Source organism: Antechinus flavipes, chromosome 1, assembly GCF_016432865.1.
Source record: "Antechinus flavipes isolate AdamAnt ecotype Samford, QLD, Australia chromosome 1, AdamAnt_v2, whole genome shotgun sequence".
Lineage (NCBI taxonomy): Eukaryota > Metazoa > Chordata > Mammalia > Dasyuromorphia > Dasyuridae > Antechinus > Antechinus flavipes.
Window position 1 is genome coordinate 592,978,436 of NC_067398.1, and position 1,153,433 is coordinate 594,131,868.

A 1,153,433-nucleotide genomic window follows, 5' to 3' on the forward strand; every position below is an offset into this window, starting at 1 on the left:
ATTATCACTTGTGAGGGCTTATGGGAAATTATTTTAAAATGTGATTGCCCAAAGAAGTTTATTATTTGTATGTCACTTTCATGACAGCATGCATATATGAGTTCTAGCTAATAAGCAATACTTTTGTGTTTTCGCTGTCACAAATAGAATGAAGCAAGGACTTATTTGTGCTCCCAGGATTTTTAGCATAGTATTTTCAGCAAATTTTCAAACACATTCAAGGAAAATGGCATCAAGGCTAGCTATTACACTAACAGTAAATTTTTTTTTTTGCTTGATTTTTTGTTTGCAGATGATTGTGCACTCAATGCAGTTGCTGAGGTTGAAATGCAATGAAGTATATAGCTCAATTCTCCACTGCTTGTGCTAATTTTGATCTAGCAACACTAAGAAAATGGGTTCTCCATCATCTAGCATTGCACTATCCACATGAAGAATCACTGGTTATAGCAAATAGAGAAAGTCTGAATACTGCTGATAATTTCATTTGCCTTGCAGTGTACTTTCCAAGGATGTACACATAGATGATGAGGTTGATGGACACAATTCCAAAACTAGCTCAGTGTTTGGGAGATTCTGAAGTAAAATGTGAGAGAGAATCATTATTTGTCTTCCTATCAAACTGAAGATCTATAGAGCCATTGTGCTGAGTTCAATGTTGTACCACTGTGAAACTTGGATAGTATTACTAACGCCATTCCAGGAAACTAAATTACTTCCATTTAAAGTGTCTTAGGAAAATTCTGAAGATTACCTAGCAAAATGAGGTCCTATCTTGAACTAAACTGTCAAGCACTCAAACCCTATTGCAGAGTGCAATTCCAATAAACTGATCATGATTTTTTTTTGAATGCTGAACACATTGGCCTAAAAAGACTATTTTTATGGGGAACTTAAACAAGAGAAGTGCTCACATGGAGGTCAAAAGAAACAATAAAACACTACTATCAAAGTCTCTCTGAAGGACTTTGAAATCAATGGTATGATATGGGAGGCCCTGGCAAAGGACTGGTATGCTCATATCAAGAATGTACTGTACTCTGTGAACAAAGTTTGATTGCAATAGCTCAAAAGAAACTTGAGATAGGCAAATTTAGAAACAATTCCCCTCCAAATGGAATGAATTATTTGTGCTTGACTTATGATAGAGCCTTGTATTTATCTGATTAGTCACAGTCAGACACATCTTGCCTTAATTCCAACATAAAAATGCTATTTTGATCCTCTTCAAGAACAAAGGACAACAACAACCAATCAATAGAAAGAATATGATTTACATAATTTTATGTAGCATTTTATTATTTAGTCTATTTGCATTTCATATGAAGATTACCACAAATGTTAAAATTAAAATTTATCCTGTAGCCTTATTGAGATTTTTAATCTAGAATCATATAGATGTACAATATATAATCACAATATTTTCTTATGAAAATATGAATGGTTTCTTATGAATGGTTTCCTTTGTAATCCTCTGTATTATATCTTACACATTCAAAAGCATTATTCTAAGAAGAGTCCATGATACACACAAAAAACTTAAAAACCCCTAATCTAGTACAACTCCCTCATTTTACCAGTGAGAAAATGGCAACCCAAAGATATGAAGTAACTTGTCCATGGCTATAGTTAACTGTTGAAATTATCAAATTCAAATGCAAGAAATTGAGTTCTCCAGACATGGCTGATGGATTGCTTGCACCTGGGAGTCCTGAGCTATAGTAGGTTAATCTGATCTTGTATCTAACACCAAAATAGTGAGCCCTTATTAAAGGAAGGGGGCAGCAGACTGCATAAGAAAGGGCAAACTAAGTTAGGTTAGAAAAGGAGCAGGTCAAAGTCCCCATGTTGACCAGATATGGAATTATGGAAATCTAGGCAAAATAGCGAAACTCAGTCTAAAAGAAAAATATATACATATATATGTATGTATATATGCATATATACGTATATACATGCATATATATGCATATATATACTTATATATATATATTCACATTAAATTATTCTCATTGCTTTAAAGTAGTATCATATTTATATTATGGCATGCTTCTATCTTCAAAAGTCTACTAATGCAGAGGTTGGTCTCAGGGATTGTCAAGCACTGGACTTAGTCTCAGAAGACTGGCATTCAAAGTCTAGAGTCTGCCACCTACTATAAAAATTCTAGGCAAATCACTTAACCATGAAGATTCAGAACATGTTAGGTGATGATAATAATAATTGTTCCATCTTTTTCATCAGCACTGCAAGAAGCAAAGCCCTTGTAAAATGTAAATGACTGTCCAAAGATGTACTATTTCCAAAATTTTGTTATGATGTGATTCACCTTAACTTAAAGGTCTAGACAACCTTTAAGCTACTGATCTGTTTTACCCTTGAACATCTACAATTCATGCAAGTGGCTTAGGTGTGAGCATCCCTTTTATTAACTATTCTACAGCTGACTAACTATCCCTTAATACTTCTCATAGCCTCCCAGAAGATCACTCAGGAAACTCAATTTAAATCAATTCAATTCAATTCGAAAAACATTTATTAAATATCTGTCTATTATGAACAAAGCCATCAATGGTCCTCTGCAAAGGACTTTAAGCTCCCTATGGAAGCAATGAATGACCTAACATACCATCTGCCAGGCCATCTGTACCTTATTGAGGAACCTGAATGACAAAAATATTTCCTGCTAGCTTACCTGGCATATCTACACTGGGGCCTATGAAGCATAAGAAATTATATATATTTTTTACCCTCAAACCTCACCCCTTAGTTTAACTCTATCTCTAAATATTCCTTTAACACTAAGATACCATAAATATCTGTGTCATATATTTGCTATCATTAACCTCCAAAGTAGCATTATCATGTGATCTCCCAACTTCTATGTTATGGTGAATTTCATATTATAGACACTGATATTTAAAAGCTTAAATTGTGATTGTAATGTACTTGGAATATTTGTTGCTCAGGCTGATTTTTCATACTTTACAACTCGTTTTACCTTATGGCACTTTTTCCAGTGACAAATTTAATGTGAAGGTCACATTACAGAATTAGTTGTCCTTTCTAAAATATGCTTAATATGATTAATAGTGTGACTGGAGATGTTAAACCCTTAAGAGAACTTTTATGTAAACCAGCCCAATTTCTTCAGTCTAGTTCATTATAATTTTTTTAATTTAAAAATATGTTATTTGGACTTAAAAATAATAAAAATGTCAAAAGTCATCAGGTTGGAATAAGAAAATTCAGAAGATAAACATTCTGAAAGTGACCTAATTAGGAGAACACTGAGGGATTGATTCACAAAATATTTAAAGAAGAAGAAGATACCAATGGCATGGGGAAATAATGGACCTTATTGATATTGGTAGAAAGGAAGTAACCAAAAACACCACCAGCTACTAATCTGTAGAAAATGCTTATTTTCCTATTTGACAAAAGACAAAAGTCTTAGAATAGTGTTATACTATTAAGTTTAAAACTATATTTAGGAGAGTCATATCTATATGAATTAAGAACAATGTCAACGAGCATATTACTGGAGAAAAACAATCTTTTGCAAGTAGTATTCAACAATAGACCATACCTTTATGATTTCACAGTTAACTGGAATATAAAATGAATAAATGATCCTACTTTTTTATTATTTGTTTATTATTAAAAGCATCTGATTTCATAGAACAAAAGGCCTTTTTTGGAAATATCTCTTAATAGTAAGAACTCTAGACCTAGAGTCAGAAAAGCTTGAGTTCAAATTCTGCCTCGGACTTACTAGCTATTAAGCTGAGCAAATCAATCAACATCCTTCAGTTTCAGTTTCTTCATGTGTAAAATGGAAATAATAATAATACATACCTCCTAGAAATATTGTGAGGATCAAATGATACAGTATTTGTAAATCTTTTTTTTTGCAAACCTTAAAACTTATATAAAGCTTTATATAAATGCTATTAAATATAATATATATTTAAATAGCATTTATATATTTATAGATTATAGTTATTTATTAGCTATTTAAATATTTATATATTTAATGCTAGCTACATATATGCTATATACAAATGGTAGCTTTTATTAATCATTCATGAAATGAAAAAAATTTTGAGAAATATAATAGTATTCATATTCAATAACTTTCTGATCATAAATACTGGGTGAACTAAAAAAAAAAAAAGAACTACATATTAGCAAAAGTATTCACTTTCTGATAGAGGAGATACAGTGCAGAATTCAAATTGGAAAGAAATCCTCTATATGTGATGAGATAGATCAGATATTCCTATTCGCAAGTAACATGCTGGTTGTCTCTAAGTACAGAACACAGCAGAAACTCCTGGAAGAAATATATAAGCACTCAAAAGAGTATGACCTGATCATATAAACATTTATATTATAAATATGTAATTGTGTGTATGCATATATATTTGTATGTATACACCAATGTTATTAAATGTATATTATAGGTCCATATAATTTATTGTATACACATATGCATATATATTGTATACATGTGTGTAAGTATATACACCCATGCCTGGACTATTTCAGTAGCTTAATTCGTATTCTCTTTCACTCAGGTCTCTCCTAAATCTAGTTTGCTTTCCAATCAGATTTCACATTGATTTCCCTAAATCATAGGGCTGACAATATCACCTTCTATTAAATAAACTCCAGTGGCTCCCTGTAACCTCCATGATTAAAGTCCTCTGTTTGAATTTTAGAGCCCTTCACAAATTGGCCATTCCTATCTCTCCAGTATTGTTATGCTTTATTACCCAGTGCATTTATTATTTTACTATTCCTTGACAAAATATTTCTCACTTAGTTCCCTGTCTTCTTTTCACTATCTTCCAAAAGGTTCTTCCTCCTCATTTCTGCTTCCAGCCTTCTCTGAATTCCTTCAATTTTGAATTGAAATATTACTTTATATAAGAAGCCTTTCCATATCCCACTTAATACTAATGCCTTCTTTTCCCATTATCTACAATTTTTATATATGTATATATACATATATAAAAACACACACATATATATACAATATGATATGATATATGTCTATATCTCTGTCTTTATCTATCTGTCTATATCTTGTTTATCCACAGTTGCTTACAGATGTTTCCCCCCTCCCATGTTAGCTCCTTAGAAGCAGAGACTGTCCTTGGCACACAGTAGGAGCTTACTGACTGACTAACTGACTTCCACACTTGTCCAAGATGCAAAATTTCAATGAATGGAATACACTTCCAGTTTTGTATCATGATATGGTAAGATCAATTTTTCACTGGCTTTCTTTTAGCATACACTAAAATTTCCACATTACTATTTAATGCACTAAGGAAGTTCTTTGGCAATCAGAGGTTCACTGCAATTAGTACGAGGTCATCTGCAAAGAAAGGTGACTGGAGAAATTGATCACCAAAAAAAAAGAAGAAGAAGAAAAAAAAAAGCTTCCTTCAAGTCAGTTCAAATGTCATCACTTGTAGTCAGTCTTTCCCTGTCCCTCCCAGCTGTTAGTACCTTTCTCTTGGAGATTATATTTCATCTATTTTCAGTATATTTTGTATTAAGCTACAAGACAGAACTTACCATTTTAACTTTTCTTTGTGTCCTCTAGTATAGTATCTGATACATTTGTTGTTGTTCAGTCATTTAACTTGTATCTTACTCTTCCATGGGATTTTCTTGTCAAAGATACTGGAGCGGTATGATTTCTTTTTCAAGTGGCAAACTGAAGTTAAGTGACTTGCAAGGTCACATATCTAGGAAGTTCCTGAGGCTAGATTTTTACCCAGGTTTTTCTAACTCTAAGCCAAGCACTTTGTCCATTGCACCACCTTGTTGCTTTGTTATAATATATGGAGTATACATAATAAATGCTTTTTGCTTAATTACTTTTATCTGGATATTTAGCAGGATACTTTCTATGATACTGGCAAAAGCTTATTAAACACACTGCTTGTTGTCTATATTTAATAGGAATTTGAATAAAATAATGTCTTTACTTTCTTTGTGAAGTCATATAATATATGATATAGGTATGATATTATATATATGCTATAGATAAATAAAGAGATCAAAAAATAAATAATGTCTCTGTCTTAGAAAAACTTCTGAAGTATATTTTTTTACTCTCCTGGATTGAATCTTTTTAAAATCAATAAATAACAATCACACTAGGAACTTTGTCTTTACTTCTCCATTAGCTGTGTGTGATCTAAAGTCATAGACAAGATGGCACAATTGAGGCAATAATCTAACCCAACTCTCCAAACATTCCCAAACAGAAAACTTTAAAATTACTGTCAAATTGAATTCTAGAGTGACAGAACCAATAAAAGATCAGGTTGAACCATTTTTTCTAACTTGAGACAACTTAGGAAATAAGATAGATAGACACTAAAGTGGAGGCCAGCTTGGAGCATACAGGCTATAGAACCAGAAGCAGACATTTGAAGCAGCTTAGACATTGATTCAAACTTCAGGAGTTTTCAGATCAAAGATGGTCAGACAAATGGTCAGAAAGAGATTATAGGGAACTTTTTGTTCCACTCAGAACCTTATGTTCATCTCTGGTTCTGTTACAATTCCAGGGCCAAAAAGAGCAATAGTGCTTGGAGTCACAGGAAAGCCGGATTCAGAGAGATAGTCACAGTTCCAGGGTCAATAGGAGAATTACTATTTGCATTTACAGTCGAACAGAGGTCTTTCCTGGATAAACACCAGAGTACAAACCAAGAGAACAGTAACAAAACTGTCCCTGAATCACACTACCTTGGAAGTACCAAAATTTACAGAACTAGCTCTAAAAAGAGTCCCATAAAAAAGTCTGAAGCTTAGGACAATGCTCTCATCCCCCACAATGGGAAGAAAACTCAAATTTAACATAAATTAAAGGTAAAAAATTGGCCTGGAAAAATTAACAAACAACAAAAAAAGAACCTGACTTTTAAAAAGCTACTATGGTGACAGGGATTTCTCTAGACTATAACTTATTGGTCCTAGAAGAGCCTTAACCAGACTTCATTTCACATGCCATTCATCCATCTCTCCAGATTGTCTTGTCATCTTCTCTGCTAACACTGCCTCTACTTCTCTTCACCTGGACCATAACCCTGAGCTCTGATTGTCCAGGATCCATATCCTCAGTCTTTGTGGAAGTTTATCTGCTCAGTTTTGGTTTATCTCCCACCATAAGGTTGAGTTTTCCTAACCAAGGATTGATTGCAAATGCCTAAATGCTTAATACACCCCCATACATACATACATACATACATACATACATACATACATATAGCTGGCCTCAAACCAGACTGTAAAATACCTTGCTAAAATCTATATAAATTTTGGGTTTAGAATTTTCCTGACCTGATGTCTGTCAATTTAACTGTCTGTCTAATAATTATCAGAAAAGAATACAATTAAGAATGGTTTGACAAAATAGGGGTTAATTATTAGTTAGCAGAAAATGTAAGGAATGGAGTTTAATTTTTGTGTTTTTTAAAGCAAAACCACACAGTAAGCTTGGAGGCTATTTAAAAATATTCCACCAAAAGCCAGGATAAATGTGTGCTGAGGATTAAAATGACCAGATGCTCTGAAAAAGACAGGCACACAAAGCTGGCAAAGAGCTATCAAAGGGAAAAGACAATTTTCCAAAAATAGAAAGATAATGCACATCAGAATAATAATAGAGCCCCTCAGAAGTGGGCAAGCTAGAAAATAAGTGGACCCAATGAAATCAGAGTAAAAATTGCAAGGATCTCCAAAGCTAACAATATAATTAAATAAAGGAGAAAGGAAATTAGAGAATTAGCAATAACACTTTAAGACTACAATGCAAAAGGCAGAGTCAGGAATAATTTTTTTAAAAGGTAGCATACAGCATATAGCCCTGTTCTTTATTGAAGATATGAGGGATATTCCTGTTTTTAAATTGTCTCCTTAAATTGACAGGCACCAGATTAAATTACAGTAAATAAATAAGCTATGCTTATTCTAACCAAGATTTCCTGTTGTGGTAGGTAAGAAAATGTGAATGGCTGGATCCTAGAGGGTTGCATTAGATAATAGTTCCTAGCAAAATATGGCACTGGAGACAAATCATGATCTTAATAAGGTTTGGCATCAGTCATTAGGCAGAAAGCTTGACAGAAAGACTAGCAACTCTTATAGTAGTTACCATTGTATTAACAGCTTACAACTCTGTCATTAAGTATTTATTAAGCATTTACTATGTGCCAGGTACCACGCTAAGCAATGGAGACCCAAAGTACAAAGACTGAAATGATTCTCACTGACAAGAAGCTGAAGGTCTAAGATGGATAAATATTACCCATCCTGGAGTCATATGACTTGAATTGTAACCCTATTTTCATTGTTTACCTGTATAGCTTTCACCAAGTCTATCTTCTTAGGCCTCTGTTTCTTCATCCATAAAGGGGAATGACTGGATTCCACTCTTTCTGAAATTTCTTCCAGTTTTAGATCCAGGATATATAAAGGATGTTATGATCCTTAAAATAACTTTGTGTAGTAGATAATTTAATTTCTCTAGAGCAAAGGACATTTAACTAAAGAGCATGACAAGGAACTCCTTCCTCATCTCCCTGCTAATAAACATTCTAGGCTACATTCACCCACAGATTTCCATATAACCAATTATAGAGAACAAATGTGAGCAGATAATCATTAGTGGTAGAGAGCCAACTCAGCAGCCAATTCATTTTAATGATAATTTATTTTTATAAAAGTAAGTTTATTTATTTTTAATATTGCTTTATGAATCATGTTGGAAGAAAAAAAGAGCAAAAGGGAAAAAGATGGGAGAGGAAAAAAACAGAAAAAAAGAAGTGAACATAGCATGTGTTGCTTTACATTCAATCTCAGTTCTTTTTCTAGAGGAAGTTGGCACTTTTTGTCCAAAGCCTATTGGGATTGCTTTGGATCACTGAACCACTGAGAAAAACCAAGCCTTTCATAGTTGATCATCACAGATTCTTGTTGTTATTTGTGGTGTTCTCTTTTAAAAAATATAATGGTTCTCTGGGAGCAGGTTTCTCAGGGGAGGCTTTCTGGAGGCAGCCTTAGTTTCAGCTAAAAGTACTAATCACCTCAAATACAGCCAGGTGTTAAAAGTTCGGAACTTTTATTGCTTCCTCCAAAATAGCCCAGTTAGTTTTCTTGGTGGCCTATCTCTCAGCTTGGTTCTAAGAGCTCGTTTGTCCTTCAGCCTCCAGCCAGCACAAAGGTGGAAAATGGAATGAATCTGACTTTGCCTCCGAGAGTGGACTTCTTCTGAACTGACTTGACTGGCTCACTGAAGCTCTATTTATGCGGGGTGTAAAAGACTGACTCCTCCTCCGAGGGAAAGATTAAGGGAGGTGTGAATTCACAAAGTTACAAAGTTAACTTTGTGAACTCCAATGAGTACTTAAATACATTAGTGAGTTAGGGAATTTGCTAAGTACCATGCTAAATTAGATAATTATTGTCTCTATCAACTCTAATGAGTTAACACTTTGTAAGGATTCCAACAGTTATTGCGTATAATGTATTCCTGGTTCTGCTTATTTCACTCAGCATCAGTTCATATAAATTTTTCCAGGCCTTTCTACAATCAGCTTATTCATCATTTTTATAGAACAATAATATTCCATTACCTTCATGTGCCACAATTTATTCAGCAATTCCCTGATTGATGGGCATCTATTCTAATTCTTTGCTACCACAAAAAGAGTTGCTACAAGCATTTTTTGCACATGTGGGTGCTTTTCCCTCCTTTATGATTTCCTTGGGATAAAGACCCAGTAAAAACATTGTGGGGTCAAAGGGTATGCACAGTTTTATAGTCATTTGAGATGGTTCCAGATAGCTTTCCAGAATGGTTGGATCATTTCACAAGTCCACCAACATTAGTATCCCAATTTTCCCACATCCCCTCCAACATTTATTTGTATCTTTTCCCATCATCTTAGCCAATCTCAGAGGTATGAGTTGGTACCTCAGCATTATTTTAATTTACATTTTTCTAATCAATAATGATTTAGAGCATTTTTCTATATAACTATAGATGTCTTTAATTTTATCATCTGAAAACTGTTCATATCCTTTCACTGTTTATCAATTGGGGAATAACTTATATTCTTATGAATTTGACATTGTTTTTTCTATATTTTAGAAATGAGACTTTTATCAGAAATACTGGTTGTACAACAATATTATATGATGATCAATTCTGATGGACTTGACCATCTTTAGCAATAAGATGAACCATATAAGTTCTAATGGAGCAGTAATGAACTTAACCAGCTATACCCAGCAAAAGAACTCTAGAAGATGACTAAGAACCATTATGTCAAATTCCCAATCCCTATATTTTTGCCCACCTGCATTTTTGATTTCCTTCACAAGCTAATTGTACAATATTTCGGAGTCCAATTCTTTTTGTACAGCAAAATAATGGTTTGGACATGTATACTTATTTTGTATTTAATTTATACTTCCTACTTCCTAATCTAATAAATGAAGACAACACTGCCACTTCCTATTTAACATGTATTGGTCATCCTGTCATCTGGGGGGGGGGGGGGGAGAGGAGGGGAAAAATTGGAACAAAAGGTTTGGCAATTGTCAATGCTGTAAAATTACTTATGTATATAACTTATAAATAAAACGCTATTAAATATATATATATATATATATATATATGTATACATATATATATGTATACATATATATATATATATATATATATATATATATATATATTAAAAGAAATATTGGTTGTAAAGATTTTTTCCCAGCTTTGTGCTTCCCTTTTAATTTTGTTTCTGTTGGTTTTGTTTGTGCAAAACCTTTTTAATTTAATGTAATCAAAGTTTTCCATTTTGCCTTTCATAATGTTCGGTGAATACCCATGAAGCATTCACTACTTTTGTGAATACTCTTGTTAATGCCCACTCAGCATTCACTATTGCCAGCCTCTCCTAATTTCCAGGCCCTCTCCAAAGATCTAATAAGTATCTATATTGGTATTCTCCTAATTTGTATCACCATTTATGCCCAAATTATGTATCCATTTTGACCTTATTTTGGTATGGGGTGTGGGATGTAGGTCTCTGCTGAGTTTCTGACATTATTTTTCATTTTTCCAGTAATTTTTGTCAAATAGTGAGTTATTACTCCAGAATAAACTTATAAGAATAAGTTTAGCAGTTTATCAAATACTAGATTGCTATAGGCCTTGATTATTGTGCTTGTGTATCTAATCTATTCCACTGATGATTCACTCTATTTCTTAGCCACTACCAAATGATGGCTTATCATTATATAATATAGTTTTAGGTTTGGTACTGCTAAACCACCATCCTTTGAATTTTTCCCCATTAATCCCCTTGATATTCTTGACCTTATGTTTTTCCAGGTGAATTTTGGTCTTACTTTTTGTAGTTGTATAAAATTATGTTTCACAGTTTGATTAGTATGGCAATAAATAAGTACATCAATTTAGACCGAATTGTTATTTTTATTATATTAGCTCAACTTAGACATGAAGAGTTGATATTATCCCAATTGTTTAGATCAGATTTTATTTGTGTGAAAAGGGTTTTGTGATTGTGTTCATATAGTCCTTGGGTTTGTCTTGTCAGGTAAACTCCCAAGTATTTTATTTTGTCTACTGTCATTTTAAATGAAATTTCTCTTTGCTGATGATCTTTCTCAGTAATATTTAGAAATCATGATGCTTTATAGGGGTTTATTTTATATCCTGCAAATTTGCTAAGCTGTGAATTGTTTTCGGTAGTTTTTTGGATAATTTTCTAGGATGCTCTAAGTGTATCATCATATAATCTGCAAAGAGTGATAGTTTTGTTTCCTCATTGCCTATTCAAATTCCTTTAATTTCTTTTTTTTTTCTTATTGCTAAAACCAACATTTTTCTCACAACCTTGAATAATAGTGGTGATAATTGGCATCCTTGTTTCACCCCTGATCTTATTGGGAATGTGTCCAGCTTCTTTTCATTACATATAATGCATGCTGCAGGATTTAGATAGATACTGCTTATTATATTAAAGAAAGTTTCCTTTATCCTTATGCTCTTTAGTGTTTTTAATAGGAATGGGTACTATATTATGTCAAAAGTTTTTTGTGCATATATTGAGATTATCATATGATTTCTGGTGGTTTTGTTATTGATATGGTTAATCATGGTAATAATTTCCTGATATTGAACCAGCCCTGCATTCCTCCATAAATACCACTTGGTCATAGTATATCATTCCACTGATAAATTGCTATAATCTCTTTGCTAACATTTTATTTAGAATTTTTGCATCAATATTCATTAGGGATTTTCTTTTTCTGTTTTGGTTCTTTCTGGTTTAGGTATCAGTGCCATGTTTATGTCATAGAAGGAACATAGCAGTACTCCTTCTTTACTTATTTTTCCAAATAGTTTATATATTAATTGTTTTTTAAATGTTTTGTAGAATTCATCTGTGAATCCATCTGGCCCTAGAGATATTTTCTTAGGGAGTTCATTAATAAGTTGTTCATTTTCTTTTTCTAAAATGAGAATATTTAATTATTTTATCTTCTCTTCTGTTAACCTGGGCAATTTATATTATTGTTAATTTTCTTTCATTTCAGTTAGATTATCAGACCTGCTGCTATATAGTTGGGCAAAATAAAGTTAGGCTTTAATTTTTTTTCTTTTGTAGTAAGTTCACCCCTTTCATTTTTGATCTGGTGATTCTTTTTCTTTTCTTTCCTTTTTCTGATCAAATTAACCCAAGTTTGATCTATTTCATTTTACTTATTAGTTCAATAGTTTTTTTTTTTTAGTTTTTATTTTATTACTTTCTCCTTTGAGTTTCACAATTATTTGGTATTTAATTACAAGGGAATTAATTTGTTCTTTTTCTACCTTTTTTTCAGTTTCATGCCTAATTCATTGAACTCCTATTTTTCTTATTTATGTAGATATTTAGAGATATAAAATTTCTCCTAAGAACTGCTTTGTCTGCATCCCATAGGTTTTGATATGTTGTCTCATTTTCTTGGGTGAAATTATGGACTGTTTCTATGATTTGTTGTATGACCCATTCATTCTTTAGAATTAGATTATTTAATTTCCAATTGGTTTTTAATCGATCTTTCTTGTCCCTGTATTGAATATAATTTTTATTGCATTGTGGTCTGAAAAGGTAGCATTTACTTGCATTTGATTGTGATCAATTTTTGTGTAGGTAGCATGTATTGCTGAAAAAAAAAAGGTGTATTACTTTCTATCCTTATTCAATTTACTCTAGAGCTCTATTATATCTAGGATTTCTGGGATCCTAATAACCTCCCTAGTTTCAATCTTGTTTATTTTGTGGTTAGATTTGTCTGATTCTGAAAGGTGAAGGTGGCATCCTCACCAGTATAGTTTTGCTATCTATTTCTTCCTATAACTAGCTTAAAATATTCTCTTGGAATTTGCCTGCTCTATTACTTGGCGCATACACATTTAATATGATTAGTACTTTGTTATTTATGGTACACTTTATCAATATGTACTTTCCCTTCTTACCTCTTTTAATAATATCTACTTTTACTTTTGCTTTCTCTGAGACCAAAATTGCTATCCCTATTTTTTTTTCACTTCAGCTGAAACATAATAAATTCAGTTACAGCTTTTTACCTTTACTCTATATGTGTCTTTCTGTGTTAAATGTGTTTCTTGTAAATAGCATATTGTAGGATTCTGTTTTTTAATCCACTTTGCTATTCCCTTCCATTTTATGGAAGAGTTCATCCTATTCACATTCTCAATTATGATTACCAGCTCCATATTTCCCTCCTTCCTATTTTCTCCCCTGTATATACTTTGATTCTCTCTTTCCACCCTGTCCTCAGTCCTGTAGTGTTTGTTTGTTTTTTTTTTTTTTTACCTACTTCACCCACTACCTTATCTTCAATCACCCCTCCTACATTCTCTTAGTAGTGTTTTTCTTAACCACCTCCCATCCACTACTTTATCTTCTATCCCTAGTGTTTCTCCCCTCCCTTCTATGCAGTCCCTCCCTTTTCTTTTCCTCTTTTTCATCCTACTTCTTTATAGGGTTCCATAAATTTCTATATCCAACTGAATGATTAAGTTATTTCCTTTTAGACCCAAAACTGATGAGATCAAGCTTCAGAAAATGCTCATCATTCTCCTTTCTTTCTCTCCATTGTAAAAGATCTTTTGCATCTGTTCTTTTCAGAAAACATCCTGTTTTCCCTTATGAGCTGGGACTGGAAGCTCCACTACTAAAGCAGGACTGAGGGTTTTAGTTGCTGCTTTGCTGTGATTAAGAACCTCTCACTGGCTTTTCCAGAGTCAATCTGATCTGGGCTGAAAACTCTTTTCACCCCAGTGATATTGACCTTTCTTGAGTTTTTTTTTTTCAGTCTATCTTGAGCTGGAGGCTGGTTTCATTCCATCAGACTCTGATCAGAGGCTTGGTTTCATGTAGGTTTTGAGGGAAACTCAATGATAATTTATTAAACACCTACTATCTTTAAGGCAATGAACTAGGCAGATCCAAAAACAAAAGTGAAAATAGTTCCTGCCTTGAAGAGCTTACATTCTATTGAAGTAAAATAACATGTATGAAGATAATTAAATGAAGCATATTTTAGATATTTTTCAATTTGAAATGCCTATGTAGAACAGGAGAGATATATAGAGACCTAAAGTTCAGGAGAGAAATATGGAGATCTAAAGAAAAAGTAATGGTACTTCTTCATCTTAAAATGAGTGATTCTATATTCAATTCTAACACTCCTCAAACTCTCTTCAGCACTTTTGAGGCCAATTAGAGATAAGGAACTCATTCCTGTTCTGGATCAGCCTCAAATCCTACAAAAGATTAAAAAATCTCTCTTCTCTCCTTGACAAAAATATGCTTTCCTGTACGACTTTCAAGGGTGGCTGCAAATCACTTATGATCCAGATTAATGTTATATATTCCTGAGGATTCTGTCAGAGGGAACTCGTCTACCATGACATATAGTCAGAATAAAATTTCTTTATCTAACTCATACTCTAAACTTAGTGAACTATAGAAATTTTATCTTTAACAGAGATGAAGCATAGACAAAATGGAGTCACCAACACAGAGATAATATTGAAAATGCTGGGAGCTAGTGAGATTATCCTAAGAGAGAAAAGAGGAGACTTAATGAAAGTATTTTTATCTAAATTTTACATATGAGCATATCAAAGTTCAGGGAATTTGTCATATAACTAATAAGTATAAAGCTGAGAATTGAACTTAGGTGAATTCCAATTTTTTATTCCAATTACAATCCTGTTTCTTCTATATCATATTTTGCCTCCAGGCTAATAAAGGGATAATAATAGGCAAAGGATTTCAGGGACAGAACTAAAGTATTAGTGGGAATAAAGCAGGAATTCAGGAAGTTAGAATTGGGAGTGAGATAAGGCCAAGAATTACTCATAGGAAGGAGAGTTCCAGGTCAGTACCAAATCACTAGGAAGTCAGAACCTATGTCAAGCCAACAATATAATCTTGTGCTCAGTTTTGTGTCTCTCTGTGTAGATAGAAGGAAGGAAGGAAGGAAGGAAAAAGGGAAGGAGGGAGCAGCGAAGGAGGGAGGGAAGGAGGGAGAAAGGAAAGTAAAGAAAGGAAAAGAAATGGAAAGGAAGGGTAGGGGAAGAAAAAGGAAGGGAATGGAAGGGAAAGAAAGAGAAGGCAAGGCAAAAGAAAGGAGGAATAGGAGAGTGGAGGGGATGGAAGGGAATAGAAGGGAAAGGGGAAAAGAGGGGAGAACATGGAAGAGGACATGAGGGAAAGGAAAGGAGAGGGAAGGGAATAAGTAATGAAAGGAAAGAGGGGAAAATAGAGGGAGGGAGAAAGAAAGGGAAAGAAAAAGAGAGGAAGAGTCAGTCAGCAAGTTAGAGGAAGCCAGAGACAATGAAGAATTTTTCATTGCAGTCTGATCCACTGTGCTATAAACTGCTTCTTAAGAATGACGGTGAGCATAGGCAACATAGTTAAAAAAGAAGGATATTGTAGGTTCTGAGGTCCATTTCTGTCCTCCTTTCAGTTGTTTCTTCCTTCTCTCACCCCACCCAAGCCTTGAATTTCTCAATATTTTTAAGTTTTTTTCTTTTGTTAAAGTTAAATTTGCCATCACATTTTTTTTAATTGATTTATTTGTGTACACACATTTTCTTTTTAGTGGAATGTAAAGTCCCTAAAGGTAGGAAATATTTTCTATTTTTGTCTTTATAGTGTATTCTCTGAGCTGCACCTTCCTTCCCTCCTTCCCAAGAAGTGAAGAGCCATTCTCTCAACTATTTTTCCCTCAATTGCTAGCTCCTTTCTGAACATAACAGAAAACTGGTAAATGGAACTTCTTTTTTAATTAAAACTTTTTATTTTTCAAAACATATGCATGAATAATTTTTCAACATTAACCCTTGCAAAACCTCGTGTTGCAATTTCCCCCCCTTCACCCACTCCAGCCTCTAGATGGCAAGTAGTCCAATATATGTTAAACATGGTAGAAATATATGTTAATATGCATTCATTTTATACATTTATTTTACTACACAAGAAAATCAAATTAGACTGGAAAAATGAGAAAAAATAAAATGTGAGCAAACAAAACAAAAAGGGTGAAAATGCTATGTTGCTAATCACACTCAGTTCCCACAGTTCACTCTCTGGGTGCAAATGGCTCTCTTCATCACAAGACTGACCATTGAGACTGGTCTGAATCACTTCATTGTTGATGAAAGCCATGTCCATCAGAATTAATCATTGTACAATCTTGCTGTTGCTGTGTACAATGATCTGCTGGTTCTGCTCATTTCACTTAGCATAAGTTCAGACCTCTCTGAAATCCTCCTGCTGATAAAATAATATCCCATAACATTCATATATCATAACTTATTCAGTCATTCGCCAACTGATGGTCATCCAGTCAGTTTCCAGTTTCTTGCCACTACAAAAAAGGGCTGCCACAAATATTTTTGCACACATGGGTTCTTTTCCCTCCTCTGTGATCTCTTTAGTATGTAAGCATAGTAAAAACATTGCTGGATAAAAGGTTATGCACAGTGTGATATCCCTTTGGCCATAGTTCCAAATTGCTCTCCAGAATGTTTGGATCCGTTAACAATTCCACTAACAATGTATTAGCGTCCTAGTTTTCCCACATCTCCTCAAACATTCATCATTATTTTTTGTGTCATCTTAGCCAATCTGAAAGATGTAGTGGTATCTCAGAACTGTCTTAATTTGCATTTCTCTGATCAATAAGGATTTAGAACACTTTTTTTATATGACTAGAAATGGTTTTAATTTCTTCATGTGAAAATTGTTCATATTCTTTGACCATTTATCAACTGGAAAATGGCTTGAATTCTTATAAATTTGAGTCAATTCTCTATGTATTTTAGAAATGAGGCCTTTATCAGAACCCTGGAAGGTAAAAATATTTTCCCAGTTTATTGTTTCTCTTCTAATCTTGTCTGCATTAATTTTGTTTGTACTAAAATTTTTTAACTTAATATAATCAAACATCTATTTTGTGATCAATAAGATCTCCAGTTCTTCTTTGGTCACAGATTCTTTCCTCCTCCACATATCTAAGAGGATCCTATTTTTTAAAAATTTGTTTAAAATATCATTCTAGAGAAATGAACCATTTCAACCTTATCTTGGTATATGATATTAGGTATGGGTCAATGGCTAGTTTCTGTGATATTAGTTTCCAATTTTCCCAGCAGTTTTTGTCAATAGTGAGTTTTTATCCCAAAACTTGGGATCTTTGTGTTTGTCAAACTCTAGATTACTATAGTCATTGACTATTTTGTCCTATGAAGCTAAACTATTTCACTGATCATCTACTCTATTTTTTAGCTAGTCCCAAATGGCTTTGATTATTGCTGCTTTATAATATAGTTTTATATCTGGCACAGTTAGGTCACCTTCATTTGCATTTTTCATAAATACTCTTTAAATTACTGACCTTTTATTCTTCCAAATGAACTGTGTTATTATTTTTTCTAGATGTGTAAAATAATTTCTTGGAAGTTTGAATGGTGTATCACTAAATAAATAGATTAATTTAGGTAGTATTGTCATTTTTATTATATTCGTGAGCCTATCCAAGAGCATATCATATTTCCCCAATTGCTTAGAGCTGACTTTATTGTGTAGAAAGTGTTGTGTAGGGGCAGTTAAGAGATGCAGTGGATAGAGCACCAGCCCTGAAATCAAGAGAACCTGAGTTCAAATTTGGCCTCAAACACTTAATACTTCCTAGTTGTGTGACCCAGGGCAAGTCACTTAAACTCAATTGCCTTAGCAAAATAAATAAATAAAAAACAAAATAAAATAATAAAGTTTTGTAATTGTGTTCATAAAGGTCTTCACTTTGCCTTAGCAGGTAGACTCCCAAATATTTTATATTATCTACAATTATTTCAAATGGGATTTCTCTTTGTATCTCTTGCTGCTGGACTTTGTTAATAATATATAAAAATGCTGATGATTTATGTGGATTTATTTTGTATCCTGCAACTTTGCCAAAGCTGTGGATTGTTTCTAGTAGTGTTTTAGTTGATTCTCTAAGGTTCTTTAGGTATACCATTATATCATTTGCAAAGAGTGATAATTTGTTTTCCTCATTACCTACTCTAATTCCTTTAATCTCTTTTTCTTCTCTTATTGTCAAAGATAACATTTTAAATACAATATTGAATAATAATGGTGATAGTGGGCAACCCTGTTTCATTCCTGATCTTATTGGGAATGGTTCTAATTTATCCCCAATACACATGATGCTTGCTGATGGTTTTAAATAGATGGTTCTAATCATTTTAAGGACAAGTCCATTTATTCCTGTACTCTCTGGTGTTTTTAATAGGAATAGGTGTTGGATTTTTTCAAATGCTTTTTCTGCATCTATTGAGATAATCATATGCTTTTTGTTAGTTTGGTCATTGATATAGTCAATTATGCTATTAGTTTTCCTTATATTGAACCAGCCCTGAATTCCTGGTATAAATCCTACTTGGTCATGGTGTGTTATCCTGGGAATGACTTTCAGTAATCCCTTTGCTAGTATTTTATTTAAGATTTATATTCATTAGGGAAAATAGTTTATAATTTTCATTCCCTGTTCTCATCCTACCTGGTTTAGGTATCAGTACAATGTCTGTGTCATAAAAGGCATTTGGTAGCAATCCTTCTTTCTCTATTTTTTTCAAATAGTTTGTATTGTTTGGAGTTAATTATTCTTTAAATGTTTGGTAAAATTCACATGTACATCCATGTGGCCCTGGAAATTTTTTCTTAGGGAGTTCATGAATAGCTTGTTCTATTTCTTTTTTCTAAAATGGGACTATTTAAATAATTTATTTCCTCAAGTTATTGTGGGAAATCTATTTTTGTAGGTATTCTCCCATTTCACTTAGGTTACCAAATTTATTGACAAAAAGTTGGACAAAATAACTCCTAATTATTGCTCTAATTTTGTTTTCATTAGTGGAAAGTTTTCCTTTTCATTTTTGAAACTAATAATTTGATTTTCCTCTTTCCTTTTTCTAATCAATTTAACTAAAGGTTTATCTATTTTGTTGTTTTTTCATAAAACCAACTTTTAGTTTTATTTATTAATTCTATAAGTTTTTTTTTACTTTCAATTTTATTAATCTCCCCTTTTATTTTTAGAATTTCAAGTTTGTAATTTAATTGGGGTGGGGTTAATTTGGTCTTTTTCTAGCTTTTTTAGTTGCAAGCCCAATTCATTGATCTTTTCTTTCTCTATATTTTATGCAAGTAAACATCTAAAGATATAAAACTTCTCCTTATTGCATTTTGGTATGTCTTCTCATTATTGTAATTCTCTTGGATGGAATTATTGATATGTCTATGATTTGCTGTTTCACCCATTCATTCTTTAGGATTAGATTATTTACTTTTCAATTATTTTTTGGTCTATTTTCCCTGGCCTTTTATTGAATGCAATTTTTATTGCATCATGATCTGAAAAATGCATTTACTCTTTCTGCCTTTATGCATTTGATTTTGAGGTCTTTATACCCTAATATATGGTCAGTTTTTATATATGTTCCAAGAACCCCCGAGAAAAAAAGTATAATCCTTTTTGTCTCCATTTAATTTTCTCTAAAGATCTATCATACCCAACTTTTCTAAAATTCTATTTACCTCCTTAACTTCTTTCTTATGGTTCATTTTATCTAGTTTTGAGAAGGCAAGGTTGAGATCTCCCACTTTTATAGTTTTGCTGTTTGCTTCTTCTTGCAGCTCTCTTAACTTCTCCTTTAGGGATTTAGATGCTATATCACTTGGTACATATATGTTTAGTATTGATAATGCTTCATTATCTATGGTACCTTTTATCAAGATATAGTTTCATTCTTTATCTCTTTTAATTAGATCTATTTTTGCTTTTGCTTGATCTGAGATCAGTATTGCTATCCCTACTTTTTTTACTTCACCTGAAGCATAATAGACTCTGTGCCAGCCTTTTACCTTTACTCTGTGTGTCATTCTACTTTAAAATGAGTTTCTTGTAAACAACATATTGATGGATTCCGCTTTCCACTTCTGTTTTATGGGAGAATTCATCCCATTCACATTCACAGTTAAAATGACTAATTCTACATTTCCTGACCTCTTATTTACCCCAAATTATAGTTTTCTCTTTCCTTTCCCCCTTTCCATCATCCTCAATACTGTGCTTCTGATCACCTCTTCCCTCAAGCATCCCTGTTTTTGTTTTCCCTTCTATTAGCCTCCCTCTTTTCTTTTCCCTTTCCCTCCCACTTCTCTATAAGATGAGACAAATTTCCCTGTGAAACCAAATATATTTAATATTGTCTCTTTGAGACAAATCTGATGAGAGTAAGATTCACACAATATCCATCCCTCTCCTTTCTTTCCCTCAATTATTATAGGTCTTCTTTTCCTCTTCTGGAGATTCCCTCATTTTACCTCCATTTTCCTTTCTCTAGTTCAATCTCCTTTCTACCTCTAATTTCATTTTTATATTATGACAATAAAATAAATTTATACCTACACTCTCCATGTACACCCATAGCAGATATAGTTCTCAAGAGTTTTTTTTTTTCCTTTTTACCTTTTTATACTTCTCTTGGGGTCTATATTTGGAATTCAAATTTTTTTGTTCATCTCTGGTCTTTTCATCAGAAATAAATCAATTTCATCTGTTTCATTTTATGTCCATCTTCTTTCCTGAAACAAAATGCTCAATTTAGCTGGGTAGTTTGTTCTTGGATGTAATACAAGTTCCTCTGCCTTTTGGAATATCAGATTTCATGCCCTTCAATCCTGCAACGTGGAAGCTATTAGGTCGTGGGTAATTCTGAGTGTTGCTCCTCTGTATTTGAATTGTTTCTTTCTGACTGCTTGCAATATTCTTTCTTGGTCTGATAGTTCTGAAATTTAGCCACAATATTTAGCCACTTTTCATTTTGGGGTCTCTTTCAGGAGATTATTCTTTCAATGGCTATTTTACTTTCTGATTCAAGGACATCAGGGCAGTTTTCTTTTAAGATTTCCTGAAAGATAATGTCTATGCCCTTTTTCATCTTGCTTTTTAGGAAGTCCAAAAATCCTTAAATTGTCTCTCCTAAATCTATTTTCCAAGTCAGTTGTTTTTCCAAGTATGCATTTTATATTTTTTTCTATATATATATATTTTGTTTGTTTGTTTTCCTTCACTGATTCTTGATGTCTCATTGAGTCATTCATTTCCATTTATTCAGTTCTGGTTTTTAGTGAATTATTTTCTTCAGTTACCTTTTTTAGTCCTTTTTCTATTTGGCCAATTAAACTTTTAAATGAGTTGTTTTGTTCTATGGATTTTTTTTTTCCATTTCACAAATTCTGTTTTTTAATGAGTTGGGTTTTTTTTTTTCCATTTTATCAAATCTATTTTGTAAGGAGTTATATGCTTTTTCCATTTCACTGTTTTGTACAGTTTTCTTTAGATAATTTCTGTGTTCCTTTTCCAAACCCTCTAGCAAAGTTCTCATTTCTTTTCCCCATATTTTTCTATCTCTCCTTTAATATTCTTTTAAATTTCTTCTGAAAGCTTTGTGAGATGGGGACCAATTTATATCACCCTTTGGGGCTTCATCTGGAGACGATCTGCTTTTAGTGATCCAGAGTTTGAAATCTGTTTTTCTATTTCACCATAAAAATATTTATGGTCAGTGTTCTTTTTGATTTTTTGCTCATTATTTTTAAGTTGAGCTCTGCTTTTAGGGCAAGGTTCCTCTAAAAATTGTTCAAGCTTTCTCTAAAAATTGCAGTAGCTGAATTGGATCAGTGCTGATTGACTTCTGGTTCTGGTTGGGTGTGGCCAGGTCTTGCAAAATTCTGGCATTTTGGGATTCACTATTTGCCTTTTATGTTTGTGTTGGATTTCTTATAATTAGACTGCTGATCTACTGGCTTGCAACCAGGGCAGAGTATCCAACCCTTCTATGGATTCCTCCCCATAGATTCTTTGGTGCATGGAGTTCATACTCCCTCAGGATGGTATACTGCCTACACAGGACATTTGTGGTCAGCCTACTTGCTCTTGGCCTGCATCCCTCCATACCCAATTGAAACAGACCTTTTTTGGATGATCTTTGAAATTATATTCTTCTGGCAATTTGTTAAATTGCCTCAATATTTGTGTGTTCTGTTACTCCTAATTTAGTTCAGAGGCTGAATTTGCTGTCAGTGTGAGGGTTGAGAGGAGAGGTCAGAAAAAGATGTCTCCTCTCCTCCATTTTGATTCTGTCCCCAAGTTTTTTTTTAAACTTATGCTTTTATTTTTCAATATTTACCATACAAATTCCATTGCTCAGTTCTATGTCACTATTTTCTCCTCTTTGATCTTTTCTCTTCCAGCTTAGTCTGACCAGGATTGTTTCAAAACTCAGTTTTACTTCAGCATGACTCCTGGCTTCTAAATGTATCCCAGGATTCATTCTGGGGATTTTTCCAGCAAGCTTCTGGAACCAGAAGCAATGGTATATACCTGAGCCTGGAGTCAAGACTTCTAAGGACAAATAATAGGAAACTTTTCAAATTTGTGAGAATGGGCAGAAAAATGATATTATATTCAATGTCATTAAACACAACATACTGGGCATGTTTTGTTTATATAACAATAGGCTGCCAAGTTATTAATAACAGTCTCTCAAGACCCTGATTCTAGTGTGCTTCTGTGCCCTCCCAAAAATGAAGATATAGATATATATTATCTTGAAATGTACTAGAAAGAAAATGAAAAACCTACCTCATCATTGCAAAAATAATGGGACACCTGCTCTACTTGGAAGTCATATGCAACTCTGGTTTTCATTGATTGAAAAATGAAAGAGGACAAGATGTGACCTATAATAACTAACAACAACAACAACAATAATAGCTAATACTTATCTATCTCTATGTGCTGGATACTGTAAAACACTTTCTAATTATTATATCATTTAATCCTTATAGCAATCCTGGGAAGTAGGTGTTATTGTTATTCCCCCTTTTAAAGATGATGAAGTTTAAAGGAAACTGAGGCAAATAGAAATGAAGTGAGTTACTCAGTGTCACATAGCTAGTAAATGAGATTAAATTTGAATTCAGGTCTTCTTGACTCTAGCTAGGAGGTAGAGTTGTACAGAGTAAAGAACATTGTGTTTGAAGTTATAGAACCTGAGTTCTGATCCTGACTCTTTTACTTTACTAGCTATGTGACCTTAGGCAAATTACTTTATCTGAGACTGTTCCCTCCTTTGCAAAGTGAGGAATTTGAGGTATATAACTTTTAAGATCCCTTCCAGTTCTTAAATCATGGTGATAAAATAAACTAGAGCCTGGGGCAAGGCAACAAAATAGGCTTTCAGATGAGATCAGACTCAAAAGTCTGTGACTTCAGTCTGCAAACACAAGGCTGAGGGGAGATATATCTGTACATTCCATTAAGATGTGAAATGTTTGCATAGTTCAAAAACAGATGCTTTCACAAATCTTGGTGTATCAGAAGCAAATAACATTCAATGTATCTTTTTAAAGCCTATTTTGGATAAAATAGAAGGAAGTATTACTTCATACAGCAGATTCTAAACTTAGAGAAAGGAGACTCTCAGACTCTCAAAATATAGTATGAAAATATGAAGTACTTTAGAAAAGGATTAAAAAATTAATAGACAACAAATTCATACTGGGAAATTGGTGTGTACCTGGGAATGGCCCTAATTTTGATCAAAAATTAAATCCTTCCCTAATATTTACCTGGACATCCTTGGTCAGACATGAGTTTCATCATTTCTGAAGCCAGAATTCAGATTTTGAAGACTTTTAATGGTAACTTATCTATTTTGTTTTGCTTTTCCCTATCCAGGTTGAAATTGGAATTTCTAATTTCATATGATGATAGATCTAAATCTAAAACAAGAGTGCTTAACTTATTTCTCATAATCATTTTTCAATAGGCAAACAAACACATATAGGATAAAGTGGAAATAATCTCAGAGAGAAGGTACTAAGTTTAAGAAAGTCTAGGAAATATTTCTTGTAAAAGGTCTGGCTTTTAATGAGACTTGAAGGAAACCAGTGAAGCTAAGAAGTAGAGATGAGGAAGGAAAGTTCTAGGAATAGAGATCAATTAGTAAAAATTCTTGGAATCAGAAGAAGTGATATTATTTTTCTTTATTCATTAATTCATAAATTCATTAATTTTCTTGATAACTTCAGCCTTTCAGAGTTCCTTCCATCATCTTGACACTAAGCTATTCATTTATTATAGTAGTAGTAGGAGAAGGAAGAGGAGAAAGAGGAAGAGGAGGAGGAGGAACAGCAGAAGCAATAGCAGCAGTAATTATTAATTATAGTAGTAGCAATAGTACTAATAAGCACTAGTAGCAAGTCAAAACAAATATAGCAGAAACAGTAGTAGCAAGTAATTAGTAGTAGTAATAGCAATAGTTCTAATATGTAGTAGCAATAGTAGCTGCAGCAACAGTAATTAGTAGTGATAGTAGTAGTAACCATAGTAGCAGCAGCAGCAATAGTAATAAGTAGTAACAATAATACTAAGTAGCAGTCATAGTAAGTAGTAGCAATAGTAGTAGCAACAGTAGCACTAGAAGTAGTAAGTAATAGTTGTTAGCTATTAGTTATTAGTAATAATAAGCAGTAATAGTATCTCTGATGCTCCCTAATGGTGTTGGCCTTAGGGAGATTAAAGTCTCAGCAGAGATCACACTGTACTTCTTTCTTCACCACACCCCTCTTCTCACAGGACCCCTCCCTCCCATCCCTTGTTTTTAAACAAATGATATCTATTGTCATAGATTGTTTTAGATTGTTAGAATTAGAAGAGGGCTTAAAGAATAGCTGGTCTAGCTGTCTCATTTTACAGATAAGGAAACTGAGGCCCCAAATGGTTTTTTAAAAATAACTTGGCCAAGATCAAAACAAGAGCTAAGATTTGCATGTAACTATAATTCTTAAGTATGGGACTTGTTTGCTATACAACAATTCTACCCAATTGATATTAAACATCAAGCTCTCCCTTATGTAGTATATTCCAATTAGGAACTATAGAAGGTAAAAAAAAAAAAAAAATGTGATGCAAGGGAAAAGAGGCAACCAAAGAGGAAGAGATAACAATAACACATTTTGAAGCCTGAAACAGGTGTGTGGAAACGGGAAATAAGTCTTTATTGCCAGGTACCTAGTCCTAGTCCTATCCAAGTTGCCTTGGTGACAGTTGCAGGTGTATAGTGATTAGATTTTTGTTTGTTTAAGGTTTTTATGTAGTCAAATCTGTGATTTCACTGATGTAAAGAACTACAGCAGATGGAAATTTCTTGGCACTTTCTGCAATTTATAGCCTTACAGAGAAACCAGAGTTGCTGAGAGGTAAATTGAGTTGCCAGAATCACAAAGACAGTGGGTGTCAGTGAGCACTTTGTGAACAGGACTTTAACATGAGTATTCCTGATTTTGAAGCCTACTCACTATCTATTATACCAGGCTTCATGCTGGTAGTTCCACCTTCTTTTCCTTATATAACATTTTATTCCCTGCATTTTTTCCCATTGATTATAAACTAAAGACTGATTCTACTTTCTTGTCTATGTACATTGTTAGAAATGGTACAGTCAGTAGGACTTATATTCATAAAATAACACAAAAGCATAAGGAACGTACTCAAAATGTTAGCTTACAAATTTCTTTCAAAACTATCACAGGCACACTACTGGTCAAAATCTATTTGCTAAAAAGAAGATGAGAAACAAAGGGGAAAACTGGAAATGCTCTTGATGCTACCCCAGGATACCCACAGCTATGAGTTCAAATAAATTATGTTTATGTAAACAAAATAATTTATCACAATAAATAAAATTCTAACCACTATGAAAATAAATGCCTCCATGTTGAAAAGGGCTCCAAAAAAAAAAAAAAAAAAACTATATCTACAGCATCAGGCGTAGTTCCATAGCTCCAAATGATACAAGACATTTGTGAAATGTTATTAGACAATTCTACAAATCTATAAAATTTAAGAATAGAATAATTGTGTCTTCTCTGTGGAATTATAAATATATAGAAGTATGGTGCTTAGCACCTCATTAGTGAACAGTTACACCTATCTCATAAACTTAAGCTGGGCCACTTAATGCAGCAATTGGAAAGAGCTTTCTCTATGATTTTGAAAATTTTAAATGAGGGAAAGAAAGTTTTCCTAATTTTGGCATTTGGAGGAATATGCCTTTTCAAATGGGAATATCTCAGCATCTGTACTAATGGAGGTAGAGGCAGAAGAAGCCAAGAAACTGAATATACAAGACTTAGATATTCCAAAGGGACCAACACCCAGTTTGGGATAATAATGTGATGGCTCAGTCTCAAATGTGTGCAAGATATGCTTCCTCCTTTTTAGGGTTTCAGGATAGCAATTATCTACTATATTTTACTCCATATCATTATTTTGGGATCTCTATTAACAGTAAGACTATGGGATTGAAATGTTCCTCATCAAGTTTGCTAAGAAAGAGATATGGAAAAGTCTTATCTATGATCCTACATGTTATAGGGCTTTTTGAGGGGACATTTAACTAAGAAGCTGTAATTAAGGAAATAGGGATAGATTTTTTGACTGCTTTCAAGGGTGGAAGCAAAAAAGACAAGGAGCAATTAGAAGCACATAAGTACATAGGACAGTAACTGATTCAAAATTGTATGGCCAATGCCAGAAAGAAGGCCTCCAGTTGTCTTCCCAGAGTGAGGTCAAAGGTTCTATGGAGATGCTTCTAACTTCACACCCCCCCCTTAAAATTCTACATATAAATGTAACTCAAATTCCATTGGAGAGCAGAAATCAGCTTATATTACACAAGAATCCAAACAGGGGAGAAATGCCTTAATTAACATAGCTTTGTCTAAATGAGTGTGTCTACACACTTGTGTGACTCTGTGTGTGTGTATGGTGTGTGTATATTCTATAGCAAATTATATTAATTCATTCACATTCCTACAAGAAATATGGCTCTCACAGTTACAAAATTCTAAGAAGCAATCATAATCCTTGTACATTTAATTAGTTAAGAAACTGAAATTCAGAGAAGTTAAGTAATTAGTACAAGATTACACAGTGTAAAGGCAGTATTCACACACAAATTTCTTCTGCTCCAATTCCAACATCTCTATAAGATCACTTATGTGCTTATTCTTTAGTCATGAAATATATAACTGGCTATTTTTGTTACTTTTTTTGTATAAAAAAGACTAGCTTTGAGATACTTTTTTTTTTCATGTGCAGCATAATTTTTAAAGGACCTAATTATTTTTATGGTAATAAAAAGTATGGTTTACCTATTGCCAATATTTGGCTCAATTTCTTTTCCTAATGTCTGCCAAAAACAAACAAACCAAAAAGGACTTAATCTAAAATCCTAAGAGACTTTATCCAATTTAAGCTGTTTTGAGAAATGTAGATATCCATATGGATAGAAACTGACAGGTTATACCACAGTCCAGAAATATTCACTCAGTAGGGACAATCAATTTATGGATATTCTAAAGCAATCTGAAAATGCTTTAGGCTCATAGACAGTGACAGAGAGCATTAGGGATTTGAATGTCTGATTGCCTACTGTTGCCATAAGGATTTAGGATGAAATAGATTGAAAAATTAGGACATGATATTCTACTGGGCTCCTATAACTATAACCATGATCACTATTAGGATCTAATTACTATAGTTATTCTGATTTTCAAAAGGAATAGTTAAACTAGATGATCAGATTTTTTTTTTTTTTACTACATTGTATTGGCTTTTGAACCTCACCTGAGAATTGGGCCACTACATCATTGCTTTCATCTGATGAATCTATGTTATCCTGGACAAATTACTTAGGTTCTCTTAAACTCATTCTTCTCATCTGTAAAACGAATCTCTACAATCTTTTTTTAGTTCTAAATCTATGAACCTATTACAATAAAAACTTACAGTACTATACATGTATGCATGTACATTATTTACAGATGATTTTCCCTAGCTAATATGTACCCTCTCATTTATCAGTATACAGAAAATTGCTGTTATCCCCCTAGGCTAGAGAAATAAAAGTAAATAAATCTAATATTTTTTCATTGGGTATATATATGTGTGTGTGTGTATGTGTGTGTGTGTGTGTGTGTGTGTGTGTATTTCTTATGATGATGTCAGACCATATTTGAGATTCTTTAAGCAGAGATTTGATGTGCACTTGACTAATATTTTATAGTGGAGATTCTTTTTCAGATTTGAGTTGAACTAAAGGCTGTTAGGGTGATTCCATGATTCTGTGAAGTTACACCAGGCTGCACTACTTTCTGGATAGGTAGATCAGAGGAATACTATAAATATAGTTTACCCAGCTTTTTAACAATACATTTGACAAAAAAATCCTCAATCATTTCTTATCAATACAATGAAAAATTATAGAGTTCATAATAGTATAGTTAGGTGGATTATGAATTGGTGATAGAACCTCAAAATAGTTATTAATGTTTCACTGTCAACTGGGAAGAAGAAATCTGGCAGAGTATCTCAACAATTTGTCCTTGGACCTGTGAGGCCTTTACTTTATTGTCAGTGTATTGAATAAAGACATAAGTATAAATATGTTATTTAATTTTTAGATGATACAAAATGAGAAAGGATAGTTTTTTTTTTTAATCAGGTGACAGAGTAAAGGTCAAAAACTTTCAAAGAATTTTAAGACAGGAAACAAGCATTTATCAGAGGTCCTCAAACTACAGCTGGCGTGCCAGATGCAGCAGCTGAGAACAATTATCCCCCTCACCCAGGGCTATGAAGTTTCTTTATTTAAAGACCCACAAAAGAAAGGTTTTGTTTTTACTATAGTTCAGCCCTCCAACAGTCTGAGGGACAGTGAACTGGACCCCTATTTAAAAAGTTTGAGGACCCCTGCTAGGCACTGTGTTAACCACTATTCAAATATTATCTCATTTGATCCTCACAAACCTTTGAGTAGATGCTGTTATTATTTCCATTTCATAGTTGAGATAACTGACTCAAGAAAGAGTTAAGTGACTTGCCAGAGTCTCATAGCTAGTGATAGAGGCTGTATGTAAACTCAGATGTTTCTGGTTCCAGGATTTGAACTGCCTAAATGCTGGGGTGAGTATGATAAGATATAAAGATTTGTACTTAGATTAAAATCAGCTCCACAAGTATCAGATGGAGATGACAGAGATAACACTATAGTTTGCATGAAAAAGAGTGTTTGTGGAATCTAAGCTAAAGCTAAATCAAAAGACTGATGTGATAGCAAAAACAAAACAAAATAAACCCTAATCCTATCCCAGGATGCATTAAGAGAGGTATAGCATCTAAGCCTAGGGAAGTGATGCTATCAAAAAACTCTACTATAGTTAGAGAGGAAAGTCTATCCAAGCATGTGAAGACGTCCCCCAGCAAAATGGGCCCATGAGAACAATTTGTTACAGTGGCAATGAAGGTGGCTGAAACAGATGCTATAAATGCTTAAAGCCTGATGAGACATAGAAAATGCCAAAGTCATCCACTATATTCCAGGCTATCCTGACTTTTGTTTTGCCACTGGATTTTAAAGGCTCAGAGTAAGTCTGATAACTTTGTGCAACTCTGTTTTACTTAAATAAAATTCACATGCAAGTCAAGACATTACCCATAGTTGTCTTCAAAAATGAAAGAAGGACAACAACTATAGTTAGTTCACATCTGAAATGCTGAGTTCAGTTCTGAGCACCACATTATAGGTTGGTCATTACTAACCTGAAGAGAGTTCCAGGGAAGGCAACCAGGGTAATAAGTGAATAGTTTTAATAGAAAAACCCAAGAGAATCCATTGGAAGAAATAACCTAAAGATCTAAAAGAAAAAAAGATTTAAGAGAAAATTATAACTGTCTTTAAGTGCCTGAAGGACTATTATATATGTAATCTTTATAAACACTAGAAGTTCCTCTCAAAGTCCCAAGTCACTCTCTATGGCTATAAGTTACAGAAAGGGTATTAAAACTGATTTAATAAAGGAAATTTTCCACTGACAATTCCCTATATTGATGAAATCTCAGAGCCAACAGATATAGACATAGATATAAATATATCTATAATTATAGATATAAATATATATAGATATAGATATAAATATATCTATAGATTCAGAGAGATAATACAGATATAGATAGCTAGAAATGTGTAGGTTAAAAAGAGATGTCTGCATGTATAAATGCACATACATGCTATGCTTGGGACACTAAAATTGTTGCACTCTGTAGCGTCTTTAAGATCAGAATCTGTATTTTCAATTTCATAAGCAATTACAAACAGTTGAAGTTCTTTAGTAAAAAATTAAAAGATAATTATATTTGGAAGATTTGCAATGTAAATGATTGAGGAAGAAACAGTCAATGAAATAATAACCTAAGTGAGAATAGATAAGAATTTTAAGATCATTGTGATGATTGTTTAATTTTTTTGTGCCTATATCCACAGTGCCTAGCTCAGTACCTAGACCATAGTACATATTCAAGAAATGGCTGACAAGAGTAGAGGGCAATCTTTAAGAAATTTTACATAAAATAAACAGGAATTAGTAGATGTATTAAATGTGGGAAGAGGAAGAATAAAAGATGAACCAAACTTTGGGTGACTAAAGGGATGCTAATAATCATAAAAGAGAAATTTTGCTCTCATCTGGACTCTCTCCAGATTCCTTTTCTGCTCTTTACCAGCTACATTGTCATCCAAAGAAACCTTCATATTAGGTTCTTTTCTTCTCATTGGTGAAACTCTCCTCAAGACCTCCTTTTTGAGAAGGACCTCAGCCATACTTCTCCCCAGTTTCATATGTACTCTCTTAACTTTTCCTATTTGACTGATAGACTCTCCCACACATTGATCCATAAATTAGAATGTAAGCTTCTTGAGGGACTTTCTTCCCTGCTTACAATTGTCTCCCCACTGTTAAATATAGTACAGTACAGGCACACAAAAATTCCTAAGAAATTATTTTTCTAGCTATATAGGAAATTTAGAGGAAAGAGGAAAGCATAAATGGTGAGTCCAATTTTAGATATATTAAGTTTGAGGTGCCAACAGGGTATACTAGTATAGATATCCATCAGGTAATTAGAAATATGGAACTAGCAATGTAGGGAGATAGATTATGTTTTAACAAACAGAAATAGACTTGTTATTGATGTGGGAGTTAATACTGAATCAGCTGCCTGTGTACCATCACACCACTGTCTCTTCAGAGCTAAGATCAGAATAAAGTTTAGAGTTTTGTTTCTTTGTTTTTAGAGAGGGAAGAATAATATTAAGGAAAATATGTAGCATACAATTGAAACAGTCCTACATTTTTTTAAAAAAGTAATTAAAAGTTAAAATGAGAAATGGACAGCAGAAATTATATCATTACAATTCTATCTATTAGTTTAACCAAGTAAAATTGTCATAACAAGTAGACCAAAGGAGCTCAGAAAACACCTTAGCCTGCAAGTGTCTGCCTTACTTGACAACTGGAGGGGAAAAGCTGCCAAACGCAACAATGGGTTGGATTTTTTTGCAATTTTTTTGCAATTCATTTGCAAAATTTTAGAAAAAAATTGATGGATGATTATGAATAGTATTATCTTATAAAGCAGAAAAATAAAGGTGGCTAAAACTAATTTAGAGGAAGATTGGCAAGATTCACAACTAAGCAAAGTCATCCCAAAGGAATTCAAGGATGAAAACAGAAGGAAAATTACCAAAAGAAAAAGTGGAAAAGATTTGCAAATAAATTTAAACAAACTGTGCTCTTCATATAGTATAATGAAACCACCATACTTAGATTCTGGCATCATAGTACAATTTCTGCTTATAAAGGTGGTAGAAATGGTATTTTAAAAAAGAAGATAAGAAAAGCAGCTAGATTGAACCAGCTGTATTTTAAGAAGAATAATTCTGGACATAATTGTGATGGTTCTGGAGAGAAGATACTACAAATATGATGAAAAATCTCAGACCTTATTACTACAAAAAAGAAAAAAAATCATTGAAAGAACATAGCTACTGACTTATATGCTTATTGTACCATCCATACATCCTACATTTTGATACATCTTACCACAAGTGATCTGCAGTAGAAAGAAATGGAATGCAACTGTCTTTGAGGTATTACAAATGAGTATCTTATTACAAAGAAATAATTGTTGAGTTGTGTGGTAAATGTGAGCAATCAAAAAAAATCATAGATTGAGAGCTAATGAACATAAAAAAGGCTCAAGTTCTGGGGAAACAGTTTGGGTCAGTCTAATGTTCAGATCATTGGCATGCTCTGTATTGTGTCTCCTAGTCTTGTACTGATATCCTAACTTCAATCTTTGTTCCTGTGACTGGATTTTCACATTCATTTCAATACCTTGGATTTTGTTGAAATTCCAAGAAAACCCTACTGCAATCTTGTTTGACCTTTTACTTCAAGCTTCTATAGATTCAATTCAGACTCCATCTTTCCCCAGGATGGAGTTGATCTGTTTTAATGCCCATCTTAGGTCAGCAAAATACACTGATCATTTCCTAAGGTTCCATATAACAATTGATCGGAATTAGGACTGAAGTCTCTGGCAATGAAAAAGAAGCTAAGTACATTAAATGATGATTACAGCCAAGACATTGAATCATTAACATGCTCTTCAATCCACTTTTTCCCAACACCTGAGTCACAATATCTAGATGTCTTATGGAAGGACATTTGGTGTTTCTTTATTCAACTTTGACAACTCTTGATCGGGGGGTGGATAGACATAAGAGGGAAGATTGTTGGTTTGTATGAACATGTATGTGTGTGTGCATGTAAATGTGTGAAATACTTTTGGTGTGTGAGTATAAGTGGAGCAAAGAAAGAACACTTTTAAGTTGTGGTCCAGAATGTATTTGAATTACAGAAAGTGAGGTGCCACAATATAGGAGAAAGAGCAGTAGACTTAAAATCAAGATACATTTGGCTAGAATTCTACCTCTGATGTTTAATGGTTCCGTGACTCTACCTTGATCAGAACTTCAATGAGCTTCAATTTCCTCATCAATAACAGGATGATGGTATATGGTATATACCTTATAGGGCTATTTGAAAAAATCAAATGAGATTATATGTAGGGTACTGCAAAAGTCTTCATACAGTATTAGCTATTAAAGCTTAAAATTACACAAAGACTATTGGGACAGCATGTGTTTATAGGTATAATTAGGTATAAATATGTACATGTATATGTAAGTTTATATGTATATGTATAAACATTATGCATAAATATGTGTTGTACATAATTCTATTTGCATGTTCATATATGTGTCTCCCTATATATATGTATGTAACATTTATATATGAGACCATATGTTTATGTAAGTATAAAGAGCTTTGACAAACCCAAAGTATTGAATATAGTCTTAAAAAGGGATTGGAAAATACTTTCTTAATGAACTAAGTGCTAGCCACAGATCATCAGGATGTACTGTGTAAAAATGCTGTCTAGGCTTTTCTATTTAGTATATTTCTATGATGAGCCAAATCTAATAATATCAGTCAGGGCCAGCCCTAGGCAACTCTGAAGTAGACAGTGTTTTTGTGGCACTTTTCCCACCTCCTTCCTGAGGCCCTTCTATTTTCCACTTCTCCACTCCTCCTTCCCAGTCTCCAGTCATTTGTTCTGTGAAAAGGAGAATTTCAGCACTATAATAGATGATGAAAGATAATTTTGGTCAGGAAGTCTTGTCTAGCACCCCCTCAAATCACGCCATGCAGACAACTGCCTACTTATAAGGACAGCCCTGATGCCAGTGACCAAATTTATTCAAGTCAGCTGTATCCTCTGTCAGTACTAGAAAACTCCAGATAACCTTTGCTCTAGGATCCATTAACTTTCTCCTCCAATCTCCCAGCTGAATTCAAGAAGTAACAGATCATTCTGAGTCCCAATTTGGATTCTGTGCATCAAATTTTCATTAAAAGAAATTAGCTTAACTGTGAGTCCTCTAATGTTCTTGGTTGCATAGTTTTAATTATTCATATTAAATAAAGAGTTGAGTGGAGAAAATAGGGAATTCTCATGCTGGGTAAGAAGATATATGTTTTATTTTCGGATCTGGCTTGAACAACAAGAAGTAGACAGGAGATAATGTAAGACAGTAAAACAAATACAAAGCTATGGATTTAAAACACAAAACCTAATTTCAGCCAATACTTTTAGCCTTCTCCTTACCAAACATTTGGCACCTAGTAGACTGTATTGGGCAGAGTAGGAGACTATGGATCAGAGAATTTGAGTTCAAATCCAACCTCAGATTAAATGTGTGATGTTGGTCAAGCCACTTAAACTTTCTCAGTAATGCTTTTCTCCTTTGTAAAATAAGGATAATAATAGCACAGGATTGTTGTGAGGATTAGATGAGGAACATATGTAAAGTGCTATAAATGCTAGCTAGAATGATGATGTCAATGATGATAATGTGCTAACAGGAAGGAAACTTTATATGTTTTAGTTTCTTTTTTTTTTTTCATATTTCTATCTCATTTGGTGGAAAAAGAAACTAACCAACAGAGAATGGTCGAAAGCTGGAATACGTCAAGGCTCAAGCAAATAAAAATCAGTTTAGGCTCAGACAAATTCCCCATAACATTAATTTGAATTATGTATGCCCAGAAAAATACTCATAAAAACTTGGTTTTCTTTAACATCTCTAATTCTAGAGGGCTACTATAAAAAGTACTTTCTGAGCCACAACTTAACAATTCAAATGGAGTCATATTTCGGCGATACTGGTAGTCATTAAAAGCTGAAATTTTCAGGAATGAATATGATCAACTTGGAAATAGTAGTCTTTGGCAAAATTCTTAGTACTGGCTAAATATGAGTTCTTATATTGAAAAGACAGTTGATTACTGAGGATTTTTTTTAAGAACCTAGAGAAGATAGAGAAGACTGAGGGATATTTGTGACCTGAAATTCAAATTGAAAAAGGAAAAAAATGTAAACTCAAAACTTCTATTGAAAATAAGTAAATAATAAGAAAACAACTGTCTAGAAAGAAAACACCACTCCATGAAACACAGCAGATCAACAAAGAACATTGATGGATCATTCATGCCTCTCCAGGGCCATTAAGGATGATGAAATTAACCAGATGAAAGATAAGGTGAACTGCCTGAAGGGATTCAAGATGAGGTGGTGCTTTGAAAAGAAGTGTTTATTTCATTCACTAACTAAATTTGAATGGAATTACCATAAAAAAATAACCATTTCAAGGTATATTCTTACAACCCAGTTGGCGCCACTCTACCAGTCTGATACCTATTATAGGGTTCAGACCACATCAAAACTAGGAGACTTCAGAAAAAGAGAAGCCAAAGGAAATGGGACTAGCCTATGGCCAGCCACAGTGGGAAGTGATTTTTAAGAGAATGCAATGGCCTCTAGAGTTCTCCATTTAGAAAAGTTGGATGACCTTCTCATCTGAAATTGCTGGAAAATCAACAAGGTTTATTATAATCAGATACTCAAGAGTCCTACCTTAATCAAGACTGGAGGTAAATATAGTCCTTTTGTTCTTGGACTTAGTTGCCTTTTGGAAATAACAATCACAAGACATCCCTTCTGGATGATACTCATGAATTCACTATCTTTACCTTTTTACATTTTTTCTATAGGACTGATCAGTTGCAATCAGAAATTTGTTGCTTTCCCTAGTACCCTAGAGAGACACCTACCAAAGCTTATCTTAAAAGTATTCCTGTCTTGTAATGGGCTGAGGCTTGAGTTGATGCACTGAGGTTCCAAGCACATGAGGCTAAATAGTAATTGGACCATACTCTATTAATATATAAGTTGGAGAAAGAATGGCCCCCGCCCACTCTTTGTGCAAGCCCTGATGTGTTGTATAGGAAATGACGATTTTGGTGGGTGGAGGCAGGGGAGTGGAAAAGGAAGGGGAAGGAGAGACTTTTGGGATTGCTATTGCCACGGTTTGCTCAGTGCAGACTTCTCTCTCTCTGCTAGCATTTTTTTTTTTTTTTTTTTGCTTTTGCTATTGTGACGACCTTTCTGTTTGTTTCGGAGGAGATGGCTCAGTGGGTAGAGCACCAGCCCTGAAGTCAGGAGGACCTGAGTTCAAATCCATCCTCAGAGACTTAACAATTCCAGGTTGTGTGACCATGGGCAAGTCACTTAACCCCAACTGCCTCAGCAAAAAGAAGAAGAGAAAACAAACAGAAAGGTTGTGGCAATGGCAATGCAAGGAGGGGGAGGAGATGGCTCAGTGGGTAGAGCACCAGCCCTGAAGTCAGGAGGACCTGAGTTCAAATCCAGCCTCAGACACTTAACAATTCCTGGTTGTGTGACCATGGGCAAGTCACTTAACCCCAACTGCCTCAGCAAAAAAAGCAAAAAGAAGAAGAGAAACAAATTTTTTGTACTCTTACTCATATGTCAGATATTTATATGTCTGTCCTATGTGGATTTCATTCCACTTTGCATCACCTATAAAACCTGACACACACAGGGACTCATCTGTTAATGGGTTTCAATCTGGGAACCTATGGACTTTCTCCTTTGCTCCTACATCCCTCCTTCTTCCCCAGATATAAGCCTACTTACCATGTCAAACTTAATGAAATCTCTTTTCTGCCACTTATTGCTTAGGTAACACTGGATAAGCTGCTTTACCTCTGGATCCCAGTTTCTTCATTTGTAAAAATAAAGGAGTTGAACAAGATGATCTTTAGGTCACTGACAGCTCTAATTGCAATCATCTATAATATATGTAATATAGAATGATAAATGACTTTTGAATTAAATTATTACTACATGTAATCTGTAACTATATAATGTAATGAATCAATCAACATGCATTTATAATTGATATTAGGCACTAAGGATAGAGACACAAAAAAATGAAATACACAATCATGGTATTTACATTCTATTCAAATTCAAATTTTAGCAACAAGACATCTTTCCAAAACATAAATAAAGCTAATTATTTATACTTTGCAAAGGAATTTGGAATTTTAAAGATGTAAAAATGACTTGGACATTGGACATATGGAATAATCTTTTTAAAATGAAATAAATTTTCTTTTGTTTATTAGTTTAAAGAATAGGAATCACTATCCTTGGCAAAATCTGACTTCTATGAAATATATTATTTAATTGAGGACTAAATATTTAGAACATTAAATTCAGTCACTAATAAAAATACTGGATTTGACACCAGACTTGTACAATATTTCCCAAAAGTAGTCATTGTTCATCAGTATAGCAAAATTGAAATTCAAACCGAAAAGTCAGGTTGAAAAAGGTAATGTGCTTTGTATTCTCTACTAGAATATTTTTCTAAGTAGAGTTAGTTCCATAAAGCCTTCCCCACTGGTGATTCATGTAGGAACAAGTTATTCGAATAGGAAACTTTGCCACACATTATAAATTCCTGGGCAAAAAATAAAAACTCAAGGTCTAAGGGGTACAAATTGTTAGAATAAGGTGCTAAGTCAGTGGAATTGATAGAGACAATGGTTGTTTAGCAGGATGCTTAACAGTTCTCTAGATGTACTTAATACATTAGAGTTCCACAAGATTCACACCTTTAGGAGAACATATATAAGCAAGGAGCCTCAACCAGGATTCAGTCCAGAAGATTCACAAGACAGAAGCCACAAATCCACTCTCAGAGGCAGAGGCAGATTCATTCCAACTTCCCCCTTTGTGCTGGCTGGAGACATTCAGAGAAGGAGAGGCTGAAGCTGGCAGAGACAAAGGACTAGTGGTAAGAGCTCTGAGAACCAAAGAGAGAGATAAGTCTCTAAGAAAGCTAACTGAGCCCCAGGAAGGAGACAGTACTTGGAAAGAGAAAGTAAAGGATTTGAACCTTTAACTTTTGGCTGCATTTGGGGTAATTATTGAACTGAAATGAAGGACAGATAATATTTTTTAATAAATGCTGTCAATTAAAATTAAGAGCTTCAAATAGAAAGGCAGATTTGAAAACTTTACAAGTGGTTTAGAAAATGGTAGCAGAAAATTAGAATTAAATTACTGGATTAGGGTTTAATATATGAAAATGGTGGGAGCTTGAACAGGGATGGGATGCATTTTTTACCAAAGATGGGAAAAATATATATGTACAAATAAACAAATCTGACTATTTTAAACCAAAACTTGAGGTAAAGAAAGAAAAGTGCCCTGATATATATACCAAATCAGTTACCTCAGAAATGGCAAATGATATAAACATAACAGAATAACAGTAAATAATAATAATAATAATAATAAGAGCAGTAACAAAGCTAATGACCTCAAGTGTTTGTATGCAAATACCTAGAATAGTGTATAAATAACAAAGTCAACTGTAGATTTTGCACTAGAGATCTTAATATGAGTTCAATTCAGTCTCACAGATTTCAGTGGAGCTTGGTGGAATTAGTTGTTCCATTATTTTCGAGGTCCCCATATGTTCCTGCTTCCTCTTAGCTTGTATCAACATATCATGGTTACCATCAGAGAAGTATATCACCAGAAGAAGGGATGGGTCTTAGATATAAGAAGAGTAAAATATGACTATTGGATAGCCCAAGTACACAATATCAAGAGATTTAAAGGAAGACCCCTATCATGTCAAGTGGATCCCCAATAGAAAGAGGACATGGGCAAGGACTGTATTTGATGAAAATAATTCAATTGTTACTCACCTACAGATCCAGAGGAATTACTCATCAATGAAATTCCCAGATACATGAAATATTAAGTATAATACTACTCAAATGCATTTCCTCCATGCGACTATTTATGTTGGCACCATAGTTTATGGCTTTGTTGTCTTTTTAGTAAGGCATAGCTTTATGCTTTCACAGGTGAATAGAACATAAGGGTAAAGTAGAAACAGAAAAAAAAGTCCACCGATCATCATCTCAAAGAGACCTTTGTGGACAATACACAGGAATATTATTACCAAATTTTGAAACCCCCAGATGAAAGAGAAAATTTTGTAAGAAACAAGAAAAAATCAATTCAAATATACTGGAGCTACAATTAGAATTGTACAAGACATATCAACAGCTCCAATAATAGACTGCAGGTATTAGAATTGTATTTACCTACAATTGAAAGAACTAAGCCTGCAGACAAAATATTATGTTCAGCAAAATTATGCTTAATTTTGAGTGAGGAAAAAAATAGTCATTTAATGAACTTACACATTTTCAGGACTGTCTATGAACCAAACCCAAACTTAACAGAAAATTTAACATATAAGAATCAATATGAAAGATCAGTTTCAAGGAACCTAACATAGACAGATTATTTAAACATGGACAAATTGTTTATTGTTTTTACATGGGAAAATGTATACTATATGTTTAAGATTCACTTCAACAATAGGATAGTACAAAAGAAAGATTAACAGAGCTAAGGTAAAAATAGTAACAAGTTTATATATATGAAGTGCAGAGGAAAAATATACATGGAGGTATTAGAGGGGAAAGAAGGGCTCATAGTTCTAAAAATCTACTCACATCAGGAATGGGTTCAATAGGCAACACTACAGATATACCATGAAGAGTATAGCACCCTCCAAAATCTATAAAGAAATAAGGGATGGAGGGATGGGAGAATAGGGAAGTAAAGAGTGAGGGAAGAAAACAAGGGAGGGATTTTTGGGTGGGGGGGAGGTTAAGTAATAACAAGGCAAGTCATGGAGCAGAATTTAATTAAAAAAGCAGCAGAGATAGGAAAGAGATGTGTGTAAATTTAAGGTATGTGTGGGTATGAGTATGCTTATATATTTATATGTTTACCTATATGTAGACATAAATATATCTTTTCTTAACTGTAATTTGCTTGGGGGTAGTGGGGAGGATGAAAGGGGAAAAAAGACTATAATAAATAAGGTACACAGCAGAGAACCAAAGAACAATCTAAAAGGATGTAAAGAAAAAATGGACATTCATGAATATAATTTCTTCTACTAATATATGTATAATACTTTGCTGATCTGATAATTTGTTGTTATATTTTTTAATCCTCCCTGATGTTCTGCAGGACATATGACAATGTTCTCTTGTTTTGCTTCATTTTCTTTTGTATTTCTTTTCTGTTTTTCTTTTTTTCTTACTGTTTTTTTCAAATAAAATAAATTTTAAAAAAATTTAAATCACCAGACATACAGAGAGAGAGAGAGAGAGAGAGAGAGAGAGAGAGAGAGAGAGAGAGAGAGAGAAAGGGGGAGAGAGAGAGAGAGAGAGAGAGAGAGAGAGAGAGAGAGAGAGAGAGAGAAAGGGAGAGAGAGAGAGAAGAGAGAGAGAGAGAGAAAGGGAGAGAGAGAGAGAGAGAGAGAGAGAGAGAGAGAGAGAGAGAAAGGGAGGGAGAGAGAGAGAGAGAGAGAGAGAGAGAGAGAGAGAGAGAGAGAGAAAGGGAGGGAGAGAGAGAGAGAGAGAGAGAGAGAGAGAGAGAAGGGAGGGAGAGAGAGAGAGAGAGAGAGAGAGAGAGAGAGAGAGAGAGGAGAGAGAGAGAGAGAGAGAGAGAGAGAGAGAGAGAGAGAAGAGAGAGAGAGAGGAGAGAGAGAGAGAGAGAGAGAAGAGAGAAAGAGAGAGATTTTGAATTTTGGATAGATAGCAAAAGGAAGAAGAAATAAAAAATAAAGAAAAATAGGACTGCAATTTCATTTATTGTTTTAATGATCTAATCACCAAATGGCACAAAAAGTCACTGATCCAATACTGTTCAGCTAGATGTAATGTCCAGGCTAGCTCTCTGGAGGGTCTCAGAATGGGCCTTGGTCTTTAGGTGGAGAAATGATGAAGGCTGGAGGGTCACCATGGGGCTGGTCAAAGATGGAGTGCAGTATCTTCTCTGTGTCTGTATCTGGGACTCTGTGTCCATGGCTGAGAGACTCTTTTGTGTCTGTGGCTGAGAGGTTCCTTCCCAGTCCTTCTAGCCCTTAAATACTTCAGTATGATTACATCACTACAGTAACTGACATGTACAACCATTATATCACCATATCACATTAAGTATATGTTCAGAGAACCATTATCTCACACTGGGTAGGTGCTTAACTATAAGTACCCTGTTGTCCTTGATTCAAGTACACCTTTTCAGAGTTCATGCCCTCTATAGCTAGGGATCTGGATTCTGGAGAATACTAAGTAGTTTGGAGCCATATTTTAAAGAATTTCAATCCCAAAAAGAAGAGTTTGTATTTTATACTAAGGGTAATGGGAAAGCATTGACACTTCTTGAGCTGCAGTATGACAACCTTTAGGAACATCTATTTGTCAGCTATGTGAAAAATGACAGTGAGATGAGAAACTAGAAAGAGGGAAATCAATTAGAAAACTATTGTAGAATCTGAACTGGGTATGTAAGTAAAGAACTGGACAAGATGAAAGATGTAAAAGAGGCAGTACTGACAAGACTTGTCAATTTATTGGATATAAGAGATAAGAAAGAGACAAGTTTCTTCTATTCTATGAACTTGGTTAATTAGAAAAATTGTGGCATCTTCAGTGGAATTAGGGAAACTAAGGAGAAGCAAAGCCTGCAAAAGTTCTTTTCAATTAGTTTGCCCTATCTTCTATTCCCATACATGACATTGTACCTCCTGCTTCTCAGCTTTTGCATAGGCCCCATTCTAGATATGCCCCATATCTGGAATGTGCTCCTTCTCATCACCATCTCTTGAGATCCCTAGATCCCTTTAGGGCTCATTTCCCAAGTCTCCAATTACTGCTGGCTTCACTGCAGAAGTACTCTCTGCAGTTACAACAACACTTCTCAGAGGAGCAAATGACTCCCAACAGGAAGAAGAGTCCAAGTTCTGGACTGGCTTGCTAGAAGATATGGACCTCAAAGTAGCTCCCTCATCAGTGAAAGGTGAATTGAGAATGAAATATGTCTATCTAACAATATCTCTAGATGTTTTGTATTTTCATGCTGTAAGTATGCTAGGAAAGTACAAAATATAGGTTGCAATATTTTGTTTTAAATGTCTATTAAAGAGTGCTTATGAGTCTTGTTTTTTAAGCCTTTCTTCTCTATAGAGGCCATAAATCTCTGCCGAATGCATGATGTATATGTTACACTGAATATTTTTTCTACTGCCTTTTGCAGAGATCCCAAAGATAGGAAAAACCTAAACTTTAGAAATTTTCCCTGTAATTCTAGAGTGGGGATATGAAGAAACAGATTATGATAAAGAGTTTGATCCTTTCTTTAGAGGCCAAGCTCTCCCTCAGAACTGAACCAAGTATCCTCTTTATATATATTATTTATATTTACTTTATCTGTAAATTATTATATCTTCTAGTGGAACTCATTGAGAATATATATTTGTAGCCCCAATAAAGTACCTGTGCATAATTACATTTAATAAAATCAATCAATGGATTCTTCAAGTTTTAGGATGATGTATATATATTTAGCTCCTATCAAAGTTTTAAAATATATTATCAAAGGAATAGCTTCTGAGCATTTATTAAAAAAAAATAGGGGAGAATTCTGGGAAGACAGGAATAAGCCAGGAAACACTGAGCTTTCCAAAATTCTCCCACAAACAAGATAAAATAAATATCACCTCAACATGAATTTTGAGTAATATAATTAATTAAAAGTCAGGGTAAAGCAGTTTGTTATTCTAAGACAAATTGCAGGGAGCTCAGAAAGATTTGACCTCCAAGAGTAGAGATTTGCCTCCATTGAAGAACAAGCACCTCCAGGCAGTTCTTGCTGAATCAAAAAATTCTAGGGGCAACTGGGTGAGAGAGGTAGCCTCATCAGAGCTTAGTAGGAAATTGAGTGACTCTTTGCTGTTGCTAGATGCCAGGCCCAGTTGTAATGACTAGACTGTGGTTGTGGGTAAAGAGAAAAACAATAGAAAAGGAATGGGGTCCCTGCTGACTGCTCCCACAAGAACACTGGTTTCCAGGAACAGGAGTGAGCTAAAATATGCAGTTATGGGAAGGACTCCAAGGAACGGTAAGTGGTAACAGTATGACTGAGGACCCTAGCCATGGCTCAGAGTAGAAAGGAACACCTGAAGTTGAGACTCCAGACAAAGCTCAGAAAACAACAGGAAAAAAAAAACAAAAAACCAGAAGTCTGAAGCATCATCCTCCAGGACTGGGTCCTGATTACAATAATAAACTACTAAATAATAAATATAAAATATTTTTTATTTTAAATAATAAATAAAATAAATATATTTAAATATAAAATAAAATGAAAATAAAAGAATAAGCAAAGGAGAAAGAACCTGTTCATAGATACTTATATGGGGATAGTGAAGATCTGGGTTCATTCTCAGATAAAATTAGAGTTTAAAAAGTCACTCATTCTTCAAAGAAAAATGGTCACAAGATCAAAAAGAGTTCATACAAGAGCTTAAAAGGGACCTTAAAAACCAAATAAGAAAAGTTAGGAAAAATTAGGGAAAACAAAAGAATTATACAAGAAAATTATAAAAAGAAAGTCAGCCAACTGGAAAAAGAAATCCAAAAACTTAAGAAAATGACTCTTAAAAATTAATGTTAGGTAAGTGGAAGTTAATGGCATTATAAAATAGTGAGAAATTTAAAAAAAATCAAAAGAATAAAAAAATAGAGAATGGGAAAGATATCATTAGAAAAACAACTGATCTAGAAAATGGAGCAAGATAATATAAAAATTGTTAGACTATAATGTTATCATTACATGGATAGTTTGAATGGTTATGATAGATAGAAAGCCTGGCTTGGGCTTGCATTGAGTATGATGAGATGATTCTAAAAAGTAAAATTGGGTAAGGAGAGATGAAATGGAGCAATTATTTCATACAAATGATAATCAATAAATAATCATGAGAATCAACTTAGAAGGGTATAAAAGTCTTCTAAAAATCAGAAGTAGCAATCATGATCCCAGATAAAATTAAGGTGAAAATAAATTTAATTAAAAGAGATTGAGAAACTACATTATGGTAAAATGTACCATAAAAAAATGAAGCAATATCAATACAAAAGCTATATGCACCAAATGCTATAACAACTAAACTTTTAAAGGAAAAGTTAAATTAATTATAGAAAGAAAGAAATAGTAATCCTATAATAATGGGAATTTTTAACCTTTCCCTCTTAGAATTAAATAAATCTATCAGAGACAGGAGATTAAGGAGGTGAATAGAATCTTAGATAACGTAGATACTAGGAGAAAATTAAATGGGAATAGAAGAGAATATGCCTTTTTTTAACAGGGATTACATAATTCCTTTATAAAATTAATTATATAGTAGGGCATAAAAAACTATAGTTAAATGCAGAAATATTAAATCCATCTTTCTCAGATCACAAAGCAATAAAAATGATAATCAATTAAGGATTATGGAAACACAGACAAAGAATTAATGAGAATAAATAACCTAATATTAAATATTAATAAATTAATAACATTAATTATTAATAATTAATTAATAAATTAACCTAATATTAAAGAATTAGGTTGTTAAAGAACAAATCTTAGAAACAATCAATAATTTATTGAAAGAAAAAGACTATAATGAGACAACATATCAAGATCTATGAGATGCAGCAAAAGTAGTAATCAGAGGAAATATTATATTGCTAAATGCTTATATCAATAAATTGAAGCAAATCAATGAATTGAATGTATAATCAAAAAAACTAGAAAAATAGCAAATTTTAAATCCCCAATTAAACTTCAAATTGGAAATCTTAAAAATGAAAAGTGAGATTAATAAAAAATAAAATAAGAAAATCATTAATTAATAAGACTAGGAATTGCTTTTATTAAAAAAAAACACTGTTTAATGTGATTTTTTAAAAGAGAAGAAAACTATATCACCAGTATTAAAAAAGGAAAAGGTTGAATATACCACTAATGAAGATGAAATCAAAACATTTATAAGAAGTTATTTTGCCCAATTATGTGAATAATTTTAATAGTTTTAGTGAAATGGAAGAATATTTGCAAAAATATAAATTTCTTAGGTCAACAGAAGAGGAAATAAAATATCTAAACAAATCTATTTTAGAAAAAAAAAGTTGAATAGGTCATAAATGAGTTTCCTTGCAGGGGGGGGGAGGGGGACATCACAGTATATTTACACATAAATTCTATCAAATATTTGAGGATTAACTAATTCCAATGTTTTGTGATAATAGGAAAAGGAGTCCTACAAAACTCTTTTTATGAAATAAATATGTTACTGATGCCTAAACCAGAAAAAGCAAAAACAAAGAAAGAAAATTATAGAACAATATCATTGATGAATATGAATGCAAAAATCCTAAATAAAATACTAATTAGAATACTACAACAATATATCATAAAGATTTTACAATATGACCAAGGTAGATTTATACCAGGATTGCAGAGATAGTTTGATATAAAGAAAACTATTAACATATTTTATTGCATTAATAATAAAAGTAACAAAAATCATATGATTACATCAACAGATGCCCACAGAGTTTTTGATAAAATACAATAGTCATTCCTATTAAAAGCATTTGAAAACATAGGTATAAAAGAATTTTCTTTAAAATTATCAGAAACATCTATCTAAAACCATCATTAGGCATTTCTTGTAATAGGATAATCTAGAAGTTTTCCCAATAAGATCAGCAATGAAACAAGGATGCCAATTATTACCAATTATATTCAGTATTGTATTTAAAAAATGTTAGCCATAAGAAGAAGAGAAGCAAAAGAAATTGAAGGAATCAGGATGGGAAGTAAGATAATAAAATTATCCCTTTAGCAGATGATATGATGTACCTCAAAAATCCTTAAGATTCAACTAAAAAGTTGAGGGAAACAATAATTTTAGCAAAGTAACAGAATTTAAAATAAATCCACATAAATCATTAGCATTTTTAAATAGATAACCAACAAAACCCTGCAAGAAGAGATAATAAGAGCTACCCCCTTTTAAAATAACTATAGACTATAAGATACCTGGAAGTATACTTACCAAAACAAATGTAAGAATTATATGAACATTAATATAAAATACTTTTTATACAAAGAAAGTAAGATTTAAATAATTGGAGAAACAGTCATTGTTTATAGGTAGGCAGAGCTAGAATAATAAAATGACTATTTTATCTAAATTATTTGATACATTCAATGCCATCTCAATTAAATTACCAAAAGAAATATAATCTAGAAGAATAATACAAATACAGCACCCAGTAAAAAATAAGTGAAGACATATACTGTTGTTCCAGTTACTTTGTACTATGCAAATTTCTGGGTACCACATTTAGGAAAAGAGATTGATAAATTAGAGTGCATTTATAGAAGGATGATCTGAGTGGCAAGAAAAAGAAGGCCATATTATAAGAATTGGTTGAAGGAAATGAGGTGTTCAATCTGAGAAAGAGATGATTGGAGGTAGGGAAGGCAGAAAGGAGATTTGATAACTGAAAGGAGTATTGATTTGATTTGACTTGACCCATGAGTGAGAACTAAGGAAAATAGATAAAATTTTCAGAGGCAGGTTCAGCCTAATATAAGGAAAAAACTGCATAACAATCTAAAAGAAGAAAAAGATACATTTGGACACTGGGTTTTCTCTCATTAGGGGTCTTCAAGCAAAAGCTGATGACCACTTGTAAGGCACATTGTAGAGGCTATATATGTATTAGATTAGACAGGCTCTGTGGGAGTCTTACCAATTCTGAAATTCCATGATTCTATGATTTTGTTATTCCTGTTCTTTTTCACTGAATTTCTAAAAAAACTGCCTGTTGAGAAAAGGTGAATGAATTCCTCTTATCTCCTGTTCAGCAATTTTTGAAATAGGTCAAGTGAAAACCTGTACTTTCTCACTAAATCTCAGAAAACCAAATGTTACCAAAATAACTTTCAAAGTGATATTCATTATTTTATAGGCAATTTTTTTGCTGAAAGTTTAAATGAAAAGTTTTAGATGAAAGATGCCCACAGCATAACCCTAAAATCAATAACATCAATTAATGTCAGAAAAAAATGAAATAACAACAAAGCTATTTTTGTTACTTTATGTCTTCACTTAATGCTAATTTTAGAACTCATTCACTCATTAAAACAAGTATTATATGAACAATTTCTATATATAATACAGTGCTACTCAATCAATAAGTGCTACCTACACTTAGCCTCTATAATGTGCCTGATACTGTGCTAAATGTTGGGAATAAAGAAAAAAGGCAAAATGTATAGTCAAAGAGAAAGGTCAAAATATATGATCTTATCCGATTTTTCTTATACAGCAAGTTAACTGTATAAATATGTATACATATTTGGATTTAACATATATTTTAACATATTTACCATGTATTGGACTACCTGCCATCTAGGGAAGGGGGTGAGGGAAAAGAGGAGAAAATTTGGAACAGAAGGTTTTGCAAGGGTTGATGTTGAAAAATTACCCATGCATATGTTTTGTAAATAGAAAGTTATTAAAAAAAAACTCACAATATACAATCTTAGGAAGTTCACTTTATATTAGAGAGTAGACAATATGCCAACAACTATGTGCATACAAGATATATAAATAGGATTAATAAGAGGAAATCTCAGGAAAGTCTGTAGGAGTAAAAGATGGAAAGAAAGGTTTCTTGCCAAAGGATTCAATTTGAGTCTTGAGGGAAACAAGAGGTAAAAGTGATGAAGGAGGCACTAAGAGAATTATGAAGATATTGAAAAATGTATTCTTTTTACTCAATTACATATAAACACTTTGGAAAGAGAAGACATATATGAATGAAACTTAAGCACCAACTGTACAAAGCAGCAAATGGCACATGGCAAAATGAATGATACAAACAAAGATTTCTGAAGTTCATAGAAACATGGATTGAGAGTTAGGAAGACATCTAGCTAAACCTCCTCAATTTTTTCAGATGGTGAAATTGAGGCCTGCAGAGGTTGTAACTTGTCCAAAGTTATACAGGGAGTAAAGGACAGATCCAGAATGGAGAAATAAGTGAGAGATGAATTAATCAAATCAAATCACAATAGCTAAGAGTTAGAAGAGACCCCTATCCCATACCTGATGCCATTTACACAAGTGGTTATCTAGCATTTACTTGAAGACCTCCAAAAACTATTGTTAAAAGTTTTACTTCAAGCTGTCTTCCTTTTTTTTTTTGTTAAACTTTTCAGCTATTTTACATCTTTTAAAAATTCTCCCTAGTTTTAAGCACTTTGCTGAAATGGTCTGAATCAATTAATATGTGTCATTTACACAGATAATGGCACCTTTTTATATTGGACTTAATGACGACAGCAGTCAGGATATTCCGATCTATATTTGCAACAGACTATTCCAGGAGTTCAGGTTCAGTATTGGAGCAAAATGAGACTCTCATTGATCAACACTTACAAAGATATAATAATTGTATTTAACATTATAGTATAAAGTGTACTTAGCAAGAATACAGTATTAATTCAGATAAGTATATCCCTTCTTATTTTTATGCAAAAATGTGTTTAATCAAAAGAGAGTGCTGGTTTAGAAAGATTTGTTGATCCATAGGACAGTGTGACAACTATTGCAAGTCTGAGAGTACTGATTTCTTAAAGGCTGTCATTTTCATGTCCTGAGTGATCAGAAGTCCAATACCTGGAGTTCTGGTGTCATGAACTAGTCAAATATCAGACAAAGCTTCCTTGACTTTAGGAGGAAACTATTCCAGTCTATGTGGCCAGCATCCTAGTAGAAATTGCTTCTGCCAAAAAAGGAAATAGCTGAGCCCATTTGGATATCCTGGGGTTAATCTAGAGACAAAAATATCCTGGTTTTCTAAGGAAAGGAACTCAACTCTGCCATCATGTGATAGTTACTTCTTCATATACAGATGGCTCTGTTTCCTTTTGTAAAGTTTATGCAATGAACTATAGAACAAATTAAAAGAGTAAAAACCCAAAACAAAGGATTACAAAATTAGTATTTAAAAGTCTGTAATAGAAAACTATATCCTTTACAATTGTTTTGTTTTGCTTTTAAACCAGATAACATTTGACTATGATATCAGTCTTAAAGAGTTTCATGACAATTTGTGCAAATATATATATATATAGTCATTTGAGTGGAAACAATTAATAAGTTATGAAATGACATATCAAATAGTTGATATAACTAGACATGCCCTTAACACCGACTCTATTAAATCAATCACATACATCATAATATTAGGTCTATTGCATTACATACAACAGTATGCTATTGAAATAGAGATAACTAGCGGGGCGGAGCCAAGATGGCAGAGAAGGCACATGTGACTTTCTAAGTTCTCTCACCCTCACAACCAATTATTAAATTCAGCCTCAAAAATATCACCTGACTGGTAAAGCCCACAAAGACTAGAAATACAACAACTCACCAGGCAAAGATAATCTGGAATTTCGTCAGAAAAGGTTTGTCCTGAGGGGCCAAGGAGAAGATCAGCATAAGCAGGGAGAGAACTAGAGGCAAGCATATCGTGCAGACCGGGTGGGAGTGGTCTCTGTGGTTAGAAAAATTACAGAAACAACACTGACATAGACTGATTGCTCTTCAAAACAGTAGAACAGCAGAGAAATCAAAGCCACTCTAAAAAACGCCAGAACCTAACAGGATCTGGCTATACCCACTTAAAACCAGAAGTGACTCAGCACAGACTACAGCACAGCTGTGCAGCCCCAACCCCCAGTACAGGGCTTTTCAGTGGGGCAGTTACAAACCTGCACAGCAGCGCCCCGGGAAGCTTCTAATCTGCACAGTGGGGGGCTCGGCTTGGGGCAGTAGAACTGCCCAGCCAGACTTGCTTGGGGCAGAGACACTTCAGGTCTGAGTGGGGCCTTTGCTGGTCAGCCACTAATAGCTAATACCCACAGCCCCACTGGGGGCTTTGGCCTGGGGAAGTGACACTTTCACTGCTTAGTCTCTAGCCTTAGGGCAGTCGCTAAACCACACAGTGGGGTTCTCCACTGGGCACTCCCGTAGCTCAGCCATGCTGAATCACTTCTCCTTGGTGGGGGGGAAGGGGAGAACTTTATCCAAGAGCACTCCCATACCTCACTGCTTGCAGCCTCTTTATATCTTTTCCTGCTTTGCAGAGGAAGTTGGGAACCCTCTTACCCTGAAGGCAGACCCTAAAGGCTTTAAAAAATGAGTAATAAAAAAAAAATCAAAAGGAGAATTGCTAGCTTCTATAAAGAAAAAGAGCAGATTTGCAACCCCAAGGAGACTAATAGCAAACAATCTCCAGACAATACCCCAAAGGTGATTGTTACCTGGCCCCCTGTAACTACCATGCCAGCACCCAAAACTTTCCAAAATCAGCCTGAGTCAGGATAAGCAAAAATCCTTAATCTTTATTCTTGGTCCCCAGAGGCGGGATTGAACAGGATGGAAGCAGAATCAACCTGAGTGCCTTCTCCCTCATTGACAGCCTTCTCCCTCATCTACCACCAAAAGTGAGTCCCTGGCTAGCTTTACTCCACCCCCTAGTCTCTCCTACAATCCTCTATACACCAATCATTGAGCCAGCACAGGATAGTGGGAAGGGCTATTTTCCAAGCATATGACCATAGAGTATTGTCCAATCAGTAGTTAGCCTCAAGCACTCAGCAGTGCCAACCTCAATGCATCCCAATAGTTTCAGCCCTCTACATCTCCTGCTTTCTTTTGTTTTAGAACACAGGTGGTCACACCCTCCCTGACTTCTCAGGAAAAGAGATGAAAGCACCAAAAAGGAGGTGATCATGCCCTCCCTGACTTTTCAGGAAGGGAGATGAAAAGCACCAAAGGGTAATGGGGATTGCTAGCAGGTTTCTGGGCTGAAGGCTCTTATTAGAAACAGGTATGCACAAACCCATCAGCATGGATGAGCACATAGCAATAAAGCACAGACTATTAGTGAGGCTTCTCCCCACAACCAGTGCAGGCTCAATGTGGAGCAACAAACATGAATTGTATATACAAGTAGTGATATAACAAACAATATAAATCAATAGGGTATTATAAGAGATTTCTAGAAGTCCTAGAAGGAGGGTATGTAAACAACAGTCACACATATGCCTTCTTCAGCAGCCAAGAAATAGTCCAAAACCAATCTATTATCCATTGCTTCATGTGTCAGGGAATCCAATGATCCCCACAAGTTTTGAAGTCCTGCAACAGTCTTTTTATGTATTAGGGAATCCAATGATCCGTGCAAGTTTTTGAAGTCCTGCAACAGTCTTATCATTTCTTAGAAAATCCAATGATTCCTGAGAGTTTTTAAGTCCTACAACAGTCATATCATATCTCAGAGAATCCAATGATTCCTGAGGGTTTTGAAGTCCTACAACAATCTTATCATGTTTCAGAGAATCCAATGATTCCTGAAGGTTTTGAAGTCTAACAATTTTTGATGTCCATGAGTCAAACACCATAACTGCCATGCTCTTTCAGTGGTGGGCACAGTCAGCAATGGAACCATCTGATGTTTCTTGGGTCTTCTCCTTTATTTCAAGGGTTTGCTCCATCTCTCTCTAATGCACAAGGCAAATATGGCTCATTAGCACCCATCTGATTTGTTCTCCATCTGTGGAGATACAAGCAAACCTTCTCCCCCAAGCAGTTAACCTATCTTCCCTTCCATTTATCTCTTTCTGGGTCTCTCCACCTCACCTGATAATTATCTAAAGATAGTGGAATTGCTCACACTGGACACTGCCCACCTGATGGGTTATAAAATCTGTCTGCCGAAGCCAGTGCATCTTTGTCAAAAATCAAGAAATTAATAATATAAAGAGCTAGATTTAGAAGTTCTCTGGGGTAACATGTGGCTCTTCCTTTCTTTTGTTTTTGGAGGAGCGTCTTAATGTCTCTGTTTCTCCTCTCTACTATTGCCTGTCCTTGAGGATTAAAAGGTATGCCAATAGTGTGTAAAATCTTATACTGTGCACAAAAGTGTGCAAAATGTTTGGAAGTATATGCAGGTCCATTACCTGTTTTTATGGCTTGTGGCACACCAATAATTGCAAATGCTTGGATAAGGAATTCAGTGACCACTCAGGCTGTCTCTTTTGCTGCTGGTATTGCAAAAGTGAATCCTTGAAAAGTGTCTACCACAATGTGAATAAAAGACAGATGACCAAAAGATTTATAATGGATCACATCCATTTGCCAAATTTCATTGGATCTCAAACCACGAGGGTTTTTCCCTGGAGGCAGTGTAGGAACATGGAAAGAAAGGCGAGCTGTACAGGTTTTTACTATGCTCCTTGTTTCCTCTCTTGTTATTCCAAATTGTAAATGTAAAGCTCTAGCAGCCTGATGATATTTAGAATGAGATTCTGGCACTTCTTGAAATAAAGGAATATTGGCCAGCATAGTTAGAAGGCTATCTGCCTTTGAATTACCATCAAAAATTGGAACTGGAAATCCACTATGAGAGTGGACATGCAAAATATAAATCTTACCTGGATGCTTTATCACTTGCTCTTGAAGTTCCTTGAAGACCTGATATATATTAGAGGCTACAAATTTTAATTGGGCTGTGGCAATTCTTTGTATCACACCTACTGAATAGGCCAAATCAGATATTATATTTAAATCTCTTGGATAATAAGAGCTAGAATGATTGCATACAATTCATTCTGCTGAGTGGATTGAAAAGGAGTTTTGACTACTCTCTTTATAGTTAAGTCATGAGAGTATACAGCACAAATATTATGTTTGGAAGCATCTGTAAAGATAGTTGGTCCTTTAAACAAAACTTTAGAAACCTTTTCTTCAAGAATCCATCACCAATTATGTAATAGTCTGATTATCTTTAATGGAGACCCATGTGCAAAATTTGGAGCCATGGCCAATAAAATTTGAATTGGATGGTTTCACAGTGTACATTAATTTGTGCATTAGTGTAAAAGGTGTATATCTTGTCAGGTCTTATCCCAGATAATTGTACTTCTTGCTTAATGGCCTTTAATAAAATTCTAGCCACAAGCATTGGGTAAGGAGTAAGGCTTTGTTCTAGTTGTGCTGGGAGGTTCACCCACTCTATCACACTATCTCCTTGATGAAGGAATGCTGTGGGTGTCTCTTGTGTAGCAAACCTGATATTTCCGAGGGTTTTTGAGTGACCCTTTCAACCACATTGGATAAAGCCAGTTCAACTTCTCTCAAAACCTCTTGAGCTTCTTTTGCAAGCTGGCGTGGTGAGTTTAAAGCTACTGTCTCCCCTTAAAGTGTCATGTAATGGTTGCAATTGATAGGTAGTCAAGCCTAACCCTGGATGCATCCATTGGATATCTCCTTTCAATTTCTGAAAGTCATTTAAAGTGTTTAGCTTCTCTGTTCTTAAGGAAAGTTTTTGTATTGTGAACATCTTAGGATATATTTAATATCCTAAATATTGAAAAAGAGCATATCTTTGAATTTTTTCTGGAGCTATGTGCAATTTGTAGTATCTTAGTGTTTCTATGGTCTTTTGTAGACATCCTTCATTATATATTTCAACAACAATACTATATGATGATCAATTCTGATGGACCTGGCCATCTTCAGCAATGAGATGAACCAAATCAGTTCCAATGAAGCAGTAATGAACTGAACCAGCTATGCCCATCGAAAGAACTCTGAGAGACTAAGAACCATTACATAGAATTCCCAAATCCCTATATTTTTGTCCATCTGTATTTTTGATTTCCTTCACAGGCTAATTGTACACTATTTCAGAATCTGATTCTTTTTGTACAACAAAATAACGATTTGAACACGTAAACTTATTTTTTATTTAATTTATACTTTAACATATTTAGCATGTATTGGTCATCCTGACATCTAGGGGAGGGGGTGAGGGGAAAGAGGGAAAAAATTGGAACAAAAGGTTTGGCAATTGTCAATGCTATAAAATTACCCATGCATATAACTTATAAATAAAAAGCTATTTTTAAAAAAAGAAAGAGATAAATAAACATTTCTTTAATTATACCGTACAGTGGAAGACTTTTCAGAGATTCAAGCTCTATTTGACATTTCAATACTTATCTTCATCTGGCTTCTGATAAAATAAGTATAAAAACACATCCAGCTGTTAGAATTTACTAAGAGTAAAAGATGAACAAAGACCTAAAACTGTCTTCTTCTTCTTTGTCATCAATGAAGGTAGGTCTAGGAATTGAGGAAGTTCTAACCTAACTTGCTACGCGCTATAACTCTAGTTAAAGTATTATCAGTAAGATAGAAATACAAAAAGTCATGGTAGTAGAGAAAAAAAAATACCTAGTATCATTCTTATGACTTTGAGCAAGTAATTAAATTTAAATGAAATTATTTCTTCACCTGTAGGTGAATACAGTGAATATGAAGAGGTTATATTCACAAATCTCTGAAATCCCTTCAAACTTTATATCTACTATCCTAAAAATGCTTCTGTTTCTTTAAGGTTCTTTCTCCAGTATCCATGATAGTATTAATTTGCCATCAAATGTGAGTCAAATAGTAGAAAATTATGTGAGAAATGAGTGCCTGCCTTTAGACCTACAATTATTGAAGAGTATATGTCATGCAAATTAGCATGAGGCATCTAGACATATTCAATATGACTATATAGTCAAATAGGACATAACTCACTATTATTTAAAAAAGGTGTGATTTATTATTTTGCATGTCTCATATTTCTTAGTCTTTAGCCATTTTAAACATCAACTTTAAATACCGATGCCTAGTGCTAACTTGTTACAGAAATACTTGTATCATAGATACATATATGCACACATAGTATACATATACACATATATGTTTGTACTCACATTGAAAAATAATGCAAATGTGAACCTAACCACAGGCAATTTCTCTCATTCAATTTTACAGATTAAAGAAGTTCCTTTCAGTTTGTGTTTTTCCTCCACAAATTATGAGTGAGCTTATGAATAACCTATACAGAGAAAACCCTTGCCTTCATATAATTCCCCATAACAACTCCTGTAAGCCCAGAAGAATGAACCAGAATAATGAAAAGATTAAAAAGGGAGCATAAATTCCCCCAAATACTTGTTTGTATTAAATATTTTTACATAAAAGCCTGATTATTTTTAGCAATTTACAACTCTGGTGATATAATGGAAAGAAACAGACAAAAACAAGCAGATCAGTTCTTTGTTAAGAATCAAAAGGCAAGAAATACAATCAAATATTGTTTTCAAAGTTTTGGTTGATATTATTGCCTGTTCTGTACATGCTAAATGTAAAGTTCTTTGCAATTCTTAAAGAACTAAATAAATGCTTATTATTGTTGTTATTATTTTACAGCCTTTATTTTTACTTTCCTATGCAACCTGTCTCAGGAAGAAGAATTAATTTAAAATGTTTATGTCACTTCCCAGGTCACAGGAAAATATAAAACAGAAAACCCAAAATTTAAGAAAATAATCTTTCTCTTTGTAGACTTATTTTACAAAAGAATTTCTAGTACTAAGTAGAGATTAGGGAAATGTTCTTGAACCATGCATGATAGGGAGAATAGAGGAGTTTGCAGTATCTTCTAATTCACTTTTCATAGCATGATTCCACAGTTTGGCTTTATGCTAATTTTAATTCCCATAATATTCAATCAATTTATATTTAAGTAAATGAGTCAAATTTGCCTTAAAACACCCAAACAAAATATAAATAATTTTTGGAATTTCTACCATTTGGATTATCCTCATTATATGACAATACAGACAGGAAAAAAATGATAAGCAAAAACAAAATTTAAAAATTGTAGTTTATAAGAGTTTTTCAGTGACAAGACATGCCATATTATTCTGGTAGTAAATACATTATAAAACCAAGACATGTGTAGTTTATGGTACTGCTGAACAGACAGTCCAAGTCTCCTGCCAAGCCAGGGTTGAGCTTAAACTCATCTTCCTGTCAGTAATGATTTTATTCTTTTTAAAGGAGCACTGTAATGGATAAAGTGGACACCTTCTATAATATAATAAGGCATAAGTTCCAAAATTGTCTTCAAGGTTGCACATGTCTATCTACTGTTCAGTTGCTTGTATTTAAGAAAGGTAGCACAAAGGGGAAAAGGAACCTGTGACTCAAGGCCCAGAGTCAGTTTACACAGCTGAATTCTTACTCTGGCTGCCATTCGTGAATATTTATGCAGCCTGAAATATATAGGATCATTCCTTCTCAAACTTTATGAGAAATCAAACAGTTATATTATACCACCTAAACAGTTGAAGGGAGGGCAGAGCCAAGATGGCAGAGAGCAGACAGTACATTGCCTGATCTCTCCTCAGCTTCCCTCAAAATCTATGCTAGATCAAGAATCTGAACGAATTTTGGAGTTCCCACAAACATTGGGAGTATGATAATTTCCAAGCTTAAGATATCTTGGAAGGTCGTCAAGAAATGTCTGATTCAATTGGGCAGGGAGCACCAAGGTCCAGGGGAGGCATAGCACCAGGACTCTAGCATGGAAAGACCAAGCATGGGGAATCTAATGGGAGGCCCTTAGTCAAAATACAGCAGCATTGCTATTCTGTCCTAGTTCCAAGGACTAGTGAATCAGCAGGCAAGCTAAGACCTCAAACAAAAGCACGTAGAGCAAATTGTGAGCCCCAAATCCCTTAACAGGATTTGGCCAAGCCCAACCAGCTCATTGGGAAAGCCTGCATCAAAGCAGTCAGAGAAAAGTCCCATTGCAAAAGAAGCTTGGGACAATCTTCCCTATGTCCTAGGAGGAAAGCACAACTTTTTTAAGTGATCAAAAAAGCAAAAAGAGCTCCGACTATAGAAAGTTACTATGGAGACAGAGAAGGTGAGATCAGAAACCCAGAAGAGGACAGCCATGGTAAAATTTCTTCAAGTGAAGCTTCAAAGTGAGGTATAAACTGGTTTGCAGTTCAAAAGGCTCCCTTGGAAAAGTTCAAAAAGGACCTTAAAAGAGAGATAGAAGAAAATAAGGAAAAGAAATGAAAATATGCAGGAGAATTATCAAAGTTTGAGGGAGGGAAGTCAAGAGCTTGAAAAAGGAAGCACAGAAATTAACTGAAGAAAACAACTCCTTAAAATAAATTTGCCATAATGGAAAAATATAGTGAAGAAAACAACTTCTTAAAAAATAAAATTAACAAAATGGGAAAAAAACCACTAAACAAAACTACTCCTTTAACAATACAATTGGCCAAATGCAAAAGAAGGTAAAAAAAAAATTATGACCAAAGAAGAACTAGAGATTACTATTGACCACAAAATAGAAAATTTTGATTATATCAAACTGAAAAGTTTTTGTACAAACAAAACTAATGCAGACAAGATTAGAAGGGAAACAATAAACTGGGCAAACATTTTTACAGTCAAAGGTTCTGATAAAGGCCTCGTTTCCAAAATATATAGAGAATTGACTCTAATTTATAAGAAATCAAGCCATTCTCCAATTGATAAATGGTCAAAAGATATGAACAGACAATTCTCAGATGAAGAAATTAAAACTATTTATAGACATATGAAAATATGCTCCAAATCATTATTAATCAGAGAAATGCAAATTAAGACAACCCTGAGATATCACTACATACCTGTCAGATTGGCTAGAATGACAGGGAAAGATAATGCAGAATGTTGGAGGGGATATGGGAAAACAGGGACATTGATACATTGTTGGTGGAATTGTGAACACATCCAGCCATTCTGGAGAACAATTTGGAACTATGCTCAAAAAATTATCAAACTGTGCATACCCTTTGATCCAGCAGTGTTTCTACTGGGCTTATACCCCAACGGGATACTAAAGAAGAGAAAGGGACCTGTATGTGCCAAAATGTTTGTGGCAGTCCTGTTTGTAGTGGCTAGAAACTGGAAAATGAATGGATGCCCATCAATTGGAGAATGGTGGTATATGAATGTTATGGAATATTATTGTTCAGCAGGATGAATACAGAGAGGACTGATGAGACTTACATGAACTGATGCTAAGTGAAATGAGCAGAACCAGGAGATCATTATATACCTCAACAATGATACTGTTTGAGGATGTATTCTGATGGAAGTGGATCTCTTCAATAAAGAGTGCTAATTCAGTTTCAGTTGATCAAGGATGGACAAAAGCAGCTATACCCAAAGAAAGAACACTGGGAAATGAATATAAACTGTTTGCATTTTTGTTTTTCTTCCTGGGTTATTTATACCTTCTGAATCCAATTCTCCCTGTGCAACAAGAGAACTGTTCGGTTCTGCATACATATATTGTATCTAGGATATACTGTAACCTATTTAACATGTAAAGGACTGCTTGCCATCTGAGAGAGGGGGTGGAGGGAGGGAGGGGAAAAATTGGAACAGAAGTGAGTGCAAGGGATAATGCTGTAAAAAATTATCCTGGCATGGGTTCTGTCAATAAAAAGTTATTAAAAACAAAACAAAACAAAACAGTACAATTGGCCAAATGCAAAAGAAGATTAAAAAAAAAAAAAAACTAAGTGAAGAAAATAATTCACTAAAAATCAGAATTGGTAAAATGGAAGTGAGTGACTCAATTAGTTATCAAGAATCAGTCAAAGTATAACAAATATATATGACCTAGAAAATAAATACAGTAGAAATAAACTAAGAATTTTTTGATTACTTGAAAGCCATGATTTTTAAATATCTTTTAAGAAATCATCCAGGGGGTAGGGCCAAGATGGTGGAGAGGACATACATTTCTTTCTGACTTTCTCCTATGACCCTCAGACTAATTAGCAAATCCAGCCTCTGAATGAATTCTGGACTGGCAGAATCCACAAATATTGGGAGTGCAACAAATTCCCAGCAAAAAATAATTTGGAATCTCCCCAGAAAAGGTCTGTTTCAATCAGGCACAGAGGGAGGTGGGCCAAGTGCAAGCAGGCTGAGCAAGACACCAAGTTCAGGCATAGCAGACCTGAGGCAGTGGGAGCTCTGTGTGCTGGAGAATCTATGGGGAAGAATCTACAGTAGAGTTGGTTACTCTGCCCTGGATGCAATTCAGTAGATCAGCAGAGAAGTTATAAAACATCAAACACAAAAGGTTGAACACTGAACACTGAAATGCTAGAATTCCACAAGACCTGGCCATGTTCACCCAGAAATCGAAATCAGTCAGCACAGCCACTGTCACTTGTAGAGGAAGCTTGGACAAGCTCCCTTGCTCTAAAAGCAAATCTCAACTGCTTTAAAAAAATGAGTAATAAAAGCAAAAATATTTCTGACCATAGATAGTTTTTATGGGGAAAGAGAAAAACAGATTTCAAACCCTGAGGAGACTAAAAGTAGATTGTCTCCAGATGAATTCCTAAAGGGTGATATAAATCCATCCCCATCACACAAGGCTCTCCTAGAAGAAATTATAAAGGAAAGAGATCTGGAAGAAAAATGGGGAAAGGAAATGAGAACTTTATATGAGGGTTTGGAAAAAAACACAGAAAATAAGCTGAAGAAAATACATTTTAAAATAGACTTAGTGAAATGGAAGCATATAACTCCTTTAAAAATTGAGTTGACAAAATGAAAAAAGAAAAAACTCCCCCCAAAACAGAATTTGTGAAATGGAAAAAAAAATCCACAGAACAAAACAACTCATTTAAAAATTCAATTGGACAAATACAAAAAGAACTAAAAAAAAAAATGAAGAAAATAATTCACTAAAAACCAGAACTGAACAAATGGAAATGAATGACTCAATGAGACATCAAAAATCAGTCAAGGAAAACAAACAAACAAAAAAAAAGGAAATAAAATAGAAGAAAATGTAAAATACCTACTTAGGAAACCAACTGACCTGGAAAATAGATCTAGGGGAGATAATTTAAGGATTATTGGACTTGCTGAAAACCATGATGAAAAAAGAGCCTAGACATTATTTTTCAGTAAATCATCAAAGAGAACTGCCATACTCTCATAGAATTAGAAGGTTAAAAGCCATTGAAAGAATAAAGGATCAAAGGGCCTGGAATCAGATATTCAGAAAGGCAAAGGAACTTGGAATGTAGCCAAGAATAAATTACCCTGCTAAACTGAGCATTTTCTTTCAAAGAAGAAGATGGGCATTCAATGAAACAGGTGAATTTCATTTATTTCTGATGACAAGACCAGAGCTGAACAAAAAAAATTGACTTCTAAATATAGAACTCAAGAGAAGCATAAAAAAGAACTCTAGAGAACTGTATCTCTGTTATGGGTATACATAGATAGTTCATGTATAATTTGATTTTATTTTTATAATATATATATATATATATAAACTAAAGGTGAATAGGGGATTATACCAGAAAAAGGGGAAAATGGAGGTTAAAAGAGGGAAATTACATTTCATGAAGAAGCAAAGCAAACCTATTATAATTTAGGGAAAGAAAGGAGGGCAATGAACATTGTGTGACTCTTAATTTCTTCAGATTTGGCTCAAAGAGAGAATATTAGACATATTTGGTAACACAGAGAAACTTGTTTCACCTAATAGGAAAGTGGGAGGGAAAAGGGGAAAAGGGAAGAGGTAGGTCAATAAAAAGAAAAACAGAAATAGTATGTAAAAGGTATAAGAAAGGAGGAGGGGATCTAAAATTGGAGGGCTGCTTCAGGCAAGTGGTGCTCATAAGTAAAATAGTGGGGAGTAGGGAAAGGAGAAAAGGAAAGAGAAAAGTTTAATTTGGGGTAAATAAGTGCATAGGAAATGCAGAATTAGTAGTTTTAACCATAAATGTGAATTGGGTGAGCTCTCCCATAAAGTGGAAGTGGATAGCAGACTGAATTAAAAGCCAGAAATCTACAATATGTTGTTTACAAGCAATACTTTTAAAGCAGAGTGATACATATAGAAAAAAAGTAAGAGTAAAGAAAAAAAGAGAGAATCTATTATGCTTCAGGTAAAGTATAAAAAGCAGGAATACCCATCCTGATCTTAGATCAAGCAAAAGCAAAAATCGATCTAATTAAAAGAGACAAGGAAGAAAATTATATCTTGCTAAAAGATACCATAGATATCAGTATTAAACATATATGCACTAAGTGGTATAGCATCTAAATTACTAAAGGAGAAGTTGAGAGAGTTGCAACAAGAAATAGACAGCAAAACTATATTAATGGGAGATCTCAACCTTGTTCTCAGAACTAGATAAATTAAACCACAAAATAAATAAGAAAGGAGTTAAGGAGGTAAATAGAATACTAGAAAAGTTAGGTGTGATAGATCTTTGGAGAAAATTGAATAGAGGCAGAAAAGGAGTACATTTTCTTTTCTGGAGTTCATGGAATTTATACAAAAACTGACCATATAATAGGACATAAAGATCTCAAAATCAAATGCAGAAAGCAGATAAAGTAAGTGCATTTTATTTTGAAATCATGATGCAATAAAAATTACATTCAATAAAAGGCCAGGGGAAAATAAACCAAAAAGCAATTGGAAGCTAAATAATGTCATCCTAAAGAATGAATGGGTGAAACAGCAAATCATAGACACAACTAATAACTTCATCCAAGAGAATGACAATAATGAGACAACATACCAAAATTTGTGGGATGCAGCCAAAGCAGTCATAAGAGGAAATTTTATATCTCTAGATGCTAACTTGCATAAAATAGAGAAAGAGAAATGAATTGAGCTTGCAAGCAAAAAAGCTAGAAAAAGAATAAATTAAAAACCCCCAAATACCAAACTTGAAATTTTAAAAATAAAAGGTGAGATTAATAAAATTGAAAGTAAAAAAATATTGAATTAATAAAATGAAGAGTTGGTTTTATGAAAAAAAACAACAATAACAACAAAATAGATAAACCTTTAGTTAATTTGATTAGAAAAAGGAAACAGGAAAATCAAAATTTTAGTCTTAAAGATGAAAAGGAAGAACTTTCCACAAATGAAGAAGAAATTAGAGCAATAATTAGAAGTTATTTTGCCCACCTTTATAAATTTGATAACCTAAGTGAAGTGAAGGAATACCTACAAATATATAGATTGCCCAGATTAAAACATAAGAGGAAATAAATTACTTAAATAGTCCCATTTTAGAAAAAAATAAACAAGTTATTAATCAACTCCCTAAGAAAAAATCCCCAGGGCCAGATGGATTTATAGTGAATTGTACCAAATGTTTAAAGAACAATTAAGTCAAATACTACATAAACTATTTGAAAAATAGGGGAAGTAAGGCTCCTACTAAATTCCTTTTATTAGTACCACAGACATGGTACTAATACCTAAACCAGATAGGATGAAAACAGAGAAAGAAAATTATAGACCAATCTCCCTAATGAATGTTGATGCAAAAGTCTTAAACAAAAGATTTTTTTACAGAAGATTACAGAAAATCATTCCCAGGATAATACACCTTGAGCTAGGAGGATTTATACCAGGAATGCAGTGCTGGTTCAATATTAGGAAAATTATTAGCATGATTAATTATATCAATATACTAATTAACAAAAAATATGATTATCTCAATAAATGCAGAAAAAGCATTTGATAAAATCCAATATCCATTCCTATTAAGAACATTGGAAAGTACAGGAATAAATGGACTTTTCCATAAAATATTCAGTAGCATCTATGTTAAAACATCAGCAAGCATCATATACAATGGTGCTAAACTAGAACCATTCCCAGTAAGATCAGGGATGAAACAAGGCTCCCCATTATCACCATCACTATTCAGTATTGTATTAGAAATGCTAGCTTTGACAATAAAAGAAGAAAAAATGATTAAACGAATTAGAGTAGGTAACGAGGAAACCAAATTATCACTCTTTGCAGATGATATGATGGTATACTTAGAGAACCTAATAAAAGACTATTAGGAATAATCCCCAACTTTAGCAAAGTTGCAGAATACAAAATAAATCCACAAAAATCCTCAGCATTTTTATACATCACTAACAAAATCCAACAGCAAGAGATACAAAGAAAAATTCCATTTAAAATAACTATTGATAGTATAAAATAGTTGGGAATCTATCTGCCAAGGAAAGGTCAGGAACTAGATAAGCAAAAGTGCAAAACTCTTTGCACACAAATAAAGTCAGATCTAAACAATAGAAAAAAACATCAGGTGCTCTTGGATAGGTCCAGTGAATATAATAAAGATGACAATACTATGTAAAATAATCTATTTATTTAGTGCTATACCAATCAAACTCCCCAGAACCTATTTTACTAACTTAGAAAAAATAATAACAAAATTCATCTGGAAGAACAAAAGGTCAAAAATTTCAAGGAAATTAATGAAAAAAAAATAAACAAAAGTGGTCTAGCTGTACCAGATCTAAAATTATATTACAAAGCAGTGGTCATCAAAACCATTTGGTACTGGCTAAGAAACAGAGCAGTTAATCAGTGGAATAGGTTAGGTTCACAAGACAAAATAGTCAATGACTATAGTAATCTAGTGTTTGACAAACTCAAAGACCCCAGCTTTGGGGATAAGAACTCACTATTTGACAAAAACTGCTGGGAAAACTGGAAACTAGTATGGCAGAAACTAGGCATTGACCCACACCTAACACCATATACCAGGATAAGGTCAAAATGGTTTCATGATCTAGACATAAATAATAATATTATAAACAAATTAGAAGAACATATGATAGTTTTCCTCGCAGATCTATGATGGAGGAAAGAATTTGTGACCAAAGAAGAACTAGAGATCATTATTGGTCACAAAATAGATAATTTTGATTCTATTAAATTAAAAAGTATTGTACAAACAAAACTAATGCAGACAAGAAGGGAAGAAATAAATTGGGAAAACATTTTTTATATTCAAAATTTCTGATAAAAATCTCCTTTCTAAAATATACAGAAAAATCAAATTTATAAGAATTCCAGCCATTCTCCAATTCATAAATGGTCAAAGCATATAACAATTTTCACATAAAGAAATTGAAACTATTTCTAGTCAACTGAAAAGGTGCTCTAAATCAGTATTGATCAGAAAAAATTCAAATATCAAGGGGCCACAATCAGGATTACCCTCGATCTAGCAGTTTCTACATTAAAGTGCCTGGAGTACCTGGAGAATGGTATTCCAGAAGTCAAAGGAACTTGATCTACAACCAAGGATCAACTACTCAGTAAAATTAAGCATGATCTTTCAGAGAAAAAGATAGACATTCAATGTAATAGGGGATTTTCAATCATTTCTGATAAAAATACCAGAGCTAAATAGAAAATTTGATCTTCAAATACAGGACTCAAAAGAAGCATAAAAAACTGATCCAAAGGCTGATCCAAAGACCTCCAGAAAGCAAAACCAGAACATTACATTTTGGCACCCAAACAGGGATGCCTGAATGGTGCCTGAATGTGGGGAGAGACCTAAAAAAAGAACCAGAGCTGTTTGTGAGAAAAATCCTTCCAGAGTTAAGGAAGAAGAGCCCCAGTAAGACTTTTTTAGTTGGGGCAATTAAATGGGCCAACACATCAAAGGACCAAGCCAGGAGACTGATGAGAGACTTAAAGGTCTATTCAGACTATAATCCTCTTCTCCATTTGAAAATTTGTCTCAATCAACACCTGCTACAACCATCCAGAAGTGATAGTACTGCTTGCATTCCTCAGTGTGTGGACCATGTTGTGTGTGTATGGAGAGGGGAGGTAAGGGGAGGGGGGAGGGGAGGGGGGAATAACAGCAACAAACAAAAAATAAGAAATCGTTAAGGGACAGATCAATTCCCCAAGAGCCTCCATAGCTGAGGATCATAACATCTGAAGGTGTTACAAGGGCAGCCTTTGCTGGCACAGGTGTTGTGGACTGGGAATGAGATAAATTGGAGGCAGAGGGAAGAGGAGAGAGGTCAGACAATGCAATGGCCGCTCTGTCAGAGAGATCAGAGAACAGCAACTGCCTCTCAGTCTCCTGGTATCATCCTCTCACAAGAGAAGATTCGTTCTGAGTTGGATCTCTAGCAGCCACAGTCAGGTAGCTCCCATGTATTCCAATAATAATAGATTTTTATTTTCAAAATACATTCAAAGATCATTTCCAACATTCATCCTAGCAAAACCTTGTGTTTCAAAATTGTTCCCTTCTTTCCCCCATCCCCTTCTTCTTCACAACAAGTAATCCAATGTGTTAAACATGTGACATTCTTCTATGCATATTTCCACATTTATCAAAAAACAATATTTTAAAGGTAAAAATATTTACATTTCTATAGACAAAGATGATACATGTAACTCTTGATAACTATAACTTTGTCAGAACAATCAGAAGGAGTATTCTTAGAGGGCATAAGTATAAGTTGACTTTAATGTGATAATATAAAAAAGTAATTAGGGGTGGAAAAGAAAATGTACTAGGAGAAGAGAAAAGGAGAGGTAAAATGGTGTAAATTTCATCAAATGTAGAAACACAAAAGAACCATTACAGTTGAGGGAAATATGGGAGGGGAATGATACACACACACACACACACACACACACACACACACACACACTTTATTTGGTATAGAAATTTGTCTTATCCTATAAGAAAATAGGAGGGAAAGGGGGAAAGGAAAGGAGGAGGCTAATATAAGGGAGGGCAGAAGTTGAAGGGAAAGGGATAAAAAAAAGGTGGGTGAAAAAAGGGAGGGCAGATTGTGAGAGATGGTCATCAGAAGCAAAACACTGGTGAAAAGGAAAATGATGAAAGGAGAGAGAAAAGTATCATCTGGGAAAAATAAGATGGCAAGAAACACAGAGAGTAATTTTAACTGAATGTGAAAAAGGATGAATGCTCTCATAAAACAAGAATGAATAATAGCCAGAATCCTAAAATATGTTGTTTACAAGAAATAAATTTGAAACAGAGAAACACATATAAAATAAAAGTAGAAGACTATAGCAGAATACATTATGCTTCAGCTAAAATAAAAAAAAAAATGGGTGGTGATACTGATCTCAGATCAAGCAAAAGCAAAAATTGATCTAAGTAAAAGAGATAAGAAAACTACAACTTACTAAACAGTACCATAGGTAATAAACATTTATGTACCAAGTAGTACAGCATCCAAATTCTTAGAAGAGAAGTTAAGTGAATTGCAAGAAGAAATAGATAGCAAAACTATAATAGTAGAACATCTCAACTTCCCTCTATCAAAACTAGACAAATCTAACCACAAAAAAAGCAAGAGAAGGATAGTGAATAGAATTTTAGACAGTAGAAAACCAAATCATCAGTATCAAAAATAAAAAGGGTGAATTTACCACCAATGATAAGGAAATTAAAGCAATTATTAGGAGTTATTTTGCCCAATTGTATGACAATAAATCTGATAATCTAAGTTTTTGTATTAACTGTTTTTATTATACATTTCAGAAGTGGGAAACATCCTGTTTGGAGTTTAGGAATAATATTATGCATCTCTAGCCCCTCCAGGTTACAGCATGAACAAAGAAGGGGAAAGTAGTCAGCTACCTTCTAGGCACCCAACTTAGTTATTAACTAGAGACTGAGAAAGGAAGAATTCCTGTGGAAGTATTATAAGAATATAAAAGAAAATGCAAATTGTAATAGCAGGACATGACAATTAAAATCAGAGAGTTAATGGATTATCAAAAAAGTGGGGAAAGAGAAAAACCACAGAATTTTAGATATAATTCTAGCAATCACTCAGTCCAATTCTCATATTTTACAGATGAGGAAACTGAGACAAGAAAGCTGAAAATGACTTGTTCAAGATCATACAGCTAGAGTAGCCAGAATTTTGAATATAGGTCCTCAGACTGAAAATCTGAGCACAATAAAATCTTTATCTATCATCTCTCTCTCTTCTCTCCATAATATGGATGCAGGCACTAAATTGATTGGGAAGTGTAAATTTGGAAAATTGAAATAATCTATGAAAATCTGAAGTTTCATTTGGGATGACCCATTTTGGTGAGGAGTGCCTTTTAAAAAGTTTGAGATATTGAAAAATTAGTGAGGGGGAGAAGATTATAGAATCAGGTTTTTGGGAGTTATTATCACAATAAAGACTATTAGGGAAAAGAGAAAAGAATAAAACTATAAATCACTTCCCTGTCCTATTTTTGTGTTTTAATCAACCAATTGGGAACTCTTATTATATGTAATAATCTTTGCAACAATGGAAAATACAAGGAAGACCCTTTCTGCCATTAAGGAATTTAAAGTATGGCTGAATAGTTAAGAATTCACACACATACATAAAGTAGTTGTTGTGTGTTCTAAAAGAGGACCAATATGACATCACTATGATGGGGTCAAAATGCAATGAATCTGACTGTGGCTGATCAGACTATATGAGTACAGAAGGTTTTATCACAAGTCAAATGCCAAGTCAGGATCAATACCATGGTAAGAGCACAAAATTGGCAAGACTAAGAAAACCTGACTTCAAGTCAACATTTACCAGTTGTTCAGCTGAACAAGTCTTTCACCTCCTCAGTTTCTTTCTCTGTAAAACTGGAATACTAACACCTGCACTAGCTCTATCCCAGGGTTGCTTTGAGAGAAACTAGACAGATAGATAGATAGATAGAGAGAGAGAGAGAGATGTATATAGATACATACAGATATTATCAGTATTTTAGTGCTAAAGTATATTTCTTTAAACTCTTCTTCCTTATCTCATATTTTTTTCTCATTTTATTTTTTTCTGTCTTCTTCCCCTTCATCTTTCCTAAAGCAGCATTCAGTGTTTCCACTGTCCCTTAAACAAGAATACACATGTAAGATTTGTCTGTGTTTTTCTTACAAAGCAAATTTTAAATGTCAGGCAGGCATATTGATATATAAAAGAATCTCTCAGGTAATAAATGACAGAGAGATGACTCAACATTTATATAGGGTTGCCACATGATGGTATTTATTCATTTTTCTTATGCATTGCAAATTACAGATCTCCGGAAAAAAATTGCTAAGACGTTCCAGGGCATTCCTCACTTTTTTTCATAGTCCTCTCATCTCACATCATTGACAATTAAAATAATAATACCTCCCAACTGATTCTACAATCTTCATCCTCCCACTAATTTTTCAATATCTCAAACTTTAAAAGGCATCCCCCACCAAAATTTGTCATCCCGAATGAAAGAAACTTCAGTTTTTCCTAGATTGTTTCAGTTTTCCAAGTCCACACTTCCCAATCAAGTTAGTTCTTGCATCCACATTCTAGAGAGAAGAGAGCAGATGACAGGTAAAAAAGGAGGTAGATACTTCTCTCCCCGCCCCCTTCCCCCAGTATGGTACAGTATCATAGTTTTAGACTCTTACTTTGTCTGGATCCCTTAAATCTATCTTCCACAAGTGCTCTAGAATTCATTTAGTATAGAATTTGTGCTCAAATTGTAAACAGAGCAAATGGATTGTTTAGATAATTATGTAAAGCTAGCACTTTTTCGAATAGCATTAATGGTCTCTGTAGAAAATATAAAAGTTGCAAACATTTATATAGCCATCTCAAATTCTGTATGTAATATACATGTTATCATAGTTGATCCTTATAACAACTCTATAAGATCAGTTATTAACCTCATTAAAAGTTGAGGAAACTGAATCATAAAGCAACTAAATGACTTATCCAGGATGCTAATTAAGTATCTGAACTCAGATCTTCCTGATTCCCGTGGAGTTGGCACTGTAATCCTCAAAAATTTTCCCTTTGGTTTGTAAATCTATCTGCTGACCCCTGAGAACCTGCATTTGCAAGTCTTGACTCTGGTTTTCCTTCGTGCAAATAGATTGTCTTTGACTTCTCTAGCTTTATTTTCAGCTGAAATCCCACCTTCTGCAAAATATCTTTCTCAGATCTTCTCAGTGCTAGAGCCTTCCTTCTGGGATCACTTCCATCCAATACTTATCTTATTTGTCCATAATTGTTTGCATGTTTTTCCCACCTTCCCTACTCCTTCCCCCATTGATAGTAAGCCATTTGAGGGTAGGGGTTGTAGTTTGTGTTTCTTTGTATGGTTCAGAACAATGTCTGGCATATAGTAAGTGCTTAATAAATGCTTGTTAACTAATGAAAATGTTGCTATTATCCACTGTTTTTTTGGTGAGAATATTACTAGGGACCACATAGAAAGTCCAGATTTTATAACCTTTCAAAATTCAGAAGAGTCATCCTTTGGTCAAAAGCAGTGATGATTGGGGAAAAGGAGAACTCTTCCCCACCAAGTGATTATCTTTTAAGGACTCAACTGGAGTCCTTCCACTACTAGACTGGCCTACTATTGGAATGTCAGATTCCAAATCAACTTGCTATTTTATCCAAGCACTGCATGGCAAGACTGATTCTCTTTAACCAGCCACAAGGCATTTTTATGGTGTCATCTATTTTCATTCAATTTGTATCTAGTTTACACTTTAATTGATGGATTGATACAATAAAGATGTCAAGAAATTGTTTACACTTTTCTCACACCTTTGATGGATTGATTCTATAATATATTCAAAGAGGCATACTCACCTGATAAAGGTATATGGAAATAGAGTATCTTGTAAGTTTGAATGATTGGGATTCAGAGAAATAGGAAGCTCCTCTTACTCAGTTACAGTCTCTAATTCTGTTCCATTTTTTCACTTCTACATTTTTAATGTATTTTAAATTTGTCTTCCACTCCCTTTATTTTTGTTAGTTTGATTTTTTGTTTGTTTTGAGCAGAACTTCTCTATTACATCTTAGATATCTCCCTCTATGCTATATGCATTTTCCCTAGGAATGATTCACAGATTTGGACAGGGCATCAATAAGATGTAGCATTTGTAGCTAATAAAAAATAAAATTTCCATGTCTTACAAAAAACAAAAGGTTCAAGATTTAATAAAAGTTCATGAAAGACCACCACTATTAATTAGCTACTAACAATGGTTGATGGAATCATCCACATTGGGTTCATTCATTTAATAAAGAAGAATTTTAAGCCTTCTTTATGTGTAAAGTCTGAGTTGGGTGCTAATATAAAAAAAATAATTAACAACCAAAATACTGTGCATGTCCTCAAGATGTTCAATTATGTTTCAATAAATCAATGAGCATTAATTCAGAACTTACTATGGACCTCTATACTCTAGAGTAGCATAAAGTACTATTAATATTATGGAAAGTAATATATGCATATATGTGTAAGGAAGAAGAATTTTGTTCTGCCCCACTCCCATCCAAAGCTCAAAACATATAGTGACAAGATGTAAAACTGCTGGTGAGGTGTTAGTGTGTTAACAAGATGTTAACACAAGGTGTATTGCTTTTACAAAGTATGTATACCTCTCTGATTGGAAAAGGAGAAATATCAATGGGCAACATAATCTGGCTACTTTTATCCTTCTGACTCTTTTCTTTTTTTTTTTTAATTATTTTTATTTAATAATAACTTTGTATTGACAGAATCCATGCCAGGATAATTTTTACACATCATTATCCCTTGCAATCACTTATGTTTCGTTTTTTCCCCTCCCTCCCTCCTCCCCCCCCAAGATGGCAAGCAGTCCTATATATGTTAAATATGTTGCAGTATATCCTAGATACAATACATATTTGCAGAACCGAACAGTTCTCCCACTGCACAGGGAGAATTGGATTCAGAAGGTAAAAATAACTCGGCAAGAAAATCAAAAATCAAATAGTTCACATTCATTTCCCAGTATTCCTTCTTTGGGTGTAGCTGTTTCTGTCCATCATTTATCCAATGAAACTCAATTAAGTCTCTTTGTCAGAGAAATCCACTTCCATCAGAATACATCCTCATACAATATCATTGTCGAAGTGTATAATGATCTCCTGGTTCTGCTCATCTCACTTAGCATCAGTCCATGTAGGTCTCTCCAAGCCTCTCTGTATTCATCCTGCTGGTCATTCCTTACAGAGCAATAATATTCCATAACATTCATATACCACAATTTACCCAGCCATTCTCCAATTGATGGGCATCCATTCATTTTCCAGTTTCTAGCCACTACAAACAGGGCTGCTACTAACATTTTGACACATACAGGTCCCTTTCCCTTTTTTAGTATCTCTTTGGGGTATAAGCCCAATAGAAACACTGCTGGATCAAAGGGTATGCACAATTTGATAATTTTTTGGGCATAATTCCAGATTGCTCTCCAGAATGGCTGGATTCGTTCACAACTCTACCAACAATGCATCAGTGTCCCTGTTTTCCCGCATCCCCTCCAACATTCATCATTATTTTTTCCTGTCATCTTAGCCAATCTGACAGGTGTGTAGTGATATCTCAGAGTTGTCTTAATTTGCATTTCTCTGATCAATAGTGATTTGGAACACTCTTTCATGTGAGTGGTAATAGTTTCAATTTCTTCATCTGAAAATTGTTCATATCCTTTGACCATTTATCAATTGGAGAATCTGGCTCTTTTCTTAATCTCGTAAGCATCCATGAAATCATTCAGAGATTTAATAATAGATTTATTTTTAAATAGATTATTATTGATATTTTTGTTTTATATCATATAAATTTCCCCATTTAGCCAAATTCTTCTGCTTTTCAGGGAGCTCTCCCTTATAATAAAGATCAATGAATCCCTACCTCTACAAAGAAATGAGGGGAAATATCTTCTCATACATTGTCGTTGGAAACAAGTTTATGCTTCATAGTTACACGTTCAGTTTTTATTGTTTCCTGATTGCTGTTCTGTCCATCTACATTATTGTATTGGAAATTGTTGTAGTCAGAAAGATATGAATTCAAATTTGGTTTTAGACCCTTTCTAGTCTGGCAAATCAGTTAATCTCTGTTTCCTCAGCTAAAAAATGAAGATAACAAAAATACCATCTACCTTCCAGGATTGCAGGTAAGCTTAAATAAGATAATTACAATTAGTATAATTTATTAATACTTATTCATCACAAATATTAGTGAGTTATTCTTGTTTTATATTTGCTTAAAATGCGCTTTGAACAGGACCTGGCATATAAGTACTATATAAATATTTACAGTTATTCTGAGTCATTTTCTATATCATTTTCCTGGTCCTCCTCTTTTCACTTTCTTTCTCTGTTTCTTTGTATTCAACATATTCATCACTTCTTACAGTAAGGTAATATTGCATTACATTCATGTATCATAATTTGCCTAACTATTCCTCAATTGATGAGCATCTACTTTGTTTCCAGTTTTTTTGCTAGGTATTAAGAACTATAGTTCTTAAGAAACTTGTAATAGGGGCAGCTAGGTGTTGTAGTGGATAGAGCACTAGCCCTGAAGTCAGGAGGACCTGAGCTCAAATCTAGCCTCAGAAACTTAACCCTTCCTAGCTGTGTGACCCTGGGCAAGTCACTTAACTCCAATTGCCTCAGCAAAAAAAAAAAAAAAAGAAAGAAAGAAAGAAGAAAGTTGTGATAACATTCTCTAAAACCTTAAAATGTATTTAGGTCTCAAATGTTCTGAGAGATTCAATGGAAAGTTTCTGGCTTCCCTACATCAATGATCATATCTGACTTGAGATATTATATGAACCACATTTTGATAGAGATTTTTGAAAACTGACATCTATTCATTGAAAGCTTTAGATTATTTTCCTCTACCCAATCCAATTGTTTTTCTTCATGTTCTTCCCATTATTCTTCTTCCAAAAGATAGTGATGTCATCAAGCTATACCAATACTTTCAAGTACTTCATGTCTTGATCTGTTTTCCCAATAAATCAATGAAATATAGTAAGTACACCAAGATGCTTTCAAACATGTATGTCCAAACTGGGGAAGACCCAGATGGGCAGATAAAAGCATGAAAGCCATTCTTTCTTACCTTCTTCTGATAGTCCAGGGTATCAGGAACTATTAGCATGGTATACTAGTCTATTTCAGCTCCTTTATTCAAAGTTCAGTAATTTACAAACATCCATATCTTTCTATCCTTCTTAGGTACCAGTACAGTCAGTGATACATATGGATATCAATGATAGATACAATAATATCATTCACCAATAGGTCTTTGAGATGGTTGCTGGGGTCATCTATTTCAAATACAATAATATTCTTAGATAATTCAGCTGTTTGATGGAGCTAGAGGAAATCACAACTAGATTTATTATCATTTTATTATATAATCTCAACAGGACCCTCATTGTTGCACGACAATACTTTTATACTTTCTTCATTGATTTACTTACTACTCTACTCATCACATCAATTTTTCCAAATCTTTTAATTTTTTCTCATATTTCCCATGGTACCCTTTGTCTTTACTCTATGGGAACTTTGCCTCATAATTTCCCCCCAAAATGCATCCATTGGCAGAGAACTTCCTCTTCTACCCTCTCTCTCATACCATCATTTAAATGCTTTCTCCCCTTATGTCTTCCTTCACCTCTTGTCAAATGAAGAGGTAGCCTTTTTCCTTAATTAAGGAAAGTACTTTTCATATATCTTTGATCCCATTCTATTCCATCTTCTTCATTACATTGCCTTCTCTGTCACTCTTGCCAATGTTCAATCTTTCTTTGTCTATTGATTTCATCCCTAATGACGAAATACATGCTCATATCTTCACAATTCTTAAAAACTTATTTGATCTTTGCATGTTACCTATGTTATCATTTTATATTTCTCCTCCTTTTTATAGCTAAACTCATAGAGAAAGCTGCCTGCAATCATTGCTTCTTTCCTCCCACTCTACTCCAAATTCCTGAAATTGCTTTGTCCAAAACTATCAGTGAGACCTTTTATAATATATAAGCACTAACAAACAAAACATATTTCCATATTGATCATGTTCAGAAAGGATTTTCTTATTCTTATTATCAGTCCATTTTCTCTGTGGATAATGTTCTTTATAAATCCTCAAGAATCTTGTTTGATCATTTGGTTAACCAGAGTTATTAAGTCTTTCAAAAACGTTTGTTTTAGATTATTAGTTGTGAAATTTCATAGTCATCCTATTTATTCCTCTTTTAACATTGTTGACTATCATCTTATGAATTCTCTCTTTTCTTTGGATTTTCATGACACTAATCTTTCCTGCTTCTCCTTCTACCTGTCTGACCTCTCCTCTGTGTCATTTGATGACTGGACCTCCAGGTTATACTCAAAGTAGTTAGATTATGTGGAGTGTTTTCAGGTCCAAGCCAACTTCTTTCCCTGGCCAGGTCTTCTTTTCCCAATTCTGGCCCTACAGGTCTTAGCTTCTACAATATCACATCACACACACAAGCCCATCTGTCCTGTGACCCTTTCCAAAGTTGTAAAAGAGGGTATATCTTCCTTTCTAGATATCTCTTGGCAGAGTGGTTGCCTTGGTTGCTTATAATCTATAATAACATTACCTTTCCAAGAAACAAATTATGTTCATTGTTCCATCTCTTAGCAGATTTTCTACAATCTTTGGGTCTCTTCATTTGCAAGAGGCTTCCTTATCTTCCTTGTCCCATACATAAGAGTATTCTCTTGTTTGCTTTTTCCAGAGCTTTTTCCTTTAAACTGTATTCATCAACTTTTTGAAATTGGACGATAGAGTTCATTAGCAAGGAAGATAGTTTTGATGGATTGTATCATCATGCTAGGAAAGAAATAATACATTTTGGAAGATAGGAGCAGGTTGTTTAAAAGCTTTACAATACCAAATACCAAACACAGAAGTTTATATTCTAGAAGTGACAGGGAGACATTGGAATTTATTGAGTAGAGGAATGACATGGTTAGGCTTTAATTTAAAGAAAATATGGAAGATTGAGTGAAGTGGGGAAACACATTAGGCAAGGAGAGTGATTAGATTGTCATTGTAAAAGTTCAGACCTAACAAATTGGTATGTATGTAAATATTAAGAGAAATCTCTCTCTCTCTCTCTCTCTCTTTCTCTCTCTCTCTCTCTCTCTCTCTCTCTCTCTCTCCCCTTGTCTTTCTCTTCCTCTGTCTCTGTGTCTCTCTTTGTCTCTATCTCTGTCTGTCTGTCTTTTTACACACAAACACACACACACACACACACACACACACACACACACACGAATATAATAGTTACCACTTCAAGAATGTATGATTTCATAAATGGGCATTCACTCTACATCATAGTTGTTTATCTCTCTACAACTTGGTAGGTAATCTTTATTATTAGGGTCATAAATACATGCATACATACATACATACCTACACATACACACATAAATTATCCCAAAGAAGGTAACTTGATAGGTCAATTAGCTTCTTTCAACTTAACCGAACTGAATATCACATGATATATTACATATTATATGGATCAGTAACCATACACAAATAACTATTATAAAACACAGAGCACACTAAGTATATAAAAGAGGAACAAATTGTTATATAACAATATTGCATGGCCTTTCAGTTACACAGCAAAACAATGTGTGGTGTTCAAAAACAACAAAAGCTAGATATAGGATTTTAAGTTCATTTTCCTGTCCCTTGATCATCAGCCAACATGCCTTATTTGTTCTTATTATAAGATAGTTGTCCTACAATTTACAAATGAAAAAATCTGCTTTTAATCAACATCCTTCCTGGCTGAAATGTGACTTTTGTTGCCATTGTTACTTTTCAGGAGTGGGAGAAAAGAAGTATTATTATGACATATTTCAAGTAGTGCTGTTCCTGCCAAAGAATATAAGTGAAATGCATTTTTCCTTGGGCAAAAGTAGTCCATAGAATAACAAGAGCAATTGGTATTATAAGAGACCAAAAACATTTCAACTTTCCTCTTCAGTGATTTTTATAAAACTTTATCCATGGTTATGTGTCTAATATCATATCTTTATATTCTCTATTTCCTTACCAGTTTAACTTCTTGTTTAATTACCTGGTCACAAGGTAAGCACATTGTATGCTTTTTAAAAAAATTAAATAGCAAAATCAACTAGCCAATGCACAATAGTCATTTCCCTGTGGACTGCTAAAGTTCAGTAACACCTTTTTTATATATTCCCAAATGTTAGTAAATGTACTCTCACTTTTCATAAATAGGAGCTCTCTTTTGCACCATACTCCATTAAAAATGGTGAGAATTTGTGATTTTTCAGACTTGTCCCAGATCATTCTATTTCCCTAATGCCTCTGGGAAAAGAACTGGTTTTTAAGTTAAAGATCCTGCAACTTAGTAGTTATGTTCTTTGGGAGAGGTAACTGAATCCTTTTGAAACCCACTTTTCTCATAAATGAAATGAAGGGATTAAACTACATGAATTTTAAGAAGGACTGGATGAGTAACAATGAAAGAACGAATAGATGGAAGAAGGGAAAGAGAAAAGGAAGAAAGGGCAAATAAAAAAGTATTTATTAAGTGATTACTATGTCAAGTAGGCTCCAGTCAATCTTCATTTATTGAAAAGACCCACTATGTGCCAAGCACTATTTGTTAAGTATTGTGAATATGAAGAAAGGCAATTTTTTCTTTTTCAATCATAGAACTTACAGGTAAATGGGGAAGAAAACATGTAAACAATTATGCACAAATAAGATATTCAGAGAAAGATGTAGATAATTTCAAAGAGGAGTCAATAGGATCAAGGGGAACTCTTCAAGTCTTTTTGTAGAGAGTGTGATTCTCAGTGTGACTTAAGAAAAAACAGGAAGATTGGAAGGAAAGCTGAGGAGTAAGAGAAATCCAGGCATGAGCGAGAGCCAATTGCAATGCTTGGGAGTGAGGAGATGAAATATCATGTGCAAAGAACAGCAAGAAGCCTAGCATCCCTGAATCAAAAGTAGAAAGGGGTCAATTGTGAAAGGCTTTAAAAGCTAAACAGATGATTTTATATTTGATTTTGAGGCAACAGGAAGCCACTGGAGTTGGCTGAATGGGAGATGATAGCATAGTCAGACCCATACTTAAAGAAGATGAGTTTAATAGAAAATGGGCTAGAGTAGGGCTAGAATAGAATTGAGACAGGGAGACCAATCAGGAGACTACTGCAATAATACATATGTGAGATGACCAAGTACTAGCATTGTTGGGGAGATAGCAAATTGGAGAGATATAATAAAGATAGAAACAATAGGATTTGCCAACTGATTTGACATGAGGGTGAATGAGAATAGAGGATAACACCTAAATAGGAAGCCAAGGTGACTGAAATGATTGTGAAATCCTCAAAGGGGATTTAGGAAGAGGCCAGGTTTAGAGGAAACAATGGATTCCGTTTTTAATGCTGAGTTTAAGATGTCTAAGAAATATCCAATTTGAAACATTCAATAAACAGCAGGAAATATGAGACTGGATATCAGGAGAAGTCTGAGGAGTGGAGAAAGGGATAGATACAAGAACAATTCATAATGGAGATCATGATTCAATGAGTTTACCAAGTGATGGATAACATAGAGGAAGAGTGAAAGGGACTGAAACAGCAGGTACCCTAAGGGAGAAACATTTGCCAGGCAAATCAATTCACCACTTTGACCATCATCTTACCCCTGATAGACAGCTCAGGATCCTGACCTCAAGAGGCTTTGGGGTGCATCTAGGTAGCACAGTAGATAGAGCACCAGCCCTGAAGTCAGGGTCTCACACACTTAACACTTCCTGGCTGTGTGACCCTAGGCAAGTCACTTAATTCCAATTGCCTCAGGAAAAAAAAAAAGCCTTTGGAATATCCATGGCTTTCAAACAACCAGACCTGCTTTTATCCTCACCCTCAAAATTATCATCACTACTAGCAATAACTGGTGATGAACTATCACCAATAGGTAGATGAGTCACAGGAAACTTGGGAGGAGTAGCACCCCCTTAAGATCACTATTCTTGTTTCCAGCTTAGCACTCATAGCTATCATTTGGGAAAACAATTGCTCTTCAGAAGAAATCAGCCATCCTTATCAGCTGCAAACCAACTGCCACACACAGGGCAGCCAAATCTGGCTAGCTGACCTTGAGTCAGTATGTGTCAGCAAGTCAAACCACCTACCATGAGTGTAACCATCATCTCCCCACCAATCTTAATGAGGATTGCTCAGGCCTATAAATACAAAAATCTTGGGGAAAATAGCAATATTTACAGACTATGCCCTTAGCTATTTCTTGGAAAGGAATTCCTGTAAAGACATAGCCTGAAAACTCTTCCTGCAGATAGTGAAGATTCAGAAAGAAAATTCTTGGTATTAAAGCCCTTCTCATCATCAAATGGTTCAACATAAAAAATATCATTTTATCAGTAGAAATTGTATTAATATATTTTTGGTGGAATTGTGAAGGGATCCAATCATTCTGGAGAGCAGTTTGGAACTATGCTCAAAAAGTTATCAAACTGTGCATAATCTCTGATCCAACAAAGTTACTACTGGGCTTATCTTCCAAAAAGATATTAAAGAAGGGAAAGGGACCTGAATGTGCAAAAATGTTTGTAGCAGCCCTGTTTGTAGTGGTAAGAAACTGGAAAATGAGTGGATGCCCATCAATTGGAGAATGGCTGAATAAGTTATGTTATCGAATATTGTTGTTGTATAAGAAATGATCAGCAGATGATTTCACAGAGGCCTGGAGAACCTAACATAAACTGATGCTGAGTGAAATGAACAGAATCAAGAGATCATTATATACCTCAACAAGAAGATTATATGATGACCAACTCTGATGGACATGGCTCTCTTCAAAAATGAGATGATTCAAGCCAGTTCTAATCATTCAGTGATGAAGGGAGCCATCTCCACCCAGAGAGAGGACTGTGGGAACAGAGTGTGGTTCACAATATAGCATTTTCACTATTTTTCTTGTTGTTTGTTTGCATTTTATTTTTCTTCTCTTTTTTTTACTGGTTTGATATGATTTTTCTTGTGTGATATGAAAATTGAAAAAATGTGTATGCATATATTAGATTTAACATGTTTCTACCATGTTTAACATATATTGGATTACTTGCCATCTAGGGGAGGGTGTGGGGAAGGGGGAGAAAATTGGAACACAAAGTTTTACAAGGGCTAATGTTGAAGAATTATCCACGCATATGTTTTGAAAAATAAAAAGTTTTAATAAAGAAAAAAATAAAATAAATAATAAAGAAAAAAAAACAGGCTGATTTTAGGAAAGCCTGGAAAGATTTACATGAACTGATGCTGAGTGAAACAGCAGAATCAGGAAAGCACTGTGCATAGCAATAGCAAGATTATGTAATGATCAAATATGATATATTTGATATTTCTCAGCAGTTCAGTGATCCAAAACAATATCAATAAACTTTGAATGGAAAAATGCCATACACATCCAGAGAGAACTGTGGAAACTGAATGTTTAAATCAAAGCATGCAATTTTTACCTTTTTTCCTGTGTTTTTTTCTTGTGGTTTTTCTCTTTTGTTCTGATTTTTCTTTCCTAACACAACTCAAATAGAAATATGTAAAATAAGAATATGCATGTATTACCTAAAAAATAAAAATAAAAATACCACTAACACAATAAAATAAATAAAATTATAAAAAAACAAAAATGAATTTTGAGAATCATCTTTACATGTATTTTGAAAAAATAAAATTCTATTGAGAAAAAAATAAATTATATTAATAGCATTAAAGAAAACATATTAATATCTGCATTGCCAGATCTTATCAGAGGAACCTAGGTAGCATAATGGATAAAATGCTATGTCTGGAGTCAGGAAGAAATGGAAAGTCTTGTTATATTTCACAATTTAAAAATAAAAAAAAATTAAATTGATTTGATTTGATTTAAAGGCCATTTCCTGCTGTGTGATTGGGGTTATATTTGTTAATCTTTTACCTGGGTATCTGAATTGTCAATTATGGCTCTATTTAAATCAGATATCTGATCCAGTTAAGAATTTCTGCTTAAAACTAAATGCTAATTTTATTTGATAAAATTCCCACCTCTTTTTCCCCAATTGGTTTATGTCTAATATGGACTATGCCAGCACACTCACATCTGAGAAAACCCATTTGAGAATTTTATAATACTTGTCCTTTTTTGCTTATCAGTATAAAATGCTAATATGTTTGAGATTCATCTATAATACTGAGAATACTACACCTAGATCTATACCACTCTGAAAGCTGTAATATTAACAGACCCTATAAACATTACCCACCACATAACTGAGCAGTCTATTTGTGAAAGACCATGAATTCAGGTCTGAATCCAGTACTGTTCCATGACATATACCAATGTACTTTAGAATCTGGGATCAGAAATGGCTGCTATCAAAATAGATGGGTTCTTGTCAAATATCCTTGCCAAGGAACAATGTTGTTCAGTTTAGTCATGAGTGTACATGCCTTCATTGGCTCAGAACCCTCACTTTAAATAAAAGTCCTTTTGGAACAGTTTAATGACACCCTATCAGTATTAGCAGACAGGCATAATTATAATAATTATTATTATTGTTTTTGTTATCTGATATATTTCACCTCCAGTGAATTTAAGATCAGTCTGACTACTGTGTGAATTGACCCTGACTCATACTCCTTAAGAATTGTTTTCTTCATAGTGCTATAACATCTCCAGAAAAATTATTATTCATATAACCTTGTATTATAAACACTGCATAGCAGCACATTCATATCTGTGTGGGAAAAATTCTTCCATGAGTCTATGTGATATTATATTTTTTCCAATTAAAAATATTTAAAGTAACAAAGTGAGAACTCTAATTTGGAACTTTGACATGCTTGATGTTTAAGTATGGAGGCTCATTATTGTGTATACTCCTTGGAGCTGAGAAACATGAGTGAAAGATGGAAGAAAATAGATAGAGAAGATAAAGTCAAAGGGAAGAAAGGAGATGAAGTCAAAGAGTACTTGAGAATTAGAGGGAATGGAGGCAAGGAGAAAATAGAGATAATTTTAAATGAAAAATTTCTAATGAAAAGAACAAAGAATAGAGATATCAAAGTGAGATTAAGAAGATATGAGTTCTGATTATTTTTCATGACTCAATGAAATGTAGCTAGGAGCAAAATAAAGAATAAGATATCTAGCTGTTCTACTGTCATTTTCGTCATTTCAATTATTTCTAATACTTTAGTGATTTGTTGCTTCTTTAGAATACTTCAACTAATCTAATGGTATGTCTATCCAGATGGCAACCCATTAAACTTCTTTATTTTGTGTGATTCATATATATTCCTGTCTTCTGACTCATTTAATATTTTGTGAATATTATTGCTGTACTTGGATTATCCATGAATTATGTATGCTTTACTATCACTATTGATTCCACCTCTTTTCCAGTCATACATATTCTTAATGTATTTAATGACCCTTTTCATATTCAACTCACTGGTGATGCTATATGGTAAAGTGTCACAACAAAAACAACAAAGAATTTTAAGTTAATTCCTTATGACATTCCTGTGGTTACAGTGATGATATTATTCCCAATCTACAGATTTGAAGACACTGAAGAGGGTCAGAGAAGTTTGAGTGACATCCAAAGTTATGAGGCAATTTGGTGTCGTTCCATTGCTCCTTGGGTGATCTACAATTTTATTCTTCCAAATTCACAGTTGTTAATTGCAGACACCAAAAAACATTGTCATTAAAAAGATGGATTTTTGTGACAACAAGCAGTTTGAATGTATTGGACAGGTTTCTTGATTCACAAAATGCCATCCAACCTGATCCCTTCTTCCTATTCAGTTCCGAGGCCTGGCAAGTTCATCATTCTTCTGCAGGGGCCATCTAAGAGTTATGTGCTGATGGGCTGAATTATATAGAGAGCACTATCAGAATAACAATTAGACCTTTGGAGCATAAATCATAAGATTCTATATTTAGTTATGGTCTAGAGGTCAAGTCCAAACTCCTCTTTCCACAAATGAGGAAACAGGTGCATTTGGTTTAATAATGATGATGATGATGATGATGATGATGATGATAACTAATATTTATGTAGCGCGGCTATTGTACTAACTGCTTCATAATTATTATCTAATTTGATTCTGGCAACAACCCTGGGAGATAGGTGCTACTATAATCCCCAATTAAAACTTGTCTATTTATCAACTAAAATGTGTTTCTAACAACAAATAGGAAAAGGGTGCATTGATATTTTGCTTTTATTTTATTTTCACATTGACATTTTCATGTTACTATTTTTCCATATGTATCTTCCCTAAGAAAAGGTGCAGTCTAGCTCCTTCTTCCAATCAATCAATATCTTCTGCTCAAAAACATTACAGAAGCTCTTCATGTCTGTCCCATGACAATTATATGGAGAAGTTTCAATCTTAAAGTGCAAGGGCTAAGAAAGAAGTTAACACTTACATCTAAAACAAACAAACAAAAAAAAAAATTAACTGATATATTATGACATTTCTCTTCATTCAGAATATAAGAATAACAGTGGCATTAGTGACTTTGAATTATTTCCATTTCAATATCAATTTTTAAAATAGGAAAATATTAGATATTACAGAATTATTACAGACTTTAATTGCTTTTTTGTCATTTCATGACATTTTATTTTCTCTTAAAGAATTCAATTATGAGATTTTTCTTGATTTTCCTTTACTTCTCTAAAAGCAAAGTTGGAACATAAACAAATAGTGAAAATTAAAAATCTGTGATTGGTTTTATGTGAGTTAAGAGGACTTAATAGTATAATATGAATGGCAGATATAAATATTCATTAAGTTTTTTTTAATTAAGAGGAAAAATCATTAATCGATCAACAGCATTAATTAAGCACGAGGTACTGTCTTAGAAACAATGAAAAAAATCCCTTCCTTCAATGCCCTCATATTGTTATAATAGAAACAATACATATATAAATAAATATTTACAAAATGATATATACAAGATAATACATTGGCAACTTTGGGAGGGAGTGCACTGGGAGCTAGCAGGAATCAGACATACCTTCATGTAAAAGGTAGTTTTCAGCAGACTATTGAAGAAAACAAGGAATTACAAGAGGCAGAATATGATGAGGAGAGTGCATTCTAGTGACTGGAGGTAGTACAGAGGCCCAGAGAAAGAAGACTGAGATTGGTGGGTGACTAATAGCAAGGCCAGTTTGTTTGGGAGGTAGAAGCTGTATGATAAGCTGGGAAGGTAGCCTGGGGTTGAATTGTGAAACGCTTTAAATGCTAAACAAAAACATATATTTGATAATAATTCATTTAGTTTATTCACTTGAGTTCATTGAATAGGTAAGTGACATGCTCAGTTCTATATTTTAGAAAAAAAATTATTTGAGGAGTTATGTCCCTGTCATTCAGGCAATCAAAGAGCATTTGTAAAGAATGTGTTGGAGTGGAGGAAGAAGTAATGTGGGTAGACCAATGAAGAGGATATTACAATCCAGGAAAGAGGTGATGAAGTCTTAAACAAGAAAGCTGTGTGTAGCGAGCAGCGGAAGGATAATAGAGATGTTGTAGAGGAAAAAACTACAAAATTTGTTAACTGAATGATACATAAAGAAATAGTGAAGAGACAAGGATGAGTGAGATTGCAAACCTAGGAGACTGGAAAAATAGTTATGCTTTTGGAAGAAATAAGGAAGTCTGGAAATGGGATAGGTGAGGGAAGGAAAAATAATAAATTCTATTTTTGACAGTGAATTTGAGATGTCTATGGGACATATGATTTAAATGTCCAATCTTTGTTGTTATATAGTTTTTTTAAGTCATGTCTAAGTTTTTGTCATCCTATTTGATATTTTTTTGGCAAAGATACTAATTGTTTGCCATTTTATTCTTCAGTTCATTTTAAAAATGAGAAAACTGAGACAAAGTTGAGTGACATATTTAAGTCACACAGTTCATAAGAGTCTGTGGCCAGATTTGAACTCAGGAAAATGAGTCTTTCTGGCTGCAGGCCCAGGATTCTATCCACCATGTATCCTAACTGTTCCCAAAATGTTCAATTGGTAGATAGTAATACAAGTAGGTAACGTAAGTGGGTCAAAACCTGAAATTGGAATCAGGAAGACAAGTTCAAATCAAGTCTCAGATACTATTTTGGACAAGTCACTTAAACTCTCAGCCTCAGTTTCCCATCAATAAAGGATGATAGTTGTATCTACCTCACATGGTTCTATTAGCTAATAAATGTAAAGTACTTTGTACTTTAAGTTCTATATAAATACTGTTTACACATAAAGTTCTAAAATATTATTATTGCTATTGTCATTATTATTAAAGGAGAAAAATTTAGGACACTAAGAGAAAGACAACAGAGGAGATGAATCTTGAGCTAAAATTCATTAAAAGTCAGTATTTGGACTAGAACATTGATCAAGCTCTAGCTGCTTTGCTTGGGAAAGGTCAAGTTTTGCAAAGATGTTTTCATCCTAGCAAGAACATAAAGGAATTGCTTGGCTGTAGGGACTGGACATGAGAACTACTTGTTAATAAGACAATTCTTGTAGTCTTCACAATGTCTCACTGTCCTATTAGGCTTTTGTCCTAGTACGATTGTTCCTGTCTACAGGGGATCTGTAACTGATGTGAAGACACCTTGTTTAATTAGATGTTTGGGTTTCTTTTTCCCCCATGAGCCAAAAAGCACATATTTAGCTCTCCAATGAAATAATGCAATGGCTGAATCCAGATGAAGTAGTATTATGTGCTCTTAGTAAACTTCCATTTTGAAGACCATATGAAAATTCTGTTGATAATTTCCCATAATTTAATTGTTCTAATAGTAGGAGAATGTTAAATCCTAACCCCTTAGGTCATGAAGAAATGCACTCAGGAGATCATGAACTATATTCATTATTGTACCTAAAACTGCTATTCCTACAGCTTTTTTTTTTTCCTTTCTCACTGTCACAAATGAAATCTTAAACCCTCTACTTCAATTGCTTCTAGAAGCTTTCCTAATCTTGCATCTTAAATAATGAATCCTCTTTACAAAGAAATATTTTCTAGAGACTTCAACTAGAATGGTATGTTGGAAGACTTCCAGTGTGACACTTCAAAACAGGTTTGGTTTTAAAATAGCATATGAAAGATAAGACAAAATATGAAGTTGTTATATTTTCATCTCTACACAGAGAAAATGATCTTAAAAATACATTTCCTTTTGCTAATTTCAAGGGAACTCAAAGTACTATATAAAAGTTCATTCTCCTAGGAGAAGTGAAAGCATAGATTAGTCTCCTTATTTTATTCATAGAAAAACTGAGGCTTGATATTATAATCTCTGCCCAGTGTAATTTTCCAAACTCAATATTGAAGTAGAGAGCAGAAATATTTATCTTAAGGTGAAAACCTATTCTTGGTTCCTGGGCATGATCCAGTGTGGTTTAGCCACCAAGGAGGTAAGAAGGAAGTTCTCATTCTGACTTTTCCCTATGATTTTTGTTAAATCATGTAATTCTTTTGGTCCTCAGTATTCTCATCTTTAAAATGAGCCACCTAGCTCAATGTGAACCTAATTTTTTTCAATTTCATGAGGTTGATCCTTTAAATAACAAGGGAAAGGAAGCTGGAGAAAATAGGGATCATATCATTTAATCCAGAAGATAATTTAGAAAACATTTTATCCAATCCCCTCATTTTACAAATGGGAAAACTGAGAAAACTGAAATTACTTGCCCAATGACATACATCTAGTGTGATTTGATTTAAATCCAGTGTTTAGGCTTTTTTAATGTTCTCAATTTGTATGTTTATTTGTTTGTTTTGTTTTTTTGTTTCCATCACATCATGTTTTCTCTACAGTTCTTTTAATGATTCCCTTTGGGGGGGGGATGAGAAGGGGAAGAATGAAGAATGATTTTCTCGATCAATTTGAATAAATGAATAAGAAAAAAGACTTATTTGCTGCACATTGCCAGGCACTATGCTAAGTGTTAGGGATACAAACAGAAAATTTAAAACTGATCCTCCTCCTCAGGAGCTTACATTCTCATGAAGGAGATTCTTCATGCTATGTTTTAGTTGCAATTCCCAATATAAATGTCTGATGCCCTTAGGATACATCTTTAATGTCATTTCCATACAGAAACACATCATTTTCTGATGTTGAACCATTTAATAGTGCCAAGGACTTTGATGGCAAGAATTCTCTGAATCTTGTTCCTATTTCCACAGAAGCAGGGAGAATGATCATCTAATATAAGAATATCTACTATAATCAGCCTAAGTAGCCTTTCTAATTTTTCTCCCTATTGTCACCCAAGACAGTCCTGGCATCTCATCAAAGACTGTAATTCTCAGAGCCAGGTAGTCCTTGAAAAATTTGGAAGTTATTTGTCTGAGATATTTTGAAAAGAAAAAAAATCAAAATTTGGGAATTAAAAGAGATAAAATCAGAAGAAAATATAAATGATAGATTCTTTTAAAAGAGAAACCAACAGTAGCAATCTTGAAATCAAAATACTTAAGATCTAGTGCTCTTTTATGACTTCATGAAATATGGGTAAAGATTCAGAAAAATACAGTGCTAGGCTTTTATATTATCACTCCTTCAACCATTCTTTTCTTTGGATAAGAGGTTTCTTCAAATTCTTGTCTCAGTCTAGATGCACAAGTTAGAAGAGGTAACAGTTTTTAGCCATCCTTACATGGGGGCTCAGAGAAATATGAAGTGAGGATAAAAGAAGGAAGAAGAAAAACAATATGAAAGCTTTTGTAAGAGGTTGAAATCATTAAACCAGTATTATTTATTAAGCATCTACTATGTGCCAGGTCTTGTGCTAGGCAAAAGCAGTCCTGCCCTCAAGGATATTTAAACAAATATACACAAACACACTATAGACAGGATAAATGAGAGATAATAACAGAATGAATGCACTTCAATTGAGGGTTGCTTCTACATTCATTAAATTTAACTATCCCTGTCCTGTCATATAATGCAAACTAATTTCCTTATTTTTCCATTCATCCATCCATATTTCCATTCCTTTCAATTCCATCCATTCCATTAATCCATGATTAATCCAACTATCAGTTAGCTCTTATATCTAACAATATTATAAAATACAAAGTAATAGCAACTTCAATAGCCCCTCACACAAGATAATAGAGATAGTTACTGGATCTTTAAGAGGTTGTAGAATTTTGAGAAACTAGCTGTTTATCATTCAACAGATATTATTGTGACTTTCAAGTCATGGCTTGAAAAAAACTATGAAAAGAAAGAAAAAGGATGGGAAAAAATTGCTTTCTGAGATAACTTTAAAATCTCATCTTGTAACATAATGAAGAAAATTCCTTGAGGAGAATGTAGAGACTCAACTGTTGTTTTGCAGAATCATTTGTCACAGTTGAAGAGAGATTGTGAGAGGTAAAAGAGACTTATTCCCTGAAAGATCTATGTTTAAACTGTACTGTCAATAAATGAGAAAATTCCTGAAAGATTTTGGCTTCTATCCTTGTAGCTGAATGATGGGATTATGTTTCAAAAGTGAAGTTTCAAATGAGGTGATTTTTCTCATAGCGGATATGTTGTAATTTGTTCTATTGTTGCCTAAAATGGTTAACAGTTTGTATAGCTTATAACTTTTATATTTATTTATGCATAGGAGGTTAGAGGCAATATAAGTATATATGTATATGTACACAGACACATACAGAGAGAGACAGAAGAGAGAGACAGAGAGACAAAGATAGAGACAAAGACAAAGATGATTCATTGCTTTTGGGGGGAGAGAAAGATTTCTCCAATTTGTTAAATAGGCAATATTAAATTATCTTAAGAGGAAACCCAGAATTAATTATTTAATGAGGCAGATGTGATTTTTAGTTAATAATAGGGAAATATCCAAACTTATTCCTGTATTATTCTGGAACCTGGAAAAAGCTTCATTTTCAAAATAAATATAGTATTGAGTTGGGCAGCAGGCTGATGGGTACTCTTAGGAACTATGCTGCATACAATTGTAGTAGATGGCCTTCAAATACTACTACCAACTTTATAACATAGCTTAAAATAAGGGCCTGATTCATCTGTATGCATAATTACTGACATTCAGGTAATGTTTATTAAATTGTTGTTGGCCATGATACTGACCTGCTGATGGAATTTTGCTCAAATTTGGTTTGTATACACTATCTTTTATCATTTCTGTGTAATTGGCCTAAGGAAATTCTATCATATGCCAACAGAAAATCTTTATATAGGAAAAATATTACAAAAGTTTTTTTTTTTCAGTTGTTCAAGATTTGAAAAATATTCTTGGCTATTAGGCATTCCTGAGGAACATCGGTTACATTATCAAAAGTTCCAGTCCCAGCTGCCTCCAGTCATTGCTTAATCTTTTGGGGCCTCAGTTTCTTTATATGTCAAATGTGAATAACAAAACCTGCTTTTTCTATGCCACAGGGTATTATAAGAGTCAGATGATATGACAGTATTCTGTAAATTGTTAGTTTTCATTATATAACTTAAAAACAATATTAAGACTTTAGTCATCTTCATATTGATTCCATGCAAGAAAGTTTTTGTGTGAAAGGCATAAAAGGAAGCTTGAACTTATGAACAAGGTATAGGAAGGAAGTTATACATTACATGTATGCCAAAGAATTGTTTTAATTTTTTTCTTTATGATTTATTAGAAGTAAATATTTGATTTGTATACCTATACCTTCATACCTAGACTTGTGTGAAAATTGTGTGGAGGGAGGAGATGGGTTATAAGTGAAAAAAGTTTAAGAAGCCTGTTCTAGAAGAATTTCAAAGAAAAGTGAGTCAGATCACTTAGATACATTTACATTTCAGAATATTCATTCAGCTCAATAAAGAATAAATACAAAGAGTGAAAAGTCATCATGTTTTCACAGCCACCATAGCCAGCTAGAAGATAATTGTGATAGCATTCCCGTCTAGAATTCCAGGAAGGCAGCTCAAAATCATTCTGCCTCCCCACAGCTGCTAAAGGAAAGAGATTAAGAGACAGGCAAGTCACCCCCTTTCAACTTTCAAACTACTGAATCAATGTTTTTTTCAGTCTCTGCAGTCAACTAGAAAATGTTTCATCAGCACATAGTACCAATCTCTAAATCATCATAGCTAGAAATCAGCTTCTCCCAATTTCCACATAAGCCCTGATTGAAACAAGGCTAAGAATATCTGTGTATATTTGAAAGCCTTAAGCTATCAGGCAATATCTGCACATGTGTCCAGAACTGGCCAGTCCATCACTATACTATTATTAACCATTATATTAATACTTAAGAAAGAAAATGGGAAAAACTATAAAAATGCTTTTAACATATTGAAATTGCTTATTGTACTTTCAAATTAAAGGAATTCTAAATTTCTTGGGCTCTTTCTTTCGAAAAAGCTATTTATTTCAAATAATATTCACCTCACTTGTAAGACTGAAATTTTGCAATAACAATAAAAAACCCAACATTTGAATGCTTTATTCTAAAAAAAAAGCACATATATTATATATGAGTTGCCCAAATTACAATTATTAAAGTTCATAATAATTATCTTCATATATAGATGTAAAAACACCACATATATGTGTGTGTGTGTATTGACCTTTACAGCAAATTTATAAAGTAGGCAGAGGAGAAATTATGTTACACATGAGAAAATTAAGACCCAGAAATGTTGAATCACTAGCCCAAGTCCAAGGTCACACAGTCAAGGCTTTTACCCACATCTTCCACTTTGCATTTCATCAGCTATCTTTCTCAGGAAGGATGAAGATGTTTCTCCAAGTGGTTACTCCAAGATTTGTTTTGGTTTTTGTTTATTTGCTTTTTTTTTTTTAATTGCAGTAGTTGGAGTGACTAGACAAGTTCAGGAAACCACAATAGGTTTCAGTGATGGAATCAAACTTGACCATGCATTCATGATCTTCAGTAAGCCATGTTTCAATTTTTGAAACCTGATAAGGACCAGATAAGAGGAGATGGAAAATAAAAGGGAAAACTGATGGGAAGAATTGATATGAGTTAATTATCCAGAAGCATGAGAAACATTGTATATTCAGTTGTGAATGTGTTTTGTGTATGTATGTGTGGGGTGTTATGTGGCTATGTGCGCGCGTGTGAGTGAACAAGATGAAATCACGTGTGGACTTAAGACTCATGATCTGCAGACACGTCTAGCTTCTAGCTCCATTAAAGTCATAGTATTTCCTGTCATCCTCTCTCCCACAACCAACCACACACCTGCCCTGCTTCACCTCCTTTCAGGTTTCATATCTGGCTTGAACAAGATAGCTTTTCTTTCCCCTACCAGCCTCGGAAGAAGGGCAAGTTAGCACAGTTCCTATGTGCTGGTCTGCGCAGTTGTGAGGATGGGATTTAGCTGAGATTTTCGCAATGCATGCAGCCCATCCATGTTCCCTTTTTGACGTGGATGGGGGATTCCCGGGGATTGATATATGTCAGTGGCTAGGGACCCTGAATCGGGAGTGCGTGAACTCTGGGGCGGTAGGCAGGTGAGAACGCCGGCAACTAGAGCCTGGGTTGCATATAAATATCTACCCCTTTTCAGGAGGTTTTCAGGCTTTTCAGAAAGCAGTTTGGGGGAAGGGAATTTCATTGAGTTAATTTTCCATTGGGGAATGAAGGGACCTGAGTCCTAGGCACAAATGTCTTCCCGCGGCTGAGCAGCCCCAGCATTCCCGACTTCCTAGGTTAGCAAGGCTCAAGGAAGCCTAGAGCTCTGGGCTCCTCACAGCGTCAGAAGGAGGCGAGCGCTCTGCTGTGTCCTTTTAAGCTCCAGCTGTTCTTTCCGCAGGAACTATTTTTAGCTCGCTCATTCGCTCTCTCTCAGCTGTGGCAGCATCCGGATCGGTGTTTCCTCTCAGTAGCTCTTCACTTGCTTCCTCATCAGCTTTGCCAATCCTCCACCATCACCCCTACCTACACCCCCACCCCACCCCCTTCCTCGGCAGCTCTTGGTAGCTTCCACACGGAGAAGGTCAGAAAACTGAGCATGTCTGGATGTGCTCGGCAGCCACAGCGGCGGGGGCAGAGCGGGGATGCGTCAAGCTGATCCCATTCACTGGGAAGGGGCCTGAAGGAGCGCAGGGAGTGCGCCGCGCTCCGCCTCACCCAGCCAAGAGGGGCGCAATCGCCGCAGCCGCAGCTGTAGCCGCCTCCACCTCCACCTCCTGGAGACCAGCAAGTAAGTTTCTGAGGTTGCTGGGTGGTGGGGCAAGGGCTTGGCAGCCGGATGAGTCCCGTGCCCTAAAGCAGATGGATGCATGCCCGGGTTTGCGGCAGAGGAGGCGCGGCTGGCAGACTAGAGAGCTGGCATTACTGCTCCGCGCTCCCCCTTTCCACTTCCTCCCCGGTCCTTCTCCAAGCTCTGGGAGCAGTTTGGCCACTTTGGAGGGCTGATGGGCATTGGGAAAGATTGGTTGGGGTGAAAGAGGTTGGTGCTGTAGAAAGGAAGAACAGTTGGAAGGGGGAAGGGAACATGGGAACCGGGGAAAGATGCTAGAGAAGAAGGACATCTGGAAAGGGGGGCAGAACGGTACAGAGAAGGGGCAGGTAGGAGAGTGAATCTGTGCGGGGCAAAGGAACAAGGTCTTAGGTAGAAACGCCTAGGCAGTGGGAGAGACAGAGGGAAACCTTGGGGAAAGGTAAAGGACTAGAGAGATAAACGAACTCGACCAGGGAGAAGCCGGGGAAGCCGGATTTGAAGATCTATGAATGGACAGGTGTAGAGGCAAAGGAGTACTATGCTTGGAGGGGAGGTAGGGATTTTCCCCATGGATGAAGAACATACGTGTAGAAGGTGGACCCGAATTCTAGAAAAAGGAAGCTGGGAGAAGGGAATAAGTGCTAGGCAGTGATCATAGGGGACAGCTAGGATTTCAGACTAGTGACTGTCTTTCTGGGACTTAGTGATGAAGAGAGATTTGGGGGTATCGGGTTTGGCCGAATATAGGTGATAAAACTGGATGAAGTCGGGGGGCATTGGGTCAGGAATGTGAAAAGTAGAACAGAAAATATTGGCTCGGTGGGTGTGAGTCTGTAGAGGAGGGAGGTTGGGTGCTCGAAAAGGTAATGAAGTAGGCTGGAGGGGAGATATAGCCGGCTGAAGTCAAGAAGGAAGATCCCACCTCTCCTTAAATACTCACTTGCTATTTGTTCTGAGCACACAGCCTTTCTGCCTTGTTCTTCTCCATGTTTCCCAGACCCATCTTGGCCACAATCGGATTCCTATATGGGGTGTGTTGATGTTGTAAAGGGCCTCTTTAACTTACCTTTGAAAGTGATGTAAGGCTAGTCATTTGCAAAGATGATGACAGCTCCTTCTATAGAAGTGTGGTAGGTGTAGTATTTGGTTTTTATCTATGGGATCTCTCAGGCTGATATTCTAGATCTTTCATCCACTGAGTGGAGCTGAAAGAACTCTATGGCATATAACTCTCAAGTTGCATGTATATGTGTGTTGAGGACAGGAAGAGGCTGGCTGAGTCCATTTGCTGCACTCTCCATGTTAATGAGATGTTGGGATAGGACATCATAAACTGACTATATCTTTTTTGTATATTTCTTTTCCTCATCTCTTTTCTCAGCTCACACCCCTTATTTCTTTTCCATTTTATCTTCTTCTAAAACACAAACATGTGCACACATACACACATATACATACATGCATAGGCACATACCTGGAAACTGACCATTCATTTAACTTTAAAGTGGGAATAAGAAACAGCAGATCTCTCTCTTCCTCACCACAACCTTCTCTCCTCTCAAGAGCAAATTGGGTGCTGTGAAAGTGATTGTGGTTCAAAGACTAGGCTTCTAGGGTTTTCCCCTGAGATCTTCCAGGGGTGCCAATTCGGATTACCTATTGTTCTTTGACAAATGCTGGATATCTTAACGTAGATCTACACTAAAATTGCTATACTTGGCTCTGTTCTATCTGAACCTAGGTCTTCTGTTTCTTTTTTACTTGTCCTCTCCCCCCAAAATCCCCCAAACTTGGCAGTTATTTGCACCAGAAACTTTTATACAAAGGGGTTAGTGACCTTCTTCCAAAATTCAAGGAAGCAAACTATTAGAAAGTTCTTCATTGAAATGTGCCCAGACAAAGGTGAGATAATTTTTCTACTGTATGTTGTATCAGTCAGGTTCTAGATAGAATAATTCACTTCTGGATTATACCTTTTAAGAGGAGTGTTTACAAGCTAGTAAAGGACTTGAAAATCATGTGGTTGGAGGACTGGGTTAGTTTTATCAGAAAGAAGATTATATATAGGGTCAGCTTTAAAATATGAGTAAAATCAAAAAGCAGAGCAAAGTATTGTTTAAAGTTTCATGGGAGTACATGAGCACTTGGGGAAGAATATCAATCTTTAAAAACAGAATGGTTTACTCTGCAAGATTTCATGTTCTCATAGAAAGTACAAACACATTTTTAAAACCACTTGTGGAGGATGGTGTGGAGTATATTTCTACATTTGTTGGAAGATGAGGCTAGTTGGTACAATCATTCTGCTCTTTCGGAATCTGATTTGGTATCATTGAAGAAACTCAGACCATAGTTATTTAGGGCTGTTCTTACTCCCATTGTCCTCAATGGGGCATTACTACATTATCCCCAAGAGATATTATTACTTGAATAAAGAGTAATAGCAACAACCAAAACTATGTGTCTCCTTCTGTTTTTGGCTTTCAGGGTGAAGGAGCGAAATGAATATATGTGACACCCAAAAGGCATCTAATAAGAGGCACCTCAGCAAAACAGAAGATTTGTCATAGAAATAGGGAGATGGGTTCAAGTTCCAAATGTAATATATATGACTACATGAACTTGGGCAAGTCCTTTAACTTCTCAAAAATCTAGACAACTCTGTAAGATTGTAAGTAATAGAAGACTTTCATATTATTTGTAGCCATCAGTCAGATCTACCTTCCTCCCCACAGTTTAAAAAACAAAAACAACAAGTCAAATGGAACCAAATTTTAGGAACAGGAAGCTTTTTTTTTTTAACTTATGATTTGCTTAAATAAGAACACTGACCTGTTAAATGCAAAATAACAAATTCAATGTTTATTTTCTTTCTTGATATTAAAATAATAGTAGTTGGGTCTTTATTTCCCAGTTCACAAAATTTTTATCTGTTTCTAAGAGAAGGCCTGATATTGAAAAGATTTCACTTGGATGACTAGTTGTTGATTATCTTTCTGATTTTTCCCAAGGTCTTGAGGTTCCTGAAAAGTCCTTGGGACCTTTCATTTGTTGCTGGAGCAGTGGTAGGTAGCTCCTGTAACTTATTTTTCTATAGGTGTTCCTATATTTATTTGTTAAACTGTATTATATGTTTTGGTCTAGCTGTACTATTTGTTACAAATGAGTGATACTTTTTGTGTGATCCTAAGCAAATACCTCAACTTCTCTATGCCTTAGTTGATTCATCTATAAAATGAAGGGATTGAACCATTTGATTTCTGAATCTATGATCCATGAAGTTAATGTCGTGTTTACGTTCTAGCCAAAATCAATGATTTATTGTTACCCCATCTTATCTTAAGATTTCCTCTTTTTAGGCACATGATACATCCAGTCTAAACCCTGTAACACACCCCTGCCTCATACCCCAACTCCTTTTATGAACCTTTAAGATCCAACTCAGATGTTCTTTTGAAGCCTTCTTAGATCTCCTCGTATCCTAATTAAAATTATCCAGCCTCCATTGAACCTCTCATTTTCTTTTATTTAACTTTCTTATATTTTACATATATATGTATATATATACACATACATACACATATGTGTATATATATATGAACAAATATATTCCTATATTATATATATATACATATATTTCTATAATATAATCTCTATGATAGTTGTATTATTGTTATATGTACATGTCTCTTTCTACTACTAGACTGATTATAGTTAGGAAGTGTGCCATTTTTTTCATCTTTGCCTAGGATGGTACCTGACACCCAAAAGGCATCTAATAAATGTTTATAGAATTGATAGATAGCCAAAGAGATGTCACTTAACTTTTGAGAGAGAAGCAGGCCTGGTCAAGAAGTAAAAATGGCTAAAAGTTTCTGTGCATCTCTGAATACAGGGTGGTTTCAGTTGCATCCAGGCCTTTCATCCACACTAGGAAAGTATGTTCTCAAGTAATTTATTAATTATGTAATATTAATTGGAAAAGAATAACCAGCTGGGAGTCAGAAGAGCCCTGAATTCCAGTTCTGCTCTGATGCTTACCAATTATGTCACTCTTAGAAACTCATATCCTGTCTCTGGACTTGTTCCCTCATCTATAAAATGATTTTAATGGTGCTATTATTACTTCCCCCATAGTTGAGGGAGGTTCTTAAAAGCTATCAGAAATAATAATAACAACAATAATCATAGCACTTATATAGAGCTTCAAGTTTTGCAAAGTACTTTACAAATATCTCATTTATCCTCATAACAACCCTAGGAAGCAGGTACAACTATTATCTTCATTTTATAAATGAGAAAATAAAAAAGGTTATACAGCTAGTAAATGTCCAAAACTAGATTGGAACTTGGATCTTCTTGACTTTCAGTCAAGCACTATACTACTTCTCAATTACTTAACTAATTATTTCTACTATTTGCTGCTGGTGAACAGTGCTGTGCTAAACAGTGAAGGTTTCTTTGATGGGTATGGCAAAGGGGAAGGATATAGGACAAGCATTTATTATCATTATTAGCACTATGCTAAGTGCTTTACACATATCTCATTTGATCCTCACAACGGAATATGCAGGCATCTCATTTATAACTCAGAACGTGCTTAAAATGGCTGGCTCACCTCCTTTGCTTTATCTTTGGCACTGTGTTGGGGTTTATTTATCCTTATTATATATCTCTTTATTACCCCTTCATCTTATTTTAGTCCTCCAGAAACTTACAATCATTGGATAGTCCCAAGAGAATGTTGTTATTTTAAAAAGGGGGCCTTTTCTGTGAGAAGTAGGAGTCATTGAAAGCACTTATGCAATTCAGCTTTCTGTCCTCATCCCTCATTCAAGACTCAGTTTATTGTGCATTTGCAGTGTTTGTGCTGTGGGCTACTTATTTAAATGTATATGATGGATTAGAAAATAAGATATTCATCCACTCGAGTTTCCTTATGTGAATAATTCAAAAGTTTTTGAATAATCATGGATCTTATTTAGGAATCTCAGCAGAGTTTCAGGGCTTATCCACTCAATACAATATAACCTTCCAACAGGATGGGGAAACGTTTTCCATTTGTTGTCATAGCTGGATGCCCTCCACAGGAGTAGCAGATAATTTTGTTTAGCTTCTGCCTTCCTTTCTTATATCTTAACTTTATTTGATATTAATCATCAGATAATCACGGAACCAAGTTAACTCTTGTTATAACTTTTCGAAGAACCTTACACTATTTTAGCATATGAATGATAGATTCTTGGAAATAAGCTCTATCAAATCATATGCTCTTTTTTAGTCAACAAGAAATAAGCATTGTGGGATCATGTGTTCTCTATGCTTTTCAGCCAATTATGTTACTGTAGAGATATTGTCTTTTGTAGAATATCTGTGAACAACCTCCCCTTCCCTTTTTATTCCTGTATTAAGGATGTTGTCAATATGTATGTAATTATTCTCATAAAATCATTTTTAGAGTTGGGCAAATTGAGAGATTGTTGATATTTTTGACTCATATTTAATGGTAATTTCTTACCACTTTTTTTTTCTAAATTTTTGTTATTTTCTCAGATTTCACATGTGCCTTGAGAACTAATCCTTTTAATTCCTTGACATTTGCATGATGTTTAAGACAGAGCAAGTTTCTTTGTTCTGGTTCAGCTGATATTTCTATTTTCCTCACAATAGCATTTCTACTTTTATACAACACATCTGGGACCATGATGTTAGAATCTAAATATTTTACTCCTATTTATGAAGAAAAAAATTGTTGCAGAAATCTGGATGATTCTTTTTTATTTTTCAATTATATGTTAATTTCTGTCCAGTTTTATTTTTAACTGTTCTTAGAGTGATCTTCCTTAACTGAGTTTCTTTATAAATTTGTTTTTCCAGATATAGATTCTTACAGTTTGAGACTATGTTGCTCATTTTCTTCCCCCATCCTCCTCTGTGATATTTTCCCACATTAGTTATATTCTAAACTGCTGTTACCCGTAGCTGCTATCTTTTCTTTACTTGGCAAGGAGATTAAGTGTTTTCTTAGTGATTTCTAGGCAGGTTTAGTCTCTTTGTTGTGGTGATTGATTTCTACTAAGCTTCCTTAGGGAAAATTGGTAGTCTGTGCCAATTTCTGTTATTTAAGCATTAATATTAATTCCCCCTTTTAAGTATTACTACCTTATTTACAAATTGCTCATTTTTGGAGCTATCTAAATATCCTTAATAGCTTTTAATTTTCTAGTAGAAAAAAATTTTTTTTTTACCTTGCTTTAACAAATCAGTGGTTTGATGGTACACTGACGGCTGATTCAGGAATGACTCCCATTTCAGTAACCAGTCTTTCTTGTATTTAAAATTTTGTCTGTTTTCTTTTATGATGTTGCTTAGTGCTAACCATGTGCTAATACATGCTGACTCTATTATTGAAGAAAATGTTTATGGTAAATGGCTATGGGGCTTTTGTGAGACATATAAGACTTTGACTTCTTTTATTTTGTGAGCCATATTTTCCAATGTTTGCTTGTTTTTGTTCTCTCCTTTGCCCACCTTTTTTTATGCAGTGAATGTGTATTAAATTTAGGAATCTGGAGTCTTTTTTAAAATTGGATTTAATTTGAGAGTCTCATAAAGTACTCATCAAGTAAAATTTTATACTTCTTCAACCTCTGCAACTTATTTTGGCACTCAAGCTGCAATTATCATTTTGGTGATATTTTTTTAAAATAGTTAACTGGCATCACAATTTGGGAGGACCAAATGGACCTTGAAAAATGTTTCTTTTTGCCTTGCTATAGGCAATCAAAACAGCTCTTTATATGGCCTCCTTTAAGGTGACTTACAAATAATTCTTCCATTTAATTGTCTTGTAATTTCATTCATAGTAAGAATGTCAAGACTGATTTGACTCATTTCCTCTTGTATAACAACTTGTTGATCTTGGGACAAAGATCTTACATTTAGAGTAAGGTTTAATGTTATAGTGACCTAAAAATTTGATTTGTAGCGTCTTCATTGTCTTCTTCTACTATGTCACCCCTATCACTAAAGAAGCAGTTAGGGACCATGTAACACTATGGGCCCTTTTGTTTTTTTATTTTATTTTATAGATTGCTACAGTAAAGTAATTCATCACTATATAACCAGCTTACTAATGATGAGTCTTTATCTCCTTACTAGGCTGGTTCTGGGAAAGCAGCCTTCTTCATTGGCTGGTACTAAAAATATTTTAAATGCCCGGATGCATTTAATGGTACTTGGAAGCTTTTAACATGTCAAATACCTGCTAATGTTTCCTCTAATTTTGCAGAAGTTTTGGAGAGCCCAGGGACCCACTATATGACTGAAGCATTGAAATGGGACCTTTGTAGTAGAGAGACAACTTATATAGTATCCTTGTCCCTTGTTCCCTTGTTCCCACAGCGTTTATCACCAAAAAATTTTACATTTGGTAGCAGAGGGCAATGCCTCTACAATGTGTTAGTGGAAAGAAATAGTTTAAGAGTAAAGGTGTTCTTCCCAGTGTATAACCTGGCACACAGTAAGTACTTGATAAATGTATATTGCCTGATAAATGACAAGCTGTTGGAAATTTTTCATAGACACACCAGAGAAGTCTGATGTTTGAAATTTAGGGAAGGTCATAATTATTCTATTCTGATTGAATTCTTCTAGTACATTTAGAGAAAAGAAAAGGATGAACTAGAAGCTAGATTTTCTTATTCATACCTGACTCTTTTTCAGTCATTTTAGTTGTTTCTGACTTTCATATCCCTATTTAGGTTTTCTTGGCAAAGATTCTAGAGTGGTTTGCTCTATCCTTCTCCAGCTCATTTTACAGATGAGGAAACTGAGATAAATGAGGTTAAGTGGCTTGTCCAAGTTTACACCACTAGTGTTTGAAACTAGATTTGAACTCACAAAGATGAGTTTTCTTCATTCTAGACCTGTCACTCTATCTACTATACCACCTAGCTGCCTATAATCATACCCATTTAGATCATTATTATATAGTTCTCTCTAAACTAGGAAGAAATTAATTTTCAAGTTTGACAGATTTAGGAAACTGAGGTCCAGAGATATTGAAGTGAATTTGCTGATATTTCTACTTCTTCCTCTGTGAGTGTATGATTGACTATGTTCTCTTCTGAATCCTAATTGAAGGGATATCTTTATTGACACTCCTCTTAAAATTCACTAATCATATAAACCAGAGCGGGCCTCAGAGGTCACTTAAGCCAACCTATTCCTAGGAAAAAAATCCTTTCTATAAGATACTTGGCAAGTAATCATATGTTTTTCTTTTTAATAATCAAGCACTCTAATCCTGGTTATTTCTTTGCCTACAGAACAAGAATGCTAGTAAAAACTTGATACTTTATTGAACTCTTCCATCTTTCAACCCCTTTCTACTACTGAGAAGAGGCAAAATAGTCTTTAACAATGCATTAAAATTTAACATCTCTTCTAAACATTCTACTTACATTCTAAACATTCAACTTACATTTCAAATTACCTTCAAGGCCTGTCTATGTTACAGTCTGTTGGGACCTCCATTGTAAACTAAGCTCATACTTTTCCTAGTGTATGTTCTTCCTTTTTTGTTTATTTGTTTGTTGCTGCTGCTGCTGATATCACCATTTATTCAGACTCCTTTGTTCCAAATCTTTGGGTTATCTTTGATCCTTCCTTTCTTTTGACCTCCCCTATCAAATTATTTGCTAAGTCCTATTGATTTTAGAGGCCTCTCATATTAGTCTTTTCCTTGTTAATTCATTTATTCATGCTTTATGTAATATCCTAAGTGAGATCTTCCGACTTGCTTTTAACCCAAAATTATTGTTTTCATTTGCTTCTGTTTCTTGATTATTTTATTTGTCTCATTTATCTATTTGTAATGTTTGTTTTAATCAAAACCAAATAATTTTGAGGAATGTAGTTCTATAAGACAAAGTCTTGTGGTGTTATTTTCTTTATTATTTTAGTTGAGATTCTAGACCTCTTTTTCTTCCAAATAAATTTGATTTTTTTTATCTATTTCTAAAATATATCCATTCAGTAATCTAAATGTCATAACATTGAATCTGTAAATCAATTTATGCCATTTTTATTATATCAGCACAACCCAATCATGGGCAATAACTATCTTTTCAGTAATTTGACTCTTTTTTATTATTGATAAAGTGTTTTATAGTGGTGTTTGTATAAATTAGTAAATTCCCAGCTAGTTTGTGCAAGTTATAGCTATTTGAATTGAATTTATCTTATTTTTTTTCCTTCTTTGCTTTTCTTAGTACTTTTTAAATATGCTGATCACTTTTGTGGATTTACCTTATATCCTATAGATTTCTTTTTAATCATTTTAGGAATTTAAACTATAATGTAGCCTGCAAATAGGAATAGTCTTCTCTTCATTGATGTACTTAATATATATTCTTTTGTTTTTGTGTTTATGTGTGCACATGAGTATATATGTGTGTGTGTGCATATTTCTCCTTTCTAGTTTATGTTTCACGAGAGCAGAGACAGTGTTTTAGTTAAACTTTTTATCCATACTAACAGAGAGGACTTCTGATTAATAAATAGTTAATATTCACATTTCTCATGTCTTTCTGTACCACCCACCCCCCAAAATTAAATGATCTTACTGCAATGATATACTGGTTTATATAAGTAGAATAATGATTCCTTGGGTAATAAGAATGCTGTGTATAATGCTTTGTACTACATTGATGGAAAGGGAAGAACAATTTAATTGCTATTCAAAACAGTAGCTAATGATACAATATGTAATCTAAATATATACAGTGATGAACTATATAGTTATAATAATTTTGCAATTGTAAATTTTTTTGGTTACTTAGACTTTTAAAACTAAGCTAAAAATCTACTTAAACCAAAATATAGAAGACTCAAAAGCTGGGGCTCAAACTCTGGACTTAACACAAGTTGTTGAAAGAATACCAAAAGAAAGAGAAAAAAGAAAATAGGTGAAATTCATTTCTGTGGCTCTTACCAGGATGGAGCAAGAATTTCTTTAAATTTTTTAATAGAAGCTTTTTATTTTCAAAATATATACATGAATGATTTTTGACAAACCCTATGTTCCAGTTTTTCCCCTCGCTTTCTCCCATTTCCTCTCCCAGTTGGCTAGTGTGCCAATGGATGTTAGACATGAGCAATTCCTCTACACATATTTTCACAAATATCATGCTACACAGGAAAAATCAAATCAAAAAGGAAAAAAAAAAGAAAGAAGACAAAATGCAAGCAAACTACAAGTGAAAGTACTATGTTGTAGTCCACATCCAGTTCCCTTTATCCTGTCTCTGTGTGCAGATGGTTTTCTTCTTCACAAGACCACTAGAACTGGTCTGAATCACCTCATTGTTGATGAGAGCATGTCTATCAGAATTGATCATTGTATAATCTTGCTGTTGCTGTGTATAATGATCTCCTAATTCTGTTCATTTCACTTAGCATCAGTTTATGTAAGTCTCTCCAGGTGTCTCTGAAATCATCCTGCTGGTCATTTCTTATAGAACAATAATATTCCATAACATTCATATACCGTAACTTGTTCTCATTTTCCAACTGATTGCATCCACTCCATTTCCAGTTTTTTGCCACTACAGAAAGGGCTTCCACAAACAGTTTTGCACATATGGGACCCTTTTCCTCCTTTATGATTTCTTTAGGATACAATCCCAGTAGAAACACTGCTGGATCAAAGAGTATGCACAGTTTGATAGCCCTGTGGGCATAATTCCAAATCTGGTGCAAGAATTAAATGAGAATTCTACTTTAATTCCTTGTTTGGAGAGGTTTTGTTTATTTGATTCTGTGACTGGATCTCCCTGTGGTAGACCACACCACAAATCATCTGGGAAACTTTGATCCCTCTCTGTTCCCATCATGGACTTGCTCCAACTCCTTTACCCCCAATACGGAGCCAGGGAAAAGGAAGGTCTCTATACTGGTGTATGATAGTATGGATACTTGATTGATTGACCTTTGCTCTCAAATTGCTGCAGCTCAAAACTCTTAAACTCAAATGATCTACCAACTTCAACCTATCCTGATAGCTTGGAAGAGTTTTATTTTATTTCCTAGAAGAACAAACATAGCTCCATATAGCAATCCTTACCATGTTGCCTATTCTTTTTGCACCTTATGTAATTCAAGGAGTTAGAATTAGTTTGTGAGCTGTCAGGAATTTAAATAGAATTATTTCATCAGTGATCAAAGTTTTACAGTAAGCTATATCTTAATAAGACTACATAGAAAACACTGAACTTCAGACATATGTAATAAATAAAATTCTGATTTTCTTTGTGCTTTCAAATAATTTAATCAAATGAGTCACTTCAGGGGTCCAACTCATTACTCTTAAATGAAAGTACTTGATGACCAGTTATTCTCTATACCCGCTCCCATCTGAAATCCAGGCCTAACTCTCTATCCCCTGTGCCACCTACCTAGCTGCCTGAGTTCAAATGCAACTTTAGACATTTACTGCCTTTGTGTTCCTAATCAAGACATTTAATCTTTGTTTACCTAATTTTCCTTTACTTCAATGAGAATAACAGTATCTACCTTACAGTACCCTTTTATAAAAACCTTAGAATTCTTCAAAATGTGAATCATCATGTATAATTTCTATTAATAGCAAGAGTGAGCATGAAATAATGCTCACATATACATATCCATAGCATATAAAATTTTACAAAACTTTATCAAAAAGGAAGAATAACAGCCTTATGATATTTTTCCCTTGATCTAAGATAAAGCATGTATCACAGCAGAACTTTTTTTTTTAGTGACTGGTTTTCTGATATCCAAAAGTACATATATTTTTCTCTAGATTTTCTCAATCTGTTTGGCCAGTCATAGATAAATGTTGTTATATTTTTGATCAAATGCTATTGAATTATTCCTTGTTGTTAGTTATGGGATCTTTCCACTTTTACAGTGTCATTCACCTTATTATGATTTCTAATAGTACTGCTTATTGGGTTCTAATTATAATGCAAAATAGCTACTTCCTGATGATTTAGAGAAGAACTTTTGTCTTCTATTCACACATAGCTTTTTTATTATCAGTCAAAAGGATCATTTCCAGACTTGAGTGTCTTATTTTTTTCTAAGCCCTTTTCTCTATTTTGAAGTAGATACTATTTTCATCTGCTATATCCTGACTCCATTATACCTAATAATATATCTGCAATTCTCTAAATAAACATTCTAGTAAGTGACATAGTCATATGTGTGTGTGTGTCTGTATATGTATATATAGATATAGATATAGATTACTGGATTGCTTTTTGTGTGTTCTGGACCTCTTTGATAGTTTGAAACCTATGGATCTCTTCTCCAAATAATGTTTGTAGATTATTCTCCAAATAATAAAATGTATAAAATAAAATGGTTGAAAGTAGAAAGGAAAATGGATAATACTGAAATAAAGATTCATTTTTCCCATCTAAGTTAACAGATCCCAAAAAATTTATACAGAGATTACCTCCCTCCACCGTGCCATCCCCACTAGGAGCCACATTAAGATTTATTTTATTTTTTAGAATCTTAGCTTCTGTAGAATAGGAATAGTAATGGCTGTTCTGCCAACTTCACAGGGCTTCTTGAACAAAACACTTTGCCACTTGCAATTTATGAGTTGCTGTTATTAAAATGCTTGGAGAATAATTGGTGATGTAGTAAAAGGAATAGAATTTTATTTCAGTGAAACAGGGGTGTCAAGATGTCAACTGTTGAGCTAAAAATGAAAGGGAATTCTAAGAGTCTAATCAAGATTCTTTACCCTGGAATTGTTTTCAAATCTTTTAATAGATCATTGTGACAAAATGTCCCAAGTGAGTATCACACATTTAACAGAAGAATGTTAACTGCCATAATGTGCTCTTAGTAATCATCCATCTTAGTAGTTGAATGACTTCTTATATGGATTTTAATATTAGTTTAGAAAGTTCTTGTTTCAAAGAAGTAATTTTAAATTCAAGCATTTTTCCATTATAGCAACTTTCGTGGTAACAAGAGTCTGTAAGTAACTTACTGAAAAACTATAATGATTTCAATAAAATGATTGTGTCTTGGTACAGTGACTTTGCCCTTTTCTATAGTACCTATAGTTATTTTATCAAATTGGGTGGGGGAAATCAGACAAAAAAAAAAAAAAACAATGCTAAAAATCCAACCATGAAAGTGATCATTACTGACTGCCATGAAGGGATAGAAAATTGGAATTGGAACAAAGACGATTTGAAGGCAGAAGTCTTATCTTATAAGGCAGACTCAGAACAGCAGGAACAATGATGAATTGGGAGATGGTTGACCCAGACTCAGATGCCAACTCTGAAGTTTATGGCCAATGCAAACTTAGGAAAGTCTGTTAACTTCTCTGGTCCTCAGCTTCCTTACATAAAATGAAAGGATTGGACCACACAGTTTCTGAGATCTTTTCTAGCCCTAAATCCATGTCTCGAATAAATCAGATTATCTTTGTTTAAGGCTGCATGGGGAAGGTCAGGAAAAGCAGAATTCAAATGTACTTAGTAGCTATATGATCAAGGGCAAGACACTTAGCCTGGATGTGCCCAGGTTTCTTCAACTATAAAAAGGGAATAATCTTCCCAGGGTTGTTGTGAAGATAAAATGAGATAATATTTGTAAAACACTTAGCACAGTACCTGACACACAATATGTGCTTAATTAATGTTTATTTCCTTCCTTCTTCCTTAACAACTAAGTAGGAGCAAGGTATCTTTTCAAGTTGCAGAAATATATTTAAACAACTCTAGTACTATTCGCAAATATGGTGCATTGTGCATATGTGTGTGAGTGTGTGTATGAGTGATTTGTTTATGGATATATTGCTATGGAAAATCAGATTTTGAAAAAGCCCATTGGAATTCAAATGAATCTATTTGACCATTCCTTAACCCAAATCACTCTGGCTCTCACTAAAACCAATACTAGATCCCAATCCAAATCTTACTTGATTGTTATTTGTATTTTGATGACTCTGAATGAGTGTAAATAATAATTGTCTCTGTTCTAGCCACAAACACTGAGGGTCTTCCCTTCCAGTTTGATTTTTTTTTTGAATGGGCAAATTAGGTCATCAGGCCTTAAATCTTCAACTGTAAAAAGGGGATTATCCTCTCTGCATTGTTGTGAAGATCAAATGAGATAATATTTGTGATATGTGCCTGACACATAGTAGGTGCTTAATTATCTCAGACAGACTGAGACATGGGAAAGACTTTAGGTTAAAAAGGCCAAAGCCTCACACTACATCTGGTGAATTCTCCAGTCGTCCTCATCCCTATCATGTCACTGCACTCAGATGATCCTAGATAAGAGAGTGAGGCTGATGATTTTGCATAACCCTGCCTTGCTTAAATCCAATTCCCTTGCCAATCAAGACATTACTTCCCTGATGTCATTGGTTCTCTTCGAGAATGAAGGAGAAACAACACTCTTTATATAATATATACACGTGTTTATGTTTGTGTATATACATACACATATATTTGTATAGTGTGTGTCCGCGCCCGTGTGTGTGTACAGAAAACAGCATATAAAGTAGAATGGTAAAGAACGTAGGCTTTCCTAAATTCTAATCACATCTTTGGTGTTTTTTAGCTCTTTGTGATCTAGGTCAAAAAACTTAACCTCTTTGAGTTTGTTTACATATGACACACTGTTTGCATGGCACCTGGACTTTACTGTATTGGGTTCTATTGTCTAGGAAAGTAAGTAATAATGCACAAACTCATAATTACTCTGTCCATTAGAGATTGGCAAACAAAATTCTATACAAGATCCAGGGGAAAGGTTGTGAATTGGGACAATCAGGGAAAGTGTTATGGAAGAAGAGACTTCAAAAGATAATTAGGAATTCAAGAGTAACTCATTGAACTCACCACCCACCTGTGTGTCCTTCTAGAGCTGATAATATCTGTTCTCCATCCACATTCATTTTTCTCTATGGATTGTTGAGCTAACCATTTGGGTTGCTGTGGATGTCATTAAAAGAGTCTAAAATTTTAGGGCATTAAAAGTAAGCATAATATCATTCTTAAACACATCTATCTGGAGAAACATCCCATGTATTTGGAATCCCTCTTATATAGGGAATAAAAAATCAAAGGTTTTTTGAGTAAGGTTATCTCTGTGATTGCCTCAGTTGGAGATCTAGTGTAATATCATTTAATGTGTTCAAAAAGTCCCTTGTCAGAGAAACAACTTTAAAGTTGTATTTTAATTTATCAAGGGGCATTTTTTCCTAATTAACAAACCAGAAAACAATGGGCATGCTTATTCTGTATACATCTGTATATATTTACCCTTTACATTTTTAAAATTAGCTATCCCATTGACCTCTTTGAAACAATCTAATCATATGATTATTGATAGAAAGGACAAATCTCATCTCTTTTAGAATCCTGTATAAGAAATTGTCTGGAAAGGGGGTAAAAACTTGTCTTCCTTCTCTGTCCTGTACTACATGGCTCCCAGTTCCATGATCTGGAACTGAGGCTCATACTATATAGTTCAATTCTGTTATGAATTAAAAAGGCTTTGTAGCCTAACCTGAGAACTATCATTTATATAACACTGCTTTAATGGTGAGTTTACCCTTTCATTTGAGTGTCTTCTTGGAATACAATATAGCACTGTATTCCAAGTAGACACTCAAATGAATTTTCAGAATACAATCTTTTCATAAATTGGAAACAAACTCTAATTAACATAGTTAGTTTCAAGTAATCACTAGGGATCATTTATAACAAACTTCCCATTCTGGCTTTTCCCCTGTACCTTATATATTCCTAGCTTATCTGGCCTCTTAATCACTCTTAATGTGTACTCAGAAAATGCAAATTAATGTTAAATTTGTCTAGCTAAAAGATAAATTAAGTAAATCTACTAGAATAAAAATCATAACTAAAGCTGAATATAAAATTATTGTAATATCATGTGACTGCTATCCATTTTTAGTACCAAATGACTGTTTTTTACCCAAGCATAAGAATAAAATTAAAGAAACACATAAGGCCCTGAGAGCCAACAATAATTTCCTGTATTTTAGCTGTATAAATGTGACATATTATACCACAGTGCTTATATATTATCACCCATAGTCATTCATTCACCCTTGGGTAGCTAGCATCCAGTTTCGGTGCCAGGATTAAATGACTTGTTTCTATGAGATTTTGTGTGGAAGGAATTCTAAACCATTTGCTTTTGTCATCTGCCTCTTTAAGAAAAAGCGTATGGAGCTGGTCTTTAAAATGGGTAGTAAATTTGTAAAGAATGAATTTTTTTAGTTATGATGTCTTATGTATGTTATTACATGGTTTTTGTAAAAAAAAAAAAGTGAATGAATTTTATGACCTCATCATTTAAGATTCTTGATGGAGAGATCCCTGTTATCCTTGTACTTCTACAACTTATAATTCTAGCAAAATCTTGATATTTGATTATCAGAGATAAAGAATAGTAATTTTTAATGTTTTTAGGTATGTAGACATATCACAAATGTCTCCTATTTTCATTTATCCCCATGATGTTTGCACTTGGGTCTTGAAAAATCTAAAGTGCAGTTTGCATTTCCCATAAAAACATTTTATGGCAGCAAAATTATATCTGCAATGGAAGTATATCACTGAATAGTCTGTCTAGAGAGGAACAACTTACTACCAGTACTTTAAAAAGATAGATTTTACATAACCAGGGCCTTTTTTGAAAACTAAAAAGAAGAATATATGATATAAAGACACATTTTTACACTTTACATTTTCTTTTTTAATTAGCTATCCCATTGTCCTCTTTGAAAGAATTATTTTTTTTCTTTTATTGTGGAAGATATGAAAGCTTTGGACTCATAAGTCAAAGTATTAAGTGCTAATTCACATTTTTTCTTGGCATTCAAGGCTTGACAAAATGAATCCCAATGCCCCTCATATTTTTCAGCCTTTTAATATTACTCTTCATTGGCATATTCTGGCCAAACTAGATTACTCTTTGTCTTTTTGTTCATTCCGTGGACTTTCCTTAAAACTCTTGCTTGTGTCTTTTATGTCTAGAATATCTTTCTTCTCTTTCTTGAATTTTTACTCTTCCTTTAAAACCCACTTCTAATAGCAATTTTTCTTCCATGAAGCATCCTGTTAGACTGTCCCCTTAAGAGTAGGGACTATTTCATTTTTCATATCTGTGTTACCAATATCTAGTGCAGTCATTGACATATAATAGGTGCCCAATAATTTTTTGCTGGGAGGTGATTCAGACTAATTCCAATGGAGAGAATTATTTGCATCAGAAAGAGGACTGTGGGGACTGAGTGTGAATGACAATATAGTATTTTCATTTTTTTTTTGTTATTTGTTTGCATTTTGCTTTCTTTCCCTTTTTTGTCTTCTTTGATTTGATTTTTCTTGTGCAGGATAATTGTGGAAATATGTATAAAAAATTGCACATGTTTAACATTTTTGGATTATTTGCTCTCTAGAGGAGGGGAAGGAGAAAAAAAGGGAGAAAAAATTGGAAGACAAGGTTTTGCAAGGGTGAATGTTGAAAACTATGCATATGTTTTGAAAATTAAAAAAATTAATACTTTTTTTTTTCTGGATTGATTCCTCAGATTTATCTTGCTTGTTCATGCTACCCATAAGGAACTTTTCCTCCTCAGATCATTTTGCTTCATCATTTTCTCAGTTATATACCAAACATCATATGGTAATGTACTAAATAACCCTACTGGTTTGTAAACTCCATGAGTGAGGTGATTATAACCTATCCCTAATCTTTCATCTTTAGCATAACATCCTGCACACAGTTGGTATGTAACACATCTTTATTGAATTGCACTTGGCCTCAGGTACAAAGGTAGTTATTTTAGTATGGACCTTTCTCCCCCCTTTCCCTTTACTTTTTTTTGACAAGGTAGTTGAGGTTAAGTGACTTGCCCAGAATCACATGTTTATTTAAGTGTTAAGTGTCTGAAGGTGGATTTGAACTCTGTTCTTTCTGACTCCAAGATGGGTACTGTATTCACTGCACCACCTAGCTATCTAAGTGTGTACTCTTTCCTACTTTTTATAGGCATAGATTTTCAACAAGTTTCCTTGTTTCATACTTTATTAAGAAAATAGGGATTATTCTCAATGAGTACCCGATTATACTTATCTCCATCTTTTTATGACCTTTTTCATCATCTCCATCCCCTCCTCTTTTTATTTAGTCTCTCAAGAGGTATTCTTCTCCTTGACAAAGTCAGTCATTTGGTCTCAACTGATTGCCCTCTCAGTCATCCTCCACATGTGTGTGCACACATTCACCTGCACATAAGTGTGTGTGTTATTCTTTCTATGTCTCTTGCTTTAGTGGCCTCTTCAAACTACGTAGCCCATCCGTGGTGGTTATCTTCTCAGAAAATACCCTTAACATAATAAAACATGGCTATTTTAAAATTATATTTAAATGTAGAGTTTTACCTAATTGTTCAGTTAAAAGAACCATCCAACCACTTATTCTTTGTTTTAGAGTACGTTTAAAATAAACTCTCATTTCCTCACAACACCATTATTTCTCTTTCATACAAACAATTCCTGCTGACTTGAAAAAAAGGTTGCCTTAGGGAACAGGTACTTGGAGTGCAAAGGGGAAAGTCATCATGGCATAACTTCTAGATATTTAATGAGCCTAAATGAGCCTATGAATGACTTTTAGTCCTAAAGTGGTAAAACTGTCAGCATAGCTAAAATCATTTTTCTTTTTCTTTTTCTTTTTTTTAATTTTCACTCTTTGTCATTGTAAGGTAGTTATTCAGGGAGAGACTATTAGCATGGTTGAAGTGCCATATGTATGAATGCTAAAAAGTATAACTCAGGAGACCATCTATTTCAAATTGCAAAAGATAAAAACCAGAGATTTCCTATTAAGACACTAGTTAGATTAATGTGACATCTGTGTGAAAATGGTATTGTTGGCAGAGAGCTAAGAGATTTGTTGTTTTTTATCACTCCCTTTATCTTGTCTGGTGTGCCTCTCTACTCCATGGGCTGTAGTTAAAGCTAATAAGGTTAGAAGATAAGCTTCTCTGGCTAAAAAAAGCTGATCACTAAGGTGTCAGAGGACATATCTAACTTAACCATAGTAGTTTCCATTGGCAAGGAAAATCCATATTGGTAGGAGCTGAAAGATTTCAAGTAGGTTCCATAGCTTCTTAACTAACAATTTACCTTTGTACTTTCTGCAGGTTAGTGAGAAATAATATACAACTTTAATTTTCAGCAATGGCAGAAATAAAGTAGGGTGGTAGTGTTTGTTGTATGAATGAGAACTTTTTTTAAAAAATGTTTAAATATAGATCACATTCCATTCATCTAGGTTCCTGTGCAATTTTTGTCCATCTTCCCAAAAATTGTCTGTGAAAGGGCAACCCAATGTACTGGAGGTCCCCTCAACTGCTAACTGTGGAATCCTTGGAAAGTCACTTAGACACTGCCTGAATAAAACCAGAGAAGGAAATGACAAGGCACTCTAATATCTTTGCCAAGAAAACCTTACATGGGGTCACAAAGAGTTGGACCCAACTCGAATGAACGACCACTACAGTTTTATACTTTTGGGTATGTCAGAGTCACAATTCATCTCAACTTCCTTTCTCTCATATATAAAATAGAACTACTTGAACCTTTTATTGATGGTCTCACTGGCTTGTTTTGTGCCTTAATTGAGATTATGAATTTAAAAGAATTTTAGATCTTTACAATGCTATATTCATGTGATTCTTTTTATTATTGCTTTTAATTTAGTCTCTATCCTCAAATTCTGGAGGAGACACAACAAACCCCCATCCACCAAAAAAAAAAAATCTTAGGTACTTGGAGAATGCAGAACAGATGCTTAGAATGAAGAACAGATCTTTTGGCTTCATGCTGCAGCACTGGCAAATATATTAAATGTATCATTGTAGGAGGCAGCAATTAGGCATTGGACTAACATTCCAAATGTAAACCTTGCAGAAGAAGACTGAGATGAAATTTGGTGGGTGGCCAATAAAATCTGTTTGCAATAAGCATGATTTGCTGATCTGCCTCTGGTTTTGACATTCTGCTTCCTATTGAATTAAAGGACATTAATACCAGTGCATAAAGAGTGGGAAACAAAGTATCACTATGGGAAGCTCCAAGAGATTAGTGAATCAAAATTAATATAGCTTCTATTTCTAAAGATAATAAAGATGTTGTTAAGTAGGTATTGTAAATAATGTATTTATTATTTAAGTACATTATTTAATGATGTTTTATATATGTGAGGAAAAGAGGAACAAAAAGATAAGGTGTATCAAAAATATTGCACATAAGTATTTTCTATTTACATATTTCATATATTTTACCATTTTAGACTAAAAAATCACCAGTATTAAATTTGTTAGCTCATTCATATTGTGCGAACCACAATTCCCTGAAACATAGTCTTGATATGGAGCAGCGTAGAGATGGAATATCCAGATTTGATGGAACCATTGGTGATTGGATACCTCTAAATAAAGAAACGGAAAAAAAAAAGTTTTGTTGACTGGCACAAAAAGGAATGAGAGAATTTTTTTCTACCTACATATAGAGCATATTCAATGAACAGATAGATGAATGATGAGCTTTGTGTCATCTGCAGACTGAAGTCTATTCTCGATCCTAATTCCTGGAAGACTATGTTATTTTTATTTTTCCATAAATTGAATTATCCAACTTTTCTTCTCTTGTGTCTTTCTTTCCCCCCTTTGAATTGAGAACTGGTTTCAAGACAAAATGTTCCACATACCGCATATCACATATCACTGGGTGATGATTCTAATAAAATAATTTATTTATGTAGGATTTGTCAGCAAGGTTTTTTTTTAAGTTTAAAATAATTTCATTGGTTTCCCTTGTCATGTTTGTTTACATCTAGACATACATTTATGCCAAAATAACAGCTTAGACTTGGTCTCTGACTTATAAACATTTATAATCAGAGACAATACTAACATTCTGATTTCTACCAACTAAAATTTGATAGCAGACATCAGACAATAAGCTAAAGATGTTATAACAGATGAATTCAACATTCTTGGAGATTGAAGATATTTGCTTGGGGGAGGCTGTCTTCAGCTTGAGTGGAATTTGTGGAAAAGCAATCAACATGGGGTAGCTAGTTGACTCAGTGGATAGAGCATCAGTGCTGAAATCAGGAAGACCTGAGTTCAAATGTGGCCTCAGACACTGAACACTTCCTAACTATATGACCCTGGGCAAGTCACTTAACCCAATTGCCTCAGCAAAAATAAAAAAAATAAAAAATAAAATAAAATCAGCACTCTGATCAGTCTGGTGGAGTTTCTTGGAGATAGTGGCAATTCTTTAAAATGAATACCTTTTTTTAGACAAAATGAAAAGGAATTGAAAATTTTCCAGATTTGTGTTATAGAATTTTGCTTTGTTATGAAGTAATTTTCTTTGAAATAAATTTTCATGATAAAATATTTTCAGAAACCTGATGATGTAGGAAATATTGAATATCTTAGTCATTTTGTTGAGAAATATGAATGATTTTGAAAGCTTAAAGTGATGAAAAAACACTTGTCAACAAGAGTAGTATCATTGACATTACTTCTGAGGTTCTGGAAATAGAATTTCAGTGACTCATCTGCTACATAAAAAAAAAGCTAATGTCAAAGCATTCAGAGATGGAACAAAACAGGAACCAATGAGAAAACAGTCATCAATCCTAGTACTGATACCTTTTCCTAAAAATCAATGATGAGATACCATAAATTAATCTTTCTTTTTTGAGTATCTTTGGAAGAAATTAAAGTTAGGTTAGAAAGAGAATAACATACAGTATTTTAGGGGAAAATGGTAGTTTTATCAACTTGCCTTTATAAGGCTATAGAATTTCAGTGTTAGAGGAAGATTACAAGCTGCCTAGGCTAGCTTTTATCTGGTAAAGAATCCTCCCAACAAACATTCCTAACAAGTGATTATTTAAGTTTAGCTTTAAAACTTCTTCATTGAGTGGGAACTCTCTATCTCTCAATCATTTATTAAACATATACCAGACAGTGATTAGGAATACAAAGATAAAAGAAAGTCTTTATCCTCAAGGAACTTATATTATGTTGGGAGATATAGCATGTAGGTATATAAAAATACTTAAAGTGGGATAACTAGATGGCACAGTGGATAGAGCACTGGCCCTGAAGTCAGAAGATAAGGACCTGAGTTCAAAACTGGCCTCAGACATTTAACACTATCTAGCTGTGTGACCCTGGGCAAGTCACTAACCCCAATTGCCTCAGCAAAAAAAAAAAAATACTTAAAGCAAATACAAGGTAACCTTGGATTAGAAGGTATTAGCATCTAGGGGACTAGGGAAGTTTTCATTCATAAGGAAGCACTTAAACTGAGTCATGAAAGAAACTCATGCTTTCAAGATGCAGAGATGAGGAAGGGTAGCATTTCAGGGATGGGGGAATGATAATACAAAAAGAGAGAGATAATGATTAGAGTATCATAAAAGAATAACAGAGAAAATAGGCAAAATGGCTGCATCTTCAAGTATGTGTAGGGAAATTATATTTAAGAAAGTTAGAAAGGTAGGATTGTAGCCATGTAATCTGATTGATGTTTGCTGTAGTGGTTGTTTGGATTTTTTGTTTTGTTTCTAAACAAAAAAGATGTAAATTTCATAGACACTACCATGCCTGGGAATTAATTTGATCATCAGGGACTCTGAAAACAAAATATCTCTATTAAGAATATATCATTAGCAGGTAACCAATTGCCAATTTGTTATTCCTTCCATATAGTGCCATAATAACAAAATTCTATACTCCAAATGCAATGGATAGTTTCTAAAAGGATATGAAATTTATAGCCTTTTTCTAAAAACAAAACAAAACAAAAACAGCCAATAAAATGAAAAACCATTAGATTAGATAGATTCAACTATCATGGCCTTGATTCATCCAAACTAACTCCTGTTGTAGCTTTGTTTGTTTAACAGGTAAACTTTAAGAAGGTTGAATTGAAAGGAATTGAATTAATCCAAAGAATGATGAAAATTTAAACTGTCTTGCATTTTATTTGTAAAAATGCCTTTTTGTTAGTTTTTAGAAAAAGTTTTAAGATAATCTCATGAAACAATATGTTCAACTTCTTAATAAATAATTCTTTTAAGAAATCATTTAATGTTTTTATAAAATATTGATACATTTGTCAGAAGACCTTTACTTTCTCTAAGCCATTTTCCCAATATTGTTAATAGTTATCAGGGTCAACTATTCAGGTACAGAAAAGTTTGCATGGAAATAATTATGGTCATGTCATTGATAAATTTATCTGAAAAAAATCCACTGAAGTTTAGAAATCCCATATAACATGTAAACATGTGAGTCATTTATTTTTCTAGGTCTATCAAGTATAAAAACAATAGAATGATAAAATCTTAAAATTAGAATTTAAGCCACTATGTCATAGTATATGTGAAACTTCTCAGTAATATTTATAATAGTTATCCACCCTCTGCTTGAATGCTTCCATTGATAGATTTCTTACCACTTCACAAAACTCCACAGAAATGATGTTTTGAGGTTTAATTTGAGGAGAGAGTGAAGAGAGAAACAAAGATTATAAGCTCTGTTCGGCATAGTGCCTGGTATGTAGTATTTAATAAATGCTTACCACTTCACTATTTAGGACATATTGAGTTTGATAGAATTCAGTAGAACTAAAAGAACATCCTGGAGGAAATAGCATATACTTGATAATAGATGATCAAAATTCAGGAGAGAATTTAAGATGGGACTTACAGGAATGGGAGGTAGCTGTAGGAGAAGACACTTGGACATGGGAATGGATCAGGGATCTGAGGTTTGGATAAGACGAGGGTAGAGAAGAAGGTCTGGGGTAAAGCTTTGGAAAATATTCATACTTGAGGACTGAAAGATGGTTGTCAATCCAGCCCAGGACACTTCTTAGTCTAACTTAATGACTTTGGATAAATTATCTGGTGAGGAACAGAACCTTTAAGGTTCCTTCCAGTTCTAATATTCATTCAATTGTTCTAAATATAGAAATTGAAAATTAAACAGGTAGAAGGAAAACTAGGTAAGAGCAATGAAACAGTTGATAAAAGAAGGAAGAATATTCAAGAGGAAAAAGGTATCAACAGTATAATAAATTGTATAGAGGTAAGGAGCATAGAGACTGAGAAAATGCCAGTGGTATTTCACTCTGACATAAATACTTGCAGTGTCAAGTCACTTAACTTCTGTGTGTTCCTGGTTAACTACCTAAGACAGGGGTTACTAATCTGAGGGGTGTGAAATAAAAACAATTTTAAAATAAACTATTTTTTCATATGATTCATTTCCCTTTGTAATCTTTGTGTTTTATGAATTTATAAACAAAATTTTAAGAAAGGGATCTTAGGCTTTAACAGATACTCAGAGAGATACATGAAAAAACGGTTAAGAATGACTATAGAGACAACAGGGATAGGGAATCATTTCATCTAAAGTTCCCTATACTGATGAAATCTCCTATCCAGGCACAGGAAGATGAGGAAGAAGAGAAGGAAGAAAAAAAAATAATGATGATTGGTATAGTTTTAGTCATTCTTAGTGGACATACAGTAGGAGGACAGATGGTGAACTATATCTCCTTTACTATAAAGTTTGACATCACTGGGTATGGAATCTCAAACTAAAAAGAGATTTTGTAGGCCATCTAGCATAGCTCAACACACAGTAAGAATCCCTTTTTTCAGCATCCCCAACAGATGCTCATCCAGTCTCTACTCAGAAGTTTGCAAAGAGAACAAACTCATCAGTACTTTAGCTTATTATTTTTCTTACTAATTCCACTGATCAACAAAAATACTCCCTACAGTTTCCCCTTAGTACAACCCAAATGGAAATTCTAAATACAAATTAGGAAATTGGATATATCAACACAAACCTTTTTTATGTTTAGAATAATAGAAATGAATATAAGAACTGGAAGAAATCTTAAAGGCTCTTTTCCTAATCAGGTACTTTGTCCACAATTATACTACTTGTTAGTAATCAAATTAGGATTAAAATCCAAGTATGTCTGTTGCCCAGGATAATATGCTTTTTCATATTCCAATTGTAACCACATAGATTCATTAGAGCTTTAAAATTTATATAGATTATTTTAGTCCAACATTATTCTTTAAAGATAAAGAAACGATACTTTTCTTTTTGATATGATTTTCCTTGTGCAGCAAGAGAATTGTATAAATATGTTTACACATATTGGATTTAACATATATTTTTACATGTATAACATCTATTGGACTGCTTGCCATCTAGGGAAGGAGGTGGAGGAAAAGGGGGAAAATCTGAAGCACAAGGCTATGCAATGGTCAATGATGAAAAATTATCTGTGCATGTTTTAAAAATAAAAGGCTTTATAAATAAAAAATAAATAAAATAAAGATAAAGAATTGAGATAAAAAGAATTGATATGACTTCTCTTAGGTTTTACTACAATTGTGTAGAATTTGAAAAAACTTAAATAATTGGATTTCTCCAATTGCACTCTCTTGACCAATCATTACATTGCCTGTGGAATTCATCTGGCAAACTTTGGAATTCTTGCTGTGGGGGCTGAGCTATCTTTATTGATAAATGAGTAAGAATAATTTCACTTAGCTACTTACATGTCACCAACCCCAGATCAGATCATATTTCATATCATATCCAACCCAGTCATCTTACCATCTACCCTTTTTTACCTTTTGCTTTGGCCAGAATAATCAAATCAATACAATCATTGCTTCTGGAGGGTGTGTTAGTATTGTGGGCTACCTCTAAGTGACTTCATTCATCGTTCCTCTGACTCTAGGGGCAAAAATTCCTTTTCTTGGCCAAAAACCGGACCATTTATGTTATTCCTGCCTATTTGAAAGGAAACTCCTTGAGGGTAGTAACTGTCCTAATTTTGTATTTACCTCTCCAACACTCTGCATAGTATGTGTCACATACATATTCCTAAATACTTTTTCATTCATTTACTTATTGGAAACTCCTCATCAGCTCAAAATCTATAATCTTTTGTTGATTCATCTCTAAGAAATGAACTATATACCCTCTTTACACATATACACATACTTTAAACTTAAAATGGTTCATCTTTCCACCAGATTCATACTATGCTTCAGTGAACTTACTAATAAAGCATTCTTTTTCAGTGAGGCTATAAAATTCTTTAGTAATTAAAAAAATCATTTCTCTAATATGCAGAATATTCACTTTTGTTGGGTTTAAAAAAATTTTTTTTAGAAATTCACTTTTAAAGAAATAAAACCTACATGTGTCTAATACATCAAGTATGTAAGTTTTGTAGGAAGGGTTGATTAAATCCTGTCTTTCTGGCTAGTGATTGAAATCATGATTTGACTTTAATAGTTTTAAATCAAATCCTTTCCACTTCAAAGACTTGTTACTGTGCTACTATTCAATCATTCCATCTCTTTCTAATCTTTTAACTGGCTGCCAAGAAGGACTTAACATCTTTTCATTTCTCTGGGGAAAAGTAAACACTTCATAGTCCTTTCACTTGCCTTTTACAAATGTAGAAGAAAATGTCTCTAGGTTATATGTTAGAAAATTTATTCTGGATTAAATGGAATACTTTTGTGTTTTATTGGCACTTGGATATCTAAATTGAAAATTAGCAGCTTGTATGTGTGTGTGTGTGTATATATGTATACACACATATATAAAGATATATGTGTGTGTGTGTGTGTGTATGTGTATAGCATATACATAAAGAATATAAACTATATATAAATATATTATTATATTCAGGGCTCCTCAAACTATGGCCGCAGGCCAGATGCAGTAGCTGAGGCCAATTATCCCCCTCACCCAGGGCTATGATGTTTCTTTATTTAAAGGCCCACAAAACAAAGTTTTTGTTTTTACTATAGTCTGGCCCTCCAACAGTCAGAGGGACAGTGAATTGGCCCCCTTTTTAAAAAGTTTGAGGACTCCAGAACCATACATAAAAAAATAAAAGAGATGCAAAATATACACACGTAAGATATAATTTATACACATATATGTATTATATATGTAGTAATGTATATATATGTATATATACACACGTATATATTTTACACAAACAAATACATAATCTCAGAGCTAGAGAGTCATTTATAGAAAACAGCATGCTTCTTAACAACTCATTTAACAATGCTGTTTTTGTTGTGGCTTTGATATATTTAATAACCTCTACTAGTTGGCATGTATTACAGGGAAAATTCCATGGAAAATTGTATTCTGGAGCCAAGGGAATGATAGACCATAGATACTGAGAATTGAACAGTTTTTTAGTCATTTTATACCCTTAATCCCCTGCACATTTTGCAATGCAGTGACACTGGTCTTTTTGCACTCCCTCTCACAAATCACACTACCTCCTGACTGAATGTTTCTTATTTACTTTCCCTTATGTCTAGATTTGGATCTTTCTCCATCCCTGGTTCTTGGTTTCCCTAGCTTCTGTTCCTCCTGAAGTGGAGTATTGTCTTCTTCAAAAAGCTCCTTTTCAGCTTAATGTTTTCTTCTGAGGTTATTCCTAATTTATATTATTTGTACGTAGTTGTATGTTGTCTCCTCTATTCAATTGCATGCTCCTTGAGAGTGGGTTCTGCTTTTTGTTTTGCTTTTCCTCTGCTGATTTTTTTTTTATTCCCAGCGTTTAGTACAGTGCCTGGAACATGGTCTTAATACATTAACATAACTTCAGTAAATGCTTGTTGACTGACTGGTTTTTTAATTAGAATAGCTGAAGAGAGCAGTTTGATTGTGTCTGAAAATGCCAACGCCTAGAAATAGTCTCCTCCAGGTAGCCCAAATGCTTTGCAATTTGAAAACAATTTACAAAAGAATTCTACCACCATTGTACTTTGCCAATATCAAAAAACTGGCCCTTAGGGACTGTGTGGTATTAGAATTGGAGATGTGGGACTGGCTCCCATCAAAATGATAAAGTAGATGCTTAGTAATAAAGAGCTTGCTATTTATATTTTTTCTCCCTTTGTTATTTCCTTAGAATTTTCTCTTCTTTCCTCCTTCCATTATACTTCTTCTCTTGCACCTTATTGTTAAATGTTTAGGAAATTCTTGCTTTCTACCTTTTCTATTTATTATTTTTTTTATTCAAAGTTATTGCATCTGGTTACATTATAGGACATTAGATTTGGGATTATCCAATCTTCTCATCTTTCAGTGGAGGAAACCAAATGATTTGTCTGAAATCACAAAGCAAATTGTAGGACAGAATAGGATTTAGTATAGAGGTCTCCCTGATTTCTAGCCCAAGGTATTTCCTATTCTACCACAGTCTCAATATTTATATATCTCAAATTGTATTCTAATAATGTTGAAGCATTAGTTTGCACAGAGCCTAGCAAATCACAACTGCTTAATTAATGTTTATTGATTGATTGAAGCAGACATTTACTATGATCTTGACTATATGGAAACTATTGAAATATTTTAGAGCCAGAGGCTTCAAGGCCTTAAATTACTTTGCTGTGAACACTAGGGAGTTATATGGACAAAACCAAAAAGATACCAATCAAAAAGAACTCAGAAATGTTCTAGTCAGGGTATCACCCCTAGAAGCTAGTATTGATAATATTCTTTGCCTTATATAAACATAAAATTGAAACACACATTTTTGGATGCTTTTAGCAATAATTCTCTTGACTCTTAAGTATTGTAAGATGTTGCTTCTGAAGGCAAGCCTTTACAATAAATTCAAAATAAAATGCAGAATGTTACTGATTTTAAAATATGACTGTGTAAGGCAATTCCTTGATAGGAGGATATAGAGTCACTTTATGCCAATAAAATTTTGTATATCTGGTGAGTCTATTCAGTGTATTATTTCTCCTAGGGATATATGTTTTCAATACTTTATCTCTAACTATGACATTAAGAGCTGATTCCCCCTTATGGAAATTTTAATATCTACGCAGTTAATGAGGGGATGTTTATAGTTTTTTGTTTTGGTTTGGGATTTGGGTTGGTTTTTTTTTTTTTTGGCTTGTTGTTTTGGTGGGCAGAAGGGGCGAAAAAAATTTGTATTTCCTACATAAGCAATTGCTTAGGTGTAAAACTGGGAGCCTATTCACCCTTATGGAAATTTTAATATCTGTGCAGTTAATGAGGGGATGTTTATAGTTTTTTGTTTTGGTTTGGGATTTGGGTTTTTTTTTTTTTTTGGTTTGTTGTTTTGGTGGGCAGAAGGGGTGAAAAAAATTTGTATTTCCTACATAAGCAATTGCTTAGGTATAAAACTGGTCCTAAAGTATTTCAAGCATATTAGAAACGTAGAGAAACCCATAACTCTATGAGAACATAACAAAATATCCACTTTGTCAAAAGATTATAAAATTAGAGATGAAAGGGATCTTTAAGACCTACAGATTTTACAGATGTGATAACCGTACAAAGAGAACTTAAAAGATTTGCCTAGAGTCAGCTTGTAACTATCTGAAGCAGGATTTGAACCATTCCTGACACCAAGGTCAGAAACCTATTGTTGTGCGAAGGAATTGAGGAATATTAAGTTTTAATTGGAGAATTTATTAAAGTTCACTTTGGCCACAAGAGATTAATATCCAAATTACATGGCCTGACCAAAAGGACATAGGACTTTTTATAGGGTTGACGGAAATCAGCAAACAGGTTACCTTGCTTCCTTCTCTGAGGAATACATCAAAAACAGGGCAAGAAGACAGCACTCTTCAATGAGATTTCCACTGCAATTATTATATAGAAGATAAGGAGACCAAAGATCTTTGGGGTGTGCAAAAGCAATTTGGAATTGCTGGGTCATTTTAAGTTCTCAAATTTGGGGCTATAGTTCTAAGACTATTCTGCTGTATCTGATGTTCCTTAGTTTATTTTTTTCTTTTCCATCTCTATTATGTTCCAGTTTTGATTACCTGTCCTGTGAATTTTTGATTGCCTTTGATTTTCCCCATTTGTTAGCATATATATGTTTCTTATTAGAAGGGACTGCTTTCAGTATTTTTTTTAATATCCCGAAAGTCTAGAACTGATTGAATTGAATTTTCTATATTGTCAACCTCTTACTCCCTTTGATGTTAGGGGAAATTGAGTGAGCTTGAATTTTTATTGTTTACTTATTTCTCTTTTAAAGAAAAAAATTTGATAATACTTAAAGGTCATCAGGCAAGTTATGGCCTTGACTGAAATCTCTCTTTGCACATAGCTTTATAAATATATGTAGATAAATAGTTACAGCTTAAGATCAAACATTGGGTAATGTACACAGTGTGGAAAAACCATTTGCAGGAATGTGAGTGTGTACCAGTTTAGCTGCCTATTCCCAAGACTAATTAGCTTTAGTTAGTTCTTCTGCCTAGATTATTGCCTTAAGGGAATGAATAGCTTCCTGATGGAAAATGTAAGATTTGTGAAATACAAACAGGTACTTCAATTATACTTTCATGTGCTAAAAGCCCTGATCAAGGAAAATAAAACTAGCAAATCTATCAATCTTTAATTTAGAGAAAAGTGGGTTTTAGACAGAGTCACCATTATGACTGACTGGCATAATAAAAAGAACATGGTTTTATAGTATTTTAAATTTTCAGAGCTTTAGTCACCAAATATATTAAATGAAGCCTTTAAGTGAAGATCTAAGTTCCCTTCCAGGAATGACATTTTTGGAACTCATTGTTCTTCCCTTATTGCAAAAAATTTAAGAAAAAAATTCTCTTCAATTATGTTATCTACATATGTAAAATTTGGGGGTCCACCAGGATGGTGGGAATGAGGGAGAAGAGTGGAGATTCCTCTTCCAAGAAGTTCCAGTTCTGGGATTATACATAATAGATTCACATTCCCTTCTCTTTTGATGAAGACTGATGGGGTTCTAGTAGCAGTCAGAGAGTTGTGGAAATGCCCTTTTTGTCAGAGGTACAGGTTCTTTGTGAAAAAAATTCATGAACCCAGAGAGTTTTAGGTGGCAGAAATAGAAGTTTATTGTTGGATGAGAAGTCACCTTTGCTAAGAGACTGACTTCATAGTAGCAAAGGCCTATTAAGGAAATGAAGGCTGGCACTAAGAAGAGAATGTCTTCTCAGTAGGCAGGGTCCTTATAGGCAGCTATACCAAGGGACAAGGTATAGTCCCGCTTTGGACATTCTGCAAAGAAGTGTTTAAAATTGCCCTTTAATAGGGAAACTTGAGGCTCCGGTTTCAGGTTGAAAAGAAAGACAAAGTCTCCAGGCCTAGATCTCCAATTGAATGGGAAATCACTTTTGAAGGCTTATGGAATTTGGAATTTCCTGAAAAGGGTATCGATGCGGTGATTTGCCTTAGAGAAAGCCAGCCAGGAGGACATGCTCTCTCTCATAGACTCTCTGGAATCTGGGAAGATACACCTGAGGGCCTGAGACTCCAATGTCCCTTCTTTATAGATTAAAGGGTACACAATTTTAGAGTGTTAATTTTACAGATTAAAGGGAACACAATTTCACACCTCTGTCTAGACCAGGTCCATCTTAAATTCTCTAGTTTACAATATCACTATCCTAGCATATAATTTGGAGTGGGGGTAGGAAGGTTAAATGGGGGAGGGAATTCTTTCAAATTAATGGTGTATATCTGTGATCTTCCTCAGAAGGGAGTCAGAAGCACCTTTTTAAAAAGAAAGGTATTCAGTGTACAAAATATTACAGGTATAAGATGGCTTTTTATTTCAGATGAAGAAACTCTACTAATGCAGCCTGGCACCATCTCCACAAATTGTAGTCTTAGTTGCCCAAAGAATTGAGAGGTAACGGGTAGGGTAATATAGCCAGAATATATCTGAGGCAAGGCTTAAATCCAGAACTTTTTGGCTTTGACACCTGCTTTCTATTAACATCTAGATTCTGTCTTTATTATAAATTGCAATAATAATGTGATTTCTGGTTTTGTGTCTGATTCACCAAGAAGTTTTTAGGTTTCATCAGGGAAGGATTAATGTCATAACTAAACTCTGCATCTTCTCCAATACCAAATATATTATGAGCCTAAAAAAAGTACTTAATAAATGTTAGAATAAATGAATGACTCTCTAACCTAATGCTTTATTGATTGAAGCAGGAAAAGTATTTTTTTTCCTTATTAGCTTAACCATGAAGCTTCCTAGTATATGTGGCATTGTTCTAAAAGCTCCATAAAAAATACACTTGCTAGTTAACTGAACAATTGTATAAATATACCTTTTCTAAAAGCAGGTTTAATGTCTTCCTAGACTTTTTGTTTCTTTCTGTCAGCTCTTATAATTTTAAAAGAAAATGTTGGCAAAGCAGAATCTTGACTGTTACCTGAATTAGATTTTAATGGGCTTCCAGGAATCAACATGATGTTGGAATCAATGAAACAAAAATATTGGACTGCACTATGTGTGAAGCAGTGTACTAATGGCAATGGAAAGGCAAAATAAAATAGACATGAACCATTTCCTAGAAGAACTTCTGTTTTAATAGTAAACAGACCTAAATTAGGATCAGAAGATGTTGTCAGATTCTACCTATATTTCTATTTCATTTTCCACAAACCTCCCTCAGCCAGTTCTATTTATTTATTTGCTCTAGGTAGCTCTGGGCTCTTTTGTGACTAGACCTATATAAGATAGGAATTGGGTGAAACGGATTCTTGCTTCTAGGTAGGATACCTAGATAATCTCACTGATTTATTAATTGAACATAGATGTAGCCAACTTAATGTTTGAATTCAGTTTGTTTAGCTTCCAGACTAGGGCTCTATACAAGATATCCTTTGAATTATAGTTTTTAATTCCCTAGGCTACTGATCTCTTTTCTTTTCTTTTTTCTTTTTTAAATTTTTATTTAATTTTTTAATGATAGCATGATAGCTTTTTATTTTCAAAATATATACATGGATAATTTTTGACATTCACCCTTACAAAACTTTGTTCTAATTTTTTCTCTTCCTTCTCCTGACCCCCTCATCCAGTTGCCAAGTGGTCTAATATATGTTAAACATGTGCAATTCCTGTATACATATTTCTACAAATATCTTGATACACAAGAAAAATCAGATCAAAAAGAAAAAAAAAAGAAAAAGAAAACAATTGCAAGCAAACAATAATAAAAAGAGTGAAAACATTATGTTGTGGTGCACATTCAGTTCCCACTGTCTTCTCTCTGGGTACAGATGGCTTTCTTCATCACTAGACCCCTTGGAACTGGTCTGAATCACCTTATTGTCAATGAGAGCCATGTCCATCAGAACTGATCATTATATAATCTTGCTCTTGCTGTGTATAATAATCTGCTGGTTCTTCTCATTTCATTTAACATCAATTCATGTAAGTCTCTCCAGACCTCTCTGAAATCATCCTGTGATCATTTCTTATAAAACAATAATATTCTTTAACATTCATATACCACAATTTATTCAGCCATTCTCCAATTGATGGGCATCCACTCAATTTCCAGTTTCTAGCCACTACAAAGAGGGCTGCCACAAACATTTTTGCACATACAGGTGTCCTTTCCTTCTTTAAAATCACTTTGGGATTAAAGCCTAGTAGTAATACTGCTGGATCAAAGGTTTCATTTGATAGCCATTTGGCCATAGTTCCAAATTGCTTTCCAGAATGGTTGGATCAGTTCCTACAACTCCACCAACAATGCATTAGTGTCCCAGTTTTCCCATATCCTCTTCAACACTCATCATTATCTTTTCCTGTCATTTTAGCCAATCTGAGAGGTATGTAGTGATATCTCAGAGTTGTCTTAATTTTCATTTCTCTGATCAATAATGACAGAGCACCTTTTCATATGATTAGAAATGGTTTTAATTTCTTCATCTGAAAATTGCTTGTTCATATCCTTTGACCATTTATCAATTGGAGAATGGCTTGAATTCTTATAAATTTGAGTCAATTCTCTATATATTTTAGAAATGAGGCCTTGAAGAACCCTTGAATGTAAAAAAAAAATTTCCCTGTTTATTGCTTCCCTTCTAATTTTACCTGCATTAGTTTTGTTTGTACAATTACTTTTAACTTAAAAAAATCAGAATTATCCATTTTGCATTCAATAATGTAGTCAAATTCTTCTTTTGGCCACAAATTCCTTCCTTCTCCAAAGATCTGAGAGGTAAGCTATCCTTTGTTGTTCTAATTTGCTTATAATATCATTCTTTATGTCTAAATCATGAACCCATTTTAATCTTATCTTGGTATAGGGTGTTAGGTGTGGGTAGTTCCTAGTTTCTTTCATACTAATTTCCAATTTTCCCAGCAGTTTTTGTCAAGGATCCAAAAACATACATCTCACTAAACATAGTGGAAGCCAGTTTCAAAAAACTGGCATAGGAAAAACATTGTCTTATTAAAAATACTATTTTCCTACAGTCAGTTTCTGTTTTGCTGCACACCCGAGTCTTTTAACTCTGTCACAAAACTATTAAAATGCAGGGAATATACTGGCATAGCTCCATTGATTATACTCATTTCTTAATATAGTTTTGATTTTAGTTTCATTTGTTAATTATTTTGTGTTAGCAAAGGGACTATTTTAGGTATGAAATTCATGTCAAAAAGATTGTCTTCAGTTTTGAAGACTTGGATTCCAGTCTCATCTTAGAACCCTACTGGTAGTGCAACCCTCACAAGCCACTCTGCTAAGCTGTAAGTTGGAGAACAGTTGCTCTTCTGCATCTCATGAGATATTCTTTTTTCCTATAAAATCACATATTTAGACCATAACAAAAAAGAATTTTCTATCTAAAGATATGTGATCAAAATCTATTTATCAGGTATATGATTTTCCTCAGAAGAAGAGTTCTCATTGATTTTCTTCATTTTTATCCATATATAAACATACATATGTCTTTCTGTACCCAAAAAAAGCCAAAACATGGTAATAGTGTTTGATAATAGAAATGAGAATTAGTTCCAAAAATTCCCCAGCATTATTTTGAATCATTTAATATGTTAAAATAATCCTATGTGTTAAGCTTATAGTCTCATTCCTTTGCCTTTTGTTTTTACTTGCCTGCTTTTTTGTTGCTTTTTTTTTATAGCAAAGAATTGGAAACTAAAAGATTTGTACTTTGACAACTATTATTACTACAGTATATGTTCTAAAGGATGTTAAGGCCAGCTAGTCTAGCGACTCTTTTACTTGGAAATGAAGGACATTGAAATGTAGCATTGTAAAATGTTCTTGCAGCTACCCAGAGCAGAAATTTATCTTCCATGGTCCTTTTAGTTGTTGTTCATTAGTCTGTTATCCTCAACAGAGGACACTTTTGTTTTCTTGGGGGATTATCCTTAATAAATTGGGAAAAGGTCTTATCTTTTTTTTTCCATTGGAGATGGAGGGGAAGGAGCTTGATTTGAAATGTATGAACCAAGGTATTCTCAATACACAACATGGTGGATTTTATTCATAGGACAGCATGGGGCTAGAGGGAAGAGAATAAAGAGGATAGTACTGATTCTCATTTAGACAAGAATAAGCACAAACTTGCAAGACATCCTTAAAGATTTTTGAAGACTAAAGACTTCGGATTCTGTTTATCATACCGCAGACCTATTCTTATCCTGTTTTGAGGGAGTATTATTTTCAATTATCTTAAATCAACTGGAAATAAATTTAGCCAGGTTATAGTTGTAGTCACTTTTCCAGGGCATTTTAGAAGCAATTCAAATAAGGAAAATGATTTTACATGTTTTTAGTTTTCAGTGGAATGTTTTGATTTTAATGAGCTTCCCCTAAATGAATGGCCTGCACAGTCTGACATTGGATGTCTCATAAATGACAGAGATGGTTACTTTTTTTTAATGATCTTTTTAAGCTATTACAAGACACAATGCTATTTAAGTGATAGACTTTCCCAATATTAGTGAATTTGTTTTTTCTTGGGAATAGAATAAATTTCTCATTTCATATGCAAGGTCTCAGAGCATAAAGATGTAGTCCTGTGGCAAAAACAAAACAAAACAAAACAAACAAACAAACAAAAAACATTGCTGTAGAACTATAGTAAGTACTAAGTACATGTACTGAACTAGAGAACTGTTTGTCTCTATCAATTCCACTGATTTAGTACCTTGTAAGAATCCTTTATTTCAAAATCAGAGCTCTGGCCCATAATACATTGCCAAAAAAAATAAAATAAAACTAAAGCCTGCCTATGGAACTAAACACAGTTGACAAAGGTAGGAAGTGTAAGACTCATTCCCATATGTTGCATTAATCTTGTAGCCTACAACAGTGAATTAAGTGGAATTTTAAAGGCCCTATCCATGGAGCTGTAACAGAATCTTTCTGAAGACTGAAAGATGGATTTGGTAATATTTTTCAGATATTTTAAAAAGTATTAACTATAAGAATATTAAATTGACTTTAATTAGATGTTAAAGGGAGGTTGCTTATGTCTTCATATTCTCTATCCATTTTAGACCTCATTTCCTAGGTCAGTTTTCAGTCTTGATTTTTTAAAAGTTGAAGTGTCATAATTTTTAATTCTTAGAACATGGGAGATTTAGACCAACTATCACATGAACTTAACCTTACAAAGTCCATTACTAAATGGAGGAGGAATAGTATGAAGAGGTACTGTAACTAGAAAGACTATTTGATAATCATTCAAAACACCTATTGTCCTACTGTCCCTAGATATTCTAAATAAAAGTACTGAATGAATATTAACCACCATTTAAGCCAAAATTTAGTTGCTTTGGGAAAGTACATTTTTTCTTTCACACTATATACTACTGGTAAGATTGTTCTCTATAGTGGTCAGGTAATTACATCTTCTGGTTAATAGGAAATTATTATGAATATCAAATTTTGTAACCTTCTAGCATTCAAGTTGTGTCCCCAGTTTTTTCTGGTATCAGATATATAAGTTGGAGGTGGAGAAAGAAAAGAGGAAGCAAGGCAAGGAACACAGGGGCTCTCCCTGGTCAACAATTACCTTCTTAATAGTTTGGACTAACAAGTTAAGTAACAAAGTAAGTAACAAATTACTTTTTGAAGACAAGGATTTTTGAAAAGATTGCAAATCTTTTTTGCAAATGCAAATCCCCTAGAAATGCACTTGTTTTCTGATCATAAGGGCAAGAATTTCTTTGGCAAAGAAAGAAGAAAATGGTTTCTAGAATCATTTCCTGAAAGAAAGATAGGTGAAATGTCATCAAAGGAAAAACTCGTCCATTTTTGCTATTCACTTTAGGAGCTTGAAGATTTGCTACCATCTGTAGTGCCACAAAACAACAGCAACAACCATCATAAATACCTCAGAAACTCCAAATTAGAAAGACTAAATATAGAAATCATATAATTCAGATTATGCACTTAAGACAACCATGTTTGATCCCATAGCATGTAAACCAAATCAACATCTGAACATACATTGATTGCTGACTTTCCACACTAATTAGAAGAGAAAGAAATACATTTAGTATTCATGCTATACAGGGCATTATTTCACCTTTTAAAAAATTATTGTTGTTGTTATTTAGAAGGCACCTGAGGCTTTTGTAGAACCTTTAGGTTTTGTTATATCAATTAGTATAAAAATGTCAACGTATCATTGAATATTTTTTCATAAAGTGGCTCAGGAAGGGAAGAAATACTTAGACTTTCTGATAGATGAATAATAATATTGACTTGGCTTTTGACTATGTGACTCACTAAAAAAATTAATTATCAAGCAGTTTTCAGGCAAACTGCAAATATTATCCTGGTTTTCCATTCCCTCTCTTTGCTACTTGATTACTTAGTCTTTATATATTTATTGAGCACCTACTATGTGCTGAATATTGTGCTAAGAACTTCCAAAACAAAAAGAGAAAAAAGAAGTTACTACTCTCAAAGAGCTTACAATCTAATGGGGGGAGACAAACAAATAAATACAAACAAGCTATATACAGGATAAGTAGGAAATAATTTGCAGAGTGAAGGCACTAGAATTATGAAGAGTTGGCAAAGGCTTCCTTTAAAAGATAAGATTTTAGTTGGGACTTTAAAGGAAGCAAAGCCTTACTTCTAGAAACTATCTCCTTCCTCCTTTGCCACAGAAATTCTTGTCTTTAGAGATCACCATATAAAACAAGTGCAACAGCCAGATGGAGATGAGGAGAGGGAGCATAATAGACCTGAGGTCAACCAAAGAAAATGGTGATTTGATAACAAATCTGGCTACATATGTTGAAGACTGGGCTTGAACTTAGATTTTTCTAATTCTGAGGCTTTCTAGCTAGTGCAAAACTTAGCTTGTTTTAAGGATAAGCTTTCTTGGGATTCACAGGGACTTGACCAACTAGGTAAGATGGGATTTGCCAAGACTGCCTGATTTTTTTTTTTTTTTTGGACCACAACGCTATATATTTTTGGACATTTTCCCCCTAATGCAGGCAGTTCTTCTTAATAGAAGGTGGGAAAGAAAACATTTTGATTTGTTTATATAGCTCTATGAGGCAGCAAGAAAACTGTACCCACATCAAGATTTGTTTTCTATCATCTCTGTTTCTTAGTGATTATCAATGGGAACCTATTCAGCTGAACCTCTTTCATATCCTCTAATTTTAGCCCCTGGTGATAGTGACTATAATTTTTCCCTTCAAAACCTTGTCCCAGGGCACTTGTCCTGGTATCATGGCACCCATCATGCAAAATTTGCCTATTTAGTTTATAGTCTCTCATTACCTAAAGTTTGTTTTTTTACCTTTGTGCATTAAATCTCTTGGTCTTAATGGCCATATTGTGAAAATGTTAAGGAATTAAGCTAAATCTTGTCTTGCCAAAGAAGTAGGATAAATACCACATTTATATAAGTCATTGTAATATCTCACATATTTAATGATATTGTAATTGAGAAGTTACTAAGGGTTCATGGTAGTGCATTTCTACTTTCTAATGCTCATTTCTAATGCTACTGTATAGAACAGGGGTCCTCAAACTTTTTAAATAGGGGGCCAGTTCACTGTTCCTCAGACTGCTGGAGGGCTGGACTATAGTAAAAACAAAACCTTTGTTTTGTGGGCCTTTAAATTAAGGAAATTCATAACCCTGGGTGAGGGGGATAAACATTCTCAGCTGCTGCATCTAGCCCACGGGCCATAGTTTGAGGACCCCTGAAAGATGCATATATTTATTTTTATTGCTAAAAAGGACTTTCTGGATCACTACCATTTTAACATTATTAGTTGTTTATTTTATCTAAAGCGATTTTATCAAGTGATACCCAGTAAACTTCCATCTGTTTTGAATAGGAGGAGCAGTACAGATAGCTCTACCTTTCCTCATGTGGCTCCATCCAGAAGAGTAGATCTCAGGAAAGAAAACCCAATACCATTTCTGTGATTGGATTGAGGAGACATCATTCTGTTTGTTATAGGCCAAGACCCTTTTTGATTCAAAACTAACTAGTCCATGAAAAGGGTGATTTCTTGGCTGTTAGAATTGACCCTGAGAGTTTGGAATCAAACATTCATTAAGTGATTTAAGAGAGAAAGAATAGATAAAAAAGATGACAAGATTGTATTACACATTAAAAGAAAAAAAGAGACACCCAAATGAAGAAACCCATCAATGAAAAGAAGTAGGCATGATGGGGAATGTTTCAGTGAAGTTCAATAAGCAATAGTATTTTTGTAGATGTATCCTATAGACTACATGTAACTAATGAGAAAGTGTGGAGAATGGCATGATTTGGCCATGATATGGGACTTCAAACAACTGGACATCAGGGTACTCTTTCTTTCAGTCAGAAGCAGAACTGGTTAAATCCTTGCTTTGCCTTAATGTTGATTTCATTGTTTAAAAATGAGCTTCTAATATATCTGATGCTAATTAATAAAAAGTAACTAACTGTTATAGAGGAAATGATGGGGACCTTACACTACAATATAGCAAAGATTGATGTCATTACTGAGTGAAAAGCTCTGGGGGAAGATACTGTTCCATCTTGGAGCAGAAGAAAACTGTTTGTGTAGCCTGATGTGAGCTAAAGATTTGGGGACAGTAGATTTTACAACTTTAAAGAAAGGATGGGAAGGATCTAGGAGAATAAGCCTAAAAGGGGTCAGATGTTTTCCTATATATTATCACAATTTTACAAATAATCCTAAGGAGGACAAAAGAGACATGGTGGATACACAGGAACTTTGTCAACCAATGAGACTTTTAAAAAATAAATATAGAGAAAAATTGAATAATGGAAGATAGAAACCAGAGTGGTCTGATCCTATTTGAAAAAAATAATATCAGCTTTGATAATGTATGTTGACAATGGATGCTAAAGACAAAACAAAAACAAACAAAAAACCAGGAAAGCTTTTCTTTATTCCTATGCTAAAAGCTGGAGTAAGATCAAAGAAGACATTGGACTGCCATTTGGTAATAGATGTTACAGTAATAATCATGGAAAGATATCAGAACTATTTTCTGCCATTTCTGCCAAGGAAAATTAATGTAAAAACATTTATTAAGCATTTACTATGTTCAAAGCATTGTATTCAGCATGGAGGATTAAAGTAGAAATATAAGACAATCCTTGTTGTCAAGAAGATCACATTCTAATAAGAGGAAGCAACAAGATGATGCATAAAATAGTAATAATAGGGCAGAAATGACAATGTTTTGTATTTAAGTCAAATTGAAGAGCATTTAGATGGCCTTGATGGATTCAAGCCACTTTTTCTAGCGTAATAATATCCCATGTGAATGAAAAAAAACTTGTAAATGGGAGGAAAAACTTTATAACAAACTTGCCCCAAAGTGGAATAAGATGCATTAGGATGATAAGAGTTCTTCACTGGAAGTTTCTAAGCATGGGCTAAATGATCTTTGGCCAAGAATGATATAATGGAAATGTTCCTCTAATTAAAGAGCCTACAGATGACCTCTGAAGGCATTTTCAATTCTTGAGATTCTACCAAGAACTTGTAAAATACTCATTGTTTTAAAACTTATTTTAAAGGATTACATAAAATCTGAAGGTAGTATACTTTGAATTTATAATCTATTTACTATATTCAGAAAATGCTGAAAGATTATGAATTTATAATCTATTTACTATATTCAGAAAATGCTGAAAGATTAATGTCAAGTAATAAAATTGATTCATCTAAATAAAATTCAAAGAACAACCAAGAAAGCTACACAAAAAAAGAGTTTGTCAGAGGATAAAACAGACCTACAGGAAAAGATGAATGGAACTAAAATTATTTACACTAAATAAAAAGGATATTGCACTTAAAATATAGTAAGTGTGTGTATATAGAAATGCGTATATGTGTGAATATGTAATCTGTTTCTATCAAGTAAATATCTGTTTCTATCAAGTAAATATGCGTATATACTCATACCCACATATACATACCCCTATCTACCTTATCACATGAACAGGCATCTGCAAAACCAGACTTTAAGCCCTGCTTCTGATATGCACCAACAATTTGACCCTGATATCTTATACTTTGAGTGGATTTGATTCATTACACTGTTCTTTCCATTGAACTGTACTATCTCCTCATTGGACGAGTTTCCTAGATCACTGAAATCACAAGTGCAATCCATTTTTAGAAGTTTATTGGACTTGAGATGCAAAAGGCTATCTTCATCTAGAGAGACTGAATGGAGACTGAATGAGGATTGAAGTATTTTCACCTTCATTTGTTTGTTTGATTGCTTGCTTTTTCTTTCTTGTGATTTTTTTCTCCTTTTTTTCTAATTTTTCTTACACAAGATGACAAATATGGAAATATATTAAAAAGTATTATGTATATTTAACCTATATCACATTGCTTGCTGTCTTGGGGAGGAGAGAGATAAGGAGAAAAATTTGGAATACAGAGTCTTACAAATGTTGAAAACTATTTTACATGTTTTTGGAAAAATAAAATAATTACTATTAAAAATAATATATATTTTATATATGTGTGTGCATGTACACACATATATGGAGATAAAGAAATAGACCACCACAAAATTTTAAAAAAGAAAAAAATGTAGGTGAGAGAAAGGTTTTTGTCATTTAGTGTTGTTAAATATTAGAAAAACTATTAAGAGGAGTGTAGAATCAATTTTCTTGAAGTCCTTTAACATTCTGGATAATTGTTGACCAAAGAATCTGAATCTATTGTAATCTTAGGGTAGAGGAAAGTTTTAAAGGAATTGGATTCAAATCTCCCTATAATCTTATGCATGAAATACATATATTTAAATTAATTTCTAGAGTTAGCAAAATGCAATATTTCATAAAGATTTTTTAAACATGATGCATGTCACTTCTGTCATATAGGAAATTTCTTCAATTATGTAACTAACCTTAAAGAAGGAAATTATGGTTTGAAAATTGAATTATGACCTAAGCTTGGTAATCATCATGGTTACATAAGGTTATATTTATGAAACATATATTTCCAGCTTTTTCACTATGTCAAGTACAGACAAATATAGAATGGAAAAACAGTTGGAGAGAAGTGTAGTTTCACAGTTTGGAAAGTCTGGAAGAAGGATGGCCTATATAGCCTTAAAAAAATCTTTTATTTGTCTTCATTGAAAATAATCACCAATAAATTCTTCCAGGTTTACACTGGTAGCTTCTTCTTATTGTAGTCATTAGTGTTTTAGTGTGTATTTCTCACATCTTTTTACTGGGTCTCAGTTTTCTTTTTAAATCAAATATTAGGTGGGTTACATCAAAAGATGTATAGTGAATGACCTTCCAGTTCTGCATTTTCTGATTTTATGCATACTTTAGCAGGAAGAACAAGGTACATTAAGAAGATTTGGTTTTGAGCTCAAGTTCTATAGTATAATTTATTACCTGGGTCACCTTACATAAGTTACTTACTCTTAATCTCAGACTCCCCATTTGTAAATTCAGATAAGTTTTAAATTTCTTATGGGATTGTTGGGGGAATCAAAAAAGTAAAACTACTTTTTTTGCCTTAAAGTATTCTATAAATGTGATCTGTAGTCCTGCATATTTTTAAAAAAAGAATAGGCATAAAGGGAAAACTAAAAGATAACTAAAACTAGAATAGATGTTTATTTAGGTTTTTTCAAAGCAAAGAACTTTTTATGAGTTGCCATATTTTCCAGTAACATTGCATGTAGAAGATGCAGTAGGCCCTCAAAAGTATCAAGGATGACATAATTTGTCATTTGAACTGATATAATTTATTGTTTGTATCCCTAACCAAGGTTTCTTGTGTATCCTTGGGAGCTAAGACAGACACCAGTCAGTCTATATTAGATTGGGAAAATACTTGTGCTTCTGGCACCTTTTTTGATAAACAAACCATGTCCGTAACATAGAGGAGGGGAGAAAAAGATGATTCTACATGAAACTGCAAATCTATTATGCACAAGTTGCAATTACTTTTAAATATATAATAAAGTTATCTAGTAACTTTCTCCATGCCCTTTTTTTTCTTCCCTCCTTAGCTTATTTTGATGTTAAAATACAAAAAGATGAAGTGAATTTCCTCAAGTTATAAAGGAACAGAAAATTTTAATAAAAATCTAGTATTCATTTGACTATACTACTAGTGATCAATTTGATAATAGGTTATGGATGAGAAAAAAAGGGATTCTCTTAGTAAAGAGCTTTAGTATGTGGGTGATGGAAATATCTACTATAGAAGGGGCTTCCTGTTCTTAAAATCAGAGTTCTGAGAGCTCTTGGTTGTCATAGAAGCCAATATTTATTCAAAGCATGAATGTTATCTTTTAACATCCTAGACTAAGTACTCATTTTTTAAAATGTCATCTTATTTTATTTTTATAAGTAATTATTTAGCTTGTTCTTGTGCATAACCTGTATAAAGATATAACTACAAATTTTCAGATGATGTAAAAGTGTAGGTCAGATAGCTAACATATTAGATGACAGCATCAGACACTTAGATAAAGTAGATAAAGTGCAGGGCCTAGAGTCATGAAGACCTGAATTCAAATCCAGCTTCAAATACTTACTAGCTATGTGATTTTGGGCAATTGCCTCAGTTGCTTCATCTACAAAATGGAGATAATAATGCCATCTATCTCATGAGATTTGTTAAGGAAAGTTGAGATCCCCTGAATTTGTTTTTTTGACTTGCCATATTTTCCACTAACACTGCATTTAAAGGATACAGGAGGCCCTCAATGTATCAAGGATAACATAATTTGTTGTTTGAACTGATATAATTTGTTGTTTGTATCCCTAACCAAAGTTCCTTGTGTATCCTTGGGAGTCAAGACAGGCACCAGTCAGTCTATACTAGACTGGTAAAATACTTGTTCTTCTGGGACCCTTTTAGATAAGCAAACCATCTTATTTATCTTCATGGTCTAGCGTTCCTAAGGGAAAATAATGCTGCTTTTGTCATCATAATTATTCACGATTTCTCCTCCCAGTCAATCCTATTCAGAGGGAGATTTCTATTTCTCCCCTATTCTTTGTTGCAATTTAATAAATACACAAACTTCTGTTTGAATTGTGAACTCTTCCCTGACTTAGGGTTTCACATGTATGTTCATTTCTATTGTGATAAATCTAGTTGCAATGCAATCTCTCATAACTTGTGATATTATTTTTGGGTGACAATAAGTTGCAAAAATCAATTGAGATAATACTTATAAAATGCTGCAGCATAATGCCTGGCACACAGTAGGTATTTAATAACTGCTTGAACTAGCATTTTTCCTTGTTCTCCCTTCCTCATATCTAGGTAACAGAGCATTAAAACCAGTCCCAAAGAATAGCTTGTAAGACATCAGCAAAAGAGTTAACAACCATGAAAGCTATATTAACCCTTCCTCCCTACCTCATTTTTCTCATCTGGAAAATGGGGGAATGAATCGTACTTTGTAAAGATAAAATGATATGACATTTGTAAAGTGCTTCCTTGGCCTTAAAGCACTATATAAATGCTTGTTGTAATTCGATTGTTTTTGTCATATCCAATTCTTTATGATCTCATTTGGGGTTTTCTTGATAAATGTAGTGGAGTGATTTGCCTTTTCTTTCTTTAGCTCATTTTACAGATGAAATACTGAGGCAAACAGGGAAATGATTTACTCAGGATCATAAACTAGTAAGTGAAGTCAGATTTGAACTCAGGAAGATGAGTCTTCCTTCTCAACTTTAGACCTGGCATTCTATCTTAAGACCACATCCTAAGTACCACCCAATAATAATGACAGTTGTAGTTATCATTTAAATAGAGCTGACATTTTCCAGGAACTATGCTAAATACTAAAATTATTATCTCATTTGATCTTTGTGTGATATGGCAAGTATAGATTTAAAATATTCTGAGATATCTCAACATGAAGAACAGAAATTTGATTAGAATCTTGCAAGAAGTGGACAGTCTACTCAGAGGCGTTCTCCAGTGGGAAGAGGCTAATTTTCACAGAAGTTAAGGGTGATGATATAGTCATAAACCACAAGGATCCATAACCCTCCTCTCCTTATCTGGTTAATTTTCACTGCCTGCTTAGGTTTGTTAAATTCTAGCCAAGCAGATATAGTTGCCTTATTGCAGATGTTTACTTAAGTTTATGGTGATCAGTTTCACAAGGTTTACAAATGTTTGCAGGTGTGATTGCCTAAGTTTATGGGTTTTGGGTGGTCAGCCTTACAAGGTTTACAAATGCTTACTTGAGCTAGTATGAGCATTCTATTATAAGATTTGTACAAAAAATTTCATATTCCAAACCCACCAGAGCTTCATAAACTAAATTTAGGTTATAAGTTCAGTCTTCCTTAGTTAATAATTTTATGAGAAACCATATAATCTCTCACAATAAGGAGATTTATTTAGAGGTAAGTAATCCATTAAACTAGAATAACCTAGGAGACTTAGTGTAATGGATTACAATCAACAAATAGAGATAACTAGTTTGGAGACTTCTTTTGGGGGGGCTCATGGAACCTTCTTTTTTTATTAATATTTTATTTTATTTTATTTAATAATAAATTTATATTGACAGAATCCATGCCAGGATTAGGGTAATTTTTTTTTTGCAACATTATCCCTTGCACTCGTTTCTGTTCTGATTTTTCCCCTCCCTCTCTCCATCCCCTCCCCTAGATGGCAAGCAGTCCTATATATGTTAGATATGTTGCAGTATATCCTAGATACAATATATGTTTGCAGAACTGAACAGTTCTCTTGTTGCACAGGGAGAATTGGATTCAGAAGGTAAAAATAACCTGGGAAGAAAAACAAAAATGCAGATAGTTCGCATTCGTTTCCCAGTGTTCTTTCTTTGGGTGTAGCTGCTTCTGTCCATCATTTATCAATTGAAGTTCAGTTAGGTCTCTTTGTCAAAGAAATCCACTTCCATCAGAATACATCCTCATACAATATCGTTGTCAAAGTGTATAATGATCTCCTGGTTCTGCTCATTTCACTTAGCATCAGTTCATGTAAGTCTCTCCAAGACTCTCTGTATTCATCCTGCTGGTCATTTCATATAGAACAATAATATTCCATAACATTCATATACCACAATTTACCCAGCCATTCTTTAATTGATGGGCATCCATTCAATTTCCAGTTTCTAGCCACTACAAACAGAGCTGCCACAAACATTTTGGCACATACAAGTCCCTTTCCCTTCTTTAGTATCTCTTTGGGATATAAGCCCAATAGAAACACTGATGAATCAAAGGGTATGCACAATTTGATAACTTTTTGGGCATAATATTTGGAGACTTCTTGAATATCTCCAAGCTATTAAAAACATAGTCATGTTTTTCTCTAAGCAGTTAATCTCAGATATTTCTGCTAGAAGAGCAAGTCTTGTTCTTCTTCCCAGAGCCTTAACCAACCCTTGGTGTTGAATCTTGCATTTCCCAAAGTTATTATTCTGAGAAGTCCTCAGTTTCCCATTTCACTCAATTTTCATCAACAATCCTGAGAGATCGTGGCCATCTTCAACAATGAAATGAACCAAATCAGTTCCAATAGAGCAGTAATGAATTGAACCAGCTATACCCAGCGAAAGAACTCTGAGAGATGACTATGAACCACTACATAGAATTCCCAATCCCTCTATTTTTGTCCACCTGAATTTTTTATTTCCTTCACAGGCTAATTGTACAATATTTCAAAGTCTGATTCTTTTGGTACAGCAAAATAATTGTTTGGACATGTATACATATATTGTATTTAATTTATACTTTAACATATTTAACATGTATTGGTCAACCTGCCATCTGGGGGAAGAGGTGGGGGGAAGGAGGGGAAAAGTTGGAACAAAAGGTTTAGCAATTGTCAAAGCTGAAAAATTACCCATGCATATATCTTGTAAGTAAAAAACTATAATAACAAAAAAAATCCTGAGAGATAAATATTATTATTATCAACCCCATTTTACAGATGGAGAAACTAAGTGAAACTGAGGTCCAGAGTAACCCATACAGTAAATGTCTGAGACTGCATTTGACCTCAGATCCTCCTTACTCTAAACCCTATGCTCTATCCACTGTACCACCTAATTGCCCAGACTGTACCACCCAGCTGCAGATTGTTAAGACAGAGTTGTTTTTCTGCTGGATAAGAATGATTAAAATATAATAATAAATAATGTAGTAATAATAATAATAATAATAATGCAATAAAGAAAAACATAAAATACCTACTCCCTCTTCTATATTTATGTCAATCATTTGTTTTTTTAGAATTCTTTGTCTGAAGCATATCCAGATTTATGTATTGGCATACTAATAGCCTTTCTGAGAGGAAAATAGAAACTTCTCCAATGATGTTTTTTGTTTTTGGTTTTGTTAAGATTCTTTCTCATCAAATTGATCAACATTTAGAGATCTTAACTTTTTCCATTACTCTTTCAAAGAGAAAACTTATCTTCCTGGTACAACTTGTCCCCCCAAAACCATCTGCAGTATTGTGCCCTTTGGCAGGATTCTGGGGAAAGTTTGTGAGAAGATAATGTCCTTGGAGATAAATGGGTTGTGCTGTAGCCTCTGGCTAAAAGAACAAAGCCAGCACTTTAGCTCTTTACCCTGGGGCTACTTAACGTTCCAGAATTTGTGTAGTGATTGAAAGCCCTGTTCAATGAGGAGGGGGAGGGAGGGAGGAGAGGTGTGAAGGAGGGTCCCAAAATCACTGGCCTTTAAGGTCTTTTGTGGGCCAAGACATACACTTATGAAATTCTGTGAAGGTCTCCTCCTAGATGATACTTAGGGTTGCTATTTAGTTGAAATGATGATTCCAGTACATCCTGTATCTCTAAATGCTATGTGAACATACCTGTGTAATGGACCAAGGAGCATCAAGATTGTAGAATGAGGGAAGATATTGTAGAATGAGGGAAGATATCTCTGTTGTTAGATATTCCAAGAGTTCTCTGTCCTGCCCCTTGAGAATTAGGGAATTATACAAGAGGAATAGTGGCAGTTTTCTTTTCTTTTTTAATAACTTTTTATTGACAGAACCCATTCCAGGGTAATTTTTTACAACATTATGCCTTGCACTCACTTCTGTTCCGATTTTTCCCCTCCCTCCCTCCACCCTCTCCCCCAGATGGCAAGCAGTTCTATACATGTTAAATAGGTTACAGTATATCCTGGATACAATATATGTGTGCAGAACCGAACAGTTCTCTTGTTGCACAGGGAGAATTGGATTCGGAAGGTATAAATAACTCGGGAAGAAAAACAAAAATGCAAACATTTACATTCATTTCCCAGTGTTCTTTCTTTGAGTGTAGCTGCTTCTGTCCATCATTGATCAATTGAAACTGAATTAGGTCTTCTCTTTGTCAAAGAAATCAACTTCCATCAGAATACATCCTCATACAGTATCGTTGTTGAGGTATATAATGCTCTCCTGGTTCTGCTCATTTCACTTAGCATCAGTTCATGTAAGTCTTGCCAGTCCTCTCTGTATCCATCCTGCTGATCATTTCATATAGAACAATAATATTCCATAACATTCATATACCACAATTTACTCAAACATTCTCTAATTGATGGGCATCCACTCAGTTTCCAGTTTCTGGCCACTACAAACAAGGCTGCCACAAACATTTTTGGCACATACAGGTCCCTTTCCCTTCTTTAGTATCTCTTTGGGGTATAAGCCCAGTAGAAACACTGCTGGATCAAAGGGTATGCACAGTTTGATAACTTTTTGAGCATAGTTCCAAATTGCTCTCCAGAATGGCTGGATGTGTTCACAATTCCACCAACAATGTACCAGTGTCCCTGTTTTCCCACATTCCCTCCAACATTCCGCATTATCTTTCCCTGTCATTCTACATTCAGGTGTGTAGTGGTATCTCAGAGTTATCTTAATTTGCATTTCTCTGATTAATAATGATTTGGAGGATATTTTCATATGGCTAAAAATAGTTTCAATTTCTTCAATTGAGAATTGTCTTTTCATATAATTTGACCATTTATCAATTGGAGAATGGCTTGGTTTCTTATAGAGTCAGTTCTGTATATATTTTGGAAATGAGGCCTTTATCAGAACCTTTGACTATAAAAATGTTTTCCCAGTTTATTGTTTCCCTTCTAATCTTGTCTGCATTAGTTTTGTTTGTACAAAAACTTTTCAATTTGATATAATCAAAATTTTCTATTTTGTAGTCAATAGTGATCTCTAGTTCTTCTTTGGTCATAAATTCCTTCCTCTTCCACAGGTCTGAGAGGTAAACTATCCTATGTTCCTCTAATTTATTTATGATCTCATTCTTTATGCCTAGGTCATGAACCCATTTTGACCTTATCTTAGTGTACAGTGTTAAGTGTGGGTCAATGCCTAGTTTCTGCCATACTAATTTCCAATGTTCCCAGCAATTTTTGTCAAATAATGCATTCTTATCCCAAAAACTGGGGTCTTTGGGTTTGTCAAACACTAGATTATTAAAGTTATTAGCTGTTTGTCCTTTGAACCTAATCTATTCCATTGATCAACTAGTCTATTTCTTAGCCAATACCAGATGGTTTTAATAACTGCTGCTTTATAATATAATTTTAGATCTGGTACATCTAGGTCACCTTCATTTGATTTTTTTTTTCATTAATTCCCTTGAAATTTTTGACTTTTGTTTTTCCACATGAACTTTGTTGTTATTTTTTCTAGGTCATCAAAGTAGTTTTTTGGAAGTCTGATTGGTATAGCACTAAATAAATAGATTAGTTTAGGTAGTATTGTCATCTTTATTATATTTGCTCACCCAATCCAAGAGCATTTAACATTTTTCCTGTTGGTTAGATCAGACTTAATTTGTGTGGAAAATGTTTTGTAGTTTTGCTCATAAAGTGTCTGATTTTCCCTTGGTAGCTAGATTCCTAAATATTTTATACAATCAGTAGTTACTTTAAATGGAATTTCTCTTTGTAACTCTAACTGTTGGATTTTGTTAGTGATATATAAGAATGCTGTTGACTTATGTGGGTTTATTTTGTATCCTGCAACTTTGCTAAAGGTGTGGATTGTTTCTATTAACTTTTTAGTAGAATCTCTGGGGTTCTCTAAGTATACCATCATATCATCAGAAAATAGAGATAATTTGGTTTCCTCATTGCCTATTCTTATTCTTTTAATCTCTTTCTCAAAACTCTTATTGCCAAAGCTAGCATTTCTAATACAATATTAAATAATAATGGTGATAGTGGGCAACCTTGTTTCACTCCTGAGCTTATTGGGAATGGTTGCAGTTTGTCCCCGTTACAGATGATGCTTACTGCTGGTTTTAAATAGATGCTACTGATTATTTTAAGGAAAAGTCCATTTATTCCTATACTCTCAGGTGTTTTTAATAGGAATAGAAGTTGGATTTTATCAAATGCTTTTTCTGCATCTATTGAGATGATCATATGGTTTTTTGTTAATTTGGTTATTAATATGGCCAATTATACTGATAGTTTTCCTAATATTGAACCAGCCCTGCATTCCTGGTATAAATCCTACTTGATCGTGGTGTATTATCCTGGGATGATTTTCTGTAGTCTTTTTGCTAATATCTTATTTAAGATTTTAGCATCAATCTCCATTAGGAAGATTGGTCTATAATTTTCTTTCTCTGTTTTCAACCTACCTGGTTTAGGTCTCAGTACCATGTTTGTGTCATAAAAGGAATTTGGTAGGACTCCTTCATTCCCTCTTTTTTCAAATAGTTTATAAAGCATTGGGGCTAATTGTTCTTTGAATGTTTGGTAGAATTCACATGTAAATCCATCTGGTCCTGGGGATTTTTTTTTAAGGAGTTGCTTAATAGCTTGTTCTATTTCTTTTTCTGAAATAGGACTATTTAAGCAATTTACTTCCTCCTCTGATAATCTAGAAAGCCTATATTTTTGGAGGTAGTCATCCATTTCGCTTAGGTTTTCAAATTTATTGGCATAAGGTTGGGCAATGTAACCCTTATTTTTCCTCTCTCCTTTTTCTAATCAGATTTACCAAAGGTTTATCAATTTTATTGGTTTTATCACAAAACCAACTCTTAATTTTATTTATTAGTTCAGCAGTTTTTGTTTTTTTTTTACTTTCTATATTATTAATTTCTCCTTTTAATTTTAGAATTTCAAGTTTAGTAGTTGATTGGGGGTTTTTAATTTGGTCTTTTTCTAGCTTATTAAGTTGCAAACCCAATTCATTGTTCTTTTCTTTCTCGATTTTATTCAAGTAAACCTCTAAAGACATAAAATTTTCCCTTATCACCACTGTGGCTGCATCCCACAAATTTTGGTATGATGTCTCACCATTGTCATTATTTTGAGTGAAGTTATTGTGTCTATAATTTGCTGTTTCACCCAATCATTCTTTAAGATGAGATTTTTAGTTTCCAATTATTTTTTGGTCTTTTTGCACCTAACTTTTTGTTGAACATAGTTTTTATTGCATTGTGATCTGAAAAGAAAGCATCTACTATTTCTGCCTTCCTGGATTTAATTTTGAGGTCTTTATGTCCTAATGTATGGTCAGTTTTTGTGTAGGTTCCATGTACTGCTGAGAGGAAAGGATACTCCTTTCTGTCGCCATTCAGTTTTCTTCAGAGATCTATCATAACTAATTTTTCTAATATTCTATTTACCTCTTTAATTTCTTTCTTATTTGTTTTGTGATTTGATTTATCTAAATCTGAGAGTGCAAGATTAAGATCTCCCACTTATTATAGTTTTACTATCTATTTCTTCTCACAACTCCCTTAACTTCTCCTTTAGGAAGTTAGATGCTATACCACTTGATGCATATATGTTTAATACTGATTTGCTTCATTGTCTATAGTACTCTTTAGCAAGATATAGTTTCCTTATCTCTTTTAATTAGATCAATTTTTGCTTTTGGTTGATCTGAGATAAGGATAGCTACCCCTGCTTTTTTTACTTCACCTGAAGCATAATAGATCTGCTCCGGCTTTTTACTCTGTATGTATCTCCCTGTTTTAAATGTGTTTCCTGTAAACAACATATTGTAGGGTTCTGACTTTTGATCTAGTCTGCTATCCGCCTCCTCTTTATGGGAGAGTTCATCCTATTCACATTTACAGTTAAAATTACTAAATCTGTATTTCCTGCCATCACAATATCCCAAGATTATGCTTTTTTCTTTCTTGCCCTCCTTCCCCCCTTCTCTAGTATTACACTTATTGATCCCACTTGCATCATGCAGTTCTCCCTCTTTAGTATCCCTCTCTCCTCCCTTTGAATCCCTTTCCCTTTCTTGTACCTTTCCCTTATTACTTTTTTTCCTTTTCCCTTTTCCTCTCCCACTTTTTAATGAGGTGAGAGAAGATTCTCTGTAAAACAAATATGTCAATTATTTCCTCTTTGAGCCAACTCTGATGAGAGTAGGATTCACACAATGTTCCTCCCCCTCTCTAAGTTTCCTCAGATATGATAGGTTTCCTTAGCCTCATCATCACATGTAGTTTCCCTCTTTTTATCTCCCCTTTTCCCTTTTTCTGACACTATCCCCTTTCAATTTCTACTTCCCTTTTTTATGTTATATTGGTAAAATCAAATTATACATGTGGTTTTTATGTATATCCACAACAGAAATACATTTCTCAAGAGTTCCTTTTACCTTTTTCTACTTCTCTTGAGTCCTGTTGTTGGAGATTAAATTTTTTGTTTAAGTCTGGTTTTTTTCTTAGAAACAAATGGAATTCCTCTGTTTCATTAAATGTCCATCTTCTTCCATGGAAAAAAATGCTCAGCTTAGCTGGGTAGTTTATTCTTGGCTGCATTCCAAGTTCTTTTGCCTTTTGGAATATCAGATTCCAGGCCCTTTGATCCTTTAATGTTGAGGCAACCAAATCTTGTGTGACCCTTATTGTGGCACCTCGGTATTTGAACTGTTTTTTCCTGGCTGCTTGTAAAATTTTTTCTTTTGTCTGAAAATTCTGAAGTTTGGCCACAATATTCCTCAGAGTCTTTATTTTAGGGTCTTTTTCAGAAAGTGTTCGATGAATTCTTTCAATGCCTATTTTACCTTCCAGTTCTATTACTTCTAGGAAGCTCTCTTTGATGATTTCCTGTAAAATAGTATCTAGGCTCTTTTTTTCATCATAATTTTCAGGTAGTCCAGTGATCCTTAGATTCTCTCTCCTGGATCTCTTTTCCAGGTCTGTTGTTTTTCTAAGTAAATATTTGACATTTTTTCCAATCTTTCATTTTTTTGGTTTTGCTTGACTGATTCTTGATGTCTCAATGAATCAGTCATTTCAATTTGTTCAGTTCTGATTTTTAGTGAATTATTTTCTTCATTAGCTTTTTTTTTTTTTTTTTTTTTTTTTTTTTTACTTCTTTTTGTATATGTCCAATTGAGTTTTTAAATGAGTTGTTTTGCTCTATGGAATTTTTTTCCATTTCACTATTTTTTTTTTTTTTAGTGAATTATTTTCTTTTTCCAATTCACAAATTTTGTTTCCCTGCACTTCTTGGGAGATTTTTTACCTTTTCCAAGTCACATTTCAGGAAGTTGTTTTCTTTTTCCACTTTATCAAATTTTTCTTTTAGTGAGTTATATGCCTTTTCTGTACTCTCTTGCATAGCTTCTCTTTCCTTTTCCCATTTTTCTTCTAGTTCTCTTTTAAGATTTTTAATAGTCTCTTCTAGGAGAATCTTTTGTATTGGGGACCAACAATTGTCTGGAGACTGTCTGCTATTAGTCTCTTCAGGGTTGAAAAGCTGTTCTCTTTCTGTATAGAAACTACTAATCATCCTTTTGATTTTTTTTTACTCATTTTGTTAAAGCCTGTAGTGTCTGACTTCAGGGCCAGGAGGTTACCAGCTTCCTCTGCAGAGCAGTAAAGGTGTATGGACGGGTAGCTGTCTTGCTAGCGGCAAGGTACTGGAGTGCTCTGGAAAAGAGTTCCCCACCCAGAAGTAACTCAAGCTTGCAGGGTGGAGCTGGGAAAATGTCCTGCAAAGAACCCAGCTGTGTGGGTTAATGACTGCCCTGGGGCTAGATGTTGAGCAGTGGGGGTTTCACTACCCCAAGCCAAATCTCGCCCTGGGGCTGTGGGTATTAGCAGCTGAGCAGTGAATGGATTTGCAGGGACAGGAAGTATCTGCCCAGAAAGCACAGTCTGCTGGGGAAGTTCTATTGCCCCAGGCTGAGTCCTCCACTGTGCCAATTAGAAGCTGCCCAGGCTGTGCCCCCCTGCCTTGCAGATTTGTAACTGCCCCCGCAAAAGCCCCAAACTGAAGGATGTGGCTGCAGGGCTGTGCTGAGTCACTTCCGGGTTTGAGTGATTACAGCTAGATCTTGTTAGGTTCTGGCATTTTTTAAAGTACCCTTTGTTTTAGGCTTTAATTTCTCTGCCAGTTTACTGCTTTGTAATCAAGGCAGAGCAGTCAGCCTATAGCAGAATCGTCTCTATAACTTCTCTATGAGATCACCCCAGCCCCTGGTCTGCTCAGGACACTAAGTGCTGCCTGCACTAATCTGTTTCTGGCCCCTCAAGTCAAACCTTTCCTGGCTGATCTTCCAGATTATTTTCAGATGGTAAATTGTAGTGCTTCTAATCTTCATGAATTTAAGCAGTGAAGAGCTATTTTTGAGGCTGAATTAAATAGTTGGTTATGAGGGGCATGAGAGGAGCTTAGAAAGTCGGGTGTGCCTTCTCCACCATCTTGGACACTCAAAAAGTGGCAGTTTTCAACTTAAAAAAATAAAGCAAGAGAAGAGTAACTAGGTAGAGAGGTCAGAATTTCATTCTAGGTCACCAACATTTAGAGGGAAAACTTGTTTAAAAGAATGGTTTTAAAAAAAAAAAAAAACTTGTGTGAATTTAAAATGCGTTTTATTATATTTTGATAGAATTCTCACTAAGCAGCATAGGAAGTAATTAGAGAAGATTATTTAATTAGGAAATTACTTACTGCTTCCAGTCCTTAGGTAAGTTTCTCCCTAGGCAGATACTGACCTGCACCTCTGTAAGAGGCAGCCTCCCCAGAAGTAACATCATGATGTCCTTCTTTGATAAGGGTTACTATATTCAGGGTCTCTGTACATATGCTACTCCCCGTGGAGCTGAATACCAGAATATCACCTCTTACAAAATGGGTGTCCCAGCTCTGCTCTCATGGTTGATTTAAGGATTCATTTAAGTGTGTTCAATTTAGGCATTTTTTGTGCTATTTGGCCTAAGGGACATAGTTGCTAATTATAGCTGGCTGAGGGAATACAGGGGATGACCCAGCTACTTCTTATTAAATAAGTGATTGATTTAATTTTCAGACCATACTACACAACATGGTATACATTTGAGCAACAACTTTAGTGCAGTGAAATGAATGCAGGAGTCTGGAGTCAGGAGATTTGTGTTCAAATCCACCTATTGCCATTTACTAGCTATATTGCTTTTTTGGACCTCAGTTTACCCATCTTTGAAATGAGCAACTTCCCTATAGGTAGAAATTAAATGATCATTTTTAAGACATGTTCTAAAGCAAGACTTCTTAAACTTTTTTTTTTTTCCATTAGAGAAATTTTGCCTGAGAAATTTTTCTAGGACCTTGAATACATAGATATTTAAAATAGATATACACATCAAACACTTTTTTGATAAATCATAATTTCTTTACCTCCGTGGGTCATGACCCACAATTTAAGAAACTTTGTTAGATTGGGAATTCTGATCATACTAAATGACCTCTGAAGCCCTTTATAATTCTGTTTTTCTTGTTTGTGCTTATACCCAGGAGGGGGCCTTTTTAATGTCTTGCCTACGTTGACAGATAGAATGGACAGGAGGTGTGTTCTAGAATCTACAGTTTTAGCACCCATTGCAGTACCCTGCCTATAAATAATTGTGCTTATCTATAAAATTATAAAACTAATAGAATTTTGTGGTACTTTTGAGTGAGAATGGTAAGGGTAATGTACAGTTATTTCCATACAATGTTGAATATTAACTATATGTTGAAAAACCATATTCCTGAGAAGGCAAAAGAAAAAAAAATCATTCCAAGAGCTATCAAGTCACACAATTTCATGATTAGTAGAAGTTGTATGTGTAATAGTAATAGAAAAATGACAGCATATTCCTTATTATTCATACCTCATGATGCAAAAGTCAATGGAATAAAATACTTTCTTTCACATTTACCAAAATTTAGTTTTTAAAAATGGTAAAGAAGCAAACACAATTGAACTTTTTCCTTAATTTTCTTTTTGGGAACTGAGAACTTGATGTCTGTTTCCTGCAAAATTGTCTTCAGTTTCAATTGGTCTTCCAAAGGAGCGTCTGTCATCTGTGATCACAGGCATGCTTAATTTCAGTCATGTGTGAAAGTGGAGATTCACAACAGGGAGGGCACTGACATTTCATGGGACCTAGTTTAAACAGCAGAGCAGTTTTACAAAGTTATTTGTGACCACATTACTGCCAAGAAGGGAAAAAAAAAACAGTTGTTACATCAAACCATAGAAAAAATCAAAATCATTTGCTCAACTTAAGCCTTATTTCAGATTGTTCTCCTTCTAAGGAACGTTGTTTTCTGGCCAAACTGGATTACTCACTGCCTAGAATTCTCATTTCCCTCTCTTCCAGATCACCCTTTCCCCTGGCAAAGCCACCCCACCTTTCGAACTAACTGCCCTCTCTGGAACAAACATCAGTCCTAGCTCCATCTATGAGTTTAAACACAGCTTTGGGCAGTTAGTACAATGGTCATCCTGATCATGTCCCTTACCCTCACTAAGCCTGTTTTCTCATCTACAAAATTGAGAGTTAAAGTCTTTCAGCTTTAAATCCATGATATAGATTCTGGGTTCAAATACTATCTTTGTTACTGATTAGTCAGAGCTGAGGCTCTACTCGAAAATATATACCTAGCCAGGGAATGTGGAGCAATATCTGTTGCTCCTCTTCAAAAAACGCATCCTGTCTGATTGACAATACTTAGCTAAAAGATATCCTGTCTCCTTAACTGTATAAAGAAACATTTTGGCTCCTTCCTTATCGCTCTTTTATTCTCTTGTAGGCTGTTAGTTTGCTAGCTAAGCCTCAAATTTTCATTATATAAAACTCTCTTGAACTTTTTCTAAGTTGATAGATTCTGTTTAGAAATTAGCACATCAGCTATGGCACAAATAAACTCTTTTGTGCCTTTAAGAGAATCTCTTTGATTTCTTTCAAACTATGAATCACGATTCATTCCGTTATTATCACGTAACGTTGGACAAATTTCTTAATCTCCTTTAGACCTTAGTTTCTTTATCTATAAAAAGAGGAGCTTGGGCTACATTATTTTCTGTATTCTCCTATGATTCTTTGATCCCAACTTTCTTCTACACGAAGCCTTCCCTGATTCTCCTTCTAGTGAAACTTATCTCTCCCTCCTTATATTTCTCTTAGAATTTTAGTTCTAGAAATTGCCTAAATCTTGTCTTTGTATATTTTGGAGCCTCACTTTCTTCATCTATAAAGTGAGGAATTTAGACTAGTAGGTCCTTACTTCTAAGGTATCATTTTATCTGTGGAAGCTGGCTGAGGATATATGTGCATATTCAAGTTTCCACATATTCATCAGGGAGGGTGAAGTACTGGAGAGGAAAAGGAAATAAATCAGTTATATATGTTTCAGCAGCTCTATCATTTCCTATGTTTAAAATGATTGTACATGTATAATCTATAGCAGATTGCATGTTGTCTTGAGGAGGGAGAGATAAAAGAGAGAGAGAGAAAAGAAAATTGGAACTCAAAGTCTTACAAAAATGAATGCTATCATTACATGTAATTGGAAAAATACAAAACTATTTTTAAAAATCTATCATTTCCGTGGTATAAACATTTAATCAATTGGCAAGCATTTGTTAAACACCTTCAAAATGTCAGATATTGTGCTGAGTACTTTCTTTATCAATTCAATAAGCAGTGCTCCTATAATTTATAATTTTCAGACAACAAATGCTCTCTCCCTTCTTTCCTCCTTACTTCCTCCTCTATGTCTGTCTCTGTCTCTGTCTCATTCTTATTAAAAAAATTCATCATTTGTAAACCTATCTGGTACTGAGCCTCTTGTAACTTAGCCAAGGACCTTTGAGACAATAAGCATACCTTGCATTGAGCAATACTCTACCTTTTCAGCTTGATGGAATTATCAGAGCTGTGAATTTAATGATGCTATTATTCCCATTTTAGAAATAAGGAAATTGAGACAGGTTGTTCATGGCTTGCCTGTGATCAACAATTGAGGCAGGATTGGAACTCAGATTTTTCTAATTTCATATCTAGTAATCTTCATTAGCTGTCTTTGGGAGCCCAGTGTAAGAACCCGCATTTATCTTCAAGCTACAATGGAGTGTTAGATTTTGATTTTGTATCATATTATGATTTTGTACTTTTAAGGGCTTACTAATTGTTTTAATTCAACTGATTCACAAACCTATCATCTTGGAGTTATCAAATCCCAGTTTGTGTTTGTTTGGAAGAATACCTTCTCTGGTTTAGAAGATGAGTAATTGTAGAAAGATCTTAACACCCTTTTTCTTTCTTTGTCTCAAGAGTAAATTCTTTACAACTATTAATAGTTTCCTTCTGGCTTTATGACAGCTGAAGTGTTGATTAAACTTGGTGTTTGATTTAGGAAAGCAAATCTATAGAGCTTACAGTACAGAGAACAAAGTTTGTTGCTATTTGTTTTTTCAATATTTCTTGCCATTTATTAGCTACAAGACAGATACATTGTGGCATAATGGAAAGAATATTGGATTTGGGTGTCAAGGAGATCTGGATTTGAGTCCTCTCCTTACCATTGAATGTCTTTGTAACTTTGGGCAAATTACTCCAGTTTTTTTGGCCCCATTTCTCTTATGTGTCATATGAGAGTGATGGATTAAACAATCTCTAAACCTGTCTCATGCCCCCTTGGTTCCATAACCTGAGATTGAATACATACTAAAAATCAGGCAGTATTCAAGTAAAATGGCCTTTTAAAATATGACTAATAAAACAAGGAATATAAAAACTTGCTATTTGCATGATCAGACTGTCTTTGTCTGACATTTAAAACTCTATAACCTACAATCTTTTCTACTCTTTTTTTATACATTCTCATGTATCTCTAAATATTATGCATATTTACATCTTCCTCTCTTTTTTCATGCTTTTCTGTGGTCCGGTCAGGCTAGCTTTCATGCTTTTTCTCTCTGTCTTCATACTCTGCCTTTGGACTAGCTATCTTTCAAGCCTGGGATACCTTCCCTCTTCAATTTCATCTACTAGAATCCTTTATTTCCTTCAAGACTTAGAACAGTTGTTAATTCTCTTCCTCTCAAAATTGTTCTCTATGCACTTGGTGCCTAGTCTTTTCTATTCTATTCATACTTAGATATGAACTGGGGCCCCATGTTAAGTGCCTTAAGGAAAAAGACCCTATTGGCCTTTGTATTCCCAGTGCTTCTTTCTGGTATTGCCATAATTACAGAGCTTTAAAAAAATGCTGTTTTATTACGAAGGAGCTGTCATCTTCACAGTAATAAAAGTTTGTTATTTCTCCTTCATCCTCAGAGGACCAATGACACCAGAAGAGTGATGTCTTGACTTGAAAGTGCATTGCTTTCACAATGACAAAAGTGTCTGCTGGTCAAGATGGTTGGAATGTAAAGACTGAGAAGAATGGTAGCAACAAATTGATTTCAGTTTGTTGAATGGAGTGTTTATTATCTACTGTGAAGGTTTTTTGCTAATGGGTTTTTTAGTGTGTACTTTGGTGCTTTTAACTTAACAACTCTATGAAGTAGTTAAATATCATAATTCCCATTTTACATTGAGGAAACTGAAGTTTGACTTCTGCAGAGTCTTAGTTGTCTAAAGTAAGATTCAAACTTAGGCTGTCCTTATTAAAGCATACTACCAGAAGCATATTTTAAAAGCTAAATCAGCAGTTCTCCAGAGGGGAAATGTATGTAGGATAAACTTTTAAGTTTAATCTCATCACTAACATTTTCTCTACCATTTTCTTAAATCTAGACAATCATCAAAACAAATTCCAAGGCCATTTCTTATCCACTAGGGCACACTGTTCCTTGCCTTGTACATAGTAGCCTTTTAATAAGTGACTATTAAATTAACAATAATAAACATTTACATAGTGATCTCAGATTTATAAAAAACTTTACCTATATAATATCATTCAATCTTCACAAAAACCTTGTGAAATAGATGTTATTTCCATTTTACAGTTGAGGAAGCAGATTTAGAGAAAATAAATGATTTCCAGTTATCTTGAGGCAAGATTTAGATTCAGACTGTCCTGATTCAAAGTCCAGGATTCTATCTTCTGGGAACTGGTCATCCTGATTTTGTTCGAAGATCAGTAACTCCTCAAATAGATCTAATCAGGTAGGTCTAATTGCTGAATTTTTTAAACATCAACTGTCTTTGTATCTTCTACCCATTGCTTCCAATACTGCCCTGTAGTGCCAACAGAGCAAAATCAATGTTCTTCTAAGTATCTTCTTCAGACCAAACACCTCTGTTCCTTCAACCATTTCTCCTAGAACATGAACTGAACATCTATCATCAATGCAGATGCCCTCTCTGGACAATCTCCAAGAATATTTCATCCATAACAATGTTCTCCCTAAAATGAGGTATTCAGAACTGAATACAATACCCCAGCTATAATCTGCACAGAGCAGTGAACTCTAGAACTCTGATAGTAAAAATGTCACCTCCTTCTACCAATATCAGTTCCTGCCCTGAAACATACAGAGAATAGAACTTCTTTGTCATAGGACTGGAGATCTAGGACTGAAAAGGATGACAGAGGCCATCTAGTTCAAGGTCCTCATTTTACAATTAAGGAAACTGAGGCTCAGGGAGATTAAGCAGTTTGCCCAAGCTCCCATTAAGTTGTAAACATTAGAGGCATAATTTGCCAGCTTCTCTGATTCCAGTCACTTTCTACAATACTACTCTTTTTCATATATATATTTTGTAGTTTCTTATATGGAGAGAGAGAGATGGTATTTCTCTCAATAGAACTGAAGAGCTTTGAAATCAAGGACATTGAACTGATTTTTAAAAATGAAATGTAATGGAGATAATTTGAAGTTTTATATTGGGTTTTAAAATAATAAATTTTTGATGAATTACCCTTAAAAATCCTGTAAATTTCTATGGACTATAATCTTAATGTGAATCAAAAGCATGCCATGGAAAACAAATTATAAAAAAAGATTTGATATTAGGCACTATTGAGAAGCAAAACATTCCTGAGGAAGAAGGTGATATTTTTACTATCAGAGTTCTAGAGTCACTGTGGAATGGATCTCTTCATGTGAGAGGATGACGATGATGATTTCAAGAAGACTAAAATGCAGTTGTTTTCCAACCTCTCTCCTCTTCCCTCTTGCCTCCAATTTATTTCATTCCCAATCCACAAGGAACATCTGCGTAAGTAAAAGCTGCATTGCAACTCCTTCAAGTGTTATAATTCACAGCTGTGGAGGCTCTCAGAGAATTGACCTGCCCCTTTACCTAGGCATGGTTCTTAACAGTGAAATAAAAATCTAAATAATAGGGAAAAATCACAAGAAAGGTAAAAAACTGAAGATAGTATGCTTTGATCTACATTCAATCTCAATAGTATTTTCTCTGAATGTGGATGGCACTTTCCATCCCAAGTCTATTGGAATTGTCTTGGATCACTATATTGCTAAGATGAGCTTTCCATCTTCTTTCCCTTACCCCTACTGATTCCTTCTTGAGCTTTTTGAGTTGTTTCCACCACTAAGCTGCCAGATTCTCAAATGCATAGATTCTGTTTTGGTTTGCTATTTTAATCAAAACCCACAGAGGGTGACCTTATCTCCTAAACTATTCTGATTATAGAGCAATTTTGAGCAAGGTCATTCCATTTTATCCAATGCCTTTCAAAAATTTGTAAGTCACATTGAATTCATGCCTCTAATTGACTGTTCTCTTCTGAGGGAGATATCAGATTTTTGTTTATGGTTACTTAATGTTTGTGGTCTAAGATAAATGATTGATTTATTCACTCAGGCACCCTCAAACTTTTACTAGAATGGACTGTGTCCTGAAGTAACATGTTTTTGTTCTCTGAGAAGGACTTGGGTGGTGGTTAGATGACCACTTGTGCAGGATGTTGCAGTAATAAGGCAGTTACTGAACTGAGAGTTGCACCAGATGACTACTAATATTTCTTGAACTTTGGATCCTCTAAGTCTAAACTGTTCTATGAAATTAAATTACAAATTGGCTTAAAGATTTCCATCCTTTCTCCTTATAGATATTTAGTAAATTTTATCCCAGAAGGCAAGGATGAAATAATGCCATACTGAATTCTTAATAAAGCAGTAAAGTAAATTTCCCCATCATTGTAGACCTTGATGTGTGCTTTTAATAAAGTAAAGAACATTGCATTATGAATATCTCTTCTAACTTTTGCAGAGAACTGAAAGAACAGTGTTTGCTTCTTATGAGTAAAGATAAAGCTATACACTCAAACTGAGGATCAACAGTTTACTCCCTACCTGCTGTGAACTGACTAGCCTATGTCAGTTCAGATATTGTAAAATCTTAAGGGGAGGGAGAGAAAGTGGAAGTGGGGGAAGGGGGGGGTAAAGGACAGAGAAATATAGTTGTCAAGTATAGATTCCTGAGATAAACCACTACAGATTTCACTCAGAATCAAACTTTTTTTTCTAAAATTTAATTCCTAATTCATGGAATAAAACAAGCATTTCTATAACATCATGCAGAAAAAAAAAAGATCATGCAAATGAAACTGTAAAGGAATGTACAATTTGCCATTTCTTTTCAATATATAAAAGAATTATCATGTAAATTTTTTTCTTCTTTTTTCTTCTCTCCCCAAACCCTTCACTTCCCTAAAGATAGCTTCTATTAAACACAAAAATATGTGTGTGTGTATAAAATTCTTCTATACCTACTTCTATTCATTCATAAATTCTTGATTCAGATAGCGTCTTTCTTCATATATCCTTTAGTTGATTTGGATATTTGTAATAGTCAAAATAACTTATTCTCTCAAAGTTACTCTTTAAAAATTGCTGTTGCTGTATACAATATTCTGAATTCTGCTCATTTTACTTTTCATTATTTCATGCAAATTTTTCCATGTTTTTCTAAAGTCATCGAACTCATCATTTCTTATAGTGCAGTAGTAGTCCATTACAATCATACACCATAGCTTGTTCAGCTATTCCCCAGTTGATGAGCATCCCTGCAACTTCCACTTCTTTGCTATCATGAAGGGAGTTGCTATAAACATTTTAGGATATATAGGTTCTATTCCTTTTTCCCTGATTATTTTCAGAAACAGATCAAATGATAGTATTGTTAGGTCAAAGGGTATAGGTAACTCTTTGGGCATAATTCCATTTTGTTCTTCAAAATGGTTGCACCAGTTTATAATTCAACCAATAATGAATTAGTCTCCCAATTTTTTCATATTCCCTCCAAATATTCTCACTTTCCTCTTCTATCATTTTAGTAGGTATAAAATAATATCTCAAGTACTTTTGATTTGCATTTTTCTAATTAATAATGATCTAGAACATTTTTATCCAACTTTATATAACTATATGTTGTTTTGATTTCTTCATTGGAAAATTTATATGCTTTGATCATTTATCAATTTGAGAATGACACATTCATAGATTTAACAAAGTTCTTTTTATATTTTAGATATGGAACCTTTATTTGATAAACTGTCTATAAAATTTTCTCCCAGTTGTCTGTATTTCTTCTGATCTTTGTTACATTTGTTTTATATATACAAAAACTTTTTAATTGAATATAATCAAAATTATTCCTTTTATATCTGTTTGCTCACTTTTTCTTATCTGTTCACAAATTGTCCAGCTATTCATAAGTCTGATAAGTAAGATGTTCTATGTTCTTCTAATTTTCTTGTAAAATTTCTTTTTTTTTTAAATCTAGGTCATGTTTCCGTTTGACCTTATCTTGACAAATGATATGAAATATTGGTCTGTGCCTAGTTTCTTCCATATTGATTTCCAGTATTCCCCCAATTTTTTTTTACCAAATAATTTTTACCAAATTTACCAAAATGTTACATTTTATACTTGTCAAATACAATATTGTGTTTATTTGCTACTGTAAATTGTATGTCTGCTCTGGTCCATTTATCTACCCTTCTATGACTTAACCATTACCAGATAGTTTTGATAATTACTGCCTTAGAATAAAGTTTATGATTTTGTCCTGCTAACGCTCCTTCCTTTATATTAATTTTTTTTCACTTTGATATTCTTCACTTTTTGTTTTTTCAAATGAATTTTGTTAATGTTTTTTTCTAATTCAATTTTTAAAATGTTAATTTAATTGGGATGGTGTTGAATATGTAAATTAGTTTTGGTTATATTGTATTTTTATTATATTGGCCCTGTCTATCCATGAACAATTCATATTTCTGTAATTATTCAACTCTGATTTTATTTACATAATTATTTTTATAAGTTTATTTACATAGTTCCTGGGTTTGTTTTAGCAAGTATACTCCCAGGTATTTTATACTGTCTAGACTATTTTAAATAATGTTGTTTTTATTTTTATTATCTCTCCTTGCAGAATTTTGCTTGTAACATATAGAAATGCTGATTATATATATATGTATATATACATATATACATATATATATATATATATATTTACTTTATATATGAAACTTTGCTAAAATTACTGATTATTTTAACTAACTTTGGGATGTTCCAAATATATCATCATATCATTGCTCAAAACAGATATTATTACCTTATTCCCTATTTTGATTCCTTCTATTTCTTTTTCTTTTCTTATTGCTATTTCTAGAATTTCCAGTGCAATATTGAATAATATTGGTGATAGTAGGCATAATTTTTTCAGTCCTGATCTTCCTGGGAAGGTTTTTCAAGGTTTTTTTTTTTTAATAAAAATGAGTGTTTTTATCAAAAAGCTTTTCTGCATCTATTAATTAAATCATGAATTTAAAATTTTTTATAATTTATATGTCAAATTATATTAATAGTTTTCCTTCTTTTAAACTATCCCTGCCTTCTTGGTATTACTTCTACTTGATCATAACATATGATATTTGTAATTTATTATTGTAATCTTTTAGCTAGTATTTTATTTAGAATTTCTGCATCCACATGCATTAAAATTCCTCTTTTTCTCTAATCACTCAGCCACTTCCAGAATCCACCTGCTAATATTATCAGTATACCCACATTTCTCTTGTCTTATCAATAAAGATAGTGTGAAATCCAAGCCTTTAGATAGAGATTGTATCCATACCATCTCCCAGTTCTGACAGCTTTCCCTGCCATCCTAGATGGAACCTTTGATTTCATTGGTAAAGTAATAAACCTGTCTCTTTAAATGCATATTCACTGTTGTTGTGGAACAGAAATATTTAAGAATATTATTGATATCTTTTATTTTAAATCACTTTCATTTTCACATAGACAAATATGTATTTATATCATACACATGTATATATGCACACATTTCTCCATACATATACATGTGTATGTACACATAGCTGTGTATACATAATGCATGTAGGTGATAGAAAATTATTAATGTAATTGTTAATATGATTATGAATTATGCATATGTATAAATTTTGTAACTGAATTATTATGAACAGTAACTCATTATATTGTGAATTATTAATTATGTATTTATCATTATGAATAATTGTGAATAGCAAATGTAATATGAACTGTCACTCCTTTAAATGGTCCTTCTAATATCAGAATTTCAGTAATGTCCTTATATTTATGTTTCAAAAATATTTACTCTTGATTAGGTTAATCTAAACCACTCTCTTGGTTCCTCCTCCCCAAACAGGGATGTTGCCTTGTGGGGATCCCAGCTAAAACTTAATCTCAATTTCTAGTGTTCTTGCCCCCTTCTATTGGGATTCATGGCATGAAAAGCAAAACAGCTAGAAGTGACTCTCTTGCTAGGATTGCTAAGAACCATTGAGGTTTCATGACTTCAGACTGTCTTCTCCCCTCTGCTCCTAAAGCTTTTACATGGGATTTGGAGTTGGGAAATCCACTGAACATCTCTAAGAGTAGCACATTTGCAATCTTATCTCATTAAAAGACATTTTGTTCTTTATGGCTTTGATTTATTTCAGAAGTTGGTATCTGTATATGTATATATGTGCATGTGTATATATGTGTGTGTGTGTGTGTGTGTATTTGTGCATAGAAAGACAATATCTATCTGTGTCTTCCCCTACCCAAAGAATCATCTTCTATTTAAAGAGAGAGAGAGAGAGAGAGAGAGAAGAGAGAGAGAGAGAGAGAGAGAAGAGAGAGAGAGAGAGAGAAAGAAAGAAAGAAAGAAAAGGGTCATTAAAAAACAACAACAACAACAACTTTGCAAACTTAGCCAACACATCATGTAATTCTGAAAGTATATGCAGTGTTTCTCACCCATAGGGGCCATAATGGCCTTTCTCCTACACCAAGGAAGGAAGGAAGGTACATTTCCTCATTTTTTTTTCCTCAGGACTAAATTTACTTGTGTTTTGCTACTTAACGGGCTCCCTAGGCCTCAGGCAACTCTCTAAGACTATTAAATTGCAGAAGAATTGACAAAAAGCACTGGTGAAGCAAATTTACTTATAGGAAAATTTCAGGTCCATTCACTTTTTTAAAGTTATGTAAGCAGGAGGAAAGTAGGATAAGGGAAAAAAAAGTTCATCTCTGCTAAACTAAATTGTACTTCTAACAATTTAAGTGGATTTTCATTTGTATTCAATGAAGGAAGAGAGTACCTTGGAATCACAAGTTTTTTCTGCATTTCTCTCACTTTTTTAGTTTATAACTAAGCTTTTGTACCATTTTTTCCCCTCATGTCCTGTTTAAGCAACTTAAGTTTATCTATACATTCTGTTCTCATGGAATAAAAGTTTTTCCTATTAGTTTTCCATATAAAACAATAAATTTTACTAGATTCATTCTCCAGAGAATAGCCATAGAACTCTTAAATTTAGTTTATAATATATTTAGAATGTAGCATTGAAGATATCTTAGAAATCTTCTAGTCCAGACACTTGTTTTATAAATGAGGAAACTAAGCTTGGCTGAAGTTACATTAACTATTAAATTTGGGCTATAACCAAATCCTATGACTTAAAAACCAGTCATTTTTCTTCCCTATTTCACAGTCACTTAAAAAAATATATTTGTTTTACTTCATTAAATATTTCCCAGTTATATGTTTTAAAATTAACATTCATTTAAAAAAATTAAGTTCCAAATTCTCTCCATCTATTCAGCCCTTCAAAATTATAAATCATACCCGAAAAGTCCTGCAAAATATTTCCATATTATCCATGTTGCAAAAGAACATGCATACTCTAAATCATTATTGATCAGAGAAATGCAAAGTAAGACTACTCTGAGATACCACTTCACACCTCTCAGATTGACTAAAATGACAGGAAAAGATAACAATGAATGTTGGAGGGGAAATGGGAAAACTGGGACACTAATACATTGTTGGTTGTAATTGTGAATGGATCCAACCATTCTGGATAGCAATTTGGAACTATGCCCAAAGGGTTATCAAACTGTACATAACTTTGATCCATCAATGTTTCTACTGGGCTTATATCCCAAAGAGATCTAAAAAAAGGGAAAGGGACCCACATGTGCAAAAATGTTTATAATAGCCCTTTTTGTAGTGGCAAGACACTGGAAACTGAGTGGATGCCCATCAATTAGAGAATAGCTGAATAATTTATGGTATGTGAATGTTATGGAATAGTATTGTTTTGTAAGAAATGAACAACAGGATGCTTTCACAAAGGTTGGAGAGACTTACAGGAACTGATGCTAAGTGAAATAAGCAGGACCAGGAGATCATTGTACACAGCAACAACAAAATTATATGATGATCAATTCTAATGGATGTGGCTCTTTCCAACAATGAGATGATTCAGGCCAGTTTCACTGGTCAATTAAAAAAAAAGTCAATATAAAAAAGAACATGCATACATAAATCCAAAAAAAATAATAAAGGTTTTAAAAAATGTATGTGTTTCAATCCAAACTCAGAGTTTATCATTTTTGTATTTGGAGGCAAAATTGTATTTTGTATCTTCCTAGTTTTTTTCTAAAATCATGCTGCTCATCATTTCTTATTGCACAGTCATATTATTTTGTAATCCTATAGCACAATTTGTTTAGCCATTCCCCCATTGATGACATCCACTAATTTCCAATTCTTTGCTACCACAAAAAGAGCTGCTATAAAAATTTTATACAAATAGGTCCCTTCACTGCCCCCTCTTCCCAACCTTTATAAAAAATTCATTTTAGAGATAAACTTAGTATTTGTATTATTAGATCAAAGTACAGGTTTACACCCTTTTGGGCCTATCTACAAATTATTCTCCAAAATGGTTGGGCTAGTTCATAATGCAATGCTGGAGAAACTGAGGCAATGTAGAGATTAGAGAGTTTTTCATATTTTATTTGAATTTGTGAGTGGGAGAGATTTTCTGGAGGCAGATCAGAATCCATTTGTCCCCCAGGACTGAATTGGATTTTTGTCTCAAAGAATTCAGCTTTGAATGTGAGATTCCAATGATTTTTTAATAGGGCTCTAAGTGATCAGAGGAGAGAAAGGCAAGAGGTGGAGTCCGAAATGGTCAGTGGGAATTTCCAGGAACAGACCATAAATCTGGTTTTGACAGGTTGAGGGCGGGGTGAGGACCATAATTTCTGATACATTGGGAGTGAAGGGGGTAGTCAAAGAGACAGAAAGTCTGGAACAAGAAATATGTTTACATATCTCTAAGTAACTTTTTTGCAATTTATGGCTCTATGGAATACTAATGGTCAGGGTTCCCAGCCTAATTATCTCAGTCCTAATGGTTAGGAAGGGGGGTTGCAACCAGGAGATTGAGGCAGAACAATTTAGGGAAGCTGAGGCAGGACAATTTAGGGAAACTGTGGCACAACATTAACTACACCAACAGTGCATTAGTATTCCACTTTTTCCATATCCCCTCCAACATTTGTCATTTTCCTTTTCTGCCATTTTGGCCAATATGATATGGGTGAGTTTTGTCACTTTGTAAAAATGATTTTTATTCTTAACTTCAACAGAAAGGGCCTTCCAATACACCTGGCTCAAAAAGATTTTGTGTGAAATAATCATTGTCCATTTCATATCTTTTTCTTTGTAAAAATATTACTTTCAGAACTGCCCTGCTTATCTGTGCTGTTTCCTTCTGAACTTTTGTTCTGTGTATTTTAAAAATTATTTCAATAGCCCTCTTTTTAAATTTATTTTAAAAATATTTTTGGCATATCTATTCCTACCAATTTCCCCCTACAATCCCCATCCCCCTTAAAAGCCTTGATAAAGAAAACAAAAGCTTCATGTAACACAATGAATCTAGATAGTGGCCATGTCCAAAAATGTATCTTTTCTATCCTTCAGTCAGGGCTGGGGTAACAGACTCCATCATAGGTATTCTGGACATATTAGTTGCACTGACATAAGTTTCTAAAGTCTTTCAAAGTTGTTTTTATTACATTGTTACTGTCCTTGTGTAAATCATTCTGATAGTTTAGGTACCTTTGGTCCACATTAATTTTTAGTAACCAAGATTCTCCAAAATCATCCCTTAGTATTCCTCAGGACCCAGTAGTATTCCAGTATATTTTTATATCATAGTTTGTTCAGCCATTCCTCATTTGTCAAACAAGCATTTCATGTTGCCTTCACCCTGATTCTAAATTTTTTTCCCATCCCCTTTTAATTCCTTCTTTAAGATTAATAAGTCTATTTTGTTTTGCTTATGACTTTTGTCTTCCCAGTATTATCTTCCCTTTATTAACTTGACCCTGTCCCCAAACTCTGCCTGTTTGTTGAATCCTTTGTATTTATTTCTATACCAATTTGTGTGCATGTGTGTGTGTGTGTGTGTTTAGTGCTCCTTTGTCTATTTTAGATAAGAGTGAGGATCTTCTGATGCCCACTCTTTCAACCTCTCCTGCATATTTACTTTTCTTCTCATGTACTCCAATTTTATAAGTTCTACCCCAGTACATCTCTCTCCTTTCTATATTAATGTATTCCTTTAACTCCTCTTTCCCTCTTTAAATCTTCAGAACTGAACCAATCTACCTATAGGATCCCTGTATTTTTTGCCTACTTAACTTTCTTAATATGTTTAATGCTAACTATTTCTCCAATTATTAGAATATTAGCACTCTGTCATCAAACAGCTCCTTCCAAATTGCTCAGATAAATTTGTCTTTCCAGATTTTTTTTAAAATATGCTTTAGACTTTATACTTCAGATTTTATACTCAGCTCTGGTCTTTTTCTTAGAAATGCTTGAGAATTCTCCATTACAATTAAAGGTCCATTTCCTACCTCTAACTCCTCATGATGACAGCTTTATAGGATACATTATTCTTGTTCATGAGCCCATATCTTTTGTTTTTTCGAATTGCTATATTACAATATTTCCTTTTGTTTATAGAAGAAGCTTATGTGATGCTGATTATAATTTTTTGGTACTTGAACTGTTTCCTGGATTCTTTATTTATTTGATGACAAAACTCTAAATTTTTATTATGAGATTTTTCTTTTGAGGAGAAAATCACTGGGTCCTTTCTTAGCTTTGCCTTATTTCAGGTCTAAGGCTACTTGCACTGCTCCATATAGTTGCCTTATAAGAAGTCTCCAACAATTTATAAATTGAGCTTTGGCCTCAGACATTAAAAATAAAAGGAATTACATACAAAATCACTAGTGTTAAGGGTGGTCCATAAAGGCTATTTGTACAAAGAAAATACACTAGAATCACAGAATGCTATGAGCAATGAAGAATTAAAGTTTTAGGTATCCCAAAAGCAATAGAAAGTTAGTGTGTGTGCGTGTGTGTGTGTATGTGTGTGTGTGTTTCTATAGCAAATAACTGAAGATTTGCATTATAAATGACATAGAAACAAGGGTGAACACGTCATTGCAAAAATGAAATGGGCTGTCATTGAAGTGGTAAGGGAAGAATAAATGGATAGCCCCAGTGCTTTATTGGGGGCAGCTAGATGGCAGAGTAAATAAAGTTCTGGGCTTAAAGTCAAGAAGACTCATTTTCCTGAGTTCAAATCTGGCCTCAGATACTCAGTCCTAAATGAGGTCACAAAGAATAAGACATGACTGAAATGACTGAACCACAATAAAAAAAAAAGTGCTACATTGGTGTCCAAAAAACATTGAGAGAACCAGAAGATCCACTTTAGCCCTCTGGGTAGAAAAATGTAGAAAATATGTATGATAAGATATATTCAAAAATTGCATAGGATAAAAAGGAAAGATTGTGTTATAACAAACTGGTGGACAGAGTACCTTTGTTGATGAGCTCACAGAACCATTTTAGTAAGAAAGAATTGATTGATGCTTTTAGCCTTCATGGGAAGGAACTTCTTTCTACTTTCCTGTTTTTAGTTGCTTTAAAAAAAACCAAAAAAACAAAAATAGAATCACACAGTATATATGGAAAACTACCAAAACAAATTGTTTTATTTATGAGAAGTTATTAAATGATTTTCTATAAAATACATAATAAATTCCAACAAAATGAGTGCACTATAGTGCATATGTTATTTTTCAACCATGCTGAATAAGACCCAGTTATCAATCTGAGATTAAGTTGCTTCTTGACATTATGTTGTCAGTATACTCTTCTCACTGGATTCTAGATTTGTTTATTTCTGAGGACTGCAATATTCAATTTATATGCATGGTTTGTGTTGATTGAATCATTTTTTATTTGAACCAGCTTTTTGAGTAGAATAAAAATTGAGGGAAAAAAATTGAGGAAAATTAATTCCCCTATTCCTATTATAGTTTGAACTAGAAAGAAAACCCTCTTTTCCTTTATAGAGAGTTTAATCTAAAATCTTTTAACCAATAAAAGGAAAGCCCCCCCCTCAGGTTCATTTTCATTTAAAATAGGATTCCATGCTTTTAGAAGTTAAAGCTGTTAAGTGTTTTCACCTTGTTGTCTCTCATTCTAATATCATCTGTTACCTACCATGCTAATTTCTCTTCTGATTAATTGAGTGTACAATGGATACCAGCCTGGAAATAGCAGAGGTCAGTGTGCTTACTAAATGAGATTCTGATGTGATGCATAATTCATGCCATAGGCTCATACAAGTTTTGCAAGAGTACTTTTCCAACCTCTCCAAATGAAAATATTTCCAGCTAAATGCCTCACTCTATACTTCATTTTGTATCTATTTAACTAGTGAACTTCATGGCAAGATTTTTACATTCCAATCAAATGGCTTTAGTATCTTCAGTTACTTTATTTGCCACTGTTTTTTTTTCTTATTTTTTTAAAAATAAAAACAACATTAATTTCAGAATACTGAAGAGAAAAAAAACCTTTGAAAGACTTCACAATTCTCTGGGATAATGTTACTAAGTATTACTTAAGAGCATTGATGGTAAAGGAAGCTACAAATGCAGAATTAAGCATATTTTTTATATGCAACTATTGTGTTTGATTATTTTGTTAGAGTGTGTGTATTTGTTTCAAAGGAGGGGTCAATATGTGTATGTATGTATGAAGGAGAGATCTTCAAGAATTGACCTGGATTTTTTTCAAAGTTTGAGTAAAATTACAATAAAAAAAAAAAACAAATACATTGGGATTCTCTGTCTCATCTTGTGGAATATTTGTTTTCTCCATAGATGTTCAAAAAACAAAGAGCCTGAGCATTAGAACAAACCCAAAATGCAAATAATGAATAATGAAAAAATATACATCAGCAAACTTCCTGGCATATGATGGGTGCTTACTAAAAAATTGAATGATTGATATTTTTGTTCAGTATTTATCTTTTAAAAGTATTCATACATATATGTGCATATATATTCACATATATGTGTGAATATATATGTGCATATATGTATATGAATATATGTGTACATATATATGAATAAGAAAAACAGAAATTTATTGAGTCAGTCATCCCATAGAGATTTTATCTTAAAGCTGAAAGTACAGGAACACAGTAATATTGAATTCAAAGAAATCATTTCATTGGATTTAGTAGGATATTCATGCAAAGATTTGTGTTTATGGATATATGAAGACACTAAATCCAATGAAGTGATTATACCATCATATTTTTTTCTCTACCATCTTTCCTCTCCTGACTCATACCACCACCAGTCTTCTCTCCATTTCTCTATTTCCTTTTTAATCAAGATTTTTCTTATTCTTCATTTTTGCATCCACAGTATCTCTCTTATGATCATGTAGTGCCTTATATATAGGAAAATACATTTGACAAATAATTATGAAATTGAATGTAGTGTGAAATCTTAAGGTTACAAAATAAAGAGAACTTAGGAGATATTGTCATTGTTGTTATCATTCTATCATCTCATCCTAATTTTAATTTACTTGATCTTCAGGATATAAAAAAGTAAATATGACCAGATAAAAAAATGGAGCATGATATGAAGGAAATTTTAAAAAGCTGAATATCCTTTAAAATAACATCTTTTCCAAGGATGAAATAAAATTATGATATATATTAGTTTTGCAATTTATGTTGTGCCTCAAGGATTTGTAATTTCATTGGTATGTACCAATATGAGATCACATTACCATTCTTTCTGACAATTGGAAATACTTCTCTCCACAAGAACAGATTGAAGCCCCTATAACATAGAAAGTTTTTGAGAGTTGTCATGGCACCAAAAAAAAAAAATCACCATCCTGCAAGTGTCCATTAGTTGTCAGAGCTTATCTTTTCAGTCTTATAGAACCTGTAAGAGTTCTAATGAAAAAGGCCTCAAAAACTCTAGATAACCTCCATAGCATAATGAAGCATCAAATTAGGATAACAGTGGAAGAATTTAATCAAAATATTTTAAATTAACTTACTTGATACAACTCAAATTGGATCCTTCCTTTTACTTTCTGTTTAAAATGAGACCTTTACAGTAATCTTTTAAATAAACTTCTAAGAAGTGATTATTTTTATTTTCCTATATCTGGGTAGCTTGATGTGGTAGATAAAGAATTGATGAAAAGCCAGGAAGTTCTGCATCTTCACATGTACTAACTGAGTGATGTTGGGCAAATCTCTTAATCTCAGTGCTCTGGGCAAATCTCTATGATTTTAAGTTGAAGAGAAAATGCAGACCTATATTAATAAAAGGAACTTCCTTCCTTGGCATTTCTCCACTTTGATGAAGTCACAGGTCCAGTCCATATCCCCAATTTTTTTTTGACTCTGAAGCACTTTACAGAATTAAATTTGGCATGTTTTTTGGCAAGTTCATTGGAATTATAATATCTTAAAGGTTTCCTAGAAATAACAAATTTATTTCCTACTTGATGTTGCTAGCATTAAATCAAACTATAAATATCAGTGTAATTGTGATTTTGAAAGTAGCTGAAATGATAAATTATACAGTGCAAATAACATCATAAATCATATTTTCACAAGCAGTCCATCCTTAAAACCTATTAAAATGGGTGATGTAACATGAGCTAACTTTGCAACCATAGGACAGAAATCATGAGTTTTTCTTTTATATACTGAATAAAGAATTTTAAAATAAGATATATGTCTGTTTCTTTGTGTATTTCCTTTTTAGAAAGACTAATATCTTTTCAGACGAGAGGAGCCAGAAAATTCTGGCATATTTTCCCCTATTCCCTTAGGAAAAATTCCATAGGTTAAAAATGAGTCAACATTTTGTGACTTTAAATTGTGAGTATACAGGCTCCAATACTTGATTTCAGTGTCTTGTAGGCTACTGTACTGTTCTTTTATAGCAGTTTGGAGAGGCCTTCCAGTTAAAGTTCTGTTTTCCAGAAACATTGTGATTGCAGTACTAGAGACTTGAGACAGGGAGAATAACTCAAAAGCTAATATAGTAATCCTCTGGTTGAATCCTATGAATGAAGGCCTGCACCAGGATTTCAAGTGTGTGAGGGAAGAGAAGGACATACACATGAGAGATGTTATGAAGGGAAAAACTACTGGACTGGCCACAGACTTGGATATATAGGATGTCTGGGAGGAAGGTGGCAAGTTTACTAGTAATTGTACAGAGGAGAGAACTTGAGGTTTAGAACTGAGTAAATAAAACTAGAACCAATTAATCATTTTAGTTAAAAAATTAAGAAAGACATTTTAAAAACATGTCACCATAAAAATTATCTTACTTTCCAAAATGAAATGAAAATATTTGAAATGTTCACACTTAGAGGAAAAAATTAAAGCCATGTAGAAAAAGGATGAGGTACCTGTCGTCTCTCATATACTGTGTGCTATTAGAGTTGCTTTAAAGGTGCTTTTGGCAACTCTGCAGAAAATGAGTTTCCATCTCAATACTCATTCAATTTTCAAAAGTAATTTAGTCCACCAGCACAATATTTAGCAGAATATTAAGCATAGAAATATAATAGCAGGATGGTGATCTGTTCTCAGAAAATTTCTATCTGAATTCCATCAAGAAAGATGAGATATATAAGATGAATATAGCTGTTGTACTGACACTGGAAAGGAGCCATAGAGAAGCAGTGAACAGGGCCCTAGATTTGTAGGAAGATATGATGATACTGTTTTGCGTTTGGGAAATAATGCTTCCTATGAAAGATATCTTTTTAAAACTAATATTTTCATGGTGCTTAAAAGTACAAATATTGGAAATATTTGCAACTGCAAGTTATTCAAAAAGGATAATGGAAAGGCAAAATTTGGTGTAGGCAAAAATTAGCTACCATCTATTACCAGTCTATAGTTTCATTCACAGCTTAACTCAAATGCCACTTACAAAATGAAACTTTTTGTGATAACTCTAAGCTACACTTATTTATTTTACATGTACTTATAAGTATTCATGTTTCCCTCAATAAAATGTGTGTTCCTTGAGGATATGGTGCACTCATTTTTGTCATCAGATCCAGCAGTTAGCAATAGAGTTTAGAACAAAGTAGGTATTTAATAAAATCTTATTGATTAATTAATTGATAGTAAGTGTTATAAAAGTACTTTTGAGGGCAAATATAACTGGAAAATGAAAGGAACTACACATGTATTGAACAACAAATTTTTGTTACCTGCTCAGCCTAGTTATAATGAGAGAATAGATATGGACAGCCAGTCACTACACTGCTATTCCCAAGATATTTAAAAGAATCAAAGAATGATTATTTGGCACATTGGAGTAGATGTTATATGGACAATTTCTGGAAAGCTATAGGCGGGCAATACACAGGATGCCAAATTATACAAAAATAGCATCATGTAACAGGGAAGGAAGTATACACAACATGAAAGAAAAAAGTCATTGGTGCTAGGGCTGGACCTAACAAATTGGAGAAGATATGTTATTTTTGAGGCCTCCCATTTCTCCTTTTATCACCTTTCCCCAAAATTCTGGTATCAAGAATGATCTTCCTAAACCTATTGTCCATAACCATGTCTGTACTCTCGCCTATTCTCTTTACTTGTTTTAGTCAAATGTATCTTCCATATATAGTTTTCCAAAGAGTCTCCTTTCCTTCCCAGCTATGAGGAAGCAATCATATAAGTTAATCATAATTTAATGTGTTTATTCTGTAAAGTTATTTAAATATAATACCTTAACATTTAACTATAACAAAATAACATTAAAGCATGAATCTTTAATGATAATGACGGGCCATTAGAAGATGTATGGACATCAAATATTTCTTTCCTCTCTACTCTTGTCACTTTAAATCACACCCCATAGTTGTCTAATTCTTAATGGCCTCCTAATGACCTGGCAAAGTTAACTAATCTCCCTTAGTAATGAATTTACCATGTAGGTGTTAATAATGCCTTCTATTTGCACAGTAGTCTACAGTTAGCAAAGGGCTAACTTTTCATTTGATTCTTAGCTAGAATACAAAGAGTAATTTGGAAGCCATGACTTAACCAATTTGTCTTTAGGCTAAAGTCCATTATATAATTAAAGGACATTAATGACTTTTCAGTGAAATTGTATTTTCATTTCATAAATGACTTTGGATTTCACACCAGAAAGACTAGCAGAGGTATTTCCAGTCTTCCTAATCTGTATCTTAACTACTGAACCCAAATGAAAAAAATAAGGCTGGTGTCTGCACAGCTTTCCTACATTTTAATACATTTAACTCACTCATCATGGTATCACCACCTTGAAGTTAAGGACAAATAACCTCTGTGAGTAGAAGTAGAAGCTGCCCTACTGGTGACCCAATTGGAAATGGCCAAGTGGATGGCACAGCTCTTTTCTATTTATTTGTTTGTTTATCTATCTATTTATCATCTATCTATCTATCGTTTCTTTTCTCTTTTTTCCCTTCTCACCCCTCTGTCCATATTGGGTGCTCTTCCCAAAGGAATGTCACTTTGGATCACTTAAACCTTCGAGGGTTTATGGGCTAGAATCCTGTTTTAAACCTAAATTACTATAGCTTTTATTGATTGACCAATAATTGGTCCCATGTCAAGCCCCACTTGGTCATTGTTTGGGCTCTGTTTGGTGTATAATGTAAAGAGCAATTGTTTTTGCTTTGATCAGAAACCCTGAGAGTCTTCCCTTCCTATACACACACACATACATATATGTATGTATTTTACATATACATTTTATATTAATATATAGACTAGATAAAATAGGTCAATCTATGTCTCATTTCTAATCCAACCTTAATCAGTAATTGGGCATTGTCTCAGTCATACGGAGACTTCTTAAAGACCTTTGGCCAGGTCTCCCTCTGCATCCAGAGACATCACCAGTCTCCTGATCTATCGCTTGCCATTAGACCCTCATGGCTCCTGAGGTGAAAACAAGACTGATGACTTTCTACAGCCCTCCCTTAAATCCAATTCACTTGGATATAATGACATCCCTAATGTCAGGGCCCTCTTTGAGAATGAAGGACAAATAACAACAAAGATAGACTAAGTGAGGCCACGTTTTTTGAGGACGTTGTTCCATAATTCAAGAAATTTCAGGTTCGTGCAGTTAAAATACAAGCATAAACACAGTGCACGAATTTGTGATTCTTTGTTCTTATTTAAAGGGTCACAGTCAGTGGGGAAACTCTGGGTGAGGTATAAGATGCTTCAGCCCAGAAGGAACCTGCTGACAATGTCTGGTTCAGCTCCCCATCTCCCCTAAGGGCTTTCAGCCTTCCTGAGAAGTCAGGGGGAGGTGACAACCTGTGTTGAGATTGAGGCAGAGTGATAACAGATGAATCTATATTGTCCATATGTGCAGTATGTAGATAGTGCATGCACAGTGTGCTATAGTTATGTAAGGGCATTAGGATATATAAGGCAGAGAGAATTTGGAATAAACAGACTCCATGTTGGACCATTCATGTGAGTCCCACCTCTTCACTTCTCTCCTAAAATCAAGGACTTGGGCAGTACCAAGATCCTCCAGAAAGCTAGTCCAGATATTCCATTTCCCTACTTTTATTTTAGGCTTCAACATATATAATGTGTCACATTATATGTATCTTGAAGGAGCTGAAAATTGTTATAGATTGAGTGCTTTTACAAATGTACATCCACATTGTGCATTTGTGGTAAGCTAGGGAATGAAGAAAAGGATGATCAGGGAGGTCTTTGTGGAGAAGGTAGTAATCTGAGTTCAATAAAATGTAGCACTTACTTAAGGCCTCATTATGGGTAGGGTGTCATCTCTACAATGGTCTGCAGCAATTTAAATTCCCTTTTGTTTTGCTAAATGGCAAAGACTAACTGTAACTTAGTATGCCTTCTGTGACTATTTGATGGTAATCTAATAAAAATCGATAATTAAGTTCATCTATGCATGCAAAATGAAAATAAAAGGCCCTCTTAGGGAAAGTTACTCTTCTCTTGATTCACTGAAGACATACTTTTAAAGGAGAAGAAAATTAATTTAAATTAATTCAACACTTCTAATATTACTTGAATAGAAAAAATAAGCAGTGGCCTATGGACATTTTATTCACATTTGTTTTGCAAATATTATTTCCTTAATCCATACCTGCTAAAAGTGCCTGAAATATTGAATTGCATTAAGAGAGGCCAAGTTTCTAGAAATATAAGAGTGATAGAACTTTTATATCCACATCAGATGGCTTCTGGAGAGATGCATTTAATTCTGGGTATCACTGTTTAAGAAAAGCTTTAAAAACATGGAGAGCATCCAAAAGATAGTAACTAAGATAATGAAGAACCTTGAGTCCATACATATGAAGAGAGATTCAAGATACTGGAGATGTTCAGCTCATATAATCCTTTTCAAATATTTAGGGGATGCCATAGAGAAAAAAGCTTAGATTTGTTCTATTGTTCCCTGATGGAAGAACCAGGAACAGTTCAAAGAAATAAATTTAGACATGATGTCAGAACAAACTTTCAAAAATTAGAAATGTATAACAAGAAAATAAGCTGCCTTGAATATGAGTTCTGCTTCACTTAACATCTCCACATGGAGGTTGTATCATATATAATGAGGATCATATTGCTTGCCTTCTCAGTGGAAAAGGAATGATTAAGGGGAGGAAAAGAATTTGGAACTCAGAATATAAAAATGAAGGTTAAATAACTAAACATAAAAAACACATAGAGGTTGCATGCTAACATGCAGTTATACATTATAGTGTGAATTTCTTTCAGATATGGATTATATGAGATGTCTATTGGAACAACTAGGTAATATAATGGATAGAGCATAAGACCTAGAGTCAAGGAAAACCTGAGTTCACATCTGGCCTCAGATATTTTTAACTGTGTGACCCTGAGTAAGTTATTTAACCTTATTTACCTCTGTTTCTTATTTGTAAAATGAGCTGGAGAAGGAAATGGCAAGCCACTCCAGCATTTTTGCCAGAGAACTCCTAAATAGGGTCTTAAAGAGTCAGACACAACTAAAAATCCCTGAACAACAACCAATACTGAGGTGCTTTGCAGTTATAAAAATTTTGTGATTCTGGGAAGATAGAATATAAAATAACTTGTGAGTTCTAATAATATACTACTTTAATATTATTATAATGATTTTTGAACTAATCTCATTTTTTAAAATCTGTGTTGTTTTTATTTTTTTTATTGAACTTTTGGATGAGATGAGAATTTTTATTTTGCTCATGAAACTTATATATCACTTTGTTTTGTAGAAAATTCAAGGAGTTGAAAAGGTTTATTTAAAAAAACAAACATGTTTTAAAATGTATATTTTTTTAAAAAAAGAAAGGACTGAACTATTTTATAGAGACAAATTTAAGAATAAATATAACTGTTGAAGGCTGTGTGAAAATCTATGGACCAGCAATTTCAGTATTGACTGTAAACTTATAAATTAAAATTAGAAGGGATTCCAGAGTCAATAGGTTGATCTTTCATTTGCAAATTAAACTGGATCCCCAAAAGTTAAAGTGACTTGCCTGAGAGTGAGCACCAGGATGGGATTTGAACTTATGTATGACTTCAAAGCCAGTCTTCTTTCTGCTGCAGTTCTTTCAGGCTTTCCCCTGCATAGAAAATTTTATTTACTTTCCTTTGAATAAAGTTTCTCAAGACATTGCTTAACAATTTCTGAGGAATTCTTAGATTGAGGAAAAAATAAGATGAAATCTAAAACACATATTTGGAAATTATTTTTATCAAGTGTTGAATGAATATGCAGAAATCCTTATAAGGTATAGTCCCCTATTTCTTTGGTTACTATAAAAGTGATTGTAGAAATTTGAATAGAGGGAGTATTTCTGAAGTAGGTGCTTTCAGTAATCAAAAAAGCAGTCAAGACACTGTTATAAATGCCTCTAGCAATTCCTGATGTGCTCAATAGAATACTAATAGCTCCCTTGGAAAGATTTTAATGCAAGTAAAATGACAGCTGTGTTGCAGAGAAAGAACACATCAAGCCTTGCTTTAGCTAGTATCCAAGGTGACACACAATGTCTGTTCATCTGAAGGCCAAATACATAGCAGTTCTTAAGCCAGTTCAAAGGCTCGTGTTTAGCCTGGCATGTCCAGGGTGCAATCACAGCACAGAGGAAAGATGTAGGCAGGACATTTGTCCTGCTCTCCTCATACACTCTCACTCCAGCTCATCTTTCATCTAAACCATTCTTGAAATATTATTATTTAACCTTTAAGGGACATTTTTAAGTTCAAGGTCAAAAGCTAGGATTGGAGACAGATTTAAACCAAAAAGTCTAAACCCAGAGTGATGGAAGTAGGTAGTCTACTATTATGAAAAGATAAGTCTAAAAAGCCATCAGTGACTGAATAAGAATGAGAAGAGCCATATATTTGGAAAAGAGGTTGGTACCTACTCCCCAGGTAACCCAATTAATCTCTTTGTAATGATTGGTTTAGATCTTTGCTACAAAGCACTGTCGCTCTCCACTAATAATCAGCTGAAGGCACATGATCTTCACTATACAAGAAATATTTCAGAGTTAAGAAGGCAAAGAGGTGAGCAAAAGAAGAGCAAAAAAGGGGGGTGAGGAAGAGGGGGGAAGGAAAAAATAGAGAAAAATGAATAGCATTTAATGAAATTTTAAATCCTTAATTAAATCCTACCCTCATCCATCTCTGTATACATATATTACTGAGGAAAAAATGGTTCCCTGAGTTGATCTTGCTAGGATTAGCAGTATTCCATAAAGGAAACATGCTCAAAAATCAAATAAAAGTTACACAGAAAGTTTTTTGAAAGGGATGGTAGGAAGAGGAAGGTAATACTGAAGGCCAGTATTTGTTTAAATTTTGTTTAAAGGAGCATAGATTCATAGCTGGCAGGACCTTAGAGCTCATCCGACAAAACCTCCTTGTTTGATAGATGAGCAAAGTGAGACCCAGAGAATTGATTTTCCCAAACTTGGATTAACTAGCCTAGAAACTTTGAAGAATGTGAATTGAAAGTAAAATCAACACTCTGCCTTATAGACAAGTTATGTTTATCTAGACTTATACACAAACAGAGCAGCAAGCTATCTATATTAATATCTTTATTGCTATCTATATTATATTATGCAGTTTTATAACATAGAGATAATATAAATATACACATATAAAGAGAGTCAGAACTTGAATCCAGATCTTTTGGGCTCAATATATGTATGTGTGTATGTATGCATGTGTTTCTATATGTACATATGATAGCACATGTGTCTTCTGGTTTTGATAGAGTTCCTAAAATTTTTACTTAAAATTTGTATATATTCTAGTCATTTTCAAAAACGATCAGTACTGCTGTACCATTGAAATTTTTCTTAGATGCTATATTTCTGTTGAAGGCACCACTATTCTCCCAACTTGGGCTTGAACTCATAACATTGTCTTGTCATTTTCAACTTCTTACCACCCCAGCCACTTCAAACCTATCATTAGCTCTGCTTTCTACTCTCAGTAAAATTTCTCTGATTCACGTTGTTGTTATTATTGTTCAATCAACCAATCCATAAGTCTTTATTAAGACCTTCCATGTGCTGGTCCTTTGACAAAAGTGAAAATTCTGTCTTCTCAAGTTTCTTATATCCAAATAGGGAGATAACAGATAAATTTGTAAACATATATAATATAAGCATAAAGGGAATAAACCCAAATTCATACAAGGTAGTTTAACATAAGGTAATTAGTACTTACACTTAAGGGATTAGGAAAGGCTTCATGTAGAAGGTGAGTTTGAGTTCATTTTGAAGGAACAAAGTGATTTTTATGATGCAGAGGAGGACAATTTTCTAGATAAAGACACAGAGATAAAAAACAAAGTGTCTTCTCATTGAGGATCAGAGAAAGCCAGCTGGGCTAGAATAAAGAATGTATTTATAGCAGTTTACACTAAGGCTGAAATCTTATTAGGTTGGAGGGGCAGCTAGGTGGTGCAATAGATAAAGCACCAGCCCTGGAGTAATCAGTACCAAGTTCAAATTTCAAATCCTAACAAGGACCCAACCTCAAATCCAACTTTTGTCAACTATGTGATTGGGAAGTTACTTAAGCCTGACTGCCTTCTCTCATACCCACCCAGACCCTCCCAAAAATAGTGTGTTGGAGCTAGTTTTTTAAAGTCTTTAAAAACTAAACATGGGGCAGCCAGGTGGCACAGTGGATAGAGAACCAGCCCTAAAGTCAGGAGGACCTAAGTTCAAATCTGGTCTCAGACATTTAACACTTCCTGGCTGTGTGACCCTGGGCAAGTCACTTAACCTCAATTACCTCAGCCAAAAAAAAAAAGTGTATGTCTATTTAAAAAACTAAACATATTAGCTTATATTTTACCTTTGAGATAATAGCGAACCACTAGAGTTAATTAAGAGTTAATTAAGCACTGGAAGATCATTATTTTGGCAGCTGTGTGGAAGATAGATGGAATGGGAAGATCAAGTAGGAAGCCATTCCAGTAATAATGTATGTAAAAGTTGATGAAAGTCTGTACTAAGTGGTTGCTATCTGAGTAGAGAGAAAGGCTCAGATATGAAAAATGTTGAGAAGGTAGAAATAGTAGGATTTGGCAACTACTTAAATATATGGAGTTAGAGAGTTCAGAATAATACTGAGAATATAAGCTGGGAGACTGGGAAGAACAGTGGTATTGTGGAATAAATGGAAAACTTTGGTAGAGTTAATGCTAATCTGGACTATTTTAATAAACTTCTACTTTTTTCCATTTTTTATTTTACTGAATTAGGATTCATGTATGGGCTCAGTCACATCCCTCTCATGGCTGAAAGCCTTCAGTGGCTTTCCATTCTCAAGCAATAAAATTCAAAGGTCTTCTGTTCCAATCTCTGTCTGCTAATCTTATTTTCTATCACTTCTACTTCTACTTAAATCATAACACTAGCTGTCCTATGTGATTGTGCTACTACTCTTTATGTCTGTAATGCATATTTTCCCAAGAAATTTTTCTCTTCCTTTAAATCTCAGCTAAAAAGCTTCCTTTAAAGCTTCTCTGATTTCACCAGTTAAGGGATTTAATTTCTTCCTCCTTAAATATTTCATATCATTCAGGACTTCTTCTGGGCACTTACATATTTTCATATCATAATAATAATCAGAGTTATCCTATCTTCCAAACTTGGATTTTAAGCTCTTTGATATTGAGGACTTTTTATTGGTTCATCTTTATTTCCAAAATACTATTATCATCCATTGTTTCTAATAGGTTGTTAATAAATATTGAGTTGAATTAATAAAATTGTTGTTTGGGATTGAAGCTATTAATCTATTCACAAATATGTACATTGGTTTCAGATTTGGATGTGAAAATTGAATTATCAAATTAAACCCCAAGATTCAACTTTGGCCAAGATTCCTGTATATAAACACACACACACACACACACACACACACACACACACACTAATTCACTCATACATAAATACATATGGCACAGGAGATAGGAGGTCTAGGAGTTAGAAAGATTTGGGTTCAAATCCTGTCTCTGACACAATCATGCATCATGTCTGACCATGAACAAGGCAATGAATTTCTCAATGCTCTAGACAACTCTCTAGGGTGACAAGTTACAGAGAAATGCTAACCTGTTTTAGTAGAGGGATTTTTCTAGTATATATCTAATTTGCAAGTCGTTCTTTATAAGTAATCTGGAAAGAAATTTATTTTTTAGCATTATGCCAGTTATCAATGAAATCACCCCCAAAGAATTATGGAGTATAAATGTGGCCAGTTATCAAGTGGTGCAGCCAAACTTCATTATTTGTATCACATTCTTCTGCAAAAGAACATATTAGTTAGATCCAAATTCTGTGAGATTAAATGTTAATTTGACACAGTCCCCAACAGTGAATGAAATATTTGTGTTTTAATTTTATAAATCTACTAAATGAACAAATTCAAAGGCTTAATAGGCACTACTTCCCACTTACTACTTATTGGTAACTCCTTAAGAGGCACTCAGCATCCTGAGTGAATAAATGTCCTTCCTAAATTGCTTAACATACAACAAATCCCTGGGGAGAATCTGACTCAATTTTGCCAATTGCAAATATATGCTTCCTGGGTAACTGGCACAATAGCATGGACTTAATAAGGTTATTGAGGATTTTATATAGAGAGATAGATATAGATGCATGTGTATATACATACATACATAATATATATGTTTATATATGCATATATACATATATACACACACACCTCACTCCTACATAGAATATATATACAATATATATATATATGTATGTATATGTATATGTATGTATTGGGGTGTTGGGGTGTATGTGAACCTAATTTCCTTCCCAAAGAGTTAAATTGGAAATATTGGTAATTTACTACTTCCTAGGGTAAATAGCTGTAATAATCAATTGACAGAAATGTCTTGAATGCTCCTTGATAGAAACCTTTTAAATAGTGAGAATGGGTACGTTTGTTCCCAGGGATTCATTCCATTCATTTGGCTCATTCATCATATATACTGCAAATGCCTCCTGTATGTATATAGGATAAGATCTCTGATTTAATTTCTTTTAGATTTGATATATAAAAATGGAATAAAAGGCTAAGCTAGGTTTTCCTCATGAAGAAGTTGTGCTGCTACTTAATTTTTTTTTTAGATCTAAGGTGTTAGTTTAAAAAAACACACACAAAAATAAGTTGTTCAGGGTGCTTTTTTTTTTCTTTATGCTAGCCAAACATTATGATATTTTGCCCTGTCTTGTGATATATACCTCAAAGTACTTATTAAGGTAAGTTTCAGAAAATCTCTGTGCACCAAGTAATTCAAACTTAATTATATCAATTTTCCATATAGGTCAACTGAAATATCCTGCATAGAGTGCCTGAGGCAAAACTGAGAGCAATACCCAGGAATCTTGACTTTTCATCACCTATTTTGGACACTGGAAAGGACCTGCTGACGTTACATAAGAATGTCTGCATCCAATCTATCATGGTAAATAGATTGCTTGTCAAATCTTAAATGTAACTACTGTATGATGCTAACGTTATGTGAGATTTTGGTTGATTGTGCTTAGAAATCAGAATACCTTCTCTTAGAATGTTGAGTGGTAACTTCTTGGACTAGTGTGAGAAGAAAGGATGCAAATGTTCCAGGTTGACAGTCAGGCAGAATCCAACCCCAGGAATATGCTGGTAGCTCCTGATATATACAAAGCTTCATTTGTACCTTGAAACTTCTTTGGAGGAGAGGGGTCTAGAAACAGTATAGGTGGTCCCCCATTTTTCCTTATCTTTTATTCTCATTTTATAACCCATTTTGGTATGAAACTGAAAGGTACAAATTAGAAGATATTTGGGTCCTCTTTTAATCTAGACCTTGTATTGCTATAAAAAAAATCTAAGGTGAAAATGATCAGAACTCAGACTTTGAGGGGAATATTCTTTTTAAAACCTTTGGATATCTGGATTTCTTTTCTCTGGCTTTCCATATTTTTTTCAAAGTCATTTGGTATTTGGAAACAAGTTACATATGCTAATATTGAGGATGAATGGCATGGAGAATTCTAAACCACAGACTATTTAGTAATAATTGATATTTGATTAGATAAAACTAATTATATTACATTTTTAGAGAAAGTTTGTGAGAACAATTTTAGGTATTCACAGTGTGTCAAGCAAAATTATGTAACTTGCTGAATGTGGAGAAAAAGCATCAAAGAAAACCTGGGAAGTTTTTCTATTTACTCACCTGAAGTTTCTGTTTAACTCTACGATCTTCTTACCTTTGTGTGCTGAGAATGAAAATCATGAATATTCAGACTAATATAAGACATTGGCCCAAACTCAGCTGTACTTTCTCAACAAAAATGTTTTTGGTTTAGTTTCCTTTAGAGACAAGTGACATAATTAAGCATTTGTTTTTTGTTTTTTGTTTTTATTTTTCTCTTGCCACCCACCTCCCAGTAACATAGGAAAAAAAAAAAAAAAAGGAAATAGTGTCCTTGTAATGAAATGCATAGTCAAGCAAAAAAATTCCACAATGGCCAAATATAGGTCTCATTCTGCATCTGGAGTCCATCACCTCCCTTAAAAAGTAGAGTAACATTCTTCATCATGAGTTCTCTGAGATCGTAACTAGTCATAGCATTGATCAATTCTAAAGTCTTTAGAATTTGTTATTGTATAAATGGTTCTCCTTGATCTGCTTACTTCACTCTACAAAAATTCATACAGGTCTTTCCAGGGTTCTTTGAAACCATCCCCTTCACTATTTCCTACCCCACAATAGTGTTCTATTATATTCATATACCATAATTTGTAAGCATTCTCCAATTGATAGCCATCCCTTTAGTTTCAGTTCTTTGCCATTACAAAAAGAACTACTACAGCTATTTTCTTCTTTCTTTAGTCTCTTTAATGTGTAGTACAGTGTCAATTAGGTTTAAGAGTTTTCTTTAATTGGTAGCTAAGCCTGAATGTAAAAAAAGAGAGCATCATTTTTCCATTATGGCTTCTCATGAACTTGAGGCTGGCTGTATGCCAAACAAGAATAGACAGAATAAGTGACAACATTAGCTAACAAATGTACCAGTCAGTGGTCCCTAAGGATATATTTGTCAAATGGAAACTCGCTCCAGTATATTATTGGTAATATCACATCTATCAGAGCAGTATCATCTCTCACAGTTATCCAGCTACTGCTAGATTGTTGTATATGCTTAGCAGAATACACAAGTGAAGGAACTGAAAGCTAACTTGCTAGTCTTCATCTCATCCTAATTATGGAATGTTAAAGATTTTCCCGTTGTAAATTGAAAACTTCTGGTAGGCATTGAGAATGGGCTGCATTTTAAAAACTAAGCTGCCTTTGAAATTATGAATATTTCATTTACTTTTTATGCTTTAATGTGATTTGAATCAATTTAATGACTAAGATAACATTTGAGTACAATAGACATGTTCATGCTACAATTTTCTTAATCAATTTCTGTTACCTGGATATCCTATGCCTGTTCATCCTAATGATGTCTTTAATTTGTTTTGAGGTTTGTTTGGTGTTCTGCAGCCCCAGTATTCCTCTGTGCATACTGATCTAAACAGGACAGGGACATATGAAATAAAGAACGTCTTAAATCCTTCTCCCCTAAAAAAAAAATCACACACATACACACACACACACACACACACACACACACACACACATACATATATATATATATGTATATGTATATGTGGGTGGTGTATATATATATATATATATATATACACATACATATATATATATTTAATATAAAATCAGCTCTCATTCAGCTTTTTGAATTGCTTTCTGCTCTCTTTCCTAGCCTACACCTATCATACACATACACATGCACATGCACACAGACACATATACATACTCTTTCCTTTTTTATTTGGTTCAGAGTGCCTTCTGGTCCACATTTTGGCAAAAACAACTCTAAAGCTCAGTGATTCACTTTAATTTGTTATATTTATTCAAACATGGAAAGAATTTCAGTCTCTTAATATCCCAGTATGAAAAAACTAAGATTTTGAATGTTCAGAAAATGCTTTCTTTATCTATTTTTTTTTTCTCCAAATAATGTGCTGAAAGGGGGTGGAATATATATGTATATCTGAACATGGTGTTAAGAGTGGGGTGGAGTTGGTCGCTCAAAGCAGAAACTATAAACTGAGAAATTTCTGAGCTGTTTATTGGGTTATAAAATGCTAAAGAAATATTCATATTAAACAAAACTTCTTAAACCATGGATTATGACCCCATATAGGATTGTATACCTGACTGTGGGGGTTGCAAATTGTGATTTATTATCAGTAAATGTTTGATTTGTAAACCCATTTTATATACCTATATACCTAGGGTCAAGTAAAAATTTCTTTGGTAAAAAAGAGTCTAGAGTGGAAAAGGTTTAGAGCCTTGATATAAAAGAAGAGGAATCTAAAGGCTAAGAGACATGGAGAAAGGCAGTGTGATACAATAGAAGCAGCTATGTATTTGGAAAAAGAGGGGCTGCATTTGAATACTGATTGAATACTACCCTGCAACATAATTGATCTACTCTTGGGCAAATCTCTATTGGACCCCAGTTATCATGTTGTTAAAATGGGGATGAGTAGACTACAGGACCTCTGGGGGTCTTTTTCATTTCTATGATCTTGTGACCCAAAAGAGAAAAATAGTCTTGTCATATAATGACATTTCTCTATATTCATACAAATCTCCAGAGTACCTGAGGAAGCCCTTCATAATGTTGGGCACAGTGTAATATGAAAAGTTTGTGAATGGCCTCATTGGAAAGAATGTCTATATGTATGACTTCACAGATCCATCAAGAACTGAGAGAATTGCCACAAAGGAAGACACTGACCACTTTGACTGAGAGAAGGAAAGAGGAAGAGATATTATGCTTTCATTAAAACCAGCTACAAGACAAAGTAAAAGAAGGATTAAAGGGAAAACTGCAATGAAAAACAGACTCCCCTTTCAGAAGGCAGATCTTTGGAATAAATGATATGCAAATAAATTATATCCCCAGTCAGATGTTAAGATAAACATTTAATTAAAGTCTTAACTGGTCTCATACTTCCTAAGTACCACAGACAAGACCTTAGGCAGGTTTTTTTTTTTTAATTCTCAGGAATAGATACAAAATTTAATAGAAAAAGGGGAAATGTGTCCCTTAAAATATAATTAAATGATAAAGTAAAGTAAGACAGTGGTCCCATGAATTAGCCAATGAACTGTTTTTTTTTATATTGTAAAATGAAAGGTTTTTATCTTGTTAATCTATTCTAAGATGCTAGTTATATTTTGTAATCAAAATTTAGTTGCTCTGCTTCTAACTTTATGACCTTGAAAAAGTCAGTTTAGCACAGATTTCCTTATCTTCAAAATGCAGGATCTGACTAGACTTCCAAGCTTCTAGTTCTTACAGGTTCTGATATGGTGGATTAGACATTGCCTCCTTTTCATGTAATTGTGGTCCTGGAGGTACCAAATGACTTCGGCATCTAAAGGAGAAAGCATTTGATACAATTTTATTTGCATCACCACAGGATTGACCCAAGGCTGTCTTTGAACCCAGTGCTTAGCTATCCTGGATATTGATGGGATCTATATAACATTAAACACCATTCCCCATTAACCACCAAAGTGCCAGAAGACTGTTTATATATTATTGTTTTTTCTTCTGTTATACACTCTTGTCCTCTACATAGTTGTAAATACTTATAAAATATGTATGTGCCTGCCTTTGAGCATGGAATTTTCTGGTGACAGGAGGCTCTTACCTAATACCTCAAGGTGATTATTGTATTCTTTGTTCTTAAACCTCCTTACTTTACAGCTCAGTATTTCTTCATCTCATCTCTTCATCAACAGCAGCTGTTCTGCCATTCCTTTTCCAAGACCTGTTTCTTTTCTTTTGAATAGCAATACACTTTTCAATGGACTAATTAGTCTTAATTCCAGAAAACCACTAGAAATCTGTTCCTTTGAATATTGTTATATTTGGACAGAGAATGGGAGATTCTTGCATTTTTCTTTATGCTACCAAGTATTTCATTGTACTTTATACCCTTGGAATTCGAATGGTGCATGTCCAAGCTTACCTAGCTCACAGTAATCCTCCAGCCAATTTATTGCTTTGGCTATCATAACAGTTTTGATGAATCTAAATCTTAGAAACTATTATCAATGTCTAGGGTTGAATTGCTGAACTATTAACCAAGGTATATCCACCACCTACTGGTTGCTATCCATTTTACAGTCATAAGATTATCAGAAAAATAAAATAAATGCTAACAAATGAACTTTGCCGAAATAATTCTAGTCTAAAAGGATTCAGCAAGGATAGTGACCATCCATCAAGAAATTAACAAACCTTCAAAATGAACCAAATATCTTATAATCTAGCAGTGACTTTAAAAACAAATTCTGTATTTATCACTAAACTCAAATAGTAGATTACATTTGATGTTTTTACAGAATCCTCTCTGGTCTGTATCCACAGATCGGAAGACACAATGAAGTTTAAAATGTGAAACTTCCTAATGAATTAGCCATGAAGGAAAGAAATTTTTTCTTTACTGACTATTATGAGATTGCTGCTTTTTGTTAAAAATTTGCTAATATTTTAAATACTGTTACTTGAGCATTCGGTAATCATGAATTTTTGATCCTAGAATCAGATTATTGGAACACACACTGATAATTTTGATTTCATCTTCCTTTCTTCCTCAATATGTTCATGTCTACACTATCCTTAAGTTAAAAAAAGAATAGTTCCTAGACTCTATCAGTGCTTAAACTATAATCCTGTGTCATTTTTTCCTCTCTTCAGTGGTATCATTTACCCAATCAATAAGTAGTTATCAAGTGCCTACTACTTGCTATGAATATAGAGACAAAAAAAAAGTCTAGCTCTGAAGAAATTTATATTCATTCTATCTGAGCATATACAAAAATAAGAATACACAAAATATATACAAAAATGAATGCATAAATTCAAGATTATTGAGGAAGTAGAATGGGAATAAATGGAAAGGGGACACCAAACACTAAAAGGAAAAAGTCTTTTGTAGAAGCTGAGGTCTTTGTTTTTAGTTTTTCTATTGTTTGGTTACCAATGGAAAACAAAGGTTTCCTAATGGTTTTCTATATTCTAATTACAGGAAGATTCCATTTTTAAATTTTCTGAAATCATCCTTTCACTACTGCTATATATTTTCTGTATTGTTAAAGTATTGCCTTCTGTTCACAGCTCCCTTGGACTTCTTCATTGCTCAGCAAGTAGAAATAGCACATATTCAGAAGTAATTATAATTTTTAATTGTTGTTCTTGTTCTTTTTGTTACAAAATTAAATGCAAAATATCAGATATTTTTCTCAATATATCTACTTCAAAATATCCAATGATAAAATTTTCCTGGAGTAACCAAATTATTAACAAAAAGAAAATCCATTTTCTATTTGTTCTTGAGAGCAAATTTCAATAAGGCAAAGACTGCTTTTTTTGAAAACTACTGTTCAATAAGTTGTGATGAGTTCCTACATTAGGTTTTCATGTGGTGCTAATGAGACTAGGGTTGCATGTTCAGTTCCCAAAGGGCCCAATTAACTTCACTATGTTTCCTGGCCAAAAGCTGTACCTCTAACCTTGGTTGGCTCATTTCCAAATATTCACCATTGGTTGCAGTGACAGAGGGCATTTATTGGTTCAGTAAGAATCCTTCATAAGTTCTGGGCAAACATATCTCAAAACATGCCCTTCTGATCTTGAGAGAAAGATACTAATGTCATGGTCTTTTCTGTTGTCATCTAGGACTCTGTACACTCTAGATTATGGCAAAGAATAAAAACCCATTCTTGTAAAACAATAACAATGAGTACTCATGCTACTATTTACTGAGAATATAAAATAAATAATTTTCTACAATTCAGGTCATGTTTTTAAGTCTTTAGATACTCCATAGAGTTAGATTAACTACAGCCCAATGTTTTGGAGGGGGGTGAATAAAACAACTAAATAAAAGCCAAATAAAGAACATATTAGCTTTTTTAGTTGTAAAAATTTTTGTGTACATCAAATGACTTTATTTCAAGGGTTCTTATAATTTTGGTTGGAATTGATTTTAAGATGTTACTGCTAATGTGTTAAAATTTGATACAATCAGAGTAAGTACAATATATTTCAAGATTCTATAATGAACCTGAATTCATGGGAAAGTGACTTAAATCACATTCATAAGTCTCAGCATTTCTATCTATAAAACTAAGATCATCATAAATAGCATCTACTTTTTTGAATTGTTGTGATTCCCAAATGAGATAATGTAAATAAAAATTTTACAGATTTTGAACTGGTAAATCTAAAAATCAGTTTCTTAATTCATCATTATTGCTGCTATTATTTCACACTGTAAAAATCCACTTAGTTATCAAAACTTTAATAAGAAAATACTTCCTAACTCAAATGGTTATTAATGGATCCTTAGGCCACTGAAGAGTTGTATGTTCTCAAATATTTTACTTTAATTTTCAATTGATTTTAGCTGGTGACTCTAGACTGTTGTCTAGAGACCAGCCTAGCTAAATTCAGAGAAGGATGATCAGAATATTGGCTTCCAGATGATGAGTATTTTGGGGGCACAGTAACATTTACCAAGCAGTAGAGAGACTTTTATCTGCTTTGATTAAAAGAGTGCTACTAATAAATAGCATTTCTTTATATGGCATTTTTTAAAAGTTTTGCAAAGCACTTTATCTGTTATGTCACCTGATCCAAATAATAACCCTGATATTATTATCTGCATTCTGCACATAAAGAAACTAAAGCTGAATGGTCGTGATTGCTCAGGATAACAAAGATAGTATTAGGTAAGATTCAAACTCAGATCATTCTGATGCCAACTCCAATATTTTATCCACTATGTCACCTAATTCCACAAATCTTCGGAAGTTTTGGACTATATACCAAATTAGTTTCATATGTTAGAGGAATATGAGACTTGATTTGTTTTATATATACATATATATATAATCAATTTAAATATAATTAGAAAAACAAATGTTATTGTTGAAGTAATGAGTCTAATAATCCATTATTATCTATGGAGTAAAACTATATAGAATCCAATATGCTGTTTTCTTTAAACTTGTTTTATGGCCTTCAAGTTTTAGATTTGAATAGTGTGAATTTGAAATGTGACTAATGAAATAAATGAAAAGAAAAATAAAACAAAATATTTTTTTCATTAAAAGAGACACATTTGAAAGATTGAAATTTGAAATTGAAAGAATTACTTAATATGCAAGAAGTTTTCTTTTCACATTCCAAGTTCTAAATACTTTATATACTTTCCTTCTAAGTTTCTAAAATTGTAACTAATTTTTCAACCCATATTTGATGTTTCTTCTTAAACTATTTCACACCTGAATTTGATTTTTACTGTCAAGGCCTTGAAAGGACAGGGGCTATGATTATTGATAAAATTATTGCCATGAGTTTTCCTATGTATTTCTAAAAGACCCAAGATGCCCTATATGGAGATGTCTAAGTTGAGTTAATCCAGAGGTTCCATTTTATGATATTCTAGAGTTGGTATGCTTCATTTTTCTTAACTGTTTCTCATTCAAGTGATTCAAGTTAACCTTGAATTCACCAACCAATGAACCACCTAAAAAGTAACACAAATTATCTGCTTTCTATGACCAATAGAAAGTTTTGATTCTTCTTCTTATGAAGTTAGTGCTCAAGAATTCATAAGATCACAGACTTAGAGCAGGAAGGGATGGTGGAAATCATTTTATCCAACCCCCTCATTTTAATGCTAAGGACATACAATCAGGCCCATGGAAGCTAAACTTAAGCCAAGGTCTTCTGACTGCAAATGCAGCATTCTTTCCTTTATCTGTAATTGCTTTGCATTAGATCAAATGCTGGCATTGCTCGTGTTGTACTTCTAACCCAATTTTTAATTCCATCCATCTAATTCTAATCTAATTACTGCAAAGTTCAACCTTTATTGAAGCTGTGTGAGGATCTTCCTACTTGTAAAGTAGGAAGCTAATTTATCTGACCAATGGCTTATTCAGGTACAAATGGATCATACTAAGAAATTGTGTAACTTAGAGCTTAAACTTTGTCTTCATAGGCCTATCAAAGATACATATGTTTATTTATGTAGCTATGCCTTATATGCATTTTAAAACATTGAATTTGTTAACTTTACTGGTATAGATAGGAGCTCCTGATGAGAAAATTCCCTCTCTCAATGGTTAACAGCAATTGCTCTGATTGTTAAAGTCTTACAGAGATGCCTGGAGTCTCATGAGGTTGATTTACCCAAGGTTACATACTCAATATGTGTTAGAGGCAGAACTTGAACTCAGAAACATTCTAGGCTAGCCCTTTATCCATCACACTATGCTGTTGCTTGATGTTTATTTTGAATTCTTTTTCACCTGATAAAGAAGATCAAACATGATTTCAGATGACATTTTAGACATGAAAAAGCCTAGGAGTATGATTATCATTATTTTTTGTTGTTTCTTGGTTTGTGGGAGAAGCAGTTGTGGTTAAGTGACTTGTCGAGGGTCACACACAGCTAATAGGCTGTCTTTGAACTCAGGTGTTCCTAATTCCAGAGCCAATGTTCTATCCACTGTATGACCTAGCTGTCCTCATTGAAATATTTTTAGAGATTACCCAACATATTTCTGATTTTCCCATGGTTTTCATACTTAAAACATTAAACTCAGGCATACAGTTCACCTAGTCTTCCAATAATCTGTCCTATTGTTATTTTACTTCTCTCTACCTAGACCAGCAACCTCCATGCTACACTTCTGGCATCTCTTTGCCAATGCCTGGGGAAAGTGATGCACTCAATTTAAGTTTTAAAATTTTTTTTATTAAAGCTTTTTATTTACAAAGCATAACATGGGTAATTTTTCCAACATTGTCCTTTGCATAATCTTTTGTTGCAAATTTTCCCCTTCTTCCCTCCACCTTCTCCCCTAGCTGGCAGGTAGTCTAATACATGTTGTATGTGTTGAAATACCTGTTAGATCCAATATATGTATACATCTTTATACAGTTATCTTATTGCATAAGAAAAATCAAATCAAGAAGGAAAAAAAGGAAAAACTGAGAAAGAAAACAAAATGTAATCAAATAACAACAGAGAGAGTGAGAATGCTATGTTGTGCACCACACTCAGTTCCCATGGTTCTTTCTCTGGGTGTAGATGGCTTTCTTCATCACTGCACAAGTGGAACTGGGTTTAATCATCTTAGTGTTGAAGAGAGCCACATCCATCACAATTGATCATCATATAGTCTTGTTGTTGTCATGATGCACTCAATTTAGAACACTCACCATGTAGCTGAGGTGTTCTGATGGAGGGCCAAGTGCAAACTTATTTAGTCCAATATTTCTAGCCTTCTCCAATCCAATGCTTTATATCTCATCTAGCCAACTAGTTATCTACTGTGGCCATTGTGCCGTCTTTCCTGTTCTTCCCTCTCCCCCACCCATACACTTTCCATGTTTTTTTCTGGGCATAGGAATCAGATCAATACCACTGTAAAAAGAAAATCTTGTTCAGACCTTCACCCTGATTAAAGAGGCAATACTCAGGTAGACAAAATTAAAAGGAATTAATTAAAAACACCAAAGCCGAAATGCATTGGTGTAAAGACCATGAGAGATCAACATGGGCCTTAAACCAGTTGCTTTTAAAGACAACTTTCTGTAATAAAAATAAACAATCCTAATAGATAAAATTTAAAAGAGAGGGAAGTGGTGTTACCCTCAGAGACAAGTTTACAATCCAGGTAGATATAAATTTCTAAAAGGGGACCATCTTGTATCAGTTCCTTCTTCATTGCCATAAGGAAATGAGTTTAGATATGAGGAGGAGCAATGGGTTGAAAGCCCCTGTCATTGTATACAGATTCTCAGGTAGGGGTAGGATCAAAGTTCATGGCTGCAGACTGGCTGACATCTCTTCTGAAGGACTGATTAATGCTACGTGCTGACTTGCAGATATGTCCTTGAAGACAAGCCAGACTGAAAACAATGGGGTCATTTAGGATACTAATTTCAACAATACCATTGCTTTTGGAAAGGGCATGTCAAATTACTTCCCTTTAGATCAATTCAGCACCCTTGTGATTCCCTAATCTAATCTTCCCTTGTCTAGCAGTCCCTAAAATATCTTGTCTCACCACTATCATAAGTTCTTGGAGAGTAGGGACTGTCACCCTTTTATAATTGGCTCTTTAGCACTTAGTATAATTCTTGGAACATGTTGTTCAGTCAGTTCCATCATGTCTGACTCTTTGTAACCTCATCTGTGATTTTCCTGGTAAAGATACTGGAATACATTGGAAAACTTAATAAGTTTTTTTCATTGTTTCAATCAATCATTTATTTTTTCAGTCAATTTTTTCTGCATTTGGTCAATTTTATTTTTTAAGGAATTGTCTTTCTTTTCCAAGTTGTTGACTTTCTTGCATTGCTCTTATTTTTTTTTATTTTTTCTTCTACCTCTCTTATTTGCCTTTTAAAATATATTATGAGAACTTTCAAGAACGCTGTCTGGGCTTTAGACTAATTCATATCACTCTTCTGTGGATATTTTGTCCTCGTCTGAGTTTATGTTTTGATCTTTCCCATCAACATAGTAGCTTTCTGTGGTCAAGGTTCTTTTCTGTTTCTTGCTCATTATCTTTTCTTTTTTTATTTCCTCTTTTTTTTTAATTTTTAAATTTTTTTTTTTAACTTTTATGATTGAGCTCTGCTCCTGGGGTAAAGGAGGCACTGTTCCCAGCTCTGAGACTTGGCTTTGAACACAAGGGACCCCCTGTGTTCACAGCAGGGGAATTTTGCCTATTCTTTTCAAGAAATAGTCGGGTTTCCCAAAGCTGGGACTGGAGGCTGCCCCACTGGTCTGCTCTTCTACTGAGCCAAGACCAAAAGTCTTAGTTTCTGATCTGCTGGTTCTCCCACTCTCTGGCTTTCCTGGACACCGTCTGAGCTGGGTCAAACACTCTTTTCACCCCAGTGAGACTGATACTCCTTGAAGTACTCCCAATGTATCTTGAGCTGGAGAGTGTCAGTTCAGAGACTTGGTTTCATGTGGTTTCAAGGGAAACTGAGAGAGCTTGAAAAACTTCCTGTCTTCACTCTGCCATCTTGGTTCCAGCCCCAGAAGTCTCAGTCATTATTTTTTCATAGAATGCATTTGCAAGCATATAAAATAAGCCAGTAGCATCCTCAATTTACCACAGACACTTACTTAAAAAGCACTACTTTGCAGTTAGTGTGTGAAGGTGTGTAAAACTCTAATTTTTCAGGCACTGTAATGAAAAGAGTACTGGACTGGGAGACAGGCTTGATTTCTAATCCTGTTTCTTCTACCAAATTCACTGAGAGGCTGAATTAAATATTGCCATAAGGTTATTTCAATGTCTAGAGTTATAGTATTCTACTAAATTTGTTTGGAATCTTCATAAGGAAATCTCTGTAAAGTCAAAGAGAGAGCTTGATTCTCTAACTATTCCTTCCCAATCAGCATATTCTAGGTTCTTTAAAGTATCGTCTCCAATAAAAAATAACTTTCCTCTATCATTTGTGTATGTGAAATAGGAATAATTATTTGTTTAGAAAAAAAAGAAGGGAAAGACAGAAAGGGGAAAGAGAGACAGAGACAGACAGAGAGAGAGAGAGAGAGAGAGAGAGAGAGAGAGAGAGAGAGAGAGAGGAGAAAAGGAGGGAGGAAAGGAGAGAGGGAGGGAAAAAGAAAAGGAGAAAGAGAGGGGGAGAGAGAGAGAAAAAGAGGGAGTGGGCAAGGGGAGGGAAGAAGGGAGTACAAGGGAAGGTAAGATAAGGCAAGAGAAAGTAAGGCTAGGGAAGGGAAGGCAAGGCAAGGCAAAGGTATGGTTGATTGACAGTGAAAAAACCTTCTTCCTTGGAAAGTGTCCTAAATAAATATCAAGATATTTTCTTAATTTAGCCAGTAGAGTCACTTATCAAGATAGTACCATCAGCACTTATAGAGAGATTTTTCCCTACTGGTGATTCTTTTAAACAAAACTAGCTTATTTAGTGCTTCCCTGCAGATCTAAAGGGGAGACTGAGATTAGGAAGTCTCCTGCCATTTTTCTAAACCCCAAATCTTCGATAGGAGGCAAATTATTATTTTAGAGCAGTGGTTCTCAAAGAGTGCTTCAGGGATGTGTAGGAACTTGAGATCTTTTCATGGGATCCTCAAGGTCAAATCTATTTTCATAATAATACTAAAATAGTTTAATAAACAGTAAATACCCATTGATATAAACCACATTATAAAAAGTTATTTGGGATTCTTAGTAATTTTTTAAGCATACAAAAGTATCCTGACCAAAAGTTTGAAAACCACTATTGTAGAAAGGTTACCACATTGTCTGCAAAGATAATCTAATTAATTTTCTTGATGTTTTTAATGATGTTAAAAGGTGAGGGAATGGAGCAAAAAGAGTTTAATTTCTGTGGGGTTCCAGATTATTAAGATTTTTCCCACTAACACAGCTTTGAAAAAAATCGAAATATAAAGTTAAATCATGTACTTCTACATAGCAATACTAGCATTTGCATTCAGAGATTTTGGCCAAAGTTTCTATAGTCAATCAGTAAAATTTTGTTAAGTGCTTGCTATGTGCCAAGCACTGTGCTAAGCATTGGACATGCAAAAAAAAAGTGGCAAAAGACAATCCTTGATCTGAAGAAGCTTAAGTCTGATAGGGGAGAAGATATACCAAAATATATATATATTCAAAGCAAGCTGTGTACAGAAGAAATTAGGAATAATTAACAAAGAGAAGGCACTAGAATTAATAGTTGAGAAAGGCTTCTTGTAAAAAATAAGATTTTAGTTAAGACTTAAAGGAAGCCAAGGAAATCAATAGGTGGAAATGAGAATGAAGAACATTCCAGATATGAGGAACAATCAGAAAAAGCCTGAGTCATAAAATTATTTCTAAAGAATCAAGTGTGGCATTTAATGAGAACCTAGGTAACATATATCTTGATTACCCTTTGTAGGTATCTTTAATAGAACGTTTAATATTTCATGTAAATGTGATGAGGAGTGGGAAGAGTATTGGGGAGGTGATAGGGAATGACATGTACAGCCTAATGAAACTAAAGAATGAATTCTTTCTAACTCAAATATGTACTGATAACTTGTTTAGTTCTTGGTGAGAATTTAAATGGAAAAGGATACACATCAATATGATTGCATTGTGAAAAGTTTCTCATGTGGCCATGCATTTACAACATGAAGGTATTTAATGAAAGACTTGCTTGTTATTTTTCTATATTTATACTTAGTATATAAATACTCTATAGATTATAGTTGTGATTACTTTATATTGTCTAGTTTCATATACTTTGACATCTAATTCAACAAACATTTATTATACTCCTCTAAGTGCTACAAAGATAAAAATGACAGTCTCTTAGTCAACAACAAGAAGCATTTATTAAGCTCCTACTGTATATCAGATACTACACTAAGCAGTGCAAATATAAGGAAAGTTTAAAAAAAAAAACAACCCATGATCTCACAAAACTCACAGTCAAGGGGGGGAGACAGTGTGCAAACATATATTTAAAAATAAGATACACACAAGGTAATTCAGAGATAATTAATAGAGGAATGGCACTAGCATAAAGGGCATTAGGAAAAGCTTCTCATAGGAAGTGTTTTTTATTTTTTAAGCTGGCACATGGGTGAATCCAAGAACACTAAGTTATAGAGTATTTTTGTGCTAGAAGTAGTGTTTTTTTCTCTCTCTTTTAAAATGTTTCCACCATATTTCCTTTTGCTGAGCTTTCCCATTATTCTGGGCTGTTTTGGTGATTTTCTCAGGCTCAATTGTGAATAAACCAAATGCATTTTCACATTCTATCTTTTTTTTCCTTAAATTTTTTTTCAGGGAACAAATATATAAAAGGTGGCATATATTTGGTGCAGCTTCTGATGTAATCTTATTAGCTTTTAAGTACTGTCTTTATTTGTTCCTCTGCCATATTTGTTGCCTACATCGTATGCTCCTCTACTAGTGTCTTTCTGCTAGTGCTAGAAAAAATGAGCTCCAGTTTTATGAGGAAAATAATTTGTTACTTCTTTTCTTACTATTTAATTTGAATAAATGTTTTTATTTTGAGTTATGGTATCCTGAATGACTATTAAGATTGAACATATCAATAGGGACTTATGAGCTATATTTTTTGGATTAGAGATTCTTAGGATATCTTGAATTTGGGTTAGGTATTCTCTGGAGGACTCATCTTATGAGAAGAGGAAGAGGTGCTCTTAGCCCAGGATAGTATATTATGTTTTAAATTTTCCATTAACTAAAAAAAAAGTGTATATAATGGGTTTATATCTTCTCACTGTCCAACCTGCTTCACATTGCAGATGCTATATGACCTTAAAAAAACAAAAACTTTTAGATGCTAAAGCAACTAAAGCCTTAAATGCTTAAGAAATACATGCATGTGTACCTATGTGTGTAACCTTTGACTCAAAGGGCCAATGGAATAAGAATCTCTCTTCACAGATGATATCAGTTATTCAGTGCTCTGCCCCTGTGTGAAGGGCAGGGTAGAATTGTTGAGAACTGAAGGGAAGAGATCTTTTTGCCCTTCCTGGGCTCCTTTGGTTCTAGTTCTAACAAAGAACATGTACTATTTCAATTTCTCATCAGGACACAGAAAGGAGAAAAAGAGTCAGAGAAGAAACTGAAAAGATTTGGCAATCTTTATCATATCCCTATCTCCAGTTTAATATAATAGAGATTTGGGGGAATTTCCCCTTTTGTGAGGTCTACAGTTTTATCTCTTGGTTGAGTCGAATGACTCACTCTCAAAAGGGGACTTACTCATTGTGGATTGTCTGATTATTATACACATACACACACACAACATATGTCTACATCCATATAATTCTTATATGTATGTTTTCTCATTTCTGCTTGGCTATTAACTTGGATAATTCTTTATATGTTAATTACAAATTGGCATCAGACAAGAAGGTGGTCAAGCCTTATATGTAAAACTTGTTAAGAAATAGAAAACAAGGATTTAATTCAATGACATGGTCACTGATTTAGAGTCAGATATCCTCAAGAATGAAGTCAAGTGGCCTTAGGAAGAATCATGAATATAAGGCTAGTGGGAGTGATTGAATTCCAGCTGAGCTATTTAAAATTCTAAAAGATGATGCTTTTGAAGTGCTGCACTTAATATGCCAGCAAATTTCAAAAACTTAACAGTGCCCATTGGACTGGAAAAGATCAGTTTACATCAAAATCCTAAAGAAGGGCAATGCTGAGAAACATTCATATTACATATAATTGCACTCATTTTACACACCAGCAAGTTATGGTTAAATTTCAACAAGCTGGGCTTCAGCAATATGTGAACCAAGAATTACCAGAACAGTACGCTGGTTTTCAAAGAGGCAGAAGAACCAGAGACCAAATTGCCAACATTTATTGGATTTTAGGGAAAGCAAAGGAGTTCCAGAAAAACATTTACTTTTGCTTCAATGATACCTTAAAACTTTTGACTGTGTGGATCACAACAAAGTGTGGCAAGTCCTCAAAGAGATGGCAGTACCTAATCATCGTACTTGTCTCTTGAGGAACCTGTTGTGTTTCAGGAAGCAACAGTGAGAACCAAACATGGAACAGCTAATCTATTTAAGATCGGAAAATGTGTATTACAATGTTGTACATTTTTTCCTTATTGATTTAACTTATATGCAGAGTACATCATGCTAAATGTCAGGCTAGAAGAATCAAAGATCAAAATTAAAATTACCAGGAGAAATGTAAACAATCTCACCTATGCAGATGATACCACACTGATAATACAAAGCAAAAAAGAATTGAGAATCCTTTTGCTGATAGTGAAAAAAAAGAATGTAAAAGCTAACTTGAAGTTTAAAGTCAAAAGAAACAAAGATCTTTGTAACTATGGTCCCATCACTTCCTCTCAAACAGAGGAAGAAGAAATGGAAGCAGTGTCAAATTTCGTATTCTTGGGCTCAAAGATCCCTGCAGTCATAATATTAAAAGACACTTTCTCCTTGGAAGGAAAGCTATGGAAAAACTGAATAGCACACTAAAAAGCAGAGACAGTCAAGCCAGCAATACAGCAAACTGTATGGTCAAAGCTACAGTTTTTTTTTTTTTTTCCAGTAGCATGATATGGCTCAGAGTGTTGCACTATAAGGAAATCTGAGAATCATAAAATCGATGCTTTCAAATTATAGTGCTGGAGAAGATTTTTGAGAGTCTCATGGGGAGCAAGGAGATCAATTAGTCAATGCCTAAAGAAATTAATTCAAATTATCCATTGAAAGGACAAATGCTGAAGCTGAAACTTAAGTACTTTGGCCACATAATGAGGAGATGGGACTCACTGGAAGTTCCTGATGTTGGGAAAGATTGAAAACAAAAGGAAAAGAGAATGGCAGAGGATAAAATGGATAGATGATATTATGGAAGCATTGAACATGAACTTGGATAAACTTTGAAAGATAGTGGAGAATAACAAGGCCTACCATACAATGGTCGATATTATGGTCCACAAAGAATTTGACATGAAAATAACTGAGCAACAACAACAATGCTTCCATTAGGCTAATAATATTTAAGAAAGCAGGTACATATATTCTCCCTCATTATCCCTCCTTCCTCTTTCTGAGGAAATCCAAGTAGCCTCTAACCCCAACCTCTTTCTTCTCTTCCTAGCAGGAAGCAAAATCTCCTTTGGAGAAGAGTGGAGGGAGTAAATGCTAGAGATGTATATTTTTATCTCCCTGTGAGCCACATCTAAAGAGACTTATATGAACACACAAAATCTAAATGAGCAAAAACCAGCAACATATTACATACATGTATACACACATGTAATATATGCACATGGATAGATACATATAAATATATATTCAGATATATAAATATATTTATATTTGTAAAGCAAGGTAGTCAATACTACCTGACATAAAATAAGTAGTTAATAAATCCTAGTTATTTGACTGGTTAATGACAAAGATTACTTATAGCACTGGTTATCAGGGTAGATTGATAAGATTCTGAAGGCAGGAAAAAACCTGAGTGTGAGAGCATGTGGTTCTGGACTGAAGTAATAGTAGTCAGAATAGATCAAAGGATCACAGAATTTTAAAGTTGAAAGTGACCTTAGAGAGCATCTAGTTCAATTTCAATCATCTGAAGCAACTGAGACTCAGAGAGATTAAAGGTATTTTCTGTGGTCCCACTAGTAGAATTGGCAGGCAAGTAGGAGAGATTGGATTTGAACCTATGTCTTTTGACTCCAACTCTAAGGCTCTTTTCTTAAACAATTATATGCTATATTAAGTTTCAGAGGGGCAGATATCTGTTAGATGTCAGGATAGTTATTAGCTTTTCAAAAGTAGAATGGACTGACTTGCTGAGAAAATAGTAGCTGTCCCCTTGCCAGAAATCTTTTTTTAATAATAGCTTTTTATTTTCAAAATATATACGAAGATAGTTTCTTCAACATTCACCGTTGCAAAACCTTGTGTTCCAAATTTTTCTCCTTCCCTCCCCCCCTACCCCTACTCTACACAGCAAGTAATCCAATATATATTAAATATGTACAGTTCTTCTATACACATGTTCACATTTATCATGCTGTATGAGAAAAATCAAATCAAAAAGGAAAAAAATGAGAAAGGAACAAAAGCAAGCAAACAGCAACAAAAATGGTGAAAATACTGTATTGTGATCCACAGTCAGTCCCACAGTCTTCTTTCTACCAGAAATCTTCAAATATATTCTGGAGTACCATTTGTCATATTCTGAAAGGAATTCATACACGAGTATGGAGTGGTCTAGATGGTCTTTGAAGTCTTTTCCAATTTCTAAGTTCTTTAATTCTTTGAATTATAGAGACATTTTAAAGAAAGAAAAGATAGAACTTACATGATATGGACATTTAAATTTTCTGATGTTTCCAGTTAATTCATTAGATTGTTGATTAGATATTATTTAATAGCATAGTAATACTTTTTATTACATTATTTTCATAAGTAGGATAGATGTAACATATCAAATGTTATTATAGGAATATTCTGAAGAGTTACGCTTATATTTAATTTTGAGCCTTAACTTTTATGCTTTTTACTTCAATGTATAGCTCCATATCCATCCTTAAAAAAAGTCAATTTACTTATGGATATCTACAGAAAACATTTGGATACATGAAATTCTTTTCTAATTAGAAGCAAAAATTATTCTCCCTTCTGAAATATAAACTAGTTGCTGATGATTTTGAGCCCTTTCTTATTATGTGAACTACCAACTTCAAATGATATGTGTTGACTATCAAGAGCAGTTTGTATATAAAATTACATCTTCCTGATGTGAAGTGGAGCTCTGGAGAATGCCAATTTGAAAATAGAGAAAGTACAACTTCTGTCTTTGATTATTAGACCAGAGACTAGTTTGTAAAAACACTGGCTTATACCTAAATAACTGAAGAACTATTGCATGGTCATGGCAAATCCACATCAGCATTGTACAATGACACTATTTGAATTCTTCTACATACTCATTGCTATGGCAATAAAACTGCTAAAGAAATTCTATAAGGAGTTGGTTTAAATGATAGCATAATTATTTTGAAGGAACAAGAAGTCAAGAATATCAAGGAATAGAAGGAATAAAAAAGTAGGAAGGAAAGAGGACTGGTGTGCTTAGATTAGATTAAAATAAGAGTCAAGATTAGGAAGAATTCATGACTAAATGAGTAATAGAAAATATCAGAAGATGAAGGGAATTTCAGTTATATACCATATAAAAGGTTTTTTTGTACAAACCAACCTAATGCAATGAAAATTGGGAAGGAAAACAAGTAACTTGGAAAAAGCTTTGAGATAATTTTTTTCTGAAGATCTTGTATCTGAGGAATATATATAAGGAATAGATTCAAATTTATGAAACAAAGAGCCATTCATTTTCAAAAGAATAAATGTACACTATCAACAACCATTGGGAAAAAAATTATCAAAATCACTAATCACAGAAATGAAACTCACAGGTTTCACTTTATACCCATCAGATTGGCAAAGATAACAAAAGAGAAAAAATGAGGAAAGTTGAAAGGACATTAGGGAAACAGGCAGACTATTGCACTGTTTGTTGGTGTAGTTGTGGATTTATACAAATAAGAATATGACTGTTGTAGGCATATATTGCATTAAAAAACTGATAAAAGCCTGACATCAAAATTTCTAAGAATTGATTTCATTCTCAATTAGGCAAATAGGAGAAGCACATGGATTTTTCAAAAGAAGAAATCCAAACTATCAGTAATCTTAAGAAAGTTAAAAATCACAAATAATTAGAGGAATGTACATTAAAAGAAGTCTTGGTAATCACCTCATTTTCACCTCACTACCAAAAATACTAAAAGATTGAGAAAACCAATTGTTAGAAGGACTGAAGAAAGACTGCTGGTGAATTGGTACAACTATTGTGGAAAACAATTTAGAATTATGCAAAAAAAGATTCCAAAGTTGTTCACATACTGTGATCCAGAGATTCCACTATAAGGAACATATTCCTAAGAGATTATTGACATCAAAAACAAACAAAAAACATATTAATGCAGATAGGTTAATGGCAGCAGCACTTATGGTAACGGAAAAGATAGAAAAAAATTGTATGCTCAACAATTGGGAAACAATTGAAAAAAATTTTGTCATAAAAATGTAATGGAATGTGATTGTACAACAAGGAATAATGATACAAATAATGATACAAAGGATTCAGAAAAACTTGAGAATATTAGTTTCAACTAAGATAGGATAAAGAAAGTCAAACCAAATGAACAAATATACACAGAAACAATAATAGTCTCAGAAAATTACCTTAGAGAGATCACAAGATTCATGTCACAACACTCAGTGCTAATGTTATATTACTCATATATAGCACTACATATATATATATATATATGTATGTATACATGCTAAATACATAATTAAAAGGACATTTTGTCTCATTTCTTTGTAATTTAGGCTTAAGCTTTGAATGGATGGCTGCTTCAATCAAACTGAAATATGTTAAATATTTTCACTTTAAAAGGTCAAGATGTATCCAGGACCATCTCCACTTTTCCTGCTCTGTTAGCTGGTTACTAAAGCCAGATAGTTTTAAAGGAAAAAGTGAGGCTAGTGACTTTGCATAGGAAAAACAACAACACATGTAAAAGTCAGCACTATAATTTGAAGATTGGATTGTATTGCTTTTCTTATTGTTTCAAATGTCTTTTCCACCCAAAAAATCCTAATAATCACTCTAAGACACAATTTTAAATCAAATTAGACTCAGGTATGCAAGAAACATCATTGGGATTTCTTCATGGACAAGAAAACTGCTACAGCAAAAAAAAAAAATACAATTTTTGTTTGATACAGTGCTCTACCTGCATCCCTTCCCATATATTGTTTTATAGACCATATTAAAGGCTCTGAGTCAGAAGAGATGAGTTTAAGTTCTGGCTTCTGCTACTATTTATATGACTGTGGGTAATTATTTGACTTTTTAGGGTGATAGTTTTTTCATCTATAAATTGAAAGAATTGGATTAGATAAGCTCTATAATCTTTTTTTGGCCCTGACATTCTATGACTGTGACTGTGTTGATGACTTTGACCTTCTTTTAGCCTACATGTGGTATGGTCCAAATCAACAGGTCTCTTTTTCTCTGCTTAAAGATTCCCCACTTAGTATTAGAAGAGTCTTCAGGATTAACTTAATCCATCCAGAATAGTACAGAAAATCCCATCCTTATCCTTTCTAGTTCCAACATTTCGCTCTCAGAGCAGTAGGCCAATTTTCCCCCATTTTGGTAAAGAGGATCACAGGAATTAAGGTAGTGAATAGCTAGAATATGTTGGTTAGCCCCTGAATGAGATAAACCCCTGGATGGTATAAAGGGAAAGATACCATAATACTAAAAAGGATTGACATCCACATCATGTTCCTGCATTTATAATTATTTTCTATTCCAAAATGTCTATTCTTATGAAAATTGCATTTCACTATTGTTCACAATAAGTGACTATAAAACAAGTAATCATCTGATGAGCTGATAGCATAATGAGGCAAAAACAACTTTGATCAGTGTTTTAATTAAGCCACATGATAAAGACTATATTAAATGCCTCTAATTAGAATTTTCCATGCATTTTACAGAATTAGGATCATTATTGAGTCCACACCTCAGTACATTTTCAGCAGGGCCTGTAATGGGTCATGTTAGATAGGGAATGCAATATCTCGCCAATAATGCAATGCTACTGATTCATTGATAAGAGAATGATAAGAGAAATGTGAGAATGAGGTAGAGATTGCAAACTGCAGAGAACTTCATCATGGCAACTAAAAGGAATTCTAGAAAACAATGGGATGTTTCCCATAAAGTTAATGAGGCTATTTTCCATCTTGTCGATTAAAATTGATGACAGGGAAACTGTATTGCTGAAATTCAGCCGTATGGAGGGTGGAGAGGATATTTGCTTGTTGATGGACTATTCTAGGTCCTTAAGCCAACATAACACTGCTCTTAAGCCTCATTTTCCTGAGTTGTGTACTTTTAGGTGAATAAAAACTTCAAAAGGGGTAATATATTTTCTCTTTCCTTTTCCTCATCTATGCAATGAAAATCACTCATTTAGGATACTCCTAGGATGGAATCTCCAGAATTAATTTATAAAATGAAAAATCTTGCACAAAGATTGGACTTTGGCATATAGCAGTAAGCTCTAGATCTTAGAGCTAAAAGGAACATAGCATTAGTTTATCCAAAGAAGATTTGAGAGTGTGGGAGAAAAACTATGAGCTTGATATATTTACAGTATGTGAATGTGAAGCTTACAGATTCAATCAATTGATAAATGAAGAAACCTTTATGAAGCACCAGGCTATACAAAGCCTGATGATAAAAAGAAAAGAATAGAATAATCCCTACTCAGCAAAAACTTAGAATTCAGGGGTCCTCAAACTAGGGCCGCGGGCCAGATGTGGCAGCTGAGGACGATTATCCCCCTCACCCAGGGCTATGACGTTCTTTATTTAAAAGCCCACAAAACAAAGTTTTTGTTTTTATTATAGTCCGGCCCTTCAACAGTCTGAGGGACAGTGAACTGGCCCCCTATTTAAAAAGTTTGAGGACCCCTGATACTTAGGAAAAATAATATATAGTAACAGATATGTAATTATAAGATATATACAAAATAAAGTAATGAAGAAGTAGTAAAAGTGGAAAGAGAACTGGCTCTGGAGAGAGAGAACCTGTGTACATCATTACTTCTGATTTTTATTACCCTGAGACTTTAGACAAGGCACTAATTTTTCTCATTTGTACAATGAAGAGGGTTGGACTAGATGGCTCTGAGACCCAGTCCAGTACTAGATCGTTGATTAGATGACCAGAAGAATTTATCCCTTGAATTGAATCTTGGCAGGAGATAGGAGTGTCAAGAAATGGAGATAATGAGCGAGAACATGCCAGTTTATGCAAAAATACAGAGAAGGATTGAAATGTCATGTATGGGGTTGGCATATTGTTCAGTGGGAGCATAGAGTAAAAGTATAATCAGCCTAGAAATATTCTCCCAATAGCTGCCAAATTGTTTTCCTAAAGTACATATTAAAGTTAAAGGCAAATCCCTTAAAGTTTGTTGAGGGTGATATGTACAGTCAGACCTGTACTTTAGGAAATCAATTTGGTAGCTATTGGTAGAATGGATCAGAGGTGAAAAAAGAAGGGATTTAGGAGTGTCAGTTAGGAAGCTATTGAAATATCTAAGTAAAAGATGATGAGGGCCTATGTTAGAGTATTTTTAGTGAAGTCGAGAGAAGGGAATGGAGGAATTTTAGAGATCAAATCAATAGGACATAAGTGATTGGATATTGGAATGGGGACATGAGTGGAAGTAAAGAGTGAAGCTAACTCCAAGACTGAATCTGGATGACTGGAATGGTTATAGTACCTTTGAGAAAAATGGGGAAGATATGACAGGAGTTGAGTTTAGGGAGAATTCTATTTTAGATATGCTGAGTTTGAAAAAAATAGATACTTTGAGTTTGAAGTGCTTAAAGAACAATACCAAACGAAGAGGTGAAGCAGACATTTGGAGATTTAAGACTAGAGCTCAGAAGTGATATTAATCCTGGATATGGAAATTTGGGAATGATTTGCATAAATGTGATATTGCATACAACAGTGTTGATGAGATGCCAAGAGAGAATATACAGAGAGAGAAGAGGGTAGGGTACTAGATATTGCATAGATAGCAGGGCATTGATGATCATCCTTTAAACAAATAATTAAAAATCCAAATAACATGAAAGATCTTATATCATAAATTAGGATAACAACATAAGAAAGTAGTATCATAAAGATTCAGAGGTGTATAATGTTTCCAGAAGGATCAACTAGTTAAGTGTTCAACACTAAAGAAACATAAAAAAGGATGAAAAGAAAGATGATTTTAAAGAGCTTCTGAAGAGTCGCTATGCTAGCAACTCCACAAAATTAAGGAGTGGAAAGAATGCCTGATCATTCACAAAAAAAGAACCCTTTAAATCCATTTGGATTGGAGTCTTTTCTACTGCACCTCATGTATACCTTGGTCAAACAGATGAGAGGGGGAGGAGGAGAGATAAAAAGGAGAAAGAGGGAGAGGAGGTAGAGAGAGGAAGTGAAGGGGAGGGAGAAGGAGGAGAGGGAAAGGGAGAGAAAAAGAGGAAGGAGGAAGGAAGGAGAGAGAAGGCAAGAAGGGGAAGGGAGAAAGAGAAAAGAGAAGAGAAGAAAGAGAAGGTAAGATAACATGAACCCAGGATTGTTGCAGTTATCTTTCCATTCCATTTCTACTGAGGATGGGTACTTCTTTGGGAGAATACAGTTCATCCCTTCCAAGTAATGCTCTTTTCTTACTATAGTAATTTTCATTGATATAACAAAGAGGATTGTGACTGGTATAACATTCCTCCTCCTTTCCTTTCCTCACCCAGGTATAATTTAAAAGAAAACTGAAGTGAGGAAATGATTGGTATTCTGCATTCTGCCTTGTAGAAGGTTATTTAGTATGTGTCTCAGCTCAAAATAGAGAACAGAGTGCCTTGATTTATTTTTGAGTATGTTTCTATTTTCTTTGAGGGGAAGCAAGTAATTTTCTCTCCAGTTTTTGTTTCTTTTTCAAATCTCTGTGTAACAACACTAAGATGGCTTTGGAATACCTTTGCAGATAATTGAAAATCCCAAGAGTCACAAATAGAACTCAAAATAACTTTTCCTCCTGCACTGAAAATTACGAATTAAAAAAAAATACAAAGCAACTCAAATCTAGTGTTGGAGCTTTTCTTGAAATTTAATTTCAGGAGGGTTATTGAAGGCCAAATGTTGCAAATTAAATAATTTTACAAAGTAACCTGAGTTTAAAGATACAGGTAACAGAAGAAATTAAGTTTCCCTTGGGCATTCATCATGATTCAATGTTTGATGATTTGAAGGATCACCGACAAAAGCTATACTAAAGCATTCATTTCTGGGACAATGGAATCACATATAGCAACCCCTCCTTTATCCAGTGATTATTTATTTTGTAAACTGTACTATCTAAGACGCAGTTGAAAACCAGAAGTAAACAAACAGAAAGACCTTAGTGGCTAATATATAGTTGATATTTACAAAGGATTTGAGGCAGAGCATCATATAGAGCCACAGGAAATCCTCACAACTCTATACAATATGGGCACCAAGTATTGTTACTGATCTCTTACCATTTGCAGATGAGAACACAGAGTTTTAGAGAAGCTGACCTGTCCATGGTCACACAACTATTAAGAGGGCAAGGGAGGATTCAATCTCAGTGTTACCAAGGTCAACATTTTTTCCACTACACTTTACTGCTAAAAGAAATGTCTGAGAGCCCCATGTGCCAGAGTTCTTAAATTTATAAGAAAATCCCCATGATTTTCATTTATAGTCTATTCTAATCTTAAACATTATTCAAATAACTTTCATATGTGGTTTCTTAGCCCACCATAGCTTGGAAGTCACAAACATAAAGGGGAGAAGATGCTGTGTATTGATCAAAGAAATGATAACCAACACGTGGGTTATTGGCCAAAAAAACCCAATGTTAAGCCAGTAACAATTTAATAAATAGAAGAAACAGTCCTATATAGCTCAAAAGCTCCTAGTGTATTTATGTAGCCTACAAAAGTAATTGTTGTTTATAATGACACAGAATTAATAAGAAAAGACAAAATTATGTTCATTAAACATTAATTGTCTACTGTGTGCCAGGGACTGTCCTAAATACTAAAGATAGAAGATGAAACTTAAATAACCTCTGCTCTCAAGGAACTATCCCACTGCATATTCCATATACTTCATTGAAGAAGACCAGGAAGCACAGAATTCAAAAAATTATATTTTAGAGGAGAAACCTGGCTACTAGAAAACTGGAGGAGCCAATTTTGAACCCTCATGTTTCTCCCACTCTGCTGTTACACAGCTGTGGCTCTTTTAACTAACTCACCTGAACTAAAACCTGAGACTCCCAGTTTTTTTCTTCTCCTCAGGGCAACTTCTGCCTCCTGAGAAAGACACTCAGAGCAGAGGTGCCTCTTTAATTCAAATCCCTCCCAAACTTAGGCTGTGAACCCCAGAGGTTCATGCGGCAGGTGTCATGGAAACTGTCTGAGGAGACTCCCCAGTCGCTGTCCTGAGTTCGAGCAGGAGGAGCACTGGAGAGACTGCCTTTCCAGGCCATTCAACACCTGGTGGCTGGTACAGGGGTCAAGCTGCCGTCCTCCCTAACATCCTGCCCTCTGGTAGGAATTTTGGGCTTGGTCAAGTTTCCCCTTGCTATACCACAACAGCCTGGACACCTGGTGGCTGGTAAGATGGATGGGGCTTCTCCTTCACTCTTTGTCTGGCCCTCTGGTCTCTGCACCTCTCCTCCCTAGAGTGGGGATAGCAGGAGGTGGGAAGGGCTCAGGACCTCTACTTAAGCCAGCTTGGTGATTTTATGTTGAGACCCAACTCTCTTTCTCAGACCTCCAAGAGGAATTTTTTTTAAGAATACAAACCCTTAGGCAGACAGTTAAGAAATTTGGAGAAGCTTAACTGCACTCTTATCTTGAAACCTAATAGATATCAAGGCCTCCTACCTGGCCTGATCTCTGGGTCCCTCACACCTCACACCCTTAATCCCCAATACTCTGACTCCACCTAAACAGAGAAATTAGCTTTCCTGGAAATCAGAGTGAAAGGATGGTTTATACCCTACCAGGGGTCTGCAAACTTTTAAAATAAGGGGCCAGTTCACTGTCCCTTAGACTGTTGGAAGGCCAGAATATAGTAAAAACAAAAACTTTGTTTTGTGGGCCTTTAAATAAAGAAACGTCATAGCCCTGGATGAGGGGGATAAACGTCCTTGGCTGCTGCATCTGGCCACTTAACGCTTTTACTATAGATGAGAACTTTTTGGTATTAGCATTTTCCCTCCTACTTTCTTGACTGGCATTCTATACCTCTGCCAGCAAGTAACGTCTTACCTACCTTCAGCTGGCGAGTTTTGAGGGCAGTGGGAGTATTCAGTATTGTTAGGTGGGCCATCAGCACTCTTAAAGGCAGCCCACAGACGGGACCTGATGCATTCCCTGAAAAAGGCCCCATTCCCAAATGTCACCATCTCAACCCTGGATGATACCCCATTTTTAATCTGCTCCTGAGATCTGGCTACAAGCTTTGGATTTTCAACTACCCTTCAGCCAGGAGAACATGGGATGACTGAGTGGGACAAACACCCTTTAGGTGCTCTGCTGCCGTTTCCCTATCTCGCACCTCACCTCCTGGTATGATCCCCAAAATCTTTACGACGAGCAAGTCTCCTTGAATCCTGCATCTGTGAGACCCACCCCAAGGAATCAAGATTAAGTGGTTTATCTTGGTGGGACTAGTTGAAGTATTCAATTCCAAGATTGAATTGTTGTTGGCTCAAAACCACTCCCAGTAAGTGCTCTCCTCTAGGCCTGGGGGCAGTAACAGCATTGGGGGAAACTTCTGTTTCAGATTTCCTTATAAAAATGGCGATTTTAAACTCACTCCTTGCAGAGGACCTAACATACCATGCCATGCCATGCTATGTCAAAGAAACCTCTGCCCACTGAAATAATATTCTCTTTCAGCATTACCCTCTCTTTATCTTCCTTACCTATTTCCCTAACAAGACTTTATATCTCTTTGTCGAGACCTTGCCACTAAGGAATTCAGCCTTTCTATTCATGCACAGCAAAGGCTGACTTTCCAATTCCTATAATAAACTTATTTTTATTAGTCTAAAAAAATAATATTTTATTTAACATTCATTTAAATTTTTTTGAGTTCTCAACCCATTGAGAAGGCAAGCACAATCTATTTCTATATTAGTCCATGATGAGGGGGAAAAGAAAAATGAAATTTAAGTAAGTGGGGAAAAAAAGTATTCTGTCTGTAGTCAGAGAGTCAATCATCTCTCTGGATATTGTCCTTTGTAATTGTCTTAGATCATTATACTTGCCATATGTTTTATAAAGATTTCCAACAAAAAGTTTGAGGCTAAAACAATTCAGTACTTCCTGAAATATGCTTTTATTATCTTGAAAATTCCTGGATGTGTGATGAAGGCTGGATCAAAATGGCATACTGTAGTTGACCTCATTGTCTCCATAGATAACTAACTGATTTATGCCATCACGAGTCTCTTTCTTGCATATTTGCTAGCCTGAACAGATTGTTCATTGGCATATCTTAATTATAACTGTACAATTCATTAAATTAAAGTTTTTTTGGAGAGGCTAGTCAGATAAAACCAACATTCTCTTCCTATTGTTAGTCTTGATATGTTCACCAATGACCCTACCAACTTGAGAACTTCTACTCTGAGACCCTACTGTTCTAATTGGTGATAGATAATCTGGACAGTATTTCAGGTAATGCTTTTCCTTGTTCTTTATTCAGTGACCATTTCCCTTGCCTAAATAAGTCAAATGGTTATGGAATCATAATTAAATCATTTTAGACATTGTACTTTGTAGAAGTATATCAGTCTACTCCCCTGTGGTCCCATTATCTATCACTGTGATTTTCATGATCAAAATATCTCATTTGGCTATCAATTCCCTTTTATTTGTTATCTTTCTCTTTGAGATTGTTTAGTTATTTCAGTCATGTTTGATTCTTTGTGACCCCATTTGGGATTTTCTTGGAAAAGATGTTGGAGTGGTTCGTCATTTTCTTCTCTAGTCCATTTTACAGATGAAATTTGAATAAAGAAGGTGAATTTTCTTGACTTCTGGCCCAGAATTATATCCATTGCTACATAGCTACTCCCACATTGAAATATAAGCTTCCTGAAAGCAGGGAGTTTCTTTGCTTTTGTATTTATATACCCAGCACTTAGCATAGTGCTTGACACATAGTAAGTATTTAATAAATGTTTTTTCATTCATATGTTTATTCATTTTTCTTATATTAGCTTGACTTAACAAAATCAAATTATAGCCTTGAAAGAATAACTTGTATATCCTGTGGAGGCTTAAATTATATTTTATGGAGTTACAATTAAATTAAGGCAATCAGATATTAACTGAAAATGATGGAAGAGGAAAAAACCCTGGAGGAATCACTATTTTTTAAAATATCTGTTAGTTATACTTCTGATTCTTGAACAATCCTTTAGAAATGAAGTAGCAATCAAACATCTCAGCATCCCTTGCTTTGTCCTTACTCCTGTAATCATGAGTATAGTTCTTAGTTTGAATTGATTGCATCTCTGTCATCATAAAATAAAAGAATGTGAAAAGTCAGTCATGTTGAAGATTTCTCAACAAGGGGAAGACTAGAAGAGCCTATCTATCAATGTTTTCATTCTCCAAAGTGCTTTATGATTATCACAGGAGCAAAAGTCAAGAAAAGTAAACTCAGTAGAAACATTCAGTTGAAAAAAAGCAAATATGTTATTTAGAATTTATTTCTCTATCAGTTATGTAAGTCAGCTCATCATAACTGTTCTGATTAAAAGAATGAAGGAGAGGCAACAGGAAGGAATTGATCATATATAAGTAAATATAGAATGATTCACAAATCATATAATCTTTTTTTTTAGAAAAATTCAATGAGATTATCTTTCTTTACTTGCTTAATGAACCAAGAGAGAAGGAAGGAAGGAAATAAACATTTAATCGCAACCTACTATGGACCACACATTGTGCTAATGGCTTTATGAATATCTCATTTGATTCTCCAAACAATATTGCAATGGCTCTTGGACTTGATGGCATCAAAGGTCCCTTTCATCCAGTTCAGCCACCTTATTTTAAGGTAAAAGAAGGTAAAGCCCAAAAAGGATAATGGCCTTGTTCAATTCCACTCAAATGCTAAGTGTCAGAGCTGGGATCCAAACCCATATCTGCCCACTTCAAAATAAGCGGACCTTCCACTTCCTCTAGAATTGAGAGACTTTAAATGGTTTTTGTATGTATGCCCATGCATGTATCCATAGTTCCATATCTAATATAGCACTGATTGGAGAGAGGATATGTTAGTATAAAGAACAGATGACATGAGAAGGGGTGAAACAAAGCATTAAAGATACTCTCCTAACATTTGAAGTTATGACAGTGTTGCTCTGAGAAAGGTTTTTTTAATGTCAAATTTTCCTTATTCTCATTAGATTTTCTTTTACTAATTTGTTATGCAACAGTTATTTTGTTATTTTGTAGTAATTTTTAAACTAGAAAAGTTATAAAATATTAGTTTATTAACATTTGCTTAAACTTTTGTTTTTTACAAAATTTACAAAATAGACAAATAGATAATAGAGGAAATGGGAAGAAAAGGAAAAAAGAAACAAATGACCAACTTGTATTAATTGCCTTTAATATGTTAATATTCTATATCATAGGTGCTAAAGCTGTAAGGAAAGGGAACTAGGTCCTGCCTTCATGGAACTTATATTCTACTGGGAGATATAAAAGGGATCATCATGCTTTTGCTGGAACAAACCTACCTGATTTTGACCACCATTTGCAGTAGTGTCCTATTATAGTTTAATGCAAGAGTTTTATATCATTCATTCCCTAAAAATGTTAGTAAACACCTATAAAAATATAAAGAGAGTAAAATCATATTCTTTGGCTGACTTGACATTTGTATATGGCCAACCAGAGGCTGTGGTATTTTAATTGGCTGTTATATAATTGCAGTTGGTTCAGATACTGATTGATTAGCAATCCAATTAGCCAATGGCAAGCCATCAGAAATACTAGGAAATATTATCCCTTTCTTCATCCCTTTCATTGATTAAATAAAGACAATAAAAATGTGGTCCAGGCAACAGTCTAAGATACAAAGTGTCTGGCATTGTTTTCAGTATGCTAGAGCAATAATCAACTTGACTGAATTCTCAAGTCTGTGACTTTGTTTCTTTGTAAACACTTTATATGTAAGTGGATAAGGACAGGTATAAAAGCAAGAACTTTCTATCTAGGGTTACACATTCCCAAATGACATGATGCCTTTCCAAAAACTGAAGTGCACTTATAACTGGTTAATGCTAAGGACTAGGGAAAAAATTATATGGACAATATGGATCAGATTGTGGATAGGGTCTTGAATGTCAGACTTGAGTTTATATTTGGTATGCAAAGTAATATAAAGCCACTGTATTCTTGAACATTCATTCAATAAAATGTAACTTACACCTTCTCAGTAATCAAAACATTGTGTTAAGTCCTTTGGGGGAATACAAAGAAGTATAAGACATGGTACCTCATTTCAAGAATTTTTTCAATTATCAGATAAGCTTTACAGACATAACTCTAATGCAAAATACAATACGAGTGATGAAGTGCTGTGAGAACTCATAGGAAAGAGGGATTATTTCTTAGTAAGGAATAAGAGAGTGATGGTTAAATTGGTAGAAAGATTAGTCTGATGAATTGAAGGCAAAGAGGACCTTTAGTTATAATAATGATCCAGATTTGAGTGATGAGGATTTCTACTAGGGTGATAGAAGTTCAATCAGAAAATAAAGAGATGTGTAAAAGTACATTTCAAAGGAAGAAATTATGGTGACTGACCATATAAAAAAATTAAGTGACAATTCAAAATGTTTCCAAAGAATCTAGGTATTGTTTTCAGAGACCATCATTCTCTGAAAAGTAATGCTGTTCACACATGCCTTTTAGACTTATTAAAGGAGAGCATTATAGTTTTTCTTCAACAGCATTTTAATTTCTCAAAAGAGTTTGGTTGACTGATTCTGCTTGTGAAACATCATAATTTAATGCTTATATTTTAATGTTTAATTGCTTGAACTCTGTATTTAGGCACCTTAAAGTCTACAATTAAGCACTTAACACTGTGCCTGGTATATAGTAGGTATTTAATGAATATTGATCATTTGACCTGGGGAACTAGTAGTCATCATTGACATAGCCACTTTCATATTATTTCAAAATATTCTCCATACTAAGAGAATGTTGCATTAACTCTTCCCAGAATTATATACTATTATATATATATATATATATATATATATTATATACTATTATATCCCACTATTACTACCACCATCAATATTACTACTGATAATAATAATAATAGCTAGTATTTGCATAATGCTTTAAAGTTGGCAAAATACTTGACAAGTATTACCTAATTTGAACTTCACAAGAACCATGGGAAGTAGGTGCTATTATCCCAAGGAAATAGTTGAGTAACTTGCCCAGCATCATCATAATTCACCAAAATTTGAACTAAAGAGAATTTGAACTAAAGTTTTCCTTCCTTGCAGGTCTAATGCTGTATTAAGTGTGCCATGTTAACAATTCTCCAATAGGTATCATGAGGAGGTTAGGACAATAGAATATTTGTGGATCAGCACAAATCTCATTGCTACTAAAATGAAATTATACTATATTTATTCCTTGGAAATGGTTTACCTTCTTTGGAGGTCTTTAGTGACCAGATAACCACTTTTTGGCATGATATAGTGGAAATTTTTTTCTATAAAAGAAAAGCTGCTAAAAACCTTTCCAATCATCAAATTTTGTGCTTCTGTGATTTCTAACAATGATAGGTCTGTAGAAGTATAATTTAAAAAATAGTGTCCTTGGACACAAAAAGATGTACATGCTCAAACAATAAGCAAGAATTTAGTAAGTACCAAGCATTGTGTTAAGTGCTTAAGAACAAAGGCAAAATTTATTATTTAAATTTTAAATTTAAATTATTGTAATTTATTATTATAAATTAGTAGCTCTAACCATCAAGGAGCTTATATTAGAGAAAATTATAACTATATTATATATATATATATATATATATATATATATATATATATATATACACACACACACATATATGAATATAAATAAAAAGCAATTTCAGAAGAAGAAACTACCACTGGAAGGATGAAGAAAAGCCCCATGTAGGAAGTAGCATATGAGCTGGATTTTTGAAGAAAGCTAGAAAATCACAAAACCTAAGAAATGGAATAATTTTAGAGGTCAATATAGTTAAGAATACATTGCAGACCATACCCAAAGACATTTAATTGGTTTGAGTATTCTTCCTAATACTTTTGCTCCTTCTATTCTATATAATTCAAATGTATTTGTATTAAGTCCATAGAGGTTCCACCCTACTAGTTGGAAGTATTCCTCTGGTTCTGTTGATAGTCAATTGTATCCTTCTAAGTTTGGCATTGTCCTGTTCATCATGTTGTCATGTTAATCCTCATTTTCTTTTTAAATTTTTATTTTACTTTTAATATATAAAATAAAATAAGTATTTCCATAACATAGTATAATTCACAAGCATGATTGCATATGAAACTGCAAATTTATTGTGTGGAACTTGCTGTTCCTTTTAAATATATAGTAAATTTATCATGTAAGTTTCTTTTTATACCTTTTTTTTTTTCCTTTCCCACCCCTCACCTTCTACACTACACATGACTACATTAGACATAAATATGTATAGATGCATAAACTTATTCTACAGATACGTTCAGTTCTTTCTCAGGATGCAGATAGTATCTTCCTTCATATGTCTTTTAATATTAATCTTGGTATTTTTAATAGTCAAAATGACTTATTTGCTTAAAGTTGTTCTTAAAATAATTTTGCTGATTTGGCTGAACTGATTGAAGAGGAAAGCAACAAATGTTGGAGGGAATATGGAAAAATTGGGACACCCATTCATTGTGAAAATTCAGTAGAATTGTCAATCAATCTAACCATTTTGGAGAGCAATATGAAAAGATAATCAAAGAATTATTAAACTGCCTTTGACCCAGCAATACCGTTACTTGGTCTATTCACAAAAAAAAAAAAAAAAAGACTGAGGAAAAGCAAAAGAACCTATAGATTCTAAAATATTTATATCAACTTTCTTTGTGGGGCCAAAGAACTAGAAATTGAAGAAATATCTGTCAGTTGGGGAAATGACCAAACAAATTATAATATGGTTCTGATGGAATACTATTGTACTATGAGAAATGATGAGTTCAATGAACTTAGAAAAACATTTGCATGAAATCATGAAAAACAAAATGAGCAGAACCAAGAGAACACTGTATACAGAAACATCCTTCATTTTCTACATGTCTAACCTATTTTCTGATTATTTACTGGTAGTATGGTAGATAAAGTACTGGACCTGAAGTCAGGAAAATCTGAGTTCAATTTTGTATTGAGATATACTTAATGACTCTGTGACCCTAGCTTTATTTAATCTCAGTTTCTTCAACTATAAAATGAAGATAATAATACCTCCCTTGCACAGTTGTTATAAGGATCAAATGAGATATTTGTTTTTTTTGTTGTTTATAAAAGCACTTAGCACAATGCCTGGCACACAGTAGGTGATACATGAATGTTTATTTCTTTCTCTTTTCTGTATAACTTTCATTCATAACAGGCTATAGTTTACTTGCTCTTTATTTCCCTTATTTTCTCTTTGGGTCAGCTGTATTTGAACTTTTCTGAGATCATTCTGTGACTTGATCACAAAGCATTCAGGCACTAGCTGAAGTGTGCAGGGCATTTGCTACTGTTTTCAAATTCTGGAAAATCTTCAGTCTGTATCTTGGAGAATTCTTCTCAAGTAACTGACTTGAAGAAAGAATGTGGGAAAGAAATTACCTGGACCAGGATAACAATAACATAAACCTAATTCACATGTAAGCAATAGAAAATACAAATTAGGTAATAATTCATATCATATTCTAAAAATCATATGAAATTATAATATGGAAATAGTTGTTTATTTAAACTTATCCCTAAAAAGACAAATTTCTAAGAAAGCTCTTATTACTTAGTGGAAAAAGAAACAATAACAATTAATCAAAGTGTATGAGAAATCTTTCTTCTTTATGACTCAGAATTTGGCCAAATAATTTAGTGCATCTGAAATTGAAAAAATAAATTTCTTCTCTTTTTCTGATTTTTGGAGGCACTGATGAGCTGTAAAAGGAATAAAAGACAGTCAATGATAACAGTTGCTTATTTATAAAATATTTAGTCTAAAAACTATTATTAATTTGAATTTGGGTTCCCAAAATGTAATTAGAAATGATCCAAAAAAAGTCTTCCATTTTTAAGGTACCAAACTCACTGAGAATTTCATAAACATATTTCAGAATGCTATCCTATTAATATCCCTGATTATTGACCAGTGTCATTCATTTTTGCATCCAAGATGCAGTAATTATTTTGGACATAATCATTCTATTCCACTCTTCAAAGAAAATCAAAGGGACATTATAAAAGAAGCATTTAGGCAGCATAGCTGATAACATCCCTGAACTTTGAATCAGGAAGACCTGACACTTCTTAGCTGCATGATTTTGGACAAGTCCCTTCATATCTCTCAGCTTCAGCTTCCTCATCTATAACAAAGATAACCTCAGGTTGTTGTAAGGATCAAATGAATATAATTTTTGTAAAGTACTTTGTGAACTTTACAGGACTATATGTTGTTTAGTCATTTCAATTTGAAATGACAGGAGTGTCTGACTCTTCATGACCCCATTTGGGGTTTTCTTGGTAAAGATACACTTGGCAACATGACATTTCCTTCTCCAGTTGCTTTTAAAAATAAAAAAACTTAGGCAAACAGGGTTAAGTGACTTGTCTAGATCACACAGCAAGGAAGTATATCTGAGGCCAGATTTGAACTCAGAAAGATGAATCTTCCTGATTCCAGACCTGGCACTCCATCCACTGTGCTACTTAGCTGCTCCAAAGTACTTTTATAAGGACCAGCTATTATTAATATTAATTATAATAAAACTAGCATTTTCTTTATAGTTTATAAACATTTACATTTATGATCTCTTTTCAATCCTGTGGAGTAAATACTACAGGTTTTATTTTTCAAATGAAAAAACAAGATGAGAAAGAGATTAAGAGATTTGCCTGCAAGCACAGAAATAGTATTTTTGTTTGTTTGTGGAGGTGGGAATAAGGGAAGGATTTAGACCTGTGATTTTATTTGTATTGGGAACTCCTGAGTTTTCTTACCAATGCAGTTAGGTTTTGCAATTTATAATCTTAGAATTGCCTGGAGTCTAAGATGATTAAATAATTGCCCAGAGACACAGAGCAGAAGTGGAATAAATTTTTCTTGGAAAAATTTCCATCAGAATTGGTTAAAAGAACACAAATGTTTCAAGTAGTACTACAGTGGAAAATGATAGTGCCAGGAGTTAAGAAATCAGTCCTATCTCTGCCAGGAAGAAAACTAAGCCATCTGACTGTGCAAATTACTTCATTTCTCTTTTCTTCATCAACCAAATAAGAGTTGGATTAAAAGACCTCTAAGGTCTCATTTTTAATATTAATCTATAAGAGGAAAATGTAATTATCTAGGCAAAATCCCAGATAGTTTTTTTACAGATAATATTAAGTGAGATGTTATTCTGTAAACAGGTTATCTCAAAAGTCTGAGTGCAGCTTCAAACTTCTTGAAGCAGGCATCACACTAAGACTTTGGGGACATGATGTATATTGCTAGAAGAGTCCAAAAATTATCTGATCCAGGAGTGTCAAATAGACTATGTGTTACAACATTCCCAAGTAATGCTTGAACTTGATTAAAATATAATTGGAAAATATTTAATAAAATAAATTTAAAAATCCATTAAAACATAGGTTACATTATGGAGTCATTTTTCAGTTGTGTCCATTGCTCAGCGACTCCATTTGGGGTTTTCTTGGCAAAGATACTTGACAAAGTTAGTTTGCCTTTTCTTATTTTACAAATGAGGAAACTAAGGCAAAATGTAAAATGACTTGCCCAGAGTCACACAATTTAAACTCGGAAAGATGAATCTTCCTGACTCTAGGCATGGAACTCTTGTCTACTGCACTACGTAGCTGCCCCAGGGATAACATTGCTTTTGAAAACTCAGTCAATACATGGCCTGAAATGATCCTTACATGCAGAGTAGTGGCCCCTATTCTATTTGAGTTTTACATTGCCAATCAATTCCAACATCTTTCTTTTATAAAGGAGTATATAGTGGCCAGTGCAAACATATATGGAGGGTCTCACACATGGTGAGGGATACAAAATTCAATTCCAAGTTCTCTGACCTCCCATGTCCTTTTCCTTGTAACAGGCTCTTAAGTTATCTTAATAGTTCTAATTTATTACATCAACACTAGCTCAGGCTTCTTTGGGGGATTGGTTATCACCTGGCTGACCATTTCCTGAGCTCAAACATAGTGACCCTTCTTTTATCATTTCTGTGTTTTCTGTTCAGTGGGATCTCCCATTCTTCCCTGGGTTTTTTTTTTCCTTAGTTCTCACTCTAGAGCAGTTCCATGCTGGGAGAAAGACCTCAGCCTTTACTTGTTTCCAAAATGGAACCAATCCTATTTCAGTTCTACTAAACCAGAGCTTCTTAAACTTTTTTTTCCCACTTGCAGCCCTTTTTCTCCTGAGAAATGTTTACAAGTCCCTGACTGGAATCTGAGTGTTTCTGGCAGTGTCTATATATGTGCAGTGCAAAGTATGTATGTTGTGTATTCACAACCAATACTGTAGTAAAGCTGCATAATTCATTGTGGGCAAGCATTACCAAAAACACCTCGGACTTATTATGCATTTGATTTTGAATTAGTTGTTGGTCATTGCATTCAGAAACCTATTGCAGTTGCCAAATTTTTCAGGACCCCCACATTCAGTTATCTAACTCACAGTTTAAGAAGCTTTGTCCCAGTTGTGATTCTGTGTATTTTTAACTTAGTACAGAATAGGCTTTCAGTTTTGATTTAAAAGCCCTTTCCTCCTCCCAGAAGAATTATTTAATTATTTTTAGCAAAAGCTTTCAATATAGAAAAACGGATTTTGAAAGCCTAAGTCCAACTGGCAAAGAAAATTGAATATTGCTTGAATTTTTCACCATAGCATTAGATGTCATTAATGGGCTATCTCTTTGACTAAGTTTCCTCATAACCACAATATTTCAAGTAGAATAGACCATAATAGCTATATAATTTGAGCTATCTTCTCATGAACTTGAGGCCCTTTTGCCATTCTGTCTACCTTTTCTATGGGTGCTTCATAGTGAACTAAACACAAAGCACAAATGTGTAATTGAAAAAATATAACAGTGCCAAAAGCTCTGACAAATAAATACATCCTGACTGGGGCTACCTAAAGCCTTACAGAATTAAGGTTCAGATGTGCCTAGAAGGGTTCTTTTGATTTCTTGCTTTAAATCACATCATTTTAGAGACTGCTACTTGAAAAAATGTATCATTTCTAAAACTTGTCACTATTCTCCTAGTGTAAAGTTTGGAAATTCAATATTTTGCTGTCATTTCTTAGGAACTTTCAGGGAGGCAGTAAATTTTGCAGATGAGGATACTAAAGTTGGCTTTTCTTTATTTTGTAGTAAAGCTTGCCAAATAAGGATTTAGTATAAAGCTTTCCAAGACAAAAAATGTAAAACAATCTTACTTTTTTTCAGTATTGAGAAATTTAAGGACTTAAGTATTTCTATAAAATTAATTTTCACTGCCTGTTGAATATGCTTTTTTAGGTAATGAAGAGATAAGGATTCTTTTCTATCCCACTTTTAACTTTTTTTAAAGAATTAGAAAGATGGCAATGTTAATAACTACAGTAAAATCTTGATTATCTGTGTCAGTAGGGGAAAAAGTGGAAATCCACCAATAATACAAAAATCCCCTTGGTTTGTTGTCAAGCCTTTTTCAGTTGTCAGTAAGGTTAATTGGTTTAGATGATATCTCCTTTCCTTTCTGCTACTTTCCTTCTCAGTAAGTGCTAATTGCAACTAAAATGGCCAAAATAGTTAACTATATGTGGTCCTAGAATCATACTTCAAAACTTCAGAGAATCCATGACTTCATTTATGGAAGTCATCTCTCCACTTGATAGAGATGCCTTGATAGATCAAAAGCAGCAGTATGTAAGGGAAAGAACAGTGATTTGGGAATGAGAGGAATTTAGCTTTCTGCTGCTTATTTGGAAAAATCATTTCATCCCTTTGGGCTTTAGTTGTTTCATCTATAAACTTGAAGTTGGATTAGATCAGGGGTTCTTAATCTTTTGGTGTATGTCATAGACCCTTTTGACATTCTAGGAAAACCTTTGTATCCCTTCACAGAATAGTGGGGTTGTTTTTATTAAATTAAAATCAAACATATAGGATTAAAAAGAAAACCAATTATATTAAAATATGATTATCAAAATTCTTTTTAAAAACACAAGTTCATAGACCCTAGAATAATATAATCCTTGGATTAGATATTTTTAAAGCCTCATACAGCTCTCAATCCTGTAATATTCATAATTTGCTGTGGTTTTAAAGTACATCAATAGTTATTGGAAATTTAGGAAAAAAGGACAGATTGAGTTGTTGTTTTGTTTTCTTTTGTTTTCTTGGGGGGGGGGGGAGTGAGAGGGAGGGTGGTAAATGAGTTTAATTTTAGACATATTGAGTTAATGATGGTTCAAGAAACAGGAATGGGATCTTATCTTATCAGCAAAAGGAACTTCCAAATGATAAAAGTCTCTATATGAATGCAAGTTGGAACCTTCCCTATACCTTTAATTTTAAAGTCTTAGAATTTACCATATGACTAAGAGGGCAAGTTCATGGTCTCATAGCTAGTGTATGTCAAAGGAAGGGTTTGATCCCAGTGTTAAAGTATATATAAATGCTAACTATTATTATTTTCTTTATTATATAGAACTTGGAGTCATATGGTAATTACAATCAAGGTAGTTTTTCAATAGCTAAAAAATGTGTTAAATATTCTCTTTCCTAACTGGTCAGACAATCTCTGAAGCTAACTCTCATCTCTTCTCTGCCATTTCTCAACTTTCTCTTCTCCCTTCAATCTGGTTGTAGAAATGATAATCCTAGTATTTATTGAGAGTAATTACTATCTGTGACATTACTTCTGTTTCCTGATGCCTTCTCCAAGTCTCTGATGGCATAGTTATCCTTTCTTTTATGCATCTTAAAGCACCAAAACTTTTTCTTCTTTTTCTCTTTTTCCCTTGATTCCTCATCTGCCTAGAAGCATGTGCAGTTGTTCATTTCCTTAAAGCTTTTTACTACACCTAGTTATCCTCTCACATCCTTCTCTTGGCCTTCATATCATATCCAGACACTATCTCATCTTTTTCTCTTCCAAAGGTAATTTTTAAAAAATCTACAATCAGTTCACTCCTAAACCCATCGGTATACTTAGAATACTCTATTATTGTCCAGTCATTTTAGATATATTTTACTTTTTATGACCCTATTTGGGGTTTTCTTGACATAGATATTGGAATAGTTCGCCATTCCCTTCTCCATTTTTACAGAGAATTCCATTCTCATTTTACAGAGGAGAAAACTGAGGCAAATAGGGACAAGTGACTTATCCTGTATCACACAGTTGTTATCTGAGGTCATATTTGAACTCAGATTTTCCTCACTCAAGATTCAGGTCTCTTACCACTTTAACACTTAATTGCCTTTTTACTTCTTTCTCAAAGGTTATCAATAAAGCTTTGCCAGTATTCACACTCTTTGATATCTTTGTAGCTTTTGACATGTATAATTATCTCATATTGTATACTGGCTTGGTTTTAGAGATACTGTAGTTCATAGATTGTCCTATTTCCTCAACTATACGTTCTCTGTCTCCTTGCCTATGTTCTCTTTTCTTGACTCCCAATGTAGCTGTTCCCCAAAGATACTTGATTCATTTCTTTTTTTCTTTTTTCTTTTTTTTTTACTTTATACCCATTTCTTTAGTGGGTATTCAATCTTATAAGTACAACCATGGTAGCTGTGCTGTGAATGACTACCAAATCAAAGTCCCTAGCTTTGACCTTGCTTCTACATTCTAGACCCATGTCTTCACATTTATCTAACTGATACTTCAGATTTAACATGTTCAAACCTAAGTTTCTGATTTCCCTCTTTCCCCTTCAACCCTGACAGTCCTTCTGACTTTATAATTTCTTTCCATATTACTAAGCCAACCACTCTCTCATGTTTAAAATTTGGGAACAAGAATATTTGATTCTTCCCTCTCCCTCACTTTTTTTTCTAATTAGTTACCAAGTACTGTTGATAACACCTCTGCAACATCTTTCCCATCTGTTCTTTTCTCTGTGTTCCCACCTGTCTAGATTTTTGCAATAGCCTTTTCACAATTCATCCTTAATATAGCTTCCAGAATAAACTATGTTATCTCTGCTTAGAAATCTTCACTACTGTCCTGTTACCTGTCATTTAAAGTTCAAATAGTTTTCCTGGCATTTCAGGGTTTCTGCATAGTCATACAACATGACTTTTCCCAAAAATTTGTGTTAATGCCCTTTAGAAATCCTGGGTTCTACCAAACTGGACTAATCTCAGGCTCTGATTCTGCTTCTACTTTGTCTGTGTGTACACTCTGTGCCAAGAATAGCCTGTATCCTCTTCTTTAATTTTTGAAATTTGAATCATCCTTTAATATTTAACTGAAATGTCACTTCTTCAAAAGAAGGTTTTCATGATTCCCAATTCATATCAAGAACCACATTCCCTGCTTGAGTTCACAAAATCCTTTTTTTCATAATACACCACTAAATATCAGAATTGCCCATGTTTATGTCATATCTTCCAACCAAGCTATGAGTTCCATGAGAGAAAGGGCTATATGTTACTAATTGCGGTGCCTTCCCCAATGCCATCAGTTATATCAGTCACAGTAAATGGAGAAATTTTGAATTCTATGAATGAGTTCATTTACTTTGGCCATATAGTTTCTGAGAATGTACATATAAATGAGGTTAATGCATGAATAACTAGAGATTGTGAAGAAAAGTATAGGAGAGAAGAGATATTCAATTGCCCATCAAACTGAAAGTTTAAGAAGCCATTGTGTTGACTTCATTGTTGTATGCCTATGAAGCCTGGACACAGTTCAGTGTGGGGCCTGGAAACAGAATCACTTCCATTAGAATTGTTTCAGGAAGATTCTGAAGATCTTCTGGCAAATTAAAATACAGAACTCAGAGGCCCTTTCTCAAGCTAAAATGCCAAACATTCAAACTCTGCTGTAGAGTGCCTCTCTAATGGGTTGGTCATGTTGTTTGAAGGCCAAATGTACATTACCTAAAATATTATTTTATAGAGAACTTACACAAACAGTCATTTATATGTGATCAAAAGAAGTGATATACGGGCACTCTCAAAGTGTCTTTGAAGAACTTTTGAATTGATTGTTTGACATGGGAACTACTAGCAAAGGACCAAGCAGCATGCTTTCCCCATTTCAAAAGAGACAACTGTGTTCTAGGGGAAAGCAGAATTACAATAGCTCAAAAGAAATGTGAGATATGCAAAGTTAGAGATATTTCCACTCCCAATGTTGATATGAACCAACTATACCTGACTTAAAGTAGAGCTTCTATTCGTCTGAACAGCTACAGTTGGACAAACTGTATTCTGACTCCAATATAGTGATGTCATTTTGTTGCTCTTCAAGAATGAAGAACAACCAACCAAACATCCCTGGTACCTAGCATAGAGTTCTGCCTATTGCCATTGCTTTAAAAATATTTGTTGATACGCTAAATTAACCATGGATAAAAATTCATTCTCTATTGAAATTTTTATCTTTAAAATAATATTTCCTTCCAAAGATCTATTTTAAAAAATTATTCCAAGAATTCATCCAAGATGTTTTAAAATATTTTATTTTGTATTAAAAATAAATTTGTATTTATATCTTTTGGTTTTCATCACCTACATTTTGCCATATGTCCCTCCCCTATGCTTGCTTCTAAAAAAGTCATTTCTTATGATTAAGAATTTTTTGAAAGGGAAGAAAAGCTAATCACCATATTGGAAAAATTCTGACAGTATATGCAGTGTTCCATATCCATATATTCCTAATTCTTCTAGATAGCTTTAGGCAATGACTTCTCCTATCTCTTCTTTAGGACTTTGCTTGGTTGTGATCATTTTTCAGCATTTGCTTTGATCGTTCTGTTCTTGTTCTTTCCATTTGTACTATTATAGTCAGTGAGTATATTTTACTCCTGATTCTGTACTTTATTTTTTGTTATCACTTCATATAAATTTTTCAATACTTCTGTTTATCTGTGTATTCATCATCTTCATTGGTTCTTTTAACACATTCATTTCCCACAGCTTTTTATCTATTCCCAATTGGTAAGCATTTGTTTTGTTTTTACATCTTTGCAGCTAAGGTATATAGGCTATCCTGGGAAGATTAGCAGGTACAATGGCCACACCCCATAAATCTAACTCAATAGTTGGACTAACCCAGGTTGAGGGTAAGGAGATATTAATTCTAAGCAGGTGAAAATTTTCCTTAGCAGAATAGATGGATGAAAACAATTTGTTCTAACAGTCATGAAGTTTCTATCTTGGTCAGATATTGATACCAACATCATCCACTGCATCTGTGGCCATCATCAGTAGTTCTGATTTTTGAATTACCATTGGATTTTGATGACAGTAGGAAGGAAAAGGAGGCTAATAACTTTATATATCTCTACTCACTTAAATTCAATTCATACACAAATCAAGACATCATTCCATGATGTCATTGGTCCTCTTTCAAATATGAAAGATGAGCAACATCTTTGCTATTACCCAAAGTGTTGCCATTAATGGAGCATATAGAACTTTTCTTTTAACCTCTTTGGAGTATGTGTCTAGGAATACAATCTAAGAGTTAAAGAACATGGATATTGTAATCACATTATTAGCATAATTCCAAAATGCTTTCCAAAATGATTGAATGAATTTACAGCTCTACCAACAGTACATTGGTGAACCCATCTTTTCATAATCTCTTCAACATTGACTATTTTGATAATCCCTCTCGCCAAATTGCTGTATATGAGGTAAAACTTAAAAAGTGTTTTGCTTTTCATTTCTCTTATGAATATATGATTTGGATGTATTCTTTCAGAGATAGTTTTTAAGAGTTTGTATTTTTTGAGAACTGTTTGTTAATATCTTGTAACTTTTGGGAAATTACATTTGCTTTTATAGATTTTTATTAATTATATAATTTAGATATCTCACTCATAAAAATGTTTAATACAAAATTTTTTCATAGCTGACTATCTTTATCTTTTCTAATCACTCTATCCCTTCTTTGATTAGCCACAGATCTGAAAGCTATCTAATCTGGTTCTCTTCCAATTTCTTTTATGGTATGATCCTTAATTCCCAAGTCTGAAATACAGTTAGACACATTCATGTGACTCAGTGGGTAAAGTGCTAGAACTGGATTCAAGAATAACTAAGTTCAAATGCAGTCTTAGATATTCACTAGCTGTATAACCCTGGGCAAGTAATTGAACCTCTCTCAACCTCAATTTCCTAATCTATAAAATTAGAATATTAGTAGTTCCTGCCTTAAAGAATTGTTTTGAAGCTCAAATGAGGTGATAATTGTAAAAATCAATAATTGTAAAATGAGGTAATAATTGTAATTGCCAGCACTATGCCTGACACTTAGTAAGTGCTATATAAATGTTAGCTAATGTTATCATTATTGTCAACATAAAAAGAGCATTGGTTTATCTAGGTAAAAAATTTCCATCTCTTAGTCAGCCAGATTGTCACCATATTTATAAATATCTTAGCATTCATGAATTTAACGACATTTACCTTGTAATAAAATCTGTGTGTTTTATTGAATCCCTAACAAGTGTTACTTTAAACCATATTCTAATTACCTTATGTCTAGATTTCTTCAGCCCCTGACTCTATTATCATATTCACAAACCTGCCGTGATCTTATTTTTATTAAGACATAAACAATAACATTTTGCTATGAAAATAAGGAACTAATGCATTAAGGACTTTTAAATGGGATAGTGTTGACTTAGAGAAGCTCTTGCAAAAATGAAAAGGGCTGTTTCAAAGGGCATTAGAGACTATTAAGCACCATATTGATGATCACTTGTTGGATATACTGCAAAATGGGTCTTGTTCACACATAAGTTAGAATAAATGGCCCCTGAAAACACCCACCAATTATGAGGCCTTAGATTTTCCTCAATATTAATTCTCAAAGAAGACAAAGTATATCAGAAAGATGGATGTCTCCACTTGCAAGTGTATTGGATTCAAGTGAAGTAGAATTGTGCAGTCATAAGCCCTGCTCTCTCCTCCAGAATCATAGAAGTTCAGTGCAAGACATAGGTCAGGAGGACAGGCAATGATCCAAGAGAAGTAAGAGATCTTAGCCTTTAAGCTTTTAAGAGTTAGAAGATAACTTCAGCAGGAGAGGAAATGTTGATATGATGGAAAACCATTGGTTTTGAAGTCAAAAGACCTGGTTTCAGATCATTCCTCTAAGTTGAAACAAGTCACTGCATTTAAGGCCTCAGCTTCATTGGCTATAAAATCAGATAGTTGATCTAGTTGCTTTTAAGGTCCCTTCCATCTTTAGATCTATGATTCTCTGGTATAAGCCAAATCCTCATTTATTAATAAATAAAATGTTATATGTGTGTATCTTCAATATTCTACTCTTGTCAGAAATATTTATTGAAAACTTTTCCTAGTTGACCTACTTTATATTTTTAAAATCCTGATTATACTAAATTGTCTATATTTGCTTCTTTGAATTTTTTTAAAATTTTATCTCCTCTTGATATCTCATCCAGAAGTATAGGAGTTACTCTTAGGTCTATTTCCACTATGGTTAAGCTTTTTGACCAGGACACCTTTTCCTTAGCTAATCTGATGACTATAAGTCATCAGGTTCACCATATTGACACCAAACTTAATACAGATATTCAAAAAACAATTAACCTCAGTCTTTTCTGGAACAGGAATTATAGACCTGTGCCATCACTATTAGTCTAACCCTGAAGGATGAAAAAGGGGAAACATAAGAGCCTTTGTTCAAAGTCACACTAGTATTAAATGGTTGATTTGATATTTGAATCCAAGACCTCTTGACTCAAAATCTATACCATTTTTACCCTGTGCTATGTTTCTACAATTCTATATTTGTCAGTCTGTCTGTCTCTCTCCAAGGCAAACGGGATTAAGTGAGTTGCCCAGGATCATACAGATAGCTAATAAGTGTCAAATATCTGAAGCTGAATTTGAACTCAGGTCCTTATGATTTCAGGACTGGTGCTCTATTCACTCCATTACCTAGCTGCCTCAGTTTCTATAATTCTTCACTATTTCATAGAAGATTGATAGTATGGCTTGACTTCCATGTAGAATGTATAAAATGGAATAATATTACTTAATTATAGAAATGTAGAATGTTAACAGGCTATTGAGGACAAGAGTTTAAAATTGAAGTGATAGGGAGATGCTGAAGACTTTTGAATAAAGGTTTACTTGTACCATGATCTGGAAAACACAGAACTAAGCTTCCAGCTCTTTATTTCCTCTTCCATAAAACTTCTTTGACAAAGAACTTTAGGAAGATAAAATTTAATAACAATGATTGTTAACATTTTTATAACACTTTAGGTTTGCAAAACCTTCCACATATATTAATTTCATTTGATCCTGAGAAGTAGACACTATTATTATTCCCATTTTCTGGATGGGGAAATTAAGATTGAAAATAATTGGCCAGAATTTAATAACTAGAAAACATCTGAGGCAGGATTCAGGCCTTTTGGATTCCATGTTCTGAACATAAGTAAAAGTATACCTCAGATAAAAGAAAAACCCATTGAAATATTAATCTTTTAAAAATGTATACAGTTAAATTGATCAACTCATTTTTATCTATAAATTCACCAGTACATTTTTCTCATATATATGTTTTTTGCTGATGTACGCATTTAAATATTATACCTGATAGTCAATTTAATTCACCTCAACAAACAATAAGAACCTATTGTCTGAAAAATGAAATAGTCCCACGCTTTATGTGCTTGCATCTGCCTGGGAAGAGATATGAATATACAAGTTAATTTGAAAAATGAGATTGTCACTCTGATCTATGTGTACCTGTCACTTTTGGAATTAACTCTATTTCCCTTGTCTCCTATATGCTTATATAATACTTATATAAAAAGGCTTACATATAGAACATATATATTAAGTAAATGCCTGATGATATTGAACTGTATTAAATGAATGCTATATGAGTGGCCACTCCGACCTGGCATAAGTTTTGTTTTACCTACCTAAGATTTGGGCACATTCCTTTTTTTAGCACCTTAGTGGACATGGATTTCTTGTTCTGTGCAAATTGTTTTTTCATATCTCCCTTTTTTTATGCACAGCTCATTATTGCTCTAAACTGCAGTTCATTCTGCACCTCTTAAATCTGCTACATTGATCAGAGTAAAGTTTCTATTTTTTTTATCTTTTCTAGTGAAGACTAATAATTGGTTACTTTCCTGACCAAAAATCTTCTTCCTGGGCAACAAGTGCCTTGCGTGTGATGTTTCCTCATATTGAAGTATAAACAGACTTTCTTGAGTGAAGAAACTGTCTTTGGATTTATATTTGTATCTCTAGGATTTAGCAGTGTTCATTACATAGTAAGCCCTTAAAAATGCTTTTTTACTCATTGATTCACACCATCTATTCATCATATTCACTCCTGTAAGCTATATATCTTTGCCAGATTCTAAAATATTTTAAAGAGATGTTTTAAAAGGAAGGAGGGAGGGAGGGAGGAAGGGAGGGAGGGAGGGAGGGAGAAAGGGAGGAAGGAAGAAAATTGCTACCCATAGAAATTTTTATTTCAATTTTAAAATACTTATGTTAATATTGCTGCAAGTTGGTTTTGATAAGATTTTGTCCCTTTTGGTTGAGTTTCAATACAGTTTAATTTGGGATTGTTGTGCTTGTTGTTTATTGATTTTTAGTATTTGCAAGATGTGTAAACAAGGTGTTTGAGAAATATTTTTCACAACCAACAAAATGCTATCACTTCTAGAAAAATGTCAATACCTGTTTGTAACTTTTTAGAATGAGTTCTATACAGTGATAAAAAGAATGTCCTGACCAATCCTTAACTTAGTTATAATTGCCTAATACTTTAATGGCAAATGGGATTTAATGAAGATAAAAATGTTTGAAATATCCCCTTTTGCTCTCTTTTACTATTTCTTCTTTTGCCTTTTTTTTTGAAAAGGAGTGGCACTTCTTTGTAATTCTGGTACTTACTACAGTTGCCTGGCACATAGTGAACACAAACAACATTTTTATTTGACCATTTGACAGGCGTACCTTAATCTCTGTGGTGAATCAGGGATTTCATGAATAACAGTGATATTAAGGTTTGGGAGATTTGCTTTCTGAGATTTTTACCTTTGTGATGATTTTGACAATGTGCAGTAATGTGGCCAATCACACAGTATATTTGATATGACAGGTGTGAGAATGCCATGAACTCTGTGTTTCAATTTTAAAGGGGAGATGGCTAAGTATAGCAATTCTGTGATGCATGGTTACACTTAAAATAGGCTGATTCCACATGACAGCAATCTCAATTGGACTTAATAAATAGTACAATATATTACCTTAGGCCAGCTCCTGAGCAGAAACCAAGGGCTGTGTTCCTGACTTAGTGAACCTGTGCCTGTGAGGGATGATGGCTCTGGGTGTGACCCAAGCTAGCCTCTCAGATGGAGATGAGACTTCGGAAAATGTAAACAGATATCTGAAGTGACAGGTGACAACTATGTGCCAAAAGGAACTTCCCTCTTCTTTCTGGGCTTTGGTGTGGTTTTAAGACATTCTGATTGCCAGCTAGACATGATTTACATTTTACCCTTGAAATCTTCCTTAATCCTTCATAAACATTCAGGGCATGCGTTTGGTTTTCAATAGGCATAAAAGCCAGTACCATCTGTTTTCCTGATCATTATGCTTTGGCCATCTTTTGGCATTAATGTATTTTCCCAGAAACGGGGGGAAAACAATTATATTCTCTATGGTTTTGTTTAGCAGCTGCTAGTGACTATAAGGAAACATGAAAATTTTAACTCCTGACTTTAGGATTTATGTGCTTTTTTATCTTTGGTAAGAAATGTTTATAAAAATTCCTGTTCACTTAATTTATTCTGCATATAGCAGCTTTTAGAGAAAAATATGTATATGTGTGTGTATGTGTATGGACTGATAGATAGAAAGATAGGTAGTATGAAAGGTACTACAACATAAAATATAAAAAGATGACCCTAGAATTGGAAAATCTGGTGCCTAGGAAAGTAACTTAATATCCTAGTGACCTTAGAGTTACAGAAGGCTTGCGGATCTAGAGTTGCCACATCAGTGTAGAAGTTCCTACCAATGAAATAAGATAAATATTTTGTTGTATGATCTAGTTTATATATCCATTTTTATGTACTTTTGACTTTATCCATGTAGGTACTTCTTTATGCAGATGATAATATTTTGTTATCCTTGTTAGAAGACTTCTTTAACTTCTGTGTATGTGTGTGTGTGGTGTGTGTGTGTGTGTGTGTGTGTGTGTGTGTGTGTGTGTGTAATGGTGACCATTTCTAGGGCTGGAGGGGAAGAGAGGGGAAAAAAGAAAACAAAATAAAAAGAAAGTTACATGATAATTTTATTATATATTTAAAAGGAATAGAAAGTTGTGTGTAATAGATTTGCAGCTTCTTGAGTGATCTCTTTTTTCTCCCCTATCCTATTATGTTATTGAAATGCTTGTCTTATTTCTTAAATTCAGAATAAAATAAATTAAGCAAAAAAAACCCATCATTACATGATGGTCAGAATTACAGGATTGAGCTTCACTTCTCTGAAGTTTATATTTATCTCTAAATGATTAATACACAGTGGCTAGGTGGCCCAGTGGATAGAGTACTCAAATAATTGGGATCAGGAATACCTCAGTTCAAATCCAGCTTTAGACATAAATCTGAATATATTCATCATAATTGGGAAGACATCATATATGATGGGAAAATATTAATAATGAGGATATTATGGAATATAAATCATATAGATCAGTAGTCATCTAAACTTCCTATGCTTGTTTCCAACTCTGCAATATGAAGATAATGTTAACACCACTCAGAATTGCTATAAGGATCAAACAAGATATTTATAAAATCCTTTGCAAATTTTAAAACACTATAAAAATGTTATTGTAACTATCATCATCATTATTATTTTAATCATGCATGAAGTTTTCCTAGCTTGGTTAATTTATCCAAACTTGCTTTCTGTTGTAATAATTTTATCTGAGAGCTCCATGCTGTAACAGGGTATTTTAGGAGGTCTCTAGTGTCCAGGGCTTTTTATTTTTTAATCTTTCCTTTTTACATGTTTTTGCTTTTTATTTTTAAAACACATGCAAAGTTTTAACATTCACCCTTGCAAAATCTTATGTTCCAATTTTTTTCTCCTCTAGATGGCAACTAGTTCAATCAATATATGTTAAGCATGCAAAATTCTTCTATGTGTCTTTCTACAATTATTATGCTGCACAAGAAAAATCAAATCAAAAAGGAAAAAAATGAGAAACAAAACAAAATGCAAACAAATAACAACCAAAAAAGTGGAAATACTTGTTTGTTCTATACTCAGCCCTCACAGTCCTCTCTCTGGCTCCAAATGGCTCTTTCCATCACAAGACTATTGGAACTGGCTTAAATCACCTCACTTTTGAAAAGAGCCACGTCCATCAGAATTGCTCATCGTATAATCCTGTTGTTGCTACATACAGTGTTGGTTCTACTTACTTCATTTAGCATCAGTTCATATAAAACCCTCCAGGCCTATCTGAAATCATCCTGCAGACAATTTTTTATACTTCAGTAATACTTTATAACATTCATATAACACATTCATATAACATAACTTATTCAGCCATCCTCCAACTGATGGGCATCCACTCAATTTCCAGTTTCTTGCCACGACAAAAAGGATTATTACAAATATTTTTGCACATGTGGGTCCTTTTCCCTTTTTTATGATCTCTTTGAGATATAGGCCCAGTAGAGACACTGCCGGCTTAAAGGGTATGCACAGTTTGATAGTCCTGTGGGCATGGTTCCTTATTGGTCTCCAGAATGGTTGGATCAATTCACATCACCACCAGCAATGTATTAGTGTCCTGGTTTTCCCAAATCCTCTCCAACATGTGTCATTATCTTTTCCTGTCATTTTTAGCCAATCTGAGAAGTGTGTACTGGTACCTAAGAGTTGTCTTGATTTTCATTTCTCAGATCAAAAATGATTTGGAGCATTTTTATATGACTAGAAATGGTTTTGTTTTCTTCACCTGAAAATTGCCTGTTCATATCCTTTGACCTATGCTTGTAAATTTGAGTTAATTTTCCATGTGTTTTAGAAATAAGGCATTTATCAGAACTCTTAGATGTAAAATAATTTCCCCAGTTTATTGCTTCCCTTCTAATCTTATTTGCACTGGTTTATTTGTACCAAAAAAATGTTTAACTTAATATAATCAAAATTATCCATTTTGTGTTCCAAAATTTACTCTAGTTCTTTGGCCACAAATTTCTTCCTTTTCCACAGATTTAAGTAGATTATCCTTTGTTCTTCTAATTTACTTATTGTATCACTCTGTGTATAATTCATGAACCCATTTCAACTTTATCTTGATATAGAGTGTTAGGTATGGGTCAGTGCCTAGTTTCTGCCATACTAATTTCCAATTTTCCCAGCAGTTTTTATTAAATAGTGAGTTCTTATCCCAGAAGCTGGGGTCTTTGGGTTTATTAAACTCTAGATTACTATAATCATTTACTATTGTTGTCTTGTGAATATAAACTATTACACTGATCGATTAGTCCATTTCTTAACCAGTACCAAATGGTTTTGATGATCCTTGCTTTGTAGTATAATTTTAGGTCTGATACAGGAAAGCCGCTTTCATTTGCATTTCTTTTCATTAACTCTCTTGAAATTTTTGATCTTTTGTTCTTCCAGATGAACTTTGTTGTTATTTTTTTCTAGCTCTGTGAAATAATTTTTTTGGGAGTTTGATTGGTATGGCGCTGATTAATTTAGGTAGAACTGTCATTTTTATTATATTACCTCAGGCTACCCATGAGCACTTTATATTCTTCCAGTTGTGGAAGAATTTATTCATGTGGAAAGTGCTTTGTAATTGTGTCCATATAGTTCCTGACTTTGTCGTGGCAAGTAGACTCCCAAATATTTTATATTATCTACAGTTATTTTTGTAGGGGGCTAGAACTCTGAAAAGGTGTACTTGAATCTAAAGACAGCAGAGTGCTTAAGGCTAAGTACCTATTCAATGTGAGATAGTGGTTCTATATACATATACTTCGATGATATGTTGATGTGATGGCTCTCCTCATGATTGGCACTTGCTGAATGTGTTGTGGTCAGGTACTAAGAAGCAAAGATTGGAGGAATAAGGGAGAGGGTCAGAGTCTCTCTGCTGCAATGTGCTCAGGATGGAAGACTTCAGGCTCCAGACTCCATAGCCCAGGATCCATTTTTGACAAGCCACATGACAGCTTGCCTGCCTCCTTCAAAACTTTTCCTCCTAAAGATCAAGAACTTTGATCCTGACTCTTACTGATCCTGAAACCCTCCAGAGAATTAGTCTGGACATTATAATTTTAAATGGAACTTCTCTTTGTGGCTCTTGCTATTGGACTTTATTGGTAACATATAGAAATGTTGATGATTTGTGTGTACTTATTTTTTATTCTGCAACTTTGCTAAAGTTGTGAATTGTTTCTAGTAGGTTTTAGTTGATTCTCTAGGATTCTTTAAATATAGCATCATATCATCTACAAAGAGTGATAATTTGGTTTCCTAATTACCTACTCTAATTCCTTCAATTTATTTTTTTTTCTTATTGCTAAAGCTAACATTTCTATTACAACATTGACTAGTAATGATGATGGGGGCAACCTTGTTTTACTCCTGATCTTATTGGGAATGGTTCTAGTTTATCTCCATTCCATACAAGACTTGCTGATAGTTTAAATAGATGCTATTGATCATTTTAAGGAAAATTTCATTAATCCCTTATACTTTCTAGTGTTTTTAATAGGAATGGGTGTTGGACTTTGTCAAATGTTTTTTCTAACTCTATTAAGATAATCATATGATTTCTGTTAGTTTGGTTATTGATATAGTCAATTATGCTAATAGTTTTCCTAATATTGAACCAGTTCTGCAGTCCTGATATAAAATCCTATTTAGTCATAGAGCTTATCCTGGTGCTGATTTGCTATATTCTTTTCCCTAATGTTTTATTTAAGATTTTTGCATCAAAATTCATTATGGAAATTGGTCTACAATATTCTTTCTCTGTTCAGGTGCCCAATTCACTGATCTTCTCTTTCTCTATTTTTATGCAAGTAAACATCTAAAGATATAAAACTTCCCCTAAGAACTGCTTTGGCTGTATCCCATAAATTTTGATATGTTGTCTCATTATTGTCATTTTCTTGGATTATTTGTTGTTTCTCCTACTCATTCTTATGAATTAAATTATTTAGTTTCCAGTTAATTTTTGTTATATTTTCCCTTGGCCCTTTATTACATGTGATTTTATTGCATCATGATCTGAAAAGGATACATTTACTATTTCTCCTTCCTATATTTGATTGTGAGGTTTTTATGCCCTAATACATGGTCAATTTTTGTGTAAATACCATGAACTGCTGAGAAAAAAGTAAACTACTTTCTGTCTCCATTCAGTTTTCTCCAAAGATGTATCAAAACTTTTCTAAGTTTTATAATATTTTATTTATCTCCTTAACTTTTCTTATTTATTTTGTGTTTCACTTTGTTTCTGAGAGAGCAAGGTTGAGATCCCCCTATAGTATAGTTTTGCTGTCTATTTCTTCTTGCATCTTTCTTAACTTCTCTAGGAATTTCCATTCTATACCACTTGGTGCATGTATGTTTAGTATTGATATTGTTTCATTTTCTATGATACCCTTTAGTTAGATATAGTTTCCTTCCTTATCTCTTTTAATTAGATCTATTTTTGCTTTTACTTGATTTAAGATCAGGATTGCTACCCCTGATTTTTTTTTCCTTCATCTGAAGCATAATATATTCTGCCCCAGCTCTTTACCTTCATTCTGTATGTATCACTATGCTTTAAATGTGTTTCTTGTAAACATATTGCAGGATTCTGACTTTTAATCCAGACTGCTATCTGCTTCCATTTTATGAGAGAGTTCCTGCCATTTACATTTATAGTTAAAATAACTAATTCTGTATTTCCTGCCATCTTATTTACCCTAAATTATGTTTTTCTCTTTCCTTTGTCCATTCTCTCCTCCCCAATATTTTGCTTTTGATGACTACCTCCCTCAAACAGTCCTCCCCCTTTAGAGCCTTCTTTCCCTCTTTTTTTACGCCTTTCTCCTAATTCTTCTGTTTTCCTTTCTATTACTCTTTCTCTTTCTTTTCCCCCTTTTCTTCCTACTTCCCTATAAGGTGAGACAAGTTTCTCTGTGAAATCAAATATGTCTGATATTCTCTCTTAGAGCCATATCTGATGAGAGTAAGATTTACACAATACTTATGTCCCTCCCTTCTTTCCCTTAATTATAATAGGTTTTCTTTACCTCTTTGTGAGATCTGATTTCCCTTATTTTACCTCCTTTTGTTTCTTTTTCCAGAGGTTTTTCTGGATTTCTTTTTCATAATATCATAATAAAATCAAGGAGACCCATAACATTCTCTAAGTATGCTCATAACAGAAATATACTTCTCAAGAGTTTTCCTTTTTACCTTTTATGTTTCTCTTGAGTTCTACATTTGGAAGTCAGTTGTTTTTTGTTCAGTTCTGTTCTTTTCATTAGAAATAAGTGAAATTTACCTATATCATTGAATCACTATCTTTCCCTGAAAGATAATGCTCATTTTAGCTGGATAGCTTATTCCTGGCTGTAATCCAAGTTCTTTGCCTTTCAGAATATCAGGTTCAAGGCTCTTCCATCCTTTAAGGTGGAAGCTGCTAGGTCCTGAGTAATCCTAATTGTGGCTCCTTGGTATTTAAATTGTTTCTTTCTGGCTGTTTGCAATATCTTTTCCTTGGTGCGGTGGTTCTGAAATTTAGCCATAATATTCCTTGGGGATTTAATTTTGGGGTCTCTTTTAAGAGGGATCAGTGGATTTTTTTCAATGACTCTTTTACTTTCTGATTCTAAAATATCAGGGCAGTTTTCTTTTATGATTTGCTGTACAATGTCTAGGGTTTTTTTTTTTTTTTTCATCATGACTTTCTGGAAGTTCAGTAATCTTTAGATTATTTCTCCTAGATCTATTTTCTAGGTCAATTGTTTTTCCTAGGAGATATTTCATATTTTCTTCTATTTTTTTTGTTTATGTTTGACTGATTCTTGAAGTCTTATTGAGTCATTCAGTTGTTTGTTCACTTCTAATTTTTAGTGTATTATTTTCTTCAATTACCTTTTTTTTAGCTCCTTTTGCAATTGGACCATTGGATATTTTTGTTCATGGCATTCTTTTTCCATTTCTTTTGTTTTTCAGTGAATTGGTGTCTTTTTCATATCTCTTTTGTAGAGCATTATATATTTTCCATTCCTTCTTTGCAATGATCTCATTTCATTTGCCCATTTTTCTTCTAACTCTCTTTTAATATCCTTTATGCAGTCTTTGAAAAAAGTCTTGTGAAATGGGGACCAGCTCACATCTCTCTTTGGGACTTCAACTGGAGTTGCTTTGCCTTTAGGAACCTCAGGATTTGAGGTCTGTTTTTCTCTGTTCCCCATAAAAGCTGTTTATGGAGAATTCTTTTTGTATTTTTTTTATTCATTTTTTAAGGCTTGAGGTCTGTTCAATGCAGAGGAGGCACAGCTGCTTTAATGTGCCCCAAGGCAATTATGCTGATTGATTTCCAGTGAGGGGTAATGGAGACTAGGTCCATTGTTCTTCTGGTGTTCAGTGTTTCACAGTTTGCCAAATTTGGCAAATCTACCAAACCACCTGCTTGTAACCAGGACAAAGTAGCCTAAGAGGCTCACAGAAGATTCCCAGATACATGGAAGCTTCAGTGCTCTGACTCCCTACTCCAGCTCCTTGCCCTTTCTCACTAAAGGGAGTTCTTGAGGAATAATTCTAGAAATTTAGCCCTTTCAAGGATGCCCATAGGATCCCAAGAGGACAAGTAGTCTCTCTTTAAAAATCCCAAACCACAAATGTGAGAGCAAATTGGAGGAAGTGGCCCAGAAGTGGATGCTATATTATCAACAGCCTTTAGCTTAATAAGATTAGTAACACATATGTAGCTATTCATTTGAAGAAAATATATTAAGCTTTCATATACAAGGTTCTGTACTAGGCACTGAGAATACCAAGATTAAAAAATCCTCATACTTAAGGGAATTGCATTATACCTAAAGAAGGAATGATGAGTGGGTGATAAGATAAATATAGATGAACATCCAATGTGTGATGAGCTTAGCATTAAAGGACTTATAGAAATAAAATGTTTATAAAAATTTGATAAGGAAAAGAACACTTTTTTTAGGAGGCAGGACTTGAGATCCTTAAAAGAAGAAAAAGAAAAGGCAGCAATGAAGAAAAATATCTGAGTCATAAAATATCTATTACAAGAGTTTCTAATTTCTTGAGCCAAAGGTTTTACTTAAGCTGATTGATGGGTTTTTTTTTTACATATATCAAGTTTTTTGAAAAAATATGTTATTCTGTCATCTTTATGTCCTGATAATTTCACCAAATACACAGTGGGAAGTCAAGCTAATTCTGATCAATGAGTGGATTTGTAGTGTGTAGGGGGCTTTGTAGCCTTTTGAAAAATCACTGATGTTAAGGAGCTAATTCTAGTAGAAATTACCTTCACACCCTTGAAATGAGATTTTTGTGGAAAGGGCAATAGCACTTTTGCTTGGGGAGAAATTATAGAAATTGGAATTATTTTGAATTTTTTTAAAAAACAAAACATTTTTGTCATATTTGTGAGCTAAAACTCCATTTAAATGCAGTACTTTTCTTGAAAAAGGTGTGAAGTTGATATTTCCTATATATATTTTCAGTAATGGTAATCCTCTAGTTCCTGTGATCTTCAGGACTGTGGTTTTACACCTCCAACCACAAATATATTTTAGAAAGATGTATGAAACAAATCATGTCATTTTTCCATTGCATATGAGAGAAAAGCATTTTCAGCTTACCATATTGAGAAATGGTAATAGAGAAATGTTTCCTACTGAAGGCAGTATGAGGAAAGGTAAGCTAATTAATATCTAGCACTTTTAGCATGCTATGGATGACAGTATATTGTTCATATGTACAAAGTGCCTTCTGTCCTTAGGAACTACAATGAACTTTAAGTATATGCTCATTAATCCTTACAGCAGTCCACTGAGTTAGGGGGTGGTAAATAGGATTTTTTTCCCCAGAAATCTTAGGCACAGAGATTAACAGACAGGTTCAAGGTCACATAGTGTGAGTCAGTCATAGCGATGTGAATAACATTCAAATCCCCTGAGTCTTGGATCAGTGAATACCATCCTACCTCCAAAGATAAATGGATGATAGATGAGATCATTACATGTCTAAGGCCATACAGTTGAGTGAAGAGCAGAAATGCAATAGAGCCCCAAGGGCCTTCATTCCTCTCCTGTGTCTCCTCTTAGCTCTCATAGTGCACTATGGTAAGGCTGGGAATTTTTCTTTCTGACAGGTAAGGCTAAACCTGTTCCAAACTCTGACTGGTTGCAATCTTTAGCCATTTCCCCCTCGAGATCTCTTATTTTTGTAGGTAGCTAATTCTTTAGTCTCTGTGGGTATCATTCTGTCTCAGGGCCTCTTTACATATGAAGTGATCAAATAAATAGGCTCTTTAATTTACTTTCTATTTATTTATTTACAGCTTTATTTAACTTTAAAGAGGTTTGGAATTGTTCATTTGATTTGAAACTACAAAGTGCTATGTAAAACACAATGTACATGAGTATGCCACTTTTTGAACTAAAAACATGACCTATTTGCTTTGTATAGGGTATAGGAATATATAGAATATAGGAAAAGTCAATAGTCCAAAATAGCTAATTCCTTGAGACATTTGTAAAGAAAACAAAGCCTTTTTTTCACTTTGGGAATATCTATTTTACTTTTTAAGCATCTTTTAAAAACTGAGTCTTTTTTGGATAAAGCATAATCAGCCAAAAGAAGGAGGAAGTGTGTATTATGTAGTAGAAGGGAAATTTGTTTTTTTCTTTACATATGCATAAAGAAATTCTGAAGCAAAGATGACACTTTTAAATGGCTTTCTTTTTTTTTTTTTTTTTTGAAATGCATCTTGCTGTCAGATTGGGAATGAATTGGATACCATAAACAGATATGTCTGCACTTGTCATTTAATTTGTATGATTTATTTCTTGACTTTTTTTTTACCTTTTTATAACTGTAAAAAATGTCTTGCCTATACATTATTTCATGACTATAATGTATATGTGTGTATGTGTGTGTGTGTGTTTGTGTGTATGTGCTTGTTCACATACATATACCTGTTAGAACCTTAGCAATATTTTGTTGAATCATTTTATGAAAGGAATCCTTATTAGTCAATCAGTTCCATTCCAAGTGTCTACTATGTGTCAAGCATTGTGCTAATACACTGAGGATACAAAGAAATGCAAAATATGGTTCCTTTTCTCAAAATTTAGTCTAATCCGGAGAAAACATGTTAAAAGTTGTGTAAAACAAGAGAGAGACAGGATAAGTTGGAGATACTCCATCTCCATTGTTCATCCAGTCTCTATCACATCCCAGCTAAGTTGTCTCATCTTCCAGCTATATGCCCAGGTCCATCAGCTGATCCTCATGTAACCATAGGGATCTCTATGTTTGGTTCCTGTTTTTAATGAGCCAAATTTAAAAGACCTCAAGTTTGTGGTAATTCTGCCCTTAGGAAAATAATTATGGAACATAAATTGCTTGTCATTATGCTTATAGTTAAAGAGTGAAAACTTTCAGAAAATGGGCTTTGAGGTTGGGATCCTTTCCAGCCCTGCCCTAGGAAAGAAAGGTCATTTTCTGGTTTAGCCTCCAAAGTTGTTCTGTGTCCTCATATTATTAAAATAAGGAAACATAAAGAACAGGGTTAAATCTTTGTATTTATTAGAAAAAAAATTAGAATAAAAGGATTTGATAAGAAATGAATACCAGTCACACTCACTTAAAATAAGAGCATGGACAGTGAATAGATACATAAGGACTACCATTTCTTGGATGTATTTTTTTATTGGTCCTGAATACCAAAATGGAAAAAAAGTGCTGTTATATGTCTTGCTACTTTGCCCTTTAGATTTACATCTCTCACTCTCTGCTTTGGAGGCATAATGTAGAAGTCAAATCTAGGTTTTTTGTTTTTGTTCAGTGATTCTTGGTTTTCTTGGCAGAGATACCAGGGTAATTTGCCATTTCCTTCTCTGGCTCATTTTGCAGATGAGGAAACTGAGGCAAACAGAGTTAAATGACTTGATCAGAGTCTCACATATATAATTGTCTGAGGCTAGATTTCAACTCAGATCTTTCTGATTGCAGTCCCAGTGCCCTATCCACTGAACCATCTAGGTACTCTCAATATCAGGGTATGGATTATTAAAATCTTTCTACCTCTCTTCTCTCATCTAACTCTGATAAAATCCTTAAAACTCTAGCTATTGAGGGGGAACCCTGCCTTCCACTTCTAATTCTTTAGCTTCCTCTCCTTGTGCACTGTTAAGAATTATAATTGACATGGTCTTTAGCAACTTAAGCCTCTTTAAAAAGCCAATACAGAGATTTCCAGAAGGGTTATTCTATTCCTATAACAAGAACTAAAGATGTTTTAGTATCCTCTCTACCTTTTCCTAAACACCCCATTTATCAGTGACCTCAAACTCTGGCACTCAGTACTAAAAACAATAGCCCAATTGAGATCTGATGAGGGCAGAATGTGGTGACACTTTCACCTCTATATTCCTGGAAAATATGCCTTCTTTAATAAGGCCCAAGATGTCCAAAGCTTTTCTGGATACCCTATCACTCTGCTGGCTAATTTTAAACTTGCAGTACCCTAAAGTCCCTAGATATTTTTCAGGATGATTACTTATCTAACCATTTCTTCTTTCAATTAGTCCTGATAAAATTGATTTTTTTGTGCCCACATAAGATTTTACATTTATCTCTATTGAAGTTCATCTTATTAGATTTAGCCCAATGTGCTATAAGACCTTTCTTGAAGTCTGAGTTTATTATCTAATGTGTTAGCTATTTCTCCTAGTTTTATGTCTTCTGCAGACTTCACTAGCATTTAGTCTTTGTCTTTATCCAATCATTGATAAAAATGTCAAAAAGAAGTGGGGCAAACTCAGATCTCTGGGGTTCTTCACTGAAGACTTCCATGCTAATATTAAATCTATTAACAACTACTCTGAGTCCAATCTTCCAAACAGTTAAGTATAACTAGAGGCAAAGAATTTTATTTCCCTGAGCCTGTTTTTTCAACTATAAAACTGGTATAGCAGCATATGCACCACATATTTTACTAGGTCATTGTGAATATCACAATGTAGGTAAATTGCTTTGAAACAATAAGTATTTATGATGTGCCTAGCACTTGTGCCAAAGGAAAAATTAAGCAGCCCTTCTCCTCTATAATAAGTGTTCTTAGCCTAGGGTGTATGAATATTTTTTTTGGTACCTTTAAAAAATATTGTTTTGAAGATGATCCATAGGTCTTTCACACTGACAGTGGTGTCCGTTGAAGAGAAAAGGCTAAGAAATCCTTCCTTTAGAACCTTATCTTCTATTAGAGGACATGACTTATGTAGGTATAAATATACAAATTATGCAAAATATATATAAAATAATTACAGGGAAATTTTGCATAGGAGGCACTGGTAGCTGGGAGTAGGGCTTAAAAAAATCCTTATGTAAATGGAAACTGACCTTAGTTCTAAAGCAAACTAGAAATTCTGAGTTTACGATGAGAAAGGAGACTACTCCAGACATGGACAACAACCTGTGCAACAACATAGAGGAGGGAAATCATGGAATCGTTGATCTAAACTTAGAAGAATCTCAGAAGTTATCTGGTTCAATTCCCTCATTTTAGGGATGAAGATATTAAAGAACAGGAAGGGAAGTGACATTCCCAAGGATACACAGCAAAGGAAAAAAAAAACATGAGAAGCTATACAAGGACACAGTAAAGCAGAGAGTCTCATTTACTATTTCATCTTATTTTTTAGATGAAAAGTAATTTTATTTTTAAATTGTATTTTAATAATATATTATTTTTACAGTTACATGTAAAGATGGTTTCTAACATTCATTTTTGTAAGATTTTGAGTTCAATTTTTTTTTCTTTCTTTCCCTTACCTCCCTGATCCCCATTCTAGCAAGCAGTATAATATAGCTTATATGTGTACATTCATTTTTAATATATTCCCATATGAGTCATGCTGGGAAAGAAAAAATCAGTATAAAGAGGGGAAAATCACGAGAAAGAGAAAAACCAAAGAAGAGTAAAGAAAGGTAAAAACAGCATGTTTTGATCTGCATTCAGTCTCCATAGTTCTTTCTCTGGAAGAGAATGTAATTTTCCATCCAAAGTTTATTGACATCCACTATTTTAAAAATTACTTTTTATCTTTGGATAGGAGAAGATTATAGCTGAGAGAAAAAGACCTCTGCCTCATTTAGATCCACTTCACATGCAAGTTAAGACATCACCCCGAGGTGTCATTAGTTTTCTCTGAAAACATAAGATGAACAGCAATATTTACTAAGGAGGCTAGACTTTGAGACACTATTCTTTATTTGCAAGTCACCTTCTAGAGTGTGATTCCCTAAACTAACTTAGAATAAACCTTCTATTTTCTTTTTAGTCAGTCTCTGAAGTATTAAACCAGATTTTGCAAAAATTGCTAGGTGAGGTTTTCCCTAGTCTTTCCAGTATTCTAGTGTAAGAAATTCCTCTAAAGACAAATGTTAGAGCAGAATTTGAAACCTGACTCTAAAGACATTGTTTTTCTCCCTGTAACACATTATGCAAGGAAAAGCAAAATGGCCAGTTTGACTAAACCAAATTGCACTGAAGGCTAGCAGTAAATAAGAAATCTTAAAGATAGTTGGAGCCAGTTGGGAAGGTTTTTAAATGCCAAAGTCGTTCATTCTAGAGGCAATATGGAGATGGTATAACAAGTATTCTTAACCTTTTTTTTTTTTGGTGGGGGAGGGAGATTAGTTTTTGGATCTCTTTAATAGTCTGATAAAGCCTATAAATCCTCTTCTCAGAATAATGCATATAATAAACATAATGAAAATAACAACAATAATGATAATTTATATCATTTAAGGTTTGCAAAGTACTTTACAAATAGTATTCTATTTGAAGCTTATTGAACAACTATAGGAGATAAATGCTATTACTACCCCCATTTATATAGATAAAGAATTTGAAACCAACAGGTTATATGACTTGTGTAGAGCCACATAGCTCTAGTAAGTATCTGAGGCTGGATTTGAATTCAGGTTTCTGGCTGCAGGTGAAAATAAAGGTATAATTTTCCCTGTTCAAATTCATGCATTCACTGGAATCTAAAGAGAGGAATCTTAGGCTAAAAACTTTACATCGTATTAAAGTATATTGAGCGAGAGTGACCTGATTAGAGCTGTGCTTTCGAAATATCACACTAGCAGCTAAGAAGAGAAAAAATGGGGGAAAAGAAGAGACTTGAGGAAAGGAGACCAATTAAAATATTCTAAATGCCAGCTAATAAGAGCCTGAACTCTGCTGACAGGCACTTGAATGAAACAGAGGGAATGTTTTGGATATGTTAGGTCTGAGAGGCCTACAGGATGTCTAATTCAAAGACATCCAAATGGCAGTTGTGAATGATACTGATTTTCCAAGGAGAAATCAGGGCTGGATATGATCATCTCTATAGTGATAATAGGTATATAGATGGCTCAGTAAGTAGAGCCCTGGGGCTGTAGGAAGATCAGAATTTAGCTCAAACCTCAGACTCTTACTAACTTTGTGATCTGGTGGGTCCCTTCACCTCTGCCTCTGGAGAAGAAAATGGGAAACCACTCAATTATCCTTGCCAAAAAACAAACAAACAAAAATCCTTATGAAGAATATTGGCATGACATGTCCACAAAGTCACAAAGAATCAGACATGACTGAACAACAACAACATTTTGTAATAAATGGAAACTATGGTTGCTGAAGTTTCTGAGAGTATAGATTATAGAAAGAGAAGAGAGAATTTCCAAGACCAAAATTTGAGTTATACTTATGAATAAAGTGTGGGTTATGGATACTCTGCCAGCAAAAACAAACCAAGCATGAGTCAGATAGGTAAAGCATGAAAATTCAAAGCATGGAGAGTATCCTGGAAGAAAGGGTGATCAATAGTTACAAAAGCTGCACAGAGATTTAGAAAAGATATTGGATTAACTATTAGGAAGTCATTGGTAACTTTGGAGAGAGCAAATTCAGTTAAGTGATGAAGTCAGAAGCCAGATTTTAAGGGGATAAGTGAATGAGAGAAAAGGAAGCAAGCATATACTATGTTTATACACTTTTTCTCAATGAAATGGAAAATAGCTAGAGAGAATGGTGGGGCCAGTTGAGTTTTGTTTGTTTTTATTGTTATTTTTTTATGATGAGGGAGACCTGGATCAATTTCTAGCCCACAGGAAAGGAAAGAATAAAAAGGGAGAACCTGAAGTAGAGAGAGTATATTCTGAATATTAACAAAGTATGAAATTGTTCTGGAGTTATTGTATAACAAGCAGCTTTACTTAACAATTGTTTCCCTAGAGGTGAAGTAATGTAGTAGAAAAATCATTGTTACTCGAAACCAAATTCATGGTTTAATATATATTAATATAATTATGTTATATTATAGCAATATAATTAGTTATATTGCTATAATAGCAAATTGTTAAGTCAACAAACATTTATTAAGAATGTACTGGGTGCCATGCACTATGCTAAATGCTAAGAATATGGAGAAAGGCAAAACAAAGCACTCAAGTCATAACCTTCTTTCAAGGAGTTCACAACCTAATGGAGGAGAATAAATTCAGGTTTCTGAGATAGAAAATGAAAATGCCCCAGATTGAGAAATGGATTCTCTTTTTTTAAGGATCAGCAATGAGGCCAGTGTCATTGGATCAGACAGTAGTGGAGGGGGTGTAAGGTAAGGAAAGGAATTATGATCTCCACTGGATCATATAACTGCCCTGAGTTTTAGTTATGTCATCTACAGAATGGGACTTCATAATAATTCATAACCAGGCTGAAGGTCTTCTATATTTGAAGGTGAAATAATCAGGATGATTTTCTGTTGGAATAGAAATTATTCTCTATCTGTCCCTTTCCCCCTCTATTTAAACAACTAATTTCTTTCATTACTTCTCTGAGTTTTTGTGTATGTGGGTAGTCTGCAAATATGTTTTGTGTTTACCAAGGCTTACTACATGACAGCATCACGGATTTTACTGATTTCTGAATTTGAATGAATAGCTGAATTATTAACTATTATTAAACCTTCACTTTGAAGGTTTCTGAAGCTATTCAGAAGCTTGACTTGATTAACCCTATTGATCATTATCCCCCTTTTAGTTCACATCCTACTGACTCACAAAGTCTACCTTGTCAACCTCTTTTGTTCTCAAAAGTGGATGGGGAAAACAATAGCTCTTTTGGGGAAGCTATTTAGTGGTAGTTACATTTGCCTGGTTAAACAGTTTCCTTTGTGGACATTAATCTCTAAAACAGGGCTGCTTGTTTTTCCTGCCACATTGGATTTCACTGGACAGTTTTTTGGATGCTTGTCACATATCTGTATGGGAAGAGAAGATACTTTAAAAGTGCATATCATGCCTATTCAGTTCTCCAACTGATATCTCAAAGTACAATAAAAAGTACCTATGGCTGGGCTTGTTTGGAGTTTTATTTTATTTCAGGTCTGTTTGGTTTTCTATTTGAAATGTTTCACCTACTCATTCTAACTCCTCCTTCTCTAAACTCTTGGCTACTAGTTGTAGCTGGGAGGTGGGGCTTATCAAGACATTGGGTACCAGGCTCTCCGGGAAGAAGTCTTCTGGGATCAGGGGATCAGGGGAACAGGGATCTCTTCAGACTTCACAACTGCAAAGTTACCTGTCTGTACAAATGACAAAGGGAAAAAACAGCTTCTCCTCTTCAGTGACCCTCTTCCCAGGGTAGGTGGGCTCAAGCATCCACTCTGTATTGCTTGTTTTATTCTTAGCACGTCAATGAAATTGACCTCTGATTTTTGTAGTGGGAGTTGCTGTCTTTTGTATGTATGGGGTCAAGGTGTAGATTTTGATAAACTTTTGATTCCTGATAAAATAGAACTGTGAACACTGCAGAGTGCCCCAGGTATTGAACGAAAGGCACTCCTATTTTGATAAGCTTTGCTTGCTGTTTCAATTACATAGATCTCTTTCAAAGCCACTACACTTAAGTTTTTAAAAGACATTTGCCCCCCTCATGGTACCTCCAGATTACTTACATTTTCCTACGGCCTCTAATTATGTTATTTAAATGGATTTTAAAAGGAACTAGGGGTGATTCTAATTTTTATTCCTGATTATATGTTCAATGCATCATTAGACAACCATTATATATTTGAGAATAGACATGAACATAATAGAAAATGGGTTGCATTTTATCTTTCAGCGTATCTTCTTACATTTAAATATCCCTTTTCCCCTCACCCCCTTAAAAAATGTAGTCTCTGGAAAATCATGCTATTGTATTACATAGAAGAGCAAAAATACTTATTTTTAAAGACATTCAAAAAGGCTGTGGTTTTTGTAATTGGAGAGTGGTGGAGATCTGGTTGATGGTAGTCTTGGTTTGCTGTCACCTAGGGCAACGGAGAAGGCTCAGGGGAATTTATGCAAAGGAGTATCTGATTGCATGTAAAGAGAAACCAGTGTTCTAGAGACCCTGACTGTCCTTTAGATAAGTAGGACAATTTGTGCTGTTTATCACTTAACTAGTTTTCTTTTTCCCACCTACAAGAGGGAGAGACTGCTATTCACTTAGCTTAGCTGAAATTTTCAAATTCATTAGTTTGACTTCATTAGAATAAATTATAAATTCATTTATATTATTACCTTTTCTGCTATGTATTTTATGTAGGACCCATAATTGAGTAACTTGAGGAAAATTATTCCTTTTTGAAACCTGACTATGAAATACTAAAGCCAGCGAAGATACCATTCACTTTTGCTGTAAATTCTGATCATTCTCTAAAGTAGTTTGAGCTGAATTTTACAAGAAAATGAGGATTTCCCCTATGGAAGTATAGCCATAACACAGAAAGGCCATTACTTTAAAAGCATTCTTAATTTGGAATTATCAAGGGGATTTAGAGTATTGAGCTTTTGACTAACCTGTTTTGTGTAAGTTATTAATAATACTGTTAATTCATTGGAAAACTGCCATTATCACTTTTCTTTGTGTCAGCTAGTTTAGACCAGATATTATAGATGAGATTATCTGCTTCACCTAGTTCAGTAGTAGCAAAAGATGAGTCACTTCAGTTCCTTACTGTCAACTAGAAAAAAATTACTTAAAATACGCTCTGCCAATTAATACATGTTATATGAGCAGTTAGGTGGGCAGAAATAAATAGAACAGTAGATAAATCAGGAAGCCTTGAGTTTGATTCCTGTTATAATCACTTGCTAGTGATGTAATCATGAGCTATCACTTAACTCCATTTTGGCCAGTTTTTGCATGTTTAATGGGGATGATCATAGCATTTACCCTCTCCCTCATCTTCTCTTTTCTCTGATATATCTAATGATGGTCTAGTTAGTAGGTAGATCACAACTGACTCAACTTTATGGGCCATGGTTTCAAATTGCTTTCCAGGATGGCTGGACCAACTCACAGTTTCCTCAGTAGTATTCTAGTGTGCCTGTTTTCCCCCAACCTCTTCAACATGCATCACTTTTCTCTTTCTTCTGCCTGCTGTCTCTCTACATCAATTCATCTAACATGCTGCTATTAAAATTATTTTCCTAGAGTACAGGTCTGACCAAGCTGCTCCCCAATTCAGTAAATTCCAATTGCTCTTTATCATCTATTCTATGTCTATTATATTCTATATTTGATTCTAGAATCCTCCCTTTCCTTTTTAAAACCTTTCATTATCTGTCCCCTATTACCTTTCCAATCTTCCAGTAACTATATTCAACCTATATTTTAATAAATATAATCAACCTATTTTGCCATTAGTGTCTCATTTCTGTTCCTTACACAAGATACTTTATCTTCTGACCCAATATATTTTCATTAACTCTCCCTCATGCCTAAAATGTTTTCCTTCCTCATCTTTAACTCCTGGCTTCCCTAATTTCCTACAAGTCTAAACTAAAATCCTACTTTCTTCAAGAAACCTTCTCAATGTTAGTGTCTTCCTCTGAGATCATCTCAAATTTATCTTGAATATAACTTGTCTAAGTTCATGATTTAGGCATGAAAAGTGATACTATAAGCAAATTAGAAGAATATAGGATAGTTTACCTCTCAGATTTGTGGAGAAAGAAGAAATGGAACTCATAATTGAACACTAGATAGATAATTTTGATCATATTGAGTTAAAGTTTTTGTTCAAACAAAATTAATGCAGACAAGATCAAAAGGGAAGCAATAAATTGGGAAATCATTTTTACATTTAAAGGTCTGATAAAGGCCTCTTTTCTAAAATATATAGAGAAGTGACTCAAATTTATAAGAATAAGTCATTCTCCAATTGATAAATGGTCAAAGGATATAAACAAAACAATTTTCAGATGAAGAAATTAAAACCATTTCTAATCATAAGAAAAGGTGTTCCAAATTGATCAGAGAAATGCAAATTAAGACAACTCTGAGATACCACTATACACCTCTCAAATTGGCTAAGATGACAGGGAAAGACAAGGACGGATGTTGGAGGGAATGTGGGGAAACTGGGACACTAATACATTGTTGGTGGAACTGTGAATGAATCCAGCCATTCTGGAGAACAATTTGAACTGTGTCAAAAAAAAATTATCAAACTGTGCATATCCTTTGATTCACCAATGTTTCTATTGGGCCTATATCCCAAAGAGATCTTAAAGGAAGGAAAGGGACCCACATGTGCAAAAATGTTTGTGGCAGCCCTTTTTGTAGTAGCAAGGAATTGGAAACTGAGTGGATGTCCATCAATTGGAGGATGGCTGAATAAGTTATGATATATGAATGTTATGGAATACTGTTATTCTATAAGAAATGATCAGGAAGGAAAAGGTAGGTAGAGCAGTGGCTAGAGCACCAGCCCTGAAGTCAGAAAGACCTGCATTCAAATTTGACCTCAGACACTTAAAACTCCTTAGCAATGTGACCCCTGGGTAAGTCACTTTACCCCAATTGCCTCAGCAAAGCAAACAAATAAGAAATGATCAGGAGGATGATTTTAGAGAGGTCTAGAGAGACTTACATGAACTGATACTAAGTGAAATGAGTAGAACCAGAAGATCATTGTGCACGGCAACAACAATATTACACGACAATCAATTCTGATGATTGTGACTCTTTCCAACAATGAGATGATTTATGCTAGTTCTAATGATCTTGTGATGAAGAGAGCTACCTACACCCAGAAAGGGGACTGTGGGAAATGAATGTGGATCACAACAAAACATTCTCACTCTTTTTGTTGCTGTTCACTTGCATTTTGTTTTCTTACTCTGTGTTTTTTATGATTTCTCTTGTGCAGCAAGAGAATTGTATAAATATGTTTATACATATTGAATTTAACATATATTTTAACATGTTTAACATTGGATTGCTTGCTATCTAGGGGAAAGGGTGGGGGGAAAAAGGAGAAAATTTGAAACAAAAGGCTTTCAAAGGGTTATTGTTGTCAAATTATCCATGCATATATTCTGAAAATAAAAAGCTTTAACTTTTTTTTAAATGATCAAAAAAAAATATAACTTGTCTATACAAAATCTTCCATTAGACTATGAGCTTCTTGGAAGCAAAGAGTCTTCTTTCCCTCCTTTCTCCTTCCTTCTTCCTTTTCTGCCTTCTTTCCTTCCTTTCTGACTTCTTTCCCCTCTCCCCCTCTTCTCTATCTCTCCTCATTTATTAAATGCATATTATGTCCCAGCCACTGCACTAAATTTGAGGGATACAACTGAAAAAATAATGCTCTCAAGTTACTTCACTCTAACAAGGAAAATAACCTGCAAACTACTGTGTACAAACAAGATATATAGGGGATAAACTGGAGATAATCATGCAATAGCATTAAGGAGGATTAGGAAACTCTTACTGCAGAAGATAGAATTTAGCTGAGACTTGAATATGTCCAGGGAATCCAAAAAATGAGGTTGACAGAGTTAGAGAATTCTGGGCATATTGACAAAAAATGGCACTTAATAGTACCAAATAAATGTTTATTGACTTGTCATCTTTGCCAGTCTTGATGGATGTAAAATAGAAAATCAAAGTTACTTTAATTTAAATTTTGCTCTGTCACTAATAATGACAGAGCATTTTTTCATATTGTTATTGATAACTTGGATCTCTTTCTTTGAAATCTAGCTGTTCATATCCTTTGACTATATCTATTCAGAAATATTTCTTAATCTTTCAAATTTGAATCAGTTCTTTATATAGCTAAGATATGGGACCTTATCAGAAAAACTTTTTGCAAAGATGCTTTTTCTCCATTTATCTGTTTCCTTTCTAGTTTTAATTACATTATTTTTATTTGTACAAAACCATATATATATATATATATATATATACATATATTAATCCAATTTGTTCATCTTCTATAAGCTTCTCCATCACTCCTTCAGTTCTGAACACTTCTCTTATCAATAGGTCTGAAAGTAAATTAGATAGATCCAAAAAGAAATTCTTCTTTGCTTCTCTAATTTATGTGATCTTTAATACCCCGGTTAGGGAATTGTTGTGAACATCAAATAAGATAAGATATATAAAGTGCTGCACATAACTTTACCACAAAAATGCTAGTTATATTAATTTCTCATTTCATTGTCATAAAATAATTTTAAGTAACTCAAAATATTTATCATAAGTTAATTGTTGTAAAAGCATTTATTAAATCCATTATTATGAGCCAAGACCTAGAGATATAAAGAAAGGCAAACACACAGTTCCATCCCTCAAGGAATTCACATTCCAATGAGGGAGACCCCATGACAACAACTATGTATTTACAGGATACATTATGGTGTAAATTGGGGGTCATCACAGTAGAAAGATATTAGTATTATATTTATGAAATATAATTCCTTTTAGTCAGTAACTATTATTGAAGTACAGGATGATGGTACTGGATCACCATTAGTGATTCCAAAGTATAAATCTTTCCTTGAGATCATATTATCAGAGATTTAGAATTGAAGGTTATAAAAGCCATCCAGTCTAACCCCCTAATTTTAGAGAGGAAGAAATTGAGGTCAAGAGGTTTGCCTTAAATCATCAAAATAGCTGAAAGGTGGAAATTGAACCAATATCTTCTGACTCCAAAGTTAGTGTATTTTCCATTGTGTTATGATGACTTTCCAGTGATTCATGATAGTGGATCTCTACTTGAGTCTCCCTATAGTAAGTTACAACACAGATATCCTGGTCTATTTAAAAATAAAAACAAAACATTGGATTTCAGAAAAATTTAAACAAACACAAAGTAGGAAATTCTTCAGTGACTCTTAAAAATAAATGAAGTAAATAAACTTGTTCCCATTTGTATAAAAATGTAAATTAGCTTTTGCCTTTTAGACTAGATAACGCTTACTTATGCTCTAGCAGGTCACTTGATAGATTGCAGGCTTGTTGCATTGTTCCCTTTGTTTTTCCTTGTGATTTGTTTAGAAACTTTAAACTTAAAATGTAGTTTTAAATAAAGTTTGGACTTATCTGTAATAAAAAAATCAACAAATGAACTAGTCATAAATAATAATATTCCCATACTACTTTAAGGTTTATAACTTTCTTCACAACAATCCCATGAAATAGCAAACATTAATATCCCTATTTTGTAGTTAAGGACACAGAAACACAGAAAGATAAAGGAAGCTGCCCAGGTAACACAGCTGGGATTCAAACTCAAGTCTCCTGAGTAAAAGAACAGTGTTAAGGATTTTTTTTTTTTCCATTGCATCACTATACTAAAGTACACAGGCACCAACAAGGAAAAAAATGGAGAACTGAAAAAGATTTTTTTTTTAGAAAGAAGTTTATTAAATCATCTGGAGAAGGGAGAGCTACAAACTCCCTCTGGGCCCCTAACCTGTACATTATATAGAGTTCAAACAAAGCCACAAGCAAACAAAAACTGATTTGTCAACATATGGACAATTTCCAGATAAGACACATAGATTGATGAAAATATATATTTCAAGAAATTGAAATTTTCTTGCATCAATCTTTGGCTCCCCTGGAAGATTTTTGAGGTCAGCACAACCTGGATGTCCTGAGTTAAACATTAAACAATTCTGGTTTCTAATCAACCAATTTATTCTCTGGGCCACACAAGGCTAAATTCAAACACTGCACTAAGGTTTTCCAGATGGATCCACCCTTTTGCAATAACTCTTAAGTATTACATATAACTGGTTATAGTAATCTTTTAAATTGATCCTGAATTATTAATATAGTTGCTAAAAATTTTACACAATTTATCTTCAAAACTTGACTTCTGGGATTTGGAGTATAACCTTTGGTTGGAATCCCCAATTTTTTAATAACTGTATTAATATAGGCAAGTGAGCTCACCTTTCTCTGCCTCAGTTTACTTAACTTGAAATGGAGATACCTATGTTTACACTACCTCACTGAGTTCCTATGAAGAAAATGTCTTGGAAACTCTTAAATACTATAGAAATATGATTTTTTTCTTGTATAGTGTGAAAAGGCATTTTGAGTATAATATTTTATGATAGTTATTTTTGCTATCTTATGATAAAAGTAACTTACATTTATGTCATTATGTAAGTTATCAGCAATACCCTCTATTCACTGAACTGCCAGAATTACTTTGTTCTCTGTCAGCCAGACCAGACCAGACTAAATGTTACAGATGAGATTATCTGGTTATTATTTCACCTGATGCAACAACAATGGATGAATTACTTCAGATTATGTATATCATCTCATTGTGTTCAAAAACAGTTCTGTATTATCAATAACAATAAATCCCATTTTGCAAATAAGGAAACAGGATTGGGAAGATTGTATCACCAGCACCTAAAATTGTATCCCAGCCCCAGCGCATGGAAGATACAAATACTTGCTGATCAATTATTTAAGTGTCTTACTAGTAGTTATACATTCGGTATCACAGACAGGACTGGAACTCAAGTCCTCCTATTTACAAGTTCAGGTCTCTGTACAGTCTTTTCATCCCCCAAGCCTGAGTTTCTTTGGGATAGATTATCTTTTTATTAAAATAGATTTCCCCCCAAAGCCTAGAACAGTCTTTTACATGTATTGGTCCTTAATAAATGTTTCTTGTATTAATCATTTCACCAGTCTTTAAGAGAATAAAACGGATCCTTTACTTTCTTTTTTAGTCAGAATTTAAACATAATTTTCATATATTATCTGCTTAATTGGTTACTTTCTTATTCAGCAAAAGGCCTTCTGTAGAAAGTTCCTAGGAGAGTAAGGTAGGGAGAGAGAATTGAAGTCACCATATCTCCTAAACAGTTTTTACTTCAGCAACAAAAACCAACTGGTTTTCTCAGATTAGATGAAATAAACACTCCCCAATACTCAAAGATCTATGATTTAGTCACTGTGGGTGTCCTTAGCACTTAGTAAATGATCTTCTATAATTGCTGTGACTTGAAAGGGAAACAAATCATCCAATTTAATAATGAGACTTTTTGAACATAGTGAGTCCTGGGCAACAAATTGATAATCACCAGTTTATATTCAACATATTTCCAACCTATTAAAGTTTTCCAGAGCTTGTATTCTATAAGTAAAGCTTTCAAAACTCAACAGTCACTCCTATACCTTATTGCAATAGAATGGACTTTAGTGGATGAAAGGCAAAATTTTAAAAATTATTTTAAAAAACCACAAATTATGCAATTTTCAGGTGTCCATAATTTACAAAAGCTAGTAAGAATACTAGATTGTCATAAAATAGACACTTAAAATGAAAATTGTATCTATGATGGTTTGTAACAATATTATGGATCATCTAGGTAGCACAGTGGTTAAAGTGTAGAACATAGAGTCAAAAAGACTTGTTTTCCCAATTTCAAATTTGACCTCAGACACATACTTGTTCTGTGACCCCCCGGGCAAGTCACTATCTGTTTGCCTCAGTTTCCTCATCTGTGAAATGACTTGGAGAAGGAAATGCCAAATCATTCCAGTAATCTTTGCCAAGAAAACCTCCAAATGGGGTCATAAAGAATTGGACACAACTGTACAACTACAACAATATTAAGGTAAATGAATAAAGCATATTATGTTCTAAGCATTATACTTTCATTTATATGCATGCTTTATTCCATCTAATCTTCAATACTTCTCTATGAGAAACATACTAAAAATATCCTTATCTTTTTTTCAGAGATGAGGAAGTTAAAATTTAGAGAGGCTAAATGACTTGCCCATGGTCCTTTAATTTAAAAGTGTTAGAGCAGGCAATGAACCCAGGTTTCTCTACTCTCTCTCTAAGCTCATTATACTATACTGCCTCAATGGTTTACATATTTAAATAACAAATTTTCCAACCTTCGATATTTGAAATACATGGAAGGTAGAATTATATCTTGGGAGTATGTGCTAGTTTATACAGAATTTAAGCCCTGAGTATAATGCAATTCTCTTTATAGTTATAATTTCACAGAGATTAAAAGATTAAAACTGTGCCTCTGGTATAGTTGAAGCTGTCTTGAATTGGGGCACAAATTGAAATTCCTTAACTGTATTTCTATGCTGTATAACAAAATCTCTCTGTTCTCTACATCTGTCTTCATTTTTTTAAAAGTTTCAGTTAGAAGTTCTAGTGAAGCACTCACATGAGACACAGGTACTTGGGAAATTTAATGGCTGTTTGGTATTCTGTTTCAATTGATATTTTAAAAACATTTTTAGGGAGACACTGAAATGTGCTATACACTGCCTAGACAGAAAGAAAAAAATAGGTGAGGAGTTTGGTATTTAAGCATAATATAACAATAATAATAGCATTTATAGTTATTTAAGTTTTGTAAAACAATTACATATATATGTATATTGAAACATTAGATTACTATTTGATAAAATAAATATGAATTAATATAAATTTAAATTATGAATAATATAAATAACAAAATTAGTGAAATATGCAATATAATAAAAATAATACAAATTAAGATAATAAAAACAACCCACATTAACATAGTTATAATATTGATGTCAAATTATTATTAATGTATGAAATAATAAGTATTATCTTATTTGATCCTCATAGCAACTCTTAGAGATAGGTAAGTGCTATTTTAATCCCCATTTTGTTTACTCATGTAAGATGAGTAAACAAAGCAGGCTAAATGACTTGTCCAGTAACTTTTTGCTAAACTTTCCCCCCCAGAACTGGAACAAATTTACCTAAATAATTGCAAAAACCTGATAGTGTCTGTGAAGCAATATATAAAAAATGGCATTTCCCATAGGGTAAGGGAAGGGGAGAAAATGAGAATGCACTGAAATGTTACTTTCAGTGGTTTTCCATAAAACTTGAAAGCCCAAGAGTTTCTTTTCTTATTTACTTTGAAACTAAATGATAGTTTTGCTTGTCTACATGTTTATGTTTTTCTGAAATTTTAGTTATTATTTATTTATTTCTCCAGGAATTACTGCAAAACAATCTAATCAAATAAGAGAGGGAGGGGTTAAAATCTAAACAAATCTGACAAAGAGAATTATCCTTTTGATATTCTGAACATGTGTCTGTGATCTTTCTATGTTTGAGGACCATATCCTAAGTACATGAAAATTGGAAACAGTTTAGCCTAATTGTTGAAATTGCAGGTCTTAGATAAATAAACACAGTGATGCTATGACTAATATGGAAAAGTCAAGATTGTGTTACAAAATCAGCTCTACCCATTTTATTCAATTGAATTTTATCTAATGGAATATATATATAAATTATAGACATCATTGCACATGCAGTCACTATGAAAATTAAACAATTAAAACAGACCCAAGGATTCATAATTATATTATTTGGGGTTTTTGAGAAAATTTCTGTACATAAAGTCACTTGCAAAAAAAATGCCAAATATGTTTGTAAATAATTCTTAAGAATTCACATTCATTATTAAAAACACTTTCACAGAATTTTCATAGATAAATATCTGAATTATTTTTATTGTAGTTAGGATGGCTATTAGAAAAGTTTTAGCTCAATTTGGACTGTATATGTTGTATAGTCTTCCAAAAAATAACAAAACCCAAGATTCACATTTTACATCCTGTTATTTACTATATGGTATTTAGCACTTACTTAAAGACATCGTCTCATATTTATTGAAAGTAAAAACAGAATCTAATCCATCAAGCATTTATTAAATGTTTTCTGTATGCAAAGCACAATGCTACACAATATATAAAAGTAAAACACATCTATCCTTGTCCTGAAGGTGGGTGGAAATACATATTAACATTTGTATGATTTATATAACCTATATCTGATTTTCCCACTATATCTAGGTCTATCTCCAGTAGTTCTGATCTATGTCTTGCTTCTCCTAGATCCAGAGGGTTGTGGAGGAGAGAATGAGACTGGTGACTTTACACAGCTCTGTCTCATTTAAATCCAATTCACTTGCAAATCAAGACATCATCTTTCTGACAGTCTGATTCTCATTGAGAATGAAGGACATACTACAATATCTGATTCCTTACTATCTTAAAGGAAGGGAGAAGGAAGAGGAAAGAGGGAGGATGGACAGATGGATAAAATTTGGAACTCAAAACTTAAAAAAAATATTAAAAAATTGTTTTAATATGTAATTGAGTGAGAGGGGAGACATAAAAAATGTAAAAAGAAATCCAACACCAAAACATATGTTTGATAAGTTGAAGAGAAAATACACAAGCATCTATGGAAGAAATGTAGTCTCATAGTAACTAGAGTTTCTAACAGGAAGAGGGAAGCAAGATAGTATTTTAAATATTCAAAAATATTGACAATAAACTCTTTTCTGTGTATGTAAAGAGCCACAGAGGGAGTCCCTGCAGACACATCATCAATACTTTAATGTTAAACTATTCTAATGAACTGTTATAATTGGATCTACAAAAGTGAAACATTCCGGCAATTATCTTGATTTAGCCAGAGGTTTGGGTTTTTTTTTAACCTGAATCAACCACATAATGAATACAAAAGCTTTGTTGCTTGCTTTATCTCGAATATAGACCTGAATTACCCAGTTATATGCTTTATTTCATTAGTGTTGACCTAGTCCTTTGATGTCTTTAACTGGGCTGACAATTAAGACTGTCACTAAGGTCACTGGTTCTTGCTGACTAGATAATAGGTATTGAGTAAGGGCCCTGTGAGGTTATTTAATAGGCAGCCTTCTGATCTGCAGCATTTATCCTTTCTAAAGTGAATTTCAGATCTCTAGTGCCTTAGTTGTATAATCTCTTTCATTCAAGTGCCTTGAACATGTGATTGACTGTAAGAACATGAGAAATTAAAAGAAGTACCAGAGACTTAGGTGAAATCTAAGTACCTCACACACAGGTCTAGCAGAAGTTAGACAGCAAGTGTCATGAAAAACTAGACAGTGCTCTTAATATGCTTCAAGAAACAAACCTATTGAGAAAGAACCAGCAAAGCTGGAAGTAATTTAATATAAGCAGTTGCACTCAGCTATTGTCTTTCCTATACCTTTTTCTAGAAACCTGCTATTTGAAGGAGCCCCAAAGGTCCTTCATTTAGGAGAATTTGGTCATATTTTCTTGGCCTGAAGATATGGAAGAAAGCGGGCATGGCATTTGTAAATATTATTAAGGCTATTCAAAATGTAGGTGAATGGTAATTTCTAAAAATAATCTGCTAGGCTATTCTAACATCTCAAGAAAAATAATATATTTTCTAATAAATGCTTGGAATGATGGATAGAAATAATGCAGACATTGGAAAAATGCCCAGAGAGTACCCAAGATACATTGGTCTGTCTTAAAATTATAACTTAACTGTATTTCAAATACATTTATAATAGTTCATGACTATGATGATGTTTCCATAAAATAATTTCCCATTGGATAGAGATAGATACCATGGCTGAAATTACCTCATATTTCATTTTATGTGTGCTTGTTTTGTCCCACTATGAAAGAATAAGCTCCTTAAGGTTAGGGACTGTTATAGTTTTATCTGTCTCTCCAACTGGCATAATAGATAGAGAGCTGGCCTCAGAGTCATGAAGACCGGTGTTCAAATCTAACTTCATATACATTTGAGCTGAGTTAATTCTTCTCATAGGGAAGCCATACTAGGAGAATAAGGTAGGGATTCCAGAGAGAATTGAAGTCACCATATCTCCTAAACAGTTTTTACTACTGTTAAAGAGTTATCCCTTGCACCTGACTTGTGACAAGTTCCTAATAAATGATGATTGAGTGATTTATTATTTTATTCCTCAGTGTACATGTTTTATCCCCCAGGAGAATTTTAGGTTTTTGGAAATGGATATTATTTCATTTTTTCTTTGTGTCCCCAGTACATGACATAATGTCTTATATAGTCTTTCTTAAAAGTTGTTTTGATTTTTTAACATTACAAACATTGCCAATTATTTTCATTCCATGAGGAATCTCTTGTAATAAATTAAACCAGTAAAATTAACAAAATATTGACCTCACATGCTATCTAGTTGATCTTGAGCAAGTTATATAATTGTTTGCCGCAGTTTCCTTATCTGTAAAACAAGCTGGAGAAGGAAATGGCAAACCCCTTCAGTGTCTTTGCCAAGAAAACCCCAAATGAGTTCATGAAAAGTGAAAAACAATTGAACAATGACAACACCCCCCAAAATAGTGACTTCATTGGAAAGTGCATGCTATCTTCCATGTCTGTTATAAATTCTATTTTATTAAGATAATCTATTTTCTCTCACTCCCATCTTCCAACTCCACTGAGAGAGACACAAAGGGTCCCTAGGATCAAATATAAAGTCTTCATGATTTAGAACTTTCACAATCTGGCTCCCTTCTCCCTGTCTTCTTGTATTTTATTTATCTCCTCATACTCTATAATAGAGCTATATTAGTTTCCTCTTTTCCTTTCTCCCTTTCTCTCTCTCCCTCTCACACAGAGCATTCTACTTTCTGAACTGATTGTAACCCATGCCTAGAATGCTCTTCATCTTCACTCCTGCTTTGTAGTATTCCTGATTTCCTTCAAGAATCAGAACTTTAATCAATACTTTAAGAGTATTCTCATTCCATTTCCCAACTATCAATGTCTTCTCTTCTAATCTGGGTATATATTATATATGCCTAGTTATTTACCTATCATCTCCTCCATTAAAATTTGATCCCCTTGAGAAAAAGAACTATTTTCACATTTCTTTGTATAATGAATGTATTGACTGACTAATGTATATTTTTGGGATACAATCTTGTTTGTAACATTAGGGGATTGGTCAAAATGTTCTCTAAGGTCACTTCCTACTTGAAAGTTATATTAAAAGTGCTGAAATTCTAGTCTGCCTACACTTAATTTCTGTTTCCCAGGAAGCAAAAGTAATGACCTAATAGGAGTTAGATTTGCAATTATACATTGAGGACAAGAAACTAATACTTTAGATGTAATTTATAAAAATGCAGCAAATATAGAAAAGCAAAAAGAACACCATAAATAACCAGAATAAAATTGAGAAACTCAACTATTAGCTTCAATCTTCTCTTTAATTTTTTTAGTCATTGACATTCATCATGGACAAGTATCAAAATTCTGCTTGGTTTCAACATCACAAACATCAAAGCTAGTACCAATCCTCTTTCTCCCGTCTTCCTCTTTTTAAAGTTAATTTTGCAGATTTTTTTCTATTAGATTGTAGGGGCAATTAGATGGTTCAATGGATAGAACTCTAAGCCTGAGTTCAAATCCTCTCTCAAAACATTTACTATGGCAAGTTACTTAACTTCCATTTGCCCTGATCCACTGGGCGGAAAAATGGCAAACCACTCAAGTGTTTTTGCCAAAAAAAAAAAAAAAATCTGAAAATACCACATGGGATCTTGAAGATTTGGACACACCCCAAATGACTTAACAATAACAATTAGATTATAGGCTTCTTAAGGGAAAGATTGTCTTTCTGTTTGTTTTGTTTTTTTTTCCTTACCAAAGAAGACTTTGCTATCTTTATGTTTCTTATTTGTATCCTCAATGCTTAGCATAATTCTTGGCACATAGTCATCACAGAAATGTTTCTCGACTATTGATTAGTATAATCATGGGTCCTCTGAACCTCAGCTCTTAAAAATAGTAATTTTTATGGTCCAATCTGTACATCAAGAACTGTTTAATTTTGGACTTGTTATTCCAAGATATTTCCAGTGACTTGTACAGAATAAGAATCTTAAAAAATCTTTGTTGTAAAAATCAATCAATATTTCAAGAAACATTTATTAAGTATCTACTATATAGTAGACACTCTGCTAAGCACCAGGGATATAAAAAGAAGCAAATAACAATCCTTGAGTTTACAATCTAATGGGAGAGACAATTTGCAAACAAATATATACAAAGCAAGCTATAAATAGAATAAAGGAAATAATGAACAGAGGGAAAGCACTGGAATAAAGAAGGATTGGGGAAGGTTTCCTACATAAAATGGGATTTTAGTAGAGACTTCAGGGAAGTCCTGAATTACTCTCTAGCTCTATTATTCCATGATGCTATTATAGCAAGAATTATGGTTTTTTTCATAATTAAATATTCCTAAGAGTATTTTTAAAAATCAACAAACTAAAACTGACAACTCTCTGCCATACAGGAAACAATAGCAAATAAGCCCTAAAGTTATAGGGATTTTTCCTCTAGTATTTTTGTGATTGATATGTTATCACAATATGTTATTACTTTAAGGTTTTCAAAGACTTTATCTCCTTTGAATTTCACCATAATCCAACTATGCTCAAAAAGTTATCAAACTGTGCATACCCTTTGATCCAGCAGTGTTTCTACTGGGCTTATACCCCAAAGAGATACTAAAGAAGGGAAAGGGACCTGTATGTGCCAAAATGTTTGTGGCAGCCCTGTTTGTAGTGGCTAGAAGCTGAAAATGAATGGATGTCCATCAATTGGAGAATGGTTGAATAAATTGTGGTATATGAACGTTATGGAATATTATTGTTCTGTAAGAAATGACCAGCAGGATGAATACAGAGAGGCTTGGAGAGACTTACATGAACTGATGCTAAGTGAAATGAGCAGAACCAGGAGATCATTATATACCTCAACAACGATACTGTTTGAGGATGTATTCTGATGGAAGTGGATCTCTTCGATAAAGAGAGCTAATTCAGTTTCAATTGATAAGTGATAGACAGAAGCAGCTACACCCAAAGAAAGAACACTGGGAAATGAATATAAACTGCTTGCATTTTTGTTTTTCTTCCTGCGTTATTTATTCCTTCTGAATCCAATTCTCCCTGTGCAACAAGAGAACTGTTTGGTTCTGCACACATATATTGTATCTAGGATATACTGTAACCTATTTAACATGTAAAGGACTGCTTGTCATCTGGGGGAGGGGGTGGAGGGAGGGGAAAAATCAGAACAGAAGTGAGTGCAAGGGAGAATGCTGTAAAAAAAAATTACCCTGTTTGGGGTTCTGTCAATAAAAAGTTATTAAAAAAAAGAATTTCGCCATAATTCAATGAGGTCCATATTTTGAGTATTATTATCTCCATTTTATTGATAGAAAAACCGAGGCTATGAAAGATTGAGTCATATGTCTAAGTGTCAGGAGTTGGATTTTAACCCAAGTCTCTCTTTCCTCCAAGTCTAGGCTCCATTTCTGTAATGCTATGTTGCCAGTTCTAGTCAAAAAATTATTATAGCCATTTCATGATTTTTTGAAAACACATGATACATTTTCATAAATATAAATGATACCTTCTTTCATTGGAATTCTAAAATTCACTTGTTTTTGTTTTAAGTTACAGTTGAATATAATGGAAGTGACCTCTCTTGATTAGGAAACAGACCTGTAATTCTTATGTTTTATGGACATTTTTTTTACAAGTCTTACATCAAAAGAAATGGTTTCAATTTTGAAATAATTTACTAATAATGGTCATTTTATAAATGCCATATTTCTTCCAGGTGGAGAAGTATTTAAAATTAAGTGTAGTAATGGCTCTGCAAGGAAGATAAAAATGATAGTCTAGAATATAAAATAGAAGCTTTGGCTTGTAGTAATAATGAAGATAATTAGACAAAAGTGATTTTTTTTTTGTTTTAATACTCCAAGTTGTGATGAAGATGCAGCTGGGCTTGTATTCAAATAGCAGAAGAGGCAAAGGTCTGGGGTCACTTTAAAATGGTAGTTAATTAACTTGTGTTTATTTTTTTAATCTGGTATAGTTAGTCAGCCACTTACTACAAAAGGAATTGTTTTTGTCTGTTTCATATGAGTTAGCCAATTCAGGGGGAAAAAAATCAAGGCAAAAAACTTCAACTGGTTAAAGTGTTTGAAAATATTTATACGCTAATGTTTGTATAGATTATTTTTGTTTCTAATGACCCCATTTGGGATTGTCTTGAGAGATACTGGATCTGCAATTTCCTTCTCTAGCTCATTTTACTGATGAAGAAACTGAAGCAAATGGTTAAGTGACTCACTCAGGTTCTGAAGTTTCTGAGGCTAGATTTAAACAGGTCTTCCCGACTCTGGGCCTGGTACCCTCTCCACTGTGCACTTGCTGACACTAGATCATTTTATTTGAACTAAATAAATGCATAGCATAGAGTAATGGTTGCAGAACTTACCATGAAATTCAAGAATACTCTAGTTTAAATCCTGACTCAAATTGTAGACTATGATTCTGGGCAAGTGACAACCTCTGAGTGTCTCAGGCAACTTTATATAGACTATAAATTGATGATCTGCTTTTACATTAGCAGATAGAATTTTCTTCTCAGGGGATGGATGCCCTTACCAAGGAAATCACTTCTTAATTCCCTCTTCCTCCCCCCCCCCCAAAGAGAGAGATCTGAAACTTATCAGTCAAAAATAACTTAGATCATTTGTGCAAATGTACCTCAAACATGGAGATAGATAAGAAACCAATACTGAAATTGTGCCTAATTCTCTCCAAGGGCTGTCAAGTTTTCAGGAGACAGACTATCCCAACACTACTTTTGAAGAAGTTATATCTCAATATCACTGGTTAATATACTATGGAAGGAGTCTTAAGCAGTGCCAAATGACCTCTTTAAATTGATTTTTGACTGCTCTGTGAAGAATCAGAGCCCAGAGTCCCTGATTCCTCATTCCTGAGGTCAGCAGAAAGTTATTCTGCTTTGCTTTTGATCTCCAATGATGTGCACCAACCCTATGGAATTCAGTATCGACAGAGTTGCTACTAAAGGGACAAGAAATGACCTGTCCTGGATTAATCCTTCAAAACAATATCTACCAGATACTGTTCCACTTAAAATAAGATGATCATGGAATATTTCCAACAATTCTGTAAAAACAAAACAAAACAAACAAACAAAAAAAAAAACCAATAATGGACTGCTATATTTTATTTTTTCACTTCTCAATTGTGGGCTCCTTAAGGACAGGGACTATTTTTGTTTTTCCTTGTGGCATCAGCACTTGCCATTGAACTCAGATGGCTCCAGAAGAGAGAATGAAGCTGATGAGTTTGTACAGTTTTGCCTCCTTTAAATCCAATTCACTTGCAAATCAAGATATTATCTTCTTGTCTTTGGCACTCTTCTAAAAGAAAAGGCAAACAATAACAGCACTTAGCACAGGTTCTTGCAAATATTAGGCTCTTAATAAGTATTGGTTGACTGACTGGGCCCTACTCAGATATTTCAACAGGGAAAACAAATCAGAAGTATGAAAATAAATGTAGCCAAATCCTGTTATACATTTTTTCAGCATTCAACAAATATTAACTATGGACCATATGCAAAACAGTGTAGGATAGATGAAAAGATAAATATGGTCCTTAACTTAAGGAATTTATAATTAAATAGGGGAAAGGAAGCATGGATACAGATATATAAAATATTTAATTGGAACATTTAAATTGTATTAAGGGCATTATGAAGTACTATGAAATAAGTTGAAAAAAATGCATATAAATTACTGTTTACTAATTTGAATGTGTACTTTTCACAGGTTTTTATTATTAATTTTATAGAATAAATGGAATAAAGCTAGTAAAATTAAAACTATCCCATTGAATTGTATGAGATAAAAAGATTTCTGTCAAAGAATTATAAAGAGACCACTTAAAAAATTCTGAGTCACTAGTGAACATTAAAAATGCAGAGAAAATGATATGAGTCACCAATATTTATAAGGAAGTTTAGTAGAGAATTGAACATAGAGCTTTTCCTTTAATACTTTGTTCACTAATCTGCTTCCTCTGACAATTACAAAATCCATTCAGTAAATCAGATGATCATTCTTCTTCATTTTTATTTCCTGATCATCTTTTCATTAGGGATTTTCTGGATTTATTCCATTGTCTTCAATGGAAGCAAAAACATTAATTACTTTATAAAGCATTAGATTATTTTAGCAATAAAAGAAAACTTCAAAAAAATGGAGGAAATAAATGAATTTTGATCTCCCTAATAACATTAGTCTGATTCATAGTCAAAATAATAGAAGTTGGACATTTTCAATAGCTTTACCCTTCTTAAAAAGGAAAGGGACAAATTGAATTTAGTTTGATATATTACTGCTTTTCTCCAGTGGATGATTTCCTCTGAATTGGAATTTGATTTTTTTTTTAAATGTAGATCACTATCATAAGGAACAGTTTTGCTGCACATTGATTCTCTACCACTAAGCCTGGCAGAATGACAGCCTCAAGCTATTTGGAACTCTTCTAAGAATACTACCTCATAGTGGGAGTAGACTTGTGAATGTGAAAAAGTCCCAGAAAAATCACTATCCCAAACATCTCAAGAAAAGACAACTTTTACCATTCTCAGAGGTTCAAGTTGTTGATAGGCCCATGAGTGAATACTTCCTTATTTCTTTCATTGAAAGGCACAAATAATTAATTTCCTTCAAATTTGTAAGAATTTCTCTGAAATTCTCTGTGTTTAGAGGACACTAATGTTGACATAAAAAGAGGACGTGTCCTAGGTTGAAAAAGTTGACAGGTATATATTTTGAATCCTCCCCAATGTTGTGTTGGACACATGACAATATTTTGTTTTGTTTTTTCTTTATTTTCCTTTTCTGTCTTTTTTCTATTTTTTCTTATTTTATATTTAGTGCAATAAGTAAATTTTTTAAAAAGCTAAAAAAAAAAATCTTGACAGGTATGACATCAACTGTAGACATCACCACTTTTTTGTATCAGTATGTAAAGCAATAATTTAGAATTTAGGCTAAATCTAAAATTCTTCTGGTGGGTTTGACTCTTGTCTCTCACATTTTCTCACTCCCTTTTATTTTTCCTTATTCTTTTCCCTCTTCATCATCGTTATTCTCTAGTCTTCTGATTTCTCTTTTTCCCTATAAAATTTTAGGATAAAAAGGCCTTTGGGGCCAAATCAGGCATCTGCTAGTCCTTTGGGGGTTGAAGAAGGGAACTAAGAAATTTCTTCCTCAAAGCAATCTTCCAACTTCCATTACATTCACAAGACCAACATCAAAATACACTATATACTACTTACCACAAATTTATTGTATATTTTGGATAAGGGCTATTACCAATCCCTCATTGTAGCTGACATATTTCTTTAACAATAGCAAGATGTTCCAGGATTCATCACTCTCTCATATTGCATGAATTCTTGGATGATTTAATTGGGGCATCCCAGAAAGGAATGAAGAAGTGAACATGGCTGGTCTGGATACTTCTCATAAAATGGAAGCTGTGGGGGAAACTACTAAGTTTTATGAAAGGACCTCAGGGGCAGAATGATCTTTCATAATGAGAAAGTCACTGAGTTGTAAAGTCCAGAGAGTCAGAATTGGAGCCCAGAAAAAAACTTAGAAGGATTGAAGACTAGATTGTGGTGATCTCATTCCTTGCCTTTCATTTTACAAGTAAAACAGCTAATGTCCAGAGAGGATCACTAGACAAGAACTGGGAAGGATCTCAGGGGCCATATGGTCTAACCTTCCCATTTAATAAGTAAACTGAGGATTAAGAGATTAACTACTTGATCAGGGTCATAGCTTTAGTAAGTATCAGAAGTAGAATTTTATACTAGGTCTTCTAGACTCTGAGTCCAATGAACTTAATTAAAGTTACACAAAAATAGCGAGTTGATAATCTAGTAGCTCAGATTCCAAATCCAATATGCTTTATCTTATATTTTGAAGTTTACCCTGAAAATGATGGAAATACTATGACAGTGCAAGGAGAAAGTACTAATTAGTCGCTTAATGCCTTTACATTTGAACTACTGAGAGTTATGATACATTGACTCAAATATATATATATCTTCATGGATTTCCTCAAATGACTTTGATGTATTTAATTCATCCAAAGCACCAGGTAGAATGTAGGTTTTGGTTAAATACAATCAGAAAAAAAAATCTATTGAAAATAACTTCAGTAAATTTAAGATAATTCTCAATATGAACCCTAAAAATTTAGAATTCTTATGTCCTTGCAAAGAGGATGAATGAAAATTGATTATAAACAAGATCTTCTTTAGGCTCTGTGCCATTGGAGGAAGATTCTGCTATGACATCTAGTTAAAATGATGGATATGATCATTCACTTCTGGCAGAAATATCCTCTGCTTAGGCTTCAGAAACAAATCACCAAGAAAGGCAAATACAATGAAACTCCAGAACCTTTTTCTAATCTTTTCCTGAATTATGAGGTAGACTAATATCTTCATAAATCAGGGAATTTGGGGGGTTAGGAATTAGTGAGAAAACACTCCTCACAGGGCAGAGCAAAAATTGTACCTTTCATACCTGGAGCTTCCATTTAAACATGAAATTCATTCCCAAACTTTTTTTTTTAAGTCAGTCAATAAATATTTTTAAGGGCTTGCCATTGGGTCAGACACTGTTAAGTCCTGGGAATACAAAGAAAAGTAATAAAGGTAGTTCTCAAGGAGCTCACAATCTAATGGGGAAGGTAACATATTAAAAAGGTAGGGTGGAAAGAGAGGGGAGGGTATCCAATAGGTCATAATGAAGCTGAATAGTAAATGAAGAGATGGAGAATCTGAGAGGAGCTTTTCAATGTCTATATAACACCATCCCCACTAAGAGGGAGGGAGGAAGGGAGGACCCTAGGAGTAGTGAGGAGGTTTGAGTTTCAGAGTTAATGTCATCTTACAGGATGAAAGGGTTCTGGAGAAAATGATATCTGGAAGAACAGCCTGGACTTTGTGATATTTTTTCCTACAAAAAATTAATTTCTTTAGTTTCTTCATCTATAAAACCAAGAGATTGTACTCAATGGCCTCTGAACATCCTTCTTTCTCTTTCTACCTTTTATACAAGGATAGACAGTCAGGTTGAACAAATAAATAGAGCCACCTGATGCAAATCTAGCCTCAGACACATACTAATTATATGATCCCAGGCAAATCATTTAATTTCTGTTTGCTTCAGTTTCCTCATCTGTAAATTGAGGTAATAATAGCACCTACTTCCCAGAATTGTTCTGAGAATCAAATAAGATGTTTTGTAAAACACTCAACACAGTATTTAATAAATATTTTTCCTTCTCCTTCTCTGTGATTTAATAAAAGAATAATAACATTCGCATAAAACTTTAAGGTTCACAAATGGCATATACTATTTCATTTGAGTCTTGCTACAACACACTGAAATAGGTATGCTTATTTGTTTTCATTTTCCAAAGGAGAAAACTAAGACTTATAAGTTTAGTGAAATGCTCAGAATCCTTTATTTATTAAATACCTAGGTACAAGACAGGATGCAAGATGCTAGTGATACAAAGGTAAAAAAAAAATTAAAACTAAAACAACTAAATTATAGTAGTATACCTCTCTTTTCTCAGCTCTGTTGTTCTGACTAGAGGCTGCCCTTTCCAGGAACTTTATTCATTGTGATCACAAAAGATATGAGATGCTGCCATATTGCTGCAGCCTGAAATAGATAGATATACATCAAACATGATAGCTAACTCACTTATTAATCACATAGATACAAATATGCAGGGTCAATTTATCTAATAAGTGTTTCCATGATAGAGTACAGTTCCTCAGAGGTACCAAATAACTAATTTGTCCTCTAGTTGGTCTTCCAATTTATTTGTGTTTCTGAACACAGAATTATAGAATATTAGAGAATTTTTAAAGGCTAAAATATTAGTCATATAAACAAAAAGAGAGAACAAAAGTCACCAAGATCACCATCTATTGTCCCTAGTATACCACTTTAATATTTTTTTCCTCATAAAACTGAGATTTTACAATCTAATTACTTCATCTTATGGATATAGAAATTGAGACCTGGCATTATTTGTTCAAGATCATACATTAACTATCATCATGAGGTATCGAAATCGGGTTTCAGATTTCTCTCATCTACTGCTTTTTCCTCCATTCTCCATGAGAATATTATCACCTTTATTATCAACCCAAGTAACTTGTAATGAATTGTCTGCCAAGGTTAGCTCTGTGAGTTTGTGAATCTTCCCAAAAGTAATGGCACAATAATGCCCTTTTTGACAATGTAAGCAGCAATGTCCTTACTCCTTGTGTCCAAATAAGGATGGTAATGTTTGTCCCTTTTCATTTTCACAAGGCTATTTTATGAATTTGAAAATAATTTTAAGTTTTCTGTTATCACCATCATGAGCAGTTTTATAAGATATAAAATAGACACTAGAGAGACCTAGAGTAGGCCAAACAATGGATTGGAATGTGGGAAACTTTTGTTCTCATTCCTTCTGTCTAAACAATTTATCTTTTTAGCCTTTTAAAAATTGTGTACAAAGATGGAAGAACAGAACCTAAGTCATTGTTGGGTCAGAAGCAGGGTTAAAATGAGAATCTTTAAAAAGCACTTTGCAAACTCTAAATCACTATAGAAATGGAACTATTATCATCATTATAATCATTATTCTCCAAGTGGTACCTGAGAGCAATTTTCTAAAGGCCCCAATCTTGCACAAAGACAGAATCAGTTCCCTTGTAAGGGAACTGCTTGAAGGGAAGGTTGTATGTGATCCTGAAAAAAAACTTTTATATAACATAAAAATGAGTTCCTAGACACTTATCTTTGACATTCAGGAGCCCATGCCATTTTCTTCTTGATCTTTTGGGGTAAAGAGTTTTAAGAAGAAGGAAAACATAATCCCCGCCTAGAAATGAAGTAGGCACACAAGTAATATATAAAAAAAATGCCCTAGGAATTTTTTTCAATCATGGACTTTGAGTACCCTGATAGGAAGGCTTGACTCATGACCACAGGGGTGGGTTTAGAATAAGTGTAGCCAAGCAACATCTATCAATTGTAAAATTGAAAAATTTATTCAAAATCAAACATATGAATACAAGATGTTTCTGGCAGCACTTGTCCATGTTGCAACTCATGACTTCACAGCAGCCTTGGTTCTGAATCCTTTGCACTATGCATGAAAAACATTGCCAGAAACACCTCAAATTCAGATTTGAGATGGGGTCATGTAAAAATTTCTCTGGAAAAAAAGGGTTGTAAATGGAAAAAGTTTAAGAAACTGTTCTAGAAGATTATATATCTGGGTAAAAAAATATAGACTAGCCCTACAAATGATAACTATAGGATGACTAGTACCATAGATTAAATCTGGACAGAGGATGTCAGGGATCATTTAGTAAGGTCTTGAGACTACAAATCCAGCACAATAACTTCAAGACAGGAGATACATTGGAAATATCAGTTTCAAGAAACAACTTCAATGTTTTATTTTGGACTCATATTTATTTATTATGGATGAAATGAGGTACTTTTTCCACTTAAGTTCCTATAAAAACCTCTGTAAGCTTTCCTCCTATTGTTGAGAAATAAACCATGATTGCTTTCCTCTAAATATATAGATTTAGAAGAAAAGGAAAATGAAAAAGATTTACTCTTAACTGCAATTTTAGCATTTTGTAGTTAAAGCATATTATTATGAATGCTGAACAGCTTTACAAAAGATTCTATTTATAATCTAGTTGTTTCTTTAAAAGCCAGTTATGGGGAAGGGGAGAAAAAAAGAAAATAAAACAAAGTCAGGAAAAACTGCCAGACCTTTTACAAAGATCTCAGTTATATATTATTTAAAAAGAAAGAGAGAGGAAAAAAAGAAAGTAAAAGAAAAGCATAACCTGAATACGTGATGTCCATGGTGATTAGTGACTAGTTCTCATTTTATCTTCTTAGATTTATACAAGCTATGCCCCATTGTATAATGTGGCCTACATGCATTGTTCCTATTTCTGACTCTTTTTGTACTTATAATTAATGACATTAAGATTTGATAAAATTTATTGGTCTCTAACAGTTTTGTGTCCATACTAGCTGCTAAACTTTTTTACCCACAAGCATCATTTCTATTGCCTTCAATCGTATTGTCCTCCAAAACTCCATACCAGTCCTTTAAAATGGCTGGCATTAAATGAAGATTTATTGAATGATTAAAGGAACAAAAATAGGACTTTTTTTTTGCTTTTATTTGCATTCTAGTGCTTAACAGTCACTGACACATTGAATCTGTTTAACAAATATTTAATCTAATCCAATCTAATGTAAACTAATATGAAAGAAAAGTTTCATAAAATGGTGTCAAATCACCCTCAAAGTAAATAACAACTTTGAATTGCATTAAATAGTTCATGCTATCTAAAAGAGGTGTCAGTATTTAAAATGTTCCTAATTTTGCTTAATATATTTTCAAAGTAAAACTAATCCTTATTAATATAAAATAGGATCTCAGATGATATCTAGCTCAATTTCCTTTTGACTGATTATTAAATAATGACTAGTTCTCTTTTTTAACCTTTTAACTTTTAATTTAACATTGTTTTCTTTTTAAATTGAGTTCTTAATTTTTTTGTAATAATAGTTTTTTACTTTTCAAAATACATGCAAAAATAATTTTCAACATTCATTCCTGCAAAACCTCGTATTCCCAATTTTTCTGTTGTTTCCTCCTCCCCCTTCCCTTGGACAGCATGTGCAATTCTTCTAAACATATCTCCACACAAAATAGACCTTTTTTAAACTTTACTTTCATCCCTTTGTTTCACTGCAAGTAAGCAAAAGAATGACATTCAGAAGAAACAAAAGGTCTAGATAATCAAACAACTCAGTCATCAGCCCCTTAATAATCAAAAGTTCATTCTACTCTTAAACATCAAAACTAATTAAGTTAAATGCTAATTGCTACTAATTTAATTTTGTTGGAATTCAAAATTAAGATTATAATGAATTTTTTTTTTAAATTTCACTGAAATAAACTCAGAGAAACTGAATCAAATAACTTACTGTATTTGACACTGGAGTTCTCATCTCTGCTTCTGTGCCCTAAATTTTATGTTCCTTGTGGCCTGAGAACTCTTGATTATCCCTAAATACCCAGGGTTGGAGATCTTGAAAGAATTTCAACAGAGCAATGAAATATTGTATTTCTGTTTACAAAGAAATTAATGCTTCACCAGCTAGAAATTTCCATATTTTTCTCTGGACAAGTTACATACATATTTGTAAGGTGTGAGTCATGATACAGAATCCCTTATATTTAGAGCAAATACATGTTCCATATGATCCAACCCATTCTTTGAACAAAAATCCTCCCTATAATATTCTTGACAAATTGTAAACCTGTTTTCCTTTGAAGATTTCTAATAAGTGGGGGATGTCCACTACTTCCTAACCAACCCATTTTCTTTTTGGGCAGCTATAATTGTTGCAATTTTCCCTCAAGCCTAAATTTATCTCTTTGAAGCTTTCTCCCATTATTCCTAAGGGATCTCCCCAGTGGGACCTAGTAAAACAAATCTAATCCCTTTTTCACTAGACAGTCCTTTCAAAAACTTGAAGTCAGCTATCCTGTCCCCTCCCCAAGTTTTCCCATCCAGTCTCTCATCTCTAGTTCTTTAAACAGATCCTCCCAGAGCATAGACCCTGGGCTCTTTAATATCCTGCTTGCTTTTCTCTGGAATTTCTCCAACTTTTCAATGTTCTTCCTAAAATGTAATGCCCAGAAATGAATTCAATAATATAGATAAATTATTCAGAAATCTACCAGTGTACATATATGCTTCTCTCAGACACATGCACAGACTTTGCAATCCCAAAACATGAAAGTTCCATATTTTGTGAACTCAATCAGGTTTAAAGAAGTGAAGGCAATAGGATCAAAACAGTACTTCTTTTCCATCTTCCTTACGAGTCTGATGGCAACTACTCCCTGGCCTTCTTCTGGCCTCCATTTGGAAAAGGAACTCTTACCTTAGGGCTTGCAGATTATCAAAGAGTCCAAGAATAGATTTCTGGAGGTCAATGAATTTGTAGTTTTGATATTTTGATGACTATTTCAAAATAATTAGCTTCCTTTTTAGTTCTGTATATCCCATTTCATTGTGTTTAAGAACATTATTCTAAGAAAGGGTCCATAGATTTCAATAGATTGCCAAGAAACAAAAAAATGATTAAAACCCTCTCTTATGAGGGTTGGAACTGAAGTCTGACTCCCACATTCACACTTCTTCTAAGGACGGAATGCAGATATCTATACACATGTATACACACATGCAAACACAGAGTCCCCTAGAGCTCCCCCTTCTAAGCGCTTCTTCTCCATGCCTCCCTTAGTCATGGTTCAGAGTATTCCCATAGTTCATCTGTCTCCTGAAACTGTCCTGCAGCTTCAATGACCAAAGTCATCACTCACTAACAGCAACCAGCCACTTGAGGAATGTTACCCTTCATTTATAGTCCATTTTAGAAAGAAAACCACTTAAGGTCATTTCCATCTCCCTAAGTGCTCTAAGATTGTGAAGTCAATACTCTGAAATTCTTGATGCAGGAGGATTTCCTTTTGCAAGGAGGGCCTTGGGTGTGAAAAGAAGTGGGAGGAAAAAGAAAAGAGTCAAGTGTTTATAAAAGCATAATAAATAATGGATGGTAAATAAACCTGTTTATTCTATTCCTTTAAGTCTTCCTAAGAGACTGGCACTTCTATGATAGCTATATTAGGCAGAAACTCTTAGGGGAGCTGGTAGCTTTTCTAAAATCATTTTAATGAAATGCAGTCACAACCACTTTACTTAGACAAGATTACTTTTAACTGATTAGTTCTCAAAGGGACAGAGAAGCCTCCATGAATGTTAGAACCCAGAGCGATTAAATTAGACTTACTAAAGAAACCAGACTGATTCTTGTAAGAGGCCTTAATGGATCAATTCCTTTTAATGGCATTTTTAACCTTGCCTGGGACAGTCTACAAACCAAAGATTGAACAGAAGAAAACATTTCTGTATGTTTCCTCTGAAGGGCTCAATTAGTAGAGTTGTGTGAGCATTTCTCTAGACACTCCATGATAATATCTAGCGTTTATATGGCACATTAGGGTTTGCAAAGTACTAGGTAAATAATACCACATTTTATCCTCACAACAACCCTGGGAAATAGGTACTATTATTATCCTTATTTTACAGATGAAGAAACTGAGGCAGACATAAGTGAATTGACTTGCCCAAGGTAGCACAGCTAGTACTAATTGTAGTTGTAGTAGTAGTAGTAGTAGTAGTAGGTGTAGGTGTAACAGTAATAATAACAATACCTATCATATATATAGCTCTATTTTCTTATCTCACTTGAGATAATGATTATCTCATTTGCCCTTTAGGACAACCCTGGGAGGCAAGTGCTTTTGTTATCACCATTTAACAGATGAGGAAACTAAAACAAATATAGATGAAATGATTTGTCCAAGATTACACTGCTAGAAATAAGAATAATAATAAATATTTATATAGTGCTTAACACTATGCCAAGCACTATGCTAAGAATTTTCCCTTTATAATTATCTCATATGATCCTCACAACCCACGAAGAAAGATGCTATTGTTTTCCCCATTTTACAGATGAGGAAACTGAGACAAGAGTTTAAGTATCTTGTTTAAGGTCCCACAGCTTCCAAGGCTTAGATTTGTCCTTGAATCCAACTCTATCCATTAAGCTCCTATTGTTCTATGTATTGTCCTTCATTTTTGAAAAGGACCAATGATAATACTGATGTCTTGACTTTTATATGAATTGTATTTAAGTAAGCAGAGTTGCAGAGTCATCTCTTTTTTCAGTCATCAAAGTCCAGTGGCAAGACAAAAGTTAAGAAGACTGACATTGGCCCAGGATAAAATGTATGACCTGACCAAGCTCTAAGCTCTCTATATATCCTGCTTCATCTACCTTCTTGGCCATTGAACAAATTGTTCTTATTTTCCCATCCTACCAGGAAAGTCTCCACATGCTTAGGGTAAACTTCCTCTTAACTTACCTATGGATTTGAGATCTGTTAGTTATCCTTACCTGGTGTATAGCTCTGCTGCAATACAGGAACTACTTGCCAGTGGCTGCTGGAGGTCTAACTCAGACCTGTAGAATGGATCCCTTCATGTGAGAGAATAATGATGATACAAGGAGACTGAGAAGCAGTTGCTGTTCTCAGATATTTCCACTGAGAGGCAGTTGTATTGTCTGACCTCTCTCCTCTTCCCTCTACCTCCAATTTATTTCATTACCAGTCCACAACAAACACCTGTGTCAGCAAAGCTGCTTTGCAACTCTTTCAGGTGTTATGATTCACAGCTGTGGAATTGGGGAATTGACCTGCTCCTTCACCTAGGCATGGTCTTTAACATAGCTCATCTGTTTAGATGGTCTGCTGGAGTGTGGCTGTACATGCTACAACTTCTTGGAGCCACAGGTGAGAGTTGGGTGAAGATGGATGAGGAGCTCTGAAAAGGGTTCAGCAAGCCCTTATAGCAGAGATGCTAGTTTTCCTGAACACTATTCTCTCTGTGTGTGAACAGATAGATATAGATAGATATGTCTGTCTTATATCCCCTGGCTTTTGTAAATTCCCTGAAGCAGGTAGGGCAGAGGGAGTCTGGGGCAGCTTTATGTCCTCATCAGGCAGCATACTAAGCCTTTATTAAAGTCTTATTTGGAAGAGTCTGTACAGGTTTTACTTTTGTGTTTATGTTCTATAATCCAAGGCTGAAGGTTAAACCAAAAGAACTCTCAAGAGATCTGTCATTTTTAAAACACTTTAATGTTTTCAAAATGTCTTAGATGCATGATTTCATTTAAGCCTTACAAAAAAATACATGGAAGGAACCTTAGGAAACATTGTCTGCCCTACCTCTCAATCCCCCATTTTACAAAGAAGTTGACTGAAGCCAAGGTATATTAGGGCAAATAGGTAGCACAGGGGAAAGAACAATGGACTTGGAATCAAGAAGACTCACATTCTTAAGTTCAAATCTGGCTCACACACGCACTGGCATTGTGACCCTGGGCAGATCACATAACTCTATTTACCTCAGTTTCCTCATCTATAAACTGAGCTGGAGAAGAAAATGGCAAACCACTCTAGTATCTATGGCAAGAAATTCCCCAAATGGGGTCATGTAGAATCAGACATGACTGAACAAGTACAAACGGGACCTTAAGTGAGGTGGCCAAGATCTTACAGGTGGTGACAGAAGCAGAATTCAGACTCTGTCCCCAGACTCTAAAGAAAGTGCTTTTCTCTCTGAACCCCAATTTTCACTACAGATATGATTCCAGGAAAGCAAGAAATTAAGTGACTAATGGGGGAGGGGTGGGAATGGAAGGAGGAGTGGAATGGGAAAGGATAGGAGTGAAGTGGAGAAAGAGAAAAGGAGGTGGCTAAATTGTAGCATCTAACCAGTTTAAAAGTATCAGAAAGAGGTTTCAAAGACAGGTCTCTCCTGTCTCTTCTAATCTTGTCTTGTATCCTTTCCATTACAACACATGCTCTCAAAGAACTTACAAGTATATATAGGGCTTAGGGCTGGAGGGTTGGGGGGGATAGAAATGTATATAGATATTTTTACTAGAAGACAAATTGTGATTAAAAATAAAGGAGAGATCTGTACAAGATGGATCTTGAGAAAACTTGAGAGAAACAGAAAAACAGAATACTTTTAACTGGACATCATCACATTCATTAGTACAAGGAGGCTATGGACAGGACAGATATAAAAATTCACATTTCTAAAATGGTGGCATAGACCTAGGGCACATAATCATTGAAGTCATAATTGTGGAGATGGAAGGTGACCTTCTCATCTTATTTTAAGGGAATAGGGCAAAAAACTAGACAGAAGCAATTAAAACTGCATAGGTCTACAGTTGCTATGTGCAAGAGTATTCCCAAGGAGATTGCTCAATCTCCAAATCAGCTTGGCAGTTACTGGAAGAATGGCTTTGGGCAGATTTTTTCAACTGAGAGGACAAAGGCCTTGATAGTTATTTAAAGCTTTCATTTGTATTCTGCATATGAATGCTAACTTAGAATTTGTAGGAACAAAATAAACTAATATAGAAGTATGCTAATATGAGGGGAAAGTGGCCTCAATTTTTAATGTGGCTATGTATAAATGTGTCTGTATTTATGTATTCTCTAGCAAGCAATATCATTTCATTTATATTCCCTGAAGAACAATTGCACTTGCAATTATAAAATCCTAAATAATCAATATGTACTTGTATATATATATACTTGTATTTTTTAATGAAAAAAACTATAGAAACCTAAAGAGTTTGAAATAAAGTTATTCAGCTATCATAAGGCAAAAATATTCTTATTCATAGATGAGTAGTACTAACTGAATAACAGAAGAAAATATTATCTGTAATGGAGATAAAATAGTGGCCTTACAATAAGATCAGGGGTAAAGTAAGAGTGCCCATCATTATCATTATCGTTCAATGTGTAATGGTTGATATCCCAGCTATAGGAATAAACAAGACAAAGAAATTAAGGAAATAGGTATAGAAAAAAGAAGAAGGAAATCATTTTAATAGATAATATAATGTGCTAGGTGATCCCTAAAGAGTCAACTGAAAAATTAATTGAAATAATAAATAACTTAATTATCAGCATTTCTCTCTGTATTATCAGCAAATCTCAGTGGGAAGAGATAAAGAAATTGCATGTAAAATAGCCATAGAAAGTATAAAATACTTAGAGATCTATCTGATAAATATTTTTTTTTTTTTACAGGAATGATGTGAACAACTACAAAATATAATTTACACAAAGATCTAAATATTAGAAGAAATATTAATTGCTCATATATAGGCTGAATCAATACAGTAAAAATGACAATATTGTGTATATTAATTTACTTATTGAGTAACTTAACAATCAAACTACCAAAGGATTCCTTTTTGTTTTGTTTTGTTTTTTGCTAAGGCAATTGAGATTAACTGACTTGCCCAGAGTCACACAGCTAGGAAGTGTTGCATCTGAGGCCAAATTTGAACTCAGGCTCTTGACTTGAAGACTGGTGCTCTATCCACTGTACTACCTAGCTGCCCAGGAGTCGTTTTAAAGTAAGAAAATTCATACTTTATAGAGCTAGAAAAATGATAAAATTCAAATAATAAGAAAATAGTAAGAATCCCAAAGTAATTCATACCAAAAAAAAAAAAAAAAAAAAAAAAAGGAAGAGAGCCTTAGCAATATGAGATCTTTATACCACAAAGTTCTGATCATCAATTTTTGGTACTAATCATCAGGTTTATCAGTGGAACAAATTAGGTACATAATAAGCAGATGCAAAGGAGCACAGTAGCCTAGTATTTGATAAACTGTTGAGGAGCTGGATGGCAGTCAGGTAGAAACAAGGTATAGATTTACTTCAGATTATACATACATACATACAGATAATACATGTCACTATGTGATTTGGACATAAAAGGTAGCATCATAAACCAATTAGAGGAACAAGGAGGAAATTACCTTTCGAATTTATTAATAGGGGAAGAGCTTATATCCAAAAAGAGATAGTATGAAAAGTAAAATGGACAATATTGATTACATAAAATTTACAAATATGTTGTACCTATAAAACCAATGTAGCTAAAATTAAATAAAAAGCAGAAAAATAAGGAAAAATATGTATAGCATGTTCATCTGAGGGGGTAACCATCAATTGGGAAATGATCAAAGAAGTTATACAAATGTGATAAAATACTGTTATACCATAAGAATTGATGAAGGGTATGGTAATAGGAACAATCTCATAAACATAATAATTTTGAAAGACTTAGAAACTCTGATCAACACAATGCCTAAATCACAATTCCAGAGAACTCATGAAATATAATACACACCTCTTGATAGAGATTTGGTGGTCTCAGAGTACAGATTCAAATATATTATATTTTGGACATGGGCAATGCAGGAATTATTTTGCTGTACATATTTGTAAATGATTTTTTCTTTTCTTTTCACAATGTGGAGAGATGGAGAAATGGGGAAGGAGAGAAGCTTTTGTTCGTATGATACAACTGATTACTGAAAAGGAAATGTAGGTCTCCATGATGCTTCTAAATTCTAGCTCAAACATGGTACGGTTCTTTGGTTATGTGCCAAACTCAGATTCTCTGGGATGACAGTTTGATACTAAAAGTTCTTTCTATTCAGCATCATACATAACTGAAGTCTTATATAAAGTTTTTGTTGTGTTTTGTTTTACTGTGCAACATAAATGTTAAAAATGGATAGGGATAAGGATAGGAACCATAATTTCACTTGAATCAGGAACTCTCTTTGTTTAGGAAATTCTATTTACTGATACGGGTTGGCACCTTTTGCAGTGATAGTTGTAAAGAATTGTCTAGAGCATTGAGGTTGACAGATGACTTGCCCAGAGTCTTAAAGCAAATATATATCAGTAGTGGGACCAGAATCCAGGTCTTTCTGACTCTGATCCTAGATTTTCATTTAGTATGTCATACCACCTCTGATAGTTGTTTGTTTTGCCTGATAATTTAATTTCTTCAAACCCATGTTATTTGTCAATGATTCATGACTAATTGCTGACATTTTAGGCCTTTCAACTTTTTTTTTTTATGAAGCAACTGAGGGACTTGTGCAGGGTCACACAGCTAGTAAATGTTGTGTCTAAAGCTGCACTTGAATTCAGATCTTCTATCCGCTGGGTCATCTAGCTGCCCCTAGATTCTTGATAGAAAATTATCCTATCTCCTTAAATTTCTAAGTTAGTTATGGGGGTAATTTGCATTCTTCTTTCTTTGAGGGCAATGAACAAAATAATAGAGAAAAATTTTGAAGCAGAATATTAGAAGGGATTAGTTTGAAGATTGGTTCCCAAGTTTATAGGGTTTATTGTTGATAGCTAGCAAAAATTAAAAACATACAGATATACAGAAGATTGTTCAACTAACTGGCTAACTCTGGAAATGGGGAAGTGTCAAAATATGGGCAACATAAATAAATAAATAGATAGATAGATAAATGGATAGAGAGATAAATAAATTCATAAATAAGTGAATCAATGAATGAATGAACAAATAAATAAATAAATGGATTGATGAATGAATGAATGAATGAATATATAAGAGAATAAGGGAAAAGAAGGAAGACCCAGAACAAAGAATGTCATTAAAGAAATGTACAAAAAAGCTATAATAAAAAAAAAAATAAGAAAGAAATGTGCAATGAAAAAAAGATTTGGTCTTGTATTGAAAGTGAAGGTATCCAAAGTGCTGCTGTACTGATATGTCCCAGATGACAAGAGAAGCTGAGAAAGATCTCACTATGTTGAATTGACATATTGCTTTTGATTTAGAATTTGGTCAGACATTGAAGGCACCAAGATCATCCAGTGTTTCTCAGACTATCATTTATCTTCCTTACTTCTATCCTACTACTGGATTTTGATGACTTTGAGAGAATGAAGCTGATGACTTTGACAAAAGGCCAAGTAATTCAGTTCTAATCGTCATCTTTTTGTTTTGTTTTCATAATAAAAACTATTAAAATAGTAAAGTTACAATATTTACCAATAAAGAAAAAGAAAATAGTAACAGATCATTTTGTTTAGTTAGGAACCTTATTAGTCTACTTTCTAGCTCTAACTATCCAGAATATGATATTGGCTTACTACATTTATGTCAACAAGTCAACTCTTCTGAGAGTCTTCTGCCTCATGGTTTGCCATAGATCTAAGTGGCACTAAGTAACACAGGATGTTTCAAAGCACAGTTTTGCAAAGGTCACTGCTGAAGGTTTTCCTCCAACTAAATTATATTAATTTTTCCTGCTTTAAGGCAGCTTTCAGTAAAGAATCGGAGCCTGTTCTCTCATTTTCTAAAAGTAAACAATGGAAAAACCTGTTAGTATGATAGGAAACCTTACCACTTGAAACCCAGATGTCTTTCTATCTTTGTTGCTTCAGAGAATTTAATTATGGTTTGTTCCAAAAAAGTTTGTCAGCTTTTAGTAGTTGCTAACTAGCTTCACTTTGAAAACAATGATGGATTACTCATTAACTCCAGCTATATGACTTCAGTTAGGAAAAGTAATAGACATTTATGATTTATTATCTCATTTGATACTCAGTAACCTTAAGAAGTTGCTATTATTATCCCAATTTTATATGTTAAGAAATTAAATATAAGAGAGATTTAATGATTTTTCCCATGGTCACATGCTAGGAGATCTCTGATTCAGGACCTACACTCAGGTATTGCTCACCCCAAGGATATCATTCTATCCACTGTGCCATCCAATTGAGTTATGAACTGTAGGATTTCTATTAGTACAATTACACAAGAAAATACAGAGAAAGCCTGAAATATTGGTAAGTTTATTCCTTCAGGCAAACAGGGAGGACACTAATGGGGATCAGTTCAACCTCACAGTTCCATCTCTGTTCAAGTCTTGCATAACCCCATTTTACTGTATTTAATCAGAAAGCCAAATTATTATGTCAAAACCCTGAGATTAAATTTCCCTGTAAACCTGTCCATGGCTTATGCCATTATTGCTGAATTCCCTTTTGGGTTAGCCTTCGAAGGCTTCCTTTCACCACCTCCCCCATGCTTCGTGGTCTCTTTTTCCTTCTTATAGCTAACTCTTTTAGGGTGCTAAATTTCTTTATGGATTTAGCCTGTCAGTCAATGGCATACTCATAATGTATTCCCTTTCTCCTGGTTAATTATGTTTTCCACTAGGGAACTTGTCTTTTCCATTATTAATTGTTAAAACTACTATATGCTCTCCCAAATCTATTTCAAATTTTCCACTACTGGTACCTATTTTCCTCTTCATTTTTGTCTGTAATCTCCTCATATATAAATGTACTTTTTGGCAAAGAGAATGCCATTGTGAGTTCTTCACATGTGAATTGCTACCCAATCCCATCATTTGGTGTACCTATACCAATCTCATTATTTGGCACATCAATCTCATCAAAGTGTTTTCTACCAGGATCAAATATTTTATAATCAATTGGTCCAGGTCTGAGTTAACCATTAAGGGGTGAGTTGTTGTTGTTTTCCCTTTATTCTTGTAGAAGACCACGACTCCGGGATTGTAATACCATGAAATGCATGTGAAATGGATTTATGGGAGAAAGGGCTGTGCAAGATCACGTGCCTCACTTTTTCCTCCAGAGCATTTGAGGTCCAGAGGCAAAATATAGATCAAGGTGTGTTGGCTATGACCCTGGGCTCAGGGAAAGACAGAGACCTTTTTTAAACTAAGTCAATGCTTGCCATCTGGGGGAGGGGAAAAATCGGAACAGAAGTGAGGGCAAGGGATAATGTTATAAAAAATTACCCTGGCATGGGTTCTGTCAATAAAAAGTTATTAATAAAAAAAAAACTAAGTCAAATCTTCTCACTTTGACTGAGGCAATGCCCTATTAGCAATTAGAGGCAAAAAAAAAATCCATTTGGGAGGGGAAGTTGGGGTTTCTGACCAAAAGAAAAACAATTACTATTTACAATCACTCTGAGCCAATCCGTTCACAAACAATGATCTAGTGGGACTTTTCCTAGCACCTATTATTGATTAATTAATTAGAACCAGGAAAATCTGGGTTTAAGGCATTATCTTAGCCCTAAACCCCAATATATTTGCCAAGTTTCAGCACCCAAAATTTAATTTCTTTGGGCATAGCACCTGCAGGTGAGGATATGATACTCTTGGTGGACAAAGAACCATGTCATTATCTTGAAGATCAAAGAAAGGGATGATTCCTAATTTATTCTAAGTATCAGCACTTTTATTCTGAAAGTTTAATTTATGCAGAGAAAAACATATATTCAGCTCACTTCCTATACATGTATAAGGATATATTTGTGTGTGTGTGTGTGTATGTTTTCATATTGTCTTTCTATTAGATTCTAAGATCTTTAATGACAGACACTGTCTTTTGCCTTTTTTTATATATATCCAGTGCTTAGCATAATGCCTGGCACAGTGTAAGCATTTAACAAATGTGTTTATTGACTGTTTTATTGTTTCTGTTTATAATCATCTAAACTCATTGTCTGTGTTTCCTCACTGCTTACCCATTCCTCTACACCTGATTTCTATCACTACCATTTTGTGAAATAGCTTTCTTCTAGATCACCAATGATCCTTAATCACCAAATCTAGTTTCTTCTTAATTCTTTTCCTCCATGACCTACAAGAGGTTTTTGTTTGTTTTATTAACACTGTTGTTATTCTTTTTTCTTTATTTTTCTTAGTCTTAGTCATAATATTCTGCTGTAGCATTCCTCTTGCTTCTTAGGTTGCTCCATCTCAGTCTCTTCATTCCTCTTCTTATTCCCCAAGTATGTGTAAGTTTTTCAAAGCCCTCTCCTTCATTCCCTTCTGTTTTGTTTCCTCCCTATAAACTTTGATGATCTCATTTTCTTTCATTGCTTGGAGTCTGAAAATCTAAGTTTAAATACAGTTATGAACACTTACTAGCTTTGCAATCAGGAACAAATCCACCAGCTTCACTATCCTCCTGTATAAAAGAGAATAGGACATTATCTACTTTAAAAAGCAGTGGGGAAGATTTTTGTAAATAGTTAAATGATATCTAAATATCTCTAAATGATATCTAAATATACCATCTTCATGTAATTGATACCCAAATCTTTATCTTTTTCCCCAGCTAATCATCATTCTCCAATTTCTAGTTGCTCTCTAGGCCTCTTGATCGAGATTTTCTGCTTTCATTTATAATTTTCAAAACTGTTCATTGTGACCCACTTCTTTACCACTCTCACACCCTCTAAAAATGCTTCTCTTCCTTAATTTATTTCTTGTTTATGATACCACAATTCTCCCAATGACCAAAGTTCAAAATCTGAGAGCCTCTTCCTTCTCCTACACAACCCATAGACCTTAAATTGACAAATCTAATTCAGCTTCCACAATAATTGCTGCTTCTGTATCTGCTTCTTGCTTTCCACTGCTTTTCCATATTTCAGACAGCATGGTGTACTGAAAGGAAGAAAAAATTGGAACACAAGGTTTTGCAAAGGTGAATTTGAAAAATGTTGAAAATGTTGAAATGTTGGAAAGATAAAATACTATTGAAAATATAAAAATAACTTTATAACTTGTATTAAAATCATTTGCATACAGAACATATACCCAACTAGATCTTTGCATTTCTGGAATATAGCAAATTATTTTGTTTTTTATAAATATCTGTTAAGTTGAGTTTACCCAGTGATTTACCCATTCCTTTGCTTTTATATAATGCTGTCGAGTGGCTCAGGAATAGAATATTGTAGTTAAGTTAAGAAATTGAAGTTAAGAAAATGTGATTTCAAATCCCAATTCGGAAACATATGGCAATATGACCATTGGCAATTGACTTGATTTCTCTACTTTAGTTTTCTCATCTATAAAATGGGGTTAATGATAGCATCTGCCTCACAGATCACATGAGATGACATGTAAAGTGCTTTGCAAATCTTAAAGCACTGTATACATGCTAGCTACAAGTAGTTAGGTGGTTTTGTGGATAGAGCACTTAGCCTGAAGTCAACAAGACCTTAGTTCTAATCTAGTCTTAAACATTTAATAGTTAGTTGTATGATCCTAGGCAAGTCACTTGACCTCTATTAACATAATTTCCTCAATTATAAAATGAGGATAATAATAGCACCTAGCTCACATTGTTGCCTTGAAAATAACATGAAAAAATTATCTCATTTGATTAAATAAGATATATTTGGAAAGCACTGAGCATTAGCACTTGACACAAAGTAGGTGCCTAATAAATTCTATTTCTTTCTCACTTGTTCTTTAATTTAATTAAATATTTTTTCCAAAACAATATGAGCACTTTGAGGGAAGGAACTATTATCTTTTTCATATTTGTATATGGCACATGGCAAAAGACTAAGCATTGAATTTAGTAGATGCTTCATGTATTTATTGAGTTTTTTATATAGTGTCAGTTTCTCCGTAACTGTTTCTGTCTAAATTGCATTGTGTAGACCTATGAAAAGATGGGCATTTATTTAGTGATCATTGTGTATACTCTAATGTTTCTTGCTCTAATGGAGTCATGAATCAAAATATTTCATGCTATTCATATTCTCTATGCAAAATTTCACTTGCTTAATGAGTCTATACTGAAATCAACATTCTTAATTACCATATTTCCTCAACTTCTACCAGAAAGGTTATTTTCACTGAATTGAAATATGGTTAAAACTTTCCATACAAATCAATTATAGCTCTGTTAAACATTTGGATGATTTGATTTTTTTCCTATTTATATATAGAATACCAAATGCTAATAAAACAAAAAAATAAACTTCTGACATTTTAGTATTGACAATGATCCTGTGAAGCATCTACTGTGTATCAGAGTGTAATTACAAGAAGAGAAACCAGTTTCTGAAAAATTATTGTCTACATTATCTATTGTCTACAATTATTGCCTACATAATCTATTGGCTGTAATTAACTCTTTGATATGGTCTGTTATCTTTAATCATTATGAAGCATTTATCACAGAACCTTAACTATTCAGGAAGCAAAAGTGATATATTAAAGTGCTATATAATGATTTAGCATTATAATAATAATCAACATAAAGACATGTTTATCTGTGTACATGCTAGATTCTCATAATCCATTACTATCAGACTGAACCTTCCTTGAGGTCAAGGATTACATAACTTTTGTCTTCCTATCCCTAGTATCTAGCACATGGTCCTGAATACACATTTAATAATTTTTTATTGAATCAAATTGCTAAATTTAGAATGGACACAAGGCCTAAAATTAAAAAGAAATCAACTCTCTAATTCAACTTAAAGAGAAACGTCAGATTTTACTGGAAATTATAAATAGTTTTATTATTTTCTTAGTGCAGTATTTTTATTATGGCATTGGCTAGCTTGGTTGGAAGATGCTATAGGAGTTGTTATTGTCTATATTTTGAGCACTGTCCCAGTCCTTGACTTTTCTACATTTTTAGTAACTATAGTAACAACAAATTGACATTGATATAATACCTTTCTGCCTTTGAAGTCCAAATTACTAAAGAAAAATTATTTGTTAATATTCAGTTGTTGGGAGAAATTGTGGAAAGAAATTACAGAGGGGGAAAACAACAAGAAGTATTATAATACTTAAAGATAGGAAAATTAAGGCCCAAAAATACTGGCTAATTTATTGGAGTCTGCCAATCAGCCAATAATTTAATTAACTAAATATTTATTAAATACATATACAAGATACTCTGTAGGATGATGGGCATATATAAAGTGAAAATCCTTTTCACAATGATCCTTGACATATATACAAGTATAAAAGTTTTCATACCAATAAAATGATATCTCTCATCCAACATTTTATTCTTTAGTTTCTCTTGCTACCAATGAATATAACCATGTTAGTTACATTAATTTCTAATTGAAATGCTAATTCATATAAATTTTATTATAATAAAATTTCAAGCATATACGTGTGTGTGTGTGTGTGTGTGTGTGTGTGTGTGTATATATATATATATGTAATGTATAGGGAGGGAAGGGCTGTACATTTCTTCCTCATTAGAGATATTCAAGCAAAGGAAATGATCATTTGTCAAAAGTGCTATAGGCAGAATTTCTTAAACTTTCTCAACTCATGATCCCTTTCCACCCAAGAAATTTTTATGTGATCCCGAGTACATGGGCATATAAAGTAGGTGTACAAATCAAACATTTACTGATAAATTATAATTTTGTGATCCCATATTCAGTTAAGAGAGCCCATATGGCATAACAAACCACAGTTTAAGAAGCTAGAGTTTTTTTATTCAGGTATAATTTGGACTAAACAGTGTCTGAGGTTCCCTCCTACTCTGAAATACAGGGATTTTGGTATTGGTGAAGAATATTTCTCTTGTTCCTGCTCCTGGACATCTGACATATCAAGAGATATTTTTAGTCTCTGTGTCTTATGTCTCCCAACTAGATTGTAAGCTTTGAGAAAATAAGATTATGTCTAGTGTGTGTGTGTGTGTGTGTGTGTGTGTGTGTGTGTGTGTGTATGCCTGTTTTAGGATCTTTAATGGTACTAGATCTATCGTATGAATATGTGGAAAGTCAATTTGAAAGCAAAATTAATGAAATTACCAACTAACAAAGTATCTAAACCTTTATGAAATGACTCTGATACAATGAATGCCTTCACAGTTAAGAAGATCTAACCAAATGAAAATTGAACAGAATATGATTGACAGTAGACTGCAACTGAGACATTCTTTGAGTATGAGTCATTGAATATTAAAGATGTCTTTAAGATAATTTAGTTCATTCTCTTTACCTCATAGATGAAGTAGTAGCTGAAATGAATTAACTGTTCAAGGCCACTCTACTTTTTTGTTACTCAGTTGAATCAAAAATTCAAGTCTTACAGAAATCTAGTGATTGATAAACTCAAAAAATCCAAGTCTGGGGAGGTAAAAATTCACCATTTGACAAAAATTGCTGAAAAAATTGAAAAAGATTTTGATGGAAACTAAACATAGATTAACATCTCACACTATATACCAAAATAAAATCAAAATGGGTAAGTGATTATGAAGTGGATTAGAGTCCTGTTTAGAAACTGTATTTCCTATTGATTCCTTTCAGATTCCCAGCCCCTTTTGACTGAGGCATATCCTCCCTAGACAAGTTGTCTTTCCAGGATGCCAGAGTCTTTGATTCAATTACAAATCCTGGTCAAAAAGCATTCCTTTGAATTCCAATAGGAGATTCGGGCTTGTCACAGCCCCCATGGGTTCTGATCTGCTCCAGTTGTCTCAGCCCCCATTCTGACTTGCTTGGGCTGCCCAGTCCCCACTGGTTCTGATCTGCTTGGGCTTTCCAACCCCCACCAAAATACCCAATATAATGAACTTCCATCAACTAAAGTCTTTGCATATGGACCTCGGTAGCTCACTCAGCTGCCAGGACTTTCTGTCCTCTGAGAACTGCATTCTTAGTGCAAAACTCCATTTTTCATAGATCTGTCACTATAGAAGTCAGTTTCTTGGTAAACTGATTTCTATCTAAAAATAAACTTTCATTTTGCAACTAATATTTGGGAATGAGTGGATTCTTTCACTCCTAAAACCTGCAGCTGATTTAATGGGGATTCTTAATAATTTTCTTATAGCCACTAACCTCTAGACCACCAGGAATCTAGACCACTCTAAACCTCATCAATTAGACATAAAAGGTGATATCTTAAGTAAATTGGTGGATTATGGGGAAAATATTAACTGTTAGATTTGTGGAGAAGAGAAAAATTTGTGAACAAATAAGAGAGTTAAAATGGGAATGGGATATTTTGAGTTTTTGCACTTAAATGCATAAAGGATTCTTTAATTTAAGAATGAACTCTAAAATGATATTTTGCATATGTGAATGTGTTTTAAATATATTTAAACCATAACTAAAAGTCTTAATTTTTTGATATTTGTGGAACTTAGTATTGAAGCATAAGGAACCTAAAATTGGAAAGTTTTTTGAGGAATCTTTTATGAACTTAAACTATTGCTGCTTAATCTTTCACAGTTGCCTCTTAAATGCAGAAACATCAAGGAAATACAATGAATAGAGGACTGGATGTAGAGTGTGGATTTGGATTCAAATCTGAACTCAGCCCAAAGCTGCAAGACTCTAATAAAGTCATTTAATCTCTGTCTTAGTTTTCCCTTTTGTAAAATGGGGATGATAACAGCACTTGCCTGCCTTTGTAAGGACTGAAAGAAATAACTTAAGAAAGAACTTTGCAAACCTCAAGTGCTAATTGTTGTTAAACCATAGAGTACTCTCCAAAGAGCTTCCTATTTTCCAAGGCAGTGAGTTCCTCATCTTTGGGGTTCTTTAATCAGGGGCTAGATAATTTTTTGTCAGGAATATTATAATATGTGTTCATATTTCAAGTAGAGGACATTCAGTTCCAAAACTTATGACGTCCTTTCACTTTCGAGACTAAGAGGAAAGCTAGAAAAGCCAGAGGGAAGGGAAAAATTATTAAAAATGAATTTGGAATTCAGCTAGGTGGTACCATTGATAAGAGTGCCAGGCCCAGAGACAGAAGGATTCATCTTCCTGAATTCGAATCTGTCCTTAGACACTTATTAGCTATGTGATCCTGGGCAAATCAGTTAGCACTATTTATCTGTTTCCTTGTCTGTAAAATGATGTGGAGAAGGAAATGGTAAATTACCCCATTATCTTTGCCAAGAAAACCCTAAATGGGATCACAAAGAGTCAGGCATGACTGAAAAGATTGAACAACAGTATATGTCAGGTGCTATATTAAATTGTAGAGATATAAAAACAAATTCATAGCAATTTCTGCCTTCAAGAAGTTTACATTCTTTGAGAGACAGAGGGAGAGGTGTGAAATATAGCACAGAGATGAATAATTTGAAGAGGGAGAGATCGTTTTTTAGGAACATTTGGAAAAGCTTTGCCTTGAAGGATAGCACTTGAGCTGAATTTTGAAGGGAGATAAAGACTCTGAAAAGAGAGATGAGGAGGAAGTATCTTCTAAGTATAAAGGACAGCTTTTGCAAATGCTTAGAGGTGGAAATAGAACAAATGACTAGTATTTAGACCTCAGAGGGAAAAAAAAAGAATTTAGAAAGATAAAATAGAACCAAGTGAGCTGTGGCAAAATTTAAAATGAACTTAGCTGCTTAGCAGAAAGGATGATGATTCTTTTATATTGACACAAATATGAATTTGTTTTCCTTCATTGACATTTCTAAGTAACATGGATCCCAAGTAGTTTTATGTGAATGAAAAAGTTCATTGCATCTTTTCCATTTAGTACCTTTATTGCCAATTCCCCAGATTAAATTGTTTTTACCAATTTAATATTGGGAATATGAGTACAATTTATGCATTCTAGGATTAAATAAACATCTATGTCTCAGAATCATAAATCAATTTGTGTCATTCATTTCAATATTATTATAAATACCTATGTTCCCCCCCCCATATCCTTCATGAAGGAGGGGAGGCAGCTCTAGATCTGTAATGTCATTAATAGAGACTTATCTGGGACTCAACTGAGGCAGAACAGGGATTCATTTTTATGCTCCTCTATTTGCAATCCAGATATTATTACAATTGAAATTCATATCAGGTTGTAAATCACAGACATAAATTTTAAAAAATTCGTTGTCTTAAACAATTTATCCTTGGTTGTTGCTGTTGGTTTGATGTTTTTCCCAGTTTATTAGATTATAACATTTTCTAGTTAAGTTTTAGTATTTTCTTTACAACAGTTATATAGAGATTAAAATATTAATTTAGTAATTAATGATACCCTTTATATGCAAGTGTATTGCTAACTCATTCAGTAGAATATATGCTTTAAGTTATTTTCTAATAATGGTAATAAATTTATACTCTTTTGTAGATTTCTACTCATATTCTCCTTATGATTAAGGATAATAGCTGATTATTTCCAGCTATCTATAGTCTTCTGACTATAAAATGATGCAAGGTATAACCAGCTGATATAAGCATTTAACTCATGACTTTGGTATGATGATGGCACTAAATTAAGTGATCTAGTCAGATGCAAAGAGATAAATTGAATTCATGATATATCTAAGAATTGTTGAAGTTTTCATTTGCAAAAGATCTTAGAGATCATAGACTTCTATTTATTTTACAGGTATGGAAACTAAACTTGAAGAAAATTGTTAAAAGAGACGTAGTTAGTGAAAAAGCCAGTAAAAAAAATCACCCAGTATGTTTAATTTTCAATTATTAAAAGCCATTTTTGAATTCATGACTGATACTTATTAAAATAATGATTTAGTGAAATCACAGGCTTAATCCTTATCCCTATCTAAGATGATACTTCTTTATGAATATTATTAACATCATGGAATCATTTTAATTTAAAAGCTACTTTCAAAAATTCAGGCTAGTAGCTAGCAGCTTGTAACACGTTATACTATATACAGTATTATATTATACTTTGAGAGATGTGTTTAGATAGATGAACTCAGATCATAGTCATAGATATGGAAAGAAACATATATTTTTAGTCAGTTAGTAGATAAAACAGAATGACCAAATGTCAACATTCAAACCATAGTCCTCCCACACAGTGTGAAAAGGGATTATTATGTCACACGAAGAATGTGGTCTCTCTCAGAAATTAAGGGAGAAGTATCTGGGAAGAAATTAAGTACTGGAAAAAAGTCATAAAAGATGAGAAAAACAAAAAAAGAAAATTTAATTTTTACAAAAGGAAGTAACTCATGACTTTTTTGAGAGAGCAATTTCATTAGAATGATTTAGAGGGAAACTAACTTACAAGGGATTATGGAGAGAGTGAATGGTGAGGCATAAAGATATTGGATGGAGGTATTAATATGGATCCTGGACACACCTGGTCATTAATATGTTTTAGGATTGAAGGTTGTTTATACCTATTTTGTTGATAGTGAAGGTGAAATCAAAGAAGTTAAATGACTTATTCATAGTCTTGTAGCTAAGAGTAGCTTTTCCAGAGTCCAGTAAAGGAACTTCAAAGAATAACTATTTCAATTCATACCCGAATAAGAAATCTCTCTACTATATACCTCAGAAGTAATCATCCAGCATTTTCTTGAAGATCTTCACTGAGAGGAAACCTATTATCTTCAAAGGCAGGTCATTTCATTTTGGGATGATTTCTAATTTCTAACATTGCTACTATTTCCCCTTTTAGAAAGCCTAAATTCTCCTCTCAACCATTTCTACCTGCTAGTCCTAATTGTTCCCATTTTCATATCATTTCTTCTTCTCCGGGTTGAATATCTTCAGATCCTTCAAATAATTTTCATATGATCTATTTTTCTTTTGCCATCCGAATTGACCTTTTTTTAAAATTCCATTTCATATCAATGTTCTTCCTAAAATATGGCACCCAGAATTGAACACAGTATTTCAGACCATGGACTGCAGAAAGCAACAAGAAGATTATTACTTCTACAATCCTGGACATTGAAAGGAGGTGATAGGAGGAGAAAGGAGGAAAAAAAAAACTTGAATTTTAATCATAATTTAACTCCTCCCTATCTCTGTAACATGAACAGTTAACCTCATTGGATATCAGTTTTTCTTGTATGTAAAATGAAAGGGTTACATGAGAAGTTCTTTCATCTATGATCTCACTATCTTTTTTAAAAGCATTAACATTAATTTAAAATAACTTTTAGTTCCAAATCTATCCCTCCACCAATCATTGAGAAAGCAAACAATATGCTATGCATTATTTCTATGAAATTATATAAAACCTATTTCCATATTAGCCATGTTGCCAGAAAAAAAGAAAGGAAGAAAAAGTGAAAGGAAAGAAGGGGGAGAAGAAAAAAAAAGAAAGTGAAAAAATATTCTTCAATTTATACTCAGAGTTCATCAGTTTTTTTCTGAAGATAGCTTTTTTTTTTTTTTATCATGGGTCCTTTGGAATTGTCATGGATCATTATATTTATCAAAGTAGCTAAGTCTTATATTTGATTAGTTGATTACTATTACAATATTGTTATTATTTTGTATAAAGTTCTTTAGTTCTGTTCACTTTGCTTTGCATGAGTTCATATAAGTCTTCCCATATTTTTGTGAAATCATGCCTTTCATATGATCCCATCATCATAATGTACCCTAAATATGGCATTGGCTTTTTAACTTCCATAATATATTGCTGACACATATTAATTTTGTGATTTAATAAACTTCCAGCTTTTATTGAAGCAAACTGCTGTATAATTGCATTTTTCTCACCCCGTATTTGCGAAGTTGATTTATTTTTTACCTAAATTGTAAGAATTTGAACTTATTTCTTGTAAATGTAATCTTATATTTGGCCCAGTGTCATAGCCTAAAATCTTTTTAGATCATGACTTTGTCAGTAAATATGTTAGCTTTTTCTCCCAGCTTTGAATCAGATGCATAAATGTTAAACAAGTCATTCTTTGGGCCTTCTGATAAGAACTCGTTGTTTTTCCACATCTCTTGAATGTCAACTCCATATTACCCACCTTTTTTCTGTCCTTCCCAATTCAAAGGTTAGTTTCTCTGGCAAGAGCACAAGGAAGAAAGTCAAAGTTGAACATCTTTCTTTTTTCTCTGGAGTTATCATATTATCCTCCCCAATAGCAGTTTTATATCTTTTTTTGATAATTCTCTTTTTCCTCAATAGAGTTTTAGAAAAACTAAATCAAGCCTACTTTGCTGCCTTTAGATTTGTAAGAATTTAAGTATTCTGACTCTTTCCATTAGATAAGTAAGAAAAAGCTTCCTTTCTGACCAGATAGGAGAAAATAGTAGAGATGATAATTCTCTCTATATATATGTGCTTTACCTTGGCAATTTCATTTACTCTCATGGCATCAAAGGTCAGCCATAGTTAAGTGACAGTGACCCCAAATCTAGACCTTCAGTCCTGGTCTCTCTTTTGAGCCACAAACTTCCTTCTTCAACTATCAATTATTCTGTCTTCCACATTCACAAAGTCTTCCCCATATAGTATGATTACCATACCATCTATGTGACTCAAATGATGTCTGAAATTATGAATTAGTGAGAATGAGTGATAATAAATGAATGGAAAAGAAAACATCAATTAAATTTTAACTGTGAAAATCATTGGGCTAAGCATTGGGATTCAAACAAAAAGCATTGAAGGAGCTTATGTTCTAATGAGAGAGACAATACAAAGTGGTGGGAAGTACAGGAGAGGCCTGTAGATCCAGAAAATTATGGGAATTCCTCAAGTACAGGAAGTGAAGTAAAACATGGCTGAGGTTGTCCTGAAATAGTAGCCCAGGAAATATATTCATCATCTGAATAGAAGAACACCAGAAAAACAGAAGTTTTAGAAGAAAAATGATTAGAACCTCAAAGGCATGGTCTATATACTCTGGGAGGCAAGACAACTGGTACAGCTAATGAGAAAACTGCACATGCAGTTCATTTGAATTCCATCTTGCTTTTTGCTTATTGAAAATTTCATAGTAATTTAAAAAACACAGTTGACTTTCCATTTCAAGAGTTTGAGAATGACTGTTAAAGAAGCTGTTAACATTACTTCTTGGATGTAGTGTTTCTTTAGCGACAACTGAGCAATCATGCTGATTAAAATGCCACATTGTTAATACAACTCTCTACCCAAAGTGTCAGATTAATTGCTGTGGTGGGAAAGGAGATCCGTATCACTTGTTTCAGGAAGAGACTTAGCCTTGCTAGGAGGCCACATAGCTCAACCTATCCTCATAAATCAGGTGTTTTGAGTCAAATATATTGCCCAAATCTTTTTAAACCAGGTATTTTCCAGTCAAATTAAACCTTAATCTTATCAATTGGCTTTCTAACTGAGCTAAAAGATCTTTTGCCTGAGAGATACAAACATATGAAAAGAGTCATTCCCATTTTGGCTGCCTTGTCTGTCAGACATTAGGATCCAACTATAGAATTTCTCATCTTTTAAAACTGGGAATCTGCTACATAGTACAAAAGAAAGGCACTGTATTTACTTCAGAATATTCTATGTCCCTCCCTTTTATGAACTGAGGGTCCTCACACTGGATTTTCTTTGGTAGATTTGTCAGAGGCAGCTACTGGCTATGATACAAAAATAAAATAAATACTTAATAATGTATGCTAGTCACACAACTAGCTCAAGCAAATGATTATATTCTGAGTTGAAATTAATGTGCATAATTTTTGCTTTTTGTATGTATGTGGTAGTGTTTCCCTTCTAGCTTCCATTAACACAGAAAACAAATGTTTTCTTAAAGCTTGTTTTCAACTGATGTACAAAGTATAAATCCAAACAGATGAAACATGGGTAATGTACTATTTTAAGGTGAAAGGATCATTTCAAATCATACAATATTTTTGTGCAATTTCATTATTTTACAATAAAAAATGAGGATGCGATAAGAAATATGTTGCCCAAGACTGATATACCACAAGTAATATAAATTTGAAAAGTATTATTATCACAGACGACAGCATGGTATTTTGGATGGAGAGTCAGTTTTCATTAGGAAAACCTGGGATTTTAAGTCCTGACTCCAAAACATACAGAATATTTGACCACAGGCAAATTCTATAACCCCTTAGTGCCCCAGATAACTCTTTGAGACTAAAAGTTATGAATATTTTTCTGATCTGCATTCATGGATGAGACTTTTCACAATAGGAGTTCTTCATTTTGATAATTCTTCCTTTTCACTACCTTAAACCTTAAGTTTAGATGTTCATGAATGAGAAAGATTTATCTGAAACATATTCACTCACTCTAGAATTATCCATACTTAGGTCTAGTTCTTTCGGGCAGGTGAGGGTTCACAATCTCTTTCTGCAGATCTTCATCTCCAGTTTGGTGTTTATCACATTGTCTTGGGTTATCAAGGTATGGTTATAATTGAATAAATCTACCTAAGCTAGACTATTGGGAGTACCAAAGCCTTATACCCACCTTTATAAACCAATAGAATATAGGTCCCTTGAATTTATGAAGTGGTTTCATTTTGTCTTAGGATTCCCATGCCTAGCATTGTCCCCAGCATAAAGTAAGTACTGTAATAAATTTCTGATTGAATTGAATTTGAGCACATTCTATAACAATGCCCTCTCCTCATCCTCTGCCATTAGAAAGTAAAGAAATTTTCATTCGGCTTTCCCTATCATAATGGATATAGTTGATTCAGAGGGCTCATGATGTTTGTATTGTAAATGCTATTAAGTGTTTTAGGGAATAATATTGAAAGTGTTGAGGTCTGGAAGATCTTGAAGAAGTAGTCAATAAATCATTATTAAGTATCTGCTATATGTAAGGGATTATAGGGAGAGGGAGAAGAGAGAGTTTTTTTTTTTTTTGGGGGGGGGGGTGTTGGAGGTAGATACAAAGAAATGTAAGAAAAGGTCTGATCTTTAATCTTGAAAACCTCACCAAATAGTCAGGGACATAAGACTAAGAGATACTACTATTAGCCCTCTTCTAGGGTCAGACTCCTTTGTTCTGCTCCTGCATTTCAATTTACTGTTTTGCGATTATTAACATGTGAGCTCCTAGAAGGCAGGAACCATCTTTTGCTACCTATAACATCTCTTATACATAGCACAGTTTCTAGCCTTAGTAGTCCCTTAATAAATGTTTATTACTGGATTGATTGACCTTGGATAAGTTACAGTCATCCTCATTAGCATAGACCCTCCAGGATTTTTTAAAGGATAAAATGAGATTGTGTATGTCAAATCCTTTGCACACCTTAATGCATTTTATAAGTACTAGATAACTATTATTATCTGTACTATGAAAGGAATCACTAAATAATCTCTAAGGAGGGCCCTTTCAGCTCCTAGGTAATCTGAACCAAATTAAATCTATCAGGAGAAAAATATACGAAACAGTAAATGGAAATAAACCCGACAGCTATTTGAGGCTACAAGATGGAGGCACCTGTTTTATAAAATCGAAGAGATATTCATTCCCTCACAAACCTCTAATTGCCTCTGCTTTCCTGTGCTATATTTAGTTAATGTTGATGGAAGTCGCTCCCCATGTTTCAGACTGGTTTTCTTCTGGGAAATTAAGCATATCTGTACCCTCTCAGCTTTAACCTTCAAGGTTTCTGAACCACCTATGGCAAAGAAGTAAAGCTTACTAATGTATTATTGGCTTTCTATAAAGATCCTCAAAAACATCCTTTCCTAAGTCTATTCAAGCCACAGGATCTACAAAATAAACATGGACCTCATTAGGTCTTAATTTTTCATGCTTCTCAATAAAGCTTGTAGGTTTAATTTGATTCACAGAATCTAGGAGCTTAAAGGGGCTTCCCTAGAGATTATTTAGTGGCTTTTTTCACTATGCAGATAATAATAATGTTAGCTAGCCTTTACAAAGCACTTTAAGGTTTGCAAAGGATTTTATGTCCATTATCTCATTTGATCTTTGGTTGTTATAGCCTTTTTTGGTTCTCCTTTACAACCTTTTGAGATAGCCTAATAAGATGAATGTTTATATCTTTAGGTGATTATATATACAAAAAAAGACATAATTTTTTCACTTATGAAAAAATTGTTATTTCTCTTCTCCATTTCTATTTAGCTTACATTTATATTCTGGAACTATTCTTATATATGTAAGAGGTTGCAGAAAAGTGAATGACTTAAATTTATGTCCATATAAACTAACACAGTGTAAATGTTGATAGACCTTCAAAGTATATTGCACAAGAAGGTTAATGTAGGCTTACTTGAATATCATTAAAATTTGAGGATCCTAAAATTATGAAGTTGAAATATACTTTCAAAGGTTTCTAAGAACAAAGATAACCGTTATTGTGAAGCCTCCTTGACTCTGTGATGACAGTCAACTAACTTTAATTAACATGGGCTTAGTACTTACCATGTCAAGCACTGGAGATACAAAGACATTGCTTTTAAGGTGCTTACATTCCAATAGAGTAAATAGTATGTACATAGATTATATATGAGATATTTTAATTTTTTTTATTTTTAGATAAATTTTATTTTTTCCCTACTTAATAGTATTTTATAGTTTTCAACATTGACTTTTATAAGATTTTGAGTTTCATTTTTTTCCTCCTTCTTCCTTTTCCTTTCCCTCCCCAAGATGGTAAGCAATCTAATATAGATTATATATGTATAATCATATTAAACATATTTCCACATTAGTCTCGTGAAAGAAGAATTGGAGTAAAAGGAAAAAAAGACAAGAAAGAAAAATGAAAATTGTATACTTTTATATGCATTCAGACTTCATAATTCTTCCTCTGGATAGTATTTTTTAACATGGATTTTTTGGGATTGTCTATATCATTGTATTGCTGTGGAGAGCTAAGTCTATCAAAGTTGATCATTGTACAAATGTTACTATAACTGTGTACAGTAGTCTGATTCTGCTCACATCACTCAGCATCAGTTCACATAAATCCAGGTTTTTCTGAAATCCCTGTTCATCATTTCTTATAATATAATAGTATTTCATTACATTGACATACCACAATTTGTTCAATCATTTTCCAATTAGTGGGGAATCCCTTCAGTTTCCAATTCTTTGCCACCACATAAAGGACCACTATAAATATTTTCACACATGAAAATCTTTTCCATTTTTAATGATCTGTGAGGTTTTTTTTTAAATTTAATACAATGGGGGCAGCTAGTTGGTGCAGTGGATAGAGCACCAGCCCTAAAGTCAGGACAACCTGAGTTCAAATCTGGTCTCAGACACTTAACATTTCCTTGCTGTGTGACCCTGGGCAATTCACTTAACCCCAATTGCCTCAGGGGAAAAAAAAATAATACAATGTAACAGGCATGGAAAGTCATTGGATGCACAGGGAAATATCCATATAAAGGTAGTGCTTGAGCTAAATTTTGAAAGGAACCAAGGATTCGAAGTGGTAAAAGAGAGGAATTTAAACATTCCTAAAATGAGAGGACAATCAGTTCAGAGGTGGGCAGATAAAGTGTCATGTGTGAGATTGTGCCTCAGAATTTTCCAAAATCATGTTAGTGACTTTAGCTCACATGGATTGTTTCTAGAACACTGACTATACTATTCATCATTTTATTAATACTGCCTTGTAATATCAATTGTCTTTACATGTCACTTATCTTTTCATATTTGAGGCTTTTATCCTCAGTAGATTTTCCTGAAAGATAAAGGACCAATCCTATGCTTTTTTTTTTTATTTCTCTCCTTGTCACAACATAGCACAGTACCTTGAATGTTACAATAGGTCCAATAAATTGGTAGCTAGTATTTCCTTGATCTCATCTTTTTCTCTCCCTCTTCTTAAAACAGCGTATTAATACTCCCTCTTCCCTTCTACCTGTTAAAATTCACTTCCTCCTTCAAGGTTCAACTAAAATATCACCTCTTTCATGAAACCTTTGTTTCTTTTTCAATACTCGCTCTAATCTTGCTCAAATTATTCCAGAACAGAAGGCCTAGATCCCATCTTTACTCTATAATTACCTATTATATTTCTTTGGGTACCTTTCCATCAGCTAGGTTAAAATACCGTGCTATTTTTCATTTTTATATCTCCTCTCAGTGGCTATTGTAATACCTAGTACCACTTAATAAAATGCTTGTTGAATTTGATTGACTGTAGTTTCATATTGTTATATATAAAATGTGATTAAAAATGTATAAAATACATTGCATATATAATATTAGGTAAAAAATTATCTAGTGAAATTGTTGTTGTGCAGTCTATTTTCTGTCATCTGACTCTATGACCCCATTTGGAGTATTCTTGGCAAAGATTCTGGAGCAGTTTGCCATTTCTTTCTCCATTCATTTTACAGATGAGGAAATGGAGGAAAACAAAGTTAAGTGACTTGATTAGGATCATACAGGTAATAAATATCTAAGGAAAGATTTGAACTCAGAAAGATAAATCTCCCTGACTCTGGGCCTGCCACTCTATGCACTATGGCACCACCTAGCTGCCCTAGTAAAATTGTAGACAACATTAAAAATTATCTCCAAATTTTCACATAATTATTTTCCAAGAACATTTTTTCTGAGCATGTCAAAAGGGAATGATAGTTTCAAAATGATTTGTAACTTTTGAGTAAAAATTTGATTCAGCAAAATTTCTTCAAGTGAATAATAGCCTCAGGTTCATAAGGAAAAAGCCAGCTGCCTTTCACAGATTTGAGAATTATCAGTTGTGTAGCCCAATTTTTCTCTGCTTCTTAGTGGAAGTTTAAGGAAGTTGTTTAACTTCTATACCACAGTTTTGTTTTGGTTTTTTGCTTGCACCACAACTCTCATGCCATTTCGTTACTTTATGAGTAGATTATATGGTGAATTGGAGCCAGTCTTTCTTCTTTGATTTACATATTTATATGTAATGGAGTTTATACACACATAATACATACATATATGCATTTGTATATATGTCCTGAGGGGAAAATACATTTGTCTTTCTATTTTATAAGCTATAAAATTCCAGATAACATATTCTATTCTTATATTGTATGGTTATATCTGAATGACACAAAAAAGTCTGATGATAGTTGCTGGCTAAATTTCTTTTTTCATAATGTTTCTCCTTTCTCATTTTCTGTGGCTAACATCCCACTATGAACCCATTAACCTAACCCAGATTCATAGATTAGAGTTCCTAGAGGGTATTTAACTATTGGAATTCTATCCAATATCTACTATTAGAGTTTTATCAAAAATCTGAAGGGCTGGGTTTCTGTCATTTACAAACTTCCCGAATTATGCTTCTCACTAGTAACAATCAACCAGGCTTCATTTATTTATTTATTTATTTATTTATTTATGTTTATTTATTTTTAATTTATAGAATAAAACAAGCATTTCCATAACATAGTATTTTTTTTAATATTGTACATGGAATGGTAAATGTATTATACCCATCTTAATATTCCTTTTAAATATATAATAAAGTTATCAAGTACATTTCTTTTTTCTTTTTGTTCTCTGTTTCCCTCCCTCCCCCTTTCCCTAGAGATAGCTACCATTAGACCATTATACACACACACACACACACAAACACACACACGTACACACATGTACACACATAATTATTCTACAAATACTTCTACTTACTAGTTCTTTCTCTGGATGCAGATAGTGTCTTTCCTCATGTTATTTATAGCTAATTTGGATTTCTATAATAGTCAAAATTTTTTATTCATTCAAAATCATTGTTAAAATAATGTTGTTGCTATACAATATTATCTTGGTTTTGCTCCATTTCATTTTTTTGTTTGTTTGTTTAGAAAAGAGAATTTACTAAGATTCTGTAGTAAGACAATTTAGTACAAAATTCTGGGAAAAGGGAGACATAATTTAGAATTTGATGGTGGTAAGACCAAGTGTAGAAAATGCTATGGCCAAAAAATAAACTCATAACTCCTAGTTACAATTCCTTTTTTGCATCCATACCCAGTATTTTCCTCTGGTATATTGCCCTTCTTAAAGTTTCTTCCTTCCTCAGAAGGAAATCTTTTTATTTTCTGTGATTATCTTTAATCTATTTTTTAGAGCATTGTCTGCTGTTGATCTTCTAGCTCTGAGAATATGGTCAGTGAGGGAAGACAGAAAAAGAAACCTTCTTCTTGAAGGAAGGAATATTGTGGCCAAAAAAGAACTGAAGTACATTACTGAATGCAAAATAGATAAATTTGATTATATTAAGTTAAAAAAATTGTGTACAAACAAAAGCAATGCAGACAAGATTAAAAGGGAATTAATAAACTGGGGGGAAAATTTTACATTCAAGGATTTTGATAAAAAGCTCATTTCTAAAATATATAGAGAATAGAGAATCAAATTTATAAGAACACAAGCCATTCTCCAATTAATAAATAGTCAAAGGTTATGAACAGACAATTTTCAGATGAAAAAGTTGAAACCATTTCTAATTATATGAAAAGGTGTTCTCAATTACTATTGACCAGAGAATAAGACAACTATGAGATATCACTACACACCTATCAGATTGGCTAAGATGACAGGAAAAGATAATGATGAATGTTGGAGGGGATGTGGGAAAACTGGGGCACTAGTACATTGTTTGTGGAGTTGTAAACTGGTTCAACCATTCTGGGGAGCAATTTGAAATATGCCCACAATGCTATCAAACTGTGAATACTCCCATCCAGCAGTGTCTCTATTGGGTTTGTATCCCAAAGAGATCATTGAGGAGGCAAAGAGACCCATATGTGCAAGAATGTTTGTGGCAGCCCTGTTTGTAGTAACAAGAAACTGGATACTGAGTGGATGCCCATCAGGTGGAGAATGACTGAATAAATTATGGTATATGAATGTTATGGAATATTATTGTTCTATAAGAAACAATCAGCAAGATGATTTCAAAGAGAGCTTGAGAGACTTACAGGAACTAATGCTGAGTGAAATAAGCAAAACCAGGAGATCATTGTGCATAACAACAAGATTATATGATAATAAATTCTGATGGACTCTTTTCAACAATGAGATGATTTAGGCCAGTTCCAATGATCTTGTGATGAAGAGAGCCATCTGTACCCAGAGAAAGGACTGTGGGTACTATGTGTAGATCACAACATAATATTTTCACTCTTCTTTTTGTTTGCTTGTATTTTATTTTCTTTCTGTTTTTTTTTTCCTTTTTGATCTGATTTTTCTTGTGCAGCATGATAATTGTGGAAATATGTTTAGAAGAATTGCACATGTTTAATATGTATTGGATTATTTGCCATCTAGAGAAGGGGAAGGAGGGAAAGGAGGGAAAGGAGGGAAAAAATTTGGAACACAAGGTTTTGCATGAGTGAATGTCAAAAATCATCCATGCATATGTTTTAAAAATAAAAAGCTTTAATAATCATCGTAATAAAGAAACCTTCTTCTTCCTTCTCTGAGGGCAGTTCCCTCTCAGAGGCAATAATTAGATTCCTCTGAATTGAAATTTTTCAGAACTGGATCACTCCATCATTTGACTGAACCACTATGGAACTTTCTTCCCTTATTTTCCCCCAGGGATATAGTTAGTTTATTTGGTTAGCCAGTTATACTGTTCCCTTTTTGATCCAATTTAAAAAGAGTCCATACCTTATAAGAAAAAAATCACAGGACTTTGAAAATCTTATTTACATATTTAAAAAAAAAAAACTAATCATATTGATGAGGTGTGAAAATTGAGGGTAAAAGATCCACCCACACCCCCATTATATAGAGCCAGTGTTGGCCTGGACCTGGGGAGCAGTTTGAGCCACTCAAGAGAGGAAGTTAGAGGACATAGTGCGTCAGGCCAAGATAAGATTTCCAATTGAATGAAATTATTTATCTTGGGAAGGGTGTTATCTGGAAAGGTGTGTCCCTTCCAGGATTTGAGACTCAGAAACACCTTTTCCTTAAAAAATTCTTTTTCAACTCTTCTTTCCCCAAAGATTAAAGGGGACACCATTTATATCAATATCTGTGATCTTGATTGATTGAAGGAGAAATGTTGAGTCTTCTCCTTTTCAGTACTAGGAGAATTGATTCACTCCACTGTTTCTATTTTTTTTTCTGCTCATTTTTTGACTTTGGGCTAGACACATTCTTTTCATCTATAAAATGAAGATGTTGGACTAGATCTCACTGGGTCTCTTGTCTCCTGTAATCTAGATCCTGAGATAAGCATTAAAGAAATCTGGTATCTAAGAAACTGAACTAGTTTCCCAACTAGTCAGGGCAAGGTTCACACAATGCAATGATGTTTTTTGGCAGAAATATTCAAAGGAACCCAAAATGTGTCTAGCCCAAAGTCAAAAAATGAGCAGAAAAAAAATAGAAACAGTGGGAATGGGACTATCAATCTGGTTCTGATTGGGTCGGGGGAGGCACCAGACATTCTGGTAAATTGGGATTACAGAATAGGGAGAGGCACCCAACATTCTGATGATGTCTAAGATAGAAGGTCTTTCTCTTTATTTGGATCATCATGATTAGGAGGGAGGGTTGATGTTGCAGGATTGAGTAGAACAATTAGGAACTGAGGCAGAACAATTTAGGGAAACTGAGTCAGGACAATTAGGGAAACTGAGTCAGGACAATAAAAGAAAATTGTGGCACAACAAATTTACTTAGGGGTGGGAGTGGAGGAATGTACAGTATGCTGTGCTAGAGATACACATATTTAAAACAAAATAATAAAACAGTTATAGCTTTAAAATTTCTAACAAACTTAGAGAAAAATTGTCATTACATTTTTTTGCTTTATAAATTAAGTTTAAAAAGCCCCACCCCCCCAAAAAAAAATGAAGCCTAAATCCTTTAGTGAATCTACAATGTCAATCACAATTAAAGATATTGTGTAATTATAACTTAATGGCCTAGGATCTCTTCTGTTCCCCTCAGATACTTTTTTTTTTTAAGTTACCTGAGGGTAGCATAAACAATGTTTGTATAAGAGGAATGAAACTATTATGCTAAGGTTCTTCCTTCAGGCCCAGGGAGTGGAAAAAAAAAGAATAATTCAGAGTTTTCCCTTATTATCTTTCAGATCTGGAATATAGGTTTAATTGCTACCTTTAGGGCATCTTTAGAAGTAAGAACCAACTTCCTCAGTTCAAACTGCTATCATTTCAGAGCAGGATTCTTGGCTTCCTGGAACTCTGGGTTCAATAATTTAATAGTAAAATCTTTTTATTTTTACAAGTTGGCAGAATGGTTAATAGTGTTCTGTTCCAACATTCTCCAATATGGGAATGCTTCTGATAGCTATATTTTTGATATAGTTGAGAGAAAAGTATAAAAATATTTAATGTTGTAGGAAAGGAAAACTTTGTAAAATACACTGTGCTTATGACAGAGGACTGATTGATTTATTTTACCACATCAAGCTCTCCCCTCCCAAACTTCTCTTCTTTCTGTAATGCCAGAGAAACTGAGGCAAGATAGAGTTTAGACGGTATTTAATAATTTATTTAAAGGGAGAGATTTACTGGGACCAAATGGATCCATGGTTTGGTCCCAGGAATGAATGAGACTACCGTCTCCAAGAATCTAGCAAACAATCAGAGTTCTCAATAACATATATACACATGGCTCAGACTCCGGGGGTTTATTGAGACAGGGGTGGGGTCAGGGTGCTGAGAGCAGGAATGGAGCTCTGACAGAATACAGTGAGCCTTGGAGAGAAATGACATAATAGGGGAAGATACCCCGGACATGGGGAGAAGCATCTTGATAAAAACAGTATCTGACATTCTGATAGCTTGGGATGGGGAGAGGCATTTTGATATTCTAAAATATAAGATCTTTTATCCTTATCAAATATTCTGATAAAGAGGAGGGGAGGTTTTGCAGAATTGAGCTTTGAGCTGATAATTATAAACTGAAACAGAGAAGCTGAGTCAGGACTGGGTCAGGATAATTAGGGAAACTGAGTCAGAACAATAAACGAGAACTGTGTCGTAATACTGCCCTCTCAATAAACACACACACACACACACACACACACACACACACACACACACACACGATGATAAGCTTTTAACAGCGATCCTTAGGGATTAATGTATTTGAAGAAATTAAGGATGTATATCCTCAAAAAAAAGATTTAGAAGGGACACATTTCATGTAGAAGAAAGATTAGATTTGATGTCTTTGGCCCTGGAATGGCCAAATGATTTCTGGAAATTACAAAATTTCAAATTTAGGCTTGATATAAAGAAAAAAATTTCCTAGTTAGAGCTGAGTTGAGAAGTAACACCCTAAAATCCCTCTTATTGGACATCTTCTAACAACATCTGAATAACTACTTATTGGTTGAATTTAAGAAGAGGTTCATTTGGATTGTCACTGAATTTCCTGCCAACTCTGAAATTCTGTGATTCGATACATATGATTACCACTCTTTCTTATACATCCTCCATGCTCTATGATTTTGTTGGGGGATAAGATACTCTAACAACATTTGGGGGTCCCTAGGTCGGTGCCTCAAATATGGCAAAAGAATTTGCAGACCCAGTTAAGTGGCAAAGAGTTTATTAATGCTGAAAACAGTGGGCTGGGTTCCAGAAGGGAAATAGCAGAGTGCTAAAGGGCAAATGACAACTTTATCAAGTCTATTATTGGCATGTTAATTCTCTGGCCCAAAGATAGGTCAGAGAAGTGGTCTCTGGAATTTGGTTCTCTCTGACCCGATTATTACTGATCATATTATCAATCAGCAATGAACTGAGAAGTAGTCTATTCAGAATCAGACAGATTGTTGTTCTTAGATTAGTAGTTATAGGAAGTCCCTGAGGCAGACTCAAAAAACCAGAAGATTTAGACTTTCCTGTCATTGTTAGAACAGAGGCTTCCCCTAAAATCAGGGGACCACAAAATCATATTACATAAACTTTATATACAATTTGACTCTTTGTAGAATTTAATTCTCAATGTAATGCTGGAGAAACTGAAGCAAGATAGAAATTAGAGAGTATTTAATAATTTATTTAAAAGGGAGAGATATACTGGGACCAAATGGATCCATGGATTGGTCCCAGGGCTGAATGAGACTATTATCTCCAAGAATCCAGCAAACAATGTGAGTTCTCAATGATATATATACATGTGTCTCAGACACAAGGGATAGATTAAGGAAGGGGAGGAGTCAGGATGCTGAGAGTGGGAATGGAGGTGGTGAGCCTCGAGAGAGAGGGATGACATAATAGGGTGAGGCATCCAGGAGATGGGGAGAGACATCTTGATAAGACAGTATCTGATATTCTGATAGCTTGGGATGGGGAGAAACATTCTGATATTCTAAAACATAATATCTTTTATCTTTATCAAATATTCTGATTAAGAGGAAGAGGCTGTTTTACAGGACAATTATAAACTGAGGCAGAACACTTAGGGAAACTGAGTCAGGACAATAAAAGAGAACTGTGGCATAACATCCACTATTTGTTGAATGTTCATTATATCCTAGGTATTGGTTTAGAGAACTCCCTTATAAGCTATAAGTTAAAGAACTTTGATTGCTTTTGTTTTGGGAGGTAGAAGGCAGACATACAGTTTGTGATAAAGGCTAAAGCCAGAGATTAAGTGACTGGTCCAGAACCATATGCCTAGGAAGTATCTGAGTATCAAATTCAGATGTCCCTAATTTCAAGTCCAATGCTCTATCCTTTACCTTGCAGGGGTCCTCAAACTGCGCCCGTGGGCCAGATGCAGCAGCTGAGGACATTTATCCCCCTCACCCAGGGCTATGAAGTTTCTTTACTTAAAGGCCCACAAAACAAAGTTTTTGTTTTTACTATAGTCTGGCTGTCCAGCAGTCTGAGGGATAGTGAATTGGCCCCTATTTTAAAAGTTTGAGGACCCCTGTGACAGCATAGGAATGTTATTTTGTTCCCTTTAAGAAAAAAAAAAAAAAAACCTAACACTGGAAATGGAAAATATATGTACCTTTTGATTACAGTGGAAGTATAAAAGATCCAAGGCCTCAAAACCAAGTTTGTGTTATTTAGTAGCTCTCTGCGTGACAACTAAAGCATGAGATTACGCAGAGAAGTAAAATGGCAGTAAGCTACATTCAGCTCAAAGAATCTATGTGTCTTCAATGAGATATGGGATGTGAAGATCTTTATATCACAAAGAGGGAAAAAGTGGAACAGGAATCAAAAGACTTGTGTTTGAGTCCAGGCTAATAGAAATTAGTTTTGTCATTTTGGGTGAGTCATTTGGCTGGTTACTAATTGAGAGCTTCATTCCTACAGAACTACCATCACTTTGCCTATTGATATGTGAACATCAGTTGGCGATATTTCTGTAACCATCTTCACTGATGACCAAAAAAAAAAAAAAAATCAGACATAAAACAGAGGAATAATGGGCCATATATTCATTATAAATCCATTATATATCCTCTTCTTTCTGCCAACTCATTTTGTCATCCCATTCCTACATTTTATATCTATTCCCCAAGATGACTTACTCATAAGTTTAGTCACCATCTATAATTAGAACTGAGTCCCAGTAGCATGTCCTTCACTGGTATGAATATACTAGCTTTCTGAATATGACATCCCTCTAAAACTGTCCAGATAACCATTCCCACACCCTCGTAATGAGGGCAGGAAACTCACATCAACCTTTACTTTGATTTTAAATTATTTGCTATTTTATATAGATTAGAGTAGAGAGAATCTACAGTCAAGAAAACCTGAATTCAAATTCAGCTTTAGTTATTTATTAGCTTTGTAATCTTTGTAATTAGCAAGTCACTTAACTTCAATCTGTCTCAGTTTTCTTATCTGAAAAATGATGATAATAGCATCTTCCTCTCAGAATTATGAGGAGCAAATGAAGTATTTGTCAACTTCTTTGCAAAACATAAAGTATTTTATGTTGTATAATCGTTTTTTAGTTGTGTCTAACTTTTCATGACCCTATTTGGGATTTTCCTGATAAAGAGACTAGTTTTCTACTTCCTTCTTCAGTTCATTTTACAGATGAAGAAACTGAGGTAAATAGGATTAAGTGGTTTGTCTAGAGCTACACAACTGATAAGTTTCAGAGACTAGATTTGAAATTACTAAGATAAATCTTCTTGTCTCCAGGCCTGCTATTCTATCCATCTAGCTGGGGAAACATTATGGGTTCTAACTTAGTTGCTCACTATGTGGATGAAATCTGGGTCTTGTTTTTCTATCTAAAAGAATCATGAATCTAGACAAAGAAGAGACTTCAGAAACTGTTTAGTCCAACTCTTTCATTTTACAAATCAGGAAACTGAGCTTCAAAAGAGTTGAGTCATTTGCCCAAGGCCACACAAATAAAAATTGGTTGGTTAGTGATTTATTGTCCTTCAATTTCATAGAAGTCCAAAATGACATTACTGTAAGTCAAATTATAGTGTATTCAATTGTGGCTGATCAGACCAATGAAATCTCTGAATGTCCTAACATAAGACAGACATTAATTAGAGTGGGTTCCATTTTTTTTGAATTATTTCAATTCTTCTTTGCTCAGAGAGCACAGTGAGTGGTTCGTCTCCATTTGTTGTACAATAAGTTCCAGAGTTCTTATGAGAGACTTGAGAATGCCCTTTTATTGCTTTTTCTGACTACCATGTGAACTTTTGCCCTATGTGAGTTCTCCATAAAATATTCTTTTTGGCAAGCGTATATTTTACATTCTAACAATATGACCAGCCCTTTGGAGTTGTGCTCTCTGCAACAGAGTTTGAATGCTTGGTAGTTTAGTTTGAGAAAGGACCTCAGTGTTTTTTGTTTTTTTTTTTTTTTAAATTTAATTTTTATTTAATAATTACTTTATATTGACACTCGTTTCTGTTCCGATTTTTTTTTCCCTCCCTCCTTCTACCCCCTCCCCTAGATGGCAAGCAGTCCTTTATATGTTGGATATGTTGTAGTATATCCTAGATACAATATATGTTTGCAGAACCGAACAGTTCTCTTGTTGCATAGGGAGAATTGGATTCAGAAGGTATAAATAATCCGGGAAGAAAAACAAAAATGCAGATAGTTCACATTCGTTTCCCAGTGTTCTTTCTTTGGGTGTAGCTGCTTTTGTCCGTCATTTATCAATTGAAACTCAGGTCTCTTTGTCAAAGAAATCCACTTCCATCAAAATATGAAGGACCTCAGTGTTATAGCTTATCCTGAAAGTTATTTTAAGAATTTTCCTGAGACAATTCAAATGGAAGTAATTCAGTTTCCTGACATGGCACTTATCCAGATTTCACAGGTATAGAACAATGAGGTTAGCGCAATGCTATGTAGACCTTCAATTTGGTCGTCAGTCACTTTCCTTGGGAGCCTCCCAAACACTGAAGCAGCACTGGCAATGCACATGTCAATCTCATTATAAATATATATATATATATCTCTAGAAAGTAAGTGAACTTACCCACAGCATTCAAAATTTCTCCATTTGCTGTAATTGATGGTTCTATGTATGGATGGAGTGATTCTGGCTGTTGGGGCACCTGTGTTTTCTTAGTATTCATTATTAGGGGAAAATTAGCACAAGCAGCATAGAATAAATCCATATTTTGTCGCACCTTAGTTTCAGAGATGCTTCAGAGACAGCATTGAATGCACAATTATCTGCAAAGAAAAAATCATGCACCAACACTCAATCCACTTTGATGTTGTCTTGTAGCTTTTCAAGTTATAGAAACCATTAAAGTGGTAGCTGGCTTTGATGGCTTTGTTTATCCTCATTGAAAGCATTTACATGACTGAAAATGTCATGCTAAAAAGCACAGGAGCAAGCACATCGCTAAGTTTTACTCCGTTGTTGACTGGGAAAGCACGAGAGCATCATCCAGGATCCATTCCTGGACAACAAGCCATCATGAAATTGACATACAGCACCGATGAACATCTCCAGGCAATGAAATTTTGACACAGTTTGCAACTGACATTCTCAAAGGTCTTGGTCAGATCTACAGACATTGTGTACAGACCTCTGTCTGCTCCTAGCATTTCTCCTGGAGGTGCAGGACAGCAAACACCACATTGACTTTTCTGAAACCACATTGGCTTTCAGAAAGATGACCATCTTCCAGGTGAAGGATCAGCCTATTAAGAAGGTCTCTGGAAAGAATATTGTCAACAATGATTAAGAAAGAGACATCCTCCTAGCTCCCACTCCTTTGATTATCACAAAACAATCTATTCCCTTTACTTTCATAGATAAGGACAATGAATGGAAACATCCTTGAACACTTGAAGAATAACTTCCTCTCGCCATATGAGCTGGAAAATATCAGTCAATTGTTGTATGATTAATGGACCCTTCCCCCCATTTTATAAATGTAGTTGGAATAAAATCAGCACCAGAGGCTTTGCCACATAAAAGGAACTTAATGGCATTCAAAACCTCCTCTTCATTTGGGTCTTCAGCTAAGGAAGAAAGGACTTCAACCTGAGTCATATAGTCAGTGGCTTCAGCATTGACTGATTATTGTAGTGTTCTGGTTAGTTTTCTGGAGATCTCTGGAGCAGTTTCAGTAGAGTAATCACTGGAGAATAGCCAGGTGTTAAAGCCGAATGCATTATTACCTCCTTCACAATCTAGTTTCCTTGCCTGGGGCCCAGACTAGCTTTCTTGAGGTTGTCTGGAATGTGTCTTGGTTTCTGGGGGGGAGGCAGGAGGACCATCACTACAGTGTCTGTCTCAGTCCGAGGGCTTGTGCTCCAACCTCCAGCCGCTGTCTTCCCCCAATCTGGTCCAGTCCCCTTCTGAGTCTGTCTGGTTCAGATGGACCTTGGTTTCAGTGGAGAAATGAAGGAGGAGAGGCCTGCCACCATGGTGGTGTGAAATGGAATGAATGAACCTAGCTAAGTTTGTCCCAGCTTATGTACTCTATTATAATTACATTATCACAGGTGTGAATCTTATAGAATAGGTGTCAATCCTGTAGAACTCCATTACATAATAAATACATGTACTGAACTAGAGAACTATTAATCACCATGCTAAACTAGATAACCATTGTATTATCAATTCCACTTACTTAACACCTTATAAGAATCCTTGTTTCAAGTACAGAGTTCTGGCCCATAACAGATTATGATCTGTTGAGAACTTCAGCCCATCTTTCAAGGATCATGTCCTTATCTCTAATTAATGTGGCTCCATCAGCAGTGAGAAATTGAAGTGCATGATATGTTTTTGGGTCATCAATAATGTTCAGGGCATCATAAAAGTGCTTTGGAATGTTACTATCAGCGTAAAACTGAATTTCATCTGATTTTTTTTACTGAGCCAAGAATCCTGCATTTCTCTAAACTTTACTTGTACTTTACTTACATCTTAAAGATGGATGAATTATCCTGCTAGAAAACCCTGGGGAGTTCTTGTTTTTCATTTAGCAGCTTCTGAATTTCCCTGTCATTTTTATCAAATCAGTCTTGGTGTTTGCAAGTGTTCTGACTCACATGAGTGAAATGCAATACTGTACAGAAAATCTTTTTTTCTGCTCCACTGTTGCCAATTGTATGTTGATTCAACTTTCTCCTCCAAGTTAGCAGCAAATGGTTTCATTTAAGAGAAGTGTTCTAATCTGTTGGCATTAATTTTTCTGGTATATATTTTATTTTGGGGTCTCTGCTTTGGTTGAATTTAGGTTGGAGAAGATGTCTGATTAGTCCAGCACTCTGCACTATATATTATTTTTGTCACTTTCACATCCTGTCCATCTATTCTCCTTACAATCACATAGCTATTAAATGCCAACGTTTGCTGTGAGGATGCATTCACAAAGTTTTATTGCGTTTGGGTAGATGGAAGACAGTATTGGTAATGAGAAAATAATGAGATGCACAAGCCTTTGGTAGTAAGTGAATATTCCTGTAGCTGTTTCTAAATCTATTCCTCCCAAGCATTCTTTGCCAAGTCTGGTCGTCTAAGTCTTCTCTAGCACTAAAGTCACCCAGAATTTTAGGCCTTTCCTCTTTTAGCACATTGATGATAAGGGACTCAAGGTTTTCATAAAATTTTTCTTTGTTCCCATCAGAGTTCGTGATGGTGGGAACATAGTTTTTAATGATGATGGCATGGCATTTTCCTGCAATTGGCAATCCACATTATTATGAGACTATCATTCATTCCTTTTGGTATGCATACAAGCCTGTTGACTAGATTAGTTTTGATTGCAAAATCTACACCAACTTCATGTCACTCCCCTTCACTATGACCATTCCAGAAAAATGTATATCTGACTCTGTCTTCAGTAAATTGAACCTTATTTACCAGCCTTTTTTCACTCAGGGCTATTATTTGGATGTGATTCCTGCTGAGTTCTCTCACAACAAAAGCTGTTTGTCTTTCAGGTCTACTTGAAATTGTGTTGTCTCTAAGTGTATGTACATTCCATGTACAGAAAGTAAAAGGGACCACTCACAAACAGAAGTTTTTGTACATTTTTTTTTCTGATTCAACAGCAGGATGGGATTCCCACCTGCCACAGAAATCAATCCAGAGTTGCTTAAGTGGACAATTTTTAAGGCCCTTTTCTAGATCCTTTCTCATAACAGGAGGTGAGCCATGCAGTCCTTAAAAGGCTCATGGGGGCTTCTGAATCCCATTGCTGTTTACAGTGAGAAGATGATCCTTGTGGTCTAGACTGCCTGTATGCTGGGTTGTAATTATAGCTACCACTGTATCTGTACCTGCTGCTTTGTCACTTGCCTGTTCCCACTGAACTTTGAGATAGGTAGAAATGCTAAAATGGTATGGGTGATGTCTTTAGATTCATGCATAAATTGTATTTAAGTAAGGCAAAGTTGCACAAAGTAATCAGTCTCGTATTCTTTTCTAGAGTTATCATAGTTTAGTGGCAGGATAGAGTAGAGACAATTGGTGATGGCTCTAGATGAAGTTGATAACCTTGGTGTCTTCAGTGTCTAACTGAACTCTGTGCTCCATAGTTGCTTCAGCTTCCTTCATGATCTTTGCAATGAATTGTCCTCATCTGCCCATTCTACCATGCTTAGGGTAGATACTTCACTAACTCACAAATAGGTTTGAGACCCCTTAATTACCCTCAACCTGTTTTACCCCATATGCTGAAACAGTTAATCCAAGATGAGGCTGCTGTGCATGCTACATCTTCTTAGAGCCACAGCTAAGTATTGGGTGCATGAGGTAGACACCCAAGATAGACAACCACCCTCACACCAATGTTCCCTTAATTAATGTTCCCTTAACACACTACACTTGCACACTTATGAAAATAAAAAAGACAAGATTTGAATCCTGGTCCTTTAACTCCAAAGCCAGTGTTCTTTCCACTTTATGTTACCTTTAAAGTTCCTTCAAGCTATAATATTGACTGCCCTGTGAATACAATCTTGCTAATAAGGGAATTTGCAAAGAGTGTGCTATTTCATAAACATTAGATTTTATAGTTCTGTAAGGACAAAAAGTTTTCACCAATGAGTTTCTGATTTCTAAGCACCAGATTTGAGAATTAAAGGATCAGAAACTCCAAGATAGGAGAGGCCTTGGAGGCCACTAGTCCATGTTTCTGAGCATTGTATTATCTTTAAACATAAATCCCAGTATACTACCTCTTCTAAATAAATCAACAGAATGAGCAATTCAAGTATGTTAAGAAAACATCCAGGAAAAAACAGTGTTAACAGAAATAATAAATACCTGTTTTGTTCTTGGTCACAATGGTCTTGAGAATGTCATTTTTTTAAACATTTGAAATTCCCAAAGCTTTTTATGTAACAATATAGATCTTTATATAATAGCAATGCAACATTTTTTTGATGGGTCCTTTATCCACTTGCAAAAATCCTGAAAGGAAAGGACCTCATTGGACCAGATGTTCTTTATCTGGCTTATCTTTTGTCCTCAGACAGAATTTGTTCTAGATAATGGTAATGGTTCCATTCTGCAAATCCAATTCAGTGTTTCACAAAAATGAACCAAAAAAAGAGGGAGCTACAAAAAGTTGAAGTGAATAATAATAATGACTTTTTCTAGTGATTCCTAAACTATTTAACTTATAGGGTTGCTAAGGATCAACTGAGATAATGTCTGTTAAGTGCTTTCTAAACATCACTGCATCATTTAAATGTCAGCTACTAACTAATCCTAATTGAAATAACCCTAGCACTTGGTATAGTTCTCTGTACACTATAGATGGTTAATAAATGTCAAATAGGAGGTCTGTGTTTAGAGTCATGAGTTAGATCTCTATCTCTGCCACTTACTATCTTTGTGACCTTGGGCAAACTACTCAGCTTCATTTATTCAGCCATCAAATGAAGGAATTAAATTAGATAATATTTAAGATTCCTTTTAGCTGTAAAATCTATGAAGCTTTGAATTAAGTCCCAATTTCAGTAATAACTTGAAAGAACATGGGTAAATATTTTCTGGGGAAAAATTAATCATTTATTGTTTGTTTGTGTTTTTTCCATCCAAACAGACCTTATTGGCTTCTATAACTGTGATTTTCTTCCTTAAATGAATGTATCTAAATAATAGAGAAGAATTATTATTGCCTAATGATCTCAGAAAACTAATGCTGAATATTTAACATTCATCCATTTTCTGTGAATAAAGAAAAGGTCCAGGAATTCTAATTACCTTCTAATTCCATGTGATAGCTGTATGCTGTTCACTAAGTGCAAATTGGTATCCTGACTAAATTATTTAAATGAACTAACATCCTAGAACTAAATCCTACCAACAAAAGGATTGAGGAGGGGGAAGAGGGGGAGGAAGGAGAGTAGGAAAAAGTAGGAAAGAGTTTATGAGAGATCTTAAGTATTTAATTTTAAAGTGTCATCTTTCTCTTATTTTGTTAATATTTTGATGCTTCCAGGATTGTAAAAGTCTATATGGGAGGCAATATTGTGCTGTGGAAAGAACACTGATTCAGGAGCCGTAGGACTGGCTGCAAATCCCATATTTGGGGCAGCTGCTTGGTGCAATGAACAGAACAACAGCCTGGATTCAGGAAGAATTTAATTCAAATCCGGTATGACTCTAGACAAGTCACTTAGCCCTGTTTGTCTCAGTTTCCTCACATATAAAAGAGCTGGAAAAGCAAATGGCTAACCATTCCAGTATCTTTGCCAAGAAAACCTCAAAGATGATCACAAAGAGTAAAATAAGACTGAACAACTAAACACCTGGCTCTGGTTCTGTGAAATGAAAGGGGTTGGATCAATTGATCCTTAAAATCCCTTTCATAAAATGACCTAGATTTAGGATTAGACAGAAACTTAAACCTTCAAAGGTGTAGTATGATTTCTAAATGATCAAAGTTATTTGATTTCCAGACATTGTGGGGCTAGTTAGCATAAAAGATATTTGGTCCTAATAAAGTTGCCATCTCAATTAACAAGTATTTATTAAGCACTTTTAGTGCAACGGATGCTGGGGATGTAAATCTAGAAGAAAGACAATCATCCTGCCAGCTTAGACCTTTCACTCTATTTGAAGAAGGAGGGAGGAGACATAACATCTATATAGATAAATAAATATAGGATCAAAAGAGCTAGAGCTGAAAAATACCTTAGAGGTACTAGTCCAGCCCCTTCATTTTACAAATCAGATTTTAGCCCAGACAAGTTAAAACATTTGCCTAAGGGACTAAGTGGCAGAGATAGAATTTGAAGATTCAGCTTTCTTTAATCTGTATCTCCCTGCTTTTTCTAAGACATATGCAACATAAATACATAGCTAATCCGGGGTCATTATCTGTGGGGCAACAAAGAAAGGTATTTTTAAGAAGGTTGATATGCACTGAACTTTTTTTTCTCTTAATCCTATTTTTTTTTCCAATTCCATGTAAAGGTAGTTTTCAACATTCATTTTTGTGAGATTTTTTTATTTCTAATCATTTTTCTCCTTTCCTTGTTTATCTTCTTCTTCTCCAAAACAACAAGCAATCTGATATAGATTATACCTGTACAATCATTTTAAACATATTTCTATATTTGTCATGTTGTGATAGGAAAAAAAAAAAAACAGAACATGAGAAAGAAAAAAAAAAAGAAACAAACAGAAAAAGTGAAAATAGTATGCTCTGATCCATATTCAGTCTCCATAGCGCTCTCTGTGGATGCAGGTGGCATTTTCGATCCCAAATCTATTGAAATTATCTTGAATCATTGATTACTAAGAATGAAGTCCATCACATAATGTTGTTGTTACTATGTGCAACATTCTCTTGGTTCTGCTCACTTCATTCAGCATCAGTTGATATTAGTCTTTCCAGACTTTTCTGACAGCCTATTCATCATTTCTTAAAGAACAATAATATCCCATTATATTCATATACCATAACTTACTCACCCATTCTCCAGTTGTTGAGTGTCACTCAATTTTCAGTTCCTTGCCACTATAAAAGGAGCTGCTATAAATATTTTTTGCACATGTTTTATATGTCCCTCTTTTATGATCTCTTTTGAGATACAGATCCAGTAGTGACACTGCTAGAACAAAGAGTATGCACAATTTTATAGCGCTTTGGTTATTGATGAACTGAACTTTAAAGGAAGGAAACAAGTTTTTATTGTTTGTGTGACAGATGCTGTGGCCAACATGTTATAAATATTAATCTTTTCATCCTCACAACTCTGAGAAGTAGGTGCTATTATGATCCCCATTTTACAGTTGAGGAAACTGAGCGGGGCTAAATGACTTGCCCAAGGTCACACAGCTAGTAAGTGTCCAAGACTGGATTTGAACTCTGATCTGCCTAACTCCAAACCCAGCACCACCCATTGCCTCAGAAGGAAGCTACTGGATGGAAAAGGGATAAGAAAGCAGGACTCAGTGAAAAGTATATGAAGAAGTCACAGAATAGTTGTTTTCTGCCTTTCGTAGAGACTCTTCCTACTTCTGCAGAAGGGATTCCATTCTTGCTCTCCCTTTATCAGGAGTCCCTGTATGCAATATTGTGATGGAAAGCTGGTGGGGCCAATGGGCAGGGGCCAGACTTGGCACCTTAACTCACTGCTGCCCTGGATTTTCAGTGGTTTTTGCCAGAATCCTCCCAGAATGCACAGATTTTTTTCCCTCCAGCAGAGCTTATTTTGAAACATCTGACTATGATGGAATTACACATTCATGGGACATTCTTCTTTCACTCTAAAGGCAACCACAGACACAAAGATTAACATGCTGAATATGGAAACTTGAACCGCCAGGAGTAGAAGAAATCATTTAAATTCATGGTCTGTGCTTACTCTGGGGCTAAGATAGGCCAAGTCCTATAGGGTTTACTCAGAGCTAACAAAGGAGGCTTCAACCCCGAATGTCAATCTTAGAAATTTAACTTCTTTGAGGTTTGTTGCTAGCTAATCAATATTTTCTGGGTGCTGAAACATCATTTTTTTAAAAAAGCAACCCTTGGAGAATTATTTTGGGGGATGGCAGCAAGGATCCAAGAGCTCAGGAAACAGTATAATAATGGAGCTGTTAGGTAAGACTTCTACCAGTGGTTTCTGCTACTAGAAACAGCAGTCAAAAGTAGATATTTTTAAAGAGTTGGGTTTGGGCTAGAGTGAACTGAAAAGAAAAGGGTAAAAGAACAATCTCTTGGGCTCCATACTAGAGACTTTTAAATTAATTTCAATCCCTTTTTATTTCTTTGGGTCAGGTAAATTCAATTAATTTTAAATTATTCTAAATGTTCTTCCATCACTTCCACAAGTTTAACATGAGACAGTGTCAAATATCACTAACTATGAAAATGAACAAGGGATATCCTTGACTGAGACTGTTTCATATATAAAATGAGGCAGTTAAATTAGCTAATTTCTAAGTCTCTTCCAACTCTGGTATTCTGTGATTTTGTGACAGGATGCACACTGCTTTGATAGATAAAGGGAATATTATATTCTTAGTATTATCAAAATTTCAGCTGACTAGTAAATCTTTTTGAAGGGGGAGGAGTGGAAATATGGTCAGTGTGGGATAATCTTTCTTAATTAAAAATACACTGTCTCTAAGAGCTAGAACAAGAGCAAAGCAATATGGCCTTCGACCCCCCCATAATGCTAAAATCTAGAGAGTGCTCAATTTCTCCACTTTCTAGAAGTATCTAGTTACTAATTAGACATTTACCACCTCAGTCAGCAAAAAATAATTTGCTAAAATAGAAAGGTACCAGGTTTAGAGCATTGTTAGTAGCTGCTAATTCATTTTAATTAATTGCTTTTCTCTATCATTGGAAATTATCTTAATTATTTCTTGCATTATTTTCATGTTATATATTTACAAGTTTATTTGAGGGGGAATTTGCACTCCTTGCTTGAGATACTAAAATTACTAGTTAAGGTTTTGCTGGATCTAAGTGATCACTACTTCCCTCTTTTTGCAAGTATTCAGCTGTTTTTTTAAAAAAATTCAACCTTATAAAAATAGACTCAAGATATGAAACTGGGTGTTCATTTCAAATTCATGAGCTTTTCCATTATGCCATGCTGCTTCGCCAAACCCCAGCTTAAAAATAAACAAAGATAATTAGATTATTGTCTTAGCTTCATAAACATATTGTTTTGCAGCAAAAGGAGGAAACTCCAAATATATTTATAAGCTTAATAAAAGTTTTAAATTTAATTTTCTCTAACCTAATTCGATTCTAAATTTTATCTTCTTGAGGGGCATTTCTAGGTTTTGTTTTTAGTGTTGTTTTTTGTTTTTAGTGTTGTTTTTTGTTTTTCAGGCAGAACACATTTTTAAAAATACTGTCAGTTCTTATTTCTTCCACTTTCAGGGCAAAAATATAGTGCCATGCAATAAAATAAAGTAAACAGACAACATATGTCAAATACTGACTGTAGGGATTGTATGATCATAGATTTAAAGGTAGAAGAAACCTCAGAGGCAATTTAATCCAACTTCCCCATTTTCAAAAGAAGGAAACTAAAGTGATTTGTCCAGTGTCATACAAATCTACACTTGAAGGAGAGTAGGAGTTGAATCCAGATCCTTTGAGTTCAAACTCAATAGTCATGCCACTTATATTTAATGTACTGTGCTCTTTCATAAAGTTAGTAAGCCAGTTGATCCCTCATAGCTTCTGCATACTGACCAGTCCCTTTGAAATCCACATATAAGAAAATAATAAACTGAGGGGAAAGTAGTCTTAGCATAACCTCCCTTAGCATAACCTCCCTATATGGACTGTGTATATAGGATCCTGTGCCCTATGGGCTACTAAATGGCACAGTGGGTAAAATGCCAGGTCTGGAGTCAGAAAGACTCATTTTCCTAAGTTCATATCTGTTCTCAGATATTTCATAGCCGTGTAACCCTGAACAAATTCCTTAACCTGTTTATTTCAGTTTCCTCATCTGTAAAATGAGTGGGAGAAGGAAATGCCATACCACCCCAGTATCTTTACCAAGAAAGCCCCAAATGGGGTTATGAAAAGTTGGATATGACTGAAAACTGAACAGCAATTTATGATTGACCTTACACAAAAGCAGAACAAGCAGCTATGAAGATGAGGGTGATGGGACTTTGGCATTATTAAAAGTCCTTCTGCCTGAAGAGAAGCAGCTTATGTGGTGCAGTGGATAGAGCACTGGAATTAGGAAGATTCATCTTCATGAGTTCAAATCCAGCTTTAGGCACTCAGTGGCTGTGTGACTCTAGGCAAGTCACATACCCTTCTTGCCCCAGCTCTTCATATGTAAAATGGACTAAAGAAGGAAATGTCAAGCCATTCCAATATCTTTGCCAAAAATAAAACAAAATGGGATTATGAAGAGTTGTACATGACTGAAATGACTCAACAACAGATTAAAAATATTTATTAGCATGACTTAATTGTGTGGACAGTGAAAGAGATAAATATCTCCAGAACATGTATATATTAAAATGGACATGTATTATCTATGAAGGGAAGGGGTATATTGTCTCTTTGACTTCCCTCATTAGCATATTAGGATTTATTTTTTAGATGAGTTAATTGATGCTGATTTTTCATTATTTTTTTTAAGTTGAGAGCCACCAATTGAAATAAAACATAAACTAAATAAATTAGCTATGCCTCTAAAACATTCTTGCTTTGATGTCTTTGGATAAGTCTCTGGGTTCTCAAAGGCTATGTTAGTGAAGCTCACTTGTTGACAGATTCCAGAAAGCCTTTGGAAATGGAGACACTCCATGTCTGTCATCTTCAGACCAATTGAAGTAAATTTAGAGACACTTATCCCTAAATTACCTATAGGAAAATGATTTTTTAAAAATCAAAGCTGCTTTGAGAGATTCACTAGTTTCTGTGATAAATATACATACGTATACACATATATTCATATGTATATATTATATACATGTATCTATACATCTTTAGACATATACATATATAGCAATATGTTTTATTTCCTTTACAACCATATGCATTTTATGTATTTAAAATACTAATTTGAAAAGGAGTCTATAAGTTTTTGCGGACTTCCCATAACACAAAAAAGGCTTAGAACCCTAAATCTAGTTATTTCCAGATTCTCCTTCTCCAAACTATTTTGCATTTGCTAAGTTTTATTCCTCTTATATCCTCCTAGTAGAGGCTAAGTTCCTTGAAAGAAAAGATTGTTTCATTTATGTCTTTATAGCCTTACATATAGCATAGTTCCTTATATTATATTCCTTATATTTCTTATATTAGGCATTTAACATGTACCTATGAAAGTGAATTAAATTGTAGGAATACTCATATCAATACAATCATAAGTCTTTTATGCATCAAAGTGTGTGTTTATGTGTGTGTGTATGTATATATGTTCATATGAAAAAAACTGTTGTACAGTTTTCCACAACAATTGACTAACCCAAGAAATCTATCCATCAATGGCCATCAACCAATCAATATTTTTGAGCATCTGGGAAATCCAAAAAAAAAGATCATGTTTAGTGGAAAGAGGCAGCACAGTATAGTGATAAGAATTCTCAATTTAAAATCAGGTAGCCTGAGTTCAAATACTATCTCTGTCATTTACTACATATGTGACTTTTGGAGGGGAAGAGAACATGCATTTATTGAGTGACAACTATGTGCCAGACACCATTAAATGCTTAATAAATACAGTGTCTCATTTAAGTAATATTTTTTACTGGATTTTAATGAGTTGATCTATAAAATGAGGAGATTATATCTCCTCCAAGTTTAAATTATTGTTCCTATAATGATTCAAAGATATGGTGTTGGTAGCATAATTCCTTCTTGCAAAACAACCAAATTCAAAAGGTCTGTTCATAGAGTGTCTTTTTGTTTTTCTCATCTCTGTCTCCTGGTTTCCCTGATTTTCCTTAAGTACCAATTAAAATCCCATCTTCTGTAAGAAACCTTTCCCAATCCAGCTTTATACTACGATTTTCTTTTTGTGATGATTTATAATTTATGTGTATGTATATATACAAATATATATACAAATATGTATGAATGTATATACATATGCAAATATAAGACTTCTATAGTGCATATGCATGCAGGGTGTGTATACATGTGTACATCTATATTCACACATGTCTCTGTGTTTATTTACACATATATATCCACATATATGTATTTGGGTGTATATGTATACTTTTTTCTATCATTTTCATTACAGGATTCTTTTTCTTTTCCTTACTATATCTTCTACTATGAAAAAATTACAGTGAAACACTAATGGGGAGTGAGAGAAAAAGAAAATCTAAAATATCAACTGAAGAAGATTAGGAATAAGGAGCAGGAAAGGAAAAAAAAATGTGTATCAATAACTCCAAAGAACATTACCATTTAGGAAATAAATATATAGGTGATTTCTGATTTATCTATTATTTTACACTAACCTTCCTCTATCAGAAATTATGTCACACATTCATCCTTCAGAAGCAAATGGCTTTCCAGCAGTTCAAAGAGGGATATAAAAATAACCCAGAGGCCTTGATTGATGACAAGAAGGTGCACCTCCACCGTTGTGGTACATTGCCTTTTTGTGTCCAATGCAGTGTTTTGTGTATGCTCACTGTTTTTTCATCCTTTAGGGGAAAGAATCACTCATAAGTCTTTGGCCAAAAGGTTCCTTACACTTGAGGCATAATGTCTTCTTGCATTTAAAGTAATTTTCATCTAAAGAACTGGAATTTAGCAGTATGATCTATGAGAGCATTTGTATTTCCTTTCTTTGCTGTCTCTCCTCAAGGCAGAGAATGTTCTGTAGAAGGCCTGCCTCTGTTAGTCAGTGTTACAAAGCCTCCCCAGGCCTAAATCTAAAGCTTCATAATTTAGTCTAGAATATTTTTTACTTTTTCCCTATCAGTCGTCACTAGGGGTGAAAAAAAATTCTGGTTTGTTGCCAATTTCTAGCATTAGTGTGTGTGTGTGTGTTTGTTTTAATTCATACATGCTAATGGGCAAGATACAGAATTTTAAATGTGTATCTGGATAAACTTCAGCTCAGCTCTTCATGGACTGAAAGCACAAATTGACTTAATGGATAAATATATTTCCACAGCTCTTATTTGTTTCTAATTTGCCTCATTAATGTGGAACACCTCCACCCAGTGTATTAAATCTCCATATGATTTTTCTCTTGATGTAATTTACCACCTGAGGAAACAGAAGAACTAGGAAATTCAGGACAGAGTTTCTTTAGGAAAAATAAAACAAAACAAAACAAGAAAAAAATAGCTTTGCTTGCTTTTAAAGGATTCTGTATACCAATTCTTGTCATCAATAAATGAGCATTTATTATACATTATATGACAGGCACTGTGCTAACTATTGGAAATATAAATGCAAAAGTAATAAAGTCTAACGCAAACATATTGATAGAAAGAAGAGGGGAGAAAGGCACTATCTTTTTCCAAAGTATGAGATACAAATGAAGATATTGAGGTTGAGGAATTTGAGGGGAGTACAAGTATAATGGTTTAAAAGAAATACTACAATTTTAAGGCACAGTTCGGATTTTAATAAACTCAGGTATAAGATAACACATATTGCGCTGCCATGTTCACTTCATTGGACAAATAAAAGATGTTGTTTGCTTATCTAGCCTTATGATTTTCCATGACTTTCTTAGAATCATGTAAACTTTCTTAGACTCTTTGAGGGAAGTTTTGTTGTTGTTGTTGTTGTTGTTTTAACTTCTTTTTGTATCTCTAGTACTTAGTACAGTGTCTGGCACATAGTAGGATTTTAATACATATTTATTGGCTTATTAATTGATTCAGGATCATAGAGCAGGACAACCAAGGCTTTGTACCAGAAAACAATTTAGAGGACATAAACAATCAAATTAGAGGGCACAAATAAACAAATCAAAATCACTAGGCAGCAAGAATAACTAAATAAAATAGGAAGCTAAAGCAAATGCACTCAGGGAAAACTCCCTCAATTTTTCCTTTTATGTCCTCAACAAGACCTCCATGGTTTTACTTCAGGGCATATTTCACAATTTGCCTCTGGAATGTTTTGTGTTACTTGAATCAGTTGTTTAAATTGTTAATGAAGACCCATAAGTTTGTTGTTTTCTCTTCAAAATATCCCTCTTTATTGAGTACAATAACCCCTCCCCTCTTAAAAGTGCTATTGATAGAAATTAATTGACTAAGAGAAAATCATGGGGAAAAAGTAACATTATTCAATGGATAATTTGGCCCAAACATTCTCCTTTCTGTTGTTAATGAAAGCAATTTAGGATTCATAATCACTGAAAGATGTATAAAATGTGCCAGGTTACATTTCATATGTTAGTCAAATATTTATTAAGTGCTTATTATGTGTTAAGACATTCTTCTAAGCTTAATACAAAAAAAAAAAAAAAAAAAGGAAGGAAAGAAAAAGAAACAAAGAAGGAAGGAAAAAAGAAAGAAGGAAGGAAAAAAAAGAAAGAAGGAAAGAAAAAGAAAGAAAAGAAAGAAAAGAAAGAAGAAAAGAAAAAGAAAGAAAAGAAAGATAGATAGAGTTGCCTTTGAGGAACTTAACAATGGAATGAGGGGAAAACCACATAAAAAGAACCTGGAAGAAGGCGGACAGAAAAGCACAAGGTATTTGGTGTGAAGGCACATCTGTGAAGGAAAGAGAGAGATGACTAGCTGAGGCCCTCCTTAAATAGAGGTTTTAGAAAGAGCAAACATGCTTGGATACTGACACTCTGGAACGCTAGAGGATTTAAATGTTCTTCATATTTCTTGTATTTCTTATTTTGAGTCAATATATTATGTAATTAAGATGGCTATTTCTTTGAGTATCAGTCAAAGAAAACAGGAAATTACATATGTTCTCTAGCTCCATCATTTCTATCTTGAATTATCAAAACTTTGTCACTGGATTTTCTAGCAATCACTACAGAAAATGGACTTTAACGTGCATTCTCTCAACTGATGAACATGACAACTCAAATATATCCACTTTACATTCATTTGATCATTTCTCTTTAATAAAACTAGTTCCCCTTGCTTCCACTCCCCCTATCCTACTCATTAGGACTTAAGCTTCCTTATCTCCCAAACACATGCCACTCTGGTTCAATTCACCAAATATCTCTAAAGTAGCTTCTATGTGCTGAGCACTGACCTAAACACTAGAAGAAATTTAGAGTTTAAATAAAGTAATTCCTACCTTCATGAAGCTTACCAGTGATATAATGATGCTTGCCAGTATCCCTTAATTGCAATTGAGAGTCTTTAGTCAGCATTTCTGTAGCAGTCAACTTAACGTGGGGTTTAAGATGATATAAGCCACAAGGAAGATTAACTTAGGCACAGCTTCATATTGTAACCTAAGCTATAGGTTTCTTTCTTTTTTTTTTTTTTTTTTTTTTGTTATTACAACTTCTTTAAAAATGTTAAGGTTTTTTAGCAGTACCTGCAGTACCTTCTTTAATTAGGTTTGAAGTTAGCTTATGCTCAGTGTAAGCAAAACTCTGTTTTAATTAGATAGTCCATATGCTTTAATCAGATAGTTCCTAATAGTGCCTGTCAAAAATAGACTTCTTTAATCAGCAATGTTGGAAAGATGCCTAGAGTCTTGCAATGTTCTGACTTATTCCTATGCCTCCTTCCTAAAAATGAATAAACACAGTACAGTAGACATGAAAATAGCAGATTGTGAATCATTTTATCAAAGGTAATGAAATTAAATTTTAGCTCTGAGTTATTTGCAGAATGCAGTTTAACATTTATGAGGATTTATCTTCCAAATCCTGATTACTGAATTTACTGAGTATTTTTCTCCCTTTAGGATTTTCAAGTTATATGATCTTACTTGAGGGTTTTTAAGGAATCAATAAGAAACAAACAGAAATTTTCCTTTTCCAGTGATAACTTTCACAGACCAGTGGCATTATATTTGCAATCTATAAGAATCATTTTTATTATTCTCCAGCTTAATATTTTGAACCTTCATAATAATGGAATGATAAAAAAAATCATTAAAGGCTTACTTAATAAAAGGTTGATATTTCATGTCATTAAAATTGATTTATTTATGCTGTACTACAAAAAGTTATGTCAATCATTGTCCACAATAACATTGATAATGCATTATAGGCAGGTGATACAATGGATAGAGTCCTGGATCTGGAATCATGAAAACCTTAATTCAAATCTGGCCTCAGATATTTACTGACATGTAACTTTGGGCAAATCACTTAACCTCTATTTGCCTGTTTCCTCAGTTGTAAAATGGGGATAATAATAGCACCTAACTTGCAGGGTTGTTGTGAGGAACAAATAAGATAATATTTGTAAAAAGTGTTTAGCCCAGTGACTGGCACATGGTAAGTGCTATATAAATATTTATTTCCTTCCTCATCATGATTAAACACCAATTTGATTAGTTCCCCACTATCAACTTCTGTCCAATTCTGTCTATTTACATAGAAGCTGGGGGTAGGATTCCATTAGTATAGAAATTTTCAGGAGAAAAAAATTTCCTCTACCAATGCAGGTTGGCATGTTTATTGTAAATAATAATAATAAATATAATAATAAAAACAGCAAATATACATGAATATATAAGGACATTAAATTTAGATTTTATTTTTGTTTTATAAAAAACCATTTGTTTATATACTCATAATATTTATATATTTATAATTTTAAAAAGTTTCCTAGAGCCTTGAGAGATTAAGTTTCTGTCTAAAATCACACAACCAGTGAATATCAGAGGGGAAACTTTTCTATTCACTAAATCATTTTTGTCACTTTATTAACTTAGTTGATTAGTTTCAAGATATAAAGCATTTTATACAATCTGGTCATGATACATAAACTTCATTGTAACATCTAACATCATAAAAAGAATGAGCCTTTTTGAGCTTTTGTTAAGTGCCAGGACCTGTGCTAAGCACTGGAAATACAAAGAAATTAGAAAATATCCTCTTACTTAATGAACTTACATTTTAGAATGCAAAGAAAGAGAAAATTGGAGGAAAAGATCTGTAACATTTTAAAAACTTTTAGCATAGATTCCACAAGTTCAAAGTCAGTGCCCTTTTGGTTCATGTACATTTTTAGGTTCTTGAAGAGAAAGAGGTAGGATTGTTTTTAGTTCCTAAATTCTTAGATCTTAACTATAATTGGATCCTACTGCTGTTGCCCTATACCATAATATTTTTACATTGTTCTGTTCATCTGAAGACACTGATTGTGCCTTCCCCAACTATGGACATTAGATTTTCATTTTCACTATAGAAATAATATCCAAGTTCATCAAGAATTTGTAAAAAAAAAAAATCACCATAACAATACCTATAGCTTATGCTCCAAAATCTGTTGTAAAAGATTAAAAAGTGGAAGTCTAATAAGTGATTAAAAACCTCTACATCAAATCAATATATGCTTTAGTACAATCAATGATTTTACTGAAAAATTGGACATAGAATAGAATGATGAAAAATATCTTGAAAAATGTGATTCCAGAAAATATATATGAGACAAAGGGTATATACAGATTATAATTATCAGCCCTCTGTATCATGAGTATTTTTTAAGAAAAAAGTTGAAAGAAACTTACTATAAGGAGTATCAGACAACTTAATAAAAAAGAAAATAGTTATATTCAATAACACACACAAAAAAAGATTAGTGATGTAGTTATTTCTGAATCAGCTATTTTGTAGTCAAATAATTGACATGTAAGATAAAAGATTAAAATTAATGCCAAATAGAATAAAAAGTAAAAATGAGAAGATATACATGGTGTATGATTGAGGAAATGCCAATCTGATAAGTGTAAACAACCAATTTATGCATATAGGAAATGAACAAAAAAACCTAATAATTTGATTGACATTTCCTATGAAATTTTAATCTATGAAAATCATCAGAAAAAGGAAACAAAAAAGGATAGAAATAATATTAATGAACAAACATTTTATCTATTTACTATGTGAAGAGAGAGGTGTAGTGTCAAAGGAAACACATTTCATTTGTAAAATCTTAAGAAGGAGAATATAAGTAATTGAGTGATCAAGTATAAGCAGTATTACATTTTAAAACAGGAAGAAACAAGCTTGCTTTATTGCACTTTGCTTTATTGTGCTAGTAGTGGGGTTGTTTGTTTCTAAATTAAAGATTTGTAGCAAGCCTGCATTGAGTAACTCTATTGGTGTCATTTTCTCAATATCACATGTTCATATCATATCAGTGTCACATTTTGGTAATGCTCACACTATTTCAAACTTTTTCATTATTATTAGATATATTATGGTGAACTCTGATCAGTTATCTTTAATGTTACTATTGTAATTGTTTTAGGATACCACGAACCACATCCATATAAGATGGTGAATTTCATCTATAAATGTTGTGTGTATTCTGAATGCCTCATAGACCAACCATTCCTGTTTCTCTCTGCCTCTCCTTGAGTGTCTATTCCCTCCCTAAGACACAATATTAAAATGAGGCCAGTTAGTAATCCTACAATGTTCTCTTAGTGTTCAAGTGAAAGGTAGAGTCAATCAGTGTGGCAAACTTGATCATATCTTATTTTAAGAAATTTCCACAGCCACCCAACCTTCAGCAACCACAACTCTGATTAGTCAGCTGCCATCAATATACAGGCATATAGTTGTAATCAAAAATATTACAACCAACTAAAAGCTCAGATGATAGTTAGCACTTTTAGCAACAAAATATTTTTAAAATAAGTTATTTTTTTAGATTTAATAATATTGTATACTTAATAAACTACAGTATAGTATAAACATACTTTTATATGTAGTGGGAAACCCAAGGCATTTACATGACCCACTTTGTTGGTATATTCGCCTTATTGCGGCAGTCTGGAACTGAACCTGTAATATTTCTCAGATATATATATATATATATACATATATATATATATTTTTTTTGACAAGAGATATAATTGAACAACATCATCCTTAGTGCATTCATAGATAAAATTGTAAGAAGGACCTTACACAAATAGAAGATGGAAATAAATATATGTTAGATTTCCTATAGCAAATTCTTTTCTCCATCAGTGACAATGAAGCTACCAGATTTGGAATCTAATATCATAATCCCAGTTATGTTGTATAAAGAAATAGAAAATGCACTGAAGAAAAGAGAAATGGGAAGACTAGCTGAGTTATCAAATCAAGTATATCCAGAGGAATTCCAGTAGAGCAATATAATTTTGAAAATAGTGAAGTCAAGATTGATTTGTAGGCTTCTCAACCCTCCACCTTCAAGGTTGGGGGAGTTAGAAAAGTAAACTCCTCCCAAAGTCTTTCTTTATAGAGGGTTCTGACCTTTCAGGACTTTCCAGATTAACTCTCTATTCCCCAAAAGCAGGTTTACTTAGTTTTGACTCCATGGATTATTATATGGGTATCTCCTTGTGGCCTCCTACCTTCCCCCTACTACTTTTCAGGTTCTTCCCCCCTCCTAATCCCCATTTGATTGTAAGCTTCATTTTTATTAGTATCCTCAATGCTTACTACTGTGCCTGGCACATGTCAGACACTTAATAAATGTTTATTGAATTGAATTGAAATGACATCAGAAAGAGACAGAGGACAACCAACTCTTGGGGAAACCATAGAATTTATTATCTGTAAAAAGTAATCATGAAAATATGGGTAACTACTGACTCATATTAGTACTTTAGGAATAGGAATTGGATCTGTGATTTCACTTAAAATGGGAATGCTCATCTATGAACTAGGTGGACAGGTTCTTTGTAACTTATAGACTTAAGGAATTACCTAGGGCAATGAGAAGTTAAATAATTTGCCTAGAATTATACTTCAGTATATATCAGAAGCAGGATTTGGACTTGGGCTGATCCCAAAGAGGGCGTTCTATCCATTAAAATATACTGCTTTTTTGGGCCCATTTTATCTTTTAAAAATTTATGAAAATAGTTTATACAAGTATGTATAGATAGAAATACATATAGGTATATGATCTATCTATCAAACTATAATCTAGCTAACTATCTGACATATTTAAAAGAGGCACAAGAAGGGAACAATCAAGCTTTCATATATGATGTTTTGGAACATACAATAACTTTTTACAATAATTCTTTACAATCATGACAAAGATAGAAAATACAAAATCTCAGCATTCTTGTTTCTTTTGATGACTACAAAAAGACAATCAATGTTTTAAAGCAAAGTATATCCTTAAACTATTCTCTAGTGAGGTATGCCCTGTGCATATGTTAAAATCATATAAGATTCCCTAAATATATATATACATACATGTGTGTATATATGTGTGAATAACAACAGGAATATGTTATTTTGGCTCTTTAATAATTAATGTCCAGTGAGGGATAAATGGAAAGAAATATTTATTATTATCATGGAAGATGTCTAAACATAGGGTCCCAATGGAAGAGAGATTTTCAATAGCTGCCAAGACCCTCCAGGTTCTCCCTGTTCCTGGATGGTGTTCTCATTGCATCAGGCTCCAAACCATTTCAGAGCCCACTAAGTGAAATCCCTAATAATTCAAAAGAATTAATCCTAATTAGTCAGAAAAAAAGTTAAGGTAGGTGAAGAATAATTTTTATTCAGACCATGCTATTCAATTTTACTGCCTATAGAGTTAATCAATAAATACATATATCTTGAATAAACCCTAAGAAGAAGGGGATAATATAAGATCCACATATCTTTATTTTTGTTGAATACAAAAACCACAATTGAAATCTAGTAGAGAAAACTACCGTCTTAATGAATGTTTTCCATTCATATTTTAATATATTATGTCAAGATCCCTAGGTCCTCAGTGTTTTCAATGGACTCCTGTGGAAGATTCAAAACATACAGTCACAGAATGAAATAATTTGAATTTTGCTGTTAGTTGCTCAAAACCATGAAATGCTGGGTCCATCACAATATTACTATGAAACTTTACTGTCTTCTAATAACCAAGAAGGTGATTGAAGCAGATGCTGTGGAGTGCTTAGAAATTGGTAAAACATTAAAAACTTCAAGGTCATCACTTTTTCTTCAACCATCACCAGTCCTGCCATCACGCTTGATAACTCAGGAAGTGAGAGTGAAGCTGCCAACTTTGTTCAGTTCTGCCTCACTTAAATCCAATTCATGCACAAGTCAACACATCACCTCTGTTGTCATTGGTCCTCTTCAAAAATGAAGGACAAACAACAACACTTCTACTGCAACAATTTTTCACCTAAAATTGTATTAAGGCTACTTAAATGCCACAGTGATGCTTCTCACAGAATATGGAGTCAAGAAGAAGTGAGTTCAAATCCTGCCTCAGATACTTAGCAAATGTGTGACCCTGGACAGGTCATTTAATCTCTGTCTGTCTTAGTTCCCTCATTTGTAAAATGGGGATAATCATAGTCCCTGTCTTTCAAAGTTGTTGTGAAATTCAAATGAAGTAACATTTGTAAAGCATTTTGTAAACCTTAAAAAGCTATCTAAATTCTGATTAGTATTATTTTCTCAGGACTTATCAATTATATTAAATAGTATATTTTTGTCTTTTTTTAATAAAATGCTTTAAGATTTTTAGTATAAATTCTACCACTTCTCTTTGATGTCTTTTTAGATAAAGAATGAGTTCATCACCCTGTAGTTATTAAATTTTTATAATCTTGCCATAAACTGAAAAAGGCTTCTCAATTGTTCAAAATAATGTTTTCCTATATTATTTGACAGAAGGGAAAGAAGAGAGAAAATATTCTTGAGTGTAGAAACACATTGATAGTCACATTTAAATCCTATTTTAGAGCTGGATGAAATGTAGCTCATAGTAATTGTGACTTATCCAGAATTACATAGCTCTTTAATGACAAAATAGAATCCAGTTCTCTGGAATTCCTGTTTAAATAAGCTTTGTTTGAATTTTCCCTGACATTTACATATCCAACATAAATGTTAAAACTGTAATGTAGTAAAAAAAAAAAAAGCAAATTGAAAACTTGTTTCTTCACATTTCCTACATGTAAAATAAAATAGCTGTAAACAAATGACAGAGGGAATATGTCACATAAAAACTGGAAAAGATTTTGATACAAGTACTATTATCAATAACAATTATTTATTTAGAACTCCCAAAGCACAAACTGCTTTTTTCAAACAAGAAAGTACAATTTTGGGCGACTAGGTGGTGCAGAGGATAGAGCACCAGCCCTGAAGTCAGGAGGACCTGAGTTCAAATCTGGCCTCAGACACTTAACACTTCCTAGCTTGTATGACCCTGGGCAAGTCACTTGACTCCAATTGCCTCAGGGGGGAAAAAAACTGAAGAAAGTACAATTGATCATGTTAAATTTCCTACCGTGTATTTGATACTTATAATTAATATATATTAAAAAAAAAAAAAAAAAAAAGCAGTGGGTCCAAATGAGTCTATTTCATCATGAAAATTTGACTTTGATTTCAGCTACCATTTGTCAGTGAACTTTCTGTCCATATTTCCCCTTTCTCATTTGTAATCACTAAGTAGGTGATTGAAAACTATTAGCTTCATTGTCTGAAGCTTGATCTCATTAGTTTTGGCTCAAAGAGGGAATAATTTAATTATTCAGTTGGGTGGAAATTTATTCAACCCTATGAAGAAGTAAAAGGAGAAAGAGGAAAGAAAAGGGAGGGGCTGGATAGAAGGGAAGGCAGAAACACTGGGAAAAAAAGGTAAGAGAGGGGGGTGGTGGAAGAAGATAAGGTAGTGGATGGGATGGGTTAAAAAAACAAAACACTACTAAATAAAAAGAAGAGAAGTGATAGAAGATAAAATAGTGGGTAGAATGAGTTAAAAAACAAAACATTACAAATCACAGAGTGGAAAGAGAGAACAAAAATACATACAAGGAAGAAAATAGAATGGAGGAAAATCCAGAATTGGTAATCATAACTGTGATTGAATGAAATGAATCTCCCATAAAATGGAAGCAAATAGCAGAGTGGATTAAAAAAAAACAAATCCTACAATATCTTCTTTATAAGAAACACATTTGATATAGAGAGACATATACAGAATAAAGCACTGGGGAAAGATAGACTAAAACCAATTGGAAATTAAATCATCTAATTCCAAAGAATGAGTGGGTCAAATAACAAATCACAGAAACAATCTATAATTTCATCCAAAAGAATGACAATAATGAGACACCATACCCAAGTCCATAGGACTTGGCAGTTTTTAGAGAAATTTTGTATTTCTGAATAGCTAATAGAAAAATAGAGAAAGAGGAAATCATTGAATTGGGCATGCATCTAAAAAAGCTAGAAAAATAACAAATTAAAAACCTCCAATTAAATATCAAATTAGAAATTATGAAATTCAAAGAAAAGATTAATAAAATTAAAACTAAGAAAACTATTGAACTAATTAATAAAACTAAGGGTTGGTTTTATGAAAAAAACCAACAAGTAGATAAACCTATCAGGGCCATATATTTGTGTCATAGAAGGAATTTGGCAAGATTTTTTCTTTTCCTATTTTTCCAAATAGTTTGCATAGTATTATAATTAATAGAATAGGCAAGTGAGTGTATTAAATTGTTCACTAAACTCCTCCCCTAACTGCTATGAGACCTGATTTGACTCCTTCAGGCCTGGAAATATAGACCAAGATTTCTTTTCCTGGAAGGACTGCGGCACAAGCTTCCTTTTGAATGGAACTGTGAGTAAATAGGAAGGGAATAGAGAGGATGGGAACAATAATAGCCAAAAAAAAAAAAAAAAAGTAAAGTTTTTCATGGGGATAGGATAGAGAAGAGGTGTTGGCCAAATATGGGGGGGGGGGGAAGGGAGACACAAGATACCATAACATTTTTAAAACATAGATTGCTTTGTAATCAAAGACAGGAATTTTAAAAAAATCTTATTGTAAGTCCTTTCATATAATAAAAACAGCTAAAATCCAGGAGAAAATATTACTCTTTTATGTTAGAAATGATTAAATACAAGATTTCAACCTTAGTTAGAAGTTACCTTTACTCAGATCCCAGGGGGTGTGTGTATATATATGTGTGTGTGTGTGTGTGTGTGTGTGTGTGTGTGTGTGTGTGCAAGTCACTTAAAATCTCTAATTTCCTAGATGAAGGATCCTAAACTTTTATCAGTTAATACAGTATTCCCTATCTCTTCATCTCATAAAAAAATTCTTCATAAAACAATTCTTTTAAAAACATTTTTGAATTGATAATCTCAAGATTCCTACCTGCACTAAGTCTGTCATCCTATGGTATCTCATGAATTGATGTTTGTTTTTGCCAGTCATTTTGTATCCTGTTGTTAGGAGAACCTTACATGGAAACAATTAGATTGAGTATAACAGAAAAACAAATATCCCTGGGTCCATTGCATAATGCTTTTTTGTTTGACAGAACACATATTCACTAGAAATGAAAAGCCTATCATTTCCAAAAGAGAAAATAAGCAGATCCTGTTTTTTTGTGGAGAGATGTGTCCTTCATAAGCGTTTTACAAAAGCAGTTTACAAAACTGCAATATTAACTTCTTTTTAAATGTTTTATTCGTGATTTTTGTCCTTTATCCCAGTTACTTTCCATTGTTTCCTCCTTAAGCCCCTTTCTTGAAATGTTAAAACAAAGTAAATAGACAGCATAATTCTATGTAGCAGCATATGTAGAAATCAGCACCTATAACCCATAACCTCCCTCTTAAAAGGAAGGAAGCCTGTTGCATTATCTATACTCTGAAACAAAGATTGAGCATTGCAATTTATGTGAATTGTGATACCATTTAGTGCTATTTTCATTTGTATTATTGTGTTCTCTATGCAAAGAGGACAAGGACAGCTAGTTGGCACAGTGGTTGGAGTGCTGATCCTGGAATCACAAAGATTTGAATCCAAATCCAGCTTCAGACATTAGCTATATTATCTTGGACAAGTCATTTACTCCTGTTTGCCTTAGTTTCCTCATCCATAAAATAAGCTGGAGAAGGAAATGGCAAACCATTCCAATATCTCTGGCAAGAAAACTCCAAATAGTCAGTAAGAGTCAGACACAACTGGAAAATGAACTGAAAGTAATATTTATTAAGCATTGTTTTTTACATACAAATAAATAAAACAGTCCCTGACCCAAAAAGCTTGACCAAAAAAAAAAAAAAAGAGGAACCAGAGGTTGAGTGAATAATAAGGGTAACTGTGTTGGCAAATTCTGTGCTTCCAGAAGTATAACTTTTAGGAGAGGAAGAATGTATATCTGACCCAAAATGAATACTCTTGAAAATACTTATCAATGGGAGACAGTAGTCTATAAATATTTATTAAGCACTTATTGTGTGGAAAACACTGTATTGAGTTCTGGAGGCAATAATAAGAAAAAGAAAGCCAGTCTCTGGCCTCTAGTTGCTTTTAATCTCATGGGAGATGACAATACACAAATGGAAGCTTAAAGGGAGAGGTCAGTTGCCAGAAAATACACTCTACAGTGCCAAGCGTTCTTGGAATCAAAACCAAATAGAAGAGCTGATACAAAATGAAGAGTTTGGGAGAGGAGACCAGGATAGTAAAGGGATATTACAGGTTTAAAAGAACTCAGCTGATGAAAGATATTCCAAGATGAGATAGGGATGACAAAGTCAATGACAAAGATATAGAAGCTAGTTGGGAAGGCTAAATTGAACACTGAAACAAGCCAGGAGATTCGGTCATTAAAAAATTTCTGAGTAACTTTGGAGAGAGCAGTTGCAGTTGAATGACAGTCAGTTCACTCTCTATCACTTACATGTCCAGCCAACTGCTAAGTCTAGTCAAATCTATTTCCACAATATCCCTTGTATTCATCCTCTTGATCATACCCTTAGTTCACACCCTCATCACATCTCACTTAGACTACTGCAATAGCCTCCTAATTAATCTATCATCCTCAAGTCTCTCCCCTTTCTAATATATCTCCCCTCCAAATACCAGAGATGTGCCTAAAGCTCAATTCTGGCAATGCTATTATTCCTGATCTGTAGAAACTTCAGTAGCTCCCTCCTCCTTTTAGTATTACTGTACAAACTCTTATTTTTTGCATTTTAAAGTCCTCCCTAAATTATCTTTTCAGCTTTTTTTATTCATTAGTCCCCTCTATGTCAGTCCAAACTAATGCTACATGTTACAATCCATCTGTTGTAAACTAGTCTGTACGCCGGCTGTCCTGCATGTCTTGAATACAGTCCTCCCTTCCTGGTGCTTCTTGTAATCCTGGGTTTCCTTCAAGACTCAGTTTAAGTACGACTTTCTATACAAGGCCTTTCCTGATAGCCTTCTTGCTATAACCTCCCCACCAATGACCTTGTATTTATTTTGTTCAAATTTTCTTTATTCTAATATATGTTTCTGAACAGAATGGCAGCTCCTTGAGGATAAGAACTAATTTTTTTTTAATTTTTGGATCTTCAGTCCCTAGCACAGTAGTGCTTACTGGCAAATTGATGACTGTCTATACTGATTTTTAAAACATAAATTGGCTTTTGCATAAAATCTTTTGCCTTTAAGTTAATCCTCAAGGGAAGTGTGTGTTTACCCCTAGTCGATTCCATGGTCTAGGAAAGTTTCACTTTGGAGGACAGCAATGATAGATTAGGGTATAATTTGGCACATTTTTCATGCAGAAGGATTTGTTGTCTTGTTTTAATGCATATGTTTTTAATCTGTTATTTCTTCTACTATTGAAATTCTTAAAATATTAGTTTTAGAAGATTTTGTATTTTGTGCATTTGGGTTTTTTTGTTTTGTTTTGTTTTAATCGGCTGACTTTATGTCAAGCAGCACAGGAGGGGGGACAAAAAGCCCTTCATTTTAAACATGAAAATTAGGAGGCTTTTGGTCTCAAAAGTCTTGTTTTTCTTGAGTAATGTGAAATTTTTGCAGCAGCCACTGTATCCAACTCTAAAAATCTTGCAGTCTCGGCATCTTTTCTACTTTTTAATAAGATCCTTGGCAAAGGCTATTTCTAAGCATAGGAATCACACAAACCCATAAGGGGAAGAGACAGAACCTCTGAGAATAGCAGTACTTTATACAAACTCAAGTTACAGCTGCAAACCAAACAATGGACTTTATGCCTGCCATATCCAGTGTGGGAAGAACTGAATGTCCTGGCTTTCTAAACCTGCTGATTCAAATGAGATGACAGCATCACCCACCAGTTTTGCAGATAACAAAAGATATCAGTGGTTTTGTATGACTGGCTATCCCTTTGTAATGCACATATCTGCTTTTAGAATGAATGAGGGAATTTTGCAAACATGTGTAGTGCCATGGTTTGCAACCAAAGAAAGGAACAAGTTTACGTGGATATAGTATGTATAGCTTTGAAATAGCAGAATTAATTTACTAGAGAACTAATTTGATATATATCAAATTAAATTTACATTTATGGAATATAGATGTCCAGCTACTCATACCTAATTATAGGTAACAGCAGAACTAATTATGATTTGTGGAATGTGAATGAAAAGGGGAAAATTTGTTTTTCTCTTGTCCCTGAGTGAATTATAGGCTGTCAGAGCTAAAAGTGATGTTAGAGCTCATTTGGTCTAAGCCCCTCATTTTATAAAAGACTAAGAACAAGAGAGATGAAGGCGAATGCCTAAAATTACACAATGAATGGAAGTATGACATCATAATCACCATAATCATTTTTTATCATCATTTTCTTCATCATATAACACTTTTTAAGTTTGCAAAATGTTTTATAAATATTTCCTCAGTTGATTTTTACAACAGTCATTGAAGCAGCTACAATTATTATCCCCATACAGGGCCACATAGATAGTATATATATCTGAGATTGAATTTAGATACATAAGTATGTTGGAAAAGGAGTCAAGAACATCTTTGAATTCTTTCTCACATATTAACTAGCTGTGTTGCCCTGAGGAAATCACTTAATTTCTCTAAGACTCCCTAAGACCCATTTATATAAAAAGTAATAATACACACCTTTGTCACAAGGATATTTTGAGAATGAAATGAAAATATAAGAGAAGATCTTCAATGCAACATATAAATATCAAATATTATGTCATCAAGTAGTATGGCAGGAATTGAACTAGGCTCTTACTGCTTCAACTTCAGTCAATCCACTGCAAAATGAAGTCACACCTCAGTTTAAGATTGAGTTCACAAGTCACTTTACCCCAATTTCTTCACAAAAAAAATTGAGTTCAGTGCTCATACAAAGTGTCTACTGAGTCTTTATTGCAGTTTTGATCTTTAATAGCTTAAAAGTTCAGTAAGATTTCAGGAATACCCTGTGTCTGTTATGAACTTTTGTAAGGGGGACACATTGGAAAGCATTTGAAAGAGAAGTTTAAACACTATTAGGAGATGGAACACTTGACAAGAGAAGATAAAAAAGGAAAATCTTTTGCTCAGAGATGATTGAAGAGATTTCAGCTGGATACAGAGATCTACAGAGTGAAAATTGTATAGAACAATAGATCAGGAGGCCACTTCCTTGCTCAGCTAAGTGGTGTAATAGATAGATAGAATAATAGATAGAATCAGGAAGATGAGTTTTCTTAAGTTCAAATCAAGCCTCAGACATTTACTAGCTTTGTGACCCCAGTTACTTAACCCTATTTGCTTCAGTTTCTTCATTTGTAAAATGAGCTGGAGAAAGAAATGGCAAAGCACTCTAATATCCTTGCCAACAAAATCCCAAAACGGATCATAGTCAGATATAACTGAAATAACAATATAACTAATTCCTTGAGCTTGTCACATACAAATACATATATACATAAGTGCATACACATACATGCATATACACACATAAATATCTATTTATATGTATGTGTGTGTATATGTATATATATGAAATACATCCTTTATAAATCCTCCTGCATGACAAGTGTTGAATAGAGGAAATAACAAGACAATGTACAGCATCTTCAGGAAGTTTCCCCAATGATGAGGACAACTTTCCAGGTTTGCTTAAGAGGAATTACTTGGGAATGTAAAAGTATTTTGCTCACTATGTCATGTTATCCAAGTCCATCCTGGTATGGCTGTGCTGAGTGCAAGGGATTATTCTTAATTACCTCCAACTTTGATATATTTGCTGGAATAGTGGCTTCAGGAGGGGACCTGTTCAAGGGCTTTGTATATGTTGAAAACTAGTTACTATATTTGTATATTGTAATTTGTATCTTAATTATTAAAGAATATGTTTACATGGATCTAATATGTACAACTTTAAACTAGCAGAATTATTTTTAGGGAACTAATTCAATATGTATCAAATTAAATTTGCACATCTGGGATTTTAGTTAGCTGCCAAGATACTCATACCCATGAGGGGATGACTCTAGGAATCAGCAAACTATAGTTTATAGGACAAATCTGCCTACTCTATTTTTGTATGTCCCACAAGCTAAAACTATGAGGAAAGAATACATTTTAAAATCACAGACTATATGAAAATAAATAGTAGGATGGGAACATCATTTGATAACTCCCCAAATTAAATAAAATGTAATAATAATAATAATAATAGTAATAGTAAAAATAATGATTAATAATAATATTTAGATTTATATATCATATTAAGATTAATGTTTGCTCCTCACAATGATCCTGGGAGATAGATACTATCATTATCAGTTTACAGATGTGGGAAGTGAGGCTGAGAAAGGTTAAATGCTTTCCCCAAAGGTTACAGAACAGACTATGAGGCTAGACTTAAGCTCAGTACTTCTTGAATCTAAGTCCAGCACTCTATTCTCTGTGCCACCAACTTGCTCTAGAATAACTTTGGACCTTAACCTTGACTGAGGTAATTGATAATGTTTCTATATGTCTTCCTTATCTTCTCTAATTTCTGTGTTTTCATATTCCAACTAAAGTAACCTTTTGAAACATGTCACATCAACTACCCTTACAAGAATAAAGGAGGGAAAAAAACAAACTTGTCAGGACCCAGTATCATAGCTCTTAATCAATAACTCATTATTTTCTAGCTAATTGGAATCAGGATGTGAGACACCCCTCACTTCTTCAATCAGAACATTAGATTTTGGAGACAAGGACATCCACATCTAGACTGAGATAGCAGACATGCTGCTAGCAAAGCAATACTTTCTTGATTCAAAATTAGATTTTCCATTAAAAAGGTGAGATATCGCTGAAAGACAAGTCTTGACCAGAAGACCTAGAATATGACCTGATTTTGCATCCAATTCTTTGGATAGGAAGAATTGACTATAGAAGTGTTAACAAAGAAGAAGGTATGAATTTTCACCTCCATTTCTTTGGATAAGAAGAACTGACTATAGAATTATTAACAAAGAAGAAAATATAGAATGCATGGGATGTTCAGGGTTGGTGCAAGGCTATTACAAGGGCTTACTGAACCTTTTTCAGGGCAACTTATTTACCTTTGGTGTCTACTTGTCATCCAGCTCTCACCTGTGGTTATAAGAAGCTGTAGCATGTACAGCCACCACACCCCAATAAACTATTAGGGCAGATGTGTCTACACCAGGTCAAGAGTAATATATAAGCCTCAGACCCATAAATGAGTTGGGGGATGTCTACCCCAAGCATATGGAGACTTCCCTCCATTGAATGGGCAGATCAGAACAATCCATTCCAATGACCATGAAGGCAGCTGAAACAGGTATTGTGGAGCACGTAGAGCTTAGTCAGGCATTGAAGATGCCAAGGTCTCCATTCCATCCTGGACCATCACTAATCATCTTGACTTTTGTCCTGCTACTGGACTCTGATGATTTAGGAAGAAAGTGAGAATGAGGACTTTGTGCAACTCTGCCTCAACTAAATCCATTTCACAAGTCAAGACATCACCTGTAATGTCATTAATCCTTTTCAGAGGATGAAGGACAAAATAACAACAAAGAATGAATGAATAGAAGTATTTGATTACTTAGATTGTTCCAAGCACTTGGGATTCAAATTCAAAAGCAAAAATAGTCCCTTACGCCAAGAAGCTTACTTTCTAAAGAAAACCACTTTGGAAAAGATAATCTGTAAAATGGTACTTTGATCCCAAATTCACTGAGATAAATAGTGAAAAGGATTTTAATAGGGTGGATTAACACATGCAGGAACAATGGAAATGGAATTGAGCATAGATTTTAGGATGGGAAGTAATGGTAAAAAGATACCTGCAAGTGGTCATGGTGGATAAGGTAGTGAAGCAGATTTCAGAGAATCAGGAGTGAAGCATGAAAGATATATTTGATTGGGTTTTCTTACACGTGACCACAAATAGTGAGAAAAACATAGAGAATATTCCTACAGATACTTTGTTTCTCTCTAGGCTATCAAGAGAGAGAGAAGTACCAATTTTTATTTCCTTTATTTAAACACAGATGAAGGAGGCAAGAATCTGCAGAATGTGGACCTAATAGAAAGAATGAGAAGCTTGCAGTCATTATTGAGACTCAAATTCCATACATCTCTTGCTTTCAGTGTGATACTGGGCCAAAAGACATATAAAGTTAACCTTTCACATAGCTTCTTTCTCAATTGTAGTTTCAATATATTGCAGGTCAGCATAAGAAATTAAATGGAAATTTGGGGAGAGTTTTTATGGAAGCTGCAGATGACATATGAAGGATAATAGATGTCACAGAAAAAAGTTTAGAAACTCAGAAATGCATAAACTATATGTTGGTACCATAAAAGAAAAAAAAAAGTTCAGGGGCAGTTATGCAGCACAGTGGATAGAGCATCAGTCCTGAAGTCAGGAGGGCCTGAGTTCAAATCTGACCTTAGACACCTAACACTTCCTAGCTGTGTGACCCTGGGCAAGTCACTTAACCCTAATTGCCTCAGGGGGGAAAAAAAAGAAAAAAATTCAGATTTCTTCTTTGGTACAGAGGAAGGGTCTTTTATATTTTTGTATCCCCTTTTTTTTTTTCATTTGGTTTATTCTACTGTTTAAGTAATTGTTTTCTTCAGATAATTTTTTTTTCCTTCCTTTTCCAAATTAATGATTCTCTCATGCATACCTCTCATTTCTTTTCTCATTTTTCTTCTGCCTCTCTTAGTTGCCCTTTGAAGTCATTTGTGAGCATTTCCAAGAAGCCTCTTTGGTCTTGAAACCAATTTATCTCACTCTTTGAGATTTCTTTTGTGGACATTCTGTCTTCATCTGGGTTTATGTTTTGGTCTGCCCTGGCACTGTGGTAGCTTTCTATGGTCAAGGTTCTTTTCCTGTTTCTTGCTGATTTTCTTTCCTTTTCTTTTGGTATTTCCTCTTTTTTTGCTTTTAATGTAGAGCTCTGTTCCTAAGGTAAAGGTGATGGTGTCCAAAATTTAATGTGAAGCTCTGAGCCTTGACTTTGAGCACATGAGTCCCTTGTAAACACAAGGGGTAGCTTTGCTTGCTCTGTTCAAAAAACAGCTTGGTTTCCAAGAGTTTGCTTTCTGAGCTGTGTCTTCTTTGACTGGAAGCTGCCCCATTGATTTGCTCCTCTACTGAGCCAGGACTGAGAGTCTTAGTTGTTAATTTGCTGTGATTAAGACCTTCTCTGTAGAGGACTGAAATTCTGAAAAGGTGTACTTGAATCTGAGTGTGCAGAGCACTTAAGGCTGATTATCTATTCAATATGAGATAATGATTCTATAAGCATATACTTATATGATATGATAATATGTTGGTTCTCTTCACCATTGGTACTTGCTAAATGTGTGGTGGTGAGGTAATCCTGGGTAAGGATTGGAGGGCTGAGGGAGAGAGGTCAGAGTCGCTGGGTTGTAGGATGAAGAGGAGAGAGGCTTGAGGCTCCGGACTCCAGAGTCCAGGATCTATCTTTGACAAGCCGTGTGGCAGTTTGCCTGCCTCCTTCATTTCTCCCCCTAAACACCAAGTACTTTGATTGACCTGAGGCTCTCCAGAGAGTTAGCCCAGACATTATATTCCTCAACAGCTTTCCCAGAGTCGATCTGACCTGGACTGAGCACCCTTTTCATCCCAGTGAAACTGATCTTTCTTGAAGTTTTTTCAGTCTATCTTGAGCTAGAGAGTGATTTCATTCCATCAGATTCTGTTCAGAGGCTTGGTTTTATGTGGTTTTCCAGGGAAACTGGGAGAGCTCAAGTAGCTTTCTGACTACTCTGTCATCTTAGCTCTACCCTCAGACCATTAGTTGGTACAGAGGGAGAGAAAGAATTATACTCATATTTTCCAGATCAGAGGGGAACTGTGCCCCTAACTCCAGCAATGGGGAAGGGATTAACTGTATATTCATAGGAATTCTAGACTGTAAGTCAAAAGACTTGAATAAAGGTCATGGGACTTCCTATATAACTGATTATGACTGATACTAGGTAAGTCATTTCACATTCTCTGAATGTCGTTTTCTATATCTATAAAATAAGAATACTGCAGTGCTTCATAGGAGTATTATGAAGCAATAATTAATGATGATGATGATTAAGTTTTGCAAAACACTTCACAAGTATTTCATCTCAAATATTTGAGGCAGTTACCTATTATTAATCCCATTTTACATATGAGGAAACTGAGACAAATTGAGGTTAAGGGACTTGCTTAGGGTCACATTGTTAATAAGTGTTTCAAGTGACTCTTGAAGTCAGGTATTCCTGATTACACATTCAACTCTCTACCCATTGCCTAGTTGCCAAAGGAGATCATGTCTAGAGAATGCTCATTTAAAAACATTATATCACTGTACACTACAACTTGTAATAAATCTTGTAAGGGATTCTCTGTTTTTCATTCATGACAACAGCTTCATTTTCGAGTGAAATATAAAATACCTTAAGCTAAAATTATTTTAACTTCAATTGAGGGATCGCACTTGCCTTTCTCTTCGTAATATTTTACATCTTATCAATGGGCATTTAATTTCACATACACCTACATACTTCATTATGCTATATTTACATGTACTTAACACATCTAATTAGGACTATTGTTGAAATTTAGAAAGATTTCCCCTTTCATGAAATTTGAAAACTGGAGGTAGTGTTTAGCAGGTTTCCTTGTCAACCAGAAAAGAATCATTTTTAGAATCTGAATGAAGTAATTTAATTTACCCACACAGTCTGCTTTCTAAGAACATACAAAAAGGAATTTACCCCCCTGCAAATCAAGAAACCTGGCTGAGGTGTTCTAACACTTCCATAGACAACTTTTCCTTCTTACTCAAAATCGCAGTGGATGCTTGAAAAGTTTGGGGGTAGAGAAGGAAATATCAAAGTTTGTCTCTGTTAGATAGGGACTTAAGCTATCCTGTTAATTTCAAAAGTGCCCCAGAGGATAAATGGATTTTAGGGACTTATAAGTACGTTAGAAATAACTGTAAAAATGCATTTTAGTCACTGGAAATTTCTGAAAGCTTTTGTGACTGATATTCCATTGTACAGCTGTAGTAATAGGAACCAATATCAATATGAAACAAAATCACGTGTGTGTGTGTGTGTGTGTGTGTGTGTACGTGTCTGTCTGTCTATCTCTCTCTTTTTGCCTCTCTCTCTGTCTCTCTGTCTGTCTCTCTGTGTCTCTTCTGTCTCTCTTCTCTCTGTCTCTTTTTGTCTCTCTATGTGTCTCTGTCTCTTTGCCTGTCTCTTTCTGTCTCTGTGTCTCTATCTCTCTGTAGGCACATCACCCAATCTCCTTTCTACATGGTATAATGAGAAGATTGCACCAGATGGCCTTTGAGTTCCCTTTTAGCACTAGAGCTGTGATCCTAAAGTGCTTTGATCCTACAGTCAGATTTTCTGAGTATCAGTTTTCTCATCTATAAAAAGGAGGAAATAATACTTACATCACCTGTTTCATAGAGTTGTGGAGAACAAAGTATTTTATAAGGTTCAACATGCTATATTTTTAAAATATGATTTTTTAATGGAACATTTTAATAGTAATCCTCATTCTACCAACAAACTTAATAAGTTTGTTTCCTTTTTTATGGTAATCTAAACAAAATGTAACTAATTTCTGTTCATCAAGATTAAGCACGTTTGGGAATGACTCTAAATTTAACATTGGTGAAAGTATAATGAATCACCCAAAAATTTTGTTCCATTAATTCTGGAGTTAAATATAAAGATTAAAGGTTTAATTCACAACTCTTATCGATATTCTATCTATAAATCTTTGATTTCCTGATTATAAATAGGAATAATAATAATAACTGACATTTACATAACTTTTACAAATATTTTCTCATTTGATCTTCATAAGAGCTCTGGGAGGTAGCTGTGATTGTTATCCCCATTTTACAAGTGAGTAGACTGAGAGAAATAGTATGTTGGCCAGGGTCAGACTTAGTGGCTGAGATCACAATTGAATTCACATGTCTTTTGATTCTAGGTCTACCCTACCTCCCTAATAAATACATCATTAAATTGATATACATCCAGAGAAAGAACTGATGGATCTGAATGACAACCAAAGCATACTATTTTTCCTTTCTTTGTTTTTTCCTAGGGATTTTTTTTAATTTTTAATTTTGTTTGTTCTTTCACAACATGAATAATATGTTTTATATAATTGCATATATGTAACATATCAAATTGCTTACTATATTAGGGAGGAGAAAAGGAAGAGAGGCAGAAAGTTTGAAAGCCAAATTTTTATTTTGAAAAATGAATGTTAAAAAATTGGAAAAAATAAAATACTATTCAAAGAAAAAATATGTTAAAATAAATTAATTATTAATTTTAACAAGTTGTTTATCGAATACCACATTATACCTGTTTCTAGGTTAGGCAATTAGAAACTTATGTCACTAGGAATAATAGAAACAACTTTTTGGTAGAATCAAGAACCCAAATTTTAACAAGTTTACCTATTCTTAACATGAACCAGAGATATAGCTCAAGATTTGAATTAGAAATCTTTGCATTTGAGGTAAATCCTCAAACCATTTGGAGGCTACTTGACTTTGTTCTGCCTCATCTGAGCCCTTACCACTCTTTATATAACTCTTTCAATCATCTCTTATTCAGCTGTTCTTCCAAATCTTCCCTTCTTTCAACTTCTCACTCTATCTCCACTCTGCTTAGTCTCAGTTGATAATCTCTGCTGAACTTTACTGAGAAGATTGATGCCATCTAATCTGAATTCTTTTAATTCTGCTCTTTCCTAAATCTTTCTTCATTCTTCCCTTTCCTCCTATCTCAGAAGTTGAGAGGGCTTCCTATCTTGTCAAGGCAAACCCCTCTATCTTTTAATTCCTGAATTTGTTCTATCAATCATTTCCTTTCTCATTAAACATTAATTTTTTCCCCTTCTCTATTGTTTCCTCTCTTAGTCTACAAAGATTCCTATGTATTTCCTTTCTTTAAGGCAAAGAAAAAAACTTTCCTTTACAGTAATGCCCCCAATACTATTTTTCTACCTCTTTCTACCTTTCATTACCAAATTAAAAAAAAAAAATTGGTCCATTCTCATTATTTCCACTTCTTATATTATAGTATACATTCAGTACTTTATACTCTATTATTTCTTCTACTCATCGACTAAAACTGTTCTCTTAAAAGATATGAATAACCTGCTTACCACTTTCATGTCCTCCCTCCCTCAGTTTTTACCCTCTATCAACTCTTCTACATTTCCTACTGTTAACCACAATCTAGTTGATGCTCTATTCTTCTATGGCTTCCATTATTCCACATCCTTTAACCTTCTGAGTGCTCTGTTTCCTTTACCAGCTTTTTTTCCTTCATCTCATAAATATGGATATCCACTAAGATTGTATAAAAAGACTTTCCTAACCACTTCCCTAAGCTCCAGTCTTATTTATACAACTAAAAGTGATAGCAATAGCTAACATTTATACAGCTTTTGAAGGCTTGCACAGTGCTTTACATATATTAGCTTACTTGATCTATTTGTTAGACATCTTCACTTGAATATTTCATCATTATCTTCAACTGAATACATTCCAAATGAATTTCCTTCTCTCCTATAAAACATGACTTTTCTTTTAAGTATTGTATTTCTCTTGATTTCTGATTATCAAATCTTTATCAATCTTTCCCAAAAAGTTTTCTTTGACATTTTTCTCCCCCTCGTCTTCCACCTAAATTAGTTGCCAACTCTTTATCTGATCTCTCATACATCTGTGTTTATCTTGTCTATATAACAAGTTATTAATAAAGATTAGTTAATTGGGCTGAATTCATAGACAGCATACTTGACCACTGACATCTTATAGATGCATATCACTAGTCATAAAATGACTAGGCTTGAATATGAAAGGAAATGGGCAAAATCCATCTTGTAATTTAAAGGACTATCTATGGATAGACATCAATACCACTTTCATTTTGAAAAGTAGAAGCATAAAGTTACCAGTGGTAAGAAGAAACATTAATAGACTTCTTAAGAATTTAGGAAAAATGAATTCACTTTTGCCTACAAAATGATTAGACCCCTATGCATGGTACTTAATATGGTGCTCCAGGTGAAACAGAGGGTTTTGGTCTGGTCCTCAACAAGTAGCAATAGATGTTTGGAGGAGAAGGGAATCCTAGAGGAAATTCAGAAACAAAATAAAAACCTGATAGATAGGTATGATGATGCACACCAGCTACTGAGGAGCTGAGGTTAGTGGACTTCTTTGACTAGAAGTTCTGGTTTACAGTGGGATATATCAATTTTAATCTATACTATCTTACATCATTATGGTGAGCCCCTATGAGTAGGATGCCACCAAGTCATATAGGAAGAGATAAGGCAGCTTGGAAATGGACCATGTCAAAGCTTCCATGCTAATCAGTGAGGGAAATCAAGCCTGTGACTGATTTTTGTGCTTCTAGACTGGATGAAATGAGAAGACTGAGTCTAAAAAAGGGCAAGCTAGGTGACATAACTGAATGTTGTACCAAGCCTGGGTCAGAATAAACTTATCTTCCCGAGTTCAAATCTGGCCTCAAACACTTACTAGCTGTGTGGCCTTGGGCAAGATCCTGTTTACCTCAGTTTCCTCATCTGTAAAATGAGTGGGAAAAGTCCAGTATCTTTGTCAAGAAAACCCTAAATGAGGTCATAAAGACACAACTGAAACATCTGAATAATGATAGTCAAAAAACAAAAAAGATCCTAAAGCTTAAAAAAAAAAAAAACTATCCTGTCCAAACATAAAGAAAAATACAATCTTCATATAGCAGTCTATAGCTGAAGCAATTACAGGTTGGACAAGATTTGTTACAGAATGATAATCTGTGTTCTCTGTAAAAATAAAATGGATCTTCTGCTGGTAGTGGACCTGTCATTACAAAATCACTACTGAGACCACAGTCAGTCATCAAACCACAGACAATTTTGGCCAAATCTATCAATGTCTCATTAGAATCAACAGTTAGGTTTTGTTTGCTGTACTCTCTCTCCTGAAAAAATGACACTTCATTAATCTCTGCCATCAAGGGCACTTTGCAAATCCTCTTTTATTACTTTGCATTTCTGTGTCAGCCACAGGGAATTTGGCTCAATCTGGCAAGAAGAAGCATAAACAGGCTCTTAAAAAAAAAAAAAAAGATAATGAAAGAAAGAAAAAGAAAAGGTAAGAATAAAAGAAAAAGAAGAAAGAAAGAAAGAACAGAAGATGAAGAAAAAAGAAAAAGAAGAAGAAAGAAGAAAAAGAAGAAGAAAAAAGTGTGTGTTGAGGCTTTCAGTTCAAATCTGAAAACTTAAAGCAGGACTTTTGTAAATAGAAAGTAATGTAAATTGCATTCCTCTTCAACAGAAGGCTTCATTGCTACAATGCTTCCTTTTTGTATATCTTATATTAAAGATATATTTCCCTTAATTTTCAGTTGAAGTGGAAAATAAAGAAGACCTAAGATAAAATGCCACTTTAGATATTTCCTAGATGTCTGACCCTCAGCGTGTCACTTTATATATGTTTCAGTTTCTTCAATAATAAAATGGGGATAATAATGTTACTAAAACTTGTGAAAATTAAATGAGATAATATTTGAAAGCACTTAGTACAAGTACATAACAAACAATACATGTTTAATAGATTTTTTCTTTCTTCTTTTTATTCCTAATCCATAATTCCTAATCTCCATGTCTCACAGTGAAGAACAATGAATCAGAATAATTTGGAGGAAATATTCACTGGAAGAGAGTGAAAATGTAGTTGATCCGTTTCTTTTTGCCCTTAGGACCAGCATTCTGCTTATTCTGGGGGAGGTTTGGGCTCAAACATCAAATAGTGATGGAATAATGTTATAATTATTATCTTTAGTACTTCTCCCTATTGATGAGTGAGTCTCCTGTGGAATAAACTTTAGCTATTTTTTTCATTACTTTGATTTATCTTAGCACTTATCTTTTCAAACATTTCAGAGGTAGTAGTTTCTTGAGCTATTTATTCTAAGTGGTCACATAGGTTGCTGTTTTTTTCACTACCAGATTAAGGAAGTTTGTATCTCAGGCTAAGAGGTTGGAATATTCAGTAATTCTCTGTGAAGAGTTTATTGGAACACTACGTGTCATACTGGAGAATGGGCCAGTCTTGACATCAGAAAGTCATAGGGTTATGGACCCAAACCTGTAAGAGTCTTCAGACCTCAGATTAGTTAGAGGCTAACTATCTCACCCTTCTTTATTTTACAATGAGACAATTTAGATCCAGGTAGGGTAAGTGTCAATTAGACTTAATTGGGAAGTGTTGTGGTATGATAGAGGCTTATCCTTGGATTCAGAATATATTCTTTAGTCCCTGTGCCCAAAATCACGTAGATAGTAACCTTCCAGAGATGGGAATTTAAACCCTGAGTTCTAGTCCCACCTCTAACCTATAGTAATTATGCAACCATTGGCTGGTAACTCACCACCTCAATGCTCCTAGACCACTTTCTAATATTTACTTGTGGCATGGGAATTGCTGATAAATATTAGTAGAAAAAAAGTTTCAGGGAATTCATAATCCCAATAAGTAATCCTTCCTTCCACCCCTCCCAACCCCTTAATGACTTAATTATTTACAGCCTTTATCTTTTTAAAATATGAGAAAAATGCAGCCAAGGTGACATAACTTACTTAGACAAGCAGTGACACTCTCCAGATATTAAATGTCTTATTTTATTTACTGACACCTGAGTTGAAGTTACCTTATTTTCAGAGAACGTATTAATGCTTCACTAAAAAGAACCTTTGTCATCAGAATAAAATGTAACAAAACAGGTCAGTGACTTTATCTAATATCACAACTTAAAATGCTTTGAGAAAAATACAAGATTTCCCTTCTAATATATTTTCTTTGTATTGTAAATTCATTCTTTTAACTATTTCCTCCTAAGAGTAGAAAGCTAAGTATTTTCTTAATATCTTTCTCTCTCTCTTTTAAAGTATTTAATGTGAGGGTATAAGGAAAAGAGTTCTTATTTCTGGAAAAATCCCATTAGGTTTACAAAACTGAAAAGATCTTTAAGTATAAGACAATGTATTATTTATTCCATTTTCTCCTTTCTTGAGAAATAGGTATATTTTTAAAATAAAAAATCATAGCATATTATATTCTTCACTTGTAGGTTGAAGAAAAAATCCCAATCTGTGGATATTACGGCACCAGGATTTAACCCTCTGGGAGGAGCAGCAAAACCAGCAGCACAGACCAGTAAGGTGCCATCTGTTGCCAAGACACCAACCATTGTGGAAGAGGAGAACAACACAGACAATGCCCAAAAGCGTAATCCACGGAGAAGTGAACTCAAGAGATTCTATACAATTGGTGAGCACAATACATTCTTCATGCAAAGAGCCTGTGTACAAATGGTATTCTTAATTTACTCTTGCCTCAGTTATAAAAAATATGGGTTTTTATATCTTCATGATGGTTCAGCTGGAAGAGTTCCTATATTTAAAGTTCATAGCTATGTGGGAGGAAAAAATACTGAGACACCTTTAGCTAAGTTTTCTAGCTTTTAAGCTTATTGATGCTATTTCCATTTCAGTCCTGCTTTGGTAGGTACTTTTTCTTTTTTTAAAATTTTGTCCTTTACATTTTCTCTCCAGTCTCACAGAACTCTGATTCTATTCTGTCTGTTTATTAAGTTAAATATTGCTGTCAGTCTATAACTAGAAAAAGTTACATGGAAACTACAAACTTATTGTGCTCTGAGGTGGAGTCCTTAAATTCTGGGTCTGTTTTCCTATAACTTCATTTCAGAAGACTGAATCATAAGATTGTAAGGGGGAAATCATACATTGTTTTGGGCAATGAAAACAATTGTCAAGCATTTTTTCTCCAAACGTATTAGATGTAGAATTTAAACACTGAGAAAATGGGACCGGTAAAGGAAAACATAATTAGGACTTTTCTTTCTACTGCAGAATTACCAGGAATTAATATAAATAAATTTCTGGGTCTATTTGAGGTACTTATATTAATTTAACCTTTGCATAAGAAGCCTTGGTCCTCTTCTATTTTTAAAGCTAGTCCTAGAATCAATTTCAGAAATAGTATTCATATTTCCACTTTAGTTAACCTCTGTTTTATATAACAAAGATGCAGAAAATTATGAAATCGATAACTGGATGCACACATTTATGTTGTATAATCTCAACTGGGCCTTTATTGTAATCCTTTTACACCTGCCTTGTTGATTTCTCTTCACTGAGATTTATTCCACCATTTTCTCCTCCTTCATTCCTGCCTCAGGAGAAGAGGTGACCTTTTTCCTTGACAAAGTAATTCTCTCTACATTTACAAGTGATCCCATTCCACTTCTTCTTCCTCAGCATATTGCTGGTTCAATTATACCCATTCTCTCCCTAATCTTCAATCTCTCTCTATCTACTGACTTCTTTCTTACTGTCTACAAACATGCCCATGTTTTCCCCAGTCATGAAAAACTTCATCCATCCCCACTATCTTCCTATATCTCTCCTCCCTTTTGTGGCTAGACTCCTTGGAACTGTTTTCTCCAGACTTGTAACCTCATCATCCAATAGAAATTTCTCTCTCCAAAGTTATCAGTGTTCTATTCATTATAAAATTTAATGGCCTTTTCCCAAATGTCATCTTTCTTTACCATTGTAGGCTTTGATATTGCTCTTCTCTTTGATACTCTCTGCTATCTACGATGTTGTTGTTTAACATCATCTCTCCTGGCTAATGATAGTGTCATCCCAGTCATACCCCACTAACTGTGGATATTTGGCAAGGTTCTATCCTGAACCCTCTTTCTTCCCTCTATATCATTTAATTTGGTGATCCTATCAGCCCCCAAGGATTCTACTATAATATCTTTGAGAATTTACATGTGTTTGTCCAATGCCAAACTCTCTCCTGAATTTGAATCTCTAATCTCCAACTACCTACTGGACATCTAGAACATAAGATGTTTTATAAATATCTTAACATCTTCAAAATTAAACTCATTATCTTCCACCCCAAACCTTCCCCCTTTTCTAATTTTTCTATTACTGTCCACTATACCACCATCTTTACAGTTACTCAGAATCACATCCTAGATATCATCTTCTACTCCCTATCTCTCATCCTACCATTTCCAAATAGTTGCTCAGTATTTTCATTTTCACTTTAGTAACCTCTCTCTCTTTTGAGTTTTCTCCCCTTATCTGACTCTGACACGATCACCTTGGTCTAAATTTTCATCTCTTCACACCTGGGCTTTTGTACTAGTTTGTGGTTGATTTCTTCTCCTCAAGTCTCACCTCATCCAATCCATCCTCCACTCAGCTATTAAACAGGTTTTCTTAAAGTACAAATCTGTCCATGTCACCTCCCTATTCAACCAATTCTAGTAGTTCCCTATTACCTCCAGAATCAAACATAAAATTCTCTGTTTAGGTTTTGAAATTCTTCATAACTTTGTCCTTAAGAAAGTTTCACTCTTTAAGCACTATTCCTCCTACTGTATTCTGCAATCCAGTGCCATTAAGCTCTTTTCTGCTTCTTGAAGACAACACTAGCTCCTGAATCCTGGCCTTTCCATTAGCTGTCTCTTATTCCTGAAATTCTTTCTTTCTTTTTCTTCCCTTTTTGGTTGCCTTAGGTTTCTTCAGATCTTAGCTAAAGTATTATCTTCTTTTTAGATGAAGCCTATTCAACTCGTTTCTCCAGTGCCTAGTCTCTGAAATATCTCTCACTCTGTACATATCCTATTTGCATAGAGTTCTTTGCATTCTGCTCCCTCTTCCCCTTTTAGACTGTGAGCTCCTTGAGATCAATGACTATTTTTTGCCTTTCATTGTATCTTTAGTACTTAGCATAATACCTGGTATATAGCAGGTAGTTAATAAATGCTAATTAACTGGGTGCAATCTTATCATACTTTAAATGTGATGGATCATGATATTTCTGAAGTGGTGCTTCCTCCATGGATTAAGGTCAAAACCCTTTTATGCTTTCTTACCCCAAGAAATCTCAGTAAAACACAGCAGAGCAGAGCACACCATAATATAACAACATAGCACTTTTATCCCTTCCTGTTCCAGTGATAACAGAATAGTTCAGGCCTTACCACCTTCCAAGAATAGCTCCTAAATACCTTTTCCATCTTGAGTTATCCTTCCTTGTGTTTAGCTTTTACTTTTTTTGCCTGGTAATCTAGTCTTCCTAGCATACTGTTATGATAAAAACTATTGCTGTGCTGTTTGTAAAGTTACATTAGGCTTCTTTATACTATACTATACTATGTTACTATATTACACTATATTAGATTTAATATATTGTTATTTTATATTATATTATGTTATATATGATATATACATATAGATAATATATAAATATATTTATTACTTAAAGAAAATAATTCAGACTACTCATTGGAAAGTCAAATACTGAAATTAAAGCTTAATGAAAATGGCCCCATAATGAAAAGACAAAACTCATTAGAAAAAACCTTGATGCTGGGAACGACTGAGGACAAAAGAAAAAGGGAAAAGCAGAGAATAAGATGGATGGATACTGTTATGAAAGGCCATGGACAAGAATTGCACAGGATAGGTAGGTGCAAGATACACTAATGAAATACCCATGAATCCATTAAAGAATTCAAATACAAGTTTGGGGAATTTCTGACATTTAGCATGTAATTTTTTTTAAAGAAAAAATGCTGCAGACAAATTCTGATCTGCTTTATAAAAAGAAATCTACCACTTCCTCTAAACTATAGATTAATTAATTTGCTAGACAGTCCCCTAAAAAACTATGACTTCTTTTCTTTTCAATATATTGCAAGACTATATCTCTCAATCTAATAGCTTTCAAAAGAAGCAAGCAGTTTTAGATATAACCACTCCATTATTGATCACTGTTATACTATTTTATCTCACTGAAAAAACTGTTAAGAACAATTTAAGACTTTTCACAGCCTTCATCAATCTCTGTTGAACCTTTGACTCTATAGACAGATGGCCTACAGATCAAACTGAATAATATCAATATAGATCTCAGCTTATTAATGTCTCTTTAAAGTCTTTGTCATAATACTGCTGCCAAAATCAAAATGGTCAGGAACCAGCTTTTGACAGATAAAATTCCAGTTCTAAATGGCATAAAATAAAGCTGTGTTTTAACTTTTCTATTTAACTTCTCTTCAAGTAACCTGGTACCACTACTAGATAGACTGAATCTAAGCTTCTCAGCTCTAGTTAAAAGAAAGATAAATATTCTTCTCTGTGTCAATAAAATGATTCTATAAGAATATCAGAAAAATTAGTACTCATGAACTGAAGCTAGGGAAAAATGCAAAGGATAATGAACAAAATAAAGAATTTTCCAACTTATATTGAAAGTGAAAGATGCTCAAAAAAGAGATTGGATTATTTCTTGGAATGGGTGAGAAAATGATGAAAGATGACAAAGAGAAAGGGCTGGTACTTAGCTCTTATTTCACTTTTTTTCAGCTTCTGAAACAGTCTTTAGACAGCACAGAACAGCAAAAATGACCAGTATCAACATTCAAGAGAAGGAAATAGTAAAACAGCTTCTAACTGACTGAAATGAGGTTATCTCCAAAGGTCCAAAGGAAACATATCCCTTTTTAAAAAGGATAGATATGTATATGAATGTTGAACCACTATTAGTAATCACTGAAAAATTTTGAAAAATAAGAGTATGCCATAAGATTGGATTCAGGGCAAATGCTATCCCACTTTTCATAAAGGGAAAGAAAGAATCTGAAAATTTAGGTAAGTGAACTTGATTTCAACTGCTGACAAAATTATAAAATGTGTAATTGAAGGAATCACTAATTTATATACCAAAAGAAATAGTGATCACAAGAGCCATCACCATTGCTTTATCAACAATATTTGCCAGACTCAGCTCCTTCCCTTCCCTTCCCTTTTTCTCCTCTCCTCTCCTTTTTGTTTGTTCCTTCCTTCCTTCCTTCTTTCTTTCTTTTTCTTTCTTTCTTTCTTTTTCTTTCTTTCTTTCTTTCTTTCTTTCTTTCTTTCCTTCTTTCTTCTTTCTTTCTTTCTTTCTTTCTTTCTTTCTTTCTTTCTTTCTTTCTTTCTTTCTTTCTTTCTTTCTTTCTTTCTTTCTTTCTTTCTTTCCTCAAAGAATCAACCCACTAGTGGATCATACTATTAATGTAGTTTACATAGATATTAACAAAGTAGCTGACAAAATAAATCATGTCATTCTTGGAGGAAACCTGGAGACATGTGGGCTAATAGTATTATTAGATAGATTCTAAAATAGCTGAAATGCAGGAGCCACTGCTCTTTTGTGGCAGAAGGTTTACATAACTCATTGAAACCATGAGCTTTAACATACTGGGTTACCCAAGATGGACCTACTATCTTTGTCAGGAAAACCTGATAGACTGTACTGAAATGACAAAAGATGTGATATTGAGAGATGTATCCCTCAAGTTGGAAGGTATCAAAAAACTTTACTGGATAAGAGTGGAGATCAACTACAAGTAGCTCCTGAAAGAAAAAATAAAGCAGCTGAACCAGAGCCTATAGTAAGGTCAGCTGCAGGTATCTGTGGTAACTAAAGGAAAGTTCAATGCTGTAAAAATAAATACTTCATAGCAATTTAAGATCTATGAAATCAAGGTATATTCAATTGTGATCAAAAAGGAAATGGAAAAATTAATCACAATATATTGGATATTAGTGAACTTAAATGGAGAGGAATGAATGAATTTAATTCAGGTGATCATTACTGTGATATGTACTACTGTGGGTAATCTCTTAGAAGAAATGGGGTAGCCATCATGGTCAATAAAATGATTACAAAATCAGTACTAGGATATAATTTCCAAAAATGACAGAAATATATCTGTTCAAATCCAAGGCAAACTGTTCAGCAATACAAGAATATAAGCCAAAGAGGCCAAAATTGATTAATTCTATGAAAATTTACAACATCCTCTAGAAATAACATCAAAAGAAGATATTAAATTCATCATTTGGCTAAATTTTGAAGAAACAAAGAAAGTAGAGACCAAAATGCCAATATTTGGTTGCTTGAAAGAAAGTAAGAGGGTTAAAAAAAATCTACTTCTGATTCATTGACCATATTAAACCCTTTGTGTGGATCACAACAAAATGTAGCAAGTACTCAAAAAGATGGAAGTCTTTGAAGTCTCTTGTCTTTGAGCAACCAATATACAGGTTAAGGAAGCAATTGTTAGGTCCAAATATGGAAACAATTGATTTAAGGTTGGGAAAAGAGTACAACAAAGCTGTATACAAAGGGTCAAGTATAGAGTATTGTAATGACCGCGTATTTAAAATCAGCCTGAGTCAGGAATTCAGGTTAAGGGGAAAATCTTCAATCTTTATTGAAGTGAAGAGGTGAAAAAAGATTGTGATAGCAATATGGGCAGCTGCGACAGAAAGCAAACTAGCAGAGAGAGACCTGAGCGGAAAAGCCTTAGCAATGGCAATGCGAGCAGTCTCTCCTTCCCCTTCCTTTTCCACTCCCCTGCCTCCACCCACCAAAATCGTCATTTCCTATACAACATATCAGGACTTGCACAAAGAGTGGGCGGGGGCCATTCTTTCTCCAAGCTTATATATTAATAGAGTATGGTCCAATTACTATTTAGCTTCATGTTCTTGGGATCTCAGCCCATCAACTTGAGCCTCAGCCCATTACATAGTATGGTGGATAGAGCACCAGCACTGAAATTAGGAAGACCTGTGTTCAAATCTGGCCTGAGACACTAACTCTTACTAGCCATGAGACCCTGGGCAGATCACTTAACCCTAATTGCCTCACACACAAAAAAAAGACAGAATAAGGCTGATAATCTCACTTTTTAATTTAATTTATATGCATGTTTATCATATGAAATACCTGGCTAAATGAATCAAAAGCCCAAATAAAGTTTGCTGGGAGAAATGTCAACACTCACAGATATATAGACTATACCATTCTGATGGCAGAAAGCAAAGAAGAATTAAGAAGTCTTTTGATGAGGATAAAAAGAGGAGAGTGTAAAAATTGTCTTGAATCTTAACATTAAAAAGAAGAAACTCTTAAGATTTTGACAACTAGATTCATTATTTCCTAGCAAACAGTGGGAGAAGAAATGGAAGCAGTGTGAGATGTTATATTCTTGGGCTCAAAGATCACTGCACATGGCAAGTGCAACCCTGAAATGAAAAGACATTTGTTACTTGGAAGAAAAGCTATGGCAAATCTGGACAGTACACTAAAAAGCAGACATCACTTTGCCAACACAGGTCAAAATTAAAGCTATGGTTTTTCCAGTAGTCATGTATGGCTGTGAGAGTGGGACTATAAAGAAAACTGAGCACCACAGAATCATTACTTTTAAATTGTGGTGCCAAAGAAGACTTGTGAGAGTCCCTTGGATAGAAAAAAATCAAATCAACCAATACTTAAAGGCAATCTATATGAAAGTCAGATACTGAAGATGAAGCTTAAATAATTTGGTCACATAATAATAAGACAGAACTTACTGGAAAAGACCTTAATTTGGGGAAGATTGAAGGCAAAAGCCAAGAAAGGTATGGCACAAGACGAGATGCATATTGTCATAGAAGCAAGGAATATGAACTTGGTCATATTTCAGGAGATAGTGAAGGATAAAAGAGCCTGTTATGCTATGGTCCACAAGGTCATGAAGAGTCTGAAGGGACTGAACAATTTAACAACAGCAGCAAAAGAATATCCCTTAATGATCTTAGGTCTAGCATCTAAAGCATGTGGACTCTTCTATAATTAAAAAAAATAACCACAGAATCTTGGCATTTCACACAATCAGAAATCTATATATTGACTTTGAGTACTTGAATACTAGCCTGAAACTTAAGGTTCAAGAGAGTTTGCTGAATGTTAGTTTTTTCTCTACTAGTGTCTCCAGGTTCTATCCTTCAGTTAAGTTAGATCATCAGAAAGTAAAGTGCTTAGACCAATATCATCTTTATTCTCTGGAGAAATGTCTTGGCTGAGTTAGGGTTTCAGTACTTTTTGGCAAAAACATTGCCCGTTTTGTTATCTATGATATAAGAACTCACATGATACATTTTTCCTAGACTTCTGTGTGAGAAAGAAAGGTTTTTCTTTCCGGATGAACTTGTAAGCTTCTTTTTTATCTCACAGTGGAAATTATGTAACTGAATGTGTTTTCCTTTTTGTCTTATCCTCCAAGAGACTCAGAGCTAAATTCAGTGTTCAGCCACAATAACTAACTCATCCCAATGTCTGTTAACATCTGTGTCGCTGCTGTTTTTAACTGGTCATTGTTTTTATTTTCAATTGTCTTGTTTTATTTGTGTTTACCTGTAAGCTACCTCAGATAATTTTTTTAAGTGGATGGATATACAATACTTTTTTCTTGAAATGTTAAAAAAATTAACATGTAAATAGGAGGAAAATAAAATATTTTACAAAAGGTAGATAGAATATAAATCCTAAATAGATAGTTATGCAAGTGCTTAAATTTTTTTGTTTTTGTTTTTTCACCTGGCTATAGTCCCTATGATATGATGTGATGAAATAAGATATTAAAGACATGTTACATATCTCTATAGATGCTGCCATGTTTTATGTCTCTATAGATGTTATAAAAATACTTATTTACAAACACAGGACACGTATATGGTGAAATGGATAGAGCATTGATCATGGAGCATTGAGCCTAAGTTCAAATCCAGCCTCAAATAGTTAACAAAAACTTAACTTAACAAATCCAGTTAGGAAGGTCACTTAACTTCTTTAGTATTCTTACCTGTAAAATAAGTATCAATAGCACCTACCTCTTAGAGTTGATATGAGGATCAAATGAGATACTAATGATAAAGCACTTAGCATAGTTCTTGATACATAGTAAGTAAAATATGTTTATTGTTATTATTATTATTATTATATCCCTCAGTTGTTTACAGATGTATCTACTAATCATTTTATAAGTCAAAATCTAGGTTCCTCTCTATCCAGTGTCTTCATTCACATGGTTCTGTGAACAAATTTTCTCTAGTTGTTAATTGCTGATTAGAAAGCTACAAATAAAAGGATTTATTTCATAGTCACCACTGGAAATTTATAATTCATTTAGGATAGAGTATTACAAATATCTATAGATGAAGTTGTTGCCATTCCACATTTCATAAGATTATATAATTTTATATTTGGAAAGGACATTAGAGGTTTTTTGTTTAAATCTTTCTGTTTTATATTTTAGAGAACCAGAGCCAAGAGATTTTGTGTTACATATATACATATATATATAATATAGATAGTATGTTGCAGTCTTTCAGAGATTAATAAAAATGTGTTGACAAAGTCATATGAATTCTATTATTTATAATTTCATAGGAAAAATTTAATCTGAATGCCATTTGAACATTTGAACTGGGTATCTGGGCATCCTTTCTATTTCTCAGTAAATTCCTCACTTGATAGCTAGGTGTTTCATTGAATAGCATATTGGACCTGCAGTTAGCATAGACCTGAGTTTAAACATAGCACTGGCTGTGGTATTTAATCCCACATATAAATCCCACAGATGTAAATCAATTAATCTGTGTTAGCCTCAGTCCCTTAAATGGGACTTATCCCTTAAATGCAACAAATAGTAGCTTCTATCACCCAGGATTGTTGTGAAGATTAAATGTGATATTTGTAAAGAACTTTGTATAACATTAAAGTGCTATATAAACCTTAGCTATTATTTTAATTGCTAATTTTATATTAAGCTAATTATAAATAAATACATTTGGCATTTTGTAAATTGTTGGCTTAATTTAGAACTGGGCTTAAAAATAATTTCATATTAATTGGGAAAATATCATGAGTCCTATCCTATTTATTGTCACCAAATCATTTCCTATAAATTCTATGGTTGTTGTTTTTTGGGTATCATATAAAATGAATTTCTATCATGGTGCTGACTCCATTCTTTATACTTATCTCCCCTCAACTCCATAGTTACCTCTGCCCTCTGATTTGAGTACTAAATTTCTTCCATAGCCTTTTTTTTATAGAGGGTCCCCTTCACTGTAAAAATTCTTCCTTTCATTCCTCTTTTATGTGAATTATCTCCATTTTTTCCTCTACCTTCCCCCCTGACTTAGTGAATTTCTTTATTTTCATTTTTTTAGATTATCTCAACATAAAGGACTTGTATCTCTGTACTCTGTCTACCTAGATTTCGTCTAACTGCCATAATAGTGATAAAGTTCTTATAAGCTACATATGTCATTATTTGCAAACAGGAATGCAAAAAGTTTATTTTTAAGTCTCTTATGGTTTATCTGTCATGTTTGCCTTTTTGTGTTTTTTTTCTTGAGTTTCATATTTGAATGTCAGATTTTCTATTCAGCTCTGGTCCTTTCATCAGGAATTCTTGAAAGTTTTCCATTTCATTAAACATCCATTTTTTTTTCCCTCAAAAGTTTATACTCAGTTTTCTTGAAAAGTTTATTCTTAGTTCTAATCCTAGTTCCATTGCCTTTCAGAATAATATGTTTTAAACTTTTTGCTTCTTTAATAAGGAAGCTGCTAAGTTATGTGTGATACTAATTAACTTTATGACTTTTGGATGTTTTCTTTTTGGCTTCTTTTAGAATTTTCTTTTTGATCTCGGAGTACTGGGATTTGGCTACAATATTCCTGCAAGTTTTTATTTTGTGTTCTCTTTCAGGTGGTTATCAATGAATTCTTTAAATTTATATTTTGCTCTCTGGTTTTCAAATATTGGGGCAGTTTTTCTTCGTAATTTATTGAAATATTATCTCTAAATATGATATCTTTCTCTGATCATAGATTTCAAGTAAATAAGTTGTTTTTCTGATGTGATTGTTCATGGGGTTTTTTTTCCACTCTTTTTTACTATTTTATGATTTCTTGATATCTCATCGAGCCACTATCTTCCCCTTGATAAATTGTAGTTTGTTTTTTTTTTAATTTCTTTTCTATTTGGCTAGTTTTGCTTTTTAAAGGGTTCTTTTCTTCAATGAGGTCTTGTACCTCTTTTACCATTTGATTAATTCTAGTTTTTAAGGTGTTATTTTCTTCAGTATTTTTTTGTATTTCTTTATGAAGTTATTAATACTATTTTCATAATTTTTTGCATTTTTCTCATTTCTTTTCCCAATTTTTCTTCTATCACTTTTATTTGATTTTTTAAATCATATTTTACTTTTTAAAAAGTTTTTCTAGGAATTGTTTTTTAACTTGTGTCCAATCTGCAATTTTCTTTGAAGCTTTCTTTGCTTGTAGATAGTTTTTGTTATCTTCTTCTGAGTTAGTGTCTTGAGCTTACCCCATACCATAATAGCTTTATACTTTAAGATTCTTTTCTTTCTTTCTTCTTTTGTTTTTTATCTTCTTTCTTTCTTTCATTCTTTCACTGTTTCTTCATTTTTTAGCCTATTTCTTGATTTCAACTTTATGTTAAAGTTGGGATTTTCTAACCTAAGGTAGGAAAGGGAATCACTGTCCCAATCTTCAAGTTTGTTTGTTTGTTTGTTTTTATCTGATATTTTCAAAACTAGTTCTGGGTTGTCTGTATGTGTTTCTAAGATGGCATGATCCTAGAAGTGATCATACTTCTCTGGTTTGCTCTCTGCTCCTTAATCAGATTGGGGCTTTCTTCCCTTGCAATCATGAGCATTCCTTTCTACCATGAAGCTAAAGACCTGGCATTGATTGTTGAGAAAGGAATTTGACAAACATCAGCTGGTCCTGCAACCAGTATCAGCACAGTAGTCCCTTGTAATTTTTTTCTGACTGTTTATTCAGTCCTCTTCCTATCACTGGATCTGAGAGCTCCCAAAATTGCTGCTGCTGTTGCTGCCATCTCTAAGGTCCATAACTGATGTTGCCATCATGCTTCTCTCCCAGTCAGCCACTATACCAGTGTCCTCCTTTTAACTTCCTAAGTTGTCTTTGACTGAAAAAAAAATGTTTCACTCCTACCTTTTGTTAGTTCTGCCAGTCCAGAATTCAACATGACATGCTATTTTAAGGTTATTTGAAATGGAATATTGGGAAAATTCAGCCTATGCTTCCTCTACTTCACCATCTTGTCTCTGGTTCTCTATTTAGTTTTTACTATGAGCCAGAATACCAATTTCTGAGCTTACATAGACTAGATTTAGTTTTTTTTAGGGTTGACCTCACAAAGTTGCTATTTCTTTTACTTCTTATGTCCCCATCCGGAATATGCTCTGGGAAAAAAAAAAATCTCTGAATAAAAGAGTCTCTCAAATCTCAAACAAACATTTAAAATAATAATACATATTTTATATGCAGAATAGCTTTTATTTTATCTCACAAAAAATGCAGAAACATTGAAGTACCTACAATAACTCATAAACAATGTAGTAAAACTCAAATCACTTACAGTAGTCCATAAGCAATCAATACAATTTTTTTTCTTTTCAGTGAGGCCTGTGTTTTGGATTTTTCTCAGAAAGAAAATTAATTTGGTGATGCTAATGAAGCAATGTTTCAACATTCTGATGAATTCGACTTTCTACAGGGATGCATGTAGTCACCTAGACTCATAAACACTATCAAATGATTTGGATTCCTTTTAGAAAAAAGCGCCCAACATTAGTGAATCCCATTTTTTACCAACCATCTAAGTATGGAGCCTTATTATACTTCCTTGAAACTTTGGACAGTTTCTGATAGAAAATGTGTGGGCCTGTAGGCAAGAAATCAAACTTTCCACTGGACTCATATTACCTAAATAAGTCATAGTAAGACTATAGTGCAAATGTACGGGTTCCTTTGTTTCTATATTGTGGCTTTCTTGCCATTTTTCCAAGTGTGATCCACCTGTGCAGCACATAACAGATAGAATACTGACCTTGGAGTCAGGGATGCTTGACTTTATATCCTTTCTCAGATACTCTAGGCAAATCACTTAACCCCTCTTAGTATCTTCATCTATAAAATGAGATGATAATAGCACTTTTGCCACAAAAGTGGTTCTGAAATCAAATGAGCTAATATATGTGAAATACTTTGACAATTTTAAACCACTAATTATTTGCTGTTGTTTTATTATATTTCTCCTCTTCTTTATTATTATTATTATTATTATCTTCATTCTTCTAGAAACTTATAGAAATTCTACCCTTGGTGTTCTTTTTCTCTCAACAGAAGGCTAAATTTAAAGAGTGTTAGACCTGGAATTGCTATAAAGATATCTTCTGAGACCTAATGATGATCAGTAAATTCCCCTTCTGTGATAGAAATTGGATTGTAGAATTTTCTAGAATTCTATTAGAAAAACATATTTGAATATTTTCCCAGAAGCTGAGCTTTAGATACTGTGCCTACTCAGAACATGAGGTTTCCTTCTTCATAGATATGAAAAGTCCTTTTGCCTTGCCATGTGCAATGATTGATACTCCACCAGTTGTCACTATACCTTCACTTTCATTGCTTCTGTTTCTTTGGCTCGAGACAACCGTATCAGGAGACAGATATTCATTCCATGGCTTCTACAAATTTGAGAATAGTGAATTAGGGTCCAAGAGCTCTCCTCTAAAATTACATGGATGTAACAGCAAATACAATTCCTGTATTTTTCTGCCCTAAGGAAGCCATCAACATCTTATTGATATATATATATATAGATATATAGATATAGATAGATAGATTATTGAAATAAGTGGCAGAAAGCCAGGAAGTCTTTTGACTTTAAATCCAACACTTTCAATTGGGCCACCCTGTCATAATACATTCCTTATTCATTTGTTCTCAGGGCCTACATTCACTGAGCCAGTCTGAATTTTTAGAATCTACTGAAAACCTAAAACATTCATCTGGGACCTATTTGTAGGGATTACTGTATATAGTTCATTTATTAAAAGTTTTTGTCTTTTTTTGTTGAATTGCTGGTTCACCATGTTGCTTGAAAGCATTAGTCTGGTCAGATATATGTAAAAACAATTTTTAACATTCATTTTTAAAACTTTAAGGTCCAGATTCTTTTTCATCCTCCTTCTCTGTTCCCCGCTCAGTGAGACTGCAAACAATTCAGTACAATTTATATATGTGAAGTCATGCAAAACATTTCCTTTATAGTCATGTGGGAAAAGAAACATATAGCAGAACTCTTTCCACTGACTGTATTAGTGCTTTGAACTAATCAATGTCTTTGGAACAATTCTAGCACTGTGGATGAAGAACAAAAATTTGTCCAACTTTCCTTTTCAGTTACTTGGAATTAGAATGGAATATCTTTAAATCCACCAACTGTTTGTTGTTATAATACCAGCTCCTACAGAAAGCCCCTAAAGGATTTTTCCAGAGGTTATATAATGACTCATTCTCAATCACCTTCCCCAAAATAAATGTACCTTTTGAGTACATTTCAGTTCCTGCAATTGATTTGAGCATTGTGGAAAAGCCCGGGAGCCCCCTTGTGGCTAAAATGAAGCATTGATATTCTGATTGCTTCTAACAAGGGCAGAGGTTGTCTCTTCCCCTTAACTTTCACTTCATAATCAAAGGACCAAAAAGGAATAAGAATGATCTAAATGTGAGGGTAATAGTAGAGAGAAGAAAGAGCACTAGAGAATGGAACTAGCCTCTCTGGAATTTCTCCATATAATTCTTTCCTCTAGATTACAAACTGCTATTCTTAGATTCAAATAGTCTTACCAAGTGACTTATTTTCTGATATGTGTGAAACCGAAGCCTGGGTTATTGATTTCTCCTCCTCTTTGTCCTCTCCTTACTCATTTCTCTTGGGTGAAGGGAATAATACATTTTTCCAACTTCTATCCTGTCTAGTTATTTTTTCAAAAAAAATTCAGTAAGTATATATCATTTCAAAGACATTTATGTTAAGATTTGGATATGCAAAGTTTAAAAACAAACAAAAAAAGGGGGGAGAAAGGAGAGGAAAGTCTTTGATCTTAACAGGAATCAGGGGGGGATCTCTCAAGTCAAGTCTAGTCAACAAGCATTTATTAAGTGCGTAGTAAATGCCAAACACTGTGTGAAGTATTGGGAATATCTCTTTATTTTTACTTGTAATCCCCATCTTCGAGGAGTTTATATTCTAAAGAGGGAAGATTATTTTTTAGAAGTAGAAAAAGGAGTTTGGAAATGAAGGGAATGAGATGAGGCTTTGGGAACAAAATTCAAATAGTCAAGAGTGTAGATTGATAAATGGTCAAAGGATATGAACAGACAATTTTCAGATGAAGAAATTGAAACAGCTTGTCTTGATTCTATGTCCAGTGCTCTATCTGCTGTGCCACCTAGTTGCTTTTTCTAGGTAGTCCTAGAGGAAGTGATGGAAAGAAGGGAAGGAAGGAAGGAAGGAAGGAAGAAAAGAAGGAAGGAAGGAAGGAAGGAAGGAAGGAAGGAAGGAAGGAAGGAAGGAAGGAAGGAAGGAAGGAAGGAAGGAAGGAAGGAAGGAAGGAAGGAAGGAAGGAAGGAAGGAAGAACTCTTTGTCCTGATGCTTTAACTAAAGCCAATGCATTTTTCCAACTGATGTGGCTAATTATGATCTATAGGTCTATCTCCATTTCTTTATCTATAAACCTAAATTTACAATCTATAATATTTTTTTATTAAAACCTCCCACTATTTGGCCAATGTCTATGAGGCTTGGTAATCTTTAATACTGTGAGCTTGTGTTCATTCTGCTTTAAGATATTTAAAAGACTGAATTTTTCTCTCTATCCAAATCTCATATCATCTTTTGAGATTCCCACAAATTTCTTTTTGCAGGGCACTATTCCCCTTTCATTTACTGTCAGAGATGAGTTGATGGACAGGTTCTGTACCCAATGCATCAGAATTTTTTAAGTTTCAGCAATCATCATAAATTGTCCAATCCACTACCCAAAAAAGAAACCTCATCTAATTTATCCAAGAATTAGAGGGTAAAACCACTACCTCCTGAGGCAACATATTCCATTCTGGAAAGATCTGATTATTAAGATGGAGTTTCATTCAATGTGGAACTTTGTAACTTCTACTCATCTTCTCCAGGTCTTGCCCCTGAGGCCAAAAAGAACAAAGCTAACTCTTCTTGTACATGAGAGACTTTGAGGTACTTGAACATGGCTACCTTTGAAATCTTTAAAATTAGATTGCATTCTACTTGAAATAATTATTTGGTATCCTCAATAGGAATGGGGAATTTAGATAATTAGTATCTATATTGATTTCATGAAAAGCTTGATTGCTCCTGTGGTTTTAGAATAAGTTTCACTTGAAAATACATTGTAGTGCCAAGAGTACTGAAATTGGGGCTTGTCTTTGGTCAGGCAACTTATTCTCAACTTCACTCTCTGTATCTATAAAATGGAAACAAGGAAACCCTTAATATGTATCTCATAGGGAAATTTTGAGGACCAAATTTATTCCTTTAGTAAATATTAATGAACTTCAACTAATTGCTTTGTGCCAAAATACTAAACATTTTCACATTCATGAATATATTTTAAAAATATGAAGGAACCAACAATTTTGAGAAGAGGAATTGCAAAATAATAATAAGCAGAACAAATAAAGAGAACCCCAAGAAAGATATGACTATAAGCATTGTAAATGAAAAAAAAATTTAAAAGATCTGGAATTTTGATTAATAGCAATAGGAGCAGTAGTTTTTTTTTTTTTAATGAAGTACTTTATATGTACTTCATAAAGTACTTTTATGAAGTATTTTATATGTATATCTCATTTGATACTGACAAGAATCCTAGAAAATGTCCATTATTATTCCCATTTTACAGATATATAAAACAAGACTTAAAGAAGCAAATCATCCTTAATTGAAATGTCCTAACTCAATATCAGAGAACTTTTGATGATATTCGGACAGGATGCCTATTTTTAGAGATATAGAAGACTACAGAAATGAACTTTCATATATATGCCAGTGAATGGAGGCACCATTTATGTTAGTTTTTCTTGTTTTTCTTTGTCACAGGGGAGGCTTTGATGTGGGGATGGGATTCAAGGGATAAAGACTGTAGTATAAAAAGCAAAATACCTAATAAAAGTTATTAAATATATGATTGAAAATACTTCTCAAGAGATAGTTGTGGAAACATTTTTTTCTGTTAAAAAGATAAATACTAGAAATATCATATATATATCCAAGTATTATCCTTTTCCTAGCTATGAAGTTTACATCTCCTTATTTAAACTATATCATGTTTAGTTATTTACAAATTTTTATTTTCCCCATATGAATCTTGGGCTCTATCATGGTGCAGCAGGTAGATTGTCAGGCATAGAATGTGGGAGACCTAAATTAAAATCGGACCTCAGCTGCTTACTAATTATGTGACCCTGGACAAGTCATTTAACTGTGTTTACTTCAATTTCCTCATCTGTAAAATGAGTTGGGGAGGAGGAAATGACAAATGACTCCAATATCTTTGCCAAGAAAACCCCTTATGGGGTCATGAAGAATCAACTATGATTGAACAAACAGTATCTTAATCTGCTTAACATTCAAGAACCTTATAGATTAGGATAAAGGTCAGGGAAATTCTCAATAGTTGGCAGAATTAAAAATGAAAAGAACTAACTTGGAAAATCTAAAAAAGAAGTAAGAAAAACTTCAAGTTAACTATTACAATGGACAATACACCTGACTCTTGAAGATGTCATCTTATAATTCATCTCCTCATTTTGAAGGATGACTTTTAAACTATAAAAATAGAAAAGAACAACTCTAAATGAAAATATTAAAGCAGTGGGTTGGGGTGAGGAGGGAGAGGAAAAAAACTAATCCTGCTCAAGGCAAGATGTTTTGTAGCATAAACTAGGTCACTGCTGAACCAGACCCTTCGTCCTCAGTTAGAAAACTCTTCATGTAAAAGCAATGAGACTAAGCAATTGAATCAACACAACTGCTTACTTATATAGGTTTTGTGTTTATAAGGATAGAAGCTAAAATAGAAAGCCACATTGCAGGCTTACATCAAATTACATTTTTGAAAAATATTACTCAGTTTAGAGATTAAATTAATTCTGATTGAGGCAGCCAAATTGATGACATTGTATTTCCTAGATCATAAGAATGGCCCTGAAGTTTAAGAAATTTCTCTAAGAAAAAAATCATTATATGTCCATCTCTAGGCCTTTTATGAAATCTGGAATACTCTAAGGGGAGTCAGGAATTTCTGAAAAGGCTATGTATGATTATGCAATGGAAAGAAGATATATTGAGTTGAGGATGTAAATTTCATATATACAAATGTAGAAGAAATATTTTTTAAAGAAGTAAGGGTTGATTTTATTGACTAATTTGTCCCATTTTCTTTCTGGTCTCTTTTTAGAATTTGAAGAATAAGAAGCTTTGGAGTTTCTCTTATTTTCATTTTTAGGGTGAGATATATAAATATATAGAGACATTGCCTGGTTTCCAAAGAGAATACTAGACTGAGATAAATTATATATATATATATGTGTGTGTGTGTGTGTGTGTGTGTGTGTGTGTATGTTATTAAATATACATATATGTATACATATGTTTTATTATATACATATGTATATATGTATATATACATATATTTATAAATTTATTTCAATTGAATATTTTCTTTGGAAACTAGACAATGGCAATTTAAGAAGGAAAAAGCATAGATTTAACCAATCAGGCTTGATATTAATAAAGACCTGATAAAATAAGATTTGCTTAGCAATGAGTGACAATCTTCAAAATATAGATTCAGAGAGGAAAATATGATTGTTTTTCTTTTCACTCCTTTTTAATAACATTTCCAAAGTAGGCAGGTTTGGCACAGTAATTTAATTGGGGCAGCACTATACTGGCTTAGAAGGTTGGCCTTGCCCTGATCTCATTTTTTGATTGTTCTCTGTCAGAAGTAATCAAGAAAGAATCAAGATGCATAGCTTAAGCCCAGCCATGATGAACAGATTATGAAATTACTATCGTGAAGAGATTTCACTGGCCATTTGTCTTAGTAGTACTGCATTTAGTTTGAGCTTTAAATTGAGTTTAAAATTACAAATTTTAAAATGCTATATAAATACAAATTATATTATTATCCCGTGAAATCTATGGATAACATATTTAAATGATTAAAATAAAACATAGAGGGGAAAAAAACTATACTGAAATAAGTTATACAGCTATATAACTGAACGTATGATTATAATAAATATAAAATATACATATATAATATTAAAAAGTAAGTACATGGCCCCAGGTTAAGAACACTTGATTTGGAAGAAAGCTAAAAACAAACAAAAAATAATTGAGGTACTTTTTAAAAAGTGAAATCTTTAAAAACTGCTGAATGGCCCATTCCAAGGCTATATTGATAACATCTTTTTAACTGAGATGCAAATATTCAAACTATGAGGCATCAGTCAGTTTGATGGAAACATCATTTGTGGAGGAAAATACCAGATTATTGAGGAAAACTACTGTTTTAAGCTTTTACCAGTAAGATTAGTGGCAAACCTGATAGTGCAAAAATGTTGGAGAATGCTTGAATTTCTTAAATACTTTTCATTTTTCAAGAAAATTGTGTTTCTATAGAGGTACTGACATTCTCTGTGCATTGGAATATACAGCTATTGCTGAGACTGTGTTTACTTCACTTCACTCTTCTTTCTTAGCTAATGAGCCATGTTTCTGGTCCAGTGGTTTATAATCTTCCATAAAATTATGATTGCTTCCACAGCATGTAGGGAAAGGATGTTATTTAGAGAATGGGTAAGCAGAGGGATCAGATGTAATTCTATCATAAAGTGGGAAGGGTAACAGTCTGTGTTCCCTCTGACATAGGTTATGATGCAATGCTTAATAATGTTGGAAAAAATAAAATTATAGAGGAAATGGGTTTCAATCATCATTTGGATAAAAGCTACTTTATAGTTTACAGATGCTATGTGTAGTTAAGCTTTATTAATTTGGTCCCCACTAAATCAGGATTGGTGATAATCTAGAAAATCTAGAAAAATAGCTGAGCAGAAGCTTCTCTATGTTTGCAAGATCCATGTATGAACAGATGATTAGTCAAATAAATTAGATGGTCAAACAAGGCTGCAAAAATAGAAAAGATTCAATCCACCTGAGAGAATAAACTTTTTGAACATCTAAAAAGATCTACCTTTATGTCAAATACCAGCTATAAATTAGTCTTTTCCAGTACACTAAAGAACTGTGCTTGAAATTATCTGCTTACAAGTCCTCAATATATTAAAAGTAACCAAAATGCAATTATTTTAAAAAGTTCTGTAATGTATAATTTTCAGTAATCTAGATTTAGTGCTTTCTGATATCTAGGTCATTTGTATTATTGAAGTTTAACATCAAATCAAAAAGTTTCACTAGCCATACCACCCCTACGTGTTGTTATTATAATTAGCCCTCATATATACTTTCCTTTGCTTCACTATTATGAGAAGAATACTGGATTTTGTGATAGAGAACTTGGATTTATCTCTTGGAAATGCCATATATTGTCTGTATTTCATTGGAAAAGTCATTTCGTTAGGTTGCATGACTTTTCTTGACCTGTTTCCACATCTTTAAAAGGAGCATGAGGGCCTAACAATCTTTTTTTATTTTTTATTTTTATTTTATGAAATTTCATAGGGTTATGACTTAGAGTTAGAAGGAATCTTGGAGGTCTTTTACAATCCTTTCGTTTTTGTATATTGGAAAAAGGAGATGACTAGCCAAAGGGCACAAAATAGTGAAGAACATATATAAGATTTGAACCTAGGATCACTAAATCCAAATCTTTCTACTATACTATATTAATACTGAGTGCAAAATAATAAGAATGTGGGAGAGGATTCTCTCATGGAAATAGCAAAGTAGATAAGGAAATTTTTGGCTCTCCAAATTTTTTCCACAGGAAAATACAGAACATAGTCTCAAAGAGAATATAGAGCTGCAGAAATAAACAAAAGTCAGGCTAAAAATCAGTTGTTCTCCTAAGACAACCTAAGAAGATCCCAGGAAACACTTTAAACTCTGGGGACAGAGGTTCAGCCTGGTGAAGTACAAATACCTCCAGGCCAACTTTGCAGAATCAACATACTACTATCCTTGGTGCTGGTGTTGGGAGACAGCCTCAGGCCTAGAAACTTTCATCTCTTAGAGAGCATAGAGATCTTACTGCAGAGTAGCAGATTAAGGAATGTTCCACTATTTAGAGACATCAAGCACAACTGTGCTGACTAGATGCTCCTGGGCTGGGGCTGCCATTGTTGGGGAGCGTATCCATATAGTTAGGGAGTGCAATAATAGAGGTATGGGGATCCTGCTATCTGTGGGCACTTACAGGAAAGCAAAGTCCCTGGTTTCAGTTCCAGGAAAAACAGGAGAGCTATAGTCTACAGCCATCAGAGGGACTACAGGAAGTAAGATCACAGTGTGACCCGGAGTTGTGGCCATGGTCTAAGAATGATAGTAAGAGCTCAAGGTTGATTCCCAACATCAGAAAATAACATTTAAAAGGATCTGAGGTTTGAGCCATATTCCCCATCTCTTAGGACTAGAACTTGTATACATTAATAGCTGCTAAAAATTTTAAATGAAGAGAACTATGGAGACTGAATGAAGTTTGAAGCGTACTATTTCCCCTTTTTTTTTTTTTTTTTTTTTGGTTTGCTTTAGCTTTCTCATGGCTTTTATTTTTTGTTCTGATGTTTCTTTCACAATATGACTAATATAGAAATATGTTTAAAATGATTACATGTGTATAACATATTAAAATTTCTTGTTTTGCAGAGGGGGGAGGTTACGAAAAGAAGGAGAAAAAGTTTGAAACTCAAAATCTTATGAAAATGAATGTTGAAAAATAAAATGCTATTTTAAAAAATAAATTAAATTTAAAAATGCAAATTATTTTTAGTATTTATTTGCGTTTTTTGCATTTAATTAATTTTTTTGAATAGACTTGAGATGAACTAAGTATGATGGGGTCATCCTAAAAAAGAATAAAACTGCATAGTGATTTTTAAAAAGGAACAACTCTCTCATATAAATGAAACAAAAAAGGAAAAATTGATATAGAAGTTAGTAAAGGGGAAAGAGTGAATGCTGAAATCTTACTCTCATCAGGAATGGGTTAAAAAGGGAACAACACAGAGAGGGGGAGGGGGGCTATAAACATTTTCCAAACTCAGAAAAAAATAAGAGCACAAAGGGATGGGTGGAGGGAGGGAATAAGAAAGGGATTCTTGCAGAGGTGAGTAGGTTAAGGACTCGGAAGATAAGAAAGAAGTATAAAAGTAAAATAGAGGAGGGAGATGGGATAGGGTGAGAAGGATAGTGAGGAAAATAGGAAGGAGGAAATAGACAACAAATTTTAACTTGGAATGTGAATTGGATGAATTCACCCATAAAATGGAAATGAATAGTAAATTAAATTTTTTGAATTCAACAATATGCTGCTTTCAGGAAATGTTATAAAAATGTGAGATACCCACAAACAAAATAAAGATCAGGAGTAGAATTTATTATGTAAAAAAAGCAGGAATAGTAATCATGATATCAGACAAAGTTAAAACTAAAATAGATGTAATCAAGAGAAAAATAAGGAAATTACATTATATGTCAGTCATATTAATCACTATTGTTTTAGACTTTAAATTAATTAGACATATTTTTGGAATATTGTATGGGGTAGAAAATGATAAACTAGTGGATTGAGAAAACTATGGAAAGACTTGGACTTATGAAGAAAGATGCTATCCATAGGTTCAAAAGACAACTGGAAATAAACATAGTACAATATTTCATATACCTACATGTAAGACTCTACGTGTGTGTGTGTGTGTGTATGTGTGTATGATTATGGTAGCAAAGTTGCATAAATAAAAATATATTTATTATAAAATAAATGTGTAGTATTTATTATGTCGACTTTCATGGAATGGAAATTTATTGTTTTATATTTTGAAACCTCTCATGTTCTTCTTGTGTACAAAACTTGTGAAACATTGCTGAGAGGTCAATAAATGAGTGTCCTTTTCTTTACCATCACCAAATTCTGTTAAACTCACTTTTTGATCATATAAATTATATAAATTCAATGAGAGCAATGATGGAGTCTTATCCAAAGTTTATATTTCTCCTAGCCTACTTTTGAATTCTGTCCATAGCAGTCACTTAATAAAGATTTAATGAATTCTTGTTGGTTTCACTGCAAACCATTAATGTGGAAACACTTCAATCCAAGTTTATAAATATTTATTGAATGCCTACTATGTGCTAGACATTGTGCTAAGCCTTCCCTGCTAAAAATCAGTAGCTCACCTGTAACTTGGAGTTTCAGAGGCCCTAAGTGATGCAGCCAAGAGTTATGGTGTTGTTAGAGAAAAGACAGGTCTTCCTGCCTGCAAGGCCTTTCCCACCTCTAAATGAATGAAAAGTTTACATGTAAACTTCCTAAGTGATAAAATTCAGTGTTACTCTTTTGCAATCTGAATGACAAGGAAAGAGTGTTCAGATGAGCTTTGAGTGATTAGGGTCACTGGATTTTATAGGTTTTCTAGACAACTTGCCAAAAAATCTCAAAGCCCATAATCTTGTCAAAATAAAAGAAAACAAAAATCCAACATTTCTTCTTTACAGAGGGATTTTTTCACATCAAGACTCTGCCAAGGTCTTCACCCACCATTTTAATTTTCCAAAGTAATAAAATCTGTCAAGGAAAAAAAATGTGAGAAACTGGGATGGATGCCAAAGTATACCATAGAAAATCTTTTGTTTTTAAAGCCAAATGGCTTTTTTATCTGATACAGGGAAAAATCAGTGTGTCTGAAAACTGAAAAATCCTTTTCAGTATTCACCAGGTCCATGTGCTTAGTGTAAATCACACTTGTGATTCATTCTACTTAAACACCCTATTTATTTCAGAGTCATATCACATCAGATGGTCCAGGAACTTTCTCTGAGGTTATTTTGGGAGTTGCTGAAAATTACAAGGGCGAGCATCATCAGTCAGGGTTGTAGTTCAGGGTCTAAAGATGGCTCCCTAAGTGAACACTTAAAACTTGCTAATGCTGAGAAAGAGGAGTTTTGGCTTTAATTTTCATGAGCAGCATCCAGAGGGAAACTTTATGTTCTTAAATATATTTTCAAGCACCGGAAGGCTTTCAGCACTTGGCAGAATTCTTCCATTAGTTTTGGCTAACATCCTAGACCCAAAAACTGACTGAGAAGTTTGTCCTGCTTTCTCTAAAACAGATCATCCAAAACTCCCTCTGCCTGTGATATTAGAAAGTCTTAAAGAAAGAGAGAGAATCTGAGATTCAATTAATTTCAATTTACTCAGCATTTTTAAAGGCTACCTATGTGCATTCAATGTCAGGGGTTAACTAAAAAAAAACAAAAAAAACAAATAGAAAAACAATCTCTGTCCTTAAGATTCCTTCAGCAGAAGATGTTCACTAGTTCTTACCACTGCTAATGCCTTCCTTTTTTAGATTACCTTCCCTTTATATTGTATATATTTTGTATATGCATAGTTCTTTTTTAAATTTTGATAATAGCTTTTTATTTTCAAAACATATGCAAAGATAGTTTTCAACATTCACCCCTGCAAAATCTTATGATCCAAATTTTCCCTCTCTCCTCCGCTTCACAACAAGTAATCCAACATAGGTTAAACATTTGATATTCTTCTAAAATATATTTTCATATTTATCATACTGCATAAAAAAATCAGATCCAAAAGGGAAAAATAAACCAAGCAAACAACAACAAAAAAGGGGGAAATGCTATGCTGTGATCCATATTCAATCCCCATAATCCTCTTTCTGAATGCAGATGATTCTCTCTATCATAACTCTATTGGAATTGGCCTGAATCACCTCATTATTAAACAGCCAAGTCCATCACAGTTGATCATCACATAATCTTATTGTTGATGTGTATAATGTTCTCTTGGTTCTTCTCATGTCATTTAGCATCAGTTCATGTAAGTCTCTCTAGGCCTTTCTGAAATTATTCTGCTTGTATTTCTTATAAATCAATAACATTCCATCAAATTCATATACCATAACTTACTCAGCTATTCCCCAACTGATAGGCTTTCACTCAGTTTCTAGTCCCTTGCCACTATAAAAAGGACTACTACAAACATTATTGCACATATGGGTCTTTTCCCCCTTTTTAATGATCTCTTTGGGATACAGACCCAATGGAGACACTATTGGATCAAAGGTGTGTGCACAGTTTCATAGCCCTTTAGGCTTAGTTCCAAATTGTTCTCCAGAATGGTTGAATCAGTTTACAACTCCACCAACAATGTATTACTGTTCCAGTTTTCCCATATTCCTTCCAACATTTGTCATTACCTTTTCCTGTTATCTTAGCCAATCTGAGAGATGTATAGTGTACCTAAGAGTTATCTTAATTTTCATTTCTCTAATCAATAGTGATTTAGATTATTTTTTCATATGACCATAAATGGCTTTGATTTCTTCATCTGAAAATTGTTTATATCCTTTGACCATTAATCAATTGAGAATAGATTGTATTTTTATAAATTTGAGTCAATTCCGTAAATATTTGAGAATGAGGTCTTTTTCAGAACCTTGGATGTAAACATTTTTTCCCCAGTTTTCTGCTTCCCTTCTAATCTTGGCTGCATTGATTTTTCTTGTATAAAACCTTTTAAATTTAATGTAATCATTTTACATTTCATAATGTTCTCCAGTTCTTTGGACACAATTCCCTTCCTTTTCTACAGATCTAAGAGTATATCCCTTGTTCTTCTAATTTGCTTATAGTATCACCTTTTATGTGTAAATCATGAATCCATTCTGACCTTTTCTTGATATAGGTTAAGTATTAGTCATGCATAGTTCTTTGCTTCTTGTTAGCACCCTTAGCTTTCTGAGAAAGAGATAAAGTTTTTGCCTTACTTTGTATCTCAAACTCTTATCATAGTTTGTGACCTGTATGTGCAACTAGGCAACAGAATAAATAGAGTGCTTCAGTCAAGGAGGCCTTTGTCAAAATCTAGCCTCAGATATTTAATAGGGTATGTGACTTGGGCAAATCAGTTAACTTGTTTGCCTCAGTCTCCTCATCAGTAAAGTTGGGGTAATAAAAGCAACAACACTATCTATAATCATAGAGTTGTAGAAAGTGAAATGAAAACAGCACAGTGTAGGTTCTATGTAAATGCTAGCAATAATAGTAATTGTAGGTAATTAATGAATGCTTTTTGTTAATTATAAGAAAATGTATTCCCTATGAGCAAATTCAAACAAATTAGCACACATAAAGAAATATAAAATATTTTGGGAAAGGACAAAGTACTGACCACCAAGAGAATTATAGAATATAGTTTTTTACAAGTAAATGGGAAAGGACAAAGTACTGACCACCAAGAGAATTATAGAATATAGTTTTTTACAAGTAAATGGGAAAGGACAAAGTACTGACCACCAAGAGAATTATAGAATATAGTTTTTTACAAGATAAATTACAATGCATTAATTTTTGTTCATTCATTTATTAAGAACATTTTTTCTTTTTGAATTTTTGAGTTCCATATTCTGCCTGCTGAGAATACAAACAATATGATGTCATTTACACATGGGAAATCATGCAAAATATATTTCATATTAACCATACCAAAAAAAAATAAAGTGAGAAAATTGTATTTTAATTTGCATTCAGAGTTTATTTCTACTATGAATCCTTTGTAATTTTCTTGGATCACTATATTGACCATAGTAGCAAAGTATTTCACAGTTGATATAATTATAATATTGTTATTCTTGTGAACAATGATATTCCTGTTCTTTTCACTTCACTTTGCATCAATTCATATCAATCTTGCTTTGTTTATTTTCTGAAACCACCTTCCTCATTCTTTCTTTCTTTTTTTCTACTTAAAAATTTTCAATAGTATTTTATTTTTCCAAATACATGTGAAGGAGGTTTTCAAAATTTATTTTTGTAAAACTTTGTGTTCTAAATTTTTCTAACTCCTTCCCTTACCTCCCCACTCTTCAAGACAGGAAGCAATCTGATATAGGTTAAATATGTGCAGTTCTTTTAAATATTTTCATATTTGTCATGTTGTACAAGAAAAATCAGACCAAAAGGGAAAAAAACACGAGAAAGAAAAAGCAAACACATAGGGAGGACAAAGATGAAAATACTATGCTTTGATGCACATTCAATTTCCATAGTTCTCTCTCCAGATGCAGATGGCTCATCACTTCCTTACTGCATCACAATCATAAGCCACAATTGCTCCAGCTATTTCTTATTTGATGAGCATGCCCTCAATTTCCAATACTTTGCTACCACAAAAGAGCTGTTATAAATCTTTGTGTACATATAGTCCTTTTCTTTTTCCTTTAATCATTTTAGGGTACAGATTTAGTGTGGTATTTCTGGGTCAAAGGATATGCATAATTTTATAATCCTTTGTGCATAGTTCCAAAATGTCCTTCAGAATGAAGTTCATTCCTTCAGTTCATTACTCTACCAATAGTTCATTAATTTACCTATTTTCCTTCATTTCCTCCAGCATTTGTCATTCCTGATAGTCATCAGTTAATACTTTAGAGTTCTTTAAATTTGTCTTTCTCTAATCAATAAAGATTTAGAGAATTTTTATATGACTACAAATTGCTTTGATTTTTTTTCTTCTGAAAATTGCCTGATCATAACTTTTGATCATTTATCAGTTGGGAAATGACTTTTATTTTTACAAATTTAGCTTAGTTCCCTATGTATTTGAGAAATGAGGCCTTTATTAGAAAAAGTTGCTGTAAAATAGTTTTGCTTTTATTTCATTGTCTAAGATACCTTTTAGAAAAATGTAGTTTCCCTAACTATCTCTTTTAATTAGATCTAATTTTACTTTTGCTTTGTCTAAAAAAAAAAAAAAATTCTCTTCACTTTGACTAAAGCATAATAGACTGTGCTCCAGACCTTTATTTCAAGTCGGTATGTCTTTTTGTCCCAAGGATGTCTCTTGTACACAATATATTGTTGGATTCTGGTTGACAATCCATTCTGCCATCCACTTCTGTCTATGGATTAGTTTATCTCATTCACATTCACAGTTATGATCACAAACTGAATTTCTCCCCATCTCATTTTCCTGTTTATCTCTCTCTCTTTTTATTCTGTTCCTCCTCAAAAGTATGTCTTGCTTCTGACCACTATCTCTCTCAGTCCATCCTTCCCCTTAACATCCCCATCCCTATAATTCTTATTCCCTTTCTCTCCTGTCACACTACTGGACAAGACAGATTTTTATATCTGAGTGTATATGTACATATTCTTCCCTCTTTGAACCAATTTCAATGAGTGTGAGGCTTAAGGATTGCCTACTCTCACTTCCCACATTTTTCTCTCCACCATAAAAGTTTTTCTTGTATACCTCATTTATGCAAGAAAATCTGATCTATTCTACCTCCCTTTCCCTGTCTTGCAGTACATTTTTCTCACCCTACATTCTTTTTTAAGAGATAGTCCCAATATCATTGACTCACATCCATGTCCTCTATCTATGCAGATTCCTAACTGTCCTAAAAATGATCAAGATTTTGGGAATTATATGTATACTCTTTTCATATAGGAATATAAATAGTTTAACTTTATTGAATCCCTTATGATTACTTTTTCATGTTTACTTTTTTTATCTTCATTTGAGTTTTCTTTTTGAATATCAGGTTTTCTATTTAGCTCTGGTCTTTTCATCAGGAATGCTTGAAATATTCTACTTCATTAATTTTTTTTTTCTTTTGAAGGATTATCCTCAGTTTTATTGGTGGGTTATTCTTGGTTGTAATCCTAGTTCCTTTGTCCTGTGGACTATTATATTTCAAATCCTCTGCTCCTTTAACTTAAAAGTTGTTAAATCATTTGTGATCCTGACTGTGGTTCCACAATATTTGAATTGTTGTTGTTGTTTGTTTTGTTTCATTTTATTTGTCTGCTTGCAATATTTTCTCCTTGATTCAGGAGTTCTGGGATATGGCTGTAATATTTCTTAGAGTTTTTTATTTTGGAGATGTTCATTAGATTTTTTTTTGGTTTCTATTTTACCCTCTACAGCTAAGATATTGGTGGAGTTTTCCTTTATAATTTCTTGAAATATGATGTCTGGCTTGTGATGGAAAGAACCATCCATATATAGAGAATTATGGAGGCTGAATGTGGATCAAAACATAGTATCTCCCCCATTTTTTGTTGTTGTTGTTTGCTTGCTTTTTTTATTTTTTGTGTTTTTTCCCTTTTAATTTGATTTTTCTAGGACAGCATGATGAATATGGAAAAATGTTTAGGAGAAATGCACATATTTAATTTATATCAGATTGCTGGCTATCTAGGGGAAAGAAGACGGGAAAAGGGAGGGAGAAAAATTTGTAACAGAAGGTTTTGCAAAGGTGAATGAATCTTTTGCATGTATTCGGAAAAATAAAAAGCTATTATTAAAAAATAAAGAATAAAAGATCATTGAATTCTGAAAAAAATAAAAGAGACAAATACCAAGTAAAAGTAATACTATTGGAAAGAATAAAATGATTTGAATATGAAAAAAAATTTAAAATACATTTTACTTCTGTCATATTTTGGACATAGCATTATTTGTCAAAAAATTCAATAGCAAGATTGAAATTAATATATGCTCAAGTTTAGCAGTAGAAGCAAGACCTAAATTCTTTAAAAAATGGCTCTACCAGCAAAGAACAGATTCAGGGTAGTTTATTTCAGTAACATAGATAGCTATAAATACTGGATCTATGATTTCCCTGGCATAAGGAAGTCCACTTAAGGAATCTGTCTCTATCAACATAGGTTAGCATCTTCTTTGCATTTTGTAATTGTAGAATGTTGCGAAGAACACTGAAAGGTTAAGAAATGAGATCAGTGTCATACAGCCAGGATATGTCAGAGAGACATCTTGAATTCTGATTCTCCTGACTTCAACATCAGTTCACTATCCACTAGGCCAAAGCTTCTTAAACTGTAGGTTGCAACTCCATATGGGATCACATAACTGAATGTGAGGATTGGGAAAAGATTTGGCAACTGTAAAAGGTATCAAATGTTCTTCCAAGATTTAATCATTTATGTGAAAATAAACAAACATCCATTTCATTAGTGTGCAATTTCTTTCATCTTTAATAAATGGTAAAATTATATATATAAAACAATTTTTGGTATATATATATATATATATATATATATATATATATATATATATATATACCAAAAATTGTTTTAAAATAAATTTCTTTATTTTTTATTATCAGTTAATTAATTTTTAGATTTTCTTTGCTAAATCAGGTGTTTTTCTAGTGAGATATATTACATTTTCTTCTTTTTTTCTTCTTTTGACTTTGTTTTATTGTTCTTTGAAGTCTCATGAAGTCATTAGCTTTTACTTGCTCAATTCTAATTTTTAAAACATTGTTTTCCTCATGAAGATTTTCTGTTTTTCTATTTAGTCAATTCTGCTTTTTAAGAAGTTCTTTTCTTCACTAAATGTTTGTTTCTTTTATCATTAGACCAGTTCTCTTTCTTAAAGTCATATTATCTTCAATAAATAGTTCTTTTACTAAACTGCTAATTCTCTTTTTATAATTTTCCTATATCATTCACATTTCTTATTCCCATTTTATCTCTACCACACTTATCTCTTTCTTTAACACTTTTAAGAATTCTTGATGACCTTTTTATTTGTTGCTTTGCTTAAAGCTAGTTTTACTTCTTTTTTCTTTTCTTTTACATTTCTATCTTAGTTTTCCCTATCAAATTTTTTATGGTCAAATTCTTTTTTGTTGTTTGCTCATTTTTCAAACTTATTTCTTGATTTTGAACTTTATATTAAAGTTGGGCTCTGCTTACTTAGGTACGGGGAGGCATTGTACTATACTTCAGCCTTTTTCATAATGCTGTTAGCAGAGCTAGTTGTGGGAATCTACAAGTTGTTGGTGCTTCCAAGGTAGTGTTGTCCTGGAAGAAGTATGATCATTGCTTTCCTAGTTTGTGCTCTGGTCTTTACTCAGGAAGAACTACTGCTCCCCTGCAGGTGCAAATAGTATTCTTCCTCCTAACTGTTAACTGTGACCAGGATCTATGCTCTCATGACTGACCATAAACACACTTCCTTGTCATGCAAGTGTGATTCAGAATTGCTTATAGTCAATAGAGTTGTCAGTCAGCACTAGCTGCACCCATGCAAGCCAAAGGTTTCCTTTTTCTGACAAGTTGTGTGACTCCATTACTATCTTGAGCTAAGCTTCTCCTGCTGCTACTATCTTGGTCACCTCCAAAGCCCACTGCTGATATACAGTAGCACTTTGAGCCTGTGCCCACCCTCATGTGCACTTCCTAAATTGTCTTAAGCTGGATAAAGTTTCCCCCTAACCTTCTGTTAGATCTACCACTCCGAAATTTGATTTGAGGTGTTTGTAGGGAAATGTCAGGAGAGTTCAGCCAAGTTTCATCTTGGCGCCACATCCACAACCTCCCTTTAATTCTTTATGGAAAGAACAATGTACTTGGAGCCAGGCCTGGACTCTTGAGTTCTGCCTTCACTATTTTTATTAAGTTTATAAATTTGAGGATGACAGTCTCTCTGAGCATGAGCTTCCTCACTGATAACATGATAATATCTACTCAGTCTAATTTACAATGGTCGTTTGAACATCAAATAATGAATATAAAAATGTTTTTGAAAGTTTTGTGAATAATATAAATGTGAAAGATTAAAGAATTATTACTAAGACTAAGAACTGAAGGAAATGTTCAGTGTTACTTGATTTGGTTGGTTACCAACCAAATTTTCTGGTTAAGAAAAGAAAATTAGGAGTAAGATAGAAGATTCTGAGAAAAGCAAAAGTAAATGAAGTTATCTTCAAAAAAGTATATTTACTTTATTGCCTTGTTAAATTGATATAGACAGCCAGAATAACTTTTTATAAATATCAGATCTACAGGATTAAAAAGTAGGAAAGATTCTGCTAAATTGTTCCTAGTAACTCAAAGTAATATTTTTCTTCACTTTTACATAAAGAAAATGAATGAAGTATAGTTTCCCTTTACAAAATTCCTATATTCATTAAGTTTTATTTTTCCTGGATTCATTTACTAATGCCCATATTTTTTGATTGTTTCATTCTAACATAAGCCCCCTTTGAATTGCAAAAATCCAGTCATTGTACTTGAAATTGTACTTGAGTTTGAAAAAAAACTTGAGTTTGAAAACTTGAGAAGATACAAAATAAGTATAGCAGATGGAAATATTCTTTGGGAGGTTGTTGATATAATAGATGATCATAATCCCTATCAAATTGTACATCACAAAAAAGAGCAAGACTTGGGGCTGTCACAGTTATTCATGCATTCCAAAGATGATAGATTGATTTAAATAGAGCTGGAAAATGCCTTAGAGGTCATCGAATATGATGCCTTCATTTTATGGATGAAGAAACTGAGCTATAGAAAGGATTTACTTGCTCTAGATCTCAGATCACAGATCATTTGATTCCAAATCCAGGATGTTTTCTAATATACCATATGCATATCTTTTAACATTAATTAGATGCAGACACTGTGATATGCATTCACAAAGAAAAATATTCAACAAGTATTGAACATTTATTGAGTAGATCTTTGAATGTAATGGCTTGGCACTGCATTTGAAATGATAAATAAATATCTGTGATCCCTGCCCTCAAGAAGATTACAAGCCAAGATGGCACACTGAAGCCTGGAAACTGCTTGAGCTGTCCCAGTTTCCCTCAAAAAACACATAAAACTGAGCCTTTAAACAGAGTCTGAGGAAATTAAATCACTCTCCAGCTCAAGATAAACTAGAAAAACTTCAAGAAATGTCAGTCTCATTGGGATGAAAGGGATGTTCAGCCCAGTCCAGACATGGAAAAACATGTGAGAGGGTCTTAATCACATTAGATCAGCAACTGAGACCTTCGGTCCTGGTTCAGTAGAGGAGCAAACCAGTAGGGCAGTCCACAGACCCAGTTTAGAAGGCAAATTCTGGTAAACCAGGATGTTTCCTGGAAAGAACAAATAAAGCTACTCCCTGCAAATACAAGGGGCACCTGTGCTCAAAGCCAAAGCTCATAGCTACAAAGGAATCTTCAGACATTGCTCTCTTTGCACCCAGAGCAGAGCTTGATTTTAAAAGTTAAAAAAAAAAAAAAGGAAACACCAAAAGAAAAGGAAAGAAAATGAGCAAAACCCAAAAAGAATCTTGACCATCAAAAGCTACTTTGATGACAGGAAAGATGCAAAAACCAACTCAGAGGACAAAATGTCCACAGAGAATATCTCAATGACAGATATGAATTGGTCTCCAGCCCAAAGAGGTTTCTTGGAAGTGCTGATAAAAGACTTTAAAAGGTAAATAACAGAGATAGGAGAAATGAGAAAAGAAATGAGAAGCATACAAGAGAGTCAATAGCTTGGAAAAGGAAGACAATTCTTTAAAAAAAAAAAATTGACCAAATGTAAAAAAAAAAAAAAAAAAAAAAAATCCACTGAAGAAAACAATACTTTCAAAAGTAGAAGTAAGCAAATGGAAAAGACATTCAAAAACTAACTGAAGAAAATCACACATTAAACACCAGAATAAGGCAAATGGAAGCTAATGACTCTATGAGACATCAAGAATCAGTCAAACTAAAAGGAATGAAAAAATGGAAGAAAATGTAAAATAGTTCATTGAAAACAAAAAGCTGACCTGGAAAATAGATCCAGAAAAGACAATTTAAAAATTATTGATCTATCTGAAGACCATGACCCAAAAATGGCCCTGGATAGCATTCTCCAAGAAATCATCATGGAAAACTGCCTTGATATTTTATAAACAGAGGGGGGGAATAGACATGGAAAAATCCTTGTGGAAGAGATAAAACTGAGCCTTTAAACAGGCACAAGGAAAACCCAGAGCAACATTGTTGTGAAACTCTAGAACTATAATCTCAAGGAAAAAATACTGCAGGCTGCCAGAAAAAAAACAACCCAAATATCAAGGAGGAACAGTCAGGATTACTCAGGATCTGGCAATTTCTACAATAAAGGATTGGAGGCCCAAAGTACCATATTCTGGAAGGTAAAGGATCTAGGGTTACAGCCTAGAATTAACTACCCAGCAAGACTGAGCAATGGATCTTGAATGAAGTAAGAGACTTTTAATCATTGCTATTGGAAAAAAAAAAAACAGAATTGAATAGAAAATTTAATCTTCAAACACAGGAATCAAAAGAAGCATAGAAAGGTAAACAGGAGGAAATTATATATTATTTAAAGGTTAAAAGGTTTATATCCCTAGATAGAAAAAGAATAAGTGTAACTGTTGAGAACTATTAACTTTTACTGGGGCAGAGAGAGTGGGGCATTACAGGAAGGGTATGGTTGTGAATGGACTCTGATGTAAGTGGTAGAAAAAAGGACTCCATTGGGAAAAAAAGAAAGAGGAGGTATAATGGGACAAATTAGATTCCATAAAGTGACATAAAAAAAAAAAAAACTTTTTACATTAAAGGTAAAAAAGGAATGAGGATAAGCATTATCTGAAGCTTGATCTCATCCATTTTGGCTCAAAGAGGGAATAACTTAATCATTCAGCTGAGTATAGAAATTTATCTAATCCTATAATTAAATAGTATGAGAAAAGAGGAAAATGGAGGGGCTAGATAAAAGGGAAGACAGAAACACCAAGAGAAAGGGGTAAAAGAAAGGAAGAATGATAGATGATAGGGCAGATAGTGGTGGGGTGGGCTAAAAACCAAACTCTACTAAGGAGGGATAGGGTAGAAAGAGAGAACAAAAGTATAAACAGGGGGAAAATAGGTCGAAGGAAATATATAAATGGCAGATGAACTTTCCCATAAAATGGAAGTGAATAGCAGATTGGATTAAAAAACAGAATCCTACATTATGCTGTTTACAAGGAACAAAAGAGACCCATACAGAATAAAAGTAAAAAGCTGAAACAGAATTTATTATGCTTCAGCTGAAATAAAAAAAGATCAAGAGTAGCAATTCTGATCTCAGAGAAAGCAAAAGTAAAAATAAATCTAATTTTAAAAGATAAGGAAGGAAAATATGTTTTGATAAAGGGTACCATAAATAATGAAGTAGTAAGGATATTAAATGTATATGTACCAACTGGTAGAGCATACAAATTCCTAGAGAATGTATTAAGGCAGTTACAGGAAGAAAAAGAAAAACTATATTAGTGGGGGACCTCAACCTTTCCCTCTCAGAATTAGAAAAATCTAACCATAAAATAAAGAAGAAAGAAACTAGAAGTATTATTAAGATCCTAAAAAATCTAGATGTGATAGATCTCTGGAAAAAATTGAATAGAGACAGAAAGTAATACATCTTTTTTTTTTTTAACAGTTCATGGCATCTACACAAAAATTGACCATGTATTAGGATACAAAAACTTCGCCATCAAATGCAGAAAGGCAGAAATAGTAAATGCTTCCATTTCAGAACACAATAAAATAAAATTATATTTAATAGAGGGCTAGGGAAAAATAGACTAAAAACCAAATGGAAATTAAATAATCTAATTCTAAAGAATAAGTGGGTCAAACAACAAATCACAGAATCAATCCATCATTTCCTCCAGGAGAATGACAGTAATGAGTCAACATATCAAAACCTATAGGACTCAGCCAAAGCAGTTCCTAAAGAAAGTTTTCTATCTCTACGTAGCTATATGAGGAAAATAGAGAATAAGGAGATTAATGAATTGGGTATACATCTAAGAAAACTAGAAAAAGAACAAATTAAACCCCCCAATTAAATACTAAATTAGAAATTCTGAGAAATAAAATTGAAAGTAAGAAAGCTTTTGAACTAATTAATAAAACTAAGAGTTGGTTTTATGGGAAAAAAACAATAAAATAGATAAATCTTTGGCTAATTTGATTAGAAAAAGGAAAAAAAGCAAGTCACCAGCATCAAAAATGAAAAGGGTGAATTTACCACCAAGGAAAAAGAAATTAAAGCAATAATTAGGATCTATTTTTCCCAGCTTTGTGACAGCAGATCTGATCATCTAATTGACATGGATGAATATTTACAAAAATATAAATTGGCCAAATTAATAGAAGAGAAAATAAATCACTTAAATAGTTCCATTTTAGAAAAAGAATTTGAATAAGCCATCAATGAACTCCTTAAGAAAAATTCCCAGGGTCAGATGGATTTACAAGTGAATTCTACCAAACATTTGAAAAATAATTAAACTGTTTGAAAAAATAAGTAAAGCAATCCTGCAGAATTTCTTCTATGACACAAATATAGTACTGATACCTAAACCAGGAAGAACCAAATCAGAGAAAAAAAAAATACAGAACAATCTCCTTGATGAATATTAATGCAAAAATTTTAAATAAAATATTAGCAAAGAGATTACAGCAACTTATCAGCAGGATAAAACACTATGAACAAGTAGGATTCATACCAGGAATGCAAAGCTGGTTCAATGCTAGGAAAATCATTATCATTATCAACCATATCAATAACAAAACTAACAGAAATCATATGACATTCTCAATAGAAACTGAAAAAGTTTTTGACAAAATATAGCTCCCATTCCTATTACAAACACTAGAGAACCTAGGGATAAAGGGAGTTTTCCTTAAAATAATAAGCATTATCTATCTAAAACATACAGCAAGCATTATTTGTAATGGAGAGAAGATGGACACATTCCCAATAAGATCAGAGGTGAAACAAGGATGCCCATTATCATTACTATTACTCAACATTGTACTAGCAATGTTGACTTCAACAATAAGAAAAGAGGAACTTAAAGGAATTAGAATAGGCAATGAGAAAATAAAACTATCACTCTTTGCAGATGATATGATGATATATTTAGAATCCTAGAAAATCATCCAAAAACCTACTGGAAACAACTCACAGCTTTAGCAGAGTTGCAGGACATCAAATAAACCCATGCAAATCATTAGCATTTCTATATATTATTGACAAATCCCATCAGGAATAAATAGAGAAATCCCAATTAAAATAATTATAGACAAAATAAAATACTTGGGGGTCTACCTATCAAGATAAACCCAAGAACTATATGTGTATATGAACACAATTACAAACACTTCTCACTTAAATATAGTCATATCTAAACAATTGGAAAAATATCAATTATTTATGCTGAGCCAAGCTAATATAATAAAAATATCAAGTCTGCCTAAATTGGTCTACTTATTCAGTGCCATACTAATCAAAATGCCAAAACATTATTTTATGGAATTAGAAAAAAATAATAAAATTCATCTGGAAGAACAAAAGATCAAGAATATCAAGGGAATTAATGAAAAAAATACAAAGGATAGTGGCTTAGCAGTACCAAATCTAAAACTATATTATAAAGCAGAGTCATCAAAACAATTTGGTAGTGATTAAAAAATACAGTGATGGATTAGTGGGAATAGATTAAATACACATAACACAATAATCAAGTCCTATATTTGATATATGATATCAAATCAAATATTTGATAAACCCCCAATCTTCAGCTTCTGTAATAAGAACTCAATATTTTACAAATATTGCAGAAGAAACTGGAAAATTACCTGTCAGAAACATGATATATACCTACATCTCATGCCCCCTACTAAAATTAGGTCAAAATGAATACATGATTTGTGCATAGAGGATGGTACTATAAACAAATTAGGAGAGCAAGGGACAATATACCTATCAGATTTTTGGAGAGGGAGTAATGTATGACCAAAGAATAGCTAGAGAACATTGTGAAAGGCAAAATGGATACCTCTGATTACATTTGATTACATTAAATTTAAAAGGTTTTGCACAAACAAAACCAGCATAATACAAGTCATTCCCCAATTGATAAATGGTCAAAGGATATGAACAGACAATTTTCAAGTGGAGAAATTAAAGCCATCTATAGTAATATGAAAAAATGCTCTAAATTACTATTGATTAGAGAAATGTAAATTAAATTAACTCTAAGGAACCACCTCACACCTCTCAGATTGACTAAGACAGGAAAAGATAATGATAAGTGTTGGAGGGAATGTGGGAAAACAAGGACACTAATGCATTGTTGATAGATGGATGAAATGATCCAGTCATTCTAGAGAACTATCTAGAACTATGCCCAAAGGACTATAAAACTGTGGATACTTTTTGGTCCAACAATGCCAATACTGGTCTATATCCCAAGGAAATCATAAAGGGGGGAAAAGGATCCTGATGTGCAAGAATATTTGTAGCAGCTCTTTTTGTGATAACAAAAAATTGGGAAATGGGTACATGCCCATCAATTGGAGAATGGCAGAATAAACTGTGCTATATGAAGGTAATGGAATATTATTGTTCTATGTAAATTATGAACAAGCTGATTTTAGAAAGGCCTGGAAAGATTTATAAAAACTGATGCTGAACAAAACAAGCAGAACCAGGAATACATTGTACACAATAACAGCAAGAATGTGCAATGATCAACTATGAAAGACTTTGTTCAATGAGCCAAAGTAGTCCCAATAGATTTTGGACAGAAAATGCTATCTGCATCCAAAAAAAAGAACTAAGGAAACTGAATGTAAATCAACACATGCTGTGTTCACTTCTCTTTGATTTTTTTTTCTCTCCCATGTTTTTTACTTTTTGTTCTGATTTTTCTCTCCCAATATGATTCATAAAACACTGTATGTTAAAATAAAGAATTTTTTATGTTTTAAATACTAAATAAATAAACAAAAACAAAAAAGATTACTTTAATACCTATGTATAGATTGGGAAAAAATAGTGAGATATCAGAAAAAGATTAAATAAATAAATTAATATTAAAGAAACAAATCTATTAATAAACAAATTTATTAGTAGTTTGTTAAACAATTTAAAATAAATAATAACTAATATTAAGTTTAATAAATACATTTTTAAATACATGTTTAAATTACATACATACTTTAGCAAAAGTTTCCTAGATTGAATCTAGGTCTAAATGGGCAATGAATAAGACAATGAATTTAGGTAGGGAGAAGCAATACTTTGCATACACTCTTAGGTATAGCATCAGAAGATGAAACACAGCCACGAACCTCTAGAAAACATCAACAAAAATGTAATTTGGCATGCTTCAGTAAAGAATGGATTGATTCATTTGGTGCTAAAAAAAGATTTTAAAGGGAAAAAGGGCACAGAAGAGTAGGAGAAGAGGCAGTCTTGCAAATGTCAAATGCCCTGTGAATAAATTGGCCACAGCTGCAGAAGCAAGGCTTTTCTTTGTGTGTGTTCATGCCAGGGGGTTACTGCTGACTGGCTTGGGAGCCATTCACACATGTCTTATCATCAGTTTTGTCATCTTCCAGCATTGACCAAAAGAATGTGGTAGATAGCCATGATCTCTGCTCTTTACCACTGCAGTATGTAAATGTTATGCCACAAACCTACTAATTAAATCTGGATTTTTTTCAGTTAGTGTTAGCAGGTTCCTAGATCCATAAGACATGCAGATGTAACAGATATAGGTTCTAGGGATGTTGTGCGTTGCTTAGTGACCTTGGGGTGCTGTCATGTAGCTTGCCTCTATCTCAATTCCTTCATTAGTTTAAAAAAAAAGAAAGAAAGAAAAAAGAATTGCAGGAGGGAGTAACTGTATGATCTCTAGGGTACCATCCAGCTGTAACATTGTGTGATTCTAATGTTTATAATCCAGGTGGATTTCATTAACCATTGTATGCAAGGGGATTAATTTAGGTCTTGATTTGGGAAAAGATACCTTTATAAATAAGGCTTAAAATAGCATTTGCCTTTTAGGCTGACATCACATTGCAAAAATATACCTAAATTACTGTCTGCTCTCTCTCCCATTTTGACACAGCTCCTTTTCAGTGCTTCCTTTCATTAAATGTTTTTGTTCCTAATCCTTCCTTTTGCCAAAATGTACCAGTTCCAAGTTGGACCTGCTCATTTCCTTTCCATAATTCTAACCCTTCTTGATCTTTCATCATTAGTTGTTCTGTTTCCTTGATGTTTCCTGAAGCTCCCAATTTAGTAGCCATTTAACTTTTAAGGAACTGATTTTGTAAGAAATAAATCTTAGTGGGGGAAAAATGTTCTAGTACCAAATGTAGTCTTTTATTTGCTTTGGTTACTCCAGACTAGCATTAATAAAGGCAGCAGAATGAGAACAAGTTAAAAATAGATACTTCTTGGAAGTAAATCGGAAGGAAAGAAGGAAAGGAGGGAGGAACAAAGGAAGGAAGGGAAGGAGGGAAGGAGGGAGGGAATGAGGGAGGAAGGAAAGAAGGAAGGGAAGGAGGGAAGGAAGGAGGAAGGAAGAAGGAAGGGAAGAAAGGGAAGGAAGGAAAGGAAGGAAGGAAGGAAGGAAGGAAGGAAGGAAGGAAGGAAGGAAGGAAGGAAGGAAGGAAGGAAGGAAGGAAGGAAGGAAGGGAAGAGAAGGGAAGGAAGGATCAGGAGTACTCATCTTCACAAGTTCAAATTAGGCTTCAGACTTTTACTAACTGTAGAACTCTGTAAATCTCTTAACCCTGTTTTGGTATGTTCCTCATTTATTTAAAAAAAAATGTCCTGGAGAAGGACATGAAAAACAAGTTCAATATCTTTGCCAAGAAAACCTAAAGATGGGATCATGAAGAGTCAGATATGACTGAAATGGCTAAATATAAACATAGTGGAGGAAACTGAGGCAGATAAAAGAAATTTGCTCAGGGTTACATAGTGTTTAAGGCTGTATTTGAACTCAGAACTTCTTGACTCCAGGTTCAGCATTCTGAAGACTGAGCATCCTAGTTGCTAACTAGCTACCATAGTAAAAGTTCAACATGATAAAAAAGAATTACATTTTCTATATTTAAGCTTCTCTAAGAGAACAAGTTATATTCTTTTGAAAGCTCTGTGATTATTCCTTAAGGATTATTTAATTGTTTACACACACACACACACACACACACACACACACACACACACGCAAGACTTTAAAGGGTCTGTATTTGGAAGGCAAATTTATTAGAACTATTCTTCTTGGCCTTTCTCACTCTCAGAGGGTAGAAGATAGAATAATAAGTACACATTGCAAAGAATCAAATAAAGGCCTAATGTAAGGAAATGGCATCCTAATAATGAACTATCCAAAAGAGGAATAGTGTTGGAGGGGGGAATGTTAGGACTCCCCCTCATTCAGGAATATTCAAGTAAAGACTAGATGAATACTTGTCAGAAATGGAGTTGAGAGAATTCTTATTAAGATAGAATTAGACTAGATTAGAGTCTAGATTGGAGACTAGAATTGGGAAATCCCTCAAAATTCTAAAATTCTAAAATACAGTGACTATAGAATGACTTGGAAGCATGTATATACTTAAATCTTTGCCAGTGAAATGTCACTTCTTATATTTGGTGTTTTAAAAAAATGATAAAAATTCTAATTTATGGCTAATTATTTTATGTATCTGTAGCATAAAGAGACCTGGGGAGAAAACTGACTGTTATGAGATGTTATGGACTAATTATGAAAACAAACTAGGAAATACTCTTTGAGTCATTAAATTCAATGAAAACATCAATAATAAAGCATGCTTTTCATGTTCTAGTCATTTGTTTTTAAAAAGGTAGTGAATGGTTTGCAAAATTGAGCTATAGGTGGTAACCTTAGAAAAGAATTTAGAGCATAATTAATATTAATCAAATTATTTGAAAGTAGTGATGACTTCATACCAGTATAGACTAATTAGGAACAGATCATATCAAACTAACCTAATCTCCTTTAAAAAAAAAAAAAAACCTTCAATCCATCCTCTATAACACCACTTTTAGCTATTCGCCTCAAAAACAACTTTAGGTTTTTCCTCTGTACAAAAAACTTCAATGGCTTTTTGCAACTTAAATACTAGTACACAAATTCTTTAGAGAGGTGTTATCAAACTTCTTTTTCAGCCTTATTTCCTATTACTCACATTCACCCATATGCTTTAGCCAAACTGGACCAAATCTCAACTCAAATGCTATACTTAATCCGGAATGCCATTCAGGAAGGCCTGAGTTCAAATCCCTCCTCAGATATTTGTGGCCTATGATCCTGACCAAATCACTTAATCCCTTTTAGTCTTAGTTTCCTTCTCTATAAAATCAGAAGGCTGGATTCCATGATCTCTAAAATCACTTCCAGGTCTAAATTTAGAATCCTCTGATCCCTCTTTGGCCCTCTGGCTAATAGCAATATATCACTCAAAATTTAGTTCTGTTCCATAATTCTTTGATGAACTTATCTTATGATATTATGCATTATAGCAATCTGTGTTGTTAATTTATTCTCCTATTTATTATATTCATTCAACTGTAACTTCCTGGAAAGCCAGGAATTATCTCAGGTTGATATTTTCCTCACAGGTATTTAACACTATCTGTATACACAGAAAATCTTTAATGGATGGATCTTTGTTTAATTTATTAGTTACTATATCCTGAACATTCCCTTGTGCTTTCCTTTGTTCACACTGCTGTCCTAATCACTGCTGTCCTGAATCTGTCTAAAATCTTACTTGTCTTTTAAGATTTTTCTCAGATAGTAAACCTTTCATAAAGCCATTTCTGGACTTGGGTAAGAGAACTTTTACCTTATTTTGCCTGAAACTAGGTCTCCATCTCACTTCTTAACATTTCCAAACTGCGTTGGTTATTTGTTCCTGCTCTCCTCTGTCACTTCTACCTCCCCTTCATATCTTGTTCACTCACATTAAAATGTAAGCTCCTTGAGGAAAGAGAATATCTTCTTTCAGCACAGTAGCTAGCAGATAGTAAGTGCTTAATAAATGCTTGTTAATTTATGAATTTTGAGCTTAAGATCAGAAGATGGCATTTTTTATCTAAAAGGATAATGAGATATCCAGGACAGCCATGGGGCTCTAAGTGGTAAAAGAAGATGTAAAAAAGAAAGTAGGAAGAAACTGTACATGTGAAATTTTCTCCTTTACTCTTCCTGGAATGAAATGATTCTTTCTTTTACCTGAAAGAAAAAAAATTTGGACTGCCTTATCCTGTAATGCTAAACATAGTAAAAGCAAATGGATAGTTCCAAGTTTTCTTCAAATAATATTTCAGATCGTGAAGAGATTTTTATAGGCTAAGGCTGTTTTTTTGGTTTTTTTTTTTTGTGTGTGTGTGTGTGTGTGATTTTACCTATATCGGAAGTCCAGACGAATTAGTTTGGGGACCCAGTGACTGATAAAGTAGAGTTTGTCAGGATCAACTAGCAAATGGAATAGTCTAAATACAAAAGTAATTTGGCAGCAGACACATTTGGAATGCCTGTATGTGTAGCAGAGTCTGGGTGGAAAAAGATTCTTGAGCATATTTATTTTTGTTGTTCACCTTCAAAAAGCAATTTCAAAAAATATAGCAGCCAAATCTTACATAAACATGAGACTCTGATATAACTAAAAATTCACATTATATAGCTTTTGAAGAGGAAAAAATAATTTTATAATCTATTTTTTCAAAATTTTTGTGAAAATCATTTTACATATACATAGAATTAAAATTATTATTTTATCTTAACCCCAATAAATTTGCAGAGTGAGTTAATATTCCTTTGTATGTTTTTTTTCCTCCTTCCCTTCCCATAAAATAAAATTATGGTGGCTTTACTGCATATAAATAGATTCAGATTAAATAAATTAGTTTTCAGATATATCATGCTGCTAGTAATAACCAGAAAACAATATTACTGCAATTTCTTATAGTTTGGCCTCAGGCCGAGGGTCATAGAGTATGCTATAAGGAATCCAATAGAACTTAGCCCTGTAAATCAGAAGAACTTGCCCTTTTAACTAATATGTACCAAAACCTGAGAAGTTTCATTATCATGGGACCCCTTTTTGTTCTTTTCTGTCAGTCAATCAATCTGCATTTCATAAGTGTTTGCTATGTGCCAGGCACTGTGTTAAGCCCTGGAGATACAAACAAAAGCAAAAATATGGTTCCTGAGTTCACATTCTAGTGAGAAACACAACATGCAAATGATTGAATGTATAAATTACATCTGTGTTAGACCAGGAAAAGCCTCCTATAAGAGTTAGGATTTGAGCTGACTCTGAAAGAAGCCTGGACTCTTTTTCTGTTGCAGCATATTTTCCCTAAGGGTAGAGTCCAGACAACTCCTTTCTCCTGATGTGGATAGCAGAAAGCATCCCTGCTTTCTTATTTGTGCCTCAGAAGTCAAAGATCCAATTTCCATCATAATTTTCCTTGGTTTCTTTACAGGAAGAGGTTACCGTAGAGAGATTTGCTAAATTACTGAACCAGTTAGAGAAATTCTCCAGTGTCCTTCTCCAAGGGCCAAAGCTTCATCTTAAAAGCTTTTTGTAGCTGACTCTGATTCTTCCCTGTTTCCAAGATGGCTCAGTAGATGGGCTGAAGGATTGTTGTAGCCACAAGCTTTATCCCTCTTTACCTTGCACAAACATTTTGAAGTCCATCAGGACTGGCCTTCAGAGAGCAGCCAAACAGGGCATCATCAGCCCCATACTTCAAGCCTTTATAGCTTGCTTTACACTTTGCTATACATTTTGCTACATCAGAATTTTTGCTGAACTAGCATAAAGATGAAGGACCCAGGATTATCATTTTACCCATAGTGAAGCCAAGGGTAGGATTTTAGTGAAGAACACATGAACTAGAAGAAAATAATACCTATTTCTTATTGTACAGTCACAAATTGGAAATGATTCAAAACATATCTAGTACAAAATAAGAAAGACTTTCTCTAATTTGCTATTGTTTTTGTGGTCTTAAGTTCTGAATTCAAATCCCATTCCTAGTACTTACTAACTACAGGACCTTGGGCAAATAAGTCACTCTTTGAACATGTTTCTTTACGTGTAAAATAGAAATAAGGATAACTTGGACAGCCTATCTCAGATCAGTAAGAGAATCAGCTTTGTCTCATCTGTAAATTTTATGAGGATCATCTAATATCCTTATTTAAGTCATTGATAAAAATGTTATTGGATCTACTCCTCTCAATCTTCTCTTCAGCATAATATTAAATGCTTATCAAAAACTTTACTAAAATATAGGTAAACTATACCAACAGTACTCTCCCATCTACTCCAGCTAAGTGGCAGATGATAGAGTTCTAGAAGAAGATCAAATCCAACCTCAAACATTTATGAGTTGTTTTGCCTGGAAAAAATCATTTAACCTTGTTGGTCTCAGTTTACTCATCTGTAGAATGGGAGTGATGATAATAGCACTTACCTCTAGACAATAGGTTGTTGTGAGGATCAAATGGGATAATAATTATAAAGCAATTTGCAGACTTTAAAGCACTACATGAATGCTTGCTATTACTATAATTACCATCATCATCATTAATTCTAGACTATAGTATTCTCTTTTTTGAGTGTCTGGACAACATCTGCCTTCCTCCAATCTATAACATGCATTCTTATTTAAGATTATTTAACATTATGCAAACATTAAACAAAAGAGAGAACTTTATAGCAAATGCTAGTCTGGTATAAATTTGTAATTGCATTAAGATTGAAAAGCTGTTATCTGTGATTCTAGTATATTTATTTCTGTAATCACAGGCTAATTTCCCCTGCTGGAACATTCATCAGTTGAGTAATAGTACAGAATAATAATAGTATAGAATATCCCACATGAGTCTTACATGGATTTGCAGATGTCCAGAAAAGCAGAATTGTGACCTTCGCCAAATCACATTCTTAAATGCACACATTGTTTTTGCCTCCATGGTTTAGAAGAGGGGAACAAAAGCTATTGCTTTTATCACTCAATTATTTGGCTTAATTTTTAATATGGTGTCCAAAGCAGGAAAAAGAAAGGGGCATTTCTGTGTTTTCCACTCTCATGATGGACAGCATCTCTGTTAAAGGCTGATAAGCAAAGTGAAACAGATCTGTGCAAGACATGGATAATGAGGAAGTGGTTCCTTAGCAACAGTCACTATGTGAAACTCAGTCTTTCTTTACCTTTTACATGACTATGCGTTAGAGATTCTGATCACACTGAAAGGTGAAACAAGCAAGAACAGATTTTAATATTTTTATTTTCCCTACTTTTAGAAGGTAAAGGTTAAAGCTATTAGCATAGTAATGCTTTCTTAAGGTATATTTGATTTGACTTCAATGAATGAGATCAATCAATGATAAAGTATATATACACATATCAAGAGAGAAGGTCCTAGGATGAGTCTAGGAAGAACTCAGCATTTTTCTTCTGTTCACTGTAAATCTTTCTTATTGTTTGAAAATTATATGCTCCTTTTTGAAGTTCCCAACTAATACTGATTTCTAACTTGCTGACCTCTTTTCCTGAGAATATTACTATTAAATTCATGTTGTTGAGATATAAACATACACTATTGAAAGGAGGTTGTAGAATATCTTTGTAGATTTTTCAGAAGTGGATCTAGAGTCATCTTGAGGTCATTTAAGATTACTTCTACTTAAGGACAATTGTCCTATTAGCTGACCTCTCAAAATCCTTCTGGTGTCAAAGGGTTAGAAGGATTTAGACATATAATTCTATGGTTATACCAGAAAACAGAATCATAAAATGGTGTGTTCTTACAGTCATATATATTAAGGCATTTCAAGATTCTTTTATTTCACTGTTAATATTTTGACTAAATGGTTAGAGTTTATAATATACACTAGCTAGCATTTATATAATGCTTTAAGGTTTCCAGAGAATTTTATAAAGATTATCTCATTTGATCCTTTTAACAACCCTGGGAAGTATTGTTATCCTCATTTTATAGATGAGGAAACTGAAGCATACTAATTAAGTGACTTTTTCAGGTATTGCTCTGCAAAAGAAAACATTCCCCCTTGGTATTTTAGTCTCTGAGGTAATATTATAGTCTTACTAACAGTACTGAAAATTCAAATCTAAGTAGGGATAATTTATACGCACAGTATCACACCATGTTAGGTCTTAAAAAACTGCAGACATCATTTTATCCATTTTCTATGTTTGTTGAGATAAAAAGCGGAACTGATTTCTTGGTGATAGGGAATCCCTGAGTTAGTAAAGTCTTTTTACTGATATAAGTTAACACTACTCCACTGGAACTCAGAGTCTTAAAGCTCTCCCAAATTTAGAGCAGAGAAGTTAAGTAATTGACCAATCTTATGTATCACTCTGGGATATTGGCAGAGATCCTCCTTGCTTCAAAACTAATTTTCCAAACACTGCTATAATACTTATGTTTATAGATGATAATCATGATGATTTTGATAACTATCACTTGTTATAATGCTTTGTCACTTTTAACAAACTGTTATTTAAATGATTTCATTTAGTTCTCCACAGTAGCCCATTGCCCTAATCACAAGCATTCCTATGATCATTATGCAGAAGAATAATCTAAGGTAACTAAATTTCAGTCAGAAAAGCTCATCTTATGATCCTGGACAAGTTATTTACCCTGATTGTTTCAATTTCCTTATTAGTAAAAGGAGCTGGAGAAGAAAACAAGGGGGAATGTTTTCTTTTGCAGAGCAATACCTGAAAAAGTCACTTAATTAGTATGCTTCAGTTTCCTCATCTATAAAATGAGGATAACAATCCTCAAACCATCCCAGTATCTTAAGTTACTCAGAGTTACAAAGTAAAAAAAAGCAACAGCAGTGTTCCCTTATTACTTGTGCATCTCATAATCTTCTCATCTCCAACACTGTCTTCCATTTACCTAAATTTAATAAAACTTTATGGATGGATCCTTGCAGCAAACATTGGCATTTAATAGACTTTGTAATTATGAGAATAGTTGGACAGGAAGTAAAAATGACAAAAGTAATGTATGGAGCAAAGTATTGGACTGATCACAGACTTATCCTCTCCAACCTAAATTCAACAGAAGTGGAGGGCCCAAGGCAAAATCACTATCAGAAGAATTAATGTCAATAGATTAGTATACTTCTCTGAGCAAGTATAATTTGTTCCTAACATGGAGGGAAAGTTGAGTCAGCACACAATTGGCAACAGTGGAATAGAAAAGGAATACAGCACTGCATTTGTTTATCTGGGTCAGAACAATCAAAAACATCAAGACTGGTTTGACAAAAACTATGAGGAAATTCAGAAGCTGCTAAATGAAAAACAAGAACTCTACAGGGTTTATCATTTGGATAATGCATCCATCTCTAAGAAGCCAGCATTTAATTCCATCAAAAGTAAAGTACAAATGAAGCTTAGATGTAGGATTCTTGGCTCTATATGAAGACAGATTAAATTCAATTTCATGTTGATAGTAATAATTCAAAACACTTTTATGATGTCCTGAAAGGCTATTTATGGCCCCAAAGACCCATGGTACATCTCAACTATTCAGTCCTGATAGAAACATATTGATAAGGACATGATCCTGTAGAGATGGGCTGAATACTTCCATGGTGTTTTCAACAGACCATTATCAATCAATGCTGAAACTGTTGACCATTTACCTCAGATTGAAATCAATCTCTCTTTAGACAAATTTCCAGTGAAGAAGTTTTGAATGCTATTAGGCTTCTCTTCTGTGGTAAAGCACCTGGTGCTGGGTTTTTTTTACAACTTAGCTTTGCAAGGTGGGGAGGAGGTCCATTGTTCACACAAAAAATGACTGAAATTTTCTAGGTTATTTGTCAAGAGGAGATTATATCCCAGGAATTCAAGGAGGCCTCCATTGTCCATCTTTATAAAGATAAAGGAAATAGATTGTCCTGTGACAATCACAAAGGAGGATCTCTTTTGATGGCAAGATCTTGCTAGAATCCTTATTTGTTGCCCAGAGAAGTTCATTAATGCTGTATGTTGATTTCAGGCTGACATTCTTGTCCAGATTCTGGATAATGAATGATGCTCTCATGCTTTTCCAGTCAATAATGGAGTGAAACGAGGCTGTGTGCTTGCTCCTTTGCTTTTTAGTATTTTTTTTTTTAGCCACGTTGTCAAGCACTTTCAATGAGAATGAACACAGCATCATGATCACCTACCTTCTGATGATAAATTCTTCAACTTAAAAAAGCTACAAGCCAAAACTAAAATGGAGGGAGTATAAGTGCATGATTTTTTGTTTGTGGATGATTGTGTACTCAGTGCTTCCTCTGAAGCTGAGATGCAGCAAAGTATGGATCAAAACTTGGATACTTATGCTAATTTTGGCCTAATAACACCAAAAGACATAGATTCTTCATCAACCACCACCCCACCACCCATATGTGGAACCATCAGTAACAGCAAATAGAACAGTTTTGAATACTATGGATAAGTTCACTAATCTTGGCAATATATTTTCCAGGAATGTACACATTGATAATGAGATTGACACATGCATTGCCAGAGCTAGCTCAGAATTTGGGAAGATCTCAAGGAAAATATGGGAGAGAAGAAATATTAGACTGATTACAAAACTGAAAGTCTTCAGAGCCAATGTGCTGATTCTGTGTATTCCTGTGAAATCTGGGATAGTTTATCAGCACCATGACTGGAAAATGAATTGCTTCCATTTGAATTGTCTTAGATTCTGAAGATCTCTTGGCAGTATAAGGTTCTAGACACTGAGGTCCTTTCTCAAATTAAACTGCCAAGCATTCAAACTCTACTTTAGAGCGTGCAACTCCAATGGGCTGGCCATGTTCTTTGAATGCCAGATGTACACTTGCCAAAGTGTACTCACTCACATAGGAAAAATGCTCACATAGGGAACAGGAAAAGCAATACAAGGACACTCTCAAGATCTCTCTTAAGAACTTTGGAATTCACTATGTGACGTGGGAGATAACCAGCTTTGGCCTGGCCTCAGAGAAGATATTGTACTCTATGAGCAAAGCAAATTGAAGTAGCTCAAAATAAACATGAGATGAATATATTTAAAGAATCCACCTCAAGTCTTCACATGGACTATTTATATCTGACCTGTGGTAAAGCATTCTGAGCTCATATTGTGGTTAATTAGCCACAGTCATATACAGTATAATTTGGCTTTAACATAGTGATGTCATTTTGATCCACTTTGATGCTGTTTCATCTGGGAATTCTAGGGTATCTTGGTCTCTCAAGCCTAAGCACTGCTTACAGGTATTAATTCTATTCTAGCCAAACCAAACCTTTAACTCTTCCTTAGATTTTGTTATATGTGCTTAGAGACTTCAACATCTTTATTTCATATGTTCATTTGATGAAATCTTTTTTTCTGAATCATTTACAGATTCTTCAATAAAGCCTTCCCTGAACCTCCTTTATTCCTTTCCAAGGCAGGAACTTTGTCTTGAAATCCTTTTTGCTCCACATATATTCTAAATTGTATTATGCTTATTTATATGAAAAGTTAGAGTGGCTATGGAGGCACTGAGTGGTTTAGTGGTCAGAGAGCTGGACTTACAATCAGGAAGACTTGAGTTCAAATTAGACCTGAAACACTTACAAGCTATGTGACATGGGGCAAATCATTTAACTTTGCATTAGTTTCTTCATCTCCAAAATGGGGATAATAATAACCTCTCTCTTCCAGGATTGTTGTGAGGATCAAATGAAACAATATTTGTAAAGCACTTAACACAGTTCTGCCACATAGAAGGCTTTTAAACATACTTTTTTCCTTCCTTCCCTGGTACTGACATCAGAATCAGAAAAACCTGGATTCAAGCCCTGCCTCTGATACATCCTGGCTTTGTGACCCTGACCAGCCTACTTAACTTCTCAGTGATCAAGGCCACTCAGTAAGAATGTCGTTCGTCTGTCTCATTGACAGAAAGAGTTCCTCACTAGCTGCTGTCTATAGCAAGGAAATCTCAGATTTGTTCTCCCCTAAATACATATATATGTATATGTACATGCATACACAACACACACACACACACACACACACACATACACATATCCATTTGCATAGTACATGCAAATATACATGTAAGTTTAGGGGACTTGTACCTACATCACACATGCATATTTTATTCTATATGCTATACCAATCTACATATATACACATACATTTGTTAGTTTCCTTCAGGTCTGGCTCCTTGTGACCCCATTTAGCATTTCTTGGCAGAGATTTTGGAGTGATTTGCCATTTCCTTCTCCAGTTCATTTTACAGATGAAGAAATTGAGCAAAGGCAGCTAGGTATCATAGTGGATAGAGCACAGGACTTGGAAGACTCATCTTCCTGAGTCCAAATCTAGCTACAAACTCTTACTAAATCACAGCCACTTGCTAAATATGTGATCCTAGGCAAGTCACTTACCTTTATTTGTCTGTTTTCTCATCTGTAAAATGAGCTGAAGAAGGAAAGGGCATTTCATTCAATATCTCTGTTAAGAAAACTCTAAGTGTTACCTAGTTGATATGTATGTGTGTGTATTTTTGCATGCACATACACAATATCATATGTACATATACACATATCTATACATATATAAATACATATATGTGCATATATACATATATGTATATATGTGCATACAAAATTAATTCCTCCTATTCTAGAATTAAGTCTTGAGAACAGAAACCATAAGTCTATCTTTGTATTTCTATTTAGCCAAGTCCCTTGTGCATACATATTATAGTAGATACTTAGTAAAATATTGATTTAACTTTTGATGAAAGATAATCTTACCTCCACTAAGGGATAGAAAATAGAATTCCATATCCTTCTCTTACAATGCTAAATTTGCTTTATTCTGCCTTAGATTATATAACTATATAATATATAGGTACCAACCAAATAGCTAATACTAGCCATACCCCCATCATGTTGCAGAACAGAAGGATAAAAAGATGGTACAGTCACAAGTCTCACAAACCTACTGGTTCTATGTCAAGAGAGTTAAGTAATAAGCTTCCTATATAGAGGAGTGCTTGATTTAATCCAATGGCAGGACTCCCACTTATCTCAACTATGTATTCACCTCATGCAATCCAGAACATTGGATAAGAACCCAGAAATAAGTGAAAAAAAAATCTCTAAGCAATATGGAAAACCACTTTTCCAAGGTCCATGTACTTTAACTCTACAGGAGGAAAGTTATCACCCTTAGCCCAAACATATTAATTTGTTATGTGTTTAAATTTAAAGTTAGTCAAAACTGAACACTGTACTTGTAATGGCTAAGTATGGGTCCAGTGAAGATATGAGAAAATATGCTTCCTTTCCTTCTTTGCAAAAGTGGGAGACTCAAGTAGGGAAGATTACATTTTCTGTCAGATTTGGTTGATATGTTGACTAGTTTTATTCAGCTATATTTGGAAACCAAGGTTATTTAAAATAAAACATGTTAAATATTTTAACTAAAAAAATAAAAATTAATTTACTAAAGTTACCAAATTCCCCTACCCCATTTCCCCCAGCAACCTTCAGTCCTGTTATCAGTGGCATATTGAAATCAGCATGTGGACTTCTGAGAAGACTCAGTACATCAGCGAGAAAGACATCTGAGCTGACAGTGAAAGAAGATACAAGGAATACTAATGAGAAAAACACAGCAGTCTAGGTCATTTAGTGTAGGGAGCAACCAAAGCGCATACCTCAGAAGTTCTGAGGGCAACAGTATATTCTAGTATAATCCCATAATATTATGATAAATAGCATTATCAAGAAAAATTCAAGATCAGTGTCATCTATTTACAAAGGCATTCATTCATTCTGGAAACAATTTTAAGTGTTGACTGTGTGCTAGACAACATATTAGGCACTAAGAATACCAAATATGGAGGGAGGGGCAGAATGAAAGCGCCTGTCCTCAGGGATCTTACATTCTATGAGGAGAAATAACTTTTATACTTATAAGTAAATGTAAAACTTGAAGCATATAAATACAGTATAATTGAGGGTGATTGGAGAAAATAGACTAGTGAAGTTCAAGAGGACTTATTCTACTATCATTTCAAAACTTTTTTGTTCAAAAGAGTTATAACATTCAAGATAATATTTAAAGGGATAAAATTGAGTTATATGGGGGGAAATAGTAGCAAATATAGATGAGCCTTGAATCTGGAATTTAAAAGATCTACATTCAAATATTACTTCTTGGAGCAGTCTATTAACTCTTCTGTACCTCATTTATTTCATCTGTAAAATGAGAAGATGGGAGTAAGTAGACTCAGAGGCCCCTTCCAACTACAAATTATAATCTTATGAAAACCTAATCCCCCAACTATCCCTAGTAAATAATGAATTAGTTAATGTAAGTTAATATTACTGATTACCTCTATTATATAAAGAGTATTTCTTGGATTTAGGCCTTAAAGTTAAAATATTTTTTCTTTATAATAGCTTTTCATTTTTCCAAATGCATGCAAAGATAATTTTCAACATTAACCTTTGTAAAAACCTTGTGTTCCTGATTTTTTTCTCCCTCTTTCCCCCAACAATCCAATATAGGTTAATATATGCAATTCTTATAAACATATTTCCATATTCACCATACTATATAAGAAAAATCAGATCAAAGAAAAAAAGGAAATAAAACAAGCAAACAGCAACAACAACAACAAAAAAAAGAAATGAAAATACCATACTTTGATCCACATTCACTCTTCATAGTTTTCTCTCTGGATGCTGTTGGCTCTTTCCATCACAAGTCTATTGGAATTGCCTTGAATCATGTCATTGTTGAAAAGAGTCAAGTCCATTACAGTTGATCATCACATAATCTTGTTACTGTCTACAGAGTTCTCTCTGTTCTGCTTACTTCACTTAGTATCATCAGTTCATGTAAGTCTTTCCAGGCTTTTTTTGAAATCAGTCTCATCATTTCTTATAGAATAATAATATTCCATAGTACTCATATACCATAACTTCTTGAGTCATTTCCCAACTGATGAACTTTCATTCTTCCATTTCCTTGCCTCTACAAAAAGAGCTGTTAGAAACATTTTTACACATGAGTCCTTTTCCCTTTTTTATGATCTCTTTGGGATAAAGTTAAAAATATTAAATGGAAAAGAAAGATATTTACTGTTTTTTTGAAGCTTGCTAATACTGCTGTGAGCTCAATCAATTTTGGTAGAAGTAATTATAAATTTATTTCATTCATTCCCTTCTACTCTTTTTAGCTTTTTGTAGGTGATTTTTTCCTTATTAGAAAGTTCCTTGAGGGCAGGATGTCTTTCTTTTTCTTTCTGTTTATATTTTCATCACTTAGTACAGTGCGTGGTACATAATAAGTGCTTCATAAATGCTTGTTGATTGACTGTTTCAATTATTCATTCAGATTAATACCTGGTTTACTCTTACAACTATGCAAACTAGCTATTTTAAAATAAAATGTTGCATGGCCTAATGGCCTGAAATTTATTTTCCTGAATGGTCAAAATGTGCTCTTATCCCTTCTAGTCTTACATCTATGAGCCTATAAAAATGCCTTTGTCATTCTGATCTTTTATTTTTGCCACATACCATAGAGAATTCTATTTTCCCGTTTCTTCCCCAACAACAACAATTTTCTGGAGAAAAAAAAGTGCCCCAAACAATAATTGCCCTAAACTGAAGGAAGATACTATAGACCTTCAAACATGTGGTCTCTGGGGGTCACCCTTTAGTATCTTTCAACATTGAAATCCATGAATGCAGGACTGAAATCAATAAAGAAAGAACTTGGTGAGTTTGAACAAGAGTTACAAAGCACCTTCCTTTTCTCTACATGCATTCAAATAGCTCCACTTCTGTATAAGAAGCAAATTAACTTTGCTAGCTCCCCACTTACTAAATATTCTATGCAAGTTTTTTCTATCCCAAGGTCCCCTGTATAGGTGAAGTTTACTCTAAGAAGGTTTGAAGTTATAAGATACCCAGTTAATTTTAGTGCCTCTCTGGCTTCTAAGAATCTGCAGGGCTTTACCAGCATAAAATATTCAGTACTCCCGAAAGATACCAGTTGGTAAATTTAGATGATAATTGGCCAGGTATGTTTCTGGGAAATTACAGGGAAGAAGTGTTTTCAGAGTCCAGTAAATCTAGTTAGTATGCCTTGCACATTGTTTCTTGCTCTTTTCAATTTGCATAAACTAGAGTTCATGGCCTTCCTCTGCCATTGGGATTATAGACAAAAGGGATCAGATTTTGGGGATGTGAATGGAATGTGTAAATATTAGGAGCTACTAATTTTCCCTTAGATTTTCAGAAATGAGATTTTTTTAAAGGGAATTATTACTCAAGGGAAGCATTATTCATTTTAAAATGTTTTTACACTTTTTTTATTGTTTTTATTATAGGTTTTTATTTACAAGACATATGCATGGGTAATTTTTCAGCATTGAACCTTGCAAAACCTTCTGTTCCAACTTTTCTCCTCTTTCTCCCCACCCCCTCCCCTAGAAGGCAGGTAGACCAATACATGTTAAATATGTTAAAGTATATGCTAAATACAGTATATGTATACATATTTATACAGTTATCTTGCTGCACAAGAAAGATCAGATTTAGAAATAAGGTAAAAATAACTTGAGAAGAAAAACAAAAATGCAAGTGGACAATAACAGAAGGTATGGAAATGCTATGTTGTGGTCCACACTCAATTCCCATAGTTATTTCACTGGGTGTAGCTGTTCTCTTCATTATTGAACAATTGGAACTGATTTGGTTCATCTCATTGCTAGAGATGGCCACTTCTATCAGAATTGATCCTCATATAGTTGAAGTATATAATGATCTCCTGGTCCTGCTCATTTCACTCAGTATCAGTTCATGTAAGTCTCTCCAAACCTCTGTATTCATCCTGTTGGTTATTTCTTACAGAAGAATAATATTCCATAACATTCATATAACACAATTAACCCAGCCATTCTCCAATTGATGGGCATCCATTCAATTTCTAGTTTCTAGCCACTACAAACAGAGCTGCCACAAACATTTTGGCACATACAGGTCCCTTTCCCTTCTTTAGTATCTCTTTGGGATATAAGCCCAGTAGTAACAATGCTGGGTCAAAGAGTATGCACAGTTTGAACTTTTTGAGCATAGTTCCAAATTGCTCTCCAGAATGGTTGGATACATTCACAATTCCACCAACAATGTATCAGTGTCCCAGTTTTCACACATCCCTTCTAACATTCATAATTATCTTTTCCTGTCATCCTAGCCAATCTAAGAGGTGTGTAGTGGTATCGCAGAGTTGTCTTAATTTGCAAGAAATGAGATTTCTTTAGAATTTCTTCAGATAATTGGAACAACTTAATTAGACAACAGGATTCATGAAAGCTAAAAGAAATATCAATGCAACAAAATTGGCATGAGTGTAGAATGATAATTTAGAGTGCCTCTTCTTTCATCCTTCTCAGGAAGACTAAGGTTGTTTGACACTTACTAAAATGATGTCCATGGAAAAGCCACTTAACTATCTTTGAACCTCAATTTCCTCATCTATATAATGGGGACAATAATAATTTTGTACTACCTGCCTGATAAAGTTGTGAGGAAAGTGCTTTGTAAATCTTACAATAATAATCCAGAAAGAACTTTAGGATCAGGGAATTAACCTAAACTTCTGTCTAGGGCTAATTCCCTGATCCCAAGATTCTTTCTGGATCCAAATCTCTGATTCTCTGATCCTAACCTGACAGAAATGAAAGTTTAGCATTTATATGGAATTATAATTATATGAATTTTTTGTCTTCCCTTTCTTTCTCTTTATATATTAATTTGAATGTTTTGAAAATGTTACTTGGAATTCAACTATTATTTAGGTTGCAATACCCAGGAATGATCTCTCCTCTGCTTTCACTTTATAAATTAGTGTGCAGTTGTCTTGCAGATTGTCATAACCACCTCTGCTTCCCCACTGTGGTACAGTAGAGAAGGATCAACAGATAGCAAAGAAACTCTAAAGCTAACTCAAGGTATAAAGCTATAGGTTGAAGTTCTAGAAAAGGGGTCTCATAGGTTGTATTTTTTCATCTGGGGGAGAACAGGAAGAGTAAAAGATGGTTAACACAATGGCATTGTGTTTACCAATTGTGTTCACCAATTGATGAATCCTTCGATTGCAACCAATAAGCTCTGAGATATCAGGAAACCAGAACTCAGAAAAATAGCTGAATGCATTTTTTAAAATTAGTTCAGTCAGGGCTGATAGTGCTAGAGGGATATTAAATCAGAGACAAGGTTTTAAAGATTTTAAAATACCTACTATAAGGGAGCAACTAGGGCAGTTACACAGTGAAGGAAATAGAGCACAGGTCCTACAGTGAGGAATATTCTTCTTCCTAAATTCAAATCTGGCCTCAGACACTTACTAGCCTAGGGGATAATGTTTATCCTAGAGACAAGCAGATTTTGGACTGCCTCTTAGAAGTCATCTAATCTAATTTCTACCTGAAATATTTCTCTCTTTATAATATTCACATTTCTTGGGCATCTTGGGTATCTAGCCTTTTCTTAAATCCTTTTAATAATATTGTATTGTAACAATACAATAAATCCCTCATTTCTGGAGGCAGTACATTTTACTTTTGAATGGGCTGTTTGGAAATTTTTTATCATGTTGAAAAAATTCAACATAATATTTCAAGGTATGGAATAGTTCTGCAGTTCCTAAAAATAAAAATGTATACTGATGGCTCTATTGATATTCATGGTGCTTTATGACAATTCCATTGTATGATGTATCCGAGCAGATGGGTATCGCATTAGACAATGTTGAACTTGGAAAGAATTAGAGGTAAAACCAAATTCTATCTGGTATACTTATTAGTTCTTTGATCAATTAACTTCTTTAAGACTCAGTTTTCTTATCTGTAAATGAAGATAAGAATAGCACCTGTTATGAGATAATACGTATAAAATATTTCACAAATCTAAAAGAACTATATAAATGCTACCTATTATGAATTTAGTTCTCCTCCCATTCCACTCCCACATGAATTTGCATAGAGAAGCAACTTTTGGTTGGACACAAAACAGTGAACAGAACTAGGGGTAAAAGAAGGAGCACCAGGAGAAGGAATGTCCTTTGTCTCTCCCCAGTTCAGTTCATAGAATCCACACTAAGTGAATTGGGATTTTTGTCTTCTACATGCAATAGTTAAGAGTAGCCCCAAAGATCACAATAGAAAAAAAAATGGAAGAGTGACTATCTCATTATTAACAGTATTGAAGACACAGACTGTCAATCAAAAGATATTACCATCACTTCTCAAGGGACCAGAAACCTTCATGTAGATAATTTGGACAATACCAATGGTCCTCCAAGTAAACCATGTGACCCAAACTGAGCATACCTAGACCAGAATAGTATGAACACACATATACATATACACAAATACTCAGGTTACTTGGTGTTTAAGTTCAGAATAAAAGGATTTAAAAACAAAATAGAGTAAGAATTTTCAGTCAGAGGTCATTTGTTTCCATAAGCATGAAGTAGTTTTCTCAATAAATTACCTCATGCTTTCTATTTGATGTACCTATCTCTCTAAAAAAACAGGGACATTAATTATTGACCTTAACAGTTAACATCAATATTTCTATAATTCTTTGAGCCCTTATGAATAAATACTTGAAGGCAAAATATAAATGAATAATTGAGGAAAGCATGAAGAGAATTTTATCCAACCCAGGTTTCCAAAGTGTTCTGTCTTTTGCCTTGAGCCCACCCTCAGAGCTTCCTGTTTCTGGGCACCTGCCTCTCCATTAACTACTCATTAAATCACACACCTGCAGAGGCTGAGCTCCCTCCTCCTGGAATGCAGCCATTCCAGCTCCCTCCCATCTGTGATAGCTAATGATAGACTGTCTGCAGTCCCTCTTCTAGACAGGGTCTGGCTACTCCCCAGGATGCTTCTATGGACATCTGCAGAGTTTTATTTATTCATCTTATTGGCTGCATTTTTACAGCAAGACCCTTCTTCCCCTTCTCCCCAGATGTAAATCACCAGAAGAGTAGGTAAATAAAGTGAGTCCATTAGTCTGAAGGTACATGCAGGGAAGTTGGCTTTTGTGGCAATCCAGCTGAATGAGCGATGAGGACATTGTCTGTGCCTTTTCTTTTGTACTTGTTCCTCTCATTCCTGTGCATAAACTTTGCTGAGTTGGGGAAGGGCAGGTGGGAATTGGTCTCTTCAAAAGCAAAGATCACAGAATGGCGATATTATTAGGAAGAAAGAAGGGCATTTTCAGAGGGAAGCCTTCTGAGAATCAACATTCTCAGCAGCATCACAGACATTTATTTCTTCATGATCACAGGACATATATGCATTTTTGTATTTAGTCATCAAGGTCTACTGCTGAATCATGGTGATATATTTATCAAAGAGTGAACATGATTCTTTTGAACATTTTAAAACATCTACAGCATTTAGACATAAAATGGAAAGCAAAAAGAAATAAAATTCACTTGTTGCAATGTATTTTGGATAAGGCTTTGATATGTAATAGTACAAAATCTTCCCATTATTTTCTGTGAATGAACATCAGAAAGCTGAGACACCTCTGTTTTCCCTTACCCATCCTGTTAAAAACTGATAAAATAATTATCCTCATCACAGAAAGAAATCTAAAGTCCACATCTGCTAGCCTCTGCCTTCCTTTGTAAAAGCACTGATTTTAGATTTACACTGGCTATAGTGTTGATGAGTCTCTTGGTTCTTTAGCATTTTCTATTTTTATGAAATAGATGCAGCACATTGCTTTGAATGTGAATTATGACCTGATTGGTTCATGAGTTCCTCCTAGTGATGCAAATCATAGTCTGTCTATGACTGTCTATTTAGTGCTATTCTAAACCATTTCTTCCCCAAGCTTCACTGCAGGGGATCCATTCAATGTGCTAGAGGCCTTCTTTGCTTTCTCTCCACTTTCTTAGGCTACATGGAAACACGCTAGATATTCACATATAAAGAAGGTGTTTAATAAGTGCTTGTTGAGTAAACATTTGTTGAGTTCATCTCTCCCCCTTAAATCCAATTGACTAATACAGATCTTAAATAGCCATACTTCAGAGACTCTAATTAATACTAATACAAATAGTCATTACCAGTATGGTCCTTTGAAACTCCATGGTGAGTAAAGTGTTTTCTGGGTAATCAAAATGCCAGGTAAATTCACTCTTTCAGGGCACTGCCATTATAAATTACAGATACCAAGGAAGTCATTTACCACATGGTGCCTCTTGCTCTGAAAAAGTTAATTAGCCTCACAGTAGTTGAGCATATTACTTTAATAGAGAATATTTATATACTCTGTCATTCTTTAGGCTCACAGTCAATGTGTTTGCATTAATTTAGCTTGCATATATTAATTTTATATTTGCATAGTCATTTAGAACTGATATTTTTTCAAATGATCACATTACCATTTTCTTTAAAAAATGCTAAAAAAAAAAAAAGCTATTTTCAAATGTTTCAGTTGAATTCAAGTTGAATTGTTTTTTAGCCATTGCTTATCAATAACTCAATGGCACATCTTTGGACTAAATATCAGTCAAATACATTGTCTCATGTTTTCAAAGGGAAGTTTCTCAAAATTAAATATTACCATAAATGCTGAAAATTGGAAGGGACTTTAAAGTTCATTTCATTAAAAATATACTTAAATAAGAGTGACATATATGACAGATTCATGGGATTAAAGTCTCAAAACTCAAACTAGAAGAGACTTTAAAAGGTATATTAGTCTTTTGATATGGTTGAGTCATTTTTCAATTGTGTTAGACTTTTCATGAACCATTTAGGGTTTTCTTGACAAAACTACTAGAGTACTTTGCCTTTCCTTCTCCAACTTATTTTACAGATGAGAAACTAAGACACACAGAGTTAAATGATTTGTCTGGGATGATATAGCTAGTAAATAGAGATTTGAATTCAGTAAGATTGAGCCTTTGAGAGTCCAGATTTCTTTGCCATGTAGCTGTCCCATGTTAGTATAACCCCCTCAATTTATAAGTGAGAAAGGTAAAATTCAGAGAAGTGAGATGTCATGCAGGTAATCAGCAAAACTGGGATTTGGGCCTAGGTCCTTTGATTCCAAATTAAATGAATGCTCTTTCAATTATAACTTTTTTGGCTTTGATATGTTATCATTTAGTTTACAGTTGAAGATTATAAATGATAGGAAACTCCTTATCAGTAGGGGATGTCTCTAGTTTGTTTTGTTTTGTTTTGTTTTGGAGTGGGAATTTTTCCTTATATCAAATTGAAATCTCTCTGTCTCTCCCTCTACCCAGTGCCCCTGTCTTACAACATTGCTAAAAAGCATCTATTTGGGTGTTTTCTTAGTACTGGTTACCACTCATGGTTTGTGCTAAGCTTTTATATATCCTTGTCTTTCCTCTTACTGAACTATGCCACTGTTTGGTATTCATCTCAAATTGTCTCCTCCTTGTTTTCTCTTCTCTGCCTCCTTGAAAAAAATTAAGTTGCTCCCTGAAGGACTGACATAGGTCAGTAACATACTATGAATCCATATATGTCTCTTCAGATAGCTACCTTTTTTCCTACTTCACTACAATTTTTTGCATTTATATTATCAAATTTTTCCACGTAAAACCATCTCATTATTTTGGGCCCATATTTTCCTATGTGGGACTATAACCTATTAATTTAGTCTCCTTTCTTTGAAATTTGGGTACATGTCTGACAATTTCCAAGAATTCTCACTTTATTGATAATAAATTTTAACATTGTACATTGCTAATTCCAATCTTTCCCAACTTTTCTAGTTTAACAACTAGCATTCCCTTCTTAGAAAAGCTAACAGAGTTAACAAATGCCCTGTTTTGCTCCTCCCATTCTTTCAAATTCAATAAAATTATCAGCAAGCCAAGTGAAGAATATTATCAGCTACTATTTTAGCAAACAACTCAAGTCTAGAGACTTGAAGTAAAAGTTCACTTACTAAAAAATTTATTTTTAAAGACTGTGACGATCATGTTTATGTCCTGATACAAACTGCAAACTTATTTAAATGAAGTTCTAAGATCACCAAGGAAAATTCAGATTTGTGACATTCTAATCACGGAGCCTAGATTGATCTAGAGTGTCAAATCATAATAAAATATAATTTAGAGACAGAATTGTCCTAGGATTTATGATCCTCACATCATGTTAGTCCTAATGTTTAAGACACCCCCAAAGGTAGAGTGAAAATGAAAATTCCCAAAGTATGTATTTTTTCGAATTTTTATGGGTCCTAGGCTAAGATGAAAGCTAATAAGGGTAGCCTTATAACTGGTGTCTACATTTGATCACTGATAAAATCTGATCCTGACTACTAACATGTGTGATAATAGATATGATGGGGTAATCTGATCTCTGCTTATGAATTGTTGAGCACTAGCTCAATTATACAAAATATCTTGCATATAGGCATAAAAAGCCTTTATACATACTAAAAAATATTTAGGAGCACTTCAAAACTTTTCATCAAATCTTTTGTTATTTGTCAACACCATACCAAAAATGTTTTAGTTTATAAACCTTTCTTGAGCCAGTTTTAGCTAACTCAATCTATAGAGTTTATAAAAAAGTATTTTTTGCAAATATATGTTTTAATATTTGTTTTTGATTCAGATTATGGTGATAATGATGATGATAAGTGAGAAAATACAGAACTATAGTACTAATGTTTTACATAATTTCTAAAATTATCATTAAAAGTCCTAGGATAACAATGGTCTCTTGAAACATTCCCTGTGAAAATTTATCAGTTATTTATTTCAACAAGTTTCAACTGGTGGCTTATGATTCTCATGAACTTTTACTTAACAGAGTGATTCATATGTAGCCCTTATAGACTCTAGGAGTTCTTATCTCAATTCCCACTCATACAGTGAGTCAGGTTTCCCCAGAAAAAGACTGGCTATATTTTCCATTCATGGGGACTTCTGAGAGGTTAGGTTATTTCTCTTATGCTGTTGGCTTAAGCCCCAGTATGTTTTCCGTAACATCAATAACCCAATGTTAGTTATTGTATCAGATATCATTGATTAATCCAGTGATTATCATCTCTGTATCATTTAAGCAAATAACAGAAATCAGCTTTTACAAGGGGATATTTATTGAGAATATATACCACAGAGTATAAATGTTTTCCCCAAAAGTACAAGGTAAATTCTCCCTTTTGAAAAAAGCTGAAAGCTTAGTCTTTGGGAAGAGTAATCTCAAATTTCAATACTTCAGAACTACTTCAAAACATTTGTCCCACAAAATTCTCTTTGAATAAAGTAAACCCCTACTTGTAGTAATCCATTGTCTTAAGGTTAATGTATTGCTAGTTGCTTCACTCAGACTCAGCTATGTGTGAATCCTGACATGAACTCTGCTTGCAATATTTCAAACTTCACAAGATCCCAGATTAATCTGTTCCTTCTCTAATACTCCTTTACCTCTGGTGGTAAAGAATAGCTATACCAGGAACAGAAGCAATGATAGAGCCATGTCTTCTTCTTGTCAAATCTATTTTCCCTACTAGATGTTTATAGCAGTTACCAGATCATCCTTATTTCAAGACAGCTGGGCAGGAAAGAAATTGTGTTGTCCCAGTGGAAGTCTTTTATATGCTTACTTGTTCTAACACAACAGCCAATCAAGAAAGCAATCAGCAAATTGATTGGAAAAAGTCAAAAATATCTACACAGGCTCCAAATTCCACATGGGCAATTTCATAAGGGTGAGCATACAGTGCATTCTCATGAGGTCTGGCTTCTCATTGATCACTTCCTAGTTACATATTTTATTAAATCCCTTCTTTTTGAAAGTGTATAAGTGAGATACAAGTGAATATTTCATTTTTAAGTGCAGATCAAAGAAAAAAATCATACCATCAAGTGGCTAATCTCACTTCTCTGAAACCTTGGAATTACCTCTGCTCAGGATACTGGGAGGCCCTGGTATTGTGAAGAGAAAAGATTTGTAAGTGATAGCTAGAAGAAAGAATGGAAGTTGTCATGTTTCTGATGCACTTTTATTGATATGTTACAAATCAATTCTATTTGCCTCAGAGGAAGATTTGCAGGGTATCTGTCTATTTATTGGGAATAAGCTGTAGTGTCAGCATGACAAAGTGTAGGAATAAAGCTAGAGAGCCAGTTGTCTTACTGCCAGTGGATTGATTTCAGGAGAGAAATTATTTCAGAAAGTGTTAAAGGTATAGCAAGTATAGTTGGGGAAATATCATGAAAAAGATGCAGTTGATAAGCTATATTGTTAAAAACATATTACAATTTTTTTTATGATTACTACAGGACAGAAGAAATGTACTTGGAATTTTCAAAATAAAATGTTAACATTTATCCTTGTCTAGGATACTTAATTTTTTTTTGTGGAAAATAATCATAAACGAGGGAAAAGCTAAGACTTTGTTTATTTGTTTATTTATTTAGATTTGTCAGGAAGATATTACTAGGAGTATTTCTGCCATTGGTGACTTCCTGTTGCATATATAATAGGAACTTGCCAATAATGTAAGGCTATTACAAGGATTCTAAGACACTTGTGTGAGGGTGAAATGAATCCCAAGTATAGGAGAGAGCCCATGCCCATGCTCTAAAAAATTTCTAATTATTAATTCTGGAATATCTTTACTCCATCACTCTTGGCATGTGTGTATTTTTGCTGAAGTTCTTTCTACTTTGCATTATTTTTAAAACCATTCTAATTTTTGTTTCCTTAGCTTCAGGCCATTGCTCTATGCTTCATCAACTGAAAACATGTCCTCCAATCCTTTCCTGAGTAACCTTGAAGGTATATAAATAAAATGAACTAAAACCTACCTATGTTGTCTTTTTTCTAAAAGACTATTCATATGTTTATGAATATTAGATATGTTATACATATATTCTCTCCATTGTTCCTCCTATCATCTAAAAGACTTCCTTTTATGTTTTACTATTGTTTGATTGTATAGAATCAGAAAAAGTCAGTATTAAATGACCCTTTGCCAACACCAAACTCTTTCAATCAATTAGTTTGATTATGGTTGCTTTGATCTTTAAGAAGAGTATTACTTCAGAAACTGATCATCAGGATTAAATAAAATATTTCCCCTTAACGATACTTGAAAACATTTCTATTTCTTGCCTTTATTAATAAGATTCCAAAACATGGGAAATAATTGCATCCAGTACACTATGTTAATAGACAGTTGAAAATTAAACATTAATTATATGAACCCTGTTCAGGGTAATGATTCCCCCAGTAACTTATTCTATACTTGGGTTTTTCCTAAAGGATAAGAGATTGAATTAAAGGACTGACTCTGCTCTAAAAGTGGCCTTCTGAACTCTCATATTCAATATCTGAGAATTACTAGGAAAGGGTTTTCTATAATAGTCTTTCTATAATAATACTGGTAGATATATTAATAGTAATTATTCTCTGTTTAAAACACTACCAATACAGTAATTTCCAGAGCAATTTATATCAAATGTTGCTTCCTCCCCTCCCCATCAGGGACATAGGTTAAACCTATTATGTTTTCATTTAGCCTTAAATCTATTGTCATCCTTTCTAAACAGAGTTAAGTATGGCTTCCAGATTAAGGGAGAAAGTGAATTAAAATATCTAATTAATCATATGATTTACATTAGTGACATCACACTTTATATTTCCCATTGAATAGCTCTCTGATCTTTTCCCAGTGATGGTAACAAAAGATGATAACAAACAACAAAATTCAGCCTCAATGAAGACACAATTATTAATTATACCAAATTCTCAAATATACCTGGGAATGACAGAACCTGAAGGCTTTGAGTTTGAATCTATATGTCATTTTCTAGGTTACCATTGCATGAAGACAATATATACAAATATCTTGGTCTTTCTAGACCAGACAAGAAATATCTAACATGAAGATATTAAAGAGAAGGCCATGGTTGAATCCTTTGAGAGACTTACAGTGTCTTGAAAAAGTGGAATGAGAAGAACACATTGAAAGCAATTAAGATGTCAAATTAATAGGTCAAAAACCTACAGAAATACTTTTGAAATAAGCAAACATCTATCTCTTCATTTATCAAGAATGGCAGATAGCAAATACATGCCATTGGATTTATTGAATATAATGGAAATGAATTTGCCTCTAAATAGAACTTATGAAACAACTAAGATTCAAGAGTAGAATAAAAAAGTCCTCCATAGATAAAATTTGCATGAAATTGTTCAACAATATATCAAAAAAGGATTGGATGAATAATTGAATCATATGATTTGTTTGTGCAAATGGATGTATTTATGATGATAATTCAGGACCATACCATTGCCACCAAAAATTACAGAAAGTTTATCCTTGAGGGACTTAGTGATTCAATTTATTCAAGGAAAAATTGTTGAGGACTGTGTAATATCATTTAAACTACAAAATTTAAGCACTTACTGAAAACCTAGTGTGAGATGAACTAGTGGCTAAAACATTATCTTTCATAGGTTGGCACATAGGAAATAAAACATATGAACAAAAATATCCCAAAGAACTTAACAAATAAACTCTGCTGGTACTAGACCATCAAACTGTTCCCCACCATGACCTGGACATAAAATTGATCCATAAAAAGTTAAGAATCGTATTTTAAGTAGGTGATAGTATACCAAAGATACATAGCCTTTAAGCTCCTTTGAGATGATTAATAAGGTTCAAGAGACATAATTTCTGAGTAATTTAATAATTTTATTAATAAGGTCAGCATGTTGTTAATAAAAGAATTGTCATTTGGCCATTTATCTTAAAGATAATCATGGCAGAGGACTCAGGGCTTATAAGTTCTTTTGGGAAAGGAGTGTCTATTATTTCTGTTTAATATCATGGGAGATGGGGCTATTGAATTATGTTATTAATGTTATCATGTTAAAATAAGGGATACAGAGTGACATTGTTTCCCCCTTGGACAATGAAACTATCTCTATGTTTAGACCATTCCCTCAGCATTGGGCCATCTGTTCAAATAATGTATGCCCTATTAAAACCAGAGTGAGTTCTTATATTTCATTACCTGCTATGTCCTTTAAGAAACTGAACGTCTAACTTTTTTTAATCAGGCCTTTAGAAGAAGGAAAAATGCATAGGTCTCTTCAAATTGTTGGTACCTAATAATTTTTCTTACCTTGGAACAACAGTCTTTCAAATTATAGAAAGCTATGAGAAGAGATCAATATCATGTGAGAATTTCATGGATTGCATTTCATTCTCGTTGTCCTTTCTGCTAATGATGCATACCAAGGATGTTTTCAGTGAGTACCTACAGAGAATGGACTTGCATCCAAATATCTTTATTGCACTATTATACAATAGTCCATGACTCTTTATCCATGCTCCTATGATTTCCAGGCATGATATATTAGGATGTAATTATACCAATTACATGGTATGTAAGATATGATCTCTACATATCACAGTATGAAAAAAACCTCTTGGTATCACATTGATTTTTTCAACTACACAGTGATTAAATCACTTTTATTAGTAAAAATAATGAAATCATAGATTTGTTGGAAATGCTGAGGTACAACTTAAGAATTTTTCCATCCTAAGGAATTTGTGACCAAAGAAGAACTAGACATCATTATTGATCACAAAATAGATAATTTTGATTATGTCAAATTAAAAAGCTTTTGTACAAACAAAACTAATGCAGATAAAATTAGAAGGGAAACAATAAACTAGGAAAACATTTTTATAGTCAAAGGTTCTGATAAAAGCCTCATTTCCAAAATATATAAAGAATTGACTCTAATTTATAAGAAATCAAGCCATTCTCCAATTGATAAATGGTCAAAGGATATGAACAGACAATTTTCAGATGAAGAAATTGAAACTATTTCTAGACATATGAAAAGATGCTCTAAGTCATTATTAATCAGAGAAATGCAAATTAAGACAACTCTGAGATACCACTACACACTTCTCAGATTGGCTAGGATGACAAGAAAAGATAATGTTGAATGTTGCAGGGGATGTGGGAAAACTGGGACACTGATACATTGTTGGTGGAATTGTGAATACATCCAGCCATTCTGGAGAACAATTTGGAACTATGCTCAAAAAGTTATCAAACTATGCATACCCTTTGATTTAGCAGTGTTTCTACTGGGCTTATACCCCAAAGAGATTTTCAAAAAGGGAAATGTGATGACCATGTAGTTAAAATCAGCCAGAGTCAGGAATTCAGGTTAAGGGAAAAATCTTCAATCTTTATTGAAGTGAAGAGGTGAATAAGGATTGCGATAGCAATATGGGCAAGAAGGATTGCAATAGCAAAATGGGCAGCTGTGACAGGAAGCCAGCTAACAGAGAGAGATCTGAGCTGAGAAAGCCATGGCAATGGCAAAAGCAAGCAGTCTCTCCTTCCCCTTCCTTTTCCACTCTCCTGCCTCCACCCACCAAAATCGTCATTTCCTATACAACACATCAGGACTTGCACAAAGAGTGGGCAGGGGCCATTCTTTCTCCAAGCTTATATATTAATAGAGTATGGTCCAATTACTATTTAGCCTCATATGCTTGGGACCTCAGTGCATCAACTTGAGCCTCAGTCCATTACAGGGAAAGGGACCTATATGTACAAAAATGTTTGTGGCAGCCCTGTTTGTAGTGGCTAGAAACTGGAAATTGAATGGATGCCCATCAATTGGAGAATGGCTGAATAAATTGTGGTATATGAATGTTATGAAATATTATTGTTCTGTAAAAAATGACCAGCAGGAAGATTTCAGAAAGGCCTGAAGAGACTTACATCAACTGATACTGAATGAAATAAGCGGGACCAGGAGATCATTATATACTTCAACAATATTATATGATGATCAATTCTTATGGAAGTGGCTCTCTTCAACAATGAGATGAACCAAATCAGTTCCATTTGTTCAATAATGAAAAGAACCAGCTACACCCAACAAAAGAATTCTGGGAAATGAGTGTGAACCACTGCACAGCATTTCCACTCCCTCTGTTTTTGTTCACTTGTATTTTTGATTTCCTTTTCAGCTTAATTTTACATTATTTCAAAGTCTGATTCTTCTTGTGCAGCAAAATAACTGTATGGATATGTATACATATATTGTATTTAACATATACTTTAACATATCTAGGGGGAGGTAGGGTGGAGGGAAGGAGAGGAAAAGTTGGAACAGAAGGTTTTGCAAGGGTCAATGCTGGAAAATTACCCTTGCATATATCTTGTAAATAAAAAGCTATAATAAAAAAATTCTTCCATCCTACTGATAGCAGTTTTCTATGCTTTGATCCTTCCCCAGACCCTTGAACTCTGCTCCTATATTTTTAACTTATTTCTAGATATCTTTTGGGTAATAGGATATCAGTTTTAGATTTAGGACATCTGTGTTCAAATAGTAAATAGCAGGATAATGACTTGTCTCAGGACCATTTTTTAACTGAGCCCATTAAAAGTTATAAGAACAAAATAACAATAACAATATATGTTCACTTTTCTATACATCTCATTTGAACTGCAAAACATATCTTCAAAGTAAATAGGATAATTAGGGGTGCAAAAAACCAACTCCTAAATGACAATTGTTAAATTTTCATCGTGAGCATTTACACATAGAAAATTGGCAGATGCTACAAATTAGGACTTGATTTAATGTTCTATTGAATGTCTTGCCTTAAAGTAATAGAGAAAATGTTATTAATGTAAATAAAAATTATTTGTACTGCTTATTTCCCCCCACAGTCATTTATTAACACACATCTACCAGTTAGGTATTATTATTCTCATCTTCAGATGAAGAAACTAATGTTCAGAAACATTAGATAATCATAATTGAGTCAAAAAATATTAAATTGGAGAGTTGCTGTTATTTAAAAAAAAAGTGTTAAATGCCAAACACAAGGACTTTATATTTGATGTTAGAAGTAACAGGAGATGACATGGTCAGACTACACTTTTGAAAAATCACCTGCCTTGGATTATAATTATTTCCTTTCATTTCCTATTAAGTTGCAAGTTCATTTATGGCAAGGACTATATTATTTTTCTATTTCTGCTCCCAGTACCCAGCACAGTACCTTTATACATCAGGTACTTAATAATAGTGATCAAAATAATAATAATAATAATAATAATATGATTTATATAGCTCTTTAAATGTTTTTGAAGGGAGAGAATTAAGTGACTTGCCCAGGTTTACAAAATTCTCAATTTTTTTTTTTATAATACACATGGTTTTATGAATTATGTTGGGAGAGGAAAATTGGAGCAAAAGGAAAAAAAAACCCATAGGAGAGATTAAAAAAAAAAAAAAAAACAGAAAAAAGAAGTGAACATAGCATGTGTTGATTTACATTCATTGTCCTTAATTCTTATTCTGGATGTAGATGGCATTTTCTGTTCAATGTCTATTGGGATTGCTTTGGATCACTGAACCATTGAGAAGAATCAAGTCTTTCATAGTTTATCATTGCACATTCTTGCTGTTATTTTGTACAATGAATTCCTGGTTCTGCTTGTTTCACTCAGTATCAGTTCATGTAAATCTTTCCAGGCCTTTCTAAAATTAACTTGTTCATCATTTTTAAAGAACAATAATATTCCATTACCACATACAACACATATACGACAACAACTTATTCAACTATTCCCCAATTGATGGGCATCTACTCATTTTCCAATTTTTTGTTCCAATTTTGTTACCAATTGCTGCTACAAACATTTTTTGCACATGTAGGTCCTTTCCCCTCCTTTATGATTCCCTTGGGACCCAATAAAGGCATTGCTGGGTCAAAGGATATGCACAGTTTTATAGCCATTTGGAATAGTTCCAGATTGCTCTCCAGAATGGTTGCATCATTTCACAACTCCCACATCCCCTCCAACATTTATCATTATCTTTTCTTATCATGTTAGACAATCTGATAGGTGTGAGGTGATATCTCAGAGTTGTTTTAATTTGTGTTTCTCTAATCAATAGTGATTTAGAGCACTTTTCCATACACTACAGATGGCTTTACTTTCTTCATCTAAAACTCCTTTGATCATTTATGAATAGTAGAATGACTTGTATTCTTATAAATTTGATAGTTATTTGTATATATATATGTATATGTATATATATATACATATATATATGCACACATATACATATTATATATATATATATATATATATATATATGAAATAAGCTTTATCAGAAATACTGGCTGTAAATATTTTCCCCAGCTTTGTACTTTCCTTTTAATTTTGTTTCTGTTGGTTTTGTTTGTGCAAAATCCTTTTCAATTTAATGTAATCAAAGTTGTCCATTTTGCCTTTCTTAATTTTCTCTACTTCTTCTTTGGTCATAAATTCCTTTCTCCAATGATCTGTTAGGTAAATTATCCCTTGCTCTCCTAATTTATTTATGGCATCCTCCTTTTTATATATCCATTTTGATCAGTTTTTGTATAGGTGCCATGCACTGCCAAGAAAAAAGTTTATTCCTTTTTGTCCCTATTCATTTTTCTCCAGAGGTCTATCATATCTAGGTTTTCTAGGATCCTATTAACCTTTGTTGGAATACACAGGAGCCATCTGACAGTGGCTACTGGAGATCCAACCCAGACCTGCAGAATGGATCTCTTGTGAGAGGATGATACAGGGAGACTGAGAGGCAATTGTTATTCTCTGACCTCTCTGACTGAGAGGCCATTGCATTGTCTGACCTCTGACCTCTCTCCTCTTCCCTTTGCCTTTAATTTATCTCATTTCCATTCTGTGACACCTGTGTCAGCAAAGGCTGCTCTGCAACTCCCTCAGATGCTGTGATCCACAGCTGTGGAGGCTCTCAGAGAATTGATCTGCCCCTTAACAAACCTTCCTAGTTTCCTTCTTGTTTATTTTGTGGTTAGCTTTGTCTGATTCTGAGAAGGGAAGGTTGGGGTTCCCCACTAGAATACTTTTGCTGTCCATTTCTTCCATAACTGGATTAAAATCTTCTCTAGGAATTTGCCTGCTTGGTGTATGCAAAGTATCATTAGTACTTCATTATTTACAGTATCCTTTATCAAGATATACTTTCCTTCCTTATTTTTTTTTAAATAAGATCTATATTTACTTTTTCTTTATCTTAGATCAGAATTGTTACTCCTGCTTTTTTTAATTCAGCTGAAATTTAATAAACTCTTCTCCAGCCTTTTACCTTTTCTCTATATGTGTCTCTCTGTGTCAAATGTGTTTCTTGTAAACAACGTATTGTAAGATTCTGTTTTTTAATCCACTCTGCTATTCCCTTAAGTTTTATGGAAAGAGTTCATTGCATTCACATTCACAGTTATGATTACCAGCTCTGCATTTCTCTCCATCCTATTTTCTCACCTCTGTATACTTTGTTCTCTCTTTCCACCCTGTCCTTAGTGGTGTGTAGTTTTTTTTTTTTTTTTTTTTTACCCACCCCATCTACAACCTTAATTCCTATCAACTCCTCTCCCTTCTCTTACTAGTGGTTTTTTTTTTTCCTATACTACCCACTACCTTATCTCCAATCATCCCTTCCCTCTTCTCTTAGTAGTGTTTTTTTAACCCAGTCACCTACCCACTACATTATCTTCTATCTCCCCTTCCCCCCTTATCTTACCTTTTTCCCTAGTGTTTCTGCCCTCCTTTCTAGCTAGTTCCTCCGTTTTCTTTTCCTTTCTTTACTTCTTTATAGGTTCCATAAATTTCTATACCTAACTAAATGATTAAGTTATTTCCTCTTAGAGCCAAAACTGATGAGATCAAGCTTCAGACAAAGCTCATCCCTCTTCCTTTTTTCCCCTCGATTATGAAAGATCTTTTGCACCTCTTCATGTGAACAAGTTGGCCCACTAGTTCCTCTTTTTCCAGTACAGACCTTTTTCTACTCTTTATTACCTTTTTCTTTAATGTTATCACATCATAGTCCATTCATAATCACACTCTCAGTACATGTGATGCCCGCCTCTGTCTGCCCCAGTGACAGAAATAGTTCTCAATAGTTATGGATATTATTTTCTCATCTAGGGATTTAAACAGTTTAACCTTTAAATAATATATTTTCCCCCTATTTACCTTTCTATAATTCTCTTGAGTCCTGTGTTTATAGGTTAATTTTTCTGTTTAGTTCTGATTTTTTAAAATAGAAATGGATTGAAGCTCCATCTTCTCACCTGAAAGATGATGCTGATTCTCACTGGGTAGTTAATTCTTGCTTGTAACCTCAGGTCCTTCACCTTCTGGAATATAGTATTCTAGGCCCTTTGATCCTTTATTATAGAAGCTGCCAGATCCTGAGTAATCCTGACTGTTGTTCCTTGATATTTGAATTGTTTTTGTCTAGCAGCTTGCAGTATTTTTTCCCTTGAGATTGTAGTTTTGAAGTTTTGCATCAATGTTCCTTGGGGTTTTCCTTGTGAGATCTCTTTCCAGAGGTGATTGATGAATTCTTTCAATGAGTATTTCCTCTTCTGTTTCTAGAATATCGGGTCAGTTTTCCTTAATGGTCTCTTATAGAATGCTCTCCATGTTCTTTTTTTTTGGTCATGGTCTTCAGGTAGGCAAATAATTTTTAAATTGTCTCTTCTGGATCTCTTTTCCAGGTCAGCTGGTTTTCCAATAAGGTATTTTACATTTTCTTCCATTTTTTCTTTCTTTTTAGTTTTTTTGACTGATTCTGGCATCTCACAAAGTCATTAGCTTCCATTTCTCCTATTCTCGTTTTTAATGTATGATTTTCTTCAGTTAGCTTTTGTATCTCTTTTTCCATTTGGTTCGTTAATGTTTGAGGAGTTCTTTTCTTCAGACTTTTTTTTCCTTCTTTTTCCAAGCTGTTGACTCTCTCATGCATATTTCTCATTTCTTTTCTCATTTTTACTTCTACCTCTCTTATTTGCCTTTTAAAGTCTTTTATGAGCATTTTCAAGAAGCCTCTTTGAAATTGAGACCAATTTATATCATTGTTTTATATTTCTTCTGTGGACATTCTGTCCTCCTCTGAACTTGTGTTTTGGTCTGTCCTGTTATCATAGTAGTTTTCTGTGGTCAAGATCCCTTTCTATTTCTTGTGCATTTTCTTTCCTTTTTTTTTTTTTTTTTTAAGGTGGAGATCTGCTCCTGGAGTAAAGGTAGCCCTGTTGCAAGCTTTCTGTGCTGCCCTGAGCCTTGCCTTTGAGCACAGGGGCTCCTTGTGTTTGCAGGGGGTAGCTTTAACTGCTCTGTTCAGGAAATAGCCTGGCTTCCCAGTTTGCTTTCTGAGCTGTGACTGGAAGCTGCCCCACTGATTTGCTCTTCTACTGAGCTAGGACTGAGGGTGTTAGTTTGCTGATTTGCTATGATGAAGATCCTCTCACTGTCTTTCCCAGAGCCTATGTGATTGACCTTTCTTGAAATTTTTTCAGTCTATCTTGAGCTGGAGAATGGTTTCATTTCATCAAACTCTTCAGAGGCTTGGTTTCATGTGGTTTTTCCACATCTTCCTGACTTTAATCCACCATCTTGACTCCAACCCTCACCCCTCCAAGTCCCAACTCTTAAATATTTGAGGTCAGATTCTTGGGATAGTGCTCTATCCACTGTGCTATACAGCTGTCCTTTTTTCATCTTATCTCATTTGGTCCTTACAACATTTACATGAAGTAGTAGCTCGTATTTCCATTTTACAAATGAGGAGACTGAAATAGGGTTTAGTGGTTTGCCGATGGTCGCACAGTTCAGTGTCTAATGAAGAATTCACATTAAAAATAAAAACCCTTCTTGGCTGCATGCACAGCACTCTATCCACTGTGGCACCTACCCTTTGCATTGTTCTATAGATTCAGAGAAGAAAGGTAAAAGGGAATCTTACTGCCTGCATCTATCTTACTTAACTTCTCTGGGAGAAAAAAAAAAGTGCATCTACTTCATAATTTTTCAAGTTCAAAACAGGTCACAAAAGGCTTGAGGTGTACACCTGAGGTTTTGAAAAGCATTACTCATCGAGTTAGCAGATGGTTTGTGATTTGATCATCACTAGTTGCTGGAGGAAATGCTGTTGAGAAGGGAGACTTGATTTGGTGCCATCAGTGACCCACTGTGCTTACTTGCTGAGAAACCTTCCAAATGCATCTTTTAGCTTAATCTGTTTACTCTGTTTTCTAGGGATTAAACTGGTCATTGTATTTGCTTAATAGAAGGATTAGCTGAATCTAGAATTATTTTTTTCCCATAGTTACAAAAAATAAGCATAAGGTCTTATGTAAAGGAGTCTTCAGAAGTATAGTCACATTGAGAAGTCATGTGATATAAGAATGGGGCCTGTTTGGAACTCCACCTTGGTCCTACAACCCAGGGAATACATTTGCATAATTAGAAAGCCCTGTTGTTATGCATCCTTTAGGCAGAGCAACAGACAATTAAATAAACAGAAACTCCTAACAGCAGTGTATTTAGGGAGTACTGATAAAAGTAATGCCAGCTGAATAAAGTTTTAAATAATTTCCTGTTTTATCCTATTTTTATTTGTTAATAAATACTGTATCTTCAATTAAAATGGAAATGGAATTCATTCCTTGAAGCAATCTATCTGAAAGACATGTCATACTTGAATAAACTGCTACCAGTCATTGAACAATAGCCCCAAAAGGAGAAATTATTGCTTCACAACTAATATTTTGATTATCATTTAAAAATAATTTTCCTCCAGGCCAAGAGAAAAGTTCACAGTGACCTTAAGAAATACACTTTACCTTTCTATGACTTGGTTTCTTCATCTATAAATTGGATGAAATAATCTCTAAGGTCTCTTCCAGGTCTAAGACTCTTAATACTTTATTATTGTGGTTTTTATTGTTATCCTTACTTTAGGAATATATACATCCTTATGAACAGAGTGTTCATTCTGAAGTCAGTATAACTTAAGTTCAAATCTAATTTCAGACACTTCCTAACTGTGTGATCTTGGACAAGTCACAATCTCTGTCTCAGTTTCTTCAACTGAAAAATGAGAATATTAATAATAACTACCTCTCAGTTATGAGGATCAAATGAGATCATATTTGAAATTCAAATAGCATTCTACTTGACACACTATATATATATATATGTATATATATATATATATACACATATAATATAAGCATTAGTTATTATTAGGCATTATTATTACATATAAATGCTTTGGTAAATAGAGCACTAGGATTGGAATCAGGAAAAGCTGTCTTCCTGAATTCAAATCTGGACTCAGACACTTACTAGTGGTTTGGCCTCTGGATAAGTCACTTAACCCTGTTTTTTTGGTTTCTCATCTGTAAAATGAACTGGAGAAGGAAATGGCAAACCACTTCAGTATCCTTGCCAAGAAAATCCCACATGTGGTCACAAAGAATCAGACACTACTAAAAAATGACTGAACAACAAAAATTACATATAACTTTTACTTACTTCCCTTTTTACAATAGTCTGTGATACTCTTTTGGGAACATTGCTAGAAATGTTTAATAACATGCTTTTTCAATAAAATTTGATTCTTGCAACTTGTCTCTAGATACCACAGCTGTAGTTTCTATGCTTAAATTTTATTCTGTACTTCTTTCTGCATATTATACATTCCACAAAAATAGTAGTTCTCTCTATAGAATTAATTATAGTGCAGCTATTTTACAGTGATCTATGGTACTAATAAAATTGAACTATTGGGCTTACAGTGCAAAGCCAAAGGAAGAAAAAACTCTTCCTTTATTCTTGACTTACCCTGGGAAAGAATGATGACTTTGAAAAGTCATCCTGCCTATCATTTTTTCTTCTTTCATTTTGAAATATATCACCTATATGATATCTGCCTATTTAAAAATCCTAGCCCCCTTTCTACATATTTCTCCTTTTTCTCATCACTTTTTGTAAAACAGGGCACATTATATCATGGAATCAATAGCAAAGGAATTATCAAGTTTGGGGTTTATTGCCAGTCAGCTTGGTTGACATGGGCAGTTTTATACACTCTTTCTCTTAGGCCCAATGAAGTCCTCTAACCAAATACACTTAAATCCCTGCCATTTGATGCCTCATTGTAGGTTGGAGTGATTCTGGGTTCTAAATAGCCATTCATCAGAACCCATGCTCTTGTAAATTCTATCAAGCTGAAAAGCCCAAATGCAGGTTTAATGGCAGATGAGGTGCTTGGACTAGTCTTGCTAACTTGAGCAAGTCTCATCTCCAGAGCCTTCTTCATCAGGTGATTAATTTATTTGGCTACAGCAACTGACAAAACCATGACCTAAGGAATGGAGAAGTTGTGATTAGCATTTGTGAGGACCAAGTCATAGAATCATGGAGGTTTTGATGAACTTGAGTTGAGATAGAATTGTGTCACAAGTTTCACTGGTTCAATTAATTCAGGAAACATTATGGAAAAGATTTGATAAATATACTTTTATATTCATAGCAATATCAGAATTCAGAAATAGGCTACCAAATTATATTTTAATAGTTTTCCAGTAATTAAATTTCACGTTTGGCTTGACTTGACAATATTCAATTAAATTTAATCCTAACTATGATAAAAAATGTGGAAAGTCTTGTGAATTATTTGTGGGCTATGTACTTTTTTTCTACTTTTACATTCAGTCTGATCCAAGGAATATGTATTCAGCACCTATTATATATAAAGCACTGGGCCAGATACTGAGGATACAAGGACATAGGAGAAAACAGGCCCTGTTCTTCGGGAGTCTGTATATTATTTGAATGATAAGTTATATGCATGATAATTGGAAGAGGGAGTGAATATTAGTAACCACTGGGATTAGGAAAGGTTTCTTGCAAGAAGTGCCACATGCGCTGGACCTTCAAGGTAGTCAGAGATTCTAAGAGTTATAGTGAGTAGAAAATGAATTCCAGTTCTTCTAAGCAAGGAACAATGTATGCAAAGGCAAAGGTGGGAAAGGAGGGGATGGAAAGCTTAGCTTAGGAAATAGCATGTAGTCCCATTTAGCAGAATCATAGAATGGGGAAAAGAAATGACATCAAATAAGTCTGAGAAAGTAAGATGGAGATATGTCAAGGCCTTTAAATGCCCAGCTGCAAAATTGTTGTAGTTTTTTATTTTTTGTTTTTCTGATTCTAGAAGCAACAGAAAGCCCCCTGAAGTTTTTTGAGCAAGAGAATGGTGTGGTCAGACTTGTGGAACGTCTCCATCGGATATTTTGTTTTCTAAAGTAATGAGGTTATTGTTTATTGCTCTGAGACTAGATGCTATAAAATCACCAATTATGCCAGTGTTCATGTTTTATAGGACACAGTGGTATATCTAAATTCAGCCTTACATAAACTTGACAGTTTCTGTTTTCTTAGCAAAGTGAAATCAGAGCATGTTTCTGGGGTCTGCTCTGCTTTGGACCCCAGTCAGCAAATGATTCCTGCTCACTTCATTCTCTCATGGATATGTATGAATTAATAACATAAATCTGGCCTTCAGATATTTTTGGTTCCCCAGCTTTGATGACTCACATTTTTAATGTTTTACTGTTACTGCCTCCTTGACTGGTGATTTTTTTTTTTTTTTTTTTTTGCTCCTTTGAACACTTCTAGAATAAACCTTTTTCTTCCTATAGCTCATAACTTGTTTTGCTACAATTTATTGATAAATCTCCAGGGTAAACCAGTGGTGTTAAAAAGACAGATCCATGGAATGGATGGAGATAAAGAGTGGAAATTACAGCATCAAGTTTTAGGAAAGACTGACACCATCATCTTTAAAAAAACAAACAAGCAAACAAAAAACAAAACCTTTTCATTGACCCTATAATCTTCTTAAACTTTCATTGTATATTTCTCTTTCATTGCCAAACCACCAAAAGAAACAAAACAAAACTTTTTTTACTCTTTGCCTCTACTTCTGTTTCTTTTACTTCTCAACCCCTAGCAATCTGGTTCCTAGTTTCATCACTTAATACCAATGGTCTTTCAGATTGTCAGTTACTCTGGTTCTTAAATGTTTCTTATGGGCTAGAATTCTAGCTCCCAGGAATTTTCCATTTGACAGTACTCCATTCCCTCCTTTCCATATTAGACTGCTAGCTATATAAATGGCACCATAGCTATGGAGTCTATAAAGCTATATAAAAGCAGCAATACATATTTATCTGACAAACTATGATTCTGAGGAAAGTATTCTGAATTTGGATTCCAAAGACTTGAATTCCAATCACATTTTGAGTTATATAAGTTTAGGCAAATTATTTAATGTTTTAGGATCTCAGGTTCTTCATCAATTAAATGTAGAAACTGAGTTAGACGATTGCTAATATTCCTTGTAAGTCTATATAATGTACTTAAGTATCCGGAATACCACTGATGTTGGTTTGTGTTTAATCTTTAACTGTGATAAGTCTATGATTGAGTTAACTATTTCTATCTCATTCAGCAAATGGGCCTACTATGCTACACTTTAATTAAAATATATAAAGATATATATTTTTATATATACCATATATAAAGATAAATAATAGCCCCTGTTCTCAAAGAGTTTAAATTTTGATAAGATGTAATAGATATAATAATAAGAAATAAGATATATACAAGGTATTTAAATATTAGACTATCAGATAGATATAGAGATAGATAGATGAATAGATAAGGTAGAGTTGAAACCATTCTACTTTAGCTGTGATTCCTTTGCTAGGTAAGAACATGTGTTAGTCAAATTAAATAATTAGAACAGCGTAGATGAAGAAGACCTATACTATTTTGAATCAATCAAAGGCATTGTTGTGAGAAACTAATTCAGCCTTAAGAAATTTGGTGCAGCATAACCAATAGATCAGTCCTCCCTTTGCTTACCATATACTGTTTTGATGACCTGATAAGTTTACTGTTGGTCTGGGTCCAGCAAATTTCTCTTCAAAGTCGTCTTCTCTATAGACTCAGCCACCAAGAAATTCCATCATGAACTCCAGTTCTTGAAAATTGGTGGTTCTTTGAAGGGTATTTTGTCTCTGGTACTAATTAACCAGGGATAAGAGAAGAATGAACAAAATAGAGACAGAAGAAACAGAAAGTCCATATGGCAGCTAGGTTAGAGAGGACAGAAGCTTACAACATTTTATTCTTCTCTTTCTAAAACCAACAAGGGGGGGGGGGAAGAAGGGAGGGAGGACTGGAACAGCACTTTCATTAATTTCAAGCCCCACCTTATTGCCAAGATCCATCTTTCTGGAAGTAGTATTCCAGAGATGTTATTTATCCAAATCAAAGACACCACAATTTCCAAAGAATAAAAAGTGTAAGTTAAGATATACTAGATATAATAATTTAATAGGAGATAAAGTGCATATAAAGTAAATGTATATATTAGACTATTAGAGAAAGACAGAGACAGAGACAGAGACAGAAACAGAGAGACAGAGAGAAAGGGAATTGAAACTACTTCATCTTATCTCTAATTCCTCTACCAGGTAAGAACATGTATTAATCAAATGAAACAATCAGAACAATGTATGTGAACAAGGCCTATATTGTCTTGAATCAGTCAAAGCCATATGAGAGATTGGCTCATCCTTAAAAAATTCATATAAAGGGAAGAAGCTATCTCAGAGCTACTGTATATTAAAAATAGTAACTTCCATAAAAGCAGTTTTTAAAATATAATCATTAATGTCCAAGGTGACCTTGGCTCTTTGCTGTATCAAATTCTTCATTTGTAGAGTGATGAGCTTGATCTGGATAATCTCTAAGTTTTCCTCTATTTCTAAATTTTATAAATGCTAGTAAAGGATTAAATGACTTTAAAAACAAGTTACCCTTAAACTGTCACCAGCATGACCACATAGAAAGGGAAGCTGTGTATATATGGAGTTGGGAAAGGAAGAAATATGGGGTTCATGGTCCTTAGTGACTTTCTTCTTCTCTAGTGACTAGTGAAAATGAAGAGAGTGAGAGGCTCAAACTATAAGCCAATAAGTTTGACCTCTATTAACAGTGTCATACAGTGGAAAAAAGTCTTGAATTTAAAGTCAGAGAACTTGGATTCAAACTTTCCCTCTGTTATTTATGATCTTGTTGGGTTTTTTTGTTTTGGGGTGTGTGTGTGTGTGTGTGTGTGTGTGTGTGTGTGTGTGTGTATGTGTAGTAATTGGGGTTAAGTGACTTGTCCAGGGTCACACAATTAGGAAGTATTAAGTATCTGAGGCTGGGTTTGAACTCAGACTTTCTCAACTCCAATGCCAGTGTATATCTGCTGTGCCATCTAGCTACCCCTATCTATATGATCTTGGGCAGGTCACACCTCTCTAGGCCTAGATTTCCTTATCCATATCTTATCCTTTCCTTATCCAAGTCTGTGCTCCCATGACTATAATAAAATGAATTTATCAAAATTATAGGACACAATACTAAAGTGATAGTTGGAGCAACTAATTGGCGAAGTGGATGAAGCCCTGGCCCTGAAGGGAAGAGGACCTGAGTTCAAATATTACCTCAGCCACTTAATATTTATTAGCTGTGTGATTCTGGGCAAGTCATTTGATCCCAATTATTTTACCCTAAAACACAAATAAATAAAAATAAAATGATAGTTTGTGAGCATTCAAGAACAGAAAGTGTTAATCCCTAAAAGGTAAAACAAATCAAGCCATAATCTTCTCATTTTCTTTAAAAAATAAACTGAAAGATTAGGAAATGTCATAAATATCCAGTAACTAGATTTCAACAAAATACTTGAGAAATTCCTATAACCTGATCTGATGGGAAAAAAAGGAATTATAAACTAGATAATGTAATTAGTTGGATTTGGATTTAAAATAGTCCACTAATAAGGAAGCTTCAAATGAAATATTCTAGGAATCTGTCCTTAACTCTGTGATAATTAGCATTCTGAGTAATTGCTTGGGAGGGAGGGGGGAGAGGAAAAAAAAAATGTTACAATAGAAAGAACATCCACTGAACTTAGTCATGAGACCCATGTACATATCTTGGCTCTGACACTCACTGGTGCATGTTTTTTTAAATACGCAGGTAACACAAAGCTACAAAGGAAAGTTAATATGTTGGACAACCAGGTCAAGATGCAAAAGATTTCACAGAAGACCAAATTTTAAAAGATTATATTTTATGGGAAGAAGGGATTTCATAGGAATTTATAGAGATAAGTCCACTTACTTTTTTAAAAAATCAATCTTACAAGCACAGAATACAGACAGTATGAGGAGACAATAGATCCTATGGAAGGAAAAAATAAGTTTTTTAGTGGACAACAAGCTGATATTGATCAATCAACATGGCAGACCCCAAAAGCTAATGTAATCTTGGGATATGTAAAAGGAATATAGTATCCAGAACAGTAGAAATAAGCATATCTTGCTCTACTTAGAACACATGAAAAGTAGTCTTAAGTTCAAGGTATGCCATCTTAAGAAAGGCATCAACAAACTTACATGATTAGGACTTATTCTACTTAACTTCATCTAGTAGGAAGTAAAACATTGAGTAGAAGTTGCAAAGAGGAATATTTTAGCTAAATGTAAAATATTTTTCAATCATTAGAAATTCCAAAAAGTAGCAAGGACTGCTTTGAAACATGCATTAACCTTGAGTAGATGCATAATTTGCTATAGACAGAGTTTTTGTTTAAGGATTTTCTCAGACCCCTTCAAATTCCAAGATGCTTTGAAAAGGAAATGAACCAAAAAACCCAAAACAAAACAACAATAACAACTGGAAACACCACCCCCCACACACACACCAGAACAGGAAATAGAAAAATAGCCCTACCAAATGTTACAGTTGTATTGAAAGAATAAAATATATAAAGAAGCTGCCAGTACATCGATTAGATCTTCTGTGGTTATGCCTCAGTTTCCCCAAATTGTTCTGCTTCATCTCTCCTTCACCCACCCCCCCTTCCTGGTCATTAGAACTGAGATAATCAGGGCTGCAGAGCTCTGGCCACTCTAGCATTCCAAAAAGTCATAAAACTCCAGATGGCTTATCTTAAACCCCTGCTTATCTTTCTGGCTCAGACTTCCTGTCTTTAAGAAAATCCTTAAGTCTCCCAACTTATCAGAATTTATGATCCTTCCTTCTTTACTCCCAACCTATCAGAATTAAAGAGTTATGATCCTTCCTGGAATTTCCACTCAACAGTGTTCTGTCACCCACCCCTTGCCTTTGTTTCCTTGATCACTGGAGCCTTATAAAAATCTCTGGAATTATTTGCTCATCACTGGATGCTTTGAGACAAGAGTCCCACTCAGCAGGCTAGGGGTCGGACATGGATCTTGTTTATCCACTAGTCCAACTCTCCACTATAAAAATATTACAAACTTCTAATCTCTGTCTTGCCTCAGTTTCTCCGGCATTACACTATAAAGAATCTATGGAAAATCAAGAATAACAATAATTATACTGGATGAGCAGGTATGGACAAGTTACTGTCTTTATTATTGAAGAATGTATCCATTGAAGAACCACCATCATAATTTCTAAATATTAAGGAAATTATTTGCATTATCAAATCAAAAACAAATTTCTGAGTCAGGGCTATTGAGCTTTTTATATATAAATATGATATTCAATTAAATTTCTATTCAAGACACATGATTTGAGCACCGACTGTGCAGTTGCTGAATGCTGGGGATACAGACAAGAAACAGATAGTTGCTGCCTTCAAGAAACATAGAAGCTAGTGGGGGAAGCAACATGAAAAAGGGAGCTGAAAAGTATTTGGGGAGATATGTGTGACATCATGATGTTCCATGGAGTAGAAACCAAGCAGAACTATTGATGGAAAATGCAGAGATATGCAATTATACAATATTTGGAAGGCTAAAACAGAATGTCTTATTACATCTACTCTAATAGGAATTAGATTTCCGTTAAGCCCATACATAAGCCATGGAGACAAGTGAATATACTTTGACTTAGTTTTTAAAAGATATTTTCTGGCAAAGCATTTGTTCCATGATGGCTATAATTTTATGATAAGTAATCTGAAGTCACATATTTCTTTATGATGCATCTTTTTTTTTTTTTTTGTAATTATATCAATGAGAAATATGTTTAATTTGCATGATGTCTAGTCTAATGAAAATTAGCACTGGGGTAAAAATTTCAAGATTCAAAAATTAATTTGTATAATGGCATCTTCAAATCAGGTATGAAGATAATGAAAATGTTAAATGTTTTATACATGCTTCCCTAGGAATTAAGGACATAAGCATAATACGCAGTCTTAGGAAGATGACATGTAAGTTTTTCATTGAAGTATTTGTGTACTATGTTTTATGTATTTCCTTATGGTCTTTCCCCACATTTATTTGTCAGTGTTTTATGCCATAGTCATAAGCTTTTATTGAGTATTAATTAGTCTGCAAGCATTTATTGAATATATCCATGTGCCAGATGTGCTTCTTGTTGTTTGTCCTTTGTTCTCAAAGAGAACCATGACTTGCTAGTGAACTGTATTTAAGTAAGGAAGGGCAGTGCAAAGCCATCAACCTCACTTTCTCTTCTAGAGCCATCTGGGTCCAATGGCAAGATATAGATTAGAAAAACTGAAGATGATTGTCAACAAAAATGCTTAGATTATAATGAGCCATATATTTCTTAGTTTTAAAATTATATCGGAGACCAAACATTCCATACAAGTTTTAATTTCATAATAAGATGTCATTTAAAGAAAACTCTATTCATAATGCAGCCTTTTACAATTAAATGAGAATATTTTCATGTAGTCAGATGAAAATTATCCCAATATTTCTTGGTTGGGGGTGGAGTTCATGATTAGGTTAGACATTATTAACCACTTAGTCTATTTAACGGAACTTTATTTCCATAGTTCTTCAGGTTGGAGGAGAGCAAAGAAATGAACTCAGAGTATAAAAATTATACCAGACTGCTTTCTGTTACTTATAAATTGATCTCATTTTATTCTGCATTTATATATACTAGGATTATCTGGGAATTTGACTCCTGGAGAAGATCTCTATACTTACTTCCAGATCAAAGTAATAGAAAAGAAATAGAACTATTGAGGGTGGATCTTTATTTTGTTTTTGTTTTTTTGTTTTAAGCTCTATTGGGAGGCCCTTGTTCAATTAGAAGAAACCCTTTGGATATGCAAAATATGTTTTTAAGTAACAAAAAAAAAAAAAATCCTCTATGAGATGCCACTGTCTATTTCAAGGTAGTATAGACCACTAGGTAAATCAGCTTAATTTAACAAGCATTAAGTGAACACCAGTGAAGTGCAGGGCACAGTATTAAGTTTCATCAAGTTAAATATCATCCCTTGTCCTCGAGTAGTTTATAATCCACTATAAACATTGTATTCAGAACAGTTGAGTTCCATGTCTGTTCACTGTTCTTTTTAATATATTTACCCAATAAATGACTTTGGGGAAAAAAAACAAACTGAAAATAAAGATGTAAAAAACTTTGCTCATGCTCACAGTAATTATATATTCTAATATGGATTAAGTTAAGAAAGAAATAAAAGTGAAGCCAGTTCCCTTTTTCCCATTCTGGAAAGTGGTAATATGATTAAGAACTTATCTGTTTCTGTTTTCTAATTGTAATACCCCTTACTTATGTTAATCAAATAACACTAATGAGTTTAATTTGAATATCAACAATAATAGGCAAGTCTTCATAGATCCAAGTCTGAAAACTTGTTAGGAAAGTTCTTTGTAGATTCTTGAAAGATTCTGTTTTTTCTTTCCTATAGTTAAAGGTGTGGTTCATCTTCATTTAAGAAGTTTTAAAAGAGTGATTAGAATGGAATAATTTCTTGAATATTTTAATTTCATTGTTACTACAGCCACAGAATACTATTTGTTTTACATCATATTCAGAAATCACAGCCTTCAACCTTATACATACATTTGCCTTTGAGGGATAGAGGTATATGTTTAGATCTCAAGAATGGGTGGAAGGAATTAGGAATACAGAATATAGGAAGAAGTAGCAAAAGGGATAGAGTAATAAGAATAATGAAGATGGTAATAACTTCCAATGTAATTCAAATTAACATTGTTGACCCCTTCACATCTCATTCTGGATGAATGATTGAGTCTCAGAGTTTAGGAATGACTTAATTAGTTTATTAGGTGGTAGCAAATTCAGCTCTTTCTGTCTAATATCTAGAATCAAAAATCAGTACCTCTATTGATTGCCATCTGGCATCTAAAATTCTTCACAGTTGACCCAATCCAACTTTTTCAAACTTCTTCAAACATTATTCTTTTTGCATTTTACAATCTTATCATACTGGTCTACTTACTGTTCTTTGAACATAACACTCCATTTCTCATCCCTGTAACTTTGAAAGTGTCTGTCCTGGAATGCTCCTTCTTCTTACCTTTGCCTCTTGTAATCCCTTCCTTCCTTCCTTCAAAACTCAACTCAAACTCAAACTCCTGCATGAGGTATTGCTTAATTTGCATAGCTGTTACTGTCTTCCCCTTCAAGGTTACCACCCTGCATGCGTCTTGTACATATCTATATATTGTACATGTATATTGTCTTCTCTATTCAAATGTAAGCTCTTTGAGGCAGGTACTATTTCACTTTTGTCTTGGTATTCCCTGGCATATCATAGGTACTTAATCAATTTTTGATTGATTGAAGAGGATAAAGTATATGTACCTGGAGGTAACAAAAACATGATCTTCCTAATATTGTGCTGGGGCCATTTATCTCTGGGATGCTGTTTTACTATACAAGACAAACTGTTCATGTAAAATTGGAGGAAAAGTAGGTGAATTTAGAATGTCTTATATGAAGAAAAGCAGGGATGGGATGGGGGAGGGACTCATGAAACAGCATTTTTTATTGCTATATTATTCCAAGTAGGTTTTACACATGAAAATTGCTCAGTTTTAGTGCAGTAGAATTTCTGGGTCTTACAGGGCTGTTAGGAGGAATGTACTCTGTAAACGTATGAAATAAATATGAGTTGTCATATTTGAAGTTTTTAAGAGTTGAGAGTGGTGTGAAAAAACATAGGATAAAGGGCCAGACCTGGAAACAGAAGGTTCTGGGTTCAAATTTCACTAGTACCAGTTTTATTACAATTAAAAAAGTCTACTAATCTCACTAAACCTCAATTTCTTCAGCTATAAAACAGAAATACTACCTGGAATAACTATCTCGTATACTTGTGAAGTTTTTATATATATTAGATATTTCAAAAGCTTTAAAGTGTCATATAAATGTCAATATATACACAACTATTTTTAAATCATTCCTTCCAGGCAAATTTTTAAGTACTATTTCTCTGGTTTCCTTTAGAAGTTTTTATAAGATTATATACCAAATTATATTAATTGTGAGAAATATATATACATATATCTTAAATGTTCATATGGACATTAACTTAGTTAAAGTGAGAACAGGTTAGCATTGTAAAAGTTAATAATCTACTTTTCTAGGGAAAAAAACTTGAAAAGTCAAATCAGTCAGAAAAATTGCTCTATGGGTCAATGTAAACGACGTTGAACAGGTTTTAAATGAAAGTAGTCTTTCACCTAACATTTGTAGGAATAGTTTTAATTCTGCCATTCTAATTAAATATTAGTAAGTCAATAAGCATTTATTAAATACTTATCACATTCTAAATGCTGTATTAAGTGGTAGAAATACAAAGAAAGACAAAAACAAGGTCTCTACCAATAAAGATTCAAAATGCAACTCACATGCAAAAAAAAAAAAAAAAAGTCTACATCTAAGTTATGTACAGTATAAAGGGAAGACAATCTTAGAAGAAAAACATGAATATTGGGGGGAGGTCCCCAGAATTGCTTCTTACAAGAAGTGGGATTTAAACTGAGTCTCCACAAAAGTCAAGGGATGCCAGGAGAAAAAGATGGGAAGGAAAGGCATTCTAGGCATAAGATAGTTAGCAAAAAATGCAGAAAATTAAAAGACAGGGTTTTGCATGTAGGAGAAATAACAAAAAGTCCATTGTCATTGGATCATAAAAGAAGATTTTAGGGGTGTAGAAAATTGTCAGAATGTGAATGTCTTTAAAGATCAGAGGTTTTTCTGATTCATCTTAAAGGTAACAGGAAGCCATTGAAATTATTGAGTTGTAGAGAGAGTGAAGGAAGGAAGGAAGGAAGGAAGGAAGGAAGGAAGGAAGGAAGGAAGGAAGGAAGGAAGGAGAAGGAAGGAAGGAGAAGGAAGGAAGGAAGGAAGGAAGGAAGGAAGGAAGGAAGGAAGAAAAGGGAAGGGAAGGGAAGGGAGGGAGGGAGGGAGGGAGGAAGAAAGGAAGGAAGGAGGAAAGGGAAGGGAGGGAGGAAGGGAGGGAGGAAGGAAGGAAAGGAAGAAAGGGAGAGAGGGAGGGAGGAAGGAAGGGAAGAAAGAAAGAGAGGGAGGGAGAGAGGGAGGGAGGGAGGGAAGAAGGAAGAAAGGAAGAAACTTCACTACCTAATTGAATTTGAAGTCAAAGGGCTTGGGTTACAATTTCAGGCCTCCCTTGATACCCAAGATAAAAAAAAAAAAATTAAAATTTCATTAAGGGTCAATGATTGTAGAAGCTACCATATCCCTAAGCATTCCTTAAGTGAATGAATAACTCATTTTTTGGAACTTGAGCTGTATTTCTGTTGATTTACTATATCAACTGACAGTATCTTACCCTAGTCAAAGGTTTGTTAAAATTTTCCAGAGAAAATGAGGTGTAGGCTCCTCATATCACTACCCTACTCAAGAAGGCAAAAATGCTGCTGTTCAAAAGTATTCCTTGTCTAGGAAATTTGAATTCAGGATGAAATGTCATTGAACAAAGTAACAAGAATATTTGAAAGAAAAACTAACAAGTCTGCTCCAGAAGGCTAGAGTCAAGAAAAAATGTCAAATGCTGGGAAATAAACTTCAGATCTTTCCAGAGTTGTACTTTATCTGTATATTGCTCCAAATGGCAATATATACTAGAGAAAGAAGAAGGGATTTTTGTTTTTGTTTGTCTTTTTTTTCTAATTGTGCCATGACTACTGAATGACCTAGAACAGAATGGGCCAATGTGGAATACTAACACACCTGAGTGTCTCTCTAGTGGCATTCCTGCTGAGTAAGTACCAGAAAATTCGATTAATTTCATTTTTTCCCCTGGGGAAAGATACACAGGTCATATGTCATATGTCCCCATAATATATTTGTCTCCTAGATGAACTACTTAGTGCAACTTGAAAAACTTAACATTTTTAGAAAACATTTTGCTTTGACCTACTGTAGGTATTTTCTACATTTCCCTTTAATGTTAGGTATTAGGAACAAATATATTGTGAGTACCTCCATCTGGGTTAGATGAGTAATAAACATAATGGGTACAATTAAATTATAATATCTCCCTTGTCACAGTTGTTTGATAGATTGTGAAATTCAGAAAACTGATGATGTGATAATGACTCTGAGAAGACTGTGAAAGGTTTATGGCCTTGTATTAAATTTTCCAGTGATATCAAGTTGATTAGAGTGTTAGCATTTTGAAATAAATTTCAAAGTAAGAATAATGCATCAGAAAAGAGGATATAAAAAGAAAAGAATTCTAAATTTGGGAATATAGGTTGATTTATTTGGGGGGAAGTCAGTTCTGTTGGGTAGATTCAGGAAAATGTTTATTTAAGCCTTTTCTATCTTTGTGGGAAAACGAACAATCAAAAGTCAAAAGTTTGTTTTGTTTTGTTTTTTGATTCAGTAGTTCAAAACTTAATTTTAAAAAAGAAAGCTATGTGTTTATAGTTTTTTGTTGTTGTTGAAAAGGTAACTCCATTTCAGAAGCAATGTAAAACTCTAGTTTTAACATTAAAAAAATAAATCAGAGGAAGACCTCCATTATTGGGGGGTGAGAGATCTGTTATGCAAAATATCCTGTAAGTTATGGATTAGAACCACATAAATTAAAATAAATCTCTCAACAAATATTAACTACCTATTATGGACCAGACACTATGGTAGGATGTAGAGTTAAAATGACAAAACTAAAAACAATCCCTGATCTTAAGGAAATTACAGTCTGTCAAAAGACAACTTGTCCCAAGTGTGTGATGAAGCCATCTGGAGCATGGCTCTTAACAATTGTTAAATTGTCATTATGATCTTTTATACCTCAGGCATGATTTCTTGTTTTGGTGATAGTCTAGACTTAAGAAGATGGAAAAAATGCTAATGATGCAGATCAAATATAAAAGTATGTTGTTTAAACATATGTGCATATGCACACTTGCCCATACATACACACACTCCAAGAACTGGTGGTTAAACATTTACCAGCATACCAGGAAAATATGCATATAAATATTTTCAAAATTCATACAAAAAATACAGATCATAGAGAGGCGTTATCTGGAAGTGTAGCTAGAGGGAATGGGGCTATGATATAGAAGTGAAGAAATGCCCATCCACAAATATAGTTTGTTACCTCAATAATCTCTATATTAGAGTTGCCTATAGCAACTGAAAGGTAAGAGACTTACTTGTATCACACGCTATTAATTGTCCAAGGTAGGATACAAACGCAGTTTTTCATGGTTCTATGCCCAGGGTTCTTTGCACTACATTTGGAACCACTTCTACATTTTGTCAGGAGAGGTTGCCGAATGTATGTCAAAGCAGAATATAAATGTAGGATGGTCATAGCTTCCAGATGTGAGTCCCTACTTCAAGGGCCAACCATTTGGTATTTTAACTAAAAACCAATTCTGTGATATGGGTTACTTTTTAATGAAGTTAATCTTTAATTAGGAGGTAAGGGTTTTTTTTTTTTTCTTTGCTTCTTCTAGATCAAGGCTTCAAACATTTAAATTGACTGGGACCTTAGTGATGATTAATTCCATCATCTTAATGATGACTAGAATGTCTAGAAAAACAAAGAAAAAAAGGAAGGAAAGAAGGAAGGAAGGGAGGGAGAGAAGAAGGAAGAAAGGAAGGGAGGAAGGAAGGAAGGAAAAAAGGAAAAAAAGGATGGAAAGAAGGAAAGAAGGAAGGAAGGAAGAAAAGAAAGAAGGAAGGAAGAAAAACAAAGAAAAAGAAAAACAAGAAAAGAAGGAAAAACTTGAGGAAGGAAAAAGAATTATGATTATTACTTTTCTTTGAAAATATAATTTAATTTCAGAGGAAATATATTGATCTGAGCAAATATGTTTGTGCTTGTTTTTCTTTGTTTGGTGAAGTGTAACAACCCAAAGTCAGAAGTTCCAAAGTACTATGGTTAGGTATACATTTTTGGCACACTGCTGCCCCCTGCCGCCTAATAAATTGAATAACTCCATTTTTAATTCTGATTATTTTTAGCACTTCTTTTCAGTGGCTTCTGATTCTTTCAATTTAAAGACATCCAGCCTACAAGGGCATAATTGATCCTTATTCCTATTAACCAAACTGATCACTGATGAATATTAGAGACATCTTTACATTTAACAAATAGAGAAATCTTTTTTTTTTTTTTTTTCATTGTGATACTGGAAACAACTATTTTCATCCTTATTCAAAATCATTAACTCCAGAGATTTGCTAAGGAAGAGGTACATGTAACAAAAATAATAAGTGAAAAGTCTCAAGTAGGATTCATAGTCTCCATTTCATTTTCATATTACAATGAGCATTTAAGTAAGTAGTATTGATAGAGCCATTTCTTGTCACTTGATAGATATGTAGGCCTAAGGAGCATAATAATGAAAGCATTTTTAAATGAGACTGTGAAAATGTAACCAGATATCATCTTCCTTACTCTAGAATCCCCCCTTTCATCTCCAATCATTTTCTAATCCTACTGTTTTAAAATCATCACCACTCTCTTTTCTTTCCTGATTTGTCTTGCTTTTTGAAAAGATTTATATCTGACTGTATGGTATCATGATATTATGGAAAGACCACTGAATTAGGAATTAGAAACTGTATATTTAAAGCATAAAACTGTATTATGCTAGGTCAATCAAGCTATCAATAAACATTAATTTGACAACTAATAGATTTGGTGAATAGAGTGATGGACCAGGAATCAGATAAGACCTGAGTTTAAATAGAGCTTCAGGTATTACTGGTTGTATGACCTTGGTCACGTAATCTCTTTCTGCCTCAGTTTCCTCATGGATAACAATAGCACATGTCTGGCAGAATCAAATGAGATAATATTTATAAAGAATTTACCACAGTGCCTGGCATATTTAAAAAATATTTGTTTCCTTCCTGTTTCCTTTCTATTTTGTGATAGGAAAATTCTAGGTGCTTCTGATATGAAGACAAATATGAAATGATCCCTGTCCTCAACAAGTGTACATCCTATTGAAGGAGACAATGTAAATGCATATAATAATTCTATGTAAAATACATTCTAAAAATACAAAATAATGGACAGAAGAGTGACATTTAGAGCTTAGAAAGAGATTCAGAAGAGGTCTGATGGAGAGCAACTTTTGAGTTGAGCTTTGAAAGAAACTAGGTATTCTAAGTAGAAGAGGTGAGAAAGAAGCTAATTCCAGGCATGGGGCTAGTTGGCCAAAAGCAATTATATTTTGTTTTATAATATTTTTTATTTTTCAAAATACATTTTCAATATTTAATTTTTGTGTTCCAAATTTTATCTCCTTCCTTTCCCTTCTCTTCCTCTCCTAGACAGCAAGTAATCCAATATCAGTTAAACAAGTGCAGTTCTAAATATATTTCCACATATATCATGCTGTGCAAGAAAAATCAGATCAAAAGGGGGAAACGAAAAAGAAAAAACAAACAACAAAAAACATGAAAAAACTATGCTGTGATATGCATTCAGTATTCATAATGTTCTCTCTGGCTGCAGATCTTTCCATCACACAGCTATTAGAATCGCCCTGAATTAACTATTTGTTGAAAAGAGGCAAGTCCATTACAGTTGATCATCACATAATTTTGTTGCTATGTATAACTTTCTTTTGATTCTAATCACCTCACTTATCATCAGTTCATGTAAGTCTTTCCAGGCTTTTCTGGAATCAGCCTGCTTATCATTTAGTATAGAACAATAATATTCTAGTCATTCCCCAGTTGATAGACACTCACTCAGCTTCCAGTTCCTTGTCACTACAAAAAGGGTTGCTACAAATATTTTTACACATGTGAGTCCTTTTCCCTTTTTTATGATCTCTTTGGGATACAGACCCAGCAGAGACACTGCTGAATCAAGGGGTGTGCACAATTTGATATCCCTTTGGATATAGTTCCAAATTATTCTCCAGAATGTTTGGATCAGTTCACAACTCCATCAACAATGTATTAGTGTCCCAGTTTTCCCTCCAAACATTTATCATTATCTTACCCTATCATAGATAATCTGAGAGGTGTATAGTGGTACCTTAGAGTTGTCTTAATGTGCATTTCTCAAATCAGTAGTGATTTAGAGTATTTTTTCATAGACTAGAAATAGCTTTAATTTCTTCATCTGAAAATTGTTTATATCCTTTGACCATTTATCAATTAGGGAATGGCTTCAATAAGCAATTATTAAGTGCTGACTATATATGCCAGACCCTGTACTAAATTGTGAGGATTCAAAGAAAGACAAAAAGCACTCTCTTTCCTCAAGAAACTCTAATTCCAAAGAGGACAAAAAAATGTAAATAAGCAGGTACATATGAGCATACAGAATAGTTGTAATAACTAATAACAAGCAGTGTTATTTCACAATTGGCAGGGAAATGTACACTTTTAAGTTTAAGCTGCATTAAACTTTTTTTCTATCACTTTCTTAAATCTAGATAATCAGCTAAACAATAAATTAAGCCCTGATTTATAATATTTGCAGAGTATACTGGAATAAGCCTGTTGTAGGAGAGTGGGATTTCACCTGAATCTTGAGAGAAGCCAGGAAAACTAAGGAGGGATGGGTAAGGAGAGAGTACATTCTAATTATGGGTAAAGATATGGAGATGGAAACCAGAGTGTCATATCTGAAGAATATAAGGAAACCAAAATGGCTGGACCATGGAGATCAGGAAGGAGAGGAATGTTTGATGTCTCAAATTTTGGACTGGAACCAGACTATGTAAAGCTTTACATGCTTAAACTCTTTGGACCTCAATTTCCACATGGATAACAGAGGGATAATAATGCCTGGCTTGCCTACCATACAGGACTGAATGGTAGGATAAAAATACAAGAAATTAAATTAAAAACTGTTTCAAAACTAAGCATCCCTGAAAAGTTTTCATCTTTGTCCTTTGAAGGAAGAAAAACTGAAAAATATCTTGGAATAGAGATAAGAGATTCCATCCTAGGGAAGTAAAATGATCTCCAGCTTGACTGCTCCTCAAAAATAACATAGAGGGTAGAAATATTCAAGATATGAGAATAAGAGTCATTGAAGAGTTGTTGAATAATGGTTAATCATATCACAGCATCGGTGTTACATCCCAGAACTGTAGAATATGAAGTGAGAGTAAAAAAGAATAAGGCGACTTTCCTCCTTGACAATATTTATTCCTCTCAGCATTGCAACTCATCCGAGGAATCAGAGGTCATTGATTCAAAGGCTGGTTCTTCTGTTTATTGCCTATGTGATCTAGAACAAGGGACTTTTTACCCATATGAGCTTCAGTTTCCTTAACTGTACAATAAAGGGGTTGAGGTACATGTTCTCCCAGCTATTATAATCCTGTCATCTACTCCCTGAACCTTGCTCCATCAGTCATGTCTTCTATCTTTCTCTCTCCCTCTCTCTGTCTCTATCTCTATCTCTGTCTCTTTTTCTGTTTCTCTCACTGTGCCTCTCTCTGTCTCCATCTTTCTTTTTCTGTCTTTGTCTCTGAATCTCTGTGTCTCTGTCTCTGTCTTTGTCTCTCTTTATCTGTCTCTCTGTCTCTTTATCTCCGTCTATCTCTCTATTTCTATCTTTGTCTCTGTTTCTATCTCTACATCTGTCTGTCTTTCTCTTTCTGTCTCTTTCTGTTTCTGTCTCTCTCTTTCTCTGTCTCTATCTCTCTCTGTCTTTATCTCTGTCTCCCTCTCTTTTATTCCTTCTCTGTCTCTCCTCTCTTTCTCTCTCTCTCTCTCTCTCTCTCTCTCTCTCTCTCTCTCTCTCTCTCTCTCTCTCTTTCTCATTGCATCTCTGTGTGTATCTCTCTCCCCTCCAACACCAAATGTCAAGATAAAGTTTACTTTCACAGCTTCTCAATTCTCCTCACAAACTCACTCCTAAGTCTCTTTCAATCTGGATACCATTTCTTCTAGTCATCCTGGTTTTCTTCATTTCTTCATCATTCTTTCCTTTGCTAGTTGTACAGTAACCAGCTCTCAAATAATATTTTCTAGAATTTTTTCCTAGGAATCTAAACCAAGTTCAATGATACTATTTCCATTGTTTTCCTAATTTTTGAAAACTAGAACCATATTTGTCCTTATTTTCTCCTGTGGCAATTTTCCCTTTCTGCTGCATCTTTCAGGATCTCTGACAGTGGCTTACCACTCAAATCTACCAGTTCTTTTAATACCTGGAATGTTCATCTGTTCTGTTTTTGTTTTTTTTTTCTCTGCCATATCTCTTGTATATCTTGAACTGTTCAACTCATTATTTTCATCTAGAATATTATAGTATCATCGTAACTAGTCTTTCTCATATTCTAATCCAGCCACTGATGACAAATCAAACCTCCTAATATACTGATCCTGATTTTCTCCTACTCACAAGCTTCACTGATTCTCTAAGAATACAGTCTTGTTTTCAAGGCCCTCTACAATTTAGTTCCAACTATATCATTATATATCACTTCTCTTCATATATGTTGCATTCCAACCAAATGATTCTTTTTTTTTTTCCAAATAGGATTCTTCACTTTTCCTCCTTCCTGCCTTGTCCTCTTCCATCTCTGTGCTTTGTACAGTTTGTTCCAGTAGTTGTCATCTATTTTTCCAACATTTTATTTTCTCCTTTAAAGCCCAACTTAGGAGGTGGTAAATATGAAAATTCTTGGAAAACTAAATAGAAAGACTAAATAATGGATCTCGGGTCTAAAAAGAGAAGGAAAGAAAAAAATATTAGATTACACTTTTTTATTAAAGTTTATTTTCAAAACATGCATAGATAATTTTCAACATTCATCTTTGCAAAACCTTCTATTCCAAATTTTTTTCCCTTCACCCCATCCTCTCTCCTAGAGAAGCCAAACAATTCTTTACTAAGAACTTTATGCCTGCCAATAATTATGCTAAATATTATGAAAAATACCAAAAATTATTAGATGGAATCCCTGACTTCATTGAGATTAGTCTACCAAGAGGTATGCAGAGAGAAATGGCTGGTTGTATTTGAAAATCTTCAAAATGCTGAATTGTGGCCATATTTTCCATCCTTCTATAGTTCCTCCCTGACCCAAGAACATATTGGAGCAGATAAATAAATATTCTCTATTCCTTGGGGAGCCATTATGTAAGAAAGTGGAAATAATCCTTCCCTATGGCTGATCTTAGGAATATACACCCAATCTACACTGTGAATGTAGTGCTATCCTGGATATTATATCTGTGCCAGTGCATGGCCAGGTCTAATGTAATTAGCAGTCTTTTCATAGCTATCCAGAACTGATATCTTGTTCTATTTTCAGAGATTTCAAACTCTTTTGCTCTAGTCTTTGATAAAGTGGGCCTTGCCCTTTGTGTTCTTGGTCTCATCCCCTCTAAATGGTTCCTCATTTCTTCCTTTATTCTTCCCAGATCCCTCCCGATTTATTGCTTGCTGCTAACTCCAGCTTTCCTTGGCCAGGTGGTTCCCATTCTGATGATAGATCCATCCTCACAGTTGGCACCCCCTCTCTCTATTTCTCTCAGTTCTCTGGGAGTTCCTGCTGTTTTGGTAATTACTTACCAGTCTTTGGCAATTCTCAGACCTGCTGTGAGCATCTTCAGCATCTCTCAGTGGGAACAGCCCTATTCCAGTTACTTACTAGGGGTTTGATTAGTGCCTTCAGACTAAAAATACTGCTTCCTCTCATTCTTTTTCAGTATATGGTCCAGTTTACATCTGTAATGTAACCACAGCTGACTTAATAATTTTGATCCTTTTAACCAATTGATAGGATTCACTTTACTACTACTACTACCTAGTATTTATATAATATCATACTGCAGGTATGGTACTTTACAAAGTTTATTTCATTTCATCCTCACAACTAACGCAGGAGGTAAATGTCATCGTTATCCTCATATTATAGCATAGGAAATTGAGGCAAACAGAAGTTATATGACTTGCCTAAGATCATACAGTTAGTAAATATCTGCATCTGGATTTGAGCTCAAGTCTACCTGATTTCGGGCTCAAAACTATACCATCAATTGCCTCTACCATATTAATTATTAATCAGTATAAAGCTCTGGATCTACTATGATCTAGCCTGTTAACTACAAATGTATATGACCCTAGTAGACTTAATAATTTTTCCAATTTACTATTTTTTTGCCTTTCAATCCCAATTGATATTTTAGATGTACATATCATTTAATCATAGCATTTAGAAGTATATATGACTTAACCAGTATCATAGTATTAGAAGGAATGAATAGGCACAGAGGAAATACGAGAAAGATCATAAAGATCATCCATAAGAACATAGATTTAGAGCTGAAAGAGAAACTCAGAGAATATAAGAGATCAACATCTTCAGCTCTTACAGTTTAGAAAATTGAGGCCTGAGCAAGTTGTGACTTGCCCAAAATTATCTAGGTAATAAATGACAGCTGGTACTTGAACTCAAGTCTCCCAGCTTCCTAATCCAGCACTCTATCAACTCTCCCACACTGTCTTCTACCCAAATTCTGGTACTTAGATATTTGAAGGCTTTAATCATTTCATGGATGAGAATGTTCCCTTCTATGATCTAATCCGCTAGGTGGTATTCTGGACAGAATACAGGAACTGGAGTCAAGAAGACTAAATTCAAATCCAAGTCTCAGATATTTACTAGCTATGAAACCCTGGGCTTGCTACTTAAAATATTATCCTCTTCTGTAAAATAAGGATCATAATAATATCTATCTCCCAGGATTGTAGGGGGTTCAAATGAGATAATACTTATAAAGTATTTTGCAAACCTTAAAGCACATATCAATGCAAGTGAGTGTCATTATTATTTTTTTTATCCTGAGATCATAATCCATCCACAGCTTTTTATCCTGTAGATCTTTTGCCTATCTCCTCCCTTATATCATCCACAGCAAGATCCATTGAATATGTAGAGGCTCTTTCTCTAGAACTCTTGATATTACATGGTGCTACCAATGGAATATGAAAACTATGTATCAATTATTGCTTGTTCATGTTACAAGATTAACTCACTAGCTTTTCTAACCAAATAATTTTCCAGATTATTTTGTATGTCCTGTCAGTAATTGGTTTGCATATCAACCTTTTGAGACAAAGCCTTATACATACTAGGTGTTAAATGTTTCTGAATGAAATTAATAAAAGTGTATTATTAAGTAATTAATGGAAACTTATTATGAAACAATTGTTAAGTAGTAAGTTGTGTGCCAAACACTAGGAATATAAATATAAAAGTGAATACTCTTCCTGTCCTCAAGAAGCTCACCTGTCAATAGGATCAGAAGTCCACAGAGGGCAGCGGTGGCCAGAAAGAGATCTTTTTGTTGGGAAAATTATAGCATTAATAAATGAAATCACAGGCGAATAAATTGACATCTTTTTTTCTAGGAATACTAATGATAAATTAGTTTATGAATTGATTTGAATATACTTTGGTTTTTGAAGCTCTTTATATTACAGGGAATAGAATTATTATCTCCGTCATACCCAGGATTGCCTCAAACATATTATTTCACAGTCACATCATTTACATATTCTGGCTAAACTGTCTTTTGAAATCCTGTCAAATGTAGTTCTATTCCCCAATTGTATGGCTCTATTTAAAGTCTCTGAATCTTATTTCATTGAAAGGCATGTGTTAAGGACCACATAAGGACATTTAATAAGATTTGTCTATATTCTGTTGCTAAATTTTAGGTTTTATACATTCCTACCAATTTAAATCCTATTTAATATTTATTTATGGACAAAAGTGATCTATGGCACAGAACTTTGTCAATGGGGAGACAAGAAGATGTAGTAGAAAAAGCAAGAGACTTTTAAATCAGGAGACTTGTGTTGGAATTCTAGCCCTCCTATGTACTATTTGTGTGCCACTGGACAACTGACCTAACCCTTCTGAATCTGTTTGCTCATCTGTAAAATGGAGATAATAAAACTTGCTTCACCTGTCTCCTAGAGTTGACTAAAAATGGCTAAATAATAGCTGTCACTGGCTGCTTGAGAGCAGGAGATTTTGTATTTTTGCCTTTCTTTATATTCCCAGTGCTTTGCATTGTGTGCCTGATACATAATGAGGTGCTTAAAAACACTTGATTGATTAATATTAGTGTTCATCCTTGTCATACCTCGATGTCAAATTTTTGTGATCTCCTGATATGAATCTTTGAATGTAATGTTGGGCTTACAAGCAAGAATCTGTGATTTCCTTGATATATATCCTCATCATTAATGCAGGTCTCCATCCTCTACAACTTGTTGTTTAGAGATTGCAGTGATCAAACAGATTTATGCCCCTGCAGCCAAACTGGTGAGTAAGTTCTCCACAATCCATTAGGCTGGTCTTTTAAGTCCAAACAATAGTGAGTCCATACTTGAACTCTCTCTAGATTAATTGCACCTGCCAGAGCAGAGTTATGTTAGTCTTCATTGATTCAGAATCACTTCCAATTTCATAATGAGAAATTGAGCAGGATCCATCCATCCAACCATCTATCTATCTATCATCTCTGTATCTAGCTACTTATCTATCTATCAATCTAATTGTGGACATATTCTACAATTAAGTAAGCAGAGTCAGCTTCCATTAGTTACTATTCATGTTTCTTTTCCCTCTTAATTATCAGGACTGCTTATGTTAATAAGTAAGTAGACAGCAAGCATTTAATAAGTGTCTCTATGTGGCAGGCACTGTGCTAAGCACTTATTATATATGTTTTCATTTCCAGAGACAAAAAATTTTTGTTTTATTTGGGTATACAGAAAGAGAACAGTTATAGAGTTTAGTGGTTTTCACAGGCTACTAAATTTTTGTACCTAAATCAAATTCAAATTAATTTTTGGACTCCATAAAATTTTGTAATTACTTCTTCCCTCTTTGTTCATTTTATGTCTAAAGTACTAAATCATTCAAATTAATCTCAGAATTAAATCAAGTTAAACTAATAACCAAGTAATATAAATAAAATTGTTCTCAGATTCAAGGCAGTAAAGAATGAGGAATTACAAGGACCTTTTTGTCCAAATGAATGATTTTTAGGGAATTAGCTCAAGGAATGATGACTAAACACTATTTGAAAAGTTTTTTTTTTTTTCAGTTGGAAGATTAGGATTGACCTAAAAATGTAATGAGACTTTATATATTTTATTATTTTTAAATTTTTTATTTTCCCCAGTTATATGTAAAGACAACTTTTTTATTATACATGTGCATTCTTTTTTTTTTTTTAACATATTTCCTTATGAATCATGTTGAGAGAGAAAAATCAAAACAAAAAGGAAAAACCAAGAGAGGTTAAAACAAAGAAGGAAAAAAAGTGGACATTGCATGTGTTGATTTATATTCAGTCTCCATAGTTCTGTCTTTGGAAGCAATGTTTATTGGGATTGCCTTGGAACACTGAACTGCTGAGAACCAACTTTTTCATAGTTGATCATTGTACAATCTTGCTATTGCTATGTACAATGTTTTCCTGGTTCTTTTTGTTTTGCTCAGCATCAGTTCATATATATATCTTTCCAGGCCTAAGATTTACATGAACTGATGCTGAGTAAAACAAACAGAACCAGGAATACATTGTACACAATAACAGCACTATGAAACTATGAAAGACTTGATTCTTCTCAGTGGTTCAGTGATCCAAAGCAACTCCAATAGATTGTGAACAGAAAATGCCATCTGCATTCAGAAAAAGAACTCAGGAGACTGAATGTAAATCAACACAAGCTATGTTCACTTCTTTTTTTCTGTTTTTTTTTTTCTGTCTCTCCCATGGATTTTCCCCTTTGCTCTGATTTTTCTCTCCCAACATGATTCATAAAGCAATGTGTGCTAAAAATAAGTTACTATAAAAAGAAGTAATCAAGGAATATTGCCCTGATATTCTAGAACCAAAGGGTAAAATAAAAATGCAAAGAATGTAAAAAATCTTTCCAGGCCTTTCTAAAATCATCCTGTTTATCATTTTTATAGAATAAATAATATTCCATTATTTTCATATACTATAACTTATTTAGCCATTTCCCAATTGATAGGCATCTACTCATTTTCCAATTCTTTGCCACCTCAAAAAGAGCTGCTACAAACATTTTTGCACATATGGGTCCTTTCCCCTTTTTTTAAATTATCTCTTTGGGATTAAGACCCAGTAGAGACACTGCTAGATGAAAGGGTATGTATAGTCGTATATCCTTTGGGCATACTTCCAAATTGCTCTTCAGAATGTTTGGATCATTTCACAGTTCCACCAACAATGCATTAGTGTCCCATTTTTCCACATTTCCTCCAACATTTATTATTATCCTTGCCTGTCATTTTGGCCAATCTGAGAGGTATGATGTCATGCCTCAGAGTTGTTTTAATATATTTTTCTCTAATCAATAGTGATTTAGAGTATTTTTTCATATGATTAATTTCTTCATCTCAAAATTGTCTGTTCATATCCTTTGACTTTGATTTTTTTGTTATATTTGTAAACAAATTCCATAATATACCTAAATAAGTGACATACTTCAAAATAGGCACTATAAGAGAATATGTGCTGACCAAGAAATCATGAGGAATTTTTGAAGAATACCTCTTTTGGACGTTATCTTCAGAGATAGTTATAAGGATTGTAATAGAGACTAGAGCCGTGCTTTCATTGGCATAGAAAATTCCCACATAAGGAATTCCCACAAACAACTCAGGTTTATCTCTTTTCCACAACCTGTAATCAAGAGAATTTCCTAGAGTACTAATTAGTTAAATTATTTTCTTATGGTCATATCATCAGCACAACTAAGTTCTGATTAGTGTGAATAATGAATTCCTTGAAGTGGTAACATACATTCAAATTCACACTATTCAAAGTTATGGTCATGTAAAATATGGTCATTGTTTCCAACTTGATGGAAATATGAATATTATTTTTAATATTCTATTTTAAGAGGTTATTCATACTAATAGGGACTCAGCTATATGCAGTAGAGATGGTATTTGTGGGACTATTCTCTTTTTACTATATCATACATTCAATATGAGGTTATAAACCACACAAGAAAAATTTATTATTATTTTATCTCTCCCTCAGTTCTCTGTGAAACATCCATTTGGATGGAAATTGTCCATTATGAGCTCCAAATGACTTTTGTTTTTTTCTGAAACATAACTATGCCCTCCAAAAGATGAAGTTTTATCTATCAGTAACGTAATTCAAAAGAATCAGTCAAAAGCTCTAAATAGGCAGTTTTTAAAATGTTATGAGAAACATCAATCATTTCACATCAATCAAAAAACATCATCATTCCTCCCAAAGGAAATCTGTATGTGAATTTATTAAGGGCCTAATATATGCCAGGCACTCTACCAACCATCAAAGATTCAGAGGCAAAAATCAAGCACTCTTATCCTCAAGAAGCTTCTAGTTCATTTGGAGAAATTAATAATAATGATGATAATGAGAATATTTATATAGTACTTTTCACATATATTCTCATTATATTCTCATAACTACCCAGAAGGACAGATCTATTATTTCCTCAGTTTTACAAATAAGAAAACTGAGGAAGGGCCAATTAGATGGTGCAGTGGATAGAATGCCAGCCCTAAAGTCAGGAGGGCCTGAGTTCAAATCCGGCCTCAGACATTTAATACTTCCTAGCTGTATGACCCTGGGCAAGGCATTCAAGCCCAGTTGCCTCAAGGAAAAAACAAAAAAAAAAAAAAAAAAAAACCAATAACTGAGGAAACACTAAGATAAGATATTAAATTACTTACTCAGGATCATACAGTAGAATTAAAACTCAGGCTCTATTTATCCACTATGCCATCTAGCTGCCCCAACAACACATACACATATAGGTAGATATAAAATAAACACAAAATACATACACAATAATTTCAATTAGAGAGAGTCAAACAGCTTAAGCAGTGGTTCTCAAAGTATGGTCTAGAGAATTCTGGGGATCTCTGAAACCCTTTTAGAGGGTCTACAAATTCAAAACTAGTTTTTATTTCCAATATGTAAATGTCTGTAAATATAATCCAGATAGACAAAACCGCTTTGGAGAGATCCTCAATAATTTTTAATAGGATAAAGATACTGAAAACAAAAGTTTGAGAACCACTGGCTTAGGGGATCAATTGAAAAAGTGGACTTGAGCTGAGTTTTTAAGGAAACTGGGGATTGCAAGAAAGCAAAGTGAGCAAGAAAGCTCATTCCAAGCATCAAAATGCAAACTCAGATATGAAGAAAGCACATAAAGGATAATAATATGGAATGATACTGAGAAGTAGTTTGGAAACAGATTATGGGGGAACTTTAGTATCATTCCAGTAAAGTGTCACCTTCTTGAGAATAGGGATTGAGGTGTCTTTGTCCTGATATGCTTAGCATCTAGCACAGTTCCTTGAAAATTTTGTTGTTCAGTTGTGTCCAACTTTTTGTGACTCTGTGGACTATACTGTCTGTGAGGTTTTCTTGACAAAGATACTAGAATGGTTTGCCCTTTTCTTTCTTCAGTGGATTAAGGCAAACAGAGATTAAATAACTTGCTCAGAGTCACACATATATTAAATATCTGAGGCAGGATTTAAATTCATGTCTTCCCTGACTCCAGACCCAGTATTCTATCCACTGAGCCAAATTCACTTCCCCTGCCTTAAAAATAGCAAGTACTTATTATTAAATCCTCTTTGAATTAAAAATTGACAAACTATTTGTTACCTGATGAAAAGTCCAATTTGTAACCAGCATTTCTTTCCACACTAAATAGAAAAAGAATATGTCTTTTCTTTTGCACTTATGGCAACCACTTGCAATGGCTGGTGTTAGATGGATTGAGTTTTTCCCTCTACTCCTTCCTCACAGCCATTTTATTCCAAACTACGCTATTGTACAACCTGTTCAATCTGATGCTGTGATTTTCTGGTTCCCCCATCTATATCTACCCTCTTTTGAAGCTATGCTTCAGTAAAGATTTGAAAATACCACGTTACCTGCATAGCCACATGAGACTCATTTTGTTCCTTTTTATCTTTTTTTAGTTTCTGCACAAGCAGTCCCTCCTGCTACTCTCTTGAGAACATAATGTTACTTAACATCCATGAACACAGGGTTTTCGGGGCTGTAAAGAATATGCAGTTCACCATGAGGCCTCTCAGTTAGAGGGATTTGGTAACATTTTGATGTAGAGAATCTAGTCCTTAGTCTCTAGATTATACAGCCCTCCTTCCTTCCTCTTCCTTAGAAGAAAGAAGTCATTCCAGGTGAATAGGACAAAGTGGCATAAAGATTAAGATTTAGGAAAACTAAAATGCAGGAGTATGAAGAATGGGGATAAGTTAAACCATTTGTGTCTTTGGTTAGATGAACAGACATCAGTTTATTGTCTTCAAATGTTCTTTGTTGATTTCATGCATATTTATGATACTTCTATAATTTTAAGCACAGAATTTTAATTAAAAAAAATGAAGCAGGCTATCACGCTGTCACCTTCTGGCTTCATGATGCATTGAATTTATATTCACAATCTAAAATCCGATTATGTTTTTCAGTTTGTTGTATATATGACTGTGGAGAGTCAGAGGCCATTGTTTTGGTCTTTATCACCTCCAGTTTTCCTTCATCATTCTTCTTTTTTGTTAGGAATTTTCATTATTGATTACTGTCTTATCCAAGGTGTTATTTTTAGACCTTTAATATCATTTCCTTAATTCTTTTATTTCTTGCCACACTGGAGTTTCATATAGCAACTGATTTATTTTCATTACAAAGTTATTTATGTCAGTGGTCAACACTCTTTGTGTCACACTTTGCAAAGAGACAGCTACTATGTGGTAGAAAGAAATCTGGAGGTCAAAAGACTTAGCCTTATGCTAAAAGTGTGACTTAATTTTAATAATTTTATTAATTTACTTACTTTTTCCTAGGAAAATGGATGGAACAGTACTTGGAATGACATAGAAGATAGAGGGCTAGCTTTGATATTAGGAAGGCCTGGATTCTAATGCTATCTCAAACACATGCTAGTTTTGTGATCATGAACTTTACCTTTCAATTCCCCAGGCAATTATTCCATACAGTAAATTATAGAAGAGTTGCTGGTACTTATTTCCACTCTGGGAGTTCTCTTCACTGACAAAACCAGAAACTCAAATTCCCTCTCCACTCCCAACCAAAGTATATTTGTGCCATCTACTACATTGGGTTTTTATTGGAAAATCTTTTCTAAATCTTAAAGTAGTATAAAAACATGAGCTGTTATCTCTAAGAAGTAGTCCAATATAGATTTCCCTCTCAATATTAATATCATAACATCTTTGGTTTTGATATATGAATTGTATTATAATTCATATTTTAATTTTTAATCCAAATGTTATATTATTCTGAAGTAGTCTTTGTCATATCATAAAGCTTAATTATTCTGAATGCTAGGAATGTTTTGAAATAATTGTTTAGACAGTGAGTGGAGCAGAAATGATTGCATTGATGTGGAGAATCATCGATGTGGAAATTTCCACCATCAATGGAGACCAACAACTTCTTTCCAAATTAGTCTTATAAACTTGCCCAAGCATACTGAGAAGTTAAGTAACTTGCTCCAACCAAAATATGTCATAAGTGAGACTTAAACCTCAGTCTTTCTGAGGTCTGTGGCCAGCTTTTTATCTACTAAATCATCCATCCTGCCTCTTTAAGGAGTGTTTTATTTCTGCAATTGAATTTTTGATCAATTGAGGGATAATCCCCTAAAAAAAAAAAGAATAGTCCCATTGAAAAATCTTTCTAAAAAATGCAATCTGCAGCCTTAAAAGTGAATCACTCCAGTATAACAAAAAACCTGGAGTACCTCAGGAGCCTCATTATAAAGAGAAGAACAATTTAGATCATTGGATGATGGATTTAAACTTGGAAGGGACTTTGGAGATCATTGAGTCCAACCCTCCCATTTAAGTGACTTTACCAGGGGCCACCTCCAAGCCCTGAGTTCTATCCAGGAAAAAGTCTCAGTTACACAACTAACTAGCTCTATGACTTGGGAAGGATGATCTACTGTGCTTCATTTTCCTATAATTCAAAGAAAAGAAAGACTTGTAGTAGATAACCTCCAAGTTCTTTTCATCCCTAAATCTGTGATCCTGTGGATGTCTTTAATGCTTATATAATATTCTAACTGGAATATAAAAGATACAGATCACTGTTTTCTTAATTTAAACCTTGTTTATTTTTCTTGTTTTCTTGTGATTCGCCTCTTTTTCCCAGAAGCAATACAAAGGGAAAAAGTAATAATCTGGTTCATTGAAATTTTGCTGAATCATTTAATAAGGAATAGTTCACTGGTTTATAAAGAGAATGGGCAGTGGGGCCTCATGCTGGGTACATAAAAGGTACTTATTAAATGTTTATGGAATTGAATGGAAATGATTTAAAGTCTGTTGTAAGCAGTTCTAATAATCATTTTGCCTTAGTTTCTTAATATGTAAAATGGAGATAATGTCAAACACATTCTGTGCCAGGCATTTATTAGGTCTGTGCTGATCACTGAGGTTATTAAAAAAAAATTAAATAGCTCCTGCTCTCAAGGATGTTATGGTTAATATTTTGGGATATTATAAGGGGAAATACTTAATACTAATAACCAAAAAATTACAAATATCAAATTTTATAACAAACAAATATTCAATTAAAGTCCTCCAAATAAATGGCCCAAATCTGAGTTCTTTGCTATGTTTCCTTTCTATTTCCTCATTAGGTAATTTTCTGAAAAATAATTAGGTTTTCTAGCAGATTGTCTTTGAGCCAATATTTAGGACTCAGAAAGTTATTGACATTGGTGAGTGAAATTGTAACCTAGACTGTTCAAATGTAACTCTGTAGACTCAAAAAATTTTTTTGTGTATTTGTGGTTAGAATTTGTCCTTAGAATTAGAGTTTTGAACCTTCTCTACTGCATCTATGAGACAAACAAAATTAATTGCTTGCATAAAAGTCAAAGAATAACTTTTATAATCTGAATTATATGGCTACTTAGTGACTTTAGCAGTTTGGAGTATTTTGGGGAAGCATAAGAAATTGTTTATAAAAACAAAATTTGTGAGCAAAACTGTTCCTAATTTTGAAATGCTTAATATTCATCCTTGCATATTCCAGATGGAATAAATTAAGAAAGAAGTCTGAGCAAAAATCACATGCATAATATCAAGCAGTTATACTAAGCCTTTGAATAGGTTACCCTCACTTCTGGGAACTGGAGAGAGCTCTCTATTTGTCCCTGAAAGAAGTCCCCTTCACTTAAATTTACAACATTCAAACAGAATGGGATCTGGCCAAACTATAGTTTGAGAGGGAGAGAAAAATCACATTAAGTATTTTACTGATATTTTATATATATATATATGGAAATATTATGGTACAGTACAAAGCATTCTGGATTTCAAGTCAAAGGACCTGGCTTCAGATCTCTGTTCTGACCTTTACTTGTAGAACGTTAGTCAAATTATTTAATTCTTTGGGACCTTAGTTTATTCATCTGTAAATTGTGATGATCAAACTAGATGATCTTTAAAGTTCTGAATTGATCAACTGCTGATAAACAATGAGTCAATATAGGACAGGAAAGAAAGATAATAGCTGCATATAATATTTATATTGAACTTTAATTTTTGCACCATAATTGTTGTTGTTTTTGAATTATTCAGTCCTGACTGACTTTCATGACTTAATGGACCATAGCATGCTAGGTACGTCTATCCTCCCTTCTCTCTCATTTTTATTAGTTCATTGTTTCCACAACACTATCTATCCATCTCATCCTCTGTTGTCCCCTTTTCCTTTTGCTTTTAATCTTTTTCCACATCCAGATCTTTTCCAATAAGTCCCATCTTCTATTGCCAAAGTATTTAAACTTCAGTTTTGGAATTTGACCTTCCAGTGAATTGCCTGAATTATTTTTTTTTAAATATTGACTGATTTGTTCTCCTTGCTGAGCAAGGAACTCTCTAAAGTCTTTTCCAGTACCATAGTTCCAAAGCATTGATTCTTCAGCACTCTTTGTTCTTTATAATCCAACTCCCTTAGCCATATATTGTTGCTAGAAAAAAAAACATAGCTTTGACTATACAGACCTTTGTTAGCAAAGTGATATTTTGATTTTTTAGGATGCTGTCCAGATTTGCCACAGCTTTTCTTCTAAGGAGTATAATATCTGGGCTAGCTCTCTGGAGGGCCTCAGGATCAGTCAGTCAAGATCAATCAAAGTCCTTGGTTTTTAGGAGGAAAAGTGAAGGAGGCAGACAAGCTGCCACGTGGCTTGCCAAAGATGAATCCTGGACTCTGGAGTCCGGAGCCTAAATTTTCTCTCCTCCTTGTCCTTCTGCAGAGCTACTCTGACCTCTCTCCCTCAGTCCTCTAATCCTTGCCTTCAATTACCTCACCACCACACATTCAGCAAACTGAATGAGGAGAGCCATCTCATCAACATCTCATTTAAATATATGTATATAGAACTATTATCTCATATCAAATAGGTAATTAGCCTTACATGCTTTGCTGTCTAATTCAAATACACCTTTTTCCGAGTAACCATCCTTTACTATCTCATTTAGTTCTCACAACCCCATGTGTATTTCTCTTGTTTTACAGTTGAAGAAAATTGGAAAAAATTTGTTATTTGACTAAGATCATACATCTTTTAAACATGTAACATAAGATTTTAACTAAGATCTTGACTCCAAGTTCCAGCACTCTATCCAACAAACCATTCAAGCTAAATTAAGAGTCCAAAGACTTTTTTTCAATTAGCTCTGATCGTTACTGCTTATATGAACTTAATAAGTCATTTAACTGTTCTAGATCACAGTTTCCTCATCTGTAAAAAGAGGATGTTGAACTTTAAGTGATCTCTAAGGTAGGTACCTTTTAGATCTAATTCTAAATGTGATCAATATGACTCCTAGGGACTGAATTACTGGAAATTTATTACATCATATTTTTAAAACTAATTTTTAAAATCCACTCATTCTCCAAAATGTCAGCTTGCCCAGTATTTTCAATTGTTCCCCTAACTAATTTTATAAATGCAGCCTTGCTTTTTATATGCTTACTACACCCACACTCTACACAGGTACACAGAACCTTCCCTTTCTCACTGGCAGCCTGGTGGTAACATATGACATAGTTGACTTGTTCTATTCTATTTTGGGTCATGGACAGTTAAAAGGTCATTATAAATGATGAGAATTCTACACAGTTCATTGTTTCCATTCCTCTTCCCCCACCCCATGCCTACACCCTTCTTATTACCCATAAGATTAAGTGAGGGAGATTAAATCAGCATGAAATGTAAGGTCTCCATTTTCTGTCCTCCCGACAGTGTAGGGAAAATGGCAACACTAATTTTGTTGCCTTTTTTTCTCCACTGTGTGGCCTCAACTGAATGGAATTAGGCAAGCTGAGTTTGAAGATTCTTAAAACATAAAGTCAATGAGAAAGCCCTTTCTCCTTCTTACCCCTTCCCAAACCATTTCCTTATTCTCATACAAGCCCTCTCCATATAAACCCAAGACCAAACAACTTTTTTCTCTGAAAATATTAGTCTTCAGAAAGATAAAAAAGTTCATTTGGTAGATTCCATTATTTTAAAATAAAAGTAAGTCCTGTTGTCAGATACTATTGAATGATGCAAGGTTTGGTGTCAGTGAGATCTGGGTTTAAATTCTAACTATGGCATAACTTTGGGCAAGCCGCAATTTCTTGGCCCAAAATTTGTCTATTCATTAAAATAAAACAAAAGAAACAAAAATGAAGGAGTTGAATTATATGAATTATATATGAAGCTCTTCTGCTCTTAAATTGGTGATAGTGTGATACCCCTGTGTGGTGAAAAAAAACACTAGATTGAGCATCAGGAGACTGACCTTCTAGTTTTTAACTTGTGGGATGATTTTTGATAAGACAACTGATCTAAGTTTCAGTTTCCTTATCTGCAAAGATTGAATTAAATGATCTCCAGATTCCCATATGGATATAAATGTCTATTAAAATATTTTATCTTTTCACCAAAATGAAAACTTTGGTTTCCTTAGTCAACCAAGCAAGACCATTTTCAAAAACCATTTCAATATACCTCCCATTATCATCCAGTAATTCTCACATTAAGAATCCTAAATACTTTTTTTCTCCTTTCTGTCATGAAATTTAGTGATCAAAGCTCAATTGGGCAGGGGAGGAAGGAAGAAATCAAGATGAGTTATTCAAATATGTTTTTTTTTTCTTTTACCAGATTTTACTTCTAATGATAATATCTTGAGGTCAGTCTATTTTAAAAAACACACACATGTGATCAATGACAAATATATACATACAACAAAATATTACATAGCATTTAGATTCCAATTAAGCTATCACAAGTAATTGAATCTTGCTATAGCAAACTTTTATATATATATAATTTTTTATTGGCAGAACCCATGCCAGGGTAATTTTTTTACAACATTATCCCTTGCACTTGCTTCTGTTCCGATTTTTCCCCTCCCTCCCTCCACCCCTCCCCTAGATGGCAAGCAGTCCTATATATGTTAAATATGTTGCAGTATATCCTAGATACAATATATGTTTGCAGAACCGAACAGTTCTCTTGTTGCACAGGGAAAATTGGATTCAGAAGGTAAAAATAACCCGGGAAGAAAAACAAAAATGCAAATAGTTTACATTCATTTCCCAGTGTTCTTTCTTTGGGTGTAGCTGCTTCTGTCTGTCATTTATCAATTGAAATGGAATTAGGTCTCTTTGTCAAAGAAATCACTTCCATCAGAATACATCCTCATACAATATCATTGTTGAAGTGTATAATGATCTCCTGGTTCTGCTCATTTCAGTTAGCATCAGTTCATGTAAGTCTCTCCAAGCCTCTCTGTATTCATCCTGTACAGCAAACTTTTAAAGGATAATGTAATATGAAATTTGGGCAAATTAGGTATAAACATTAAGTGCCTACTTTGGGCCTATGCTAAGTGCTTGGGATACAGAAAGAGGCAAAAGATAGTTCCTGACCTCAAGAAGTTTATAATCTAATAGGAAAGACAACACACAAACATACAAACACACACATACAAAGCAAGCATAGAGAAAGAGGATATACAGGAAATACATACACACACACACACACACACACAGACAGAGGGGGAGAGAGAGAGAGAGAGAGAGAGAGAGAGAGAGAGAGAGAGAGAGAGAGAGAGAGAGAGAGAGAGAGAGAAAGAGAGAGAGAGAGAAATAGAGACAGAGAGGGAGAGAGGGAGAGAGAGAGAGAGAGGAATAAAAAGAAATAATTACCAGATAAAAGGCACTAGAATTAAGAGGGGTTAGAGAAGGCTTTCTGTAGAAGGTGGAATTTTATTTGGGACTTTAAGAGGAGGGGGTGGATAAATAGTCGGAACAGAAGAGGAAAAGGGTTTCAGGCATGGAAAACATCCAGAGAAAATATCCAAAGCCAAATATCCAAAGCCAAGATAGAATTTTTTGTTCATCAAACATCCGGAGTCTAGTGCCATTAAATCAACAAGTATATTGCAGGAAGTAAGGTACAAGAAGAATAGAAAGGTAGAATGTTTTGTATTTGCTCTTGGAGGCAATAGGAAGCCAATGGACTTTATTGAATAGGGGTGGGGAGGCAGAGAGGGAGGGTAGTGATAGAACTGGACCTGGGCTTTAGGAAAGTCAAATGATTCAATGGAGAAAGGATTGGAATGGGGGGAGACTCCAGGCAAGCAGCCCCAGCAGCAGGATATTGTAACAATTCAGGGATGAAGTGTTGAATGCCCACACACAGGAGATGGCAGTAAAATGGGAAACAAGAGAGTATATTAGAGAAATATTGCAAAGGTGAAATTGTCAGGCTGTGGCAATAACTTGGATATGGGGGGAGGGATCAGTAGCAGGAAGCAGAGGACAGCAGTGAGGAATCCAAGATAGCTCCTAGATTTCCAGCCTGTGGGAATGGGAGGATGATATTGCCTGGGAAGAAGTTGCTGGGTAGAGGTAGCAGAAGGAGCGTCTGTGGGAAACATAATGAGTTCTTTTTTGGAGTTCCATATAGGTATACCAAGTTTTATTGTGCTTCACTTTATTGCACTTTGCAGTTAATGTGTTTTTGTAAATTGAATGTTTATGGCAATCCTGCATCAAACAAGGCTATCATTACTATTTTGCCAACAGCACATGCTCACATCTTGTCTCTGAATCACATTTTATTAATTTTCACAATATTTTAAAGTTTTTCATTATTATTTTATCTTTCATAGTGATCTGTGATCATTGATTTTTGATCCTACTATTGTAATTGCGGGCATCACAAATCCTTTCCATATAAAATAGCAAACAATCATAAAAATTGTGTTTATTCTAATATTTCACCTATTTAACTCTTCTGTCTCTGTTCCTCTCCTCTAGCTTCCCTATTCCCTGAGACATAACAATATTGAAATTGGGTCAATTAATAATCCTACAATGATCTTTAAAAGTCCAAATAAAAGAGAAAATTAATCAATATGACAAACTTCATCGTTGTCTTATTTTAAGAAATTGACCCAGCTACTTCAGCAACTACCACCCTGATAGTCAGCAACAGCTAACTAATTCTGGACACCACCTCAAGGCAGATAATTTGAATACTTATTCAAGAAAGGAAACATAAAGTGAAAAGATAACCAAGGGCCCAGACACCAATTCCTGTTTGAGTCCCCTTCTCTGCCTGATGAGTGAGAGCAATAGATTATAGGCTCAAAGGAAGAGACCAGACTGTTAGCTATTTCTCCTTTTAAGTGATCTAGCACCTTGGCCCTTGCTACTGTCATGGAGTACAGAAAGGACCATGGGACCACAAAGTCATACTAAAACACCAAGCCCTTTCAGCACTGGTTCATCTTGCTAGCCAGGAAGTTTTGTCATTTCAGGATCACCCAGATCCTGAGTTGTAGATATGATTAATCAGAAGCAGGCAGGAATATCTGCACATGCTTTTTAGAAGTCACATTTTACAGGACTAAAACTAGACATTACAAGAGTGAAAAAGGACAGTAATGTTCTTAAAAGGAACATGGCAGAGGCAATAGTTCTGGGAATATAATTACAACATCATGACAGTCATATACATATATGCAGTTTCTTATTTTTCCACATAAAAAAGAGTATTGATTAGTAGCAATATTATTATGAGAGTCTGGCTTTAGATTGAATCTGCCTTTCTTTCCTCCTATGAAGGGAGAATACCATTCTCTTTCTTCACAGTTATAATTTATTGCTGAAAGTGCTGCTTACTTTTTTCTTTTCTCATCAGACAAGAGAAATCAAATTCAGCATTTCCAACAGTGAAAACTGGTGATAGAATACAAAGTGAGTGAAAGTAACTTGATTTTAATAGAATATAATTGTAAATCAATGCCCCGATGCTGGAGGGAACATGAGGAGGAAGTCAGATTGACCCTGAAGACTTCAGAATTTGCTAAACAGACATCAGGATTAGAGAAAATTGTTGTTTTCTATAAATTATTCCGATTGCCATCAGAACTGTCATTTTAATTATTTAACTAGGAAAAAGGAGATAGTTTAAATATTTTAATTGTTTATGGATTGTTGTCAAGTTTCTTGCTGGAAAAGTCTTAAGTTTATATTTTGAAAGTAGAAAATCTTCTGAGAAAAGCAATGTATTTGGCAAACTGGAGAGTTGTAGTGGAAGACATCATATTAAAGAATAAGATGTCAAAGATGAAAAGAATTTGTAGTCTGTCAAAGGATGATTTCTGTTCTTGGCCAGAAACCCAAAGCATTCTCTCCATTCTCATTCTTAGAAGATGCTATCATGTTGTGCTACTCAAAGACAGTCAAAAATTAAAGAATCGTAGAATGTCAAAGTTGTCTGGGACTTCAGCTGTCATTTTAACCAACCCTTACCCAAAAAAATGATGCTTTGTACAACACACTCAACATGTGGTCATCCAATCTTTGTATAAAGACCTATAATAAGGGAAACCTGCTATCACCCAAAGCCCATTTCAACAATAGATATCTTTAACTATTAAGGCATTTTCCCCCTTTAATTAGTTTTAATGGATCTCTTTGCAACTTTCACTTGTTTCTTCTCTTCAAGTAGCCAAACAGAATTTACCTACTCCCTCTTCCATATAACTACTTTTTATATACTTAGTTTCCTTCTATGGCATGGATTCAAAATCCTTTACTATTTTAATTGCTTTACTCTGGATGTCATCATCCATCTAATAAATTTCTCCTTAAATGCAGGCCTTTAGAATTGGACATGATACTCTAGATTTGATCTGACTGGGACAGTGTAGAACAGGATCATAAGATATTTATTTATTCCTAGAAACTGTTCCTCTCAAGAGCCATTCTCCAATTGATAAATGATCAAAAGATGTGAAATATGCTCAAAGGATTATAATATTATGCATATCCTAACAATATCACTATTAAGTGGGAATCCCAAAAGAGGTCTTAAAAAAAGGAAAATATGTACAAAACTATTTATAGCAGCTCTCTTCTGAGGGCAAACAATTGGAATATGAAAGGATGCCCATCAATTGGGGAATAGCTGAATAAATTGTGGTATGTAATTATGGGGGAAATATTATTGTTCTATGACAAACAATGAGCAAGATACTCTCAGAAAAACTAGGAAAGTCCTCTGTGAACTCAAACAAAGGGAAATATAAAGTAATAACAATGTTGTGAGATGGTCAGCTGTGAATAACTGTTATTCTCAGTAATACAATGATTCATAACTACTCTGAAGGACTTATGCTGAAAAATGCTATCCATACCCAAAGAAAGAACTGATTGTATCTGATTACAGATTGAAGGATACTCTTTTTTTCCCCTTTATTCTTCTTGGGAGTTTTTTGGGCATAGGGAGATTTATTTTTTCTTTTACAACATGATTTTTATGGAAATGTGTTGCAAAGATTCACATGTACTTTCTTAAAAGAGGTTGGAGGTGCAGAGAAAAAGAGAAAATGTGGAACTCAAAGTTTTAAAAACAAATGTAAAAAAATCATTTTACCTATAACTGGGAAAAAAAAAATTAAAAGCAATCCAAACTATTCCTTTGTCAAAAGACAATGTGACACAGTGGCTAGAAGGAGCCAATCTCAGAGTCAGGAAAATGTTGGTTTATACTCTTACTCTCTTGTTTATTATTATTATTATTAAGCTATTTAAATTCTAAGTACCACAGGCAACTCCCTAAGACTTGAAATGGCAGAATGGTGTGTCAATTTGTAGTGGTAGATGGAGTTTATCCTTGGAAAAACTTATTTCATCAAATAATTCTCAACTCCAAATCCTCCCAAATGTTTGGTTAATATAACCTAAAATATAGTAAGAATGACCATTATTAGTCTTTCTATAGTGCAGAAATCTAATACATTGATTTGTTCCTACCACTTGAGAACTTGTCAGGATTTGAGGTCCTATTTTGGTGTCTTGTGGACTATACAATGCCTAATTCAGAAAATCTCTCTCCAGGTGACAACTATTCAATATTTGTACGCCAAATGTTTACAGAAAAATAACTCAAAAGAGTTAATTTGTTTATTAGTCCCCCCCACCCCAAACCTCTAAAAGACATTTCCCAAGATTCCAACCTTTGGATACTTTCTAAGGATCACTTTGAGAGAAAAAAGAAAAAAAAAGCCAAAGCTATATAGAAGAGACCCAAAATTGTGTTTGTTGGGTTTGGGGGTTTTATATGAAAAAACCATATTTCTTGAAGTTAAAGTTAAGTATGTCTTCTTGTTTTCACCTCAGCAGTTCTCCATCACTAGAAAGCTTACCACTTGTCAAAATTATTTATGATGAGATTCCTCTTTACATATGAATTGGATTTTATGCCATCTGAGGATCCTTCCAATACTGAGTTTTTAATATCTATAGCCTGGTGCTCCCACTAGTTGACCCTGAATGTCAGTGATTCAATCAGACAATATTACACAAAGTTCCTTTATAGACACAAGAACATTTCTAATACAATATTTTCAAAGCGTTTAACCTTGAAATAGAGTATATATCTGTGAAATTAATTCTCATCTAAAATATTTGCTTGCTGGAAAAAAATTAGCTGCCAGAAGAACAGAAATAAAAAAAAGGAGGTTTACTTTTGGGGGATCTTTTTAAACATTTTCCTTCTGTGTTTCTTTCTATTTTTAAGTAGTGTTTAACAGACAAATTATTCTCACAAAAACGTTGGTTTTAATGTGAAGTAAATTTTCTACTTTATGTCCTTCAAACAACCAGTAATTAAAATGTACTCGTAAAAAAAATTAAATATGTGAATATATTATATTCAAGAACTTAAAGAGTTGGGAAGAAAACATTCAGTTAATTTAGGATTACTGTTTTTCCAGGTATGACCTCAAGACATACTATGATGTCTTTTTAAAAATATATATTATTAAATATAGATGATTTGCCTTTTTTAAAAGAAGTATTTTTAAAAAGTATATAGTGATAATTGGATATGTGATAAAATTAAAAGGTGAGCCAGAATCCTATCAGTAAAGCATATATCTAGAAGCAAATAGTCCTAGGCAATATTATGCTATTCCATAATTATATACATATTTATTAACTGTAAATAGGTAACATTGATGCTACTCAACTTACTCTCTTCCTAAACATTTATTTCCTCCCTATTGATTTTTATTTACTTGTCCATGGTTAAGTATCTTCAGTTTCTTTAACAGGTCATTTCACTGAAATACTTCCCTTGAATTAGTACCACAAGATGTGTATAAATTACAAATATGAGAGACAAGGAGCTCTACACATTACTCTCACTGAGAGTCATTAATTTGGGAGAAGGAGGGTCACAAAGGCAACATACTGAGTGTTCATAGAGAAAACCTCATAAAGACAAAGAAAGCAAAAGTAAATTTAGGGGAAAGTATGCAGAACCTTCAACTACAAGTAACAAAGCACATGGTTGCTTGAGGATACAGTCACACCTCTTTCAATAGAAAGATATCCCTTCAATGGATAATTATTCTCTATCAATCATGTATATTAGTAGACATGAACTAATTATTTTTATCTGCTTAGCTCATTTAATTAGAATATAAACTATTAGAATATTAGTCTTCTAGAACTAAAAAAAGTAGCAGTGATTTAGAGGATCAGGTTGGAAGACCCAGATTATAATCCTGCATCAGCTAGTATATTGTCTGAACCAAATATGTGTCTTTGGGTGTTCTTTTCTATGAGCCTAGGTTTCCTCATCTATAAAATATATAGAGTCTATCATAGTTTGTCATCACACAATCTTTCTGTTATTGTGTATAATGTTCTCCTGTTTCTGCTCACTTCACTCAGTATCAGTTCATGTAAATCTTTACAGGCTTTTCTGAAACCAGTATCCTCATCATTTCTTATAGAATAATAATATTCCATTACCTTCATATACCATATTTTGTTTTGTTTTGTTTTATTATTATAAATAACCTTTAATTATCACTGTTCTGAAAATTCAACAGGAATTGAAATTGCTTCCTTCAGACATACCACTTGTCAGTACTTGAATAAAAATTATTTCAGCTATTGGTATAAATCACAAAGTGTCTTAGTTCACCTAGTTGGTTGTTGGATTAGATAGTTAAATAGAGACGGATAGATTAGGAAGCATGATGGAATCAAAAAAAAAAAAATATGTTACAGCATTTCAAGTGCACAGCTGTTCAGCAAATAGATAACAGCTGTTTCTGAGAGCATGAAATAACTATTAGGTAAGGTAGTTTTTTGTCCTGTAGTAGTTTGCAAAAGTTTATATAATAGGCCCAAGAGGCCTACATAAGAAAGTAGCTTTTCCTAAGTGATTTTAATCCAGTTGCCTAAATAAATGTATATTGAATCAGACAAGTGTCTTGCCACAGTAACTCATTTGCTCCCTTGGCTGAAACATAAAATACAATTATTGCCAACCATTAATAGATCAAAAATAATATTTGCTTTTTTCACTCTAGATTCCTTAAAATTATAATTGGAAGAGGGGAGAAAATGGAAAGCATTGTTCTTCATTTGGAGTAAGGAAACTATTGTTTTTTATTACTTTGGGTAAATTTTCCTGGACGTCAGTTTTGCTATTTGTAAAATGGGCATATTGAACTACATAGCCTCTGAGTTCTAGCTCAAGTTCTATGATCCTATTCTAATGGACAGCTAAGTGGTACAGTGTTTAGGATATTGAGTTTAAATCTGGCCTTAAATATTTACTAACTGTATATGCAAATCATCCAGTCTCTTTTGGAGTTAGTTTTCTCAACTGTAAAATAGGAATAATAATAGCACTTACCTTCCAGGGTTATTGTGATGATCAAATAACATAATAGATGTAAAGCACTTAGCACAGTGCCTGGCATGTAGTAAATATTATATCAATGTTAGCTGTTGTTGTTGATGTTGTTCTAAAAGCACTGAAATTGCTTCTTTTGGGGAGAAAGTACTATGAAACTGATGGTATGTGGAGGTGCAAATGTCTTTGACATTTGTGTACCTACATGTTTAAAAAGAGGAAAAATCGATTTATTTAACAGTCATTTGTTTATGTGCAATGCATCATACTGCATGTTTGGGGATACAAGGACAAAAAAAGTTCTCAAGGAACTTATATTTGAATACTTTAATATATATTTTCCTGCTTTAATATTGATACTTTTCTTATTTGTTAATTACTTTGGCTCTGCCTTTTTAAAGGCTTGAGTATTTATGTCTGATTTTGCCCCTTTTATATGTTTGTTTTTATTTATGGTTAATACATTTATACTAGAAGGTTTTCATTTCATCTCATATCAAGTATCAATAAATGAACAAAACAAGGTTGAGGAATTTCCTAAGAAAGAAAAAACAGTTGGTTCTCTATATACTCAGGGAAGACTAGAGGTATCATGGGAAAGAGATCTGTTAACTTTTTGGATCCAAATAAAAGAAACTCCTATTTTCATGGTATGTTGTTAGTAATGAAAGATAAGATGGCCATGTGCTATTAGCCAGAATTATGTTGTACATATATTTTAAGAATTTTAAGGAACTTATTTTTAAATGTTTTATTAATGCTTTTTTAAAAATAGATAGGGCTGTCACTTTGAAATGCCCCAACCCCCTCTCTTATAAAAAAGGAGTATGGAGAAGCAAAACACATTTGACAAGTATGATATTATATGCTTAATTCTGCACCAATAATAGCTTCTCTACCAAGAGAGGGAGGTGGTGTATTTCACACCCAGTTCTTTTAAACCAAGACAGATAAGTGGTGCCCTGGATAGAGCATTAGGTCTGTAGTCCAGAAATCCTAAAGTCAAATCCAACCTCAGAAATTTCCTAATTCTGTGATGCTGGAAAGTCACATAACTTTTGATTGCCTCAATTTCCTTAACTATGAAAAAGAGATAATAATAGCACTGACGTCCCAGAGTTGAACAACTAAGATCATATTTTTATATTTTACATTTTAGTATTTTTACTAATTTATATATTTAACATATTTTAGTAGTGCCTGGCACAGAGTGGGCATTTAATAAATGCTGATTCCTTTCTTTCCCCTCCCTGCCATTAAGATTGGTCATCATTCTTTACATTTTCTTTTACATTATTTTAGTGACAATGTGTATTTTACATTCAATTTCTGCACCATCCCAGTGATGTAGCTAAAGATCCAGGGGCTATTAATTGTTTTAAACATAAGTGCTACTCAGGATTCTGTCATTGGCCTTTTTTCCCTTGATCCTTGCCAACATCAAACATAACTAACCTCAATTCCCAGCTGCTTCGAGCTTCTCCACATGGATATCCTGCTAGTACATCAAATTCAACATAACCAAGACAAATTGAGCATCTTCCACATTAAATCAGTTCTTCCTTCTGAATTCCCTATTCTTTCTGTCATTTAGGTTCAAAAAGTTCATGAATTCTATATTAGTGCCTCTCCTACAACCAATCAGTTCTGCCAGTATGACTTCCATATTGTCAACTTGTATCCATATTTTCTTCTTTTAGTTTTCTTTTTTATTATTAAGTTAATAAACATCAATATTTCTTTGTCCAATAAGAGCAGAAAATTAGGATTATATATGACACCATGAATCTCTATTATAGGTAGCTTTTTTAAAAAATATATATTAAATTGAACTTGCTTTTGAGCCTTCTACTCTCTTCCAGGTATTATTTTAAATGGTTCATCAAAACTTTGTTCTTTCTTTTCTTTCTCTACCTCTTCTTTTTTTTTTTTTTTTTTTGGAGGGGGTGTGAAGGAACATCTATATCTTTTCTATTTCTCTGGTTAGGAGTTTATTACCTCTTTCCATATTATTGTAACCCCCTAATTAGTCTTACAACATGCATTTCCTGTCCAGTCATATACACCACTGCTAAATTAAGCTTCTTAAAGCAGTTTCAATCATGTCAATTCATTTTCAAACAACTCTTTGAATCCCTTTAGTTGTTGTTCCATTGATCAATAAAGAAAGCCTATTAGCCTAACAATCAATATGACTGATACTCATATACTATCTTAGCATTATCACTTACTGTTTCTCTGTATAGAAGGCATAATGAACTGGTCTCAGAGTCAGAAAAACTTGGATTTGACAAGAAGTCCTACCTCTCACACAAAATAGGGTACAAAGGGTAATATGAGTAGGAAAATAGCTAGCATTTACATAGCACCTACTATGTGCCAGGAACTGTGCTAAACATTTTACAACTATTATCTCATTTGATCCTTACAATAACTCGACAAAGTAGTGTGCTATTGCTATTTCTATTTTATAATCGAGGAAAATCAGGAAAACAGAGGTTAATTGATTTGTCTAGCTGCTCAGTGACTCAGGCCAAATTTGAATTTGGTTCTTCCTGACTCTAAATGCAGTTCTCTCTCCACTGCTACTAAACTGCCTAAAATGAAAGTTATAGTGTAGAGGGCAGAACTCTGGAGAAGTATACTTGAAACAAGGTGTTAACTCAGTGGAATTGATGAAATAATGGTTTTTTAGTTCACATATATAGTTAGTACTTAAAATGGTGATGTAATGGTTCTCTAAGTTCACACATAATCAGTGTGCTGTAATGATGTAATTACAATAAGGAGCTAAGAAGGACTGGAAGAGAGACATTCTATCTTTGACCAGCCTCTTGGTGGCTCTCCAGCCTCCTGCACTAAGATCAAGACTGGGCCAGAGAATCTAGACTCTATTCCTGACCATTCTCATGGTGTCTATCCTGCTGAGACCAAGGCCTGTCCGAAGGACCTCTAGAAAGCTAGCCCGAATATTACATTATAGGACCTAAATTAGTTGTTTAGCTTAAGGAAATAAAGTGGGGGAAGTAACTACATGATGGAAATTCTTGATGTCATGTATAATCCTTTTTCTGTTTTTCCTTGTATATGAAACGTTCATGTCTGCTGGTGTTTATCACGTTCAAAATATGTGGTTGTATATATATATATATATATATATATATACACACACACACACATACATTTACATATATATATAATTACAGATACACATATGTAAAATGATATATATGCATATACATATACTAACACACACAATGAATCAGTCAATCAATTAAATTCCTTCTGTAGAACTTCTTGAACTTTATTAGTATGATTTTGTTCTCTTGTGGGGATGTACATACTGTAAGTACATTCTGTACCTTGTTGAGTTAGGGCTGATACTAAGGAAGAATAAGTCTGATGAATCTATTCTCCATTATAGATCTAGTGCCCTCAGTACTCGGTGAACAGGCCAAAACAAGACCAGGTTGCTTTTGCCAAGATGTCCATAAAAGTCCTTAACATGAAACAGAAACTTGTTTGGCAGCTTTGTCAAGCAGGTGCAAAAGGCTTACTGTAAATAAAGTCTCCCATTGTATGACTCTGGTAAGAGAAGTGTTTCCAGGCTGGTGGTTTTATCTTGTTCTGCTCTCTTAAAGGCTCTGCTTTTATCTCCAATCCAGAAAAGTAACCTCTAGTAGTATTTTTCCAATATTTTTCAATTCTCCTAATGGTGATAATTCTTTATAGGCAACTTTAAGAGTATCAACATTATACCTCATGAAACAACTTTTGGCTTCCCTTCCTCCCTCCCCCAATTCTTTCCTGTTAAATTTGGACATCCTCTTTGCCAGCTTGGAAATAATATTGTCACAATAATGTAACTATTATAATAGTGTAATGTAGCTCACTAAAAGGAAGTTTAACTGTAATTGGAAAAATGAACAATGAAAAGAGAGTGAAATATATCTCACTCCTTTCAGGAGAGAAGTGAGGATTCACTAGGGGAAAATGTGGCATACATTGTTCAACATAGTCACTGTATTTAGGTACTGAGATGAGCTGATCCTGGCTCAGGATCAGGTCAGGATAGACCTCTGAGTTTGTTATTCAGTTGTGTCTGATTCTTTGTGACTCCATTTGGGATTTTTTGTTTGTTTTTGTTTTTTTTGTAAAGATACAATAGTTTTCCATTTCCTTCTCCAGATCTTTTTTACAGATGAGGAAACTAAGATAAACATACTAAAGTGATTTGTCAAAGGTAACATAGCTAATAATTGTCTGAGGCCAGATTTGAACTCAAGAAGATGTGTGTTCCTGAATTCAAGCCCAGCACTCTATCCATTATATCACTTAACTGTCCACTCTAATTAGTTTAGGTGTAATTTTGAAACCAAATACTTGTATGTCATTTAAAAGTCAATAAAAGGAGGTTTACTTAGAGTTAGATAATTATATTGGATAAATAAACTCCTCTACCAGTTCTATATGGAAATAGTATCCCTCAAGCATGAGTTTAGTTTTAAATTCTAAAATTTTAGTGTACTTTTAAGCTCTAAAGCTTAAAACTGAACTTGGATTTTTTGGGAAACTTTGTGCCTCAAATTCAATAGGGTATGGTTGGGACATGAGTTTTTGGGAAAATGATTCGCCTGACTTATCTAGAATGAATGTGTATGTGTATGAAGTAGGGGACAAGGGATGTTGGAAGGTAGGGAAGAGACTGATCTGTCAGTTTTTTTGTGCTTGTTCTAGAGGAAGTTAAATTTTGAAGGTATATTTCTGGAAATGATTGTGATATAAAAATAAAAGGTATTAATAATCCCTTTTTTAGCTCCCAAATTTTATCAATAAAGACCTGGAAGGCCACAGGGTTATAATGTTTGAGGTTATTTTGGGGCCCTCTAACCAATCCTAAAATATTTCATACATAAGGAGACTTTCTAAATATTCATTTTGAAAATAGAGATTCTATTAACTTTAGTACTTAGCCTGATAGAATTGTTTAAAGCTCTGTCAATCAGTCAATAAACATTTAGTAGGCACTTCTACTATGTGCCAGGCAAAGAAAAGCCAAACCACAGTCTCTGTTCTCAAGGAGTTCACAGTAGGGGAAACTTCTGATGAATAAGATATATATATAGGCAAAGTTAGCAATAATCAGATAATTAGTAGAAGGGCACCAGCATTGAGGAGATTAAGAAAGACTTCCTGTAGAATGCAGGTTTTAGCTGTGACTTGAAGAAAGCCAGGGAAAAAAAGAGGTGGAGATGAGGAAGGAAAGTGTTCCCAAACTTGAGGAACAGTCAAGGAAAACACTCGGATAGGAATTGGAGTGTCTTGTTTAAAGTTTAGCAAGGAAGCCAGTATCACTAGATTGCAGAGTACATGGCACCTTTGAGGTTTGGGATGGATAAGAAGACTGGAAAGGTAAGATGGGGCAAATTTATGAAGGACTTTCTGAGTGTAAAGTCCCCAGCAAAACATTGTGACATAAGCTATAATTACTACATTTAAAATTTTCCCACCCAGTGATAGAGGCACCAAATTTAAAATTTTGAGAAATCAAAGCTGATGATGGCGTTAGAAAAATCTAGTTTGGTTAAACTGGTCTCAAAGATTTAAATTTTGATATTGTATTTTATGCATTTAAAAACTATTCTGAAAGAGGTCCCTAGGCTTCACCAGGGACTATAATCCAAAAAAAAGATTAAGAACCTCTGATAAGGGCACAATATACTTGTGAACTCAGATTTCAAATGTTTCTTTTTATTTCTAAATTCTTCTTTAGATAGACTTGGTAGATGTGAAATTGAGAGTATGTAATGTCCGGACTAGCTTTCTGGAAGGCCTTGAGACCAGCCTTGGTCTCAGCAGAATAATCACCACGAGAATAAAGTCCAAAATCTTTATTGTCCCCTTCACAGTCTGTGTCTGTCATAGTCTGACCCAGCCTCTTCTGCCCGTCTGCCAGTCTGCCAGTCTGATCTTAGTGCAGGAGGCAGGAGAGCCACCAAGAGGAAGGTCAAAGATAGAATGTCTGTGGCTGACTTTGTCCTCAATTTAAATATCCGATTACAATTACATCAGTTGTAGAACTATTATATCACCATGCTAAGTACTAAGTATATGTAAACTAGATAACCATTCTCTCATCAACTCTACTGAGTTAACACCTTGTTTCAAGTATACTTCTTTCAAGTATACTTTTCCAGAGTTCCAGCCCTCTACAACAGTATCCTCATTGAACAATAACCGTTGGGAAAATAAAAAAGGAGAGGAGAGCAGAGAAGAGGAGAGGAGAGACAGAGAGACGAGGACAAACAGAGACTGACAGAGACAGACAGAAAGAGACAGAGAGAGTGCCTTTATATTTTGCCTTTAGAAAAGTGTGACATTGTGAAAAGATAAACTCAATGTAATAGAAAGAAATCCTACTGAAGTAAAAAATGATTTTTAAAGGAGAGAACTGTATCCTCTGCTTCTTGTTATTAAGGATGGACATGATAGTGCATTCTAATGTAGTCCAGAAATAAAAGAAAATGAGTAATTGAAGCATGAATCATGGAAATTCAAAGACTATGCTTAAAACCCATTTTAACCAATAGTTTCAGCTTCTTTTTTTTAAACTACTTTTTAAAAATTAGAGCATTAATAATCAAGTTGAAAATAAATTAGTTAATCAACAACTTTTATTGTCCCCTTCCCACAGAGTTGTGTTTATGTACAATGAGGTAATAAATAAGAAAGGAAGTTTGGAGAAGCAATGATCCTGGATAATTTATAACCTGTAGAATTGATCCCTGAATAACTATTGTCTTAAAGAGAATTATAGCTTATAATACTTAGCTTTAGATGTTTTTGGTTTTATATTTTTGGATTAAACCTAAGATTTCCACAGTTTAGGCTACTTTCGAAACACAAATGCCTTCTACCAATAGGGCAACTTATATGGATAAATTACAGATTTATAGTCTTGTGGAATTGCTTGGTGTAGTTGAAAATTAAGTGACAATACCATAATCACATAATTTATCTTAAGTTACACTTTGGTACAACTAAGTTAAAATCCAAGTTTTCTGATTCCACTAGAATGTATCAGAGACTGGACTTGAATCCAGGTAAGATTTTCTGACTTTAGCACTGATATCATTATCATTGCCAATATATGTTTGTGTATATGGGGGTGGGGGGAGAGAGAGAGAGAGAGAGAGAGAGAGAGAGAGAGAGAGAGAGAGATCCAAAATTTGCAAGATTTACAAATCTTATTTGAGCCTCACAAAATTCCTGGGAGGTGGGCATAATTATTCTCCCAATTTTACAGATGAGGAAACTGAGGCTGAAAGCACTTAAATGACTTAGCCCAAGGTCACACACATATGAAGTTGGAATTGAATTCTGGTTTTCCTGGCTCAAGGTCCAGTGCCCTATGCACTTCTCTACCGAAATGTTTCATAGCAAGCTGCTTCTTACTTATGGGAACACTATTTCAAATACTTTTATTTCAGACCTGTCTCAATGGCTATTTAGACAGGATCCTTTGATTTTGTTAACAGTACCTACCAACAAAGGGATGGAAGATAAGAGAAAGTAACCCAATCCAGAAGTACATAAGTAAAATGTCTTTTTTTTTTTTTTTTCAGATACCATGTCCTACTGGTATCTTACATATATCTCAATTTTCCAAAATCTGGTACTTTGTACAAATGTACATAGTTGTGCCAGTAGCTTTTGTTGTAGATGTGAAATTAAGGGTATCCTCATTCAACAGTGACCTTCAACAAAAATAAGAAAATTGGCTCAAGAATTTCTAATTGATTTGTTAGAAAGAAAAATCATGGAAGAAAAAAATTTAAAAGCCTTTATATTTAGCTTTATTTCTAGACAGTAGAGGGCAATAAAGAGTAAATGATTTACTAATCCCTCTGCATTACAATGGCAAGAGAGGAACAGTAAATTGTTTTCAGGAGCTAAAATATCTACTTTTCAGATTTGTGAGTTTCTCAATTAAGACAGCTAGTACTTACAATAGATAGAGTAATTGGAGTAAGGAAGGCTAATACTCAAATATAGTCTCATATATTTACATGTCAAGTCATTTGACTTCTGCCTCACTTTCTTTATCTACATGTCACAGTCCTCTTCATGAAGGACAAACAACAACTTGTGAGTAGTTGAACCAGATGCGCCATGGGGGACTCAACTGAAGTTGGACAACACTTCCTTCCTTTTTCCCTCTCTCCCTTCCTCCCTCATACTTTTTCCATACCTTCCCTCCTTTTTCTTCCTTTTCTCCCTCTCTCTCCTTTTCCTCCTCCCTCTCTCTCTCCTCCTTCTTCTCCCTCTCTCTCTTCTTCTTCCTCCTCCTCCTCCTTTTCCTCCTCCTTTTCTTCTTCTTCTTTCCTCTCTCTCCTTCCCTCTCCCCCCTCTCTTTCTCTCTTTCCTCTTCCCTCCTTTCCTCCTCTTTCTGCCTCTCATCCTCTCTCACTCTCTTTTTCTCTCCCCTTCTCTCTGTCTGTGTCTCTCTTCACTAAATGGGTGCAGCCTCAGTCAAGCTGAGACCTGGTAAAGACCTTAGTTTAAAAAGGCCAAGGTCTTTCATGGCATCCAACACCATTTCCAGTTGTCCTGATCTATATCTTGCCATTGCACCCAGATGACTCCAGAAGGGAAGCTAGTTTTGCACAGTCCTCCCTCATTTAAATTTGTTTCATTTGCAAGTCATGGCTTCACCTTCTGGAAGTCATGGTTCTCTCAGAGAGAGTGATAAACTCTCACTCCTGATTACATTTTCCTTTCCTTTTCACGTCTGAATCTCCCACTCTATTTCATTTTCCTTTTATTATTTTTTATTTCTTTGTTCTGCATCATCCTAGCATCTTAGCTTCCTATTCTTAGGTTTCAATTTTATTTTTCTAATTTATTTCATTTCTCTGTATTTCTCTAATTCAATTTTTATAATCCTGTGGAAACTAAACCCTCATCTAATTCTCACAATCATCATTATCAAGATGGTATTCACTCTCCCATTTGGTTTCACCTGCCACCTAGAAAATTAAACACAAAATAAGGTGCAATTATTCATTTATGTCTGCTAATATAACAGATCAAGAGTGAAGGATGCTAGTTTGTCCTTGTACAGTTAAGCCCTTCCACAGAATGTACTCTTTTCTTAGGGAGAACACTCAATTATAAGGAGATGGTTTTGCCAAGAGTAAAGCTCAAAACTAGAATATATTAATACGTTTAGTTTAACAATTGGTGGTTGCTGGAGGGATTAAAAACAAACATATATTGCATATCCATAGTTACATGTTGGCTCTCCCATTTGAATTTAAGCCCCACGAGTACATACATTTTGTTCTTGCTTTCCTATGTATCATGAATTCTTTTTTTTTTTTAACTTTTTTTTTATTATAGTTTTTCATTCACAAAACATATGCATGGCTAATTTTTCAACATTGACCCTTGCAAAAACTTCTGTTCCAATTTTTCCCCTCCTTCCCTCAACCCCCTCCCCTAGATGACAGGTAGCCCCATACATGTTAAATATGTTAAAATATATGTTGTATCATTAATCCTTAATGCAATGCCTGGTACAGTGCTTTGATTAGGGCTTGTTTACTGGCTGATAGACTTTCACAAAGATCATATTTCACCATTTCAGTTTGAGCAAAGCTTATCAAACAAGTTGGAGATCAGAAATTATATTGGATATATGCTTTTCCCAAAGCCCAACCCTTGGGACCAGTGCCAGAATACAAAGTGTCAATCACTTTCCTAAGTTGCCTCTCAAGAGCACCACTTAAACACTCCTCTAATATGGAAACATTTGTTTCATAAACCAGTTGGTCTCAAGGACAGCCTGGTACCAAATGACATTACCATCATTAATAGGAAATGCATCTGTGACATTATCATCATCAATAGGAAATACATTTGTTTTAGAGCTGGTCAATTTTGGCTCAGTGGACCCTCTGGTTATCTCATGCATTGCTTAAATAGACATTTAATCTAGGAAAAAAACTGCTTTTTTTTTTTTTTTTTGGCTTTTTTTGGCTGCACATCCTAACCATGAAATGCAGATCTCCAATTAAGACAATTTCCTTGGCAGTGTAATATGATACTAGCAAATGGGATTTTGTAATCATACCTGCCAACAATTAAAACCCTAAAAATAGGAAGACCACTTGCTTCCAAAAATACTGTGGAGTAGAACTTTTTAAAAGAAGGAAAAGAAAAAGTGGATAAAAGTTTGGGGTTTTTTGCAATAGGGTTTGTTCTCTGTACCAAAAAAAAGAATATTCTGATGTCAATAGATCTAACTTTCATAATCCCACTGGCTCCTTCACTTTTTTATTGTTTTAATGATTTTTTAGTCATGTCCAAATCTTTGTAATTCTACTTGGGGTATTCTTGGCAAAGATAAGGCAGTAGTTTCACATTTCCTTCTCAGCTAATTTTACAGATAGAGAAACTGAGGCAAACAGGGTTACATGACTTGCCTAGGGTCACTCAACTAGTATTTGAGGCCAGATTTCAACTCAGGAAAATGAATTTTCCTCACGCAGTCTTAGCACTCTACCCACTGTGCCACCTAGCTGTGTCCCTTCAGGTTTTTTTTTTTTAATAATTTCATTAAAAAACAGTATTTTAGAAATACATGTCATAAATTAGTCAGTCTAACATCTGTATTAACAGAGGGGATGAGAATCTAAACAAAGTAGAGCTCTATAGTGTATTAATTTTTTTAAAGAGCATTTAATAAAAATCAGAGGAAGTATCTCTGTCACTAAATGTCATTTTAAATTAAATTCAACAAATTTTTATTAGGTTTACTTTGCTGAATAAGGTACTATATACATACATACATACATACATATGTGTGTATATAAATATAAGAGAGGTTTGAAATTTAGATGATAGAATCGCCACCTTCATGAAACTTATAGTATGCTTGGGTATAAGCCACCAAGGGTATTATAATATCAAAAATGTCCTTTGCATAATACTAGTCAACCCATTCTGGGTTATAGACTATTATCTATACATTCATGGCCATAGAATTAAAAGTTTTATGACATGAGAAGGGTGTTTTAGGAATTCAAATGTTGATAAAGATCAATTGGATATTTTAAAAGTGGTCACAGAGAGGGATGGAGAACAGTAGATTTTGTTAGTAATCTTAATGATCAAACCAAACTTAAATTCAACCACTAGTAGTTGTCTTCCCTCCCCCTCCAATCTTCTCAAAGACTTAATTCTTTGGTTTCTTGAAAAATTTATCTTTTTTCAAACATCCCCAATTCTCACTACTCCATTCTTCCCACTCCCTATTCCTAAAGAGAATTTTACTATAAACCCTTTATTCAAGATTGATGCTTCAGGGCTCTACCTAGCTTTTTTTCCCCCCTCCTTCCCCCTCCCCCTTCCTCTAGATGTCAGGATGACCAATACATGTTAAATATATTAAAGTATAAATTAGATACACAATAAGTATACATGACCAAATCATTATTTTGCTGTACAAAAAGAATCGGACTCTGAAATATTGTACAATTAGCCTGTGAAGGAAATCAAAAATGCAGGCAGGCAAAAATACAGGGACTGGGAATTCAATGTAATGGTTCTTAGTCATCTCCCAGGGTTCTTTTGCTGGGTGTAGCTGGTTCAGTTCATTACTGCTCCATTGGAACTGATTTGGTTCATCTCATTACTGAAGATGGCCATGTCCATTAGAATTGATCATCATATAAGTAGTATTGTTTTTGAAGTATATAATGATCTCCTGGCCTTTCTGCCTATTTTTTGTAGACAGTAAATGATCAGAGAAGCAAAATGTTGTGTGTGTATCTGCCTATTTGTCTTTTGAAAGCATTGGATTTATTGTTAGGAGAGCTGACACTTGCTACCTGTGTGACCATAGGAAATTAACTTTTCTGCAGTCATTTGCAAAACAAAAAGGCCAGTCTAGATGAGTTCTAAAGCCCTCTCCATTTTTGAGTTCTAGAATTCTGTACCCAAACACTACTAAAGAAACTGTTACATGATAAGCACTTCATTTTTAGCTAAACCTTGTGAAGGCTCTTTGATTTGTGACCCCTGTTGTTGTTTGGGGTCACCTCTTTAAGCACCTGATTGGCCAGAGTCTTTACTTTTTTAAAAAGAATCAAACTATTCCTGATTCATGTCCATCAAAATGGTCTGATTCCTGTTGTTTCACTGAAGGCCGTAACTATGTCATATTATTTGAAATCAAGGAATCTTTAAAACCCTTTTCTGGTCCTATTCTCTTATTATACAAAATTTGAATGAGAATACTATTGAAAATTCCCTCCCTCTCCACTTATTCTTTTTTCCAGAACTGTTGGTTCTAGCATCATTTCAGTAGAGGTAGATTGAAATTTTTGCTTGCTGAATAAATGAATGAATGAATACAATTTAGTCAATGAGGGGTATGTAAAAGTTATGGAAATGTTCAAAAAGCTGCTAGATAGATAACTGTAGTTGATGAAGTAGACATGTAGTAGCAATACAACAGATTGTACTCTTCAATTTGATGTATATTTTGATGCCCAACTGATAATCCCAGCCAGGTATTTTGTTCTTCATCCCCCTCCCCCCCTTTTTTTCTATATGTTGTCTTCCTTCATTAGATTGTTAGTTCTTTGAGGACAAGGACTATTTTTTTTTTTTTTTTTGTCTTTGTACCCTCAGCATTTAGCATAGTGGTTAGTTCAGTTAATGGCTTAATTAACATTTATTGACCTAAAGAATTGATGACAATCCTTGGCTCTGTATTTTTCTTGTTCAGCTGTTTCAGTTGTGTCCTACCCTTTGTCACCCAATTTAGAGTTTTCTTGGCAAAGTTACTGAATTGATTTGCCATTTTCTTCTCCATCTTTTTACATATGAGGAAACTAAGGAAAACTGGATTAAGTGACTTGCCCCAGGTCACATAGCTAGATGAATCTTCCTGACTTCAGGCCTAGGACTCTATCCACTGCCTGCCCTTGGCTCTGCATAGTCAATTGAAATCATTTTCCTCCTTTTCTCTTTCTTTTCCCCCTTTTTCCTATTCCTTTTCCTACCTCTTTTCTTCTTGTTATTATTATATTGCCAATACTGTAAAACATTTGTGACTTCAAAAGTGTGTTATTCATTCTACCAATGTAGATCAATCTTCTCCAGTCCCTGAAATCTTAATAGATGGTTTCACAGTTGCCATGGCCAAAAAATTCATCACTCCAAACCCTGATAGACTGTAAGTTACATGAAAACAGAGGTTGTTTTATTTTTTCTTTACATACCCAGTGCCTAGGACAGTACCTGGAAAATAGTAGGTATTTAATGAATTCATATAAAATTTCATTCATTTGAATTGAACCACTTGGTGATTTCCTCTTCTGGGAAATGTGTCTCTCCAAACTTAGGCTGGTTCTTGTATAATAGTTCATAAGATGATGGGATCATTTATTTAGGATTCAGAAAGATGCTATTTGCCATCTAATCCAATTGCTTAATTTTGTAGATGAAAAAGCTTGAGGTCCAAAGAGAAAGGTCAGTTGCCTTTTGTCACAAAAGTAGTAAGTAGCAGAGCTGGGATTGAACCTAGTTCCTGTAACCCTAAATTCAGTGTTTTTCCCCTACACCAATCCTTTGTTCAATCTCTGTTCAATCCTCAAGCCTGAGCCTTTCTGCTACAGGATAATCTTTGCTTCTATGGTCATCTAGGTGCTAGGTTGTACAACATAGTAGACTTGGAGTAAAAAAGAACTGAGTTTAAATTCTACCTCTAATATTTACTAACTGTGTGATCCTCTTGGGCAAACTGCTTAACTTCTTAACTTCAGTTTCTTCATCTATAAGATGGGAATAAATACATTTACTTTATGGGGTAGTTGTAAGGAGGCTTAAAGGAGATTCTATATATAAAGTAACTTGAAATCCTTAAAGTGCTATATAAATACTAATTATTTATAATAGGCCACCTCCAGACTACAAAGAGTCATTTGGATTAAGACTAGAGCATTATTATTTATAGGACTGAACTCATAATGACTAGTGGTAAGTAACCTGAGTCTTCTTAATGTTATCAACAATTCATTACCCTGTAAGGCAAAGTCACCCATAATTATTTACATGCCTTCTTACCTATGATCTTTACCCATTCATTCATTAGCATACAGTTATTCTCAATTTTTGATTATCTTAATTCATTCTGTGGAAATTAAATGTAAGAGCATATGGTTAGGAAGAACTCAAGATTTCTCTGATATTGATCACTGATCCTTACCAAAAACAGTTTTGGGAGATTCCAGTAATATGAATTTATTAAATCCCATAGAAAATGTGATAAAATGACAGAATAATGAAGAAAATAGCCAGGGTTCTTAAGGATATTTTGAAGCAAAAATTTCATTAAGGCAAAGTTAGAACATAAATGTTGCTGCTACAACAAAGAATGAATGACCTATGATCCAGATAGAAGGAAAAAGATATCATTCATTAATTCAATAAGTATTTACTGAATACCTGCAAAGGCACTGTCCTGGACAATGCAATGAATACAAAGATAAATAGAGACAGTATGATATAATAAATTATGGTGATTGTAGTCAAGAGACCTGAATTTTCATGCCAGCTGACACTTGGCTCTCTTTGTGAATTGAGTAGGCCACTTAGTTTCCTCATCTGAATATTATAAATATATAAAACAGATACATATGTTTCATTTATGAGGCAAGAATTTTCTGAATTTTAAAATATTATATTTAGATAATAATAAATAATATGATTATTATGTAGTATAATTTTTTTAATAATAAAATTGTCCCTTATTTCAAGATGAAATATTAGGATCTATTAGGACAGGTAAGATACATAAACAGAAAAACATCCTGGAAAGCACTGTCTTCAAGTAGAGACCTAAAAATTAAAAAAAATTATTTGATAAAATTTGACCTGTAGTATGCTACTTCCTTGTATCTCTTATTTATTTAGTTAAAAAAAAAAAGTTTAATTTACCTATTAAGAGTTGAGGACTTGTTTCCATACTTTTAAGAACTGGTAGCATTTGCTTACTTGTAGAGACACACAACCCCAGTATACTTAACCCTCTAGCTATCAGATACCTTGGGGACCTGAGCTATTAGGACTCTTTGAAATTGAGCTTTTTTTTTTTTTTAAGGTAAAATGGTTGTTATAGTTTACTTAAGAGATTTTTTTTTTAATGAACCAAGTAAATAATCATATGAGAATCTTAGAATGTTGGAAGTACAGGTGGAAAAATGAAGGCCCAGGTCACAAAGCCCCAAATCAAGGTCACAAAAAGCAGGGTCAAAAGAAGCTGAACTTCTCTTGAGTTCCCTGTTTTGCCACTCTGTAGAACTTTTTTTCCAAAAGGTTCCACGTGCCAAGAGCAAGCACACAGACATACAGTAGGCTTCCTGCGAGCCAAACAGAAACCTCAGAATCTTGCACTCTGTCCTGGGTTTGGGGGCTGGGCCGGAGAAGGAGAAGGAAGTACAGTACTGTATTACCAGGGGAAAGCCACAAAGCTCTTGAAACCGGCTCCTCCTCGGAGGATCAGCATATGGCTTGCTGAGTCTGAGTTGAAAGGAGGACTTTAGAAATGTTCTGCACAAGGAAAGGTATGTATGAGTGTTCTTATCATTTCACCATGTGATTTTGGGAAGTCAGATGAGTCAGAGTGATTTCAGAAGTAGGACTTAATTCATGTTATGTGATCGAAGCCTAGCAAATAGATAAGCCTATTGTTTTCTGCCTCCAGTGAGAGAATACTGAGAAGTAAGTTAAATCTGTCAGGAGAGAAAATAGGCTTAAAATATACGTTTGTATTTATACAAATGATTTCTCTGGAGCAGGAGAAAAAAAAAAGTTTCCAAGCTGTTTCCTTAGTCCTACAGCACGATGCAGGTGCTACTAATGATTGCAATTCTATAAGGAGCTATTCCCAGAAATAGCCCGAGAAGGGCATTTTGAAGTCTGTATTGTTTTGTTAATAGCCCTTTCAGAGTATATCATTAGCAAGGAATGCTTTTCGTAGTTTCAAAGGAATTGATTTCTTAGCTAGATCAGAAATGGTAAAAATGAATTTAGTTTAATTGCCTTATCTTCAAATTTTGAGATGTAAATATGATCATAACAACGTTGACTACTGAGTATGCTTTTTAATTGGCTTGTACTAGGATCCCATATTACTAATATACTTCATTAAGGCCTTCTTTATTGCCAACCTTTTAAAGCTGTGTAATTTTCTTCCTTTTTCCTTTTGAAGTTATTACTTTAAGTTCTATGGATTCAGGAGAAATGTGGGGATAGGCAGACTTTTTTTTTTTTTTTAAGAGCTTTACTGGTCAAAAAAGCTGAAGCATCATTGTAATTGATGGATCGACTTGTTCTTTTAAATTGAAGAACTAAAGATATAAAAAGAACTGGGGCATGTAAGTAACCTCTTTGATTTTTAATGGCATGAAGCAGATGGAATTCATTATTGACTTTTAAAAATGAAAATGCACTGATTATTACTTATTTATAAAGTCTTGTCAGTCAAATGAAGTAATTACCATTACTAAGTTAGTTTTTCATAATTGCAGCTGTGTGAGGACAACACTAAAATATAGGATGCTATATATACTACCATAGTGATGAAAGCTTAATAATATTTACATGATTAATTTCAATTTAATAATAAAATAATGTAATTAATATCTAGAGTCTTGAACCTAAATACCTCTGCTTTTATTTTGCCCATTTCAGAAGCAATTATAACCCATTATAGGACAAAGTATTATAGAATTCTAAGTTCTTAAACAGAAATTTTTTAATTAGAAATAATTAGTCACATTTTATTCCTATAGCTTATTGTTTAAATGTGCTGATAAATGTCACGAATGTGAAAGATTCTGAGTTAACAATTAAGATAATTTGTTTTAGCTTAATTTTTTTTTATTTTAAGTTCAGATGTCTATAAAATTTTAACAGGTAAATATTGATAAAACAAAAGGTATTGTGCGGATATAACTTATTTAAAATTTTATAAGTTTTAAAAAATGAAACATGATTAAAATTTTATATTATTTAGATTGAATCAGAGTTTTGAGTTATTAAAATCTAAATCTTTTGATATTTTAATTTTAGTGTTTTAGAGAAATAGAGCAAAGTAATGAAATCCTTAGTATTAGATTTAAGACTATAGTCATTATATCTCTTATACTTTATATGTATTGCCCTCATTGAAATCAGATGCTTTAAAATGTTAAGAAAAAGAGACAATGAAAATTATATTTGGAAGTTTTTTTCCCCAGTTCTTCAGAATTCCTACTACTTTTGCATAAGGATAACATTAAACCCAGCTTAAAACTCACAAATACTCTTCCTACCTTGTTTTTTTTTTCTTTTTGTTCTGCCCTTAGAAAAATTTCTTGAATAAATGCATCTTAATTCCTCTTTACTCCATAATCCCTTAGATATTTCAACTTATTTTATGTCTCATTTATTCACTGTTCACTAGTTGGCACCTCTGTTTTTAGGAAAGCCATCAAAGAATATTTCAAAAATATTTTGCCTAACTAGATTATTATTTTTTTCTTAGCAATCTTCTTTTGTATTATAGGTACTGGAAGGCCTTTAATAAATGTTTGCTCACTGATCTCATGCCTAATTAACTCTTTAAAATGTCATATAATATGCAAACTTACAAAAGATGATAAATTGTAAATAATTGTAGTTACATAATGTTTATATGTTACATATAATGTTATATATGGTGTTTTATTTAGTAAAGGCTAAGTTTGGGGTATTTACGTTTTTATAAAGATGTACAGCTAGTAAATGCAGTGGATAGAGCATTAGACATGGATTTAGGAAGTCGTGAATTCAAATGTGGCTTCAGATACTTACTAGTTGTGTGACTCTAGGTAGATCACTTAATCTCTATTTGCTTTATTTTGCTTTAGTTGGGAATCATAACTGTACTTACCTTAAATAAGATAATAATTATAAAGCACTTGAAACAGTATCTGGCCTTTCTGTTAAGGACCATGCCTGGATAAAGGGACAGGTCAGTTCTCTGAGAGCCTCCACAGCTGTGAATTCATTAACTTGAAGGTATTGCAAAGTAACCTTTGCAGATGTTCCTTGTGGATTGGGAATTAAATGAATTTGAGGCAAGAGGGAAGAGGAGAGAAGTCAGACAATGTAACTGCCTTTCAGTCTCCTTGTATCGTTTTCATCTTTTCACATGAAGAGATCCATTCTACAGGTCTGAGTTAGACCTCCACTAGCCACTGGCATGTGGCTCTCATATCATAACACCTTTTTTTTTTCCTTTTAGAAAGACAGAACCACATTAGAAGAGTGGTACAGAAAATAAAATTGGAAAAATTTTCCCATAAGAGGAAGGTTTAATATTGTCAAATATTAAGAAGACTTTAGGTGGACAAATTGCAAAGGCCCCCAAATATTGCTTTTGACATTAATTATCACATTGTATAGCTATGAAATAATAATTTTAAGAGACCTCAGAAATTATTTAATAGAATCCTAATCTGCGGTATAAATCTATTCAAAAACATCCTCAGCAAAATTTTCTGTTCTGTGACTGGAGCTTCATTTGATGGTGTTGAATAAGATTTAGTTGATTTGATCTCTTTAAAAATTTTGTCTCTATACATCAGGTTGAAAAAAGTTATTTTAAACAATATTAATTGTTATAACAAACCAATTTGTGTAATTAGAAGTTACATTAATTGGTTTTTAATGAACAATTTAAAAGAAACTTTTCATAATCAATACACATACTCTGTAGTCACTTGAACTTACTAAAAATATAATCTAATAATGTTCCAATACAGTAGGAAATTTTCTTTCATACTAAAGTTATATTGAAAAGCAAAGGTATAACTAAAGATATTTAATACTTCATCATAAACTAAATTTATATGGAAATCTTTAATGAAGCTTCACAGAATTGCAAATTTATTTATTTATTTGCTTTATAGATTAGTTCTTAGTAAAGGAAAATTCCTGTTTTGAAAATAGAATTAATAAATAAATAATTCATTAATAATGTTACAAAAAAAAAAAAAAAGAAACAGTGTCTGGTACATGGTAAGCACTATGTAAATGTTAGCTGTTATTATTATTATGTTTCAATAATCCAGATTCCCGGAATAAGACATTTAATATATATCTAAATGTGATATTACATAATAACTAATAAGATCTGAGTTCAATTCTTGCCTCAGATACATATTAGCTATATTACTCTGGGCAAATTACTTAACCTCTCAGTTCTCCAGATAATTCTCTAAGATGAAATTGCTGAAAAGTGCTCTAGCCTTCATTAGCAGAACTCCTCACTCGAGATTTTCTACTACTAATGAAATAACAGATGTAGTTCCTCTCCCCAGCCTATCACAGTTATATTACAATTTCTGTGATCATATAATAGTTATAGACCTTTTTTTTCTTCATTCAAAACATCAGAACTGCTTAGTACATCTTCCTCTTGAGTCATCACTAACAGCCAAAACATACTTTAACAAGACAGTTTCTGGTAAATTAGGCTTCAACAAACAAATGACCTTTAAATTCCATTCAAATGGACTAAAGCCTTTAGTTTTATGGCAGTAATATATAATTATGCTGCTTCCTGAACTCTCTCTTGGAACCTTTTACTTCTAGGAGTAGTCTGATCTTCTCAATTCAAATCCCAACCAAAATGAGAACTGGATGTAAATAATATTCCACAAACATCCCAAAGGGGGACCCAGATGTAAGGCAAGTTACTTAAGAAATAGAATGAAAACTCAAAGTAGTCTCTGTGAAACTACTCCTTTTGTTAGGCCTGTTTATTTGGCAAGGGATGATTAGATGATTTTATAACTAAGATTTTCATAGCTAACTATGTATTTAGGACTGTCCCCATGCAGTGGACCATTTCACACTACATTGAATTTCCATATAATTCTCTCATATAAGGAGAGAGGTAACAGAGCAGTCTTCAGGATATAAGAATATTCATCAGTATTAGTCATGTCCAATATCTTTTCTGATTAAAACATTCATATTTTAATAGGCTCATTTTGACATCTACAGATATACTCTGCTTACATTAACTGGTTTGGTGAAAATGCTGTGTTAGACAAAAACATTATGAGGATAGAAGCAACATTTTGAAAACAGTTAATACCAATACCATAGAAAACAGCATGATATATCTATATTGATATATCAGGGCAGCTAGGTGGTGCTAGATAGCTAGAGAGTGCTTGGCTTGGCGTCAGGAAGACTCAACTTCTCTAGTTTAAATATGACTTCAGATACACTGGGCAAATTACTGAACCCTGTTTGCCTCAGTTTCCTAATATGTAAAATGAGCTGTAAAAGGAAATGCCAAACCACTCTTTCCCAAGAAATCCCTAAATATAGTCCCAAAGAATCAAAAAAAAACAAAAAAACAAAAAAACAAAAAAAAACAAACAAAAAAGTAAGACAGTGGAGATTCTCTGCTGCTTCACATTATAACTTTTCACTAGAATTTTGGTTAGGCTAATAGAACTGTATAGCACTTTAAAGATCACTTAGTTAAGCTCTTTAATTTACAGATGTGGAAAAAAATTAGGCCAAATATCTGTGTCATTATTACAGAATAATATCAGTTGGTTACTTGAGTAAGCAATTATGCAATACTGATTCAAATAAGTGAATGATTTTATTACCTAACTTTGCTATATAATAAAATCATTGTATAAATTTTTTATCTGCCCTTTGTAATTTGTTATAATCCTCTTCTCTACTCATACATAAGATCAAGAACTAACTGTATGAGGATATTGCAGTTAATAAGGCAGGAATGAGTTGTGAATAACTTGAAACAGTGGAATTTTATGTGATATAAATTGAGGGATCATATGCCTAGAAATATCTAAGTCACTACCTGGCATGGTGCCTGAAATACTCTCATTAGAGTTTCATTTCTTTGTATTCTGAAGATTTCTTTCCTAGTGCCCCATGATTTAATACATCTGAGAGGGTTAGTACCTTCAGCTAACACTTTTCTAGTGATTCAGTGAGTTGACATCAGGGTTCTGGAGGAAATGTGGCATGAGGTACATGGTGATTAAAAAGATACCAGAGAGGTTTAGAACAGGGCTAAGGGTGAGAGTAGGGGAGACACTAAAATAAAGAGAATAATGAAAAGGACTTTTCTATCTCCATTCAAGGTCACATATATATATTCTTTTCTAAAGAATTAGCAATTCTGTGTAGTTTAATTGTATTTATAGACTAATGGAGCAAATTTATTTTTCATTTCTAAATTGCCAAAGATATAGCATCTTGTCCTACACAGACTAAATATCTTTACCTGTTTCTTGATGAGAACAATGGACCTACCTAATCTGAAGATACAATTTGATCTATTTGACCAATGGGGTCGTTTGCTGTTCACTGCTTCATATCTGTGCACATCTAACATAATCTGGTTCATTTAAGCCAGAATTTGGAAATACAGCATTGCTCCTTAAGTGCTCTGTTTCCATCATCTGTCAAGATGTTGGGAGGGGAGGAGAGACACATATAGCTATATGTGCTATAGCTAGTGCCATAAAAGGTTTTCATCTTATTGGAGGCAATCACTTGTCAATCTCACTAAAATCTCTGATTCCAAGAATACATCAGGTTTTGGAATGATGTTCATCATTTGAGCTTTGCTCAATACTGACCCTGTTCCTTGATATCATTTGAATCTCTGATGGTTTCAAACCCTGGCCCATCTCATACACCAAAGTGCTAGTTATCTGGCTCTTAAAGTAACTGGCAGGGCTGAGTTTAAACATACCTTAAAGATCTGTAATTTTTGACTGTGTATGTATGTCTTCTACTGACATAGATTAAAGGCCTTGATAGACACCTTTTGTGAGCTAATGTAGTAAAATAAAAATAATTAAAATAAAATAAATTACTTAGCAGTCAATATGGTCATGTTATTCTGTGAATTTAAGTACAAGAACCCATGACAAAAAAGTCACAGTCCATTATGGGACATAGACTAAACGTTTTTCTAGCTTGGTAGGTAGGCTGGCAGAGTTTATTCCAGACTACTAGCAAAATCTTCAAGAACTCAGGCTTACTTCTACAACATGATAAAGGAATGGGGGGCAACTAGATGGTACAACGAATAGATTGCTAGACCTGAATTAGGAAGACCTGAATTCAAGTACAGAATCGTATATTTACTGTTTGCCTCAGTCTTCTGATCTGTAAATTGGAGGTAATAATAGCACTACCCTCTTGGGGTTATGGGAAAGGTAGATAGCTAGGAGCTCCAGGTCTCACAAAGACCTGAATTCAAATATGGACTCAGACACTTACTAACTAGATGACCCTGGAAAGTCACTTGACTGTTTTCCTCAGTTTCCTCATCTGTAAAATCAGCTGAAAAAGGAAATGGCAAACCATTCCAAGTACCTTTGCCAAGAAAACCCCAAATGGGGTCACAAAGTTATACATGACTAAACAACAACATAGAGTTATAGTATGGTTCAGATGAAATATTATTTGTAAAGTGTTTAGTACAATGCTGGCATATAATGCTATATCAGTGTTAGCTATTATTATATAAATATGCAATCTCTGTTAGACTCAGCTCAATTACTTCATCAGCTTTTTACTCTGTTACATTCCATTTTTTTTATGCTGATAATTATATATATATAAAAATAAAAAACTCACAGAATCTAAGATGTTTGCTTTCTCCTCTTATATATTTGCATGTAAGTACATGAATATATAAACATAATTTCAGTGCTTTGCAGGAATAAATTATGTTATTAGGACATTTTGCCTCTTGTGTGTATTTTTTTTCCAGAATCCTGTTGAATTGCTATCTAGTATAGTAGTATAAATGCTTTCAGATTTAATTTTTTTGTCTAATCTTTCCACACAACAATTATATCCAGAATTTTTAACCCTTTATTAATGAAAGGCGATATGTTTTCTGTCTCCTGGTTTTCCAAACTAGAATTCTTTAAAAAAATTCATGTTTTAATAAAAAGAAAAGACAAATTATATAAGGACTCTAGGATATGGACTATTTTTCCAACTTTTTGAAAATATTGCAATTTTCTAAGTTATTTAAAAAAAATTTTTTTTTTCTTATTCTAGTTTGATTCAACCTATTCATCACAGGGGAGCCTAAGTACCACAACTTAATCAATTACCTTGTTTTAAAAAATTAATAAAAAGTAATGTGTTATTAAGTGTTACTTCCAAATTTTTTCAATTGTCTTTTTGCTTGATATTTAATATTTTAAAAAATTATGTCTTGCAAATTGTTCAGGCTTTCTCAATTTTATCATTATCAATACGTATTATTTCATAAAATATTTATGTAAATTTGATCTTTCATTTGAATTGTAGAGTTGGTTTGGTGCTTGGCCTACTTAGTTTATGAAAGTCTCTTACAGCTTCCCAAGAATAATAATAATTACATAGCACCTACTATGACCAAGGAAGGCATTGTGCTAACTACTTTACAAATATTATCTGATTTGATCCTCGCAACAACCTTGCAAGATATTATTATCCCCATTTTACAGTTGAGAAAAATAAGCAAACAGAAGTTAAATGACATGCCCAGCTTCACAGAGCTAGTAAATGTCTGAGGCTGGATTTGAACTTCCTAACTCTAGCCTCAGCTCTCTAACCAACGTCCCAACGGGTCTTCCTCTAGCCCTATACAATTAACTTAATGCTCTTGACTGGTGCAAGAGACTTTCTTAGACTTAGATCTCTCTAAATTTGTTATTTAGATACTGTTTGAGTATTTCCAAGGAAATGTAGATTAGAAATTGATTATGACTTTTTTCTTCTTCCACCAAAGTTCAAAACTTTAACAATCAGATTTTGGTGATAGAAGAAGTCAGCTTATAAAGTTGAACAAAATATTGTGATTGCTATTCATTTAAATAATGATTATAAGGGTACAGATTTCTTGCTTTTTAAAAATTCCACATATTAAAAACTGATGGGACTATGCTACATAACTTAGAGATAAAATGTGACCTTTACAGATCATCTATTTCAATCTTTTAATTTTACATATAAGGAAACTGAGATACAAAGAGGTAAATGTTTAGCATATTTCATCTTCAACATGAGGAAATAGTTACACAGAAATTTCCAGTAAGTTAGTCCTCAGCATAAATATTACCTTTAATTTTGAAGCATTATGGTTTTCTGAATTATATCTAAACCTATATATTTTAATTTTAAATGTGCTTAGTATTATGTGATACTACTATATTTTGTGTTACTTTAAAATTATCTTAATTAGTAAACATGGAAAAAAATCCCGTTTTCATAATCCTTTCCCCCCCTCTTTCCATACATTTAATGCATTTTTTGTATAATCATGGAAACTCAGCAGACCTATGACATGCACACAGATTATGGAAGCAAATGGAAATCAGACAAATTGTGTGAGATAAAGCGTCTTTTGAAAAACACAATTGATTGAGAAGAATAAGCAGAGGGGGGTAGAGTAAAACAAATTGGAAAATAATCCATGATGGAAAAGGTGATATTTTAGAGGGAAAGAATTATTTTCATTTTACTCTTTTTTTTTTCCTAGAAGTGGTTTGTCAGGGATCAAATGATGTATTAATCATAGGAAGTAGAAATAAGTTTAGTTTCTGAATCTTCCAGTGTCTAATACTTTGGAAAAGGCCTTTAACATTGTCAACATAATTTAATTTAGTGAAAATGATTTTTCTGTCCCTAAACATGAAATTAGGAGAATTGAATTCGCATCCTGATGCTGATACTTTCTAGTTCTGTGATACTGGACTTCCTGGTAATCTTAGGAAAGTCAACTAACCTCTCTGTACCTGTTTCTTTATCTATAAAATGAGGACATTGAATCAGGTGGGCTCCGGATCCTTTGCAAGTTTATTTCTATGAAGCTTTGAACCTCCCTAAGCCTTTCCTCATCAGTAAAATATGGATAAGAATATTTTGCAGTATCTACTTCTCATGGTAATTGTAAGAGACTTAAAGCATTTTGTACACCTTAAAAAGGCTACATAAATGTGACTATAACTTAATAATCATATTATTAATAAGTCATATCTAAAAAGAGTAACATGTTTCCTGTTTATATTATGCAAAAGTATCATTTTTAAATTAGAACAAGTTTTAAAATTGCTACAAATTGAAATGATATCCCAAGATTTCAATAACTTGGTTAGTTTCTCTTATTCTGACATTTTCTCATGAATTAATCAATAAAAGAAGGTATATATACAGTACTATCTCTGTACTGCATGTGTGTGTGTGTGTGTGTGTGTGTGTGTGTGTGTGTGTAATTTATGGCATACATTGTATCATTTGATGCTATGAGGTAGACAAGGCAAGGCATTCTTATACCCATTTTAAAAATTAGGAAACTGAGGCTTGCAGTGCCTGCTCATGGTCAAGTAATTTAGTAATTGTGGTATATGGGATTTTAACCCATGGCTTTGTAGACTCCAAATGAAACATCCTTTTTACTATACAGTGCTGCTTCCTGCATACAGAGAAGTCACCTATTGCATTTTGGCAGACATTAGCATCATCTTTTTATTTCTTAATAAAGTTAAAAAAATAATCCCAGAGTGCCACCATCACTGGTGAGATATATCACTTTGAACATTATACAAAAGGCAATCTTCCATGCTGGCATACTGGACTAAAAAAGGAAGGAAGAAGGCACAGAAATTATTACTTCATCCTCTTGACAATGAATAACCATATGCTACAAGTGTTAGGAAAAGGAAAGGGGACTCCTTTCCCCAACCTCACTATCCCTATTTCAATAGCTAAAAGAAAAAAATGTGAATGAAACTTGGAACATGAATTGTAGGGATCACTCTTTCTGATCATCTACCTATATATTCGTATATATGTTTTCTTTTTCTGGACAATTTAGTCACTTCTGACATGTTAATGTATTTGTTACTATGAAATGCTTAGGAGGAAGTTCACCCCCAGAGGAAGTTCACCCTGACAGATGTCAGTAAACCCACATGCTTGGAGCAAAAGAGGGGGAAAGATACTTCTCTTTTTCCTTTTTTTTTTTTTTTTTTTTTTGTTTCATCTTTTCCCCCTGCCAGGATGGAATAGAAAAAGAAAATAGGAAGAAAAGTACCAACGTGGGGGAAGAGAACAGGAACTTTAATAAAGAGACTTCCAGAAAATTCTCCCACCTATATACCACATAGAAGTATATAGTAAAATTAGCTCCAGGAAGAAAAAAGGTAGAATGCCATCCTAACCTAATTCTACCACATTTTAACATCCAAGCATGATACCTTTTCTCCTGAAAACTTTTTAAAACAGTTTACAAACACAGTCACATTATTCAACCTCACAGCAAAAGTTTCTGTGAAGTTGTTGAATGAGCAACACTCCTAAATTCTAACATCTGAGAAGGGAAGGGAAATCAAGTGATAAGCACATGGATACATTAAGTTAGTGAAAAGCCTAAGAATAGATTTTTGGTTTTTTGACTACTAGTCCAATGTTCCAGTCACCAGACCATGCTGGTTTTTCATGAGTTTGGTATAAGTAAAAGATAAAATAGCTGTCAGAGTAGATTGTTTCCTTTATAAGCATTTTTTATTTCACACTAAATTTTTTTGCCATCCCAAATTGGCTAAGTACTATTGATTATTATTTAAAGAGGCTATAAATCTGAACTGACCTTCCTTTCTTCATAATAAGATCATATAGAAATGGAGCTGCAGGATTTATAGCCTAACCATAAATGCAAGAAACCCATTTGTGCATTGATCTGTTGTGCCAAAGCATTTCTTAGGAAGTTTAACCATCTAAATATTTGCTCAATCTTTCTGCAACCCTGATTAAAAGGCAGGGCAAAACTTATCATTCTTATTCAAGTTCTATAGCAATATTTTTTTTTGTTGTGTGAGATTACTGAGGTCTTTCTTAACTTTGGGGGAAAACTCTGAAGTGAAATTTTCTATCATTGCAATAGATTAAGCAAGGATTCAAGGTTCTTAAGAATTTGGAACTCTTGAATTTTATAGGCAGCAATTAACAATCCAAAATAAAGTATTAAATAGCCTCTTCTAAATTTTAATGTGTGTTTGTATATGCCAGGTGGAGTCAAGAGGTCTCCCTTCCTAGTCTCCCTCTGGTTTTGAACTCAAAGCATGGACCCTTCAGGTCAGATTAGTGCTGTTTCTTCCCAAATTGGTGATCTGATTTTCTCTGAAGAAATTAACCAGCAGGTGTTTTACATCAAAATATCATAGAAACACCATAATAAAACAGAAGGAGCCCTATATTTGGAGTTGGAGTACCTGGGTTTAACTCCCAGTTTTGCACTCTACTAGCTGTGTGACCTTGGACAAATTTCATGCTATTTTTGCATCCAAGTTTTCTCATCTGATATGATCAAAAGAGCTCTAAGGTCCTTTCTAGTTTTAAATCCTATAGTCATCTGTATTCTTATATTTAAAGTTTGGTCAAATGTATTTGCTGTTATGTCAACATGATAGTGAAAGTCCATATTTCTAAGTCTTCACTACCAAAAAAGTAGCCATTTATAGCAAAGTTGCCTATTCCCTCTTTTAATCAAAGTGTTAAATTATATATTAAGATGAGTCTTAGAGGATAATATTGTTTATCAGTTCCAGATGATATCTATTCCAGATGATAAAGGCAGATTTGGCTTTAAAGAAGCAAAGAAGAAAAAATCTCTTGGGACAGGTTAATGGTATTCGAGATAAAAATACTTAGTCCAATTTAGCTTCATGTTTAAATTCATAATTGCTTAAATAAAATTTGCCAGTGTTACCCAAGTTACTCTTACAGTTAATAAGTCAGGACTTAAATCCATCAATAACATATTCTTCCAGTCTCAGCTTGAGAGAACAAGAGGTATCCTCCTGTTGGCCTGCAGGCCAACTGAACTGTGTTAAGCCCCAAATAATAACTTTCTATGTAGCAAAAATCCCTTGCTTATCAGACAGAAATATTAGAAACAAGCAAACCAAATAGAATAATCCATAGGAAACTCTTTCTACCTGCTAAGCTATAATAGAAATGAGATTTGTAAAGATGATAAATGGTTAATTTTGCCTTTTAATAATTTCGGAATAGCTCTTCATAATTTGTAGAAACTAAAAGATTTATTTATTGTACTGTAACAGTTTCTTAAAGTGTACTGTATTAATTCGTTCAATTTGTGTATATTGTATATTCACAAAAGACAGGCTCAGTGAGTTAGGAGATATAGAATTCCAAGGAGACCTGATCCCTTTGCCTTTATACAGCTCATTCTTGTGCTATGTGAGATTAATGATAAATTTAGTTAAAATATATAGAAAGTTAAATACAAAATTAAATATATAACACTGTGGGGAATTTCAAGAACAAAAATTACTAACTCTCATTAAATAATTCCCATTTCTAATTAAGGGATATTCCTAGAGGAAGTAACATCTGAGATTTAAAGAGGAGGGAGATGTAGTTTGGTGCATTGAGAGGGAGGCTATTTGAAGAAAGGGGAACTAGATCATAAGGCATGAGGAGGGAATATGCCCGAATGAGAGTGCCAAAAAGTAGGAGGGAATGAATAAGTTGTAAGAGAATTAGAGTGGAGGATTCCCAAATAGGACTGGAGGTGAGGGGAAAAGCGAAAGAAGAACTTGGAGCAATAATTGAAACAATAATCAACAATGAGAAATCATGGCTATTGTTCTAATATAGTCTGCATCATCATCATCTGTAATGGGCTGAGGCTTGAGTTGATGCACTGAGGTCCCAAGCACATGAGGCTAAATAGTAATTGGACCATACTCTATTAATATGTAAGCTTGGAGAAAGAATGGCCCCCACCCACTCTTTGTGCAAGTCCTGATGTGTTGTATAGGAAATGACGATTTTGGTGGGTGGAGGCAGGGGAGTGGAAAAGGAAGGGGAAGGAGAGACTTTTGGGATTGCTATTGCCACGGCTTTTCTGTTTGTTTTCTCTTCTTTTTGCTGAGGCAGTTGGGGTTAAGTGACTTGCCCATGGTCACACAACCAGGAATTGTTAAGTGTCTGAGGCTGGATTTGAACTCAGGTCTATGCTCATGTGTTTTTTAGATTCCTCATGAGCTTGTAGGTTGTAAGTTTCATGAAGGCATTACCTATGTCTTAAATCAGATGTGCCAAACTCACCTATAGAAACCTCTTCCAGAAAGACTCCTGAACCAGATAATAATGTAATTTGGGAATACTTTACACAATAACTAAAAACATTGTGCAAAATAGATGTTAATTTTAATTTCCTGAATTGATGATATGCAGTCTGCAGGGATCCATTTTTCTTAATTTGATAATATTGTCTTTCACTCATTTCCTAGCAGAGTACCTTGTGCATACAATGTGCTTATTAAATATTTGTTAATCCTGACCTGGTCACTTAATTTCTGTTTATCTCATTTTCCTTGAAGTCAAATGGGGATAATAATAGCACCTTCCAGGGTTTTATTATGAGGATCAAATAAGATAATAATTGTAAAGTGCTTGCAGTGCCTGGCACAGAGTTAAGCCCTGTATAAATGTTAGCTATCAATAGTATTAGTGATCTCATTAATACGCAGCCCCACCTTAGACATGTATAAGAGTTCTGGTAATGAATGCATTAAAACTTCTAGGGCTTGGTTTCTGAATGAGTGACATAGCAGTTGATGTGAAGTTAGAAGCATAATATCTTGTTTACTCTATGCAAAGATATATGTCAATATAGTTAATTTGGATATTTTTCTTAGTCAAAAGACACAACCATCTCTAGGGCTGGGAGGGAGGAAGACAAGGGAAAAAAAAGAAAGAACTTTACATGTTAACTTTGTTTATGTATTTAAGAGGGAATAGCAAGTTGTACAAGGTAGATTTGTGGATTTTATAATACTATTCTGGAAATGTTTGTTTCGTTCTATAAATTAGAAAATAAATAAACAAATGTAAAAAATACTCCAAAGATGTGTCGTGAGGTCAGAATGAAAGTAACAAAAAGTTTTTATTTTTTTTTTTTAAACTGTATTTCTAAATTTCAAGCACCTTTATTTCAGAGGCATAGATACTCACTCCATCAAAATAGATTGTAACATTTCTGCTTTAACAGGAATTTTTCATGAATTTCTGTGCCCCTAAGAAGTTCACTTCCTGGTAGCCAACATTCTGACAATAAACAACTATGGAATAAACTAGGTTAATTCTCTGACAAGGGGTGAGGAAAAGGAAGAAGCTACTACTTGTTGACACTTGCTATGTGCCAGGTACTATACTCAGTGCTTTAAAACTATATCAGTGAATCCTCACAACATTCCTGAGAGGTAGGTATAAATATTACCTCCATTTTTACAGTTCAGAAAACTGAGGCAAAGAGTAAGTGATTTAAATGCCTAAAGTCATTCTGCTACTAAGTACTTGAAGCATATTTGAACTCAGGTCTTCCTAACTACAGACCTAGTTTTTTCTCCATTGTGCCCTCTAATATAAGACATAATCTGTAACCATGCTTATATACTCTAAGCCCTGTCTAGCTTCTTCAGCCCTGCCAGAGTTTTTTTAATAGCCATAGTTTTTAAAAATCTCTTCCATCACTATTTCTTTTATCAAAGAAATTAGTAGTTTTATTAACAATAAAAGCAAATCAAGAGGAATCATTGTGGAGAATCAGCCCAAGCCAGAAAGACTGGAATTGTGGGGCAGCTAGGTGGCTCAGTGGATAGAGCACCAGCCTTGAAGTCAGGAAAACCTGAGTTCAAATCTGGCCTCAGACACTTAACACTTCCTAGCTGTGTGACCCTAGACAAGTCATGTAACCCCAATTGCCTCAGAAAAAAACAAAAAAACAAAAGGACTGGAATTCAAATCCCACTCTGGACACTGCTGGCTGGGTAATCTGTGCATATCACTTAATGTGATTAGGTCGTGCTCAAAACCTAAAAGTTGGAGAGCAAATGCCAAACTACATTGGTAGTAGAAAGATCTCTATACTAATGAAATCATAGGTCTAGGTTCTATCCCAGCCTAAAAGCAAATGACTATTCAGATATTCAATTTCAATTAATGTGGATTTCCTTCACAAATTACAAAATTGAAGATAGTTTAGAAACACTGAATTGGAAATATACCGTAAAAAAGTATATCATTATAAGTAATAATGTATTCCTCCCCATACAGTTATCATATCCATTGTTTATCAGAAGAAGAAAATTCATTTAACCTAAGCATCATTTCCTCATTAATAAAATGAGGATTGCTGATACCTGTGGTACCTAACAATGTATTCTTATGTAAATTCATATGTGTAAAAATACTTATGATGTAATTAAAATGTTAGCTATTATAATATTGACATTGTCTCCAATTCTCTTCTCTTTCCCCTAGGCTCTCAAAAAGAAATAGTTCTTCTGTTTGCCAGGGCCAAACTCTCTATACCTGTGCCCTTGAGCCTACCCTCCTATTTTTTCTCCAGAAGATTGCATCCTTGATCATTTCTTTCACTGTGAAACTTTAGCCTCTATCTACTAGTTCTTTTTTTACTGCCTTCAAACACACGTGTCCCCCATTTTTAAAGAACCTTTACTATAGCACTCCATCCCCACAAACTTTCAAGCTACATCCTCTTCTCTTTCTCATTCATTCTTGAAAAAGCTGTCTATACTTGGATCCTCCAACTTTTCTTCTTTTGCTTTTTAGCATGTTGCATCACTTGACTAGAATATCTCTCTCCAATGTTACTATTTCTTAATTGCTAAATTTGATGTTCTTTCTTCAGTCTTTAATCTTTGTGTCCTATCTGCTGCATTTGACATCTCTGACCATTTCCTGATTATATTATCTTCTGGTTCTTTTTCTATCTTTCTGACTGCTCCTCAGCTTCTGTTACTAGCTTATTATGCCTTGAATACTTATGAACCAGGCAAATGGAGAGAGCACTGAGTCTAGAGTCAGGAAAGTTTAAATTTAAATCCAGCCTCAGACATTTAGTAGCTGTTGTCTAATCTGGGTCAATACAAATAAAAATTAAAACAGTCCTTGCATGCAAGGAGTTTACAATCTAATAGGAGGGAATAATGCACAAAAACAAGCTGAAAAGAGGATATGGCTGACAGAAGGTACAAGCAAGTGGTGGTAAATAAAGAGGTGGAAATTCTGAATCTTATATAAAGGAAGGCCAGGGAGGAGTGTTTTTTTGTTTTTTTTTACTTTAGTCTCCCTTTACTCCCTTTAATCAGAGGATTTTACTAGCTTCATAACTTCATCTCTGTTTCAGTTTCCTCAACTTTAAATGAGGATAATAATAGCACCTATATCCCAGGGTTGTTGTGAGAATCAAATGAGATATTTGTAAAGCACTTAGTACAATGACTGAATACAGTAGATATTTAATAATGCTTCCTTCATTAACTGTGGGTATTCTCCAAACTTCTCTCCTAAGTCTTTTTCTCTTTTACCTATCTCTCTTAGTAATGTCATAAAATCCATCTCTGTCTCTGTCTCTGCCTCTCTCTCTCTCTCTCTCTCTCTCTCTCTCTCTCTCTCACACACACACACACACACACACACACACACACATACACACACACACACACACACACACACACACACACACACATAGTCCCAGAGATTGAAAGCTAAACCCATGGAATTTAATCTGAATATGCATCTGATGAAAAGAGATGGATATGTCCAAATTAATCTTCCTAATCTTTCTCCTGAACTTCAGTTCCACATCATTAATTGCCTTATAGACATTTCAAACTGGCTGAGCCAGAGACAATATAAACTCAGTATGTTCAGAACCAAATTCCTTATGATCCCTTCAAACTGTCTATTCTTTTTTAAACTTTTCTATTTTTGTCAGACACTACTATCCCTCCAGTCTCTCTATATAACTTTTATATTATCATAGACTCTTCCGTCTTTTATCCCATAGATCAACTGATTTCTCCAATTCTGTCATTTCTACCTTTACCACATCTCTTATATATAGTAATACATTGTAACCAATTTTCCTTATGACAAATATGTCCATGTGACTCTTCGACTCAATCAACCTATTGGCTTTCTATTATTAAGATCAAGCTTCTTATTTTGCTTTTAAAGCTCTACACAATTTGATCCCAACCTATCTATCCAGACTCACTGAACATTATTGTTTTTGTCAATACTCTCTTACCAAGATTATTACCCTAAGACACCTGGGTATATTAGAAAGAAAACTGGAGGATTTGGATTCAGGTCCTAGCTTTGCCTCTTACCAGCTGCTTCTCTGAACCTCCATTTCATCATCTGTAAAAATGGGGTGAGTAATGAATACTTTCATAGGTAGAGATGTGTAACTAAGCAGGGGCCAATACTGACTTCAGAACACTGATGACAAATCATGCATCCTTACATGTTTACCAAGAGGTGACAAATTAGAGTTGTAATAATGAATGGTTTTTTCAAACATGGCCATGTGTTCAATGTTTTGTTGTACTTTATTTATTAAATGAGGGAGAAATGGGAGAAGGAAGTGAATTAGATTGAATTAGATGCATTTTAAAAGATGTTAAAAAAAAAAAAAAAACACACCAATAAAACCTATGCAGGTGGGTTTGGAGTTGAATATTTTCCATGGAGCTAAGTACGTCTAATTTATCTCCATGGGAAGCTCTCGCTGTTGTTAAAGGACATGTGTAATTAGGTTCCTTGTTGGTCCTATCACTGGGGACTTGAATTAGAAAATGCTGAACATTCTCTGGACCATAAGGAGCAAGTAGAGATAACTTTTAGTCACTTTTGAGGTGGCCTCTGAGACAGAGCCAAAGCTAGATCTCTCTTGGATTTCCAGCAGGGGGATGAGATTTCTTTTCCCTTCTCCAGAAACTACTGTGACTAAATGTGGATGGCAGCAGGAATGTAAGCTTTCTTAGAGAAGCCAGGACTTCAAGGTTCTGGTTGCTTCTTCTGCTTTGGATGGATGGTTCTGCATATAGGGCTTACCTCATGAATTTGGTAAGTTGGGATTTTGTAAGTTGGTGCTGATTGTTTAACAAGAGATTTTTCCTGTGACAAAATCAATTCTCAGTGAAGACACATTCCCCTCTTCCCCTCCCCCAGGAGGTTTGCATAATCAAAAGGTTGAAGTCTAAGCCATGCTCTCCTTAGCTAGGACATTTGAACTTGAGAGTTGCATCAACATTACAAGTCAGAAGTGAACTTGAAATACCTGTTCAGCAGTCCCATAAAATTTTTCATGTTTTATGAGCACGTAAGATTCTTTTGTATTTTAAGCATTTTCTTTGTGGTGGAGGAAATACATAGTTGTCTTATACTTGATATATTGAGTAACTTTCTAGAAGGGAGGGACTCAATTCCTTTTAGGGGAGGTCATAGAAATGAGCTATATTTCAATTTTTATGCAAGAGATTTTCCTAGTACAAATTGGGGAGAGAAGTGATAAGCTTTAGAATGTGAGATAAAAAATAAATTTGAATTCCTCCTCTTTTGGAGATAAACTCCCACAGAACTGAACCTTGTCTGCAGGAGTCCAGAGCTAGAGCCCTCTTGTGGGAAGGGACATGTATTACAAAGAACAAAATTACTCAAAACTGAAAGATATAAACAGGGTGATTTTGTTATTACTTTATTTGATTGAATTGAATCAATTAGTTAATTGAATTAAAATTGAATGTAATAGAAGTTTGTGCTTCATATGTAATCATCTTTTTTGTTCATTTCACAATGAAAAAGAACTTTTTATAAAAGAAAATTAAGTGTTTTTATTTTGTGATCTTAGAGTTCTATTTAAATGTTATTTTATTATTTTTTAGAAACAAATTTAACACCTTTGGGAATGAGGGGAGAAGAGAAAATAATGCTTTATGACCAATAAAAAATTCAACTCTGTCACAAAATTTAGACATTTTAGCAGCCTATCCTTGGATGTTCAAGAGGGTTGGAAGGTGCAGTACCTGAATGTACACAGCTACAAAATGGTGAAGGAAAACAGAGAGGGGTCACTCAACTCACCTTGGATTATGAAATAAAGACAAGATTTCTTTCTTCCTCATTCCACATAGAACACAATTATTCTATCATTTGCTTTCTATAACAACTTCATCTAAAGTAAAACAGATTCCCTCCAAAATTTTCACTAAAATAAATCAGGATACCAATACACAACATGGGATGGATGTATATGTACATGTACATATACACATACAAATATGTACTATATATATATAAGCATAAATACATATATCTATGTGAATACATCTATATATACATATATGCATTTCATTATTCATGTATGTATATAAATTCAAGAAGTTTTTGTTATCTAGAACTGTACCAGAATAGATTTTTGGCTTCAATTTCTTGTCCTCTCACTGATTTAATCTATAAATGTGAGGCTATTCCATCCATCTAAAAACATACTTCTTAAGCAGTTGGGAAACTTTAATCATTAGTTTTAGGAAAATAGATTGAAGTCATTATATGAAAAATCTAGCAAGTATAGAACATATTACCATAAGGTCTACAACTTAGTGCAGAAGTGGTTTCAGTAGCCTGTGAAAACATTGTTCCTCTATTGGAAACAAATGATGGTACAGTTTAATGTACGTAAAATGCATTACCAGTATTTATGTTCTGGAGGGAATGCTTTTCATATGATAAGCTTTTAAGTAGCTAAAAGGCTTTTCTATTGATTGTATAACAGCAAAAGGTCTCAGACTGCTGTCATAAACACAGGTTATAAGCAGAAGAAAGTTAATGGCTCTCTTTGAAAAGCTGTAATTTTGATGGGCTAGAGTCTGGAAACTTCAGCTAGCAACCACTTAACCAGATTTTTTTTCCTAATAAAAAGTCAGATGAGAAATAGAATCACAAGGGTAGGAAAAAATTTTTTCTTTAAAAACAAAACAAAACAAAAAACAAAAACAAAACTCAAACCTTTAAAATTTCTATTGACTTTAACACTTAAGTCTAACATAAATAATAGAAGACATGTATATTGAATCCTAAGTTTAAAAAAGATCCTTTCAAGTTCATTTTGTCTCTGCACTTACATTCATATGTGATCCTGAGTAAAATATTTCTATAGTTTTCTTTTCCTCATCTATATAATGAAAATGTTGTTCTAGATCAGTGGTATCTAAATCAAGTTGAAATGGAGGGAAGTTTACATTATGTACACTGAACTACATATAAAGATCCCTGCAGGCCATTTATAGACTTAGAAAATCACATTCACATTTTCTATGTTATATTATAAGAACAGTTAAGTGACACAGTGGATAGACTAGGCCTAGAGTATGGAAGATTTAGCTTTCTAAGTTTAAATCTACCTCAGACACTTATTAGCTATGTGATCCTGGACAAGTTACTTTATCATTATCAGTTTCCTCATCAATAATATGAGCTGGAGAAGGAAATGGTAAACTACAGCAGAATCCTTGCCAAGAAAACCTCAAATGGGATCACAAAGAGTTGGACATGACTGAAATGACTCAGATGTTATATGTTTATTTTGCTAAATATTTCTTGATTATATTTAGTCTCGTTCAGAGTGCACTTGTGAACCATGTTTGATACCTCTATTTTTGATGATGTCTAGAGGCTTTTCAACTCTAAATCAATCATCTTTTTAAAAAATTCATATTTCAAAAAATCCTATAGCCTTTCTTATACTGCTAACAAATCCAAGTTATAGCAGGTCCTTGTAATTAATTTGAATTGTATCAACTCATGACCCCTTTTTTTGAGGGACTATGCCAAAACACTGGAGTAGTTTACCATTTCCATCTCTAGATCGTTTCACAGATGAAGAAACTGAGTCCAGTAACGTAAAATGTTTTGCCCAGGGTCATACGGCTAGTGTCAGAGGCCAGATTTGAATTCGGGAAGGTGTGTCTTCCTTACTTACCTAGCTGCCATTATATAATATGGTACAGCATATACACATTTCTTTTTGGACTATCCTCATAGAAATGATGAGCTTATATTATCTTCTATAGAAATATATTATACTTTATAAGGAAGATTAAAATACTCAACTTTTTCCTTTGAGATAAATAAAGCACATGACTTGGAGATATTCTCCCAGGCCTTATCTTTTCAAATTTCTAGAGGTCAAATGCTACATCTTTCCTCAGACCCCAGTGGTAGCCCTGATAGGTTAGGGTGACATTTTCTGGTCTGTTTCTCCCTCCTCAATAATATCAACTGGTCCTCTAGTTGATATTTTAGGGAGAATTACTTACTAAGGTGGTTTAGTAAGAGTAGTTGGTATAACTACCTCCCCCTCCGCATATTTAAAGTCCCTTACTGTTTGATCCAGTAGATGTATTTAGGTCTTCTTAACACCTGTGATTGCTTGTTCTTATCTTATCTTATCAAGATGTAGCACCTTGTCATTTACTCTAACTGGAATGAGATAATGGTTTGAGTGACAAAATCCACCTTTAAACTTTCATAAATAGTCCTAGTTCATTTTAATTTACCCAGATGATTTTTGAACTCTTTTGACTATCTCACAGTTCTCTTAATTCTCTTCTCTAGTTTCCTAAAGATTAGTAGACTACTGAACTGGATTTAATACTCTAGAAATAGGGATTTTGATAAGCTCATGTAGCTTGCTCCCCTTCCCTCATTTTAGATGATGTTCTAACTTACGCATCATTCAACCAAAACTTAGAATAGAATTTCAAAGGCTAGATCTTAATTTTTCTTTTAAAATAATTTTCTAATGAAGCCAGAATAATGTAAGATGGCCAAACAAGTATTTGGAGGCCAAAAAATCAAGATTTCATATTAGTTAGTATTAAGAGACACATAACTTTCAGGAGAAAGAAAATAATAGTCCAGTTGTCCTCTGTTGCAATCAGGGTATTCATTTCTCTGCACTGCACTTTAGAAAGAGCATTAATAGCCTGGAGAATATTCAAAGGAATGCAACCAAGACAGGAACGGTCATGAGTTCATGACATAGAAGACTGAGTTGCAGTATATGGGTATGTTTAACTTGCAACAAAGAAGATTTAGGAAATATATAACTTTCTACACATATTTGAAGATCTCTTACCTGCAATACAGGTTAAACTATTATTTGCCTCCTGAGAGATGACTCATAGCAAATGGATAGAAGTTGCAAAGAAGCAAATTTACACTTAGTCAGGAAAAACTTTTATCCTCTAAGAGTGAAATAAGCTACATGAGAGAGTAATAGGTCTTTGAGTCTTTCCTCCTTTCCTACCTGTATTGGAGGTCTTCAGAAAAGGCTTTCTCTATCTCCGTCTCCATGTCTGTCTGTCTCTTTTACTCTCTACCTCTCTCTGTGTTTGTCTCTGTATCTGTTTTTGATTGTCTCTCTGTTTCTGTTGGTCTACACACACACACACACACACACACACACACACACACACACACACACACACAGAGTAGAAGCAACTAAATAACTTAGTGGATATAGTGCTGGGCCTGAAGTCAGAAAGACCTGAATTCAAATATGCTTATATGCTTACTAGCTATGTGATTCTGGGTAATTCACTTAATCTCTGTTTACTTCAATTGGAGAAGAAATTTGACAAACCACTCTAGTATCTCTGCCAAGAAAACCCCATGGATAATATGGTTCACAGGGTTACAAAGAGTCAGACATGACTGAACAACATTTATATGTGGATTATATGTATGTATTTTTATATAGAGTTGTTTTTTTTTTTAAACTTCAGGGGTTAATCAAAGTTTAGGATAAATCTATTGAGATGAAATTTTAAAAAGTTGAATTGATAGGATGGTTTAATATTCCCTATCATTTTTCTATGGGCCTTTATATTCTGACAAAAATAATACCAATATAATCCAAGTATTTTGTCATTTTAAAATGGCTGCTGTAACCCTATAACAATAATGGGAAATCAGGTAAACTGTTTAAAAGAATATGATTGTGTTCAAGGACAAATGGAGTTTATTTCAAATAGACTACTTTATGGGAAAAAAGATTATACACATGCATTCATATACATTCTTTATATATTAAGCTATTATTTAAAATTCTCCCTATTCAAATAAAGTCCAGAATAACCCATGATATTCTGGAGTAACAACCTTAAGTCCATGTGCTCAGATTTAAAATAAATCACATTGTCAAATTAAAAAGTTTCTTATACTTTTGCCCAATTTTTATGGATTTCTGTTTTTGAGGGAAATCTGAAGAGTATCAGCTTATTGTTTTCCCTCACCACAGTAGAAGTTAATAGAAAGCATCTTGAAGGCAAAAATAATTTTTCACTTTTGCATTCCTATATGAGTATCTACCACAGTGCTTGGTACATAAAAGGTACAAAATAAACACTCATTGATCTTTTGTTGACTAAAATAGAAATGGTAAGGAGATGAAATTAGCACATAGATCTCAGTCCAATTTAAGTTTTATGGGTTGAGTAGAATTTGTGTGAGTCAAAAACTTATTTAAAAATCTTTACATGATTATCTTTAATAACTTTATAATAACAATAATGTCACAATACAACAATAATGTTATTGTTTTCAGTAATGTTAGTTTTGACTGTACTATGTTATATCATAACATTTATGTCTTATACAAAACTATAAGAAATTGTGGGAGTAGACATTTAAATTCTTGGAGCAAACTTAACCAAGTGTATAGTATATTTACATGAGAGATTCCACTTTTGAATTTGATATATAAAAAGGGAATAATGTTATATTTAAAGACCATACCACTGGTAGAGTCAGGAAGGTCAATAGTTAAAATTAAGCATGAGCAGTTATGTGCCACCCATAATCATTTCATATATAATCTCTTTTGTCATTTTATTATGTTAGTATTAGAAGGTCATTTGAAAATTAACCAGTTATTTAAAAACTATTGACTAAAGGTCAGAAGCAACCTAATAGATTCACATATGTAATTAGGGCTGGAAGAGACCTTAGGGACCATTTAGTCCACTCCTTCATTTTGTGATAAAGAAATGGAATTTTTGGTGGGTTTTGCCCAATATGGTCACATAGAATAACATAGTATTAGAATAACTGGAAAAAATAAAAATAAACAGACACTTTGAAAAGATATCCTTAGCTTTTCAGATCTATGGTGATATTTATGGAATTCAGGTATATGCTGGTAAAGATGCTAAAGACATTGATTACTACACACACCCACACCATATTCCTTCTCCCAGAAACATTATGTTATGTTTGTTTGCCTACCTATGCTGTGTATCTAATCTTTTCCAATGATGGGCTTATTTTTTAAATCAGTACCAAATCATTCTGATGATGCTACTTTGTAGTATAATTTGAGAACTAAATAAAGCTAGACATCCTTCTCTCCCCTCACCTTTTTTTCCCATTATTTCTTTTGAGATTCTTAACCCTCTGGATGTTCATATTTCTACCAAATAATTTACTAGTAATTTATTGCATAGCCCTGATGATTGCTACTTTGTAGTATAATTTGAGAACTAAATAAAGCTAGACATCCTTCTCTCCCCTCACCTTTTTTTCCCATTATTTCTTTTGAGATTCTTAACCCTCTGGATGTTCATATTTTTACCAAATAATTTACTAGTAATTTATTGCATAGCCCTGGAAAAGTCAATTTAGGTAGTATTGGATTTTTTTTTTTAATATTGACTAGGCCTAACCATGATCAGTTAATATTTCTGTAAGAATTTAGTTTTATCATGATTTCTATAAGGTGCTGTGAAGCTGAATTAATACAGTTCCTGGGGGATAGTCTCCCAAATATGTTATACATTTTGAAGTAATTTTGAATGGAATTTCTCTTTTTATCTCTTCCTGCTGATTTTGGTCAGTAATATATATATAAGAATGCTAGTGATGTATATGGATTATTTTTAATGTCCTGAAACTTTGCTTAAGTTATTGTTTCAATTAATTTTAATTATTTAAAGTTCAATATAGAAATCATTATATCATCTGTAAAAAGTGATCATTTTTATTCTGTTTGCCTATACTTATTTTTGATTTTCCCTTTTTGTCTTATTGCAAAACAATGCAAGCATTTCTAATACCATGTTAAATGATAGTGGTGGCAATGAGCATCTTTTCTTCATCCCTGATCTTACTTGTTCTTGGTTTTAGATAGATATTGTCTGATTTAAGGAAGTGTTTTTTTTTTCCAGCAGAAATAATTATTTATCAGTATTTGATGAAATTTTGCCTTTTTTATTATTCATAGAGTTAAAATGTTAATAAATAATGTTAATAGAGTCTTTTCGGTATTTGACACATGGTTTTTATAATATAAAATGTTAACATGGTATATTATGTTTAGACATGTATTCACTTTTGGCTTTTGGGGTATTAGATATTTAGCTGGGTTCCATAATTTCTTTTCCAAAACTTGGAGCAGTTTTAGGACACAAGAAATCTGATACTCATATACAAAAGGAATATTGATAGATATGGACCAGTTGAGAGAGTGTTGGGGAGAAATGGCATTTGGTAGAGGGTAATTCATTTCAGTCTACTAAATGTTTTTATAGTATTTTTTCCAATTTCATGTAAAGACAATTTTAAAAATTCATTTAAAAAATTTGAGTTCCAAATTTTCTTCACCTCCTCTTTTTTCTCACCTTCCTCTCCCCCTCTCTTCCTTCCTTCCTCTGTCCCTAAAAAGGTAAAAATTTTAAATAGGTTACGTTTGGGCAATCTTATAAAACAGATTTCCGTATTAGTCATGTTGTGAAAGAAGAAACAGACCAAAAGGAAAAAAAAAAACCTGAAAAAGATAAAAATGAAAATATTATGCTTTGATCTGCATTCAAACTCCATTAGTTTTTTCTCTGGAAATGGATAGCATTTTTCATCATTAAGTCCTTTGGAATTGTTTTGGATCATTGCATTGCTAAGAAGAACTAAATTATTAAATAGTTGATCACCACACAACTTTGCTGTTCCAATTAACATTTTTTAAAGCACCTACTATGTACTACTTTTTTATTTTTTTAGTTCTGGGGATCCAAAGACCAGAAAAGAAATACTGCTATTAAAGAACTTACATATATGTGTACATGAACATATATATTTGTATATACACATATATTTATATCTATCTATATATGACATTTTTCTGAGGACATAGGGTAAAGGAATTAGGTTCTCCAATGATATGAGATTTAGAAACAGTGTTGCTGTGGATATAAAGGTTTAGACTTTGTCTCAAAGCTTTATAGTTATATAATTTTGAATTTGACAAAAAAGGTAAAATATTCAGAAGTGTACAATTGTCCATCAATATTGAGCATCTGTTTGGGTCAGTATTATTTGTCTTAGATCGTCAGGAAGAGAAAAGAAATGAACATACTTCCTGAAATGGAGTTTTGGGTAACAGGTTTGGAAACCTGTGTTCTAAATGTGCTGTCAGAATTTGAACAAGTCACTAATCTTTCTAGGCATCATTTTTCCTATTTGTAAAAACAAGGGAAGTTGGACTGTTTATCTCTAAGATTTTCAGTTTTTGGATTCTGCCATGATTTTTGTAAGTCTCATAGAGAACCACTTAATATTGTGGAAGGAACCTTGAGGGTTCCAGCCTGAACACTTACCAACTGCTTGATCTTAGACCTCTCTGACCTATACAGATCTCATTTGTAAAATAGAGAAAATATACCTGCATTGCGTTTTTAAAGTGATTGTTGTGAGAAAAGTGCTTTGTAAACTGTAAAGTATTATGTAAATGTGAGCAACTGTTTTAACAGAAGTTATCTGAGAGTTATTCTCATCTGTAAAATAGAGAAAATAATACCTCTCTCACAGAACTATTTTTAGGTTTGAATGAGTTTCAGTAAAGCTCTTTTCAAACCTTAAAACATTATACCAATGCTATCTGTTATTTATCTGGACCTTCAAGTTCCTTGGTAGGGCAAGGAGGAAAGGAAACTTTCCCAATGCAAACTGTTCTATAGATATGGTCATAGAGAATTGTCTAGAGTCACTTAGAAATAGGAAGGAAGGAAATAAAATGTATTGTACCAAATATGTGCCAAGCACTGTGCTAAGTGCTTTATAAATATTCTCATTTATCCTTACAAGAATTCTGGGAGCTAAGTACTATCCTCATTTTATAGTTAAGAACACTGAAATAGACAAGAGGTTAACTCACTTGCCCAGGCACAAAACCAGTAAATTTTTGATGCCAAATTTAAACTCAGATCCAGGCCCAGCACTCTATCTCCCATAGCATTCTAAAGTTTAAAATGTCTTGCTCGAGTTTTCCTGACTGCAAGACCAACTCCCTGTTCATTATTCCATTGTGTAGTGTTGTGATTAATACAAGGACATGTACATGAAGATCTAGTACAGCTTCAATGTCTAGTTTTTGTCTCTTCTTTAAAAAAAAAAGAAAAGACAGAAACCTTTTATATTTAATTTCCTCAACCCAAGCATAGTCAGTCTAGAAAGGTTGACAAGTTAATGTGTTTTAAAATGAAGAGGGCTGCTTTGAGGTTCACAAAATGCTTTTTGCACACATAATTTCATTTGCTTTTTTATCTCAACTCTGTGATGTAGGTAAATGCTATTTTATCTAACAGAGAAGGGTTTCCCATTAACAACAATGTAGAACATATGTTAGTAACCTTTCCCCCAAAAGTTAGATCTTCCTCTTGATAACAATACTTGTTTCAGGCTGGATTGTGCAATAAGTAGAGTCAATAAAATGTATTTCCCAAGTCTTCATGATTATGAAAAGCTTACCACACTTGTGTAGTTTTTCAAGCACAAGATAATAGTCTTCATAATTTAATTGTCCTTGGTTGTCTAAATGGAAGATCTTATTTCTTCTACATGATTCCTTTGAAACCTAAGAGATTTTAATTTTCTAATCTTCCTATCATTATCCTAACATACCTACTTATTTAGAATCAGGCCCCAAACATTGACTTCTAAATACTAAAATCATCAACATAAGTCAAGAAAAGTCATCCACTTATGTTCACTGAAATTCTCCATTACCCTCCTGTTGATTTAGTGATCTATGTTATCATCATGAGAATCATTTTAATCCAATGACTTAGGCAGCACCTATATTTTGGAAAAAAGATTTATTTAGAGCAGAATCTCTATTCTTTATTTTTTTTGTGACATTGTATAAATATCTACTTTCCTAAAAATAAATTTTTAATTAGTTAACATAAATTGTAATCATTATATATGAATAAATTTAACTCAGTCTAAAATCAAAATTCCAAATTTCATAGTTTCAATTAAGTTGTAAAATTGTCTGCATCTCTGAATGAAATTGGCTAATGGTTCATAGTTGTTTTTTCTCTTAGATTTTAGGCAACAAGAACACTAAGTCAGTTTGAAGTCACAGCCAACGTCAGTTAGTTTCTCTAGGTCCCAATTTCCTCTTCAGGATTAGAGGACCCTTGAGGTCCCTTCTGGTCTCTAAATTCATGGTAATATAAGCAGATCTTTCAAAGACATCAAATCAAACTAGGAAATAGTCAGCTGAGTGACATGTAAAATAGAAAAATCCAAATATATAAAGGAATACCAAGATAAAGATTTATTGATTTGAATGATAGATTTTTTTTTGGGGAAATAGCAGTCTAATAATTGTTATGGTCCAGAATTTGGACTTTAACACCTGTCTATTCTTGTGGTGATAATCTGCTGAAAGGAAGGCTGCTCCAATAACTCCAGAAAAACAAACAAGATCATTACAAATAACAATATCATCGCACATTTATATAATTCTTTTAGTGTTACAAAGAGCTTTCCCCAAAATAGTACTATGAAGTAGGAAGTACAAAGAATACCCCCTTTTTATTAAAGAAAAAAACTGGTATTCAGAATTGTGTTACCAATAATCACACAGCTAAATGAGAGACTTAGAACTTAAATTTAATTTTTCATATTTGCTAGGCCAATATTCTTTCCATAGAGACACCACTACTTCATACTTATTTCACAAATGTGTTTTTTGAAGTGGGATAAGTTTATTTCATCATTGAAGATCACAATCCCTTCCTTGTAGTTCTTCACCTGGAATCTGTGAACTTTTTAATAAATATAGATATTTAACTATCTTAACATTAGTTTCCTTTGTAATACTAAATATATTTTATTTTATACATTGTAAAATATAATTATGAAGAGTCCATAGTTTTACTATATGGCCAAAGGACTCCATAAAACACAAAAGAGAGATTAAGAATCTTTGCTCTATTTAACAGTAAGTATAAGGAGCATTTATTAAGCAATTTATTAAGCAATATGTTCCTGAAATATTCTCCCTGCTCCTCTCTGCCTCCTTATTTCCTTTGTCACACCTTCTATAAAAGTTTTTCCCAATCTCTTAATTTTAGTGCTTTCCTCTGTTGTTTATCTCCAATTTATCCTGTATGTAATTTGTTTATACTTGGATATTTTCAATCTCAGTCAGTTTTTTTTTAAATTTACTTTTTTTTGGTTACATTTTAAACTTCAAATTGTCTCTCTCCCTCTCATTCCCCTTTTCCTTCCTCCCCCTGCCCCTGTATACTAGAGAAAGCTACCATTTGATCCATATATATCCATGTAAAAATATAAATATATGGATATATATGACTTATGTAATTGGCACACAGAAACTCACTTGCATATACACACATATACATATATGTATCTCTATGTATGTTAAATCATACTATGCATACTTCTATTTAAATCATACTATGCATACTTCTATTTACAAGTTATTTCTCTGAAGGTAACATCTTAAGAGGTCCTATGTAATTTATTTGAATATTTATAATATTCAATATATATTTATAATACTCAGAATAGCTTAGTTCTTCAAACAATATTTTTATCACTGCATATAACATTCTTTTAGTTCTGTTCATTTTACTCTATGTTGTTTCATATAAATCTTTCCATGTTTTTCTAACCTACTCATTATTTTTTACAGCATAGTAATCCTATCACAATCACATACCACAACTTGTTTAGCCATTCCCAGTTATTGGGCATCCCTTCAATTTCCAGTTCTTTCCTACAGCAAAAAAGAGCCAGTATAAATATTTTTAGAACATATGGAATCTTTTCCCTTTTCCCTGATCAGTTTGGGAAACAGATATAATAGTGGTATTGCTGCATCAATGGGTATACACAGTTTTATACCTCTTTGGGCATAATTCCAGCTTGCTTTCCAAAATGATTAGTTCACAATTCCATCTACAATGTATTACATTAACTATTTTCCTTATGTTAAACCATTCCTGCATTCCTGGTAAAAATCCCACTTGGTCACAAGATATAAAATCTTTGTAATATATTGCTTTAGTTTTCTATCTAGAATTTTATTTTTAATTTTTGCATTCATATTCATTAGTTTCTTTCTCTGTTTTTAGTCTTCCTGATTTGGGTATCAGTACCATATTTATTTCATTAAAGCAAACAAACAAACAAAAAAACACACAAAAAAAAAACCTGGTAAGATTCTTTCATTACCTATTATTCCACACACAATTTGCTTAATATTGAAATTAATTTATCTTTAAATGTTTGATAGAATTCATTTATATATTGATAAATCTATCTGGTCTTAATACTTTTGTCTTATGAAATTTATAATCTGTTCAAATTTATTTTTTTCTAAAAAAAGTTTATTTAGATATTTTATTTTCTGTTCTGTTAATCTAGGTAATTTATATTTTTGTACTTGGTCAGTGTGTCTCCCCAATTAGATTGTGAGATCCTTGAGATCAGAGATTATATCTTTGCTTTTCTTCATAGCCCCAATGCTTAGCACAATGCCTAGCACATAGTAGCATCTTAAATCTTTACTAAGCACAACTTCATAAATTGTTATGGCTAATTTTTTTAAGCATTTGATGATAATTTTTCTAAATATGATCTTCTTTAATATTATCTAAGCTGGTCCTTACATCAAAAAATATGTGGTCTATTGTAGAACTCATTGCTAGAGCTTGAGGTATTTAAGAGGTTATTATGGAGAAGAGGGATTTATTCTGCTTAGGCCCCCAGGACAAAAGTAAAAACAATGAATGAAAGTTTAAAAAAAAAAAATTAGGCAATTTTAAGTTTAATAAAAACATTTTCTAAAAAATTTGATTTATCCAAAATTGAAAAGCATGACTCTAAAAGCACTGAGTTTCTTCTCCCTGAAGTCCTTCAAGAAAGAACTATGCATGTTTACTGAGGATATTATAAAAGAAAATTCTAGTTCAGTTACGAGTTGGGCTAACCTCAGAGATCCTTTTTAACTGAGATTTTATGATTTTCAGTTTACTTAGTAAAATCTGTCATACCCTGGACTCTACTGGCATGACTTTCAAGAACTCCAGGGTACCTCCATATCACAATGAAATATCTGAATAGGTGTTTAGTAGAGAATTGAAGCTTTAGCAGTCATCAAATTCATGCTGACTTGTTAATGGCATTCATAATGTAAAAATATACTAGTTAAGTAATAAGTACTATTCTTCTGGCAGGAAACCATTTTGTAGGCAAGGAAACTCTCCTTCTGCCATATGGATCCTTATCACACCTTTCATTACACCCTGATTTCTTTGTGTTAAATGTAGCACACTCTGGGGACTAAAGTGTCTTAATTGGGTCTATTTGTGCTTTACTAATGTAAGTGAAAATGCAGAACTGAAGACCAAAAATCATGTCAAGGAGTGGGCAGAATCTGTCCTAACTTATTTTCTGTTACCATTTCCCTTTAAAATAAAGATCAAGGAAAGAGTCAGATGAAGAATAGGAAGAAAAAAAAATACATAATTCTTGTTACACCCTTTTGAAAACAAATTAATTGATAAATATAAAGTAATAATCTGGTCTCAAAGCATCTAGATGGTGCAATAGATAAAGCTCTGAGATACTTATTAGTTTTGACCTTGGAAAAGTCACTTAGTCTGTTTGCTTCAGTTTCTCACCTGGAAAAATAGCCTGGAGAAGGACCTGGCAAAACCATTCCAGTTCTTTGCCAAGAAAATTCCAAATGGGATCATGAAGAGTCAGACTTCATTGAAAACAACTAAGCAATAAAGTACGTGGCCAGATATGATAACTACCTCTTAAATACTCATTATAAAACTACTAAAGAGATAAGATGTAGTTATGACTAAAGAATTCATTTATCTGGATTTCTAGTTGAAGCCGAATTCTTCTAATAAAATAGCATTTGTAAATTGCTGATTTCCTGTGCTGACAATTTCATTTTTAGAAGATAGAGGCAGCAATGAAGAAAGCCACTATTACAGTGGACTAAATTTTGACATAATATGAATAACCATACTTCTATTTTACATTCAATAGAGAAAAATTCACATTCAAACTCAAACATCCCTCTCCTCACTGAGCTTACATTCTCTAAGAAGATAGTATTGCTAGTGCTGGCTTAATACTTAAACACTTCACAGATCTGATATTTCTAATATTTAGTATATGTTAAATCTTTATTTGTTCAGAAAGCATAATGAGAGCCATGCTAAAAACACTGACAGGATATTCGTGCTAAACAAGACATGTTTGCATAGTATTTTGTTCATTTTTTGGTTAGTTACAAGGCAAGGATGGTAAACGGAATGGAAAGAGTGTTCATTTTTATCTTCCTTTCTGATGATTTTGTCTTTCCCATCTCTTTACAAGCCATCTGAATTACATTTTATTTTAAGAATACATTGTTCAAATAACTATACATAAGATCTATTCATATAACCTATAGGTCTTTTCAATTGTTTTATAGAAGCATTCCATGGAAAACTGGGCCTGTTCTGACTTGACTTTGAATCAAGTTTATGTATATTTAGGCCTGCCCCTCTTTCTCTATTTCTCTCTCCCTCCCTCCCCCTTTCTTTCTCCTCTTCCCTTTTTCTCTTATATAAAATATTTGTTTTACTATTAATGGAATGTTTGATTGAAGGCATGGCTATGGTATATGTCCCTCTTGCTTTTGGAAAAAAAATCTAAATGGAACCAGTTTCTCTTGACTGTACCTTATCTTGTTGAATCAGAAATAGTGTGTGTCATTTCTTTACAGGGGTCAAGAACTCTTTTTCCAAGTCTCCATCTCCTGCCATTAATCATGCTAGATAAAGATTTGGCTACTACATAATTTTTTTCTCATGTTTATTATTATGTAGAGCATATGCAAATAATGTGTATGAAGTAGGGAGAGAATAGAGCCAATTAAAAGGTAACTAGTATAAATAAGCACCTTTTGGGGGCTACACAGAACCTCATCTCTTCTTGAAACATGGCAGAAAACAGGACAGAATTAGCAGTGAGAGGTCCCTCAATTCCAATTGCTTTTTTTTTTTTTTTAAATAATAGTTGCCCAACTATTTTCAGAGGGATTGGGACAGGAGAGTAATGTCCAGAGGTGAATTGACCAGTCCAGCCCTGCCTACCACTTTTTCTTCTGTTTAGTGGATTATTCTATCCCAACATCTCCAAATTTAAGTTTAAAAAGATATCCCAGATTGATATACATTGGAACAAAATCTGTTCTCTAGTTCCAAAGTTTGACACCTTTATAGCAATACTCTGCAGGTGGGAGCCACAGGATTTTAGGCTTTATTCTTAATATATTCTAAGAATGCTATTCTAGAATATGGATAGTGAAAGGTAAGAAATTTATCAGCTGCTTTAGCTAAACTTATGTTTTTATTTATTTATATTAAAGACTCATTGTTCTTAATAACTTATAGCAGAGTTAGATTCCTTAAACTTATTTTCCTTGTAAACAGTTTAAATTAGTGTTCCTTATATTAAACATTGAAAATAATTGTGCAATCCTTTGCTATGTGAATATTTTCATTAAAATACCATGATATGGCTAATATTGAGGGTTCATTTTCACATTAAATTACTTGATTGCTTATTTGGTTTGTTCCTAGTCCTTGTAGAAGCCTAATGTGCTTATGTGATTTTTCCATATTTAGCATATTCTTATCTGTGTATCTGTACTGTGTTTTGCAAAGATTTGCAATGTACCAGATATTCCTTAAATGAATCAATGATATAATTTACTTAAAGGCAGCTAGCTATAAGTGCTATATCTAAGGCTAGCACTTGTAAAAGTAGTAATCACAAGTGATACTATAAAATTTTATCATTATAAAAAACCATTTAGAGTGGCTTTTAGAATCCTTACAATTTGTTCTTTCTTTGCCTTTATGATTATACATGTTTATTTGGAGCAAGAGTGGATATTTCTTTTGGAAGACATTTTTAGATTAATATAAAGATGAAGCTATATATGAAAGAAAGTCTTTTAAGGGAAGGAGTTATTCTTTACTTTCCTGGCAACCTAAAGGACTGGAAGGGGAGTCAGAGCAATTGACAAAGGGCCATGAGACAGGTAGAAATGCTGACAGTAAAACCCCTAATTGGAGTGGAGGACTAGACCCTGCTGTCAACTGTAAAATTCTCCTACATGGGAATCTAAGTAAACCAGTGCCACTAGTATTGGGGAGGAAGGAGACATGGAAAATTTGTAATTCTGTAATGCCCTTATCCTCATTTTACTTGATGAAAAAACTGAAGCAAATGAGAGATGTTCTTACTTGGTAAGGTCATATAGGCAGTAAATAAAGAAGGGTTGAGAGATGAGCTCATTAATGCTCCAAAGTTAGTGCTCTTTCTAATATCTTTCTAATATCCCTAGTGCCCTATCCTAATATCCCCAGAGAGTATCACAGTGACAGCTCATCTACAGATCTGGCAGATGTGGCAATGAAATCAAGCAGTTATATATATCCCAGATCTGTTGGATTCATTTGTTCAGTGTCTATGTACAAAAACAACGGGATTACCAACAAAATCAACAAATCTACTTCCCTAATTGTAACCATTAGAACAAATGCAAAGAGTTCAATAATTCAAGCTGTAGGATTTTTAAATAATGAAATACTTGCAGGTAACTAGTATAGTAATGCCTTCATTAACTTCTCTGAAATTCCTTTCCATTTGAATCAGTAAGAATAGCTAAGTAGAGTGGATAGAATGCTGGGCCTAGAATAAAAAAGACCTGAATTCAAATCCAATCTGACACTTACTAGTTATGTGATCTTGGATAAGTCACTTAACAGTGTCTCAGAGTCCTCATTTGTAAAATGAGCTGGAGAAGAACATGGTAAACCATTTCAGTATTTTAAATCAAGAAAGCCCCAAATAGAGTCATAAAGAGTCTGAGAAATGAATGAATATTAATCCTTTCATCACTGAGTCAATCATTCTTCTCTGAGTTTTGTCAGTGTAACAAGGTTTTAAAGTTCTAAATCAGAGTGTAAGTCATACTACTAATTAGTGCCCTTCTCACTCAAAGTTCACATTTTGTTGCAAAACTGAATTATATATGATTAATATTAGACATACTTATGTTGTCACTTTATGCACAGAGAACAGGTCTAACCCTTTCTCTTTCCTCCATACCACTTCCATGAAATCTTTTTCAAATTTCTCTCTAGTTAATGTTACTTTCATTCAACTTGTTGGGTTCTCTAATATGTGATATTTGTACTTAGAGTTTGAATCTCATTTTATTTTTAAAGATCCATTTATTTTATATTTAAAGGTCCTGTGAAAGGAATTTTCTGTAAGTAATAATGAATACAATGCGGTAGCTATTGTTGAAGGATTTGGTAACTAGGAAGAAAGCCAGGGAACAGTTATTAATAAGCAAACCACTTAAAAGACATCTTTTTAGAAAGATAAAAAAAAAAGCATGAATTTACTGATTGCTTAATACATATTGTGACAAATATATGTGTGTATGTGTATGTATTTTTTTAAAGTTAATTCTCAGTACTAATCTAGAGTTTTAGCTAATGTTCAATATAGAAGAGATAACTAAAAAAATCTTTAAGGTGTAAGATTTAGTTTATTACCAAGTTTCCAAGTTTTTTTGATTTGATCTTTACCAGATTTTCATGACTGGTTTCTTCAGATCCTTCCCACTACAACTATCTTAGTTCCTGGCTCTCATTTCTTCTTGCTTAGAGAATTTTAACAGTTTCTTAATTAGCCTCCTAACTCTAGCCTATATCCTCTTTAATCTTTCTTCCATATTCTATCCAATACTTTGTCTTAGTCTTTTCATTTTTCTATTCAAAAACATGGTAATGATTTCCATTTTATCAGACAAAACAGAAACTCCTAACCTTCCATTCAAGGCCTTGAAACTAGATTTAACTTGGACGTCCAACCTTATCTCATACAGTTCCCTTTGCTGTACTCAATGTTCTAGCCAAATAGGACTGCCATTTCCCCCCATTCTTGTCTTTTCCTTTCTAATCTCTCTGCCTAGAATGAACTCACTCCATCCCCTAATAAGACTTCAACTCCCTTAATTCCTTAATTCCCAATTAATTCAATTAATAAATGTTATTGTCAAAAATGGTACACTCTCCCTTAGGCCTTCCTTGAAAGTGACCTCCTCCATTAAATTTTCCCCCATGTCTACTCTCATCCATTCCCATGTCATAGTTATCTGTATCCACTCTCTTCTTGCCATTAAAATGTAATCTCCTTGAGAGCAAGTCCTAAATTAAATCTTTGTATCCTCATTATCTAGAATGTAGTGCTTTTGCATTGAGTAAACAAATGCTTGGGAATCAAGTTACTCAGAATTGGGAATTGAGGTTACTCAAAAACAACATCAAATATAACTCATATGCTCTGACATTACTTTAGATCAAGGCCATTCACATCTGTCTTTCAGGGCTTGAGGGATACCCCTGAGGGAGTTTGGGGGAAGGTATTTCTGCTTTACTGCTATTAGCTTGAGCTCCCCACCTGTTGTGTTCCCCACATTGTTACATGCCAGCCAGTAAGTAATTCAGTTTCATTTAGCAACTCAACATAAATTAGATTTTATAAAGTAATATTTATATGGCATAATAAAACTCTTGCTGGTGACTACTATAATAATGCCCTAATTTGACTTTTCTGAAATTCCCTTCCATTTGAGTTGTCATAAATTAATAAGGGCAATTAAATGGCATTAACAAATATTCAAAGATATGGCATTGATAAACTTATAAACATACTTTATTCTCTCCTCTCCTATTTTGATAGTACACTCTCTGCTATACTACCTCAGTATCAGGGGTAAGTGGGCTTATACTTGGTACAATTTCTACAAGGCATTGGTTCAGGTTCACATCCAAATGCAGCAATGATTTTGAATACGTCAAGGTTACTCCAAAGGGTCACTCTTTGCTCCTTAGGGAAATGCTGTTTGCAGAACTTTGGTACTAGGTCTCTGGGTTGCCTGGATCTTTGTTGGCTCCTTGAGGTGCTTTCTCTTGTCATTTTGAAACTTCCAAGATCATCATTGCCAATTTCGCCACTTAAACAGAAAAGAACAAAACCAGAAATCAAGGCCTGTTTCATAGGATCACAGAGTCAACCTCAGTGGGGAATCTCAAGGACACTCAGCATTATCTTGTATCTGACACCAACAACAGGGTCAAACAAACGACCAAATCATCAAAGGAAAATAACTGGAATTATGGTCAAGAAACCCTTCTCTGAACCACATTGTTAAGAGACCAGAACATTTTACTGATACCTATATGTTCTCCTGGGTCACTTCAAAGGACTTCCATTACATAACAATCATCACAACTCTTGGGAGCAGACTCTCTTGTCTCTCTCACATGGGGAATTTGCATTAGCTGAACTTGCTAATAGACTCTGCACATTCACCATCCTCTTGTTACACTAGCAAAATCAGTTTTTAGTAAGTACTTGATTATGTTACCCACTGTACTAAATACCAAAATGAAGAACAAAATAGGTCCTTCCCTCAAAGAGTTTACAATGTACTAGGAGAGATATGTCATTTATAATTCAGTACATATAGTTCTAAGTAGAATGTGGAAAAGAGTAAAATAAAGACCCAGACAAAGTGATTTGGGAAAATCTGAAAAGAAAGTATACTTGTATCAGAGAAAACTTCAAAGCCCTGAATTGGGATTTGAAGGAAGGATATATTTTATTAATCAGAGATAGCTGATTTCATTTGAGTCATTTCCTGTACAAATGCTTGGAGGAAATAGGGTACCATTAGATGTTTTTGAGCCAGGAGTACACATTCAAGACCCGTGTCTTTTGACAAATAATTTTGGCTACAGGTGAGGGAAGAAACTGGAACAGGGAGACTAACAGGTCATTAAAATCATGAAATCAAAAGCATTCCTATAGCTCAACTGAATGTATTTAGTTTTTCATCTGCTGTTGAAAAAGATCTTGATTTGTGTACAAGTTAAATATGTGAGTTGGAAAAGAAATTATTTGTATTTGTATTATCCTCTTTCTTGTAATGTTGTTCTGGATGTAGTATTTGTTATTGATATGTCCAAAAATTAACAGAATTGACTCTGTGAGCATCTGTAATAATAAGTGGAAAAGATTAGAGAAACTGGCCCCCAAACAATGCTCTGTCAGTAAAATCTGCACAAAAAGAAGTATACACACAAATATTAAAACTTGTAAGGGGGTGAAGTGGGAAAGGAGTGAAACAGAGGGGGAAGGATTAATACATTATGCATTTAAAAATATAGTTGCTTTATTAATTTTGTTATTGCCATTTAGCCTAACCTTTTATTTCAGTGATTTGTGGAAATTCACTCCTAATAAGCTCGTTATACAGAAGTGACTATTTAGGTAGATAATGGGTCCTACAGTAAAAACAGTTGATTAGTCATAATCCTATGGACTATGGGCTCTAACTTGTATTTTTTCCTTTTCTTATAAAAGATTGGGATAGTTATATATGTGTAACTTTAATCAAATGCAACAAGTTGAAAAGCAAATATGGGATTTTGAAATATACAGATAACCTACAAACATTTGACCTGGGGATACTTGGGAGGGGAGTAAGCATATTCCTTAGAAAATAAAAATAAGGGATAAATTTGGGAGCTAATTAAGTCTATTTCCATAGCTCCAAATGTAACATTTTTTAATTAAATGTTTTCTAAAAAATTTAAATATTGATCTTCACCTCAACCAACTTAGAAGGTTGTTTATTAACTATGTATTTACATTTGAAAACTGAATGAGAATATGCTTTACACATTCACCAGCCTCTTGTTATACAAAACAATTGTTTTACAATTTTTATCCTTGAGTCAAAGTCATTATGTTCCCTTTTATTTTAATTCTACCTCCCCCCCTTTCTATATTTAAAAAAATAAATAAGTGAAAAAGTATTCAGTGAGTACTGAGTCTATGCCTACTAATAATCGGGGGCACAAACAAATATAAACACTGTGGTCCTTGCCTTGGAACAAACTTACATTCCAATGGGAGTGACAAAGCACATAGGTATTTGATAGACTGGGACGCATATACTTGGTTTGGAAAGTTGTAAGGGTGCTAAGTAGTGCTATAGTGAAATGGGCTGATAAACCTTTCTTTGTAGTTATGACAGATAAGATTTGATTATGGTTGAAAAACAGGAAGGCGGGGATGGCATAGAGCACACAAGTACAGTGGCAAGGTAGTTGCTGAGAAAGAAGAAAGAAAGAAGAGAATTCCTGGAGCCAGATCTAGATGTCATAGGGTACTGAAGTAACTGACAATTGTGCGGGGAGTGGGAAAGCCATATGAGAAATATTGGAATCATCTAGGGCAATTTCTAGTCTGGTAAAAGAGGTTGTTAATGAGAATCCAGTGAGGAATTCATGATTTCTTTTTTATTCTTCATATTTGTTATCTTAATTGAATGATGGTTTTTCATTGATACACACACACCAGGACATTTTCAGTTTTCAGGGTGGGTACCTCAGATACAATTTACCAGAGTTTAAAGTAGCCTATAGGTCCAAATCCACTAAAACTGTAAGTCTAGAGCATTAGCAACACTGTTACTATTAATAATCCTGCAAATATTTTCGTGAATTCAACGCAAAAATAATTAATTAAAAGACACTGTAAGAGAAGTTGTAATAAAATATTTCCACACTGAACCTGGGGCACTGCAATTTCTTGTTTAGAGGTCTTGTGATCCATTTTGTGCCTCCTGCTTTTACTTTCTGAAATATGGGCTAAACCTGATGGTCATTATTTCAATATAATATTATTCTTCTAGTGATGATCAAGCAACTCAGTAGCAGGTGTTCCAACTCCAGACCCCACATTTCTCCCAAGTAAATATCTAATCTTGCTAGAAAGCAGAGACAGAGATTAAACCCAGGAGGGTAAAATCCATAATCTCTACCATCCCAGCCACATTCTTGGTCTTTCATATATCTAGATATACCCCTAAGCAAAGCCTGAAGAGGCTTTGAAGCACACCTGACTGAAAAAAATTTTTGACCACGTAGCTTTTTTGTTCGCTTGTTTTGTTAACTTTTTTTGAGGTCCATTTTACATATATATTTTTGATAAATGTATCCTTTAATATCTCACAGAGAATAGCATTGATTTTTTTTGTTATGGAATTCTGTTCCCATTGTACATAACATAAAAGTTTGAAAGATCTAACGATTGGAGAATATTATAAAGCCTTTTGCTAAGACAAAAACAAAACAAAACAAAAACTCCACACTAAACCAAAATAAGATAATTTTAGGGACAAGAATATCACCTCAGTTATTCAAAATTTCACTCTGGAAATTTAAGATCATTGCTTAAAGCTTATTAAGCCTATGAAAGAAGGATTTAGAAGTAGCTGTAGTTGCTATAAATCAAGAAAGTAACATTGCTATCTTTTACTTAGAAAGCAAAGGTTAAGGAAGCAACCAATCAACAATAACTGAAGATGAAAGTGATGGAAGGGAGTGACTGCAAAATGGAAGAAAAGAAAGATAAAATGTTAAGAGAAATGAAATGAAAATACTGCATTAAAAATTTGGGCTAGGAATGAAAAATTTTAAAAGGATTTTCTTGACTGGACTGCCTAGAATATTTATTCTTTTAGTTACCATAAGCAACCGAGTCACAGTCACACCATAAGCAAATGAGCCACCACAGCTCAGATGACTAAGGCCCTGGGCCTCGAATCTGGACCTGACTTCAAATCCAGCCTCAGTCTATCTCAGTCTATTTCAGTTTCTTAACCGATTAAATAGGGATAAATATAGTACCTACTTTCCAAGGTGGTTATGAGGATCAAATATTTGTAAATTGCTTAGCATAGTATCTTGTATATAGTAAGCACTTAATAAATACTCACCTCTTCCTTCTCCTTGGCTTCTGAGGTTCCTTGGAATTTCAGACCTAAGCTCCTATGTCCAAACAAGGCTCTTAGATTTCTGTGACTTCAACAACTTTAGAACTTCATAAAGTGATTCCTCATAACTTATATCTTAGTTCTAACACATCAAGGGTCTGTGAACTTTTATTTGTTATTAATATTTTGATAGCTATATTGAGCATTAATTGAACATAATTATTTTCAATTTATTTAATTAAATACAAATGATTGGTTTTCTAATAGTGTTTTATTTTATGTATTTGAAAATATTATTCCAAGATTACCTCCAATTTACCCTTATATTTATATATCTTTTTCTAAAATCTTTTATTTATGGTCTATTCCAGGAGATTGTAAGCTCCATGATGTGAGAGATCATTTTTGCCTTTCTTTGTATACAAAAGTGTCCAGGCAAAGAGTAGGTACTTAACAAAAGTTTGATTTTGACTTTCCTTGGAAGGAAGGTGTCATAGACTTGCCAAAGAGTGTGAAACAAAAGAACAAAAACGAAGATAACCATTCCTGCTTTACACTTCAGCAGTTGGGGGTGGAAAAATTCATCCTCCTGTGGTCAATTTGATGATGAGAATTTCTTTGAGTTTTCAGAGACTGATCTCAGATGGTTTTCACTGAATCATAATTCTTAGCTTTTCCAACTTGATAGGACTTGTCAGAATTTGCTTTTGACTGGCCTAGCCTTCAAGAGCTCACGATCACCTCAGGAGAGCTTTAACAACAATGTAATTTTAAAATCTCTGAAATTTAAACTTTTTTTTTTTCTTGAAATGTTTTGGGCCAGGGAAACTTTCCCTTTTAAAAACAAAGATTTCTGGTAATTCCCTTAAGCAAAAAGAAAAAATAAAAATAAAAATGCAAACAACCAGAGATGTGGTAAAATCCTTTAAGCAAAAAATTAAGTAAAAATTCAAATACTCACACAAGTGGCGAAGAAAGACCAGAAACCCCTAAAAAAGAAACTGTGGAGACAAATCTATTACATGTTTCTGACTGAAGGGGCTACTCTATTGCCCCTAATAGGCTGCTTAAAACCTTTAAATATTACAAAATTAGATTTTTCAGGATATTATTTAAGGAATTAAAAATAAACTCCATATTAATTCAAACACCCTGTTGCGAATTATAAAAATTATTGCTTTATTTTAAAAGGATTGACAAGTTTGGCTCATAGTAAGCGTTTAATATATGCTTGCTGACTTGAGAAAGACAGCTGATTTTATTAGTCTAGTTTTTAAAGCACGACTTTAACCGGGGCTGCTGTTGTTTTCTAAGGTTTATTTCATTTTGAAAAAATATTTCATGAGGATTGGCAGGCTGTGCGAAAATTAAGAAAGAAAAGCGTTGTTTAACCATGCCCTCACCGCCAATCCTTCCCAAAGACTCAACTCTAACTAGTGCCTCCTACCCCCAGCTAGGCCGGTGTCTTCAAGATAAGACATCGCCCCTATCCTCTCCAGTTCAGCCAGGGTCCTTAGCTTCCACTCAGGGGAGGGAGGGGCGAGCGCAGACCCGAGTAGTCCGGGAAGCTCCACTAGGATGGGAGGGGGGAGAGAGAAGCGGTATGTAAAGGAGCGGGGGATCGGATTGGCTCGCTGGAGTTTCTTCTCTGTTCCCACCACCGGAACTTTCGTTTGGGACGCGGGCCCTTTAAAAGAGAAGCCCAGGCCCCTCCGGCGCCTGGAACTGGGCGGGTAATAACAACAATTAAAAAACTTTTTCAACAACTTCTGCCGCTTCCGCCCCCTCCGCGGCCGAGTTTCCTGCGCCGCTGCCGCCGCCGCTCGGGACAGCAGTACCTCAAGCCCCTCTCTGAGGGGCGCGCGGCGCTTCCTGATCTGGTCTTCCTCCGACGTCTTTGGGCTCAGACCGTTGGTGGCCGGGCCGCCCCCGGCCCGGGCTTGCCCCGCGACGGCGGCGCCCCCCCAGCCGGGGCGCCACCATGGAGTACCTGAGCACATTCACAGGCAAAGGCGGGCGCCTGCTGCGGGGCACGGCCAACCGCCTGTGGGGACTTGGCAGTGGCGTTGCTGCTAGCAGCGGGAATCGGCAGGTGCGTTTCGAGGACTACCTGAGGGAAGAGACCGAGGAGCCGAGCGCCTCGGAGTTGGGGCCCTCGTCCGGTTCTGCGGGGACTTCACCTTTTCTCCCAGGATCCGGTGAGAGGCGAGATGGGCCGGAGGAAGGGGAGAAATGGGAATGGGGGAGGGGAGGTACCCTTACCCGGGTTGTGGTGTCAGGATATATTGCGATGCGCACCGGTTGTTGGTACAGGAATTGTGTATGTGTATGGAGGGTGGGGGTGGGGGGGAGGGGATATTTGTGCGGATGTAGAAATAGGAATCCTGGCCACCAGGTGGGTGTGTATGTGTATGGAGAAATACTGTCTGCTTCGTGTCTGTCCGTGTGTGTATCTGTGAAGGAATCCTAGCCACCAAATGTATGTCTTTCTGTGTTTCCGTGTGCAGGACTCCGTGTGTGCGCGCGCGCGCGCAAGATTCTTAGCCAGCAAGATCAGGGTTTGATATTCAGGAATAAAAGGAACCTGTGAAAGTACAGGTTTGAGGGGAGGGCATGCCCAAACGCTGTGTATGAAGATATTTAATAAGAGGGTTCTTGTTATACATACATACAATTGTCTATGTGTGTATGTGTAAAATGCCTGTATATTTGTATTCACTATGATTAGTGTTCTTTATAGTGCTTAAAATAGTATTCTGAAAAGTGATCTTTAGACTTAATCCGATTTTCAAAGCCATCATTGACACAAAAGTTTATTTAAAAAAAAAAAAAAACACTTCGCATCAAATATATTGCTTGCTATTTTTTTTTTTCTCCCCACAGTAGTCCTGCTTTTCCTACATTAAAAGCTTTATTTAGGAAGCTCAGTATAAGGATATTGGGAAAAGAAATTGTTAGGGCCTTTGAAATCAGTAAACAATTGTGCCTGTTAATTGTTTTATCTCTGATATTCTTTCTTCTCTCTCATCATTCATTGTGCAGTTTGTCCAGTCTTTTCAATGTGGTATTTTCCACTGGAGAAACTTATTCAACTTCAATCTTAAAATATTTAGTTATGATTAACTTTTTAAAAGTTCGAACATTATATAAGGGTCCTTGAACTTATATATACACATATGCATGCATACACAAACATATATGTGTACATGTAAATGCATATACTACATACATGTGTATATACAACTATGTGTTTATATTTTTTTATTTTGATAGTTGTGTTTTAATAAAAGTTAATTCGTTTGCAGTCCTGTGTATGTATTTTATAATTTAAATTCATTATTCTGAGGAAGGTCATATAAGTTTCACCAGGCTGTTAAATAGATCCATCACATAGTTTTGTACATACACCATGAGAAAGGTATAAATGAATCCTACTGTCTTGCAATGAGTACATTTTGAACACTTTTTGTCAGTTGTTAGTGACAACGATGGAGACTTTTATTGCCACAGTTCTCTCATCACAATGGCTCTGTTCCATTTCTTTATATTTTAGTATAACAGTATTTATGCTTTTGAGAAAATTGGAGAAAATCTCTACATAAAATAAATTTAAGTCTAGTATTTATCCTCTGTGGTCTAATAAGCAAAAAAAAATTCTTCTCTATTAATCTTTTACTGATGATTGGCTCAACTATTTCTTCCTTTAAATAAATTTCTTAAGTGTCAGTTATTAATAGTTTGAATTAATTCACAACCATTAGATGATGATATTGATACCTGCAGAATTTCTAATTATTTTAAAACTTGCTCTTGTACTTTAAACATAGTAGTCATTTAAAAGAAAATGGATTTTTAAAAGAAAATGGATTATTGGATGGAATGGAATTCTTGACTTTACTATGGCCACCAGTTTAAATTAATCTGCCTGCTAAATTCTGACATTTTAGTCCAAATGACCCAGAAATCTGGAGCCTACTTCTGTTCCATTCATTTGCCTCTTATATGCATATATAGATAAGTCAGATGTCAAAATAATGACATATTTACTTTGCAGTAGAACTGTAATATTTATATGGATACTCTCTACATGAATTCAGATTATGAACCATCCTGTATGACTGTTTTCCATATTCTCCAATAAATCTGCTATACTTGGTTTCTTTCTCACTCTCTTGATATAGCTTAGATAGTATAAAACCTTTAAATGATTCATGTAAAGTGTTGCATTATCAATGATATGCCTTTTTATCAACTTTTGAGCCATCCCTAATTTTAGTTCTTGGAACACTTGCTTGAAAGGATTTGATAAGCACTTAATTATACTGGGCCTTGTAGTTAAGTAAGCACTCCTTATAGTCACAGAAAAGAGGCAAAACCTAGTTATTGCTCTGAAGTAGCTTATGTTGTAATTGTTCATAAAAGATACACATACACATACACACACACACACACACACACACACACACACACACACACACATATATATAAAATAAATGGAAATCTCAGAAAGAAAGCACTAACTTTGAAGGAAGGAAAAAGAGGAGAAAAGAACTGGAGACCTGCCTTGTACATACAGATTGTGGGATTTAAGATTACTCTTGAAGTAAACTGGTGAAGACAGTAAGCAGAAAAAGAAAAATCACAGCTGTGGAGGACAGCTCTGTGCTTGCTGACTGTCTCACTGACCAAAACCTAATTAATGTTATAAGATAGGAATTAAAAAAAAAGTTTCAAGAAGATATATGGACTCATGAGAAGTACAGATGAATTTCCCAAGGGCAACTCAGTTTGTTTCTCTCCTATTCATTGATTATTTGCAGTGTCTGTCTGGTATAATCTGGACAAAAGACTTAATATTCCCTGTGGGAATTGTTTTCCTGAAATCTTTAAAGTACTTATGAGTTTCATTTAGAAGATTCTGTGATTTCCCATAGTTGAATGCAATTAGCAGTCATAGGAGAGTAGGAACACCTGGGGGATTTCAACTTCTTTATGAGGAATCCCCTTTTTTTAGACTCTGAATCCTTCATGATAGTTGTCACTTGGTGAGCATCCATATTTCTGTTTCCTGTGTCACTTGATGTTGACAATAATAAAGCTATGGAACAAAATAACATTTCTGATACAACTTCTCAAAGAAAGATAATTTTTGTCTTGTTGAAGGAAAATATTTAAGGCATTATTTATCTACTCATTCAGATACTTTTGTGGTTAGTAAACAATATGCATTTGTATTTTCATCACTTATGAAATCGTGTGAATAAAGATTTGGTATACTGTGGAATTTTGTTTGAAAAAACTTGCAGTTTCCTTTCTTATACTTTTAACAAGAGTGCCATCAAAGTGCATGAGTTAATTATCACAAGAAATTTATAGAGGAATAAAATAGATACCTAGTTTACTTGATCTCTCTTTTACTTGGTTAACAGATTTTGAGAGTTTTTCCAAGTCATTTAACGTTTTCCATTTTTTCAGATATTTTGAGAATCAGTCCTGTAGCACCTTCAAAATTTTATTGCCACCAGCACAGAACCTACCTGGTCAATAATTGGTCTAAGCTTACTGTTTTTCCTGTCTCGTTCAGAGCTATTTTTACTTTTTCATGCTACACACACACACACACACACACACACACACACACATTGCCCATATTTATATATGTGTGTGTGTATTTATACACACACATAGAGAGCATGTAAGTATTATATTGTGATGCTTTTAGATTTTTATCCTTGCTCATTAAAAATTTCTGTTATAAAAACTTTACAAATCTTTTCCATTTTTATTCTGATTGAACTAATGGTTTCAATTTTAAATGTATTTGGGATGGCTTTACTACTTGGATCTCTTGGCAAGTTTTCTGTAAACTTGTTCTTCTTGCAACTGCTTCTTATAATTTTATGAGGCAACAGTACCATAATCTTTCATTATCCTCTGTTAGATTTTATAAATAAGTTTGTATTCTTTGCCAGTGTTGCCTTTGGCTGCCATATCAATCTCCTTGGCAAGGAGATCAAGTATTAAGTGGCTGAAGTTAATTCTATGTTCTTTTGCTTTTGGTGCAGTAGAAAGAGCTTTAGAATTAAGAGTTGGGTGTTATTTAAATGCTAGTCCTGTTAATTGTAACCTGTATGACCTTAGGAATTAGCAGGATCTTTCGTTATCTCAAAAATGGGAAGGTTGGATTTGTATATTTTAGCTTTAAAAATATGAACCCTTTTATGCAGTTGATTTACATTGGTTAAACTTTCTTAGGAAATTATTATAATCTGTGTCAGTGTCCATGCCTTCATCCACTTCCCATTTCAGTTGCCGGTTCCTGTAATGGATATTTTTGTGTTCATAAAAATACAGTATTTCACCATAAGACACCCAACTTGGTTTGTTCTGTCCACTGAATGTGACTGGCATCTCACCTCTATAATTTTGTAGATGCTATCAACTATTCCTATGTCTGGAATAGTCTTCTTTAATATCTTTGCCTACTGAATTCTTATCCTGTTCAAATTCCCACTTCTTTCATGAATCTTAATTATGCTTGTTTTGTTTCATAGCATAATATCTATATCTTGCACAGATAATACAGGAGAGGATCCAAGAGGGCAAAATAACACAAGAATAAGAAAAAAATACTCCAAAAAGATTTGTTTGACATCAAAGTCCTTCATAATCTGACTCTCTCCTACCTTTCTAAATATTCTTATGTTCTGCTCCCCTCCGATATACACTCTGACTCAGTAACACTGATTTCATGACAGTTTTAGAAATCCCCATCTTTTAACTCTAGACATTTTTTCTGGCTATCCATTATGCCAAGAATGCTTTCCCTTCTGATCTTTGCTTACCAGTTTCCCTGACTTCAAGTCCTAGTAAAATTGTCTTCTACAGAAAGCCTTTTACAACCTCTTAATTCTAGTGCCTTGTCTTTCAAATTTTTTTTTCTATTTTTTTCTGTATATAATGTGTTTTCATGTTTTTATTTGCTTATTTCCCCATGAGGTTGTTAGTTCCTTAAGTGTAGTGAGGCTTGATTTCTTTTTTTTTTTTTAATCTCCAGTGTTTAATATAATGCCTGCCTCATAGTAAGTGGCTAATGAATTTTTATTGAATAATTTGAAAATGCTAGAAGGGAATAGTTAGGTTTTTTTCCAAATTTCTTTCTGTAACAATCATAACTTTAGTCACAAGGTTGATTGAAAGGAGAATATTCGATTTTGCTGTGTTTATTTCAAGAAAGGCTTTTGACTCTATTGAGCAAAATGCAACATTGATTAATACCTTTAGATTTATGTTCCCAAAGTCGTTTGCCATTATGGTTTGGAATATAGTTTTCTTTTCTTCTTAAAATTTCTTTTTGCTGAGGCAGTTGGGGTTAAGTGACTTGCACAAAGTCACACAGCTAAGAAGTATCTGAACTCGATTTGAACTCAGGTCCTCCTGATTTCAGGGCTGGTGCTCTATCCACTCCGCCACCTACCTGCCCCTGTAGTATATTTTTCAAATATATAACGGTGAATGAAATATTGAGGATTTGGGGGGTTTTTTGGTGGTAACATTTCAAACAAAATTGTGCAATAGCATAGTAAAATATCTTTTACTTCATATTTCTAATTTGCCAGTTATAAAAAGTCATTGTTGCAAAACTATGAGGGCTCCATGAGTTTTTTCTAAGACTTAATCCTTGAATAATCAAATAAAGTTCCCTTTCATATAATAATGGTCTGTATAATACTTTTAAAGTTTGTTTGCAAAGTGTTTTATATTTACTATCTTTTTTGCTATTCACAGCCACCCTGTGCAGTAAGTTTTATTGTTCTCATTTTATAGATTAAGTAGCTGAGCCTGGAAATGTTAAGTGATTGTCTAGGGTCACACAAATTGGCAATCATTTGAAGCAGGATTTGAACTCGGGTCTCTAAGTTCAAATCGGGTCCAACCATTGTACCTCTGCTATTATCATTGTTGATGATCTTGTCTTTTGTTGTTAGTAATTATAGCTACCATTTTATCATTTGGCAAAGTAATCATTGTTGAGGATAAGTACTATGGTATTATATAAAATCAAAAAGAATCTTGAATTAAAAATTTTCAGCCTCTCTGTATTTTTTAACTTTCAGTGCAAAAATCTTAATAAATCAGGGTCAAAAGTTTTTTTTTTTTGTTTTTTTTTTTTTTAATTATCCATGCTTTATGTTGTGTCTTCTGTTTTAGCAGCATCAAACCTTCAGTTTTGTTTTTTTGGAGTGTTCAGATTTTTATTCATAGGTAAGTAAAGACTTTAGTTTTTGGTTACCTTTTGCATTTCCCACCAGCAAACATTTTTCTATGAGTTCAATCCCAAATCTTTTCCCAATATCCTTATGTAATTTTAGCATTTTCTTAGATAAGGCCATACTTACAGGTTTCTGTGATTGATGTGGATCCCATTAATTTAAAGATATTACTCCGTCATGTTAATCTTTCCTCAAAATGGTTTAGCCTTGATTTAAATAATCTTTTTATTCTGAATACTATAAAGAGTTTTTTCCTATGGGAAGAGGACACAAAATGTTTATCTGCCATTTAAAAAATGATGAACTTCAGGTCAAGCAGTGTTTTCATTTGATACTATGAAAAACTGTATCAAAATTTTATTTTTTTAAAATTTATGGGTATTTTGAAAAAATCATAGAACTGTTGTTAAATGACAAAGTCTGAAAAGAGCAGTTTAATCAGAAAGACAGACAGACAGCAAGATGAGTTTAGCTAGACACTTTAATATTAAGCAGAGAGGTGTATAATTTGAGCAGGACCTAATTTTATAAAAAGTTGGTTATATATAAATATTTTCATGGTGTGGTAACTTTGGCAATGTGGTAGAGAGTTGGAAAACTTAATTCAAGTATAGGCTTTACTTAACTTGGCTTTTTGCCTCAGGGTAAGTCACTTAACTGCATAATAATAGTACCTTGAAGTTGGTAAGGCTGGAGTGCAGAAAAGTTTTTAAATTCTTTGATAGAATTTTGCAAAGTAGAAAACTTGTGTTCAGGGCAAAACAAAATGCAATCTTGTGACTGTGGGGACTTGGCTAGAAAGGTAATGAGGACCTTTTTTTATTGTGTTCTGTTCAAGGGAATATGTTTTTGGAAGGAAACTTACAAGTGTTTCCAATCTAAAATAAAGCCTTCCATTTGGGGAGCATTATTACTCAACCAGTAGGTCCATTTTCACTAGCAAAAACTTAAGTCTGGATGGTTCTGTACTTATGTGGAAGACCTTAAAAATGCTGGTTGATGATGAGGATTTTTCATCAATCCTAGAATTACTTATTAATTAAACAAATATATATTGGGCAGAAACAAGCAAATCATATAAAAGGTTTTCAGGGATAGTGAAAGAATTTGGAACAATGCCATTTGAGTATCAGTTGAAGGAACAGGAGATAGCTTATCTTAGAGAGGAGACTACCATTGGGGATGATTGGATAACTGTTAGGATTCTTAAAGGGCTGTCCTGTAGAAGAGAGAATGGCCTTGTTTTTTGTACACAGAAAGGAAAATAAGTTAACTAGAAGTGGAAAGTGCAGAAGGCAGGTTTTAAAAACTATTTTTGCATGAATTTCCTATCAGAACTGGTCAGCTTCAAGAAATAATCAGTTGACTTGAAGACTAGAGGATGCTCTAAGTTATATTATTGTTAATCTGTGTTTAGGATTAGATGGCCTCTGATGTCCCTTCTAATTTTGAGGTTGTGATTTTACTTCATGTTTGTAAATGGTATTTGAGGCATCTGGTACTGTTTGTGACATTGTCGCATGACATGATTAGTCATAATTTTCTGCTTAAAAAAAAAAAAAAAAAGCCTTTTGTGCCTAGTGGTTTGTCATTGGGCTGGTTTGATAACCTGTCCTTCAATTAAGTGTCTAGTTATATACCAAGTTCTCTAAGGGTGTGTTTGTTCTTTGTAACTTCTCCCCATTTTTTTTTTTTTTTTTTTTTGTGATTCATTGATTGTTGCCTGTCCTTCTTGAAGAAGACGAACATGTTATCACTGTGTTAGAGTCAAGTTAGTGTGTTTGACTGTGATTGATCAGAGCAGTTTGAGCTCCTAAAACTCTGCCACAGGTCGGACACAAATAGTCCCTGTGAACATTTGGTGTGGATTCTCTAGCTTTTCACAACTCCCATTTTTTTCTGAGCTAATTCAATTCTGCTTTGCTCAAATTGCACAGCACTTTCTCTGAGAAGGAAATGCATTGCTTGGATGATCCTGTGCCAGCGTTTCCCATGTTGTGCAATTCTAAAAGTCTTGAGATCTTGAGAGTGTCCTTGTATTGCTTTTTCTGACCATCTTGTAGCACTTGTTCTGTATGAGTTCTCCATAAAATAGTCTTTTTGGCAAGCATATATTTGGCGTTCAAACAATGTGGCCAGCTCTTTGGACTTGCATTCTCTACAGTAGCAGTTTCGTTTGAGAAAGGACCTCAGTATCTGGTATCTTATCCTGCTGGGTGATCTTCAGAATCTTCCTAAGATAATTCAAATGGAAGCGATTCCGTTACCTGGCACTGGTATGCTGTTTAGGTTTCACAGGCATACAACAATGAGGTCAGCAGAATGGCTCTGTATGCCTTCATTTTGGTAATCAATCTAATACCTCTCCTCTCCCAAGGAGAAGTATTTAAAGTTTGAAGTTTGCCAGACACTGAGTCAGCTTTGACAATGCATATGTTAACTTCATTGTCTTTGTGTATGTCCCTGGAAAGTATATTGCCAACGTAAATGAACTTATCCTCAGCATTCACAACTTCTCCATTTACTGTAACTGATGGTTCTACATAAGAACGGTGTAGTGCTGGCTAATGGAGTGCCTGTATTTTCTTGGTGTTAGAATTGATCCATACTTTGTTGCTTCTGAGCTTTGGAGGCAGCATTGAATACCCATTCCTTTGCAAACAAAAATATTATGCACCAACACTCCCTCCACTTTAGTTTTGACTTGTACTCTTTTCTAGTTGAAGAATTTATCATCACATCAATACAGTAGTTGATTTTGTTCTCATTGTGAAGACATTTGGCATCATGACTGAAAACATCATGCAAAAAAACATGGGAACAAGCACATAGCCTTATTTCACTCCATTCGTGACTGGGAAAGCTTGAGAGCATTGTCCATTGTCAAAAACCCAGCTACCATGCCATCATGAAATTGATGTTCTATATTGATGAACTTCTCTGGACAACCAAATTTTGACGTAATTTCCCATAGACTTTGCAAATGACATGCCTTGGTTAGATATACAAATGTTTTATACAGACCTTTGTTCTGCTCCTAGTATTTCTCATAGAATTATCAGACAGCAAATACAATTATCAATTATTTGTTGGCCTCTTCTGAAGCTACACTAGCTTTGAGGTAGATAGATGACTTTCTTCCATTTGTAGGATCAGCCTATCAAGGAAAAATCTGGCAAAAATTGCCAGCAGTGACTGAGAGACAGACACAATATGCTGTGGGTTGTCAATCTTTTTCATTTATAAAGAAGGACAATGGAGACCTCCTTGAATTCCTAGGGAATAGCCTCTTGCCATATGATCTGGAAAATTTCAGTCAATTCTTGTATGAGCAATGGATCCCCCAATTTTATAAATCCCAACTGGAATCGAATCACCACTAGGTATTTGCCACATGAAAGTAGCGTAGTGGCATTCAAAAGCTCTTCTTTAGTTGGAGCTTCAGCTAGAGAGTCATTGATTTCTACCTTAGGTAAATAGTCAATGGCTTCAGCATTGATTGATGCTTTGTTGAGAACACTATGGAAGTGTGCAGCCCATCTCTGTAGGATCATGTCCTAATCACTAATCAATGTGGTTTCATCAGTACTGAGTAGTTGAGATGTACCATATGTTTTGGGGCCATAAATAGCCTCCAATGAATCATAAAAGCACTTTGGCTTGTTATTATCAACATGAAACTGAATTTTATCTGCCGTCTTATTGAGCCAATCCTGCATTTCTATTAAGTTTCAGTTGCATTTTTCTCTTGATGGAATTGAATGCTACCTTTTTAGAGATGGATGAATTATACTGCTAGGTAAACCCTGAGGAGTTTTCATTTAGCAATTTCTGAATTTTCCCATCATTTTCATCAGGCCAGTTTTCATGTTTGTGAGTGTTCTGACCCATATGAGCCAATGTAGTGCTGTTCACCAAATCTCTGAAAGCTGCCCACCCCTTTTCTGCTTCACTCTTGCCAACTGTGTGTTGGCTCAAGTTTTCCTCTAAGAGAGGTGCTCTAATCTGTTGACTTAATTCTTCTGGTAGTTATTTTGCCTTGGAGCAGCTGCTTTTGTTGAATACCATTATTCAGCTTGGAGAGGATAGGTCTGATCAATCCAGCACTCTACTCTGTACCACACATTGCCTTGGTCAATCACATCCTGTCTGTCCCTTCTTATAATCGCATATTAAATGCCAATGTTTGCTGCAAGAATGCATCCATAATGTCTTATTGCATTTGAGATAAACAGAGAGTACAATGTTGATGATGAGGTCACGAGATGTACCAGCCTTCAGGAGTAATTACTCTTGCTGTTGCTGTTTCTAAGTCCATTCCTCCCTAGGGTGTAGGGTGTGCTCAGGGAAGACTGGTACCTCTGGGTGAGGGCTGCCAAGCTTCTTACAGGGCTGCTCCCTACCTTTGGGGTCCCACCTATTGCACCTCCCTCCCATCTGTGACTCCAAGAAGCTGCAGCTTGGGCAGCGGCATCCTGGTAAACCATTTTGGCAGGCAAGATAACCAGGAATCTCAAACCCTATGGTGACCTAAGAGGGTGTCTACCCTCAGGATGTGAAGACTTCCCTTAGGGAATGGGCAGATGAGAACAATCTGTTGTTCCAAAGGCCATAAAGGCAGATGAAGCTCCATGGGCTGTGGAGCGCTTAGAGCTTGATCAGACAGTGAAGACCCCAAAGTCATGCCCAGCAAGTCGACTTGTCACCTGTCCTCTTGTTTGGGACAGTCCTTCAGTTCTCCACTTGGCACATATTTTAGTATTTTGAAATCATACATTCTCCAGTTCTTTATAAAATATATGTAATTTGCAACATAATCCTATGAACATCATTGCCCTGCTAGCAGATTGGCTCCATTCTATGTTTTTTAATTTGTGGTGGTGATCTCTTTTAATCTTTTTATATTTATCTTGATTAATATGTGATAGGTCTTACCACTGAGATAATCACCAGGCACAACTATATTCAAACATTTCTGCCTTTTCTTTGTTTTTATGACAATAAAAAATAAAAAATAAAACAATTCAAGTAAGTTTGTGTTTTTTTAATAATCTAGTCTTCTGTAAATGCCAGTGAGATGAGATTATACCTGTAGAATGAAGTTCATTTTCCCTTCTACTGTCTGTTTCCCTGCTGCCTGTAAATATATCCATGTCTTCCCATAGTTTTGGTGCCTCTGTTTACACTATGTTTGACCCTTTGCAATTTGGTTTCTGACCTAATCATTCAAATGAAATTGCTTTCTTTAAAGTAATAATAATAGTATTTATACTGCATCTGAGTGCTTTATAAATATACCATTTGATCCTCTCAATGACCCTGTAAGATAGGTGCTATTGTTATTCTAATTTTACACATGAGGAAATTAAGGTTAAATGATTTGCCCAAGATCAAATAGCTACACATCATCTAGCTCTCTACTAAGTGATCTCTTAAATTGCCTGTTCTCAATCTTCATCCATCTTGACCTTTCTACAGTTTTTGATTCTGCTCATTACCCTCTTCTGGATACTTTTTCCTTGCTAAGTTTTCATGATGCCGTTTTCCTTGGGGTCTGAAGTTTGACTGTTCTTTCTTAAGTCTCTTTTGCTTGATATTCCTCCAGTTCACATGCCAAGACTTTGTCCTGAGCCTTTTTTCCTTCTCCCTCTGTATACTCATTTGGCCATCTCAACATTTCCCATAGGTTCAACTATCATTGACAGGCAAATGATTCTCAGGTCTACTTATAGGTGCCTCACCTCTTCTATTGTCTCATTGCCAACTGACTCTTGAACATCTTAAATTTTATGTCCCATTGACACCTCAAACTCAATATATCCAAAGGAGAGCTCATTACTTTTCCTTCCAGTTTCCCCCCTACTAATTATATTTACAAGAATAACTGCCTTCCTACTTACTCAGACTCACAATGTTAGTGTTTTCCACTTGTATATCCCCTTTTCTCTTATCAGACATAGCCATCACCCTTGTGCAGGTCCTCTTCTCACATGTCTATTCTGCAATAGCTTTCTGGTTGTCTTGCCTCAAATCTCTCCCCACTCTGGTCTGTTCTCCACTCAGCTACCTACTGTTGATAAAGTACAGGTCTGACTCTGTGTCTCATACACATATATGTTATGGGCCAGAACTCTCTACTAAAACAAGGATTCTTACAAGGTGCTAACTCAGTGGAATTGATAAATACAATGGTTATCTAGTTTAGCATGGTGATTAATAGTTCTCTAGTTCAGTACATGTACTCAGTACTTAATATAGTTCTACAAGATTCACACCTATGATAATGTAATTATAAGAGAGCATATCAGCTGGGACAAACTCAGCCAGTGTCAGAGCCAGAGAAGCCAAGCAAACTGGAGGTGGGAGGTCTAGCTTTTGGAGCCAAGGAAAGAGATTCATTCCATCATCCATTTTTGTGGTGGCTGAAGGCTGAAGCACAAGTCCTCGGACTTAGAGACAGATTCATTCACTCCATCTCATACCAACGTGGTGACAAGCCCTCCTTCTTTGCTTCTCCACTGAAACCAAGACTCTTGAATGTAGTGTCTCTTAACACTACTCTAACCTTGTAGTTCCCCTAGAATTATTCTTAATGCCCACATGGCACGGCTAGGTCACACTTAGCTGTCTTTGGGCACCAATGGGATAACGTAAAGACAGATCTCCAGGAGGTAGGGGTGAAGTGAAAGAGAACTTTATTCTTAGATAGCACATATTTATACCCCACTGACAGTCTGGGGGAAGGAGAGGTCCTCTAGCAACTGGCATGATGGGATTGGCCCAAGAAGAAGGAGGGAGACATGCTAGGCTTTGAGAGCTATAAGGAGGGAGATGTGATACCCTGGGTCAGACATCGCCTCTTGAGGCTATGCCCCATCTCCACATAGGACTCGCCTGCACTGATACCTCTCATCCCTCAGGTCTTCCCACATACCTTGAACTGCATTCCTTGCACCTAGAGACTTTTTAACCCTTACACTGGAAGGTTCTTCAAGAAACCTACCTGGGCCCCACGCAAGAAAACAAGATTTTGAAGGAGATAATAAAGGATTTGGACTTTAATACCTGGCTATTCTCCATTGATTAATTTGCTGAAAGGAAGGCTACTCCCAAGACTTCCAGAAAACCAAAAGAGAACATTGCACATACACACACACGCTCTCTCACTTGTTCGACTTCCCAGTTAATAAACCCTATTGTATCCAGGGTCAAATATAAAATCCATCTGTTGACTTTAAAGTCCTTTACAACCTTGCCTTTCCCTAAACCTTTCCAATCTTTTTGCTTCATTCTCACCTATTCTTATGATCTAGTGACATGGACCTACTTGATGTTCCTCCACATGTCCCTCATTCCTAGAATACACTTCTGCTTTTCCTGTTATTTTTGGACTGCTCTGTTTGCCTTTAACATACTCCTATAAACTCTGCACAACTCTTGTCAACAGGGTCCAAAGCATATTTTTATGTTATTTAATTTTAATTGGACTCTTACTCTTTCTGCATAGAAAGGAGTATTCATTTCTTTTTGATTTTCACCACAGTAATTATTCCACATGAATTCTTTTAAACCAGATGTACTTGTGATATTTTGATACTTGTATTTCACTATAATTGGCTTTCTTTCTAATCCCATATATCTTAAATTATATATTTAAAAACATTCTGAGAAGAGGTTGATAGGTTTCATCAGAGTGCCAAAGTAGACTGACAAAAAGCTTATGTTAATAGAGCAGTTCTTTTTTAATTATGTTTTGTTTTTATATTAAATTCATTTCTAAACATTTTTCTCTCCCTCTCAATTCACCTCTTACTTTCCTAAGAAAATGGAAGCATTATATCTCATTACTGTGATCGCCTTCATTCCAACTAGCTTTTCCATCTCTGATGTTTCTTCCTTAATACAAACCTACTTCTTCCTCACCTCAGATTTAGAGAACCCCTTTTTCTCATAGTACACTACTTATATCACTTTGGACAACTCAGTAATATTCCTTTCACCTCAGTTTCCTCATCTGAAAATTAAATTGGGAGTCCTATCCTTTCTTTTATACTCCTTTTCCCAGTATATATAAGTTAAACCAGGTTTTTGTTTTTTGTTTTTCTCTTTTCCTCAGAAGGACGATCTCCTTTTATGTTATTATGTTCATCCTCTCTTCCTTGTCCTTTTGTCTTCTCTTTAAAACTTAAAACCTTGTGTATCCATATTAATTTCTTCATACAACTCCCATTTTTCTTTATTGGAAGACTTTACATTTTTGCCTTCAGAATTTCATTTGTGAGTTACCTGTTCTTTCTGTACTGAATTTCCCTATAGTATTTTAGTAGGCTCCTACTTACTCTGCCTTTTAATTCCCCATACCTAAAAAAAGCATGAATGATAGGCTATGGTCACTTTACTCACTTGAAGGTTCCCATCATTTCTACTCCAGCAACTTGTTCCTTCTATTAGTAATAATCAGATCCAGAATAGAGTACCCTGTTTCTTGGTTTCTTAACCTTTAGAAGGAAGGAATTATTAAAGCTGTTCAAGAAGTCATTATCTACTTAGCTTTTGACTTACAGTTTCTCAGAGTGAAGGGAAGGAAATTAGCATTTATAGAGTGCCTACTATGTACCAGCCACTGGTAAGCCACAACCCACAGCAATCCTTGGAGGTAGGTTGTATTATTATTTCTATTTTATGGTTGAAAAAACTGAATCAAACAAGATAATTAGATATTTCATTACTACTAAATCATGTAAATCCTACATTCTACAGGAAGTCTTTCTCAACCCTTATTAATCCTAGTGCCTTCCCTTTGCTAGTTATTTCCTTTTGTCTTACACATGGCTTTTTTTGTCTATATTTATTTGCATGTTATTTCCCTCATTAGATTGTGAGCTTCTTGAGGGCAAGGAGTTGTCTTGCCTCTTTTGTGTATTCCCAGTGCTTAGCTCAGTATCTGGCACTTAGTAGGCACTTAATAAATATTTAGCAGTTGGTTCTGCTTCATTCTTTTTACTTTTTTGCTGTAGGTTCTTTAGTCAATCATCTATTTTCTCTTTTCTTATCTCCTGTGCTTTGTTTGATTAAGAATCATTTCACTAGATCCAGTTATGAAAAGGTATTGGATGAGGTTCTCAGGTCACATAATTTTTCAGTTTCCTTATCTGAAAGAGAAGGGATAATAGCTGTTAGGGTGAGGATTAAATGAAATAACATATGAAGTGCTTTGTAAATCTTAAAGCATGTGAATATTATTGTTATTACTTGTGACTATAAAATAGATTCTAGGAAAATGGGAGGAGAGGACAAATTTTGCTTATTACAAAGTTGTTACATTTTTGCTCTATTACACCATATACTTAGTCATCATTGCCTCTTGGATGCTGACAACTTTTTTCTAAATGAATATATATTAACGACTTTCAAGATAATTACATGCAAACATAAGAAAACTTGGCTTGAGTAGATTAGTAAGATTCCACCACTATTTCATAAAATTGTATTTGTTATGTAAATATGTTTAAAGCGATTGTTATTCAATTCATATGATAATATCAGGGGATACCAGGCTAGTGGTGTGGGGGAGGATAGTAAACAGGAGATGGGCATTGCCTCCACTTTTTGAAGAATCATCATAGGGAAAAAGGAGTATACTCATTTTTGTCAGATTCCCAAAAGGAGAACCTGGAGCAATTTTTGAGAGTTGCTGTCGGTCATTGCTTAAAGCTTTGTTAGAAATGGTGGTACACAGTCACTTTTAGGGGTTAGGTTGTACAAGCTGATCACAGATTGGTGTATTAAACAACTGTCATTCTTGCATGTAGCAATATTTTTTAATACTATGAAAAAATATGCTATTTTTATTAAGATGGAATGGTGACATTAGCACCAATCATGTTGTACCAAAGTTGTGATTATAATTATTTGAGCTATGATATCTTTTGATGGGACACATGGGTGCTTCAACGCATTCTATTTAATAGATTCTCACTGTCTGAAAACTGTTCATAGGAAGGAAGAAAGGCCTGGACGAATTTCTCAATGATAAATTTCATCTGTTAGTAATGCAGATTGGCATCTGCTACAATTTATGGTTTTGGAGAGTTTTCTAGAGTACCAAGAAGTTAAGTTTGCTCTCAGAGTTGTGTTGTGTTGTATTGTGTTGTGGTTTTGTGTGTATTTATCAGGACAATTTAGTTAGTATTTGTTAAATGACAACAATCTATTTTTTCTTGACTGAAGCTAGCTTTCTGTTTGTTGTAATCATGCTGTATTATAATGTATACTAATCATGCTGTATTATAATGTATACAAATAGGAAATAAAAAGGAATAATGATTAATATTTGTCTTTATTGGCAATTTTAGTTTCAGTTGCTTATTCTTCTTCTTCTTCTTTTTTTTTTTTTTTCCCCTTTATCCCCAGTGTTAATCTGATGGCTTCCCTTTAGGAAAAGAGAATGAGTATTTATTTCTTTTTCAGTTATTTGACCTTGTTTATTTATTCTTTAAAATTAGTAGGTTACTTTTAAACTTATTGAAAGCTCTTAAAAATGCAGAAGTCAAAGGCCTTGTACTTGCAGAAAAACAAGAGTTTCTTTTTTTTTTTTCAATAGATTAATTGAAAGGACTTAAGTAATTCAATTCAGTAAACATTATTTGTCTAATCAATAGTGATTTAGAGCATTTTTTTCATATGATTAGAAATGGCTTTAATTTCTTCATCTTAAAATTGTTCATATCTTTTGACCATTTATCAGTTGAAGAATGACTTCTAGTCTTATAAATTTGAGTCAGTTTTCTATATATTTTAGAAATGAAACCTTTATCAGAAATCTTGGATATAAAATTCTTTTCCCAGTTTTCTGCTTCCTTTCTAATGTTGGCTGCATTGGTTTTGTTTGTACAAAAATGTTTTAATTAAATATGATCCAAATTATCCATTTTGCATTTATAGTGTTTTTATTTCTTTTTTTGGCCACAAATTCCATTTTTCTCCACAGATCTGAGATTCTTGACATATTCTTAGGTAACATCATTCACATTTTTCTTTAATAAAACATGTATTTTATCTGATACTGTAGATATAATTTTATCTATTGGTGACATTAGGGTTCCTGGTGGTCAGGGAGTTAAATGATGAGGTTAATGGCAGAATCGGGGTTCAGGGAACCAAATGAAGAGGTTTGGCTCCCCTAATTCCCCTTGGGATTTGGAGCATGGGTAGAGAGTTTTGGGGAATCCCCTTCTGGCCGTTCAGAGGTCCTTCATAAAGGAATTTACAAACTTGAAAAGCTAGGCTGATAAAAAGAAGTTTATTATTGGCATTGGGAAGTTAGTCTTTGCTATGCATGAATAAAAAAGCTGAATTCCTTAGTGGCAAAGTCCCGACAGAGAGATATGAAGTAAGGTCTTGACAGAGAGATATAAAGTCTTGTTAGAGAAATAGGCAAGGATAAAGAAAGGGTAATGCTGAAAGAGAATATTTCAACAGGCAGAGTTTGCTATGCCAGGAAGAGAGAAAGTTTCCTTGGCATGGCATGTTAGCTCCTCTGTGGGGATTGGATTTAAAATTGCTGTTTTTATAATAGAAGCTTTTGGATACAAGCCTAGGCCTGCTCCCCCTGTCCATGAGGTGGAGTTTGATCTGGAATTGAATAGAAACTCTTCAATTAAATAGGGTTGGAATTCTCCAGTTTAGGACTCACTTAGATAACAAAATGTAGCTGTTTGCCCTGGGGGGAGGGGAGGTGTCTTTACAGTGGCAGGATTCAAGGAGAATCTGTCCTTCAAGGAGTTTTCAGAGAGTTTTGGGGCTCCCTTGTTATTTTGACCTGCATATATTTGAGATATCAGAAATTATGAAAATTGTTATTGTTAAATATATGTCCTTTAGATTGTGGTTAAATAAATATATTATCTTATAATTTTCTTAAGATTTTATGTGAAATTGCAGATTGCATTTATTTTTTAAATAGTTGAAGGTTTTTGGTAGACGAAAAGTAATAATTTGACTTGCCTATTTGAGTAAATGTCTTATGTCATTAATTAGTCCCAGTTTGCAAGAAAGAAAGGATATCTTTCATTCTCAAAAATATTTTCATAAGAGAATGTAGGGTTTTTTGGGGAGATCTATGTGTACACTTTTGAATGAGACCCATGTTATTTTATAAATCTTCTACTTAGTCATATCATGTGTGCTTGTACGTATCACCCAAAATAAAATGAACAATTTTGATTATAAAAATTGAACAATTTTGTATAAACAAGTCAAATGTAGAACAAATTAAGAGACAGGTAACTGTGGAGAAAATCTTTGCAGCAAGCTTTTCTTATAAAGATCTCATGTTGAAGATATTAAGGAACTGGTTCAAATTAAAAGACACAAAAAAAAATTCTCCAATAAATAAATGGTCATGATATGACTTTCAGATAGTTTTCAGAAGACGAGAAATATAGGCTCTAATCATGAAAAAATGTTTCAAATAATTAAGTAAATGGGAAGTAAAGCAGTTTTGAGGTTTTAACCTCATATCTATCAGACCAGGAAATTAGCGGATAAAAGGCGGAAGGAAAATGAGACTGCTGATCTAGTCATTCTGGTAGGCAATTTGAAATCTTGCTCTGAAAATTACTGTATGGAGTCTATCCCTTAACTCAGTTATATTACTTGTAAACCTATAGATCTCAAAGAAATGAAAAAAATCTTTGTTGGTAATATAACCTATATATGCCTAGTGTAACAATGTTTTTTAGGAAAATATGTTTCTTGATTCACTCATCCGAAGGTAATGAAAATAAGTTTTATGTTGAGTGTACCTATCAGAAATTATTTTTTCTCATTTCCATTTTAATATCATAATGTGACTATAAAGTAATGAGATTTTGTTTTGTTAGCTTTTGGAAATGTCATAGTGTTTTACAATTGAGAGTGGTCTATAGTAATTTGACTCTATAACAATTTGACTTTCCATGTGTTTTTATTCTATATAAACCTATGATTTCATCCATGAGGAACAGCCTTTCTGCGGATACTCTTATCTCTATGGATTGGTGGGCAACTTGCCTCTAATTTAACCTTAAGAAAGAGACCACGTGGGGCAGCGAGGTGACTCAGTGGTTAGAGCATCAGCTCTGAAATCAGGAGGGCCCAAGTTCAAATCTGGTCTCAGATACTTAACACTTCCTAGCTATGTGACCCTAGGCAAGTAACTTAACCCCAATTGCCTCAGGAAAAAAAAAAAAAAAAGAGACTACTTAAGAATTAAGAAATTTGTTTCTCTTAACTGTGTTAGCATATTTCAAAGGTAGTATTTGAATCCAAGTTTTGGGGATTCTAAGGAGAAAAGTAAAAGCATAAAAAAGCCAAACGAATTCATACAATTTCGTTTTGAGCACATTTATTTAAAATTTTAAGCATTAAAATCTATACATATAATACTCCCACTGTACCTTAAACTTAGTTGCATATGTATCTTTCTTAAGCTTCTTCCTTAGAATACCCATTTTGATCATAGAATAGAGATTCAATGTATATCCCTCAGGACAAACATATCATGTAACACTCTTAATTGGAATACTAATAAAAATGAACTAGATGAACTTATTAATTTATATTGATTTATATAGATATGAATGAGATCTCAGTAGTCTCAATTTTCTAAAAGAAATTATAGTGAACCATTGGAGATAAAAAGATTAAATCATATTCTGTTTTATTATAAAGTATTTATAAATGCTAAAATTTTAAATCATCTTTTTAAAGCATGTTTTTTGAAAGTTGGCAACAACAAAAGCAAAAAAAGTATAGTCTGTCAAGCAGTGACAATGTTCTAGAATCTTTATATTTTTTACTGACATTCCAAAGTGTGCAGATCTGTCACATCCAAATGTTCCCTCCTCCAAAATTACCTTTCCTTTCCTCCCAATAAAAATATCTTTGTGTAAATCAGAGATCATTTATGGGAGGTGGAACATTAATGAAGATGAGAGAGAGGAAAGGGGATGGAAGAAATAGTATCTGAGGTGAAACAGATTTCTTGTTGTTGAGTTTTATTTGTAAATTACTTCTTTTGGGCTTGGCAAAGATACTGCAGTGGTTTGCCTTTTCCTTCTCCAATTTATTTTACAAAAGAGGAAACTGAAGCAAACAGCATTCTGTGACTTGACTTTGGTCCCACAGCTAATGTATGTATGAGGCCATATTTGAACTTAGGAAGATGGGTCTCCTAGAATCTAGGCCTGGCACCCTATCCTAGCTGCCTCTGGAACAGATTAGGGATAGGGGAAATATTGTCAGCAACATTGTTTTTTCCAGTTTCTAATTCCACCAAATCAAAAGGAAGGAAGTTTGTTGTAATGGCAGAAACTTCTTTGGAAATTTAGAAAATTCTTAAAGATTTACTAGTCCCTGTTTTGGGACTCTTCCTTTCGTATTGCTAGATATTGTAAAGACAGTAAAGTAAAATAACGATAGAATATATAAAATATTCAAGATGATACCTATAAATATATATGTGTGTGTATGTATATGACCATGATATAAAAATTTGTAGAAAATTGCTTACAGAAATAGGCATTCATAAATAAATAAAAATTGCTTATAAGTAACATGAGTCAGCCCAATAAAAGACAATACTATATAAATTACTTATTCAGTGCCAAAGAATTACTTTATAGAAGTAGAAAAAAATTGTATGGAGGCACAAAAGTTCAGTCATATCAAGGGAAATCATGAGAGAAAAAGTGGGAATTAAGGAGGCCAATAGGACCCGATTTCAAACTATATTTACAAAGCAGTAATTCTCAAAACAATTTAGTTCTTAAAAAAAAAAATCAATGGACTTGAAAAATTATACAACAGAATGAAAGAAATCATGTTTAGAGTAATAACTCATGACTTATACATGGCAAGGCAAGCTATTATTAAGCACTTTTTGTATGTGTAAGGCACATACAAGATAAGCCCCAAATGGCAACGCAGCCTATATGTAAAAGGTCACATCACAAATAAATTAGAGAAGGAAAAAAAATACTTATCAGAACATGGATAGACAAAAAGTTTGTGATCAATTGAGGAATAAGATAGCTGATTAAAAAGGAAAAAAAAAACTAGCAAAATATTTTCAATAAAGGTTTATTAAATAACTTACGTTGGTATATGAGGAAATAAATTTTGTAAGTCATTCTTTAATTAATAAATAGGGACAGCATCTGAGGTCCTATACTGCTATCAGGTCTGGAATGATAGAAATGGGGCTGGGGTTTGTAATGGTAGTATGTGGCCTATCTCTTCTGTGTCCACAACTTATACTGTACCAAAAGTTGTATGATAAATGTGCCACTTAACCTTGAAAAAGATCTTTGCTTGTATAAGTAGGAGTCTGAAGTTCTTTCTGAATATGAAATGATGAAGTGATGCCGTATTTGCTTTGCAGAAAAAACAATCCCAAATTTCCTACTAGCAATGTAAAAGTAAAACCATTTCTCAACAGCTCTGCAGCTAAGTATTACAGTGGATTGAGCCCCAGGCCTGGAGGCAAGAAGACTTTATATAGGCTCACACAATTGTTAACTATATGACTGTTTGCCTCAGTTTCCTTATCTGAAAAGAGAGCTGAAGGAAATGACAGACTATTCTAGTTATCTGCCAAGAAAACTCCAAATAAGGTCATTAAGAGTTGGATGTGACTGAACCTGAACTGCCAACATTAATGCTTCTGTTTTTCTTTGTTATTGTAACAAATTCTGTTTTATAGGTCAGTTATTTTTATTGTCATTTCTTTGTCAGTTTCTTAATTTTTCTAGTAGTTTTAGATAATTTGTTCCTTTCAAGAACTAAAGTTGGTTGTAACTTTTTATATTACTTTTCACATTATGTTACTTCAAATCCTAGTAAGGCTTCAAAAATGATAAAAAAAAAAAATCAATCAACATCACATTCCCAAATTTTAGAAGCTCAAGAAAGTTGAGAATTGGGTGGAATGGTTTGCCTAAGCAAAACAAATATTTCAATTCTGGCAGAGGCTCATTATTAAAATAATTCTAGAAAAACATAAGTTCATCTGGAAATTTATCTTGTATTTTGCAATGCTGAAGAAATATTAATTCTAAAGTAATCTGGAAATTTATCTTGTATTTTGCAGTTTTGAAAAAAATATTGTCATATTGTCAGCTCCCTCTGCTGGCTATATAATGGTAATAGCCAATTGTATTTATATGTGCAGAGCAGAGCAACCAGAGCAAAGCATAGTTAAGATTATTTCTCTAGTAATAGTGACAGTTTACTGAGAGGGACCCAAGTTCCTTGCCTAATCTCTCCTTTATATCAAATCTCTAAGTGGAAATTATGATACTTATATGTTGTGACCATTGACATATATAGAATAATATAATTGTTAAATTCATGCAGAGTTTTATAACCTGGAATTCAAATCTACATTAACTTTAGTGCCACATTATGAATAGCTCAGCTAAGTAATCCATATATGCATTAAGTTTTGTAAGGTACTATATAAGCAAAAGCTATTGTTTAAATATTAATATTAGTTTAGTTCATAAGTATAATCTTACTTTTCCTTCAGAATTTAAGTAAAGATGTGCTAATTTTCTTTTCAGTAAGCATTTTTTTTTCAGAAGCATATTTTAATTACTATTTTTCAGAGTGGTCATTAGGATGAGAAGAGCAAGCCTTGTTAAGACAAGGTTTAATATGTTGCTAGTCATGAAATTGTCTATTCTTGAGAACTTACTAGTTGTTACTCATTAAATGAAGATACTGAAACACAAAATAAAATAACATAAACTATAGTAAAGTATTTCAGATATTTATACTGAGACAGTATATCCGTGGCTCTAAACTTACATTGGGATCTCAAACTTTAATTTCAACATAGTCATCAATTGCAAAATAATTTTAGCAAAATCAAAATGAAGATATGAGTATGTTTTCATGCTAAAGTTTGGACATAGTATTTTACCTTGTCACAGCCAGAGAATAATTTAGTTTAAAAAAAAAACCTATAATCGGAGTGATATCTTTAATTAAATCTTACCTGAAGAAATATAGAAATTGCCTACTGTTAAAAAGCACTGAAGCATATGCTACATGATACAGAAACAATTAGAAACATTGACTCTCTAAATAGACATTGAGGTAAAAATTGTTGAAAGAGAAAGTCAGTAATTTTAGATTTAATTTCTTTTCTGCTGGTAGCTATGTATGGTTAATTGATCTTAGCTTTCTCTGTGGTTCATACTGATCAAATCCTTAAGCAATAAGGGAACTGAATTTCTGATTTCCACAGATGGCTGTCTTTGAGAACTGAAGACTACAAGGAGAAAGCAAACCTGGTGAATTAGAGTCTGCCCACAGGATTATTTATTCAGCAGTCTTTGATAATATTCTGAGAGGAAAATGAATTTAACATATTCCTTACTTCAATTTTTTTTCAGACACTGGCCAAAAGAAAACCCTAGACAAGAAAGATGGAAGACGAATGTCATTTCAGAAGCCTAAAGGGACTATCGAATATACTGTGAGTTACCTACTTGTTTAAATGCTGATTTAGCTTTTTAATATATTGATTTAGGGGACTCTCTTTGTATAATACAAATATATCAAAGATGTTAATTATTTTGAATTCTTAAATCTGTAAACCACTTCTAAAAACTCAATAAGAATCAAATCCTTAGAAATTTTTTTTTTAATTATAGGATATTTTTGTCCCTGACACATTTTTTTATTAATAGAAAAATATATGTAACAGTTATCAGTGGATTTCAGATTTAGTAGTGGCAATAATCTTGGGGGTCTATACTACTTTTCATAAGCCAAATTGACTTCTTTTATTCTGAAATTTATAATAAATATCTATCCCTTCCCTGAATTTTTTAGCTTTGATATTGGTGAATTAGGTGAGAGGTCAATTAAAATAATGTTTTTAGTATACTAATCATAAATTAGCTTATGACATTCCTTTTTGCTATTTTTTTTTTTTTTAAGCTAAGGTAGTACAGCAGTATCCAAAAAAATGGAACTTTTTTTTTCTGACAGTTACATTCATGAAATGTCCCTCAAAAGTCTCCCTGTAATCAACTTTTTCCATTTCTGGTTACTATGGGATGCTGACATGAATCATTTCTTTCCTATCTTATGTATTGCTTTTATTTGATTGATTGTAACAAGTGCATATTTAGATTTCATAAATTTATTTCAAATCTGTCAGTATAACTCTCTGAAGCATGATACAACTGTGTTTAAGCCTTCTATTTCATTTAAATACAAGAGAATGCAAACATGTTTTGGGATTGTATTTAAAAGTCCTATATGAAGATATTTCTTCTAAAAAGACTACATCTCATGTATTAACATTTTAAGCAGCATAAATTAAAGTAGAAAAATTGTAAATGTATTTAGACCAGGATCATTCTTTTAAATCTATTACTATATATAGTCACTTAACTTCGAAATTCATCATTTTTGACCTCTCATTTTGAATATATTCCAAGATAATATATGGTTAAAAAAAAAATCCCACCCACATATTAAGACCAAGGGAAAGAAGAATGTCTACTGCCCAGATTTCAATATGCATTTACATGTTTACTCTATAGAGCTTCTTCATCAATGTGTATATATCTGGGCAAGTAAATTGAACAGTGAGTTGGGCCCAGAATTGAATGGGAGAACAGGCTGAATTGCTTTCAGAAACTTGCAAAGTTGTTTTACTAATCCAAGCTTCCCATGAAAACCAAAGCCCCTCATATTTATGCTAACATTCTGTTAGTATTGCTGCATGGCAGCAAAACATGGAACATAACTGTACAGAACTAAATTTCAGGATAATGAAAAGATTCATTACAAATAGAAACAAGTTTCAATATACAACCAAAGAAAAACTCAAAATAACAGGAGTAAAAGACATCATCATAGAATTGTCTGGTAGGAAATTTATTTAGCCTGAAAATTTTTAAGGGAGAATAGAGTGGTTAATGATAATATCAAAAAAAGAAGGAGAAAGAGGAAAGCAATTATATAGGATAAACTGGATACATGATAAGAATGAAATATGACATGTGGATGTCTAAAATGCTCCACTGATAGTCTTTCAGGATAAATTGAGGAAAACTTCCAGCATATTGAATTTTTCTTTTGTGTTGAATTTCTGGAAGAACATGAAAAAAAATTGCATAGGATGGAGATTTGCAGTATTGGAGTGAACCATTGAATGGTTGAAATCACAAATGTATTTGAGTAATTGTATGTCCTCAATGGAATATGAACTCCTTGAGGTCAGGGACTCATTTACTTTTTATAAATTTTCAACCTAATAATGATGCCTTACACATAGGAAGCTTTTAATATTTATTTGGTTGAAAAAAAAAAGCCTTGTTATTAAAAGAAAATGTTTTAACGTGTCTAAATGTTATGCTATCAAAATTTTTCTTAAGATATTTTATGAACACAATAATTTCTCCATGTTCTCTCTCCTTTCTGCACATCCTATGATAAATTGAAAGATCCAAATAAGTATAGCATAGTAGTTTGTGATGAATTAAAAAGTGGTATGTAATGTTAATTCATGTAAATATGCAGGTGTAGGAAAAATATGTAGCTGTTTTTTACTTTGTGTCATATTTACAAAGTAATAAATATATATATCATATCTGGTATTAAAGAAAAGTTTCTAGATTACTTAGGAAAGAATCACCTACTATGTGAGATGTTCAATTTATTTGTAAAAACCTTTTCCCTATGAACTCTGAGAAATTTATAAAATAGGTCTTAATAGCATTGATTTAATCAGAAATGAATTCCTTATATTAAATTTTAATTTCTTAAAAAAATCTTTTATTAATCTTATCTGAAAACTGGAAAGGATTTCATAGTTTTTTAAAATATAACCCCCCTAGAGAAAATAAAGGCAATATTTAGGCTACTAAAATACTATTTGCTTATTCACTGCAAATAAAAATAGGGATATGCATTCCTTGTATTTGTAAAACCATGTCTTTTTCAGCTTTGTGAGTAACATTTTAATTAGAACATCAGTATTTGATGTAGAAAGAATTGCATTTAAGCATGCTTTGGACATTTGTGTGTTCGTGGCAAGTTTTTAATCTTGCTGAGCCTCTATTGCTCACCTTTAAAATGAGAGTAGGCATGCCCATAGCTCATTTGTAGATAGCTATAAATATCTGTGAACAGGATTGAAATTAGCATGAATGAGAAAGTGTTCTGCCATGTATAAAACATTCTCTTTATCAGTTTTTTTAAAAATAATTATTATTATTACTCTCCAGCTCTGTATTCCTTTTTGAATTGCTTGTAGCTGATAGTTTGGTCCAACATATTGTCTCTCTAGATAAAACATAATCAAATGTGATATTTAAGTCACTAGATTTTCCAGACAATGAAGAATGTCAACTTTCCATTAAAATTATGAGCTGATTCATATTTTAAAAGCAAGATAATAAACCTTTTCAGTGAAAATGTTTTAATATTCTGTTTTCCATCTTAGCATATTGATTTAATGTAAAGATTCCTTTGTCCTGAAAACCATGTTTTCAGAGGTTATTAATGTATTCCGAATCACCAAACCAAAATGTCTTCTGTATCTTCATTCTTTTTGACACAGCCTTAGTATTTGAAACTTTGATTTCATTTTGTAATCCTCACCCTTAATCCTCTTTTTCAAGATTCTTCTTCAGTTGATTTGATGCTTAACTGTTCTGGAGCTTCTACTTATTTTCTCTTTTTTGTGATTCTTCTCAGTAAAAGTGAGCATTTTCCGAGGCTTGGTTTTTAGTTCTGCTTTTCACTCTATAATCACTCTGTAGCTTGAAACATCTGTGTGCATGAGACCCAAATATGCATCTTTAGTTCTGACTACCAATGCTGAATTTGCATGTGATTCCTAGAAATTTTCATTTATGTCCTGCCTTCTTGACAATTATTTAAAACTTAACATTTTGAAAACAAACTCTATCTTTTATCCTTGTCTCTTTCCTCCATTAGCATTTTTTTCTATCATTCTTTTATTTACCTATGCTACACATAATGGAATTAAATTCAGTTCTCCTCTCTCCTTCTCTTGAAATGTCTGTGTGTAGCCCTAGTTTCCGTTTCCCCTAAACTTTAGGGAATCCTGTTCTTAATGATTAAACATTTATTAAGTGCCTACTAGGTAGGTGCAAGGCATTGTGCAAAGTGATGGAAATATAAAAGGAATCAACAAAATTCCTTAGCCACAAAAAGGTTAGTTATATTTCCATTCTCTTGTAGTAATACTCGAATGTTTCCAATTGAGGAAACAGATAATTAAGTGACATGTGCAATCACAAAGCTATTAAGTGTTCTTGTGCACATTAACATAAATTTTAACTTTTCTGATCCATGTCATTTTTCATGTATTAATGTACATACATGGAACTGCTCTTGTAATGCCAGAGAAACTGAGGCAAGATAGAGATTAGAGGTTTTTTTTTAATTTCATAGCTTTTTAATTACAAGTTATATGTATGTGTAATTTTACAACATTGATAATGTTGTAACCTTTTTTTCCAATTTTTCCCCTCTTTCTCCCCACCCCCTCCTCTAGATGGCAGGATGACCAGTAGATGTTAACTATATTAGAGTATAAATTAGATACACAATAAGTATACATGACCAAACCGTTATTTTGCTGTACAAAAAGAATTAGACTCTAAAATATTGTACAATTAGCCTATGAAGAAAATCCAAAATGCAGGCAGGCAAAGATAGGGATTGGGAATTCAATATAATGGTTCTTAGTCATCTCCCAGATTTCTTTCGCTGGGCATAGCTGGTTCAGTTCATTACTGCTCCATTGGAACTGATTTGGTTCATCTCATTGCTGAAGATGGGCAGGTCCATCAGAATTGATCATAATATAGTATTGTTGTTGAAGTATATAATGATCTCCTGGCCCTGCTCGTTTCACTCAGCATCAGTTCCTATAAGTCTCTCCAAGTCTTTCTGAAATCATCCTGTTGATCATTTCTTACCGAACAATAATATTCCATAATATTCATATACCATAATTTATTCAGCCATTCTCCAATTGATGGGCATCTGCTCAGTTTCCATTTTCTGGCCACTACAAAGAGGGCTGCCACAAACATTCGTGCACAAACAGATCCCTTTCCCTGCTGGATGAAAGGGTATGCACAATTTGATAACTTTTTGAGCATAGTTCCAAATTGCTCTCCAGAATGGTTGGATGTGTTCACAATTCCACCAACAATGTATTAGTGTCCCTGTTTTCCCACATCCCCTCCAACATTCCCCATTATCTTTCCCTGTCATTCTAACCAATCTGACAGGTGTGTAATGGTATTTCAGAGTTGTCTTAATGTGCATTTCTCTGATTAATAATGACTTGGAGCATCTTTTCATTTGGCTAGAAATATTTTAAATTTCTTCATCTGAGAATTGTCTATTCATACCCTTTGACCATTTATCAATTGGAGAATGGCTTGATTTCTTATAAATTAGAGTCAATTCTCGAGATTAGAGAGTTTTTAATGTTTTATTTGAAAGAGAGAAATTGTGCTGGGGGCATGTTGCCCTCAGGACTGATGTCCAAAGCATCCAGTCACTAATGTGTGCTTCCCATGAAGTAAATATACACATGTGGCTCAGCTGCAGGAGTAGACTGAGACAGGGGCGGAGTCAGAGCACTGAGAGAAGAAACCAGACTATCAATCTGGTTCTGACAGGGTGGGGGCAGGCACCAGGCATTTTGATTAGTTAGGATAACAGAATGGAGAGAGGCACTGGACATTTTGATAAGTAGGGAGGGTCTGGGGTCATGATGCCTAAGATAAAAGATCTTTCTCCTTATCAAAAATCCTGATAATTAGGAGGGAATGATAGTGTTGCAGGATAGGAACTGAGGTAGAACAATTCAGGGAAACTGAGGCAGGACAATTTAGGGAAACCAAGGCAGGACAATTAGGGAAACTGAGGTAGGACAATTAGGGAAACTGAGGTAGGACAATGAAAGGGAACTGTGGCACAATACTCTTATTCATTTGAGATATCTTTTGCTTTATATAGTATTTGTGAATGCTGAAATGTGTACATAAGTAAGCCTTAATAGGGGATTGACTTTCACTTGGATTCCTTTAGAACTAGTAAACATATATATATACATATATATATGTATATATATAAAATTAAAGTTCCTTCACTTAAAAAAGGTTTCCTATTTCATCTTTGAGCTCTGTTTTTCCAGATTTTGTTTTTAATTAGATTCAGAGGACTTATTTCTGTTTGAAACAGGTTGAATCAAGGGATTCTTTGAATAGCATCGCCCTGAAATTTGATACCACACCTAATGAACTGGTTCAGTTAAATAAGCTGTTTTCCCGAGCAGTTGTCACTGGACAGGTAGTATTTATTTTTATGCCTTGGTATTTAGAAAAGGTAAAATATGAAGCAAGATTTAATGGTGTCATTAAGTTGATATTTCAGTTGTTAGAAATTTTTCATTTGCCCATAATAGCTACATACTAATTATGTAGTAACTACATAAATCATATAATACTTTTGTATGTATTTGTTAAAGTATTTGAAATTCATCTGCTTAAATTTAAGTTATTTGATTTGTATTTGTAGAGAAGATTCCATGAAAGACAATAAAATATAGGATAACTTGCAAATATTGTGTATAAACATATAATGGCTATTTTTTAAAAAAGTAGTCATACTTGATATTTTGTTTTATGCATTCACTAATATGCCAGATTATTTGTAAATTTTTTCAGTTTTCAGAAGAATTATAATTGGCCCCAGCTAATTTATAGATTGTTCTCCTTTTTTAGAATTTATTATAGTCATTCAGATTTACTTAATTTTGGTTTTGATTGCTATCAAATTAGATTTTGTTTAATCCTGAAAGTAAGAGGAAATGGCGAGTATTTTGAAAATATTTTTGAGAATGCAGAATGTTAGTATTCCTCTTTTATTAATATATTTTTATGAACTTTTTGTTGCAGGTTTTATATGTTCCTGATCCTGAATATGTTTCTAGTGTTGAGAGTTCCCCATCGCTTAGCCCCATAAGTCCCTTATCACCAACTTCATCAGAACCCGAATTTGATAAGCCAAGAGTAAGTGTGCCTCTCTTTAGAAAAAGTATAGTAAGGAGATCTCACATTTAAAAAAAAAAAAATTGTCCTCATACTGAAATTGCTCTTTCCAAAGTTAGGAATTATTTCCTGTTTGCTAGATCTAAACCTGATAGTCTTCTAAAAATCCCATCCTTTTTTTAAACAGTTTTAGTGCATTTTGAATATTTATTTTGTATATAGTCCATATTAAAATGTGTTGTCTTCCCTCTTAGAACATAAGATACCTGAACAAACAAACTTACATTTTTGTACTTGTATCCCCATTGCCTGGCGTTTTTAGTACACACTTAATAAATGCTTCTGATTGGAAAATTGATTTAACTTAGCATAATGCCTTATACATAGTTAAGTGCTAATAAGTAACTTTTCCCATAAACTCATCATCATATCATCTTATGAAGATTTTTTAAAAAATGCATTAAATTAATATTAAGCCTAAATTTGTAAGGGATCTTGGGAGCAAACTATTTATTGGTTAAAATTAAGGGTTCAACTCTATGTATATGGTGTGTATGTGTATATGGTAGTGGTGGGGTGTGTGTGTGTGTGTGTGTGTGTGTGTATATGTGTGTGTGTATGAGATACTTTTGACCTTTCACTTTTGTAGAAAAGTTTAAAATCAGTATAAATCAGTTATAACAAGTACAAGACCTAAGTCACCAAGTATTTGACTTGCCAAGCATATTGTTAAGTGATGAAGTGTTTAATTTTTTTGTAAAATCTTAAGGAAAAGGATGGTAGAAGATTGAGATTTTTTGCTTCATTGAGCAATGAGAAGCAATGAAAAGAAGAACAAGTAAAAAATAAAAGTCAAGAAAACCAGCTAAACAAGGTCATTCTCAGGGATAGGAACCATAAACATAAAAGTATGAACTAGAGAAAAGTGCAACAAAACAACCTAAAATGAAAAAAAAATCTAGATTTTTATTTTAAAAAAAAAATCTTAACTATCAAGGATAGATGATTGGTAACCTAGAGCAGCTTTAATTGAAAGGTGAGGTCAGCAATATTTTGAGGGGTTGAGAAGTGTGATGGAAGGGAAGAAATAAAGGCAGCTGTAGAGCACTTCTAATTTTCTGAAATGGTAGATTAGTAGCTTACTTATACTAACATTAGGATAAGGTAAAATTTTCTGAAGGATGGAAATGTGTGTTTGTAGATAGCTAGGAGGAGCCAGAGGAGGAAAGACTTAAAGACTTGTAAGGGGGTGAGGAGGATTATGGAGTGGAGAAGATAATTGAAAGAGTTAAAAAAGAAGAAAGGAAGGTATGAAAATATGAAAACAAGAAAACAAGAGTACACGTCTTGGGTTTGTCTGTGACAGGGAACAAAGCTATCAGTGCAAAGAGATGCTGCAATAGAATTTTCGAGGTATAGAATTGGTGAAGGAGGTACTGGTTAACCTCTTAGAGGTTTTTTCCCAGGGGACTATAAGACAGAGGGAGGAAAGGAGGGGGAGGAGTGGGAGCATTAAAGAGAGAAAGTTAGCAGCAACTGCTGTAGGGAGTGCTGTAAAGAATTAATCGATAAAGCATAAAATTACTGATTTGTGGCAATGAGGGCTCTCCCAAAATTGTATTACAAATTAGTGATGGATTCAGTGGGTACTGTCATTTGGATTGTTTCTGTGATGTGTATCTTGTTAATGTAAAAGAGAAGATGAATAATAGTGGTAACTCAGGATTGGAGTTTGACAAAACATGAGTGTTGATCAAATAGGAGACAAAGTACTGGTTTATAATTGGGCATATCGTTTCATTGTACTGGTTAACTATAGGGTCAATGTTGGAAATAAATGAAATTAGGACAAAAACAGGCATAATGATTTGGGAGAATAGGAAAGGATGTGGTTACTAGAAGCTGAAATGAAGTTAAAGAATAGGTTGAATGTAGCAAACCAAAAAACAGGAGGTTTATGATCTGAGGAATTTCAGAACAATGTGAAGAGTATGAAGGAGCAGGTGATGGACTTATGGTAGGACATAGAAAAAAGTAGCATAGAAAAGGTAGCTATAGATGGGTTATAACCTGTGTTGTTGGAGTGTCCATATCAATGAGCTCACTTCTCTTGAAGTATTAAAGAAATGATAACTCATGTTGTTCGTTATCTCATGAAGTTTTTACAGTCCCAGAATATAGTTTTAGACAGATAAGAAACTATTTTAACAGATGAGGAAAGAAATTCAGTGAGTTTTAAGATATAGAGTATTACTTTCAGTTTTGATTGACTGAATTACTTGTAAGACATTTTTCCCTCTTAAGTTTTGTTTTCAGAATTATTAACTTACAAGCTTCATAAGTTTCCATATCCAAAAAAAGAACAGGGAGAAGATTATATCTATGAAACCATAAATCTGTGATGTGTAATTTTTTAATTTTGTAAATTTGATTAAATTTTAATATTAAATTTAGCACAAGTTTTTGCCTATAACATTGCCCTATATTTCTGCATCTCCTTTTCAACTTTCTTCAACTTTTCTTCTTTTTATGTTTTATATATTTAATGTTATTTTTCAAGACCCTTTTTTAGCTCTTAGGATGTTTATTGATACCTCATAAGGACCTGTACCAAAGAGAAGACGACAGAAACATGAGATTATCCCATTCAAGACATATGTCTAAATTGTCATGAGCTTATGTTTGTGACCTGATGATGGGATATTTCTGCCTCAACACCCAAGTTTCAAGAGTTATCCTTGTATTTCAGTGGCAATAGGAAGAAGCTAAATGCTACTGTCAGATATTTATTTTTATTCACTCTTCTCCCATTTTGGCCAGTTGCTAAATCTTCATTACATCTCTCATATCTATTTCCTTTATACCCACATCACAACTACTCTGTTTCTGGCCCTCAAAACCTCTCATATGGACTACTGCAATAACTTGAAAATTTATATCCCTACTTCCATTCTCTAGCCTCTCTAATCTATCCTGCACACAGCTGCTAAATTGATATTCCTAAAGCATATATCTGACCATTTTTTCCTTTCCTTCTGATGAAGCTTCAGTCTTTCTCTATTGCCATGTAGGTTAAATAATAATTTCTTTATTGCCATTAAATTATTGACATTATTAAAGCCTATCATATTATGTTTCCATCTCTTTATTACACATTGTATTCTCATATTCTAACAAAGTTAATCTACTTGTCTTTCTTCATATATAATACCTCTGACAGAAGTCCTTCATTTATTCCTCCAGTTTGTTAGCCTTTCCCCTTGCCTCTTAAATACTTTGCATTTGCTCATCACTTTTCCTTGCATTTGAATATGAGCTATTTTTGCCACTGTAATTTTAGCACTAGTACAATGAGACTCATATTGGATACTTAAAAATACAGGTTGAATGGAAGATTTTGTAGAAATGAATATTTCTGGAATCTTGTAAACTTCATCACAATACCATAGATTTAGAGTTGGGAGAAGCTTAGAGGCCATCTAGCTCAAGTAATCCCAAATAGAAAGGCTACTTGGGTGGTAAGTGGCAGAACAATATTAGTATCTATATTCAGGCCTTCTTTTTCCAAAAGCAGCACACCTTCCACAGCACCATGCTATCTCCCCAAATGAAATAATCAAGAAAACTAATAGAGAGCAGATACAATGTAGAAATTAGAATAGCAGTAGATATACCCAGAAATTTACAGGAGATAAAAATTAATTAAAATAGTTAAAGTCAGTTACTATGTTTCCTCTTTACCTATACCTTGCTCTTTCCCCCACAAATTTATCCACGTTAAACACCTCTAATTCCTTGATCCAATTTGACTTTTGTTCTAATAGTAAATAATCTAAACTGGCAGCTAGATTCCAATGTGATTCTTATGTATCTGGTTATTTTCAATCTATTAATATATAGTCAGTTTTATTTTTTTGGTGATGTCTGGTACCCCTATACCTTGGTACCTATTTTATAAGAGAGTGACTAACTCTCTTATTGAAAAATGTATTTAAGATATACATAGGCATTAGATTTCTGTAAGTGGTTGTCTTTTTCCCATTTACTTTTTAGGATTATGCAGCGTTAGTGATGGAGGAGATTTTGGGGATCTTGACATCATGGCCCATATTTTATAGATAGGAAGTTGAAATCCACAGAAGTTAAATGACATATTCCAAGTCATACACGTATTAAAGTAAGAGTCAGAATTGAACTGATATCTGACTTCTACTTGAATGTTCTTTTCTATTATATCCTTTCCTTGAATTATCTTTCATAGCATGTTTTTCTCCTCCTTTTTCCGTATCTCCCAATTATTTTGAAGTTATTGAATGTCAAGATATATGTTGATTTAATTTGAAATTATGCATTTTAGCAACATATTAGCATTTATTATACATGTACTATATGTTAGATATTACTGGAGCCCAACATGGTGACATGACCAAGTAACCTCCGAATGTTTCTTGATACAATTAAATGATTCATGAAATCAGCCTCTCCAATTCCTTTGATCATCTTTTTGAGGAGAACCTTTGAATTGACCATGAATTTCACTGATTTCATTTATAGTAAGAATGTGTTTCTGTTCTTCTAGTATAATGGCTTTCATACTTTTCAGTGTCCTTTGTTGTCTTAAAAATTAGTGAGTACCCTCTCCAAAGAGTTTTTATATTTACCAAAATAGAATATCTTAGTAGAATTATGAAAATAGTTTTGGCCTAGGTTATTTCCTAGGATTCCCTGGACCATGCATTTAGAACCTTTCTAATAGTATGTCAGTATGTGAGTCTTTGGACAAAGAATTCATTTAGAGTTACAATTTTTGAATTAATTACTTGTGTCGTTTGAAGAATTATCTGAGATCATTAGTGCTATTTGTCACTCTATTACCATCACAGCAGAAGCAAGACAAGACTGTATAAAATGAAAGATCTCATTGTACACTTTTTGTTTTATGAAATGTATTAACCAGTCCAGCAGTTAGCAAGTATTTATTAAGCACTTACTTTATGCCAGACATTCTGCTGTGTACTGAAAATATATGTAGAAACAAAATTCCTACTCTCAAGAAACTTAAATTATAATGGGAGAAGACTACATATAAAAGGATTCTGAAAGGGATTAGGGAGTTAGGGGAAGGTAATTGGCTTGGACATATGATCAGTACATCACTAAACATCTATCAAGTGATTGCTTTGTGCTAGGCACTGTGTCAAGTTTTACCTGAGGATAAAGAAAGAAGGAAAAGGTAGTCTCTGCCCTCAAGGAGCTTACAGTCTAATGGGGAGACAGCATGCAAACAAATATATTCAAAACAAGTTATGTATAGGATAAGTAGGAAATTATTAAAAGAAGGAAAGTACTAGAATTAAGAGGAAGAAAAAATCTGGGGTATATTCAGGAGAAGAATGAGATGTGATTGACTTGGTGCTATCTTTAAATGGAGTTTTTAGGAGGAACCATTGATCAAAGATCAAAAGGCTGGTACTCTCAGTTTATAAATTCCAAGGCTTCATGATGGAGAACTGGGACATGGTAGAGGAAGTCCAGAGAAGAATGAGCAAAGAAGTCTTCAAGAAATGGCCAGTGTGCTTGCAGTAAAGCAACAGTGATTTGCTAGTTTCATACCTAGACTTTTTCTAGCTTGGTACAACCTGTCTTATCCTACTTTCAAAGATTTCAAGAATCCAGGATCACCTGCTTGCTGCCAATTTGGTACCAGATTGATACTCAATTATTAGTAAGAAAAACTTAAATGTAATTTTATGTTTCCTATATCTGTTTATTGCCGTGTGTCTTATCCTTCCTATAATGAATATATTTTAATTCTCTTTAATAAATTGAGTACAATTTCAAAACTAAATTTCAAATATAATTGTGTAAGTAAAATATGTTTGGAAATATATTCCAAGGAAATAGCAAAAATAAAAAAATTAATTTTAATAAAGGTATGTACAATTGAGCTAATATGTAATTGTGAAAAGTGTAATCAAACTAAATGCTCACTCCTTGGAGAATAAAAATTGAAGTATAATGTAAAAATGACAAATGAGAAAAATATATGTTACATGGAAAGAGGCATTAGAAATAATTCAAAGTAAAAAAGCAGAATTACTAATTTAGTAACATTGTATACAGCCTTGACCATAATTTTGTACAACTATAAAAGCTTAAATGAGAATTTATGTAGCTCATAAAGAGAATAAATGGTCAGTCACTTTTAATTTGCATTTTTAAGTGCTTAATTATAGAAACAGGTGGTGCAGTAGATAAGGATACCCAGGCCTGGAGTCAAAAAAATTCATTTTTCTGAGTTCAAATCTGGTCTCAGACATTTAGTAGCTGTGTGAGCCTAGATATGTCACTTAACCCTGTTTGCTTTGGTTCCACATGTATAAAATGAGCTGGAGAAGGAAATGGCAAGTCACTTCAGTGTCTTTGCTTCAAAACAAAAAAAGCAAAACAAAAAACAAAAAAAAAAAAAAAAACTCCAGTAGGCTCACAGGGTCAGACATAACTGAAACTACTGAACAGCAAATACATTTGTATGATGTGTGATGTTTAAGACTTAACACTTAGTGGAATAAGGAAGAATGGTACATATATTAGAAAGTTACTTGTTTATCATTAAATATAGTTAAAAGTTTTCATAGTTGGACAGAATTTCTTTCCATCTAGTGCAGGCCATAGTTGAAGCAGTATGTAAAAGATACTTGACAAATGGTTACTAGCTTTTCTTTCAAGATGCCTAGAAAAACAAAATCCGTTATCTCCCAAGGAAGCTCTTTTCAGTTTGGAGCCATTATGTATTTTTATTTTGAAGCAAGTTCTTAACTTGTATTTGTCACTTATTGCAACTTGTTGTGTCCTCTAGGGAGTAAATAGATTGAATTTTTATAACGTGTGAAATTCCTTCAAGTATGTGAAGAAGGCAGTTATCATAATGGCAATTATACATCTTATATTCTCTGGGCCAAATATTCCTAGTTAAACCATTTCTTACATGAAATGAGATCAGATCCCTTTACTAATTTGGACCCTCCTGTCCTACAATGTGATTATTTTAGATGTTTGACAGTTACATTCTGTCACATTTGCCTTGTCCTAAACATCATATCTCTTTCTCCACCTTTAAGCTTGAAAACTTTGGCTCATCATGAATTTATAAGAAAAACACATCTTAAGACCATGTTCTGAAAGACAAAATGGATGAGAGTGTATTTAATTGTCTACTGCCTTCTAAAGAATTTAGAAAAGAAGAAACAAAATAGTCAAATATTTTTAACATCACTGAACAGTGAAACAAATACAAGTTAAAATTTTTAAGGTTACCACATTAAATCAGCCTTTTTGAATGCAAATGCATAGGAAAAGTACTATGATGTAATGGGTAGAAAGCTGGCCTCAAAGTCAGGAAGACCTGAAAGTATGCTGGCCCTATTTCTTTGAGCAAGTATTATCTCTGGTGTATCCAGGCAACTCTTAATATTATAAATTGCAAAGGTGATGGCTGACTACATTGATAGAATGGGAATTTGCTCCTCAGAAGTTCTCTGTACCAATGAAATTGGAGGTTTGCACTCCCCTTATGTTTATTCATTGAAATTGAGAACCAACAAACTTTAGGTCATTATCAGCTGAACTGCTATATAGGGTTTTATTTCTACCTTGTACTTAAGAAATATATGTTTAGATTTATCCCGGTTAAGTATAGTCAGATAGTGGATAAGCCTGCTGAACTTGGAGTCAAAAAAGAGTTCAAAAGTCACTTGAGATCTAACACAGCTTTGTTCAGTTGTAAAATATGAATAATAGTAGTACCAATTTCCTAGAGTGATTAAGAGGATAAAATTATATAATATTTATAAAGCACTTTGCAGACCTTAAAAGATCCCTGTAAGTACCAGAGGTTATTACTAGATTTAATTTTTTTGATCATACTTTTACTTGATCACATCTTGTGCATATTTTTATTTTGTGGTCCAGCATTTTTTTCTCTTTTGTAGGATACAGATGGAGTCCACCAGAAAGAAACAACTCCCTCTTCTGCTTTTACTTGTGTTCGCTCAACAAGAGTAGTATCTTCTACTTCTGAGGAAGAAGAAGCATTTACTGAAAAATTTCTTAAAATTAATTGCAAATACATTACCAGTGGCAAGGTATTAAATGCTTTTTATTTAAATTCTGATAGGGAATATTATTGAATATTTCTGTTTTACTATAATATAACTCACTTATAAAGAACAATATATAGTCATTTAGTAGTAAGTAGCTTTTAGCTTTGGGTTATTTGTTGTCAATATTTCAGTGTTTGAAATCTCAGAAGACTAAGGTAAGTGTTACTGGGTTAATAGCATATATAAGTGATCCTTTTCTACTGTTTGCTTACATTTTGGTGGAGAGACAGTGTGGATATATACAACATGATTAACAAATATGAACTTCAAAACAGCAATGGCATGGAGTACATAGCAATCATTTGACAAAGAATTAAGTTGATACAAAATTATCCTAGAAACTACATAACATGAACACTACTAAGTGATTTCAGTATACTGAAAGAAGGTAATCTAGCACTAATAGGATCAGTTTTAAGTAACTCAAACTATAAAAATTATGTTTTGGGCCTATACAAGTTACCGAAAAGAAAACTTTAAATTTTTCTTTAGTATATTTAATTACATAGGAAATATCTATTTTATGAATTATCTTTGTAATCATTCTTTCACTAGCAACTTAACATGACTTCATTTGGTATGTGCTGTGAGAATTTAATCAAATTTTGGCATTAATAGTCTCAGGAAAATGGTATACAATTTGTATATTTGAATACTGTTAGCTGTTCAGAATATCTGCAATTTGAATTATAAGATATGTTTGGCTTAAAATTCAGAATTACATATTTGGGAGAATAAAGAAAAAAGAATTAACTAATATTCTTTAAGACCAAATATAAATGAGTTGCAATTCATCTTTTCTTTCATGCCTCCTCTTGGAAAATTTTTTATAAAAATTATTAATTTGGAAATGCAAATTTTCATTATTTTTCTTGAAATAAAAACCTTTTTCTAATTTTTTTCTTATACTATTTTAAAAGATATATCGTTTGTCTTAAATCTTATGTTAAAAATCTTAAACCAGAAGCAGTGGCTATATATATGTGTATCTCTGTGTGTGTATTTTGTCCTTCATATCATGAATCATGAGAGTGAGTACTCTTAGTTAACTGTTTACAAGAAAAAATTTTTGTTGATGAGGGGCCAGGACATTAACCGCTTAGATGCTGAATCTGGAATCGTACAATCTGTAATCTCTTTTAGGATATCAGGATATATCTGTACCAAAACCTGATAGCATGCCTACCTAGAAAATGTAGTTGCTTCATACAGAGGTAAATATACTTTATTGACATAAAGTGATTTACCTTACACTCAGCTGATTTGTAATGTAGCAATACTAAAATTAATGTCTCTTTAAGAGATTACCATAAAGTATTTTTGATCCACAACTCAACAAATACTTATATTTTACATTCCTTACATGCAAGCCATTGTGTTGGCACTGTTAGGGTTTCAAAAAAATAAGGTATCATTACTGACCTTAATTATATTAAATAAACTTCCTTATTTTATTCTCAAAATCATTATGCTTTTCAAAAATTAAGATATCACATGTTATCTCAAAATTCACATTTGATTCCCTGAGCTTATTTTTTAAGGTAAAGGATATAGTTATCATTTTTGCTTTCTTTTATTCTCAAAGAAAATATTTTTCAGGAAAAATTAACGGTGTCTATTTAACAATAATAAAGAGCACCTTATCTTTTTAAGAAACACATCTCTTATATTTTCTATAGTCATTTAAGATAAGGAGGCTATTAGTAAAAATTTCTAGAGTAATATTTGATAACTTGAATCTTTATTTTTTCCTCTTAGGGTACAGTCAGTGGTGTACTGCTAGTAACTCCAAATAATATAATGTTTGATCCACATAAAACTGACCCATTGGTTCAAGAGAATGGCTGTGAGGAGTATGGCATCATGTGTCCAATGGAAGAGGTGATGTCAGCTGCTATGTACAAAGAAATTTTGGATAGCAAAATAAAGGAATCTTTACCCATGTAAGATTAATATTTCTATATATTTGTACTTTTAATTCATCCTGAGAAATGACTCTATTCATTTATTTAAGTGCTTTTTGTTATTATTCTTTGCACTTTATTTTCATTTTAACTCAATTTTTTGTGCAATATTTATAAGAATATTCATAAAACACTTTAGAATATATAGGTTACTTTTACTATTTGCATATGTAATCATAAAAAAAAATGTTGAAAATTTCCTGTAGAAGACATTCAATTCAGTGTTTTCCTCAACCTTTTATTCTGTAACACATTACCAAATATTTTATAACTAAAATTTGTTAGAGCCAGGATAAGTATATGTTGTGTATAGTAGTAAAATATAATAATGAATATGAACTAAGGTAAGTTTATGAAAGTTTTATGTGTGACTAAGATAATGGAGAAATTGGGAGAATAGGGAAAGTTACAGTGTGTATAAAGAAAAAAGGAAAAGGGAGATTAGGGAGGAAATGAAAGATTAGAAGAATTAAAAAGGATTAATTCAAAATTAGGGAAAATGAAGAGGGAGAAAAACATGGTCACATCTGAATTCAGCATGGCTTTGTAGAAAGTTTAAGAAATTCTATTTTTTTTGGTAAATGAATACAATTCTTATGAGTTGAACTTATGCTTATGGAGCATGAGTAATTCATGTTCAAAGTGGTAATGATTTTTAAATAGACAGCCAAAATAAAACCTATTTTAAAATAGCCAAAACAAGCCAAAATAAAAATTCAAAATCCATGAATTTATAATCTCCTTTTGTGCTTAAGATTATTTATTATTTCCATACTCTCAGCAGTGCCTTTAAAAAAAAAAAGTCTTGAGGTTTGTGTGGTCATTTTAAAAGGTGACAAAGTAAATAGTCATCATTAGGATAAGTGTATATTCAAAAATTTCTTCTCTAAAAATTCTGCTTATTTTATTTTCTCTTTGATGGCATACTCTGAAGATAAACACCAAATTTTAAATTGCTTTCATTAAAATAATTATCTGAGATCCTGAATATTTTTCAATATTGATGAAGTTTACAAAAAGAATTGTAGCAAAATACCCACCCAGCCCCCCAAAAAAACAACAAAAAAAAACCCTTCCTAAAGCATTTACTCTGCCTTTGCCCCTATTTCCACTGAAGTATATACAGTTCTGAGTTTTACTTTTGAAGATAACGGGTGTTAACCTTTTCAGTTAATTATCTGAACTCTAACCATTTAGTTCTTCAGTCTACTCACCAACTATAAGCTGTTCTTTCACTCCATCTCTGTCATCCCCAAAGATGACAGATTTTTTTGTTACTTTGATTTTTTTTCTGTCACTAATGCACCACCTTCATGTTCAAGAATTCTGAAAGTTCCTTGTTAGAGTATAACCTGTTGACTTTTCATCTCTTCATATATATTCTATTATAAAACCCTACTTTTCATCTGCATTGTGACCACTAATCCTTGACTTTTCAATTCCAACGCCTTCTGTTTTGTACTACTAGATACTCTTTTCTTCTTCTTGACCCTTTGATGAACCGATTCAGTTCTACACCATCTTTCTTTTTTGAATCCCTCCCTACCTTATATCACTGAATATACTTTGCCAAACCTTAACTTTGAATCACTTCCACCATTTCCCACTTTTCCTTCTATACATGTACTAGTGAATAAAGTTGGAGAAAATAGGCAAATGTTCTCATTTGGTTCACTACAGAGTTGTGTTGTACAACACCAGTTAGGCCCTATTTGCTGCTATTCTCTCTCAGTACAATCCTACCTTACCTCCTTTATCAATTTACTGATATATAGTCTCCACAGTAACTTTTCCAAACCTTTTCATTCCTTTTTAATCCTCCTGTGGCTTCCACCCAATTTTCTCAAATGAAATTCTTGTCTCATATTTTACAGAAATTGTCATATCATTTTCATCAGTTATGAAACTGTGGGTCTTTTGCCCTTTGTAGCTAAACTCAAAAAACCTGTCAATAATAAGTTCCTCTATTGTGTCCTCTTTTATTAACCCTTTAACAATAGAACTTATGACATCAAGCCAATGAAACTGTTTTCTCCAAAGTTACCAGTGATCTTAATTGCCAAATCCATTGACCTTTTCTCAGTTCTCATTCTTTTTGATCTTTCTGCAACCTTTGATACTATTGATCATCCCCTCTTACTTGATATTCTTTTCTCTGTAGATTGTTAAGATAACCATTCTCTCCTTGTTCTCTTCCTACCAATCTCAACAGTCCTCAATTTCTTTTTTTGGATCCTCTTCCATATCATGCCATCTAAAACCCAGTGTCCTTCACAGTTCTATTCTGGATCTGTACTACTTCCTTGGTAATCTCATTGGCTCCTGTGGATTTAATTACTTTATCAGTGTTGATGATTCTCAGATGTATCTATCTTGCTTCAGTCTTTCTGCTGAATTCCAATTTCATATCTTTATTTGCCTTTCAGAAATCTTGAATTTTAAATCCACTAGCTATCTTACACCAGATATATCCAAAACAGAGTTCACTATCTCTCCTGCAAATTCTTTTCTTCTTCCCTTCTGTAATACTTTAGAGGGAGATGACATCTTCCCAGTCTTTCAGGGTTATCTCTAATCCTCACTGTCTCTCATCCCTCCACCTCCATCCTCACTTGTATCCCCATATCCCATCTGTTGTAACAGCTTATTGATCTCACTTCCTCAATATCTCTACTTCCTTCTTTGCTCTGATGCTGCCATTGCTATGGTGCAGGCTCTCTTTACTTCTTGCATGTATTATTACAATAGCCTGTTGGTTGCTCGCTAGTTTTGTCTCTACTCTCATTCATTTTTCTAAAATGCGAATTCACCATGTCATTCCCCCCCCCACTCAATAAACTTCAGTGGCATCATTTTGTCTCCAAGGTCAAACATCTTCTACTTTTCCAGTCTTTTTACATTTTACTCCCCGTCATGTACTATTTGATCTGGTAACATTGAATCCTGGCTGTATTTTTAGTTCTGAGCATTTTTTCTGGCTATCCCCCATCCCTTTAATACCCTTCCTCTTCAACTCTACCTTCTAGCTTCCTTTAAGGCTTTATAACTTATTTTTTCTAAATATATTAATTCTAGTATTTTCTTTCTAATAATTATTTCCTATTTATCCTGTGTGTAGCTTGTTTGTATAGATATGTCTGCATATTTTATCTCTCAGTAAGTTCTTCCAAGACAGGGTGCATCACTTTATATTTTTTTATCAAAAGACTGTGGAACTTAGCAGATTTAGGGAATAAGCTCAGGACAAGTGCCATTGCCTACTCCTTCCCCAGTTGCAACCAATGCCCTTGTAGAGTGAGAAGAATCCTTTATTCATCGATTCTCATGAAAGTGGGTATACTCATGAGGAGAGACACACTAAACATGAAGTAGGAACAAGTTTTATATTGTGAGTTTGGTTCTTTATCCATCCTTTGAGACTTCAAATTGGTTGGATTTTTAATCCAAATTAGTTACAATTGGTCACATTTTTAATCCAAGTTATAATTGGTTGGATTTAAAATCTGAGTTACAATATTCTTTAGTGACCTTTTATTATTAATATTAGCTGATTTGGGCCATTTTAGTTCTGGGCCCCTTTATCAGGAACTTTGTTGTTTGGCCAGTTTCTTGACTCACAAGGTGATTGTTTAGAAATATATTAAAAAGATATTTCACTCCTTCCTTCATCTTGTTTTGATGATATTGTGGAAACCTAACTTTTCATACTCCTTACATTTATCCCATTTCTCTTTTAATAAGGATTTAGTTTCCATATCTTTTCTGTTACCTCCCCTTCATATCTTTTTAGTATCAGTTCCCATTCCTCATTATTGGGAAATTGGTTCTGTATTCTTTCAACCATTAACCTTATATGACCTAATTCTATTATTTACACATTGGTGGATGGACCTACTGGTGTCACCTTCGTCAGGGAGCCCTCTATTAATCTTTGAACCAATCCTCTAATGCAAGGAACTATACAACATTCCACAACTAGGAGGATTCCCATAGCTATTATTAGGGAGGTGAAGATTGATACTGGGAGCAAACCAGGATTTTAACTAATCAGTGATAGGGTTAGAGTTGTCTCTTCCTGAATTCTAAACTAATTCCTCAGAGAGGAAGGTAAGTTCCTGCAAAGCTTTTGTAAAGGTACCATTGAAGGCAGTATTGTTTGGTTATGAAAGTATAGCAACTGTCTCTTATCATCTTACAAACTCCTCCCTTTTCTACCAACAGTATATCCAAAGCCATCCTATTTTCCTAGGCCATCCTACTTGTAGCATCCAGTTGGCTAACACAGCGTCCCTAGTGTAATTCACCACAATAGGAAAGACCTAGATCCAGAATAAATTTATTTCTATATTTGAATTCACCAGGTACTACCTTTGACTTAATTCTTCCTCATTTGTTCTTACTTTTTTCTTCAAATGCCAGGGTTAAAGGAATAGTCAAATTGGATCCGTGCACAAGTACTCAGTAAGTTCCCAGACAAAATAGGTTTGAAAGTGCCACCTCCACAATACCACCCAAGGTTTGCTTGAGATATGCTCATCCCTGAGAAATTGCCAGAGCTATCCTCAGTTACATTACAGACTCGGGCACATGCCACTATATTCCCTAGACCTTGGAATCTTTCCCTCTGCTATGAAAGGCAAGCTAAGTGATTTCTAGGACTGGAATAAGCGTGATTTATTCCCTCACAGAAAGGAAAGCACTGCAATTCTCCTCAGGAGAACTATGCACTTGAATTAACTTATGTTTTTCTATGCCTAAAGGGAATGGTACTATCTGGGCAATGAGGTAACTAGTAACACAGGTATAGAAATTGCTTTTATGTTCAGACTCTTTATAGAGTACTTTACCTATTCTATCCTCTGTATCTTGTTTATCTTTATTGTTTCCCTTGACTTTCATTTGTGGTTTAAGAACTATGATTCTAAATCTTCCTTGGAAATCTAAACTTATTACATTATTCCCAAACCATGTGTTCGCCATATTCTTTGATCAGCATTCTCTAAAAGTCCTGCCCTTGTAGCATAGCAAGTAGTGTTCCAAATTGGACAGGCAGTTCTATAAAATCCTCTTTCTCAGGGCACAAATATTTATTCTAACTATTTAATTTCTATTACTAGTCAAGCCTCTCCATTCTAGAATTTTGACAAGCATCAAACTAAATTATTTGTGGGTTATTTCAGTAATATTTACCATCCAAATCTTAATCTGTTGTCCCCCAATCTGTCTCAAATATTATTGTAGTAGGATAGGAGCATTAACTGTATGACACTCCCTCTTCTTGGGATCAATAAACTCCTTGCTTGGGGAGCCATTTAGACAATGGATAGTTTAGGATCCATTCACTAATCAGTTCCAGTTACCCCTAAACAAATGGGGCCCAAAATCCTTTGCATTATGAGGTGATAACCTTATTTTCTGAAACCACTTTCTGCTGAGAATGAGAGCTGAGTCATCATACATGATGCATTTAAATAAATAATTTGCTGAAGACAGAGATCATGGTAGAGATAATGGGTTTTGAAATAACTATTCTCAGAGAAGTTATAGTTAATCAGAAATTTTAACAAACTTCTCTTAGAAGTTCCTTGTATCTAAGCAGTAGAATTGTTGTTACTGCATCTTATCTAAGTTCTTATCTAAATCTATCTTCAGCATTAAAGAAATGATCTATCCTCTTAAATAATGGAAGCAATTTCAATTTACCAGCAGGGTGCATAGGATGGTCTGAGCAGAGTTAGTGGATTTGTTTTGCTATGTTTTTCATTCTTTCCCAGGAAAAAGGGCTCAAGCCAGGGCTAAGGAGCAGCCACACTTAGTGGGAAGGAAGGGTGGAACTAAGCCCTCACCTTCTAGGCCCAACTAATCTAAAATAAAACTATGAAATTATGCAATAACTAGTATACACTTTTCTTAATTATCTTTCCCAATTCACACAAAACTTTGCTTTCTTTTAAAAAAGTGATCCAGGAAAGGGTCAAGTGTGCATTATTACTTCATAAAGCAGGCCTTGCACAACCCTACAAACCTGACTCTGTTAATGTCATTACAAACTTATTACTGTCTTTTTAATCTAATCAATTGCTTTTAACCTTTCTTGCCCCTTGTTTTTAAGTTTTTATAAAATTTTACAAACTCTCTCCTTTAAGTATATTTCTTTGTTAGAAGAAGAAAGCAAGACAAACCTTAAGATTCTAAATATAGGTAATAATTGGATAATATTGCATGAGATTTCATAGAACTTCCTTATAGTACATGTTCATTCAGCAAGACTGACAATTTATATAGCTTTACAGAGGCAAAACATGTGATTACCCAACAACTTTGTTTTAATAACCATTTTAGGGAAACTTAAAATAAAATCAAAAACAGATTTAAATTTCTAATAGCAATGCACACATATTTCTAAAATCTTATTTTCAGATGCATCAATTGAAAGTAATTCTAATCATATGCAATTTAAATTTAAACATAAATTTAGGTTACAATTTTGGCAGAAAACTTATCTTCCCCTTCAGAAATTACACTCGGAAACTTCCCCCAAATCTTTGAAATGTCAGAAAACTATTTGAGATCTGAGATGAACCCAAAGGCCTTGGGGAACAAAATGGTAGTGGCTTCAATCTCCCCCAAAAACTTTCCCACAAATTCTTGTGAATGGTTTGTATTTTATTGCTTGTATAAAGAAGGAAGATTTTAAAATGGATTTCCCTAGATATACTAAAGATAGTCAGGAGACTATCTCTGTCCAGACAGAGGGTAGGGAATATCTCTTACCTTTAGGAGAACTGAAAAGAGAAACTGAGGCTGATTGCAGGGCATGGAATGGGGGTTTTGGGGAGCTTACTATTGTTCTTCGAAGAGGCTGGACTGGGCATACTATCTTTAAAAGGTTGGCCTTGACCACTTCCTAATCCCTTCAAGGGAGAGAAACTTAGAGAATGCTTTTATCTCTTGAAAGTTTATCTTTTAAGAAAAATTCTGGTTGGTTTGAATCAAGAGATCTGACAGACAGAGACACAAAACAAGCAAACCTAGAGTAGAAGACCACATACCTACACACACACACAACTGTTTTTAAGAGATTCTTTTGAATAACTTAGTTATTCTCTCCTAGAATTTCTTTTAAATATCTATGTAGAGTCTTCCTGCCTTCCTGCACTCCTGTGTGGAAATCTTCCACACTCCCATGATCCCAGGCCACCCTAATACTCGGCTCTATTTTATCCTTTCCTTGGGTAGCTCCACTACTCTAGATAACTAATATCCTCTGTAGTTTTCCCTTGATTTTTACATAATTGAGTTTTCTAGGTCTTTTCCAGATATTCTTCCTTACTATGTAAAGGGAATTAAAGGGATCTTTAATGACAACATATAATATTTGTGATTTACTGTTAAAATTCCAGAGTTAGGATTATTATAAATTTTAAGATTCTGTTCTGGCTGCATCCTATTGTATTGATTCTGTGGTCTTTGTACTTTTTTCATTACTTCTGGGTAGTTTTTATATATGATTTCTTTAAATAAGTCATTTAGGTTTTACATTTTATTTTGTTTTGGAAGACAGAAAGATATTGTAGATTATCTCTGCATATTATATCTTTAAGATCACTTTTTTGGCTTGTAGAACTTTCATGGGTTCTTCCAGTCTCTCATTTCTGGATTTTGTTCAGTCAGTTTTTGTTTTTCTTTTGAATTACAAATCTGCTTTTCAAAGAAATTTGTTTTAGAAAAAAAAATTAAGATCTTGTCTACATTTTTTTTTTTTTTTTTTGCGTTTTGATTTTCATCATCATATCTTTCAATTCCTTAATGGTTTTCTGGTCAGTTTTGGAGGTCCTTACAACTATTGTTATTTTTAAGATTCTTATGAGAGTATTGTATGGTATTATTTTGTAATTTTTGTAAACCTCTGCGCCTACAGTTTTATTTACAAAATCATTTTTGTGATTTATTCATTTCTAATCTATCTCTCATAAATCCTTATATAATCTATATAGTGCATGCCCTCCTTTTTGGAATACTCTTTCGAGAACTTATTCCAAATACAATGGTCTTTCCATTGGTCAGCAGTGAATAACCCTGTAATTTCAATTTGTTCCTATAATATCTGTGAAACATTTTTTTTTTCAGAAACAGAATTTTAAAAAACAAAACAACATCCAACACTAAGAAACTCAAATGGAATAAAGTGATGTATGACATACACTATTCCTTTCTGTGTGTGTGTGTGTGTGTGTGTGTGTGTGTGTGTGTGTGTATGCATTTATACATAGATACACATGTACTGCTTGCATATATAATATACTCACACATACCAAGTGTATGGCATATACAATATACTGACTGCAAATATCTTAATGATTTAAAGTTGCAATTTGAGTACAATCACACCCCTCCTTTCCTCCAACACAAAACAAATATAATTTAAATCCTGTCTTCTCTAATTAAAAAAAAAAATTCCATTTTTACCTGTATCCTTTTTCAAGATTAGAGCTTCTGAGTACTCTATGCAATTGTCTTGTTTTATGGAACTTCAAAGTTATATGGTAACTTTTTTTTGTTATAAAGTTCCTATTGCTATTGATTATTTAGGTAGGTATCCCATAGTCACTTATCAACTCTGCTTTGATTTTATTTTCTTGATAAAATATTTGTTGATGTCTTTATTTTGTTTTTTTACATCACCAGAATTTTTTTCCATTTTTTTTCACCAATTCCTTGCAGAAAGTTGGAACAGATAGCATATTTTTAATTAAAGAAAAAAGAGCAAAACAAATTAGAACATCAAAATAGTCTGAAATCATATTCAGTGTAACAAGTCTGTGTGCTTACGTGTATATGGGAAGGAATGGGGATTGGAGTTGGTCCTTCCTTCCTCCCTTCCTACCTTTTTTCTTCCCTCCCTTTCTTTTTTTCCTCTCTTCTTCCCTCCCTTTCTTCCCTCCATTCCTTTTTTTCTTCTCTCCCTTTCTTCCTTCATTCTTTCCTTCCCGCTCCTTAGCCATTCCATTTATCCTTAAATCTGCATCAAATCCTGTAAATCTTTGTTTCTTGTCAATAACAATTTTCATTACTTAAAGCAGCAGTCATAGTCTATTCCATTATATTTAGGTGACATAATTTGTTTACTCATTTCCTTATTTATGAGCATTTGCTTTCTTTCCCTCAGAATTTTGCTAACTTAAGAAATGTTACTATAAATAGTTTAGTCTAGTTTGGGTACTTTCTTGTTATCTGTGCCCTAAGGGGGGGAAGGGGAGGAGAGGTCTAGTGGTGTAATCTCTAGGTCAAAAGGTATGGATTTTTCAGTATCTTTATTTGCGTAATTCCAAGTTGCTTTTCAGAAGGGTGGTGCTGATTTCACATCTCCACCTAGTTATACACTAGTATATCTGCCTCTGATTATCTGGTAATGACTAGCCCTATCTTTATCATCTCTGCCAGTTGGCAAAGTTTGAGGTGAAACCTCAGATTTATTTTATTTTGCTTTTTATATCTCTTATTATTAGTGATTTCAGGCATTCTTTTATATGGTTGTGAATAGTTTGAAGTTTTTTTGAGAACTATTTGTTCACATCTTCTGACCATTTGGGTATTGAGGAGTAGCTTTTAATCTTATATATTTCTGTTAATTGCCTATATATGTTGAATATAAAGGCCTTATGTAGTATTTGATAGAATTTTTTTTTCCTATTTAACCACTATTCTTAAATCTTTATGCATTATTTTTGTGCAGTTTTTCAGTTTTGTATTATTAAAGTTTTCTAATTGCCTCAGAATACATTCTCTTCATATTATTGTGAAAAGTATATCATTATCATCTATTCATCTATTTCTCTCTAACTTGTTGGTAGTGTAATCTTTAATATTAAACCCATACATATATTTAGAATCTATTATGGAATTAAATCTTGGTCTAATCTTTTTGGTTTATTGAATTACATTTTAAATTGTCTAGTTTGCTTCATTGATCTGCTTATCCATTTTAAACCAATTGTTGCTTTGTAATAGTTTTTGATTTCTAAAAGTGATATTTCTCTTCCATTTCTGCCTTTAAAAATTATTTTCCTAGATATAGAAATTTTGATTTTTCAAATGGATTTTTGTTATTTTGTCAAGTTCTGTTAAAAAGTTCTTGTTACATTTGTGTAGCATTAAAATGAAATTAATTTGGGAGTATTGTCATTTTTATTATATTAGCATCATTGAATACTAGAGTTTCTTTCAACTATTTAAAAGTATCTAAGGATCGTGCTATACTTAGTTTATACACATATTTTGTATGGTTTTATAAATTGACTCCCAAATGTTTAGTGCACTTGCCTAGGTACTTTGAATGTGATTTCTCTTATTATTATTACCTGTTGGATTTTGTTATAGAAATGGTATTGATTTTTGTGAATTTATTCTGAGGTGTAGAATTTTGCTGAAGCTATTATTTATCAGTTGTCTTTGCTGATTCTCTAGGATTTTTAAAGTAAATCCTAATATCAGCAAACAAGTAAACTTTTATCTCCCCTATTCCTGTTGTTACACATTTTATTTCTTTTTTCTTGACTCGTTGCTATGGCTAGCATTGACAGAACTGTGTCAAATAATAGTGAGATGAAAGTGCATACTTGCCTTACTCCTATATTTGCTGGGGAAGTTTTTAGTGTATACCTATTACAAATGCCACTGCTTTTGGTTTTAGGTTGATAACTTTTAATGATATTTTGAAAAGGTCTCTTCATACTGTATTTTTTAGGAGTTTTAGTGTAAATGAGTATTGCTTTCTTTCAAAGACTTTTTCTTTATTTTATGAAGTAATATAGTTTGAGCTATTTGTTTTTGTATTTCATTAATTCTTTTGATTCTGTCATCTTTGTTTCACTAGCATGATTCCAATTTAGTCATGATGAATTATTTCTTGAACACATGATATAGTCTGACAGGATTTTATTTAAAATTTTTGAATTGATAAGTCATTAAAATACTGGTTTATATTTTTTTTACTTTTTCCTTTTCTGGTTTAGTATTAGGACTGTGTGTCATAAAAGGAGACTGGTAGAGTGGTTTTTTTTTTTTTTTCCTTTTCAGTTTTTGAGATTTTGTGTAATATTGGTACTAACTATTCTTTAAAGCTTTGATAAAATTCTTCTTTGAAGTCTTTCAGGAGCAGGACTTTTTGAGAGGATTCAGGAGAAGTTTGTGGGTCTTTCTTTCATAGTGAGTTCTTTTCTGAAACTGGATTATTTAAGTTCTGTATTTTGTTTTATGGTAGAGGGAATATTTTATATTTTGAAGGTATTATATTTCCTTTGTATTTTCACTTTTGTTATGTAATTGAATAGGAAATTCTTACAGTTCTTTTCATTTCTCTTGATTTTTGTTGTGATTTCACCTTGTTCATTTGAAGGTTTTTAAATTTGGTTTTCTTCTCTGTTTTTTTTTTTTTCAGATTTGCTAAAGGTTTATCAGTTTTGTTAGTTGTCTCAAAATTATCAGCTTTTAGTTTTGTAATTTCTATAGTCTTCGGTTTCCACTTTATTAAATTTTCTATGTCTCCTTTTGTGCTTGTTTTTGGTTTATTTGTTGGCTTTCTAATTTTAAAAAATGCTTATTCCATTCATTAATCTTCATTTTCTATTTTGTTAATGTATGTTTTTAGGGATATAATTTTTCCCCTGAGGACTACTTTAGCTGCATCCCAGAAATTTTGGTATGTTGTTTCATCATTATAATTTTTTTCACTTAATTATTAATTGTTTCTATGATTTATTCTTTGACCTGCACATAATTTAGGTTTCATTGTTGTGCCCAGTTAATTCTGTTTCTTTTTTGGTGATCCCTAAAGCTAAAAAAAATTTTTTTTTCCAATTATGGATTGTAAAGGATGTTCTTGCTGTTTCTCCTTTTTAATTTTTATTTCTAATATCTTTATGTCCTAAAACATGATCAATTTTTGTAAAAATACTATTTGAAGCTAAAACCCACATTTTCTTTTAATGGTCCCATTTAGAAGGTGCTATTGCTCTAATTCCTTGAGCAGTTAATTAAATTCTATATTTGTATTTATCTTTCTGTTAGATTTATTGAAAACTGAGAGGGACATTTAAAAATCTTATATCTTTATTTTATTACTGCATCTTGAAATTCAGCAAATTTTTCCTTTATAGACTTATGTACTTAAAGTATTTGTAACATGTTTAATATTAATATTGGCTTATTTTCCATAATTTCAGCATAATGTAGTTTCTTTATTTATCTTTGTGTTGCAAATGTTTGTTTTTCCATTATTTGATATCATGAGTGCAACATCTGATGCGCAGTCAGTTGTTTTTTCTAGCACCTTATTTTTATTGTTATGTGTTTGCTTTTTAGATGTTTCTTGAAAGTAACAATGAAGTTCTTTTTTTCCTGTCATTCATTTTCTTTTTATTAATTTATTTAATTCATTTACATTAAAGTTATGAAAGTTAGACATATTCCTTCTTTTGCTTCTAGTAATTTTCTGAAATTTTTTTTAGTTATTTTTCTTTTGTAAAAGTAGTAGGAGAGGGAGAGAATAAGGATCTCTATGCTAAATGCTATAAATTGTGCTAAGAGGTTTCTAAATATCTCATCTGATCCTCACAACAATCATGTGAGATAAGTGCTGTTATTCTTCTTTTACAAATGAAAAAAATGAGGCAAATAGGTTAAATTCTTCCTATTGCTCTCTCCTTTCTCTAGTTTTATAATTTAACATAATTTAATTTTTTTCTTCTATCTCTTATTTTAAAAAGTTAAATAGTCAAATAAGACACCCTATTCTTGACACTCCCCATTTGTCTAGTTGTTGCTTTTTTTTTTTTTCATTTTCTGCCTTCTCTTTTTGAAAAGTATTTCTTTCCCTTGTATTATTCTTCATTAATTTTCTTTTTCCCTTTCTTACCCATTCTAGCCACTTACTCTTTGTTTCATGGTCCTTATATTATTTATTTATTTTTTTGTTTATTTGTTTTCTTTTTTATTTCTCCTAGATTGAAAGTTTTAAAGTTATTTAATTTTTAGTTTTGTCATTTTAAGTAGTTTACTTGCTTTAAATTTTTGTTGTCTTCTTTTTTTCTGAGGAATAAGGCCTTTATCCCCTTTGCCCCTGCAACCATTCTCTTCTAGGCTTTCTTCCCGAGAGACTACAGGCATTATTTTACTTTTATTTTCTACCACTGTCTTGATGATGCAACATCATAAATTCCTCTGTATTCTTACTTATTCCCTTTTATGAGTCCTCCTCTTCTGAAATTTAGTCCTACATTTATGGCAAAGTTTTGTGACAGTTAACATAGTGTGGGCATATAAATGCTCAATACATGTTGTTGACTTGATTTTCCTTTTTTTTTGCCCCTCCTAAGGCAATTTTATTTCAATGCTTGTCCTTAACTTCCTTATGTTTCTGTTGTTTGAGGTTTTTGCAAGACAGATAATCTATTCACATTTGATTTTTTTTTCATTTGTAGAAATGCTTCACATATCTTTTAGTTGTCATTTTTTTCATTGATGATTAGGTTCACAGTTACAAAGTATGTCACCTTGGTGAACTCCTTTATTCTTTAGAATACATTATTTCATTCCTTACTGTGTTTTCTAGTGAATGTAAAATAATCTCGTGTTCAAGATTTCCTTTCCTTTATATTTGAAAGTTTTTGTCCATTTATAAAATTTATTATTTGTCTTTATTATTAACCTGGAAATTTCCCCCATAGATTTTTTCTTTATTTCCTTGAGGCAATAGGCATAATATTTTGATTGATACTTTTTTTTTCTGTATTCAGAAATTCTAAGCAATTTTGTTTTATTTCTTGCAGTATGTTCAGATCTTTTGACTTGTATTCTTCTAAATTTCTTAAATCTTTCTCTGCATTCTTTCTTTGAGTTAGATATATTTTGGTTGCATACAGTCTTCTGATTTGTTCTTTATCTCTATTTTATTTGCAAGTTTTTTTAAAAAGTAAGATTTACCACCATGGATTCCAGTTTTTCAGTTCTATCAATTAATGCTATTGTGGAAGCCTTAAATTCTGCTTTCACAATTTGTATTTCTCTTTTGTACAATTGGGAAACATCTTGGTATGTTGTAAAGCTCTCAGGAAGCTACAGGGACCTTTATCTAATAACATGTTGATTCATTTTTCTTCATGATCAATACTCATGTCAAATTCCTTGTTAATATCTTCCCAGTTGAGATATCTGCTTGTGTGTAAGGTTTTTAACTGAGTTTTCTTTCTCCTGAGAGCTTTGGCAATCTCAGTCTTTTTTTTTTTTTCCTGATTTCCCCATATTCTGAACATTCCTATTCATTTCCTTTTGATGCTGTGTTTCTCCCAAGTACTCAAATGGGTTTCAGTCTCCTCTGATACTTGGGTATTTCACTTTTTCCAGCCTTGATCTCACCTTCAGACAACTTTTTGAGGGCTAATATTCATTTCAGTTGGGGTTACCCATCTTCTTTATTTCAGGCCTCTTTCACATAATTGAAGATGGTATAGAGTTTTCTTCCCCTCTCCATTTTCTTCCTGCCACATAGTTGCAGGGTGAAGGCAGGGCAGGCAGAATGTTAGCAGAAACTGGCCAATAGCCCAGGATCCAGCTCAGTGGATTCCAGAGCAGTTAATCATCTTCTGGAGTCTCATCAGAACATGAGGAGTGGTAAGGTAGGGGTTTGCAGAGTGAACATGTTAGAAATTGGGAATCATCCTCAATTTTTCTTACTTTGTTTGCATTGTTGATGTCTGCCTGTGGAGTAGCTTCTATTAATGTCTCTTATACATAATTCTTGACTGAGAGGTCATCAAGATCATATATCTAGTACTCCATTATAGGTCATATAACTGATAAGTATCTTATTTTCTTAAGAATTCATGCACTTTTCCTTAAAAGGAAACTCTTTATATATGTGTCTGTATAAATACATAAGGTTTCTATACTCGTGGAACTTTCAATCTAATTGGAAAGGCAAAATCAACACACATGAACTTAGAACAACATATAATTAAGAACTAAATTATTTGGTAAGGGTGATAATTGTAGGAATTGAGAAAATATCCTTTGATAATGATAATTGGAATGGTAAAAATGAAAGTTCTTGAGATGGAACTACAAGACCTTCATGATGGAAATACAAGACCTATAAGCTCTTTGGTAGATTTAGAAAGTCCATCCAGGACCTTAGGAAAGAGAGAGGAGGAAGAAGTTTGACTATCAGAAGAAACAGTTATGTATAGAGAGATATTACAAGGGAGGATTTCATGCAGTATGTGAGGCCTATCAGTAGGCTCAGATGCTGCTGGTGACTTTCAATAGAACTATTTCAGAAAAACCATTTTTTCTCTACAATATAAATTGTAAAAGATAGTGTGAGTTTCTTGAGTAGAAATCCTCTTTGTTGTCTTTGTAGCACTACTTTCACGCAAAGGTACTAGCACATAGGTGGTGCTTTGTGCTTGTGTTCATTTGAGTGAGCCAGTGATGTCAACAACTTAAAGAAGAAATTTGGCAATGGAAAGAAGGCTAGAAATAATTGCCTAAAAGTTCCAAGTAGGGTTCATTAACCATTTAATCAAGGTCATAAAGGAGACTTGTGTATGTTACAAGGTTGAAAGTTACCCAGTTGGGTGAAAGACTGATTATTCTGGAAAAGGTGGTTAGAGACATTTTGGTATAGCAGAAAAAGATTCAGATCTGGTGTGAAAAGGCAGGGTATATTTGCATCCTGTCTCCATGTGGTTTTCTGTGTATCAATTCCTTTATCTATAAAATAAGAGGAACCACGTACTCTTTACAAATGAGTAAACGTGATTCTAAATGTAATAACAAGGCATTAAAAAGAACTGAAATTTAGAGCATAAGTAAAAGAGTTAGTTTTGGAGGAGCATAAGTACATATCCTATTTCCATGAGAAAAAATTGCTTTATTTGATACTATCCTTAGTTGGCCTAAAATTTTTCAGTGAAATACAAATCATGTATTGAAAGGATATATGGGATTGGGAGTTTTGAGGGGAGAATAGGAAAAAATCATGTAGCTTGAGGGATTGGAAAATATTTTCACATAATCATTTTGGTCTTTATAACAGATCTGTGAGATTGGTAGGACAAGCAGTTCCCTTATTTTGCAGAAGAATTAAGGCTATGAAATGCATTAAGTCAACAAAAGGTAAATAAAGAGAATGTTGAACAGTAGCATAGTTCTACTGAAGTTGGAAAAAGGAAAATTTTGGTAGGTCAAGTACATAATCCTTTCTCTTTCTTTAGCATTGATCTTCTACATTAGACTCCAAGGTCCTTGAAGGTAGGGAGTGTTCTTTTTCCTTTCTTTGTAGAAAACAAGTGTTTAGCATATAATAAATAGGGATTTCATAAATGCTTATTGACTTGATTTTGTTCTGTATTCCAAATCAGGATTAGAGAAATTAGTACAGTATGGGGTTTTATATTAGCAAGGCAGTTGTATGGAAGTCAACATTCTAGTTATTGATACTGGAGTTTAAACAAAATAGTATATGCAGGAACACATCAGTAGAGAAAATGAGTTTGGAAGTTCAGCTGTGTGTGAAGAGCAAATTTTAGTTTGGAAGTTATGGTTAGAGAGAGGAACGTACCAAAGTAAACAGTTCAGAAGTAGAAAAATGCTGTATAACTAGGTGGTTGATATGGTTCCTCTTGGCTTGTGGCTTAGTCAGTTTGTCAGATGGCACAAAACTGGGGATTGCTGAATGACAAAATTAAAATTTTAAAAGATGTGGACAGAGAACATTGAGTATGATGAATATGAAATTTAATATCAATGAATCAAATTTTGTACTTGTTAAAAAAAATCTTTAGAATATGAGAGACAGGAAAAGTATGGTTAAGTAGCATTGGAGATTGGAGAGTTATCATTAATGTGATAAGGGGGGCAAGAAAGGTAGTGGAATTTTTTGCTTCAGTGAATGGTCAAGAGTTCAAGAGCAATGGCACACACAGCAATAAATGTTGATTCTCTAATGCCATGCCCTGGAGAGACCACAGTCTAAAGTTTTATGTTTAGTTCTGGAACTTTGGTTCTCTTTAGGAAGAACATTGATAAGCTGAAGAATATCTTAAAAAAGGTTTCAGGAAAAGGGAAAAGTTTAGGAGATTAGGCCATATAAGATTAATTGAACAAACTGATGATGTTCAGGTTGTAGTAGAACAATCAGGATTGGTAGTCATTATAAAAATTTAAAGTATTATCTTGTGAAAGAGCATTTAGACTTGTTTTGCTTGGTCTTAGAGGGAGAATTAAAAGCAAAATGTAGAAGTTTCTAAAAGTGATATTTAGATTTAATGGAAATAAAACTTTCCAAGCCCTTAAAGTGACATAGACTACCTCATAGATAGTGGGTTCCTCCTCATTGGAGGTTTTCAAACAAAGTCTGAAAGACATGATTATCAGATAGATTATAATAAAGACTTCTTGATCATGTATGAAATCACCTGATCTCTGAGGTCTCCTCAAAATTGCATTTTTGTGACAAAATTGTGACGGTAGTTTGATTCTATCTTACTTTCTGTATATTGCAAATGAGTTCTAAATCCAGGAGGGATTTCTTCACATAGTTTTTAAAAGGTCTTTGTTTCAATAATGTTGTGTGCTACAGTGTTTAATTGTGTCTTGGAGGTAAGGGAAAGCATTTGCTTTATGTCAGCAGAGTACAGCCCTAGCAGGCTAATAAGCTAAAAGACTTTGTACGCAGTGATGGACTTTTGATTTTGGAGAGACTTCATTGCAAGTTTAGTCACAGGCTGACAATTTTTTTTCTGCCATGACATTTCTCAGAAATTATAAGGTAAATCAAAGGGATTGTGTGTGAGTAATTAGAGGCAAAACTTACTTTGATGAAATTACAGAATCATGAAATATTGAAGGCTTCGTATTATTCTATAATATTTTGGATATGCTCATTTAAGTTAATAGGTGATTTTCCTTTTCTCAAAAATGTCTAATTTAGGAAAACTGAAATTTTCTTTAATATAATCTATTTGATGTTGTTTTAATATTTATATTATAATCAAATCGTGCTTATAGATAAAAGGCTTTGGATTATAACAAGTACTACAGTTTTCCTAGTGACTTATATGTAATTCTACTTAAAACATGAAATAATGGAATGAGATATTTTAGAAGGCAATACATTCTCCTGAAATCAAATGAGCACTCATTTCAGTATATTGTAGAAGAGAATCTTGTCAGATGTGGTTGAACTAAATTATTTCTGACATCCCTTGCAACTGATATTCTAAGAATATATTTTTGAAATAGTTATACTTAAAATTTATAAACTTCCAGAAAAAAGAGAGATAGTAAAAACTTGTAATATTTTATTATATTTCTTCTAATCTAACTTAACACTAATGTTTTATGGTATTTGGCATGTTTTCCTATTTGTTTTCGATTTACTTCTAAATAATTTTCTCATGGGCTTAACTTAAAAAAATACCTGTTGCATCAAAATAGAGAATTCCATGGAGCTTTAAAAATTTGATTGTTGAATAGCAGAATTTTTACTAAAAGGTTATCCTAGATTCATTTTAGTTTTTCTTTTCCAGAGTTGTATCTTTTATCATATTAATAAAGTACTAAATTCACATTTGCAATTTGCAAATTGACCTCAGGATTACTTTGGGGTTAATGAACTACCATTGTACAAGCTAATTTCTGTGCTCTGCTAGATCAAGTTTTATATTACATCATTATTGATTGTTTAACTAGGTTTGATATGAGTAAAATTAATGTATGTGTTGGTGGTTGTGTTGTGTCATTCTCTGTGGTATCAATTTAGGCAAAATAGGATATGAAAATCTAAATAGAGAAAATGAAGGTTGTGATTATTCACTTTATAAATGCATCTGTTCATAGTTTTTCTTAAAAATTAAACTCTTAACTGATGATATTATTCAATTTATAATGAACTTAAGTAACATTTATACTTCATCTATCTAAAAGTAAAGCAGAAAAAAATGAGTTTCTAGGATATTTGAACCATTCCAGTAGATTCATATTATATTTAAATAAATTTCAATATCTCTTTAAGTTTTGAAGTATTACAATATTTGCAAGTCCAAATTTTATGCTATATTTAGTTTTCTAGTTGTAATTAAATGACAGATATCTGCCTGAGGTATTCAAAACTTGTATTATAGCTGTTATTTTGGAGATTCGCAGATGAATATAACTGCAGATAGCCTTCTAAAGTACACATGATTTCCTCTGGTCACATGGAGAAAAAGCTTTATTTCACAAATTTTGATACCCATGGCTTAGGTGGAAAAGAAAGTGATAAGTTTTGATACTTACAATTTGTTGACAACTTAAATTAGAACAAGATGTATGTTTATATAATCATAAAAGCTTTCATTGTTTTTGATTCATTGATTAGTTTGTCTAAGATAAAGAGAAAATATTTTTAAGTATAGTAACTTTTATTTTTGTCTGCTGACAGAGAGGTAGATCAATTGTCAGTAAGGGATCTCTGCTATTTTAAGAAAATGACAAGAAGTAATACTGATGACATAGACTCAAGAATTCGGGATACAGGGAATGACAGCGCCAGCACTGCACCTCGGAGCACTGAGGAATCTCTCTCTGAAGATGTGTTCACAGAATCAGAACTCTCTCCAATACGGGAAGAGCTCATTTCTTCAGATGAATTACGTCAAGATAAATCTTCTGGTGCATCATCAGAATCTGTCCAAACTGTGCAAGCTAGTGCAGCATGTTTAACAGTCATTCCAGATTCTACTGTTACTCCTGACAACTTAAAAGGTGGTATTGAACAACCCACTTATGGCGTGGGGTTACCGGGTCATGCAACAAATTTAGACAATCCTGAAGTACCCTTAAAAGAAGATCCAATTACAAACATCTCTCAGCAGTCTTTACAAGAAACAAAGTGCCACAAGGAAAATAATATGGGGGTCGAAATGAACACAAACAAGGATCTTAAACTTTCTCAGATTTCAGTACATGGATTCGAAGATGAGAAAGAAAACAGTCATTTTGGAGAACTCACAGAATCTCAGAAAAAGGAAACTATGAACAAAGGGAAACAAGGAAAGGAACAAATTCAAGACTCTGAGACAGAGGTGGAAGAGCTACGTAAACTCTGGAAAAGTCATACTATGCAACAAACTAAACAGCAAAGGGAGAACATTCAGCAGGTGTCACAAAAAGAAATTAAGCACAAAATAGCACCTGCAGATGGACATATAGAAGGTAAGTGTTATGGTCTACCCAAAACTAATTTAGCTTATGCCAGAGACATTAAAAAAATTCCAGACAGTCACCTTTTAATGACAAATGATATATTGCTTTTTTCCTCCTCAACTTCCCCATCCCAAGTGCACATTGTGCTCACACAGATAGAAAAAGGCACATAACAGCTATCTGTCCTAGGTACTAGACAAGCTTATGATGGCACCAACAGCATTGTATGGAGCATTGCTCAATTTTTTTTCTCCCTTAAGAAAATCCTTCATAGCTATGTTTTTTTTTTTTTTTTTTCAATTTCCCTCTGTTTCTCCACATTCATATCTTAATTTCATAGCTGATGATCCTTTTTTCACCTACACAGACACATGTAGTAATCTTTAACTTTTTTCAGTTTCTTACCTTATTATTTCAAGTATTGTTCACAAAGATCCTTTCTGATTGTGGCTTGTAACTTTTAGGATTGTGTGTGTGCGTGTGTGTGTGTGTGTGTACATATACATATGTATTTCAAAGGAAAAAATTAATTTTGAATAATATTAAAATACTAATAGTATTATAAAGATAAGTAATATAAATATAAGTAATGTAAGTAATATAAAAAAGTAGTAACATAAGTAATATAAAAAATTATCACTCTTTTGGATGCTCTTTAGAGTGACCCAAAATTTCCTTAGAATCTCAATGTTTCTATTTTTTTTTTTTTGTGTTCAATTAAATTTTCTTTCTTTTAACATCCAGAATCGAATAATGTATAATTGTTTTATTGTTTTTCTTTTTCATTTAATTAATAGAATTGCAAATGTTATATTTTTAAATGCAAACCTATAATATTTCAGCTACATGTTGACTTCATTAGGAGTTTATTTGACTAATGTGGAAACCGCTTTCCCATTTGTAATGTTTTTTTCATATTTCCTAAGTGCTGCAAATAGCTAACTTAAGAGTTAAGTTTTTTTCCTAATATATTATAATTAGGATTCCCTCCCTTTAGAGTTAGCATCTTCCTTACCTTTTTATTTATGTGAATGACTAATGAAAAAAATATCTATTAAGCACTTACTTTGTGTACTAATAATATATTATAGTAATACAAAGGTGACAGTTGCTCTTGTCCTCAAAGAGCTTGTTTTTGAATATAGGCTTACACTCTGATTTTGAAGAGTTGTTATCAGGAAGGTATATTTTGGCTTGTTAAGTATAAAGGAGAAGACTGATACTTTCTAACAGCAATAATAGTATTAATTTTGATTTCCAAACTGAAAAAGAGGTAAAGGACAAGGGAGTTATGGAGGAAAATAAATATTATATGAATAAAGGAAGGTACTAGACAAGTTAAGTGGTATAAAGTGGATAAAGTTTTGGACTTAGGATTTGGAAGATGTGAGTTCATATGCTCTTTCAAACACCACCTGTGTGGCCCTTGGTAAGTCACTTAGCCTCTAAGGGAGTATTTTGTTCTTTAAAATGAGGATGATAATAAGATCTACCTTACAGGATTATTGTGAGGATCAAATGACATATTTGTGGTACTTTATAAATGTTAAAAAGTGTTTTATAAATAAGAGCTATTGTTATCATCATCATTATTAATGATAGAAGTAAAACTTTAGTCTTAATGAGTTTTTTGTTTTTATATCAAAATTCTCATTCTTTCATGTTTAATAAGTGTTTCCTGAATTGAATTTTGCTGATTATTATTTCTTATAAGGTTTTATTTTTGCATTTGTATCATGGGTTTATATTTATTAATAAGAAATCATGGTAAAATGTGAGGTAGAATTGGGTAGATTTAAGTTCAAGAAATTTATTGTACCTGGATACTTCATCCTAAAGGTGAGTTTTAAGTTTTTCATTCTAGAACAATAAACAAAAAGTCTGAGGTAGTTACACTAGCCCTTTAGTCATCTAACAAAAATTTCTGTGATTTGAAAATAGTAGTAGTTATAGTAGAAACATATTGCTTATCTCCAGTATAAATGCTGTTTTCATCATAATATTTAGTGTTTACATAAATGATCCTGCCCATTTCTGGTAGAGATTCACTTTAGATCAGTCATCTATTGAATAAGCGTTAATTAAAGTTCCTGATATCTACATGCTGTGTTTAGCCTACCAAGGCACTTGTAAACTAAAATGTCAGAGACTTAGGACTTACAGAACTGTGTTGGCAGGTAGTAGAGAGATGGGGGCAAGACAGAATACAAAGAACAGTGGTCCCTAATAAACTCAATAACCTGAGGGGGGTTATTGAATTTATTAGGGACCACTATTCTCTTTCTCTCTCTCTTTCTGTGTGTATATATGTATGTGTATGTATACACACATAATGTTAGAAACAATAAACCAAAATAGGAGAACCAAAAGATTAAATGTTCTTAGGAGGTATTTTTGAAATTCAAATTGCCTAGAATGTCCCAAGACTCTTTGTACAGCTTTATGTTTTAATAGATTAAAACTGTTTTTAGACTCTTAGAAAACCCTATATGAAATACCAGAGCATGGGCAGAGTGATGAGAAGGGAGTCCATAAAGATCAAAATAAGGGATAAGGAACTAAAAAAAGTTTTAGGCAGACATGATTTAACAACCTTGGATAGAGCTTTTCTTTACTGCCTCAGTGGATGCAAGCCTTCTTTTCTCATTCGTCTGTCTTCTTATATACCATGCTTTAGGCATGAGATTGAAGGCTTAGTAGTAGTCTGTATTTTGTTACATCAATGAATTTATATCTTATGGTAATGTACATTGCTATCCATTCATACTCTGTCAGAGTAATCATGTCCATATTTTTTTCCCAAACTTGGTTTAAAGAATGAATCTCCACAAAATGCTGCTGCTGTCCTTCCTCAGATCCTCTCCTCCCCCTTTCCCCCCACCATATACACACATTTTGTGGATACAGTGAAGCACTCAAGCTGTTCATTATGTAATTCCTCTCACTGTGTGGCTAAACTTCTTCCATTCACATATAAAGATCAGCATTTGGAAAATGTACAACCTAAATGCTACTGTCCCTGTGCATCTCTTCTATTGTCTTTGCATACCTGCTACTTTGATTCTTTCAGAGTTGTGGTCTTTGACGATTCATGAAATATCATTACCAAAACTAGAGCTATGCTTTTAATTTATTTTGGCCAGAAAAACATTAAAATTATTGATTGCACAGTTTCCTTAAGATCATTAATAATATCATGTTTATATGTTGCTTTTTTTTTTCTTTTAAGATTTTCTAAGTAAAATTTGTATTAAAAAACCTATAAATTAGATCACTTAGAACTAGTGTGAAATATAAATTGCAGACTTCCATTAAAGTCTTTCTGTGATATGTCAATGTAGATATGTTATATAGTGTCAAAGAACATTCCAGAAGAGAGCACCTATTTTAATAGGTCAATTTATTTGTAGATCTAGTGACACCTCATATATTTATTATCTAAGAACCATGTGACTGTCTCAGATTACGTCTGTAATGTTAGAGGTTTTATATCATTTTCAAAGCATATATAGGTCAAAGAATTATTTAATAGGTAAAAATAAAGATGTTTTTGAGAAGCTATTAAAGGAACAATTCATGTTTTTGATGAAATGAATTTTGACAAATTATTAGAGAAAATGTCAATATTGGACTTTTATCCAAGTGTTTTGTGTGTAAAATCTCTTGATTCCGTAATAATAGTTTTAAGGTATAACATCCTTTATTTAAATTGTGACTCATTGCTTAATGGACTTCTTGTTACCCATCAGTGTGGGAAGGATTCTGTCTAGAGGCAGATGTGACTAAATGATTCTTAACTCTGAAGAGATTAATAATAGTGATGATAGCTAAAATTTGATATTGCTATAAAGTTTGTATGTTTTCTCATTTGATTTCCCCAACAACCATCTGAGGTTTATACTACAAACCACATAAGGTTTTATGTGGTCTAGTGACTTGCTCATGGTCATGGAGCTAATGGGTCTGAACCCTGTCTCCCTGGATTCCAAGTCAAATACTCTTTTCTCTATGTCCATTTTGCTTATTGAAGGCATACTATTCTAAAAACAACATACCAAGAAAAGAAAAGAAAAACCTGAATATAACATTCACAAAAGAAAAGATAAAATTATTCCTATTTGTAGATTATAGGATATTATCCTTAAAAATGGAAAGAATCAGAGAAATTTATTTGAATGATTCAGTTATTGCAAAATAGCAATATTCAAATTAAATCCACAAGTCATCAGCATTTTTGTTTATTACAGTCACTTCTGCTATAACACATTTTAAAAACACAAAGTTGTTCCACTATGATTGATATATTAGGGAATATTTTGAACATACGGTAAATTTCAAGTTTCCTTCTGCACAATTTCTTCTTTAAGAAACAGAATGCAGAAAACTGCACCACTCCAAATGACTCACAAGCTGCATCCCCTCCGATGCCTACTTCCACAAGCAAATTCAGGTCCTTGTCAAGGTGAAGTGACATATTTATTTTAAATTTTCTAGTTCAGTAGAAGCTGGGATTAGGGCTTAGTAGGGCTGTATTGCAACATCTCTACCTTGAAGCCTTTTCCCTTCCACTATGATCTCCAACCTGAGGCCCACAGTTCCCAAACCCACAAATATTGCCACTAATTGTACTATTTATGTATTTCTTTACCATTTAGCATATAATCATTTTGTTAGGTTCCTATCATTTTGTGTCTATGTCCCTGAAGAAGTTTTAAAATATTGTGCCCAAAACCATATTTTCAATAAACTCTGGTTTTTTTGTAGTTTGTATTACTTGAATTTTGGGTGGCTAGATAGCACAGTGAATAGAGTGTCAGACCGGTAATCAGAAAGGCCTAGATTCAAATTCAGGCCTCAGACACTTATTAGCATGTAGCATTGGGCTAGTCACTTCACCCTGTTTGCTTTTTTCCTCATTTTCAAAATGTGTTGGAGAAGAAAATGGCAAATCGCTCCAACACACAAGGGGTCATGAAGAGTCAGATATGACAGAAAAACTACTAGACAACAATTTGTGATCTTGCATGTATCAAGTTATAGCAGAATTAATTTTATTAATAACTCTTCATCCCCCCAGAAAGAAATTTCATTCAAAATAATTGTACAATGTAAAACTTGGGCATTAACCTGCTGATATGAAACAAATTCAACTAGACAATACTTAAGAAGGAAGGTCAGATTTAAATAATTGAGGAAATAGTCATTGGTCATGATGGGAGATTAAATTACTTTAATAAATTACTTCATAGAATTAAAATAACAATTTATATGAAAAAATGAAAAATCTAGAATTTTAGGGAAGTAATTGTAGGAAAGTACAAATCATGGGAAGAGTTGTTACGAGGCCTCAAATGATACTAGAAGTTAGTAGTCAACAAAAATAGAAAAGCAGGTAAATTGAACAGAATGAATAAGCAATAAATAGAATTAGAAGCAGATAAAAAACAGTACTATAAATTCAATAATATACATTATTGAGAGAAGCATTTTCTTTTTGACTTGGCTTCCTGGGAAAACTAGAAGGTACTTGGGCAGAAATTTGATTTTGATCAGTGTCTTGTACCTCACTTAAGCTGAAAATGAATATAAAAAGTCATTTCTTTTTTTTTAATTGGGAACTAACAAAACCAGGTACCTTTCACAACTGTGTCTAGGTGGGGAATTCTTAACTGAACAAAAAATGAGATGATCATAAATGAGAAGACAGATAATTTTATGAAGCTACTGACAAAAGTCTAAGCCCCTTTTAATAGATAAATGATTAGAGAATATGAACAGATTAAAAAGATTTGCAAAGCATAAATGACCACACGAAAATAGGGTCAAATAATAAGATATTGCAAATTTAAATCTTGTGTTTCGACACCTGTCGAAAGATAAAATATCGTAATAGTTATTGTTAAAAAGACTATGGGAAAAAAAGACACACTGAATTTCTGGTAATGGGACTATGAAATGTTCTGGTCGTTTGGCCTATCAATTTGGAATTAGGTAAGAGAAGATTATTACTTGGCCATACTCTTTTATTCAGCTAATAGGTATATATACCAAGGAAGTTGGACAGAAACAGATTCAATATATGCAAAAATATTCATAGACATTATCTCTGGGATAATAAATAAGTGTTAGGTGCCCATCTATTGGGAATTTGCTGAAAAACTTATAAATGTAGTAGAATATTCTAAATGTAATGTAAATGAAAAGATCTGTCAATAGAAGCTCAACTCTAAGTAGCTGGTCAACAAATAATGAACATGCTGCAACTCCAAAAGGCAAGGGAATGTATAATGTATTATCTTAATTCTAGTTCACTCTATTAGATGTCTTTCCTTAATTATTTTCCTTTGTCATAAAGGAAAGTTCAGTCTTCTAAAACTAGAAAAAAGTAATCTAGAGGAGGCAGGATTGTTTGTGTGTGTGTGAAATAGAATGTGTATACACAATACATATATATACAAGAGACATAAACACATATTACAAATGAGTAAGCTTGAGTCTCTAGGAAGCTAAATGATTGAAGATTTTATAACTTATCAATTGCTGGACTGGACTTGGGTCTTCTAATTTTGTATTCATCTATTTTTCTATCATTTATCACAAAAATCCTTGAATAAAATTAAAGGATTGGATTGGATTTCAACCTTGTTCCCAACCAGCAGTTTAGAATCTTTAGTTTTTCTAAGAATCTAATATTATTAATCCAGGAATTTGCTGCCACAGAGTTAATTTTTGGCAGATACATCCTTTCTCCTTGTATTCATGTAACTTAAGTATCAGCAAAAATTAACCCAACTTCCACCTCACCTTATGGTAGGATTCAAGACACCTTTAAATTTACAGAATGTAATATATTTGAAGCTCAGGCCTCTTAAACTCTACCAAAGATAATCTAACAAGCTGAGTCATTAGATTCAGGTCCCATTCATATAAATTTTTCTTAAGGGTTGATTGAGAATTATCATAATTTAGCATGACTAAGATTATTCTTAGCTTCATGAAATATTTCAGTATACATACTTTCCAAGGAGATAGTTTAATCTAAAAGTAGGATTGCACCCCACAAAAAGGTGTTTAGATAAAAATTTTTTATTTTATGTTAAAATAAAATTTGTTATAAAACTAAATCATTCCAATTTGTGTGAATAAATTCTGTTGACTTAATGTAAAACTATGGAAACAATGAAAACAAGCTACAAATTAATATATAATATATCTGTGAAACTGGATTTCATTTGGGAAATCTATATACTCTGCTTGGGTCAAACTACATCTGGAATTTTGTGTAAAGGAGTGATATTGACAAACTGGAGAGTAAACAAAAGGTCATCTTGATCAGTTGAAAGACTTGAAAATGGTTTGAAGAGATGACTTGGGAACATACTTGATATCTTCTAGGTATTAAAAATGTCTTACAGAAGTGATATTAGATTTATTTTGTTTGGATCAGTGTTTCCAAGAATCAAATCAAGACATGTCTAGAGAAATTTCCTAGCAATTTGTCTGTCACAAAGTAGGAAATAGTTAAGTTTTTCTCCATGGAAGTCTTGAGGTATAGCATAGATAACAATTTAGCAGGCATATTGTGGGAGGAAATATTCTGTTCAGATAGTTTGGATTATATGACTAATGTGACACCTTCCAATTCTGAAGTTAATTTGTTGTTGTTCATTTGTTCAAATATGTCTGAATTTTCATGACTCCATTTGAGGTTTTCCTGGCAACGAGAACTGGAATAGTTTGCCATTTGCTTCTTCTTCTTTAAAAAAAAAAAAATCTTTTTTTTTTTTTTTCAAAACCATATGCATGAATAATTTGACATTGATTCTTGCATAGCCTAGTGTTTCAGATTTTCTCCTTCTTCCCTCCACCCCCTCCTCTAGATTTGCCATTTGTTTCTTCAGCTCATTCAGAAACTGAAGCAAACAGGGAGTTACTTCTTCAGGGACTCTTGCTAGTAAATATCTAAGGCTGGATTTGAACTCAGGTTTTTTTGGCACTCCATTCACTGTGCCTATCCTAAAAAAAAGTAGCTGGCTTTTTCTCCATATAACCTCCTAAAATTAAAAGCATGATGAAAGATGTTAAAAAAATTCTGTTGTTGAAAGAAATCTCAGAAAGCTAAGGAAGTCTAATCCATGTAATTGTTTCTATTTAATATCTTTATTAAAATAAATGCAAGCATTTTGAAGATGAAGATTTAACTCTCCTTTGTGTTCATTAGCTAAATAATTTTGCAAATAACTAATCATTCCAGGCAAAATATTTATCTTATAGGACAAATAGCTTATTAAAAACTCAGAGCCTATGTATAGAAAGTTTTGATGTTTAATTTTAAGAAATTTTAAGAGATAATAAAAAATTCTGAAAATAATAATTCAGTCTATTTTAAAAAAGAATTAGGGAAGGGAAAAGTGTAGGGAGTTATTTTGAACTTTCTGACTTCAGATTGTGTCTGGTTCGTGTTAAGTTCTTCGTGTAGGGAATTATTTTGAACTTTCTGACTTCAGGTTGTGTCTGGTTCCTGTTAAATTTTTTGTGTCCATGCTTTTAGAATTTATTCGTCTACAAAATTCTCCCTATTTTTTAATGCATGCATTGAAAGGCATATTAGTTTAAATAATGAAATCAAGTGAATAATAACTAAGTTTTTATAACTAATAATTCTAAGCAGGGATCACCTACGTAATTTTGGCATCCGAAATCTCATTTTATTTAGTATTTTTATTTGCCTGTCAAACTAATTCCCTAACCAAAATTGACAACAAATGGAAAAGCCTTAATTTAGATTTCAGCTTTTAATGTTCTCTATCCATGCTCATCAATTGCTAATAAGTTAATCTCTTACCAAATTTTCTTATATAAAATACATTTCATTGAACTTGAAACTTATTCTACAATTTGTTGCATCCCTAAATAGTGAAATAAAAGGTAGATAAATACAAGAAGAGAAACCAAAAGTAGAATAATTGAATTGACTATATTGACATATTAACGTTGAAGATGATTGTTATTTAGATATATCAGAATACATGTTTTTTTGTTTAGTTGCCTCTCTATTAACCTTTTGTTTTTCAAAACTTCAAGAGAAGCAGTTGTGTCCATAAATTCATAAGTCCATGTGATAGAGTTCTAGTTTACCCAAGAGTTCCAGTTGACCCTGAAATACTAGTTTTAATCTGACATACCTGAGATCATTGTTAATCTTTCCTCTAAATACCTAGTTTTAGACCTAAACTAAAAATAAGCCAATTTGTTTTATATTTTTAGGAATTGGAATGACTTTGAACTGGATTTCCCAAGGAATTGGTATCCCTTACCAACTAGTATGCTCCTCAAGAGCATGGATTATTTTGTTTTTGTTTTTGTATCTTCAGTGCCATACACAGTTTTTGGCATATATTAGGTTTTTAATAAATCTTATCAGAACTAATCACGTTTGTGGATATAAGAGGTAAAATATGAAATTAATGGCCATTTTCTGTTATATTCACGTCATATCTTTGCTTTTGTTTTGCCATTAAGATGTAATTTTATTTTTACCAGTAAGATAAATTTGAACATCTAAGGTACCTTTAATTTTCCTACTTAATTTATTGAATCATAGAAGTTGTGCATACCTGGATATGGAGTGCATATGAACCTAAAGTTGGCTTCCAACATTTAATATTTTAATTCACTTAGAAGTTGAAAGGCAAAAACAGCCTGATCCCACTCTTGGTTTTCATCTCTTTCTTTGAGAATAGTAATCAGTGAAATGAATGGCAATAGTACTTCAAGAAAGGGAATGACAGTTGCCATTTATTCATTGTCCATATAATTCTATGGACCTAGACCCAAACTCTCTTCCCTAGCTACTAAACTTCCTTATATGTTTGTTTCCTTTTATTATAACATAAGTTTCTTGAAGCCAAAGAATGTTTAATTTTATATTTGTATCTCCTGTGCCTAGTTTAATGTCAAGTACATAGCAGGTACTTAATTGCTTTTTGATTTATTTGTTCATTGTCATATTGGGTTTCTTAAATTATGACTATAGCTAGAATCATTAACATTAGTTTTTAAATTGTCCTAAGAGATGGGATTCCTTGAGTTACTAAGTAAAAGAGATTCATTTTTGAAGTAACCAAGGATATAAAAACAACAGTTATCAAAACCATAGTCCTTCAAACAAATTTCTAACTTTCACTAAGTAATTTCTTTAAAAAATTTCATCGTATCTTAATAATTTAAACCACTGAATAGATTTTTTGGGTTTTTTCCTTAAAATTAAAATGAAATGTTAATGTACAGGAAATTACATAATACCTATAAATATCCTTGAAATTCTTATTTCTTGAGTTCAGTTAATATAAAGCTTTATAAAACCAGTTTTTAGGTCAAAAGTTATTTTTCAGGCCAAAAATTTTATTTTTTTACATTAATATTTTTGTTGTTTTATGCTATTTGGAGACTTTTCTAGAGATTTTTCTTTTTTAATGGAAAATCATTCAAAATTTGCTGTATTATTTTTTGCCTTGTTAAGAAAAAAATTACAGAACATAATATGTTTTGAATAGTTCGAGGTCATTGTTATTCTGTGCTTTAAATATTGATTATTGTCCCTTGAAACACATCATAGTAAAAAGTTCATATCATTTTCCTTTTGGTCATTTCCTTCTATGAAGGATTTCAATGAAGCTGTTTCAAAGTTCATAGCCTTTATGGAAGTTTCATTTTAGAATAATTTGTATATTTCCTTCCATTTCTCTCCAGTTTTGAGAAAAAAAAATTTACCCTATAGATTTTCTTCTTTGAAACATGACTCCTAGTAAAACTAGCTAGTATGTGTCATAGCTAGAAGTAAAATAATGACTTTTCTAAAAAATTTTTATTAATTTAAACAAAAATGCTGGTTTTCTAAGACTTAATAGGGTTTGTAAAGCACTCTAAACATCATTTTGCAGTTAACTTAATATATGCATTAGTGCCAGAACTAAGTAGCACATAGTCATCAGATGCTTGTCACTAACTGGGGAAGGAGAAAATTGTCTTCCACTACTCTATGCTGGCTAAGTACTTTCTCTCCTCTTTCTGACATTAACTTACATTTCCCTCCCACATGGCCATTTCTAGTATTTTTCCAACTACTCACAATGACATTGGAATGTCCTAACCAAATTGAAGTTTATCCAAACCAAAGATTTTGAAGTCTCAAGTCAAAAATTTCAAAAGAAGATAAAAATGTCACTGTTTACTGAATCTTGATTGACTGTGTAGTATAAATTCTATAAATTTTGTGTGTTTATCCACATCTGTGGAAGGGAGGGTAGTATTGAACTACCAGACTGAAATAGCTGTACCTTAAATCATATCTGTAATGGGAATATTAATAATTGTTATTTATTTGTTTAGTTGTTTTAGTTGTATCTAATTCTTCATGATCCTGTGGACTCTTGTCGTGGGATTTTCTTGGCAAACTGGAGTGATTTGCTATTTCCTTCTGAAGTGTTTTACCTTTTAGTCTTGCGTATTCTGCAGGCTCATAGTTTCATTGAACTCCTTCAATGACTAGCCATGACTAGGTAGTGATCTATAGGCCAACAGATGTTACGTGACCAAGATAAATTTTAGATAGGATGTTTCTAAGGCTGGCTGTGAAAGCCAACAGGTATTTTAAATATCAAATAAAGTTGTGTATGTAAAGTATTTGTATTTTACTTTTGCCATATCAATGGTAATATATAGGAAAAACAATATTGTTTTAAAATAATAATTAACTTTAACAGATAGCATTTTAAAGTGTACAGAGTGCCTTCTACATATACATAGGTACATATATACATACATACATATGTATGTGCAGATATACAGATGATGATGTTCGAGCCTTACCACAATCCTGTGGATTAAGTGCTGCTATTATCCCAATTTTACACATGAGAAAACTGAGCTTAGTGCTTAAGTCATTTGCTTAGTGTTGTGCTAAAACACACGAAACTCACTTCAGCATTTTATCCACTCTGCTATCTAAGTGCATATGGAAATAATGAGGGGAAAGAACAGAAGTTGTAATATGTATAAAAATGGTTAATATTGAATATGTAGTTCCTGTAATAAAACTTTGGCTAACAGAAATGTTAAGCAAATAGATTTAAATAAAATTTATATATTTGGTTGTGTTTTGAATTGTGGCATTCTAAAGCTGTGAAAATTGAGACTATTGTAAGCCTTTTAATCCATAAAATCAATACTTCAAATCTCTGGAGCAGGAAGTTGTTAGGGCAGTATTTTGTTTTCAGTGTTTTTTTTTTTTTAAGTTGATTAAAAAGTTATGTGCATTTGCATACATGTGCTCATCCACCCTTACGGAGCTTTTGCAGCATGCAAAGAATCCCTTTTCCCATTATGTGCTAGTTTGTGTTGATTATCCTTTTCTTGTAATTTTCTAAAGGGTTTTTTTTTTTTTTTTTTTCTGGTCTCGAAGATATGGAAGAGAATGTGGATACTTGTTTCTCGCACTTTGGTTGGAATGAAAATTTAATTAAGTATGCCTTACTTTTTTCATGTTTGAAAACTTAGATTTTGCTATTTGTGCAAACTTTTATGGCCCTTATTATTTGAAATATGCATCTGAAAAGTCTTTGAAAAAGCATCATGTGTGAACATTTTCTGTTTCGTCTGTTGGCGTCAGACCCTCTGAATACAAACATAGTTCTTTGAACATCTTGATGGTCTTGGGAACTTGTATCTGTAATTTTTCAAAATACTAGTTATGTGGGAATTCTGTTTACACAAATGCCTTTTAACAGATATTATTGGTGATGAAATACTACCATTTTGCTTCCCTTTCTCCAAATTTAATAAATTATGTGAGATGATTAGACTTAAGTTTATTTATTTATGAATTACAGGATCAGGTTTTTTAAAAGAAAAGAGAAGACACCGATTGCATAAATTCTTATGTCTTAGAGTTGGAAAACCAATGAGAAAAACATTTGTATCTCAAGCAAGTGCCACAATGCAACAATATGCACAAAGAGATAAAAAACATGAATACTGGTTTGCTGTGCCACAGGAAAGGTAAGGCAAGACTCACTAACAGACTCATATCATTCCTTCAATTAGTAAAACAATGACAAAGAATATCCATATATTTTTATAACCATATTGAATCTTTTTTTTTATTAAAGCTTTTTATTTTCAAAACATATGCATGGATAATTTTTCCAGATTGAATCTTTAGATTGTGTAAATCAAAGATCTGTGATTTTCTTAGTAGAGATGTTCATTCTCTTAAATAATATTGTCATCTCACTACAACTTAGTAGGCTATTTTTTTAGGTTTCTGAAAAAGGGCAGGGGGGTGGGAGAGGATATTGATCATGATCAGTTTGTATCAGAATAGTAGCTTAGCTTATTTTGAAAAAGCTTATATCTAGGTTAGCAATGTAGTGAAATTTTCAGGACAGTGTCTCAGAAGTCCATTGAATCTAGAAGACAATAATCTACATTAATGAACACTAAATCCTTGAAATATTTATAGGGAAGAGCTTAGTTAGACTAGATGTAGGGCAATCCTAGGCTGTCATTGGACTTGTTATAAAGTTGTTCATGTTTTTTAGGGCTTGCCAAGTCTGAGAATCTAGCATGATCTATATGCCATGGTCAATTAACAAGTATTTATTAAGAGCTTATAATGTGGCAAGCACTGTGCTAGGAAATAAGAGAGATAGAGCTATAGATAAAACAAACCCTGTTCTCAGTTTGTATTCTATAGTGGGATATAACATAAGCATCCAAAAGTAGATACAAAATAAACACATTATTTATTTGTTTTCAACTGAGTGAGGTGGAGAGAATGGTAAAGATGGAGATATAATCTACATTTTCTTAGTCCAGTGTGTCCATTTCTGATTTTATAATATTTAAAATTAAACAAATTGATTATTGGATGAAAAAGTTTCTTCGTTTTAAAATTCAACAAAGCAAAACAAAAAAATACATCCAAAATTTTTAGAGCAAGAAAGGTTGTAGGATATAATGCTAAAAGAGACTAGTTCATCTATTCTAATACTTTAAGTTTACATATGAGGAAACAAATTCAGATTTGTAAAAATATTAAGTTCTAGATTACATAGTAAATAGCAGATTGAGCTCTGTTCTTCCTGTTAAACAACACTACTCCTCCTTCGGGTCATCTGGCTTAGCATTCTTATTTTATTTATTTATTTGTTTGTTTATTTTCTCATAGCTTTTTATTGACAGAACATATGCATACGTAATTTTTCAACACTGTCCCTTGCACTCACTTCTGTTCCAACTTTTTCCTTTGCTCCCTCCACTTCCTCCCCTAGATGGCAGGCAGTCTCATACATGTTAAACATGTTAAAGTATATCTTAAATACAATATACGTGTGCAGATCTGCACAGTTCTCTTGTTGCACAAGAAAAATCTGATTCAGAAGATAAAAATAACCTGGGAGAAAAACAAAAATGCAAATAGTTCCCATTTCCCAGTGTTCTTTCTCTATGTGTAGCTGATTCTGTCCATCATTGATCAATTGGAACTGAATTGGATCTTCTCATTGTTGAAGATATCCACTTCCATCAGAATATATACTCATGATATTGTCGAAGTGTATAATGATCTCCTGGTTCTGCTCATTTCACTTAACATCAGTTCATGTAAAAGTCTTTCCAAGCCTCTCTGTATTCATCCTGCTGGTCATTCCTTACAGAACAGTAATATTCCATAACATTCATATACCACAATTTACCCAATCATTCTCCAATTGATGGGCATCCATTCAATTTCCAATCTCTAGCCACTACATAAAGAGCATTCTTATTTTAAAGATAAAGATGTCAAGTTCCAGAGGAGTCAAGTAGTTTTCCCAAAATAGTTTTCCACATGCTAGAACTTCATAACTTACGAGAAGATTAATGGAGGAGGATCTTGAGCTGAGGTGTGAAGGAATTTTTAGATATTCTAAGAATCAGATTTGAAGTAGAGTATATTCCAGGTATGGGAGATGACTAATACAAAGATACAGAAATCATATGTAGGAGCAGGAATAAGAAGGCCACATCAGCTAGACCCCATAAAGAGAATAAGGGCAGTAATGAATAGGAAAGCTAATGAGAAAGGTTCGGGTCAGGTTGTTAAAAGCTTTAATTGCCAAACAAAATTTTTGTTTTTCCCTAAAGGAAATAGGGATCTATTCAGCTTATTGAGGAGAGTGACAAGGTTACATTTGCACTTAAGGAAAATCACTTTACCTTCAATATGGAAAATGGGTTAGAATATGGGGCAAGATTTGAGGTTTAAATTAAAATCTATTACATTGTAAACTTTTGGAGGACAGAGACTGTCTTTTTGTATCTCCAGTGTTTAGCATGGTTACTGGCATGTGGTAGGTGTTTAATAAGTGTTTACTGAATTATTGAATTGAAGCAGAGAGAACAGTTAATTATAAAAAGCTATTGCTGTAGTCCAGGCAAGAAGTGATAGGGGGTTGCTGTGAATAGAAAAAAGATCTTTTTGAAATGTTTTTGATATATAAATGGCAAGGTGAGGCAATTGATTACATATATAAATAATAGAATGAGAAGAAAAAGCTGACAGGAGAGATTGTAAACGTAGATGAATAGAAGGATATTGGTGTCTTTATTGTTTGTAGGAAAGTAAGTTATTCCTACTATCTGTCTCTGCTCCTACTTACCTGCTGTTGAATGGAGTTGGAGGAAATCATAATAACTGAACTCTGGGTTCACTGTAAATTTAAATAAGGCAATCACATTGCTCTTTCCTAATTGTCTATTCTGTACCCCATAAAGCCTGTCCAAAACCTACTCATCTCTAAAAACCTCATGCTTTCCCACCTCCCAATCTTTTCAATTCAGGATGTTGCCTCTTTCTAAGAAGTTAAGGCCATTTGTCATTGTACTCTTCTCACTGTCACTTCATCTCCAAATCCCTTTTCATACCCTCTCACCTCCTTTTATCCGTTTTTGTTTTTTTCCCAAAGAAATGGTCTTTTTTGCTAATGCCACCTCTTCCAGATGTGCTCTTGCTCACCCCTTATCTAGCTGAAAGTATCATGAGACATCTCTTGTTCTGATTTCAACCTTTCCTTATCTCCTGGTTCTTTTTCTATCTCCAGATATGCCTAAATATCGCTGTATCAGAAAGCATTTACTTCATTCTTTTTGACTGGCTCTGCTCCATTTGACACTTTTGGTTGCTCTCTGCTCCTAAAAACCATTTCTTCTTCTGTGTATTTTTCACAGTGCTGTCTCTTGGTCTGATGGAGTCAGTCTTTCTCAGTCTCCTAGGCTGACTTATCAGGAATATGTCTGTCTCTTTGGCAGCAACAGTCTTGACTCCATAGGGATATCTTTTGCTCCCTCTTCTCCCTGCCTTATATATTATCCTTACCCCTAGTATCTTTTTGGATTTTCTTTATAGTTTGTTTTTCCCCATTAGAATGCAAGCTTATTAAAGATAGGATGTGCTTTTTTTTTTTTTTTTTTTTAACTTTCATCTATATCCCCAATGCTTAGAGCACATAATGCCTGACACATAATAAGTATTTAATAAATGGTTTACCTTGTGATTTTTCTCTATACTCATACCACCTTAGTCCAGAATTTTATTACCTCTTGTTTAGACTATTATAATAGCCAGCCTTTTGATTAATTTTTTGCCTCTAGTCTCTTTCACTCTAATCCAACTTTCACACAACTACTAGAGTGATTTTCCTTAAGTATACATGTAATAATTTCATTTTTCTTTTCAATAAATTTGAGTTACTTATGTTTACCTTTCAGCCAAAATACTCTTTTTGGTTTAAAAAACCTTTACAACTTAACCTTTCTTTCTACTCCATTATTAATAATTTTTTAAATTAAACAATATTTTATATTTCTTACAAGTATTGGTTTTGTTGTTTGCTTGTCATTTAAACTGTATACAGGACAAAATCTCACAAAATTTTCATTATACAAACAAAAAGGTTTCGATTTAATTCACTTAAGACACTTAAGTCTTAAGTGGATTTCCTTAATCCAGTCGTATTGGTCAACATTGAGCTTAAATAAGCATGATTTTCTCTGTAGTATCCCTGAATCTATTAAATGTTATTCTCTTTGGTGCCTTCCAAGAGCTTCATTATTACATTAAATTTCTTCCTATCTAATGTGGTGCTGCCATAATGGATTTCTCTCTATTCCTCACTCATGATGTTCCATTTCCCATCTATTGCCTTTGCACCCTCACATCCCCTTCTTTATTTTTATTCTATAGAATCTCTAACTTAAAGACCCAGCTAATGCAAAACTTTCTCCATGATACTTTTCATTGCTCTTTCCTTCCTAACTTCCTTGAATTTATTATATATATATATAAATATAAATAATGTTTCTACTTTTATTTTGACATATTGTCTCCCCTAATGCCACATAAGCTCATTGGGAGTAGGGATTGTTTCATTTTTTGTCTTTGTAATTCCAGTGCCTAATAAATGTTTGTTAATTGATTTTGATAAATGCTGTGTGTACATTTGCATACATTTATAATAATCAATCTAGAAGTAAAATGGACCATCAACTCTTTTAAACCTTGTTTTACAGTTGGGAAAACAGGATCACACATTTAAGGTAGTAGAGGGGCAGGTGTGGGATATGAACTAAAGCTTTCTGAGTCCAAATTCAGCAATGACAGTGACTTCAGATTAGTGGAGTTTTCAAACTCTGTTAGTGATTAAAGGACTGTATGATTATCTGATTTTTTTTAAGGCATTATTCTGGCTCTTCATCAAATTAAGTTGTATTAGTCATTATCCTCACCTCTAAGGCATGTCTGATTCTGTTAGGGAGATGATTTAAATATCTCCAAGGGAGATTATTGCAAATTGTATTTTATATAAATGCAAATAAGATTATTTGAACTTCCAGAGTAGTTTCTTAATTTCCCATTGTACTTTTCTTCATGCTTGGATTTATCAGCATTTTGGGCTTTTTTATTTCATTTTGCTTACTAATCCTTTTTGTTATCCAGGACAAAAAGGTTTTTATTGCCTTCTGTCTATTACTTATCAGATCGTAAGATTGAAACTGGAAATGGCCTTTTGGAGTTAGTTGGGGTTTTTTTTTAACTATGTTATAAGAAAAGACATTTCTAGAGGTGATTATTTGGAGATAATAGTGGAGATTAATGATAATGATTAAAAATACTAGAAAGAAAATTATATCAGCAAAACAGTTTAAAATAGATTAAAAGAGAGCAGAAGGAAATTCTGAAAAGAACAGAACAAGTAAAGGCATTGTGGAGTCTATCTTGTTAAATTTTATTTGAATACATACTTCTCTATAAATACAACTTGCTCTGACCAAGAAATACAAAGTTTCATATGCAGTCTTTTTTCTGGCTATTATTGTATATGGAATTATTCGTGCACATTGTTGATTTTTCTTTTTTTCTTTTTTTTTTTTTTTTTGTAAGGGAGAAAAAAATTACTTTAAAAATGGTTTAAAAGCCATTCATATTTTGCTTATTTTGAAATTCCCTTCTCTTTTCAGCCTAGAAATCTACATTTTAAATGTTTGGTCATGACTAATGATCTTCTAGATGGAATCCATTTAATAACTATTAATTGGAGCTCATTAGCATTACAGAAGTATTAATTGAATATGCTACTTATTTATTGGTATTTTTGAATGCCCTTTTGATAATATGAGAGAATTTAAATAGAAAATTAAGATAATTTAAATTATACAAAATAGAAAATTTAGAGAATTTAAATAGAAAACAAAGTTTTGGGTCCAGAACACCACCACTAATATCATACTGATTTGTTGACTATTATCAGATACTAGTCAGTAGATTGAATATTACCCAATATATTAAGTAATTATGACCAGTAATAACATGTATAATTAAACAATAGCTATCAAACTTCATTTTTATTAGTTTGCATCTTCTCAACCAGACTGTTTACCAGAATGAGTAACAAATCAGAAGTACAGATTTTGATAATAGATTAGATGATTATTTACTGAATTAAAGTGCACTGTTTATCTTTAGATTCATTGATTTGGCAGAGGTATGACTTGAACCTAAAATCTTGTGACATTATCTAGTACTCTTTCATAGTGCCTTTAATATGTAAAATTGTGTTTCAATTAATTTTGAACTCTATGGAGTAAGAGTGGAGTACACACACACATAAACACTCCATTTTTCTTTCTCTCTCTTTTTTTAAATCAGTTGGGGTTAAGTACTTGCTTCAGATTACACAGCTAGTAAGTATCTGAGGTCATAGTTGAACTCAGGTCCTTCTAACAATTCCAGAGCTACCAGGGCTACCAGGGCTACTTGCCTCTACAGATTATATTTAAATGTATATTATGCACTTAGATAATTTTCATATCTGTTTTTGTCCTGTGAGAGAATTTCATTTTAGAGATTAGTTGAGATTGATGTGAGAAATTGCTAATGACACCAGTGTCTGTTGTGTTTAACTTAATAGGACAGATCACTTATATGCATTCTTCATTCAGTGGAGTCCAGAAACATATGCAGAAGATACAGGTGAATTTACTAGAGAACCAGGATTTATAGTAGTAAAGAAAATTGAAGAGCCTGAAACTACTGATGATTCTGAAGCTGCAGCCAGAGAGTGGGAGGTAAGGGAAAATTTCAAAACACTGTCTTTATTTATTTTACTTTCCACAGTTGTAAAGCAGTGGAAGTTCAAATAAATTTATCAAATAATTTTAGCTTTTAAAAAAGTTATGTTTTTAGTGTTGTGTAGAAGTTTAGTGAGTGAATTAATTATTATACTCCATATTTTGGTTTTTTTTTTTCCTCCCCCTTTATTCTTTCTTTTCTATAATTATGATAGGACAACAGTGTAGTTCTTAAATTGCTTACTGAATTTGAGGATATATTTCAGGGAGAAAATGAGAATAATGTCAACTATTTTACTTTACCAGTTTTTATTTTATCTTTTCTAGTGAACTAGATTTCTCATAATGATGTATTCCAGTCCTTTATTCCATAAGCTCTTAATTAAGTAATTGTTGTAGCAATGTGCTAAGGATACAAAGATAATAATTAATATATAACATAGCTATTCAATTTATTATCCTTCCTTTTAAAAAGCTTTACCTAACATACTGATATGGAAGAGAAGAAAGGGTGAAATTTTTTGCCAAGTCATCAAAAAATTTGTTTACAAAGTAATTTCTTTAAATGGAGTAAGCATGTTAAAGTTTTTATTGATTATCTGTAAGCTAACTTATTAACTAACATCACATATCCTAAATATTTGACCCACCTATGGGAAATGAGAGTCCTATGTTCATAGTCTTTTAGAAAATTTATTATACAAAGTTAGTCTTAAGAATCAAGATTACCAATTTGAATATATTGGTCTAATAGAAACCTTTTTACTTTTATTGGATAACAGTTCTTTAATTGTTTTGTTATCTAACTAATCTCTCATTGTTTGCTGCATTAGAAAATATACAGCAGATACTAAAATGTGATAATAAATGTGTGGTCAAAAACCATTTATCTCTCATGCATGTTAGTGCCGGTATTTGTATTATGTGTTGACATTTATTTGTATTTTATTGTATATAGGCATATGTCTTTATGCTTGTTCCTTTTTTTATTTAAATCACTAATTTTGAGAATATTTAATTTCATTCTGTTTATCGTATGCATCATAAGTATCAATTAGGAGACTGCATCATTAAGTGTTGTGAATGTTCATTTTGTTTATAATTAGTTAAAATATTTTTAAAGATTCCTTCCCCCTCTTAAAAGGCACTGATTTCCCTTTGGTGTCATAGAATTTAATTATATTCATTTTGATGTTTTTTTTTTTTTTTTTTTTTTGTCTTCCCTCAGAGTAGCTCAGTAAGTTCATGCAAAAGATATGACTATATAAGGCATGACTGGAAAAGGGATAAACATGTTTTGGATGTAAATGTGGAGGACTCGAAGGAATTTAAAATGGTCTAGAATTGTTCTTCATTTTCAGTACATTTCTCAATAGTTAGGTCTCATAAGTGTTTAAGATCATTTCTTACTTTGTTTCACTTTCAGAACAGTTATTTAGCTGGAGGGGAGAGAAGTTGTGTATTATCTCCCAATTTTGTCTTCCTATATTGCTTGCTAATAGAAAGAGTAAACGAGTCAATTTAGTAAATATTTGTCAAATGCCTTTTTTTTGGTGGCAAGGCTACTATTTTGCCATACCAAAATAACAAGAAATCATAGCAACTCTGGTGAAATAAAATTATGAAAAATGACTTGTTTTTGTTAATTATTATGAACCATGTTTTTTTCACTACCTTTGTTTACATTGTCTGTTGGTTTCTTTTGGACTTTTCTTATTCTCTCCCCATATTTCTTATCTAGACTATTACCAAATTCTGTCTTCCTCTATCACAATAGCTTTTTTTAATCCCTAAATTCTTCCCTATTTCTACCTCTCTGGTACAGTTCTTTATCAATACTTGCCTGGACTTTTTTAAGAGCCTTACTCTTCAGCTTCATCCTACATATTGTTCATTTAACAATGTGATCCCTTGCTCAGAAATCTCCAGCAAATTCCCATTGTTTCCTGTGACTGGACTCCCAGACTTTCGCTACTCTCCACTTTTCAGCTTTCTATTGTTCCTATCTGCAAATGCAGCCTTCAGGTCACGGTGGACAACCTTTATCCAGAATACACTGTGCACTTTTCCTCTGTACCTGATGTGACTTCATTGTCTTCTTTAACTACTGACATCTTTTTTCCTCCTTTAGAGCCCAAATCATAAAGTACTTCCTTCACTAAATTTACCTTTTTCTGCTAGTCAATTTGGTGAGTCCCTTGGCTCTCACACAGTACATTTTGGTTTTAGCTTTATAATATATTGTATATTATGATTACTTTTGTGTAGCCTACCCCATACCCTACACCCCCAATAATTTGTTAAGTACTTTGAGAGAAAAGTGTACACAGTAGTTAATTAATAAATAAAATGAACATTATCATTTTATAAGGTGAATTGTTTTCTTCTAAGTTTTCCCTAGTACAAGGAATTCTTTTAAATGGGTGAGTTTCAAATCTTCTGATGAACTTATTAAAACTATGATAACACAAAATTCAGTATACTTATCTGGCCTCATTGGGGAATGAAATTATATTCCTGGAATGAATTTTTCAAATTATTCGAAGTTTACAATTCCTTCAAGTGATAAAATTGTCAAGATTTTTTTTAAAGCTTTTATGATAGAAATCAGACTGAAATGTAAATTTTCTTGCCCTTTAGACTTCTACTAGGTCTAAAGTTCTGGCTGCCACTTATTGTTATTGCTTATCCTTTATTTTTGAAGAAGATAAATGACATTATGGGGTGATGTCTTAACTTGCACATGATTGGATTTAAATGAGATTGAGTTGTGCAAAGTTATCAGCTTACCCTTTCTTCCTGAATCATTAAAATCCAGTGTCAAGACAAAAGTCAATACAACTAGCAATGACAGTGAATGACCTTGGTGTCTTCAATCTTTGACCAAGCGACAATACTTGTTTGAGCAGCCTTCATGCTATTGGAACAAATTGTTCTCATCCACTCTTTTTGCCGGGGAAAGTCTTGATGCTTAGATATCTGACTCATGTGTTGATGATTTTCAGGCCTGTTGCTTACCTTCAGCCAGGTTTAGCCTGTCGGTTGAAACAGTTTAACAGGCTGTGGCTGCTTTGCATACTAATTTCTCGGAGCCATACGTAAGAGTTGCATGAATCAGGTGGACACCCAAGATGAATGAGCAGTCCGGAAAAAGCCTCTGCATGCCCTCATACCAGAGGTGCTGGTCCTTATGAACACTCCTTTCATTGCCACTTTTTACCTGTATTATGTTAGACAAGTCAGTTAAACTTAACACGCTTCAGTTTTTTCATCTCCTTAGAATGGGGAAGATTGTAGGGTTTGGGGCAATGGACAGATTCAATAGGTGTATGCAAGTATCTGAAGTGTCTGTATGTGGAAGAAGGATTAGACTGGTTTTGCTTGGTCTAGAAGTAAATGGGTGAGAATAGAATTTGCAAGGGAATATATTTTGTCTTATTATGAGGGAAAAGTTCCTAATAATTAGAATTAGTCAGAAGTAAAATGGACTATCTCAGAAAGTGGTAGATTTATACATCCATGGAGAGCTTCACTTGGCATTCAGATGGCTACTTGTCTTAGGTGTTGTAGGTGGGATTCCTATTTAGAAGCAGGATGATTTTATTGACCTTTGATGTATCTTTTTTGATTTATGACCTTTTGCTGTCTCTGGAATCAGCCACAGTTGTATAGCCCATACATATTTTTGGGTTGCAGTGCAAAGGACATATGTAGGTGACGAGAAACAGGGATCCTAGTCACAATTCCAGGGTGGAGAAGAGAGTTTGCTCACAATGGGGTAGAGGTCCTGGTCTCAGTTCCAAGACAGAAAGGAGTACTGTTGCTTATGACTGCAGGAGAGTAGGGGAACTGGTTGCAAATCCAGAACTAAGAGGCTCTCAAATACTTGTGGTTATAGGAAGAACAAAATCCCTTCCTGGATAAAGATGAGAACTGAGGCTGGGAAAGCACTGAACACATTTCTCCTTAGATCATATGACCTTGGAAGTATCAGAAATATACTTAAAGACAACCCAGAACTAGCTCTGAAAATAGCAGAAAAATCCTTAGTGCCTCTCCTCAGGAACAGTGCCTTACTTTAATATAAAATTAAAAGTCAAAAAATGGGCTGGGTGAAATGAGCAAACAAATAACAACAGTAACAACAAAACATATAAAAAGTTACATCATCACAGGGAAGATCAAGACACAAACACAGAAGAAAACAATGTCAAAACAGTTAAAAGTATAGCTTCAAAGGGGGGAAAATGTAAATTAGATTAAGCCCAACAAGATTTCCTGGAAGAGCTCAAACAGGATTTTAAAAATCAAATAAGATATATGAAGTGAAAAGTGGGAATGGAAATAAGAGTAATACAGGAAAATTATGAAAAGAGAGTCAATAGCTTGGTAAAAGAGGCATGTACACACCACATACACACACTGGAGAAAATATATCTTAAAAAATTGGTCAAATGGGAAAAGAGGCGAATGTCCACTGAAGAAAAGAAATCTTTAAAAAGCATATAATTGGCCAAGTGGAAAAAAAACTTATAAAAATTCAAGAAAGTAAAGGACTTCTTAAAAAGTAGAATTAACCAGGTGGGAAAAGAGGTTGGAAAGTTCACTGAGGAAAATAATTCCTTAAAAATTAGAATTGGGGAAGTGGAGTCAGAGCAGGGGCTTTCTTGAGCTCTCTGCCAAATCCCATTACTAAAAAATGTTGTGGAGTGTCAAAACCCACAAAAAGATGAAGTGAAATGATTTTCTGGCCCAAGACAACAGGAAAGAACTATTAATACTTAGGTGACAGTAGAATGCAGTCCAGTGCAGGCTGTGCCAGCACAGAAAATCAGGAGCAAGCATTGGGAGCCACTGCAACAACAGCTCTCTCTGCTCACAGACAGTAAGGGGGCAGAACAACTGATTGCAAAAAATTTGCAGAACTAGTACTGTAATCTCTTTACCAGCACTTGAATCAGGATTCTTTTACTTTATCCATATTTGGATCCTGGTCACAGCCCTGGGGCAAGGAAGAACACTAACATATCAGAGTTTATAGTCACAGTGGATTGGGGACCCTCCTCACAATTTCAGGGTAGAAAAGAAGGGCATGAGGGTCACTCACAGACCAGAGCACAGGCCAGGAGAATAGTAAGCCCCTCTCCTTAGATCAGAAGTGGGGAGCCTTTTTTCTGCCAGGGACCATTTGGATATTTATAACATCATTCATGAGCCATACAGGATTATCAATTTATAAAGAATTTGAATAGTGAGAAGCTGTTGTCCTCTGCTGTTGCCTTGCCAGAGTCAGATCAAATGATTTATGGACCTAACATTCCCCACCTCTGCCTTGCATTATATCACTTTAAAAGAACTAAGAACTTAACAGGTCTTTAGAAGTATCTCTAAAAATAGCTGCACAAAACCAATGAAACTTGGGACAATGCATCCTCTAACCTGGAAATAGAAGCCTACTTTAACAAAGAGTGAAAGTTAGCAAATAACAGAAAAAAGATTCTGACTACAGAAAGTTACAATGGTTAGGAAAGAAGATCAAAACAATACACACTCAGAAGATAACAAAAAATATAAATTGGTCTCAGGCCATGCAAGAACTCAAAAATATTTTGGAAATCTGGTAAGAGAGGTAGAACAAAAATGAGGAAGAGAAATGACAGTGCTGCAAGGAAATCAAGAAAACTTATAATAATACAAGTCATTCACCCATTGATAAATGGTCAAAAGATATGAACAGTTTTCAGATGATGGAATTAAAGCCATCTAAAGTTATGTGAAGAAATGTTCTAAATCACTATTGATTAGAGAAATGCAAATTAAAACAACTCTGAGGTAACGCCTCATACCTCCCTGATCAGCTAAGATGACTGGAAAAGATAATGATAAATGTTGCAGGTTATGTCAGAACACCAGTGCATTTTTGGGGGAGTTGTGAAATGATCCACCCATTCTGGAGAGCAATTTAGAACTATTCCCAGAGGGTTATAAAACCTTTGACCCAGCAGTGCCATTACTGGGTCTTTATTCCAGTTTTCACATGCTAGGGAGTGCAAACAGCACCATGGCAGGTGTTGTGAAATGTCATGGAAGCAAACTTTCAAACAGAGAAGAGAACTATAATCAGAACAAGCATTTATGTTTCTCATCAGTTTCCTGGTTCGGCCCTTTGATGGGTTGGCCCATTTAAATACCCCAACCTTTACTGAGTCTCCTCTCCCTTTTCCTTCCTCACGGGTTACCAAAGGAGCTCTGAGAGGATCCTACTCATGAAATACTCTCAAACACTGCTGGTTCTTGTCCCTCTTCGGGCGCTATATGTTATCTGCTGCTCTTGTGGCTTCTAGAATCCAAATACTAGTATCTGGAATTGTTATCTCTTCTTCTGAAAGGATGGTGGTGATTCAAGGAGACAGACAGTTGCGTTATCTGACCTCTCTCTTCTTCACACTTGCCTCCAATTTATTTCCCAATCTAGAAGGAACACCTGCATCAGCAAAGGCTGCTTCACAACTCCCTCAAGTGTCATAATCCACAGTTGCAGAGGCTCTCAGAGAATTGACCTGCCCTTTGACCCAAGCCTGGTCCTTAACAATAACCAATTGAAAATTCCCAGCAATATTATAGTAAAATTCCAGTACTCCCAGGTTAAGGAAAAAATATTGCAGGCAGCCATAAAGAAACCATTTAAGTAGCTTGGATCCTCAGTCAGCATAATAAAAGATTTGGCAGTTTTCATAGTAAATGATCTGAGGGCTTGGAATAGAATTTTTTTGGAGGGAAAAGAGTTAGATTATAACCAAAAATCTTCTACACTGCAAAACTGAGTATTATGCTTCCGGGGAAAAAAAGGAACATTCAGTAAGATTTTTAAGCATTCTTGATGAAAGAAAAGACCAGAGCTGAAAAAAAAATTGACTTTCAAATACAAGACTCCAGAGAAGCATAAAAAGGTAAACAGGAAAGGGAAATCATAAGGAACTTAATGAGGTTGAACAGTGATGATGCTTGTGACTCATAAGAACTTTTTCATAATTAGGGCAGTTAGAAAGGATGTGCATAGTTAGAGATTATAAGTGTTGATTGAATGTGAAGGGATGATATCTAAAAAAAATAAGGGGTTAGAGAGGAATGTACTGGGAGAAAGGGAAAGATAGAGTGGAATAAATTATAAATTTTATAATGGAGAGGCAGAGAGAGGAAACAGAGGGAAATGAGTGAACCTTACTCTCATCAGAATTGACCCAAAAAGAGAGAAACATAACACATTCAAATGGACATAGAAATCTATGTTTCCCTACAGGATAGTACAAAGGGAAAGGGATAAGGTGAGGGAGGAAATAAAATGTAGGGCATATTGAGGGAGGAAGGAACCAGAAGCAAAATACTTTTGAGAAGGGTCAGAGAGAAAGGAGAAAGAATAGAATAAACGGGGGAAACAGTTAGCAAAAGTAATTGGGGGAGGGATTAAAGCAAATTTTTCTGATTAAGGCCTTATTTTATTTTTTTCATTAAAGCTTTTTATTTTTCAAGACATATACATGGACAATTTTTTAATATTAACCCTTGCAAATCCTTGTGTTCCAATTGTCCCTCCCTTCCCCCATGCTCTACCCTAGATGGCAAGTATTCTGATACATGTTAAATATGGTAGAAATGTATGTTAAATCCTACATATGCATGCATATTTATACAATTATTGTTCTGTATAAGAAAAATCAAATCAGTACAAAAAAAAATGATGAAGATGCAAGCAAGCAACAATGAAAAGAGTGAAAATGCCATGTTGTGAACCACATTCAATTCCCATGGTCCACTCTCTTGGTGTAGATGGCTCTCTTCATCACGTCATAATTGGAACTGGTTTGAATCATCTCATTGTTGAGGAGAGCCACGTCCATCAGAATTGATCATTGTATAATCTTTTTGCCATATATAATGATCTCCTGGTTCTGCTCATTTCATATAGCATCAGTTTCTGTAAGTCTCTTCAGGCCTCTCTGAAATCATCTGCTGGTCGTTTCTTACAGAACAATAATATTCCATAACATTCATATACCAAAGCATAGTTTGATTGGTATGGCACTAAAGAGATTAGTTTAGATAGTATTGTCATCTTTATTATATTCACTCGATCTCTCTAAGAGCACTTGATATTTTTCTAGTTGTTTAGGTCTGACTTTATTTATGTGGAAAGTGTTTTGTAGTTTTGCTCATATAATTCCTGACTTTCCCTTGGCAGTTAGATTCCCAAATATTTTATACTATCGACTTACTTTAAATGGAATTTCTCTTTGTATCTCTTGCTGTTGGATTTTGTTAGTGGTATATAAAAATGCTGATGATTTATGTAGAAGGCCTTATTTTTCAGACACTGAGAACAGAGTCAGATTTATAAAAAATAAGAGCCTTTACCCAATTGAGAAATAATCAAAAGATAAGTTTTAGATGAAATAATTATAACTATTTATAACCATATTTTAAAAGTGATCTCATTCATTATTGATTGAAGAAATACAAATTAAAACAATTCTGAATTACTACCATATACCTATTAAATTAGCTAATTAGGACAGAAAAGGGAAATGACAAGTGTTGGAAGGAATGTGCAGGGAAATGAGACAATGCATTATTGGTAGAGTTGTGAACTGATTCAACCATTTTGAAGAGCAATTTGAAACTATCCCATTGAATGAGAGGGTATGCATGGTTTTACAAAACTCCAAAGAGATTTAAAAAAAAAAAAAAAAAAGGAAAAAGACCTATATATACAAAAAATATTTATAGCAGTTTGTTTTTTTCCCCCTGGGGAAAAGAATAATAAGTTGAAGGAATGACCATCAATTTTTGTATTTAATTATGATGGAATACTATTGTGCTATAAAAAATGATGAGCAGACTACTCCAAGAAAAAACTGGAAATACTTCCATGAGGTGATATAAAGTGAAATGCATACTGTATCCAGAGTAACAGTAATATTGTTAGCTGTGAATGATCAGCTGTGAATGAAACAACTATTCTCGGTGATACAATAATTCAAGACTCTTAAGGTCTTAAGATGGAAAATGCTATCCATTTGAGAAAGAAATAACGGTATTTGGATGCAGATTGAACATATTGAAAATACTAGAAAAGCTAGCTATCGCAGTAAGAAGAAAAAGATATTGAAGAAATTATAACAAGTAATAAAACAAAACTTTCACTTTGTAGATGATATAATGGTATAATTAGATAATCCTAGGAATCAGCTAAAAAACTATTAGAAACCAACAACTTCAGCAGAGTTGCAGAATGTTAAATCAGCTAAACCTACAAAAATCTCAGCATTTCTATATATTACCAACAAAGTAGAATAGAAAGTTTTCATTTTAAAAACTTCAGACAATAGAAAATATCTGCCTAAACCAACCTTGAGAATATATGAACAACAATTAGAAAAGATTATTCACACAAATTAAGTCAAGTCTAAACATTTGGAGAAATACTAATTGGCCAAGCCACTATATTGAAGATGACAAACTCCGACCTAAATTAATTTACTTATTCACTGACAAACAAATCAAACTTCCAGAAAATTATTTATAGACCTAGAAAAGAAGAATAACAAATTTAACTCAATTAACAAAAGGCAAAGTATATCTAGGGAATTAGTGGGAAAAAATGTGGAGGAAGGTGGCCTAACAGTACCAGATCTCAAATTATTATTAATAATAAAGTTAAAATCCAAACAATCTGATACTGATTAAGAAACAGAATGGTAGATCGATGGAATAAATTCAGTACACAATATATAAAAAATAAAGGACTTCAGTTATCTAGTTTTTGGTTAACCCAAAGGTCCAAGTTTTCGGGACAAGAATTTAGTATTTGACAAAAATTGCTCAGAAAAATTGGAAAGAAGTTTGACAAAAACTAGATATAGATCTATACCTCACACTGTATAACAAATAAGGTCAAAATGGGTATGTGATTTAGACAAAAAAGATGATGTAAGCAAATTAGGAGAGCATGTAACATTTCATCTGGCATATGAATAATGGAAGAATTTATAACTAAGAGCTTTAAAAGATATAAAATCAATAAAATTTGATTGCATTGCTAAAAATTTTTGCAGAAATCAATAATACCAGTGTAGCCAAAATCAGAAGAAAAGCAGAAAATTGGAGGGAGGGCAGGAGGGAATGTTGAGCAAGAAAAAAATTTAGCTAGCTTCTCAGGTATTGACCTGTTCTCTCAAATATATAGACAGCAGAGTCTGATTTAAAAGCTTATTTCATTCTCCAATTAATAAATGGTCAAAGGACAAACAGGTAGTTTTCTGATAGAAAAAATGCTCTCAATCACTGTTGTTTAAAGAAGTAGAAATTAAAAGAACTGTGATGCTACTTCATATCTGTTAGATTGGCTAATATGACAGAAAAGGAAAATGACAACTTTTTGAGGAATGTGGAAAAATTGGAACACTATACTATTGGTGTTGTGAACTGATCCATTTGTTCTGAAGAGCATTTTGAAACAACTATGCACAAATAAAACTATATATGCCTTTTGACGCAGCAATTATACTACTAGTTCTGTATTTGAAAGAGATCAGTGAAAAAGGGAAAGAATGTGTATGTACAAGAATATTTATAGCAGCTTTTTCTTTTTTTATAGTGTCAAAACAGTTTGCTAGAAATGATAGGCACAATGCTTTCAGAAAAACTGGGAAGAGTTAGATGAACTAATCAGAATCAGGAGACTGTTATTCATAGCAATAGCAATGTTGTGTCATGATTAACTGTGAATGACATAGCTACTCTCAATACTACAGTGATCTCAAATATATCTAAAGGGATTATGATGAAAAATCCTTTCCACCTCCAGGGGAAAAATTTCAGTGAGTTTGAATGCAAATTGAAACATGGTTCGTTTTTTGTTTTTTGTTTTATTATTGATATTTGTGGGTTTCTTTTCTTTTCTTTTTTTTTTTTTTAATAACATGGCTAATATGAAATATTTAGCATGACAACTACAAGGAAGGTAAGGAGGAAAAGAAATTGTTTAAAGAATGTTTAAATGTTGAAAAATACTTGTGTGTAATTGATGGAAATAAAATTAAAAAGAAAACATTATTCCTTAAGCAGTTAGTTACTTATAAATAATGTTACCTTTGCAGGATTTTGTTACATATGAGATATTATTTATCACTCATTAAGCTAGTTTTAAAAATTGGTAGGAATTTTTGTTTGTTAGTACAAATATTTCTAAACTTGTCTTGGTTCTGATCCATGTAGTTAAAATTAATTGATCCTATTTAATCTTTAACAATGAAATTTTCTTTGGGCTGTCTCTTCCATATGTTCTTCCTCCCACTCTCACATACAAATATTTAACCCAGTACCACTAATTTACATCTTTAAAATAATGTAAATTAAATTTTTCTTGCTTTTTTAATCACTGCTCTGAGCATTGTTTTACCTTTGGATTGTGTTACTACAGATTGTCTAGCATTGGACTAGCATATCCAGTTAGAAACATAAAAAATTCTTATTGTTTCATCAATTTAAATAGTAAAAGTAATGCATAAAGATTTTTCTTTTGAAATTTTGCTGTTTCAGTCATGTCTGGCTCTTTGTGATTTCATTTGAAGTTTTCTTGGTAAAGATACTTTAGTGGTTTGCCATTTCTTTCTTCAGCTGATTTTACAGATGAGGAAACAAGTGAACAGGGTTAGGTAACTTGTCCTGTGCCTGCCCTTCCCCTCCTCCTTCCCCTCCAAACACTCAACAGCTACTAATAGGTGTCTGAGGCCAGCTCTAAATTCAGAAAGATGAGTCGTCTTGACTATTTCCCTTTGCTACTTATGCCAATTAAGCAGAAATAGAATTAAGCCAAATTATTTTAATCCTTTAAATCTTAAATAAAATTCCTTGGTTTCCTGGATTATAGATTAATTACATAATAATATAAATAAAAAAATCTATGATTGTGTGAGAAATGTTATTAGAAAATCCAATATTTAGTTAAAATCTTTTGAAATAATAATTGATCAAGTATTATAATCTTGAAAAAATAGTATAAAATTTTAAAATATATTTTAAATTAGACTACTTTTGAAATAATTTGTAAGTAAAAAATTGTATAATAAATTGAACTATTTCAAGTATAAATCAGAATTAAAGATCTCTGCAAAACAAAATCCTAATGGCTGCTAATAATACCTTCTGTGTCTTTTTTTTTCTTCAGTGTTTATTTTATTTTTGATTTATGGATTAAAACAACTTCCATAACATAGTATAATAGAGTATATGTCTTAAATTAGTGAAAAGGCATCTCTCCAAAAAATTTAAAATTTAGATATTTCATTCAGAATGGCTTCTCTATGTCTCTCCCCTCATACATGTAAATTCTTGATATTTTATTCTGTATTTGACAAACTAAAAAAATTACTCATTTAAAGTATAAACAATATTACATTATTTTTCTGATACTGATCTTACCCTAACTTAGAGGGTTTTGTACCAAACATTTAGCAGACACAATTATAGTCTGGGTATTTTAATTAACATGAAAAGATTACCTTTATTTAAAATTTGGTTTTGTTTGGTGGTGTGTCCGGGCTAATATATCCAAATATTTTTAATAAGAATTTAACATCAATTCTATCAACCCATATAATGTATTGATGCATATTGTTTATCTAATACTTTTTTTTTACTATTAAAAAGCTTTACTTAAGTCTTTAGTAGGCATGTTATTTTAATGTTATTTTTAAATTCAAAAATTTAGACAGCATAATTTTATAGTAGATAGACAACTTTGACTGGAGTGGGAAGACTGGGTTTACATCTATCCAGACTGGAGTGGGAAGACTGAGTTTACCTCTATCCTTCAATATTTATTAGGGCTGTAACTCTGGGCAAATCGCTTAATTTCTGCCATCAGTCTCTTTATGTATAAAATGGGAATAATAATAGTACTCAACTCCTAGGTTTGTGAATTTAAATGAGCTAATATTTCTAAAGCACTATGCACAGACTTATCTTAAGGGCCAACCTGCATGAAGCTACATATGTATATAGTGAGGGTAGATATGTTTGGCATATAATTATATAAATACATCAGAATGTAAGTTTTTCAAACAGAACCAGAAAAATGTTGTACACAGCAACAAGTATATTGTTTGAAGATCAACTATGATAGGCTTGATTCTTCTCAGCAATTCAGTGATCCAAGACAATCTCAATAAACTTTGGGTGGAAAATGCCATCCACATCCCGAAGAAGACCGATGGAGACTAAATATGGATCAATGCACATTATTTTCATCTTTTATCTTTCTTTTTTTTTCCTCATGGTTTTTCCCTTTTGTTATGATTTTTCTCTCCCAGTATGACTTACATGGAATTATTTAAAAAAAAAAAAAAAGAATATACATGTACAACCTAAAAAAATAAAAATATACAAAAACATTTTTAAAAGAAGAAGGAGGAGGAAGGCCTTTTAAGAGCAAGCTTTTTTCCTTTGTAATGAATTAAAATTAATTGATTTTTAAAATTTAAATTTATTTTGCTCCTTTTTCCTGTCTTTGTAGTATTATTATTGTGTGCCATTTAACCTTATTGTTACATTTTGTTACATTATTGTTACAATTATAAATTCTATATCAAAATAATCAGGAGGGGTGCTCTTAATTTTTTTTAATGCCTGACACCTAAAGATTTTTATAGGTCTATTTTATTTTGATCATTGTTAAGTTTTATTCACAGTGCCATGACAGTTCATGAATTGTTTATAGTAACCCTTAGGAAATTTAAAACAAATATTTTGCTTTTTCTGCTAGAAAATATTGATTCTAATGCTACTTGATTAGCCAAAAAATTCTCTTAAAGAGCTAATATTTTCTGTAGCTAGATTATGAGTAATTAGAATAGTGTCAGAGATTTCTCATTTCTGTGTGGAGTTTACACAGTTTCTAATCTCAACTGAGGTTAGAAAATATCTTCAAAAATGTTTTTGAGAACAAAGTTGAAAAAAAAAAAACACTTCACATTCTTAGGGATTATAAAATGTTGAATTTATATGTAAGTTGGTGATAGAGTAGCTTTTAAAAAAAAAACATTTTTTAAATTATAGCTTTTTATATACAAAACATATGCATGGGTAATTTTTCAAAATTGACCCTTATATAAAGTAGCTTTTTAAGGTAAGATCTTAATGAATTGAGAAACAACTTGGCCTAATGAATAGCGAGAACCATGTGAATCATTTTATGTTCTGTTTCTGACACATACTGTATGAAACAGGATAATTGCATGATCTACCAGCATTCCTGGCCATTATTTTAAGACTTAAAATTGCAGAGCAGGTATTGATTTGCATCAGTTAAGGGAGTTCTCATAGGGAGAAGGGACCTGTGTGTGGTCCAGTAAAACAAAAATGTATGTAGTTTCCTATTTCAGATGCAAATATAACAGTTTTACTGATGTGATTAACAATATAATTTCACACATAGAACATAATATTTCTATGTATGTACTTATGAAGTTTTTTTTTCCTTTTAGGAATGTTGAAAATTCTAAATGAATATCTTCAGAAAATTTGTCATGTCTTCTTATTTAGAAATAAATGTTCTGTCTCTTTAAACGTTTTAGCCCTTTCTTTGAACATATGGTACTGTGCAACCAAACTTAAGTATGGTCATTCCCTCCCTCCCCAGTTCTGCAATCACCACTCAGGACTAGCTTGGCTGGGATATGACTTACTGATTAGCTCTTTGTCTTGTCAGTCAAGCCTTTATGTGTAGCAGACTGTTTTGTCACTATAGTGGTATTCTTGTGTTAGGATTATTTCTTAGATAGAGAGTGCTTTTAAAAACAGCTGTCATGTAATTTAACTTTTGCCTTTAAAGGGAAATGTCTCGATTCTGGTATGGAAAGAAGGGAAGGAGACACCAATCAATTAATCATAAATACAGTCTGGTAAATTTCAGCCAAGAATTTTGATTTTTATATTAGCTTGTTTTCTTGTGATAATATGATACAAAATGAGACACATTTTCTGAAAGTTTGAGCATGGGTAATGTTTAGAAAATGTCATTTCTTAATAACTTAAAAATTTGCTGTTAAAAATGTTTTGCATTCTTGTATCTGCTAAAATGTAATGATATACAGCATATAATTAATTTTGCTAACATAATTGATCCATTCTACAAAGAGGAAAAAAAAAAACTAGACCTGAATTTGTTTTGATTTATTTTAGTGGTGCTTTTAAAATCTTTTTTAAAAAATGTATACTCTAAAATGTTAAGAATTTTATTTTTTAAAAAGAATTATAAATCTGTTTTCATATTTTAGAATCAAAGCACTTTTTAAGAATGACTACATGTCATCATAGGGCAGGATAGTCATTAGACTAATAGAATACAGTATAATTTGTGTATTTAAATGTTTGGAGAAATTATGAGTAGAAAATTTAAAGTTAGTTCTTCCAAAATTTTTTAATAATGAAATTTTTTGAAATCTTCTATAAATATTCAAACTAGAATAACACAGAATGCCTTCTTTTTTTCAAGATTCAAAAATCCATCATCTGAATTTATATGGTAATAGAGCTGAAATAAATACTTAAAATAGTCAAAATTAATAAGTCTGAATGGTTAGAAAAAGCTAGATTTATAAGTTTTAGCCTTTGTTGAAAACACTTACTTTATTGACATTGTTTTATATATATTTTAAGCAAATAGTTCAGCCTTGATTTGTTTCAGTATCTTCTGGTTCTTAAAAGCTTCTTGAAAATTAAAACATCATTTTCATCATACTTATTAACATAAAAGATATTTAAGATAACTGAATGAATTTTATAGAGGACTGACTCTAAACATAGGATTTTAAAAAATACTTTTTTGATATTGCTTTTTTATCTTAGTTATGGAACATGTCAATTTCCAAGTGAAGGCTTAATTGTCATTGAATTTAGCTTTTTATGGTGTGGGATTTGTTTTCTTCTATTTTTATTTATTCAGCAGTAACTTATTGAAGTAGTTCTTTTTCCTTGCAAAGCATTGTGCTTGTCTGTGTAGATTACACAAATAATACTAAAAATAACTCAAATTTCTATCATACTTTGAAGTTTACAAAACACATTCACAGGGTTGTTGTGAGGTGGGTAGTGTTATTGCTATTTTACAGGATCTAATTAATAAGAGCCATCAGGGTTTATACATTCAGTTGTACTGTTTATCGGAGGAGAAAGATTAGCTAGATTGATACACTGTAGTGTTTGTCTTCCTTCTTATCTGTCATTGTTTCTCAAAGACCCATTGCACAGACAACTGGGTGCTAGTTCTGCCCTTGATGGTTTCTACTGTTAGCTTTGTTCAGAATGGAATTGACAAATCTTTGCTCAAATAAAACCTTCAAGTTTTTACTTTTATTACATACATAGCAGTGTTAAAGCAAATTTAAAATGCTCTGATTTTTTACCTTACCCTGTCCTCAGGATGCTTGGTAGAGAAAATGTTATTCAAGTGTAGAATAACCGCTAGCATAGACTTTTATTTCTACTATCAAGGAAGCTGTCTGCTGGATCACCTGAGTTATAGTAGAACTAACATCACTATGATATCTACATTAAGTTCAGTCAGTATGGTATGCCCCCTCAAGAATGGAGGGCCACCATACTACCTAATATAAGGGTGGAGGTAGAGCAGACTGGCTTAGTTTGGAAATAGACCTAGTTAGCTGGTTGGGGATTAGGTCTCTGAGTAACCCCTGTTACTTTCAACCTGGACAAGTTAGGAAGACCTAGTCAGTTAGAATAAAATTCTTAATGAAATTTTATAAACCTTTGGCCTTTTCTGAAAATTTCTCTAAAAATCCCAAATTATCTGTAGCTTAAAGGCACTTTGGACTACCTTTTTCTTCTCTTTTTCTGGAATTTTGTTACACTCTCTTAGTTTCTCCTACCTATTGGATAGTTAATTTTCAATCTCTTGTATCCCTTTTCTCTACTCATTCACTTACATTAGTTGATGTTCTCATCACCTATTGCTTGAAATAATAGTTTCTAATTAGTCTCTTCTCTTCAAGTTTCTCATCTCTAAATTCAGTCCCTCACACTGCTGCCAATGTAATTTTCCTTAAGTACAGAACTAACCATATCACCACCCTTTTCCTTCAATTCCAGTGGGTACTTATTAACTAGAATAAACTATACATTCCTCTGTTTAGCTTTTAAATCCCTACGTAACTGGCTTCAGCTTTTTTTTCCAGCCACACCTTTCATTCTGTTTAATCCAGACAAATAAGCATTTTCTCTTTTCTTCACACACAAACTCCTTCTTCAATTAAATTAAGAAATAAGAAAAACATTAGCCCAAAAGTGTAACCCCAAATTTAAACCTTACTTCCCCCCCAAACAAACTCTCATGCCTTGATCATTGGTCTCCTTGCTGCTCTTCATACATGATACTCCCATCTTTTGACTTCACTGTTTTTACTGGTTGTCCTCCATTCCTGGAATGGTTTTCTGCCTCATCTCTATCTTCTATGACCTCTGGCCTCATTCAGATCTCAGTTTAAAAGTCCCACTTAATGCAAGAAGCCTTTTCCATTTCTCATGAGAATGTCCCCAGTTTATCCTAAATCTAACTTATTTGTAAATAATTTTTTCCCTTCCCCATTAAACTGTGAACTTTTTAAGAACAGGGACCAGTTTTTTGCCCTATTTTATATCCCCAGGCACTTAGTACAGTCCTTGGCATGTGCTTAGTGCTTAATAAATGGTAGTTGAAGGATGCTAGGATCACACATTAGAATTTATGGTACGATGAAAAGTGAAAAGGAAGAAAGACTGAATGCTTATTATGGCCATTTCTAGCATATTTCTTTCTGAAATCTATATGGGTTCTTTGTACTAACTTGAAGGAACTATTTTCATGTAACTTTTGTTTATTTTGGGTATTTGTTGGGAATATCAGTGCCTGTTATTATTCCAGTTTGACCTGAAGAAAAAGCCATTCCCCTCCTTAAGGAATACAACTGTTTACTAGATTATTGTTGAAAGATTTAGTTCTTCATTCTGGTACTTAATTTTTTTTTCTTTGTCTTCATTCTCAGTTTGGGCTTAAACTTAACTTTTCAAATAACTCTTCCTTTGCTACCTCTTTTTCCTCCCAGTATCTTTTGTATGATGGTGTGTATTTGGCATCTTGCTCTGAAAGTATTCATTTTACCAATTGTCATAATGAATGCATTATGTGAAAGTGCATTGGTTTCAAAGGAAGAAATTAAAATACCATTCTATTTGTACATTTGGTCTTAAAAAATTAATGTTGACATCAAAACTTGTGATGTTTTGTTTAATGCTTCCATTTTTAAAGTACTGAAATAATATTTATTAAATGCAGTCTGTGTATGAGATAGTCCATACAATAAATTCTCATTATAGTAATTTAGTATTAATTAGGTATGGTCCCTATACCTAATTATGTATAGTTTCATTCTATTTTGCTGTTGGTTTTAGGGGCTTTTAGTGTGTAGGTGGGGAAAATCTTGAATTTCACCATGAGTTTTAACTATTCTGTGTGCTCATGGAGCCCCAGTTTAGAAAATATATTAATAAATATTTCTGATACTACTAACTTTTTGTTTTTATTGCAAAGCTTTCTCTTTCTCCCTATTATGATTTCTCCATTTTTTTCTGGCACCTCTTTTCTTCAATTGTCAGTGGAATTATTGTCTTCCTGTCTCCATATTCAGGTAGTGTCAGTGGCTGAGTATCACCGCAGGATCGATGCTCTAAATACTGAAGAACTACGCACACTCTGCAGACGTCTCCAGGTGCCCCCTTCAGTAGTTTAAACCCATTTTTCAGAAACAGAAATATTCTCTGTTTTTAGTGTCCTCTCTCAGGACAAGTCCCGTATTTAGTAGATTTATTTTGACTTCAGCACTAAAAAAAAAAAAAAAAAAAAAAAAGGACAGAAAATTCCTCTTTTTGATGTTAAACAACACAATAGTATGTTGAAGAGATGCAGGACTAATTTTTCCATCATCTTACTCAAACACATTGTCAGAGGAACTTTCTGTCAATCAAGAGATGTTTTCATTACTCTTCAGAGTGATGAGGACTTGTTGATTTTTTTTTTTTTTTTTTTTTTTTTTTTTTTTAGTTTTAGTTTTAGTTTAATATTGGAATCGTACTTTTGGATTTTGGGGAATGAGTCTGCCAGGGAAAAACATCTAAAAGATATGGTCTTTTGCAAAACAGCAAAATTTATATGTAAGGCTTGTATGATATATCAGTCAAATTTAAATATTTGCATTTTAAAGTTTATTGCTTTTCAACTTAATAAAAAATATGATAAGATAGATATTGATATTGATATATCAATCTAATTCCCAGGAATCCAAAGGGGAAGATGTTAAGTGTTCCTGGACCCTTCTTCTCATTCTCTTTGGCAGATTTCTTGAGTATTCACCTGGTTGACAGTAGATACATTTTAGATGTAATATACCACAACCAGAAAAATGATTTGAAACTATATGAAATGATTCTTGTAATTGTAAGAACTAGGAAGTGATATGATGAAATTTCTAATTCACTTTTTTGTCTTAAAAGTAGTGTGTATTCCTTTTTATATAGAAGAATGTTTTCCTGGCTTTGCTACCTCTGCTTATTTTTTCCTTTTTTTCCTAATACTTCTAATGCTTGTTTGGGATTTTGGTTGTTTTGTTTTTGTTTTAAAAATCACATCATCAAAATTAGGGTGAAGTATTATGATGATGGTGTGAAAGGCATAATGTTATTGTTTCTCATTAAGGAAACAATATAGTATTAGAAAATTCATTGATGTTATTTTAACATATAAAATATCGGGTGTTTAATGAACAGCATTATTTAGCAACTTTAATCCCAATGTATTTTTGTCGCAAAACTTTTTTTTCACAATTACCTTCGCCGAGTATTGCTTCATTTTAGTCATCTGCATACATAGGATGCTGTATATTTCACAAATTATTGTCAACAAGACTATGCTCAAGCAGCTTTTTTCTAATGGTAGTACATTTTGACATTCTAAAGTAGCAATGTTTGGTTGGTAAGTCTTGGACTGTAAGAAAGGATTGAACTATATACATCATAGCTTTGTAAAGTATGTTTTTAAGGAATATATGTAAGATTTTTTAATAAGGAAAAATCCATTTATTGCCTTTTAAAAACTGGTTTAGTTTCTTATCAATTGGTTAATAAATAGTAAGTATACAATAGTTTTTAAAAAGTTATAGTTGTCAAATTCATATTTTAAAATTCTATTAAAACCAGGTGTTTTTTTTTTTTTTTGACATGTATCTTAACATGTTTTAGTTTTCAAAGGAAAGAGATTTATATACTTTGTAAACATTTATGCTGAAAATAAAGGTGAGGAAATAAAAATGAAAACTTATATACTTATATAGCATTGAATTGAAATATCCATATAGTTTAAGGTAAGGTTTTTCAAGAGTAAATATTTCTTTATTGTTTTTTTCCATTTAAAGTAAGTAAACTTTCTCCACTCTGCAGAAACACCAAAATATTAACTGTTGTTAAAATATAGCACTTTAAAAGAGTCTAGTCCACTTATATTTCTTGAAGGACTAAAGTATAAAAGATTGTCTAAATAATTTTTTTAAATTTCCTGTATTAAAGAATGACGTAAGTCATTTTGAAAATTCAGTTGTATAGTCCACTTTTATTAGCAGTGTGGCTGTTTAAATAATTTTGTCATGTAATATCTTAAAGCTTGAGTCAATATTCTTAAATACCAAAATTAAAGATTTTTTCCCAGAAGCCTGAAAAAACATTTTAAGAGCATGTTATTTTATGTTAATATGGTTTGTTATTTACTTTTTAGATTACCACAAGGGAAGATGTAAATTCAAAACAAGCTACTCCTGTAAAGGCAGAACTGGAGTCTGAAGCATTTCGGCCAAATCTCAGTGATCCAAGTGAATTGTTATTACCAGATCAAATTGAAAAGGTAAGAAATTGACCTAAAATGTTATTAGGTAAACTACAGATCATTGAACTTAATTTTTACATTCTTGAACTGAAAATCTATGCTCATGATAACTGATTTTGTTGTTGATGTTGTTGTTGTTGTTGTTGTTGTTGTTGACATTAAAGCAATTTTTCTTACTACCACATGTAATTCAGGAATTGGTGAACTGATTTATTTGTGTATTTGTGTCTATACATGTACCCACAGTGAGTGGTGGTCTTAATAATACCAAATAATCTTAAAGTTGGAAAGGTTTTCAAACATCATCTAAATCACTTAAGACATTGATCTCCTCTACAGTATTAATACAAATAATCTTCTGCTTGATTTTCGTTGATGGGAAACTCACTTAACCTCTTCCACTTTTGAGTAATTGTTGGGAAGTTTTTCTTCATTGAATTGAAATCAATCTTTCTGCAATTTCTACTCACTGTGTACACTCAGGGAGTCAAATAGAATAAGTCTTAATTCTTTACCATTACATACCATTCAGCTATTTCAAAGCAGTGTCTAATTGTTTCTAAATTAGACATTCTCTGGTCCTTTCAACACTTCTCTTATTCATTCCGTCTTTGAGTTTGTTGATGATTTTCCTTTATGTGCAAACATAAATACTGTATTGCAGTAAAATAATAAACTCACTTGTTCTGGTTGCTATTTCTCTTTTAATATTGAAATCATTTTAGTTTTTGTAAAACTTCTGGATCAATTTATTGACTCATTTTTAGTTTTCAATATACTCTAAAATCCCAGAAATTTTTTTCATGAATTATTTTTTGAGCCCATGTTTAGATAGAACAGTTTACAATTATATTTATTAAATTTCATTCTATTAGCTTTGGCCAACTATTCTTGGCAATACATAATTTTTTTGGAATCTGACTTTGTCATCTAACTTGTTAGTTAAACCTCTTTTGTTTCATCTTCAGAATTGATAAGCATGTCAAATATGTATTAATCATTCAGTTTTTTGTTCTTATTTTTGTTGTTGTTTTTTAGTTTTGTGGTTTTCTTTTTCTTTTGTAATTTTCAGCATTCACTTTCATAAAATTTTGAATTCCAAATTTTTCTCCCTTCTTCTCTCTTCTTCCTGTTCCCCAAGATAGCAAACAATCTGATATAGATTATACACATACAATCATATTAATCATATTTTCACATTAATTTTGTTGTGAAAGAAGCATTTGAACAAAAGGAAAAACCTCACCAAACAAAGTGAAAATATTATGCTTCAATGTGCATTCAGACTCCATAGAAAAAGAATCACATGTAAAGTATTTTCCATTATTTGTCTTTGGAATTATCTTGGATCACTGTGTGCTGAGAAGAGTTATGTCTATCATAGTTGATCATCATACACTGTTATTGTTACTGCATGCAGTATTCTCCTGGGTCTGTTCATGTCACACAAAAACAGTTCATGTAAGTCCAGAGATTCCTGAAATCATTGTTCTTGTCATTTCTAATAGAACCATTACATTCATATACCACAACTTGTTCAGCCATTTCCCCAGTTGATGGGCATCCCTTTGTTTTCCAGTTCTTTGCCATCATAAAAAGAGCCACCATAAATATTTTTAAACTTGTGACTCCTTTTCCCTTTTTTTATGTTCTCTTGGGATACAACCTAGTAATGGTATTTCTGGATCAAAGAATATACGGTTTTATAGCCTTTTGGGCATAGTTCCAAACTGCTCTCCAGAATGGATGAATCAATTCACATCATAACAACAATTATCTGTTTAGATATTTTACTATAGATTTTTTTCCAGATTGACAACAGTGTATTACTACTTCTAGATTCGGTTTCAAAACCACCTAACTACTGTGATTCAGCCCTTAGGGTAGCATGATAAGCTATCTAAAAATCTTTGCTGATTGATACCTGAGTAAAATGTGTCTACAGTGTTTCCTGTATTGACCAATCTGGTTATTGTGAGAAATAGAGAATTGTCTAATCTGATATTTTTGATAAAACATGCTGTTTCTTGGTCACTACCATTTTTTTTTTATTACAGCTTTTTATTTACAAGATATAGGTAATTTTTCAGCATTGACAATTAATTAACTTATGTCCTTTTGTTCCAACTTTTTTTCCTCCTTCCCCTCATCCCTTCCCCCAGATGGCAGGATGACTAATACATGTTAAATATGTTAAAGTATAAGTTAAATACAGTATATGTATACATGTCCAAACAGTTATTTTGCTGTACAAAAAGAGTTGGACTTTGAAATAGTGTATAATTAGCCTGTGAAGGAAATCAGAAATGCAGGCGGACAAGAATAGAGGGATTGGGAATTCTATGTAGTGGTTCATAGTCATCTCCCAGAGTTCTTTCCTTGGATGTAGCTGGTTCAGTTCATTACTGCTGTGTTGGAACTGATTTGGTTCATCTCATTGTTTTTTTAGTTATTTATTTATTTTCAGAATTATAACTTTTAATGACAGAACCCATGCCTGGGTAATTTTTTACAATATTATCCCTTGCACTCACTTCTGTTCTGACTTTTCCCCTCCCTCCACCCCCTCCACCAGATGGCAAGCAGTCCTATACATGTTAAATATGTCACAGTATATCCTAGATACAATATATGTGTGCAGAACTGAATAGTTCTCTTGTTGCACAGGAAGAATTGGATTCAGAAGGTAAAAATAACCCGGGAAGAAAAACAAAAATGCAAACAGTTTACATTCATTTCCCAGTGTTTTTTCTTTGGGTGTAGCTGCTTCTGTCCATCATTGATCAATTGAAACTGAGTTAGATCTTCTCTTTGTCGAAGAAGTCCACTTCCATCAGAATATGTCCTCATACAGTATCGTTGTTGAAGTATATAATGATCTTCTGGTTCTGCTCATTTCATTTAGCATCAGTTCGTGTAAGTTTCTCCAAGCCACTCTGTATTCATCCTGCTGGTCATTTCTTACAGAACAATAATATTCCATAACATTCATATACCACAATTTACCCAATCATTCTCCAATTAATTCCAAATGGAATTCTCCATTCATTCATTTTCCAGTTTCTAGCCATTACAAACAGGGCTGCCACAAACATTTTGGTACATAGAGGTCCCTTTCTCTTCTTTAAGATCTCTTTGGGATATAAGTCCAGTAGTAGCACTGCTGGAGCAAAGGGTAGGTTCATCTCATTATTGAAGAGGGCCACGACCATCAGAATTGGTCATCATAGAGTATTGTTGTTGGTGTTTATAATGATCTTCTGGTCCTGCTCATTTCACTCGGCATCAGTTCATGTAAATCTCTCCAGGCCTTTCTGAAATCATCCTGCTGGTCATTTCTTACAGAACAATAATATTCCATAATATTCATATACCACAATTTATTCAGCCATTCTCCAACTGATGGGCAAATAGTAACTCTGCTGGATCAAAGGGGTTATCAAACTGTGCATACCACATTGCTCTCCAGCATGGCTGGATGTATTCACAATTCCACCAACAATGTATCAGTGTCCCAGTTTTCCCACATCCCCTCCAACATTCTGCATTATCTTGCCCTGTCATTCTAGCCAATCTGAGAGGTGTGTAGTGGTAACTCAGAGTTGTCTTAATTTGCATTTCTCTGATTAATAATGACTTGGAGCATCTTTTCATGTGGCTAGAATTGTCTGTTCATATCCTTTGACCATTTATCAATTGGAGAATGGCTTGATTTCTTATAAATTAGAGTCGATTCTCTATTTTAGAAATGAGGCCTTTGACTGTAAAAATGGATATTCTTCCCTTCTAATCTTTGATACAATCTATTTTTTCTATTTTGTGATCAATAGTGATCTCTAGTTCTTCTTTGGTCATAAATTTCTTCCTCTTCCACAGGTCTGAGAGGTAAACTATCCTCTGTTCTTCCAATTTATTTATAATCTCATTCTTTATGCCTAGGTCATGAACCCATATTGACCTTATCTTGGTGTACGGTGTTAAGTATGGGTCAATGCTTAGTTTCCGCCATACTAATTTCCAATTTTCCCAGCAATTTTTGTCAAACAGTGAGTTCTTATCCCAAAAGCTAGATAGGGTCTTTGGGTTTGTCAAACACTAGATTATTAAAGTTATTGGCTGTTTTGTCCTTTGAACCTAACCTATTCCACTGATCACCTAATCTATTTCTTAGCCAATATCAAATGGTTTTGGTAACTGCTGCTTTATAATATAATTTTAGATCTGATACAAATAGGCCAGCTTCATTTGATTTTTTTTTTCATTAATTCCCTTGAGATTCTTGACCCTTTGTTTTTCCATATGAACTTTGTTGTTATTTTTTTCTAGGTCATTAAAATAATTTTTGAGGAGTCTTGATTGGTATAGCACTAAATAAATAGATTAGGTAGTATTGTCATCTTTATTATATTTGCTCGCCCAATCTAAGAGCATTTACTGTTTTTCCAATTGGTTAGATCAGACTTTATTTGTGTGGAAAGTGTTTTGTAGTTTTGCTCATAAAATTTCTGATTTTTCCCTTGGCAGATAGATTCCTGAATATTTTATACCATCAGTAGTTACTTTAAATTGGAATTTCTCTTTGTAACTCTAACTGTTGGATTTTGTTAGTGATATATAAGAATGCTGATGACTTTTGTGGGTTTATTTTGTATTCTGCAACTTTGCTGAAGATGTGGATTATTTCTAATAGCTTTTTAGTAAAATCTCTGGGGTTTCCAAGTATACCATCATATCATCAGCAGAGTGATAATTTGGTTTCCTCATTACATACTCTAATTCCTTTAATTTCTTTTTCAGCTCTTATTGTCAAAGCTAACATTTCTAATATGACATTGAATAGTAATGGTGATAGTGGGCAACCCTGTTTCACTCCTGATCTTATTGGCAATGGTTCCAGTTCATCCCCATTACATAGGATGCTTACTGATGGTTTTAGCAGTAATGCTACTGATTATTTTAAGGAAAAGACTATTTATTCCTATACTCTCACGTGTTTTTAATAGGAATGGATGTTGGATTTTATCAAATGCTTTTTCTGCATCTATTGAGATGATCATATGGTTTTTATTAATTTGATTATTAATATGGCAAATTATACTGATAGTTTTCCTAATATTGAACCAGCCCTGCATTCCTGGTATAAATCCTACTTGATCATGGTGTAATATCCAGGGGATGATTTTCTGTAGTCTTTTTGTTAATATCTTATTTAAGATTTTAGCATCAATATTCATTAGGGACATTGGTCTAAAATTTTCTTTCTGTTTTCACCCTACCCGGTTTAATTATCAGTACCATAGTTTATATAGCATTGGGGCTAATCATTTTTTAAGTGTTTCACTACCACTTTTTTAAATATAGATTATCCCTTAATCAGTATTCTATAGAATTTTGCCAACAACTAATAAAAAAGATCAAAATCAGGTACCCCATAGTATACTCTGTAGAGTTTTTTCAACTCCAGATATACCTATTTCCACTTTTTTTTTTTTTTTTTTTTGGTCATTCTTAAACTGTTTGGAGAAATTTATATAATTCAATTAGTGATGGAGAAGCTTTCAGAAAAGGATTGATATATTTCCTGAAGCAACATGGGAATTTAAGTTAATGATTAAGTCTTTAAAGGATTAAAATAATCCTAATAATTAAAAATAACAATCCTATGCCTGTGGCATTTATAGAGTTATCATATTGATAGTGAGAGACTGTATCTTTTAAAATATATATGATCTATACAAAACTATACCACTTAAGTGAAGGTGATAATGATTTAAATAATGTTAATGCTTTGTTTTCCATAGCTCACTAAGCATCTTCCACCACGAACCATTGGGTATCCTTGGACTCTTGTCTATGGTACTGGGAAACATGGAACAAGTTTGAAGACTCTATATCGAACAATGTTGGGTTTGGACACACCAGTGTTGATGGTGATTAAAGACAGTGATGGCCAGGTATGAAAGACATAGTGGATAAATCTTATCTGTAGCATGTATCTAATTAGCATCTATTTCCGAGAGTGGAAAAAGCATTTAGTACTTACACTGCCTTGTACGTAGATGTAGATGCTATATAAATCCTTTTCCTTCTAAAGTGATTTTTCTTAAAGCATAATTCTAAGCATGTAATGCACTATTCCTTCCCTCTTCCCTTAGCCCCCCAAATAATACAATTCCAGGTATTTCCCTCTCTCCTCTATGAGCAAACTTCTATTATCTACCGTTAATAAAATATAATAACAAATAACTCAATCAAATTATTTCAGCAGTCAGATTTAAATATCATATAAAGTATTCTTAAATCTCAAAATGGAGTCAGTTTGGTTCATACAATTTTCACAGTTTTCTGAGGTGTAAGGATAAGAAACCGCAGTAGGGTGCTGATCTCATCAAACAGGAAAACAGGGCTATTTGAAAGAAGTTGCAAATGTGAAATTAACATACTTTCACAACAGATTGGATACAGGCATGTGAGTGAGTGGTCAACAATGATATCTGTGAATATGATAAACTGGGAGGATGGTGATATCTCAGTACTGTTAGGGAAGTTTGGAAAAGGGTAGGCTTTGGAGGGATTCAGTTTTCAAAAATGTTGAGTTTAATTCTACAGGACAATCCAATTCAAGATGTTTGAAAAGCTTGAATTAAGGTGAACAAGTTAGTTTTATTACATAATGTAATGAAAGGAAAAGGGCAAAAATAGTCAAAATCATTTAATATATATATATATGTATATATATATATTTTTAAAAATCAAAATTATTACAATAGTCCTTTTAAAGAAATTGTGAGGGTAACTAAAGACATAGTGTTTTTATTTCCCCCAACAAAAGGAAAAAACCATAAACAGATGAATAATTTATCTGGTATTTAGTATCTTTATTGCTTAAGAGTTAGCTAGGAAAAAATGTAGGTAAAATTCTTGTTGGGGGAAGGACTACTTCACTCTGATGCAAATCCCTTTATCTGACTAGTTTTATTTTATTGTGATTTGCTTCATTTAAATAAACCTACTTGTTCTGATTTTACAGTTCTGTTTTACTTGCCCAGAATATGTAAAATCTTATAAAAAAATTTTTGTGCCTAAATATACGAATTGAGGTTTTGGGAATTAGAAATGAGTAGGAGGGTTTTTGTTTTTTTTTTTCTGATGCTCTTAGTATGCAGATTTAAGATTTAGTATGCAAATTATGGATACCAAAATATTCTTTACCATTCTATTTCCTGTCTTCAGTTAGTGTAAACTATTATAACAACTTATAATTCAATAACAGCGATTCTGTTTTCTATATCTAGTAATATAACTGCATTCTTTGATTCCTTTAAGTGTTTTTAGCCTCTGGATAGATTTATTGCATTAAAGTGGATTTTCTTTATTGAAGTGCTGGTGTTCCTTTTTGTTGTTGTTGTTGTAGTTTTGATGTTTGAATATCTATGGTATTAGGTCCCATAGAAAGAGTATACACAACACAACTTTTATCTTCTGGGTGATTAAATTTGAAGGCATTCCATATACATGTATTTTATTAGTATATATTGATTATGTATACTAATGTTACATATTAGTTAATAATTTTTATGTTTAAGTTTTGAATTTTAGAATCAGAATTAATTAGTTTTTATTCTTTATATTTTACTTTTTATTAATATGAGTCAAGTGGATAGAATGCCAAACTTAGAGTCAGGAATACTTGAGTTCAAATATAACCTTAGACAGTTTCTAACTATGTGACCTTGAGCAGGTCATTTAACCCCTGTTGGCCTCAGTTTCCTCATATGTAAAATGAGCATAATAATCATACCTGTCTCTCACAGTGATTGTGAAATTCAAATGATGTAATATTTGTAAAGTACTTTGCACAGTCCCTGCTGCATACTAGGCACTATATAAATGTTTATTGTTGTTATTATTATTAATGACATAATAATAATTGTTATTACTACTACAATTATTTTTATAACAGAATATTCTACCAACATTTTATTTTTTCTTCATTTACTAAAATATATGTAGTTTGTTATATTCTGACCATATTTGCCATGATATTCAGTATTATAAGTAAAATCAAGAAATATAAATTACTTTACAATTTATAAATGTACTTGACATGTGGATTGGCCTGTGGTAATTTAGCTTCTTTTTCCTTATAGGTTTTTGGTGCATTGGCATCAGAACCATTTAAAGTGAGTGATTGCTTTTATGGTACTGGAGAGACCTTTGTTTTTACATTTTCTCCAGAATTTGAGGTAAAAATATGTTAAATTTTTGTTTACTAAATACTGTCACAAACTTTATTTTATGGCAGAATGTTATCAATTAGTTTTCCAAAGTACTAAGGTTTTTTTTTTTTTAAATAGCTGTACAATAATAATTGCTACTTATTTAAAATGATCTTTCCGAATTCTAGGTTTTTTAAATTAACTGAAAATAAATAATTCAAACGCCTCAAATGAGCTTAATTAGTATTTTAATGATAATAATGATACTCTTAACTCTGAATTTATTTTTTCAGGTATGTTCTTTTGTCCAATGGGGTAAAGTTGAAATCTGAAGTGATTAGAAGAATAACGATGCCCTTAAAAATGAGAATAGATAATAAAGTTTTGTTTTGGAGATGTTGAGTTTTTTTAAGCAATTGATGATGTAGACCTAGAGATAAGATTTAACACTAGATATATAAAAATCTGAGATTCATCTTTTGGAAGATGTCAGTTGAATCTATGGAAGCAAATTAGATCACCTCATATTAATGAAATAACTTAAAGAGAAAATGGCCCAGGACAACTTGGGGGAATGACGATAGTCAAGAAGAGAGCAAAGTGGTAGTCAAATTGAGAGAGGTTCAACAGACAGAAAATGTTTGCTCCTTGAAGGCAAGGACTATCACAATTCTGTTTTTTGTATTTCCACTGCTTCACTTAGTATATAATTGTTCATTGATTTTATTGTTCCAACACCATAAACACAGTTATTGTTCAAACTATAAAAATGTACCTATTAATTGCTTATATATAAATTGTTCAATACCTATACTAAGTACTTTCCCAGTCAAAAAGATAATGAATGCTTCATGTCTTCTAAAGAGCCTACAGTGATTAAATTGTACTAAGCAACTAATACACATCAAAACATGAGAGGTACTGACATCTGGCTGTTCTCTGTCATAGTGCTTGGCAAATCATAATATATTTAATGAATAGTTTTTCAGTGAATGACTTCTTTCAAATGAAGGAGAGTTACTTTCTGAGAGATTCAGAAAGATAAAAAGGGCTTTTCCCTCCTCTATTTCCAATACTCAAATCTCTTCTTAATTAAGTTCAATACCTATAATTTATCTGATAATTGTTATCAGAGATTATTTTGAAAATTCTATATAACCACATAAATTTTCTGATTTTTTTAATCCATTCTGCCTATTTATACATTCTTAATTTAAAAAAAAAAAGCTTACTTAAAAGTCATTATTTTCTTTTTAATAGGTTTTTAAATGGACTGGAGATAATATGTTTTTTATCAAAGGAGATATGGATTCCCTAGCTTTTGGTGGAGGAGGGTAAGTCATGTAAAGTATTTATGGTAAGAATCATTTTTAAAAAATAACGGTCCTAGGGTACTAAATTGTTTTCACTTTAGGAATTTTTATAAAATATATAGATTTGTACTTTAGTTTTTTTAAAACTAAATTTAATTTTTTTTCAAATAGATTTGAACCTAAATAAATAAATTTCTTTAATATCCAATAGAAGTATTCTCATGGATGGGTTAATAAATTGACTTTTTAAATAAAACTGAACGTTGTGTTTAGGTAACTAGATACCTTGTTTGAATACGAATTTTATTGTTTTTGGCCAAAGACATTAAAGGGTAAAATAATTTGGTCTATTAAAATAAAAATGTGTACAAAATATAGGTGCTTCTCTGCTAGGTAATTTGTTTAAATCACTCTCTTTATGTATTTATACTATTATCTCTTACTGTAATTTCAAATCTCTATCATTAAGGTCAAAATTTATTTTGTAGTGACAGAATTGTTTTTATATTATTTCTAAAGGCTTGGTTGCTAATTGTAAGCACAGAAGCTTACTTTTCTTGAAATTTTGATTTTCTTCATAAATAAAGTGAACATTTAAGGGGCATTCAAGAGCCAACATTGTGAAATTAATTTTACTATTGTAGGAGCACTTTAATAACCTATGTACCAAGATTTCTGAGGCTTATTTTCATTTTTTCCCCTTTTTTCTGACATCTAATCAATTTTTCTGAGTTTAAATGCAGCTTTTTTTCCTGCTATCTTTTCCTTCCAGCTCTCTACTATAACCTGATTATCATCTTAGCGCTGTCTTCAGTTTTTCTTTTCTCAGGACAGTGCTTGAATATCCATCAGCTTAGTGTGTTCCTGATTTTTTCCCTCATTGTCCCTTTAGATGAAGGGAGTCTTACAGAGAGTGGTATTACAAGCAAATTAGAAGAACAAAGGATAGTTTGTATACTTCTCAGATCTGTGCATAAGGAAGAAGTTTGTGGCCAAAGAAGAACTGTGGAGTACATGATTGAATACAAAACAGATAATTTTGATTATATTAAGTAAAAGGGTTTTGTACAAGCAGAACTAGTGCAGACTAGATTAGAAGGGAAGCAATAAACTGGGGGAAAATTTTTACATTCAAAGGTTCTGATAAAGGCCTCATTTCTAAAATATATAGAGCATTGATTCAAAACAAGCCATTCTCCAGTTGATAAATGGTCAAAGGATATGAACAATTTTCAGATGAAGAAATTGAAATTATTTCCAGTCATATGAAAAGGTCCTCTAAATCATTATTGATTAGAGCAATGCAAATTAAAACAACTCTGAGATATACTACACACCTGTCAGATTGGCTAAGATGACAGGAAAAGATAATAACAAATGTTGGAGGGGATGTAAGAAAACTGGGACACTGGTACATTGTTGGTGGAGCTGTGAATTGATTCAGCTATTCTGGAGAGCAATTTGAAACTATGCTCAAAAAGTTATCAAATTGTGCAATACCCTTTGTTCCAGCAGTATCTCTATTGTGCCTATATCCCAAAGAGATCTTAAAGGAAGATAAAGGGACCTGTATGTGCCAAAATGTTTGTGGCAGCCCTTTTTGTAGTGGCAAGAAACTAGAAAATTGAGTGGATGCCCATCATTTGGAGACTGGCTGGCTAAGTTATGGTATATGGATGTTATTGTTCTGGAAGGAATGATCAGCAGGATGATTTCAGAGAGTAGACTTACGTGAACTTTAATGAGTAGAACCAGGAAATAATTGTACACAGCAATAGCAAGATTGTACCATGAAAATTTTGGTGAACATGGCTATTTTCAACAGTGAGACGATTCAGGCCAGTTTCAATGATGAAGAGAGCCATCCGCATCCAAAGAGAGGTCTGTGGGAACTGAATGTGGGCTACAACATTGTATTTTTACTTTTTTTGTTATTGTTGTGTTTTCTTTCTCATTTTTTTCCCTTTTTGATCTGATATTTCATGTGCATCACAATAATTATGGAAATATGTATAGAAAAATTGCACATGTTTAACATACATTGAATTACTTGCTGTGTAGGGAGCAGGAGTGGGGGAAAGGGAGGGAAAAAATTTGGAACACAAAGCTTTGCAAGGGTTAATCTTGAAAACTGTCCATGTATATGTTTTGAAAATAAAAAGCTTTAATAAAAAAAGGAAAAAAAAAAGGAAATCTTTTCTGTCTCCCAAGTTGTTGCTTATATGCAAATAACCTAGATAATTTATCTTTTACCCTCAATTTTTGAACATTATGGTATGAGTCTTTATTTTACTTTTAATTTACTTAAATTACTTTTTTAATTAAATTACTTTTAATTTACTTAATACTGATGTATTAAGAAAGACTGAAAAATGGATTTGATGCTATTCTGTTTCTCTTTCTTCTTTTTCCCCCCCCACTTTTACCCACTCCAAATTCACACATGTTATCAGCTTTCCTTAGAAAATATGAAGCAGCTCTTTTTTCCCCTTAGAAGAGAATTAGTGAAAGCAGTAAGTAGAAATTATGTAATGGTATTTTTAAGGAGTATACGTCAGAAAGGAAGAAGAGAAGATGATAGTATTTTTTTATATTTGAGATATTTGTATACTTCAGGGGAAAATCCAGTAGATAGAATGAAATATAGAAGACTTAGAAAGAGGTGGGAGAATTATAGTAGAATTCTTCTGGGGATGATGGGAAAATACATGTAGAGAAGTTGGCTTTGATTAGGTTGGATTTGATTTGAAAAAGCTACCACTTTTTCAAAGGCTAGATAAAGAAAGAAGTAGTATGACATGGAGGATGAAGGGAAGAAGAGCAAGTTTATAGTGAATAGCCTCAGTTTTCTTAGTAAAAAAAGAGAAAAGAAGTTTGGGAGAAGTGGTGCTTTTAGAGGTTTTAAATGAGAGAAAAGACAGTGTGGCTGGGTCACAACCCTATATGGGATCATAAAACTGAATATAGGGGTTGTGAAATGTTTGGCAATAATAAAAGCTACTAGATATTCCACAAGATTTAATTCATTATGTAAAAATAAATAAGTGTATCCATCTCATTAATATGCAAATTTTCTTTCATCTTTAATAAATGGTAAAATTGTATGTATACCAAAGAATTGTTCTAAAATCAATTTCTTCATGATTTATTACTAGTAAATGTTTGTATATATCTTGTATATATATAGATAGCTATCTACCTGAAGTCATGTAAAAATTTCTCAGGTGAAAAGAAGTTGCAAGTAGAAAAAGTTTTAAGAAGCACTAGCATAAAGGGAAAAGTTAAATGGACTGCCTAGCTTTAATGAAGGCCCAAGTAAGATTTAAGTGGCATGCATTTGCTATGGGAGCAGTTGCCATGTTATGACTTCTTACAACTCCATTCAGTAGCTCCATCTCCATCCATATAGATTATAATTTTGGGGGGCCCCAAAAATTATTCACTTACTCATTTACTTTAGATTAATTTAGATCAATCTTTTTTTTTTTTTTTTTTTTTAAGGGACATAAAATATCACATATCTATATGTGAAGCCTTTAATACATTGTAGGATTTGTTAGGGTCATTGCAGTATCATAAAGAGTATATTATGCTTAAATACATTTTTTGTAGACTGCTGTAAGTCCTGACTAATATATTTAACAAAACTGTTTTTAAACATGAAAAATAATTTTTGGAATAGATTCATAAATTTGGAGTTTTTCTGTACCATCAAATGAAAGAGATTAAGACTCTTTATGTCCTAGATTATTTCTAAGTCAGTCAGGCTTGAACATATATTGTTATTACATTCTACATACTTGGAAGATTTTTTTAACTTAGTTGACATCTTAGCATTCACTATTCAAAATAATAGCTATTTTTTACAGACTTCTTTTCATATTAGATCCATGCATGAAGAGCCTTCTCAAGCTACTCTCTGCTAAAGGAATTGAGATGATAATGCTATTTTCACAAAATTTTGAATATATTGGTAAAAGCAAACTCAAATTTCAAAGTAAAAGCAGTTGGCTTTTGCCAGATGTGTCAGAAAAAAACCTACATGCTCTTGAATCTGAATCTATATAAACCTTTTTGATCTAGCTTTTTTGAGATATACCCACATTTCCTTACCTTAAATGATTTGGGTCTTCCAAGTCTATAAATCAATTATATCTTTATTATTAAATGAATCTAGTTCATATTCTTTACTGCAGAAGAAGAGCTTAACATCAATATGAGATACAAGATATGATGATGATGATGATGATAAACATTTATATAGTGTTTTAAAAATAGCAAAGTGCTATACAAAAAATATTTCATTTGAACCTCACAACAATCCTGGGAGTTTATATCTCCATTTTACAGATGTTTAAACTGAGGCATACAAGTTAAGTAATTTGCCTATAGTTACACAGCTCATAAGTGACAAGGGCTAGATTTGAATTAAGTCTTACTGACTTCAGGTCTAACGGTGTACACAGTGCCATCTAGTTTCCTCTACCTCAGAGGCTAATGGAATTATATTTACAGATCATTTTTATATGTAGTTATGTATATTTGCTGTTCTGGCTGAAAGTTCAACAGTTTATTATGTAACATAACTGCTTTATCACATATATCACATATATATACTTAAGTTCATTGTTTCTGAATAAATTCGTCATTCTGATCAACACATTCAGTTCTTATATCCAGTTATCTTCCGCTTTCATATAATTAACTGTGTTGTGAGACTGAATTTACATGTTATATCTCTTATTAAAATGGGTGGTTTTTAAAGGCAGAGATTGGTTTTTAACCTTCTTTTATGTCTCATGTTTAGCTCAGTGTCTGGCACATAGTAAGTATTTAATGAATGGTTATTAACTGAATGTTGATTGACTTTATACTGACTAAATGAAACTAAATCAGACTAAAAGAAAGTCAGTGGATAAAAAAAATGAAATGTTAATGAAATGTTACAAAAATGCTCATGCTTTGTAACTGCTTATATTATTTATAAATATTCCCTGGCACAGCAACTCTGAAATAATATGGTGATGAATAATTTTTGTTTTTCATAATGATCCTATGCCAGATTGTTTATATTAGGTACCTAATTGATTTACTTTACTACTCTTTTTTTTACAGCAGTCTGTCCTTAATAATTCTTTCAAATCAATCTTCATTTATCATAGATATGATCATATCTTTGCTTAAAACCCTTTAGTAGGTTCCTTTTTCCTACCAAATAAAATACAATCTTTTTATTTTGGCATTTAAGACCTTTTACTATCTGATTCCTCCATACTATTATATCCTCATAGTACTTCCTGTGATTTGCCCCATCCAAACTTAACCCCACTCAGTCTTATACATGACCAGTGCTTCCAATCCTAGGCTTTTTTATTTTTAAGAGGTATTCCATATGCCTTATCTCCCATCACCCTCCCGTAAATCTACCTTTGGAAAGTCTTTCAGTGCTTACATCATATTTCACTAATACCTATATATTATGTTTGTCATGTAAATTAATGAGGGTAGGGATTCTATCCTTTTGTATATGTTTCCAGCATTATACACATAATAGACCCATAATCATTGGGAAATGCCTCATGACATGGAAACAGCAAGAAGATACAGAATAACAGATTAGGGATGACAGTAAACTGAAAATAGCCAATGAAGATTTTGGGAGTTGAGCCAGTTCAAGTATGTAACTTCACTTTTGTTAACTATTTTTAAAATTCTTCTAATACTTTTTTTTTTTTTCCCAATTGCAGGGGAGAATTTGCACTTTGGCTTGATGGGGATCTCTACCATGGTAGAAGTCATTCCTGTAAAACATTTGGGAACCATACACTTTCTAAAAAAGAAGATTTCTTTATTCAAGACATTGAAATATGGGCTTTTGAATAACTACTGTTCTTACCAAGATAATGCCCCAAACCTGACATGGACAAGCATAGTTTGGAAAGTTCATGAAGCAATATAATATAGCATGTCACTATTTTAGATGAGTCTGTGTCACCATTTATTAAGGTATAATTTTGGAGCGTTTTTTAAAATCATGTTCCTACCCCTTAAGTTCTTAAGGTGTAATACTTGCCTAGTGCCATGTACTTGCAGTTTTGACCGCAGTTTTAACAAATGAGTGGCCACTCCATTTAAAAATTGGTATCATCACAATCTCTCTGATGTTAGTGCTGCTATGTTGAACTTCCACTTAAGTAATTTTAAAAATTATGTTATTTTAAAGGAATAGCATATGGGGGGCATAGATTGGAGTTATAAATGATAGACTACAGTACTGCTGAGGTTGAAAGTGACCAACTTGCATTGTAGAACCAATACATAAAAAACTGTATGCCAAATTAAAGGATACTGTCTAGTTTTAATTCACCTGAGTATAACAGCACCATTATTTTTTTTTTTAGAAGGCATTCTCAATTCCATTTTAGAAAAAGTGAAATGAGGGGAAAATGCTGGTTGTATTAGATTATATTACACTTGCAGGTTTGGGGAAACAACACTAATGGAGTCTGTTAAAGATTTGTAAAACTGCAAGGGAGTATGAGAACTTAATGATTCTATTTGGTTTAATATATTAAGCAAGAAAATATAGTATTAACTTATTTGTAGTTTAGCAGGGCATTATCAGAAATACAAAGACTATGAAACACATGCATATTTCTTCAGCATAAAATATCAATATACTATTTTATGGTTTTGTTGTTTTAGCCTTGTTGCACTCCAAATCCAAAAGTATAGTTTATTCTTGTCCAAAAAAGAAAAAAAATGTGATTTTTAAAAATTGAGTGGATATATGTTGTAAATTACAGTTAGCACCAGCGCTAAAAAAAAAAAAAATAAATAAATAAAAGGGTCATGTACTGTAGTAGATAATATTGTAACTCAGTAGATTCGTGGAATATGCAAATTTACTGTCGTGACCTCAAGAAAAAAATGGCAGGCTAGAATATATCAGTAGTTCTTGTCCTCTTTTGTAGGAAAATCAGTAATAAACCATTGTGGCAATAACAACTCATTAAAACAGTTCATTTCAAAGCTTATATTCTATGTTATGCAAAAAACAAAAACTGCTGTTATACGTGTGACAGTGATTTTGTGCTGAAACTTCAGCTATTCCAGATGAACATTGTATATTATCTTGTAAATTAATGTTTAAAGGTAGTTTTGTTATTATAGAAAGTGTTGATTGACAGTTTGCTTATAGCACTTTAAATTATTCTAAAAATGGAATAAAAGCCAGCTGTGTGGGCTTAAGTAGATGTAGCAATATAGCACTTTAGTATATTTAGTTCTTTTGAAAGTTAAATACTTAGCTGAAGAAAATTTACTACTAGGGTAATTAATCGGAGCAGATGCTCTGTCATAATATGCTATTGCTGAGTATGAATGGAAATAAAGACATCATTTCCTTAATTATCTATGTAAATCTCTTAATATTTGTTAGAAGTTAGAAACAATATATAGATTAAATGTTTACAATATAAGGAATTGTAAATAAATATCACCTTTTTCTTCCTTGGTCTTCCACAGCAGTATTATTGTCTTTGTGGAGTTAAGACTAAATAATCCTGTAATGGATTTCAATAACAATAAGGTCATAGTGATGTATAGCAAATAAAACGAAAATACATGTGTAAAAATTTGAGTTGCAATTTATTGGAGTCAGTCAATAATCATTTGTATATTTAGAAGGGTTTGTCAATTAAAATATCTCATTTGTTATTTGATAAATGCCTCCTGTGTGTCAGGCACTGTATTAAGTACTTAGAATACTGAAAGAGGCAAAAGACACTCAATAATTTCACAGACCAAGTGGGAGACAATATCAGACAACTGTACGTACTATGTAGGATAAATGGTAAATCAGCAGAGGAATGGCACTAGACTTATAAAGTGTCTGGAAAGGCTTCTTGTAGAAGGTGGAATTTTATCTGGGGCTCGAGGGAAGCAAAGAGGCAGAGATTAGGAAGTAGAATATTTCATACTAAGAGGTTAGCCAGTGAACACGTCCATGGTCAGGATATGGTGTATCTAGAATTAGTGAGACATAAGAAATGCAAGTACTTATTGTAGGTGGCCTTCTCAAGGAATTTGACTACAAAAAGGAGAAAGAAATAGTGGATGATTGGAGCAGCTGGATGGCACAGTGGTTAGAGAACCAGACTTGAAGGTCAAGAGTTCAAAACTGGTATGGTCTCAGATACCTAACATTTCCTAGCTGTGTGACCCTAGGCAAGTCCAATTGCCTCAGCAAAAAAAAAAAAAAAAAAATAGGGGGTAATTGTGGGGATGTTTGAATCAAATGAAGGTTTTTTGTTTTTTAAAGATGAGAGAGACATGTCATTGGGGAAGCAGTCAGTAGAATGAGACTAAGGATAGTGAAATTGGGAATGACAAGAGGCAGTTTGCTGGTAGAGAAAAATGGGATAGAATCATTTGTATACATAGAGGGGTTTAGATTACCTCATTCATTATTTAAAAAGTGGAATTTGAAAGAGTGGCAGAAGTCCACAATTGGTATCAATTTTATTTAGTGAAATATGAGGTATAGTTTTCAGCTGAGATAGAGAGGGAAATAAAGGTTATATAAGGAAGAATGCAAAGGTTTGGAAAAGCCACTTTAATAGGTGAGATTGGCAATCTTTCACCATTCTCCTAATTTTACTTTCTGCATTGATGGTGCAATTGAGATTACCTAGGTCTTCATAAGGAGACCACATCTGGCCATGATTGTACATAGGAAAGTACACTGGTACTCAAAGAGAAGCACCAGGCAATCTTAAAACCCATACTCATGGGGAAGGGGTAGAACAGAATTGTAATAAAAATGGCTGCTACCTGGCAGCTTAGTGGGCCACTACCCAATTCTGGGTCACAGATTCAGGACAAACATACACTCAATGATTAGCATTCTGCAGTAATGAATGGCCATAGACCTAGGCAGTATACTAAGAAACATACAAGTTCTGAAAGATGGAAAGCTAGAACTAAGGCAGGAATACAGACCAAAGGAGAGTCTATAGTTCTGTTACTGAATGAGCAGTTTCTCATCTGGCTAATAGTGTGTGAATCTAGCAGCAATTTACTACTGTTCAGATCAAAACCTAGGTCAGGAACTTGCATAGTGCAGATTAACCGGCTAGTGATCAGATTTTGGAGTGGATAAGAATACTTTTAAATTGCTAAAAGCCTTTGTAGGTCCCCAGACTAAGCTGTTCCTGATGTCTTGGAATAGCAAAATTAGCACTCAAGAAAGCAACAAAACTTCCCTCCAGAAGTGCACAAAACTTATCCCCAAAATCAAGTCTGAAGTCAGGAGGCAGGCTGGGGGACTGAGCCAAAAAAAAAAAAAAAAAAAAAATCAGAAAACACTTAGGATGATAGAGAAGATGCTCAAGACAGAAAAAAATGACTTCAAAATATCAATATTTTTAAAAAAGAAAATACAGAGCTTAGGTATGGATTCAATGAATTCTTCAGAGATGAAGCAATATTTTATTAGTGAAATGAGTGAAAAAATTGAAAAGAAATTAGAACTTGAGAAGAAAAAAAGGGAATTAAAAGTTTATCAGAAGAAGCACAAAATCTGACTGAAGCAACAAAATGTACCACATAGAAGCTAATGGCTTCATGAGACAAGAAGAAATGTTCAAATTAAGAAGTCTAGGGGAAAAAAAGATTCAATAGCAGGGTCAGCTAGGTAGCACAGTGGATAAGAGCACAGCTCTGAAGTCAAGAGGACCTAGGTTCAAATCTGGCCTTGGCTACTTAACAATTCCTAGTTGTGTGACCCTAGGTAAGTCACTTAACTCCAATCGCCTCAGCAAAAAAAAAAAAGCAAAAACAACTGACCTGTAAAACAGATCGAGAGAAAAAAGTTATCATTGAACTACCCAAGCATCATGACCAAGAATCTCTGTATCTTAAAAGAAATCTTTTTTTTATGTCAAGATTTTTTAAAACCAGAGAGCAAAGTGCAAAGAGAGAGGATCCACTGGTCACCTTTTAAAAGAAAAACTCAAATAAAAACTCCTGTGAATATTATAGTAAAATCTAAAGCTTGAAGTCAAAGGTAAAATACTGCAAAAAGACAGAATATGGGTATTAAGTAGCCACAGTCTGGATCATGTGATTCAGCAGCCATATGAAGGAACATCTGGGAATATGTTCCAAAGGATGCAAGTTTACACTCAAGAAAGCTTAGGCAGTGAAACAATATTATTCTATAGGGGGGAATGGAACTTTTAATAGAGGACATTAAATAGCATTGATGAAAAGATCAGAGCTGAATAGAAACTTTAAAGCTTAAACACGTTAATAGAAAAATTTTAAAAAGCAAACAATTTTGAGAGTTAAGTATAAATTATATATCGTCCTCTGTGAACCCTTTCTTTAGCAGGGATCAAAGGAGGTCTCAGGATTTTTTTTTTTTTTAATGATAAGAATGGAAGAGGAATATAGTATAGGGAAGGGGAATGAAGGTTTGAGGAAATCCCATATCTGTATGCAAATCGTTAAATATATAAAGGAGTATAGGGGTGGGGAGAAAGCCACAATGACAAGTTTCATTTGATAGGGAAAGAGGAGAAGAGAGAATGGAGAAGGTGGAGTAAGGAAGAGATTTTTCTTAATAAAAAACCTCTAAAGGTTATATCAATAAATAACCAAAAAACTAAAACAAACCAAAAAAACCCTGAAGAAGTGCCCATCAATTGGAGAATGTCTGAAAGCATGATATATAAGTGATGTAATCCTATTCTAAAGAAATGATGAAGTTATAATTCCAAGAAATGACAAAAAAATTCAGAAAAACCTGTAAATACTTATATGAATTGATTGAGGATAAAGTGAATAAAATTAAACATTCAGTAATAGCATGAAAGAATTGGGAATTCTGATTAGCATAATGACCTAGCCAAGATTCCAGAGGACTGATAATGAAACATGTTTGTCTATCATTCTCAAAGAGCACCATGTCTTCAGGGAGGTGTAAATGATTAGAATTAAATGAGGGAGGGCTGTGCAAGGTAACCAGTTTAACTTTCCATCTGGGTGCAGTGGCAAGGTACAGATTAAGACAACTGGAGATGTCCCTGAATGCAGTGGGAGACCTTGGCCTTCTTAAGGAAAGATGTTTTAATAGGTCAGAGTTTTACTGAAGCAGCACCCAATCAGTGATTAATGGTAGGTAAGAAGTGGGCAAAAAATGACCTCTTTTACCTCATCTAAAAATATATAAATTTTATATACACACACATTCATCTGGGAGGGGAAAATTCAACCAAAAATGTTACCCCTTTCTGATTGGTGTTATACTCAGAATGAGAAATGGTGTGTGTGTGTGTGTGTGTGTGTGTGTGTGTGTGTGTGTGTGTGTGTGTGCCAATAAAAAAATTTGTTTTGCTTGATAACATGTTTGTAATGGGTTTTGTTTTCTTTCTCAGTGGGAGTGGTTAGAAAGGTGTTGAGGTAGGAAAATGAGAAGTAAGATTCTTGCTAGTTGGAAAGAATAAAAAATTAGGGAATGGGGTTGGCATAATGGGTTTCAGATTCACTGGAATGGGTTATGAGTTTGTTAAATCATTGCTGAATAAATTTAGGAAACTATCAGAAGTCAGTGTCAGAGTTATTTCCTCTTAGGGTGTTGGGCAGCTCAGAGAGGAGGACCAATAGAGGGAGCTGACAGAACAAAATTTCTGTCCTGTCCCTATAGTCAGGCTTGGTGAGATTACATGGAGGGAGCAAATTGAATAAGTTGTTATTATTGATTAATTAATCTTTCATTAAGCATAATGTTATCTTTGGCCTATAAGAATGCCACAAATAACTTATACTAGGGATGAGCAAACTATGGCCCATAGGCCAAATCTGGCCCTCTGCCTTTTTTGTTTCAGACCATGGGAATAATAATGGTTTTTACTTAAGTTATTGCAGAACATCAAAAGATGAGTAATATTTTGCTACTTTAATAGATGAAATTCAAATTTTGGTGTTCATAAAGTTTTATTGCAGCACAGTTGTGCTTGTTCATTTATGTATTGTCTGACAGCTTTTGCACTTACAATGGGAGTCAAGCAAAATAAAAGAAAAAAATTGAGCTAAGGGCTGAGATGGAATTTTTTTTCCTACATGAGAAGTGCTTTCAACTACTGTTACTACATGACTTTGGAAATTAGCTTTTGCTGCAAATTTGATAATGTTTTATTGTGAATTCAAATGAAAATTTCAAGACAAAACAGTATAAGCAAAATATGTTGTGATAAAGTCATTTCAATAACTAACATTTGAATCAGAAATATGTTAAATTGCTTTGTACATTTCCTTTGCAATATATTTGTTCCTATTTACAAAGCATATGTTTTCTGAGCTGAAACTAGTTCCAGCATTGTTTTTCAGGCTTCAATGTAAGTTTTTCCTTTTTCGAAATTTTTTTTACTCTGCTGCAATTGAGAAGCTTCCACCTAATTTTCAAATGCTTCCCAAGTGATGAACATACTCAACTAAAATCATAGATTGATATTAATATTTGGTAGTATCAATGAAAAGGCATTTTCAAAGATAAAATATATTAATCCCATTACGTGTCTGCATTAACATGAATATTTGCAATCAGTTTTGGTGATAGGAGACTCTTAACTTTGAACTGCCTAGAAACCAGAATTCTATTCTTAGTAGACCTGTATTACAGAAAAATTGTACTGTATTTTGTGTTGTATTTTGAATTTTGCCAATAAAAAACTTATGGAAATTTGCTTTTCCTCATGCTATATAACAAATTTGAAAGTTTGATAACGTTTCTTAACTTTTAACTACATTTTTGGAAGTCAAAAATTTAGTCTGGGAGTCGTAATTTTGGGAAAATGTAATTAACTTTACTTTAAGCTTACAACTACATATATATTCACAGAATTCAAATCTCAGGGATTGAACAAAGACAAAGTGAGGTCCCAGAGCTTTACTGGGGCACTGAGACCTTATAAAAGTTCTAAGGTAGAGAATAGATGCATTAGTCTGTTTCTCTCTAATTCTAAGATGGATGACTGAATGGGGAACCTCTGCCCAGGTTTGATGCTCCTGATCAAGAAACTGTAATAAGTTTGTTTTATATTGAGCAAGGAGCAAATTTGAATACAGGCAGCAGCTATGTAACTTATGATCCTAGTAGTAGCAGAGTGGTGTCTAAATTACAGTCTCCAATCAAGACTGAAGTCTGTAAAGGTTAAAAAAAACAAAAAAAACAGGACAGGCAGACCAATTGGGAGCCGTCAGTTTAATCTCTCTAAACTGGAGCTTTACCAGCTACGGGACCTAGTACTTGTCAATAATATGCAAAATTCAGACTAGGGGACCAATGATCATACTTTGCCCTAGATTAGTTCATTTTTAGAACCCTGCTATCATTCAGCTGCCTAGCTTCAACTGTTCCTGATATCCTTGAATAATATAAAAATATAGGACCCAAAAGGACAAAAATTTAGCCTAAACATTCCCTTCAGAAGCATGAAAAGCACAACCTCAAGATAAGTCATGTCAAGCAGTGGACTGGAATAATGAGTAGAACAAAAGAGTCCCACCATAAAAAGCTGTTAATTGTGGGCAGAAAGGTCTATAATATAAACCTAAAAGAAGATAATTCTAAATTATTTAAAGGTAAAGCCTCAAATCAAAATACTGCTTGGTCACAAGTCCAACTAAAATTACTAGAAGAAATGAAACAAGAGGTTGGGTTTTTCTTGTTTAAAAAAGAAAAATTATTTTTAAAACCAAGTGAGAACATTGGAGAAAAATAGGAAATTTTAGAAGGAAAATTGACGGTTTAGAAAATGTACAAAACCTGAATTAAGACAAATTTACTGAATATTATGATTGACCATATAGACGTTAATGACTTCATAAGACAAAAAGGAATAGCAAAATTATGTTAAAAGGCTGAAAAAAATAGAGGAAAATGTAAGATTTTATATTAAAAACTGACCTTGAAAACAGATCAAAGAAAGGTAATTTAAGAGCTTAAAAGACATGACAAAATGAATGAATGAAGGTCCTGGCCATCGTATTTCAAGAAATAAAAGGAAATTGCCCAGATCTCAAAGAATAAGAGCAAAATGGAAATAGAATTATCTTGGTTAAGGAAAAACTATTACAAGCAGTCAGAAAGAATTCAAGAGCTACAGTCAGGATCATAAATAATTTAACAGCCACTACTACAGAAGGAGCATGAATAGATAGTCTAGAATGAAAAAGATACAGGTTTACAATCAAGAAAATCTATCTAGGACAACTGAGCATAATCCTATAGGGGGAAAAAAATCATCAATGAAAAAGACTTCCAAAATTTTACAATGAAAAGACTAGAGCTGAGTAGAAAATTTGACATTCAAACCCAGACAACAAGAGAAGCACAAAAATGGTAAACACATGTGAGCAATCATATAAACAAGGAAAAACTTTTTATCCTAATAGGAGTGATGGGGGTAAATCCTGAAACTCCAAACTCTTCTCTGAAAGAGGCCCAAGGTGGGGATGACATAAACTGAGATCTTTTGGGGGCATTAGATGTGTATTCCCTTCAGGAAGTTCTCAGACCCTGGGAAAAACCTGCAAACTCCCAGTTAAGTGGTTTCATTTAATTGGAGATGTTGGTCACCCTCCATTGAATAGCCACAAACAGCTCTCAGTGGCTCAAATTCCCACTTGAGTAATCTCATTCAATTTTAAATTGCATTGAAAATCAGTCTCTCAGGAGTTGGCTTCTTTCTCTGGGCCAAAGATCAAAGCAAGCCCCAATATATCTAGAGCTACATGTCCCGATATCTTTGCAGAGTCCTAAAAGACTATGCCAGCTGGTGAAGATATTCTCTTCTCTATGTTAACCTTTGTTATCTTCCTAACAGGATCTTTTTAACCACTAAGAAGTCTGTCATCTAGCAGGCTGGCTTTTCAGTGCCAATAAATCCCTTTTTGCCACACAGGTTTCAGGTTTGTGAATTCTTTTCTCAGAGGACCTGTGCCTCCAAACGGGATTTCCTACCCCAATTCTCACATCTCTTCACTACCACTAACCTCATAATTTGCACTTCATCAGGAGGAAATGGAACAAATGCCCCTAAGAATTCTGTCATCAAAAGTCATAGAAGGAGTCAAATTAGGCAGAGATATAGGGAGTGATTTCATGTTAACAGGATTAAAAAAAAAAAATCTAGGGAATGAGAGGGGACTAAACACACTTGGGTAGGGAAAAGTAGAGGACAAATGGATAAAATGAATCTCATAAAATTGATATGCTCAAGAAGAATCTACACAAATATACAAACAAGATGGAAGAAATTAGTTGAGGGACAGGCAATACTTGAACCTTATTTTCATTTGAATTGATCAAAGGAAGGAAACGCTCACATATACAAAAAATTGGATTCAAAAAAAAAAATTCACTTAACAAGGAAATAGGAGAAAAAGAAGGAGGAAGGGAAAAAAGTAGGAGAATTGGTTGAGAGGGTTTAATTTTATGTAAAACAAACTTAAAGAGAAGGCAAGAAACAAAAGTATAAACGAATAGGATGAAAGGAAATGAACAATCAATAGTCAGAATTGTGAATGTGAATGAGATGAGCTCATTCAACTTAAGAAGATAGTAGTATGGATGTGAAAACATAATTCAATATATTGTTTACAAATAATGTACCTAAAACAAACAAACAAACAAAAATGCCTCCAGAGTTAAAATAAGAGGCTGTAGCAAAATCTATTATGCTTCAGCTGAATGAAAAAAAAAAAAAAAAAAAGCGGTCTCAATCAGACCAAAAAAAGAAAAAAATTAGAGATAGCAAAAATAGACCTAAGTAAAGATAAAAAGGGAAGGGAAGCTAAATTTTGCTATAAGTATAACAAAAAGTTAATGTAAATACTAAGCATATGTGCCAAATGGCATAGAAGTTATATTCTTAAAGTTACATGAGTTTGAGGAAGAAAATTAAGATCATAATAGTAGAAGACTTCAATTTAGCTTTATAGAATTTTAGAAAAGTTATATATGACAGACCTCTAAAAATAACTTATTGACTGGAAAAAGAAAAGAGTGGGGACTTCCGGCCAAGATGGCGGAGAGGAGGCACACAGCTGCGTAAGCTCCATGTTTTCTCTCAGAATTCATTTCATAACAAACCTCTAAATTAATGCTTGACTGAAAAAAAACCACAAATAGTTACCAAGAGAAGCCATCCTTGAAATTCTCCAGGAAAGGTCTGTTTTTGCGTGAGGGTGGGGAAGGTTTTAGATCAGGCTCAGGGTGAGGACAGGCAACGGCAGCGAGAGCCCAGCAGGCAACTCACAGACAAGCAGACCAGAGCAGGGGCGGGGTGTGATCTCAGCAGTCTCTGCGGGGAGAGCTTTGCTACAGGATTGGATACTTTGCTCTGGCAGCAAGCCAGCAGCCCAGCAGAGAAGCTAAAAACACTGGGGGTGAAGAATACAACCCCAAACAGCTGAAGTCTCTCGGGACTTGGCCACCCCTCCCACACAGTGTCTCAGCACATTCTCGGAGTCTCAGAGCGCAGGCGCAGCACAGTCCTGCTAGTGCCTCGCTGCTGTCCCCGCAGTCTGTAGAGGAAGCTCGGTAACACCACCCAGCCCCTCCCCAAAAAAAGCAGACTCCATTTGGTTTTTTTTTTTCTTTTTTTCTTTGCTAGTTTGTCTTTGATTCTTCTCTGACAAAATGAGCAAAAAATTGAAAAGGACTTTAACCCTTGACAGCTTCTATACAGATAGAGAGCAGACTCTAAACCCTGAGGAGACTAAAAACAGACAGTCTCCAGGTGAATCCCCAAAGGAGGAGATCATCTGTTCCTCAGCACAGATGAACCTCATAGAAGTAATTAAAAAGGCTCTCACAAGAGAGCTAGAAGAAAAATGGGAAAAGGAGAGGGAGGCTTGGCAAGAGAGTCTAGAGAAGTCATCCCACTCATTTAAAGACAGAGTGGATAAAAAAATCAAATCCTTGAAAAATAGGATTAGTGAACTGGAAACAGAAAATAGCTCTCTCAAAAACAAAATTGGCGAAATGGAAAAAAAATTCCATAGAACAAAAGAACTCAATTGGACAATTAGAAACAGATTTTTAAAAATTGAGTGAAGAAAATACTTCACTGAAAATCAGAATTGAACAATTGGAATTGAATGACTCGAGGAGACAAGAAGACTCAATCAAGCAAAACCAAAACAAATCAATCAATGGAAAAAAATGTGAAATACCTTCTTGGGAAAACAACAGACCTGGAAAACAGATCCAGGAGAGACAATCTGAGAATCATTAGACTCCCAGAAAAGTATGATGAAAAAAAGAGCCTGGACACTATTTTCCAGGAAATTATCAAAGAGAACTGCCCAGAAGTCATAGAAACAGAGGGCAAAATAGACATTGAAAGAATTCATCGATCACCCACTGAAAGGGATCCTAAAATCAAAACACCAAGAAATATAGTGGCCAAATGCCAGAACCCTCAGACAAAGGAAAAAATACTGCAAGCGGCTAGAAAAACCCAATTTAAGTATCGAGGAGCCACAATAAGGATCACCCAGGATCTAGCAGCATCCACATTAAAGGATCGAAGGGCCTGGAATATGATATTCCGAAAGGCTAAGGAACTTGGTATGCAACCAAAAATAACTTACCCAGCGAGAATGAGCATCTTTTTCCAGGGAAGAAGATGGACATTCAACGAAGTGAGCAAATTTCACCTATTTTTGATGAAAAAGCCAGAACTTAACAAAAAGTTTGATCTACAAATATAGAACTCAAGAGAAATCTAAAAAAGTAAAGATTAATCTTGGGAACTATATTTCGGCTATAAAATTGTATAAAGAATACATGTTTACCTTGTTCTAGAAACTAAATGTGGAAAGGACATTGTACCAGAAAAAGGGTAAAGTGGGGGTACTACATCTCATGAAGAGGCAAAGGAAACCTATTATATCTGAGAGAAAGAATGGAGGGGGATGAATATAGTGGGTATCTTACTGCCTTCAGAATTGGCTTTAAGAGAAAAATTTTAGACATATTCAATTTATGGTGATATGTTATGAGTTCAAATGTTGGAGTTCTTGTTCTTCTCAAAACACAGCCGGTTTAGCTTAGAGCCCTCCAAATATCTCCAAATCCAAAGGTTCTGTCCGTTAGCCTCTGCCTCTGCTTTCTTCAGCCTCCAACCAGCACAGAGATGGAATGAATCTCTTGTTTCCTTCTCTTGGAGCTCGGCTAGCTTTCTGGTGAGTCTTTCAGACCAGCTTGGTCTCAGTGAGGGGCGTGCAGGAGCCCAGCCACCTACCACAGTGTTTTGAGATGAAGATGAATCTGGTTGTCCACTGAACTCTCACTCGTAGCTTTATCCTCTGAAAACTCTTCATCTGCCACCAGAGTCGCTCCTCTCCAGTCCAGCTGAACTCTCCTATGCGACCAGCCAGCCAAGTGGAAAATGTATTCTGTCTTGCCTTGCCGCGGAGAGAGGGCTTCTGGCGTAACTCCACTGAAATCTGACCGAGAGCTTCTGTCTGTTTCTTTTATCCAAGAGGGAGGAATTGTGGGCTATGAGAGAGAGGGATTATGGGTTTTCTCCCATAGTGCTCTCTGGCCCAAAGAGCTTCAAGGGAGGTGTGAACTCATAAAGGTACAAAGTTTACTTTGTGAAGCTGGCATACTTGTGAACTCCAATGAGTAAAGGTGTAAACACAAACCTTGTATTAATTAGTCCTACTTAGTACCTTGTTTCAGGTTCTGCCCAAAACATCTTCTTGTAAGATTAGATAAACTCTAATTAGTTAGCAGTTTGTAAGGATTTCAACATCTCCCCCTTTCTTTTGTTAGATGAGTAAAGGTGTGAACACAAGCCTTGTATTAATTAGTTCTACTTAGTACCTTGTTTCAGGTTCTGGCCAAAATCTTCTTGTAAGATTAGATCAACTCTAATTAGTTAGCAGTTAGTAAGGATTCCAACAGTGATACTTCTCCTACCTCATTGAAAAGTGAAAAGGGAAAAGTGAAAAGGGAAGGAATAAGCTAAGCGGAAGAGAATACAGAAAATGTGAGGGAAAGGAGTAAAATAGGGGGAGGAATTCTAAGATGGGGGGAGGGATATTAAAAAGAGAGGGCTGTGAGAAGCAAGTGGTGCTCACAAACTTAATACTGGGAAGGGGGGTAAGAGGGAAAAAAGGGAGAAAAGCATAAACAGGGGTTAACAAGATGGCAAGTAATATAAAATTGGTAATTTTAACCATAAATGTGAACGGGGTAAACTCCCCCATAAAGAGGAAGTGGTTAACAGAATGGATTAAAAGCCAGAATCCTACAATATGTTGTTTACAGGAAACACACATGAAGCACGGAGATACATGCAGAGTAAAGGTAAAAGGTTGGAGCAAAATCTACTATGCTTCAAGTGAAGTCAAAAAAGCAGGGTAGCCATCCTGATCTCAGATCAAGCAAAAGCAAAAATTGATCTAATTAAAAGAGATAAGGAAGGACACTATATCTTGCTAAAAGGTAGCATGGATAATGAAGCAATATCAATATTAAACATATATGCACCAAGTGGTATAGCATCTAAATTCTTAAAAGAGAAATTAGCTGCAAGAAGAAATAGACAGCAAAACTATAATAGTGGGAGATCTCAACCTTGCACTCTCAGAATTAGATAAATCAAACCACAAAATAAATAAGAAAGAAGTCAGAGGTAAATAGAATACTAGAAAAGTTAGATATGATAGATCTCTGGAGAAAACGAAATGGAAACAGAAAGGAGTACACTTTTTTCTCAGCAGTTCATGGAACCTATACAAAAATTGACCATATATTAGGACATAAAAACCTCAAACTCAAATGCAGTAAGGCAGAAATAGTAAATGCATCCTTTTTAGACCATGATGCAATGAAAATTGCATTCAACAAAAAGCCAGGGGAAAGTATACCAAAAAATAATTGGAAACTAAATAATCTCATACTAAAGAATGATTGGGTGAAACAGCAAATCATAGACATAATTAATAACTTCACCCAAGAAAACGATAATAATAAGACATCATACCAAAATGTATGGGATGCAGCCAAAGAGGTAATAAGGGGGAATTTCATATCTCTAGAGGGCTACTTGCATAAAACAGAGAAAGAGAAGGTCAATGAATTGGGCTTGCAACTAAAAATGCTAGAAAAGGAACAAATTTAAAAAACCCAGTCAAACACTAAGCTTGAAATTCTAAAAATAAAAGGAGAGATCAATAAAATTGAAAGTAAAAAAAAAAATATTGAATTAATTAATAAAACTAAGAGTTGGTTCTATGAAAAAACCAACAAAATAGACAAACCCTTAGTAAATCTGATTAAAAAAAGGAAAGAGGAAAATCAAATTGTTAGTCTTAAAAATGAAAAGGGAGAACTCACCACTAACGAAGAGGAAATTAGAGCAATAATTAGGAGTTACTTTGCCCAACTTTATGCCAATAAATTCGACAACTTAAATGAAATAGAAAAATACCTCCAAAAATATAACTTGCCCAAACTAACAGAGGAAGAAATAAATATCCTAAACAGTCCCATCTCAGAAAAAGAAATAGAACAAACTATCAATCAACTCCCTAAGAAAAAAACCCCAGGACCAGATGGATTTACATCTGAATTCTACCAAACATTTAAAGATCAATTAACTCCAATGCTAAATAAACTATTTGAAAAAATAGGGATTGAAGATGACACAGACATGGTACTGATACCTAAACCAGGTAGGCTGAAAACAGAGAAAGAAAATTATAGACCAATCTCCCTAATGAATATTGATGCTAAAATCTTAAATAAAATATTAGCAAAAAGATTACAGAAAATCGTCACCAGGATAATACACTATGACCAAGTAGGATTTATACCAGGAATGCAGGGCTGGTTCAATATTAGGAAAACTATTAACATAATTGACTATATCAATAACCAAACAAACAAAAACCATATGATCATCTCAATAGATGCAGAAAAAGCATTTGATAAAATCCAACATCCATTCCTAATAAAAACACTTGAGAGCATAGGAATAAAAGGACTTTTCCTTAAAATAGTTAGGAGCATATATTTAAAACCTTCAGTAAGCATCATATGCAATGGGGAAAAACTGGAACCTTTCCCAGTAAGATCTGGAGTGAAGCAAGGTTGCCCACTATCACCATTATTATTCAATATTGTATTAGAAACACTAGCCTCTGCAATAAGAGTCGAGAAAGAGATTAAAGGAATTAGAGTAGGCAATGAGGAAACCAAACTATCACTCTTTGCAGATGATATGATGGTATACCTAGAAAACCCCAGAGATTCTACTAAAAAGCTATTAGAAATAATTCATAATTTTAGCAAAGTAGCAGGATACAAAATAAATTCCCATAAATCCTCAGCATTTTTATACATCACCAACAAAATCCAACAGCAAAAGATACAAAGAGAAATTCCATTCAAAATAACTGTTGATAGCATAAAATATTTGAGAATCTATCTACCAAAGGAAAGTCAGGAATTATATGAGCAAAATTACAAAAAAACTTTCCACACAAATAAAGTCAGACTTAAATAATTGGAAAAATATTAAGTGCTCTTGGATAGGCCGAGCGAATATAATAAAGATGACAATACTCCCTAAACTAATCTATTTATTTAGTGCTATACCAATCAGACTTCCAAGAAAATATTTTAATGATTTAGAAAAAATAACAAGAAAATTCATATGAACAATAAAAAGTCGAGAATCTCAAGGGAATTAATGAAAAAAAAATCAAATGAAGGTGGTCTAGCTGTACCTGATCTAAAATTATATTATAAAGCAGCAGTCACCAAAACCATTTGGTATTGGCTTAGAAATAGATTAGTTGAAGAGTGGAAAAGGTTAGGTTCACAAGACAGAATGGTCAACTATAGCAATCTAATGTTTGACAAACCCAAAGATTCTAAATTTTGGGATAACATTTCATTATTTGATAAAAACTGCTGGGATAACTGGAAATTAGTATGGCAGAAATTAGGCAAGGACCCACACTCAACACCACATACCAAGATAAGATCAAAATGGGTCCATGACCTAGGCATAAAGAACGAGATTATAAATAAATTAGAGGAACATAGGATAGTTTATCTCTCAGACTTGTGGAGGAGAAAGAAATTTGTGACCAAAGATGAACTAGAGACCATTACTGATCACAAAATAGAAAATTTTGATTATATCAAATTAAAAAGCCTTTGTACAAACAAAACTAATGCAAACAAGATTAGAAGGGAAGCAACAAACTGGGAAAACATCTTCACAGTTAAAGATTCTGATAAAGGCCTCATTTCCAAAATAATATAGAGAATTGACTCAAATTTATAAGAAATCAAGCCATTCTCCAATTGATAAATGGTCAAAGGATATGAACAGACAATTTTCAGATGATAAAATTGAAACTATTACCATTCATATGAAAGAGTGTTCCAAATCACTATTGATCAGAGAAATGCAAATTAAGACAACTCTGAGATACCACTACACACCTGTCAGATTGTCTAAGACGACAGGAAAAAATAATGATGAATGTTGGAGGGGATGTGGGAAAACTGGGACACTGTGAAGTTGTGAACAAATCCAACCATTCTGGAGAGCAATCTGGAATTATGCCCAAAAAGTTATCAAATTGTGCATACCCTTTGATCCATCAGTGTTACTCCTGGGCTTATCCCAAAGAAATACTAAAGAAGGGAAAGGGACCTGTATGTGCCAAAATGTTTGTAGCAGCCCTGTTTGTAATGGCTAGAAACTGGAAATTGAATGGATGCCCATCAATTGGAGAATGGTTGGGTAAATTGTGGTAATGTTATGCAATATTGTTGCTCTGTAAGAAATGACCAGCAGGATGAATACAGAGAGACTTGGAGAGACTTACATGAACTGATGCTTAGTGAAATGAGCAGAACCAGGAGATCATGATATACTTCAACAACGATACTGTATGAAGATGCATTCTGACGGAAGTTGATATCTTTGACAAAGAGACCTAACTCAGTTTCAATTGATTAATGATGGACAGAAGCAGCTACACCCAGAGAAAGAACACTGGGGAATGAATGTAAACTATTTGCATTTTTGTTTTTCTTCCCGGGTTATTTTTACCTTCTGAATCCAATTCTCCCTGTGCAACAAGAGAACTGTTCGGTTCTGCACACATATATTGTATCTAGGATATACTGTAATCTATTGAACATGTAAAGGACTGCTTGTCATCTGGGGGAGGGGGTGAAGGAAGGGAGGGGAAAAATCGGAACAGAAGTGAGTGCAAGGGATAATGTTGTAAAAAATTACTCTGGCATGGGTTCTGTCAATAAAAAGTTATAAAAAAAAAAGAAAAAGAAAAAGAAAAGAGTGTGTATGTGTCTGTGTGTATTAGCTATGCATGACACATTCACAAAAACTGATCATAAGATATAAAAACCTACATACAACTGCATAAAAATCAGAAATATTATACTCATATTTTAGAAACAATAAAGTATTAAAATTATATTCAATAAAGAACCTTTGAAATAAATGTTAAACTAATTGGAGACTCAATAAATTAATCCTAAAGGTCAAAGAACAAATCACAGAATTTTTATTAAAGATAATGACAACAATTAGGTCAAATGTAAAAATTTGGGGGATTTTGTCAAAGAAATCTCTGGGTTAAAATTTATATCTCTAAACAATTTGATTAATAAATCAAAAAGAACAGATCAATGGATTGATCATGCACCTAAAAAAAAGAAAGAAAACAAAGAAAGAAAAAGTAGAAACCGATAAATTAAAATTGTTTTGACATATAAAATTACGGAATTTTATATAGAGAAAAAAATATAAGGACAACCCCCCTCCCCATTAAACATACATACATTAAGCTGAAAAAATAAATTACTAAAACTGAAAGCAACAAAAAATGAATTGATAGATAAAACCAGAAGATAGAAGTTAAATTGCAAGTATCAAAAATTTAATAAGGTGAATTAAAAAACAAAGAGAAAATAAAGGAAATTATTAGGACCTATTTTGCCCAACTATTTGCTAATATAACTGGCCATCTAAATGAAGTGGACAAATATTTACATAAATATAAAATTCCCTGATTAACATAACTAGAAATAGAGGATTTAAAAAACTCAGTCTTAGAAAAAGAAATTGAATAAGCTATAAATGAACTCCTAAAGAATAAGAAAAACAGAAACTTGAAGCCAGATGACTTTAGAAATTATATTATTTATATTTAAAGAGTAATTACTTCTTTTTTATCTTTTTTATTATAACTTTTTATTAACAACATATACATGGGCAATTTTTTACAACAGTATCCCTTGCACTCACTTCTGTTCCCACTTTTTCTTCCCTCTCTCCACCCCATCCCCTAGATGGCAGGCAGTCTTATACATGTTAAATATGTTATAGTATATCCTAGATACAATATATGTGTGTAGAACCGTACAGTCTCTTGTTGCACAAGAAGAAATGGATTCAGAAGGTAAAAATAACCTGGGAAGAAAAACAAAAATGCAAGTAGTCCACATTCATTTCCCAGTGTTCCTTTCTGAGTGTATCTGATTCTCTGCATCATTGATCAATTGGAACTGAATTATTTCTTCTCTTTGTCGAGCTTATTCACTTCCATCAGAATTTATCCTCATCCAGTATTGTTGTTGAAGTGTATAATGATCTCCTGGTTCTGCTCATTTCACTCAGCATCAAGAACAATTATTTCTAATATTAAATAAACTATTATAAAACACGGAAAAATAAGGAAAATATAACACACTCTCTAATGACTTCCATAATATTTCCAAATGACTTCCATAATATTTCCAAATAATTGCCCTAGAAAAAACTAAAACAGAAAAAGAAGTCTATGTATCTATTATTTATTGAATATTGATGCAAAATTTTAAACAGAATATTAGCAAGGAGACTACAGAAATATGTCACAAAGATTATAAACTATTATCTGGCTGGATTTATACTATGAATGGAGGGCTGGTTCGAAATTGGAAAAACATAAATGTAGTTGACTACATTAATAGAACAATAAAAGTCATATAATTATATCAACAAATACAGAAAGCTTTTTGACAAAATAAAATACTAATTCTCTCTAATACACCAGAAACCAAAAGAATAAATGATGCTTTCTTGTCTGGTTTGTTTGTTTTGGTGGGGGAGACAATTGGGGTAAAATGATTTGCCCAGCTTTCTTTAACATGATAAATAGGATCTATGTAAGATAAAGAACTAGGATCTTCTATAAAGGAGATAACCTAGAGGTCTTTCCAATAAGATTAGGGATAAAGCAAGCATGTTCATTATGACCATAGTTATTCAGAATGATGCTAGAATTGATATGTATAGTAATAAGGCAAGGAAAAAAATTGAAGAAATATGCATAAGCAAAGAGGACTCAAAACTAGTTTAACTAGTTTTTGCAGTTAATATGATTGTTTAGAGAACCTTAGAGAGTCCACTAAAAACATATTAAAACAAGCAACATTCAATAACCATCTATTAAGTGTTTGCTATGTGCCATGCATGTTTTAAGAGCTTAGAATTAAAAAAAAAAAAAAAAAAGACAGTTCCTCCCTTCAAGAAGTTATAATCTAATGAGGGAAGACAACATGTAAAAGGATCTGAAAAGATGGAAAGGGGAAAGATACCCGGCACAGTAGGCTAATCACAAAGTTCATAGGAGTCAAGCCAGTTGGGAACTGAAGAGATGACTGGCCTAATTGACCTCCTAAGTGGAGATCTAGTTGAAATTCTCCATTCTCTATTTCTACCCTCTTAGAAGGATGGACCCCAGAAGTAGGGGTCTGCTAAGTTGTGAATTCTGGAGTTGAATTGGTCTTGCAGAATGATGAAGTTATTGGGATAAGATGGTAGAGTCTTGAGAAGTGCTGCTGGGTAGCACATTAGCAACTTCAAGAAAATTGCAGAATATAAAATTAGCCCACATAAATAATCAGTGCTTCTGTATATTACCAATAAAATCCAGCAGGAAGAGATAGAAAAAGAAATTTCATTTGGAATTGTTATAGGATGTAAAAAATATTTGAAATTTTACACACCAAAACACACATAAAAATTTTCTCTGTGCAACGAATTACTTTCTGTACTAATAAAGCCAGATTTAAATAATTGGTGAAATATTAATTGCTCATGCAGGAAGGCTGGATTAGTATGATAAAAATGATAATATTCTAAAATAACTTAGATACCATTCAAATTGCCAAAGGGTTACTTTCTGAAGTTTAAGGGAAAAATAACAAAATTCATTTGGAGAAACAAATGTAAGAATATCAAAGAAATTAACAAAACCAAGGGGAATGGAAAAAGGAAACTAGTAAAAGATTGCAAACCAAAACATAAAGCAATAATTGCCAAAAATAATTTGCTACTGATTAAGTAACATAATCTGAAGATTCTAGCTACTGACGCAAAAACTCACTATTCAACAAAAATTAATAGAAAATTTTTGGAGTGTAAACTGACAGAAATTAATTATAGACTAACATCTCACCAACTGTATACCAAGACAAGTTTCAAATGGATACATTATTTATGCATAAAGGATGACATTATAAATTAATTAATTAGAAAATGTTAGAAGTTTGGACCTTTCAGATCCTGAGAGAAGGGAAGAATTCTAGGCCAAACAAGATATAGAGAGGTTCATGGAAGGTAAAGTGAACAAATTTGAATAAATACAATTTTTTTAAAGTTTTGAACAAACAAAATCAATGAAACTCAGATTAGAAGGGAAGTAAGCAAATGGGAAATAACAAATTTCTTTTATGAAATCCTTATTTCTAAAATATATAGGAAATCTATTCAAATGTATATTTAAAAGACCTATTCTGCAAATGTTAGATTGTCAAAAATTTTGAATAGGTATTTTATGGAAGAAGAAATACAAATTATAAACAGTCATATTTTTAAATGCTGTGAATTGCAGAATAACTAGATAATTAATAATTCTCTAATAATTAGAGAAATGCAAATTAAAACAATTCTAAGGTACCATCTGATAGTGGTTATCTCCAGGATTAGAATATAAGCAGCTTGAAGGCAAGGATAGCTGCTGTCTTTCTTTGAATCTCCAGCACTTAGTACAGTACCTGTCACACAATGAGCAGTTAATAAATGCTTACTGTTTAATTGAGTAACTGATACCTTCAACGATAAAATCCATTCTTTTGGGCTACCAAATCCAACTAGAAATGTTCTGTTGCTAGCAACACAATGTTTCCAACATACATATTCTCTATAACTATAAAATAATGCAGAGGAGAAAGTTAAAGATAACTCTATAGTATAAAAGATGATGGGATAAATTTTATTGCTAAAGCACAAAACCACTAATCAGGAAATCTCATCTTCTTGGGTTTAAATTCAGACAATAGCTATGTGAACCTGGACAAGACACTTAATCTTGTTTCAGTTTCCTCATCTTTGAAATGGGATATAGAAGGAAATGGTAAACCACTCTATTATCTTTGTATCTTTGCTAAGAAAACCCCAAATAGAGTCATAAAGAGAAGGACACAACTGATATGACTGAACTACAACAAAGTTACAAAATAAGAGTTAAAAGATGAAACAGGTTTAGGGGAGAAAGAAAGTAAGGTAAGTTTTAGACATGCTGAGTTTGAAATTTGATACAAAGCAACATACATGTAAATCTCTTTTTCATATGATAACCATTCTTATAACTTGAACAGAGAAGATGTTTCCCAAGCTATGTTGCAGCCTCCAAGTCTTCTACAAACTAAGCATCTCTACTTTACTCAGGCAAATCCTAATTGTATGATTTTGAAAGACCTCCCCATCTTGATTATCCTTCTGGTTTATGCTTCTCTAAATGTGAAACCAATTGGGCTTCAGGACTGCAGTCTATCTGTGAATCATATATTCAACCCAAACTAGCTGTTTCCTATACAGAATTTGATCTCAATTACATGGTGTCATTAACAATTATATTTTAAACTGACCATATGTTACCAAGCTATATATTAAAAGACAGATATTATTAAACACAGTTATTAGAAACCTTCATCAAAGCTTGCTTACCTAAAGGGAATTACAAGAATCAAAAGAGTCAATATTTTCTGACTTGTAGCATATCTCATTCAAGAAGATGACTGTATAGAATTTTCTTTGTAGGTTTTATTTACAAATTGAAAGAGAGAAATACAAGAATGTGTTGAAAAATAGTTTTTATTCTTGAATATTTTGATGCTAAAGTTTGATAAAAGTTTTATTATTAGGGTAAAATGGAACATTCTGTTGATCTTATTAAACACACAGATTTAAAAATTATAGTTAATTTTTTCTTTGTTCAAACTCCATTGAAAGAAAATGTACACCTTCTCTTCATTAAGAAGACATTTGAACTTTCAGTTTGAAAGAGAACCTCCTTAACAGAAAAACCCGCAAATAATCCCCCAGAGATTCCTGACTCAGACTGGTATTTTCCCTTGTTACATTGTTGTGAATGAATGGTCATTGTTACAAAGGGACGTGTGTTGTGGTTACATAGCCTCATAATTAAGAAATACTTACATATTCTTTATTCATACTAGAAATTATACCATAAAGGTGGTCTTGGACACCTCCTTAGTAACTTGCTAAATCTTGTAGAATTATCTTAATCCTACATGCTATGTCATCAGTTCCACTCCTCATGTGGCAGATGTTTACCCTTGTCATCATTAATGCTCCATCTGTCAAGGAAAATGCAGTCTTTTCATTTTATTCTTGGAACTTGATATAATACATGAAATTATCTCTTTACATTAATAAGGAAATATCTACCATGAGTTAAACACTATTTAAAGTTGATTGTTTCCTATTGTTTTAAACAATTTGTCCTGTTTTTTAAGGTATATTTTTGGACATTAGTGTGGCAGGATCATTTTTTATTTATTCAAAATTTTTTGAGAATGTTTTATTGAAAAAGTAGAAATTTAAAAACTTTTTCATTAATTTTTGGTCAAATTTTCTGGAGACATCATAAGAAAAAAATTTCAGTCATTTCCAATAATATCATGGGCTATTACTTATGTTTCATGAATTTTTTATGTATATATTATAAAAGAATTCTTTCTCTCTCATGATCCATATATTTCTGTAACCATAAGATCTGGGAATTTATGAAACTTGAGGACAGAGGACAGAGACAGAATTTTGTATTTTTGTCTTATTCTTGAAAATAGCAGTCCTTTATTAAATATTTATTGAAGAATTATCCTCATTCTGTTGGGTGTTTGAACCCTGATGACTTAAATGTCAAATAGTGGAAAATGTCCAAGAGCTCCAGCTGTTTGTGTTTGAATGTATAGCTTACATGGCACCCAATGGGTAGACCACATGAAAGGAAGATAGCAAAATTTCTTGCAACTTGCTAAGTGGATTCCACTCATAATGGGAGTTTCAAAGATGTCAAAATCATATTTTAATGATTTTAGGGTCTGTGGGATGTTATATTTCCAAGAAAATGAATAATTTAGGTCATTTTTAGGTTTACTTTAGCTACTATAAGAGATGTTTCAATAGTAATACCCCCAAAAATGGACACATCTCAAAATCTATAATTCTAGAAATAGTGTTACACTGGGCATCAGAAAAATAGATTTGGGTCTCAGCTTATCATTAGTACTAGTTGTATGGCCTTGAATGAATCACAACCTCTTTCTACCTATATTATCTAACCTGGAATAGTTATTTTTATAATATTTGCTTAAAGGAGTAATCTTGAGGATCTAACTAGATGATGGCATGATTGGTAGAAATGTAAATTGTTCTTAATGGGATTTTTGATGTTGTTTGCTGTTATTGCTATTAGCATTCCTGGCTTTTTCTTATTGTTAAAACCTTCCTTATGATATCTACCTTTGTTTAAAACTCATTAATACTTCATTTTTTGCATTAAACAGCTGATAATTTTAGATCAGAAAATATTCTATGCTATTTGGATAAAGACAGCTTTTCAAATATAAGTGATATTATAAAACAATATTAATCATTTTTGTCTATTTTCACAAGTGTCCCAAGATTTCTCCTAGATGAAAAAGGATCCAAATTACTACAAACTTGTATAAATAATAATTTAATATTTGCAAGTCTGGTAGCTAGTAGTTTGCCTTTACATCTCTTCTTTATTTGTAGTTTATATCAAAATAAGATGGATCACCTGATCCATTCATATGGTTATAAGATCATTCCAAGAGGGTAATCACCACATGGTCATCTCTTCCTTGCCATAGCATTTCTCCTTCAAAGTGAACAAGTCCATGTTTCCTGGCTCTCATAAGGATGCCCACCACCTTGTCAGAAATCCGTACATATCTGTCAAAGAGTTCCCCAAAAGTGACTTGGATTTTGCCATCCCGTCTGTGGCGAGCCATTGTTCGGATGACAAAGCACAGATCCATGATTTCCCGATATATGTGTTCTTCTGCTCTCTTGGCCCGTTCAGCAGTTTTTGTTCCCTCTTTAGGGCGTCCATAGCCCTCGTCCCCTTTGTGCAGGCGGGTGGACATGGCCAGCTCATGATCAAACTCTTCACTAAAGGGATTCAGCTTTTGGGACTGCACATGCTCATCAGCCCATTTTTGCCATTTTCCCTTCATGCTGCTCACTTGGCTGTATTTCCTCTGGGCCTTGCTGCTGAGATTCTCTGCAAACCGACTTGCCCTAAAAGTAAGAAAGGAAATAGTTTTAACGCCGAGGGATATCAAAGTTATTGCTTTACTCTATAATACTGATTTCGAAATCACAAGATAAATGCATTTTTGAAAGTTACATGTAAATCTATTTTATAAATGAAATCAATCTTAAAGGTCTCTTAAAGAGACCTGCATAAGGCATTTGATCTCTCTGTGCCTCAATTTTCTCATGTATAACACAAGGGAGTTGGACTCAGTGACTCTAATGTCCTTTCTACTTCAAAATTCACGGTCCATGGGGCAGCTAAGTGGTGGAGTGGTTAGAGTACCAGTCCTGAAGTCAGGAGGACCTGAGTTCAAAGTTGGCCTCAGACACTTAACACTTCCTAGCTGTGTGACCCTGGGCAAGTCACTTAACCCCAATTGCCTCAGTAAAAAAAAAATCATGGTCCTGACCTTTGAGATGAGACCTTTTACAATTCTAAATGATTTTGTAACTTTCCTGTACTGTATGTCAAAAAAAAAATTTTTTTTTAATATTGGATTTTCCTAAATCCAGGGCACACACCTGTACAAATATCACTGGTTTGGAGTATTCATGATTATCAATCCTCTAAAGCTTAAACAAGCATGAGTGCTGCTCTGGAGGATATTAGAATGTTAACTATAAAACAAAATTATGATACTACCCAAAGCACTAAAAAATATTAGGCAATACAAAAACTGTGCCAGCAAACCTAGAAAAGATAGAAATAATTCTCTAAGTTGTGTTAAATTCTTATTTTCTAAATAAAAACAACATTAAATGCAGCTTTGGTATTTGTTTCATTTAATGGAATGGTTTGGGTTAATTTGAGTGCAGGTAGATGACACATGGGATAGAATTGTGAGCTGGTGCTAGGAATTCAAATCCGACCTTAGACATTTACTAACTGTGTGATGTTGAGTAAGTCACTTAGCCCTGTTTGCTTGCATTCTTCATTTATAAAGTGAGCTGGAGGAGAAAATGGCAAGCATTTCAGTATCTTTACCCAGAAAACTCCAAATGGGGTCGTAGAAAGTCAGATATGACCAAAAAAAAAAAAATGAACAGCAACTGAACTTGGGTCAATTTATTATTAGCTAACTTTCAATCGTATACAAATGTTAATAAATATTTATTAAAAAGAATGGACTGTGTTATTCCATTGATATTTTAATTTCATTTGACAATGCAGTGTCAGATATGAATACCCATATTTTTAATCTCTGTCCAAATGAGAATGATAACCACTAGATGGCAGATTTTCACTAAATCTAGAGTTGAGTTTTTCAAAACCTAAACTCCAGTACTCTCAATATTATACTTATTTTTCCTTTATTAAAATTACATTATAAAATTTGCCATATACTACATATTTTACAATATCACACTCATAATCTTTCAGGATCTGAGGGGAAAAAATAGCTTTTCTTCCACTCAACAATAAGAGATTTTTTTTGGATTTTTTCTTGGTCAGCTAATAGACTTAATTATTTCCCTTTTACAAATAACAGTGTGATTGAAATTGTGAATTTTGAGTCCAAATAAAATGGTAAAAAGAAACCAGAAAAACCATTAAGTATTGAGAATCAGGGAATTTCCTTATATATAGTTTGTGAAGACTTTTTGAATGTACATAAAAATTTATTTGTTCAGCCATCTAATATCACAAACTCTGATAACCAAAACATTTCTAAATTAATTGAAGATCATATATTTAAAGTTTGCTGTGTACAGAGTATTGTACAATGGAACTTCAAAAAAAATCTTGAAATTCTAATTTTATTCATTCAAGAAACTCCTTTCTGAAATTTCTTTCCTATTAATAATCTCAAAATAATTTAATGCTACTAGAGACAAATACATCTATTTTAGTTCAGAGTTTTTCATTTAATCTTATGGCTAGCTAAAATTTATATAGTGGTTTTAAGATTTTCAAAATATTTTATAAGTTTTATCTCATTTAATCTTCTTTACTACCCAGCGAAGTAAATACTATTATTATTCCCATTTTGTATATAGGAAAACTGGAGTTAAGAAAGGTTAAACAACTTCCTTAGAGGTACACAGCTAGTATGAAGAATTTGAATTTTTGACACTAAGTACTTGCATATTATCTAGAATGGCCTAGACATGATGGTCCAAGAAAATTTGAAAAGGATATCAGAGATAATGATTATGAAATTGGTTTGAAAGAACAGCACATGGGAAAAAAAAAACAGTTTTATACATTTATATACTAAGAGAAGACTGGTCTTGAAAAAAGGAGGCTGGGATTTATATCCAGATGCTTACTAGTTGTGTGATCCTAGTTAACTCATTTAATTTCTCCTTAAGCTTAATGTATTAATTTCTAAAGTGAATAACAAGGTCACAAACATGTTCCCAGTAACCCTCATCTTCACCCCACAACTCTTCAGTCAGACAAATAAAAATCAAAAGAAACTGTTTTAAAATTTTTTTTTTTTAAATAGAAAAACAGGTCAGTTCCTTTCCATCTGGATGGACTTCTTCTCATGTTCTCCCTTGATTTTTTCTAAGAAAAATTAAGTAGAAGGAGAAAAACAGCTCTGGTTAGTGGCAGAGACATTTAAAATTCCAGCAGGAAGGTCTCAAGAACAAGGCATTTATAAAAAGTTAGGGAGGCAAAAATACAAAAAACTTATGAGAGACAATGGAAAAGTTGAAGTGTGAAGAAAAAGTTAAGAACTTGGTAGGAGACAGAAGAGTGAAAATTAGATTATATATACATATATATATATACATATATACATACATATATATATGTATGTATATATGTGTATGTGTGTATATATATAGCCAGTAGGGAGATAGTTTAGCTGGAAAAGTGAGAATCACATTTGGTTAGAAAAGAAATAATGGAAATTTAAAGTGAACAGAATAATGCCAAAATATAATAATATAATAATGCCAAATACAAAAACTGAATTCTATCTATTCAAGTCTAAATTTTCACTTTTTGAATAGTGTTTCTTTTGGTCTCTACCTGTTTACTTTAAATTACAATGAACTTCATTTACTTGAGATAAATTTGTTTTTCTCTACAATTTGAGGAAAATCTCAGCCATCCCAAAGCCATTTTTCTCTTGGTTGGATATTTTTAATTTATGAAGTCCTTAAATAATCAATATTACTTAGATTTATTTCCACTTATTTGAGAAATGGAGGGGTGGGGCATGGAAGTGAAAGCCTTTTTCTAAGTGGATCTCTTAACATAGCTGGCTCCCTGCTACCAGCTGTAGGCACCAGTAATCTTGATTATAAGCACTATGTGAGAATTCCAACAGGCAATCTTGAAATTTAGATTTCTGAAGAAGCAAACTGGACTGGGCTAGAATTACCTCTGACATTCAGGAGGTGCTGATATAAACTGATTTCTAATACTACATGTTCTCATTAAGGATAGAGGTAAGTGCAGAAGATGGGGAATAGAGAGATAAGAAAAGAGATTTAAAGGTAATCCATGCTTTTGCATAAATTTCAACAACACAGGAAAAAAAAGAGATGGTAATTGGTTCATACTAGCTATAATCTTTAAATTATAGTAAACCTTGTATCAGGGCCAGCTTTATCTTTTCTCTGATTATGCTATATAAAATTAATATAAAGAATGGAGGCAAGTCCAGATTTTATACAACTTTTGAATATTAGATTTGGAAGGAACAGGAGTAGTCATCCCTTCTAGCTCACTCAGTTTACAGATAATGAAACCAAATCTCAGAGAAGTTAGAATTTATTAAGTTTATACTTTGAGCTAGTGGCAACATTAAGATTAGAATCTATGTCCCTAGACACTCAATCCAGTGATCTTTCCACCAAAGTATGGTGCCTCCTTATCATAACTATAGATCAAAAGCATCTGAGAATATTATTTGAGCTTAATTGTATTTAGGGATTTTTTTGGGGGGGGCCTCTTAACTTATGATTTCATTGGTAAAAGGAATTGTTATCTACCAAGGCAGGTTGGATTCCTGCTTTTTGTTTTGTCTTGGATAAGGAGTTCTTAGAGAGAGAGAGAGAGAAAGAGAAAGAGAGAGAGAGAGAGAGAGAGAGAGAGAGAGAGAGAGAGAGAGAGAGAGAGAGAGAGTGTGTGTGTATGTGTGTATCCATCTGGCAGCCTAGTAAAACCTATGGACTTTCTCATAATCATGCTTCAAAATATGAAAAATAAAATACATAATATTCCAAAGAAGATGTTAAAATATAGAAACTATATTAAATATATATACATTCATAAATGATCAAAAATGAATTTTTAAAGCATAAAGACTCCATGATAAGAATTTCTATTTTAGAGAATTGCTGAATATGTTGAAAGATGTCTTGTGCAAGTCATATAGCCAGTATATATTAGCTGCAATACTTGAACCCTGATATTCTTGTCTTGGGAGCAGTCCTTAGTCTTTCCACTGATAGAAATAGCCATCCTTATGAACAAAAAATGTTTGTAAGCAGTGCATTTTTTGTAGGGCAAGGAATTGGAAATTGAGGAGATGCCGATCAATTAGGGACTGGCTAAATACATTATGTTATATGAATGTAATGGAATATTATAGTCCTATAAGAAATCATAAGCAGACTATTTCAAAAAAAAGCTTGGAAAGACTTACATGAACTAATTCTGAGTGAAATGAGCAAAATCAAGAGAACATTATACACAGTAACAAGCTGTGATATAGAGAACTGCTGGTCAAGCTTCCACTGTCAATGCTGAATTATATATTCTCTGAAACTCAGCATCAGAGGCACTGAGAAGTTAAGTGACTTATTCAGGGTCACAAAACCATCACGTATCAGATCAAAGCAAACTCTCTAGCCATTAAACAACACTTTCTCTTATGGACTATTTGGGCTGGAAAAAAAAAAGTCATCACCTCACTAAAATAAATATTGCCCACCTTCCTGATGATGAGTAAATATCTCTAAGCTCAGCTAAGCTGGTCCTTAGTATGACAGGTAGAATTCTTTAATGTTTTCAATGCATTTTAAGCTAAAAGCCCAAATTTGTGGCCTTGCCTTTGACAGTCAGGGCTCATCTCTGTGCCAATGATGAGGAATCAAAGCATATCTTTGAGGGTACATAGAAATCAACATTTTTTTAAACTTTTAAAAATGTGAAACTTCAAGTATACACATTAAATAAGATGACATATTTTGTTTTTCATGTTTCTTCAGAGTATTAAAATTTTAGTAACATCATATACATGATAGTGTGTGTTTCCCACATTTTGAGCCACTATGAACCCAGAGCCGAAATGCAAAATGGAAGAATTGTATTAAAAAAAAAGATATGTTTTTATTATAAAACTGTTTTCATCTGATTCTCTTTTTTTGGTGGGGGGAGGGAGGGCAAATATCTAGTATATCCAGGATCTTGTTAAAATTGAGTCCTTTGATTTTGATTAACCAAATAACTTGGATCATAGTTTACTGTAAAGAATGCAAGACTGGGAATTAGAATTTGCCTGAGACACTAATCAATCAACTAATCAACCAATCATTTAATTTGCTAATTAAATTAAGACTCTTGCCATAAGTAAGTTCTTGAGCCTTGACCCCAATCTCAATTTCATCTACAAAATGGTAATGATAATATCTCCCTCATCTACCTCATAATGTTATGTGAAGAAAACATATAACTTTGACTCACTATGGAAACATGAGTCTTTTTTTTTTTTTTTTAATAAAAGTCCATGAACTTGATGTAGAGTACCAAAATTGGAATCAGGAAGTCTCCTCTTTGTGAGATCAAAGCTGGCTTTAGACTTTTGCTAGCTCTGTAACCCTGTACTTAACATGGTTTTCCTTAGTTTCATCATCTATAAAATAAGCTGAAGAAGAAAATGACAAACCACACCATTATCTTTGCCAGTAAAACCCCAAATGGGGAAGCAAAGAGTTGGACACAATTGAAATAAGTGAACAACAATAATTACTGCACTAAGTAATTTAACCTCTTTGTACTCCTGGAAACTTTCTAAGATCATAAAGGTACAGAAGAACTATGAATTGGTGATAAAGACAACTTTCTTAGGAATTCCTTGGAACAGTGAAATCACAGATCTATTCCTTCTCTTTACAAAGTGAGGAAAATATCTTATTCCCCTCAAGAAACATTACAAAAGGGTCCAATCTACATTTTTGTGATTATATTGAGAGAAAGATCCCTAACAGCAGTTAGCAAAAATGTACATTATTACCTTGGAAGAAAGTTCATTTTCATATAGATTCTGTGCCTCCTGGATCTTACTTGAGTAATTTTATAGACTAAATTAGAAATAGGCAGGTATTCCCCAGTTCATAGACAGTCCCTCTCCTCATTTACCATTCTCCAAAGGAATGAGGTATTCAGTAAGAAAATGCTGAGCTCAATCGTATACTTCATTAAAAATAAATACCATTCACAGGTGGCTTTAGCTTTGCTGAGAATGTGGATTAGAGGTTTGGCTCAAAATAGAAAGCAGTAACCCAATACTATGGGCCTTTCTTTACATGTATATGTCTTTAGCAGGCAGCTAGGTGGTACAGTGGATAGAATGCCAGATCTGGATACAGAAAGATTCATTTTCTTGAGTTCAAAAGTGAACTTCAACATTATTAGCTTTGTGACTCTGAGTAAGTCATTTAACTCTGCCTTAGTTTCCTCATCTATAAAATGAGCTGAAGAAGGAAATGATAAACCAGAAAATATTTTTGCCAAGAAAACCTCAAATAAGGTCATGAAGAGGAACATGACCAAAACAACTGAACAACCAATAAAATATCTGTCTTTAAGGGAACACAGACCAAAAACATCATGATGTTGAGGAAAGAGCAGTAAGTTTGGACTGAAGAGATCTAGCAATGCAATAGAATGAAAAGTACAATAGATTTGAAATTGAGTGAATATGGGTTTGAATTACAGGTCTAGAACTTAATAGTTGTATGACCTTGAGCAGAGCACTTACCACTTTGGACCTCATTATGAGAAAGTTGGATTAGGGGACTCTCCACCTTTAAATAGATGAGCCTAAGATACCACTTGTATAACATTGGATAATTTATAAACACTTAATGTCCTCAACTTTATAAGTAGGGGGGAAAAAAGCACTTAAGAGTATCTAACTCACAAAGTGCTTGTAAGAAAAAGTATTCTCAAAATTTTGGAGTTCTAAACAAATGTGAAATATAATATATGAACATGTAAATTATATATACACACATGTATATTATGTTATAAATGCATATATATATTTATGCATGTATTTATATTTCCTCTAAGCCTGTGTTTTATCAATGCAGGGAACTCTCAGCATGAAAATTCCCTGAACTCATAAAACTCAATTGGGCTGAAAAGTATAAGTAGAGAGATTTGATGAGTTGACCTGGATCACAGAACCTATATGTGTGAGAAAACTAGTGGTTTAGGAGACAAAATACTGGACCTGAAATCATGAAAGACCCAAGTTCAAGGCTTGTCCCAAGCACTTACTTAGCCGTGCAATTTTGAGCAAAGTCAGACAACCTTTCTCTAAGTGTTTCTCCAACTGTAAAATGGGATCATAATAGTGCCTGACTTGCAGAGTTGAGGACCAAATGACATAAAAAAACTTAAGCACTTTGCAAACCTTAAAGTTTTTCCTACATGATATTTATCAGTATTGATGTATCAGCAATAGGAGTCAAACCTTAAACTTTCTGCTTCCAAGGCAAAACTTTTATCCACTAGGCTATCTCAATTGCATAACAATACATGCATTTTTAATTCATGAGCCTATTCCAAGGCCATTGTCTCAGTGAGAAAGAGAGAAAGGAAGAAAGAGAAAAAAAAAAGAAAAACAAAGAAACAAAGCAAAGAAAGAGATGAGGGAGGGAGGGAGGAAGGAAGGAAAGAGAAAAGGAAGAAAGAAGAAGAAAAAAGAAAGAAAAAAGTAAGGAAAGGAAGGAATGAAGAAAGAAAGAAGGAAGTAAAGGAAAAAATAAAGGAAGAAAGGAAGGAGAGAAGAAAGAAAAAATTAAAAAGGAAGGGAGGAAGAAAGGAAAAAGAAAGGAAGAAAGAAAAGAAGGAAGAGAGAGAAAGAGACAAAGCAAGAGATAGAAAAAAGAAAGAAAGGTGAAGGAAGAAAAAGAAAAGAAAGAAGGAAGGAAGAAGGAAGGAAGGAAGGAAGGAGGGGGGAATGGAGAAAGGAATGGAGGACAGAAGAAAGAAAGGAAGGAGGGAAGGAAGGAAGGAAGAAAGAAAGAAGGAAGAGAGAGAAAGAGACAAAGCAAGAGATAGAAAAAAGAAAGAAAGGTGAAGGAAGAAAAAGAAAAGAAAGAAGGAAGGAAGGAAGGAAGAAAGAAAAGAAGGAAGGAGGGAGGGAGGAAGGAAGGAAGGAAGGAAGAAAGGAAGAAAGAAAAAAGTAAGGAAAGGAAGGAAGGAAGAAAGAAAGAAGGAAGGAGGGAAGGAAGAAAGGAAGAAAAGAAGGAAGGGAGGGAGGGAAGGAGAAAAGGAAGGAATATAGCATTCTTTAGTCTTTGCTGTGGACCCAAAAAGTCTCTTTCCAGGGAGAAAAATGGTCATGTTAGGATCGCAAGAGTTCACTTACTGGGAAGGTGTAGGTCTTTTAATCCTGGCTGCAGTCACATGGTCTCCTTCTTGCTTATTGCCTTCCTGCTCTATCCGTTCTTCAGAATCCCCTCCATAGCCGCTGTCCTCAGTGTCTATGCTATCACTGCGGCTAGTGGGTTCCTCTTGCTCTATTTCTTTCCAGCCTTTAGTTAGTTCTGACACCAGGTTCAAGCACTTCCTCCTCCTGGTTGGGGAAGTGTGGCTATTCAGGATCTTGTCAATGGGATCCAAGTCTTTCCCTTCCTGCCACGATTCAGAGTTGGTCCCGTCATTCTCATATCTGTTGCTGAGAAGGCTAATGTCCCGTCCTCGCTCATAGACTTTGTTGACCACTGTTTTGGTTACCTCCTTTCTTTTAATGTGGGTCTCCCCAGATTCATCATGAGCAAGATTGTTTAGACTCTCCCTGTCTCTATTTGAAAATGAGTTTGCCAATAGGCACCTCTGACTCCCCCCTAAGCCTTGTTCTTGGAGGGGCTCTAATGGTTTTATATTTTGGTTCTCTTTGGGTGACTCACTTGTCTCCTTAGCTCCACCAGGCAGCCACCCTGAAGGTTCTTGGGCTTGCTTCTCACTATTCTCATTGGCCCATTGCTGCCAGCCTCGAGCTAAGCTAATAACTAAAGAGGCTGTCCGGATCTTCTTTATTGCTCTTTGAACCGGCTTCTCCTTTGACTTTTCTTCAGGGGCCATGCTGCTCTCCTCTCCTATCTTAGTCCCGTCAATTGCCCTGAGTGAATGATATTGAGCACATCGTGTGGTTGGGATTTAAATAGAAGCAGGGTGTGTGGGATGGGAAGGAAGATCTGGTGACGATGGAAACTATGTCAAACATTTCTCTCCAAGTTACAGTGGTTAGCGGTGACAGGTTCTTTTTTTAAAACACCCTGACTTGCATTTCATCCTAGCAGGTGGATATTACAGATGGTGAATACTGGTGACATAGAAGCGCTAAGGGCCTTAGTGGAAATTATGAGATCTGATAATCTCCTCTGCATGTGCTCTTTGACCTTGCACTTACTCAGTAATAAATTATAATTTCTTTTCCCTTAGATCTTGCTATATTAGTATTAGAAGATTACCTTTTATTATAATTATAACATAAAATCTATTATTTTCTTTTGTTTTCAGACTTTTGAGAAGTGCTATAGAATTTATGAATCAGGATATTAAGGTAGGAATGAGCCTTAGAGATCATCCCATCTTATTCTTGAACTTAACATATGAGGAAACCAAGGGCCAGCAAGCTGATTTAATTATATTCATGGTCACACAGGTGATATGCATTAGAAGGAAGGGTTTTTTCCTTTGGTTCAAGTATCCTGTGTTAGAGGTAGAACTTAAGTCTCCTGTCATTTCTCCTTTTCCAAGTGTTTTCAGTTTAACTTAATAATGTTTCTAAATTATTTCAGTTACATAATAGAATGGTGAGAATGCTGGCTACATGTTTTAGCCTTCCTGAATTCCTGAATTACTAACATGAATCTTTTAAAAAGTCTTATGTAATAGTTCTTTGATTTAATCAAGGAACTACAGATAAGTTTACTCATGGAAGAGAACTGTTTACATCTGTATTTTATATTTTCAGTGTTATACCCTCTCTTCACCTAATTTTATGAGGGAGAAGCTGTCATTTCACTTCTTGAAGAGAATTATCTGGGAAAAAATGATGTTTCTGCTATCAAGAAATCATCAAGCATTAATTAAGTGCCTGGTATGTGCCAGGCAGTAAGCTGGTTCTTAGGACACAATAACAAAAATGAAAAACTCCTTGCTATTAAGGTTTTGAATTCTAATGAGAAAGATAATATAAACATATATAACAGGAGTGTTGGATGGCTATGAATTTTGTAACATCTCACATTTCTCACCTTGACTATGTAAATATCTACATGACTCTCTGTTTCACTCATTCTAGTTTGGTTTCACATCAGCAATATGGGTTCCTAAAGAAGGACAACCAAGAGGGGATTCAATAGGTTTCTCCCAGAGGGAACATATTTTTCCTAATCACTATGTTAGCTCTTGAACCCCCATCAGTATTTCTATTTACACATAGTAAGCAATTCACAATATTGACATTTCTAGATTTTAAACATTACTTAATAGTAAATGAAAGATATAACAATAATATCATAGGCACTCATATATTAAAACACATATATAAATAAATAACATGTATAAATAAATAATCACAATCTATACATAAACCTGGTTCACACTTCCACCAATGTACTCAGTTTCTGGGAGAAAAAGTGAAAATATACTTATAGAAACCCATCAGGGTAACACATGGAATGAGGAAAAATAATGTTCTTAGGGTTACTATGAATCTCAGTGTCCTCTTTCTGTCTCAGAAACTGTCTAGAAAAAACTTTTGAAGAATGGAGTTTATGTTCTGAATAGATGCTTTCACTACTAAATTGATGCCTTACTGGTCATAATATCTCAGCCAAATGAATTGATCTGAGAATGACCTCAATGATTCTCTATTCTCAATTTGCTCCTCTGCTTGTTTGGACATGCCCTCGATAAAGATTATAGTAGTTATCACTTCCCTTTCAGAGCTGATGCAACTCTGAAATCCATCCTTTTACCTCTTTCTCTCTTCTCTTTTCTAGCTTTAGACACTGGGTCTTCTCAACAAATGGTCTCAAATTATTTTATTATTAGTAACCAAATTCTTATCTTGCCTATACATAAATAAATTATATTTGTTCCCAAATCATAGAATAGTTTTGGACTTGTAATCTCTTCAATTTACTACATATAGCTTGTTACATTAAAAAATTGACAATTTGTCTTACAATTTTGGGTCAGATAACTACTTTAGTAATTCTCTTAGAACTTTGAGCAAACAACTCAGTTTCAAATGTTAAAGTGATAGTAAATTACACAAATGTTTACAAAATAAACCAAAAAAAAAGATTTTAAGGAAGGGAGAATACAAAAAGCTATGGGGATCAAGAAAGAATTTATTGAGAAAGCAGTACTTGAGGTGATTTTTAAGGAAAGTAAGGGATTTAAAGAGGTAGACATAAAAAGGGACTTCATTCTAGGCAAGAAGAGACACCAGTGACTAGAGACTGAAGATGAAGTGTGTGAAGACTAGCAAAAAGGAGAGAATTTGACTGAATTTTGAAGAAACTGATGATTGTGATGAAGATGAAATAAGAATCAAATTATTATGATAAAATTAACTAGAAAGATGAGGCATCGGGGCTTGATGCACAGGCAAGCTAGAAGGTTTAGCTTCTACCTTTGGTACTTATCAGATATACAATCTGGGCAAATCATCTAAACTCTCTAGACTTAGTTTTCTCATCTGTAGAAATGAAGGCATTGAATTATGTGGCCCCTGAGCTACCTTCCAGCTATAAATCTATGATCCTATGCTAAATGCTTTTTTACATGAAAAGCACTTCCAGTTTAGTTATTTGCAGCTGACAGAAAAATCTCTCAGGATATGAATGATTTGACAGCATAAACCAAATAAAATCAGTTTTTCCTTCTATTTCCTTCCTCATCTAATACTGCTGACAAACTATTGAGAGTACTGATTGAAAACCAGGCCAGACTGATTGGACTATAAAAGATAGCACGGTGGGTAATTACCTGTGACTGTGACATACAATTATTTTACAAAGATTAGCTGACATATTTCTAATCCTCATAATGACTTCAATTTACCCTCTCAGATTAAAATAATTGGAGGAAATTGTAGCTCTAGTACTTCCCTGTTTTCCTTTTCTGATAACCTTAAGTGAGTAGTACCAGTGCAAGTTTCTTTTGATTATCATGAGGAGATTCTATAGCAAGAAATTTTAAACATTGAAATACCGAGGGTCTTAATCCACGATATAAAATTTTTAGCATTCCTACATGGAATATAAATATATTTCAGAGTAGTCTGTATCTATTGTCTGTTCCCATCCTACTTGGCAGACCATGAAAATAAAGGCTAGCATTGGATAAGGTAAAGAGAAAAGGTGACGAATGGTGCCAATATAATCAGAGATGGCTCAAAAACTTAGTTCAGAACCAAATTAATTCTAACTTTATGTAACTACCTCCTACAATAATCATCTTATTTTAAGCATATGAGTAACATTTTACCAAAAGTTCACATGGATCTTTCTTTTATGTCTTTTGGAAATTAGATAAAAAGTTATGAGTTTAATTATTCCAAATAACCCAGTTAAGAAGATTCCTAATATTTAAACAGAAGTTGAGCTCTATGCCTAAATTTATATTTAAGTCCATCTCCAGTTTATCCCTGACCTCTTTCTAATTGAGGCAAAATTCAGGTTATCAAAAACGTTTGGATAATAAAACAGTAGATTACATTAGCATATTCATGGATAGATAGATGAGTTGTTAGTATAGTACTAGTACTATACTATACTATAGTAGATTATTAGATCTTTATCTAGTATATAGTATACAAATTTATTAGTGCAGAACCAAGTCTCTAAGACAGTAGTGTACATGTCTTGTTCATACTTAATTCTGATTGACCAGCAATCAAGATGTGTTGTTACCTAATAAAGGATATTACTTTTGAATGGATAGGGCTTCTTAAATTTTTGTCCACTCCCAGCTGCTCTTCTCCTGAGAGTTTTACTCAACCTTGGATATATAGATATATAAGATAAGTATACAAATAATCATAATTTTTTGATCCTTACAGACTCCATATGGGATTGCAATCCATAGTTTAAGAAGGAAATTTTTATTTTATATGTATCTATACATAGTAATTATATTTAATAATAATCAATGGAGCTCTACCCTTATGTTTAGAAGAATTTTTTGTTGAATTCTTTTTTTTTTGCTCTTTTTTTTTAACAGCTTTGAGTAGTTTCTTATATAATTCTCATATATATATATATATATATATATATATACACACATATACATACATCTAGGTCTAGTCTCTTTTGAACTCTAGTTTCATAGTGACAAAATCCTATTGTACATTTCAAATTGGATACACCATATCCAATTTTTAATCCAAAATTTTCATGGGCAAACTCCATCCTTCTTCCAAACTGTCTTGTTTCTGTTGAGAGCATAGTCATCTTCAAATTATCTAGGTGAATAATCTTAATGTCATCTGTACTCTTCATTTTCATCCTATATTTTACAGTAGCTAAATCTTCTAGATATCAGTTAGAACAGTAGAGAATGCATCAGAAAGAACTGAGTTCAAGTTCTGCCTCAGACTTTTACTTATGTGACTCTGGGCAAATTATAACTTCTCCCAGTCTCAAGTAAAATAGGATCATTAATAGTACCTATTTCACAGGGCTGTTGTGAGGATCAAATGCGATAATATAAACAAAGTGCCTAAAAGACTTAAAGGACTACAAATCCTAGTAATTATTATTGTTATTTCCCAACATTTTTCATATCCTTTTATTTTTCTCCCTTCACATAGCTACCATCAGGTACCCATCAGGCTACTAATTGATTTCCCTACTTCAGGTCTTTCCTGTTTCTATTTCATCCTCTACACAGATACCAAAATGATTTTCCTAAAATGTAAAACTGACCATATTGTTTTCTTCATTAGTAGAATCCAATGGCTTCTCCTTTCTTTGAGACTGAACAAAATTCTTCCATTGGGCATTTCTTTTATGTCTTGGCTCCAACATATTTTCTCAGTATTAGCATATATTCACAATTATTATAACTGATTATTACACTGTATGAAAATTATTATAGTATCACATGCCAATCATGTAATATACCTTTTATTATTAATAATAAAACAATTAGCATTAATTAATATATCATTATATTAAACATCATATTATATATATATATATATATATTACTGTATATATATATGTATATATATATATATATATATACAGATCCATGACTTTATTCACTGTATTTAATACAGTGAATAAAGTCATGGATCTGGAGTTAGGACGATCTGATTTAAAATTTGGTCTTAGACATTAGTTGTGTGACTAAACAAATCACCTAATCTTTGCTTTATTTTCCTGCTGCATCAAAGTGCCTTTTAATATTGAAGGGATGACATGAAATAGAGATTAGATTTCTTTTACTTGGTTGCAGAGATCAGTACCCAGAGTAATAAGTGGAAATCGCAAAGAGATAAATTTAGACTTTATGTCAGGAAAAATTCCCTAACAAATTAGAGTTATCCAAAAGTAGAATGGACTGCCTTAGAGATGGGGCTAGGGTTCCCCTTGTTGGAAGTCTTCAAATAGATGCTGAATGACTGTTAATCATAAAAGATATTCTTGCTCAGATAAAAGCTGGACTAGCTAGACAAGGAGTTCCCTTCTCAGTCTGATTTTGCCATTCTCTTATTTTTGCAACTTTTACTTTCTGCAGCTTTCTTTATGCTCCCATATCTACATATAAAATTATTTAGATGGGGACTGAGACCTACTTTCAAGTTGTATTAACCCAATTCTTCCTCTAGGATTTTTAATTGACCTTAGTTTCGGTATCATGTTACACTCCAACTTTGCCTTCATATTATTCTTTTTTAAATTTAAAACAATTTTGGATTTAAAAAATCTTCCCCTTTATATTCTCAAGATATGCCTGTAGATTTTCTGATAGATAGCTTTGTCCCAACTAGAAATGTTGAAGAAACGAGCTCATTGCGGTTACCACATGCAGCAATTTGGACCAGGAAGTTGTCAGCTTGTCACATTAATATTTCATTTTAAAGGGAATCATTTATCTTTCCCTTTATGCTTGAACTTCCTACATATAGCCAAAGGAAACTGCTCAAAGATTTCAGGGATTTTGAATCACTGGCTTTTCTTTCAAAAACTCTTGAAGGTAGTTGGTAGGCAACTGGAAATCCACTTTTAGGAAAACAAATAAGCTTAAGACACTAGCAGGGGGTCTGAGCTATGTTAATTTCAGGGAGCCCTGTCAGGTTTATCTTCAGATTTTTTCCCCTCTAAAGATTAGTGATTGCTCTAAGAGTCAGAGAGAGCCATGTGGCAAGGTATCTTCATTTAACATCTGTCAGTCATCTCAAATGACTTGTACCTCACAGGGAGAAGGGGAAGACTGTCATGGAGCTAAATTTAAATTGTGAGGTTCTGAGAAGCATTTTAAAAGAAGGCAGATAGCAGCATTCTGTCTTGGAGAGATTACTGCTGCAGAATTTTTTTTTCGACTTTTTGACTTTTTTGTGAATAACAAAAGGCCTAAAATAATGCTTTTTACTATAGATTTGAGGAAGAGACCCACATTGTTGGTGAAATATTTTATTGTGGATTTTAAAAGAAATTAATAATCTCTTCATTTAGTAGAAATATTTAATTCATCAAGTAAAAATGTTGTTATTTCTCAAAGCAAACTCATCACCATAGAGTAGCAGCATAGTATAGGGGAGAATAGTCAGAAAGATCTGGCTTGAATTTTATTTGATACATAATAGCTATAACGAACACAGAAAAGTCACTTAACATCTTAGTGTCCCCAGAAAGCTCTATAAGACTATATATTGCAGAACAGTTGTGACCAATACTGAGGCAATTTTGTATTCTGATAAAATAATGTTTGTACCCCCTCCTTACCTCTTTATGCCCCCCAAAATAATACACTGAGACTTTCATCATTTCATTAGTAGTGTGGAAATAAGATTTCTTCTGTGTTTCTTTCTTGATCCTTCATTACCTCCCATTGTGCACTTTGGATTCATATATTCTATTAACAAATGGAATAGCTCCCATCTTACCTTTTACATTATGTCTTATTACATCATGTTGTATTTTATATTCATAGAATTAAAGTTTTAAAACTGGAAAGAATCTAAGAAATCACTTAGTCTGATTCTCTGATTTTTGCTCTCCAGGAAGCATAACCCTAGTAGTGCTGTTATTTGATTCACATTGCATAAGTAGTCAATGGCTGAACTGGGAAATAAGTTGTTTCCCTGCAAGAAGAACAGGGGTAAACCGGTGAACTCCTAGCTTGGCCAGATTCTAGGTCACTTCTGGTAAATTACATTAATTTCACTTGGTGTTGAAAACCATGGTGCTTTGGGATAATGCGTAATTCCTTGGTCCCAATAACAGGGAAAGGGGATACCAAAGAACACCAGAGAAGATTGGCTACTGAGTCATTATTGTCCAGTCGTGGAATTGATCTTCCTGTTACCATTTGGGATTTTCTTGCCAAAGATAATGATTTGCCTTTTTTTTTTCCTCCAGCTCATTTTACAGATAAGGAAACGAGATTAAATAATTTGCCCAAGTAACATAGCTAGTAAGTGCCTGAGGTCAGATTTGAAATTAGGAAGATGAGTCTTCAACCTTAACACTATCTTCTGTGCCACCTAGTTGCCCTACAAGTAGAGCTGACCATCAGTAATAGTAATGATAATAGTTAGCATGTATATAATATTTTAAGGTTGTTAGAGCACTTTACAAATATAACATTTTATCAGCAATGGTGGGAGGTAGGTCCCATTATTCTCATTTTTCATAGGTGAGGGAGCTGAGGTAAATAAAGGTAATAGATAATATGTGTCTGAGGCAGGATTTGAACTCAGATTTTTTTGACTCTTCATCCAATATTCTAATTACTATGCCACTTCACTGCTTCAGTTAAGTTTAAGAGGAGAGACAATTTCTGTTCTTAATCTTTTCTTCTTCTCTCTAAAACATGTGACACATGTATAACCTCTATCTGATTGCTTATCATTTCAGGGAATGTAGAGGAGAAGGAAGCGATAAAATTTGGAACTCAAAACTTAAAACAAATTTGAGAATTATTTTAACATGTAATTAAGAAAAAATAAATATTATATATAAAATATAATAATATATAACGTAATTATATATATATATATATAAAATGTAATTGTCCTCTCAGAAATTTCCTCATTCTGGTAGCAAGGATAACTAACTGTACATAGCAGCAAGACTATATGCTTGTGCTTGATTAGATGAGTCCCAATCAAGATTTCCAGGACATGGTTTCTTTTACTTTTCCCTACATGTAGGTGACTAAGCAGTAATCCTGGAATAGATTTTTCCAGTGTGAAAAGTAAACTCATGAGCTGAAGAGTTTGAAAGCCTCTGTGTGAGTCCCCTAGTATGAGATAGCTACCCTGTGGGAGGTGATCCTTATAACTTCTATAGTAATTTTCAGAGAAGGAGTTGACCACAAGAGGATGAGAAGACCTAGCCTTGGCTGGAAAGAGTTGTTCACCCAGTTCAGAGCAGGTGAAGATATGATGCTTATTCAGCAGCACTATTAAGTGTTCCATGTTTTAATTGTTTTAAATGTCAGCTTTCTGGGGGAACATAATAGGAATTATAGGTTACTATATCTATTTAACATATGATCTTTTACATCTTAATCATTTCTGTTGTTTAGAGAAGTAAATGATTGTCTAATCTAATGTACCATGCTCATTGATTAACTTTCTGTTTCCTTTTGGAGATCCTGGACAGGAGCCAAACCTAAGCTTTAAGGGATTTTCCCTAGAGATAATGAGAAAAATAGCCTAACCCCCTCTCTTTAAAAGTCAGACTCCCCTAGAATTCAATTCAGATCCACAAATTATAGATTCAGAGATAGGAGCCTCTTTAGTGTGGAAGAATTAGTGTTCAATCCTATCCCACCTCCTAGGGACAGGAGGACCAATCTATTATTACAAATATGTATTACAAATATACAAATATATCTCAGCTGTGATCCTAAGAAGCTATAGCATCCCCGATGGTAAATTTACCCTGGTAAATTATCTCAGCAGATGAACTAAACCAGAATGAGAGTAGCTGACAGGTCTGCCTACCCCAAACATATGAAGACTTTTCCTGGTATATGGATGGAGAAGAACAATTTATTTTTTTATTTTTTATTATTTATTTATTTATTTATTTATTTTTATTTATTTTTTTAAATAACTTTTTATTGATAGAACTCATGCCAGGGTAATTTTTTACAACATTATCCCTTGCATTCACTTCTGTTCCGATTTTTCCCCTCCCTCCCTCCACCCCCTCCCCCAGATGGCAAGCAATCCTTTACATGTTAAATAGGTTACAGTATATCCTGGATACAATATACATGTGCAGAACCGAACAGTTTTCTTGTTGCACAGGGAGAATTGGATTCAGAAGGTATAAATAACCCGGGAAGAAAAACAAAAATGCAAGCAGTTTATATTCATTTCCCAGTGTTCTTTCTTTGGGTGTAGCTGCTTCTGCCCATCTTTGATCAATTGAAACTGAATTAGCTCTCTTTATCAAAGAGATCCACTTCCATCAGAATACATCCTCATACAGTATCGTTGTTGAGGTATATAATGATCTTCTGGTTCTGCTCATTTCACTTACCATCAGTTCATGTAAGTCTCCCCAGTCCTCTCTGTATTCATCCCGCTGGTCATTTCTTACAGAACAATAATATTCCATAATGTTCATATACCACAGTTTACCCAACTATTCTCCAATTGATGGGCATCCATTCATTTTCCAGCTTCTAGCCCCTACAAACAGGGCTGCCACAAACATTTTGGCACATACAGGTCCCTTTCCCTTCTTTAGTATCTCTTTGGGGTATAAGCCCAGTAGAAACACTGCTGGATCAAAGGATATGCACAGTTTGATAACTTTTTGAGCATAGTTCCAAATTGCTCTCCAGAATGGCTAGATGTAAGAACAATTTATTTTAAACAACTACGAAGGTGGGAGATGTAGGATCTGTGGAACACTTAGAGTTTGGTAAGACATCAAAGATGCCAAAGTCAACCACTGCCATTGCCAGTCACCCAGTCTTTGGTTTGTCTTACTGTTGTATTCTGATGACTGCAAGAGGGAAATGAGACTGAGAATTTGTAAAACTGCCTTACTAAATTTTACTATACTAAATTCGATAATGCTATGTAATATAATACTATGCTAAATTTTACTATACTGAATCCTATAATGCTATATAATATGATATTAAATTTTACTATTCTAAATTCTATACTAAATAGTATATTATACTAAATTTTACTATAATGAATTCTATAACACTACACTAAATTTTACCATGCTAAATTCCATAATACTATCTATCTAGCATAATAAATACTATACTAATTTTACTTTACTAAATTCAGTTTACTCACAAATGAAGACACCACTTATTCATAATGTCATTGGTCTTCTTTGAAAATGAAGGAGCACTACCACCATTACCATTATCACCACCAAACAACGACAACATCCATGTGGTCTTTGAAGGCAATGATTATTTTGTTTCAGTCTTTGGTTCCCAGTTCTCTAGCACAGTCCCTTGCACAAAACAGTTGCCTAACAGATGTTTAGTAATGCTAATATTATCCTCATTTTAGAGATAAAAAAACTAAGGCTGAGGGAGATTAAACAGTTTACCCAGGATTACCTCACTACTCATCATTTGAGATTAAATTTGAATTTGGGGCTTCTTGACTCCAAGGCCAGTGTTCTTTCTGTTGTGCCACTCAGCCTTGCTAGCTGCAGATAAATGGCTGATTTACAATAGTGGAAGGACTACTTATACATATGCTGATAAAAATCATAATTTGGACCCCTGAAAAATCATAAATGCAACTAAAATGCACATATGTTTACTCTGATATAGGTTTTACTCACTTTGCATGTTCCCTGATATAAAGCAAAAGTTCATTTAAAAGATTTACTCTGTTATGTAGACATTTCCCAAAGCATCCCTTCTCTGATTCTTTTTCTTATGTTCTACTTGAGAAGGGCTCTGTCCATCAAGAAACCATCATTTTTTTTTTTCCCTCAGTGGCTGAAACTATGTCCTGACTATAGACAAATATTACTCCTGATATAAGTAGAAATAATATGTAGACAATAGTCAGTCTCTAAGCATTTAAAAAGAGTCAAGAGGGCACTTGTAATGACAATAAAAATTAGGATGGGAAACTAATTCTAGCCTTTCTTTTGTCAGGTCTGAGTTTCTGCAAGACACTTCATATGCCTATGGCAGCCCACTGGCCACATCTTTCTGAATGTCCCTGTCCATCTTTGTCAATAACGTCCTCCATTAGTCTTTCTCTTGGGTTGACCTTGCATATTATATTTTAAAATGTGGTTCAGAAACATTTAATTAAATTGCCCTTTTGAAACACCTAGAGTTGGGGGCCAGAGTTGGTGTCGCTTTTTGTTTTCAAACTTGATGTGGATTCATGAGAGTTTTCTCCCATTATGCCAAAGGTATTCATATTTGGTGCTTTACAAATAGTTCACAAACATGGTCCCCTTACAATGGAACTATCATAAATCATCCTTGGTAAATGGAGCCAAATCCCCACAACCTTACCTTCCCCCCTCAGCAACCTTTTCTAAGCCATTAAATAGTGTGATAAAGAAGCAGTTTTATCTCCCATGGTCCATGCTTTAACTCCTCATTCCTTTATCAACTAAAATAGCTTAAGCTTTGTTGTCAATGCAAATGGGTTTATTCTCATCTCAGCCATGCTGAGGAAGCAAGTATCAGTATATTGAAAACTCTCTGTTCCTGTATTTGCATTTCAGGAAGGATGATCCGGCATATATTTTTCATCCATTCAAAAGTAACTGGCTTTGCTTTCAAAAAGAAAAAAATAAGTGGAAATATTGTTTTAGGAATTATTTCAGGGCCTGGGTCTTTGTGTGTACCATGCCAAAGGAACTAGTTGAAAAATGAGAAATACAACCACACCAGAAATTTGCTATCACAAAGAACAATAATGTTTCATGGCTGAATTTGACTGACCCTCCTTTACTTTTCCCAACCTAAATGTGGTCAACTTGACCTGTGTGTGTAATAGACACAACATGAGGTTTGGATGGAATATATTGGAAAAAATTGTATATGAGAAAATGATACTTTGAAAATCTTTAAGAAATCCTAGATGGTAAAGTCTGGGAGGTCAGGGATTTCCTTATCATGTGGAATATGTATGCATAAATATATTCATAATATTTACTATGTGTAATATATAACTATAATATCACAATAATATAAAATATAAGCATCTATACATATATGTCTGTATATAGTAAACCATCTTATATTAGATAATGTGGAGTCTTGATAGAGGACAATAACATTCTGTTTTTTCAGGAAGTTTTGATTAATGTTTTGTTGATTCTTTTTTGACATGATTGTCATATCTCAATAATTCTTCCTCCGATGAAACCTCTCCTGATATACTAAAAAACTGTTAAGTGTAACAAATGAACACAGTGACTGTGTCAGGCAATAGAAGCTTCATTCTATCCTACATATTCTGTTCTCTCTATCAAGAAGAGGATGTTTTGTTTTCAGTTTTCTAGAATAATATTAACCACTGCATTTAATTAGAATTCAAATGTAGTTGTATATTTTCTTTTATATTTTTGTGGCTATTTTGGCTATCATTCTCTTCATCAGTTCATACAAGTCTTCCCATATTTCTCTGGATTCTTCAAAATTATTGTTTCTTACAGCAAACACAATTTAGATTCATATCCTGAAATTTGTTTAGCCATTTCACATTTGATGTATATTTGCTGTTTCCAGTGTTTTGTTTTATTTTTTTTGCTACAATAAAATGTGACTATCCTTCAAGAAGTTTGTCCTATAGAATGAGATAAACCAAACCTCCATGGAATTTATATAATTAAATGCAGTCAAGACAATATCTGAATTAAAAACATGTGAGTGTAAGTTCATTAATTTGGACCTATATATGAAAACAAAACTTTCCATTGCTCCTAGTAATTGAAAGTATTTTTTTCTGACTAGGAGAGTGTATGTCAGTTTAAATATAATCAATTGATTGAAAAATAACAAAACTTTCCAACCTTGTTCAGTTAAAGTCTTTATCAAAAAATTTCCAAAATTCCATAAGTTTAATTATTCCATTTCTTGCTATTTATTGTTGTAAACCTTAATAATACTCAAAACAAATTAAAATTTCTAATTTCTTACTCTTAGACAAAAGAGTATTCTGAAGCTCAATTTTGTGATAGGTTCACAGCTAGGAAACCTTTTAATTTTCTGATCATCAATAAGGAGGAAGTCTGACATTTACTAACATGTATCCTAGATTTTAATAGAATGGATTTCAAAGCTTTAGAAACAAGATAGGTAGAATCTTATAGATTAATATTCTGCAAGGGGAGTCAGCCAAAAAGGGATGGGAAGGATGAAATTCTATAGAAACAAAAAGAAAAAATTCTCATGATGAGGAAACACACAATGACTCTCTTAGAACTTGATATGGACGCCCAAGAATAACACATTCATTTAATTAGAATTCTGATGCTATTTAACATTATTTTCTTTTAAAAAAGTGAAATTTTGATTACCTCAACTTTTTGCCAAATTTTTCGTAAAACTTTAGAATTTATTAATTAATTGAATTGTTAGTAAACATTTAGAAAGGAAAATAGTTGTTACAAAGAAACACATAGCTTCATTAAACAGGTGATTCCTTACCTGAACTAATATGGAGTATAAAAATCAGACCCAGAAAATTTATGTGCACAGAGACTACATTTTATTATAAGAGGCTGCTGAAGTCATTAAATTCATGATCCAAATTGGTCTAGATGAATAGGTGATGATCTTTGCATTGTTTCTCTTTGTAGAAGATGATACAGTAAAAATACAGTGGTATGTATCTTGTCAGAAACAGTTATGTCAGGCACTATTGGGTAATAGAAGGAGTGTTGGAGAGAGCATAGATCTGGAAATTATTATTGTATAAAAAAGAAAAAAGCATCAGTCAAATGAGAAAAATCAATTAAGTAAAACAGGTCATGCTAGAAAATACTTATCTCCTTTTGGTAATTAATAGGGCTATCATACTGGTAGACTAGGGAAAAATCTTAGATATAATTTGTCTGAAGTTCAGGAAATCAGTTGACCAATACCTTCATGTAATTCTTGTTTAAAATATGGAGAGGTGTGGACTGGATAACAGTATAATCAATTAGATTCAAAATTGGTCACATGGTTTGATGTCAACAGTGGAGTGCTTTGGGGTTTTTTGATGAACCTTGTCCTTATTGATTTAAAAAAGGTCTAAATGAATTTTTTCCAGAAAACACAAAATTGAGAGAGAGTGATAGAGATATATGTTGGATTAAAAAATTAAAAGATAAAAAAGATTTTGACAAGCAAAATTATTGGGCCAAATCTAAGGAGATGAAATTTAATAAGGACAAATTATATTTGGGTTAAAAAAATCAACTTTATTATTATATGATGTGAAAAATAGCAGTTAATGTGCAAAAAATAGGGATTTAATGAAATAATTGCAGTAAGCATTCATTTTGTGATTTTAAAGTTTGCAAAATGTGTTTTTATATATACATATATATGTACATATATGTATGCAAATATCATTTGACTTTCATTACTCCCCTTGTTTTACAAATAAGGAACTGAAGTTTAGGAAGATCAAATGATTTGCCTATTAAACTATTAAATATTGTATTAAATAAAGCTATTACATATTGTAAGCATGATTTGAATTCTGACTCCAGATTTAACATTTTAACCATTATACTATGTAGCTGCTATGACGTATTGAAAGCTGAATATAAATCAGCAGTGTGACATAGCAAATGATAAAATCTAATATAATCTTGAGCTACATTTGAGAGGTAGATTGAGAGTTCCATAAGTGTGGAAGTGATGATCCTATTGTACTTTGGCATGGAGAGAACTTATCAGGGGTATTGTGCTTAACTCTGGGTATTAATTTTAGTAAGATTAAGATGTAGAATATCCACTAAAGGATGACCAGAATTTTAAAAGACCTAGAGATGACATCATATGAGAGTTGATTGAAACAACTAGGAATGTTTCAACTGAAGATAAGAGGATTTGTTTGGGGATGGGGATTAGAAGGAAGAGCAATGTTAGCCTTTGATTGATTTTAAATAAAATATTGAATGAATACTTATAGGATAAGTTGTAGAGGGAGATTCTTTTTATAGGTACTGTGTATTTTAAAATAGTCTCTGAGATTTCAGTCTTGACATTTGAGAACTCTGTGATCCTTTCTAGTTTACATTTTCAAACTTATCAATGCTCAGTTTTTGCTGAGGTGATGTGTGTAAAAAGATTTGACAACTTAAAAGATTCTACTATGACAATGCTTCCTACAGACAAAATGGTCAAGGAATAATTGCAATGAATTTTTAAAATTAATTGCAAGTATTAAGATAGGATACAAAAATAATACATATTTTTGTTTTATGTGAAGGCTTCAGAGAACTAAGCATTATCATTTCCTTTTACATAAAACCATTGAAGTCAGCAAGTAGTGTGTAGAAGAAAAACTTAGAGGTATAAAGAATCGCCTCAGGAACAGTAAGTGTTTCATCTAAAATCATCCCCTTTGCTGACCAGGTTTATACTCTCTCATGCAGTATAATGAGACTACTTTTTTCTAAAAATATTTGTCAGTAACCTATTAAAAATAATAATAACCTGATAAGAGAAAAAAATCGGCAAGTTGATCTTAATATCTGCTGGTAAACCTTTTGCTGAAGAGAAAATAGATTGAAAAAAGAAGCCAAGATACCACAGATACTTTAAAATGCCCTTGGAGAAGGGCAGGAATATTTTCAGGATGACTTCTTAGAGGATGCCAGAGATAAGTGACATAGCTACAAGCTTTTTAGTCAGTGATGAAATTGGCCACAAACACACATGAATGACATCACCTATGGGTTCTTTGGAAAATAAACAAAGACAAGCAATGCTAAATAAATCCTATGACACATTGGAATAGGGAGTGGCCTGATAGAGAGTCAACTTGCCAATTCAACAGAATGGTTTGGATTTCACTGCTTCTGTACTAGTAAATCTCACACCATGATAAGCAACACTTCATATAGTAAAGTTAAGATCTACCTTAAATTTCTCATGTGATGGAATGGCTCTCATTTCAAAGCTGAAATTTCTCAGGAGAGGAAGCTGAATACAAGTGTTAAGTAATAGTCAATAAGTTCTTAAGGAGCTAGGAGGTTGGATTGCCTTAAGGAGATTGCAGTTTCTCTAATCATCCCAAACTTTTTTTGTGTGAAAAAAGGCACCCTATTTTAATACCAAAATTCTTCTAGTGTTATATAGCTGTAAACCATGGAACACCAAAGTTTCTGAAGAATTAAAAATATGGATCACATAAAGGTTGAAGGAAGGGGAAATGGAAGATCTAAGCCGGCTGCCACCAATCATAAGTAAGGAATTTGGAAGAAAAGTTGGAATTAAATGTCATTGGGAACTGTATGATTAAAAAAGGATGTAGGCATTTTACATAAGAGTAGGGCATAGCAATTGATAGACTGAGTGACTCCATTATTATTCTCATTATGTCAAGACAAAGTAGGGAAGACAGCCAATCAGTTTAGTGGACTCTATAGTGAATTTATGAGAGGACAAGATTGAGAGTGATTCAAGATGGACAAGAACAGTGCATTGTGATATGTATCATTGAAGAAGACAAACAGATTGGTGAGATCGTAGAATCACTGGCTATTTTAATATCCAGAATTCTAATAACTTATTCATGTAATGCTTTATGATTTACAAAGATCCCTTGATATCTTTCCACTTGTCTCTTTCCCTATCTGAGGCAATTAAATGGTGTAGTAGATAAAGAGCTGAACATGAAAGTCAAAGAGATCTAAGTTTAGATCTGGTTTGAGACATTTATTAGGTGTCAGCTTGTGCAAATCACTTAACTTCTGTCTTCCTCAGTTTCTTCAACCATAAAATGTGGATGATAATAGCATACACAGGAATTATTGTGAAGATCAAGTGAGATAATATAAGATAATGGGCTTAGCTCAGTGCCTGACACTGAATAGGCACCTAATAATATTTTTTTTCTTTCCATAGCTATCCCATAATTTTATTTAACTTTTTTCTTTTCTTTGTCTTTAGATTTTTAGTCATTAATTCTATATTTTGCACAACCTCTCATATTATTCTGATTTGGAGGCTGAATAATGCAGTGGCAAAAATATGGGATTTAAAATAAAATGATATAGATTTGAATCCCAACTTTACTTATCTGTGTGATCTTGGGTAAGATCTTAACCTACTTGGGTCCTTAGTTTCATCACAAAGAAAATGAAAGGGTTAGATTAGATGACCTTTAAGGCCTTGCTCAGCCCTGAGATTTCCACATATCCACATATTAGTGACCCATTTCTGTAAGTTTTTTGATCTATCATTTAACACACACACACACACACACACACACACACACACATACACACACACACACACTGGATATCTATCTACCCATCCATCCATCTCTCTATCTATCTATCTATAAAATACTGTGAACTTATGCCAAATCTAATTTTTATGTACATACATAAATAGCAAGGCGCAAGCTGTGCTGTTCAATAAAGCAAATGGTCATTGTTAGACAAGATGATTGGGTCATTTTACTATCTATCTCACATGGAAAGTCTTGGTAACACATGAATAGAGGAATACAGTTTCACTATGCTGAAGTTTAACTCCAAGAGAAGATAAAGAGAACTAACAGGTTGGCGGGTGTGATGAGTCACTATGTGAGCATGTGTAGATCCTGCCAACATGAGATAAAATAAGCCTTCAGAATGCTTTGAAATCATATTACCCACATGATCATGATGGAATTTTACTAGAAACAGAGCGGGTCATAGAATTTAGAACTTAGCTGGAAGAGATGTTAGAAATCATTTAATTGAACTTCCTTGTTTTAGAGTCGGGGAAACTAAGATCCATCCAGCAAAAGTGACTTGTCCAAAATTGAACAAGTACTATGTACGGTGAAGGAGCTGAGATCCGTACATAGGTCCTTCTTATTTGAAATTCTGTATTCTTTAAATAATGTCATACTGAACTCTCACTGCAACTCTTCATTATTCATGTTTAGCTGAGGTTTGTTTTTAGATCTGATCTAAAGAATGAGTGGAGGCTTCATGGGGGAACAAGTGCCTGAGGGAAGAAGGTAGAAATAAAAAAAAGAATCTGACTTGAAGGTACCCATGAAACAAGCTATATTGCTCCATGTTTTTTTTTGACTGGCATTGTGTAACATCATGGGGAAACTGACACAGAACTTGTTCAATCCATCATTACTAAGAACTCGGATCTTACACACATCTGAATTTTTTAAATCTAGAATATGATGACAGGTTTATGTGTTTTCTGCTCCCTACTAAAATCTTAGTAGCGGTGTGTCCCTGAGGGAAATTATTTAACCTCTCTGAGTAGAACCCCTAGGTTCTTTTGAGGCTTAGTGAAAATGCCAAAAAACCCAAATTGAGCCAAGTTCTTTGTGCCTTCATGATAAAAGACTGAATCTTAAGAGAAATGGATTGCATTCTAAAAGTCATTTCCTTGGTTCTCTTGGCCATCTGACCCATCATGTCTTCACTTCAGCTCTTGGCTTTCTCACGCCTCTCATAGTTCCTTGGATTTGGGGCTCTATGAGAAATTTTGGCTTCTGTTTCTAGGTTTTCCTGTTGCTTTTTTCACTTGCCTTAGGATCTGGATTCCTCAATTTTCTGCCCCTTCCCATTTCTCCTTGGACCCCCCAGCCCTATTGAAAAAGTAGGTTGGTGAGTTAATTTTTTTTTCACTTTGTGTAGTGAATTTTCAGAACTTAAGTTGTCTACATGTGAATTCATATGCTGACCTTTTAACAAGCTATAAACAACTTTACATAGTTGCTCTGTTTAGACATCGAAGTCACTTCCCTTAATATAGACTATTACTTTATTCGAAAAGAATAGACAACATTTTATCTCATGCATACAAAGTTCATTTCAATTCAATACAATAAATATTTATTAGGTGTTTACTGTGTGCCTGATACTGTGCTAAACTGAGGGACACAAAAATGATAAAAGCCAGGACCTGCTCTCAGGTCTTAGAGCCTTTTGTAACTCATATGAAACTAAAGAGAAGGATGACAGTTAATGGATTGTTTAGAGTGGTGTTCATGCCATAGCTGAACTTTGAAGGTGTCAGCTTGGTTTCCATGCCTGGATCCTCATCTTCGCAGGTTCAGAAAGTCAATTCTGTCACTCACTTGCCGCAGTTATATCTTAGAGGACCAATTAATGCTAACTAAAGGGATTAAGGTATGGAGCTAAGAGCACTGGGGGAGTTAGAGATGCCTGGTTTCCAATGCCTCCTTTGAGGCTTATCAGTGTAAAAATAGGCAAATCATTTAACTTTTATAACCCTTGGTGTTTCCTCATTTATAAAATGGGGCAATTATATACATATATATACACAAATAAAATTGTAATAAAAAAAATGATGAACCCAGAGTCAGGAAGATGAGTCATCCTGAGTTCAAAGCTGACTATGTGATCCTGAACAAGTCACTTAACCCTATTTACCTCAGTTTCCTTATCTGTAAAGTGAGTTGAAGAAGAAAATGGCAAACCACTCTAGTATCTTTGCCAAGAAAACCCCCAATGGAGTCATGAAGATCTGGGGTGACAGTAGAGACTGAGAAGACATGATAAAGGAAACAAACCCCCAGGAAACATTCTAAGACAAAGCCTTTTACATAAGTTGCCATTTTACATGGAAATAAATCATTTAGTTTCAATGTGATTTTCATTTTGGAAGTCCCTTATATTGTTGAAATCACCACTCTGGACAAAAATTCACACATACATCATACATATATACATTATTTATCTGTAATGTATGCCAAATATAAGGTTGGGAGAAAACATATATGGCATGTTTTTTAATCCTTAAAATTCCATATAAAATTCATATATTGTTGACATAGAAGACTAGAATCAACTACAATTGACATTTTATTACTTTGTTCTGAGAAAATGTGATATGGAGTTTGTTAGGTGACCAAAATAGAATCTGTTCCTCTTCTTAGTTGTCTTTGCCAGGCTCCATGCAGATCAGTATCTTTTTGTCCTAGACCATGATAGTGAAAAGAGAGCTTTCCTGATCACCTTGACTGTTGCAAATGAACTTGTACTTATTTTGTATTTACCATATTCTTATATGTGTACATGTTGCCTCCCTCAGTAGAATGAAAATTCTTTAAGGGCAGAGGCTATGTCATAGTTTTTCTTTGTTATCCTAACATAGAGCAGTATTTGGCTCATTCCAAGTACTTTATGAATACTTGTTAGAGTAATTAGTTGATGAGAACCTCAGAAATAATATAATTAGATAATTCATTTTAAACATAAGGATTATATTTCAGTTTCATAGAAGAATTTTCTTTCTTTTAACCTTTCTTTCAAATCAGCCACTGTAACTTCAGCTCATTGATTTTCATTCTGGCTTTCTAGGGCCAAATATAACATGTTTAATCCTTCTATGGAAGTCCCAAACTATTTGATGATATCTATCATATTTTCCTCAAAGTTTTCTCTTTAGCTTAAGCTAAATGTCCCTGGTTACTTTTCAAGTGAACTTTTTTCCCCCTTTAGAAAGTGAGGCTATTCCCAAATGCTTCCACCAAGTCTCAGTGATATCTTTGTGTTTAAATGTTTCTTTGTATTAGGATTGTTAATTCAATCTGTCTGTTAAATAGGCTTCTAAGACATCTCCAACACCTTCATTCTACAGAAGACTTAGAAAGACTGAGTGGCTGACTAAATGACTTATTAAAGATCACTCACATCATCAATCAGTCAAATAAGATTTATTCAGCAGCCACAGTATGACAGGCAAGGTGCTCAACATTGAGGATTTGAAGAAAAACAAAAAATAATACTTGATGTCAAGGAGCTCACAGTTACTCAAATAGAAGAGAAGACATGCTAACAAGATATATACTAGATAGTAAGATTCAAAAAGATTGGGAAAGACTTCTTGTAGAAAGTGAGACCATAGCTGGGACCTGAAGGAAGCTAGAAGGTGAAGATGAAAAAAGAATAGAATTCTAGGAATGGGAGACAGCCAGTGAAAATGTTTGGAGGTGGGAGTTTGAGAGATAGAGTGTCATGTGCAAGAATAGCAAGGAGGCCAATGTCACTAGATTACAAGGGATGTGGAGGGGAGTAAAGTGTAAGAAGACTAGAAAGTTAGGAAGGATCCTGCTTATAAAGGGCTTCAAAAACCAAAGAACTTTTAAAAAAAGCTTATTTTTATTTTAATTTATGAAATAAAACAAGCATCTTCACAACAGTGTAGAATAAGATTGCATACATAACTGCAAATCTATTATACACAACTTGCTATTCCTTTTAAATATATAATAAAGTTATCATGTAAATTTCTTTCCCCCCTTTTTTATTTTCTTCCTTTTCATTGAAGAGATGGCTACCTTAGACAAAAATATGTACATGTGTATGTATACATACATACATAAACAAATATGTATATCTACATCTTCATGTAATATCATTATTGATAAATGGTCAGATGATATAAAAAGGCAGTTTTCCACTGAAGAAATCAAAAATTTATTGTCAGTGTATTTTATATTTGATTCTGAAGGCAATAAAGAGGCCCTGGAGTTTATTGAACTGGGGTAGGATAGTCGTAGAAATTTATATTTGTGCTTTTTAAAAATATATATTTATTTAATATTTTCCTCAGTTACATTCAAAACAATTCTTTAACATTTGTTTTTAAGATTTCTGAGTTCTAAGTTCTCGCCTTTATCTACATCCACAAATAAGAAAGCACATGGGAAGTTATGCAAAACATTTCTATAAAAGTCAAGTTGTGGAAAAAAAAACATAGATCTTCCACCATAATGAAAATAAAAACTCTAAAGAAAACTTAAGTTGAAAATAAAAAGAGAGATAGAAAAGTAGAGAATGCTACAATCTGTATTCAGACACAATCAGTTTCTTCTCTGGGTATAGAGTTTTGATTTTTCATCAAAAGTCCTTTATAGTTGTCGTGGATGAATGTATTACTGAGAATAACAAAATCATTTACAGCTGGTTATCCCAGAACATTGTTATCACTTATATACAGTGTATTTTACTTTGTTTATGGAGAATATTCTAGGCTTTTTTTTTCCCTGACAGTACCCTATTTATAATTTCCCATAGGACAGTAATATTCCATCACAAACACATGCCACAGTTTATTGAGCCATTACCCAATTGATGGGCATCCTCTCGATCTTTCAATTTCTAATTTTTTTGTCCTGAGAAGAGAGCTGCTATGAAATTTTTTTTTTTTGTAATTATGGGTCATTTTATTTTTTTCTTTTTTTTTCTGAATTTCTTTTGGTATTCATGCCAATAGTGGTGTTGTTTAGTACTTGTGACATTTTATAGCTGTTGATGCTTGCTTTTATACTCTATTTAAATACCTTTTTCTCTTAATACTCTTTGTCATTTGACTTAGAAGCTGGAATTTGAGTACAATTAACCAGGCAAAATTCATCCCCTTCTCTCCCCAACAATTTTGATAGAGTTGTTATTCCAGCTGACCAAGCAAACCCTGGGATGAAAAGGTCATTCCAGATTCCTCTCCCTGACAGACTCAATGTTGAGTATCACAATCTAGCATTTTGTATCATAATGAAATATTCTAGAGTATTTTCCTTGTTGCACTAGGGAAAGAATACTATTTTGAAATCATAAGACCTCAGTATGCATATGTTTTTCCATTTAATTTCCATGTTACCTTGACCAATTTTGCTTCAGTTTCCTCTTCTGTAAAAAAAAAAAAAAAAAAAAAGAGGAGATTAGATGATATTCCCTCTAGGATTATTTCTAACTCTACATATATAATCTATAATTGTAAGAATAAATCTATAAAAGACAAAGAAATCTTATATTAAATCTCATTTCCAGAATTATCAGCATGAATAGGAATAATACCCACAATGGCAGAGGCATGTGAGTCTACTTTCCATAAGGCATAATCACAAATTAAGTAACTGGGACCCAGCATGTATTCAAAAGGCAGTAACCAGCCAGAATCTCTTAGCTGTCTATTTCTGTCCATGCTGGGGCTGGAGAAAGAAGACAAGCTATAGAGGACTTTTGGATAATAAATCTCAGGTCCTGCCATGTTCTGGCTACATTGGGAACATTATGTTCATTTCCAGATGCTAATGTTATGATATTGAAGTTTTTGAAAATTAGAGGGTTATATGAAACTCAGGATATTTCAGTCAATAAATCTATAAATACTTATGTGCCAGGCAGTGTGCTAGCTTTGTGAATACTAAAAAGAGACAAAAGATATTGCTTAACTTCAAGGAGCTTACAATCTAATGGAAGCTTCAGTAAAGGTCTTGCAAATAATACTATCCTATGCTAAATGAAAAATATTTCAAAGGGTATTATGTTCTTTTTTATTATACTTTTTTATTTACAAGTTATATGCATAGGTAATTACAGCATTGACAATTGCCAAACCTTTTGTTCCAATTTTTCCCCTCTTTCCCCTCATCCCCTCCCTCAGGGTGGCAGGTTGACCAATACATGTTAAATATGTTAAAGTATAAATTAAATACAATATATGTATACATGTCCAAACAGTTATTTTACTGTACAAAAAGAATCAGACTTTGAAATAGTGTACAATTAGCTTGTAAAGGAAATAAAAAATGCAGGTGGACAAAAGTAGAGGGATTGGGAATTCTATGCAATGGTTCATAGTCATCTCCCAGAGTTCTTTTGCTGGGTGTAGCTGGTTCAATTCATTACTGCTCTATTGGAACTGATTTGGTCCATCTCATTGCTGGAGATGAGTGCTATTATGTTCAAGAGGGACTAGATTTGTTTTCTGGGAGAATTAAGGAAAAAAGAGTGGAAATGAAGAAGAGATAGACTTAGGCTTAGTCTAAGGGAAAAAAACTTGCTATATTTTACATACCATTTAATGTTTGTAAAGTGATTATATTTTATCCTTACAACAACCCTTGGAAGTAGATGCTATTTTTTTCTCTGCTTTAAAGATGAGGAAACTGAGGAAGATGGGGGTTAAGTAACTTTCTTAGAATTATAGTTACCAAGTGTCCAAAGCTAGAATTGAATTCAAATTTTCCCAACTACAAGTCCAACACTATCAATTGTATGGCCTAACTGCTTTAATTTGTGCATTTCCAAAGAGAAATGGATAGTGGTAAGAAGCAGTGAGTTTGTCCTCATTAGAAGACTTCTCCAAAAGTTCACATGACTACTAGTTGAATAAGATAAAAAGGAGATTTCTATCATGGGCACAACTTATTAGGACCCTTCCAGGTTTGACATTAAATTATATAGGGATGTTGTACTCTCCTGTTTGGCTGCTAGTGCTTTTTTGTGCCCTCAAAAAGGAAAAGAAATGCAAAGAGTAGGGTCTAATATTAGCCAAAAGTCCTCTATAGCTTGTCTTCTTTCTCCAGCTGCCTGAAGAAAAAAAGGTTAGGTCAGTCAAGGATAGGTTTATTGGGGATTTTTTTTGGGGGGAGAGGAGTTTGTTTATTTTTTGGTGAGGCAATTAGGATTAAGTAATTTGCTCAGATTCACACAACTAGCACATGCCAAGTTTTTGAAGCTGAATTTGAACTCCTGTTTTCCTGGCTCCAAACTCAGTCCTCTAATAATTGCATCACCTAGCTTTCCCAGGTGTAGAATGAAAGAAATAGGTATTAGTCTCATCCAGCAAGGGAAGAGGATGAAGACTATCGTTTCCTGTGTATTGGTCTTTTTTCTCAATATTCCAGACACTTAAGTGAAAACTTGTGATAAAAACAGTCTTATACTTCACAACCCTGCCACTATTCCTTGGAATCAGAGGAAGCTCCCTCCTTTGTGCTTTTTATCTTTCCTTTTTCTCAAGTGATTAAAAATAAACAAATAAAAGACCCCATAACACTGCAGTGGAAAACACTGCTCTTTCATTCTGACCTTCCATTAGTTTCTCTTCCAAAATGGGAAGATATATAATTCTCAGGATCTTGAGCAACCAAGGTCACCTTGCAAGGCAGCTGGTGGAAGCTGTGCTAATACAGTATTACATATGAAAAAGGAGAGGAATGGATAAGGGGAAGGAGAATAACAGAAAGAAAGGGAAGAAGAGAGGGAATGGAAGAGAGATAAACTAAAGCCAATAAGGCAAAAGACTAAAAAAAGAGAATTACTAGTGTCAAAATGACCCAAGTATTGGTATACTTCATGCTCTCTTTTTGTCCTTATAAGGGATTATCTCAAGACTTTATAAATCTGTGATATCACTATTAGGGATGTTTATATCACCAGTGCAGAATACAACCTTACCATCATATTACTTTGGGGAATTTTTGTCCATGTATTTCTGTAAATCTTATTTCAAGCCTCCAACTAATTCACTAAGAGGCCTTCTTCAATTCAATTTAATAAACACTTAATTAGGCATCTACTAAACCATCTACTAAGAATATGAAGACAAAAAAGGAAACAATTCTTGCCCTCCAGGAATCTGTATTCTTCTAAAGTTGATAGTCTATCATATTAAAGACACCCTTGTGGATAGAGTGCTGGACTTGCAATTAGGAAGAAATGAGTTCCAATATATCTTTAAATACTCATTATTTACATTATTATTATTACATTATTACATTAGTACATGTATTATTATATACAAATAATATATGACTATGGGGAAGGCATTTGATCTGTGTATTAGTTTCCTCATTTAGAACAACAGAGAGAATAATAGCACTTTTGTTCTAAGGATTAGATGAGATAATATTTGTAAAGCACTTTACAAACCTTTAAACACATATAAATGCTATCTATGAATGCCATTATTGTTATGATGATGCTTCACTCTCAGTGAGTCCTGTCTATTCCAAGAGGTTGTTATTATTGTTTGTTTGAACTTTATTTTCAAAGATCATGACATCAAGAAGGTCTTGCCATGAAATGCAAGTGAATTGGATTTAAGTGAGGGAAGACTGTGCAAGTTCTCTGCCTCACTTCCCCCTCCAGAACTATCTGGGTCCAGTGGCCAGGTATGGATCAGAACCACTGGAGATAGCCCTGGATGCAATGGGGGATCTTGGCCTTTTTAAGCTAAGGAATTCAATATGTCTCAGTTTGACTGAGGCAAAGCCCACTCAGTGATTAAGGCTAGTACAATATATGACTGTTTCAGAAGGTGTGTTCTCTCTGCTCCCTAATAAAAACACCTATAAAAGAGAAAGTTTGGATACTTGGGTCTTCAGTTACCCTTTATCCAATCACATGCAGACTGCTCCTACACACTACCAAACTGACAGGTCGAAACATCCCTAGGAAACATCTTCCTGTCTCACAGACACTAAACAGGCTCAGTCGTCCTATAAGTAGTGCAATAGATAGAGCACTGATCTCGGTGTCAGAGAATTACATTTCCCCTGGTGTTAGAAATTCCAGAGTTCAGATTTGAATTCAGACATTTCCTAGCTGTGTGATTTTGGGAAAGTCACTTATACCCTGCCTAAAACTGGAGAAGGAAATGACAAACTATTCTAATATCTTTGCTAAGAAAACCCCATGGGCAGTTGGTGCACAAGTTCACAAAGAGTTAGACTTGACTAAACAACAATAATGTCTGAATAAAAATATTTCTTTAATTCCTGTTGATGAAGAAACATTCTAAAACTTCTTTTAATTATTGTTGTAGTGAGTTACAGAATTTTTGTTGAAAAAAAGAGAAAAGATAAAAGATAGTTATATAATTGAGCCCAAAATAATTTTTGAAAAGCTTCAAGAATAAATTATCAATTTATGTATACGATTGTTCTGCATTATATAGTTACAAACATTCCTACAATCCTCCTACCAATGGTACCCACCTCCTGCCCATTAAAACTATGACCTATTGAAAACTGGTAGTATTTTTTCATTTTCTATTATTTCCCTCTCTTCCTGTGAAGAATACTTAGTTAAGATACCTGTTGTTTTCTAAGTTGTTCAAAATCTCTATAAGTTGGTATGAATAAAGATGCAAACTTTCACCAATATTGACCACATTTACTAGGATCATATTCTAGTTCTATGTGGGTAGAATCTCAGATATTGAGGTCATTTTCTCTCTGTGTATATCAAAGTTTATCAAGTTTATCAAGTACTATTTCTAGGCATATGTATAAAGCCGCAAGGATAAACATGATTATCAAATGATGGACAAAAAGAGTGAAATTTTTTTTCTTTTTTAGCCAACTTGATGCCATCAAACCAAAACTTTGTATAAAAGCTGAGGTCCAAATGGCCAACTTTTGGGTCTGCCCTTCTCCACACCAACCAAACTTCAATGCCCAATTGCATAACAAAATTGACTTTTTTTTTTAAAGGAGTTGACCTGCTGGGAGTGAAAAGTTCTTGGTTTTCCTAAGTCTGTGTATAATTGGATTTTCATTTTCAACAGGCTGCTCAAACAGAGCAAAGCCCTATGCATAATCGAGGCCGATTACACATTCCCATCCAGATTTGTCACCACACAGGCAGCCAGTCCACAGGCCAGGGATTTTGATGAGATTCAAACATTTGCATTTGCAGAGTGTGAATAGTTTATAGAATGTTCTGCTTTATCTATAAGAACTTTGAGGGAGATGAGTGTTTTTTTTTAATTTCTTTTTGCCTCCTTAGTTATCCTGTCATATGCCCTTTTGGTATAATTTATTAGGTTCTGTGAGAATGTTCACTCCTCAATTCTATATGACTATTACGCCAAATTAAAAACTCACTTTATTTATTCTTCCACTAGGTTTTGCTTTGACACCTGTTGGGTAAAAGCCAAGAAATGTCAAAACTTTTCCCTAAGTGCTTTCCTTCCTTTTTTTTTTTTTCCCAGAGACATTAGATCTTTGTGCAGTAGCTGGCTTCTCCTTTCAGAATACATCTCAGGGAAGACAAGCAGCAGGGACTACCCCTCCCCAATCTCCCTCTTTCCTACTTGGGAGAGTTCTGCTGCCTAGCGTGATACAGTTCAGTGGCCCCTCAACAATTCATGGAAATGGACAGAAAAGCATTCCTGGAAAAGGTTATTATGAAAGGAGAGAAATGTGTTGTGGGTGAGATTAAAGAATACTTGGATTTCTTTCTGAAGAGTACCCTAGAGCTATACCTTCCCTGAAATTTTGCTATTTTTTTTTTCTTAGTGTGGAGATGGAAATGAGAATCCATCTCCATTTTCTTGTCTCATGCTTCACTACATTTCAGACAGGCTATTTGGATCTTCTGTTTTAACTTGCCTGGAGGCAGGCAGGATTTATCCAGCCAAATAAATGCTAAAATGTATCTATCCTTCTCACTAAGGGATCACCATGGCTAGAGACAAAATTTCAAGACCAGTTCAAATTTAGGAAGGTTGTGTGATCTATCTCCTATCAAGTTTTTCATCCAGTACATTAAATTCACTTAATCAATCATTAAGTATTTATAAAGGGTCAAAAAAATCACAAGAGTTTGAAAAATGTATCTTGCCTTAAATAACTAGTGTGCCTCTGAAAATGTTGTATATGAATTGAATTACTTCAAAACTATATTAAATGCTAAAGAAGGGGTTGGTATGTAGAGTAATTTTATATAGAATTTAAACAAAAACTAGCAAAAATCTCTCAATTGCCAAATCCAATGGTCTTTTTCCAGTGCTAATTCATTTTGACTTCTCATCAACATTTGACACCATGGATCATCCTGCTTTCTGAATTCTCCCTCTTCTCTTGATTTTTCACACTACTTTCATTCTCTTCCTCCATATCTAACAGCTCTTTCTTACATCATCGTGCTCTGTGTCCCATACCTACAGTGGTAACCCTGACTCTTCTACTCTTTTTTTCTCAGTGTGTGCTAAAACACACAATTAAAAATTATCTTGACCACCCCCCCCACTCCAAGAAAGACAAAACAAGATTTAATATCATTACTGATAACTACAAGAACACTGTCTTGGGAAAATTTAAATTAAAATCTTTCTAATATTAAATAAACCCTGTGTTCCTAATACAAACCCAACCTGATCATAATATATAATTGTTTTGACATGTTGTTTTAGGCTTTGCTAATATTTTATTTATATATATTTGAATCAGTGTTTATTAGGGATATTGATTTTTATTGGGTTGCAATCAGAAAGAGGTTGTGCATATTTTTGTTTTGTTAACTTATGTACATAAATATTTAATTTAGGTTGTCAGTTTTATTGGAACAAAATTAATTTTAAATAGCATCATTTATTCTTTATTTATTGTGAAGTCACCTTTTTTCTATTGATAGTAGTCATTTATTTTAAAAGTCCTAGTTTAATTTATTAATTTAATATTTATTTTTAAAAAAATTTTTTGTTAATCTCTTCTTTGATTTTTTAAATTTATATTGTTATGGTTATTTTTTTTTGATTTGTTGGTTTTGTACTTACTAGTTACATTCCTAATTCATTAATCCAATTTTTTCTATTTTGACATGAAAGTGTTTAGAGTTATAATTTCTCTCCTCTTAAGATCTGTTTGGCTACAAGTTAAAAATGATGCCATATTGCATCATTGTTGATCATCATTTTTAAGGAAATTATCATTTTTATGATTTATTCTTTGACCCTAAGAATTAGATTAATTTCCTATTGATTTTTAATGCTTTTTTTTTTTTGCAGCAGCACTTAATTTGCTATAATTTTTATTGCATTGTAACCAGAAAAGGATGTGTATAACATTTCTGCTTATCTGCCTTTGTGAGAATTTTTCTGCCCTTTAAAAAGCATTATTGATTCATCCAACTGCTTTGTCCAGCAGAATACGTAAACTCCACTTTATTTCTATTGAATAATTGCCACAGTTCTTTCATAACTATTTTTCTAAAATTCTCTTCAGGCCATTATAGTCTTTTTTGCTAAGTTTTTGGTTAGATTTATGGAGGGCTTATTGGGATAAATTGAGTTTCTTCACTATTATAGTTTAGTGATTTCTTTTGGAAATTCATTAATTTTTCCTTTAAGTATTTAGAATGTATGCTATTTGGGACATACATGTTAAATATTGAATACATTAATTTTCTATGTTACCTTTCAGCAGAATATAGTTTTCTCTTTATCTCTATTAAGCAAAACTTTTTCTATTACCTTGTCTGAATTAATATTTTGTGTTTGCTATTTTTGTGTTCATAAGACATGGGATTTTCTACATGCCTTTATTTTAATTCTGTGAGTCTTTGGTTTCAAGTGTGTAGACATCAATAGATGCGGAAAAAAAAAAAAAAACTTTTGACAAAATAAAATACCCATTTTTGTTTAAAAAACATACATTAGAAAATATAGGAATTAATGGACTTTTCTTAAAGTTTTAAATGATATTTATCTAAAATAAGAGTCCTGAAAGATAAGTGGTACAATGGGCAGAGTATGGATCTAGAATCAAGATGATGAGAGTTTAAATCTAGCTTCAGAAAATTATTAGCTGTGTGACCCTGGGCAAGTCATTTAGCCTGCTTGCTTTGGTTTCCTCATCTGTAAAATGAGCTGGAGAAGGAAATGGCAAACTATTCCAGTATCTTTGCCAGAAAACCCCAAAGGGAGTCATGAAGAGTTAAACATGATTAAAACAACTGAATAACAAAAAAGAAGAGCTATTATTATATGTTATAGATAAACTAGAATTTTTTTTCCAATAAATTGGGGTGAAGCACCATTTCTATTTGACATAGTGCTAGAAATATTGGCTATCACAATAAAATAAGAACAAAAAATTAAGGGAATATAGGTAAGCAAAGAAGAAATGAAATTATCTTCTTTTATAGATTATATGATGGTTTACTTAAAATAAATCTAAAAAATATAACACATCAATACATTCAACAAAATTGGCAGGTTATAAATAAATCCATGTAAATCATTAGTTTTCGTATATTCCAAGAAAACCTAGAAAAATGATATACAAAGAGAAATTCAATATAATTTGCTTTACAGAACTAGAAAAAAGTCAAAAAAATCATATAGATGCAAAAATAGTCAAGAATATCAATGGAAATAGTAGTAAGTCAGAATGAAAGAGGCATAGTAGTGACAGATAATATTATGCCTCAAAACAGCAATTTGAAACTAGTTAAAATTATATGGAGATTGATTAGTGGAGTAGATTATGTGACATTGAGAGTAAAACATATCTAGTACCCTTGTATTTGATAAACATAAAGATTAGAATTCTTATGATAAATACTTACCATGTGACAAAAAGCTATTAAGAAAGTTGTACAGAAGAATAGAACAAAGTAATTTTAATCCAACCCCACATATCTTATTTTGTGATAGGCTCCAAATGTGACCTAGATACAAAAAAAAAAAAAAGATTACATCATAAATAAATTAGAGAAAAATGGGAGGAACAACTGCCTATCAGGTTTATGGATATAAGAAAGTGTATGACAAAACAAAGGCTAGAGATGATCACAGAAGATGAAATGGCTAATTTTGATTGTATAAAATGTAACAGCTTTTGCACAAACAATTCCAATAAAGCTAAGATCAGAAGGAAACAAATAAGAAAAATGTACAACAAAATTCTCTGATAAAGGCTTTTTTATTTACTTGATCTGTGAAGAAGTAATTCAAATAAAAAAAAGCCATTTTCCAATTGATAAATAGTCTAAGGTTGTGAACAGGCAATTCTCAAGGGAAGAAAACAAAACTACCTGTAGTCTTATGAAAAATCTTTAAATCACTACTAGAGAAATTATTTATCTAGTTATTTTGCTGAGGATAGTAATTGTTTCAATTGTTTTAGTTGAATATCAATGGTTCACTAAGTAAATATGTATCATTCTAAACAGCAAAAAGCTACTTTCTCTTTTTTCTACATTCTTTCCACAATTGTAAACAAAAGTAAAACAAAACTTCTATTACAAGTGTGTATAACACAGCAAAACAAATTTTTATCTTGATGATGCCCCCAAAACATATGTCTTATTCTGAACTCTGAGTCTTTCACTTGCCTATTAGGATGTGTAGCAGTTTCCATTATTAATCTATTGGTCTTGTTGATTGTTCATTATATTGATCAGAGTTCTTAATTTCTTCAAAGTTCATCTTTACTGTATTGTTGTCATTGTAAAAATGATTCTCTTGGTTCTTTTCAATTTAATCTATATTGATTCATATAATTCTTACCAAATTGCTCTGAAAACATAGCTTTCACCATTTCTTATAGCCAATAGTATTCCATAACTTTTCTATATCATAACTTCATCATCTACTCCCACTTCCTATTCTTTTTTTCATGATTGTCTACTGTGATAATTTTCCTTAATCTTTCTTTGTCTTCCCTACTCATAGAGGGCTGAAACTCTTGAGTCGATGCACTGAGGTCAGGATAGCTGAGCACTTGAGGCTAACTACTGATTGGACAATACTCTATGGGCATTTGCTTGGAAAATGCCCCTTCCACCTGTATGTGCCAAAATGTTTGTAGCAGCCCTGTTTGTAGTGGCTAGAAACTGGAAAATGAATGGATGCCCATCAATTGGAGAATGGCTGGGTAAATTGTGGTATATGAATGTTATGGAATATTATTGCTCTGTAAGGAATGACCAGCAGGATGAATACAGAGAGGCTTGGAGAGACCTACATGAACTGATGCTAAGTGAGATGAGCAGAACCAGGAGATCATTATACACTTCAACAACGATATTGTATGAGGATGTATTCTGATGGAAGTGGATTTCTCTGACAAAGAGACTTAACTGAGTTTCATTGGATAAATGATGGACAGAAACAGCTACACCCAAAGAAGGAATACTGGGAAATGAATGTGAACTATTTGATTTTTGATTTTCTTCCCGAGTTATTTTTACCTTCTGAATTCAATTCTCCCTGTGCAGCGGGAGAACTGTTCGGTTCTGCAAATATGTATTGTATCTAGGATATACTGCAACATATTTAACATATATAGGACTGCTTGCCATCTTGGGGGGGGGGAGGAGGGAGGGAGGGGAAAAAACGAAACATAAGTGATTGCAAGGGATAATGCTGTGTAAAAATTATCCTGGCATGGATTCTGTCAATACAAAGTTATTATTAAATAAAATTAAATTAAAAAAAAAAAAAGGAAAATGCCCCTTCCTACTATTCTGTGCTGGCTCAATGATTTGTGTGTACAGAGGATTGTAGGAGGGACTAGGCGGTGGAGTAAGACTAGCTAGAGCCACTTTGATGGTAGACCAGGGAGAAGGAGGTCGTGGAGATTCTGCTTCCATCCAATTGAATCCTGCATCTAAAGATCAAGAATAAAGACTAAGGACTTTTGCTTATCCTGACTCTGGCTGATTCTAAGGTATCCTGGGTACTAGCATGGTCATCACACCTACCTAATATATTTTTCTTTTCCATCCTTTCTATTCTTCTCTTAAGAACATTCAGACATAACAATATCATTCCCAGATCTTATTAATTAGACTCCTCTTATGACCTCTGAGTATAATATAGTTCATAAAGAACACATGTATCATGTCTCTATATTTAAATATAATAGCTTTTTTTTTGTTTAGTGTCCCTTGAGTGTTCATTCATATTTACTTTTTTATGTTTCTCTTAACTCCTGTGTTGAAGCTTCAATTCAGTTTTGGCTTTTTCATCAAAAATGTTTGGAAGTTTTTATTTCAGTTATGTCAAACTCAATGAGAATCACAAATCTGTAGGCCATATGTTGACTGAGAAAATCACACATCAAAATTATCTTTGCAAAATTTAAAAACATTTTCCTATTACATGTTAATCTGGTTTAGGCATTATTTGCAGAGATCATATGGTCATTTCTGCTCTAATTCCTTAAAGGTCTATTTTTCCCCCTGCAGAAATGTACTTAGTTTTCTTAAGTAAGTTATTCAGTATTATTAAGTTTATGTCCTTTGCCTTTTGTAATATCATATTCCAAGCTCTTCCTTTCTTAATAGTATTGGCAGTCATATTCCTAGGAATTTTTATTTTGGGGTTTCTTTTTGGAAGGTGATAAGTTGATTCTTTTTATTTATACTTTGCCCTCTATTTTTAAGAGATCTGTTTTGTTTTTTTTTAAGATTTCTTTTCTTTTTGTTTTTGTTTACTTGTTTGTTTTTTTTTGGTGAGGCAATTGGGGGATTAAGTGACTTGCCCCAAGATCACATAGCTAGTAAGTGTCAGATATTTCAGGTCAAATTTAAACTCAGGTTCGCCTGATTCCAGGGCCAATGATCTACCCAGTGTACTTCCTAGCTCCCCCTTTTCAGATTTCTTTGAAACCCAAGGTCTGCAGCGTTTTTCTTTTTGGTCATGATATTAAAGTATTGCAATGATTCTTACATTTTTCCCTCAATTTGATTTTAGGTCAATTTTTTTTGTGCTATGAGGTAACTGTCATTTCCTTTTTTTAACTTTGTTTTATCATTTTTTGTTTCTTATGGAGTAATTAGCTTTTCTTTGGCCAATTTTAATTTTCAGAGATTTTATTGCTTGGACAAAGTTTTTTAATTTTTGTGTCAAGCTGTTAATTCCTTTTTACTTCTTGTTTATCTAGCTCTCAGTTGTTTTCCATTTTTCTCTAGTATTTTTATTTTTTAAAAATAATTTTTAAACTCTTTAAAAATAACCAGGACAGGAAATTTAAAAATAACAGGCCAATGAAGAGCTTGACATGCTTTCATTCTGAATCAACAATTTCTCAGCTATCTGATAGTGGCTGAGTCCAGCATCAATCTATTGTTGCTTAGTTGCAGAATCAGGTCAGGAATTTGCAGAGCTTAGACCAAGGTGAGGGGTGGGATAACAATCAGATCACTTTGGGATCACTAAAAGTTTGCAGGTCCCTTTCCCGAGCTACCTCTGCAATACTGGAATAACATAACATTCAGTACTCCAAAAAAGCAGCTACAAAATAAGCACAGGTCTTTCCACTAGAAGTACACAGAATCTGGCCCAAAACATTAAAGCTGAAGTAAGGAAATAGTCTGAAGGAATGAAAAAACAAAGAAATAATCCCACCATAAAAAGCTATTATGATGGTAGGGACATTCAAGACATAAATCCAGAAGAAAATGTCTCCAAAACATCTATGAGCAAAGCCTCAAAGAAAACATAGTTTGGGCACAAATTCAACTAGAATTCCTGGTGGATATTAGGCAAAGAAAGTAAAACAAACAAAAATATAGACTCTACTCTCAAAGACCTCATAGTCTAATGCGGAGATAAAATACAAACAACAATGAACAAACAAGATATATACAATATAAGTTGGAGATAATTTACAAGACAGAAATTACAAGCGTATGGAGAATTGGAAAAGACTTCTTGTGGGAAAGTAGGATTTTATCTGGATCTCAAAGGAAGTTAAGAAGTAGAGAAGAGGAGAAAGGGAATTCCAGGCATGGGAAACAGTCAGTGAAAATGCCCAGAGTTGGTAGATAGTGTATTTTGTGTGAGAAATAGTAAAGAGGTTGGTATCACTGTAGCTGGGCATGTGGAACTTAGGTATAGGAATAATATGAAAGGGCTAGGTTATGAACAGCTTTAAAAGCTAACTAGAGGATTTTATATTTGATCTTGGAAATAATGGTAAACATCTGGAATTTGTTAAATGGGGATCAGTGAAGGCATGGTCAGAGCTGTACTTTAGAAAGATTAATTTGACAGCTAAGTGACTGGAGTGGGGAGAGACTTGAGTAAGGGAGATCAATCAGAAGACTATTTCCAGGTAACTAAGGCCTGTGCCAGGGTGGTGGCAGTATCAATGGAAAGAAGGTTCTCTATATGAGGGATGTTATGCAAGAAGAAACAGCAAGACTTAGCAACAGATTGAAGATGGAGGTTGTAAGAATGAGTAGTCAAGCATGACACCTAAAATGTAAGCCTGGGTAACTGGAAGGATGATGATGCCCCAGGGTACTATTTTTTTTCTCTCTGAAACCAATGGATAAAAGAAAGAAAGCACTCCATGCATAATTTTTATCATAAACACTATCATATAAAATTATATTAATCCCAAACTGACATCCCCATATCAAATCTGACTTATGCCAGACACAGCATTTTCTAGTCAGATGGAGCTAATGAATGATCTTGCCTAACTACATTTAACTACAGAAAGGAGAATGGACCTGCATTTGGGAAATTGGCTTCACATCACACTTTAGACTCTTCTTAGCTGTGTAACTTGGAGAATATCTCTGTGTCTATGTTTCCTTATTTTAAAAATCAACAGTCATAGTAGATATAGAGCTGTGAGGTTCTTTCCATTTTTCTTTGAATTTTACATCATTGATACAAACTATTCTAGAGAGAGGAAACTGAAGCACAGAGAATCAAAGTGATCTGTCATATATCACACAGGTATGAGTGGCAAAGCTAGAATACGACAATGGCAAAGTGGATCATCTGTTTCCAAAGCCAGGACTGTACTCTCTCTAGACCTTTTTGGAACTAAATCTATCATTTGATGATCTTTTAGAAGGTTGTTTCATTTCTCACGGATGCAGAAGAAACTCATCTAATTCCTAAATAATACAATCTTTAAGTTGTAAAGCCCCATGCTGACCAGGTAGTTTATTGAAATTCCTTTATTTAACAAACTGAGAAGTAGTCAGACCAACTTTACTTGAAAACTTCCAATGAGGACAAATCTACTAATGCTAGATGTATGTCATTTCATTTTTGGAAGGTTTTCCTTTTTTTTTTTAAACATGCTTTTATATATCCTTTTGAAATGTTCATCTGTTGCTTCTATTGTAGCTCCCCCCGAGACAAGTATAACTCATCTTTAATATAAATGTCTTAAATTCTTAGTGATAGTGATCATATCTCTTCTTAGATCCCTTCTCCCAATCATGTCCCCCTCCACTCCACATTTAACAAAAGTCAGCTGTTCCTATCATCTCCAAAATTCTATACAATCTTCTATTTGACTTTTAAAGCCCCTCATGACCTGGAGCCTTCATACTATTTGTGTACCTTAGTTCCCTCTACATACTCATATCCTGTGATTGCTGGCATTCTTGATGTTCTTCACATAAAATATTTCATTATCCAACATCCTCAGTCCTTTCAATTGATGCTCATATGATGCTACAATGCATGCTGGTTGTCCTCATCTGAACACTTTTTAGTTTAACAATGTATTTTCTAAAATGTGGTAACACCAATGGAAAATAGTTCTTTAGATGTGTCCTTACCTGGTAAGAGTACAAAGCAACAATCACTTCTAGAATGTAACCAATAAGCATCTAATTTCAGCAGCGTACTGAGTTATCTTTCTTCACAATGTATCTTGAAGGTTGTTAGTACTGAAAAAAACAGAAGCTCATTTCTTTCTTCCAGAAGATTGATGGATAGTTAAAACAAGAGAATAAAGGAGATCACTCTGGTCAAAAAGATAGCAGTTTTGAAAATTGCAGTGTTGAGGGATGTGTATTGGTGCTGTTAGGTCAGTGAGCACATGTTTTAAATTAGTGGTTTCTCAACAAGGAAGTGGCAATTATTTGTTATGATTATTTGTCAAATAATCCTCCCATCTGTACCCAATTACCACTCATGCTGGTGCTTGGATGTACGTATCTCTCCTTGGAAAGCAGACAATGCCAATCATTGGATTTTGGTGGTAAATTTAAAAGATAATGTTGGAGCTTTTGATATAACATGGATTAGTTGTGTTTAAAGTTACAAATCAGATAGATGCCATATTGGCCGTACCATTTTCCTTGATTATTTCTGGAATTAGAACTAGAAATGAAATTTAGTGGTTTTGTGATGTCAACTCTTTCAGCTCCACAGATCCCATTTTCTTATCAGGTTTAATGTCATGTTCTACAAAATAATGCCAGTAATGATAATAAATTCCTTATCTATCATGTATGATTTGGCCAAAATGAGCTGTTACTAAAATTTATTGCTGTAACTTATCTAGGTTATTTATAGATTTTTGAAAAGAGCTCGACTTCTGTTTTCTCTTCCATAAAGTTATCTTCATATGAAAACCAGTATGTTAGAAATTGACTTGAATTGAGTTTGTGTAAGCACATCAAAATCTTGCTCATCTCTATGTCTTGGAATTTTTGATTTCCTTCAAAGCTTAGCATAAGGGTAACCTCTTTCCATGAATAATTTTTCAGTCTCTCTAATTGTTAGTGCCTTTCTTTCTAAATTCACACACACACACACACACACACACACCATGTAATTTATTTTTTGACATAATTTAATCTCCTTGAAGGCAAATAATGCTTCATTTTTGCTTTTGTATGTCTAGTTCTTACATATAGTATAGTTGCTTACTGTCAATTCTTAATAATTAATTGATTCAAGGTTATCTTGTGCTCCCAGAAATATTTCAAGTTATGGTTTTCATATGATTTTCTTTGCCACATAACATATGAAAAATTAAAAAAAAACTTATCAAAATACTGATGGTATCTCAGGAAATCATTTGCTTTGATTTATATCCTACAAAAATGGGGACTGATTTGCTTAACTAGTTCACTGATAATTCAATATTATTGCTTGACTCACTAGAGTTGATGCATTGATAAAAATATTTTGATAACTTAAGAAATACTCAAATGGAAGATGCTAGAGTATTTTGCTCTTTTTCTCTGAATCCCCAGGGTCTCCTATATTCCCTGGCATATAGTTGGCATTTAAATATTTGTAGAAGTGAATTAACCTTGATTAATCCTGATCTTAATTTTTAGCAGTTTAGGAATTTCCTATACAAAGGTAGATTCAAACACAGTCATAATTGTGTTTATATTAACATATATTAGCATGACCTGAGGCTCAGCAAGGTTAAGCAATTTGATTATCCATAATGATACAACTAGTAAATAAATATCAGAAGTCGAATTTGAGCCAGCTCTTTTTGACTCTAAGTACTGTATCCTCTATGCTATATTCTAACTACCTTCTGCTGATGAAAAGAATGACTTTGAATATATTATCTAATTTGCATCTTACAACTACAGATATTATTATCATTGTTTTGAAGATAAATCAATTGAGAGTTAGAAAAATTAACTTGCAACTTTTACTTTTATTTATTTATTTATTTTTTAAAAAAATTTAATTTTATTTAATAATAACTTTGTATTGACAGAATCCATGCCAACTTGCAACTTTTAGAGGTGATATCTGAATCTATGGGTCTTCCTGATTCCCAGGATTAATCTATTCACTGAGACACCATGTTGCTTCTTTGATAAGCAGGCAGCAAACAGCAATTTCCTCCTGAAAATTTACCCTAGCTTCTTCTTCTTTCAATTCACACTGTTGTTCCTTTACTACATTTTTTTGTTGGATAGGAAAAGTAGTATGGACTCTGGTAAATTATCTCCTGTGTAGATGTAATTCTCATGGGGAACTGCACCCTGGAGAGGCAGAAATTAAATTCAGACTATACAACAATGTCCCAAGGAGGATACTGGGGATTAGCTGTGACTGCATTATTAAATGGGGCCAGCCCTAAAATAGCTTCATTCTTTGATGGTTCTTTGACATGCATAGGGCAATAAGGATTTCCTCCAGGTGTTAGTCAACATTTCTTCCTTGTGAAGGTATAGTGTGTAGACCCATTGGAGTTTAAATTTTTCATGCTTGTTAGGGACTTTAAAATTCATATCTTTGGTTTTATATGATCCGCATTTCCAAATTTATCTCCTTTCCTTCCTCAGAAGGAAATTTCTTATAATAAAGAAAAATAAAGTTCAGCCAAGGTAACACAGTAGAATCAGTAAATGCAATTTTCTAAACCCTTGACAAGACTAAATATGGAAAATCCTTGGGTGCCATACGTGACCATGGGAAGTAGTTTCAGGCTTGACCTGCAGAGTGGTTTATAATGGTATCTGAGATTCCCAGGTCTTAGCTCTATTGTGTTTCTGCTTATATGGGCCTTTGATTGTCTTGTTTAGAAACCTAGGGGGTAGAATCTTGTGTTTATGTGACCTGAGAGAGTATACTTTCTTCTACTCTCAGAGTAGAGTCCTCTACTTGTCAGAGTGAGAGAGAGAATACTAGAGGCTGGGACAATATAATCAATGGGGAGAATGTCAGTGGTGATAAGACATTTACTCTCTAGACTTAGTTATTGGTTGCATATCTGAGGTAACCTTGCTGGGGCTTTTTTCTTATTCCTATGGTGGGAACTCCAGAAAAGATCAGGCCCTTGTCAATCTCTTTTCTTTGAAAAGGTGAACTTGTGTGGGCTTTCATGGAATTGGGCAGGCAGTGGGAAAAGGTAATGTTTCAAGTGATCTCTTTAAATGAAAGCACACCTTTCAGTGAACATTGTTTCAAGATCAATCAGTGGATACTGACAGATATTAAAGATGAAATGATGGATGCATCTGTGTACATGTATTGTACATCATATTGCTTGTAGAGAGAGAAAAATGAGATTCTATGGCAACTAAATGAATAATTCAGGTATTGCTTTTCTTGGAACTTTTTATAAAAGTCTTTACATGCCTTCAGTGGGCCCATGCTAAAGTACTTTTCTGCCATAGTGTCACCACAGTGGTGAACTATTTTACTATAGTCATGTAGTTATGAAACTTTAAATTCTGATGGGGAGGCACTTTGGTATAGAGGAAAGAACCCTGGATCTGAATCCAGATGCCAATTCTTTGATTGTTGGACAGGTCACAAAATCAGTCTGAGCCTCAGTTTTCTTATCTCTAAACTAGGGTTGCTGATCTACAAAATGGGTATGATAATACTGATGCTACTTGTCAAACAGAGTTATTAAAAGAACTAAATATTGTTTCCATAAACTATTCTAAAAATTATCCTTTTATGCTATTGCCCAGCAATTACTATGGGAAACAAGCACAAATAGCTTATTAATAACTTGTGTTTAGATTCCTCCAAATGTGCATTGTATTACTAGAACTTACAAAAATATTCAGGTTAGCAAGTATATATCAGGTACAGGATGACTTTCATTTTACCATCCAGAAAAATGCAGATGGATCCAATAAACAAATGCATAAAAACATGTAAAAGAACTGATGTTAAAATAAACAATACATATAATTCATCTTCCCTTTTTAGAAATACACTGAAAATCTTGTAATTTTGATCCTCTTTTCCCCAAGGGCATACATATATTAAAATACTAGATTGGCAGCCCTCCTTCTGGTTAAACATATACCAATTAAATAAATTATTTCAAGAGGGGAATGAAAAATTTAGATGCCTTTATCTAAAAGAACTACAGATAAGAGAATTTTCCTTCCCTTGATAGAATGCCAGATCTCCAAACTTTCAAACTTGGGTTACACACAAGGCAATTTTCAAGATTGGCAGTTCCCCCTAAAAATCTTCTTCCCATAGTTAAAAGGCTAGATTGTCAGATTATATTACCTAGAAAATCTCCTTTCTCTGAGTAAAGTATCTATGGATTCAATATTTCTTGAACTTGGGATCAATGGGAAAATGATCTTCAAGACTTCCCTCAAAGATCTCAGGTTGAGACATATATCTGATATATGTGCATGTATCTTCATTTTTTAGGTTTGTGAAGTGTTTTACATATCTTTTCTCATTTAATCTGTATTACAACATAGTGAAGTGGTGCTATTATCATCGTTTTACAAGTGAGAAAACAGATTGAGAGAGTTAAGTAATTTGCCTATGGTCATATAGGTTGGCATTTTCTAGGTAAAGTTATCAACACAAGATACTTTTTTTCTCTTAATCTAGAGGCTATCATCTTGTGGACTCATAAAATTTATTCTCATATCTCTGATCTCTGTGTTCAGAAAAGGAAAAAAAAGATACAAATGTGATTAGCTATTTTTCACTCAGACTATCTAGGTGAGCATAGTTTCTCGTGCATTACAGAAATTAATAACTTTTGGAGAGATAATCTCCTACCTTACAATCTCTTGCCTTTTAACTTTTTTTTTTCAGAAAAAAAGGTACAAAAAGGAAGTGAAAAGAACATCTAAGTCCTTGATGAAAAATGACTTTTGTAGGCCAGAAAGAGGACCCGTTACAACTTTGATAAAAAGGGTCCACCTTCATAAGAATTTGAGCCAACCTATTCATCTTTGAAACAAATCTCATCAATGAGTTTCCGTAGAGCACTTCCCTACTAAACAATTCAATTTGGGAGAAGCTCTATTTCACTGAGACTTAATAAGATGTCTTTTGTCCTCTCAGCAAAGTTTCAGTGAACATTCTCGCCCTGATTTTCCAGACATCTTTGACATTCCAGAACTGGCTTTGACCTAAAAGTAAGCTCAATCCTGACACCCTATGATTCTGATTGCTGAACATTCTCCATATAATTAGGATCCAGAACTACCATACCACTTCTCAGAAATGTTCATGTCATTCATTATATGTATACATTTATACATTATAAATCCTTTATCATCTTTCCAACTCTAGCTCTAAGACAAAATCTTAGATCAAAACTCTTGCACTAGAAAGAATGTCAGTCAATTGACCTATAATACAAACACTGTAGATATGAGTTCCCTGTCCAAAACATTTCTATCTGGACATCATTATTCCATATATGTTGTTTTCCCTTATAAAAATGTAAACTACTTAAAGGCAGAATCCTTTTTGCTTGAATTTGTATTCCTAGTCTCCCCAGCACTAAGCACAATGCCTGTCACATAATAAGCTCTTTAAAAAAGCATTTGTATTTATTCTATAAGGAGACGCAATAAAAAGCCTTCCATGAAAACTTATTCCTCACCTTTTCCATAAATTTATTATAAATCCCCTATATATGGAATTCTTTATGATGGTAAATAGAATTAAAAAGAGTTCTAGCAAAGTACTTTACAGATTCACTTGTATTGAATTCATTTCTAAAATTGGTGAATATAGCTTAGAAATCTTGATGTTATTCCCAAAGCCTCTCTTATATTTGCTAATATGCCAAGTTAACAAAGATTGAATCTGGTAAGGTCATGTAGCAATTCTGATACCAAGTTTGATAAGAATGCTGATCTAGGTCTTATTAGTAATAGAAAATAGTGTGGCACTGTGATAATCCCCCATACATTTTTTATTTTGAAGTTTATAAGTTTCACTGTTCCAATGAGCTACTTAGGGCATAACCTTTCATGACTGAAGATAGGTATAAATGATCTTTAAGCAATTTTCTATGATAAAAATCTTTTTTATGATATATAAGGAATTGAATCAAATTTATATAAAAATTATTAGTCTATGAGAGATAAATGATCAAAGAATAGCAACAGGCAATGTTCTTTCTTTCTTTCTTTCTTTTTTTCTTTCTTTGTGTCTGAGTCCATATTTGAACTCAGGTCCTCCTGACTTCAGAGCCAATACTCTATCCACTGTGCCATCTAACTGCTCCCTGAACAGGCAATTTTCAAAGAAAGAAATGTGATTCTCAACATACATATGAAAAAAATGCTTAAAATCATTTAATAGAGAAATGGAAATTAAAGCATTTCTAACCCATCAGATTGGAAAATATGACAAAGATAAAATATAATAAATGTTGGAGGGGCTTTGGATCTGTTAACTGGTTCAGTCAATCTGGGAAGGAATTTAGAACTATCTCTTTAAAAAGTCATTAAATTATGTATACTTTGCTATTATGGGCCTTCATCCAGAAGAGAGGAACAAAAAAGTAAAAGGATCCAGTTATACCTATATTTTTGTTATAGCAAAGAAACTAAAAGGATATACATTAATTGGGCAATGCCTGAACAAATTATGGTTGCAATGGATTAGTTTATTGTGCTATAAGATATTATGAAAGGAACAATTTCAGAAAAACCTGGGAAAAGTAATATGGACTGATGCAGATTGAAGTGAGAAAAACCAGGATATATAAGAGCAACAATGTAAAAAAAAACACAAAACTTCAAAAACTTTAGGTCTATGATCAACAAAATCACCATTGTACCAAGGATAAAGCATACTATTCACTTCCTGACAGAGAAGTGAGGTATTCAAGAGGCAAAATAAAATATACATTTTTAGACATAGATAATAAAGGAATTTATACTCTTTTCCTTTTGTTGCAAAAGCTGAAGGACTCTGAGAATGAAACATTGCACACACTGCCAAACATGGTCATTCTTATGGTTAGTTTTGCTGAATATTTTTTCTTTGTTACTAGATGAGACTTACTGAATGGTGGAGATTGAAGAAGGCATATAATTGGGAAAACTGAAAAAAAAAAAAGCAAAAGGCATCAATAACAATTTAAAATGAATACCTGGTTCTGAACATCTTTCCTTACTCCTAACCTGTCTTTGAAATTTCATGTTTCATATTTGCACAGCAGGGTCTTTAAATGGTCAGTTTCTATATCTTCTTTCCTATGATATCAGAAAAATAAACTTTTGACATACCTAAATGTGATCCTGTTTTCACCATAAAATCTATAGCCTGCAACTGCTTCATTCAGAGGACCTGAGGAAGAAGTAACAAAATACTTTGATTCATGAACAGGATTAATAGTAGGAACTTGGTTTAGTCATGGAATATTATTGTTTTATAAGAAATGATGAGCAGGCTGATTTCAGAAAAGCCTGCAAAGACTTATATGAGTTGATGTTGAGTGAAGTGAGAAAAAGCCGGAGAACATTGTACGTAATAATGGCAAAATTGTGTGATGATCAATTGTAGTGGACTTGGCTCTTCTCAATGTAATGATTCAAGGCAATTCCAGCAGACTTGGGACAGAAAATGCCAATCACATCCAGAAAGAGAATTATGGAATCTGAAGGTGGATTGAAGCATAGCATTTTCACTTTTTGTGATTTTTTTCTTTTTTGTGCTTTTTTCCCCTTTTGGTCTGATTTTCTTGTACAACATGACAAATATGGAAATATGTTTGAAAGGATTGTACATATTTACCTGATATTAGATTTCTTGCTGTCTTGGTAAGAAAGGAAGGGAAAAATTTAGAACACAATCTTATAAAATTAATGCTGAAAACTATCTTTATATATATATTTGGAAAAATGAAATACTATTGAAACATTGTAAATGTTACTACTTGCACTACTACTATAAAATTATTGTAGATAAATCACTTCACGAACTGAAAAGTATATTAGGAATATGAATTTGTGAAATTACTATGGAAGAGTAACAGTGAATAGAAATGCCAGTTGTAATGGCTAAAGAGCTACTTGAAGCCTTTCTTTCCCTATATCTTCACCTCTTTCCTGGCTGCTCAATTCCACAGATAAATATAGCTGTAGCTATGGTAATAGCATCTTTTTATTTTGGAATCCTATTATTGACATAACACAAAATTTTTCTCATCTTTAAAAAGGATCACAATAACTGGAAATATATATACTATATATATATAGTGTTATTAGTTCCATTTTGTACATGAAGAAACTGAATTACATAGAGGCAAATAATTTTCCTATCTTCCTTTTAGGCTTAGCTCAAATCCTACCTTTTGAAAGAGACTTTTTGTGATTTCCTTTGTCTTGCCCATGCAGTGCCTTTCCTTTCTATTCACACTGTATACCTTCTATTCACACTCTATGGATCTTGTGTTTTCAATATTTTTGACATAATATTTCTCTAGCTAGAATGTGAGTTCCTAAAAGGGTAGGGATTATAATATTTGCTATTTTTTGCTATTTTTACTCAACATGACTGCTATATAGTAAATACTAATAGATTCTTGTTGACTGATTGTCTTTAAACTGGTACTTATAATCTTTGCGACATTGGAAAAGTTAGTTGAATTTTAAGGAACTTTTTATCTTACCTGTAAAAAGGAGCAGAATATTATTTACATGATTTAGGGCAAATTATATAGCATGTGGCCAGAACATGTATTTGGAGTCAAGAAGAATTTGTAATCCTGTTTCAGACAGTTATCAGTTTGTAGTCCAGGGACAGTTCTCTTAAACTCTATATGCTTTCGTTTCTTCATCTGCAAAATGGGACTAATAATAGCACCTGTTTCCCAGGGTTATTATGAGAATGGAATGGATTCATATATGCAAACCACCTTTCAAACTTTTAACTGCTTCATAAATGTTTGTTATTATTGTCATTATTATTAATAGTAATTACTATCTAACACAGAGAGTTGTGAATAAAATGTGACGCAAAATCTGGCAATTAGACTTCATATTCTGCCTCTCATCACCCTTCTCAATGAGAAAAATTGGCATCCAATATCCAAGAGGATTAAAAAAGGGAAAAAATGTAAGAAAGGAGGTAGGGAAGTGGAAAGAATGGTTGCCAGGTGAAATGAAACAGATGGATTGTGAAAGAAAGAATGATTTTTCAGGAGGAATTGGAAACTGACAGTGGTCAGATTCCTGAGTGATATAATAGTGTGTCTTCTGAAAAGTTTCAGAACACAGAGGGATTATGGGAGCAGAGAAAGGGAGCATGACAGGAAAGTACTGGAGTGAACTAGAGTTATCCCAGTAGAATGCCAATATCTTGGCACTTTCATTCTTCCTTTGGGGGAGGATCCAGCTCAGACTCTCTCATGCCACAAGTTCCTTTTAATTTGACAGTTTCTCTCTTGTACCAGTCAGATAAAAACTTGGGAGGGATTCATTTGGATTAAAATTTTAGGGTGGGAACTGGGTTAAAATGCATTCCCAGCTTATGTTCTTTCTATCAGATTCCCAAGCCAAATGAAAAATGCCCATCTCTTCAAGGTTGACATATAAATGGATTTCACTTCATATAACACAGTTGGATTTTTTGAATGTGAAGTTGGTCCCAGGGGGCCAGTTAGAAACTGAACTTTCACCAGTTTCAAGTTATTGAAGAGCTCCCAGCAGTCCAAGTACTTTAAAAAAAGAGTGCTTTCAATGAGAATTTCAGCACTCTTAAGTGAAACACTTTTTTCCTATAATTTTTACAAGAAAATATCAACCCAATAATGTTTTTTTCTCAATGAAAATTACATGATAGAGTACATTTAGTGAAATACTTTCAAGAGGAGGATTTTTACAAAGATAAAGCCAAGTATATTCCAAAGATATTCACCTGATTCTTTATGGCAAATCAAACTCACAAATGGCTTCAGTTTTCTTTACCATAGAGAGATGTCAACATTTTCAAAAGACAGGGAATTAATTTTTTCAAGAATTTAATATCTTTGCAAATGATCAGGTTTCTTAAATTGAAATACTTAATTCCTAATTTTGTTCTCTAAGACCAGATTGGGAAAGAAATATATTGCTTTTAAAAAGGCATTCTTTAAAATAAGTGCTACTTTGTTTCATTTCAATAACTCCTCCAATTAAAAAAAAAACTGCATTTAAATCTATGTGGCCCCTACAGTGTCTCCCTCAAACTCTTATAAAGAACCTTGGTATAGGGTTATTACCAAAGCCTGGACATCATCAGAATGAGTTCCCACTCCCTCCCCCAACTCTTTTAAAAGAATGTCACTAAAATATACTACAGAAGAATAAACTATTTATTTTTAGTGTACATCTTGAATGAAACTTCTATACTGGTAGTTTTTTTCTTTTAAAACATCATTTTCAAATCCATCATTCTGTCATTTTATATTCATCCACTCTTGGGCTCAGCAAAATAGGCACTAAAAGACCATGTTGTATTATTTTGCTTAAAGAGTCCACCCAGGGTTGGAGAATGGTAAATGCACCAGGAATTCTTCAAGCATGTGCTTTTCATTCTGGGAATTATGAATTTGGTTCTTGGTATTTATTCCAGATACTGAGAATTCTAAAAATCCAGATTCTAAAAGTAGCCTTAACTATTCAAAGGTCATGCAGTTTAGTCAGTTAGAGGGTAACTAAGAACTATTCATCATAATGTCATCAGAGCTCTACTCATTCTCTTATCTGTGGCATAAAAAAGAGAAGGGCAATGAATTCCTTTCCCTTTTAGGTATCTCTTATTTCTGGGTGCAGTAGACTAACCTTCTATTTGAACCAAAAACTCAATAGAGATAGTACTATTGTACATCGGCATAAATGGATAGGAATTGGTTGTGTTTAGCCTCCAGCTTGTTTGGATCTTTAAACATTTCTCTCTAGTCTCCAATACTGACTTATTACTATTTCCCCAACCAGCCTTTTCATCCAGGAAGAACATTCTTTCCCAATAGCTCCTTTCTTTGATTGGTTGGTTTCTCTTAGAACTTCAGTCTTAAGTAAAGTTCTCATGCAAGCAATGTCCACTCTTCCATTCCTCTGTAGGTTCCATTTCTGATTTTGGATTTTGCTACCACCTTCCCCTTTCTTTTATACTTTTCAGCTTCCTTTTGTGTGTAAGCCTTTTAAATGTAAACTCCTTGAGGCAAGAGGCTATCTTTCTTTTTGCTTGTTTTTGTATTTCATACTTAGCACAGTGCCCAGCATGTAGTAAATGCTTGTTGATTTGACTTTCTTATTTGACATGTCAGACTTCGTATGATTGTGATTCCCTTTTCTTCCAAAGTGGTGCCATTGTTTTAGTCAAGCCTGAATCTTTGTGACCCCGTGTGAGATCTTCTTGGCAAAGCCACTGGAATAGTTTGCCATTTCCTTCTCCAACTCATTTCATAGATGAGGAAACTGAGACAAGGAGAGTTAAGTGACTTGTGCAGGATCACACAGCTAATAAGTATCTGATTTGAACTTATCAGGATGAATCTTCCTGGCTTCAGACACAGTACTCTATCCACTGTGTCATCTAACTTTCTTATTCAATGTCCTAAATTAATCCAAATTATTCTTCCAGTATCCAAAGTTAATCTAAATTATTTAGCAGCAAAAAGAACTGTGAATTCTCACATTTGTTAATACCTTACCTGCCAAAAAGTTTCTAGTATTTGTTTTTTTATGTATCTATTTGTAATGGGACTGCCAAATAAGTGCCTAGTCTCAGGAACATGCAAAATCTGCCTTGCCTAGTGTCAACACATATGAATGCTTGAGAAAACTGATCCTAACAAAAAAAGAAAAGAGTGGCCTGGATTTCACTTCTGTGAATATAGAAGTATTCTGTGACTCTTTTCTGTTGGTTTACTGTGGGATTATGACAAATCTTTTTATTCTCTACTAAGCTGTAACTGAGTGTGTATACTAAAGACATGAACTGATCAAATTGTTTTTCCTTTATTAACCACAACATGATGAGCCTCTGACTTTGAGGTGATCACTGAAGAGAGTACCCTTTCCCATCACTGATTTGATTAGTGAGTAATAAGGTCTCTAAGACCATTTGTTTCTGATGGGACTGAAATATGTGTTTTCTTTCATGATACATGGTTAGGAGTTCAGAAAACTAAAGTTCCAGTAGCTTAGCCTAAGAAAGAGACAACATAGCCTCAGCGAGTGATCTAATTGACCTTAGCATGAATCAACTTTACACTTGAAAGACCATGTCTTTAAATAAGTTACTCATCCATTGGCTATGCCATATATAGGAGTGAATGCAATTATGAAGATATTTGAAAGCAGCTAGGTGGCACTATTGATAAGGCGATGGGCTTGAAGCTAAGATGACTGAATTTAAATATGATCTCAGACTTCTACTAGCTGTGTGACCCTGAGCAAGTCATTTTTGTTTACCTCAGTTTCCTCATTTGTAAAATGGGGATACTAATGTCATCTATCTTCTATGGTTGTTGTGATAACAAAATGAAACAATTATAAAGCACAATGCCTGGCATATAGTAAACATTATATGAAGGTTAGCTCTTATTATTGGCAACTAATATAATTTTAAGCCCATTGTCCTCAGAGGTATATGTGATAAAGGGAAGATTGTAACTAGATTTTTTGAGAAATTTTAATCCTTCAGGTTTTACTTTAATTTCTCTGTAAATATTCCTTTGTAAAAACTAACTTTACTTCTCAATAATTTTGAGGGAACAGAGCCACTAATAACTGGTGATTGATATTGGGGTTCAAAGTTACAGCTTGGAAAGATGGAAGATAGGTTCTTCTATTAGTTCTTATTCTAGAAGAACCCTTCATACCCTCTAAGGTACCCCTAGAATAGTGATGAGAAATGTAACTAGTCACTCAGTGGGGACCTGTGCTGCTAATGAATGAGTGAGAGAGCAAGTTGCATGTTGATGCATATACAAATACTCAAGAAAGCACCATCATCACAATGTAGGCTTGTTGAAGGCAGGGACTTTTTCATATTTTTGTCTTTCTATTGGTGCTTAATACAGAACCTAGTTCACAGAAGCTGCTTAGTAGATATTTATTCATTCATTGATTCATCAGGTCTAAAATATCAAAGAATTAAAATGGACTTCAGAAGTAATGTAGTCAAATCTGTGTTTTCAAATTAAGGAGAACACCTATCTCTTGGTGAAACCCATTCTGCTTATGCACAACTCTAAAACTTAGGAGGTTTATCTTAATAAGGACCTGAGTTCTGACTACAAATTTTATGCACCCTTCTTTTCTTCTGCTTCAACAAAAAGAATCTAATTATTTTTCTACCTAATGACCTTTTGAAAGTTTCAATATAGCTATAATGTCCCTCCTAAGTTTTCTCTTCCTAGGGTTAAATGCCTCTAATTCAACTAATTATTCTATGTCCCTCATTCCTAGTCCTTTTTCAATTCTGATATTTTGTATAAGGTTGATCTCACATGGAGAGCAAAACAGACCCTATGGATCTGAGACAAATGAAATAAGTGTCTCCTGAGTCTCCATTCTGATTTCTTACAACTCTTGCCAATACAATTTGTCCGTTTTCTTCTTCCTTTGATCACTTTTTCTCTTACTACTGCAATTAAATTATATCTTTCCCTAGCTCCTTCACTTTTCCTACCACCATCTCCTATGAAGTTATTGGATTCCTGCTCTTTTATTGTTGTTGTTCAATACGTCAATCAATAAATTAGATAAATGAAAAATGGCAGGCTTATCATATTACATGTAACATGAAATTAGAAAGGGTTTCTAATCTGTCAGACAGAAAAATCAGTAATCAGAAAGAATGATCTCAATATGCTATAATGTTAGCTAAATCTTACAATATAAAATGTAATGAATATAAATGCCAATGTTAATATATAGGTTCAAAAAGTCAACTACATAAATGTTGTACATTTATATCCTTGGGTCATTCTCTAACGTTTTTTAAAAGATCTTACTAAAAGGCAGTACCTACAATGGAATATAATATTTAAGAAGTATTTTCACCATAGGGAAGAAAGGAATATAATTTATAGGATCAAGACACAGCCTTTTTATTAATACAGCTTTGGTTCTTGTCAGCTGCTATGGACACCATGTTGTCCATTCTGATTTCCTAGACAGTCATATTAGTTTAGATTTGGACACAGGAGGATTCGGGGCTTGAAATCTGACAGTATCTATGGGCACATTTTTTAACCTTTCTGAGCCTTTCCTCCATCATCTGTAAAATGGTAATCTACTTCATTGAGTCATTTTCAGGATCAGATGAAATAATGTGAATACAGAATTTTATATTCCTTCATGTGGATTTTACTTATCTGGAAGTCCACTAAACTCCTAGAGTCTTTTTTTCACAAGAAATATTATGCAGCCACAACTGAACTTATATAGTTGAGACTCCTCCTCTTCTCTTACCCATTTTGTCCTCTGTTCTTCCCTTCTTCCCTCTCTCTCTTTCTCCCTTTCTCTCTCTCATTCCTCCCCCTTTCTCTTTCTTTCTCTGTTTCAGGTTAAGTGACCTGACCAAAGATACACTGGTTCTCATTAAAGAAACTTCTTCTATCAGTACAGATTGTCCACCCATCTGCAGCTTCTATTATTGACTAGAGCTCTGAGAGGTCATTCACTTTTCATATAGTCAGTAAGCCTCAGAGGTGGGACTTAAATCTAGGACTTTCTGATTTCAAAGTTTTTTGACATGCATTATATTAAAGTATTATCCCATTATAGTGTGTGTTTGTGTGATACTTGGATTATACTAGTATCCTTCTAACAGTGAATTAAATGACAAACTTTGATTCAGGTGACAAGGAAGTATATTTGAACACAGAAGGACCTTCATGTCACACTTTGTACAAAATTGTTTCCTCTGTCTTTGAATAGAATCAGCTATGATGCTTTATAAAAATTGTTAATAATACTAAATTAGAAAAAGTAACAACAAATAAGCAATGATTAAATTTCCATTTGGAATAAGAATGCCTTAACATGTTTAGGAGAAAATATAAAGTTTGTATGAAGGAAGTAATCTGAGGTAGTAGAGTTTAGTCAAGTCTTTGCCATTTCTTAGAACTAGCAGGCTCAGTTCTCATGGTTCCATGCATCCTTAGTAAAACCAATGTAGCCTCCAAAAGGGGCCAAGCACAGTGCTTGAAAGGAGCTTAAACTAAGTGTTCTCTCTGACTACCATCTATCTAACTCCTTATGGCATAGGCATATTTGGGTACATTTCTAGCCTTCATCTATTGCTTATGTCAGGTTAGTACCACTCTGGAAGTTCTGGCTTTACTTCAGAGAACCTGAACCTCAGGGGGCAATCTGAGAAGAGTTAGTATGCCATTATTAGGGTTACTCTTTTATTTGGTCACTGTCACTTTTAATTTATTTTGAGTTAGATGTATTCTGGTAATCACTTATGTGAAAGACCAACTTTATTGGTCCATGGAAACCTTGCTGATTCTATTGATTTCTCAGTAACTTAAGACCTATTGACTATGAATTGAGAGACAGTATAAAATATAATCTATTGCAAATTACTGTCCCAATGGACAATTTTTGGCACTTTCATTGACATTCCTGTATTGAAGGTTAAAAAGTTACCTCTCAAATTCCATTAATAAAATACGGAGAAATGTTGCTTTGCTTTATTTTTAAACTTTATTGTTCATTTTAAATGACTATTTAAATTTACTTCTATATGTTCCCTCTTACCTTCTCTGACATAATTAACACCATGGTGCAGGCCTTCTTCACCTCATACCTGTACTCTTGTGTCCCTTACTCCAAGCAGCCAGGTACTACAATGGCTAGTGCTCTGGGCCTGGAGTCAGTAAGGAATGAGTTCAAATCCTGCTTCAGCTTCTTACTGATTGTGTGATCCCTGGCAAGTTATTTGATCTCTTTACCTCAGTAAATGCAGAAAAGGGATAATAACAACACATTCCTTGTAGGGTTGTTGTAAAGATCAAATGAAATCTTTTGTGAAGTGTAAAATGCTTAGCAAGGTGCCTGGCACTTTGTAGAAGCTATATAAATATTTATTTCCTTTCTAATCCATTTTATATCACACTTGGACTCTTGTTCCCCTTCTCTTTCCCCCAACTCCAGTCCATTTTGTATTTAATTTTCATCTTCCTAAAGGGCAGGTCTAAGTATAGCACCAGTTTATCCCCCAACCATTCCTAAATTCCAGTGACCCCCTATTACTTCAAGGATTAAATACAAAATCCTTTGCTTTGTTTTTAAACCCTTTATTTCCTGACCTATCTTCCAGTATTCTTTTATTTATTCTGCTCAGCAAAGACACTGGCCTCTGCTGCTTCTCAGATAAGATACTCCATTTCCTGACAATATTTCACTGGCTGTCCTCCATGGTTGGAATTCCCTTTTCTCACATTTTTATCTCCTACTTCCTTCAAATTCAGACTTTCTTCTACAAGAAACCTTTCCCAATCTCCCATAATGTTGATTGCCTCTAATTTGTCCTGTATAAAGAAATATATAGGCAAATGTTTAAATGATATCCCCCAAAAGTATATAATTTTAAGTCTACTTTGTATTATTAATATTTTTCCATCTGTTTCTTCAAGACAATGAACAAAATAATAAATTACACTCTCCCTGCCCCACTTTCCCTCCCCTCTTCTTTCTTTCTTTCCCTCTCTTCCCTATGACTACAGGGATCCTATCAGTACCCAGCTTGAATGAACATAATCAATCAGTAAATTAATCAATTATAACTTATTAAGACTGTACCATGCACTTTGCTAGATTCAAAGGATTCAAATACTCAAGAAACTTACATTCTCCTTACAAATAAGTCAATATTGGGTATATCTAAAATAGACATATGTTTAGTTTTGGAGAGAAACACCAAGTGTCTTGAAGAAAGTGGTATTTAAAAAAATAATAATAAAAAAAAAGAAAGAAGAAAGCAGCATTTGAGGTTAATCTTGAAATAAGTTAGGGATTCCAAGAGGCAGAAAAAATAGGAGATATTCCAGGTAAGGGAATTTTGCCTGAGCAAAGGTAAAGATTTTGGAGATGGAATGTTATGCGTGAGGAACAGCAAATGAGGAGATATAATATGTGATTAGCATAGAAAGATAGTTTGGAGTGAGATAGCACAAGGCTTTTCATGTTAAAGGAGATTTATATATTATTCTAAAGATAAAAGGTAATCAATCTCAGGCCAAGGCTGAACTTAGTGTGAGATTTTCCTCTGGCTGATGTCAGGGACAATGCATTCATATTTAGACATCTTCTATAGGAACTTCTGAGAAACAAAGAAGAAAAGAATTTAAATGATGCCAGAACACACACACACACACACACACACACACACACACACACACAATTTAGATTTGCAGTGGATTTTTTAACCAATTAGTCATCTTTCTACAAAATTTTCTAAATAAAAAAATTAGGAGAAGTTTCATTTGTCCCATGTTTCTTTGATTTTTCCTGTTTTTTTTCTTATTGTTGTTTATTTTTTTTCTGGACAGATACAATTATAATTGTTTATTTTTTAAAAGTAGATTTCTTTTTTGACATTCTGCCCCAGCATCTTCTCATCTGGTTCCTATGAGTTGATTTAGCTCTTTCTATATTCTAGACATTATTTATAGTATTATAAATTTAGAATTTGAAGAAACCTCAAGAATTTTATATAGTTCAATCCTCTCATTCTACAAATTAGGAAATGAAGGTCCAAATAATTTTGATGTCTTGCATAAGATTGCCTGTTTCCACTTTTTCACTTTTTCACTTGCCATATTGCTTCTCTTCCCACATTTATTATGAAAAATGAAATTAATCAGTCTTTCTAAGAGCTCTTTCTCCATATCTATGAAGAAATTCAAATTTTAAAATTAAATAGAAAGCATGGAATATCATAAACAATTGAGAAAAAAGAGAGTGAGAGAAATGATCACAATTTGTTCAGAATCATCATGCCAACCCCTAGGGTAGTTTTATTTTTTTTCTTTCTCATATTTTTCTGACAAATTCTGAACAGATGGTTGACATTTATGATCTCAGATGGTGAAAAGTACCATTACTGAGCAATTAGCTAGGTTTCTAATTCAGAATTGGATCAACAAAATAGCAACTTCTTTATAATTTGTTCTAACTCAGAGACACCTGGTCCAACAGAAGGTGCTGTGAATAGTTAGTGAAGATATATTCTAAAAATCACTCTTAAGCCTTGGTATACACTTTGGTGGGGAGGAAGAATCAAAGGTTCTCAACAAAATGAAGCAATTTTAGAAGAACCCGCTTTATATTTTAAATGTAATGAAGGATTGTCAACTTCAAAGCCAATTTTTTGGAAAGAGTAGAATGGCATTTTGTGGCATTTCCTTATTTCCAAAGCATTTTACCTGCCCTGTTGAGTGTTTTTGAAAATGTATTGCAGTCATACAAATTTGTCTCTGAAACAAAGAACTCACTCTTCATATGAGAATATTTCAGTAATATCCTTTAATCGCAATACTGTTTTTCTTTTCCATTTGTATCTTGATGATTTTTGCACAGTCACCCTTTCTTTGTATCTGTTTTTTATTCCATGTCACAACTGAACTCGATTTCTATATACATACTGAACATATATGATCAGAACCACCATACACAAATGGCAGAACTTTCAAATATGTGTTCCTTTCCAGGTTGAATTTTTCTTGGGTTCATGCTTCTTAGTGAGCTACAAGGTATTTCTGATTCAGAGTGACACCCAGGAAACATTTATTCCATGTATCTTAGAGACAAAACTCCATGTTTCAGAATAGGGGCTATAAATAACTACATTCACTCAAAAAATTTTGGATCATGTCAAAGTTCAACCATTTTGAGTGAACTTTTGGTCAGAGAACAAACATCTCAACTAGTCAAATTTCTGTCTGCCAAAAAGAAAAAAAAAAGGATGGTCAAAGCAAATGTACCATGTAAAAATATTCTATAAATGTCTGTAAACTGTGGGATTTTTAAAAGTCAGTCTTCATATTTTCTTGGGTCTTTATTTCTATAAACACAGAACATGTTAAAGATTTGAATAAATACATTTCAGGAATACTAACAGAATTTCAGCATGAGTTCTGTGAGAAATATAACACGCCAAACTGAAAATGGGAACATCAACAACTTTATTTTAAGAAATTGCTTCTTACTTGGAGAACTAATCTTAGTGAAAACAGAATTTGGAGATTTTGGTAGAATACAAATTCAGTATCTAAGAACTAGGCAGTTGGAAAACCTAAAAGATTCTTAGATGTATCGATAGCATCTTTAATGTACAAAATCTGATGGAATCACATCTAGTACATTGGATTTAGTTCTAAGTGCCAGATTGAGGATAAGGCATTGACAAGTTGGACAATGTCTAGAGAAGGGTGACCAGTATAATAATGGTTAAGTAAAAGTAAGTAACAAATAAAACTGTAAGAAACAGATAAAACTGTTACTTAGAAGGAGTAGTTGAAAGAATTGGAGATGCTTTGTCTGAAGAAGACAAGAATAGTATAACAGAGATTTTACAATGTTTGAAGGGTTTTCATGTGAAATGCAAGAGGCCTATTTTACTTGGCCTTAAATGTCAGGCTTAAGAGGAAAGGGTAGAATATACAGTGGCAAGTTTTAGTTTCATATAAGGAAACTTTCCAAAGAATTAGGAACTCCAGAATAAAATGAGCTGCTTAGTGAAGTGGTGAGTGTCTCATCGCTGTAGGTCTTCAAGGAAAGTTCCAGGGACCATTTGTTAACCATGAAATAGAGGTATTCTTGTTTTGGTAAGGAATTGGTTTTATGACTATCAAAGTTTTTTCCACCTCTGATGCTTTTTGATTAAAATTATATTCCATTTTAAATTAAATGATAATTTTATAGATATTTTGTGGCAAATTAAAAAAGTGACAAGTCTAAGTATTTCTTATAAAAGTTACAAAAGTAACAAGTATAAATATTTCTAAAATTTCTTTAAATTTAACTACTTGACATGAAAAGCATGGCACAATGGTGAAGAATGCTGAACTTGATGGCAGGAAAACCTCAGTTTGAACTCAGTCTTAGATACTAATTCTGTATAATTCTGGGAAAGTCATTTAATCCCTTTTGGCTTCAATTTCCTTGTATGTTAAAGAAAGAGGTTGGATACTATAATATTCTGTTACAATAACTAATTTACTTTAAACCTGGGAGGGGTTAAATATCACTTGGCATTTTCAGTTTTAGGGAGTTTATTTTAGATGATGAGCTATGAGTCTAATCAAAATTACTCAAGCCATTGGTTAGTAAAATTCCTAATATTTAGGCAAAGTTTGAACTCTCTGCTTAATTTTACATTTATGTCTATCCCTTATTAATCTATGGCCTCTGTCATTGAAGCAAAATTCAGTTTATTGGAAATGTTTCAGTAATGAAGCATTAGATAATAGTATAACATCTGTGAAGAAAAGAGTACCAGGAAAAAAAAATCAGATAAAGGACAGAGAGCTCCCAGATCTTCCCTTACTCCTAAGAAATCTATAGATATCTCCTTAATATCTCCTGTCTGTGCCATAATACAGTTCCTTCCTTTGTTCTGCAAAATTGTATTGGAGAGCCATGTTTGCTTAAAACAAACAAAAAATTCCAAAAAAAAAAAAAAACATTTGGAATGAATGACACTCTAGTTAGTGTGATAATTTATAGATAACCATAGAGGCATGGCTGAGTTTTTTTGACCACAAATCTATTTCTTGTGTAAAAATGGAAGAAGTCACTATAATTGAAGGACATTTATACATGTAGGCTAAAATCATGATATTGATTGATTTACTTTAAGAAGGATAGATTCAAGTAAGTCACTATCCCCATTCTTACAACTCGAAGACCTGTGATATTTTTTCTAACTTGAAATCTACTAGTCTATGAGTTAAAGACATTTCTCTCATTACCAGGCTCCATGACTCAAATCAGGTTTCACTGAGTCCTATAAAAATGAAGGGATTGAACTAGTTGATTACTAAGATCCCTCTATAAGACTGTGTGATTCTAATTTTTGTGTTCAGAAATCTACTTCTCTTTTAAATTCAGCTCATTGCATGTTAGAAACATTAGTTAATGGGGAATGTGAGTATATGACATTGATTTTTTGAGTCAATTGTTGCAACTCTGACTTATGAAATATTATTCAATTTCTCCTCTCCCTCTTCTAAAGTAAGGTTCTTATACTAAATCACATTTGAATTGGGACATGCTTATTGTGTGACAAAAGAGAATAAAATGAATTGTATGGGAGGTAGTATGGTGGTGATGGATAGAAGACTAGATATGGAGTCAGGAAGACCTAAGTTCAACTTCTGGCTTAAATATTTAGGGACTGCAACCCTTTGTAAGTCATATAATTTCTTTCAGCCTCAGTTTCCTTATTTTCAAATAGGAAACAACAACAAAATTTATATCTCAGGATTGTTGTAAAGATCAAATGAGATAACATGGAAAATGTTTTGCAAACTTTAAAGTATGATGTAATTGATAATTGTTACACTTATTATGAAGGCATTAAGTGCACTGAATGAATCTTCTATAGAGGGTTTACTAAAATAATTTAGATAAGGAGTATGATCTTCCCTGTCCAGGGGAAATATCTACATTGATGGGATCATCAATCCATTGAAGATATTTTAGTAATGAAATATATCCTGAAATATGATACACTTGGAGAGTTTGAGTATGCTCTCCAACTGTGAAGGTTGTAAAACATCTATACTTTCTTATTCAGCCAAGCTCTTGTCCATATCCTTCCATAACCTCACCATAGGAATATGTTCAGCCAAGGTATTTTGATTATAAATACTGAGAGTCTTTGAATACCTGTTACTGTCTAACCATTCTCTATTGTTCTCATTATATGTCTTATTTCCATAAGACATGTAACAATCCTTATTATAATCAATTTCCTACCCCTTTCTCATTGGACATTTTCCAGGTGTTTTTTTTTTTTTTTATCACCAATTGCATACAAGTCATTATTGGTAATGTGCACAGTCTTGATGGTCACCATCTTTCTCTCTGCTGCTCTTTGGGCCACTCTTGTAACTGATTTCTTTGGAGGTTGTGTTTTTCATTGACACCCCCACATAGCATCATTTGAAAACTATTCATACTCAAAAAAATACTTTTAAGAGAAAGTTTGGGATGACTGCAAATAAGCAGAGTAAGAAATTTTTCATAAATGTGTTCAGAACTCTAGATCTGCCTGTTTTCATAGAACTTTGTAACTCTCTTATGGTGTTTATTTCTTTCTACATTGTCTTATATTTGTTTCTATGCTTTATTTCTCTGAAATAGACAATAAACTTCTTGAGAGCTTTGGCCATGTGGTATTAATCTTTCTAAATCCCATAGTGCCTATTGACCTGACTTGCAAATAGTAGGTACTCAATAAAAGTTTATTGAATTGCAGTAAATTCATTGTGGCATTGGATAGCTGCTATACCAAGCCAGGACATGTACAATATTTCGAAGAGAATGTTACACATGTATTCATAGATTTGAGTGATATTCTAGTCTTCTTTTGCCTTTCTGGAGATTTTTGTTGACTGATGACACCACTGAGAATCAGGCTTATGACAGGACACACTGAAAATGCTAGAGGGAGCAAAGCTGACCAGGACAGCCAGAGGCAGTTGTGGCAATGAAACAACAGAGGGTAATATCATACCATGCTCACCAAATGAATGTAAATAGAGGGTATGGGTAAATGGATTGCACCACTAATTAAGAACAGAGTGTGCTGTGCCAAATGTTTTCCATATCAAATAAAGGGCACAACTACTCATTTATCAATTACAGAATGAAGAGAGGGATCCCAAGGAATTACTTCATAAAATCAAAACAAACAACCATGAAATTGGAGATGCCAATGAAAACAACTGACATCAGAAACCAGGAATAGGATGCTGAAAAGAAAGCATATAAAGCCACTGAAAAAACAACTATTCTTCGGAAGGAAGAGAATATTCTGCAAATGTTTGAATTTGTAGAATTTAAAAAAGACTCAAAATCCCTTCAACAATCCTTATCTCATCAACATAAGTCAACTGGAACTCAATTTTGAATTTTGTGTTTTGGTTAATAAATGGTATATACAATATATACAAAGATGGCAAAATCAAAGGTTTGGTGAACCATTCAGTCAATAAGCACTTACTAAGTGCTGCCTATACATTATTTCATTTGCCTCATAGTAATTCTGTGAAATTTGTTGTAATTATGGGAAGGCAATCAACAAAAATTTATTAAATAATAAGTATCTATCATTATTCTAAATACTAGAAATACAAAGAAAGACAAGAATATAGACCCTGCCCTAAAGGAACTTCCCCTCTAATTAGAGAAACAAAATGCAAATATATTTAATGCAAACGGAAGGAAAAGAACTAGCATCCCATTGAAGGAAATGCCAATAATAGCTAAAATCTATGTAATACTTACTATGTGCAGAAATGATGTTAAGCACCTAACAACTATTATCTTATTTGATTCTCACATCAACTCTGCTGTAATAACATTTATTCTTATAGATACTTTTATGATCACCATTTTACAGACGAGAAAAATTCATGGGGTTATATTGCCAGCAAGTGTCTAACGCCAGATAAGAACTCAAGTTTTCCACAGGTCTAATGCTCTATCCATTGTGCCATCTAGTTACTTACATTTGAACTGTCATTGAGATAAATAGAAAGTCCTAGCCCAGATGAACAGAACATCCAGGAATTAATGAACAAACTTCAAGAAAAAAAGGGACAAAATCTAGTTTTAAATGGAAATTTGGATTACCTTTGCCAAAGAATACATCAATAAGTGACTAGTCTATAAGAGATAAACTTTTTCTGAACTAATTATTGCCAGTTCCAGAAAATCAAACACAATTGCTGCTGGGATCATACTTTGAATTTATTCCAGTTTAGTAGAACTTATCTAAACTTGTAAATCTATAGGCATAACCTTTTGAAATTCACTGCCATTTCAACATAAAGATGAGACCTTAATGGGATAACATTGATGAGTTCCAATGGATGGAACTAAAACTGAATCACCAGAGGAAATACACACATTGATGAGATGACAGCTTGCTTGCATTATGGAAATAGCCTTTTTCATGACAATTCCATTGTGTGTACTTACTGTGGTTTGCTTATCAAGGATTATAAATAGAAACAAATGTATATTGCAGAACTGAGCAGTTACAAAACTATTTTCTAAAAATTTATAACTATTTTCTAGATATTAAACTCCAGGATAAACTTTGATTATTTATTTCTTGTATATTTTCATATACAATCATGTACCAGGTACTATCAATTATGTGCCTGCCCCATCTCTTTAATATATTTCTTCCTCTTTATTCATATTGCCACCACCCTAAAAGAGGGTCTAATTCCCTTTCACTTGGACTATTACAGAAAAATCACAGAATCTCATAAATGTAAGGGATTTCAATGATCATCTAGTCTAACACAGACTGATTAGAAATCTCAACAGTACTTTTTCCAAATTGGTAGGATACCCAATTGAGTGTATACTCAACATGAAGATGCCCTTAAATAGGATATATCATTATGTGACATTGTTAGTATTCAATACATGGGTTAAGGTTAGGAAATAAAACCATATATGCTAATAAATGTTGCTAAAAGAACTTAGTTAAGTTACCAGGTCCCGCCAAAGAACATGAAGTAAAATAAATTGATTTTAAACTATAACCACTTTTGCATTTATAAAATGGGTCAGGTCATATAAGAAAAGTCCAAAATCAGAGACCTTTGACTGACACCGCAAGCCCTACCCTTATACTAGGAAAATGGTTTTTTCCCCCATGTAAGGTAGTTCATTCATTGAAAAGTCATTTATTGAGCCCTGCTAAGAGATTAAGAGACATTAAAAGATAAACCCCAACTCTGCTCCTAAGTATATAGCTTAGTCATATAGCATGATTTTCTTTATTTCTTTTTCTTTATTTTATCCTTCCTGACCCAGTGTACAGTTTATAATGCTAACTATGTATTTTATGGAGACCTAATTTAAGCTATTAATGCAAAATGCATGATGAAGTGAATGTTGTCTACATTACAAGATGATTCACAAGATTCCAAATATTTAATGACATCTGCTGTTTTGAGATTATTAAATAACCACATTTTCTCTTATCATCTTAGTGAATGCAAAATTCTTGAGTATATGTACAAGTCATATATCAAAGTTAGTCTTTAGATAAGCTGTCTAGAATAGTGTGAAGCAGTTGCTGCTTGGGACTTACAGGGAGTTGAGTGCCTTTCTGTGTTTTGGTGTGCTGGGGTTCAATGGTAAAGAATCCTGACTTCTCTTCCAGTGATTGCACTCTCTATTCTCATATTCCTTGGCACATTAGCCCAACCTTGACTATGTTCAGGACTATTCTATTTGGAACTTCATTTTAGTGTTTCTCAAAGTGGGGAATCCATTTTAAAAACAACTAACCAATTTATATACATTAATCATATATAGAATAGTTATTGCTATTTGGTCATATCTAACTCTTTTTGACCGTATTTGTAATTTTCTTGGCAAAAAATACTGGAATAGTTTGCCATTTCCTTCTCCAGTCCTTTTTACAATGACAAAACCGAGGCAAATAGGATTGTGATTTGTCTAGCATCACAAAGCTAGTAAATATCTGCTGCCAGATTTGAACTCAGGAAAATGAATCTTCCTCACTGTACCACCAAGGTGCCCCTGGGACTGTTAGTTCATTACTATACTGAAAAAAAGTATGCTAAAAATAAAAGGAGTACAACATGCTTTAACAGAATAATTTATACAGCATTCAGAATTTAAGACCAGGTGACAGCATGCTATTTGAAAATTGGTTAGCACAATGTCTGTCACATGTTAGGTGTGAATATCTATAAATATTTGTTTCCTTCCTTGTTAATTCCCTTAATTAACAATTTCATATTTCATCTCTGCCCTGAACATGTTCAGTTAAACGGCTTCTATTTAATGCCCACTTTTCTCTTCAAAATATGCCTTGAATTCAACCTTTTCTCTCTACTCACACAACTACCACTTTAGTTCGAGCCTTTATAACCTCTCATCTAGATTATTGCACCAGTCAACTAATTAATTTGCTAGTCTCAATTCAATTCATTTCAAGTTTATGAAACACCACCTGGGCTAGAGGCCTGAAATATAAAAGCAGAAACAAAATAGTGCCTTATCCACAGGAAGTTTACATTCTATAGAATTAAAATTTCTTTCTATATAATCTTATCCAATACAATTTTGGGGGGACAAAATTCTAATTGGTTTCTAGAAACACTCATGCAAGTAACACAAATTGTATTTTGTTTTCTAGATAGATAGACAAAGAGGAATTGAGCCTCTCTTTGAAATACACATGGTTTCAAAAATGAAATGGAAAAAACATTTGACAAAAAATGTGTTTTGAATTTTAATGAACCTGAGAGTATCCAACATAATTAAAATCTAAATTCAATCAACATGTAGCTAAAGATTGTCTATTCTTCATAAACAGTAATGCATTTGTTGGAGATTTTGATTTTAGAGAATTATAATTCAAGACAACATTTTTATTTGCTTCAGCTTAATTTTTACAATAAATTTATAAGGATTATAATCTATGAGGCAGAGTGGCATAGTAGAAATAGGATTTGCTTTAAAGCCCATGTGTTTTATGTGGTTCTCTAGTTTTAAATAAATGATCTTTCTGTATCAAGAAGGTAATTTCCATACTAGGAATTTCCTCTACTAATGAAATCATAGTTTCAGATCAAAGTAAACCAAACTACTATATTTTTATCACTATTTATGATATGTGGATTTGCTTAATTTGTTTTATTTGATCCTCATCCTAACCCTAATATTTGGTGTGATGATTTCTGATCCCATTTTCCACATAAAGAAACTAAGGTTTAGTCAGATTATGGGCCTTAGCCCAAATCACACAAGGAATGGTGGAACCCATGTAATATTGATCTTCTGAAACTAAAGACTCTTTGGAGTCAATGTCATGTTGCTTTCAATATCAAATAAAATTACATTGTGCTTTATAATTATGTATTACCTTATTAAATCTTAAAAACAGCCACATGAAATATATAATTTATTGTTATCCCCATTTCATTCAGAAGAAGAAACTGAGTTTACATTTGAAAGGGGGAATACGTTAGAGAAAATAAATCAGTGATGCCCTACCAAGCCATATGTCTCAGGATGTCAATATGATCTAAATTAATTTTTTCTCCAAGTTATTAAGGATTATCATTCCAAAATCATCTTTTTCATCTTTCATGTCTTGTCAGTTAAGTCAGCACAATCTTAAAATAAGGTGTAATATTTTATTTCTTTCCCTACAGTGACATTTTCAGTATGTCTAAGGTTAAAACAGGGTCAATTAGAGTAGGAGAGGGAAAGAATAATTATTTATTGCCATTGAATTTCAATTTCAAGGAGTTATTTTTTCTTCATATTCTATATTTTCAATCACCAAGGACTCATAACACTTTAGATTTGAGAACTCCCATCCTCTTGCCCCAACACATATATAGTGTAAATGGTAAGTAGTTTATTTTCAATAAATAAGTACTTAAGAACAATACAGAGACCCGGAGACATTGACAATTGAAAATGACCTGCAAGGCCAGGATCTTCTTCTTTTCAATTTCCACAGTAATACCCCAAAGAGATACTAAAAAAGGGAAAGGGACCGGTATGTGCCAAAATGTTTGTAGCAGCCCTGTTTGTAGTGGCTAGAAACTGGAAAATGAATGGATGCCCATCAATTGGAGAATGGCTGGGTAAATTGTGGTATATGAATGCTATGGAATATTATTGCTCTGTAAGGAATGACAAGCAGGATGAATACAGAGAGGCTTGGAGAGACCTACATGGACTGATGCTAAGTGAGATGAGCAGAACCAGGAGATCATTATACACTTCGACAACGATATTGTATGAGGATGTATTCTGATGGAAGTGTATTTCTCTGACAAAGAGACTTAACTGAGTTTCATTGGAGAAATGATGGACAGAAACAGCTACACCCAAAGAAGGAATACTGGGAAATGAATGTGAACTATTTGCATTTTTGATTTTCTTCCCGAGTTATTTTTACCTTCTGAATCCAATTCTTCCTGTGCAACAAGAGAACTGTTCGGTTCTGCAAATATGTATTGTATCTAGGATATACTGCAACATATTTAACATATATAGGACTGCTTGCCATCCTGGGGGGGGGAGGAGGGAGGGAGGGGAAAAAACGAAACATAAGTGATTGCAAGGGATAATGCTGTGTAAAAATTATCCTGGCATGGATTCTGTCAATACAAAGTTATTATTAAATAAAATAAAATTAAAAAAAAAATTTCCACAGTAAATCACAATTCAGATTATGTTGGATGCTTTTGTAGTATTTTGGGAGCTTATTATTTCCTGAAGGAGAATATTCTAATTTTACATGAATCTAATTATTAAGAAAATTTCTCTGATATTAGACCATATTTTTCTTCTCTGCAATCTTTAACCATTGCTTTTAGTTTGTCCCTCTGGATTTGAGAAAACAGATTTAATCTCTTTTCTATATATCTGTGCCAGGGACAGATATGTAGAAAAGAGATTAAACTTGTTTATTGACATATTAAAGTCCTTGACACAGAGGGTACAAAGATAGTAGAATTATTCTTGAGACAATTCACACCAGGAGACATTAAAGTAGTTCCCTCTTGGCTTAAATGCAAAAACCATTGTAGAAGGAGTAATGACCTCTTCCTGCATTGCCAATTAGAAACTCTTCCTGAGTATCCTTTCCATACTATGGCTAAGAAAACTTTCACTAGTTAATTGTTATATGATCTATAAGTGAGTCTTTTTTTGTTCTAATCTCAATCCTGAATCACCTGACTGGCAGCGTGTCACACCGGACCTATAACATTTGGATAATAACCTTTAGATCTTACCTATGAAGACCATTCCTAGGCCACAATGCAAGGGAAAAATGCAGAACCTGGTATAGATGGACAATACTCAAGTCCTGGGCAAAGGGAGCAGTAGCAGCGCCCATCATGAGCTCTAACTGCAGGAAGCAGTGGGCCTCAGAGTCAGAAGAGTGGGCAATGGTACAGGTCCTAGTTAGAGGATGGGCCTTAAGAGAATGGGTCCTAGCATGGACATCAGTACAAGTAGTACCATTGTAGGTTTTCTATTATCTATACTCCTTGCTGCTAATGCACTGATCAACAGACACTTCCTTCTAGGGACGGTTTAGAGGACCAAAGTCAGAAATATTGGAAGGATTTTACTTTCTGGCAACCAAAGGGGAGAGTGGCAAAATTTCTACCCAAGCTCTGAGGGAAAAACAGAGTAGTCCTTGATTGGTATTTTCTGTGGGAGCCCCAATGAAGGGGAAGTCTTGATTGGTTGATTAGGAAACATTTAGTAGGAGTGATACAGGGAGACTTTCAGAATTGATAGGTTCACCAGGACAAACTGAATTTCAATACACTGATAACCCTTCACTTCTTTACTAGAGTTGATTCTGATCCATGTCAAAGGTACTACCATCTGCATTTTGGCCTTGGTATTCCTGGTGCTAAGCCTGTTCAGTGTTGTTGTTTTATATTAGAGCACTCATGTGAATTGTAACTATTAGGCATTATCCATCTGCTAAACACATGTACTATTAAAATTTAGAATTTGGATCTTCTGAAGCAGAGAGATGAAATCTAGGATATCTAGTTTTCGTTTCCTTCACATTTTGTCCATCACTGCTCCTTCAGGAAATCATTACATCATCTATTATTTTTGCTATCTTTATGTTTTTTTGTTTTCTTTTTCTTTTCCTCCTCTTGTGCTACTTATGCCTCAAGATCAGGATCATTAAGTAAAAACAATAAGATTATTTAATTGGTTAAAGGTCTTCTCAAAGAGTTTTAGGATCTTGACATGAAGAGGTGGGATATGATAGGAATGATATTCCAAAGCCTATGTCTTGGCCTAGACAAGTTGCTCCCTAAAAAGTCAATAATATTGTCCTCAAGACTAAATTGACTCAGGGGACTAACTTAAGCCATTGGTGTAACTTCCTTGTGACTTACGTACAGTGGTCATTAGGTCCTCCTATCTCAGACTTGACAAATACTTCTGACTACTCTAACAGCATGGCCAGTAAAAGAAATAGAAATCAAGCCCAATTAAAATAATGACTTATACTTAAAGCCTTTATATGTTATGATTAAGTAAACTTTCTTTGATTTTCTGATAGAAATATAACTATCTCTTTCTGCCCAAAAGTGAATCACTAGATTGGCCTGAGCCACAACAGATTTTCAATGGTAACTCAATTCTAAGTCCCGTATATGTCTCCTTAATAGAATATAAGCTACTTGAGAGCAAGTACTATATCATTTTTAATATGTATCTTTAGTACTTAGCACAGTGCCTGACACATAGCAATCATTAACAAATTCATTTTCACTCTCTCACACTCATATAAAACACACAGAGACACAGATATACACACACACACACACACATACACACACACACACAATTTCACAAGTAAAAGGTGTGGTAGGAATTATAAGATAACTACTTCAGAAAGCAACCTAGAGAATTTGGTAGGCTATAACCTCAATGTGACTTGGTAGTCAAACAAGCTTATAGGATCTTAGGCTATATTAAGAAAGAAAGGATTTGGAAAAGTGAAGTGATAGCTTCATTGTACTTTGTTTATGTCACACCTATTCTGGAGTATTTCATTCAATCTGTGTTTTTCACTTTAAAAAAACAAACCAAAAAAACCACTTAGAATCTGGAAAACAACTGGAGGAATGTAAGCAGGATGGGGAAGGAGGTTGAGTTCATATCTCATGAGATTTGGTTTAGCCTTGAGAAGAAAAGACACAATGAGACTGATAGTTATCTTCAAGTATTTGAAGGTATTCCTTAAGAAACTAAATTTGTGCTGTTTGGCCCCAGATGGCAGAATGCAGAACAATGAGAAGGACTTGCAAAAAGTCACATTTAGATTTGGTGTCAGAAAGAAAATCAACAGCAGCAACAATAACAAAATTTATTAATAATTAGAATTATCCAAAAGTAGAATGAGCTAATAGTTTCTGCTTCTGTGTATTATAATGGGGATTCTTTGGATTCTTTTAGACTAGATAATTATTGAGGTTCCTTTTAACTTCAAATTCTGTGATTCTGTGAAAAATGCGGTTGCCCCAAACTGAACATAATATGTTAGTCATGATCTGACCAGTGAAGAAAGTATGACTACTATAAAAGAGGTCTGTTAATGAGCCAAACGTGACATTAATTTTTTTGACTTCTTTACCACATTGTGGTACATGACCACAATGTAATTCTTTACCACAATTTAGAATTGATTTTGTTGATGATTAAACACCTAGATTATTTTTCATATGAATTGTTGTCTAATTTTGCTTCTTTTATCATCCTATAATTATAGCTGATATTTTGAATATTTTGAATAGGACTTTGTATTTCTTCTAATTAATTATTATCCATTATCCTAACATATCCATCCCAAGAATTCCTTTCCCTAATTAAATCTTCTAAAGCACAGCTAAAAAAGAACTATTTTATTGTGCCTGTTTTAATTTTCCTGATATATCATGCCTTTACATTCATCCTCAGTTATCTACCTTTTTTTCTGTTTTCTATGCATGACTTAAAAAAAAAAAAAGCTAAATTGGTCAATGAATTTCATGTGCAACTTATGTTGGCAATTTTAGGCAATCCTCTCTTTTTAGTTAATCACAATTTTTTGTTTTTAGTGTCATCAAATATAGATATAGGGATCACTTTCTCTCCCTTTAGCTACTGCCCCATATAGAATTTAGATCAAGGTAGCCTTTGAATATTGCCTCTAAACTCTTTAAACCTCCCACCTCACCCTATCCTCCACCAAAATCTGGGTCATGTATCACACTGTTCTTAACTTGCCCTTTTATATCAATCACAAATTCTAAAATGGGCTCTCACTTTCTTTGTTAGATTATATTTTTCCCCCTTCTTTGGTAATCATTTCTTTCCTATTGGAGGCAAAATAAATTGTAATCAGAAAAATTTAATTGGACTCTCTTCCCTGTTATTTAGTATGGAGAAATATTATACAAGTCTTCAAATCTCCTTGAGCTTTAGTTCTTCATCAGTAAAATTAAATTATTATTGAGGGCCCATGTAGCTCTACATTTGTGATCCTGTGGATCAATCTCATGATATAAGAACTTTCTGGTAAATGACTTACTTTCTTCTAGTGAAAATTCCTTTTGTGATATATGTGAATATGATTTGTAAATTTAGACTTCTGGTTTCATAGTGGCAAACAAATTGAACAAATGGTACTTTTTTTTCGGTAAAAATGAATATTGACAAATTAAGAACCACTGATCTCATAGATTGGGAGCACCCAAGAGTTATCTAAGGATAATAGAGGTTAAATGACTTCTTCTGGTCACACAGCTAAATATTAGTTGTAGAATTTGAACCCAAATTTCCCCTATCTCAGTTTTGACCACTATGCCATGCTCTTTTTATTTAATGTAATTAATTAATCCTCAATTTAATTCTTTATGGATTTAAACAAAACAAAACAAGTTAGGCTTTAGGGAAAGTATGAAATAAAAACAATTTTGTGTGGTTATATCGTGTTTAGAACTGAGGTATTGTGCCCCAATGGCTCTTATGTGGATTAAAACTTGAATTGCAAACTATCCTGGAGAAGACCACATGCAGTATAGTCCCTTCAATCTGTAGTCTGGCCTGGCCCTCAATGAAAAGTAGCTTCATTGTTGGGCTATGACATTGTAGCAACATGTCATGTTCTATAGTCAATCTAAGAGCTAATCATGAATGCTTCCCTTTCTTATCTGCAAGAGACATTATGAATGAAAGCAAAAAAAAAAATGAAGATAGCGATTAAGAGAGATGGCATCAAGAATTGAGTAGTGATTTATTTTTTGAGTAAAATGCAGCCAGTGAGGCATTTAAATGGACAAGATGTTCAGTCCTTTAACTTGCTGGAAAATCCCTTGCTTTAATTAAATGAGACTGGAGTGTGTTTTTTTCTCTATATCCAGTCTGACAGAGGCAATTTGGTCCAACACTTGAGATGAGTGTCAGGAAATGCTGACAAGATTTATGTCCTTATTAAGGCAATACAATTGCAGTTGTCTTGGAGAGCTGATTGATAGGCAGGGAGTAAATGAAACAAGTCCCAGTCATTCAGAAGATAGAAAAAGTTATGTTTGTTAAATGGAGCAGAGAGATGTACATGAGATTCTTGTGATTTTATGTGTCTAATTTAGAAACTATGTAGATTTGTGCTTTAGCACATGTCATTGGAGGCAGATTTGATATATAATACTTTCTCTGAATAGTGGTCATTATGGATGAATCAAATATCCCAGAATGCTCTAGGAGTGACATGAAAACTTACTGGTTAGAATTGTTCACACTTGTCCACGACAATGCTTCTTTTGTGCAAATGGAATGAAATGTGGGCAGATGGGGTCCAACTGTGGTATAGTGCACATCTTAAGCAACAATATATTGTGAAACAGATCTTTGCCTTCCTTCTCAAATTGTTCATTGTTTTTGTTTTTCTTTTTGGGTTATTTGTCCACGTTAAATTTGAATGCTCACAATAGAAGGGAAATATTATAAGGCCAGAAAATAGGTCACATTGTGCTTACACTGTGTAGCAACAGACTTCAAATTTGTTTCCATGAAATTAGCACTCAAAAGTATTGTTGCTTCTGAAAAAGAAGAAAGGAAACAATGGGAAGAAAAAAATACTGAGTTTAGAGTAACAGAACCTGAGTTCAAATTGTGTATTTGTCACTTATTACTTTTGTGATTTTAGCATTTTTTAACTTCTCTGTGCCTTAATATCTTTATTTGTAAAACAAAACCAAAATACATAATATAACTCCCCCAACAACAAAAAACCCTTCTAAAATCTCTTATAATTCTAAAACTATGAGACTATGAATAATAAAATATTACATATGAAATTTCTTAAGTAATAAATATTTGTTCTTATTACAAAAATTGGTTTAACTGTCTCTAGTTGTGTTGTTTCTTTCTTCTGATTCTTTTTTAATCCATACCTTCAAGAACTTTCCAAAAATCAAACATTTTCTACCTTTAGATACTCCCCACAGTTTAAAGGTATAATAGTTAATTTTGTGGGGACAACTTTGAATATTTGATAAGATTGCCACATACTTGGTATTCATCTGAATATTTTGGAAATGAAGGTCTGTGATGATCAAATGAGGAAATTTGAAAATTAATGGGCAAAACCACCATCTTAAACATACTCTCTTGTTATTGTATCTTTGTTTCTCTAGATCTATTCTCCTTAAATAATAGCACAGTCTTATCTTTTTAAAAATGTTTTATTTCTACATTTATATACTGAAAAAAGAATATTTCCATACACTTAGAAAACTATGAAATTGTAAAACTTCATTTTGTATCTCTCATTTTAGATTTATATTGATATATATATATATATGTCTATGTGTGTATATATATATACATACACATATATAAAATATACTTATATATGAAACATTCTACATATTATCTTCAGAACTTCTCTCTGTTCTTTTCTGTACATTAAAAAAAGTATCAATGATCTTTTTTCAACATAAGAAGTGTTAATATCTTGGCCTCTTTCCCCCATTAACTAAGAAAAAGAAAAAAAAATCTGATGAGAAATAATCATTCACAAGTAAAGCAAAATCACATATTGATCATGTCCAAAAATGTATGTTTCTGTACTTTGTGTGACCATTAACTCTCTGTCAGGACATAGATGATACACTTCATCATACATCCTCTAGAGATATAGTTGATCATTGCACTGATCAGAATTCTTAAGTTTTTCAAATTATTTTTTCTTTACAATGTTGGACTCCTTCTATTTATAATTCTCCTGATTCTAGTCTTTTCACTTTGTATCAATTCATATAGCTCAAGATTCTCTGAGATTTTAATTATTTCTTATGAGAAATTTATTCCTTATGGCATGATACTATTCTATTGTACTCAGATATCACGGTGGTTCACCATTCTCCAGTTATCTAAGAGGTAATCCGAGGCAACTCCCTCCTCTCTTTAAATTCTACTTGTTTTGATTTCCTATTTTCCCCTTTTTATAGTTATCTCAGGAAGTTTATGCATTTAGTTCATTTCTTATATTCTCTCCCTTTCAAGCCCCCTCTGATCCAAGTTTTTCTCCTAGTTTAATGGATTCTTCCATTAAGGAAATATTAAAGTTTTGAAGGGATATTATTTTGGTTCCACCATTAGAATGCTAGTATGATATCATCAAACAATTCTTATTTGTTCAAACAAATTAGCCTCTCTAGGTTCTTTGGACTCTATTTCAAAGTTCCTACTTAACTATGGTAATTTTATCAGAGATTACTTAACATCTGTTTCATTAAAGGTTCACCCTCTTGACTCCTATAGGATTATACTCAGCTTTGCACAGTAAGTTATTCTTGGTTGTATGCCTAAATCTTTTTCTTTTTTGGAATACTGTCTTCCAATATGTCCTCTCATTTGTATTTTGTAGTTGTTCAGTCATTTCAGTACTGTCCAGTGCTTCGTGACCTTTTTTAGAGTTTTCTTGACAAAACTGCTGGGGTAGTTTGCCTTTTCTTTTTCCAGCTCATTTTACAGATGAGGAACTGAGGGAACAGGGTTAAGTAACTTGCTCAGTCACACAGCTATTTAGTGTCTGAGATTGGATTTGAACTCAAGAAGATGAGTTTTCCTGACTCTGAGTCTGGTATTCTATCCAATTAATCACCTAGTTATCCTTATATTTATATTAAATGCTACCAAATTTATATTGATGACCAGTTGTTACTTGCTACCTGGAATTCTTTGAGATGCTTTTTTGCCTATAATGTTGCTATGCCTTTTCTTTTGGGGGTTTCTTTTAGGAAGTGATTGTTAGTTTCTTTCTTTAACATTCTCTTTGGTTTTTAATAGATACAAGAAGTTTTCATTTCGGATTATAAAATCATGGTTTACAACAAGTCCAATAATTCTTAAATTGTAATGTTCTCTGATTTGGTTTTCTTGGGGTCTCTGGGTGCAGCCTTTATTTCAGTTCAGTAATCACCACACGAGTAGCCAGGGGTTAAAGTCCAAATCCTTTATTATCTCTTACAAAGTCCTATCTCCTTCATTTGGGGCTCAGCTAGTTTTCTTAGAGGCCTACCTCTTTCCCTGGTTTCGAGAGCTTGAGCTCTCACCTGCCTTCTCTGCCCTTTGGAATCTCTCGAAATCCAAGGGCTTGTGCTTCAGCCTCCAGCCACCACAAAGGTGGACTATGGAATGAATCTGTCTCAGCCTTTGCTGGCTGTTATATACTCCACTATCATATAGGTGTGAATCTTATGGAATTATATTAAGTACTAAATACATGTACTGAACTAGAGAACTTATTAAGAACCATGCTAAACAACCATTGTCTTTATCAATTCCACTGATTTAACACCTTGTAAGAATCCTTGTTTCAGAGTTCTGGCCCATAACATTAAATAATCTTTTTCTTCCTTTACCTATTTTCCAGGTTAATATATCTTCCATTTTCTTCTATTTTTCAATCTTTTGTTTTTATTCCAATGCTTCCTTTTGTTTCATGGAAACATTGATTTCTATTGTAATTTTCAGGGTGTTGGCTACTTATGTAAGATCTACTACTTTCTCTTGGAAGCCATTTATTTTCCTTCAAATCCATGATTCAAAAGCTTATATTTCATTTTTCAGTCTTGCTTCATTTCTTTTAGGTATTCACAAATTCCTTGTGGAAAGTATACTTTCTCTCGTCCCTCCTACTAGGTTTGAGTTTTTAATTGTAGTTATTACAGATTCACTTTCTTTTTCAGAGTCATATCTAATACTGGATTTACAGTAATTTTTTTGATACTGTTTTCTTTAATTTACCTGTCTCTCTAGTTTTAGTTCCTGAAAAGGGGCTTTATGCTAGGGCCAGGTTCTATCTCCTGCAACACATTTGAGTTGGATGGTTGTCCATATATGGTCTCACCTTGGGTCCCTTGGGTTCTTTCTCTGATCTCTACCTTCTAATGTTAGTATCCCCTAGAACTTTGAGATTCATAAGACTGAATCTTTAGGATGCTCACTGGAGTCTCAAGACAGGATATAGAGCTCCTACTACAACCAGATACAGTTTCTTTCCAGAAATGTGTTCCTGGTCTGTCTCTGATTTTTGTTGACAGTTCTCTGACTTGATGCTGGATTTACTAGCAGTCTTTTTTTCTCCCTATTTTCTTTGGGTCTTTGGCTGACTTCTTATTCAGTTCTATGAAGACAGAATTCACTGTAAGTTTCTTATTGGATTCCTGCCCATTTTTTATTTTGGTGCAAATTTCAAGATATTTCTAGAGAAGGTTTATGGGAGCTGTGTGGTATGCTTCTTATGTTGTCAGTCATATTGGCCAGAAGTTAGAGTTTTATCTTTCCCCTCTATTTTTATACATATTTTTATTTAGCTTATTATGTTCCAAATGCATGTATAATTTCTTCAAACACTTAAATATTTGAATTCCAAATATTCTCCCTTCCTCCAAATCCTCTCATAACTATTGAGAAGGCAAACAATTATATCAATTATAAGCAAATTATCAATTATGAAGTCATGCAAAATATATTTCCATATTAGCTATGTTGGAAAAAAATGCAAAAAAAATGAGGAAAAGTATGGTTCAGTATCCACTGGTTCTTCAGTTCTCTCTTTGGACAGCATTTACTTCTATAGGAAAAGAGAAAAAGAGACATCTAGAAAATCCCTTACTTCAGCTTGCTGTCCATTGTTTTGTTTTGTTTTGTTTTGTTTTTTGTTTTTTTTTCCTCCCCCATTTTTTTCCTTGCAGATAAAAACAACATTAAGTTCAATTAATATTTCCTGAACGTCCTGGAGAGAAAGGAAAGTTGCCAAATTAAGTATTATCTATAAGGGTGCTTTTTGTCTTTCTTTCTCAAAGAAGACCAATGATAGTACTGGATGATGTCCTAACTTGTATATGAATTGGATTTAAGTGAGGCAGATTACACAAAGTTTTCTACTTTATTGTCTCTTCCTGAATCATAAAAATCCACTGGCAAGACAAAAGATTAGGTGATACTAATCATTTAGATTGCCCAAGATGCTGTGCAGACCTTGGTGTTCCAGCTCAAGGCACTCCAAAGAAGCTCCTTCAGTCAGTGGCCCTTAGGACAAAATGTTCTCATCCATGGAAGTCTTCTCTTGTTTGGGGTAGATATCACTTAATTTATTGATATTTGAGGCCTATTGTTTATCCTCAGCCTGGGTTAGCTCATCTGCTGAGAAATTTTACTGGATTTGCTATTGTGCATGCTACAGCTTCTTGTAGTCACAGATGAGAATTGTGTATCAGGTGGACACCAAAGGCAGATGAGCAGCCCTCTCAAAAGAATTATTAGTCCTCCTGACTATCCCATCTGTAAGGTTAATTTATGGAGTTTAGAAGTCACTGGAAAATTTTATCAGGATCCTTAGTATCCTTTTATCAGTATCAGAAGAACCTTAGAATCTTACAAATTTTATTATGATATATTACAATTGATGATGATAATAATAGCTAATATTTATAGAAAGTTTTAAGACTTGCAAAATGCTTTAATATAGATAACTTGGGAGAGCAGTAATTAGGATGGAGTACTAGACTTGGAATTAAGATCTGAGTTCTAATTCTACCTGCTCTTCCATTATACCTTAATGCCTCACCATTTCCCCTCTTGTTTTTAATGACAATGTGCCTAATTTTATGTTTTCTGTATTTCTTTTATTCTAATATAAGAAGTATCTAGATGAAAATAGAGCCCATTGAAAACATCTTCACAATTAAAGGTTCTGATAAAGGCTTCATTTTCAAAATATATAGAGAACTGACTCAAATTTATAAGAAATCAAGCCATTCTCCAATTGATAAATGGTCAAAGGATATGAACAGACAATTTTCAGAGGATGAAATTGAAACTATTACCACTCATATGAAAGTGTTCCAAATCACTATTGATCAGAGAAATGCAAATTAAGACAACTCTGAGATACCACTACACACCTGTCAGATTGGCTAAGATGACAGGAAAAAATAATGATGAATGTTGGAGGGGATGCGGAAAAACTGGGACACTAATGCATTGTTGGTGGAGTTGTGAACGAATCCAACCATTCTGGAGAGCAATCTGGAATTATGCCCAAAAAAATTATCAAATTGTGCATACCCTTTGATCCAGCAGTGTTTCTATTGGGCTTATATCCCAAAGAAATACTAAAGAAGGGAAAGGGACCTGTATGTGCCAAAATGTTTGTAGCAGCCCTATTTGTAGTGGCTAGAAACTGGAAAATGAATGGATGCCCATCAATTGGAGAATGGCTGGGTAAATTGTGGTATATGAATGTTATGGAATATTATTGTTCTGTAAGGAATGACCAGCAGGATGAATACAGAGAGGACTGGCGAGACTTTACATGAACTGATGCTAAGTGAAATGAGCAGAACCAGGAGATCATTATACACTTCGACAACGATATTGTATGAGGACATATTTTGATGGAAGTGGATTTCTTTGACAAAGAGACCTAACTGAGTTTCAATTGATAAATGACGGACAAAAGCAGCTACACCCAAAGAAAGAACACTGGGAAATGAATGTGAACTATCTGCATTTTTGTTTTTCTTCCCGGGTTATTTATACCTTCTGAATTCAATTCTCCCTATGCAACAAGAGAACTGTTCAGTTCTGCAAACATATATTGTATCTAGGATATACTGCAACATATCCAACATATAAAGGACTGCTTGCCATCTAGGGGAGGGGGTAGAGGGAGGGAGGGGAAAAATCGAAACTGAAGCAAGTGCAAAGGATAATGTAAAAAAAAATTACCCTGGCATGGGTTCTGTCAATAAAAAGTTATTAATAAAAACAACAACAAAAAAAACCAAAATGAAAATAGAGCCCATTAGTACCCCCCCCCAAGAGTTGGAAAATAATTTGCCAATTTTGCAATCAATGGATTTAGTTCACTTGATACATTTACACCCTTGAAGGTAAAATTGGTTGTACTTATAGAAGTGCCCTCTGAAAACACAATAACTACTAAACTAGCTCTTCATTTCTTCTTTCCAACCCCATATATTCGCCTAAGCATAGAATGACAGTTGTATTGTCAGTACTGACATACCATGTAACTACTCTGCTATTTACCATAGAGTGCTTTGTGGAACTCACTGATAAATTCAATGATCTATAATTACTGAAGATTTGATAATAGGATCCTTTAGATTGCAGTTTCTTTCCCATTCTCTATTTGCTGTTCATCAGGACCTTGATAATTGATGTAAGGTGATATTTTAAAACAACTTATGGCTTATTCTAAAGACATATGTCTTCATCTATCCTTATCTAATCTACCTTGAAGGATCATTACAAAGAGTGCTTTGAAAGCTTTAAAAACACTACATAAATGTGAATTGTTATTCTTAGCATTGCCAATGTTATTAAGAGTGAGCAGAACCAAGAGAGGTAATATAGGTGACCAACAGACAGAAACTCCATGAAGGTTATTGCAATGATATAATGCATTAATATTTTGATTTATAATTATGTCAGACTATCTTCATAGAATCATAACTCTACATATCTTGTCAGAGGAGTCTAAAATACAGAAGAACCTGAGAGGTAGTGGAAAAACTTAGTAAGGAGAATGATTATGAGATTTAATAAAACTAGTTGAAGGAAATATTATACAAGATTAAATTTCCCAGAATAACAATCAGAGCGTGTATGAATCAAATCAAGACCCCAAAATAGCTCCAAGATACTCTTTCACCACTATGGAGAGAGAGTCAATAAACTATGGGATGCTTGTGTGCTTCTATGGTTTACAAAGCTATTTGGCAATCATGGCAACATATTCAAGATATCCTGATGGTACATAATATGTACATAATGATTTGTAAACAATAAAGGGTTACATAAGTGTAATCTTTGTTATTTATTCCTCAGTTTCTTCAGCTACAAAATCAGGATAATAATAATAATAACCCCCATCTCATAGGGCTGTGGAAATGAAGTGAGATAATACATGCTTGGCATTGTACCAGGCACATAGTAGGTGCTTAATAAATAATTATTCTTTTTCCTTTCCTTCTCCCTACCAAGAGAGATCAACAACTAACCTGAGACTTATAGTCAGAGTTAGGCAGTATGACTTGCCTACAATCATAAATACAGATTTTACTCTATGATTTATTTTGCATGTGGAATTAATATTCTTAGATTATTTAGACAGTTACATTTAATAACTGTCTCCCTGAAAAATCTCACTGAAATGATGAATCCATCACTTAGTATTTGGTAGATGAAATTGTGTGGGTTTATCTATTTTTAATATGCATGAACCTCTCTGATAAACTTTTTCTGGTATGAGAGAGGTATTGCCAGAAAGGAAAGCGAACCAGTCAGGTAATGAGAATAAGGGATTACTAGTGGACTTTCATGGGATCCATTGATACCATATAACATCAAGAGAGGTAAGAAGGTGCTTAATATGCTAGACAGACCCCCTGGAGAGGGTTTTATTGGAGGGATCCTAAGTAAAATCTGCATATGAGAAACTATGGCTGAACTGGAAGGAATGAAAACATGGAAGAATATATTAACGATTTATGTCTAAATATAGGCTGCATGACATAGTAGATAAGGAATTAATCTTGGATTTAGGAAGGTCTGGGTTCACGTGTCACCTCTGACACATAACTGGCTATGTGAATCTATAGAAATCATTTGATATCTATGTGCCCAAGACTATAAATTATAAGAAGTCTGGATTAAGGTAATTAAGGTACTTTATCAGAAACTTCCTCTACTAATGAAATCATAGATCTAGTTTAAAAGTGTCTAAGCATATCAAATACATTTTTATAATGTGTTGATTATTATGAAAGAAAAAAAATTTATGGGTTTCTGAGTAAGGTGAATCTGTCTATGATGTATACATAAGGTATACACAGATGTACTTTCAGCAGAAAATATAAACCGTGGGATCCAGACAGAGTCTTATGACTTTTTTCCTGGCTCCCAGTCTCTTCCTTCTTCTCAACCCATTTGATGTTTAAGATGGTAACTTTTCAAACCAAGAAGACTGTGAAAAGATTTGCTGGAAGAAGATAGGGAACTAGCAGATATATTGAGCATCCCAGGACACCCACATAGGTCACAAGTCGATGGGAGGGTTGATGTGAATTTCTGTCCTCATACTTGGCTTATGTGCTGGAAAATTTGCTGTTAGAACAGTGAATGGACAGAGCTGTGATTGGGATTCAATGACTGTTTTCTCTTTCTGACATAAAACAGATGTCAGAAGGTTCTTGCCTATTATTTTTGACCACCTGATTTGTATTGTTCTGTTCTCGTGTTTTTTTCTTTTTTTCTCTAGAGGCTCCATCCAGTGATCACAGAGGTGAGCAGAGAAAGAAAACATACTAGGCCAAAGCTTGGCTCTAGTCTGCAGAGACTTTTGAGGATGTTGATGTAATCAGCAACAGAAATTTGGAGATACAAGACAGTTTCCTTTCAATAAAAAAAAGAAACAAGATCCAGACTTTGAAATTTAATTGCCTAAAGGAGGCGCCATGTCTCCTAGAAGCCCGGGCCTACTTGTTATGCCTAGGGGGTGATATAATAATAGATGCTTATTTCCAGTGCCCAAACTTTGTTTTACAACATGTTGATAGATCAGGGTGCTAGCATTGTAAATCTTGAAGGGATTTCCAGCAATCATAGGGAAGCAGAGTTGGGGAACTGTTTTTAAAACCAACCACTGCTATAAGGGCATTTGTGCACAGAGTTCTGGGCCTGAAATCAGGAGGATTCATCTTCCTGAGTTCAAATCTAGCCTCAGACACTAATTGTGTGACCCTGAGTAAGCTACTTAATCCTGTTTGCCCCAGTATTTGCATCTGTAAAATGAGATGGGGAAGGAAAGTGCAAAGCACTTTTTCAAGAACACAACAAATGGGGTCATGAAGAATCAAATATAATCAAAACATTGAAAAACAACAAAAATTACTATGTACTACCTGGGTGAATGTAGGGATGACTCTGGGCCTCAGTTTCCTCATTTGCAAAATAAGAAATTCAATGAGATGATCTCTAAAGTCTTTTTTAACTTTAAATCTACAATCCGATATAGCCAAAACTTTCTTTTTACAGAGATTTCATCTTAATATTTTCAAGTGAATAGTCTCAGTTCCAAACAGGAGAGATTCAGAAAATACTTCTTAATTGCAATGGCCTTGTTCCTGTTTTTTGCAATGCCTTTTGCCACGGCCACAAGTATAGCTATGTTGCTGCATTGGGCCTTATAGCAACTCAGAGCCTATCTGAAAAAAAAAATGTAGGACCAGAAATATTGATCTGGAACATACCTTAGGGGCCATATAATCCAAAACCTTAATTTTCAGTTGAAGAAAAATGAAGGCGACGAGTTAAATGACTTGCTCAAGTTCACCCAGATAGTAAATGGCAGAACTGGGAACTGAGAGCAGACCTTCTGGTTATGGGTCCAATGTATTTTATACTATACCATATTTTCTTCTCTATTTACTAAGTCCTCATTAGTGAAGGTCCTTGCCAATGCTTTACTTGGGAGGTCAGAATTTAACTTATTTTCAATAGTTAAAAGGAAGCATCTGGTGCTGAGGTTGCATGGCTTTGGACCCCTGCAGCTTTCTGACAAAATTTCCCCAATTCCAAGGCCTCCTGCGAGCTGCCAGTTGGCAAAAAAATTAAACAGCAGGTGGGCATATTTTTTTGTATATGACTTTGTAGAGTACTTTAGCATTTAAACATTCCCTCATCCCTGAAGCTGAAATTGAAGCTGTTTTGGCAGATAGAGCCTAATTAATCTTTATGGCATCACTGGGAAGGAAAAAATGGAAAAGTGCCATTCTTATTTAACAGATTGAATAAATGGCACTTTTGAAGGTTAAATTACTGTGCCAAGGTCATAGAGCTAGGCAAAGTTCCTTAGTCTCTTGATCCATGGAAAAATAGAAGAAATGTTTGAATTTCTTATATTTCCACAGTGCTTTTTAAATTTTCTTTAAAAATGTTTAATTTATTATCTTAAAAATACAAATTTGCTGTTACTTCCCAGTGACTTCTTCTTAAAGACCTGATTTCAGTAATTATTCTTTTCAGAAAGACCTGGGTTCAAATTAGCCTCAGAAACTACTTGGCTATGTGACTCAGGACAAGTTACTAAAATTTTTGTCTGCCTCAGTTGTCTGCCTCAATGATAATAATACTGACCTCCTAGGATTATTATGAGATTTAAATGAGATAATATTTGTAAAGTACTTAGTGCCTGGTCTATTTTAGGCATTTAACAGTTATTTGTTCCATCTCTACACACTTTCCCTTGAAACAAATAGACCAGCAAAACAAATAGATGAAGTGATCCTGTTTTATAAGGAATGCTCCTTTCTTCACCCATCTTTTAACTTCTCCCTAACAAGTGGTGAAAAGCAGGCTTCACCACTAGTCTACTGAAAAGTGAATCCTTTTTTTTTCTAGTCCCAATTTCCATTCCTAATTGATATCTTTGCCATCGTCCTTTCTGCCATGAATATATTAAGCAGTAGGGAGGTGAGACAGAGAGTTTTGACATATATCTTACACTTTATCTTAGCTAGTAACGTAACTCAGTATAGACAGTACGGACTTCATTAGTGGTTAGAGGAAAAGTCCAGTTAACCTCACATTCCACATGATGTATCCTGGTAATGTTGGTAGAGTGACGATGACATGTTCCTCTGTGCTTAGGGTGGGCTATGTTTCAGGGTCTTTGAAACCTGAGAATTCCCATCACTGCAAGTGGTCAGACCCTTCCTTTTGGCAAAATAGACTCTTGCTCAGATGTTTAGTCCAAGAACACTAATGTAAACTGCAGAAATCTTTAGAAAGAGTCTGCACAGATTTTATTCAATTTCAACTAGTCTATGTGTGGTATGACTGTCAAAGATTTATACTGGTCAGCTGAGGTTAAGGAAATTGGATCAATTTTCTTGTGATGGTACTTTTTGAAATTACTAATAGTCCTATCCTTACTCCCTTTCTTCCCATACCTCCAACCTAAAACTCTTTTGGGTGAACCATGGAACCTTATTTTTCCACGCCTCAAGAGTTATATGTGTATTGTAATTGTCAGTATTATAAATTCCATGAGAACTTATGATATGTGCCAAGAACATTTATGGGGTCTTGGGTACTATTTATGGATGCTATAGCTCCTCCATTGTGGTCTGACAGAAGAAAATTCAGGCACTTAATACAATATTGGTTTGGATCTTTTTCTTCTTGTTATCTCCATTTTGTATCGTCATTTGATTTCAGGATATTGAAGGGTATGAAAATCATGGTTCATAATTAGTTTTAAAGAATTTAGAGTCATTTTCCTTTGGTCAAAAGAATTTATTTATGCCATAGGTGATGGACTAGTCTCTTAAACTCTAGAGGATAGAGGAAGTTTGGAAGTTTGTAGAAATTCAGTGTACACTGAAAATTGAGACTTAGCTAGCGGTTTAACAGTCTTTTTGGGAAGACAAGGTTTAGATAAGGGAGAAACCAAGATATCTTTTCATCCAGGTAAGGGGCCAGGTTATCTTTTCAGCAAGGTATTGTGAATCAGATAGCATGGGATTTTTGCAAGATATAAATAAGGAGCAACTGATAAGAAGATTTTTTTAATTGCTCCACATTTCTTAGCTAGATAAGCAATTTTGAGTAGATCCTGAACTCTGATCTATCACCTCTCTCCTTTGTATTTTTAGGGGAAAGGAAATTCTGGGGACAAGGGCTGGAGACCCATCAATATCTGAGTGGGTGGATGAAGGAAGGAAGAGGAGAGAAAAAAGGGAAGGAGAGATTCACTACTATAATTGAATCAGATGTGAGTCTGATTTTTAAAGAATTTTAAAGAATAGTTTCATTATATAACTGGTAAAGGCCAGCAGAGGGAAAGCATCAGGGATTGTGAGTGATTCATTAATCTGTTCAATAAATATTTATTGAGCTCTCTTTAATTATGTATCACTTATTGAGCCAAGCAGTATGAAAGATTCAAAGAATCATATGACTTTATGACTGACCTCCAAAGTTTATAAATGCAGCATGTAGGACCAGAAAAACAGCTTCTGCCCCCACTCTCCATTAGTGCTCTCATTAATCTCCATCTGGTTCTTTGGCAAATCATTTTGTCCCATTTAATATATCCAAATTTCATGATAAGTTCAGATTTATGCTAACCTAACTTAAGTAGACAACTATGTGGTACAGTGAATAAAACCCTGTGCTTGGAATCAGGAGGACTTATCTTTCTGGTTTCAAATCATGCCTTCAACACTTACTAGCTGTATGACCCTGTAAGAGTCACTTAATCCCTATTTGTCTTACTTCTTCATCAGTGAAATGAACTGGATAAGGAAATGGCAAGTCACTCCAGTATCTTTGCCAAAAAAAAAAACCCAAATGGGGTTATAAAGAGTCAGACATTACTGAAATGATTCAACAACAATTACTCAAACAAATCATTCCAGAATTTTAAACTTCTAATCAATAATCTTAATGATCCCCTCCAATAGAAAGAAAGCATCTAAAAGCCAAGAATTTTTTAACTGTTTCTTTTGATCCCAGAACTAGCATAGCTAGAAGCTGCTTAGTAAAGGTGAATAGAATATAGAATTGGATAGAATCAAATTGAACTAGATGCAATCACGATTTATGTAGGCTAAGGCTATTTCCTACTTTTTTTTTTTTACCAAAGTCCTAAATGATATGTAATGGGAAATGTTTTCACCTCTCCAGTAAATTTAATGAAAATTCCTCTCTGAGATTTCATCCTTTAACCTCATCAAGTTGGCATGATCAAGCAAGTAAAGAGAAGACATATTTAAATGAACACCCTACACATACATTCATATATACATGCATTTTCACATACACACAGACAGAGACAGACAGAAAGACAGAATGTGTTAAATATATCATCACACTAGTGGGTCAGTCAAAGAGCTGTAGGGATTCAAAGACAAGAGAAGTCAATTTCACCTGGAGTGATCATGGAGGGCTTCAGAGAGGAAAACTCATTGAAATGCACATAGCTATAGTTTTCCACAAATTAAATCTTGAAAAATCTTGCAAAGCTCTCTCCTTCTTTTTCTGGTGAGAAACCCTATTTAACAATAAAAAAATGGATAAATTTTAGTATGTGATTCTCTAACAGAATTTCAGAGAGCAACTATTCTCTAATTTCCTTTTCATTCTCTTTTTAAGGCAGCATCTGAAAAAGGTAAATGAAATAAAAAAATGGTTATATGTGTGCATTTGGGATGCTTATTTTCCATAGAACATCAACAGAGACTGTGGTTTCTTAGTTGTTACCTTTCTTAGCTCTGTGCATGGAGACATGTCACTTTTTGTTGTTGATAATGTCTCTGAAATTACATCTCTGTTGTACTAGGTACTTTTACTGAAGTCTCCTTTTGTAATCTGAGGAATGTACCTTGTTTAGAGTTCAATTTGTCCCAGAGCATCCAAAATGATAGATGGCTACTAGATGAGGAAGCACAAATGCTTTTGGAAATGGGCAACCTCTCTGCTGGTTGAGGAGGGGGTGGGGAAGGGAGAAAGAAGTGATCTTCCAGACATTTTTCCCATCCACTTATGTGTAAAAGCTTTGGCATCAAGATCAACTCAGCATTTGGTATTCAAACAAGACTGCCAAACTGAAACCACAGCCTTCCTCCTCCTTTCAAGTCACGGTCATCCAGATTGCTGAGCTAAGCAGAATCTCTACCTGCATTAATGAATTGATGACTCCAAATCAGAGAGCAGGGAGGGACTGGTAAATTTGAGTTAAGCTCTTGGCAATTCAGGCTCAAATTAGGGTCTGTGATACATGAAACCATATACTTTCCTCCTTATCTAGTTTCATTTAAAAATCTCTCTAGCAATTTCTTCTTTTCTTCCAAGTTTTCCATTAGAAGATTTTGTGGTAAAGCGTGTTCAATCCATTGAGTGGATTGAATACCCTGTCAATTCAACCTTGGCAGTCAGACACTTCTGTGAGATGGATATTCCCTACTAGTTGTTATTGTATTAGCTTGATGTTGTAAGAAATCAATTTGTCCAGTATCCATACTCTGCCCTCACTGATTTTTCCTCTAGCTTAACTTGCCTTGTGTAGATGGTATTACACAATAGTAATACCATTGCATTCATTCCATCCTTTGTATAGGTGTCAAACTGTTATTCCTAAAATACACATTTGATTTTGTCATCTCTTTACCCCTTTTTAAAAATCATCAATGATTCCCCACATACAATTTAAAAAGATCCTTGACTGGTTATTTAAGGCTCTCTAAAATCTGGTTTCTATATATTTTTTCTGATTTTATTAGCTATTAGTCCACTTCACATACTTTCCATTCCATTTTAGACTGGCCAGCAAGTTGTTCCTCATGCCCTGAATTCCGTTTCATGGCTCTATCCATATCTTTGCACAGATAGTTCCCAAGTGTGGGATGCACTCTTTCTTTATCTCCACTTGTTGGAATTCCTAATAACTTCTGTATAAGCTTTTTACATATCTTCCCCTCTTCCCAATTAATGTTTTATTTTCCTTTACATTAATTGGTACTTTTTTGTATTTACTTTTCTGAATACATATTGTGTGCTTTTCTGAGACAGAAATCTGTATCCACAATGTCTGACATATCGCATATAATAAAGGAAAACCTTGATAATTTTTTAAGTAATAGCTTTTTATTTTCAAAATAGATGCAAAGATAGTTTCACCCTTGTAAAACCTTGTTTCAAATGTTTCTCCTTCCCACCCCCTACCTTCCTCCCCTAGACAGCAAGTAATCCAATGTATAGTAAGCATACACAATTCTTCTATATTTCTTCATTTATCATACTACATAAGAAAAATCAGATCAAAAAGGAAAAAAAGAAGAAAAAAAGAAAGAGAAAAAAACAAGCAAACAACAAAAAAGATGAAAATACTATGTTGTGATCCACATTCATACCAATAGTGCTCTCTCTGGATGCAGATGGTTCTTTCCATCACAAAGTCTATTAGAATTGGCTTGAATCATCTCATTGTTGAAAAGAGCGACATCCACTAGAATTAATTATCACATAGTCTTCTTGTTTCTATTATGTTTTTTTAATGTTCTCTTGGTTCCACTCACTTCATTTAGCATCAGTTCATGTAAGTTGCTCCAGGCTTTTCTGAAATCATCCTGCTGACAGTTTCTTATCCATAATATGTATGTTATTCTATAACATACATAGAGCATAACTTATTCATCCATTTCCCAACTGATGGCATCCACTCAGTTTCCAGTTCCTTGCCACTACAAAAAGAATTTCTACAAACATTTTTACATATGTGAGTTTTTTCCCCTTTTTATATGATCTCTTTGCAGCAGAAACATTGCTGAATCAAAGGATATGCACAGTTTGATATCCCTTTGGCCATTGTTCCAATTTGCTCTTCAGAATGGTTGGATCAGTTTGCAACTTCACCAACAAGATATTAGTGTTTCAGTTTTCCTACGTCTCTTCCAACATTTATCATTATCTTTTCTTGTCGTCTTAGGTAATCTGAGAGGTATGTAGTGGTATCCTGTGATAAATTTTTAAATAGAATTGAATTAACTACAAAGAATAAATACTAATCACCCCCACCTATCATCTATCTATCTATCTGTCTATCTATCTACCTACCTATTTACATACACATAAATGTGTGTATATTTGTGCGTGTGTCACAAATATTTGACACACAGATTTGAACTCAGGTATTCTTGACACTAGGGCTGGCACTCTATCTACTGCATGACCTAGCTGCCCCTGTAGACAAATATATTTTTATATTTTATCTGTGTATCTCAATGCTTTGTATGTATGTTCTCTGGGTAAAGCTGATCTAGCTGGGATAGTCAGAGAGTCAATTGTTAAATTCTCAGTATGAATATTTACACCTCAGACATTATAAACACTATAAATCAAGGCTTGATTTATTGTTTTGTTAATTTCTAGATTAAAAAAGTAATGGAGAAGCATTAAGATTAAACTTAAAAATCTATCCTATATAGTTTGTACTATTCTTTTCAGATATGGTAAAGCTGGTTGTTAAATGATTACCAGCCTATTCCTGCTTCTGGTGGTAAAGAGTAGAGATAATAAAGGGATGCAGAAAAAAAAATAAAGAGTACTATCATAGTGGGATAGAACAAAAGAAAAAAAATCTTGGAAAATATTCTGAAAGCTAAGATTTTTATAAATGAAGGAATCAGGAAAATTGCCTTCTTTGTAAAGGATAAGCACAGGGTTTAATAGATGGTACTGGTAATTAACTACGTGTAGGTATGACAGCAGATTTATTATTATCTCTTTAAATATTCTTTGGCTTGAAGATTTTTATAATGTAAGGTAGAATGTCAAAGCAAACTAATTATCTGAACTATCAAAGGTCAAAAGCAATTTCACCAGATAATATCTTCCGAATGGGCACAAAATTGACCTATCTTGAAAAAAAATGTATTCTTAATACTAATTTTTGTAGGATTCCAAAAAGAATGTTCAAATGTCCAAGGTATGGGAAGACACTTAATTCTTCCTGTCTCTATTTGTCTTCATCACCAGCTCTGCTTTAAGTTTTCTCATATTTCTTTCAATGTAAGGGTGCAAAATTCATGAAAAATAGAAATGCTGTTAATTAACATGATGACCACAAGATTTAAGTAATCACAACATTAAAAGTAGAAAAAAGTGGTTTCTAATTAACTATAAGGATCAATCTTGCTCCCAGTAAAGAGATGATGCAACTCTTCTCCGTTTTGGGTAGGGAAGTATTTTATATGTCTGTGTATAATGTTATATACATTGTCCAAATTAGTAACCTTGCTGGTTTTGTTTGCTTTACTGTTTTTCTTTGTGGTGGAAAAATTCAATTGAGAAGGAAATAGATATATTAGATAATGACTATAATATAAAAACAAAAGGCATTAATAAAACTTTCAAAATATAGATAACAAAAAGAATACATGATTATTCAATTCAATTAATTTTAAGAAATGTAGGGACCTAATAAACATGTAACTATTCTGATCCATAATGGACTGCTAAGGGGGCATTTTGGATCTGCTTTTAACATCATGTCTTTGATAAATCCTTAAAAAAAAGTAAATGTAAGGGAGAAATATTAGAAGTTTTTCTTCTCTAGGAAAGGTAGGAGCAAAGCAACATTGCCCATTCTCCCTATTAAGGGAATTATGGGAAGTAAGTGAACTACTCTCACTACTCTTGTGACTCAGTAGAGTTACATTCGTGTCAATTGGAGCTACCTCAGTTCCCTTTCCATTTAATTATTTACCATCTACTCAAATTTCTGTCTTGGGAAAAGTTGCATTCCATTATGGGAATTTTGAGAAAGCTTTATTACACTGTTTGAACATAACCCTGAATGGTTGGGAAGCTAATTTACTTCTACCTTAACTAAAGACCTTACTTACACTGAACAAAATCCAATCATATCTGAACATTGATGCCAGAAATTTTCTAATAATTATAAATCTTAAGGGATTTTCTCACAATTGTTTATCTCAAACAATCTTTATTACCCCACACTCTCACTTCCTTCTTCCTTTTCTCAAATACAGACACTTGGACAGGGGGAAAGGAAGTGAAACACCTCTTTTTCTGATTTTAGGGAATCACACCTCTTTCTCACTCTTTTATATATATGTATATATATAATAACAAAGTTATTAATCTTTTCTGAAATTTGAATGTTTTGAAATGTTGATGTATTATAAAAAATGAGAACTATGAATACAGAGAAGAATAGAAAAAATTTCATGAACCAATATGAAGCAAGATGAATTAAAAAACTCCCCTATATACAGTGACCCCAGCAATATAAATGTAAAAAAAACAATAACCATAATCAAATATGAATGCTGCAAAATTGCACACAAAAGAATTAAGACACAAAAAAGAGATAATATGGGGGAGCATACCATTATGGAGGGATCCATAGGTATGAAACTCTATATATAGTATTAATCTTTTGAAAATGTATTGATCATACAATATTGGTAGAATAGTGAACTGATCCAACTATTCTGGAGAAAAATTTGGAACTATGTCCAAAGGGCCATAAAACCATAATTTTTCCTTTCATCTAGCAATACTGCTACTATGTCTCTATCCCAAAAAGATCCAGAAAAGAAGGAAAGAAGAAAGGAAGCAATAAAGGAAAGAGTGATAGAAGGAGGAGAGGAAAGAAGAGAAGAAATAGGGGAGGAAGGAAAGGAGGAGAAAATTATTAATGAAATAAATTACACTATTCTAGAACAACTGACAGGGTTTTTTCTTCTAGCCACATTAAAATAGAGACTGAAAATTGTTGGCTCTATAAGGCAATTTAAATAAAAATTGAAATTAGTAAAAACTTGATCATCAGATCAAATGTAAGTGAAAGAAATCTGGGATATATAACTAATTATTCTGGGACAAAATTTGAAGATATCTGAGTGGTATTGAGCATATTGAACATTTTCATTAATTGAGGTTATGATAATAGTTAATATTTATATACCACATATAATGTGCCAGTCTCTGTTAAGCATTTCACAATTATTATCTAATTTGATCTTCAAAACATCTTTGAAAGTTAGGTACTATTATTATCCCCATTTTATAGATAAGGAAACTGAAGCAGCAGAGGTTGTGTTCTTCCCAGAATGCCAGAACTAATCCAGATTTGAACTTGGGTTTTTCTTATTCTAGGTCTGATGTTTGATCCACTATACCATCTACCTGATCTGGACAAGAATTGCCAGGTATGGTGTGAGTTTACAATCTTCATTGTTGGAGGGAGTACCCACATCAGTGAAATCATTAAGTATTATTCATTACAGTTTCATTTTACAAATGTAATATCAGACAATTATCATTTCTAGGCTTTTCTTTTTATTCATATCTACATGTTTTTTTAGTTAGTCCCTTTGTTTTTTGTTTGTTTGTTTTTAAGAAACACTTTAGATTTCTGCTAATGTTATATAGGAACTGGTGAAGAGTTTTGTGGAATGGGATGTTATTTCCTTATATGTGAAACATATTGTTTTCTTTGCAAATTGCCTCCTGGATATTTAGGAGGTTGAGGGGGAAATGGAAGATCATTAACAATCATTAGAGTAACTTCTGTCTCTTCCCTACTCCTGATTAATCACTGTTGACCTAGAAAATGATAAATATAAGATAATAAATCTTTTATACTCATAAAATTGACTGGGCTGAGAATATGGACCATTATCATTAGACTTGATTACTTCATTAGTTATTGAAGCAATTTTTTAAGGCTATTCCTATTGCAATGCATAATTTAAAGTTACAAATGAGCTAATTTAAGCTCAATTTGCATGTTTGAGAGTGTTGGTTGACTTCTATAAAAAATGAGTCTGTTAATATAGAGGTTATAAAAACATTTGCTTTATACTTTCTTCATTAATATTGATATTTTATCCTAATTCCAAAGGTATGTTTTAAATAAAGCTGATTTATCAGACATTCCATCAATTAAAATTTTTTATTACCTAGCATTTTTACCTATTGCAGAATAATTAGTAATTCTTTCTCAAATATTCAAGTAGGTCTGTGAACTCATCTATTTGCCAGGTCCTTCTAAAGATGTAGATCAAGGCCCATCTATGATTGTCCATAATTTGGGATATTTCTTCTCATCCTCTTGAAAGATTGCCTTAAGGGGTACTTGATTTCCCCTGACACCACAAGGTTACTGGTGGAGCCCTGGTTATCTACCAGTCTTCCTTCACTCTTATCACATAACCAACCTATCTTTTTCTGCCATATTGTTCCTTGACAATGTTCTTTACTTTTGTTCTTCTTTGGAATTCGTCATTGATTATGTGCTCCAGTTATCACATTTATGATGCATTTTTTCACTAATCTCTATGTTTAGTTCTTTGGAAACAGTGGTATTCTAGATGTGATAAATGATAACTTTAATAATTAATAAATGTTTAGGCTCTTCAATGTACTTAACTGCCTTTCTAACAATGCATTACAAGGTATGATGGGAATAATGAATTTGAAGTCATATGTTTTAGGTCTACATCTTGACATTGCTATTATATGATCTCAAGTGAGTTATTTAATTTATCTCAGCTTCAGTTTGTTCACATATAAGAAATAATAGGTTAGGATACATGCTACTTGAAGACTCTTCCAGCTATAAATTTGTTGATATTTAGGTTCATCCCTAACCCTTAATTTTATGATTCTCTTATCTCCTTTCAATTTCCATTGGCTTCCCTTCCCTTTCTCTGATTTTGTATTTTAATCAGTGTATGGAATTCTTGATGAGGAAACCCTCTTCTTTGATGTTGACAAGCAATGTTCTCCAATTTATAGGCTTGATTTTTACTGATATCTTTTTTCCCCTAATATCTTACTCTGACAGGCAATCTTCAAAATTTTTCTTCAAATGGAAGCAATTCAATTTTTGGCATAGTGGGGGTAGACTGTCCAGGTCTCGGAGGCATACAATAGTGAAATCAGAACAAGAGTTCTATATACCTTCAGTTTGAAAAGCAGTTTAATAACTCTTCTCTCCCACATATACTTTTGGAGCCTCCCAAATGTGAGCTAGCTCTGGCAATGTATGCATTAATTTCATCATCTATATGTAATATCCCTGGAAAGTATTCTACCAGAATAAGTGAACTTAATCACAGCATTGAAAATTTCTCCATTTACTGGAACAGGTGATTCCATGTATGGATGGCATGGTACTGGCTGGTGGAGTGCCTCTTTTCCCTCAGCATTATTAGACCAAAATTAACACAAATGACAAGGAATTAATACTCTGTTGCATCTCAACCTCAAAAGTTACATTAAGTGTACAATCATCTTCAAGCAAAGTAACAGAAAGTAAAACAGAAAAGGATGATTATGTGTGGAATTCTGGATCGCTATTTTTATAATTTGCTTTTAAACATGTATTTACATATACAATGTACATATGTAAATTATGTGTGTATAACATGATAAATATGTATGTCTATGTATGTGAATATATACAAATTATGTATGCATATATATTTTACAATAAAATCTAGTAGCTTTCTTTTATTTCTAAAATCAAAATATTATTTTGGGATTATTTCAAGCTTTTTGCAACCTGGACACTATATCTTTCCAATTAGTCACTTCCATGCACCATGCTGCCATTTTTTCTCATAGACCATATATTAGTAGTATATGAGATAAATAATCCATTTATCATTGCCTTTGTAACAGTTGCTGTCCCATGCTGGAATGCTCTATTATCTCTTTCTATCTCATAGAACCCCTAACTTCCTTCAGAATTTAGTTCCAATTTTTCTAGCTGATAATTCCTTCCTTTTACTTTCCATTTACTCTTGTATATTGTGTGTACATATATTTATGTAAACCCTGTCATCACCTTTATGTCCTTCTCTCTAACCCTTAGAAACTAACTTCTTGGACCATTTTCTTTTTATTTTCATAGTACTCAGCACAGTGCTTCACAATTAGCAAGTACTTAATAAATACTGGTTGATTGGTTGATTAAATAATTAAATGAAACAACCATTATTTGAAGTAATAAAAGTAGTTGTGATGCATTTAGATACTAACTGTAATCCTAACCTTGATTGCCTCAGTTTCCAAACTGTAAATGAACTGGAGAAGGAAATGGCAAAGAATTCCAGTATCTGCTAAGAAATGAGGTTATGAAGAGTCAGATAAGTTTAAAAATGACTCAACAACAATAAGAAAATGGCACACCAAAGGCCTGGACACTTAGTCAGAAAGATCTAAAGTAAAATTTGGCTTGAGGCATTTACTATTTATATGACCCTGAGCAAGACATTTAACTTCTGCTTTCTTCAGTTTCGTCATTTGTAAAATGGGAATAATAATATTTATCTCCCAGATCTATTTTGAGAGTAAAATGAGACAAAATCTATATAATATTTTGCAAACATTAAAGGGCTATATAAATTCTAACAATAATAATAACTATTATTATTTTAAAATGCTCACTGGGAGAATGAGTGCTGGTTTCAGTGGCTCTCCACAATGGAGTAATTGTGATACTGAATATTCACTCAACACAAGCAAGATTGATATTTACTCTGATGCTAATTGGTTTGATGTAAATCTTATATACTTTTGTAGACTTTATGTAGACTTTAGTTTGACTTGAGAAGTCCATACTGCATGCATGATCTGACATTGACCCACCTCAATGTGATTTATCCAGTGTATCTATGTTTATCACTTAGTTATAGAAAAAGAACTTGGGGAAGAAGACAATGTTTTTGGGAAGGGATGAGAGAATAAGCATTTATATAGTATTCTATATTTCAGACATTGTACTAAGTACTCCTTACAAATATTATCTCAGTTGATCTTCTTGATAGTCCTGCAGGGTAGGTACCATTTCTATCCCCCATTTTTTTTATACAGTTGAGGAACTTGAGGCAAAGAGATTTTTGAAAGATGATTTACCCAGATTCCCTCAACTTATAAGTGTCTGAGATAAAATTTAACTTAGGTTTTCCAGACTCCAATCCCCAGGACTCTATCCAATGGACCATTAGCTACCTCATTGTTGGAATATAATTTGATTAAATTAAATTCATCAAGCTTTCATTATATACCTATGCAAGGCACTGTGTTATGTGCAAGATGATTGGGATTTAATCACAAAAATGAAAAACACTACATTTTCTCCACAAGCCTATATTTTTCTGGGGGAATATAAGTGTACATTAGGTAAGCAGATAAATAAATGTAAGATAATTTGAGGAAGCAAAGGGTATTAGCAGCGAAGGGGATAGAACAAACCCATAGAAGTGGCACCTTTATTTAGATAAGGGTTCATCTCTCTTATTAAAGAATATGTAAATACATGTAAGACTCAAAAGTTTTTCCTTTCAATCTTTTGCAGAAATCTGCTGGTAATGCTTTACCTCAATGTCCTTGGGGAATCATATTTCCCAATAATAGATTGTCAAGAGTTTTTGTTTTTGTTTTTGTCTTTTTTTGGTCTTAAGAGCGTGTTGAAAACAAGTGGTAACATTACTTGATATATTGCAACTTAAACCAATATTTGCTTTACTTAGCAAAATAAATTCAGTTATTTTTAGTTTATTTGCTGGAAATGAATCTTTAATTCATTTTCAATTTTATTTCAATTAAGAAAACATTTATTGTGAAACACTTTCATGATACTAATGTGCAGAATCTGTGATTTTCATGGAAGCTGTTTCTCCCTTGAAATGAGCTCTAGTGCAGCTGGAGCATGTTAGTAAAACCTGTGTGAGACACCAGGTGGTGCTTGAAGTTTGTATTACAACAGTTCAAACAACTTGAGCACACACCAGCAATATCAACAGCATACACTGCCCAAGGTTTTTTTAATCTTTGAATAATCCCTAATGTTATAGGTTTATATGTATAAGTAGAGTTATGAATCAATTTATCTTTAAAATAATAACTCTCTTTGGTTTCTATTGCTTCCACTTACCCAAACTTTTTTTCTTTTTCAATATAAATTAAAAGTTGAAATCAGATGTAAAATATAATGGCTTTAAAATGTAATTAATTAGCATCTTGCTTCTTTTGGTAAAATCTAAATGTTTAGTTCTTCTCATCCTTTCTTCTGGGTCTAGTCCTTTCTTGTGCAGATCTAGGGGGAATAACATATTTAGACATTCTGATGGGGCAGATGTAAAGGCCCCTAGTGTATAGTAACTTTGCCTTTCAAAATAGTTATTATTCATGTAAATAACTTTTGATTAGACCCCCTAGAGAGAGAAGACTCTCTAACAATTAACTGGCCTATTCAGATTCTAGTCCTGTGCTAAGAAAGGCCATTGTCTCTCATATTGCTCCCTGAATTATTCTGAGATCCTATTCCATGAACATAGGAATATAAGGAAATGCAATAGACATGGTCAACTATAGTGTTGATGATAAATTGTATTAGATCTGTAAGATATAGTATTCACTGAAGTAAAGGACAAGTTTAGAAAGGTTTACTAGCAGCATCTGAAAAAGTCAAGGAGGTTAAGGAAAACCAATTATTGTTTTCTTTTTTCTTTCTTCCTTTCCTCAGTATTCCAATCACCTGACCTAATGCTAGTTATTTAATTTCAAAAAAGTTTTATAGCAAGCTGTTTTCCCCTTTAGCTTTCATCCACTAGTCATCCAGAAGATGGAAACCCTACTACCTCCTTTCTCTCAATGTATTCTCTTTTCTTCTCTGTCTTGGACTGTCCTTTTAGGCCTGCCTGAGTTGCAAACACAACAAATTTCCTTGTCTGAGGAGATGAAAAAAATGTCCTCCAAATCCCTTAAGTCCATACAGGATCAGGATATTCCAACCCCTTTTATGGGAAGTATTAACTTTATATCAAGGTCAGATGCACCAGACATTTTAGTAAAGAACTGCTACCAAGTGTTTTTAATCTAAGGATCAAAGAGTATAAAAACCACTCACCACTTACCCCCATCATCTGCTGGTGGGATTCTCATTTCCAACTCATGTTAATCTGCCAGGAAAATATGGTAAAATGGGGAAAAGATTTGAGTCCATGTCACATGAAGATCAATTTAAATTAAAACAGTGGTTCTCAAAGTATGGTCTGCAAACCACTGAAGGTTCCTAAGATACTTTTTAGGAGATCCCCAAGGTCAAAACTATTTTCATAACAGTACTAACACATTATCTGCCTACTTAAATACTCTTTTTCAACTACATCTTTACAAGACCACATTTTCTTCATATACTTCAACCTAAACAATATATTACAACAGACAAAATACAGAAGCAGATTTGAGAATATGGCCATCTTCTATTAAATCAGACATTAATCTGCTAAAATATGGAAAACGATGCTACTCTTATCACAATTTTTTCTGTTTCTAAAATTACAGAAGTTTTTCATAAATTCTGTTACCTTTATTAATATGTGTTTGCATTATTTTAAAATATATGAATAAATATATATTTAAATATTTATCAATATGTCAATAAATATTTCTAATATAGAAAACATTAAGGGATACAGCACATATAGTCCACTTTCCCCCTTCTGCTTTTTGGGTTTTTAACTAATATTTAGGAAGGTAAAGAGGTTCTGAGAACCAAAAAAAATTTGAGAACTATGGCCTGTAGAAGAAAAGACTAAGTGGAATCATGATAGATGTGTTCACCTATTTGAAGGACTATCATGTTGAAAGGGAATAAATTTGTTCTGTTTTAAAACAAAGCATAGAACCAGGATTATTTGCAAAGAGGAAAACTTAGTCCAATATTGGGAAAAAACTTACTTATAATTAGAGCTGTCTCAAATGTCAACGGACTGCTTTGGGAGCTAAGGGGTTTCCCAACCTTGGAAGTCTTTTAGACCAATGCAAGTAAAACTTTCACCACTCTGGCTACTGCTCACTCTAAGGTGAATGTTTATAGAAGGTAGACAGATTGAAACTTCTGATCAACAATGACAGAAACATACTGAAGAGAGAGTGGTGAGAAGAGAACTAAGCAATTATAGTGAGTTAGTTAACATAAGACAATTGGAAAAATAGTTACTCTAAGTAGTTAGTGGGGAGCACATTGACTCCTTGATTCCACAGGAGTTGTAAAGGAATTGTTAAAAGATTTTTCAGATGTTACGGGCATAGCTCATTGACAGGACATGGTCAGGCTTAATTTTCTGTATATGGAATATAATGCATGGGGATTTCTCAGTCATTTGCTTCTAATTAGCAAACTCCTTCAGTAATATTAATGTACTATGAAGATATTTTATTTTGCTGTGGCTATAAAATTGTTAGCCTCTATTGAACCACCTAAATACAACATTGAAATGATGATGCTTTCTTCCTCACTTGCTGGGCAAACTAGGAAGGATGTTTTTTGTACATTAGAAGAATTTTGGGCAAAAGGCAATGTGAAATGAGGTTTCCTTATTCTTTTTAGGAGAAAAAAGAAATGGTGAAGGAGAATTTCCTGTCCCAGAAGAGAAGGAGACAATTGGATTTCTCCCCTCTCCCCTTCCAGGAAAGATGTTTGTTTGTTTGTTTGTTTTGGTAGCTATTAGACTGAGAAATCCATGAAATTCCAAACCTCATGTCATGATAGAAATACAAGGACATGGCAAGGATGGCCAAAAATCAAGGAAAAAACAAGTAGGTGGACGTACCAACATGGGTACTTAAAACTCCCAGAACATCAGAGACAGAAACAGAGATTGAGATTAAGAGAGGAGAGATGAATTTAAACTCATTTTCCTTTTTTAAAAAAAAAGTTTATTGCTGCCTTTTAAAATGTTCTATTTTTTTCTCAATTACATGGAAAAACAATTTTTAATGTTCATTTTTAAAAAACAAATTAATTTCCAAATTATCTGATTCTTTCTTTTTCCCCCACCCTGAGGCAGTAAGCAATCTGATATGTGTTATACATGTGTAATCATATAAAACATAAATTCATATTCATCATTTTGGTGAAAAAAAACTTGAACCAAAAGAAAGAAAAATGTAAACAAAGTATGTTTTGATCTGCATTCAGGTTCCATTAATTCTTTCTCTGGAGGTGGATAATATTTTTCATCATAAGTTCTTCAGACTTGTGTTGGATCATTGAATTGCTGAGAATAAATAAGTCATTCAGAGTTGTTGATCATATAGTATTGCTTTTACTTTGTACAATGTCTCTTGTTTCTGCTTACTTCATTTTGCATCTTCATGAAGTTATTTCAGGTTTTTCTGAAATCATCCTGCTTGTCATTTCTTATAACACAATAATATTCTACTACATTCATATAGCTCAATATCTTTGACCATTCCCAAACTGCTGGGCATCTACCAATTTCCAATTCTTTGCCATCACACAAAAAGAGTTGTTATAAAAATTTTCTATAAATAGGTTTTCCATCTGCCTCCTTTTTAGAGGGAACTTTCTGAGATACAGATTTAGTAGTGACACTTCCAGATAAAGGGTATATAGTTTTAGAGTCCTTTGGGTGTAGTTCCAAATTGCTCTGTAGAATGATTGGATTAGCCAAACTAATGTTCTAAACATGTATTTCTTAAACTCTTTGAATATTTAATTTTTTTGTTGTTATTTAAAGAAATTCAAATCAACTCCTCCAAAGAACTATCCTTAATTCTCCTTTGTCTATCAGAAGTTCATCTATCTGTAAAATGAGGATAGTAATAGCACCAACTTCACATAGATTGATGTGAGCATCAAATGAGATATTTAAAAATGGTTTATAAATCTTAGAGCATTATAAAAAATGATAACTATTATAATTTAACATTAAAATTGGTTTTTCATTCATAATTTCAAATATTTTTGAAAGAGTCTCTCTGGCTCTTAGAATTTAAAGAGATATTATTTGGACTAAAACCAAACACTGGTAACTTTAGAAAGTACATGTTAGTCTAGTAGAAGTATTTGTAAACCACAATGACAAAAGGTATTGGAGGAATCCATCATTATTTCATTTTTTAAATAGAAAGGCAATAATCTTTTCATCTATCATGCTATTAGAGGCAGACAGCTAGCTGCCTATAATTTTTAGTCATCTAAAACTTATATAAATGAGAATAGCAAGAGAATGCCATAGTATATTATTTGAATTGATCATCAATTAAATGACCAAAACAAAAGTAATATGGCAGTTTGGAATTTCCATTCTCCAAAGCTTTGTACTTAATTTGGAATGTTTGGTTATTTTTTCTTCTTTCCTTTCTTTCAGGGTTAGGTTATTGTTTCAGGTCATGCAGTTAGTAAAGTATCAAGTATTTAAAGCCAGATTTGAACTTAGATCCTCCTGATTCTAGGGTCAGTCTGTAGGGTCATTATACCATCTAGCTGTTCCTGTTTGATCATTTTAATGGGATTCATTGATTATATTTTCTTCTATGGTAAAGGAGAACATTTAATGTTTATTTTGAATTTGATTGCCTTCAAATTTTTTTTTTTGCTTGCAGCTAGAATCCTTTGGAAAATTATTTGTAATACTTTCTATGGAGTCTTTTTTTTGAAGGTTTGTTGAAAGCCTACATTTTCTGGTCAAAGGATATGAACAGACAATTCTCAGACGAAGAAATTAAAACTATTTACAGACATATGAAAATATGCTCCAAATCATTATTAATCAGAGAAATGCAAATTAAGGCAACTCTGAGATACCACTACACACCTGTCAGATTGGCTAGAATGACAGGGAAAGATAATGCGGAATGTTGGAGGGGATGTGGGAAAACAGGGACACTGCTACATTGTTGGTGGAATTGTGAACACATCCAGCCATTCTGGAGAGCAATTTGGAACTCTGCTCAAAAAGTTATCAAACTATGCACACCCTTTGATGTAGCAGTGTTTCTACTGGGCTTATACCCCAAAGAGATACTAAAGAAGAGAAAGGGACCTGTATGTGCCAAAATGTTTGTGGCAGCCCTGTTCATAGTGGCCAGAAACTGGAAAATGAATGGATGCCAATCAATTGGAGAATGGTTGAGTAAATTGTGGTATATGAATGTTATGGAATATTATTGTTCTGTAAGAAATGACCAGCAGACAGCAGTGAGACTTACATGAACTGATGCTAAGTGAAATGAGCAGAACCAGGAGATCATTATATACCTCAACAACAATACTGTTTGAGGATGTATTCTGATGGAAGTGGATCTCTTCAATAAAGAGATCTAATTCAGTTTCAGTTGATCAAGGATGGATAGAAGCAGCTACACCCAAAGAAAGAACACTGGGAAATGAATATAAACTGCTTGCATTTTTGTTTTTCTTCCCAGGTTATTTATACCTTCTGAATTCAATTCTCCCTATGCAACAAGAGAACTGTTCGGTTCTGCACACATATATTGTATCTAGGATATACTATAACTTATTTAACATGTAAAGGACTGCTTGCCATCTGGGGGAGGGGGTGGAGGGAGGGAGGGGAAAAATCAGAACAGAAGTGAGTGCAAGGGATAATGTTGGAAAAAATTACCCTGGCATGGGTTCTGTCAATAAAAAGTTATTAAAAAAGAAAGAAAGAAAGCCTGCATTTTCTTTAAGTTCTTAATGAGTTTCTAAGATCATTCTGTGACTTTGACATAAGTATCAACAAGCTACCCAGGAAGTGAAATGATCTTTTAGTATTTAATATTGTCAAAGAAAAGCTAAAGATCCTTGAAAATGCTACCATAGTAGGATACACAGGATCTTCATATGTGAATGGTGATTTCCAGAAGCTAAAAATCTCTGAATATTTACAGAATTTGAGGTGTCTGTGACACCCTGAAGTAGGGATATAAGGGAAAGCTCAGAGTGCCCTTGTATCAGCCACCTTAAGTGAGACACTCTTATACGAGCTACTTTTTGGGATTACACTTATTTTTAAAGTTAGACTAAAAATGGCTTTGTGTGTATATACACACACATATATACATGCATACACACAGGCACATATAAGTATGCATATATATATATTCATGTGTAATAAATATATATATATATGTGTGTGTGTGTGTGTGTGTGTGTGTGTGTGTGTGTGTGTAGTATACCGACCCATATGTGTATATAACCTTTACATTTATTATTTGGTTATATTTATCTAGTTCTGAGAAGGATAAATGGTTCCAGGGTTTATTGGTCCATGTAACTCAAATTTTCCTTTAAGAATTTAGATATTATGTCATTTGGTGCATATATGTTTAGCATGAGTACTAATTCATTACGTGTGATAACCTTTAAAATATATGGTTTTCCTGTTTATCATTTTTAGTTGAATCTATTTTTCTGTTGCTTTGTCTAAAATAGTAATTTCTACCCTAGCTTTCTTACTTCAGATAAAGCATAATACATTTATGCCTTATTTTAATATTTTGTTTATATTTCTATTTCAAGTGTGTTTTTTTAACAACATATTGTTGGATTCTGAGTTCTAATTCATTTTGCTATCCTCTTCTGTTTTATATGTGAATTTATTCCATTTACATTCACAATTATGAATGCTGCCTTTCACACTATTTTATTCTCCTATATTTTCCTTATTTCTTCCCCACTTTTAAAGGATGACATTTTATTTCCCCTAATTCCATGTTAAAATAATTTTTAACATTGAAAAAATTTTGAGTTTTAAATTCTATCCTTTCCTCTTTTCCTCCCCTCCCCATTTGATATAGGTTATACATGCCCCATTTCCTCTTTAAAAGATAGTTTTGCTTCTTCAAAACCATTCCCTTAATTTATTTTTTCTCTTCTTTTCCCTTCACTCCTTTTCCTTCTATTTTCCTACTGGCTAAAACTTATTTCTGTTCTCAATTGTATGCATGCATATTTGAGTTTTGATCCTTTGACTAGTTCAGAAGACCTTCAAGTGTCATCCACTCTGTAGCCCTCCCTTCACTTTGTTGTTTCCACTAATACTTACACACCCTATTTATGAGATAATTTTCCATATTCTTCCTCTCTCATCTCTCCTCTCACAATGTATCCTTCTTCTCCACCCTTTCTGTTCTTCTTTTAATATAATAATAAAAAAAAAACAACAGAATCACTCAGACTCTCTGTATGATCCCTGATGATGTTAGAATTCTGAGGGGGTACATGTGTCATCTTCCCATATGAGAGTATAAAGAGATTGACTTTGTTTAGTTAGGATCTATCTTTCTTTCTATCTATCTATCTATCTATCTATCCATCTATCTATGAAGTAGCGTCATAGAGATGGCATTTGAAATTATAAAAGCAGATAATATCACTAAGGGATATAGTAGAAGGAGAAGAGAAGATAGTACAGGACAGAACCTTTGAGGACACTCATAGTTAGTGAATCTGACATTGTTGAAAATGTAGCACGAAAGACTGAAAAGAAGAAATAAAATAGTCAAGATGAAAACCAGAGCAGAATAACATTGTGAGAATCTGGAAAGAAAAGAGTATCCAGGAGAAAAGGGTGATCAAGGCAGTCAAAGGCAAAGAGAGATCAAGAAGGATATGGATTGAGGAAAATATACTAGATTTGGATTGTTAATAATTTCAGATTAGTTTTAGATTAATTTTTTGCTCCAGATCAATGAAATTTAAAGGGCATAAAGCTTAAAAATGAATATTAAATATTATACGATTAAAATTTTGTAATATTTACATGTAAATAGCACATGTAGTTCAATATTATAGTTTATTAGATTGAGATGATCATTTAAATTACTTAAATTTTTTGTGATTCTCTTTTTTCACTTAAAATATTTCATTTTTTCCAATTACATGTAAAGATTTTCAACATTCATTTTTGTAAGATTTTGAACTCCAACTTGTTTTCCCTTCCTCCTTTCCCTTCCTTCTCCCCAAAATAGCAAGCAATCTAATATAGGATGTACATATACAATCACATTAAACCTATTTCCACATTATTTGTGTTGTTATCTTTTAATTAGAATGCTACAAGATTTTTTGCCTTTTTTTTTTGTCATAGCTCCATGAGTGGCTATACTAAAAAATTCCCTTTTTTCCTCAGCTGACTTTGTCTTAATTACTATTTGCATGCTTTTTACCAAAAGTATTACAAATTTGATTTGAGAATGGCTTTTTTCCTACTTTCTCAAGGCACCAAAATTGCTAGTTAACAGTATACTATTGATGTAGATAATGTAATTATATCTAGAATACAGATAAGGAGACAGGCTCAAAACTTGGATCACTTGCCCAAAGTCAAAGAACTGATAAATTAAAGAATAAGAAATGTCAAATAACTCTTTTGATTACATTTTCAGTAATCTTTCCACAAAAGTAAAAACATTTCCTTGAGAGTTGGTTAAAGAAATTGACTGACTTGTTTGAGGGTAATATGTACTTCAATTATTTGCAAGTGTAAGAATTAAATTTTGCTGTCTTGGAGAAGGAGAGGGTATAGGAAGAGGGAGAAAATTTTGGAATACAATTCTTACATAAATGAATGTTGGAAGCTATTTGTTATTTGGAAAAATAAAATACTGTTGAGAAAAAATGCTATTATTAAATTTTTATGAATCAATGTTATATCTAGATGGTTATAGGCAGGTATGTGTTGGAGCCAGCTCAAATTGACTTTTGAGAGCCATTGTTAAATTTTCAGTGCAAGCATTTATATCTCTGAAATTGTTAAACATTAAGAAAACAGGACTTGATTTATTGATTTGTTGTTTTTTTTTTAATTGTCTAGACTTTAAAAAGTGATGTGGAAAATATTGATAATGTAAATTAAACTTAAAAGAGAGAGTGAAGTTTGCTCTTGACTGATAAATGTAATGGGAAACAGCTGGAATAGAGGAATGGGCACTGGATATGGAGTCAAATGGACCTACTTCAAAACCCAGTTTCCCAGTCGGCTATCTTTGTCAGCATGAGCAAGACATTTGTACTCTCTGGGTCTCACTCTGTAAAATGAGGGGTTTGGATTAGAAGATCTCTAAGTGTCTTATCCAGTTTCAAATCTAAAATAGAGTTAAATGTTATGATGGAACAGGGCATGCAGATTCTTAAAACTCCCAGTTCTGGGAAGTCCTTTCAGAATGTTCTCATATTCTTAGCCAACACCCACTTTCTTTTCTTGATTTTAACCTTTATTACTTCAAGGACTATCATTCAAAATGAATAAAAATAGGATTCCTTACTGAATTTTCTTGCTTTCTATTTTATTATTCATAGTGTAGCATACTGGAAAACTACTGTATATAGGTTTAAAAACTCCCTCGATGTGTTCCATATGTTCATGTACATTTTACGATGCTTAAAGCAAAAGGTGACTCCATGAAATGGTTTTCAGTGATTTTTTTTTAAAATTATAAAAGGTCATGATTTCAAGAGCATTATAGGTTAAATAGACTTTTGCAGACTTTCCTGGGAACCTATTCACCATTTATAACATTGATTCTATAGGAAAATGTACTCTGGGATCTAAACAACTGACTCACAAGTGAACTTCTAGAGCAGAAACAATTCATAAGCTGGAAACGTGTGTGTATATGCAGGAAGGGTCAAACACTTTGTACATCCTTCTCAAAGTCTGCATTCTCTATATGAGCTAAAGTTCTTTGCCATTCAAGAAATAAAGATGGGCAGATAAATAATGATAAAATGTTAGAAAAACTTAATGTATAGTGTATGGATGAAGAACTGATCTAAGAGTAAAAAACTCCCAAGATGGAATCTTGCCTTAGATACTTATGAGTCACGAGATTCTAAATGAGTGACAATGTCTCTGAGCCTCAGCTTTTTCATCTGTTAAATGGTACACCCATCTCCCAGGGATGTTGTTGAGTCATATGAAATCATATCAATGAAATACTACATACGTCTTATCTTGTTAAAAATGGAATAAAAGAGGTTGATCATCATATGAAGGCAGGACCGTGAATATTACCATATTTCAAAATATGGAAGATACAGAACATGTAATTAAAAAAGTATATAAGTATACCCCATAGAACTCTTAAGAGAGGAAGAAACACCAAGATGATTATAATGAGAAGTATTGTCTTGTGGAAAAAGTAATTATTGATTTTAAAGTCAGAGGACTGTTTTTAAATTCTGACTCTGTTACTTACTTGTACTTATTTTGTGTGAATCATTTTATCTTCATGTGTCCCAGTTTTTTTTATCTGTAAAATGAATGAGTAAGACTAAGTGGTCTCTTTCTAGCTCTAAATTATAATATCCTACATACTTATATATATACACACATATGTGTGTATATATATTTATATATTATATATATCATATAGTGTGAATGGGTTTTCTGTGTTCATTAATGAGAACAGTAATTGTGAAAATAACATAGTATCCATAACTAATTTATAATTAATGTTAAATAGTTTTTGTATTTATGTTTATATATTTTTGTATGTATATAAAACATATATGTTCACAAATATGTTGTATTTGTCTTTATATATCTGATATGTAATATCAGATTGTCTGATATTCGTTATAATTTCAGACAAAAAAATGAGACTTCCTCTATGAAGACCCAGCTTTCCTTTTCCCCTTTTGTTCAATTATTTTTCATTTGTGTCTGACTTGGTGACTCTATGGTTTTCTTGGCAGAGAATCTTTGCCATTTCCTTCTCCAGCTCATTTTACAAATGACACAACTGAGGCAAATGGTTAAGTGATTTTCCAGACACACAGCTAGTGTCTGAGGCAGGATTTGAACTTAAGAAGATGAATCTTCCTGACTCCAGGTCTGGCACTGTATGCACTATTGAGCCATCTGGAGGCCATGATCTGTACTTCCATAGAAACCTCCCATACAAAAAGTAGCTACTACTTAACTCAGACTAATCTAAAGCACCAGCCAAAAGCAGAGTTAGCCCATCTCTATGATTTTTGTGCAGTATAACTTTCCAAGGGTAGGGAATTCAACACATAGATCGTTTGGTTTTTAAAGTATTTTTTCCTAGTCCATGCTGGGCAAACATAAACAGATGTGCTCTTTATATTAATAAAAATGGTTTATGATTAGGTGACAATGAGAACAAAGCCTTGAAAGCAAAGTTTGACCTGGATGACCTATTACACAGGAAATATGCTCCTGGATTATTGAGAATCAATGCTTTGAGCTGCAGGGAAGGCATCTGTCATATAAATGCAAATATGTTTTTACTTGTAAAAACAAAACCACTATGTAAAACTGTTTTACATAAAATTTGAAGTAACATTCCAGTTTTTCATCTGATTGAAACCATTGGTTATTTTTAATTTACAGATGTTCTTTGGACTTAGTACCATCTGCTGCTCATTGCTCCAGCATGCAGAATTCCTGGGATCATGTATCTTCAGCAGATTTCTTTGTTATGCATATTGCAGCCTGTTGGTTCAACTTTTCTTGGTAGTTTCATAGATCTTGCTGAGCTCTGTATTTTGGGTTTACAACTGTAGCATAATCTGAACTACAAATCCTAAATTTCTGGCAATCCTCTAGCAATTATTATGAGTTAAAGGTCTCTGACCTTAACAGTTAGCACTAATTAGGTTTTCTTTGTTCCTCATTTAAGCTTTATGATGTCTGTAGTATTAGCGTAGTATTGGCAAGTCCAGAGATGGTCTTACTCAGTGGTCAAGAAAAGTTTGTGATCAGAAAACATTAATGTCTATTTGTTTAAATTATACCAGGTAAGTGATCAATTGAAATGATATGTTGGCTACACACACACACACATACACACACACACACACACACACACACAGAGTCAACAAAAATTTAAATTAAGAATTTATTTTTGAAAATAGCTACTAGAGTAGATTTAACCAGAATTACCTCAATTTTCCATTTTGTATTACTCTTGGGAAATTACATCCCAAACAAACAAAAAAAATTAGAAAATTTCTGTAATAATCTCTGATCTCGTTGATGGGATACTTTCTTCATTAACATATATTTCAGATCATCCATATCTTTTCAATGGGAAATCCCTCCCAATTTTCTGAAGACTTTGTTGTTCTTATTTTTTTTTTTTTACCATGAGGATACAAGGGTTAATTTGCTATATTCTGGCTATATAACAATCTCACTTCCCTTTCTGGTCAAATATAGCTTTAGTAATATCTTCTAATCTTCTTCTTATGCATAAATTGTCATGGATTATATGCTGAAACAATCTCTGTTTTAATTGTTCACTGTGGTATTTGCAATTTTGGATCTATATAATAATTACATTATATGATTAGTATCCCTATAGCATTGCTGAAAAAATTGTAATATTTAAAAGATGGACTTTTGTAATGACAGAGAGTTTGGGACCATTCAAATTACACAGTATTTTTCAAATAAATTCAACCTGGTCTCCTTTTCCTATGTTTATAGATTTAGAGATGTAGGATATCTTTTCCAAGATTGAATTCATTCATTTTCCCTCCTTTTTTTTTTATTTCTTTGGTTGGAACTATTGCCCCTCTCAATTACATGAATTCTCTCCTTTTCTCAATCCACTCTACATCCAATGATTTATGAGTCCTATAGTTCATATATTTGAAATATCATATATATGTATATATATATATATATGTTTCCTTCCTACCCATTCATGCTATTATAGAAGGCTAGTGCAGGTCTTTATAATTTCACTCCTGAACTAATCTAATAGTTTTCCCAACAGCTCTCTCTGCCTTCATTCTCACCCCTCTCTAGCTCATCCTTTACAGCAAAGTAATTTTCTGAATGTATACTTCATTCCCCTCCTCAAAAAGCATTCAATGGGGATAAAATGCAAATTCTTTAGCAGGACATTTAATACCCAACTCAATCTTTCTATAATTTATCTTTCCAACATGATATCCTGGTGCTTCTCTTTGAACTCATAAATTATAAACAAATAAGACTAGTTGATATGCTCTCTTTTACTGTGAAAAAGCACTTATTAAATGCTTTCTAGGTCAGCTAGCTACTATAGTGGCTTAAATGTTGGCCCTAAAATCAAGAGGACCTGAGTTCGAATTTCCCCTCAGATACTTATTTGTTGTGTGATTACTTAACCATCTTTGTCTCAGTTTCTTTATCTGCAAAATGGCTAGAGAAGGGAATGGCAAGCTACTCCAGTATCTTTGCTAAGAAAACCCCAAGGGGGATCATGAAAAGTCAGATACAAGTCACTGATAAAACAATAGCAAAAAGTGCTTGCTATATGCTGGACACTTTGCTAAATGCTGAGAACACAACATAAAAATCAAAACAATCTCAACCCTCACGAAATTTATATTCTAACTGGGGAAGAGATCAGTAGAGAAGTGGCTAGAGGTGTTTTGGTCTGAAAAGTTGTAGCAATGGGGAGACTAATTCATTCCTTCTAGTACAGAGAGTGTTTATTTGGTATTTTTTCTCAGAATTAGTGGTAGACAACTACCACTAGCAGGTAAAAAAGAGCAGGAAAACATGAATGGGGCAACGTAATAATAATATCTAACATGTTTATAGTGTTTTAAGATTTGCAAAGCACTTTGCATGTGTTATTTTCATAAGTACCCTTTGTAAAATGGAGGTAAGGCTAGTACTCTTTGAGGTCCTAGTGTTACCTCCATTTTACAGATAAGAAAGCTGAGACTGAGAGGTTAAAATGATTTAGCCAGACATATGGACAGTAAGTATCTAGGTAGAATTTGAATTCAGATTTTCTTGATCCCTTAGTCAACATTCTGTCTATTGTTTCATTTAGCTAGATAGGTGGGTCAAAAAGCAGGGAGGCAGACATGGGTCTGGGATAGACATGGAGAACCTTCATCAATCAGAAGCCAATGTGCCTAGGATGGGAGTTAGAGTTAGGAAGTTGGGAGTGAGTCACTAAGCATGGCAAACAAGTGGTAGAGCAGTGTTATATCATTTATGTGAGCAATGAATTCCTCTCTTCCTCCTTCCCCTCCTAATTTCTACCTTTCAATCTCCTTTCCTTCCTTCAAGCCTGGCTCAAGTATTGCCTTCTCTGTTATAAAACATCCCCCTTTCTTCTATTTGACCACCCAGGGTTGAGCCAAGAATGACTCTTCTCATTGTAAATCTTATAAACTACTTCATTTGACATTTCCTATGTACTTAATCATTTTATAATTTGCATTGAATTATTTATTTATATATCCTAACATCCTGATGCATTTTAAACTCCTTGTGAGTAGTCATTTGATCAGATTTTCATCTCTTTATTCCTACTTATAATGAAAGTATATTTCACATAATATTTATTGAATTTTCAGTTTAATTACCATAGAAAAGTGAACATTGATAACAACAATTTTGAATTTGTTCAGACTTCTCCAAGGAATTCATCAATTATATTGTACCATACAGCTCTGAAATTAGCAGATGAGTTATTCAGGAAAAAAATGGATGGTGTTATTCACTCTAGAGATTTCTACACATTAATGTTACCTGACTTTATTTATAACCATCGCCAAAGAACCTTGATAATAGAGGAAGTTAAAAAATTACTAGTAATTATTAGCAGTGATGGAATCCCGATCATGTCCTTTGGTATTACATGTCATAACCTGATTGCATTCTTTTCCCAGTTCACATTCTATTTTTAGGTCATTGATCTTTGTTCTTCAGATGATGAAAAATGAACTTTATTGAAATACTTTCTAGGTAAGGGGAAAGAAGCCTTTTCTGGGTGGTCTTTATTATGTTCAATTCAATGAAGTAAATATTTATTAAGCATTTTGTTGTTATTCAGTTGCTTTAGTTATATCCAATTTTGTAGTTACATTTGAGGTTTTCTTGTCAAAGATACAGGGTTTGTTATTTCCTTCTCCAACTTATTTTATAGATGAGGTATTGAGGTAAATAGTATTAAGTGACTTATTTGGGATCATACAACTGGAAATTATCTAAGACCACATTTGAACTCATAAAGATGAGTCTTGATTTCAGGCCCTACATTCTAAGAACTTCTCCATCTAGCTGCCCTTATTAAGCATTCATGTGTGAAACATTGCTCTAAGTACTGGAGTTGCAAGACAAAAAGGAAACATTTCCTTGTCTTCAGGAAGTTTGTGTTCTACTGAAAAGAACATGTGCAAAGAAATAAATTTATATATATACTCTGTGGACACACACACACATTTCAAAGAAAGTAGTAACAACTGGGTGAATCAAGAAAGACTTCTTGTAGGACATCTTACAATCTGAACCTTGAAAGGAGCTAGAGATTCCAAGATGGGGAATGTGAGGAGAAAAAACAGACACAGAAAATAGGCTGTGCAAAATAGAGGCAGGAGAAAGAAGGTTATATAGGCAGAAGAGAAAGTAGATCAGTTTGGCTGAAACAAAAGTGTTCTGGGGGAGTACTTGTTCAAACCCCAAAGCTTTTTTATTCCATTTCCCACTTCCTTCCTACCCCCAAATTAAACTTTCCCCTCTCAATTTCTGTTTGAAACATAAGGTTTTTGGTTTTTTTAGGCTAGGACTGAAGAAACTTTTCTAAACTGCCTCCTAATGCCCATGGGAAAATTCAGTCAAAAGTAATTCATGCTTACTTGTTGGAAAAGGGAAGAGGGAAGAAGGGAGGGGGAGAGAAAGAGATAGAGAGAGAAACAGACACAACAGAGAGACAAATAGGAACAGAAACCAATGCAAACATACACCCACATACATTCACACAGAGAGACAGAAAGAGACAGAGAGGCAGAGAAAGAGACACATGCAAACACATACAGAGAGACAGACAGAGAAACCAATGCAAACACATACACACAAAAAGAGAGATAGAGACAAAGAGACACAGGGAGAAATAGAGAAAAAGACAGAGACAGAAAAACAGATGCAAAATATATACACACAAAGAGAAAGATACACACAGAGAAACAGATCAACGAGACAGAGAGGAGGATAGATTGCTGACCTGATTTTAAACTTAAGAGCTCACTTCAAATCTATTCAATAAATCTTAATTAATACCACCCATGTATTAACTGTGCTAGGTACAGGTAGGGGTACAAAGACAAACAGTCCCAGAGGACACAATTGTTATTGTTCAGTCATGTGTGACTCTTTGTGACCCCATGGACCCTACTGATCATGGGGTTTTCTTGGCAAAGATACTGGAGTGGTTTGCCATTTTCTTCTCCAATAAAGGCTAAAAGTCTTACCCAGGGGTCACATAGATGGTAAGTGTCTGAGGCCAAATTTGAACTCGTCTTCCTGATTCCAATTGCAGTGTTCTATCCACATAGCATCTAGCTGCCTCCATAGCAGCCATTTTCATATATTGGAAAAGATCATCATAGGGAAGAGGCTGCCTATCCCACATGGTCCCAGAAGGCAAATCTAGAAGCAAGGGATGGAATTCAAAGTAGTAAATTGGGTATAGGGCAAGACTTCTGAAAGACCAAAACTTTGCCCAATTAGAACCAGCTATTTTACTATTTTTTTATTTTTATTTTTGAATTTTACTTATTTATTTAAATAACTTTTTATTGACAGAACTCATGCCAGTGCAATTTTTTTATAACATTATCCCTTGAACTCACTTCTGTTCTGATTTTTCCCCTTCCTCCCCCCCACCCTCTTCCCCAGATGGCAAGCAGTACTGTACATGTTAAATAGATTACAGTATATCTTAGATACAATATATGTGTGCAGAACCGAACAGTTCTCTTGTTGCACAGGGAGAATTGGATTCAGAAGGTATGAATAACCCGGGAAGAAAAACAAAAATGCAAGCAGTTTATATTCATTTCCCAGTGTAGAACCAGCTACTTTAGATGGTGCTTCTTCCTTGTAGCTAATAGGCTTGTAACTAGAAGCTATTAAGAGCTGGAAGGTCCTCAGAGACCATTTAGTTCCAAGTCTCAATTTACAGATGAAGAATTTGAAGTCCAGGAAGGGAGGACAGGTGACCTGTTTAAAGCCACACATGTAGTAACTACACAGATGGGCTATGAACTCAGATCCTTCGATATTGGAGCCAGGTCTCTTTCCATTATAATTTTATAACAACTCTTCCCTCTCCATTGTAGTTTTAAATCTGACAGGCTTGCTATCTATATCTTTGTCTAAGGCATTGATAAAAAGTGTCAAACAGAAAAACAGATCCCTGAGGTACTCTATTGGATGTTTCCTTCCAAGTTGACAGAATAATAACAACCACTCTTTTAGCTCAATCTATTAACCAATTTTGAAAACTCCTGGCTGTATTATTTTGCAGTCAATTTCTTTCTAGCTTTTCAACAGGAATAACAGGAAAATCTTTTACATCATTTAAACAAGCATTTATTAAGTCTCTATAGCATGTGCAATCTGCTTAATAAATGGTGAATAGTCTCCACCATTGTCCTGATCATTATCTTGCCAACCTTGTCAAAAAAACAAAATAAACTTAGCCTTTAGAACCATGTTGTTCTTGAGGTCATGATGGCTCTTTTTGATCACTACTTCCTTTCAATCTATTTTGCACATGTGTACTTTAACAATAGAATTTAAAATTTTGGCAAGAATAAGCTTATTTTTTCCAAATTCCATTCGTGAACCTCTCTCTTTTAAAAAAAGGAAAAGTTGTTACAGTCAAAATAAGGTCATTAATCATTAAATCTGATCTGGAAAACACCTCAGAAATAATAATTAATATCTCAATAATACCTACTATTTAATTTGGACTTCAGAATTTGCAAAATGCTTTTCATATGCTATCCTATTTGAGCTTTACAACAATCTCATCCATGATCTAAATAGTATAATTATTCCTATTTTTACAGATAAGTAAACCAAAGCAAAGGGAGATTAAAGAAATTGCCTGGGATCTTCCATCTAGTGTCCAAGGCAAGAACAGAAAAGAAGTCTTCTAGATTCCAAGTGTAACACTCTAGATCCACTGGACCATCTAGTCACCATCTGGCTCCAACCTGTACCAGAGCAATAATTCTTTCTGCCATGGTCAGAGAAAGACATCATTTCATTTTTATCTAACAGCCTAAAGCTAGACCACACTATCCCCCAAAACAACCTTGTAGAAGGTTTTGGAAAGCTTGAATTATTAGAAAGTTTGTTCTTATATCAAGCCTAAATCTGCCTCTCTGTCACATCCATTCATTGTTCCTTATTCTGCCCTCTGTGGTCCAATGGAATGAGTAAAATTCCTTATTTTTATCATTGCCCTTAAAATACTTAAAGACTGCAAATACATATTCTTAATTTTTTTTAATGCTAAATACCCCCAGTCCCTTCCCTGGAGCCTTTTATGGCACTGTCTCTAAATTCTGTTATCATCTAAGTGACCCTCTTGTGAACACAATTCAGATCTATTCTTGGAAGGAAGTTAGGATATAATTTCATCCTAGTTCAGCCCTCTCCCATTTTTACACATGGATAAACTGAAGATTTTGGAGGCAAAGGGACTTGTCCAGGGTTGCAGAAGTAATAAGCATCTGAGGTGGGATTCTGATTCTAGCTTTAGTGTTCTTTTTTTCCTGTGCAACACTGCCTCTCCTGAGAGGAACATGAACCCCATCTGAAAACCTTGGCAAAAGGAAGAGACAGAGAAGAAGAGAGTGTGAAAAAAAGATGATATAAAGGATAAACTCCTGGAGGAGAGCTCATGGGCTTTCTTGTTCCTTCAATCCTGTTCTGCATTTTAGATTCTTATTACCCAGTGAAATGCTAATTAGTTCACTAAACATTGTTCATAGTTCTTTAGAGCTTTTAATTCTTGAAACATTCAGACACTTTCTTAGGAAAGAAAACTACAGATTCCTATAGGTGCTTTCTTGACAATTTATTTTCCATGATTAAGTGTAAATAATATTTTTTTTGTGTGTGTGGTAGGCTACCAAGTGTAATTAAATCAAAGATGAATAATAAAACTGAATCTACAGAAACTTGGTCTAGGCTCAAAGAGAGACCAGAATGGATAAAGGATATAAATGACATGTGTACACACACATGCATGTGTATATATGTTCATTTTATGTAGAAATTCCTATGGGATAACTCTAAACTCATAGTCATACTGTTATCTCAGATCTTCAAAAGGACTGCTTTTTCCTTCAGAATTCTGGGGGTGGTCCTTAGGGATCAGGCTCTCTAATAACATAGGCCATAGCCCCAATTTGGTGCTCTCTCCCTAATATCAGTTAATTATATCTTTCCCACATTGATTAATCAGTTTATTTCAATCTACCTTTTCAAATGGAAACTTACTGAGAAGAAGAGCAAGAAAAAAATTACAGCAAAAAGTCTTCTAATAATGAGTTTCATATAAGAAAGGATATACTTGCATATACTTGATCCTTGGGGAAAATAGGCTCAAACTTAAAGTACAAAGGTGTTGGAGCATTTATTAAGGGAACACAAGGCTTGAGGAGGCTTTTCTGTTGAAAAGTCATTTTCTCTCTTCTTGGAGTTCCCATCAACTTTAATTCTATGTGTGATAACATCTGAAGAATAAATTGCTCTCTTATTCAGCTGGTTTAATTGTTTCATGGGACTCAGAATTCTGGATTATGGGTCAATACATTTCCAGAATGAGTGAAATAGGTTGTCTGCTATCTGTGCTTTCTCTTCATTGAATTTTACTTCTGCAACTAGTTTGAGAACTCAGATAGCTGGTGTGATCTCTGATGGTTTTTATGAGTCTCCTATTACTGATTGCCTTGATGCTTCTATATTATAAAAATCCTTTAATGAAAATTAGGAAAGAATAAACAGAAAAGAAACAGAAACTCTGCATTCAGGGATGTGTGACATCTGGATGGGAAGTTGAGAGGTAAAGCTGCTGTCTTCCCCTATCCAGAGGCTTACATCAGTTTTTGATCTGACAGAATCTGGGAAGAAAAAGCGTAGGAAGGCCCTACCTTCCTTTTTCTCTTCACCTTCTCTCCCTTCCCCATTCTTTTCCTCCCCTTTCTTTTTTCTTTTCCTTCTCTCCTCTTCTTTCCTCTATTCTTTCATTTTTCATTCAGGGAAAGGGATCTGATAATTACAATTTCAGCATTTTTTAATGAGCAGAAAACTATTATACATTGTCAGAGGATATTATTATAGCACCCTGCTCTTTAAAAGATTTTAAGTTAACTTTCGAAATTTTAAAATATTGTAATTTTTTAGTTTTTTTCTTTTACAAAGCAGTGTTTGGAAATTAAAAAAAATCAGTCTGACCATTTCATTCTCACTATTCATCAAGACAGATTGAAGAAGTCAGTTTCATTAGCTGAAGATATCCCTGTTTGTTTAGGAAACTTTGTCTCAAATGGATACAGATGGCTTTTCTTAGTCTAGGCTTGGCTTTTTGCCTAGACCAAAATTCAGAGGAACAAACTTATATTTACCTTTGAGAAAGGAATTTGTGATGTGACTTAATGGGCAGTTATGTGTTAGTGAAATCTATAATGGCAAATTTCCAGGAAAGAAACAGCTTCCTTGGCATATTTCCTTCAATACTTGAAAGCATTCAAGATCTCTTCATTAAAACTCCTTCCACCAAAGTAGGTAGCCATCCATCCTTGCCTTAATAGATGGCTTCATGAATTGTTGTGCCTTCTCCCCAGTTCCCTACCCCCAAAAATGTCACCTGTTAGTCACCCTGATGATGAGCACCCTTTGCAAGCTTAATCAGTCTAGTCCTCAGACTACAAATACAGAGCCATCACAACACATCCCATGGTTCAACCAAAATCAATACTGAATTGATTTTAATTGAATTAGAGGCAACATGATATAATGCATAGAACACTGGAGTTGTAAAGACCTGAGTTCAGATTCTTCCTCAGACATTTTCTATCTATGTGATCCTAAGCAAGCTATTTAATCTTTTAGGGCCTCAGTTTCCTCATTGAAAAAAAAATGAGAAACTGGGACTTAATAGATTCTGAACTCTTCAAGTTCTGAATCTTTGATCCTTAAAAAAAAATTGTCAATGACTTTAGAGGAGGAATATGTACATATTTGCAAAAAATTATATGCATGATAGAAGAAAATAAGTAGAATTGTGTTTACCAGGACACTTTTAAACAATGAAACATTAATGATCACTTAACTTAAAAGATTAAAAAGTCATCAAGAGGATTGCTGTTGATATTATATAACCAATGTAGAGCAAAGAATATATGATGAGTTTCCTAGTAAAGAGAACCACAAGAATCCAAGTACTTCTTTCATAATAAAGACATGAAAATTCAACAAGTTATCATTTAAAAGTTTAAATTATTTTTTCATACCGTTATAAAAGTGGGAACTAAGCAATGTCTATTTCAGCATTTAGATACTTTTCCAATTTCTCACCAAAGGCCTCTTTACTCCAACAAGAAAATCACCTAAGTAGTTAAATATTTAATAGTTTTCTTTGAGAGTCATGGTGAACAGAGAAGGAGGAGAAATCTAGCTCTAAGAACTCCTGGCCCCAACAGTTGGAAAATCATTTAAAAGTTCTAAAAGCAATTTAATGATAACAGAGCCAGAATTCCCAAGAATAAACAAGTTTTCTCACTGCTAAGGAGAGGCCCAGCTATGACTTTATATACTCTCTCTGTACACATCAAAACTGTGGATTATTGAAAACATTGTTGAGTAGTGACTGTCTCTTGTAATGTATGTAATTGTGATTAGTGGGCAGTTGTCCCCTAACCAAGGTTTGAAAGGGATCTCAGAATTCATAGATTCAATTTTATATACCTGACCAGGAGCAACTTCTATCATATTCTTTGCAAGTGGCCTTTCAGTTACTCTTTGGAAACAGCCAATAAGAGGGAATATACTACCTCTAGAGATAGCCCTTTTGGTTAACTATGATAACAATTAGGAAATATTTCCTTATAAATAGCATAAACTTGCCATTTTGTGATTACTGCCCAATTCTACTAGTTTTTCTCCCTGGGGCAAACAGAACAAATCAAATCTCCCTTTCAAGTCACAATCTGTACAATAATTAAACTGTGCTTACAGCTACTCCCTACCCTAAATCTTTTCTTCTTCAGGAACTTAGAAAATGTCAGACACTATTTTCGGTGCTGAATTTACATACTGTATAAATGATATAATCCTTATTTGTAAGGAATCTACATTGCCATTTGTGAAGAAAGGAGGATGGACATAAGTATAGACAAAACAAATCGTTAAAAGTACAAACTGGTTAAGTACAAGGTAGCTTGAGAAGAATGGCACTTGCAGCTGAGGATATTAAGAAAGGTTTCACACAGAGGTCAATGTTCAACTGGGCATGGTGATAGTATAGAATTATAATATTTGTTCCCAAGGAGTCTAAGGCAGATGTATTGTTTGAGCTCAGGATTTCTGAATTTCAGTGAACAAAGCTGATCATTAATTCCAGTATCCCAAGGATGAGGAATCAACTAAACTGCCTAAGAAGAGGTAGAACAGTCAAGGACAGAAATAGAGAAGGTCACAGCTTTTGCATCCATCAGTGATAGAATTGGCCCATTAGTGGTGGCTATACTGTTGGCCTATAAGTAAAATAAGTAGAACCAGTCTCAAAAAAATATAAACTTTAACTGTACAGTTCTTTCAAAGAATCCTTATATAGCATATTCTTGAAGCCTTTCACTATCCTGATTGCTCTCCTTTGTATGCTCTCTAGCTTCTCAATGTCCTTCGAAAATGAATTCCTTGGAACTGAGTATCATGCTCCAAATGTAATTCACTAGGGCAGATTGCAATGGGACTATATATCACCTTCCTAGACCAGATAAATCAAATTGGGGTGGGGAACACCCAGTCTTCAGGTCATATAAGGTTTGCAAAATCATTTGTTAAGGCAACTGCAGGTGATTATGAGCTCAAAGTTAGATACAACAAAAGTCCATACAGAATCTTTACTTAAACTCCTCAAGCATCATTACTATGTGTCGTGCTTTCTTTTCATATCACTTAATTCTTATTTCAGGAAATGGGGAAAAAAACCTTTTCTTTATACACTCTCAAACTGATTCTATATAATAAGAGAATTACAGACTTTCATCTTTTGACCAAATACATGACTACTAAATCAAATCAATTTGCTCCCTCTGAAAAGCAAGTATAGACTTGTTAGAGAAGTAAGGGGACATCACTAGATATGAAGAATTCGTTCCACATATTAGACTAAGCAGGAGCAACTATAGTGACAAGATACTCTCCTTTCTATAATCTTTTTAACCTGTAGAAATCTTTGGGTGCTTTTGTGAAAACTTAGCTCTCTGAGATTTATTTTCTCTAACGTGTAGTAAGAAACATTGGAAACAATTCAAACACTAATAGAGATGAAATAATAAAATAGAGATGGCTTTTTAATTTAGTGGTTGTCCTCTGGGAAAACAGTATTGAGGCAATCTGATGGATATTTAATTAAAAATAATTCTTAAATCTTTACTTCCTGATCCCATTTTCCAAGATTACAATATCATTTTTGTAAATAGTTCCCATCATATATTTGAACGAATGGGACTAAATATGCCATCTTTCCATTGATATCTGGTTATTTAAAAGTATCCATTCTCTTTCAGGATGAATCCATCTAGATCATCTCTGCTAAGTTTAAAAAAAAGGATGATTGTAAATATAACTCCCACCTATTTAAATTAAGTTCTTTCAAGATATGGGAAGCTAGATTTGCCTGTAACTAAAAAATGCTAACAATGCCTGTGTAACTTTAGTTCTTTAACATCTGGAACTGATCACCCATTGGTTAAAAGGTCTGGTATGATGAGTCCCAGATGTTTAAAAATGGCAATACTTTTCAGCCTAACTGGCCTGGGATAAGGACTAAATAAAAGGTAAATGTTTAAATTTGAAGAGGCTAAGTGAGCTTTGGAGTAGGCAGCAGCAATATTTGGGTACTGGCACAGTGGTAGAGTTCTTTCAAAGTTAATAATGCAATTTTTAAAATCAAGCTACAAAGACAAGGCCTCACTTCTACACTCTCCCATTCTGGAGATACCCTATTTGCCCATTCTGAAGCAATTCAGGTGTACAATTCATTCCACTGACTATGACCTATATTATGTAAAGAAAGCTCTCCATATTGAGTAAAAATATAGGTTGATAATTTCACAGCAAGATATTTTTCAAAATCATAACAAAGCATTGTCATGCAGTAACAGCAAATGTATACTGTTTATCATCATTATATCATTATTATAATGGTAGAAAAACATTAATATTTATATAGACTTTTTATTGTTTAATAAGAACCTAGGAAAACACAGTAAATTTTTAGTTCCTCTTTCCCACAGTTTGTTCATTCAAATATTGGAATGTCTCTGACTTTTGTAATCCCCTCTATCCCCCTTTTTTTCTTGCTCTCATTAAAGTTCTAAGATGCAGCCAGAAAAATTTTAGTGATGTTCTGAGTTCAAAATGACTTTAGAAATCTTTGGGGGAAAATATATAGTTTCACTATATCCTTCAGTGTTCATAAAATGGGCTCCATTACCCCCAAGGAAAACTCATGGTGCAAAAAAATGTATATACAAAGAACTTAGATTATCTAACATATAGTAATATTAGTAATTCATTTCTTTTCCCCTAACCCACCCCTCTTCCCATTATTTCTGTTTCCCTACTTAAAATAACTCTGGGGTTTCACATTACATCACAGCAAATTGACAAAGATGACAAAAGATGGAAATAATACAAAGGAAGGGAGGTTGTGAAAAGTCAATGGACTAATACACTGTTGGTGGAGCTATAAATTGGACAAAAATTTATACTAATTTTTAATTAAAATTCTAAAAAGCAACAAGTCATTTGTCTATGTTCTTTGACTTGGAAATTCAGCTGCTAGGTATGTATCCTAAGGAAATGAAAGAAAGAAAGATATGTCCCATATACACAAAGCATTCATTGAATCATTTTTTAGTGTACCAAAAAAAATAAAAACAAAGAATGTAGTCAATGACTGGTAAGTGGCTAGATAAATTATTCTACATAAATATAAAGGAATATTGTGCCATAAGAAATGGCAGGCATGAAGAATTAGAGAAACCTAGGAAAGCACACATTAAATGGAGTCATCTAGTCATCTGCTTTCCTTTTCATCATTTGCTGCAGCATTCTCTACATTAGACTTCAGAATCTCTGTCCCAGGTCCTAAAGAAATGAATTTTCTCAGTTTTAAAATTCTTATACTGGAGTTGCCTTCACGATAATTTCATCCATCAAGAAGTGAGAGAACTAACAAGGGAAAAATATATCCTGGGTCTGATAATCACCAACAGGGAAAAACCAGATGCTAAGGAGAAAATGATGAAAAACTTGGGGAGGAATAATTCCCTTCCTCTAGGAGTTTTTAATGATGGCTTTGGGGCAAAAGTGGATGGGAACTACCTGTGTTTACCCACCTGGCTAGACTGAAATGTTCCCGAGAGTGAACTTTCCTTGTCTAAGAGATGGCAACAGCAAGAAAATGAATGAAATACCAAGAATTCTTACAGAGGCACATTACTGCCATCACTATGAGGCTGATGAATTTGTTAGCCAAATGAACTGAGAAGAAATTTCATGGATAATTCTGTTTCTAAATGGCTGTCTCCTATTTATGAGAGATTTCCTAGAAAGTATGGTGTCATACTTTTTTTAGTCTTCTAGCCAGAAGGACAATTCTGGGACAACACTAGCTTTCAGGATTTCCTTATCAGTTTGATCCTTGAACAAATATATGACTTTCTGGAGATAGAAAGGATGGTCCTAAGAACCATTTTCTTGAAAAAATAAGGTTTGTCAGTGTGGTTCTTCAAAACTGGAACTAGAGTACAATTCTACAAAAACTATAAGGGACTAAATCCACAGTATTGGGAAACAGAGAACCTGGACATTGTCCTCCAAAATTACAGGCAAGTCAAATAAACAAGCATTTATTAATCATATGCTTTGTCTTGGGCACTGAGTTAAACTCAGTTTTAATATAAATATTAGCAAATATAGAATATAAATTCTATAGAATTTAAATAGAAATATTTATAGAATATAAATATAAGCAAAAAGACAATCCTTATGTTCAAGGAAACTTAACATTCTAACAAGGAAGAAAATACTTTAAAAAGACTGAAAGGTAGATAAAGATAATTATAAGGGGGCATGGTGGAGAAAGAGGAGCAAAGCTTGGAGAGGAATGAATGTATGAACATATTTGACATGATCACTTCCTTAAACCTGAACTTTTAAAATGGAGGAATTGGCCAATTGTGTCTATGAGTTAAAGACTATGTGGTTCTTGTGTATAGGGTGCTAGACCTGAAATCAGGAAGACCAGAGTTCAAATCTTGATTCACATATTTGTTTGTTATGTGATTCTGAATAAGTCACTTCACCTCTGTCAATATTTGATAATGTACCTGATATTTAGTAGGGACTTATTCAATGATTGACAGACTGAATCAGTCTGCCTTAATTTCTTCATCTGCAAAATGGGGATAATAATAATATAGTAATAGCTTTTCAGAGAAGTGAGGATAAAATTGATACAATATTTAAAAAGAGCTTTACAATACTTAAGGCATTATATAAATGATAGCTATTGTTTTTTTGGAAAGTGCAGGTGTGATAGGTTAGATATTTGTTTAATGGCTCCAAAAGGTATTTATCTTCTTGGGGAGTATACACCACTAGGTGGCAATATGATTCTTGAGAATATTTAATGGAAAGGATTGTTTCACTGGAATATAGTGATTTTTCCTGTTGGACAGCCTGAATTCTGTTCCCTTCCAGTGGGGTCCAAATCCTCTGACATTATTGACTCAAAAGGGAAAGTAAATGTACCAGAAAAAAAAGAGAATTGTGTTGATTGCTTAATTGTTTATGGGCTGTTGGCTGTTGGGGGTATGAGGAGAGAGGGGAAGAGAGAGAGAGAGAGAGACAGACAGAGAGAAAGAGAGAGAGAGAGAGAGAGAGAGAGAGAGAGAGAGAGAGAGAGAGAGAGAGAGAGAGAGAGAGAGAGAGAGAAGGAGAAAAGGAGACAGAGATAGAGACAGAGACAGAGACAGAGACAGAGGCACAGAGAGAGACAGAGACAAACAGAGACACACAGAGACAGAGAGAGACAGAGCTACAGAGACAGAGAGGTAGACACAGAGAAACAGAGACAGACAGAGACAGAAATGGAGAGAAAGAGAGAAAGGGAGGGAGGAAGGAACAGAATTTTGATACTCCCTTGACCAGGCTAAGGAATTTAACAATATAGTAACTTGACTAATTCTTTTCATTTTGTTGATTATGTGTAAACTTCTAGAGTCAAGGCCTTATTTCATTCTGATAGAAGGGTATAGTGGGAGTAATATTCTAATCCCTACTTCTCTGCAAGTTAAGCTAGTCTTTAATGTTAAAAAAAAGCTAACATTTATTTACCATTCACTATGTGTCAGCCACTGTGTTCTTTATAATTATTATCATATTCTTAAAAATCATTTTTAAAAATTTTAAACAAATAGAAAATAGAAAAAAAAGCACATTGCCATGTGCACAGCAGAACATATGAGTATTCAAAATATAAAGTAACAATTTCCATTTCAAGAAATCCTGTATAATCAATATAATACATTGTATTCAGAGCTATCCAACCTTTTACTCTCTTATTTATTTCTGAATTTAGAAAACATTTATACCCTTCTAGATCTATATGTATTGTTCCCTCTTTAACCCATTACTTATAAGAGTAGGATTCCAAAACTATTAGTCCTTTTGCCCTAATTCCTCTTGGTCAGTTCTATCTCTTACCCCTTATTTGTACAAGATAATCCCACTTTTTGCCTTTTCCTATATGATTTTAATTTTTAGAATAACACATGCAGATTTACCTCAATCTTTTTTTTCCCCAAATTATTCAATTACTAATGATAATCTTAGACATACAGTCTACATTTCTTCCATTTGTTCTTATTGAGTGCCTTGTAATTAGTCTTTGATGTTTACTTTATGTTCTTGGAACTTGTAGGGTCAAATTTTCTATTAAGCTCAGGCCTTTTTTTGCAACAAAATCCTGAAAGTCTAGCAATTAATTGAATGTCTATTTTTAAAATTCGGTATTATGCTTAACTTTGCTTAGTATGCTGTTTTTAGCTGCAGTTCTTTTGCTCTTTGTTATTTAGTGTTCCAAGACCTTCAGTCTTTTAATGTAGTTGTTGCTGGTCTTGCATAATTCTAATTGTGCTTCCCTAATACTTATTATCTCATTTAATCCTCACAGCAATCTTGGAAGTAAGTGTCATTATTATGTCCATTTTACAGAGGGAGAAACTGATACAATCAGAGGTTAAATGAATTGCCCTGGGTTATACAGTTAATAGATAGTGAAATAATTCTCAAGACTTGATAATGAGCATCATGATAATGACATCACTTCCTGATTGCCTTAGTACAAAAATGCTAGAATGAGTTAAAGCTCCTCTATATGCTTGGCTGGTGAAACATGATAAGCAACTCAGACAAAGGAGTTTCACTTAGCCGATTCAACTTGCCATGTTCTCAATACAAATTCTTACTAAATATCTATCTTCCATGACTAATTAAAATTCCACTTGTTATCTGTTGGATCATTGTATAGCATCTCATTTCATTTTGATATCAAATTTCAACAATCAGTGAACCAAACTTGGTTACCCCCACTCTAGAAAAATTGGAATAGTTGTGAAGGTTTGGAACAAGATGATCTCAATGCAGTGGAGAATGGGCAACACAGAAGAAACTAAGTCCACATTGATCCTCATGCTTCTGGTGGTATTTTTGATGATGCCTTTGGACATGATGACTTTTCCCCCTCAAGCATACCTACTGGGAGATTAGAGGATTAAACTGCCTGTGATCATTCAACAAGGAGAGACAGATGTAAAGGCGTAAGTGTTATCCTTCAGAATTTTATTTTGAAGATAATCGAAATAAACTTTTTTGATTGAAAAGTTGTGTTATCCCTAAATCTTCTAGTTTGGTAATTTAAGCCTCCAGTTGGCCAAGAGAATTTCCATGAAAACTGTTTACCTTCAAAGCAACTAGAAAGAGTTCTTTTTCTTTTTTTTAATTCTGAAAGTAACCACCAGACCTGAAGTCAGAGGACCTGAGTTCAAATCTAGTTTCAGGCACTTAACACTTCCCAGCTGTGTGACCCTGGGCAAGTCACTTAACCCCAAACGCCTCAGCAAAATAAAACAAAAACAAAAAGAAAATAATTCTGAAAGTGACTTTCCCTTCATTAAAAAAGGGCAGATACAGAAAAGTTATATTTTTTGCTCTCACGTTGAAGATATGGACAAATAATGCCAATTGGACCCAAGTTAATTTTTTAAGAATAAGGAGGGAGTGATCAATCAGCTTTAAAGTTTCTATTCTCACTTCTAAACTGTTAAGTGTGAATGATGAAGTACACCCCTCTCTCTCTAGACTCTATGAACAGCAAATATTTGACCTTAATATGTAGGTCATTATTTAAATTTAGTTTTTTCAAAGTGTGTGTCAGAGTTAGAGACATGAAGAGTGAATCCTGGGATTTTTGGTCTTTTTTATCCTACAGTTAGTCACTTTTTCAAGGAGCTGCTACATAGTTTTATTTCGTTTTTGATGTATTTCTTTTTTAGTTTTTCTTTTCTGCCTTCAGTGCTGCTCATACAGTTAATGAAATCTTGACATTAGGGTTGACTAGTAAATATCTCTAGTCCTGTAAGTGATGATAGATCATGAAGAAGACATCGAGGGCCTCATTCCTGTGTGCCATGTTGTTAAGAGCAAATAAATGCCTGTGGTCATTTAATCAATAGAGTGTGTTAGATTATTTTTTTTCCTCTTTAAAAGCGATTGAAATAATTTTTAAGATTTGATTGGCTTGGGGGATTAAAATAAATTGTAAACATCATTTCCAGGTTGCCTGCATATAAAACTTTCACTAATATTACAGATACCCTCTGATTTTTGGCAAACCATGATTTGTAACTTAGGCAAGGAAGCTTTGCCCATCTGAATCAATGTCCTCAATGTGCATTCTTATTTAATATATTTCTCCCACAATGACTAATTGACAAAAAAATAATGACTAATTTCCTTTGGCTAACTGTGGAATGGCATATTCTTTTCCAATGTCAAACCTAAATTACTCCAAAACAGTCCTGAATCAGGCATATCCCAGAAAAGGGTATATTAAAGTGGTAGTAAACATACAATCAGGCAAGCACTGGCACTCACAGGGATCACTTGCTTATATGGTCCCTGGCAAGGATCTTGGAGTTTTAATAATCCATTATGGCCAGTGGAATTATCAGTCTGGTCAAGGGATAAGTCTCTGCTCCACCTGGAACATCACTGTTTACTGTTACTGTGACATCTCTTTACTTCCTTCCTTAATTCCTTGGGCTAAAAATTATTGCTGCTACTTGTAGTAAAGATACCAATACCTCATATCTGATTATCCATTTATTTATCTTTATCCCTCCATATATTCATTTTTTCTCTTTCCCTTCCTTCTTTTCTGTTTTCATTTCTTTTGTTTCTCTATTTCTCATACCATCTCTCCCTCTTCCCTCCCTCTTAATTAAAACTCTAATATATGTTGTATAACATTGATTTAAGCTTTGATCACTTTCACATAAATCTCCTATTCCTTATGATGATTCCTAAACTATATGCCTTATGTTATCTATCTATCTATCTATCTATCTATCTATCTATCTATCTATCTATCTATGTTTGTTTTGAGGTGGGGAATATAATTTGAGTTATTTTTCAAATTTTATAACTTTTAAATAAAAGTTTTGTTTTATTGTAAAGTAACTTAATAAGTGTTTCTCCTTAATAGTACAGTGTCCTTTAACCCTTTACAAACTTTCTGGGTTTTATAGGCATGATCCTTAACACCTCTTCTCTTACTTACTTTTTGTAACCCACTCCACCTACTACCTTAATTATTATCACTCCTTCCATCTTCTTTTACCTTTTTTTCCTAGTATTTCTGTCTTCCTTCCTATTCAGCCCCTCCTTTTTCTTTTTCTCTTTCTCTCCTACTTTATGGGATTAGATAAATTCTATACCCAATTGAATGCTTAAATTATTCCCTCTTACAGCCCAAACTGATAAGATCAAACTTCAGACAATGCTTATCTTCCTTCCTTCTTTCCCTCCATTGTAAAAGATCTTTTGCACCTCTTCATGTGAACTAGTTGTCCCATTATACTCCCCTTTTCCTCTTTTTCCAGTGCAGAATCCCTTATCTGCATTATCCCTTAATATCATCCCTTAATGCCTTTTTCTTTGATGTCATCACATCAGAGTCCATTCACAACCACATCCTCAGTCCATGTGGTGCCCCTCTCTGTCTGCCTCAGTGGCAGATACAGTTTTCAAGAGTTACAGATGCTGTTTTCCTGTTTAGGGAGGTAAACAGTTTAATCTTCAAATATATATATATTTCCTACTGTTTGCCTTTTTATGGTTCTTTTGAGTCCTACATTTATAGATCAAAATTTCTGTTTAGATCTCTTTTTTTTTCAATAGAAATGATTGGAAGTCTCTTACTTTATTGAAGCTCCATCTCCTCTTCGAAAAGACGATGCTGAGCCTTGCTGAGTAGTTAATCCTGGCTTGTAACCTCAGGTCCTTTGCCTTTTGAATTATCGCATTCCAGGACCTTTGATTCTTTATTATAGAAGCTGCCAGAACTTGAGTAATTCTGATTGTTGTTCCTTGATATCTGAATTATTTTTGTCTAGCAGCTTGAAATATTTTTGCTTCGAGTTTGCAGTTCTGGAGTTTGCAACAATGTTCCTTGGGGTTTTCCTTGTGGGATCTCTTTCCAGAGGTGATTGATGCATTCTTTCAATGAATATTTCCCCCTCTGTTTCTAGAATATTTGGGCAGTTTTCATTAATGACTTCTTGTAGAATGTTATCCAAACTTTTTTTTTTTAATTTTGGTTATAAACTTCAGGTAGGCCAATAATTTTAATTTTTTTTCTTCTGGATCTATTTCCTAGGTCAGCTGTTTGGTATTTTGCATTTTCTTCTACTTTTTATTCTTTTTAATTTGTTTGACTGATTCTTTTTTTCTCACAAAGTCATTAGCTTCCATTTGCCTTGTTCTAGTTTTTAATGTGTGATTTTCTTCAGTTATCTTTTGTATCTTTTTTTTAAACTTTGATTTATTCTACTGTTTAAGTAGTTGTTTTCTTCAGACAATTTTTTCCTTCCTTTCACAAACTGTTCATTCTCTCAGGCATACTTCAAATTTCTTTTCTCATTTTTTTTCTTCTACTTCTCTTATTTGACTTATGATGTCTTTTATGAGCATTTCCAAGAAGTATCTTTTGGCTCAAGACCAATTTATCTAATTCTAAGATTTTTTTCTATGGATATTCTGTCCTCCTCTGAATTGATGTTTTGGTCTGCCTTGTCATCCTTGTAGTTTTCTATGATCAAGTTTCTTTTCTGTTTCTTGCTCATTTTCTTTCCTTTTCTTTTGTTGTTTCATCTTTTTTTTTTTTTTTGGTTTCATGGTAGAACTCTGCTCCTGGGGTAAATGTTCCTTTGCAGCTCTGAGACTTTGCTTTCAGTATAGGAGTCCCTTCTGTTTGCAGGGGCATGTTTTTTCCAGGAAACAGCCTGGTTTCCCAAAGTTTGCTTTCTCTGCTGCTGGAAGCTGCCCCACTGATTTACTCCTCTACTGAGCCAGAACTAAGGCTCTCAATTGCTGATTTGCTGTGATTCAGACCCTCTCAAACTTTTCCACAGTTGATGTGACCTGAGCTGAATGCCATTTTCTCCCCAATGAGATTGACCTTTTTTGAACTTTTTTAAGTCTATCTTGAACAGGAGAGAAGTTTCATGTGGTTTTTTGAGGGAAACTGCAAGAGTTTAAGCAGTTTCCTGAATTTACTTCACTATCATGGCTCCACCCCCAGAACCAGAAAGACTTGCTTTCAAATGTAGTAGATAAATTCTTTAGCCATTACTTGACTCAGTTTCCTCATTTATAAATGGGGATAATAAAAGCACTTCTCTTCCAGAATTGTGAAAATCAAGTGAGATGATATTTGTAAAGAACTTTGCAAAACTTAAAATTCTATATAAAAGTTATTATTACATTGTCATTGAGTTATAGATACAAAACTTAAAGGGATGTAGATTTTAGAGATGAAGAAACTGTGGTAAAGAGATGTTAAATAACTTGCCCAAGATGAAAATAAGAAAATATCTGAGGAGAGATTTAAATCCCAGCCTTTCTGATTCTAAATTCATTATTCTATTCATCATAATTGCCTCTTGTCAGATTGAATGAGCCAGGAAAAAGCAGTGATTATGATGTCACATAGAACCAATTACTATGTGAGTGAAAATTGAGTGTTGGATTAAATTGTTTCTAGTTCTATAATCTCATTATTTCTATGTACTTCCAGTGTACAATGTATATGGGAAATTTTGGATGGATAATCAAAATAATTAAAAAAAGAATACTCCACTTCAAATAGCTAATTTTTTCAATATCTATGTTTTTAATTTGATTTTTTGTAAAAATGTCAGTTCTGTTATTTTGCATATTGTAGAAACTTGCCTTCTTAGTAGTTTATTTGTTTTGTATATGTAGTCAATATACTGCGTTTTGTTTCTTTGTCCAAAAAATGTATCCAGAGAAGTCTACAAGTGTACTCCCCTTTGAGCTTTGGCAGTCTTTCTAGAATCTTGGTGAAAAAGTGTATGGAGAATGGAGAGTATTGAGTTTGCTAACATTTCCAGGTCTAAACTATTACAGGCACTAAAATGAATTTCTCCTATCATTGGTAAGAAAAAAGAATAAATAGATCCTTGTTTGGGTGAGCTTTTAATTTATATTTTGTTTTGTTTTAAAATGTTCTTTCCAAGTAGATTCCATAATATAGAAAAGCATAGTTTGAAAAGATTTTTGCAAAGTTTTCAAACATGAGACATTCCAAGTATTTAATAAATTTAATAATGGAATTTTAAAAATAAAAGCTATGGAACAATAAAAGAAGCAAATAAAAAAAGGTTTCAACTTGATTTGAATAAACATTTAGGAGAAAATTTAAATTAAGCTAAGATAATCATCAAGTTAAATAAAATGACCAACTGAAAGAAATTTAATCCATCATGGTAGAGTAAATTATATTAAAGATTACAAATATTCCAGAGTTGTTTATTCTTAATATGAATGAGTCAAATTTTTTTTTTTGATGTTTCAGGAATAATATTGATGTTAATGATGTAATCAAATTGAAAAAAAAAAAGCAAGGACATTAATTAAGTGCTCATGACTTTTTAGCTTTTTTTTTTTTTCCTAGATCCAGATTTTCCAACATTGGTACAGATATTTATATGCCAGAAATGATTAATAAAGAGAACTATCAAGAAGAGTTTATACTACAGATGAGCAATGTGTCCTTTAATTAGTTTTGGTCATTTGGCTCATTTGAACTTGAATCTAAAAGACCTAGATTTTACATCCAGTTCTTAGATTTATAATCTGTGTATCTTTGTACAAATCCTTTCTCCCTCTCTGGCTTTCAGTTTCTGGAAGTTATATTTTAGGAGAGATATTAACAAGCAACCTCTGGTATTAAGGGATACTAAGGTGGAAGGGAAATAGAGGCCAGGACCCCCAAGAATTGGTTTAAGAATCTGTTTAATCTGGACAAAAGAATACATAAAAGGAGCATGATAAGTCTTCTACAGTGAGCCCCTTGAGAACAGGAATTGTCTCAGTTTTCTATTTGAGTACTCAGAACTTAACATAGTGCTTTGTACCTACTAAGACTTAATATATGTGTTTTATTCGTTCATTCATGGGATTTGGGCATGTTTCTCAACTCCAAAATGAAAAAAAGGAGTGATTAGTGGAAGTTGCAAAAAAGTAGAATTAAATCAGATGTAAAGGGGAAATAAAACCCCACCCAAACTTCCTAACAATCATCAATGCTTTTTCCTTCTCAAATTATCTTGTTTTTATTTATCTGCATGTGTATATTATCCTTGTTGTTAATACTCTCTCTCTAAGACTCAGTAAAATGTAAGACCTATGGAGGTAATTATTTTGTGTTTCCCATCATCTACCACAATACCTTTCATAGGATAGGTCAAAATATTGACCTACCTAAATGTTTGTTTCATAAATGCTTATTGAATTGAATTATTCACTTGGGTTTATATTCAGATAATTCAAATGGTGCATATAGACTCAGCTTCTTCATATCCTTCTTAAGAAGGTTAATCAATGTATTTGCCTCCTTGAATTAATTTTTTTTTTAAGGTTAATATTTTCCATCATAGAATTTTAGGATTTGGAGTTGGAGGGAACCAAATAATCACCTACACTCTTCACCTGAACAGGTATGTTCCTTATTGCTCATTTTAGTCAATGTATTTTACATCTTTGGTAAAGTAAGGACTAATACCTATTAGGAACCAAACCTAATTTTAAATTTTTTTCTCCTAAGAATTTAAATCTGAAAGGGAAGAGAGCTGTATGATGGTTTCTTGATAAATTTGAAGGGTTGAATTAACAACAACAAAAGAGGCAAAGAAAAGAAAAAAAGAAAAGAGGGAAGAAATGAAGAGAGATAAAGAGGTACAAATAGAGACAAAGAGACATACTTTGATTTGGTAGGGAGAAGGAGATGGAGGCATACAGAGAGAAGAGGGAAACAGAGATAGAGAGCCATAGAGAGGTTTTTAAAAATGAGGAAATTTGGATATATTTTAGGCAGCAGAGGAAAATCCAGTGGTTCCTCCTGTCTTTGCTTATCTTTCCTATGAATTTTTACATGAACAAATTCTCTTTGTCTTTTAAATACACTATTTAAGAATTCATTTCTTAGGGTCAATATTTTTTTTATTCTGACAGAATATTATTTTCCCCAAACATTATTCTTTTTATATTTCACTTCAACAAAGCCAAAAGCTTTCATTTTAGTTCTTATTAGGCTAAAAGTCCATTGAAAGATACTTTGGGCTCTGGAGATTTGAGTTTCCATGTGAATATTAGACACAAATGGATCAGCATTTGGTAATTCATCTGTAGTTCCCAATTGGCATTTATTTTCATCACAAATGCACGTATGGTAATCTTTTTTAGAGAATGACATATCACAGCAAATAAATCATCTGGTTAGTCTTATAAACTTCTTTTAAAGGCACTTTGCCAAATATTGTCAAAAGAAAAAAACTTAATCAAAACTCATCTGATGTAAAACATTGTGGAAGGGGAAAGACTTTCTATATCTCTCCCGTCCTTGCCCCAAACAAGAATGAGGAGAGTTTATTTGTAAAATGGAGATATCCATTGTTCCAGAATATTGGGAGGTGTAATACTAACACAGTACTGGAGGTCAAGGTTGGGTTAAATTGAATGATTTTTGTAATTTGGCAATAACTTCAGATTAATTATATAAGCCATGGAACAAATTTGTCATGATTTTGGTGCTCTCGGTCTATGCTTGGATTGTAAGGGGAAATGGAGGCCAGAGAAATTATTTCACATTGCTCTTGCTCTATTTTGGAAAGTACTATGCTAAGTTTTAATCGTTTTGATCTGCCTGGAGAAATTTAGTGAATTTATTTGAATTTAGTGAAAAGTCTGAATCCTGGATCTGAAAAAAAATCAATATTTTATTACTTTCAGGTTCATGTAATGGTTCAAAATAGGTTTCCACATAGAACTCCATAGGGAATTAGCTTCAAAGAACAGAATAATTTCACTTATAAAGGCAATGTGATTTAGTAGATTAAGAGCTGTGTTCAGGGGCAGAAAGATCTCTCTGTGTTCAAATACTGCCTCTGATACAGTTGAACTTTTAGTAAGTCACTTAACTCTACATTCTTAGACAATGACAGGATAATATAATGAATCATTGATCAGTTTCAAGTGGCATTGGTTGAAAGAATTTGATAGATTCTTCAGATATTGTTAAATTTCAGTTGTGTGTGGCTCTGGATGCTTCGGAAGTACTTGAGTGTATTTTCCTGATTTCTTGCTCAGTTGGACTACTGGCAGATCCTCACACATGAAACTCCATTTCCCATTTCTGTGTCTTTACACTAGCTGTCTTCCCTACCTGGAATGTCCTCCTTCTTTACCTCTCTGTCAAAAAATAAAACCAAACAAAACCAAACCTTTTACTTTCTTCAAGACTCAATTCTATCAATCAATAAGCACTAAATGAATGCTTACTATGTGCCAGATGTTGTGAGGTTGGCTGGAGGAAAAAAAAAATTCCTGTTCTCATGGAACTTAAATGATATTGGAAAAAATAAAATATACATGAATATACATATGTAAAGCCCTTCCTGATCCACTACTTGCTACTTCACATGTATATATTTTGCATTCATTGTTTATATTCCTATATGCTATCTGGCCATTTTGTTTCTCTTAGTAGAATATAAGTTCCTTGAGGACAGGTACTGTTTCATTTCTGCCTTTGTATCCTCAGAGGCTAGAACAGTGTCTAGAATATGACATCACTTAACAAATGCTCATTAATTAATTGATTGTCTGAAAATAGTTTCCCTATTAAGTACTTAAAGTATCTCTTCCTCTTCCCTTGTTTATACTATCAATTTGTACAGTTCTTGAAAAATGGATTTATCAAGAAGGAAAGTTTTTACCTAAGTGGCATAGTGAAGAGAGCATCTGGACTGCGTCAGGAAGACTTCTCTTCCCCAGTTCAAATTCAGTCTCAGACACTTACTAGTTGTGTGACCCTAAGCAAGTTACTTAACTTTATTTGCCTCAATTTCTTTATCTGTAAAATGGGTTAGAAAAGAAAATGACAAACCACTCCAATATCTCTGTCTCTGCCAAGAAAACCCCAAATGGGGTCACAAGGAGTCAGACACAATTAGGAAGAAGAAAGTTTTATGTTTATTTTCTAAAGTAACACACACACACACACACACACACACACACACACAATCAATGGAGCCTGAAAAAAAAGACTTTATTAAAAATAACAACAAACAAGAATTGTTTATACCAGAAACAGCTCAGCTTCCTAAAAGTAGGCACTTGGAACATTTAACATAATCTTTGAAAATACTCTAAAATTTTTATTTTTTGAAAGAAAATTTTATTGATTTTTTTTCAATTTTTACAATCTCTACATTTTTCAATATATTTCTTCTCTTTATCCCAGAGAATCATTCCTTAAAATAAAGAACAGTAGGGGAGGAGTAGTTCGTTCAACAAAACTAATCAACACATTAAAATTTTTCTAACATTATATATAGTGTTCTAAAGTTCCCATCCTGTCAAATAAAGAAGAGAATGTCATCTCTAATCTCTTCTTTGGGACCAGCTTTGGTTATTACAATTTTGTAGTTTTCAATTTTCATTGGTTTGGCAGTATTCTTTCAATTGAAAGAATTTCTATAGTCTTTATGTATATTGTTTTCTTGTCTTCACTTATTTTGCTTTATATTATTTTGTATATCTTTTTCTTTACTTCACTTCCTTGTTTTCATTATTTCTTCACTAATAATCCATTATATTATTGTCCCACAATTTGCTTAGCTGTTCTCTAAATGATAAGCATTTACATCATCTCTGGTTCTTTGTTAATACACACAAAAAATGCTGTTATGAATATTTTGGAACATTGGTCTTTTTGTCGCTGAACTCCTTGGTTATAAGCCAAATAACGTGATCTCAAAAAGGGCACAGATATTTTGGTTATTTTCTTCAAATAATTTAAAATTATTTTATAAAATGGATGGAAAACTTCATACTTTGCCAAGAATGAATGTACTTGTCTTTCCACAACCTTCATTGAATACTTCCATCATGTTATTTTTGACAATTGCTTGCTGTAAAGTAATTTTAATTTGCATTTCTCTTACTAGTGATTTGGAACATTACTTTATTTGGTTAATACTTTGCAATTACTTTGTAAACTTTGTTCACAAATTGATTTTGCATTTAAAAAAATTTTTTGGCTATATGTCTTGGATATGAGGCTCTTACCCAAGACAATTGATGTAGCATTTTCCCTTAATTGATCTTTTCTTTTCTGATCATAATTGCATTATTTTGTACTTGTTTATGTAACAGCTTTTCAATTTCAGGTAATTTAAGTGATTATTTTTGTAATTTTTTTTGTAACGTTAAAATAAAATAGAATTATATCTTATTGATTCTGCCTGCACTCAATAGTGTATGAGGTTTTTGGATCATATTAGCTATCTCTGTCTTAGCATGTCATCTCCATTATAATCTACTCTTTGTTTTGTTCGGGATTTACCTCTCTAAGCATTGGTATAAAGATATAAATGATGTGCTTGTCTTCCAGATTTTTAATTGTGTGATCTTCAATATTCATGTTGTGTGTGTATATTATATATATTGAATTTATTTTACTATGTAGTAAAAGGTGTTGGTCTAACATCAATTTCTGCCAGATTGCTTTCTAGTTTTCCCAGAAATTCATATTTAAAAGGAATTTTTTTTCTAGAGAATTATACTTTGGGATTTAGTAAGCACTTATTTATTTCTCATTCTTCTCTGTCTAATCTCTTTCTTGATATTTCTGTTTTTAACTAAGAACTAGCAATTTTGATGATATGATTTTATAATTGTCAATATACTTAATTCCTACATTCTTACTATACCACTTGATATTCTGAATATTTGTATAATAAAATGAGTAGCATTATTTTTCTAGTTTTGTAAAACATCTTCTTGGTAGTTTTATTGGCGATACACTATATCTCTAGATTGACATAGTGTGTTATCATTTGGTCCAGTCCTGAATGCTGAATGAACTTTATTCTTTATTTAGTCAGGGGGTATTTTGTAATTAAATCTATGCAGAGATTGAGTGAGGTTTGATGTATTAACTTTTAGATATTGTTATCCCTTTTGTAATTATTTTGAATTGTACTTCCCTCTTTATTATTACATCCTGGATTGTTATTTTTTGTTGCTCTATAGAAATAATGTTATTTTTTATGAATTTATTTTTTGTTGCCAATCTCTTTCCTGAAGAGGCCTGATTACTTGCTATGTAGAATCTCTAAAATTTTCAAGTACCATCACACCATTCTAAAAAGAGCACAGTTTTTTTCCACTTTACCTATGTTTAGCCTTTAATTTATTTCTCCTATTGTGAACATTTCTAGAGCTATGTCAAATAATAGTAGGGGAAGAGGACTTCCTTGCTTTGCTTAATTATGTATTAGGAAAGCTTCTATTGTTTATCCATTATGCCTAATGTAGCTTTTGGTTTTATAAAACTACTGTTTATCATATTAAATAAAGATCTTTCCATGTCTATGCTTTTTTAAGTTTTTTTAAGCATTGTGTTTTGTCAAAGATTTTTTCCCTGTATCTATTGATAATCATGTGGTATTAAAATTTTAAACTATGATTATATTACCTTCATAATGTTGAGTCTTGATATGTCTAACTTAATCCTAATGAATTTTAAAAATTAATTGTTACAGTTTATTTGATAGGATTTTATTTAAAAAATCTGAATCAGTATTCTTTAATAATATTGATCTATAGTTCTATTTTTCTGCTCATCAGGGTTAATAGCTTTCTATGCCATCCCTTCTATTTAATTTTTGTCAATTGATTAATTCAACAAATATTTAATAAGCACTTATTGTGTTCAAGCATTACTCTAGGTAATTGGAATACAAATGCCAAAATAAAACAGTATCTGCTTTTGAGGAATTGAGAAATGGAGTGGTTAATAACATGCAATCAAAATAAGTAAATGCAAAACATTTTTTTACAGGGGATGTAGAAGGTACCAAGAGGTAGATTTAGAGGGATAAGGAAAAGACTAATGTAGGTGCTGTTTACTAAACTAAGTCTTGAAGAAAGGTTGGGATTACAAGAGATAAAGGTGTCATCCTCTATTTCTCTCTCTCTTACTCACTCTTCCCTTCCAAATCCAATCTTTTGCCAAGAACTATTGAGTTTATCTTCAGTAACATCTTCCATATACATCTCCTTTTCTCCCCTGACATTGTCACCATTCTGGTGTAAGCTCTTGTAATGTCATTCATGAATTGTCTACCTGTATTAGTGACTGGGATATTATCTACACATTCCCCAGTTTCCCACATCAGTGTGTGGATGGACACTGTTTTGTACATACAAGGAGGTGAGATGGTCAAGCCTACTGTGTCTGGAGGTAGGGGATCCATAGGCTGGAGAGGAACAGATTTCACCTCTCCAGGGGGTATCTCAGTTGTCCCAGCTGCATACAGCTCTATTCTCCCCAATTGTAATTCCCTTCTGCCATCAGGTTGCTTCCTGGCTGGTTGACTGTGTAATCCGCTTCTCCCATCATATGGCTTTCTGGCTGATTGGTCATGTCTGGGTACTGGACTTCTAGGCACTCTCTGGGTGCACCATTGGCTGCCATCATGCCCCAAGTGTTTTTTGCCTTGGGCCCCTCATCCCGTTTCCCTGAATCTGTCTGCATTCTGAGGCCCAATGGAAGCCTCTGTTGCATTTTGGACATGGGGTTTGGGGTCTTGTTCTCCCACCTTGTTTTCCCATTCTATCTCTATACCAACATTGAGCTTTCAGATGTCCTACTTTTCCACACTGAAAGCATCTACGAGTGATGCCAGCGATGGCTTTTGGCTTCCTTCAAATCACAGGTAAAATCTAATCTACAGAAAGATTTTTCCAAATTCCTTTTAATTATGCTGACATCATATCCTGCTGGTTCGTCTCTCTGTCACAAGTCTTTTTTTCACTTAAGCCCATACTCCTTGCACCTATATTCCTGAAGACCTTCTTAAAGGAGGCATCAAATTCTAATAGGAATAGGGATCACTAAAATACTCATAAGGATCCTTATGGGTCATATATAGACTTAGAAAAGCACACATTTATCTATTTCTTTTTCTTTTGTTAGTATAGAAATATGTTAAAATAAAATAGAATTATATCTTTTTGATTCTGCCTGCACTCAGTAGTGTATGAGGTTTTTGGATCATATTAGATATCTCCAATACTTAGTATGCGCCAATGGTTGTCTATAAGTTCTAGGATCAAATATAAAACCCTCGATTATTCAAAGACTTTCATAACCATCCACCCTCTCAATTTTCCAATCATTTTATATCTTATCCCACAATTATCCCTGTAATTCAATAACATGGGCTTTCTGACTGTTCCTCATACAAGATACTTTACCTTGATAACACCATACATGAAAACTCTTCCTTTCTCACCTTTGGCTTTTGGCTTCCTTCAAATCACAGGTAAAATCTATCTACAGAAAGATTTTTCCAAATTCCTTTTAATTATGCTGGCATCATTTTATTAATTATTTCCAATCTATCATGTGTATATTTTATTGTTGTTTAAGGGAGGGTCCTTTAAGATCAGGGAAATCTATCTCGTTTACCTTTCTTTGTATCTCTAGCACTTAACAGGAAATTGTAGGCACTTAATAAATGTTTACTGATTAAAAGGGAGAACATTATAGGTACATGAGGCAAGCTTGTGAAGGGAATGGATAGATTGTCCCATTTAGGGAAGAACAAGAATATCAATTTGGCTAGAGAATGTATGACAAAGACTGTGAAGATGGGATAACTAGGAAATAAGTCTGGAAAGGTAGACTAGAATCACATGATGAAGCCCTTAATTTCCCAACAAAGTAACTTATATTTTATCCTAGAGGCAATAGGAAGCCACAGAAGCTTCTTCAAGCAGGGAAGTGATATAGACAGACCTGTTTGTTTTAGAAAAATTATTTAGCAGTAGTATGGAAGATGTTTTAGAGAGAGGGACTGAAAGCAGGACAACTAATTTGTAGATTTTTAGCTCACCCAAGAGGTGACAATGGCTTAAACTAGGCAGCAAGGAGTATCTAAGAGAGGTAGAGTAGACAAAAACTGCCTGATATTTAGCTATAGGGATATAAGAATTAAGGTTGACATGAGGAAGAGCTCATGTAGCATTCCCTCAAATTTCCTGTGGTATTTTTTTTCATCTCTCATGACTTCATGTTTTATCTTCACTAAAGCCTAAAACAATGCTGTAGATCTAATAGGAACTTTATAAATAAATGTTCAATGAATTGAACTGGATTGAAGTTTTCTCTGAAGTTCCAATGGAGCAGTAATGAACTGAACCAGCTACACCCAGCGAATGAACTCTGGGAGATGACTAAGAACCATTACATTGAATTCCCAATCCCTATATTTTCGTCTGCCTGCATTTTGGATTTCCTTCATAGGCTAATTGTACAATATTTCAGAGTCCGATTCTTTTTGTACAGCTATTAACGGTTTGGTCATGTATACTTATTGTGTATCTAATTTATACTTTAATATATTTAACATCTACTGGTTATCCTGTCATCTAGGGGAGGGGGTGGGGGGAAGGAGGGAAAAATTGGAACACAAGGTTTGGCAATTGTCAATGCTGTAAAATTACCCATACATATAACTTGTAAATAAAAAGCTATTAAAATTTAAAAAAAAAAGAAGTTTTCTCTGAGTTCAAATTATAACCTCAAGAAATGACAATTATTCTGATATTTTGATGCATCTGCTATTTCATTGATTTGGGATCACTATTATTATTATTATTATTTAACTTTTTATCCAATGCTGGATGCTTCTTGTTCTTCTTTTTAATAATTATAACTTTTTATTGACAGAACCCATGCATGGGTAATTTTTTTTACAACACTATCCCTTGCACACTTCTGTTCCGACTTTTCCCCTCCCTCCCTCTACCCCCTTCCCCAGATGGCAAGTAGTCCTATACATGTTAAATATATCACAAAATATCCTAGATACAATATATGTGTGCAGAACTGAACAGTTCTCTTGTTGCACAGGAAGAATTGGATTCAGAAGGTAAAAATAACCTGGGGAGAAAAACAAAAATTCAAACAGTTTACATTCATTTCCCAGTGTTCTTTCTTTGGGCATAACTGCTTCTTTCCATCATTGATCAATTGAAACTGAGTTAGATCTTCTCTTTGTCAAAGAAATCCACTTCCATCAGAATACATCCTCATACAGTATCGTTGTTGAAGTATATAATGATCTCCTGGTTCTGCTCATTTCACTTAGCATCAGTTCATGTAAGTCTCTTCAAGCCTCTCTGTATTTATCCTGCTGGTCATTTCTTACAGAACAATAATATTCCATAACATTCATACACAACAATTTACCCAACCATTCTCCAATTGATGGGTATCCATTCATTTTCCAGTTTCTAGCCACTACAAAGAGGGCTGCCATAAACATTTTGGCACATACAGGTCCCTTTCCCTTCTTTAGTATCTCTTTGGGATATAATCCCAGTAGTAACACTGCTGGATCAAAGTTTGATAACTTTTGGGGCATAATTCCAGATTGCTCTCCAGAATGGTTGGATTTGTTCACAACTCCACCACCAATGCATCAGTGTGGGATCATTTGCATTTATAGTGCAAATTGAAAGCATACTTTCATACTGAATTCACACTTTCTCATACTTCGTGTTTGTTGACTATTTTTTAAAAATCCACAGATGATAGATGAAACTTGCTGGAGATTCTTCTCTGTCATTAAAAAATAATGTGCTATGACCCTGGTCAAGTCACTTAACCCCAATTGCCTCAGCCAAAAAAAAAAAAAAGTGAATATTTATATAGTATTTGGGCTGCCAATCAGTTATTCCTCAATCTCATCGTGTGACTGGCCCACTTCTAGTCTTACAGATCTTTTATATAACATTTTTTGTTATCATTACAATACATGTCTTGGAATGCTACCATGTGTCCCATAGTTTTCTGAATAATCTGTGCTCTCTTTTTTTCAGAGATTGTGGATCTCCACAATCCACAGCTATATGTTGCATCACTAGAAAACTATTGGCATATAATGAAGTTGATGTTTTGCATTAGGCAGCAGCATCCCTTGATATCCTTGTAATAATATAATTCTCATTTATATAGTGCTTTAAGGTTTGCAAAACATCGTAAAAATATTGACTTTATCATCATAAAAACATTTGGCAGATAGGTGTTATTATAATCTCTATTTTAATAATAAGGAAACTAAGACAGAGGTTAAATGACTTGCCCAAGATTCCACAGTTAGCAAGTTTCTGAGACTGAATTTGAATTTGAGTCCAGGTCCAGTTTTTTCTTCAGCATATCATCCCTTATCATGCTTCTATATAATTCAGCTTGCTGTCTCCTATAGAAGAACAAAACATGAACGCGTTTCTTATTTAGGCAAGGCATTCTTTATTCTATCAGTTGTAGGGGAAGATGTAGACTACAGATATAGTGTAGAAAGCATTACCAGGTTCTTTAGCTGAGTAAAAATTTGCTTTTCACAGCACTGGCTATAGAAGACAAGAAAACAAATGACAGTAATGCAGAATAGTATTAATATGGCATAGTGACCAGGCTGTAGTGGGAACATGTCTGGAGAAAGGCATAATAGTAAATGGTTGCAGCAAGTTGCACAGGTATATTCCTCTAATCTAATTAGAGATAGCCGAGTTTCCCATGGGAAAGGCATTTTCCCAGAAGGCATTATACCAGAGCCCTTTGCAGCAATATAAAGCAAAAGAATCCTGTTCCCACACTTCTTTCTATTTATGGTGACCCATGACAATACTTGGCCCATCAAAAAAAAAAAAAAAAGAAAAGAACATCGGGAGTTTACTCAGAATGAAGAAGGTCATTTCCATGCAGTTATATCAAATAAGTGATCAACTATATATAATCTGATAATTGGCATGTATAGCCCTTCCCATTAGAGAAAATTTTCCCTAATTTCTCAACAATACCATCAATAGTAAGTAACATGACTGACATTTATGGCCTTGGGGTTAGCATGTTTCCTTGGTGAAAAGTCTATAAAATCTATTGCAATTCAGTTCAATTCAACAAGCATTTATTAAACATATTGCTTTGTGCCAGGGACTAAGAGAGGCTCTAAAGAGACAAAGAGAAAATAGTTTGGCATCCAGGAAATTTCATTCTACTGGAGAAAAACATGTACAGAGAGAAATATATAGAAAATAAAGAGAAAAAAAAGCGATATATCATTTGATCATTATTTGAGCTATTGAGATAGCCACTATTATTCTAGCCTTTTTATAGATGATGAAACTAAGTCCTAGAGAATACAAGTGACATGCTTATAATCAATTCCTGAACTAAGTTTCTGCTTATGTCTCTGTCAGGGGCCATTGTTGAGACTACTGGGACTTTGGAAGAAGATATAGATAAGCCTTTTATTACTTTGAGTCCTTTCCTGTTTTTTGTTTTTAAAGGTTAAGCTTCCCTCCCACCCCCATCCCATTCTTCTCATTGATCTTGTTGTTCCTTGTAACACTCATCACAAGTACTTACTGCCCTGGGTCTTAGACAGAACATTTACACTGATCTCATCGAGTATTGTTGAAAATGGAGTGAAATCCTTATAAGAAGAGAAATAATAATCAGATCAGGGCAGTTTCAGGACTTCAATGGAATCTTCTCCAAATCAAAACAATATGCCCCTAATGTGATAATGTGCAGTTATAAACAAAGCTTTGTGGCTCATGCCATGGAGAAATTTTGCAAAGGACTGCCAATAATTTTATTGCCATAAAAAATGGAAGAGTTGATTAGCGGGTTATTTAAAACTGTAATCTTATCCTAGAGGGGATTTCTTTAAATCCAATTAAGAAAGTGTTTGGGGTAAGGGTTTGTGAAATAATTTTCTCCCAATATTTATTTTAACAGAATTCACTTAGATATTTGGGATGGGGAAATAGTATAAACTGAGTACTGTTGACACTTTAAGGATACCTGGCATTTTCCCAATAGGGTCATGTTTCCCTTGATGCCAATTTGTCACCGATGAAACAGCCATCTTGAATTGCACATCTGCATTCGGAACACCACAGGGCAATTATCTTTCATTATTTGTCCAGGTGGAAAAAGGGCCAACTAAGATTCCCTAGCAATGACAGATGATTGCAGGTGAAATGATTCTGAGGATTTGGGAATACTTTCTTGGATTTCTATTTCTTTCAAAACACAATCAGAAAAAGATCATTTTTTTTTTCTTTTTGGAACTCTGCCCCACCTCACCTTCCCATTTCCCCTGGAAGCTAGGAAAACTTTTACAAGTAGTATAGATTCTATTTCATGGGCCAACATATATAGTGAGAGAAAGGGATAATAGAAAGTCAGTCTGAGTGTTGAAATGATATTCACAAAATAGTTAAAAAAAAAAAGAGAGAGAGAATTAGGGCTTGGATTCCTCTATTAGGGATTTGTAAAAAAGATGTGGACAAGAATCACATAGGTTGAAAAGAGGTAAGGATTTCTTGAATACATGAAGAGAAGGGAATACCTACATTACCTAGATCCACAGGAAAAAAGCATATATATATATATATATATATATATATATATATATATATATATGTATGTATGTGCAAACATAGAAAGACATAGCTATAAATAGACACTCTATATATTCTTTACTAGGTACTGATCTACTTTGCAAAGGTTTTAGAATTTAAAGAGAGCTTAGAAGAGTTAGACCAGATATTTAATGCTAAAAACATAATGCTTTTATCTTACCCAGGGGAAGGCTATCTGGTTTCCTTGAGACACTGAGGGATGGGAGTATATATGATTCATAAGACATAAGGGAAGAATATTGGGGGCACACCCACCCTCCAAAATATGACATGGCTTATATCTCAAAAAATAAGGGCTTCACTCAGTTCTCAAACTATAGGTATCAACCAATATTTAGTATTAAGGAAATCTGATGTGGTTTCCATTGTATGTGGTTATCTCATTCATTTAAGGCACAAAATGGTTTTAAATTCAAAATTGGGAATAGAGGTAAGCATGAGAAGATAAGGATTGACAAGTTTGCCTCTGGGAGGCAGCATGAAAGAGTGTAAAGAATATTGACTTTGAAATCAGAGGACCCTGATTCATATTCCATCTCTAATGTTGCAATCTGTGTCATTTTGGGGACATTCCTTACCCTCCCCCCACTCCCCACCCCAACTCTCAATTTGTTTATCTATAAAATGGCTGTATTAAACTGAATGACTCCTTTAAGTTCTAGATCTTTGATTCTATGGTCTCATAAAAATGATGAGGATGTTCAGTCATTTTTCAGTTATATCTGACTCTCTATAATATCATTTGGGATTTCCTTGGCAAAGATACTAGAGTGCATTACAATTTCTTCTCCAAGTTCATTTTATACCTAAAACACAGAGGCAAAGAAGGTGCTTGGTGCCAGACAGATAGTGTCTGAGGCCAGATTTAAATTCATGAAAGATAACTCTTTTTGATTTCAAGCCTAGTGTTCTATCCACTATGCCACCTACTTGCCCCTCCCATGAAACTATGTATTTCTAAAATCAGAACAGGAAAACATAGGGGAATAGATATTAACAGGGATAATTCCTTCACTTCAAGAAAAAAAAAAAGATCATCAGAGTATGGTAAGGGTGGAGATTTGAAAGGATGTATTCATTATTGCCTTAGAAGAGGCTATTCTTTGACGTACTTGACACACTATTTCCTCTTAAAACAGCCCAGATTCAATGGATGAGGCTGCTGGACACATTGTCTCCTGGAGTATCAGGGTAGCTCAGGGATGCAGAAGATGAGAAGTTGTATAGATAGGGCAGGAACTTATTTTAATATATCTGAATGATCTTTGACTTCTGACATCACAAGCAGGGAGGTGACAATGAGGTTTGCATAGGAGAAGGAAATCTTTATCATGTCTCAGTGGTTCTTAACCTTTAATTGTCTCATAGACCACTTTGTGGTGAAACTTACGGATTCCTCAGCAGAATAATTTAAATACATAAAATTATTCATAACTCTACAAGGGAAAGCAATTATATTGAAAAATAGTTATCGAAATAGTAAAAAGAAGTCGATGCTTTAATATTTACAATATTTAATTAAATATTTAATAATAAAACAGTGAAATTTTAAAATATTCAATTAAATATTTAAGTAGGTAATATTTTAAAGGATAGTAAAATATTGAAAAAGATCAAATTAATGGTTCTTAAACATACCAATTTTAGATAGGGTTAAAGTGTTTAAGAAACTCTTGCTTTACAATGACATCATGATAAGGTAGATATAGGACTGAACTTGGAGGCACATTGGCCTGAATTTCAAATGCTGACATAGATATTTACTAGCTCTGTAATTGGGCAATTCATTTAACTTTTCTAAGTCTCAGTTTCCTCATTTATAAAAAGAGACAGTGGGGGGGGGGGAGAGGAGAAGAGAGGAGAGGAGAAAAAAGAGAGAGAGAGAGAGAGAGAGAGAGAGAGAGAGAGAGAGAGAGAGAGAATCAAAGACAGCGACAGTGATATAATTACTTCACAGGGTGTGGTGTGAGAATCAATTCAGTTAATGTATAGAAAGCAGTTAGTAAAACCTTATGATACTAATACAAATAAATGTAAGTTGTGACTATTATGATGACTATTGTCAGGAAATACCCTACTTGTAGGAGAGTCCTAGGAAAAGCAAAAGATCAGGAACAGAGTACTACTAGATAATTTAGGTAGAGAGTAGCCTTTTTATTCACTTTCTGAAAGCACATAAGCATCTGCATACATATTCTACAAATGCATTAAACATTGGCAAAAACAAGTGACTTCTTACTTTTAATTTGGAGATACTTTATCCAGAATCCATAAACAAAAAGGTTATGTATATACCAGAATAGAGAATGCATTATATACTTTACATGTTTTACAAATATGTATGCATTGATCACCATCATAATAGCTCACATTTAAAAATGTTTTCCACAACTTAGTATTATGAAGTGGTAGTTAAATTTCTTTCTCAATCAATTAATCAATAAATCTACAAGCATTTTTTAAGTGACTACCATGTGGCAGGCATTCTTTTAGACACGGTGAATAAAAGAATGAAACAATTCCCTTGTTCTAATATCAGAGACCAGAAGTACATATTTAAACACACACACACACACACACACACACATCCAGCATTCAGACTTGCTTATTTTGTTGTAGTTCTCTATTTACTTTTCTAATCATTATGCATTTTACTTTACTGCTTCTCTTCATAGGTTCATATGATCATATGTATAGAGGTAGAAGTCTTTCAGCCTTCTTATTTTACCTTCATGGAAAATCAGACTTGGAGAGTTTAAGTAACTTACCCAGCATTATACAGCTAGTAATTATCTGAAGGGGAATTCAAATTCTGGTTTTTCTGATTTCAGGTTCATTTCCTATATTATTTATATTAACTATTTTCTATAGCACAATGATATTCATTCACAAACATTGATGTTTTCTGGTAGCCATTTCAGATCTTGTAGCTTTTTTTGGACACTAAGAGCATATCCCACCTCCACAAACTCTACAGTCACACAGAAACATATATATATATATATATATATATATATATATATATCATAAATGTACATTTATCAATTTATACAAAATATAAATGTATATAAAAGTATATTTGGATAAATATCAATTTATACAAAGTAGTTAAATGCAAGGTAGTTTGGGAGGAAAGGCTCTATCAGCTGGAGATATGAGGGAAGGTTTCATGAAGAAGCTAATCATAATACTTAGCACATATCATTGCAAAATATTTTGCAAATATCTCATTTTACACTTGCAAGACTCTGGGAAATAGGTACTTCTTTCATTCCAATTTTATCAATAAGGAAGCTAAGGCAAACAGAAATTAAGTGACTTTCTCAGGATCATATAGTCAATAAGTATTTGAGTATACACACAAACACACACACACATTTTTTTTTTTTTTGCTGAGGCAATTGGGTTAAGTGACTTGCCCAGAGTGACACAGCTAGGCAGTATTAAGTGTCTGAGAACAAATTTGAACTCAGGTCCTGGTGACTTCAGGGCTGATGCTCTATCCATTGTGCCACCTAGTTGCCCCTGTGAAATATATTTTTAAGGAGGGATTATATTCCAGGCATGTGAGATGGCCAATGAAAAAGCTCAAAGAGGCCAGAAGGAGGATCCTGAAAGAAGAACTTTGAGAGGCTGATTTAACTAGAATACAGTATGGGAGGGAGAATAATCTGTAAGAAGGTTGAAAAAATAGGTTAAGATTTATTGTTAAAGGTTTTAAAAGTAAACAGAGTATTTTGATTTTCCTCAAGGCAATTGTAAGTCAATAGAATTGACTTAGTAGGAGAATCATATCCTCAGAGCTTGTTTAAAGTCATTCATTTTGGCAGCTTTGTGGAGGATGGACTGAAGTGGGGTGAGACTGGAGGTGAGGAATCCCCTTAGGAGGCCATTGTAATAATCTAGGTGAGATGTGATGGGGCTCTGGACTAAAGTAGTAGCTGTGAGAGCAGAGAAAAGAAATTAGATGTTAGAAGATGTTGTGGATGGGAAAATGGGACTATGACAATCTCACAGCATTCAGCCTGGTTTATTGTGTTGTAGTTCTTTCTATTTATTCTCCTGCTCATTATGTATTTTGCTTTCTGGAGTCTCTTTACTTCATAAGTATATAGGATTATAGATATAGAACTAGATGAGATCTTTCAGATAATAGGTTCAACTCCATTTTACGTTCGTGGAAAGTTAGACCTAAAGAGGTTAGGTAACTTGCCTAATATTATATAGATAGTAATTGTCTGAGGGATGATCAAATGCAGTTTCCAACAGATCATGGAAGTTTTCTCATGATTCTCTGTATTTTCATATGTATATATTTATTCATATATATATATATATATATCTATATATGTGTGTGTGTGTGTTTGTATATATGTATTCCCATATATATATATATATAAAATATGTCTCCTATATATATATTTTCCTGTAGCATAATAATATTCATTTACATACATTGATTTTTTTGGTAGCTTTTTCAGATCTTATAGCCTTCTCTCGACACCAAGAGCGTACTTTTATTTTGATTCCTCTGATTCTGCTCATAACAAAGAGCCAATAGCCATTTCTCTTCATGCCTGTAGATTCTTTCCTTCCATATTAGGAGTTTTAGGTCATCATTTTTCCTCCTCCTGTAATCAAAAAGTCTTTAATGTCTAACTGAACAGGCATCAGACAAAAAAAACAAAAACAAAAACAAAAACAAAAACAAAAAACAGCCTTAGTCAGAGAGATCACGGACTACATGAACCTGGGCAAATTACTTAATTTCCTTAAGTCTATACTCTGGCCATTACTACTTATGTGATTTCAGTCAAGTCATTTAACATCCTTAGGCCTCACTTTTCTGAGTTATAGAATAAGGGATTCAAACTAGTGATGCAGACCCCACAGTACCCTAAAACTTTTTTTTAGTTCAAGTTTCATGTGCTCTACAAAAAAGTTATTTTCCTATCTTAATAATTCTATTCAGCATTCATTCTGTAGATTAACTTTAAAGAAATAACACAACGATGCTAATAATCTAGTGGAGAAACAGAATACATATACACCAAACTGACATAAAACACAGGCACATGAAAGAAGTAGATATTGCATTGAGTGTGTTTTTTTTTTTTAAATTAAAAAAAAAAATTTCCACTTATGCTTTCTTGTACCCATGTCTTCTTTTAAGACAGTGCCTTCATGGTCCCTGGTTGCCTACTTGGAGAATACTTCCAGCTTTCCAAAATAGTTTTGTATCTGCCATCTACAGTTCTGTACTTAACCAATAGAGAATTCTTACTAATATGAGATATCAATTATGTATTACTCATTTTTGTTTTATCCTTTCCAGTCCAGAGATCATTTTCTTTGGAAGAAGAAAACAAAGCAAAGAAAAAGTTGTAATCTGTTGTCTTTTAGCATCCTACCATATACTATGAATAATGCATATTTTTCCCCATTATAACTTTTTTTGTTTTTGTTTTGTTCCCCCATTATAACTTTTGAATAATGCTCTTTTGGGGGAAGTTGTCTTAGGTTTCCTAGCCAAGCTCAATTGATTCTGAGTTTTAGTCTCCTAACACATTTATACAGAATTGTGCCACAATTTTTGTTCTTCTTTTTCAATATCTGTCATTGTTTCCATCTTTTGTCTTTGTCTTTTTACAAACTAACCTGGTTTGTGAACACTCCATCTATCTGTGTTAATTTCTTTATACAACTTCTCTTTTATATTTTCATTGAAATTGTTCCTTTTTTTCTAGTTAAAATTTTATTCTTGAGAGCTCATTTTAACTGTAGAATTTTAGTCAATTGGTATCTTTCCTATCCTTTCAAATCTTCTGAAATATGTTTTTTGTTTCCTTCAAAATATAAAGTACATGTCAGATCATGATCTAACTTTCATGCTCTTGATCACAAATTATAAGATCAATTAATCATTTCATTCCATAGTTTCCATCATTTCTTGCATAACTACCAGATTTTCCTTGTTGGTGAGAATTGAGTGCCGGATGTAATTTTTCTTTTTTTTCTCTACTTTTTGAAAGATGAAACTATCATTAAGGCAAATAAAGACATCATTAACAGCTTTGCTTTTGGCAGAGGAATGTCCAAATAGTTAAAGCCCCCATGTATGTGACAAGTTTTTAATATGTTTCACAAAATCTAAATTTATTTCTTCTTTCTGCCTGGATGGTCTATATTAGTACCTGATATCATATCTGCTTCTGACTTTACTGTTTGTAATCTAAATGCTCTCCATTTTTATACCTCTTTTGATTTCTGGATTTTCTCATAATCATATAATTTCTTAATATTAGGTGTTAAATTGACTTTCTTTCTATCATTTTCCTATTTTGTTCTTGAACTAAATAGAACTTTCCAGATACATATACCAGCCATGAACCTCATACTACCAAATATCATTGGGATACTTATGAGTTTAAATTTACCAACTTATACAGAGAGATGCCTTATTTATCTTATTTGTTATACATATTTTGTGCATTTGTACATATTGGCATAATATCAGTGGGATAATAATTGATGAGAGTTATTAAGTAATCATGAATATATAATATTGACTATTAAAGGCTTATGAGATTAACATATACTATCCTTGATCTTTCCAGCAACACTAAGTGTTAGAGGCCTGAATAACAAGTCAGGGAAATGGAATATCTTTTGAATTCAGTCCTTTTCTATCTTTAATCTAGAAAACTCTTTCTTGACTTTCCTAACCTTTAGTAGAGTTCCGTATGACATTTCCTCTTTACCTGTATCATAGATCTTATCTTACATATATGAGCCATTATGTAGTGTGTCAATAAGTGATGGGTGGACTCATATGATATATGTACTTATAAGACAGTGATCTCTCTTTCTAGTCATCAGCCATGTTGGTCATGTAAAAGGCAAGGAGATAGAGAAGAAAGGAGAGCAGGCAATTTTAATTAGAAAAATTGTGTTAGACATAAAGCCAAGAAATCTCACTTCCAACACTTTTTAGGTGAATAACTTTGGGTTAACATCATTTTTCTATTTCATCATCGGTAAAAGAAAAAAGAAAATAATAGCTGACCTATCTCCCTCATATATAACTATATATCCTTATATATGTGATTTTCTTATTGCCCTTTTCCTGATGATTTTGGTGAAATTTGATTAATTCCTCTATTGGTGTCAGGCAGTCACATTATATTTGAAGGTTTGGGGAGTTCACTAGATCTATTTTCTAGGCTGTTCAATTGCCAAGTCTTTTAATTCCTTGGTATGAGATAGTTTTTTAAATAATTCACTATTTTGTGTTTTCTCTGAATACCTTTATACCACAATTTCCTAGGTAGAATACTATCTTCCTGGTAGGATTCCTGATAGAAAATTTCAACAACATACCGCTTTCATTTCACTGAATTTTTCTGATTGAGATCATAGCTAGATGAGAGGACGCTATCTATAAGCTACTTTCTCAAAAGAAAGGCATACTCATTATGAGTCTATGTAAGTCTTTGGTATAATTAAGTCAGAAGTGGTTGGCTTTCATAGGTGATAGATAACTTGGAATGAAGAAGACTCCAAAAATTCATATCAATTTTCAGAAACTCACAAGCTGTGTGACTCTGGGCAAGGCACTTAACTTCTGCCTGCCTCGGTTTTCTCATTTATCAAATGGGGACAATAGTATCCATCTTTCAGAATTATTGAGAGGAAAACATGTGATAATGTTTGTAAAGCACTTTGAAGATCTTAAAGTGCTACATAAATGCCACTAGGATGAGACAATATTTTCAACATTCTTGACTCAAAGACATAGTCTTAGAAAATGAAATATGCCTCTTGCCTTAATACCAGCAGATGTAAGATTTAGCCTGTAGTAGTATCATTAATGGAATTACATGAATGCACTAGTATTTCCCCTTACCTTTGCCTTTTTCTTAAGTCTAAGTATCCATAACATGATTAATGAAAATTCTATGGGTCTTCTTTAGGCACAGGTATAATTTTAGATGTCTTTTTCCCCTGATAAAATCAATAGTTCTTGAAAAGTTTACCTGCATTACTTAATTTTTGTCTAAACAGATCCTTGCAGGAAAACAAAACCAGAGAAATCTTTCTTTCAAATGTGAAAGATTTCTGGTTCTTGCATAGCCTTTCTTAATACTATATCACTGTTAGAATATTGCTCATATGTTTCTATTTTCTTCGAGAGACAAAAAGACTACATGTGCAAGTTACAAAAACTTTCAGATCCTTATACTATCTAGATTAATTTTTCAAGGGAATGCCTTGTTTTTTAGAACAGAGAACAGAGATTTTATATTTCTCAGTACCAGCTGCTGCCATCTTGAGCCTTTGCAACTTGTTTCATACCAGCTCCAAAGCATTGCCTTGGCCCAAATGTCAAAAACTGTCACTCATTACTTTTGTGAATTAGAGTAAAATGCCTTCAGGGGCACTAATTGTTTCCCCAAGGTTTGACACAGTGCTTGTCACCTAGTAGGTGTGTAATGAATTCTTGAATTCTTTGTGGCATTCTTTAAACAGAATAAAAAGGAAGGGTATTTTGAGTATCAAGTAATATGTCTAGAAATATGAATATAAACCAAAAGGACTGAAGCAAATGAACCAGAGCTTGTAAATATAAGTATTATCCATCAAAATCCTCAGCTGGCTACTCATTCATTCCATTGATGCGGTCATTGCTCAAGATGCTTCTGGAACTCCCTTTGGAATTGCCTTCTGAGCCTGCTTATGAACCACTCAAAAAATTCCATTTTATTATAGCTACACCTCATTTTTCTAAACCAAAAAATGTTACTGCCTTGCTTCATTAACAACCTTAATTCACCAGACTTTATATGCTTTTGCATTTCTAAAATCCATATATTCCATCAAAGGATACTAACTTACTAAAAGTTTAGATATTTAAAGGAATGTGGCATAGATTCAGAGATTCTGTTCATAGTGCTGAGCCCCATTTTTATTATTGCTTGTGGCCCATGAATGTTACTCAGACCCCCTGCCTGAATTTTGACTCATTGCCCAGAATCTTTGACTAAGACCTCTGAACTAATGTTAACTTCTGTTTGAGTTCCTAACACTTTGTTCTCCAGTTTTCTAGCTTATATTTATGATCCCTATTGCCTGATCTCACTGGCGTTTTGCCTGTTGAACATGTGACTGCTGCTTTCTCTTACCTGCCTTTTTTTGTCTTCTCTGGAATTGACTTTGGACCAGTCTGACCTGTAGTCTAAGCCATTCCTCCATAGTCTTGTTAAGTTCCTGGATCTGTTCTTTTTGGCTTTTCCTGTCCTTTTAACTCCCTAGTGCCACTCAGGCTTCAGGTCAGTCCATAGCCAAAACTCGAAATTCCTGATAAGAGACTTACCTCATCTGTCATCAACTTCTTTCCTCTAGTGATATCTTTCTCTGATTGCAAATCAGAATAAAATCTGATCTCCAAAGGCCCTTCCAAATAACAGTTAATGTTTATAGGGCACTTTGTGCCTACAAAGAGCCCCACATAACTTTTCATTTTATCTTCACAAGTCCTCTGTGAGATAGATAGGCAGGTCAGATATTATTATTGTTGTTGTTATTATTATTATTTTTTAAATAAAGGAATAGACTTGGAGAAATGCTGTTAATTGAACATCACACAACTCAAAAGTATTGGAACTGAGGTTTAAATCCAGATTTCCTAGCTCTATGTCAAACTTAATGTATCTTTTAAAAATTCCCTACTCTCCTCTTCCTTTTTTATCTTTCTCCCATTCTCCCACCCAACATGCCTGATGCTTAAAAGACAGATGATTATCATGAAGTTAGACCTCTACATTAATAAGAACATGCATCTTTGATTCTATTTTTAATCACATATTGACTTACTAGTATTTTTTGGAAAAGGAATAAAATTCCTCTCCTCCCTCTTTCCTTCCATTTATTCCTTCTTCCTCTCTTCATTCTTTTGTTCTTTTCTTTCATTGTTAAGAGAACTATAAATTGCATTCATGTACTTTTGACTTTCTTCTTTTTCAGAAAGTCCAATATTCATACATATATTTATTCTTATGTAGAAGATCTTGAATATTACTGCCAAATGAAGCCTACATGAGTAGCCTTGACTTTTGCAATGAATCAGGTGATTAGCAAATTAACAGAAAGACTAGATAAGGATTCTCCAACTCTGGGATCTATCTGATGGTCATTTCTTTGGGTCATCGGGGTTAGCAAATGACATCTTACTTCTAGCTTCTCTTTCCAATTCATTCTATAAACCACATCAGTCACTTTAAAATATCAATTTCATTATAAAATCTCTCTAGCAGCTTTTACCTATAGGATAAACTTAAAATTCTTTAACTTGTCACTTTGAATTTTATATGCTATGAGTTTAGTTTTTCTATATCATTTTCTCATTCACTTATTCCCCAATTTATTTATCTTACCTGTTTACTTAATTAATTGTGTCTTTATCATTCTCTAAATATGCCTTTCTCATTCTCAACTCCATGGATTTGTTCATTTTATTAATGTTTTCACATTCCAGTTTTCCATATTTCTACCTTTTGCCTGATTAGTCAACTCTTTCCCAGAATTTAGGACCAAATTAAAATTCCTTGATTGATCTTCCAAAAGTTACTTTAATCTACATTGATTTCTCTATAAAAACAAAACAAAACACATTATAACATTTATTACTTGAGCCAAGCATTTCAATTCATTATCACATACTGTTCTTTATTTTATTCATTTATGCACATATGAACTTTTGAAGGTCAGAAACAATTTTTGTTATTTCATTCAGTTCCTTGCATGACCTAATTAGCAACATTCAATTAAATTGTTTAATTATTTGTTTAATTGTTTAATTAATTGAACAAGAAGTGTGATAGGAGAAAAAGAATTATAGAATAGGAAGAGTGCTGAGCTTAGACAGGAATTTGTTGTTTGTTTTTCAGTTATTTTTCACTTCAGAACCCAATTTAGGATTTTTCTTGACAGAGATAATACAGTATTTGAGGCCATATTTGAACTCAGAATCTTTCTGATTTCAGGGCTAGCATTCTATACACTGCATCACCTAGCTGCTTGGGTATCCAGGCAGGAATATTTAAATTCAAATGCTAACAGAAACATTCTAACTTTGTAATCTTGGGTAAAGCACTTTTTTTTTCTCAGTGATCCTGCAATTCTCTAAGAAAGACACTAAGTCACAAAACAGAAATAAAATACATTGGTACAGGTAATTTATTCACCAGCAGTACCTTATTTCAATAAAATCACTGGTCCTACCCAGCAAAACAAAATCCCAAAACAAGGTCAATGAGTCAGCCAGGAAAGCTCCTGCTTAAGTTTCATTAAGGAAGCCATACCGGAAGAATAAGGTGGTCATAGTCTGTTGTATTCTGCCCTGATAAAGTCATACATGGAGCCTTAAGTTTAATGCTGGGCACTATATTTTATGAATGATTGTGATATTTTGGACAGACCCAGAGGGGGGTGATATGAATGGTGATATGTGTACAACTTAGACCACAGGAAGATCATTTATTTAGACTGGAAAAGAGAAGATATAGGGGAGGAACAGTAACTGACTCCAAGCTCTAGAAGGCAGTCACATAGAAGTGGTACTTGAGTTGTCTTATTTGATTATAAAACGTCCTCTTCTTTTGTTTGAGAGCTATCTTATAATGCATAGACACAGTGGCTACCAAAGAAAAATATCAGGAATGAGATTTAACCTGAGTAAAGTGTAAACACCTCTAGGCTATTTCCCATGAAAAAGTGAGCAGGGAGTCCTTGGACTAGCTAGGTTGGGAAGTAGTCTTGGCCCTAGCCATAGAAATCTTCACTTCTGCGATAGTGTAATGTTCTAAATTAGGGAAGATTAAGGCAATAATTGATGATAAGAAATGTCGGACCCAGCTGTGCTTCAAGAAGTGCCTTTAGATATGAAGAAACCAGCACTCTGGTGAGTGCAGAAGCCATGGAGCAGAAACACTGCAGGCACTTACATGTGAGTGGAGTTTTTGGTTTGGCATTCCAGGCCAAAGGGGATAACTGAAGGAGTACCTGAGACTAGAAGCACCCACAATTCCCTATACTTCAAGACTATAATCAAGTGATTATATCAACCATCTGCTACAAAATGAGCAAGCAAAGGACAAAGAATCCAAGCATAGGAAATGCAATCCAGTTCACAATCTGTATTGGTAGAGGAACTTTACTCATTGGAATCCCCCTTCCCTACCATCTCAATTAAATAACATTACTGGAGAAATAACTTGGGGGGATACTTTTGACTTGTATTTGATAATCTAAAATAATAGAAAAAAGAAGAAAAAACACTAACCAAAAGATTATTCTCCTTAATATGGTCATTATTAAAGAAAAATCAAAGTGGCAATGTAACCAAAAGAACATAAAAGAAAGGAACGAAGTGTACTGCTGAATTTGCTTTTTTTGTTTGTTTGTTTGTTTGTTTGTTTTTGTTTTTTTTTACCATTCAATTACTGCAAAAGTTCTGTTGTAATTAATCTGAATGGAGAAGGCTGAATTTAACTTGGAACTTGAGTTTTATTGCGTGATATCGTGCTGATTCCACAAATGTATAAATATTACACAGGGTGAAAAATGGAGAGAAATGAGGACAGATTTCTGGTAAATGTGCTTTAGATTATGGACTTTTTGAGGTTTCAATTCCAAGGTAGAATTTGATGGCACAAATTCTCATTTTCAGAGTCTTGTTGTAGTACAGAAGTGATAGTATATGTGTCCTATGGGGTATATAGATATGTGAGATAGAACATGTGTATATGGACATGGAAGGTTTTTTTTTGGGGGGTGCCTTTGTTACTTTGCTGTGGATTGAACAAGGATTGGGGATGAGGCAGAATCTCAATTCTGTAACCCTCTAAGATTACATGTGCCTTGCATTATAACTCTCTCTAGAGGGACTGGTTATTATTAATTCAAAGCATGATTGAGAAATCTAAAAATGTATAATAAATAGAATTTGTTCATTATTGTCCTGAAAACAATCTTAGTAAAATTTTAAAGAGAAAGAAAACTTAAAAGCAAAATAACATACATTGTGGATCCATTTTTTTCAAATGAAAAGATTTTATAAGATCATGGATTAACTTCAGTGTTAAAGATTTTTTCCAAGTCTTCAATCTAAAATGTAAAATTGTATGTTATTTATCATGAGATGTTAACCCCCTCACCTATATAACATGATTTTGTCTCTGAAGTATCCTTCTTTTCCATTCTCTTTTTTATTCCCACCATTGCTACAAAGTTCAAGCTGTCATTTCTTTATCTCTGGACTATTTAAATAGCCTTAACAATTTTTTCTACCTTTGCTTTTTCCATGTTCCAATCCAGTTCAGTAAATCCAGCAAAAAAAAAAAAAATCATATTATTACTAGGATATCATGTACAGCTCTAATGAGATAATTCCCCTTCTTAAAATACTTTCAATGGCATCCAGTTGCCCATTGAACATAATTCAGATTCCTAAATCCAGTATCCAGTTTTCTACAATGAATATTCAGTCTAGGAGAGGTGACCAGGTATATTGGATTGAGTACTGAAGTTGAAATTAGGAGGATCTGGATTCAGATTTCACTATGGGCACATCTTAGCTGAAAAATATTGGGCAACTCACTTAACTTCTCTTTGTCTTGGTTTCCTCATCACTACTATGTAGTATTTGCCAGTTCTAAATATCTGACTCTTCTTTTCCAGACTTATGTTACATAACTTCTTAAACTGAATTAATTTCTATCATCTAAGGTTTTTTTGCCCTTTCCCATCCTCTTATTCATGTTCATTATGGCTTATGACTGGAATGCCTTTTTCAGTCCATCCCTTCCTCCATCTCTATCTTCCCATCTTTGAAGGCATGGATTAGATGCCATCTACTAAGTGAACTTTCTTATATTATTCTAGTCCAAAAAAAAAAAAAAAACTTACCTTCTTTGTCATTCTCATACCATACTATTTGTTATCTCTACTATTAAAAACATTTGTTTTCAAATCACAGATATTTCCCTATGAATTTCTCCTTATTTCACCCTCTAATCAAAGAATTTTACTATGCAGTGAAAAAATTTTTAAAAAAATGAATACAACCTCACTTGCTGGAGTAGTTTCCCACCAATAAAAGGAGTGATGTACACTTATTTTCTTATGTTTTCTTCATGCTGAAGACTGAATCTAGACTTCAGCTTTCTTTTTAATATTTTTCTAATTTGCATTGTTGTACCCATTGTTCATATTGTTTTAATTTTTTTCTGATTTTACTCTGTATCATTTTATAAATACAAGTATTCTCATGATTCTCTAACTTTATCATAATTGTCATTTTTAGCATGAAATAATATTTCGTTGCATTTTGGTACCATATTTTATTAAGCCATTCCTTATATATGGACTTTATTTTATTTCTAGTTCTTTGACTCTATAAATATTGTCTTATACCAGGGTGGCTCTCTTTTTGTCTTTAGTCTCAGTGGACTATGTTCTTAATTAGGGAACTTTCTGTTATCAAAGAATATAGACAAGTTATTCAATTTTATCACAGAATACCCAAATGTTTTCCTGAATTGCTGCATCAGTTCACAACATCCATAGTGTATTAGTGAAGCCTGTCTTATTGTAGACACTTTTCCCATTTTTATCATTCTTGCTAATTATATGTGCTATGTTATATTAAAATCATAGATGTAAAGCTAAAGGAGACCTAGAGTCCATCTTGCACAATCTTTCCATTGTGTTGTTGTTCAGTTATTTCAGTCATGTGTGGTTCTTCATGACCTCGTTTTGGGGTTTTCTTGGCAAAGATATAAGAGTAGTTTGTATTTCCTCTTTTAGCTCATTTTATAGTTGAGGAAACTGAGGCAAACAGGGTTAAGTGATTTTCCCAAAATCATTCAGCTAATGGGTATCAGAGGTCAGATTTGAACTCAGGAAGAGGAATTGTTTTGACTTCAAACCCAGCTCTCTTTCCATTGGACTGCCTAGAGCAAGTAATTGAGTTGCCCTGAATCTTACATAAAGAGGTAAGATTTGAATCCGGGTACTTTGGCTTCAAATCGAATTCTCTTTCCATTGTTCTGTATCCAAAATAAATTTCTGGCCAAGATATAATAGTAAAACCTGATTGTTTTGTGGTTCTATTAGCTTTCCCTGATATATTTTGGTCAATGAAAACCTTAGTCTCTCCACATATTTATCCCCAAATCCCTATAAATATATTCCTTGAGAGCAGTGACCCTTTCTTATTCACCTTTGTGACCCTCTGGTACCTATCACAATGTTTAATATGTTATGGGTACAAAACAAATGTTTTGTTCAATTGAAATTTGAACTGTAATATCTACTTCTTAAAATGTGCATATTTTGATAATAGTTAACATGTACAAATGTGCTATCTAAGATCACTGTTTTTTTCCTCTTTGCTCTTTATCTACATTCTCTCAGATCTAATTAGATTATGGGAACTTGTATGTTCTTTTTTTGTTCATGACATCTATTATTTTCATTTTTAAACTTTACTGCCCCTTTTCTCATTGTGCAATATTTGGCTGACATCACAAGTTGGCTACACTAAAAGTTTCTCATGTTATATGTTGTTAAAATACATTTTGTTATTGATTCCAGAAATGTTTATATGTCTTCCTTGTTCTCAGTTTCTGGAAATTAATTCAACTAGAATCATTCCTTTCTTTGCAGTAAGGAATCTGGGAATCCTTTACTGTGATTTTTCTCCCTTTGCTTCTCATAATTAGAATTAGATGAAACTGGCTCAGAGAAAATAAAATTGAATCCAAGTGGTTATGGGGGCTAGAATTGCAGTCTAACTCAAAAGGAAACCCTTTTGGAAGTTTGAAAAGCTCAGGAAAGTTATAGTAAAAGTATTTATTTTTGTCATTCTTTGAGGTCCTGGCTACAAATTCAGCTAAAATAATTAAAGAAAATCTCTTAAATACATTCAAATCATTGACAACCATCATTTGATTTGAAGTCTCTCAAACCAAAATTGGTCACTTTTTGGCCTGGAAAAAGTTCACAGCAAGGCCAAAGTTGCTTATGCAGTTCATATAGGTCTGTCTCTGTGATAAATATAGACTTCTGAATTGTTAGCAGTTAGTAAGCAAAGTACTGATTATTTCATTAACCCTGTGCTCCATTGTCATCTCTGTGAGCTTCATAGTCATCTCACTTGGATGTCAATTTATCTCTATAAATTTTTTATTAAATTTTGATCTATCATATTTAGTAATATATGTCCTTGTGAAAAGGACAATAAAATTTTTCATTTTATTTTTTGATATTTGATATTTAAGATCTGATACAATCTGACCTCAATCTACATTTTCAAGTTTATTTTACATTATGTCTCTTTAAGAACTCCTTATTATAACCCAGGTGAACTATTTAACTCTTAGAACCTATTACTTCTTATCTGCTTCTCTGTATTCACAATAGCCACCCCCATTCCTGGAATCCATTCTCTCCAGATTTGTAGTCAGAGGACTTGGGTACAAACCAATGCCCTGATGCTTATTACTTTTGTGACTTTAGGCAGGTCATCTAAACTCATGTCCCTCATCTCTTAAAATAAAAAAAATGAAGAGGTTAGCCTAAATAATCTCTAGTTCCTTTTCTAGCTCTAAATTTATAATTTCATGATAATTATTTTAGGAAACTTATATCTGAGGATAAACTTATATATCACGTTTGTTTTTTGTCTTATTTATCCTTCCTCAAGACAATGGCTAGAAACTTTTTCTTGAACTTTCTTCAAAACATATTTATTTATATACATGTTGTTTTCTTTCAAAATGTAAATGCCTTAAAAGTAGCGATAGTTTAATTTTTGTTTTTGTATCCCCATTATGTACCAGAGTTCTTGACATTCATTAAGAAATGTAATTGTCAAACTCCAGAATTCATAGGTAAAAGAGAAAATACTGAAGTTGGTTATGAAAAACATTAGCAGTAGCTAGATGGAATAGTGAATATAGCAATGGTCCTGAATTCAGTAGGATCTGAGTTCAAATTTGCCTCAGACACTTACACTTTCAAACTGTGGGACCATGGTCAAGTCACTTTAATCCCAATTGCCCCACTGTCCTCTCCTAAAAAAAAGAAAAATACATCATGTGATAAGAAGTTCTAATCATAATCACTCAGGACTACATATCAGAAATAAGGAAATTCATATTATAATATTATTTGGTTAAAATGAACTCACCCATAAAATAAAAAGAATTATAGAATGGTTAGAAAATTTTATATAAACAAGAAATATATTAAACCATTGTGAAAATTAAGTGCTAAAATAAAATTTATTATGCCTCAGATGAATCTAAGCAGGCAGGAATGTCCATTATAAAACTAGATTAGATAAGGATATATTGGAAAATAGCTAAATTGTGCTGCACTTAAAGTCACTGTGCCTGATTTAACAAATGTGTAATATCAATCTAGTCAAGTCACATCATAAACACATTTTTTCTTAGAAATTCTAAAAGAAAGGAAAAAGGAGGATGAAGAAGAAAGGAATGAGAAAAAGAGACAGAGATGGAGAGAAGAAAGAGTAGAAGAACAATTTATAATGTTCATTTTACCAGTCATGAGCACAAAACTGAAATAAGCAAAAAGCAGAGAATGTCTATCTACTACCAACTCTCAGTATACCCTCCCCACTTTGATACCCTTTCTTTAATTTAGGGCCTCTCATTGAGAAGGAGGAGAAGAAGTCAACATAAGACACAAAGCAAGAACATATTAAAAGACTATTTCATTTATGTCTTGCCCTGCCTCCCTCACATTTAACCAACTGATTCAGTTCTTTAGACTAATGCTTTTTATTTTTTTAAAATTTATTTCATGCCTAATTCCCTTTCCTACCTTGTTTTAATATATCAGAGACTATTTGCCTTGGGAAATTTTCAAGGAGGATAATAATTTCAATTATATGTAGTTTTATCTTTGCACACTTACTTGATCTCACTATAAGATGCAACTACTACATTAAACACTTATGCAACTATTTTGCCCAATTATATGCTAACAAAACTGATAATTTAGAGGAAATGGATAAAATAGACTTCTAAATAATCCAATATACAAAAGGAAATAAAACAAGTCATAAAGTAATACATCTGGGGGAAGGACTTCAGGAAAAAGATGCATTTATAGGTGAATTGTATTAACTGTTCAAAGAGCAATTAATTCTAATACTACCTCAATCCCTTTTAATAATAAGAAAACATTTTTCCATTATCGTTCTATGACACAAATATTACCTGGGTCCCTAAATCAGGAAAAGGTAAAATAGAGATAAAAATCTAGATGACTATCCCCAATGAATAATGATGAAAAATTTAAATAAAATATTAGCAAGTAGATTTTGTTAACCTATTCATATACCATGAAGAAGTTAGGATTTTCAAGAATTAAGTCAACATGAAGAAAACTGGAAACAATGTTAATGTTAATTTGTTTTTTATATTTTGTTAATTTTTTTAAATAACTGGAAACAATGTTAATAATTAAAATTATTAACATTGTTTCCAGTTATAACTAAAAAATGATAACATTATATCATTAGATGCTGAAAAGTCATTTGGTAGGAATCCAACACTTTTTTCTACTAAAAACTCGATATCATAGTAATTAATGAATTTTATTTAATAAAATAATATCTTTTTAAATCCAAAAGCAAACATTATATGTAATGAAGAAAATGTTGTGACCTTTCCAATAAAATCAGAGGAAAAGCAAAAATGACTATTATAATAGGTGTTATTCAATACAGCTTTTAAAATGCTAACTAAAACAATATGACAAGAAAAAAAATGATGGAATATACATGGGTAAGAAGAAAAAGAAATACATTTTACAAATAATATGAAAATGTACTTAGGGAACCTGACTAAAATTAATTTAAATAATTAAAAACTTCAACTAAGTTTTGATATAAGATAAATCCAGAAAAGATCATCAGGATTCCTTTGTTTGTGTTTCTTTCTTTCTATACTTCAAAGCAGTAATATTTGTTTTAATGCGGTGCTGGTTAGGAAAAAAAAAGAGAAGTCAGTAAGTGTAACAGGTTAGGTATACAACAGATAGAGGCAAATAAGTATAATAGCATAATGTTTTATAAACCCAAATGCCTTAATTGATGGGGAAAGACTCACTACTTGACCAAAAAAAAAAAAGCTGCTGAGAAAACTCAATAGCAATCTGGCAGAAATTAGCTTTAGATCATCATTTCATTCTATTCAGCCAGATAAAGCCAAAAGGAGCCATGAACCAGATATAAAAAATTCGAGGATCAAGGTAGAAAATGTTTTTCAGATCTATGAATGGGCATAGGCTTCATGTCTAAACAATGACAGAAAGGATAGCACAAAAAATAAACAATTTTGGTTATGTAAAATTAATAAGATTTTTCAAAAACCAATGTAGTATAGCAAAAATCAAAAAGGAAACAATTGGGAAGCCATTTTCAAACAGATTAATGCTCAAAGTATATGAACAACTTTTCAAAAGACGAAATCTAAATGATCTATAACCATAGGAAAAATATGCTGTCACTAAAAATTACAAAAATTCTAATTAAATGGCTTTTTTTTGTTTTACTACACAATTACTTTTAGGCAAAGTAGAAAATAATAAGTGAAAAATAATAAATGTTTTACCATATATGCTTTAAGCATATATGTCCATGTATGGTTGTTGGATCAGTGAATTGGTTCAATCTTCTGGAAAATAATTTGGAACTATGGCAAGAAAGTCACCAAACTGTCCACAAAATCTTTAAAGCAGTTATATTATGACTAGTCCTATACTCTAATGGTATCAAAAAAGAAAAAAAAAAAAACTATATATACAAAAATGTTCTATATACAAAAGTATTTACAGCATGTGTTTTTTTGATAGCTAAGTATTGCAGACTAGGAGAATGTTGTTCTATTGGGGAATAGGTAAACGTATTGTGGTATATGGATGTAGCAGAATATAATTGTGTAATATGATAAGCTATGACTCTACAAGAATAAAATGATAAAAACATGACATATTTCCAGACAAAGAGGTGATGAACTTTAAATGCTGAAACATATTTTTGACCTTTCTTAAAAAGGAATTCGTTTTATAATACTATATAGCTATGTATTGAAGATTATTTTATTTTAATCAGATTCATGGTAGCATAGAGTAAGAAACAGATAAATGCTTGCTGATCAAAAATATAAACATTATATGTGTGTGTGTGTGTGTGTGTGTGTGTGTGTGTGTGTAACAAATGGCATGACCTTTAACAATCAAATTGAAAACTAATTCAATATTAGAAGACCTAGGGCAAGTAGTTGGCACAGTGGATAGAGAACCATTCCTGAAGTCAGAATGACCTAGAAAATCAACCAATTAATAATCTCCAAATCAACACAAAATAGACTTGTGGTGAAGGAATCAACACAAGGAAGAGATAAAATATATTTATCAAGGAAGAGGTAAATATATTTGAAAAGGAAGCTGGTATGTGGGTGGTTTTTGAAAGACATATAAAACATTCATTTAAGCATCTAATTTTATTTATTTAAAAGAAATTAAATCATTATTAAAATGAGAATGGAAGATGAACAATTATTTGAGAATCAACAAAGACAATCATTAGAAACTTTTATTCAATGATATATGCTTACAAAGAGTAAACTTAAATGGAATCAATGACTATAAAATTTTAAATGACTAAATTAATAGATTAAGTGATAAAGAATTTAAATAAAACCTAATCTCAGAAAGTGAAATTGAAGAACTCAGAAATGCAATGAAAAGGGTGAAAATATTTAAACCCTGTTTAAGATTATTTTATAGGTGAATTCTATCAAACATAATAACATATAAAAATAAAATAATGTCGAATTTTATTTGAAATTGCAAAAACTATTCTTGGCTAGCCAGGTTGTATAAAAATATATGGTAGATTGAATTTGGACTTTAAGATATATTTCACAGGGATTTAAGTATTTAACAAAAACTTTTTTTTTCCTGAGACAATTGGGGTTAAATATTACTTGCCTAGGGTCACACAGGAAGTATTAAGTGTTTGAGACCAGATTTGAACTCCTGACTTCAGGGCTAGAGCTCTATCCACTGAGTCACCTAACTTCCCCTAAAAAAAAAATTAACAAAAAAATTGCAAGAAAATCTATATTTGCATATTTAGAACTGTTCACTAAAACCTTGTTGGATTTATATTAGGAATATGCAGTTTGACATTATACATATTAACATAATTATATTTTATAAAAATAAAAAATCTAGACAAAATATTTCAATTATTCATGTTAAAATACTAAAATATTAGAATAGTGGCCCACAATTTAGCATTAGTTGTATTCTAGAAATATTGGAATATGTTGCAGTAAGATAAAGGATGATTTTCCCCTCCCACACATTTTATTTCTCACAATATTAGAATTGCTAGTTATAGCAATAGGATAATAAAATAATTTGAGAAAATTTGTATGGCTAAAGAGTAGCCACAATTATAGCTATTTGCAGAATTATTGTGGTTTATTTATAAAATTCAAATCAATGAAAGAAATTGAGATGATTAATACATTTCTAAAGTAGGATACAAAATCCATTAAACATCAGAAGCTTTTGTTGCTAGCAAAAACAGAAAGGAAGAATAATTCCATTTAGAATCACATACTGTTTTAAATACCTAGGAATTAACCTAGCAAGACATTTTTGATATCTGTGTAAGAGCAACCATAAATAGATTTTTATAAAAGTCAAAGAAACCCTCAATAATTGAAGTTACTGAATATTCATGACTGGATCATGCTAATATAATGAAAGTGATGATACTATTAAAATCTACAAATTAGTGTTATTAAATTATCAAAGGAATATTTATAAGAATTTGATGAAATTTAAAAAAGCCATTTTGAAGAATAAAAGGTGAAATATATCATGGCATATAGTGAAAAAACTAGGATGCAGGGCTTGACTCAGCTCAAATTGTACTACAGAGTGATATATTATACTGCTACAGTAATAGAATAATATAAGGGCAGCTATTAGGCATAGTGGATAGAGCACTGGGCTTGGAGTCAGGAAGATATGAGTTCAAATTTGGAAAATATGTTTAATTCAAACAATCAATATTGAAAAATATCCTTTGTTATGTGCAGTGTTCCTTATCGATGACTGGTCATCATTTCAAAGGAGTAGGAAGGCAGTGTATTAAGTTTGAATCTGATTTGAGTCAATTCAGATTGAATATTAGAATGAAATGAGATATTAGTAGATCATTGAACAATTAAGAAAAGGAATTTTACTTTTCCTCCCATAAAAAGGATATTAATAATGCTATAATAGCACATTTTGTTTTCTATTTCTCTTTTATTGATAATGTTTTCATATAGCTATTAATATGCTTGCAATACTTCTTTTGAGGATTGTTTGATCCTATCATTGTACAACTTTCCTATCAGGAAATGGCTTGTGGTTTTGTAAATAACAATTGTTTTTCTAATATAGCTTCAATATTGGTCCAATTTGATCATTTAGATGTTTATCATCTTAGATGCATGAATTTTATTTCCACAGAAATTTTTCAATTTTAGGCAACAAAAGTACTTTATCTCTAATGATTGTATTCCTTTTTTGCTTCAGAATTCACTCCTACACAGAGATGTAAAAGTAATATGATGAACTTCTCTTTTAATTTTTGTTGTAAACATAGTACCTAGCAGAGAGTGAGCATTTGATCAAGGCTTTCTGTTTCTGACTCTTTCTTCCTACCTTTCTTTCCCTCTACAGGAAGAAAGAGTGTACAAAACAATATGAATCAATTCTTTTAAAAGGTAATGTATTACCTTTAGCATTTGGGAAATAGTAACCCCCCAATAAATTTCAAATAAATTCATATAAAGATGAATCTTTGGGTTTAAATATTATTTTTAAATGATTTTTTTTCTAACCAATGATTCAAATCTATCTCATTTAATCCATTGATCAGACTTGAAATATTTTCTTCCATTTTTTCATTTATTCTTCAATCATTTATGAAATACCTACCATGTACAAAACATTGTTAGATAGATGAACAGATAAAAAGAGAATCAAGAAATAATACTTTCTTTTATAGAATTTACTACTTAGTCAAAGAATTTATAATCATTGTAATTTTCAATTTTGTTTATTGTCTGAGATTATATTTTGCTTCCTTATTATATACATTATATTTTAACTGACCTATTTTAAAGCTAACTTATAATTTGTCTTATTGATCTTACATCACAATTCTTTTCCTTGCCTCCAACCTCAACCCTTTTGTTTGTTATCATGATATTATTGAACTTGGACACTATATATTATACCGATGTTAACTTTTTGTTGCAAAGTACCAGTGGTAAGGAACCTGTTTTGTCCAGTGATGAAGTCAATGTCTTGAAAGGCTATTATTCACTTATTTCTTTGTGGATTTTAGGATATGACTGTATTTCTTTTCCTTTCCAATAAACTTGGTCATAGGCTATTCTTAAGAGTTGGAAAAAAACAATATACCAAGTTTTGCTGGGTACATGCTTGGAGCTACTCCAGGCTTGAGAATTTTGGCTGGACTATTTTACAATAAGATTGGAGCCTCAGTTTCCTTATCATTAAAATTAGATAGTTTATAGTAGAAATTATTCAAGTCCCCTTTCCAGACTTAAATCCAGCTTTAAATTCTTTCAACTTATGAAATAACAATATTTATGTTTATACTACATTCATTTTGGAATTGTGACAGGGTGCTAATAAATGAAACTTCCTCCAAGTTACAATGTGAACTTCTATTGGATTTTTATTGTCTTTTTTAGAGGCTGGAAATCATTTCCACTTAGTAGTGCTGAAGTGTTTAATGCCGTTTAGAGACAAACACTGAGTTGTTATATCAATTGAAACAATTTAGTGACAGCTCTTTTATGGTAGATCTTTTCTGGAAGAATTAAGATAGAGGAGCCTGATTACTTGGAGTCATTTCTAGGGCTTTGTAGAGAGATCAATGTCTGTCTGTGAATATCTGTGCATAGAAATATTTTTCTTAGATCTGTCCTGAGACAAGCAAAATAAAAATAATTGCTTACAATACCAATCTTCTTATGAGTGGAAGCTAGTCATCTATTCCATGGAGTAAATGACATAGAAAAAAGTTCTCAATATGTAGGAAGAAATTATAAATAATTCTAGATGCAGTTAACAGGGGAGTGTTGCTAGAGTAGACAATTGATATCGAAGTTAAGTTTTTATGTCACATATATGGCTTGATCTATGCATAGTTCAAATATCATTTATCAATCAATTTAGATGGTATTTAACAGGGAACTCTAAGGTGAGTGGTCATGGGGTTTTATTTATCACCAGAGCATATATGATCACAAGAGTATGAAGCAACCTTACGAAAAAAATCTTCTTTATATCAGGCTATCTTTTTCTAGGATAATGTAGGACTTCTAAGGCACATTTTTGAATGTGCTCATTGTAGTATTTCAGTACCAGCCAGAATCCTGATCATGAGTGAGGAGTGAAGGGAAGGATTCTTGAAGATGGTCAAAACGGGAATTCTTTTATTCAAAATTCTCTCAACCTTCTACACCCTAATACCTTACATAACTATAGCATACTGTACATGCAGGAACACATAAACAACTTGCTGTTGTGTGTAGATGTCTCCTTGCCACTTTAGTAAAATCTGCTTTAATTACAACACAGGTTTTCATGCCCCCTGATTTCTTTGGAAGGCTGAGACATTCTTAGGAGAGAGGAGGAGCCAAACTAGATACATCATCAGGTTCCCTTGTGGGTCTGGAAGGTCCTATATTTCACCCAGAGTTCCCCCACTATCTGTGACCCTCTACATATTTTTATGGAAAATTCAGACCAATATAACAAACAATGATCATCTGACAACTACACCCAAGGTATTATGCTAAATGATAGGGACTAAAATATAAAATAAAGCAATCCTTGTCTTCAAGGAGTATGTATTCTATAGGGGAAGGAAGGGAATCTGGAATTTCAAGTTTTAGTATCTCCCTGTGAGAAAACTCCTTTTCCAATAAATTGGACACTTTTACTGCAACTTCTATAGTGTTAAAAAGCTGTCATTAATGAGAACTTGCCTAAAGACATAAAAATATGTGTCAGAGGCAAAAATCTTAGTTATTATGGCTCTGAGGTTAGCTCTATATCTACTCACTGTATCTTGGTTGTATCTAACAGGGGAGACACAACATGTTTAAAAAAATGTACCTGGTTATTATTAGAAGAGAAAAAAAAAAAACAATGATTTGGGGAATCATGGGGAATTTCATATGAACATGAGAGGTGACATATGAACTAAATCTTGAAAGAAGCCAGGGCTTTAAAGTAGTGGAGTCCAGGAGGGAATGCATTCCTAATACAGAAGACAGCCAGATATGGAGGCAGAAGATAATTATCCTAAGTTCAAAGAATTGTGTGAAGTCCAGTTTGGCATCCTAATGAGCACTGTAGCAAATACAGTTTAATGTGAGAAAGAAGGCTAGTTAATTGGAAAAATTAAGCTTTTTGGATGAAGAGTAAATTTTAATGAGGTGAGATTTCCTTCTGAAAATCAATTCTGGTCATTATTGCTATGTTATCAGTATTCTATATCTATTTCTAATAATGACTAGTGAGACAAAAAAACTAGATGAGAAAACAGGTCCATAAGAAATGTTAAGGTTCAGAAGGGAGACTTGAAAAGTTTGGGATCACAGGCTAGTATCATCAAGTGTCTCAAAATAATTTACTGGGGCAATTAGGTGTTGGAATGGATAGAGCACCAGCCCTGAAGTCATGTTGGATCTGAGTTCAAATTTGATTTCATACACAATACTTCCTAACTGTGTGACTCTGGGCAAGTCACTTACCTCCAATTGCCTTAACCAAAAAAAAAAAAAATTGCAGGCTTGAACCCTCTTCAAGTCAAGGGACAAAGTTTATTGTAATTTTAACACCAATTGAAGCAGGTTAAGTTCCAAAAGAATTTATCAAAGAACCAAGAGAAAGAAGTCAAATTTATAGGAAATTCAACTTAACTCAATTCAATTACAATAAACTTTGCTCCTTGACTTGGAGATGGGTTCCAGTCTGCAAATTCTTTTGAGAAACCTTGTGACACCATTGTGACCTCAACTTTTTTGGAATTTTCTTTTTGAATTTCAACAGAAATACTTTAAGAGTTTTGCTATAACTTAAATTTAACTTTTTTTTTTTTTTTTTTTGTTATTCAATCATTTCTGAATCTTCCTGAATCATTTGGGTTTTGTTTCACTTTTTTTGTCAAAGATACTGGATTGTTTTGCCATTTCCTTTCCAACTCATTTTATAGACAAGGAAACTGAGGCAAACAGAATTAAGTCACTTGCCCAGAATCATATTGCTAGCAAGTGATTGAGGTTGTATTTGGACTCAGTAAAATGCAACTTCCTGACTTTAGGCTCGGGCACTCTATCCATTAAGCCACATATAGTATATGCTTAATAACCACTTTCTTATCTTGCCTATGAAATAGCTAAATATTTATAAAACCAAGTTTCTGGAATTTGTGGGATCAAGTTATAAAGTAACTGAGCCAAACCATGAAGCTGATCCCATTTCCCCTCCATAATGACTAAAGTTATATGTGTGTGGGAATTATGTCCCCCTTGTGTTGGGGAAAAGGGTAATTTTTTTTTTTTTGCATGTTTATTCTTACTATAGTTTTGAAGTAAATATTCCTGTGTAAAAGATAATCTTATTATTAAGTCATTAAATGGAACTGGAATGAAATATAGAAGACCAAGTAGGGAAACAAGATTTGTGGGGCTTTGAGCTAATGGCAGTCTTGCATCCTCAAAACTTTCTTAAGAATCCTAGAGGACCCTTGATGGACTGGTAAAAAAAAATGTTATCCAGCCTTTAGGTAGGGTGGGTCAAAGTAGTCTTTTATGTTGGCATGAAATAATATACATGATATATTTTTAATGTTTTATGGTTTCTGAGAAGTCTCTTTAATATTCTGATGGACCTGTGATTTATTCAATGTACTCATAGTTCTCATTCATTTTTCATTTCTCAATATTTGCCACATTTTTCCAGTAAAAGGTTGGGGAGGTAGCTTAAAACCATGTATATTATCCTAAAATCAATCCAATCCATTTTCCCTTTTCTTTCTTGTTTTCTTTAATTTTTTTATGTATTTATTATTTAAACCTCAAATGAAAAATAAGAAAATGAATAACAAAAGAAAAATAGAAAAAAACAAAAACAAAAACAAAAACAAAATTTTCATTTGTCCAAAAAAAATTAGGAATGATTCAAAATATATGACAAATTTTCATTTAAAAAAATATATATATATATATAAGAGCAGAAGACATATTCATTGCTGTCCATCTTAATTCCCTGTAGGTTTTCTTTTGTTTTGTATTGGGAACTTTTTATTTTATTCTTTTCCCCTCTTCCCCCTTTTACTCTCTGTTCCCCCTCCCCATTTCCCACAAGTAGGCTGCAGTTAAGCACAGATATTTCCTTCTTTTCTTCCTTTTTTATTTTTTTGAGGCAAAGGTGTTTAGGTGATTTGCCAAGGGTTATACAACTAGTGTTAAGTGTCTGAGGCCGTATTTAAACTCAGATCCTCTTAACTCCAGTATTGGGTGCCCTATTCACTGCATTATCTAGCTGTCCCTATGGATATATTTATATATACATATAAGTACACACATATCTATACATACACACACACATACATATATACATTATATATTCATATATTTATACCTACATGCCTATACACACATATATACACATGCGCTATACAGATATATACATTTGCATTTAAAATATTATTAATATGGCTGATGTGTAATGTAGATTTTTCTTTCCTTTTTTTGTGTGGGGTTAAGTAACTTGCCCAGGGTCACATACCTAGTAATTGTTAAGTGTCTGAAGCCACATTTGAACTTAGATTCCCTTCATTTGAAACCTGCTGTTCTATCCATTGTACCACCAACTACCCCAATTTCTCTCTTGATTGAATCTTTTAAAAGTTTGACTTCGTCTGAACTCAATAATTACTATCTCTACTCCTCATCATTGCTTTGGATGTTTGTATATATCTTTTATTTCCTATCCCTGCCAACTCTTCTACTTTGCTTCTAGGGGTTGGCTTACCTTTTTGTTACTTAACTTCTCTGCCATCCGTCTCATCTTTGGAATTTTCATCTCCCTCCCCCCGCCCCCATCCTTTCCTTCCTTTCTCCCATCTCACTCCTGTTAATCTAAACAATCTTCCATACCTCACCTTATCCCATTTTCAACCCCCTTATTTCCTTACAGATTTTGGAGAGAGTTATATCCTTCTTACATGTGTGTGTGTGCATCATTCCCTCTTTAACCTATTCCTAGCACTTCTCCCCCATCTCATTTCTATGTTGGCTCTTGCTATCATACCTCATTCATATAGCATAATTACCATTACTTTCCATACTTCTTGTATTAATCTAGACTTTACTGAACTCTGAAAATTGAAAAAGTGGTAAACAAAATTCAAATATGAATGTGTTCAATGGAAAAAAGCAAACTAAATATTACTATATATCCAATGCTACAATTGCATGTTAAGATGTATGTATATGTATTAAATAAATATTCTAAATATATATGTATTAAAAATTCATGGAGATACAGAACAAATCATTGTCTCTGGTACTCAGAAATTAAGACACCCCACTTTGACTTTTCCTAATGAGATGTCAGTAGTGGGGAAAAGTAATAATTCTCTCATATGCATTTATATCTCACATTATTAGTCCTAAGTTATTTTGGAATGTAATTGATATAAGAACAGATCAAAAATGAATAGCAATAATAATACTAAACATAAAACTTGAATTAAAAGGGGGAAAAAAGGTGTTTTATTGAGAAAGTTGGCCACTCTCTGTTCAACTGCTTTAGCAAAAATCTATAAGCTTGTAGGACCTGAGGAAAATGAAGGAATAAAATATTCTTTTGTTTATCATCAATATCATCTCTGCTTTGGCAATGTGACATTTTAGTTTCATCCTGTACAACTGTTTTTATAAGGAATCATTGCTTTTAGAAAGACTTTTTCATGCTATTTTTGTGTATTTTCCTAATTTTTTTTACTACGGTAAATGCTAAGCCATAGAGGATTGTACTTTGCTATTTTTCTATATCAGTTATCAGTTCATTGGTGGGCCTCTGTTGGATTTATTTCCTTATTAGACTCACTGGAATTTAGTTACCTTACTATTGTAATAAGTATTTTGCCACACATATGTGTGTATTTGTGTAAGTAAAGAAGAAAAAAAATTCTTGGATTGTGAGTGGAGGTTAAAATTTCAACTGAAACAGCAGTTTTAAAATCTTTTTTGGTGAGAGATGCATTGAGAAAGGTAGACAGTACACACTAGCAGCAACAGCAGAGAGTAGTAGCAGAAGGAGGATCTTTCCAGGGAAATTATTCTAAGCCTCATGGTGGTTGGAATATTTTCTTCTCCCAGGTCAACATACAGATTATTATGAGGACATAGCAGAGAATGATTAAACTATGTCTACCTAGAGAAATGTTTGTTTCTCTATTTGACAATGTTGAATTTATTCCACTCTCTGTTTATATCTTCTGTCTTATTACTGCATGTAATGGGCTGCATGGTTCATTGTTGAGTATTTTTTTGATATTTTAACATTTGCTTACTAGCTATTTGTCTTTTAATGATGATTTTATAGAGGAAACTAAGGTAATTTGAGCTGTGCCCCAAGTTATCTTTGTTTGTTTTTGGTATAGAGGTTGTGAAAGGGGAGAGATCTGTGGATAATTTATTAACCAAATTTAATTGGCTCAGAAATCATCTTTTTTTGGCCTGGCAATAAACATTGTCTAGGGGAATAGAGCTTTATAAATTTTACTAATTATATGCACTTTTAAGTTTTTTATTCCATAGAGGACAGAAACTATAAGAAGCTGATACCCTTTCCTTAAGCTAAAAGCTTTCCTTGAGCAGGCCTTACTATGCCCCCAAACCTTTAATTTTTCTCCACATTTCTACTCTTAACCCTAAGGCAAGAAATTGGAGTGGAAGTAGAAGAGACCTTCAACCTTCAAAGAAAGTCAAAACCTATTAGTCCCCAGTGGGTGGAGACTTGTATAGTTAAGAAGAACCAATTTCATCCTTTTCCTCAAAGGTTAGGGGGGATAGTGCTACTTGTCACTATTCTTTACACTGACATCTACTAAATGGTACTATTATTTACTTAGACTGTATGATTATATTTTTGAAATTCAAGGGTATATTCTCTCTGTTCTCTTTTCAGTTGTCTGACATCATTGGGGAATGTGAAGTTTCTCTTTTAATCAAATATTCTAGACAATTTAGAGTTAATTCTAAATATATCATATAGATCCTAATTTTTGCAAAAGGACATTAAAATATACAACACTAAAATAACCATTCTTTGATTATTTAAAGGTACTTTTTCAGATATTCTATCCAACAGAAGATACATTTTATTTTTTGATCACTAAACATATCAAGATATCTTGAAGTTTGCTGGCTATATTTATTTCTTAAGGATCATGCCTTAAATCCAAGTCATTATGGCTGTCTTTGATTGACCTACAATAGGTCCCAAGCCATGACCCTTTTGATCTTTATTTAAGCCTGAATTGATTCAGAGTAAATGTAAATAGCTAGTGCTTCTGTTTTAGTCAGAAGATTTTTTTGGTCACTGGACTCAGATGACTCTGGAGAGGAAAATGAGGCATGTGATCTTGCACAGCCCTCCTTCACTTAAATCCAATTCAAATACAAATTACGGCATTGCTTCTCTGATATCATATCCTTTTGACCTCTTGGATAATGAAGGACAAACAACAAAAAGCATTTTATAATCTTGTAGTATCTCAGTCGTCATTTTGAATATCTCTACTTATTGGATTATGGAGGTAATGAAGTGGATTCAGAGAAGTCACAAAACTTGAAGGTTGAAAGGAGCCTTTCAACCCTATTTCAACCCTCAGGGCCCTATTTTTTTTTTTTAACCTTTGAAACAGTCCAGGGAGGTTAAGAGTCTTGTTAAAGGTCATAAAATTAGTGTTGGTTTAGGGTCATTATTTTAATGAGGTTTTCTTTCTACTGTATTTTTCTTTTGAATGCTGAATTCATATTGCATTACTGTTCTCTCACTCAGCAGAGCAAAGATGAGAACATACTGTTTGCAGCTGATTCCAATTGTGCAGTCATTTTCAGTTATGTCTGACTCTTCTTGACCTCATTTGGAGTTTTCTTGGCAAAAATACTGGATCAGTTTGCCATTTCCTTCCCCAGCTTATTTTATAAATGAGGAACTGAGGCAAACAAGGTTGAATGGCTTGTGCAGGGTCAAATAGCTAGTGTCTGAGGCCAGATTTGAACTCACATAGATGATCTTCCTAACTTTAGCCCAGTGCTCTATGCACTCTGCAGCAGCTATCTGACTCTTCATATACTTGCTATAGAAAGTGGTTACATTTTGCTCTGTGGGGAAAGAGACTTAAAGAGTAAAAATAATCAGAATTAGATTATTCTACCTTCTAGAATTGTAGGAAGTGCTTCCTTTTCATTTGGAGCCTTGAGGATTTGACTCATAGGACATGATTCTATATTATATTTAGGTCCAAAGGGAGTCATTTTCATTTAATTCCATTGCTGAGCTTCTAGGCTAAAAAGAATTCAGACACATATCTTTATTAAAATTCCTTAATACTCCTTTTTATTAAAGTTATTAAAAATTATTGACTTGACTATCATTAAATATTTGATAGGATACATGTAGCTGTTTAAAAAAATATTGAATCCATTGTATTAAAGGTAAATTGAGTCACTAAATAAACATTGCAATATTCTAAGGACTAGGGTTATATATACATATATGTATGTGTATATATATATAAAAGAAAAATCAGTCCATGACCTTACAGAACTCATAGTCTTAGAAGAGAAACAATATATAAGAACCAGGCACATACAAAATGTTATAGTGTAGATAGAAGGAAATCTCAGACAATAACAGTGTGGAGGATCAGAAGGTAAGATTTGAGCTGAATTTTGAAAGATAGGAACTTTAAGGAGTAAAACTGAAGTAGGTAATCATTCTAGTTGTGGAGGATACACAGGAGAAAGGATATAAGTATTCTATATGAAGAACAGCAAACAAGAGTGTGTAGCTGAATTTCAGAGTATATGGAGAAAAGGAAAGTATAAATGACTGGAAAGATAGAAAAAGACAGCTTATGAATAACTTTGAATGCAAGAAAACTTTATGTTTTATATATAAAATCATGGAGATGACTTTATCTTGGAAGTGATTAAAAGCAACGACATATATTGAGTAGGTGAGTGATGTGGTTAGAACTATGCTTGAAAAAACTTCAGCAGCTTAGTAGAAGGTGGATTTTAGACAGAGAGATTTGATGTAGGGAAACCAATCAGACAGTTGTTTCAATAATCAAAGTGAAAGGTGATGAGGTCTTGAACTAGTGTGGTATAAATGCAGAGAAGAGGATACATACTCCCATATACAAATACACACATATATAGACATACCTATACATTTGGCACATTTGCACATAATATATAACATATGCTTGTGTGATATTTATGACATATGCATACATATATGAGAAATGTAATAAAAGTATAAAAGACATGATTTGGCAACTGATTGGATGTATGGGATGAGAAAGAGTGAGTGATTGAGGGTGATTTTTTTAAACTTCAGAGTTATATCCCATTATCTAACCAGTTAATCTCTTGGTATTAAAAAAAAATGAATAAAATGCCCCAAGAAAGCAATGATTGTGACTCTTTGGTAGAGCTATGCATCACTCCATAATTTTTAACTCCAAATCCCACACTCTGTCTACTGCTTTACTGTCTGCAGTTATAGGCTCAAGTGCAATTCATGTATAAAACATACAGAGTAGAAGAATGTGTATTTGAAATAAAATATCTTTGCTTCTTACCAATTTCTATTTCAAAACCTGTTAAATGAGAGTGAACCCTGGTCCAAGTGATAAAGGTAAAAAAAACAACAACAACAACAACAACAACAACAAAAAAAACCCACAGAATTGTGAAATAACAATCCACATTATAGATCTTCTTTCCATCCCCATCCTCATCCATTTGGTGTAGTTTGCCTTTGCTCTAATACTGTTACATTTGGTTTTCAAGGTAATCTGAATCCTCCCAGGATCTCCCACCTCTTTATGTAGAGAGAAATATATTTCTTATTTTCTCTGGGAGCAAGAATGGCTATTGCAATGGATCCGAGTTTAGCTGCATTTCAGTGTTGTTTTCCTTTCTATTATTATAGTTACACATGTTAGTGTCTCAGTTCTTGGTAAGGCCTTTAAAGGCAACTCAAGTGGGAAACTCTTTTCTACTAAATGAATCAACTGAAAATTTTAAGTGCTCCCAATATACTTCTTGAACTCTTAAGGAGGTGAATATTCTAACTCTGCTCATAAGTGCTTATTCTCTATAGAAAATTACCTGATTTTGTTGCTCATCCAAGATCCAGTTCTGTGACTTTTTTTGGGAAAACACCTCGAGTTTCCACTTGCTACATGTGTTATGATTTAACTTGCATTGGGATCTAATGACTTAGTTTCATATTAAGGTTTGATATTCTTTAAACTTTAGTCTTCAGCACAAAGCAGTTATTTTCCTAGGGCTACAAGTTTTGGGTGGATTTGAAATAGAAGTTCTTACATTTACTAAAGTATTCTAAAGTCTGAAGGAAATGGGCTTGTTCTTAACACATACATCTGAGTTAAGGTTAGCAAGGAATCAGAGGGGATTTTATAGTGACCTGTGGCTCTTTACCAGCAGGAACATCATTCTTGGTTTCTAGAATAGTTTTAGATTTATCCATTGCTTTTGATATTCTCAGTGATGAGATTCTTTTGTTTTTGCCCCTGGTTCCCTGGAAGGCCTGTCAGATATTATGCCATAACTTAGTTAACATCATCTCTAGTTTACCATGTCACAGATCAAATATCTAATTATATGCTTGCTTGCTTCCTGTGATCTAGCACTGCTGGTCTCCTGTCAACACTAGTTTTAAAATTGAATTCCTCTGGCAGCTTTGCCCTTAAAATTTATAGTTCTTACATTAGCATTTGGCCTTTACTTGCTCAACTTCTGAATTAACCAAGATTTTAATTTTATTTATTTTCCTTGAAGTTTCCAATGGTAAAAATTTCTTCTTTCTTTAGGAAACACCTCGTGAGTCTAACATGAAATGAATTTTATGTTTTTTTTTGTTTGTTTGTTTGTTTATAATAATATGGTGGGTTTGATTTCTTATGTGGAACAGACACTGAGGATTGATACTCAGGATGGGTGTTTTTAGCATCCATTTACAAAAAAATTTCTGCATGTCAAAAAGAGTAAATGATTTAAAATCAGGTCACATAGCATGCATTCAGGAAAGAGAATTAAATTTTAATGGTGTGGTATCTCTGAGAATCATGACTTTCTGGTGCCATTGTATTTCAGGGGTTGAGAAAAGGTGCTATGGACAATGATAGAGAGCCAAGAAGTAATGAGAAACATGCAAAATCACACTCTTTCATCTGTCTTAGCCAGGAAATTGCTGGCTTCCGGCCTTTATGGCTAAACCTAATCATTGTTGATACCATGTCTCACTGAGGTACGCACTTGAACCTTGCAAGAATTCAGAGAAGGGAAATAATCTGTTTGCATACCCTGAACATTTCTGCTAATTCACAGAATACCAGAATCTCAGAGTTGGAAAGGCAAACAGACTATCTAGTTCAACCAAAAGAAACAATATGCTTGAATAATCAATTCTTTGATTATGCCCCCAAATTTTTAATATAGAGTTTTTAAGTAAGGACATTTAGGAGAGAGATGAATAGGAGGTAGGAAAGGTTCCTATTCCCTAAACATTTTCTTTCTACAGAGGAAATATGGTTTTAAAACCTGAGTGAAGGTATGATCTTGGAAAGATCTTCATCACAGTTAAAGGCCAAAACTATAAGGCAGAGACTACTGAAATAAAAAACAGAGTCTTATTAGACAAGCCATTTGTGATCTATCTTTTACAAAACACTTTTATGGTAACTGATCAACATTTAAGTAGTCTTCTCTGACTTACTGCCATATGGAAAACTTCAAAATCAACTCCCTGTAACAGAATTTCCCCAATTCCATTTAGAATATAACCAACTAATGACTTCAGCATGTATAATAAGAACAAGAGAAAGCAGAGATTTAACATACAGCCAAAGTGATTTATTTTGATATAGCTTGAATCTACAGGTGTAGTAATAGACTGGTTCTCTATACTGTTCTGACAATGACTTTTGTTTCATACTATAAAGTGAATTCTGCTCCTGTGGCAGTGAAGGTAGGAGAAATGTCATTTCAGTATTTGTACAGATCATACAGATGTCTAAATTCTGTGGAGCAATCAATTTGATTCAATTATAGCAGATATATTTCAAAAATTTTTCATCCACAGTCAATTATTGTGTTCCTTAACTATCACTTTAAAATTTCCTATTTATTTTTACTCTTACTACTTCTTTTATTAAATTAAATTCCTCTAGTATCAATAGCATTATTCTAGCTAAACTTCTCTAATATGCTTCAATTAACCAAAGGCACCAATTTGTGTAGTGAAGAGAATATTGGTCCAGTGTTTTGAGTGATCATAATGTTTCAGTTGATAGTGCAAAACAGAGAGGAATGATGTTCCCTTTCCAATCTATATTCATAGACTTACAGAAGGCATATAATATAACCAATATGTCAGGGAATTCTGCTCCTTATCTTAGCTGATGTAGTCAACAAAATAGTCACATATGGTAAAATCTTAATGATTAACTGTTTTGATGTTACTCAAAATGTAATATTATCTCTAAAATGTAATGTTCTCTTGTTGAGGTTTTCTTGGGGTCTCTGGGAGCAGCCTTTCTTTCAGTTCAGTAATCACCACAAATATAGCCACGAATTAAAGTCTAAATCCTTTATTGTCTCTTTCCAAGTCTTATCTCCTTTCCTGGGACCTGGTTAGCTTTCTTAGAGACCTATATCTCTCCTTGGTTCCATGGGCTTGAGCTCCTGCCTCCTTCTCTGCCCTCTGAATCTCTCTGAATCCAAAGGTATGTGCTTCAGCCTGCAGGTAGATGATGGAATGAATCTGTGTCAGCCTCCGATAGCTTCTAGTGCACTTGTCCTTTTTGGCCCTAAGAGCTTCTTGCTTATATGCTCTACACTGAGTACAAACCAATCATTATATCATTAGGAAACCATTATTTGTTGTAGGATTAAATCAATGCTAAACTAGATTTAACCCTTGTCTCCTCAATTCCACTTAGTACCTTGTTTCAAGTCCTGGCCCATAACATCTCCTTGTAGGATTAAATCAATCATACTGAACCATGCTAAATTAGATAATTATTGTCTCTATCAATTCCACTGACTTAGTACTTTGTAAGAATCGTTTGTTTCATGTTCAGAGTTCTGGCCCATAACATCTCCCACTTTGTAGGAGATATAGTAGAAAAATATAGTAGGAAATAGAGACACATTTTCAAGTAGCAGACATAGATCAGAAAGACAGTCAGACAAAGGAGCAAATTTCCAAGAAAAATAATTCCTACCAGCAAAGAAACCAGATATGGAGAGATCTTCTTCTTCCTTCCTTCTTTCCTCTAGAAATCTTTATAGTGCATTTATTATGTATAGAGCACTGTTCTAGGAGTTAGAAAATATATAAAATATAGCTAGTACATGGACTCTCCCTTTAAATTGTTTTTATAGTCTAGTAGAAGAATAAAACACCATCAAAATAATTATAATACAAAATATATATTTTTTAAAAGTGCACAAGAAAGTTATAAAACAATGTAAAGTATAAGGTCTTAGAAGGAGCTGTCAGTTGAGAAAAAAATCTCTTAAAATAGTTATTAATGGTTCAATGCCAAGGTGGAAGGAGGACTCCTGTGGTGTGTGCTTTTTAACATTTACATCAATGACTTGACTAAAAGTATAAATGACAAATTCATTCAATCTGGAGATCCTATGAGATTGTTGGGTTTCAAAAAAAAATGTTTTTTTGGACAGGGAAGAGCACTGAACTGAATCTAATTAGAATTCAATAGTGCTTTTCCTCTGAGATTACTTCTCATTTGTTCTGTTTATTCTGTCTCTCTCTTTAGACTAAGACACTTTTGAGAAATGACATTTTTATTTTGTATCCTTTGCACTTGACATAGTTCTTAACACAAAGTAGCTGCTCAGTAAATGCTTGCTGACTGTCTGAATAGGGATAAATGTAATATCTTAAACTCAAGTACCAAAAAATACCATTACACAAGTATAAGATGGGGAAAACATGTATAGATAATAACTGTTCTGAAAATAGATTTAGAGTTATTAGTGAACTACAAACACAATCTGAGTTAGCTGTGTGATGCAATAGCCAAATGATACCACCTTGGGCTATATTAAGAGGCATATGACTTAGATGAAAAAGGACTTGATAGCCCATTATATTTTACCCAAATCAAACATTACTTAAAAATTGTTTTGGGGGACTTCTGAGGGTAGATCCAAGATGGCAGCGAGGACATACAGTTCTTTCTGACCTTCTCCTACAACTCTCAGACTAATTAGCAAATCCAGCCTCTGAATTAGTTCTGGACCAGCAGAATCCATGAATATTGGGAGTGCAACAAAGTACCAGCAGAAGATATTTTTGAAGATCTCCAGAAAAAGTCTATTTAAAGTGGGAATGGAGAGAGGCAGACCAAGAGCAAGCAGGCTGAGCACAGACAGCACAGAGTCCCAGGGTAGTGCATACTCAGAGAATCTATGAGAAGAAATCGGCAGCAGTTTTGGCTACTCTGCCATGGCTACAACCCAGTAGATCAGCAGAGGTTACAAAACATCCAACACAAGCACAAAAGATAGAGTGAACCCCAAAACACCATAATTTCATGGAACCTGGCCATGCCCACCCAGGACTGTGAGTGAGTCAGCACTGATCCAGTGCAGCTACAGCTGCTTATAGAGGAAGTTGCTGCTTTTAGAGGAAGCATGGAAAATCTGCCTTGCCCTAAAAGCAGACCTTAACTTTTTTTTTTTTAAATGAGTAAAAAAGCAAAGAGAACTCTGACTATAGACAGTTTTTCTTATGAAAGAGAAGTAAACCCTGAGGAGACTAAAAGTAGATTATTTCCAGATGAAGCCCCAAAGGGTAATATAACCCTGGTTCCCATCACACAAGGCTCTCCTAGTAGAAATTAAAAAGCATCTTTTTTTTTTTTTGACACCAATTCAATAGTTTATTAAATAGAGAGAGATACTGGGACCAGGTGGATCTTGGTCCAGGGCTGGACGAGACTATCATCTCAAAGAATCCAGCCTAAAAAGTATCTTAAAAGAGAGCTAGATGAAAAATGGGGCAAGGAAATGAAAACCTCTTGCAAAAGAGGGTTTGGAAAAGGCATATAACTCATTAAAAGATTGATTTGATAAAATGGAAAAAGAAAACTACTCCCAGAGAAACAGAATTTGTGAAACAGAAAAAGAAAATAACTCCTTAAAAACAGAATTTGTGAAATGGAAAAAAATTCCATAGAACAAAACAACTCATTTAAAAATTCAATTGGATAAATACAAAAAGAAGTACAAAAAAAAATGAAGAAAATAATTCACTAAAAATCAGAACTGAACAAATGGAAATGAATGACTCAACAAGACAATAAGAATCAATCAAGAAAAATTTTAAAAATGAAAAAATTGAAAAAATGTAAAATACCTCATTGGGAAAACAACTGACTTGGAAAATAGGATCTAGAAGAGACAATCTAAGGATTATTGGACTTCCTGAAACTATGATTAAAAAAAAGAGCCTAGACACTATTTTTTTTTTTTTTTTTAGGAAATCATCAAACAGAACTGCCCTGATATCCCAGAATCAGTAGGTAAAATAGCTATTGAAATAATTCATCGAACACCTCCTGAAAGAGACCCCAAAATTAAAACCCCAAGGAATATCGTGGCTAAATTACAGAGCTATCAGACTGAAAAAGAAATATTACAAGCAGCCAGAAAGAAACAATTCAAATACTGAGGAGCCACAATTAGGATTTACCAGGATCTAGCAGCTTGAACTTTAAAGGTCTAAGGGCCTGGAATCTGATATTCCATCTAAGAATAAATTACTCTGCTAAACTGAGCATTTTCTTTCAGGAAGAAGATGGACATTCAATGAAACAGGTGCATTCCATTTATTTCTGATGAAAAGACCAGAGCTAAAGAAAAAAAATGACCTTCAAATGTAGAACTCAAGAGAAGCATAACAAGGTAAAAAGAAAAGAAAAGAACTCTTGAGAACTGCATTTCTGTTATGGGTGTATATACAGAGAGTGCATGTATAATCCAATTTTACTGTTATAATATAAAAAAGAAACTAGAGGTGGAAAGGGGAATGCACCAGTAAAAAGGGGAAAGTAGAGCTAAATATCAAACTTGAAATTATAAAAATAAAAGAAGAGATCAATAAAATTGAAACTAAAAAACTATTGAATTAATAAATAAACCTAAGTGCTGGCTTTATGAAAAAACCAACAAAATAGATAATCTTTAGTTAATTTGATTAGAAAAAGGAAAGAGGAAAATCATATTGGTAGTCTCAAAAATGAAAAGAGAGAACTATCCACCAATGAAAAGGAAATTAGAGCAATTATTAGAAGTTACTTTGTCCAACTTTATGCCAATAAATTTGACAACCTAAGTGAAATGGAAGAATACTTACAAAAATATAGATTGCCCAGATTAACAAAAGAGGAAATAAATTACTTAAATAATCCCATATTATAAAAATAAATAGAACAAACTATTCATCAACTCCCTAAGAAAAAATCCCCAGGACCAGAAGGATTTGCATATGAATTCTACTAAACATTTAAAGAACAATTAACCCCAATACTATATAAACTATTTGAAAAAATAGAGAATGAAGGACTTCTACCAAATTCCATTTATGACACAAACATGGTACTAATACCTAAACCAGGTTGAATGAAAATAGAGAAAGGAAATTATAGACCAATCTCCCTAATAAATATTGATGCAAAAATCTTAAATAAAATATTAGCAAAGAGATTACAGAAAATTGTCCCCAGGATAATACACCATGACCAAGTAGGATTTATACCAGGGAGGCCTGGTGCAATATTATCAAAATTATTAGCATATTGACTATATCATTAACCAAATTAACAAAAATCATATGATTATCTTAATAGATGCAGAAAAAAGCATGTGATAAAATCTAATACCCATTCCTAATAAAAACACTAGAGAGTATAGGAATAAATGGACTTTTCTTTAAAACAGCCAGTAGCATCTATTTAAAACCATCAGCAAGCATCATATGTAATGGACATAAAAGGGAACCATTCCCAGTAAGGAGTGAGACAACATTACTGTAGAGGGCCAGAACTTTGGAGAAGTATTCTTGAAAGAAGTTTGCTTGAAGCAAGGTGTTAACTCAGTAGAATTGATGAGATAATGGTTCTCTAGTTCACATATCTTTAGTATGTTATAATAATATAGCCACTCTAGTTTGATATAATGATATAATCACTCTAGATTGGCTTATACTCAGTATACTGTAATGCTGTAATTGTAAAAGGGTATTTAAGGGCTGAGAGAACTAGGGACAAAGTCAGACACAGACTGAGACTGGTTGAGATGGCAGACTGTCAGACTTCTGGAGGACACTGGATCAGACTGAGAGTGGGTCAGACTATGACAGATACAAATTGTGAAGGGAACAATAAAGACGTTGGACTCTGTTCTTGACCATCATCATGGTGACTATCCTTCTGAGACAAAAGCCCTGCTGGAGGACCTCCAGAAAGCTAGCCCAAACATTACAATTACTATTCAATATTGTCTTAGAAATCTTAGCTTTGGCAATAAGAGAAGAAAAAAGATTAAAGGAATTAAAGTAGGTAACGAGGAAACCAGACTATCATTCTTTGCAGATGATGTGATGGTATACTTAGAGAACCCTAGAAAATTAACTAAAATCTATTAGAAATAATCCAGAACTTTAGCAAAGTTGCAGGATAGAAAATAAACCCATATAAATCATCAGCATTCTTATACATCACTAACAAAATCTGATAGCAAGAGATACAAAGAAAAATTCCATTTAAAATAACTGTCAATAGTATAAAATATTTGGGAATCTATCTGCCAAGGGAAAGTCAATAAGCATATGACCAAAACTACAAAACACTTTCCACATAAATAAAGTCAGATCTCAGTAACTGGAAAAAATATCAAGTGCTCTTAGATAGGTCAAGCAAATATAATAAAGTGACAACACTCCCTAAACTAATCCATTTATTTAGAACTATACCTATCAAACTCTCAAGACATTATTTTACTGACCTAGAAAAAAATAACAACAAAATTCATGTGGAAGAACAAAAGGTCAAGAATTTCAAAGGAATTAATGGAGAAAAAAGCAAATAAAGGTGGCCTAGCTGTACCTGCTCTAAAACTATATTATAAAGCAGCGGTCATCAAAACCCATTTGCTATTGGCTAAGAAATAGAGAAGTTGATCGGTGGAATAGGTTAGGTTCATAGAACAAAATAGTTAATGACTATAGCAATCTAGTATTTGACAAACCCAAAGACCTTTTGGGATAAGGATTCACTATTTCACAAAAACTGCTGGAAAAAATGAAAATTAGTATGGCAAAAAGTAGGCATAGACCCACACCTAACACCATATACCAAGATAAGGTTGAAATGGGTTCATGATCTATATATAAAGAATGATACTATAAACAAATTAAAAGAACATAGGATAGTTTACCTCTCAGATCTGTTGAGAAGAAAGGACTTTGTGAGCAAAGAAGAACTAGAGATAATTATTGATCACAAAGTGGATAATTTTGATTATATTAAGTTAAAAAGGTTTTGCACAAACAAAACTAATGCAAAGAAGATTAGAAGGGAAGCAATAAATTGGGAAAACATTTTTACATCCAAAGGATCTGACACAGGCCTCATTTCTAAAATATATAGAGAATTGACCCAAATTTATAATAGTGCAAGCCATTTTCCAATCGATTTGACCATTTGGTCAAAGGATATGAACACACAATTTTCAGATGAAGAAATTGAAATTATTTGTAGTCATATGAAAAGGTGCTCCAAATCACTACTGATCAGAGAAATGCAAAGTAAGACAACTCTGAGATACCACTATACATCTCTTAGATTATGATGAATGTTGGAGGGGGTGTGGGAAAATTGGGATATTGATACATTGTTGGTGGAACTGTGAACAGATCTAACCATTCTGGAGAGCAATTGGGAACTATGCTCAAAAAGTTATCAAACCTTTGATCCAGCAGTGTTTCTACTGGGATTATATCCCAAAGAGATCCTAAGGGAGGGAAAGAGATTCATAGGTGTAAAAATATTTGTGGCAGTCTTCTTTGTAGTGTCAAGAAACTGGAAACTAAGTGGATGCCCACCAATTAAGAATGGCTGAATAAATTATGGTGTATGAATGTTATGAAATATTATTGTTCTGTAAGAAACGACCACGAGGATGATTTCAGAGAGGCCTGAAGAGACTTACATGAATTGATGCTAAGTGAAATAAGCAGAACCAGGAGACCATTATACAAAGCAACATCAAGGCTATGCAATGATCAATTCTGATATGATTCAAACAATGTCACTTCTTCAGTGATGAAGAGAGCTATCTACATTCAGAGAGAGGACTGTGGGAATTGAGTGTGGACCACAACACAACATCCTCATTCTATCTGTTGTTGTTTGTTTGCATTTTGTTCTCTTTCTTCATTTTTTAATTCCTTCTCAATATGATTTTTCTTATGCAGAAGATAACTGTATAAATATGTACACATATATTGGATTTAACATATATTTTAACATGTTTAACATGTATTTAGCTACCTGCCAATTAGGGGAGGGAGTGGGAGGAAGAAGGGGAAAATTTGGAACAAATGTCTAGCAAGGATCAATGTTGAAAAATTACCCATGCATATGTTTTGTAAATTAAAAGCTTTAATAATAAAAAAAAGAAAATTTATTCTGAGAAGTGATCTATGACTGTTAAAAGGATCTGTAACATACACAAAAAATAAACAATGTACACAGCAACAGGAAGATTATGTGATGATCAACTGTGATGGATTTGACTCTTTAATAAAGTAATTCAGGTCAATGTCAATAGACTTGTGAGAGTGAGCCATCTATATCTAGTGAGAGAGCTATCACGACTGAATGTGGATCACAACATAGTATTTTCATCTTTTGTTATTGTTATTTGCTTACTTGTCTTTTTTTTTCTTTCCAATTTTTTCGGTTTTGATCTGATTTTTCTTGTGCAAGATGATAAATGTGGAAATATATTTAGAATAATTGTACATGTTTAATCTATACTGGAGTACTTGCTGTAGGGAAGGATGGGGAAAAATTTCAGAACACAAGCTTTTGCAAGGGTGAACGCTGAAAATTATCTTTACATTTTGAAAAATAAAAATCTATTATTATGAAAAAATGTGTTTAATTCTGGAAATAATAGTTTGAGATGGATTGGTAATTTGGAAATTATCAGAAGAGAGGAAATCAGAATGATGAAAACTCTGTGCCATATGAATTCTATTTGAAAAAAACTAAAAATGTTTACTTTGAAGAAGAGAAGATTAAGGTGAACAAGATAGTTATCTTCAGTATCTGATGAGTTATCATGTGAAGGAGAATCTGTACTAAGTTCTTTTTGGTCATAGGAGTGTCATAGGAGAACCAGGAATGGCAAAGAGGCAAATTTAGGTTTTATTTCAGGAAAAAAAAATTTCTAACAATTAGAATTCTCTAAGAGAAAAATGGGCTACTTCATGAGGGGTGAGTTCCTGCTCCTTGTAGATTTTCAATATGAGATTGGATGAGCACTTGTCAAGTATCTTCTAGTGGGGATGCCTTTAGAATGTAAGTTGGAAAGTCCCTTACAACTCTTAAATTCTGTAATTCTATGAGTCAAATTAATTTAAATTTAAGGAAAAATCATCATAATTGTTACTAGAATGAACCTTGGAATTTTTCTATTTGAATATATTAATTTTAAAAAGGAGGAAAAATGAGTACTAGATAGATTAAGTGGCTTATTCCAGGTCACATAAATGTCCAGAACATGATTTTAGAGATACTCTAACTTCACTCACACTACTTTTCCCATGATATGATTGTCCATAGAAACAAAGCTCTTAAAATGTTCAATCATATTAAAAATCTATATTAATACTTAAATGTCAAAAAGCCTAAAATTTTAAAAATAAGTGACTCTTGCTTTCCAAGGTCAAGTTCTCTATTTAGGCTCTTTATCCTGTTCCTTCCTGTCTTCTCTGGGAGGATTCTTTTGTAGTGTTCCTCCCCTTTTCCATCTTCAATTTCTCCTTATCTACTTCTACTGACACCTGTAAACACATTCAGATTTTGTTTTTGCTTTTTTTACCTCAAAACAAAGTAAAACAAAATAATTTTCTACTTGATTTTCTCAAGTAGTATCCCAATAATAATTCTTTACTCTTCTGAATGTTACAGCTAAATTTCTTCCTTCCTCCTTTTCATTCCATTCTCCCTGCCATCCTTTTTTTTTTTTTTAAGGTAACCAATGTTCTCAAATTATATATTCTATGAACTCTCGCTATTTAACCTCTCTGCAGCATTTGACACTGCAAACCACTTTTCTTCTGGATATTTTTTGTATAATCTACAATGTATAATCTAAATTTCTCTGTCTCTACTCTCTGTCTCTCTCTCTGAATCTTTGTCTCTCTCTCTCTCTCTCTCTCTCTCTCCTCCTTCTATAACTCCTAGAACATTCCTCAATTTTCTTTTTATTTCTGGTTTATTATCCATTTCCTACCTAATAAACTTCCTACCAGAAGCTCTATCATTGTACCCTCTTCTCTTCTTAGGTTTTTTCTCATGGTAATCTTATAACTTCTTTTATAAACAAGCATATTATTTCTACACATATAAAACACACAAAGAGAAATACACAAAGACATATATTCAAATCTTCCTGACTTCAGGCCTGATGCTCTATTTTAGTGTGTGTGTGTGTGTGTGTGTGTATATTTTAAATACATTACACACACACACACACACACACACACACACACACACACACACACAGAGTTCTAGCATTTTTCCAGACTCCAATCCTTCATCAATTCCATTTCTACCCAAATATCCACCCATCTCAATTTCTTTATATCTACTATGTCTCTCTTCCACCCTTGCCCACCTTTTTATTTGATATTTCTATCCTTCTAACACCACAATTTGCTACTTCAGAAACATCTTTCTCCTCCAGTCACTTGCTGAGTTATGTTGATTGTACTTTAATCTTTCATGTTTGGTCCCCTTCTGTCTACTCATATGTCCATTTCCTTAAGTGTTCATTGCTTTGCACCTGCCAATTAATTAATCTAGTCTCTGTGCTCTTCTAGACCTCTTCCACATGGCTGCCAAAAGCTTTAGTGATTCCCTACTACCCCTAGGATAAAATACAAAATCCTCAGTCAAATGTTTAAAGCTTCAACAATCCAACATCCAGCTCCTTCCTATCTTTGGAAATTGGTTTTTTTTCCCCTCCTATTAATCATTTTCATGAGGAAGAAATGAAAAAAGAATAACTATTTATATAGCACCTATTATGTATTAGGCACTGTGCTAAGTACTTTAAAAAAAGATCTATTTGATTCTCATAACAAATTTGCAAGGTAGGTACTGCTATAATTCCCATTGTATAGATGAGGAGCTGAGGCAAACAGTGGTACCTGACTTGTTCTGGGTCACACAGCCCATGTCTGAAGTCACTTTTGAAATAAAGTTTTCTTGACTCCAAGTCCAATAAGTCCTAGAATTATCTTGTATTTGCTTGTCAGTAGACAAACTGTAGCCCCATTATCTTACAAATGGCAATAAGAATTTACCAAATGTTTATTGCATTGAATTAGAAATATTAGCTACTTTATTAAGTAAATAACCTCCAAGTCTTAACTGATGTTAAGAGATCCATGTGGAAACCCAAAGGAGTGAAACACATTAAAATAATAGGCAATCACTGGGAAAATGCAACAGCTTTTCTCTTAACTACTTCCTCTTTCCCCTGTCCCTCCACTAGTATTTGGATCTGTAGGCATGGTTGATTAAAAACTTGCAATATATGAGAAAAAAAACGTATAATGGCTTTTTTTTTTTTTTGTTATTACTTCATTGACTTTCATGATGAAATGAAGATCATTTACTGGCAAATGGTAGGAAAATGATATTCAATTAGAACTTAATTTCCCCTTGTCTTAGATTGGCTCTATGCCATAGGACTGGTCTAGAGTTCATATGAAGCCTGCCATTTTTAGGGCAAAAAGAATATCATTGTCAAAATATTTGTGTAACTCTGTAACATGAACAACAGAAACAGACTGACGCACAGATAAAGACTTTGATAGATTTTTTTTTACTATGAAAATTCAGCTGTCTAATTAGCAACAACAAAAATTCCAATTTGTCAAGCCTATGAACAAGCCATATTACAGAGTTTTGTCCATGCCATTGCTATTGATCTCAAGTGGAATTTTCTATTTGGAGTTTACATTTTTCTTCTTCCTTAAAATTATATATTTTTGTTTTAGAAATTTGATATTATTAGAAAATGTGAGCTCATAAAAAGGCAGATCAAACTTATTCATTCATTCCAGAATGCATTTAGTCTAATAAAAAATCCCTTTATTAGATGTAGTAAAGGTCTCTTTTGAATTACTGAATCCTAATTAAATTTATAAGAGTTCAAGTCAGACTCCAAGACAGATGAGTCAATGAAGAGTAGGCTGATAAACACATTTTGGATTAGTTCAATATTTCTGGTAAATCTCTTACAATCAGCTACTGTAAGTTGGAGGATTACAGCTATATTTAATGTTTTTTTTTTTTTTTTTGGTTGTTGGCTTTCTAATTCTTTTTTTTTTCTAAAATGTTGTATTATATTGCATTGTCACTCATTTTTACATTTTTATCACTTATGTCTGACTTTGCTTCAATTTCATTGCTATTATTCTTCAGTGTAAAAGAGCTCTTTTCTAAACCTGCTTTGTGTCTTTTATTAACTACTTGCTGACTTCTTGTCCTTCCTGACTTTTGGTAAAAGTGGAACAGAATTGTTTTTAGCTGCTTTAAGAAAAAATTGAAATATGTTTCTTTTTTGTATAAGTGTCCAAAATCAAAACTTTTCAGACTTTCTTTTAAAGTCAGGTTCTTCAGTAACAAATTTTGACAGCATCATTAGTGTGAGGGAGCTATATCTGTCAAAAACTTGCTACTGATTTCTGTATTATAGTGTGTTCCGCTCAAAAGTGAGTTTGGAGTCAGAGAACCTAAATCTTACATAGGACCTGTAATTTTATATCTTGGATGATCCATTTTAAACTTTAATTTGTGGAATAAAACATGGATTGCCATAACACAACATAATAAAAAAAATGATTGCACATGAAACTGCAAATCTATTATCCTTGACTTGCTTTTTCTTTTAAACATACAACAAAATTATCAGGTAAATTTCCTTTTTATTTTCATTTCTCCTTCCTGCTATGGCCACCTATATATATGTATGTATGTATAAATATATATATATACATGCACACACACTATATATATATATATATATGAAAGAGAGATTTAAACATAAATATAAATATGTAAAATTATGTTTTCTCTAGATGTAGATAATGTCTTTCTACATATAACTTTTGTAGTTAATTTGAATATTTAAATAGTTGAAATATCTTATTCAGTCAAAATCAATATTAAAACAATATTATATAATGTATACTTCACTATATACAAAGTTCTCTTAGTTCTTTTAATTTTGTTCTTCATTATTTCATGCAAGTCTTTTCACATTTTTCCTAAAATCATTTGCTTTTTGTCTCTCAATGTCCTGATATGCAAAATGAGGGAGTTGGACTAAATGAACTCTGAGATTACTCTTGGTTCTAAATCTAGGATTGTTTATTAGAAAAAAATATAATTCTTCATCTATTATACTAAAAAAAAAAAAAGAGAAGACACCCATTCAAAATAGAGTGACATAGCATTTTAGAGCTGGAGGAAGCATAGAGCACATCTAATCTAATGTCCTTTATTTTAATCAATGAGGAAAATGAAGTTCTCAGAGATGGTGGTTTGCTCAAGGTCATAATACTTGTTAATTCACAATCTGGAACTAGAAACCAGTTATCCTTACAGTCAGTCCAATGCCCTTTTAATCATAGAAATGAAAGAATATAGAGTGCTTTTTGGAATAAGTAATATTGATAGTAATAGCTAAAATTTATAGGGCACTTTACAGTTTGCAAAGAACTGAATGCGCATTATACTATTGATCCTTAAGATACCCCTGAGAGGTAAGCCCTATTATTCCCATTTAACAGGAAACTGAGCTTGAGAGTTTAACAACATCATACAGCTGGAAACTTCCTGACCATCCCAACAAAAAGTAGAAAAAATATACTAAGGTGGAACAAAATTTGATATTTCACTTTTGTGGGATGGCCACATCAATGAGGGAATATTCTTGTCCATGTGTTTTATTTTCTTTTAATTAACAGTAATTTAAAAAAATCCAATTTGTAATTATGGCTAAAAAAACCCAACCAACTTTGAAAAAGAGATGATTACTCAAAATTCTAATATGAGTAGCCTCTAGCCAATGAACCAATTCAAATCTTTGACATAGCAGTATACTAAATGTTTCTCAAAATGTTATTTTGTAGTGCTTTTCCCATTTTTGTGAAAAAAAATTTCTCAATTGTGAAATTGATGGTTAGTATGCATTTCTCTCTCTTTCACACTCCTCTGTTTCTCTCTCCTCTTTTTCTCTCTTTCTTCTATTTCTCTCTCTGTCTCTACCTCTCCCTCTCTCCCCTGTTTCTCTGTCTCCCTATTTCCCTTTGTCTCTCCCTCTCTCTCCCTCTGTCTCTCTCTGTATCTCTCTGTCTTCCCTTTTGTCTCCTCCTCTGTCTCCCCTCTGTTTCCCCCGCTGTCTCCCTCTTTCTCTCCCCCTATCCCCTCTGTGTGTCCCTCTGTCTGTCTCTTTGTTCTCACACTTGCTCAGTTACCCTATCTGATTACCACTGTTTCAGCAAAGAATATATACTTATAATTTTTTAAATTTAATTACTCTGTGTTCATTGATCCTAGCTCAGAAGAGGATGAGAATGGAATTCAGAAGAAGCATACCTTGGGACATGACATTATTGAATCAGTTCAATAAGCTGGTGGATTGTGTGATGTTTTGAAGGACAAGGAAGAAGAGACATAATTGCTAACCAAGTCACAAAATTTCCCCTCTTATTGTAAATGCTGGATTCATGGTATTGGACTGTTTTTGTTTTTGTTTTTTTAATTTTAATAGCCTTTTATTTACAGGTTATATGTATGGGTAACTTTACAGCATTGACAATTGCCAAACCTCTTGTTCTAATTTTTCCCCTTCTTCCCCCCACCCCCTCCCCCAGATGGCAAGATGACCAGTAGATGTTAAATATATTAAAATATACATTAGATACACAAGAAGTATACATGACCAAGCCATTATTTTGCTGTCCAAAAAGAATCAGACTCTGAAATATTGTTCAATTAGCCTGTGAAGGAACTCATAAATGCAGGTGTGCAAAAATATAGGGATTGGGAATTCAATGTAATGGTTCTTAGTCATCTCCCAGAGTTCTTTCATTGGGCATAGCTGGTTCAGTTCATTACTGCTCCATTGGAACTGATTTGGTTCATCTCATTGCTGAGGATGGCCAAGTCCATCAGAATTAGTCATCATACAGTATTGTTGTTGAAGTATATAATGATCTCCTGGCCCTGCTCGTTTCACTCAGCATCAGTTCATGTAAGTCTCTCCAGGCCTTTCTGAAATCCTCCTGTTGGTCATTTCTTACCAAACAATAATATTCCATAATATTCATATACCACAATTTATTCAGCCATTCTCCAATTGATGGGCATCCATTCAGTTTCCAGTTTCTGGCCACTACAAAGAAGGCTGCCACAAACATTTTGGCACATACAGGTCCCTTTCCCTTCTTTAGTATTTCTTTGGGATATAAGCCCAGAAGTAACACTGCTGGATCAAAGGGTATGCATAGTTTGATAACTTTTTGAGCATAGTTCCAAATTGCTCTCCAGAATATTTGGATGTATTCACAATTCCACCAACAATGTATTAGTTTTCCCACATCCCTTTTAACATTCCTCATTATCTTTTCCTGTCATTCTAGCCAGTCTGACAGGTGTGTAGTGGTGTCTCAGAGTTGTCTTAATTTGCATTTCTCTGATTAATAATGACTTGGAGCATCTTTTCAAATGGCTATAGTTTCAATTTCTTCGTCTGAGAATTGTCTGTTCATATTCTTTGACCATTTATCAATTGGAGAATGGTTTGATTTCTTATAAATTAGAGTCAATTCTCTATATATTTTGGAAACAAGCCCTCTATCAGAACTTTTGACTGTAAAAATATTTTCCCCAGTTTGTAATTGGACTGTTGACACATGATCAAAGAAGGGGATTAGGGATTCTTAGTAATTTTCTTTATTAATCTGGGAGATTATGTGAACAAAAAATTGATCAGAGTTCAAGCTCTGAAGAAGTACCAAAATATGGCAAGCAACAAGGAAACCACCACCAGCAGCAAACAGAACAAGGGCTAGCAAGGACTGTGACTTTGAAGGCAAGATCCTCACAGATCTAGCCAGTTCTGAGATGAGAAAGCAATTAGATATTCTAAGTCATCAATGTATTCCCTGCCCTTTCCTGTCCATAACCCTATAAAGGGGTTAAAGAATGATCAAAATGGAATGGGATTTGAGATCAAAACATGTGACTTCAGGAATGAGTATGTGAAAGCTTTGTAGACCTCTTAAATTTTTTTTTCTTAGTATCTATTTTTACATCTTCCATGTTTCCCAACATACATTTTTCTGCTTTGTTCTCATAATAACATAATAATATTATAATAAGGAAGAAAAATTCTAAAACATAACCAAATCCAAGATTATAAGTAATGATCCACACCTAAAATTGCTCATCTTTTTAAAGGGGAAATATATTCTCATATCACTTATGGAGATCAAGCTTGGTCAATATTATTTCAAAGCATTGTTTCATTTATTTTTGTTGTAATTCTATTTATTTATAATGTTATGGTCATTGGGTATGTTATTTTCCTGGTTCTGTTTACTTCTCATTATATTAATTCATTGTGTATTTCTCATGCTTCTCCATTTTTATCATATTCATGGTTTCTCATAGGGGAATGGTTTCTATTTTGATTGTATATTACAACTTGTTAATTCATTCCTAAACAATGAGTATCTATTACATTTCCCATTTGTTTTTATTAAACTCCATAGAAATAATTTGGTGTCTAAAGATCTTTCTTTTAATCACTGGCCTCTTTGGATTATATGGTTAGTGATGAGAGCTTTGGGTTAAAGTGTAGGAATATTGTAGGCACTTGCTTAGAAGTATTCCAAGTTGTTTTCTAGAATGATTAGATCAATTCACAGGTCGACCAATGGTGAATTCATGTTCCTCACTTTCCACAACTTTTCCTACATTGACCATTTTAATGTTTTGTCACCTTTTTAAATTTGCAGAGTTGTTTTCATTTTTATTTATCTTATTATTGATGTTTTAGAGCATTCTTTAATGTGACTTTTAATAGTTTGTAATTGTCATTTTGAGGACTAGTTATTCATGTTCTTTGATAATTTGTACACATGAGATAACAGCTTTTGGTTTTACATATTTGTGTTATTTTCATTCACATGTAAGCACAGGTATATATTGTGTATATGTATGTGTTTATGTTACATATAAGGATTATATATCTTGGCTATATGACCTTAATTAGAAATATTTGATGAATTTTTTTTTAAATCACAGGAAACTATTTCCTTTCTTTTCCTAGGTTTGTTTGTGCAAAAAGTAAAGCCTCCTTTGTATGTTTTTATTACTTTGAAAAAACACTTATTCTAAATATTTATGGAGAATATTGAGCAATTTAAAAAGGGTGTGAAGAAGAAACTGCAAGGAAAGGAATTTTCCAGTCAGATGGGGATTAAAACCACAAGAAAGTGGTTGAATGAATCTATAGCAAACTTTTGACTAAGCAGAAAATGCTTACCCCAATAAGGGGTCGGGGTAAGGAAAGAGAGACAGACAATTTTCTAACTATTAGAGAAAGTTTGGCAGTTATTCCCAGTGTATCATCTGATGCCAGGTACAAGTGGGGACTGATAGCACCTAGGTTATTACTTTTGAATCGGACCAGGCAATGATCAGCAACTTTCTATGATAATGACACAAGCAAATAAATAAAAGAGAAAAACAAGGTTGTGGTAATTTTCACTTCTGAGAGTCTCAATCTTTTGTCTGTCAGTTACCGATCTTAGATCTAAAGGGACACACACAACAGTAAAATTGCATGCACTGGTATTTTCTTTTTCTTCCCTAGTAAATTTATTTATTTTAATGCACATTGCTTTATGTTTCTATCCAAAGTCTATTGGGATTGCCTTGGATCACTTAACCACTGAGAAAAACTAAGTCTTTCATAGGTGATCATTGCACATTCTTCCTGTTATTGTGTGCAATGTATTCCTGTTTCTGATTGTTTCATTCAGCATCAGTTTGTGTAAATCTTTCCAAGTCTTTCTAAAATCAGCTTGTTCATCTTTTTTATAGAACAATAATATTTCATTACCTTCATATACCACAACTTGTTCAGCCATTCACCAATTTATGGGAATCTACTCATTTTTCAATTCTTTGCTACCTCCAAAAGAGCTATTACAAACTTTTTTGCACATATGGGTCCTTTTTTTTTCTTTTTTATGATTTCCCTGAGATATAGACTCAGTAATGGCACTGTTGGGTCAAAGAATATGTACAGTTTTATAGCCCTTTGAGCATGCACTGGTATATTCTTAAGTGTTCTCTGGTAATAAAGTTTATGTTCACTAATTTATTTGTGTAGTTTTGATAATAAAAAATATTGATATAAATCTGAACACATCAACAAAATAATATTGGAATAACATTTAAACAATGATTATTAAATTCATTTTGTCTAAAAATGCTAAATGAAAAATATCAACAATCTTCATAATATCCAAATTTCTATGGGCTCTAGCAGCTTAATTCATCTCTGGAAGGCTACAATTTCTTAAAGGGGGGTTTTATAAATAGTGTAGTATTGAAGCCATCTCTTAGACTTTTCAGTTAACCACCATACATATTCACATGCTTTGTGGAATACTGTTTTAATGATGAAATGGCTTTGTTCCTTAATGTCATCCACAATGAGTAAAATTCTACCCAGATATATCCACAGAATCATGAATTTACAGAACCTCAAAATTGGACAACATTTTAGAGACCATCTTGACCAACTCATACCTTAATGGAAATATTTTTACAATATTTCTAATAAATACTCACCTAGGGCCTACCTTACCTCCACTGAACCACCCATTCTGCCTTTGAAAAACTTTCATTGCTAGATTCAAGAGTAATAACCAAACAGATAAAAGAAAGGTTTGGTTGAATGAAAAAAAAAAAAAAAAACAAAACAATGAATGATTTAGGAAGAGGGAATTGAGTTTATAGTGAAAAAAGCAATGTACTCAGAGTCAGAAAAGCTTAAATTCAAATTCTGTCTTGGATGCTTATTAGCTATGAGACAAAGGGCAAATTATTTAATTTCTATTAGTCTCATTTTCTTCATCTCTAAAATGAGGATAATATCACCTACTTCCTAAGGATTAATACAAGAATCAAATGAAATATAAGCAAAAAGCTTTGCAAATGATAAAGCACTATATAAATGTTATCTCTTATTAAAAGAGAATATCCCACATAACTCAGCATTGTTTTAAACAGGAATTTCAGTGAATATTTTTGTTTAATGAATAGAGTACTAACTATAGATATCAGACATAATTAATATTTTCCTTTTAAAAAATCCAGACAATTATATATTATTTAACTTCCTATAGAGTACAATCCCAAAGGGCTGTCAATATGTGCATACCTTTTGACCCAGCAATGTCTCTATTGGACCTGTATCCCAAAAATATAATAAAAAAGAAAAAGGACCCACATGTGCAAAAATATTTGTGGCAACCCTTTTTATAGTGCTTAGTGGGTGCCTATCAGAGAATGGCTGAATAAATTATGTTTTATGTAACATTATTGTTGCATAAAGAAATGATCAGCAGGATGATTTCAGAGAGTCCTGGAAGGAGTTACATGAACTGATGCTAAATGAAGTGAGCAGAACCAAAATGCCAATTGGCCCTATCATTGGCCAAAGGTTAAGGCAGACATCTTTATGTCTGGCATAGAAAGATCAATAGCAGCTGAAGTTAGTACTACCCTTTTGAGATGGACTTTTGAAGGCAAAACAGGAGTTTTTACTCCTTTTGTAGCTGAAAAAATCTCCATCAATCTATGGGGAAGAGACATCTTACAACAGTTAGGATTACAAGTGAGTACTTTGACTTTTTAGGCATGCTGCTGTTGAAGGCCTGCCAATACTCTCACCAGTTTCAATTCAATGGAAAACTGATACGCCAGTGTGGATAGAACAGTGGCCCTTAGCAAGTGATAAAATTCATGCCTTATTAAATATAGTACAGGAGCAACTTGACCAAGGACATTTATAACCTTCTCTAAGTCCTTGGAATTCCCCTGTATTTTTTTGTAAAAAAAGAAATCTGGAATATAGAGGATGTTGATTGATTTGAGAAATGTAAATGAACAGATAGAAACTATGGGAACTTTTCAGCCTGGTCTTCCATCTCCTACTCAATTGGCTAGAGAATGGCCTCTTTGGGTTATAGACATTAAGGATTGTTTCTATTCTATCCCTCTGGATAAGGAGAATATGAAAAGATTTGCCTTTTCAGTGCCCAGTGTTAATTTAGCTGAGCCTTATAAAAGATATGAATGGACAATTTTGCGACAGGGAATGAAAAATAGCCCTACTATGTGTCAACTGTATGTTATTGCTGTGCTCTTAGTCCAGTAAGAAAAGCATTTCCAAAAGTTATGTTATTATATTACATGTATCTTGAGGTGTGCACCTGAGGAGCAAATGTTAGAAGCATATCTATAAAAGACCATAGAAACACTAAGAAATTACAAATTGCATATAACTCCAGAAAAAAAAAATTCAAAGACAAGCTTCTTTTCAACATTTAGAATATAAAGTATATCCTAAGGTGCTTACAGTACAAAAGATTTCTTTAAGAAAAGAGAAGTTAATACCTTGTTTTAAGTATCCTTGTTTCAAATATATTTCTCCAGAATTCCTGCCTTCTACAGCTATGTTGTTTAGAAAATTCCTTTTATATATACACACACACATATATATAGATAACATATACATATATGTATAGCAAATTAAGAAAATTACACATACATGTGTATATATGTAATAAACAGTAATAGCAGAGTGAATATCAATGAATAGAGAAAAAAATATCATGAACACTAGTAGTAGAAAAAATGAAGGATCAAAAGCCCTGCTAAGATATCTTAAATTCTTTATTATTGAAGTGCCAAAGTAAAGATTCATGATTTATGATATGATATTAGAAGAAGCAAATAAAATTTCAGAGACACTTTCTTAATATCATGTTATGCTATAAGAAGAAGAAATTTAGAAGGGAGAAAGGCATAATGGCCCTATTCCTGAAGATAGAAGTCCCGAGTTAATCCTGGGCAAATTCAGAAAGTGGTTCAGATGGATTCTTTTGTCATGAAATGGAATCAGCTTAACATAATATAACAGAAATCTCATAAACTAATACTAACCTTGTTATGACACATTCCATCTTTTATTTCAAGTTTTTCTTCCTGTCATTCCCAACTCTTCAGTGTTAATGGTTACTCTCACTTTAATTTTCCTTATACTCTACTCATTTGTGTATGTTATAAACTTTACCTACCACGATTTTTAATAAATAATAAAAATCTTTGAGAACAGAAATGATCTTTTGTTGATATTTCTAGCACATAACACAGTGCATAACTAAAATTATAGACTAAATGAATATTTGTTGAATTGAATTGAATAATTAAAGTATCAACTAAATCAACCAAAGAGATAAATCTCTTTACTAAAAGTCATATAACCTTGATACTTCTTGTTTCCTGAAATTTACAAAACTCCAAAATTCTCAAGAACAACTTACAAATATTGATATCTCAACTGTAACCCATAGCCTAGTGTCCCAAATTAGATTTACATGGGTTTAATCTTAGATGCCACATACAAAAACACTCAATCCTTGGCACATAATGCTTCCATCCAGAGTTGGTTATATGAAATCTCTGAATATAGCCTATGATTCTCTTTCCATAAATATAGATTAAAAAAATGGTGGAGTGGACTTAGAATCAGGACAACCCATTTTCATGAGCCCGAATCTAAGCTCAGCTACTTATTAATTGTGTGACTCTGGACAAGTCACATAAATATATTTACCTCAGTTTCCTCATTTGTGTAAAATGAGCTGGAGAATGATGTGTCAAAGTACTCCAGTATCTTTGCCAAGAAAACCCCAAATGGGGTCATGAAGAAAGTCAGACATAAATGAAAAACCACAGATATCATTTATGTTCTGAGGAAATATTCTATATGGTAGTAATAGAACTGTTGATTCTACCCTACATAAAATGCCAAAAAACAAACAAACAAACAAACAAAAAAACAAACCTCTAGAGGACTCACAGTCCACTATACATAATTGATATACTTTTCTTTTGCTCTTAACTGACTCTCTTTGTGATTGAAATTTGCTGTTGAAGAAAAATGAACTTGTAATTGCTAGAGGGACAAGCCATTTTTCTTATTCTGGTGAATCTTACCTTTTACTTCAGGAACCTACACAAATATCTAGCCTTATGTATATCTACAAAGACTCCCCAATTAAAAGAATTGAAATCAGGCTTATTAAACAAGAAACCACTTGACATTTTGGCAAATCCCCCTATTTATCCCAAAAGGTATAAAGCCTTCCAGGCTTATTATGGTACTACCATGTGGTTTGGCCTGTTTTCAGATGGGAAGTGAATCTGGAGTTACTACACTAGCAGTTACTAGATAAGCACACTCCTTTACAAGCAGACATTCATTGTCCAAATTATTCAGCGTAATTTAAGAGGAAAAAGTCCAGACCTTTGCTCTCCTTTTGTATCTTTAGTCTTCTATCTTCCCCTTTTCCTTAATTATCCTGCCCACCCTCCGATTAATCATCAGTCCTATGTGTATAATTACTTTTATTGTGTATATGTATGATATTCTTCTTTCCCAAAAAGGCTGTCATAGCCCAGGAAAGCCTTCTTTTTCCTATAAGTTTTGATTCTACCATTGTACTTTCCTGGGACCTTGTCTTCCCTTATCCAGAAGGCCAAAGGGTGAGGAACTCTCAACATTTAACTATTGTTCTATCTTGTGCAGTTGCCAGTTCTCAGGTTTAGAGGTTACAATATTATTTCCCAAAACTGATGCCAAGGACTTGTGGGTTCAGCATCTCTCCTCTCAGAATGTCTAGGTTAAATTCTAAAACTGAATGTTCAGAGAAGTTTAATGTTATTACATGTTGAAAAACCACTAAATATTTATGTGCTCCTATATATGCTTACACTGAGTTTTTCTCATTGTTCCTTTTGCTCTCTCCACATATTTTCTGAATCAGAGTAATAGTTAATAAATGCTTCTATGCATAGTGGTGGTCTAAAATGTTATGGTTTTGGATGACATTATATATATATATATATATATAGTAAATGTATGTGTGTGTATGTATGTGTATATATATATGTATATATGCATATATATATATATACATATATATATATATGTATATATATATATCACTAATTTAATACTGAAAACAGAGAATTAAAACTTAAGGTTTGACATTTCCTGAAAAGAAATATGACAAGAAAAAGTGAAAATATACTTACCAATTTGCTCATGTACTTTTAGCTATTTTAAAAGCTAGTTTTCTTTTCTTTCTTTCTTTCTTTCTTTTTTTTTTTATATATTTGGCTTTTCAGAAGTTTAAATGAATGGTATTTAGTATACCTATAGTATTATAAAATGTTCTTAAACTGCTTCAGTTTATGAAAACAAATGTTAATATAAAGAAAAAGACATCATCATTAAGAATAATCTTATGGACTATATGTGGCAATAGATATCTGCAATGTCAACTATCTACTGAGAGGTGGGAATTGATGAATTTCTTGAGCTTAAAGATTTTAGACCACAGTGGACTCTATTGAACAGGTGTTTACAATAAATTTGGAATCAATATGGTGAGTATCAGACAAGAAGGAGCTACAGGGTTGCCTAAGGAGAGACTAAATGGTGAAGGTAAGAGCTGGTCAAAGATCTGGTCCAATGATCAATAGTAGTGGCATTAGACCTCTAAGTAGCCCTTAAACTTTTAGACTTTATGAATTTTAATTTTAGTGCAAATAGAGGCAGATTTTTCCCCCTCATGACTAATGATATCCAAGGAAAAGAATAATTCATATTCTTAGTCATCACATTTTTGCACCATCTGTTAGCAGCAGCCATTGTTCTCTACTTCAAATAACTTTATATGTCTTATTATTGTTTGATTTTATTAATATGGTAACATTATTACGATCATCCTATTACAAAGCTTGTAATTTATTCCAATAGAATGCCGAGAGATTTCCAAATTTTTTAAAGAGGGGAATGCAACAATTAAATTAGTTCCAAATTGGGAATGTCCATACTTTTCTTGGAAGAAACCCAATAAAAGTAGCCATATGGAAATTTTTGCTTGTAGACGCAAATGTAGAAGGTTTAAAAATACATCTAAGCACATGATTTACTTACTAATACCTGATATTCACTACAGTAGAAATTAATTCAGATTTAGTATTTTGCCTCCTCACATATTTCATCTTTTTTATGTTTATAGCTTTTTATTTACAAAATATATGCATGAGTAATTTTTAAGTATTGACAATTGCAAAACCTTTTGTTCCAATTTTTGCCCTTCTTCCCCTCACTCCCTCCCCCAGATGGCAGATTGACCAATATATGTTAAATATGATAAAGTATATATTAAGTACAATATATGTATACATGTCCATACAATTTTGCTGTACAAAAAGAATCGGACTTTGAATAGCCTACAATTAACCTGGGAAGGAAATCAAAAATGCAGGTGGACAAAAATAGAGGGATTGGGAATTCTGTGTAGTGGTTCATAGTCATCTGCCAGAGTTCTTTCCCTGGGTGTAGCTGGTTCAATTCATTACTGCTCTATTGAAACTGATTTGGTTCATTTCATTGTTGAAGAGGGCTACGCCTATCAGAATTGATCATCATATAGCATTGTTGTTGAAGTATATAATGATCTCTTGGTCCTGCTCATTTCACTCAGTATCAGTTCATGAAAGTCTCTCCAGACCTTTCTGAAATCATCTTGTTGGTTACAGAACAATAATATTCCATAACATTCATACATCACAATTTATTCAGCCATTCTCCAATTGATGGGCAACCACTCAGTTTCCAGTTTCTGGCCACTACAAAAAGGGCTGCCACAAACATTCGTGCACATACAGATCCCTTTCCGTTCTTTATGATCTTTTTGGGATATTAAGCCAGTAGTAACACTGATGGATCAAAGGCTATGCACAGTTTGATAACTTTTTGAGCATAATTCCAAATTGTTCTCCAGAATGTCTGGAAGTATTCACAATTCCACCAACAATGTATCAGTGTCCCAGTTTTCCCACATCCCCTCCAACATTCCACATTATCTTTCCCTGTCATTCTAGCCAGTCTGTCAGGTGTGTAGTGGTATCTCAGAGTTGTCTTAATTTGCATTTCTCTGAGTAATAATGAGTTGGAGCATCTTTTCATATGGCTAGAAATAGTTTCAATTTCTTCATCTGAAAATTGTCTGTTCATATCCTTTCATATCAATTGGAGAATGGCTTGATTTCTTATAAATTAGAGTCAGTTCTCTCTATATTTTGGAAATGAGGCCTTTATTAGAACCTTTAACTATAAAATGTTTTCCCAGTTTATTGCTTCCCTTCTAATCTTGTCCCTTGTCTAATCTTTGTCTAAAAAACAAAATTAGTTTTGTTTGTACAAAAACTTTTCAATCTGATATAATCAAAGATTTCTATTCTGTGATCAATGATAATCTCTATTTCTTCTTTGGTCATAAGTTCCTTCCTCTTCCACAGGTCTGAGAGGTAAATTATCCTATGTTCTTCTAATTTATTTATCATCTCATGACATATTTCATCTTAATAGAAAAGAATCCAATTAAGATACCACCTTCTTTTAGTGTAATTGTATACCTTATTACCCCCAAATCAAGTATTTCTTATATGATGTGATATCTGTGGTATTACCTATGGTAATGAACAGAACCTGCTAGCACACTAACAATTCAATTCTATTCAGTTTGATTTAATTCAATTCAACAAATACAAATTAATAATCTTCTGTGAATGGAGTATATTTCACTCCCTAGAGGGAATACAAAATCCTTTTCTTCATGAAACTTACCTTATTGCCACATAAGCATGAAAATCCAAAGCTGGCAGTGCTGTTAAATATGGATCTACTTCACAATAAGGATTGAAACAGACAAGTAATTTCATTGATATAGGAAACTCCTAAATGAGGAGCCTGATGAAAGCCATTTTGCAGTGAAATGTCAACATAAAATCAATTATTTTCCTTTCTCATGAGGAGATACATACATACATACATATATATATATATATATATATATATGAAAATTTCAGGAAAACATAAAGAAACAGAAAAGACATCTGAGGTCATGTAATCTGACTCTCTTATTTTATCATTGAGGATCTGAGGAAAAGTGTTGTGACTTCCCCAAGAGTAAATATTGCAGTCATGAATCCGGTTCCTATGATTCCTCTTAAAAATACTGTTCCCACTGCATCAGCTTGTGTCTAAAGGGATAATGTAAAACTGATTAGAAAGTAACTATAATATACATAGGAGTCACAACTTTAAAAAAGTAATATACAATAAGTACAGTATTATAATGAGCACATATGAAAAATGAAATGTTCTATTTAATAATTTTAACTGGTGAGTGTATTTTATAAGTCTGAAAAAGACTGAAGTCCTGTTTTTTGCATAATCATTTCATTTTCTTTTTACATTAAAAACAAATATTGTTTTATCAGAGCAGGAGAAATATATACTGAATTTAACAAAGTAAATAAAAACACAATAAAACATAGATAGTATTTATATGGTCTTTTCTTTAGTTCTGATATGATTTTTTTTATTTTTAAAGTTTTTTTTTTTATTTTCAAAACATATGCATGGTTTTCAATGCTCACCCTTATAAAAGTTTTTGTTACAACTTTTTTTCTCCCTTCTTTCCCCACACCCCCTCCGCTAGATGAAAAGTATTCCAATATATGTTAAACATGTGTAATTCTTTTAAACATTTTTTACATTTATCATGTTGCACACAAAAAAAAATCAGATAGAAAAGAAAAAAAATGAGAAAGAAACAAAATGAGAGCAAACAGCAACATAAAAAAGTGAAAATACTGGGCTGTCATCTAAACTCAGTTCCCACAGTCCTCTCTCTGAGTGCAGATAGCTCTCTCAATCAGAAGACCACTGGAATGGCCAAATCAGCTCACTGTTGAAAAGAGCCATGTACATCAGAGTTGATCATCATATAATCTTCTTGTTGCTGTATACAATGTTCTCTTGGTTCTGCTCACTTCACGTAGCATCACTTCATGTAACTCCTTCTAGACCTCTCTGAAATCATCCTGCTCATTATTTTTTTATGCAACAATAATTTTCCATAAAACATAACTTATTTAGCCATTTCTTCAACTGATAAGCATCCACTAAGTTGGCACTATAAAAAAGGCTGCCACAAATATTTTTTGCACATGTGGGTCCTTTTCCTTTTTTATTATCTCATTGAGATACAGGTCCAGTAGAGATACTGCTGGATCAAAAGGTATGCACATATTGATAGACCATTTTGCATAGTTCCATATTGCTCTCTGGAAAGGTTGGATCAATTCACAACTCCACCAACAATATATTAATATCCCAGTTTTCCCCCATCCCCTCCAATATTCATCATTATATTTTTCCTATCATCTTAGCCAATCTGAAAGATGTGCAGTGGTACCTCAGAGTTGTCTTAATTTGTATTTCTTTGTTCAATAGTGATTTAGAACATTTTTCAGATGACTAGAAATGGTTTTAATTTTCTTTTTTCTGACAAATACTTGTTCATATCCTTTAACCATTTATCCACTGAAGAATGGCTTGTATTCTTATAAATTTGAATCAATTAGCTATATATATATATATTAGAAATGAGGCCTTCATCAGAATCCTTGAATGTAAAATGTTTCTTCAATTTACAGCTTTCCTTCTAATCTTTTCTGCATGGGTTTTGTTTGTTAAATTTTTTAACTTGATATAATCAAAATTATCCATTTTGCATTCCATAATGTATTTTAGTTCTTCTTTGGCCACAAATTCTTTCCTTCCTCCAGAGATCTGAGAGGCAGACTACCCTTTGTTCTTCTAATTTGCTTGTAGTATTATTCTTTATATGTAAAACATGGACCCATTTCAACTTTATCTTGGTACAGGGTGTTAGGTTTGGGTTAATGCCTGGTTTCTGCCTGGGTTAATGCCTTGTTTCTGCCATAGTCATTTCCAATTTTCTCAGAAATTTTTGTTAAATACTGAGTTCTAACCGAGAAGCTGGGGTCTTTGGGTTTATCAAATACTACTTTACTATAGTAATTAACTTTTATGTTTTGTGAACCTAACATAATTTCAATGATTGACTACTCTATTTCTTAGCCAGTACCAAATGGTTTTGATGACTGCTACTTTGTGATATAATTTTAGTTCTGGTACAACTAGACTATCTTTATTTGCATTTTATTTCATTAATTCCCTTGAAATTCTTGACCTTTTGTTCTTCCAGATGAACTTTGTTTTTATTTTTTTTTAGCTATGTAAAATAATTTCTTGAGAGTTTGATTGGTATAGCACTGAATAAATAAGTTAATTTAGGTAGATTTTTCATTTTTATTATTATATATATATGTAATATATATATATCCATGATTTATTATATATTTATAGATAATATATGATATGCATAATGATATTTTATATATATATATATATATATATATATATATATATATATATATATATATATATATATATATATATATATATATATTATATATGCATGAGCACTTGGTTGAATACTCATTTTAAAGCCCTGGTAATTAAAGGAGGTATGATTAGTCTAAAGCTTTGTAGGACTTATTCTATCAATAGCCTGGTTATCTCACAAAGGTTCAAAGATAAAATAGATTGTAATCTGACAGGACCCACTGATTTTTGAAAATGGCTCTGAACAAGTATTTAGGATTTAACTTCTTTTGAGGTAATGTTGGAGACTGCAAAATTTTTGTGATAGAAGTTGAATTGTGAATGAAAAGGGATCTTATTTTACTAATTTTTAAAAACTAATTTTATTGTAGTTCATTTGGTCTAACAATTCTTATTTATCTCTGTTTTAAATTAAAATCATTTCTGAAGACAAAGAATTTGGTAGAAATATTTATTCTAACATTTTTTTTGCCAGATAATAGAATGTAATGTTCTGGAACTCTCCTTATTTGCATGGACTAATTAGGTGAACAGTGATTTTTGGAATGGAGTGCAAAATTTGTTTGAGATAATAACATTTAAAATTATGTTCTAGACATAGTGAAAGCAGTAAAAGTAGTAAAAGTATCTAGTAAAAGTGAAAGTATTCTCTTTACCTCAAGGCACTTACATTTTACCAGGGGAGACAGCATAAATATACTTAATATCCCAAAGTCTTGGTGAAATTTTAAGCTTTAATAACATCAAACTTCACAACTTTGGATGAACTATATTAATATATATATATTTAAAATTCTTAAAGGAACCTAAAGATAGTAAGAGGCAGAGATGAGGAAGAGGAGAAGAATAAGAATGGGGAATAGACTGTACAAAGACCCAGAATATCCTATATGAGGAAGCAATAATAAGTCTGTTTGAGTAGAATATAAGGAGAAGAGTAATTCATAAAACTACTGAAAAGATATAGTATTATCTTGGTGCTCACTCTTTTTATTCTCACTCAGTTTAATAGTCACGATTATGAAAAGAATAGGTATTTATTCCTCCTCTCAGGAAAATAAAGATAACACAGAAGGTCTAGGAATTTTTGACAAGCATTATTCAAAAAGCACCATATGTTATGCTTTATATAGATTTTACATTTGATATCAATTGGCTAGCCAGAGATAATTAACTTTTAGAAAAAAGTTGCATAATAATGTGATTATTGTAAGAACAAGAGATACAAAAATATTGTTTCTAAAAGACTGGGACACTCTCCAATAAGTATGTAGATAGTGCAGGGGAAAGTAGGCTCAAGGTTAGAGAGCCTATGAAGTAGAGGACTAATTCAAGGATCCTACTAAGGCAGGAGTGCTTTTCATTCTTATCAAACCAGCAAGATTATTAAAGCTTAACATTTCACCAAGACTGAATAAATTATGGTATATAAATGCTATAGTGTAAAGGGCACCAAAATGTAATGTCTAGGCTAGCTTTCTGGAGGATCTCTGGAAGGGCCTTGGTCTTTAGGTGGAGATGTGATGAAGGCAGGAGAGCCACTAGGAGGCTGGTCAAAGATGGAGTACAGAGTCTGGAATCTTCTCTTAGGTCTGTGTCTGGGACTCTTCTGTGTCTGTGTCTGAGACTCCCAGTTCCCAGTCCTCTCAGCCTTTAAATACCTCAGTAGGATTATATCACTACAGTAAGTGAGCATGTGCCAACTGTAGAACATTACATTACCATATTATGCTTATGCCAACTAGAGTGATTGCATCATTACATTACATTATGTATATGTTTAACTAGAGAACTATTATCCCATCAATCACACTGAGTAAGTGATTAACTATAAGCACCCTGCTGTCCTTGATTCAAGTATACCTTTCCAGAGTTCCGAGCCTCTCTACTATAGCATTCATATACCATAACTTATTCAGTCATTCCTCAACTGATGGGCATCCACTCATTTTCCAGTTCCTTGATGTAAAATTTTCCCAGTCTTCTGCTTCCCTTCTAATCTTGTCTGCATTGGTTTTGTTTGTACAAACACTTTTTAATTTAATGTAAACAACATAATCAAAATTGTCCATTTTGCATTTTATAATGTACTCTAGTTTTCTTTGGCCATAAATTCCCTCTTTCTCCACAGATTTGAAAGGTATATCCTACCTTTTTTCTCTTAATATGTAGTATCTCGCTTTATGTTTAAATCATAGACACATTTCCTGTTAACTATTGGTCAATGCCTAGTTTCTGCCATATTCAGAATTAACTTTCATTCAGCAACTCCAGTACTTCATTTTTTCCTAATTGATAGGAGATTTGTTTGTATCTGGTTTACACCTTTGTTTGATTGTTTTAAAAGAGATATCTAAGAATTGTTCATACCTAGTTTCAGCTTTGGTTAATTGATTCTGTAACTCACTCCAAAAGGCATAATAAACTGACAAAGGTTAGACCATGGAGAATCTTGTTACACAAATTATGATTGATGCATGATGACAATCCTTTTGCAGTAGAAAGGGGCAGAGATATGAAGAACTTTAAGCTGCAGAGGACATTATTTTTTATCCTTGAAATATGAAAACCTATTAGAATTTATTGAGTGTTTCTCTATGTGTCTATAAAGGGATGACATGGCCACACAAACTTTAAGAAAATCATTTTGGTAAAGTATAGGATAGATTGAAGAGGGGAGTGATTTTGAAGCTGAGAAACCAATTAGAGACATTACAGAACTCCATGTGAGAGGTGATGAAGGCTTGAAGAAAAGTAATAACTAAATGAGTTGAGATAAGCAGTCATATGCAAAAAATATTTTTGGGGTAGAAATGACAGGATTCAGCAAAGATTAAATATACAGGATGAGTAAAAGCTATGATGGAGGGACGACACCATGTTTATGAATCTTTATAATAGTTTTGAAACCCTCAACTCCAAATATGGAAACTCTGAAAGGTAAGGATGTCAGAGGAATAGATGATGTTTTTAAAATGTTGAACTTGAGATCCTTAAAGGACATCCAGTTGAAAAATACTTAATAGGTATTTGTTGATGAAGGATTTGAATATGTAAATATAGAAGTTAGCTGGATAACATTGCTAATTGAATCCTTGGAAGCAGATGAGATCACCAAGAGGACCCAAGACAGACTCTTACAGTACACTCATAGGAGTAATGACATGGGAAAATACAAGAAAATAAAGAATTATATGAAAGATAAGTTTTGCAATGTCACATGCATAGAATCCATTAAAGAGACAGTCTACAGGAGTAAAGATATTCAAGAATGGCAAATGCTACAGAAAGATCAAGAAATATGGGAATTGTTTAAAGACTATTAAGTTGACAATTAGGCAGTCATTTCTAAAAATTGTCAATAAGGAAACCCTACCATGTTTCAGATATTGTGTTAGGTGCTGTGGCTATAAATATGAAAAAAAAATTATTCCTTGTCTTCAAGAAGATTTATATTCTAATGAGGGAAAACAACACAAAATAAAATTTAAAAAACAAGGGAGGGGATGTTAGAAGGTAGCATAGAGAAATCCAAAAAATCTAGAAGGAGCATATCTAATAGGAAAATGAGGAGATGGTATCGTGAGCCCTCTTCTTTAATAGAGGTTTTGGAATTTATGACTCTGTTCTCCAACCAGAAGGATAGAAGGTGCTGATGATGTGTGAGTGTCAAAGATGATTTGATCTTACAAGATGATAAGATTTCCCAATGGTCAAGTTGCTTGGGGCATGGAAGAGAAGGTAAAGTCCAAAAGGAGTGCAGCCAATTAGAAATTAGATGATCATATGTTTGGTTCAAATTTCTCTCCCTAACCAAACATCTCTAGGGAATCATATTCTATATTTTTTCATTAAAAAAATTATTTGGCCTTTTGCTTTAAATTCAAGAATGAATTTGGAACTTAATGGCATGTAAGAAATAGGAATCTAGATGGGACAGTGGATAGAGCTCTGGACCTGGAGTCAGGAAGTCTCATCTTGTGTTAAAATCTGGTGCCTAATACTTACTAGCTCTGTGACTCTGGGCAAATCATTTAGTCTTTTTTGCTTCAGTTTCCTCATATGTAAAATGAGCTGAAAAAAAATTATCAAAACACTCTTTGCTAAGAACACTCCAAATAGATTCACAGAGTTGGACATAATTGAAATTACTGAACAACAATAGTAATTGAAAGATATTGATCTAACTTTATATAATATCAATTTTCTTTTCCTTTTCCCTGAAGAGTTATTAATGGAATCTCTCCCAATAATATGTATTCTTAGCATTATTGAATACTGTGCCATATGTTTGTTTACTTCTGGAGGTTGCTTATCTAATATGTGCCACTGATCTACTCCCCCCTCCTCATCCTTTTAAACAGTACTATTGATGACTACTATTTTAAATATGGTTTGAAATATTATGGTTTGAGATTTGGTAATATTAGATTCCCTTCAATCTTAGCAAATCTGATGCAATGCCTAGCTAAATTGAAAAAAAAAAAAGTCAATAAAATCATCAAGTGATAGTGATCTAGTGTCTGGCAGCTGATTAAGTCACTTTCTTCTGTTTAAATTCCCACATTTAGTGGGGATCTATGAATCCTCAAAAGAACAAGCTAATGCTAAATTCATTCTAATTCAATATAACTTAATGGCTTGCTTGCCTCAAATACAGATACGGTATAAACTTCATATTTTCATATAAATATTTTATAGGGGTGATTTTCTTCATCATTTGAACCCCTTTTCTGTTATGAAATAATTATAATCTTAGTGATGGAAAAAAAAACTTATAGAAAACAAACAAAAAATAACCTACATTAAGCTAGAACCAAATTCCTTTGAAATGGGAAGCAGATTTCTTGATTAGCATTCATATGCCATTATATTTTCCACAAGTTCAGCAAAAATATATCAGTTTAAAAAGCAACCATTAAAATAAAGATAATATACAATTATCTTGAAGAATAACTGACTATAATAAGTATAAACCTAAAATGCATATATTTTTTAACAAGGCCAATATCATCTAAAAGCTGGAATTGGATTTCTTCTGCTCCTTTAAGTTTTATTTTTTAGATTCCAAAATGATGGCTCTCCAAAGTGTATTTGCTATGCAAAGCTTCGAACTGTAGATTGAGGAAATTAGTCTGAATCCTCCAATAAAATGATTGCTTTAGCTCTAGAAGGAGCCGCAGTAATCCAATTCTTTTTTTTCCCCTACATATGAAAAAATTGAAACTAAAGAGATTGTGATTTGATCAAAGTCACACAGATATTAAGTAGCTGAGTTGGAAAATGAACCCAGATTATAATGTCCTGAATTAGACCTAGAAGAGACCTTAGAAATCCTTGATTTTAAAGATAAAGAAATTGAGGAATAAAGAGATTAAGTAACTCAACCATGTATCACATGGTTAGCAAGGAATCAAGTTCAAATCCTTTCACTTTGAACTCAAGTTCTTTGACTTCAAAGCCAGTGCTTTTTCTCTATTTTCCCTGTGTCTCTTCTGAATCTGAAATCCAGAGAGAGATAATGAGAAGTGGCTATATGGTGTTTCTTTGCCATCCTGAAATCAACATTTTGAGCATGTTCACAAATGAGCCACTTGTTCCGTTGTTCCATTTGTTCCATTGTTAGCCACACATTGTCCAGAGACCAGCAAAAGCCTCCCAGGAAGTTGAATGTACTTATTAGGATTGATCCAGAGGAAAACTGTTAAGAGTCATACAGATAAAATCAAACCAACCAGCATTTATTCAGCATCAAGCACTGTGCTAATCCCACATACTCAAATGTATCTATAAACCACATTCTGGATGCTTCCTATGAGGATCACAACACAGCCATGCTCTGCTCATGTGCTTTCTTCAGCTTGACACAAGTCATTAATAAAGGTAATAGTGGCCTTCCTAACTTTTCCCAACAGCTAAAACACTAGCAGACAACTCAGCCTGTCTAATAATTATCTCCGATTTTTGTTTGATTGTTCAATCATGGCATGTGATCATCCCTTCTTTTTCAAGGACAAATTTTAGGACATAATGAAACACTAACTATAATATGTGAGGAGGTTACTTTGCAAATTTAAAAAGCATTTTAAAAGTTTATCTGAGAGATTCAAAGAAGTTTTTATATGAGGACCAAGGAGGGAAGTATCATTATTGATGAAATAATCAATTTTTTTCATGTTTTTGCAATAAAAGACTAGGAGTTACGTGTATTGATTTCTTATATTGGTTCCCATTGACAAGCATTGCCTTTACATACAGGTAAAAGCTTCAGATATTACTGGTATCTGACCAGAAAACTCTGGGTAGTGCTTTTTGTATTTCCTTCTTTTGGTATAGTTTTGCAATTTTATCAGTATTATGAACTCTCAGTGAAGAAATTCTGTTTACCTACACGGATTGACAATTGTTCTACAAGCAGTAGTTTTAGGGAGATAATAAAAAGTGTAGTGATTTGCTTTGGATCATTCATCCAGTATATGCCAGAAATGTTACTTGAATTTGAATCTGAGACTAATCCTCTAGCCACTGATTCTTATTTATTATAATGCTTTTTACCATAATGATATTCTTTCAACTTATGAAGTAATCTTATTTTGAGTCATTTTAAACTTTCCCACCTCAATTCAATTTGATAATCTTTTATACAAAGTACTTAAGGTTAAATAGAAGAAAAGGGAGATCAATCCTTGTCCTCAAGCATAATTCCCCAGATGGAAAGAACATGGAAACAAAAAAATTTAGTTAACAAATTAACCAATTGATAAGTTAATGCTATATAAAATAAGTACAAATTGAATCAAGCAATGATGGCCTGTTTGGGTTCATCTTTAAAGGGGATTAATAAATCTAAGAGGCAGGGGCAAAGAAAGATCATATTTTAAGCATGGGGAGCAATCTAAACAAAGTTATAGACATAGAGAATTGAATATTATGTAAATAGAAAAGCAAGCCAACCAGTTTTAGGAATGTAGAATTTGTGAGGATGACTAATATAAACTCAGTCTGCAAAGACAAGCTAGAAACGTATTGAAAAGAGTAAAAGTTAGGCAATATTTTGCCCTATTTATTTTATTAGTCAATAGGAGGTACAGTGAATAGAGTGCACTGGCATTCATTCTAGACCTAGTCAAGAAGACTAATTTTCTTGAGTTCAAATCTGGCCTCAGGTACAGGTGGAACTGTGTTAACTTGGGCAAGTCACTTAATCCTGTTTACTCTAGTTTACTCATTTGTAAATCATCTGGAGAAGGAAGTAGCATAGCAGTATTTTTGCCAAGAAAACATTAAATAAAGTCACAGAATTAAACATGACTGAATAGTACTGAAGCTTCTTGAGTAGGGGATCAATGTAGTCAGATGAGTGCTTAGCATTATCAATTTGGTAATTGTGTAAAGGATGGATTAGAAAGAAGAGAACCTGGAAGCAGGGAGATCAATTAGTAGATTGTTGATGTAATCTAGGTCAAAGCAAATGTGGCCTAAATCAAGGAGATGATCATGTAAAGTAGAGAAGTGGATAAATGAGATGCTATAAGGATATAGTGGACATCACTCACCAATGAATTAGATATGGGTGGAGGTGATACCGCAGTCAAAGTTGTAGTCTTGGCTTCTTAAAGATGATAGTGCCCTAGATAGAACTATGGAAAATAGGAAATGACTGAGTTTTAAGAGATAGATATAAGTCATGTTAATAAATTTATATAAATTAACACCTGTGAATTTGAAAAAAAAAGTTTGTCCTACATTTCAGCGTTTTTTCTACAAAACTCTTTCCTCAACATTATAACCTAATGTCATTTGCTTATGTCCTTTAATGATATTCAGTAGACTTCTAAAATAGACTTCAACCCTCGATGTTGAAAAGACCAAAGAGAAATAGCTTTAATTGTAGAATAAGAAGCAGTGGGACAATTATGCATTAATAGCACAAGAATAATTTGTAATGTCTTAGCTTTTCATAAAATTATAAAAGTTTTCTTCTTCTATTGGGGTAAAATTTTGGGGACAAAAATGATTTAGTCAGATACACATTTTTGGCAGTGAAAAGAGCTTTTTTCCTTCCCCAAATCTGATCTCTCTAAGACTTGCTTGTCCAGGAATACGATGATTGAAATGAGTGGATTCATCACACTGCTATACATTCATTTGGAGCCCATAGGCTCTAACCCATTTTATGTCATTATAAAATAATTTAGAATTAAAATAACATAGGGCATAAAGATGATGATTTTTATAAGAATTGCAAGCTGATTATTGAGGAATTTTTCATTTTGGCTTCTCCCTGAGTCTTACTCTTTATATCAAATCAATTTCTAAAATGTGGTGATAATAATCTGAAAATATTCCTTGAACTCTTGCCATCTTTATAATTCTACTCTATTTGTTTTAATTAAATAACTTGATTAAATAATCATTTATCAAGGGCATATTCTTTATTAAGCATTTAAGTAATTATTATATATATTTAATTTGAAATGTGTTAAAAGTGTCTGCAGGAATTAATGATGGGTGATTAGCATTAAGGAAAGAAATTTGGGCTGCAGATATACATCTGGGAGTCATATGTATAATGGTATAAGTTAAATCCATAGTCACCAAGATCATCGAGAGAATGTATAGAGAAAGAAGAGAGGTCCAAGAACAGAACTATAATTTAACTCTAACCAATAAACTATAACATATCTAACAAGTGGTCATCCAGATTTTTCCTGAAGGCCTTTAGTAGAGTGAATTCCTGAGGAAGCTCATTCCACTTTGGATAAATCAAATTATTACTATTTTTTCCCCTTACATAAAGCTTATACTTAACTTTTTGCAATTTTTATCATATGGTCCTAGTTCTATCTTATGGAACCAAACAAAGGTAGCATGTTACTGTGGAAAGAGAATTGATTTTAGAGTTAAAGGATTTGTATTTAAATTCTGACTCTGCTTCTATTTGTGACTTTGGACAAGTCATTTAACTTTCAGTAATGATTTCAATTTCTTTGATTTTTTAAAAAAGAGATTAGATCAAATCACTTTCAAGATTGTCCAGAATTCTAAATCTAAAATCTTATGAACAAAAGCTTGTGAAATTTAACTGAATGTGAAATCAGAAATGGGATCAAATCTTGTGTGCTACACATATTTTGTGTGTGCTTTTGTAAGAAACCTAATTTCACTTAGCTACAGTTTTATTACCTCTCAAATGTAAATAATATCAGCTCTATCTTTTTCACCGAAATGTTGTGAGCAGTCTTTTGTAAAGCTTTATATTCATATTAATTATTACTATTACCATTTTCTATGCTTTCATGCACAGACTCCTGATTTCAATAATATATTTCCTGACAAATTCTAGTAGATACACATTTAACCATCATTGTCAAATTAATGAAAATAGCAAATGAAATATTTCCAATTTTCTAAATGATAAATTTTATCACTAAAAGAAAACATATGTTACCTTAAATGCATATTTGATATGTATGGATGAGACTATTTTCTTTCCAATGTCACTTGGACATGTAATCCACAGTTTTATCTCTCACAATGGAAGATGATTTGCTCTGCATTATCCTTAAAGTATTTTTACAGAAGTGGAACAAAATTTAGCAACTTTCAAATAAAGGTAAATAAAAAAAGACATGCACACAAGCATTCTAGGATGTGATTTAGAAGAAATCTCAAAGGATGTTCCAGATCTGTAATTGTTATGAATGCTGGGACAATGTGAGAAGATGAGGTGTAGATAATTATTTTGAGTCCTGTTTCTAAACTAAGAATCAAAAGAGCTAATAAATTCCTTCAAATGGTTTCCAGATACGAAGTACAGTAAAAGCTATTGTAAATCTAGTCAAAATGGATAGAATTCTAGTTTATCACTCTGACACTCCATAAAATAACTCCCTAACATTTATTATCATGAAGTCAGTCTCAGTTTTATAGATTAAAATGTAAAGTGATTCTGTTATTAATTTTAGAAAATTGACAGAGATATTTTCATTTTTTAAAAAAAGATAATCAAAAACTTTCTCTAACTTCTGGAGAGTTCACCTGAAGAAAGAATATTTAGCTTAAAGGAAATTCATGCACATAAATAGTAAATTTATTTATGTTTATTTGTATATAAATATACATGTATTTCTATGTCAGCCAAAAAACATTTATTAAGCACTTACTATGTGTCAGGCACTATGATAAATGCCAGGGAGGCAAAAAAAAAGGGGGGGGAGACAATCCTTTCTTTCAAGGAGCTCACAGATTGAGATAATATGAAAATAATTATATATAGACAAGACATGATAAATTAGGGATAATCTCAGAGGGAAGGCACCAACATTAAAGGGCAATGAATATATACACATACACATGTTTGTATTTACACATAGGTGTACACATTCAAGTATGTTTACAAAAGCACAAGCTTCAATTAAATATCTTTCCATACAAGGCACTAAGTATAGATATAGAAAAGTGGTACATCCATAGCTCTGAAGAAGCTTATATTCTATTGTTGGGATAGAGCACATTTATAGATAAGTAAATAAAGTTACATACAAAATAAATATAGATGGATAAAGGGAATGAACTAGGAAAAGTTGGGAAAAGTCTCGTGAAAAAAGTACCATGTGCCATTCCAAAATGATTTCCATAAATATATTACTGAATATTACAAATAGTTTTATTTTGAGAAACATGTATATGCATAATGTATGTATACTATTGTGCAACATATTTCCACTTCTGAATTCACACAAGTTGTATAGAAATGAAAGATCAATAGTGCCATTAGACTAAAAATGGAGTTCTGGCCAAAAGGAGATACAATCATGGAGGATAGGAAATGAGAACAGAACATAACAATACCAGATGCCCTAGAAAATGAGTTTCTGACTACTTCTATTGATTTTTCAAAAGTAGTGAGTTAATTCTACCACTGAACCGAAAATGTCCCAGAATTCTTTATTTGTTTCTCTAGTTTTTAGGGTGATTAAGTCCTCTAGTTAGAGAAAACTGGATATCTATGCCAGATGTAGAGGCTATCTATTCTAGGTTACCAGAGAGGCCAGATGAATTTTCCCTCTAATTGCTCTCAGGATTTATATCTTTAAATGTAACTACTACAGACTTATATTTCCTAATTACAATAGGGCAATCACTGTAACAAGACAATCTTTTTATTTCCTAATTTATGTTCTAACCTATTTACCAGAAAACAATGTTACAGACCTTGTTTTCTTTCCTCTAGGTTCCCACAGCATCTCTTTGACTCACCATTTTAGGTAAGACATTTTCAAAAGATTTTAAACTTTTTACTGTGAGCTCTCTTCTCTCTCCCTCTTGCCTTTTTAACATAGTTCAGTAATCTTTCTCCATTATCACCTCCTTCATTTTTCTCTCTTATAAAGTGTTCCTTCTCTTTGCCAAGTTATCTACATGTCTCCTTGCCAAGTCATCTACATATACCCCTGATAACATCCCCTCTTATTGTTATGGGTCAGAACTTGAAACAAGGTCCTAAGTCACTGGAATTGATAGAGACACTGCTTATATACTTAGTTCACACCTTTAAGAGAGTTCACACATTAGAGTTCACACCTTTAAGAGAGTTCACACATTAGTTCACACATTAGAGTTCACACCTTTAAGAGATCATCTATAAGGAGGAGCTCCCACAAGCCAACTAGAGACTTTGGGAGATTCATAAGTTAGGATTCAGTCAAGGAGATTCACAAGCCGGAGACTTCAGTTGGGCAGAACTGAGGAAGACGGAGAAGTGGTGGCAGGTTGTCCTGTGGAGAATACTGAAATCCAGAAGGCCTCCAGAAAACTAGCCAAGCCCCAAGTGAAGGAGATAAGACTCTGAAGGAGACAATAAAGGATCTGAAATTTTAGCTCCTGGATGCATTTGAGAAGAACATTACATTTTGGCACCCAATATGGGGCAGACATGATCCTGATCCAGTGGGAAAATCTCCTCAACCCAGATATTAGAGTGAGTATAAAAATAAACAAGGAAACTTTGTTAAAGGGCTAAAATAGTATTTCAGCTAAAATGGGCTAGTTGTTTAGAAAACAGCCTTTTGTTTCTCTTCAAGGAAAATGTGTAGAGAGCATGGCAGTGTTATGAAAAGCCAAGGTTTGATTATAATTTGGGAGCAGATCACTGATCTAGAGGAATGGAAATTAGTAGGAGAGCAATACTACATAAAAATGGACCTGACTCAATTTCCAAAGATACAATTAATACATACAATTTAATACAACTGGCTTTAGGAAATTATATAAGTTATAAAATAAAGAAAAGGAAGAAAGAGCAGGAGGGGAAGGTGCCAACTAAACTAGATAAAAAGGATGAATAGTCAGATAAGAATTCACAGCAGGAGAAATTAGATCATTCTACATCCTCTACCTACCTCCCTCAATTAACTTTTCATGGGTGGAGGGAAAAGGAGGAGGGGGAGAGGCAGAAACACATTCAGCACCACCTATGAAGCAGCCTATGACAAGGTTAGAAAAAGCACTGGTTAAGGCAAAAAAATGAAGGACAGGTGTTGGAATCCTTACTAACTGTTAACTAATTAGAGTTGATCTAATCTTACAAGAAGATGTTTTGGGCAGAACCTGAAACAAGGTACTAAGTAGAACTAATTAATACAAGGCTTGTGTTCACACCTTTACTCATTGGAGTTCAATGAGTTCATACCTCCCTTGAAGCTCTTTGGGCCAGAGAGCACTATGGGAGAAAACCCATAATCCCTCTCTCTGGAAGGAGCATAAATAGGCCAATGGGCCAGTCGAAGAAGTTCTTCAGAGGAAGACGCTACAAGTCGAGATTTCACCGGAATGACATGAAGATTGGAGCTGGCTGGAGGCTGAAGAAAGCAGAGGCAGAGGCTGAAGGACCAGACCTTTGGATTTAAAGACATTTGGAGAGAGCTCTTGGAACCAAGCAGAGAGATAGGCCTCTAAGCTAACCGGGCTATATTGGAGATAATAAAAGATCTGAACTTTTATCACCTGGCTGCTTTTTGAGAAGAAAAAGTTCACAACATTTTGGCGCCCAACGTGCAAGCAATTGCAAGAATCATTGGATTTCTTGAGATGAAAGATTGTTGATGAGACTTTTGCAGTAGTTAAATTTTCATGTTGATTCATGTTATTTGTTACATTACCACTAGCCTGTGTTATATTGCTGTGTGCTTTTGTAAATTATGTATAATGCCTCCCATATTGATGGATTTATGTATACCATGTATATCTGTTACAAAGTTCTGGCCCATATTGATGGATTTATGTGTACCCCCTCAGAAATCCCCTATGTTTTAAAACAAAAGAAAGGGGGAGATGTTGGAATCCTTACTAACTGTTAACTAATTAGAGTTGATCTAATCTTACAAGAAGATGTTTTGGGCAGAACCTGAAACAAGGTACTAAGTAGAACTAATTAATACAAGGCTTGTGTTCACACCTTTACTCATTGGAGTTCAATGAGTTCATACCTCCCTTGAAGCTCTTTGGGCCAGAGAGCACTATGGGAGAAAACCCATAATCCCTCTCTCTGGAAGGAGCATAAATAGGCCAATGGGCCAGTCGAAGAAGTTCTTCAGAGGAAGACGCTACAAGTCGAGATTTCACCGGAATGACATGAAGACTGGAGCTGGCTAGAGGTGAAGAAAGCAGAGGCAGAGGCTGAAGGATCAGACCTTTGGATTTAAAGACATTTGGAGAGAGCTCTTGGAACCAAGCAGAGAGATAGGCCTCTAAGCTAACCGGGCTATATTGGAGATAATAAAAGATCTGAACTTTTATCACCTGGCTGCTTTTTGAGAAGAAAAAGTTCACCACAGACAGGATGTATTTAATTTAATACATGCATATCTTATGATTGAAGAGATTGACTCTTCAGGCAAAAAAAAAAAAGATATGCTCCTTTTGATCTGGAAAAAATTAAGGATTTGAAAAAGACTTGCACTCTTTAACATCATCTTATGTTAAAATGTTACTAGATAATTTGCCTTATGAAATCCTAACCTCTAGTGACTGGAAATCCAGAGCAAGGACATGTTTAGAACTTGGACAAAACTTGTTGTGGCTTTTGGAATATCATGAATTATGTAGGATTCAAGCCAGGTGCAACAGGCAAACAGGAATTAATGTACAAGTCAATTTTGACCCACTAGCAGGTGAAGGTCAATATGAAGAGAATTCAGAATAGATTAATTACCCCACAACAGCTTATGAGCAGATTGCAATTGCTGCTATAAAAGCTTGGGGTACCTTCCTAGAAAAAGATGAAGGTAAAGCCTTCACAAAAATAGAGTAAGGTCCCAATGAATCCTTTGTGCATTTTGTGGGATGTTTGCAAACAGTTGTAACAAGAACCATTGGAGAAAATGCAGCTACAGAAATAATGACCAGGCATCTGGCTGAGGAAAATGCTAATGAGATTTGCAGAAGAATTATATGGAGACTACACAAAGATGCTCCTTTAGAGGAGATCATAAGATGCTGTGCCTCAGTGGGCATAAATGCTTATTATATCCAGTCTCTGATGAACATGGGAAGACAGGGTCCCTCTTGGCATGGGACTTCTAGAGAAACTTGTCGATGTTTTCAATATGGAAAAGTTGGACATCTAAGAGCTCAATGTAGATATAGAGATAGAGTGAGAGGCCAGGGTGAGAGAAGACCCCAAATCCTATATCCAAAATGCAACTGAGGCTTCCACTGGGCCTCAGAATGTAGATTGACCCAGGGAAATGAGAGGCCAGCCCCAAGATATCATACAAAAGACAGGTGACAGCGAGTTGACACCCAGAGAGTTTTTAGAAGGTCAGCACTCTGATGTGATCAGTCAGCAAAAAATCAATCAGATAGCAGAAAGGCATTACAATTGGGCAGAATACAGGCTTTTTAAACCAACAGGGCAGTATCCAGTGCAAGCAGCTTCAATATATTTGCCAGGTAATGAGGAGAATCCCAAAAGTGGTAAATAGAAGGGACTAGATAGGTTAACTGCCTGGGAGAGAGGGTTTGCTAGAAGCCTTAACTAGGATTGACTTCGGGAGATTCACAAGTCAGAAGGACAAGCCCACTAAAGGACAAGCCCACTAGAGGAGGAGTCCACTATCGGAGGCAAGACACATTTTTCCACTTCCACCTTTGTGCTGGCTGGAGAGATTCAGAAGGAGCTAGAGCCTGAAGCTGGAAGAGACAAAGGACTAGCAGCAAGAGCTCTTGGAACCAAGGAGACACGCCTCTCTAAGAAAGCTAACTGGGATATTTTGAAGGAGACAAAAAAAGATTTGGATTTTAACTCCTGTCTGCATTTTGGGGTGATTACACTGAACTGAAATGAGATTACTCCCAGAAACCCCCTAAGAAACCTGTTCTCAGAGAATATTATATTTTAGAGAATACTACATTTATTACATTTTCATGCCCAACTTATATCTTATCTTCATCAGATCATATGTGCCACCATCCCTATTTTCTCCCTATCTTTAATCTCTCTCTTTCAACCAGCTCTTGTACTACTGTTTAAAAATATAACTATGTTTCCCCAACCCTTACTTATTTCCAACGGCTATTTTTTTTCCTATATTTTTCCTCTCTTTTTGACTAAAATTCTTGGGAAAAGCATCTATACAAATGCTTTCATGTTTTCTCTTCTTATTGTCTTCAAAACTCTCTGAAGTTTAGCTTTTGATCTCATAATTCAAATCGAACTTATCTCTTCAATGTTACTTATGATCTCCTAATTAACAAATCTAACGACCTTTTGTTACTCCTCATCCTTGTTGACATCTTGACACTTTTGACCACCTTCTCTCAATGTTTATATGACACTATTCTCTCTACATGTTCTTATCTGACTATTCCTCAACTTCCTTTGCTATTCCTCATCCATGTTGTGCCTATATATGATGGATGCCCTCCATGTCTTTTCCCAAGTTCGCTTCTTTTTTCCCTCTACCAATTTTATCAACTCCCATGGATTTAATTTTTGTGTATACATTTTCCCTAAAATTTATATATTCAGCTATAGTTTCTTTCCTGACCTTCCATCCAGCATTACCAACTGCCTTTTGCACATCTTGAATTGTATGTCTTACTGACATCTCAAATTCAACAGAATTCATTATTTTACTCTCTTAAAACTTTTCCTTTTTCTCTTTTCCATTACTGTCAAGAGTACCATAATCCATTTAGTCATGCAGGCTCAATATTGATGTCATTCTAGACTCCATTCTCACTCATCCCACATGTCCATGCCATTACAAAATTGTGTTACTTCTCTCTTAACATCTTTCTTATAAATATCCTTCTCTTATCTAATACTGCATTCTCATTGGTCTCCCTATCTCAGTCTCTGCCTAGTATAATTCAGCCTTCACTCAGTTGCCAAAGACATAAAGCTCAGGTCTGTCTATATCACCCATTTCTTGAATTAAAAAAAAAATGTTAAGGCCCAGATTATAAAGAGCTTTAAATGTCCTAAAGAATTTATATTTGATCTTTCATTACCTGGTTCCTTCTAATTTTTCAAACTTCTTAGTTTTACTTCTCTCCATATGCTCTCCAATATAGCTACAATTGCTTTTTATTTCTTTCCTAAGACACATCAACTGCCCATATCAGCAATTTCGCACTGAGATATCATTCCTTGTTGGAATTTCCCTTCTTTTTGCCTCTCCATTTCTTTGATTTTCTTCAAGAATCAATTTAAAGCATAATTTCTGCAAGAGGACTTTTTAATGCCCCTACGCCCTTCCCAACCTACTACAGTACATTCTCTCCTAATATTGTTTTCCAATTCTTCTGAATATAGCTTAAATGTATACCTATTTAGACAAATGTTATCTCCCCCACAAGACTCTCAGCTTCTTAAGAATAGACAACATTTTCAGCTTTATTTTTTATACTCTCAGCACTTAACACAGTTCCTGGCATGTGGTATGCATTTAATGAGTAACTTGTTACCAGATTGGCTGACACATAGTTATTTTATATTGTTATTTTTTTTTTTCATTCATATGCCTGATCTAAGTATACTGTAAACTCCTTCATGATAGTTACTGTATCTTATATCTCTTTGCATTGCCGGGTCTTTTCTACAATAGTTTGCTTCTGCTTAAAAAGTTTGCATTGATGTTATTGTTATGCTGAGTATTATTGTCTGTGAGAGATTTATATTTTAGTGGGAAAATTTTGTTATATGAAATAAAGTGTGAAAATTATAAATACAAATCAAATATGTATAAGTTTATAAATTTCAAGTTTATAAGTATTTTTCCAAAAAAGGAAATTTTGCATCTTTGAAAAAGATATTAATCTCTATACAAAAATTGACAGGAGAAAAATCTGGACAATTGCCCAGTATAATAGACATGAAAAAAAAAGACTGAAAAGCTGCAAATATATGCTGATTACATATCTATTACTCACTTGTATCATTATCTTTAGAAACAAAAATAACATGGTCTAATATCTTTCTTGACTAACTGAATTTCTTACAGCAAACTCTGTAGTCATGAGATTATTTGTGAGTCTTCATAAATCAAGTTGAATAAAATGACTTAGAAGGTAACCTGATCCTACTTACCACTAGACCAAGAAAACCTCTGGGTTTTGCTGTGAACCATGTTTAATCAATTCCGGTAATGCTAATTCAGACATTCCTTGTGTCCAGATGAAAACTAATAAAGATGTCATTTCCAGGCAACCTATTTGGATTAAAAATATTATTTTTCATATTATAAAAATGTAATGGAACAAGACTATACTGAATATTTTGTCAGCAAAACATATTGAAAATCAATTAATCTTTAAGTATTAGAAACATGGAATAACTTTTTCTGGAATGTTAATGTTCACCTTAATCACCTTATACTCTATACTTTAAAACTAAATAAAATTACTCAGATTTTCATGGGAATTTTAATTTGTTGAGCCCTTTTATCACTCCTTATTTTTGAGAATTTATACTTGAAAAATACAGCTACAGTTTCAGATTGTTACAGATCATCCTAAAATTCATGTGCATTCTCTACCATTTGAAAAATTCACTATTACTCTCTCTTCAGTTCTGAATTCTCTCTCTTCCATTCCCCACTCCCCATTTCTTGAGAAAGCAAGAAAAATGTAACTCATTACAATTGTGTATAGCTAGGAAAAGCAAATATATTTTAAACATAATGGACATTTTTGTTTCATATATAGTCCCAAAGAACTTTTCATTTTTATTCAAATTTGAATTTGAGATCTTTCCTCCCTACTCACCAGTCTTATGCACCATCTGTAATCATTAGTTCTTTCTAGAAATATTTCTACTCAATGGCCAACTAAAGTTGTGACTAAAAATAGAAAGGGAAATATGAAATTTAGTTATTCAACTCAATTCCCCCTTTTTCCTTCTCACAAGATCTTTATTTTAATTATTTGGAGACTTCAAGCAAAAATATACTTTATTATTTTTTTTTAATTATAGTTTTTTTATTTACAAAATATTGCATGGGTAATTTTTCAGCATTGACCCTTGCAAAACTTTCTGTTCCAACTTTTCTCCTCCTTCCCCCTATCCCCTCCCCTAGATGGCAGGTAGACCAATACATGTTAAAGTATATGTTAACTACAATATATGTATACAAATCCATAGTTATTTTGCTGCACAAGAAAAATTGGACTTAGAAATAAGGTAAAAAATAACCTAAGAAGGAAATAAAAAAATGCAAGCGGACAAAAACAGAAGGAGTGGAAATGCTATGTTGTGGTTCACACTCATTTCCCATAGTTCTTTCACTGGATGTAACTGGTTCTCTTCATTATTGAACAAATGGAAATGATTTGGTTTATCTCATTGTTGAAGAGAGCCACATCCACAAAGATGTACTTTAAAAATTACTTCTCTTTTTTTCAAACATTTTTATTAATAGGTCAAAAGAATTGGTCCTCAGCATATGTTAGGGGCAGCCAGGCAGTATAGTGGACAGAACACCAGATCTATAATCAGGAAGAATTGAGTTTAAATCTTGCCTCAGAACTTACAAGCTGGGCAACCCACTTAACCTACATAAACCTTTAGTTTCCTCATCTTTAAAAATAGGGATAATATTAGCATTTACTTCAGAGGGTTGTTGCAAAGATTAAAAGAAATAATATGTAGAAAGCACTTAGAACAGTGCCTGGATATAGTAAGTGCTTCAAAAATGGAAGCTAATATGATTGTGTTTTTAAAAATCATCATCAATATCATATCCTGAGCATGAGTGGTCATCTGGATTCACATGTCCACAGACATGAATACGGATTTACTGATTTCTGTGTATATGGAAGTATCATATCTTATTAAATCATACTTGTTCTTCTATTCTTTCTATCTATGATATTTGATATCTGTATAAATTTTATCACATTTTACCCTATCTGCATATATGTTTTAAAAAATATCTCATTTATTGAATTTCATCAGTCGTTAACCAAAAATCTGTCAGAAATATGCTAGTTCTCTAAGTCTATCTGGACTAGTCAAAACTTCTGGCATAAATCAATAGAATAATGAAGATAATTTTTTATCATTGGGTGAAAGATGGCATGAGATTTTAAGAGTGGCAGGATAATGAATTGTTGGAGGTGGGGATGTATGGGGGGGGGACAAATAACACTTTTGACAGTGTTATTCTATTGGCATCTTTCCTGCTTAATTTAAAACTTGTGTTTAATAGGTCTTATCACCTTCCTTGACATGGAATTGGCCAGAAGCCCAGATATGGGCTGCCTAATTGGCTAGATGTTATTACTCTGCAAGTAATATAAATCAAAGGATTTGCAAAATCGGGGTATTTATGCTCATCACAGTTGGTAGTATAGTCAACTACAGTCACTGCCCTTCTCACAGCCCTAATACACAGACTTGGCTGGGTTTATTTTATACATGAACTTCAAGTTAACAAAGAGTTCAGGCTAATGTGGTTACATTACAGCCTCACTGCTCAGACTCCCAAAAAGGTTGATGTAACATTATCTGGGAACCACCAGATGTCGTACAGACATTGTTCATTCTATGCTGGATTCCCTATACACACAATTATCTCTTGAAGTAAATGTTACCTTTACTACTATTGCTAGAAGATATGTCTTATGCTAGTACTGAATCAATTAGAAAAACATCCAAATTAGTTGTTTCCACATATGCAGGGAAGCCTGTTCATTTAAATAAAGGAACTGCAAACTGTTTTCAAAATAATGATCCAATTAAATAATTATCTTTGGTTCAGTTGAAAACTAAAATGGATGAAAGAAAAAATATTCATTAAATTATTATTATGTAATTACTATTATAGCACTAGGTATAAAAATATAAAATAAAAGCTGGTGCTTGTCCCTGAGTTTATGTTATAAAGAAGAGAAAATATATATGGAAGAATAGTGGCCTAGAAGGAGAATATTAGTATATAAAGCTACAAAGATAATAAGTAGAATCATAGGGGAATATAATTATATACTGTATGTCCACTCTAGATAAATTTGTACAGGCTCTGCAAAAAACATTATTCAATATACATAATTAGTAAGTCCAGTGGGTTGCCTAGGGAAGTTAATTGATTTGTATTCCCTCAAAGTCTTTAAGCAAATACTGGTTTGACCACTTGCCAATCTGTCATGGGTACAATCAAATATGGGTACAATGAAAAGATCTCTAAGATTTTGAGAATATGGAATCCTCTATATTACTATGACTGTTAATAGATTAAAATCTGTATCCCTACTGAGAAAGTTTCAAATCTTGAGTCTCATAATTACTGTGGGGAAATGTACACAAGTTTTGTTCAGTTTTCAGACATGTCACTTTTAGTTGTATTATCACTGAATGGATGGAAACCTGATTTCATAGGGTTGTTGTGATGAATCCTCAGTCAGTTAACAAACATTTTTAATCACTTTCTATACGTCAAGCACTATGCTAATCATTGGGGATACAAAGAAAGAGAAAAACAGTTTTTTTTTCTCAAAGGGCAGGCCAGTTTAATTGGAGAAACCTCATCTAAATAAAGAAGGCACTAGCAGAAAATGAGAGAATATTTATAGAGATTAGCATTTTGGTGACTTAAACAAGGCTAAGTAGAGAGAAGAGAGTATATAATAGAGATGTTGTGAAGATACACATGACAAGATTTGACAAATGGGAATGAGTCAAACTGAAGAGTCAAGGATGATAAGTTATGAATAATTGAGAGGATGCTAATTATTAATAAGGGAATTTGAAAGAGGATGTAGTGTGAGGAGAAAGATAATGAGTTTCATCTTGTCTGAGTTTGAGATACTTATAGGATGTCTTATTTGAGAAGTCCAAAAGATACCTATTAATGCTGAATAATAGCTGGGGAGAGAGAATAGAGCTGGAAATAGAAATCTTTGAATCATCTGAATAGAGATAATAATTAAAACAATGAGTACTAAATTAGATTACTACATGAGATAGACTACATCATGGCTTTTTAGCTATAGTCCATAGAGAGTTTGTTGATATATTTCAAGGGAGTTGTGCGTTTTTTTTTTTTTGTTTGTTTGTTTGTTTTTTACTATTGTATTTCAAATAAATACACTGAAATTTGTATTTCAATCATTTCCTTGATAATCCTATGTATTTTATACATTATCTTTTCTATAATAACAAATAATAATAATAATTATACAATTAATATCAACAATATGAGTAAAAGTCTCAGGACAAAGGGCCAGGAGGATTTTTATTGAGCCTGACAAAGATGAATCAACAAAAGAAACTGAAAGAATGATCAGATTGAATAAAAATCAAGAGAGAGTAGGTTACATATCGCTAGAGAGAAGATAACATGCAGAAAAAGGTGCTCAAGAGTAAGAAAGGCTACAGAGAAGTTAAGAAGGATAGGTATTAAGAAAATGATGAGATTAAATTCTCGTTAGATTTGGAAAGTAAATATTGTTGATAATTTTGGAAAGAATAGCTTTAGCTAAATGATAGGGCCAAAAACCAGATTGTAAAGGGTTTAGAAAAGTTTAAGAGGAGAAGCAAGTGAAACACTTTTTTCATTAAGTGTTTAGTTACAAAGGGGAAAAAGAAATAAGATGATAACTAAAAGGGATGGTAGAACCAAATAAAGGTTCTTTAAGATTGCAGGACACATTGATATACTGTTTTTGCAGGCAGGAAAAAGTCATTAGATAGATATGATTAATGGAAAAAAATGAGATCAATCTGGGGAAGATGGAAAAGTAAGGGATGCGTTGGAAAGGTTGACAAAGGAAGCAATACAGAAGTTATCCAAGTCTCAAAGAGTGTCAGGAGATGTAAGGAATGAGAAAAGAATGGTTTAAGGCTATATGCACATATTTCAATCATTAGGATGACTGTTGTAACAATGATGTTAATGACCAATGTGAGAACAATACATTATATCAGCCTCATCTTCCACCAGAATCCTGACCTCCATATCTAGCTCTCCCTCCATTTTTGTCTTATCTTGTGGAGACCTAGGCCATCAGTTCTCCATCAATTCTACTTCTTGACCCACTCATCTTTTTAATTATCCTTTTATATATTTCCATTCTTTCATTCTTCATAAGGCTATAAACGTCTTTTTTTTTTTTTTTTTGTTCTTTTTTTTTGTTTTGTTTTGTTTTTTTGTTTGTTTGTTTTGCTGCTCAGGCAATTGGGGTTAAGTGACTTGCCCAGAGTCACACAGCCAGGAGGTGTTAAGTGTCTGAGGTCAGTTTTGAACTCAAGACCTCCTGACTTCAGGGCTGATGCTCTAACCACTGCACCACCTGGCTGCCCCAGGCTATAAACTTCTTGAGGGCTGGGGCTGTCTTGCTTGTATATATATCTCCAGTCCTTAGTATAGTAGTTAGCAAATCATAAGTGCTAAGTAAATTATGTATACATGCTCATGTGTATATATATTTGTATTCATTTCCACACATGTGCATCTATTTAGCTAGCTGTCTAATTTGCATCTACATAGGAGTATCCCCAATGGTTTATTATTATCAAGTCATGTCTACAAACCATTAAGTATCTATTATGTTCAAGGCATTGCATAGGTTCATAACCTGGAGACATGTCAACTTGAATAGGAAAAAAATACTTTTTTTTTTCATTAACCTCTACCTGAAATTAAGCATTTCATCAATTATGAATATAAGCAATGAATGATATTTTTTGTGAAAAAGATATTTACTAGACTACAAAAGAGGTCCATGAAATCAAGAACCACTAGGCCTTCTTATTGTTGTTTAAAAACAGTGCCCTTGTTTCTAAGCCTTAATTTTAAACATTTTTGTCTGTTGGTATAGGTTTCTCAGAATTCCACAGCTGTCTTTTACGGTAATACTTCACATTGTCTTTTATAACATTTCCCCCCTTTCTACTCTGCTTGTTTTGACACAGTTTTAAAGGCACTGAGTGTCAGAAGAAATCTCCTGAAGGTGAAATTTCAGTTAAATATCGAAAGAATGCAGTAAAATTAAGAAGTGGAAATAAAGAGTGAAAACATTCTAAGCATGAAGGACAATTAGTACAAAGGGGACAGAAAATGCAGTCTGTGAGCAACAGCAAGTAGGCCAATTTATTTGAAATGCCTCAAAGAACGAAGAACATGTAATCACAGAATCTCATAGTCACAAGGACCTAAGTAGTCATGTTATCCAACACAGACATGAGCCAGAAACTTTTTCCACCACATCTTTCAAGCTTTTGTTTGAAGACTTCAAGTGATAGGAAGGTACTTCACCCTGAGGCAGTCTGTAACACTTAAATTGTTCCAATTACTCTGTTCTCTATTGTAAAAGAAAAATAGAACATTTGTCTTCTGCAGTTCTGCAGTATCTTTCTTTTCCTTTCTTCACAATCATTGACCATGATGCTGCAGCAATTAGCAACTTCTAGTTCATTTAGTACCTTAAGATATAGTTCTTTGTGTCAAATGATTTAAATTCATCAAGATAATTTAGGTGATCTCAAACCACCTCTTAAGTAGATGAGGAAAAAAAAAATTAGGCATCATTATTACTAAAGGAAGATAGAAAGAAAGAAGGAAGGAAGCAAGGGAAGAAGGGAGGGAGTAAACAAAGGAGGGGAAAAGAGGGGTGGAAGGAAACAAGGAAAAGAAGAAAACACTACTGACCTGTCACTTATTTTTTCAACTTTATAGAATATTAATGAGAATGGCCTATTTGTGAATGAAGATTATTCTTGATCAAAGTATGAGAAGATGACAGGTTTTTTTTCAGGAAGTTCTCTTTAGTAGAGCCATTTGCTTCCCAGTTTGAAGGCAATGGACACTAGTCAAAAATAGAATGATTCCTAAAGTTTTTGGGTTCATGGTCCCAAGCTATCACTACCAGGATCTAAGAGGAGATGGCAGCCAAGATAGTGATGGCACTTTGACCTCCTTATATGTCAAGACTTGGGAAGGGTACTATAACAACCAGGGTGGTCATGTTTCCAGGAAGGTTGTATTCCTGATACATTTCTTGTTTATTTATTTAAAATATATGATTGTTAGGAAATACTGAAAACTTTTGTAAGATAGATATTAAGTAAGACTACTATAATTCAACTCACGCTAAATTTTGTCTACTAATCCCATGAGTTTTGTTAATTAATGATGAATTTCCGGTCATTACATGGAGGATAATTATACTATTCTGAACTTGAAGAGCAATCCACATCAAATCAAGTGACATTTGAATTACATATATTGTTGGGTAAATGTGATGGTCAAATAGCAGATGATCTTAAGAGATAAAGACACATAGTAAGAAATGTGATGTTGAACCTGAAAGATAAATTTGGATAGGAGCAAGATAGTTATTCTTGAAAGTCCAGTACTCATAAATTATTTTTCAGATAATGGTTTTTCATTTATTTGCATAAAATGCAAATACTTCATAGTGTCTTTTCAGTTATTGTTGAAGGAGAAAAAAATTAAAAGAGTTTGACTAAGAAGTTATCCTATCCTAAGGACCTCTGGAAACAAGAAAGATACTGAACTCTTCCATCAAGAAACTTGTAATCAATCTAATGTGACAAGAAAAACACAAAAGGGAGCTGAAAAAGGCTTGAAGGAGACCATCAGAAGATGCTAGTTAGAGGATATGATGGTGGTGGTGGTGAGTTATGATATTTGTACAATTGAAATCAAGTAGAGCAGATGATGGATGATAAACTTAGCTAGAAAAGTCTCAGCCCTCTCTAAAGGGAGGCCTTGGCCGATCAAAGATGAATTGGCCTCTAAGATGATGAGATTTCAAGTGATGAACTTATAGGGCGGGTGTATCAGGTATGATGCTCATGGATTCACAACCAAATAAAACAACTGATTGGAAGAGAGAAGGCAACAAGTATTTATATAATGCCAACTATGTTTCAGACACTGGCATAAATACTTTAAAAATATCTTTTATTTTCTCGCAATAACTCTGTAAGGTAGGTGCTATTTTGTAGTTGAAGAAACTTAAAGTTTTCTCACTGGCAATTTCCTATGTTAAAGAACTCATAGATCAATTGAAATTTACTTTTCTAATTTTTCTTTTTGTGCTGGCCTAAATTACTTTAGAGAGAGATTTGTTCTTTCTCTTTAATATCCTCCAAACTAAATCTGCCTTACAGATGGAAAGCCCAATCTTCCTTGTCTGTGGTAATTTTCAAGTAAAGGAGACAGACAGTAATTGGCCATAACACAATTATTCTCCAGACTACAGAAAACAAGAGCAAAAATAAATGAGGTGGTAGATGAATCCAGCAGGTGGGAAGTCATTTATTCATTTGTCTTTGTTGTTTTTTTCCCTCCTGTGGTTTCTTAACAGCCTTCATCCCTAGTGCTTACTACTGCTGCTACCACTAACAATAGCCAACAGATGGTACTAATAATAATTGCCACTTATATAAAGTCCTATATGGAGTGTCCCAAAAGTCTTAGTGCAATTTAAAACATCAATAGCTTATGTTCTTAATGGAGTATTTAATTTAATAGGTTAAAATTGCACTAAATTTTGGGGGCACAGTAGAAATATATGATGTTAAAGCTTTCAAAGCACATTCCCTTCTTTCTATCATTTGAATTTTACAAGTACCCCACAAGGTAAATGCTATGGTTATTATTCTCATTTTACTGATGAAGAAATTGATGCCCATAGAGCCCAGGTGACTTTCCCATGATTACATACCTAAGGACTTAAACTAGCTTGGAGCAGGACTCCAAGCATTACTCTAACTACTATGCACTACTATCACTGAATCAAAATGCAACCCTAGATTGAATAATTCCTGATATCATAGTCTGTTGCAAGAAAAAATATATATATATAACACATGCATAAAAACATATGTAAATATATTATGTATTTATGTATGTATATATGTTTATATATATGTATATATATATAAATTAAAACTTTCAAAAAACTTTTTTATCCCTTGGAGGAATTATTTATTTTAAATCATAGTAAAATAATTCTATCATTCTTTTATATGCATAAGAAGACATTTCCAAAGGAAGGAAACGCTCTCATATGCCTTAGCTTAATTGACTGAGTCTTGATTGGCTCGGCCTGAGTTAGGCTTACAGTATTGAATCAGTTATTTTCAGTTCAGGGAGACCATGTTAATATCAGAAACCTGGTGCCTTTGTGTGATATGTGACTATACCTCAAAGAGAAGAGGCCTCTCATCACATACATACCATTCAAAAGACATGAAGCAGGACCTCACCAGCACTGCAGTGACAATAAAAAGATGTGAGGAAAAATGTCCAAAGGTGCTAATCAGACTGAGTGCCTAACTAAGCTGCTGGATACAAGCCTCTGACAACAACTCAGAAATCCCCCTGCTTGATAGTTGTCCGATGCTGTCTACCAGGCTGCCCTTCTGTGACAAGGGAGACATGAAGGTCAAGATGAAAAATGCTAAAGGGGTAAAACAAACCAGATGCTAGATAATAGTAAGAGAGGTTAGAAGTTAAACCAAAGACCAAACACTCATTTGTTCCTTCCAGAAATACTTATTGAGCAGCTCCTATGAGCATAAGAACTATAAGTGTGCTAGAATACAATGCTACATACATGATTTATGCATTCAAGGACCATATAACTAAATAATAATTATAATAATGTTATAGTATATATATTAATGATATATCATGTCATATAATATCATGCATCATATTATGTTATGTTACAATACATTATGTTGTATTGCATTAAATGATATGATATTATATTAAGATATATTTCTATATCATTTTAAGGTTTGTAAAGTACTTTAAACACATTAACTCTTTTTATTTTTATAACAATCCTGTAAGGTAGACACTACTATTATCTTCATCTTATAGCTGTTGAAACCTAAGTTGAGAGGTCATGTGACAGCTAGTACATGTCTGAGGCAGAATTCAAACTCAGATCTTCCTCACTCCACCTTTAGCACTATAAACACTATAGCTTCCTGTAGTAGAAGCCATCAAGGTATAATCTGATATTTCCTATTAGGGAGTAGAGTCAAGAATGACAGCACAGAACTGAGGATGTTTAAGATGGATTTTGTGAAATGTGTAGGATTAAATCTAATTTTGTAAAAACATAAAATAAAATATTTTAGCCCTGTCAAAGATATATCTATATTTTCAAAATCATGATATGAGGATTAGTTTGTAAAAAATAGGTAAATAAAATATATTCAAAAAGAACTAAAGGAGATAGCTTAGTTATCTTCTTACATTTGGAGGACTCTTATATGGAAGAAGAAATAGCTTCATTTTCCTTGGCTTTAGAAGACAAAAATAGAAGCAATGGGTGAAAATTTCCCAAGGTGGGGCTAATTTCAGCTTAATTAAAGGGAAAACTTCCAGATAGATATGGTTGCCATAAGGGTCAATGGCCTGCCTTTGGAGTTGGTGGATTTTCACATACTGGAAGTCTTCAGGAAATAGATTATTCAATAGTTTTCATGGTGTGTGAAGAAGAGGAGTTTTGCTCTGGTTCAAGTCAAACTAGATGACCTCTAAGGTACCATTCAAGATTTTATGATATATCTTTACCCTGTAATACTTCAGGATTTCTAGGAAACAGTATTGGCTTGGAGAATCCTTCTATCAATGTGGATCATAACCCTCTTATGATCCTGGAAGAGAGATCATAAGAGTCTCTTTGATCAAACATTCATCACCCTGCAATCAGGTTGGTAATGAGCCTTTATGAAATGAGCTCAATTGAATCTCAGGTGATAGATATACATAAAGCTCATCACTAGGACTATATTCGAAGCCTTTCCAACTTGGTAGAACTTTTAAAGTTGAAATATAGAAATAAAAATCTAGAACTGAAAGAGATATCAGATACCATCTAATTCAACTGCAGCTTATTTTATAATTGAGGAAACCGAGACCCAGGGATGTTAAATAATTTGATCAACATCATTAACTATTATCTTAGACTGGATTTTAACTCAGACCTTTCCGACTCCAAATTCAATGTTGTATTCATCGTGGTGTCATCTAGAAGCTTCTAAAACCCTTTTCTTCAAATGATTCATGAGAAACTTCAAGCCAAAAGTAGCTAATATAAAATGCAAACCTGTGCCCTGTTGTTCACTAAATAGAAACAAATATCTCCTTCTCTTGCCAGAATGGAGAGTCAATTCACTACTGAGATTCAGAGCTAATGATAATAAGGTAAACACAGAAAGGAGAAAAGCAACAATTAATAAAAGGATCATGGACTATGAGTTGGAAAAAGCTTAATACTGCCTTTTTCAAAAATTCTTAAAGTTCTTGAACTATTGGTTTCACTACTCATATTGTTGAAATTGCAGATCTGGCAATTCTGTCTTCAAGTTTTTCCCCGCTTTTAAGCCTTCTTAGTTGTCACAAAAATATGTTTCCAAATTCTTCTTCAGTGTCCAAACCCCAAGTGAAGTTTCTATATCCCTCACTAATACCAGTAATGATTTATACTTAGAGACATCATGGCAGCACTAGCTTTAAAGGACTGTCATTCTCCATTATAGCCTTGAGTTATATAGACTACATAGTATTTTCACAAAATATTAAGTATTTACCTCCCCACCTTCTACTGTCCATTTTAAAGTAAACAAAGATCACATTTACATTGGCAATTATTTCATTAGGAGGCAACTCTATAAGCTGTAAAGAAGAAGCCAAGCTACTCTCATGGAGAATTTTATCATTTGGGAATTCTCTACCCCAACATCATTTTAGTCCCTATCTCAATTTGTTCCTTGGTAGTTTAGAATACTTCTTTTTCCCATGGTACCAAAGAAAGCCAGCATCCTTTGATCATTTTTAATGGTACATTTGAAAATGCTTGACATGATTAGATGACAGTGACATTAAAACTCATTCTGTTTAGAGGCAGCTGGTAGCACAATACAGAGAACTCAGGGCCCAAAGTTTTTTTTTTTTTTTTTTTTTTAATAGCTATTTTATTTATTTATTTTATGTATGGGTAATTTTACAGCATTGATAATTGCCAAACTTTTTGTTCCAATTTTTCCCCTCCTTCCCCCCACCTCTTCCCCTAGATGGCAGGATGACCAGTAGATGTTAAATATATTAAAGTATAAATTAGATAAACAATAAGTATATATGACCAAACTGTCATTTCATTGTACAAAAAGAATCAGATTCTGAAATATTGTACAATTACCTGTGAAGGAAATCCAAAATGCAGGCGGGCAAAAATATAGGGATTGGGAATTCAATGTAATGGTTCTTAATCATCTCCCAGAGTTCTTTTGCTGGGCATAGCTGGTTCAGTTCATTGCTACTCCATTGGAACTGATTTGGTTCATCTCATTGCTGAAGATGGCCAGATCCATCAGAATTGATCATCATATAGTATTGTTGTTGAAATATATAATGATCTCCTGGCCCTGCTCATTTCACTCAGCATCAGTTCGTGTAAGTCTTTCCAGGCCTTTCTGAAATCATCCTGTTGGTCATTTCTTACTGAACAATAATATTCCATAATATTCATATATCACAATTTATTCAGCCATTCTCCAATTTATGGGCATCTACTCAGTTTCCAGTTGCTGGCCACTACAAAGAGGGCTGCCACAGACATTTGCGCACATACAGATCTCAGGGCCTAAAGTTAATAAAACCTGAGTTCAAATATAACTCCTGACATTTATCAGTTTTGTGACCTTGAGCAAATCATTTAACCCTCTGTCTATCTCAGTTTCTTTAACTCTGAAATTGGGATAATTATACCATCCACCTTGTAGGATTCTTGTGAAGATCAAATGAAATTATATTTGCAAAAAAGCACTTATAACAATGTCTGGCTTATATTAGGTGCAATATAAATGCTTATTCTCTAACACAATCAACAAATGCTTTTTTTGAGAATGTCAGAATTATGAACACAAAGAATAGGCAAGAACTTGAAAAACTCATTGTGGAATTATCTATGAATAAATGAATTAATTCTTATTATGCACAAAATACTATGTTAAATGCTGGAGTTGAAAGGAAAGACAGTACTAGCTTTCAAGGAGCTCCCATTCTAATGAGAAAGATAGCATGTATTGAAAGGTTCCATGTATAAGCCAGAAGGAAATCCTGATGATGATCCTTAGGTTGCAGTTGCAAATGATTTATCAGTCTATAGCATCATTTTTTGCTAATAAGATCATAAAAGTTTCTGATGTTAAACAATTTATCAGTGACACTAACTTTGGTAACAAGAATTATAAAGGTAAAATTTTTGTTTTCTGGATTTTCAGTAGCTATGGCTACTGCAGTATCTATCCATAGAAGTAATTTGTAGCCTTTATCTTCACATGGTTGTTTTCTAGAATAATGGGCACAGGGACTACTCCTGGGATCTTATTACTACAAAATACCAATACATAGTGTTACCAAGCTCATAGCTTTACATACTCATGGATGGCAAGTAGTCAACATTTAGTATTGGTAATGATGAGGAAAATGGGTCCTATCTCCATAGAGATTATTCCCTTCATGAATCATTGTAGCCCTTGGGTTTGCAAAAGAGCAGACAGTTGAGGTGGCACTCTTCTTTCCAAGATCTTGGGATATGTCTTTTTGGCAGCTGGTCTAGATCCAAAGTATTAATTAGACTTACATAGCATGTGCTTCTTCCCACTCTCCCTCAGTTTTTCATTGGCTACATTGTTTTGTATGCACCATAGTATTGAATTGAAAATTATTATTTTTCTGTTTCTCTAAATCATGTTCTAGCTTGGGCTTCATATACCTCTTCCCACAAGAAAAACAGTGTATAGCTTTTAGGAGATCCTTGAATTTGGATGGAGGAAAATACATTTTTATTTTCACTAACCTTTAACTAAAAACAGTATTTCTTTCAACTATGAATTTTATTTTTTCTTTTTTTAAATTAAATTTTGATTTTCAAAACATATGCATGGATAATTTTTCAACATTGACCCTTGCAAAATCGTATTCCACATTTTTTCCCTCCTTTCCCCTACCTCCTCCTCTAGATGGCAAGTAATCTGATATGTGTTAAACATGTTAAAATATATATTAAATCCAATATGTATATATACATATTTATAGAATTATCTTGCTGCACAAGAAAAATCATATCACAAAGAAAAAAATGAGAAAGAAAATAAAATGCAAGCAAACAACAACAAAAAGAGTGAAAATGCTATGTTGTGATCCCCACTCAGTTTCCACAGTTCTCTCTCTGGGTGTAGATAGCTCTCTTTATCATAAAACCATTGGAACTATCCTCAATCATCTCACTGTTGGAAAGAGTCACATCCTTCAGAAATGATCATTATGTAATCTTGTTGTTGCCATGCATAAAGATCTCCTCATTCTGCTCATTTCCCTTAGCATCATCAGTTTATGCAAGTCTCCGCAGGCCTATCTAAATCATCCTGCTTATCATTTCTTATAGAACAATAATATTTCATAACATTCCTATAACATAACTTATTCAGTCATTCTTCAACTAATGATCAATCACTCAATTTCCAATTTCTTGCCACTACCAAAAGGGCTGCCACAAACATTTTTGAACACGTGGGTGCCTTTTCCTCCTTTAAGATCTCTTTGGAATATAAGCCCAGTAGAAACACTATTGGATCAAAGGACATATGGACAGTTTCATAACTTTTTGAGCATAGTTCCAAATTGCTCTCCAGAATGGTTGGATTCATTCACAATTCCACCAACAGTGTATTATAGCCCCAATTTTTGACATCCCCTCCAACATTTGCCATTATCTTTTCCTGCCATCTTAGCCAATCTGAGAGGTGTGTAGTGATATCTTAAAGTTGTCTTAATTTGCATTTCTCTGATCAATAGTGATTTACAGTACTTTTTCATATAACTGAAAATGGTTTTAATTTCTTTATCTGGAAATTGTCTGTTCATATCCTTTGACCATCAATTATGAATTTTAGGAGATTCTAAGGAGTCAAGAAACTTTACTAGACTGCCAAAAAAGTCCATGACAAAATAACAATTAAGAAATTCAGTTCTAGATATTTCCACCCAGATATTTTAAATTCATATTTTAATGGGCATTACTATGTTCATTCAAATGCAAACACAAGATATAGAATTAGAAGAGATCCAAAATCTACTCCACCCATTTCAGGTTACAGATGAGGAAACAGGATCAGAGACGGTGTTGCTAGGACATGATCAGATAGAATGTCTTGGAAGCACCAGGATATAAAGTCCTCCATTTCTTAAATCCAGGTATTTTTATTTATGCTGTGTCAATCTCAAAAATATTTAACCCTAAGATGTCGTCTTATAAAGATTTCTCTCAATTACTCTCCTCATGAGATTCAGGTCTTCATGTTTTCCAGAGGTGAGGACTGAGCTAAGACAATAAGATTGAGGGTGGAGAATGGTCAGGCTCCCTCTTCTTCTATTTTCCTTCCTCCCATATGACTCAGTTACTGATCCCAATCACTTCCTGTCTCTCTAACAAAACAGAGCATGGATCAATATACTAGTTGGCATCAAATAATATTATAGAAAAAGGGAAGGAGAAGGATATGAAGGAACTCATACTAGTAAGAAAATTGGTTATTTCAGTTTTGACTAGTGTTTTACTCACCTCTTCAAATACTTAAAAAAAATTGAGTACCAAATACTTCATGACATCAAAGTATTGGTGCTGTCTTTGAATCCTGATTTTATGGCTTACTACCTGTGGGATGTTAGGCAACTTATTCAACTCTCATGGGCCTCGGCTACTTTATATATAAAATGAAGGGATCTAATGAGATAGTCCCTAAAGTTCTTCTAGTTCTAAAACTATTATCCTATCATCATTCTTCTAGGTTTTTAATGAGCATCTCTTTTCAGACATTAGATATAAAGTTCACTAGGCTTTATATTAGGTTTAATTTATAAGCATCATCATCATCATCACCATCATTTGCTGAAATAGCAACTACAAGATAAAAACTCTGTTCTGTGGAGTTAGAAACAGAGAGAAAAATGAGGCAGCATCTGGACCAGGCCCCCTGTCAACTAACTATGAAGTTTTTTTTCTGGAAATCAGAAGGTCACAGAGGGAATAAAATGAGAGAATATGAGAGCAGGTTTAGACAATGTAAATCCATATTCAATCATATCATTTTATATCTTCCTACAATGTTTCTGTATTGTAAATACAGACTTAATTCAGGTTGCTGCAAGCAATGTAATAGTATCTCCTTTCTCTTTTGACAATAGTACTAACAATGTGAAGTTGAAGACAAACGTTTTTTTTTTTTTTTTTTTTTTTTTTTTGTAAGTAAAGCCACTGTGAAGCTTCTTCCCTCATCCAAATGAAAGATTCATTTGTGATTTTAAGAGATTAGATGGAAAGATGGTATATTCTTCTTGGTTTTCAGTATAATCACATATGATAGGGAGAGGTATAGGGAAGAGGAGAGTTGGTATTTATTTTGGCTAACTTTAATGTTAGCAGGATGAATTCATTCATGTGCCAATCCCCTAAGAACCCCCACTTTTTAATGCTAGAACTGGTTCTTTTTAAATTTTGGCTAAGTGTCAGATTACAGGAGTTGAGGGTCTGTGCCAAGATTTACCCCCTTTCTTTGATAGAAACACCATATCCTGTCATTTTTACACTCTAAAGAAGACTCTATTTTGATAGGGTAAAGTGTCAGGAATGGAAAGTTCTGACAGCAGGGTAGAAACTCTCTTACATATCAAGAATTCTCACCAGAGGTGTTTGTAATCTCCCTCCTACTTCTCCTTCCTTCTAAAACCTGTTTGAAGATAAAGCTGCGTGTAACCTGTCCCCTGTCAGTTTCCTGCAGGGTGTTAACTCAGAAATCTCCAGCAGTCCTGAAGACCATCATTTAACAAGTCTCTGGTGATTTCAAATGAATTCCAGATCACCTTAGGTGTTTGATGGGTTGCCTTTTAGCACTACCCAGGCAGCTTTTTATTAAACTACTAATAGACTATATCTAGCTTGATATGATTAAATGATCTCAAATGATATGACATGATATGTGTAATAATTGGACAACCCTTGGTGATTTGTATACTATCCTCCATGTCTGCCCCACACTAAAACTTTTATACAGGTATATATTAAAATTTCGAGGAAACAAACAAGGAGAGAGAAATGGGCAGGGAGATGTAAGGATACATGTAGAAGGTTATGTATAGACTGGAAGGAGAATCAAAATTGATCACCACTGAAAAATCTGGGAAGATGGGTATAAGAATCAAGATCTAGAGTTCAAGTTGTGAAAGGTCTTTTCTGGACAAAAAATGGGATGCTGAACTAGGCAAATGTATTTAATTTGCTCTACTCTGTAGGTCTAGGGGAACATGTATGTTTTTTTTTGTCTCGTTGACTCAAAGTTTTCCAAAGTTCCATCAGCTAGAAAAGTTCCTCCCGTGGCTATCCTAATTGTATTACATGGCAGTGGATGAGTTCACATACTAGGAAACAATTCGAGATACTTAACTTACTTATAGTAGGTGTTTTGAAAGGCTTCTTTATCACCTAGTTCCCTTCCCCACCCCAAAGGAAAATGGATTAAGATGTGCACTCAATAAAGAGAGATGGAGGAGAAAATGAGAGAACATATTTTATATGCAATTATCTGCCACCCCCCATTCATTTTTTGTTCGTTTGATTGTTTGGTCTTGTCTTGTCTTGTTTGGTTTTTTGAAATTCCTTGTTTGTTTTTAATGTGCTCTACAGCAATGGAGGATTCAAAGAAGTCACATTGGCTATTGCTATGAAATACAAAATATTGTTCATTTGAGGGAAGTGATTATTTCTTTGTAGGTGGAGTTCAAGAGGTAAGAAGAGGAAGAGGTTCTTCCAATTTGCAACATAACCACATGTTCATATAGGTGCTTGGTAGGAGAATCTATAGTTGGTTTCTCTCTGTGTCTGTCTCTGTCTCTGTTTCTCTCTCTGTGTATCTCTCTGTCTTTGTTTGCCTGTCTCTGTCTGTCTTTGAGTGTCTCTGTCTCTGTCTGTCTGTCTGTCTGTTTGTCTCTCTCTCTCTCTCTGTTAATTGGTATGTGGATAGTTATAACAAGTTCATGAATTTTCTACCTGGTTCACATATGAACACAGACTAATGTATTCTCCGCCTGTGCTTATATTGCATGCTAACACATTAATTTGGACCGTAATATTGGAAAACAGCATTTGAATCAGATTTCTATAATAGAGGCTCATATATAGTAGGTGGATCTTGATTAGAAAGGAAGAAAATCTAATTAATCCTGGTAAATACTTCCATAAAGTTTTATAATAGAAGAAAAAAAAATCCTGTGAGTTTCATTGGACTTCAAGCTTGATAGAAACCAGACAGAATTTAAAAGTAATGTAATCTCAAGTGGCAATTATTAAAAGTATGATTTCCAAAGCTAGGGAAATGATAATCCCACTGTATCCTTCCCTATTCATGGAATACTATATTCAGTTCTGGACACCATGTTTCAGAAGGGTAGTGACCAGCAGAAGTATCAGAGTGTTTGCACATTGTACCTTATGGAGATGCGTAGTTGAAAGAAAGAAAGATGTATACCTCTCTTCAAGTATTTGAAGTACTTTCTTGTGAGAGGGGGATTAGACTGCTTCAGAGGGGTAGATTTAGTTTCACATGAGAAGTTTGTTAGAAAACTCCATCTTAAAGCAGGATGGGAGCCTTAGGGACTATCAAATTTCCTTTTAATTGGATATGTTTCAGAAGATCTTAACTGATCATTTTTTTTGAGATATTGTTGTTAAGATTTCTGTTCAGGTATAGCTTATATTCAGTGTGCTTTTGTAATTCTAATAAAAATTCAATGAAATATAAAATTACATACTATTCCATTGAAAGATGAATACTGATTATAATGAATTAGTTTTCTAGTTATCCTATTAGTCAATACTTATTTTATTTATTAATTTAGTTAATGATAATAATCTTATTTGATTCTCTTAACAAACCTCTGTGAGTATACTGGTATTAACAACTGTATTTCCAAGTGAGGAACAGTATCTATGATAACACTTTTAAGTTTAATCTGTATTAATATTTTTTCCATTACTTTCTTAAATATGGACAATCAGCAAAACAATAAATCAAATCTTGGTCAGTATCTCTTAAATTCCAAAGGGAAAATTTAATAATCAGTTGTTCCAAACCCATTCAAGTTGACTCTAGCATACTTTTATTAATAAATGAACCAAGTTTTATTAGCAAAATAATAACTACATGAATCATTTTTGTTAATTCTTAAAATATCTTCTTTTCAATTTCCCATTGCTCAATGTAGGCCTCATCCTGTCAACCCAAAAGCAAAAATTAAACCTCATAGTTATAATTGCTTAACTATACATCATCTCTTAATCCTATTCTAATTATTTTTTTTACCTTTGTTATCTTCTATGAATATTTAAATATTTAAAACCAGTCAAACAGATCATTTGACAGATATCAAGTCATTGGTACTGCTAATCATTTCTTTTTTTAGAAAGATCACTGGTAGGAAAATTAGTTAAATTGTTTGCTTCTACCTATTTGATACAGGAAGATACCCCAAACAAAAATATGAATAAGTAAGTTTTATTCTTAATTTATGCATTTTTCTGATCTCTTCTTGTTTCCTTCTAGTCTCAGAAGCATCTTTTCCATAGGATAACCAACTTAGTTGGTTCAAATAAGATTTTAAAAGAGGCCTTTGATTTTCAAGTATTTGCTTCTTTATTATTATAAACACTAGTTTGGAAGGACTGACTTTCAATAAGACTGATTATCCAGTGAAGAGGCTCTGAACAGATTAGTGCTTAACATTAATCAGGAAGTTAGCTAAACTGCCTTAATGACACACATAATGTTTCTTTTATATTAAATTTCTAGGATGTGGTCATTCATCTTACTGAGCTGTTGTATATTGACATTTAAGTTGGTGACACAAATTCCAGGTCTTAGTGGACAATAAGAATTATAGAAACATTTAAGTGATTATCTCATCAAAAATGATATGGAATAAGATTGGATATAACAGAAGTGAAGGAGTAAAAACAGAAACAACATTCATTTCTTTATATTGAAATTCATAGGAAGAAATTGTCTCTTCATAATTAGAGGTGGCTCTGTGCCATGAAAAATATAAAATTTACTTCTTGGGACAGTAGGATTTTCTTCAGAGGTGTAATACTTAACCTACAACTAAACATTGTATACTTCTTAATGTTAATTTTGGAAATTCTAAATGATGTTCTGTCTCTCTCCCTCCCTCCCTGCCCCCCAAAGATAACATGTTTTAGTAGCTATGTGAAAGAAATGTAATGTCTAAAGATATTTTCAAAGAAAAGTTTGTTAATTAAAAAAAAAACTCACCTAGCTTTAAAAAGGAATATTATGATATCTTCATGGTTTCACATTCAGTTATAATTAATAAAATTGCATTTAATTGAGAAATTAAAAGAAAAAAAAAACAGGAGAGAGCAACTTTTCTAGGGAAGGTTAGGGTTACAATAATGAACATTTTAAAATATATAAAGTTACTTCTATTAGATCAGTTTTATAAAGTCTATAGTTTTTCTCCTAGATGGTAAGATGAATAAGCTTTAGTGCCATGTGTTATGGAAAATGCATTTAATAGTTTCACAAAATAGTTATTAGACAAAATAAAATGACTGACACGGTTATATTTATGCTAGATACTTTTTGTAAATGTGCTCTATATTTGCTATAACGATCCTTGACTTAAGTAGGAAAGATCCATAACACTGTGGAAAAAAAGGTACAGCTGATACTGATTTTTGTAAAGGAAAACATAAAGAGAAAGGATATAAGTGACTTATTAGAATCACATCTCCCTATTGAAGCTTTCTCACAGCATACTTTCTCATTATCTATTGATCATATGTTCGGGTTATAATTTACGATATTATATTTCTATATCTACCTCTTATTTTGTTTCTATATGGTCAAGTATGAAATGAGCTAAGAGTATTAGCAAGCAGGGACTACTCCCATCATTTCACTAATTCTTATAGAGTATTCCTTTTTATCTCCTTTGTCTGGTCCAGACCCTCATCAATGCCATTGCTGTATTATTGAAAAAAACTGGCTAATATGTCTCTTCTCCAATTTTGCTTGCAAATATTTGCTATTCTGATTTCTTACCAAAAAACAATGATTTCCTCATATTACTTCAAAACTTTTACTACTTTCTCAATTGTCTAGAAGGTGATATTGGGAGTCCTTAAATAGGAAGTAAGTTATATCCTCAATGCTATCTCTGAATAAATTTTTTATATTAGGCTAGCTAGTTTTTACATGGAGGTATTAGATTTGAAATCTGTCAGGAGACCAAAATAGGCTCATTATGTCCAGTTCTGTGAGCTGCCTTTCAGAAAGGCATATATATGTGTGTATATGTATGTATGTATATATATTTTCATAATTTATGTTTTCATCTATTTCCCAAAAAACTTCTTTTTCTTTAGGATTTCAGAGTTGATGTTCGGTAAGAAATGACCAACAGGATGATTTCAGAAAGGCCTGGAGAGACTTACACGAACTGATGCTGAGTAAAACGAGCAGGGCCAGGAGATCATTATATACTTCAACAACAATACTATATGATGATCAATTCTGATGGACCTGGCCATTCTCAGCAATAAGATGAACAAAATGGAGCAGTAATGAACTGAACTAGCTACGCCCAGTAAAAGAACTCTGGGAGATGACTAAGAACCATTACATTAAATTGCCAATCCCTATATTTTTGTCTGCATGCATTTTGGATTTCCTTCACAGGCTAATTGTACAATATTTCAGAGTTTGATTCTTTTTGTACAGCAAAATAACAGTTTGGTTAAGTATACTTATTGTGTATCTAATTTATACTTTAATATATTTAACATCCACTGGTCATCCTGCCATCTAGGGGAGGGGATGGGAGGAAGGAAGGGAAAAATTGGAATAAAAAGTTTGGCAATTGTCAATGCTGTAAAATTATCCATACATATAACTTGTAAATAAAAAGCTATTTAAAAAAAAAAAAAGGATTTCAGAGTTGAAAGAAACCTCAGTAGTTATCTAGACCAATCTATACCTGGAAAATACTTTCTATTATAAAATACCCAATAAATATGTTTTTGATTGAACATTTAAAATAGAAGAAGGGGAGGAGTGAATAGAAAACCTATTTCTTTCTGATTAACTTCATTTTGTATACCTCTATTCGAAAGTTTTCTTTTTTCTTAAATCCAGTCAGCTTGCTTCCAGGAAAGAACTTCAAACTATGTAATTAAATATTGAACAAAAACCAAGAAGAGCAAAGATATAGATGTACTAGGCACCTGGGATGAGTTAGCTTCTGAAGTTGAGTATCACATTTAATTCTTTTCTTCCTGGAAACTAAGGCAAAATATAAACATTTTCGTTATGTAGTTGTCATTGTCTGATGAAAGAAAATATACAATTTTGTCTAGAAAGAGACTTTTTCCTGGCATTGAATTCTAGTAGGAATTTATCATGTGCATCCTTACATAAGTGTTAGTAGATTAAATTATGAGCAATGTCTCCAATGAAAACTTTGTAAAAGAGCCAAAAATATTCTTCAAATATATTTTTAAAAATTGCCTCCATAAAAGGCACTATATGCAAGTTTATCATAGTATTTTGTACCTCTATTGTACATGTCTTACATTTTGTTTCCTTTGATATATTTCTATGCGTATTTTGGACAATAGGTATTTAATACTCGTTTTTTGAATCAAAGATTCATCTTCCCATTAGATTTCAAGGTTCTGCACAATAGAACAACACAATATTTATTCTGTTGTATTAACATGATGTTTGGCACACAACAGATAGTGAATATATACGTGTGTGTGTGTGTAAATTTGAATCAAATTAATTTTGAGCCAAGTAAAACTGAATGCATTGATGGTAATCCACATTTGCATTTTAAATAGGGAAGCAAATTTTAGATGTATCCAGATGTATAAAATTCTAGAAAATTTGATGGTAATAGATTGTGAAGGCTAGTATTTCCATGTCATTGTTGAAATATCCAAGGATCTGAGTCATTTTGTCACTATCATCTATACATTATACTTAACATCAGGTTACAGAATGGTATTATTGAAAATGAAGTCCTGGATCATAGCCAGTTTACCAGAATCTTAGCCATGCTGATTAAAATCCAAATTTAGTGAACTTGACATATATTTAATAATAGCTCCAATATTTCAAGATAAAGGTGTTTGGACTTATGTTAGAGAAACACTGGGGGAACTTACCAAAGAGGAGGTTCCAAAAGATCAACCATTCAAGAGAAGCTCTGAGAAGTAACAGCCAAGGAGTGGCCAGCCCACTTTGCAACCAATTGAATTTTCACAGTCTGTGAATCAAAGAGAAAAAGCCCCAAGCAACAACAATGGGCTCTTAAAAAAAAAAAATACTAGCCAGTAGATGAATGACACAGCAAAGCCAGAAAGCACTTTAAATCAGGTATACTTTGGACTTGTCTTTGAAAACCATGTGTCATGTATAGGAATAGTAACATTTGTTTCATCAGTGTCCTGTTCATATATGGCAAATGTGCATATATATATGTGTGTGTGTGTTTGTGTGTGTATGTGAGAGAGAGAGAGAGAGAGAGAGAGAGAGAGAGAGAGAGAGAGAGAGAGAGAGAGAGAGAGAGAGAGAGAAAGACAGGGAGTGCAGGAGGAAGACTGGTGGGGTGGGGTATACATTTGGTGTGGCTATGATTCAATATAACAATAAATGCTAAAAGATTCAGGTTTCTCAGCTGGCTCATGAAATGATTGATAAGGAGGTGAAAAAGTCTATAACTACGCATCTTTCTGAGCAAACAGCAAATATCTGGAGGCTTCAAGAAGCTGTTTTGAACAACAGGGATTTCATGTCAGTTAAAATAATGTATGTCTTCAGAGCAAACGGGTGAGAGTTGCCAGGCAGTTTTATTTGATGGTGTAATTTTTCTTTCCTTACAAAAATATTAAGTTGGTTCTGACATGCAACACTTCAACATTGTTTACATATCAAGAATTATACCTGTCAGCACTGTTGGCAAACACTTCAGAAAAGTATTAATCATTGCTGTCTATGGATTCAGGAACCCCTTAGTTACTTTGCTTAAAATGGTAGTTATTTGCAATATTCACAGTCTTCCTATAGATGTCTTGACATTCTATGGATAACTATGAATTGCATGGTTTTGTTCATTGGTCATATGTTCTTCTTGTACATAGCTTATGGACTTCTGATCATATATTTTTCTGATAACATATTTGATGATTTTTTTGTTGTTGTTGATCAATTTTTTGATTATGGATCACTGTTCACTCACAGCAACCATACATCTCTCTAGGATGTTAGGGCTTTTTTATTATTTTTTGGGGGAGTAGCCAAAACTCAGGTATTTCAGAGAGATTTATTACTTTAAAAGATGGATCTTTGTTTTGGAGTGGAGTTTGGGATACATATACAGTGATGTACCAATCAATTTAGTAGCCAACAAGTAATTATAAGGTGCTTACTCTGTATCTGTGCACTGTGCTAGGTATTAGAAGTATAAAGGGTTAGTTCCTACATCAAAGAAAATTAGATTCCATCAGAGGATAAACCACATATCCTTTTTTAATAATAGCTTTTTTTTTTTCAAAATTTAGGCATAGATAGTTTTGAACATTCATCCTTGCAAAACTTTTTGTTCCAAATTTTTCTTCCTCCCTTTTCCCCACCTCCTCACCTAGACAGGAAGTAATCCAATATATGTTAAACATGTATGATTCTTCTATACATATCTCCACATTTATCATGCTGCACAAAAAAAAATCATATCAAAAGGGAAAAATGAAAAAGAAAACAAAAAGCAAGCAAACAACAATGAAAAAGATGAAAATACTATATTGTGATACACATTGAGAACCCAACAGTGCTCTTTCTGGATGCAAATATCTCGCTCCATCACAAGTCTATTGGAATTTGCCTGAACCACTTCATTGTTGAAAAGAGCTATGTCCATCAGAATCGATCATCATACAATAAATCTTCTTGTTGCTGTTTACAATGTTATCTTGAGAAACTACATATGCTAAAGCTTGTCCTTCAGCTGTAAGTTGGGTGAATTCTGATAGTCCATACTGTACAGTGGCAAAAGTCAGTGATAATGCCTCTTCTTTAGTGTGATTTCTTCCAATTAAATCATATTATTGTCTAATATTAAACTATTTGATAGTGTCAAGGTCATTGGTAGAGAGAGTAATTTTCTTTCTGGGTCTTAAATAATTGTGACTGTAGCATGTGTAGGAGCAGTTGCCATACTACTTTTCTTCGATTGCTTGTGTGTACTACATGTGTGTGAATGTTTGACTATATATATAAACAAGTTCTATTTATCAATTCTGTAGATGCAGAGATTGTCTTCTCTCCTGTGTCCTTTACTTAATAGATTCTTGCAGTACACGTTTGCGTCAGTTCACAGAAATCCTATTTCACTGAAACTAAGATTTGAATGGTGACAAAACTAAGACCAAGAACATATTTTGATTATTCCAATTAAGGATAGTGTATTGTTCACTTTAGATCAGATTGAATGATTTCAGGAAGATAATTCTCCAAGAGGTTTGCGAAATCAAAATGAATATCATTCTATTTAAGCAAATCATAAACTCTAAAGCTAAATCTTGTAATCTTATTTTATCTTTTTGATGAAATTTTGTCTTTGTTTCATGATTACTATAAAATATGAGTGGATTAGAAAATTCAATTATTGGGAAGAAACTGCCTCTTTTGATCTCTCTTTGACTCTGTTCTCTGAGCTTTTCTCTCTTTCTGTTGCTCTGTCTGTCTCTCTTTCTTCCTTTCTCCGTTTCTCTGCATATCACTTTTTCTTAGATGCAATGTTAGAGTAATTAATAAGTTATTTCTATGAGACAGGTGCTAAAAATTCAAAGTACAGGGATTTGTTTTCCCATATGCCAATGTGGAAATATTTACTCTTTGTTTATTTTATAGTCAAGTTTTGTAATTTCGGAAACTCTCTTTTTTCCTCAGTACTTCATAAGAACACATAGTAAAAGAGTGAAAGAGATAGAGATAGTCCAGTTGAATTTATCAATTCTTTGTGAAAAAAGAAACAAACATATTAAAAGGCAATCACTTAGCTGACAGGTTTTGTAGAAAGATTACTGATTGACTAATGGGTTATTGTTATTGTCCTTTTAACCTTGTTTTTGTTGATTAGTCATTTTCTTTTTAGTTGCCTCCAACTTTTCATGACCTCATTTGGAGTCATTGGCAAAGATATTGGAGTGGTTCATTATTTCTTTGATAATTAGATAATTTATATATAATTTATAATTTTACATTATTATATAAATAGTAATGTATAGCTGATATAAACTGAGGCAAAGTTATGTCATTTGTCCAGAGTCATATAGCAAGTAAGTGTCTGAAGCCAAATTTAAACTCAGGTCACAGGACTCTCCATTATATCACTTAGCTACTCTTAAGTCATGTAAGACTTTTTACTTTATACTTTTACTCCCTTCACACATTTTATGTTCTATATATACATCCATATATATTGGCTGTCCCCCATTCCTAGAATGCCCTTTCTCCTTGAATCTTTGTTTTCTCAAAGATTTAGTTCCAACACATCATAGATTCACAGATTCCTACAAGAAACTTTTCCTGACTCTCCCAAATGTTAATGCTCTCTCCCTAAATGGCCATATTTACTTTATATCTATATTTTATAGGCGATTTTTCTATGTGAACAGAGAACTGCCTTGGCATTATCTTCCTGGGATCCTAAATCCATGTCACCATGTAAAGATGTCTCATTTTTCTTCAATTTTGGTTTCTTTGAGTTGTCTGTGATACTTATAATAGCAGACTAGATAAAACCAATAAATGGCTTTGTGTCAATTATTTTAAATTCTTTCTAAGTGAATAGGGAGTGGAAAGAAAGAAAGAAAGGCCACAGTTAATTAGAATTTTGACTGGAGGAAGTCTGTTGACTGGGGAGTTTTGTTTAAGTTGACAGGTGGTTGACTTGGCATAGCTCTTAAACTGAGAACTCTTGTCGCAAGCAGCATGCTGCTTTACTTACTTGTGGTTACTCTTTTCCTTAAAAAAACAAAAGGAAACCCCTCCCCAAGGATTTTGTAAAATGCCCCAAGGCATCTGATTACACATACAGATGTACACATTCCAAAATAAAGAAATCTTTTTAAATAAGTAATTTTGTAAACTGGAATGCTAATGAAAGGGAAGATGCCAGTTCTTTTTGGACATCAAAGCTAGTTATGGGGAAAAAAATTGCTATTTTTTTCCTGAACATTTTTACTATCATTAAATATTGGAAAAAAAAACATTTCTTAGGAGAAAATTTCTTTCATGTTTGTATGGTTCTATTATGCCCAATTTAAAAAAATCACCAACTATAAAATGTTCCATCCCACCACTTTGTAAAATTGAGAGCCTTATTGACCAGTAATGTCTCATTTACCTATAAATCAGATATGTGGTACTTCAGCTGCTCCACATGGTATGAACTTGGATAAAAGTAAAAAAGGTAGAAAGTGCTCAAGCAGCAGAATTTGTTGAAAATAGTTAAAAGCTTACAGATAATAAAAAATCAATAACACCTGTTAGTTCACTAACAAAAGTAAAGGAGTGTCAGTGACTCCTATAAGCTTATGGACCCTCAATGGATAATTACCTTGAAGGACAAGCAAATTTTTGCTTCATATATGAACTTTGTCATTCCAGTATTAAAGTCAGTACTACTGAAGGAAGACAAGGTAAAGCAATGTAGGAAAAGGATCAGAGAATATGGAGAGAAAACAAATTTAAAAAAAAAAAGAAAATCATATAAATGGAGACAGAGACAGAGGTAGACTGAAACACAGAAAGACACACAGAGAGATATAGAAAAATAGAGAGACAGAGACAGAGATAGAGACATAGAGAAAGAGACAGAAAGAAAGAGAAAAGAGAGGGATGTTATTTCTCCAACTAATATCTTGATCTTCAGTGTTTTTCAGTCTCTCATTTTTTCACATCTATAAAATAATTGGGGATAAAGATGTATAGAAAGAGGGAGTGAGTGAAAAAGTAAGCATTCACTAAGCACTTGCTATGTGCTGGCCCTATGCTAAGCTCTAGGGAAATTAAAATAAGAAAGCAAGATAGTCCTTGTCCTTAAGGAGCTTACATAGATGAGATAACTAGGAATAGAAGGCTGGAGGATATTGTGCCCTGAAAAAGCACATGAATCCTCAAAAATGCTGTGGAGGCATCAATCCAGACAAGATCAAGCCAAAGCAGATCTCTCAGGGTAGAAAGTAGAGATGATATGGGATAAAAGATCCTGCCTAATTTTTAACTCCTTGAGTACAAAGAAGCTCATCATCAGTAGTCTGGTGACTCAAAAATGAATGATTTGATCTGAAAAAAAGAAAAATATTCAAAATAATCTTTAGTCCTATGAAGCACTTACATGCTTCCAGAATAAGAGTGGCAGAAATCCAAAAGAGGGGACAGGAAAAATTAAGAAGGACCTTGTTTTTAGAGTCACTTAGTAACATTTAATTAGCTCTTTGTAGTATGGACATCTTTGTCCAGTGATAAATCAATGGGCACACTACTAGGTCAGAATTTCTTAATGCTTTGTACATCATTTATCTCCTTTTAGTAGTCTGGTACCATTTTCGAACCCTTTTTCAAAAATAATGTTTTTAAATGAATAAAATAAAATATATAAGATAACAAAGAAAATCACAGGTGAATGAAAATAAAATACATTTTATAGACTCCTTGAAATCTCTCCATAGAATCCATTTCCTCAAAGAATCTGGACCCCAGGTTGAAAAACCCTTATATTAGAAGACCTTAATTAGAAGAATTAAATCACATTAATTTTGACATTCTCACTATAAGGGAAACTAGAAAGCAAAAAGGAGGTTATAGTTTTTTTTTTAATTTAATTTTATAATAACTTTTTATTGACAGAACCCATGCCAGGGTAATTTTTTTTTTACAACATTATCCCTTGCACTTGCTTCTGTTCCGATTTTTCCCCTCTCTCCCTCCACTCCCTCCCCTAGATGGCAAGCAGTCCTATATATGTTAAATATGTTGCAGTATATCCTAGATACAATATATATTTTCAGACCTGAACATTTCTCTTGTTGCATAGGGAGAATTGGATTCAGAAGGTAAAAAATAACCTGGGAAGAAAAACAAAAATGCAAGCAGTTTACATTCATTTCCCAGTGTTCTTTCTTTGGGTGTAGCTGCTTCTGTCCATCCTTGATCAATTGAAACTGAGTTAGGTCTCTTTGTCACAGAAATCCACTTCCATCAGAATACATCCTCATACAGTATTGTTGTTGAAGTGTATAATGATCTCCTAGTTCTGGTCATTTCACTTAGCATCAGTTCATATAAGTCTCTCCAAGCCTCTCTGTATTCATCCTGCTGGTCATTTCTTACAGAACAATAATATTCCATAACATTCATATGCCACAATTTATCCAGCCATTCTCCAATTGATGGGCATCCATTCAATTTCCAGTTTCTAGCCACTACAAATAGGGCTGCCACAAACATTTTGGCACATACAGGTCCCTTTCCCTTCTCTAGTATTTCTTTGGGATATAAGTCCAGTAGTAGCACTGCTGGATCAAAGGGTATGCACAGTTTGATAACTTTTTGGACATAATTCCAGATTGCTCTCCAGAATGGTTGGATTCGTTCACAACTCCACCAATAATGCATCAGTGTCCCAGTTTTCCTGCATCCCCTCCAACATTCATCATTATTTTTTTCTGTCATCTTAGCCAATCTGACAGGTGTGTAGTAGTATCTCAGAGTTGTCTTAATTTGCATTTCTCTGATCAATAGTGATTTGGAACACTCTTTCATATGAGTGGTAATAGTTTCATTTTCATCATCTGAAAATTGGCTGTTCATATCCTTTGACCATTTATCAATTGGAGAATGGCTTGATTTCTTATACATTTGAGTCAATTCTTTATATATTTTGGAAATGAGGCCTTTATCAGAACCTTTAACTGTGAAGATGTTTTCCCAGTTTGTTGTTTCTCTTCTAATCTTGTTTGCATTAGTTTTGCTTGTACAAAGGCTTTTTAATTTGATATAATCAAAATTTTCTATTTTGTGATCAGTAATGATCTCTAGTTTATCTTTGGTCACAAATTTCTTTCTAAGGAGGTTATAGTTAAATGGAGAAATGCTCACTAATGCACATTCTTGTTCTGTAACTTCAGGATTTCTAATGCAAACTCCTTGTTTTACCAATGAAGAATTGGAAACTCAGAGTATTTATGTGGTTTGCCTAATGGTGCATAGGAGGAAATCCTCTGTAGGTAATTGTTTTAAGAGGCCCATAAAGGAGTGACATTATATATCTGGAGACAACTAAAAATAACTTTTTATATGACTCTTGGTTGTCTTATTGTGGCAGTTAGCTACTACCAGATTTGCAGAAACTACTAGTATTTTAGCAGATTATGTTCTAAATGTCATTGCATTGACTAATTACATAATGTAGATAAAGAACTTGATCAGACCTGTAAAATTAAGCCAACATTCTCCATAATGTAGATAAAGAACTTGATCAGACCTGTAAAATTAAGTCAACATTCTTCTTTTAAATGGAAAGGGAATATGGAGGCATAAGGGAAAATGGAGGTGAGGATGGGAAATATATCTGCAAACACAACTCAGGAGCAAAAGATGAAAGAGGCAAAGGTGTTTAAGATATAGAGAAATTGTATACCTATTTCTTAAGAATTCTATCTTTAAGAAAAGGTCAGGCAATGCTAGGCATGACAAACAGCAAATTGAATCAGAAAAATTATTTAGCTGCATGAAATTATCTTTAATGGGCGCAAACAAACAAACAAAAAAACCTAATTGACTGGCTACTCTGCTTCAGGGAGTGGAAGGTTTATTTTGTTTTAATAATTAGTGGGCTGAACTCACACTAAAAACAGACCAAAAGAAAACAAAACATTCTGTTGCTTGCTTTTGTGTAACTATTTTTGAAAAATTGATTCTTTGAAAAGACTCTTTAGGAAGTTTCATTTTCTCAGTGTAGTTTTTTAAGGGCTTTCTGATATGTTAAATAAATTGGCATGACTAGGCAGATAGATTTCTGTCAGGATACGTCCCTCTGGGTTAAGTTATAGAATCTCTAGTGTATTTCCAAATCTGCATGATAAGAATTCATAGATTGTAAGTGAATGGTATTAACTCTTCTGAGCTAGGTCTATTTTTAGGATAATTTTCTCAGTATCAATAATACAAATGGAGAAAGAATTAAAGAAAGTATCTGTTCAAGGATATCATTGAAAAATAAATAAATGAATGATTAAAACAACAACAAAAACAACCCCAATAAATTTATAAAGTTTGCTTTATCAAACTTTATCAAAGAGATAAATGTCATCTTGCTTAAAGTTAATAAATAATATAACTATTATATATGTGAAATTTTATGTATTCTTCGAAGAAAGCACTCAAAAAGCTTAATAGCATATATTATCTTTTGGAGCATCCAAAGTACTTCTTATATGTAGTTGCCTCTATAAGAGCTGGCCCCATCTGAAACTGTGTTTTTTGGAATAAGTACTTGGAGATGATTTTGCTCAGGGGATTTTCCATTTGGAACTGCTTCTTACTGGAGAAATATCTTTTCTGGAAAGTTATCTCAGGCCTTGTAATGCTTCTCCTTTAAGGGGATATAGAGAGAATCTTTAATTGTCAAAAAACAATCAATTAATGAGCATTTAGTAAACATCGACTATGTGCCAGACGTTAATATTAAGGACACAGAAACTTAGTAAGTGAAACAATATCTGATCTTGAGATTATATTCTATTAGGGGAGATCATTGTCCTCTGTATTCCAACTATGCTCCCATCCTTCAGGTGGTGGCTCTAGAGTAAAGATAAAGTAACAAACATTTATTAAGTGCCTACTATGTGCCAGACAATAACTAAGTGCTTTGTTCAAATATTATCTCATTGGAATTTCACAACAATGCTGGGAAATAGGTGCTATTATTGCTCCTATTTTATAGTTGAGGAAACTGAGGCAGACAGATATTAAGTGACTTGCCCAGGATCAAATAGCTAGCAAGTATCTGGGGCCAAATTTTAACTTGTCTTTCTGATTCCAAGTACAGTACTGCATTACTGCTCTAAGATACAGCTAAGGCAAGGTAATCTAATGTATTTTAATATATGTTACCAAGCTATTACTATGGATAGAGAGTCAGGGGTCAAAGGTGTGGACTTTTTAAAGACAAATGTTGGAAAGTAGCTGCCAGCAGATTGCTTTCATTCTAGTTGTTTATGGCTAATTGTAGACTATATACTTACTCAGATATCCCAAAGTCATTTCAAACTCATATATAAAAAAAGACTCATATCTTCCCTCCTCTAAATCCATCCTTTCGCCAAATTTCCTCATTGCTTCTGAGGGAAACACAATGCTTCCAATATTCCAGGTGTACATCCTTAGAAGCATTCTTGATTTTTTCTTCTCTTTTGATGGTCATATCCATTTGGTCATAAAGTCTTTCATTTATTTATTTATTTTTCTTTTTTTCTTTTTCTTTTTCTTTTTCTTTTTTTTTATTGAAGCTTTTTATTTACAAAGCATATACATGGGTAATTTTTCCAACATTGACCCTTTTGTTGCAAACTTTCCCCTCCTTCCCCCCATCCCCTCCCCTAGTTGGCAGGTAGTCTAATTCATGTTATATGTTGAAATACATGTTAGATCCAATATATACATATTTATACAGTTATCTTGTTGTACAAGAAAAATCAGATCAAGATGGAAGAAAAAGAAAAACTGAGAAAGAAAACACAATGCAAGCAAATAACAACAGAGAGAGTGAGAATGCTATGTTGTGTTCCACACTCTGTTCTCACGGTTTTCTCTCTAGGTGTAGATAGCTCTCTTCATCACTGCATGAGTGGAACTGGTTTGAATCATCTCAATATTGAATAGAGCCACTTCCATCAGAATGATCATTGTATAGTCTTCTTGTTGCCATGTATAATGATCTCCTTTCATGTGGGTTTTTCCAAGCCTCTCTAAAATCATCCTGTTGGTCATTTCTTATAGAACAATAGTATTCCATAGAATTCATATACTATAATTTATTCAGCCATCCTCCAATTCATGGGCATTCACTCAGTTTCCAGTTTCTTGCCTCTACAAAGAGGGCTGCCATAAATATTTTTGCACATTTGGGTCCCTTTCCCTCCTTTAGTATCTGTTTGGGATATAATCCCAGTAGAAACACTGCTGGATCAAAGGATATGCACAGTTTGATAACTTTTTGAGCATAATTCCCAATTGTTCTCCAGAATGCTTAGATCTGTTCACAATTCCACCAACAATGTGTCAGTGTCCCAATTTTCCCACACCCCCTCCAACATTCATGATTATCTTTTTCTGTCATCTTAGTCAATCTGAGAGATGTGTAGTGGTATCTCCAAGTTGTCTTACTTTGCATTTCTCTGATCAATAGTGATTTGGAGCACCTTTTCATGTGGCTACAAATAGTTTAAATTTCTTTCTCTAAAAATTGTCTGTTCATATCCTTTGACCGTTTATCAATTGGAGAATGGCTTGAACTATACATTTGAGTCAATTCTCTATATATTTCAGAAATGAGGTCTTTATCAGATTCTTTGGATGTAAAAATGTTTTCCCAGTTTATTGCTTCCCTTTTAATCTTGTCTGCATTAGTTTTGTTTGTACAAAATCTTTTTAACTTAATATAATCAAAATTATCTATTTTATGATCAGTAATGATCTCTAGATACAAACTATCTTTAAATATAAAAAAAAAATTTTGGAGAAAAGTAGAAACTTTATTTATTTGGGATCTAGTAAGCCCTCATGTATAAGATTTTCTGGCATTGAAAGAAATTGTGGGTCCTAATAGATGGATAGAAGGAAGGACTATATTCTTAATTAGAGATAGAGCACTTGTAAAATTATGGTATTGTAAGATGTGTGCATCAGCAACAGAAAGAGGATTGGGTATGAGAATGGAATAAATAGAGCATAAAGTTAGTTGTCAGCTTTTGAAGGGCTTTGAATAATAAACAGAAGACTTTGTATTTGGCCTTAGAAGTCACAAGAAGTCTTTGTAACTTGTGAAGCAAAGGAATAACATGATAACACCTTGGGGTTTAGAGAAATCATTTTGTTACCCAGAATTAAAAAAACAATAATACTTTAGACATGATCTGACCAAATCAGAGTACAATACAGAGTACTTCCTTATTCCTGAAAATTGTCTCTCACGATCTTTTATTAATTGATTAATTTCATTTGTCATAGCAAGCTGCTATCCTATTTTGTATTTGGAATGTATGAAAATCCTCATTTTTCTAATCAAGGCTCCACTATCTACTGAAATTGACTTTTTGTGAAATTGACTTCTCTACCCTAAAGGCACAACTTTACATTTATCTTCATTCAATATCACCTTATTAGTTTCAATCCAATTTCTTAATGCTATTGACTAATGCCACTTGTAGTAGCAATTGTTGGGATGATTACATCTTGTTTGGAGTTTTTCCTCTGCTGCTGAAACAATAATTTTAAAGGGGTATAGTGCATAGAACACTCAAATCAAGATCTGTGTTCATATATTGCCACTGATACTTAGAACCCGAGCTTTCTATCTGTCTCTTTCCTCAGATATAAAATAAGAAGAATAATTGTACCTACTTCATCGGGATGTTACAAGGGTCAAATAAGATAACTGTAAACTGCTTAGCACAGTGCTCTACACATAGAAGATTCTAAACCAATACCCTTTCTTTCTGTCATTGAAATATTTTATAAAACCTAGACAACTATATAGATGTTAGTTATTATTATTTTTCAAAATTTAGAAACACTGGTATATATGGAATAACTAGAGATATCAATTGCATAGTCGTTTTCTTTACCTCTGCAATTCTGTTGGTGGTTGCAAAGTTTGGTTTCAGGTAGGAGGTCTGAAAATGTCCTTTAGTTAGGAAAAAAATCCATGATCTTGTTTTTAAAACTGTTGAAACTCTGGATCATATTGTATATAATTTAATTAGGAGTTCTAAAGGGCAGAAAAAATGACCAGGGTAAGCTCTTTCTCTAAATTCCTCTCTCTGCTGAGAGGGTCATAACTCCACAGGAAGCAACTCCTCCCCAGCTCCCTTCTTCATGGTGTCTCCCTTCTCTCTAACCCACTCTCCAATTCACATAGCCACAGGATGCTGCTCCCTGCTGCCATTTACCCTCTTGATGGATGAGGCAATGGAAAGATAGAGAGAACTGTAGGTTAAGAAGCTCAATTCTGTACTGCATAATTTCATTATGTTGACAATATATGGATGTAAAGAGACAGATAAGACATACAAAATCCTTAGGCCTATATTAGTGTCCACTGAATAGTCCTTAAAATAAATTTTTATTGATTTCTCTTTTTTAATTTTACCAAAAATTTCCCCTGTACCCTTCTCCTCCCTCATCCTAGAGATCCATCACACTTAACATAATATTTTAAATATAAAAATGTTTTAAGTACAAAAAAGGAAAGAAATTAGCAAAACTGTATCAACACATTGAAAAACATTTGAAATATGTATAACTGCCACATGGGGATATAATGTCTTCTTATGCCATTTTCTTTGAAGCCAGATAACAATGAAATATTAAAAGGTGAAGAGGAAAGGCTTTATAGTATCCTGGGTGACTCTACTAGAGAGGCCTTATGGAGGAGATTAACATAGAATGAGCAGTGGTTGAGTTGCCATTATTTCCACTGATGGGAATAATCTATTTCAAGTATTAAAATGTGTTTCTATTAGTAAGCTCTTTCCTGGAGAACATAACATTATGCTTTCTTATTTTTTCATCTTCTAAAATTACTTACACAAGCTTATCCATAGCTATTTGTTTCTATTCTTTCCAAAAAATATGGCTATTGCATATTTTGGTTCTTGTAGTCTGTCTAAATTCTTATGATTTTATATTTCTCTTTAATCTTGTTTCTCTTAGGTAAATGCAATTTCAAAACCTCCAATAGTAGTTAGTTAACAACTATGCTATGGATAGCATCAGATCTCAGATCTCAGAGAAATGAAAATCATATTCTTTGGACTCATCACTATTCTGTTCTGGGATGAGCAGTCTTGAGGATGACTTGACATGACTCAAGAAACATCCTCCAATCCTCCACTAGATGTACTCACAAACATTCTGTGCAATCTTAAACTGGCCTTTGGGAGAAGGCACACATTTTGTTCATAGATTATGTTTCTTGGAAGGACACCAACAAATGAGCCTGAAAAGACTTCATTAGAAGGAAAAATGTCTTAATACAATAATACATGGTTTGCCTTTAGTTCCATAGAGACATAGCATTTTCCAAAATAGCTCAGTCAGCTGCTATTAAACAAAAATCCAGCAAACTATGAGGTTGCTGAAGAGATTATAATTATTTTATCAGAAGTAAAACAGAAACACAAAAGGTTCTATTCTCCCCAGGTTGTGACACTATAGTAGCAAATGTCATCTATAGAAATGCATTGATTCTTTCAGACCAATGATAAAAGATCATTTGATGTATCAAATATAGACCAGAACTACACAAGTGAAGCATCATTAGATGTGATTTGTGTAGCTGCCCCCTTTATCAATGGCAAAGGCAATCTCAAGCAGGGACAGATTTCAATCAACATTGATTACAAGAGGAGTTCATTTTACTGTATATAGTCCAAGGTAATTTTCTTCTGACTCATAATTTATTTTGGAAAGACTTTGCTAATTCTTTTTTAGGCCCCATTGATATGACAGAAGCACCAGCACAACTACTGATGATCTTTTCACTTGAGATCTTATCACAAATCAGAAAATCCTGAATGCACAAATTTAGCTCACAAGCAGTGTTCCAGCTCATACTCTGGTTTCTCATATTAGCAGCTCTTTAATGTTTTAGCTTCTTGGCTCTGGTGCTTACTTTTATTTCTGAATTTCCATAGTTGGAAGCCTTTCCTTGATATTGCTATCTTCTTTTTAAACAAATCTTTCTAATATGGTGTAGTTATTCTTCTAGAATAATGATATGGGTTTGAATAGACTGACTTCTGAAGTGATTTAAAGCATTTTAGGCATGGAATCCTCATTATATAGTATAAAAATATTTTCTCTAAAGATTCTATTAATGTGACTTTAATATCAACCTCATTTCCCAATATGCTGATCAAATTGTTTTATAATTCTATTATTTATGTCCCCAACAAACATTTTCTTCCTCCCCTCCAAACATTATTTTCAACCATTTCCCCTTAATCCCTGATTTACCCTGATTGCTTTTAATTGTGTGCTAAGAATCTACATATGATCTTCATTAAAAGTAATACAGAGTAGTTAAAGAGACTTTCAATAGCTGGTTTGTATGGCAGTTTCAGAACAGTGTTGACTTTAAATTCCTCTTTCTTTCAGTTTTTTTTTTTCCCCAGGCCATCACCTTTTCAAGGGCCATACTCTATTCTCTTCTCTATCATGACACCTTGCTGAGCTAATTCAACTCTACACTGTCCTCTAAACTAGAGGTATTTTTTCCTTATCCTATCACTGATCATACATTCTAAAAATATCACTTTGGATTTCACCCCTCATTATCACCCATCACTCCTATTCTGCTAGAACATGAAACTGCCTGATTGGTTCCCCCTATAATTTCACATTGCATAATCTCAAAGAGTCCTCACTGAAGCAAGGCAATGCTTTTATAATTCCCTAATCAATTTACCATACTATTTACTGCAATAGCTATTCCAGATCTTTTCATTGGTCTCTCATCCCTCTCTTTCATTTGAAAACCTTTCACTGAAAAAAAATTAAGGTCATTCATAGACATATGTTGCTTCTTCTAATTTCATCACCTCAAAGTATTCAGATATCTTTTCTCACTATTTCTTCCTTCTTCTATCTACAACCTTGATCCTATTTAACCCTGTCTTTCTCCAGTACAATAGTTCTCTATAATTTCCACTTTCTCATTAATTATCAATCCCTTCATAACAATTGGCTACTTCTCTGTACTTATAACCACACTCATGTCTACTATCCTCTAAAGAAATACCCCTCATTTTATCTCTCTCCCTGCCAGATATCATACTATATATTTCCCCTTCTTTTTCATGAATAAACTTCTTATGAAAGTCATCTACCATCATCACTTCTACTTCATTTTTCATTGTCTTCTAAACCCTTGACAGTTTAGCTATTGACCTCATGATTCAACTTTAACTATCTTTCCCAATGCCATTAATAATCTCTTAATTGCAAAATTTAATGGTTTTTTCAATCCTCACCCTTCTTGTCTTCTCCTCAATATCTAATAACAAAAAATTACCTTCTTTCTGTTATAATACATTGCTTCTTCAGTAAGCAATAAAAAGCAACTAAAGATATTTGAATGGAAGAGTGCCATCACCTCTACGTAAATGGAAGATTATTCTGATAGTAATATTGGAAGCAGAGAAATAAAAGATCAGAAAGCTTGTAAAAAGGTGATTGCAATAGCCCAGGAAGATGACAATAAACACTTGTTCTAACAAGAAAATTGCATTGTGTTTTTGAATTCCATTCCCACAATCATCTATATATAATTGTTCCATCTTCTGGAGCTTAAAAGATTGCTTGATGTATACAAGGAAACTATACTTCAGGGTGATCAAGAAAGTCACATATTAACAACAGAAGATTGTACCTATCAAATCTCTTAGGCATGCTATAGCAGTAAGACACTTCAATTATATATATGCAGCCTTAAAGTGATTGTCAATTCTCTTGTCAAGTATTGAATCTGCATCAGTAGAACATTACTGAAGGGATGGAAAGAACTGAAGTCTATGTCTGAAAGCCATAATTTGCTCACAAAGTCACCCATAAGACTAGATCTCTCAAATACTACTATATTATAAAGTTAGATATTCAAAATCTTAATTTTGTGTACATGATAAAAAGGACTATTGGGTCACAAGAACACTGAACTATGTAATCCTATGCTTCTCTTCCTGTCTAAATCATGGACCTTTGTAATATTAAAGTCAACTGAGCGTATTGTTGTTGTCCAATTATTTTAATTGTATCTGACTCTTTCTGACTCCATTTTGGGATTTTTTTTGGCAAGAATACTATAGTGGTTTGCCATTTCCTTGTCCAGTTCATTTTAGATGCAAAATTGAGGTAAACAGGAGATTGTGACTTGTCCAGAGTCATGGTGTCTGAAGCCAGATTTGAACTCATAAAGATGAATCTTCCTTGTTCTAAGTCCAGTACTCTAAACAGTGAGACACCTACCTATGCTTTAGGGTGTGTTAGATACTAGTTTTTGTTTTCTTTTTGTAACATAGTATTAAGAATAACAGCACTTAACAGGGTTTTAAACTCTGCAAAGTAGTGAACAAATTTCATTTTTTTTCTTCACAGTAAATCTAGAAGATAGGTGTTATTATTTCCCCTATTTTATAGATGGTAAAACCAAGACAGACAATTTAAGTAAATCATTAATCAGAGTCATACAATAAATGTCTGAGATGGAATCTGGATTCAGATTTTCCTTATTTCATATATAGCACTCTTGCTATATTGACATGTAGTTTTCTCTAATAATATGATATTCTTTTTATAGGAATTTACTGCATTAGTTTTGCTTCTATTGATTCCTAAATTTGTGTTATAACATTAAATGAAACATATGATATCCATTTCAACTGGCTGCAATTATTTTATACTAGAAATATTATTTTAAAATTTAATCTTTTTCATTCATTTGTTAGTGGTTTCTTCTCACATTCAAAGAAATCTTTCTCTTATTTTCTTAATTTCCGGCTCTATGTTTGAATGTCTTGTAGCTGATTGTGGTTTCACATTGTAAGAATTTCATTTCTTGATGTTTATGTCCTCCTTTCACTTTTTTAACTGCTTTTTTTCAATTTTCAAGGTCTTTGGGCCTATTTCTCCTTCTTCCATTTTTATGAATTAATAATACTCTCTCCTTGGTGTTCAACAATATGGTTTTCAAGCCTGTGGATATACTTATCCATCTTAAAGGAACTTAATTTTAAAAGAATTATGCTTCACTAACAGGTTCTATCTTTCATTGGATACAGTCAAATTTAGCCTTTCTCTGACATCCTAAAAATATTAACAAAGACACATTGCTCATCTCAAATATAAGAATGGATCATGCACAAAATAAGCTTAGAAAAGTAAAATGCACTTTACGGTCAAAGAAAATGTTGGCTCCTGTCAACCAGGAGGAAAAGGATAATCCTGGTCATAAAGAGGTTAAGTGAGTTCCCTAAATATATATAAAAAGAAAAGGAGAGAAAACTTGAATAGATTTGCAGAAGTGCAAATGTTTTCTCTCTCTTTTGCATCTTGATGCCATGGAACCTGGCTGAAGTTTACCTTGTTTTAAGTTACCACAGTTATCCTAGGAACTCAAGGCACTAGGAAAACAAACATGCTTTCTTAGTAGCGTTTTATCTCTTGAGATCCCAAAGCAATGGGAGACAGAGGGTATGAGTACATATGTGTGTGTGTGTGTGTGTGTGTGTGTGTGTGTGTGTGTCTTGGGAGGTATACAGTAGCTAACTAAAGACAGCTGGGTTTTCAGACACTTAGATTTCTATTAGAATTTTAAGTATTCCAAGTCAATCTTCTTGGAAAGGAACTTTCTTGTCTTCCATGCACCACTTTGAAACTGTTCTTAGTGGCTTAATTATTTCTCAGCAATGAGAAATTGAAAAGATTTTCGTTTTTTGTTTGATAGGCCAAATATCCTGTTCAAAACTGCAAAATGTGCTGAAAAGAGCAACAACCCCCAAATATACTTGGATATTTATTAACAATGTCAAACATTTCAATATTTAAAATACTGTCAGTTTTTTCAGCAGGCAAAATTACTTCAGTCAATCAATTGACCAGTACTTAATCACTCACTGTATGGCAGGCCCTAACCTAAGCTCTGCAGAATGTGAGGAAAAATAGAAAATATCCCCTACCTTCACAGACATTGCATTCTCATGGATAACAACAAGGACATTGGTATACCTGAACACCTATAGTTTTGTTGTTGTATTTCCACTGAGAAAAGGTTTTTACTTTTTTTTTTTTTTTTTTTGATACTAAGGTGGAGAAGTAGAAGTAAGATGACAGAATACACAGAAGTGGTATAGCAAGCTCTATATTAAAACTCTTCCAAACAGATATAGAAATTGTTCTAGCCTGAATTATAATGGGAAAACGTAAGATAAAGTCACAGTCAGTAATTTTTCCAGCTTAGTTTGTTAAAGGGAGACAGAGAGGTCTATGGACACTGAGAACAGAGTGTGATCATGAGTCCTGGTAGCAAAACATTCCAGTGAAAAAAAGAGATTATAGCAGAATAAAAAAATCTCCCAGATCTGTAATAAATTTTTGATAAGGATAGATATCAATTGGCTTCTTTATTGCCCACTCTTCAATGGTGAATTACAGATTCAGGGTGGACTGATGAAGGGACATATGTGTAGTTTTTTTTTTTTTTTTTTTTTAATAGGTGGGTCTTGGATGATATCCCAAGAAAGGAAAAAATTCAGAAGTAGGCATAAGTTGTGTCTCTGAAGTCTTCAGAGGAATAATTGGGGTAAAAAATCCAGACCAAAAGGGAACCTACAGTTTTTTTTCCTCTGAATTAGGAGAGTTTTTCATATGGTTAATAGTGGCTGAGTTCAGGAAAAGTCTATTATTACTCTATTGTTACTATTATTACCAAATCTAGGTGAGGAAATTTCAATACTCAAACAGGAAATACTGATCAGAATTTATCCTGGATTACACCACTTTGGGAGCACTACAATTTTTCAGGACTCAAAGAATTATTCCTGAGACCCTGGAAAAATTCAAACATTTAATAACCCAAGAGAGCAACAAAAGGATCTTCTCTCTTGAGATGTATAGAATCTGGTACTAACAACAGATCCCAAATTAGAAAGTAAGATGAAAAAATGAGCAAATAAAAACAAAATCTCATCTTAAAAAGTTATTTTGATGACAAGAAGGCCTAAGACATAAATCTAGAAGAGAATGACTCCAAAACAAAGTGTCAAAAAAACATAGCATAGGCAAAGATTTTACTAGATTCTTGGAAAATATGAAACAAGAGTTAAAAATAAAAGAATGAAAAAAATTTGTCAGTGAAATGGAAGCTTAGGCAAAAAAAAATGGAAAAAGAATTAGAACTGCATAAGAAAGTTAATAGTTTGTTACAAGAGACACAAAACTTTGTCTAAGCAAGAAATTTCTTGAGAATAATAGAAGCCAATGGCTACACGACACAGAATGAAATAATAAAATCAAAATATTGAAAAGAATAGAAAATGCTGAAAATAAATCAAAGAAAAATTGTAAGAACAATTGGATTACCTGAATTTCATAATTAAAGAGCTTAGTCATTATATATATATATATTTTAATCTTAGGGGAAAAAAACAGCCCATAGCCCTTAGAACCAGAGTAGAAAGTAAAAACAGAGAAAAAAAACTTTCAGGAACATTATGGCAAAAAGATTCCAATTACACCCACATATACACATACACATGCAAACACATACATGTGCATATATGCAAACACATACACATACCTATAAATATATGTATGTGCACACAGGTGTGTATATGCATGCATGCACACATACATATGTATATATGTATATGTATGTCTGTGTATATATTGGGCTATTTGTGATCTCTCTCTCTCTCTCTCTCTCTCTCTCTCTCTCTCTCTCTCTCTCTCTCTCTCTATATATATATATATATATATATATATAGTTCTACAGAGCGATAGTGAAGATAACATGTGATTTAGAAGCCTTAACCTTCAAGCTTGCAACACTATATTCCAGAAGGCAAAGGATATAAGACTTTTAACCACAAATAACTTATCCAACAAAACCAAATATTGTTTTAATGAGAAAGATGGACCCATAATGAAATGGATTTTCTAGTATTTCTTAAGAAAAAACTATAGCTTCACAGCAACTTTAGCATTCAAACATAAGAATTAAAGGAAGCATAAAAAAGTAAATATGAACTAGCAATGTTGAAGGAATAAAGACTAATGGGTTACATTCCAATATGAAGAGATAATACATATTCTTATTGAATATATCAAGTGGCAAAGAGGGCATTTTTTAAATGTTCTAATGATCTTTTTTTTTTTTTTTTTTAGACAATTGGGGTTAAGTGACTTGCCCAGGGTCACACAGCTAACAGTGTCTGAGATCAGATTTGAACTCAGGTCCTCCGGACTTCAGGGCTGGTGCTCTATCCACTGCGCCACCTAGCTGCCTCTTGTTCTAATGATCTTAAGAGAACAATGAAAAGAATAATGGATGGGGGTGGTGATTGTGAAAGGAAGGGTAAGGAAAACCTCACATAATCAGAGTGTATAAGTAGGTATTTATACAAACAAATATTAGAAGTGGTGGGGAGAGTTAATGACATTTGAATTTCACTCTCATCTTAATTATTCAAAGAAAGGAAGAATGCACACACATTTGGATACAAAAATACATCTCACTCAACAGTAAAATGAAAAAAATGCAATGAGAAATTTTTTTTTGAAAGGGGAGTATTATATGGCAGAGTTTAATCTTAAGCAAAATAAATGATGTACAAAAAATTTTATAACTTTTTCTGAGGTGATAAAGGATAGGAATCCACAGTGATGTCCACACACTGGCAAATGACTCAGCAAGTTGTATATAGTATGTAAATATGATGGAATATTATTATGGTGAAAGAAAGATTAAAAGATATGAGTTCAGAAAAAACTCATAAACTTACATGAACTGATGCGGAGTGAAAGAAACAAAACAAGGAGAATAGTTATTACTGTGAGAGCAATATAATAAAAAGAAATAATTTTGAAAGAATTAGGCACTCTGATCAATGCAATGATCAACCATAATTCCAGAGGATTAATGTTGAAATGCTACATAACTTTAAGTAGAGAGGTAAAAGATTCAGAGTTCAGAATGAGACTTTGTGAGGGGGATAATGTGAAAACTTGTCTTATTTAGATATTCATGTTTATCAAATAGTTCTGTTTTTCTTTCATTCTCAATTGATGAGATTTGGACTGTGGAAAGAGAAAAGATACATATTTTTGCTAATATGTATTATATATTGTGTATGTATATCTGCATATATAAATCATTTTTGAAAAGCTTATTTGAAACATCCTTTATAGAATAAAAAAGCAAAAAAAAGTGAACTATGAAGAATAGGATAGTAACAAATCCACTTTTAATCTGAATAAGAAAAAAAAACAAATTGAGATGATTTTAAAGGTCTAGAAAAATATAAATTTTAACATTTGAATTTTTAAAAAATCAATTTTACAAGTAGAGACTGAAGGTGTCTAGATAAAATATTACTTGAAAAAGTTTTGCTAATTTATTGTGAACTGATAACTATTACAAAGTAATGTCAGTGAAAAAGTCTAGGGCTATCTTGAGCTGCATTAGAGAGGTATAGCTTGTAGTTGTAGTGAGTTAATATTCATAAGAAATTATATTTGGAGCTAGAAGGATATCTGGGGCCACTGAGTCTAATTCCTTCATTTTGTAGAATAGAAAATCAGCTTGCAAAACCTTAAGAGACTTGCTCAGTGTTACATATAGTATTAGTATCCGAGGCAAGATTTAAATGTGGGTATCTCCTGACTCCAAACACAAAGATTTTTTCACTGCCTCACCTATCTATCTCCAAACCTATTTATACCATCCCCAGAACATCTTGTTTAGTTCTTTCACGATGGTTTTTGAGAAATATTGATAAAGTGGAAAACATTAAGAGGAATAATGGTTGTAAAGGCCCTTGAATTCATGATGAATATAAGATTGAAAGATGTAAGAATATGAAACCTAGAAAAGAGAACAACCAGGAGAAATGTATTAAATATTTTCAAGCATTTGAAGGACATTTGAAGGAAGAACAGGTATTAAACTTGTATTATTTGATCCTGGAAAGCAGAACCAGAGACAATAGATAAAAACTACAAAGAAACAAATTCATAACCTTGCTTTGTATCAGGGAAACAACAAAATTATTTAACAATTCAAAAAAACAAAAAGCAGTTTCTCCCTCATTTATAGTCTTCATCAATAAGAATAATCACTTATAAATTAGGTTATCACTGAGATTCCTTTTAGGATATAGACTATTTAGTGATTCTCAAAGTATGGTCCAGGGATCCCTGGTGGTCTCTGAGACCTTTTCTTTTATGGGGTACCTAAGGTCAAAACTATTTTTTCATAACATTAAAATTTTAAATTCTAATATTTCAATTCTCGATAAATATAACCTACATAAGCACAGCCTCCATGAGGGTCCTTAGAAATTCTTAAGTAGATCCCAAGATCAAAAAGTTTGAGATTAGATTAATGACTGTTGAGGTATCTTACAATTCTAAAATTTTGATTGTGAAATTTGAATACAGCAGAGAGTGAGATGATTGAGAGTAAGAGGGCAAGGCAGGGGATAGAGAGGCTTTAGTTTTGATTGATGTTCTCTTCTGGTGACTATCCTGGTTGTAGATCCTGGATGAAATATTAGGTAAAGTTTATGGTCTTGGAATAAAATCCGTACATTGTATATCTACAAGTCATAGCATTGTTGCTCTCTCTCCTCTCTCTGTCTCTCTGTCTCTCTCTGTGTGTATCTCTCTATTTCTCTCTCTCTCTCTCTCTCTCTCTCTCTCTCTCTCTCTCTCTCTCTCTGTCTTTATTTCTTTTCTCTCTCTCCCTCTTCTCTATCTCTCTCTCTATCTTTATTTTTTTTCTCTCTCTCCCTCTTCTCTATCTCTGACTGTCTCTGTCTCTCTATTTCCATGTCTCTGTCTGTCTGTCTGCTTTCTGTCTGCCATGCCCAGAAATTTTGTGGGGCCTTGCAATAAGGAAATTTTGGTGAAGGCTTCATGGGGTGCAAATGACCTCTTTTTAATTGTCAGGACTCCTCTTCATTTGGTCTAGCTCAGCCAGGAATTTCTCAAATCCAGGGCTCCCCAGGAAAAACAGCTTGAATGCCAGCTTGAATTGTTCTTTTGTGATTTTTGACAAATCTTCATCATGCTTTCCAGTCACTCATTTAGAAAGAATTTTTTGTATTGCTAAATCATAGTTTGGAATGTAACAGGGGACTTTATTAAGATCATCCCAATTTACTTAGAAATAGTCTGTGTTTTCATATAAATTTCAGCATATACCCTAGAGTAGTATCGATTCCTCATAATAGTAGATTTGGCTATAAATATCTAATTTAAGCCATGTCTCAAGAAATGAGAGTCATGCGAACACCATTTTATAATACATGATTATTGTATTGAGTCTTCATCTGAGAGTGTTTGCATAATTCCTCAGAGGATGTTTTGTTGAATTCAAGTCAATAAACATTTAAATGTGTTCAGTGTTCCAAGGAATGGGTAAACAAGACAATACCAAAGTCAAATCAAATTCACTTGTAGTTCCCTGCTCTCAAGTAACTTACATTCTTCTTTCTCTGTCCCCTAGTATTAAAACCTAAGTATAATTCTTAAATCTCTCTCCTTCATCCCCAAGGTCTCTTTCCACTCCCATACATCCTCCATTCAGTTGTCAAAGTGATTATCTTAAAGTTCAAGTCTGGACATGTCATCTCCATCCTTCTGCTATTTGATAAATTTCAATTGCTCCTTATTATCTTCAGGATCAAATATAAAATTTTATCTTTTAAAACTCTTCACAATCTTTCCTTTGCCTACTTTTTTAGTCTTTTTGCATCTTACTCCATTCTCCTTCCCAGATCTGGTGAAACTGGCTTTGATGTCCCTAGCATGAGAAATTCCATCTTCCGATTCTAAGCATTTTTACTGGTTCTCTCCCACAAATAGAATTTTTTCTTCATCTCCACCTCCTTGCTTATCTGGCTTCCTTCAAGTACCAACAAAAATACCACTTTCTTTAAAAAATTTTCCCAATTCCCCTTGATTCTAATGCCTTCCTTCTCTTAATTAGTTTCAATTTATTCTGAACTTATCTTATTTCTATATAGTTATTTGAATGTTGTCTTCCATATTGGGATATGAGCTCCCAATAAGCATATATTCTTTTTTTTTCTCTCTACCTCTTTTTTTGTATCTCTAAAGCTTGGCAAAATTCTTGGAACATAGTAGACATTTAATAAATGCAAATTAATTGATTGATAGTGTGAGCTCAGTTTACAACCAACTTTGGATAGTTAGTTGATGATAGTTGATGAAAGGCTTTAAAGTCCAAGCAAAGATAAAAGCTTTATCTTAAAGTCAACAAGAAATAACTGAGCCATTTGAGGAATAATATAATCCTATGCTTTTGAAATATCCACTTGTTAAAGGCCTCATTTCCAAAATATATAGAGAATTGATTCTAATTTATAAGAAATCAAACCATTCTCCAATTGATAAATGGTCAAAGGATATGAACAGACAACTCTCAGATGAAGAAATTGAAACTATTTATAGACATAAGAAAATATGCTCCAAATCATTATCAATCAGAGAAATGCAAATTAAAACAACTCTGAGATACCACTACATACCTGTCAGATTGGGTGGAGTGACAGGGAAAGATAATGTGGAATGTTGGAGGGGATGTGGGAAAACAGGGACACTGATACATTGTTGGTGGAATTGTGAACACATCCAACCATTCTGGAGAGCAATTTGGAACTATGCTCAAAAAGTTATCAAACTGTGCATACCCTTTGATCCAGCAGTGTTTCTACTGGGCTTATACCCCAAAGAGATATTAAAGAAGGGAAAGGGACCTGTATGTGCCAAAATGTTTGTGGCAGCCCTGTTTGTAGTGGCTAGAAGCTGGAAACTGAATGGATGCCCATCAATTGGAGAATGATTGAGTAAATTGTGGTATATGAATGTTATGGAATATTATTGTTCTGTAAGGAATGACCAGCAGGATGAATACAGAGAGGACTGGTGAGACTTACATGAACTGATGCTAAGTGAAATGAGCCGAACCAGGAGATCATTATATATCTCAACAACGATACTGTTTGAGGATGTATTCTGATGGAAGTGGATCTCTTTGTTAAAGAGAGCTAATTCAGTTTCAATTGATCAAGGATGGATAGAAGCAGCTACACCCAAAGAAAGAACACTGGGAAATGAATATAAACTGCTTGCATTTTTGTTTTTCTTCCCAGATTATTTATACCTTCTGAATCCAATTCTCCCTGTGTAACAAGAAAACTGTTTGGTTCTACACACATATATTGTATCTAGGATATACTGTAACCTATTCAACATGTAAAGGACTGCTTGCCATCTGGGGAAGAGGGTGGAGGGAGAGAGGGGAAAAATTGGAACAGAAGTGAGTGCAAGGAATAATGATGTAAAAAATTACCCTGGCATGGGTTCTATCAATAAAAAGTTATTAAAAAAAATATCCACTTGTAAGCTATGAATAGAATGGATTGGAGAAGGTAAAATTTTTAGGGAGACCAATTAATTATGACATCTCCATAATGTTTTTATCTACCTGTTCTGAAAGCCATTTCAATATTTTCAAATATTTATAAAGAGCTTTGGTTTACTATATCCTTTTTAAATTTCCCTCCTGTTTATTATGAATAGCACATAGTCCAAATTATCTAGTTCTTTCTAATGCATGATCAGGCTACAGAAGTTGAACTGGAACCTTACAAAAATTAGCTAATCATTATGAGTATTCTTTGGAGTAAGAGGGACTGTCAGTATCAATGGAATCATACTCATATTTTGTTCTCTTGATAGGAGAGAGAATATTATAATAAAGAGAATCCTATAGATTTGGGCTTATAAAAGATTTATCACAGCCCTAATTTTTACCCTCCCCCTGTACTTCTAATGGCTATCTCTGTTGTTTTTTTCTTATTCACCTCCAATGCCAAAATTTACATTATAGCTAATATTGAATCAATTATCATCCATAACAAACAATTCCAAAAAGTTATTTATCTAGCATGAAATTCTCTCTTGAATTCTGAATTATTTTCTACTGCCTACTGGACAGTTCTATCTGTATGTTCCAGAGACATCTCATGTTCAACATACTAAAAACAAAACTTAAATTTCTCTACATAGAAATAAAATCTCTCCTCTAAACGTCTTTTCTTTTGATTGAAATGCCAACTTTCTAATCACCAAGACTCAAAACTTTGAAATTAAATTTGATTCTTCCCTTTCCTTCAACTTTCATCAGTTGCTAAATCTTTTTGATCTTACCTTTACAAAAAATTATCTTAGTTGTTAGCTTTTGTTCACTCCTAAAGCTGCCAGCCTTGTTTAGGACCCTTTCACTCCTCATCTAAGCTATACTGTCCTAAATGCTCTCCCGATGTTTAGTTTCTAATGTCTCCAATCCATTTCATTATAGAGTCAGAACATTGAAAAATTCAGATCTGTGTCATCTATTGCAAGATAAATATTAAGATAGATAGATAGGTGGAGATATAGACAGAAAGATAGGTAAACAAATGTGGCTTCCTATTGTTTCTACAATGAAATGAAATTTTCAACTTGGTTTTTGAAACATTGCATAATCTAGCTCTACCTACTTATTATTTCTTATTACTACTTCACCCCCATTCATTCATCATTCCAGTTAATTAAATCCATTTATTATTTCTCATACATGACATTTTCTTGCTTTTATGTCTTTGCATCAATGGCTCTCCTTGTCTGGATTATTCTCTCTTAACCTCTATCTCTTAGAATCTTCAGCATTTTTAAAAACAATTTTTTAGATATAGCTAAGATGTTAATTTTAAGGAGGCCTCTGATTTCTTTCTGTGTTTCTGTCTTTGTCTCTCTGTTTCTTTCTGCCTGTCTGTCTCAACGACTTTGTAATTTACTACTTTATGTACATATTGACTTTCTACAGTAGAATGTTAAGTTCTTTGAAGACAGAATCTATTTGGATTTTAATCCAAAGCCATAAAACAAAGTGTTAGACTTGGACTCAAGAAGGCCAGTGTTAAAGTTCCTTATTAGATGTGTGACCTTGGATTAACAATGATTTAATCTGTAGGAAATTCAGTTGTTTTTTCATTTGTAAAATAGGATTAATTTTAAAAAAGCTAATCTCATTGGGTTTTGTGACTTCAAGTGAGAAAATGTATATAAAATGCGCTATGAATCTAAAATTGGTATATTGATGTCAGCTCATTTTTATTTCCAGTGCAGTGGGTATTTAATAAATGCTTTTGTATTGAACAGAGTCAGTGATAACTTTTATGACCAAAATAATAAAACTCTCTCTTGAACTGTGGCTCCTTTAAACTATTTTATAGTGATACATATGACTTTAGATTTAAACCTTAGAGGAAATAGACAAAAGTTGTTTGAGTTGCAAAAACTTTTAAGTGTGATTTTTCTGGATGGAACATATCAAAAATTCCAAAATACAATAGATTAACTTCTGTAAGATTGCCAAAATACATTCCAACTAAAGGAATATGGTCTTTAAATTTAGCAGTTAAATTAAAAGAGGATTAAAAAAAAAACTTCCTTCTAGGAAGTAAACCAGATTAAAAAAATTTCTACATTACCTCTTTTGAGAGATGGAATTGCCAGTTGCAAATATAGATTTTATGACAAGCTCCCTTTTAGCATGATGAGACTTTTGAACACTCAGTGACTGATGCCACCAATTATCATCAAAGCTTGCTTCTGTACCAACTATGAAAGTCTATTCTGATGTTGTAGTCAAAAGGAAACAGAAGAATTGGAGAGAATAACATTTTATTTTTGTTGACTTGTGAAGTAAAATGAAACAGCTTAAAAATAGCAGAATGCAACAAAGATTAAATAAGGATTCTCTACAAAGTCCTTTTTGTTTCTTTGTATTATTACAGGTACAGAAATATGGAACTATGAGTTATAAAAGTATTGTTATTGATATTCACAATTGCCATACTTAAGTTACTTTTTAAAATATTCTACCCCAACCAAGGGATCGTTAAGTAACTACTGGTCATTTATAAGCTTCATTTGAGTCTCCAGCTCTAATTGCTCCATAGTATTTGTTTCTCCTGTTTTCATGACTATTCACTCAATTAGACAACCCTATAAATTTTCCTAGATTGTCACTGAATCATTGCTGTAGAAACTGGAACAGTCATTTCTTTTTGGCATCATAACTTAAAAGTCTAAAGGATTATAAAAAGCCTCATGTGACTTTGATAGCCAAGGTCTTCAACCAAATGTCTTCCAGCACCTTCAAAGATGGTAGTAAATGTTTGATTTTTATAAAAAGTAGTGTGTCAAACTCAAGGGTATAAAATAAAATTTAGGAGTATAAAATAAAATCTTGCAACTATTTTAGAAAAAAAAATGTGGTCTGAAAGGGATCAGAGAAGACTGTGATGAACAGAGGAATCTGAAGGAAAAACTGTAGGTCAAGGGAACTTCAGTGACCCTCATACCATAAACTGGCAGTACATTTTAAGCCTTACAGATGGTGCTCAATATTTCTGTGTTTATATTCTCAATCTGAAGTTTATGACACTTGCCTAAAATAGACAACTGGGGTCACAGCATAGCTGGAATTGTTGGGAGGGGGAACTTAATGCTGGAAATGAGATTTTGTGAAATTCTTGAAGGAAAAATAGAATAAAGTCTAATTTAGATTAATGAGGGCAAAAAACTTGGTGTCTTTTTTCCTCCTTTTTTCTAGAGACACCATGTTAAAAGGGTTCAGATAGAACTAGCTTCAAAATCAGGAAAGAAACTAGATCTAAGTTCTCTCTTTGACACATATGGGTTGTACTACCACCCCCTTGAAAATTTATTTCATCTTTCAGTATCTTAGACAATGTCCTAAGAGTCTTAAGTTGCTGAACAAATGCTAATTTCCATCTCAGAATGGAAAGCTTCCTTACTTGAGTTTGCCCTAAACTAATCATAAGTCCACTTGCCATCACTCCTTCAGAATCTAGTATTACATGTTCCAAATCATAAGGGACTTTGGATTTCAACTTGTCTGGGTTCTTCTGATTAATCATGGTAATAGAATCAATATAGATCAGGGATATATAATCATTTTTATGTTACAGACCCCTCTGAAAATCTAGTGACGTCTATAAACCCCTTATCACAATAATGTATTTACATACCTGAAACAAAATACATAGGATTACAAACAAAACCAAATAGAAAGAACTGGATCTACTTTCCAAAGTGAAGATCAAAGGGAATATTAATTTTGTATTTTTCTCCATTTGACTCGAGTGAAAGATAAATGTTTGTAGAACACATATGCCTATATACTTATATGAATAATTACACAGAAAGCATCATGTATGTATATATCTCTCTGTACATATCTCTCTCTATATATATATATACATATATATACATATATTCACATACACTTACAACTGTACATAAATATGTATGGTTATATTTAATATATGATTATATATAATATATTACCACAGTATACCTCATATTACATATGTATGGCTGTGAACTTGTATGTGTATGTATTTTTTGTGTCATAAATACATTAGACCCCAGGCTAACAGCCCTTGGGCCAAGCTCTTTGGAACCCATGCTAGATCTCAGTGCCATATCCTTAAATCTTATATGATACTGAAATTTGAAAACCACAGGGTTTATTTTCCAAGGTAAAGATCGAGGCAACATTCTCTTGTTCTTATTCCCCACTTGATTTAAACATGAAAAATGATGGGCAGAAGTATTTACATATAAATATTTTGCTCATTGATTTTTTTTTGGTTTATTATTAATGTCCTTATGTACCCAATTAAAAATGTTTCTTTATTATTTTTAGCTGCAGTACTCAAAGCAGTTTAAATTTATTTACTCTAAGACATCTATTTTTGTGACATGAATTGAAGACTACTGTAAAAATCTTATTGAAGGTTTCAAGTATAGGTGGCATTTCTAAAAGTTCCATTAAATCAAATTATGATCTATTTACTTAACTTTCTGTGGATTTAGTAAGTGGTTTGTAAAGATTAAGAAGTAGATTTTTGACCATATTTCTAAGTGTCATAATGGTCCACTTTTCACATAATTATTTGACTAGCAATACTAATATATTAAGTCCTTAATTCAGATGGTAATATTGCAACTTGACAGTAAGTAGGAACACATTTTCTGTATGACTTGCTAAATAATAATATAGAATTCATTAGTTTATCCATTTTTATTTTACTGACACTATTATGATTAAATTTAAATTTAGTGCTGTCACCCCAAAACAAACCACATTCATCAAAAGTTGTAAAATTAATATTAATGCTTAAAATATTTGGAAGATATTCCCAGCAGGTTAGTAGCTATGAATCTATCATATTTATAAAAATATAATGTCATAGTATGAGAATTGTCATGATTTTTAATAGTTTGGCTTACAATTTTAGTATACAAATCTCTGGCAGCTTCAATCTGTTACATTATTATTGAAAACATACTGGCAGAAGGAGATATAGTGAATCTTGGCTGATTTAGAGGTTAAATTCACACAGAGTTCAACTGTAATCCAGAATCCCTTTCTTTACATTTTTTTTCTAAAATGTGGGTGGGTTTTAAACAACAGAGTCCCATTGCTGGAACATTACATTCTCCTGGGCCTCTTCAAAGACTGTTAGAACTGGAAGGGACCTTGGAGATCATTTGCTATGCAATCATCTCATTTTTAAGATGAAGTAACTAACTCTCAGAGAGTTGAAGAGACTTGGGTCAAAGTCACCAAGCTAGTAAGTGGTAGAACGAGGACCTGAATTCCTTCCTATATAAATTTTAACACTAGATTTATATCTGAGCTATGATTTCCAGAAGGTAGCCCTTATCATTTACCTCTTCTCCTTTAAGATAAATAAAATTTAAGTGCTACATTTCCTGATCTCCCCATTCCAACTCAAATCTGCTAGTATCTTTCTTTTCAAAATACCTTTTACTCAACTATTTTGTTTGTACTTGTATTTATTCACTTATTATCTATTCTGTATTCTTTGTTCTTGTACTCTATTGCTTAGTGTGGTGTCTAACACATAGCAGACCCTTTATAAATGCTTGTTAAAAGATGGGCTATTTTTTTCTAGGTATTTGGACGTTTTTTAGTATTTCCTGTGCCTTCCTCCAAAAAGGGTGGCTCACCTCCCCCTACATGTTTAAATGTTCTACGGATATCTTGTTTTGTCCCATAAAACTGCCCACCTCCATGGTATAATCAACATTTTTGAAAAATTCATATATCATCCCTCAAAAGATCTGAAGAGTAATTCTCAGCCTATTTCTTAGCAAATTTCAGCATCCTATGAATTACAGTTTTCAAGGAGAGAAATTGTGTGTCTTTTAATAATTTTTAATGCATTTTTAGTTGTTACTAATGTAACAGTGCCTGAGATAAAGAGCTCCTAATCTAGCTAAGAACTAATAGATTCTCAATGAAATGTACCTATTGTGGTTGGTTTCATTATTCAGATCTCTTTTTAACTAGCTGTATTTCTCTCATACATTCATTTTTTTAAACATCCAGCTTGGTCACAAACACATTCCTTTGCAATTCCTTCATCAGCATCCCTTCTGAGTGAATTGAACTGTTAACTCACTCCTAAACAAATCTGAATACTTGAGATGTCTTGACTGCTTCCTATCAGTATCAAAAACATTATGAATGAATACAACAGCTGCATCTTGTTGCAGAGTAAGATTAGTGTTTTACCCAAAGAAGGACAAGGGAAAACTGTCTGCAACAAGAGAAGGACAATGTTGTAAATGAAAAAAAAAATTACCCACAACTTTTCAATCTTGGTTAAGACTAAAATTGCTTTGAAGATTAAATAAAGAACATCTTTTCTCCTTGGACTCTTTTCTTTTCCAGATGTTTAGTAGTGCCAAACAGTAAAGATTGTAAAATTATTAAAGAAGATTGGGAATATGATTTGAAGCACACTAAAAAAATGAAACCAAGGCAGCTGTAAAAATGGTTACACAAATATTAGGAGCTGCCATGGTTACTCTGTGAAAAGATTTGTCAAGAAGGGGCAAAATGTGCATCTTTGAGGGTCTTGCTTTTATGTAATACTCATTCCCTTCCCCCTCCATGTTGTTTCTTATTTATATAATATTTATGTAAAATTTAAAATAAATCACGATGTGAATCAAACGTTCCACATCTACACAAAGCAAAATGCATTACATTTTCCTGCATGGGAGAGGCTAAGAGGCCTGGGTGCTAAATGTGCTCCTATCTCAGAGATCTATCAAGGTGAGTGACACAGGAGAAGTCACTCATAACTCATATGGGCCTCAGTTTCCCTTTCTATAGGAGGATTGTACTACATGATCTCTAAGATCCTTTTAAAATCTTTTATTTTCTGAATACATAGTAGGATATACAAAGAATAAAGAAAAGGAAAATAATGGTTTGGAATGTAATAGAAATAACATGTGGTCAATATAAGTACCTTTTGTTTTTATTAAACATTAATCACATAGTTTAAGCAAAATTTATTTTCATAATAATAATTTGCCAGCATCATGGAACACATCCAATGTAAGATCCAAATGAAAAGATTTCCTTTTTAGGGTGAGGCTCTCCAAATGCTCCTTTTTATTGATGATATCATGCCCCAGAACATTACAAAGCCTACTTAGTGAAGTCTCTAGTAATGTGAAAGAGATAAGTCTAATGATTCACAGTGGGAGAAAAAAATACGGAATAAAAAATGTCTGTTTTCCAGATTATAACTTACAAGTAGATGATTACCTCATTAAACTAATCCATCAATATGTGTATTTTGGACAATATGTGCATAATATATAATGAATGAATTGGACCTAGAATAGAGTTGTGTTTTGGATTCAATTGTATTTTGGAGTTTGGTCAGAGGTTTTAATGATCTCATGAAAGTTGCTTCTTCAGGAGCCTGACTCTTTAATTACTGATATTCTACCACAATTGCTAATTGACTAAAAAATGGAACACAATCATTTTGAGTAAGCTAAAACTTTAAAACAATTCAAAAGTCAATGGAGTGGCTAAATATATTGTGGCACACATATGTAATAGAATCTCACTGCTCAGTTAAAAAAAAGGTATTTGAAAAATTCAAAAGAGCATAGGAAGATGAATAAATAGTGAAGTAGAAAAAATAATTAAAACAAAAATTATCATAAAATGCAAATGGAAATTAAGAGTTATGAAATTATAATTATTGATATTGGCCCTAGTGAACGGTTGAGAAAATATATCTCAATCTCTTCTTGGCTAAGGACCATGGATGCTGTGAAAATTAAATATGCTGTCAAACACGGTTGATGTGTTGATTGGTTTTAATTTTTTAAAATATATATTCTTTATGCAAGGAATACCTCACTGACTAGGGAAAGGGGAAAGAATGATTTAAGAAGAAAGACGATTAAAAATAAAATATATCAGTATTTTTAAAAAGCTATTGGAAAATTTATGACAAAGACAGCTTGGCGGGAGGGAGAGAAGAGTAAAAAAGCAGCAACTAAATGGCTTATTTATACTTGACAACAACAGCCAAATGAGGTTTAGGAACCTGTGTATGATAGTTCTGAGACCAGTCTGGAAGGCTGATAGGACAGGAAACATCCTACTGCACCCTGATCATTAGAAATAGTAACAGAGTTATGTTTATAGGTTTGTGGGACGAGAAAACCATCTCCCTACACTAATACAAATGTAAATAATTACATGGATTCTTTTTTAAGTTACCCTAAAATCCAACTACAAAAATGAGATCAGGGCAATTGATGCAAGGTACGGCTAAGGGAGATACCAGAACACCAGTGTCATTCATAGTCCTGCAGTGCTCACAAGGACACTGCCCCTTCTCTATCTGCTCCCTTCACCATCCTCACAAGGGGCAGACTGTTGCCATCGCACAGATGCTGTGAGCGCTCCCCTGTTCCTTGCCGTCTCCTGAGAATGCGCACCTGAAGTAACTGTGCTATGTACATGGAATATCCCTAAGAAGTAACAAAGTAATCAGGACAAATTATAAGTATAGCTCAGAACAAATTTTGGGGGAACACTTAATAAATAAGTGGACAGGAGCATACACTATATCCAGCTACTTTTTGTTAGTACTGTGGACGTCATATTTCAAGTAACTTTCTCTTTGGTAACTTTTCCCCACTTTCTTCCACCAAATGTTGGCTCCTTGGCATTGTATAAGTTTTCCTTTCCTGGAGAGCTGTAACTAGCCAAAAACATATATAGTCCCATATGTAAAAATATACCAAGTTAGGAAAGCCAGAAACTGTATTTTACCAATATTTAATACATTCATCATCTTCACTGTTTTCTCCTCATTTACCCTGATACTTGTCCTGGAGGGTTCAGCAGCTTTGACTGGAAATCCCACTTTTAGAATCAGTGAATTTTTTTTTTCATATAGCCTTACAATTCAGTTTTTTCCAAGTATGCATTCTAATCCAATTGTTTCAATCAATTTGTGTCAGAGGAGACAAGATGAACGGAAAAAATTTTCAGATCATTTATTTCAAATATTCATTTATTTTAATTTTTTTCTTTTTAATGATTGGAGTTCACATTTTACCTTTTCTCCCACTACCTCACCCAATAAGAAAGCAAGCAATATGATATCAATCATACATGTGAAATGATACTACACATACTTTCATATTGACCACATTTTTAAAAGCAATTAAGAAAATTATACTTCAACTTGCCTTCAGAATTCATCAGTTATTTCTCTGGAAGTAGAATATATATTTTTTTTATTATGAGTACTTTGGAATTAATTGTCTTGAATCATAGTATTGATCATACTAACCTATTCTTTCACAGTTGATGAGCATTACAGCATTGCTGGTATAGCCACAATTATTTTTTTAGTTCCTTTCACTTCACTTTGCATCAGCTTATATAGGTCTTGCAATGTTTTTTTTTTTTTTTTTTTTTTTAAAACCCTCAAACCACTCCCACTTGTCATTTCCCACAGCATAATAGTGTTTCATCACATTCATACACTACAGCTTGTCTATTCATTCTCCAATTGATAAGAATCTCCTCAATTTCCAATTCTGTTCTCACCACAAAAAGAACTACTATGAATATTTTTGTACATATAACTCATTCCCTTTTTAAAATTCTCTTTGAGGTACAGAACCAAGTCAAAAGGTATGAACACTTTTACAATCCTTTGAGTCTAGTTCCAAATTGATCTATAGAATGGTTGGACCAGTTCACTATGTGAGAATTGATGTGTACATATTTCCCCCCAAATCCCTCCAAGATTTGTCCTTTCTGATAAATGTGAGGTGGTACCTTATTTTTAATTTATCTTTCTCTAATCAATGGGATTTAGAGCATTTTTATATGACCATAGATAGCTCTGATTTCTTCTGAATACTGATGTTTAATATTCTTTGATCACTTAACAGTTGAGGAATAGCTTTTTTTTTTGTTTTGGTAAATTGAATTCATTTCTTAATATATGTTTGAGAAATGTGGTCTTTACACAATAGTCAGTGACTGTAGTAATCTAATATTTGATTAACCCAAAGACCCCAGCTTCTGGGATAAGAACTCACTATTTGACAAAAATTTCTGGAAAAATTGGAAATTAGTATGGTAGAAACTAGGCATTGATTCACACCTAACATGCTATACCAAGATAAGTAGTGGCACTGCTGGGTCAAAGGGTGTAAACATTTTTATGGCCCTTTGGGCATAGTTCCAGATTGCTCTCTAAAAAGGTTGGATCATTTCACAACTCCACTAACAATGTGTTAGTGTCCTGGTTTTCCCACATCCCCTCCAACATTCAACATAATCTTTTCCTGTGCTCTTAGCCAATCTGAGAGGTATGTAGTGATAACTAGAGTTGTCTTAATTTGCATTTCTCTGATCAATATTGATTTAGAGCATTTTATATGATTAGAAATGGTTTTAATTTCTTTTGAAAATTGTCTGTTCATACTCTTTGACCATTTACTAATTGGAGAGAGGCTTATATTTTTATAAATTTGAGTCAATTCTTTCTATATTTTAGAAATGATACAGAATGGTCAATCAGTGGCATCTGTAACTAGTGCTAGCAAAGAGTCCTTTTAGACTCCTTCTTGTCTTTAGGCTGAGAGCTTCCAAAACTGCTATTCCTACTGCTGCTTCTGTAATTACCATTGCTGCTATCATGTGTATGGACTCCAGAGAGACTCCCATGCCATTGTCCCAAACTTCTGATCTCCAAAATTTTCATGGGCCAAAAAATGTTTCATACTGAAACATTTGGCTTAATCTCTCCAAAAATCTCCAAACTGTTTAGAAGAGAATAAGCTGGATAACCTTTGTCATCTTAGTCCCAAAAAACTTTCAGATCATTCTTGATGTTCTAGAAAATAATGTTTGACTTTCCTATCTCGATGATACTAAATGTTGAGAAAATAATCTTAATTATAGAACATTGTATTTCTTTTCTTATTATAAAAAGCAGAAAAGCTTTGTATTCTCTGTATTCTGAAGTGATCATGAAAGAATTAAGATAGACAATTCTTCCCCCATTCAAGTAGGAAGCTCTGGGCTTCCCATCATTGAAACTGCTTATGCTAAGAAATTTACTGAAAATTTCCCTATGGCTTTTTCTGCTTTATTATGTTTTGAACAGTGACCCAGATTTCATTTTTACTTTCTATCATCTATTGTTCAGCATCAGGTACAAAATTTTATTTCCACTCTCAGCAAAGCAAATCAAGAATTTATTAGCTGCTTTGTGTGTTTTTTTTATCTGCTCTGTTCTTAAAAGAACATATGGTCTGAATATATTTTGTCACACAATATCTGAGTTGGTTGAGATCTTGGGGGTCATCTAGTCCAACCAAAAACTCCATAGAAATCCTTTTAAGGTATAGCTGACCAAAGTCATTGATTTTTTATTTAGAAGTTTTCAGTAATTGGTATCTCACTGCCTTTCAAGACAACCTATTGCTCTTTTGTATTCTAATCTTGAGGAACTTTATGTTTATATTAAACCTAAGTCCAACTCTGACTTTTTAATCTCTACTCTCCTAATTCTATCATCTGGGGTCACAAAGAATAAGTCTAATTATCCTTTTTCCTTTTTAATAATTTTATTTGCTTTTATTTAACCTTCTTTCCAATTAATAAAGATGCCATTTCTGTCTTCACCTCTTCCAATTTGGGGAAAAAGGAATAATTGAGCCAAACTTTTTAAACAAATATGTGTAGACAAGTAAACCATATATATGGATTTACACAGAATCAAATGAGTAAAACTAAGTAAATAATTTATATAGTACCAACAATATTGTAAAACAAATAACTGTGAAAGACTTGTCAATGAAATAATCAAATGATTTCGGAGGAGCAATGATGAACCATGCTATTCACCACTAGATAGAGAAACAATGGATTCTAAATACAAAATGAAACTCAGTTTTGTGCATAAATGAGGTGGAAACTTACTTTGCTTGATTATCCAATTACTATTAAAAGAGTACAAACATCTTGTACTCTCTTATTTTCCTCTCTTGGACAAACTTTTAATTAGATTTTAGATGACTGGTTTCTAGGTTCTTCCGTCATTCCAACTACATATCTCCGTGTAAAATCCCACATATATGACATAGCTTATTGATTATTATCAGATGTCATTACCCTTAGATTATTGTCTGTTTATTGTTAGCCTACATTTTTGTTTTTCCTCTCGGTTTTTTTTTTAACCTTCTTTCTAGATCTAATCTTTCTTGTGCAGCAAGATAATGGTATAAATATGTATTCAGATATTGTATTTAACATAGTCTTTAACCTATTTAACATGACTATCTGCCAACTAGGGGAAGGGGTCGGGGGAAGGAAGGGAAAAGTTGGAACAGAAGGTTTTGCAAGAGTCAATGTTGAAAAATTACCCATGCATAGGTTTTGTAAATAAAAAACTGTAATAAAAAATTCCTTTCTTCACTTCTTATATTATTATTCCATCTTATTTTTATACTATAACTTGTTCAGTCATTTTCTAATTCATGGGCACTTCCATAGCTTTCAATTCTTTTCCATGACAAAAAGAACTGCTATAAATATTTTTGTACATATGGATCCTTTTTTTCTTTGATCTCTTTGGGGTATAGAGTTAGAGATGGCTTCTATAGGTCAAAGGGTATGTACAGTTACTTCCCTTTAATTTTAATTATGCTTTGTTACTCATTACTTATAGAGAGCTAATGGATAAAAGTTGTGGGGTCATAAATTTTTGGGAAATATTCACTAAGTAGATTCATTCTGCTTTACTATATTTTCTTATTAAAAGTGTTTCTATTTTCTTTTTTTTTCTATTTTTAATTGGGAGATTGTAAGGGAGTAGGACTAGCAATAGTGATGAAAAAAGAAGATCATTGTAACTTTTAAAAAAAAATAAGTAGAACAAAATGTTCAGAAGAGGGAGCAGCTAGGTAGTATACTGAATAGAGCACTAACCCTAAAGTCAGGAGCATCTAAGTTTAAATCTGGTCTCAGACACATAACACTTCCCAGCTGTGTGATCCTGAGGAAGTCACTTAACCCCAATTGTCTCAGGGGAAAAAAAAAGTTCAGAAGAAAGCAAATATGTGCAGTTTAGAATATAAAGTATAAAAGTTATTATTTACATTTTAAAAGTCTAGCACTATGAAATGGAGATCCTTGGATCTATATAAAATCTTCTTTTTGTTCTCTGCTATACGGGAATGCCCTTTTTTGATTTTTAAGTTCAGAATTTTAATATTTTGAAATACGATATATTGTGTTTCTTATTCAAGAATGTTAACTTAGGCAGTAAGAAAAAATAGAACAGTTTACTGTAAATTTTAAAGCATTCTTTCATTTCCCCCAAAAAAGTCTTCTGTTAATTTTGATAAATTTATTAAATTGTTTAGCAAAATATTCCCAGAAAATGTTGCTAATTCACCATTTTTACTTATAAACATGGCATTTTGGTAATTAAAGCAAATTGAAAAAAAATTGTAGAGTGTGAAATCAGGGCAATGTTCACTTATGTACCAACTGGTACTCTAATTTTCTGCTCAATTTAAAATTACATGTAATTTAGGGAACAGAAACATTTACTCCTTGATTCTTTTGCTTCCTTATCAGAATTATCATAGAATGGAGACCAAGAGATTAATTTCCACAGGCCACCAACTGCTATACAGATATATCCTTGAATAGGTTCTGATTTTATATGTCTTTAAACTGATGACCACATCTTTAAGATAGAATTTTTTTATCTTGTGATTTAGGGTTTGGAGTTTTATGAGGGCAGCAGTCTAGAGCATGTGTGGGATGGTTTACAAAGTTTTGCTTGGGAGACCTGGAATTTAAACTTGCATCACAATTTATACCAAGGCTTTAACCTCATTGAGAAATGACTTTTTGGAAGAAAGAATATGTATAAACTATGAAGATAACTAGTTGCCTACACATTTAGGATATAATGTGAATTAAGAAATGGGCTTAATAATCATTTTAATTCAATTCCTTCTTTTCCTCACTCACTGTTTTCATAATTTGAAAATAAAACAAAAAAACCCTATGATTATGAGTAATTTTCAAGGTTTTTTTTTTTTAGTCATGTTCTCTCAGCCTGATGATTCAGAGGTCAATAAGAGGGTAAGATACAGTGGCTGGGAGTAGATGGCACTGGAAAATGTTGAGTGCCAAATATAATTATTGCTAGCCAAACTTTTTATCAAAGTATTAAAGAATAATGCATATTATTCTAGAAGACATCATCAAAATATATTTTCACTCAGAAGAACTAGATATGTTAAGACAACAATCAATTTTTCCATGTGCTTGAGGTTTTACATGTTTAGAACAACAGGTCTATCATTCTGGATGAGTAATCTACTCTTTTGCTCTATATTTCCATTAATTCTTAACTACTTGCACTAACACAGAAAAAAATAAGACCATAGAGATTAAGGTAGATAAGGAAAATCATAGAATATTAGAATTAAAATAAGCCTCAGATACAACCTATACTTAACCAAGAATCTTACCTTTATAAGAGAAATAAAAATTCATCAAACAATCCTTTTTGAAGACTTCCAGTGAAGCAGAAATTATTCCTCTCTCCCCTAAAAGGCAACTTATTCAACTTTTGGATAACTTCGATTGTTTGGGAGGTCTTGTTTTTGCTTTACACTTACATTAAGACTAATCTACTTATTTGTAATTTTCACCTATAACTCCCAGTTCTGTCCTCTAACATTAAAAAACAAATCATAGTCCTTTAAATTTTTGAATTCAGCTATTATGAAACCTTACTCTTCTCTTCTTTATGCTAAACATTCCTAGTTGCTTCAGTTATCACAAAAATGAAATAATATACACATACATTCATGCATACATATCAAAAGAAGTAAATATGGGGGAGATTAATATAGATATTTCCTGGGAATTTCTCATATGCAAGGCACTATGCTAATTGTTATGAGTTCAAGAAGGAAATTGAGGAAGACATTTGGACAAACCTTATTTGTGTGCTTTTTCAATTACATCTTTCTTTTTCCCTATTTTCTTGAGCTGTTCCTATAGAAAACCTCCTCCCCATCCCTCCTAGTTGCTTGCTATCTCTAGTTGTAGGTCACATAAATAAATAGTATGGGAGTGATGAAAGGGTATTAACAGACCAGAGCACTGTGATGTTTCATCAAACATGATAGGGGTACTTTACTGGGATGGATTCCAAGAAGTCAGAATTAACCCATGCTGTGATGAGGCCTGAGAAGGACTCTAGTCCTTTATATGGCAGTTAGCCAAAGAATTAAATGCATCTATGATTGGATTAAAGGTATGGATTCTGTCCCTAATATTGTAGATCACACACCCATTTAAGACCACTCAGTCTGTGCAATTCTTAATCATAATTTCCTATAAATTCATCACAAAAGTTCCTTTTGGTATTTTATATGCCCGAATAAATACACTTAATATTACTAAAACTATGAATAAGAATCAAGCTAAAAGTTACATACCATTGGGTTTGTTGAATGCAATTAAAAATTGCTTACTTCTGGGAAGAGTCTATGAAATGATTAATAAAAATAAGTAGAACCAAAAGACCCTACATAAGGTACAATTGCATAACTCAGACAAATATATGTTGACAAAGCATGTTAAAGCAACAATTAAGAACCATGTCATTAAAGATGTTCCAAATCATTATTGATCAGAGAAATGCAAATTAAGACAACTCTGAGGTACCACTACACACCTCTCAGATTGGCTAAGATGACAGGAAAAAATAATGATGAATGTTGGAGGGGATGTGGGAAAACTGGGACACTGGTGCATTGTTGGTGGAGTTGTGGCTAGAAACTGGAAATTGAATGGATGACAATCAATTGGAGAATGGCTGAGTAAATTGTGGTATATGAATGTTATGGAATATTATTTTTCTGTAAGAAATGACCAGCAGGCCTGGAGAGGCCTGGAGAGACTTACATGAACTGATGCTAAGTGAAATGAGCAGAACCAGGAGATCATTATAAACTTTAACAACAGTATTGTAGGATCAATTCTGATGGAAGTGGCTATCTTCGGCAATGAGAGGATCCAAATCAGTTCCAATTGATCAGTGATGAACAGAACCAACTACATTCAATGAAAGAACACTTCTGTTGTTGTTTGCTTGCGTTTTTGTTTTCTTCCCTGGTTCCCTGCTTCCCTGGTTATCACCTTCTTTCTAAATCTGATTTTTGTTGTGCAACAAGATAACTATATAAATATGTATGCATATATTATATTTAACATATACATTAACATGTTTAACTTGTATGGGACTGCATGCCATCTAGGGGAGGGGGTGGAGCGAAGGAAGGGAAATGTTGGGAAAAAAGTTTTTGCAAGGGTCAATGTTGAAAAATTACCCATTCACATGTTTTGTCAATAAAAAGTTATTATAATAAAAAAAGAACCAGAAACTAGAGAAAGGAATATCTTTAAGGAATCAAGATTTTGACATCAATATAGATTATTCAAGGAAATAGTGGAGACAGTACAACTCACCATTATTGATCATAAAAAATTAGCACCTACCAAATATTTTACAAAAGAAACTTGCTGTTTTTCATGGATTGACAGAGAACAACTTCATATATTACAAATATAGCCTTGAAAATATCCTAAATAACTCAATCAAAAAGAATAATTTGGAACCAAACTATTACCAGGAAGCATACTGATGGCCAATCATCCAGACATAATATTAATTCATAAACTCAATTCATAATTCATAAGAATACTTGAAGTACACACCAATATCACAAGCAAATATTACTAATCTCCCATGTGGAACACGAAGTATTCAAAGCATACATGCTTGGCTGAGGAGATCAAAATCAAATGGAACTAAGTTGACAAATCTTCATTCCTATTGTCCTGACTGCTCCTGGAAATTATGTTGAGGATATTTTTCAGTGACCTTATGGAATATAAGTAGTCTTAGATCTTAGTATTTTTATTCATCCACAAACCAGTTATTTTATCTACCTTTATAATTTTCCATAAAACATGAACTATAAAGTGATAATAGCAAGATAACTTGTTCCAAGATTCTTTTTACCTGAAGCCCATCAAGAAAAAAGAGGGAAAGAGATGATGACAAAGCATTAGCAATAATAATGATATTAATAATATAATTTTAAAACTGAATTTTCCCTCCATAGAGAAGTAGAACACTTCAATTTATTCTTTCATATGAAATTCCTTCAGATATTTTGAATATAGTTATCCTGTGCCTGCTAAATCTTCTCTTTTTACAGTTCAATATTGCCTTTATCCCCAGAGAGTAAATTACTCAACCAATGTTATGGACCTATGTCTCTAAATATGCAAAACCTCAGAGATGTGGAAAATTGTCTTATTATAACATAATAAATCCTTCTGAGGAAAAGTATACTTTGATGACATTTCACAGAATAACATATGGCATTTCTTAGTAGTTTCCAAAAAAGAATTTAGCTTGTAAAAATTGTCTTTGGCCCTATCACCATTTTCCAAAGCTACTCCTTTATAGCCACCATTACTTTTCTTTGAACTCTTTTCATTTGATGACAGATATTATATTAATATGTTTGAAGATAGCTATTATATTAATTCAAGCACTCCTATATATGCAAGCACTAGATGAGGCACTAGGGATTCAAAAACAAAATGAAAAATAATATCTTGCCCTCAAGGAGTTTACTACATTTCACTGGGAAAGGATTTACAATATTTATACAAATTAGTAAGTAAAAGATAATTTAGGAAAGGAAAAAAATCCTAAAGATTAGAAGGACCTAGAAAATTTCTTTATAAGAATAGGAATCTAAAATCAATGAGCCTTAAGGAATCAGGAGGGAATTCAAATTGTGAGTTATTGTTAATAATCACTCACATTTTTATAGTGTTTTACAGCTCATCTTCCTCCCATCGAGATTTTAAGTTAAGTAGAAAAAGCATCATTATTTTCAATTCACATGAAGAAACTAAGACCAGTAACAGAAGTGAACATTTACAAACTCTTTTCTTTTATTCTTGCTTTTTTCTTTCCTCTTTAGAGAAGATAAAAATATTTTAACTGATATTTCTTCTATTTGACAGGTAGGGAGAATGCATTCCTTTCCTAATAACTAGGTGGAAGCTCACCAGATCAACATTTCTCAAGGCCTAAAAATTAATCTCAGAGGGTTTGCTGGGAATTTTTTAAAAGTTTATTCCCCACTGAAGGGATTTGGCCTCACCCAAGTTATTTGCACTTCATGATGCTATGACAAGTTGACTTCTCAATGTGTTTTATTTTAGAAAATGTTAACTCAGATGACAACTATCACTTTAAATGTGAGAATAAATGTATATAAATCACAGTTGCTCAAATATCAGTTCATATGGCAGACAGATGAGAACACAAAGTTTCCCACAACCTATGGTATACTATTTGGACTAGCTATTTAGCTGGTCTGTTTAGCTAGCTATTGTAACAAAACAAGTCGTTCCCAAGAAAAATTATTATTTTTCTTTCCCAATAGTGGGCATTAGTGCATATTTTTAAAAATGTCTGAACTTCTTTTTCACAAATATGTGATTTAAGGTAAAATGATATTTTTTCTCTTAGTCTAATAAAGACAAGGGAGAAAAATACAGAGAGAGAGAGAGAGAGAGAGAGAGAGAGAGAGAGAGAGAGAGAAAGAGAGAGAGAGAGAGAGAAACAGAGAGACAGAGACAGACAGAGACAGAAGGAGAGGGAGAAGGAGAGGGGGAGAGAGAAAGAGAGACAGAGAGAAGAAGAAGAAGAAGAAGAAGAAGAAGAAGAAGAAGAAGAAGAAGAAGAAGAAGAAGAAGAAGAAGAAGAAGAAGAAGAAGAAGAAGAAGAAGAAGAAGAAGACAGAAGAGAAGGAAGGAGAGGAGAGGAGAGGAAAGAAGAGAAAAGAGGAGAGGAAAGGAGAGGAGAGGAGAAGAGGGGAGAGGAAAGAAGAAGAGGATTAGAGGAAAGAAGAGGAGGAAAGAGGAGAGGAAAGAAGAGAAAAGAGGAGAGGAAAGGAGAGGAGAGGAGAAGAGAAGAGAAGAGAAGAGAGAAGAGAAGAGAAGAGAAGAGAGAAGAGAAGAGAAGAGAGAGAAGAGAAGAGAAGAGAAGAGAAGAGAAGAGAAGAGAAGAGAAGAGCAAAATAAAGGACAGGAGATATAAGGAAAGAGCACTGTGTTACTTTTAAAGAGAATGACATGATCAAGAATTCAGTGGTAAGGATAGAGTATTTGGTTCAATAAAGTTAAATAGAGTTATATTGTAAAATATATTCAACTGTGCCTGATGAAGAGGAACAGATTTTTTTGGAAGGGGGGTAAGCTTTAATATCTGGTTATGGTTTCATATTATAAGTCCCTAATTAGTAGGAATTGGCATGGTTTATAATTTCATTTTGAACATTATGTCCTATTTCTTTTTGGCTGAGAGTACTTATAGGTTACTAGTTACTATGTATAGCCTTGTGAAGTTGTTCTTTTTTTCAGTTTTATATATATATATATATATCCAAATAAATTAGAAGAGCTACATCTATTCTCAAACCCATATCTTTTTCTTGGTAAATAGCAGGTGGACAGGGAGGTAAGACTTGTTTTTTTTCTTTTTTTTTTTTTTTGAATGCTCTTTTAAATTGCTGCCTTGGGCCAAGAAAATAATTATTTTAAATTATTTTTAAAAAGCATTGTTTATTATGGGATTAGAAGGGAAAATAATGTTTAGAAATTTGCCCCAGATATTTCTAGTAAGTCCAACATAGTGTTTTATCAAGAGTTATTTTCCTTCTAAAATATGAAATTTTTAACTTCAATTTTATATGTCAAAGGTAACAAATATATTCTTTTCTAGTTTTTTTTTCTAGTTGTGAACCACAAGTTCACAAGTTTTTGTTGGTTGAATTTATACATTTCCTTATGGGTAATAGAGAATATAATTTCTGAAAAGCTTTATTTTAAGCAATCTATGGCAAAAATCTTCAGAATGATGACTTCCAAATTGTTTTCAATATTAAGGTTATTTTCCCTAGAAATAACAATCATGACTTGCTAAGAATAAATTATATATACACACATATGGAATAACTATTCAAAATAAATCTCCCCACCCAAAGGCCTAGGGCTTATGATACATTGGTTTGACCAGAAAATAATGCTAACAAGAAAAAATTTTGGAGGAAAAAAATTTTGATGTGCAAGTCAAAGCTTAGTTTTTGTTTCCAGGAATTGGGGGTCTTCTCTAATAAAGTATCCATTATTGCTTTGTGATAGGTTAATATAAGGGAAGTTATTAAACATTTAACAAGCTGAAATCTTTTTTGGATCAATAATAATTTTTAATGTTTCTGCAAATCAGTATTAGCAACTTTAATTGTCACAAAATGTAATTCCAATCTCTTATGGAATTTTGGGACTATATAAATAACAGGAATCAGTCTGATGAAATGGAAAAAGCAGCTGGTCAGACATCATAGATCCAGGTTCATATTTACCACTGATTCTTATTAGTTATGTGGTCATGCATGAGTCTTTTATCCTCTGCAAATTTCAGTTTTCTCATCTGTAAAATGAGATTACAATAGTTGCCTTCTGGTATTTCCTCCAACTTTAAATTTATGATATTTAATGGTACCTTTTTGCTCTAGATCTGTGATGTAATCCCTCTTTTATTTTATGTTCTAAGTTCAAGGTTCTGTAAGCATTTCAGTGGACTAAAAGCTTATTTTTTCTTGTCTAAATTTAGTCCAAGCTTATTGCTTCAATTAGATGCTATTTCATATGTTTTTCCTTGGTTATACCAAGGAACAAGTGCTCTTTCTGCTGGCCAAACTCCTTTTGCATACTTGTAAATGGCAAGCATAACTCCCCTTAGCCTTCTGTTCTTAAGGGTGAACAGCTCCAGTCTTTCATTCTTTCTTGTAGGTCAATGCTTTTCAGTCCTCTCGACATTCTTGCTATTCTCTGTACTTTTTCCAAGAAATGCACATATGATATTAATATTAAGTGACTGCATCAAATTATTCAATTGTTGATCTAATAATTGTCATGTGAGTTTCTCTGAAAACAATCATTACAAGATTATATAGACCAATCCAGCAACCTTTCTGTCACATATATGAATATAAAATAAGCCCAAAGAAGCAGATGAGTGTGGGAGAAAGAATTCAGCTGGATGCTTTGGAAAGGAATGATGTCCTTTCACCTCTCAAACTATGGGGTATCATTGAACCTTATCTATTGTTGGCAATGGATTAGCAATAAAAGTGACAGCGTGGATTCCCAACCTTTATTCTTATTTATGGAGGTATATAGAATTGAACTAGTGTATAAGCAGAAGCAGCTCAGCAATTTTGTTCACTTATGATTTGGGTTAAAAAATGATTCAAAATTCTTTGAAACATTTTCTTTCAAACAAGTTTTATATTAATGTGTTAACAGTAAAAGCACACTTCCTTGTATTTGTTCTGGAGAAATGACACCAATAGGATTCTCTCTTGAACACCAAGTAAATATTTTCTAATAAAAATATCAATAGATCACAGTAGTAATCATCTCTTTTTTCAATACCCTCTATCATACCATGCTGAGATTTTTTTTCACTTTTTGTTATGACTTTATCTTTATTATTTTTAAAAAGGCTACTTTCCCAAAGGTTTGGTTTCAAAATATAAAATTTTGACCTTTGGGGAATCTTTTAAATCTCACATTTTCAATTAATGGAAAGAGGATACACGTGAAAGCAGGAAGGAAAAGTCAGTCATCAATGCTGGCTTTCCACTTTCCAGACTCAGTTGATCAAATAAACTGTTCATCCCACTTAGCATGTATGAGGAAATCGCCTATTATCACACAATCATAAAACATTAGAATCAGAAAGGGCCTCTGAAGCCATTTTATCCAACACATTCATGATATAGACAGTAAGAGATCATTTAGCATTTGCTTGAAAACTTCCAAAAAGGAGGAATCCACTGATTAACTAAGAAATAACTTTCCATTCTCAGCTAGCTCTTATTGATAGGATGCTTTTCTTTGTATCACACAAATTTGCCTCATTGTTCCTTGGTCTGACCATGGGGACCAAGGAGAAGAAATAAAATTCTTCTGACATGATGGCTATCATGTCCCAAGTCTGCTTTCAACTTATCTTTAAATAGCATGAATTTAAGAGTCTAGTTGCCCTCTTTTGGAAACTCTCTACCAGGGGTCCTCAAACTTTTTAAGTAGGGGGCCAGTTTACTGTTCCTCAGACTGTTGGAGGGCTGGACCATAGTAAAAACAAAAACTGTTTTGTGGGCCTTTAAATAAAGAAACTTCATAGCCCTGGGTGAGGGGGATAAACGTCCTCAGCTGCTGCATCTGGCCCATAGGCTGTAGTTTGAGGCCCTCTAGATTATCACCTTCTTTCTCGTACCTAACACTCCAGATGTGGTCTGACCACACCCGTTATCTATCCATGCTTCAAACTCATTTAAAAACAAAAATTGACCTAGTACATAAAGATGTCACTGCACTTTTATGCTGTGCTTCAATGTTTCTGTTCTGCTATTTTTATAGTTGTGTGTGTATTTCACAATTTTTCATCCTATTCTATCAGCTTTTGGAAGGCTAACCAGCACTTGGGATATGTATGTTTTAATACACACACACACACACACTCTTTCTCTAGTGATTCAAGTGTCCATGAATATCTGAAACCCAGATTTTGCTCAACTGAAAGGAAACAAGCAGCTGTGGCAGATTAAATAGTATGTCAGAGAGAAGCAGACTTGTCTATTAAATAATAAAATATTCCTTCTGGGCAAAACCAAGAACCACTAAATCTCAGTTTGAAGGGACCTCACAGGCATTAACTCAAACTTAACCTGAGAATTCCCTCTACAATATTCCCTTCAAGTCTTACCCTCCCTCAAGGCCTCAAATGAAGGACAATCCACTTCTTGAGGGCAGAGGACCATTTCTTTGCATCCCCAGTGTCTAGCATTATGTCTGGTATATAGTAGGAGGCTAATAAATGTTTGTTGATTGGTTGATTACTAGCTCCAATTATTAGGATGGCTTTTATCCTCATATCAAATCAAAATTGACTTTTTTTCTGTAACTTTCATTATTCACAATTTAAATGGCCCCCATAGAAAACAATTTGCTTTGGTTGGCAGCTGCTTTCCATTTTCTCTCCTACAGTTGGGTTAGCCTTCTGCATAATGCTTTTGACTTCATGTACTGTTTAACGTGGACTGAGACAGTTTGCTTGTTTACTAGAGGAAAATATTGTTTATTACTGGTTTTTCTCCCTCTTCTTGGTCCCCAACAGGAACACTAGCCTGCTAAATTCTCATCAACTACTTTTCCCTTCCAATTTGCCGGTACCAGGGAAACCAGGATGACCACTTTCCCAAGTATCAGAACAAAACAGAAGAAAATGTGATGTTTTGATGATTCAGAAGGCACTTAAGGATCCTGCAGTTCCTCAATATCATTCATATGAACATGTGACTGTAATGAAGAACTGGATAATGAAGAGTTGAGAGAATATTGGCTAAAGCTGCTTTTACTGTGGTTATTTTTCTACAGAGTCTTTAATGCTACCACACATAATTCTTGATGAATTGTTTTTGATAGAGTGTATGCTCTGGATATAGGTCATTTTCATGATGCGATTGAGATTTTCCCTTAATGGAGAGGTGAAGATGTGGTCTCTGTACCACAAATGGTTAGATTTTCCTCCACAAACTACTAATCAAAACACTGTTTTGCAGAAGGCTGTTAAAAAAAAAATAAAATGATTACTGGGCATAAGCCGAAGGGGGATGTAAGATCTATTTATTTATTTATTTTATTTTTTAAATGCCTTTTTTTAATATTAATGTCAATTTTTAAATGTTCCTTTAGCTTCCATTTCCTTGGTGCATTCAGTAATATCCACAGTATTGGAGGTCTCTGCAAGCAATCATTTGGTCAATCAACAAGCACTTACTACATATTAATAATGAGGCAATATTGGAGATATACAAGCACTGATTAAGCCTCTCTCTTCCCTCAAGGTGATTCCATTCTTTTTGAGACACAAGATGTAAATTTAACAAGCCAATGTAATCACTCTTGGTCCTATATTCAGTGCAATAGAGAAAATATCTATATTAAACATTAATACAATTCTTGGAAAGAAGCAGCAAATCAAACATATAGTGAAGTGAGTCAACTCATGGCTCAATTCATACATCTCATGCAAACCTTCATGCTGCTTGATCTGGGAAAATTCAAGGCACAAAGATTCAATCCTCCCCCAAATGATTTATTCCTTGTCTGGACTGCTTCTCGAAAAGAGAAACTGAACTTTATTTTGGGCTCTGAGTGTTATTGGGGACCATTTGTACTTCTAAGATCTATGATTGGGCCCCTAGCCAGTGGCAGCTGTCAGCTGAGTTGCATTTCATCTCAATATATATCTCAGATCAAATTAGAGGCCATCAGAGGGATGGGAAATTGGAAGCCTATTTGTATGGGAAAGTGTCTAAATGTTCTCCTTATGTCTTTATTGTGGTGGTGGTTGTGGAGTCTAAACCCCACCTAGAGATATAAACTGCCCCATTGATAGTAATCATGAAAACATTCATTACCACTGGTACATTACTTACAATCTGATAAACTAAAGGTCACTGGACCATTAGACAGGCAGGAAGTCAGTGAAAGATATTTCATAATTGGAAGAAATCTGGATGCCATTGATATAGTTATATTCAACCATGACCCAGCTGGGCATCTTTTCAATGAAGTTTCTTCAGACCATATTAACCATCTTCCCTAAGATCATGCTTGGTTATCTCTAACTCTGATCCCCAGAATTACATAATACAAAGATATACTCATTTTCTTCCTGAATTTTTTTCTCCTAACAAATCTTGTTCCAATTCCTTTCTCTCTCATTTTTATTAATCAGTTAATCAATTTAAGATGTCTATATCTAACTCTTCTAGTTATGTTAACTTTCCCAAGAGACTCTCTATATCATTATCAGACTAAAAAATTATACAACATATAGGTTTTGAGGAAATTCAAGGATCTATTTAGTTTATATCAAATATCTGAATGTTATAGCTTTGTAGGGTTTTAGTGAATTCAATTCAATAATTACCAGATGTCTTCAGTGGACTAGGCACTGAGATAAGTACTGAGGATGCAAAGATAAAAAACAAACTATTATCTTGTTGGGGCTTAATGGACTTCCCCCATGGATTTTTCTATTGTTTTTATTGCTAAAAATAATCATTTTTTCAGCTCCTAGACATGTATGTCTGAAGTTACCTCCTACACTCTACACTGTGTCATGGCAATTAGAAAAGTTAAAGTGATCTCAGAATGTATTAAGAGAGAAAGAAAAATGTGCCAAAGGAGAAGTGATCATCTGGTTATACTCTACCCAGGAAGAAAGATTAAATATGTTCTTTTTGGTTTAAGAATTAGGAAAATAGGTAAAAGTGGTATTGAATCAGATTTCAGATTGAGGTGAGCAAAACTTTCTGGCAATTAATGCTGCTGCAACTGTGAATGATCTCTCCCAGAAGGCAATGGATTTCCCCATGATGAAGATCTTTCAGTAAAGGCTAAATACCCACTTGTCAGAATGTGGCATAATCTTCCTTCAGAGACATAGATTGTCCTTGAAGGATGTGGAGGTCCTTTCTAATTCAGATATTTGATGATTCCATCAAATCAAATTTGAGGGAAGTGATCCTGTTTAATTTTATTCCCATAATGTATTTCCTTCTTACTGTCAAAGATTAGAGTCTCTCTCTCTTTCTTTGAAATGAAGCTCAGATGCTCTCTTTTGTACAAAGCTTTTCCAGATGCCAATTATTGCTACTTTTCTTTCTTCTCAAACTACCTTAAAGTTGACTATTTGCACACATTTATTAACATATCTGTGCTGTATATAATTTATAGTTACTTGTCTCTCTTATAACATTCTTCTTGTAAGAGATTGTTTCATTCTTTGTATTTATCTCCCCAGAAATGGCAGTGCCTGAGAGTAGATGCTTATTTAAATACTTGTTGTCTGAGAGTTTATATTTATACTGAGGTTATATTCACAGTTAAGATCCACAAAAGATAGCCAAATCCAACTACCTCTTTGAATGTTCTTTTTCTCTTTCCCAGTAGTAGATTTATCTGTGCATATTTCTCCTCTGTCTTTCTACCTCATGCTCATGCTTCCTCAATGGCTATGGCCACATGATCTGGTTTTGGAGCTAGTGGAAATGGCTTTAGAACTAGACTCAGTCAACCATTCCCAATAAGATCAGGAGTAAAGCAAAGTTGCCCACTCTCACCGTTACTATTTAATATTGTATTAGAAATGCTAACTTTGGCAATAAGAGTTGAGAAAGAGATTAAAGGAATAAGAATAGGCAATGAGGAAACCAAATTATCACTCTTTGCTGATGATATGATGGTATACTTAGAAAACCCCAGAGATTCTACCAAAAAGTTATTAGAAACAATCTACACCTTCAGCAAAGTTGCAGGATATAAAATAAACCCACATAAGTCATTAGCATTCTTATATATCACTAACAAAACCCAACAGTTAGAGATACAAAAAGAAATCCCATTTAAAGTAACTACTGATTGTATAAAATATTTAGGAATCTATCTGCCAAGGGAAAATCAGAAACTTTATGAGCAAAACTACAAAACACTTTCCACACAAATTAAGTCTGATCTAACCAACTGGAAAAAATTAAATGCTCTTGGATTGGGCGAACAAATATAATAAAGATGACAATACTACCTAAATTAATCTACTTATTTAGCGCTATACCAATCAGACTCCCAAAAAACTACTTTGATGAATTAGAAAAAATAACAACAAAATTCATATGGAAAAACAAAAGGTCAAGAATTTCAAGGGAATTTATGAAAAAAAATCAAATGAAGGTGGCCTAGCTGTACCAGATCTAAAATTATATTATAAAGCAGCAGTTACTAAAACCATCTGGTATTGGCTAAGTAATAGACTAGTTGATCAATGGAATAGGTTAGGTTCAAAGGACGAAACAGCCAATAACTTTAATAATATAGTGTTTGACAAACCCAAAGACACCAGTTTCTGGGATAAGAATGCATTATTTGACAAAAATTGCTGGGAAAATTGGAAATCAGTTTGGCAGAAACTAGGCATTGACCCACACTTAACACCGTACACCAAGATAAGGTCAAAATGGGTTCATGATCTAGGCATAAAGAATGAGATGATAAATAAATTGGAAGAGCATAGAATAGTTTACCTGTCAGACCTGTGGAAGAGGGAGTAATTTATGACCAAAGAAGAACTAGAGATCACTATTGACCACAACATAGAAAATTTTGATTATATCAAACTGAAAAGTTTTTGTACAAACAAAACAAATGCAAACAAGATTAGAAGGGAAAAAATAAACTGGGAAAACATTTTTACAATCAAAGGTTCTGATAAAGGCCTCATTTCCAAAATATATAGAGAACTGACCCTAATCTATAAGAAATCAAACCATTCTCCAATTGATAAATGGTCAAAGGATATGAACAGACAATTCTCAGACGAAGAAATTGAAACTATTTATAGACATATGAAAATATGCTCCAAATCATTATTAATCAGAGAAATGCAAATTAAGACAACTCTGAGATACCACTACACACCTGTCAGATTGGCTAGAATGACAGGGAAAGATAATGCAGAATGTTGGACGGGATGTGGGAAAACAGGGACACTGATACATTGTTGATGGAATTGTGAACACATCCAGCCATTCTGGAGAGCAATTTGGAACTATGCTCAAAAAGTTATCAAGCTGTGCATACCCTTTGATCCAGCAGTGTTTCTACTGGGCTTATACCCCAAAGAGATACTAAAGAAAGGAAAGGGACCTGTATGTGCCAAAATGTTTGTGGCAGCCCTGTTTGTAGTGGCTAGAAGCTGGAAAATGAAAGGATGTCCATCAATTGGAGAATGGTTGAGTAAATTGTGGTATATGAACGTTATGGAATATTATTGTTCTGTAAGGAACGACCAGCAGGATGAATACAGAGAGGACTGGCGAGACTTACATGAACTGATGCTGAGTGAAATGAGCAGAACCAGGAGATCATTATATACCTCAACAATGATACTGTTTGAGGATGTATTCTGATGGAAGTGGACCTCTTCGATAAAGAGAGCCTTAATTGATCAAAGATGGACAGAAGCAGCTACACCCAGAGAAAGAACACTGGAAATGAATATAAACTGCTTGCATTTATGTTTTTCCTCCTGGGTTATTTATACCTTCTGAATCCAATTCTCCCTGTGCAACAAGAAAACTGTTTGGTTCTGCACACATATATTGTATCTAGGATATACTGCAACCCATTCAACATGTAAAGGACTCTTGCCATCTCGGGGAAGGGGTGGAGGGAGGGAGAAGTAAAATCGGAACAGAAATGAATGCAAGGGATAATGCTGTAAAAATTACCCTGGCATGCGTTCTATCAATAAAAAATTATTTAAAAAAAAAGTGACAGGAAAAAAAAAAAGAACTAGACTCAGTCACTTATTACCTGTGTGGCCTGAATAAATCAGTCCTTCCCACATTCTCAATCCTCTTCCTTATCTATAACAGGAGTCAGACTTGCTAAGGTAATTGTTAAGGTCTCTTACAGCTCTAAACATTATGGATATATGATTTTCCTGAAATGCGATAGTGAAGAGGAGAAGAGGTGTTATAAGTATGAGAAAAATCTATCTGGCAGAGTCAATGTGAGTATGTGCCTCAGACTTGCATATTCATCCATCACTCAGGGGAAAAACCACAGGGAGGTCAGGGTTTCACTGCTGTACACTAGGAAAATGTCCAAAGGATCAACATCTTCCATCTTTGGATTATCCTATGTTATTTCAGAACATCTGGAAGTCAGCATCAGGGTGCTTCTTTTCATTATCTCCTCTTTCCATTCCTCATTGCACTTGCATCTCCTTGACAAAGAATTCACATGAACTTTTTTATAAGGTACCCAAACTAACTAGACAAGATCTGATTTCTAAGTCAGATTTAGTTGAATTCAACCTACCTGGATATAGACAGACAGACTAAACTCTGGAGACCCTTTCAAGTACTACATTACTATGCATGTAGTCAATGTTGTATTAGCTTATTTGTATTTAATGCAATATTCACATCTGTTTGTATTTTGACTTTTTTCTCATACTTAATATGCTTTCATCACCCTCCCATGTTCCATGTTAAAATGTAATCATTTGATTCCAAAATCCTTCTTTCATTTGGTTCCCATGTCTGAGGATTACTGTCAAGGCTAAAGGTTCTGATACTTAGGTAATAGGTTTAGTACATTTAAAATATGTACTTTGTTCACTTAAGTCTGTGATATCTCAACCTATTTCAGGCAAAGGACTTTGTTTTCTTAGGTCCTTTAAATAATAGATAATACTAAAGGCAGCATTCTCATGTTATTTTCATTATTATGTTTCAGGGCATATGACTGGCAGAGATGGAAGATTAAGAAGAACTATACATAATGGACCCATATGCTGAGAAAACATGTGGATGAATGATTAAGTATGAAGAAAAATCAAGCAAGCAAACTGTTCCCAGACATATATTACATATACCAGATCTGGGATAATTACTGTTCTTCTGGCAAGGGTGGAAAACAGACCTTTAAGTCAGGTTACCCATTAAGGAAAGGGTTGCATTTTTACTGGGCATAATCACTTGAAATTAAAACAGTAATGATTCCATATGTTATATTTTAATTGATTTTGTCTACTCAGATAAGTATTATGATGATCTTTATATGTAGGATGGGGCTAATGAAAATATCTTGGAGGATGCCATAAAGAAGTGGTGGGTTCACAAAGTATCTATTGATAGCAATAAAAATACAAGATTAGGAAATATGGGATAAATAGATACTAGCATTTCTGAAATACCTATAAAAGCTTTTTTTTTAGAGATTGCATGCAAACTATACCATCAAATGTTTATATAGTTTTCAAACAACCTTATTTTTATCTGAATAGGATCTATGATTTTCTTGAAGGTAGGGCTATTTTCTAATTTTCACTTAATTTCTAGAACAAAGTCCATGTACTAGGTAGGTATATGATAAATAAAAATAAATTCATTTTAATTCATCAATAAAGACAATTGATTTCCTGTGTATTTGGGGGGAGGGAATAAATTTACTTAAGGTTGTTTATCAAAGATATTTTTGTAAGTATGCTAAAAATCATTTTCCTATTACATTTTCACTTAAGCTCCAACACTTTGTGAGAGAGGTCTAGTTTTTCCTTGAGTTTCCTTGAGTATTTGATATAGCTCTGTTAAAAATATTACAGGCCTTGCATATGAGATATCTAGGTAGACTGAATATCATTTTCAGATGATAATATTGGGCTTAGATAACTAGAGAATAACTTGGGTAATCAATCTTCCCGTTGATTATGTAGCAACAGCTGTCTATTATAAAATGAGCAAGAGCAGTGATGAGGAAAACCCAAGAGATTTGTAGATTTGGTTCAGCCTGTAAAAGCATCCAAGTCTTCAGACATTTGTTTGAACCTTCTATGAACTATTAAAAATGGCTTAGTCTGTAGAGCTGGCTATGGACTTACACAAGAATGGGCTTTTAAATTTCTGCTTCTGGTTGTCGAAAATATGCCAAAAGAAAACTACTTTTGATTATGCTTTGGCATTTCAGTATCCAGATGGAAATAAGAAGTGATGAATTAATCAAAACTGAAAAAATAAGTCATAGCCGACTAGAAGTCTTTTCTAAAGAATTGTGAACCTTCCAGAGGGAGAAATGGACATTATATATAAATATGTTTGTTTGCATGCATATATTTGTGTGTATATATATATATATATACATATATATATAATTATATATATATGTGTGTGTGTGTGTGTGTGTGTGAATATGTGTGTGTATATATACATATACACACACATACATACACACACTTTCCAATGGGAACACATAGAAGGTTTGTTGGAAGCTTTGCATTGCCTTGCCATTTTGCAAAATATGTGCCTTCAAGAGGAGGCTATCATTAGGAGAATATAATTAGATCAACAACTTTCAGGTGGGAAGAAAGAAACATTATCAAAAATAAGTTATTGAGTATTTACTGATATAGTGGATCTCATTACTATATTATGACTGCAAAGAGTTTAGGCATCTTTTATGGTATAGTTTTTTCCTCCAAAATTCTAATAAAATGACAGTGCCCATAGTAGATTTTTGGTAAAATATTTGATGGATGGATGAGTGATTGAAAGAAGCTAGTAGGGTAGTCCTCATATCAAGATGTAGGCTTTTCACTCAGGGAAGTCATATAATTATTAACCAGATAGACTGTGCATATAAAAGATAAACAAGCAGGCAAGAATGCATATTCTAAGCACCAAAAATTTCAATAATATAATGATTATGGATGTTCAGAGGAGGGAATCATTCACTGAAGAACCAGCTTAAACTGGTTCTTAAAGGAGGGAAAGCTTGTATGCATAGAGAACTGCAGAGGATATTCCCAGTAGATTTACAAATGTACACAGTTTGGTGGGTGGGATAGGAATGGGATGCAAAGTGAATATCGGTTTGACTAGAATAGAACATTCATATACTGGATCTGCATATACTTCTTGAGGGGACTAAATATATTTTAATCTAAACTTTTATTTCTCCTATGACCTTGAAAGAGCTCTCTGTGTGGTATATATTTAATAAATGCTTTAATAAATGCACATGGCATGATATTTAAATGATATTGGGAATTAAAACTAGAAAGACCAATCTAGATAATCATAAAAAGAGTCCTAATTTCCAGGGTAAAGTCTTTAACACAAAAGGAAGTGGATTTATGACTAATGATTTTTTGAGCCAAGAGTGGGAAAGAGTATTTGCAAAATAATATTCATAAAGTTTAATCTGACAAAGACATATATGACAATTGGAAGAGGTAAAAGGTTTGCAATAGGGAGGTCAGTTTAGAAAAACTTTGAAATATTTTATGTGTGACATAAAGAAAAATGGAACTAGTGGCAGGTAAAAATGGGTATAAGAAATATTCTAAAGAATAATTGATAAAAACTTATTAAAGAAGCAAGGAAGCAGGCAGTTAAGTGGCATAGGGGATGGAATGCTAGAACTGAAATCAATAAATCTTGAGTTCAAATGTAGTCTCTCTCAAACATTCATTTAAATTCTGTCTGCTTCAGTTTTTTCCTAAAACCTCTCATATTTTATTTGAAAACTATTTCTTCTAACTTGAATTTTTATCAATTTTTATAAACAAAACTATTTTGACCCTTTCCATAATCAATCCTCATACAAAATTGATAATAAATATTAAAATTACTTGTCAGTAATGAATATTCCATAAATTCAGACCATAATCAATTCATGCCTAGTCATCTTGTGCCATTTTGGTTTATATCTTCATATAAGTGTGAAACATAAGGTCCATTCAACATGTTTAGGGTTTTCCTAATTTTCCCTTGACATCATGAACATGTGAATCTGTTCATAGGACTTGGACTGTTCATTTTTCAATTTTCATCCTTACCATATGGCCATTCCATCTTCTTTTTCCATCATGTAATTCTTTGATAACATTTTTACTCCATTTTCTTTCATAGATCTTCACTGGGCATAATATATAATCACAGATTGAACTCTTGTTATTACAGGTAAGATAACAACCTCAGAGAGGTTGTGATTCACCCAGGATCACATAGCTAGTAAGTATTTAAGGCAATTTTCAAACCTAAGCATACACTTCCAATGCTTTTCCACTGTCTTCTGTTTAATAATTACTTTGAACTAATCATACATCTCACAGTGACCCTAAACATAAAATAAGCAGTTTTTTTTTTAAATGAGTCTCTCTTCTTGCTATGGTAAAATAAACGTTCACATGGTAATCTGAAGAGATACAAGAATACTCTCAAGATCTTTCAGAAAAAACTTTGGAATCAATTTGTGACATGAGAGACACTGGAAATGTACCACCTATTATGGCATGCCCACATCAGAGAAGACACTGCACTCTATTAGCAAAACAGAATTGAAGTAGCTCAAAAGAAATGAAAGATGTACAAATTTGGAAAATCCACTCCAAATGTTTCCATCGATTATTTATGCCCAACTTGTAAGGTAAAGCCTTCTGTGTTTGTATTGGTCTGATCAGCCACAGCTGGACACATTGTAACTTGACTAATATAGTAATATTACTTTGTCCTCTTCAAGAAGAAAGACAACAACCAATGCTAATATCCTTGTAAGGCATGTCTATTCTTCCTAATTCAATAGATGTCAAATAATCTTGTAAATTTCAACACTGTGGTTACTATACTAATTACACAGGAAAAGGATACTTGTAGAGGGAATTTTGGAATCTGGGAAAACTGACTTATCTCGATATGTTAGCAGTATAATTCATGTGGAATCTACACAGACAATTTATGACAGAATTTCACTGATAAGTATTTACCTGCACCCTTTGGGAATCATTCTTTCATCATCAGTATTTACAGTATGAAACTATAAGGATCTTTTCACTTGAAACAGGAGTCAGTGTACAAATTGATAATGCCTCATTTTTGTGTTTTTATAGTATGGTAGAGCCAAATCAAAAGAGACCTTCTAAGGACAAAAATAACCAATGATCAATTATGACGCCAAAAATTTTGTGAAGTATTTTTTAAATTAAAAAATCCATTGTAGTCACTCCTCTGAATATGGAATGATTTCTCAGTAGTAAAGACACCCAGAGACTATCTCATCGGGAAGTCTGTTTTCCACTTAGTTTGATTTTGACTGTGATTTCTTTGTGTCCCACTTCCATATCTTGGGTGTTATCATAGATGCTTTCCTCTCTGCTTCTCACAGTTAACTAGTTACCACATGCTATCAATAACACATAGGCAAACATTTCACACAAATTCTATCTCCTCAGTATTCCCATTGCAGCCTCTCAGGCTTAATTTTCAACCTGTAAATTAAGAATAATAATGTCTGGCATTTATAAAGGCTCAGAAAATGCCTTAAATACATTACTTCATTTAATTGCAAATGACTCTAACCTGTCTCCATTCTTCTGGTTTCAATCTTTATTGATATTACTGTAAGAATAATTATGTTTGCACTTTATTCCTCTGCTCAGAAATCTTCTTACTTATGGAGTAAAGTTTAAAATCTTTTGCCAGGTAATCAAAGCCTACATTTCCAGACTTATCTTATGTTACTCCTACTCATATATTGCCTCTTATATCCAAACTGAATGATTCTCTATTCCCCTTCTAAATGCACTATGCTTTCATACTTCCATCAGTAGAACAACCTTTTTTTCTGTTCTTTATCTGTTAAATTGTTAACTATCCTTTAAAGGCAAACACAAATGGTTGTTTCAACATCTCTTCTCAATCCCTTTGTCAGCAAAACTCCTCTATCCTACTCTAGACCTTATAACTCTTGTCTTAAAATTCACTAATGCACTTCAATTCACTAATTCAAATTCATTAATGCAATTCAATATTTTCTATTATGGTTATTTGTATGTCTCATCCTTTTACTAGATGACCTTATATACTCTTTCCTTGGAATTCATTTTTGCACTTATAATTTAATATTATTTATTAAAATCATATTAGATAACAGTTTTATGAGAGCTTAAGGTTTATCTTCTCTAATTATTAATTTTCTAGAGTACTACTCTCTATATAGCCTGAGATGTGTTTATATTGAATGAAGGGAAATTGAATTGTAAGCAGTTCTGCTATTCTCTATTAGTTTGCTTTTCTAATATCACACTATTCTGATTTAGCATAACAATGTCTTTTTTACTTTTGTCTTCTTTTCTGTTTCCAGGGCAACTTCTTCAATCCCTCTTACGTTACAATGAGCTGTAGGGCACTCCTTAATAAGGTTATTTAAATACCTAGGGTATTATCAGGAGATACTTCTATTTCTTCAAGGAGAAAAGAAAAATAAAACCAATAATAGGTACTTAATAAATGTGCATTGACTGATATGTCTTTGCAGATTCTCAGAGTAGGAAGAGACTGGTGAAATCACCTAGTTGAGATTTTTATACACATATATATATATATTCGTATACACACATGTGTATGTAAATCCCTAAAAATAACCTCTCAAGACATCACCCAGACTTTAGTTGAAGACTGTCAGTTAGAGGAGAACCCAATGATTTCCAAAGTAACCCATTCTACTTTTGAATAGCACAGTTTGTTAGGGAATTTTTCCTTACAGAAAACCTATAGTTGTCTTTTGACAACATGTAACTATTGCTCCTAATTCTGTAGCCAAGCAGAATAAATTCATATTCATTTCAAATACTTGAAAAAACTATCATTACTGCACAGTCCCACCTCCCACACTCCTTTAATCTGCTTTTCAAGCTACAAACACTCTGTTGATTCAATCGATATATGGCATATTCTCAAGGCATTCACAAACCTGACTTCTTTGTGACCTAATTCATACTAAAATATTAAGAGTAAATATTATTTTAGGTTACCCCTGAGTATTTAGTAGGGTTTCCTAGAGGGGAAATGTCAGAAAACAGAAGATAAGTCCAGTGGTGACAGTTCCAGGCACTATGATTTCAAAGGGATTTTCAAACTCTTATTAGTTATATTATCTCATTTGAACTTTAAAGTAGACACATGAGGTAACAATAATGAGTAAAGTAGTCTGAGTTATCAGTGTCCTGGGGAATAGGAAATTCCTTCCCATTCTTTTGTGAAGGCATGATTTTCTTTTGCTCTTTTCCCCTTCAAGAAAGTTTCATTTCTTTCAAAACTATATCATCAAGAATGGCTTCTGGAGGCTCAAAATAAAAGTAAGCTTACCTATAGTTTGCAACAACATAGCCTGATGCTATCACTTATCTGGGGTTTGATTTCAAAACTAACTGAATCTTGAATTTATATGCACTATAATACCACTCTCCCAGTGGCACCAAAACTTCAAATGAGCTTCCTCTTATTAACCTTTTGTTTCTCTGGGATAAGGAGTGTTTTCTATTTTATCTTCTTTCTAAGTCTTAAATACACAGAGCTTAGCATTTCCCTCAGCCAACATGATTTTATTTTAAGCAAATGAGATCTAAATTGAAATCATTGTGTAAGTACCTGGTAAGCCCAACCACTCAGTTAACTAGGAAGAGAAGAGTAAGTTTACTATGAAGTAGGCAAGATCCTGAGCCTGTCTTTGGAGCTATGAATTCCTTGTGTGATGGTCCAATGGAGTTACAGTTCAAGATCAATACAAATCTTCTGATTGCCTTTCATAGATTATCTTCTTTCACATGTTCAAATTTTTAAATCTCTTTTTGCTTTTCTGGCCTTTTCCCATTCTCTTCTTGCTTATCCTGGCTAGCATCTTCAAAACATTCAATAATTTCTTGTTTTATTTATGTTTCTCTTTTTATGTTTCCCTGAAAGGAATAGAAGGCGAGTTTGTGAGTTAAGGTTAGGCCTTCTTTTAAGATTCTCCACCACAAAGGACCTGTGAAATAATATCTCCATTATGTAAGTGAGTCAACTGAGCCACAGAGAGTTTGGCAAATGATCCAGGGTTATGCAATTAGCAACAGATTTAAGGATGGAACACAGGTATCTTGAATCATAGATGTCCACTTTATGTCTACTTTATAATGTTACATCTCATGCATTTTTAAAAAAGAAGAAAAATAAAATAAATGAAATGCTATAAGTCTGCCTATAATGCAGGGAAAAGAATCAAATAGTTATTTTCATTGGGAAAGAGGTAATAAAGGGGATGTTGGTAGTTTTATTTCTAAAAATGTAATGATGGGGGATGAACTCCCTTCTCCCATAGAGATTTACAGAAGTTTTAAGCTGCTTTATCTTCTGTGAACCAAAGTAATGGAGGCCCAGCCAGTTTAACTAAATATCTTCGTTCATCATAATTAGTGGATCTGTGGTAGGAAGAATGTATGTTCTAACAAATTCTTCCCAGGCTGTTCCACAACTCTCTATGGCTTAGTGCTGAGCAAGGAGGAAAAATATGAAGAAAACAAACAAAGACAGACTTTCTTTTGTGCATTGGCTGTTTGCCTGCCAAATCAGCCGGATGGATGCAGAGTCAATTTCCATAGTGTTTGCGGCCTTACACTGGCTTCTGCACAGGCAAGTTGGGAAATATTTATTGTTGAATAGGGCCCTTGGAGGTTATTCTTGGAAAAAGAAACTTCTGTGAGCCATGATGTGTTGATTGAAAATCCCTTCTATCCCGGGTTTCACAAACTAGACCTGATATCCCCTTCCATTACCAAAAAAATCACTGGGAAACAGGAAAAGAATTATTAATGTTTTGAAATCTTAGTCATTTAGATATGTGCTATCTCTTCATCCTAAGCAATTTAAAATATTTGTGACAGTGAATTAGAAAAGTATGGAATCAGGAAAAACTCTTTATTGCTGGAAGTCACTGTCTAGGATATTGTTACTTTTCTTCATGATTTTATCTTCTCTCTAGATTTTGGTGGTACTATTCTCTCTTGGTTCTTTTGTCTCTTACCACTTCTCAATCTCTTTTACCAAGAGTAATTGTCATTTTAGCTAACCATAGAATTCCTTAATGTCTCTGCTCTAAGAGATGATTATTTGCATAAGAAAGTTTTTTTTTTTTTGATATCACCATAGCTAATCAAAAGGATTTAAGGTAGATTTACCTTATTTCACATTTTACTCTCTGACAAATGAGTTTCAGAGATGGCAAGTTTTTTTTATTACTTTTCTTGATTATATAGCTCTTTTGAGAATCCAAGAAATAGGAGGGTTTGAAAATGAATAAGAATTTCAAGATCTTGGCTCCAGTGTTCAGGGCCATAAAAAGTACAAGACAAAGAAGTGTTTACAAAGAAGAAAAATGGTCTTTCTTGTGATAGTCTCATATCCTCCATACCTCATTTATACTATGATCTAAAATCTACACAGAATGAGAATCCTTGGAACTCCCTTCTAGTGTGCCATCTAGATGGCTTTAACACTTTTTATTCATAGACATTGGGGGGATTTATTTTGCTTGATTATACATGTTTATTACAAGAATTGTTTTTTTTTTTTTTAAAGGATTTCTCTCTTCAAAAGGATTGGGAGAATAAAAGAGAAAAATATATGTCTTTTAATTAAAGAAAATAGAAATGTAAGGAATGCTGTGAATGTGAAATGACTTTTCAGATGATGTCACCATATTATTAGTTTTACTTACCTACTTATCTTTGTTAAAAGGAAACTAAATAATCTATAATTGTAATATAGACAAAACATCAATAAATGTGAAAGTGCAAAAAGAAAAAAATACAACTGTCAAACATTTGGGAACTGGCTGAAAAATCATTTCTCAAAAAAATAGTGATTAATAATGTGATGTCTGCTAGCATGAAGGTCAGTGTTGTGATCTAAGGATATACTTTTGAGCCTATTCTTATTATTTTTATTATTGATTTAGATAAAGATACCAATGATATGCTCCCTAAATTTGTGAATATCTCAAAGCTAGGAAGAATGGCAGCATTAATGATGATTTAAAATGATTTCCAAATGAATTAAAAGGTTAGAACAAGGGTCTAATTCCATAAACACAAATTTAATGAGAACATATGCAATAAAGATCCAATATAGTTAGGCATATTTTTTCTAAAAAAGACAAGAGAATGGAGTAGGTAGTAAATTACAAATTCAGTATGGATCCACAATATGAAATGATAGACAAAAAATGTTAGTTTAACCAATAGCTTCCAGAAGTAAGAAGATAACATTCATGCTGTACTCTGTTTTAACTCTGTCCTAGACTTTATATTTTGGGAAGATATTGCAAAGTTCGTTCTGAAAATGATGAATCAAAAGCCAGAATTTGGTCATAAGCTGAAATATCAATAATTTCAGATGTATAGATGATATCCCTCTGATGAGGAAAAATGAAGAATTAAAAAGTGTTTTGATGGGGGTGAAAGAGAAGAGTATAAAAGCTGATTGGAAATTTAACATCAAAACAAGATCTTGGCAACTAGTCCCATCACAAGCAAATAGAGGGAAAAGAAATGGAAGCAGCATCAGATTTTATATTCTTAGGCTCAAAGATTACTAGAGACAGCAGCTGCAGATATCAAATTAAAAGACACTAGCTCATTGGAAGGAAAGTGATGGCAAGTCTGGACAGCATACTAAAAAACAGGGCCTTCACCTTGCCCACAAAAGTTTATGTAAATCAAATTTATGATTTACTTCCAGTAGCAATGTATATACCCCTGAGAGTTGAACTATAAGGAAAGCTAAGTGCTTTCAAATCATGGTGTTGGAGAAGACTTGTGAGAGTTTCTTGGACAGCAAGCAGATTAAATCAATCAATACTTAAAATGAATTCAGACAATTCATTGGAAGGTCAAATACTGAAGCTTAAATATTTTGATGATATGATGAGAAGTTATAGAAAAGATCCTTATGTTGGGAAATATTGAAGGCAAAAGGAGAATGGGATGGCAAAAGATAAGATGAATAGAAGGTATCATGGAAACAATGAACATGAATTTGGACAGCCTTCAAAAGATGGGAGAACAGAAGATCCTGTTATTATTATTATTATGTGTATAACCATGGGCAAATCACTTACCCTCTGTCTCAGTTTCCTCAACTATAAAATGGGGATAACAGAAGGCACCTAGCTCACAGAATTGTTGTACGAATCAAATGCAATAATATTTGTAAATTATTTGGCATAATGCCTGCACATAGTTGTTCCCTCCTGCCCCAAATAAAAACTCTTAAAATGTCTAAAGCTTAAAGTTATAGTAAATCTTTGAATCTATTTTATGTATGTTTTGTTTTATCTAAGGAGGCAGACCTATGTGCAAAAGACTGAAGTTTCATAGAGGCAAATCCAGGTGTCATGCAAGGAAAAGTTTCCTAACAGATAGATCTATTCTACTTTTGCAAAATGGGAAGTATCTAAGAATAGATTTTCCTCCAATGGAAATCTTCAGGCAGTGTAGAGTATGGGCTAGCTCTCTGGAGGGCTTCAGGGTCAGCTAGAGTTAGGATAAATTAAAGTCCTTGGTCTTTAGGGGGAGAAGTGGAAGGCACAAGCAAGCTGCTATGAGGCTTGCCAAAGATCTCTCCTCTATTTTGGAGTCCAGAACCTCCACCTTTCTCTTCCTCATCCTGCTGCCAAGTGATTCTCCCCTCTCTCCCTCTGCCTTCCAATCCTTGACTATCATTATCTTAACACCAAACATTCAGTAAGCACTAACAGTGAGAAAAACCATTTATCCAAATATGTGCTAATAGAGTCATTGTCTCATATAGAATAGGCAATTAGCCTTAGTGCTTGGTTGTCTGATTCAAGTATATCTTTTTGGAGTTTCAGCCCTCTACAAGGCAGAGGTAGAATAACTCCTTGAATATATTATAGAAGGTGTTATTTTGAGATATAAGTTGAGTTTTGTCTGCTGAGGCATCTTCCAATGCTGAAATTTTGTGGTTCTGTAATGAAATGGGAACATAATGTGGTAGTGACTGTGGTAGAGGATAGAGAACAGTTGGAGTTGGAAAAATTGAGCTTATATCTAGACTTTATTACTTAACCAATTGTATGGGATGGCTTTGGATAAGTGATTTTCCCCACTCCAAGATTCAGTTTCCTCACTTGTTTGAAGAAATTATGAAATTGGATTATCTTTAAGGTTCCCAGTATCTCTAAAATTTATTGTTCTATCAAGACTTGAAATTATGCAGAGTTTGATAGCTACTTCAAGTTACAAAATATAAGCTGTTTCAGCAAAATTAAATGAAAATCCTGTAAATTCCTGATTAAGAATTAAATTATAACATTTACAACAAAAAACAAATAAACTATGCTCTTTTTACTCAGCCACTGTATTTATTTTGGTCCATTCAAAGTAGTACATGCTCTTTTACAAAGTACATAGACCACTGAAATGTCACATGGAACCCAACTCACAATCCCCCAATACTTAGAATTAAGCTCTCAATGTTTGAGTGTAATGATGAAGAGGCAATTTTGCTCCAGTGAGAAACACACTGGATTTGTTTTCAGGAGACATGTGATTGAATTTAGTATTGCCATTTGGACAAGTCATTTCTCACCTTTCAATTTGGTTATCCTTATCTATAAAAACAAGGGTTTAGGCAAGCTAATTTCAAAGGCTACATTCCAACTTTAAATCTATGATCTCAGGATGATAATCTAAAACCTGATATTTAAAAAAAATTTCCTTAGGGATAGCTGGACCTTGAATTAGGAAGATTCATCTTCCTAAATTCAAATATGGCCTTAGACTTACTAGATATATAACCCTAGTTAAATTATTTAATTCTATTTTCCTCATTTTTCCTGAACTGTAAGATATGCTAGCAAAGGAAATAAAAAACGACTCAAATACCTTGTCCAGGAAAACCCCAAACAGAGTTTCAGACACAAGTAAAATGACTCAACAACAAGAAGAACAAATGATCCTTTTAACTGGATAACCATAAGATCATTTTTGCTCAGATACATGTGAGTAGAATCATCTTTACGGAAGATTTTGTACGTGTGTGTATATGTGTGTGTGTGTGTGTGTGTGTGTGTGTGTGTGTGTGTGTGTATTGACCACAGGGTGGAATCCTTGCCTGTCACAGTAAAAAATCCAGGATTGTGTAAGCAACCAATTTTTAGGACACCTTTTCTAGCTCCAACCTTACAGCAAGAGCTTAGCAGTGCAGGCTTTAAAAAACTGCTCAGAATCATATGTAATGGGGACTAACTGTAACCATTCCCAATAAGATCAGGAGGGAAACAAGGTTGCCCACTATCATCCCAGAGATGCTACTAAAAAGTTATTAGAAGCAATCCACATCTTTAGCAAAGTTGCAGGATACAAAATAAACCCACAAAAATCATCAGCATTCTTATATATCCCTAACAAAATCCAACAGTTAGTTACAAAGAGAAATTCCATTTAAAGTAACTACTGATAGTATAAAATATTTAGGAATCTATCTGCCAAGGGAAAATCAGAAACTTTATGAGCAAAAGTACAAAACACTTTCCACACTTAATTTGTGTGGAAAGTGTTTTGTACTTTTGCTCATAAAGTTTCTGACCAACTGGAAAAATATTAAATGCTCTTGGATAGGGCGAGCAAATATAATAAAGATGACAATACTACCCAAACTAATCTATTTATTTAGCACTATGCCAATTAGACTCCCAAAAAACTGTTCAGATACCCAGAGGATTGTTTAATCCTACTATAGCTTCCAGTGAGCTTTTGTATCTGGACTACTTTTGTGCAAGGTTGTGACTACAGTTCCTGGTATATCTACACCTAATGTTTCATCACTTGCCTGTTACCACCAGAGTTTAAGATAGGTAAAAATGGTAAAATGTTTATGGGTGTTGTTTTTTGACTAGATGACCTTGGCATTTTTGGTGTTTAACCAAGCATGAAGCATTTTAAAGAGCCTACTATAGCTATTTTGTGGTCCTTAGAACAAATTGTTCTCATCTGCCCATTCCATCAGGAAGTCTTTACCTATTTGTAATAGACACCCCCATAACTCACCAAAAGGTGTGAAACTTCTTAGTTACCCTCAGCTTGGCTATCTTAGCTCTTCTGCTAAAATGCTTTATCAGGGATGCAGTTTTTCTGCATCTGAAAAAAGAGTTTAGAAACCTAAAGGACTTTAATAAGAGAAGGGGGTAAAATGTATATAAAAAATGGGACACCTGACAGATTACACCTTCTTGTAAAAAAAAAAAAAGTCACTAAAAGAACAATTGATTTATTCTTTTGAGGCTAACATGTCAGTCACAGAAAATGCTTACTCCACTTAATGATCTCACTGGTTCCTGGCCCCTAAAGTGCTTTAACCTTCACAGCTGGAACCACTTAACCCTTACCTGCACACACAGCCCTGTTCTTGACTGTGGGGCCAACTTTGCCTCCACACATGGGAATATAAAGAGCTCACTGCCCTCAAGCAGCTATTATTTCAGTTGAGTCCTGCTTCTGACTTCAAACCTTTGTTCTAGTCCTAGTTTCCAGCCTTTTTTCTTTGTGAAAGTCAAGGATTTAATCATTTTCCTTCATCAAGGGATAATGTAGGAGGAAAATTGCCTCAGTGGCTACAATGTACATTGGTATGTTAATGCATCCTCAGAGAAGTGCCAGGTTCTTCCTCTTAAAAAATGAGGATGCTAAAGGTAGCTGTTGTCCCTGCAATCCAGGTGATATGACAAACTAAATTTCTTCACACAGAATTGAGGTACAGAATAGGAACACAGAAACTTCATAAATACAAACTCTATTTTCTATTCCCTTGACTTCTCTGATACTGCCATCTTCTGGTTTGGCTCATACTTCTTGCTTTACTGTCTCCACCTTTTCTCCCTATACTCTTAATATAGGTGTTATTGGAGATCAACTCTTTTCTACATTGTTTATATCTTTTGTCCTTTAACCATCTGATCAACTAAGGAGGTTTTAGTTCTTAATGCTTTGTTTGATTCCTCTCCCTTTTAAGTTTGCATTTACAATTCTACCCTTTTTCCTGAACTCCAGATTTGTATTTTGAATTCGATTTCTTCAGTTATATGGTTCACCAAGATGAAAAAAAAAATCATTCTCTAAACCCAAATCCATCTTTTCTCTTGATTTCATTCCCATTTCATTTTTGAAAAGGATGCATGACATAACAAAGTGATGTCTCAACTCACACACAAATTGGATTTAAAGGTGGTAGAATTGTACAGAGTTATCAGCTTCACTCTGTGTTCCAGAGCATCAAAGTTCAGTGTTAAGAAAAAAATCCTAATAATTGATGATAGACCTGGGTGAAGAAGGTGATTTTGTTGTCTTTGATGTCTGACCAAGCTCTATGTATCCACAGTGCCTACTAATTGTCTTTATATTCATTGGAACATTTAATCTTTTTTTCCCCAAAAAAGGTAGGTTTATTGAGGAGAAGAGGTAACAGACAGAATGAAGAGATAAAATAGGCACTAGGATTTAATGGGCTGAGGCTTGAGTTGATGCACTGAGGTCCCAAGCACGTGAGGCTAAATAGTAATTGGACCATACTCTATTAATATATATGCTTGGAGAAAGAATGGCCCCACCCACTCTTTGTGCAAGTCCTGATGTGTTGTATAGGAAATGACATTTATGGTGGGTGGAGACAAGGGAGTGGAAAGGGAAGCTGAAGGAGAGACTGCTGTCTGGCGTCTTGACACAGCTGCTCGCATTGCCATTGTGATGGCCCTTCAGTTCCAATCTCCCTCTGCTAGCTGGCTTCCTGTCACAGCTGCCCATATTGCTATCACAATCCTTCTTGCCCATATTGCTATCGCAATCCCCCCCTCACCTCTACTGAGAATAAAGATTGAAGATTTTTCCCTTAACCTAAATTCCTGACTCCGGCTGATTTTAAATACGTGGTCATCACATTTGGCGCCCAAACATGGGAACCAAAGACCCTACTTTCACTGAAGAAGTCTCCAGTGACCAGGAACTTAGGTGAGTATAATAGACTAAACTAGTAACATTTTTTTGGCTGAAATGGAACAGATCCTAGCTAAAGATTCTCCATCCCTTACCCCAACCCCCCCAATCCCAGCCCCACCCAGGAGTGGCGCTATAGAAAGCCTGCTTAAGCTGATAGAAGATCAAGGGCTACTTATACCTTGGGAAAAGACAGCTAGACTTCTGGGTACATTAAAATGCACCTCCCCTTGGTTCTTAGAGGAAGAGCAAATCTCTCCAGATAATTGGGCATTGATTGGTCAACAGCTCTCCGCATATTACAACAAAAACAGTCCTCATTCAATTTCCATCGAGGCATTCTATTTATACAATATAATACAGTTGGCCTTAAGAAACTATATAAGTTCTAGAAGAAAAGGAAAAAACTCTAGGAATAGGCAAATGGGGAAGCCTGAGAAAAAGGAGGAAGACAAAGAACAGATTAATGACCATATCCCCACAGGGCATGGAGACTTAAGTGAGGCTCAAGAGTGGGGTGAATCTGAGGCAGCTTCAGCCTCACCTAAGGAGCAGGTAAATGACTCTCCTCCATCAATTCTACCCTCAGGGATGGAGGGAGGAGGGGTAGTGGGGGGGGGGGGGGATGGACAGTGACAGCACCAGCACCTCCCCCCCCCCCCAGCATCCAGCTGCTGCTATGACTAGATTCCAAAAGGAACTAATTAAGGCCAAAGAGAAAGGAGAAATGCATCAGAATTTCAACACCACATTTTTCCTGTAATTCAACAGTTTAATTCTTCAGGTCAAGAAAGTAGAAGATATGCTCCTTTTGATATAGAAATCCTCAAAGACCTGAAAAAGGCTTGCACTCTTTATGGGGCTACATCAGCTTATGTTAAGATGTTATTACAGAATTTGGCTTTTGAAATCTTGACTCCTAATGACTGGAAATCTATAGCAAGGATATGCCTAGAACCTGGACAAAACTACTTGTGGCTTTCTGAATATAGTGAGCTCTGTAGGATACAAGCCCAACAAAATAGTCAAAGTGGAGTTCATGCTGCAATTACCTGTGACCTACTAAGAGGTGTAGGTCCTTATGCAGACGTCGCAGTACAGATTAATTATTCTATAGTAGCATATGAGCAAATTGCTGCTAATGCTATCAAAGCATGGGCTTCTCTTCACAATAAAAATGACAAGGGTGGGGCCTTCACAAAAATAACACAAGGGCCAAATGAACCCTTTGCTGACTTTGTGGGATGTTTGCAGACAGCTATCACAAGAACAAATGGAGAAAATGCAATAACAGACATTTTGATAAGGCAACTTGCCACAGCCCAAATAAAATAAAATCTAATATATATCAGCTCTTTAAGGAACTTCAGGAGCAAGTGAGAAAACATCCAGGTAAGATTTATATCTTGCATGTCCACTCACATAGTGGACTCCCAGGTCCTATTTTTGAGGGGAATTCAAAGTACGCCTTTATTTCAGGAGGCCCAGGAATCCCATTCTAAATACCATCAGGCTGCTCGAGCTTTGCATTTACAATTTGGGATAACAAAAGAGGAAGCTAGGAGCATAGTAAAAAGCTGTACAGCTTGCCTTCCTTTCCACGCTCCTACACTGCCTCGAGGGAAGAACCCTCATGGTTTGAGACCCAATGAAATCTGACAAATGGATGTGACCCATTATAAATCTTTCAGTCATCTGTCTTTTATTCATGTTGTGGTAGACACCTTTTCAGGATTTACTTTTGCAATACCAGCAGCAAAAGAGACAGCCCAAGTGGTCACTGAATTCCTCACACAAACATTTGCCATTATGGGTGTGCCACATGCACACTTTTGTGCACAGTATAAGATTTTACACAATACTGGTATACCCTTTAATCCTCAAGGACAGGCAGTAGTAGAGAGGAGAAACAGAGACATTAAGATGCTGCTCCAAAAACAAAAGAAAGGGGGAGCCACAGGTAACTGTAGAGAACTACTAAATCTAACCCTTTATACTATTAACTTCTTGATTTTTGACAAAGATGCACTGGCTTCAGCAGACAGGTTTTATAACCCACCAGAAATGCAGTGTCCAGTGTGAGCAGCTCCACTATCTTTAGATAATCACCAGGTGATGTAGAGAGACCCAGAAAGTGGTGAATGGAAGGGACCAGATAGGCTAACTGCTTGGGGGAGAGGGTTTGCTTGTATCTCTACAGGTGGAGAAAGGATCAGATGGGTGCCAATGAGCCGTATTCACCTTGTCTATCGCAGAGAGACAGAGCAGACCCTTGAAACAAAGAACAAGACCCAAAAAATATCGGGTGGTTCTGTTGCTGATTGTGTTCACCATTGAAAGAGCGTGGCAGTTATGGCGTTTGACTCATGGACATAGAAAATTGTTGGACTTCAAAACCCTTAGGAATTATTGGATTCTCTGAGACATGATAAGATTGTTGTAGGACTTGAAAACCCTCAGGAATCATTGGATTCTCTGAGACATAAGATTTGAAAGCCCTCAGGAATCATTGTATTTTCTGAGAAATGATAAGACTGTTACAGGACTTCAAAATCTGTGGGAATCATTGGATTCCCTAACACATAAAAAGATTTTTGCAGGATTTCAAAAACTTGGGGGGAATCATTGGATTCCCTGATATGTGAAGCAATGGACAATAGATTGGTTTTGAACTATCTCTTGGCTGCTGAAGAAGGCGTATGTGCGATTGTTGTTTACATACTTTCCTTCTAGGACTTCTGGCGATCTTTTACAACACCATGTTGATTTATATTGTTTGTCATACCATTACTTGTGTGTACAATTCATGTTTGTTACACCACATCAAGCCTGCACTGACTGTGGGGAGAGTCATCACTAATAGCCTCTGCGTTATTGCTATGTGCTTGTGTAATATCTGATGGGTTTGTGCATAATAAGACCCTTCAGCCCAGAAACCTGCTAGCAACCCCTACTTCCCTTTGGTGCTTTTTATCTCCCTTCCTGAGATGTCAGGGAGGGTGTGATTATCTCCTTTTTAGTGCTTTCACCTCCCTTCCTGAGAAGTCAGGGGGGTCGTGATCACCAACTTTTTGGTGCTTTCACCTCCTTTCCTGAGAAGTCAGGGAGGGTGTGATCAGCTCCCCTTGGGGGCTCTGACCTCCCTGAGGAGTCAGGGATGGCATGACCACCTGTGTTCTAAAACAAAAGAAAGCAGGAGATGTAATGGGCTGAGGCTTGAGTTGATGCACTGAGGTCCCAAGCATGTGAGGCTAAATAGTAATTGGACCATACTTATTAATATATATGCCTGGGGAAAGAATGGCCCCCACCCACTCTTTGTGCAAGTCCTGATGTGTTTTATAGGAAATGACATTTTTGGTGGGTGGAGACAAGGGAGTGGAAAGGGAAGGGGAAGAAGAGACTGCAGGCTGGCATCTTGTCACAGCTGCTTGCATTGCTATTGTGACCCCCTTCAGCTCTGATCTCCCTCTGCTAGCTGGCTTCCTGTTGCAGCTGCCCATATTGCTATCACAATCCTTCCTGCCCATATTGCTATCACAATCCTTCTTGCCCATATTGCTATCGCAATCCCCCCTCACCTCTACTGAAAATAAAGATTGAAGATTTTTCCCTTAACCTAAATTCCTGACTCCGGCTGATTTTAAATACATGGTCATCACACTAGGAGTGGCAAATAAGAAATAGATTTGGGACAGCAATTGGATTACCAAGGAAAGGAGTTAGGAAGAATCCATTAAAGGAATATGACTGAGTACTGCATTGAATGGCAGATTAAAGTTTAGCAGCCTAAACAATGTTAGTTATAGTAAGGAGAAAGATTCCAATAAAGGGAAGACACTCTAAGGAGGGAGAGAGAGAACTTCATAGTGAGCTTAGTTCTTTTCAGGACTTAGCCAGAACATATTGTAATTATACAATCATTCTACCAGAAGAAGTCTTTACATTTTTGGGGTAGAGATCCTCTAACTTGGGGATAGGATTGAAGCTTGGCAGTTACTCTCAAATAGGTTTAGCCCATCTTCCAAGATGGCTTACTGGGTGTGGTTGCTGCTCATGTTAGAATATCTTGGAGCAACAGGTGAGAGTTGGGTGACTGGTAGATGCCAATGTTGAATGGACAATCCTGAAAACAATTTAACAAATCTTCATGCCAGAGGTACTAGTCTTCTTTGAACATCCCATGAACCCCAGTTTCTTCCTTTAATTCTCCTCCAGTCTTCCTCATTTCTGTCAATGACCATCATTCTTAGTCATGTATGTTCAAAATTGTTGTCATTTGAAATTAAAACAAACAAAAACAATAATCAAATAACTGTAGGATATTCTCCCACATTTAATTGTAGTTTTCCATACTGTGCTCTCAGTGCATAACTGTTTCTCATCATTGTTTCCTTCTACCTGGACTATTGAAATATATAATAACAATAATGATGATAATAAGACACAAACTATGTACTAAATATCATGTTAAATGCTTTATAAGTATTTCAAAGGATTCTCACAACAATCCTATAAGTTAGGTTTTACCATTATTCCCATTATATAGTTGGAGAATAAGATAAATAGATAAGATACATCTAGTATCTAAGAATGAATCTGAATTCACATCTTACTGAGTCTAAGCCTATCTATCCAGTGAGCTGTCCAGATGCCTAACAGCATGCTACAAAACATTTTCTGTATTTGAGATAATTATAGATGACATAATATTGGTAAAGTGCTTTTTATAGTATCTAATATGCAGTAGACATTGGATAAATGCTTCCTCTCTTTCCTCTGCCAGCTTTCCCATCTCATCTTCATAAATTCATCATTCTCAAATTATCAAACTAATCATTATATAAAGAATTGAATTATGTCATGTTACAGCAATGTTAGGGGAATTTCTATTGATTCTTTAAGTTCTTACAATGATTGAAGGCATGACAGAGAATCCGATTTACTCAGAAAAAATCATAAGCTATATTCTTCACCAGCCTGTGAGTAGGATCCACTGTGCATCAAATTTTAAACAACTATGCTTATTTCACTAGCAAAGGATGGCTTTTTGTTTATTCTTTTTGTTAGCTAACAGTGTCTTCAACAGGGACACAAATGATGTAAAAGAAGAATATGATCAAGTGGAGATGTAACTCACTAGAGCCCAGGAAAGCAGTTGATGAGACCCGACAGTTTATCTTCATAGAGATGTGTCAGTGATTGCTAGATTGCTTACCCTAAGTGGACAAAGAAAGGTCTAAAAGGAATGGTCATGAATTTAAATGTTTCATTTAGCTAGTTCAGGAAAATATTATGATGTGTGTATAATTAATTGGGGTGTGGACTAACTCTTCAAAGATGAGAATAATTCTACAGGGGAAAATAGTCTTGGGGTGGAATAGAAAGCATTCTCACAGTAGCCTTTTTTTTTTTTTTTTTCCCAGAGAGAAGGAGAAGAAAAACCTTTTGGTACCAGTGCTAGAAATGATGATACTTCCTTTAATGACTTTACTCTTTTTCTCTACTGATTGAACATTCTTTATTGCTATGATTTGTTTCCTTTATTCTGGCATGATTTGGCATGATTTAATTGGGGTGTGTATGAATAAACTAAGGAATAATTTGTGTTTTCACAATTTAGCAAGACTGGTTTGTGCAAATTCAGACTTGTGGTTCTAGAAGAGCCCTAGGCTAGAGAAATGAAATTGAAACAATTTAGTACTTAAGCTCTTTACTCTAAAACATTTATTTATCTTCACAGCATTATCTCAAATCTCTGTCCTTTTTGTAAATGGAGTGAAACTGAATTACTCCATCAACTCATCCCAAACTTTAATGTATGGTAATCTCTAAATTTCCATCCCTTTCTCTGAAAATCCTATTAGTCCTTCAAATGCTTCCTACTTCATGGAACTTTCTCTGATTTACATCCCTTTCCCACAAATTGTAGATTAGTCTTCCTTCTTGAAATACTTTATAATTCTTTTGTAAATTATTTTTATTGGTCCAGAATTGCAATTTTATAGTTGGAGAGAAATCTTCTTTGAAAAAATCTCTATACTCATGCAGATCAACTGTTCTCTAATTTATAATCTTGGAGAGGTATCTAGGAAAGGGAGATGTAAAGTGACTTGCATGTAGGCAGTACATGATAAAGTAGATTTGAACCCAGAACATTCTAACTGCAAGCCTGGCTCTCTATGCACTACTTCATGTTATCTTTCAATTGTTCAACAATGTTCTATTACATTCAGATGTCATAATTTGTTTGGCCAATCACAAATTTATAGAAGCCTTCTTAATTCCAGTTTTCCTCTCTTTCACTTTCTCCTGCAGGACTAGAAATGTTGTTCATTAGACCCACTATCTCCCCCTTCTCATTAGTTCTCTTCTGAATCACATTAATTTCCACACCAAAATAAGATGTGTGTGTGTGTGTGTGTGGGTGTGTGTGTGGTGTGTGTGTGTGTGTCTCCTCTGTGGCTTAGCTAAGAATTAGTTTCATCTGATGCCTATTCCAACATTCCCTTGTATACCTTGGGTCTATTTTCTTAGAGCTTCCTTTTGAAGTCATTAAAGGTCTAAAAGAATACTTGTTTCTTCTTGCCTAATAGAACTTCCCCTTCCAATTGCTAATTTAACTTTCTAAGTCCCTTTTCTTTTGTTTATATTTCAAAGTCCCTATTCAGGTCTTATCTGTTTATCAGAAATATTTAAAAGTTCTTTCTCATTAAAGATCTGTACTCCTACTTCACCCTAGAATGAAATTCAACTTTGAATGATATTACTATTTTTGGTTGCCTTTTGGAATATTGTATTCAGAATGATCTCTCAGGTGTATTAGAAGTTGCTAGCTCTTATGTGATTCTGATTTTGTTTCTGAGGTATTTGAACTCTTTCTGACTCTTGGAAATTTTTTTTTTTTTAATTAATGTGGAATCTCTGGATTTGACTATGACATTCCTAAGACTTTTCCTTTAAGGATTTCCTTCAGGAAGTGATTAGTGGATTTTTTCTAGCTTCATTTTGTCATCTGATTAGTAAGGATTGTGTTTCAATTATTGTTTCTTAGCATGGTCAAATAAGTTATTCTCTCAATCTCAGGTTCTTGATAGATCAAATATGTCAAACAATAATAGCATGAACTTCAAAGAATTGTTGTAAAGATCACATGAGATAATATAAAATATTTTTTAACCTTTTGTAAATTTGTGCTATGTTAATGCTATTTTTATGATATAGTCTTTATAAAAACTATATATTATTTTTCTTGGTCTCTTGCAGTTTTCATGGAGCTAGTTTCGCCCTCCAACCTGGATTTTGGGGCATTTTTAGATGTAATAATTCATTATAATTGCTGATGTCTTCTTTATTCTTCTCTCCAACCTTACTTGGTTCTTGAACTGGAGCTTTATTTCATTTTATAAATGAGAAAACTAATGCAATCAGGGTGAAATGACTTGCCCAGAATCATACAACTAGTAAGTGTCTGAGGTCAGATTTGAACTTAGAAAGATGAGTCTTCATTATTCTAGAACTATTACTCTATCCACTGTATTACTTAACTGCTCCTTGCTTTCTTAAGTCTAACACAATCAACAAAACAATAAGTAAACCCTGATTTTATCTTTTGCCAATGTCCAATGGGTAAGTGAAAAATTTTACTGAAAAATTAACAACTGGCTCTCATAACTCAGAGCTGGCTTCATCATATACTTGGCTAAGAGTCTTAGATCCCTGGGCAGTACTGATCTAGATGCTATACCTCCCAGTTTCTGACCACCCTAGCACTTTCTCAGGGGAACCCTTTGCTCTTTCTGCCTTTTGGATAAAGTGCTTTGGAAGCTATATATTTCCTGGCTCATCTCTGTTCATGCTGGGAGGCTGCCAGATTGCTTGTCTGTGCTGGTATTGCTAGTGGTCCCCTTTCCTACTGCCTAGGGAATGCTGACTTGCTGATTTTTTTTTTTTTTTTTTTTTTTTAGTTCTGAGATGGAGAAAGTCACTAGTTTTTCATGGAATTTCTTGATCATTTTTTGATTTGGGGTAATTTTTGAGTCTTTATTGGAGTACATCAATTAAAGTTCAGAGCTCTGAATTGAGGCTGGATGTCAGCAATGTTCTTGCTAGCACATCATGCCTAGCATACTCTTGGGAATCCTTCATGATTCCTTTGTCTTCTTCTTTATGGGTTTGACTGATCTCTGTGTCTCATCTACATCAGTCTTCAACCAACTGAACCCAGGTTATGATACCCCATTTCATTAATCACTAATACCTTATTAGCTCAAATCTTTTTTTTTTTTTTTTTTTTTTTGCCTTCTTTCAATCTAGATGAATGGCCTTTGAAGAAGGGAAATGTGTCTTCCTTCCATATATTTTTATTGGAATTCTTGCTTTATTTTCCCAAATGAATTTGCTTCATGTATGATGAAAGAATATAGTTCAGATTCAAATATTAATTGTTGATATCAAATATGCTCACTAAAATGGAGTTTATATGAAAATTTAGATACATGTATATTCACAATCTGAGATGAACATCATTCATTTTGATCAGACTTTTTCCTCAGACTAGCTTAAAGGTGAATTTGTAAACTAAAATAGCCAAAAGTTGCTTAAATACTGCATCTGCATTTATGAGATTATCCATAGCAACATTTGAAACTGACTTAAGAAAAATCTTATTAAACATTTAGAAAACTGCCACCAAACAATCCTTACCAAATTAAGACCTTGAAGTTCATATTCTTCATGAGAAGAGTTGATATTGTTTCCCAGTAACCTAGTGGAAATTGTATTGCTCAGAAAGTGTTGCACAGCATGGTAGGTAGAGGTGCTACCAAATGAAATTTCTAGCAAATATCTCTTCTGGGAGTTTTACTGTTCTGTAATACTGGGAAGTAATGTGTTTTGTTTGTTTGTTTTTAAACAAATATGATGTCTTAGTGACTACAGGGGTAAAAAAAAAATGCTTGAAATCAAATCTGTAATCGAGTTTCCTCTATAAAAACAACTCAGTTTTCAATAGGGATTCAAAAATTATTCAACATATTCCCATGAGGTAAGCAGTAGAAATATTATGTCCTTCTTATAAATAGAAAACTGAAGCTCATCAAAGTTATACCAATATTTCCTTGACCATACAGTTATGGTCTTAGCTTGCTTCCACATGCACTGGTAAACAAAATGAATGCTAATTGAGGGGATTATGTTAACAAGATGGGAGGGTTGTTAAGGTTTTCTTGTTAAAACTTTGTAGAAATCCTGATATGGAAAATGTCAGAAATATCGTATTCACATTTAGTAATATTGCTACCTAACATTAGGTAGGAATCGTAGAAAAAGTTCATTCTTCTCAGCATTAACAGTTTCTTTGAAAATATGACTGTTGCAGGAAGCACAAAAGAGCATAAGACTTATAGTCAGTGAACCTCAAATCAAATCCCACCTCTGTGACTTACTAACAATGTGAACCTGAGGAAAAGACATCTCTGGGTCTTGCTTTACTGATCTGAAAAATAAGGTAGATTAAATGATCAGTTATAAATATTATTATACTATAAAAGAAAAAAAAAAGATTGCAAGTATAGTTCCAAAACATTTATTTATTTATTTATTTATTTATTTATTTATTTATTTATTTTACTCTTATTAGTGGAGATTTAAAATTTAGTCTTCTAAAGCCAAATTCAGGACTCATACCACTATTCAAAATTGCAATATACCACCCCAATCAAACAAAGTAATGGAAAAGTATTAGGTTTTGGCATTTGAACAAGATGGATAGCCCATTGGAATTATATTCTCTGCAGAAGAATTTGAATGGTTGGCAATTTAAATCAAGAAAGGACTTCAGTATCTGATATCAAATTGCCAGGGGATCTTCAGAATCTTTGTAAGACAATTCAAATTGAAGCAATTTAATTGCCTGGTGTGTCCAGATTTAGACAAGCACACAACAATGAGGTCAGTACAATGGTTCTGTACACCTTCAGTTTAATAGTCAGTCTCATGCTGCTTCTCTCTAATACTTTTTTTTAGAGCCTCCCAAACATTGAGCTAGCTCTGGCAATGTGTGTGTCAATCTAATTATCAATATGGACATCCCTGGGAAGTATACTGCAAAAGTAAATAAACTTATCCACAGCATTCAAAACTTCACCATTTGCTGTAACCAAGGATTCTATATATGAATGATGTGGTGTTAGTTGATGGAATACCTGTTTTGGCCAAAAATAACAACCATCCATACTTTGTTGCATCTCAGCTTCGGAGGCTGCGTTGAGTGCACAATCATCTGTAAACATCTGCAAACAAAAAATTTTATGTTCCATGATTCGTAGAGAAATGTATATTAAAATAAATAAAATTTTAAAAAATCATGCACCAGCATTCCCTTCACTTTAATTTTGGCTTGTATTCTTTTCAAGTTGAAGAATTTTGACACAATTTTCCATAAGCCCTCACAACTGAGTTTCAAAGACCTTGATCAGATCTACATACATTGTACACAAATCTCTGTTTTGTTCCTCATTTTTTTCCTGTAGTTGTCAGGCAGCAAACCCCTTATTGACTATTCCTAACTCTCAGGAAGGTGACTTTCTTCCAGGTGGAGGATCAGCCTATTAAGGAAAACTGACAAGAATCTTGCCAGCACTAAGAGAGAGACATGCCATGCCATGTGATTGTTACATGATAATCTAGTCCCTTTACCTTTATAGAGATGGACAATGGAAACATCTTGAGCTCCTGGGCCATAATTTCCTCTTGCCATATAATCTGGAAAATTTCAATCAGCTTTAATATGAGCAATGTTCCCCATGTGGAGATGTTACTGATAAAAGCAAGACCTTTAAAGGTATAATTTACTCAGCAGCCAGTATTCATGAAAAAAAAAAAAAAAAAGTAGGTTCAGAAGTGAAAGGACCTTGATTTGGTTTGCATCTTACAATTTGATCTTGAATAAGTACTTTCATTTTTCTATGGTTCAGTGTTCTTATCTCTAAGATGAGATTAGATTTTGTGCCTTGTAGGAAGTTATGTATCTCTCTGAGACAACCTAAATGAGAAGCAGGGACTTAAAATGGGCACCAAAGATGAGTTGGAATTTCCTCCAACTATTGGAAGAAGGCTATAAAATCTGGAAGCCAAACCCAAATTTAAGGTAGGACTTGATTATGAGTTAGTGGCAGGATTTTTTTGAAAAAGCTATCCTTTTTCTAGTGTGTTTTCTGAACTGGTCCAGAAAATTTCATATGAGGCTATTCTATTAAGAATATTTATTTTTTCTTCTAGGAATTTACTATATCTTTTACTATCTCTGGCTAAAACATAGTAGATTAAATGATATAGTCACTATGATGGAATCTGATCACCATGTTGCTTCGTTGAAGTTCAAAACCAGGTCATATCTTATCTTCGAACTCTGAATGAATTTTACAGAAAATTTTATATTGGTTCCTCTGGTTTTTCTCTTTTCTCCCCCTTCTCTAGTGGAATGTAGGTTATATAAATCTGAAATTTACAATTAAGGAGCTTTGCAACTTGTCACTATCTATTCAGGTAAACTCACAATTTAGTTTAACAGATATGGTTTAAGATCTTACTCTAGGTTAGATGAAGGGGATCATAAAGAATAACAAAATAATCTCTGCTTTAGAAAAATTAACATTGCTAGGGGGGTCACGACACGTGTATAATTAAATATATGTAAAGCATATATAAAGTAATTTAAGTAATTTATAAAAATATGCATATAGACATTTAATCACAGGGAAGACACCCCCCATAGTTTATATATATATATATGATTTTGCATGAGTGTGTGTGTGTACACAGATACATACACATATATACTATGAGAAATCACAGAACTAGACTTTTAGATTAGAAGGCATTTTAGAAGTCACTTAATGCAAGCCCAGCATTTTATAGATGAGAAAATTGAAGTCAAGAAAAGATAAATAACTCGTCCCTAATCACACATACTCTCCTCTCCCCCAGCAACATCAGTGCCACTGGTTTTCTTGCTGTTCTTTGCATAAGACCCTCCATCTTGAGTTTCTGGGCATTTTCTCTGCCTTTCCCCTATTCCAAGAATGTTTCCCCAAGTTTTCTTTACTGACCTTTCTGGGTTCCTTCAAGTGCCAGCTAAAATTCTTCCTTCTGGAGGAAATTTTTCCTGATACTCCTTAATTCTAATGCTTTCCTCCTGTTGATTATTCCTGTTTTCTTGTGTATAATATGTTTGAACACAGTTGTTTTCTTCCACTATAGAGCATGAGTTCTTTGAGAGTACAAATTATCTTTTGCCTTTTTTTTAGTCCCCTGTGTTTACCATGGTGGCTGGCACATAGAAGATACTTAATATTTATTTACTAACTGAGCAACTACTAAGTGGTAGAGTAGGGAGTCGAACCTACATTCTCTAAATTTCAACATCACAATCAAACTGCTAAATTGTTATCTGGGCAAAGTTGGCTCCTAACCTAAAGGAGCTCAATTTCTATTAACTGTTCTTAAATAACAGAGTTTTATTTAATGCAGTACATGACCTGGTCTCCAAGCTGAAGAAGATGATCCAAACATTTGGCTTTTGCTGTTAGTTCTGATTCTAGTTAACTTTAATCCATTCTAATTTAGAGGGCATTATTGATTCCTTGCCACAATTGAGAAGGAGGGGAGAAGAGTGGAAATGCGGTGACAGGCTGTTTACCCAATTTATGTACTATCTTCCACAATACAGCCGATTTTAAAATACTCTTCTTCACTTTCTATTAAGAAATGATAAAAACAAACAAACAAACAAACAAATAGTAGAGAATGTTACATGTTGCATTCACCACAATTATGACACCAAAAGATTTTGTTCACTTTATATTATTTTTGTAAGGAATGGTACAATTAATGAGAAGTTAATATTACGCAGAAACAAAGTGCACCAATAAAACATTTAACACAAATAAATAAAATATGACACTCAGAACAGAACATTCCAAATGGGATCTGACCAGGGCAGAGTACAACAAATTACCATCACCTTTCTGGTCAGGGACACCATGCTTCTTGATGCAGTTGAATCTTGGCTGCTAACATCCACTGTTAATTCATATAAAATTTGAGATCTACTAAAACCCTTAGTTTTCCCCTGAAATGAGCCAAATGAGTCAGTGTTTTACCATCATGTACCTTTAAAGTTGTTCATGTTTTCTTTTTTGGTCAAAGTATTTATCTCATTGCCCCAAACTATTATATTAGATGATTATGAACCTTCTAATATATTCCTGGAAAAGCGTAACCATAAAGTAATTTTAGAAGATTTCCTTCAGTTTGTATTCAATTCCTTTTCAGTGTTCACAATATAAGCTTTTTTTTTTTTTTTTTTTTTTTTTTTTTTTTTTTTTTTTTTTTTTGAGAAAATAAATTTGCCTATGTAGGGAATGCTAAATGCTAAATGTCTCTTACCAATGAAGATAAGTACACACCTCTAAAATTTATAGTATTAGTGAGTTTCTTAAGGCATGAGTTTAAGTTCCCTAAGGTCACACAGTTAGTATATGCAAGGCAAGACTTAAAGCCAAATTTTACTGACTGTGAGTCCAAGGTAATGTCTACCGTATTTCTTCTTCTACAGAAAATTTATTAAACTATCTTTAAATCTTGTAAAATATGGATTATATACCACTGTTATGATTTGAACAAATTGTGAACATTTTTTTTGTCTTTTGGGTTTGGGATAGGTGATTCACTTTTCATTTGTTTTCCTCAAAGATGGTATGTTTCCAGTGCATTGAAAAGCTGGCTGATGGAAGTAGTGACAGACCCCTAGAGAAATGTTTTGTTTTGTTTTTTTTGCCTCTGGTAATAGAAGAAAAGTAGAATGAAACATTTAAAATTCAATAGTTTTTGCAAAGTATAGTAGACAAAATATTTTACAAAGCTTAAAGCAATATTTAAACATTTTCTAGGATTATTACATATGCAAAATACAAAATATGAAAAATAACCAAATGATCTTGTTCATTCTTTTGCTTTTGAATTTTTTACTTATGAAAACAATGCCATCTGGCTTATGAGTGTTTTAAAATATCTTACATTTTTGCAGTTTATTTGTACAAAAAATATCTCAGGTACTTTCTCTTAGTAAAATAAATATCAGTAATATAAATCTGAGAATATTAGAATTTTCTAAATTCTCATTTTTGGGTCATATGATAAAATAAACGTATTGGTCATAAACTCATCCCTGATGTGTATATTCCTCTGTTCTCATGGAAGCATGGATGAAGTCAGACATTTATAGATATCATTTTAGCAGCTGGTATCAAAATATCTTGAGATTGAATCAGACAGGAGAAATGCATTGCTTAGAGGGAGAGAGACATTGGATACAACCAGAATAAATGGAACCATAGAATAGGACTTTTAATTTGGGAGTCCATACGCATTAGGAAGAGCCTGTCTATTTCCATAATAAATCCTCCTTCATTCCTTTTCTAAGGGGGTGAGGGAGGAGGATGAACTCCTTAGAATTTCTAGACCAGCAAAAGTCTAACTTGCCTCTAGATATGAAATGGCATTATCTGACAGAAATAGCTAACTATATTTTAGAAATAGTATGCTATTTGGAATAAGATATACATTTTCACCTTCAGATTAGACAGTGACCTATTCTTTGGTTAACAAAGTAGGCATAATGTGGATTAAGATGAAAGGTAGAAAGAATAGAAGAAAGACAATTAGAAATAGTTATAGAGAATTTTGTCAGAAGATAAGGCAGGGCAGGAACTGATTATTTAGATAAAAGATCCCTTTAACAAAAGACTACAGCTTCAGTCATACTTGCCCTTTTCAATAAAAGATTCAAAATCCCAGAAATTAGTTAACAAGTACAAAGTTACTAAAGAAAGCTGGTTCTAAAGGCAAGCAGAACTGACCAAACAACTTTGCAGCTCAAGGAAGAGACAATCCAATATCATTCTCGTTAGGGAACTGTATCTAGGAAGAAAAACACATGTAAATAAAACATTTAAAGTAGAAATTCAAATCACCAAACTTAGATGACCCACACAGGGCATAAAGAGAATTGGCAGTGATGATTTTTAAAAGATTTTCAATGATCTCAGATAGGAAAGGGAAGAAGTGCTGCAAATGTTCTGACTTTTTAAAAAAAGTAAAGTGTGATCTGCAAATAGCAGGTCAGGGCCTTGTCAATTGTTAAAGGAAAGGTGAATATCTAGACAAGGATGCAGTCATCACAGAGATTCAGTATTTCTTCATTTAGAATAGTTTAAATAGGACAACTGGAAGGAGAATAACTAAGGTATGAAAAAGATCAGTAAAGATTTCTAAAATAAACCATTTCATCTATCAATTATAGTGAACCACCAATCTTGAACTTTAATATTATAATCCATAATATGTACATGAAACATTAAAAAATGACATGTATACTTGGTCTAGACCAGTTGTCCTTCCTATCTTTGTTTACCTTAAATTTTGTATATTTTAAACTTTAAAGTAAGCAAAGATAGGAAAGGCAGCTGGGTTATATTAAGTATACAAAAAAGAAATCTGCCTTTGAGGTAACACAATTCTGAGGATATTACATTGATTTCTAAATATCTGAAAAATTAAAAAGATCCCACAGGCTTGAGGGAACGTATCACACTCACTGATCCCACTAAGTTAGTGAAGACAAATATCAGTACTTTCTCGTCTTTAGGAAATCTTTAGGCAAATAATCTGCTCATGCATGAGGAATCTTACTGATGAAAGTATAAGAAGTGAAGAAACAAGCTTTCACAAGTCATATTCTGTTATAGAATTAAAAAAAAACAATTGCATAATTTACTAAGAGGTATAGGTAATGCAAGATCTCTTTTTATTGTTTGTTGACTAAATAATGTTTTTTTTTTTTAATCCATTTGATTCACTGTAGTGAAATGCTACTTTAAAGACTCTCCTCCAAAAAAGACAATATGCTAAAATAATATGTTTCTTGATTGACGTTCAGATAAAACTGAGACATAGTGAAGAATAATACTTGCCAAACATTATTTGTCACTGTCTTGGAGGATATATGATGGAGAATCTAAATGAAATAGAGATTTCATATAGATTGTGAGATCTTACAGCTGTTCTTATGTCCATATGTGCTGACTGCATCAAACCTGAGAATACTCTGGAGAATACTAAATGAGATCTATAATCATATAAATGAATTCAGTATATCTGCACAAGGGAAAAAAAAAAACAAGTTTAGATTAAGAAATATTTGCTTTAGAGACTGATATATGGTTGGATAGATATCCCTTAGAACTTATCCATCATTATATATATCTTGGGCAGATAGTACAAAATGACAATGAACTTGATGCATATTTTGATAATAAGAAGAGAGTAGGTGAGTTCTGACTCTTGTCTTATCTTTTTCCACACAGTTGTTTCCAGTAATTCTTACTGCATATTAAAAAAAAATGAGATAATGTGATGATCTATAATTTGTAGTTATAACACCATGCAATTTTAATCAACCATGAATTTGTTAAGATGTTGCTATGCAGGAAACATTGCCATCCACCCTGTGGAAGGTATAGAAAACATAAAATCTAGTTTTTGACATGAGAAATTCAATTTGTGCAAGTAAAAATAATTAGAAGAAAAACTTAGAAAGTAGATAATGAGGAATCACAAATGAGAAGCAGACAAAAAAAAAAGTGCCAAAAGTGTACTAGGAAGTCCAAATTACCATAGATTTTTATCAGGAGACTTGAAGAGATGGAATAGAGCTGGCTCTTCAAAGTTGACTGAGGTGTGGCAAGATATGACTATATTTGGATTCTCAGAATCTAGCCAAGTGCTTGCACATCCTGCAACAGGAGTACAAAAGAGAGTTATCAGATGAATGGATGAGTTAAAATATCTAAATGTTTATTTTTATAGGAAACAACAGGAAATAGAAAACATATCTATATATGTATATATTTATAGCTACCTATAGTTATATCTGTATATAAAACACAAAATCCCAATTTCACATTATTATAAAAATGCATTCAGAGTAAACCTTTCACTCTAGGATGATAAGTATGTTCTAAAATATGACCTTGGATGACTGATACCTTAGATTCAGAATTTACCCTTATACATTTTTAAAGGATTTTGAAGTTAGATTTTGAAACTCAAATTTGATATTACACTATAGACTTTAATATCATAAGAGTTAGAAATAAAACCTTAGCATTCACTTGAACTAATCCTCTCATTTGACAAATGAGGAAACTCAGGGTTAGGGACATAGAATGACTTAGCTAAGATCTTATACAGGTACGTAGGAGCAAAAGAGGAACTGATTGTAATTTGATCCCTATTCGATTGTATCAAGTAGCCATACCTAATAGATTTGGAATAATACAAATAATTAGCAAACTTCCCCAAACTATATTCATTCATAAATGCATAAAGCTAATAACCTTGGTTGATATTATATATATTTATGGGATATGTATATATACACAAACCCACACAAATATACATACATGCACACATATGATGTATATATATATATATATATATATATATATATATATATATATATATATAGGGAGTGGGTAGGTGTAGAGGTATAGATATATCACACGTGTGTGTTTATATGGCATGTATACATGCTACTATAGATGCAATATAACATGAATGCATATTCATGCACATAGTATTCATACACACATAGATATATACATTTATATCATGATGTATATAGTATTCACATGTAACTGAATACTTTATGTGATGGACATGCATAGTTGCTTATTTATGTCTATATGCAACAAATTTATATGCACATTGTATTGTCAACTTGTATGTATATATATAAATGAATATATATACATATGTAGTTATTTATTATAAACCATTTAATGCACACACATATATGTGCATATGCAGAGTAATTTATATAAATACATATATACACACATTACAGACATGCACATATACACAAATATCTGTGAAAATGAAAATTTTATATATGTCTACATGCATGTCATACATATGTATAAACATATACATTAAATGAACAATTGTGGAAGTATAAAGCCCTGGCTTTGAAGCTAAGCTACAAGATCTTGTCTCTGTCCCTTACTATTTGGTCACATAACTTTTTTGGCCTCTATTTCCTCATATATAAAATGAGTGAGTTGGTCTCTTAGGTCCCTGCTGGCTTTGTTTCTGATTTTCCAAACTTTTCCATCATGCCATAACTACCTCAGCACCTGGGACTTTCTCACCCTAGAATATCCCTCTGCTTTGCCAACTCTCTTTACCCATATTTTGAGATAAGAGCAGCTACCCTTCTTTGTTCCCCTCCAGGATTAGCTTCTGACTTTCAGGACTTTGACAACATACCCTTTCCATCCCCTTATTTCAGCTTCTCTTCATACGACTGATTTCCCCTGCAAGAGGCTTCCCCTCTTAGAAAGTCCTTGAGCACAGGACCCCCCACCTTGTCTTTTCGTAGAAACTAGCTCATAATAAGGCTATAATAAATGCTTGGTACCTCGACTTTCCAACTTTAAATCTATAAACTTTGAACTTGCAAGCCCTCGTGCCTAGAATTCATTTCCTCCTTACTTTTGCTTCATAAAGTTCTCACTTCTGATAAGATACAGTTCGGATGTGGTCTTTTGTATGAGACTTTCTTGATTCCAAATGCTAGTCTCTCACCAAGAACTACATTTTATTTTATATTTATGCTACATAAAGTAATTTATCTGTATTTATTATCTCTTCCATTAGAATATAAAATACTTGCTAGTCAGAATTATTTAATTTTCATATTTGTACCCCAAGTGCTTAACAGTGTTTGTCATATAGTAGGTATTCCTATTCCTTGTTCTTATGATCTATCTTGGATGGATCATAGGCCATTTGTAAAACTATCCTTAAGAAAAGAGTATCTTAAAATTGAGCTGTGAAAATCTCAAGGAATTCAAGCCTCCCTGTGCTGTAGGATCCAGCTTATGTTCCCAAGTACAATAAATCTCTTCTAATTAGATAAATCATCTAGGAATTAATGTGATGAAAAGAGGCTTTTTTTGTTGCAACTTTCATGTTTATCAAGTTTCTCTCATATGTGATAGATACAAAGTGATAACAGAGACTAGTTATCTTGAAAAAGCCTAATTTTAAAATTAAAAAATGAAACCCAAGGAAGTAGGAGCAAAGAAGAACAATAAGTCTTAATTTACATCCAAATGCAAAAGGATGGGGGCGGGGAGGGGTCTGCCAGAGGTAGATTGAGTTTCTCTGGCTATCAAAGGGAGACTTAGAAACTGTGCTAAAAGACTTAGGCCAGCAGTGGGAAAAGCTTTAGAGGATGTTATAGTTGACAAGGCACCAAGCCAAACATTAGACATCCAAGACTGATAAAGGAAGTTAGAGTAGAAACTGGAGAAGTGCCGGCTGATATTTTCACAACTTTGTTTAGTTTCAGGAGAGATTCCCCGAGACCAGAACATGGTTAGCATAACCCCAGTATGGAAAGGGGGTCCAGTGAATAACTTAAAATTTCTGCATCAGGCCATTGTAATCTCATGGGGAGAAACTTTTGGACAAGTACTTGAGACCATTCAATAGAGCTGCATGTCACAAAATCTCGCTCATGCTTGATTGAGAACAGCTACATGTTTTCAGGAAGTGGAGCTCATGCCTTAGCTTATTGGAATTCTTTGAGGATTTCATTATGGCAGAGGTGCTAAGCTGTTTGCAGGCAAGAAAAAAGCTTAAGAACAGTTTAAAAGCTAAAGAGAGAATCGCTATTATTCCACAAAGGAATGAAGCTTGACTGAGAATGATATGAATCTAGCTGACAAAAATTAATAGAGTATTGAGTCTGAAGTCAGGAAGATTTCTTTGTGAGTTCAAACCTGGCTTCAGATACTTATTAGCTGTATGACCCTGAGGGAAGTCACTTAACCCTGTTCGCCTCAGGTTCCTTTTCTGTAAAAATGAGCTGGACAAGGAAATGCCAAACCACTCCAGTATCTTTGACAAAAAAACACTATATGGAGTCATGAAGAGTCAGACATGACTGAAAATGATTTAACCACAAAAAACAAAAATGATGAGGAGAAACTTTACTATAATTAAAAATCCCCTATATCCCAAAAACTGAAAGATAAATAGTATAAGAATATGATACTTTAAAAGGAAGAAAAATAATTTAGTAATCTGGCAAAATTTTTAATGTTTCTATGAATAATTTAAACTTGCCACTCTACCTTTCCAGTCATTTGATAAATTATTCTCCTTCACACACATGTTGATCCAGCCAATTTGTCGTCTTCCTGTTTTTCACACCTAGCACTCCTGCTACGTAATACAGTGAACATAGAGCCGGATCTGCAATCAGGAAGATGTAAGTAAAAATCCAGCCTCAGATATCTACTAGCTATTTGACACCGAACAAATCATTTAGTGTCTGTCTGCCTCAGTTTCCTTAAATGTACAATATGGGGGTCAAATGAGAAAATGTTTAAAAAGTGTTTAGCACTCTGCCTACCACATAGTAGACGTTTCATAAATGCTTACAAACAAGCAGACAGCATTCCATTTACCACTTCTATACTTTTGCACAAGTTGATCTCCATGCCTAAAATGCACTTCCTTCTTATAGTCATGCTTGCTTCTTACAGTTCCTAGTTTCCTTCAGAGCTCAGCTCATATACTACTTTTTATCACCTTTCCCAATCCCCATATTTGATAGTGTCTCTATAAAATTTAGAGAGACAGAGAGATTGAAATATTTAGCAAAATTATACAATTACAAATATACATGTTTCATTTTTTGAAAAAATTTAGAAAGTTAACTGGAGTATGGAGCTATTAAGTGAATTGTCCAGGGCCATCCTGCTTTTGTGTATAGACTCAAATCCAAAACTTTCTGATTCTCTGGTTGGCTCTCTACCTACTATACCATACTGTCTCTCAAATAAAGAAACAAATAAAGATATTAATTTAGTAGAACAACCAAAGATAGTTTTCTTCTTTCTCACTCCAAACCTCCAATTTCAACTTAGGCCTGGTATTTTTTTTCTATATAAAACTCTGAGGTCAGCCTAATTGGGCCAGGGATTTTCTAAGTCAGTGAGTTCTCAGGCATTATCTGGTATTTCCTCTTTTGAACCTGCAGAGAAATATCCTGAGAAAAATCTATCATTTCCTTTTTCAGGCTCAGCTTGGGGCACTTTGGGGAGAGAGAGTTTGGTAATAAGAAGAGAAAATGATAAAAAACCTCCAAAAATGTTTAATTTTACATTAAAAAATAGAGGGTATGGGGAAAAATTTTAGAAACAAATGAGGAAAACTTGAAGGAAATTGGGTTGTTTAGTCTAAACAAGAAGAGGGGTAGAGAGAGTATATGATGGCTGTGCTCCAGTCTTTGCAGGCCTCTTGCATGGAAGAGAAATTCAATTTGTTCTGCTTGGCTTTAAAGGGCAGAACCAGGAGCAATGGAAGCAAGTGGTGAAAAGTAATTTGGACTAAGTAAGGAAAAAAAAATCCTAATAATTATAGAAATCCAAAAGGAGATCGAGCTTCCTCAGCAGACAGAGGTTTCCTGACTTACTGGAAAGCATCAAGAAAATGATAAATGAGCATTTGTCATATATTTTCTACTAGTGATTTTTGTTCTCCAGACAGGTGTAAGACTCAATAGCTCCTGCTTGTCTCTCTCAAACCTGAAATCCTAGATATGACAGAAACAAGCAGAAGTCAGAGTCCTATCCCTGTCTGAAAACACACACACACACACACACACACATACACACACACACACACACATTTTTTATATAATGTAACACAAATTTTAAAACCTATTGTTTGCAAGAAAAGGAATATCATTCTTATAGCTTATATGTTGTATTCTATGTATCTATTATATATACATATATTTATATAAGTGCTGATGTATATATATATATATACGTGTTTATATATGTATCTATCATGTGTGTCTATATACATACAACAATGCAACACATACATTTTAACATGTATATATGCATATTTCTTTCTATTTCTATGCATATATGTGTCTTTGTATATATGTGCATATCTATGTATTTTATGCAATGCAACATATATATTTTAATACCCACTATATACAAGAATAGGAATTTATTTATATATATGTCCATATCTATGTGTGAATCTATGTATATATGTGTGCATATCAATGTATTTATATGTGTATAGGCATATATAATACGCACACATATACATATATTTCTATAGTATAACTCTAGGAAGCCTGCTGCTAAAATTTAGGGCCAATGGGCTAGACTCAATGTATTGTGAATGTTCCATGAACCATCTAAAAACTACTTTCTCTATCTTAGATCAATAAATTAATAAATATTTATTAAGCATTTACAGTGTGTTATGCACTGTGCTAAGTGTTGGGGATATAGAAAGGCAAATGAAATATTGGAACAAATAAATTGTTCAGTTGTTTGAAGTTTGGTAACATTTTCTTCCATCTTGGAATATGACTAAGTGAAAATGACAGAATTGTGGCATTTTAGATTCAGAAGGGATCTTAGTGATTTTTCAAGGCCAGCTTTTCTATAATAGGCAGCATGGTATAGTAGAAAGGTCAATAATCTTTTGTCAAAAAGATAGAGATTCAACACCCTTTGCTCTCTTCCTGCCTTCATACTTACATGCTTAATAATTGAATTATTCTGGACAAGTCACTAAAGTTCTCTGTGCTTACTTCCCTCATCTATAAAGCTGGAGAGGTAAGAAGTTAAATTTAATGATCTCTAAGGTTTTTTCTAACTATAAATTTGTAATAATAATGCTATACCTAACAAGCGATCATCTATCAACCAAGGCAGCCCATTCTGCTTTTAGAGATCTCTTATTTTTAGGAAGGTTTTTTCCTAATACAGAAGATGACATTTTTCTCTTTCTCTTTCTCACCTCCACTCTATGCTCCCATTCTGGCCTCTGAAGTCCAAGCTAAAAGAAAAAAAGAGTTTTTTTGGGGGGAGGTGGGCTTGTTTGTTTTCCGTATGATAACTCTTCCTTACCACTACCTTTTTCTAAGCTAAATATTTCCAATTCTGTTAACCTGTTATTTTCTCATAGTGTGAACTGTAAATTGTTTACTGTACTAGCTACTCTCTCCTCTAGCTATCAGGGGGGACTGGTCCCATTCTCAAAATATCAAAAGTAAAAATAAAAGGGCAGCAAGGAGAATTAGGGTTGGGAGAAGCTAGGGTGCCAGCAAGACCTAGAGTCAGTAAGACCTGTTTAAATCCCACTTCAGATGCTAGCTATGTGACCTTTGGCTAATGACTTAATTCTGTTTGCCTCCTTATGCTCATCTGTAAAATGATATAGAGAAGGAAAAGGCAAACCACTCCAGTATCTTTCCCACAACAGCAGCAGCAGCAGCAGCAACAACAACAACAACAACAACAATTTCAAAAAGTTACCACAAAGTATTGGGCACAATTGAAAATGACTAAACTACAAAGGATTATTGGAGGAAATTTCAAGATAATCTTTTTAGATTTTTTAGAATTTAGAAAATTCTTCATGTAGAAAGTTGAACTGAATTTGAAAGAGACCAGTGATTCTGAGAGACAGAAGTGAAGAGAAAATTAATTCTAGGCCTGGGAAATACACTACACAAAAGTGTAGAAATGAAAGAAGTCATGTCATGGGTGGAAAAACAGCAATTTGGTAGGACCACAGAATTCATAAAAAGTGACTGAAATATTTTTAGTCTATACAGGTTTGTGTCAGATAGTGAAGAATTGATATGCAAAAAGAGGAGTTTACATTCTATCCTAGAAGCAACTGAAAGCCACTGAAGTTTTTTGAGTAAAGGAATGATAAAATGAATAAAAGACAATTTGGGAATAGGGGAAGCCATTGTTACTTGGGGCCATAGCTCATCTACAAATAGGTCTGGGGAGGTTTCATTATGTAAAATTAATTGTATTAATTTGATTTCACTAGCACTCTAGCAAACTGATCAGTCTGAAAGAATTTTACTGACTCAAAGAATTTATGCTTTTTTCCCCTTTAATACTCAATCTATCCTAGCAATTGTGAAGTTAAAGAATAGCCAAGAAAAGAACTGCCTTTTGAGCTCAAGTGTGTTGATGCTGTTTTTAATACATTACAATTCTTGTTTCCCCTGATTTGATTTCTTTAATAACAACCTAATTTCTTTTCATCTCAGGGGAAAGATTAGTGCAAAAGGGCATAATTAGTTCAATTAGATATTTTCCATAAAAGGAGGTGTATGCTTCACTACTAATATTATTTTTTAAGTCACTGAAAAGCAAAAGATTAATTTTCAGGCATGCAGGGAAGAAAAGGATGAATCTTAGTTCCATTCTACCTAGTCCTATCATTCTTTAAAAACAGAAACATTCACAGATGCTTAAAATTTGCTATTATGCCTAAAATCACAAGGGGACCATAAGGATTGTAATAGATGAAGAGGATCTGGTTTTAATCAAATAAACCCTCTTCTGCATACATAACTGAAATATATGAACTTTTAAAAGTTTAGAGAAATTCAGACTTATACCTCAGTTTCCCTTTATATCTTAAATAGATTCTATTTTTCACTACATCCTTAAAATACAATTAGCTTCCTCAACAATTTCCTGCCTCTGCTCATTCAATAGCCAAGAGAATAATTTGTATAAGACCTGATTTAGTTTATCATATAAAAGAATTTGGGAAATACGTATGTTTTGTTGCCATTGTAAGGTTTGATGTTCATTGGATATCTGAAAATATGTTTATGGTTACATAGCAAGCAACATAGATCTGTATCATTAATTATGAATAGAGAGGCAGCAAAGAAAATGGAGAGAGTCAGCAAGACCTACCTTCAACAACTGCCTTGTAAACCTGAGCTAGTCACTTAACCTCCTAGCATTCTTGGAAACTTTCTAAGACCACAAATTGCAGACCACGTGTCAATAATAACTGGAAGAAAGACATTATGGTACACTACTATTAGTGGAACTAGAGTTTACTCCCTGTCCCTATTTAGAATGGGTTCATCTTTTCAGTAATTCATAGATGGGACAGAGGTTCCATTACTTTGACAATATCCTGTATACTATCTTAGTCTAGTGCCAGTTAAGTAAATGTAGTGGGAAAAAAAGAGGTAATGATAATGGGTGGATGGACACTTCAATCAAATGATTGGATAATCTAACCTGTATGGCATTATTATAAATTGATCCTTTCAGAAAGACTAAAGTTAAGCATCAGGTTACCATGTTCTCCTCAAATCTTTTTTTCATGATACACTATCCAAATCCAATGTATTTTTAAGCTAGATATCTTAAAAATCAATTCATCTTTAAAAAATGAATTCAGCATTTATTATTATGTTACTATTATGTTACAGACACTGTATTAAGTGCTGAAAATATAAATAAAAAGAGATACTCCTTGCCCTCAATGCATTTACCATCTAATGGGGAAGATAACACACAAAAGGAAGCTGGAGGGTGGGCAATGGAGAAGAGAAGGTATGTGACAGTGGGATATAATGTTCAATGGGATTCAAACCAAGCAGAGATTTTTTATCAGCTATCAGATAAAAAATGGAACATGAACTAGAAAATCCATCATCTCTGCCTTCTATTATAGAAAGCTTCTAGAGGAGTTTAATGCTTTACTTTCTATCCCTTCAATCAGAAGGAAAAAGAGCCTGAAGGAGTTGGAAAGGTGTTGAACATCCAAAACTGAATGAATGACATAGGGATGAAATTTCAGGTGACGATCTTACCCTGGGAAATGTATCTCTTCCCTTAGAGTTCAAACCAAGAACAGGTGCAGATGAAAAATGCTGTTGTAACAGAATGACATACCAAACAAAGGTAAATTTATTATTTATATTTATAAATTGATCAGTTGATAAATTTAATCCTAGTCTATCCAAAAGATACTCAACGAATTTGTGGACTATTGGTGATGATTTCTAAGGATCCTCCTAGCATTATATCTATAATTATAATAATAACTAGCATTTACTTAATAATTTACATTCAAATAAAATTTTGCAGTTTTTGTAATAATAATAGATAGTAGGCATCCAACTATTATTATTATTACTATATTATAGATGAAGAAGTTTGAAGAACAGCAATATTAAATGATATGCTAGAGATCATATAGTCAGTGAAATGTCAGAATGAAATTCAGGTTTGCTCATTCAGAATGTATTATACCACACACCATCTTATTTAGATATTACATATATACACACATATATGTATATATACATATACATATGTATGTATGTATATCTGTACTATGTCCTGCTGGAGCTAGAAAGAGGTGGGGGGAGGAGGGGATGAACATACTTTATCTGTGAGATCTTGAGTAAGCCATATGATTGCTCTGGTTTTCATTTCACTCATCTTTGAAATAAGGAGACAGGGAAGGTAATGATCTCTAACCTTCCTCCTAGAAGGAGGTTTATTTATTTATCTTCCTTAGTTACATGTGATTGTAAAAATGGAAATGAGAAGACAATATCATGACAAGACAAACAGTAAAGAAAAAATTTCAAGACAAGAGGAAATTATTCAAGTATTCCATATTGAAGAGTTTAGAGAATTTGAATTAAGGGAGAAAAGAAGCTTTGGGTGTGATAATAGAGAAAACTGAAAGAGAAACACAAAAAAGAAAATGGAATTCTAAGTAGGAATAATAGCATGAATGTGGAGATAGAAGTAAAGAAAGCAGATATACAAAAAAAATAGGAGAATGAATTTTTCTCAGTTGTATTGTAAAGATGATTTTTGTTTAGGCATGGGTTGAATAAAATGACATCTGAAATCCCAATTTTGTGATTCTGTGACACTGAGCCCATTCTGGCTGAAGTAGATAATTTGTATGGGGAAAGTGGTGACAAATGATATTATCTAACAAGTATTGTTGGACCAATTGAGGGAGTACCAAGCTGAAAACTTTGCATTTCCTGCATGATAAAATAGCTTGGAAGGTCCCTAAACAGGGATTGATTGTAACAATTGAATCTATTGAGGGAGAAGAAAAGAGAAAGGAAAGACAGGGAAAGTCCATCCAAGGTGATGTATAGTCAATCAGTCAATAAACATTCATTAAATATTTACCATGTACCAGGCATTGTGCCATATCCTAGGTAAACAAAAAAAAAAGTCAAAAGATAATCACTTATAATCTAATAGGGGAGACAAAAACAAACAACCATGTACAAACAAGTCATATACAGAATAAATTAGAAATAACAAAGAGGAGATACTAGAATTAAGAGAAGTTGAGTAATGTTTCCTGTAGAAATAAGATTTTTAGTTGAGCTTTGAAAGAAGCAACACTCTAAGAGGTGGTGATGTAAAGAAGAGTATTTCAGGCCTGGGGATCAGTCAGAAAAAATGGGTATTTTGGAGAGACAGAGTTTCTTATTGGTGGAACAGCAAAGCGATATGCCAGAGTGAGATATAAAAAGATTAGAGAACTAGGAAATGTATAAGTTATGAAGTGTTTTAAACACCAAACTTAAAATGTTGTCTTTGATTCTGGAATATTAGTGAGCCACTGGAGTTTATAGAGTGGGAGTGAGGAGTGACATATTCAGATGTGCACATTGGAAAAATTTCTTTGGTGGTTGAATAGAAGATGGATTAAAGGGAGAAGAAACTTGAGGCAGGCTGACCCATAAAAAGTCATATCTAAAATATATAAAGGACTTTGTCAAATCTATAAGAATATAAATCATTCCCCAGCTGATAAATGGCCAAATGATATGAACAGGCAGTTTTACAACGAAGAAATCAAAATAATGTATAGCCATATTTTTTAAATGATCTAAACTTTTATTGATTATATAATTGAAAATTAAAACAACCTTTACCTATCAGTTTGGCTAAAATGATTGAGTGGGAAAACAAATGTTGAAGAGCATATGGAAAAATTGGGGCATATTCACTGTTGATGGACTTATCCAAACCTTTTGGAGAGAAATCTGAAATTATGACCAAAGAGAAACCATAAAGTATAAGTTGCCAGAGAAGCTATAAAGTGTTACCCTTGTGGTGCCAGTACTAGGTATATTTCCAAAGATGAATAGAGAAAAAAATAAAACAAACAAACAAACAAAAAAACACACCCCCCCCCAAAAAAAAAAAAAAACTAAAATCTCTCTGTATTACAGTGTTTTTAGCAGCTCTCTTTGTGGTGGCAAAAACCTGGAAATTTCAGGGATGCTCATCAATTGGGGAATGGTATATTATCATAATGGAATATTACTGTACTACAAGAAATAATTAGTTCAATGATCTTCCAAAAACATGGAAAGACTTGCACTAAATAATGAAGATTAAAATGAGCAGAACCAAGAGAACATTGTATAGAGTAATAGCAATATTGTTTTAAGAACAACTTAAGTGGCTAAGTTATTTTGACTATTATAAATACCCAAGTTAATTATAAAGAGTCTATGAAGAAATAATGCTATCTGCATTCAGAGAAAGAACTGATAAATAAAAGTACAGATAGAATGATTTTACATATTTATGTATGTAAAAATATACAAATATATTCATATATATCTAACTGTAGACATCTCTAGGGTAGTGAGGGAGGGAAGAAAAAAAGGGAAAAAAGAAATGTACATGGCTTTATCATATAATTAAATAGAATTGTAAGTATATAATAGATTTGCAGTTTCAAGTGCAGTAATTTTTTTTATTATTATACTATGTTATGGAATTGCTTGTTTTATTCCATAAAGAGAAAGGAAAAATAGGGTAAGTCCATCCAAGGTGATATATAGTCAGTCAGTCAATAAACAATCATTAGGTATTTATAAAAATAAAAAAAATGAAAAATAAAAGAAAAGAAAGAGATGCTTCATTAAAAAAGCTATGGAAATAGTCTAAATATGACATTATGAAGGCCTGTATTGGGGATGATGGTCTTATCAGAGGAGAAGAAGAAGACTTATTTTAGGAATGTTTTAAAAATGAAATAGCTGAGTTTTGACCATACATTGAATGGGAGGGAGGGTAAGAAGTAGTGAAGAAAGAGTCCTACCTGGGTTGTAAACTTGGTGACCCAGGAGGTTGGTAGTGCCCTCAACAGTAATAGGGAAGGAAGAAAAATATATACATAGCACAGTGCTTTAAATGGAAAGAACATGACATACCAAAAATCAAAAGAAAAAAATGACAGAATTATAAAGATCAGGCAGAATGCTAATGAAGCAGACATCTTCAACCTACCACTTGATGGAGGTGAGAGACTAATATGAAACTATTTTTGGACTTTTTAAAGTATTGATCAGTTATGCAAGTCGCATTTTCCTCTCTAAAAAGGAAATAACACTATTTATCACATGATATGGATCTTGGGGAAAGATAAAGAAAGGAATACATGGGTTTCTATGGTGATGGGTTTCTATGGTGACATAAGAACTATAACGTAACAATAATTTTTAAAAATAGCAATATATAAGGCAGGAGTGAGCAAGAATTTACAAAGAAGCATAATGAGTTCAGTTTTTAACATGTTGAGTTTAAGATGTCTACTAGACATCCAGTTGATACCTGAGAGACAGTTGGGAATATAAGCCTGAAGGTCAGCAGGCAGATTAGAGCAGAATAGGTAGATTTGAGAATTATAAGCACAGAGATGATAACTGAATCCCTGTGAGCTAATAAGATCACCAAGGGTAAAGAATAGTGTAAAGAAAGAAAAAAGGGCCCGGATCACGATCCTATAAGATACTTCTGGTTATAGAATGTGACCAGGATGAAATCCAGTAGAAAAACTGAGTGATCATATAGGTAGGAGGAAAACCAGGAAAGAGCACTATCCCTGAAATCTAGAGAGAATAAAATATCAAAAAGAGGGTGATTAATGTTGCCAAAAATTGCAGAGAGATAAAAAAAATGAGGATTGAGAAAAGGCCATTGTATTTGGTGTCTAAAAGATCATTGATAACTTTTGAGAGAGCCCTGAAACTGTTATGGAATCTGTAAAGACCTGGCAGCAACCCAGGAATTATGATCACTTGACCTCTGACAATACCACTAGTTTGATTAGCGCTCCATGCAATAAAAGTGTGAGGAATCCTTGAAATCTAAGAAATAGACAGCGAATTTTAGTTTTAGATAGTGGCTCTATTCAGAATCATCAGGACAATTAGCGTGACCTGTAAGACAGTGGAACTAGCAGTGCTCTTTTGTGCTCTACCAATATTACAAAAAGGCAAGAAATATACAAATATTGCATCTATACCAATATCCTATCTGCTGGAAAAATCTCTGATTCAGATCAGTGTTAACCATTAAAACAGACAAAATATCTATGTTTATGAAATTTTCTCAAAATATGGGTTTTTTAAATTCTAAACCGGTAAAATACCATCAAAAATTTTTGAAGGATTTTGTTAGGACACTAAGTACTTTTTTTTTGGTCCACAATATCCTAAATTCCAAATTATATCTTTTGAAATTTTAATAGTATTTTATTTTTCCAAATACATGCAAAAAGAGTTTTCAACATTCATCTTTGCAAAAGCTTGTGTCCAAATTTTTCTTCCTCACTTTATACCTTTCTTCTCCCCAAGACAGCAAACAAACTGATATAGCTTAAACATATGTGAGTCTTCTAAACATATTTCCATATTTGTCATGCTACACAAGAAAAATGGGATCAAAGGGGGAAAAGCAAACAAAAACAATAAAAAAGGTAAAAGTACTATGCTTGATCTATACTCGCTCTCCATGGTTTTTTTCTCTGGATGCAGATGGCACTTTCCATCGAAAGTCTCTTGAAATGGACTTGAATCACCTCATTTTTGAAAAGCCCAAGTCCATCACATAATCTTGTTGTCACTGTGTACAATGTTCTTTTCATTTAGCATCAGTTCCTGTAAGTCTCTCTAGAGACTTTTCTGAAATCAATCTGATCATTTTTTTATAGAACAATAATATTTAATTGTATTCATATACCATAATTTATTTAGCCATTCCCCAATTGATGGACTTTCATTCAATTTCCAGTTCCCTCCCATTGTAAAAAAGAGTTGCTACAAACATTTTTGCACATGTGGATTCTTTTCCCTCTTTTATGATCTCTTTATAATACCGACCCAGTAGAGACATTGCTGGATCAAAGAGTATGAAACAGTTGTGTAGTCTTTGGGGCACATTTCCAAATTGCTCTCCAGAATAGTTAGATAATTTCATAATTCCACCAACAGTGCTTTAGTGTCCCAGTTTTCCCACATTCCCACATTTATCATTATCTTTTCCTGTCATCTTAACCAGTCTGTTAATCTCCAAATTATACAATTAGATTGTGAACAGCCTCTTGAAAATAGGGGTTGTTTTTACTGTTCTTTTTATTCTTAGTGGAGCATCTAGGTTCCACAGTAGATAAAAAGCTGAGTCTGGAGTCAGAAAGACTTATTTTTAGTTCACATCTGGCCTCAGATACTTACTGGTTGTGTGACCTTGGACAAGTCATTTAGCTATGTTTATCTCAGTTTCTTCTGTACAATGAACTGGAATAGTAAATGTCTGACCACTCCTGCATCTTTGTCAGGAAACATAATGGTCAATATGTGTAGAATTCTTACAAGGTGCTAAGTCAGTGGAATTGATAGAGACAATGGTTGTTTAGCAGGGTGCTTAACAGTTCACTAATGTGCTTAGTACTTATTAGAGTTCACACCTTTAAAAGAGCATATATAAGCTAAAAGCCTCAACCAGGATTGACTTCAGGAGATTCTCACAAGCCAGGATTCAGTAGAGAAGATTCACAAGCCAGAGGCTTTCCAGCAGAAAGAAGAAAGACAGAGAAGTGGTGGCAGGCTGTCCTCTGGAGAACACCGAAACCAAGATCCAGAAGGCCTCCAGAAAACTAGCTGAGCCCCAAGTGAAGGAGACAGAACTTTAAAGGAGACAATAAAGGATTTGGACTTTAACTCCTGGCTGCATTTGAGGTGATTATTACATTGAACTGAAACAAAGGCTGCCTCCAGAAACCCCCCCAAGTAGCCTGTTCCCAGAGAACATTACAATTTAAAGAAGCATATTACAAATATGATCTAACATGGTCACAAACAGGCAGTTGCAACTGAACAACAATGACTTTGAACTCTTCAGCTATTTTAAAAGCACTAAATTTAATGGAATCAAAAGTAGATTTTGTGGGAAAAGCACCTGTAGCATAAAATTATTGATATTTTCTTTATGTTATTACTTGAATTTTAAAGAAGCAGTGCTGCTTATTCAAATGCCTATGAAATTCTTTGAAACAAATAAATAACTTTCTGTCCTTGCAGTGACATTTTAGATTCATTCTCTCAAAAGATTTTGCCTTAAAAGTTATGCTGTCATTTTAAGTTCATGATTTATGATGCTTTTGATTTGTGAAATCTTGTTAATTTTTCTTTTATATGATTTGTAAGTCACTAGAGATTTTGTTAAGGGTAAAAAATTGGCTTGGGTTCCAGTCAATGATTTCCCTTTTAAATAAACCAGAAGAAATAACTTAGTATTGATAAACATTTTCAGTATATAAACTTATTCACAGAGACTTGGGGGATCCATTGCAAAGTGTATTACTTCTAATTATATCAGTGCTATTTTTATTTTTTGACATGAATCTTTAAATCTTTAGTTTCATGAAAAGATTGCCTTGACATGTTTAAAATTAAACTTTCAATACTTAGAATCTGATCAATAGTTACTAGAGTTTAAGACATACTAAATAATCCTAAAATAGCTATGAAACAATATAATTAGGAATTTATTACTCTTTGACAATAAATTAGAAGTTGCTTTCTTATGAATGAGTTTAAATATAGCTAGATTCTTTCTTCCTTTCTTTTTTAAAACATAATTTCATGACCAGCAGGATGAATATAGAGAGGACTGGCGAGACTTACATGAACTGATGCTGAGTGAAATGAGCAGAACCAGGAGATCATTATATACCTCAACAATGATACTGTATGAGGATGTATTCTGATGGAAGTGGATCTCTTCGATAAAGAAATCTAATTCAGTTTCAATTGATCAAGGATGGACAGAAGCAGCAGGAAATGAATATAAACTGCTTGCATTTTTGTTTTTCTTCCTCTGAATCCAATTCTCCCTGTGCAACAAGAGAACTGTTCAGTTCTGCACATATATATTGTATCTAGGATATACTGTAACCTATTTAACATGTAAAGGACTGCTTGCCATCTGGGGGAGGAGGTGGAGGGAGAGAGGGGGAAAATCAGAACAGAAGTGAGTGCAAGGGATAATGTTGTAAAAAATTACCCTGGCATGGGCTCTGTCAATAAAAAAGTTACTAAAAAAAAAAAAAGATTTGAACTTGGGTCCTCCTGACTTCAGGGCTGGTGCTCTATTCATTGTACCATCTAACTGTCCCACACTACTCTTTAAAACCACAAGATCCTTCCAGAAATAAAGATACATCTTTTTAACTCAAAAAAAGACAAAACATAATTTCAATTAAAAAAATCAAACTATTATTATTTTTAATTCAAAATATTTACAAGAAAGTGAGTCTCTTTGTTTCATAATCAATGTGAATATATCCCTATTGTACCATTTCAAGAATGGAACTGATGTAAAAAGATGAAATAATCTGAGTCACCTATGTGGCCCATTCTCAAGAAACCTCAGATTACTAGTTATCATTGTCTCAAAATTCTCATGGTCCATGAGCTAACTTATGTAGAATCATTTTGAATTTTAAAGTTCTATATAAAGTAAGCCATTAAGTTGACGATCTTCATTGAATTTAGTATAGCATCAAATACATGACAGATTTATTAATATGGTTAACTAGTATTAAATACTATCTTGCTTTTTATATACTCTATTGCACAGAAACAAAATTCAATCAAGATATCAAACATTAATTTAAAATATCTTATTTTCTATTGACCAGAGTAAGGTAGAGACAATTCCAGTGACTAAAATCAACAAGTATATCTCTTGGAATTACCTAAACCTTTAGCTTGCAATTCCTGATCCCTTTTTACATTACCATCTTCTACAATAGTGTTTCCAAACTTACAGAGTAAGCTCTTGCTTTTTTCCTTGGGTAAATTTTCTTCCGTTCTCATTGATGAATTTTTACATTTGGCCTTTGGCCAGATGCCCATGACCTCCAAGAAGAAAAGCAGAATCTGGACAGATAAAGAATAATAATAAAAAAAATCTCTCTCCCATATTAGCTGTAGACCCCATGGATATGCCACCTACAGTGCCTGCTTCTGCCTTCCTCTGTCTTCTGTCTGGGATGTGCTCCAATTCAGCCCTTGTGTCCTTGATTACATTAAGACCTATTTTCTCTTCCCTTGGCAGATCCCATTCACTCCCACAGCTAAGACTAGCTTCAGTTTGCAGATGATTACCAGATATATGTTTGTAATCCCAACCTGCCTGGTCCTTCTGTCTAAAACTACATTTCAAAGGATCTTTTAGAAATCTTTGCCTGCTTGGATATCTTAAAACTTCTATAAACTTAGCATAGTATAGCCTTTACTACTGATTCCTTCACTTGATTCAAACCCTTCTCTGTCAGGGAGAGAAGTTCACTCTTTCACATGAATGGACAATGTTCTCTTTGCTTATTGAATATGTAAATATTCAAATCTAGAATTTCATTCTTCCATTGTGGGAACTCCCTCTACCAATCAGACATTAACTAATAATGATGATGATGATATTAATAATAGCAACTGTGCTTATATAGTAATTTAGAATTTGTAGAGTGCTTTACAAATATTTTCTACCCTGATCCCAACAATGTTGGGAGATAAGTAGGTGTTATTATCTCTATTTTATCAATGAGGAAACTGAGGCAGAGAGGTTAAAGTACTTGCCCAGGATCACATAAAAAGTAGACTTCCAGAATATGATTGGAAGTCAAATCTATCAATGCACTTAGGTAGCACAGTGAATACAGTGCTGGATACTGAGTCAGGAAGATCCGAATTCAAATTCTTATGTACTAGCTGTGTGACCCTGGACAAGTCATTTAACTCTGTTGGCCAAAGTTTTCTTATCTATATAATGAGTTGGAGAAGGTAATGGCAAACCACTCTATATCTTTGCCAAAAAAATAAACAATAGACCCCAAAGGGATCATAAAGAACCAAACATGACTGAAAACGACTGAACAACAAAAGCTTTCTATATTAAACTTAGGAAATTACCTTAGCACAAAAAGATGATGATGTGGGGAGAATAGGGTTGAGCAACCTGTACCAGAGAAGCCAAATGAACCAACATCTTTATAATTTCCATCCAAGCAAGACTCTTCTTATTTTCATTTTGTTTGTTTTTAAAGATTGGATCTCTCCATCTCACTAAGGCTGGGAGAACAGGGTTATTCATGACTCTGATGCTACTACTGATTAGCACAATCAGGTCAACAGTGCTTACTATTGCCATGCAGAGGAGCTTGTCCCTATTTCTTCACCTCCAGGCCCATTTGCTTCTTCTTCATATAAGAGGTTTTTTCCCATATCTCAACCTGTCCCCAAAAGGTGCCATATTCATCCCCAATTTAGTACTAACATGGTATTGATATGACCAATTGCAGCTTAAAGCACTTGAGCTCAAGAAGTCTTCTAGTTTTACCTTTTCTTGGTAGCTAGGATTATAGAATGCACCACCATATTGAGTTCCTCTTCTTACTGTCTTCAAAACTTTCATTGAGAATATTACTAAAATGTTGTTTATTCACAATAAAATTATGATCCATTCTTCATTATCTAATGGGTAGCATTTTCCCTGTTATTGTTTAAACTTATAATTATAAAAAACTCTGTAACTAATGCAATGCCCTGTTGCAAATATTGGCTTAATTTTAGTGCAAAAGCTATATACTAGCCTATTGGTTCTACATTGTTCCTCTACTCCCCAGGGACTTCCTGACTCCAGGTCCAACATGCTATCCTGAGGGGTTGCATCAGGTACACAATTCTGTGAACAGAAAGTCACACACCAAGTCTCCCTCGACTTTAGTTTTGGCTTGTTACCTTTTCAATTTAAATAATTTACTATCAGAGCAGTATCTTATGATATGCACTAGTAGTGCAACATGTGATGATGCTTTCCTCCTCAATGAATACATATAACAACATCACTGGAAACATCATGCTAAAAATCATGGGAATAAGCACATAGGCCTGTTTCATTCCATTTGTGACTGAGAAAGTGCAAGAACATTGTTCATTATCCCACACCCCTGCAAGCATGCCATTGTGAGTCTAGCATATAATACTGATGAACTTCTCCAAGCAACCAAATTTCACCATGGTTTTTTCACAGGCTCTCATGACTGACAATATGAAAGACCTTGGTTAGATCATTGAATATTGTGTACAGACTTTTCTTCTGCTGGCATTTCTCCTGGAGTTGTCTGGTTTCCTCAGCCTTTTTTTTTTTTTTTTTTTGAAGTCACACTGGTTTTAGGGTAGATGACCTTCTTTCAGGTGAAGGATCAGACAATTAAGGAGGAATCTGGCAAGAATCTTGCCAGCAGTGACTAAGACAAAGATTCCCCTGGGGTAGTCACAGGACAATCTATTTCCTTTTCTTTTATATCAATGGACAATAGAGGCACCCTTAATCTCCTGGGAGATAATCTTCCCTTGCCATATAACCCAGAAGATTTCTGTAGCTTTTGTATGAACAGTAGACCTCCTGCCTTGTAGATCTCTGGCAGAATAGAATAAGCAGCAGGCATTTTGCCACAAAAGAAGAGCCTAATGGCACCCAAAAGCTCTTTTTATGTGGGAACTTCAACTAGAGAGGGATTGGATTTAATTTGATGAAAATGGTCAATGACTTCAATATTGATTGATGATATTCTGTTGAAAGCATTATGAAAGTGTTCATCACCTCTCCAGGGTGATGTCCTTATTAACTAGTGGTGTGGTTCCATCAGCACTAAATAGTTGAGATGTACCAAAGATCTTTGGCCCATAAATACCTTTCAGGACAGCTTAGAAATGCTTTGGGTTGTTACTATCAATATAAAACTGAATTTCATTTGCCTTCTTGCTGAGCCAAGAATCCTGCATCTCTTTAAGCTTTATTTGCATTTTACATTTGCTGGAGGTAAATGATGCTTTTTTATAGATGAATGAACTATCCTGCTGATAAATCTTACAGAATTTTCATTTTTTTATTTAGTAGCTTCTGGATTTACCCATTATTTTTATCAAACCAATTCTGTTTGCTAGTATTCTGTCTCACATAAGTAAATGCAGTACTATATATCAAATTTTTAAAAGATGCCTATTCTTTTTCTATTCAACTGTTGCCAACTGTGTTGGCTCAACTTTACCTCCAAATTAACAATGAACTGTTCGCATTCATAGAAGCACTTCAGTCTGTTAACATGAAGTCTTCTCATACTCATCTTGCCTTATGATTGCTACTTTTGTGGAACATGAATGTTTATTTGAAGAGGATAAGCCTATGATCAAACAGTCTAGCACATTGGTCACAGATCTCCTTTGTCACTCTCACCATTTAGTCGCACAACAGGCCAGCTGTGAGGCTTTCAGCCCTATGCAGAAGGCACACTGCCAACTCTGGAATCTTGGACAATAGGCATGATTGGGCTGGGTTATCCCAGTGCAGTGGTCAAACCACAAACATCTAAGACCCCTTTGGCTCTCCTGGCCTCTAGCACAACTAGCTTGGGACAATGCCCCCTATCTCAAGGAGTTTAACTTTTAAAAAATGAGCAAAAAACCCAAAGATCCCTGATGGTTGAAAGTTACCTTCTGACAAGAAAGATCAAAACACAATTCCAAAAAAAGGATATCAGTGTCAAAACACATACACATGAAGCCTCAAAGGAGAATATGAATTAGTTTTTTTTTTTTTAAGTATTCTTAGGAGAGCTCAAAAAGGGTTTTAAAAATCAAGTAAGAGAGGTAAAAGAGAAATTGGTAAAAAGAAATGAGATTTATAAAAAAAAATATGAGAGTCAATAGATTAGAAAAAGAAAGCACAAAAAATGACTAACAAAAAAAAATACTTTTAAAGTAGAATTGACCAAATGGAAAAGGAGGTACAAAAGCAAACTGAATAAAATAATGCTTTAGAAAGTAGAATTGGGCAAGTGGCAGCTAAGGACTTTATGAGACATCAAGAATCAGTTCAGCAAAATCACAAGAATGAAAATAAAGAGAAAATATAAAATACCTCATTGGAAAAACAATTGAACTGGCAAATAGATCCAAGAGAGATAATTTAGGAATTATTAGACTACTTGAAAGCTATGACAAAAAAAGAGTCTGGATGGTATCTTTCAGAAAATTATTAAGGAAAGCTAACCTGGTATCCTATCACCACAGGTAAAATAGTCATTGAAAAAAATCTACTAATCACCTTCTGAAAGGAGTTCAAAATGAAAACTCCAATGAATATTGTAACCAAATTCCAGAATTATCAGGTCAAGGAGAAAAAACTACAAGCATCCAGAGAGAAATAACTAAAATATCAAGGAGACACATTCAGGATTACACAGGATTAGCAATTTCTACATAAAGGACCAAAGGCCTTTGAAAATGATATTCTAGAAGACAAAGGATTACAACAAAGAATCAATTACCTATGAGAAATAAGAGAGAAAAGAAAAGGAAACAGGGAAAGGAGAGAGGAATAGTATATAGAAAAACATAGTTAGCAATTATAATTGTGAATATGAATGGAATGAATTCTCCCATAAAACAGAAGCAGATAGTGAAATGGATCAACAAACTGAATCCTGCAATATGTTGTTTACAAGAAACACATTTGAAACACAGAGATAACATATAGATTAAAGGTAAATGCCTGGCTAAGATGACAGGAAAAAATAATGATGAATGTTGGAGGGGATGCGGGAAAACTAGGACACTGATGCATTGTTGGTGGAGTTGTGAATGAATCCAACCATTCTGGAGAGCAATCTGGAATTATGCCCAAAAAGTTATCAAATTGTGCATACCCTTTGATCCAGCAGTGTTTCTATTGGGCTTATATCCCAAAGAAATACTAAAGAAGGGAAAGGAACCTGTATGTGCCAAAATGTTTGTAGCAGCCCTGTTTGTAGTGGCTAGAAACTGGAAAATGAATGGATGCCCATCAATTGGAGAATGGCTGGGTAAATTGTGGTATATGAATGTTATGGAATATTATTATTCTGTAAGAAATGACCAGCAGGATGAATACAGAGAGGACTGGCGAGACTTACATGAACTGATGCTAAGTGAAATGAGCAGAACCAGGAGATCATTATACACTTCGACAACGATATTGTATGAGGACATATTTTGATGGAAGTGGATTTCTTTGACAAAGAGACCTAACTGAGTTTCAATTGATAAATGATGGACAGAAGCAGCTACACCCAAAGAAAGAACACTGGGAAACGAATGTGAACTATCTGCATTTTTGTTTTTCTTCCCGGGTTATTTTTACCTTCTGAATCCAATTCTCCCAGTGCAACAAAAGAACTGTTCGGTTCTGCAAACATATATTGTATCTAGGATATACTGCAACATATCTAACATATATAAAACTGCTTGCCATCTAGGGGAGGGGGTGAAGGGAAGGAGGGGGAAAATCGGAACAGAAACGAGTGCAAGGGATAATGTTGTAAAAAAAAAATTACCCTGGCATGGATTCTGTCAATATAAAGTAATTATTAAATAAAATTAAAAAAAAAAAAAAAAAGGTAAATGCCTGGAACAGTAAATCTTATATTTCAGTTGAAGTTAAAAAAAAAAAAGTAGGGATAGCAATCCTAATCTCAGACAAAGCAAAAGCTAAAATATATGTAATTAAAAGATATAAGGAAGGAAAATACATATTGCTCAAAAGTATCATATACAATGAATATCAACATTAAACATATATGCAAAAATGGTGTAGCATCCAAATTCTTAAAGGAGAAGTTAAATGAGTTACAGGAATAAATAGACAGGAAAACTAAATTAGTTGAGGATATCAACCTCCTTCTCTCAGAACTAGATAAATATAAAAGCAAAATAAAGAAGAAAAAAATTAATTAGGTGAATATAATTTGAGAAGAGTTGGATATGATAGATCTCTGAAGAAAACTGAATGGGGGAAAAATAATAAGGCTTTTTATCAATGGTACTTGGCACCTACACAAAAACTGACCATATGTTTGGACTTAAAAACTTCACAATCAAATGCAGAAATGAAGAAATATTAAATGCATTTTATCAGATCACAATGAATGTAATTATTATAATTATTATTGTATAATGTATAATAAGGGCCATGAAAAAATAGACAAAAATTAATTGGAAAAAATAGTTTAATCCTAAAGAATGAATGGGTCAAACAACAAATCATAGAAATAATTAATAATTTCATCTAAGAGAAAGACAAAAAATGAGACAATAACAAAACTTATGAGATGTAGTCAAAGCAGTTCTATGGAGAAATTTTCTATCCAAATGCTTACATGAACAAAATAGAGAAAAAAGGATGATGCATGCAACTAAAAAGTTAGAAAAGAACAATTTTAAAATCTCCAAATAAATAGCAAATTAGAAATTCCAAAAATCAAAGAAGAAAGTATTAAATTTGAAAATAAAAATATTGAACTAATAAATAAAACTAAAAGCAATTTTAGGAGAAAATCGATAAACCAGATAAATCTTTGGCTAACTTAATTTTAAAAAAAAGAAAATCAAATCACCAAGATCAAAAATGAAAATGGTGAATTCACCACTAATGAACAAGAAATTAAAGCAATAATTAGAACATATTTTGCCCAACTGCATGCCAACAAATCTGATAATCTAAGTGAAATGGATGTATATTTGCAAAAATATAAATTGCCAGAATAACAGAAAAGGAAATAAATATGTAAATAATCCCATTTTAGAAAAAAAAAAGGAATCAAATAAACATCAATGAATACCCTAAGGAAAAAATCTCCAAAATCAGATTTACAAGTGAATTTTATCAAACATTAAAAGAACAATTAATTCCAATACTATAGAAACTATTTGGAAAAATAGGCAAAGAAGAATCTTACCAAATTCTTTTAAGACACAAATATGATGAAAAGAAAGAAAAATTGTAGCTCGATTTCCCAAATATATATCAATGCAAAAATTTTAAATAAAATATTAGCAAAGAGATTATAACAACTTATCAGCAGAATAATACACAACAACCAAGTAGGATCTATATCAGGAATTTAGGGCTGTTTCAATATTAGGAAACTATAAGCACAATTAATCATATCAATAACAAAAGTAAAAGAATTCATGTGATTATATTAATAGGTGCCAAAAAAGCCTTTTGATCAAATAAGGAAACCATTCCTATTTAAAAACATGCGAGAGCATAGTACTAATGCAGTTTTCTTGAAAACGATAAGCCTCATCTATTTAAAGCTATGACTAAGCATTATATGTAATGAGGATTATCTAGAAGCATTCCCAATAAGATCTGAGCTGAAGCAAGGATGACTATTGTTATCATAATTATTTAATATTGTACCAGTAATGTTAGCTTTAGCAATAAGAGAAGAAAAAAGAAATTGAGGAAATTAAATTAGGTAATAAGGAAACAAAACCAATATTCTTTGCAGATAAAATGATGGGCTACTTGGAGAATCCTAGAGAATCTATTTAAAAAAAATACTTGAAATAATGAACAATTTTAAGAAAGTTGCAGGACATAAAATAAATTCATATGCAATAATTAACATTTCAATTTAATACCTACAAATCCAGTAGCAAGAGATAAAAGAAATTATATTTAAAGTAAATGTAGAATCCAAATAGTTGGAAAAATATCAATTGCTCATGGGTAAGCCTTGAGCTGATATAAATACCTACACAGCTACCTAAATTGGTCTACTTGTTCAGTGTTATACCAATCAAACTACTAAAAAAATTTATAGCACTAGAAAAAAATAATAACAAAACTCCTCTAGAAGAACAAAAGATCAATGATATCAAGAGAATTAAGAAAAAAAATATACAAAGGATGGTGGCCAAAAATACTAGCCTTAAAACTCTGTTATAAAGCAGCAGTCATCAAAACCATCTGATACTGAATAAAAAACAGAACTGTGGATCAATGAAATAGATTAGATACTCATGACACAATAATCAATGACTATAGTCATCTAGAATTTGATAAATCTCCAAACTTTAGCTTCTGGAATAAGAACGTCACAAAATTGCTGAGAAATGTGTAAAATGATACCTCAGAAACTTGGCATAGACATACATCACACATGCCATACCAAAATAAGGCAAAATGGGTAAATAATTTGGGTGTAAAATTGGGGTAAAAAAAGGTAAATGCCTGGAACAGTAAATCTTATACTTCAGTTGAAGTTTAAAAAAAAAAAAGTAGGGATAGCAATCCTAATCTCAGACAAAGCAAAAGCTAAAATATATGTAATTAAAAGATATAAGGAAGGAAAATACATATTGCTCAAAAGTATCATATACAATGAATATCAACATTCTCCAATGAATAAATAGTCAAGGGATATGAACAGGCAGTTTTATATCTATAAAGATATAAAAAAGTTTTAAATCACGATTAACTAGATAAATTGCAAAGTAAAGTGTTATACCATAAGCAAATTGGAGAGCCAGGGATAATTTATTTATCAGATCCTTAGAGAAGGGAGGATTTTATGACCAAAGAAGAGCAAGAGTATATCATAAAATGGAAAATGGACAACTTTGATTCCATTAAATTAAAAAGGTTTTGCACAAACAAAACCAACACAAAAAAGATTAAAAGGAAAGTAGAAATCCGGGAGAAATTTTTACAGCCAGTGTCTCTGATAAAGATCTCATTTTAAAAATATATAAAGAACTCTGTCAAATTTATAAGAATACAAATCGTTCTCCAATTGATCAATAGTCAAAAGATATGAATATACAATTTTCAGATGATGAAATTAAGGCCATCTATAATCATATGAAAAAATGCTCTAAATCACTATTGATGAAAGAAATACAAATTAAAACAACCCTGAGGTGCCACTTCAAACCTCTCAGATTGGTTAATATGACAAGAAAAGATTATGATAAATGTTGAAGAGAATGTGGGGAAAATGCGACACTAATGCATTGTTGGTGGAGTTATGAAATGATACAACCATTCTGTAGAGCAGTTTGGAACTGTGCTCAAAGGAGTATAAAATTATGCATACCCTTTGATCCATCAATGCTACTGCTGGGTTTGTATTCCAAGGAAATCATGAAGGAGAGAAAAGGACCCACAAGTGCAAAAATTTTTGCAGTAATATTTTTTGTGTTGACAAAAAATTGGAAAATGAGTAGATACCCATCAATTGGAGAATGGTTGAATAAGTTATGGTATATGAAAGTAATAGAATACTATTGTTCCCTATCTGAATCAAATTTAGAGGAATGCAAGTCATTCTCCAATGAATAAATAGTCAAGGGATATAAACAGGCAGTTTTATATCTATAAAAATATAAAAAAGTTTTAAATCACGATTAACTAAATGAATTGCAAATTAAGTAATTCTGAGATATCACCTATACTTATTAGATTGATTAATATGACAGAAAAGGAAAACTGTAAATGTTAGAGAGGATGCAGGAAAATTGGAACACTAATGCATTATTGGTGGAGTTGTGAACTAATCCAACCACTCTGGAAAGCAATTTGAGACTTTGCTCAAAGCACTATAAACCTATTTATGTCTTTTGGACAAGCAATAAAAGGGGAAAAGGATCTACATATTCAAAAATATTTATAGTAACTCTTTGTGGTAGCAAAAACTTGGGGATGTCGATCAATTGTAAGATTTTTAAATTTCTAACCAAGTTGTAGTATATAAATGTAATGGAATACTATTGTTCTATAAGAAATGATGAGCAGGTGGATTTCAGAAAACCTAAAAATATTTCCATGAACTTATACTGAACAAAAAGAGTGGAACCAAGAGAACATTATAAATAATAGTAACATTGGGCAATGATCATCTATGATAGACTTAGCTCTTTTCAGCAGTACAATTATTTAAGATAATTTCAAAAGAGAATCCAGAGAAGAAACTATGGAATCTGAATGAAGATCAAAATATGCTATTTTCACTTTTTTTTTCTTCCTCATGGCTTTACCTTTTGTTCTGATCCTTCTTTCACAATATGACTAAGATAGAAATAGGATTAATATGATTGTCCATGTATAACTTATAAAAGAATGCTTGGTGTTTTGGGGAGGGGGTGGGAAGGAATGGAGTGAGAAAAATTTGAAATTTAAAAATATTACAAAAATTAATGTTGAATGCCATTGTTACATGTTATTTTGGGGAAAATACTATTAAGTGGGAAAAAAAAAAGTTTTTCTTTGACCTCACCAGGGCTCATCATGATGGAAGGAATGATAGAGATACAGCACTTTCCTGCAAGGGGCAATTGAATTGCCATAAATCTGTTGTTCACTCCTTTTAGGAGGTATATAAGTTTATTGATTAGAATAGTTTCAATTGTGAAATGTATATTAGGTTCATGGTGCTTCTCATCACTGCAGCCACTACAGAAAAACATGTGTCCAGCTCCAAATTTAGTAAGTTGAGCTTCATTTGTCAGCCTTGTTTCACTCAGAACTGTTATTCAAATACACTACCTTCTGAGTCCTCTCGTAATAAGAACTGATTGTTCAGGTCTACTGGAATTCTTATCCATGTGTGCACACATATTCTATACCGATGATAAATGGGATCATCTTCAAAAAAGTTTTTGCATGTTTTTTGGGTTCAACTGCAGGGCAAGATCCTAGCCTACCCCAGTAAGCAGGCCTAGGTTTCGTGAAGTAAAAAATAATTTAGGACACATTTTTTTTTTCTTTATTAAGGCAGTTCAGTTTCAGAACATATGCATGTCTACATCACTACTGATTAGAGAAATGCAAATTAAGACAACTCTGAGTTACCACTGCAAACCTCTTAGATTGGCTAAGATAACAAGAAAAGACAAGGAAAAATGTTGGAGGGGATGTGGGATAACTGGGACACTGATACATTGTTGGTGGCGTTGTGAACTGATCTAACCATTCTGGAGAACAATTTGGAACTATGCCCAAAGGGCTATCAAAGTATGCATATCCTCTGATGCAGCAGTGTTTCTACTGGGCTTATATCCCAAAGAGATCTTAAAGAAGGGAAAGGGACCTACAAGTGCAAAAATGTTTGTGGCAGCCCTTTTTGTAATGGCAAGAAACTGGAAATTGAATGGATGCCCATCAGTTGGGGAATGACTGAATAAGTTATGGTATATGAAGATAATGGAATATCTATATTTTCTATAAGAAACGATTAGCAGGATGATTTCCGAGAGGCCTAGAGAGACTTACATGAACTGATGCTAAGTGAAATGAGAACCAGGAGATCATTGTACATGACAACATCAATATTATACGACAATCACTTATGATGAAGATGACTCTTCCCAACATTAAGATGACTGAGGTCAGTCCAATGATCTTGTGATGAAGAGAACCAGAGAGAGGAGTGTAGGAACTGAATGTAGATCACAACATAACAGTCACTTTTTGTTGTTGTTCACTTGCATTTTGTTTCCTTACACTTTTTGTTGTTGTTCACTTGCATTTTGTTTCCTTACTCATTTACTTTCTTTTTTTTTACCTGATTTCTCTTGTGCAGCAAAAGAATTGTATAAATATGTTTATACATATTGGATTTTACATATATTTTAACATGTTTAACATGTATTGGATTGCTTGCCATCTAGGTGAGGAGATTGGGAAGGAGGAGAAAATCTGAAACACAAGGCTATGCAAGGGTCAATGTTGTCAAATTATCCATGTATATGTTTTGAAAATAAAAAGCTTTATTAAAAAAATTTAAAAATAAAATAAAATAAAACATAGGCATGTCTAACTCTTCAACATTAAACCTTGCAGAACCTCGTGTTCCACCCCTTTTCCCACCCCTTCTTTCAGATGACAAGTAGTCCAATATATGTTAAACATGGTGAAAATATATGTTAAATCTAATATATGCACATAATTATACAATTATCTTACTGCACAAGAAAAATCAAATAAAACCAGAAAAATGAGAAAGAAAATAAAATGTAAGCAAACAACAACAAAAAGAGTGAGAATGCAATGCTGTGATCCACACTCAGGTTCATCTCTCTGGGTGCAGATGGCTCTCTTTATCATAAAATCATTGGAACTGGCCTGAACCATCTCCTTGTTGAAGAGAGTAGTTTTTTTTTTTTTTTTAAGCTGGACCCCAACGACAAGACAAAAGTCAAGGCAACTCTTGATGGCTCTGTATACTGTAATGACCTTGATGTCTTTAATGTCTGACCAAGTTCTAAAGACTGCAGCACTTGCTTCTTTCACTGTTCACATCTGCCTATTCTGCCTGGGATGTTTTTATATGTTTGAGGTAGATACCTCCCTAACTCATCAAATGATCTGAGGTCCACCAGTTACCATCAACATGGTTTAACTTATCTGCCAATATGGCAAGGGTGTGGCCCCTGAACATGCTATAGCTTCTTGGAACCACAAATGATAGCTGTGTGGAAAATAGACAACAAAGGTAGATAAAGAGCTCTGGAAAGGTCTCAGCAGTCCTCACGCCAGAGATGCTAGTTCTCCCTAAACATCCCATAAACCCCACATGTTTTGCTTTTACATATGTGAACAAGAAAGAACACTGGCAATGAAAGAGGAACCATTTATAGAGAATAATAATGGAAAACCATGCTTGAAGACTATTGAAATTTGGGTGGTAACAATGGGACTAGTAAGAAGGTAATAGATATGGAAAGACAAGACCTTAAAACTGAACTAAAGGAAAAAGAATAGTCAGAGATAAACTTGAAGGTTTTGAAAATGGAAGACTGAATGAATAGTGGTACTATGGATAGAAATTATGAAATGATCGTATCCTTTCCACGACTGTTATAAGTCAGAAAACCAACTGTTTTGCAAACTTTGAATCACTAGGTGGAAGAGAGAGACAACATAAGCAGAGTACCTGCCACACCACCCAGTCCATTCTCCTTTTTACTTTTCATCTCCCATCTGGCTCTCTCATGTGTATGATCAGCATGGAATAGCTTGTGGTTTCCTCCAGGCTTTACCACCACTCCCAGCAACAACAATAAACCAGAATAATTCTGATCTGGTTCTTAGGACTTCATTTCCCATTGTATATTTCTCTTTCTCTAAGAAGTACCTTATTACTTTTGAATATAATATAGACATTTTCAGGAAACAGCAGGATGGGAATTCTGGGGAAGAGTTCCAATGTACAAGAGGCAGTCCCAGAGAGGCACTCAAAAAATCTAGTTTGAGGGGACTGTAACAGAGAGCAAAGCCAAAATATGAAAAAAAAATGAAACCCAAATATGAAAAAAAAATCCTTCAGAATTCCCAAGCCTATAATTTCATTGTTGTGGGTACTTCCTTACTAACAAAGATTCTATTATATTCTACTAGGAAGAAATTCCCTGAAATCTTCTACAGAGAAGGGAAAAAGATCACATTGGCCAGTGTAGTGATATATGTCTGTCCAAATTTAGTTAAGGTGGTTAGAAGACATGCATATCAGGCCAATGCTTCTATACCTTTTTCTTTTCCTGAGTTTATTGATGTTCTTTACTATTATATTCCAAACATTAAAAATTCATTTCCACTTTATTCAGGGTCTTTTGTAATAAAGTGAACCTCATTCTGAAAAATTATGTGCTATTTCACACCTTTATCACTTTCCCCATTTTAATAAAATAATTTTTAAAAATCTATTATTCTCTCTCCTACTTCTTTAAAAAAAGAAAGAAAGCAAATTTCTCATGACAATTATGTATATTCAAGGGAAACAAATTTCCCCACTGGTATATACAAAGTTCTTAGATTTTATGTATTTATTAACATAGAAATCATTATCTGGGTTCTGTTTATTTCATTCTTTATGGTTTTATAAAGGTCCTCAAAATTGTTCATTTTAAACATGGGGATGTCAGTGTCAGAGGAGAGAAGGAAACATTGAAATATGTAGCAAAGGTGAAATGGACAGCCCTCAGCATCAGATTGGATATGAATGTTATCTCAGCTTGCAACCAATCTTTTCAGGAAGTACTATTTTTGTGCTTATTTAAAAAATAATCAAAACGAGTCTAGAAAATGGACTTGGTTCTCCCAATGTCATACAGCTACAAAATGTGACTTGATTCCCCGAATGTCATACTACTACAAAATATGACTTGGTTCTCCCAATGTCACACAACTAATGAAGATTTGAGGTAGAATTTGAACTCATCTTCTAAAGTTTAAGTTGAATATTCTATCCACTTTGCCATATAACTTGGACTCATAGAGTTTTGTATATATATATATATATAAAATTTGTTTCTCTCCTAGGAGAAGGGATCCTAGGAGATAGGGGCTGTTAATTTGCTTCTTTTACAAATAAGAAAAATGAGGTTAAGAGGGATTTAAGTGACCTTCCCAGAGTTATATAACCAGTCACTGTCTTAGGTAGAATAACTCGAAGTCCTGGAAAGTCAACCAGATTAAGTCTGGACTCTATTCAATTAAAAAAGCAAAACCAAAAACAATTGCTAAATGTCTATTTTGTGCAAGGTGCCCTCTTTCTTCTTGATTAAAGGGACACAAATTTTTATATCCAGAGTGAGCAGTCCTCTCTTCTATAAATAAATGGCTATGGCCATACTAAATCAGTGCGGGCTGGAGAGTTACCTCATTTGAGTCTACAATGGACCCATAATGTTTTTATTATTATTCCTATTTTTCAGATTTAAAAGAGTAAAGAAATAGTCAATAAACATTTATTAAATTCATAGTATTTATCAGACATTATGATAAGTTCTGAGGATAAAAATATTAAAAAAAAAAAAGACAATCTTTGCCCTTACCCTCAAGGAATTTACAATCTAATACACAAAAGGAAAATGAAAGGGAGTGTGGTATGGTGAAGTCAGAGAAGTCCTAAAGTGGACACTAAATGAGATGTTTGTCCTGAGCACCCTTTTTAAATGGAGGTTTTGAAGTTCCTGGCTCAACCCTGCAATCAGCAGGGCAGAAGATTCTGAGGAAGTATCAGATGAAAGGCTGATTTGTTCTTGCAGATTGGCAAAGTGTTTTGTTGTTGTTTTTCAGTGATGACTTTCCTGGGCCAGAGAAGTCAGAGAAATCTTAAAGTAGAGCCAGATTAGAAATGAGGTTAATGAAAGTGAGTGGTTAAATTACTTGTTCAGGGTGAGATGATTGCTAAATGTTTAGGGCAAGAATTCAACTGAGGTATTCTCTACTATTCACTTGTAACACAGAATTTTTTTTTAAATGAGAGAAAATATTAGTTCAACAAAACTAATTATTTTTAAAAATATGCTAATGATAAATGCAAATTTACACTTTCATAGTCCCAATCCCTGTAAATAATTGAATGATGTATCTCTGTTCATCTGTTCCCTGGGGCCCAATATATAATTTATCTTGTTTTGATAACTGTGTAAATTGATTTCCTGGTTCTTACTTTATTAATATATCTTCCCATGCTTCTCTGAATTCTTTGTATTCATCGCCCAAGCAAACAATAAATATTTATTAAATGCCTACTATCTGTCAGGCACTATACTGAGAATTGGGGGTACAAAAAGAAGCAAAAGACTATCCCTGCTCTCAGAGAACTCACAATCTAATGGCACATGATGCTTGCTATTCCATTGAATTCATGTGTCACATTTTAATTATTCTCCAATTGATGAGCATCTACCTTGAAAATATATATAATTGACAATAATTTGAAGATGTCAGAATACCAGCAAATTGGGAAATCAGGGAAAATTTCCTGGAGGAGTTGATGCCTAAGCTGAGCTTTGAATAAAAACAAGGAACCTGAGAGGCAAAAAAGAGGAAGGAAATGAGTTCTAGGAATACAGGTTAAAATGTGAAAATTCATAGAACAAAGACAGTTTGTGGTTTGGGACAGAAACAAGTAGTCTGATTTCCCTAAGACATAAAGCCCTTGAAAGAAGAGTAGGAAAAAAGAAAAACTAAGTGATTATATATACTTTTTAAAAGATCCTAGGAATTATGAAGAAAAAAATGTTGTCTGAATTAGCTATTTAAATAATCAAATTGACAAATAATTTCAGAATGTCATCTCTCAGCTAACAGTTCTCAGGTTTAATATTGCAGATGTTATGAATTATATTTTATGGGTATAATTTATGCAATATATATATATACATATATACATACATCTATGCATATGTGGTGGCTGAGTATGTATATAATACATCTATACACATTTTTGTGCTTTCCAATTCAAAGCTAGCTGCCTCAGTGGTTTGGAAGGCCACCCACAGAAGAGACATAATGAAGGAATAGTTTGCCACTGGCAAGGATTTGGTTAACCTTTGATTAAACATTGGAATTTAAAGTATGAAAAGGTCTGGAACCTGACACAGCCCTTTGACACCATGCTGTCTGTCATTAGTGATAATGCACTACTGGATGCTCAACTCTGAAAATGGAATTAGACGCCTTTGGTTTTCAACCTTAGCCCTCCTGTACTGTAAACTGAACCCTGCTGTGTTTGCAGACTTCCTGATTTACTGCTTTGCCTTTAACTATTTTCAGGCAAGGAGGGATAGGTGGGAGAGTGGAGGAGCCCATGAGATCAAATGAGTACAAACAAGATTTTCAACCATCACCAAGGGAGGTGACTTTCTGGTTAGTAGAAGTCATGAGGTCAGGAGAGTTTTATTCCCACAGATGACTTAATCTTCAATTTTTTTTTTCTAACTAGGTGTGAGAACTTCCCTGCCAAGACATTAGACAAGAAATATTTAGAATACTTTTTTTTAAACTTCCTTTTAAAAGCAACAATAATTGCCATGGTTTTCTCCATGTCCCTTAGAAGTCTCTGAGGAGTTCACCCATTTTTAACCACAACATGTCAATGTGTCTACTCAGCCCAGATCTTGTCTACCATCTTGCTGAATGAAGAGTCTTAGGTTGGGTTTTCTCTGGGGTCTGTTGACATGCATTCTTCTCAGATACAGGACTGGTTTATTGAAATTCAAAACTTCCTTTTTACCAGATAATTTGATCCCAAGTTAAATCACATCATTGTTAATGAAACAAAAATGAGAGTCTTTGTTATTATTTTTTCTTAAGCCAAAGAGACATGAAAACACTTTTACCTCTAGGGGTAATCAGGATTGTCCATCTCTGCATTTGAAAAGTATTCCAGATTGAATCATCAAATTTTTGACCTGGAAGATGATAGTGTTTATAAAACCTATCTATAGAAATTCACATTCCTTGATGGGTATAAAAGTTGTTGCTACTTAAGTGCTGTGGTTCGTGGTCTATCATTTGCTTGCATATAATAGACATTGTTTGACTAACCAATGTCAATCTTGAAATGAGAGGCTAAAAATATTGAAGTGAATTTTTTACATAGCACAGAAACTATAAAAACAAATATGTAGTTACCAGCCAAGAAGTAATGTTAATAATTTCTTTTAAAATGCCCCAAGAAATTATTGATAAGTTATAATTCAATTAATGATCAGGTTCTTTCCACTGAACAGAAAAATTATGAAGTGTGTTAAAACATTACTCTGAAAAGTTTGGAAGTTTAAAAAAAAATCTTCTCTTTTCATGTCAGTAACTCAGGATGTTTCAGAATTTGACAGTGGGAGAGAATTCCATTAAAGGAACAGGCACAACTTTGCTTGAAAGAAGAGAAATTATTTAGTGAGGACAAAAATGCAAATGAATTTCTAGGGAAATTTCTAGCTCATCACAACTATTTAAATGAATAAAATATTCTCTAAATTAGGAACATAATTCCTTATTGAAGAATTAAAAAACAAAACACTCAAGTATTCCTAAAATTGTGGTAAACCAATTTACAAAACTCTTTAATGTTTGCAAAGTGATTTACAAATATTTTGTTTTATCATTGCCCTTTTATCATAACCCTTTGAGACAGTTGCTCTTATTAGCCCTAATTTATGGATTAAGAGTGTGCCCAGAACCACACAGTTAATATGTATCCAAGGTCAGAGCTGAATTCATGTGCCTGATTATAGTTGCATCTGATTTCATCTGACTAGATTCCACCTGACTCTAGGTCTATCTAGTTGCCTCATGAAATGAGGTTATTTCTCTAGAGCCCAATTAGTCTAGCTTGTTATGAGAATGTCTAGGCTTCCTAGGTGCAAAGAGATAGAGTGAATAGGAGTAGAGACATGGTGGAGAGGGGCTAGTATTAACAGACAGGAGACTGAATTTGTGCTTTTCCTCTGTCCACCAAGGAAACAATGCTGCTGGCCACTGATGGATCCCCAAAAAGAAGGGGAACAGAGCTTCTGCCATCTTCTCTAGGCAGTCCCTCTCCCTTCCCCACTTTCTTGGAAAAGTTCAAAAAATCTATGCACCCCCTATAAGTCTTTACCATTCTTTCCTATCTCCTCACATAACAAGCTATTGCCTTCCTGGGTGCTTGAGTGTCTGTCACCCACTCCTCAACACACCTTGGAAAGTGGAAACAATATCCCATGTTCTGTGAGATCTTTGTAAGAACTTATCACCAGTGAAGGAGCTAATGCTTTTCAAGGGAAAACTTAATTTTGACCTATCCTAATAGCAAGAGAAAATTACCTATTTAATTCACTTAAATGACAATGAAGAATCAGCTACATTTTCCAGGCTTATTAATAATAATAACTGGGTATTTATAATCTTAAGTTCTGCAGAGTACCTTACATACATTATCTCACTTGAGCCCAACAACTACGTTTAGAAAACTGACGCATGGACAAGTTAAACAACTTGCCCAGAGTCACACAGCTAATAGCTAACTGATGCCAAATGTGAACTCAGATCTTTCTGATTCTACTTCAAGGTTTGTTTTTTTGTTTTGTTTTGTTTTGGTTTTTTTTTTTATTGTGCCACCTAAAAAGGGGGGATATTAGATTCAATGATCACTAGAATAGATTCCTCCCATCTCCAAATCTATGGTCCTATCACAGTTTCTCAAAATTGCCTTAATTTTATTTCATTGCCTTACTCACAACCCAAAATGGCCCTATATCCCAAGAGATCTAACAACATAAAGGTTCCTCATCCCTGGAGATTTGTTTATTTTGGCATTAACAAAGAGTAATTGTTTCTTGGAATTTTTGCTTGGAAGACCAGATTTTAATTTTTTTTAAGATACAAGGAAGAGTGTTTAATATACAGTGAACAGGGACAAAGTGGGCCTGTTTCTTACAAAAGAACTTTGTGTTGGCCTAATCTCATGGCTATCTCATTATGGCTTAGTCTGTTGTTTTGGAAAATAACTCATTTCACCACAGATCGAAGATAAGTGACTGCCAGCTAAAGGTATGGGGGTGTGGGGAGGAGAAGACAGTTTTTGTTCTTTGTAGTGGGAAGGGTGGTGTCTGGTGGTGAACTTAGGCTTTTAGAATCATCTTCAAGAGGCCTGTGTCTACTAATACAGCTCCTAGGAAGGCATTCACCTATGATTGGCAGTATCAATGCTATCTTTGTCTAGACTCTTCTTTGCCATTGTTTCCTAGGTAGAAGTTCTTGGTTGTATTTAAGTAGATCAGTATCTTCCTTTAAAAAAAAAAAAAAGCTTTGCAAAACAAATTACAAATATTTCATTTAATCTTCAAAATTACCCTTGGGGAGATAGTCTCTGTTATTAGCTCTTCCATTTTGCAGATAAGAAATCTGAGGTTGAGGGAGCTTGAATGACTTTGTCTTTGGTTCACAAGATAGTAAATATTGTAATATCAGGGAAACTGAGGCAAGTAGAGAGTGCTTTAATTTTAAAGTGGAGAGTTTAATAAGCTAGCTGACAAATAGAACTATTGTCCTAAGCATTTGGTGCAGATTAACTGGGGCACAGAGTTTATATAGGATTGTAACTAGCAAAGCAAGCAGGTTATAATAGAAGCAAAAAGAATGCAGTTAGGTAATTTCCTTATTTATCATCAGGCATCTGGTACACAAGAAAATATGTTTTTCACAGCCTAATGCAATAACAGGATACATAAAATTATGGGAATGGGCTTGGGATGTATACAATGGTGGGAATGAAAGCAATAACAGGATGTATACAATGATGGGAATGGGCTTAAAGGGACTTTCTAGGGTCAGTAATGGATGTGGCTCTTTTTCAACAGCAAGGTGATTCAGTCCAGTTCCAATGTCTTGTAATGGAAAGAGCCATCTGCACCCAGAAAGAGGACTGTGGGGACTGAATGTAGTTCACAACATAGAATTTTCACCTTTTTATTGTTGTTTCTTTTTGTTTTTTCTCGTTTTTTTTTCCTTTTTTAATCTGATTTTTCTTGTACACATGATAATTGTAGAAATACATATAGAAAAATTGCACATGTTTAACATATTACTCTCCATCTAGAGGAGGCGTAGGATAACAGGATTCACAAATTCTTTCACATTGGATCTGTATGTACCAGAGGGGATTCCCCACCTCAATTCTCACACCTCTCCACTACCACTAGACCCACATCAAGATCTTCCTGAATCCAAGTCCTTCCCTGTCCCTGGATAACTACATTTCCAGTTCCATCTTCCCCCACTCCCAATTACCTTTCTTTTGTGTGTGGCCTTCCCCTTGAGGGACTAATTTTTTTTTTTTTGCTTTTATTTGCATATTCATTGTCTATCATGGTATCTGTCAATAAAAACAAATAAATAAATAAAGAATAAAAAAACCTCATACTCTTTTCTTTCCCTCTTTCTTCTTTTTTTCCCCATTCCTTCTCCACGTCTTACTTCCTTCTTTTCTCCCTTCCTCCCACCCTTCCTTCCTTATTTCCTACTTCCCTCTCTTTCTTCTTCCCTCCCTCCCTCCTTCCTTCATCCCTCTCTCCTTTCCATATTCCCTCTTTCCCTTCCTCCCTCCCTCCCTCCCTTCTTCCCTTCTTCTCTTCCTTCCTCCCACCTTTTCACTTTGTCTCCCTTCTTCCCTCCCTCCCTTCTTACCTCCTTGCCTTCCTTCCTCTCTCCCTTTTTTCCTCCCTTCCTCCCCCCTTCTCTTTCTCTCTCTTCCTTCCTTCCTCTTTCTCTCCCTTCCTCTCTCTTTGTCTTCCTCTTTCTCTCCCTTTCTTCCTCCCTTCTTCTCTGGCTCCTTTCAAATGACAGCAAAATTTTAGCTTAACACTTTAAATTACTGTTTAGAATAACTGAATTTTCCACTTTTACTGGTGAGGAAAAAGTCAAATAAACAGGGAAATAGAAGAAACAATCCAACAGGAATCAAAATTAAAATGGGCAGAAAGTTGGCTGAATTATTTGGGAAGGAAGACTGATAAATGGGAGTAGTCAGCCTATAAATGTTATGAAACTATTGAACTAATTCTTTTCCTCTTGAGTTGAGTTTTGCTCAAGAAATAGGAAATTTGAGGTTAGCATCTGGTAGAATGTCAAGCCCTTCAGGGCAGGGACTAGGTTTTTGCCTGTAAATCTGAATAATTTTAAATCCCTGGTTGCTTAGCCTCAATCTTCATCACCAAATGCTTTACTCCCAGCTACCTGAACCCTACTCTCTCACCATATTCCATTCCACAACTGTTCACTCTTACAATTGTGCTTCCTTAAGGATCTGCTTCACATTTAATAAACTTTCTTTCATTTTAAAATCTTTTCCTCTCTCATTTCTCCTATCTTCTAGCACTCACTGAGACATGGTTTTCTTTTCCTCATCACCTTCCGAAGTACTGGCTGCAATTTCTCTAATACACTGAAAATATTGATGTTGTAGGAACTTACTTCTCATTGTCACCTATATATTTCCCCCCTCTCTAGATGTGGAGTCAGGAACAATAGAGTTAAAAATCCAGCATCAGACACTTATTAACTGTGTGATTCTTGGTAAATCACTTAACTTCTTTCTCCCTCAGTTTCCTCATGGGTTGCATGGAGAATAGAACTTATCTTCTAAAATTGTTGTGAGAATAAAATAGTATAATATTTGTGAAGCACTTTGCAGATTTTAAAGTACTATTTTATAGATATGGATATAGCTACAATGAAAACTATGGTGATATTTATAATGATTGATGATGATGGTGATTTGATCAATAGAGAATTTTTTCCCCTTTGATGTTTGTGCTATTCTTGGTAATCACTATCTATTAACTACTCAAGACATTTGCCTTCAATGAGTACAATGCCTGAAATATAGATTTTTTATCTTCACTGCTCTCATTTTAGGGGATTTCATTATTGATATATTATATATTGATGCTCCCTTAACTACTCTAATTTCTCAGTTCCACAATCAATTCATTTCCAATGATCAATTCCTATAATCTACTTTAGCTTCGCATAAAAATGGCAATACAGGTATCAAATATAAAATTACCTAAACCTACTTGCATCAGTGTGCTAGATTCAAATAGAATTCAGGTTGTTAAATTTTCATTCTGTGCAAATGTTATAAATTAGGACTTGATGTATTATTTTATTGATTGTCTGAATTAAACTACAGTTTGAAGGCCAAATTCACCTCACACTTATTTCTGTATAATTCTTGAGCTGAATATAGTACTTTTTTTACATTTTTAAATATAATTTTAAATAAAATTTAAAAAAATTAAATGTAAAAACCAGATTTAGCTTAAGCACTATACAAAAATAGTCTTAGTCCTTGAGCCAATGTTTGCTAACTCCTAATCTATTCTTAAGAAAGTGATGGAGAAAATGTTAATGATGCAGATTAAATTTAAATGTGTGTTTTATATACATTTTTGAGAGCTATTTTTAAATATGCACTAGCAAACCCTTTCCCACTTATATGCTCATGAATCCCAAAACTTCATTATATGATCATTATCTTTTATAATTACTATGGGGTCTCTAATTCTGTTCTTCATCCTCTACATGATATTGCACACCTCTGTTATTTTGCAGGCCATTAATCCTGAGAAACTCCTTCCTATCTCAACTATTTGGTTAACCATGGCAATTTTATTCAATTTCAAAATTATTCAGTTTATTCTTAGATCCCTTGTTCTTTGTCTTAACATTGATTAGGTTTTGTCAGATTGGCTAGAATGACAGGGAAAAATAATGCGGAATGTTGCAGGGGATGTGGGAAAACAGGGATATTGATACATTATTGGTGGAATTGTGAATACATCCAACCATTCTATAGAGCAATTTGGAACTATGCTAAAAAAGTTATCAAACTGTGCATACCTTTTGACCCAGCAGTGTTTCTACTGGGCTTATACCCCAAAGAGATACTAAAGGAGGGAAAGGGACCTGTATGTGCCAAAATGTTTGTGGCAACCCTGTTTGTAATGGCTAGAAACTGGAATGGATGCCCATCAATTGGAGAATGGTTGAGTAAATTGTGGTATATGAATGTTATGGAATATTATTGTTCTGTAAGAAATGACCAGCAGGATGAATAGAGAGAGGATTGGCAAGACTTACATGAACTGATGCTAAGTGAAATGAGCAGAACTAGGAGATCATTATATACCTCAACAATGATACTGTATGAGGATGTATTCTGACAGAAGTGAATTTCTTTGACAAAGAGATCTAACTCAATTTCAATTGATCAAGGATGGACAGAAGTAGCTACACCCAAAGAAAGAACACTGGGAAATGAATGTAAACTGCTTGTATTTTTGTTTTTCTTCCCAGGTTATTTTTACCTTTTGAATTCAATTCTTCCTGTACAACACGAGAACTGTTCAGTTCTGCACACATATATTGTATCTAGGGTACACTGTGACATATTTAACTTGTATAGGACTGCTTGCCATCTCGGGAAGAGGGTGAAAGGAGGGAGGGGAAAAGTCAGAACAGAAATGAGTGCAAGGGATAATGTTGTAAAAAAAATTACCCAGGTGTGGGCTCTGTCAATAAAAAGTTATAAAATAAATAAATAAATAAAAATAAAAACATTGATTAGGTTTTGTCAACTCTGGATTATTCTCACCATTTGTCCCTTTTGATACTATCTATATTGAATGGGAGAACTACAACATTATGCTGACTGGGCCCTTTACAAAATTTCTATCCCATAATCTCAAATGGTTCCTCACTACCACAAAATAAACATATTGTTCTTCTCAGTTGATTCTCAATATCACTCTTCAGTGACTATCAAATGTTGTCTCATCAAGTTTACTGTGACACCCTCTACACTGAGGATCTCATTTCATACTTCACCTCCCCAAAATAAGATCATTTGCCAAAAATTTCTCCCTTCCCCTTATTTCACATCACTTGAACATATTATTTGATTATGTCTTCCTTCATTTTTGTAAATATCAAAGAGGTAGATCTAAATCTAACTTTGATCTTATCTCCTGTCTTCTCCAGAAGATTAACCATACAATCATCCCTGTTCTTTAAATTAACTTCTCTCTATATAGTGGCTGCTCCACTGCTGCCTGAAATACTTTTCCAATTTTTTAAGCAGCTTTCACTTGATACTGTTATCTCTACAAACTATCATTTTACATCTCTCTTTGTCTTATTTAATAACCTCTTTAGAGAAAGGTGTTTACTTCTCTCTCTCTCATGGAATCCCTCTGCATTCTGGTTTTTGATCTCATCATTCTTTGAAATTGCTCTCTTCAAAGTTATCAGTGCCATCTTAATTGTAGTTTAGTTTTTATTTGTCTTGATCTCTCTGCATCATATGACGCTGCTGACTAATTTCTTCTGAAAATTCTCTCCTCTTTGTATTTTTTATGATCTTTCTCTCCTGCTTCTCTTCCTACCTATCTTTATTTATCCAGAGACATACTCACTAATAATAAATGTCTTCCAGTGCTTTGACCTGAATCCCTTCTCTTTTCACTCTATTGTATTACACTTGACAATCTCATCAGCTTCCATAATTATTCCTATGTAGATGATTTCTTTTCTTTGTATTCATAGTACTTAATATAAAGCCTGGCACATTTTAAATGATTAATAAATATGTGTTGATGTACTATCCCAGTGTCAAGCCCACTGGCTTGAATGTAATAAGTAATAGATGCTTGTTGAAATGAATGAATGCATAAGTATTCACTTAAGAGATGTTATTTTTGATTCTTCATTTTTGAAGAGGACCAATGGCATCCAGGAGGGTGATGCATTGACTTGCAACTGAATTGGATTTAATTGAGGCAAAGCTGTGCAGTCAACCTCAATATCTTCCAGAGTTACTGGAGTCCAGTGGCAAAACATAGATAGTCAAAATGGTTCTGGATACAGTGAGAAAATTTGACCCTTTTAAGTTAAAGATCTTTCCCAAATCTCAGTCAGTGTGAGTTAGGGGATATATAGATAGATAGATATGACTTTATAAATCACATAATCACAGAAGTCAAAATTGGAAAAAAATCTTGACAATCAAGTAACTCATAGTCAGAAATGAATATGATGAAAATCATATCATACCTAATTAGTAATTTTCCCCAAATCGTTGTTTGAAGCATTTTGTTGAATAGGAAGCCACTCATTACTGAGTCAATCAGTTCAAAAAAGTGAACGTTTATCTGTATCAATTTACCAAGAACACTGGTGAAAATTGTTTTTTTTTTCTTTGATATCAAGGATAATTTTTTTTTTTTTTTGAAACTCGAACTTATTATGGTTCCTGATTCTTTTCTTTGGGGGACATACAGAACAAGTCTATAATCACTCTTTCACATGACAGTGTACGCTTGCCCATAATTATATTCCCTGAGTCTTTCATTTTTTCAAGCTAAACTTCCTCAGATTCTCCTCAGATCTTCATATGACATTACAAGTCCAGTCTTAATGCTTTCTCATGATGCTCTCTAGCTTGTAACCATTCCTGCTAAAATGTGACAGCCAGAACTGAACAGAATGTGTTCTAATACAGTTAGAGTTGAACCAGACAGGCAACTTCCCTACCTATGGATTCTCCTTAATAGGCCAAAGCCAGCTATTTGGTACCATGGAAAGAGTACTATCTAGGTCTGGAGTCAGGAAGTTGACTTCAAATCCAGCCTCAGACACGTACAGACTGTGTGACTTGAGCAAGGCACTTACCTTCAGTTTCCTCCACTGGAAAATGAAAGAGTAAATGTATTTACCTCAGAGGGCTGTTGTGAAGATCAAATGAGATAATATTTGTAAAGCACTCAGCCTAGTGTATGGACAGCATACACATTAGGAAATGTGTATTCCCTTCCTTCTTAGTCTTCTTAGCTTATATCTCATATTCTGCAGCTTAAGCTTTATTTTCTCAATTGTCTCATTTTTTCAAAAGAGGCCATTATCCTAAATAATATAAAAGCAGGTCCTTTCTCATTCTAAAAGTCTATGCCATAAAATCATAGACTTTACATTGTTGTAAAGTTCCCTTCTCCACTACTTACAGAATAAATAAAATATTGTTTTTTAAAAAGTTTGAAGCAATTTAATTGAGTGTTTTTCTCTTTCAGACTATGAGAAAAAAATAACATGTTTAAGACTATTATAAATTATAAAACAGGTTCACTTCAGAATGCATGAAGGCTTGAGATTTTTGTCATATTTTTGGAGAAAGATTGAGGCCTCTTTTGTATAATTGTTGTCTCTGATAACACTGTGTAGAACCCTTGGTGAAAAGAAACACTTTGGAATCAACAGAGTAATATGATAGTTCCTTATGGGATACAAAGTTTATCCCTCATGTGACATCAGTTTCAAAATTAACTGGCAGGGTTGCAAAGGTCTTTCTTCCATACTCAATTGACTTGATAATCCATACCATGTTTTGACATATTTTGTGTATTACAACTTATATTCTTTTACTTCTATGGTGTCTGATTGATTTGTAAACCAGTTTGGAAAGCACTAGAAAGGGAAACAAGTTGGCTAGACGCTGAGGTTTCATTTTTCTTATGGAGGAAGTGAGACACCCAACAATTTTGATTTCTTGAACTCTAGGAATTTTGTGCAGATATGATAAGAGATTATTTAATTATTTGGAGAGTTAGATATACCAAAGGAAAAATTGGAACCTTTTTGAAGGCTAGTATCTTTTTAAAAAATTAAACATATAGGTACATTTTTTATATATTAAAAAAAAAAATCAAAACACCCAAATTTTGATGACAAAAGGTATGTGCTCACAATTCTTCAGGTTTAAGTAAAAAAAAAAAAAAAAAACAACAACAACAACAACAACAAAAAAAATAAACAAACTCAAACAAACCCAACAATGTTAATGTAAAGGATATAATGTAAAATTATAACATCAAGTAAAACATTTAGAAATCCAAGATTAAAAAAAAAAACAGACTTAAAACAATTTATCTCATCTATGTTATAAAGTTGATTAAATCAGTTGAAAGTTCTTTGAGGTTCTATCTACATGAGGTCAAAGCTACCACTTTGCCCTTTGAACTGAACATTGAAATTTGATTGTAAAATGAATATTTATGGGTTCCTGTTTAAGACCATCTGCTGTCTTATGACCTTTGAATACAAATCCTATTAGTAGGTGTGAATACAACAACAAAAAAAGCCTCAGTAATCTAGATGAAGACAGAGGGCAAAAGGGCTTTGTGGATTTCCATGTTGAATTAAAATATCATATTCTCTTTCAGCAAAGATTAACATATGAGGTTCAGGTTTGAGAAAGAAAATTCAATTTTCCCATTTTCATTTCAGAATAATGATTTTCCAAAATCATATTAATGATTTTTTGTGAGGATATAAGTAAGGCCTGGATCATGATTTCAACAATGCAGAGAACTCTTACAGATTGGACTCCCTTTAATTAATTCAGAATGATTACTTGAATGTAATTTCTTCTTAGTGAATTTCTTGAAGGCAATTATGATCTGACCATTAGCACACTGCTAGGATGTGCTAGACATGATTTGAGCACAGGTCTTTTAAGCCAAATGCTTTCATTCACTATGCAATCATGTTCCTCATATGAATGATCATATGTAAAAATATTTAATTAGGTTTTTGAAACACTGAGATTCTTCTTGTTGACAAAATGTAGAACAAATTCAGAACAGTTTCCTTGGGAAGAACAATAATTATGTCATTCTAAGAGACTAAGTGTAGTTTTGGGCTGTAGCTATCTATATATCAAAAGTTTCAAGTTTTCCAAATTGCCCCAGATTCAGGTAAAGTCTCAAGTACCTTGAAGGTAAGGAAGAAGCAACCAGCCCCCAAAAAGAAACAATATAGATATAAGACCTGATTAATGGTAGAAAATCGGTTTATCATTTTAACACTGGGAGGAAAATCATTGATTTCTTGATCACTTTGACTGAAGATGAAACTCTTGCTTTAGAACAAGCAAGGGATTTTGTTTTATCCATCAGGCAACAAGTATTTGTTAAGCATGTATTATGTTCCAAGGGCAGTTAGATAACATAGTGGATAGAGTACTGGGATTGGAATTAAGAAAGTTTATCATCATGAGTTCAAATCCTCAGACATTTACTTCCTGTGTGATCCTTGCCCTCAATTTCTCATCTGTAAAATGAGTAGAAGAAGGAAAGATACTCCAGTATCTTTGGGAAGAAAACCTCAAATGGGATCATTAAGATTTGAATACAACTGAAATGACTCCATAATAACCACAACAAATTAGGTTCCAGATATTGTGATACACTTTGAAGATACAAAGAAAAGCAGATAAATAGTCCCTTTTCTCAAGGTACACACAGTTTCTTGAGTGAGAAAACATGCAAACAACTATGGCCCAACAAAAAGCTTATAGGATAAATTGGAGATGTTAGATAGACAGAAGAAACTAGAATCAAGGGGGGTTGGGAAAGGCTTCCAAACCAGATTTTTCTCTGACACTTGAAGGGAGCCAGGAGGCAGACATGAAGAGGAAGAGCATTGAAAACAAGAAAAAAAATAACCCATGAAAAGTCCTGGAGTCAGAGATAGAGTGTATTTCTGGAGGAAAAACAGGAAGATCAGTTTCACTAGACTGCAGAATACATAGGGAGTGGAGGGAAGGAGAGTATAAAATATAAGACATCTTGACTCATAGGAGGTGCTAGGTATGAACAACTTTCAATGTTAAGCAAAGGTTTTTATATTTCATCCTGGAGGTGATATGGAATCACTGAAATTTATTAAATAAGGGAATACAGAGTTAGATCTGAACTTTAGGGAGATCAATTTGTTTGCTCAGTGGAGAATCAAATGAAGAGGATTGATTGAAGAAGAGACACAAACCAGAGCAGGTCATTACAATAGTTCTTACTTGAAATGATAAGTCTTCACTAGGAAGATGATGGTATTAGAGGAAAGAATGGAGCAAAAACAAGGGAAATTGTGAAGTAAAAAATCAATAGGATTTGGCCATATGTTGGATATGGAAAATGAGGAGAGAAAATAGTCAAAAGGATTATATAATTTGTCAGTCTGGAGGACTGGGAGGATGGTAGTACTTTTGACAGTGGTAGCACTTGACAGAGTTTGGAAGTGGGAAGGGCCAAAGAGTTAAATTTAAGATGTCTAAAGGACAGCTCGAAGGTTTAATAGTCAGTTGAAGATGTGTGCTTACTCCCAGTAAGAATTTTTAAATATATTTTTAAAATGTAAAGATTAATTAATTTAAAATGTAAAACGTTTTAGCTCTTAGGCTATACAAAAAAAAAAAAAAACAAGCAATTAGAAGAATTTGGTCTACAGGCTATAGTTTACTAATCTCTGAATTAATGTCTCTGATATATTATATGTTATAGTTATTTCTATAGGTATCCTATCCCCCAACTAATTTGCCAGCTCACAAAAATAAGGATCACGTCTTAACTAAACTGTGCAATCTCCTCTTGTGCTTTGCACAGTGCTCTGCACATATTAGGTGTTGGGTAAATGTTTATTGATTTGAGAACTCTGATTGACACTTAGTGTATTTAAAAGGTCAGCCTTCCTAGATGAGAGCTGAGAATCATGGGAAAAGGACAGGAGGAGAAACAAAATAGAAAAACAAATGGAGAGAAGACCCGGAGAGACCAAGGACAATTCACTGGTGGGGGCAGTGATGATAGTGCTGGTAATGAGAAACAGCAAAGATCATTGAATACAGAACTGGTGATGAAGAGGCAGAAACTAGTACACTTCTGAGCTTTTGAACGTCCCTAAAGGCATAAGCATTAGCATTTTTCTAATAGCTTTTTATTTACAAATTATATACATGGGTAATTTTATAGCATTGACAATTGCCAAACCTTTTGTTCCAATTTTTCCCTTCCCCCCACCCCTTCCCCTAGATGGCAGGATGACCAATACATGTTAAATATGTTAAAGTATAAATTAAATACAAAATAAGTATACATGTCCAAACCATATTTAAGCATTAGCATTCTATGCTGTTTATTTATGTATCAAGCAAGGATCTTGTTAACTATTCTGCATTATAGGACCAGTAGCTTCCTCATGGTTCTTCTTATTTGTGATCTGCCCATGCCAGTCCCTTTTAAGGTTCAGCACTGTTAAAAACTAGGATTTAAATAGCACTTTAGGAATTGCAAAATATTTGACAAATATTTCATTTGTCCATAAGAAGCTGAGATCTGAGAAAGACCAAAATTAAGTTAATTGTCTTTGGTCACAGTTAGTAAGTAAACGCTGTGCCACCTGGCAGCCAAGATAGGAATGATCCAAGTCATTCTTCTAATCAAGCTAGTGATTCCCTATTGCCTGTGGTGTAAAATCCATATCTCAGCATGATATTCAAGGTCTTGGTGATTTCATGCGGATTTACCTTTCCAGCCTCATCTTCTGTTCCTCCTCATTGCTGAGGGAAGTAAGAATTTCTATCACATAGTGGGGAGAAAGAAGTGCACATCTGCATGGAGGATAATTAATACGTGGGAGATGCTGCATCATGTCTTAATTACAGCAAGGACAATTTGGTTACTTTAGAGAGTAAGGCAAGAGAAAGGTAGGTTGTCCTATGTTGCTATGAAGGACTTTAAAAGCTAAGAGGAGGTTGTATTTTAAACCAAAATCAATAAGAAAATAGTAGAATTTTTGAGTAGGGGACTGGCATGGTCCTACTCTCTATGAATGTTTCTTTGGCAGCTTCATGGAGAATGTATTAAGAGTTGAAAGAGATGTGAAGCAAGAAGACCAATTAGGAAGCTATAGCAAGAGTCCAGATGAGAGATGATGAGGTTCTGAACATAACAGATTGTGTGGGGGTGTGTGTGTCTATCTGTGTATGAGTGAAGGGGGTAAAGGGGAAGGGAAGGATTCAGGTGGAGGACAAAGAGGGAGAGAGAAAAGAAAGAAATGGTCAGATCAGTTAGAAAGAAAATAATCTTTCTGGATTCAATCTCCTAATTAACACTTAAAAATTGAGTTCTCAGAGGGATACATGTTTTTGCAAGTTCTGGAGATATGTGGGATCATCTTTTCAAGGTTAATCACTCCCCTTCCCATACATGTGTTTTCTAATAACAATTAAATAATAGATTTAATTCTTAGCAAAGACATTTAGACAAAGCAAAAACAGTCATAAAAGTAAATGGTTCTTTCTCCCACAAATACATTGAATCTGTGAAAACAGCAAGTGTTGCCTTGCAATGATTTTTGAGGCACTCATATAGGGAATAAAAGAGACCATGGAATTTTGCAATTCTAGCATTGCAGAGGCTTGCTATCCTTCCTTTTTCTATATAGTTCTAAACTTCAGAGCATAGAGTTGGTGATGATGAGCTTTCCTACTGCTTAGATGGGTTGATCCCTGGAAGGATGCTGCATTTCAACTATACAGGTCCATGAGTTGAGTTCTTTTGGCTGTGGATTTATTAGTGACTGGGCTGTTGCTAGATTGTGTGATCAGTCATCTGTAGAGATTTTCAAGAGTTTGGTGTCTTTACTAAATGAGTGAATCCCCTGATTTTTTTGCACTTCTTTCTTGGGCGAATGTTGTAGTTTTTACCATCGTCAGTCTCTACTGTGCTGTCTTCAAATAGAGTATTATAGTGCTCTTTCCAGTTGAAGTACCAATATACTCTTCTAGATGGGGCAATGATGTTTAGATGAGCATTGACAAAAGTAAATATTTTTTCATTCCTCCAAGGTCTCAGCTGCTAAATTTGCTTACATTTTCAGGAAATAGAAGTCTAAGTCAGATGGTACAAAGGATAGAGTGCTGGGCCTGGAGTCACGAACTCATCTCATGAGTTACTATCTGGCTTCAGACACTTGCTTTGTGACACTGGGCAAGGCACCTAAATTTGTCTGCCTCTATTTCCTCAAATTAACTAGAGAAGGAAGTGACAAACCATTCTATTGTCTTTGCCAAGAAAACCTCAAATGAGGTCTTAGAGTGGGAAAGAACTAAAAGAGAATTGAACAACAATAGCAACAAAGAGAAATTTAGCCTTCAGTTCAATAATTCTAGTGAAGCTAGTTCCTTCAATGAACATTCTACATTTACTTATGTATATATTTTCTAGAAACATGCTGAAGTATTATGCAAATGAGGGTCTGCGGACAAAGGCAATCTGTGCTATAGGGGAAAGTTCATTGTTTCCTGCCTTTTCATAAGTCATTGGACTATTCAAGCCTTTTAGTATAATGAGGGCTGCCTTTACATTTGAAAAGGCCTGCAGTTTAATTTTCACTTTCACAATTTTTGCCCTGTGTGAACTTCAGCTTTGCTAAATCTGAGGGTCATAACCATTTTTGTTGTTACTGTTGAATGGTTCAGTAGTATCCAATTTGTTTTGACCCCTAATGAGGTTTTCTTGGCAAATATACTCGTTCACAATTTTTTTGTCCTCCCATGGATAAAGATAAAGGTTAAGTGACTTGCCCCGGGGCACACAGTTAATGAGATTGGACTTGAACTCAAATCTTGAATCCAAACTAACTTGAATCCAGTAACTAACATTTTGCTAGCTTCCTAAATATAGACAGATACACATATATGTGCATGTGTGTGTGTGTGTGTGTGTGTGTGTGTATTAGAAAACCAAGATTTGGTTCATCCATATCCTGACTACTGCAGAATAGTTTTCTCTCTTCTTTATATATATATTCTTTTATATATATATATACATATATATACAGATACAGATATTTTATCATTTATAAATGTGCATTTGCATTTTTATATAATTATAGCTACAATCAACTCTAATATATAAGCACGTTTCTACAATGTAACATAAAGACATGTATATCTGTATATATACAATGTATACATGCAAATAAACACCTATCTATGTATGTGTGTATATGTATACATCTTGTAGAGACAGAGATATTTAAAAAATGCTTTGTTCTCTCCTTCCTTTCCAATCTTGTTACATTTTACCCCCTTATCTGTATTTTTAGATCCAGTGACATGGGCCTCCTTACTGTTTCATCAAAAAGACATTTCAGGTCTTGAATCTTGGCAACTTTTCTACCTGTTTCCTGTGGCTGTAACACTATTTTTCCTTAGCTCTGACTATTGATCACCCTGGCACATACTAGGGCTTAAAAATGTTTCTACAAATAATTTTTTTTAAAGAAAAAAAAATTCTTGATTGATGGGTGGATGGATAAATAGAAAAAAAAGATAAATAGATGAATGGGTGAATAGCTTGTGCCTTCAATTCTATTAAAAGTTAAATATTAGAGAAATTTTGATCGAAGTCATTGGCTTATGTCATGTCAGAAAAAGCACCTACTTTTTCTTCTGATAAAAAAATCTGTCAGATTTAGAGTAAATTTCCTTATACACCCCAGCACATATTCTTGAAATGGTGAGAAATAATGTTTCTTATCATTTCATTGATAAACTTTACTACACATGAAATAGCAATGTGGATAAAAAAAATATTTACAATCAGCAATAGTCTACAGAGTCTACAGAGTAGACATTTAATGCTGCAAAAGTCATTGAATATTTTAATCAGTGCTAACAAATCCAAAGATGCTGGAAGCAACACCAAAGAATATAGTTTTCTAGAAAGGTTGCTCACTATCACCATTACTATTCAATATTATATTAGAAATGTTAGCTTTAGCAATAAAAGAAAAAAAAGAAATTGAAGTAATTAGAGTAGTTAGTGAAACTAACTTTGCACATGGTATGATTGTATTCTTAGAGAATCCTAGAAAAATCAACTAAAAAACTACTAGAAACAACTAACAACTTTAGTAAAGTTGTAGAGTATAAAATAAATACGCATAAATCATCAGCATTTCTATATGTTACCAATAAAGTCCAGCATCAAGAAATAAAAATAAATTCTTTTTAAAATAACTGGAGGTAATATAAAATATTTAGGAGTCTATGTGTCAAGATAAAGCTAGGAACTATATGAATGCAACTACAAAACACTTTTCACATAAATGAAGTTGGACATAAGCAATTGGAAAAATATCAAGTGCTCATGGGTAGGTTGAACCAATAGAATAAAAATGACAATTCTACCAAAATTAATCTACTTATTCAGTGCCATACCAATTAAACTGCCAAGAAATAAAGAATGATGATATAAGCAAATTAGGAGAACAAGGGATAATCTGTCTCACAGATCTGTGGAGAAGAAAGGAATTTATGGCCAAAGAATAACTAGAGAACATTATGAAATGCAAAATGGCTAATATTGATTATATTAAATTAAAAAGGTTTTGTATAAACAAAAACAATGTAACCAAGATTTGAAGGGAAGTAGAAAACTGTGAGAAAATTTTTACATCCAAGGGTTCTAATAAAGGCTTCACTTTGTAAAATGTAGAGAGTTGGTTCAAATTTATAAGAATAAAAGTCACTCATCAATTGACAAGTGGGCAAAGAATATGAACAATTTTTAAATGAAAAAAAATTAAAGCCATTTCTATTCATATAAAAAATGCTCTGCATCATTATTGATTAGAGAAAGGCAAATTAAAACAACTCTAAGGTAACATTTCACACATCTCAAATTGGCTAAAATGACAGGAAAAGATAATGATAAATGTTGGAGGGGATGTGGGAAAACTGAGATCCTAAAGCATTGTTGGTGGAGTTGTGAACTGATCCAACTATTCTGGAACTAGGTACAAAGGGCTATTAAGCTGTGCATACCCTTTGATCCAGCAGTGTCTCTTTTGGACCTGTCACCCAAAGAGATTATAAAAAAGTGAAAAGAACCCACATGTGTAAAAATGTTTGAGCAACTATTTTTATAGTGGCAAGGAACTAGAAACTGAATGGATATTCCCCTAGATCATTGACAGGTTTGAAGAATTTTAATTACCTTCAACTTAATTTAGTTCATCTGCTGAGACAATTTACTTAATTGTGGCCATTGCATATATTCCACTTTCTTGGAGCCACCAGTAAAAGTTAAGTACAGGTGAATACCAAAGATGGATAATCAGCCTTGAAAGGAGCTCAGCAAGCCCTCACATCACAGATGCTAGTTCTCCTGAACACTCCATACATCCCAGGCCATCTAGCACCTGTCAATCCCCTTTAAAACATTACCAAGTGGACAGCCATTCTTTACTTAAAGGCATTTAGTGATGAGCAGCCTACTACTTCCCAAAGGATTCAATTTCCCTATTATATGACTAAAATTATTAGGAAGATTGTCTTTACATCAAGCCTAAACATAGTTTCCTGCAACATCCACCCATTATTATTTAATTCTCCTTTCTGGAAAATATGACAAATAAGTTAATCATTCTTTCATATGACAGCCTTACAAATACTTGCAGACAGCTCTCATGCTCTTTCTAAACCTACTATCATTCAATCTAAATAGCTCCAATTCCTTCAAACAATTTTTATACATATTGATTGGTCTCTACTACATTCACCAAGTTCCTCTTCTGAATGCACTCCAACTTGTCAATGCTTTTCCAAAAATATGACACTCATAAATGAACACAATATGTTGGATGCAGTATGAGCAAAGAAGAGTACAGAGGGGCATCACCCTCCATGTTGAGGATATTATAACTCTTTATATGTAGCTAAAGACAGTGATGACTTTGGGGATTGCAATGTAACACTTCACTCATATTAATTGCTTGAAGAGCATTTGCACATGTATGATTGTTTCAGTTAAACTGTGCTTAAACCTACATTTGGGATAATGATTTTTTAACCTATTGTAAAGCTTTCCATTTAAATTTTTAAATGATATTTCATTAGATTTATCCCATCAATCTGACCTGTCAAATATTTCTGCATCTGGATTTTGTCATCCAACATGTTAGTTAGCTTTCTCAGTTTAATGTCATCTATAAATTTGACAAGCCTTCATTGAATTCACTGATAAAAATGTTCAATAGCACATGGCCAAAGAGAGATGGGGGTTGGAGACCCCATTAAAGTCAACATTAATGTCTGTTCATGCACTCTATTCAACCAATTCTGAACTGACCTCATTAGACTATCATTAAGTTTGCATCACAGTAGCACGTGTGTGCATGAACACATACACACACACACACACACACACACACACACACACATACACACACACGCCTGTGCATCCACCACCCTGCCCCACAATTGCTTTTCTGGCTCTGATTACTTTTCTCTGCTAATTCATCTAAACGTTCCCATGCTTTTTCCTAAAGCAATATGGCTGTTTTATATTAAAATTTCATATCCATTTGGAATTTTCATGCCATGTAGTATAAGAAAGATGCTAATATAAATTTATATTTTGCCAGACTTTTTCCAGTGACCTTATCTGTTCTCATTGAATTTAGGTTTACATTTTTATGTGGTTTATATTCTTGAGTTTATCAAATACTATATGATTGAGTTTGGTTGATTCTTGCTTTCCTAGCCTGTTCCACTGATTTACTATCCTATTTTCTTCACTAGAATATATAATCTTGACAATTTGACTCTTCTGTTTGGCATTTGATGACTTTCACAACCTTGTCCTAATCTCCTTTTCTAGTCTTATTCTACATTGTTCCTCTGGGTTCATTGTACAGATGACTAAAATTTGTCAGATTTTAAATTTTAAATATTGCAGGGCAATATAGTACAGTGTACAGCATTGAGAGTCAGAATCTAGGTTCAAACCCCAATGTTTTCACTTTCTACTTTGATGATCTTGGACCCACCACCTCTGATTTCTGTATCTCAGTACCTTTTCCATAAAGGAACTGTGCCATATGGTCTGAAATATTTCATTTTAAATAAACATTTCTTTATGAATCATTTTGGAATAGAAAAATCAGAACAAAAGGCAAAAACCATGGAAAAGTTAAAAAAAAAAAAAGGTTGGACATTGGATGTGTTGATTTACATTCAATCTCTATGGTCCTTTTTTTGGATACAGACAGCATTTTCTTTCCAAAGTTTATTGGGATTGCTTTGGATCACTGAACCACTGAAAAGGACCAAGTCTTTCATAGTTGATCATTTCATGTTCTTGCTGTTATTGTATACAATGTATGCCTTCTTGTTTCACTCAGCATCAGTTCATGTAAATCTTTCCAGATCTTTCTAAAATCAGCTTGTTCATTATTTTTATAGAATAATAATATTCCATTACTTTCACATACAGCCATTCATTCAGCCATTCCCCAACTAATGAGCATCCACCCATTTTCTAATTCTTTGCTACCACAAAAAGAGCTGCTACAGACATTTTTGCACATGTGGGTTCTTTTCCTTCTTTTATAATTTTCTTAGGATGCAGATATGGTAGTGGCACTGTTGGGTCAAAGATTATGCACAATTTTATAACCCTTTGGGCATAGTTCCAAGTTGCTCTCCAGAATGATTGGATCATATCGCACACAATTCCACCAATAATGTATTTATGTCCCAATTTTCCCATGTCCCCTCCAACATTTATTATTATCTTTTCCTGTTATCTTAGCCAATCTGAGAGGTATGAGGTGCTACCTTAGAGTTGTCTTAATTTGCATTTCTTTAATCAATAGTGATTTAAAGCATTTTTTATATGACTACAGAGGCTTTAATTTAGTCATCTGAAAATTGTTCATATCCTTTGACTATTTATCAATTGGGGAATGACTTGTGTTCTTATAAATTTGACACAGATCTTTATATCTTTTAGAAATGAGAACTTTATAAGAAACACTGGCTGACATACCATGTTACAAGTTCAGATCATGCTAATTTATCCAGTGAAGTGAAGTCCCCTGATAAAGTCAGCTAGTATAATCCTAGTACTCAGAAACATTAAAACTAAATTTCTATAGAATTACTTCATGACTTAACCAGGTATTCAACTTAATTAAGAAGGCATGTCTTTCTTAGATCATACATTTCACTAGTAGTGCTCTACATGTATTAAGTAATTCTAGTATTTGTTTTCTAAAATGCACCATACAAAGTTCAAGTATTTAAGGATTCTAAAGGTTTAAGATTACCATTTAAGTAATAATTAACTTTTCTAAGAATATATACTACAATACAATTAACATTTCTAAGATTATACAAAAGGAACTTTTTTTTTTACAACAGCCCACTGTTCAAGTCTAATTATTCTATTATTTTATTTATTCCTATATTTTACAAATGAGTAAATCAAATTTTCGAGAGTCTGACTCAGACTCACATAGCTTTCAGAGGTAGAATTTGAATCTGGTTCCTGTTATTTCAGGGTTTTTTTTTTTCCTATTCCAAATTGGGATAGTATGAGACGGGTTACAAAACTATTTTTGCTTTGTAGTATCTGACTTGGATACAGGAAAAACTGAAGTTAAATTCAGTGTTAGATATTCTCTTAACTATCTCACTCTGGGAAATTCACTTAACATCTTTATGCTTCAGGTTCATCATCTGTAAAAAAAAAAAAAGGGGGGGGATAAAAATAGTACCTGCCTCACAAAATTATAAGTATCAAATGAATTAAAATTTGCAAAACCTTAAAGCACTATAAAAACGATGCTATCATTATTGTGTGAACAGGACCCACAGATGGAAATTTAGTTGTATGCCATCCAGTATTTCTTTTCTTTAATTATAACGGAATGACCAAAATATGAACATATATAATTAAATATAAGAATGTTATTAAATTATAATATTATGAATTTATTAATGCATGGTAAGAAATTATGAAAAGGCTGATTCCAAAAAACTGGAAAGACTTCTACAAACAGATACAGAATGAAGTAAGCAGAACCAAAAGAATAATTATGCAATAATAACAACATTGTAAAGACAACTCGTTTTGAAAGACAAAACCTGCAAAAGTTCTCCATGAACTCAAGCAAAGTGATATGTGTTGTATACAAAGTAAAAGTAATGTTCTGGAATGATTTTGTTATTTTCAGAAGTACAGTGATCGACAAGTACTCTGGACTTATAAGGAAAAATCATTTCCATATCCAGGGAAGAAATTGATTGTATTTGAATAGAGATTGAAGTATAATTTCTCTTTCTCACTGGCTTGCTCTTTTTTTTTTTTTTCCTTTTGAGGGTTTTTTTTTTTTTTTCATTAGGGCAGCAGATCCATGTTTTCTTTTACAATATGACTTTTATGGAAATGTTTTGCATAACTTCCCATGTGGTTTCTTAATTGGGGGTGGAGATTACAAAGAGAACTGGAACTCAAAAATTTTAAAAACGAATGTAAAAAAAATAAATGTAACTGGTGAAAAAATATTAAATAAATGAAATGCAAAAAAAAAAAAAAGTTACAAGAACAATTATCAAGACAATGACCAATCAAGTTTTCAGAGACAGATGATGAAGCATGTTTCTTACATACTGTCAGAGAAGTGATAGAATCAGTACAGAAATAAATTTTCTTTTTTCCTTCCTTCCTTCCTTCCTTTCTTTCTCTCTCTCTCTTTCTCTTTTTTGACCAATATGAGAATGTATTTGGCTTGACTATGCATCTTTTTTAGAAGAAACTTGATTGTTCCTTTTTTCTTTCTTTCTTTCTTTTCCAAGGTGATACAGGGATATTTGCTTATATTAATTGAAAAAAAATTAAAAAGCAAAAAAAGGAATCCCAGCTTTGCTTTTACACTTGGATCCTACCTAAAGCTAGAAGGATGGAAAGCAGGGAACCCTGATCTCCATTTCCACCACATCCCACCATTGTTTAGTTATATTTGTATTTCCTTTCAGTCATTGTAAAATATAGTCAGGAATAAAATACAGGTGTAAAATGCAGTGAGATATTTGATAACAGAGTGACTAAAATATAGTTGACATAATTCCTTATTTGATTCTGATTATACTTTTCCATTGGTGCTCTTTGAATTGTTACTTCAGACTAGCATCTTTTAACTGATTAATGATAGCACCCTTATGTTTCATTATCAGCTACTAATCCTCTTGTGGAATTTCAAATAAGCCTAGCTCCTCTTTACCATTTCTTTTGATTCTAACTTCCCTTATCATTTATTGGAGGACTTATGGGAACTGAGAGGGAAGGAAAGGAAGGAGACTTGCCAGACTATAGGAAAATATTTCCCTGAACCTCTAGCTTACTTTACCTGCTAATGGGATTTAATTTAAGGGCTATTTGGCACATTAATGATTAAACTTTTTTTCTAAGTCTCTGTAGCTTAAATTTGAAAAATCTACTCCATGTGTAAGAGTTTAAGAGAAATGTGATCCATTTAAAAATAATAAAAAAAAAAGTTTGTTTTTTTCATTCATTCCTTTAGAGTGTAATTCATGTTGGTGCCATTCTCATTCAGAGATAAGAGTTTGGAACATATAATAACTTCAAGATGCACTTCATTTCCTTTTTATCTATATAAAATAAATGCAAAGTCCATATTGTCATGTATTTAATATTATGTCTAGTCTTCCTTAAGTGGAGATAGGACATTTAAATTATATTTTCTTTTCTTATAGGAATGAAGGAATTCCTTAATCTTAATTTGCCAGTAACATTCAACTTTTATATTTTTGCCCCAGTCTTCAAGTTATATATATATTTATCCCTAGTCTTTAGGTTATATTCCTCTCACTATGTTGGGATGCATAAATAAAGATGCCTCAAAGTTTGTCCTGTACAAATTGGTTCATACATCTATACTGCACTGTCTCTCAACCCCTAACCTACAAGGAGTCTGTAATTATTCACCACAGTGACCCAGAGACCTTACATAACTACTAATGGTCTGACTAAAAACACAGACTTTTCAGATTTAAGATGAATGCTTAATTTTATGTGACCCAAACAATTTTCTCCTCTTCTGTATTAAGAAGACATGCCTTTAAAGGGATCATGAGAGGATATTAAAAGTTAGAACTTTAAAAGAAGATGTTATCCAGCACACTTGCTCAAATTAACAACTTCTCTGAGCATTTATGTTCTTCCTGATAGGGACTACAGACAACCACTAATTCAAAATGCATATGGGCCTTGATTAGCTACCAAATAATGTGTTTGCTGGAATCTTGTACTTTAAAGGCAGATGGTTTGAAATGTACTTTAAAGACAAATGGTCTGGAATATCATTGAGGACTAGTTAAGACCTAGGCAGCATTTGAGGATTGTCCCTCCCTCCTTTACTTTTGAAAATTGCATCCCTTACATGATAATGTCTATTGGAGGCTTTTAACTTTTCATGTAACAAATGTAATTTGATGGACCACAAAATATGTGGCAGCCAAAGAACCTTAAGGGGATTTTAGAAATAAATAAAACAAAAACCATCCAGAAAAATGAATAATTTTCTCACTGTATTATGCCCTAGAGAGGCCCTGTTCAAAATATTATGTTCAAGGCATCATAGATTTAGAGCTGGAAAGGACTTAGGAGATTGTCTAATCCAACCATCTCATTTTACATGCAGTTCCCTAGGACACCCTCACATGTGAGCCCTCAGAAACATAGTCTCTGAGGCATGGGGGGGGGTCAATTTCTAATGAAAACCATAATGTATAAGCCCCCTACTAATATATTTTCTTTTATAAGGTCAGCCAGGGGACATATTAGTTAGAAGCAAAAGGTATTTAATCAAACAATAGCAAAATAAGTGACAAAGGAGGATCCTCCAGATAAACATAGATATACCCTCTTATCAGCTGCCACCCTCCAGGATTTAGAGGAAATATTGAGAAAGGGAACATAAGTGAACAAAATGACTTACATGGAGGGAATATTTGTGATTAGGGAATATATGTTAAGTGGCTCACATCTAGGGAACATGTGTGGTCAGGAAATGCATGTTTCTAACAATGAAGACTTTTATATATCATTCACAATGGATATGGCTGCCAAACAAATAAATTCAGGAACAAAACTAAAAACAGCCAGATAGAGCTGCAGAAGCTATTAATCAGTATTATTTCCACTTATATACAGATGATACAGCACAAAAAAATGGTTAAATTCTCTGTCCAGTGTTAGACAGAAAAAAATAAAGAGAACCTTAATCCAGATTCTCTTTGTTTTTGTTTTTGTTTTTGTTTTTGTTTTTTGCTATATCAAGCTTTCTTCTATTTCTGGGTAAGCTAGAACATATCCAGAAGTGGGAAACTGGAATGGTGAGGAGACTCAAAATCATGACATATAATTACCAATAAGGAAAAACAAAAGAAAACAGTGGCTGTTTAGTTTAAAGAAGTGAAGATATGACTTCTCCCTTTAAATACGTGAAGAGTTGTGACAAAGAAGAAAGGTAGAATTTATTCTCCCTGGTCCTAGAAATGGGAACAATAAAAGAAAATTGCAAGGAGACTTCAACTCAACATAAGGACAAACTTGCTAACATTTAGAGTTCTTAAAGACTGGAATAGCTGCCAAATGTGCCTAACTTTTCTGATGCTGGACACATAAACAGAAGCTGGATGTTCACATATTAGAAGATGTGTGGTGCAGGTAAGAATTAAAAGCAGTATGCTACAGTTTTAGGAGCACAGTTTGTAGTCAGAGGACTGGGCTAAAATTTTGACTCTGCTACTTCTTATGGGTGCAAGATTAGAGAAAGCATTTAACTTTTCTTGGCCTCAGTTTTCTCATCCAAAAAATGAAAAAAAGTTGGCCCCTAAGGATTGTTCCAGTTTTAGATCTGACTTTATAGCTTTGAGACTGCTTCCAATTTGGGAGTTTTGAAATTCTATGAAATACCTACATGCTACAGAAAGCAGACATTTTCATTTAATGTATATTAAAATATATCCATTTACAAACATGTATAAATGCTCCACATTCTTTGTTCCCAATTCCATATTATACCTCAAGTGTCTACTTGCTTGGCTTATCATTGATTAACTTAAAAAAAATGTTATATTGAAGAGTTTAATGTCAGTGATCTGATTCACCTTTTCCTACACTTAACCAGTTTATTAAGATTTACTGAAGGGAGCAGGGCTGGGTTTAATATTTGCATAGCTCTTTAAGATTACAAAATATTGTATATATGACATTTGACTTTCATAACTACACTGCCAGATAGCAGCTGTTATTATTATACCCATTTTATGGATAAAGGGTTTGAGAATAATAGAAGTTAAATGTTTTGCCCAAGGCCATTTAGGTAGGAAGTATCAAGGAACTCTGGTCTGACTCAAAATCCAATACCCTATCCAATATCTCCTAGCTGCTTCCACTGGCACATTACAAACTATCAATTATCTTACCTGTTCATCTCTCTATTCAACACACAGGAAGGTGTGAAGTATAGGCTAGCTCCCTGGAGAGCTTCAGGGTCAACCAAAGTCAGTGTAAATCAAAGTCTTTGGTCTTTAGTGGGAGAAGTGAAGGAGGCAGGCAAGCTGCTCTCCAGCTTGCCAAAGATATAATCTGGATTCTGGAATCCAAAATCTCCAGCTTCTCTCCTCCTTGTCCTGCTGCCAAGTGACTCTGACTTGTCAGACTTCTCTCCCCCAGCCCTCCAATCTTTCTAAGATTACCTTACTGCCACCCATTCAGCCAGTGCCAGTGGTGAGGAGAGTCATTATCTAAATATATGCTAATAGACCATTGTCTTACATGAATAGGTAATTAGCCTTAAGTGCTCTGCATTCTCAGATTCAAGTACACCTATTCAGAGTTTCAGTCTTCTACATCTCCTGCTTTCTTTTGTTTTAGAACACAGGTGGTCTCACCCTCCTTGACTTTCAAAGAGGTGAGAACCCCAAAAAGAAGGTGATCATGCCCCCCTTCTCAGGAAGGGAGGTTAAAACACTAAAAAGGAGATGATCATGCCCTCCCTGACTTCTCAGGAAGAGAGATGAAAAATACCAAGGGGAAGTGAGAGGTATTACACAAGCACATAACAATATAGCACAGGCTAATAGTGATGACTCTCCCCACCGAAGGGGGTAAAGGAAATAGTGAATATTATTTACATAGATGAATAAATCTAATGTAATTTTAAATAGTGAATATTATTTACATAGATGAGTAAATCTAATGTAATTTGAAAAGGGAGAAAATACTAATAATTAGAGAGATAAGGGAAGGCTTCTCATAGGAGCTGACATCTTAATTTAATCTTTAAAGAAGCTAAGGATTCCAAAAAGAATTAGAGGTGAAGAGGAAGCCCTTTTTATTCCAGCCATGAAGGACACAGCCTATGAGAAAGCTCAGAAGAGTGAACTGGAATTCAAAATTTGGAAAACAACAGGATCAACATTTTAGCTCTATCATGTATCTATCTATCTGTCTGTCTGTCTGTCTATCTATCTATCATCTGTCTATATATCTATCATCAATAAATGGAAATCACCATAAGAACTTTATAAAGCTTCTTGATTAATAGATTGATAGCTAATTGAAGTGAGAAAGTTTAAGTGTGACTCTGGATTCTAATTCTTTCAGAATTATAATTGTAGAATACCATTTGGTGCTGCATCAAACTAAACAAAATATATCTATATATGAAAGGTTATATTCAAGCTTGTGTGACCAATGAATATTATATACACTGATTCCATTTTTGTTCCTCTGAAATTAGGCTCTTTTCTCAAATGGAATCTTTTGTATAAAGAAAGATAAATAGATTTGATAGATTTCTTTGTCTTTTACTCTTTAAACAGCTGGATGTTCTAAGTCAACAAAATGATAATTCTCTAGTTTAAAACGTACACTAGGCGCTCTTCAACAATGAGATGAACCAAATCAGTTCCACTAGAGCAGTAATGAACTGAACTAGCTACACCCAGCGAAAGAATTCTGGGATATGACTATGAACCACTACATAGAATTCCCAATCCTTCTATTTTTGTCCTCCTGCATTTTTTATTTCTGTCACAAGCTAATTGTACACTATTTCAAAATCCGATTCTTTTTGTACAGCAAATAACTGTATGGACATGTATACATATATTGTATTTAACTTATACTTTAACATATTTAACATGTGTTGGTCAACCTGCCATCTGGAGGAGGGGATGAGAGGAAGGAGGAGAAAAATTGGCACAAAAGGTTTTGCAATTGTCAATGCTGAAAAATCACCCATGCATATGTCTTATAAATAAAAAGCTATAATAATAAAAATAAAATAAAATAAAATATACACATAGCCTGTGCTGTTGTCTTTCTTCTTTTCCCATTCAATTCTCTTTCTCTCTGTTTCTGTCTCTTCCCTCTCTGTTTCTGTCTCTGTCTCTTCTCCTTTTCCTCTTTCTCCTCATCCTTTTCTCTCCTCCCTCCTTCTGCTTCTCTATCTATGTCTCTTCTTGTCTTTCACTCTCTCTTTTATGTGAGATTGGAAATTCATAATTTTGGTGGGTTTTGAAGAAGTGACTTTGAAGAGTAATACATCTTCTGCCTTTGGAGTTTTTCTCAGCCTAGTCTAGTTTGTGAAAGTCCCTAGAACACACATTTAAAGCAAGGAAACCAAAATACTTGATGTCCTTTCCATTTCTGTTCATATTAATAGCCATTTGCAAAATGCTTTACATGTGTTTTCTCAATTAATCTTCCAACAATCCTACAAAATAAGCACTATCTCACTTTACAATTCAAGAAATGAACCTTAATAAAAGTATATTTTAATTCAGGCCATAATGGAATTAAAAATGAGTCTTCTGGCAATATAATATTAGCACTGATTTATCTATGTGTATTGTTAAACCACTTTAAATCATACTATATTTAGTAGTAAGATTTTTTTCAAAAGAAAATTAAATACATGTGAGAAACACCTGGTTTGGAATTCTAAAGTGAAATCTAAACCAGATGGATTTTGTTGAGAATATGGTTCTTGATTCCTATGATGAAATGGGGGCTATTGATTTTTTTGTGTGTGACATCTACAAGTACACACTTAAGAAACTGCTTTTGTAGCTCCAAAGGCCAGGCAGTAGTTCTACTAGATTTCTTGTCTACTCTGCAAAATTACTTGGAAATAATGATCATTATGTTCTATTTCAAAACATGGCCATGGTTTATTATTAAACTCAGTCTTGAAAAGCTAGAAAAGCAAGAAATAACTTTTTTCTAGAGTTTTCTTTTTTCTTTTTCTTTTTGATAAAACTACTGATTTGATTTGATAACAATAATAAATCATCTTTCTATAGTGCTTAATGATTTACAATTTATTTCCCCTATAACAGTTCTATTTCAAAGATAGTATAGGGATATCTATCACCATTTTGTCAGTGAGGAAGCTGAGGTGTGGGGAAGTCATAGGACTTGGCTATAATGACACAAATATTAAAAGCCAGAATCCCAACATCTCTGGGCAAATTGCAAGTTCTTATGGCATGTAGATCACACAGAGGTTCAGGAATTTATGAAAGATCATTCATTTTAAATTTATATTCCCTTAGATTAAAATATAATCTAATTTATGCACGTGGGAAATAGCAATTTTAAATAGTTCACTTCACTGAATTGTTGAGTGTGAGATACCCCAAAGTACCATATGATCAATGTCCTTGTTTTGTAAGATTTTTATTCCTTGAAATACTGAAGTTTGTACATTCCCCTGTGCTAGTTACCATGAGAGGTTAAAACAGTAACAAAATATGTTCTCTACCCTTAGGTTGCTTACCTAAGTCACAAGATAGACACAAAAATTACAACAGAAGTATAAATAGTCAGAGAGGCCAACCTCAAATCTTGCCTTTTGCTATGTACTACATGATGTGAGTTAATTCAGTTAGTGTTAGCATTAAGGTACAGCAGGCACTTCTGTAAAATATCATTTACAAAGACTGAACTAATTTATGTTCATCAAGGAATTTCCTCACCAGGAATTCCCTATAACTAAGAAATAAGAGATCTAGTTAAAATAAAATTTAAAAAAATATAGCAGTATTAATATCTGTGTAGTATAGTGGAAAGAATACTACATTCTTGGAGTTAGGAGAGACAAATTTGAGTTCATACTCTGACATTTATAACTGGTAAGGATCTGAATTTAATACAACCTTTGTGAGGCTCAATGTATTCATCATGTACAAAGTGGAGATGAAATATCTGTATTCCTTACCACATTGGCTTATTAAAAAGATCAAATGAGAAAATGAAAGTGTTGTGTAAATTTTAAGGCATTATATATTGTTCAGTTGTTTTTCAATCATTTTTTACTCTTTATGATCCCAGTTGAGTTTTTTTTTCTTTGCAAAGATACCAAAGATGTTTGCTATTTCCTTTTCCATTTCATTTTACAGATAAGGAAAATGGCTAAATGACTTTTCCAAGGTCACATAGCTAATAAGTATTGGAGGTCAGATTTTAAACTAAGGAAGATGTCTTATTGACTCCTGGGTTGACATTTTATCCATTATGTCAACTAGCTGCCCTAAGGTACTATGTGAATGTCAGCTAATATTATTATTACAATACAAATTGACTAAGAGAAGTACATAAGAGAAGTTTAAGGTATAATGTGAGGCTCCATGGATAATAATTTCTGAGGCTGAATGACAACTTTTTAATTGTATTTTACTGAGAGAGGGTCTCTCTTATTGAATGACCTAGGCTGGCAGTACAGCAGTCACTCCTACCTCAATCCATTGCTAATGAGTATAAAAGTTTTGACTTTCTCTCTTTTTAGGCTGGACCAGTGTAGGCAAGCAGAAGATAATCCTCTCCTGGGAGAATGATACCTGACAGAACCATACTTTACCAGCATTAGACTTACTATAGTGTCTCAGAAAACCTGAATTCCAAAAATGCACTAGCCATAGATACCCTAGAAGTAGACAGGCTCCACTATGTCCCACTTAGAAGCATAGAAGGAATTCCTATTCAGCTACAGTTTGAACTAGATAATCTCCAAATTCAAGATCCTACAATCCTAAGAGAAAAATGACATTTTTGTTCTTTAATACCAAGAGGCAAGAACATTGAATAACTTCTTCAAAAGAAAAGTTAACTGTTAGGAAACTATTTCTACCTGTTTCTCCTCAATTATTTGGATGTCAACCCAAGTGAATGAGTAATTAATAAACATGGACTTCAAATGAATGCAATTCAAAGAGCATTTATTAGCTACCTGCTCTGTGGAGATACAAAACTAAAAAAAAAAAAAAAAAACTTGCTTTTGTCCTCAATGAGTATATATCTTACATGAGCAAATATTCAGTGCACACAGGTAAGCAATCATGAAATCATGGAAGAGGGAGAGAAAGAAAACCAACAACTCAAGGATATCAGAGAGATACTTTTAAAAGCGACTTTATGAAACTTTCCTTTCTTCTTCCTTCTCCACCCCAATATATGGAGCCTAAATCTGCTTTTCTTCCCTCTATACCTCTTACTTCTAGTTTTGTATGTCCATGAGAAAAAAACAGAAAACTAATCCTTCTTCTATAGGACAGTCCTTTGACTACTTAAACCATCTACCAAACCCCAAGAGCTCCTTTGTCAGAATAAATAAATAAGGTCCTTTAGCTAATCCTAATCTTAAAGTTTTTGACCTTTCTGTTTGCTCATCTCTGAGTATTCTCTAATTTATCTTCATTGTCCTAAAATGTAGTGCCCAAAGAATATAATGCTACAAATGTGGTCTGACCAGGATAGAATGGAGGGAAATCAGAACCTCTATCATCCTGGATAGTGTGTCTTTCATTATGCAGTCCAAGATTGCATTCACTTGTGGGAGTGATGGGGTGATGAGGAGGTATGGTATATCACTGTATTGACTCATTTTGACCTTCTAGTGCAAGTTGTTTTCACAGTATCTCACACTTAACTTTGAGTTCAGATTTTCTTTTAAAAGTTGCTTTCTCTCTAATCTAAAGACTGATTACTAGGAAAGAATTATTTCACATGCTGCCAAGGTAATATGCGCTTTCTTCAAGAAAATAATTTGTCCTTTCTTTTATTAAGGTTTACAATCTGCTATAGATTTCCTATAAACAGCTCTAGCTTAAGGCACCCAAATGAACCCAAGCAACCCTCTAGGTTGAGATAGTTTTCAACCTTTTTTTTCTCCAGTGCTTTCATTTCCATAGTTGTTGCCCATTCAAGGCATTCCATTTCTTTGTCCTACTCAGTCTTTGGCTTCCAAAACTTGGAATGTATTTCTTTTTCACCTCTATTTTGTGGAATAAACCTCCTGGAGGAATCTTCTTGATCTACCAATTTTTATACTCAGTCTGTCTCTGGATCTATGTCCCTGTCTCTCTATCCCTCTCTGTTTCCTTCTCCCCCTCAGCCCTATTTGTCTCTCACTCTGTGTCTCTCTTTGTCCCTTTTTTCCTGTCTCAATCTTTCTGTCTCTGACTCTGCTTTTGTCTTTCAGTATCTCTGTCTTTGTTTCTTTCTATCTTAATCTCTCTCTGTTTCTATCTCTCTGTCCCTGTCCTGTCTCTCTCTGTCTCTTTTTCTGTGTCTCTCTGTCTATCTCTGTCTCTTTCTGTGTGTGTCTCTGTCTGTATTTGTCTATCTTTCTGTCTATCTTTCTTTCTCTTACCCCTTCCCTCCCCATAAATGACTAGGAATTATTTTGTATGCATGAATGAAAATAGAAAAAAAAAGTTATGTGTTAATCATTTTGCTAAAGCACCAAGTATACAAACAATAAATGCAAATACAAATGTAAATGCTCTTCAAGGAGCTTACATTCTGATGGGGTAAGAAAATACACAAAGAAGTGTAGTGCCTAAAGAAGGGCACTTGAAAGTGTAAGGATGATGAGTGGGGCCATAAGGGACTGTTTTGATACATACTTCTAGGAGCAATGTCAACATTGATTTTATCATGGTTCTGGTACTGGAAAGGAAAAGGGGGAAACCAAGGAACATGTGGGTTGGCAAAGAAGCTAGGGAAAAGTTTCCAATGAAGAGGTATTAAGATGAAACAAACTTGGGGCTTGACTGGGCATAGTGATTAAAATGAAACATAGCATAGTCCAGGATAGGGGTTCAGAAATGAGATTAAAATGTCTAGATCATGGTCTCAGATCCTCACAGTAAGACAGCTGGAAAGAAGATAGATTACAAGTAGGAAATACTATTTTGGAGGCCTGACTGAAATCAAGTACATATTTGTATGCATGTTGCAGTCTCCCATTTGCAGTCTTTATCATAGGAGGCATACAATAAATGTGTTGAATCAAATTGGCTTTCAAGATCTTTGAAAGACATCCTAGAAGCCCTTTGAGAATGAGCAAGAAGCTTCAAAGGCAACAGATGTATGTTCCATAGGCTCCATGTTATGTGATTTTCTTTCTTTCTTTTTTTTTTTTGTGATTAATATCTAAATTCATCCTAATATATGGTTTAAACTCTATCCATCCTTATGTTAAAAGTATGTGTGAGTTATCTTTGGAATTTCTTCTGATCTTTCACATTCCAGAAAGACTAATTAGCAACACTCCTTGAATAGTAATGGATTGCTTTAAAAGATGAAGAAGTATGGCATAGTAGTTTGGGATTCATTCTAATTTGACTTTGTGACTTTATTCTAATTATTCTAATTTGACTTGTATGACTTTCAATGAACAACAGACATAGTTTTTGAGGTCACTTATCCTTTCTAAATAACTTGCCAAAAAGGTTTGCTATATGGCCTGTGCATGATTTTATTTACTTTGTGATCTATCTGTATGCATGCATATGGATGCATTTTCATGTGTGTATATCCCCTGAGGATTTTTCAGGCCAGGAACATTATTATAAATCAATCAACCAAAATTCTTGTGCCCAGACAGACAGGACACATAGAACAGATTCCAGTGGCCTCACAATCAATGAATGATGTATTTTTTAATTCTTGTGACTAGCTGGCAAGGTCCTGATAACTGGTGAATGAATCAGGTTTCAAAAACATAAACTCAAAGAGCTTCCTACTCCTGTATCTCAATGTATCTATGATCTCAAACTATGTGATAGTGGGCAAATCACTTAACTACTTTCAGACTCAGTTTCTTTAAATGTAAAAAAAGGGAATAAAAGTAACATTTAATCTTGTAGGATTGGTTGTAAGGATCAAAAAAAGATAAAATATGTGAAATACTGTGAAAAATTTAGGGCATTATGCAAATGTTGGCTGTCAATAACAGTGACAATGAACATCATGCTATTGATGTAGGCATTCCCTCTAGTATTTCATACCTAGAAAAAACACTTGATTTTCATCCATGCCCTCCTAGAATTTCATTGTAGAGGATCACCTGATGAAACCTTCCTTTTATTCTCTTCTTACCTTCATAGCAACAGTGAAACATTGCAACTCCAAATGATATGAATCAAAAATAAATCAAATTCATTTGATATTTACCATTAATCTCAGATGGTGCTGCTATCTTGTAATTTGAAGATAGCAACAGAAAAAAATGTGTGCTCTAGGAGAATTATATGCCTCTCCCCATTCCCTCCCTCAGTATTTTATGGTACTTTGTACCACTGAACAAAAATGCATAAACCGATTTTTGACGAGTTAGTAATCTTCTATACCTCACCTCTGGCTCTTTCTGGGTGGCCATATGAATGTATTAGTCTAGGAGTTACAGTTTGTGTGTACATGTTAGGCTAATTAGGTTATTGCTGAGACCATACTTCTTGATGTTGCCCCACTTCTTTCCTCCCAAAGCTTTCCTTTTACAGAGAGCAGGATGTGAACTTTCTAATTCACTCTCTGCTTTCCATCTACAGCTCTTGTTTGTCATTGTTCAATCATATTTGACTCTTTGTGACCCTATGAAGGACTGTCTTGGCAAAGATCCTGGCATTTCCTGACAAAGATTTGCCATTTCCTTCCTCCAGATAATTTTCCAGATGAGGAAACTGAAGCAATTGGGGTTAAGTGACTTTTCCAGAGTCACATTGCTAATAAGTGTCTGAGGCTAGATTTTAACTCAGGTCTGAGTCCAGGCCCAGCATTTTATTCACTGTGCCATCTAAACTTCTCATGTTTAGTCTCAACTCCACACAAGATGCCCATTGTAGCATATGTTGATCACTTGAAATATCCCTTTCATTCTATTTAAATCAGCTTTGGATACTCAATACTTTTCCACCTTCCTCAACTTCCCCGCTCTTATAATTTAAGAACTTCAGGGAAATTGAAACTCTTTCCAAAGTTTTCTTTTTAGAGAGGGCATGATCTGGCCTTTCCAATTCTCTATTTTCCATTTGGAGTTCTGTTTGGTTTGAACTGTACAAAACTCTCTAGTTTTGTTTGTTTGTTTGTTTGTTTGTTTGTTTTTGCTTTCTCTTATGTATTATCTTCCATTAGATTGTAAGCTTGTTTAGGGCAGGGACTGTCTTTCATTTCTTATTTGTATCCCCAGAGCTTAGCACCATGCCTGGTACAGAAGAAGCATTTAATAAATGTTTATTCAATTTAATTGATCTACAGTCACATGTTTGCATCATGTTGTTACTCCCCAGAGGAAAAGAATATTTTCTTTTCTTTTTTTTTTAATTGTAACTTTTTATTGACAGAATATATGCCTGAGTAATTTTTTTTACAACATTACCCCTTGCACTCACTTCTGTTCTGACTTTTCCCTTCCCTCCCTCCATCCCCTCCCCTAGATGGCAAGCAGTCTTATACATGTTAAATATGTTATAGTATATACTAGATACAATATATGTGTGCAGAACCATACAGTTCTTTTTTTGCACAAGAAGAATTGTATTCAGAAGGTAAAAATAACCTGGGAAGAATAACAAAAATACCAACAGTTCACACTCATTTCCCAGTGTTCATCTCTGGTTGTAGCTGATTCTGTCCATCATTGATCAATTGGAACTGAATTAGATCTTCTTTTTATGTAAGACATCCTCTTCCATCAGAATACATCTTCATACAGTATTATTGTTGAAGTGTATAATGATCTTCTGGTTCTGCTCATTTTACTCAGCATCAGTTCATGTAAATCTTTCCAAGCCTCTCTGTATTCATCATGCTGGTTATTTCTTACAGAACAATAATATTCTCCTAACACTCATATATCACAATTTACCCGACCATTCTCCAATTGATGGGTATCCATTCATTTTCCAGTTTCTAGCCACTACAAACAGGGCCACCACAAATATTTTTGGCACATACAAGTCCCTTTCCCTTCTTTAGTATTTCTTTGGGATATAAGCCCAGTAGTAGCACTGCTGGATCAAAGGGTATGCCAAGTTTGATAACTTTTTGGGCATAATTCCAGATAGCTCTCCAGAATGGTTGGATTTGTTCACAACTCCACCAACAAGGCATTAATGTCCCAGTTTTCCCACATCCCCTCCAACATTCATCATTATTTTTTCCTGTCATCTTAGCCAATCTGACAGGTATGTAGTGGTATCTCAGAGTTGTCTTAATTTGAATTTCTCTGATCAATAATGATTTGGAACACTTTTATATGAGTGGAAATACTTTCAATTTCATCATCTGAAAATTGTCTGTTCTTATTCCTTGACCATTTATCAAGTGGAGAATGGCTTGATTTCTTATACATTAGAGTCAATTCTTTACATATTTTGGAAATGAGGCCTTGATCAGAATCTTTAGCTATAAAAATATTTTCCCAGTTTGTTGCTTCCCTTCTAATTTTGTTTGCATTAGTTTTGTTTGTACAAAGGCTTTTTAATTTGATGTAATCAAAATTTTCTATTTTGTGATCAATGATGATCTCTAGTTCTTCTTTGGTCACAAATTCCTTCTTCCTCTACAAGTCTGAGAGGTAAACTATCCTATGTTCCTCTAATTTATTTATGATCTCATTCTTTATGCCTAAATCATGGACCCATTTTGATCTTATCTTGGTATATGTTGTTAAGTGTGGGTCCATGCCTAATTTCTGACATATTAATTTCCAGTTTTCCCAGCAGTTTTTGTCAAATAATGAATTCTTATCCCAAAAGTTGGGATCTTTGGGTTTGTCAAACACTAGATTGCTACAGTTATTGACTGTTTTGTCCTGTGAAGCTAACCTATTCCACTGATCAACTAATCTATTTCTTAGCCAATACCGAATGGTTTTGGTGACTGCTGCTTTATAATATAGTTTTAGATCAGGTACAGCTAGGCCAGCTTCATTTGATTTTTTTTCATTAATTTCCTTGGAATTCTCGACCTTTTGTTCTTCCATATGAATTTTGTTGTTATTTTTTCTAGGTCATTAAAATAGTTTCTTGGGAGTCTGATTGGTATAGCACTAAATAAATAGATTAGTTTAATCTTTATTATATTTGCTTGACCTATCCAAGAGCACTTAATATTTTTTCAATAATTTAAATCTGACTTTATTTGTGTGGAAAGTGCTTTGTAATTTTGCTCATATACCTGACATTCTTTTGGTAGATAAATTCCCAAATATTTTATGCTATTGACAGTTATTTTTAATGGAATTTCTCTTTGTATCTCTTGCTGTTGGATTTTGTTGGTGATGCATAAAATTGCTGAGGATTTATGTGGATTTATTTTGTATCCTGCAACTTTGCTAAAGTTATGTATTATTTGTAATAGCGTTTTATTAGAATCTCTGGGGTTCTCTAAGTATACCATCATATCATCTGCAAAAAGTGATAGTTTGGTTTCCTCATTACTCACTCTAATTCCTTTAATCTCTTTCTCAACTCTTATTGCCAAGGCTAGTGTTTCTAATACAATATTGAATAATAATGGTGATAGAGGGCAACCTTGTTTCACTCCTGATCTTACTGGGAAAGGTTCCAGTTTTTCCCCATTGCATATGATGCTTACTGATGGTTTTAAATATATGTTCCTGACTATTTTAAGGAAAAGTCATTTTATTCCTATAGTCTCAAGTGTTTTTATTAGGAATGGATGTTGGATTTTATCAAATGCTTTTTCTGCATCTATTGAGATGATCATATGGTTTTTGTTAATTTGGTTATTGATACAGTCAATTATGCTAATAGTTTTCCTAATATTGAACCAGCCCTGCATTCCTGGTATAAATCCTACTTAGTCATAGTGTATTATCCTGGGGATGATTTTCTGTAATCTTTTTGCTAATATTTTATTTAATATTTTAGCATCAATATTCATTAGGGAGATTGATCTATAATTTTCTTTTTCTGTATTCAGCCTACCTGGTTTAGGTATCAGTATCATGTCTGTGTCATAAAGGGAATTTGGTAGGACTCCTTCAATCCCTATTTTTTCAAATAGTTTATATAGCATTGGAGTTAATTGCTCTTTAAATGTTTGGTAGCATTCACATGTAAATCCATCTGGTCCTGGGGATTTTTTCTTAGGGAGTTGGTTAATAGCTTGTTCTATTTTTTCTAAAATGGGACTGTTTAGGATATTTACTTCTTCCTCTGTTAATCTGGGTAAGCTATAATTTTGAAGGTATTCTTCCATTTCATTTAAGTTATTGAATTTGTTGGCATTAAGTTGGGCAAAGTAACACCTAATTATTATTCTAACTTCCTCTTCAGTAGTCGCAAGTTCTCCCTTTTTATTTTTAAGACTAACCATTTGATTTTCCTCTTTCCTTTTTTTAAATGAGATTTACTAAGGGTTTATCTATTTTGTTTTTGTTTTTTTTTTTCATAGAACCAACTCTTAGTTTTATTAATTAATTCGATAGTTTTTTTTTTTTACTTTCAATTTTATTAATCTCTCCTTTTATTTTTAGAATTTTAAGTTTAATGTTTGACTGGGAGTTTTTAATTTGTTCCTTTTCTAGAATTTTTCGTTGCAAGCTGAATTCATTGACCTTCTCTTTCTCTATTTTATGCAAGTAGGCCTCTAGAGATATAAAATTTCCCCTTATTACCACTTTGGCTGCATCCCACACATTTTGATATGATGTCTCATTATTGTCATTTTCTTGGGTGAAGTTATTAATTATGTCTATGATTTGCTGTTTCATTCTTTAGTATGAGATTATTTAGTTTCCAATTATTTTTTGGTCTATATTCCCCTGGCTTTTTATTGAATGTAATTTTCATTGCATCATGGTATGAAAATGATGCATTTACTATTTCTGCCTTACTGCATTTGAATTTGAGGTTTTCATGTCCTAATATATGGTCAATTTTTGTATAAGTGCCATGAACTGCTGAGAAGAAAGTGTACTCCTTTCTGTCTCTATTTAGCTTTCTCCAAAGATCTATCATATCTAACTTTTCTAGTATTCTATTTACCTCTTTGACTTCTTATTTATTTTGTGGTTTGATTTATCTAATTCTGAGAGTGCAATGTTGAGATCTCCCACTATTATAGTTTTGCTGTCTATTTCTTCTTGCAGCTCTCTTAGTTTCTCTTTTAAGAATTTAAATGCTACACCACTTGGTGCATATATGTTAAATATTGATATTGCTTCATTATCTATGCTACCTTTTAGCAAGATATAGTGCCCTTCCTTATCTCTTTTAATTAGATCAATTTTTTCTTTTGCTTGATCTGAGATCAGGATGGCTACCCTGCTTTTTTGACTTCACCTGACGCATAGTAGATTCTGCTCCAACCTTTACCCTTACTCTGTATGTATCACTCTGCTTCAGGTGAGTCTCCTGTAAACAACATATTGTAGGATTCTGGCTTTTAATCCATTCTGCTAACCACTTCCTCTTTATTGGGAAGCTTACTCCATTCACATTTATGGTTAAAATTACCAATTCTGTATTACTTGCCATCTTGTTAACTCCTGTTTATGTTTTTCTTCTTTCCTTCCCTCTTACCCCCCTCCTCAGGATTAAACTTGTGAGCACCACTTGCTTCTCACAGCCCTCCATTTTTAGTATCCCTCCCCCCACCTTAGACTTCCTCCTCCTATCTTACTCCTTTTCCTCACAATTTCTGTATTCCCTTCCACTTAGCTTACTCCTTCCCTTTTCACTTTTCCCCTCCCACTTTTCAATGAGGTGGGAAAAGTTTCACCATAGATCGAATATATCTAATATTTTTCTTTTTAAGCCAATTCTAATGGCAGTAAGATACACACTATGTTTATCCCCCTCCATTCTTTCTCTCTGATATAATAGGTTTCCTTTGCCTTTTCAAGAGATGCAGTACCCTCACTTTACCCTTTTCCAGGTACAATTTCCTTTCCACCTTTAGTTTCTAGAACTAAGTATACATGTGTTCTTTATATATCTTTATAGCAGAAATATAGTTCCCAAGATTTCTTTTCAAGTTTTTAGGTTTCTCTTGAGTTCTATATTTGTAGATTAAACTTTTTGTTTAGTTCCGTTTTTTTCATTAAAAAAATAGGTGAAATTCACTTATTTCATTGAATGTCCATCTTCTTCCCTGGAAAAATGCTCATTTGGCTGGGTAAGATATTTTTGACTGCATACCAAGTTCCTTAACCTTTTGGAATATCATATTCCAGGCCCTTCGATTCTTTAATGTGGACACTGCTAGATCCTGGGTAATCCTTATTGTGGATTTGAATTGATTTTTTCTAGCAGCTTGCAGTATTTTTTCCTTCATCTGATAGTTCTGGTATTTGGCCACTATGCTTCTTGGTGTTTTGATTTTAGGATCCCTTTCAGTAGGTGATCGATGAATTCTTTCAATTTCTATTTTACTCTCTGTTTCTATAACTTCTGGCCAGTTCTCTTTGATAATTTTCTGGAAGATAGTGTCCAGGCTCTTTTTTTCAGGGAGTCCAATAATTCTCAGGTTGTCTCTCGTAGATCTATTTTCCAGGTCTGTTGTTTTCCCAAGAAGATATCTGGCATTTTTTCCCATTGTTTCATTTTTTTTGGTTTTGTTTGACTGATTCTTGGTGTCTCCTTGAGTATTCAATTCCATTTGTTCGATTCTGATTTTCAATGAAGTATTTTATTCACTCACTTTTTAACTAGCTTTTTCTAATTGTACAATGTTTTGTTCTATGGACTTTTTTTCCATTTCATCAATTTTGTTTTTTAGAGAGCTATTTTCTTTTTCCAGTTCACTAATTCTGTTTTTCAAGAATTTGATTTCTTTATTCACTCTATCTTTAAATGAGTGGGATGACTTTTCCAGACTCTCTTACCAAGCTTCCTTTTCCCATTTTTCTTCTAGCTCTCTTGTGAGAGCCTTTTTAATTTCTTCTATGAGAATCTTGTGTTGAGGACCAGGTGATATCTCCCTTTGGGGATTCATCTAGAGACAGTCTGTTTTTAGTCTCCTCAGGGTTTAAAGTCTGCTCTCTGTCCATATAGAAGCTATCAATGGTTAAGGTCCGTCTAAATTGTTTGCTCCTTTTGTCAGAGAAGAATCAAAGAAGACAAAGTAGCAAAAAAAAAAATAAAAATGCAATCGGCTTTTTTTTTTTTTTTTTTTTTTTTTGACTAGATGGTGTTATGGAGCTTCCTCTACAGATTGTGGGGGGCAGCAGCGGAAGCACTAGCAGGATAGCAATGGCTGTGCTGCATCTGTACTCTGAGACTCTGAGAGCATGCTGAGACATTGTGAGTGGGCGTGGCCAGGTCCTGAGAGACCCTAGCTTTTCACGGTTATAGTCTTCACCCCCTGTGTTTTTAGCTTCTCTGCTTGTCTACTGGCTTGCTGCCAGGGCAAAGTAACCAATACTATAGTAAAGCTCTCCCTGAAGAGACAGCTGAGATGCCTCTCCCCATTCCCTCCCTCAGTATTTTATGGTACTTTGTACCACTGAACAAAAATGCATAAACCGATTTTTGACGAGTTAGTAATCTTCTATACCTCACCTCTGGCTCTTTCTGGGTGGCCATATGAATGTATTAGTCTAGGAGTTACAGTTTGTGTGTACATGTTAGGCTAATTAGGTTATTGCTGAGACCATACTTCTTGATGTTGCCCCACTTCTTTCCTCCCAAAGCTTTCCTTTTACAGAGAGCAGGATGTGAACTTTCTAATTCACTCTCTGCTTTCCATCTACAGCTCTTGTTTGTCATTGTTCAATCATATTTGACTCTTTGTGACCCTATGAAGGACTGTCTTGGCAAAGATCCTGGCATTTCCTGACAAAGATTTGCCATTTCCTTCCTCCAGATAATTTTCCAGATGAGGAAACTGAAGCAATTGGGGTTAAGTGACTTTTCCATAGTCACATTGCTAATAAGTGTCTGAGGCTAGATTTTAACTCAGGTCTGAGTCCAGGCCCAGCATTTTATTCACTGTGCCATCTAAACTTCTCATGTTTAGTCTCAACTCCACACAAGATGCCCATTGTAGCATATGTTGATCACTTGAAATATCCCTTTCATTCTATTTAAATCAGCTTTGGATACTCAATACTTTTCCACCTTCCTCAACTTCCCCGCTCTTATAATTTAAGAACTTCAGGGAAATTGAAACTCTTTCCAAAGTTTTCTTTTTAGAGAGGGCATGATCTGGCCTTTCCAATTCTCTATTTTCCATTTGGAGTTCTGTTTGGTTTGAACTGTACAAAACTCTCTAGTTTTGTTTGTTTGTTTGTTTGTTTATTTGTTTTTGCTTTCTCTTATGTATTATCTTCCATTAGATTGTAAGCTTGTTTAGGGCAGGGACTGTCTTTCATTTCTTATTTGTATCCCCAGAGCTTAGCACCATGCCTGGTACAGAAGAAGCATTTAATAAATGTTTATTCAATTTAATTGATCTACAGTCACATGTTTGCATCATGTTGTTACTCCCCAGAGGAAAAGAATATTTTCTTTTCTTTTTTTTTAATTGTAACTTTTTATTGACAGAATATATGCCTGAGTAATTTTTTTTTACAACATTACCCCTTGCACTCACTTCTGTTCTGACTTTTCCCTTCCCTCCCTCCATCCCCTCCCCTAGATGGCAAGCAGTCTTATACATGTTAAATATGTTATAGTATATACTAGATACAATATATGTGTGCAGAACCATACAGTTCTTTTTTTGCACAAGAAGAATTGTATTCAGAAGGTAAAAATAACCTGGGAAGAATAACAAAAATACCAACAGTTCACACTCATTTCCCAGTGTTCATCTCTGGTTGTAGCTGATTCTGTCCATCATTGATCAATTGGAACTGAATTAGATCTTCTTTTTATGTAAGACATCCTCTTCCATCAGAATACATCTTCATACAGTATTATTGTTGAAGTGTATAATGATCTTCTGGTTCTGCTCATTTTACTCAGCATCAGTTCATGTAAATCTTTCCAAGCCTCTCTGTATTCATCATGCTGGTTATTTCTTACAGAACAATAATATTCTCCTAACACTCATATATCACAATTTACCCGACCATTCTCCAATTGATGGGTATCCATTCATTTTCCAGTTTCTAGCCACTACAAACAGGGCCACCACAAATATTTTTGGCACATACAAGTCCCTTTCCCTTCTTTAGTATTTCTTTGGGATATAAGCCCAGTAGTAGCACTGCTGGATCAAAGGGTATGCCAAGTTTGATAACTTTTTGGGCATAATTCCAGATTGCTCTCCAGAATGGTTGGATTCATTCACAACTCCACCAACAAGGCATTAATGTCCCAGTTTTCCCACATCCCCTCCAACATTCATCATTATTTTTTCCTGTCATCTTAGCCAATCTGACAGGTATGTAGTGGTATCTCAGAGTTGTCTTAATTTGAATTTCTCTGATCAATAATGATTTGGAACACTTTTATATGAGTGGAAATACTTTCAATTTCATCATCTGAAAATTGTCTGTTCTTATTCCTTGACCATTTATCAAGTGGAGAATGGCTTGATTTCTTATACATTAGAGTCAATTCTTTACATATTTTGGAAATGAGGCCTTGATCAGAATCTTTAGCTATAAAAATATTTTCCCAGTTTGTTGCTTCCCTTCTAATTTTGTTTGCATTAGTTTTGTTTGTACAAAGGCTTTTTAATTTGATGTAATCAAAATTTTCTATTTTGTGATCAATGATGATCTCTAGTTCTTCTTTGGTCACAAATTCCTTCTTCCTCTACAAGTCTGAGAGGTAAACTATCCTATGTTCCTCTAATTTATTTATGATCTCATTCTTTATGCCTAAATCATGGACCCATTTTGATCTTATCTTGGTATATGTTGTTAAGTGTGGGTCCATGCCTAATTTCTGACATATTAATTTCCAGTTTTCCCAGCAGTTTTTGTCAAATAATGAATTCTTATCCCAAAAGTTGGGATCTTTGGGTTTGTCAAACACTAGATTGCTACAGTTATTGACTGTTTTGTCCTGTGAAGCTAACCTATTCCACTGATCAACTAATCTATTTCTTAGCCAATACCGAATGGTTTTGGTGACTGCTGCTTTATAATATAGTTTTAGATCAGGTACAGCTAGGCCAGCTTCATTTGATTTTTTTTCATTAATTTCCTTGGAATTCGCGACCTTTTGTTCTTCCATATGAATTTTGTTGTTATTTTTTCTAGGTCATTAAAATAGTTTCTTGGGAGTCTGATTGGTATAGCACTAAATAAATAGATTAGTTTAATCTTTATTATATTTGCTTGACCTATCCAAGAGCACTTAATATTTTTTCAATAATTTAAATCTGACTTTATTTGTGTGGAAAGTGCTTTGTAATTTTGCTCATATACCTGACATTCTTTTGGTAGATAAATTCCCAAATATTTTATGCTATTGACAGTTATTTTTAATGGAATTTCTCTTTGTATCTCTTGCTGTTGGATTTTGTTGGTGATGCATAAAATTGCTGAGGATTTATGTGGATTTATTTTGTATCCTGCAACTTTGCTAAAGTTATGTATTATTTGTAATAGCGTTTTATTAGAATCTCTGGGGTTCTCTAAGTATACCATCATATCATCTGCAAAAAGTGATAGTTTGGTTTCCTCATTACTCACTCTAATTCCTTTAATCTCTTTCTCAACTCTTATTGCCAAGGCTAGTGTTTCTAATACAATATTGAATAATAATGGTGATAGAGGGCAACCTTGTTTCACTCCTGATCTTACTGGGAAAGGTTCCAGTTTTTCCCCATTGCATATGATGCTTACTGATGGTTTTAAATATATGTTCCTGACTATTTTAAGGAAAAGTCATTTTATTCCTATAGTCTCAAGTGTTTTTATTAGGAATGGATGTTGGATTTTATCAAATGCTTTTTCTGCATCTATTGAGATGATCATATGGTTTTTGTTAATTTGGTTATTGATACAGTCAATTATGCTAATAGTTTTCCTAATATTGAACCAGCCCTGCATTCCTGGTATAAATCCTACTTAGTCATAGTGTATTATCCTGGGGATGATTTTCTGTAATCTTTTTGCTAATATTTTATTTAATATTTTAGCATCAATATTCATTAGGGAGATTGATCTATAATTTTCTTTTTCTGTATTCAGCCTACCTGGTTTAGGTATCAGTATCATGTCTGTGTCATAAAGGGAATTTGGTAGGACTCCTTCAATCCCTATTTTTTCAAATAGTTTATATAGCATTGGAGTTAATTGCTCTTTAAATGTTTGGTAGCATTCACATGTAAATCCATCTGGTCCTGGGGATTTTTTCTTAGGGAGTTGGTTAATAGCTTGTTCTATTTTTTCTAAAATGGGACTGTTTAGGATATTTACTTCTTCCTCTGTTAATCTGGGTAAGCTATAATTTTGAAGGTATTCTTCCATTTCATTTAAATTATTGAATTTGTTGGCATTAAGTTGGGCAAAGTAACACCTAATTATTATTCTAACTTCCTCTTCAGTAGTCGCAAGTTCTCCCTTTTTATTTTTAAGACTAACCATTTGATTTTCCTCTTTCCTTTTTAATTACTCTGTTTTAATGTCAAAAGCAAATGTTTCATTGGGAAGTTGTAGTATCTCCTAGTGGATACACATTGAAGGATCTTACTCTGTTTCTATATTCCTCTCTTCCCCTACTTCAGAGCAGGCACAGATACCATTTGACTGCTTCTTATTGACCTTAAAGACTTTTATTTGGAGGCTGAAGATGGACTATGCATATTTTAAGGTTTCAATCTATACCTCATTCAGGCTTTTTTTCTCTTCTGGTCCCTTGATCTCTGAGATCCTTAATGTGTCTCTGCGTGTGTGTGTGTGTGTGTGTGTGTGTGTGTGTATGTGTGTGTGTGTGTGTGTATGTATGTGTGTGACAGACAGAAAAAAGAGAAGTATGTGGAAGTGATACAATATAGACTAAGAAGGGAGCAAAAGAAAAATCCAGACAATATTTTCCAATAAAACTTGAAAAGGAGGAAATCACTTTAATCTTTGTGATCAGAGAGGGCTTTCTGAGAAACTGGCACATGAGTTGAGCATTGAAAAAAGAAATGGATGAAAAGGGAACATGTTCTAGACAAGTGGTAGCTAAATTCCAAGAATTCAGAGAAGAGAAAGTATTGATCAATATCAGGGATTAACTAGTAACCTAGTTAGATTAGGACAAAAATTTCTTGAGGGGGAATAACATAAAATCAGTCTGCAAAGAAAGATTGGCTTCTGATTTTGGAGGACTTGGAAAACAAAGTCATATATCCTATAGGCAATCAGGAGACAAAGAATGTTTCTGAGAAGGGAGTGACTTCTCTGGAAAGAAGGATGAATTTGGGACATTATGTGAAGGACAGACTGGAGGCAAGGCAACTAGCTATAAAGCTCATGTAATAGTCCTGGACTAAAATGATGAAAAATGATAATGACCTCAACTATAGAGTTGGAGGTATGAGTAGAAGCAAGGATACATCTGTAAAAGATCATGGAGATGTAGAATTAACAGGACTTGGCAACTTATTCATTGTGAGAAATGAGAAATGGAAGAGTCCAAGAGGATGGCAGTTTCCAGATGCTCTGAGCAGAAGGATAATGAGAAATCATCTAAAATAAGGGAATTTGGAGAAGAGGCAGAATGGAGGAGGGGAGGAAGAGTGGTTTTTTCTTCCTTTGGTCTAATGTATCATTCTGAATTTCTCTTATTGCTCTTACTACATTCTAGTCATTTTTGATTCATAGATTTTAAATACACAAGGCTGCAACCATGTCTTGATAATCTTTGTAGCTCCTAAAGCCCCAAATAATACTTTGAATATGCATAGCTAGCACTTCAGTGGATGAGTGAGCTTACTGAAGGCAACATTCTAGTAATACAAACTGTCATCTACCTAGGTCATCTTATCCTTCAATTCTTCTTCTCCTTCCATAAATCTACCCAACTGGCTGGAACATTTTCTTTAGGGTTTTTTTTTTTCATATTATATAGAACTCTATTTGTAATTTTTCACTGTTAGTACATAACTTGACCCTATCTTCTTTTTCAGGTTTGCATATAGTAGGTGCTTAATTAAAGATTGGGGTATGAGAATGATTTGTTGTAATTTTAAAATTTTCATATTTAAAAATGATTGGTAAACAATTAATGATGATCTTATCCTAATACTTTCTCCAGCACTTCAGAGACCATTCCCCAAATCATTTCCCAGTTTCAATTTCTTAAGCCTCAAAGTACCTTGATTCTCAGGCCCCAAACTCGGACCATATCTTCACTGGCTCAAGTCTTCAAAAAGGCAGACCTTCTGTGAACCTCCCAGGATATAACATCATTATTCACCAAAATCTCTGGAGGATTTTGAATAGCCTAATTATGTTCCCTCTAAATGGTCCTGCCTCTATCATAGAATTTCTGCTTATCTCATTCCTATAACCATATAGATTATTCCTATTATTACTATATGGTTAACATATACTAACCTCCTCATATTCTCTCAGGGAAGTGTGAGGATTTGCTGAAAGCTTTTCAGGGCTGCTCATCTACTTTGGTGTCCACCTGATTCATGTAACTCTCTTCCCTGTGCCTCCAAGAAGCTGTTAGTATGCACAATGGCCACACTTCAGTAAGCTGTCTAAGCAGATGGACTAAATCAAGTGAAGGTTAACCAATAAGCCTCAAACCCATCTGTAGGTTAGGGAGATGTCTACTCAAGCATGTAAAGATGTCTCCTGGCAGAATGGGTGGATGAGAATAATTTGTTCCAATAACTATGAAGCCGAAGCAAGTACTAGGGAACACTGAGAGCTTGGTCAGACATCAAAGATGCAAAGATCACCAATTGCATCCCAGGATATTGCCAGTAATCTTGACTTTTGTCCTGTCAATGGACTTTGATGACTCAGGAAGAGAAAATGAGGTTGAATATTAATAATAATTATAGCTACTATTTATATAGTGCTTATTATATACCAGATTAGGCTAAGCCACTTTCCACATATTATCTAATTTGATCCTTGCTTCAACCCTGTGAGGTAAGTGCTATTATTATCCCCATTTTATAAATGAGGAAATTGAGGCAAACAGAAGTTAAGTCTTTTCCAAGGTCACACAGATGGATTTGAACTCAGGTATTCTTGATCCCAGGTTCAGCACTCTATCTACTACATCACATTGCTGCCTCTATATGCCTGGTGTATAATTAGAATTTAGTAAATGTTGACTGACTGTAAGTCCAGTGTAATCTAATTTAATGTATACTGTTAGATTTTTAGATGATACTGATCTTTTGTTGTCTAGGCTAGGATAGACTTCTCAAGCCTCTCCTTCTGGGTAGAATATACAACATTTTGGAATTATATGTAGGCTGAAGAGATCCCAAAGTTGTCTGCTTATATAAGAGGAAACTTTTCCTTATGCAGGGAAAAGACCCACTGACATCTCTCTGAAATGGCTGATTTTGTTTGTTTGTTTGTTTGTTTTGTTTTGTTTTGTTTTGTTTTATTTGGTACATTTAGACCTTCCCTGAACCTGATCGGTATCTTCCCCCAAAGAAGTATCCTTAAAGTCTGCCTTTATTCTCAGTTTTTTTAAAGTGCTGACCTGAAATAATTTAACTTTATTACATATCTTTATGTGGAATCTACTGAAGCAATTCTTTACTGATTTTTATCATCTTTCTTTCTTGAAAATTTGAAAGAAGGAAGAAGAAACTTTCAGAAAAAGGAGTAATTTGCCTCCTAATTTTTTTTTTTTAGTAGGGGAGAAAGAATAAAGCAACTCTGTGTGTATCACGCTAGAAAGGCATTTGAAAAGCAAACAATTTAGTCAATCAGCTAACTGATGTTTTTTCAGGACACCAAACAACTGTTTTTCTATTTTCTTAATCTCTTTTCCTTCCCTCAAAGTTATTGACTGGAAAATGGTAAGACCTAAATTGTTAAAGGAAAGGGAATAAAGAAGGTAATAAGTATTTATATATTACTTACTATGTGCTAAGCACTGAGTTTGCTTTACAAGTATGATCTCATTTATCTTTGGACTTTGTGACATTGCCATTTGTGACCTGACAATAACTCAGCAAAGTAGGTGTTGTTATTAATCTTGTTTTACAATTGAGGAAACTAAGGCTGACAGAAATGCAATGCCCTGCCCAGGATCACACAAGCCAGATTGTGAGGCCACATTTTGAATTCAGATTTTCCTAACTCTACTCCCAGCATGCTATTATATACTGTACTACCTAAATGCCTCCATTTTAAAAGTTCCTTTACACATGTTTGGGGAAAGGACTGAATGGCCTTTGATCTTATTTGTACAGAGAGGTCCCAGATAAGAATAATTCCCCTATCAATGTAAATTGGTATCTTCTCTAGAACTTATTTTATTACTGAGATATTAAGTAACAGGATTGTTGCTTACAGCTATAAAATGAGTTAGAAGATATATAATCTTATATCTTCATTTTATAGATAAGAAAACTGAGGCATCCAATATTCTTGCCCAGAGTCATACAGGCAGAATGTGTCAGAGACATGATTTGAATACAAGATCTGGCTCCAAGACTAGCTCTCTATTGATTATATCATGCTGGATTTTTTGTTATTTCTTGGTGTGTGTGTGTCTCTGTGTGTGTGTGTGTGTGTGTGTATGTGTGTGTATTTGTTATTATTCACTTATTGAGTTGTGCCTGACTCTTCACATCCCTGTGGACCAGGTAGTTGGTTGGTTTTTGTTCTTCATTCTTGAAAAGGACTAAAATGACGTCACTTAGAGGTGAATTACAGTGTCCAACTGTGGCTAATCAGACCAATATGAGTTTGGTATGCTATGCCATAGGTTGGACATCAATAATTCCTTATGAATATTTGGAGTAGACTTTCTGACTTTGTGCATCTCGCATTTCTTCTGAGCTAATTCTTCTTTGCTTCTAGAGCACAGCACCTTTTCTGAGGAGAGCATACCCCGCAGGGCGAGCATGCCAATACTGTCCATGTTTTGTTTTGTTTTGTTTTTTTTTGTTTGTTTGTTTTGTTTTTTTTTGTGGGGGGGGTTATACATGTACTTTTTTTACATATTTCCTAATGAATCCTGTTGGAAGAGAAAAATCAGAACAAATTAAAAAAAACACAAAAGAAAAAGAAAACAGAAGAAAAGGGGGACAAAGTGAACATAGCATGTGCTGATTTACATTGTCTCTATGGTGTTCTCTCTGGATGTGAATGGTGTTTTCTATCCAAAGTTTATTGGATTGTCTAGGAACACTGAAGCGCTGAGAAGAACCAAGTCTGTCATAATTGATCATCCCACATTCTTGATGTTACTATGTGCAATGTATTTTTGGTTCTGCCTGTTTCTCTCAGCATCAGTTTGTGTAAATCTTTCTAAGTTTTTCTTTCTTAAAATTAATTGTTTTAATACACATTGCTTTATGAATTATGTTGGAAGAGAAAAATCAGAACAAAGGGGAAAAGTATGGGAGATTAAAAAAAAATTAAAAAGAAGTGAACATAGCATTTACATTCAATTTACATTCCATTCTTATAGTTCTTTTTCTGGATGCAGATGGTATTTTCTATCCAAAGTCTACTGGGATTGCTTTGGATCACTGAACCACTAAGAAAAACCAAATCTTTCATAGTTGATCATTGCACACATATATTATATACAATAAATTTCTGGTTCTGCTTGTTTCTCTCAGCATCAGCCAAGTCTTTCTAAATTCAATTTGTTCGTCATTTTTATATGAAAATAATATTCCCTTATTTTCATATACCATAACTTGTTCAGCCATTCTCCAATTGATGGCCATCTCATTTTCCACTTCTTTGTCCACTTAGCAGCAAACAATTTTAGACATTTTGGTCCTTTCCCCTCCTCTATGATTTCTTTGGGATAACTTGGGATCTTCTTGACAAAAGTGATTTGTTATTTCCTTCTCCAGTGAATTGAGTCAAAAAGAGTTTAAATGATTTCTCCTCACAAGCTAATAAATGTCTAAGGCTAGATTTAACTGAGATCTATTTGAATCTAGGTCCAGAACTATATCTACTGAATTACCTGTCTATATCTATGCATAGTTCTGTTTAACAAAAAATTGTTTTCTTGAATTGAGTTTCTTCATATTTGCATCATTAAATAAAGCCACTCAATATAATAGGTAGGAAATTATTCATTTGCCATAAAAATAATTCTGTCAGGGCATTGCAATGGATGCCCCAGATGCCTTTGACCAACATGTCTGAGTAATTGGTTATTTTGACATCATGGTTTTGGTGTTTTTGACACGCTGTTAAAAACAGGGGGAAAGGGGGCAAATGTCATCTTATGGAAAAACTGTTGTGTTTTGCATCAGAGAACCTTCTACCTGATTCTGTCACTGCTACTTACTACATGCTTAATCACATGCAATTCACTTAACTTCTCTGGCCCTCAGTTTGCCTTTGGTTAAAATGAGGGGGTTGGACTAGATGCCATATGACGTCCCTTTCAGCTGATGTTAAATTTATTGTTATGGCCTTTATGGTGCAATGAGATACAGTAATATCATTTGTATAAATACAGTAATACCCTTTTATAAGAATGCCTCCCTTAGCTGAAGAATAATCAGAGCAGCTGCTGGTATGGGAATAGAGGGAAAAACTGCCCACAAATCCTGATCCGTAAGCATGTCTTTCAGTTTTTTGTTCCCAAGGGATTATATTTTACTCTCTTCATTATTATGGAATGCAGGGGACTATTATAGAAATCTGAAGAGAGAAGTACATTTTCCTGAAATTGTCTGATGCTGACAGTAAGGATTCAGTTTTAGTGGAGAGTATTTCATAGATAAATTATTAATGCAGATTGCTATTGTGTCTGTAGCTTATAGGATGTTTCCTTTGGGTCATTCACTCACCTTAGCCTTCTCATCTAGTTAATTTTTTTCATAGGGAGCTTATGTCTTAGAGCAACAAAATATTCAGGGAATCATATTTTCCTAAATGAGAAAATACCTGGCATGTTTTCGGGGGGCTTCATGGTACTATAGGTAATAAGAAGTCATGCAATTCAGTTTAGAGCAAGTCCATACAACATTCACAAAATTGAAAATTGAGGCCATTATATAGAAAAGTTTAAGTAATTACTCTTCCTTGAAATATTTAGATAATCAAAACAAATATCAGGCTTTACTTTTGTTCTTGATTTTGGCATATTTCCTTGAAACATTCAGATGCCTTTAGGCATACATATACATCACATGCGCACACACACATACACACACACACACACACACACACACACAAACACACATATACCTTACCATAACATTATTCACTGAAGAGAGGAATTCAATATAACACAAGTATATCTTGGGTGTCTAGTTACCAAAGCATCAAAAAGACCTTGCCATGAGGGATGTAACCTATAAAATGGTTCCACAGCATGGATCCTGAGTTCTTCATTAAAAATGGCATTCCATTGTATTACCTCCCAGCAAGAAACCTCTCACGAAGTGGGAATCATCTGTAAATGTATATAATGTGAAAACAAAGCATGTCATTAAGATTTACAAAAGAGAAGAGATTAATGGAATTTTTGAATAGAAGAGAAGCAGCCTTCTGTAGTAACTACAGGGAAGTCATTCTACTCAGGAAGGCCTATGTTCAAGTCATGCTTCTGATCCAGAGTAAGTATCTCTGCAATCAGTCAAGTCACTTAACCTCTTGGTGCCTGTGACATTTCTCTAATGCCTTTAGTTTTGATAGAGTTCTCTAACAATGGAGAAAATTTCCCCACAGGAATAGACTTAAACAATGAAATCATAGATCCTGACTAAAATAATGGGAAATTTGTCTAAACCAAGATTCCAAAAATAACCATAATCACCAATCATTGAGCATTTTTTTCTCATAAAAATTCTTCAATGGAGTACAATTATTATTCATCTCTTTTAAAATATTTTGAAGTGTTTAAAAGTTTTAAAGATTTGGAACATTGAAGCTATGAGTTATTAAATGTCTTGAGCCACATATAGCTGTTAAGTGCCTGAGACAGGATTTAAAACTAGATTCCTGCTGCCAAGTCCTGAATACCATCTACTATAGCATATATCCATGCTATAAAAAGTTTTCTGAACAACTATGAAACAAAATTATGCCCAGTGACATTAATATTATATGTGATTTATCAATATGATTTGTATCACATTATATCACAACTAATACAAAATAATTTCCTAGATATTACTGGCACAGAACAACTTTTTTTGAATCAGGGATCTGAGTTTGAATTCTGCCTCTGTCACTTTCTCCAAATCACTTCATTTCTCAAAGCCTGTTTTTTCTCTAAAAATAAAGTGGTGTAGCTTATCACTTTGAGAACTGTAGCAAGTATTCTATGATCCAATAACTTGGGTTTTCAGATTTTGAATTCTCAGAATTCTTCCTCTTTTAAGTCCTTCTGACCACTACCAAATCCCATTATCTTATAAACCTATAGACGAGAACATTTACAGAAAGGGCTAGATCTATCATATCCCCTTTAAACTTGCCCTATTTACCAGTTACTTCTTATTGGTTTTTCCTTTCTTCATCCATTTCATAAATTGCCAGAAAGGGAAAAAGAAGGTTAGAAACACAAAGGGAATTATTCCAGGTAGGATATTCAGTTAAACAACTCTGGACATGGTGAGAGAGAGAAAGAGAGAGAAAAAAGAGAGAGAGAGATAAAGAGAGACAGAGAGAGAGAAAGAGAGAGAGAGAGAGAGAGAGAAGGAGAAGGAAGGAGAGAGGGAAAGATAGAAAGAGAGCCAGTGTGAGCTTGAGAGGGAGAGCACACACCTACAAAAACAAGAGGAAAGACACCAGCATATTGGATGGATCTTCTTTAGAAGAGAATAGTACTTTAGCACAATAAAAACATTAATACATTTCACAAGAGATGGTCTAGTTTGTTCTATTGTTCACTAAAAGTGTGACCTTACATAGATCACTTAACCACTTTGTGTCACAGTATATGTCAAATTTACTAGGTTGAATTGCTTGGCTTGAAAGTTTCTTCAACTTTCTGCACCTATGATCTATAAATAAGAACCTCATAAGACAAAGGAGTATAACAGGATTATGTTCTGCAGCAAACATATCCAAGCTGCAAGCATCAAATATCCTTTAACCACTCCTCAAGACTGCCATTCAAGACTCCTATTATCGATAAATATGACTACTCCTGCATGGCTAACAGGTCAATTGACAGGTCCTCCAGAAACTAGCACCTCATGTTATGGGCATGAAGTTTTTTTGAAGATTTTCTACTTATATATTCTACTATGCATTGCTATAGACAGTTGTATTTGTGTTTAGAGAATTAGAGACTCTCAGACTCTTATAGTGTGAAGGGACCTGAAAGCAATCTCATCTGTTATTGTTATTCAGTCATTTTTCAGTCATGTTCAACTCTTCATGACTCCAATTGAGGTTTTCTTGGCAAAGATACTGGAGTGATTTGCCATTTCCTTTTCCAATCTGATTTTGCTCATATCTGAATGGCAATTTCCTCTATGAGATCCTTGACTCATAGGATCATTGTTTCCCCTGAAAATCTAGAGAAAAAGGGCAATTCCTACCTCCTGAGGCAACCTATTCACTTTTTCCTTCATTGTTAAATTTGGGCTGTTATTTTGTTTTTACGTGACCTTCATTTGCAAATATATTCTTCCCCTCCCCTACCCAAAGACCATCCCTTGAAACAAAGAAGGGGAGAAAAAGGAAAAGGAGAAAGCAATTGCACAAAACTAAGCTCTGTTGAATCTGATAGCACATGCCAAATTCTACACCCATATTTTTCTACCCCTCTAATGAATGAGAGAAGGATCTCTCTCTCTCTCTCTCTCTCTCTCTCTCTCTCTCTCTCTCTCTCTCTCTCTCTCTCTCTCTCTCTCTTTTATTAAAGCTTTTTATTTACAAAACACATGCATGATTAACTTCTCAACATTAACCCTTGCAAAAGGGATTTCCTTATCTCTTTGGAGTGTATTGATCATTATAATTAGACAAGATTCAGTTTTACTTTTCTCATTGTTTCCATTTATAATTCTGTAGTCATTGTGTATACTATCTTCCTGGTTTTGTTAACTTTGTATTATTTTGTTTTATGAACTAGTATTAGTTCATATATGTCTCCTCAAACCTTTTTGTGTTTCTGATATTTTTACTTTCTTAAAAGCACATCAATGAAGGATTAATTAATGTACTATATATTTTTTTCAATCATTGCTAATTAAGAAATATCCCAGTTTGTTTCCAGTTCTTGGCTCTTAGAAAAATTTCTTCAGTTCTCACTAAGATGTCTTCAATATTTTGGTGCATAAAGAATTCTCCCATCTTTGATATCTTTGCATATGGCTGTCAACGGGCTCTTGGGGTCAAAGAGTATGGATATTTAAGCCATTTTAAAATATGCTTTTTCATAATGGTTCATAATTTGTATGAATGTCTTTCCACAATCCCTCCAAAATTGACTATCTCATACTTTATCATTTTTGTTAATTTGCTAGAAATTAGTTGATATGATAGAAGTGATTTCCATTTCTTTTATTATTAGTGCTGTGAGGAACTTTTCATGTGGTTGTTAATAATTGTTTAAAATTATTTTGAAGTGAAGTGAAGAGTGTTAGGATGTTGTGTTTTCTCTATTACAGAGAGCAGACAACTCTAATGGTAGAGTAGACATAGCAAAGAAGAAGATTTGGGCTCAATATAAAGAAAAACTTCAAAGTAATTAGAGCTGTCCAAAAGTGGAATGGGAGCCATTAGGAGATAATGAATCCTCATCACTACAAATCTTCAGAGACTGATTGATTACTTGTGAGGAATGTTGAAAAGTAGATTTGTATTACTGTACCATTAGAAAGGCTAAAATGGATGGTTTGGGAGAAAACTAGGAAGACCTATATAAATTGATAGGAAAGTGAAGTGAGCAGCACCAGAATGTAATTTATATAATAATAATCACATATCTATATATATGTGTGTGTATGAATGAATTAAATTATATATAAAGAAAACAACTTTGAAAGACTTGAGCATTCTGACTATATAGCGGCAAACCCCAATTCCAGATGACAAAGATGAACAAAGTGTGCTCCCTATCTCCTATCAAGAAAGTGATGAACTTAGGATGCAAAATGAAATGGCCAATGTAAGAATTTGCTTTGGTTAATAACATAGCTAAATTATTAAAACATAAAAAAATAAAATAAAATTATTTCGAGAATTACTTTTTGATTTACAAATCATTCACTTTTGTATAATAATTGTCAGGAAGTTTTTGCTTACATAAAAACTTCTCAAATTATACTCATTTTGGACTTCTTTGACTTCTTGGCTTCATTCATGGATATTTCCCTTTCCTCCCTCTTTTATCAGCTTTCTTTTATATATAATCTCCCTCTATTAGATTATAAACAACTTGAGGGCAGGGGGCATATTTTTTCTCATGTTTGCATCCCCAATACTTAGCACAATGTGTGGCACAGTATATGCACTTAATAAATGTAATTAATAATTGATTATGGACTAAATCCATCCATCTGTCATTTCTCCCTTTTGGTATTCTTTCAACTATTTAGAAAGAAATTTAATCTCTTTTTGAAAGTATGGCTTTTAAATTATTTAATGACAGCATTCATATGTCTCCTAATTTTTTTTTTTAGGTGAAATATGTTGAATTCCTTAAGGAGTATTCTTTTGATATGATCTTGAAGTCATCCTAGTTACCTTTCTACACATATTTTCTAGTTTGTTAGTGACTTTCCTTTTAAAATGAGATTATATAAGGCCAATGTTTAAGCTTTGAAGTTTAGTATAATCCCATTTTAGAGTACCTCCTAGAAAACATAACTTAAAACTCACAATCCAACAAAATAGGTAGCTTAAGACTCTCAAATGCTGTCAAAAAGTTTCACAGTTATATATCTTCTAGAAATTTTACTGCTTGTTGATTAATCTTATACAGAGATTGGTTGATGTGAGTGCCCATTGTGCAACATTCTTTTTGGGTGAAAAATAGTGTTATCAACATCATTTGCAACTCATCTAGTGTCTGACACAGCACTCTACATATAGTGGGTGCTCAATAAATATGGCCAATTGGCTGGAATTTGGAATCTAAAGTAAAATCATTTAGAAATCATTGGCTCCTAATAATTGCATTTGCAGACTTTGGAAGTCATTAAATTTGCTTTTCTTTCCTGAAACATTAAGCTTCTGGTGTAATTTAAATGGCAAACCTTTAGGGCACAAATAATCTCTCCAATGGGCTTTTAGTAGTTTTTACTCTATTATTGGAGGCCAATAAATAGTAGTTAATAATGATAATCATGTTGGATACTTAAATTTAAGTTTTTTTTTTTTGTTTTTTTTTTAAAGCAGAGTAAACCTATTACAGTTATTAGCCTTCACCTCCACCCCTTCTTTCCTAAATACTGTTTTCTTTGGTGCCAGGTCGCTTTGTATCTCCTGTGCAGGCCACACATTATCATTCCATAAGACACTTTGTGGCTTGACTCTTTTTCAAAAATAAGAACTGGCACCAAGAGAAGTGTAATGCCATATCCTAGGGTGAATTTTCTTTTTCAAGACAACAGACATAATTCATGTTAGATCTCAGATATTTTACAGAATCTAAGAATACCCTATTCTTATAAAAGTATAGCAGGCCAGAAATATGAAAGGGTGTACTTAAATCTAAGATAGCAGGGTGCTTGTAGGTAAATACGTACTAGGTGGGAGATGGTAGTTATGGTCAACCTGCTTGGGGAATACACAGGATAATGTGATGATGTGATGTTCTACAGCTGCACATGCTCAGTGTGGTGTGGTAATGTAGTCATGCTGGGATATTTAAGGGGAGTCCCAGGGACAGAGGGCCCTCTCTTTCTCAGCCACACCTCTTAATAGCAGCTCTCAGCCACAGAAAACTTCAGGTTCCAGACTCCAGACTCCAGACTCCATCTTGGACCAGCTGCATGTCAACTCTCCTGTGTCTTTCACTTCTCCCCTCTAAGAACAAAGATTTTGCCTGATCCCGAGTTCCTCTAGAGAGCTAGCCTGGACTTTACATAAAACTATTAGAATAAAGTGAATTTCTTCAAAATAAGTTTCTTTTTATAGTATGAAAATGACAGTATGTATGTTAAGGCTTGGTGTAACAACAACAACATCAAAAAGAGAACCACCGTCTCCTTTCTCCGGCGGAACCCTGTCATTCTATCTTAGTCAGTACCCCCAAATACTCTTATTTTTGTTTTTTGGCCATTGTATAGAACCTGCACTGCAAGATATAAAATAGATAATTTGATTATATTTAATTATAAAGGTTTTATATAAATAAAACAAATGTAGCCATGATTAGGAGAGCAGATGGAGATTTTCTTATATTTTTTCTCAGGTAAGGTTCTCATATATCAAATATATAGAAAACTTTGTCAGATGTGTAAGAAAATGAGTTATTCCCCAATTGTTAAATTGCCAAAGGAAAAGGACAGTTTTTCAGTGAAGAAATCAAAACTTCATATAGTCAATTAAAATGCTCTAAACAATTTTTAATTAGAAAAATGCAAATTAAAGCAACTTTTGGATATCACCAAATTGAAAAAATGATAGAGGGAGAAAATGACAAATATTGGAGGGAATATAGAAAAAAATTGGGACTTAAATATATTGTTGGTAGAATTATGAATTGATTCAGCCATTTGGGAGAAAAATCTGAAAGTATGAAGGAGAAAATAACAAATAGTAAGTTTTTTTTTCCTTTTGTCTTTTGTAAAAAGATTAGAAAGTAGTTGTTTTATTTTAGAGTGGAAAAAAATCACCTCATTTCCCCTGAAGTGATTTTGAGTGGTAAGTTACAAGGCTAATATTCAAAATTTGGTGCCTTGGAGATAGGGAGAAGTATATAATATTTGTTCATGAAGTAATTTTTCATTCTTATTTGAATCATCATTGAGGGTTTTTTTTGTTTGTTTGTTTGTTTGTTTGTTTGTTTGTTTTGGTTTTGGTTTTTTTGTTTTGTTTTGTTTTGTTTTTTGGCAAAGAAACCGGAGTGATTTGCTATTTCCTTCTCCAGCTCATCTCACAGATGTGGAAACTGAGGCAAACAAGAGTATTGATTTGACCAAGGGTACACAGCTGATTAGTGTCTGAGGACAGATTTGAAAACAGGAAAATGAGTCTTCCTGATTCTAAGTGTGCTGCTCTATCCATTGTACCACTTGCCAACATGGGTTAGCCTAATTGTTGTTGTTTTGTCCTTTGTTCTTGAAGAAGATCATAACATCAGAGAGGTGATGCCATGGCATGAATTAAATTTGAGTGAGTGAAGACTGTGCAAGGTCCTGATGATGGTCTTGAATGAAATGGGAGACCTTGGCTTTTTTAGGGTAAGGTTTTCAACAGATATCAGTTTGACTGAGGTCACACCCATTCAGTGATTAAGGCTAAGTAGCAATTGAGTCAAAGAATCTCCTCTTTCACCAGACAAAAAAATCTAAATCTAAATAAATAAGCAAACAAATAAACAAACAAATAAACAAATCTGAGAAAGGAATACTCAGGATTTCTGGCCAAAGCAGAAATGATTACTATTTACATTCCATTTGAATCAATCAAGAGCCTAATTAGAAGCCTTTGATTGTATATTAGTAAAGGTACTATAGCAGTGCTATCATAGTCATATTACCAGAGCCTAAACTCCTTATGAGCTTCTTCTAGAAATTAGCTCAAATACAGTGAAGACTTACTGGTTTATCAAATTGAAGAAGTGCTTCAATCTACTTGATAGAATCGTAATGTCTTTGCCACAGAATGAAGGCAGCCGATGGGGAAGAGGGAACTTCTCTAGACTGATGGAATAGATTAGTAATGCCCCTTAGAGTTTAAATAAAAAGCAAGCTGTTCAAGAGCAATCTGGTGCCAGGTAGAGAGAAGTGAGTCATCAGTCAATTGAAAAAAAAAAGTTATTCGTAGAATATAGTAAGAGAAGAGATTTCTTTCTCCTCAATCCACCCCCACCAATTAGTAATGACATCTCACAGCAGAAGTTCATAGTTATAGGAGATTTGCTTATATGTGAGAGAATTTAATAGTATTGTGTAAAACATTTAAGAAAGATAAATTAACTCTTAAGTGCAGTGTCCTGATATTTATGAACTAGCAGGCCTCAGAAGTAAGACTATAAGGAAGCAGAATTGAGGAAGTTTCCCACTGGTTTTATAGTAAAAGTTCTTGATCTTTCAAGAAGAACTAGCAATTCCCTAGCCAAAGATTTTAGTTTAGTCTAGAAACTCAGTGGTTTGGAGGTTATAGTCAACTGACAGAATAATGGTTTTTACAGATACCTGAACTAGTGAGCCCAGCAGAGCAGTATGGCCTATTACTGAAAACAGATCTATAAGAGCCCAGAAAAGCAACTTGGCTTGCAAAAATTAGGCTCAGTGTACTCCAGAGGTTCTAGTCAAGAGATCTTCATCAACAGAGGAGTCATTATAGCATGACTTCAGGGGTCCTGGAATGTTAAAGGTGTGAGTTTTTTTTTTTTTTAAATCACATTTTCTTCATGTGTGGGCATGATCTATATTCTTACTCACTCTGTTCATTGATGCTGTATATGTGTGAAAGTTTTTGACAGGGGAATGTTCTATTATATATTTTTCCCCTATGTTATTCCACTTTTTGCTTTGAACTAATTCTATCTGTCTATTGAAAGGTAAACAATCAGTGGAAGCTCTCAGGTTATAATTGAAGAGTGTGCAATGTTAGCAAAACTTAAAGTTGGGGGAATTATGTCCTTACGGAAACATAACACATCGGGTAGCCTAAGAGGCCCTACACTAAAATATTGCCAGTCAAACCTCACCTTTTTTATCTGTAAAATGGGAATAATAAAACTTGAACTATTTACCTCCAGGATTATTATAAGGAAAATGCATTTTCAATTATAAAATATCTCAAAACTTCTTATTAGTTGTAATAATAAGCTGATAAATGCTATATTAAAATATTTGAAAGATGACAATAAAGCAGATAAGTTCAACAGATTCAACAAACATTCATTAAATTTCTAATTTGGGAAATAAAGATCTGAAAGAATTTTGAGTCATAACAATGCTGAATTCAGTACAATTCTACAAGCTTTTCCCAATGACCTACTATATGCAAGACACTGTGCCATGTTCTGTAATTAGAAAGAAAACAATAGTACAGAGTTTACTCCCATGATTATATAGCAGTACTTAAAACACAAGTTGAATTAAATTGAAGTGAGGATATAGTGTCCCAAAGGAATTCTTTTGGAGGACAATTCATTGCATTTGATTTTATAAGTTTTGGTATGCTTGTTAAAAATAAATTTTATTCTAATTGGCAGAGTGATTGGTGCTTAGTGCACCCAAAGCTCTTCTCTAAGGATGAATGAGTTGGCATAATGTAGATAGGTGACTACAAACTTGTTTCTTCTATAATAATGCATGCTGTATTTAGGCATTAGCACTTCACAAAATTGTACTTTTGAATGCAGATATCCATTAACACAATGAAGATATGATATCAAACACTACTATACCACAGCAGTATTCTTCATCCTAGACTCAACCAGTCTTCTGAATTTGTACCACTCATGCTTACTACATATTCCATTCAAATAAAGATGCAATGAAGTCCTTCTAACACTTTGACTTGCTTACATGGCCATTAAATTGAGTCCCAGGTTAATCATTCTTTAACTTGTCTTTCCTTCTATCATATAGAATAAGATGTTAAAACAAGTTGCCATTGTTATATAGAAATAGAATCAGTTTGATTCCAAATCCAATGGTTTAGATAACGGTATACCTAAATTGTTGTAATCACTTTGCTAATGTTTTATTTAAAATTTTTGCATCAATATTCATTAGGGACGTTAGTCAGTAATTTTCTTTCTCTTTTTTGGCTCTTCCTAGTTTTATTGGTACCATATTTGTGTCATAGAAGGAATTTGGCAGGACCTTTTTTTTTTTTTTTTTTTTTTTTTTTTTTTGCTGAGGCAATTGGAGTTAAGTGACTTGCCCAGAATCATATAGCTAGGAAGTGTAAAGAGGACTTCATCTTCACCTATTTTTCCAAATAATTTACATACAATTGGAATTGTTTTTTAAATGTTCGGTAGAATTCACTTTTAAATCCATCTGGCCCGGGAGATTTTTTTCTTAGAGAGTTCATTAATAGCTTGTTCAATTTCTTTTTTTTTAAACAGGACTATTTAAATAATTTATTTCCTCTTCTGTTAATCTGGGATTTTATATTTTTGTAAATATTCATCCATTTCAGTTAGGTTATCAGATTTTTTTGCTATACTGTTAGGGAAAATAGTTCCTTATTATTGGTTTAATTTCATTTTTATTAGTGGCAAGTACATCCTTTTCATTTTTGATGCTTGTTATTTGTTTTTTTTCTTTTTCTAATCAAATTATTTTGTTGGCTTTTACATAAAATAAACTGTTAATTCTATTGGTTAGTTCAATAGTTTTCTTAGTTTCAATTTTTATTAATATCTCCTTTGAATCTCAGAATTTCTAATTTGGTATTTAATTGGGGGTTTTTAATTTGTTCTTTTTCTAGCTTTTTTAGTTGCATACCCAATTTATTGATCTCCTCTTTCTCTATTTTATCCATGTATTTAGAAATTTTCCTTAAGAACTGATTTGGCTGTGAGCCATAGGCTTTGGTGTGTTATCTCATTACTATCATTCTCTTGGATGAAATTAAAGATTATTTCTGTGATTTGTCGTTTGACCTATTCATTCTTTAGAATTAGATTGTTTCATTTCCAATTGGTTTTTAGTCTATTTTTCCCTAGGCCTTTATTGAATATAATTTTTATTGCATTGTAGTCTAAAAAAGAAGCATTTACTATTTCTGCCTTTCTGCATTTGATTGTGAGGTTCCTATGCTGTAATACATGGTCAATTTTTCTGTAGGTTTCATGTACTGCTGAGAAAAAGGTATATGCCTTTCAGTCTCTCTATTCAATTTTTTCCACAGCTCTATCATATCTAGGCTATCTAGGATCCTGTTAAACTCTCTAGTTTCTTCTTTGTTTATTTTGTGGTTAGATTTGTCTGACTCTGAGCAGGGAAGGTAGAGGTCCCCCACTAGTTTAATTTTTTTCCATTTTTTTCCTGTAACTGGATTAAAATTTCCTCTAGGAATTTGACTGTTGTACTACTTGGTACATATTTAATATCCTTACTACTTCATTGTTTATGTTTCCCTTTATCAAGATGTATTTTCCTTTCTTATTTGTTTTAATTAGTTAAATTTTACTTTTGCTTTATCTGAAATCAAAATTTATATCTCTGGGGCAGCTAGGTGGTACAATGGAGAGAGCACCAGCCCTGAAGTCAAAAGGACTTGAGTTCAAATTTGACCTCAGACACTTAACACTTCCTAGCTGTATGACCCTGGGCAAGTCATTTAACCCCAATTGCCTCAGCAAAAAATAAAAATATACCCCTGCTTTTTTTTTTTTTTACTCCAGCTGAAGCATCATAAATTCTGTTTCAGCCTTTTATTTTTACTCTGTATGTGTCTCTCTAAGAGAAATGTGTTTCTTGTAAACCACATATTGCAGGATTCTGTTTTTTAATACACTTCTATTTGCTTCAGTTTTATGAGAGAGTTCCTCTTATTCACATTCACTGTAAGAAATACCAGTTCCCCCCATGTTTCTCTCCATCCAATTCTCTCCCCTGTATATAATTTTGTTCCCTCTCTCCACCCTGTTCTTAATGGTGTTTTGTTTTATTGACCTATTCCACCCATTACCTTTTCTTCTATCACCTCTTCCCCCTTCTCTTAGTAGTATTTTGCTTTTTCAATCTACCTTACCCACTATCTTATCTTTTATCACTCCTCTTCCCTTCCCTTCCCTCACTTTCTCTTACCTTTTTTTCTTAGTGTTTTTGCCCTCCTTTCTATCTAGCCCTTCCATTTTCTTTCTTTTTTTTCCCCCTCTGCTTCTTTATAAGGTTAAATAAATTTCTATAATTAATTGAATGATTAAGTTCTTCCCTCTTAGAGCAAAAACTGGTCAGACCAAGCTTAAAACAATGCTCCTTCCCCTTTCTTTCCCTAGATTGTAGTAGGTCTTTTGTGCCTCTTAATGTTATCTAATTCATCCCTTTCCTCTTCTCCCAGGACAGTACATTTTTCAACCCTTCATGTCTTTTTCTTTGATATGGTCACATCAGTCTATCCATAACCACACCCTCTATCCATGTGATGCCCCTGTCTGTCTGCCCCAGTAACAGACAAAGTTCTCAAGAATTATGATATCATTTTCCCATCTAGATATGTAAAGAGTTTAAGCTTTAAATTATATGTATATACATATATATATATGTATATGTATGTATGTGTATGTATATATATATATATATATTCATTCCCTGGTTTAACTTTCCATGCTTCTCTTGGGTCCTGTGTTTGAAAATTATTTTTTTTTTTAGTTTTGTTTTCTTTCCAATAAAAATGATTGAAAGTCTCATACTGCATTGAAGATTTATCACCTCCCCTGAAACATAATGCTCTGTCTTGCTGGGTATTTAATTATTGGTTGTAACCCCTGGTCCTTTGCCTTTGGAATATTCCTCCAATCCTTTATTATACAAGCTGCCGGATCCTGGGAACTTCTGAGTCTTTCTCCTTGATATCTGAATTGTTTGTCTAGCAGCAGGGCAGTAATTTTTTAACTTGAAATTGTAGTTCTGGAGTTTCACAATGTTTCTTGGGGACAAGAAAACCTTCTGAGATCTCTTTTCAAAGGTAATTGATGGATCCTTTCAATGATTATTAAACCCTCTGTTTCTAGAATAATGGGGCAGTTTTCCTTGATTATTACTTGAAGAATATTATCCAAGTTCTTTTTTTGGTCATGACCTTCAGGTCGATCAATGATTTTTAAATTGTCTTTTTTGTATCTATTTTTCAAGTCAACTATTTTTCCAATGAGGTATTTTACATTTTCTTCCATTTTTTTCATTCTTTTTATTTTGTTTGATTTTTGATGTCTCATAGAATTATTAGCTACTATTTGCCCCTTTCTAGTTTTTAATGTGTGATTTTCTTCAGTTAGTTTTTGTAGCTCTTTTTGTATGTAATTAGTTCTGCTTTTGAAGGTGGTGTTTTCTTTAGTGGATTTTTTTTTTTTTTTTGCATTTGGCCAATTGTATTATTTTTTTTAAAGGAATTATCTTCCTTTTGCAAGTTGTTGACTCTCTTGCATACCTCTCATTTTTTTCTCAATTTTTTTCTTCTACCTCTCTTATTTACCTTTAAAATATTTTTTGAGCACTTCCAAGAAGCCTCATTGTACTTGAGACCAATTCATGTCACTCTTTGAGATTTCCTTTGTAGACATTTTGTCCTCATCTGAGTTCATGTTTTGGTCTTCCTTGTAGCCATAGTAGCTTTCTATGATCAAGGTTCTTTTCTGTTTCTTGCTCATTTTCTTTCCTTTTCTTTTAGTATTTCCTCTTTTTTACTTTTTTGGTTGAGCTAGCTCTTGATTTAAAAGGAGCACTTTTCCAAGATTCATGTGCAACTCTGAGCCTTAGCTTTGAGCAGGAGAGCCCTTTGCATTTTCAGGTGGTTAGCTTTCTTGTTCTTTTCAGAAAACAGCTTTTTTTCCCAGAGTTTGCTTTCTGATCTTGGACTGAAGCTGCTCCACTAATCTGTTCCTCTACTGAATCAGGATTGAGGGTCTCAATTGGTGATTTGCTATAATTAATGCCCTGTCACTGGTTTTCTCAGACTCTATCTGAGCTAGGCTGAACATCCTCAGTGAGAATGACCTTTCTTGAAGTTTTTCCAGTTTATCTTGAGAAAGAGAGTGGTTTCATTTCATCAGAGTGTTCAAAAGTTTGGCTTCATGTGGTTTTTGAGAGAAACAGGGAGAGTTTGAGCAGCTTTCTGGCTTCCCTCTGCCATGTTGGCTCCACCCCTGAAAGTTCAATCAAATTTCTTAAGGAAATGCTTAGAATCTGGGTTCAAGAATACTCATTCTCCATCCTAACGTATCAACAACGGTTGTCAAGATTATAAAATGATGAGTAGGATAAATTCCAGAATTTGTTTATTCTTAAATCTTTGTAGGCTAAGTACTGCCAATGTATAATAAACTGGGCTCATAATTCAACAAGAGTAAGATGGCATGCTAGCTTACCTTTGGGACAATGCACAATATTTTAATGATTCCAAGCTTATAAATAAAACAAAGATCAACTAAAACAAAACAAAACACAGTGCTATTTTCCAGTAATATCATGTAGTTACAATCTTTGAAGGATTAAATTTGAGCACGACCCAAAGGGCAATGGAGAGGGATGTAGATAAATTGTTTGGAACATACTACAAAGGAAATTTCACTCAAACAAAGTACTTTTTTTGCATAATTAGTTTCATTTAAAAAATATATATTATAGCTTTTTATTTACAAGTTATATGCATGGGTAACTTTACAGCATTGACAATTGCCAAACCTTTTGTTCCAATTTTTCCCCTCCTTCCCCCACTCCCTCCCCCAGATGGCAGGTTGATGAATACATGTTAAATATGTTAAAGTATAAATTAAATACAATATTAGTATACATGTCCAAAAAGTTATTTTGCTGTTCAAAAAGAATTGGACTTAAACAAAGTACTTCTAACATTTAAGTGGTTTGGAAGTTTTTTTAAGAAAAGAAACTGACATTTTTTGTTTTTGTATTGACAGTATAAAATCTTGGATATAGTATAATCTAACTAAATATGTTTTGAAATGGAATGAGTTCATTGTGTGTGATCTTGGAAAAGTCAATGAAGATATATTGTCCTCATTTTTCCCCATCTGTAAAATGAAGAGTTGGATTAGTTGATATGTAAGGTCTCTTTAAGGGTTAAATAATAAATACCTTATCTTATTTGAATCTCATCTACAGTATATTTAGGTATATTATAATTAATCAAGTTTAATTTTTACATTTGCAAAGAGTGAGATATAGAGAGATTAAGTGATTAAATTCATACTGATAGTTGGCAAACTCGTCTTCTGAATATTATTAGCCCCGTGTTCTTCTACAACATCATATGAAATTTGTGGAGGCAAAGGGGATAATATTATATTAGGAAGATTAATCTGTTAGAGAATATATTTGGAGCAATGATATGTTGAAGTCATAGAAAACATCTAATGGCATTTTCTTATACCTATAGAAGGCAGAGATTGAAGAGACATGGAATCAGGTACCTACTATTGTTGAGCATGTGAGCAGGCTTTGACTACCAAACTTGCCCTCCAAACATCTTTGTTTTTAAAAAAAAGTGTGTGGGTAGACAGTAAAAGATACAAAAACAGAAACACTGAGAAATTCAAGAGATGAAGGGTAAGTAAATTGGAATACTAGAGAGATGGAGGTAATGGAAAGTCTGTAATAGAGTCACGGTGAGGAACAGCCCAAAGAGGAAGAATGGTAAGAACAGTAGATACTATTCCATGGAAGAATCAGTTCAAAAAACTGAGAATGGATGAGAGAAAACATCAAACTCCAATATTTAAAAATTATCATAGTAGTGTAATGCTGGAGAAACTGAGCAAGACAGAGATTAGAGAACAATTTAATATTTTATTTAAAAGGGAGAGATTTACTGGGACCAAATGGATCCATGGTTTGATCCCAGGGCTGAATGAGATTATCATCTCAAAAAATCCAGCAGTGAATGTCAGATACAAAATTCTTTTATAGGATTACAAGAACTATGACATCATGGGGGGAGGTACCTGGCTGGGGATGACCTAATAGGGGGAGAAACCTAGGATGAGGATGACAAAATGGAAGCAGGCACCTAAGATGTCATAATGAAGGGAGGAACTGGAGAGGCTCCTGATAGTCTAATGATGTCTAAAATGGATAAAGACCTTTATCCCATCAAACATTAAGAGGGAATGATTATAGCCTAAGGTCTAAGATATAAAAATTTTATCCTAACATTAAGAGGGAATGGTTATAACCTGAGGCAGAGTAACTGAATAGGACAATTAGGGAAACTGGGTCAGGACATTAAAAGAGAACTTTGGCACAAAGGTAGTAGACATAGTAATTCTCCTTGTCCCCCTAAAAAAATTCTTAAGTGACTAAAGGTTTAATGGATCGTATCAAGAGTAGTGGATTTCTGGTTACTTGCTGGGAATTTAGGTTCAGACATGAGTTGGACTAGAGTTCTTTGCAAAGCTAAAATTTGTGAAATAAGTAAATCTTATCTTTTACCAAGAAATCATAATTTAGGCAAATACTATTTGGTCAAAGAAAATCAATGCACTGAAAGGAGAGATGAGGATTTTGAGGAAATTGCATAGAAAGACAAAAGGAGATAATTACCAGGAAAAACAGGACCTAGATACTAAAAGATACACAATGAGATGATGCTTTAGGTATAAACCAATTCACCCTAAACTTAGTCATAGGAACTCTTCTTCCCTACTTTTCTAATGTTGTAACAATTTTCCACCCTCTCCCTCCTATAATCCTTGCTCACTGTTAGGGATCTTGCTTATGTTGGATGTCATCTGGGTTATTTTAGCCCAGTAGTGTTTAACAAATTTGCTGACCTTGCCTAAATCTAGAGTTATAAATTGTCCAATGGCTATCAAAACCAGTTTAATAAAAGAATATCAAATCCAGAGAGTTTGGAAGGACTTTTATTTTATGTATTCCCTTTACCCTACCAAGTGAATTAATTTCAATAAGTCCCTTTCCTTTGATAAAGTTGTTCCCTGAACTATGAAAATCTCTCTGACATGCAAAGCACAATTGTCAGTAAAATAATGTACACAAGGAGACAGATAAAGGTTTCCTACAGCTTTATTTTTTTTAACCTGTTTTTAAGTCATCTGTTCCTATCTAACTAAACTTCTAATTGGGAATTGACCTTGAATATTAGAAATTGCAAATTCAGCTTTAAATTAGATCCAAAAATTAAGGTTTAATTTTAATCTGGGGAACTGTTTGGCTTCTTGGCCATTAATTTTATATTCAAGCAAAAATCACTAAGAAGTTTCAGACAAGAAATGGTTCCTTATTCTTCAAGCAGAAATCCTTAAGATTTTTCACAGAGAGAATTAATACACTGAAAATTATACTGACCAACATCTATATAGTACATAGTATATAATATGGACTAGATCTAATGGTGAGTACTCTATAAACAAAAACTTCTCAAAAACCATCCTGAAAAGTGAATGGGCAGGACTACTGGATGTATCCAGACTTTCTTCTTTCCCCCTTTTTTTTAACTGACTCACTTTTCAACCATATCTCAGATTATATTCATTCCACTGAATTACTTCCTTGATAATTTTAGTTCATATTGTTATTATACAAAGCAATAACTTATTAAAGAGATTTACTCTCAAGTTGCAATATTGACTATCAATACAGTAATAACAATTAATCTATTAAGTTATAACCAAAGATATATAATTCTGCTATTCCCTAGAAAATGGAGGCATCAAAAACTCATTGAGAGCTTCTTAACAACAGCTTAGAAAAATTTTTGGAGTTTTAGTAAACCACTGAAACTTTCCTTAAAAACATTTTCAAAATATTATGACTTGAACAAGGGAAAAAAAATTTTCTTGGGTTGATAATAAAAAAGGTTTATGGTAGCTACAGTGATAAGTCCTCCACCTGGGGTCTTAGAGTAAGGAATTTTAATAGCAATGACTTAAATATTTCTCCCAATATACTTTGAGCTATGGATTCCAATAGGTTTTAGATATCAACTAATAGTATTTAATGAAGAAAAGCTTTTATAATAGGATGGATGATTTTCTAAAGTAATTTGGAGGTGTTATTGGAAATCAGACAGTTGCATGAAATGTCTGAACTCTAAGATATGATGGACAAATAAAAGGGGAGTTTTTTGTAAGATTTGCTCACCAAAGGGGCCTGTCTCCCAGTAGTCCCTGTTAATGTGTGGGTCCATCTCTTTTCTTCCTCTCCTTCCACTATTCTCATTCCTCAAAATTCAGTAATTTCCTCTTTTTGGGGAGGGATTCTCATTCCTCAAAATTCAGTAACTTCCTCTTTTTCGGGAGGGATAATACTTAATCTCTCCCCAAAAAGAGGAAGTTACTGAATTTTGAGGAATGAGGATACTTAATATATTTGACTCTTCTTGTATTGAGGGTCAATGTTACTGATACTGTCCTATTCTGGCAGTTCTTCAAACTCCTCTTTCGTCAATAGAATTTGTCTTGTCCAAGAATGAGGAGTGTGGAATGTAGCAATTGACCTTGCCTATTCTTAGAACTATGAACAGGGCTTTCAAAACCAGTTTAAAAAAAAAAAAAGAATGTTGTACACAGATATAAAAAAAAGTTTACCTAACTTTGAAGCCAATTGATCTCATGCTTGCAGCAGGTTCAAACCAATTTCCCTGTTGCTGATACTGGAGCCTGAGCCTGCTGTTCTGATCAGATGTTACTTCTTTCTTCTAGCCTTCCTCAGTTCTCTTTGTGGATATTTGCTTACTATGTAAAACAACTTCCCCAATACCGTCTCAAAGTTGGGCCTTCCATGAGAATCCCTCACTACTAAAATATCTTGAACCCTGATCCTTCTGTGTCCCTCTTGGGCACTCGAATCTTAGTTCTACATGGTGGCCAGAGATTACAATTCCCTTGATTCAGTAAAAAGATTCTTATTTTTGCTGTTTTGGCAATCTTCTTTTTTTTCCCCTAATAAATGTATTTATTTTTAATAAACATTATTTTATGAATCATGTTGAGAGAGAAAAAATCAGAGCAAAAGAGAATAACCATGGGAGAGATTAAAAAAAAAAAAAAAACAACAACAACAACAGAAAAAAGAAGTGAACATAGCATGTGTTGATCTACATTCAGTCTCCTTGGTTCTTTTCCTTGGAGGCAGATGGCATTTTCTGTCCAAAGTCTATTGGAATTGTTTCGGATCACTGAATCACAGAGAAGAACTAAATCTTTCATAGTTGATCACTGCACATTCTTGCTATTATTGTGTATCATGTATTCCTGGCTCTGTTCATTTCTCTCATATAAATCTTTCTAGGCCTTTCTAAAACCAGCTTGTTCATCATTTTTAATAGAACAATAATATTCCATTAACTTTTTTTACTGCAACTTCTTCAGCCATTCCCCAATTGATGACATTTATTCATTTAAAAAATTCCTTGCTACCCCCCAAAAATCGGCAATCTTCTTTATTTCAGGTTGACAGTAGTCGTAGTCATATTTGTACATCCATATTTTAAACTATTTGCAAATGTTTTCATGGAAACATTCAGAACCCATGACTAAGCATTTTTTTTCACAATTCTGAAGCCATGTAAAATTTCAGAGAAATCTAATACACACCATGCTCATTCAGCTACACATAACCCACCATCATCAATTGCAGGGTGTGTGTGTGTGTATGTGTGTGTGAGAATTATTTAATAGTCAAAAAAGTTTTGAAGTTTTAGTAAACCACTGTGAAACTTTTCTTGAAAACATTTTCAAAATATTACGCTTGAATAAGGGAAAAAATTGCTTGGGTTGATAATAATGATAGCTTATGGTAGCTGAAGTGATCATTAACCTTTCATAACAAGTTTCTTGGTATCCTATGTCTGGGGGAAGAAAGGGTGATTCAGACTCAGGAGCTTCTTCATGAACAGGGACATCCAAGAGTCTGAACAGTATGTAGCAGTGTAAACTGGGAAAGAAAAGGGTAAAACAAATTGGATATGGAGAGGAAAAAAGGTGGGAGAGGGAGAGAAAAAGATAATTTTTTTTTAAAAAGGGATAATAATAACATTAAATTTAAGGTGCTAAGTAGCAGAACTATGATGAGAATATAGAATTTCAGACTCCAAGAACAGTGTTTGTTTCCCCTCTCCTCTTAATTTTTCCCAAGAAAAGAGTATACATATAGCAGATTAAATCCATATTTGCATAGGATTTTTTTCCCCTCATGATCCTTGCCTTTCATAGTTTATCATCAAATAACTTAAAAGTGTTGATTTTTACAATAAAAGATACTATTCTGGAAAAATAGAAAATTACAAACAATTAAAGATATCCAAACTGTCTGACTACTTTCCTCTGGACCATCTCCAGCTAATAACTCACATTTAAATTTCATGCCTTCTCCACAAAAGTGCACTTATAAAGTCAAAGATTTGAACTCAAGAATAAGACATTTATCCCTGTTAAAATTAATGTTATTAAATTCATCCCATCACTGTATTTTGGTATTATAATCTTGTTGTCCAAAGTATTTGCTACTAATTTTATCTGTTATTTTTCAGTCTGATAAGCCTTTTTCCAAATCATAGAAAAAATATTAGATAGGATTGAGTGAACCAAAGATTCCTGGAATATGAAAGATGTTCTTGTTTAACACCATTCAACCAAGTCCAAACCCATATATTTTTCTATCATCTAGTCTATATTGCTCTCAATTAGGAATACTTCATGTAAAGATTCAGTCAAAACCATCTCCATTTGATTCTGACACTTGAATGCAAATACTTTTTTTTTTTAAGATTGAATCAAATAATCAAAACTGAGCATGAAAAGAATCTTGTATATCTTAAATGAATGAGGAAACAATGACAAAGTAATAAAATATTTGTGCTTTGATTTCACTGCTTGCTTGGAAAATAGTCATATCTGAATGGATTCAGAACTGGAAGGAATCTTAGGATTTTCTGCTTCAATCACTTTATTTTACCTGATAAGAAAATAAGATCCAAACATAGTAGTTAGTAATCATAATAGCAGCAACAACAGTTGTCAATGGTAATAGAATATATCAAGAGAATTTAAAAGTGAACAGAGTATTTTACATAGTTTGATTCATTTGGCCTCACATCAATCCACTGAGCTTGCTCTCAATTCTTGAATCAATTAACACCATTGTGCAAGAAATTATGTAACACTTTGAGCACTTATCAGGGGAAGAAGAAATTTGAGCATCTATGTTTGAGAGGTTGGAGCAAGGAAAGGATTGAACTAGATCAAACAAAGGAGACACTGAAAAGTCTTTTCCTGTATGGACATCATGGATAGCAAGATTCAAACTGAGAAATTCATGTTTGGGTGAAAGGGTGAAAAGGATGGGTGTTTTCCCAATTTCTTTTCTTGGTGCCTATCTATCCATATGAACCATAACATCATAGCTGATTTGAATATCAATATTTTAAGTAAACTAATTTTTTTTCAAATACCAATAGACCAGGACCTAATTAGAAATAGATATAAATGTAAGATTAGGCTGTGAATTCAACTTCTGCTAGTTAAGAATTTTTCCTACCTGGAGGATCAGAGTGATTATGACTAGATTAAGATTTTTTTCACCTAAAACAAATTTCCTAAAGTCAAAGAGAAGGAAAGCAAGCAGACCTTAGGAACCATTATGTTGGCCTCCAGGATTAAAATTTTTGACTGTTTTTAAAAAATATCTATAATATTCTCCTTATTTATCAAACTAGTAATCCTGTCCAATGCAAAAGTCATTACTCTGACAGGACTTATACTTCATGAAATTATGTTGTCTTTCTTTCCTACATGTTCACATCTATGCTTTTAACAGCACAGACTGTTCTAGAACTTTGCCAGAAAAAAAGTCAAATTTACTGGTTTATAATCTGTAAACTCCATTGTCACTCTCCTCTTCTTAGAAATCATGATAGTTGCCCTTCATCATGCCTGTGGCAACTTTTCCCTTTTCCACAATATTTTAGTGATCACCCAGAAATGATTTTGATGGAGATCTGCTGATGTTAACATAAAGACACATCATGTATTTAGTGGGGAAAAAACAAAAAAAAAACAAAAACAGCAAAATCTTTTGAATTCCCTAAGTGAATTACTTTACCAGATTAAATGGTACCTTTTAAAAGCACCATGTCTACCACATAAAATATTCTGCATGAAGTGGCTGCTGAAATTTATCCCTCAAACATAGCCCAAAAATGAAGTCAGAGACCATTTAAAAATGTTTTTATTATGAAAAATCAAAAACCATATTCCATTTTCAAACCCAGATAAATAAACTCTTGTTTTGTTTTTGCAGCGAGTTGGGAGGATGCTATATTTTATTCATGGCTTGAATATATACACACATGCATACACATACATTCACAAAACACACATACACACTCACATATTCATTAGGAACACAAGGGAAGCAAACTCACAGGCTTTTCTCCATTCCCATCCTGTTTCACAAAAACGAAGACTATCGAAGATTTCTAGAAAGTGTGATGGAAGAAGTGTGAAGTAACCACAAAACATGGGAAAGCTAAGTAATATAATCTGTAAACGGCGACCAATCAAAGTCATTAGACAGCATGGTTTTAGAGCTGTCCCTGGATACATTAAAATAAAACCTGTCCTTTGACAAACACTGATTCAGCTCTCACACAAAACCAGTGGCATCATATATGAATAGAAAAAAAATGTTTCAAAACATTGCAACTTTGTTTTTTCTGAGTGGAAAAAATCAGCTAAGGCAAGATGAGTCAGTGAGTAAAATTCCATTTCCTTAAACTCAAAACTGGATCATTTGGGGTCTTTTGAGAAAAACAACATATCAACTTTGAGAAGAAAAGCTCCCTACCACACATTCATTTTTCTTGATTCGTATAAGTATGAATTGGATGAAAGTAATTTCAACATGGGAGATCTATCAGGAATATTTTAACCAAAAGTTTTTATTTACAATAGTAATTATAATCTTTGGGTTGATTAACTATGTGACTTTTTCCAACAAAGGTACAACTTTCTTCAAGAATGTATTCTATTCTCTTCCCATCCCACACCCATGTATGTTGGTATATGTGTTTCTTTCACCAGCCCATCCCTATGTTTACATGTGTGGATATGTCTTTCTATTCCCCTTTATCTCTTATATAGATGTATGTTTGTGTGTACACAGCATATGAAGATTCTTTTCACAAAATAATGCTTTTTAATATGTCAGAGATGGCTTCATATGGCAGAGACATTACTGGAAAACCAAATGCAGATTCATTACATCTTAAGGAACAGCTAATACTTTTTGCAGATAGATGTTTATTTTCATTAATTTATCTGAAAATGGCATGGCCAAGTTACGTGTTCTGTACTTTTTACCATGAATATAAACATACTATATATACATTTCATAACAATATTTATTCTTTTATTTGTCTTAGACTAAAAAGTGGTTTTCTCATAGAAACGTGGGAAAAGGTGGACTTTGTAAACCTGTTTCAGTTAATGCAAAACTTTTATCTGCAGTGAAGCATTGGAGATCAGGAAAATGTTTTAACATAATGAAGTAACACTTTTAAGAGTGCACATGCAAAAAAAAATATGATAAAATGAGCTGCTCCAGTTAAACTATGTTTAATACACACACAAATGCCGCTTTTTCATATACTGTCAAATGAAAAAGAGTAGATGCCATCATTAAATTTGCAAAACGACAATTTTCCATGGTAAAGTTCACATACTTTAAACTTTCCTCAGACTCTTCCAATAAGACATTCAGTCTGCTTTTAATATGGACAAAAGCTTCAACATTAGAGAGAGGAAAAAACAGCAACAACAGGAAAACAAATTTGCTTCTCATATTAACAATCCTACTTGGAAGATCATGCCTATTAGCAGTGGACTTTGCCCTAAAAGCAGAAAGAATTGAAGATTTTCCATCTACTGCTGTTAACATTGTTCATTTACTATGATTTATTGTGTTTCCCCAGGTGAAATAAATTTAACATTTGAAGATGTTTTAACTAAGAATAACTATTAAGTGTGATATGTGATTCTGGCTGCAGAAATCCATCCATCCATTCAGAAAACAAAGATCTGAATATTCCTCCTGGATATTCATTTAAGCTGTGCAAGAACCAAAGCTTTCTTTGTCATACTTTGCATAGATGCAATGCCACTTCATGGGTGAAATACATTTATTTTTCCCCTGAGGGATAATGGTGAGTTGATTTTTGTTGTTTGATTCCTGAAATCAATACTCTCCTTTTTAATTGGCCTTTTTTTCCAATCAAAGAAAATGCATGGGTGATCTGATCCTCAGGATTTCAAGGTGAGCTCCAGATGTAGCAGATGAAACCCAGAAAGTGAACTAATTTCTTTTTTTGTCAAATGGAAGGGTGAAGCACATTCCTTTTAGCTCCCCCAAAAATCTAGGCTCAGAAGCTCAAGGGGAGACTTTGATGAATTTTATCAGGCCTTGAAACCAAAAGAGAGGAAAAACTGGGCTTCCATGTTACTACTACGCAGGTGGAAGGAAGTTGAGACTATTTGCTTTTGGCTGCTAGCACAAGAAGTCTCTTCTGGTAGTAGTTTAGCTCGATATATCTGTTGGTTGACTTCAGATGACTTTTGATGGGGTGCTTTCAGAAGTCAGAGGGTCGGATCATCATTGTTGTGGATCGTAAGGAATAGCTGGGGCCTTTGAAGTAATGCCATTTGATTCCATTCAGCTTTCCATGATTCTGCCCAGCTGTATAGAACATCCCATTGAGATTGGATGGGCCACAGGCATCAAACCACCAGCCTGAAAAAAAGCATCCCAGATTGGGGGAAAAAGTGAGAAAAAAAATCACAAAGCTAATTGATTATTTGTATTTGACTATACATTACTGCTTCATTGGTAAATGGTAATAGCATTATGGATTTGGGGCTGGAAGGGATATTAAGAGATATTATTATTGCTATTCTCACCCTTTATTTTACTAGGTAAGAAAATGAGGTCCAAACATAACAGTAATAGTAACAGAAGCAGAAGCAACATAGACAAAGAACTTTATATAGCATTTTAACATTAGGAAAGAGCTTAAAAATAGGTTAATTTATTTGAACCTTACAACAATCTTATAAAATAGCTGCAATCAGTATTCAAATTACATATAAAGAAGGCCAAGAAAGCTTGAGTGGTAGACCATTGTCATGAAGCTAATGAATGCCTTAGGCAATATTTGAATTCAAATATTTCTGATTTCAAGCCCCCAATTATATTTCAATAGAACTGATTTTCTCTGTAATCCTATGTGGTTTTAAAAACATTTGTGCATTTTAAAACATTATTCTGAGAAGTCTGTAATTTTATTAGATGCCAAGGGATCCATAACATTAGATCGATAACAAAGATTAAAGATGCCCTTATTTATCAATAAGGAAAATGGGAAACATGGTGAAGTAACTTGTCCAGGTCCCAAAGTTAGCAGAATTATAAGACCACAGATTTAGAGTTGAAAAGAATTTTAGAAATTATCTAGTTCAACTCCTTTACTTTAAAAATAAAGTAACTGGGGCCCAGAGATATGAAATGACTTGCCAAAGATCATTTTCTATAAATAAATATCAAGGACATGATTTAATACTAGGCCTTCCTAATGTTGAATGTAGGACTCAACACAAGCACCTTTTATAATCAAAAGGCTTTTAAATACAGCATGTAATGCACTTACTGAACATTTTGCCAGACAAATTATAGATTCAACAGCCCAAACCTTCAGAGCATTTATTGAGACCTTATTATGGACAAGAAACTATGTTAGGCCCTGGGTAAAGAAAATAAAAAAAATATATATAGTCATTTCCCTCAAAAGATCACATTCTATTAAGAGAAGGGGCTTGCCACATAAAGAATTAAGTTTACACTAATGACTGGTAATCAATATAAATATTAAAATGACAATCAGAAAGCAAGATGCATACATTAAAATATTTTTCTGATTTAGAATCACAGAATTTCAGAGTTATAAGAGAAAGACATTGTAGGCTACCTAATCCAGCCTATCCTGCAGTAGTAATCTCTTCTTTTACAGCATTCCCAAGTGCTAATGATACAATATTCAACTAAATATACAATAAAGAGAAACCCATTACCTCAAGAATAGCCCATTTCATTAATACATATTTAAATTACATCAGAAGCTTTGAAAAACTTCAGCAATCAAGATGCAGTAAATTAATGAGGGCTAAACTAAGCAAGCACAGTAGATCTAGACATACAGAATGCAAATATAATCTCAAAAACATTTCATTCTCTTTTCAAGCAGTTCAATTTAAAATGCATGTGTTCCTTCTTTTATTATAAACCTAATTTTATTAAACATTGTAATTGTTAATATAATTTGTTTATTATTAATAGGAATATCTTGCCAGAATATGAATAGGAAAAATAGGTACTAGGAGTCTGAGAGAATGAGGAAAAAGAAATCCTTTGAGTAGGATGGGACAACAAAAACAATTTCCTTTAAGTTCCTTAACTGCATCCACCATTTTCTACTTCTTCATTATAGGCTTTGATGATAGGCTTTAAATAACAATGCAGCTTGTCAAGGTCTACTCAGCTATATATATGTATAAATGAACATCTCCTTTTTCATCTTACCTAGAAGACTAACATTATTATCTCCTTTTTCCATCTCTCTAATCTTTAATATTTCTTCTAATTGCTTCTTACTGTCTACCTTAAAACTTATCCAAATATTTCCTATTCTGAAAAAAAATTCTTTACTAGCTTCTACTATCCTCAAGTTATCATTTGGATTTCCTCAACCCTTACACAATCAAATTAAAAAAAAAAAAAACAGATCTTCACATCTAATGTCTTTAGTTCTCCTTTCAGTAACTTCTTATCCCTTTGGAATCTGACTTTAACCCTCATTTCTCCATTGAAATTATTTTTTCCAATGTTACCAAAAATTTCTTAATCACAAAATCTGATGGCTTTTTTGTTACTCACCTTCTACTTATCTATAGTATTTGAAATAATAACTTTCCCTCCTAATCAATAGTCTCTTCTATCTCATTTCTAACATTGCTTTTCGTCGTTTTCCTCCTATCTATGTGGCCATTCCTAAAATCTTCTTTGCTTTCTTATTACCTGTTAGATTCCCAAACTATGAATGTACCACAAGACTATGACTTTTAAAAAAATATTTCTATGTCCTCTTGAAGGGACCTTAAAACTCTTAAAACTCCTTGAAGGACAAATTCTCCTTGAATCCTGCCACTATGGGGATCCCACCCAAAGACTAGAAGCTTCATTCTGTTGTCTGTATGGGGCTGGTTGAGTTCAGAAGTGGGGATACCAATCCTATTGAATTGAAGAAAGACCCTATTCAATTGAAGTTTTCTATTCAATTCCAACTCCACCCACCAGCCTCATCAGAAGGGGGAGCAAGTCTTGGCTTGTAGCAAAGACATCCTTATAAAAACAGCAATTTTCAACTCATTTCTTTGCAGATGAGCTGCCATGCCATGCCATGCCATTTATTTCTTACAGAACAATAATATTCCATAACATTCATATACCACAATTTACCCAGCCATTCTCCAATTGATGGGCATCCATTCAATTTCCAATTTCTGGCCACTACAAACAGGGCTGCCACAAACATTTTGGCACATACAGGTCTCTTTCCCTTCTTTAGTATCTCTTTGGGATATAAGCCCAGTAGTAACACTGCTGGATCAAAAGATATGCACAGTTTGATAACTTTTGGGGGCATAATTCCAGATTGCTCTCCAGAATGGTTGGATTCGTTCACAACTCCACCAACAATGCATCAGTGTCCCAGTTTTCCCGCATCCCCTCCAACATTCATCATTATTTTTTCCTGTCATCTTAGCCAATCTGACAGGTGTGTAGTGGTTATCTCAGAGTTGTCTTAATTTGCATTTCTCTGGTCAATAATGATTTGGAACACTCTTTCATATGAATGGTAATAGTTTCAATTTCATCATCTGAAAATTGTCTATTCATATCCTTTGACCATTTATCAATTGGAGAATGGCTTGATTTCTTATAAATTAGAGTCAGTTCTCTATATATTTTGGAAATGAGGCCTTTATTAGAACCTTTAACTGTGAAGATGTTTTCCCAGTTTGTTGCTTCCCTTCTAATCTTGTTTGCATTAGTTTTGTTTGTACAAAGGCTTTTTAATTTGATATAATCAAAATTTTCTATTTTGTGATCAGTAATGGTCTCTAGTTCATCTTTGGTCACAAATTTCTTTCTCCTCCACAAGTCTGAGAGATAAACTATCCTATGTTCCTCTAATTTATTTATAATCTCGTTCTTTATGCCTAGGTCATGGACCCATTTTGGTCTTATCTTGGTATATGGTGTTAAGTGTGGGTCCATGCCTTGTTTCCTAGATTCTAAAGTTTGTCCGCCCTGCACTAATACTGGAATATCTCATGCACACCGATATACATATATAACCAAAAGAAATGCAAATTTTTAAGTAACTGAACCAATCAGCTGCCTTCAAGTACTTGAAGTAGTATTTTGTAGGAGATTGATAAGTTTGGGTTTGGCTTCATAAGTCAGAATTAGATGTGATGGTTAAAAGTTCCTAAAAGAAAATATAGACTTGATTTCAAGAAAATTTTGAAAACAATTTGAGCTGATGAAGAGTGGAATGGACTATCCTGGGCAGTAATGGAGTCCTCTCCATGAGATATTTCCAAGCAGCAATCGGATGAAGTGTAGTCATTCAACTGTCAAATGTGTTAAAATAGAAATTCCTTTCAGGTATGATCTCTGAGATACCTTCTAACTCTTAACTTCTGTGATTATCTCCCCCATTACATAAGCTCCTCAAGATTGTAAAAGGAACTTAATAAATTATTGTTCATTTATTGATAGTCTATCTTTGATTGTTTTGCAAAGATACCATATTTCTATAATCCTTTCAGACATAAAAAAATCACTTTTCTCACAGTTACCTTGTGCAGTAATTGATATACCTAGATGTATCAATCTATCACCTCTATCTATCATTTATCTATTACCTCTCTATTATTTATTACCTCCCTCAACCTGTCCATCTCTCTCTGTCTTTCATCTCTTTCTCTCTAACATCTATCCAGCTATCATCTCTCTTCCTATTTGTCTGTTTCTCCATCCCCTTTCTGTACCTCTCTCTGTCTTTATGTATGTCTCTCTCTCTCTATCTTTCCCATCACAAAGGTGAGAAAACTAAGGTTGAGATAGGTTCAACAATTTTCCCCAGATAACAGATATAATAGATGAGAACCAGGATTTGAATTTAGATGTTTAGATTCTAAATTCAATACTGCATATTATAGCATATTGACTCCTTAAAATAATTTTTATAGATTATTAAATAAATTCTTAGGGTTTTTTTTTTTAATTTCACTGAGTGTGCTTTTTTTTTCCACCTTAAAGTAACAGCATTTAAATCTTTAGGGAAAGATTAATGCCAGATATATTTTGGCAATTTCTATTTTGATACAGCTGATGTCTCTTTGATGGCAGTTCTATTTAAGGGAATAATGGCAAAGAAAAAGATGTTTTCTGTAATATGAGCATAACCTTGTAGCAACTTTGGAAAAAAAAAAGCTAACCAGAGAAAACCTAGTTCCCATTTTTCAAAGTGGGAATATAGAAGCAGCTGGGTTGTGTTTATAGACTCAAAGTACAGACTTAATAAGCTGTATTCAACACTGCTTTCTTCCTGGAGCAAAGGAAAGTAAGGTTTGCTTAATCTGGAAATGTCGAGAATTCAATGCAAACAACATAAATTCTAATGCACTGAAAGCTAAAGAACACCAAAACCCTTTTTGTTTTGCAAAGAGAGGGGGAGGATGAGTGAAATTCCACCATTGTTTTCTTAAGATTAATTCTTTCATTTTTTTTTTGTTAAGGACAAAAAAAGGGAATTTTTTTGTGTTTTAATATATATTCCAATATTGAGAAATTTACATACACAGAAGACTCTCTAAAAGACAAATAACTCCTATTTTATTGCTTCAGTGAACTAACTTTCCTATTTCCTACTCTCATGACCTGCTATAAGGGCCTCTTCCATCACTTTAATGAGTCTTTAATAGGCCCACAATCCTCTATCACAGACTTGGGAGTAGACAAATTTAGTATACTATTGAGACATTACAGAATCACAGGATTCCATAGTTGAAAAGGACCTCAGAAACCATTTGGTCTACAAATACCTGACCAAGCATCCTTTCTAAACATAACTCATAACTGGCCTCCTAGTTTTTGCTTGAGGAGTTCCAGTGAAATAGAATCCACTATCTCTTGGGGGTATCTTTTAGACTTTTTGATTATCTTTAATTGCTAGGATATTCAAAACTAAATATATGTCTTTGTACCCATCATTCTTGGTTCTGCTCTATAGGCCAAAACAAACAAGTCTGTTTCGTCTTCTTGACTGCTTTGAAAACTTCAGAACAGTCATAATGTCTCACTCTGAACTTTATCTTTCTAGATTAGACATCCTAAGTTCCTTTAACTAATATCTATAAAGCATAATATGAGATGCTTCAGTTTGTCATTATGCTTCCTGAACCATGGGACTGAGAAGTAAATATAATACTTGAGTTAGTTTTACTAGTTCATGTCATTAGGAAAATTCTTGTTCTGATTTTTGACCTGATTAATGAAGTGAAATTCAGGAAAGAATAATTTAAGTGAATTTATTAAAAAAAAAAATACACCAAGGTAGCAACAAGTTGAGGAGCTGATAAGTGGTGCAATGTATAATGCACTGGCCCTGGAGTTAGGAAGACTTATCTTCATGAATTCAAATCTGACCTGATATTTACTAGCTGTGTGACCTTGAGCAAGTCACTTAACCTATTTGCCTCAGTTCTGCATCTGTAAAATGAATTGAAAGTTAAAAAAAAAAAAAAGATATACCATTCCTTTATCTCTAAAGACAATGGAGGTGGATCCACATCAGCAAACGGGATTGGGAAACTGCATGTTAGCTCTTCCTCAATTGCCAGTACATGCAGACTAATAGGTAGTAGGTGACCTGCTATTTGATCAATAGCAGATAATATAATAACTGTAGACTTCATGGAGCCTTTCCTAACAGAACTTTCCTTTAATAGAGCTTTCTCCAATAGCAATTGACAAGCAGGATGGGGAGCAATGGGACACCGAGTCAGCATAACTTTCAGTATCACCTCTGTATTTCTCAATTATTATTCCCTCTTAAGTCATTTTAAAGTTTTTTTCTTTAAAGTCTTTCCTATGCCATATAGTCAGTGGCTTTGTTTAGTAACAGAGGGGTCAGAGAGATGATCTAGAAATTCTAGTTCCCTATATGAAAAAACGAAACAAAACAAAAAGCAAACATGTATTTCTTTGTGTATTTCCATGGCACCTATAGCCTATTACAATTTTGGTTATTTTCAAGGCTTGGAAAGTGAAAAGTTGTGATATTGCTGCTTTTCCCACAGTTCAAATTGACACACGTGAGGATCGAACAAAACAAACTAAGAAGGGGTGTTGGTCAAAACCTCAGTACAGTAAGTATTTTATAAGTGTCTATTGAGTGAATCACTTGAAAGAAATAACAAAGGGAATGGAAGCAAAGAGCTGTTAGGAAAAAAAAAACTATAAAGGAACAAAATAGAGAAAAGGACATCTTCAAGAGATCACTGAGGAGAGATGAAAGCAGAAAGAACGGCTGTGAAACAAATAAACAAGGGGATGAGCCAAAAGAAATTGATAATTTGAAATTCTACTTCTGGTTTAGTCACAAAGGCTACCTTACCTTTATGAATGTATATCATAGAACTTGAAATCTGGTAGTTAGAGGTTACCTAATAATTATTAGGGGATTTAAAGCTAGAAGAAACCTTAGGGTTCAATTAGTTGAAATTATTAATTTTACAATTTATGGATGAAATGCTTAGGCCCATAGAGATTAAATTATCCCAGTGCCCTCTGGAAACATGTAAGTTCAATGAAGGAAGGAATTTTTTTTTTCTTTGTATCTCTGGTGCCTATCAGAGTCCTTCATATATTTTATTGTTTAGCTGATTAGTTGTGTCTGACTCTTTGTGACCTCATTTGGGATTTTCTTGGCAAAGGAACTGGTGTGGTTGGCCATCTTCTTCAACAGCACATTTTACAGATGAGGAAACTGAGGCAAACAGGGTGAAGGGACTTGTTCAGTTTCTCAGAGCTAGTTAGTGTCCTCATGACTCTAGGGTTGGTGCTCTATTTACTGCACCACTTAGCTGCCTTCAAATAATATAGGTATTTAAAAACATTTAATTCAGTTTAATAGATCAGGAAAGCTGTCACACTTCTGCTTACTTATTTAAAAGGAAGCCAGTCTCTTTTTAGCTGTATCACCTGTGATACAATGGAGAGAGAGCTGAACTTGGAATTAGGAAAATCTCAGACTGCTGCTCAACTCTGAGTTTTAACTCATTTAAACCTTTGTCTGGCTCAAATTCTTAATTTGTAAAATGGATGATAATAACATCTATCTCACAAGTTTGCTGTGGGAATAAAATGAGATAATATTTGTAGAGTGCTTCATAAACCTAGTGTTTTTATTTTTCATTCTTGAAGAGAGTTATGAGATCATTAAATGCTATATAAGTGCTATTTATTATTATTATTAGCCTTTTCTAATAATACTTACCCCTTCTTTGCCCTTAGTTAAACAAATATATCTTCAATAGTTTGTTTTTGTTTATGTGTGTGTTTTCCATCACATTTAGCTTCTTCAGATGCCTTATCCCTTCAGATTCCTACTCCCAAGAGATTTGCATCCTCCCATTCAAATATCAAGACCCTCTTGAAAGAAGCTTTTCTATGTTGTTCAAATGGCATGAAAATCCTTGCCTCTCCCATATTTTATCTTGCAATTATCTTCCACCAATAATCCATGTTTAAGTCTAAAAAAGGGGGCTGGGGATAGGAGGGTTGGGGTGGTGGGGATTGCAAGTCAAAGAAAGTTTACATTTTTTTGTTTTAATTATTGATGATAAACATAATATGTACACATGAAACTCACATTTTTGACAATGAGATTTGACATGACATCAGACTAAGAAAATCATCTTATAAAACAAGTTAAAAACTGGGGAGAGACTATGTAAAAGTGCTAACTATTTTCATAAGCCTACAATTGCAAAATTTGTGTTTATTTTTAAAGAAGGATCATTGTAGAGAAACTGATTTTGAAGTATTAATTAATCTCTTTTGAAGCATAAATATCAGTGAATGAAAGAATTCTTATTAGGGAAATACTTGAATGACATAAATGGCTTCAATTATAAAATATTAAATATCAGTTATAAAATATTAAAGTATTTCTACTTTCTGTGAGAAACATTTTCCCATTCTCCTTAATGCTGGTATACTCCCTTTGGGATTTCTTTTAACTTACAATAAATACATCATATCTATAGCTCTTATATATACATAGTATTTATTTGTTCTCTTCCCTTTGCACTACAAAATTCTTGAAAGGACTGTTTTTTATCTTTCTTTGTATTCTTAGGACAATAAAAAGGAAATTCTTAACAAATGTTTGCTGACTTGACTGTTATTCTTTTATCCTTTAGGAAAATGCTTAATGAGCCCTATTTTTTTTCTTCTTTTTAAATCATTACTTCTACTTTTGAAGAAGGGGGAAAATGATTTAAAAGATCCACATAACATATTTGCCAAGGACATATCCTCTTCCCAGTGTGGTTGGTTAGTAACATTGGTCTGACCCTGTATCAGTCCCTTCTGCAACACATCCTTTATGTGATAGAGAACAGAAAAGTTCTCTGGAAGTCTAGTGAAATGGGGTCTCTGATCTCTATCAGTTTCTTAAGGGCAGTAACCCGAATGATTTGTGGTGAACTGTTATTCACTAAATAGAGGAATGCAATCAGTAATGACAAAGTAATGAATATGTGGCGATCACATATTCATCAGTTGTAATATCCAGTGAGGCCATGTTCTCTTAGTGTTGAGTGACAAGAGCTCTGAATAGATGCAGGGCAACAAGAAAGCTGCACAGTATTTGAAGTCAGAGGTTCCAGGTTTCAATAATGGCTTCATTCCTTATTAAAATAAAGGAGTTAGAATAGGTGGCTTCTAAAATTCTTCTAACACCAAATTTATTATCTTGTTATTTACATCTCAAGAAACTTCCTAGTTCTTTCTAGAGTTGTGAATAGATTGTAAATTGGAGTAGAAGAAGCCTCCTATGTTGAAGAAATAGCAAGTTTTTTTTTTTTGGTATTCATATGTATTTGTAATATGACTAGTAACAGTGGAAAGAATATCAATATAAACTACCATGTGTAAAGTTATTGGAGATGAAGGCAATAAAAATAGATTTCCTTACCAAAGTGGAAGGTACAGAGAGGGTCATCAATATGTTCTTCACACTATCATGTGTGGATAACATAGTTTTGTATATTAATGCAAAAAGGACTTGCTATTTTCTCTGCATAGCGATCTCCTTCCACTCTGCTTTATGGTTTATCCATGGTTCTAGAGAGAACTAAGGAGTTGCTTAAGATGGACAGGGGTTACATGATCTGCCCTAAGTTACAAAACAATTGTCATATGTGAACCATGCCATCTCAACTCCAGTGATCCATAATTTATTTACCTTGTTGGACTATCTCTCTTTCTAATAGAAATATGCTTATATTTCCTTATTCAATTAACAAATAATACCTTCCTTTATGATTTCTAAGGATTAATCAGGCCTCTCCTGGATTGATTACTTTTTCATATTATCAAGTTATTCTTGAGATGGAAGAGACCATAGAAAGCTATCTGAAGTTATAGGTTATTTTGCAGGTGAACTAAATAAGGTACAAGGGTCCCCATAAAATGACATAATACAAGAAGCATTGAATTTAGAGTTATGTGATTTGGATTTGAATTCAGACTTTGGACATGATAGCTTACATTATTTTGGAAAAGTTATTTCCTTCTTCAAGGTCCCAGTTTCTCCATTTGTGAAATGAGTGAGTTAGATTAGATATCCTCAAAAGTATTTTCTAAACTCATGTTTTAGCCATAGAAGAAGAACCAAAATATTATGTTTCATTTTTTTGTTATTTTTACAGGTCATATGCTGGAAATAACACATGTGCTGCCACTACTCTTCCTCACCCCAACCTCAAGAACAAAAACAAAAACAAAACAAAACATTGGTACATTTAAAATTTTAACATGAAATAAGATACATAAATGACCCACAAAACTCAGACATTCAGCATCTCACTTACAATCAATTTATAAATCTATGTTGTTATTCAGTCTTTTTTTTCAGCTATGTCCAACTCTTTGTGATCTTATTTGGGGTTTTCTTGGCAGAGATACTGGAGTGTTTTGTCATCTCCTTCTCCAGTTCATTTTTACAGATAAGAAAACTAAGGGAAACAAGGTTAAATGGCTTGCCTAGAATACAATAGTTAGTAAATTTCTGAGGCTAGATTTGAACTCAGAATGATGTGCCATCCTGACTTCAAACTCAACACTCTATCCTTTGTGTCCGCTGCCTCACTGGCCAATCTATAGCAAATTCTTATTCAGATTTTTAGATTAATGATTTTATACATTTCAATACCTCTATTTTTCCCACTCTATGTTTGATATATTGAATTAATAATAGTAGTTATCCTTTATCTAGTGCTTTAAGGTTTGCAAAGTGCTTAACTCATTTCACATTATTTTTACAATCCTTAGAGATAGAGGTGATTATTATTCCCATTTTATACACGAAGACAATGAGACAGACAGAAGGCAAGTGACTGCCACTGTCCCAGAACTAGCAAGTGAGGGAGATGTAATTTTAATTCAGATCTTGCTGATTTCAAGTACAGTGCTCTATCAGCTGAAGCAACTAGCTTTATCATGCTCATTCATCTAGCTACACGGATTATAAAAAGCTGGAGTGTAAACTATATTTTCTATAGCTATATATACTCTTAATTCACTGCTCTTGGGATAGACTCAGAAAACATAGATTTAAAAAAATGTATTTTTCTTTATCCTTTCAAGTCAAGTAAACAAAAATTTACTATGTGCCCAGATCATGATTCCTAAACTTTGTGGATATTTATTTTTTTACCTTTGTAATGAAACCTGAAGTGAGGAATATGAGTTTCAAAATCCTGTAACTTTAAATAAACACATAATTTGAACTTGTTTGTATATCTTTATTGTATACCCCAAGTGGTTAGTAACAGCACCTGTCACATAGTGGGTACTTAATAAAAAGTCTAATGACTTGCCTCTCTTAAATGGGTGATGAATTCTTGTTATTTGCTAACAGGGTACTTGATAAGGCCCACTGCCTTCTTCATAAGAGGAGATGCTCATATATGAAAATAACCTTTTTGGCTCCAGTTATTTCCCCTCTAATCCAACCTATACAATTCTGCTGTGTTATCTTCTGAGACCACAATTTATGATGATTCCACTTAAAAACCGTAAAGGTAATCATTGACTATGAAATTTTAGCCAAATGCTTCAACTTGTAACCATAGGGTTATGGCTCCTCCTCCAACTTTCCTGCAACTTTTTTTTTTACTTTGCCCAAACTATTCTTTATGTCTAGTTTGCTCTCTCCTCTTCTTTCATTCTGTGAGGTTCTTACTGATGCTGGAAGGTTTAGGCTGTCTAAAGCTATCTCTAAAGGGATATGGAATGGATTGCTTTGGGAAGGAACAGATGTTCCATCACTTGAAATAAAGACTGACAAACTATTTTGGGGAGAAAATTGTTGTTTAAATATGAACTGGACCATCTGGCTGCTCTTCCACCTGTGATTTTGTGAATACTAAACATTCTAAAGAATACCAAATGACAAACCCATAAGAACAAGCGTTCATATGAAACATGAGGAACCAGCTATTCCCAACTAAATGTTCCATCAAAGCATGTCTTGGAAGTCCTCAATTTCTGTCACATTGACACTGACTTTTTTGAAAAACCAACAAAGCTGTCAACTTGGTCTCTCATGCTTATAGCTAACCACAAAATAGAGAATCACATGGGAATAATGGAAAGAACACTGGACTTGGTATGACTTCCAGGCATAGTTTTGTAAAAGGAGTTACATCAAGCAAATCACAGCACTTTTCTAAACCTCAGTTTTCTATTCAATAAAAGGAAAGAATAATGCCTGACAATATTTGTAAAATTATTGACACAGTGGCTTTAATATAGTAGGTGCTATAAAAATATTCTCTCTCACTTTCCTCTGCCTTTTGCTCTCCCTTTATTCATTTCTTCTTTTCTTCCCTCCGTCTCTCCTCTTTCTTGTTCTTGTTCTTGTTTTTTGTTATTCTTGTTCTTCTCCTCCTTCTCCTTTTTTTTCTTTCTCTTCCTCCTCCTCCTCCTCCTCCTCCTCCTCTTCCTCCTCCTCCTCCTCCTCCTCCTCTTCTTCTTCTTCTTCTTCTTCTTCTTCTTCTTCTTCTTCTTCTTCTTCTTCTCCTCCTCCTCTCCTCCTCCTCCTCCTCTTCCTTCTTCTTCTTCTTCTTCTTCTTCTTCTTCTTCTTCTTCTTCTTCTTCTTCTTCTTCTTCTACTTCTTCTTCTTCTTCTTCTACTTCTTCTTCATCTTCATCTTCTTCTTCTTCATCTTCGTCTTCTTTGTCTTCTCTTCTCCTTCTTTGTCTTCTTCTCTTCTTGTCGTTCTTCTTCTCTTTCTCCTCTTCCTCCTACTTCTTTTCCTTTCTTCTTCTTTTTCTTCTTTTTCTCCTCCTTCTTGCCTGTCCTACTCCTTTTTCTTCATTGTTACTATTAATATTATCCCATTTATTGAGTGCTTATGAAAATATTTTGAAAACAGTAAGTTGTTACACAAAAAAAGCATAAAGTATTGAATGGTAAATAGTGCTTATAGCAGAAACAAATAAAACACTAATCTCTGTGGATTAGAGAAATGCATAAAAACTTAAAATCCAAATAAATTATTTGATTACTTCCCTGTTCTGTTTCACTAGATACCATATAATTAAGAGTAAGTCAGTACAAGAAAACTACTTAAGTTCAAATATCACAGACTAGTTGAGAAATGGCTGTTGTTTATATGTTCTATTTATGAATTTGGTTTTCAATTTCAAACCATATGAATATGGTTTATCACATAATGGAGTAAAACAGAGAACTTAAAATATTTATCCACCTCAGTAATTCTGTAGCTTGAGAACTATGTAAAATGCATAGTAAGGCCTACCACCCAGTTATTTACTGATGATAAAGATGATGAATTAGCCTGAGAAAATACTGATAGAGGTAGTATTTCATATGACCTTTTCAAATAAGTTAGAATTTCAGTTCCCTAATTTATACAAAGCTCACCAACCACAGAATAATGAAATAAGTCAGTCTGAACAGATGAAGTAGTTATTCTGGGTTTTCTCTTATTAGAGAAGTTTGGAAAGGTACAGGATGAATGAGTGAATGAATAATTGAATGAACTAATACTTTTCTGAAGGAATAGTTGTATATAATTTGTGAAATGTACCAAAGGATCAATAATTACACATTCAATTTTTAATGAATTGATTATGATTCCTTGTGTAAGAGAAAGAATTTGAGTTATGGAGGAGAGACATGGTCTGTTTAAGGCAAGGTAAATAGCAAGAAGATGGCCCAAATAGATAAATGCATAACTGAGAAGCAAAACTGAAAGGGATTTATAACAAAGTTTATTTTGCATTTTCACTTTTAAAAATAAATTCTTGTGTTCAAAAAATTCATCAGATGGTTGCCACCTACTAGTGATAAGGTTTTCCCCTTTTAGCAGATTAATCATCAGAAATAAATAATCACGCCATTCAGAACACTTTTATTTTTGGTTCCAGTATCATGGCCTTACCTATCCAGGCTATGTAACTATCATCCTAAGAAGAGGTATTATAATTTGACTTTTGTTGAATCATTTAAAAGACTGTTTACACAATGCAAAAGGTACGCTAAATCATTGGAACAATATAGGAAAGGGCCTTAAAGATTATCTAACTCAACTTATTCATTTTATACATGAGGAATTTTAGGACCTTGAGAAAGGTCACACAATGAGTCAGTGACAAATTGGAGTGGAGACCAAGATTCATGACTCTTTATTTGTAAGACTTCAAAGGTTCAAACCTTTCTAAAATAGTGTAGAAGAAAAAAGAACATTAACTTTACCTTCACTTCTGAATACAGAATAGAAATAAGAACAAACTACTCCAAGAAAGGCAAAGCCCCTATGTACTCAGTGATGCAAGGAAAGGATCGAATTGGGGAGACTATTTATTTTGAAGACTGATAAAAACCTCTCAAATGTTTTATGGTTGGCAACACTTGAGATGTATTTTGCCAAGCATTTTCTGTAACCTCCTGTATAATTCAATAAGAAACCTGATATGAATGTTTCTAATTCATTTACACTTAGCTCATTAAAATTTAGATCTGTAACATCTATCTGTAATATCCCAAAAGCCTTTTTCAAAATATTTGGATTCTTATCTTTGATGTAGAAAATCACATTTTACCAACAACAAATCCAACTTTGACCTGGAAATATGAGTTTAAGTCAAATCTTTTCCAGTTCTTAACACAGGAAGTTCAAATGTGCTCTTGAGTTTGGAAAACCACAATCCACAATGGAATCTTTGGTATTTTTGTCTCCTTTCAACTGATGCTAATTATCCATTTTATATTGTGCCAAGCATATAGAAACACCCAGCTTTACCTTTAGCAAATGATATAACCATAAAATTCCAAGTACCCCTTTTAGGGGATAAGAAATCCATCATTTTCAGTTTTAACATCATTTAGTTGGAGAATTATAATAGAACCTCAACCTCTTAAATCTTCTGGGAATAAATTATTCTATTTTGTCCAGCTATTCTTCCATAACTAAATGTTTACCCTAAATAAAATATAGGCTTCTTGAAACCAGTGACTCTGGATTTTGTATTACTAGTATCTAGTATAGAAACTTGCATACAATAGAAAGTTTTAAAAGCTTTAAAATTCAAATGTGAATTTGAATTTGAGGATATATAGAGATCTATATATTTGTTTCTGTTTATTTTAATCATTTAAGTAGAAATTTTTTAAAACTAAATCAGATACTTCCTGGTTTTCTCAAATAAAAGGATATAAAGTATGTCAATTTTCCTTACTGACTTAGAGTTAACATCATTAATATATAAGTTGAAAGAGATTTTATAGATTAGAAGATTTATATCAGGAAGGGATCTCAGAGATCATCTAGTCTATGGCTTCTTAAACTTTTTCTACTCACAACACTTTTTCACCAGAGAAATTTTAACATGACTTCAGGTATATAAGTATAATAAATAGATTTACAAATCAAACATTTACTGGTAATAAATTTTAAAGAAATTTATTTTAATTCCTTGATATGTGTGTGTGTGTATGTATATATATATAATTTTATCATTTATTAAATCTGAAAGCAAATGTGTATGCTATTGTATTTGTTTATTTTTACATAAAGAATTAAACATTGGTGGAATATTTGATTCATTTTACTATTGTCCAATTTTTTGCAACACATACTTTCAGTTACTCAACTGAGGTATGTGGGTTAAAGACCCACAGTTTAAGAAGCTTTTATCTATTTCAATCCTTCTTATTTACAAGTATGACTAAATATAGTCACTTAACTCCCAGTTACTGAGTGAAAAAAATTTGCAACTAGTTCTCATTTTCAATCTGTACTGTTGCCATCATATCCTATTATTCTTAAAATAATATATAGAATATATATATATATATATATATATAGAGAGAGAGAGAGAGAGAGAGAGAGAGAGAGAGAGAGAGAGAGAGAGACAGAGAGAGAGAGACAGAGAGAGACAGAGAGACAGAGAGAGACACAAAGAGAGAGACAGAGAAAGACAGAGAGAGACAGAGACACAGAGATAGAGACAGAGACAGACAGAGAGAGAATTATAATGATCCCCACTCAGGTATGTAAAGCTACATGGATTTTCACTATATGACTTCACATGACTGATGTTAAAATTTTCAGGTCTACTTTTTATATTTTTTTCTGTCTTCTTTTTTTAGGTCAGGTGGTCAGCCATTGCTATTACTGCTCTCAGTGTGCCTATTATCCACTGTGGATTTGGTAAAAGATAAATTGACAGGTAATAGATAAATTGGTAATAAACAAATTGGAGATCCAGTGAATAGAGCACTGCTCATGCAGTCAGAAAGATGTGGGTTCCAATGAAGTCTCAGGCACTAGATATGGCAGCCTGTGAAAGTCACTTAATCTCTGTACTGCAAGATTAAAATAATATCACAAGCAATAACATCACAATAATATTGTGATAATGTTTGTAAGGCACTCAGTACAATGCCTGGTATATATCAGTCACTATGATATACTTATTCTATTCCATTCTTCATCCCACTACCTGTTTGGAAAACAATTCTTTTTATTCCTATAATAACACAATATAGTGTATAATATACTTTAATTCAACTCATCAAGTATTTACTGAATATTTGCTAAGTGACAGGAACTTTTGTATACATTGGTAATAGAAAAGAAAAATGAAAACTATCCTAATTCATCAAGAATTTATATTCTATAATTAAATTTTAAAACATACAAAGCAAAAAAAAAAAAAAACAAGTGAGGCATAGGAGGGCACTAATGATTTTCTAGGTGCAGTGGGAGAATATTGATGATTAGAGAAGTGGGTTAACAAAGGATTCTTTCGTAAATTGTGGAACACTGTGAGGAAACATTAACTTCTTTCTTCCACTGATCTTCTTTGTTCCCTTTCTAGCATAGCCCATGAATGATGCAAAGAAGTAGCCTGATCACAGGGTAATCAAGGGTTCATACCTATTATATTGATGTGTTTGGTGAGGAATTCTCTGAACTATAAGGATCTGGAACACCTTAGCCTGTAAACTTATTGAATAAGCTTGATGGCATGGATGAAAGAATTTCAGTTTTCTATTTCCTTACATGTCTTGGCATCAATGTTGGTCAAGTGACTTGAGAAGAGAACAATGGTCAGGAACATGTGCAATTGTGCAATTTGGAAAAGTAAAAAAAAAAGGTATACAATATTAAGGGAATACTGAGAGACTGGGAATTCTGAAAAATTATGTCATGAACTGCCCCACCATAGAAGGAATATTAGTAGTTACTATTACATTATATCAAAATATTATGGTCAGCAGAATCCAAGGTTTATTAACCATAAAATGTTTGATATGTTTTATCAATTCTCAAAATATACAATCTTTTCTTTTTTTTGAAAATTGAACTCTTGAGTTCTGTTTTTACATGGTATTATATTACACAATTATAGTATAATCACAATAACATAACATAATGTAAAGATAAAATATATGGTATATTATATCCATGCAATACATTATATATAATGCAATTGTATATAATTATAATATGATATATTGTATAGTTATTAAATATATATAATTAATTATTACTGTTGTAAGAAAATATCAAAGCTTTATAATATTTACTATTTCACATTATATTATAATTTACTAATGCTAAAAATTCATTATAAATAGCTTGAAAATAACTGGAATCGTGGAAAGGAAAATACATTCAATGCCAGACAGATATGGATTGAAGTCCTGTTTCTGATCTGGGACATCTTTGTGACTCTAGGTAGATCATTTGCCTGCTTAGCTCTCCCAGTCAAATATCTCTATTAGTTGGAGAGTTAAAGTTACAGAACAATTGCAGATTTACAGGTATAGCATTTCCTCAAAGGAAGTTCCTTATACTAATGAAATCAATGAAGTGAAGAAAATGATAGTTCGCTAAATAAAATGCCTGTGCTTTGTTGGACAACATTTATATCATTTCTTTTGGCAGCTTAAGGAACTTTTTTTTTTGAATATTTTGGCTAGGTTCTTAGTACATATTACTCTATTCTAATTTAGCAATCAATTAAAGCAAAATGAAAAAATATATATACAGGTATTTTGAAAGAAAATCATGTTTTACCAAAGTAAATTCAAGATAACTACTTTCTCAACACTATTATCAATATTATGCTAGTCAATCCCAAAGCAGTATTCAGATAAAACTGCCTTTGTGGCAGCAAAATAGACAGGAAGATTTGGTTTGGGAAAATGGAAGAGTTTATTATTATTATTATATAGCTATTTATCTCTTTATCTATATCTATCTTCATCTATATCTCTGTGTCTATATTCTGTATCAATGCATCAATATATATTTTATTTAATCTCTATCATATTTTCTCTCATGTTTCCCCATAAATATTGCCTGAAATTCCAAAAATATAAGTTGTTCTTTTGGTTTATGATATTGTTTTGAAAGGAAACTATAAAAAAGATTGTTATAAGTTGACATCTTACAATACATGATTAGATCTTAATTTCTTTTCTAAGAACAAACAAGAAGTTCCCAAAGCACATTCAAGTGAAACAAAATGATTCATTTTGAATAGATTTAAGTTTTAGGAAGTTTTTTTTTTTTTGCCCTTATATTTAAGCTTTCATTTCTTCCTTCTAACTCAATTTTCTGGAACTATTCAGAACAAATCTAATCACTGTCCAAGCTGAAAGCCTTCAGTTATCTAAAGACTATGATTCTGTCTCTTCTCAGTCTTTTGTCTAAGTTGACATTTAGCTCTTGATCATGCTATCCAGTATATTGCCTAAAATTTCCAACTATCATTCATGTGCAAATTTTATATATATATATATGCTTTCTGGGCCTTCATTCAAGTCACTGATGAAAATCTTGAATAGGACAAAACAAAAGTTCTATAGCATACCACTAACAATCAATCAGCAGATTGATAATGATTAATCATTAGTCGAATAATTGCTTAAAAGTTACGAATCCACCAAATTGTAATATCAACCAACCCAGAATTTTTTTTAAAGTACCGTACAAAGATATGAGATACTTTATCAAATGTTTAGCTGAAATCAAAATGCACAATATCTTTCCCTAAAGTGTCCATAATATGGACTCTGGGTCCACAAAGGCTCTGGCAACAGAACATAAGCTATAGCAGGTTTACCAAATAGGAAAGAATCCAAGTATTTGTCTAGCAACAGACTATGTTTATTGACCAAAGATCAACCTACTTAATTTTCAGGGATTTATTGCTAGAAGGTTGGCCACAAATTGATTTTTTTTTCTCAGCCACAACTTCCTAATACTATTTATAAAGGCATAGAGACTATAATCTGTTTCAGTACCAGTAACTACACCAATATACCTTGGAATCTTTGAAGTATAAAGATATGCACAGATAATATTTCCCTACCCTCAAGTCTAGTAATCTCATCACAAAGGGAAATATGATTTTTTAATGAGCAAACATGATTAGCATTTTCTTCTATATGTGGTTTCTTGGATTCCAGAGGATCTCACTTGTCAGATTTAGGTAGTCACTTTTATTTTCCATAATTTCTTATATTTTATTAACATTTGTTTTATGAATGTTTTTATACCATTCTATTAAATATATTGGCATAAAATTTAACTGAATTTTAAAATTTGAACCTAATTAAAAGGTTTGATTGGTTTTTGTCTCCTTATTAAGTTATAATATATTTATATTATATATATATATATTAATTTGTTCTTTCTCATCTGAATATATTATACTTAGTGGAAATCTTAATTTTGCTCTTACAAAAGCAAGGCAATCTTTTATTTCTTTTTTATTAATGCTGTTGGTTGAACCAGGTGTTTCATTTTATATTTCAGGGCCTGGTTGTCCTGAAATATGACTGGAATAGTCTTCCCTCCTCACTTCTGCCTTTTAGTTTACCTTCACTTTTCAAAACTAACACTAATTTGAACCTTTGTATGAGTCCTTTCTTTCCTCTCCCTATGCTGTTAGAATAATGCCTTCTAAGACTTCTTTCTATTTGCTCTATGTATATTGATGAATGAGCATTTATTTACATATTTTCCCCTCATTCAATTATTCCACTATTTGACTATAGGGGCTATTTTTTTTTTTTGCTTTTCCTTGTTTTTCAGGTACTTATTACAATACTTGTCACATAGTTAGCACTTAATACATGTCTATTTATTGACTGACAAGAATGAAAGGAAGTTACAAGCTTAGTAGCTCTTTTTTGTTCCTTTTGCTCTATCATATGAAAGAATTTGTCCAAAGGAATGGATTTTCAGATTCTTGCTCCCACCATAATGTATTTGTTTCTTAACAATTTCATAAACATCCTTTACAAATCATTATTCTGATCTAGTACTGACATTCCTTTATAGTTTTTTGCCATGGTTTTATTTTCTTCCTTAGTTATATAATTTTAATTTAGCCTTTTATATGAAGCTAAAAAAATCTGAGCAATTTGTTAGCTTTCTACATGGCTAATTCAATTTATTTAACTGCTTTCCTTTTTTCTTCCTCATCAAGAACATGATTGCATTCTGAGAACTATATTGGTTAAAGATTCTACACTTGTATAATTTTCTGGTTTGTGTTTTTATTTTTTGAACTTTTTTGAAATAAGCTTTCCTAAATTCTAAGATAATAACAAATACCATCTAGACATTAATTTCTGGTTAATAAATTATTTTCAATACAATCTTGTACAATTATTATTCTCGATCAAAATGGTGGATTAGAGGAAGCAACTTAGTCAAACTCTCTTCAAATCTCCTTCAAACAACTTTAAAATAGCACCTCAAGTTGAACTTTGAAGAAGAGAGCAATTTGATACATTTTACCAGTCTAAGAAAACTTAAGATGTTAGCAGGAAAAGTCTGTGACTCTGGGATATTGGCCAGTCCAGAACACAAGTTGCAGAGCATCAATTGTAGGCAATGAAGTCAACTCCAAAAGCATCAGAATAAATTTTGTGAATTCTCATTCCTCAGAGAGTAAAAGGGTCTGACAACTGACACTGAGTGTAGCTAGAGCTAAGTGGTAACTTTATAGTCAATATGAAAATCTGGGTCATAGTTACAATGTGAAGAGAAGTGCTTGTCCTTGGTCACAAGGAAGCAGAGGCCCTGACTGCAGTCCCAAAGTAAAGGCGAATATTAGTGCTTTCAGTTGCAGGAGAACAGGGAACCTGGTCAAAGTTCCAGATCCAAGACAAGTGCTGGAATTTTCAGTTGTAGGAAGAACAGGGACCCTTCCTAGGTAAAGATCAAATTGTATACCAAGAGAACAGTCATCATCCTTCTTCCAAAATTTTACCAATTTGGGAACTTATAGAACCTTATAGCTAAGCTATGAAAATAACTTCATGGTAAAGCCTGAAACTTAACCAAATGGCCCACATTTCACCACGGTGAACATAACCCAACTTTAACATAAAGATTAGAAAATGATCAAACAACAACAAAAAATTGTTCACAAAAAGTATTACAGTGGCAAGGAAGGCAAGACCAATTCAGAAAACAATGACATGAAAACAAGTAAAGTATTAAAGAAAAATGCTAATTGGACACAAACTTATAGAAGAGTTAAAGAAAGAGATGAGTGGTAGATTAAAATTAGGGAAAGAAATGAGTCTGATGCAAGTAAATTATAAAATGAGAGTTAACAATTTGGTTAAAAAAGCACAAAATCCTGAAGAGAATTATACCTTAAAAAAAGTATTTTGGGGCATCTAGGTGGTGCATTGGATAGAGAACTAGCCTTAGAGTTACAAGGACCTGAGTTAAAATCCAGCCTCAGACACTGACTAGTTGTGTGACCCTGGTTAAGTCAATTAACCCCAAATGCCTCTTAAAAAATAAAAACAACATTAAAAAAATTATTTGCCCAATGGTAAAAAGAGGCACAAAATCATTAAAGAGAACTCCTTAAAAATCAAAATAAATAAAATGGAGTGAGGAGATGAACTCCTTAAAAATTAGAATTGAGCAAGTGGAAGCTAATGACTCCGTGATACTTCAAGAAACAATAAAACAAAGTCAAAAGAAGAAAAAAATAGAAGAAAAAGTGAAATATTTAATTGGAAAAACAACTGACCTGTAAAATAGATCAAAGTCAGTAACTTAAGAAATATTGTTCCACCTGAAATCCATGATCAAAAACAGAGCTTATTATATTATTATTATATTTATTATAATATATATATATTAACATATATATATAAAATAAAATATATAATTAATCATTATCTTTCAGGAAATTATAAAGAAAAGTTACCCCAATATCTTTGATCCAAAGAATAAATCAAAAATTGAAAAAAAAATCCATCAATAACCTCTTAAATAAGTTCTCTAAATGAAAACTCTCAGGAATATCATAGTTAAATTCCAGAGTTCCCATGTCAAGGAGAAAATATTATAAGCAGCTAGAAAGAAATTATTCAATATGATGGAACTATAATCATAATCACACAAGATTTAGCAGTTTCCATATTAAAGGAGCAGAAGATTTAGAAAATTATTTTCTAAAAGGCGTTAGAGCAAAGATTACAACTAAGAAGAATCTATCCAGCAAAACTGAGTATAATCCTTCAGGATGAAAATAGACATTAATAAAATAAAGGATGTTCAAGCATTATTGATTAAAAAGATCAGAGGTGATTAGAAAATTTTATATTCAAAAACAAAACTCAAGAGAAACATAAAGAGGTAAAAATTAAAGAGAAATTATGAGATTCAACAAAGTTAAACTGTTTATATTTCCATATGAGAAGATGATACTTATAATTCATTATTCATTTGTCTCTGTTCTCTCTCTCTCTCTCTCTCTCTCTCTCTCTCTCTCTCTCTCTCTGTCTCTCTTCTCTGGATCTCTTTCTGTGTGTCTCTGTCTGTCTCTGTCTCTGTCTTTCTGTCTCTGTGTTGCTGTCTCTGTGTCTGTATCTATGTCTGACTGTCTCTTTCACACACACATACACACACATACACACACACACACACACACACACACACAAACTTTCTTCCCCAATAAGGAAATTGGATAGAAAAGATATTTTTAAAATAATAAATAAAATAAAAAAGAAAAAAAGAAAGAAGATTAAGGGAAATGAGGTCAGGAAATGAGGAAATTTAGGGTAAAAAGAGAGGGAGAAGGATAAACAGAAGAAAACTTACATTAATGAATGTATCAATGTGAATGTGAAAGGGATGAGCTCACCCATAAAACAGAAGTGGATAGGAAAATGAATTAGAAAACAGAATCCAAAGCAGCTAGATGGTGCAGTGGATAGAGCACCAGACCTGAAGTCAGGAGGACTTAAGTTCAAATCTGGCCTCAGACATAGTACTTCCTGACTATGTGACCCTGGTCAAGTCACTTAACTCAAATTGCCTCAGGAAAAGAAAAGAAAAGAAAACAGAATCCAACAAATTGAGATGTTGAGACAAAAAGAGACTTAATATCAAAACAAGGACTGAAGCAGAATCTCTTAATCTCAGACAAAGTAAAAGCAAAAATAGACCTAATCAAAATCTATAATCATAGAATCTACATTTAGATTAAACAATGAAATAGAATCAAAAAATGATTATAGTAAGTTTCTCTGATAAAGGGCTTTCCTCCCTCAAATATATAGAAAGATTGGATCAAATGTATAAAAATAAAAGCCATTCCCCAATTTTTAAATTGTCAATTGTCAAATTGTTAAGGTATATGCAAATGCAGTTTGGAGAAGAAGAAATGGAAATTGCATTTTTTCATATAAAAAAATCCACTATTGGTTAGAAAAGTACAAATTCAAAAAAACTGAAGTACCATCTTACATCTATTAGAAACAACAAATGCTGGAATGTATGCAGGAATATAGGCACATTAATGAACTGCTGGTGGAATTGTGGATTAGTTCAACCATCCTGAAGAACAATGTGAAACTATACCCAAAGGACTATAATTTTTTGCAAAAAATTAATCAAAGGAAAAGGAAAAGAACCTATATGTACAAAAATGTTTATAGCAATTCCTTATATGGTAGCAAAGAATTAGAAATTGAGGTGCATTTGTCAATTGGAGAGTCTGATCAAGCTTGTGGCATGTGATTGTGAGAAAAGCCTACTGTACTATAAGAAATGATGAGGGGGATGGTTTTAGGGGAAAAAACAGGAAGATTTATACAAACTGATGAGAATTGAAGTGAACAGAATTTATAATTGAATACAGTGACAATAAAATTGTACACAATGATCAATTGTGGAAAACTTTATTATTCTGATTGGTGCAATAATCCAAGAAAATTCCATATGATGCAAGATGAAAAAAATTATATACAGTTTCAGAAAAAAAAGAAACAAACTGATGAACTTACATTGCTAATTGAAGTAGTTTTCTTCCTTTATTTTTCCTGCTTTTTTTTTTTTTTGCAATATGGCTGATACAGAAATATGTTTTGCATAACTTCAAATGTATAATTAATATGGGAAAGGCAGGAAGAAGGGAAAACATTTAGAACTAAAAATAAAAAAAAAGAATTCTAAATAAATAATAAATATTTTAAAAAATTGTTTTTACAGATGAGAAAGCTGAAGGATTTGTACAAAGCCAGAAAGCTAATAAATGGCAGGACTGGTACTCAAATCACATCTTTTTATTTTTAGTTTAGAGGTCTTTGCAGTATAATAAATATGTAGCTTAATTATGCTTTATTGTGAGTATGTACAATATTCATTTTTTCACTATTAGTAATTCTAGGACAAGATCTCTGTTCTGTAAGGTTTCCTTTGTTTCCATTGTACCAACCAATTCTTTTTCATTCAACAAGATTAAATCAAGTACCTGTTCCCTTTGTTGCTTTCTCTTTATCGTTTGACAGATGAAAATTATTAGGGAGTTAAGCCAAGAATGCATCAACTATTCTACTTTTAGCATCTTGGAATTCTAGATCAATGTAACAAATCAACAAGTGGTTTTATCTGTTGATTGGCTTGAGAAGTAGTCCCTGGTAAACTTAGAAAATTTTCTTCTGTTATTCAACATTGGTGACTTACAAAAAATAAAAGATTTTTAACAAGAGGGGAATCCTTCAGCAAAACAAAACCAAAAATGTATGCTGTGTACTAAATAAGGAAACTACATAGAAAGAATATTAAAAGAAGATAAAGAATATAAAATGATTTAATTTTATTTCAGTCTCTCCCAAAAGAAATAAAGTTAGTTTTGTACATTATGTAAAACTTGTTTTTTATTGGCAAGACTTATAGTAAACTTGTCATTCTCATAATGCCATTAATCAATTCTATTTTTTTTTCTTCAAAACAATTTTAGTGTAAAATTGATGGAAGGGGGAGGATTCTGGGAAGGTGGCAGAGTAGGTTGGTAAATTTCAAGTTCTCTAGATTTCCCCCACAAATAGAACAAATTTGCACCTCAGGGCTAACACAGACTATCCCCCCAAAAAAATCAAGATTTGGGGCAGAACAAAGAGTCTCCTGCTACAACCTGGGAAAATCTGAAGAAAAACCTCAGGCCAGGGATTAACACCTGTGAAGTGCAAATATCTCTGGGCTACCTTCAACGAAACCTAAGTAGGGACCTCTCAGGCTAGTTGAATGTGGCTGAAGTCTCAGCAGGAACCAGAGACTTTCACCTCCTGAACTGTTTGTAGAGTGGGGTATGAGTTCTGGAAAACAGAGTGAACTTTGGCAAATTAGAATGTCAGGCCCAGCTGTACCTCAGAGATGTGGACATGGGCCTCACGGAACCAGCACCTGGTAAGGGCAGAAGCAGCAGGGCAGAGATACTCCTGGCTATGGGCACTTGCAGAAAGGTGGAGCTCTTGGTTTGGGGTTCCTGGTCAAAGAGGAGAACTGAAGGGAAGATTAGGGTACCATCCCCCATGCCATGATTAGAGGTGCTTACACTAATACTTCTTCTTCTTCTTCTTCTTTTTTAATGAACTGTCAAAGAAGAAATAACCTCACCATTGAAACATATTATGAGAATAAAAAAGAAGAGTTCATTTTCAGAGGAAGACACGTTAGTGAAAAAAAAAAAAAAGCTTCTATCCCAAAGAGTAATGTGAAAGAGCTTCCCACGCAGAGAGAACACACACACACACACACACACACACAAAAAGATTTTAAAAATCAAATGAAAGACATTGAGGAAAAACAAAAAAATAAAAAACTATTCAAGAAAAACAAGATTATGAAAAAAGTTAGCCTACTAGACAAGGAGGTACAGAGTCTCAAAGATGAAAATAATGTTTTGAAAATTAGAATTGGGTAAGGGGAAGGCAGTGATATTATGAGAGACCAATAATAAAACAGATTATAAAGGATGTTCTATAAAATAGAACAGAATGTGAAATATAAGAAAATTGACAAATCTGGAGTACAAATCAAGAAAAGAAAATATAAGAATAATTGGACAGCCAGAAAGTCATGATTAAAAAAGAACCTTGACACAATAATGCAGGAAATAATCCAAGAAAATTATCCTGGAGTGATAGAACAGAGCCATAGAGTCAAGTGGAACCCTAAATCCTCTATCTTTTCTAGCCCTTCTTTCTAAAGTCAATATTATCATTATGAAGGACAAACCAATTTTGTTCCTCTTCTTAAAGTTCTCCATGGGGATTCTATAGCCTCCTTTGGTGTTTCTTCCCAGTTTATAATCCCACAATAAAATTTATAAAGTCCTTCCTTATGTACAACTGAATTAGTCTTCTACTTTCCTTTATTTCTTAATAGCCGCATCTTCCAGAAATGGGAAATCAAATGGTCTCTTCCAGCTCTAGATGATAGACTGAGAGCTAGAAAGGATTTCAGAGAACAGCTCTTCTTGGCCTTTATTTGATAAATGAGGAAAACAAAGCCCATATTAAGTGACTTGTCTAAGATCATATAGCTAATAAGTTTCTGAGTTGGTGCTTGAATCCAGATACCTTGACAATAAGTTAAAGCTCTTTTTCTATACAGTATGACAAATGACTAAGGATCATTGGTTGTTAGTCACAAGGAACACATAGTCACGTTGCAAAAAATTATTTTAAACAAAGAATCAATTCAAATATAGAAAAACATAAATGAAAAGGATAAAATTATAAGAAATGTCACAAAGGAAAAATTTGTCAAAGGATAATGAAACCTCTTTGGGTAAGAAAACAGGAAATGTATTCTAAGTAAAACTTAGGTTACCTATTCTGTCAGTTGAAATTTTCTCTTATGCTCACCAGAGTTTAGGATTTCCAAATTGCACATTTTAGCTTTGGGGTATGACTAGCTTTTCAAGACCTGGATTATTTCAAAAGGATATTTGATAGGGCAATGGTGTATATATTACAAAAACATATTTACTTACACTATTTCAGCACATACAGTAGATGGAAATTTTCTCTCCTCCTCACATGTTTTTAGAGAGTAAGTGCAATAATTATGAATGAAAAAAGATAGAATTCAATATTCACAAGGAGGACTAAAAACACAAACTTCTAGATTTGATGAATTAAAGGTTAGTATTTTCTTTCCACAGTTATTTTCACATTCATTAGTAATACTTGGGAAAATGCATTTAGGGTAATTTAGAAAACTTTGATTGTTTTTTCCTTCAATGTCTATAATTTATTCAGTTAATAAACAATCATCATGTAAGTATTAAAGGTTGACTATGTATTCTAGGCATTAACCTAAGTTCTAGGGGCACAAAGAGAGGCAAAATCATTCCCTTTCTTCAAGACGCATACCTTCTTTATATAAAGACATAGGTGGATTCAAGATGTATGCAGAGTAGAGGATAATGTCTCAGAGGAAGGTTCTAGTAGCTGGACCAATCTAAAAGGCCTCTTATTGGAGGTACCATTTCAACCTGAAGTCTTATAAGATGATACAGTCAAAAAAACATGTATTAAGAAGCTATTATGTGCACTAAGTATTGTAGAGAAAAAGGAAGAGAAGCTATTCCCTACTTGCAAAGAAATCACAGTGTAATGAAGAAAAGACATGCAAACAATCATGGATTAACAAGAAGAATAAAGGATAAATTCAAGATAATAAAAGAAAGGCTCTAGAAATAAGGGGTGTTAGAAGAGACTTCTTATAGAATATAGGATTTGAGCAGAGACTTGAAGGAGCTTGGGAAGTCAAAAGTCAGAGATGAAAAGGAAGATTATTGTGACAATAAGGGACAACCAAGGAAAATACCCAGAGACTGAGATATACTGTTTTATGTGACCAATAGTAAGGAGGTCAATGTCACTACATTGTAGATAGTAAACACTGGCTATAAAATATAAAAAAGACTAGAAGGACTAATGGAAGAGGAAAATTGGAAGGGATTTGAATGCAAAACTGAGGGTGGTTTTAGAGCTGATTTTAAGCCTTTTCCTTTCTTAGTGACTCTATTTGAACAAAAAGATAATAAAAATAAACTTTCCTTCAAGAAAAAAAAAGTTAACACTTTCCCTATTATAAGGTTAAGATAGTTTGAAATTCATTTTTCCTTAGAGAAGTACGTTATATTCATCATCCAGAGCCTTATGTCTGCATGGTGCCCTCACATTAAAGGACTTCCATATATACTTGCTTATTTCTTCCTCACATCTCTGTGAGGAAGATCATATAATTAGTCCCATTATGGATCACAGAGTTACAGGAAAGAACAACCTTGGTCTGAACCCCTCTAATTTTACAGGTGAGAAAAATTAACTTTAGAGAGATTTTCCATTGGTCATATGCTTCATAAATAGAACTGTTCAGTTTCAGATCTAGATTTTTTTAAAACTCTAAATGAGAACCATGGAGACCCATTCTTCTAATGGAAACAGCATGTGACCTCAAAATACATACTTAACTTTATAGCAGTCATTTTAATCAGATCATAGCTTCATACAGATATAGTGTGATGTGATAGGTAGGAAGTCAGTAAGGCTGGGGTTTCAATTCTGCCTCTGATAATTCACTAGCTGTGTGATTGATCCTGGATAAAAGACTTAATCTCTTTGTGTTTCAGGCAGTGCTTAGTCTTAGTACTTAACTAAATTGTTGGTGACTTTTAGTCTTAAGTGGTTTAGGAAGTTCCCACAGCAAAAATTCTGAGGAAATCTTAAATTGTTTCCCTGGGACATCCTGATGTACAGAGATATATATCCCTTAAGCTATTTGGTACTCAGTGTAGTAACTGGAAATTCCCAGGTTCAGGATTAGAATCACTATGGTAGGGCAGTGTAATGAATGGTACAGTAAATCTGTTCCATAGATCATTTTTATTGCATAGTTTAGGGATTAGGTGTTATATATAGTAGAAACACACCACCTTCCCATTCACTTCTAAATAACTGAGATGATAGCTTTGACTTAGGGCTTTGTCTCTTCTTTAAAATGTCACTATTCCTGAAATAATAAGTTAACCCCCCATCAATCATTTATTTACACCTCAGGATATATGAGTTTACTGTATTATTTTCAGAGAGCTTGTTCATATTGGAAAGAAGAGAGAGAATATGAAATGTACCATATGCATGCAATGTTGGATAGAGAAAGAAGGGGAGAAAGGAACTAAGAGTAAATTCCAGAGGCAGAGATTACACACTCTCTGTAAATTGAGTAGATAAGCTTGATTTAGCACTAATATCCAGATATTCTTTTGCCATTTCTTACTTGCCATGACCTAATGTGCTATATAGCTCAGCTACTTGCATTCCCAGAATCGTTGACTTAATTTGTATGTCTTGCGGTCTCTCATGTATTCATTATTCCTGTAATTATATTTTGGCAGATTCATTCAAAGAGTTTTAAGCCCTGCTTAAATTAGATTAGGATCTAAGGATCCTAATGCATTTTATAAATATCAATTGATTATTTTAAAATTGTGATATCCTTATGGGCATCAGGGACATTACTCAGGAACCAGAAAATAAAGGTCAGAGAAATCAAAGATTTATTCTGTATCATGCTTACAGCATAATGGACACAGGAAAAACATTGCTTTGGATTTAACTCTAACAATATGTTGTTAAAGAACATGTGGTGAATCACTGGAAAGAGCCAAGAATTGACCTCAGGAGGCATGGTTTCTAATTTCCTGACCAGAAAACCACATCCCTTTCTTATCAAGTCAATAGAACATTTCTTACCTCCTGTTAGCATGATGGCACATTTGCACATACAGTTGTCATTATCAGCATCTTTTGTGCTAAAATCAGCACCATGTAAGATCAGACTACTCTGTTTTCCTGCTGTCCCACTGTGGCCCTTTAAATACAACCTAAAGGTAGAAGAAAGAAAAAATCAAATAAAACTTTCAACTAGACACAACCGTTGTCATATTGATGACTGATTATGTTGTTCAACTTTTCATTTCCTTTCTACTCCAAAACAAGACAAGTACACTTCATTCAGATCATGGCAGTTTCTGAAGAATTAAAAGTGATGTCACCTGGAAGGCAAAAGAGAAGTGCACAGTGGGCATGAGCAAATTGTAACCTACTAAAAAGAATTGTGAAGAACCCATATTTACAGATGTCATCAAATAAATGTTATCATAAAGAGAAATGGACTTTAAAATGAGAATAAAAGATAACCAAAGGAAAGTCTGTATGTATTACAGGTATCCTTGTTTTGATATGAGAAAATAAGAAGGGTAAGTGAACCTTTTGTGATGGATTTAAGGGAAGATATGGACTAGAGTTGTATAGGTTGAACAGGCATAGATGACTTGTTATCTGTGTCACTGAAAAAAATAATCATATTGCTGATATTTTGGATACATGCTATTATGAAAGATAGTAAAAAATATATTATTACGTAGTAGCCAACTTTGTTGTGATATATTTGTCTTTATACTTTGCTGCACTGGCCCTTGTACAACAGCCATTTAATTTGTTACTATCACTATCCTTAAAATGTTTGCTTTTTATTAAAACCTAACAGAAGCTATATAAATATAGTATTTGAGAATATATGGTTATATCCACATTCCAGAGAGATTCCAGAGTACATGAATACATTAGATATCATAGTAGTAGAGTAAAAGTTACCATACTATATTGAATATATATGATGTAGGAATAAGGACTTCAGTTGAAGTTTTATCTATGGCTGTGTGACCACAAGCAAGTCATTTAACCTCTAAGAACTCTACTCAGATATCTGAGATGATAAATTGAAGAGCATTTGGAGAAGAGGGAGTTTCCTCAAGGCCATTGAAATCATATACTTATCACATAACTTCTGACCCCTTTACCAAAAATAGCAATTTTACGAAATTATATAGTAGTTGATAAACATTGTAATATGTTTTTGATAAATTCTATTTAACTCATTATATTTATCCTCAACTATCCCTTCCTGGCCTCTCCCAGAAAGCCATCGCCTGTAAAAAAAAAAAAAAAGTATATTTTAAATGAAATAAGCAAACACTATTTGGGAAGTGGGGATGGAGGTGCAGGCTAATTTTTTTTACTCTGATTTTTCAACTAAGAAAATTAAAAAGAAAAAAAGAACAAGAACTATGTCATATCTAAACTTTATATATTACTCATAGTCAAATAGTACTTTGTACACAATAGGATGATGAATGCAATTATTGTTATTGTACTTTATTACTCTTTCATCTCCAGAAAATATAAAGCAAATTCCTGATACAAAATGATTATCTGTATTTAGTCATTGCTGCATTCAACACAGCTCCCAAATTTCTATCCAACTATCCTGTCCTTTGTTAACTTAATTACCATCAGAAATGTTTCTTTCTTTCTTTCTTTCTTTCTTTCTTTCTTTCTTTCTTTCTTTCTTTCTTTCTTTCTTTCTTTCTTTCCTTCCTTCCTTCCTTCCTTCCTTCCTTCCTTCTTCCTTCCTTCCTTCCTTCCTTCCTTCCTTCCTTCTTTCTTTCTTTCTTTCTTTCTTTCTTTCTTTCTTTCTTTCTTTCTTTCTTTCTTTCTTTCTTTCTTTCTTTCTTTCTTTCTTTTTCTTTTTCTTTCTTTCTTTCTTTTTTTTTTTTTTCTTTTTTTTTGCTGAGGCAGTTAGGGTTAAGTGACTTGCCCAGGATCACACAGCTAGGAAGTATTAAGTATCTGAGGTCAAATTTGAACTCAGGTCCTCCTGACTTCAAGGCTGGTGCTCTATCCACTGTACCACCTAGCTGTCCCTGAAATGTTTCTTTTTAATATGTTTTCTTATCCCTAGCATAAATGGGCCCACAGTCCCTATTCAATTATCTAGACTTCCAGCAAATTCCATTATGATCCCTGAAGAGTGGAGCCCCAGAAATGATTTTTCAAAGGCACTATTGCATTATTTTATAGCAGATTTGCATATTTAACTCATCAATGGATATATTATCTAATTCCCTTATTTTATAAGATGAGTAGTATACAAAATATCCCCTTATTTTATTTTTATTCTCATTTCAAGTAATATCTTTGCTATTATTGCTGACTACTGGACTTCCACTGAATGTCCAAGTGCATTTACCCAGTGAAGAATATTGCTGGTAGAAGGTACTAAAGTGGAGGAGGCAGGAAGAATTTCCCAGCATGTATCTCTTTATTTACTAATTTATTTGAAATGTTCTCCTTGCTCAATTACTAATCTCTGGACATGAATTGAAAATACAAACATATTTTAAGTAAAATCTAGTAGCTAAAATTATTTCTAAAGAAAAAAATAATAGCCTGGGAGAGAATGCCAAACCAAAATAATAAATACTATAGCATGCCCATAATGACATTTTTAGAATAGAAAGAGGGGAAATAAGATGCAAGACAAGGTGTCTTCATAGAAAACTTCACTTCTGATATTCTATGTATTCATTACCTGGAAATATAGTAA

At 33.6% G+C, this 1,153,433-nt stretch overlaps 3 protein-coding genes and 1 long non-coding RNA gene across 11 annotated transcripts in view; 2 read left to right on the top strand and 2 right to left on the bottom strand.

Moving 5' to 3' along the window:
* The first annotated feature begins 90,720 nt into the window (after nt 1-90,720).
* Nucleotides 90,721-641,465, top strand: OXR1 (oxidation resistance 1). Of its 8 annotated transcripts, XM_051970973.1 has the most exons (18): nt 90,723-91,499; nt 177,905-178,045; nt 346,933-347,132; nt 430,885-430,929; nt 548,268-548,350; nt 554,122-554,229; nt 554,838-554,951; nt 562,922-563,074; nt 564,851-565,035; nt 584,540-585,312; nt 598,194-598,362; nt 604,812-604,968; nt 623,712-623,792; nt 625,847-625,972; nt 631,756-631,908; nt 634,105-634,200; nt 635,434-635,507; nt 641,234-641,465. In XM_051970973.1, exons 2-18 carry the CDS (start codon nt 178,023-178,025, stop codon nt 641,367-641,369), a joined length of 2,676 nt encoding a protein of 891 aa, XP_051826933.1. In that variant the 5' UTR covers nt 90,723-91,499; nt 177,905-178,022; the 3' UTR covers nt 641,370-641,465. The 8 variants fall into 8 exon arrangements, with proteins under 8 accessions (XP_051826937.1, XP_051826933.1, XP_051826935.1 ...); XM_051970975.1 differs by lacking the exon at nt 623,712-623,792 and having other exon boundaries at nt 90,724-91,499; XM_051970974.1 differs by lacking the exon at nt 430,885-430,929 and having other exon boundaries at nt 90,724-91,499.
* LOC127544363 (uncharacterized) lies at nt 434,898-437,618 on the top strand. Its single transcript, XR_007949430.1, has 2 exons — nt 434,898-435,753; nt 437,465-437,618. It is a non-coding gene; the product is annotated as an uncharacterized LOC127544363 (long non-coding RNA).
* Nucleotides 641,466-663,742: 22,277 nt separating the features above from the next.
* On the bottom strand, nt 663,743-675,598 carry ABRA (actin binding Rho activating protein). The gene is made up of 2 exons (XM_051970981.1): nt 674,821-675,598; nt 663,743-666,238 (listed from the first exon to the last, which is right to left on the bottom strand). Exons 1-2 carry the CDS (start codon nt 675,534-675,536, stop codon nt 665,761-665,763), a joined length of 1,194 nt encoding a protein of 397 aa, XP_051826941.1. The 5' UTR covers nt 675,537-675,598; the 3' UTR covers nt 663,743-665,760.
* A 442,308-nt stretch (nt 675,599-1,117,906) lies between these two features.
* The window catches only part of ANGPT1 (angiopoietin 1), a 336,235-nt gene continuing 300,708 nt past the window's right edge, over nt 1,117,907-1,153,433 (bottom strand). Inside the window, exons 8-9 of the mRNA XM_051970982.1 lie at nt 1,150,739-1,150,869; nt 1,117,907-1,120,482 (exon numbers count right to left, since the gene is read on the bottom strand). Coding sequence (XP_051826942.1) covers nt 1,120,322-1,120,482; nt 1,150,739-1,150,869 — 292 coding nt within the window. The 3' untranslated portion in view covers nt 1,117,907-1,120,321. The remainder of the gene's footprint in view (nt 1,120,483-1,150,738; nt 1,150,870-1,153,433) is intronic.

Bases quoted from the DNA above. Each gene is read 5' to 3' on its own strand.
- OXR1 (XM_051970973.1), top strand. From the start codon at position 178,023: ATGTCTGCATCCAATCTATCATG. The intron at 604,969-623,711 runs GTAAGGGAAAAT...CTCCATATTCAG, and splicing joins CTGCAGCCAGAGAGTGGGAG to GTAGTGTCAGTGGCTGAGTA. The intron at 625,973-631,755 runs GTAAGAAATTGA...TGTTTTCCATAG, and splicing joins TACCAGATCAAATTGAAAAG to CTCACTAAGCATCTTCCACC.
- ABRA (XM_051970981.1), bottom strand. From the start codon at position 675,536: ATGGCCCCTGAAGAAAAGTCAAAGGAGAAGCCGGTTCAAAGAGCAATA. The intron at 666,239-674,820 runs GTAAGTGAACTC...TCTTACTTTTAG, and splicing joins AAAAGACCTACACCTTCCCA to GGCAAGTCGGTTTGCAGAGA.